The 1139479-nt window shown below is 45.3% G+C and overlaps 43 protein-coding genes and 5 long non-coding RNA genes across 120 annotated transcripts; 22 read left to right on the top strand and 26 right to left on the bottom strand.

The window, feature by feature from the left end:
- Positions 1–12744: 12744 nt before the first annotated feature.
- Positions 12745–23747, top strand: LOC125686913 (suppressor of cytokine signaling 1-like). 21 transcript variants are annotated; one of them, XM_048931548.1, is made up of 5 exons: positions 14334–14721; positions 15246–15393; positions 16582–16702; positions 19088–19212; positions 22714–23747. In XM_048931548.1, exon 5 carries the CDS (start codon positions 22780–22782, stop codon positions 23416–23418), a length of 639 nt encoding a protein of 212 aa, XP_048787505.1. In that variant the 5' UTR covers positions 14334–14721; positions 15246–15393; positions 16582–16702; positions 19088–19212; positions 22714–22779; the 3' UTR covers positions 23419–23747. The 21 variants fall into 21 exon arrangements, with proteins under 21 accessions (XP_048787553.1, XP_048787488.1, XP_048787452.1 ...); XM_048931504.1 differs by lacking the exon at positions 14334–14721 and adding an exon at positions 17512–17661 and having other exon boundaries at positions 14743–15393; XM_048931531.1 differs by lacking the exons at positions 14334–14721; positions 15246–15393; positions 16582–16702 and adding exons at positions 13240–13633; positions 22396–22559.
- A 10075-nt stretch (positions 23748–33822) lies between these two features.
- On the top strand, positions 33823–52165 carry NFAM1 (NFAT activating protein with ITAM motif 1). Its single transcript, XM_048934080.1, has 9 exons — positions 33823–34031; positions 34380–34512; positions 37002–37198; positions 37939–38008; positions 40097–40435; positions 41336–41445; positions 43998–44096; positions 48495–48581; positions 51431–52165. Exons 3-9 carry the CDS (start codon positions 37193–37195, stop codon positions 51488–51490), a joined length of 771 nt encoding a protein of 256 aa, XP_048790037.1. The 5' UTR covers positions 33823–34031; positions 34380–34512; positions 37002–37192; the 3' UTR covers positions 51491–52165.
- A 9537-nt stretch (positions 52166–61702) lies between these two features.
- Positions 61703–177263, top strand: TCF20 (transcription factor 20). 6 transcript variants are annotated; one of them, XM_048934074.1, is made up of 7 exons: positions 61703–61978; positions 70603–70713; positions 132802–138429; positions 161330–161423; positions 167446–167495; positions 170953–171080; positions 175959–177263. In XM_048934074.1, exons 3-6 carry the CDS (start codon positions 132838–132840, stop codon positions 171034–171036), a joined length of 5820 nt encoding a protein of 1939 aa, XP_048790031.1. In that variant the 5' UTR covers positions 61703–61978; positions 70603–70713; positions 132802–132837; the 3' UTR covers positions 171037–171080; positions 175959–177263. The 6 variants fall into 6 exon arrangements, with proteins under 6 accessions (XP_048790031.1, XP_048790034.1, XP_048790035.1 ...); XM_048934077.1 differs by lacking the exon at positions 70603–70713; XM_048934078.1 differs by lacking the exons at positions 61703–61978; positions 70603–70713 and adding an exon at positions 107391–107540.
- A 937-nt stretch (positions 177264–178200) lies between these two features.
- On the top strand, positions 178201–198380 carry LOC125688268 (cytochrome P450 2D17). Its single transcript, XM_048934079.1, has 9 exons — positions 178201–190476; positions 191774–191945; positions 192652–192804; positions 193852–194012; positions 194141–194314; positions 194933–195074; positions 195698–195885; positions 196513–196654; positions 197046–198380. Exons 1-9 carry the CDS (start codon positions 190279–190281, stop codon positions 197222–197224), a joined length of 1509 nt encoding a protein of 502 aa, XP_048790036.1. The 5' UTR covers positions 178201–190278; the 3' UTR covers positions 197225–198380.
- Positions 198381–199025: 645 nt separating this feature from the next.
- Positions 199026–202012, top strand: NDUFA6 (NADH:ubiquinone oxidoreductase subunit A6). The gene is made up of 3 exons (XM_048933354.1): positions 199026–199207; positions 199380–199495; positions 200233–202012. Exons 1-3 carry the CDS (start codon positions 199087–199089, stop codon positions 200362–200364), a joined length of 369 nt encoding a protein of 122 aa, XP_048789311.1. The 5' UTR covers positions 199026–199086; the 3' UTR covers positions 200365–202012.
- Positions 201821–203267, bottom strand: SMDT1 (single-pass membrane protein with aspartate rich tail 1). Its single transcript, XM_048933355.1, has 3 exons — positions 203057–203267; positions 202547–202687; positions 201821–202096 (listed from the first exon to the last, which is right to left on the bottom strand). Exons 1-2 carry the CDS (start codon positions 203201–203203, stop codon positions 202550–202552), a joined length of 285 nt encoding a protein of 94 aa, XP_048789312.1. The 5' UTR covers positions 203204–203267; the 3' UTR covers positions 201821–202096; positions 202547–202549.
- A 123-nt stretch (positions 203268–203390) lies between these two features.
- Positions 203391–208593, bottom strand: PHETA2 (PH domain containing endocytic trafficking adaptor 2). Its single transcript, XM_048929219.1, has 2 exons — positions 208508–208593; positions 203391–207994 (listed from the first exon to the last, which is right to left on the bottom strand). Exon 2 carries the CDS (start codon positions 207539–207541, stop codon positions 206786–206788), a length of 756 nt encoding a protein of 251 aa, XP_048785176.1. The 5' UTR covers positions 207542–207994; positions 208508–208593; the 3' UTR covers positions 203391–206785.
- A 39-nt stretch (positions 208594–208632) lies between these two features.
- Positions 208633–212509, top strand: NAGA (alpha-N-acetylgalactosaminidase). The gene is made up of 8 exons (XM_048967430.1): positions 208633–208858; positions 209091–209265; positions 209360–209537; positions 209686–209780; positions 210405–210566; positions 210865–211062; positions 211163–211306; positions 211657–212509. The coding sequence occupies exons 1-8, from the start codon at positions 208698–208700 to the stop codon at positions 211819–211821; spliced, it is 1278 nt and encodes a 425-aa protein (XP_048823387.1). The 5' UTR covers positions 208633–208697; the 3' UTR covers positions 211822–212509.
- Positions 212510–213452: 943 nt separating this feature from the next.
- WBP2NL (WBP2 N-terminal like) lies at positions 213453–221695 on the bottom strand. The gene is made up of 8 exons (XM_048967441.1): positions 221563–221695; positions 219310–219418; positions 218696–218831; positions 217793–217885; positions 216942–217163; positions 216429–216560; positions 216013–216089; positions 213453–215272 (listed from the first exon to the last, which is right to left on the bottom strand). Exons 1-8 carry the CDS (start codon positions 221619–221621, stop codon positions 215225–215227), a joined length of 876 nt encoding a protein of 291 aa, XP_048823398.1. The 5' UTR covers positions 221622–221695; the 3' UTR covers positions 213453–215224.
- Positions 221696–221976: 281 nt separating this feature from the next.
- On the bottom strand, positions 221977–234584 carry SEPTIN3 (septin 3). 3 transcript variants are annotated; one of them, XM_048931141.1, is made up of 10 exons: positions 234379–234584; positions 230532–230723; positions 229940–230068; positions 229472–229553; positions 228592–228729; positions 228167–228284; positions 227620–227715; positions 225514–225610; positions 225018–225069; positions 221977–224299 (listed from the first exon to the last, which is right to left on the bottom strand). In XM_048931141.1, exons 1-10 carry the CDS (start codon positions 234386–234388, stop codon positions 224164–224166), a joined length of 1050 nt encoding a protein of 349 aa, XP_048787098.1. In that variant the 5' UTR covers positions 234389–234584; the 3' UTR covers positions 221977–224163. The 3 variants fall into 3 exon arrangements, with proteins under 3 accessions (XP_048787098.1, XP_048787090.1, XP_048787106.1); XM_048931133.1 differs by having other exon boundaries at positions 225514–225613; XM_048931149.1 differs by lacking the exons at positions 221977–224299; positions 225018–225069; positions 225514–225610 and adding an exon at positions 226813–227440.
- A 2251-nt stretch (positions 234585–236835) lies between these two features.
- Positions 236836–240052, bottom strand: SMIM45 (small integral membrane protein 45). Of its 2 annotated transcripts, none has more exons than XM_048931173.1 (2): positions 239545–240052; positions 236836–238490 (listed from the first exon to the last, which is right to left on the bottom strand). In XM_048931173.1, exons 1-2 carry the CDS (start codon positions 239765–239767, stop codon positions 238282–238284), a joined length of 432 nt encoding a protein of 143 aa, XP_048787130.1. In that variant the 5' UTR covers positions 239768–240052; the 3' UTR covers positions 236836–238281. The 2 variants fall into 2 exon arrangements, with proteins under 2 accessions (XP_048787130.1, XP_048787120.1); XM_048931163.1 differs by having other exon boundaries at positions 236836–238493; positions 239545–240050.
- A 3107-nt stretch (positions 240053–243159) lies between these two features.
- Positions 243160–249145, top strand: CENPM (centromere protein M). Its single transcript, XM_048933150.1, has 7 exons — positions 243160–243294; positions 243549–243628; positions 244869–244967; positions 245730–245809; positions 246847–246938; positions 247736–247870; positions 248820–249145. Exons 1-6 carry the CDS (start codon positions 243238–243240, stop codon positions 247859–247861), a joined length of 534 nt encoding a protein of 177 aa, XP_048789107.1. The 5' UTR covers positions 243160–243237; the 3' UTR covers positions 247862–247870; positions 248820–249145.
- An 8470-nt stretch (positions 249146–257615) lies between these two features.
- On the top strand, positions 257616–261162 carry TNFRSF13C (TNF receptor superfamily member 13C). Its single transcript, XM_048953337.1, has 3 exons — positions 257616–257828; positions 258021–258230; positions 258881–261162. The coding sequence occupies exons 1-3, from the start codon at positions 257699–257701 to the stop codon at positions 259192–259194; spliced, it is 654 nt and encodes a 217-aa protein (XP_048809294.1). The 5' UTR covers positions 257616–257698; the 3' UTR covers positions 259195–261162.
- Positions 261163–267211: 6049 nt separating this feature from the next.
- Positions 267212–273372, top strand: SHISA8 (shisa family member 8). Of its 2 annotated transcripts, XM_048934155.1 has the most exons (4): positions 267212–268294; positions 272001–272125; positions 272269–272415; positions 272992–273372. In XM_048934155.1, the coding sequence occupies exons 1-4, from the start codon at positions 267765–267767 to the stop codon at positions 273267–273269; spliced, it is 1080 nt and encodes a 359-aa protein (XP_048790112.1). In that variant the 5' UTR covers positions 267212–267764; the 3' UTR covers positions 273270–273372. The 2 variants fall into 2 exon arrangements, with proteins under 2 accessions (XP_048790112.1, XP_048790122.1); XM_048934165.1 differs by lacking the exon at positions 272269–272415.
- A 115-nt stretch (positions 273373–273487) lies between these two features.
- SREBF2 (sterol regulatory element binding transcription factor 2) lies at positions 273488–292140 on the bottom strand. The gene is made up of 19 exons (XM_048934126.1): positions 291949–292140; positions 290613–290987; positions 290347–290528; positions 288809–288949; positions 286635–286856; positions 285751–285865; positions 285399–285580; positions 284333–284525; positions 283658–283839; positions 282261–282534; positions 281043–281212; positions 280739–280907; positions 280111–280231; positions 278711–278820; positions 277728–277860; positions 277286–277454; positions 276382–276567; positions 275938–276049; positions 273488–274869 (listed from the first exon to the last, which is right to left on the bottom strand). Exons 1-19 carry the CDS (start codon positions 292028–292030, stop codon positions 274649–274651), a joined length of 3339 nt encoding a protein of 1112 aa, XP_048790083.1. The 5' UTR covers positions 292031–292140; the 3' UTR covers positions 273488–274648.
- Positions 292141–292390: 250 nt separating this feature from the next.
- Positions 292391–296513, bottom strand: CCDC134 (coiled-coil domain containing 134). Of its 3 annotated transcripts, none has more exons than XM_048934178.1 (7): positions 296398–296513; positions 294622–294739; positions 293904–294025; positions 293643–293727; positions 293276–293457; positions 293061–293132; positions 292391–292776 (listed from the first exon to the last, which is right to left on the bottom strand). In XM_048934178.1, the coding sequence occupies exons 2-7, from the start codon at positions 294722–294724 to the stop codon at positions 292651–292653; spliced, it is 690 nt and encodes a 229-aa protein (XP_048790135.1). In that variant the 5' UTR covers positions 294725–294739; positions 296398–296513; the 3' UTR covers positions 292391–292650. The 3 variants fall into 3 exon arrangements, with proteins under 3 accessions (XP_048790135.1, XP_048790142.1, XP_048790151.1); XM_048934185.1 differs by lacking the exon at positions 296398–296513 and adding an exon at positions 296272–296359; XM_048934194.1 differs by lacking the exon at positions 296398–296513 and adding an exon at positions 295911–296215.
- A 693-nt stretch (positions 296514–297206) lies between these two features.
- MEI1 (meiotic double-stranded break formation protein 1) lies at positions 297207–332822 on the bottom strand. Of its 5 annotated transcripts, none has more exons than XM_048934100.1 (31): positions 332706–332822; positions 332433–332556; positions 330115–330165; positions 328519–328592; positions 327778–327883; positions 326872–327075; positions 325565–325695; positions 324911–325025; positions 324020–324136; positions 323362–323461; positions 320784–320918; positions 320126–320240; positions 318502–318596; positions 318039–318180; positions 317276–317387; positions 316590–316650; positions 315301–315398; positions 314411–314585; positions 314158–314305; positions 313328–313600; positions 310240–310405; positions 308986–309090; positions 306703–306813; positions 305472–305653; positions 303276–303357; positions 302640–302842; positions 301849–301930; positions 299918–300024; positions 298958–299089; positions 298526–298635; positions 297207–297322 (listed from the first exon to the last, which is right to left on the bottom strand). In XM_048934100.1, exons 1-31 carry the CDS (start codon positions 332820–332822, stop codon positions 297286–297288), a joined length of 3810 nt encoding a protein of 1269 aa, XP_048790057.1. In that variant the 3' UTR covers positions 297207–297285. The 5 variants fall into 5 exon arrangements, with proteins under 5 accessions (XP_048790057.1, XP_048790049.1, XP_048790039.1 ...); XM_048934092.1 differs by having other exon boundaries at positions 318502–318599; XM_048934082.1 differs by lacking the exon at positions 297207–297322 and having other exon boundaries at positions 298379–298635.
- A 74-nt stretch (positions 332823–332896) lies between these two features.
- Positions 332897–335589, top strand: SNU13 (small nuclear ribonucleoprotein 13). The gene is made up of 3 exons (XM_048934209.1): positions 332897–333002; positions 333575–333695; positions 334643–335589. Exons 1-3 carry the CDS (start codon positions 333000–333002, stop codon positions 334903–334905), a joined length of 387 nt encoding a protein of 128 aa, XP_048790166.1. The 5' UTR covers positions 332897–332999; the 3' UTR covers positions 334906–335589.
- A 2362-nt stretch (positions 335590–337951) lies between these two features.
- Positions 337952–350980, bottom strand: XRCC6 (X-ray repair cross complementing 6). Its single transcript, XM_048934141.1, has 12 exons — positions 350800–350980; positions 350587–350702; positions 350298–350436; positions 347494–347748; positions 345151–345334; positions 343627–343813; positions 342242–342410; positions 341509–341670; positions 341132–341261; positions 339826–339926; positions 338979–339092; positions 337952–338419 (listed from the first exon to the last, which is right to left on the bottom strand). Exons 1-12 carry the CDS (start codon positions 350888–350890, stop codon positions 338223–338225), a joined length of 1845 nt encoding a protein of 614 aa, XP_048790098.1. The 5' UTR covers positions 350891–350980; the 3' UTR covers positions 337952–338222.
- Positions 350981–351203: 223 nt separating this feature from the next.
- On the top strand, positions 351204–363956 carry DESI1 (desumoylating isopeptidase 1). The gene is made up of 6 exons (XM_048958817.1): positions 351204–351444; positions 357698–357719; positions 358234–358303; positions 358914–359023; positions 359780–359902; positions 361042–363956. The coding sequence occupies exons 1-6, from the start codon at positions 351354–351356 to the stop codon at positions 361133–361135; spliced, it is 510 nt and encodes a 169-aa protein (XP_048814774.1). The 5' UTR covers positions 351204–351353; the 3' UTR covers positions 361136–363956.
- Positions 363957–365212: 1256 nt separating this feature from the next.
- Positions 365213–370884, top strand: PMM1 (phosphomannomutase 1). The gene is made up of 8 exons (XM_048958806.1): positions 365213–365356; positions 365451–365568; positions 366001–366077; positions 366314–366405; positions 366864–366963; positions 367200–367275; positions 368774–368889; positions 369099–370884. The coding sequence occupies exons 1-8, from the start codon at positions 365228–365230 to the stop codon at positions 369219–369221; spliced, it is 831 nt and encodes a 276-aa protein (XP_048814763.1). The 5' UTR covers positions 365213–365227; the 3' UTR covers positions 369222–370884.
- Positions 370885–371512: 628 nt separating this feature from the next.
- Positions 371513–375146, bottom strand: CSDC2 (cold shock domain containing C2). Its single transcript, XM_048955646.1, is given in 5 exon segments — positions 371513–372513; positions 372739–372861; positions 372946–373193; positions 375004–375087; positions 375090–375146. Coding segments are annotated over 5 exon segments (675 nt in total). The 3' UTR covers positions 371513–372350.
- A 4464-nt stretch (positions 375147–379610) lies between these two features.
- On the top strand, positions 379611–386076 carry POLR3H (RNA polymerase III subunit H). 2 transcript variants are annotated; one of them, XM_048931808.1, is made up of 7 exons: positions 379611–379728; positions 379998–380116; positions 381188–381284; positions 382737–382823; positions 383777–383840; positions 384415–384622; positions 385286–386076. In XM_048931808.1, exons 2-7 carry the CDS (start codon positions 380006–380008, stop codon positions 385337–385339), a joined length of 621 nt encoding a protein of 206 aa, XP_048787765.1. In that variant the 5' UTR covers positions 379611–379728; positions 379998–380005; the 3' UTR covers positions 385340–386076. The 2 variants fall into 2 exon arrangements, with proteins under 2 accessions (XP_048787765.1, XP_048787772.1); XM_048931815.1 differs by lacking the exon at positions 379611–379728 and adding an exon at positions 379735–379857.
- Positions 386077–387164: 1088 nt separating this feature from the next.
- Positions 387165–408423, bottom strand: ACO2 (aconitase 2). Its single transcript, XM_048927872.1, has 18 exons — positions 408305–408423; positions 403671–403813; positions 401661–401919; positions 399353–399445; positions 397491–397649; positions 396954–397104; positions 395546–395650; positions 395218–395309; positions 394859–394964; positions 393056–393213; positions 392255–392328; positions 391455–391566; positions 391138–391260; positions 390791–390946; positions 389495–389686; positions 388487–388619; positions 388075–388196; positions 387165–387668 (listed from the first exon to the last, which is right to left on the bottom strand). The coding sequence occupies exons 1-18, from the start codon at positions 408338–408340 to the stop codon at positions 387525–387527; spliced, it is 2358 nt and encodes a 785-aa protein (XP_048783829.1). The 5' UTR covers positions 408341–408423; the 3' UTR covers positions 387165–387524.
- Positions 408424–408613: 190 nt separating this feature from the next.
- PHF5A (PHD finger protein 5A) lies at positions 408614–414394 on the top strand. The gene is made up of 4 exons (XM_048930205.1): positions 408614–408718; positions 409082–409105; positions 410384–410550; positions 413697–414394. The coding sequence occupies exons 1-4, from the start codon at positions 408667–408669 to the stop codon at positions 413784–413786; spliced, it is 333 nt and encodes a 110-aa protein (XP_048786162.1). The 5' UTR covers positions 408614–408666; the 3' UTR covers positions 413787–414394.
- Positions 409113–417717, bottom strand: LOC125686451 (uncharacterized). Its single transcript, XR_007373807.1, has 3 exons — positions 415898–417717; positions 412197–412300; positions 409113–409256 (listed from the first exon to the last, which is right to left on the bottom strand). It is a non-coding gene; the product is annotated as an uncharacterized LOC125686451 (long non-coding RNA).
- Positions 417718–418880: 1163 nt separating this feature from the next.
- TOB2 (transducer of ERBB2, 2) lies at positions 418881–425732 on the top strand. Of its 3 annotated transcripts, none has more exons than XM_048929735.1 (2): positions 418881–419166; positions 422081–425732. In XM_048929735.1, the coding sequence occupies exon 2, from the start codon at positions 422167–422169 to the stop codon at positions 423184–423186; it is 1020 nt and encodes a 339-aa protein (XP_048785692.1). In that variant the 5' UTR covers positions 418881–419166; positions 422081–422166; the 3' UTR covers positions 423187–425732. The 3 variants fall into 3 exon arrangements, with proteins under 3 accessions (XP_048785692.1, XP_048785571.1, XP_048785649.1); XM_048929614.1 differs by having other exon boundaries at positions 418882–419220; XM_048929692.1 differs by lacking the exon at positions 418881–419166 and adding an exon at positions 419802–421849.
- A 10557-nt stretch (positions 425733–436289) lies between these two features.
- TEF (TEF transcription factor, PAR bZIP family member) lies at positions 436290–458006 on the bottom strand. Of its 3 annotated transcripts, none has more exons than XM_048930020.1 (5): positions 457683–458005; positions 447678–448001; positions 446120–446340; positions 445280–445491; positions 436290–443420 (listed from the first exon to the last, which is right to left on the bottom strand). In XM_048930020.1, the coding sequence occupies exons 1-5, from the start codon at positions 457783–457785 to the stop codon at positions 443399–443401; spliced, it is 882 nt and encodes a 293-aa protein (XP_048785977.1). In that variant the 5' UTR covers positions 457786–458005; the 3' UTR covers positions 436290–443398. The 3 variants fall into 3 exon arrangements, with proteins under 3 accessions (XP_048785977.1, XP_048785893.1, XP_048786038.1); XM_048929936.1 differs by lacking the exon at positions 457683–458005 and adding an exon at positions 453043–453347; XM_048930081.1 differs by having other exon boundaries at positions 436290–445491; positions 457683–458006.
- A 7331-nt stretch (positions 458007–465337) lies between these two features.
- ZC3H7B (zinc finger CCCH-type containing 7B) lies at positions 465338–510459 on the bottom strand. 10 transcript variants are annotated; one of them, XM_048927743.1, is made up of 23 exons: positions 509990–510457; positions 504039–504099; positions 502376–502409; positions 501794–501991; positions 500814–500972; positions 498030–498110; positions 496530–496586; positions 494518–494560; positions 490411–490670; positions 489191–489539; positions 488126–488235; positions 487122–487284; positions 486860–487021; positions 485863–486068; positions 484705–484805; positions 483846–484027; positions 480274–480359; positions 474693–474826; positions 473333–473438; positions 472111–472219; positions 470767–470900; positions 469947–470110; positions 465338–469332 (listed from the first exon to the last, which is right to left on the bottom strand). In XM_048927743.1, exons 2-23 carry the CDS (start codon positions 504089–504091, stop codon positions 469140–469142), a joined length of 3084 nt encoding a protein of 1027 aa, XP_048783700.1. In that variant the 5' UTR covers positions 504092–504099; positions 509990–510457; the 3' UTR covers positions 465338–469139. The 10 variants fall into 10 exon arrangements, with proteins under 10 accessions (XP_048783700.1, XP_048783183.1, XP_048783528.1 ...); XM_048927226.1 differs by having other exon boundaries at positions 488126–488238; XM_048927571.1 differs by having other exon boundaries at positions 488180–488235; positions 496530–496589.
- A 2710-nt stretch (positions 510460–513169) lies between these two features.
- RANGAP1 (Ran GTPase activating protein 1) lies at positions 513170–532237 on the top strand. 3 transcript variants are annotated; one of them, XM_048928782.1, is made up of 17 exons: positions 513170–513294; positions 513624–513666; positions 516015–516151; positions 516824–516951; positions 517852–517911; positions 518331–518510; positions 519584–519718; positions 520933–521091; positions 521271–521384; positions 523009–523108; positions 523679–523763; positions 524164–524326; positions 524807–524920; positions 525261–525363; positions 527074–527162; positions 529004–529125; positions 531125–532237. In XM_048928782.1, the coding sequence occupies exons 3-17, from the start codon at positions 516040–516042 to the stop codon at positions 531192–531194; spliced, it is 1734 nt and encodes a 577-aa protein (XP_048784739.1). In that variant the 5' UTR covers positions 513170–513294; positions 513624–513666; positions 516015–516039; the 3' UTR covers positions 531195–532237. The 3 variants fall into 3 exon arrangements, with proteins under 3 accessions (XP_048784739.1, XP_048784828.1, XP_048784902.1); XM_048928871.1 differs by having other exon boundaries at positions 513624–513662; XM_048928945.1 differs by lacking the exon at positions 513624–513666 and having other exon boundaries at positions 513174–513294.
- Positions 532238–533304: 1067 nt separating this feature from the next.
- On the top strand, positions 533305–538127 carry CHADL (chondroadherin like). Its single transcript, XM_048928645.1, has 5 exons — positions 533305–533475; positions 533946–534108; positions 534186–535850; positions 536448–536614; positions 536881–538127. Exons 2-5 carry the CDS (start codon positions 533956–533958, stop codon positions 537095–537097), a joined length of 2202 nt encoding a protein of 733 aa, XP_048784602.1. The 5' UTR covers positions 533305–533475; positions 533946–533955; the 3' UTR covers positions 537098–538127.
- Positions 538128–538340: 213 nt separating this feature from the next.
- Positions 538341–552361, bottom strand: L3MBTL2 (L3MBTL histone methyl-lysine binding protein 2). Of its 2 annotated transcripts, XM_048928444.1 has the most exons (17): positions 552259–552306; positions 549864–550140; positions 549502–549635; positions 549050–549173; positions 548677–548756; positions 547212–547329; positions 546305–546439; positions 545587–545675; positions 544399–544630; positions 544033–544112; positions 543427–543531; positions 542688–542835; positions 541813–541895; positions 541206–541440; positions 540388–540453; positions 539330–539452; positions 538341–539116 (listed from the first exon to the last, which is right to left on the bottom strand). In XM_048928444.1, exons 1-17 carry the CDS (start codon positions 552289–552291, stop codon positions 539007–539009), a joined length of 2172 nt encoding a protein of 723 aa, XP_048784401.1. In that variant the 5' UTR covers positions 552292–552306; the 3' UTR covers positions 538341–539006. The 2 variants fall into 2 exon arrangements, with proteins under 2 accessions (XP_048784401.1, XP_048784490.1); XM_048928533.1 differs by lacking the exon at positions 540388–540453 and having other exon boundaries at positions 538342–539116; positions 552259–552361.
- A 2663-nt stretch (positions 552362–555024) lies between these two features.
- On the bottom strand, positions 555025–559802 carry LOC125685810 (maestro heat-like repeat-containing protein family member 2B). Its single transcript, XM_048929273.1, has 14 exons — positions 559556–559802; positions 559094–559146; positions 558652–558759; positions 558269–558388; positions 557975–558097; positions 557685–557840; positions 557338–557460; positions 556963–557042; positions 556416–556551; positions 556207–556299; positions 555965–556060; positions 555663–555786; positions 555351–555460; positions 555025–555178 (listed from the first exon to the last, which is right to left on the bottom strand). The coding sequence occupies exons 1-14, from the start codon at positions 559728–559730 to the stop codon at positions 555176–555178; spliced, it is 1500 nt and encodes a 499-aa protein (XP_048785230.1). The 5' UTR covers positions 559731–559802; the 3' UTR covers positions 555025–555175.
- A 3251-nt stretch (positions 559803–563053) lies between these two features.
- On the bottom strand, positions 563054–621877 carry EP300 (E1A binding protein p300). The gene is made up of 31 exons (XM_048926718.1): positions 620551–621877; positions 607627–608285; positions 599609–599785; positions 597225–597486; positions 596365–596478; positions 595316–595552; positions 592544–592637; positions 591662–591796; positions 591218–591335; positions 590641–590815; positions 588893–588970; positions 587942–588051; positions 587320–587475; positions 585847–586287; positions 585238–585426; positions 584418–584574; positions 583781–583899; positions 582298–582537; positions 581665–581753; positions 579314–579394; positions 577744–577800; positions 576383–576460; positions 575527–575594; positions 573725–573875; positions 573224–573370; positions 572722–572835; positions 570816–570981; positions 570105–570269; positions 568392–568553; positions 567772–568053; positions 563054–566531 (listed from the first exon to the last, which is right to left on the bottom strand). The coding sequence occupies exons 1-31, from the start codon at positions 620642–620644 to the stop codon at positions 564294–564296; spliced, it is 7353 nt and encodes a 2450-aa protein (XP_048782675.1). The 5' UTR covers positions 620645–621877; the 3' UTR covers positions 563054–564293.
- Positions 621878–623311: 1434 nt separating this feature from the next.
- On the bottom strand, positions 623312–625369 carry LOC125686489 (uncharacterized). The gene is made up of 2 exons (XR_007373813.1): positions 624947–625369; positions 623312–623496 (listed from the first exon to the last, which is right to left on the bottom strand). It is a non-coding gene; the product is annotated as an uncharacterized LOC125686489 (long non-coding RNA).
- Positions 625370–644591: 19222 nt separating this feature from the next.
- RBX1 (ring-box 1) lies at positions 644592–655552 on the bottom strand. The gene is made up of 5 exons (XM_048930323.1): positions 655335–655552; positions 653094–653172; positions 647376–647446; positions 645971–646056; positions 644592–644759 (listed from the first exon to the last, which is right to left on the bottom strand). Exons 1-5 carry the CDS (start codon positions 655410–655412, stop codon positions 644747–644749), a joined length of 327 nt encoding a protein of 108 aa, XP_048786280.1. The 5' UTR covers positions 655413–655552; the 3' UTR covers positions 644592–644746.
- Positions 655553–671299: 15747 nt separating this feature from the next.
- On the bottom strand, positions 671300–689995 carry XPNPEP3 (X-prolyl aminopeptidase 3). Of its 2 annotated transcripts, XM_048929063.1 has the most exons (11): positions 689739–689995; positions 688660–688776; positions 685701–686108; positions 684239–684441; positions 683736–683798; positions 681023–681136; positions 678575–678660; positions 677787–677970; positions 677605–677649; positions 676223–676343; positions 671300–675372 (listed from the first exon to the last, which is right to left on the bottom strand). In XM_048929063.1, the coding sequence occupies exons 1-11, from the start codon at positions 689854–689856 to the stop codon at positions 675206–675208; spliced, it is 1626 nt and encodes a 541-aa protein (XP_048785020.1). In that variant the 5' UTR covers positions 689857–689995; the 3' UTR covers positions 671300–675205. The 2 variants fall into 2 exon arrangements, with proteins under 2 accessions (XP_048785020.1, XP_048785104.1); XM_048929147.1 differs by lacking the exon at positions 677605–677649 and having other exon boundaries at positions 671304–675372.
- Positions 689996–690050: 55 nt separating this feature from the next.
- On the top strand, positions 690051–709556 carry ST13 (ST13 Hsp70 interacting protein). Its single transcript, XM_048929509.1, has 12 exons — positions 690051–690281; positions 693197–693254; positions 694482–694551; positions 694644–694714; positions 695068–695134; positions 695716–695800; positions 697526–697636; positions 698612–698714; positions 701498–701614; positions 702331–702394; positions 703495–703595; positions 707783–709556. The coding sequence occupies exons 1-12, from the start codon at positions 690172–690174 to the stop codon at positions 707909–707911; spliced, it is 1086 nt and encodes a 361-aa protein (XP_048785466.1). The 5' UTR covers positions 690051–690171; the 3' UTR covers positions 707912–709556.
- A 5023-nt stretch (positions 709557–714579) lies between these two features.
- On the top strand, positions 714580–730214 carry SLC25A17 (solute carrier family 25 member 17). Its single transcript, XM_048929845.1, has 9 exons — positions 714580–714747; positions 718733–718793; positions 719649–719715; positions 721165–721316; positions 723841–723957; positions 724650–724795; positions 725960–726055; positions 728349–728431; positions 728819–730214. The coding sequence occupies exons 1-9, from the start codon at positions 714610–714612 to the stop codon at positions 728964–728966; spliced, it is 1008 nt and encodes a 335-aa protein (XP_048785802.1). The 5' UTR covers positions 714580–714609; the 3' UTR covers positions 728967–730214.
- A 1218-nt stretch (positions 730215–731432) lies between these two features.
- Positions 731433–734889, bottom strand: LOC125686422 (uncharacterized). Its single transcript, XR_007373791.1, has 5 exons — positions 734630–734889; positions 734161–734277; positions 733538–733683; positions 732896–732991; positions 731433–731703 (listed from the first exon to the last, which is right to left on the bottom strand). It is a non-coding gene; the product is annotated as an uncharacterized LOC125686422 (long non-coding RNA).
- A 63254-nt stretch (positions 734890–798143) lies between these two features.
- On the top strand, positions 798144–845680 carry MRTFA (myocardin related transcription factor A). Its single transcript, XM_048926847.1, has 14 exons — positions 798144–798973; positions 816278–816343; positions 831080–831135; positions 832693–832768; positions 833432–833593; positions 834983–835158; positions 835623–835778; positions 836279–836532; positions 836870–837041; positions 837337–838443; positions 839577–839705; positions 841307–841552; positions 841943–842003; positions 842416–845680. The coding sequence occupies exons 1-14, from the start codon at positions 798847–798849 to the stop codon at positions 842913–842915; spliced, it is 3288 nt and encodes a 1095-aa protein (XP_048782804.1). The 5' UTR covers positions 798144–798846; the 3' UTR covers positions 842916–845680.
- A 361-nt stretch (positions 845681–846041) lies between these two features.
- SGSM3 (small G protein signaling modulator 3) lies at positions 846042–871700 on the bottom strand. 5 transcript variants are annotated; one of them, XM_048928002.1, is made up of 23 exons: positions 871595–871700; positions 871141–871441; positions 864503–864586; positions 863164–863249; positions 861911–861977; positions 860318–860526; positions 860068–860175; positions 859185–859328; positions 858611–858806; positions 858248–858393; positions 857463–857690; positions 856295–856349; positions 853131–853258; positions 852678–852833; positions 852019–852073; positions 851522–851571; positions 850145–850297; positions 849975–850045; positions 849592–849640; positions 849190–849275; positions 848780–848902; positions 847558–847618; positions 846042–847204 (listed from the first exon to the last, which is right to left on the bottom strand). In XM_048928002.1, the coding sequence occupies exons 3-23, from the start codon at positions 864507–864509 to the stop codon at positions 847121–847123; spliced, it is 2262 nt and encodes a 753-aa protein (XP_048783959.1). In that variant the 5' UTR covers positions 864510–864586; positions 871141–871441; positions 871595–871700; the 3' UTR covers positions 846042–847120. The 5 variants fall into 5 exon arrangements, with proteins under 5 accessions (XP_048783959.1, XP_048784043.1, XP_048784206.1 ...); XM_048928086.1 differs by lacking the exon at positions 871141–871441; XM_048928249.1 differs by lacking the exons at positions 871141–871441; positions 871595–871700 and adding an exon at positions 867392–871095.
- Positions 871701–873481: 1781 nt separating this feature from the next.
- ADSL (adenylosuccinate lyase) lies at positions 873482–889208 on the bottom strand. The gene is made up of 13 exons (XM_048929389.1): positions 888988–889208; positions 885363–885566; positions 884180–884224; positions 883324–883403; positions 881474–881645; positions 881269–881315; positions 880780–880870; positions 879987–880056; positions 878865–879012; positions 876965–877055; positions 876323–876412; positions 873917–874093; positions 873482–873626 (listed from the first exon to the last, which is right to left on the bottom strand). The coding sequence occupies exons 1-13, from the start codon at positions 889141–889143 to the stop codon at positions 873540–873542; spliced, it is 1458 nt and encodes a 485-aa protein (XP_048785346.1). The 5' UTR covers positions 889144–889208; the 3' UTR covers positions 873482–873539.
- A 1571-nt stretch (positions 889209–890779) lies between these two features.
- TNRC6B (trinucleotide repeat containing adaptor 6B) lies at positions 890780–1029820 on the bottom strand. Of its 12 annotated transcripts, XM_048933982.1 has the most exons (26): positions 1029675–1029820; positions 1013640–1013712; positions 1007562–1007651; positions 997519–997596; positions 989210–989277; positions 944917–945004; positions 941196–941217; positions 939264–939608; positions 932793–935120; positions 931771–931929; positions 927515–927693; positions 926677–926751; positions 925384–925429; positions 921025–921173; positions 917300–917425; positions 916131–916262; positions 915498–915593; positions 915190–915364; positions 914771–914905; positions 914405–914581; positions 909535–909681; positions 909217–909312; positions 906571–906795; positions 906006–906076; positions 904050–904189; positions 890780–903211 (listed from the first exon to the last, which is right to left on the bottom strand). In XM_048933982.1, exons 3-26 carry the CDS (start codon positions 1007604–1007606, stop codon positions 902824–902826), a joined length of 5490 nt encoding a protein of 1829 aa, XP_048789939.1. In that variant the 5' UTR covers positions 1007607–1007651; positions 1013640–1013712; positions 1029675–1029820; the 3' UTR covers positions 890780–902823. The 12 variants fall into 12 exon arrangements, with proteins under 12 accessions (XP_048789939.1, XP_048789941.1, XP_048789940.1 ...); XM_048933984.1 differs by lacking the exon at positions 997519–997596; XM_048933983.1 differs by lacking the exon at positions 997519–997596 and having other exon boundaries at positions 1007553–1007651.
- A 594-nt stretch (positions 1029821–1030414) lies between these two features.
- On the top strand, positions 1030415–1033925 carry LOC125701680 (uncharacterized). The gene is made up of 3 exons (XR_007380318.1): positions 1030415–1030740; positions 1033063–1033118; positions 1033832–1033925. It is a non-coding gene; the product is annotated as an uncharacterized LOC125701680 (long non-coding RNA).
- Positions 1033926–1040732: 6807 nt separating this feature from the next.
- On the bottom strand, positions 1040733–1061534 carry FAM83F (family with sequence similarity 83 member F). Its single transcript, XM_048933393.1, has 5 exons — positions 1060701–1061534; positions 1056834–1057001; positions 1050547–1050668; positions 1049318–1050030; positions 1040733–1044605 (listed from the first exon to the last, which is right to left on the bottom strand). The coding sequence occupies exons 1-5, from the start codon at positions 1061394–1061396 to the stop codon at positions 1044541–1044543; spliced, it is 1764 nt and encodes a 587-aa protein (XP_048789350.1). The 5' UTR covers positions 1061397–1061534; the 3' UTR covers positions 1040733–1044540.
- Positions 1061535–1081569: 20035 nt separating this feature from the next.
- GRAP2 (GRB2 related adaptor protein 2) lies at positions 1081570–1121532 on the bottom strand. 5 transcript variants are annotated; one of them, XM_048927300.1, is made up of 9 exons: positions 1114063–1114693; positions 1113173–1113238; positions 1095076–1095176; positions 1091724–1091815; positions 1089190–1089309; positions 1087255–1087423; positions 1085491–1085622; positions 1083243–1083362; positions 1081570–1082839 (listed from the first exon to the last, which is right to left on the bottom strand). In XM_048927300.1, the coding sequence occupies exons 3-9, from the start codon at positions 1095151–1095153 to the stop codon at positions 1082660–1082662; spliced, it is 891 nt and encodes a 296-aa protein (XP_048783257.1). In that variant the 5' UTR covers positions 1095154–1095176; positions 1113173–1113238; positions 1114063–1114693; the 3' UTR covers positions 1081570–1082659. The 5 variants fall into 5 exon arrangements, with proteins under 5 accessions (XP_048783257.1, XP_048783239.1, XP_048783228.1 ...); XM_048927282.1 differs by lacking the exons at positions 1113173–1113238; positions 1114063–1114693 and adding an exon at positions 1121385–1121532; XM_048927271.1 differs by lacking the exon at positions 1113173–1113238 and having other exon boundaries at positions 1114063–1114692.
- Positions 1115516–1117694, top strand: LOC125684826 (uncharacterized). Its single transcript, XR_007373334.1, has 3 exons — positions 1115516–1115955; positions 1116059–1116131; positions 1116261–1117694. It is a non-coding gene; the product is annotated as an uncharacterized LOC125684826 (long non-coding RNA).
- Positions 1121533–1139479: the final 17947 nt, after the last annotated feature.

Raw genomic sequence — 1139479 nt, forward strand, 5'->3', positions numbered from 1 at the left:
TTGGAACACAGGAAGCTCCACACAAACATGAGGAAAAAATTCTTTACCGTGAGGGTGATGGAGCACTGTAACAAACTGCCCAGAGAGGCTATAGAGTTTCACCCTCTGCTCAAGATACTCAAGACCCACCCAGATGTTGTCCTGTTTGTAGGAACCTCCTTTAGTGGGGAGTTGAACTTGTTGACTTCCAGAGGTTCTTTCCAGCCCCAACAATTCTGTGATTCTACACAGTTATCATTTGCCCAAAAATGGGGTGGTGTATAGGCCAGGTTCAGGTTCATAGTTCTCTCAAAAAAGAGAACACGCTACAGTCAATCCCTGATAATCCATGTGAGTGCTGCTTGGTGGTGCCCAGCATTCCCTCCATGTCAGAGCCTATAACCAGACCAAGCAACAGCTCAGCACTGCACAGCCAGGAGCTCACTGTTCCCAGGTGTGATGAGGGAGAGAATTGGAAGCAGAATAAAACTCATGGGCTGATAAGAACTGTTTACTAAAGAGAGAAGAGGAATATGGAAACAAATATACAATGATAACAATATACATATATGCATATACGTATAGCTGCAATGCAGTCGCTCACCACCTGCCAACTGACACCCCTTAACAACACAACTGCCTGCCAGCCAGAGCCTACCAGCAATGCAAAGCCTCACCTCCTGCTGTTAGAACACTCAGCAACCCCCAAGCAGCAGCTGCCCATCAGCCAATTCCCCACAACTTTACAGACTTCTGCATAACTTCACATGACACAGAACAACCTTTTGCCAGTCTCCTGGCTCTGCCCTTTCCTCTGCTGCTGCAGCGTTGAGGCCAGGTCAAGCCTGGTCCCAGGCACACTGTCATCAGTCAGTTTTAATGTTCTTCTGTGTCATGGCTTGGGTATGTGGGTATCTACATGGCATGCCTCTACCGAGGCAGAGAACATCCGAGCCATGTTCTCTGCCTCGGATACAATAACTTTCCACAGCGCAGTGGCCCAGATGGATTTGCCTCTGCCCTGCCAGTTGTTCTGCTTCTATTGTTGCAACCACCCCCTTTGGGCTTTTGCCACCATCAGTGAGTCAGTGCAGAGATGCAGCACTGGTTACTTTCGTCCAGCAACATCTAAAACCAGCTGGATGGCCTTCACTTCTGCAAACTGGCTCAATTCACTTTCTGCTTAAGCAGTTTCTGCAACTTGTTGTGTAGGGCTCCATACAGCAACTTTCCACCTCTGATGTTTTTCCAGCTCCCTTCATACGCTGCCAATATCTCTTTGGTTGGAATATAGCAAGGCTTCGGATCCTCTGTATTCCTGACTCCAGAACCCCAGGTGTTGATATCGAGTCAGATTCTGTCAGTCCCCAAGTACTCCTCAGCTTCAGTGTAGAGTGTGTTTTTTACATCTTGTCCTCCTTGGACTGGCTCAAGGGCTACTTCATGAGCACTCCTGTTTAAACTGTTAAAAGGTTTGTTGTTCAGGGCCCTATGTGAAATCGTTCTTCTCCCAGGTTGCTTGATAGAGAGGGTTTACAACCGGACTGCAGTTTGGAATATGCCTTCAAAAACAAAAAGACTAAGAAAGTTTGTTTCCTTTTTGCTCATTGGTGGGCACATAGCAGTTACTTTGTTTATCACATCCATAGGGATCTGATAATGTTCATCTTGCCATTTTTTTCCTAACGATGGGATCTCCTGTGCAGGTTCCTTGACCTTACTTTGCCTTATGGCAAGACTGGCTCTCAGAAGCACTTGGATTGTTTTCTTCCCTTTTCTCAAAAACTTCTGTGCTGCCCCACATGACGATTTCATCAATGTATTGCAGGTGCTCCCCCTTTTCCAGTGCATTCTGGATCAGCCCATGACAAATGCTAGGGCTTTTTCCACCCCTGCGAGAGTCAATTCTGGTTGTACTGGACGCCCCTCCAAGCAAAAGCAAATTGTGGCCTGCACTCTGCCGCCAGAGGGACTGAGACAAATGCACTGGCATATCATTTGTGGCGTACCACTTGGCTGCCTTTGATTCCAGTTTGTGTTGAAGCATGTCCAGCACAGCAGCACTCAGCGATGGCGTGACTTCATCCAGGCCACAATAGTCCACTGTCAGCCTCCACTCTCTGTTGTACTTTCGCATTGGCCATATGGGACTGTTAAAGGGTGAGTGAGTCTTGCTGATCACTTGCTCCTCCATCTCCAAGGCAACTATGCCAAAAGCACACTGGTACCCTTTTGGGTCCTAGAAGTACCCTCTCCTGCAGTAATCTATACCAAGGATGCACAGAGTCTCTGGGCCAGTCACAATGGGGTGCTTTTGCCACATACTCCCTGTTAGGCTTATTCTGGCTTCCAGCACAGCACTTGGGATACCCTTGCCACTCCAGAAAGACAGATACACATATAGTTCTGATGTGCCAGGCCACTGAATTGCACAGTCCAATAAAACCAGTGGTCCATTTCCTCCACTTGGCTGGAGGCAGGGCCCTTCAAGTCCTAGTTATTGTATATGTCACTCACTTCTCATGAATGCAAATTAAAATGCTAATTATCAATGTCAGAAGCACAGTCAGACCATCTTCTTTGTCTCAAAGACTGACCACTGGAAAATGCAGCAGCCATTTTCCTGGAAGAATCCTCTTTTTTTTTTCTCCAACTGTTGTTTCTTGCAGTTCTTCTACCAGTGCCTTTAGAGTTGAGGTGGATTTTCTACCCCACTTTCTCATGCCCTCTCCATGGTCACATGGGTAAAAGCACAGGATAGCTCATGGTGTGTACCCACTACATTCCCTCCCTCAAGCAGAGGAACACTTACTTCTAATAGTTGAGACACTGGTCCATACAGATGGGGAATAGGACATAATGTCTTTGAATTGCTGGAACTCCAAAGACAGTTTCTCCACATCTGAGTCACAGGCCCATGGGGAAGAAGAGAAATTTTATTTATGTTGTTGAAGTAGGCTGGCCACTTCATCCACTGTTGGATTTTAATTATCTTTTCAGACCATTGCTGCCAGTGTGCTGGCATATGATGATGGTGTACTCCATACAATATTCTACCACATAGATCACGGGCACTTGGTATCATCTAGATCTTGGAATAACTTCTCATTGTCCAGGTTAATGTTATATGTCACCTCCAGCACAGCTGATTCCCTCAGGTGCTGCATACCTTTCTCCATGGTGCTCCACACGCCTAGAAAACACACCAGATCTTCCATGAAGGGATATTTTTCCTTCACAGCTGACACATATTGCCTCCATAGGGTGACGGCTTGTGTCTCTTTTCAAATTGCTTTGTCAATGCTCCTTTCCCTAGACATCAATTCCAGCTGCCTGGCTTCACTACCCATTAACTCCAGTCTACTGGCCCCGTTATCCCAGCACTGGAGCAATCAGGTGACAATATGCTCAGCTGGATGACAGCTGAAATCTTGCAGCTTACTCCAAGTTAGGGGTTGAAGGGTTATGAGTTCAGAATCTTCCTCCTGTGCTCTTGATGGCCCTGTTTCATCTTCTCCTTCCATCCTCATTTTAGTAGGAGTTTTTGTCCTTAATAAACATGCCTCAGGCCAGATTTGTGGGGGATATTCATAAATAGTCACTTAACCTTAAATAAAACCTGATACACATTCAGTAGGCAGAGCAATAGTAACAGGCTGGTTTGAACATTCCTGCTTATCTCCCCCATGGCCTGGTTCCCTAAGGAGACAAAGTAAAGAGTGAAATTATTAATAATTTCCAAGATATGGTTCCCATAGTATGAAGACTGCAACATCAAATACAAATACCAGATTAGTTTCCCAAACAGTGTTACACTGTACAGAAAAAAGATAACCTTAATCCAGCCCCTGGAAATGGTAAACTGCACTACAGGAATCATATACAGCAAGTAATATGGTTCCATGAAAAAACTCTGAAAGATCTCCAAAATCAGAAAACAAGAGCATAGTGACCAATGGCCATCAAATTACCATAACACTCTTGACAATTTTAATGACTCTGGTCAGATCTGTTGTTATCTCAACCCTTTGAGCCCCACACTGGATGCCAAGGGACTGTTGTGCTGTGTCCCTGCAGCAGTTCAGCATCGCATGGCCCCCAGGTGAGATAAGGGAGAGAACTGGAAACAAAATAGAACTCATGGGTTGGGATATTTACGAAAACAGAAGAGAAAAATGGAAATAAATATGTGATGATAAGTATAAATATAAATAAATAAATGTATATATCTGCCCACAATACAATTACTCACTGCCTGCCAGCTAACAACACAACTGCCCACCAGCAATCCCCAAACAGTGGCTGCCCTCCGGGCAACTCACCACAGCTTTACAGCCTTCCGTATGAGGTCATGTGGTAGGGAACAACTCTGTGCCTAATTCAGGCCACTTGTCTTGGCTCCGTCCCACTCCCTGCTAGTGCATCATAAAGGCAGAGGCTCCTTCCCACTGAGCAGCCCAGCCCAGTTCGAGGTGCGCTCCCATCACTCAGCAACTACCAAAACGTTGGTGTGCTTTCAACACTGTTTCAGCAGACACCAGAACACAGGCTTACCACTCACTTTCTGTCAAGGACTCTGGGCTGTGAACAGTGGTACACCTTGCTGGAACAGTTGGAGAAAGCAGAATGGATGTCTGCTCTAAGGAAATTGTTTTTATTGTTGTAATTGAAAACTGTGCTCGGTTCAGCGCATTAGTTTCCTAAACTGCACAGTACATTTTTCAAACAGCCTGTGAAGCCTGAAAGAAAGTAGCACAGCAGCTCACAGCCTTGTTTCTCCTGCCCATCTCAAAGTGGGCTCTGTACCACAGCAGAAAGGTAGCAGCTTGATATACCATCACACAGAAGAAATGAGAGTGCTGTTTCACTTGCAGCCTCCTCCCCAGATGATCAGGAATCCATATAGGCTTGAAAAGTCTAATGCTTTGCTTTTTCTTAGGCCTTCTGTGTCAAGCAGGAGGATGAGTAAAGCAGAGCACAAGCACTTAGGAACCATGCAGAGGGAGAGAAAACAGTACTATCTGCAGTTTCCTTCCTACAACTGTCAGCAGTGGATGTCTGATTACAAAGGGAGAAAAGCAAGAAGCAGCTTGGTAGAACAGATTTGTGAAATGTACTCAGTCACTGCTGCTGCTGTTAGAGAGAGCAGGGTCTTACTGCCAGTTGCTAAGATTTGATGGTAAGAAGCCATGCAAAAGCACTGAACTCTTAGGCAGCGGCTGCAGGGGGGGCTGCACACGAACAGTGGCTGCTAGGATTGCTATTCTGTGTACATCTCCTCCTTCATCCTGCAGCCAGAAGTCATCTGGCGTCAAGCAGTCAGAAGAATTTGGCCTTTTTGCTTTGATTCACAGAGACAACCTCTGGGCTTTAGGTGGGAAGGATGCCTCTAGTGAATTCCAGCTCTTGTGTCTTGCATTCCAAGTTACTTCTTGTAGGAGCTGCATTAACAGAAACCCCATGGGAAAGAGAAAATTCCTCATAGAAGCTACCAGAAATAGGTGATGTGAAGATGCTTTTCAGGAACAAAGACAGCTGCTCCAGAGGGGAATCTTCTTTCAGAGCTGGAGCTTAAAGTGGAGGTTTTACAACACTGGCATGCGGCCCTGGACCTGACCTCAGGAGCAGCAGCATCATGCTGTAAGCCAAAGGCAGACTGCTAAGGTCTTCTTCAGTTCCCTCTTGTCCTCTCTTCTCAAACCCAAGTAATACCTCATAGTCACACTGAAAGAGCAGCCCAGCATCCTGCAAGACTGTGTATTTCCCTGCTGACCCTGCTTGGCAAACCACTCCCTGTGGGCTATGAGGCCCCTACTGAGGATGCATGGCAACATTTGGATAGCTCACAGAATTTGTTCTATTGCCATCTACTCCAGAGAAGTGCCACAGGATACTGAAGTGGAATTGCTGCCAGCAGGGGACCAAGTTAGACTCCACCTGGCAAGGTGCTGGGGTGTTGGCTGGGCTGCTGCTAGGAAAGGCTGCTTTTGCTTAAAGAACTGGGAGTTGGAGATCTCCCATGTACTTAGCAAAGGATAATTTAACCTCTGTGTCCTTGCAGAGGAGGAGGAAACTTGCAAGTGTGAACACCGAGACATGCAGAGCTGTTACGCTCTGCTGACTTAGAACTGCATTGATCAGTTTGTACTAGCTGTGGGTCTGGTGAGGAAACTTTAAGTACAGCAGATTGATTGCTACCAAGGGACAAATTCCCCATAGCTAGTCAGATTCAAGCTCTAAAGTACTGGCATATTGATCTCTTTATTGTGATTTATTAGTAGTAGCCCTGTACCCCAAACTCTCTTGCGCAGTTATATGAGTGAAAAAGCACACTATTGCTAGCTTAACTCATTTTTCAGAGTACTGCACAACCTCTACATAAAGCCCCACACTGACAGGGCAGCTCACAGTGGAGCTGGAGGAAGCAGAGAGGCACTTAATGATCACAAGGCAGCCCCTACATCTTCAGTCCATGGATCCCAAATGGGCCCTCTGCCCTTTGTCATGCACACTGCTTGGTGTCCCCCTGGCTGTGGAATGCTGCCCCCTGCACAAGGTAGCAGGGGTAAGGACCCCATCCCCCAGTCTGACTTGTTCAGGAAGGAGAACAGGACGTTGGAAAAGCAGAGCTCTCAGCGAAAGACTGAACCACATATCTGCAAGTTGTGCATGTTTTACTGTGGACATCTTCCTCCCTTGAGTCCCATCCATAAACTGTGCTTGCCTTGAAGGCAGTTCTAGGGAGTTACAGGGGTTTAAATGAGCTGCCCAAATGGGAAGAGTTGAGAAAGGCTATGAATATCCTGCAGCCCAAGATGTTCTGCCACCTCTGGGCCCTGCTTGACTTTTGCTATGTATTTTTCCTTTAGTTTTCCCTAATTTTCTATTTAATTTTGCTGATGTGAATGAGTTTCTGATGCCTGAAGTAGCTGCTGATGTATTAAGCTCAAAAAAAAGCTGTTGTAGGTTGATTTCTCTCCCCTGGCTCTGCCAGAGCTCTCCAGACCTGAAGAAGGCAGGAAAGACAAATACGTGCTGGCTCTTTACCCGCCACAGTCTGGTGATGAGTAAAGGGAAATCTTTGGCAGTTGAAGTTAATAGCCAAGATATGAGTGGTTGAAAAAGTAGCAAGCATCTGCTCCAGGGATTAACCTGCAGCAGAATTTGGATAGTGGGGATGCTGGAGTGTTAAATCATCCCCACGTGAATCATTGCTGTTGGGCTGGCAGCAGCCTCAGGCACATACCGTGCATCAGCAGCAAGTGGCACACATTTGTATTACTTTATTTGCAACTAATGAAATAGCTAGAAACATTTATTGCATATAAATTATATATGAGCACCCATCATACAAATAAACTCTCTCCCGTCTCAGCTTTCCACTTCCTCTTTAATCAGAAAGTCTTTTATATTTGGGGTTCAGATGCAAGAGTCTCTGCTGGTTCCCATCCCTTGGGCCTGCTCTGGTTAACTTGTGAGGAGAGCTGCTCTCCAGTTCTCTACAAAACCTGTATATGCCATTAGATTAAGCAGCTATTTTGATGTATTTAATGGAGTGGGAAGGGCAGGAGTTTCTATCCTGCTCTTGTCTAGGCTTTACCTCCCTTCACTTTGAAAATCTGGCAGATTCCCCATAAGCTGAGGCAAAATAATAGTAAAAAACCCAAAGTAACCTGACACTTGTAATTACAGGCCTACCAGCTTCTTACTGACCTCAGACAAAATAAGGAAATGGTGCATACATAAGAATCATTAAAAGCAAGAGAAGAGTTGTAGCTAATGCCAAGTCTCCTGTTTATGGAAAAGAATCCATAAAACTGAGCTGGTAACTGTTGGAGCTGTAGGTTTGGGGTTAGGGATTTGGCTGATAAATACAAAAGTTGTTGATGAAGCAGGGCTCCAGCAAGGAATGTGATATGGTCTCACTTTGTGTTTTGATTAAAAAAAAAACCAAAAAACAACCAAACAACCAAAAAACCCAACTTAAAATGATATCAAATTTACAACATTTGTTGTAATTGGATCAAAAATTGGCTAGCTAATATGTCCAGGTGTTACAGCAGGTATAAGCACATCACATGTGTTTTTGAAACAGCCCAGTGGTAATTTACCCAGCGTGGGCCCCACTCGTGGACTGGCAGCTCTGTCCATGGGAGAAGGGACTCAGGCAAAGGCTTGGCTCTTGGGGTAGGAGCAGCTGAACAGGAGCTCACTGTGCTGCCTTTGCAAAGGCTGATTTGATCCTCAGGTGTGTGAATGGGGAATGCAGAGCAGGTGAAGTGTGATTACATTGCATCTGCTAATTCCATGGTTGTGACTGTTGGTGTGAAACAATTTGACATCTGCAACTAAGGGAGGAAATTAAGAAATTGGTGAGGCTTCTGCAGGTTGGAGGACATCTGGGGGAGGCTAATATGATCAAAGCCTAAATAAACCTACATGAGGAATGAATTTTTGCTTCTCTGATAGCTACCCCTGCCAACAATTGCACAAGAATAGGGCCTAGACACAAGATACACACTTTATAACAGTGAAAGTAGTTAAATACTTGAATTAACTTGTGATGCTGTCAGCTTCCCTATCACTGGCAATTTTGGAATCAAGATGGGATGTTTAACAAAACAGCCACAATGAGACAGTCCTTTGTCAGGTAACCATCAGGAAAGCAGACCAGTCTGAAACAGACACCACTGTCAGATAGTAGCAGACTGCAATGTCTTTGCTACAAATACCCCTATAATTATAGTCCCTAGCTATATTTCTTTTTGTTTTCCACATTATTATTCTTCAGTTAGAGGCTCAGAAGATACCACTGCTTCTAGGTCCAGCAACCACGCAGGACCCTTTTTCTGTGTTGTCTGTGTCTTGGCTAGCTCCTTCAGGATGGCTTCTTGTGGCTGTTTTTATCTTTGGATAATGGAGCACTGGCACAAATTGCCCAGAGAGGCTGTGAAGACTCCTCCTTGGAGATCTCCAAAAGCTGCCTGGATGTGGCCTTGGGCACCCTGCTCCAGGAGTCCCTGATGAGCAGGGCTTACAGCAGATGGATCTGGATGGATCATTGTGATTCAGTGAAAGCCCTGAAGGAGGTGAGCATAATGAGGACTTGAGGTTCAGCATCACCTCTCAACGTGGGGGAGCAAACATGGGGAAGCAAGGGCAGAGATGGGGCCACGCTGGCAGCCAGCAAGAAGTGCCTTCCCTTTCCTCTCCCTCCTCTGCAGAACAGCAGAGGGTGTTGCAGCCCAGACTGAACACCCAGGTCACTTTCTCCCACTGGCCGCAGCTCCCCAGCCTCCAGCCCAGCTGCCGGCAGGTGTGGGAGGCCAGCAGCCTGCGAGCTGCCTTTAGGCCTCCCCGCAGCCTCGCTGGGTCACGGCGCGTAGGGCAGCGTGTACCTTCGCTTTCCTGGAAAGCAACTTGTGTCGATACTGAGAAGAGCCTTGTTCTTGGAGGGGGAGGGGAGGCCCGGCCACTGCTTCACGCAAAGGGGCCACTACTTGTGCTAATTTTTCTTATAGGGCTGAACTAATGCAGTCTGCACTCACTCTAAACCACAAAAAGGTGTTTTTGTTTGTTTTTTTCTTTTTTCTTTTTATTTTTTTTTTCAGGGGGGAAGGGGAAGGGGAAGGGAAGCAAGGGGATGGAAGATTTTTTTGTGTGTTGATTTTGTCCTCCCAGCTTTTTCTATCTGTGATGGTTTTTGTCTGTTTGTTTGTTGCTCCTCTTCTTAATGCTTTGCTGTTTGCATCCACCAAAAGGAGGCCTTTAGTAAGGACCACCTAAAAGGTGAAGAGAGAAAGTTATTTGCAGTAAAAGGCTGTACATTTTGTGCTCTGCCTGCAGGCTGGATACACAGCATATCAGGAGGTCATGGCAACCATTGCCTACCTACACCCCAAGCGTCCTTCCTCCTCCTCTCTGTACATCTTGTGCACTGTGTTGTCACTTATGCTGTGGGGTCCTTGCCTGCCACATCCTTGCTTCTCTCCATTGACGTTCTTCCAGGTGGCAGGAACTCCACATGCAGGCTCTGGGCTGCTCTGATCAATCACCACCAGGGTAGGCTATGTGCAGAATAGTTGATCTTCCACTCATGTTCCACCTGCAAACCCAGTCTGCACACTTTGGAGGACAGCAGCTTTGGGTCTGCCTGGAGGCCCAGTAAAGCACTGAGCCTCTAAATAGTCTGTAATGATCCAGAGACCATGCTTCAGTCCCATCTGAGCTTCCACGCACAGGATTGCTGGCAGAAGGGCAAAGCAGCACTAACACTTAGCATCATAGAACCATACAGGCTGGGAAAGACCTCTAAGATCATCTGGTCTAACTGGTCATCCAGCCACCAATATTGCATGCTAAACCAGGTCCCTAAGTACTACATCTACCCTTGAACACCTTCAGGGATAGTGACTCCACCACCTCCATGGGCAGCGTGTTCCAATTCATTGCCACTCTTTCAGAGAATAAATTTTTCCTAAAACCAACTTGAGCCTCCCAACTTGAACCTCTCCTTGATGTCATTCCCTCTTGTCCTATCGTTGTTACCTTGGAGAAGAGACTGACCTCCCCTTTGATACCACCTCCTTTCAGGTCACTGTAGAGAGCGATAAGGTCTCCCCTAAGTCCCCTCTTCTTCAGACTGAAAAACCTCAGTTTCCTCAGCTGCTCCCCATCAGACTCATGCTCCAGACCCCTCACTGCTCTGTTGCCCTTCCCTAGACACACTCCAGGGCCTCTATGTCTTTCTTATAGTGAAGGGCTCAGAACTGATCACAGCACTTGAGTTGCAATCTCACCAGTGCCGAGTACAGAGGGACAATCACTTCCCTGCTCCTGCTGGTTGCAGTATTTCTGATACAAGCCAGGATGCCATTGGCCTTTTTGGTCACCTGGGCACACTGCTGGCTCATGTTCAGCCAAGCATCAACTAATATCTCCAGGTCCATTTCCTCTACACAGTCTTCCAGCCACTCTGCCCCAAGCCTGTAGCATTGCCTGGGGTTGTTGTGACCAAGGTGCAGGACCCAGTACTTGGTCCTATTGAAATTCATCCCACTGTCCTCAGCCCAGTGATCCAGCCTTTCCATGTTCCTCCATAGGGCCTTCCTACCTCCAGGCAGGTCAACACTTCCCCCCAACTTGGTGTCATCTACAAACTCACTGAGGGTGAATTCAATTCCCTCATCCAGGTCATCAATAAAGATATTAAACAGGATGGTTCCCAAGTCTTATCCCTAGGGAACAGCACTTATGAACAGTCACCAGCTGGATTTAACTTCATTTGCTACTGATCTCTGGGCCCAGCCATTCAGCCAGTACTTTAACCAGCACAGTGTACCAGCCCAGGCCATGGGCTGCAGCTTCCCCTGGAGAATGCTGTGAGTGACAGTGTCAAAGGCTATGATGAAGTCTAGATAGACTACATCAACAGCCTTTCCCTCAGTCTCCCAATCATAGAAAGCGATAAGGTTGGTCAGGCAGGACCTGCTTTTCGTGAACCCGTGCTGGCGAGGCCTGACCCCAGTTGTCCTGCACCTGCTGTGTCGTCGCACACAAGATCTACCTGTTCCATAACCTTCCTTGGCACTGAGGTTAGGTTGACAGGTCTGCAGTTCTCCAGATCTTCCTTACAACCCTTATTCTAGATGAGAGTGATGCTGTCAAGTCTCCAGCCACCTGGGACCTCTCCAACCACCACCTTCCCACCCCAACACACCCCCTGCCCTCTATGTTCTTCTCATGTTGCTTTTCTGCCCCTCTCTTCCTCTCTTCTCCAGATCTTCAGTGCTTCATTCTCCCCACCTTGGTCCGTTTTCTCACCACCTTACTGTTCCCTTCCTGCAGGGCAATGCGTGCTGTCACTTTCCCAAAAAACTATCCTCATTTGCTACCTCCTTTGGGTCAGCAGACACGAAGCTACTTCAGCATCCCTGTTCTTGCGAGTCAAATCTGAGCTTTGGAAAACTGTGGTCAGTGGTGCCCCGGCGCCACGTCTCACCAGCTTTTATTGCTGGAGAGGATTGCTGCAACACACTGCGGCTGTAACCACTGCAAGGTCACTGTTCCAAGTGGATGAGGGAGGAAAGGGCAAGACCCACGGGTATGTTGTTACTTTCTAAAGCAAAGGCAAAGAGAAAGAATAAAAGGAAGAATTAGAGCAGTTCGCTTACTGTTAAGGCAAGGTGGCTGGTAGAGCCTATGAAGTCACCCAATAAATGCTATAAATACACACAGAGGGAAACTGGCTCCCTACTAGGCAACTGTTAAGCAAACCACAGGATATTTTTGAAGCCGCCATCCAAAAATACAAAGAAAAGTGTGACGAGCCTCCTTGTAAACCAAAAATGGAACGGATGAGCATTTTGACTCTGCTGTGATTTAGGGCTCCAGCGGGCAGGTCCTCCCTGAAAAAGAATTACCGCTTTGCGCCGGCTCTTCTGGAAGCTCAGAAATTCTTCTGTGGTCAGCAGCATCTTCATGCTTGGTTGAAAGGAAAAACAAGGACTGATGTCTCAATACTTAGCAGAACTTCTGGCAAGGCTGTAGGTTGGATTCAGTGTGCTTCTGACTGCTTCATGATCCCCAGCAATGCAAAGCAGCTGTAAAACTCTTGCAGTCAGCTGCATAACCCAGAGTTACAGCTGCTTTGCATCACCAGACTGGTGCAAAACAACCATAGCACATCTATATTCTGCATCTGTGCATGGCTTTTGCAACACAGCAATCCACCTGGCATGCGTGGAACAGCCACAGTGGGACTAGGCTGCCCAGGGAAGCTGTGGTGCCCCATCCCTGGAGGTTCAAGGCCAGGTTGGATGGGGCCCTGGGTAGCCTGAGCTGGTGAGTGGCAGCTCTGTTCATGGCACGGGATGGGACTGGATGGGCTTTGAGATCCCTTCCGACCCAACCATTCTGTGATTCTATGACCCGGACCTGGTTGCAGTGTATCAATGAATCAGAGTTCCAGTGGTGCAAGCACTACCTAACTGCGAGCTGGGCCTTTGGCAGTTGTGGGGTTTGTACAGAACTGTAGAGATTGTCTTTTCTCCTGCTCTTTTTCACCAGCAATATGAACACACTACACACAATGTACGTATCGTTTTATCTCCTGAATTTTTTTGCGAGCTCTCCCGTTTTTCCGAGGTTTCCGATCGTTTCATCCGGCACACCGAGACAACAGCGCACATCTTAAGGCGCCTGAAAGTCCGGAGGGCTCCGCACAGCCCCAGCCCCCTCGCAGCCCGGGGGCGGTGCAAGCAGGGCCGAGGCGGCCGCCGTGCCCGGTGCCGCTGGGGGGGCCCGGCCCGCGGTCCTTGGGGGGCAGATGCTGAGGAGCTGAGCCCGCAGCGGAGGGACGTTCTGAACCGCTTTTCTTTTTCCTTCTTTCTTTCTTTCTCCCCTCTTTCTCCCAATCTGGCCAACTTTTCTAACTTTTTTTTTTTTCCTTCTGCACTGTTTTTTCTTTTCCCCACTCGGAGAAGCCACGCCGTGGAAAGACGGGGTGGCGGTGGAGGAGGGAGAAACCCCTCCCCTTCCCCTCCCCCGTGGCTCCTTCCTCGGAAAAGCCACACTTGGGGGGTTTCCTCCTTTCCCTCCCCCTCCCCGCCGCTCCCAGCGGCCGAGCAGCGCCCGCCGGGCACCTCCCGGCCCGGTAAGGCGAGCCTCGGCCTCGGGCCGGCGTTGAGGGTGAGGGCGGGGGGATGCGCGGCGCGGGGCCGCCTCGGTTTCGCTTCGGGGCGGGAGAGCGGAGGGGGAGGGCCGGGCAGCGCGGCTGTCGCCCCGGCGCCGAGCGCTTGCTCGCACCGGCGGCAGCGCGACCCTTCGCCGGGAGATGCGGAGAGTAAGCGGGGCTCGGGGGAGGGGAAGAGAGGGGACTTTTTTCTTCTGGCTCGAAGAAGCCCGGAGGCAGCCGGGGCCGGGAGAGGGGCGTGCGGTCCGACAGAGATCGGGACGAGCGGCTCTCCGCGCTTCTTCGCCCGCCGCTGCACCGCGTTCCGCGCAGGGCTCGGCGATGCGGGGTCGGGCGGACCGCCCCGCACCTGCGCTCCTCCGCACGCGCCGCCGGTGCTGCCGGTGCTGCCCCGCTCGGCGCTCCTGCAGGGTCGGCTCTTCGCCTCTTCCCAGCGGTGGGTGCCCTCTCGGAGAGTTTTTGTGCAAGCTCAGCCTGTGCTCCTCTTAGGACTTCTCCCTCCCCACACTTCGGTTTTTTTGTTTCATTTTTTTTTTAAATTATTTTTATTTTTTATTTCTTTAATTTAAGCTTGGAAACGGGATCTGAACGAACCCTGAAGGTAACCGAGAGGAACTCGAGAATGTTAAATTTGTATCTGTGGCTTTTTTTTTTTTTTTTTTTTTTGTCCGTTGGTATGAGGGAAGGATGGGAATGCGGCTCGACCATTGTTTTGGGAAGTTTGGGGTAAAGAGCACATCTGCACGCTGTGCTCTACCTGTAACTCTCCAGGTCGGGGCTGTGTGGTCCCGGCAGCGGAGTTTGCACTCAGAGAATGTCAATGCAAAACCCAGCCACATGCTGACCGTGCTTAATTCTGCAAAACGGGGTGGGATGAGAAGCAGCTGCAGCTTCCTGATGCTTCGTTTGGTGGTGACCGGGCGGGCCCTCGTGGGGCCGTGCAGCCCTGTTTCATTCTCCAAGCAGCCATCGCACAGCCTGTGGAGTTTCAGCAGACTGCAGCCATGTGCTTGAGATGATGCTCGTGCCCAGGCTGCACTGAGCCACAGGTAAACTACCTATGGGTGTAAGGGAGCACAGGGGCGCTGTGGGCTGGTGCAGCCCCCCCGGCCTCTGTTTGCAGAGGGCTGAGTTAGGTTTCCAGATGACAGCTTTGAATACCAGCTGCTGCCTCCATCTGTAATCCAGCTGGAATGCCTCTGGAGCTGGTGGGCAGTCTGTGCAATGGTAGATTCCTTGCTGCTGTCACTAATGCTGTGGTTGTGTTGCTGAGAAACAAACGGGAGAGGTTTCTTTCCTGGCTTCTCCTCTCTGTCCCTGCTGGAGTTTCATTCTTCTTTCTTCTATTCAGCAAGGTGTTCCCGTAGGGCATCCATTGGGCTCAATCAGAGGCTGATGCAGAACGGGGCTGCCCATGCCTCAAAACCCGTGGTGTGGTTCAATGGGAGTGTGCGCGGTGGGTTTTGTAAGCGAGGTGTTAAGTGTGTGTGATGTCGGAGGCATGGTGTGTTTGTTGCAAAGAAGGCAACTAATTGTTACTTTAATTACATCCCTGCTGGTGTGTACTGAGAAGCAGGAACTGAAGACAGGCATGATACCAGCTTACCTCCTGACACTGTCTGGCCTTCTGCTTGGCGTTCCTGCACGGCCTCCAGCCCCACTGAGGCACTCATTAGCTGAGTGTTTTGCTGGCCTTGGCCTCAGTGCCTTTACCCAAGCAGGTCAGTGGTGCTTGGGGCAGCAGGACTCGGTGGCTTTGCATTAGGGAATGAGCAGTCAGAACAAGCCAGGTGAAGTTCATTTCCCCCGTGACCAAGTGCAAGATTTCATGATAAGATGGAGAAGCGAGGTGTTGAATGCCCTATGTTTTAGCCCCTGGGAATCTCAGGCTGGGCTCAACAGTTAGCTAATAGTACAGCAATATCGACTCAGCTTTAGTAAAAAGGCTAAATGCTGGTTTCCGTGTTGTCTTTGGAGCCCTTAGAGCTGCCCCTTATTTTCGTCCTCTTCAGTGGAGAAATGAAAAGGCCTGTGTGCACTTCACAGGAAATGAATGTCTGATACACGCTTGCAGGCTGCTCATTTCCAAGAACTGCTCTCAAGGTATTTTGATAATGCACATTCTCTCTGCCTTCTCCCTTCCTGCTCCCCTCATGCTCTCTGTGCTGCTATTTGTTCACAGATGTGTGTGAGCCCAAGGTGGGCTGTGCTGGTACTGGGCTCAAGCACAGGCGTGGGGCTGCGGGAGCTCAGCGTTGGCACTGCCTGAGATCGCAGGCAAAGCCACACGGAGCTGGCAGCGCTCAGCTGCCTTTGTCTGAGCACCCCCTGCAAATGCTGAAGGAAAATGTTGACTTGGGTAACAGTCCTTGTGGCTCTGCAGCTCAGCAATGCTGCGTGTCTGCTACCTTACTTTCTCAGGAGCAAACTTGGGCTAAGGGAGGTCTGTGCCTTTGGCTGGGCCGCCTTTAGCTGTGTGTAGAGTTGGAGCAGTTTTGAAAGGCAGTGCTTAATACGAATGTTAAAACAAGCCCTTTGCTGCTGGATTCCTCTGCTGGAGCGTGGAGGGGTGGGTGCTTCACAGTGATGGAGCAGAGAAGTTTGAGAAAGAAGAGAAATGAATGCTCTCAGATCAGCTCTCTCACTTTCCCCAGCAGCATTTTAACATGTGTGTGATTGGAGTTTTTCCCTTTTATGAGTTTTAGAATTACTTACTTTTCAATCTCGGTTACCTTTGAACTTCCTCTCCTCTCGTTTTATGAAAGAGCATAAAAAGAGCAGCCTGATTACAGGGGTGTTCCTGCTGCACCCCCTGCGTCTCTCTGCTCCATCTGAAAGCTTGCAGGTGGCTTCCTACCATCCATCCTCAGGCCCATCCCCGTTGTCTCAATTCTGCCTTTGTATTTCAGGTGTGCCAGGTGGTGGCATTGCAATCACCTTCCCACCCTGAGTATGGTCCGCTGCACCCCACTGACTTCCCACTGTTTCAGTTTTCCACATCTCTTCTGATCACTCCCTGCAGCCCTGCAGGTAAAATAGCTTTAAGTACTGCACACAGAAGGAAGAAAGCCAAAACTCTGCTTGCTTGCTTAGCTCCTCAGCAGCTCCTTCACCCCCTTGCTGGTGGCATCCCGGTGAGCTGAAGGATGGATTCCCCCAGAGGCTTTCTGGTTTTGACAAACTGAAAACACCATTTGTTTTCATTCTGTTTATCTCGGCTACCTGCTGTCCCGCTTTCATGACAGCCATCCTCATGGAAATTTGTTCCCCACCGACACTAATTCATATTCCTTTATATTCGGCTCCGCCAGCACTAGCGTTTCATCTTTGCAAGCTGTAGAGGTTTGGGCAGGCACTGCCATTGCTGCATTTTTGTACAGTGCCTCTGACTGTGGCCACTGCTTGCAGTGTCCCTTGCACTGCTTGCAGGGGTCATCACAATCTGTCCCTTTAAGCTTTCTTTAATTGCTTCTCATGACTCAAGTCTTTTCTTGCCCACTTCTGACTCTTGGGACTAGTTTCTTTATTTTGTTTGTTGGAAATTCGCGTTGCTGTGTGGCTCTGCTCTGCACCCCTCATTCCTGCTGCCGACAACACAGGGATGGATTTGGGTCCCTCGCATCTGCTGGGGCCTGAGAGCAAAGGGAGCAGCCCTCCCCTGCCCCCTCAAACGTGTGGTGCTGAGCCAGTTTTCCCTGTGGATGCTGTTCATTTCCAAGGCCTGGTGTCTTCCCTGAATTCCTTTCCTGTTGAATGTGATGGTTTTGACGAGAGGCAGCTGGCATTGTGGGGACCACTGACAGCTGTCGTGTCTCAGCATTTACTCATGTTTCTGACAGGGTGCTAGAACAGCCCAAACCAGTCAGTTCAGCCCGGCATGATTGGAAGAAGCCTCCCCAAACCAGTGCCCTGTTGGGCAGAGGTGGGCAGCAGCACATCTGTGTCTCTCAGCTTCAGCAGGACAGCCTGAGCTGCAGCTTTGAAGCCGGGTGCACTGATTTCCTGTTTCTAACAATTTTTATATTTGCGTTCTCTTTTTGCCAGTGATGTGGAGGGGGAAAAGCCTCAGAGCACAAACCCGGACCCACATGGGTCAGCCGGTTGGGTGCAAGACAGGGTTATGTTTTGATGCGGGGCTGAGACTGCTGGGAAAAGGCTGTTTGGTTTGGAAGGAGTTGTTCTGAGTTCACAGAGTATTTCAGAGGTGTGAGGAAGGGACCATGAAAGCCGCGTTTCTTCCAGCTGTTTCAGTTAGGAGAGCAAAAGCAATTAGCTTTCCCTATGAACTGCCACTGTCATTTATTTTTTTGAGCAGACATGCATGCAGGCTGCCCTACCCTGGGGAATACTTGGAGCACGTCGAACTATCCCATGGGTTTTCTCCACGTAAGAACCTTTCAGCCCGTATCAGCAGAGCATCACATTGAAGCAGAAGGAATGTCATAGAAAAGTGCATAAGAAACACAAAACCAAAGCAACAAATCCACAGGGAGGTGGAATTATTTGTGGGTTTTGGGGTATACTCTCCAACCCCAACATTATCACAGGGGTTTGATAAGACCAGTCCTTCTGGAAGATCTGTAGAAGGGTTTCCAAAGCTCTGCATGCACTCCATCTATATGTGGAAACAGGAAATGTCACAGCATGTGTAGTGTTGTGCTGCCTTGTAGGAGATAACAAACGTACAGAGTTTTTCATATTGCATCCTGCTTGAATGCTGGCTGTATAGGGAAACATGGTTTTGGTTTGGTGTGAGTTTGTGTGTGTCACATTCTTTTTATCTGCTTTTGGAAAACAGAGCCCTGTACCCAGTGTTGTGTATTCCTTCGTGTCAGACACAGTGTCACTCCTGCACCAGGCTCTGATTTATGGTCATGGCATAAAAGATAGCAGGAGCTGCAGTTTCCCCATGGCCACACTGTGCTGGAGGAGTTGTGATTGACACTGGGATGGTCCTGTGCACCCTTCTTGTACCAGGGGTTGTGATGGGGATTGGATGCATGCTTTCAGATGGGTTGCTCTAACTGTTGTGCCTTCTGTTGAGTGCAAGCTTGAGTTTGCTATTACAAATCCTAAAGTTTTTTCCTGTTGCCATGATGTCTTCACATTTGGTTTTTATGGGTTCTGCTTCCTAAAGACAATGACAGTGATAAGGTCTTTGCATTTGTCCTTAGGGCATCTGTGAGTTGTCTGGTAGTTAAACACATCGTGGCTTTGGTAGCAGCAGTAACAATAATGACACCAATAATGTGTTTGTTGCTATCTGAAGTGCTGTATAAAGCCTTCTACGGTCATACAGGGTGAGGAGGGTTGATGCATAGCGACCATCTCCAGATTTGTTGCATTTCACACCCATATTACAGCCAGCTAAAGGGCTCAGTCATCTGTTTGATGGGCATCTCTTTCTTTCCAAAGGAGGGATGCACTCTCTGGGAAAGCTCTGCAAAAACTCAGCATTCCTGCATCAAGGCTCCTGACTTGGGACCAGTTGCAGGCCTGATATCTAGCAGCTCTTCCCTATGGACAGTAAATTTCAGGAGGTAAGTGAGCCCTTCAAGAAAGAAAAGCACAGGAATGAGTGCTCTCCAAGTGCTTGAAGCCACCATTGAGAGTGCCAGCTGTATCCAGCCCTAGGGCTGGCTTACACAGCAGCTGCACACAGCTGCCTGTTTCACCATCTCCATACATGAAACGCGTGGCCTTGCCTGGATAGTGAGTCAGGAGGAAGGCAGGATGCCCTTCGTCAAGAGCACTTGTTTTGAAAAGCTCTTGAACTTGCAGCAGATCAGAAGGCCAGGGGAAACTTGTCCAGCCTTTCAACCAGTGGGACACTGGTGTTTTGGAGATGTTGCTTTGGATGTAAGTGCTCTTCTTATAGTACAGAGGCAGCGATGGTCTTGGGTGTTGGGGATTTTGGGGGCTGTTTGGCAGTGAGGAAAGAAAACAAATCTTGGTATGGCAAAACAGATGAACCTTAAAAATGATATACCAATAAGTATTTGTAGTGGGCTAACTAACACTACCCTGCCAGCCAGTCATCTGTGGAGTTGGGACACTGAAGCTAAACAAACTCATGCTGTCTGAAGATATGACCCACGTGTAGATTTCAAACCAAGTCAGTGCGCTATGAGGATGCTATTTTTGCACTTACTTTGAATTTGAAATGATGACACAGTCTCGGTTCTTAGTCAGCCAGACTTCTAGTAGCAGTGGATTTTTCTTAAAGGAGTTGGGAGAGTGACTCAAGGTGGAAAACTAGGACAAACAGTTGTTTTCCTGTTTTGTCAAACAGTGTCTGCAGCCTTAAACAAGTCATACAATCACAGAATCGTTTGAGTTAGAAGGGACTCTTAAAGGCTACCTGATCCAACTCCCCTGCAGTGAACAGGGACACCTACAGTTACATCAGGGTGTTCCAGCCTCACAACAAATAAACACAAATAAAGTGTTTATTTGTTGTTTTTAAAGTAGTCTGAAAATGAAAGACATCCGCCTGCTTCTGTTTTGCTGTTGGGATTTATTGTCCTATCTAGACCTAAAGCTTTGGTTTGGACCCAAGAGAAGTTGCCCTGTGGGCAGAGTGGCTGCTGGTGGGAGTGGGGCTCCTTCTTGGTCCCATCACAGCTGAAGGCTCTTAGCAGGAGTGCTACCTTTTTTCCCCTTTTCTTAACAAATGTAAAATGCTCTATAGCTTCCTCGGCCATTGGAGAGGAAAAGGAGAGGGACGGAGATGCTGCATCTTCTTGTGGTGCCTGCAGTGCTGAGTCTTTGGCGGTGACAGGTTGCCCTAATGGCTGCACGTGTTGCCTTGCTTGTGTTCTGCTCACCAAATCAGATACCCCTAAGATTTATTCTGACTGGTTGAACCCTCTGACAAGCTTTTAGCTGCCTTTTTTTAATTATTTTTTAATGGAAAAGAAAAAACCCAGCTTGATTAACACCTTCCTCCCCCTCCCACCTTTCTCAGAGTGGAATTTCCCTCCCACAGCAACACGTGGCTCAAGAGCAGGATCAGCAGTGTTCAGAGCAGTTCCAGGGATGTTGTGGTCTGCAAATCACAGGGTAGAAAATAGAGTGCCACTGAAGAGGCTTCCCAGGCTTGGACAGTGTGTATGGAGGCCAGAGTGTACGACCCTGTAATAGAGGTGCGCCTGACTTATTGATACCACTGTTGAGCATTGCAAGAGGAATGAGGAGAGAAAAAGTGACCCCAGGCAAGGTGCTGCTGGGCACCTCTGGGTCCCTGTGTTCCCTAGTGAGCCTATGGCCACAGTGGGGCCCACTGGGGAAGGGGCACAGGCTGCTGGGCCACAGCGCTGGGCCTGCTCAGAGCATGGCTGTGCTGCCAGCGACTGTGTCTGGGTTAATGGAGTGTGTCAAGGGACCGAGGGCAGGGGTTGGCGGTGAGCAACTGGCTTGTCAGGCCTGGGGAAGTGGTATGTGACAGCTCCACTTCTCACACAGAGCGAGCCTCTGGCTTGGGGCTGCGGTTTCTATGTTTATGTATATATATACTCACACACATACAGAGAAAACATTTTTTTAATAATTGAAATGACTCTGATGGATAGCTGATGGCAACACTGGATACAGGACTTTGTTTTCCAAAAGCAGACAATCTGGTGTCAACATGACGCACAGGAGATGAGCAGGGTTGAGACAGCAAGGGAGGGCACCTGCCTGAATCATAGAATCATAGTTGTAGAATGGTGTGGGCTGGAAGGGACCTCAAATCCTACCCAGCTCCAACCCCTGCTGTGGGCAGGGCTGCCACCCACCAGGTCTGGCTGTCTTGGTCCTCATCCAACCTGGCCTTGAGTGTCTCCAGTGATGGAGAAAAGGCAGCAATGGGAGCTGAGGACGGTGGCTGGGAGAGGGCAACAGCACCTGCAGGCAGTGGGGAGATATCCCTGCAGCACAAGCAGAGTGGATGGTCCTGAGCAGAAATGCTCCTTGGGCATCAGCAGAGCCTGGTGTCAGCACAAGTGCTCTCACTTGTGGCAGCTCTGAAGCTGATGGTGATGCATTTCATAGAATCGTAGAATTATTAGATTGGAAAGACCAATAGAATCATTGAGTCCGGCCACAAGCCCATGTCTATGCTCTAGACCTCGTCCCTCAGTGTGACATCTTTCCTTTTCTTGAATACTCCCAGAGACAGTGACTCAACCACATCCCTGGACAGCCAGTTCCAATGCAGCATTATTCCTTCCGAGAAGAAATTGTTCCCAATGTCCAACCGGAACCTCCCCTGGTGCAATTTGAGGCCATCCCATCTTGTCCTGTCGCTGTTTCCCAGGAGGAGGCCAACTTCCCCTTTGCTACCACCTCCTTTCAGGTCACCGTAGAGAGCGAGGTCTCCCCTGAACCTCCTCTTCTCCAAACTGAGCAACCCCAGTCCCCTCAGCTGCTTCCCATCAGACTTGTGCTACAGACCCTTTACAGCTCCACTGCCATTCTCTGGACATGCTCTGGGGCCTCAGTGTCTTGTAGTGAAGGGCTCAAAACTGAACACAGGTGTGGACCTGGATTTCTTGCAGATTGGATCTGGGAGTATCCTGATATAAGGGAATGGGGCTTTGGTGGGAAGGGCTTGTTCCGTTCTGTTGTTGCTTGTGGGTTTTGCTGTCTGTTCTGATTGAGGGGTTGCTGAATGCCAAAATGAAAGATACCCTCCTGCTTGGGAAATTCTTCTCACTTGGGAACTCATTTCCTCTTGCCAGACTCAAGGCCACTCTGAAAACCCCCTGGCCATCCAAAAGAGGGAAATCACAAAATAATGAGATCTGCTAGATACAAGCCAGCCTAAAGGATGTGCTGAGAAGCCCCTAGATGTGAGATGTATGAACGCAATGGATGCAGCAATGTAACCTGGTCCCTTGCACTGGTGTGGCCCAGCTGGAGTCTCTCCTGCTTGTATTTGCTTGGTGTACCTACAGCTGTGGGATGGTGGCACACCACGGCTTTCCTCCCTGAGAAATGTCCTCACTTGCTCAGTGTGAGGATGTAGGGGTTTGCCTCACTCTGCTTCTCTCCTGCAGGCTGGAGGCGACAGAGAAAGCATGGTAAATGCAGCATCTCCCTGGGATCCATGGGCTCTTTGAGAGATGATCAGAGGGAGGCCAGATGATCTGCAAAACACACGCACCACTGTTGCTTGTCTGCAAAGGCAGCATCGGAGCGTTCTCCCCAGCCCCGCACCGCCTGGCTTGCCCGATCGCTTCCGGATGTTTCGCAGTTGCGAGTGGGAGGTCCTGGAGCGATCCCTCAACATCCTCCAGGCCAGTGACTTCTACTGGGGCCCGCTGTCCGTGGGGGAGGCCCACGCCAAGCTGCAGCGGGAGCCCGTTGGCACCTACCTGGTGCGGGACAGCTCGCAGGGGAATTGCTTGTTCAGCCTGAGCGTGCGGATGCCTACTGGGCCCGTCAGCCTCCGCATCTCTTTCCAAGAGGGTTATTTCCGTCTGAAGAACTGGTTTTCGGACTGCGTGGTCCGGCTGCTGGAGCTGGTGGTGGCGGGGACCCGCAACAACCCCTTGCACTTTGATGAGATGGGGGGAACTCCTCTGGTCTTTTCCGAGCCCTTGTGCCGGAGCCGCCGGACTGTGCCCACGCTGCGAGAACTGTGCCAGCGGCACCTGCCCGCTCCCACCGCTGCCATGCGGACGTGCCCACGGGAGGCGGCGGTGTCACCCCTGGATGGGAGAGTGGTCCCCAGCCCCTCTGCAGCTGGCACTAGGAGATGATGCCGGGTATGTGAAGGCGAAGGGTTGCACACGGCCACGCTGGAGGGGCAGGGTGCCTGCACCCATTGGCTGCAAAAGCTGTGTCTTCAAACATGCACAACATGCCTGACCTTCCCCCATATGGCTGGGGTGAAGCCAAGCCTGAAGAACAGCTCTTCCCACCCCCAAGTCCTGCTCTTGGCTCCATTCATGACTAATAAGCTTGAGAACAGGGCGAGCTGCCTGTCCTGCCAGGTCAGCCCCACTACCCAAAGTGCCTAAGCTAGTTTATGCTGCCAGTGTGCCTTCGTGAAGCCATATGGCCCCACAGTGCTGCATCCTGGGTATTGGTGGGCTAACTGGAGGCCACAAGCTAACTGGAGGCCACATGTTAACAGGAGACCACATGTCTGTGCCTGAGCACAAATGCAAAATCTGCCCCTTCAGAGATCAGCACTTTCGGGGAAAAAACATTGCAGCCGTGTACAATAAGTGCAGCTTGAGTGGCTTCTGCATTGCTTTGTTTGAACAGGTTTTTGGGAGTGCAGATGAGTTACTTTATACTACGGGCATCGTGCTCCTGAGAGGCAGGTCTGAGGTCGGTTCTGCCCTGTAGGGTTTGACCAGACCCAGTCCAGAGCCTCTTGTCCTCATCTGATAGTATGCTGCTGCCACCTATGGGCTACAAAAAGGTGTTTTGTCTTGCCTCAAGAAGAGGCAAAGAATTTTTTATACAACTCCTAAATTTTAATAAACACGTTTTTATACTTATTTTTAAAAGCCAACAGATACAGTGGTGTTTTCATTCCGTTGCATTGCTGGAAGCCCCATTAGTGTAGTGCAGAGGCATGGTAATCAAACTGCACCTGAACAAGGGAAGTTCTTTTGAAGAGCAGATGCAGTACATAAAGGAAGGGTCCTAGCTGGGACCATTAGGTGTAGTTTACCTTACGGTGCAATGAAATAAGAATTGAATGAACGTAAGATAATTCCTAAAAATGTAGGGGTGAAATTTTTAGAAGTATTTTTTTTTTAGTGTTTTCAGACCTGAACCGAGTGTTTGAAGGAAAGACTGGTGCTTTGAGATTCTAGAGCATGGCACAGCATCAGTGAGCTGTAACTGCAGAGAGTGTGGGACAGAGAGGGATTAAATAAGGGTAGGAAAAATCTTAGCACTGTTGATTCATTTTAGGGTTCAGGTGGGCTTGATATCCTTGACAAAAACAAACAACTAAAAGCAGCTATATGGAAGCAGTTCAGTGTGTTTGGATATTGTGAAAGAAGACACCTGAATGGGATCAGGGAGGAACTGGCTTCCACAAGCATATTGTGTGAGCAGACTGCTGTGCTCACTCTGCCCTTCCCCTTCAGACTTGCATGGGGAAAAAATACCAATTGCAGAGAGACGTGACCCTGAATTTGCTCTCTTGGCTTTAGGTGTCTTATCTGAGGAACCACTGTGTGCAGCCAGTGCAGAGAGAGATATGGCGCATTATTCATGGCAGGAGCTCTTTGGATGCTGAATTAATCTCGAGAGACTTCTGCTGCGCTGCTGGCAGCGAGGTCCTGCCCTCCTCCTGAGGCTCTGCCTTGTGATCCAAGGCTGCTGAATTAGTGCTGTGGGGGGATCCATCCCCTTGCCAGCCCCAGGGAGGGATGGGGCAGCCCGGTGGCACTGCAGCTGTGGGTGAGGGAGTGATTATCTCACTGTACTGGCTGCTCATTAGACCCCGTTTAGAATATTACATCTAGTTTGGGGCCTCTGTTGCAACAAAAATATCATCAATTGGAGTTGGCTCAGAGGTATGACCCCAAGAGCTGCAGCACTTGCCCTGTGAGGAGAGGCTGAGGGATCTGGGTTTGTTCAGCCTGGGCAGTAGATGGCTTTGGAGGACCTCAGAGCAACTTGCCTGTACCTGTGAGGGGCTCAGCAAGGAGTCATGCTCACCACAGCATTGCCTTGTGGGAGAAGGAGACACAAGGATGGAAACAAGTCCAAGCTGGGTAGGATGGGGGGATCCATTTGCGGACAGGTTGCCCAGAAAGGCGTGCAGTCTCCATGCTTAGAAGTTTTCAAGGCCCAACTGGATTGGCTTGTTACTAACTCTTGTTACTCCTGTGCTCACCCTGCCAGCCCCTCGGGTGGCTTTGGGCATGCGCTGGCTTTCAGGGGAAGTCCTGGTGGGTCAGCTGAGTGTGTTCTCCTCCCTCTGCCCACCCAGGGGTTGAAGCCATGTCTCCTGCCCTTCTCCTCACTTCTTTCATATATGGGGCATGCTGGCTGCCTTCCCTCCCTCCCTTCCTAAACTGGGGGTGGTGGGAAGGCGTTTGGCTCATTTCTTTACCATTTACAGCCGAGCACAGAAATGCTTCTGTTTTATGGCAGCAGTTATAACTCGCTGAGGGAAGAGCTTTCTGACTGGATCGCACTGACCTGGTGATGAACTGCTCTCATTTGGCCCGAAATGAGCATCTTGGGCTGCGCGGCCGAGGGCTGAGGAACAGCCGTGTTTGTGGCCAGGGCTGTGCTTGAGGAAAATCACACCACGGGAGGAAGATGTAGTTTGGATTTTAATAAAATCTACTTTATTTTGTTCTTTTTTTTTTTTTTTTTTTAATTGCGCAGCAAGTACTTGTCTGTGTCTTACAAGTAAGTCAATTCCATGCAGGGCTGTAGCAAATTGATTTGAGATCTGAGGGTGAAAAGCAGTGAATGACTGCCAAGTATTGTTACATTATGAAAGTTTAAAGCACATTATGATGCCTACCCTCATTATCCCAGAGGAAAGGGCACGTCTTGGATCAGGATTGGTGCAAGAAAAGAAATCAATTTGGGAAGAACAAGAATGTGAGAAATGCATCAGATGTGGCCAGCTTTACGGAGGGGGCCAGAAGTCCTTTTCCTTATACTCTGGATGCAAAAAAAGGCACACAGAGTAAAATCAGAAGAGGTTACATCCGAGGAGTGACTGCTGGTGACATCCATGGGCTCCCAGCAGTGGGTGGGATATGCTGGCTGCAGCCACCCTGCCCCTGAGCCACACAGAGCAGCACATCGTGGCCCACAGCCAAGCGCTGTGTTTGGTGGCTCCTAAAGGAGCTTATAAAGAAATTACAAACTTCCTCACAACCCCGCAAGCACCGTTTGGGGACTAGAAGAAAATTGTTTGCATTTTTATACGCTATGTTACACATTTCTCCAGCTGACTCGTTTCAGTTCGCCGAGGAAGCTTACACAGCCCTGCAGATGGTTTCCTTCAACCACTCGTCCTCACAGCCCGAATGGAGAGGTCTGGCCTCTTTGCCAGGCTGCCCGGGGCTGGATCAGTCTCAGTGGGAAGCTGCTCCTCATCTGCTGCCTGCCAGCACTGCTCTGGGGTCGCAAGGGTTAATTTCCCAAAATCCTCCGCTGAAACTTGTTAATGATTTCCATATGTACCCCTGTGTGCACGCAGGAGGGGCCCCACGGCCAGCAGCTCTTGTAATAACACTTGATTACCTCTGACATAAGGGTCTGTATTGCATTAGGGCTCTGCCTCAGAGCATCAAAATTCACCCAAACACAAAAGTTTTGTGCAAACACGTTTCAAAAAATGCATTAACATTTCAGCGTATTCACTGTCTGGAAATGAGTGCTCCTATGCAGGCAAGCTTCAGAACAAAACCTCCTGCATACCCACAGCAGTGCCTTGGTTAGGGCTCTTGCCCTGACATCCTGCATAAAATATGTATGTCCATCATTATCATAGAATCATGGAATTAAAGTTTGAGCTGGAAGAGACCATTAAAGTTCATCTGTGGTCCAACCCCTCTACAATGAACAGAGACACCCACAGCTCGATCAGGGTGCTCAGCGCCCCTCCAGCCTGATATTGGATGTCTCCAGGGACAGGGATCCACCTACTCTCTGGGCAGCCTTTGCCAGTGCCTTACCCTCATGATGGTAAAACACTTCTTCTAGTGTAAACCTCCTCTTGTTTAGTTTGAAACCATTTCTCTATGTCCTATCACAAGAGACTCTGCTAAAGTGTCTCCCTTGGTCTCTTATAGCCCTCCTTTAGACACTGACCTTTAAATGTGCTAAAAGTCTCAATTTGCAAGGATACCTTGGTTAGGGGAATCTGACTATTTTGTCTGAGTTCATTTTGCAGCAATCCCTCAGACATTTGGCATTTGCAAACTGCTGTGCACAGCGGAGCTTTCTGCCATTGCCTGGCACAAAGGCAGGGCTGCAGAGGGCAGACGGCCATCAAAGGGAGAGCAGGTGTCAAAGGAGACCGGCAGCATCCTCAGCTGCCTCCCTGCAGAGCTGCCAGGTTCCAGCTTGCTCTCTGCTCCTGTGATCTCTGCTGGGGCAGCAGTACTGCCATTTTGATGCAGGCAGAGCAGAGCACTTCCAACTGCCTCCCGTAGCGGCTGGCTGTTGGCTCGGACTTCTCATCAGGGAGGTCTGAGCCAGAGGTCTGCAGAGCATAATTGACATGGAGTAAGAGGCTGAGTTGTGTTTTCTTAAAACAAACAAACAAACAACAAACAAACAAAAAAAAACAACAAAAAAAAAGAAGGAAGCAGCCAATCAGATACTTGAGTGTGAGTGTGAAACAAAAGGAGGTATTTGTTCACATGATGTCTGATAGTGACAGGACAAGGGGGAATTGCTTTAAACTGAAATAGGGGAGGTTTAGGTTAGATACTGGGAGGGGAGTTTTTACTCAGAGGGCAGAGAGGCACTCTGCTCAGTGCACAGGCTGCCCAGAGAGCTGTGGGTGCCCCATCCCTGGAGGTTCAAGACCAGGTTGGATGGGGCCCTGGGCAGCCTGAGCTGGGAGGTGGCAGCCCTGCACACGGCACGGGGTGGGACTGGGTGGGCTTTGAGGTCTCTTCCAACCCCACCGTTCCGTGAATGTATGATTCTGCGATTCTCTGGGTAGGAAGGTCAGAAGCAGAGGACACCCTCAGACCCAAGTGATAGCTGGAACAGCTCTGCCCAGTGCACAGGTTGTGTGGGAAAGGAGCTTCAAATATGTTGTGCAATGAGGATGAAGAAAACACCACACAGCAGTGGCAGCCTCCTAGATCTGCATCCCACTCTGAGCAAACAGCTAAATGAAGATCGGTGTGGATCCTGGGCTACCCTCCTTCTCTGCAATGCCACTCTTGCTGGCAGAGCTGCAGACCTTCCGGCCGCTCCCAGATGCCATTGAAATCAGTGACCAGATTGCTGTTTGCCTCAGAAGGTTTTGGATGAGACCCCCTCATTTTGTGAGGCTGGTGTGAGCAAACACCGGCTTTCTGCAGTAAACGTAATCACAACAAACCATGCTCCCACTGGCTTGCGCATCAAATCATGCTGGGGGAATTGCTGGCATTCGGCATGATTAGCCTAAGCATAGATGCCTTCCAGCTCATAAACAATAGCCTCAAGGACTGGAAAGGATCACAAACAAAGCACTTACAGACAAGACAGTGTTTTCAGAAGTGACTTGAGAGCTTATGTCCATTGGGGGTTTGTCTTTTAAAAATAAACCAGAAGTAAACAAATTGAGAAAGACGTCTCTGAATAATCTAAGAGAAGGAAAGCAAGGATGTACTACTTCAAAATGGAAAAATGAAGGTGGGGAAAAGCTTTGGGCAAGGCTGGCAATTCCGTTTAAGATGCTTAAGACAATGTGCCCACAGCCTTAAGAATGGATGGGCTTTGGAAATGTCACCTTTCTGGGCAGATATGGAGCTACAGGGTGGGTGGGAGGAAAGACATGGGCTGCATCCAACTTGCCTCCAGTTGGTCAGCAGAGAGAAGTCTTTGCTCCATTTCACAGGAGGAAGAAATATCCCCTGGAAAGCACTAAAAGCAGAGAAATAATGAGACAACATGTATCTGTTAAGTTTTATGGGGACTCAATCTGCAAGGGGCATTCCCTGCACTGTAAGCTAGTGACAAACAGCTGCAAATTTCAGGCTGAAAGCACAGTTCTGTTTATGTAAACCTTTTTTTTTTTTTATCACATTTTTATTCATTTTTTAAACTCTCATTTCTTTATAATAATATTTTTAATCTTGGGCCAAATTATTTAGAATTCCATCTGTTTTCTCCTGGTCCTGGCGCAATCAATTATCAAGTGCCCTGCTTCACACCCAAGAACTTCTGCAGTGGCTGCATTCTTAGATGTGCTGGAGTTTCTTGCTTGTTTGGATGCCACAGGAATGGTTTTATTGCTTGTTCTGGGGTACCGGGTTGGGTGGAGAAGGACTGGGGGCTTCTCTGAATCTTGGAGTGCAAAGAGCTCTCCAAGACATTGGGATGAGACCTCTTGCCGCTCTTAGACGCTGTGTAGGGGACGGGCCAGATATAAAGGCAGTTCTAATGTGTGTGCTGAAATACCTAAAATAAGCCATGCAAACAAATCAGTCGTATGCTATCCAGATGGGACTGTTCAAATCCAATAATAGCAGTAAAGTGCTCCTGAACTCTGCAGAGAGAGAGATTATAGAAAGATCAGGTATAATTATAGTGCCTTATTATTACCATTCTCATCATTCTTTCTAACAAAGATTTTCAATGGGATGAAACAACTTCTTGCAGAAGAACATAATGTGTTTGCTGGCATTTTTTTCATTTTTCCTTCCAAGGCTATACAAGTCAGGCCTTGTAAATGGTATTAATAAATACCATAATGATCTTGGATTGTATCATCTTTCAGACAACGTCCTCTTTAGTATCCCTCTTTGGCCCTGACCACAGCAGACACTTCTGAAATTTCTCTGTTGCTGCCACTAACAAAAACACCTACAAAAATACCCACCTGCTGCTCTCATCCTTGCTTTGATACAAGCACTTCCAAGCAGGATGGAGAAGCATCTTTAAAATATTAGTGGTTGCTAGTGGTTTGTCTGTCTGTATACTGCTCTGTAGCTGAAGTAACGTAGGTGGAATCACTTAGAAGATATTTTTTACTTCAGACAAGGTCACAGAGCTGCAGGTGCATATCTGTGAGCAGCTGGGACCACAGAGAGAAGGAAAATGGCCTCTAGCATTTTGTCAGCAGTATGGGTACTGTACAGTACCCTGTACAGTACTGTACAGTACCCTGGGTACTGCAGGATCCTGAAAGCTTTACCCTCAGCTAGTGGCTGACGGTGTGGTGTAGCAATGCTCTGTAACTGAGTGCGGACTTCCCAGGAGGGGATTTCTCACAGGAGGGAAGTTCCAGACCCACTCCACCTCTGCGGCTTCCCACTGTGCCACTGAGTGTATGGATGGTAAAACTTCTGGTGATACACCACACTTAACCTGCAGCACTCCCTGCCCTGCCAACCTCATCCCACCCCTGGTTTGATGAACATCATCCATGCACTGAGCTCAGCTTGGAGAGATGGTAATACACCACAGCCTCCTGCTCAGGCCACCATGTCCCTGGGCAGCTTTGCTTTGCTCACTTCTGCTGCTTGGAGGTCCCAGGGCAGCCAGGAGGAGCGGGCAGGGTGGTTTGAACAGACGCAGCAGGTTTTTTGGTGGGGGAACTTGTTTCAGGAAGGAGGGAGGGAAGGGGTGGTTTGCTGAGGTGGACCTTTCTTTTTTCTCCTCCTCTCCCCAAGCACCTCAGCAGAGCCTTGCTCTTAGCTCAATGAAAGTAGGGCAGAGCCTAACCACATTTCAAGCTGTCTGCGTTTTTGGATTCTGGGTAATTGTGATCTCTTATCTGTTCCTAGAAAAGATTTAAACAACTTATAAACCACAGCTGGGCAGAGATAATAAAGGAAACAGTGGCAGGGTGGGGAAGGCTCTCCCCAGCACAAACACAGTGAGGAGGGGGCAGTGGGAGAAGTAATGGGCCCAGCCACAGTGCAGGGCCTCCCACATGATTGCTGGGGCCATGGGGGGTGGAGGGGGAGGGGATGAGGGGACTGGCTCAGGCAAACCAAAGCCACAGTACTGGGCTGCACATAAAATGTGCATGTGTGTGAAAGTATCTGCAAATACATAAGTAAAAAGCAAATGGAAATATATTTAGCCATAAAAGGAGTCTGAGCCTTGCTATGGTATCCATGTACCTTCCTCCACGCACATGTTTGTGTTGATGTCGTTTCTCCACACAGACAGGACTTTCACATTTCCTTTTCTTTCTCACTGTTGGTCTACAGCTGCCATCGCAGGGTTTGCTATGCAGCTGCACTCCTTCCACTAGAGGGGCTGAGGTGGGCTCAGAGCCAGCCTCCAGCCTCCAACCTCCAAGTACACAGAGAGGTTCATGACTTCCTTCTCAGACTTCCCCTGCCATATGCTTGATGCTTCACCTAGCCATGAGGTTGTTCTCTGCTCTGCCTTTTTCTCCTCAGACAGACAGCTTGCTGTGCCTGCTGGGGAAAAGCTTTGTCAGCAATTACGCTTTTATGCTTTTAAGCTTTATTCTCATCATCTGTCTCCAACTGCATGCAGAAATTTTGAGAAGGGTTTAAAAAAGCCTTGATGACGATCCTCTTGCATTAGGCCAAATCTGTGTCCTGTAGTCCTGTCAGCTCAGGATGTTGATGGTGGATGGGAATCTGGATTGGGATGTGGGGAAAAATTGAGAATGAAAAACAATTCTATGTTGGCAAAAATCCTAGCAAAGAGATGGTTCTTCCAGCAAATGCTCTTGCCAGAATGGTTTATTTAGTTTGGATAGCCAGACTAGGGTCTGGTGGCTTAAAGATGTTTTTCTACCCTAGGAGAGTTTGCTAAAACAGCTGCATTAGCCTGTGTATTCTGCACAGTTCACAATAAAAGCAAAGCTGAGGAATTAACAGAAAAGAAAGCCATCTTCATTTGCCAGTGAGATACTTAGCTACTTAATCCTTCCCCAGCCATTCTCCCAGGAGCTGATGGAAGCCTGGTGCATATGAGGAGAGCAGTGCTGACCCAGTGCAGAGTGTGACTGCATGCACGTTTGCTGCTGGGTGGCTGCTGGCTCAGAGGTGGTGTTGCTTGCTGCAGGTCCCTTGGTTGGAAAGCTGCCAGATGCTGAGCAGCAAGAATGGGGCCCTAGCTAAGCAAAATAAATAAATAAATAAATAAATAAAATAAAAAGGAGGGAGAAAGAAAGACATTAAAACATTAAAAGACATTGGAACTAGATGGTCTTTGAGATCCCTTCCAACCCCAGCCATTCTATGATTCTCTGATTCTCAAAGGAAGGGAAAAAATGAAAAATGAAGGAGCTGGGGAAGAATGATGTTGGCTAGACACAAGGGAGCACAGAGACTTTGTGGAAGAGAATGAACTTGGACTGTGGTGCAGCTGCAGGCACACCACGGGGCATGGCAAGGTAGAGGCTGCAGCTTGCCAAGGCCTGGGGAGCCGGGCCTGGCACAGCCAACTGGCTCAGCCATAAGGGCCACCTGTCGAGGCGGTGGCTGGCAGGGACAGGTCTTGTGCCCATTGGCTGCCCCGTCACCTTGCTCTACATAACCCTCCCTGTGCCTGCACCATGGCATCACCAATAGCGCTTGGCAGCATTTTGATTTGGGTGGAAAGTATGTAAGAAGCTTTCCCAGGAAAAATCAGAGTACAGATCATCTCTGTTTTCTCACCTAGCGCCCAGCTGGGGGCCCACACTTGCTGTCAGAAGGCCTCTGGAGGTTGAGAAATCTCATTCATAATAAAACTTCTCCCCCACCAGTGCTGGCAAGAGTTTCCACCGTGCCCACAGAGTAGGAGGGACAGCTTCCGAGGGCGACTGACAAACCGTGCTGGGGCAAAATGAGTTTTGGCCTCCACACCTCACCCCGTGTGCCAGGGGGCTGCCACCCCCAGGGCCACTCCGGTCACACGTGTGGGGAACTGAGGGCTCCTGAGGCTGCTGTGGTGAGGGAGGGAGGTGAGAAGGGAGGGAGGTGAGAAGGGAGGGCGGCAGGACGGGGTTGGCTTCCCAGCGCTGCAGCTGTGCCGGAGCCCCGGGTAAAATTTGTTTTCCTTTCCTGCATCCCGCCGTCTGCTCACCTTCTCCTCATGGGTGAACCGCTGCGGTGATAGCTGCAGCGTGCCGAATAAACGTTGCGCTGCGAGTTGTTGGTTACAGTTAATTAGCATTAATTTCGCTTTAAATGGATCCTAGTTGAGCTCGTTTTCTCTGGGGCTGCGGCTGGGAAGCCTCTGAGCAGAGAGCTCGGGATGGGGAGCACCCAGGGCACTGCCGGCACCTCTGTGTGTGGAAGGGACGGGGCAGGACGGGGTGCAACCAGCACGATGTTTGCTTTTTGCACACTCTGCCTTTTCAGCGACCTGCGTGAGGCCGCCGCGGCACCCGCATCCGTGACACCACAGGGCAGGGCGCGGGGCTGAGGGCGGCGCGAGCCGGGGCGACGGCGCCATCTTGTGGGTGAGGGCGCGGGGAGCGGGCAACGGCGCCGCCCTCCAGGGCTTTCCTGCGTGGCTGTGGGCGTGCAGGGAGCTGTGCTGCGTTCGGAGAGGCAGCGGCTGGCCCAGCTGCTCCAATGCAGAGCGCTCAGCTGCCTCAGAGCGGGTGGGAGCCTGCTAGCAGCGCTTGTGGTTACTCTGATTGTTGTTTCCCGCCCGGGGCAAGGGTTGTGGCATCCAGACGTTCTCTTGCTCAGCCGTGTTTCCCACAACCCGGAGGGCTCTGGAGCTGAGCCAGGTGGAATTTGTTTGTTTGTTTGTTTTTTTTCCTGGAAGATGTCAAAGGACTCCTTGGAGGTGAAATCCCCCTCGCCCCCTGGCTTGTCACGCAGGCTACAAAAGGAGGGCTGCGGAGGGGAGCTGCAGGGGAGCGCCGCCAGGTTGAAGCGAGAGCCCCTGTGAGCGCATCAGGCGCCTGGTGACAATTCAGTCCCCAGGAATCTTTCCAGTGAAGCGACAGAAAAAGAGCAGAAGCAGGATGATTTGCGAGGCAGACTCATTTTGTTGGTGAAAGGGAATCATAAAAGCACCCCCTCCTTTCCCTACGGTGGTGTCAACACCTTTCTTTTTCTGGTTTCTCTTCTAGTTGCTGATTGTTCTCTTCCCTGGAGCAGTTCAACGGGTAGAATCTAGCGAGGGCATTGGCAGCTTTTACTTCAGCATCATCCAGCCCTGCTGAGAGGCACTCGACACAGAGCGATGGTAAAATGCTGGCAGAGGTACGGCCCTGCTTGTTCTAGCTCTCCTATCGCTCTTACCACCAGCCAGAGGGAAACTGTAAGCCACAGAGGCTGGGGTTAGAGGAGTCAAAGAGATTGCGAATCCTCGGAGGTGTGTGTCTGCATTGCCGCTGGCTGGGTTTGCGGCGGTGGGGGATTGAGCCAGTCTCTGACAAGGCAGCGAATCCAGAGCTGCCGTGCTGGGGAATGCTCTGAAACGCTCTCAGGCAGGCGCTGCAGTCAGGCTTGTTGAATTGCTGCAGCTCATCTCTGCGCCAGGCGGTGTTTCTCCTACGGCTGGTTGTGGTGTTAAACACTACGGCAATTAAGAGGCTTTGTTGTGGTCTCTGCAACGTTGCTTTTGCCTTGGCTAGCAGCAGTCTTTTTGTTGGAATAAATACTTTCCCTGAAATTGGCTGTGGGGGCATGTGTGGGCACATGTGTGTGCCGCTGCTTGTGGGTATACATTGGACACAGCTGTGAACAGGCAATTCTGGTAGGTTCAGCACTTGCCCAAACTTGTTGCTTGTGAGAGCCAGAATGATGCGTTCTTCCTCACTCTTGGGAATGCTGGCCGCTGTCATGAGCTTTTGAAAGTGCTTGAGTGAAATTAATAGATGCTTTCCAGCCACATGCAGAAATTGTTGCTTGCATCTGGCCCAACGCTGTATTTAGTCTTGGGAAAGGGACAACTTTTGGTGCACTAAAGGAGGGACCAAACTTACAGATCCTGACCCATCTGGAGTGGGACAAGCAGTTCCCTTCTCATGCAGCAGGGACCCGCTCACGTGCAGCAGTGTACTGTGTAATGTATGGGGGCAAATCCTACAATGGCCCATTCCTTAGGAGCTTTGTAATTTTTTTTCTTTTGGCACAGTTATCCTGGCTTGTTCCACCTAAGTTTCAGGAGGATCAGTCCTCCTCCAGGCTGTTACAGAAACACAAAATAACCCTGCTTTCCCTCATCTTCCTCCCTTTTATGTCTCCAGTGTCCAGAATCCCCAAAACCAATAGAATTGTAATTTAATATTCAAAGCTTCAGGCTCCCCTTAGGCTCTTGGGGACAGAATGCTACCCTGTTAGTAGTTGCCGGGTAGTAATTTCAAAACCATTTCTTTTCAGCAGGCACTACCGTAGCAAATTCCAGCAGAGAATGTTTCTTGCCTGCCATGCCAGTAATCCTAGAGCGGAGTCTTATGTGTGACCTCTTCTGAAATGCCAAAACTATATATTTCTTAAAATTCCAGACAGCAGTATTTCTAAGACTTGGCATTTGGAGTGGCAACAGGGTTGTTTATAGGAAGAGAAGGGAAAGGACAGAAGGAGGATGTTGACCTAGCAGCCCTACAAACCTACCGCACTTAATCCACTTATCACTCTGAATTCCTGAAGCAGATAAATGCTGATAACAGTTAAAACACATCACTGACAGGAGCAGCACGTTCTGTCCTCTAGAAATACATCATTGCTGGAAATTGCAAAGCTGTGCTACCATGGGGATGAGTGCGATATAAGAGCTCAGGAGGCCCTCACTGTAGGAAGGTAGCTATTCCCTCCCTCCCCCAGCTATCTTGAAGATGCAGTTCAGGCCTGAGAAGTGCTGCTGAGCATGGTTGTGACCCCACATCCCCCCAGAGCCACAGCTGCCTGATCTGTGCCTACATATCTGAAATACCAAGTAGGCCCCCAGTGTCTTGTTACCGCTCTTGATTGTCCTTGCTGCTCAGCGTTAAGACCTGTGAGGAGCAATTTGCAGCTGAGACCAGCCCTGTGCAGCTCATATCAGCGTGTCTTGGGGAGAGGAGTTCCTTTTGGCTAATCTGAGCTAAACCTTCCCTGGAGGAGTGCAGCTGCTGCACTAGCCTTGCAAAGCCACACAGAGCCACTTGCTCCTCTTTCCATCTGTCAGGGCTCTCCTCGAGGTACTGGAGCTGGCCCTGGGCTCAGGGGAATAGAGCAGCCACAGCTGTGCACAGCCCCCCTGTGTCAAGACCCCTTCCTCCTAAGAACCTGTCCCAGGTTGAACAGGGGGAAAAACGCTATGAACTGAAAGTTGTTTTGGAGCAAGTCTTGCTCATACAGACTCAACAGACAGTGATTTAAATGCGCACGATCTACAGGCTTACCCAGATCTTAGAACAGACAGCACAGCCATCCGTCATCCTCACCAGTTTCCTCAGTGCAGCACCCAGTGTGAGTGGGAGCCCTTGAAGTTGCAGCAAAGTGGTTTTTTGTGGTCAGTGCAAATGTCTCTCAAGAAGTCTAAAAGGACTTCTCTAGAGAGAAGCAAAGACCTCTCAGACATCAGGGTTTTTTGAGTCAGACACTGCTCAGCTGTTGCACTGCAGATGTTTTAGCTAAAAACAAGCTTTCATTGAAATCAAAGGCTCTTCGTGAGTGTAGGTGGCAGGATCCTCCCACAAAGAGAGGGTTTTCTTCTTCAAAGGGCTCTCTTTACATTTCCCTACAATAGATTTTTTTTTTTTAAGGTTTGCCTGCAGTGCGAAGCCGATTCAGAGCCAGCATCGTGTGAATCTGAAACATCACAGCTGTTACAGATGAATGCACTGTCTGGTTGTTCTCACTTCTGCAATGCAAGTGCCTTTCTCTGAAGTAACCTAACCTGTGGAGGGAAGTATTTGGGCAGCAAGGAGGACAGCAGGGCTGTTTTTCTGTGCTGATGCAGGTACTTGTTTTCCATTTTGAAAGCTAAACAGGTGATCTCATGCTGAAGTGGTCGTGTAAAGAATTAGTTTGATAGTGCTCCTCTGCTGTGAACCCACGCACTGTGGCACTGCATGGCAGCCACTTGAGTAAGAGAATTTGAAGTGCCCTTATTAAGAAATCTGGATAGTCAGTGCAGTGAAGTAGTCAGAGATAGCTGTTCCAAAACAAATGTATGAACAAATTCCTATAAAATTATGGTAAAAACCCTGATGTGCCACTTTTAAGCTTGTCCATTGCTCTAGAATCAGTTGACTTGTTCAATGAATTTGACTACGTTTACCTCAAATGACCTCAAGCTGCATCAGTCAAAGCATGTTTTTCTCTGTATTCCAACCTGGGGCTTTGGTCACTACAGAAGGTGACAAAGTTTGCTTTAAATGCGTGTGATGTTTTCTGGTCATTGGAAGACAAAGCTCTGTGCGTTAAAGAGCTTACAGCCTAATCTTTTGACACCTGTGGATAGATATAACACCGTGATAATAGTGCAGAGAAATGAACCACAGTGCAGGGAGGAGTCTGACAGAAAAGCAGAAGAGGTTGCATCTGCCAGGAACAGCTTGCCAAAAGCAGTGTGTGTCTGTCCCGCCTGTCCCTGCACAAACGGGAGGGGATCAAACGGCCTTTCAGACGCAGGAAGACCTCGTGAAAAACAATTTCTTTTTGCCTTCTGGATCTTCATCTCTGGTTGCTTTCTTACAGCCTTTTGACCTTACCATGGGCTCTAATCTAAAAGTCATCTTCCTGTTTCTTTGGTTGCTTCACTACGGAGGTAAAAAAGTTGTTTTTTTTTTTCTTCCCCTTCTGTTTACTCTCACGTTTGTTCATATTAGAGCATTTCCAGCTGCTATCTTCTGCTAATTTCCAGAGCTTCCCTCTAGGAATTTGCACACTGCTGCTATTTCTGTCTTTTAAGCATTTCAAAGCTCAGAGAGAGAATCCTTAAGAAAGGGGGAACATGGGAGAAGGGTTATATAACCTAAATAAAATGGTTTGGCTTTTTCCCTGGCATGTTATTCTCAAACTAATGGCTCCTGGGATACTGTAAGAAGATGGATCTCTCCTCTGCTTTTTTACAGCGATGCTTTACAATGCTCTGTATAAAAACTGCATTCATGTGTGTTCTGCTGGTAGAGATGGCAAGAAGGATGGTGATTTATTTTAGAAAATAAGGCCCAGAAGAGACTATTCAGGTTATCACTCCCACTGTGGCTGCAGGATTTTCTGTTGCCTCCTTTCCATGACATTATATCTAGTGCACACAGGACTGTGCGCTCACAAAGACCAAGTCCCTTAGGATTTCATTGTATCCTAATTGCTTTTACAGCCAAGAACCCTTTTCTAATGATGTAACCTAAGCTCTTCCTTACTCTTGGGCTATTGTACTTGGCTATGTCATCTGTAGAGGATTTTCCTTAACTGATGTTACTTCCCTGAAGTCTTTTCTGGACAGTGGTTGTGCCCTCCTTCTGTCATTCCACCCCTCAATTCTCCTTAGTGGTCTGCATTCTGTAGCATTGTCAGGGTTGCCTCTTCCGACGCTGGGTCCCTTCACACAGAGATGGATACTGCTGTTCCAATGCAGCATTACTGCATGATGACAGGAAAGCAAGTCTGGCTGTGTTCTGGGGCCACGTTATTAATGCCTTGTTATGATCCTATTATAGATGCTGAACCCCAGAGAGTGCCATCAAAACCACGAATGGAAAAGCTCTACTTTACCTCTCTATATTTTTCTCCTTTTATTTTCACGTCAGTGAAAGAATCCCGACTCCATCATTTGGTGACAAAACTTGAATGCAAGTTTCCAGTTCCCTTCCCTTTTTTAAGTCCAACAGTGCTTTGCACAGGCCTCCTCTTAAAGGGCTTATTTGTGGTATTCTATCAGCTACCAAATAAATAGATCTAGAGTCTGATGTTAAACCCAGATTTGACTGGGATGCCAAGTGATCTTGTATCCCAGGCTCTTTATTAGATTCACTCTTGGCTTTTTTTTCCTTTTATTTTATGAAGTAGAGAGCAAACTTTGTTGTGGTTCCCCATTTGTGCTTATTCATCCTCTCTTATAACTCCCTGCACCAGTGCCTACTGAGTTACAGTGACAGATTACTTTCAACAGGCCCAAGTAAGGAGGAAGCACATGAAGGGCATGATCTCGCATCTCTGCTTGAGACACTGTCACATGTAGATATTTAAGATCTGCATTCTTCCGCAAATAGTTCCTGCATCTAGCAACCACTCCTGTGCTTTGCTGCCCATTTACAGCAGAAGTTGGGAGTGATGAAGCTGTGCCTTATTTCTCATGGCCCCGGCGCTGGGCCCCGTGCACAATATGCAATTTCCTTCCTCACTCATGTTTCAGAGACGCACTGTTCCTCAGATGCACCTGCTTGCACACAGCACCTTCTTGCTGGTGTAGAGTGGTCACGTGCAGGTGTACGCACCTGAGCAGAGCATTGTAACTCAGGAGTTACAGAACACATCCAGCTAGTGTTTGTCATAGAAAATTGCTTTCCTTTTTCATAATTTGTAAGTAGTCTCACACCAGTGCAAAATCAGTTCACTTCCTGCTTCATTTCCTGTCTTTCTGTACGCTGGCGTTGTGCAGAGGAGCTCACAAGGGAAAAGGGGAAGCCTGTGATTGCAACAGGCTATCTCAAATCACACAGCAATTACCTAAGAGATGTGGCAGATCACAAGGGGCACGTGCTCTGCATCACTCAGTTTCTGACAAGGGCCAACACTGCTTGCTCTAGACATGCTTCTCGGTGTACATTTATTTTCACCATGTGATCATGTCTTTGGGGCAGCAATTTTCTCCTGACTTATAGATGACTGCTAACAATTATCACCCTTGCAGGAGGAGATGTCAGCGTACAGCAGAAACCTCTAATCCGGGTTGCACTGCTTAAGGAAAAAGTATCCATCCCCTGTGAAGTCATCTTCCCGTACACACTGAAATACACCAGATTTACAATCTTCTATTACTGGATTAATGCATGGGACCAGGAAGTATCCATCTATAATAAGAAAGAACAAGTAGATATCCCTCCTGGAAAAGAGAATAGGACTGCCATCAAATCTTACAATCATGAAACAAAGCCACTTGAAAGCACCTCTTCTACTGGCACGTACTACTGCAAAGTCCAATGGAATGACATCCAGATAAAGGGAAAGGGAGTGTTTGTCCTTGTTAGAGGTAAGTGAACAACCAGAAAGGAAGGGTGTACAGTTAAAGATCAGCTGGATTTTACTATGAAAATATGGTCTGTACTCTTATCTTCCTCTACCCGAGCAAGCTATAAAGTCAGATAGGAGTAATGCTTAATACCCAGTATTTAATGCCAGTTGAATGTGTTTTACACAGGTTACCTGTGCCATTGTTCCCAAGTCACAGGTGGTAACGTGAATAAGCAGTAATTTTTACCTACCCTCCACAGGCACTTGGGAGCACCAGCCTTAAAATCAAGCTCTAAACAAGGACCAGGTGGGGTGTTTTTAGTGTCAGCGTCCAGGACACAGCATGGTTTGGCCTTTATCAGAGTGACAGAGATGGATGAAAATGAGGTCGGTGGTTATGGTGCTCACTGTAATCGGATGTAGAGGGTAGGTGCTGACTGTTGGGGGCTCACAGTCAGTCTAGGGGCTCACCCTAATCCCTCCCCTTTTTCCACGTGGTTACAAGGTTTCAGTCGTTCCACTGGTGCACAGGCTGGAAAACAAGGGAGACCTTTGGAGAAAGATAAGAGCAAATGCTTTAGAAATGTGGTCAGAAAGTGCATGCTGCTGATTGGCTGGATTTGTATTACTGAATGCTGGATATGAAGAATTGCTTAGGGTAAATGTGAAGAGCCACGACGAAAAATCCCTTTGCTGCGCCGGTCAGGGGATGTTTGCAGTACCCACTCCGCTCTTTCATGTAGCCTGCGTGCTTTCCACTATCTGCCTTTCTTCCCCATCACTCAAGACCTTTCCCAACCTCTAACTACCTACCAGCCTTTTTGGCTGCCATATGTATGTCACCTCCCTCTAATCTGTTAAGAACACAAGAAACATAATTTCTGCTCACAGGATGAATCTTTTGCCTTCTTTCCCACAGGTACAGGATATGCACAGACCTCTCATGGGCGAGAAATTCTCATTACCTTTACCACTCTTCTGGCTGCACTGAGCATCGCCGCAACAGCTCTGCTAGTGTGGAAAAGAAAGGCAAGTTATTACCAAATAAAAACCAATACCTGACACGGCCCATTCTAGGAATTTATTTCACTTGCTTCTAACTTGGCTGGATTGGAACTCCCCGTGCTGAAATTTTCCATGCTGAGTGTCTGCCTCAGGTTTATTTTCTTTTTCTAAGTTCAGTCATTCTGAGAAAAAAGATTACAGAAAAGATAAAGCGAGTCATTGATTTGTCCATTAAATAAATTCTAATAACCATTTTGACTTTGGCATGCTCTGCTTTAGAGCAAGGTTCAGAGATGGGGCGGGCAGTCACACCAGCAGTGTGCTGGCCCTGAGAATATTCAAGCAGATGTAGCCTTGTGATGGGTCCTTGGAAAATTGCAGTTTCTGCATGCTTAGTTTGTGGCTCTTGTCAATTTAGCAGCTCAGTTGTCGAAGGGATCCTGTGCAAGGCTGTCCTTCCACACAGCATGTTCTGTGTGTCTGTTGCAGTCCCAGTAGTGGAAGGAGAGCAGGGCTTTCCCTGTTTCTAATCCTTTTTCAAGATGGGGCCTACTCTGTTGCAAAGGCATGACCTGATGAAAGGAAACTTCAACTGCATTCCTGAGCCATAGGTTGGGTACTTTAGAAAACAACAGTCTGCAGTGTGGAGGGGATGAGGACCAAAATATCGAGCATATGCTTGGCAGAGCAAACATTAGGAGACAGTGTTAAAGGGGAAGGTCATGGTAAGATCTCAAGGAAGCCTGTGTAGAGGTCACAGCTGACTGGGAAAAAAGAGTGAGACAAAATTCTGAGCAGCCTGCCTAAGTTGACCCTGAGCAGGCTGCAGATTACACTAGACAAACTCCAGAGGCATCTTCCAATGTCAGCGGTTCTGTGAGGCTGAAATGAAGGGACTTGGGAGGGAAATTGGGACTGGGAGCCAGAGTGAGAAAGCACTAGAGCCTGGAGGAGGGTATTAAGACTGGGCTCACAGGGACCTTTGGTTGAGAAGGCCGGTAGCATAGGCTTGAACCATCTGGGTGAGAAAGAACAGAGGGTGAAGGAGAAACCACAAGTGGGGAATAAAAGAGGTGCAGAGCAGGAGAAGAAGAGCTGAAAGTAGGACTGAAAGGTCTAAATGAGTCAGGAGCCCTGTGGAATAAACTTTGAAGTTTTAATACTGGAATCTCTGTTGGCCAGGCGAAATCTACTGTTCTATTACTGCTACCCTCAGATGTTCCTTTGCAATCTTTTGGATATCTTAAAGCTGGCTTGAATAGACTTGATGTATTTTAGAATTGAATTTGGGGAATGATGTCTTTTTAGGTATTGTATCCACCCATATTTACTCTGTCAAGCTGCCCTCTGCCATTACAGCAGCAGTCTGTGCACATGGTTTTTATGTGAAAGCTACGTTGTTGATGCAGACCTTTGGCTCCAAGGAGCATCAGGCTTCAGCATGCACATTCAGAGATAGTGAGATTGAACACAGAGTGGTAGCAGTTGGCAGACCTGCAAATCTCGTGAGATTTACCTTGCAGGCAGGCAGGTGGAAGGGGAAGGAGTTAGAGACAGAGTGACTAGGCTGGAGATGAACCCCCAGCTCTGCCTGCCTAGACAGCATCTCCATGGGGATAGGAGGGAGGCACTCTCACAGCTTGCCAGTTGGCCCCTCTAGACTTTGAGGCAGGCCAGCAAGTCTCAGACCTACAGGCTCTCCTTGGGGCCTGAAGAGATCATGCAGTCATTACATTTGCCCTCCTGCTGAACGCAGACCATATTTCTCACCACAGCTTGCTCAGACCTGCTGGTTTAAAAATGTTTATCTTTAAGAGAAGCTATTTAGCATCCTCCTTAGTTACTAATGGACTGGAAAGCAGTTCATTGTTTTCATGTGATGTGAATATAATCATCCCACTTCTTTCTGAATTAAAACAGAGATACTTAGCAAAGCTTTCTGCCTTCTCTGCCTCTTTCTTTTGCTTGCTGAGCAGTGCTAGCCCTTACCTGTGCATGAATGAAGCATATTCAAGGAGAAGCCATCCGACGCGAGAAACAATTCAGAGGAAAAGACTTTCTTCCTTCAACTCCATAACTCCGTGCTGGACCTGCCTGTTAGTGTATCAATGACCATATGTCATCATTAATGCCTGTCTGGTGCTTTTCTTTAGACTCTGTGTATTAGCTACATCTTCCCAGCCAAATCCTCACAAAAATCACTGCATTCTGCCTCTCTGAAATTCCTCTTGCACTTTGAACAGGGCTCTGCTTTATTCCCCATCCTTCAGCATTGTCATGTGCTGTTAAATACCTATTCCCTCCATCCTGCTGTCAGTGGTAGAGCTGATTTCTATATACAGACAGAGCCCAGTTCTGCTTTCCAGTGCATCAGTGTCAGTTGTCAGACTCCTTCCTTTCGCTCAGTGGTGAGAAAAGTGACTGGCCTGTGTTGTGCAGAATGCCATCATTCTATACTGTGTGAGTACTCGGAGGGTGTGTAGGCAGCTGGCTCTGATGTGACACTGGCATTCATTTCATCCTTGGGGAAATGATATTTTTTCCAAATGTGTAATTCTGTGTTTTGTCCTGAGCAGATGTTGTGTCCTAAAAAGAACCAACTAAATATCAGGAGACAGCAGACAGAAACTCAGCCTCCTTCAGCAAGCCCACCACCATCTTCTCCTGTTTATGATGTGAGTATCAGAATCACCCTCCATCTCAGCAGCAGTGATACCTATATACCTGGCAGCCCCATTTCTGTGCTCTGCCCTGGCCAGCTCCTCTCAGGGCTGTGCACGTCTCCATCCTGTTCCCAGTGCCAAAGCCTTGCGCCATGCCCTGTGCTGGTGGGCAGCACCCTTCCCTCCGCCAGCAGCACATGACTGAGCAGCAAGCATGGGGCCATGGAGAGCTCCTGGCACTGGAAGTGGAAGGGCCTCCAGAAGTCAGAAGGGAAGACTGGACCTCAGCCTCACTTGTGCTGCAAAGTGTCTCAGTGACATGCTTTTCTCAGGTGGACAGTGATGACTCAGTGACAGAGAGAGAAACACTCCCACCAACAACTTTTTAGAGGCTTTGCTGGTGTGAGTGGCATGGACCACTGCAGTCCTGAGCTGGCTGACTAGCATCTGGGGAAAAGGACAGGAAGAAAGCGAAAGGAGATTTTTTTGGAGCATTTCCCCCTTTTTTCCCCTTTTCAACTGCATAAAATGCAGCCACTCTCCTTTCTCCATTCTCCAGAATGGAGAACACTGACTGCTGCCACTCTATGAGCCCAGTAGTGGCAGTGTCATAGGTAATAGGATTGGAGTGGCTCTCCTGAAACGTCAAGCCCAGACCTTGACTACCTCAAGAAACCATGACTCCTAATCACATTTGCAGCCCATCCAGTTCCATTTAAAATGAATTCCTTTTTTTTTTCTTTTCCTTTAACTCCCATGGGAGGGCTGCTTTGCTAAGAAGGGAATGATTTATTTCATTTATTTTTTTTCCACATGGTCTGTGGGACAAATGAGGAGGAATGAAATGAAAGTGAGTAGAGAAGGATGTTGCCTGAATATTAGGAAACCTTTCTGACTGTGAGGTCTGTAAGGGCTGGAAAAGTCTCTCCAAGGAAAACCTCAGCTGCATGAATCATTTAAACTAAACAAAGCAGAGCTCTGGAGAATGTACTGCGGAGAAGAGCAAAGCCCTGCCAAAGAGGCATGGAAATCTGATAGGGGGCAGATGTGAAAGCAAGGGCAGGCCTGCCCCCTTCTTGTTCACACTTCACTGAGTGGGGGGCACTGCTTTGTGGCCCTTCAGTTTCTGGAATGGAGGTTTAAAAGAAAGCACTGTACATGGTATGTGATATGTTTATTCTGGGTAAAAAGAAATGCTTTTGGTAAAGGATGTTGCAGGTTATAAACCTTTTCATTTGTATCAAGTAATTTCTTTTTAATTCTGTCTTTTAAAAATCCAAACGGGTAGTTTCCTGCTGAAGTGGATGATTTCTGCAAGGAGACAAAAAAAAATTCAAATCCATTTCTCGCTCAGTCGGCCTCGTCATGCATCCTTAGCTCCATCTTAATTACATGTTTCATCATGTTGTTCTGTTCAGGAGGCCCCACTAAGGCTAATGCAGCAAGCCAGCAGAGCCAGCCTTAGGCACAGGCAGTCCCGGTAGCTGGCTGGGCTCCTGTGCTTCCAGGAGCCCTATGGACCTGGCCCATCCAGCCTTCCCCCATAGCCCATTAGCCGCACGCCAGCTGTGCAGGGCTTGCAGCCAGCCCAGTGTGCAGGGCAGGCAGCTCAGCCCTCTTTGGCAGAACTGCAGGCAGCCTCAAATCATGTCATGTATGCCATGGGGTGTGAGCCTGCCCCACAGAGCAGATGCTGTGACTCGTTCAGGCATGAGGCAGCAACTCCCGCAGCAGACGCAGCGCACGGTGAGAGCAGGGCTCTGAGATGTTATGGGAAAGATAATTGGGAGGAGATGGTGAGCCCTGGGATGGAGAACATGCTCTGTGAAATCCTGTTGGTGCTTAACCAGGTTGCTGAACACACAGAGCTTAATTCCTGGGGAAGGGAGGGATAGATTTCTATCTGTGGTCAACTCTGGGGGAAGCTAAGGCAAGGAAATGGTATGGTTGACTGGAAAGTCACTTCTACTGATGAGATAAAGAGGGAGATCAGAGATTAGGTGAAGGGACAGGAGGCCAGCATGTGCCAGATATGCTGTCTGTGAGGGAAAGCAGAAGGTTCAAGTCTGGAAAAAAGTTAGGGAGCCACAGTGTTCTAGTGGGCCTGGAGCTTGGAGCAGACACAACAGACAGCAGGACTGGACATACAGGCAAGGACTTGGAACTGGCTGGTGCAGCTTGTTAAATGGTCTGTGCTATCTTCCCTGGCAGCAAGGCTTGCCCCTGGCACAGAAAGGCTCCCAGCACACCTTCTGCAAAACCATTCTGCTGCACGTCGCTAGGAGCAAATGCTCTCCCCACCATCTATTCCAGGTGACACCTTATGGTCCCTAAGGGAGAGTGTATGCAGTGAAATGCAGCTTGAGATTGTACTAAGTCCCTGTAGTGGGGACAGCTGGACACCTGCTTTGTTCCACTACACTGTAAGCACTGCAAGGCCTCTTCACTCTCCTGTGGCCCCAGAGGAGTTCATCGCATCACCCAGACCAAAACCTATATTTCTCTCCATCTTCCAGCTTAGCTGCCTAGTTAATGAGCAGCTTGGAAATAACAATCCAAGGGCCTCGCTTCGCCTGCTTTACACTTCAAACAAGCTTTTTCTTTCAGCAGCAAACAGAGCTCCTGCAGCGCAGGCGAGTTCCAGAGCACAGGAGCTTTTTGAGAAGGCATCTGCCAGCAGGGAGGAGAGGCCTGCGTGCTGCCACTGCGACTGTAGCAGGTGCTCAGTGACCATGTACAAGTAATTGATTTGCAAATGGCAGTTGAAGACACTAGCCTTCCAACTGGTCAGCAAAGCACTGTCAGGAGCCTCCGTGGGAAGGAGGGCTTGAAAAAAGAGGGAATCTCTTTGGGGGTTTAAGCACTAAAAGGATACGTCTTGCTCGTGAATGGCTTTGGACTAGAGCAATGAAAAAGGCTGCCTGTCATGTCAATGGGATGCAGAGCCAGGCTGTTGGGAGCACTGCACACAGGACAAGGTCCTCACTGCAAGCATCACAAAGAGAATTGAAAATGAGGAAAGGGAAATGAGATTTTCTGTGCACACTTGTGCACACTGAAGTAGTTGGGAAAGTGTGCTCCAGGCAAGTGGGATCTTGGGAGGGAGACATGGACAAGTGAAGTACTTTGACTTCTTACAGAGGAGGAGGAGTGGAAACGGGAGAGCCACATGGAGTTTCTTTCACTGTGGCCCTTCCTGATGGGGGCTTGCTCCCAGCCCCATTTCCAAATGCTGCCCCGCTATCATCTTGTCCTGTTCTTGTTGGGGGTGTTCAAGGAGAGGCTGGATGTTGTGTTGAGGGACATGGTTTAGTGGGAGCTATTGGGAATAGGGGAATGGTTGGACTGGATGATCTTTTAGGTCTTTTCCAACCTTGGTGATTCTATAATTCTATGATTCTAACCACAGTCCTGCTGGCCATGATCCAGAAAGATGCTGAACTCCCAGTGAAACGATGGGGGTCAGATGACTGGCAGTGCCAGGAGAAACCCCCTGTATTTTGCTGGTCCCCTTTGCTGTATTGCAGGGCGCCTTGCTCCCTCCACAGTCTCTCCACTAATACCATCTGCCCCTCTTACGGCTGAGCTCCTCCCATCTTACTGTTGCCAGAGAAACAGCCACCTTGGCAACCTGCTGTCATCCTTGAAACACACATGGAAAAGTCCTCCTGATTGTTATGTTTGATCCTTCAGGCAGATCTGGAACATCACTCAAACTGACATGCATCTCTTGTGACATGATTACCTGGGGGACCAACGGGTGCATACACATGTAGAACGTGTGTGTGTTTCTCTGTATCCGTGTGGGACCGCAGATATATCTGTGGGCCTGCAAGTGTATTGATTTTTTTTATTATTATTATTCTTTACTCTAAGAAGAAAAGACAGTTCTAGCTTGGAAAAAAAAAACAACCAGGCAATAAACAGAAATTGTGCCTATTGTAGGATTTCCTGTTTTCAACAGCCCTGTTTTTCAGGACCCCAGACTAAACTCCCTTCTCGTCATTGTGTGCCCAGAACAACCAAGAGCAAGAACCTCTGGCTGTTAGGCACCCAAACAGTCTTGAGAGATGCAGCTTGCTGCCTGTTACCTGTGGTTCCCTTTGTGCACCACAGACAGGGAGGTCTTTCTTATGCATTCCGTGACGATTTGGAGGGAAGCAGGGACATTGGCATTGTTCTCTTCTGCCTTACATTGGATAGGTAATGTCATAACCTGTGTCTATCAGCCTGAAAAAGAAAGGTGATGAAACTGCACTGTAGAAGTTTTAGGACAAAAAATTATTTTATTTTTGTGCAAGACAGGAACTTCAGAATTTTGTAGGTCAGAAACAGCAGGCACAAGATGAGGAATCAGGTGTGCTTAAACCTAAGCATTTAATGTGAACCCTACCCTTTTCTTTCTTCCAGTGCCTGGATTCGCAGCAAGTTGAGGTCTACTCTGTCCTCGAGAACAACGCAAAGATCCCAGAACACAGAAAAAGTCTTCCAGGCAAGGTAAAGACTGGGGCTGTGTTCGTTCTTAGAGAATTCCCTTAGAAACTGGAAAGCTCAGAGGCACCACGACCCTGGCAGGTAGTAAACGTGTCTGCTATTTCCCCACTTCCAGCCCCACTGAAAGAGGAAAATGGGACGTGACATCCACTCGCCAGCTGGGCTGCACATGTAGTGTATGTTCCTGCTTCTGACAGAACCCCTGCTCCTTCAGTGTTACTGATTCTGGCAGTCCTGGCTTTATGCAGATGCTTTGCTGAAAGGTGTTGAGAAGTTTGGCATTACTCCCTCTAAATGGCCCAGATATTCATGGAGAGTTGGCCAGATGCTGCCCTCCACTATTACCTTCTCCAGATTGTTTAGGCAGCCAAGAAGTCCTCCATCACAGAAGAATCTGTGCACTAGGGGCAGACTCGGGACACAGTTTTACTCTGGCTGGCATTAAGCACCTGCAAGATTAAGCACCTGGTAAAAGAAGGTAAGATGGCCTGAACAGAGGCAGGAAAAGGCAGTGTGGCTGCGTCTTGGATCTTCTTGCTCGGCTGAGAGTTACGAGTTAGAGACAGGGAACTGAATCCACTCATAATGAAAGTAGCTTGGAATATGCAGGCATGGATCAATTGTGGGGGCCATATGGTGTAGACTGGAGGCCCACACAGCCCTGCACCCTGCCCTTAGCACAAGTATCAGATGTTTCTAGGGACAAAACCCCAGGGAACGCTTCCTTCCTGCCCTCAGATCTTTGTTGTTCATTTCCCCTCCAGAACTCTTATCTACTTAAAAAGTAGATTCACTCTTCTAACGCTGGAGAATTTTTCTGAAAAATGTCTCCTGCTTCTCCCTCTGATGTCCTGCTGCAGAGCATTCTCCAGGTTAACTAAGCAGTTGGTGCCTGCAGCCAGCTTCAGCTGGAACCATCCCTCTGTTTCATGAAGGAAGGACAGTATTGTCCAGTGTCTGAAGCACTGTCACAAATCCAGTGGTATAGAACCAAGTGCCTTCTTCCATGTCAGAGCTAGCTGCATGTGCTCTCCTTCCAGCACCGGTGGCATCCTGCAGTTAGTGCTGTGGTTTTAAAGCAGTTGTAGCAGAGGCAGTGGCAGGTATCTGATTACTGCAATTGATTACTGAAGGGAAGAATAGGTTCTTTTATATAAGCTGTCTTCTACCACAGTGCATCTTACGTACTGGAAGAGACAGCATTCCTGTTCTTGTGTTCTTGCATTTTGAACTAATTGGGTAGGAAGATCAGTCAGTCCAGATTCCTCTTCTCTGTCCTATTTATTCATCTGTATACCTTTATCAGCTGCCTCCTTCTAAATGATTTGGTCTGAATGAGGAGATGCAGTACGTCTTTTTTCCTACCATGGAGTTGTTTGGGCTGTGCTGAATCACCTGTGTGTGGCCCACACCACTGAACTGCTTTAGGGGCCAGCAGACTTGTAAAACAGCGGGAACAAAGCAACGAAGCAAGAGCAAAGGAGTATCTGTGTGCAAGTGGGTCTGGCTCTTGTGGTCTCAGCAGGGGAGAGGTAAAGATCGAAAAAGAGGTGGGAGAAACAAAGGAGAAGAGAGCAAAAAGAGGTGATGGGATGAGCTCTCACTGTCATGAGCAGACACACTTCTGAGTGTGTTCAGTCTTCATGCTGGTCAGAAACAGGGAAGTGTGAGTGGCAGGGCTCCATCACCTCCTCTGCTCCATCCCACCTCAGGGTTCTGCTTATCCTCTCCAAGTGTGGAGAGTGGAAAGGAGCTTCTGCAGTAGGAGCAACTGTGAGGACTGGAAGAGAATGCCAAGGCCTTGGGCTCTCTGCGCAGTGAGCAATGATTTAAAATGGAAAAGTGGGAGAATTGTATTAATCTCTGAGGTTGTTTCACAAAAGCCAGGAATGAGTTGGGTTCCCCTCAAAGGGATACGGCCTTCTCTGCACAGGTGAATTTGACTATACTTCTCACTGCAGTGACAAAACCTCTTCATCAGCTTCCCGCTCCACCATCCTGGGCTCTGGCCACCTGGGATGTTCATCCTCTAGCTGGCCATGTCAGAACCTAATGGGGTGTTTTTGTAAGAGCAAACCTTGTGGGTCAGCAGGTTTGGGCTGGAGCAGGAAGTTTGGGTTGCTGAACTGTGTCTGAGACTCACTGCAGAGGATCACAGCCAGCCCTTGGTGCAGGATGGTGCATGTCAAGTGAAGCAGCGCAGAGAGCACTTGAAGCAAGAGCATTTGCAAGCTGTTGCATTGTGCTGACAGCCAGCCTGGGTGGTGAGGGGTTAATCCTCTAGTGTCTGTTCCTGCTATGGAGGTGCCTGCACTCAGATTCTGTAGAACATTTCCCTTTGGTGGTGGCAACAGAGAAGAAGCTAGTGTAGGTAGGGCTCCATTCAGCCTCTGGCATTCCAGCTACTCACTGCATAACCTTGCTTACAGCAGGCCTGTGCCACGCGGCGCTTAAAATATCAGTCTGTCAGCGCCTTGTCTACACAGGGAACAGTCGTGAGGAATAGACTCAACTGTTGAAGAAACCGGATTGGGGAGGTCAGGGAATTCCTCCTTCACAGAATCCAAAGTGATTTATTTTTTTACCGAGTCCAATTTTCTCTCCCCTACTTGTCTGACGGCTTTTTGGGCGAAGAGTGACAAGAAAAGGAGGCATCTTTATCCCTTGGGCTGGATTAGTCACGTTCGTCTCTTTTGGAGCAACATTTCTCAGCAAAGCGGCTTCCGTTTCAGCAGATCACTTATAGCCATTTCTAACAGAACAAACATCAGTGTCTGCTGATTAAGGATTAATTCATCTTCTTTTGAATAATTTTCCTCCATTTCTTTTTTCTCCTTTTCATCATTCTGCAGACACCTAAGAAGGAAGAAACTCTAGAAGAATACAGTGATACGCTGTATGAGAATATCTAAGGGAAAAACTGACGCTGTGTGGATCAGACATCTTCCTGCGCGACAGAGCTACTTTCTACACCCTCGGTTCTCTGTGAAGACACACAGTGACTTCAGGGCACAGCCATGGGGAACTCATGAACCTTGGGCTCCCTCCAGACTGCACTTCATTAGCAGCAGAATACATCTGTTCAGATCCCACGGGGGCTCAGTCTGTATTTATGCAGCAAAGCTATTTTGCAGCAAAGCTGTTTGATGCAAAAGAAAAGCTGTTTTTTGTCGAGCAGTCACATATCTTAAAAATGGTGCAGATGGGATCTGTGCAGGTTTCTCTCACCTGGCCTGGCTGAAATACTTGAATCTTGATCCTCTGGAGGTGGTATCACAGACCAGAGACCTCCCTGCTTGCTAGCTTGATCTTTGAATCCTGATCTGCAGCAGTCCATCTGATCCTGTGCCTGTGGCTTTCCTGACACAGCCATCAGGCCTTCATGCATAGTTTAACGAAGATCCAAGCATCCACCTGCCCATTTTTCCTTTCTCAGGATCCCCACAGCGAAACATGCTTTCTCATAATCTGCTAATCCCATCAAGTAGTCACAGATGCCTGCTGCGACCATACTCAACTGACTCAAATCAGTGCCTTGGGAGAAATGCTTTCTCTTCAGCAATATCAGCAGTACTGGCTGAGGGATGGATGCAAAATGGATTTGAGGAAGACAGAGAAAATATCCTTGCCTGCCACGATGTCCCAGTGGCAGTGGGAACATCCAGAACAAGGAAGAGGAAAAGCCGGGAACCTGAGGAAACTCCCTTGCTGGGTGGTGTAATCCAAACAGTTCTGGGGCTACGTCCCAGCCTGAGAAGTTCAAGCTGATTTCCCCAGCTTGCTCTTCTTTTTGGCAATGGGCATTCTTACTGTTTGGGATTTTGAATTTCTGCAGGAGGAGATTTGGTATCTCTGCCTCACCAAAATCCATAGGTTTGCCTTTGTTTCAGCCGGCCATTATTTCCCAGCAAAGACAGAAGTTTTGTTCTGCTTTGTTTTCCCTCATAGATTATTTTGGCAGATGGACGAGTTCTCAAACTTAGAATGACCAGAGTGAGGAGAGAGACCCTCAAGGTGAATTTTCTATCCAAGCGCTTCTCTCTCCTGTCAGCTGGAACTTGCCTACCTTTAGTGCTGATGCATATGCTAGTTCTGGTAGAGAAAAGGTTACATTTAATATCCATATAACACGATCAAGCCAGTGGATCAAAAAGCTGGGGCCGTTTTATCTCAGATTAAAAAAACAACAACAAAATAACAACCAAACAAAACCAACCCAAAATAAGAATATGTAGCATAACTTGAGAGGAATCATAGAAACCTCTTTAAAGAAGAAGATCAAATTAAAACGGAGCTCCAGGGTCATAGGACCCTCTCTAGTTGAAGATAATGTTGCTATGCATCAGAGATAGAGGCTATGGAAAATGTCTCCAGGGCCTCCAACCTTCCTATACTATGTTTAAAGAGATAATCCGCTTATTGCTTTGCTCTTTTTATTAGAAGCGATTTCAGACATGCAATTTGGACTTTCTTTAACCACAGGAAAACGCTTTTTCTCTTCCCAGTGTTGAGGAATTCATTTCAGAAAGAGCAATAAATAGACAGTGTGTCTCACTAGGCTTGTCTGCCGGTTGTGAAGAGAACACAATAATTAGAAATATAATTTTTTGAACTCAGCAGTTTTAGTATTTATTAATGTGACCAGAAATAGCAATTGGAATAAAAACATTTCTCAGGAAAAAAACCAACAAAAACAAACAAACAACAACAACAAAACAGAAACAGAAACAGGGAATCATGCGGGTGTAATGCTTCCTTTCCTTAACAAATTTGAAGAAATGATGAGATGAAATATAAATGCATGGTAGTGTGGCAATAAAATATTCTAAAGGAGCTGGTTGTTGAGATGAAAAGTGTAAGCTTTCAAAATAATGCTGCTTCTTGTTGTGTGTGTGTGTGTGTGTTTTGCTTTTTAAATTTTATACATGCTAAAAATAATAGTGCTGCAAATTTCCTGGCAAAGATCTCACTTTGCAGTGAAGTGTTTTGCTTTGCCTTTCTATTAAATAGTGTTCCTTACATTTATGTCTGAACAATTCTGTGTATTAAGTAGCAGAAGGTGTTTTAAAAGGAACGTAAGAAAAAGAATGATATTTGGAATAGAAAGGCTATTTTAGAACAGTCAGTGCTCAAGTACTGAACGAATCCCAACCGGTTCCGATCAATCAAGTGAAAAAGTAAAAATGTCCAAGAAACGCTGAAAGTCTGGGGATTTGGGCTGCGTGCCAGAGCCTGTCAAAGTCAGGAGGAGTTGCTGTGTTGATTTCAATGGGTTTGGGATTGGTTCTGCGAGGCTAAAAGACTGCTGCTTGAGAAAAGGAAGCTTGGAAGCTGCGTAGCCTGAAGCTAGTATCACTTCTCCAGCGCTGTGCACTGTGGGCAGCCACCCAGAGCGTGTGAGAGAGAAAGGTGTAAAGTAGAAGATGGTGAGAGAAGAGTTGTTTTTAAATGGTACAGAGTTTTCCAAGGAGGTATGAGGAAATGCCCTCTGGCGCAGGTAGGAGAAACCAGTGAATATAATTTATATAATATTGATTCCGTTTCTTTATAGCAAAGGTTTGCTCAGAAAAAGAAAAAAAAAAAAAAAAAAAGGCAGTTGTTTGCTCTTGTCTGTATGGTCCCTGAGAATAGATGCAGAAAGAGACTGTTTTTAAGTGTGGAACCATACAAATAATAATAATAATGAAGCATAATAAGAAGAAGAGAAGTTAAGGATTATCTACCCCTGCTCCACACGAGTGAGACTTGATGACGGACTCATTGTGTTATTCCTAAATTGAATGCTGAGAATGGATTCCTCTTGAAAACGATGTCCCTGAGGGCTGTGGCTCTGCTCGCTTTCCCCAGCATGGTGCTGTTACACACAGAACATGCTCTCAGGTTGCAGAGCTGTAATCTTTGATTCCCAGGCGGTGGGAAAGCTAAGAGAAATTACCCCTTTGTATTGACAGGATTTCAGGAAGTGGAGACGTTATCAAAATAAGCAGTGGTGCGAGGTGGAAAATGCACTGTTTTCTTGTAAAGGAGGTGCCATATTAACACAGGGCCCTTTATCCTCTGTACCAAGAGTGAGCTTTTGGTCCTAACATGCAACCTCTCACTGTGATGATCCTCTCTGTATTGTCTCAGCTGGCACTGCTCTAAGGGGTGTTGGTGGCACTGAGGTCATCTAGTCCCTTCACAACACTCTCCAGCAAATCCTACTTTCAGAAGGCAAAAAGCTGAGTGCATGTGAGTGGTTTGCTGTTTTCATCCTTTTTGGTAGAGAACAAACTCTTGCATGGCTGCTGTTTTATGGTATGAAATATACCAACCACGTTTTGCCTTTTATCTGCAGACAACAAAGAGCTTGTTGTGATAGGTGATTGAAACAAAATGCATTACCAAGGTGTTGTCCATTGTATTCGCTTTCCATTGCTTTTGTCTTCCGATCATCTTCCTTTCCCTTCTCAGGGGTATCATTGACATTAAACATTTCTATGGCAGCTGTCTAAAGACATAGCTTGGGCTGAATCTTTTTACTTACTTACCTACTTACTTACTTACTTACTCAAGTGGAATGGCTACTGCAGCTCTACTTGGACCCCTGTCCCACCCAGCAATACCCAAAGGGCCAAGGGCAGGGGTCCCATCTTCCTGCTGGGTGGTCTCTCGGCAGTCTGGTGTTTCTCCAGTCCTCAGCCATGCAAGGGCTGTGACCTTGCGTCAGGGATTTAGGGAAGGCGGTGAGTGAAGCCACCAGATGGTGCCCTAGGTCCTCTCTGCTCCCTCTCCTGTCCCCTGCCTGCCCACATGCCCCTGAAGGACCCCAGCCTCCCGAGGTGGGTGCCTAGAGCCACGCAGAGCCGCCCCAGCCACGGCTGCCTTTTGCCTGTATGGATGGTGCCTCTGGCCCCGCACAGCTTTGCACTGCAGCCCAAGTGCCACCAGCCCCTGAGAGGTGATGAAGTCAGGGCAGGCTTCCCTCCTTTGCACCCATGACATAAGTGCATCTCCTGGAGCTCCACTTTTCTTTCTGAAGTATGTGGCTTGTGTTCCATAGCTCTTGACCACAAAAAGATTGGGATATACAGCTGGTAGGGCTAGGCGGGTCAGCTCCCCTGCTTTAAGCAGTCAGAATGTAATTGCCCAAATTGGAACAGCATGAACATGGAAAAGCTAACATATGGGCTTCTTCGAAACGTGTCTTTAGGTAAGCAGTCAGAGCCTCTGTTTTCTATCCCATCTGAAAGACTGTTAGGCCTACAATTTGGGGCAAGGATTTCTGAGCACTCCCAGGGGTAATAATTGTACCCAAAATACCTGTACTGCAGTTGCGAGGGAATTAGCCTTGTAATGCCACCAGCAGTGCTTTATGCTGACACATGTCATTAAAATCAAAGATGTCAAGTATCCTTGCAAGGCTCGGTATGATATTTCAGCTTCATACACGAGGAAACAGAGACTCAGGAGGTTAAACGACTTTTCCAAAATTGCATAGGGTCAGAAGTAAAGTCAGGAGCAAAATTCCTACGTTCTTATTCAGATCAGGCTGTCAAGGTGAGAGCCTGTAGCTGGGCAAGCAGGAATTATTGAGCTCCTTTCAGTCTTATAAAGTATGGGGGAAAAATGTCTCTTGCTGGGTCTCCAGCATCCGTTTCGGCAGCATTCTTCTTTCATTGCTGGTTTCTTGTGCAGGTATTGATCAGGGCTCCCATTTGCCTGGCTGAGGTCTGCTCACAGAGGTCGCTGAGCTGCAGAAGTTACTGCTTTCTCTTATGGAGGTATCCACCATTTTGGCAATAAGGAGAGCTCGTAAAAGCCAAATTACCATGGAAAGCCCAATTACTTATGCTGTAATTCCCCAAATAAATGTTTATGGAGGGGACGTGATGAGTTACTGCACATCCATCCCAGAAGGTCTTAACTGCTGAAGAATCTCCTGGGCTGGTGGAGAGGTCTTAGGGCAGGCAGAGCAAATAGCTGTGGCTCGTCACAGCACTCAGCTCAGGGAAGAGAAGATGGGGAAGCCCTCAGCCGAGCTCTCGGGGAAGACAGAGGTGCAAGGAGAGGAGCTGTGATCATTCTGTGAATGGGAATGCTTGCCATTCTTTGGAATATTCGAAAGAAACCACAGCTGCGATGTGATGTAATTCCTGCTTGGTTGGGTTATTTATTCAAACAGGGCTGTGCTGTGTGAGCACGTGGGGAAGAGAAAGTAAAACTTAGCTCAGCTTTTGCTCCCTTGGGATTTCTGTAGGCTTTCAGACTCACTGAGGTCAAGGCAGGGTCTGAGCCTGGAGCGCAGCGGCTCTTCAGAACAGCTCTGTGCAGCCCTGCTCTGCTAGGCGGTGTGTGAAACGCAGGTGTGGGTTTTGGAGAAATCAGTTTAATAAGGGAGCTGTAGCTCTTCTTCTCCTCCCCAGTAGATTTAAAATAATCTCGCTGTCCATAAAAATCAGGTTAGCTATTTTGGGTTCATGTAGAGCTAAAATGAATGCAGCATCTCTCATTTCTAGTCATGATAAGTCACTAGATATCAATTCTTAATTGCTTGATTAATCTTGAATTTTCAGAGCTGACACTGCCTTTCCTACCTCCAGAGAAAAGCTACATATAAAAGAAAGAAGAAAACACTTTCCTCTTGATTAGAAACAAAAAACAAACACCAACCTCACAAGGTAAGTGCATGAAATGAGAGAGGTTTGTGGCTTGTTGTCCTGAGACAGCCATTAGGCAGAGTGTGAGTGAAGCAGCCAGAGGTCCCCGAGATACGGGGGTGGACTCATTTCATTGTATGCTTCAGCAGTTAATTACAGGACAACCTCAAATTAGTGCACTTGTGTTTGCTTGTGTGTGTTAGGCCATGGTATTCATTTTAATAAATGAGTAGAGAGGTTTCCTTCACGGAGATCATTACATTTCTACGTATAGAAATGCTGTTTAAGGTCAACAAATACAGGAGATGATGCCTTTGTATGCTTTGTGTATGCTTGGACTGATAATTATCACTGCAGTGCCTCCCTAAGGGTGTTGTTAAAAAAATACAGACCCAGAAAGGAAAGGAAAGATGTTCAAACTCATTTTAGAACATTTATAACATTGTCTGGGCTTTTTTTTTTTTTTAAATCACTGTGTGTGTGGCACATTCAGGATGAACAGCACTGTGGTGCATCAGCCCTTGCTTGGCCACACTATGCTGCAGGTCTCCTATTTTGTGGACAATGTGATATAAAGGTGGCATGGTGGCATGGGTGCAAGCTCGGACTGGCTTTCTTGCTGTGTTAGAAAAGGAGGTACTTTGATCTCCTTACTCTAATTAAGGAATAATAAAAGGCTCTGATTTTTTTATTAGTTTTTTCATCTCAATTAGTTGCCATCTATGGATGCTACAGACTTCTTGGAAGGGGTTGGTGCTGTCTGGGACAGCTCCTGAAAGGTCTCTGTGATCCAAGAAAATGTCATGATGACAACACTAAACAAAGGAGTGCTGTCATTGTTGTCATTACCGGATGATGAACCGGGGACATGTCCAGAAAATCACAGTGGTGTAAAGGAAATGTTGTGAGGATACAATCACCCCTTAGATCCCTTTGAGTGCAGCACTCCCTCCATGGCTACCTGATGGAACCAAGCATGGTTATTTTGGTCTACAGCAGTGCTGTAGAGAAAGTTTCCCCCATGTACAGGGTTGAGACCACCTGCTCTGAAAATGCTGCAGTTAGCAAGCAGTTAGACAGTCAAAAGTGAGACATCCCCAAGGCACGCTGTCCCCATCTAATGCCTTCCCATAGTCACTCCTTCTTGATCGTCTTCCATGAATCGGGTGATGGGAGCTCCTCTGGGATGCTGTCATGCAGATTTGCAGATTAAGACTTCCTTTGCTTAATTTCATTTACACTGATATCATTTACACTCCTTCAGACAACCCTAAGCAGTCTTTTTCGCTCCCTGGTGCTTCTGCACCCCTGAAGTTCGCATACACAATTCCCATGATGCTCTTCACAGTTGTTATTTGGCCAACCTACACACACTGTAATCCCTTCCAGCTTTTTTATCATTTTATGTTCTTTTTTTTTTATTTTTTATTTCCCTTCAAGTCGTTGACATCTAGCTTGTACTGAGCTGTCCAGATCTAAACATGTCTTCAAACTGTGGTCTCACTGCTATATTAAAAAATGGGACTATTGCCTATATCTCTGAGAAGAGGTCTCTGCCTTTACAACCCCAAATTAAATTAACTGCATGATTTTTGCTGCCATATAACATTGCAAAAACATATTAAATCTGCTGTCTGCTGTCTCCCTGAGGTCTTCTGGTATTTCTGCTTTCAGTACTTGAGCACAAATGATTCCTTTCTTCACCTCAGTTCCTGCCTTTCAGAAGCTCACATGTTGTACCTCTGCCTCTCAGACATGTGGGATTGCTCAGAGTTCCTCTTTGAGGAACAATGGTGTGACTCCTTATGTAGGAGCAAATGCTCTGTGTTTTCACATGAAATAGTTTATTTCCACTGTCTCCTCCAAGCTGTCCTATGATGGTCTGTTTCAATGCAATCAGTAGATACGTTACTCCTTTAGGTTTCCAGATATTCCTATTTATAGCTGTGTAGAGCACTGCCCTGTATGTTAATAATCAACCTCCAACTGCTGGAGCCTTAGGACCACAGGTTGAAACTCCTTTTCTGGAAGAAGAGAAATGCTCTTCTCTTTTTTCAGATGTTTCTGTCCCAGATGTCAAGAATACAGATTAGCTTTTCTTTGGATGGGTAGAACATATTTTAACATTCCTTTGTGCAAGAGACATCTTTCTATGGGTGCCTCAACACTCTGAAATTAACTTCCCTGGGAAATAAAGTCTAGCACAGAAATTGCCATCGTCCTCTTTTTCCCTGGTACGAAACAGAGCAACAAGAATAGAGGAGAAAAAAAAAAACCCAAACCAAAACAACTCACAAAACCAAAACACTGCCCTGCACATCATTTTCTTCCTGGGGAGAGAACCAGACAAAGAAAACCAAGCCCCACGTGTGACAGATGTTACTTGGATCAGTTAATGTAGTCCTAGACCGTACTTGAATATTACGATTATGAAAACAGCATAAGAATCGATACAAAAAATACATTTTATCATATTCTATTTCATAGATAAGAGAATCTGGAAGAATCAGTTGGAGAAGGCGAGACAGTGTTGTTGTTGTAGCTGTGATGGTCTGAAGATCCCAGGGAAGCCAGGTTTGTGGAGAAAGGTAATATCTTTTATTAGATTAGCTGATATGGCTGGAAAAAGCAAACAAGCTACTGGGCTCAGGGTCTCTTTATCAGATCTGACAGAAAGCAGCAAAATTCAGGCTAACTACAGGCTAGATGCAATTGTTCTTAGTTTAATCTAATTATATTAATCAATTTGACCACTTGAGAGAAAAAAAAAAGGAACACCTATGGAGCACAGAGGCGTGTGAGCAGGAGTGAGTGACAAGCTGACGGCTCTCTGCTGGACCACAAGCAAAGACAGGGTCAAGATTTATTTTCTGGAAGTCTTCTGCTGGTCTCCTTTGGGACAAGGACTGAGGGGCCTGGGTTGTTATTTTCCAGCACATTTTGCTAATGATGAGTATGTGTTCCTCTGCTTTATTGTCTGTCTGCATGCACCCGTTCTCAGATGGCAATTAGTTGGTTTCACTCACATGGCTTCTGTGGGGGTATCTCATTTGCCAGATGAAGTGATGAACTGTAGATTTGGGACAACTCTGTGCAGGAACAAAGAATTTCGGTGGTTTTGCTGTGGGAAGAAGGGCATTGATTATGCTGTCTGTGGAGCGGCGCTGGCATATTTCATGTTTGATGCTCTGGCGGGATCTGGTTCTATTTCATGTGTTTTCATCTGCAGATTTGCTTCCTGTAATGAGCTGGGAAAGGGAGAGGTGGAAGGTTAGGGGGAGAGGCAGTAAGGAAAAAAAAGTCTTTCAAATCGAGATAGTCATTTAAAAGATTAATTTACGTATGGATTTTAGCATGGGGTATTATTGCTATGGGGTGCACGTGATCAAGGGAGGGGAAATGCTGTGTTAGAGACTCTAAACTAAAAGAGCAAAAAAATAAATTGCCAGAAAACTGATGTGACTTTGCCAGCCCTTCTAATGCTGGCTGCACTGTACAACCACCAAATGAACCTGATCCCTTGAAAAGTGATTGTCTAAAATTGCTCTTGTTGACGTTGCATCTGTCTGGCAGTGGACAAGCCTGCATGCTGCTGCTGTGCAGCAGCCTCACAGGGCAGGAGCCTTCCCCTCAGATGGGCACACCAGTACCCACAGGGCCAGCCAAGCTCCTCGGTATGCTTTGGGTGGCTGCTGGGCACACACTAGCTTTGCTGAGGCAGTTTTAGGCCCTGTAGGTTGCTGGTTCATGGATGCTTTGTTTCTGTGCCAGTTGTGGTGCCACTGAAGCCAACGCTGGTGTAGGAGCAGTGGGGAGGCTGCTTCTCAGAATCACAGAATCATTAAGGGTGGAAAATACTGCTACGATCACTGAGTCCAATGGTCAGCCCATCCCCACCATGCCCACTGGCCACGTCCACACAGTTCTGGAACACCTCCAGGCGTGGTGACTGCACCACCTCCCCGGGCAGCCTGTGCCACTGCAGCACCGCTCTTTCTCAGAAGAGATTTTTCCTCATATCCAACCTGGTGCAATTTGAGGCTATTGGCTCTCATCCTATCACTGTTATCTGGGAGCAGAGGCCAACCCTCACCTCGCTACAACTTCCCTTCAGGTTGCAGAGAGCTCCCCTGAGCTCCTCTTCTCCAGCCTGAACAACGCCAGTCCCCTCAGCTGCTCCCCATCAGACTTGTGCTCCAACCCCTCACAGCTCTGGACGCACTCCAGGGTCTCCACGTCTTTCTGATAGTGAGGGGCCCAGAACTGAACACGGCAGCGGAGGTGCGGCCTCACCAGTACAGAGGGCCGATCACCTCCCCGCTCCCGCTGACTTGAAAGCCCTGCCTACGGACAGCACCGTACCGCACCGCTCCCTGCGGGCCGGGCCCCGCCGTGGGCAGCCGCGGGGCGGGCCGTGCCGTGGGCAGCGCCGGGCGCCGCCGGATCCCGCCCCCGCGCCCCGCCGAGGAGCGCTCCCGCCCGCGGCTCCTCCTCCTCCACCGCCGCTCCGCCGGCAGCAGTCGGGCCTGACACCCGCGCCCGGCTGCGGGGCCTGGCCTGGGCGGGGGGCGGAAGGGAGAGAGGGGAGGAAGGGGAAAAAAAAAAAAGCAAAAAAAAAGCAAAAAAAAAAGCAGCACCACCACAAGAGCCGACCCCCCCGGCGGGTCACATGACGTGACCGGATCTTGCCCGCTCCCCGCCGCGCAACAAAGAACCGGGAGCCCCGCGCCGCGATGGCACCGTGAGCGGCGGCCCCGCCAGGTGAGCGGCCGGTGGGCCGGCGGGCCGGGATACCCCTCCTGTGCACCCGCTGGAGGTGACTTTCTGTGCTCTGTCTCTTCGTGGGGATTTGCGCTGAGCGGCCCCAACCGCTGCGGGGGGACGTTGGAAGCCGATGGGTGGGCGCTGCGTGGGTGTCCGCGGTCACCCGGCGCGTGGTCCCTCGGCTGGCTGCCCCGTGCAGCCCCGCGCGTTCTGCTCTGAGCCAGCTGTGCGCGGCGCTTCCCAGCCCTGCCCGCCGTGACCTTTGGGGCCGAGCTTTGGGGTGATGCAGATTTTTGGCAGAGCACCGTCCGGGTCCGAAGTGCGATCCCCGTTTGGATCGCTGCCGGCAGGACCGTGGCTCGGACTTGCTGACAGCGGGTGACACGAGGGTGACACTGAAGTTTGAGGGCTGGACGCTGGGATGGTGGCATGGCCATAGCCGGCTGAAGGCTGGAGGTCGGGGCGGGGGCAGCCCAATGGGCCCACAGCCCTCTTTGTGTGCATGGCATGGGATGGTGCTGCAAAGGGAGCAGCACTCTCCACGTTTTGTTGTTTTCAGTTTTCTTCTTGGTCTGTAACCCCCGCCACCACGATGCTGAAATAACGCACTCCTGGGCATCACCAGCATCTTCTGCGCTTGCCAAGTGGCCGCCCAGCGGGGATTGAACACCTCCAGGCCTGACTGCGTCCGACTGGGAGTGCCTGTGGGCTGGCGGCTCCCCTTGCACGCTTATCTTGGCTTGTGGGAACGGGGAAGGAACCGCAGCTGCTTCCAGGGGAAGGCTCTGGGTTGGCCACGCTGCTGTAAACCTGGATTCAAAATAAGTGAAACTGAGGGGTGAGGAGGAACGAAGCAGGGCAGGACGTGCTGTGTGTGCCCCGGGGTCCAGAGCTGCATCAGGGCCCGCGGTGGTGCACATCAGGTGGGCCCCGTTGGCAGGTAGTTTGTGCACATCTTCATGCAGATGGGCCTTGAGTTTGTTTATAATGAAAGCTATGAATCTTACTGAACAGTTAAAGCAGCAAGTGTTCCAAATTTGAGGCAAAGCAGAGTGCAGACAGTACTTATTTTTATTGCTCCTTTCTCCTCCAGCCTTTCTTTATCTGTAGCACCTATCCTTAATTCCTTCCCTTCACAGCCATGGTGGGGAACCAAAGTGGATTTGTCAATAGCCAGCTTGGTTTCTACTGATTAGTGCTGAAAATATGACTGTTCTTAATGTAACCAGCTGTGCCGAGAGGGCCTGGAACTGGGATCTGGCAGCATGCTTGGTGTGGGTCGTTAGTGGCCGTGGAAGACTAATGACCGGCTGACAACTTGTGTCCTCGAAAAATGAGGAGGAAAGGTTGGTTTCTCCCCTGGAGCAGACAGGAGGTTTGAAGTGAAGATTAGTGTGTCTGTCTGTTCCCTTGGGAAAAAAACACATGGCATATTTTTGAATCCGAGTCATCAGGTAGAATTTATTTCAAGTATTTTTAGGCTCTTACGGATTTGGTGCACTTTGATTGTATGAAACTGTTGGGTAGTCTTGCTAAGGTTTGCTCTGTCTGGTCTCAGAAAGGCATTGAGAGCCTCTGGCTCTCAGGTCTGAGCAGAGCAGCAGTGCTTTGGAAGGGTAGGGCACCAGCCGTGTAACAAATACCCTGTCTGCAGAGATGCTGAGGAGTGGCGCAAGCCACCCAACCCCTCTCCATGCTGTTGCAAGCATGTGAGTGTGGGAGCAGGAAGGCATGGAGCACTCTGCCTGCCCTGTGGGCTGCACAAACTACAGGGCAAGGGAGCATGCAAGGCTCCTGGCACCAGCCCAGTCGCCTGCCCTGTCCCTCTAAGCTCTGCTGCAGCAGAGGGGCAGCACAGAGTCTAATGTGTGATGTGACTGGTCTGCTCACGTCACTTTGGGGCAGTCACAGTGGGGATGCGTGGCTTCAGAGTGATTATTAGTGTCGGATGACTTGGCCAGGATTGTATAATGACACTGAGCAAGAGATAAAAGGTTTTATATCCCATAAACTTGATTCTTACTCCAGGGTGATCTGCAAGGCTTTTGAAAACGTGTGGTTTGACGGCTTGCTGGTAGCTGCAAATAGGTGTAAACATAAATCACTTGAAACAAGTCTCTGAAAATAAGAACAAACATAGTGTAGACTATAGGCAGGAAAATGAAAAGAAGGGCTAATTACTATTTTTTTCTATTTTTTTTTAAATGACGTTCAATCCTGTAGATAGGGTTCTGGAAGTGACCCGGCAGCTCCTGCAATTTATTCATTTATTTAAAGAAGCTTTGTAGTTCACCTTGAAAACCACTTCCTGCCATATGGTTATACTGTTTCCCTATACCACATTTTTTGCTAATTATGGAGACCATTTGCTTTAAAATAGGTGTTTTTAATTTCACAGCCTTGTCTGCCTCTCCTGCTTGATCCTGCCCTGGAGTCAAGAGGCTGTGTCTGTTCGTTCTCCATGGCAACGGGTTGTGATTTACTTATTTCAATTTAATTAAAAAGCAGCTATCAAATTCTAGGCATCTTATATGTTCCTCGTATTAGAAAAATATCAGTGGCTTAGCCTCCACCAGCCTCGGAAATGATATTCTCAGCCTGAGCTGCTCATGCCTTCTGCAGTTTCTTCCTTTTGGAACAGTTTGGGAGAAGGAACGGCGCCGTGGCCTGGCTGGAGGTTTGAGGGGATGGGAGGCGTGGACATGGGAACCTGGGCCTGAAGGCCTGGGCAGGGAAACCTGTATGTGGGGCCTGGAGGGGGGAGCCTGGACTCTAGGGCCTGGATGGGGAGGCTTGGCCTCCAGGGCCTTGGTGACAGCACTGCGTGCCAGTTCCAAGCACCCAAAAGGCTGCTGGTCCCCTCCTGCTGTCCTGCAGCTGCTGGGATGTCACAGGCCATGCTGTGGAAACAGGGGTACCCCAGGCCTCGCATGGAAGGTGCAAATGGACCGTGGGCTCCATGTACTGGGCTCTCTGCAGCGGTTGCATCTCAGGAGCCATTTTGTGAGGTAGTGCTGGGCTGCAGTGGCAGGGCTGTGTGGACGGGGCGCAGACATCTGGACTTCCTGCAGTGAAGAGGCAGAAAATGGCGGCCCTGCTAGACATGGTGTGGTGTTTACCAGCTGTCCCTATGTGAGAGAGAGTGCAAGTTCAAATCCTTCATGTTGGCTTTGTTTCTGTTGTTTTCTGATCCTTCTTGACGCCTGTCTGTTCTTCGATGCATGTGTGATACAGCTTGGGTTTTCAAGCTGGTCACAGTAGAGAAGCCCCAGTGCCCTCTTGGGTTAAGTGTGCCTGGTATTTATATGTAGGCTAGAAATGAGTTTAATCCTGAATTAGTTTTCCAGGGGCCGTGGCTATACAAAAACCAGTCTGTGTTGGTCATGGATAAGGAAACAAAGCTGCTGGCCAAAGCAGGGACAGTGCCAGGAGAGGACTTGCAGGGCAGATGGAGGAGTCCAGGAGCATGCGGATTTACTGACCCAGAGGTGATAGGTTTGGTAGTAAACTCCGGCTATGTGATAAGCTAGTGCCAAAATTAACACTGCTTTGTCTCCAGCACCACCTTCCTGGTTCTTACAGGGTTGTTCTGCTGTGGTGTGTGGCTCTGGGAGAGCTGGGCACGCCGGGCTGTGCAGCGCTTCTGAGCTGCAGGAACGCGCGGAGGAAGAAAAGTTGGCTGTGCATTTTTATTAAACCTGGAGGAGCAGTTAGCATCAGAAGAGTGCCTGCATATTTTATTTTCCTTCTCTTTAGTGGTTCTACTCCCCGTGCTTTTTCACAGGCGGTTATTTTAACGTCGGGCTCAGGTTCTCGCTCCTCTTGGCCCTGCCAAAGCCCGGGAGGCTGCGATAAAGCGTTGGACGCTCTCCTGGCTGGCAGATCTCCATTGACAAAATGATGTGTGTGGTTTTCAGCTGCAGATTCTTCATTCCTGGTGATCATGCACGAAGCTAATAAAAACAGAATAAAACAAAAAAGCAACAGCCCAGAGCAGTCTTTTGTTTGTTGCTGTATTTAAGCAGATACGCTCACCGAATTTACATCCCACTGGTGACATCCTTAACCCTTTATTACTGGTTTTACTGGTGTGCAGGCACGATCTGTATTCTTTCAGTTTGTCTGTTCCTCTTCCTTCTCCAGCTTTGAAGCAGACCTCTGTGGTATTAACTTCTATATATACTGTATCTTCATCTATAAAATGAAGGGAAGGTTTCATACAAGCAGCTGTGAAGTTGCATTTATTGTCTGTAAATTGCTTTTAGTGATTGAGCTGAGGAGGTGGAAGGAAAGAAAGACAGTGAAGTAAAATGGGCTTGATTTTTTTTTTTTAATTTTTTTTTTTTTTTTTTAAATCGAAGAGAACTGCATTATTTGTTCATCTGATGTAGAGTTGATGGGAAAAGAAAAATGCTTTACCACAACCACCCTGAAACTAATTGTTAAATTTGTAATGGAAACAGACATTTCTGAGCACAGTGATGAAGGCAGCCATCTTGTTGGAAAATAAGAGTCCAATTTAAAAAGAGAAACAATTATTATTGAAATCCTGCAGCACTGCTCATATTTTTGTCTGGTTTGGGTCTGTTCAGTTTGAATGCCAGCCTTTACCTTCATGGCTGCCTTCACTCCTGAGTTCAGGTGGATAGACCCTAATTATAGGTCAAACTTTATGCTTTATGCTTATTGGCAAACAAATCTATTGCTGGCTTTCTGGCTCAGCCCCATCTTTTGTGCTGGCACCACATTGTCACGTAGCTGAGGGTGGGTTCTGTTGCAGTCTGGCTGCTGGCTCTGTCCAGAAGGGGAGATTGAGCTGTGCTCTTGTGCCGCTCCGGTGTGCATGAGTTCAGCATGTGCAGCTTTTGGAAAATGGACTTGGTAAAAAATATATGTGCATTTAAAAGAAAGAAAAAAAAAAAAAAAAAAGCACAGCAAAAAAACATGAATAGTTTTCTCCTGGGATAGAGAACTGAACCTGCTCACCAGGTTCAGGCTAGTACCAGTGCTGCTGCACGGGAGGGGTGAGGTTTGTGTTGCCAGAAGTGAAAGGTGGGGAATGAAGGAAAGGTGGAAATGGGGCCCCCCTTTTTTGGCAGCGGTGAACTGTTAGCCTCCTTCGGCTGTAACGTGAAACCTCGCCCTCAGCCTTCATTCTCAGCTCCCTCCCTTCCCCTCGCTCCTCTCATTCTTTCCCCAGGATCAGCTCATGTGTGCTTCCAGATGCTGATCCCATTTCCAAGCCGTACTTTCAAAAGGGAAAGGGAAGAGGTTGAGTTTCACCACCTCGTCAGGAAGACAGCCTGTTGCTATTAGGGTATTTGCTAATAACTTGAGCCTGAGGATGTTAAATGGCTTAAGGAGCAGTAGCCATATCTCTGCCTCAGGCAAGGACAGCTGTGGGCATTACCACATATGGGAATGGTGGCACGTGGGGCTGAGTTTGGTGCTGAGTTTGGACCGGGGGGTCCTCGAGGTTTGGAGTGAAGGACAAGAGCAGGGTGATGTCTGGGTCCCCCTTTGGTGGGAGTAGCAGCAGCACAGCATGCAGCCAAGATGCAGAGGTAGGGCAGCAGACCAAACTCTTTGGCAAATGACCAAGGGACCTTGCTTCCACTGAATGGCATGAACGGCGTTTCAGCTTCACTCTGCTTTTGTAGACCAGCGTCTCTGTGCCATTCCTTGCTGGTGGCAGGGAAGAGGCACGTGGAGCCTGATGAGATGCACGCCCACGTGTGCACTTAGCAGGGGCACGGCATGGGTCAGAGTGTGCATTTAGGAGATGGGATGGAGACGTCTCTTGGCCCTCAGTGATTGCTTTACAACTACTGGAGCAGATCCTGTGCTGCCTACTGAGTTTTATAAAGCACGGGGGTGAAGATGATGTCACCAGGGGGTTGTTTGCCAAAAGCAGCAGGGTGTGGGGAGCCTTTGTGTGCATGGGCTGACTGAGTGGCCATACCTGGTGGGAAGGGCAGGTGGCAATTGGTGTGCGGCACGAATTGGAGATGTTTGTGCAGCTGTTTTCAAATAACAGTAGGGAGAGGTGGGGGAATTTGCTCCAATTTGAGAGTTGTTAAGAGATGTTTATCCTCCTGCTCTTTTTTTTCTTTTTTAAACATTTAAGCTTAAATTCTTCTTGTTGGTATTTGAAGACATTATGGGAAGAGAGGGATTATTGTGGGGCTGCGTTGCTTTACAGGGTAAGATTATACACCGGGTGGCTGTTACAGTGCATTTGTGTTCCGGCAGTGGAGTGCATAAAGGAAAGAACTGGTGTATTGATATTAAATAATGGTGCCACTGGATATGCTGAGCACAAAGTGGCTTTGTTTTCAGGGATATGTTTTTATAAATCTGACACGCTTATAAGCCAGCTGCGCTATTAAAGACAAAAGAAACACCCCCCGTTTATAAGAGAGGGGCAGGATAGAAAATGCTGTAAGTAATCTCAGAGAGAGGTATGGTTTTCCTCCATCCCCTGCACTTGTTTGCAGGCCTGGGGCAGGTGTTGGAAAAGGAGCTGCGTGGCCAGGGTCCATCCGGGAGCTGCTACTGCTTTGCCTGATGCTGTGGGCGTCAGTTGGGGGTCACATGCAGGTGCATGAGCTGCTGTTGGCTTCATCTCCTGTGCTGCTCAACCTGGCTCATGGTCTTGGGTGTTACTGGGGCCCTCTGCACAGCTGTGGCAGTCGCTCCGGTACCAGCAGGTGACGGCATTGCAGCTGGCTCCAGAAAATGTCCCATTTGCCTTGCAGAGGGCAAAGGAATGGAGGGAGGGCGCAGGGCCCTGTTTGGAGTCGCTGTGTCCTCAGGCTGGGAGTGCTGTTAGAGTTCATATGCCGGGCTGCAGTAATCGCACAGCTCTGGGAGAGCAGGGGGAGGAGAGCACGTGAGGGTCACTTCCGACAGATTAGTGAAGGACGGGTATTGCGGTGCCAGCAGAAGACATCCTTCTGTGGAGGTTCCCAGCCAGGAAATACCTAAAAAAGCTCTCCCTGAGGGTGAGAGGAAAGCCCAATAGGTCTGTGCGGTAATTAATTGCCCAGATACCGCTGCAGGAGCAGCTTGCAGAAGGGAGTGGAGAGGGGGAAATGGGAATTTCCTGATTCTCGTAGCAAAGCTTTGACTGCAGAAGGAATTTCAGACACAATGAGTGGAAAGAAGAGCTAAGATTAATAGGTAGTCCCATCTTCTTTTGCACTGCCTGCTCCTGGATAGTGTTAGCTGAGCATTGGTTGAATCAGCACAGAGCATGCTTGGGAGCTGAAAGCATTAAGCATAAAGAAGGAGTGAATCTGATTAGCTCTGCTCTTCGTGCATTAAGCAGAAAGACCGACTGAAACGTGATTGCAAACAGATAATAGCAGTGTGCTCATGCAGCACACCACGACCCAGCGCATGGGGCGATGGATCCAACCATGTGATGGAGTTGTTCCTTGTAATTGAAGGCACTTGTTGTTCTGCTGAGGTTTCTGTCGCATTTTCTCATTGCCCTGTTGTTTGCTGACTGCCATTTGGACTTGATGATCCCTGTGAGTCCATCCCAAGTCTGTGACAGCTCGGCCCTGCAGTGCGTGCCCTGCTGAGTGCTCCATGTGCTGCCCATGGCTTCCCCAGCCCAAGGGCTGGCAGGAAGGGGCACTGAGGCCAGAGAGCCCTTGCTATTTCTGCTGGCCCCTTGCTGCCTGCAGGTGACCAGATGCACTTTCCGATGGCCTCCAGCTGCGTGGATGGGTGGCTGCCAGCAGCACATGGTGCGGGTGGGAGGAGGAGGTGTTGATAGTCAGGAAAAATGCTCTGGGTAGCACAGAGGGTAATGAACATCTCCTCTCACTGCTCTCCCCATGCATCAAAGCGCACTTAAAAAAAAAAAAAAAAGTGTTCATCTTTGACCCCCATTAATGGCTGGCTCGGGCTGTATGAGAGTTTTACGAGGCTGCTGCTGCTCCCACAGAGTTTAATTATTTAGTGTGTGAGGTAAAGGCTGGTGCCTGCTGAATCCCAGGGTTCAAGCCCTGCTGACCGGCCCGTGGGGTTGGTTACAGGCGCAGTGGGGCTGGGCGTGAAGCCGTGTGCTACAGGGATCCTGGTGGGACCCAGGGCTGCAGCCACACAGCCCCCAGCAGGGCTGAGCATGTCATCCTCTTGCCATCGCTGCTCTATGCGAGCTCTGTGCCCTGACCTTCAAGGGCTTGATGGCCTGAGAGAGCCCCAGCTGCTCTGCTGCTACCTCCTCCTGTGTGCTGGATGTGCTCTTTTCTGCTCAGCATGGGCTGTGCCCACCCTTGGGGTGTGCCAGTGGGCTCGATGCACTGTCCCCATTCACCCTGTTCTAGTTCTTCCCACTCCTCTGCCTCATCCCTTTCCTTTGCTGTGGGACTGATGTTCCAAGCTGTGTCGGGAGGTGGGGTTGGGCTAAGGTGACAGAGGGAGGGTGGAGGGGTGGAAGGGGATTCCACTGGTAGATGGCACTTTGTGCCACCAACTTCTTCTTTAATTTCTGATTATTATGGGCCTAGCTAAATCAGCTGGATCTGCTAGTCAAATGCCAGGTGCTCTGTATCCTATCTCCATATTCTACTCTGTTTTTCTATTTTTTTTCCCCTGAAAATTAATAGGATTCTGCCCATTGATGATTAAAACATCGCCTGGAGTTTGGGAATGGATCAGATGCGTCAGTCAAATGCTACCACATTGCACCCAAAGAGAGGAATGCCATCCAGCTGGGGGTAGGGTCTGCTTTTTCTTTCCCCCCGTTGGTGTGTAGACTTATTGAAAACCTTCCTGTTTTGGTTAATGCAAGAATTTGTACTAGAAAATACTAGCTTTCAAAATGGATTACTTTATTGTTTGAGGAATTGCCTGCTTTCTTCTCTTTTTGGTATGGAGCTATGTTGTGCTTGTTATATTCAAAATGTTATTAATAAGCTTGAGTCTTTGTGGGGTTTTGGCAAAGAAAACGTTTCAGTAACTATTTCAAGTATTTGGGGAGGGAATTTTGCTGTTTTAAATGCAAAGTGAATTTATTCTTGATGGCTAAAAAAGACAAAAATCATTGAAGTTGTTTTCTGAAATGTCAAAGTTCCGTTCATTTATCTCCGTTCTGGAAATCGATGTGAAATGGACCAAACTTGCAACAGGGGAGAAGAGGAAAAATGATCAGTAGGAAGCCACCTCTTTTTATATAAATACTGCTTTACAGGTTTTTGGCTGCTGCGGCAGCAGGTATAGCACGAAACCTGGAAGGAGATAAAAGGTCTGGGAGAACGCAAAGCCGGAGCCTCGCGCTCTTCCAGCGCAGGTTGCTGCCCGAAGTGGCTTTTTGGCTGCCAGCCATGTGCTAGTGCCCATTATCCCGGCTGGCGCGGGCTCGGCTGCCTCAGCAGAGTAGCTGCAGAGACAAAACACGGCTCCAGCTCTCAGAAGCAGGGTGGGCTTCCCAGGTTGGGGAGGAGACGCGTGTGAGGGTTCGCATCTGGAAAAAATGCTGCTCCCGTGGTGCTCGCTTGAAATCCAGAGCTGCTGATGTTTCACCTTGCTTTCCCGTTCTCGCTGAAATTGCTTTATGCCTTGGAAAGGAAGGGTCTTAAAACTGAGGGTTTCGATGGAGCTTGCTGCAGAGTGATTCTTTTCTCCTCGGTATGCAAGCTTCCTGAATGAATGATTTTGAAGTGAAGTAATATTCCCCTGCAGGGCCTGCCTCTCTCAAGTCTTTAGACTGTCACAGCAACAGCACGACTACTAGTGCAATATTAATAATTTATGTGTGTCCCTCATTTTGGACCGTTGTCAGTCATTTCAGCCTCGGCAGGCTGGGAGAGATGAGAAAAGCACATCTACGCTTTGCTGCGATTCTCTCTGCATATCTTCTCCGGGTAGGCAAAGGCTTTCAGTCTCCAGAGAGCATCTATCTGGAACCTTTTAGCAGTGCTAAATTTACAGAAATAATACCAGAAAATAGCCTGCCGGTGTCTCGTTTCAGCGATCTCTGTGCACAGCTGTACTGCTTACATTGGACTCTGCAGCAAGGGTGGTTCAGATGGTGGTGAGCTCTGCCTGCCTGTAGAAGGTGAGGGAGGGGTGAGCCCTTTGTGGGTCCCTCCTGGGTGATGGGCCCAGACAGGTTTTGCTTCTGTGCTGCAAGCAGCTTTCTTCAGAATTGAGCTTTGTGCCCTTGATTCTCTCCCTCAGCCTGTTTTCAGAAGGAGGGAGATAGATGGTCAGAAGGTTTGTGCAGCGCCAAGGTGTTCTTTCTTGCTTGAGGTAAGAAGCAGAGGCTCTGAACGCATTGAAAACAGCTCTTCAGAAATAAGGCTGATGGAGGGATGTCACTGGAGAACTCAGCTGTTTTACGTACAAAGTGTTGGTGCGCCTGTGCTTGTGCTGAATTCTGGAGCTTGGCTTTGCAATGGTCCACAGGGAGCTTCTCCTTCACGTCCCATTGGAAGCACCATGCTGTGTTGCTTTGAAGGTGCAGTGAGCATGAACTGGTTGGCATGTTTCAGAGGTACGCTTGCAGGTACCGAGCAGCTTGAGCCAGAGCAGCCCACGTGGAGTGATATGTAGTGAGTGGGTCAGTCCTTGGCAAGGAATGAGAGCTCTAGCTCTGATCTGCTGCTGGTGATCCAAGGTGGTTCAGTGCAGAGAATGGGGGTTTCATGCTGTTGGCGATATGTGGATGGATGGGTGAACGGGTGGATGGACAGGACTTTCTAGTAGAGAATGTTCTGCAGAGAATTTGAGTTGTATTTGAAGCCTGACAGTTTGGCTGTTGAAAGACAGATTTCTAGAATAATTGTTTTGGGGGAAATTAATGTTTCTTTAAAACTGGATTACATTGTTTCAAATTCTGTTTTTGAACATCTTGGCTTGGAAGGAGAGTTGGCTCAAAAATTGCTGCATGTGTGCAGAAGGATCTGCAGAAAGATTAATGGATAAGAAGAAACTTGGTCTAATTGTTTTGTGTTGCATTCATTAAAGCATTTTCATTTGAGATTTGATTTTTTTTTTCCATGATTTGTACCTTTGTAGCTCAAGGCACAAATCCTCTCAGATTCTCTGTATTGTTAAGTCTTCCTGAGAGCTTGTATGTGCAGTTTGAAGGGGAGGGGGGAAGATGTAACTAAGTTAAGATTTCTTGAACCTAAATTATAATATGTAAATCCCAGATTCAGTTGGCTTGGCTGCTGGTGAATGGTTATAGCTCAGAAAGCAACTGAGGTGCCATCTTGGACTTCAGATTGCTTGGTTGCAGCAGTGAGAATTGTTTTTCTTTTGCAGCTGATAAGGGGCTGGAGCCTTACTCCTGAGCCTACACGTGTGCACTTCATTAAATATACACATGCATTTGTAACAAAGGACTTCCTGCAAAGCAGCGCTGATTTCTTCTGCAAAACAGAAAGGATTGGGAAGCTGAATGGAAGACTCTTTTTTTTTTCTTTTTTTTTTCTCCTCCTCTTTACAAGAAGTTACTTTAAATAGGAGCCGTTCAGCAGGTTGCAACCAGAATTCTATAATAAGATCTCCGTTCGCTCTCCCTACTTTTTCACATGCAAAGTTGTGGCGGTAATTATATGACAGCTGCCCTCTTGGCTGACACGCAGCAGATTGAACTGGGGATCTCCAGAGCTAAAAGTGTGAGCTGCTACTCTGTGAGCTAGAGCTCCATAGCTGGAGGCTGTAATGATCTATATCCTTCATGACTGAGCATAGAAGGGAGCTGCAAAAAGCATTCGCTGAGTTATGGTGAATACGTGGTACTCCCAGGGTGTAATGAACCTTTCTTTGAGTGGTTTGTGATAATTGTACAAACCGTTGTCAACTTAGGGGCGCTTTAAAATGACACTCCATTTTGAAGCCTTTCTACCTTAAATTAAATGACTTTGCTATAGCACGTTAGTCAGGCTCAGGCGTTTGCTGCTGTGCGTGTGCCTTGTGCTGAGTGCAGGAGACCCTGGTATTGTAGAGGTTCTTGAGCACTAATGCAACATAAATAATTGCTAACGATTCTGAGCGCAACGTGAACAAATCCACAGCTCTGGTGGCGTTGAAACAAGTTCACCTTTAGGCTTCACCGTAACAATGCATTTGCCATAGATGGCACAGTGGGAGCTTTGTCAAAACAAAGAAAAGGCAAAGCTGGAATTGATGGAATCTTTCCTGTTCCCCGAGGACCAGGAAAACCCGAGCAGTGCCAAAGTGTGTCAAGCTGAGGAAAAATCAATGGAAGCAGAACCATATGGAGCTCCACAAGTAGTGTCAGCCGTGGGCAGCTTCTGTAACCACTGTGTTGGGAGACGGAGGGAAGCGTGTTACAAGCGGAGAGATTCATTTTGAACTTGGGAGGTTCTTCATGCCTCCTTCCCTGCCCCCCTAACAAAAAACAACGAAGAAGATAGGTGTCTGCTAACACTAAATGGGGCAAAACACATATTCCTGTAGAACTATGCAGTTCAAAACCAAGCTGATCATTCCATTTTTAAAAATATAGAAAATGGACAGTTAGAAGGAGGTCATTAAACATGAAGTCAACACAAAGACAGTCTTAAAGATCAGAAGCACTAATGCCAGCCCAGAGTGTCAGAAACTTACATGGTAGCATCTGTACTATTAACAGACATGCTCTCTGCTGTAAATTAAGATCACCTTCATATGTACCAGGCCATGCCCAGTTTCATGAGTGTGGCCGTGCCAAATCATGATTAGTTAACCCCCCTCCACCTGAGTTGAATCCTCCACTGCCTTTCTCTGTATGCCCAGAGGGTTTGCAGCATGGCCTTTTTCCTCCCTTTCCACATCACATGCTGTCCTGCCCCGCTGCTTGCCATCCCATCTGTTGTACCTCAGTGACCTGATGTGGTCTCACTGTCCCTGTGAGCACATGGAATGACCCAGGTTAAACAGCATGGTTTGTGATGAGGGGGAATGTTGGTGGGTGCTGCCCTTGCCAGGCTGTCCTGCCAGCCCTGTGTGCTGAGTGCTGCCGCCTGCCTTGTCACTCCTCACGGAGTCGGTGGGATGAGGCTTGCCCCACTTCCCCTGGGAGCCCGTTCTGTGATCTAATAGACTTTACTGTCAGGAAATGTTTCTTGATTGTGCCTTAATCATGGGTGTCAACCCCCTGATCCCCGAGATGACCTTAGCCTGCATCACTTTGAGCTCTGTTCCCACGCACACTGCCTGCAGCCTTCCCAGTGTCTCCTCCCGCACGCGTTGTTCTGGCAGCAGGCAGCGGTGCCTTGGCTCCAGCCCCGCAGTCCAAACACTGCTCCTGGAGGCAGGCACGGGGCTGGGAGCCCACATCAAGGGCCTGGGTCGTGATGCAGGGCATGCTAGTCACTTGGAGCAAGCTGTCTAGAATCCAGGCTGCTGGCAAGCCAGCAAGTAGAGGCTGATGCAGCATTCATGTGCATGTCTACCTTGGATGGAGCCAAGTCCAAGGAATCTGTTACAACACAGCTATCCCCTGACCTAATTACATTGCTGTTAACACACACGTTGTTTCCCACGTGTAGACCACTTGCTGCCTTCCAAGCCTTTTCTCTTTCTTTGTTGCCACTTCCTGAACTCCCTCAGTCCCTCATCTGCCCTTGCCAAGATAGGATGAGTAAAGAAGAGGCGAATACATCTGATTTATATCACATCACTGTGATATCGGGGCTATTTCTGCTCTGTTCCTAGTACCGTCAGACATTTTGCTTACTCTCCTATCTGTCTTTGTGATATCAGTGGACCTTATTATGTGATGTGTGTGTCTTTTACAGAATGGACGTAATTACTCCAGAGCTGGAGGGTGCATGAACTGTGCAGATGATGACCTGTTGAAGCGTTTACAGCTGCAACAGTTAGGAGCACCAGAGATCAGGAATAGCTTCTTTTACGCTTCCCTGGTGCCTTCCTCTGCAACTGGGCTGGACCCTGGGTGTCACCATCCTGTCTTTTGGTCACATTGTTCGTGTTCTGTTTGTGAGCCTTATTATCTTCATGGCTGCCTTCTGCTCCTAACCGCTCTGCCAGGAGTTAATTCTGTGGTATCTGTGGTCAGTCCCCACTCCTCAGCTGCTTTGGTCCTCATCCTCCTTACTCCTCAGAGATCCTTGTCCACCTTCTGTCAGTGCCTTATCATCATTTCTGCACAGCTCAGCCTTTCTTCACTCTTCTGCTCTCTTCTCAAGGGAGAGCGTTTTCACTTTCCCCATTCCCAATAGGAAACATATTTAAGTCTCACTTAGAGACTTGTAAAATGCGACCACACCAGACTTCATTTTTACATCCCATTTGCCTTGGGTCACCTCTTTCCAGTTAGCCATGTGGGGGCCTGGGACTGGCTGGAGCATGTGTGTGTCAGGGTGTGTGAGGCCATGCCTGTTGGGCAGCCTGCGAAGCGTGGAATCGCCTCACTTATCCCTGAGCCTTATAAGCATGAGGGAATGCTGCTACCCTGCTGGGAAATGCAGGATGACCCCAGGTGCCAGCATGAAACCCCACGTGTCCCTGACCAGCTCCATAGGATGCATTCATCCTATCCCATCCCTGCCTGCCTCACCCATCCGCATGCTCCCAGCTCTGTGTTGCCCTGGGTTTAATTTTTGTTTAAGATCTTCGCTCCTTTAATGACAGCGGGAGCCGAGGGCTGTTCTCTGTGGGGGCTGTGTTGCACGGCTGTGCTCAAGGTAATGAGACTTGATGAAAACCTCTTGTTATTGTGGCAAGATTTCTCCCTTCTCTGCATTTAAGAAAAGGGGAGGGGGGAAGAAAAGAAAAAGTGACAGCCCCTGCTGGGTATGTTAATATATTTTTAATGGCTTGCATGCGGCTAGCTGAAGACTTATTTGTCCAGCCCGCAAAGGAAACAGAGCGTGCGGTGTTCTCTGCACCCTTGGCTGCGCATAGCCCGGGGAGGTGGCAGTGGGGGGCTGAGGGGAAATGTCACCAAAATCCTGATGGCACAGATGAGATCTGCTGGGGGAGAGGCAGAGAGAGAAGGTTGATCCCAGGTACCTTCTCCCCAGCTCCTCCCCAGATCTTGCCTGGGTTCTTGTTTCCTTCAAGGACCTGTGGGGTGTGATGGAAACCAACCCACTACCATCCCACTGTTGATGTATTGTGCCTTCCTGGGGGCAGCTTCACTGCTTATTCCTGAGGCAGTATCCTGGCAGGGTCAGAGCTACATTTCTGCCTTTATTTAGTTTTTAAATTGAAAGTTTGACTTCCTATTTGATTTTGGTGCCAGGGGATGGAGCTAGACTGGGAACTCTAGGGACATCCTTTGTAGCCGGCCCCTGCCAACGTGCCAGATTGCTGACTGTGAGCCAGACTGTCCCCTCTGATTGTAAGCAGCACAAAAACAGTTTGTGGGGGATTTCTCTGAGGATACCGATTGTTCCTTTGCATTACAGAGGACTGGAAACACATATGGTGAGTCGGCAGTATCGGGCTTTGGGGGGACAGCAACTTGTTAGCCACACTGACCAAATTGTTTTGCTCATCTGAGCATACCTTTATTTAGGTTTCAATGAACCTTCAGATACTTTGGTGAAAACCACTTTAGTGGTGAAGTAGTCCTGTTAGGAATGTGTTTGTGTCAGTCTGTCCACACTGGCTTTCACTGCTGTCTTCCCCACCTGCTTAAAGCACTGCAGCGTGGCCTTCCTGTGTGCCCCTTGCAGGCAGGACCTCGCTTTTGCTGAGTGTCCGCTGCTTTCATAACGTGGTTTTGCAGCTGAGCTGAAGCCGCTGACAGCATCATGACTTATCCGAGAGCATGAGTGATTGTGAATTGGCACAAAACCAAACCAGAGACCCGCCAGGCTCCCCGTCCTGTAAATCTGGATTGCTGAAGCCCTGCTTTCCTCAAGTAGCCAACAATAACAGGCAGCTCATACGGCCACATCGTATTAGTTTTACTTAGGCCTCTTGGACCGATAGTGTGATTATAAAACAACTGGGAGGCTTTTGTTTGTCTCCTTAAGCATACTTTCTAGTATTGCATCCAGATTAGTTTTAAAGATGACCCAAAGAGAGTTTGTTTTACACTGGGCTCGAACCAATTTATCTCCCTCCTCCCAACCCTGCCACGATGAATTTAAAAAATCATCAAACCTGATAAATCTAAGTCTTCAATAGATGTGTGCTCAGTGTTTTGTTGTTGTTGTTGTTGTTTTCTTTGGCTTAGTTAGAGAACTGCTGCTGAAGTGTAACGAAGGTTTCTGTGAGCTTTAATACCTTAATTGTAGGTAAGAGGGTTTTGAGTCTATTGGCTATCTTGAGATCGAAATAACTGAGTAAGTGGAAGTCTTAGTATAGATGCTAGTAAAAGTGAATGAAGACCAACCAGAATTTGACATGGGCTAAGTAAAATCCCACTTCATTTTAGCATCTTTCAGTTTCTCACTGTTTAGGAGGATGTCATTTTCTTGGTCCTCTGATTGTCAGCGTTTTTCAGCCTAGAAAGACTTGGATCCTCAGAGGAGGAAGGCAGGGGAGGTGCCCCAAACCAGAGCCAGATGTGCCCCAAACCAAAACAAACAAACCGAGTCACGTATACCCTTTATCTATTTTTAATTGTTAAGATTATTTTAAGGTCATCTCCAGCAGTCTCCTGACACCGTAACATCCCCTATGCTAAGATACATTGGCACAACCCTGTTTTTTCATAGCTTTATAGGTGCTGGGCTGTGCAATACTACTAGATCAGAGCTGAACGCTCTAATGTGGTTTCACAGAAAGGAGTCATTGGTGAGGGTCTCAGAAGATCCCGGTGTTGTACTCAGGGTAACGAGGTGGGCATGCTATTACTGGGAAGGGAAAGAGTCTCCTGACTGCTCTTCTCAGTTTTATTACATGGGAAAATGAGGACACAAACCTGGAGAAAGATCTTTGCTGGTAGGGTGACATTGTCAAAGTAAAGATCGGATTTTAAGCAGGCACTTCCTTGCATTCCTGAATAGTGTGCTGAACTATAAAGCTTAAATTTAAGAAATCACCTTGGTCTCCCATTTGTAGCCAGAGGGGATGGCCTCAAGCATCAGGTATGAATTACCTATGCGCCCTGATGAAACCACAACTTTGAATCCCGGCAGGCCTGACTTAGCCCTGTATGCCGTGATCGATAAATTGACTTCCATGCAGCTTATTATGTGGGGCTCTTTCAGATGTGACCTTATTAAAATCTGGAGTCCTCTCTGGACATCCGCAATCCCATGGCTGTTTCCCTAAGTACAGAGGAGGGTGTTGCTACCGCATCCTTTCCCCCCAAACCTCTGCTGAGAGGGGTGCCATCTCTGTGCTGGTCATTTACTGAGCCCCAGCCACTGGTAAACGAGCTCTTTCCTGATCAGGTAGTTGTATGGTACATTATGTTGCACTGCTGGTGAAATTCCTGTTTTATACCCACAGTACAAATAATCCTGGCCATCTCTAGCCAGCTAGGGAGGTTTTATAACCTCAGACTTTTCCTTCCCTCTTTCTGCCCCATGGGTTCTTTTTTGTGTTGCCTTCACAGCAGCCTTCTTCTCTGTCTCCTCTTTGACTTCCTTCCTCTGTTCTTTGCATGCTTGGCCACCAGTCAGCATCAAAATGCCTGTGTGCTCTGGTTGGACTTTAAAATGGATATGAAATATTCAACGTGCAGAGGACAAAACTGACTTGTCACAGACGTGGGAGAGAGAAGGGAATGACCCAGCACCCCAGGATGAAGCTTGAGCTGGAGCCTGCTCTTTTCTCTCCTGCTTCTGCTGAAGTTGGAGGTTTCTACCAGTGTCACATCTCTGCTCCTGTTTGCCTACCAGCACTCTTTCTTTTTCCTGGCCTTTTTTCTTTTCATCCATGCTGAGAGCATCTTGGGTGGCATACACGTAGAGAGCGGGCCTTTGTACCTGACTTCATTCAGCTCTTTGTCAGGGGAAGAGCAGCACGCTGGTCAGGGCACCAGCCATGGCTTTGCTGCTCCCATTTGGGTGCTCCGCTGCCTGCTGTCTGTACGGTGGGGCTGGGGGATGTGTGTGGGGATGTGTTTGGGCTGCGAAGCACTCAGCACTGGTAGAGAGGAAGGCTGGGGACTGAGGGTTGCAGAGCTGCCCCTGCCCTGCGGGAGCAAAGGGGTGCTGGCAGCTGAGGCTTTGTGGGGAAGCAGAGGGTGAGAGTTGATGAAACCTGTTTCTAATCTTCTGTTTGGGGTAAAACTCTGAGCAGCAGCAGAAGGGCTATAGCTGCTGATGTACAGATTGCTGTAGCTTGGTCTGATTTCACATTATAATGATTTTCAACGAGTGTGTGTGTGTGTGTGCCTGTGCTAATGATGGCTTTGGTTCAGTGCAAGCTGTTATTACTGCGCTGTGATTTCTTGGTCTCCTTCACAAGGAAGTGAATTTTCCTGGTGTCCTGCCTCTCTGTATGCACATGCATGCACATGTGTGTGCACTTTGGGATCTTGCAGGAAAGAAAGTGTGGTAGAAATGTAAAATACTGTAATTATGTGCAGCACTCATTTCTATTTTTGCTGTGCAGTCAGCTTGGCAAGTGGAACTCTTGTGTCTGGGCAGTCTCATATCTGATCTGATCTATTTGTCTGTGCTTTTTTGCATTGTGGTTTACAGCTCAGCAGTTGAAACCTTCAGGATTACTTAAAGACGGAATGAGAGCGTGCTTCCATCAAGCTTTGTAAAGGCCATTTCTTCTAGTGTGAAATAATGGCCCTAAATGGCTCGACAGTGCCCCTTTTAAATCCACTGCTCCGTTCCCAAGTGGGGGCACGGAGGTAATGTACGGCTCTTCCAGGAATGGAGGCGGCTCTGCGGTGGCAGCTCACTGCCTGCCCCTGTTAGCAGGGCTGTTGTGTCATCACCAGTGAGCCAGGTGTGAGCCGAGTCAGTCCTTTTCTACAGCTTCCTTCTCAGCTGTGGAAATCGAGGCTCAGGGGCTGGTGTGTGGCTGAGGGGCAGAGGGCGCCGAGTGGGTGTGTGTGTTGGGGACCTCGGGCCAGTGCCAGTATCGCTGTGCTGGAGCAGCATACAGATGGGATGTAAAGCCGAGACCTAGATCCAGCAGTTGTTAAAGGTCCCCCTGAGCTTTTCACGAGATTAGGGGACAATGCCTTCAGTGTCCTGGCCCCATTCCAGTTCATTACTTTGCCCATCTAAAATTTCCCCCTTCTCCTCCCCCTACCGCTTATCCTGGAGAAGTTCTCGGTCGCTTCCTCCCCTAACGACCCCCAGGTAATGCTGCTGGCACACAACTGATGTTTTATTTCATCCCAGCGCTGAGGGAGGGATCCCTGTGATTTGGGGTCCCTGGGCTGCAAGAGGTGCTATGGAAACACAGAGCTGTTTGTGGTGTACACACAGACACAGAGCACAGTTGGTTCATGTTCCCCTTGGATGCCGTTTCGGAGCAGGTAAACAGGCATCCCAGCAACATCTCCAGCTCCATCCAAATCATCGATGCATGTGTCTTCTGTGTGTGTGTGTGTGTGTGTGTGCGCAAGCCACTCTCTCCCCCCCTTCCATCTTGGAACAAGAAAAATGTGTCAAGCCCTCTGGCTGCAATCCAGGACTCTCCGTGGAACTATAAATCGACCCGTCAGGGAGGGGGAAAGAGATTAACGTTGGCCGTCTTCATTAGTGAGTCCCCGGAGGAAAGCGGGTCTGCCATGAGCCGTGAATGAGACCAGCTGAGAGGGAGAGGGGGAGTTTGTGGTTTTTATCACTGCCTCCAGAGACCCCAGAGGAGCGGAGGAAAAGAGCGTGATAGGGATGGGAGGATGTAAAATGAAGGAAGCTGGAGCATTCCATTGGCGAGCAGGTTGCTGGTTGCTGCTCCGCCGCGCCAATCCCTGACCTGCGAGCCCATGTGTGTGGCTGGAGCACTCGGCATGCTAATTGGGAGCAGTGAGGAGTGAGCCCAGTGGCAGCGCAGTGCCCTGCCTTGCTAAACAAGTGCCAGTAATTGCGTTCGAGGTGCTTGCATTATGTCCAATTTTTCTCAGAACCAGAAAAGTGCATTTCTCACAAGCAGCATAATTCTTACCAGGCGTTGCTTTAGGGTGGGTGTGCTTCATTCCCTGCCACCAGACAGAAAGAAGAAAGTAATTCTGCTCCATGCTTTATTATCGCTTGCAGACGGATTTTTGTGCGTAGCTGCTGCTTTGAGCTTCAGACAGTGATCTCTTTCTTCCTCATTCTGTATGTGTTTGTACTGCAGGCTCATGCAAACACACGCATGTACCAACATACACGTGTGCTAATTGTTGTTTCTCTGAGTTGAACGGCAGCATTTCAGGTTCCCTTGTCAAGTCCCTGAGAGCCCGGATTGTGGTGGTGCTCCTACCAGTAAAATCTGGTTTAAGCTGGTGGTTGTCTCCCCCCCCCTCTTCTTGCAGTGAGTGACGCAGGCTCGACAACTCCTGATAGTGATGCTCTTTATTCACGGAGCCAGCATCCTCGCCGTGGCAGCGATACGGCCGCACACGCACAGCTCCCACCAGGGACCTCACTGTGACCCGAGGGCTCCAGGATGGGAGGCCTCTTGTCTGCGCACAGGCGGTCCTTGTCACCTCTGCCGCGCAGCAGCCGCAGAGCCAATTAGTGTCAGTCGTGGCGGTGGCTCTCATTGGTGGGGATGCAGACCTGGTCCTTGCTAGAAGCCCAGCTTCCCATGTTGTGTGTGCCTCCATCCCTGCTGACCTGTGCAAACCCAGCACCAGGCTTTGCCTTTGCCTTCCCGTGCCCTGGTGGTGTGCAGACGGCTCTGCTGTGCGATTTGGCAGCGTCTCGATATTGTTTTCTAACTGGCACTCGCAGCACAGTTGTGACTCCAGGTTCTGGGCGTTTAGCATTTACTCAGTGCAGTGATGCTCAGTGAAAGTAATAATCCTTTTTTCTGACATGATAGAAGATTTTTTTTTAACGTTTTCTTTTGTGAAAAGCAACCCATAGCTATTAGATCTCTAATGCCAGGAGCTTACAGGCAGAATTGGACAAGCAGTAACACTTGGATTGGAAACTGTGATTGCCTGTGCCTGCTCTGCCCTCCTGAGGCCCCATCTGGAGTATGGCTTCCAGGTCTGGGCCCCTGGCACAAGAAAGGCACAGAGCTTTTGGAATGGGTCCAGCAAAGGCCATGAAGATGCTCAGAGGGCTGGAGCTCCTCTCCTGTGAGGACAGGCTGAGGGAGCTGGGCCTGTTCAGCCTGGAGAAGAGAGCACTCCAGGAAGACCTCGTTGTGACCCTGTAAGCAGGAAGGGGGAAGCAACTTTTACATGACCTAAGAGTGATAGAACAAGGGGGAATAGCTTTAAACTGAAAGAAAAGAGATTTAGGTTAGATGTTAGGGAGAAATTTCTTTCTCAGAGTGCAGTGAGGTGCTGGCACAGGCTGCCCAGAGAGCTGTGGGTGCTCCATCCCTGGCCAGGTTGGATGGGGCCCTGGGCAGCCTGAATAGGGGGGTGGCAGCCCTGCCCGCAGCATGGGGTGGGACTGAGTGGGTTTTAAGGTCTCTTCCAACCCAACAATTCTATGATTCTATAATTTTATGATTCTGTGATTCTGTGAAGTGTGGCAGGACAAAGGAAAAGCTGGTGGAAAGGAGGGCACTGCTGGTACTGAGAATTGGCATTTCAGGTGAGTTGGCCCCAGGGCTGGTCTGACAGCTAGGAATCCCCTGCGTCACGGTTCCCTTTCACACCTGACACTGTTCCTGGCCGAGGTGCATGCAGCAATATTTTCTCATTGCCTTGGAAGGAGAAGAAATAGGTGATGATGAGTACAAGGGTAACTGCTACAGCGTCACCACACAGCACCATCTCTGCTATCACTAACGAACAAGCTGACAGATGAGCTATTCCCTCTTCAGCACGCAGGGAACAGCCACCTTCACTGTCACCCCCTCCTGGATCTGCACCAGAGGCAATGCTGTCACCTGCAGAGGCAAACCACTGGCAGACAGGTGTCCTTTGGAAGCCTCTGGCTCCAGCAGGTCCTGCTTAGATCATGATGTGGGCTTGGGGGTTGCTGGCCAGGGCTGGGCTCCGCTCCCAGCAGGGACCATCCTGGTGGAAGTGTGGAGGGCTGAGAGAAGGGAGGAAGCCTGCTGGGGAGAAGGGCTGTGCTGGATTAAAGCAGCTGCTGAGGGGCTACTCCAGTGAAGCTTGAAATCAGATTGTTTGACAAACATCATGTTAGAAGCACCTGGCTGCTTCTGTTTGCCCCACAGCTCCCTACCTCAGGGAGAAAACAGGGATTTCTGTGGCTTCAGAGCCACATCCCTTCCTCTTCCCTCTGCCCAGAGGGCAGGCTGCCCACTGATGTGCATGGAGTGCCAAGGGGAGCCCCTCGCTCCTATTCCCCCTGCCTGTGCCAGACAGAGAGCTTGCAGAAGGGTGGGCTCCTTTGGTGGGATTTGATATATGTTTTTTTCAGCTCTGATTTTTGTTCTACCTCATTTGCATATTGTGTTTTTTTTCCAAGCCTCTGCATCTCCTTTCTTCCTCCTCTTTTTTTTTTTTTTATTATTTTTTTTAATTCTCTTCTCTCTGCTGAAGATTGCTTCCTAACTCTCAAATGTCCCTCCCCCGCCTCACTCCCCCCCACTGCATTTTTCTTTCATCCTTTGTTCTTGATTGCTTGTGCCCGGGAGCAAAGAAAGGAGAAGGAAAGGATACCATCTCTCTATGAAATAGACGAGGGAGAGAAAAATGCAGCAGACAAAGTTGTCAGTGTGGCAGAGGGAGGCTGAATGCATCTCCGGAGCGCACAGCTCATGTTGACATAGGGCACTCGCCACCTCCGACTCACCATGGGACGCCAGCTGGGGGCTGCCCTGCAGAATGCAGTTTGTAGCATCTGCTGCCCCGGGGAACGAAACGGGGATGGACCAAAACCATCACGTTAATGGAGTCCTGCACGCGGTCCTGGTCCCACTGTGCAGCTGCAGTGTGTCCCTGGCTCAGGAGTGTGGGTAATCATGTGAGATGTGTGCGCACACTGGCTGATGCATCACATCTTCTGCCTTCCATCTCCTCTCTCTCTGCATCAACAGCGCTGCCATAATCTCTCAAAATCAACAGGCCATTACGGTCTGATGTAACTCAATGAGTACTCTGAGACAGAAATCCTGCAGTGTACTTAAAAATCCTAATGTAGAAACACAGCACCATCCTGCATTCTCCCTCCACCTCATTTACGGTTTCTAGTGAAAAAGCAGCACTGTTCCATGTCTGTACATATTCAGCAGAGTGGGTTGCTAATCTGAAGCTATCCTTTTATTCTCGTTCTGCTTACAGACCGTTAAATACATTCTGCTCTCCCTCCTGCCCCAGCCTCCTCCCTTTTTACCATCAGCTTTTGTGAGTGCTGACTTCAGCTCTTGCCTTGGGAGAGGGGAGGTCACACAGACCTCAAAGAAGCCCTCTGTGTCATCAGCTATACCCGGCCAGCTGGTCCCTTGCCAGTGGCACATGTGCTTTTGTTGATTGGACCCTGCATGTGGGCACTTCAGGTGGAGACGGGAAATGCGGGTGTTAGACAGCAGAGGTGTCTTTGTGGCACTGGGGAACATGATTTAGTGCAAATGTGTGATAGGTTGTTGGTTGGACTAACTGATCTTAGTGAGCTTTCCAACCTTAATGCTTCTTTCTGCTGCCTGCCTTGTTTCTGTAGGAGAGCAGTATTTTAGATGTAGCCTTACATTTCAATCCTTCTTTGTCATCCCCTCCCCCAGGTTTGTGCTGTAACCACGTTTCTGCCTGAGAGCTGTGAGCTATCAGCCTTGTTGGGAAGAGGCGTTAGCCCTCCTGGTGTTTGCAAGTTGTTCCTGTTTCTCGTAGGACTTTTCTGGTCCAAGACCTAGGATGCACATAGGTGCAACTTCAATGTCATATCCCACAGAACTGGATTTTCTATGGTTATCTTGGTTGCTTAGGATAAACATGAATGGTGGGCAAGACAGAGGGAGATGCCTGCTGTATGAGTCACAGCGGTGTCAGCAGTTCTGCCAAGCTTCTTGCTGTGGCATCTTACTAGAGGACTAGGTTTTGCTTTGTGCATGGATGTTGTGTCAGCAGTGGAGTGCTGATGGTTCTCCTTTCTGACTTGGCTTGAGGTAGACTTATAAAGCTGGATGCCATAGAGCTGAATGCTGCACTTTACAGGTCCTCTCCAGCCCACCTGAGGCTTGAAGACAAACATGGAATGGCTTATCAAAACCTGTAATGCAAACTGTGTCCTCAGCCATAGAGTCACGGGTTGGTTTTGCCATTTTGGAACCTGGGCATGGTGACACTAACTTGTTCCCTCTCAAGAGTAGTCTGTGTCTATGGTCCACTGATGTTGACTAATTGCAGGCAGATGACCAATACAAAAGAGCTGGCAGAGATGCATGACTTACATTAGCTGTCAAAAACAGATGAGCAATTAGCAGTCTCTTACCTTTCCTGCCTGCAGGCTTAATCCAATACTCTGTGGCTGGAGTGAAAAAAAGACAGGTTAGTGATGCAGTCTCATGTTCAAAGGAGCTATTTGGGGTTTCTTGCCAGTGGCAAAACATCTGTTTTAACAGGGTAGCTCTTCACCCAGAAATTCCCTGTGATGGGTTCTGTGGGTATCACTGTGGACCAGATGAAGCGTGATGGCTTCAAGAAGCTTCAGGAAGCAGAAGAACTGCTGTGCTGCTGGAATCGGCTCAGCATGGTGTGCTACCTTGGGCATGGGAGCTGGCTGCCAGAGCAGAGCTGGGACTGAGTGCTCACTAGAAAGTGAAGGACATTGGCACTGTGGGTCATCCAGAGCAACAATCCCAAGAGAGAAGTTTCTGCATCACATCTGTTAGCTGGCCTGCTGCTGACATGTGAGGGTCCATGCGAGCTCATAACTGCTCACCTGCCTGATTCCTCTGTGATGTTTTCATTGTCCTTAGAAAGGTCCAGTGGAACTGAGATGCTGTCCATTTTTTTTTTCTGGATGAGGGAACTGTGTCAAGGGAACAGTATTGCTGCATGTGCATCTGCCCCGTGGATGCGGAAGCCGTGGCTTTGCCAGACCTCATCTCAGGTGGTCTCATGGGTGCCTGCAGTTAATGAACTGGCCTTGGCTTCTGTTCCGAGTGTCCAGGGAGCCTTCTGCCAGAACTGCTGATGGAAACAAGGGTCCCCTTTGCTCATGCTTCTTCTTGCATCCAGCCAATGTGTTTAATGGCTTATTGGCTGCTGGCTGCGGTCAGTGCATCACAGCTGCTCGTGCTGTTTGAGCTTCTCTTCTCTACTTTCCTTTCTCTTTATTCCCCTGCCTTGCACTCTGTTTGAGCAGCCTTCTCCTCTGGCTTGTTGCAACGTCCATCCTGAGCTACAAAAGGCTCCTGTCCAGCTGTGTGTCCTGACCATCGCCCCGTTGTGCTGATTCTTCATCAGTTTCTCATTTCATCTGAAAACACACTTTTCCCTCTCTCATCCCTCTTAGTATTCCCCTCCTCCTTCCCTTGAAGCTATGAACACTTGAGCCAGTTGGGAATATTGATCATTTTTTTTTCCTGGAAAATGTTAAACAGCACTAAGTGCCTGTCTGAAGCACTGCACTGGTGACATTTCACGGGGGAAGGAATGCTGCCGTCCAGCTGCCTGCTGACCTAAAAGCACCCTCTGGTCTGCAGCCATGCTCCCAACCCGAGGTGAGGGCTTGAGAGTTTGCAGTGTTGCCCTCCATGAAGCAGCTCCTGCTGGGACTGGGCAAAGGGAAGTGGAGCCACTGTGCCTGGCTGTGTCGCCAGCAGCCAGTGAACCTGGCTGTGCATCAGGGCTCTTCCTCACCCAGGAGGGGGAGGAAAGCCTTGTGTTGTTTTGTTTGGGCTTTTGTTTCCTGGAAGCTTTGAAAATACCTGTGATCTCGTGCAGCATAATGAAGACATTCTTACATATGTTTAACTTTGGAAGCCTGTGCACCGTTCAGATTTTCCTTGAAAATGCCTTCGGAAGGCGCTGGAGGGTGAAAGGACAAGACTGGGTGGCAAGTCTTTGTTGGGAGGATGCTCTGGGTAATGACTAAGCTGCAGGTTGGTGTGAGGTTGTGCCTGCAGTGCTGGGGCTGTGGTGCACTTACACCACATAACAGCTGCAGGCAGAGAGGATACAGGCCTTAGCTGCTCTGGCAGCTGTCAGAAACGGAATTTGGGCACAGCCCTTTGCTTGCCCCGGTGGCATCTGCCAGCCCAGAGCAGCTCTGGGTCACTGCCACTCATCAATTCTGAAACGAGAGGGGATGGCAGCAGTGGCCAGGAACCTATTGATTGTGCTGTAAATCAAGATGCTGAGGAAAAAAGCCTGGTTCTTGGGAAAGTGGAGGTCTGCATCTCACCTGCTGCAGGCAGGAGGGTCTTGCTGTTACCTCTTGGGGGTGCTCACAGCATCAGTCCTTGTGTTTTTAGTGCTAGTGGTGGCAATGGTGATAAGGAGATGGTTGGACTAGATGATCTTGTAGGTCGTTTCCAACCTTGTGATTCTATGATTCTGTGATTCTATGATTTGCTGTGCATATGGGGACAGTCAGCAGTACAGGTGCTGAGATCAGTACTAGTGCTTTGCATTTTTTATATAGGGTTTCAGCAGGGTCTGATAGTGATACTAGAAGGTTCAGCCTTACTTAAAAATTAACCCCAAAGAGAAATGGGAGCTACCAGAGGCACCAGGGCTAGTCTGAGCTGGTGTGGAAGGGTGGCACAGCGCACTGCCTCTGCCCTTGGAAACAATGCCTGCTGGTACAGCAGAAGATGAAATGTGTGATGTAGGATTGCTCTGCGAGCAGTGAACTCTGCCCGTTTGAGCCTTGGGGAATACCGTGCTTTGGGAAGAAAAAACTGGGGAATTTCCCCAGCGCAAATCTGAGAAAGGAAGCAGCACTCTACCGGGAACAAAGGTGCTGATCTGAGATGGGAGCTGACTGCAGTGACATGGCGCAAGGTGAGTGCCCGTAGCAGGGCTGCAGAACGCAGCGGAGCCAGAGATTTGTGGGACAGAATGAATTGCTGGGCAGGAGGTGGGCAGATGGAGAGAGATCTTGGAGGAGGTCCCAAATTTGCCCTGTTTAGTACATTTGGGAGAGTCATCGCTCTTCTTATCACGCATATGTTTTGGGAGTGGGCCAGGGGAGGTCTCAACAGAATCAGAATCACAATCTCAACTTAAAGAAATAAAAACCCAAACAAAACCAGACCCACTATTCTGGGGTCATTTTAAATGCACTGAAGAGTAGTAGTGGCTTTTGCTTTTTTTTTTTTTAATATCTGTTAACTGTTAAATATCTCTTGGTTTTCTTACCCTTCCATTCTAGGAGGAAATTCTTGCCAGGCCCTGGTTCAAGTATAAGTGGGAGTCTCACACAGATTGAGGACAGATATAGAGGCAACCTGGGAAAAGTGGAATGGCAGGATTTCATGTTGATCAGAACCAAAATGCTCAGCACAGCCACAGCTCTCAAACAAGGGAACCTTTTCTACAGCACGTGGTGCCCCTGTGCCATAGATTGTTAATGTGTTCTTTACAGAGAGCAGATGGAAAAAGTCTCTGGGGATGGGATATGTCTCCTGTGGCTGGAGTGTCTGTGTGTGCTCTGGAGGAAGGAGAAGCAGCACCTCTTGCTTTGCGTGTGTCCGGGTTAGCTCCAGGAGGACTGTGGCTCTACTGGATCTGTTTGCTTAAGGTGCTCTGGGATGCTGAGGTCAGAAGAGCTTCCTCTGGTGCGGCGGGGAACTGCTGTTTCTGCTGTTATGGGCCACACAACGATGAGATATTTATTAGGCTAATGAGCAAATTAGAATTCAAAGCTTCAGGATGAACAAAAAAAGAAATGTATGTTAGCTCCCAACTGGTAACGGTTGTGGTATTGGAGTCACAGAATTCTTGAATTTCAAAGTTTTCCCAAGTGAGCAGCGCTTGGATGAAATGCAGATATATATATATGTGTGTATGCAGTTACATTCTTCAACTCAGAAATGCATGTGTGCATTGCGGTCACATTATAGACAAGGAGGGAAAAAGCAACCTTACCTCATTTCCTGCCTTTCTGCGTGTGAATTCTCATTCATAAAGCACAGAGAAGGGACATTTTTGTACAGTTTCCTAAGGAGATTTTAATTTTTTTTTTTTAACTAAAAGAAAATGCAGAAAACTTTGCTCGTGGGTCCAAGTGCAGCTGTGTTTGGTTTGTGGAGTAGAGGTCTAGTGGTATATTCAGACATGAAGACCTGCCTACTGTACCTGTTTTGCATCACCTCCAAACACAGAGGGCTTTTTCTGCGTGAACAGTATTAACCTGCTGTCCAAAAGGAAGGTTTGGATTACAGCTTATCTGAGCTAGGTTCAAGTGGTGGCCTCCAGGAGAAGCACTCTTGCATCATTAGAGCTAGATGCCTGAGTTTTGGGATCCTGCACATACGTTGGCATGTATTTAATAAATACAAGTTAGAAGAGTGTTTCTTTTTTTTCTCGTTAAGGAACCCTTGACTTCATAAGCTTTTATTGTGAGTTGGTTGTTAGGGCTGAGAATTTGCCACTGACTCCTTCTCCCCACCCCAAAATAAACAAATAAATAGAACCATATGTAGTTGACTTCATCCTGCAAACAGCCTCCTAGGCTACTTCCTTATGAAATCAGCAGCTTTTTTTTCTTCCAAGTTTTGAGATGTGCCAGACCACTGTAGGCTGTGTGGAGAAGGAAGATGTTAGCCCCAGTGATGACTCTCAAGTCAGCTGTCAGCTCTGTGCAAAGTGCCCGTCATTTTCCCATAGCTGAAGTCCCTCTAACATGTTTCTCTAGCCTCATTCCTTGTGCAAGATGAGCTGTTGTAAGCAAAGAGGTTTAAAAGAGATTCTTTTTTTTTTTTTTTCTTTCCCCAGAATAGAACCATTTAATCAAGTTTTTAATCACGCTTCTCAATCTGCAGCCAACAGACATTATATTTTCAGTGGCTGTTTCTGGTTTGGACTTGGCATAAATCTGTTCTGGTTTGTCAATTATGTGATCTGGTTCTCGACCCAAAGATAGATCTGAGCAATTCTGGACATGGCCTTCTATTTTGGCACTGCTCCTGACTGCCCCTGTGGTCTTTGCCAAATCACTTGAATTTATCATCTATTTCCTCTAGCCTTGAATCAGGGGAGCTCCCGATAAACTCTCAAAGGTGTTGTGGCTGTTTAATTCAATTGACACTGGTTGAGCATGCACCAGATCCTAATATTAGAGAAACGCACTGCGAGCCGACCATCAGAGCAAAGGGATGGAAGGGCACAAGTGATGGTAAAGAGCAACAAGGAAGCTCAGACTGAGTAGTGCTGGTGATTCTGGGGAGTGATGGGGATGTATGAAAGGGGAGGGAGGGAGGGAGGAGATGCTGAAGAGCAAAGAAGAAAACAGCACAGAGCAAAAACAAAACCAGTGGTATGGAGAAAGGTAGGATGAGTCAAGGAGTTGGATGGAACAAAAGGGAGAAAATTAGGACAAAGGTTTGTTCAAGTCAGTTAGGTTTATAGATCATATCTATTTACTTTTTGCTTTTGAGCCATTACTCTGTTTCTAAACTTTGGACAAGATGATGTTTGTTTGAAGCATCTGACCAAACCCAATGATTTTGCATAGGGAGACGTCTGAAATTTGCCCTCTGAAATTTTGGGTCATACTGGCCCAGATGCCTGATAGCAACCTCCTTTCTCTAGCAAATCTGCAGATTTGTGTATTTTTGTTTTCTCTTACTCTTCAGTAAGCAGCATGCCCAAATTCAGGCCTTGCTTGAGATACCTCTTTGCTCCTGTCTGTTTGAGTTTCATTGGTGGTGGTTTTTTTTTCCCTAGGCCCAGCTGTGCATGGGAGGAATAAGGGCCAGGAGAAGGCATATGAGCTCGGATGGTTTATGATGGCTTGTTTTGTTTTGGAAAACGAGACGGGGGTGGCCAGCCTTGGTTGGGAACTCTGGAGGGGTTTCTCTTGCTATTGTTCAGCCAGACCGCACGGCTTAGTCACGGTGCTGTTGTTTGTCAAAATTAACGCTAAAAACTTCCCAATCTGAAAATAATGAAAACCAATACAAATTGTTAGGTCCTTTAATGGTCCTAAATTGCTGTAAAGCTACCTGACCATAGAGGAGTCGCTTGAAGATTTTCCCTGTGGAAGTATGCACGTTGCCTGTGTGTGGATGAGTGCTTCAGAGCACAGCCTGTGGGTCTTGTGCCAGCTCCTGCGGTGACCCATCGAGCAGTGGAAAACCAGAGGCATCATCTCACCTGGTTAAAACAGTGATGGAAGATAGAGGCATCTGCTGGCATGGTGTGTTGCAGCAGACGGAGGTGGAGGGGCTGCCTTCCCAAAGGCAGTAGTGAGAAGTACAACGTGAGTAGCTGCTTCCTCCGAGATTAATGAGGATGAGAGAGAGACTTTTCGCTTAATGTATGGCGGTCACCTGCAGAAGCCAAAAGGGTTGTTTTTGGGGTCATGCTGCCATCCATCTGCAGGGATTTGTGGCTGTGCGGGATGGGGCAGGTGTGTTATGTTAACGTCTGCCCCCTTTGGAACTTGGAAGGGTAGGGGACGGAGGGGAGAGGGTTGGATTTTTCTTCTTGTAGGCTTTTATTTGTCTCTTCTGTCCCCAGAGAAAGCTCAGCGCGGTGTTTCAGGCTGCTTTTTTGTCTTCAAGAAATTCCTGTGAAACGATCAGAAGATTTTATCCATGTGAGATGCTTCTGTATTTTGAGTCCTAATCACTTAGGTGAAAAAGAATAAGTAAATTATATATTGAACTGCTAACTGGTGCTGAGGCCTGGTTGTTTCCATGGCAACCAGGCTGGAAATAGCAGTCGGTGACGACAGCACGGCACAGGTAGAGGCAGATCCAGCCGTTCTCCCCTAAATACACGAAGGCACTGGGTCCAAACATTGCTCCTGTGATCAGTGCGTGCTGATATCCTGACACTGCAATTAACATATACCAACACCTTTGCGACCAGGGGTACCGGGGCCTGGTGCTGAAGTACACTTAGTTTGCTCTGCGTCCATGGAGGGATCCGTGGGCCCCAGTGCATGGTGCTGAGGAAGATGGCTGCCCAGTGGGCCCCAGACTGAGCCCTGTGCCTTGGGCCCAGCCTGGGGGGCTCAGGTCACCCGAGTGGCTCTTTGGTTCATGTCACACGAGTGGGGAAAGGTGCCCACGCAGCTCATCTTGGACAGCATTTCTTCTCGCTGGTGATGGATAAAAGACCTGGTAGGTTTGGGGTGATTTGTTCTGTTTGTTTGTTGGTTTGTTTTTTAAATTTGGTTGGTATGTATCTATATATTGGCGTGGTTTTTTGCTTTGTGGAGGATTTGTTGTTGTTTCTTTTTTATCTTTGAGGTGCCAGGAATGTAAACTCTGGTCTTCGCTGGCGTTGCTGAAGGACAAGTGGGAGGTGTGAGTGGATCTATGAATGTGAGCACTTAAAACCTTAATTGAAGGGGTGAACGTGGTGAATCTCTAACAAAGACATTCTCTACTCAAAATATTAATTACTTGTTGAAGTAAAACAAACAACCCTTCTGATTCAGCACAATCTCTTGACTATCCTCGAGGGCTCAGGAATGGAGGCATTTTGTTGCCCGACACCTCTCTGTGCAGACCTATACACATGCATTTGTCACATTCCTGTGTGACAGGTACCGTCCTGCACTGGAACCTTGGCAGGCATTGGCAAGGTAGACACAAAGAATAGGTCTCCTTTCAGCTGAGGAATTGATTGTCTTTTTGCCAGCAACAAACCAACCAAACAAAAATACCCCTCACTGATCTGATTACCTAGCTCTACGTGTGATCAGAAAGCAATGTATGTGATACTTCCTTCCGCAGTTTTCCGGTGTTTGCGTCCAATTTAGTTGTGGCTGTCCCGAATGATTGCGTTTCCATTATTTTCCTGAGAAGACAAGACCATATGCCTCCCTGTTAAGATGATTTGTCTTCTTTTTCCCTTATTGTACTGTGCAGTAACAAGCCTGTGTTTTCCCTTTCTTGCTTTCACTTCTGCAGCCTTCTGTTTTATCATGAGATTTTTGATCAGGTTTAACTCAAAATTAAATACCAGCTTTCAGATATGGTTGCAACCGAAACAATTTGAGACATGTCAGCTCTTGACACTGCCAGTACTGCAGGCACGTGCAGCCAGTGCAGCTGTTTGCTTGCAACAGTGTCCATGTGCACACAGAACTGGCTTTGTTGCAGAAGTCTTCTCCAAGTACCTCACCACCGGTGCATCTCCAACACTGGCATGGTTGCACTGACCATGAGTAGGAAGAGCTAATGGTTCGGTCGCAGTGACGTGGCTGGCTTGCTCAGGAAGGGCCTCCTAGTGTCGCTTCTCTGCAGTCAGAGCAAATGCACTTTGGCTGATATTTTACATTTAGATGTAAGTGCTTTTCTGGCATATGGACATAAAAACATACAGTGTTTATAATGAGAAAAATGACACCAGGCGATGGATGGGGAATTTTATTAGGTGCTGTGGCTCGCTGAGCAGTGGTTGCAGATAGTGTGCAGCATGGACCACCTATCAGGCTTCACAGACCAGCAGTGACCTGTGGACTGCAGCTGAGGTGATGCTATTCCAGGGCCTTATCTATACTACAAAGAGAAAGACAAATGATGCAGAGTTTATCGTCACACTGTGAAGCTAAATGACATTGTGTTGGTTTTTTTTTATATCAGGAGGTGATTCTGATGGTGCTGCAGCTGTGTTTCTGCTTCTAGAGGTGAAATAACTGTCCTGATTTCATCAGGTTTCATGCAGATAAATGTAAACAGAACTACAGGAGACTCCTAACTTTATCTTGCACCTCTTTTTAGAAGCATCTCTTAGTAGCTCCTTTTTTTCCTTTTCGTGGACTACTTAAAATCACACTGTTGTGACTTCCAGTGAAGTTTTTCTTCCCCAAATACTTGGTCTGCAGGCAGGGCCACCAAGAAGCAAATAGATGTAGGTATGAAAAATATAACAATCTCAGAAACCTCACTGACAAAAGGGAAACCTTGCAGTGCATGTCTCGGTGCTGCCAGCCCTAGTTAGTTATGCTACCACTACTCATATGGCACAGTAGTTTGAGATCGTCTGTGGCTCATTAGATGCAGTGTCAGAATTTCCAAGAACTGAACACCTACTGCTTCTGGTTGCTGAGCAGTCATGAAAACCTGGTCTTTGTTTGGATACCTTGGCGCTAGCTGAGCCTTGAGAAGATGCTTTCCCTATTTAGACCTGCTGTGCTCAGATACGGCATGATGCGTGAAGATCTAAACTCAGCGCTTTTGTCTTAAGGTACCCACTGCTATTAACACTTGCACAGTTCCTTGGGGTTTTCTGTCGCCTCCCACCTTTTACACACCTGTCTTTGAGAATGTGAAATCTTTGGGCCAAAAATGGACAAGTATTTCGTAATATAATCATACTGATCGTTCCCATCAGAGTCACTGGCAAGTGCATCTGTCAGGTAGGATTTGGTGATGAGTATTCAGGTAACAGACCACAGGGAGATAGGCTATGAGTAATGGAAAGCAAGCTGAGATCACTTTTTACTCCATTCCCCCTCCAGCTTTCTCACAATCCACGTGGTCTTTACAAAAAGCTGTTACTACTGTTAGCTGCACAAGGTGCCTGTGGATGCTGTGTGTAACACCTGTGTGGGGCATAACCTGGGAAAAGTGAAAGCTGAGAAGAGCGGGTTTTATGGTCTTGTGAAATCTCAGTGGCTGTGACTTGTGGAGGTAGATGGCTTACTGTTAGAGTTGGTGTATCGTCAGTAGAGCCTACTGGGGCAGGCAGCTGTTTGTGCACCCTAAAAACACCATGTTGCCTTTCCTTTGCCACACGACAGGTAGCGGGGGGAGCAGGATTTGGGAATTGAGGGGGACAGAGGTGGGACAAGCTTCAGGGAACGAATCAGGTGGCTGGAAGGAGTTGGGCCCTATTTAAAATGGCTGCTGCTGCGTTCAGGGGGCCATTTTAAGTGTCTGTTATCCTACTCTTGCTTAAGGATGTAATTTGAATGAATGTGAAGCCAACAAAAATGTTAGATTCCAGTGCAAATCTGTTCTGATTTGGGAATTCATCTGAGTCCTAACAATGCATAAAGTACTGCAGGATGAGAGGTGATATATTGTGGAAATGTAAGATATGAATTTTATATTTATTACTGAGTTGGCAGGGTGCTTTTCACATCGCCATTCTGGTACAATTTTGATTAGATTTTTATGCTGAGCATCAGAAACGCTGCTTGTGTGTATGCGTTTCTCCCTCCCTTTTGTGCTCTCCTTCTCCGATAAGGAGAACTCTGTGCTGATGAAAGATACAGGGTTGTCAGTCCTTGCACTGTGACGATACAGTTTAGGCAATGCCAGTAGAAACTTCCTCTGCCAGTGTGGAGGATGCACGTTGACATGGAGCAGAGCGCTTCTAGCAATGGGAGGAGAGGTGAGTTTCTGAGGTTTTCCCTTTGTAAGGGTTCAGAAGGGTGGTGGTAGTTTCCGTGATGTTGATAAGCACAGGGACTTGTTCAGTGGTCCTTAGACTTGTTCAGTGGTCCTTAGTCCATGTGTTGCTCTTGTTTGTCAGAAACTGTTGTCTCCTGACGAATTTTGTTTACTCCCAGCATGTGCTGGCTCTGAGCTAGCTCTGAAAGCAGATATAATTCAGCTGCAGATGGAGTGCTGCCTGTTCTCTCACAGGTACTGGTTTTCCTAACATAAGTGAGCATCAGGAAAGTACCCTTGTCTGTAGGCTACCACGCAAGGTCAGAGTTCTGGGGCGGTGGTAAATCTGTTGTGTATATTTGTATTTAGTTATTTATACAACCACTGTCTCACATACAGAGCTTTTTTTTTTCTTTTTTTTTTCTTTTTAGCATTAATGCATGTATTCTTCCTTGCTTTGTGTCAAAACCAATCGTGCCCTTGTTTTATAGCTTCATGAACAGCTGTGTTGTGTGGTTCAAGGTGGGGCAGGTCTATATTGTAACTGGGGGTCAAAGCCAGACCTCTGGGTTCTCAGATCCGTGTCTAATATCCGAGAAAGACAAAAGAGAAAGAAGGATGATTTTTTTTGTGCTTTCTTAAAGATCTGTATTTATGTTTGTGACACATCTGCTTCTTTAAATGGACATCTTCAAATGCAGCACTTGTCATTAAAATATGTGTTTTGAGGAGGGGCTTAAAAGAATAAAAATAGGACAGTAGCTTTCTGCAGCCTCACCACAAACAGCGTTAGAGTTGTACTGCAGACATGCATTGAGCTTATGGCATTTGGTGGAACCAAAATGTTTGAGTAAATCTGATATTGGCGGAGCAAAATGTATGAACGGATGATTGCCAGCAAGTTGATTTAGCATGATGGGATTATAAGTCGTCATCTGGGCTCTAGTAATTGACTCCATTTGCCATCCTTCTTCATTGCAGTAAGAAGTAAAACATCAGCCTAACCCATCAGGAGATTGGTTAGTTTAGTGCTACTGTGACTCAGCTGACAAATGGCAACTCGTTAGTCATGGTAACTCAGTTGCTTACTCCTGTGTTTGCATATCATGGGCTGGCTGCCATGGGTAGCCACTGTAAGTGGAAGGCAAGTGAAAGGGAAAGCTTGAGAGCTCCTGCTTGTAACCATGTTAATGACTGGCAGCATGGATTGAAGCAACTCTGAAAGATTTGTCCACGTTGCTGTCCTGCCACAGTAAATGTGTCACCCGCACCAGAGCTGTGAATTTGAGTATTTAAAGTTTTGGCAGCACATAGAGAAGGCTTAAGATGGTGTTATATGGGTTAGCAGCTCAGTCCCTGACCTCTGGCAGCTGGAGGATTGACTCTGGAGAACGTTTCCCTTGCTGAGTGCCAGGCCGGCCGCACGCGACAGCCTGTACCTTTGCGTTAGTCGACAGTAACGTGTGAAACCACCTGGCTCCAGCCTGCTCTAAGGGCAACCACAGCCTCAGCCCTTGGGCTGTGTGTGTCCCACTTGAGGTCTAAAACCCCCAACAGCCCCAGCTCAGGGCTGGGCTCTGCAGGAAGAAACCATGGGTGCCGCTAACATGTGTCGTTTATGTGGGGAAATTGGTGAGCGAGAGGCCCGGGAGCGAGCTCCCATCTCCTGCGCCATCCTGAGCCGCTTTCTGTGGGCATCTGTCACCCGTGTCCCCTGCCTGGGGAGGTGTGGGGGGGCTGGGGGACCCGGCTCAGCACTGCTGCCATCCCCACGCCCCGCATGGAGTGCGTGCTTGGGCTTGTGCGCGTCTTCTGGACATCTTCCCGGTGAGTCTTCCAGAGAACGGCTGCAGATGAAACGCAATTAGACACAGATGGACGGGGGCTGGGGGAGGGGGCGGCGGGGCCAGCTTGAACATGGGGGGAGGGTAGAGATTAATTGCCAGGCCGCCAGGCGAGGGGCCGGCGTGCAGAGCGCCGAGGGTTCCTGCCAGGAGACACGGGCTAGGCCAGGGCCGGCACCCGAGGAGGATCCTCTGCTCTCGCAGCACGCCGCGGTTGTTCGGGAGCCGGGGGGAGCGGCAGGCGTGTCTCAGGGATGATTAATCATGGATGGCAGCAGCGGGGAAAATGAGCGCAGGGCGCACGCCGAGGCCAACGCAGCCTCTGCCCCTGCGTGCCGCTGGCTTGCCGGCAGCAATCCCTGCTGCTCCCAAATCTGGCCCAGGAGGAGGGCAGGCCGTGGCTCGGCTCCTTGTCCTCCCCGGCCTTTGGGGCTCCAGAAACTCAGATCTCTCAGGTGCGGGAAAGAACGAAAACAATTTGAAAGCGAGGAGGTGAGCTGAGCCAGGTGGGAGGAGAGGCAGACGGGCTGGAGGTTTAATTAGCGAGGAGCGTGGAAAAAAAAGAAAAGTGGGTTTGGCAGCAGCAGGCAGTGAGTGGTTTGTGGTCCAAGAGGTGGGGACAGGGTGAGAGCAGTCAGGGTCGCACAGTGGTCTCCAGCTTCAGAACTTGTCAGCCTCCTCTCCTTCCACACCCTGGCACTACCTGAAAAACCTGAGTTTTACACACAGATTGGTTTCTGTTTAAGGGTGGGTGTTGGTTTGGTGTTGAGCCTCCAGAATTCAGCTTCTTACAGCCTGGAAGTAAAGGTCAAGAAGTAGAAACATGGAGGGTTTTTTTTGTTGTTGTTTTTGCCAGTATTTTTAGAGAGGTCAGAGTCCTGCATGAACAGAGAACCAGAAGATGAAGATATCAGAAAATTCCCAGATAGGAAATCTGTGATTATACCAGCAGTGCTGGGAGGCCTGCTAACCATGTCTCCCAGTCCAGCTATTACCTGCATGGTCTGCATGCACATCTCAGATTGCCAACTTCTCCTGCAAGTTGCTGAAAGCTTCCCCTTCTCTCTGCATTCCCCAGCAGAGGTAAGGCAGCAATCCTTCCACCATCACTGTTGTTTCCAGTGGACGATGTCAAAGTGTTCCTACTGTTTTCTGTTCATCTCAATCCTTGGATGATTTCAGTTGGTTCTTCTGGGGAGCTTTGTACTGGAACATTTGATTATTTGCCCAGAGAGCTGTGGGTGCCCCATCCCAGGAGGTTCGAGACCAGGTTGGATGGGGCCTTGGGCAGCCTGAGCTGGTGGAGTGGCAGCCCTGCCCTAGGCAGTGGATTGAAACTGGGTGGGCTTCGGGGTCCCTTTCTACCTAAGCCAATCTATGATTATATTTTCCTGCCCTTATTTACCTCTGCTCTAGATTTCTTCAGAAACCCTTAACTTAGTGCTGTCTCCTGTCACTGAGGAGGAATATCTCAGTTAATTTTGGTAGGGTTGCATGGGCATACTGACTTTATGTTCTCTAAAGATTGACAGCGAGTTGTAAGCAACTCCATATTTTCCATGTGCCACTTTCTTATGCAATTCAAAGTAGTGGTCAGAATCTGGAGGGCCCTGATTTCTTCCTTTTTTTTTTTTTTTTTTTTTTTTTTTTTTTTTTTTTCTTCTTTTCCTGCTATTTAATGTGTAGCTAAGTAATATTTCACAAAGTAGAGAGAAGGATGGCATATAGATTGTTCAGGCTCTGGGATGGAGCAGATTTTGCAGGACAGAGTTGATTGCTGTTGGGAAATACAGCATGCTGCAGGTTGTGTGCTGCAGATGAGGGTAGAGGTACCCTTACAGTGCTGTTCTGGGATCTCTAGATTAAAAAAAGCCATGTCATTTTCCAAACAGGATTGAAACATCTTAGTGGCAGCAGAATCTGACAAAAACAAGAGTTGGAATAAATACTTAATGCTCCTCCCTGTGAGACCTCTACTCGCAGTCAGTAGTCATGGAAAACAGGACAAAACAGATTTGGATTCCCAAGTTTGTGAATAGAGCTTCTTTATTTGCTGCTGCTGTGGAGCGAGGTGTTTTCCTCTCCTCCTCAGTTTGGCAGACCTCCTCTGTGATGTTCATAGCCCATGGTGGTAATGTGAAGAAGCTGCTGGAAGCTGTTGGCGTTTTGCAGAGCCTTGCCGTGGGATAAGTGCTGAAGGTAACAGATAGTCTGGCAAGTTTTGCTCTGCTTTTTGCTCCGCTGGATATGTTTTCTGTAACATGGAGCCATTGGAGTAGGTGAGAGTAGGGTTTGTTCCCCTCACCCCTTCTGATGGCAGCCCAGCTCATCTAACTCTGGAGCGTGAATGAGGGCTTGGGCAGTATTGAGTTCCTCCATGAGGCTTTGTTGAGAGCAAGCCAAGGGATTGGAGGTGTCTGAGCAATTGAGGCCTGCACAAGATTACCACTTTTCACTCAGCCTTCCTGAGGATATTTTTTTGAGAGAGAGCAGTGAAGAAATGTGCTGCTCATTCTCCTGCCTTCCCTTCTTTCATTCATCAAAGAGGTGATGGACTCAAGGCATACATCACAATGTACGTGATTTAAGAAAAAGGAAGAAAACAGGGCAAGAGAACATCATTTGCTACCTCACCTCACTTGGAGGAGTGCATTGGTTGGCAACTGTGGTCATGTTGGGACAGGGATGATGCTGTAATGGAGAATAACTTCTACCTTTGGACTGTTGGAGCATTTGGGGCATTACGTAGTCCTTCTCCAGCCCTGGGGATCCCACGTAGAGCATGGATCATGCTCAGCAGAGGTGAGGAGCAGCCCTTGGCTGCTGCAGCGGGCTGGATGCTGCAGGGCATCCTGGCTCTCTGGGGGAACACATACCCACCAGGGCTGTGCAACCCCCTGCCCAGGGGTGCTTTCCGACAGTGTAAGGCAAGCCTTCCAAGGTAGCAGAGCTGGGGGCTGGCTGCCAGGCTGCCTTTAATTCCCCCAGCTGGCAAACAGGAGGCCTGTGTCGGTTGCCGGGGCAATGGTGGGAAGCTGTGTTGTTTAATGAAGCGTTGGGAAGACTGCTGTTGGTTTTGGGGAGCGGAGGCTCCCCCGAGGCACAGGGGTGTCTGCCAAGGGGCTGCCGAGCCGGGATGCGGCGGGTGGTGCTGGTTGATGGTGCCCTTCCAGCAGAGCATGGCGGGCACTGGCATGTTCAATCCCCACCCCTTGGGTCTGTGCCCCTTCCTCTGAACTTGTCCTCTGCCCAGCCCACCCCTGAGAAGTCTCCTCTGTCCCACAGTTACCTGGACTTGCTTTCTCGATTTAAGCAAATGAAGACTCAGAGCATCAGTGCCTTCACAGTAAAGGTGACTTACAAAGGAAGGAGACGGGGTGTTGGGAAATAAAAAAGGGCCTTGCATTTTATGCTCCTTTCCAGTGTCTCTTTATAATTTAAAAAGGAGAGAGCGTGGGGCTTGGGCTTTCTTATCCCTCTTTGCCTCTTTTTCTTCCCAGCATGTTGTTTAGAGCACAAAAGGAATGGTGGGCTTGTTTAACCTTGGGGGGAGGGGGCTCCACGGACAGCTCCAGCACTAATAGGCTTAGGGCTATTCAGATAAAACTTCATTAACTGATTATTTAAAAAAAAAAACAAAAAACAACAACCTCTTACTCAGACCTGTTAAAAACCAAGGGAGTTTAAATGGGTGCGAACAAACAAATATTAGATGGAGAGCTTGTTTGAAAGTTCAGTAAGCCATGTCCATTTAATTCGAGGCTAAGAAAAATGCTCCCAGACCACAAGCCCATGAATTTTCAGGGAGAAAAAAAAAAAAGGCTTAATAAAACGGCTCTCTTGCAAAGGAAAAAGGAAGGAAAAAAAAAAAAACCCACAACAAAAACAACAGCAAAAAGCTGGGCTCTTTCATATGTTGAGCTATATCTGTGTTTTGCAAGGATGCACAGAAGGGAATGCACCTGATTTCCACCCCTCCCCCCCCCCCCCCCCCATGCCCTGCTCTGCACCTGCCCACTGCCAGGGCTGCAGCATCCCACGGGCGGTCCAGAGCTGCCATGTGCAGAAGGAGCCTTTCCCCCGGCATGAAGCCCACAGCCATCCAAACTCTCCTACCCCCTGTTGCTAGCCTCCCTCTCCATCCCGTTTTGCCTGCCTGGAGCGCCGCGCAGGGCTGGTAATTAAAAACCTTGGAGGGGGATATTATTGAGTTAACAGTAGTTATTTGTGAGGCTGCTGTGGGGGGGAGAGCGATCCATCCCCAGGGAGAGCAGCACTGACGAGGGGTGGGGGAGCGGGAGGGAGGAGGAAGTGGGGGCGAGATTGGCAGGTGACTGCCAGCTCCGACGAGATGACAGCAGCAGCAGCTCCGCCAGTCCCACTTGAGCACTGCACTGCAGGTACTGGGTTAATGGGTGGGAAGTGGTGAAGAAGAATATCAGGGTGGGTGGCTGGAGGGGAGGGCGTCGGCGTGGGGGAGCGGATTTCTGCCGAAAGCCGACATGGAGATGACACTCTCTATATACATGTAATCATTAGACTTCTCGTTCCCAAGAATATTTTCCTTCGTATCATTTTAAAAAATGCAGAGAAAGCTTTCCCCAGAGCCGACAGTATTCTACCTACAAGCACTCCCCCCTTGCCAGTATTGCCACGTTCTACAAAAACGGTCTGAAATGCTTTGCTATTTTTGACCATTTCTTTAGGATATTTGTAGTGAAATTTTAATTTTTCAGGTGCCAGGAATAGGCTCCTGGGTCCCACATCTTCCCTTTATAACGAGGCCTTTTTACTGAATGTGAGGCTGCATAACAATCTAAACCTCACAATTTTCTAGTTTGATGATACTGACTATCCAGCTAGAAAATTCACGTATCCTCCTTCTGCAGGACTGGCAGGTAAGACCCAGGCTGAGGTCCTGACTGACATCTGCAGACAACATTCCTGGCCATGCTTTCTCTCTCTCTCTCTCTCTCTCTCTTTCTCTTTTTTCCTCTGAGGGCAAAACATCTGTTTGCAGAGGGCTGAGGACATGAGCTGCACAGGGAGATAAAAGCAAAGAGCCTCATCCCATAAGAGTTCATAGATCTGTAACTCAGGGGGCTGGCAACAGGGTTTGGCAGGGGTTGAAATCCTTCTGTCTTTCTCCCTTCTCCTATGTTTGAGCTTTAAAAACAAAAACAACCAGGGTTATCTCAGACGTCCAATAGTGAGGATTTAGATGTCAGCCTTGCTATCAGCTTCATTCTTTGTGTACAAAGAGAGAAAGAGGATCACACGTTTGCGCCTAAGCTGCACAGAGTGGTGCCTGGCTTTATCGCAGGGGGGTAAGCAGTGCCTCTCCCCTTACTACAGCAGAGTCCGGCTCCAAGAGCCTTACACAGCCCGTCCTCCCTCTCCTGCAGCAGGAATCAAGTTGAAGGAATCGGGGCTGAGAGTTCAAGGCACACGTGTGGCTGTAGACCTACAGGATCTATAGGAAAGAGGAAGCTTAGAAGAATGCCTCTGTTCCGCTGCATCCCTGCCACCTCCACCAGTCACCTGTGAAGTATTTAGCCATAAATATGCTGCATTTTCCCTTTAATCTGTTACAGCTATGCAGTGGACCACCACCTACGTCCCCACATCTGTGATTTTACAGGCTTTAGCCCAGAAACCAGGTAGGATGTTTTGAGCTGTGAAAATAGTTGGCGGGCTGCTCTATACAGCACAATGTGGCAGAACCTGTGGCTCTGATGCATGCTGGTGTGCTTGTTGGAAACACCTGCAACAACAGGGGCAAATGCCCTTTTCCATGCTGACCTAGGCATGCTGATTTATGTTATACATGCAGATACGTATTTTGACTTCTTGACAACGGCAACTTCTTATCGGGCAAGTAAGCCTGCTAAATGGCAGCATGGCCACAGCCATCCGTTCTGAGGCCTTCTGGGCTGGACTTCCCAATGGGGATGGGGGCAGTTTCAGAACAGACCTGGCTTTTAGGCTGGAGGCTGCTCACAGTCTTCTCTGAGCAGCACTAGGAGCTCTGGGCATTCAGTAGCTTTGAAAATTACATTATAGGCATCTTAAATGGCACTTTTCAAGTGTACATTCATTTTATAGCTTAGCAGCCGGCCTTTTGGCCGTATATATAGATCACACATGCACAGAACTGCTTACTGGGAACAGCAGTTATTTCAATCTGAAGAAAAATTACACATTTCTCTTTGGACTTCTTCCCCTCTTTACGGGATGAGGATGCTCCTCGTTCTCCAATGTGTGGAGAGCTCAAGGTGCACACTGAAGCTCTCTGCCCATCCCTGCTGGAGCTGAAGGGGCTCACGGCTGTAAAGCGCTGCCCGCTGTCTAGGTGACCGCACCTCAACCTGCGGTGTTCTCAGTGTGACTGATAGGTGGCCATGGAGTTCAGATGCATGGAGCCTTGCTTGGGGGTGAAGGGGACGGGAGAAGAACCCGTAACTCAGATCCCACAGTTAATAGGGTTGAAATTTGGGGCAATTCTCAGGATAGCGGGAAGCAGATAAGACAAAGCCAGCGCTGGGAACTCATTTTAATTTCAACCATCTTGTGCCTGTGTAGTTGGCTGTCTTTGTTTAAAGAACTTGGCCTTCAGGTAGGTTTTACTGGGGCTGCTTGCATATCCAAAGAAGATGAATGGCTTTCCTTGAGAAGCTCCGCCAGCACCTTTGCACCCCGGCTCTCCTTCAGCCCCGTTTTCTCTCCTCCCTAATCTCCCTGTGCCCGGCAGCAAGCCTTTAGGGTACATGCGCAAGTGAAAGGAGCTGGAGTTGGGGAATTAATATTCTTGGAACATAACACCAGCAGCATGCACACGCTGAGGAGAATATTAGAGCTATTAGCGGTGGGAGTTTGGAGTGCATGCAATATCTAGATGGAGAATTCAGTGTGATTAATCTGCCTCTAAGCAGCAGCCTCCGGGCTCTGGGAATTCTGTGGCACGTTTGAAATCAGAACTTTTTTTAATTACCTTTCCGCATCAACAAAACAATTGCAGTTGTGCGAAAAGAAGCCCCTGTTCAGCCCCTGCCCTGGCTCTGGCTATGTGGTTTGGGACGAGACGCGCTGCCAAAGCCCTGCACTTTGCACCAGCGCAGAGGGATGCAGCCTGGGCACGTTGGCCGCTCTCCAAGGCAGGTAATGGTGGTGTGGGCCGAGGCGGAGCACGCCTGTTCTCGTTTGTGTGCGTGTTGGGTTTCTTGCTTTCCTCGCTCCTTTGCTCCGCTCTCCCCATGGCTGCGAGCACCCTGGCACTGCAGCAGCCATGTTGTGTGCCTTGCTGAGGGAGGTCCCCAAGGAAGAGGACTGGGGCAAACATGGAGGCGGGAGGGGAGAAAATGATCCAGTGGGATTCAGTTGTAAGAAAACTGCAGCCAAACAGAGAGTGAGGCTCTCTGGGGAGTATGGTGGGCACAGAGTTAGGTGGGTGCCCATAGTGTGCCAGCTGTCCTCCCTCTCCCAAGGAGAGCTCATCCCTTCCGTGGTAGCCTGTTGTGTTGCTGTGCTGGCACTGGAAGCTGTACAACGACACAGGCAGCCAGGGAACGTCTTCCCAGGTGCCGTGGCTGTGCCAGGGCTGGGAAGAAAATGCTTGAGGCGCTGGCATTCAGAGTCTGTGGATGGAGCAGCTCCGGCAAGGGGGAGCCTCTCAGAGCCTCTACCTGCCAGCCTGGCAGGGATCTGGTGGCTTCCCTTATGCATCCCACTCGCTTCATGCAGCATGGCTGTCCACGATCCATGCAGGATCCATGGAGGGTTGGCCTCAGAGGGGTCTGGAGCAGCGGCTGCAGATGGGTGGACACGCTGCAAGGAGCACAGCTGCCTCCCCTTTGGCTCTGCGGTTCAGATAACTTTATAGCATCGTCTGCAATTAGCGCTCTGTAATTTTTATACACGTATATTTTTGCACTTGGCTCGGCTGCGGCTGTGCCCTTGGCTTATTATCCCCCTGCATTCCTGGCCTGCGGGCATGATTAGCGCAGCACAAGGCTTTGGGTTGCCGCTCTCCAAAAGGAGGAAGAAAATTCTGCTTTAAACACAAATAAAAGGGCTTTATTTTTTTGCTTATTTATGAACATATTTGAGGTTGTGTTAAATTCTGGTAAACTGCTATTAAAAAAAAAAAAAAGAAAAAAATCTCCAACTGAATTAACAAAGAAAGCCCCAATTCCTGCAACTGTCCTGTTTGCGTTAAGCCAGTACTCAGTAAATCCCCTTTTTGGGGGGGGCTGTTTCAGAAATACGTTAATATTGTGCTCTTTTGCAACATCCAGGCATTGCTATGCATTCAAAGCCTTCGGGTGTTTCTTTTACCTCCACCAGCCTCCCAGGGCACCTAAAAACTGAAAATCGGATGGAGAACCGAAAACCTCACTGTTTATTGCCTTCCTTAGGCCTCGCATTCAACTCTGTTACCTTAAACCTGACCTTTACTACCCCTTTGATTCTAATTATAGCTTGAAAGTGGTTTCAGATCCTCAAGTGGAAGAAAAAAAAACAATCGAGTGCGTGCTAATTAGCGTTACCTCAGCCCAACCCGCCTCTGCCAGACCTCTGTCACCACGCGTCACTGCCGGCTTCTTCAGCACTGTGACCCGCAGTCCCCCCAGCCCCTTTGCCTTCCTGCCATCCCCCGGCACCTCTCGTCCTCTGCTGGGCTCCCTTCCTCAGTCTCAGCCCCAGCACGGTGGGGGTGGGTGGCTCGGTCCCAAAGGGCTGTGGGTGATGGGCAGTGCTGGAGGATGGCGCTGGTCTGGCGCTTGCTGCCCAAACCACTTGTGAAAGGTATTCCTCTTGTGGTCACAAACTTTTTTTTTTTTTTTTTTCTTTTTTTTTTTTTTTTTTTGCGGCAGGGGGTGGGATAGGAAAAGAGAATACGCTTTAAAAAAAAAAAAAAGCCATTTTCTGGGCCAGCCATTTCCTGAGTTCCCTTTGTTACTACTGCAGATATGTGTTTGAATAAGAGCCTTTTCCCCTCCCCTCTCCTCATCCTCCCCGTTCTGCCCTGCAGTGAAGTCACAATCCGGTGTTTGTGGGCTCGCTGTGATGTCACAGCCTCAGCCTTGTGACTTCACTCTGCTCAGGGAGAAGGTGCAGACGGGGCTGAGAGAGGAGAAAAAAGCCCCCTCCTCTTCCCTTCCCCCCTCCACCCTCTCGGTTTATAAAACCAGTAGCTGAGATAAATCGGAAGGGGGTGGGGAGAAGCAGCAGGGAAAGCTGAGAAAGATGCCAGAAAGGTACAGTAAATGGGCTTTATGTCTCTCTCTCTTTCTCGAAAGTTTAGAGTGTAAAAGAGGCCGCATCCGGCAGGCCACGCGCGCGGCCGCCCGCCCGCCCGTGTCTGCGTGTCACCCCGTGACGCCGCGGCCGCCCGAGGTGTTCGTGTGTGCGGGGGGGCGCGGGCAGGGGCTGCGGCGTCTCGCAGGGACGCAGCTGGGGCAGAGCTCCCCGCCGACGCCGGGCCCCAGCTGTTGGCTGCTCGCCGCAGCCCGGCTCCAGCCTGCAGCCCGACATAAATGGGTTATTGGGTTGGTGCATGTGCCTGCGTGGTTTGTTTGTGTTTGGAGCCGTTTGTGATTCCCCTCTCTTCCCGCATCACGCTTTTTGTTTTGGTTTCAGAGGGGTTTGTTGTTTTCCTCCAGCTCTGCAGGTTGGGAGCGGGGTGGGGGCCCTGACGGCGATGGGAGGAGGAGGGCAGGGCCCCGGGGTCACATTCGCGAGGGCTGAGAGGTGGGATTTCTTTTCTTAATTTTTTTTTTTTTTTTTTTTTTTTTTTTGACACAATAGCAGTGTGGGTGCACCAGCAAAGAGCAACCTCAAAAAAAAAAAGAAAAAAAAAAGGGGTGGAGGAAGGCGGGGGGGGGCAGCTTGCCCCTCCCTTCTTCTTCAGCAATTTTTTTTTTTTTTTTCCCCGCGTCCAATTTAGCGTTCATTTGAGATTTCGGACAAAGACGGGGGCAGTGGGTGGGCTGCTTTGAGTTTTGTGATATAATACGAGTGGAGCGAGAGAGTAAAACGCAGACAATTAGGGATCGGCGCGAGGGCTTTGCTCATTCAGCCTGCCGAGGAAGCCGTCATTTTGTGTTAGCGCGTGTGTCTGGAGGAGCAAGGGGAGCCGAGAGTGACAGGGGAAGGATGCTCGGCACCGTGTTGCGTTTGTACTCGCTAAGAGCCCGCTCCGGGAAACGGGCTTCAAAAGAGAGGGATCAGGGAGCGGGGGTCCTTCTAAATTTGCTCCTGCGGTGAAGCCGCTTCGTTACCAGCGTGTCACGGGGCTGCCTCCTGGAAAGGGAAAGGCCGGTCAACGGGCAGAGCGCGCAGGTGTCAGCCCGGTGCCCCGGCCCTGCCCCACACCTCGCCCCGGTGGCCGATGGCCGCCCTGCTCGGCCGTGCCCCGCCGTGCCCCACGGCCCAGCCGCCGCCGCCGCCGCGCTGGGTCTCTCCGCCGCCGGGTCACCGGGGTCCCGCTGCCGCCGCGCGTCCGCCCCCGCGACCCGCAGCGCGTCCCGCTTTTGTATTTATTTATTTCTCCCTGTCAACTGCTGGACCCTGGCTGTCCTCTGCCAGCACGTCTCAAGGCTGATGAATAGCACCCCCTGCAGTTACAGGGCTGAGCTTTTGTAGCGCAGATGTATAATTAATCGCGCGGCACTTTTGCAGTCGGAGCAGGCCGGCAGGCTCACGGAAGGCCCTGTTTGCAGCTTGGCAGCCCTCTGGCCTCATCCTGCCCCGACGCCCGCGGGGACCTTCGCAGGAAAATAATCCGAGTCTTGGGTGGCAAAATATCCCAAGCCCAAAGCGCCGCTGCCCATCGGGACCGGACCCCTGCCCCATCCACAGGGACTTGGGCTCCCGGCATCTCAGCACCATGGTAATGGTGTTGTTTAAGGGATTTGTGGTCTCCCCCTTCTCAGGGGGGAGGTGAGCACTCTCAGAGGGCAGGAGTGCCCCCATCAGCCCTTAGGGTAAGCTGAAAGGCCTGCCATCCTCACTTCTCTGAGGAGCAGCCACTGCAGGAGCAACAAGAGGCAGGGACCCCACAGAATGGAGGGCAGGGACATCCTGGGCGTGATTTAGCTACGATTAGACACAGAAGAGATTTTAAGCCTCATCATCTTGTCTGGGTACAGTGGGATTGTTCCCTGCAGGGTTCTCCTCAGCTCTTTATCTACACCTGCTTTTATATGACTCCTGAAAGAGCAAGAAAACAGCAGAGAAAACCTTTTGCTTTGAATTGTGTTCATCTGGGGACATCCGTCGCACAGGACTGTATCCAGAGACACTCAGGGAGAGGGAGCAGTACATGGCTTCAACCCCATGCCAGGATGTGAAGGGATTAAATCTCTTTCCAAAGCAAAGTGAAAGGTCCCCAGGTGCCTTCTCTCAGGCTCAGAGATTGCGGTGGGAGAAGTGAGGCAGGATCCAGCTGGGTGTAAGAGACCTCATCAAGAGGATAAAAGCATTTAGGGTAGAGGACAGTCTGCCCCCCTGAGTGGGGGGAAGCAATCAGTGTGGATGTTTAAGGGGCTCTCAGGAAGCCCTAGGCAGGAGATGCTTGTATCAGAGCTGCCTTTCCAGGCAGTGGTGAAGGGGAACAAGCTGAAAGCATTAATTGGTTCCCCCTTTCTGTTAAAATATTCCCTTTCTTGTAACCACTTTCTTTTTTTTTTTTTCTTTCTTTTTTTCTGACTTCAGTCTCAGTGAACTGCTAAGGAAACCCCCTACTTACCACCTAAGGCTAGTTGCTGACTTACTGTTTCTGGAGATGAGATAATGCTGGCTGATTACAAACAGGGTGACTACCCTTTCTCATCAGTGCTAGGAGAAAGCTGGCACCTAGGTCTGCAGCCTGAGGGATGAATCACACTGCAGGAGTGGGAAGCACTGCTGGTTTCAGAGAAGAGAAGTCATCCCAAGGCTTACCCCTGCCTTCTCCCATGTGGCCGCAGTGGGGGACTCCCGAGCCGCAGGCTGCTTCCACGGTGAGGTAGAATTTCACCCCAGCCTAACACTTCCTCTTTGCCAGCTTGAACAGCGTATCTCCTTAGACCTGGGTTCAGCCACAGTTACCGACCCCTCCCTGTAGACTGCAGTTCCCCCAGAGTGCTTCTGCTTCTTGTGAAAGAATTTGTGTTGGAATTTCCTTTTATGTTATTTGTGGCTATGGGCTATTTCTAAAATTAGCTGATTGAGTTGATAAGTAGACATGCGTCTTGGTTATTGAGTCTTTTCTTCTTGTGCTTGCTGGTGATACTCTGACAAGAGGAGCCTGCCTTCTTTTGGAGCCGGGATGGAACAGGCAGTACGTTAAGTCTAGTTACCCTGAGCACACTTACAGAAAAGTTAAATAGGTGGCCTCTGTTGCTAGTCACCTTTCTGGGACAGCTGTGAGTGCTGGTAAAGTTCCAAGCTGCAGGAGAGCATCCCTTCAAGAAGAGTGGTGACAGCCCCAGTACATGAGCAGAGGTTTTGTTAGTGTAAACCTGAAGTCACTGATGGTTGGCAGCTGAAAGGGTTCCTGGAATCCTGCAACAGAAACTACATCAGGTTCTACTAGATGTTCCCATCACTTGGACCTAAAGGTCTGCATGGACTTTACTGGATTAAATGCTAATATTCTTAACCCAAGTAGGTTTATTACCTGATAGTACCGTCATTGCTTGGGGTATGTGACTTGGGGGAATACATGCCTCTTTACCCCCCTCAGGTGTGTAGGTAGTGCTCCTAAATACCAAAGATTGCTGTGTTTGAAGCTCTAAGTTCTGTATGCTCTCGTGTTCCCTACCCCTCCTTGGAACTGAGCGTGACTGTAAAGGAACACAGGGCATTAAAATAAGAAATTAATGTCTTCTGAAATTTAGAATTAGGGCTTTTGAGCATTGTATGTACTTTTATGAGTCTCAAGATACAAAGTAATTAAAGCGGTAGTGTTTGAAGTGTTTTTTCCTCATGTTTTGTTAGCAATGTGAGATATATAAGTAAACAGTGGTGAAACCTCTAAAATATTTTTAATAAACCAATGTCTCTGATGAATCAGGAGCAAAAAGCGTCACTGCATGTGACAGAAAAAAATTAATTTGGTTTCTCTGCCAAGAAGTTAATGAGATTTCATGTAATGCATATATATCTTAAGTGGACCCTAAGTCTACTACTACACAAAATAAATACAGCCTTCTTAGCAGACGAGTGTAGAAGATCTAGCTTCTGGTTTAGTCTGCTGTGCTCTGCTTCGCCTCGTCTTGCTGCAAGCCTTGCTTCAGCACCGGGCTGTGTGCCTGGCCTCTGTACAGTGGTAGCAGCAAGGTGGTGGGAGAACAAATGCTGCTCCTTCAGGGATTCATTTTTTTTTCCTGGTTGGAACAGCTGAGATTGAAAACAGCTCTTGTGTGCATCGGGGAGGAAACCAACGGGGAGTGAAGTCAGAATCAAAATCTGAGCTGCCTCTAAAATTTGGGACTGTATGTCACGGGGATTTAAGCTTGTCAAGCCTGGAAATTCCCACTTCCCTGTAGGCAGAAAGAAAACCAACAGATGAAACCTCTGTAAAAGGCCAGCAGAATTAAAAGGAAAAAAAAAATCCCACTCTGTAAAACATGCTCTGGCAAGACAGAGTTGGTTTTATGTAAGGATGTTTTAAAAGATGGGTTCTTCTAATATTTGGATTTCTTCTTTTATTTAGATACGTTTAGCAATTCAGATAATGAAGATTTACTGATGGCCTTTTCTGCCTTGTTGGAGACAGTCTTGCCAGAGAATCATATTTGTGTGGCTTTCTATTTTAATTTCCACCTTTATTGCTTTGGACATCTGCATGGAAATGTGATCCTCTTTTCCTCAAAAGTTCAGCTTCTGTTGTTCCCAGCCTTTTCACTGGACTCGGATCTCTTTGTCTGCAACACCACAATCATTTTCACAGCAACTAATTCTGATTCTGCCAGGAGCAGCTTTTTGGCAGGAGGTAAAAGGAAGAAGCAGAAGAAGCCGAGCAGGTCTTAAGGTACAAAGGTGCTATTTTCATGAATCAGCTCCTTGTAATGGGAGGATGAGAGGACAGAAGTGTTGCAGTATTAAAAGATAGAGCAGGATTGTCTCCTGTATAGGTGATTTATTATTTTTTTTCCAGCTATGATTCACACTACCTGCCTTCAGCTGCTTTATCATTTTTCTTCCTTTGAGAAACTCCAAAGTCTTTCGATCCAGTTGGTGCTCTGTTGGGGGAATGGGGATCTAGGAATTAACACTAAGGCTTATGAAGATGCTGCTTGTGTCTGGAGGAGATCTACTTGCAAGTGACGCAGCCAAGATGTGACAGTCAGTAGCTGATAATCTGTGCTCTTCCAAAATACTTTGCAGCAAGCGCAAAGATTCCGTGACTGTTAGAGGGGGAAGTTCAATATCGGTGAATTAATGAGAGGAGAGCCCTCCCTGTCTGTGCTGCAGTTCCTTGGGAGATGTCTGATACTGCTGCTCCCTTGCACAGGGTCAGATGTAGCACTTCTTATCTGAAGTAAGCGTAAAAGAAATAGTATGGGAAATCCTGGGGCTGGATGGGAAGAGAGTGAGGAGATGTTAATGAATGCAGCCATGCTGATGTCTTTCTTGGAGGAAGAGAAACAGTCTCGCTGCCCTTGCTTTACACTTGCTTAAAGATTTAGCTGTCCCACCGTGAGTATCAGCTTCAGTCCCTGGTTGTGTGACCTGTAGGTGCCCGATCTCACTGTCATCTTTTGTATTATCTATCTTCAAGCTAGTCTCTAATGCCTGTTCCTGTAGCATCTAAGTGCCTCCAGATGAAAGCTGCAGAAGTGCAGTGGCGAGCCTATGCGTGGCATGAAATTGTGTAGTAGGGGGAAGGATTAAAATAAGGGTAATACTTCGAGGGGATGGTTTCTGTGCTTGTGAAAAATCTGTGTGCCTGGCTCTGTGGAGACCTCAGCCTCCTGGTGCTGCTAGTTCAATGCTTTTCATCAGCAATGAAACCTTTTATAAAAAGAAGAAATCTCTCAGAGGACCCCACCAGCTGCATGCAGACATCGTCTTTCCACTAACAAACAGTGGAGTCTTTGCAGCATCTGTTATTGACAGACTCATTCTTGAGCCTGCAGGCTGCGTTTCTTACAGCCCTGCTGCATTCCTCCTCCCTTTTGGGCAGAGGGAGCTCAAGGAAGGGTGGGGGGGGGGGGAAATGATGGGTGGTGGAGGTCACTCTGCATTCCTTCTTCTCCTCCCCCCCCACCGTGAGCTGCTAATATATGCTCCTGGAGAGCCACCACAACTGAGTAATCACCAAATTAGGGCTGGATCAGAAGTGATGACCTCAGGGACAGGAGGAGACTCTCCATCTCCATTTGCCAGTGCTCTCAGGGTCAGAGGGAGATTTTTCTCGGGGATCTGTGGGAGAGGGCAAAGGGATGTGCACAATAAGCATCACATTGAGACACAACAGGAAAAAACCTTGCCTTTTGCCACTGGCAGAGCTCAGATCTGCTGAGAGTCAGTGCTGCCTGTGTAATGTGCAGTGGCAGCAGCACAGGTGGGAGCAGTGGCATTCACCAAGGGGGCTTAGTTTCACCCCAGACCTCCTGTCCTCCACAGGGGAGGCTTTCAGTCAGAAGGGTTTTAGTGAGGTGGTCCCAGAATGGCTGCAGACAATTATGGCAGAGCCGGCTTTCTTGCGCTAAATGCAGGAACTTAAATCTTTCTCATGACTGTGGTGTAGCGCATCTGCTCGATTTATTATACTCTCCAGTTACAGAGTGCATTGCTGAAAATTTACATGTGAACCTGTTCAGTTTGTTACGTCGATTTTAAAATTGACACTTCAAGGGTTTGTTCTGCTAAGTGATTCTTTTTGGCTTGAAATCCCTATTCTCTCTTTTTTCCCTTCTTGAGAACTGAGAAGCAATCTGGTCACTCTCTGCCTGTGTAGGTACTACTGATGGCTTTGCACTGAGGCAGGACTGCTTGTGTGGCTGCTGCATACCAGCTCTGGACATCTGTCAGCCCGATAAGGGCCTGACAGGGTCATAATAGGGTTACTCTCTGTTAGCACTAACAATTAATGTCTTATTGCTAACAATTTTTTGTGTGACTGATCATCATCAAGTAGCTGTTGTTGAGTGGACAAGTCAGAAACATGAATTTATTTCTTCTGGAAGGAAAACAAAGCATTCAGTCGCCAAGAAGACACAAGAAAAATTGGTGATGAAGCAAGGTATACAAATGAGAGTGTTTTTTTCCTCTGGAGTCTGCAGAAAGCCAAAAATTAGTTTCTGAGAGAATTAAATTATCTGTTCAGTTGGGCTGTGTCTTAGGGCCTGCAAAGTTGATTCGGAAGCAGCAAAGTATATGGGATCTGTGCTCATGTGATGGTGTGATAGAATGCTGTAAGGAGACCTCACTGTGGCCTTCCAATACTTGAAGGGAGCTTATAAACAGGAGGGAGAATGGCTGTTTATGAGGGTGGATTGTGATAGGAAAAGAGGGAACTGTTTTAAACTGAGACAGGGAAGGTTTTGGTTAGATATGAGGAGGAAGTTTTTCACTCAGAGGTGGCGATACACTGGAACAGGCTGCCCAAGGAGGTTGTGGATGCCCCATCCCTGGAGGCATTCAAGGCCAGGCTGGATGTGGCTCTGGGCAGCCTGGTCTGCTGGTTGGAGACCCTGCACATAGCAGGGGGTTGAAACTCAATGACCACTGTGGTCCTTTTCAACCCAGGCCATTCTGTGATTCTGTGATAGCTTATATAATTGGGGTCCTTTGTTTTCATTCTGGATGTTAAGGGATCCTTCCCATTCCTAGAGGTGCCTGCTGTAGTGTAACAGCTGACATTTGGCGTTGCCCTGTATTTATAGCCTGTTCTGTTGTCTTTTTTTTTTAAACTCCAGTTCATCCTTGTATATTTAGCCATGCCGTTTTGAACTTTGAGACATTTTAAGAAGAGCTTCTCCTCTTACGTCCCTTGCAGCGCCTGTGAGCAGGCACTTGTGGGACGGAGATGCTGCGGGGAGCGCCGGGGGTCCGGTGCTTTGCCGTGCAAACCCACTGCTTCTGTGCCGGTGGGAAATGTCTGACTTGTGATCCTCGTTTCGCTCATGGTTTGGTAGTGCTTTCTCTGAGTGCGTTTCCGATTCACGCCACAACTTCGTTTTGTCCATGGGATAAGAACTACGTGGTTATACCAAGGGCAAAGCTGTGTTTTCAGTTAAGGCGTAACTCCCAAATTTCAGGTTGACACCAGACTCGGGAGGGCTGAGAGTCCTAAGGCCGCGGGCCCTTTAAGCGTGAGGCGGCTCCGCCGCGCGCCCCCCGCTCCCGCCCACCGCCGCGCGCGCACACGCGTAAACGGACGCGAGCGCGCGCGCACGCGCCGCTCCCCCCTCCCCTTCTCTCCCCTCCGCCCGGCCGGGACCCGCCGCCTCGCGCCGTTCCCGCTGGCGCGCGCTGCCTGCCCAGCGCCCGCCGCCATTGGCTGCCGGGGGTCAGCTGACCCCGTGTTATTTCCTGTGTGTGCGCCCCTTTCCGTGCGTGCGGGCGTGTGTGTGTTCGTGTGTGAGAGAGGGGAGAATGGAGCCCGACGGCCCCGAGCCGCCGCCGGGCCCCCCCCGGCCCTCAGCAGCCCCCCGCAGCTGAGCGCCCCCGCCCCGCGCTCGCCTCCCGCGGCGGCGGGGTGGGGGGGGAAGGGCCGCAGGTAAGGGGCGGCCCCGCTCGGAGGTCGGGGGCAGGTGGCAAGGCCCGCCGGGGTGGGGGCGAGGGGGTGCGGGGCGTCCCTGAGAGCTGGAGGGCGGGCCTCGGATGGGGGAAGGCTTGGAAGGGGCTCTGGGGGAGTTCTCACGTGGCCCGGATCGCCCCCACCCCTCTTTTGTTGTTGTTTAGAGATATGACGCGTGTTCGCGCGTCCAGAAGGCCGCCGCGCCGGCTGGGTGCTGCCCACCTGTTCCACTGTGGCGGGGAGCGGCCTATGGCAGGAGCGGGGTGGTCCGTGGGGGCCCAGCGGTGCACGTGGGCTGCCCCACGCACACGGGTGGTGCACGCGGATGGCTGCGCTCGGGGCTCGTGCCTCTCCCCTCCGTTGAGCGGGGTGAACCTCGCGTTGGTTGGCAGAGGAGCACAGAGCGCTGGGCTGCTGTAAGGGCCGCCTGTCTGGATGTGGTGGGGAGGACCACTGCTGGCAGCCGTTTTCCGTGCCTCGAGGAAGGAACGGGAGAAAGTTATGTAAGCGAGGTGTTACAGCCCTGTGCCGGAGCTGTCTGATTAGTTACTCTTGTTATTAGGCTGAAAATTGGGCTGCAGTTGCTTGTGAATCAACAAGCATTTATCGCCGTGTCAGTTCGGTGCCATCATCCTTTTCTTTGGGTCTTAGCCACATCATCACACTTTCCATTTGAAAGGCATGCAGTTTGATTAAACTACAGAATTGTTCCCTGTACTGTTCCTTTTATCTTCTGAAAACAAGAGAGAAAAATCAGAGATGCCAGTGAGGGAACTGAGGATCAGTTTCTGAGCTTGCTATGTTTAGGTTAGTATTTGAAAGCTATTCATGTCTGCAGTAGCTGTTGCCATCTGTTGATTCCATGGGCAATTCTTAGGCGCGCTTGCTGCGTCGCGTGCTTCTGATCAATAGCTGTGCGTGTTGCAGTTGCTCACCTTCAGCTGTCTGTGCAGAGCCTTTCCACTCTGCGGGAGGGGACGGGTGATTGATGGCCACGCAGCAACCTTTGGGCTTCAGATATAGCACGTTAGTTGAACCTGGTTCAGAAAGGGGTGTCCATTTGGTTAAGTGCATGTGTTACATGCAGCAGTGCTTTAAAGTATTTTAGTTTTCATTTAGCTGAGAGGCCTTTTCTTTAATAGGCCACCCTACAAGGCAGAGATTTGTTTCCTTTGTTTCTTAATCTGTTTCTTCCTTTGGGTCTGTTTCTTAATTCTGTTCTCCCTGCATTAGGTTTGGTTGGCATATAAACGGGTAGCTGTGTTAAAATGATGCAGATAGAGTAATTACTTAAAAAAATATATATATATTCGTCAGTCATCTGTCTCTTAAAAAAACTTTACTAATAGTATTTGTTAATTTCTTTAAAAGGCTGGCATGTACAGTGCATGCTTTTTTTTCTTTTTCTAGTTAGCAAGTAAACTGTTACACTTCTGAGGCGCAAGAATGAGCACTTTTTACATCAAAAATATGCTGTCCATTCTTAATTGGTTGTAGTTTTGGGGATAACCTCAGACAAACAGGTAACTCTGGGGCTTTCTGCTAACGTGCTTTAGTGTTCAGGGGAGGTTTTTGGACCTTCCTGCAAGCTTGGCATTCTCTAGACTACTTAGCTTTAAATCTGCTAGCATCCTTTTGAGTAGAATATTATGTGTTTTGACACAGTTTGGGCTTTGATCTCTAAATCAGATTTCGGAGGCTTTGGGAATTATGAAACTTGCATTTTTTTGCTGAAATGCGTTCTTTAATGTACCTCTGCAGCCTGGGGCAGGTTAAGGATGTTTCCCAGTGTGAAAGCGCTGGGAGCAGTTTGGTTGTGTCTTTAATGGGAGGTCAGAAATTTATTTTGTCCTCTTCTCAGTTATTAATGCTTCATAAAGAGGGCCAGAGGTGAATTTTTATGAAAGGAGTAAATCTGTTCCTGTAATGCTTAAATAAGATCTGTAGGTTATTCAAATTAAACAGAAAATCTGTTTGTGCATTACGTTTAGAAAGGAGCTCCTCATTGTCAGAAGAAACTTCCATAACCTTCAGCTGAAGAACTGGAGAGACGTGAACTTTTCTTACATTTTAAAGGGTACTCAGATTAACCTTAAAAGCACAAGACAGTATAAGTGCAAACCTTCTTAATAAGGGTTTGTATATGATTGCTACAGGCGTAAATTCTGGAGGAAAAAGAGTGGAACGTTCAGGTTTTGAGATCTCCCACTTCCTGTTGTTGGAATGCTTACAAAGAAGTCCATTTGGGCTCATGGTACTGTATTAAAAAGCAAATCACTGTGTGCCCTTCTTCCTTCCCTTTTCGGTCATGTTTAACTAAGCCACCCATGAAGCACAGCCAGATGACAATAAGACCCTTCTTAGAAGGGTCCCTGTGTGGGAATTGTACTGCACAGTTCCTGTTGCAACTCTTAACAGCTTGGCAGGTTGCTGTGTGAAATGAGGGCATCAGAGGTAATAAACGTGAATAATTTTCATGCTGTTCTGCTTCCCTATAATTTGAGATAAGGGTATACTTAGGAGTTTATAGCTGGCTTGAGCATATCTTACCTTTTGGCACGGAGTATGCCAGATCCCCATTTGGGTCGGGTAACTTCTTAATTAAAGCATTTATTTTGTTCATAACCTGCTCGATTATATTTTATACTTATGGAGGGTATTACACTATTGGTTTTGGAACCTGAGTTCTCATGACTTCCAAAGATCCAGGCATGTTTTTGGCAGTGCTAACTCTTCAGGCTTCAGAATGAGCCGTAACTGGCTGTGTGAGAATTTGTTACTTAACTGTGCAGTTGGCCTCCAGGACACGAAGGATTACCTACAGCAACGTGAGTTTGTGAAGAACCAGCTAACAGCACTCAGTGGAGTCCCATGACTTCCACACTGATTTATTTGCTGGTGGAGACTGGTTTGAGGCCGACAGACTCTTCTCGTTCGAGTAACTAAAATCAGGGAGCATAAAGTGGATTTTTGTGACTCTCTGTGCTGAGCTCTCCATCTCAAAATAAATAAGCAAACGAATTGCTTGTTTAGCTTTTGGACTTCTAAGGCATAAACTGAAGATAGCCTCAAGTATTTCTAATCACTTCTAATAATGTTGGTGAGCTATGTGGGGAAACAAGTAATATGGAAATTTGGCACTACTGACAGAGGACACAAATACAATGTAAGTGGAGTTGTAAGCTCTCAAAATGTGTAGGAAGGACTGCTGTATTTCAGTTCTGGTAATGGGATCCTAATGGCTGGGTCTGTTTATATATATATATATGTGTGTGTGTATGTATATATGTATATGTATATGTATATCTATACAGATAGATAAACAGACAGATAAAGTTGGTGCTGTTACCTTGACCTAACTCCACTCCTTTATGGTTGTTGCCTAGATGTCAGTCTTAACTGATCAGGAAAGTAGAAGATTCTGTTCTGCAGTTGAGCTCAGTGCTGCTCGTGCATCTGTGTAACATCACAGAGTCTAGCTGTGGCATTCCTTGACTTGTTCAGCTGAGCCTTTCTGCTATTGCTTTCCACTGAGTTATGTGCTGTTTTGTTTGGGAATGTTTGGAAATGCGTACGATTTTCTTCTCTGTGCCTTTACATGTGTTTCCTTTCAGTTTAAAAAATAAATAAATCTACCAGAAGCCAAAGCCTCAAAATGTGAAGCTGACTTGCAATCATAAGCTGATTCTATTTAGCCCTGTTGGAAAGTAAGGTCAGTTTGGGATGTTCTACAGTCTGTCATATTTGCCTTTGAAGAGGGGGGAAAAAAAAATAGCAGCTCTTGAACTTGTTTATGCTGCACCTGTGAATGTGAGCAGTCAAACTTCAATTTTGAGCTGGGTACAGCAAAGCATTAATGTTGCAGTAAAATTTTTTTCTTTCCCCATCAGTTATCTGTTGATTCCTTAAGATGAAAGATGAGAAGCGACAGAAGAAAGTGCGACCATCCTCTTGCTGGATTCACTGACAGCTGATGGATATGCACGTGCCTAGCGCAGCACTCCCTGTGTTTCTTCTACTGCGGTGCTCATAAGTGATATTAGTACTGAGAGGTTAGAAAAAGCATTATGGGCTTTCTCTCTGAAAGCTCTGAAGTCCCCTTGGAATCTTGATGTGGTGGCCAATTGAGAAATCCAGGATTTTTTGCCTGTGTTGTGATGCAACAAGTACAAAAAAAGAAGGCAAGGAAAATCACTTTCCCCTCTTCTTTGTAGGCACCCAGCATGCATGCGTTCATACTGATAACTGCACGTGGAATAACTATTCCACGCTAGAACATGGTGATGTATTTTTGGAGGGCTTTCACTGGTCTGACTGAACTCAATCATCTAATTGCTAGTAAATGTGGAGTTGTAAACCACCCTCAGATGAGTTCTGATAAGAGCTCTGTGCTTAGCTGGAAATTGCACAGGGAACTGTTTTGTTAGAAGCTTTCATTCAGTTTATTGGGAGTATTGTTTGTATCACTTCTTCTGTGAAAGATATATGCTGTAAGCTCTGCCTTGGTAATAGCTTTTAACTGAACTAAATACCAGTTACTAGTACCTGCTAGGCACCAGCAGGGCTGGTTGTATAGATGGCTTTTGGCCATATATAATATTGCTAATGACTCTGGAACACATACCTAAAACTTACGGGCTAAAAGAAAAATAGGTGCTGCCACACCTTCCAGATCTTAAAGGAGTAAACCATTGTGAACTGCAGCGACGTACTGTTAGTCAGCTTTCAGCTCAGTGCCTGCAGTTCACTCATTCCTTCAATCAGGTGATTGGATACACTTGGATTGCTGTGAGATTTATCCAGTGGTATTTCCCATGGATAAAAGTTGTGGAATAATGGGAAAAGCGTGTGTGATTTTTTTATCAACACAAATGGTTTCTGACTCGCTGCCTGGGAAGCACAGTGAATGCTGTGTGGTCAGCATTACATTAACATGTTTTTTGGCTTTGTTTCTCCCTTTGACTGATTTTTGTTTCTTTTTCTTTGAATGAAACTGTTCTGTCACGTGCTGTGCACTTTGGCATATCGCTGCTTTCCTTTTCTTTCTTCACGTGTGTGGAAGAGGGCAGGTTTCCCTTCTCCACGTCCTTCACCATGCTTGCACAAACTGTTGTCAGCTTTTCTGATGCTCTTCATGATGCCCATGCGTTGTGCATACTGATGGGTAAAAATGATCTCCTAGCTAGATCTTGAGAAGTTTGATAGACACTTAGCAGACAGCAGGGTAAGTGAGCTGGGCAGAGCGGTACAGACGGTGGGAGCAGATTGCCTTTGTATGGCAGGGTGACAGCGAGCAAGCAGCAGCTTCTCTTCGTACTGCTGAAGAACGTGGGCTCTGGGAGTGTCACTGAGACTTGCTCTGAAGTGACACTGTTGTTCCGTGTGGAAAAATAGCTGTGCCATCCTTACCCCTCCCCTCAGAATCGTTGCATTTTAACGGAGGAACAGTCTTTGCTTTTCACTCTCGTTTACTGTGGAAGTGCATAAAGGGAGCTCGGCTGATGCTGAGTTACAGGTTGATGGGGCACACGCTGTGGCACGGCGTTGGCTTTGGGGATGAGCCAGGGAGATCTGCTGCAATGCAACTTTCAGCATCTGCCATTCTGATTGGATCAGCACATGTTTGCTGCGGTGCAGGGAGCTGGCTGATGAGTCTTACCTCCTGATCTTTTCCCTGTGGCTGTGGCATGCTCTTCCATGTTCAGCATCTTAGATTGGCTCTGCTTCCTGCGTTTCAGTCATTGGGGACAAAATTTGTTTCCTTCTTGAGAATTGCTCGTTTGAATACAGGTTTTTGGTGTTTTTTTTTTTTCTTTCCCAATGATGCTAGTATTGTGCAATTAAGATAAACAAATTTGACTCATCAGGAATTTTTGCCTTGCAGAAATAAAATTTTCTGTATGCTTGAATGGCGGAATCTGTGGAAAACCAATGTTGCAGGTACACAGTGGAGTTCTTGAAGGGTTGGTTGCTCATTCCCACTACTGAAAGAAGTGAGGGGAAGTTAAGAGGGTTAATTACATGCATATCCTGCAGGCTAATCAAAAACCTGTTGGAGTTGATAGAAAAAGAAGCACTGACTTCAGTGAATCTACATCAAGCTCCCAGCAAAAGCACATCCCTCAGCTGTGAAGTGGGGTCAGGAAATTCCTGAAGGCAGATAGGAGGAGGAATTGAAAAACAAACTTCCTTGCTTGTGAACACTGTAGTTCCATGGATAAAGACTTTGTTAGGCTGTGTTGCTCTTGAAACCTTTTCTGACCAGACCCTTGTGTACATTGCCATTCTGAAAGAAGCTAAGGAGTAAGATCCTTTGTTAATTAGCGAGACCTCTGCAAATGCGTGAGCGTTCTGGAGTGATTATATGTAATCCATTGTGTATGATTTGTTAATAGTCCTTCTATATTAAGCCTCCTGTTGAGGGGAGGCAGGATGGAGAAAGAGTTTTCTGTGGGAGTTGTTGTTGTTCAGGTGTTTTCCCCATTGTTCTTCCTGACGTACAGGATGACTGATTGCAGGAACTCAAGTTTCAGATTGATGGGGCTGATTCTCAGAGTGGTGGGCCATCTACTGCTTGCTCTCTTACTTTGCCATCTTAATGTAGCTTTTACAAAAAATTGTGTTCAGAGTGCACCATCTTTGTTATCCTCCTCTTACTGCATTTAAGTGTTCATTCTTCTCCAGTGCTGAATTCTTCCTGCTTCTTCACTTTCAACCGTTAACTTCATAATAGTTCGTTCAATTTCTTCAGGATGTATGCTGTAGAGTATGAGACAGCGTACTTGCGGTGGAAGCTTTCTGCATCAGCTTTTCAACACTGTATTTCTGTCAACAGTTTTAGAAGCAGCCCTGCACTTCCATTGTGGTGATACTGAAATCTGCTGGGGGTGGAGAGAGCTTTTGACCTGTTCTGTGGGATGATCTGCATTTGTAGCTTCTTTGCTTCTGTGAACTGCTTATGCTCATTAGAATTAATTTTTCTGTGTGTGGAGTTGTCTGGCTGCTGTTGTCATTCACTGTGTCTTTGGCTGGGGCGGCAGAGCTTAGGAATATGAGGTTAATCGTCTGCAATTTGAAGTAGCAGGATGCAGTGTCCTGTTTCTTGATTACTGTGGCCTCAGTTCATACCATATAATTTCAGACATTTGACTGAAAGGTATTAGTTTAATCACCTTATACTTCTAAAATAGACATGGAAAGAGGTCTTCTGGAAGACTTTCATTGACTCTGTGGGAAGCTGGTGAGAGCAAACCAAGTTAAATGCTTTAGGCTAAGGATTAGTGGTGGAATTCTTAGGTTTGGGTTTAATTCCTGTTTCTTCCAACACAATATGAAGCTCTGCTTCCTTTTGGTCATCTGCTTGGTGGGTATGCCAGCAGAAGTGCAGTGAGGGTGCATGGTGAAACGATTTACAAAGCTGGTCCTGTTTGCAAAGAAAACCTCCAGTGAGGGGATAGGAGTGAGAATTACGAGGCTGGAAAGGCAGGAGACAGCTGGAACTCCTTCAAGTAGTATGGACACTGAAGTCATCTTTTTGTTGAATCACATGAATATTTGAAGTACTAGTATGAATGTTTTCACCTGTCTCCCTGTAATAGGGGGTGCAATCTAAATTTCTGCCTGTTAATTGCTTTTTAGGAGATAGCACTGTACTGATAGATCTGCTTCAACTTTTGGCTTCAGCATGAGGGAGATAGTGTGGAACCTGAGGGGCTGGAGGAATGTGCCAAGTGTTGTTTAAAGAATGTGGGTTGAAGCAGACCTGGTTGTTTTTCAGTGTAAGTCTTAAAAGTGCTTAATTTTTCTGAGATGACTTCTGCCACTTTTTTATTATGTTGGATGAAAAGCCTTATTTTTCCCCCTAATGTTCTGTCAGGAAGAATCACGTGAATTTGCCCGTGCGTTTATCTCAGGCCTTCCATGGCAGCAGTACGGAGCGTGTCCAAAGGAGGGCAACAAAACTGGTGAGAGATCTGGAGCACAAGTCCTATGAGGAGCAGCTGAGGGAGCTGGGATTGTTCAGTCTGGAGAAGAGGAGGCCCAGGGGAGACCTCACTGCACTCTACAACTGCCTGAAGGGAGGTGGTGATGAGGAGGGGTTTGGCCTCTTCTCCCAGGCAACAAACAGGACCTGAGGAAATGGCCACAAGTTGTGCCAGAGGAGGTTTAGGCTGGACATGAGGAAAAACTCTTTCTCTCAGTGGTCAGGCACTGGAATGGCTGCCCAGGGAGGTGGTGGAGTCGCCGTTCCTGGCAGTGTCCAAGAGGCATCTGGATGAGGAGCTATGAGATATGGTTTAGTGCTTGTGGTAGCAGTGGGAATGGGAAGGTTGGACTAGATGATCTTACAGGTCGTTTCCAACCTTGTGATTCTGTGATTTGCAAACCTTGCACAGCCAAATGACTCCTAAATCTTTTTGTTTCAGGGGAAGGATAAAGTACTAATCTGGGAGGAAGACTAATAGGCTAGTGAAACTTGAGAGTTCCAATGCGTAGCTAAATTTCTTGTGTTATCTTCAAGGAGTAAAGATTATTGGTAAAAAGCATGGAAGAAATAATTTGAGTACAGCCTTAATGCAATTGGATGGCGACTGATTTTAGTATTCTGAGGTTATCTCTACTTGATGTTGATGTTTTTGCATGTAATGTAACTAGATTGTGTGATCCTCAACAATGGATTTATCCTCATTTGTGGATTCAATTCTTGTATACTGTGTGTAAACTGCATTGTGATAAACCTGCACATAACTGATAGAGATTTTGTGTTAATTTACTTCATTTGCCTTAGAGTTCCCAGGAGTCTTAGTTACAGGCTCGTTGCAGCAGGCATTGTAAATCAGAATAAAAAGGTTTGATTGTGTAGACTGCTTTGAATAGGAGGGAAAAGAAAATACAACGTATCTTGCTGTGTTAATATTTAATGTATGACCTCAGCATCCATCTTAGCAACTTGCCATAATTCGGAGACATAATGCATTTAAGACCTCAAAGGCAGAGGCTACTATTTGGTATGGACAATTTACAGAAGTTAATGTGCTAGTGGGGTTTTTTGCTGGTTTTTATTATTTTATTTTACTTTTTAACCTGCTGTTGTTTTGAGTACTTGCGATAGTGGTCTCACTTCTGCAATGAAAGTGGGAGCTTGGATGGATAAAAGTTCTGCTGGGCAACACTATTCAGTCTTTTCTGCTTCCCTCTTGCAATTAATAATTGACTCCTCCTTTTCTCTGTCAATTTTATTAACGGAAAGATGGTGGTGAGGTGGGAGTTGTCATACCTTTACTAAATGTCCTCTCTCTCCTGTGTGAGGAGTGAAGAGCAGATCGAGAGCTGTCCTTGAAATGGTTGCTCTGATTTTGCTATATTGCAGAAGCTGGGATGATGTTCCACTGTGGAGACGTTGGAGTCATGGATGGAGGTGAATTTTCGATACAAATAATGAATTGCAAATAATGAATTGCTCAAACGTTCGGGACAGCAAGTGCTTTGGATTAGGATTGTGTGATCAGCTGGTACGAAGCTTGGCAAAAAGGAATGGAGGCTTCAGTATCATTTTCATTTTGAACGGAGGCTGAGGTTGTTTGACTGTTATGTAAAAATGAAGAGCCTTTTAAATACGAACTTCTGATTTCAAGTGCTCTTCAGTAGCCACAGCACTTAAGCAGTTCCTGCTGTGTCCGTTTTGCTGGTGCGGATGTTTGTGTGACGATTCAGTGGATTGGATCTGTTAGTTCAGAAAGGGCTTTTTCCCCTTGCAGAAGCATTTCGCACCCATAACAGCTCCGTGGTGCAGCTTGTGTCCTGCCTGACAGCCGAGTGAGATGCTGGCCGTCCTCATCTGGTGCAGAGAGGGCTGACCGTACATGACTAGCTGAAGTTGTAGTGACGTTCAGCATAAAACACAATCCTCTTGAATAGGTTCTTACTGTTACTGGTGGCTGGTAAAAGATAAGCTGAATAACTTTCTGCAGTCGCTTGGTGGACTTTTAGAAGCTATTTACAATGCACCTGTACTGTCAGTTGGAACAGAAAACCAGTAACCATAGCATATCCTGAGTTGGATAAGAACCATTGAGTCCAACTCCTTGCTCCACGTGGCACCACCCAAAAATCAAACCCTATGTCTGAGGGCATTATCCAGATGCTCCTTGAGCTCTGGCAGCTTGGGGCAGCCCGTTCCATGCCCACCACTCTCTGGTGCAGACCCTGTCCCTGATCCCCAGCTGCCCCTCCCTTGACACAGCTCCATGCCGTTCCCTCGGGCCCTGTGCTGTCACACAGAGCAGAGCTCAGGCCTCTCCTGTGCTCTGCACTGAGCAAACCACAGGCCCTCAACCTCTTTTCTTGCCCTCCAGACTGTTCCCCATCTTCGTAGTCCTCCTTTGCGCACTCCCTAACAGTTATATGCCCTTTTTGCACTGTGGTGCCCAAAACTGCACACACTACTTGTGGAGAGGCTGCTGCAGCACAGTGTAGAGTGGGACAGTTCGTTCCCTCACCTGACCAGCAGTGCCGAGCCTGATGCTCATGCTGAGATACAGTTGGTCTTCCTGGTTGCCCGAACTCACTGCTGACACATGTTCGACTTGCTGTTGACCAAGACCCCCAGATGGCTTTCAGCTTGGAGACTGCTATCCAGCCTCATCCCCCAGTCTGTATGCATAACCAGGTGCAGAATCTGGCACTTGCTCTTGTTAAATGTCATCTGTTTGGTGATTGCTTAGCTCTCTAATTTGTTAAGATCTCTCTGCAAGGCCTCTCCGCCATTAACGGAATCAGCAGCTCCTCCTAGTTCAATATTGCCAGCAAATCTGCTCAGAACACTTTCTATTCCTAAAGTAATGTAATAGCAAATTTAGATACCAAAAACCAGATGAAATTCTGTTAAACCTTGATCATTAGTTACATTCCTCAAGATACATGTTTTCACAGCACCACAACTTAACTACCACCTTACAACAAAGTTTTGTTCTTGTCAAGCTGCTGCTTTCATCATGTGTAGGAATATAAATGTAACAGTATGCTTCCATCAAAGTGCGGAGCTAAACAGGAGATGGCATTTTGCTTCTGGTCACGTAATGAGGGAGTAAGGAAAACTTGCAGATGCAAAACAAATCTGTTTAGATGTTTAAACTTGATGCTACCAAAATACAGATGTTAAATTCAGAAAGAAAGTCCACGATTAAATAATAGTCACATGCAAAAAGCTGATTTATGTTGTTTGTTTGTTTATACAGTGTCCTTTATTATAACAGTTGAATACTCCAGGTCCTTGTGTGTGTCCTTTCCTATGAGACCAGAAGATGCAATGACTCAGACTTAGCACATTTTTGTGTGTGTGGCCACTTGGGAAATGCATGAAATAAGAATTGAATCTATATCCTACCTAGCTCAATAATCCCCAGAGCATTCCCCTCTTAAGACTGACAGAGCTCACTGTGTTCCTTCTGTCATGCTCAGCTGTTCTTCACTCAACCTGTGAGAAACATTTTCTATGTTGTTTGGATTTAAAGCACATCTACTGACTTTCTGTTTAAAAAAGAAAAGAAAAGAAAAGCTGTACAGACATTTTTGTGAAGAAGGCACAGTGTCTGTGTGAGCTGATGGAGACGAGTTGGAATTGATTTATCCAAATCTTAGCTTGGTTGAGGAACCCTTTGGGGTTTTCATTGGGTAGGATGGACAAAAGTCAGTTCTTAGTTCTATGCCAGTATTAGCACTGCTTTGTAAGACGTTATTAATATATATTCATTAGTAGTAGGAACTTAAGCATATATAATAATTACATATGTGTGTGTTTAAGACATGTAAAATTGTTTTCATTAATTAAATGTTATGGTTTAAACTTCCATTGTTAAGAATTGCTGAGATGGCACTCTCTATGAAAATTAATTGTACACTGCTTAAACTTTGAGTGATGTGATGAAGTTTATTTGATAGAATAAATTATGTCTTGGTGAGAGCCAGGTGTGACTGCTGCTTTCTCTAGAAGAATGGAGTCGAATGAAACAATATACGAGTTTCTTGTGCCTTAGATCATTCGGTTTATTCCTTGTACATGGAAGTAACTTCTGGCTGGAACAGGATCTGAAACAGCTGTATAGAAAGGTACAAAGTAAACCTGCTGTGTATTTCAGGTTGATCAGTACTGGTGTGCTGTGAATGTTACTGCTTGGACAAGATGGTGACCTCTTGCAGTGCCAGCTTCTGGTTTACTTGCATATTACACCTAAGGCAAAAAACTAAATCTGCTTTTTCTTCTTAAAAGCAGCATATGAGGTGATATTCTTCCCCAGACTGGAGCAAGATCAGTTTGTTCCCTGCCACTGCTCAGGTGTGCAAGTTGCAGCTGACCACCTGCAGAAGTGAAGCTTGGTAACTTTGCCTTGACTGTGGAAGCGATACTCACTTTGTGGAAATATATGTATTTTTTAACTTTATTTTAGACTTAATTCTGATCTTAGGGTTTTTTAGGGACAAATTGTGGAGTTACACTGAAGTTTTGGAATGATGGAGGTTTGGAGTTGTGTGTGCTCTCCAAGTTTGTGATGGAGAGAGGAAAAAGAAAAATGTTGGCTTTTGTGCAGGCAGGGACTAGAAATGGTTATGGAGACGTGTATGCATCTCTCTTGCGGAGCATTTAGTAAATAAGTGTTTTAATCAGAAGCCTGGATGGCCAATGTGGAAAAAATAGTAATTAAAGAAACAGCAGTTGTTTGTGTACATATTTGGACAATGGAATATGCTTTCTCAACGTTTGTCACCTGTCTGTGGTGACATTTTCTTTGCTGATCAGTGTTCTAGGAAGTGAGAGGTCTTGGGCAGATCACCAGAAATGCATTGCATTTGACTGCTGCCTTGAGACTTCTCTGCACAGATGGGTCGCAGTAGTCAACTCAAATCTGAAGAAAATTTAACAAAGCAGAAAGATTTCACCTCCTACAGAACGAAGTGGTGCTGATTTGGTTTGCTCTTTCTTTGGCTTATTGTAAGGATTAAGCATATCCCCACAGTATTTTGCCATTCAGCTCACTTGTGTTGAGCTGGCTGGCTGTAGTGCTGCACAACTGCGCTGGCATTGGCACTACATGAGAAAATCTATATTTGTCTTTGATAATTGGGACAAAAAAGTTCAGAGATTTATATGGATTTAAAAAACCTAGCACAGTATGTTGCAGAAAATCATTTCACACAGTAATCTTTGTGTGGGAGGACTGATGAACCCTGTTAATCAGCGGTGGTTGGACAGTTGCATTTACATGCAGGAGCTGTTTAAAGAGATTTACATGCTGCTGGCTACCATTTGGTAATCCTGCTGACAGCAGGATCCAAATACAGTAGCTCTGTATTTTGGGGAACTCCCACGTTAACAAAGTTGTTCTGCAGAGGTGTTTCAGGTAATTAAACAAGAAACAAAGTCTGCATTGTAGATGCGCTTAAGGTGTACTTAGAAATAATTTCACGTGGAGAACATAGGTTGAAAAACTACCTGATAAGCTTAGATGTTGCACAAATAATCATGCAACAGCTAAGAAGAGCTGCTGCTTCTCTCTGAGTTATGGGCAGGGATCTCAAATCCGAGGCTGTTTCTTGTCACGGATGAGTGCTTGTAGCACGCTTCCTTGTTCCTACCCAGGTTGAAGACAGATGTTGGGGCATTTGGGAAGAAAGAAAAACATTGAAGCAGAGTGAAACAATTCAGTCTAGTGAATGTCATCTGCAATCTCTAAATGGATGTACTCTGATACAAAGCTACAGGCCATGAATGCTTGAGAAGAATCACAAAGCTGCAGTGGCAGAGCTGGGCGCCCTTTCGGTCACCGTAGATGGGGCACTGGTGTAGCGAAAGCTGTGCCAAGCTCTTCCCTTGCCTATGAATGACAGGAGGTGGCCTTGGATGTTTTTGTTTTGTGTTGGTAAATACTGGAAACATATGTAATTTGTGGCCATTAGTGGAGCACTTCTTTGTAGGTGAGACTTCGCCCCTTGTGCCGAGGAGAGAATTACAGCAGTCTGCCACAATTCAGGACCACTTTATGTCTCTTATAGTCTTTGCTCAGCAACTGGTGTGCCACTCTTTTGAGTTCCTGCATTCAAGAGATAACGTACTGGTGGAGGCCACACCTCAGGCACTGCCTTCAGTTTTGGTTTTCTCATGAAGGAAGGACATGGAAGCCCTGGAGCATGTCTAAGAAAGGAAAGTGAAGCTGCAAAAGGTCTGTAGCACAAGTCTTGTGGGGAGCGGCAGAGGGCACTGGGTTTGTTCAGTCTGGAGGAGTGTCAGGTTAGACCTGATTGCTCTCTACAGTGACCTGAAAGGAGGTTGTGGTGAGATGGGAGTTGGTGGCTGCTCCCAGGTAACAGTGATAGGATGAAAGGTGGTGGCCTTAGGTTGTGCCAAGGGACGTTCAGGTTGGATTTCAGGAAGAACTTCTTAGCAAGAGTGGTGCAGCAGCGGCACAGGCTGCCCAGGGAGGTGGTGGAGTTACCATCCCTGGAGCTGTTCCAGAGCCGTGTGGATGTGGCACTGAGGGACGTGGTCAGTGGGCATGGTGGGGATGGGTTGATGGTTGGACCGGATGATTGTAGTGGGCTTTTCCAAACTTAATGATTCTAAACTGGTTGCTTTAAGTCCTTCTGGTAAAATTTAAATCAAATAAATATTTATCTCTTTCTTTTCCTGTGGATTCACGTGGGCTTTGGAGGCTTCCTCATCTGTCTGGATTTGTTCTACTAACACAGCTTGCCTGTGGAAATTCTCCTTGGTGGTTTTGCTGAGAATCCAGCACTTAGGTCTGTGCTGTGCACTTAATAGTGCTGTTACCTTAAAGAAACATTATTACAATAATAATTGTAATAGTCCTGTATTTTTAGTAAATTAATGGCAGGAAGTGTGCTATAGGTGTTAAGTTATCGATGATGTAATGGAGTAAGGCTGCCTATTTTAATTCCTATTATTAATGAAAAGCTTTTTTTTTTTTTTCCCCTTGGCTATTATCCTGGTTATGAGGCTTGGTGTGTTATTCAAGCTGCTTGTGAGATATCAAAATGATATATTGTGCTGAAGGAGACCTGAAAAAAGAGCATTTACTTATTTACTTAGGGCATGGACTAAGTTAATCTGACCAAAAAATTTTATTTCTCAAGATAAACTGCAAGATCAAAACAAAAACCAACTAAGAATAAGAAACTTTCTCACTTGTATGGGTTAGCGGGTCTTCTGCCTTCCTGAATTAATTTAAAGGGATTGTAGAGAAGAATAGTAACCCAAATAAAAGCAGGCTGTCTCTCTGGAGGACTCAGAAGGATGAGAGGCAGGTGGAAAAAGTGTGTGATGTCACACATAGTCTACGTCGTCTTCTTTGTATGTCTCTTTTCTTGGGACTCTTTGGTGATCTTGTACTTGACTGAAACTTAAAGGCTTGAATTCTGAGTGGGTTCAATTGGTTGTGACAAGTACACAACCTGACAATATGACAAGATGTAACAAAGGCAAATGTTCCAGGAAGTCTCACATTTGAGGAGTTAAGAGTTCTGTTTCTTGGAAGAGCGTGAATCTTGACTTAACATTTGAAGAAAGCAATCTCATCACATGGTTTTAACCAGTTTGTTTGCTGGAAGGGAAAGCTGCAGCAAAGAAACAACGTGCTTTTTTCATCTTTCTGTGGTTTTTAATTGTACTCTTTTTTTTCTTGCAAAATTAATAAAACAAAAACACACAAAAAAAACAACAAAACAAACCAACATTCAGCAAACAGTGTATACACATTGTTATTACTTCCTTAATGACTGTAGCGGTGCCTCAAGCTTTTGAGGTCCTACTCAGGATCCCCATACAATATTGCAGCTGCTGTCCAGTCCTTGAGGATGAATCATGATTCCTCATACTGGATAGCAAATGGAAACATGAAGGAGGCCCTTACTGAAGTTCATTTGCTTTGGAGTTGATTATGTAGATGTGGGTAGCAACACATGGTATTCCAAAAAATATGTTCTGGCTTTTTTACAAGTACTTTCAAGTGAGTTTCAGCCAAGGTAATGTAAAAGTCTAGAGGATGAAGTGTAGGCCCTTTTGTTCAAAAGAGTGGACTGGTTCTGACTTTTCATGTTGCTGAACAAAGCAGGTGTTGGGGGGGAAAAGTACCGTTTGTTACCTTCTTGTGTTGGTTTTTGCCTTTCAGGTGTCATTGGAGCAGTTAGCAATGCAGTATGAAGCAGATGTCTTTAAGCATTCTGGTGCCCGATTTGTCACAGATTCATATTTGCCTTTTCACTGGAGTATCTTGTTGGAGCTTTGTTTGGTTGTACGTTGGCTGTGTTCTACTTGTATTCTCAGTGAAAGGTTGTCTTTTGGACATTGTTCCTACAGTGTAGATCCAAACATGGTCTGAGTCTGTTGTGCGGTTCATACAGTTAAATCTTTTTTTAAATCTTGTGGTAGCGAAATAGCTGAAGGAATAGGATCGCTCTCCTCTGCTTAACAAGATGCTCCTGGAAGCTTGTTTTCCACATAAATAGACCCAGTCAGTGACTGACTGCAGAACACACTAAGGCTGAAAATACGTTCCAGCTGGTAGTAGGCTACAGACTTGTTTTTTCTTGGAAAGCAATGACTCTTTTTGCTACCTAGAATGACTGGAAGGTGCAAGCAGGGAGATAGAAATTAGTGTAGGAGACGTACTCGATTTTAATTGCCGTTAAAACAGTGGAATTGAGCAGTGCTATTTATGTGAATGGGACATGCAGATGCTATACCTCTTTCTTTCTTCTTGTCCCCCCTTTAGGAGGGCTTTCGAGCTGTTGCTCTGCTGCTGAACAGCATGCAGTCCTTTCGGGAGCAAAGTAGTTACCACGGAAACCAGCAGAGCTACCCGCAGGAAGTGCACGGATCGTCCCGACTGGAGGAGTTCAGCCCGCGCCAGCAGGCCCAGATGTTCCAGGGCTTCGGAGGAGGTACTGGCAGTGGACGTCGCGGAGCAGCAGGAGCCTCTACAGCGATGCCTGGTGAGAGCTCTGGCCATCAGAGCTACCAAGGTTTCAGAAAAGAAGCAGGAGAGTTTTACTATATGGCTACCAACAAAGATCCAGTGGCGTCAGGAGGGCAGCAGCCGCCTCAGCGCAGGCCTTCTGGACCGGTACAGAGCTATGGGCCCCCTCAAGGGAGTAGCTTTGGGAGTCAGTATGGGAGTGAGGGACACGTGGGCCAATTTCAAACGCAGCATTCGACCCTTGGGGGCGTATCCCACTATCAGCAGGATTATACTGGTCCTTTCTCTCCAGGGAGTGCTCAGTATCAGCAGCAGGCTTCTAGCCAGCAGCAGCAGGTACAACAGCTGAGACAGCAGATCTATCAGTCTCATCAGCCTTTACCCCAGGCTTCCAGCCAGTCTGCTTCTAGCACCTCGCACTTGCAGCCAATGCAGCGTCCATCCACCCTGCCTTCCTCTGCTTCTGGGTACCAGTTACGAGTGGGTCAGTACAGCCAACACTATCAGCCACCTTCGTCGTCCTCGTCCTCCTCTTTCCCCTCCCCACAGCGTTTTGGCCAGTCAGGACAGAATTATGATGGAAGCTACAGCGTGAATTCTGGGTCACAGTATGAAGGCCATGCCGTGGGTTCCAATGCACAGGCATATGGGTCCCAGTCAAACTACAGCTTTCAGACTCAACCGATGAAAAGCTTTGAGCAGTCTAAGCTGCCCCAAAGTGGGCAGCAGGGGCAGCAGCAGCAGCACCCACCTCAGCATGTAATGCAGTATTCAAATGCTGCCTCCAAGCTCTCTCTTCAAAGTCAAGTGGGACAGTACAGCCAGACTGAAGTTCCTGTAAGGTCACCGATGCAGTTTCACCAAAACTTCAGTCCAATCTCTAATCCATCTCCTGCTGCATCTGTGGTTCAGTCTCCAAGCTGCAGCTCCACCCCTTCTCCTCTCATGCCAGGTGGAGAAAATCTCCAGTGTGGGCAAGGCAACATGTCCATGGGTTCTAGAAACCGAATCCTGCAGATGATGCCTCAGCTTAGTCCTACACCATCTATGATGCCAAGTCCCAATGCTCATGCAGGGGGATTCAAGGGGTTTGGGTTGGAAGGACTGCAGGAAAAAAGGCTCACAGATCCAGGGCTGAGTAGCCTAAGTGCCCTAAGTTCTCAAGTGGCCAATCTGCCCAACACAGTCCAGCACATGTTGCTTTCAGATGCCTTGGCACCTCAGAAAAAAAGTTCCAAAAGGTCATCCTCTTCAAAGAAGGCTGACAGCTGCACAAACTCAGAAGGCTCTTCCCAGGCAGAGGAGCAGCTCAAGTCCCCCCTGGCAGAGTCCCTCGATGGTGGCTGTTCCAGTAGTTCAGAGGATCATGGGGAAAGGGTGAGACAGCTGAGTGGCCAGAGCACAAGCTCAGACACTACCTACAAGGGGGGTAACTTAGAAAGATCCAACTCCTCACCAGCACAAGGCTCTCAGAGTGAGCCCTCAAAACTCAGCACCAGCCCTGCAGCTAGGGAAGATGTGGCCTCCCCTGATGGGAAGGAAGCTGTAGTGGCAGTAGAAAATGCACCAAAAGTGAATGAAAAGGCAGTTGGAGTGATTGTCTCCCGGGAGGCTATGGCAGGTAGAGTAGAAAAGTCAGGTGGACAAGAGAAACCTGCACAAGATGATGTTTCCACAGCCACTCAGACACCAGTTAGTGCTAGTGGAGTGAAGGAAGCTGGACATGCAGGGCCACAGCCAGAAGCTCAAGGAGGTAATAAGGGGAGCAAAAGTGGAGATAACACTAACCATAACGGAGAGGGGAACAGCCAGCCCAGCCATGCAGCTGTTGGGTCAAATTTTCCTGTGAGAACAGAACCTTCCAAATCTCCTGGCAGTTTAAGATACAGTTACAAAGATAATATAGCAGCTGGCATACAGAGAAATATTGGTGGCTTTCCACAGTATCCTTCTGGTCAAGAAAAAGGGGATTTTCCAGGACACAGTGAGCGCAAAGGCAGGAATGAGAAGTTTCCTAGCCTTCTACAGGAGGTGTTACAGGGTTACCACCATCATCCAGACAGAAGGTATTCTAGGAATGCACAGGAACATTCTGGGATGGCTGGGAGTTTGGAGGGAGCCATGAGGCCCAATATCTTAATTAGTCAAGCCAATGAGTTGACGAATAGAGGCCTCTTAAACAAAAGTATGGGGTCTCTCCTGGAAGGTCCTCACTGGGGTCCCTGGGATAGGAAGTCTAGCAGCGCAGCCCCTGACATGAAGCAGATAAATTTAGCTGATTACCCTATTGCTAGAAAGTTTGAGATAGAGTCTCAGTCTTCTTCTCATGAAGGGGGAGCACTCTCGGAGAGGAGATCAGTGATCTGTGACATATCTCCATTAAGGCAGCTTGTCAGAGATCCTGGTCCTCACCCAATGGGGCATATGGGTCCCGAGGGCAGAAGTGGAAGGAGTGAACGTCTTGCCCCTGGCTTAAGTCAGTCAGTAATACTCCCTGGTGGCTTAGTATCCATGGAAACAAAGATGAAAGCTCACAGTGGGCAAATAAAAGAAGAAGAGTTTGAACAGTCAAAGAGCTCAGTTAGTCTTAATAATAAAAAGACAGGAGACCATTGTCATTCTGCTGGCATCAAGCATGAGTCTTTCCGAGGCAATGCTAGCCCTGGAGCTGCAGTCTCCGATTCTGCTCCAGACTACATTCCCCAGCAGGAGAGCAGATCAACACAGCTGAGACGAGCACCTGGCAGAACTGGAAGCAGCAGGGGTAAATCACCTTCTCAATTTCAGGATCTTGCTGATAAGCTGAAAATGTCACCGGGCAGAAGCAGAGGCCCAGGAGCAGATCTGCATCACATGAACCCACATATGACGCTATCTGAAAGAGTTAACAGGGGTTCCTTGCATTCTGGCTACCCTCAGAACTCAGAAGGCTCATCTTTGGCTGCAGCATATCATGCAAATGCTAGGCCTCATCCTTTTGGTGACCCCAACCAGAGTTTAAATTCCCAGTATCATTACAAGAGACAGCTATACCAGCAGCAGCAAGAGGAATACAAAGATTGGGCAAGCAGCGCTGCTCAGGGTGTGATTGCTGCGGCTCAGCACAGACAGGAAGGAGCCAGGAAGAGCCCAAGACAACAGCAGTTTTTGGACAGAGTAAGGAGTCCCTTGAAAAATGACAAGGATGGAATGATGTACCTTCAGGGTAGCTCTTACCATGATACTGGAAGCCAGGATCCTGGGCGCTGCATTATGGGAAGCGACAGTGCACAGGGCAAGTGCACTGACCTAAAACACAGTAACCAGAAGCTGCAGCCGCATGAATCTGGTTGGGACCTCTCTCGGCAGACTACACCTGCCAAAGGCAGCGGCGCTCTGGGAGCAGCCAGCCAAAAAAGATTTTGCCCCCAAGAAAGCGATGGGCACAGACGAGAGGAACCTACGGATTTGCCCAAGCCTAGCAATGCCATGCTCAGGCTCCCTGGCCACGAAGACCAGTCTCCTCAAAATCCCTTAATTATGAGGAGGAGAGTCCGTTCTTTCATCTCTCCTATCCCTACCAAAAGACAGCCACAGGATATGAAGAACAGTGGCAGTGAAGATAAAGGGCGAATGATGACATCAGCAAAAGAAGGAGCTGATAAAGCGTACAACTCTTATGCCCATTCATCTCAAAGCCAAGATGTTGGCAAACCAGTTGCAAAGGGAGATTCCTTCAAGGACCTGCCAAGTCCTGATGGTAGGAATTGTCCTGCTGTTTCCCTCACAAGCCCGGCTAAGACCAAAATATTGCCACCAAGAAAGGGGCGAGGATTAAAACTGGAAGCAATTGTTCAAAAAATTACATCTCCCAATATTCGGAGAAGTGTTTCCACCAACAGTGCTGAAACTGGTGCAGATACTGTCACTCTTGATGACATCCTGTCCCTTAAGAGTGGACCTGAGGGAGGAAGTGTGTCTGCACATGGGCTGGAGGCTGAGAAGAGAAAAGGAGAGATGTTGTCAGATCAAGCGGGGTCAGCAAGCCAGGACACAGCTGGTGAAATAACTCTTGCACGATCCTCAGAAGAGTGGCAAGGCAATGAGGATGATAAAACCAAAAAAGACACCCCTGAAACTGCCAATGTTAGTAAAGAAGGGACGGGAACCAGTGCAGCACCACCTCCTCAGAAGTCAGGTGGTCAGGGAAGGTCCGATGGATCCGTAAGCGGAACTGGAACTCTGACCTTTCCAGACTCAAAAACAATTTCTCCCTCCAGTGTGTTTACTTCTGAACCAAACCCAAAGCCTGAGGAAAAAGATGGAGATGTGACAAACATTTCACCCAAGCCGGATGGCTTCCCTCCAAAAGGATATTTTCCTTCTGGAAAGAAAAAGGGAAGACCAATTGGGAGTGTGAACAAGCAAAAGAAGCAACAACAGCAGCAGCAACTGCCACCACCCCCACCACCTCCACCTGTACCTTCTCAGTCTTCAGAGGGGGTCGCTGGGGGTGAGCCAAAACCTAAGAGGCAAAGGAGGGAGAGGCGAAAACCTGCAGCACAGCCACGGAAGCGGAAGCCTAGACGGGCCGCTCCGATTGTGGAGCCTCAAGAGCCAGAGATCAAGCTTAAATATGCTACCCAGGCTGTGGATAAAACTGACTCCAAGAATAAATCCTTTTTCCCTTACATTCACGTGGTAAACAAGTGTGAACTAGGAGCTGTGTGCACAATCATTAATGCGGAGGAAGAGGAGCAGAACAAATTGGTGAGGGGTCGGAAAGGACAGAGGTCTTCAACACCCCCTCCTAGCAACGCGGAGAGCAAAGTGCTGCCCACCTCAACTTTCATGCTGCAGGGCCCTGTAGTAACAGAGTCTTCTGTCTTGGGGCATCTGGTTTGCTGCCTGTGTGGCAAATGGGCCAGCTATCGTAACATGGGTGACCTCTTTGGTCCTTTCTACCCCCAGGATTACGCAGCCACCTTGCCCAAGAACCCACCTCCAAAGAGGGCCACAGAAATGCAGAGCAAGGTCAAGGTACGGCACAAAAGTGCTTCTAATGGTTCCAAGACAGATACAGAGGAGGAGGAGGAACAGCAACAACAGAAGGAACAAAGAAGCCTAGCTGCTCATCCCCGCTTTAAGAGGCGGCACCGCTCTGAGGACTGTAGTGGAGCCTCTCGGTCACTTTCAAGGGGAGCTTCTTGTAAAAAAGCAACCACTGAAGGTGGCAGTGGTGGTGAAAAGACTCCTTTGGACTCAAAGCCCTCTATGCCCACTTCAGAAGGTGGCACTGAGCTGGAGTTACAAATTCCTGAACTACCTCTTGACAGCAATGAATTTTGGGTCCATGAGGGTTGTATTCTCTGGGCCAATGGGATCTACCTGGTCTGTGGCAGGCTCTATGGGCTGCAGGAAGCTGTGGAGATTGCAAGAGAGATGGTGAGTACTGAAATTTACTATGGCTTTTTTTTTTTTTTTTTTGCTTGTTTGCATTAAGCATACCATTTGAAATGTTTTGTTCTTCTCTCATATCTTAAATGATCATCATTCATTTGTCAATAAATCTCTAGTGATGCCCTTCAGACAGCTTTCTTTAGATTTCTGCCACACCTACCTGGTCAGTCAGAATTTATGAGCCTCAAAAGCCTAGATTCATGTTGCCTACTAGAAGTTCCAATTGTCCAAAAGTTTTTTCGTGACTACAGTGATCTTTTTTTCTTTATCTGTCCTATTAGATACTAATGCTCTCCAGAACTGCTCTTGGAGTTGTGCAGTGGAAGGACAAATCAAAGCTGACACAAGTTGCAGCAAGGGAAATTCCAATTCAATATTGAGCAAAAAAAAAAATTCACAGTGAGAACAGTCAAATATGGGATTGGGAGTGGGGGGGGGGAGGGAGGAGGGAGCAACAGAAGTTGTGGGTTAGTTGTCCAGTCACATTCATGCAACCCCAAGATCCTAAAGCAACTCACTGTACCTGTGAAATTGAAGGTAGCTTCAGAATTGGCCCTGCGTTAGGCAGTTTACATCACACATCTGCAGAGGTCCCTTTGAATCCAAATGATTGATTCTTTGACTGTAATGCGTATTACCTGGTCCCTGCATATTAAGGTCGATAAAGTGGAATGACATAGAAGTTTGTAAATTGAGTAGAACATGGGTGGCTTGACTGCTGATGAGTTCTGTACGAATTATAGCACAGTCATACTGGTAACTGGCATTCTCCGAAGTGCAAGTACACAATGAATGAGGAGAAATGTAAAGTCAAATCAGGGACAAAGAGAGCTTTATTCACTGTCACCTGGTTGTGGATGGAGGCACCCATAATTGATTATCTGAGACTGAAGCTGACACTTTAGAACCATGTGTAATTTGACTTCCCTTACCATTATCAGTGTGCCACATTATTTATGCTTACCCTCTTGCTTTATGCCTTCTGTCTTGGGCCAGACCATGCACAAGGTGCTGGACTGCTTTTTCCCGCTGCCTTCAGATTCTTTTTTTTTTCTCTCTCCTAAACAATGTTGGGATCTAGTTTTTTGGGTTTTTTTTATCTTCTCTTTGCATTCTTATGTGCAGCTCATTGCCACCTCCTGAGCTCTCCTGTACCAGTTTGATTCCTGGCTTTTTCTGCCTTTTTGCTCTCTGTTCTTTGACAGTAATTACATGCTTCTTTGCCCTAACTTGATTTGGCCTGCATTCCTGTTTCTAGCTTCTCATTAAATAGAGTCAGTTAATTTCATTTGCTTTTCACCAAGTAGTGTTTGTGTGCTGAATTTCTTATCTCTGATAATCGCAAGGTTTCTTTTGGGATCTCCAACGTCATTTGGATTCTGCTTGTAATGTAACTGTCCTTTCACGTGTCTTGCAGTTTACCAGTATATTCAGTTTGGAAATCTCTAACATATTTTTCCCTTTTTCCTGTTCTCAGGGCATGTCCTCCCATTTATGATTCTTGTTTTCCCAATGGCAGACACTTTCTTAAATTCTTGAACTGCTTGAGGAGTTGTTCTTCAGTGATACTTTTTGTGTTTCTGAACTTACAAAGGGTTTGTGGCCGACAAAACATCATGGCTGTACCAATAGATCTAATCAGACTTGGCAAATAGCATCCCATTGTAAAAACACTGTTGACATGGTTGTTGCATGTTGTTCCTTCTGTGTATGGGATGATTTTCTGAGCATGCATTGGCCTACTCTTTGTCACTTTCTTCAACTGTTAGGATCACCTCTCCTTGTCACAAGGGAATTTTGCACTCCTTAACCCTTTCGCTTCACCTTGTGGCATTATACAGTAATATCCCCTAATCTCCCTTGAACTTGCTGGCCTTTCTCTTTTACCTTTTTCTTCTAATCACTCACTCAGCTGTGAGGATTTTTTCCGTTGCAGTGACCTGTAGACACAAGTGTTTCACATTTCTCAAAGAAGTGTGCAAAATGCCTGTGGCCTCTCTTGCTTTTGCAACTACCTCTTCATTTCCTTTCCCTTTTTTCATCTCAAAATGCTTTGGGTGCATTGTCAGGTGTGCTTGTCCTCCACTTTGGCTTCCATTGTGCTCTGCTAAAATTGTGATCACTGTTTACTGTGATCGCTTCCTAGCTGAAGTTCAAATCCAGTTCTTCATTCTCCTTTCTCTGTCAGCTGTATCTGTCAGCTGTGCTGCTCTTTAATAGTTGTTCCACCTTGTTTCCTGTCTGTGTCCTCTTTTGATTGCCTCTTTTCTCTCCACTGGCTTTGTGGAGGTGGTAGCTCATTACTTGCAACTTTTTGTGTGGGTTGCTGAGGTTTTGCCTGTGCTTCCCTCCACCCCGGTCCCAGAGTGCCATATCTTTGGGTAACTTCTGGTAATCCACTTGCTGTATTCCAGTCTTACAAAACCTCCTTTTTGTTCCAGTTTTTTTCTGTTTTTTTTTTTTTGTCAGGAGCTTACAGATAGCTGTTAGATTCATGGTGAGGTCTGAGTCTCTAGCTTCAGATACCGCTTTTGAATCTACATCATCCTTAATCCATCGTCTGCCATCTTGTTCTGGCTTGATAAAAATGAGCAGCAAGAACCTTCTCAAAATTCTAGTTCTTCCTATTTAAGGATGTAGCAGATAGTGCTTACTCTTTGCCTATGATGCAGTATGTATCTTTTCAGTGCTCACAATGTTCTGGCAGGTGCCATGAACCTTTAAAGTTACAGGCTATTTGTGTGAAGCATATTACGTTCTCTCTTATGCAAACACAGTAACAAATGTCATAACAATGCTTGGCAGTTCTTCATTTCATTGGTAAAAGTAATCCGTCTTTCTCCTTCACTTCTATTGCAAACAATGGAATGGGTTTGGGTGTTTTTTTTCTTTGTGTTTTTTTTGTTGTTGTTGTTATTTAAGTTCCTTTCCGCATTTTTTCATTAACCTGTGTATTGTGCTGTAGCAAATTGTAGTGCTGTGTTCTCTGGAAGCTGTGTCCTTCTCCCTCTCACTTTGGAGAGGGTTACGCACAGCGCAGAGTTGGCAGTCAGGATATCAGAGCTGTACCTGCCACAAGCCTTCCTCAGGCAGTAGAAGGGCTGTGTTGAACTAAACTCTGCCCTGCTCCCTGAGGACTGCCTTCCGGCTCTCACAACTGATTTCCTATGCTTGTTGCATATGCTCTTTCCATACATCCTCTTTGCTTTGCAAGTGCATTTTCCTTTTCTTTCAGTTGACTTGCAGTTCATCGGTGTGTGTGTCCTGAAAAAGCAGATATGCAAACCACATAGGTATTTGCTGGCAGGAAAGAGGAGGTAAATGGGGGCACAAGCACTTGGTAGTTTGGTCTAGGACGAGGAAAGACATACTCTTATGACATATGAAGGGATTATGAGAGCCTGGAATGAGCACCTCGTGTATATGTAGTGCTTTCTTGTCCAAGGCCATAAGCTGTGATAGTGGTCTAAGTAACTCATCCTGTGTTTGTTCTTCTCACACCAACTCACCTTGCTTCCGTAGAAAGTTATTACAGATTTTTTTTCAGACACCTTTGATTCTTCTTTGCCTTCCAGAGTCAGCGAAGAATTTGAAGTGTTTCTCTTGCTGTGTTAAATTTTCTTCTGTTCCTTTTATGAATAAATATCTGTGGCTGATGGCTGCTTTTGGAGAGCAGCCCCGTAGTCTATCTCAAAGAAAGTTTAAATGTATGTGAGGTTTTCTCGAAGATCTAGTTGTACCAGATGCTCTGGGAGAATTTAAAATGAGAAAGTATTTTCTTTTTTTTAACAAAAGCTTTCATCAAACTGAAATGGCTTTCTTGATCTTTGAGCTTTCCTTAAAGCTTGATTTCACCCTAGACTAAAAATGATGTTGAAAGCATTATCTAGATGGTTTACTAAGCAATATTCCTCAAAGCCCCCCTCCCCCCCAAAAAAGCACTTGTGTGTGTACACCAATGGGGTTATTGCTTCTGAGATCACAAAGAACTCGTTAGGTGAGTGGGAGTGCTTTAGAAGCGGAATGTCTTAATCTCCCTTATTCCGAGTTTTAAATTAGATGTCTCTGCAGATGGACCCACCTGCCAAGCAATCTTGTTCTTTCTTAATGCTCATTGTTAGACCATAGTAGGGGTGCTAACTGATGTTCTTCTATTAGGTATTTTTCGTTTGAGAGCTAAAGAGATCTTGAACTGAGGAATTGCTGTGTCTGTAGGGCTGGATGGACCTATCACCTATAGAGTATTTGCTTTCAAATATTGAAGGTGATCGGACACCATGGTTGAAGTCAATCATTGGAGGATAATATTTTTGCCTTATGGTATGGAGAACCTTGAGGCTAGTCTTTCTGTAGCAGAGAACATTTAAGGATTCCTAGCCTTACTTGGTAAGATACAGTATATCTGTATTCTTCCTATGTTTCAGTTTGTTTTTACATCTCTTCTTACAGTTATGCCAGACTACTTCTTTGCATTTATGGATTTGGAAATCTAAGTGTCATGCACTTTGCTGTAAATACCTTTAAGAAAACACTTTATTTCCTTGTTCATCTTCCCTTTGTTTTCCTGCTCATGAGAAACTGGAGTCTTGGTTACTTTGAAGCTGGCAAAATTAGGAAGCTGTGTTGGCCCTCAGCAGACTTAATGTTTGTAAGAATGGATGGTCTTCATTCTCAGAATTAAATTTAAGAAGCTGCAGGTAGGGAGAGGAACAATCCAAAGAACCTTTATGTCACAGTTGTAGACTCTAGAGACATAGACAGCTCTACTGTTGTTTGGTTTTGATTTTTTTTTCTTAAAGGCTGTTCACTGGGAGGTGGCATGCTGGTGCTTGAATGCTTTCTTCCAAGGCAGAGGCTGTGGCCTAGCACAGGGATTATTTCTGCTTGTTCTTCTTCCCTCCTATCATTGTCAGAATTGACCTTGATGAACGTAAATCTTAGCTCTTTGGTTCTGATGAGGTGCTCCTTGAAACGCAAATTTGTTTATCCCCCTTTTAGAGATCTCTTGAAAGAATTCTGAAGAATGTAATGCCTTTTTCACTGATTTCTACTTTGTTTTCATCTTGACGACTCTTAATCCTCATAGATAGGAAGAAATCCTTGGAAACTTCTTGCTTCAGCGTACGCTGTGTTCAGTGTACCTTTGGTGGCTTGTTGGACTAGAGATGGATTTAATATATGCTTCCTAGATTTCCTGGAGAACGTTGGATTTGCACAGAAAAGTTGTTCTGGATCACTTCAAACTCCTGCTAGCTAATCTGCCAAAGTACCTGTCTGGGGAAACCTGTGCCATAAAGGAAATAAGGGTTGCATACATATGATGTTTACTCTGTTGCATTCACAGAACTATTTGCATTTGTGTGCGTCTGCCTTCTGGGATCCTAGCTATAAGTCGGATAAAGAAAGGTCCTTAGAGGGATCACTATAAGCTGTCTGTATTGTCGGATCTGAGAAACCAAAGCCTGACAAAAATGTTGCTGTGTGCCCCAAGTAATTGCTTTTGAAAGGTTCTTAACTCATGGTGACTGAGATGCCTCAGCTAGCAATTGAGTACAAACCAAGAAAACTGCAAGGTTAGCTACCACTGGCAAAACAGTTTCTAGTCCCAGAAACCTAAATAGCATAGTGCCAATGGTCTGAAGGTGTCAGTTTTATTTTGGATGTCTTACTGGGCGCAGGTGTGCTTTGTTGTCCGTAAGCCAGGCTAGGAGGGAGCTGCTGCCAGGAGGAGGATCCTGCTGCTTTGTCTTTGAAAGCTGCTTGTTCCTGTTGTCTCCCTTGTAGCAGACTGGTCAGTTTACACATTGGTGCAGTGGGTTGATCTTTAGCCTCCTAATTGATCAGAAGACCAGACAAGACAGGGGAGTCCGTTCTGCCACATCAGCCATTTCCATCAACTTATTCTCTGAACTGTGGGCTCCATCTGGCTGATCAGGGCCTTTCCACTGGTAGTATTTATAACCTCTGCATTGCATTAACACAAAATGGACTCCACTACTCAGAAGTGTTGTAGTCCTATGGTTTTACATTTTTGGGTTGTTGGAAGATTAATTGTTGTCCTCTTATTCATTATCCTTTCTAGATAACAAAGAAGTCAGGTTGTGCACATTTTTCTTTTTTGTAATTTTTCTTTGCTGAAATTCTATCAAAAAACCCATCGAGTGAGGTTCTACATCAGGTCAGGGTTCAGCTGAAGTAATAATGTGCTTCAAAGGCTGCGTGTCTGGCAAACATGGGAAGGAAAACCTCTGTTTCTTATATCTAGACTTGTAATAATAAGGAAAAAGCTTCTAGAGTAGGAAGAAGTGTCACTGGAGCTGGTGAATTTTCTAATGTGGAGGTGAAAAGAGGGGAAACCAGTAACAAATTTAAAAACTACCTGTAAGCAGTGGTTGAAAAAGGGGAGGATGGAGAACATTGCCTGTTACTGTCAGCAGCTTTTAGCGTGCTGTGACCACACAAGAGACAATTGCCATGGAATCTCAAGGTCCAATCTCCCATTACCTGAGTGCTCTTGCGTTCTTGGTTCTCATTGACAGAGTCCCAGAGAAGCTTTGGTTGCATCATCCCTGGAAGTGCTGGGGCCGGATTAGATGGGGCCCTGGGCAGCCTGAGCTGGCAGGTGGCAGCCCTACCTGAACTGAAAACAGTTTTGCTCTTTATTGAAAACAGTTCTTAGTATGATTAATCTGATATTTAATTTCTCAGTATATGGCTGCATCCTTGATATTCTTCTGCAGTATTATAAAAACAAGGAAGCATGAAATTTCTGGTGGAGAAGAAATTCTGAAAGACAGGCTGAATAGCAAATTTCTGTTTCAGTTTTCTCAGAAAAGCATTGCCATCTGCTGTGCTACTGAAACTGACTGTGCTGTCATGACTCCTGTTGTGCGTGAGTGTGCATCCACAGAGATGAGAGCCTGGTAGAGCCCCTGTTGTATCTCAGTTCACTGCCTACCTCTGGTAGCGGCCTGTGGGTGTGAATGAACAGTGCTGTGGAGCTCACGGCAGCTCTGTGTTGGTATCACTGTCCTTAGCTGCCGAAGACATGAGCACACAGAATCTACATCTGCACTTCTGATGCATGTATTTCAATATTTGGAGTGACTGAAAATCATTAATTGCATTTGGAGGGGTAAAACTTGCTTTCCTTTATCACGAGTAGTAACTGGGTAAAATGGTTGCAGCAAATAGGTGATTGTGGTTTGTAGGTGCCAGGAAATGCAGTTTAGTTGAGCTCTCGAACATGAAGGATCATACTGGGAAGAGAGGAAAGACCTCTCTGTTATCAGTATTTCATATGACAGAGAGAAGATAAAGGGTTGAGTATGGGGAAGTAATTTTTGTGCATGTTTGGCAGACTCTTCTGCCGTTAGTTTATCCTGGAGTATGGATGCTGTGTGTGTGTGTGCTCACATGTGGTTTTGTATCTTAATTGCCTAGCATGTGGAATAGTCAGAGCAGGAAATAGATGTACTGGCAGTGGAGCATTGTGGAAGAATAGGATATTTAAGCCCTTATGTTAGCTGTAGGCAGGAGCACTGGAAACTTTTGAATGTAGAATACAACTGCTCATTCCACGGTTTTGGCCTTTCTATTGTGCATCAGGGATTCTCAAAATCTGTGTAGTTTTCACTTAGAAATATGGATTACTTAAGTGTAGTTTTTAGAAGTGCTTCCAAATGTCTATGTAAATTTCTGTGCTGGAGTTTTCTTACCAAACTTCAGAGCTTTTGTCTGGCTATCCACAAACTCGCACAGTCCTTTTTGTGTGATTGTCACTTGTGTTACTGTAGACATGCCAAACTCACGCTAAATTCTCCATAGCGAGAGAATACAATCGATTTGTGTCGTTTTAGCTTGAATCTTTTTAAGCTGTGCTAGCAAAAAGATTGCATGCTTCCCAAAAGCTGGGGAGGAGGCTTACAGTGCTGCTGCTGTTTGTTTTAACTTCATGAACTTAAGACTGATTCCAGGCTGTAGTCAGTTGAGCTGTGTCCCTCTGCCATCGTTAGGAGATTGCTACCTAAAAAACAGGTGTTGGAGGACATGCAAGAACTTCAGAAGCTTATTCTGAGCCACACCTCTGTATTCATACCTTTAGAACTGATTAAAACTAGGCGAAAGTGCAGATTTAAGGGTTTTTTTTCAAAATCAAAGCATTTTGTTTCTTTATTTGGTCAGGTTGGAAGTTTAATTTATGAATGTAAAAATTCATAACTTTTTGTTAGAAAATATTGTATGGATTATTAAATTTGTTATATCTTTTTTGTAAGACTTTTTATTAAAATGTTACTTTTAAACATAAACCATATCCTGAACCCTTAAATCACCGAGTAAGCTAAGTAATGCTTCAACTGTACTACTGTTGTACTATTCAGAGGAATGGAAAGCTCTTCAAACACTGCACAGCAAACCCAATACTTAGCTGTAGAAGCATAATGCTTTGGGACTGGAGTGGGGATGGTGTAGGGTCATAACTGAGAAACTTTCCGAAGGTGGTGTAATTTTATTTGTTACAATACAGCAATTTAAAAACTTTCATCTTTGAAAAGAGTCCTTTTCATCCGTCCATTATAAACCCGGTTATATAACCCCAATGTACTCATTAATTAGAGAAATGTATTCTGAAAGGGTTTAGATTAATTTCTCTGGAAGAGCTGGGTAAAAATAAAACTATGATGAGGATTCTTGCAATAATTTTAGACACTATAGCAAAAATTAAAACTCAGAAGACAATTTTTGCCTTGAATGTTACTGTGAAGATAAGAGACTCAGAGAGGAGCTGCTCCCTGTCTGTACCACACATGTTGCCTGAGGATGTGGGGGAAGCCAGGAGTGAGGTCTAGGCTGCTTGTGCCCTAAACCATACATGTCACCTAAACAGTACTGTCCTTTAAACTGTGTTCTGTATTTTGTTGTTAGTTTTTTCTTTCTTAACAGAAGAAATATTTTTGCATTGGAATTTCATGCACACTCACGGACTCCATGTGAAGTACAGGATAGTCTTCATGGATAAAGCACTTTGAGAAAAGTTATTAATGAACCTTCATTGTTAAGGGTTGGATCTCAGCCAGCTGCTTAGTGATTAAAGTTTAATTGCATGATGATTAGTTTTCATTAGTAAGTAATTAGCATTTAACAGCAGTCTTGTGTTGCTGAAGCTATGGGTGAGCGTAAGTGGATTGAGCCATGTTGAGAAGGCATGTAGCTGGAGTTGGGGGCACAGGGTTGCTTAGGGAATATGGGGTGTGAATCTTGATGTAGGAGCGAGCTGCTGAAGGAAGCCAACTGCTGTGTAGAGCCAGGAAGGGAGATAGGAGCAGAATTTGGAGTGAACGATCAAAGCGGTACAGCCTGGACCTGACACACAGTCTGGCTGTGGATGCCCCCTCACTGCAGGAACTTGTAAAACCACAGTCTTCCTCAGCAAGCCTGCTGAAGTTTCCAGTTGTGCTCTCAGTATCACTAGCTTCTCTTCCTGCAGCCTCATAGGTTGCCTTAGTCCATTCCTCGCTCCAACTGAAGGCTTTTTCAAAATGCCTTGTTAAAGTGTTGAAATAGCCATTTCTAGAGGAGCACTTGTTCTTGATACTTTTTGCTGTAGTGTGGTAAGTTGGAGGAAGGATGAGTGGAGGGCATGGGTTCACTAGTTCAGACCTGTCAGTGGAACAGTTAGGAACTACAGGGGTAACTTCAGCCTAGACTCTGTTACAGGTTCTAGGAGCCATTCTTTTCCCCAATGCCTTTCCTTCTCCCAGCACTACTGCTCTGAGTCTGAGCTAATGGAGGGAGCTCATCTGGCAGTAAACTGCCTCCACCACATTTTTATCAGTCTATTTGTTATTGGCTGGACCGGCTTTCTTGACTCTTAGTGTCAGCATTGATACAGGGAAAAGCATGATGTGCCAGCCAGAGTAACCTCGAGCAGGCATTTCTCTGCAGTTAAAAGGATTAAAATAGCTCCAGTTTCTTTGAAAAGTTCACTTGTGTTGAGACTGTGACTGTATCATGTAGATCTACTTTGGTTGTCTTCAGACTTCCTGAATGATTGGTAAGAGCACATTACAGGACTTAGCACACACTAGTGACTACCCAAGACTAGCGCTGCAGTAGCAAAACATCCCTGGAGCTCTGTGTGTACCAGCTGTAATGTTTTTTTCCCCTACCTAGGCTAGCAGTGTTATAAATAGATTGCTTATCTCTTCTGAGGGCTGCTTGCACAACTTCTCATAGCTTAAATACTTAAGTCTTACCTCAGTCAACTGATTGTCCATGTCCTAAGCTTTTTTTTTTTTTTTTTTTGCTTAAATACAAAGAAAGGTTGGAAGTAAAAACTGGTTATGTGGCCTTCTTGTGGTAGTGACATATTTTTCCTATTTCTTGCTTCTATTTTTTTTCTCTGATTTACAGTTAAATCACTTAAGTGTAATTCAACACGTTTGTCATTTCTAGTTTTTTTCTGCTGTAGCAAAATACCTGGCTTGCTCTGAAAGTAATGCCTCCTATTTATTTCCGTGGAAGCTACAGCAGATACAAAAAGTGGGATAACACTCTTGGGTAGAGCAAAATGTAAGCTATTTTTCAATGTAGTCACAACCATTAGCAATGCCTTTTTTTGCCAGCAGTGAACAAGAACCTGTGTGCTGTGCTCAGAAAAATCTACATGGCCCTCCAGAACGTGGCTGTTGCTGTTGCCACTGCTGAAAGGCTGCTCACTGCCTTGCTGTACTCACATCTACTGTGTAGTTTCCATAACTGTTCAGCAAGCATCAATGAATGTCAGTGGGTGCTATTTTTTCCACAGGGAGGAATTCAGTGACACACCTTTGGTTCATATGCACTTGCATGGCAGGCACCATTTGGTCAGAATGCCCCTCTGCTGCCCTGTGTCACGCAGCAACAAAATGGATTATTGGTGGGAAGGGTCAGCATGTTCTGCTGTATCGCCACAATCTGCTGCTGACATCATGGGCCAACATAATAAAATAAGCATTGCTTTCAGAAGTAGCCTTCATACAATTCTGTTGGTACTTTGCACTGAGCTGTTTTAAATGCAACTTCTCGTGCTCCTTTGACTCCTTCCTTACATTATTCTTACTTTCTAAGTTTAAGAAAATCACTGGTGATTACAGAAGAGTGTGGAGCTCATAAAAGCTTTATTATGAAGGGAGAGAAAAAGTCCTGGCATGAATTTCTGAAATAGAGACTTCCTCTAGAAGATACTGCTGATCTGTGTGAGACTCGTAAGAGAGTAAGGCAACTTCAGGTACTTCAGTTGAGTTTTGAAAGCTGTGGTTGTTTCAGAGCCCGTGCCTCTACTATCACAGTTCTCTGTGCAACTTTTGACAAGTCTGTTAATTACTCAACAAAATGTGCTTTAAAAACACTCATTTTGTGATTATCAAGACAGACTTGTAGAATTCTTTGAAAATTGAAACAGTAATATGTTTGAAATATTCATAATTAAATTGCACACTGGGGAGCTGGTACGAGCTTGTGTGTTTTAGTTGAGTATGTGAAAAGAAAGAAAGTGAAGTCACTCAGAAGTTTTTGTTGTATCACTGAGATTCAGCCCCACAGAAGATGATGTTATGTGTTCATCTAATACTAGTTTTCTCTTTTCTTGTAGTAAGTTAAAATGCTGAAGATGCAAGCTTGAATGTACTGATAGTCCCCATATTTATTAAAACTTGTTTTATGGAGGAGGGTCTCCAAATTGAATTTCCGCTGAAATTTCAAGACTGGCACAGTGCATAACCAGTGCTTTACAATTGCTTTACAAGCAGTTTTTAGATGTTAATTTTAGGAAATTGTTTACATTAGAATGATTCCTACAGCTCCACTGTAGGTACATAAAAATATTTTAGGAATTTTTTAATGTACTCTTTACTCCTGTACTCAAATTTAATTATGCTTCCTTTGAAGTGTCACATACTGTGATTGGCAAGAATACAGGCTCTGTAGTGATGCTGCTGAGTAGAAGTGTGCAGAGACAGATCCTGGGGAATAGGAGTTTTGATGAAGTTACCAACATATTGGTAACACTGTGCCCAGGTGGCCAAGAGGGCCAACAGCATCCTGGCCTGCATTAGAAATAGTGTTGCCAGCAGGAGCAGGGAGGTGATCATCCCCCTGTACTCAGCACTGGTGAGGCTGCACCTCGAGTACTGTGTTCAGTTTTGGGCCCCTCACTACAAGAAAGACATTGAGGCCCTGGAGTGTGTCCAGAGAAGGGCAACGAAACTGGTGAGGGGTCTGGAGCACAAACCTTATGAGGAGCGGCTGAAGGAGCTGGGATTGTTCAGTCTGGAGAAGAGGAGGCTCAGGGGAGACCTTATTGCACTCTACAACTTCCTGAAGGGAGGTTGTGGTGCAAAAGGGTCTGGCCTCTTCTCCCAGGCAAATAGTAGGACCCGAGGAAACGGCCAGAAGTTGTACCAGAGGAGGTTTAGGTTGGATATTAGGAGAAACTTTTTCCCTCAAAGGGTGGTCAGGCACTGGAATGGCTGCCCAGAGAGGTGGTGGAGTCGCCGTCCCTGGTGGTGTTCAAGAGGTGCCTGGATGAGGAGCTACGAGATACGGTTTAGTAGCTTGTGGCACTGATAGGAATGGGAGGGTGGTTGGACTGGATGATCTTGCAGGTCATTTCCAACCTTGTGATTCTGTGATATTCTGCTTTCTGGACTAATAGCTTCAAGGGCAATGCCAAAAGAAGAATTTTCCATTCTGAGTCTTTGACGCTGCCTGACAAAGAGTGCTTTACTGCTGACTTGCATTTCTGCTTTTGAGTGAGAGCCTTCAAAAGATGGAGGAATAAGAATGAGAAGAGAGTGTGTCTGTGTGAAATAAACTAAATCCAAAGTTGCCCCTATCATTCTATGTCTGCTTCACGTGAAAATGAAATTCCTTCTTGGTCTTGCACAGTGATTTATTTCCAGTACTGTGGCTCGTATGAGTCGTTTTTATCTTAGTATAGGTTCTTACCTGTTGAAACAGGCTGCCCAGGGAGGTGGTGGTCACCATCCCTGGAGGTGTTCCAGAGCTGTGTGGATGTGGCACTGAGGGACGTGGTCAGTGGGCATGGTGGGAATCAACTGTGATGGTTGGACTTGATCTTAGTGGTCTTTTCTAAACTTAATGATTCTGTGATCTTACACAGATATGTAAACACTTAAGGTGTAGCTTGCAAGTAGTTATGTGATATTATTGCTTTTATCATGGTTCAGCAATGTCCTGACCCAAGGCCAAAAGATCTTTGTTATCTGGGCAGCCTGATCTCGTGGTGGCAGCCTTGTCAGTGGCAGGAAGGGTAGAACCAGGTGATTGTTAAGGACCCTTCCAACCCAATCTGTTCTGTGATTCATTAATATGATTCTGTGTTCGTTATCTTTTTTTTTTCTATTCCCTTTTTGGGGAGCTACACTACTCCTTAGGCAAAAGGAGCTCTTTCTCCAGTGGAACATCTAGCCTATCTTTCAGAGGAACTCCTGCCACCACCCTGGCACTTTATGCATTCCAACTGGAATGTTGTCTGGCCTTGACTTTCTGCTGCTCTTTATATTTGCTGCCCCTTCTGAACTGCTCCTCGTTTACTGGAGATAGTGATACGTGTCTTTGGCCAGCCCTATTCTGCGCTGTTTTTAAATAAATTCACTTCAGAAAAGCAGTTGTTATTGTAATGCGCTGTTTAAGCAGCACACATATCGTTGTTTGTAGTTTTGGGGGTTTTTTTGGTGGTTATTGAATAGTGAACTAACACATTCTTCTTTAAGCCCATTGTATTTTTGGCCACCAGGATTGTTTCTTTTTAACAGCAAAAACCTCCTCTATATCTGAGGTTTTTTCATCAATGCATACCGAAACAACTGACTTGTTTCACTTGCCTGGGGTGTGACTGGTTATCTATTGCTTGAGCTCATGACCCTGCATTCCAGCTTTTTTCTGCTTTTTTCCTTTCTCAACACATATGTTCTGTGACAGTGCATCACTACAGGGACATGTACTCCCGGGCATTCACTTCCCCTGGGCAGCAGCCACCAGTGGCCCTGGGGAGTGTTTCTGCCCTCTGGGCTCTGCTCCTCAGGGCCATGCTGCCAGGAGTTGCCATCTCCCCATCACTCAGTCTTTAGCCACAGAGTAACGTTTGTGTCTTCTGCAGGCTTCTCCTTCTCCTAGAGAAGTTATGTGCAAGGTGCACAGTGTACGTTTCACCCAGCAGTGGTGTGTGTTCTGCTCTGAGGAACAGCTCTGAAGATCTGAATCTAAGAATTGTTATTATTGAATAAACATCCATTGGGAATATTGTTAAAAAAAATTCTAAGCCATCCTTTCTGCATACCCGCTTCTTTCACACTCAACTGCCTGCTTCCCCCTTCCTTACACCTCAGATTACTCCTCATTACAGCAGTTGCCTGCATACTTCTCCTTTATCTGCCTTGAAGAATTTCTGATGCTCATCCCACTAGTGCATCCCCTACTTCCCTAAATGAAGTGTGTCACTTTCAAGAACCTGCATGTTTGCCTTTGTTTTCCTTTGCGCATTTCTTCAAAGCCCTCCTAGCTGGGATTTCTGCCATGAAGGGATGTGCTGCCTGCTGCTGACAGACTCCGCTCCCAGTCCCGTCATTCCCACTTCACCCCTTTGCCTCCACCGGCGTTTTGCTCAGCGTTACAGAAGCGTCTTTGCACAGTGGGGCTTTGTTTATGACGACGGCGTGCAGAGATTATTATAGATAATGACAATTGCCTTATTTCTGTGCAGTGTTACAGACTGAATTGTTAGCAGGAGTGGAATCCTTCTGCACCTTGTTTTCCTGCTGGGTTGCGCTGGTATTTAATCTCTTGTCAAAATCTTTTCCATTTACAGTTTGCCCTGCTCAAAAGCAGTGTCTTACTTTTTAAGCCTGTTCGGTTGTTTCTGATGTGCCACTAATAAGGTCTGCTTCAGTGAGTTATTTCCTTGTGTCTTTTCCTTACCGTAAGGATGCTCAGACACTGTACCACCCTTCCTAGCATAGAGGTTGCTCCACTGTGCCTGTCAGTGTCCAAGAAGCATTTGGATAAATGCCCTTAATAATACACTTTAACTTCTTAAGCGATGGGGTCGTGGTCTTTGCAGGCCCTTTCTAACTTCCCATTTATTTTTCAAAAATACTAAACATCTTTTTTATTTTTTATTTTTTTATTTTTACTGGAAAAAGACTGTTCTCATCGTTCATATCGCCTCTTGAAAACAAATTCCTCAGCACAAACGTAGAATTGAGTTTTTATGTCATTTTTTTATGTCATTCCAGCCGTTTTATTAATATGCATTGCTATATGAAGGAGAGTTTTTGGTAATTAATTTATCCCAACCCTCTTCCTTCACCCTGATGACACTGCTTTGTTTGAAGGCAGCTGCGGTGCTGTGTTACACTGTGTTCATCGGACCTTGTGCTGAGCAGAGATTGGCCACATTCTTGGGTGTTTCCCATAATCAATACCCAAAATGGCTGGGAAAGAACTCTAGGACTGGCAAAAAATCCAGCTGGGGTAAATGCTCTCTCTGCTGAGCATGCTGTTCCTGCAGCCATGTATCTCCTTATCACATAATCACTGCTTGGAAATTTGAATTTCTTTTCCCTCTTTTAAGTCTCTTCTTCTATCTTTCAGACCTTTTCTTAGCTAAATTGCACTTATTGTTGCACATTTAAATCCCCAAATGAATAGCCAAGATAACATAAACTGTGTAATTTTTTTAGACAGAATAGCATGCTTTAGCAAATTCAAATCCCTGTACTCATAAGTGGTTGTCTGAAATGTTTCTCTGGTTCAGGGTGGCACTTTGTTGTCAAAGGAAACAAGAGTGAGGCATTTCTGGTCTGCTTGGGCATGCTGGTTTGGCTATTAATATTCCTTTTAAAACACAAAACTTACTGCCTGCAGAGGAGTACACTTAGCCTCCTTAATTTAAAATTACATGCACTTTTCCACTGCCATTTTAAGTTAGCAGTTTTCATTAGTTCTGCTGAATCTGTTCTAGTGTGTTCCTGAAGTATCTGAAGTCTGCTCAAGTTCAGTTGCACTCAGTTTTTATTCCATTTGGTTTTTCTCTTTCTGTTGCCTGAGAGGCAGGGAGGGTTTGTATCTCCTTGATTTCTCAGCCTTTTTCTAGTCTCATCTCCTAGCACAGGTTCGTGCACATTTAAGCCTTTGATCGCTCTACCAAGTGAACGAAGCACTTAGGCTTGTATGGAGCAGTGAACATGAATTCATTGCTTAGATCAGATTTCAGCCCTTTTATATAGCATTAGTTGAGCTCAGCCTTCTTGTTCCAGAGGCAAGATGAGGAGTCTTAAAAGCTTGTAACCTCATAGCATACTTCTGGGTGCCTGCATTCCTTTTAATAATCATGGGACTTTTGTTGTTTGTTGCGGAATTTTGGTTAAATCTCTTGGTCTGCAGAGGAGTTGCCATTCTGGGCAGGTACAAAAGCATTTTGTTGCTGTGTGCCATCTCCAGCAATGGCCAGGAGCAGTTGTCTTTGGAGGTGGGTAGCAAACCAGGGGTGTGTGGAGAGATGGTTAGATGTTTTTTTGCCTGCTTTACCAGTAACAGCTCTAGAGTTGTCTCTTTCAGATCGCTGTTCGCAGTCAATGATGCATCTGTCCCTGATGAATTTGCCTAATCTGATGTTGAAATGACTTGTCTTTTGGCCACCACAGCCGCCCTTGGCATTGAGTTTTATTGTCTAATTATTTGTTGTGTAGAGAAGTGGATTTATTTTAGATCTCTAACCTGCAGTCTGATGATTGCATTATTTGCTTCTTCTCCTTGAAAGTGGCTAGGAATCATCCCCACATGCACACAATACTTGATTTGTAGATCTCAGTCCCCTTTCAATTACCTCTCTTCCAAAATACTTACCTCCCTTCCCACGTGGAAACTCTTCATATTCCTACTTACCTCTGTGGTCTTTATGTTATTTTTCCTGATATGTTGTATTCCTTTATTGGCAGGGTGGCCAGAACCACGCACACCATTCAGGATGTCAGGATATTATAAGACTAATACATGGACATAATGAAGGCCTCGCTTTCATTATCTGTTCCTAATAACTGCGTTCTGGTTTTTTTGCAGTTGCAAGTACTGTATGGTGTGTCTAAGATGACTCCTTTTATCTTCTCATGAATAGTAACAGCAAATTTAGAGTCTATAATCGTGTATATGTATAGGTGAAAATATTTTTCTCCATGTGTATCACTTTGTACTTACCAATGTTAAGTTTCATCCCCATTTTATCATGCAGTTACCCAGCATAGTAAGATCTTTCTTTGCAGCTCCTTACCATTGAGATTTGGCTTCCTTGGATAATTTTGCACAGTTTGCAAGTTTTTCCACATTATTGTTTGGCCTCGTTTTGAGATTTAGTACAAACAGCCCAGGTGTCTGCATAAGGCCTCAGAAATCTTTGCTGCGAGCCATTCCTTGTCATAACAAACAATATATCTCTATTCTTGTTACTTTCTCTTTTTTCTTTGAGTTGGGGGAAATAGATGTGATCACTGTTCATTTGAAGTGCTTCTGCTGTACTGCAATCAGTTTAATCGGTTTTGTGTGTATCAAATAGGATTTCCCTTTTAAAGATGTTTTTTAGCTCTGATATTTCATTCTTTTCCATGCCATCCATTTTGAGCTGCAGCTTCCCTTTGTGCTTCAGCAGCCCATGCAGCACTGCAGTTCTGACTCTTCACTGTGTTTCTTCATGCAGCTTTACAACACAGCTTTACAACATCTTCCAGATTGTTGATTTATCTGTTTGTTGAAATCTCGAAATCTAAAGTAGTCCTTACTTTGTTGAATCCATGATAGCTGCCCAATTCTGCTGCTGCGATTATTTTTCTCTTTTCATACTTGACTTGCTTGCTGCAGAAGTAGATCTCCATTGAGAGGTGGTACCTCCTCATAGTGCAAGTTTGAAGGATTTTTTTTCTTCTTTTTAATTGTGGGGTTCATTTTTCTGATGTTCTGTGCATGTTTTTTTAGAGAACTTCAATTGTTTTACAGGAAATGGAGCAAACCGTTCCATATCCTTTTCTGCTGCTTGTTATCTGAAGCCCCAATCACAAAAGCAATTTTTCATTAATCATTATCTCTGCATCAGTGAAGAAGCTTTCTCTTCTGCTTCCTAGCAATGTCAGCCCACCATCATTCTCCATCTCAGTCCCTTTTAACAGCAGTCTCCCCAAATCACTTCTTCCTTTCCCTTACAGCATACAGCACTTTTCACCGCTGTGTATGGCAGCAAACATCTCACAGCTTTCCTCGCAGCTCCCTGGATGCAGTCATCTCCCCATGCCCCACTTGCCAGGAAGCACAACGGGGCGTAGAATTGAAAAAATACAGAAAATTTGTACAGTGTAGAAAGTGAAGACTTTGCCTTTGTAATTAATGCCGTGTTTCTTTCTTTCTTTCTTTCTTTTTGAAGCTGGTTACTTTGCTTTTTAATCCATGTATGTGTTCTTGACGCTGGTATTCAGGAAGGGTTGAAAAAAGGGGATGGGGAGCAAAGTGAAGGAAAAGGGAAGAAAACAGAGGGTGGGGGGAAACACAGTGCTGTACTTTGAGGAAAGGAATTTAGAATGAAGCCTGAGTGTGGGGCACTGGTGGGAACCTCAAATAAGCAACCAATGGGCAAGAAAGGTCTTCTAATAAAGTCTCCAGTCAAAAATGATAGAGTGCGTGGCAAACCCGAGCCAACCCAAAAACCTTGAAGCAAAAGGAAAGCAGCTGGAGGATGTCATAGTGTTGTGAGTGAATCAGAACCTCTCCTCTGAGCTGTGGTGGTTGTCCTAATACTTCTCATGCTTCATGTTGGTGTTACTTCATTTTGGGAGACAGAGAATGATGAGCTGTAACGAGGAAGAAATGGGCTGCTAATAGCATGGAGGAGTAGAGAGGTTGTATCTGGCTTTAATACTATTGATAATGTAGTTCAAGGGATGGAGTGTCTCTTCTAAATGGCACTTCTCAGTCTCTCCAGCCTATTGTAAGTGAGATGTATGTGTGCTGTGGCCAGAGATGAATTGTGGAGATAGGACCTCTGAATCAATCTTCACTGTGTGGTCTTCTTTTTCTTCTTTTTTTCTTTAATTTAAGCCAGGAGTTGATTAGCTGCCTGGCAATGATTGCTGCCCGTTGGCACCTCCCATTGGAAGCACGCTCCAAGCACCAGCTTTCTGCTCTGTCAGGCAGGGCAGGTTAAGCAGGCTGCTTACTGAGCAAAAGGAATTTCTCTTCCCATGAGAGGCCGAGTGCTGCTACCCTGGCAGGGAATGCTCTAATTCCTGTGGAGGTGACAAGCAGGCTGCTACCCTCTGCTGGTGAGTGGCCGCAGGATGGCGGTGGACTTTGGGTTTAGATTTGCTCATGGATGAAATAGAATGGTAAGAGATCATTGAGCCCAGTTTATTTATTTCATGTATGAAATTCCCTGGGTTTGTTTGGGTTTTAGAAAGTGTTCTAATTGCAGTGTACCCATTATCTGTCTGTCTATTTCTGGAATGTAAATGTGTAAGGATATCGTTCTCACCAGAGCCTCAAAAGGCGCTGACAGGAGCTGTGCATCTTTTTATCTTTCAAGGCACAACTGCAGCGTCTTGCAAATGAGAACTGAAACCATCTACAATTTTTTACATTTGCTATATTCTGTGTGTTTTAGGAAAACTTGGAGACATTTGGAAAGTACGTGGCATTGTTATCGTTTCTTTCAACAATTCAGTGGTGAACTCCTAAGTTATTTTAGACCATATAACTTTGTAGGATTTCTGCTTTGTTCAGTCGCTGTGTGGTGTGTCAAGAAAGAAGGACTCAAAAGAAAAGAGTAGTTACTGTGTTGTGGTTCCCCCTGCTTCCCCTGGAAGAAGCAGATGGTTGGGGGTCCCAGGAGGTAAGAGAAACGGGGCCATTAGACTGTCAGTGGCTTGTGAAAAGCAGAAGCATCTGGCAGAATGGAGACTTGTTCAGCAGCAGGGGAGGCAGCAGCAGCAGATGATCTCTGCCTTGAGCAGTCAATGGTGTTGTAGTCCGCTGGGGAATTGCTACTGTGGGCGTAGCTGCAGGTAACCTTGGCAATAATCTAGTTGGTCGGGCAGACTGAAAACAAGGGAAGAAAAGGCTTGGTGCTCATCCTCAGCAAACTTAACCACCCACTTTTCCTGCCTAATCGGCCCCAACTACAACCCATGTGAAAATATCTGCCCATCCTCAGCTGAGCACTACAGGCACATTGAAAATCTGCCAGTCATATTCCCACTGTGAGTTTCAGAATAGCAGGATGAACCACATTCGATGCAATGAAGAATTAGTTCAAAGACTAAATTAACAGTTTGAAAAGTATCAAAAATGTTGCTAGGGGTCTTTTTGTTTTCAGCTGTATCGCACAGTGTGCTCTTACGATGTGCCTTTTTAGTTTTAAGAAATCTTTGACACAGCTGCAGTTTAATCTCTGCTGTTGCAGTTCATAGGCTCCTGTTGACTGCTCTGTGCAGGACACAGTGTTCCAGGGAAGAATGACCTCTGCTGTTGCAACGGCGCAGTGGTACTTCAAAGATGAGATAAAGTGGGGAGGACAGAATGCCTCTAAGGGACAACGCTAGAAATTCATATCCTTGTTCAAAAAGAATAGTTGATTTGGGTTCTGTCCTGTTAGAATAATTAATCTTGGTCTGCCACATCTGAGACGGAGTATAGAGCTTGCAGGTAAAGCACTCTGATCCACAGCTCCTCGAGCTGCACTTTGTGAATACTTGGCATAGGTGAATCCGGGACTGCTGCCAGTACACGATAATCTTATAGGGTTGATTTCATAGCCAGGAAGAGCCATTTTTTATACATGAAACTCGGTTTTACTCCCGTGAGAGAGTGAATTACATTGCTGTTTGGCCAGAGGTCCATGTGTTTCAGTGTGCATTTAAATATTGTGTTAGATTTTATTATTATTTTTTTAATGGTTGGAAACCAGCATTCATGTTCTGACAGGCAAAAATAAGCTTCCTGGGTGTCTCTTTCGGGCCCCAGGGGTACTTTCCTTACATTATAAATAGTAGTTTGTCATGACACACGTTCACTGCTTAGAAGATAGAAACAGTAATAAATCGGAATGTTGAAAAAGGGAATGTTGAAGATCAGGCTCAAAAAGCTTTGGCATAACTGAAAAGAGAAGGCAGCATTTGAGACTAGAGTTGTACATGTCAGGAGAAGTGATGCCTCACAAGCTTTGCTGCTAGTTGCATCTGCTTTGATTTGAAGAGGGCCACCTGGTTTATGGCTGGAGCTAATTTTGCTTTCATCCTCATTCAGTCGTTTAAATGCAACCTAGTCATCGCTGTCTGCATCACACAGAATAGCAGGAAGAGCAACAACTGTCAGCTATTCCTAGGTTTTTTGTGAAGTGCTGCAATCAAAACCCTGTTTGTTCAGAGTGAGGGATTTCTCTGTGGCTGTAATCATTGGCCACGTCTGTCCTGCAGGCCCGCACTGCCACACGTGTGTAAGGGATGTAAGAAGTGCTGTCTTGCTGATGCAGCCATCCTGGCATATGAGGCTCCTCGTTTGGCAGAAAAATGGTGCTTTTGTGCAGTGCCAGGTATGCTGCTGGTTCAAGCACATCTGTTCCATGTGCTGTATGGCTGTTGCATGCTGGTAGAGTTGATGGAGTGCATGTAATTTGACAACAGTTTCTCCAAAAGGAAGAGAGATTTCAGGTCATCTCGTCCATGTGCAGTCATTGACCAAAGTGACTTCTCATAGCCTGAATTCAAGGTGAAGTGTTCATTCAGGTGTATGAAGCCATGTTGTATTGGTCATGTTTATCAGCAAACCCAGAGTCTCTGTGTTTCTTAGGTACATCTGAGAAGTTGTAGTTAATGTTTTTCTGCCACTGGTCTTGCATTTTACTTTTCAAATAGGAGTGGCCTCTCAGCCCTCTGCTAGATGTGACTTAAGTGTTTTTTCTTTGCAAAATGTTGATTTGCCAGCTTTCATCAGGATCTGAGATTAGTTAATGCAAATCACTCACTGTATCCATTCAGTAAGAGGAGTTGTTGTCTGAATGAGCTGCGCTGTAGGCCTACATCTGTAAAGTCACTTGAGGGGAAGTAAATGGGCGAGTGGGTTTCATCCTGTTGCGTTCACATCTGTCTGGTAATACAATCAAATACATCACTGACCAGTTGAGGTGATAGGATTTAGGTAATGGAACTTGGACATATTCGTCAGATGAATCTTTCTGCTTTGAAAATAATTATGTGGCATCTTTCTAGCACTGTGAGCGCTTCTTCAGGAGAAGTGCCATTTCTGTGACAATGAGGTATTTTTCCTTGATGGCATCTTCCCCTGCTCCAGATAAACCTTTCTTCATCACCTGTGAAAAAATGTTCAACTTGGCCTTGATCTTCCTGAACAGCTAGTGGTGATGAAACCGATGTCAGCAAATTACTTTTGCACTAATGGTGTCCTCTAAATCATCTTTGTCATGCTGATTTTCATTTTTAAGCTGCTGTAGATTCAAAAAAGCTCTTTTCCAATTTTAACACTGATGTCATTGTCAGGTGCTGAAACATGGGTCAGTGAGATGGATTTGAGAGAAGTGTTCCAAGTTCTGTCTGAATGACTGGTGTGAGCATTTGATCTACCTTGCCTGGTTAAGCACAGCTGAAAAGTTTTGCGTTTGAAACAGCTTATGTTGCCTTTATTCAAAAGGCCTTTCTTTCTGTGATGTATTAAGACATAATGTTGTGATACTCAAGAAATGTGTGCTGCAACGTGGTTGATTCCCAGCAAAATGCACATATTTGGAATTATTGTTACAGTCTTCATTGCCATCTCTTGGTTTCCCTTTCAGAAATGTTCCCATTGCCAGGAACCAGGAGCCACCTTAGGCTGCTACAACAAAGGCTGCTCCTTCCGATACCATTACCCATGTGCCATCGATGCAGGTAAGAAGAAATGCCATGCTAACTGTATGTCTAACTACTGATGTAGTAGCAGAAATGATGATGGATCACATCAGAGAATCAGAGAACCATTGGACAAGCTAATGGTTTGCAGAATTTGCACCTTTTATTCAGTGATTAGAGGAGGAGTTTGGAGTTCTGTGAGTACACATGCCTTTATGGAATGCGGTGTTTACCTGATGTGAACAGAGGTTGTACAGAAGACAGAACAGTTGGTTGCAGGAAAAAAGCTTCACTAGAGTGTTGTTAATAGATTTCTGGAAATTAAAACAGAATAAAAGATTTGGATTGTGCAGTCTCCTCTGACACAAGGAAAGGTAAGAGGAATGCATGTAAGGTATGTCACAACAATTTATAAGAGGTTCTGAGTTTTAAACTATCTTCAGCTATGAGCTTGGGGTTGAATTGGTATTTTGTGTATAAGAGTAAGTTTTCCCTGGAGATAAATTTTATTCTTGGATTATTAAAAAAAAACAAAAAAACCAAAAAAACACCAACAAAACAGTTTAGAATAAATAATGCCCAACTCTTCCAGTACTCCGTAACTCACTTCTCACACTGTACAAAACTTAGTCCAATTGCAAGGAGGTAAGGATTCAAGTTTGCATCTCTTGACTGGCATATAAATGCAAGCTCCCAATTTGTTATCTCATTTCCACAGCAGACCACTTCTTTCTTCACCTGTTTTGTGCTATTTTTCAAATACTGCAGTGCTTGAAGTAGGTTTGCTCATTTCTGAATGACTGCATTTCACTTCTTGCTGTGAAATCTCACCCTATTGGAGCATCGCATTTTATTCCAATAGAAATTTATTTAATACAAAGAGTATTGCAGTGGAATACGACTAATACTGCAGTATAGATAGAGAAGCCTTGATTGTACATGGAATGCAGTGTTAAAGAAACATTACTCAGGTTGCAGAAATTGCACACTCAAAAAAGGGCAGAAATAAGGCTGTCCTTGTAAATTTAATGTTGGTCTCTTAGGAATGTATCTTAGGACATAGTAAGCACCTAATTAAAGACTTATTTTTCGATAGATAGGGCTCCACCTCAACTCCCAGGATGAAGGGATATTCCAGTAATGAACATTACATTATCCACACTTTGTGATTCTGTGTTTTATTGAGTGAAATTTTCCCATCTCAGTTCAGAAAGTAGAGTTGTGAAATTCTGTAATCTTTATCTCTGAAGAGTTTTGTGAACATTAGCAAACTTGTATGTGTATTTAGTGATTTGTTCCTGATTTATGACTTCTCGTTTTCTGTGCCATGAAGATACAAGGTAAAATTATAGTGAATGTGCCCAATAATTCAGGGTGCTTAATAAGAATTTTTTGCGTACCTGATGTAGCGTTTTCTGTGTTCCAAATACAATAACAAAATTAAGATATTGTCCTTTTTCTTCAGATATATCTTCCTCATTAACACCACTTCAGAAAATGCAGTAGGATTCTCCAGATGACACATTTACTGAACAATCATGACTGATTCTCAAGAGTAGTTTCCATGCGTGGAAGAGGCAGTATTCTATGGAAAACCACTATATAGTCCTACTCTTAAATTCATAGTATTAAATCCATGCTAAATGTAATATAATATGTTTACCGTATAATTTGTTGAAGTGGGCTACCTTACATTTGGTATTGCCTAACATTCATTTTGACACTGTAACCTTTGAGGCTTTTTTAGAGTAGCTTTCTGTGTTCATGTTCCAAGGCTGTGCTTGCCTCATTTTCTTCTGCTCTAACTTCTGTCATGAGACACAGCTTTGTCATGTGGCCATCTGTCAGAGGGCACCATTCCAAGCTGGTTTACCCACTTAGAGTAACATGGCAAGAATAAATTGCAAGCCACTGGGTAGATGAGAGCTGCATGGAGATGGGGTCCTTTGGCTGTTTCATGAGCATACTTAAACAATAGTAGAGGAATGATGAAACTTGTGAATCTCTGTGTTCAGTCCAGGAACAGTATGATTTACTGAGAACAAGGACTCGGGCCTCTCCCTCTCTTCATTCTGCTTTTCCTCTGTTTCCTCTCATCCCACTAATTCTTAGTCTTCAGTCTTCTGGCAGAAACACACTCCTGATGTAGTCTTCTCTTCCTTCTGCTGATTCCCTCCCAACCCAGCCAGTCCCATTTACTTCCCTCAGTCTTTGCATAAGTCTCACATCTTACTCTGTGGGATCACATGCTTCTGATTCCATTCCTCCTTAATTCCCTGCTCTTGACTTTTAGCCCTACTCTCCGCAACCTGCCAGTTTGCATTCTATCTCCAGCTCCACATTCCCATCCCATTAGCCTTTTTGCTTCTGCTGCCTTCTGCCCCAGAGCTTCCCATTTTGCGGTGGAAAAATGACCATGTCCTTTCTTGAGACTTCCTGGGCCTTCAAGGGGATCCCTGACAACTTTGCAGCTTTTGGCTCTGATGCCTAAATCTAAGGCCCAAGAAGAAGCACAGTTGTTGGAATTGCAAAGGATTTAGCTACTAAAATAGAAGAAATCTCTCTGAGAATGTGCAGATTAAAATCCCCTTACCTCCTTGCACAGAGTGACATTTGCTGGTTTTGTGGTAAGTTGCAAGAGAGTGCCTTGGCTAAAATTCTGTTCTGGTCCCATAGCAAACCAGAATATTGTTAGAGTCTTTCAGAGAAAGTTTGCCCAGGATGTTGAGCACTGGCAGAATAATTTTTCCATGAAAGAGTTTTAAGGAAATGGTTAGACTGCTTTAGCTGAGGTGTTGAACCAAAACAAACAGAAGAGCCCAGCTTGACGTACGTTCTTGGAATTGAAAATTTCAGCCTGATGACATGACAGTAAGACCTTCCTTGCAATTCTTTATACCTGTGGGAATAATCAAGCTGTCTTAATCTATAGATGCTCTTCCAGTCAGTATAAAAGAAACAAGTTGTAAGGAATAGGACTTCATTTTCATTTATAGTCAAACAAAAAATGTGAGCTTCCTGGAGAAGCCAATCAGCATTCTCTTCTCTCTCGCCAGCCTGCTGTCTGCCATAAACCTTTTTATTGGTGATGCAGTGCTGCTGCAGTGAATCAGGTGTAGGTATTTCTCAAGTTCCCTGAGCCCTGTGGTAGTTTGCTTTGAAGTCAGCCGCCCCACTATGGAGGATGCAGCCACCTTTAAGGAGGAGATGATGCTGAGTCCTCAGAAGTTTGTGCAGACATTTACGACGTGCTCAGGCCTTTGGAATACATATGACTGCTTCTGTATCTTAGGAAAAAAACAATCCAAAAAGCACTTACTGAAATGCTTTTTAGGGTATGTCAAGTCATAAACACTAAGTGCTTGACAGAGTGACTCTGGCATCCCTGGAAGTGTGAGTGTGCCATAGCTGAGTCTCAGTGTGTGTCTTACGCCTGGGCAGCTGCACTGAACTGAAGTGTCTCAGCCTCTGAGTTGCTTGGGTTAGAAGCGAGTGCCCTGTCAGCTGCTGTGCCTTATCGTGTGAAGGGCAGCACGTTTACAGTGAAGGACTGGAGGGTGCAATACCTGAGAGCCACTTGAGCTACTTGCTGTACTTTGTGCCAACCCTGCTGAGGAGCCACATTTTGGGCTGTTGACACTAAGTGGCTGCTGTGCGGGGCATATGTCTTCCTAAGCTTCCAGTTAGTACATTTAGATGCTTTTGTATATCCCAATTCAGTCTTCCTTTTAATCTTCTCTCATACAAAATAATCTCTGGCAGTGTAGGGTGTGTTTCTGTGCGAGAGAACTGTGCATAAAAACAGCTGAACTCCTGCTGGCCATTTGCATAAAAATCAAGATTAGTAGTGCCACTTAAATAATTTTTACGTGGAAATGACTGTGGTTAACATTGTCTGTGTTTAGCTTTTGTCTGTCCAAATTTACAAAGAGCCTGTGATGTCTCAAGATAACTTAGTCCTGAAGATGTCTCCATGGAAACAGAATCTTTGTTTTGTGAAATTTGCTATCTGCTCCCTGGGCTTGTTCCTTGCCACCTACAGTCAGATGGTGCAGCACTCTTGTACCCTCAGCATCCAGCACAGGGAGTAGCTCATACTGACATTTCGTGATTGTAAATTAGGTAAAAACGAATAGCAGCAAAATAAAGAGGATTTTCAGAGAAGAGAAATTCAGTGTCTTCACAAGTATCATTAAAGATGAGGAACAAGAAGAACACAGAGAGTGAGACAAAGCGTGAAGCCTGCAGAAGAAAAATTGCTTCCATTAGAAATGCTTTAGGCTTTTTCCTGACTGCTTTATGGAGAAAAATCTGTACAAACAAGGACAAGTCTCTGCTCTTTTTCCCTTTCTGCCATGATAAGCTGATGGTAGCTACGTGTCTGCTGATTTGGTGATGAATTGTACTCTGTGATGTAAAATCCTTGGAACTGCCAGTTGAAACCCAGGCCAGCTTGGTAATGTTGAGCAATTTTTTCTGGTTTACTGCTGTTCTGTTGATTTTTATAGGGAGCAGTTGGTTTTCTACAGTTGTCCCTTAGGAAAAACAAAAAATTTTCATTAATTGGGATTGCTATCAGTATTTACAAGAAAAAATGCCAAACTTCTTAAGAAACAGAGCTCCATTCTCTGATCAAGCCTGAAGTGCAAGGTGTCTGACTTTCCTTCCTAATACTTGTGCCATCTTCCTTTCACATAGAGAACTGCATTCATTACTGACGTCAAATTTCCAAGAAAAAAAAATCCTTTTCTAACATGCTGTGTATATTTTTTGATCACTGCTCTGTGTTTTTAATGATTAGTGATTTTAATGATATCACTGTATTATACAGTGATAATTCAGAATATAGTCGAAATGTACAATTCCTGCCCTTACAACAACAATTTATTTCCTTTCTTTTCTGTCACTTGTTAATGCTGCGTATGAAATCGTTATCCCTGGCAGGATTAAAGGTTTTACTCTTCCTTGCTAAAATCTCTCGATTAACTTTGCCCACTGCACGCTGTTTCCCTTTGATTCAGGCCAGAGGCATTTGTGTTGGAACATAAACGTTGCATAGCGGAGGGATGCTCTGCCAAGGCTTGGGTGTCTAGGAAGCCTTTCCCTCAAGCTTTAGTTGCAGTCTCCTGCTGTCTGCTAAACTCTTCCAGCAGATTGAAACAGCAGGTAGCGCTGGTTATGCTACATACTTAAGAGCGTTTTAAATTAGCACATTTTATTTACCATCGTGCGGCTTTCCTTGCTGGCTGTTTGGATAGGTTGAAAAGATGGAAGGTGGTAGGCAACTTGCTGAATGCTCCTGGTGTCAGCCAGTGCCCGTGGTGTGGGAGGTGATGGGAGGTACCAACACCTGCACTGGCACAGCTCTCTGAGCTGCTTTGTAGAATCCTAAACAAGCACTGCTTAGGTGCCCCAGTTTTTTTAATAGGTTTAAATCATTAATTAAACCGTTTCTTAGATCATAGAAGCTTTGCATACACAAATCATGGAAGCAGATCCAAGAGCAGCATGAGTGACCCAGCTACCAGACATAGTGTCAAAGTGTAAACTGATCTTCAGGATTTGGGATTGTAAATAAACTGTCATATGCAACCATACCTAAGGGACAGTCACCCCTTCTCCTTCTGTTGTTGGCAGGGCATTGGGGTAGGATGAAAGACAACAATTTTCCTATGACCTGCAAAGCAGGGATTGTCTGTTTGGGATGGGGTGGATGTGTTTGACTTCCTTGTGCAAGGAAGGCCAGAGTAGATGAAGGGAATCCAAGATTGCAGGATTTGCAGTTTTGCTGTTGTGATTCTTTTGGATACAGAGGACTAGGGAGGCTGGGGATGCTTAGGTTTGGTTGCCCAGGTGACACAGGGGTGTGTAGTAATTTTAATTGCTTCAACTTTGGGAATGGAAGGGACAAATGTGCTGATAAGATAGTATTCCTAACAAAAAAAAAAAGATATTTGAATGAAAAATACATTGCCTGAGAAGCACAATTAACACATGTGGTGTGTTATTCAAATTGGTTTTTATTAAAAATGTAATAAGTTGCTGTCTTCTCCTCCTCTAGATTGTTTACTAAACGAAGAGAATTTCTCAGTGAGGTGCCCCAAGCACAAGGTAAGAATCCTCACCTGTATTAGACCTGGTTTTTTTTGCTGTCCTCTTCTGGTATTTAAATCTGCTTTAATAGTTTTATATCTGGATAACATCTGTAATCAGAGGTGCTTTTTCTTCTGTGGTGCGTGCTTGCAGTATGTTCTGGGGGCACACATCAACTTTAGAAGAATACAGGGAGTTTAAGAAGATAAGTGAAGATTTTGCCATGTCTGCTCAGTCATTCTTTAGATTCTTTATACGTTAGAACCAGCTTCTTTTCCTGCCTTCTGTGATAGAACTAAAACACTGCTCACTGCATCGGTTCAAGTGCTTTGTTGAAACTGTGGTGGTTTATTTTTCTTGGATTTACTGAGGGTGCAAGAAGGAAGAAGTAATAGCTCATGGAAAGGTTTCAACAGCTTTGGGAAAGCTGAAGCATTTAGACTACATCGTGAACCATTGTTGTCTATGTGAAATACCTTGTCCTAGTGTTGTGGTTTAACCCAGCAGGTAGCTCAGCATCACACAGTCGTTTGCTCACTCTCCCCTCTTCCAGTGGGATGGGGAGAGAATAAAAACAAAAAATAAAAAACCAACAAAGTAGAATTCAAGAATTGAGATATACTATTTCCTAAGAGAAAAGCACAGGGAATATTGTTATGACCATATATAGATATATATACATATATATAAACATATTTTATATAGCAAGTGATGTGCAAACAATTGCTCGTCATCCCCTGACCAATGCCCAGCTACCCCAGTGAGCTGAACTTCCTCCTTCAGAACTCCTTCTGCTTGATGTCATCTGGTATGAAATATCCCTTTGGCCAGTTTCAGTCAGCTGTCCTAATTCAGTTCCCTACCAGCTCCTTGGCCCTTCACTGCGAATAGCCTTGGCTTAGCAAGTAACTATAAGCATCCGTGTGTTACCAACACTGTTTTTGTCCTCAAACCAAAACACAGCATCGTACCAGACGCTCGGAAGAATTCTGTCCCAGCTGAAACCAAGACATCTAGTTAAGTGGTAGCTACTAGACTGAGTCCTTTGATACATGTTTGGCTGTTCTTTGGATCTTGACTCTTCTAAAGACTCATTGTTTCCCGTTTTTGGTAATGGATTCAGCATGATACTTATGCCTAGAGTGTGGATATACTTTGCTGAATGCAGACCAGTGGTGCTGGACTTCTATTGCTCTGTGTGGAAAGAGGAGACATAGCACGTATTCTCTTGTGCATATGAATAATGTGATAAGGATTGGGAATATCCATCCTCTCTCTTGTCCCCTAACTTCCCCCTATCCATAAGTGACGTTGCAACTCTGGGACACTGTGGGTATCCGTCCACTGGTTTTAAATGCTCAGGAGTCTCCAGAAAAATGGCTACTCTTGTGGCCAGTTGGATGGCATATAAATGGTGTGAGAGCATGGATGGCCCATGCTGGAAAATAAATGATAATAGGGAACAATTCAGTTACTCTCATTTAGTCTCCATTTAGTTCTTGTCTGCAGATCTCTTCTCTGCCTAGAATTAGACTGACATCTGGTGGTCTTTTGTCTTCACAGATTATCTTTAATCTGTCTTTTGTAAACGTAAAATAATTAGTCTCATAGTACTTTCTAGATTTTTTACCACAATATGATGTATTTAGACAGATGTATTTAAAATGTGCTGGAAGATTCTGGAAGCAGTGAGTCTGTGATCCAGAACTGGCCTATTTTTCATCATACTAAAGAAAATAACGTACTCTGTGCAATTGTGGAGGTGATGTTGAAAATTTACAGCACGTTTAAATGGATGTATTAATGCTGCAATGAGCCTGCAGGTCTCCCCAAACGAAAATTGAAAGGGTGAGCTCCCTTTACTGTGGAATGCAACAGCAGAAGTGCCATCTGCTGCCCGGCTTTGGATACCTGCCTGTAGAGAACAGGAAGATGACGTCTTTGAGAAGTGTTTTATTTTCGGTGCCTACTGCCTGAAGGGAAAGATAGTTCTGAAGTTTTTCATATCTGGATTGGGTCATCAGTGCTTGCATTGGTGATGCCCAGACCATGAAAGGAAAAAACTACTTGAGGGAATCCAACTTCTGGAGATGATAGTGAAAAGGCAGATTGGTTTCTGAAGTAATCTTGGGGAGCAGGAGGGGGTAGACTGCTAAATATGTTGATTGAGGTACCTCATGAAGCAATAAAAGTTGTGAGTTTTGCTCAGAACTGTTCCCCTTCCACACCTGCTGTGTTGCTTTCAATACAGAAATTCAGCATCAGCAACTTTTGACACTGCACTTTGTTGTCATTTGCTTGGTAAATACACAAATCATTTGCAGTCAAGCAGGGATTTTTTATTTTATTTTTTTTATTTTATTTTGCCTGCGTGTGACTCAGCCCTTGCTCTGTGACTCACTGAGCATTTCTGGCAGCATACAATATTGCCCTGCTCTTTTTATTGTAGTAATTGGGAGGGGGAGTTCCAGCCAGTTGTAAGGTGGGGCCAGAAAGGCTGAAAACGACTGCTTTAGAGTGACTGGAAAACAAATTACATCAGTTCTTGTGCAAACTATGAACATGAGCAACTGAAAGGAAAAGACACTTTAGATTAGGCCATTTAAAACCAGGCTATTAGGTAGCAGCAGTTGAACATTAGTAGCTAATTAGTAGCTGTCTAATATCTCACTCCTCTGTTCTTTAGTTAATGGGTGGAAGAGCTAACTTCATAAATCCACTGACACTCAGTGAGTCCCCAGTATAGTGCTTCTTAGCCTTTTTTTAGTCCATGCCTCACGTCGGTAAATACACCTCATCATAATAAGTGGCTCCCAGAGAGCAAAGGTGCTTCTTGCCTCATTAACTGCGCTTAACACTTCAGGCATAAGCAAGCTGTGTCCAGAGGGACCTGTCCTGCCTTTCCCTGTGTTCCCCAGTGGGCTTTCCCATTTCCTTCTGTCAGCATTGATGCTTCAACCATCCATGTCCTGAATGTGCTACTTTTGCAAAATAGCAGCTTTTATCGCAGGGAAAATGCTGTCTGAAAGCTAATCATCTTCTGAAGGGTTCTGCTTCCACTCACAGAGCCAGCTCACTGTGTGCTGCATCACAGTCAGTGCTGTTGCAACAGACCTGGTGAGGATGCAAAGGCAGAGAAAGGGAAGCACAGGGGATGAGATGCCTCACCTTTGGTGGCACTGCAGTCTTAGATCGTCTTAAGCTATCCGTGGGCAGTTTTAAGTGGTGTTGCTAAGTTCATTCTACCTTTCTGTGTTAAATTCTATGTTTCTTAACCAGGCTTCCATGTCCCAAACTCTTTACTTTTGCAAATTTACCTGCTTTAGGGAAAACTCTGTCTGAAAATCTGTGTCTGGTTTCAATACTGACTTCTCTTTCTCTCTCTCACTTTCTGTATGTTCACTTTCCCTACCCCTGTCTTCCTTTTCTCCCTTGTTTTCTTTTTCCTCCTCCTTTTGGCTTGCTGGTTTGTCAGCCCCTCCTTCCTTGCTCTCTTCCCTCCTTGCAGAACAAGATGGTGAAAGGCAGCCTCAGCACAGAGCAGTCGGAGCGGGGGTGAGGGGGGAAGTGTACTCCTGGGAATGGAAATAAAAGCAAGCACAGGTGAGTTGGGGAGAGCTTCCAGTTTCCACCTGCTTTCTCCTGTGGCTCCTTTACCTGCAGTGCTCTTCCCCACTTCTGAGAGATAACATGGTGATCTCATGTACGTGCCGCAAACCTGTAATTACTAACTTTGGTTTTCTTTTTTTCCTTCTACAATCTGTTCAGGCTAGTCACTTCGGGGTTTTTTGTACACAGCAGTTCCTTCTGTGTAGTGATGAGAGACAAAGCTTGTTGCAGCTGCCCTATTGCTCTCCCAGCTAAGCCAGTGGCAAAAATCTCCTTTAATATCACGCTCTTAACAATCTTTTTTCTTAAGTGACTGGTAGTTAATAAGTTTCTGGTTTTGTTTTGTTTTTGCTTTTTTCCAAGTTCATCGGTGTCTTTGTGAGAGAGGATTAATGATACCAATGAGTTCAAGATTACTACAATCTTGGTTTACCTGTTTTCCAGAAATGTAAATATAGGGATAAGTGTATTGATCTTATCAGGAGTGCGTTCTATTTTCAGGACAGCATTTTTCTTTATTTTGCAAATAGTTGTGGGTGAGAGAAGGCCGAGCTGTATCCCCAGGTGACCACAAATTCAACTTCCTAATGTTTCTTCCAGTTCCTCACAGCTCTGCCCTCTGTATCCAAGGTAGCTGTAGAAGTGTTTGGTCAGCATAAGCCAAAAGGGCTATGGGAGGCAGCAGCTCTGCTCTTGTGCCCCAACTGCCCAGCTGCTCTTCCCTTCAGCCTCCCTCTTTATCTAGCCCATGGGTGTCCAACGTTTTGGCTTGCCTGGACAGCACTGAGTGAATAGGAATTGTCTTGGGCCACATATATGTAAATTGCTCTGAAAGTAATATTTTCTGTTTATTTACATGGAAAATACAAGAGGTACAAAGAGCACAGCAGCTGTTTGGTAGAGCAAATTCTCAGCTACAAAACACTATTTTTCAACATAGTCATCACCATTATCTCTGCATTTTTGCCAGTGATGAACAAGAGCCTACATGCCATGCTCATCAAAACCTGCTCCAGCAGAGGAGCAACACCCACTGCCCCATAAACATTCAGTAAACATTAGTGAGTGTCAGTGTAATTTTTTCCTCATGGAGGAATTCAGTGATTCACCTTTCCTCCATACACACTTCCATGTCAGATACCAATTTGTCAGACTGCCCCTCTGCTGCCCTCTGTCACACAGCAACAAAACCTAAGGGAGTATTGGTGGGAAGGTTCACCTTCTACTGCCATACCATTAACATCCACCTCTGACATTGTGGGCCAATATAATAAAACAGGAGGCATTACTTTCAGAGCAGCCCTCATAAAACATAAGTAACAAAACAATTTTTAATATTTTTCTTAAAGCAATTTCAAAAAGAGAGGAACAAAACCATAAAACTAATGGGAGATGTGACTTTGTGAAATGAATGCATCGCCCTGCTTCGATGGCAGTGGTTGCAATTCATAGTGAGGTCTCAAGGTACTCATCAGAGACTTTTTGAAGAAATTTTACACTTCCTCTAGTTCATCCTTGACAGTAGTTGTTCAGAATGTGTGTACTGCCAACAAGTGATGACATGAATACGGTGTGATTGTGAAGCGAAGGATATTTCTCTCTGGTAAGAGAGGGATTATGAAGGTCTGGTGAAAAGACACAATCAGATTCTGGAGTTGAATATCTGATTGCAACTGTATACATTCTGTTTGAAAATTTGCAGGTAATGTATTCAGATCAACTCAAAATAATGGTGCAAACTTCTTTTTTTTTTTGCAATCTTGAAACCTGTTTTCAAATTCCTGTATCAAAATGAAAAGCTCAGCTGTGTATTCTTCACTGTTTGGAGCCCTGTGTTCAGCCAGTATATCCAAATGCATACTGGTATTTGCTGTTGAGCCAACACTGCACAGCACTGCCCTTCCTGTGCCCTGCTTTTGGTTGACACAGCCTTAATCACGTTCTGACAGTTTGGTTGCTGCAGAGCAATGGGGGATGTGCCTGGGGCAGGGAAGAGCTGCCACCTTTATAGCGCAGGGCAGGAGGTGGCCACGTGCAGCCCATTGGCCGTGAGTTGGTTGGATGTGCTTGCTCTCACCCGAGTCTTCAGGAGGCCACGTGTGAACTTGGTCAGATATTTGATGTCTGAAAATCGTGTTTTGCCATATTAGCGTATCAGTTTGAATCCTTTTCTTAATCTGATTTGTTGTATGTCTGGAGTGAGAAGGGAGTAGCACAGAGGTGGGAATTAGAGCGGGTCTGATGAGGATGGGATTTCTTATTTCCATCAAGTACGTTGCCGTGTGGTGGCAACAGGGAGGTCTAGATGAAATAATGATTTCAAATTAGTTCCTCTTGGCATATTTTCCCATAAACTCTAGTTCCAAAAAATCTTCTGACTCCATTTCAGTGCTCCAGGTGCATTCCTTGCTTAGCTGGCCATTTCTGTCTTTTTGTTGCAGCACTACAGGTGTAGTTGCTGTTTCATGTCTGCCGTCTAGCCTGATTTTAACAATCCCTTTTCCTCACCACCATTTTACTGCTTCCAAATCACCTTTGTCACTTCATAATCTTGTTTCTCCAATTAAATAACTGGAAAGAGCTTTTAATGTTGTTTTCTGTGAAGGATGAGGGGTTAACTAGAGAATTCTGGTTCTTCTGTGTAGTAGCAGAAGACAGAAATTGCCTTCTCCGTGATGATTTTTGAAGGTAGGTTTTTAAGGAGCTAATGAATATTAATGTGTTGCAGAGACCTTTGTGCAGCTTTGTCTTCTGCATCATTTCCCTTCATTGTTTTTTTTTTGTAGATCATAGGAATTATTGGCTTAAGACCTTGCAAGCTGTGGAATCTCAGCACTATGTTCACTGCATGGTTTAGACATCTCTCTAAGGCATCATTTCTTCCCGATTCTACTTTGGCCTCAAGTAGTTCTTACCTAAAGGTCCTGTTTAACCTCCCTGGGGGGCTGAGAATGTCTTAGAGGTTCATTTATGCAGCCTGACCTTGTATCCCAAAGCAAAAACCATGCAAATCCAAAAGATACAGTTCTTAAAAAAAGATTTGCTGTATTACAACGGCAATTAACAAAGTTTAGAGGAGCACTCCTGGTAGAAGAGCAGCTGCCATTCCACTGACCTTGCTGTAGAGATAAAAGGGGCAGTCAGCTGTTAGATTATTGGGCTACTTTGTCTTGGTTCACTCCTAGGCCCAGCAAGTTAGGAAAAATCATGCGTATTGGATAACATCCAGGCAAGTCAGTGTATTCTGTCTCTGATTGTTGCTGCTTTCTCCCTGAGCCAGTTGCCTCTAGAACATTTGGATCACATCCAGATCTGGAGAGTGACTGTTGGAGAGGGTCTGGTGCTCTGGAACCTGTCCAGGAATGGGGAAGGGCTCTGTGTGGTGAGCCTGATTTCTCCCTGAGCCGGTGCCTAATGCTCTGGATTGATTCCAGGCATGGGCAAGCAGCCCTTGTATGGCAGCCAGAGACAGCACTGCGGCCTTGACACTCCTTCAGTGCAGACTCACAGTTGCACAGTAATGAACTCCACAAAGGTCAGCTGCCTGATCCTCCCTCCTTTCCTCCCGAGTTCCAACTCCATGGCTTGCCTGTCTGGTTTTCACATGCAATTGCTTGACCTTCTCCGCTGTATGAGGGGGTGTTATCAGCCAAGAGGTAGGCTTGCTGGGTTGTAATCTAATTGGTATACTGATAATCAGAAGGGCACTGATTTCTGCATCACATTTGAGCTCGTAGGTAATTGCCAGCTATACATAAACATGGATGTTACTTTACTCACAAGCACACCTCTAATGCTATTAGCTGCTTTTTGTATGTGTCACTTACACTGTCAGCTTTTTTTTTTTTTACCCAAAGCTCACTGACTGGTAAGGAGGGTTTTATACAAGCTACATCAAAGTGTTAACCTTTCTAAATAAATCAGCTGCCGCTGGGCCTCACTTGTGCTATGGGAGAAGGGAAGAAAGGAATTCATTATTTCAAGCTTTGCTTTTTCGACTGTGCACATTAAGAATGAGAACTGTGGCTCAGTGAAATTAAATTTTAATTTTATCTCAAGTTCCTCTTTTGAACTACATCTCTACCACCTCACTGAACTCCTGGAGTTCGTTCTCTCAGCTCAGAATTTCATGACAGGGAGAGTGAGTACACCAAGTGCTTGGACATTCCCATGCATGTCTTGAAAGACGACATGAGCATCATTTGTCCATGAACTTTTGCCTCCACAACTTTGCCATTAGAACAACTACTAACTAACTAAATGAATAAATATCACTTTACCTGCAGTTAGCTTAACTGTAGCTCTGCCTTTTGCTGATGAAATCCAGCTGTGTCAAGACCTAGATTCGTGTGGCTGATAATGTAGCATCAATACCAATTTCATTATCTGAGTCATTTTCACTGAATACTGTCTGGGTGGCAGTGTGGTGACCTGTATGAAAATATTTGGGTCCAAATCCTAAGGGATGGTGTGGTGTCCCAGAGCTGTCATTGTATTTGATCATGCTTGGCCACCTTGCAGTTTTCAGAGTCAGGAAGAGGACTGAACATGAGGTGAGCAAGCTCCTTTCCCACTGCTGGAAGTTTGAAAGAGCTGAATTGGGTGTGGGTAACTCTGCCCTTGTGGACTCCTCTCTAGCTGGGCTCTGTCATTTTGTGCTGGTTGTTTAACCGATGCTTGTTGGTACTTGGATTTGCTTTTATGAACTACTTACCATTGTACTTGTGCCCGATTTTAGTCCACAAACCCAGAGCTCTGGGTGCTGCTGCTGTGGTAGGCTGCTGAATATGTTCCCCAGAATGTGAGGAGAGCGTTGGCAGACCAAGGCAATGGAACCTTCCTGCATATTACTGGTTTCACTTTGTTTTTCAGGTTAGGCTGTTGAGATAAAAAGCGGTGGACATTCATGACTGAATGGAATCTCTCCCACTGTGCAGCCATGCCCCCTCTCGACGTGCCTGCCAATGCCAGCACTTCCTTCATCAATTCTTACATCACACTCGAGACCGATGACATCACAGAATTTGACCAAGGAGTCTGAACCAGCTGTTTCCATGGACACAATCTCCATAGTGACAGTGGGAAGGGGAGGGGGAAAAAGGAAACAGGTGGGGGGAACTAAAGAGGGAGGGATAAATATATATATATATAAAGATCTATTTTTTAGTCTTGAAAGACTTTGTTTTAAATGAAAGGTGCGCTATCCCTTTTGATGCTTTTGATTAAAATTAACGAAAACCCAGATAAATTTAAAAAGAACAAATTTGTAGCTGAAGTAAATACTGGATCCAAAATCAGGCAAGGCTTATGGAGCCTAACATTTGGCAGGAAAGAACAGTGGTACTGGGAGCAGTCTGGACTGGATTTGTCTCCCTTCCTCTTGCCTTCTTTCTTTCTCACAGCATCCAAGGAAGTCCAATTTTAAAAGGAAAACAAAATCACAGGATAACTTGTTTGTAGGGTATGGGAGGAAGGTTTGAATGGATGCAGGTGGTGGGGCGTCTTTCCTTTGTGTGTGTGGGATAGGGAGGTCATAGTTTTAAGAAACACTGTGTCGATAGTAGGAGCTTGATAAACATCTGAAGGCCCTTAGGTCACCTGGCTCACAAAGTAAGAGGAAACTGCCGTTTGCTTAGCTCATGCACACAAGTGTACACTTCCTACATGTGCTAACTGCCTGTTGGAGAAAGGAGCAGCTGCCCTCTGCAGCAACCCAGGCCGTAGGCAGGAGCTGCCTTTGGCACTGGGGGCAGCGGGGAGGTGTGCTTTACCTGCCAGACTGGGGAGCTGGGAAGGAAGTCTGAATGCTGGTGGAACCAATGTGTTTTCAGAGTGGTCAGAAAATCCACTTAGCCCTTTTTTTGTTTTATGTTTTGCTTTTCCAGAAGGAGGAAGAAGGAATGTCAGTGCAACAGGCTACGCTATGTGGTTATTTGTTGTGGGTTTCTTTGTAAATTATGTAACTGTAAACATTTGGGTTTAAGAAACATAAAACAAAAAAAAAAACAAAAAAAAAACCCACATTTTTTTTCTTATTAAGGCCTTAAGAAAGGGGTTAGTGCATCTTTCAGGGGTCACTCTGCCATGGGAATAAAATAGCTGTTTCACAAACAGTTTTATATAAAAAAAGCTTAAAAAAACACACAAAAAAAACTAATAAACTTCATTTTAACCTTATCTCCTTTTGTTTTGTGCGAACTTGATTTGTTTAAAAGGACAGAGACACTACTATCTGCTGCTTTTTTGTTTCTTTGCCTTCATCAGTTCTGCCTTCAGCGATGACCTTCTGAACCCAGCAAGAGGAAGACCGCAAAAGCTTTCTAAAATAAACACTTAAGAGTTTGTTTGATGCTCCAAGATAACAAGCCAATGACTGGATAAACTTTGTGTTTGCGTGGGATGGTATTTCACCGATTCACTGACTTCTTTCACTCATAGGATGGTGGCACATCCTAGTGATAACAGCGTGGTGTTTACTGGGAAGTCACCATAGATAGGGATCTAACCAGCATGATTTGGATAAAAAAAGTGGGGTTGATATTGTGGGGAGGGAAGAATTATTTTAAAAAGTTATGTACTGGATGCTTGCTCAGCTACTCGCGTTTTGGAGTATTCAGCACATAAGAAATAGTATCTATGATAGCTCATATTAAGATATCTATTTTAACTCTATTTTTAAAAGATCGATTTAAAGATTTGGGAGATCATTTGGCAGTTATTTATTTCTAGAAGTTGCTACTTCCGCTGATAAGAATTTGGAAAGCAAGGGCAGTCTTCTGCTCACTCCTTTCCCAGTAGCAGCTACTGACGTTAGTATGTCCTTCTACATTAAGAAATAGACCTGTTGTGATAAATGTCACTAATGTGTCCTGAACTGGTGCTGAAAATATTTAACTGCTGGTGTAGTCAGAAAAATCATTTTTAGCATAGTTAATGTGATTGAGTAAATGACTTCTTTTCAACTGAATAAAAAAATGTTTTTTTTCCTAGTGTCTGTTCTATTCTACCTGTTTTGAAAAACAAAACAAAATACATAAATGGAGTTATTTCATTGAGGAATCAGCCTTGTGGTGCTACACCAGCAGCAGGAGACTGTGGTAAAACTGGTGGAATTTATGCTTCTGGCTCTTCGGGGTGGTGTTACAGCCGAGGAAGGTTTGGGGTCGGTGGGAGCCGGGAGTCTCGGAGGGTTTTCCTATTGCTCCTCTTGGCAGTAGCTCCTTGTGCACCATGGATGAAGAGCAGCAGAAGTCATATACATCCAAAGAACAAACGGTACCACACTGGACTCCAATTGGGAAGTATTTTGAACCCATCTCATTAGCTTCCACATGGCCCTTTGTCAGTACTGCTGTCAGAAGTAAGGGCCGTGTTCCCCCCAACAGAGGCCCTACAAGTCGACCATCTGCACGGCAGTTGGAGCCTTTACAGGAAACAGAGCTGCAACGATTCTCTAAAACCAAGCTGGAAGGAATCTTAAAATAATGTTTAATGCCTTCTTGGGAGGACTTGGATACGATCCAGAGCAGTCATAAAATCCACTTGGAAATAAAAATCTCTTGGATCAGAAGCTATAAAGTGCCTAAGTGGATTCTGAAAGCCATGAACAAAATGTTTACGAGCTCTATTCTGCAAAAGCGATGAGAGCCTGATGCCATGGATATGTTGGAGTTGAAAGAAAGGGAGAAAGATTTGGAAATCTTGGCTAATTTAGAATTTGTGAAGCAGGAATGACCTGCAGCAGAACTGTAAAATGTGGAGATTGTATCAAGAAGAAAATCAGCAACCTGCAAGCAGCTTGGGAATTACCTGCTTGGATGAGGAAATGAACTAGTGGGAGTTTGGTGGGAGTTTGGATAAAGCAGCTCGTTTTCCAAATGTTTCTCCAAGTGATCTCTACAATGACAGAAACTAACACCAGCTTACTAGGAAATGTAGGTGATGGTTCGACAGCATTTCCAGAGTGAGTAGTTGTTTAAAAATGAACATTTTGACAGCTAACTGGAGTAAACCAACACTGCTGAACATGGTCAAAGGAAAGGATGTGGGATTTTCTGTCTTGGTTGGTTTTTTTTTCCCCCTAAAAGGATGTGCAACAGATGAAGTATGCAAAGGATGTCTATAAATATGAGCTGATGAGGGTTCAGCTGGAGGCCAGGGGGATAAAATTCCTGCAGGGATTGATGGTCGATGTAGGATACATACAACATGCATACTGTGAAACCAGGAGCTGCTGATTTATTCATCGTGGACTTTCATAGCAAATGACATCTACACTTGGAAATCCAAGGCACAGTCTAACGTGGAGTTTATAATGAGATATTGTGCACCACAGAAGGAAGGCTGCAGAAGGTGATGGTCATCTCTGCTCAGCAGAGTAAACGACATAGTGCAATGACTGGGGATTTTATCTGGGTTTGTGATGCTCTTGAACCTTTGGAATTGGAACACACTAGCTAACACCAAGCTCAAGAACAGCACTTTGAGTGGGACATGAGAGGGTGGGGAAGAGAACTGTGAAGGTAATGGGCAACTAAATGACAGCTCTGGTGTTACGACTGTTTAATACACTGTACAGTCTGTAATCATTGAATCATTAAGTCAGGAAAAGACCACCAAGACCATTTAGTCCAACCGTCAATCCACTGCTACCATGCCCCACTAGATGTACATAATAAAATGTACATACCTAATGTGCATAACTGTAGAGACAGCAGGGGGAAAGCATTCTGGGACAGTCTGGTTAATAACTCACCAGTAATTGCATATGGTATCCTGAGTGCAGTGGTTGTCTTGGGCACAGCGAAGTAGTTGCTTAGCGGGGCACAGGGGTGGTTTGTCTGATCTTCGTGACAGCTTACCAGACTGGACAGAAAAGCAAGCCTCCATCTAAAAGTATAGAAAGCTGAATGCAGATACCAGATCTTCAGATCTACAGGCTGGCTGCGTGGTTGAGGATAAATGGATCAATTATAATTGGTCTGAATTTTACTACTATTAACAATTAAAAGTTTTGTGAAAAAAGCAGGTGTACGGGTAATCCAGGTTTAGTTATAGGTCTAGAAAATACCAGGCTGTGGTTAATTCTTTGAGGTTCTGCTGACCTTCCTGTGAGAAGCTGAAAGTGTTGCAACCTGAGGTTGGGTTAGAATTCTCTATATTGTGGAACAAGGTGAAATTCTTATTGGTCTGCGGTAGTGAACTTGTAACAAACATCTTGGGTTTGGTTTTGTTTGAGAGCTGCTACAGCGTACTGCAAACAAGGTAATTCAGCCAGCTAAGCAGAAGACAGAAGTAACTCCTGGAATGTTGCAGGAGACCAGCAGCTCATAAGCACTTTCTGTGCCAGTTTGATACGCATCACTGAAGAATCGTTTCCATAGTGATGAGATTCTACTTGCAGTCTAAAGATCAGTGGAACAGTTGCAGGCAATGCAGTTGTACACAGATGTTTATTTATTTCTCTGCCTGTAGATTTGGTCAGATGCAAAAGTTTCACTTTGCTGTCCTACTGAAAATGTACCAGGTGGCTACTTGGTCTTCTTGTGGGATTTCATTTCTTAAGTGGAACCAATATGCCAGTTTGCACTTCCACCGAAAGGGGCCTGAACTGAAGGGAAGCACTGCTTGTCTGCTCACTTCTTTCATGAGGCCATGTTCAGAGCTGAGATTGCTTCCCTTTCTTCTTTCATCTGGAGAGGTTTCTTGTAGTTCATTGCTTAACTCAGTTTCACTGCTGTGGTTTCAAGATTTTGGCCTTCAGAAATGCTAATGCTGCTCCACAGCCATAGAGAAAATTATTAAGAAGAAAAAAGTACTCTTCAGCCCATAGCAAACCTCCTGTGATGGAAATCTTCCACTTTAGCTGGGGGATCAGGACTCAAACTGGTGACATGCTCATCTGCTTGACAAAACCCATACACACTTACTCCTGTACTGTACATGAATATATGCAGTTTATCTGCCAGTGCTGCATGCAGTCCATCACTGGCTTTTGGCTTGTAACTATACCTGCTAATAAGCAAACCTCGAGATCACAGGGCATGGGGATCTGTGCTCCTGGCTGTGAGACATACCGTGACAGTGGTTCCCTGAACTGTATTGAAATGACTTCAGTCTCACATCTTTCAGGGGGGAGCAGCAAAAATGTCCAAGATATCTGAGAGGGAGCTGGGAGTCATTATGCTAGAGAGAAGTACAGCGTATGTATATATACAGCGTATAGGTATGTGTGCACTACATAGCAAATCGATTCCCCTGGGCTGACACTAATTGATCAAAGAAGTGTCACCACACTGAGTGGTTTTATTAAAAAAGGATAAGCCCTTATGTACACTTTATAGCATTCATAGTAGGGAAACAGAATTGGACTTCCATCACCAGGAATATATTTCTGTCTCTAGAGTGGTGCCATCACTTGATTCTTACACACAAGAGGTTATTTTGAGGATGTTTTGGTGCATCCATTGGCATTGCCATGAATAGTTATTATATTAAGCTGACTCTGGGTCATGTGACTGTCCTTCCATTTGTAGTCAGCAAGAAGAAACATGGGAAAGCAGACTAAATCTGTTTTTCAAGTGTTGTATGAGGAAACTAGGAATTGCAAGTGGAAACGGGTCTAAAAATGAGTCAAGACTGTGTACAAGGAGAAAGAAACTACAGTTTAACATAACCCATCTTTGTGTAATGTCTTGGCTGCATGGAGCTGAGGTAAGGACGTGGCTGTATGAAAAGGGTGTTAGAGTCTGGCTGCTCAGAGGGCGCCTTGTTTTGCTAAAACTTCTGAGGAGAAACTGCCAAGTGTCCAGGTGATGAATGGCAAAACCATAACCAACCATTTGGAAAAGAATGCGGAGAGCTGCACTCAGCAGGAAAATAAGTACGGCTGATGGAGGCATGTCCAGTAAGCAGGGGCAGAGGGCAAACGGAATGAACCCATTTTGCATACTCTAACCTGTTTGCCAGGGCTGTACATGGTTCTCCTCCAGCTGTGCAATGTTCCTGGCTTCATTGGATAAGAAGACACACTGGGAGAGGAACCAGCTCCCGCAGTTGTGAGACTGCAGCTGCAGTCTTGAAAAGGGCACTGATGGCTGCTGTCACCACGGCCTACTGTTGCTGCTACACAACTCACTTTTACTGAAAGCAAGAGCAGCGTGTTGTCACGAGATCCAGAAAGACTTGAAAAAGGTGCCGCTACAGTAGATAAATAAGCATTCCTTATTACAAGTACGAAAGACCGGGTTAGAAACATCAAGTTGCTAAGCACTGGAGGGGCACGTGGAGGCCTGGGTTCCTGCAGGCTGCCTCTGGGGTTTGAAGGTCCATCTGTTAACTTTGAGAGAAGTGCTCACGTAGGCTCTGTGCCACTTCATTCTGTGCTGTTTGCTTTATTACACAACAGGCCCCAATAAACTCTTTAATGCGAGTCAGTCATTTCCCATCCAAACGGTAATTCCGAACAGAGGATGGATTTTGCTTTTCTTAAAAAGGCTCTGCTGGCTGGATTATCCATGTTTGTTTGTTCTTCTCAGAGCACAGATACGTTATCTTGCTCTTACGAAACCAGTTTATAGCAGCCCACAATCAGTGCAGAAAAGGAAGGCTGCTTCCACATCTGCTAAGGTCAAGGTCTGTGCTGAGCTGTGCAATGGGGCACTGAGGTAGGCACAGGAAAACCAAAAGAATGTGTGCCTCTGTGGAGCCACGGAATCCATGTGCTGTTCCGGTGAAAAGTGTTGGGTTTCCAGAGCTTCATGTAAGCCTATTAAAAGGGCTGATTGTGCTGGAGAGAGAGAATCTAAATACCAATTCTGGAGAAAGAGTGATTTGCCCCTTAATTCTTTTCAGCATTTATTGGAGTTGCTTGGGATCTGAGAGTAGCTGATCAAAACCAAGAGCAAACAAAAACTATTCCTAAGCTGTAGTCAAGTGCTTAATGAAATACCTGGGAGAGTTTTCTTTTATAGTCCTTCAGGATGCAAAGCAAAGGAACAGCTGGGCTGTTCTGAGCAGCGTCTTCATCTAGCAATTTGCAACAGCCCTCTGACCTTCCTCTTCACTAAGTGCGTCAAGGAAATACAGCTTCACTCTTTAAGAATACATGAACTCCTGACGTGTAAGCTTATACCTCCATCTGTAAATGTATCAGCTTAGGTGTTCAACAGCTGGGGAAAATTGAGTAATGTTTTTGCTCGCTGACCAGCCTGTGTGGATGGTAAGAGTCTATTTATATGGGTTAAAATGTAACTCAGAACGCACAGGAGACACGTGGACAACTTGACTGCTACCATTCGAGGTTTCCCACAAGGCACTGTGCCTCCACACGAGGAAACAGCCAGCGACCGTGCCAGAAAAAACTCTTCCTTGCAGTCAGAAGTCTCTACCTACAACTCACTCCATCCTGAGCACCAGGCCTTGAAATAAGCTTCGAGTAGCTTACAGCACAGGGCACCTTAAGAGGAGAGAAGCAACCAGCTCTCATATTTCCCTTTGTTTTCCTTGGTGCGCTGACTGTTGGGATTTGAGTTGCACCTCCGCCTTCATGGCTCATACTGCTTCATTTGTCAGAGAACACAGGTGTTCCTGGGAATTTGGAAAACCCCAGGAGGCTGTGACTCAAAAAGCTTTGAAGAGTTCCCAAAAGGTGTAAGCAGACTGAGTCATTATTATCCTTTCCACTGACAGTGGAGTCCTCCAGGGACTCCATTGCTGCATTTCCCAATCTTCCATTACTTACAGGTAACCTGTTCATTGCACGCCTGTGTTGCTTGGAGCCGTCTTATCCTATTGTTCAGAATTCACTTCTGAGGCACTCAGATGATGTATTCTGGAGCTGTAGCCCAAAGGGTTTGAGACACAGGAGCTCACGTTTCCCAGCTCTCCCTCCCACCCTTAAATTCCTGCACCTCCAAGCTCACCAGCACTCACCATCCCTGGATGACTGCTGGCTACACAAATGTGGTAATGCTTCAGCAACTTCAGTCATTGGGCTTTTGGCCTATCAGCTGTTCAGCTATTCTCAGTACTCAGTAGCATTCAGTCTGGAGTTCTGGAATTGTTCTGGAATTGTTCTTTCCCTCCCCCCTCCTCACCTCCCTCCCCACACTGAGGAAAATCTCCATTATCTCCTTTGCTTCACAAGACCAAGAGGTCCATGCAGCTTGTGACTGTTCTCTCATCCTGTTGCCATTCGATTTGGAGACACCCCACTCCCCCCACCCTTCTGTGTTGCAGCGCAGTGGTACAAACGGGGGAGGGTCACATTCCTCAGCTCCTCCTTTTGTATAAACTGTTACCGGGAGGGGTGAGTTAATTCCTCTCGGATAGCTTTTCCTATAGCACCTATTTCTCAAATAAAAGCTCTGTCATTGCCTTCGTTTGCTCTACACATGGCACGTCAGGGCAGTCAGATGGCACAGACTCTTGAAAATATTCAGCACGGTTTTAATCCTGAACTATGACACATCTTCACAGCCTGAGTGCCACCATCCAGTGCAGGCAGAGCTGTTCAAGCAGCAATGGGAGGTTACTCTGAACCCCAAACTGCACCTCATTCCCTCCTGCAGACAGGAGTCAGCACAGACCATGGCCTGCATAAAGCCTTCAGTGGAAAGTTATCAAAGCGGACTGCACAGAACCACAGGATGTCTGAGGTGGGCTGGGACCTCTGGGTCCATCTGCTCCAACCCCTGCCCCCACAGGGCCACCAAGAGCAGGGTGCCCACTGCCATGTCCAGTTTCTGAGCAACCCCCACTTTTTCCTGCTTTCCAGCAAACCCGATATTTGGTACTTTGGACTTTGGTATAAGTAATAACGAGTACAAAGCAATTAAGGACGTGCCTGAGGATATCCATTTTCCTGGATATGACCCAGTGTGCCTTATCTCTAAGCAATGCAGTGGAAAGCTCCTGGAAGGAGTTAGCAAACACCCAGCTGCGCTGGTACTTAATAGGTGCAAGGACTAGTATTTGTCATCTCTGGATGGAGCATGGTTTTCAAAATCTCCAAATTCTAGTGTTTCAAGTAAGCCAGCATCTCCTACAGTGCTATTATTGCCCAAACGTTTGTTTTACCTGCCCAAGTGCTCTGACCTGAGGCTGGAGATGCACAGATGCTGCTGCTGGATCTGCTGAGGTGTAAGTAACCAGCTCATCTGGAATGGAATTCCAACATGCAATTTGCTGAACAATTCCTGTTAAGAAATTCCATGCATTTTCATCATTTCTAATTCCCCTTTCACTCCACATGCTCCCACAGGTATTAATCCAACTGTGAGCATTGCTGAGCCAATGTTTCACACCCAAACAGTTATTCATGGCTTTCCTGTTGATAAATAAATATACATTCTGATTTCCAGTGCGTATTTGGATCTGTGAAGCATAAACATCATCACTGGAGGCATCAAACACAAACAACCTGTTTTTGCTGTGGTCGTAAAGCACAATAATCTTCCGTGTTTCCAATGCACTGATAAATACTCCTAAATGTTTGCCATTATTTTGCTGACATAAAAAACACAGATAAAAACATGAAAAAATCACTAATGAGCTTGACACCGTGTTATTCATGAAAATAACATAATAACAAATTCTGTTCTCTAATGCTGAGTACTTGGTGCCTTTGGAAATGACTACCATGGGTTATAGACCACCAAAATTGCATGCTTGTTTGTTTTAATTTGCAGTGTGTTCATAATCATTTCGGCAAAAAAAAAAAAGCAGGGAAAAATGCATGCTTCACATTCTCTGTTGAAATGCTACGTTATTTGTGGTGTGCTTGCAGAATCAAGATGGTTCTTCAGACCATCTTCTGCTTATTTAATGGGCCACTAGTGAAGGGCAGAGCTGAGGAGCTTGTGAACTGATGTCAGAGCAGCCCCTGGTGTGCAGCCTACAAGCACTGGGCACAGCTTCCTTGTCAGCTCAGCCTGCTCTGCAGATACCTGCACCTTTGCAGACAACAGTCTGAGCATGCAGTCTTCTCCTTTACGTTCTTCTTGTGTTTCTCCCTCAGTTGCTGTTTTTTTGCATCCAGTTATTCATTCTCACCCATGAATCTAATCGAAGTGACAGAGTAGGCAGTGTGATGTTTCCCACAACATCTTCAGAGTTGGAGTAATCGCATCCTTGAAGCCCGCAGGAAGGCTACATGAATGGGTCATCAGTTGTACCCTTCCTAAGGCTCAGAGATCTACAGCAATAAGTGGTCAGGAAGTAATGCTTCTGGCAGCTCATCTTTCTGGTGCAGCTCTGAAAGCTTTCCTGGGAACAAAGCACATTCAGAATCTGGATTCATAAACACCCAAACTGGGGGCCTAATACTGAGCAAGCTAGCATTCCCAATACCTGTTTGCCAACCTTCCTCTTTCCTCTGCAATCATGATGGTATCGGTCCTTGCGATCGTACTTTGCACCTAGATTTGCAGGTGCTTTATTACTGCAGGGCCAGTGGCCTCATTACATACATTTTACAAGAGCATAAGAAACTGACATGCCAGCCTGCTGCTTGCTTGCCTCCAAGTCACAGCTCAAGTCGATGCTGGAAACAAATCACAGTTCTTCCATCTTTTCAACTGCTAAACGCATATTTAATCACCTCATTATTTTCAAAGGTTCCCACTGATCTTATGCTTTAGGAAAGCAGGATGAGTTTTCCCATATGGATATGAATGCTTTGCTTACAAGAAAATTAATAACGGGATTTTAGCCAGTAACTCTGTCCAAAATTCCTGTGGATGCTCCTGCACAGCTGAGAAAAACCACACGGTACAAGCAGTAATCCAAAAATGAAAAGATGTGCAATATATTCACTGCTCTTGGGAATCTTAAAGATACCCAAATCAGCAGCTGGGACAGAACCAGTGAGGCTGCATGGGCTGTCTGATCCCTACTGGGCTCCTCAGCATTCTACAGCAAGAAGCTGCCCTTTGTGGCTGGGAGATGGGACCCAGGACATGCTCCTGTTTTGGTACCAAGCTCAGAGCCGCTGCTCCTTGAGAGAAAGGGATGGGATGGGATGGGATGGGATGGGATGGGATGGGATGGGATGGGATGGGATGGGATGGGATGGGATGGGATGGGCAGCAGAAGCAGAGCACCACCAGGACTTGCTTTGGTTACAGGTGAGCTGCTGGGATGGGTACAGGGAAAAGGAATTTAAAGAACAGCCTCAAGAACAGATTTTGGTCCAATGTGGGAAGGCTGGCAGTAAGTCACTGTGAAAAACTTGGCTATTTCAGGTTACTGTTCTTGGCTATGCTTCAGGTTATTATTCTTGGATATTAAGCATGTGATTGCACTGTATAATTGCACAAGCTGGAGTTTTCATCAACAGGGCTATCATACCCTGACAAATCTGTGCCAAAACTGTGATCCAGCCAGGAGCTGGGCATGGGGCGTGCGGCTGTTAAGGGCAGAGGGGGCCTCTCACCCTGCTGCTAGGCTTTTCTTGTTAGGTCCCAACACTTAGATGGTCATTTTGAATTACATCCCATTTTGTCCTATGGTTATGTCTCAGGGGGATGCTCTGAGTACTAAAGATTGCTGGCTCCATGCAGACACTGCTGACATCTGTGGAAAAGCCCAACAAAAGCAGAGTGTGAGCAGCGGGCAGAAAACTAGGTTTTGAATCCACTGAGTCAAAGCTCTTTCTCCTAAGACCTCTCTGTAGAGCTGTTCAAAATATGGTGGGTACTTAGAAGTCAACAAATGCTCAAACTTCTCTGCAAACAAACCTTTGTCCCATCATCCAGATAATTAATAAATATGTTAAACATGTGTGGATATCTAAGGGATGTCATTAGTGATCAGCCAGCAGCTGAACTCTGTGCTGCTGATTCCAGCTCTTTGAAATCCACAGACTAAATGCTCTTCCACCCACCTTATCATCCACCTTGTCAGTCTTTATCACACTGGTTTAGCTACAAGGGTACTGCAGGAAATGGTATCAAAGGCTTTGCCGAAGTCACACTTGTCCAACCCACAGCCAGTGAGCTACATGCAGCCCAGCATCATCCCAAGTGTAGCCCTCTCCTTCCCTGACACTTAAATGTGGTGGCTCTTCTTTGTCCTGTGGCCCTGGGCACACGCCCATAGCTCAGCAACACCAAAACTATCAGTGTGCTACAAATGCTGTGCCAATTGAAAGACACCAAGATGAGACCAAGCTGAGTGGTACAGCTGACATGATGGAAGGAAGGGATGCCATTCAGAGGGACCTCAACAGACTTGAAAGGTGGACCCGGGTGAACTTAACGAAATTCAACACAACAAAGTGCAAGACTTTGCACTTGGGCTGGAGGAATCCCAGGCATTTATACAGACTGGAAGGAGCAGTCCTTGAGAGCAGTCCTGCAGAGAAGGACCTGGGGGTCCTGATGGATGAAAAACTTAACATGAGCCCGTAGTGTGTTCTTGCAGCTCAGAAAGCAAATGGTATCCTGGGCTCCATCAGAAGAGGGGTGGCCAGCAGTGACAGGGAGGTGACTGTGCCTCTCTACTCTGCTCTTGTGAGGCCCCAGCTGGAGTACTGTGTCCAGATCTTACAAAAAGAACACAGAGCTGTTGGAGAGGGTCCAGAGGAGGGCCACAAAGATGATCAAGAAGACAGGCTGAGGGAGCTGGGCTTGTTCAGCCTGGAGAAAAGAAGGCTGTGGGGTGACCTCATTGCAGCCTTCCAGCATATAAAGGGAGCCTACAAACAGAAGGGGAGTAAACTCTTTGAAAGGGTATATAACAGCAGGACAAGGGGAAATGGTCTTAAGTTGAAGGAGGGAAAATTTAGGTTGGATGTCAGGGAAAGTTCTTTACTATGAGACTGGTGAGGTGCTGGAACAGGCTGCCCAGAGAGGCTGTGGATGCCCCGTCCCTGGAGGTGTTCAAGGCCAGGTTGGATGGGGCCCTGGGCAGCCTGGTCTAGTATGAAATGGGGAGGTTGGTGGCCCTGCATGTGGCAGGGGGTTGGAGATTCATCATCCTTGAGGTCCCTTCCAATCCGAGCCATTCTGTGATTCCGTGAAAGCAGGACACAGGGAGGGCTGTGCTGTGCAGAGCTGACTCAAGTGATGCCAAATAATTGCATGCACCTTGACCCAGGTGCAAGATCTTGCACTTAGCTTTGTTGACCCTCACGAGTGTCTCCTGATGCCACTACTCCAGGCTGTCTAGGTCTCTCTGGATGGCATCCTGTTCTTTGGGCATGTCAACCATAACCCACAGCTTGGAGCTGCAAGATTGGAAAAAAAAAAAAAGTCAATTTACACTTGCAAGATCATTTTCAGTTGATATAAATACATTCCAACTCTAAGGATTCTATGACTTTATGACATGCACCCTTTCAAATGTGAGTTGTAATCAGACATTCAACTCTAAATCTGATCATGTCTTCTTACCAGACTTTCATAATCCCTATCTTAGCAGAGAAAATATCCCTCACTTCACAATCACACTGTATTCATGTCATCACTTTTTGACAGTACACACACTTTGAACAATTATTGTTGAGGATAAAGTGCAGGAAGAGCAAAATTACATCAAAAATCTCTGATGAACACACTGAGACCTCACTAAGCGATTGAACAAAGATTGTTATTCCCAGAAATATAAGTGATTTTTGAAGTCTCAGGCCACCGTATTAAGATTACTTCTGTGAAGTAAGTGCTTTCTGTAAGGAAAGGCATCACCTAACCAAAGCTTTCAAAACTTCCACTGGAATAAATTCTCAGCCCTGCAAGCAGAAATCTGAACAGCCTGTGCTTAGGCTGTGCATCTCCCCTGACTTGTTTGTACAAACAATAAGACAACAGATTAAACTCTTTCAAAACCTGTGTATGCAGCAGGACTGGATTGCCCTGTGCACTTCAATCCTACCTTGGCTGTGGAACAGGACAGGCAAATACCTGTACATCACCCAGCCTTATCCCGTGGCCAGCACTACTGCCTGTGCTCCGTGGTGGCAGGGACAAGGAGGCCTCTGAGCTCCAGATTTGGCAAAGAGTTGGAGGAGGAAAGGAACAGCCCTCGTCGCCACTCCCCCAACACTGAGCTGATCAGAGGAGGAGCTCTGGGTCCAGGCCAAATTCCATGTTTAAAAGTCAGCAACAACAGGGAGAGGGGGGACAGGAGGCAGAAGAGAAGGACAGAAACAGTGCTGGGTCAAAACAGGAAGACTGAGTAGACAGACTACAGAATGACACTGCTCCTGTGGCTGTCATCTTGGAGCAACATCTCTGTACTGGGAGTTTTTCTGGCCGCCTTTACTGTGCTCCTTGATTTCATGAAGCGCAGAAAGAAGTGGAGCCGTTACCCCCCAGGCCCAGTGTCGCTGCCGTTTGTTGGGACCATGCCATATGTGAACTACAACAACCCCATTCTCTCCTTCCAGAAGGTGAGTAGCGGACCAGCAAACACGCACAGCACCCTGCGGGTTGGGGAAGTGTGGCCAAAATCAGTAGTGCCAAAAATGACTGTAGCACTGCTATTCAAAGTCAGGCATTATCTCTTCTCAAAGGGAAAGCACAGCACGGCTTACAGCAGAAATGCCACGGGCTTTTACTTCAGCGTGCAAAATCTAAAGGCTCCTTCTCTAAGACAAAACTGTTCAGCTGTCTGTCCAAAAGATTACCATTTTCAAATCATATCAAATCAGGGTCATTCTCACTTCACTGACTACTAGTTACCTGACCACTAATTGCTTTTAATGACATATTTCAAGAGCCATTAAAGTACTAATCCCCTTTCAAATCCCACTGCGATAATAATTAAAAAAAGAAAAGAAAAAAAAAAAAGAAGAGGGATGAAGAGAAGGGAAAAGGGGCAGGGGGGAAGGGGTAGACATAGGAGGAAGATGGGGGAGAGAGAGGAGGAAACTGGATAATAGGGGGAGGGGGAAAAACGGTAGGGAAGAGGAAAAGGACAAGGGAGGGGAGTGGAGGGAAGGGTAGCAGAGGGGAGGGGAGAAATTGTAAGGAGAAAAGGAAGACTAGGCAAGACAAGAAAAAGTAAAGACAGTGGAAGAAAAGGACAGAAAGAGAGAGAGAGAGGGAGGGAAAGAAGAAAATGGACAAAGGAAGGAAGGAAATTAGAGACAAAACACAACAAAGACAAAGAATACACAGCTGATAAACTCTATCTATGCAATCACCATTCTGTCAGCATCATGTCCTTTTCAGATCAGCAGAGATGATGGATGTGTGCCAGTTACCCGTGTTTCTAGGAGAGTACATTCCCCCTGGGAAGGAAGCTGACCTGGAACTCCAGTGTGGAGCTACCATTTCCAAGCACACTTCTGGGAATTGGGCTTTGGGTGGAAAAAGAAATTACATTACATATCATCAGTATTTCTGTCTAGCAAAAATTAAAGCTACCTAAAATTGCTTAGGTTTTTTCGTGATGTCACCAAAATATCCACGCAGTGCTCTGGACAAGTTCCTCCAGAATAGCTGCACCTTGCTAGCTGCAGTGCATCGCACCCTGCTGCAGATAGTGGATGACACTGTTCTGAGCTGCTGCACTGCAGAGACAACCAACAGTCAGAGGTCAGCTGGAAGGTCTCCTAATAAAACAGTACAAACCACTGAACGGTCAGGCCTTAAGGAAAGATACAGGGATATGTTTTCACATTACTTTCCCACACTATTGTATGTCTGATCATTTTCAGGGCCATGATTTTTTTATCTTCACAGCTTCACAAGAAGTTTGGGAACATCTTCAGTCTCCAGAACTGCTGGACCAACATAGTAGTGCTGAATGGGTACAAAACTGTGAAGGAAGCCCTGGTCAACAAATCGGAGGACTTTGCTGACCGGCCATACTTCCCAGTATATGAACATCTGGGCTATGGACATAAATCTGAAGGCAAGTCCTTTGCTAACAGACATTTCCTGCAGGCACCAGCACAGGGAGGACTGGCTGGATAATGAGTAGACAGAAGATTTTCCCAGTGTAAAACCACCTTCACATCTCCCTCTAGCCAATATCCTTGTACGTCTGCCACTCTTCTGTGGTCACAGAATCAGGTGATGTACCAGCTCTAGTTAGGGCTGTAGTACAGCTCCAGGCACTGGCACATGCCTCTTCAGCAGTGTGAGGATACGATCAGTGGTACAACTTGCTTGCCAGGGTGAGAGCGGTCAGTTCCCTCTGCCCAGTGCCCATTGCCACCCTATGAGCATGTGTTCTTGTCATGACAAAAAGATGGCAACTTTCTTCCAAGAGGACAGAAGAAAGCATCCCTCCGCATCAGATCCTCTGCACAAAATGCCACCTAGTTCACGCAAGCTGAGGACACAGTGCTGAATAATCTGGAGGAATGTTTCCTTCCGATGCTCTCCTATTGAATTACCCTATTACCACCTTTGCTAGACATGTGTCTGCATTAGAAGGCGCAGTACTAAGTTCTTAGAACTGCTGTATGAACAAACCATACACAGTCTTACCTCTTTTTTCTTCCCCTTTTTTCCCCCAGTGTTAACCTCCAAACTCACATTTGTTCATTTCTAGCAAAACCTGCACATTGTACAGCTCAGAGCTCCTGATGTTTCTTGATCATTTTTACTTCCAGGGGTTGTTTTGGCACGGTATGGACATGTCTGGAAGGAGCTAAGGAAATTCACGCTCACTACCCTGAGGAACTTTGGGATGGGAAAGAAGTCCTTGGAGGAGCGAGTGACTGAGGAAGCAGGATTTCTGTGCTCTGCAGTCAATTCTGAAGGAGGTTTGTTACATGCAGCAGGATGGAGAAAATGTTCTGATAAAAATACCCAAACAACCAAACAGAAAAAGGCAATTAGTGATACAGCTTCTCCTGTTTGCATGCCATGTTTCAAGTCCATCAGAATAATGGTTACTGAACCTGCTGTGCTGCAAAGCCACTTCTACATTACTCATTGGAGCTACTGTAAGGCTAATCAATTTCGAACAGGAAATAAATAAAAATAAGCAGAGGTAAAATACAATACTTTCAGAGCTGGGTGGCTATTACCCATGAAAAGTTAGGTGTAACGGGGTGGAACATGGCGGATGCATTGGTGGAGGTGGTTGTCTTCCTGTACTCTGTCCTTGTGTGGCCCCATCTGGAGTACTGCATCCAGGGCTGGGGCACCCAGCACAAGAAAGACATGGAGATGTTGGAGTGGGACCAGAGGAAACCATGGGGATGCTCAGAGGGCTGGAGCTCCTTTCTTACAAAGACAGGCTGAGGGAGCATGGTTTGTTCAGCCCACAGAGGAGAAGGCTGCAGGGAAACCTCAGTGCAGCATTCCAGTACTTGAGGGGAACTAACAATCAGGGAGGAGATTTAACATGATTTGATAGTGATACGACTAGGGGGAGCGGTTTGAAACTGAAAGAGAGGAGAGGAAGAAATTCTTTACTCAGAGAGTAGGGAAGCATTGAAACAGGCTGCCAGGAGAAGCAGCCTGTGATTTCATGATACCAGTATTATCACATATTGCAAAATGAATCCGACAGCTTTCACACAGCATCAACTATAATTAGACTCATGAGGTGCTATCTGTCATGTGACAGAACAATCCTGTAATTTGGCTCTTCTTGAGGACCTGTCTTCTATAAACAATGACCAGCTGAACCATAGTAGAAGATCTTACATTCCTACTATGATGTATTTGTACTTTGAGCACTTTTGGGGCATTTTCTCATGAAAGCAGCAAAGAGGTATGTGTGTATTCTTGTTGTTGGAGTACTGCTGCAGTACCACAGCATGATGTTGCTTAGCCCCTTTGATATCCATTTCCATTTTCAGGTCGTCCTTTTGATCTGCATCTTCTTGTAAATAATGCAGTCAGCAACGTGATCTGCACCATCACCTATGGAGAGCGTTTTGAGTACGGTGATGAGACATTCAAGAAGCTGTTAACTTTGTTTGAAAATTCCCTCAATGAAGAAGTAGGACTCCTGGCAGAGGTAACACGGAAGCATATTATGTTCTGTAAGACACTGACCTCAGTCACTTAAGAGCACTGTGTTTCCATTATATTAATTTTTAGATGGCATAAAACCTTGTCTCTTTCTGTATGGTCCTGGCCTGCCAGCTTCTTCATGTGGCGCCCATACTGTTGCGCATCCCTGGACTGCCACAGAAGATCTTTCGAAGCCAAAAGGAATACATAGACTTCACAGAAGTGCTCATAGAGAAGCACAGGGAGACCTGGAACCCTGCTTACACCCGAGACTTCACTGATGCATTTTTAAAGGAAATGGCAAAGGTACAGAGAGATCAACAGAACCTCACAGACCTGAGGCAATTCCTCTTGTTCTTTAAACTTGTCGATAGAAGTTGGCTTCACTTATACAGTTCTATAAAGACTGTTACAAATTTCCTACCTCGTCATTCCACGTCATTCTTGTTCAACTCTCCATGCTGTGCCCTCCTTGATTATCCTCAAAGATCATATAATCTGCTGTTTCTGTCCCCAACTACCACACTCTTTCTCCACTCAGTGTCTGGCAGCTATCTTTTCAGCCTGCATTGCTTTGCAGGCATATAAGGGGGTGGATCTGAGCCTGATCCAATTCCTTCTTGTCACTTTTCTCTGCTGCTCACAGTAAGTGTCAGTGTTCTGCTGAGTTGAGAGCACAAGGCATTCACTATAAAGGTATAGCTTTCACCTCTCAGGATACAGGAATACAGTGGTATTGGCATGATTTAAGCACATCAGTCATACACAGACCACCGCTTGTGTTGTGCTCTACTCTGCCAATGAATTCCTGGTCAGCAAAAATGGATCCTGGTCAGCAAAAATGTTTCTCAGTACTTCTCTGAAAGAAAGTCTTCTCACTCAAAGTGTCTTTGCTCCTGTCACACTCTCGTTTTCACTCTGCAGGGTAATGAGGCTGAAGAGAATGGTTTCAATAAACGCAACCTTAGCATGGTGACATCAGACTTGCTTGCAGCAGGTTCTCAAACCACCTCTACAACCCTCCGATGGGCGTTCCTGTTCATGCTTTTGTACCCAGAAATACAGAGTAAGTGAGACGACAAGTAGAGGTGTAGTATGTTTCTTTGAACACTCATTTCACTGCAGGGACAGTGCACATCTCAGCATATTTTGGGCTTTTTGCAATAAGGAACAGCTTTGGGAATTGTTCTTCTGGGAGAAACCAGGAGAAACACCTCCCCAAACACAGCATCCCCAGACACAGCTGTTGTAGCACAGCTTAGGGAGACCGGTAGGGAACATGCTGAAAAGACTGGAGTTGGAAGGCCATGTTCAGGTTCCCTCTCACTGAAGGTTCCTGGGGGTCTTTCAGTGACCATGGTACCCTCCTTCCTGTATTTGGAATAGACACTAAGCTGTTTTAATTCTCAAATGCTGCATTCCACAAGTACTCTTTCAGTCACACTGAGGAGGGGAATGGTAAGAATATCAAATGAGAATTTCATGGAAGGCACTGTGCACAATTAATAGCTGTAGAGATCTTTCTGAGCAACTGAGAAAGTGTATTCCCATTAGTTTCTGCTCCTTTCTGTAACTGTCTTGCTCTCACCCAGTGCCTGCTCAGCTCATGCTGCCAGATTTCCTATATCTTGTACCAGACCCTTCTGATTACTTAAGGAAGCTCTAATTCCTAAGCTGTGCTGCTTTTAGGTAAAGTTCACAAAGAGATTGATAAGGTGATTGGAAGAAACCGACCGCCCACCATGGCAGACCAAGCAAACATGCCCTACACCAATGCCGTCATCCATGAAGTACAACGCTGTGGGGACATTATTCCTATGGGGCTACCTCACATGACATACCGGGACACCGAGCTTCAAGGTTTCTTCATTCCCAAGGTGTGTGTGCCCAGAAAGCCAAGGCAGCATCATTGCTCCAGGGAGAGGCCAGGCCTGCAGTGACCCAACACAGCTCTGCAGCTTTGTCCCTCCTGCCCCAAAGCACAGTCATGGAGAACACTGACTTAGGAAATTTGAAATACTAAGATCACACACATGGTTGCACTTGTGCTCTGGTTTACACTGCTTATGCGGGAACCAACTGCAGAGGCATTTCAGGAGCCCCCTCTCCTGGCAGTGCTGGCTGTTAAGGCACGCCTGAGATGTTTTTTAAGCCACACAATGACTCCCCGATGTTTACAACATAAGCTTTGAGGTTTTCCATCTCCCATGCAAAGGTTGGGCTTTGAAGTCTGTTAGCTTTTCCTTTTCAGCTATAAAACGAGTCCTTGGGTTCTGAGAAGCAGAGGCTGTTTGCAGGCAACACATGTTACTGGAAGTGTGCAAATGTTGCACCTCTGTTTTCAGTAAGATCAAGAAGAAGAGCTTGGTGCCTTATTCTGAAGCACCTAACAGTGACTGCATTAGGTGGGAGAGACAGACTAAAGAGGGACCAGCACTGATCTATCATGCCAAGATAATTCTGCGGTTCTCATGTAAGTTGCTTCCTCTTGTGAACGAGTGCAGGGGACGACAATCATCACCAACTTGACTTCCGTGCTGAAGGATGAGACAGTCTGGAAGAAGCCAAATGAGTTTTATCCCGAACACTTCCTGAATGAGAATGGGGAATTTGTGAGACCAGAGGCCTTCTTGCCCTTCTCTGCAGGTAAATCCAAGGGGAGGGTCTAGCTGCAAGTCTGGTGCACGGCAGGAGCGGTGGTGATGTGCCTCCTGGGAAGTGGAAGTCCAGGGTTGTCCTTTTCCTCATCTTTGCAATTGAGCAGGTGGTAAGACCTGCAGGGACCCTTTCAACCTCAACTGTTCTGTGACTTTGTGCCTGACAGACATGATGCACCAGCTAACTAAATAGCTGTGAGTGCCTCAGCCTTTTTCACACGGTCAACAACCAGTCCCACTTTCTTCCTTCTCTCCATTCAGTGCAAGGAGGCTTCTGAATCGTGTTTTGCTCCATCCTTTGTCTACACACAAAGGGTGCTCATCCCACAGCGATTTCACTGTGATTCAATATTCTCTCCCACGGAAATTCCTTCTTGCAGGTCGACGTGCCTGTCTGGGGGAACAACTGGCCAGGATGGAGCTCTTCATCTTCTTCACCACTCTTATGCAGAAGTTCACCTTTGTGATTCCTGAAGATCAGCCCAGGCCACGGGAGGACAGTCACTTTGCTTTTCTAAACAGCCCACACCCATACCAATTGCAAGCTGTGCCAAGATAAGTGTGTACCGCTTCACTCAGAAACCACCACTAACACTGTCAGAAATGTTGCAGGGCTGTGCCAGGATCTAGTTATCCCAAGTCTGTGCAGATGTCCCCAGCTGTGTAAAGTAAGGATGTGGCCCTTAGCTGAGCTTAATTTCAATTTCAGTCCTGAATTCCTGCGTATTGAAACACAAAGAGTACCCAGGGTAAGAGATATTGTGTTGGTTCTAAGAGCAAAAAAAGTTTGGAAAATACTGTAAACTGCTGCTGGACACCTCCCTTCCCCACTGGCCACTCTGCCTCTAGTGCTCTGCCTCTGCGTGCCATACAGGTGCCCAGGAGGACTCTGGCTTGATTCCTGCAAAAACAAGGCCCGCAATGTCAAGTGATCTGGCATGTGCTGTTGGTGGGCAGGGTGAGAGCTTCAGCACTTACAAAGTCACATTCCCCTGCAGGACTACACATGGCTTCAGACTAGTGCTCCTGATCGTGCAGTAAACATAGACTCCATGCACTACTTCATATATACTGTGTACTGCAGTAAATTGCATACATACTGCATTACCTTCATTTACAACCCTAAAGAAAGCAAAATGCCTGCCAACTAGGACTCCAGCAGGAAGAAGTACCAAGGAGTACCTAAATTATCAATATGACCTTTCAGCTCCAGAAGCAGGTAGTTTCTAAAAGACAAAAATTCCCACAAATGGATTTCAAGATGATTTCTGGTGCCTCCATTACTATCTCCTATCCAGTTAGCTCGCCAAAACAGCTTTTTCATCATTACTCAAAGTCAGGGAAGGTTTCAAACTCATAGAGTTATATCGCTTGAATGAGCAAGCTGCAGGTGTCACAGGCGGTTTGCTTTTTCTTCCTGCAACATTGCTGACCAGTTGTTTTGCAACATGTTAATCTTGTTCGTGTTGGCAGAAACTTTTGCACGAATGCATAATTGCAACATAAAAGCCTCTGAAACGGTGCACGCATGCTTACATTTCTCTTTCTCATACTAATTTTGGGACCTACGAAATCCCCATTACGTATGTGATTACCTACACTACTGTTAAGATTTCAGCTTCAGCGGAACTGCACACTGATGGTTTTCACCTACAAGACAATCTGACAAAATAAATGATCTGGAAGGGCTGTCCTGCCTTGTCTGACCGTCCTGCCCTGTACCCACCTCGCGTACTCACATGCCATTCCTCTCCTGTCTCCAGCACCCGCAGTTCCTTCCAGTCCTTTCAGTGCTACCTTTCAGGTCCCTTCAGCACCACTGAACTGAAGGTGGCCGTTTCCATAAAGCAGCCAGCGCGCAGCCATGCTTTGGAGGAGTGTTCAGAGACCTGAACTGAAGGGCGCCAGCAGCCTCGTGTCTGCACACAGGTATATAATGGGCCGTTCGAACGACGCAATCGCCGAACAGCCGAGGTTGCATCTTCCGCACACATCGGGGCACCGAGTCCAACCCCTGGCCGCATCCGGCACGGAAGCCGATCAGATGGTGCCGCTGAGCGCTGCCCAAGTCCGGGCAGGACGAACGGGCCGCGACGCCGCCGCGCTCCTCCGAAGGCCGCAGCCCTGTCTATGAGAGCCGTCCCGCCCTGCCCCCGCCCCGCCGGTCCCCACCGTCTCCTCACGCCCGCCGGGCCCAACCGCCAGGAGGAGCTGACGGCCGCCGCCCGGCGAAGCTGGGTCCCGCCCACTCACTATTCCTCCTCCCGCACTCCCTGCGCCGATTGGTCGCCTCTGCACCAGTCAGGCCGGGCACGCTGGAGAGACAGCGCGGCGGGCCAATAGAAATGCGAGCGCTTTGTCAGGGGCGGTGGGGGCGGGCGTGCCGCGAGCCGCGGTGCGGGACGGGGCGGCCGCGGCAGGATGGCGGTGGCGGGCAGAGGGGCTGCGGCCGTGAAGCCCATCTTCAGCCGGGACCTGGGCGAGGCCAAGCGGCGCGTGAGGGAGCTGTACCGCGCCTGGTACCGCGAGGTGCCCAACGCGGGTGAGGGCCCGGCGCCGGCCGCGCGTGCGCAGGAGGGGCCGCGAGCTCAAGGTCGTAACGGCCGCCTCGCAGCCCTTGGGGGCTGAGCGGCGCTCCGGGAGCGGGGGGCTGTGGCTGTCGGTGGAAAGAGGAAGCCATGCGGACGGTCTCAGGCGCTGTGCTGTTTCCGCAGTGCACCTGTACCAGCTGGACATCACGGTGAAGCAGGGCCGCAACAAGGTGCGGGAGATGTTCATGAAGAACGCCCATGTGACGGACCCGCGGGTGATCGACATGCTGGTTATTAAGGTACAACCGAGTTATTCCTGCCTGGGAGGGGAGGTGGGCTTTGGGTTTTGTTTGGCACTTCCCCTGGCTCAGTAACACACTCACTGTGTCTGAGGGATGCAGCCTGTTGGGTTCAAAATGTTGGTCATGCACCAAGTGTAAGGCTCTGAAAGAGGCCTCCGTGGCAATAACGGATCTTTGCTGTTGTAATGCATGGAAATCCTTTCAGCCAAGAACTGCTGTGCCCATCTGCTGGATTTCCTGCATTTTGAGACAGCTACCCTATCTTGAAATGGTTAAAAACAAAGTCTGCATAGTCCTGGATGATACAGTGGGTGAAACTTAAAGGCACTCAAAAAACACGTAATTTTCAGGGCTGTAGGGACCTCTGGAGATCATCAAGTCCATGCCCCTGCTAAAGCAGGTTCCTACAGTAGGTCACACAGGAAAGCACAGAGGCAGATTTTGAATCTCTCTGAGGAATCTCCACAATCTCTCTGGGCAGCTTGTTCTAATGCTCTGTCATTTTCACAGTAAAGAAGTTCTTCCTCATGTCCATATGGAACTTCCATTGCTCCAGTTTGTGCCTGTTGCCCTTGTCCTGCCCATACCACCAAAAACAGCAGGGCATCATCCTCATTAGCAGAACGTTATTTACTCAGTTTGACTCAGTGCGCTTCACTATGTTCTGTAGTGCTGAATAATGAGAATTGAGCTACACCTGAGAGTCGGTCTGAAGTTCTTCTGTCTCTACACAGGGGAAAATGGATCTCCAAGAAACCATAAATGTATGGAAGCAGAGGACACACGTCATGAGGTATTTTCATGAGACGGAAACCCCACGACCTAAAGACTTTCTGTCCAAATTCTATGAAGGCCACGATCCATGAAACAGATTCTGTGTCTTCCTGTCTTGTATTACAAATAAAGTTCTACATGATACAAAAAAATCTGTACAGACAGATTGTATACCAGCCTACGAGACTGTTCAATAAATCTGAATCTGGTATTTATGCAAGCTGCTGTAACATCCATGGAAAGTTGACTCCTAGCTTGTAGGAGTGTGTATTTTCAGTGAGTGGAGCTTGTCCTGGAGTATCTGAATAACCACAGCAGCCCAGTTGTGGAGCTCAGCCTGCAGTCCTGTGCGGAGGCAGCAGCTCCTTGGAAGACAGCAGACAAGAGTAGGCCTTCAGAGAGCCATTGCAGCTGCCAAAGTATTGTGCTTGAGACCTGCTCCTATTCATGCTATGCTTTCATTGACCTTGTGTTTGGCACTGTTCTCCATTTACTTCCTAGCAGAGAATGTCTTGAAATCCAATAGGCCAGAAAAGCCCTCTGTACCCTAAAAAGATCAGTAGCCTCCAGTTCCCCACTGTAAAATTTAGTTACACAGGGCTGAAGAGACAGAGCCAGGAACGGGCAGGAAAGACAGCAGGAAAATGCAGCACTGAGGAGTCTGGCAATATAGAAAACAGGCATGACTGACTCCCAAGATCACATGAACTGAGTCTGGAGAAAGAGAGCACAGCTCTGATATTGAGTGACTCAAGATCCTGCCAGCTGCCTTCAGCCACAGCTGTTGGGGTTACTTAGATAACAGGCCCCTTTCTTCTATCACTAAGCTAGAGAGTTAAACAGCAAATAAAAAAACTGCCAAATTACAAGTGCTGAATTTAAAAATGAAATCACTTGTCTTTGAACTTTCAAGGTATTTGAAAAAACAGCTGGTGTGCAACTTGTCTGATGTGACTGAAGGTACTAGCAACAGAGAAGCCTTTAAGTCTTGTGTGATGATTTAATAGCAGTAGTAAATGCTTAAGAAAATAAGGGGGGGTTGAACTTTACAGACAGTTAAGAAAACGTATTAGGACTGAGAAAGTAGTGAATTATCTTGGCCTTACAAGGTACTTGGAGCCTCAGTTTCACCTTACATACATTAAATGCTGTAAAACTCATTAGCTTAGTTTGCCTCTCATGTTCTTCACCTTTTATGTTACCAAAGCTATTCAGAACTGTAACTGCACTGACAATGCTGTACTGAATTCAGTAATGCAGTTTATCAGACATACCTGCATAGTGCTTTGTTGCATGTTGTTTCAACAGCAGTGCTTTTGTCAGTATGCACTCTGATCTTTTAACAGGGCTGTGCTTTGGGGCTCCTGCTTTCCTTAGGATTTCTGTTATAAACCGTAAACTAGTGCTGAATTACAGAAAGGACTCCAAAGAGAAAATAAATATGAAGAGAGACAACTCACTGGAACAGACTTGTGGAGGTAGAAAGGGTAAGATAGAAGTTCTAGGTCATAGCCAATAACCTAAAAAAACACACACACAAAAAAACCCTCAAATGTCTTGTTCTTTAATATATTGCTAATATAAGGAATCCCACGCAGTTCTTTATGAGGTTGGAGTGTGTATGTGCAAGGATGCAGAGCTTATGAAGCACTTATTTCAACCCTGATCTATAGATTTTTCTTATACATACAAGTGCAGGACATTCACTGGCAAAGGGGATGTAATGCCCCCCCCGTCCCCTTGAAGAAGGACAAAACATAGATGGCAGATGCTGGCACTATGTCTGTCAATGGTTTCCTCCCTTCTGTTCTTCCAATTACAGTTCTGCAAACAGAGTAAAAAGACATTACTCTTCAGATATATGCCATAGCAATCTGCAGCCATATTCCTTCCCACAGACTAGGCAAGGTGGCAATTTGCAACAAACAAGTTTCTAACGAGCGACTGAGATCTCTGCAAACTTGTTTTTAGCTGCACACTGCACACATGACTATAAAACAACACTGCTGGATATAATGAAATAACACCCAAAGTAAAATCTTACACAAAAGGACAAACCAGATGGAATCACATCAGATGAAGGAAAGTACATACATACATCCAGCCTACTTGCATACAGAGGAACCAAAAAGCTCACAGCCAGAGGCAGCTGTACATGTCCTCAGCTTCAACCACAGCTGCTGCCTGCACTCCCTACAGGGCTGTGTCCCAGCACCATGGCAAACAGAAGCACCAGTAGTGGCACCCCTGGAGACGGTCGTGCCATTCCCGTACCCTTTAGTCATCGTCGTCGTCATCCTCTGGGACGAAGATGTCGTGTTCTTCCAGCAGGGCTGCAAAGTTCTTACTGATCTGCGTCCCGACATACAGGAACGGGATCACAACGCTGAACACTCTCAGGAGGCCAAAGGGCGTCTACAAGGATCCAACCGAGAAATGATGCATTTTTTTCAGCCAGCGTCACCGTGGATTAACTTTTGCACCTCTATGGGAGCTTCGGGCCAGGTTAAGCCGCGGGATGGAAGGCCCAGCAGGGGGCAGCGGCATTTTACCCCACGGCGAAGGGCCCAGAAGCAATGAGTACCACCACTTCATCGCCCCGAAACCGGCCGGCGCGGAGGGTCCGGGACGCCGCTCCCGGCCCCACCCCGCCCGCAGCCGCACCGCTCATTGGCCTAACGCCCGCCACTCAATCCCTCTGCCCCCGCCCACAACGGTAACTCCCGCCCTGATTGGCCACCGCTGGACCTACGACGCCCCCGCCGCTCTCGCCCGCTCGCTCACCTTAACCGGCTTAGGCAAAATGGCTCCGCTGCGGGTGACCGTGGCGCTCCGGGACGGCACCAGAGATGCGGCCGAAGCCTGGCGCAGCCCTCCGCCCCGCGCCCGTCCCGCGCCCGCCACCAGGAGCCGCCCGCCCACCGCTGCCATCGTCCCTCGCTGTCAGGGCCGGGCCGGGTCTCGACGCTCTCGCGAGAGTAGAACGGAGGGTGGGAGGCGGTGCCGCGCATGCGTGGCTGCGGCTTTCCCACTTAGCCCCCCCCCCCCCCCCCCCCCCCCCCCCCGTTTTGACGGAAGGCGTTACTGCGCCTGTGGGAGTTTTGGTGGTGACGCGGAATTACGAATACCAAACTGTTTATTCAATTAGATAGCATAAAATACAAACGGTAACTGAAATGTATAATAACACACACAAGTTCTGCATGTAAAAAAAGGCTCGCGCAAACCCGCCCCTTAGAAAGAAGAACACGGTCTGTAGTTAGCATAGAAGCACCTCCGCAGAGGGCTGCTTGGGCGAACCGCCTGTAGTGTTACCTGTGCTCCGCAGGGACCCCGGCACCCATCAGCACGGGGTTTCTCTCAGGTTCCTGGGCTGAGCCAGCCCCTTTATGAACACAGTGACTGTGGTACCACCAGCTGTTTGGCCATCCCAAACCACAGTGCCATCAGTTGGCTGCTGGTGGCCACTGGGAGACCGGGTCAGCCTTACCTCTGGGGCTTGACTTCAGAGCAAAGAGAAAGCATCACAGTGGCTGTTCTATGAAGCATACATGTGCACACAGTGATACGTTGTGGGCCTGAGCTGAAATCCTGTCCCCAGAAAGCTGCAAGGATTCCATCCATGTTTTGTTTGACAGGTTGGGCTCCCTTATTGGCAAAGCTGTCCTGGAATCACAGCCTCGCTCCCGCTTTTGGTCTTCAAATTACTTTAAATTAAACCATCCAGATTCAAGCATTTTTTTCCCCATCACTTTTGCAATATTACTTTAGGGAAAACCCTCCAAAATCCCTTCAGGACTGTAAGAAGAGCAGCCTTGCAGCTTTAAAACACTCTGTCTCCCATTGCTAAGGATCCATCTGGCCACACATTTTCTATTAAAAATAATAATAATAAAACAATAATAATAACAATAACAATAAGAAAAGGTGGGAAGTTCTTATTAGCCCCAAAAGAGGCGTCCCTGCTCTGCAATGGGGCTGAGAGGTAGCCCTGACCGAGTGCACCCGAAATCCCACAGCACTTTTGAGGAGCACTACCAAAGGTGTCAGGCTGCACACAGATATTTGGCATGATTCTGCCGTTTTCTTCTCAGTGCTGCCGAATAAAACACAGCATTACTCCAAATGCAGTCAGACAGGAAGGAAAACCCATCTCCTCATTTGCAGGATTTAGGATTTAGCTGGAATATTTGCTAAAGCAAAGCCAGGTGGTGTGGATATTGTCTGGTTTAAACAGGGCAGATTAGGCATTAAATATAAGCTCCTTAGCAGTGTTACTGGTGCAATCCTGGCTCATTAAAACAAACTAAGCTTCTTTAAAAAGTGAAACTGCCTGCATATGAATAGTGCTGTTTCAGGTCCAGTTCTGACTGAACTGGCTTTGTTAATCTATTTTCTCCTTCAAGTCTCTCCTCATTCTTGAGTCTCATGTAGGCACTCCCAGTACATTTTATTTTGGAAGGTAAATCTTTGCCATCAAACTGTCTTATGTGAGTCTGAGACATCAGGAAGATTCTTTCTGTATTGCATTAAAAAAGAAGAAAGAGGCAATCTACATCTGACCCAGCCCTGAAAACCCACAATGGGGAGGTGGCACCATTCCTGATGTTGCTGTTGGGAATCACAACGACTCCTGATGGGACACAGACCCACTCCTGGCCCTCCTGCTCCTGTTTTCTCATTACTGTTTTCTCTTAAAAAGCGAACAACAAAATCCTCCCAACCTTTAATTTCTCTGCTATGGAAAAATGCAGACATAAACTAGAGATTATTGGATTGCACCATTTGTATGTAGAGGTTACATTCCCACTGCCCAATGTCAGACCTAAGATCTGATGCTAACACACCATGGCTAGGCAGGAAGATTGTCATCCAAAACTGCTAGAGGGATTTTCAAAGGCACCAAAAGTTAATGGAAGCCATTTGATTTCTGCCTCTGACAACCTCTAGAGGTTATAGCAGAGTGTAAGACTGAGCACATTCAGGTCCAGAAAGGTAAATGATTACCCATGTCATGCTATGGCACAGCCTGCTGTTTCCCTAGCATCACTCCTTAACAGAACAGGGCAATAAAAACAAGCTTAATGCTGTTAGAGGAGAAAAAAAGGCAGTTTTGTGCGTTTTTCTGCTTTGAAAAGCAGCCCTTGCCAAGAAGATAAGGAAAGATATTTATAAACAACCACTACAGAGGATTCTAATCCTTGGGCTGCTGCACTCAGCACTGCGTAATGTACCGTTGGCCTTTGGTTAAGGGTTCTGACCTAGCAGGTAAGTGTATGGGATGTGCTCCTGCAGTCAGCCCCATGATTCTGACAGAGAGTAGGAGGGAAGCCCCAGCAGGACAAGATCTGGCTTTGGTAGGAGATTATATGGCTTTTAGAGCAAGGCAAGTACAAACACTGCTGGCACACGGGGCTGGGAAGCCACAGTAACTCACTCCTTTACCTCTGGTGTTCTTAGGGCCAGCCGCTTCTCAGGAGCGTACTGATATCCTTCCTCTACTCCAACTGTGTGGCTCAGCCCAGCTTCCCCACAGTGCCTCAAACACACCATCATGATCACACCAAAAAAGACCTCACACGAGCGCTGCTCTGCACTGTCTCCTGCATCTGACTAACTGCCAGAGCCCTATATGGCACTTTCTGTGGTCTGTGCAGAGGCTGATAAATTCACCCCATGAAGGCAGGCAGCCTTTAGCATTCCTCTTTTTCAACAGGGAAAACTTGAGCCAGAGGAATGCACAGGCTTGGCTACAGCTAGTTAGTCAAAGTATCGAGGAGCTTGTGATCCTTGCCACCATTCAGATCAAAGCCCAGCTTTCCTTCTGCCCTCCCCATAAGCCTTGCTTATGGACGCTCCTAGGGAGAGACAGCAGGGATGAGGCATTAGGGCAGCTGAAAGTTAAAAAAATGATGATGTTTGCAAACACAGCTGTGCTGTGGCTCAGTACACTGCCCTGTTCCCCCCCTGCTGGGGAGGCTGCTCATGGAGCTCTGCAGAGCTCTGGCACCCAACCAGAAGCCCCAGGAAGAGCAGCCTGTGCCAGCAGCATGGTCAGATCAAATGGGCACTCGTCATGATGAGCCATGGCTCCTGGGCCAGCCAAAGCCATGGCATCTTTGTCCTCCTAAAGCTCACGTGCAGCTAACCAGGCATAAAGCTGTAGGCACCCTGAGGCCAGCAGCCCATTGGAGGCATTTCACAAGAGTCAATCTTTTCTGCAGCCAAAGAGCAAAAGCAGAAGGGCTTCAGCACAACATCACAGACAATAATAAATGCTGACCTGTGCAAACTTCCACACTGAGAAACAAAACCAAACTGGATGATGAAACGCCCAGAGCATCCACCATGTAAGGACAGCAGGGCACTGAGCCTGGCCATATCCATGGAAAGAGGATGAGGCCCGTTGGTACGCTGAGTCCTAGGGAGCACAAAGGCCCTCCTGCATGGAGGCAGCCGGTGAGGGAAGGGGCAAACAGCGTGCCTCGCTCTGCTCTGGCTCTGTGTCCCATCTCATGGGTGTCCCCTCTTCTGCCTCTCCTGCCACTCCTGCCTCAGTGCTGCGATCTCCTGCCCATACCAGTGGTGCAGCTTGGCAAAGCAGGTCGTCTCTGGTGACACCGGGCTCTCCTGCAAGGTGGGCACCGAGGATCCTGCGGCTGAGCGTCGGCGTGGAGGCAGGGGTGGGGGCTTTGTGTGCCCCCCATCGCGGTCAGGGCTGCTGCCCCACGTGGAGTACCCGTTCTCCAGGGCATGCTGTTTCTCCTGGACAGGCGGCAGGGCGGGGTTGGAGAGGTGACGCCTCCTGCCTGAGGAGGACCTCCGTGGTGACTTGCGGCATGCAGCCAAGCTGGTGCAGGCCTCCTCCAGCTGCTTCTCCAGCTCCCGCACCACCAGCCGCATGTAGTCGAAGCTGGCCCGTGAGAGCGCTTTCACCCAGGCCTCCATGGCGGCTTGCCCATCGGCCACCAGCACGTAGGCCTTGGCACCAGCGTCGTCAAAGCGGATGGCAAAGGCGAATTCCTCAGCAGCCTCGCAGAGCTCCACGGTGCAGCCCTCCAGCACCACCAGCCCCACAGGCTCCCGGCTCTCCCGCTCCTCAAAGTAGAAGAGGAGGTTGCCCTTGAGGACAAACCATCGGCGCTGGTAGGAGGTGCCATGGTGACCATGGTGGTGGTGCCGCTCCACACGCTTGCGCAGGAAGCCGGCGTGGTCAGTGGGCGAGTCACAGGTGGCGTAGTGGGCCACGCTCCGCTCATTCAGCTTCATGGCCACAGAGAAGCGGTTAGCAGTGCTGTGTGTTGTCCATCCAACAAGTACAGCAGCTGCGGGGATAATCTCCAGGCCCACCACCACAGCACTGCCTCCTCCAGAGATGCTGCTTCGTTTCCTCCTCTGCCAGTGACCTACTTTGCAGGGTTTTTATGGAGCACATTGAAGAAACAGCAAGCACTCATCTTGCTTTCTCTTCTGTTGTAGGATGTTGGAAGAGGGCATTTTCAGATGCTCTGGGATCTCTGTTTCAGCATCCTCTCCGCATCTACGCTCAGGACTGTGCAGCCCCATCGGCCATCCCATAGCACTGCTGTCACCCAGCACTGCAGCCAGCACTGCCCTAAGCCATGTGGCTCGGTGGGTCAGACTGTGACCCCATGACGTCTTCTTGGGCCAGCTGCTTTCTTGATGAGTGCCTCTGGAGCTCCACTACACAGAGCTCCATACCTGTTACAAGAAAAGGCAGGGGAGAGTCATCAAACACCAGAACAAGAGCAAGGAGCTGCACAAGGACTGTAAGAGCAAAGAGCTGCATGGCTCCCACTGCTAAATATTTGCAAAGCCCAGGACACTTGCATGGGCTCTGATGCCAAGCCCAGTTCCAGCTCAGGACCTCGCATTGCCTGCAGACGCAGCTGAGTGCTGGTTTTCTCCTGCAACACGATCACAATCAGCCTCACAGCCTGATTCTGAACTCTACTTGGCTCCTGTGGGTTCGCTTTGGTTTTAGTTGAAAAAAAGAAAGCGCTTTCACCAAGCATGGCCTGCACGGCAGCTGTGGGCGACTCGGCGAGCAAAGCTCAGCTCATCATACGGGCTTGCAGCTGCGGAACGCTCCACGGGAGCAGCCCCTCCTCGCACAACGCCCCCCAACCCTCAGACCATTTCCCGGACCCCTCCCCTCCCTCTGTGCCCGCTGCAGGGCTGAGGACACGGGGACACAGCCCCGGCCCGGCTCACCTCCGGCCCTTCCTCCGCGGCGGCGCTCCCGGCGCCGGGCAGCGGGGCGGGTGCCGGGCGGCCCCGCTGCGCTCGGGGGCCGGGCCGGGTCGAGCGGGAGGCGGAGCGGGCGGTCAGGTGATGCGGTGTCATGTGAGCGGGCCGGGCGGGGGAAGGCTGTCGACGTGCCCCGGCGGAGACTGCGGCGGGGATGGGGGTCCCGGCGGTTGTGGCGGTCCTGGCTGTGCTGTTGGCGCTGCCCGCCCGCGGGCTGGAAAACGGGCTGGCGCGCACCCCGCCTATGGGCTGGCTGGCCTGGGAGCGGTTCCGCTGCAACGTGAACTGCCGGGAGGAGCCTCGCCAGTGCATCAGGTAATAGGGAGCGCCGTACCGGGGGTTTGGATACCCCACTGCTGCTGGAGGTCCCCAAAGGTGAAGGCTGCAGACGGGCTGTGCGGAGGGCCGATGTGCTGTTTCCCCAAGGAACGAGCCTGCAGCCATTCTGCACGGCTGAAGCCACTGTGCAGTGACTGCCAGAGCCCCGGCCGGCCCCTAAGGTACCACGGTGGCAGAGTTTCCACCGGTCATGTCTCCTGTCCTGCAGTGAGATGCTCTTCATGGAGATGGCGGACCGGCTAGCAGAGGATGGCTGGCGGGAGCTGGGCTACAAGTACGTCAATATCGATGACTGCTGGGCCGCCAAGCAGCGTGATGCTGAGGGGCGGCTGGTGCCTGACCCCGAGAGGTTCCCCCGGGGCATTAAGGCCTTGGCTGACTATGTGAGTGACCTCCACATCTGTGCCTCTCTGGAACAGACAGAGCTTGGTCCCTGAAAGGCACCTGGGATCCCCTCGTCCCCATCTCTCCTTACAGGTCCATGCTCGAGGCTTGAAGCTGGGCATTTACGGTGACCTGGGCACACTCACCTGCGGGGGATACCCGGGCACTACACTGGACCATATTGGGCAGGATGCAAGGACCTTTGCTGAGTGGGGCGTGGACATGCTGAAGCTGGATGGGTGCTACTCATCAGGGAAGGAGCAGGCACAGGGTAACAGCTGTGTTGTTGGCTGGTGGTTGTCCACTCACTGCTTGGCTCAGAGTGGCTGCCCATCTACTGGACACTTGGCTTCATTTCCTCCCTCACATCTCTTCTTCTGGTCATCCATCTCCTTCACCAGTTTCCTTCTCTCCCAAAGGCTACCCAGAAATGGCAAGGGCCTTGAACGCCACTGGCCGCCCCATCATCTACTCCTGCAGCTGGCCAGCCTACCAGGGAGGGCTGCCTCCCAAGGTGAGTGCTGTCCCACTTTTTGTTGTCCAGCCTGTGTGCATCCCTCTTACTGCTCCACTTCTGATGGGACATGGCCTCCTGCCAGGCTTCCTTGGCCATTCAGGGTTCCTGACACAGCTGGCTGATGGAAGTGTGGAGAAGGCCATGGGACATGCTCAGCTTGTGTGGCATTGATCTTGACAGCCTGTTCTGCTAAGACTGGTTCTTTCTGGCTTAAATGCTTGAAATGACACTTCTGGTCCTCCCCAGTGGGTGTTGCTCTTTGTAACGCTTTTTGAGAGCTGAGTGCATTGGCACTTTATTCATTTTATCCCTTTGCACTTTCTGAATCAATCCCAAGCTGCTCATGTTCCCTTCTCGCAGCTGATCTTATAGCCTCATAGCCTCTGTGGTTGTTTTGACAGATGTTCTGTTATACTGGATGAGTCCATTTGTACTGGGATATGACTCTGTCTTCCTTAATCACGTGATGTTGCCTTTCCCCAGATCCTTCTGGCTTGCAAACACCCTCTTGATGCTGCACCTCCCAACAAGTTCTACTGCCCCTTCTCCCTGCCTCCACCTAAGGTGTCCAGTGCCCCCACGCACAGCCTCCATCTTGTCTGACTCCGTGCTCCCCTCTAGGTGAACTACACCCTCTTGGGGGAGATCTGCAACCTGTGGCGGAACTACGATGACATCCAGGACTCATGGGACAGTGTGCTTTCCATTGTGGACTGGTTCTTCACAAACCAGGATGTGTTGCAGCTGGCGGCTGGCCCTGGCCACTGGAATGACCCAGACATGGTATGGCAATGCACCTGTCACCCCCTGACTATGCCTGTCCTATAGCACAGGTGTCATTGTCCTTCATCTGCTCAGCCTGAGCGGAAGGGAGTTTTGAATCGAAGGGCATCATCAGGTGCTTTTGTGTGGGCCAATTCCTTAGTGCCTAGCAGAGATGGATGTCCTGGCTGTAGGGAAGCAGTAATACTTGTGAAGCTTGCCATGCTTGCTCCTACCGTACAGGCTGCAGCATCAGCAGGCAGGACACGTGGACATGCTTTTCACCTTTTTCACAACCTTTGCCTTCTTTCCCCTGCAGCTCATCATTGGAAACTTCGGTCTCAGCTACGAGCAGTCACGCTCCCAAATGGCCTTGTGGACTATCATGGCAGCTCCACTCCTCATGTCCACTGACCTGCGCACTATCTCGCCAAGTTCCAAGGAGATCTTGCAGAACCGCCTGATGATCCAGATAAACCAGGACCCCCTGGGAATCCAGGGGCGCAGGATCATCAAGGTTAGGGGAAAGACGTACATGTTTGGGAGAACATAGGCAGAAGAACATGAGGAGTGATGTGGGCATTAGGCTCTGTCTCACCTGTCTGTCCTCACCATAGGAGAAATCTCACATTGAGGTGTTCCTGCGCCCGCTGTCTCAGGCCGCGAGTGCCCTAGTCTTCTTCAGCCGGAGGACAGACATGCCCTTCCACTACACCACCAGTCTGGCCAAGCTTGGCTTCCCCGAGGGAGCTGTGTATGAGGTGAGCCCTGAGGGCACCCTGTGCCTGCACCCCTCCTTCCAGCTTCCCACTGCTGGCACCACTGCATTTTGGGTGGGTTGTGCCAGGGGAGGTTCAGGTTGGATATGAGAAACAACTTATCCAAAAGAGTGGTGCTGTGCTGGAACAGACTGCCCAGAGAGGCGATGGAGTCACCATGCCTGGAGGCATTCAGGAAACGTGTATGTGGCACTGGGAGACATGGCTAGTGGGTGGGCACGGTGTGATGGGTTGGTGGTTGGGTCTCAGCAGTCTTTTCCAAACTTGATGATTCTAAGACCTGACTCTGGAAGGACCTCAAGGTGAAGGTCTGTGCCCGCTGTCTCTTCCAGGTACAAGATGTGTACAGTGGAAAGATCATTGGTGGTCTGAAGACAGGAGACAACTTCACAGTGATCATCAACCCCTCAGGGGTAGTGATGTGGTACCTGTGTCCCAAAGCACGGCTCATCCAGCAGCAGGCCCCAGGGGGGGCCTTCCGCCTGCCCCTTCTGTGAGGCCCACGGCCACTGGGAGCCCCAGGACATCTCACTGCTGCTCGAGTGCCTTATTCTGGTGTGGCTGGGGGAAGACATGCAGTTTGCTCCTCTGGCACCACCTGATGATTTCTACTCATTCCACATGTTCTTGTTACTCCCTCCTGAGGGCATGCAAAGCACTCTGAGGTCCTCCTGTGGAAGAGGAGTGTCCCCAGTGACCATCCTTCAGGACCAGATGTGGTCGCCTTTTTTCCCTTGCTTGGCTTAGGACAAAGGGCTGTCCACAGGGCTGCACCCCTCTTCCCAGGCACCATCCCCAGACCAGGAGCTCCTGGGGCCAGGTTGTCTGTCTGGCAGCAGGATCAGCAGGCAATACCACTACAGCATAGTCTGCATGCTATGAAAAAGAAACCTAAACAAAATGTGTGCCAGCACTGTATGGAACTTGCTCTGATTACAGCAGAGCAAAACGTGAGTTGTCCACGCACAATCCCAGTAGCCTCACTGTGGTGTTAGCATGAAGAATTGCAGAGCCATAGTGCATCATGCACAAGTGGTGTCTGGAAGATACTGCTGCTTGTTTTTGGTGGTCTTAAGCTGGGAGATGCTTGTGGGTGCTGGCCAAGTTGCATCTCAGTCTTGTGAGGCTGAACCCTCCAGCATTTCTCAGGGAAAGGCTCCTCCTTTGAAAGGCAGCCTGCGCAAATAGAAGGGGCTCAGAAGGAACCACAGAGGGGGGGCTCAGGTAGGCTGTGGCCTCCCTTAAGCACCCCAGGAGGGGTGCAACACTCACCCAAATCACCCTGCCAAGGACAGGGCAACCCAGAGAGACCCACACAAGGTTTAACCTCAAAGCAGGAAATCACTGTATTTTAAAATTAGTGAGAAATGGAACTTCCCCATTCTATTCAGATGACAAATGAGGGCTAGAAGCCCACTCCCCTTCTTAGAGGACCATGTGGCCACTTCCTGCCCCTTGCAGAGACTTTGTGGTGCGGAGGCAAGATGCTGAATGTGATGCTTTGCAGTGCTAGAAAGAAATAACTTGTCCATTTCATGTTTGTGTGCAAGCTGGCTTTGTTTTGGTGATTTTGACAATTTAACTGAAATAAAAGGGAAGCAGGGTGCTGGTTGTTTCAGATTTACTCAATTAATGTGGGATTTTAGGGTCAGTTCCTCAAAACACAACAAACTACACTGGAAAAAAAAAGTAATGGCCTCCCATTGGACTGGCTTGCAGTGAGCAGAAGGGGGCTTCCTAGTAGTTAGACTGTGCTCAGTAAAGCACTGGCTTCCTTTGGCACAAGGGGAAACTCAGATGTCACAGTCCACAACCAGCTGCCATTTTCCTATTTATCCTGTACCAGAGAAAACAATAGCAGTGTGGTGCCTGCCCTAGGACACAGTAGTGTACCAGTTCTGGAGATCTGTTCTGGACAAGAACAATGCCACAAATCAGCCTTGCCCCCTCCAAAGAAGAGCTGAAGCCAATACTTCTGCCCCACCAGATTATTTGGCTCCAGTGTGGCTGTGCAGGAGGAAAACTGGCTCACAACCTGAGAACAGCCACAGTGGTCCCTATTTGTTGCAGCTTCCTGGGCACCAGGCAGGATCAATGACAGTCAACACAATGCACACACACACCCCAGTGAACAGGCAAGTATCAATGCTTCTGTATTAAAGTGCAATTCAAAAGTTACAAACTTTTTAAAATACAGAGTCATCTGAACACCTCTAACTCAAACATCAGAGGTGTTTCTAAATAAGGAAATTTACCTTCCTCTCCACGCAGGGCTGCTTTAAGAATTCAACAATTTAAGTCACGCAAGCCTGACTTACAAGAAGGTCCTGACACACACAGGTTAAAAGGAAAAAGAGACCTTCCCCTTCACTGTGAAGGTAGGAAGGCTGTGAAAAGAAGTACAGTTATCCCATATATAAAGGATCACACGGGTCTCCACCAGACTAGAGGGGCTTTTGTCAGAGCAGGCTTAATGGCACTGTGTCCTAAAGAGGAAGGAAGGCTGGGGCTGAGCAGCCACAGCCTCTGCAAGAGACCCAAGCGTTAGTAACACCACGCCTGAGTACTGCAGCTCCGAGCAACCAAATTCCACTTCCACAGCACCTACCCTTGCTGCTCAGGTATAGGCATGCATGTCCTGGCTGCTGCGGCCTAAGGAAAAGACAAAAGCCACTTTTTCCTCATCACACTAGCATGGTGGCACAAGCTTCCTCAGCAGAGGGAGCCAGCACTGTGGGATCTCCTGACAAGGCCAGTGTCAAGTTATCTTCATAACATAACACATTTTGCTTGGAGGCAGCAGGTTCCTGCTCAGCTTGACTCCACTATGCAAGAATAACTATGTGACACAGGATCACTGCACAGATACAGACTTGCTTCCAGGAAGGTGAAAGGAAAACCAATTCACATGCCTGTAGAGCTCAACTTACCGCTCTGCAGCACACTCCTGCTGATCTACTCAAGGTCTACAAAGGCAGGCTGAGTTTATGGAGGTCACTGCTTGCTTTCAGTTAAATTTCTCAGAGTGTTTTTGCCAGCAGCATCAGATGACCAAGCATCTACAGCTGCACCTCACAGCAGAAAACAAGGAGACATCAGGGAATGCAGGCCCTCCACCAGGGAGGGCAGCACCTGAGCACTTCCCTATTTTGTAAGGTTACAGTTAAATAGGAAAGGACACAGAAATACTAGCAGACAATCTGCTGCAACCAAAACAGGCATGCCTGTGCCCAGAAACTCCCCTGGCTACCCAGGAGTGCAGCAGGATTGACCCTTCTAGAGCTAGTGCTGAGCTGGGGTCCATCTCCAGCTCACAGCCCCAAATGCTTCAGCGCTTCTCAGGACGCATTTCCCAAGCGTGTCACCCCATGACTGTTAGTTCAGGACAGGAAAAGAAATGTGCTTCCAGCACGACACAGGATTTCCAGAGTCCCATCGTATGCTGAGCTGTGCCACGGTTTAAGGAAATTTAACACCTTTTCAGTTTATGCAAGGAAACTTCATGGCTTTCTATATTTTCTTCTTTGATGGTGCTTCAGAAGAGAAGTTCAGCACTGCAAGTAGTTTTACTCGAAGATGCCACAGCTTTTGTGTTTGACTCATAGATTAGTGATGTGATCTACTGGTTTAAGAAGTCCATCTCTCTCCTCAAGCCAAAGGCAGAGCAAAAGGTTAGTGCTTCGACCCCATGAGATAAAGCAAAGCAGCAGGAAAGTGCTATTGTTCTGCCTTGTATTGCCAGTCACTTAACGCTTAAGGAGGGCAGATGCTCAGCTGCCCAGCACTACACACATTGTACATACACAGAGAAACATAGAGATACGCTAACCCAATGGGTAGTGACAGCCAAATTGTCTTCTGGGAGAGAGAGTGTGGGAGGCTGGCTGCAATTTCCATCTGTTAGTTGTTCTTCTTATCTTCAGGAGGTGCATAAGGAGGTGGCTGATCCTGGAAGGAGATACAGTAGTCAACAATCCTGCCTGCTTCATGAAGAGCTCTTCTCAGAGATTCTCAGGCTTGACTTACAAGAAGTTACTGCCAGAGCTGAGTGCTGTTTTTTAAGCTATCATGCACTGCATCATCCCTCTCCAGCATCAGTTAATGCTCCAGCATATATGCTACCTCCCATATTATTTCCATTGAACATCCCCTTGAAAATAGATAACAAAAGCTCTGTTTTAAATCTGTATCTTCGCTATCATGGCTTTGTCTCTGCTGCTGCTTTCACTCTGACCCAGCCCACACCAAATGTAGCTACAGCCTGCTTACCAGCTGCCACTCACTGAACCATGACAGACCTCTCCCAGGCAGCCCAGAAAAAAGCACAAGTGAGAAAACACAAAGGCTGTTGTCCTTATATGATCCGTTCTTCTTTAACTCTTCCCACTTCCAAACATTACAGAAACAGAAAGCTCTACTCACTGTGTACATGCAACTATTTTATGCACATAAGAATGAGACAAGTACTAAGCTGCCACTGCTGGATGAATCTTAACGTCCTCTTTTCTTGATCAAAGATTTAACAAACTTTCTTCATGGCACTGTCATCCGTGCCTCCTCCCAGGAAAGTGAACATTTTCTGTGCTTTTTCAAAATTAAGGCACTCTAAACTTCACTAGGAAAGCAAACTTTTGCCTCTCTACGCAATGGAAGAGCAGACACACACAGACCAGAGGCACAGTACTTACCATGGGCATGTAGACATTGTGTGGGTTAGCAGGGTTGTAATACGCACTGGAAGCAGCTTCCATGGCCTTACTGTTCCCTAGAAAGGAAAGAGAAGGAGCAAACATAAGGCAGGCCTGTTTCTTACGCAGCCACCCCACCCTCCAGCCCAGCCACAGCTTTTCTGAGGAGTCAAGAAATGTCCCAAGAGACAGAAGCTATCACAGCAAGTTTGTCTTGAATTCACAGCACTTCAGGAAGTCTGAAAACCAGCTAAAGATGACCACAAGCTGTATAACAAAGAGCTGAGTGCCTTGCAAGAGCCATTATCTCAAATAACACATCAAGATAACAGCTCCTGCAACAGCAGCAGCTGGGTGCCCCCAGTGTCAACCACTGCCCCAACCCCTGAGCAGCCTTTTGTATCAAATCTGCTTACCTGGCATACCTGAGTCCACCCAGGGTGTGGAAGCTGGTGGGGCTGAGGGTCCGGCAGGAGATGGTCCAGAGTAGGGGGGAGGAGGAGGTAACACATTGCTGGAATTCATGTTGGGGAGTGGTGGGTAAATACCTGAAAAGAGATGACACCAGACTGATACTTTGGACTACAGTGACAAAAGAGAGGGACAGCAAGCTTCCAGGCCCAGCCCTGGGCAAGAGAGAAGATCAGTGAGGAAAGCTCAGTGAGGATGCAGGCAGCTGCAATTTTACATCTTGCCACGCCAGCAGGCAACAATTCTGTCAATAAGCAGCACAGTCTACATACTGCATTCCCACCTCCTGTTCAGCTGCAACTAGAGAGACACACAGGTGTAACCAAGACCATGACAGACTTTGCAAGGATAAGGACCCTTGATGGAGACAAAACTACAATAAACCTCACCACAGCATCAACATTTTTACAACTAATACTCAACAAACCCCACCACACATCATCACACCACTTCCATACCTGGATTCTGAGCATACGGATACCCCATGGGCTGGGGAGCAGGTCCATATGCATTCATTGGAGGTGGTGCATAAGGATAAGGACCGTTTGGAGGTGGTGGAGGAGGAGCATAGCCCCCCGGTGCAGGTGCATATCCTCCTGGAGCAGGTGGGACAGGGGAATACCCTCCAGGTACAGGTGTGTATCCATAGCCAGGGGGCTGGAGAGGAGCTCCACTGGAAGCTAAAGAGCACATATTTATTAAGTCAGACATGTTTTTGCTGCAACTGACTGCATGGAATAAAAAGAAAATAGTCCCATTCACGTAGACCAATGGCTCTAACTAGAATAAACTATTGTTTTAAATAAGTACCAATAGTTTTAAATTTTCCCTATCAGAATGGATTTTGTATCTTTCTCCTTTCAGAAGTTTTAAACATAAAATTTTTTAGTTTTTTCTTTCTGCAAAAAAATTCCTCCATCTCACTTCACTATCAGAGAACTATTAGAGTTGAGGGAAAGTACGGGGATCAGTTTTTCCATCCTCATGTTTCAATTCCCAACCCCCCCCCCCCTCCAGGAGATATCAGGCTCCATAGAAAAAGTAAGCCACCTCAGAAGCCAAACTCCAGCATGTTCTGATTGCATAAAGCATTAAGTCAAAATAAAGAAAAAGGATTTGAAAGAAAAATGAAAGTCCCCTGTAAAAAAAAACAACAAAAAAAACAACAAACAAAAAAACATTGATGTGGAAGATGTACAGTGCAAATTCTCTCTCCCTCTCCACACACTTCAGGAATGTGAAAAAGAGCACCTCCTCCTAACCAGCTCAGCCAGCCATAGGAGAACTACAGGCTCTGAAGATCTCTTACCACTAGAGGCAGCTTTGAACATCAGCTGTCCAAACTCAATGGCTCCTCCACTGTTGAAAGTCAGTTTAAACGTTCCCTGCCCTTCCCAGCCACCTAGGAGAGAGAATTAAAATTGAAACAGATTATTGACCACCTCAGTAGCAGTCAAGACAGCAAAACAGTTAATGTTCAACTTATTTTTATTCTTTCTCATTTTAGAAATATTTTAAAACCACTGCTTTAAAGATTTCAGCCTAAGAAAGTGGGCTTATGACAATCCAGACAAACCAGTCACAAAGCATTGTTAGGAACAGCAATCAACAGCATAGGCCAGATGCCATCAAAATACACATAAACTAATTCCAAGAAAAACAGAAAAATTTTGAACCAGAAGACTTGGTTTGAATCCCTGCCTTGCCTCCTGCAGTCCTCCATGTCTGATCATGACTGTGACTTTAAGTCTCAACACAGTTACATCACCAGATAGGAAAGAAAGCTAAATCAGTGACACACAGCAGCATTCTAGATGCATGCAAACACATCCAAGCTGTAAAGTGCCTGCTGGCCTCCACAAAACACCAGTGTGTACTATTTAAACCAGCATCAATGTCTAGTGATAAGGCCAACTGTCCACTCTTCCATGCCAAATACAGGAGAAAATGAGAACAGGAAGAAACCAAGTAAGCATGGCGTCCACTGCAAGACAGAAGTGACAAGATTAAAAAGCCACCCTGCAAAAGGTGAGCTACTAGATTTGGGGGACAGAAAGCAACAGTGAGGTTAAAGATGAATAGATACTAGTTACATTAGCATAGACGTGTGAACTGTGCTGCTGTAGCTACGCCATCCATCTGTCCTGTGCACTAAGCACATCCAGCAGAAAAGGACTGGGAAGAGTTCAGTCTATGAAGCACAGACACGCACCTCCTGCCTCAGCCTGAATCTGTCCTTTGATGTAATTAGCAGAGAAAACAGGCTGCTCAATAGAGCACCCTTTCACCAAATAAAATGGCATCATAAAAGACAGCATGGGATCCTTGCCCTTCGACACGAAGATCATCTGCAAGACAGGAAGGAACACTCTGGAATTAGTTAATCAGGTTATGGAGTTCTAGTTGCAGCAGCATCCAAAAACAAGATAATGTAACCCCTACTACTAGAACATATTGTGTTGTTTCACAGCAGTCATGCAATGGGATGCCAAACAGATCCGAGGGCGTGACTCACTCACATGAACAATGCAGGTTCCAAAACAGCATACTGTTTAGGACACACACAGACATTTCATTTTAAAGGATAATTTATGAGAGTTTTCCAGTGAAGGAATTACCTATTAACATGTTGCATTAAATCACAACACGGTGATTGGGACAGACACAGACTCAGACTGCCCTATTTCCACCAGGCTTTCTCCTACCTAGGATTTACAGTGGTTCCTCCCATAACAAAAATCACTTCTCCTGCCTCCAGCTATGATTGTTGTCCAAAGCCTATGAGACCCCTGGAGAAAAGGGAAGCCCTGTTGGCATCAGACTTACCCTGTATGGTGTGAGATACAGCATTCCTTTCTTGGTGCCTTTGAAGGCTTCAGGCTTGCCAGTCACGTCACTGAAGGAGAGCTCCACATCCTTACACTGCTTGAGAATGCTAGGAGGAAATCAGAATAGTTGGAGACAACCTCAGCTCTAACGCACAGACATCCATCACACAAATCCTAAACATTATCCCAACACACTCAATTCTAACACAGGGTCTGGAGTTTTTCTTTTGGATGCACAAGGTTAACTCGTGCAGAGTGGAAGAATTCATCCTCTCACCTCTGACAAGCCCTGCTCCTCCTCCACAAAGGGAAACTTTAAACAAGAGGAAGAGAAGCTGCCTCCAGAATGAGGCTAAAGGAATTGCTCTCTGCACAGGCAACAGCCTGAGTCTGAGCCTGGCAGGGCACAGAACAGGATGAGCTTTCTGATATCCACTCCTGAAGTCAAGGTATGACCTCAGAGCAAACCCCTCTCCATGATCACATCCAGGACCAGCCAGCAGAGGGGAAAACAAAATTGCCTGAATGCCACACCTACTGCATGAGCTGAGGAAATTGCTTCACAGTACCCTCACTGCTGACCCTACTTCACATGATTTAAGGAAATATTTGTGATGAGGAGTGCTGTGCTAAGGAAAAAAAAAAACAAAACAAGGAGCCATAAATGTCATCAATAAGACTGTAATTGCTATTGTTGGTTATCTACAGGAACATTAGCAGACTCTGCTTGTAAAATCATGTGGGAACAAAGAGATGGGAACTGCAAACACCAGGGGTACAGAGGGACCCGAAAAATTAAATACATTTTAAGGAAAACTGAAATAATCATTCTGGGAAAGAGCATCACTGAACTGAGAGGGCAAACTCCAAACACAGCACTCAGTAAAGGAAGCTGCAGAATAAAGAGAACCGTGGATGCCACAAGTTTGCTGCTTGTTTCAGTGGGTAAAAAATCTGATGTGTTTTTTTGGTTCAAGGGCACGGAAAAAGGAAGAACAAAACCCAAATTCAACACTGGATCTAAAGTTATTTTACACATTCCGATCTGTACACTGTAGAAATCAGATCACATCAGGAAACTACAAAATCATCGGGAAGAACCAGCAGGGCCAGGATATGTGAAAACAACCAAGAGCACAGTACTTTCACACTGCATGCTATTCAGGGAAGAGAAAACATAATATATCATAACATATATCTGAAAAATTCTGCTACCCTAGAAGGAGGACATTAAGAAGTCTAGCTTTAATGAGGCGGGAGGGGGGGGGAAAGCCCTGACAAAAAGTCTGCAGGGACTTTATCATTCAGTTATATGCAGATTTTGTCAATGCCTGGGAGTGACAAATGCAGCAGAAATCTATTTTCAAGTTACAAAGGTGGAATATTCTCCCAAGATAAGCCAAACTATCTCCTCAACACTCAGAACCTTACCAGAGTACTTCCCAAACCACATAACACAGCAGAATTTCAGGTTTGTTTGCTTCAGTGGGAAGAATTTATGTGGTCACTTAATGCTTACTCCTGCCCAAGCACTCACATAAACAAATAGCAAGACTGCCACCCGTGCATGATTATGTTGCTGAGCTGGTTTGTACCCACTTGGGGCTGTCACAGGACAGCTGAGTGCCAATGGCTCAACACTGCCCTGGAGAACAGTTCAGGCTCTCAGACCTGAGCTCTACGTGGCCTGGCTCCATACTGGATTACCCAAAAATCAGACCATATGTCAGACAGCATGGACCAGAATCCCCTTGTACTCCGTCAGCCTGACGCCGTGCCCACCACCCTCTGGCCCTGTTCCTGACCCCCAGCCGCCCCTCCCCTGACGCAGCTCCATGCCGTTCCCTCGGGCCCCGTCGCTGTCACACAGAGCAGAGCTCAGCGCTGCCCCTCCGTTCCCTGTGAAGAGCTGCAGCCGCCATCAGGCCTCCCCTCAGCTCTGCTCTGAGCCAACCAGGGGAGCACAGCCGCTCTCCACACGCCCTGCCCTCCAGGCCCTTCGCCACTTCTACAGCCCTCTCCGGAGACCTCAAACACTCTTCAAACCGCCCCTTAACCCGAGCAGCACGAGCCGCAGGCTGCGACTACCACAGCCGGGTAGCCCTACCTACCCACCCACTCACCCACCCACGACAAGACGCGGCCCCAACGCCCCCAGAGCAGCCCAGCAACAACCCGAACCCTTTCCCCGCCCGCGGGCCTGGCACAGGGCTTCCCCCGTGGCCGTGGGTCCGCCCCCGCCCGCCGGTACCTCTCAGCATTGGGGACGACGACACCGCCTTCCTTCGAGTGGTGCCTATTGAGCGCCATGGCTGCCGCCTGACTCCCCTGTGTGTGACGTCACATCCGGCTGACGCTTCCGCCGCATGACTCTGTGTGACGTCACATCCGGGCGCTGTGGAAGGCGTGCTGTTTTTCTCTGCTGGCTGCCTGGCCTCAGGGAGCTTCTTGTTATGGGGTTTTTCGCGTGTTTTTATGCTTTTTTCTTCTTCTTCTTCTTCTGGAGCGTGGAACCCTTGTCAAGGAGCCCGCAGGCCTCTGTTGGCCTTGAATAGGCCTGACTCGTGAGTCAGGGTCTGTGCCTTTCTGCAGGCATCTCCCCACCTGCCCTGTGCTGCCCCTCTCAAAGAGGTTGTGTCTGTGTAGGGTTTGCTGTGGCATTGAAGGACACCAAGCTTGCTTTTCTCAGTGGGCCTTTATGCATCTCTTAAAAACAGTTCACTGTAGGAAATTACAGAGCAGAGCATCAAAACCACTTCATTACAACCAGTCCCCCAGAATCTTACACATACACAGCAAACTGCGTGGCCTTCATCCCACAGCCCAAGGTTCAGGCATGGAAGCACTTCCAGCTTTGCTGCCAGTAGTTGCAGCTCTCTGCCATGCCCTGACTGGGTCTGGCATCATGGCAGATGACACGGCGACATCTCTTGTCTGGTGACCATCACGCTCCAGTGATATATTGTGGAGAGCTGAAGTGGCTGGCTGGTGGCATGAGCTGGGAGGCTCTTACCCCATGACAGCTGATGTGTCTGTAGCAGCGTGACCTCTGCAAGGCCTGTATGGTGGCTGCAGATAGCAGTGAGGAGCAAAGTTCTTGTCAAGGCTGAAGAAGCCTGGTGCTGAGGTGGGATAGTGGGTACGAGGCTGCGTGAAGCACTAAATGCTATGAATGTGGTGGGGGAAAAGGATGAGAAAGACTGGGAGGACCTTCGTGTCCTGGCAGTGCTGAGAAGAGCTGATGTGTGTGGATGGATGGGAGTGGGATGGAAGAGACATTAGCTTTGCAAAGACAGCACCACAGAAAGCCACAATACGAACGCGAGCTTCTAGATGGTTCCGCAACACTTGGATCGATCTCATCCTGGCCCTGAACATCTCTGTCCACAAACCTCAGGCTTTGCTTCAGTCATGCCAGCCTTTCCAGCCTCCTCCCAACCCCACATACTTCCTGTACTTGCAGCACTATCATCCCACACCATAACCTTCTGCATGTGCGCTGCTAATGCAACCAGATGTTCTCCTGGGGTGCAGCCCCTGGCAGCTGGGTACATGCTTCTTCTAGATGAGGGCAGACTGTCATGCTCAAGGCAGTTGTGAGCCCTCTCAGAGTCATCGTCCCTGGAGTTGTTCCAGAATCATGTGGATGTGGCACATGTGGACATGGTTAGTGGGCACGGTGGTGGTCGGTTGATGGTTGGACAAAGTGATCTTAGAGGTCTTTGCCAACTATAATGATTCTATGAATCTATAATTTAGCCTCCAGTAAAACCCTGCATATTTCTCCTTACGGGTTTTTACCTTCTCTCCATGCTTCCTCTAAGTGAAGGTGAAACAGCAGCTTTTCAATATGACACAACAAAAGCACATTGATAAGGAAGAGGTGAATGCAGAGAAGGAGGAAAGGACTCAGAAAGGGAAGATTTTGAAGGACAGAAAGGGCTGGGAGCAGAGAAAGTGAGATAAGGAGAGAAAGGGAGAAAGCTATAGAGGGTTAAAAGGGAGTGAAGACAAAAGTAAAGGAGAGGACATGGGAGGCAGGAGAGCTGTATGAGGGGCAGGGGATTAGCACAGGCTGGGGCTGCTGGGGCTGCTGGAGTGACAAACATAGATATTTTGGTGAGGAGAAGGTATTTCTTGTGTTCCCATCACCAGTGGACACCAAGGAAGACATCTTGGTGTTCTTTTATTCTTTAATTCTGGAAAATATGGCTCTTTCCCCCAATTACTTTGATGTTTCTCAGATAGATGCTACAGCTCACAACCTGCCTCCTTCTACCACTCACTTTCCCTGAACCACAAAACCTGTCAATCTGTCACTTCTCTCATCTATTCACTTCCAAGGTGCCATTTCACTTTGCAAGCCACAGCAAAAAATTGAGATAAAATGCTGTGCCACCATCCTCCCTGAGCAGTCAGCTACCTTCCCACCCACAAAGAACTCTGCCATCTGCCCCAGAGTCTCTCCGTGCCACATCCCCAAGGAATAAAAACAGGACCCCAGCATGCCCCACACCTCCCACTTCCAAAGCCCTCTTGCCCCCATAAGTTATTCCCCCACCCCTACTTCCCCCAGATAAGACACACAGCTGAGACACAGCAACGAGAGAAAGGAAGATGACAGACAGTCCACTGTGCAAAATACAAACCGAGAATGAGGACAGTTTGGGAAGGGCAGAGAAGATGCCTTTGGTCCCCCTCTGGCACACAGGTAGGCACACGCACACACACGCACCCTCTCACACACACAGAGGATGCTCCACACGCTTCAGAGACAGGCTCGTGGTAGAGCCAGGGGTAGCAGGGGTGGGTTGTTGTATCCAGAGACACCAGGTGATGTCAGGGGTGTCATTCACAGGTTACTTTCATGGTTTTCCTCTGTCTCAGAGGTCATGGGGGGCAGCCCTCCATTGTCATTCAGCCTCTTGGCCCTATAGGTCTCATAGTGGATGTTGTGGGTCACTTCTTTCAGGTCCTGAAGGTGAGTCCTGCGTGGGACAAAGTGAAAGAGGATATGATAACCATCATCAGTGCTATCAGTGTTAGCTTTCTGTCCATCACTGTATTCTCCAGTCAGTTCTCCAGTCAGTCTGGTTAGCAAACTTACCCTCTTCCTATACAGGTGCCATAATGCAACAGAGAGATGGAATATCTGTGTACATAGGCAGGATGCAGGAAATAGACTACAGTCTCTCTCTGTGCCCCCTACCCTGTCACTGGGCAGCACCACTGAAAAGATGGTCTAGGATGGGGTAGTGGATTCTGTATCACTGACTTCAATCCAAACCTATGTCAGCAACAACTAGAAGTTGTTGGAACCTAATGCAATTAATAGGATTAAAGAAGGGTGCTATTACCCTGTGTTTCTTGATCATACGTGATACCCTGTGTCCAGATCATACGTGAAAACCAGCACCTACTTGACATAGTGGTCAAGAGAGGTACTAGAGTAATACCCCTAAACTCAATCCAACCCTGCCCCACATAAGATTTTACTGCCTGAAAAGTGCTTTATCTTCCCTCCCATAAGGGCTATTTCACTCTATGTGGGTCTCAGGAAGATTCCCTTCTCATCAAGAGATGAGAATCATAGAATCATAGAATCACTCAGGCTGGAAAAAACCTCAAAGATCATCAAGTCCAACCATGACCTAACCATAGCACCTAACTAAAAACCCTAAATCATGGGCATGACTGTGGCCTTACCTAATGACAAAATCTCGAAGCAGGGCAAATTCACAGTGAGTGAGGTTTTCCACTGAAAATAAAGCAAGGAAATGTTACAATTGATTTTTCAGCAACCTGTTTGTGGTTACAGAGCATGGGATGGTCATTGCTATGGGACATGCGTGTTTCAGGTGGCATGCTTCAGAAAGAATGGACAGTTGTGTGAACAGCAGACAAGCTCTCTCAGGCATTGAGCAGATATGCTGAGTGGTCACAGGTGGGTTTTCACAGGAAAACCAAGGAGATCAGCTTCACACACCCCACGGTGTTGAGGATGGTTCTGCCAGTTAGCAATAGTGGTAGCACATTGACAATGGCAGTTCTCTCCAAGCGGAGCAATTTGAGAGTTCTCTTATTGCTCAGTTTCAAACAAACAAACAAAAACCAACCACAAAGACAAAAGGCATGGGAAAATAGCTATGGGAAGTGTTATCAGGACCCTGTTATTATCTCCCAAAAGCAAGACTTTCCTTACCTTCAATGATTCCCCAAGGTGTTTTCCTGCCCAGGACTCTTTTGCCATTCACTTGGTACTCCTTGTCACTGCCCACTACTGCGAAGGGCATGCTTTCCTGCTAGGGAAAGATATGTGGAGACACCTATCAAACCTGTTCCGAGCAGCACCATCACTGTTCCTTAGCCACCTCTCCTCCTTGCACCTTATCAAATGCAAAGCCTTCTGCAAGGGAGGAGGTTCTCCACAGCAAAACTCCACTCATCATTGCTATCCATAGCACTTTGGGCTCTTGCTTTACTGGTGTTCTTGCACCCCCTGGGCTTAGTGTGTACCTTAAATCAATGCCAAAGGCTCCAGAGAAGGGAGTAAAGCTTTTCTGCACACATCTCCAGCATTTCTGAAGGGCAAGGTGACCAGAGAGGAGGTGCTTTGGCATACCAGGTGAGTGTCTATCATCCTGGGGCTCCTCACAGGAATACCTTGCAGAGAGTATTTCTCATCAAGTTTGCAGTTCTTCGCTAGAAAATCTCACAATCCCCTCAACAGAACATATGAATATTCAAAGCTCAATTACTGAAATGGTTGTACTGAGGAAGGCCAGAAAACCCTGGGAAGTGGGACAGTAGGTGAAACTACTGTGGATCAAGATATCTTTATGCACAGGTAGAAAGTTCCTGCTTCCAGAGAACAGACTGAGAGATTCTACTACCCATAAGGCTGTCTGCTGTTCATAGATTTATCCTGCTTTGTAGACTTCCCTGGACCTGGGAAGGGATTGCAATTACCACAGGAGTGGGATATTTTATTATTATTTACTCTTTATTATTAAGTTTATTTCTTACATGTGAGACTACCAAACCCAAAGCAATTAGGCTGAAGTACAGAACAAATTGTGGTGCCTTCCTCTCAAACAGTAACAGTTTGGAGGAGAAGCAAAACCCATCTGGTCTCCCCAGAGCGTGTGATGTGTTGCCAAATGGGAAATGATTAATGAATCTGGAGGAGGTGGGAATTTCTGCTGGGGCTGTGGCAGCTAGGGAGCTTGAAGGAGCAAGTGTCAGGCTGCCAGGCAGTTAGTTACTGCTAGAGTTTCTTGACGACTAATGTGGAAGACAATATTTCCATGAATAGTTTAGCCCTAAAAATAATGAGTGGACTAACTAAATGCAGTAGCATCACAAAGCCAGGAGGTGTTGTCAGTACAGAGGCAGACTGGGTTATTATCCAGGAAAATCTAAGTAAGTTTGAGGCACAAAGAATAGCATTTAGGGAACACCAACAAGTTCTGCTATGACTTCTGCTATGACATTGACAAGCAATGACTGAAGGAGGGGAAGGACCCCATGTGCCAGTCAGTCACAAGATGACCACAAGTCACCAGTGTGATGTGATTTTTAGAGAGCACATGTGGTCCAAGGACTCAGCAGTTCAGATCTTAGAAAAGACAGAGGAGTATTGGGTACCCACACCAGTGCCAGAAAATCAAATCAAACTAGAGTAGGCACATAAAAAAGTGGTGATGTAATACGGGAGAATGGAAGCTCGACCAAAGGAGCTTGTCTCATTTAGCTGACCAGAAAAAGGCCAGTGCAGGATAAGATTGTTCTCTAGCTGATGGGACCAATAGGTAGGAGAAATGTTTGAGTCAGTGTTGGCACAAGAACACATATAATCCTGGGTACAACCTGTCCATGAACAAACACAGGCTGGAAATTAGATGGTTTCTACCTTTCTGAGGTAGGAATAATGAGATATCCCTTCTCATAGGAATTGGCAGGGCAAAGCACTGAATTACTTTTCAGGTAGAGTTTGGCCTGAGCTCAAGAGAAGGTTGTTTGGGACAGGGAATGAGCTTGTCCCTTTCGTCCTTAGCAGAGGCCAAATGGCATTCAGCAAGAGGAGGTGAAGTAGAGTCCTTTCTTTCTCACTCAGCCTTCCTAGCACCCTGTGGACATGACAGGGACAAATTAAACTAGGAAGGATGAATGGCATTCTCTTGTGTCCATTGCACTTTTCACTCAGGGACCACAAAGCACTTAAAACCTAGTGACACATCTTTTTCCCTCATTAAATCTGACCAGCCCTCAACCACCCTTTCCCCTCCCACAATAAAATGCTTCCTACCCTGATTTTGTCGTTTTCTGTTTTATCCTCCAAGTCCTCATCAAATTCTTTCTGGGGGTAAAACTCGATCCCATTCACTTCTAGCTCTTTGCGCACCTGGGCAGAGAGAAATTTTGGAGCACAAAGCAACACAAACCTAAAGGGAAGGCAGGCAGGATGGTTGGGCAGACATATCTGGGACATCTTTCCAGTGGGGAAGGGCTGGAAGGACTGTCCCTTCCAGGTGTGCAAAGCAAGGACACATGGCAACAGTGACAAGTCTTTGTTCCCCAGCCCCATCTGCTTGTTTGGCTCTGTAATTCCCATGACAGAACATATCATGGAATGTCATAGGGATGCCCACTGTTCTTCCTCCTCTAACAGATGTGATCTCAGAGCCATGGACAGCTGCATCTTCAGGGCAGTGCCAGGACTTACCCACCAATCCAAGATGGACTCTGAGAGCCTTGGGGACTGAACTACAGTCCCAGCAGAAAGGATATGGCTCATCTCTCCCATCTCCCAGCCAGGGAAGGGAGGAATCCCATGCAGAAGGAGAAATACTCACTCTTTGTTTGAATTCGGTCTTCTCCTCCAAGGTCATGGTGTCAGCCTTGGCAATAACCGGGATGATGTTCACTACTTTGCTGAGATGTTTCATGAACTCCAGGTCCAAGGGCCGCAGGCTGCAGCCCAAGAAGGAACAACATGGAAGGGGTCACTTTACCCTCCTTGCCCTTCTAGTGACTCTCCCAGCATCAGGGCATCTGTGAGGCCTCCATGTTCCCATCCATCCTGCCCACTCCCAAAGAAAGCACAATGGTGTTTCTCCTGCCTTTGTCAGACCCTTTCAAGCCCTGCAAAGTTAAGCTAATAGTATCCAGCCCAGCTGGTAGGAATCCTGGTCCTGCAACTGTGACTGAGCAGTACAGGGTGTATATCTGCCACAGTGGCATGAAGGGGATGAGGAAGGACAGGGAACTGCATACGTACGAGTGGCCCGTGGGGGAGATGAAGTAGAGGCAGCAGTGCACTCGTGTGTCTGGAATTCGTTTCTTCCTTGCAATATTCACCTCCTCTTTCAAAAATTTTTCATATTGCTCGTTGATGTATTTCTCAATAGGCTCCCAGCTGTTAAGGTGGGAGAGAGAGGTGAATAGACAGGTACAAATCTCCTCAGATTCCTGCCTACAGCTTTCCCAGCTCTGACAGCATTAAAGCAGATGTTGGCATTAAGGAAAAACAAAACAAACCAACCAAACAAACAAACAAAACAACAACCCACCACCAGCAGAGATGTTTAACAGTTTTCCAACTGAGCAAACTGCTATGGAAGTCAGCAGTTAAATCAGTGGAAGAGGGGAGAAAAGACCCGATGGTGCCATGCCAGGGGCTGCTGGGGACCAGTCTCTGTGAGAAATGTTGGAAAAATTTGAGTTGCCTGATTCTGGGCAGAACAGCTCAATTTTCAGCTAAAGGAGCACATGTAGAATTCAGTGGAATTCAGTCTGAGAAGGGGATTACAGTTTTTTGCCTGGTTCCATGGCAGTGAGTTGGTCCGGCAGCATGGCTGCATTTTACCTGTGTTGGGGGGTGAAGGGTTGAGAACAGAATGAGGGCAGGTGTTTCCTAGTGTTTGAGTGAGGGCAAGGTTTTTAAGGCGTAGAAATAAGCACTCACTATTTAATGTGCACATACCTTTGAGCACACACGTAAACACGTGGTGCTCAAAGTTCTGCATCCCAATTACTGACCTCTGAGTGCAACAGGATCCCAGACATTTTCCAATGGTAAGTAGCTGAGCAACACTTCATGTATCAGCATAACTGCAGCCCCTTATGGGACATAAAGGTCTTGATGAGGTAAAACTCACCAGTTCTCATTGTTGATCTGGTCTCCAAATCCTGGGGTGTCGATCACTGTCAGCTTCATTTTGACCCCACCTTCTTCAATAACTGAGAAAGAAATTGCAAATCGTCATAAGCCTCCCTGGGAACCTGCTGCATCATGAGTCTCTGTGTCTTACAAGAGAACAAGAGTGTCCTGCCCTCATCCCTGTGCAGTGGTATAGAGCATTAAATGTGTGCAGATAGGAATCACCAATGTCTTGGCAAGGGAAATACTTCTAACACTTTTTCTGCCTCTTGCTTTTGTCTATGACATCAGTGGAATGCACCACTGCATAAGAAAAACATTGGCTATGTCTGAGGTCACCTGAACCTGGCACTTCTCTTTCAGGTTCCCATGGAGAAAGGGCTGCCTTACAGCAAAGTACTGGGCTCTTCTGAATGACCAGGCAGAAGCATCAGCCTCGCCTGCATCCCAGCAGGCTGGCTCTTACCGTGTCCAATAGCTTTGATCTCCACTGTCTTGGGGATCTTCTCCTCCCGGTTCCAGCCTGAAGATTTGCGGCTTACTTGGGATTTGAAGAGGGTGTTCACCAGCGTAGACTTTCCCAGCCCACTTTGACCTGAGAATTGCAAAGAGGAAGCTTACAAAATCTGCCACAGCCCAACAATGGAAGCAGACAGAAAGAACAGAGCCAGAATGAACAAGTGTTGTAGGTATCTCCCTGTCTTGTACAGGGTATCATTTCAGATTGGATAATAGGAAATTTTTTTTCTTTGAAAGAGTGGTGATGCATTGAAACAGACTGCCCAAGGAGGTGGTGCAATCACCATCGCTGGAGGTGTTCAAGAGCTGTATGGATGTAGCACTGAGGGACATGATAAGAGGGCATGGTGTGGATGGGCTGATGGTTGGACTGGGTGATCTTAGTAGTCTTTTCCAACCTTAATGACTCTATGATTTTCCCAGAGTGAGTGAGCATTGTCTAATCCTTCATGCCCTCCCTTCAGGGCTTGCTCTCCCACCTGGCCTCATGAGAGTGCATCCAGCCATGGTTCCCAGTTCCTCCACCAATCCCTTCCTACCTACAACCATAATGTTGAAGTCAAAGCCTGTCTTCATGGTCTTCTTGCGCATCTGCTCAATGATGGTGTCAATTCCAATGTAGCCCAGTAAGTTGGCATTAATGCCCACGGGTTTCATCGGCACAACTGGCTTTTGTCGTGACTCTGGAACTAGCTCAGACATGGCTGCTTCGTTTTTGTTCTCCACTGGTCCTGCACAGGGAGAAAGATTGAGAAATCACCAGTCAGGTGTGATTAGAACCTCCCTGCTGCCCTGTGGAAGGTAGCTTTAAGTGTCCATTTCAAGGGCTGCTGAGCCCTTGAACAAGACAGCAAGATTTTAGCAGTAAGGCTCTTCATGGAGGAACATCCACTTGAGTTTCCAGCGTATTCTTCTATGTATCACTGTGGATGAGGAGTTGGACAAGCAGGGCTCCTTGAGCATAGAACGTGTTGATGGCTATCTCCAAACAGCAGCAGCACACCTAGTGAAGTTGGCTAGGCTCCTCCTAATCAGGGGCTAGAGCACCAGTGTGAGTCCCCTGCTTGATTTGCCTCCCAGTTCTCACCAGAATCCACAACCTCCACACTTGCCTGCTGCCTGCAGATCAGTGCGGTTTGTCATGCCTACCAGTAAACTGTGTTTTGTCCTCCCTCCCCTCTCTGCTTCTTCCATGAAAAACAAACCAGCAGAGAAAAAGGCTCTGAGGGCTTCCTAGCCTCCCTGACTTTTTTTCAGGTGATGGCACACACATTTTGGGACAGGCCTTGGCCATTCATCTCCATCTCTTGCCTCATTAGTGAGCAGCTCCCACTCACCTCAGAAGGAAGCTGGAGGTTGGGAGAAGACAAGGCACAAAGGAAAGCTGTTATTGGTGGGGAAGGGAGGCACGAGGGATGGATCTGGACAGAAAAATGAAAGGGGGATGGGAATCAAGTACCTTTCATATAGAAGCAGCTGCAAACTGGAGCTTCTCCCACTCTAATTACTATGCTTTATCTCATTAGAGGGTTATTTTTCCAGGACAAAGACAGCATGCTCTTTTGCTTGGTAAGCACTCCTCTTATTCTGGATGCTACTTCCATACAACTATTTCACACTAAATTATCCCTTTCCATCATTTCAGCAGAGTTTGTTTTTGCTCCTCTCAGCAGATCCCACTGGCTGCAGAAGAGCAAGCGAGTGGCCAGGCAGGTGACTGCCATTTTGGGGTCACTGACAGCACCAGGGAGAGAGAGCTCAGCTATAACAGGCCAGGAGCAGGGCAAAGTGGGGAGATTTTGATCATGGATAAGTCCTGAAAGTCTCAGCCTTGAACCAGCTCTGCTGGAGGATTCCCCTGCCTCTACTCCCCACGGAACAGCACCAGGGGGGGACCAGGGCACATGAGAGAGTGCTGGCCAAGCCAGGCTGGCAATTGGGAACACCCCACGCTGCTGGCGAAGGTGATCTGCCTATCTGAGCACTTCTCACAACCCAGCCATCACAGCTCACCTGTACTCTCCTGCTGACAGAGCCTCCCCTCAGGCTCTCCGTGTCTTTTTCCAGCTTTCTCAAAGCTGCTGCCAGCCAGAAAACCCTGCTGCATGGAGAGACGAGTCAGCCAGCTCTTCGCTACCCTACCCTTCACTTGTCCTCTCCTGCCTGTCCTGTGCCATCTGTACTATCTTCACATGACTGGGCCATGCCCCAAATCTTGCAGTGCCCACACACAGCTTTGCTCAGTATCTTTTCAATGCTGGAATAACTATGGAGGGGACTAAAGGCAGAGGGGAAAATGAGCCATCGTTTGTTGTTCCTGGCCACAAGTTGCCAAAGTCTGCCAGAGCAGCCTGCATTGGGGTCCCACCTATCCCAGAGTTTGGGAGAAGGCAGAGAGGGTCTAGATGGAAGGAGGGAGCTGGCAGCCACCATCAGGGCTCACTATAAGGCTGATAACCCATACCTCAATCTCACTGCACTGAAGGACACTTTGCCCACAGCTGTTGCTGACTGCTGTGGACAATGCAACACCCTGCCATCCCTAGGCAGCCTTCACGGCTCAAGTGGCTGGAGCACATATTTCCGAGTCAGGTTCCAACAGCACCTATAAAAAGCCCTGGGATCAGGAAAAAAAAGCTCCAGAAGTCTTCTTAAATAATTCCTGGACTGTTTATCAGTGATGTGGGTCTGGGAGTTCTGATTTCAGGGTCAGAAGGCCTCAAGGTAGAGAATACCCCTTTTCTCTCAGTCACTTGCCTTTCCCTCCATGTAGGGTGCTTCCCACACAGTCTCTAAATGGGAGCCCACATTTGACAACGGGATACCTGAGGGCTTTGTGCAATGATTTTCCATCTCTTGGCTCCTACAGAGGAATCCAAGGAGACAACTGAAGGCCAGCCAGCAGGAGGTCAGGGCATGCAGGACTGGAGCCAGAGCTGTGGGGCACCTCGAGCCACAAAACGTGCCTGCCTTGTCCCTTGGGGACAGCTCTGCTTTAGGGGCTGTAATGCTAAGCCTCATTACAGCTCTGACTGAATGGTCAAGGGTAGCATTATGCATCCCAGGCACATCCCATAGTCCTGCTGACCATTCCCTCCAATGTATCCATTGACAGAGAGCTATGGTCAGTGCAGCTGTGATGAAAAGAGGGTTAGCCAAGGTTAACCACTCACATCCGCTGTTTGCATTACCACCCATTTCCTTGCTGCTTTGTTCTGTGTGCTAAGCAGAGCTGATTTAAGAGGGTGGCTGCAGTGATGGGCTCCCTGGCTGCAGGCAGAGCTGCGCACCTGGAGTCAGGGCTTGCAGTGAGAAGAGCAGCTGTGGGTGCCCAGGGAGGCTCCAGTCAGCTCTGCCAACCCACCCCAAAACCTCTCTCTGAAGGCCACAGCCAGCAAGAGGCACCACTACTGCACAACATCCGCGACAGAAATGGCCCTGCAGACCAGCTGTGGGCTCAGACACTGGGACCTCCATCCACAACGCCCTGTGGCAGAGCAGCCCCGATAACCTACATACAGCCTTATCACCTCCCCCTGCCTTCCCATCCTTTGTCTGAGTGGCATGAGGGAGGGGGGGGCTGCAAGGAGGCGGCCACCACCACAACCTAGCTTTCAGCTCAGGAAAGCTGCTTCACTCCCACGCATCCACGGCCTCGCTGCAGCTCTCCTGCCCTGACTGGAGGCACTGACCCTGATGTGTCACACTCCTTTGCCACCCATATGGCTCCAGACCTGTGTCCCTGCTCCCCAGACTGAGCATCACAGGGTATTTCAAGCTGGGCAGGGGAACTTATCCCAGCATTTTGGGCTGACGCAGCCTTGCTGGCAGCAGCCTTCCTCCATGTGCCCTCACTGCTCTGCAGAGGGCTTTGGCTGCAGCCAAATCTAGGGCAGCATGTGCCGAAGCCTCTTCAGAGATGCAGGAGCTGGCACAAGCTGGCATATCCTCAGCTGTACCCTAAGGTAAGGGAATGCTGAGCATCCCAGGACCGGGGCATCCATCCCACCAGAGATGCCTATCCCCAGCCCACCCACCAGCTCCCACATAGGTGCCCGGGGAGCAGCACAGAACACCCCACCACCCCGGCAACGACAAGGGATAAGGCAGAGACAGAGCAGCTCGTGGGTTTTCCCGGCCCTGGACCAGCTGGGATTATCTCTGTCTTTCAGAGCAGCCCCTGGCGACAGCTACTCTGCATCAGCACCACAACCGCCAAGCCCACTCCTGCTCCTTCGGTGCTACCATTGAAAGATGAGAAGGAAAAATACGAAGCTGATTCCCCCCACTGCCCTCTGGAGATACTGATCCCCAGCAGCGCGGGGGCACAAGAAGCCTGAGTGTCTCTCCGGTATCGCCCAGCCCCGCCAGCCCGCAGCATCCTACCTTTGAACATGAAGCTTCCTTTGTCTGCGAACACTCTCCCCAGGGGGTGGCTCTGCCCCCACTGTCCTAAGCTTGACGTCGGCGCAGCACGGTGGGCTACAACACTCCGCTTTTACCTCTCTCTTTCTTTCCTGTCCTCTTCTACCCCCTCTCCTTCCCTCCTTCTCCAGTGGCTATTTCAGCTGAGCGGAGATGCTGGTGCTGCTCCTGCTGCCACTGTCATGTGACCTGAATATTAAACATCGCTGCAAAATCCCCCCCCCGCCCGCGCTCCCTCCCGAGCTCCATTCCTGCTCCCCACAGGGTGGGCACGGCGGTGGGGATGAAGGAGCACCACAGATGGGCTCCACGCACCATGAGGGGGCCTTCGCACAGCCACCCACCCCTGCCCCCCCCCCCACATCACCTTCTCCCTCCTGAGCATCCCTGAGTTTAGCTGCCTGTTTGCAGAGGGAGTATTTAACCCTTTGTGGCTGAGAAACCATCCCCCCCTTCCTGGATATTTCTTTATTTTAGGGGATGGCAGGGCCTCACAGAGAGGGGAAATTGGGAATAGTGAACAGCTCATTAAGACCCATTTGCCCTTCAGCTCTGCTTGCAGAGGCGTGAGAAACCTCTCCTCCCTTGGCACTGCAATTGCTGGCTGCCTGCCCCCAGTGCAGAGACACAGCCATCCCCTGTGCATGTGCATGTGTGCCTGTACATGCATGCACACACATGCACAAGGGGCTGCTGGTTGTGTCTGGGAGCCATGTCGGTCATTCGGCTGCTTCAGAGCAAGATGCCCTTTCCCTCTGTTTTTCCTCCTCCAAGGTCCCCACCATGTGCTGTGGCTACCCCAAGCTGTGCCTGGGCACCAACATTTTGGCAGGGTGATGCCAGCACCCAGCTCTGAGGGTCAGTGGCATTCCTCACAAGCATGCCCAGTACAGCTGACTTGGGACAGACGCACAGATAGACAAACAAGGTTCCCCTCCAGACACCCCCCACACCTGGCTCTCCACTGCCCCTCAGCTCTGTCATGATGAGGGGGAAACCCCCAAAGTCCTCACATTGCCCCACACAGCATCCCTGATGCCCCCCAGCGCACACCTACCACTGTGTGGGTCCCCGCTGCCCGACATCTTCTCCACCGGTATGACCTCAGCCCCTCCGTGTCCTGACACGAGCCGTGGGCACGGGGCCACGGGGGTGATGGGGGCTGGTGCTCGTGGCCGATGCCAGGGAGCCCCCCCAGCCCCCTGCCGCAGAGTGACCCAGAGGCAGCTCCGCTGGGTGGGAGCACCGGGAGAGCCGGCCCGCCGCAGCATGGGGCCTGGGATGCGGCTGGGACCAGCTAGCCTGGAGGCAGGAGGGCAGAGGGCCGAGGCAGCGTCCTCATCCATGTTGGGCTGTAGGTGGAGGCGCGAAGGCGTAGCTCAGCTGGGCCCAGCAGGGTGAGGCAGCTGGGGTCCCAACCCCAACCCGCCACAGGGCTGAGGGCAGCTGAGCCCTCTCCGCCGCCGTCCCGGGCAGTCTGATCGCCCGCCTCCAGTCACCACAATGGGCCGCTTGTGGCCTGCCCAAGGTGCCCCCACACACGCTGTCCGGCTGCTCCCACCCCCGCCATTCCCAGAGACACTGCAGTCAGGCCGTGCTGTGGGGCAGACCCACACACAACCCCGTGTCCTCCTTGGCAGTGCCTCTGTGCTTGTGGGCCACTGGTGGCAGGTTGGCTCTCAAGCAAAGTGAGCACAATTTACCAAAGATAGCAAAACACTTTGAATTTTTGAAATGTTTTCCCTTACATCTCTTTTTTTTTTAATTTTCAAATGGCAAATTCCTTTTTAACAATGTCTGCCCTCAGCAAGGAAGCAAATGGTGTGCAAACGCTCCACCGCCTTCACATGGCCTTGTCCAAAGACATGGATGGGTTTGGTGGTATCCCTGTAGCAGGAAATGAGGGATGGGGCTGAGGCTGAGAAGCACCATCACCCCGTGGAAAGAGGCTTGGGCAGTGCACTCACTGCAACTACCTGAAAGCCTCTCTACAACAGCCTGAAAGGATGCTGTGGTGAGGTGGGGGTTGGCCTCTGCTTCCAGGTAGCAGAGACAGAATGAGAGGTGATGGTCTCAAGTTGTTCCAGGAGAGGTTCAGGTTGGATATATGTTGGGGATGGACACTCAATAATCTTAGAAATCCTTTCCAACCTTAATGATTCTATGATTTCTATACATTGCGCAGCAACAGGGAATGAAATGTTTGAGAAGAGCAACTTAATGCTGCCCAGTGTTTTCCAGCACTAAGTGTCTTCTCCAGTGCTTTATGCAGCTTAATTCAGTATCTGAGACTTCCCCTCTGCCTCAAATTCTCTGCACAGCTCTCACCGAGCAGACAGTCTCAGCTTTCAGCCAGCATTTGCCTTTGGCTTAATTGTTCCCAGACACCCCTCCTGCATGCCCAGAGCAGAAACCCTGCCAATGCAGAGCTGCTGGGCTCTCAAGGAGCCAAACTGAGTGCTACGGTCTAGAGGCAGCTCCAGGGGGAACAGCAGGGAAACAACACAGTGGGCACACAGTTTGCACACACCTTTATTCTGCTGTGGACTCTATTGACAATAGTACTTAGTGAGCTGTGGAGAGATCATGGCATGGAGCAGGGCAGCAGGCTGGGGCAGGAATGTGGTTGATAAAACGGAGGATGGCACTTGGTACCATGCAGTGCAGTTCTTTTCCCAGCCCCAAGAAACCAAGGCACAACAAACATGGAATGCACCTATGTGAGACTGCACCTGTGTTTTGAGCCTTTGCTCAGCACAGCGAGCACAAATTTTGGCACATGAGTAAACCCGCTGGCTCCATTTCCCTGCTGAGAGAGGCTACCCAGCCAGGGGACTCACATCGAGACTCCCAGTGCTTGTCTGAATTGAATGGGTCTCAGCTTCTCTGGCTTGGAATGGAGACTGACAGCTCCTGCCGGGGTACCCAGTGTTGGTGGGGAAGGTAATAGTGGTACTACTCCAGTCTGGGAGGATGAGACATGCCTGAAAGACCTCAATATTTACAGGATGCCCTGACCCATTCCTTCTTGAATCAAAACCCTCAGAGCTAAAAATTGCCTCATACCCCCAGAGAATTACAAAGCTTATATTGTTCACTCACTCCAGCCCAATGCTTGAGACCTGTCTTGATTCAAGGAACCAGACAGAGGGGAAGTGCGTTGTCCCTTCTCAGAGACATGTGAGTAAAGGAATGGCTGAGCTTGTGCTGAAAGTGACAGCCAAGCGACAGCGGCACAGAGCTGGAGACTATCCGCATTGAAGAAGGCAGCTCACAGAGATGTGTCCTGTCTCATGCAGTGGCAGAGAGCAGAAGGGTTGGCAACTGGGAGAGGTCTACATCACAGATCTGGAGAGCTGCAGAGCAGCACTGCATGACACGGGACTTGGATGAACCTCTTCAGAAACAATGTTCGACGCAAAGGCAGAGCTCCTGAAAACATCAGTCTGTGAGCACCAGGCTCTGAAGTTCTCCATCTCCAAAACCCCAACAGAAAAGCAGAGCATCTTCAGTAGAATTGGTCTCAGGATCTTGCTGAACCCTTATTTGGCAGAGCTTCACCTATCCTGTTACCCCTGCAGAGACCTCCTGGGGTGGTGCCAAGAAGCCAGGCAGCTCCAGCTCCGGTGACAAATATGGGACCCTTTGTGTGAATGGCTCCAAGAAGTGACATCATCCCTGGGGAGGAGCAAAAACTCTTGGCTGGAAGATGGCCTACGAGCTCATGGAAAGCTCTGAGCCTGCCATGCTGTACAAACCTGAGGAGTGTAGGGCCAGAGGGTGAGTGGCAAGCAGAAGACCCAAATCAGCAGAGCATGAGTCCCCTCCCACCACCTCTGGCCTTCCATCCACCTGGTGGGCACATCAGACCTCGGGCACCCCAAAGGCCAGGTTGTCCCGAATCATCAGCGTCTTCCGAAGGTCTCGTTCCATGATCGGCCTCTGCGTTCGCCACTTGTGGGCTTCCTGGAGGCCAGGCTCAAAGTAGTAAATACAGGCTCCAAAGCCCACCAGGATGAGGATGGAGATCATCAGGTACACAGGCACAAACCAGTCCAAGAAGTGCGGCATGGCTGCTGGAGAAAAGGGAAGACAGCTTGTGGAGCACCCAGAAAGCAGCTCCGCCACAAGCAATGGGTCCCACCACACCTCCTGCCTCCCACTTCATGCTCCATGTGATGCTGCAACAGATTGCCCGGAAAAGCTGTGAATGAAGGGGCTTGGAACAAGATGGGCTTCGAGGTCCCTTCCAACCCAAACCTTTGTATGGTTCTATGATTCTCTGATTCCATCATGTGCCTGGGCCTCATTTTGGTTCCCTTGGGACCTTATGTCTGTGGGCTTTTATTTTTTTTTAATACCACAGCTTTCAATTGATTGGCAGCAAAAGTCCCCATCCCTGCTCCCAGGCTCCCAGCAGGAAGCATGTGAATGTGACTTCTATTTCTGCCCTCTGATGAACAATTTTGTGGCAGAGGGTTAGATCTGAAATGTGCTGTGATTCTTGCTAACATAAGCAAGAAATTGCCAGCATCAGAGGGAAAAAAAAAACTATTCCCTCCCACCTATTGGCATAGATTCTGGATATGTATCTGCTCTGCTATGATGGGAGAGGAGAGCTTAGCAGGTTTTGGTTCCTCATACCATATTCTTTTGCTTTCAGAGTGTTTTGCTTTGCCCCCCATTTTGCTGCCATCTCTGAGCGTTTATCCCAGTTTTCTTCCATCTGCTTTCAAGTGCTGAAAAGAGGGACTTTCATTTGAGAAGATGTCACCTTTCTGGAGCAGCTCTGCAGATTTTAAATGTGCTTTAACCATCGTAAGACTGGTGCATCTTAGCATCCCTGTGGGGTGCCCGCAGCCTCTCAAAGACAGAGCGCCACAGCTGCCATAGCCCTGGGGGGCTTATCTGCAAGCAGTGGCATGGAAAGGGATCTGCAAGAGATGGGACACGCAGCGGTGCCGAAGCGAGTCCCACGCAGCAGAGATGTGCCTTCCTGCACGCAGGCGATGGGGGCACAAATGGGCAGCAGTGGGCTCACCCCTTTGCACTCCTTCCCCCCCCGCCCCCCAGCCCAGTGGTGGGCACCCCGTTCCCATGCATCGCCCCCATCCCCCGCCCCCTTACCTCCTCCCTCGGCCGCGGGCGGCGGGATGGGGCCGCTCCCCCCGGGATGAACGGGGCCGCTCTCCGCGCTGCCTCTGCCGGGGCCGGTGCGAAGCGGAGCGCGGGGCGGCAGCGGGAGGCGGGGACAGCAGCAGCCTCCTCCCGCGGGGAGCTCGGGGCTCACCCAGAGCCCCCCTCTTCCCTCTCCCCCCCTCCCCCAAACCCGGAGGAGGGACAATTGCATCCATCACCGAGCTGGGAGCAGCCCCGCTGCAGCCGGTACTGGGATAACGGCAGAAGCGGTTCTGAGACTGCATGAATCCATTCCCAGTCTGGCAGTAGCTTTGATGCAGATGGGAACGACCCAGCTGCTTGCTTTCTCTCTCTCTCTCTCGTTTTTTTCCCAGCCCTGCTGCCCTCTGCAGTGGGGTTTGGAGGACTAATAAGCACCACAGCACCATCCGAGCCCTGAAGCGGAGCCTGTACACACCCAGATCCGTATATCCCAGGAGGGGCGAGGTTTGACTTTGCAGAAGATTGCATTTCAGGTGCAAAGGGGTGTGAGCCCTCTCCTCAAGAAACCCGTGGCCCACGTGTTCCTGTTGGCACCGATGACAGGTGACACACTGCCGCTCACCGTCTCACACCGTCCTGCACCACCATCAGGCAAGGCTGTGCATGGCTTCCTTCCCATCCCTCTGCCCGCTGCAGCCCCGTGCAGCCAGTGGCAGTCATGCCTCAGGTGCTGTGGCAACAGCTCGCGGCTTGTGATTGTTTCTCGGGTGCTGTCACATCAGAGGTTTCTCCACAAGCAAGCACTGACGTGCCACGTGCAGCTCAGCCACATGGAAACACTGCAGCTGCAGCTCAGCTCTCACTATGAGTACAGCTGCTACAAGCCACTTGGCATATCCCAGGCATACCTACACACAGACTGTCCCGCTCTGCGCCCACAGAGTGGCTCCAGGCAGGAATCCCTGTGTGTGGGCCTGCTGGAGCAGCCCAGCAGCACAGGAGTGGCTATGCTGCCTGGAACTACGCACTCTGGGAGAACTGATCAGGTTATAGAACAACTGAATCTTCAAGGCTGGAAAAAATCTCTAAGATCATCATCGGTCCTATTGTCAGCCCACCCCCATCACGCCCTCTAACCATATCCCTCAGTGCCACATCCACATGGTTCTTGAGCAACTCCACTGATGGTGATCCCACCACCTCCTTGGGCAGCCTGCTCCCAGCCCTGGCTTCCTCCATGTCCTTGTGCAGTCACATCCTTATCCATAAGAGATTTGATATCAGACCTTTCTGGCAAAAACCCTGAATGGAGAAAAAGGAAATGGTCAGGAAACCTCAGGTAAATATTCCCTGTTGTTATGTGCCAATGGAAACCCTCCACCCCCAGTTCCTCAGGTGGAGAACAAAACCCCAGCAAGAGGCACAGAATCCCCAGCTCTGGCTGCCCCTGGGGCTTTAGGTCAAGAAACCCATTGGGAAGCTTTGCTGGGTTGTTCAAAAAGACACAGAAATGTACACTTTAAAATAAAGAGCATAACAGAAAAAGCTGACTTATACTGAGTCTAAAGACAGCCGGGGGGAGCCTTTGCCAAAGGAAGTCGAAATTGCCAGCAACATATGTGCAAATGTCATTAGTTTCCCTAATAACATGCACTTGCAGCAAATTACATCACTTGCACCTGCTGGGAGAGAGCAAGGGCACCCTGATGAGTGTATTCATGTCCCACAAAGCCCTGCTGGCAGCGTGGGGCTGCTGGGAGCTGCCTGGATGTCCACAGGTACCGTGCAGTTGTGCCATAACCTGGCAGCAGCTCAGCACCATGCGGCTGTACACTGTCTCCCAGGTGGGATAGAATCATAGAATCATAGAATGGCCTGGGTTGAAAAGGACCACAGTGATCATCTAGTTTCACCCCCCTGCTATGTGCAGGGTCTCCAACCATCAGACCAGGCTGCCCAGAGCCATATCCAGCCTGGCCTTGAATGCCTCCAAGGATGGGGCATCCACAGCCTCCTTGGGCAACCTGTTCCAGTGCATCACCACCCTCTGCATGAAAAACTTCCCCTTAATATCTAACCTAAACCTCCCTATCTCAGTTTAAACCATTCCCCCTTGTCCTGTCACAATCCACCCTCATAAACAGCCGTTCCCCCTCCTGTTTATAAGCTCCCTTCAAGTACTAGAAGGTCACAATGAGGTCTCCCTGGAGCCTTCTCTTTTCCAAGCTAAACAAGTCCAGTCCCCTCAACTTTTCCTCACAGGAGAGCTGCTCCAGCCCTCTCATCATCTTAGTGCCCTCCTCTGGACCCGCTCCAGGAGCTCCATGTCCTTCCTGTACTGGGGGCTCCAGGCCTGGACGCAGTACTGCAGATGGGGCCTCACAAGAGCCGAGTAGAGGGGGACAACCACCTCCCTGTTCCTCCTGGCCACCCCTTCTTTAATGCAGCCCGAACACAGTTGGCCTACCGGGCTGCAAGCGCACACTGCTGGCTCATGTCCAGCTTCTCATCTACCAGGACATCCAAGTCCTTCTCTGCAGGACTGCTCTTGAGGAGATCTTCCTCCAGTTTGTATAAATACCTGGGATTGCCCTGACCCAAGCACAGCACCCTGCACTTGCCCTTATTGAACCTCGTTCAGTTTTCATGGGCCCACTTCTCCATGAGGGAGAGAACTGGAAGCAGAATAGAACTCGCAGGTTGAGATAAAGACTATTAACACAGAAGAGGAACATAGAAATAGATAGGCAATGATAACTACATATATATATATATATATATGTATACGTATGTAGTCACAATGCAACCACTTGCAGACTGCTGACCAGCAGCAACACAACTGTCCTCTGACTGCCAGCATAGTGAGGTCTCACCACCCACCAGCTGACACCCAGCAACCCCCGAGGAGTCCTTCCCCTGGCCAGCTCCCCGTGGCTTTACAATGCCACAAAGGCAGTGGCTCTTCCCGGCCTGGCAAATGCCTCCATCACTCGGCAACAACCAAACCATCACCGCGCTGTGAACGCTGTTCTGGCCGAAAGCAGAGCTCTGCCCTGACCGCAGCCTCCCTTCCCCCCGCCGACCGCTGCGGCAGCCAGAAATATCCGCCATCACTTCTGCTTCACCTGCTACGGCGCTGGCGACGAGCTGAGCCGTCTGCCTTTGTCAGGATCAAAGCAGGAGTGATGCCAGCCTCCATCGCAGCCCCCTGCAGGGCTCATCGGAGGAGAAAACGCGACCGCGTATCCGTGTCAGTCTCTGCGCACGGGGAGCTCCGCAGAGCGGGGCGCGGGGCGACGAGCAGCGCAGGGAGGGGAGCACCGAGGCTTCCGCACGCCCCGTCCTCACTGTTGAGCTCCTCCTTGCGATGACAGTTCCGTGGCCGCCGCGGTTTTGCACGCAGTGCGTGTGCAGCACCGAGCGAGGCACGGGGACGGCCATGAAAGAGCAGGACGGAGCCCAGGGCAAGGACAGCTCCAGGGACGAGGAACCAGCCTTTCACCAAAGCCGGCCACCACGCAGCCCGGGCTTCGCCCCACCATACGCCCGCAACGCCCGCAGCCCCAGCACCGCTGACGTCACCGGCGCGGTCACCGGCGCGCTCCCCGCCGAGCGCACGCCCGCGCCGCCCCGCCCCGCCCACAGCGTGACGTCACGCAAGGCGGCCATTTTCAAATCGCCGCGCAGCCGGCGGTGGGGATGGCGGTGCTGCGGCCCTTCGATAAGCTGCCGGAGCTCAACAGCGCCACCATACTGGTAAGTCTGCGGTGCCCCGGGAGTCCCCGGTCCTCTAGCTCTTTTGCGGTCCGGTTGGGATCCGCTTGGCCCGGCCCAGCTGGCCCAGCGCTCAGCCCCCGGCGGGCATATCCTCGGCCGCAACGGCGGCGGTGGCCTCGCCCCTCCTCCCCCTTCGTTGAGCCGTTGTATGCAGATATGATCCCGGGATAGGCCGCCGGGCTGCCGTATGCAAATGAGTTAACCCCGTGTGACCGCTGCCTGTCGCCCCGCAGCTGGTGGGCGCGGAGGGCGGCCCGCAGCAGCAGCTCGCCGAGGCCATGCTGTGCGAGAAGAAGGACTTCAACATCAGCATGTGAGTGAGCAAGGGGAAGGGTGGTGCTGGTCCGCTTTTTGTGGTTCTGCCCCACTGATGTACGGCCAGCTTTCTGGGAAAGAGGTTTGGTTGTCACTGGAAGCGGGGGTGGAAGTAATTGGCACTTGCACATCCCATTTCCTACAGGTGTTGCAGGGTTTTGTGTCCCCTCGCACTGACACCTCTTAGCACGTGTCTGGAGGCTACTGACGTTTCTTGTTCCCCAGGTATCGCCATCAGTGTGTGGTGATGTTTGTATTACAGCATGCCTCTTAGTCACGCTTGGCTCATATCTTGTGCTGTTTTGGAATGCTTCTGTTCAGTGTTTTCTTCCTTGTTTATAGGAAACAAAACACCTTCGTTCAGAGACTGGCAGACAAAGCTACAAACTGTGCGTGGATAAAAGAAAACTGGGACAAATACTGCAGTCTCTAAGACTAATTGCTACAAGTGGCTCTCCCCAAGGAGGACAAAAGCAGTTTCTTTTTTGGCTTCTAGAGATGAAGCATGTTGAGAAAGAGATGGAAATCTTGGCAGTTTTGTTCTTCCAGTCTATCTTTTTTATAATCTTCCAAAAAATGTGGTGCTGTTAGTATTCTTCCCCAATCCCTTCAAATCTTGTCCATTCTCTGATACTCTGTACGCTACAGATGCCTTTGGAAGGGATACAAACCCTGTGTTTCCTCCCACAGCTGCATCAGCAGTGGCACTGTGGTGTAAGAGAACACCTGAACTATCCTTGTAACTTCTGAGGCAGTGAAAGGAAGAGTAGTGGTATCACGGGAGCACTGAGCTCTCCCCCAGTTGCACTTCCCCTATAAAGCTATACAAGCGATACGGATCTGATTTCTCACTTGAGAAAGCAGTGAGTGTAGCAAAATATATTTGTGGAGCATCAGAGCTCGCTTAATTGTAAAGGTCTATTAAGAGTTAAATGCTATGACTGCTGTACACATCTATAAGGACAGTTTTTTTTCTAGGAGTCTTTTTATGTTAAGCCTCCCATTATTAAACATCTGGGATTAGTAAGTATGTGGCTGCCAGCAGCTCAGAATAGGCTTAAGAGAGAGATGAGAATCCAAAAAAAATCTCCATATCTCCTTGGTGCCTAATTATTTCACAGTTAGCTGGCTTCCTGGTTATGTGCTATGTGGTGAGCTGCAGTGGCTGTGTGGTTATGATTAAGTGGATGCTGACTTGCCAAACTATTTGTTAAACTGGCAAATTTATTTTCTTTCAGCCACCTTGCGTCATCCCTCCCCTTACCTCCAGAGAGGGATCACCTTCGGCCCAGGATAGATCTGATTGCATTTGTTATTGACATCAAGAGCAAATACAGGTAAAAGAAAGGCATAAATACAAGGGAGCAAACTGATATTCTTTCTTGAATTCATGCATAAATCTACACTTTTATTATGTTGGAATCACTGGATTTTTAAACCCTAGACTTGCTGTGGTAGAGCATCTCTACCTAATAGTCAGCCAGCTGCTCTGCCCGTTTTCCCATTTCACTGGCACTGCTGACCATGTGGCATCAGCTCTACGTAAGTCTCCAGTCAGAAAGGAAAGATCTGCAGGGGCTGATGTCTTTTCTCTCATCTTTGTAGAAATCATATTTGTGTCCCCAGGCCATAAGCAAAGATTTGCTAGATCACGAAAGTCAGCATCTTTTTACTTAACTTTTGATGATCCTGGGCTCTCATTTACCAAAATGACAGGCCCAGCTGCATGCTTACAGCACAGATGGTGCTGCAGAAATGTGTGGGTTTGCTTTTCTGAAAGAGCCTAAGGAGTGCTGAAGTCTCATTGGATGTTAATGAGTTTGGACGCTTAGCGTTCGCAAACCTTTTAGGACACCATTCAAACTAAGCCTAACTGTTGAGTCTTGAGTTGAAAGGATATTTTATGGGTTATTAAACAGCTGTGGGTAGTCCAGAGGTCCCTGATGCCATGCTCTTAGCATAATTCTGCTGGCTCACAAATCAGCAGATGTTAACATCATGGGTTTTCCAAATGTGCTTCTGAAAGTTATTCCTTTTGTCCTCATGCTGTGCTGGTTTTACCTCCCTGTCCAACTGGATTGTCTGTGCTTTTCTGACAGCTTGAAGAATGTTCAAGCTTCACTAGCTTATGTGGATGTCAGATTCTTCCTGGGAAAAGTGTGCTTCCTTGTCACAGGGGGTACGTATGGCATCTGCCCCATCCCTCCCCTCTGAGCAGAACAGCTCACTATTGCGTTCCTTAAAGCAAAGGAGTGGCTTAATTTGAAACTGAACAAAAGCAGCCAGTAGATTTATCAAAGCTTTGTTTGAATATATCTGAGCTCATTTGCTTTTTTTTTTTTTTTTTTTTTTCCTCGGGTAAAACATGATTCTCTTCTCTCACTTGCCCTTTCCTTTTTGCTTTTGCCATTCAGATCTCCTTTCTCTCATTCCTGAATAGGAACTGTGATGTTAATTTAAAATTATTTTTCTGTGCCATTCCAGAATGCTGTTGTATCTGTTCCAGCAGATCAGTCTTAACGATAGTCTCAATTAGCAGTGAGGAGCATATGATGCTGTGATAATAGAATGAATTTAAGTGGATGAGCTACTAAACTATTAAGTATGGTTTTTAGTACGAGACTGTGATCTCTGTTGTGTGCTGTCTGGCCCCATTGTGTCTCATGTAATTCTCTTTGTCTCTCTCTATCTCTCTCCCCCCCGAGTGAAGAGGGTACTTTCCTGCATCACTTCTCTATAGATGAGGAACTGAGAGGGCCAGCACATCTTGCTGGATGTTGTAAAAGAGGTGCTGTGTCCCTAGAATTTAGGATTCAGAAGGCCTAATTTAGGGGTGAGAAAGAGCCTTAGTGTAGTCTTGTGCTATGGTTCTCCTGATGGAGGGAGGCCCTTGGAGGCATGAATACTCTGTCAGGCCTTCTGATTAACGAGTGGAAGATTCTGTCCTGCTGATAGAGTACTGTCTGATCCCTTATCCCAAATGTTAACATTGCAGTACTCAGTAATGTGGCAACACTATTCCTGCTGTCAGTATTATGGAAGGCTTCTGTGGTAATTCCACTGTGCGTCTTGTACCATTCTGTTTGTTCTGCTTGCTGTTGCTTTACCTTGTATGATGCTGTCAAAATTAGCTGTGAGTCGTTTTGTACGTGCAGAATTTCTTGGTACTTCACTGGATGTTGATAATGGGGCTTGTAATGCAGAAAACTTCTGTAGTTGGCAGGGCGAACAACTGCAGCGTAGAGATGAATGCCATCTGGAAACTGGGAGAAGACTACTGCAGTCCTGTGATATTCTGTGAGCTGGAGGTGAGGTGCCTATTTGGTGTTGGAAGGTATTTTGAGAATTCTGCTGCCCTCTGATCTTTCATAACATCATTACATTAGCAATAAATATACATACGTATGCTGTTGCCACATGTAAGTGGTGTCAGAGACCAGACTTTCTGCAGGAATAAATACAAGAGTCTGACTGTCCTTGAAATGAGTCTTACAGATTTCCTGCACCTTCTGGTGCTACTTCAAAGCCTCAGAAAACCAAGCCTAAGTTATGAAAAGCTTCTCTGATGTGCAAAGCCTTGGTACACTTGTTCCTGAAAGCATTTTCTCTTTCTGGGAACCCTGGAAATGTTTGCTGTTTGTCCTTGCCCACACAGTGCTCCTGTTAGCCAGGTTTTGTAGCTTCACTGCTGTTTTGTAGTATGAGTTGCCACTCTTTCCAGTTATCCTTTTGGTCTGAAAAGCTGACAGGAGGTGGCATGCAGCAGTTGCACCCTTTTCCATTTAATAATCATTCCATCATCAGGGATTGCTTCCTTATCAGCAGATAATATTTGTGCCTTTGACTGTCCTTCTGTTTGCTGCTGCCTCTCTCAGCAAATCAGCATCAGTGAGTTTGAGCACTTGAAACTTTCTTAGGGTTTTCAGCTGGCATAACTCTGCCCTTCCTCTAGCATTCGGGGAGTAAATGAATCTCATGGGTGTTTTCTGTAACTAGCAGCTCTGAATCATACTTAGAGCTGGTTCCAGTTCTTTCTTTTATCACAGTTAATCACTGCTTTTTTTTTTTTTTTTCCTATTAAGTAACTTCTCTGTTCTGCTTCCAGCTGGAAGGGATACGAGTTGCCACTGCTCAGCGACTTCTCCGGATGCTACAGATCTGTGCTGGTCGTGTACCAGGAGTTTCTGCCATGTACTTCAGCTTGCTGATGAGGAACTCTGCTGGTGATTAGCCTCTTGATGTGAGAATTTATCCAGATTCATCATTTTTTCTTTACTTCAAGGCATTTGAGCTGCTGCAGTTGGAATTGCATTGGGAAGCTTTCTTGCCGGATTTGTTACAACCACTCATCCAGAGCTGTTTGTAGTTGCTAGTCTATTTAAAAATAATAATAAAAAATTGATTCCTATTGAGTGAATAAAGTATAGGTGAGGAGAGGATAGTTTGAATTAGGGTTCCCTACCTGTTGTTACATTTGAATTCCACTGTGTGAGTGGGTTTTGGATTTCAGCCACTTTGCTAGTGGCCGGGAATGACATATTCTCCTGATATTCTCTCAGTAAAACAGGCAACTAATCCCAGATGCAGCTTATCATGGTTGAGTGTCTTAATTTCTATAGGCAGCAGGTGAGGCAGCAGGCTTCTGCTTCCTCTCAACAGCAATGTAGCACCTTGGATTAACGCAGAACCTCACTGCGGATTTTGTTTCCTCACCAAGAGAGTAACAAGGGAGAAAGGCAGTCCTTCAGCTTCCAGATATGCTGCAATTGGCAGTTAATGATCCAGCTGTGTGAGCATCTGCCCACTGAAGGGCTCAGCATTTCCATGCCTGGCACATAACTAGGGAGGAAGGGACTGAAGAAGATAATCTAGCACTTTAGCTTTCTTTTAAATCTTTAGAGAAAAAGGCTTTATCTCTTAAGCACAAAATAATTTGATTTGAACAGCTGTGAACTGTGCTGCTGCAAGTCAGCTCCTGCAAAGCAAGGAGAGATTTTTCTGAAGATGTCACACTTTCTGCGAGTTAAGAAATGAGGAGTGCTGTAATAGATGTGGCAGTATTTGGGATACAGCCCTTACAGGCAGGCTGCAGTAGGAGAAATATGCAGTTACTACTGAAAATCAGCCCCTGTTCCCAAATTAAAACCACAGAATTGTTGGTTTTTTTTTTTTCTCTCTCATGCTCCCAGAGAATCAAATCTGAGAATAATGGAAGGTGCCAGCTTCCAGCAAGCCTCTGCAAACTGGGCAGTTTTGGTTCAGAGAGCTGCAGGACTGCATTCTTCCCTCCAGCATCTGTAGGGCTGAGGCTCTGCACTCTGCAGCTGACCAGAGAAGAAAACCAACAGGACTATAGCAGCATACTGAAAACACATGGTGACTCTTGCAAGTTGGGCATATGATGTGTGCAATTATTTAACTAATAGCTTCCTATCAGCAGTAATTCATGCCTTATTCTTACTGCCAGTCAGTAGTGTGTTTTGGAGTTTTAAATTAATAAAATATATAATATTAATTGGTATGATTTCTTTGTTTAGGTCTGTGGGACGGGCTTTAAAACCTATGAATGCTTTTCCCAATTAGACCAGGCAGTGGAACTGGTCCTTGCTGGCATTTCTAACGTCCTGTGAGTTGTGACTTGGTAGGCTGCAGTCACTGCTTCGGCCACATGGTGGTGGCAAAACCTTTCAAAATATGATGCTTCTGTAAGCTGAATTGAACCACCTTACAGAATAGGGTGTTTCTTGAAATACTAGGCTGTTTCTTATCCACAATTGCATGCCAGGTAGAAATTAAGTTCTGACAGGATCTGTTAAGCTCTTCAGTTTAACTTAATCCCTAATAGTCTGCTTTAATGTTCCTAGGTGCAGAGCTGTAGCTGCATGTGCGGTTTTGCTTAGCTTGTTTCTGACATCTGTCTATGAGCAGGAGAGAGCAGCATTGCAGGCTTAATCAACTGTGAGTGTTGGCAGTCCTTGCAAAGACAGCTCAGCAAGACGCAAAGCCTGTATCCTTGCTCAGAGGACACACAAATCCCAGCTCCAGTTGTATTGTTGCTGGCAGGGGAGAGATAGGATGTTTGTCAGCTGGAACAAAGGAGCTAAACCGCTCAGCTGTGTTATGGTGTCCAAAAGGGCTGGACTATGGCTAAAACCCAGAGGAGAAAGATGTGCGAAGTCTCATGGCCATGTAAGAAGGATGGGGAGCTTAATGGGCTTGCCCTACTTTCAGCTTTGCAATCCTGCCAATGCCTGTGAGGACTTTACCACCAGAGACTGAAACACCAGTTTCTCTGTTGGTTATGGTGGCTGAGCTTCACTCTGACTTTGGGCTCCTCTGAATAAATGAGACCGTGTTTCAGAATAGACTGGTTTCAATTTGCTCTCAGTGTACAGGTGCAGTGAGGGGAGGAGAGGAAGGCCTGTGGCACCAAATGAGAAAAGAGTGATTCTTGTGTGTTCTTTGCAACTGCTGTAAGGTCAGGAGACTTTCATCTCCTTGGCTGCTCTCCGGCTCCCCCAGAAAACTCCCGGGCTTGGGTAAAATCTGTTTTTTAACTGTTGAAAATGAAAATTTCTTTGGTTCACCCCTGTAGCAACCCCAGTGTATTGCTGTCCAACACCTTCAAGCATAGTGGATCAGATACGGCATTTCCTTCTACGACTTCCTAAGCAGAGAGGTACTGTTGGTACTGCCCACAGGTGGCTGAGTCCTAGCTGCTACAAAATAAAACCTAGTTCCTTAAGAGCAACGTCTCACTTCACCTAGGGGCAAATATTTTTCTTACTCTTAGGAAAAAGTCTTTAATAGAGCTGGCAGGGGAAGTGGAGCGTATCTAAGAATATGACACTGTGTCTCAGGTCCATCATGTTTTACAACTGAAAGTCGTTGGGACACATCTAAAGCTACAGCTACAACTGTGTAAATACCTCTAGGAACTGTCAGCTATTAGTTCAGGCAGGGCATAACAATGCTGAGCAGACAAGGCAGTTGAGGATACCCCCCCATCTAGATGGAGTAGCCAGTGCTAATATCTGATAATGGCCTTGTGGAAGTAGTACTTGGATTCAGAACAGAGATTTGGAGTGCCTGGAATTGAATTAAGGCTACTCATTTAGGTTCTGTTGTCATCTTCAAACATCACAGAAGAGTTTGTCAGCCTAGCTGAAACCTAAACTAATAGAAATATTCTGGATTTTTTTTATCTTTCTGTGCCTCAATTCCCTATTTCTTTGGAGGTCTACAATGAAAAATCTCCCTCTGTCTAGCAAAAGTACCTGTGAGCTTTGCTACTTTGGCTACTTTACTTTGTGGATGTATTTTTGTCAGTTGTGTGCCAGCGAAATGAGTGTAAAAGCAGTTTGATTAGCATAGAAGAGCTTACACCAGTTGCACTAAAGTGAGCTTTGGTCATGCAGCGCTGAGTGAGGCTGTAATGAGGACTTGTCTGCTGCTGCAGTGTGACCCATGGGAGGAAGATTTTGTGTCCTCACCCGGCTGGCTGAGCTGCACATGGAGGTAAGAGATTTTAGCACAAATGGGCACAGTTAGCATTAGCTGCTTGGATTATAGCTCTCTGTAGGCCCAGGTTTTCCAAGAGAAGCTTTTTTTTCTGCTGGGTTTGCAACCGCGTTAGTTAAATCAGACCAATTTTTAGGCATAATAAGACACATGGTATGTTCAGTCTGTGCTACCAGGGGAAAGAAGCTGTGTACTGTTATGGGCCTGGAGTAAATGATCTCTATCCTGTAACAGCAATCAGAGATAAACCCAGCACAGGCAATTTGCCTGCCCTCCAAACCTTGAAACTGATGGTAGAGATTTAGATTCAAGGCCAGCTCTTGTATTAGCTTTGGAGATCTTTGGTTAAACCCAATTGTTTCTACTTCATGAGATCTGCAGTTGGCAGAGGCTTGGCTGGGATAGGGGGGCAGGGAAAGACTGCTGTGCTGCCCTGAGTTGCAGAGGCGTGGCAGAGGTATCTGGTCTGCTGCATGCCTTGGAAAGAGCATGAAAGCAGAGGAGGTGTTTCCTTCTGTGGGGTTTCTGACCTTCCTTGACTATAGAAGCTCTGTAGGGCTCTGCTCAGGTCAGACCCAAGCTACTCTTCCTTCTGCTGGCCCAAGTCACCTGGCAGCTCCCCCTGCTCACCGAGCCTTCTCTGCCTCCCACCCTGCACTGATGTGCCATGTCGCTGCTGGCTGTTGATCAGCTGCCACTTTCTGCTCACTGACCAGCTGTCCTTCACTGGTGGGGAAAAAGGATTTATATGCAAGAGAGAGCAAGAGCTGGCACAGCCCAGAGCTGGAGCCAGAAACCCTGGGCTCCCTTGGTCTCTGTAACTGATCTCTTGCATGACTCTGGGCACGTGTGTTAAAATTTGCTGTGCCTTGTTGGCACTGCACATGAAACAGGAGCTGCCTCCTCTGCGGTGGGAGCGAGTTGACATTGGCATGGCATTTTGGTGTCCTTGGGGCTGCAAATCTGGGCTGGCGTTGTCCTGATGAGCAGAGCTTGATGTTTGCCATCATTCTGATGTAAAGGAGTGCTGCTTGGTGTCCGTTCCTGTGGCAAGGGGGCTAAAACCAAGCTCCTGCCTTTCTCATGGAGTATTGAGTTCACCCTTCTCCTGGGGCAATGCAATGTGGTTGAGTTCTGTTGTGAACCAGCCCAAACCCACCTTCTGAAGCACTGAAATTCCCTGTGCTGCGGAGTTGTCCTTGAGCTGGCTGGTGGGAGAAATCAAAGTCTCTGGCTCTCTCTCCCTCACCGTTAAATATTAATACGGCACGGAGATGCGAGGCAGGATGGATCCCCTCAGGCTGGCTTGGATGTGACAAGCTGGAGCACAGGAGCAGTGGCATGTGGGAGGCTTGGGGGGTGACATGCCTTGCTCAGAGCCCCCTCGAACAAGCAGCTCCTGGCCCACGGGCTCCAGGAGGGGCTGCCACGTGCAGTGGTGCTGAGGCCCCCTTTGGGCTAACGGTGTCACGAGGGGCTGTATGGCACGTCTGACTTTGCAGGCAGCTACTGAAGCTGTGGCCATCCTCCTCGCTGTGTCCTTGGCAAGAGGAAGTCAGCGGTGTGTGAAAGAGCCTGTGCTTTACATACGCGTCCCCGCTGGGCCAGGTGCAGCTGCGGGCTGGGTGCAAGAGCCCCAGGGGCTCTGCACGTCACAGGAAGGAGCGCTGAGGTGGGTTGAAGATGAAAACAAAGACAGAAGCCACCTCCCCCTGGAAAGCTGGTCCCTGTGCGTGGGCTGCTGTGTCCTCTGTCCCCCTGCATCCTGTGCTGCAGTGAGCTGTGCCCCGAGCAGCTGAGGTGTTCTCAAGGGCGGGTGTTCTGTGTGCAGGAACCATGCAGGGACATTGCTGTGAGCCCAGGCAATACCTAAAACAGCCCAGATAAATGTGCCGCGTTGGCTTCCATGCTCATGGTGTGACCCACAAGTGCTTATGGAGGCTGAGGGGCCCGTGAGATGCTGTTGTTATTGGCAATGGTCAGCTCAGAGCTCTCCTCGCCTCCGTGCTGGCTGCTTGCCTCCATTTGACAGCAGTGTTGGCATCGCCCCAGCATGAACACACATGGCTTTTTTCCCCTACTCTGCTCCCTCTTTAGCTCAGCGGAGCTGACAGATGTGGAGCCTGAGCTGTGTTCAGCTGGGTGATGTCTGTAGCTACCTGTGGCTCTCTGTACAGCCATGGGCCAGCACTGCTTGATTAAACCTCAACCCCCCCTGTGACTCGGGCCCTGTGCTGATCAAAGGTGGTGGAGCTGGGGAAACCTGAGGCGCTGAGGTAAAGGGCAGGGGAGGGAGTCTTGGGCACTGTGGACACAGAGATGCTGCAGCTTTGCCTGTCCCTCCTCCCTCCCAGGCTTCAGAAGCCTCAGCAAACTGTATGCAGAGCCGTGCAGGCAGAGAATCCTAAAATCACAGAATCATTTGAGTTAGAAGGGACCTTTAAAGGCCATCCGGTCCAACTCCCCTGCAGTGAATAGGGACACCTACAACTCAATCAGGATGCTCAGAGCCCCTCCAGCCTGACTTTTTTTCTCCGGGGGGGGATCTACTGCTTTTCTGGGCATCCTGCCCCAGTGCCTCACCACCCTGATTATAACAACCTTTTTTCCTTACATCCAGTCTAAATCTCTCCCCTCTTTTAGCTTGAAACCATCTCCTCTTGCCCTATCCTGACAGATCATGTTAAATAGTCTGTTCCCTTCTTTCTTATACCCCCCCCTTTGGATACCAAAAGGAGCGACGCATAGCAAAGCCTGGTGCCTGGCCTCACAGCACCCCAGCATCCATCCTGCTGCTGCGTGCGAGCTGCTCCTGGGGAAACGCCGAGGAGCTGCTTGTGTGCAGATGTTGCATAATGCTGACCTACTTTGTATACAAGTTGGTGGGCTGGGTGGCGTTTGCCCCAGTCCTGGTAACCCCCTCTGGGATGGGGGCTGTGGCATTATGTCCCCTGCTCCGTGCCGTGGGTGTAAGCAGATGGGTGACATCCCCCAGCCCACACACCTATGATGCATGTGGGCTCTCACATACATCAGGCTGCTGCCAGCATGCTGAGCTCTGGTGTGGCTTTGCTCAGCCACTGCATGGGACTAATACATAGTGATGGTGTCCTATAAATGATATAGGCGGTGCGTTCACCATCTGCTCTGCGTTGAAAGACGATTGTGAGTGAGACCTTCTCCCTCCCCAGAGCTTGACTTGATTGTGGCCTGGGTGTGTGGATCTCCTGTAAGCGGTTCTGATTTAATCAGGTAAGGAGGAAAGTTTGTAACCAGGTTGTGATGTTCCTGCACCTGATGTAAGGGCTGAAGCACCATCCAGCAACGTATCGCCAAGAGGATGTGAGTAAAAAGTGAATCTGATTTCATGCTAATGAGGCTCTAAATTGAGTGAATATTGATTGCGGTGGTCATATCAAAAAAACGAAATAGCAGTGCAAAGAGCAAAGGAAACCCCAGAGTGATTCATATGAGAAGGGGAAATAAAGAGAGCCACTGGGGAAGAAGGAGTGTGAGGGGGACTAAATTGGTCTGCCTACCCAAAAGCAGAGGGGATTTGAATCAGATTATCCTCATTAGATGTCTCTTTAAAGCATCATCAAGCAAAATGAATGGTCTGAGGGAAAGCTTGCAGGCATGGTGTCTGTGATTATCACCAGGGATTTGCAGTCCTAGTTAGCTAGCTCAGAGACAAGATGGTTAAGGGACTTAAAAACTGCACTGCCCTCATCCTCTGCATTTTTCAGTGGGGTGGTGGGGAACACTGCATGGATGCACAGCTCCTCAGTGCTGCAACCTGTGGCGGTCCATCCATTTGTTCTATGGGTACTTGGAGGGAATGCTGCCAGCAGAGCCTGGGGCCAGCTGCACGGTGGTGCCAAGCTCACTGCTGCAGGGCCTTTCAGGCTTAGCAGCCGCTCAATCCTCCACCTCATCCCAGCTTGGGGCCACACTCATGTCCAGCCATGTGCAGCTCGCTCCTCTTGCAGCAGCCTACATCAGTGCTGCAGGGCTGCAACCAGCTTGAGGTTGGCATCCGACCATTCCTGCAACCAGCATTGGCTTGAGCAGCCCAGAGTACGACCAAAAGCCAAAAATCAAAATACTTGGTAAGGGGTGGGAGGTCATCCTCTCACCCACCCCGTGTGCAGGTGGCTGTGGCCAATGGGACAAATGTGAGCTGCACGTGTTAGAGGTTTGTCCTGAGGTCAGTGGGTCTGCCAGATAAACACCTCTGTAACCAACATGTTGTTGGGTTTCCGGTGCACGCGAGCACAAGGTGTACTTTTGGTGGATATTTTCTGACACAGCCAGCCCCGAGAGCATGTGTGAGTCACTGCACCCGCCGTGGGGCTGCAGGAACCGCTCACGCAGGGATGGGGATGAGGGCTGGCCCTGCTTCTGGGCTGGGGCACACAGTGCGGAAATACAGCCCTCTCCAGCTCCAGGATTGAGCCGTAACTTTTAAATAGCTCTTTTGATATTTTTGCTGGTTTATTTGTTTTATAAAACCACTTGGTTAGCTAGGCTTCCCAGCTCCCGGGGCACTCATTTCTCCGCAAAGATAAGAAAAGCACATTTCCTTATCCAGTGAGTCATTTTTTCTGCTCTTTAATTATGCATTTATGCTATTATCGAGCACCCCTAGATGCGAGCAGCCCATCACCACTAACCAGCCACCAGGTCCTCACTGTCCCCGCTCCTGAAGCTGCCACGAGGGCCAGAGAGGCAGAGGCTGGAGCCCTGGGTGCGCAGCTCACACGTGAGTGCTGCCGGGGAAGTCAGCGGTGATTTTCTCCATGAGTAAACCCTGCAATGTGCAAGTTGAAACATCATTTTCCTGGCCTGGGCATGAGCAGACGTGCAAGGAAGGGAATGGGAACAAGCAGTGGGTGACGGGAGAGGGACGGAAGATGAGGGATAGGGAGATTTAGATTGGGCATATAATGAAAATGTTTTTTACCGTATAAGGAGAGTGAGACACTGGCACAGGTTGCCCAGAGAGGTGGTGATCCCCATCCCTGGAGACATCCTAGGTCAGGTTGCAGGGGCTCTGAGCGCCCTGATTGAGCTGTAGGGACACCTACATTGCAAGGGAGTTGGATCAGATGGCCTTTAAGAGTCCCTTCCAACCCAAACGATTCCGTAAAGAAACAGCTGGCAGCAGGCACAAAGCTGTTGCTCAGTGGAGAAGCAGCACCTATGGGTACCTGAGGCAATGCAGAGGGCACTGAGCTCACCACTGGGCCCTGAAACAAGAGAGAAGGGCAGGGTGTGCTCGGGGAGTTTGCTTTTGAGTAAGGCATAAGTGGAAGAACTGAGTCACTGGGCCAGGGCTGCGCTGCTCTGGGGGAGGACGGTGCCATGCGGGCGCCGGCCATGGACAACAAGAGGCCACTGGGCTCCGAGGTGGAAGGGGAAGTGAAATCACCTTGGGTGTGGAGCTGGTGGGCAGCAATCAGTTTTGGCCACAACTTTCACTCACCCGGCCGACGTGCCCAGGGAGGAAGAGGCTGTGCTGGGAGGAGCCCGTGGGGCTGCAGGTCTCCTTCAGCAGGGTGAGCCAGCATCGTGTCCAGGTCCTTGCCTTCCTGTGGGATGAAGGAGGAAGGGGCATAATGCTTGTTCAGTTTAGACACTGAGGGAAAAATCTTCACTGCGAGGGCAGTGAGACAGTGGTACAGGCTGCCCAGTGAGCTGTGGATGCCCCATCCCTGGAGGTTCAAGGATAGGTTGGATAGGGCCTTGGGCAGCCTGAGCTGGTGGGAGGCAGCCCTGCCCATGGCACGGGGTGGGCACTAGGTGGGCTTTCAGGTCCCTTCTGACCTAAAATATTCTGTGATGGAGAAAGGCTGCCTGCAAAGAAGAAATCCACCCCTTACGTACTTCAGGTCTCAACCACCAGGATTTGACATATGGGTGTCAGTGGCAGGGAATCTCTTGCTCATGATGAGGGACACCTGAGGCCCTTCGTGGTGTCTTTAGTCCTCTCTGAGGGTTTTGGGACCAGACTTGTTCCCAGTTACTGTGAGCAGAGAGAGCTCTAAACCCCTGAAGAATTGGCACCAAGGGGCTTTGACACTCCTTGCCAAGGGCCTAAGCTGGTGATACGAAGGGTGTAGCAGGCAGGTTCAGCCTTTTTGTGTTGGTCTTGGAGTGAGGCAGAGCACCTGGCCCAGGGATTTCTGTCCCACAGCTCATGTGGACACATGGCCCACCAGGGGGCTTCTGCAAGGGGCTGCCAGCAAGTCCCTGATGCTGTAGACTGGGGTAGATCTTAGACGCTCAGGGGCTAGGGGTGACATCAGATGGGGAGGTGATACCACTGGGCCAGGGCAGGACAGATTTTAGCATCACATTTTGGAACAGAGGGGCTGTCAGTGGGTGCGTTGTTGGCCTCCTCCTCCTGGGCGAAGATCCGCCCCAGGGGAAGTGAAGCACTGGGAGCCCCAGGGGAGCTGAGGCAGCTCGACAGACTGCATCTCCCTCTGCCACCCGCCCTGGGGCTCTGCGATTTCACACTCGGGCAGCTGCTCTACGCCAAGCCATGCAGGAGCGCTCGGCCATGGCCTCCCCAGGAAAAGCAGACGGCGGTGCCTCCTGCCTCTCCTCCCATTGCTTTGACCTGCTAACCAAATCCTGCGTGATATGCTCCGAGCTGTTCGGGGACAACTCAAGTAAGTGTGGCCAGGGTTAGGTGGTGAAGGGGGCGGGAGGATGCTGTGGGGTGGGCTTGGAGGAGACCTTCTGTGGGTCGCGGTGGAAGTGGCAATGGAGATGGGATGGAGCTCCATGACTGCAGCCGCAGTGCTGGAATACCTTGGTAATGCCATTTTGCCCCTTCTGACCCTGCCGGCATTTCACCACAGCAAAGCCCGCCCCTGGAGTGCCCAGCTCAGACACACTGCCCACCGTCCCCTCCATGCACCTGCCCAGCAGGCTTCTGATCTTTGGGGTCCCTGCATTGGTGGGACTTCTCCTGGCCTTGGCTGCCCTCTGGGGCTTCCTTGCCTGCAAGCTGGGGAAACGGAGGAGGAAGAGGAGGAAGACGGAGCAGGAGGTTGAAGACGGAGCACGAGGTAGGAGACTTTGTGCTTACTCTATTGGCTCCTTGGGGTGGCTCATATTTCCTACATCTTCCTTGGGTGCCCCAGAGGCCACCCCTCTCCCCAGGGCAACATGAAAAGAACTCAATACGCAGTGGGAGCCATGTGAATTGGGGTACTGTGCTGAGGACCCCATAAGGTGTTCCCAGCATCCTCTGACACTTGCATGCCACTGCCACTCCAAGGAGTTGACAGTGTCAGAGCCAGCCCTTATCAGCAGAACACAATGCACCAAGCATCTTATGGGGTCACCCCTGAAGACACCGTTGTTGGGGTAAGGGATAGAGCTGTGCCTCTCCCCACAGGGCTCTTCCAGGAGGTGAAGTCACAGTGCCCCACCAGGGATCCCCATGAACAGTACTGAAAACAAAAGAGTGAGAAATCCCACGACAGCAAGCGTGGGGAGGCACGTGGCCATTGCTACTTGTAAACAAGTCTATTTTTAAATGGGAAGCAATCATGCCCAGTTCTTACTGTTAGCACGGGCTCGCAGGAGACTCGAGGCACAAGTGCATGGCTGCACTTCCCCAATTACATTTTTGGGGGAAAAAAATGTGCTACAAAGCAGTGTGGTGGGGAGATCCCTGTTCCAGCCCCTGACCCCACTTCTCACCCTCTCTCAGAAAGCCTGGGTGATGCCGGCCCCCTGCCCAGCTCCAGCTGCTTGGATGTCAGTACTCCAGAGGGGAACGCCAACCCAGCACAAGGCCCCTGCCCACACCGCAATGGAGGTCTGAGGATGCCCAGGAGGGATGGAGCGAAACGGCGGCCGTGCTGCCAGGGTGATGCTAAGGGTGATGTGGTGCTGCTGGCCACTACCTGGCCCCACCATAAGGAGCATGGCCACGGCTTCCCGCTGCCGGCCACCGAACTGGGAGCCACTGCCTTGGTCACCACCAAAACCACCCAGGAATGCATGGGTGAGGAGAGACTGTGACAGCCAGAGCCCTTCCCTAGGGGACAAAATCTTGCACGGACATAAGCTGCACCAGAACTGGGTTTCGCATTTTATGTTTCCCCATTTGTATGGAGTCCCAGCCATGCCTGCAGTCACTAGAGGAAGCCCAAGGATTCATGCTGTGTTACCAAAAGCTGCTGAGCTATGGAACTGGGGAGTCCAGATGGGTCTGCTGCTGGATGGGACACTTCTAGGGACACGGGGCTGGAAGATCAGCAAGAGGGGAAGCAGGGAGTTCCTTTAGGACCGAACCCCATCAACATTAGCTCGATGATTGCTACTGACCAATGGCTTGGGGCCTTATGGAGAAAAGCTCATCCAGCATCTTCTCTATGCACAGTTTTGCTTCTCCTGTCCCCTTCATGCTGTGACATCTATATCCCTGCTCCCTTTAGGCATTGTTATTTGGTGGCAGGCACCCGTGGGCAGTCAGGGGAACTCCCTCTGCATCTTGAATGCCCAGGGAATGGGAAACAATTCATCTTTTTGATCAGGGAGCAAGGGAAAGAATCGTGGAAATCTGTCTTTGCTCTGAGCAATGGTAACTGAAGTCAGCGAGAACCAGAGGCAGGCAATGGAGACTGCTGGTTGGGAGGAGCACTGGCTGCAGGAGCTTGTCATGATGGCCCCAGACAACCATCGCTTCAGCTCACAGTGGCTGCAAAAATACTGCATGTCACTTGCGGTGACAGGACTCACAGTGATGGATGTACCCATGCTGCACACAACCAGGCAGGGAGTGATGCGAGCGTGGGAGGGATGACTTAATTTATGTGTGTGTCTTCAGGGGGTTGCTATGCGTGAGAATTGACCAGCAGTGCCAGTCCAAGGCAGCTCAATGGCCATGCTCACACATAAGCCAATGGCTCACCTGTGCAAGAAGCTTTGGGAATGAAGCCAATAGTGCAGATTGTGCTCTCTCCCAAGATCCCAGCTTTGCTCCTCATCCACCGTTTATTCTGGCTTCCTATGTCACCACCACCAATGACTGCCACACCCAGCAAGAGCATTCTCCTCCCTATCACAGCCTTCAGAAGATGGAGGATGCTGCCGTGCTCACCCAATGGCTATGGAGGTCCAAGGATTGAGCAGTGACATTGTATCTGGCGGCATTGCCTCTGCAGGACCACGCGGTCTTGTTAGAGGGTGATGCCTCCCTCCTCTCCTTGCCATAGATGCCATGTTGGCTTTGCTACCTTCATCCCAATGGGGAACCATTTGGGCACATGAGCCTACGTTCTTCACCACACCTCCTCTTTCAGATCTAAACCCACTTCCTGAGATGAGCCTTGCTCCAGATAATGCCTAACACATCTCAAGACGTGATGTGTTCCCATTGCTGGGGCTGCAGTCTCTGCACATCTTATTAGGTGGAAGTCCATCAAGTCCAGCCCTGGACACACTCTGAACAACTCTAGGGAAGATGACTCCATCATCTCCCTGGTTGTAATAGAAGGACCACTGGGAGGCAGGACAGCCTACTTCATGGACAGCAGGGCTAGGAGGCAGAGGGAGCAGTGCTGCTGCATCTCCCCTTCCATTTCCTATAGCTGTGACATATGGGTATGGTTCAGACTCCACACCAGAAAATAAACTCCTATAATCTTGTTGAAAAAAAACACCTCTTTCTGCTCAGGTGAGGGTTCTGGCTCTTATTTCTTCAGGTGTTTCTCCTTTGCAGGATACCATGGTGGGGTATTGGAATGGGCTGCCCAGGGGGGAGGTGGGGTCACCACCACCATTGCTGAGGGTGTTCCAGAACCGTGTGGCTGTGGCACTGAGAGATGTGGTTAGTGGGCATGGAGGAGATGGGCTGATGATAACACTAGGTGATCTTAGAGGCCTTTTCCAGTCTTGATTCTTTGATTCTATGGCCACCAGTGGGGCATAAAGTGGGGAAACCCCAGGCAGGTTGTGAGGGGGACTTGTCTGCTGCTCATTCACCTTTGGGTGCAGCTGCACCAACTCAGGCCCACTCTCACATCGCTCTCCCTCATCCTCCCCTCACTCTTGTGAGTCAGGATCCCCAGAGGACACTTGTGGAGCCACCTCGGGCTGCCTGCCAGCAAAGGGCACTGCAAGCCTGCAACACATTTCTCTGCAGATCCATGTGGGACACCACACTGTCCCCTCCCAACTCAAGAGCTCCACACCTCTGTTGGAGAAGGATTGCCCCTCCACCCACTGAGCTGGAAAAGGCCCCCATCTTATTTGCTGTTCCCCAAAGTGGCTGAACAGGGAATGTTGCCCAGCTCCGTGCACTCTCTATCTTGGGACACGGCCTCCCCAGTGCTTCTCATCAGCATCTGTAGTCCATAGTCACTACTACTGCGTAATGACAGTCATTAGGGAGAGCGAAGCTGCCTCAGGAATGGAAGCGCTGACGGAGTTTGGGAGCCAGATGGTGTTCGCACTTAAGGAAAGACTGAAAAAAAAATACCAACACAGAAACACACACCAAAAGCCACTCCACTCCAATCAGCCTCCATTTCCTTCTCTTAGTGTCAGTATCGTTCTGGTCCCACTCATCTTCTGAAAGGGTGCACTGGGAGACGCTGAAAGCGATACCTGTGTTGGTTTCGGGAGCTCCCCTTGGGGTGCCACCTGCCCCAGTGACACCTGGGGGGGACACGGATGGGCTGCGGGCATCTCACCTGAAGCAGCACCCCCAGGGGGAAATCCCCCCTCTGGCCCCAAGAAAAGCCACCTTGGGTTGGGTGAGAGCAATGTGCACAGAGCTGGGCTCCTTGGGGCAGGAGGAGGGGCTACCATGGGGCCCCATGGCACAGGGATGGGAAGTGGGGGTTGGAAAAGGGATGCTGCAGCCCCAGTGGGTCTGTGGGAGTGAATGGGGAAATGGAGATGGGGATGGGGATGGGTTGGGATGGGATGAGAATGGGGATGGGGATAGAGATGGGGATGGGATGGGAACGGGAATATAGATGGAATAGGAATGCAGTGGAAACAGGAATGGGAACTAGAGAGGAAATGGGAGTGGGATGGGGATGGAAATGGAAATAGAAATAAGTATGGGGATGGATATAGGAATGGACAGGTAATGGGAATTGGATGGCAATGGGAAATTGAAAGAAAATAGGAATGGAAAATTCAGTAAAAATGGAGAGGAAATGGAAATGGAATCAAAAGGGAAGTGGAAAGGAAGTGGAATGGAAATGGAAGTTGAAATGGAAGTGGGATGGGAGTGGCGTGGAGTGGAAGTGGAGCTGGTTCCAGCAGCCCCCTCTGAAGGCACCAGCTCCGGTGCCAGCAGCACATCACTCAGCCCCTCCTCTTCTGAGGCTGCTCCTCTGTCTCCCACCCTCCTCACTCCATTTCCCTTTCTCCTCCATCTCCATGGGGCCCGCAGGGCAAGGAGGGGGGCACCGACCATGTCCTTCCAGCAGCGCTGCGGCGTCGGCCGGCTGCTGGCAGCAGCTATTCTGGGCCCAGATCGATGGCAGCGGCGGCACTGGGAGGGGGAGAGCGGGGCTGGGGGACTCCGGGGAAAAACCCTGGGTCTGTGGCTGAGCCTGATGCTCTCAGCCCTATTTACAAGCAGGGACCACCTGCGGTCAGGGATGAGTGAATGGGATTTTTTCAGGAGTTTTCTCCATCCCTTCCTGCTCCCCAAAGGGTTTCAGTGCAGTCACTGCCACCATCAGTGCCAACAGATGTGATGCTGAAGGCCACAGCAATGGCATATCCTGGCCGTGGGCGATGTGGGCACAGAAGGGCAGGAGTGGCATGTGGGGTGGGCAAGGAGAGGTATGACCCAGGGCTTATCCCCAGGAGCACTCCTTATTTGCTCTCCAACTCCTCAATTATTTATCTCTGCTGAAACAAACTCAGCCAAGCAAACTTCATGCCCCGTAGTGACACCGCCAGTTATTAAAAATAAAATAATAAAAATTCCCCAGTGAGTCACTTAAGATGTACATAATCAGCTCCAACTACAGCCATAGTGGTGTTCATGAGTCGCTGCTGAGTGCAGGGAGGGCAGGGCCGGGGCTGCATCCCCCTGCTGCATTTTCCAAAATGAATACATGGGGAAGAGTAAACCCTGAGTGTCCCCACCGACAGGTGGGGGTGATTGTAACACACACTGGAGGGGGGCCAGATATCAGCCCCAGCCTTGACAGGGGGCAGATCCCTGCAGGGGTGAGGGTCCTTCACTGGAGATCCTTGTGAGATTGCCACAGATGGGGGGAACCATGGGCATGGGGATATGCGGGGAGATGTGGGGGGATGTGGTAAGATGCAGGGGATATAGGGGGGTGTAGGAGAACATAGGGAATGTGGGGCAATGCAGGGAAGTGTGGGGGGATACAGGGAATGCTGGAGATGTAAGGATGCAAGGGGATGTGAGGAGATATGGAGATGCAAAGGGATGCAGGGTATACAGCAAGGATGTGGTGAGGTTGTGGGGGTGCAGGGACGTAGGGGATATAGAGAGGATGCAGTGGGCTGCAGGGGGATGTGATGACATGTGGGGGGATACAGAGGCTGCAGGGATGCAAGGAATATAGAGAGGATGTGATGAGATGCTGGGGATGCCAGGATGCAGGGAGATTTTTGGGGATGCAGGGGGATGCAGCAGGGGCTGTGTGCAGGTGGGAGGGCTGCAGGAAGCCCACCTGTGGGCTCGGCCCTCGCCTCTCTAACATGTGGCCCCATGCAGCCATTCTCCGCATACCGCTAGCATGACTGGCTGTGCTTCTTCTCAAGTGCTGGGAAAGCAAAGGGCATAATTTTAGGAGAAGCGTGTGAAATCTGTTCTGGCAGATCATCCAGAGAGCTTTCCAGCGAAAAGAAAGCATTAACATTTGCTAAAGGTCCCTGCAACAAAGCGAGCGGTTCCCATCAGGCAAACCCCACAGTGACTGGGGGTTTGGGTGCTGTTGACCCAGAGCACTCAAGGTGAAGAGGCGCAAAACTCCCTGGGGTGTGAATGAGGACAGCTGGCTGCGGACCAGCAGTGCTCTGGGAATGCTCTAGGAGTGCCCTGGGGTTTGGATGGTGCTTCGACACAGTAGGGCTGTGCAGGGGAGGGGAGCAGGAGGGCTCCCGGGTGCGATGGTCACAACCAGGAGGGGGCACTGACGTGGTGCTGTGTCCCCACCGCGTCTCCTCCGTGCCCCAGCCTCCTTTTCCCCCATCTCACTCCCCCAAGATGGATTTAGGGAGAAGGAGGGGCGAAACCCGCAGCTCGTGATTCATCCCTACTATATTCGCGCTTATTATTAGAATGATGAAAACACAGTCGGAGCTGGAATCGCAGATGTAGGGCTGCCACTAGGGCAGTGCAGCCGCTAGCTCTGGTGCTGCAGGATTCCACCCAGCAAGCAGCAGGGCCTTGCAGGTGGATGCATGGGGTCCTGTGGGGACAGCTGCACTGGGGACCCGCTCTGCAGGATGTGGGGCTCAAACCCCACACATGCAGTCTCAGTGCTGCAGGAAGCCCAGAGTGATGTGGGATGCAGCACACGTAGCGTCAGTCCTTTGGGATCGTGAAACAGTGGGTGACCCCCACCGGTCCCCAGAGAGGTGACGGCACCCCTATTTCCGTCTCTGGCCTCGCAGGGAACATGTGGGAGGTATTTTTATCCCACTGCCAGCTCCCTTAGTCACCGATGCTTGCTTTAAATGGGTCAAGAGGGAATAAAGCTGCTGCAGCCCCGGCCTGTCTGGGAGCACACACACCCGCAGCAACCCCGCAGAGCCAGGAAAGCTCTGCCCCGCTTGGGCAGCATCGGCCCCAATTAACATCTCATTAAAGCCCAGTGGTGGGAGAGGGGTGACACATTTTGGAGGAGCAGGATTGCCACACACACTGGGCCAGAAGGATGTGGTGGGATGGGTCTGAGTGTGCAGGGAGAGCCCCCGGGTTTGCATTTGTTGCCAGCATGGGTGCAACGAGGCACAACAGCATTTGACATCAGTGACCCCAAAATTGCAGTGATACTCCAGGGATGTGGGAAGATGTCACCGTGAACTGGTGACATCGTGACACGGTGACAGCCTGGTGGGGATGTTCATCCCATTGGGAGGGCAGGAAGTGGGCAAGGAGCAGGGCCACAGCATCGTGCCCTGAGGAGAAGCAGCGGGAAATGTCTCCTGATGTGGAAGATGGTGGAAGGGCTGCTCAGGTGTTGCTAATTCTCCAAACCTCGTGGAGCAAAGCAGTGCTTCAGGGCAGAGCTGGCTTGCAGGTCCACATGGGGTTACCAAAGGCCAGAAAGCAGCTGGCCAAGAGTTGGAGGTGGATAAGGTAGGAAAAGATCTCTAAGATTACCTAGTCCAACTGCCAGCCCATCCCCACCATGCTGACTAACCATGTCCACATCCACACCTCAAGGGATGGTGACTCCACCACCTCCCTGGGCAGCCTGTGCCACTGCAGCACTGCTCTTTCTGAAAACTTTTTCCTAGTATCCAACCTGAAATTCCCCTGGTGCAACTCAAGGCTCTCATTCTACTGCTTTTAACTGGGAGCAGAGGCCAACCCCCACCTCGCCACAGTCTCCTTTCAGGTCATTCTAGAGGGTGAAGTCTCCCCTGAACTCTTTCCCAGACTGAACAACCCCAGTTCCCTCAGCCGCTCCCCATCAGACTCGTGCTCCAGACCCCTCACAGCTCTGCTGCCCTTCTCTGGACACACTCCTGGCCTCCATGTCTTCTGGTAGTGAGGGGCCCAGAACTGAACACAGCACTCGAGGTGCAGCCTCACCAGAGCTGAGTAAAGAGGGACAGTTACCTTCCTGCTCCTGCTGGCTGCACTACTTCTGATACAAGCCAGGATGCCATTGGCCTTCCTGGCCACCTGGGCACACTGCTGGCTGATAGTCAGCCAAGTATCGAACAACACCCCTGATTCTTTTCCTCCATACAGCTTTCCAGACACTCTGCCCCAAGTCTCTAGCAACCTGGGGTTGTTGTGACCAAAGTGCAGGACCCAGCACTCGGTCTTGCTGAACATCATCCCATGGACCTTAACCCAGCAATGCAATCTGTCCAGGTGGCTGTGTAGGGCCCAGGTAGGAATTTTCTACCAAATCAGACAGGTCTGCATGCAGGCATCTCCCCACACTGCCCTGGCATGGCCGCTGTGCCCGCGGAGCTCTGCCGGTCTGCCACGGAGCCGGCACACCGCACGCTGTTCCTGGCCATATGGCTCCAACCTGAGCCCAGTGAGCTCGGGCGGATGGGATCGCTCTGCTGCTCTCCTGCATCCCCAGTGCTGGAACGTTGCTCTGTGTATGGATGCTGGGGTAGCTCCTGGGGTGGGGTCAACACCAGAGGGACATATGGGGTCTGTGCCCCAACCCCCCGTGACACAGCCAGGTTTAAATGCTGACTCCCTGTGCAGCACGCACTGTATGCATTTATTTTCCTTTTTTTTTTTTTTCTAAAATAGCTCTCGCTTTGAACAAATTCCCTCCCGACCCCTCAAGAAACTGTTTGGGTTTGAACCCGACGCCGTTGGGAAGCGGGGAGTTTGTACATCTCGACTTCAGAATGTTTGCAATTATCATTTTAATGGCAAACGCACATATGCTCCCGCAGTGTATATAGGGCATTGCGCGGTGCGGTTCCCCGCAGCCCATTCCCAGCCACGGCACTGAGCGCAGGCGGGGGAATAACACCCATCTGCGTGTGCAGGGCTGGGAACGGGGCTGCCATCCCGAGCGGTTTGCCCAAGGCCAAGAGGTGACATCGAGAACACCGTGCCATGGCTCTGCGTATTGACGCCCCTTGGATGAGATGGAGCCCCAACCACCGTCATTTGGGGCCGCAGCCCCCACGGGGATGCTGGCAGGTGCCGGCACAGCAGCTCCACCCTTCCCCGGAGGTGGTGCTCTCCCCGCTGCCCCTCTCCCCTCGTCCCCCCGGGGGGCTCCGGAGCTGCGCGGCGCGGGAGGGGCGCGGGGCGGTCCCCACCCGACGGGGCGGGCCGGCTCGGTGCCGCCCGGCGGGGCGGGCGGGCGAGCGGCGGAGCGCTGCTGCAGGAGCTTCTCCGGTTTCCCCGCCGAGCCGTGCCTTGCTGCCTCCTTCCTCCCTCCCTCCCTTCCCGGTGCCGAGGGCTTTTCGCTTCTTCGCTCTTATTTTTTCTTCTCCCTTTCTTCCCTCCCTCTCTCGGTGCCGGCAGTGCGGAGGGGATGAGGCGACCGAGGGTTCTCGCCGCTCCGGACCGCTGCCCGCATCCCCACCCCGGCCGGGGGCTCTGCCCCAGCCCTGAGCCCCGAACCCCGAACCCCTGAACCCCCGAACTCCCGAACCCCCGAACCTCTGCATCCCGCACCTCAGAACCCCATTGGCCGTTTCTGGGGGAACAGAGACGGAAGTGCACTTTTTTCCCCCACTTCTTAATTTTTCCCCTTTTTTTCCTCCCTTTTTGCATCCCCTCCTCGGGGCTTCCCCCCAGCCATGGGGCTGCTCCGGGAGGGCTCTCGCTGGGCAGGCAAGCAGCTGTAACCCTCGCCACGGTGCACGGAGGAACGGGGTGGGGGGGGTCCTCCAGTGGAGCAGCGCTCGGTCTTCTGGGGGTGGCCATGGCCCCCCGGAGCCGCGGGCGGATGGAGCGGAGCTACGTGGTGGGCATCTGCTGCCTGGTGCTGCTAGAGCGGAGCTGGGGCGCCGAGCCCGGCACTGGGGACGGCGGTAACAGCAGCCGGGCACCGGCGGTGGAGGACACAGCCCCCGCGCCCACTGAGCCCACCCCAGGAGGGGACCGTTGCCGCGGGTATTACGACGTGATGGGGCAGTGGGACCCGCCATTCAACTGCAACGCCGGCATCTACCAGTACTGCTGTGGGACCTGCGGGTACCGCTTCTGCTGCCAGTTCAAGGCCAGGCGGCTGGATCAGAGCGGCTGCTCCAACTACGACACCCCCAACTGGGTGAACACGGGGCAGCCGCCCGCCCGTGTGGATGAGAGCCCCGAGGGCCCCACCCGTGACAAGACCAACATGATCGTCTACATCATCTGCGGCGTGGTGGCCATCATGGTGCTGGTGGGCATCTTCACCAAGCTGGGCCTGGAGAAGGCACAAGGCCCCCAGACTGAGATGACGGTCTCCAGGTAAAGGGGTCTCGTTCGGTCCTCCCACTTCCCCCAGCCCCATGCACAGGGTGAGCCCCACTGTCACTTCATCCCCAAGGGGATGAGAGAGTCCCCAGACCCTAGCATGCAGAGGGGTGGTGGTGGCAGCTATGTGTCACTCGTCTTCTCCATCCCTCATTCCCTCTGTCCCTCATCCTGCCCATCTCTCCACTCCTCTGACCCTTATTTCCTCTGTCACTCATCCCCTCTGTCTGTCATCCGATCCGTCCTTCATCCCTTCCGTCCCTCATCCCTTCTGTCTCTCATCCCTTCTGTCCCTCATTCCCTCTATCTCTTGTCCCCTCTACCCTTCATCCCCTCTGTCCTTCATCCCCTCCTTCCCTTGTCTCCTGCATCTCACATCCCCTCCATCCTTCACTCCCTCCACTCCTTGTCCACTTGCTCCATCTCTCATCCACTCCATCCCTTATCCCCTCCATCCCTTGTCCCCTTCATCCCTGACTCAGTGCTGTCCCTCTGTCCCCAGCAGCTGATGATGTGGGCAGAGTGCTTGTTGTTGGAAGTGGCTTTTTGCCTGCGTGTGTGCCTTGTACCCTGGTGGGATGTCACTCCCAGGGAGGGGACTCAAGCTGCATACCATGGGGTTGCCAGCCCCTCACTTCTCATGTGAGCTCCTGCTCCAGGCAAACGGTTCTTGTCCTGTGTCTGCGCCCAAATCATGGTTTTGGGCAGCTGCTGGGGAGGGATGGGCACAGGGACAGGGAGGACAGGGACAGGCAGGGCTAGTGGCTGCAGTCCCCTTGATCCCTCCTTGCATTATGTTCCTCCACTCAGGTTGACGTTTCTCTTCCTCTTTTTCCTCTTTTTTTCCCCCCCTTTCACTTTTCTCCCCCGATGATTACATTCAGTGAGTTTAACACTTCTCAGCAGCTGACAGCAGCTACAGCCTGGGTACAGCCCTGCCCCTGCGGCTCTGACTCAGATCTGCCCTCTTCGTCCTCCCCCAGCACACATGTGTGCACACACATAAACACATCTTCCTGGGCTTTTATTCTGGGAATTTAGCATGGCAAGGAAATTATTTCACTGAGATGACGCTCTGGTTGTATCCACCACCTCAGAGACCTGCATGGGGATCTGCTTGGGGACACCTAGTCCTGGCTCTATTCCCATCCCTTCTCGCTTCACCAGGTGCTGTGGAATTTGCTGTCTCCCCAGTTCTGTGCACCCCCTTCCAAGGATGCACTCCAGTTCCTGCCAGCATGCTCCAGCATGGGGAACATGCGGCTCATTGCCCAGCAGATCCTTTTTTCCCCGAGGCTACTGATTTTTTTGGACACCACCATATGGAGCGGGAGGAGGCGAGCTTCCCTTGGGTGCCTCTCAGGGACAAATCCAGGAGCCTGCCTCTGTCCTGGCACGCACTGGGGTCTTGTGCATCTGTGGCTGAAGGTCCCAGCCAGGTGCCACCATCTCCTCTGTCCCGATGTGAGATATCTCATTTGGGCACCATATCTCCACCCGCCTCTTGCCGCGCATGGGCACTGCGATCTCGCGTCCCGCCTGATGCCGCAGGTTGCAGCTTCTCATTTGCTCCTCAGGAGCTGCAGCGTGGCCTCGGGCCAGCTCCCTGTTGCATGGCCTCGCTGGTTCCTGTTCCCATCCACCCATCCTTCCACCCATCCATCCATCCTTCCGCTCATCCACCCGTCCATCCATTTTGTCACTGTTCTTCCACTCTTGCTGCTGCTCACACTCGGTGTGGTCCACCTCAAACACAGCTTCTTCTCCAGGCTCTCACAGCTGGGTCCAGAAAGAGGTTCAGGCACCTAAAACACTGCGGTTCCCCCATGTCCCTGTGCCTCTGCAGGTCCGTATGGCGGCTCCGCCAGGCTCACTCCTTCCTACTCGGCTAGCACTTGGCACCATCCCCATGCTCGCTCGGCGTGCCCAAGGCTCTGTGAGTCAGGAACACCTGCCCATGTTTTTCTTGAGGCTGCCGATGTTGGGGTCCTTTCAGGGCAGGGGGATCTGCTCATGTCTACCACATGAGGACATCCTCATAGAGACCTACAGGAGGCCCACGGAAAGGGGCCTGGGGGCTCTGTAGAAAAGGAACAGGCTGGGTCTCTGTGCTTTCTGGGGCCCCAACCCTGCTGGATATTCCTGGTATGGCCCCAGCCTCCATCTCCAGGGATACCCGAACAAGGCCCAATGGTGAGGTCCCATGCTGTCACCTCTATTTTTTGCACCAGTGGCTCAGGGACCAAGTGTGGCATTCCAGCTCATTCAAGGGAGATGCCACCATGTTCTCATCTTCCTCCCTCCCCCAGAACTTTCCTCTCTGCTCACTCCTGGAGCTCACATTGGGACAGTTTTGGGGGTGCAAGTTGTGTCCATTGGCCAGATCTTCCAGGTGGGGTTGTGCACTGCATCCAGGTTGCCTAGGGCCCACCCAGCACCCATGGCCACAGTGATGGATGGAGATCTCACTGGTACTATATTGCAGATAGGAATTTGATGTGCCCCACAGTCCTCATCTCGAGCTGCACTCTGAGGCCATCCCAGACCTTTAGGTGAACTAAGTCGATGCAACTTGAGCCTCCCCAGACCCTCAGAAAAGAGTCAGTGTCCTCCAAAACCACGATGGGGAGCCCTCCAGGGCCACCTCTTGTGCTTGAGACTCACGGATGGGAATGGAGCTGCTCTCACTGTTATTGTCCAGGCAGTTGGGGCCAGGGGCAGGTTTGTGGAAAAGAGCACTGATGGATTTATCTGGAGAGGAAAAGTCGCAGCTAAAGGACTGCTCGAGCTTGGTAAATAGACCCAAGGAAAAAAAAAAAAAAAGAAATAGGTCAAATCGCATCGGACCTCCTGGTGAAACGAGCCTGGGTGAGTGCTGGGCCCTAGGGACATGCAAGGGAGGCAGCAGCTGACAGCACAGCAGCTCCCGCAGTGACAGCCACAGCCCCGCGAGCCGCCGGCCCTGCACGCTGCCTGGCATCAGCCCCAGGCTGCTGGGCCATGCTGGTACAGCCCCACAGACTGGGAGTTCTGATGGGGAGAGGGCTAGGCTGCAGGAGGCTGATGGATCTTTAGGAGGAGATGGTTTATGGGGTAGAGGCACCTCTACAAGTGCAAAGCCCAGCGCTGATGGAGGCTCAGGTGATGGGCTGAGGTGGGCAGGGAGCTCTGGGTCTGTCTGCTCCCTGCAGTGTGCCCAGGTGGCTGTTGAAGATCTGCAGCAGACAGCTTTCCAGGTGCAGCCTCACTAGTGCTGAGGAGAGTGGAAGGACAACCTCCCTCCACCTGATGGCATCTTTCAGCTTAACGCAGCCCATCGGCTTTCACTGTGATGAAGGCATGATCCTGGTGTGTGTCCTGCTGTGGGATGGCCACTGTGTCACAGCGGTGCTGCAGTATCCCCAGGCCTGAACAGTAAATGGCAGGGTGCTGTGTCTTACGTAACGGTGCTTAATGTTTAATGCTATCGCTTACTGGGAGGACGCAGTGAATGGCAACACCAGAGGCCACTGGTGCAGCCTCCTTGCTACAGAGGGGTGACCCTCTTCATCATTTCCCCAGGCCCTGCTCCCAAATGGCTCCAGTGAGGGGGCTGCCCCTTCTCCCCAGAGCTTGCAGCGTGTTGCAATAGGGACACCTGGACTGGGATGGGGGATGTAGGCATCGCCTGATGGCCCTGTGCTCCTGTGCCCCTCCCCAGGACGCTCACCGACCTGCTGAAGCAGCCAGGCCATGGCCCCTCTGAACACATCGATGGCCTGATGGGCAGCATGCAGGTGCAGCTGGGCGAGGGGCTGCCCCGGGGACCCCCAAGGAACAGCACAGGTAAGGCATAGGCTCCCCAGTCCCTTCTCAGAGCCTCTCTGAGGTGCCAGCTTGCTGCTGGGCATGCTGCTGCCCATGGGGGGAAACGGGAGAGGCATCTAAGAGGGCTCTGCACTCCCCTGAGCCCTCACCTCTGCTCCCAGACAAGTTGCCCCTGAACAACGCGGTGGACAGCACTGGTGTCACCTCACTGGGGCGGCCTCACGGCCACAGCAAGCGCCCGCTGCTGGGCAGCAGCCTGAGCCCACCAGCCCCCAACTACACTGCGTACAGCACACTCACAGCTGGAGGTGAGCAGGGAGTGGAAGGGCATGGGGGCATGGCGGGGAGGGGGCAATGCACAGCATCCTCCCATGGACCCCCAGCACTGCCCAACCAATTAGTGTCCAGGTTCTCCCCCACGGACCCATTGCTAGCCAATCAGTGCCCATTATCCACCCCATGGGCACTGTCAGTCAGTACCCAGGATCCACCCTCCATAGACCAACTGCCTGGCCAATCGGTGCCCAGCATCCCCCTCATGGACCTGCTGCCCAGCTGATCGGTGTCCAGGATCCCTCTCCATGCATGCACTGTGTTCCCCAGCCAATCACCATGCAGACTCCTGCCCAGACCTGCAGCACCACCCAACCGGTCAGCAGGATCCCCCATGGACATTCCACACTGCTCAGCCAATCAATGCCCAAGATCTCTCTCTACACTCCTCACCAATCAGCAGCTAGGATCCACCCCCTTCCCAGCCAATCAGCACCCAGAAGACCCCCAATGCCCCCTCCCCACCCCCCAACTCCATCTCTCAGTCAATTTCCCCCTGCCAAGGGATGGGGTGCTCCATGGGGGTGACACCAGTGTCCCTGTCCCTACAGAGAGCATTCCTGAGGACTTCTACATGTGTTTTGGGGAGCCAGAGGTGCCCCCCCCCAGCACTCTGCCCTTCCCAACCACCGAGGGGCCAGAGGGCTGCCCCCCACCAGGGGTCACCAAGGCCAAGGGCCTCCCCAAAGCACCAGGGGGCTCTGCCTTCCCAGGGGGCTGGGAGGGAGGCCTCCCCCGGGGCCTACGCCGGCCTGGGCCCACGGCACCGCTGTACGGCCAGGCTCACCGGCACCTGGCCACCAACAGCAAGACTGAGGTCACCGTCTGACACCAGGACCAGCAAGGTGCCATCACCAGGGGACAGGCAACGAGTTGTGGCTGTTCTCAGCTCACTCCATGGATGGGCAATGGACTTAAGCAGCAGATTGGCTGCACAGCCTCGTGTCCCCCCTTCCCCACCACCCAGCTTCCCCCTTGTTAATAAACACATGGAAGTGTACGGCCTCGTGTAGCTGCAGTACGGGGACGGAGAAGAGGAGCAGGGCATGGCGGTGACACCACCTTTATTGGGTGAGGGAAGTAGGCTGCCAACAACAGCTCCCTTCCACCCAAAACCAACAAAAAGTTACAGTATATACACACACATATAAAAACTGTAGGGATAGATGGGCACAGAGGGTGGGAAGAGTAGAAAAAAGGGGCAAAGAGCCCCCAGAGAAGGAAAAGCACTGGGGGGCCTCAGCCCCTCATGTAAGCAACAAGAAGAAGGCTGAGGGCCTCCAGATCCTCCTCCCCATTCACTGAAGTACAAAACTGACCCCTGGGGCAATGGAAAATAACTGGGAGATCGCAACAGGTCAGAGCTGCTGTATTTTAGTAAAGGAAGCAGATAGGAAGTGGATGAGGATGCAACTCCTGGCAGGGGCACAAATAAGCCAGGAGCCCTGTGCTGGACTCTGTGGGGACAGAGAGTGTCCCTGTGAAGTGGGAGGGAGGGCACCATGGGGTGTTATGGAGGTGACAGCACTTCTCCCATGTTGGGACCCCAAAGCCACATCCTGTACAAAAGGACAAGGGCTGTGAACTGCTTACCAGGCCCCGGGGGTACAGGGGCTGGGGGACAGGCTCAGTTCTGGGACTGGGAACTGAATAAAATAAACCATTTCTAACAGTTTCACCTGCACCGACATGAAGGCACCACAGCCAGCAGCCTCTGCTCCCACCACCTGCGGGGACTGGCCACAGCCTCACCTTGCTGAAATGAGGAGGAAGATGGAGAAGAGGAGGGCTGCTGTGTCAGTCCCTGTTTGGTAAAGCCACAAACACTCCTATTAAAAAACAGCGGTATAAAAACGGTACAGAAACCCACCACTGGCCCCAGCTGATGAACCCAGTAGGGTCAGTCCAGAGGACATCAGCACCAGGCCCCTATGGGCAACCCCAGCACAGCCACAGGGTGTCCCTACTATAGTGCCCCCAAAAAGTGCAGGGGCAATAAAGCCACACCTAGGGCAAGATAAAAAAAAACAAACCCTCCCACTCCCACCCCAGCATGATCCCACATGACCCTAACCTACAGCACTGATTTTTTTTTCTTTTTTTTTTTCTTTTTTTTTCCTTTTTCCCTCCCTCTCCTTTTTCCTTGCATTTTTCCCCCCCCTTCCTTCTTCAACACGGAGGAAGTCCGGGCTGGAGGCTGGCGAGGTGTTAGGAGGCGGCGATGGCTGTGCCCCCACTCAGCTTGACAATCATCTGTTGGCAGTCGTTGCACGAGCGCTTGTCCCCAACCTTCTCCAGCGTGCGTGCAGCCTCGGCCAGCAGGACGGCACGCTGGCTGGGCGAGGACAGGAAAGAGAGTGGGAGGTGGCGGCAGGCCAGCAGGATGGCAGTGGCTCTTTCCCTCTGCCCTGGCAGTGTGTCCAGCTCCCCTGCAACCAGCAGAGAAAAGAGCTACGGGAGCTGCTCACCCCAGGGAACTCCTTTTGCAGAGTCCCAGCTATGGGGGTGATTACAGAATCATTAACACTGGAGAAGACCAATAATATCATCTACTCCAACCACCCAACTACCACCAATACTGCCCACTAAACCATGTCCTCAGTGCCACATCTACCCTTTGCTTGAATACAGCCAGGGATGGTGACTCCATCACCTCCCTGGACAGCCTGTGCCACTGCAGCACTGCTCTTTTGGAGAAAAAATTGTTCCTAATGTCCAGCCTGAACCTCTCCTAGCGTAACTTCAGGCCATTCCCTCTTGTCCTATTGCTGTTACCTGTGGGTAGAGGCTGACCCCCACCTCACCACAACCTCCCTTCAGCTTGTTTTAAAGAGAGACAAGGTCTCCCCTGAGCTCCTCTTTTCCAGACTGAACAACCCCAGTTCCCTCAGCTGCCCCCCATCAGACTCGTGCTCCAGACCCCCCACAGCTCTGCTGCCCTACTCTGGACAAACTCCAGGGCCTCCATGTGCTTCTTTTAGTGAGGGGCCCAGAACTGAACACAGCACCAGTGCCAAGTACAGAGGGACAGTCACCTCTCTGCTCCTACTGGCTGCACTGTTGCTGATACAAGCCAAGATGCCACTGGCCTTCTTGGCCACCTAGGTACACTGCCAGCCTGTGTTTAGTTGAGCATTAACCAATACCCCCAAATCCTTTTCCTCCATGTAGCTTTCCATCTACTCTGCCGCGAGCCTGTAGAGTTGCATGGCGTGACCGAAGTGCAGCACCTGGCACTTGGTCGTGTTGAACTTTATCCCACTGGCTCAGCCCAGAGATCCAGCCTGTCCAGGTTCCTCTGTAGGGCCTTCCTACCCTCAGGCAGATTGACACTTCCGCCCAAGTTAGTGCTGTCTACAAACTTACTGAGGGTGCACTCAATCCCCTCATCCAAATAATCAATAAAGATACTAAATAGGATGGGCCCCAACACCAACTCCTGGCTGGCTCTACACAGCATCAAATAGCCACAGCCAAATGCAGCTCCCCATGCTGACCTTGCTTGCTGCTCTGGGTTGTGCGGCGCCTGAGACTGTGTTCCAGCAGCTGGTGGGTGCGGGTAGGGCTGGCCCCTGCCATCAGGCGCACGGTAGCTTCGTGAAGAAAGACCTGGAGGGACAGCAGGGTGGGTGGTTAGGGGTAGGCTGGAGGCAGCCCTCAGCTGTGTCAGCAGCACAGTGCTGACACCCTGACAACAAGCAGAGCCCACATCCACCTGCCTGCAGTTTGCAGGTCAGGGCAAGAGGGAGGAAAGACAGAAAAAGTTGGGAGAAAAAAAAAAAAAAAAGCAGCACAAATTGCTTTTGACATGTAACTGAGTAACCTGGAAAGGGAGACGGCCGAACCGCCAGAAAGAGGGCAGAAAGTAGAAGAGCAGACACAGGTGGTGCTCCGCTCTTTCCTTCCCCACTCCTCTGCCAGGAGCAAGGGCCAAAGCTCACCTTGCGGTATGCAGGCCTGAAACTGTGGGCCAGCTTGCGCAGGCTGCCGAGGTCACGCTGGAAGCCAGTGAGCTCAGAGGGTGAGGCGTGGTAGGTCTCACCCAGCGCCTGGCTGCTGCTCGCCTGCTTCTGCCACAGGCTGGTGCGGAGGGACAGCAGCAGGTCACAGGCCAGCAGCTGGATCACCTGCGGGAGCCACAGAGCAGACACCGCTCAGCACCAGGCGAGGAGCACAGCAGAGCTGCACAGCTCGCCAAATCCCTTTTCCCCATCTGTTGCTGCCCCCTAGCAACGCTTGCTGTTCCAGCTGCCCTTCAGAGAGTACCTGCTCTGTCGAATGGAAAGCGCCTCTGTACTGCACTGCAGGAACATTGCACAGTTACTGCCAGCACATGCAATGCAACTACAATGCACTACAGCTGCCACCCAGGAGCGACAGGGACATGAGCTGTCCCCATACGCTGTGCAGGGAAGCTTCATCTTGAGGTGATCCTGGAGAGAAGAGAAACAAGCAACACACGTCCTCAGGAATAGCACAGCACCGTCCCACTTATGCAGGAGGGGGTTCTGATGCTGCCTGAAATGGAGTGGCCCTGACATAATGAGGTCCCTTCTCACCGGTGGCAGCAGCTGCCCCTGGCTGGACAGAGATGGAGGTTTTCCGTAGGCCAAAGTGGACAAAAAACAAAACACAGCAGAGAAGAGGTGGCAGGTACTGGAAGGAAACGACAGCACCTGCAGCACTGCTCCTCTGTACAGCAGGGACAGAAAAAAATGCCAATGCCCTTCAGAAGCAAAGGGTGAAAGCATCCACCATATTCCTATCAGACTCAGGACGAACGGAAAGAACAGACACGACCAGGCCACGACGGATCACACGCCGCCTGCAGTACGCAGCCCTTACATTGCTGAGGGGAGTGCTGGAGGCACCGCTGCTCATGTTGAGGCTGTTCCACAGGTGGCTGCTGGCCCTCTCACAGTGACCCAGCGAGCTCTGCTGCCCATCCGCCTTTGATGACAGTGAGGCCTGCATAGCTTTGCACAGGTGGAAGGTGGCTTTCACCAGGGCGTTCCTGGAAGAGAAAGAGCCCTGCCTTCAAGTACTATGTTGGTGTCACCTGCTCCACTCCATAAGGAGGAATTTCTTCCTTATTTCTCACCTAAACCTGCCCTCTTTGTGTTTGAAGCCATTACCCCATGTCCTATCACTACATGAACCTATAAAAAGAAACGTCCCTTCGTCTTTCTTAGAAGCCCGCCCTCAGCACACAGGGAGCCCATGGCTGCGCAGCACAGGCTGCAGCCTAAAGAAGGAAAAGTGGGAGTTTAGGAGCAGCACTACGCACTCAGACATCTCCAGGGACTTTGGCAGGCGCTCCACTTCGCTGAAACGTGACCTCACAGCTGTGTCATCCCCTCTGAGCCAACCAATGGCCATAGCGACTGCTGCCGACCACCACCTGCACACCACATCTGGGCCTACAAGAATGGACTCAAGGGTTAGAACCACAGAACCCACAAAGGCTGGAAAAGACCTCTAAGATCACCCAGGCCAAGCGTCAGCCCATCCCCAGTATGCCCACTGCTGATGTCCTCAGTGCCACATCCACATGGTTCTGGAACACCTCCAGGGATGGTGACTCTACTACCCTCTGTGCCAGTGCAGCACTGCTCTTTCTGAGAAGCATTTTTTCCTAATATCCAACCTGAACCTTCCCCATCACAACTCGAGGCCATTCCCTCTCATTCTACTGCTGTCACTGGGAGAAGAGGCCAACCTCACCTCGCTACAGCCAGAACTTACTCTATCTGCTTGTCTAGAAACACCGTGACACCCATCCCGACAAGGCTCTGCACTCACCACCCCAATCCATCAGCTCCTCCGTTATTCAGCGTTCTACCCAGAACACCCCAAAGTCAACCGATGGCCAAAGGACACACAACCTGCTGCCCAGAGCTGTCTTTTAAGTTTCATGGCAATACTGATTCAAATGCAAGACTTCCCTTCCAACTGAAAGGCATCCCCTAGGAAAAGGGATATTCAGTTTCCCCACTGTGTTTGCTCTATGCATTTTGAGGAGCATCAGCAGCATCCCAGTGAATGGCCAGATGCCATCTACATCCAACACCAAGCGAGATGAATTCCCCACTGCTCATTTACAGACTGCGCTCCTCCCCTCAGTGTGCATCAGGGAGTGCTGCTCCATGGCCAAACATCCCTCCACCACCACAGACTGCATTTCAGCCAGGCCTGGAGCTTGAAAGCTGGGGAGACACGTGGCAGCAGCACTTCCTGCAGCTAGTGGAGTTTCAGCTTAGTCAGACTTACCCAGGGCTGATTTCAGCATAGAACTGCTGGCAAAGGGTGGTGCTCCACTTCCCATCGAATCCAGGAAAGAGTTGAGCAATTTCAGGTATTCCATCGCGCTGGAGAACTCACTGAAACAAAAAGCAAGGCAGAGCTTCACTGTGCCATCAAGAAGGAGGAACCAAGGCCTGGAGGCATTTCTGATCAGTCATAACACGTCTTTAAACAAGGCTGCCCCATTACGGAAGAGGGTGGAGGCAGAACCTTCCGGCTCTACCGGTATCACAACACTGTCAGACCTGAAGAGACCTCCAGAGAGTGGGAGTGTATGGACCAGTTTGAGGAGCACCACCAACATCTGCCTGTGTGCACCTTCCAGGACCTGCACCGCAGCTACAGAGATGTTGGGACTTACAGTGGACCTTTGTCAGGGTTTTTGCTCCTTTACTAAGGGACAGGGGAGCAGGCTGTGCCCAAGTCCTTCACAAAAGGTGGCACCACTCTCCAGGGAGGGACCATTCCACATACATCACGAAGCAGATTAACTCGTGTAATACACTTTTCAAGTGAAAGATGATCCATGTTAGCATTTAGTCAGCACCCCATGTTCTACAGACACCGAGCAGAAGCCGCCAGCATCCCCTCCAGTGTTTTAAATCTGCTGATGGACATATGTTATGAGTTGATTACAGGCTCCTTTTCAATCACTGCCTCCAGAAGAAGCTGAAGAATGTTTTTGCAAGTGACTATTTGCATATATGCAAATATATATGAATGCAAGTGACAGTGTGGCAATGATCTAACTTCCTCGGACATGCTACAGAGCAGGATTTAGAGCTCCTTCCCCTGGAGGGGGAAAAAACAGCTCCCTGCATTAGGAAAGCCAGTCTTTCCAGGCAGGAGACACCACTAAGGAACTTTCCCACTCAGGCATTTACCTGCACTATTTTGGGACGCATGGTGCAACATGTGGATTTCCACTGCCAGTACATGCGATGCTGCGTTTGGTTACAAGAATGCATAACACAGGAAGGCAGCTGGGTTACTCTGCAACATGCCAAGGCCTTCTGACCCTGCACACACTTTGGTCAACTGCAGTGATAGTGGCACGCTAATTTTAGTGTCCCTGAACATTGCATTGTCAGCAGACAATGTGCCAACCGGTTTAGGAATCGATGGGTACCATGCCAGCTGGCACCAGAAATGCCCACTACATCTGACAACAGCCAGAACTGCACCTGAGGCTTCAGAGGTTGTCATATGAAGAGGCGAAGCTCACCCTTCTGACAGGCTGTGGTGGTCAGCTCCGCAGGGCCATTCCAAGTCCTGGTTAAAGACTAACCCGTATATTTGCCTCGGACCACACAGTGACCATCAGCTCTGCTTCAGAATTTACAGCTACCCTCAGCACTGGAACTTACCAAGGTTCGTCCTCCTCTTGTCCCACCACCTCTTTTCTAGCCGGAGGCTTCACAAGGGAATCCACTGCTCTCTCCAGCAGGTTCTCACAAAAAGCCTGATGAACTTGTGCTATGGGATCCGCTACAGAGAAAGGAAAAGAACAAATCCAACACATTTTTCTTACCTACAGCAACAGTCCCCTCCTGACACTGACAACAAAATCTGAATTTTAAGAGAGAAAGAGCAGTAGAGGGAAACTCCTGAGGAATTACTGCAAAATCTTCTGAAGACTGAGTTTTCAGAGCCTTTTTAATCACCGTTCTTATTAATTATCAGCTGTATACAGCTACAGCCCAAGGCTAAACATCCCTGAGATACTTTAGCCACCCAGCAAGGATGCTGCTCTGGGGAGGCTATACTCCATCACCCCCCAGGCCACCCCACACAGGAACAGACGACATATGCAGGGCAGAGCCAGCTCCTGCAGTCCTGGAGGCACATTCCAACTGCTCAGTGAGACCACATTCAAGGTGAGGATGCAGGAGAACACTCTCCAAGACACCAGCTTTGGTGCCAGAAAGCACAGAAGTGGAGGCTGCCCAGACAACGTGCAGGCAGCCCCATGCCCAGAGCACAAGCAGCTCTCACCAGGGTTCCTTTGGGTGCAGTACAGGCTCTCTTTGGCAGCAGACTTCACTGTCCAGCTTCGCTCCACAAAGAACTTCTGTCCCAGAGGGTGGCAAAGCCAACGCAGCGAGTCAGGGATGGCGCTGCGCTCCGAGCTGCACAGGCTCTGCGCCTGGCTTAGGAAGTAGCTCTGGGGAAAGGAGAGGCACCCAGGGAAAGGTCAGACCACCACACAACATAACTACAGGCCCCAGAACTGACAAAGCTTGCAGCCTTTCCCAGAGCCCTGCCTGGAGCTGCAGTGGCAGAGAACACTGTGACTCACCGCCAGGAAGCCCAGCTTGCCCCCACAGCGGGTCTTCAAGCCAACTGCGGCCGTCAGGTGGATTTCAGCCATTGTGCTGGGCGGGATCTTTTCTTCAGCACACTCAGCCAGATTGACAGCACACAGGGCCATGTGCAAACCGGAGTAAGCGGAGCTGGAGGGGAGTTTACCTGCACCAACAGGAGAGGAGAAGGGTTAACCTGAGACACGGCAGCACCTGCTACTCTGCAGTAACATGACTTGCTGGGGAACTGTCCTAGGCAGACAACCCCAGCTAAGATGGTGTAACCACAATTCACACAAAATCAAGCAGAAGGAAGTTGAGCTTGGAATTCTGATGTACTTGTAGCCTATTAAAATTGCAAATTAGTTTGCCAGGAAGGCAGCAAAAACAACCGTTCACAAGGAACATTCAAGCACTTCCTCAGTACACGTGCACATGCCGAGGTTTTCAAAGCATATCAACACCAACTGGCCATCTGCGCTTCATACAGCTTCACAAATTTGATTTTTCTCCAACAATTAACCCTGGCCTCTGCTTTCACACTGCATTCCAAAGTGACAGAAAAGAAACAAGAAGCAGCAGTGAAAAATGACTGGATTCTATCAAAGGCTGCTTGGGACAGCCTCTAAGCCACCTCTGCAGGCTCATGGACATGGAAGGGGGCACTGCAGTTGCTTCAGTCATTCTTATCACGGAATCATAGAATGGTTGGGTTGGAAGGGACCTCAGAGCCCACCCAGTCCCACCAGCTCAGGCTGCCCAGGACCCCATCCAGCCTGGCCTTGAACCTCCAGGGATGGAGCACCCACAGCTCTCTAAGCAGCCTGTGCCAGCACCTCACTGCTCTCTATGTAAATTATTTCTCTTTATGACCTCCTCTGGACACGTTCCAGCAGTTCTGTGTCTTTCCTAAGCTGAGGTCCCAAGTCTGGGTGGGGCTTCACAAAGGCAGAGCTGGGGACAATCCCCTCCCTTGCCATGCAGGCCACCCCTCTTTTGATGCAGCCCAGGATACTGCTGGTCTTCTGGGCTGCAAGCACACACTGCTGGCTCACATCAAGCCTTTCATTCCCCAGAAATCCCCTAAGACCCACTCCACAGGCTGCTCCCAGCGAGTTCTTCTCCCAGTGTGTACTCATGTCTGGAGCTGCACAGATCCAACCTCATTAGGATATTGCGGGCCCACTTTTCAAGCTCTACCGCCTCTGCCCTACCTGTGATGTGGAGCTGATGGAGCTTGTGGTAGGCCAGAGCTGCATCCCGAGCGCTGGTCTTGGCCTCGTCCTCAGAGCCCGCAGTGGCCTCTCTGGCCCGCCATTGGTGAGAAGTCCTCTTCAGCAGCCACCGCACCAGTGCCAGCTTCTGCAGGCTGTAGCGGATGACGTTCCAGGAGAGGCTGCAGGCCAGGTCCAGGCGGGAGGCCGGCAGCGCTCGGCCCAAGACCGACAGGCAGGTCTGCAGGTTTGATGCTGCCGCAGCAAAATCCCCCTGCAGACATCGTGGCAAAAGGTTACACAACAAAAAGCACAACCAGGGAGATGCTCTGGGACCTCCTCACCAATGTGAGCAAGACAAAGCAATGAGTAACCTGTGTAAGAGCTTCAGCTGAGGAAAGTCAGCAATTTAGGATACTCAGACCGAATTTGGCCCAGCACATCACATTTGACACAGGGGCCTGGTCCTGCAATGGCTGCAACAGCTGGGAGACACACTGGCACCAGCTGAAAGCAGCTCCTGCCTTCTCAGACAAGGCAGAAGCTTTGGGGTGCCCATGTCAGAACTGAAATCCTGCTTCAACAATGGAAAAGAGCTGGAGGACAGGGGATGCAGCAAACACCCATTCCAGTTAGACTTGTTTAGCTTGGAGAGGAGAAATCTCCAGGGAGACCTCATTGCAGCCTTCCAGTACTTGAGATTATAAACATGAGGGAGATCTACTTTTCACATGGCGTAAGAGTGACAGAACAGGTGGAGATGGCCTTAAACTAAAAGAGGGGATATTCAGGTTAGGGATAAATTATTTATTCAGAGGGTGGTGAGGTGCTGGCACAGGCTGCCCAGAGAGCTGTGGGTGCCCCATCCCTGGAGGTTCAAGGCCAGGTTGGATGGGGCCCCAGGCAGCCTGAGCTGGTGGCTGGCAGCCCTGCCCACGGCATGGGGTGGGACTGGGTAGGCTTTGAGTTCCCTTCCAGCCCAACCATTCTGTGATTCTAAAGATCCCACCACCCAGGCACCATGAAACCTATAATAGCAGCCAGCTGGTAGCTTCTGCTGAGCTACCATCAGGACAAGCTCATGTTACAAAAAGACACCCTTGAGCACTGTTTGCCTGCAGGAGAGGCCAGGACCGGGACACAAACCAACACCGTGTTTCCAGGGATTGATTGCTGCAAGATGCAACAGCGAGGCACAAGGACAAAGCTCACTAATTCAGGCTGAGGGAGGACAGCAATCTGCTCAAGACAAGCCAGCACCACCAACTTCTCTGCAAATCAGACCGGATACAATCCAGAAATACCACACACTTGCCAAGGCACCATCTCGTTAGGCCACTTTTCCTACACCTCCTCCTACGAGACGCATGTGATGCAAAGCAAGGAGGCAGCCCTACCCGTGCCAGATCCAGGTCTGCCTGCTTGCGGTGCCTCCAGAATGCGACCGATGACCTCGAGTGCAGCCGGGTCACTGGCTCTCCGTGCACGAGGAGCTTCACGAACACGCTGAGGACGATCACACCGTTCACGAGCCACAGGATCAGTGTGGGCATCATCCAGCCAAACCATCCACCCGCGTCTGCAACAGACACCCCGAAAGAAAAGGGAGAAGTTGATCCTGACACTGAAAACGCTGCAATGCAATGAGCCCAGACCGACAAGGATGTACGGCTCTGTTTGCCACTTGTAATATCACGTTTTGCAAAGGCTGCATTTTACTGGGAAACAGCTCTTGCATCAACAGCTCTTCATCAACACCAAGCCACAACATTCCCAACCTAACTGAAATAGTTGTTTTCACAAGGCTGATTTACAAAACCTGAGTCAGCGCTTCTAAAATAATCTTAATGCAAGACGTTCTAGGAAAGCTATTGGATACACCCATTGGTATTCAATACCTCAGGGTCATTTTCCAGTCTTAATTAGGTGTACAAAGCAACAGTGAGATAATACGTTGACCAGCTGGCTAAGTGACAACACACCTACAGAATCCCCCGAGCTCATCTTTAGTTGAGCCATCCTCTAAACTACTGACAGTACGGATCCCAGCTCACGTCACCCCAACTCTTCACCTGACTCAATGGTCAGCATGCTCCTGCCAGAGCCATGGCGTGTGAGGCTGTCAGACTCCGGGTTCCCTCTGGCATCCAGAAGGGATGTCAAAGGGTTGAAGGAAAGGCACAGGAATGTCAGGGCACACAGGAGGATTCGGGAGCGGTCCACCATGCCAAGAGCCACAGGAGGAGAGTCAGGTTCATCCTTAACCTTCAAAGGATTTGGAGTGGAGAGAAGAAAAAACACAAAGATTGCTTAACATTCCATAAAACAGAAAATGCTAATGTAGAAGTAGAGAAGGAAGAGATGGAATAAGTTTTAAAATTTAAGATCAAGATCAGTAAGAACTCCAGTGGAGCTTTCCCTCGATTAATAAGGTCAGGCTGAAGTCCTTGAGTGCCTTCACCTTCCTCCTGCTCCCAGTCATGTCAGTTACCACTGACTGAAACCTTGCTTTATGCCACGACCAACTTCTTCTCTGAGGGCCTCCAAGAGGATTCATTTCTTCCAAACCCATCAGCTAAAGGAAGTCAACAGATTGCTGTAACTGCAGTTACTTACAGTCTTGCTACCCACAGCTGAGATCGCCATCCTTTTCCACGTTCTTCTGCTTTATTAATAGGACATATCTATCTCTTGAAAGCCATGGGCAATTTGGGTCATGAACATTCACCATGAGAATCATAGAATTGCTTGAGTTGGAAGGGACCCTTAAAGGCCATCTGGTCCAACTCCTCTGCAATGACCAGGGACACCCAGAGCTCAATCAAAGTGCTCAGAGCCCCTCCAGCCTGATCTTGGATGTCTCCAGGGACGGGGCATGCACCACCTCTGTGGGCAATGAGTCCATAGAGAACTGGTGCTGAAGTCTAAGCACAGTTCCAGCAGCTAAGGGATGGCTCAAATAATACAGCTCAGGAAGTAGCCTTAATCATTCAAAATAAGTAAATAAAGCACTCCCATGCAGCTTCCTCATCCTTACAATATATGCCTGATCCCTACAGCTCTGCTTCCCCAATGTCTGCTAGCTCCATTCTTGAAAACTGTGACAACATAAACTCTGACAAATCAAGTCAGAAATACCTTTGCATCATCAAGGAGTGGACTTCCTGGCTCTGAATCAATGGAATAGGGGGAGAAGCCAGCCTGTGATCCCGAATCAGAGGCGGGAGGAGACATCAGAAGAACATTCTGGTTGAAGTCATCTATCTTCAGGTCCGCGTCGTTGTCAACCAGACTGCTTAGGTCAATGCCTTTCAACAGTTCTGCAAGAACCAGAACACATCATGTACACATCCCTCAATCCTACACCCTGCTCAGAACACAGGCCACCCCCATGCAGCATGCACCTATCTACCTCTGCCAGTGACAAAGAACTGAAAGAGGCAGCCTACATTCATGCAGACCACCTCCTTCCTGCACACTCACAACTTACTGTTTTTCTGGTTAGCCAGCTTCAGAACCATGTTCTCCTGTCTCAGCTTATGGTTGGCCTGCTGCAAGTATTTGATGTAATCAATGGCTTTTCTCAGAACTCCAGACTTGTGCATCTGCAAGGAATTAAGACACACAGAAAGCAGTTTGTACTATGTGCTTCCAGGGTCGCTCTTGCTCATAGGGGTACCACAACCCTACGTATCACAGAAGGGACACAAACAGAAGGGAGTAGAGGGCCACCTGGCATTAGCAAAAGGAAATGAATAGTAGGACATGTTCTGGGCCAAAGTATCCTACTTTGGAAGACACATAAGGACTGGACATCAGAGCTTGAGTCCTTGTATCTGAGATTTCTCAACGTTTTCACAAAAGCAGTACAATGAAAACTGATTAACATCCCAATCACACGAGTTCACGTCTTGACTTAGTCAGAAATAGTCTTTTGAAAGTATCATAGTATCAAAGTATCATAGTTTTGAAATGACATGAATGTCTCTTTTCCAGGATGATGGAGCAAGCTGCTGTCAGTTAACCAGGGTTCACCACTCAATTGATATAAGCAGTTCTCTCCACTGCTCAGTCCCTCCTCCATCCCCGTGAAAATACATGCTTCCAGCACAGGCTGCCAGCATGACGTACAGCAAACAGCACAGGTCAAACATGGTCCAAGGTGGCTTCAATACATCTCAATATTTACTGGAATCAAATTGGAAAGCTCTGTGCAAGAAGACACTGTTTTAAATTTTATCTTATTGCAATATGCATGCGCATACTCCTAACAGCAGTCTGTACCCATCTGCCCCATTTAATAAAGCAATGAGCACCTGAGGACACAAGTATTCCTGACACCACACTTGCTCTCATTGCACTTTTTTTTTTTACCTTGGCATCTGTCCCCATGATGAGGTCCTTCAGCTCAATGATCTTGTCATTTATAGAGGATCGGTAACGCTTTTCAATGATGTTGTGAGTTGTTCTCCTTTCTCCTTCTTTTGGTGGGTCTGGTTGCTTGACACCTCCAGGAACTTGTTTGATAGGCACCTTTTCTTGTCCCATCATCACTGGCATTGTGGTCAGAATGGTTCCATTGCTCCCAACAAGGGTCTACAAAGACCACACGCAGCAAAGTATCACCAGCAATCAGCCAATATAGACAAGATTATGATGCCAAGAGCAAACAGAGTAAACATAAGCAGAATCAAGAAATGTCCACAAAGCTCAAAAAAGGAAGAGGTACACCGTTTTCCCATGTTCTTTAGCTGGCACAAGTATGGAAACAGTAGCATAGGAAAAAACATCCACTGCCTCCCACAGTAAAAGGAGCTCTTTTCTCCAAGAGTATCATCACCCCAACACCCTTTCACCAATACCATGCTCTGATCATCCACAATTTAAACAGAGACATGGACCAAACCTCCCTCCTGCTTTTAGAGTCCCCACATCTCCAAATGCACGAAGAAAGTCACTGGATCAACAACAGGCAATGCTACTTCTGAACCTATAACATTAGAGGGGTTCTGACTGTGGAAAGACAAACTCTAGCTTGAAGTTAATTTGAATTAGACTGCATAGGGGAAAAAAATAGATCCCTAACTACATTAAGCTACAAAATGCCTTCAGATGAGGTATTAAGGCAGAGTGATACACACTGATGTGAAGAGCTTGGACTTCTGTCACTCTCTACAACAACGTGAAAGGAGGTTGTAGCAAGGTGGGTTGGCATCTTTTCCCAGGTAACAATAATAGGATGGGATGTAATGGAGGTGATGCAGTCACTGTCCCTGGAGGTGTTCCAGAATCGTTTGGATGTGGCACTGAGGGATGGTGGGGATGGGCTGACAGTTGGATGAGGTGATTCTACAGGTCTTTTCCAACCTTAATGATTCTATGGTTTATATATAAACAGACCATCTCCTCCCAGCCAAAGCAGCACGTACTACAGGAGAAAATATAGTGAATCCCACCAGAATGGTTGCACAGAGGGGATTCTAGGACAGACAGACCAAAGGAAATCATTTAGACTGCTCCAACCGGAAATGTAAGATTGGGAAGGGTACAGCTGGTCTCTGAAGCACACCCGGAATCAGAGAAGTTGCTATGGAAGAGTTATTTACACTAAAAGTCAGACTGATGCAGGCAACAGTAATTCAGCCCCAAGCAAACTAAGAATTGACTTCAATTCTGAAATAGTTTTCTAATTGGCATTACAGAAATTAATGTAGGTTCACTTAAAGCTGGAAGCTGACAAATAAGTAAATTTAAGTCTTCCATCTCTCCTCAGTTAATTTCCAGCATATTTCAGTGCGTTCAGAATGCTCTGTGGGTTGTGTATTTGCCAGTCACAATCACATGAGCCTCATCTCCATGACCAAGTGAGACCTAACAGCAAGTAAACTGAAAATTTTGGTCTGGCTGCTACCAAGGGCATAGAAACCCCAGCATGCTATGCAGACAGAAGTTAAGTCCAGGCTTGCAAGCTTATCTCCAGCAGTAAATATTTGAACAGAAGGACCTTTGCAGAATGCACAAGGCTGTGATAAAAGCCTCTTTGGGGCACAAAGCATCTCCAAGCTGATAAGTCATGGCCCTGAAGCACTGCTGCCATCTTGAATGATGACCCTAACCCCTTGCAGCACGTGCCCTTTGAGGAGTAGTTTAATTAGTTTTTACGTTCAACATTTTGCCATTGGATTCTACAGAGGGAGAAAGGAAAAGAAAGATCCACAGCCATCCTGAGTCAGTTGGCTTTAAGCGTCTTTCACGGAGGTTAAAAACCACATGGAATTCTTCAGTCACACTCCTCTCCTAGTAATGCTAGAAAAAGGTAAACAGGAACGTGCCCTTGCTCTGTGTTTACTGGCCATGGGAGGCTGCCAAAAATGCACAGTCTGTGCTCTCAGCCTTGGCAGAAGGGGCACATTACTCACATTGGACATGTTTAGAGTAGCATTTGGAACCCCTCCCATCCACACCATTGGAGAACTCCGAACACCAAACCTTCTTGTATTAGGAAATAACGTCATTGAGGGGAGGAAGAAGAGTATTAACAGTGGTACCTGCAGAGCTGTGGTCTGGATAGGAGTGGTGAGTGCAGTGAGCGCTGGGTTCTGCACTGCAGCCATAACAGGATTGCCATCCGCCTTCAGCGTGGTCAGCACGAGGGAATCTGTCTTGATGATCTGAGGCTGGACCAGAACCTGCACAGGGAACAGCCAGAGGTGAGGAGATGAGTGGGCATGCACTGCTCTATTCCTTTCAGTGGTCAGAGGCAGTGACAACCCACTGGTGCTGACATCAGAGACCAGTAGTAAGCCAGTGCCGAAAAACACCAAGGAGCTGATGAAAGGATTCCTCTGCCCTTGCCTGTAGCAAGTTTCCTGTGTCAGCTGGGGGAGCCCTCAGGGTACAACACATGTGTGGGGGTAACAGCGACTGAGGAGGATGAGAGGGAATAGCCTCAAGTTGTGCCAGGGGAGGTTTGAGGTGGATGTTAGGAAAAACTTCTTCTCCAAAAGAGCAGTGCAGCAGTGGCACAGGCTGCCCAGGGAGGTGGTGCAGTCACCATTCCTGGAGGTGTTCCAGAGCCATGTGGATGTGGCACTGAAGGACGTGGCCAGTGGGCATGGTGGGGATGGGCTGGCGGTTGGATACTAGTGATCTTTTCCACCCTTAATGATTCTATGCCACAGCACCTCCCAGTGCCAGCAGCGGCTCCTTCCTCTGATTTAACTGGGAGGATGTCAGAACAGTTATTTTGCTGTGACACATCTGGCTGTTGCTCTTTTAAGTACTTCACTGACTCTCAAATATGAGAACGCTACAGAGGGCCCAAACAGAATCACAGAATCATAGAATCACAGAATCATTCAGGTTGGAAAAGACCTTAAAGATCATCGAGTCCAACCACAACCTAACCATACTACCCTAACTCTAACAACCCTCCACTAAATCATGTCCCTGAGCACCACATCTGAATGGTTTTTAAACACATCCAGGGATGGTGACTCAACCAGCTCCCTGGGGAGCCTATTCCAGTGCTTCACAACCCTTTCTGTAAAGAAGCTTTTCCTGATATCTAACCTAAACTTACCCTGGCACAACTTGAGGCCATTTCCCCTCATCCTGTCACCTGTCACCAGTGAGAAGAGACCAACCCCACTCTCGCTGTAAGCACCTTCCAGATATTGGAAGAGAGCAATAAGGTCTCCTCCCCCCAGCCTCCTTTTCCCCAGACTAAACAGCCCCGGATCCTTCAGTCTCTCCTCACAGGACATATTCTCCAAGTCCTCCACAAGCCCTGTTGCCCTTCTTTGGACCTGCTCCAGCACCTCAATGTCCTTTCTGTACTGAGGTGCCCAAAACTGAACACAGTACTCAAGGTGAGGCTTCACCAGTGCCGAGTACAGGGGCAGGATTACTTCCTTAGTCCTGCTCACCACATCATTCCTGATGCAATTATTCCTGATACAGTTGAACCAGAACAATTTTTTCACAGGGAGTGTTCCCTAGTGAAGAAACACTTATCTAACACTTATCAATACCTACTAAAGGTGAGAGCCAGGTGGATGGGCCAGGCTCTTTCACTTCCACTTACCGGCACCTGCTGGACCTGTGGTGCTGCCACCGTCTGAACTGTGGCGGGTGCCAGTGCCTGGATGGTGCCACCAGCAGCCTGTGTCAGCACACGTGGGGCCGGCACCGCCTGCACCTGCTGCTGGATGGTGACTGGCTGCACCTGGGGGGACGTCACCAGGCTCTGCACCTGGGGCTGGAGCACTGCAAACAAGGAGAGACGTCAGGGACCACCATGATGAGGCCTTCTAAGCTTTCTGCTATGGATACAACCAACCCCAACGCTACCTTGGAAGCTCGTGGCCGTGTTCTGGTATAGGACGGGCTGCTGGATGATCCTGGTCTGGGGCGCAGAGCTGAAGGTGGGGGTGATCATCACCGTCTGCTGCTGGAGCTGGGGCTGGAGCTGGGGCCGGGGCTGGAGCAGCGGGGCTGGGCGCTGTGGGGCTGGTGGCACCTTCACCGGGATGCTCTGCAGCTGTGGGGAGGCGGCGGGTGGAGGGAAGGGCTGCTGGGCCTGGCCATAGGACCGCGTAGCATCCAGGGCACCACCGCCTGTGCCACTGCCACCACCGCCACCGCCACCCTGGAAGGTGCCACACAGAGGGTCCGAAAACAGGTCTGGGAAGTCCCCTGCCTGGTTGCTGACGAACTGCAGCATCTCTGCAAGAAGGAAAGGGAACATTTGGGGCTGGTTGGTTCCATGGGACACAGGGTCAGGACTCAGAGGCCAGCAGTGGGCACAGGAGGAAGCGGCAGCTTCAGAAGTCCCAGAGGTAGCCAGTAACTCCGTGCTGAAACACTCCCAGAGTTCGGGATCCAATATTTTCAGCCCATTGCCATTTGTCCAATCCCCATCCCAGCTTCACGCTCGGAGGAGGAGGATGAGCAGCCCCATGACTTCAGTAAGAGCCGTCCTCCCACCTAGGGCTGCCTCACACCACCCATCCTCTGCCCACAGAGCCCCACCGGGACACGCGGATGGTGACTCACCCTGACTTCGGGTAATTTCAGGTATACAGGGAAATAGGGGAAACACACTCAAGAAAACAGAACTTGCAGAACTTGAGCTGAGAAATGCATGGGTATGCCTAAGGAGATCCCATAGCCAAAGCTTCCTCCTGACTGCCCCCCGATGACCATCTGAGCTCCCCGATCCCATCCCAACATCCGACACGCAGGACCCCACATTGCACAGATACCGCAGGGGCTGTACACAGGTATGGAAGCAGCACTGGGGTTTATGGTGAAGGAGTGGCAGTAGGGCTCTCCCCACACCACCCCATGCCGCACCCAGGACACACAACACGGCACTTTCCCACTCGATGACACTGCCATTTTGCGAGCAGGTGGCCCCACGCAGGTAAGGGACGGACATAACGCGTTGGATGTGCTCCAACGCACTCCATGCTTGGATACAGGGCCCTCCCCGGGGCCACTCGTGAGGATCGGCACTAATTACTGCTTCGCCCCCCGCCGCCCTCTGACGTCACGCTGCTCCCCGTGACGTCACGCGCATGACTCAAACCCGCCAACACGCGCTGCGGGGGCTTCCCCGCACCCCCACGTAGCCCACGCGTGGCACAGCACCGAGCCCCGCGCTCCCGCCCGGCCCCGCGCTCACCGTCGATGTCGCCCAGCGTCAGCTCGTCGCCCAGCTCAGTCAGGGTCTCCATGCCCTCGGCGCCCAGCTCGCCGCTCTCCATGTCGCACGGCCCCGTTCCGCTCCCCGCCCGCTCTAAGCGGAGGAAGCAGCCCGGCGCCGCCGGCCCCGCGCCATCTTGCACCGCCCCGGCCCCGCCCCCACCTGTCTGGCCCCGCCCCCCCGCGCGCTGTCATTGGGACCAGGTCGGCGGCAGCCAATAGGAGCGCGCAGCGCCGCGTGGCGTGATGGCGCGTCGGCGATCAGCAGCTGCGATTAGCATGCGAGACCACGCCCCCTGCCTCACGCGCTACATATTCATGAGGGGGCATGGCCTAGCCCACGAGCGTGAGCCCCGCGCCGCGCCCACGGCCCTGCCCACCGCCTTCTCCATGGCAGCGAGCAAGAAGCCTCGTCGTAAAAAAAATAACAACCGTTCCGATTTATTCCAGAAAAACAACGCATGCCCCGTCCCCAGCACACGGCTTTGCACCCATCTGACGAGTGGTGCCCCAGCGCCCGTTGCTCAGGGATAGCCCCACTTTGGGGCCGTGGGACCACTGGGCCGCATCGACTGAAAAACAAAAATCCACCCTGAAACTCACAGAAGCGGCTGGCAGGGCATCCCCAGCCCAGCCATGGGTGGGAGCGGCTGCATCGATGCAGGTCCCGGCCCACCCGGGCCTACAGCTCAGACTGCGAGCGAGAGATGCGCGGGCCCTTGCGGATCTCCTTGCGCTTCTCCTCCTTCCGGCGCCGCTTCTCCTCCTCGCGCAGCGCCTTCTGGAAGGTGTCAGCGCTGGGGAAGAACTGGGGTGGGCAGGAGATGGAAGCACGAAGGAAATGACAAATTCAGTGTTTTGAAGGAGAGTGGAGCCAGAGCTTGGCGTCTCCTGTGGAGCACAAACCCACCGGAACCCAACAAAAACTCTCCAAAGCCCAACAAAAAACCAATCAGAATACAACAAAAACCCTCCAAAGCCCATAAAAAAAAAACAGTAAAAACCCAACAATAAAAACTCTTCAAAACCCAACCAAAACCAAAACCCAGTGGAGTCACAGAAGAGGGGGATTATGTGGCTCGGCCACCCTACCTCAGAGTGGTCAGCTTTGAAGGGGTTGCGGTAATTGGGGGACTTCTCACTGATGCCCAGCTCCTGAGCCATCTATGGAGCAAAGCAAAGCCCCTGTGGGAGACTGTAATCACCACCTCCTCCCACCCCTCAGAAACCTCAGTCCCCACCAGCCCCTACTCCTCTGCCTGCCCTCTGCCCCCTGCAGACCCCCAAAAGTGACCTCAGGGCCGTACCAGCCCCAGGAGCTGGGAGTGGGGCCCCTGCTCAAAGACGCCCGTCAGGTTGCAGAAGCCGATGCCCCAGCGGATCAGGTTGTTCCAGTTGGAGTTGCGGTCAAAGTAGTGGTGCACAATCTTGGGGAAGCGCAGCACAACGTCCCCAAAGAAGGCTGTGTTCTCCACCACATGGGAGTACGCTGAGGAAGAGAGGAACAGCCCCATCAGCAGGACACCCCACAGACCCCAAAGTGCCAGCTTTAGGGCATCACCAGACATGGGATACCAAGGATGGACATGGGACAACCCCCAAGGACAGGAGTGGGAGAGAGGATGCAGGCTTCAAGATCCTAGCCAGGGGGGTTAAGTGATATGGAGCACTCACCATCCTTCAGCTTCTCATCCTGGGGGAAAGGCCCATCCGGTGGCACATCTGCAGCTATGAGTACAGCCCGGGAGTCTTCCAGCACCTGCAAGAGCTCTCAGTCACTGCCCTCTCATCCCATGAGATGCCTCGCTGTGTCCCTCTGTTCCCCTTTCTGCTCATCTGTGAGCCCTACTTCTGCTGCCTGCCCTCCCCAGCATCACTGTACAGGTGCCCCAAACCCATCCCTGCCCCACAGCACCGAGCCCACTCCACACTCACTTTGAAGAGTCCCTTGAGCATGATGTCAATGATTTTATACTGTTGGTTAATGTCATTGAGCTCTATGAGGTTCTTCAGGGCATTCATCTGGTCCTTGCGCTTCACCTCGAACAGTTTCTTATCTGGAGTGATGTCAAGGGCACTGCGGGGCTCTGGGCATGCTCACAGCCTGCTCCCAAAAAGACTTAGCCCAGTTCTGGGAGTGGGATATCGAGGCCAAGAGATTGGATTCCAGATACTCCAACAGGGCGCTTGCTAACACCCAGCACACAGGAACAGAAACAGCACTGCATGAGGAGAACATCAGATACCACCTGAAAAACTTGCCTCAGAACCAGCCCCGACATCTCATTAACAACTCCCTCCTATAAAAGGGAGACGAGGAAAGTGCTCAACAGTGCTGGTTGATGCTGGGGCAACATTTGAGCAGGGGTTGCTATTTCGTATTGCCCAAGAACTAGCAGGTGGCAATATGGGGCCCTGGAGGTATGCAGTGTCAGCTCTGCTCCAGGCAGGATCAAAGCAACATCGGGTTGCTCAAGGTCATGCCCAGCAGCCATATGACACTTTGTTCCCATGTCGTTAGCAATAAGCATAGCCTTAGGGCCCTTCTCTCCTCTCTCCTCCATCCCCCTTGAGCCATCTCCTCACATGCAAGTGTTCCACAGTCTCCTCAGGTGTGAGCATGACAGAGGCATGGCACTACGGGAAAGGATACAGATCTCCAATCCAGAGCCCATCCTCTGCTTCTCCAGGTCTGCCAGGCTGCCTTCAGGCAGCACCACTGCCAAAAGGATGAGGCAGATCCAGAGGAAATCCATTTTGGAGGCCACAGCCTGGAACAAAACCAACAAAACCAGTGACAATGCAGAGATGTTCCCCACAGGAGTCCTGCCAGCCCACCAGACCCAAAACAGCCATTGCTGTGTCAGAGACAAGGTTCCTGTGTCCTCACTGCACACCCACTGCCATCCCCTGCTCACACACAGCACCAAGGCACCGTGCTGGGATCACCAAGTTGAATAATTAACCTGACTGACCAAGTCCTACCAATAAACCACATCCATTAGTGCCATATCCACACATTTCCTGAATACCCCCAGGGATGGGAACTCCATCACTACTGCGCAGCCCCCTCCAGTGCTTCCTGTGCCAAAAGCAATGTGCTGTGCTCCTGCACCATCAGAGCCCCATCAGCTCACACACCATATGCACACTCCAGCCCAGACTACATCACAGAATTGGGAAAGATTTGCCTGAATCTTCCCTAATTTAAGCAACCTGAACACTGCCTGTGACTCTAGCACGAGGTCATGACCCAAACAATGACCCTCCTTCTCTAAGCTAAGCTAAGCTAAGCACAGGGATGCAAAACCCTCCATGCAGATGTTCCTCCACACTCCCCAAGAGCCCTTCCTCGTGCCTTCAAGCTCACTTTGGCTGAAGAGAAACGCTGCAGAGCTGCTCCCCTCTTTGCAAAAGCAAGCACCAGGCTGCCAGGGCCTGTCCTGTGCAGCAGATGGGAAGGAGTTCCCCTGTGATCCCCAGCAGCCCCAACCAGCTGCTTGCTGCACGCAGAGCCCACCCGTCTGCCTCGCTGTCTCCCATTCTCTTAATTTAGATACGCTTCTCGAAAGCACGACAGACGCTGCACTATAGACAGTTAGCGGTTCCCATTAACGTGTTTTTTAATTACTTTATAGATTCTCCCGAGGGAGCTGCATCCGAACCGAGCATCTCAGAGACCGGCACGGCACAGCCCCGCTTCTCCTCCTCAGTGCAGAAGCACAGAACGGGGAAACGACTGGCCGCTGCACCACCGGGAGTCCAGCCCCACACCGCCAAGCATACGTGGCTCAATCTCATGTCACAGCCCGAACCGAAAGCTTCAGAAGTTAAGCGGGGTACCACAGTGCTCCCGCGGCATTCCTCCGCGGGGCTCAGCAGAGAATGCTCGCGCGGAACAGTGATGGCACGGCCACATCTGCTCGCCTCCGAGTCCCTCACCCTCCGAACTCAGACTCCTATTGCGGGGACATCACCGGTACAGCTTTGCGATCTCCGCCAGCGACAGAGCCGCCTGCGGAGGGCTCGGCAGCACCCGGTGGCTCTGCACGGCTGCGGGCTCAGGGAGATGGAGTTCCTCTTCCAAGCAGCGCTCGATCGGGGCTGAGCGCTCTGGGCTGCCCCTCTCTCGCGCGCACGGCGGGTGCCACGGTCCTCCGGGAAGCGGCCAACGTGCTGGGCAGCTTACGGCAGCAGCCCGCGGCTCCCCTCCGACGCCCGGCACCGGCCCGGCCCCGCGGAGCAGCCGCCGCACGCCCGCCCCGCATTGACCCGCCCGGCCCGCGCCGCCCCGACCCCCTACCTGCGGGCCGGGAGCGGGGCCGGGAGCGGCGCTCAGAAGCGCCGCGCTGCCATGCCGCCACCGCCTCCCGCCCCGCCCCGCCGTGTCACTTCCTGAGCTCCCGCCCCGCCCCACCGGCCGCCGTACCTCGGGCTGCGTCCGGAGCGGTGCGACCGGCGGTGTGAAGGAGGTGATCCTGTCCCTTTGTTCTGCACTGCGAGACCTCACCCGGAGTGCTGCGGCCACATGGGGAATCCTCAGCGCAGGACACACGTGGACCTGCTGGAGCGTGTCCAGAGGAGGGCCACAGAAATGACCCGAGGGATGGAACGCCTCCCTGTGAACACAGACCGAGAGCTGGGGCTCCGGGGAGACCTTAGAGCGGCCTTTCAGTACCTGAAGGGGGCTATAAGAAGGAAGGGGACAGACTCTTTAGCAGAGTCTGCTAGGATAAGACAAGAGGAAATGGTTTCAAATGATAGGAAGGGAGGTTTAGAAGGGATGTAAGAAGAAGTTGTTTACAATCAGGCTGGCAAAGCACTGGCACAGGTTGCCCAGAGAGATGGTGGATGGGGCCCCGTCCCTGGGGACATTCAAGGTCAGGCTGGAGGGGCTATGAGCACCCTGATTGAGTTGTAGGTGTCCCTGTTCATTGCAGAGGAGTTGGACCAGGTGGCCTTTGAAGGTCCCTTCCAACTCAATTCTCTGATTCTCCCCTTCCCAGTGAGACACAGCTCAGGATGGCCTCATCCCACAGCAAGGAAGACGAGAGCACTTCACCCACCACATGCCATCCAGCAGTGCTGCAGTTTACTATCTGCAGAGTGTCAGCTAAGTGGCATCCCAAACAGAACACAAAAAGAGGAACTGCGTAAGAAACTCTGCTTTATGAATGATATTCAACAAAAATTTAACAACAAACTAACTTCCTTTGTCCACTTCCTCTCTACAACTTGCAGGGAATAAATGGCAGGATGCTGTCTCCATTCTGTTCTCTCACTCTGTTGTGTGTACCCCATCTTCTCATTTCAGTCTTCACTGTGGCAGGGCTATCGCCACACTGCCCACACATCTGTCATCGATGGCATGAGTGGAAACCAAAGGGAAAGCACAGCTGAAACTCCAGCATGACACTGGAATTCCCACATTTGACACAGTGCTGATAGGAGGTAGAATCATAGAATATCCTGAGTTGGAAGAGACCCGTAAGTATCATCGTACTAAACATGGGGGATATTCATGTCCTCACCAACCCATGGGGAATGTTCATGTGGGTGTACCTGAAGAAAGCTTTTTCTCAATAAAACAGAGGTATCCAAACTACTCAAGCAACGTAACAAGACTCTCGTCCACCCTCCCTCACCCCTACACAGACCAGCAAAGAGGAACTTGATGTGGCTTACTCGGTCTTGACCGTGAGAACTTCCACCCCCAGCTTCCAACTGCAGAGAGGCAGTGTCACACAAGGACTAGGCACGAGGACAAGCCACTGCTCACAGATAATGCACACCTCACCTGCCACAGATGCTGCCCATGGCGGAGGACAGTGTCACCCCGCAGACACGAGGGAGGAAGTCCCCCACCCAACAGGAAATCATTGCTGGGGACTGTTCCATATCTGCTACCTATTTGATGCAACACGGCATGATGAAGACCGGAAGGCAGTTTCAGAAATAAACAGCACTGAATTTAGCACGGGCATCAGGTTCCCTCTTTCCCCAAAAGAAATCTGGGAGTTGCCCCTCCCATCCATGAAGAAGGATTTGGTTCTCAGCAGGGGACTCCAGTGCTCATGTGGAGCAAAAAGAGATTCAGTAACTCCACTCAGTGGTTTCTGAACACTTGCTGTACTTTAAAAGTGTTTGAGTTACCTTTGGGTTGCCAAGACTTCACATGCTTAGCAGTGCTAGTTAGCTCACAGACAGAGGTTAAGCGGCTGCTCAGCCCCCAGGGAAATCAGTATGGGAATCGCTTCTGCTTTGAAGTCAGCAGGTGCCCCAGCCTGCCTCCCTTTCATTACACCATCTCTGCCTTACAGATTAATGCAATCCCAGCACAGACAGCCATCTTTCATCCCAAACGTCTCTTCATTTCCCGCACGTCTTCTCAAATTTGAGAATGTTGAGGTATTTCATCTCAAAGTTAGCCAACTTTTTGCACTGTTTGCCTTTGGCTGAAAATGGTCAGGAGCAGCAGATTAAGTATCCCTTCTACTTCTGTTACAGCTCCCCCCCTCACTTTTCTTATCAAAGGCATTTGCCCAGCAAAAGGATACACAATGTCCTGATGTTTTGCACAGGCGCTCATCCGTTCTGGAAGGTGCTCCAGCAAAGTCTGAATGGTCTGTGCCTGCACTGGCTCCACCTGACAATGGCTGCTCTGAATCTGAGCAGTCAGGACAAGAAATGTTTTCCAGATGAACAGCAAACTGTTGTTCTTTCACACATTCCTCCTGCATCTCCAGCCAGAGCAATGAGCCCTCCAAACTTTGATCAAGGGGCCCATGACAATATGGACAACACAGTTTAGGCAGCTGCTGGCATCAGTCATGTTCTCATTTCACCACTCAAGGTCAAGCTAGCAGCTGCAGGATTCTTCATCATCTCACTATAGCCTCAGAGGAAGCTTATGACTCCCCATCAAAGACAAGGGGCAACCCCTCAGGGTACTCCCTTCTCATTTTCCTAGGCAGTCACTGCTTTCTTACCTGGCAGAGGAACAGCTGAAGAGCCTGAGATGTGGCCTCTGGCAGCTCTAGTAAGTTGGCTTCTGCCACTTCCTGGAGAATCTGGCCAATTTCTTTTTGAGAAATGATATTGCTGCTCTGATATTTCAGAAACTTGAACAAAGGAAATGAGAGGCATTAATCAGTGAGTGACCCACAGACTCCAGTAGCGATTCATCACCTGAAAAGAACTCTGCTGTGTTAAAGGACGCTGCAGCACGCTAATCACAGGCCTGATTTTATACCATTTCTAACAGAACCAGTGCAATTGCAAATTGGTGGTGCTCTGGCTTGAAACTTGTTTTGGTTTAGGTCAGGCAAGAATCAAAATGAGCCAAGTATCCCTTCAAAGTGCACCAAGAATAACAAAGATCGACAGACACATCATCTATTTGGAGAAAGAAAGTTCACATAAATAACCCTTTCCACTCATGTACTGCTATGAGGGCTTTATCATCGGTGTTTCTGCTGGGTAGGAGCACACTTCCTTTCCTGCTCATAGGCCCCAGGTACACTGGGGTCATACACTGCAGTAGTTCCCTGACCTTAGAAGTCAGGTCTGTAAGGCCAAAGACAGGGAGAGAAGCAGTGATGCCACGCAAAGCCCTGCTCTCCAAAGAGCCATAGCACACTCCCAACTGCAGCTGCACATTCTCTGTAGTCTTCCCCTCTCCTCTGCAGGGGTCCTAGGTGATGCTAAATCAATGCTACAAACACCAGAAGAACAGGATGTGCTCACTAAAAGCAGTCACTTTCTGCACAGCGTGGAAAGGAAATTCACTTCAAAGTACAATTATTATAGGACACAAATACAGTGACGGACAAAACCACAGCAGTATCCAAGATTGTGTAAGTGCAGGAACTAAGTTCCAGTAACCAACTCAGATGCACTGTACCAACATAGAAGGAAAAAACAGAACAGTCTACCCTGCCCTCACTCACCAAAGTCATGAGCCTCAGAATTTCTGGCTGCAGAATGGACTTCTGGCTCCCATTGAGCAGTGTCAAGAGCAGGAATCGGTGCCAGGGCTGTGAAGCAACATGTAGTGCTGGGAGAGAAGGAGAAGCCACTGAAAGATACCTTTAAAATCTGTCAAGTGACAGGCTGGATCTGGAAAAGGAGTCTTCAACTCTGACCTTGTATTTTCACTTCTAGACCCCAAGCTGTGGAACACTAAGGGGGTTTTTTGCTCTGTACTTACTTGCTTTAAAATCTGTCACTCTTTGGGCAAGAGTTTAGTCGTGAGGACTAAAGCTTGACAGCTTTTTAAAACACAAAATACATTTTGTCCACCTTTGTGCTTGTACAGGAAGATAAACCCTCTCCTGGGGTTCATGTCATAAAATAGTAAGAGGATATCTTTAGCCCAAGGTTTCAAAAATAATACCCTCTGGTTTCAATATGAGGACAAGGTTCCTGAACGCAGGTTTTATTTAGCTGCAGAATACTCCTTGGGTAATGAAGGAAGACCTATAACATAAGCTGCAAAAACTGAGCCTGGATCTGCATCAGAAAGCATACTACAGGGACCAGCCAGGCTGATGGCAGCAGTGGAAACAATCACTAGAGAAAACATTTCTAATTAGAAGTGTATATGATAAACAGAGGTTAGACTCAAGGTTGCCATCTGTGACAATACAAAATCTCTCACTGCACTCTAAAGTTAAGTTGTATTACCTTGTACTGGTTGAAAGCATGTGATGGACAATTACAACAGGTCAGCTGATATAATTGCTATACCTTGACAGTTCACCAATTGGTTTGAGCCCTTTGCTTTAGAAAGATTCCTTTTCCACTGGCAGTCACATAATCTCCCTGTTGCTACTACAACAATCTTGTCCATGGTAAAGCAACACCAAAAAAAAAAGAAAATCAAATAAAGTGCTGGGGGAGGATAAGAAGATTCTTGTTGTCAATGTTGTGAACTGCACCACAGTAAGAATTTAGGCAGCCAAGTGAAGGGTTCAGCTGAAACATTTTGTTATCTTAATCCCAAATCAGTGTAATGCCCTCAATAACAAGCCTCTTAGTAGACTCCCTTCAGCTACTGGCTGTCATTCATCTGCACTATTATATTTTCATTCAACAGCTTTCTCTCTCCCAACAATGTCTTTTTTGTCTCGTGCTCATTTACTCCATTCCCCTCTTTCTCTGTGTTTACATGACTGATTTGAACAGATCAGAGTACAGAGAACTAACTTTCTGTTTAATGAACACAGCCAGCATCTCTACTTTGTGACAGGAGGCTGACAATGAGCAGAAGGGCCTTCTCTTCCCCCAGCCATACCATGCTGTCACATGTTATACTGCTGATATGGTATACATTTGGTTTGACGTGGACTCCTGAAACCAAGGTCTGTATTTGCTCCTGGAAATATAGAATTTCCAGCTTCCATTCTCTGAGGCTGTTTACTACTCTCTTCTCCCTTCACATCCCTTAGGGACAAACTGTTGCCAACATCTCTGTGTGGAAGACACATCATATTCAGATCCTCCCTCCTCTATATTTATGGTCTAAATGTTTGCTAAATTGGCTTGGAAGTGAAAGACTAACTACTCTTATACTGCCTCATTTCCTAAATCTTTCATTCTTATCATATTAAGGCATGGGGTGGTAGTGACTATTTTCTTCTGTAGAACATCTTCGTATTCACAGTCCAAGCGAAGGCTGACTCCTACAGGGGAACCAGGCACTGTGATTTCATCCCACAAAGTTAATCATCAATGATTAACTTTGATCACACAAATAATTTTTCTTGTTGGGCATAAATGCATTAGGCATATGCTCCAAGGCATTACAGGATGGAGATCAAAGAGCCCAAAATCACTGCAAGAGGGAAACCCAGTAGAAGGAAGGACGAGAAGACTTTACCAACATCCTGGTTCCTCACATACAGGTATTCCAGTAATGTTTCCAGGCAGGCAACCACAGCTTGAGAAAGCAGCAAGTCTTTCTGAAGTCCCAAGAGGGGAGAAAAAACAAGAAAAAACAAGTAGTCAACAGCTACTGCAAGAGGAAAATTCATAAAGTGGCAGGCTCTGAAGAGCATGCAGCACAGGAAAATAACAGCCTTCACCTCCTTCACAAGATGTAACGTACTGCAAATTATATGTCATGTCAAGGAGCCAGACAAAGGCACGAGTACTTATTCTGAGACGAAAAAATTAAGTAACTGTCTCCAGAAAATAAAGATAGGAGTCCAATGTTGCTTAAGAGAGTTAAATGTAAACCGATGTACCATCCCCTGGAGCCCAACATCACTTGAGTGACTAAATGTAAGTTGATGTACTTTTCCCCCAAAGTACCTTGCCAGGGCTGTAGAGGAGGGGCTGAGATTTGATATATTTTTCCCACCTCTGTCCCTATGGGTGTGGAGCCCCCACAGAGCAGGAGATGGGTAACAGAGATTGTCATCAGCACACAAAATTTAAGCTCTCCAGTTCAGCAGCAGGGAGTTCTACATAGCTTCATTTACGTCCTTTCACACTACACCATGCCTTGCATACTGCAGCAAGAGCATTTTCCCTCCTCCTCATCACATTTCTGTAAGGGTGGAAAATGCAGGCAGAAGGAAAGAAAAAGCAGACCCCTTTCATTCTGCAATAGGGTGATTTCTCCTCAGGTTAGTTTATGCGCTGTTCCAAAACTGGTGTTTTATATACCTGCAAGTAGACATGCACCAAAAGGTTCTGCAGACTGACAACAAGGGAGAAGACCTGCTGCGTGGTGAGGGGCTGCAAGGCAGCATCTTCCAGTGATGATGGCTGTGACTGTGTAGTACCTTGGTCTGTGTTTTGGACAACAGTCACCAGCAGGGAGGAGAAGTTCTGTCGCAGAATGGCTCTCAGGAACTGCACGATGCTCACTAGACAGGAAGCCACAATGATGCGTCAGTGCTTTCCCCTCCCCTGCCCTGTATGTTGGTGCCTGTGCAATAGCATGGGAGAGGTGAGGAGAGAAAATTTGGACTTGTGGGCCCAGTGGAATTGCCCAGCACCTGCTCACAACAGCAGGCAGGAATGGCAGCAAGTTCCCTTGTTCACCTCCACCACACGTGACACTGTGCCAGTTCACACTCAGTTCCAGATGTCACTGTCAGCCAGGACAGAGTTGTCCAAATGGACAGCAGAACTCCACACTCCATTTGCCCCTTCTCACAGTCTGTTATCTAGTCTCAAAGCTTCCAGATTACCAACACCTGTACCTTCCCATCCCACAATCACCAGATCTCCCTTCTTGCCTGCAACACTGTTTAAGCAGCTGCTCCCAGTTTAGTCCCCGTAACAGAGAAAAAGTACCTAACAGCAGGACTGGCTTCTTATTCCTGAAGATGATTGCATTCAGGACTTGTCTTAGGTCTAGAGAAAGTGTCTGGTGAACCTGCAAGAGAATGAAATGAAGAAAAATGGCAACAGCCATCATCAAACTTGGCTGTACTTCAGCCACTGAGCCAGGCAACCAAAAGCCAGCAGTGACAACACGGCTCTGTGGTCCTGCCTGCTCAGTATGGGAAGCCTGCAGAGTGCCTAAGGCTAAGAACCTCCTTACAGATGAGACATGAAGACATACATAAAGGAGGCAGACGAGTTGGGAACTTGGGAATAAGGAGATATAGGAAAGGTGGGCTTGAGAGGGAAGTCTGCAATATCCTGTTACCCCCACAAAGCAGCCATCCAAGCAGTGATGGTAGGAACGATCACAGAGGCCCAGAGGGGTTCAAACTTGCTCCGTTCAGCAAGCAGAGAGGTGGTATGGGAGCATGGGCATCAGGATCACAGAACTGATTCTTTCCAGCTGCCTTTGTGAAAAGAGGAATGTTCAGTACAAGAGCTAGGAGTAGCTGCTGTAGCAGAGTGGCTCTTGCTACTTGTCCAAGCACTGGCAATCCAAAGCCTTTAGTAGTCTACCACCTATGACCCATGTTTACCCACAGGCTTCTGCTAAAGTCACGAGCAGTAACACAGCTAAGACACAAACTTGCTACGGCCAGGCAAGTCCCCATTATTAATGCACACCTGAGGTGAATGTGGGCAACTCAGATTTTTGAAGCCATGAATTTCAGGCTCAGAAATACAGCCTGGTCATGTTCGCAATCACAAGGCCTCTCTACAGAGGCACCCAAGTAGCTCTGTTGTAAGCTTCAGCAACGCTGAGCAGCAGGAAGCAGCAAAGTGACTCTTTCTATCCTCTTTTCTTCCTCTCAGTGGATTAGAAACACTGAAGCTCAGAAGTTCTGAAGATTAGAAACACTCAAACATCCTTGAACCACTTCAATCTGCCATCTGTATATGTAATTTCTTTGCATGTTTCTGGTTCAAGGAGGATTCTGGATTGCAGATCATAGCATATCGAGCCAGTAAGGTATTGATGAAATCAAACAAGTTTATAAGCCACTAAATGATTGCACTTCAAGGATCAATATGAGCTGAGAGTCAATCCCAGAAGGTGAAACTCAATACTAGTCACCTGAACAAAATCACTTTGGGGCTGGCATAACTGACCATTCAGACACAACCCTGACCTGAGAACTGAGAATGTAAATTGCACTCAGCAGTTAATAAAACAGACAGAAAGATCTTCCCATACACTCACGCAGCTGATGGTCCCTACAAGTCCAGGGTGACACTTAACCAGAGGCAGCACAGCCATCAAGTAACAGGTACAGACTTGACCTAGTTTGGTCTTTTCCAAAGTCTTCCCTCAACATTAAAAAAAACAATCTTTGCCTACTTGTGCTTATGCAAACATGCCCTTAATGTGACTTCATCATCCATGAGCAGATGCACCAAAGAATATACCCTACTAGGCATAACCACAGAAGTGGAGTTCAGAACTCATGACATGCTATTTAACTCCATCTCAAGACAGGGAAGACAGGCCTGGGTAGATACTTCAGAAGGAAGTGTTGTTGCCTTGTGTGCACATTAAAAAGCTCTCCATTCCCTCTAACTCGTAGTTCCAACAGCAGCTGACAGCTCCAGCCTAGCTCTCTTGTTGGACTGCAAAGCGTCAAGTACAATGACAGCTGCCTAAATTCATATGAGTTTGCTAACATTAAGTACTTATTTGACAGTAAGAGGTTTGGACTGTGATTATTGATCATTTTACTACCGAAAAAAAAACCAAAAAAGAACTAACCATGGGAGCTGTTCCTCCACCCCTAGTTTTCCCTTGACAAAGATTTTTTGCTCTATCCTGAAGAAGAAAGTGGTTTGGACCTGGAGGGCTGGGTATGGTGTTTTCCTCTCCACTCCCCCCAAATCCCAGCATTTCTGCCCATCTCTAATTGCAGTGATTTGTGTCTCACTCTTCAGTAACATGTTAGCTTCCAGTCCAGCTGGAGAAATGCAGTAAAGAACAACTTGTAGGCAATAACAAAAAAGCAACAAGGACAAGCAGATTCCAGGCCAAAACAAACCACTTTCCCCTGCTAAGAAAGAATTCTTTTTTAAAATTTTCACAAGTCCATGGATCTGAACTAGAATGGCTCTAACCTCAGTGTTGTAACGATGCTGATAAATTAAGAGGGAAGCAGCCAGCAGCCATCCTGAGCTTAGCAAGGCATCCTCAGATGACAGGTAAGTAGGTTCAGAGGGAAAAGACCACGTCCAGGTGCATTCCAAAACCTTCTGGAGGAGCTCGAGCAAGGACACATTGGAGAGCAGCACTGCCACTGCTGTACAGGAGAAACAGAATGAATCATAATCATAGAATTATAGAATGACTTAGGTTGTAAAGGGACTTCAAGGATCATTCAATTCCAACCTCCCTGCCACAGGCAGGGCTGCCAGCCACTAGATCACATACTAAATCAGCCCGCCCAGGGCTCCATCCAAGCTGGCTTTGGACACCTGCAGGGATGGGGCATCCACAATCTATCCACCTCTGTGGGATATCTGTTCAAGCACCTCACCACACTCTGAGTGAAAAACTTCCCCCTGACATCTAATCTAAATCTTCCCTCCTGCACAGGAAATTGAGACAATTTGCAGAAGTGAAGGCCATCCAGCTGGTTTAAGATATTGCTGAACAAGAGAAGTGGCCAGTGCTCTACTTCTACACTGACTCCTGGATGGTGGTATGTACCCAGTGGGAGTGGTTACAGCAGTGGAAGCAGAGAAACTGGCTACACAGAGGCATCTGGGCTGCTGCACTATGAATCAAGGAGGCTGATGGGATGTCACAGGTTAAATCAGCTTGACAAGCAGAAGAGAATTGCAGAGCACACCCCTGCTGCTGTGAAGCAGCCCTAGCTGCCATGGCTGGTCAAGCTAAGGCTGTCCAGCTACAACAGTATTCATCTCCCACAGCATGAGCGACCTCTCAGGCTGCTACTAAAATGACCAGCCTTCAGCCAACACAGCGAGGAGGTTGGTTATTGCTGCCTCTATTATTGTTTAATTTTTTGAACCATGGCAATTACCAGGACAATTCAACAAGGCACCAAAGCCCCACTGCTGTGTGTTATGAAGAAAAAAAATACAGCAGTTCTGCCTCTCAGCAGCCAACTCCTGAATCATCAGAAGGCAACAAAAAACAAAGCCAAACCCTCCATCTAAAAAGAAAAAATCATCCCTAACACAAAGTGTTGTTTGTTAACTGTAACTCTGCATCAGAAAGGGGAAAAATCCACCTTTCCTGCTGAGACAGTTAGAACACAATGTCTGATGGCCAAGCCACAGCCCTGCAGAGATTAGCTTACCGATCAATACAATCTTGCCTCACCTCTCTGTTGACTACAAGGTGTTGTCTGATGAAGGCTACAGTACAGAAAATTCAAGGATGGCTGCAGGAGGTCTATGTCTTTCGGCCTGCATTTCCCACAGAGGTTACTGACTGGAAACAAAAGAACATGCGTTAACGCAGACACCAACATAATGCAGCACCTCAGCACAAGCAAGAAGTCAGTCAGTTGGGAGTGAATTCAGACAAGAGCAACACAACCTGAAGCAAAATTAAACAGAGCATGGTACAGACAAAGCAACAAGCCCTAGAGAGTCTGCTTTAGACCAGACAGTGTACTGGAGGATGATAATAGGTGTGTGTGGGGGGGGGAGGGGGAACAAAAACAAAGCAAAACAAACAAACAAACAACAAAAACAACAGAGAAGGGAATATTAAAGGGCATACACCACAGTGGGCAGTAATGAATCCAAGAACTACAGACTATTAGATAAGTTACCCTTTCCATTGAGCAAATTTGATCCTAATACTGGATAGACCATCAAAAGCCACATACCCATTTCACATGGTGACCAATAACCAGACCAGAGGATGGTAGGAAGAGCTCTGCTTCTTCACCTGACACACTGCTCATAAAAGTAATAAACACACCGTGCTTGCTGGAAGCACCAAATACTTAGGAACAGTGTTTAGCAAGAATTTGTGAGGGAAATGCAGGAAGGCAGAGCTCAGCAGCACTATCATAGGAGATCTTTTGGAAAACTTAAACTCTAAGTAAGCAGTTCTCAAAAACAAACAAGCAAAAAAAAAAAAACAGATTGACATGCCTCCCTACACCCCTTCCATCTACAGGCTGGTTTTATGTAGGCCTCATCAGAGAAGAGCACTCTTCCTTCAAGAACATAGGCTGAGGAGTAAAACAGGGAATGAAGGGGTGGCTGGGGCAGAGAGAGAGTTGTGTAGGAAAACAAAACAAACAGAACAGAAAGAAAAAGCAAAAGGAGCTTGTTACTTCTGAGAGCAGCTAAGCCATGCTCTGAAATTACAGAGGCTAAGAAGAGCTGGTATAAAAAAGACATGATTCTTTCACAGTCCCAGTTCCCTTAGCTAATGAATGTCTGAGAAACACTGCTTCCTTACAAGGACAACACAGGCAGCCTTGAGACATGGAACATTTCTAATTCAAAGTGATAACCCTTCAAAGTCTTCTGTAGAAATCAATTTGACAGAGCAGAAAGAGGTGAGAGAATGGATCAGCTGAACACTCTTCTAGTATCCTTCATTGATGGCCTGCACGAATCTCCAGTTGCCAGGCAAGAGAGAAGTAGTCATCTACTAACAATCAGCAGACAAGAGCAGGTCAGGATACGTGGAATAAACAAACACACTCCTCTCTTCTCTGTCTCAGGGGTGGAGCAGGCAAGTCCTGCCAATGGCTGGGACCAACATAATTTGGATTCACAGCCCAGGGGAAGTCTGGCTACACTAGGCTGTTGGTCCCCTCTGGCTGGTTCACAGGACACCCCTGGGGCCAGGATCTCAGTGCTGTGCTAGCAAGTGTCCTGGTTTCAGCCAAACAGCGGAGCCATGACAGCTTGCCTGAATTAGGCACAGGGTTCTTCCATACCAAGTAACATCATGTGAAAACCTGTAAAGCTGTAGGGAGTTGTAGGGCAGTCACTGCACAGGGGCTGTTTGTATTTCACTCGGGTGGGTGGTGAGACTTTGTGCTGGTAGCGTGGTGTCAGCTGGCAGGTGGCAAGTAAATGCATTGAGGGTATATATATATTGTTGTCATTGCATATTTGTTTCCACTTTCCTCTTCTGTTTCAGTAAATAGTTTTTATCTCAACCCGTTTTTGTTTCCAGTTCTATTTTGTTTCCAGTATCTCCCTCATCCCACTTGGAGGGGGTGTGAGCTGTGTGGTTTTCAGATGCCAGCTGGGCTAAACCACAACACCAAGCATGGATGGAGAAGGACGACACACAGAGCACATCAGCACATCACGTATCACATCAACAACAGTCACAGGCTCTAAAATCAAGTCATGGCCACAAGAATATTTCAACCACCTTCTGAGGTTTTCAAACAAAAAATGTACTGCAAAAGACATCTGCCTCTGCAAGAGGCAGAAAAAAATGTATTTTGTTGCCTAAACTGGTAACAAGAGCTCTTTGCAACACTTTGACTATGAAAGTATCTTAAAACAACAGTAAGTGTAATGCACTTCTCAAAAGACCAAGAGCCAGCCCCTAATCATCTTATGTATTAACTACTGAAACAGATCAAAGTCCCTGGGAGAAGACGGATACACACAAGCTCACCTTGGTGAAGCAGCTTGAAGTCTGTGCTGTCTAGCTCCCTCATGCCCTTGCTCCGCAGCTGCACCAGGAATAGGAGGCTCAGCAAAATGGGCAGGTTCCTGTTAGCTATGAAGGATACTGACAGTTCAGTTTGTCAGTGAACTTTAACATTCTACCTCTAAGTGTGTCAAGAATTGTTAACTTTGTTGCTCAGGAAGGAGAGTGAGTTAAGGAGCAAATATTCCCCTTCTCCACACCAAAACACACCTACATTCTCCCAACCTCATTCTCATCTCTACAGTTCCTTTGGACCAGGCCCCCTTTCTACAACTGTGGGTTGGTCTGAATTACATGCTGGATCCTGCCAGTACCACTCTAGGAATAACTGGAAAAGAGGTGGAAAGAAGGAGGCTAGGGTCATTATTTACACCTTTAATGAACCACGTAAGAGACCTGGTCATTACACATTCAAATTCATATATTTAATAAGCTAGAATCACCAGCCCATTCCAGACAACCCTCTTCCCATCTACTTGACCATCACTAGCAGCCTATACCTCGACAGCAGGCCAGAAGCTCAGAATACTTGGCTGTGCAACACTTGCTCTGGATTTTGTGAGGCTGGAAAATTGCCAGCGGGCAGAACAGAGACATGAAATGTTAGAGGCCTACGTGGCTCCCTTTTTCATTTCAGGCTCACAGGCAGCTTTCACAGCACCTTTAGTGATAGGATAACAGTCCCTACTCCACTGCCAGGGCTGGTAAGGAAAACAGAGATTTCTTCCAATCATAACCCTGCTAAAAGTTTGAAAGAATTAACAGAATTGTAAAGTCTGATAATATCACAGATCCTGTTTGGGGATCAATATCATGAATGATTCAAATGATGTCTGTGCCCAGCCTCTGTGCCTTGGAAACCATCTGAATTCAGGCACACCCAGCTGTCTTGCACAAAGGAGGCAGAAAGGATTCTGTCTTTCAGAAAAACTTACCAGCACAGCTCTCCACGTGAATACCTAGGGCAACATAAACCTGCCTCAGTTTAACAGTCATACCTCAATAAAAGAACAAACTTAAATCTGAAAAAGACACTTCAAAACAAGAATCTCTGGATAAGAAAATTAAATAAGTAAAGTTCTGTTTGTATGTTTCCTCATGTAGATAAGTACCAAAGCTACGTCAGCAGCTCAAAAACACTTCATCCCAGACTGTATGATGCCAGCCACCTCCCTGGTTAGTTGACAACACAAGACCCAAGTCAAAGAGGGGAGTCACCTTGTAAGGAGGCCGAGCTACTCTCTACAAGTAGCTGCTGCAGAATCTGTAGGAACTGATTCCGGAGGAGGTCACAGACAAATACATCCTCATTTTTTTCCAGAAAGGTCCTTAGAGCCATCAACACCTTCTGAGACACCTCCACAGAACTTGAGCAGACCAGGTCCTGGGAGGAAAGAAACACACACATTATCTTTCTGCCCTGATTAGGGAAAAAATCACCTCTATTTAATACCATTATGCTAATCTGGTGTCTTGGGAAACATTCTAATAAAGCACTGTTCAGACTGACTATGTCCTGATTAAATGGAGTACTGGATAAAAGAGGAGGACTCTCTTCTGATAGGCAGCACTGACTAATATCCTGTTTAAAGAATCTACTTGGCTATGGAACGCCCCAGTCCAGCACAAAAGGGTAGAGGAAACATTTTTTAAGGTCAAGGCTTTAGAAAAATGATTTCACAAAGCCAAGACCCTGTTTCCAAGAACACAGAGCCTCTGGCACTTCTGCTCTCCTTGTTGTTTTGAAAAATCAGGCCGCATATTAAGATGCTTGCCTAAAATCAAGCTTGTGAGTCAGTTCGTAATTAGTCATTTTCAGAAGACTGAGGTTGGCAGCCTACTATCTACAACAGCAACACAACAGCTAAACTGCATGAAATGTACATAAACCAGACAAGCAATCACTCAGTCACTGAAAATGGAAGAGTAATGTATACAGCATTCAGCCCACAAGCCTTCCTGAATAAAGAGCTGTCTGGAGTCTCTGAGCTAAATCCCACAGCCAGTAGCCTTAATTTGGGCATTTGTTTGTTGCTAAGGTGTTTAATATTAAATTTACCTGCAGAGCATGTATAGATGTAGTTCCATAAAGACAAGGCAGAAAATGCCCCATAGTGCTGACATAATGAGGTAGTCAACATAAATTACATCAGCACTGCCATTCCTCTCCCAGTAGTCCTGGCTACTGCATTGCAAATGGTACAGCAGAATGAGGTAAGCAGAAACAAAAACTGGTCTGAGCAATGTTATCAACCCTAGAGCCTGCCCTAAGCCTTTTCCTGCTATCTTTGGGAACCCGTACTCAATAAAAGCAGATAAGGTAAGAACAGGCTGCTTCTGCCAGACAAAAAAAGCCTTTTGTTTGCCTAATTCCTGCCCACATCTGAGACATTCAGGAATAAAGGCCTGAGAGTTGTCTGCACAACATGCTCCACTTACATATACCTACTCCATATAACGTTCAAGAATGCAATCTAATATCAGTATCCTGTAACTACTCTCCAAGAGATCAGCTCAGATCTGGAGCATGGAGAAGACAAGTGGGCCAGTGTGTGATCACACCACATTCATCCCCAGGTGAACACACACAGCACAAAATAGTGCTAACCGAGGGCCACAGCCTTCCTGGCACAGGTAAATGCTTCACTGTGTTAACATTTTCCTCCCAACTCAGGATCTCAAGGTCTCAGATGAAGCCACCAACCATCTGTTCTATACAATCCAGACTTTTAATAAAAGCAGAAAGCAAATAAATCATCCTTGGAAGGGCATTCCTTTTTGTTTCACCCCACCATGCAGAGGCCTTTCCATTTCACTAGTGGATTCTCAAGCTGAGGTTATTCACCTCGTAAGTTTTGTTTATTTCTGACAGTATATTTATTTCAGGACATTGCACTCTTTTATTAGGCCATCTAAATTCAGATTGATTATGCTCTTCCCCAGCTTAGAGGTAGACTGTCAAAGCCTGTGATTTATTACAACTCACTTTAAAGACTGGGACAGAGTTAAATTAATGTGTTTCTGCACAAGTACATGGCAGGACAGGAAAGGGGAAAGTAGGAATGCTGCATGATTCGGAGAAGGAGCCATCATTTCCCTTTTGTGTAGTGATAGACCTGCAATGTATATTTTTAGTTTGTGGAGTGATGGGTTCCAGAGCTACTGCCAAAGGTAATAGGACAGACAAGTCTCTAGGGACACTTTTTGTTAATTTGCACTGATTTGTCAACTCATTGATCACTTTTACTATGGCTCTGGCAATACTATAAAAGCTTGGATTCTGTAATATCTCCCTAACTGTTAAAGAACTGCCTGATGGAAAAGCCCTTCTGTCAGTCATTTCCATAATCTGGATATTAAAATTTACTTTATAGTATCTAAGGTTAGAACAAACACATGCCAGCTTGTAACACCACAAGGGTGCCCACTCAGAATCAAACCTGGCTTCAAACATGGATTGTCAGCAAACGCCTGTTTGCTGACATTGGTTTCTACTCTCGATGTTACATCAAACATATGTAGAATCTAAAAAATTCCTACTGTAACAGGCTGGAGAAGAAACATCACAGCTGTTAGCTTTTGGCATAAATGTAAATCTTGTGTTCTTGTGTGGAAGTAACAAGGATTTACTTATGCAACTGGGTAGGCAGTCATGGGACAAGTGGCCACCAATGCAGGGGTGACAGGGCAGGTGGGAGAGGTGCAAGTGAGCAAAGACCTCTGATTATTTTAACTTTTAAGAGCAATGCAGTGTGCTACTTGCAGTCTTGAAAACCTCTGAGCAGTGCAAAAATCTCTGACAAGGCTCTCGCGTTAAAAACCCAAGCAAACAGAAATCCATGCCCTCAAGATCTGCTGCTTTTGAACATTCTTTGTTCCTCATATCCTTCTCATCTATTAGTAGAATACCATTGCTTCTAAATTAGCAAAGCAAGTTCTTAAAAGGCTGCCCCAAAAGAATCTAGACTATCCAGCTGTGTGTCTGGATAGAGAAAGGGAAAAGCCCATGATTTCCTTGCATGGTAGACACCAGCAGCATCTTTCAGATCCCTTCCTAGCCAATTCTCAAAATTCCCTTTCTATCACAGTGAATGGATGACAGAGAAAGGGGTAGCACATTCTCACAATCCCATTTGCTGTTATCAGGCTTGATGCAAGGTGGAAGCCTGTGTATAAACTCAAGGGCCCTTCTAGCAGAATCTTTGGCCTTGGGACAGCAGCATTAAGTGCTTTAATAACCAAAAAGCCCTAATTGGTCCCCCTAAGTGACAGCCAGGATAACAGTCGGTCCTTGTGAGTCACATACCAGTAAAATAAGTAAAATGCTGGAATTGCTCTTCAGAATGGGAAGTAAAGGGTTAGCATTGTTCAGCTGATCAGACGTGCCAAAAGCAGCTTCTTCAGTCTCCACATGATTGCAGTCTTCCCAAGAAAACCAGAGCTGCAGGACCTGGTGCCCAAATCTGCCCATAAGTTCAGGGTAGTGCAGGAAGAATTTCAGCAGCAGAGGACAATGAATGTAGACCAAGCTCAGATCTGGGAGATTATCCAGGATCCTCTTTACAGTACACAGTGACCTCTGGTAAATGTGTGGGAGAGAAAGGGGGAGGTGGGGAGACAACTAAATAACTGCCAGATAGTGAATATCCAAAAGCCAAAGCGGTGAGATTTTAATGTGAAAAACAATCACATTGCCTTTTAACCAGACAATCAAATACATCAGTTAAACATCATTTTGTGAAGCCCATTTGCATCACAAAGGCTAAGAAACTTGTAGGCTTTATGCAGTGCTCAAAGCTGTGCAGCAGCAAAGGCCCATATGGGAACATTAGAAAGCCTGCTGCAGAGGCTGTGGATGTGTTCAGGAGACTGGAGCTATGAAATTCATAATATTCTGTATGTGAGTTCACAGCCTATCCAACACATTTACGCTTCCCACGCAGACACAAGTTTATTCAATCAAATCTATATCCCCTAGTGGCTTTTCACAGCTAACTTTCCAGAGCGTATATGCATCATACACTCCTCTCTCATTCATTACTGACTGCATCAAATTACTTTCTACAAGAGGGTTGATGAGAGCTGAGAAAAACCTTTAACAAAAAGGGTTCAAGTGTTAAGAAAGAAATCTTTTACCGAGTCCAGGGCTTTGCCTTTGTCCTGACAGACAGCAAGAAGGTAAAGCACAGCTCTGAGTACGTATGGAGGGGGCCAGTCTCGATGGTCCTGTGCTAGCAGGAGAAAATTTCTTATGGCTAAAAACAATTCAGTTTCTGGGACAAACCTGCATTCAAGGAGATTGGAGCAGAAACAAACCAGACATGCCTTACCCACTGATACATATGTGTGATGGTCACATAATCACTTACCTTGTATGCTCTTGGCTTACCTGTCTCCAAGGGTGTAGGCAAAGTATAAGAGGAGTATGAAGCAGTGTTGGTGGTTGCAAAGAGATTGATCCAAGGAGAGAGGTTCAGGGTTTTCAGCCAGGAGGAGAAGGCTTTCTGCAACTGTGTAGTTTAATTGAGGCAGACTCTTCTGCAGGAGCTCAGATATCTCTTGCTCTAGAAATAAAACTAATATGAGCAGACAGGGGAAGACAAACAGAAGGGACTGAAGCACCTATCTGCCTATAACTCAAGCATGTTAAATTAGTGAAGCTCCTGATATAAGAAATACCACAGCCAACTTAGTACCTCACAGGCTGCAAACAGTACATGAAACAGCAAGTGTATCTCCATGACTTGGTGTGAATACAGGCATAAGATCTGATATATTAGAGCTAGCCCCAGGGATGAAAAGAAACTTCTGTTTGAGGTTCTCAACTCTTTCTGATGCTGACAGTACAGTGACCAACCACTGCCAGTAGAAAAGTAGATTTCGTGATATGAAAACTTTCATCACTTATCTGGGATTTACCTACAACACAAAGCTGCAGTATAGACAGGAAAAATAGAGTATGTCAGAGGGAAAAAAGGACTTGAATTCCCAGATAAGGGTGACTCTGTGGCAACTAATATTATTGTAATTAATCCATGCACAGTTGTGCTAATAAATGTCACCCTGTAAACAAAACCATAGGCACCCATCTATTCAAGTAAAGTCAAACTCTTCTAAAACCATTCTCTGGCTTTAATGTCAATTGATTCATTCTAGAAAGAAATCTCTAAATAGAACTCATACGTGTTCCTGTGTCCCATCCCTTCCTTCATCTTTTCTTTCTCTTTTTTTTTTTTTAATTTGCCTAAATAGAGGCTGGCCACTAAACCCCAAACTTGCCTTCTTGAGAAGAAGTTCCCTCCTTCTCTGTGGCAGAGTAAAGGCTCAGGCATAAGTTACAGAGGAAGCTGGAGCAGGCCTGATTCAAGGCAGGATTACTGTAAAAAGAGCAGAAAATATAGTAAGAAGGCTAGAAACACCCTCTTTACACTTCCAATGTCACAAACTGTCTGCCAGGACTTTGGTTTACTCACTCATCATATTCAAGCACCTGCTCTGTCACTACTGGACTCCAGGAGCCAACCCAGGCTTCCAGGAAAATCAAGAGTTCCCACAGAACAGTCAGCTCTCAGACATGGCAGGTGCAAATAATGATGACAACAGTAATTTTAGATGCCTTGGGATGACATGAATACAGTGGGATACTCTCACAAACCTCAAATCCTATATTCACAGGAAGTCTTGAAAGTGCAGGGCCCTGAACTGTGCAAAGAAGGCTGTATGAGGGTGGCTCCCAATAATTGATTCCACTCCACATAATTGATTCCAGTTTACCACTGCAAACCTTTCTGACACAATGGTGTTTACAGGGATGAACACGGAAGAATACCAAGACTAAAGGGGTGAGAACAGCTCTATTTCTAGGTATTTCTTTTTGTCCAGTTATTCCAACAGCACGTAATCAAACAACTTTGCAGTGTAGCATAGCATCCTTGTATTGTACATTATTGCATTTAGAAACCTAGATCACCCCACACACGCACAAGTATCCTCAAACTGGTAACCTGGATGAGGGTGCTGTATTTTGTTTACTCTTTTAATTAGAGGCAGTCACAGGAAAGAGGAGGTAAAACATCTCTGTAGACCAAAAGGAAGTTTCCCTCAGTCCTCCTTAACCTAGAAATCACAACCTCTGCTACAGAACATTCTTTGCAATGCCTCCTGCTGAAGTCTTCCTCCTCCCTTCCCTTTCTTACATAATATGATGGCACAGGGAACAAAAGTAGTGGTAATACATGTATTGGAAGCCAGGGTTCAGACGGAACTCATACTACTGTTACTTCATTACAAAACACCCACCAACTTCACTGTTTAAAAGTCAAGCTGCTTTATCTCTGTATGCACAGCTTACAGTGGAGCTCAGGATTCTCACAAAGCTGTGAAAATTTACTCTTGCCCTTCCTAACTCCTTCTCCCTTCTCACACATCCAGCTTTTCCACAGACAGTTAAGTGTTTATATTTTGCTCTTGAGTCTTTCAGCCTCCCTTGTTTAATTCAGGTGCATTAAATAAGGCATGATCTGCTTTTCTGTCTTTTTGACTTGCTCACAATACACATACAACGATACCTTTGTATAGAGCAAAATCTGGCTTTCAGTTCCAGTGTCAGTCGGATGAAGCAGGAGGATGCTATAGAGAAAGCAAGACACAAACGTCAAAGGAGCACAGAATATGTACCATAAGGCAAAACAGAAGACTGGCCCCCTCATCATCTCCACACAAATCTAGAGAACAGAGCAGGCCATCTCAGTAAGAATACATTTTAGGCTTCCCCAATAGGTTCTCCCACAGTAAACTATTTCAAGTTTGGTTTGGAAAGGACTCTGAGTTTTGTTTGTCTTCTCAGAAAGAGAAAGGAAGATCTATATGTTCAGAAGAGAGGAAATCTGCATCATCTCTCTGATGCACAAACAGCAAGAAATACACAAAGTGAATAAGAATTCCACACAATGAATGCCCACCAATAATTCCAGCATAATCTCTATCCACAGGAACAGCCAGTTCTGAATGTTCCAGGGGAAAAGATGAAGCTGATATAATTTAATTATCAAAAATAAAATCTATCCAATCACTATTGCTAGCCCAAATAACCCTCTCATCCTACTGATCATGACTGTGCACTCCATTCTTACTCATACAATCATGTCACATAATCCTCCACAAACACTCTGGTTAAGCTCCCTGCCTCTGCAACACGCTGCTGCAGGAAGTTCCATCAGTTAACAGCACAGAGAGCATGATTCCATCCCCATACCCAGCTTTTTGGAGAACTTATCTCGCATGTTTGGCACCACTGCAAAGAGGGTATTAAGTGCCGAGATGAAAACCTCCATCACTGAGGAGCTGACAGATGTTTCCAGGTAGTTCTGCAGAAGGAAGAAAGGAACAGATGAGCGATACACAACGCATGCTGAAAGCTGCAGCTTGCCTCCTGTCTCCTGCCCCCCCAGAAAGTTAAGATTAGTAAGTCCAAACAAATGGAGGAACAATTCTTCCACCAAAATGCCTGGCAGCAACTAACATTACTGCCCCTACAACTCTGGACATAACTGCTCTTGCAGATCTGAGGGCTAACTCTGGCACAGTATGCAACACAAGACATACACTGAAATGCAGCTGACTTCAGTAGCACTTAATACCTGTGCTTCAAAGTTTTATTGGGCAGTGGCAAACACAAGCATTTAAGTCCAGCACTAAAATGTTCAGAGCAGAACAACTCAGCTCACCTTTGCTGAAGGTCACTGAGCAATTTTACCACAGTCCATTAATTTTTACCCAAATTCAATGAGCAAGAAACAGCACTATGAATTTCTCCACCCTCTGAGACTATATACTCCCATTTGCATGAACTGTATAATAAATACCAAAGTCAGCTCTGGAGAGGTGGCAAATGCCTCTGCTATTCTAGGTTTACTCTACAAGCTCTCTTCCCAAAAAGACCTATGCCACCTACTGTTGGTGCTTGAGAGCACCTTCCAGGTACCCAAGGAACAGAACAATTCCAAAAGAAATTCTACCATGACCATGGGGATGCAGAGACTGTCACAGATCCTCAACAGGAACTCAGAAAAGTTGTTCAGAGTCTCCTTGCTCTCCGAGCAGGGAGCAGTGAAAGCATTCTCCTGGGCCATGGGGTCGCTCTGTAATTCCACTGCTAACCTACAAACACACAGCAGGTACCAGAGGAGAGAGAAACACTCATACATCACCAACAGTTTTGTCTTATTTCCAAGGAGTTCTTCAGTGACTGAAGACATGAGAGAACCTCATAGGTCTGAATCACATTTCTTAGGGGACACAAACAGGTGTGACAAAATTTTCACTGTCACTAAACATTTCTCCTATTGTTTAACTGACAAGTGCCATGCATTGAACCCACCTGTGAATTTCAGTGGTGGGGTTTGACAAAGGAACTCCGTCACAAGGATAGATGGATAGACATGCACATAATACCCATCCTTATTCCTTCCTTGTCCTCACCTGCAAGCATTTCTGAAACTTTCCAGAGTGTTGAATAATAGCTGTCCATATTTCCAAGAAACTCTGCTCTGGGACATCGATAACAGGAGATCACCCTGCTAAAGGACAGAAGTCTTCAAAATGTTGTATTCACTGTTGTCAGAAAAAAGAAAAACTGATTTCCTCTTTGATACCAGCAGTAGGAGGAACAACATACTGCAATCACTCCTTTTGCATGGATGTTTTTTTATTATTGCACTCTCCCTAGGGAAGGCAGAGTTAAAAGATTTACACAGCTCTTTCTATGGAAAACAGAATTACAAATCCACCAGTTCTATCCCTTGGGCAGTATAGCCTGTATTGCCATGGTTCGGTCTAATCTGAGTTTTAAGCCACTCAGCTTCAAACCCTTCTGGGAAAACTTGGGTGTTGTCTTTTTTTTTAATTTTGTTCCTTCCATTTACTCTTCACACAACACTGAACAGTTCCACTCCCTGCTCAGAAATCACTACTTAGGCTCGGATTTGTAAAAAATTATGCACATACTGGCCTTTGTTCTAACACAGCGTGTCCTACTGAGTTCAGCCAGAAGCCAAGTTCCAGGTTAGAATTTGTCATCTGCCCAAACTGCGAACAAACCACTTGGAACTCAAAATCTGCCTCTAAACCTTAACAAGCTGTGGTGGTCTTCTCTAAATACTACCAGAGGAGAACACAGCAATGCATTGGAGCCTGACAGTTCAGAACTCCTTATAGTTCCCATCTGATACTGTAACACCTAATCACAGCTACAATCATTTCCCTTTTACACTCACTAAACACAGACTGGATGTCGTTACTGCCTTGCCTAATTTTCTTTCTGTAAAGCTTTTTATCCTGAATGGGACACAGAGCTCTGTGTGCACAAACAGACTGACCAACATCTACCAATGGGGCAGAAAGCTCTCCTGTTTTCTCCAGGCAGAGAAGACAGGCATTAGATAAGAAACAATTTGGACCTAAGGACAATTCAACAAGCATTTGGAGTTCTGGTACCCCCACAAGATGTTCTTGCCACTTCAGACATGCAATCTAAACTTAAGTGGCCCTAAGCACAGAGCAAGAAGATTCAGCCCTTGTCATGTCACTGGCCATCAGTTATGAGAGCTCTCCTGACAGATGCACAGGTCCCAGCAGCACATCACATTAACTGCATATTCCAGGAACAGTAAAGAATTTGCAGTTCAAGTAGCAGCTACCAATTCCCTCGCTGAGGAATCACTGTGCATACAACGTGACTGTCTTGGTCTGAAGGCACGGTAAGAGATGTTCATTGCCAAAAAATAGATTGACTAACACAGCCTACAAGGCGGGGGCCTAAAGAAGGGGAGGTTCAAATTACCTTGCAGCACTGAACATATAAAGAGAGCAGTATACTAAAATGGTGCCCCACATCTTTTCACTGATTTAGAAAAAGCACTCACCAGCATCCATCTTCATAGATAAAGATTGTTACCATCTCAAGCCATGAGGATCAAAAGAAACACGAGACTACAACAGTCACAGTAAGGAGATGGAAAAAACATGCAACTTCCACATGCTGTGCTAGGAGGATCGTCCCTGTCCTGCTTGGTACTACCAAAGTGCACAGTATCTCTTGACTTACTTCATGCTTGTTGCTACTGTTTGGTGGGGAAAGGTCGACACATCGCTTCAGCACTGCCTCCAGTAGTTTCTGTAGATTTTCATATGGGACTGGAGGGGAGTTCAGATGATCCTTCCTGAACAAGCAGAAAGAAAGACAGTGAACATGTTCTCAGCTGGGGACATTCTGCATGGGAAGGCAACACCAGCAGAATTAACTCCTCTTTGGAAAGCAATATGCCACTGCCATCTCTCTCCAGTACAGCACACAAAAGTCAGGAGGTCTGAATAGTGCCTTCTCAGACATGAATCCAAACACACCCTCACTGCATTCAGCATTGCAGATTCCCACTACAGTCAAGCACAGTATAACTGTGCACGGTCTAATACTTGCTCTTCTCTGTCTGGAAGGGGCACAGTGTGCCAAAGTCATAGCAGCTGCAGAACAAGCCTGATGGATATGCTAGGTCCTTGCTGCAGCAGCTTGCTGCCTACCACAGCTTCATCACCCTGGCAGCCCTGGCAGGTAGGTGGGAAGCCAGCTCTGCTGTACCCATGCCTATCTCAGCCAGAATTCCCACTGCAGAGCACACTCACCCACACAGACACAGGGGAGCTGCAGAGACCAACATTTCTTCAGATCTATCTGAAGAAAAGCCTGTAAATACTTTCCTGCCTACCTCAGAAAAGCTGCCACAGCTTTCACAGCCTCCACTACCACCTCCAGCACTGGGCAGTCCACTGTCTTCATCAAAACATCAATGGCATCTATACATATACCTCGGTTCGTGAATAATTTAATCTCCACTGGTTGCCTGCAAAGAGAAAACAGAGTAAGCAAGGAGAATATTGTCAGGTCAAGTAACTGTATTGTCCTCTCCTTATTTGACCAAACGGAGTGAAGAGCCATGTGGCTCCAGCCATGATTTTTAGTATTCAGAGCCAGCTGCTCACAAGGATGCAGTCTCAAACTTGAGTAGGTGGAGGGTTTGCTACAAAGAGTGAACTTCAGCAGGTCTGGAGTCCTACCATGATGAAAAGAGCCTACAGTCTGGATGACTTTGTACTGTGCCTGCACATAGCGACATGAAAAACACATGAAAAAAGAGGCTCTGCAAAACACAGTCCCTGTATAGGACTTTATGCTGAGGCCATCTGCTCTGGCATTTGTAGGTTCATCTAGCAATTCACATTTCTGAGTAAACAAGCAAACACTACCATACTAGAAGAAGGACAATGCCAAGAGAATAGCTTCTCTAACAGTCCTGCAGTGATTCTACTGCTGGATGCTGCTGGCACAGGGACTTTCAAGAACTTGAGAAGTAAACAGGAAAAAACAGAAACAACCATAATTCAATTGTTTTGACATTTTTTCTTGATAGTGACCATTTTGGTCATCTGATCACTTTGTGACCCAATGACTTCGAGCATTCAGCATGAGAGCACGGAGGGATGACAAGCCATTAATCCCATTACTGGGCAGAGATGTACAAATGACTCATCTGACTCCTGAAAAGTCAGGTACGCTCGTGAGAGAGGAGAAGGTAAGCAGCTACATGTGGAAAAGAGGCATTAATGGTCTGCCAGAAAGTATCTCCAAAAGCAAAGCAAGAAAAGAAGCAGAGCATGATAGCAGCCAGGCTTGGAAGCCAGAGTATTCCCCATTACTCCATTTTCATAGACATGACAAGACTAAGGCAAGCCAGGAGCACGTGCTCCCATGCACAAACGGGAGAGAAGAATCAACTGCAGTAGAAATTAAATTAGTAGCTCAGCTGCAGGCAAAAAGTGAACAGAGGCAGAGCCACTCTTCAGCCACTCAGTGGGAGCAAATCCAGCTTGGCAGTCACTTCACATTCTGCTGCAAGAAAGGGCAGAGAGGTGGGCAAGGCAGGGATAAGGCCAGGGAACGCAGGCACCAGGACCAGCCTCTGGCCCAAGCCATATGTGCTGAACCTCAAGTTGTTTCTACTTACACTCTATTTTTATTAATCCCTTCTATTTCCTTCCTTTAATCACTGACCCTTTGAAGTAAAACACATCAGGAAAAAAAGTCTTCACTGACTCATGCAGAGAAGAAGGGATGGAGGAGTACTGCTGACTCACCCAAGAGGCACAAACCCACTTGCAATATGGTGTACTGTGATGTCTGCAGGGCCAGGGAAACAAATGCATTAAATACAGAACTCCTGCACCTTCCTGAAGCCCCATGTCCTTGGATCCCAAACTCTGCGCGCCACTCTGGTTGTGCTGGGAGAGAAAAGCACTCCACAGAGAGCTACCCACCATTCCTGACACTTTTGGCAGTGCCAACACAGGCAGTACATCTTGTCTGGATAACATCAGAGCGTGGGGGTCAATTACAGAGTAAGAGAACCCAGCTGCAAGGAAAACCAAGAGATGTTCCAGCATGAGACCATTTTCTCCATATGATACAGTTTAAAATAAAATGGCATTTTAAATGTAAGCCTCTGAGAAACAGGACGTGTGTGCTAGAAAATGAGAGTAATTGCACAGAACATTCTCTTTGTTTTACAAGTGTAAATGCTGTAATTAGTGTTTCCCACATTTTAGTTTCTCTTTCTGACAGATCCCACACTGGCCTCATCACACTGTTCTTTCTCCTTTTTACCCTAGCACTTGCTACAAAAATTGACTGACATTTCCAAAATTCAGCTCTAGGGCTCTCTTGGGGGACCTAAGTGGCAAAAACAAGATTCTGTCACTAGCACAACACGACATGAACAAGATCATACAGGCAGGAACAGGAAGCAGAGAAGAAAAACAAGCCAGAGTATGTTATTCCTTAGTAGAAAACAAGGGGAGAAACTGACAGAACGCATTAATAGTTCGGCCTGGAATTTGTTTTTGCTGTTTGAATTTAGCTCAGATGAAGACAGAGGACTAGAAGCCATGGAATGTACATGCTCTGTTTTGTCACTTAGCAGGAGCCAGCTGGCTCACATATACCTGGACTTTCCTAGGCTTTGCCTCCTTTTATGCCTACAGATGAAAGGAGAATTCACTCCCCAGACTGCCAAGGAAGCAGGGAGAGGCAGATGTATTGGTGGAAATGTGCACAAAGAAGGCAAGCTGGGAGATTTGGAAACAGCTATCAGGCCCTTCTTCACAGGACTAAACACAAGGGCTCAAGAAGTGCAGATATTTGGCCTAGGAAAAAGAACTCAAAAACACAACAGTTTCCATTTTAAGGCATCAAATTCTGCATCTGTGAGCCTGACAGGGGCAATCCCTTACCGTTTCACTATTTCAGTGAAGAGCAGGAGCCCTTGCTTGTGTAACTCCATATTGTTCAACTGCAGGACATCCTGGAGACTTCTCACCAGAGATTCTATGCCTGCAATATTCAAGAGAAGTTACAGAGGAGGATTTTAACACCCCCCAACCTCCCAGATTCCAGGATGGGAGAAAAACAAATATTTGAAAGGAAGGAAGATTTGAACAATCATTCTTCTGAGCCACTGTCTGAAACAACTGCCCAAGCCATCATTTTTGCTCAGCTCCCTGATAACAGGCATCAGCTCCCACTGCTGAAGGGAAGTCCAGAAAAACAGAATTTGGCCTTTCTTCCTAAAACCACCTTTGACACCTCCACAGAGATACCTAGCAGTAACTCCTGATAACTGGCTATTACTAGCAGTCAGGTTATAGTAACAGTCACGACAACTGGTTATTACAGTGGATGCATGCTCATCAGAAACTCATTAGGACAGCGACACTGTAAACTCAAGCTGCGGTAGACACCACAAACGCATCCGATAGGTACTCATTTTCAGTGCTTTATCCATCCTGACTAGACACTGTGATGGTGTGTAAAGCACTGAAATTCAGCTAGAGGCACAACAAATGCCAGCAATATTACTGGCGGTCACTGTCAGAAAGGCCGATGACTCACCATACACTGTGTGACACTTGGAGAAGAAAAGGCGCTCTTCGGTGAGGAGAAGCAGCGAGCAATACACTGAGCAGATGAGAATTTCACTGTTGCACATGAGGCACTCAAAAAGGAATTCTGTGAAAACACACATACAAATAAGGTCGCCCCGGTAAGAGGCTCACAGCGTGGCAAAGCTGCTCGTAGAACAGAGCAGAGGAAGGAGGAAGAAAGTAGGAATCATACTGACAGCCAGAGGGAGAATGGATGTATTATGAAATGGAAGGAATGGAGGATGGAGTGAATACTCAGAGGCATGCTAGCCTTCAAACCACGGTGATTGGAGAGCAGAGTCCCCCAGGCAGGCTTCTTCCCAGCACAAACTTAACAGGCAGGAGCTGAATTGTGGCTCTAGCCTCTGGCGTAAATGAAGTCACAAAGCAAGCTTTAACACAGATGCGGTGATCTTTTTTTTCCTAAGAACTTTCACATCTCACAAAGAATTTGCAAAATCAAAGCACTTCTGTCTTCTGGGAATAGAGTGAACAACAACCCATCTCCTAAAGCTATATTCCAAAGCCAGATCTAACAGATCAAATTCTATGAAAATTCACAATATTTACTAAGATAAGATGGAAACCCAGCCAGGTTAGACTTTTCACCTATGCTTCAAGAGGTTCCTCGACCAAATTCTTGCTGAGGAAATCCCATTTTGCCAGTTGACAACTACTTCTATACTTTCAATTGAAAACTCATTTTTCACTACTGTTTCTAAAATCACATTAGACATTTCTACTGATACTAAAAGGTCATTGCATAGATTATGTCATCCGGGGATTGCATGGAGCCAGACTGATTCTTAGAACAAAAAGCCAGGGAGATGGACAATACAATGTTATTGCACTTCTTCACCTGGGACATCAGCATGGATAAAGGCAGGAGCATATCTGCTGGGAGAGTGAACCAGCACTGCAGCCATACAGTGAGAGCTTGCTGCCTGTAACATCTCATCTCTGGTCAACAAAAGCTGTCGTGAAACAAAAGCAAAAAGGAGAGAGGAAGTCAACTGTGCAGGTATGAGGAGTAACAGTCTCCTCTAAATTTAAAAAGTTCAAACATAAATGAAGGTCTCTCTTTTAACACACATTTCATTGGTTAAACTTGGCAAAGCAAGACAAAATGCTGGATTAAACGCACTCAAAAATACAGTGTGAGAACCACAATAAATAGTATTATGAATAGGAATAGCTCCACCTCAATATTTAGTCATGTTAGCACTGCCAGAGCTGTATCAGAACTTAAGCGTCAGTGAGTAAAACCAGCTGAGGCCACAAGGAAAACTCTAGGATACAGGAATGAACAATAAGGAGACCTATGGTAGTGCCCAGGTTTTCTACTGCAGTCTCTATTGCTGGTCAGTGTTGGGGTGACAGCACCCAAATGCCTCAAATAAAAATTCAATACAGGCTATCAAACTCCTACATCTACTAACAGCTCACCTCAGAACAAGGGACAATGTGTTAAAAAGTCATAGGTTGCATGCTGTAAGACTACTTCATCAATCACCTTTTTGAGAATGAGTGGAAGTGGATTTTCCCCTTCTAACAAATCAGAGTTTTCAGATTCTTCTTCTGGTTTTGAATTATTCATAAGAATGGATACAAACCGGTCAGATTTCAGCAGCTCCTTCAGCAAACCTGCAAAAAGGGGAGCAAAAGTGAGCATCACAAAATGGACATGGGATTAATTCAGAAGTACTTACAGCCAAAGACTTGTCAGTTTCCTTCTCTTTCCAGCCCTCTGAGCAAAGACCCTAACTTCAAGTAGAGCAAGCTTCTTCTGACTTACATAAACAGAAAGTGCCATGAGCTACGCATCTGGCAACCCCTTGTCACTGGTTCTTTTTGCCAGGTCTGATTGCTCCCCATTCCTGAGAGATCTGTATGTGCAGTAGTAAATGACCCCTTGAGCCTTCTACTTGTCTTCTGCGCTCCAGTACTTTCCCCTTAAATTGTTTCTTTAGAGAGCTCTTAATTTGCATTTTTCACCATGCTAAAGCCAAGGACCAAACAGTTAACTAGATATTTTCCCTGGAATACTTCCTAGAGCCGTGGCATTTATCTCCTCTTCCTGCTTTCATAGGCTCTTGCTGAAATGGCTGCATTTCATTAAAGGACATCCACACATAGAAAAACAAACAAACAAAACCCTTCAGTATAAAAGCATAGAGCACTGCTACAGATACTGGTGCAAATCATCTGCACACATCGGCACAAATTCACAAGGGATAAAGCATGAGATCAATTTTCAAAGAAATCATCATCCTTTCCTAGCAGCTGAGTAGATCTGAGGAGCAAGCCAATTCCTGCTTGCATCCTACAAGGAAAAGGAAATCCTTGGATTGTTTGCAACCAAACAGTGTGAGGAAGGCTGAAATTGTGCTCTCTACCAACAGCTGGTAAGTGCAATATGAAGAATAAATGCACAAATCTGACCCTTCCAAATGTTATTCTGTTCTGGTTCTATACAAAACCCACCTGTCTGTGCAGTGTGCTTGCATTCAGGCAGTTTGAGTCTGATAGCATCATATTCAGACAAGTCAAATCACAGGGCAAACCCTGAGGAAACTTTGAAGATTAATCAGTGCTAGGCAACCATAGGCTTTAGGGACAACAGAGGCTGGGGGAGCACAACAGCAGGTCTGGGTTACTTCACTGCTGTCTAGTAACAGAAAGGATCAATTGGTTCAAATGAGCATAAAAACAGCTCCTCTAAAGCCCGACCTATATCAGGGTATCTTAAACCATCCAAGGATTTCTGCTTTGCTCTAAACCTTCCCTTGTACTTTGCAGTTTCTCTCAGTAGTGCCTTACCCAAGCAATTAACCTGCAGCTCCTTTGTCTGCGCATGGCCAAAAGTATTCAAGAAGAGGCCACACAGCCTTTCTTCAAAGTGTGCTGAGAGCTTTTCTGTGCCAACAGGAGAGGAGTACAGCTTGCCATACAAGTAACAGACAGCAGCCTTTACACCTTCATTTGGGTACATCAAGCCCACCAGCAGATGATCCACTAAATTACCTAGTGTGAGGAACAGAAATGGCAAACATTCATACCAATGAGCTGACTTGTAAGCTGACTTTTTTAAAGCATCAGCCTATTTCCCTCAAAAACCTGTGCTGCGATTTAAATCCAGTAGGCAGCCAAGCACCACACAGCCACTCACTGTCTCGTCTCTCAGTCAAAACCAGTACAACTTGCACAAGCCCACTGCACAGGCTGGTGTACATAGATTAACAACTACCAATGGATGTTGTGCTACCTCACCAGTGTTTCTCCCTCTGATCCAGTCAAACATTCATGAACATTGGGAATGCTTCTAAGAGTCTCTGAGCAGAGGTACAGTAAAAAATGGCACAAGGAGAAAACTGTTCACCATATGCATTTCCACCACCACCACCTCTACAAAGAGCTAAGTATGCTCACCAGACCCCAGAAGCTGAACCCAGGAGAGGAAAACAAAACATGTACTGCTCACAAGGCATGCCTACAAACACAATTCTCAGAGGCTGTTTTTGTCAGGATGGCTAAGAGCACAACACCAAGCCTACTACTGAGGTACTGACCAGCAACCCAGGAGGTCTGCGTGCCACTTCATCTTCAGGGACAAGATTCTTGTGCAACCTTTGTAAATGCACACAGGAGGGGAAAGACAGTGCGTGCATGCTTATGTGTGTTAGAGCTGTGACTACAACCCTTCAGTGGAGCGTGAAGGCTACTCACTGTGCTCCACCACCAGTATGTCAGCAAAGCCTGGGACAGCATCTGCTAGCTTGCCCAAGAGACTGAATGTGGGCAGGCTGCCTCTTCTGGTAGTTGCTTTGCACAGCTGTAGAGGAGACAGAGGAAGGAAATGTTTCACACAGTACACAGTTAGAAAGACACAAAAACCAATATGCTCTCTCCAAAACAGGATCTTCACCTAAATCAGGTCCTTTTCATCATTTAGGATAAATCAGAGGAAAACTCTGAACATACCTAAAATCCCCAAAATACAACAGTGTTTCTTTAATTTATCCAAGAAATCTCTTTCTTGTTGCCCCTTTCCCCTCCAGCTCCTATAAGAGCAGACGAACCAGCTGAATTTCTCCCTGCTTTTGCTATTTCTCAATTTTTTGCACCCCACAGGACCACCACAAACTTAGGAATGAAGACAGCAGAGTGCTGTGAAAGCTCCTCATTTCACTGACGCAGGAAAGGAGGAAAAGAAGAATCTGAGGAAGGCACACAGTTCCATTAAAGCATTATGAAGCCATATAGCTACAGCGTGCCATGAGAGCAATAGGAAAACTCCAGAGAAGACACCAATGCCAAAATCACAGCAGGGGAACTGGCATTAGGACGTCCCACTACAGTAGAAGCTGCATCCCAAAGCAGTAGCCGCAGTCTCGCAGGGCCTCTCATTTTCATCTCTTCAACTTCTGAAGAACTGAAAGGAAGGGCAGAGAATTCATCTTCACTGACCTCTTTTTGGCTTTCATCCAGAATGCAGCGCAAGTACTGCTCTGACTTCAGCTCCACTATAAGCTGCACAAGAACTAGGCAGAAGAAATGGGATCAGTAATTCACATTGAAGAGCACTCACAATCCATCCTCCACAGGGCTTTAGCAGGCCAGTGAGCAAAGAGCTTAGCCATTAAATGAACGTGGGGCTGCTGAGAGTGCAGGGTAACAGCAAAGCCCCAGTGCTATTAGTTCTGATAGCCCAGCTGAGGCTCTCTGCAGCAACATTACAGCAGCAATCCTGTTCTAGCAGCACCACAGCCCATGCATAGAAATGATAAAGGGTCTATCAGGACATCAAGTAAATATAAGGAAGGAAGGAAACAAAGCCCAAGTTTGAAACCATGAAAAAATCTGATACTTGAATAGAGCAGGCATCCTAAAGTATGAAAACTGGCCTTTAAAAACAGCCTTGCAGAGAAGGTAACATTACAGTCTACCAGACATACACATGTAGGTATCCCCTACACCTTTCCATAAATTGAGGCCCTACTTATCTTTGTGACTCTTAACTGAGGCACAGTACAGAATATCACTCCATACGATTTCATAAGGCTAGTTTGGCTATATCTTCTTGTCATGGCATGACTCATTTCAAGCAGGGCACACGGTACTCTAATACATTCTTTTTACTCATATTCTAAGAAAGCATTAAAAAAACAAAACAAAACAAACAAAAAAAAGAACACAGAGACTTCTAGATGTACCACTTCTTGGTATATCCAGGGCAATACTGTGAGTTTATCTAGGAGACCTACTTTAGATGAAGGGACAACTTTCTGAGCAGAGGCATATCTTGAGGCAGATGATATATAGGTGCTTTAATGGCCCTTTCCTGCCTGGAACTCTCAGAATTCCTAAGAAGTGTTCTATTTCTAAGAACATTCAATAATTAGGTATCAAGTTAAAATTCCTCTGTTTGAAATTATCCATCTCTCAGCAGAACCACATCCTGACAGAAAGATCTCTCACCTTTGCAACACTTTTCAAGCACGTGTCTGAAAACTGATACCTCCCTGAAAGGAGCTGGTTACATCTCCTTTCATCTCTCATGGCTGGACAGGAGGAAATCGCTGCTCTGTGAATATCACAAGACTCAGCAGAGATGCCCAAGGTTAATAGGACTGCAGACATCTCTTCTCAGCCCTGCAGGCGTTTCCAGATTACAAATGAAGGACTGCTAAGAGAGAGGAATCTAGAAGATGTACAGCTACGTCCCAAATACTGTTTGTCCTGAGGAGAAAGCACTAGGTTCCAAAGCTCAGTGAAGCCAATGTGAAGATTTCCATTTGGTCAGGTTCAAAGATGGGGCTTTATTTACAAGTGCTACCCTTCTGATGGCACACACAGAACCCGAGGGAGAAATGCTAACGTTTAAATGCACACACACTTCACATGGACGCACCACAAAATACTGGAATGGTCTGCTTATCACTTTTGCAACTGATAGAAAATAGAAGCTCTCCTCAATTCAAGCTGTGCTGAAGCTGAGCTATCAGACAAGATGGATGCCTCTCACAGACTGCCACTGACTGGCACACAGCACCTGCACCTCACCTTCTCCAAACTGGTCCTGCGCATCGCTGTCTTCTACTGCATGACACATCCCTGGAAGATAAAGCACAATCAATTGCAGAACTCATTTTTGCCTGTGATCATTGGTGCTGTAAAGCCTTCTTGTAAAAATAGCTGCACATTATTTCAGGACCAGTTTCCCCCTGCTTCACAAGAGGCCAATCTGACTGTCAGAAGAGGGTGAATTCTGCAAAAGGCGCCCTCATAACCAGGAAAAAGGGGCATGAGGTGTACTGTTCTCTCAGAATTTTTTATGTGCTTTGTAGTTGAAGTCAGTGGCTCCACCTATGTAGGTAAACATGAAACTGCAAACACCATTGCATGGTCCATCATCATACGTCTGAATTACAACACTACAGAATGACAGGAATCAAAGCCCAGCTATGAGATGTCCTTCTTATTTTACCCTTATTCTTACTCACCAAGTTTTCTCCCTCTACAGTACTGAAAATGCCAATCAATTACAGCAAAGCTGTCCCCTGAAAATTTAACTGTGTACCTTTCCAGAGAGGCACACAGACTGATTATTTAAAAACAGAGCACTGAAATGCAAGTACACCTCTGTCTTCTGGGGTATTTGGTTTAGGATCCTACAGTGTAGGAGTGAACTGGCCGTAAGCACTACTCCCTCCACATCTGTACAGGATTGTGTGCAGACAGTGCTCAATAAAAATTTGTGTGACCGAGAGAATGAAACCTGCACAACATTCTAATAAAGCTGTTTCCAATGCGCAAAGCACAGTTTGTGCTGGGAAACCAGCTGGGAAACGCAGCTTGAATTATTCAGTGTTGTGGCAAGGGAAGGGGCTTGTAAGTCACCTCGCACAAAGCACATATCTGTGATGTGCAAATGAGACTGTGGACTTCAAGGAACACAGTATAATTGCTCTTTGAAAGCATTTGCATTCATACCCTCCACCTTTCTCTTCCTGTCTGACCGTTCCCTCATTTACACTATCATTTCTCCTCTGACAGGATTTTAGATATTTCAAAGACCTTGCCCACAGCACTGCTGTGCAAACAGAAACAGTGAGAGATGTTCGAGATCTAAGGGACTGAAGCCACTTTCCGGCATCTCTCTGAACGCTGTGTTCTGCTGGGAGGCTGACCCACCAGGAAGAAACAGGTGTTGTAATCCTACAGCTAGAGGGATTTCAACAAATATAAAATGACAGTGGGGGAAAGAAATACTGTACCATTTGATACTAACTTCTGTAACACCCTTTTTAAGTTCACACTTCCATGTCTGTGTGGATCTTCATGTAGTGCCACAAGGTGAGAAAGCACTGAGGCATGAGACCAGAACAGAGGGTGTTCTGGGAAGAGTCATAAGCCAGAGCACTCAGGTCCCTGTAAAGACTTTAAAGATCTGTCAAGATGCTTAAGAAAGCTGTGGGAGCTTTATTAGCATGCCAGGTCTGCTCCCTGGGGAAGAGGGAAATTAATTGCCCTATTCTATTTGCAATGACAGACCCTTTTCCATGGGGAATAGCAGCATGTAAAGGAGAACATTGGCGGAAGTATGGAATTGGGTATTTCAGTGGTCTACTGCCATTTTGGGGGGGGAGTTGAATGTGGAGAAGCCTGCATCAGAGAAATCCCAGATACGTTTACAGACTGGGAGAACAACTCATTGAGAGCAGCTCTGCGGAGAAGGACCTGCGAATCCTGATAGATGAAAAAAGCTGGACATGAACCAGCAGCGTGCTCCTAAGGCCAACAGTATCCGGGGCTGCACCAAAAGAAGGGTGGCCAGCAGGATGAATGAGGTGATTGTCCCCCTCTGTTCTGCCTTTGTAAGGCCCCACTTGGAGTATCACATCTACACCTGGCACCTCAGCATAACAAAGATGCGGGGCTGTTGGAGTGGGGCCAGAGGAGGTCATAAAGATGCACAGAGGGCTGGAGCACCTTTCCTATGAAGACAGGCTAAGGGAGATGGGCTTGTTCAGTATGGAGAAGGCTGCAGGGAGACCTCATTGCGGCCTTCCAGTACTTCGAAGAAGCTTACAAGCAGACAGGGCACTGATTTTTCACATGGGTAGATAGCTATAAGACAAGGTGGAACAGCTTTCAATTAAAAGAGGAGAAATTTAGACTAAACGTCAGGTAAAATTGTCACTCAGAAGGCAGAGATGGGCTGGCACAGCTGCCCAGAGAGCTGTGGGTGCCCCATCCCTGGAGATTCAATGATAGGTTGGATAGGGCCCTGGGCAGCCTGAGCCGGGCTGGGATTTGAGGTCCCTTCCAACCCAAGCCTACGCAAAGGGTGCTGCGTTAGGCCGCGTGGGAGCTCTTACCGAAGAGCGTTCCTATCAGACAGAGGCAGCCCCTCTCGTCTGGAGCCAGCAGCTGGACGACCGGCAGCGCCTGCCACGCCAGGGCATCGCGCAAGCGGGACAGCGCGTGCTTCTTCCGCACCAGCTGCGGGTGGAAGACAACCGTTAGCGCCAGGCCCGCCCCAACGCTTATGGCGGCAGAAAAAGCGTCACCCCGCGTGCTCCGAGTCCCTGCCTCAAGGCGGGAGCGGGCTGCTGGGGGTACCGAGGCTTAGACGGAAGGGGAAGCCCCACCGAGGCTCCGCCATCGCCCAAGGTCTCCACGGCGCACGCGAGGCACAGCGGCGGCCGGAACGGCAGCGTCCACCTCGCGCCGTGCCGGTCGCGCAGCCGCTCGCAGCCCGCCGACATCGCCCCACGGCCGCTAGGGCGCGCGGTGGGCAGGGCCCTCGGCGAAGCCCGGCCCGCCTCTTCCCTCCGCCGTGCCCTCAGTTCCGGCGGCGTGCGGCCCGCTGCGCGCAGGAGCCTTGGGTCCCGGGTGTTCTCGCGCTGCGCTGGGAGCTGCACCGCGCCGCCGCCACCGCCGCCATGGTGAGCGCGGCCGGGGGAGATGCGGGATGTCCGGGGAAGGGTCCGCTTCCATGCCCAGGCAGGAGGCGGGCGGGCGGGCGGGGAGCACGTGGGGGCCGCGCTGCGTGGGGCTGCGCCGAGGGGCATCCAGTGTCGAGTTGTGGGCTGATATACGTGGTATGCGTAGGTGCTTGAAAGAGGTTGTGGCGATGTGCGGGCAGCCTCCTCTTCTGGGTAGTAGCTGTAGGATGAGAGGTGATTGCCTCAAGTTTCGCCAGGGGACATTCGGGTTGGGTAACAGGAAGCATTTTTCAGAAGGAGCGGTGCTGCGGTGGCACAGGCTGCCCAGGGAGGTGGTGGGATCACCGACCCGGGAGGTGTTCCAGAACCGTGTGGATGTGGCACTGAGGGACGTGGTCATTGGGCATGGAGGGGGTGGGCTGAAGGTTGGACTGGGTGATCCTGGAGCTCTTTTTCAACTATAGGTGATGCACAACACGTGGTGGACTTGCTGCATCTCTAATGTCCCTCAGAACAAACTTCTTTGCCCCTGATGTACTGCTCTCCCATCTTTTCCTTTCTCCTGTTTCTAGAGTGAGGCAGAGGTGAACCCCAAAGCTTATCCACTGGCTGACGCGCAGCTCACCAAGACGCTGCTGGACCTCGTGCAACAGTCCTGCAACTACAAGCAGCTACGCAAAGGAGCCAATGAAGGTGGGACAAGCAAGGCGTGCTGGGAATGCTGTGGGAAGCTGTGAATGGAGATTATAGTTTTTTCTCCAGCTGTGAGCCGTGAATATTATTTTTCATAGCTCTGACTGTCATGAGTGTCCCTCTCTTTCCTCCTCCTAGCTGCTTGGAGTGTGTTCCTGGTGCAAGTGCTGTGATCATTTGTGATGCGGCACTGGGATAACCAGGTGTCTTGCCAGCTTAAAATCTTAAGATAACTGGGGTTTGAGGGAAGCTCTGTAGCGCAGTCAGAGAATGGCACCTTTCACAGCTGGATCAAGGCTACTCAGGGCTTTATCTGGTTAAGCTTTATTTGAGGAAAAAAATAAATAATTAAGCATGGAAACTCCACAGTGTCTCCTGTGGCTTAAACTGCTTTCGTGCCAGAATTTTTTTCCCCTCATGTCCCCAGAATTTCCTCAAGGCAACAGTCACAGTCTGCGACTTGTCCTTTATACTGTGTGCTCATGGGGATAGCCTGGCTCCGTCCTTTCTGCAGTCTCCTTGGAGTGGCACAAGGCAGCAGTTATTCTCCTCCATACCCACCTTGGCTGGTTCTTCTCCAGTCTGCACAGATCCAGCTCCCTTGGTCTCATCTGCGGAGTGCTCCAGCTGCTAGCCCTGTGCTGGCCTCACTCCTTTGTGAATCTCTCAAGGTGTGAAGCTGGGTGCAGTAGCCTAGATGTGACCCTATGAATAGTCCCTCCTTGGGACCTGCTGTTGGCACTCAAGGGTCAGCCTTCTTCCTCTCATGGGTGCGCTACTGACTGCAAATTGTTCATTCTGGACTCGGAGCTGTGCTATTACATGGCCCTGTAGCTAACAGTTTTCTTTGGCCTGCCTTCTTGCTCATGCTGACTTCAGCATCTCTTAATGTTGTTCACGCGATGTGTTTCACGGAACCTAGACTTAGTTTTAGTTTCTTTTTACAGCCACCAAAACACTGAACCGAGGAATAGCAGAGTTCATTGTGATGGCTGCCGATGCTGAACCCTTGGAGATCATCCTGCACCTCCCTCTTCTCTGCGAGGACAAGAACGTTCCTTATGTGTTCGTGCGCTCCAAGCAGGCCTTGGGCCGGGCGTGTGGGGTTTCCCGGCCTGTCATCGCCTGCTCCATCACTATCAAGGAGGGATCACAGCTAAAGCCTCAGATCCAGTCTGTACAGCAAGCTATAGAGAGACTGTTGGTCTGAGCACCCATGAGTTTGAGTGTGTGTGGAATGGGTAATGGTGAAGTCAGGGGGGATTAATGTCTAGCTTTAGTTGATGACGTTATAGTTTTGATATCAGTGTTCCATTTAAAAAAATCACATTTTTGTTTAATAGTGGCTTAATTCTTAAAGTGTCTCTGCCTCTTCTCCCCTCCCTTTTTCTATTATTCCACTCCAACACCCATTCTTGTATTACTTCTTGAAAAGTGATAGTACAACTGTATTTACTGCTTGACGTTTAAAAGAAAAAAAATCCCCGCCTATCTCCACATCTGCCTGCTCAGGGCTTTTGTAACCTACCCACTAGCTTCCTAATTCTTCAGCCTCTAACAGGTGTATCTCTCTGTTTCAGAATGGTTTACTCTATGGGGGAATAAGGTATGTTGGTTCCGCAGCGCATCACATGTATTTGGGCTGCGGGAGTTGTTGCTTTGAAGTGAAGCAGCAAAGACCAAGCATAGGACTGTGGCTACTGTGTAGCAGCTGGTAGAGCCAGGATCAGTACACATAGCACAACCCTCCCTTCAGATCAGGCAGGAGACTTCTCTAAGAGGTTATGGGGAGCTGAAATCGTACAGCAGTGCGCAAGGGGAAATCTCTAATTTCACTTATTTTTAAATGCTGATTTTTTTTTTTAAAGAAAATAAAATTACTGACAAATCTAAACACAGGAACGTCCAGAATTGTCATTCCCTCGGGAAAGCACTTGCTAACTGAAGTGTTCCTACTTGTGAAGCTGAACTGCTCAGAGATTGCCTTAAGGCCATCGTTGTGTAGTAGATGAATATTCCCTCAGTTTTCTTTGCATGGATTGCAACAGTGATCTGCAAAGTTGGGGCTTCTTAAGACATTTAAATATAAAACTCACTCTTGGATAGAGAGCAGCTCGCTGTGTCTGATAAGTACTGCACATCTGGCCAATGACTGTAAAAATGATCTCACGCTTTTAGAGAAGCTGCTGCACTATAGTAATGTGCCTGAAGATCAGCCCTTTAAGTCATGGCCAGGACAACAGTGGACAAAGTGATTTCTCAGATAAAACAACCCGTGACTCAAGAAGGCGATACATAATTTCATGATCTTGAAAAGCATGAATGCTCCACCGGCATTCTGGATCTGGGGTGGTTTTATGGAGCTAGCTGTAGTTCAGTGCATGTTGTGTTATAAATTCCATTTCTGTTTTGAGCAGAAATGTAAACCTCTGCGTTGGAGTGGATCATACCGAATTTGTCTTTTGCAGGATGCCTGGACTTAACAGCTGGAAGCTCATCCCCAGCATTTTGTCTCCTTGTGTGGCTGCCCAGCTCAGCTGTGCCTCCCACCTTTCTGAGGCAGAAAGGAAAACTAGAGTGGAAAGACCAATAGGTCAGCAGCAGCAGCAGAAGGGAAAATAAGTTAACATTCTCACAGTGGTACCAACTGCATACCTTTTATTAAGTACATCTCAAGCAGATGAAAGCAGCTCACACAAGACTTAAGACAAATTGTATCTTTTTGTAAAGGGCTGATAAATTCATCTTAGCAAGAATATTACTGTCGTGTATACAAAGATCTCAGAGCCCTATTGTTTGTACAAATTTTGGAGAGCCTGCTGTCCCATCTACCAGTTCTGATCGCTGAGCTAGTTGTTTAAAACCACAGCTTGCCCTATCTGTACCGTGCCAAGACAGCTAATGTAACACAACGCACATACGAAACAGAAATAAAGGATTCTAGAGTAAATAAAACTAATTTTCTGCTTTGAAGCCTTCCATCGCCATCCCTGGTAAACTTATGCTTAATGCAATAGCCTGCCTTAAAAAGAAGAAAGGGAGATGTAATAACCTAGAAGAAACATAATTATCTAAAGCCTGGAACATAATGTGCCTGGGGGTTAGCAAGCCAAGACAGAAGTTAACAAGGGCATCCAGGATAGGAAAACTCACAAAATTAAGGTAGTCTCATTATTATATTGCACTCAATTCAGGCCTTGCTAAGACAAGCATTTACAGTAACTTCTCCACCTAGGGGCAAAAAGGAATTTATTGCTTAGACATTCTTAATAGCTATCATAATGTAAGCAGATTGAAAGTAAGACATGAGTTTCAGTCTGCAGGGCTCAGTATGTTAGCTGCTCTTTTGAAGCACTGTGTGTGGAAGTGGGCAGTGTAGTGGTACAGCTAGAGTGGTCGCAGTTCTCAGGCTGTTTTCAGCTGGCTCCCAATACACATTCTGCACTCACAGCACAGCCATGACCTTAACTTACAACTTAACTCTTCAATAAGTTGCCTAATGGAGTGTGCCAAACGGGAATCTGCTGAACGCAAACACCATGCAGACCAAAATAACTCATGTATTCCACGGCTGCATTCAGTGCTAAGTTACAGTTCAGCTAAACAACTAGCCACAAAGTTATCATTTTAACTCATCTTGGGCTGCAATGCAGGTGGGACATCCCAAGGGTGAAAGTTTAAAGAACAAGACGTACAACCCCACATGCAGCTTCATCAGTATGATTTAAAAAATACTCTGAGTAACACACAAGGGCTACTCTCCACAGTCTGCTACTTTTGGGCACAGGTTTTGGCACAGGAACTTGTATAATACTCTGACTCACACTCACTACAGAGGCGGAAAAGCACTATGCCATCTCAGTAATTTAGCTTGGATAAGTGCTTGCAGTTTTAAACAGAACACATGACTTTTTTCTTCTTTACCATTTCAAAAATGAAGACATGGCTAAGCAGCTCTATGAAGTACTGCTGTTCTGCCCAAAGGATTGGCTCCTGATCACTAGTAATGGTTCTCTGTTTTGTGATCTGCTAGTAATCTTTATAACACTGATGGGAGAAAAAGAACACAATTTGATTACAAGCACTGATGCTGGCAGCAAAGTAAACCACTGTGTTTTCATGCTCTGTTGGCAGACAGACTTGATCTGCTGTATGTGTTCATGTGGTGTCACACAAATTATTTGCTTTCTTATTTACGTTTAAGTGAATTTTGCTGTCTTCATGATGAAAAGATGGTACAGCTGGTGTTGCAAAGAAAAAAGTCCAAAATAACTTTATTAAGAAACCAGAAAGGCACAACTGGAATCTGTGTGCAACCTGAGTTAGCAGGACATTTAATTCTGCTACTGTGAACCAGTATCTGAGTTTGCAGAAATGCTTAGAAACTACAAGTCAGAAGTTTCTCCAGTGCTAGATTCAGCAACCATTGGCCTCCTCCTCTGTGGCAAGATTAAGCAAACTCAGAAGTCAAGTACAACAACAGCAACTTTAAGCAAGTGGAAGTCAACCATGGCCTTCCATTCCTGCTTAGCGCCCACTGAAGTATTCAGTCAGTGCATCTATGAGCTCCTGCTTCTTCCCCCCGCTCTTCAGCCCGTAATGCCTGCATGTATCCTTCAGAGCAGAGACAGTGAGCTTGCCCAGAGTGCCATTCTGCACGTAACTCCTCAGCGAATCTTCTGAGATTTCTGTCTTGGGCCTCTTTTCTGCTTGACCATCACCAGCTGGAAAGAGAAATTTTATATCACCAAGATTTTTTAAATTTTCACAATTGAAAGACATCAGCATTTCTTATACATACCAAGTTAACAGCCATTAGAATGATATTTTAATGGCCATCTACATACTCAGTGTTTTTTCTACAGTAGGTGTCAATATGTAAACTATACAGTATTTCACTTATAGCAGTGATCTCAAACTCAAGTACAAAACTCTGTGTTCACATAGGGAATTCAGCTGACACTCCTGCTTTATGCACAATTTTGCACATTCCCAAACCACAGTTAGACCTGAGCATTACTTATCCCCCAAAATGGTCATTTTGGACTTGCAAAATTGTCCATGCATAAATGTCTGCTTCCTCACCCAACATACAGACTGAAGGCATGGATTCCTTTTATACCACTCTGGGTTTTCACTAGGCAGTTTCTCATTCTAGCAGTTCTCCAGCTTGATACCACAATATTCTCTGCTCCCTGTGAATCACTGAAAAACGAAAATGCAGAAGCCTCAACTGAAAATACCACAGACACCGTGCTGTGCATCTGCATTGTCATTACTTGCCTTGTTTTCGCTTTGCACCTTTCCCTTCAGGGTTGTAGTCAGGAGGATAAACCAGCTGCTTGAACTCCTCCACCAGGTTGCCCAGCCTGCGGCTCATCTCTTCAGTCTTTGGCACTGGCAAAAGAGAAAGATTTGTCCCCTCAAGAAAAGCAAATTGCCTGATACAACTTTGCTTCTGTAAAAGCTACCATGCAGAATGCAAAGAGCTTTGTTACGATAATCACAAATGAGAAATTCACAGCTCTTGTTAACATCAAGGATTTGTGTTATACATACGCACATATCCCTGAACTGTTAAATATATACACAGGGATGGTAGGAGTGACAGAGAAGATCTCCTTGTTGGTGGCACTGTTAGCTAGGTCTCATCTCAGACGTTTAAAATGCAACAGTTTATTACCTAAGGTTACAAACAGTTTGAGGCAGAACTTGTTTCTGTCATGTATTTGTATAATATCTAGCAGAGGGTCCCAGACCATTTGTTAGATATCACTTCATATGAAACAAGTAGCTTCTCTAACACTATTCCTACATTAGATTAGAACAAAATTTAAAACCAAACCAAATAAAACCTTTCCCTCAGGAGCAGGTTTGTGGCCTTTGATGGATGTTCTGAGAAACTGTCACAGCCACCAGGTGGCAACACTGCCTCCTTGCAGAATAATTCTGTAAACTCTGCCTGGAATACTATTAGACTCTAGAAGACAGGAATTGCAGAGAAAAACGACACCACTAAAACATTCTTTTAAAAGGCATTTGGTTTTGTAGCACCAAAACTCTGACTTAGAACAGACATAGTCAGGAGTCCTCAAACCCACCTCCCCCCACATCTACCAGTAATTCTCACTTGTAAGATCCTCCGCTTGTTCTGGTTCCAGCATATCCAGCGCCAAAGCCTCCAGATTCCTGAAGTGCTGCTGCAAAACTGGGTTCTCAAAGCTGTCAGTCCTGTCAAGAATCCGTCAGATTTTCAATGCGTGCTGCCAGGAAGCTAAGACATAAGATCTGCCACCAGCCTATTTCAAAGTCAAACTTCCCTCTTTCCCACAAATCAATCCACCTCACCAAAAGAATCACTTATCCTCTTTTCAGTTTACCTGCTGAGTCACCATCCTGTCATGTACCAAATGTGTTAGGTAGCTGTGGGAGACTTAGAAAGCTATGTGAGATAAACAGAGAGACTGGCATTCTGCACTACTGTGCTTTTTATATATGATTTTTAATGTCCCACTTATTTTAGTGTCCCATAAAATTCCCCCTCCTGAAATTTATCCTGGTTATGACAAAAAAGGCCCAGCTATTCTCTCTAGCACACACTCGTTTGAAAGATCCAGACCTGATCTGCAATAGATTGGACCATTAAAATGTGATATCTGCAACAAATTACAACAACCCAGAGAACAAGAGCAATACTATGAAGAATTCCAGAACATGCCACATAAAGCACATGATGCCTGGTCATTTCAGAATGATAGAGAAATAAATTTGCACAAGGCTAATGCAGAGGGAAGCAATTCGCTTGTGCAAACCATTGACTCTTGAAAGTTTCCTCACTGAATGCATTTTATGTGTGTGCCTGCAGCAATCACACTGTGAGGTAAGGGACACATTTGTGTTTGGGAGACAAGGTATATTAAAAGCCCTTGACTAAAAATGTACGTGTAGCTCCTATATGCAGGACACTGCATTGTGAAATGGAGGAGCAAGGCTTGATGAGTTATCTAAACTTATAATTGACACATCCCTAATATTTAAAAAGAACAAAAATACTCACACAATGATGCCTGACCACATCATGAACAGAATCCAGATCAAAGCTAAAGACCACTTCAAAGTCTTACATCTACTGCAACCACAACCTTTAAGGCACTCAGCTTGGTCGCCAAGTATGGACCATTAAGGTGTTGACTGTTCAATCAGTGTATTTATAACTATGGCTTCCTAGAACATTTACTGTAGACCTGCTGAAGAATGCCAGAGCCTATTAGATTAGTAGCTATGAAGCAACTTCCCAATGAAAGCTATTTAGTCAATGCATGCATCAAAATCTCATCTTGTGGACAATATGTCTGAAAAATGTGTGCAGTAGAGAAAGCAATAGTGTTGAGCTTTCTTCCCCACGTGCACCCCACACACTGTTGATCTCCATGTACCTGTATTTGAAGCGGAGTTTTTGAATGATCTCCTTCATTTTGTCCACCTGTTCTTGATTGGCTGGTACCTTTTCTGTAAAATCAACGTTCCGTTTATCGTCTGCATATGGTAGGAAAATGATGTGGAAACCTACACAGGACAGAGAGAGAGCAAGGGAATAGTTACACAGAACCACGGCCTCAAAATCAGAATTTAGGGGAAAAAGCAAAATTATCAGATAGGTCTGATGACTCCCCAGACCAGCTTGCTATTTTGCCTAAGCAGCAGCAATCAATAATACCTCCCAGTACCTACAAGGTGACAGTACTTGAACATAGCAAATGTGATGCTGAACTGCACCCCACAAAGCAGGGAAAGGCAACATCTCTTCCCATACCTGGAGGAGCTATCTGCACTTTCTGCTCATCCACCTCTTCCTCCTGAGGAACCAGGGCCACAAAGCGAGGGGGAGTATTCCGGCGGGCGATGTATCTGCACAGTGCCATCACCTCCTTCTCCAAGCACTTCATCAATAAGGCATTAAACAGAGTTGTACTGCCTGCAAAGTAAAGACTGCACTGGTCAGATTGACAGATTTGCTCCTTTGTTCCAGAATGTAACCCCAGACGTTACAGATTTGATGCTGTGACTTCTTTGCAATACTCACACTATTTCAGATGTTAAAAAAACAACTATTAGAAGGTGAAAATCTCTACAGTGCCATTATCTTTCCTGACCAGAACTGTGTGAGTTCTGGGCAAAGAACTAAAATCACTAACGCTTGAGAAATGAAGTAAGGTTGAAAACTGGAAACACGTATCTCCAAAGCATCTCTCTGGTATGGTGGGACACAGGAATAGCAGCACACTGTAGGACCTTTTCCAAAAGCAACAAATTAATAATTCAGAGTGCAATATTCTTCCCTGCCCAGTCAGCTCTCCTCTGCTGAAGAAAACAAAAATTAACTGCAACTGAGAGGGGCAGTAACGCTTATTTCTATACATTTTAATATTAGCATGTTCTTAAGTTAGACAAAGATTTTACACTCAGTGGTCACCACCCCAATAATTTATGGGACAGGTGGTTACCCTAATGCAAGGTGTGAATCTTCTCTTACTACCTTTGCTTACCAGTTACTAGGGACTCTTCAGGATACATGAACTGGGAGGGCCTGATATGGTGGTGCTGTTTTAGCATCGAAAGTGGTTTGAAGCCAATCAGAAACAAGCCCGGAGAATCAAACCGTTTCACTTCTTCGGTTTCCTCTTTCTCCATCACGATCTGGCGGTTTCCATATGTCTAAATTAGGAGGAGACAGAGAAGAACAGGTAGTACTGATGCTAGCAGAAGAAAAGCTGGATGAGGCAAGTAAAGAAGGGGAGGCAGTTGCTGTCTTCCACTACGAAAGGCAGAAAGGCGGTTATAGGCAAGACAGGGCGAATTCTCCTCATCAGGGCACACTTAAAATTGCTGGTCATAGTCTGCAACCACTGTCCCAGGGGAAATTTGGACTGAATATTAGGAAAATGCAATTTCCTAAGCCAGTGGTTGAGCCCTGGCACAGAGAGACTGTCACATCTCATCCTTGCAGTTACTCAGAGCTGGCCCAAACAAGCCCTGAATGACCTGATGCAGTTCTGTGAGTCTCGCTCTGCACTGTTGGAGCAGATACTTCTAGAGATCCTGCCCAAACCATGGCTCTAAACTTGCTTTAGCAGATGAACATCAGCTACTCATTCAAACAGAGACCAAAAAGCAATGCTTTTGAAGCATCATTCACGTATCATAAAAATGAAAACATATTATAGTCAACCTCCAGAAGTTAGACATGTGAGGTCTTACAGCACAGCTCTCTGCTCAACTGTATTTTATTTCAAAAAATTACTGTTCAGTATAAACAAAAATAACAATCAATCTTAGAGTACAATTTCATGAGGCTTCTGCATGGAAGAAAACAAAGTGTACTTGTGCCAATATATTTAGCAACTGCCTATTCTATTTTGAAGTAAGGCTGTGCCCGAGCAGAGAGGAAAAAGCATTCAATCTACATCAGACAAACTATCAAGCAGGAAGATAAAGCAAAGAATAAAAAAAAAACAAAGAATAAAGCTACTGTGGTAAAGAGCAACCCCTCTGTGATTTTACTAAACATTTGCATGTTTAATAAAGTGATCAAAATTTGTTCCTAATGACTCAAGAGATACTACCAGCAGTGCAGTACAAGGTTAGGCTCTGACAACCAATTCTGCCTTACACAAAGAAATGACCTGTGCTCCTGAACACGCTACCACCAGCAGCTCTGCTTTCCCTTGAGTATCACACCAGAGAAACAACCCACTCTCTCTCTGCACAGCTTACCAAAGACTGCACTAACCCAAAGAGCATACAGATGTAAATACTCCCCTATCTCATCCCGAAAGTGAAAGATAAAACAAAAGCAGTAAAAGGCTGAGCTCCTCCCCACCGCCACCACCCCAAAATCACAGAGTGAGAAGGCACACAACCAGTACATTACCTGAGCCCTTTTTGTATCACTAGGCAGAAGCAAGCTGCCTGTTTTTCCATTAAACACCCTTGTTTTTGTTTTAACAGGTTCATTAGTTTCCCGATAAAGTTTCACTGGATACGGCTTGTAAGCTCTTTGAATAAGGTTGTAAACACCAACAGAGAAAGACAGATCTTTGCTCAAATACAGATTTAACCTGTGTAAAAAGAAGCAGAATGCAGACTTGAGACTTCTGAAGGATCACTTTGTCAAAAAATAAAAAATAAAAAAATTCATCTTCCCATATAACTTATTTTCTCCAATCTCCTTTCTCTTCCCCTCCTAAAAATCACAGGCGTAACTGAAACACGTTATTACTTGCTTCATCATTTCACTCACATATAAACATTCTTGGAATTATATCATTTCTGGTCATAAAGACTATTGAAGCACAGTTAATTTAACATATTTCTTCCACATTTTTCACTTGGAAGGGCAGCTACACCCAGGTAGAGCACAGCACAAGTCTATGGTTGGGCATCTCACTTTTGCTTAACACAACGTGACCTCTAATTTCACACAACTGCTCCAGCAGACAGCAAAATTCCCCAAAAGAACACCATCAAGACAAACAATACCATGATAAAAAATCCAAACTTTGAGAAAAATTCATAAGAAAAGGTTTAAAATTGGAGGCAGTCTTCAAGTTCTGAGTGCAGGATAGTGGATGTTATTTGCTGTCATCTCAAAGATATCACTGGCACAGGATTCTTCCTCCTCAGGTATTAGAAAACTTGTGGAACATTCTCAGAAGAGGAAAATCAAGTTGCAAACAGGACAATGCCAGTGACAACAGCTTAAGTTGGATCTTTTTTTCATATATTCTAAAAAACATGAGGCTGCAAAGGTCATTCATTTACTGTGAACCCACATCAACCTGTTCAGAATTCAATTGGTAAAAAACAACTGTTACATAGTAGGTGGTTCCAAAAATACTTTCTATCCGCTTTGTCAAGATCCCTTTAATCTCTCTGTAAGCACTTCTAATCTGTCAGTAGGAGATCAGAAATATCAAGGCTGTGTGAAACCATACCAAGTGCATAGACACACTGGCCTCACGAATCTGTTAAATAATAGGACAAATACCTACCAGTCACACTGAGATCAACTTCTCCTAAGTTAACACAAGTAAGCATAGCCTCATTTTAATCAGGTTGCACTACAAACTGAACATTTTATACCATACATTGCAGACTTCTTCGCAAGTGTTTTACTTTGGCAACGGTGTCATTTTTCATGATGATAATTTCTGACCAAGGTTAACACAGGAGATTCACACAGTGCAAAAAAAGAGGCCTACCTTCACTCTCTATTTGTCATCCACCAAGGCCAAATATCCTTGGAAGCTAAGAAGAAACACCAACTCAAAGTGAGGAATTAATACTGAAAAATTTAAGCACTGATGCCAATGATTCCAGAAGAAGGTGGTGAGATGCAGTCTAAAACTAACATCAGTGGCCTCTGTTGAATGACATACAATAGCTAGGCACACACCTGACTAAAGCTCGTTTCCTTGTCTCCTTTGCTCGTACTTTCTTCATGAGATGCTCCAGTTTCCCTGACTCATCAGGCTGGATCCCAAGGTCCTCATCCTCTGCTACGTTGATGATGTCCCTGTAGAACAAAGAGATATCGAACCCTCCGAGCTTCTTCAAGTGCATCAAGTCCAGGATAATACCTAGAAACAAAGCAAAAGACAGGAGGAGGATCACATAAGCTGTTTGTTTGTTTGTTTTTATATTGGCATGTTCCTCAGTTCTCTTTGTCTGACCAAAAGTAAGCTCCAAATTGCCCCATCTGCACCAGATGGGGAAGTTTCCAGGGAAAGAAGCAAAAGACTTTCTTCAGCTTCAGTCAAAGCAATGTAGCATGGAAAATGTTCCCTCCCTAATTGAGAATGTGGGCAACTGTGCACGAAACAGCTCTGACCAGCTCCTATAAAACATATCCCTACTTCAGGCAGAGAGAGAAGAAACGACTGCAGCAATGCCCTTTTCCCAATGTTAAGGTCTAATGAATCAAGGATGCTTACAGTTTCTACATCTAGAACATATGCTAAATTCCAAAAACAATGGGTATCTCAGCTGCACAGCTGAACTAATGAAACATTTGCTCTGCAGTCTCCGAGCCCAGGCTGTTGCTCTACAGCTAATTCAAAGTGCAATCATTAAAGCAATCTTCCTTTTGCACTGACTTGGTGCTGTTATTTCCCTTCCTAGTGTTGTTATTCCCTACCTAGAAAATGGTGGAACAATGAAATAAAGCACAGTTTGTTTCCCATGGACTTCTCCAATTCTGATTTATGATGTGAAAATAGAGCAGTCCTAGAAAATAAGTGTTCATAGTTGGGAACCAGTCATCCAACCCGGTTTCCAAAGGTTGCTCCAAAAGTAAAGCCTCATTTATTTCCATGCAAGTTACAACAGATACAAAGAGTACAATTACACTATTTGACAGAGCAAATTCTCAGCTATAAAACACTATTTTTCAACAGTCACCACCATAAACTATGCATTTTTGTCAGCAATGAACAAGAGCCTGCATGCACACACGTAAAAATCTGCATCAGCACAATCCACTGTTTCACAGCTACTATGATGGTTGTTGCTAGTAAAATGTTGCCCACACAGTCCACCTTTCATCAGCCTGAACAGATGGAAGTCAGAAGGTGCCAAATCTGGACTAATCAGTGGGTGTAGTAGCACAGTTCAGTCAAGACTGATTCGTATTGAAGCCAAGACTGAAATGTGCTTCACAGCCCTCAAACTGCCAGGGGACCTGGCATTACTGTGTTGCAAGAGAAAGGCTGTCCTCTCCTCTGGTCTGACTCTGGAAGTTTGAGTTTTCAGCTTAGTCAGCAACACGATGCAGCAGTCAGAGTTGATTGTCCAAGTTCCCAGAAATACATAAGAACCACCAGTTTCCCATCCCAAAAGACCACACAACAGTTTACCTGCTAAAGACTATATCTTAAACCTTTTCCTCTATGTGAATCCACAAGTTGCTGCTCCATGGACTGCCTTTTTTGACTCCAGCTTGTAGCGGTGACACCACATCTCATCACCAGTAATGATGCAATACAGGAAACTGTTCAGCCTCTATAGGTTCAACAGGTCTTGATATACTTGCATATGATGTTCCTTCTGCTCCTGCGTGAGCATTCATGGGATCCAGCTGGCACAAATTTTGCCAACATCATTGGCAACACCGTTTCCAATGCACTGAAGCTGATACTCAGATCTGCACACAGTTCCCCAGATGTAATCTGACGATTCACAGGGGTGAGATGATTGAGGCACTCTTCATTTTGTGCTGTGACAGCTGTGCATGGCTGTGTGGAACATGCCTTGTCCTTCATGTCGCTGTCACAACTGCTAAAACGCACCACCCACTGCCCCACTGTGCTCACATGCACTCTTTGGTCCCCATAAACATTCTGCAAGTGTTGATAAATGTCAATGGGTGCCTTTTTTTCCACATGGAGGAATTCAATGACACATCTTTTCTTCACGTGCACCTCCATGTCAGACACCATTTTGTCAGACTGCCCCTCTGCTCTCACACAGCAACAAGATGCCACAGAATATCTGTGGGGAAGCTTCAACCTCTAAGACCACAGCACCAACACCCACCTCTGACATTGTGGGCCAACATAATAGAAGGCATTATTTTTGAAGTCAGCCCTCATAGAAAGCATCAGAAAGTTTCCTTAGTTTTGATGTTTTACAATTTTTTTTTTCCAGCACAACCTTGCAATGCAGTTAATACCTGCTGCAAAGTCACATCATTTCTATTCTGCCTGTAATTAGAACTTCAGTTAAAGGGGAGAATACTGACCTGTGTCTCTCAGATCACCAGCTCTGGTCCTGGCCAGCTTGGCCTTAGCACTATCATTGGCATGAGGGTTATCCTCGTTGGTGAAAAGCATGATCCTTTTGTGGCTCAGTCTGACTCGGACATTGCTGAAGAGATTAGAGCAGGCCCAGAGTGCTTCACCCAGTGAATAGTCAGCATTGTGGCCAAAGGACTCACGGAAAAGTACTCGTCCTTCATCTCCCCTGTATTGGTCCAGCTCTAGAATACGCTTTGCACCTATGGGAAATAACAGCATTTGCAAACATCAGAAATTCTGAAAGAAGTATTGCAAACTCTTCTAAAGAAGCACTGAGAGTTTCCTGCAGCTGTTATCTGATTAGCATCCTTTAGCAGCTCTACAGTGGTGCCTTTCTACCGCCTGTCTGAGAAAACTGTTTGAGATACCCTGTGTTAATTTTCAACACTGTAAGCTGGTTATCGGTTGAAAGCACCTGCAAAGGCCAAGAGAATGCAAAGTGCCCCAGTGTAAATGTGGGGCACTTCTGTTGCAGGAAACAGGCAGTGATCAAAGTATCATGCACCCTCTCCATTGAAAGAATAAGTTCTCATCAGGGAACACAGCAGTTGCACCCACTGCAGACGAATGGCAGACCACTGTGCTGCCAGCAATAAGCGACAAGGCTGAAATACATCCTGCATCTCCATGGCAGGTTGGGAAGAGAGAGAATTCCTCCTGCTCCCTTGCACTGCATGCCTGCAGTATCACTCCAGACGTTGGATTCAGCCCATAGATAACCACGAGGGCTTCAGCAATGTTCAGAGCAGGTGCCAATGGCCTTTTGAAACCCCTATGGATCACTCCAGCCCAACTATGACTCCTTCTCCCACCCACTTTTCTCTGAAAGTAGTTCTCCTGTCTTCTTCTACAACTCTACAAAAGAGGATAAGCTTTCATTTTTCAGCTGCTGCAATCTGCAGAGCTGCTCCTTTCATCCTTCACTCAAATTCAACAGCAATCTTGAAATCACGCCCAAAAATGTCTTGTTTGTGCATTTGCTATTTTCATGCTCAACTTTCCTTTAATTAATAATATTAATTTTCATAATAACTACATAATGGCTAACTATGATGTCTCCCTTCTCCAGAGCACACATCTCTCCAATGACAGTAAATACACTTCCTTTTCCACAACATCTCCCTTTCAAATTAGCTATTTTTATAAGCAGGACAAAGCTACTACCTCTAATGCAGAGAAAAAGGGCAAGCAGGGAAGGAGAAGGAAAAAGGATGAGTGAGAAGCCTCAGATACTGCCAAAGAAGGAAGAAGAACCTAGGGCAGTCTTGTCAGTCCCACTTGCAATTAGTTCCAAAACCAGGACAAGGCACAGTTCTTGCAAGGAAACCCAGGCTTACTAAAGAATGAGAGCAAGAACACTAGCTTGCAAATCCTAATTAAGAAAATGAAATGAAACCTCCCCAGAGATACAGACAGCTATTAAAAGCCAGTTGACAGAGTTCCCCTACAAGCCTCTCAGCTGTCTTAGAATTTGTAGCTCTGTCTTTGTTGCACTCCCCCTGGTATCTTCTCCAATTTATCAACTGGCACTCCTGTTAACAAGCACATTCTGTGTAATCCTAACAAAATGGAAGAGCAAATATCAAGAATTTGTTATGAAAATAAGAGAAAGAACACCCAATTAACGAATTATACAACCTGTTCTAACTGACCCTGATTGAAGGTGGGGGCTTCCCACCATAAAGATGGCTTCCAGAGGTCTCTTCTAACCTCAGCCATTCTGTGATTCTGTGATATTCTCCATTAGTTGTAATTTGTGGTGCTTTATCAAGTCTGAGCCTTATTCTGAAGTGTGGCCAGCACATGATGGGTCTTCAAGAGTTCTGCTGAGATCCTCTTTAAGAGACAGCAAGAGGATGACCACAGTAAAATAGATTAAGAAAAAATTAAACAGACATAGAAAGGGAATCAGAACCAGGTATAACAGAAAAGGCTAAGCTCCCACAGTGTTTTTAAAATTCCTCTACATTACTCAATCATTGAATCATTAAAGTTTTAAAACACCAATAAGATAATCTAGTCCATCCATAAGCCCATCCCCACCATGTCCACTGACCATGTCCTCAGTGCCACAGCCTCACAGTTCTGGAACACCTCAAAGGACAGTGACTCCACCACCTCCCCGTGCAGCCTGTGCCACTGCAAAACTGCTCTTTCAGAGCAGATTTTTCCTCAGACAACTTGAACGATCATTCCCTCTCACCCTATCACTATTACCTGCGAGAAGAAGCCAGCCTCACTTCACTACAACCTCCTTTCTGGTTGCCATAGAGAACAATAAGCCTCCTCCAGACTGAACATCCCCAGTTCCCTCAGCTGCTCCCCATCAGACTCGTGCTCCAGACCACGCACAGCTCCGCTGCCCTTCTCTGGACACACTCCAGGGCCTCCATGTCTTCCAGGTAGTGAGGCGCTCAGAACTGAGCACAGCACTTGAGGTGCAGCCTCACCAGAGCTGAGTACAGAGATACAGTCACCTCCCTGCTCCTGCCGGCTGTGCTATTGCTGATACAAGCCGAGATGCCATTGGCCTTCTTGGCCACCTGGGCACACTGCTGGTTCACGTTCAGATGGCTGTCAGCTAACATCCCCAGGTCACTCTCCTCAGTGCAGCTCCCCATCCTCCCAGAATACATCTCAGAAACAAGAGCTTTTCCATTTACTTGACAGCTGTTTTCAGAGAGGCCAGTTACTAGCAACACTACACAGATGTCCTCACACAAATCTTCATACCCCTTTACTCCTCTACCTGGATTGTCCAGCTCCTGAAGGACATAGACGTGCTTGAAGTCTGCAGAGTTCTTGTTGTTCTCCGTGCCATAGAACACAACACTCAACAGATCCTTGTCACTACTAATGATTTTGCTGGTGTACACATTCCGGATGCACTGAAAAGAAAGCACAGAGGTCAAAATGCGAAGAAAACAAGTGGCAGTAACAGTACAAAATGCTGCCTTTGGCAATCAGCAGTTCCTATGAGCAGCCTGTGTGCTGAAGGCAGACCGCTCTCGGAGCCACAACCACCCTGCATTCCTCACCTGCATGGTCATGTCAAAGGGAGTGGCTGCCTCCTCATCCTCGTAGGGCTCGAACATGGCCTTGGAGGCATCGACCAAGAAAATCAAGCTGTCCCGCCCGGAGAACCTGTGGTCCGCTACGTTGAGGGGAAAAGGCAGCTGCGTCAACGGCCGGGGCATCCACTGAGGGACCACAGCCCCGAGCTGCCCTCGGCCGAGGGGAAGGTACCTTACCGACAGCCTCCTGCCCCTCCTCCTCCTGCTGCTCGCCGTCCTCCTCCTCGTCCGGCCCGTCGCCACGATAATAGGACACCCAGTCGGCCATGGCCGCCGCCGCGCTGCTCAAAGCTTCCTCAACCTCCGTCGCCACGCGCCGCTTGCCGCGGACCGTCACTCATCTGAAATCCCCGCTTCCCTCCGCCACTCTGGCCAATGACGAGGTGCGGAGGGCGCCTCACCCCGCCCCCCCACGGGTAGCCACGCCTTCATCTCGACGAGGATTGGTTGCGGGAAGGAAAACACGGCGGGAGCTCCCCGCCCGCTCCGACGCCTGCCCCGGAAGAAGCGTCAAGCCTCAGCCAATGACCGATTGACGTTCCTAAAGTCCCGCCCTCTCGTCTCCGTCCCCGCCCCTCCGAACCGCGGCGCCGCATAAATGGGGCAGTGAGGAGGCGCACGCGCAGAGGTGGCGTTGCTTTCTCCGTTCGTACCGCCGACCCAGGAGTGGCGTTCGGTGCCGCGCCTCTGTCCCTTCCTCTCCGCCTCCCGGCGGGCGGCCGCGCGTCCCCATGGAGGAGCCGCCGGCGCTGCACCCTGTGAAGCTGTACGTGTACGACCTGTCCAAGGGCATGGCCCGCCGCCTCAGCCCCCTCATGCTGGGTAAGCACCGAACGGGGCCTGAGCGGGGCGGGGCTGCGGGACCCGGGTCGGTGGAACGGCTGCGCCTGCATCCAGGCCCGTGTCTTCATTGTCTGGCCCGTGGGTCGATTGCTTGAGCTAACACTGACCGGTCTCGTTTCAGAGTGTTGGTCCGGGTATAGACTTGTGCAGTAATCGGTTGCCAGTGTCATTGTGTGAAACCTTCCTGTAAATCGAGTTGTGATGGCTTTGTAGCTCTCCTCACCTGTCTTCAGGGTCTGGTAGCTTTCTGATTTCCCCGTGAAAGCTAACAGTGCATGACTTTATCACTGGTGTTTTTTATGCTGTCCAAGCAGCTTTAAGTTTGTAACTTTGTGCTCGTGATGTCTTGATGCTAAACGTGTAGGAGTCAAGTCATGAAAAGGAAAGCTTAAAAACCTGCCCATGTCTCATCGGTGTGGGAATTGCTGTATTGTGTGCTGCTCCTCCAGGAACTCAGGGCCTGCCAGTGGAACAGGGCCAGCACGGCCTGCCTGCTCACAGTGACAAGGCAGAGTGCATGGTCCTTGAGGTTACGTGGATCCGGTGACTGGGTTATCTATGACACAAACAGTAGCGTGTTGGTTGTTTTTGTTTGCCTCCCTTTCAATTGAACTGTCTTCACACAGGCGCAGCAAGCTTCCAGATTATTTTCCCAATGAGAGAATGATGGGTTTGTCTCATGCACCCAACTACTATTTTTTGCTTTACTTAACAACAAAAACTGCTGCTACTTTAACTTTCAGATGATCCAATAGCTACTTTCCTTTTTTTTTTCACCTATCAGTGACGTTCATAAACTGCATCATAGAATCACAGAATGGCCTGGGTTGTAAAGGACCACAGTGATCATCTAGTTTCAAACCCCCTGCTATGTGCAGAGTTGCCAACCAGCAGACCAAGCTGCCCAGAGCCACATCCAGCCTGGCCTTGAATGCCACCTAAACCTCCCCTGTCATCATGTTGGGAGGACACAGAAATCAAAAAGAGTTTATTGGATGACCTGGTGCTAAACACTTGTCATCTCTCCTCATGGTGTTCTTTCCAAGTATGTGAAGTTTAAAGCAGTGTTTTTGCTTCTAGTTCTGTAACATTGCCATGAGTATTGAAATAGTCATACTCAGGTGAGTAAATTGCTCCTCGTGAGGCTAGCTGTTGTGAGAGCATCACCACACCATGTCTTCAGCTGTGCTAATAGGATTTACTGTTAGTATCTGTTATGTTGGTGCAACATTCCAGGATCAGCTCTCTTTGTTAAAAGTTATCTTGACTCATTCAGGATCAGTTTTCTGCATTGTGGCTGAATGAACCTGAATAGTAGAACCAGACAGTGTTGCTCATCACATGCTTTGGGTGACTTGGTTGTGCCTTCTGGGCACATCTTCACTTCTTGGCAAGTTTATTCATTTTTACTCAGACTCCTTTTGTTCCTGCTGTTTTTCTGTACATTTCCTATAGCTTTTTGATGAATGTTTCTGTTTTGAGGTGTAAATGACCCAACACTGGATTCACTCGGCTTTGATATCACATCTGGCACATTCTGTGTGCTGTTGCTCTACTTCCTTTGCAAGTACTGTTCTTCTCCTTCATTCAGTCTGAGACTGTGTTTGTCTGTCCGTCTACGTGATCTGGTAATAATTTAATGTTAATTTGAATGTGACTGGACTTCCATTTCAGCTTTGTTCCAGGGCACTTGCTAGGCTTTCATGAAAATCAAGTGCATTTCCTTCCTGCAGTCTACTCTACTTCTTGCTCTCTCAAGAAGAAGGGAAGTGAAGCAGACTCCTTCATGTCTGTTAGTCTTTGTCTTCTGTTTGGTATCACTTAGAAGAGAGTGTTTGATTTAATTAGAATTATTTTCCATTTTAAAGGGGCAGGAATCAATGGCGTGGCTTAAGAAATCTCAATGCTATGCAAAGCAGTGTTCTGCTAGAAATAGTTTCTGACCAGATAGTTCTGCCTTGGTAGGAAAACAATTTGCTAATTTTCTGTCTTCTGGGGTCTACAGGCATAGGAATGTTAAATGCTGGGCTTTCAGGCACATTGTTTCTTCACAGCTTGGGAACTAGTATGCTTGTGCTGAAGGATGCGTAACAAGCTCTAAGTTAGATAAGCTAAGAACCCATCTCTCTATATAATTCCTTGGTGTCTCAACTCTTCAGGTCTAATAAATGGGGTTAATATGCAGACTCTGCATTCACTTCATGTTTAAAATGCACAGGAATATGCTACATCACATGGGCCACGCTGACAAATCAACTCTGCCAGGAAAATAGGTTGGCAAGCATCTAATCTTCCTCTTGCTTGGCCTTACAGATAAACCCAAGCATGGAAGTAATCTGACTTGATTGTATTCTAAAATTATTCAGGCTTGTGTTCTTTCATAATGCCCTTTTATCCTCACGAGTGCCATCTCCTAAGTCAGTAGCACAAAAACTAAGTCTGACTACTTCATTCTCCCCATTCCTGTAACTAAGCTGGGGAGGAGTCTTGAAATTGTTTAATGAATTTTATGTTGTGTTCTTCTCGTATTTATGGGGCTTAAATAAGAAACCTGTGTTAGGAAAAGGAAAAAAAGTAAAATAAAACACAAATGTGTTTAGTTGCCAAGTGATACTTTGTCTCATTCAGACAATTTGGAATGCTTAAGCAAGCAGCTCTTTGTATAATTGACATGTTCTTCAGAAAAGATCTGTAAAAGCGCCTGAGCAAGGAAGGCTTGAGTTCATGTATTGATCAGGTTTCTAAAGCTTAATGAGCTCTTATCCTAACACAGCTATAGCACAGCAACTTTCATGCCCGTGCTCTTGATCTGCAACCAGAGCAAAGTAATGTGACTTCCATTAGCTTGTAATGGCAGCAGATGAAATCAAACTGAGTTTCTTCATGTTTACTGCTGGCTGAGCTTACACACAGACTGCTGGAGAGCTGATACCTGGTAACTTGACCATGTACAATGATTGCTGTGTGATTGAGTGCCTACATCTAAATGTGCAATGCCTTTTCCTTAACAGGTAGAGGTCCCCTGAAATATTGGATCTCCCTAAGCAGCTTGCAGTTATATGCATATTTTTTACCTGGCTGGGCAGTAGGTGTGTGTTGAACCTGCAGAGGCTGTGAGCGATGTATTTTGTATATGCATGCAAGGCATAACTCATTATACAGGCTGTCCTGATTGCTTTGCTTCCATTTCTTAGGAATGGGAGTGATTGAAAGCTGTTACGTGGTCTGTGCAAGGGCTGAGCTTGAGGGAAGAGGGTACAGCAAGATCACCAGCAGAGGCAAAGCTTCGGGAGGAGGGTAATGGTGTTCATGGAGGTCTGTGTAGAACCTCTTGGATGATGCAACAAATGTCATTTAGCAAGAATCCCAATGATGAGAGGGAGTCCCTCAAGAAGTTGATGGCCTTTGATTCCTCTGTCTCTTGGTTTGCAGTTAAGGTGACCACAGCCAGCAGTGCAGCACGGGAAGCTGCAGCAGCACGCTGACAGTCCTTGGTCTCTGGGAGGTGCAGACATGGTTAGTAATGGCAGGTTTCTCAAGTGTGGGACTGCCCTGCTGTGTTGTCATTGGAGAGATTTGCGTGGTGTTCACGAGTGATCTGTCTGGCCAAGCACAGTCCACTGGTGGCAGAAAGGGATTGTGCTCTCTGCAACAGATTGCACAGCTGCCATGGATGCAGTATTGCACATCCGGCATGTGTTCTCCACTGTGCCAGCCTGGTTAGTGTCTTACAGGAGCTGCACACAAACTGGAAGACAGCAGGTCCATTCAGAGCATTAAACCAGTCCTTGGCATGGGCTGACCTCACATAACACCCTCGGGCAGAGCTGCCAAGAGCTGTTCTGCTATTGTCCTGGCAGCTGCTGCCTGTTGTCAACCATGGATTTGGTGTGTAAGCTCCAGAGAGGAGCCTCTAGCAGTGCAGTACAGCCTGGTGCAAAGTTCCTTCCCTGAATCCTGTTTGTTTCTCTTTGCACGGTCAGAAATCCATGCTGATGAAAAGGGATCTCTAGAAGTCCTGTCCAGGGTGCATGTGGGGAGAACAGATTTCCCAGGGCCTCATGCAGTTCAATTCTGAGTATCTCTGGGTCTGATGCTCCCTTTTCCATGTGGCTGTAGGCAGCACCATGTGCAGAATCTGCCAGGACTTCCACCTACACACAGAACCCCAGTGCAAACTGCCAGCTCTGTAGGAAGCCTTTTGTTATTGTTTGCTGGAAGTGTGTGTGTGTGTGTTTGTGCTTGAAAGCAAATATGAAGTCTTTTCCATTTAGCATACAAAAGCACGGATACAGTACTGGTTTGTGCTGCCTTTGAAACAGCTTGCTTCTCTGCCCTGGAGGGTGAAGATCAGTGTTTTAGTGGAAAACAGTGATTTATTGTGAACAATTGTGTAATTACTTATTAACAGAACGTGAGCTACACAGGCTGCAGTAGGGCCTGTCCTAGGCCAGCTGCTGAATGCAGAGCTGTGCTGTGTACCCTATGCAGATGACATTACTGATGAGCTGGTGGTGGTATCACTTCTTTCTGGCAGCTCCAGAGAGCAAGACGAAAGCAGTTAAGGAGATGGTGTGGGACAAAGGCTGGAGAATGCAGCTTAGCTGGGTGGGATGCTAAAGAAGCACTAAATCCTACTGAGGTGTTGCAACACACTGCCCCACTTTTCTCATTGCTGCTGCTGTCTTTTGGCCTTAAGCCAGCTCTGTGCCCACGTTTCTCTGCAGCAGGTTAATGGTGAAACATGCTTGCTGCCTGGCTGTGATGCATGGCAGTGACAGATGAGCCCACCTACTTCAGAACTGGGTATGCTCACTTTGATGTCTTTGTTGTCCCAGCAGCCTTTTCCCTGCCTCCTCTCTCATGTGACCCTCATCTGAAACAAGTATCTATTTCTGTACCTGTTTTGCTCCAAAGATAAGTGAGAAGATTACAGCAGTGACTTTTTCTTACTTGGATGCACAAGCATCCCTTTCTTGAAACTCCTGGAGGACTACCTTCTGTTTCCTTCCTCTGTTTTGCCCAGTTCTGATGGTAATAAAGATTTTCTTGCTTATTACTTGAGAGGAAGAACTGCAGCTGGTAGAAGTGCTCGTTGCTGGGATTTGCAGACCACAGCAGATGTGACAGAGGAGCAGGCGAGTGCCTCTGCCTCCTGTGGCCACTGATGTGAGTAGGGACAGGCAGGGAATGGCTTTCTGCAAGACAGGGAACTGGAACAATGCATCCCTCTGCTGCTACTGTGCCTGGCAGTGGAATAGTTGATTGTTATTCCAAGCATCTGATTCCAGACTTCTGAAAGTGCCACAGTGCACTTCTCAGCAACGTAAGCTGTGGGAATGCAATTGCAGTAAGTGATGGTGTCGTTGTAGAGACAAGCAAAGTTGACAGTGCAGTGAGGGGTGCAGCCAAATCCTGAGTTAAAGCCAGGGGATGGCATAGTTACTGCTGCAAAGACTGTGGTATCCTCACGCTCCCATCATCAACCTCAGCCCCACAATATTTTTGTTCCTTGTGCGTGTAAGCATCTGTAGATGATCACATCATTCTGTCACTTAGAAGTGGATCAACAACATAGCATGCTGTTGCTGCATGCAAATTTGTGAAGGGGTAACTGCACCAGGGACCAAGCCCTTGGGTTCTGATAGGTGAAGTAATTGAGGCAGGAGCAGTAGTGGCTGGTAACTCTTTGAAGAGTGGTTACATCTTGAGCTCCTACCCTGAATGAGGAGAGGTTTGCATTTCCCATTTGGAAAAGATGTGTCGGGGAACTAAAGCATTTCAGAAGGGACTTTTTGTAAGACAGGAACATGGTATCATTGTGACTGAAGCATATCTTTACTGCTGCTGTGTTCTACAAAACACACAGTTTAATTTTGTAACTTCTTTGTAATTGCAATTCTGGAATCAGAGCAGAACTCTGAACTCTTCTGAAAAGGTTCAGTTTCTCTTCAGACAGAAGCCCAAGAAAGCTGAGCATTGACAGGACAGGAGCACTGAGCACTGACAGATCTGTGTGCAGGAGGACAAAAAAGTCAAGCATTGTATTGACAAAGGACTTTATTTGAAAGAAGGGCATCCTGTTGCTTTAGAAGCGACTTTGGGGTGAAAATCCTATGTTCAGGGTTGCTGATATGGTGGAATGATAGGTAAAGATCCCTTGTGACTGACAGAAAGGCTGAAAGCTGGAAAATACATTACTAATAACTATCTTCTTTTTTTCTGCATGCAGGGAAACAGCTGGATGGCATCTGGTAAGTGACTAGATTTGAATTGCATAATGTGTGGTGTAGGAAGCATTATCAGTATGAGATCATATATGCTTTGGATCTTAAGAGCACTTTGGTGAAGAGGGACCAATGCACTTTCTGTTTCTGAATACAGACTGCCAGTAAGATTAAATATAGTTTTAGAATCAAAGAATCAAAGGAAGAGACAGAGCTACTATCTCTGCAACTTTACCCTCAACCCTTTAGCAGAAAGGCTGCTGGGTATCTTGTGCTGGTGTGGAAGTTCCTGTCTTTGTGTTGTGCTGGGGCACCTAGCTATGCCTCTCCTTTCCCAACCACCTACGTGTTACAGTAGGCTTGATAATTATTGCTTTCATTTCTATTCATGTCCCAGCAGGTACAGTTCCTAGTCACAGAAGCACATTGTCTTTTTAGGTTATTTACTTCATGATGTGCTTGACCACATGAATTTACTACTGATTTTATGTGCTAGGTGGAATATCTCCTTTATCTTACCTGTTTCTATTCTCTGTGGCAGGCACACCTCCATAATAGTCCATAAGGATGAGTTCTACTACGGCGCTGGGGGAATCTCCAGCTGTGCACCTGTAAGTGAAACTTTTCTGTTAACTTTGTGATAGAATTTCATCATTAGATTTGCTTGTGTCCTTTAGAAAAGCAGAAAGTGAAGAGAACTCTGAGTTCAGCCTGATATGGCTGCTTCCTGTGGTTGCCCTGTCCATCTGAGGAGAGGAACTGGGCAGTGGGTTCAAGCGCAGCCAAATGCAGGCTAGAGGGTTACTTCCACTGATGGTGCCCTGGGTAGACAAACTCCTTCTGCAGCTGCTTTGTCAGTGATACTCTGTCTGATTTTATATGCATGGTCTTTGCATGAAGGCTTGGCAACTCAAAGCATCCTTCTCAAGGTTAAAGAAAAAATCCGTGATGCTTCAACAGACCTTTTTCTGTTCTTGGAGACGCAAAACTGATGCGTGATTCTTTTAAAGCAGAATTTTGTCAGAGCTTAGAGTGCAGTACATTGCCTCTCAGTCTCTGAGTGGAAAATGGAAGGCCAGTAGGGCCCTTTCCTTGATAAACTCACTAGAAGTTTCTTCTTCTTCTTTTGTGCCTATACAAGCCATGAGGGCTCAATTCAGTGGAGCCAAAACTAATTTGGTTTGATGATCTGAATAGTCTTCTGGGTGTTAATTCCTACAGGGAGGGACGCTTCTTGGCCCCCCAGACTCAGTTATTGACTTGGGGAACACTGAAGTTACAGAAGAAATCTTTCTGGAATATCTTTCTTCCTTGGGGGAGTCTATGTTCCGGTAAGTAGCAGCTAGTACTGTATAGTGAGTACCAAGAAAAGGCTTCTAAGGAGAGGGGTGCAGAAATGAAGGAAGTATTATGAATAAGCTTTGTCTGCTTGTTCTATTACTTAGTAGTCTCCAGAGATGAGGCTGGAACTGATGCAGAGCTAGACAACCCTGCGGTGTGCCAGCCAGCCGTGAGCTAGGCTGGGAAAGCATTCTGCCAGGAAGTCTTTCTCACTTCTTTTTTTAAATGGAATAGTGCTTGAAATCTCTTTGAGGTGATCACCAGGGAAAATGAAGGCACTGTGTGAAAGATCTCAGAAAATAATGCCCCGTGAATCATGGGTGAGGTGGAGTAAAGCCAACTTCCAGCTGAGTAAAAGCAAAGTCTTGACTGCTAACACGTCACATTTGCTTCTCACAACAGAAAATGGTGGCCTTTAGTATTCTGGCTGAATTTCAGTGCCAACAATTCCTGTGATTTCTCTTTATTCCTTCTGTGGTTTTACATAAAGAAACCTGAGTTCACTTAACCTTCAAAATACCATTGTATAGAATCAGTGATGCAGAGAGATGTCGTTTTCCACCCTGATTCAATTAAATTAGACATCAGTTCACCTGCTGTGTTTTACCTACTTGCCTTAGAGCCCTTTGGTGGGGAGAGGAGGAAAGTGCTAATGTAAGGAGATGCTCCCCAGTAGCAATCTGTGTCTTAGTGCTTGATAGACTTATTGCTGAGTCTCTTATTTCAATCCCTTTCCTGTGGCACAGGAGTGAGTCTTACCACTTCTTTGAACGTAACTGCAACACCTTCAGTAATGAGGTGGCACAGTTCCTGACAGGAAGAAAAATCCCTTCCTACATCACTGACCTTCCATCTGAAGTTCTTGCCACGTGAGTATGCATTCTGCTTCTCTCTATAGCATATTGCTTCATGCTAATGCTGAAATATTTGACAGAGGCAGCAGTACCAGTTTGTGCTGTCTCTCTGTGAGAAGCAGGGGGAGATTACAACAGGTACTAACTGGCACTGGTATTACTGAGAAGGAGGAAGGAAAGCTGTTTTTTGGTCTTTAACTTGAAAGACCTTCATAACACAATCAGTTAATGTGACAAGAAGGTTAAAGTATCATTCAGAAAGTGATGCCAATATGTGTTTTGTTTCTTGGTGGGTTTTTCTTGCATCTTTTTTCTTTGTCTTTCTTTGGGAAATCAGTACTTCTCAGAGATCACTTGTAATACTCTAAGCACCATAAGTGCATGGTGATGTTAGTTTTGCCTGCAAAGAAGAAGGGGAGATGTAATTTTAAAGTTAAAACTGCAGTTTTAGAACTAGAAATGAGTGAAGAATGGGAGGAGAGGAAATAAAGGTAGGTCAGTTCAACCATTTCTGTGGTGCTCTGAGCAAGCAAGGATCCCAGTGGGATGATTTGGGCTTCATTATTTAGGTCTTGTAAGTGGTATACTGCATCATTTGGGAGGCACATCTTCCACTCTGGGCTCTTATTTCCTCAGATCTGTCATGTAGTCTATAGCAGAGTGAGTCTATAGCAGAGTGAGTCATACCTAAAGGCAAACTACAGATTGCAACAAATTCTGTGTGTTGAACCACTGTCTTATAAAGGGACTAGATCTGTTCTTCTAGCGGAGTCTTTAATATTGATGTGATACTTAATGGAGAACTGCAGTTGCATAATACAGATTTCAATCACAAGCTTAAGCAGTGTGAGTTACTGAAGCCAGTTTCAGACATGCTATTACCACAATATCATTGTGGGCATGTTAGGACTCAGAACTACCTTTAAGAATCTTAAATCTGGTTTTGTTTAGTTATGGAACAATAAATTCTGTTTAATAGGTTAAATTCTTATTTTTTTTTTTTGTAGTGAAAAGAGTCTAGAATCAAACCAACATTGTAGAAGAAAGCTGATGAACACACTGGAGTTGGAAATGGGGGGAGAGGGGGTGGGAAGGGAGGGGATGGGAAATGTTCAAGTAAACTATTTTAAATACTTCTTTCTTTGCCTTTTCAGACCTTTTGGACAAGCTTTACGGCCCTTCCTGAGCACCACCCAGTTGCAACCACCTGGAGGAAATACCTTTAACAGGGATAATGGACAGAGCTAACAGGAGTGCCCTGCTGTGCCCAGCCTCACCAGGCCTCTTCCTTTTTAAGCACGAATCTTCCAGATTTCTATTTTATAATTTCCCATCTGAATTAACTCTATGGAAATCACAAGACCAGTTTTAAAATTTCTTAGGGAGAGGATTTATCAGGGTGCATGCAAGACAAGGCTACCAAAAAGATTGCCATAATTTCTAATAGTATTATGCTAATTTATAAAGGCTGTCTTGCCTGAAGTTAGGCTGATACTTTCTAACTAATTCCTCTGCTGGGAAGTGGGAATTCATTCCATGAGCATTCAAGCCCATTATGCATTTTGAAGTAAAGGGGGTGTCCTAGCCATCCCTTGCATACTTGTGTGTCTTTCTCTTGTCACTGTCAATATTACAGGGGTATTTGCTCCAGTCCCTAGCAAGGGAGATCCTTGTAGCTGAGGAAGTGAAGGTGTCCCAGTACTCGTCTTGTGCATATTTCATTAACGTTGTGTTATTTGCTCAGGGGAAAAGCTGAACTCGTTTGATAGGAGTATTTGCAGTGGCACAGCAGTGAGAAAGGTGGCCCAGCTGAACCAGGCAGTGTCACTTTCAAGGCTGAAACTTCCAGTATGTGTGTTGGAGGGAGGCTGTATCTGAAAAATACTCGTGAGATCCAAGTGTTATGAGAGACAGCAGCTGAAAGAACAAAATCTTGTGTGAGTGATGGAAGCGATGGATAGAGCCTTGTTAGCTGTTCGCCTTTGCATAGGAACTGTTTTTTTCTAATAAGCAAGAGTTACAGCACAGCAGTCTCTGATAACATGATGCAGCTCGACTCTGCCTTCAGTCTTTTGCTGCAGACATGGTAAGGCTTCCAGCTGTTTCTGACATTGCTGTTTTCCTAAAGCAGCCAACTGCATCACAGAGGGCTGCATGAGGAAAAGCGGGAGGTACATCCCCCTACATTGAAAGAAAGCAAGGAAGAGTAAAATTAAGCTTTCCTGTGGAACAATTGAGTTGATTGTGATACGTGGAGAAGCAGTCCTATCCTTAGATCGATATTAGGTTGTGTCAGTGCTGCATCTTCTAGTTTAAGATCCTTACAGCTTTACAGTTATTCACAGCAGAAAAAGATCACAGGAAGAAAAGAACAGGCCCACTGATTTCTTATTGTGCACATATATACACTAATTTCCTGAACAATTCTGTAGCAAATATGCTTAGGAAGGTACACAACAACATCAGAAAAACCCCAGAACATTGCCCTGCAAATGGGCATTACACATCTCAGATACTGCTGGGGGAAAAAAAGTGTCTGTGGAAATGTATAGTCCTATGTGCAGTGCTTTGCTGTGACAACAGCTGCCGCATCTCCAATTTCCTGTGCTGGAAACCACATACCTGGTGGAGGTGTCCTTCCCCTGCTGAGCTCTTTCTCTCAGAATAATACTAATCAGTGTGTTTCTCATGCTGTTAGTCAGAGCAGACTAACGCTTAATATTTTTGTGGGGTTGGAATGGAGGAAAATGCAGTTCTCTCACTCTGCCCAATGCACTGTTGCTCAGCACCTTGTGGAATCGCTACATGAGTGGAAATCAGGTCCTGTCTGTCCCTTTTGCAGTTATCTGTGACTGCTCTCAGTGCAGATGGCCTTTGCACCACAGAATGGTTTTTGGTGGTGATTGTTTGTTTGTTTTATCTTTCAGTCCCTGCTTGTGCCATCAGCTTCTCCTGGAGTGTTTCATTTGGACTGGACTAGGAGAGGGCTGTAGCAGTTAGTATAGATACAAGAGCTTTCAGACTCTCCCCAGCAAAATCTACTGTTTGCAGAAAGCATTCTGTAGTAAATCATTTACCATACAGCACCTTCTGGTGGTCTGGGGAACAATTTTCAGGTTTGCTTTCTGCTAAGCCATAGAAGCCATAGCTTAGTTTTCCTGCTGTCTGTGTATCACCTCTGAACTCTCTTGATGCCTATTTTGTGAAGAGGAATTGGTCTCTTATCTTCCTGCAGACATGACTATACCACAAAATGCAGAAACACAGTAGACATCATGGAGCTTCCCCAGACAATGAGGTACACCAAAGCTGATACAATGCAGCACAATATCTGGGTATGCTATCTTGGTACCCACCAGCAGCACAGCTGTGGCTGTTTCTTTCAGCAAACTGTCCCTCCAGGTACAGCAATCTGCTGGTACAGCTGTTCAGCAGAGGGAGTGCAGGCACCTTGATCTCTATGCACTCTGTTTCATGACAAGTGTGTCCACTTCAGAGGTCCTAAGCCCAATTTCTGCTTGCCTGCCTGTTTCAGAACGTATCACAGGTTACACTTTTCAGGCATACTGTTTGCAGCAGTGATGGTGCTCCCAGATGGCCTCCTTGTCTCCGGAACTACTCTGTGTTTTGTGTAAAGGATCTGTAGGAAGAGGTCCTGTTTATTTGATCTTACTGGGTAACAAGACCCTTGTACCCTGTAGGCCTCTTAGGAAACCCATTTTCTCCAAAGATGTTTAAGTGTAACTTGCACAAGCCATTCCTCCCAGCCCTATGTACTCATAGGAATATAAACTAGGATGAGACATGTATGTAAGTGTAGAGAGGTGGCATACCTCAGCCAGCTCATTGACAAAGGGGTAGGGCAGCTGCACTCCTGAACGGGAGCAGAATCCTTTGCTCGTGTTTCCTGATCTGTTGTGTATCTCTGGGCTTCCCTCCATGCCATTTAATGTTCATTAATTACATCTTTAGACAGAAAGTGATGTTTTGATTTTTTTTTTTCTATTACAATTAAAAAAAAAGTAATCCTGTTTGTATGCATCTTTCTGCACACCCACCCCAGGTAGGAATCTACTTAATCTACCTCATGCTGTTTCCGCCTGGAAGTTGTAAGCTCAGAAATGATCCCAGTAAGTTGTGCCACGCTCTGCTTGGGAAAGGAGCAGTGCCTACTGCCCTGGGTGTGGGCTGCTGGTGGGCAGTGTTCTTAGTGAAGTTTGGGGGACTTCTGCAAGCGCTGCAGTATGTTATTGAGGCCACAGAATCAGTAGGGTTGGAAAGATTGCTAAGGTTGTTAGCAACCTTAGCTAAGTCCAGCTCTTAGCCCCTGCCTGTGATTGCTCTAGACCACATCCCTCAGTGTGGCTACTACTACTATTAAGCACCTGCAGGCATGGTGATCCCGTCACCTCTCTGAGCGGCCTGTCCCAGCACAGCACCCCTCTTACAGATTTTTTTTCTAATATCCAATGTGAGCCTCCCCTGGCACAAACGGAGGCCATTCCCTCTCACCCTATCACTGTTACCTGGGAGAAGAGGCCAGCCTCACTTCACTACAACCTCCTTTCTGGTTGTCATGGAGCACAGTGAGCCTCCTCCAGACTCAACAGCCCCAGTTCCCTCAGCTGCTCCCCATCAGACTCGTGCTCCAGACCCCTCACAGCTCTGCTGCCCTTCTCTGGACACAGTCCTGGCCTCCATGTCTCCTGGTAGTGAGGGGCTCAGAACTGAGCACAGCACTCAAGGTGCAGCCTCACCAGAGCTGAGTACAGAGGGACAGTCACCTCCCTGCTCCTGCTGGCTGTACTATTGCTGATACAAGCCAGGATGCCATTGGCCTTCCTGGCCACCTGGGCACACTGCTGGCTCATAGTCAGTTAAGCACAGACCAACAGCCCCAGATCCCTTCTGTGAGGGCTGGTGCAGCTTGGGATGAGCTGGATGGAGGTCAGACAGAAGGGGTTTGTTGGACAAGAGGCTCATCACACCTCTGTTGGTGGGCTGAGAACCACAGAGCCATAGAATCGTTAAAACTGAAAAAGATGCCTAGGATCTTCAAGTCCAACCACCAGCCCATCCCCACCATGCCCACTGACCACGTCCCTCAGCGCCACATGCACACGGTTCTGGAACACCTCCAGGGACGGTGACTGCACCACCTCCCTGGGCAGCCCTTTCCAATGCAGCACCGCTCTTCCTGACTAGAAGCCCCACCTGACGAGGTGCCCCGAGGCGGCAGGGCTGCTCCCGACGCGCGGAGCGGTGCCGGGTCCCGGCGCTGCGCCCCCACCTGCCACCTGCCCGCGGCTGCCGGGCACCTCCCGGAGCGCCGGCCGCACGATGGCGCCGCGGCGCAGTCCCGCCCCCGGGCCGCCCCTGCGCTCCGGCAGAGACTGCGGGATGGCGGCGGCGCGGGGCCGGGTGCTGTGCCTCTTCGACGTGGACGGGACGCTGACGCCGGCTCGGCAGGTAGCGCGGCCGGGCGGAGGGGGGCAGGAGGAAGGAGAAGCGGGGGGCTGCGTGCCGTGCTCGGCCCCTCTCATCCGTCCTCCCGCTCCCGTAGAAAATCGAACCGGAGGTGGACCGCTTCCTGCAGGAGCTGCGCGGCAGGGTGCAGATCGGCGTGGTTGGGGGCTCCGACTACTCCAAGATCGCCGAGCAGCTGGGGGAGGGCGACGAAGGTGCGCGGCGCGAACGGGACGCGGGGAGACGCGGCGCCGGGACGGCAGTCCCCCGCCCCGTTTTCCTTCCCGAGATCCGTGCCCGGTGCACGGCGAGTCCTAAGGTCTCCCTTCCGCCTCGTTAGCTCGGAGGGCTGAGTCAGCGGCGCTGTGTTTGCACGGGGGCTGCGTTAGGTAACCCATCCCCGCGCCGCCGAGCACCGCGGCGGGGATGGAGCGATGGGCGCGCGTGGCAGAGCGCATGACGTTCCGTGCGCTTATCTTGTCCGGGGCGGTGACACTGTCGGGTCGCTGCCCGTCTGCGTCAGCCGCCCACCTGCCCGCAGCAGATAGCGGCCCGCGGGCAGGGAGACGTGCGGCCTGCCGGGTGTCCCCATTGCACCTCTTGTCCTCGCTGATGACCCGAGTGGACTTTCACCTCCTTCCTTTCAGTCGTCGATAAGTTTGACTACGTCTTTGCCGAGAATGGCACCGTGCAGTACAAGAATGGGCGGCTTGTGGCCAAGCAGGTGGGTCAGCACTGGGTGCAGGTGGCCCCAGCGTGCCCCATTCCTGAAGGTGTTCCTGGCCAGGTTGGATGGGGCCCTGGGCAGCCTGAGCTGGTGGGTGGCAGCCCTGTCCATGGCACGGGGTGGGACTGGGTGGGCTTTGAGGTCCCCTCCAACCGAACCACACTGTGATTCTATGAGGATTGCTGCTCCACGGTCCCTTCACTGCTTCCTCCTCGACCCCTCTCCTCCCCTAGGCCATTCAGGATCACCTGGGAGAGGAGCTGCTGCAGGACCTCATCAATTTCTGCCTCAACTATATGGCCTTGCTGAAGCTGCCCAAGAAACGGTAAAGGACATAAAGCTGTTAGAGGTGTCTAGAGGAGGGCTACAAATGGAGAAGGGTCTGGAGGGCAAGGCGTATGAGGAACAGCTGAGCTGGTTTGCTCAGTGAAGAGCAGAGGAGTTGAGGGGAGGCGTGATGGCGGCTGCAGCTCCTCACAGGGAGCGGAGGGGCAGTGCTAAGCTCTGCTCTGTGTGACAGCATGGGCTGTCCACAGAAGCTTTGAGAAATCCCACAGGCCTGAATCCACAGAGGCACTCAGGAGCTGGAGCCTCACTGAGTTGAGCAACCAAGCAGCAGTCAAACAGCCCGGACAGCTCTGGGCCCAGCCCTTGGTTTTGAGGGCACGTTTGGCCAGACTGCTGTCTGAAATCAGCTGTGGTTGCACTGACCTCAGAAGGGCTGTTTGTCTCTCCCTGTCCTTGTAAAGGCCCCAGTAACCTTGTGCTCTTGCCCACATGCAGAGGAACCTTCATTGAGTTTCGCAATGGGATGCTGAACATCTCCCCCATTGGGAGGAGCTGCACACTGGAGGAGCGGATCGAATTCTCAGAGCTGGATAAGGTGCGTGGGTTGGGTTTGGGCTCACTGTTCCCTTTGCAGGTCTCGCTCTGTCACAGATCTTGAGTCTTGTCTGCTTCCCCCACTTCCCAAGGAGATAGGAGACCAGCTCCAAGCTATGCGTCTTAGCTTGGAGGTTCCTGGAGGTGATGGGTTGATGGTTGGACTTGATGACCTTAGATGTCCTTTCTGATCTTAATGAGTCTGTGATTCAAACCCTTTTCCTTTCTCCTCCATAGAAAGAGCGGATCCGGGAGAAGTTTGTGGCAGCCTTGCAGAGGGAGTTTGCTGGCAAAGGACTGCGTTTCTCTCGAGGTGAGCAGAGGGAGCTTTGCCATGGCCTCTTCATTGCATTCCCCTTAAAATCGTGTGATGGAGAATGGGAATGAGGCTGATCCCTGTGAGGATCCAGGATCCCAGAGGCTGTGCTCTCTGGTAAGACCCCAGAGACTGCTCAGCAAGCTGCAATTCCTGGAGAGCTGCCATGGGAGGAACATGCTTGCATTTGCAGCAAGTCAGTGGCAAGGTGGTGATGGCTCAGCAGTTGGATGAGATGATCTTAGAGGTCTTTTCCAACCTTAGTGAGACTATGATTCCAGGAATAAACTGTGCCGTAGGTTTTTCCTCTGAGCATCAGCCAAGCCGACTGCTTTCTGTCCCATGACGCTACCAGTGCCTTATTCCTCATAGCTCTGCTAAGCCCACCCCTGTGCAGCAGCTCTGCTCTGGCTCAAGCACAGCAGCAGGGCTGCCAGCAGAGCTCTGGGCACATTCAGTCCTCTGCAGGGCTCCTCCAGGAATGCGGTGGTGTGAGAGGAAGGGGCCTCGTGTTCTCAGCTCAGAGTTTTGTTTGGAGGGCTGGCTGCTAGGGAAACATCCTTCTCCTTGGAAGAAGAGCTGGCACTGTGTGTCATAGGCTTTTGTAGGGCTGCTTCTGGGGCTAGAGGTGCTTTACAGACAAGGCAGGGAGCTAAGGAGGGGCTTCAGCAATCCTGTGAACCTGGCCAGCAGTGGGGGAGAAATGAGGTTATCTAAGGGACAGGGCTGAAGCCAGAAAGAGACATTCTGCAGAGCTTTGTGTAACATAAGAAGGTGGAAATCTTCTTATGCAAAGGGTAAAGGGGCAAGGACACATGGAAATGAGGCTGATGGGACAAGCTGGCTGTGAGAGCCTCATCCCAGGCTGTGGAAGGTGGGAAGCGATGGGAGACCTCACTGCAGCCCTGTGCTGTGCCCAGGCAAGGGGCAGTGCTTGGTGTCCTTGGTATCTTGCTTCTCCATACTCCGACTGGCTTCCTGCCCCTCCCAGCTGGCACCAGGAGCCCTTCTCACTGCCCAGCTCTCATGAAAGGAGAGAATATAATGCAGTGCAGCATTTTATTTCAGTTATTTCCAAAGCAGGAGAGTGTGACGTCCATGCAGGAGCCTGGGAGAGTTCTCAGTGCCAGTAGCTGACAACACGTGCTTTGTCCCCTGCTGCCCCAACACAGCACACACTGATACTATCTGCAAGGTATAGCTCCAAATCTTAGCAGCACACGGATGTCTGGTGCTTCCCTACCAGCTCCCCCTGCAGCCTGCTGCTGCCTGCTTGCACGTGTGGCATGGAGTCCTGCTATTGTCACCCAGCCCTGCTGATTTCATTCAGCCTGTTGTCATAGAAACAGCATCTGCGACCTCCTAATATCACATGCCAGAGAGCCACTGGGCACAGCTGTATGGGGAGGGCTCCAGGTTGACCCCCAAGCCTGGGGCAGGGGGACATCCCACCACCTCAAGGCCGCTCTGCTAACACTCACCATTCTGCTGGCAGGTGGCATGATCAGCTTTGACGTCTTCCCAGAGGGCTGGGACAAGCGCTACTGCCTCAACGTGCTGGACGATGAGAGGTTTGACACCATCCACTTCTTTGGAAACGAGACCACCCCTGTGAGTACAACCTGCTCACCCCTCACATGGCTGCTTTCTCCTCACTAGGTGGTGCCTGTGGTGCTCCAGCGGCTACCACAACCCTTTAGTGGTGTGCAAGTGGGGGATGCTCTCCACGTGTTTGCAGCAGCAAATGGAGGCTCCTTGCAGGATGCGGATTCTCCAAGGAGGCTCTGCTAATGCTTTCCCTGTTCTCTGCTCCCCTGCAGGGAGGGAATGATTATGAAATCTACGACGACCCCCGAACGGTGGGACACAGCGTCCAGTCCCCCCAGGACACGGTCCAGCGGTGCCGTGAAATCTTCTTTCCAGAGAGAGCAAATGAGTGCTGACTGTGAGGGCCCTGCAGCCCTCCTCCCTTCTCTCCCCCACAAGGAAAAGCACCTTCGTTTGAGGAATCTGCTCAGGGTAGACTGAAAAACACTTGCCGGTGCTGGTCAGGAGCTGTTGTGTGAGTCCAGAGGGTGTGCAGAAGGGGGCTGTTGGTCAGCCCTTTGGCACTCCCAGTTTGTCACAGCTGAGGTCTGTGGGACCAGGCAGTCCTTCCTCCAGCAGAACTTCTCTCTTGCCAGCTGGGGCCTCGGTGGGCAGCAATACATTCCTGCCTTCAGGACCCAAATGCCAGGGCCAAATTTAACCACGTCTGTCCATGTGCATGTCTGTCCATCCTTCCCTTGCTCCCTTCTCTGTTTAGCTGTGTTGCGCTTCCAACACCTCTGCACAAGGGAATTTGCCTCTCATGTTCCCCTCCCCCTTTGCCAGGGCGCTTCCCAGAAGCCTGCACGCAATTGCAGCATGGCTGAGGCACCTTTGGGTCCATCTGGCCCAACCCTATACCTGGAGCAGGGTGCCCAGGCCTACATCCGGGTGTATGGCATTTGGAGGTCTCCAAGGAGGAGACCCCACAGCCTGTCTTGGCAGACTTTGCCAGCGCTCAGTCTTCCCATCCATGTGTCCATCAGGTGTCACAGATATGTTACTAGAAAGCCTTACCCAAGGCATTCACAGCAGATTAAGTCACTTTCCTTCCCAGTGCTCGGCTCTCCTGGTACATCCTGCTTCCTCCTGCTGTCCTCGCACTGTCATTGCCCATCGCTGTGGCCCCACCTTGGAGCTGGGGCTCAGAGAGAAGTTTCCCAAAGGCTGCCACCCTTTAATCACGGGACCAAAGCAGAAGCTGGTGCTTCCGTGCCTGGGGCAGCTTTTCACAGTCCCTGAGAGGACTTTGGTCCCGCTGCCTGGCCCTGCTCACGCTACAGTGCTGTGTGACCAGCTCTGGTGGGTGCTTTCTTCTCCGTGTGACGGTACCTCTTAAACACATCAGTCCGTAACGTGTCCAATTTGCATGAGTGCAGTGGCTTGGCATCCAGAAATCTCCAACAAATGCACAAATGCCTCTCTACCCAGATAAAATCTCTGTGGGAGAGGGGGACATGTTGGAGAAGCCTGAATGCGGAGTGCCCTCTTCACGGGCTGCCATTTTGACCCTCCACTTCAACCCTCATGGAGGAACCTTGTGTTTTGTGGTTCTCCTCTTTCACTGAGGCTCAGGCTGTGGTTTATTTTTCCTGTGAGTCTATTCCAAGTCAGCAGGATTTCTGTATTTTCTTGGTCGTGAGGCTGCAAGGCACCATGGTGGCCCTGGGGGCTGAGGTGATCTGTTTGCTCCCTGTGCTGTCTGTAGGGCTGCCCGTGCTGTGAATGAGGGGACAACCTGTCCTGCCGTAGCTCTGGCCGCAGTCTGGCTGGGTTCTCTGGAGTATCTCAGAGGCAGAGAGGCTTCCCTTTGCCTGCCCCAAAGCACGGCCACGGGTTTCTCCCCATGGGTGTGTGAGTGAGTGGATGTGGTGGGGACCATATGGTGCTGTATCTGTGCGAGATGGGCAGCTCCTGTCTGACTGGTTCCAACTGTTAGATTAGAAATAAATTTAAAGAAATAAATATATAAATATATATGTATACAAATCCTATTAAAGCCACAGTGTGCAGTTGTCAGTGTGTGCAAGCTCTGCTCTGCCCTCAAGTGTTGGGTGCAGGCCCTGCAGGACCAGGGAATCAGAATCACAGAATGGTTGGGTCAGAAGGGACCTCAAAGCCCACCCAGTCCCACCCCGTGCCGTGGGCAGGGCTGTCACCCCCCAGCTCAGGCTGTGCAGGGCCCCATCCAACCTGGCCTTGAGCCCCCAGGGATGGGGCACCCACAGCTCTCTGGGCAGCTGTGCCACTGCCTCACTGCCTTCTGAATAATGTATTTCTTCCTAACATCTGACCTAAATCTCCTGTCTTTTACTTTAAAGCCATTCCCTCCATCCTGTCACTATTAGATTGTGTAAAAACTTTATCCTTTGTATAAGCTCTGTTTAAGTACTGGAAGGCTGCAGTGAGGTCTCCCTGCAGCCTTCTCCAAGCTAAACAAGCCCAGCTCCTTCAGCCTGTCTTCATAGGAGAGGTGCTCCAGCCCTCTGAGCATCTTTGTGGTCCTCCTCTGGAACCTCTCTAGCAGTTCTGCTGAAGTTGAGGTGCAGTGCACAGCATTGGTGAGTGTCTGAGGCAAGCCTTGGGTTTCCTGGGTCCCCTGCAGGGTGCACTTACACACAAAAAGGCAGGATGGGCAGGGCTCGTGGGAAAGTCACTTTTAATGGTTTATTGCCAATGTTACAAAGGTTGACACAAGGTCAGACAGGCAGGAACCACACCAGAGTTGTAAAAACACCAACAATCCTAGGATTTTAGTTTATTTCCCCAAAAAATAGAAAAGAAAAAAGAAAAATCCAACAGTTTGTCTTGGCCGGGCTAACTGCCTGGGGCATGGCATGGGGCCATCCCTACGTCCACATCTCACAACTCCCAGGTTCCCCTTCCCGTTCCCAAGGCCGCAGGAGCCCACCTAGCCAAGCTATGGCAGAGAGGACTGAGAACTAATTTGTGCTTTATATACGAGACCCTGTCTACACCGAGGGGGCGGGAGGTGTCGGTGTGGAACATGAGCAGAGGGAGATCACCAAACCCTCCAGCCCCACGGTGACCTACGGACACACACACACAGGCACACACAGGATGGGGTTCCAAGGGGGGCTGGGGTGATGGGGGCAGAAGGGGCTGAGCTGTCCCCTCCCGGCACAGTGATTTGCCCATCTGGCCAGAGCAGGGCTGGGGAGGCGGGGACAAGCCCCCCACAAGCCCCAGGCTGCAGTGGGATGGGGGCAGGATCAGTCCTCCCGCTCCCCTTGGGCTCAAGGATGTGGGACTCAGTGCTACCCCAGGAGCTGGGGAGTCAGTGGGGAGGACACCGCTTTCCCCATCCCCCTCAAAGACAGGTACAAACACACACAAAAAGGAAACTGTAACCTTAGAAAAGACACCGAACGTGAACACCTGCGTGCTGAGGAGTGGCCCCAGCCTCTTCGCCAGCCCAGCCTTCCCCAAGCTCCCCGCGAGCGGCCATCAGGCCCCCCAGGCACCTAGGAGCCGATGATCTGCCCAGACCACGTCTCATGCTTCGTATGGGGCGCCAGGTTGGTGAGCACCACCTCCACTGCTTGGAACTTCTGGTTCTTGGGAGGGATGGGGCAGACCTTGTACGTCACCTCATCCCCCTCTACCGGGACGTACTCCCCCTCGATGCTGTGGGAGAGGAGAGGAGAGGCGATGGGGCCATGGGGCCTAGAGATGGAGCCCCCCAGCACCAAGGAAGGCACCCAGCACATGGGAGAAACCCACCTGCAGTGGGATCTTAGATATATGGAGATAGAGTATCAGCTATGGATGCACCATCACCCACGGACACAGCATCACCCCAGCCCCGGGTCACCAGCTATCCCCCGTATACCCAGCACTGTGTGGACTTACTCAGACACATGGACAAAAATGTCTTCTGTGCCGTTCTCTGGAGTGATGAACCCATGGCCCTGTGAGCGGGAGAACTGCTTGCAGACACCCTTGTAGATGGGCCCGGCAGAGGCACGTGCCGTCCTGCAGGAGGGAAGGGATGGAGAAGTCTGAACGTGCAGCCGGAGAGACATTTCCAGAATCCCCTGCGGACTGCTGGGTACTTACGCAGAGTAGGTCCTGGTCCTCTTAGTGGGCAGTGGGCTGGGCAGGTCCCGCAGTAGGAGGTTGCCCCGTTCCCAGACACGGCTGCCTTCACGCTGGAAGGGGAAGGTGGGCCAGACCGGGGACTTGGGAGAGTGCAGAGGGGGCACAGCCGGCGGGGCGCTGGGCTCTGATGACATGGTGGGGTCGGCGGGGTGCTCCGTCTCGGGGCTGGGTGTGGGGAGCAGCAGGCAGGGGTCTGCTTCAGCAAGCTGCAGGGAGAATGGGGGAGTAGTTACAGGTCAGCTGAGGCCATCGACCTCAGGTTCTTGGTCGGCATCACACTGTTTGAGCCCTGAATTAAAGCCCGTGTGTTTTGGCCCCCAAAAGCAGAAAAACCCAAACGTTCAGCTGCAGGATGATTGGCGGGAGGATGGAGCTAAGTGTCATGTGCCAAAGAGCAGGAGCTGGCATAGGCATGGGAAGGCTGTCCTAATTGGTGACATTTTTAGGGTTTTGTGTGTTTTTAAGCCTCCTGGCTCTGGAGCTGCTCAGAAACCCCACACTCTGTGGATTTCTTTCCCCCTCGGTGGCTGCATCTAACACGATGCACCTCCCTCAGCCCCCCACACCCATGTGGTGTATTTGGGATTGCATGCCAGGAAACCCAGAGAGCCTTTAATTTGCTTTCTGACTCACTGAGAGGTGAGGGCCCTCGGGGAACGTGAAGAAAGGGGTCACCTCTGCTCCGAAATTAGCAAGCACCAAGGACATGGGAAAAGGTTTCTGGAGCAGACAGCACGGTGGGGAAGGAGCACGCCCATTCTCCTTGCCCACCACCCATGGCCATCTCAGCACCACAATCCCACACAGAAGCAGAAGCAGCGAGACAGGAGAATGCTTAGAGGCAAAACTGACATCAGAGAAGGGGTCCACAGGGCCCACATCCCTTGGGGGACTGATTCCCACCTCTTCTGAGTCCCGGCAGCAAACAAAGGGAAGGGGAAAACCACAGAGGGGAGCTGTGGGAATGTCCTCCCTGCGCCCACCCCGCACTCAGCCACACTGTGGGGATGAAATCCGGGGCAGCTGAGGCTGCTGCAGGCTGGGGCCCAGAGAACTCGGCATAGCCACGATTTCGCCTCCCTGTTTCTTTGAGAGAAGGCCTCCGTGCAGAGCTGCCAGCGGGCGCGTGCACCAACCCCGCACCAATTAGGATAGACAGGCAGGAGACACGTCGGCTTTTATCTGCAGATCCAAGAGCCTCGCTCATCACGATGCAGCTCATCAAACAAAGTCGCTGTCTGCCCCACTCCTCATAAACACATACCCTCGGGTGGGTGCTGCTGTGACCCGGTTTAACTCCACAGCCCCACAGCGAGGCGGTGGCCCAGAAGCTCTGGCCGCTGTCACTCCCCAGTCGTTAGCAGCAGCAGCAGCACGAAGCCCTCACGCGTCACCCGCAATCCATATTTAATTGGTGTCATCTCCCTCAGCCCCCCGGCCCTCCCACACAGCTCCTCTTTGTGCTCCTTCCCCCCACTGGGATCCTTTTGCCTTCACCCAGCCCTGGGGTTCTGGGCCTCCCACCAGTCCGGGGGGCTGCAACCCTGCGCCATCCCTTTGGGAATGGGAGCGTGGCCCGCGAGCTGGGTGTGAAATTGTGGGTTTCATCTTTTGGACCCAGAAAGGGGCTGTTGTAACAGGAGGGGGCAGCCGGGAAGCAAACGTTCAGCCGTCCTCTGTCCTTGCAGCCCCGGCGTCTCTCAGGTTTTCTAAATGCCGTCTCTGTCCAATGCTAATGAAAGCCCCATAGCCCCCCTCCCTCTTTTTTTTTGGTTACTAGATCATGCCATTAAGAGCTAAAGAAGAGTGGAACAATTTCCTCCACGTATCCTGCATGCTAAAAACCCCTTGGCTGAAATGAATCACTATACAAAAGATAAGCCAGCTTTCATTGGGAACACACACTTAAAGCTTCCCCTCCCCATCTAAGCCAATCACACTCACAACTCCAAGCATCTTTGCTGAGATCGTCTCGCCTACGATACAGCCTCGTTAGCGCTAAAATATGAATGTCACCTTTATGGATTGATTATAAAAAGCTCCCTCCGTCGGTACCGCTGGATTCTCAGGGAGGCCGTGGGGAGAGCTGCCACAAGCCAAAGGAAGCCAGAGGAGAAGCCATCATGGAGGCTTGGTTTACCTTTGGAGTATATATGCATAAAGCATCGCTGCCCAACAACCGGGTTTGGGGGATTTGCCCGGTTTGTGGTTGGCTGTGATTTTAAATCAGAGTATTGTCGGCTCAAAGACCTCACGCAAATGTCCCCATCCACATCCTTTCATCCTTTCTCTCTCCTTTGTGATCTAACTTACTGTCTGCAGGAATGAATAGCACAGCCAGCCCCAAACAAACATCCATTCAAGCCCCCACCTCTACCAGGACAGGTTTTCACCCGCTGCTTTCTCCTGCTGTCGGTGATGGAGAGCTGGTGCCAGCTGAGCCCAGTTTGGCAGCACGATGTGCCCCCAGCAACAGTGGCCATGCAGCACTGCCTGCCCCGGAGGAGGCATTGTCTGGGAGCTGCTGGGGAATCAGGAGAGGAAAAGAGGAGGGATGCCACACTTCACCCTCACACTTCTCCCAAAATAAAAAGCAGCCCTGTAAGCAAACACCGTGCATGAAGCTGAACCTTTGGCTACAGTAGCCGACGGCCGTCGTGCCTGCCCTTACCTCCTTAGCAATGAGGGGCTCCCTGGAGCTGCGGATCGCAGAGCATCAGCGCACGGTGGGGACGGGGAAGCGCTCCTTTGCTGCCCGGCGAGGAGCAGAGCTCTCGCATGTAGCCCGGCTCCGGGGGCTTTTCCGCTGCCGGCTGCCGGCTGCCTCCCGATGTCTCTGCGGTGCCTGATGTGTGTATGATGTGCAGCCTGCACACACGCATCCGCACGCCTTCCCTGACGTCAGGGCCAGGCCAGGGGGAGCAGGCAGGTGGGAGGGATCAGGCTGGTCATCGCCGTTCCGGGGGGGGGGGGGGGTGTGTGGAGGGGCTGCATCGTTCTGCTCGAGCACCATGACGCATGCCCACGTCGGTGGCATGGCCTGACACGGCACGAGGCAGCCTTGCAGGCTGCGGGGACAAAGTGGAGGGGGACACGTGTACCCAGCGAGGGGTTCCAGCTTCTCCCCACATCTTCCCAAACCCTGCTGGTGTTCCTGCAGCTCTCCCCAGCTCCTGCTGCCTGCAGCCCCCTGGCACCCCGCAGTGCACGGTCACTCCATGGCACAATCAGGGGCTTGGGCTTGGGCAGCAAAGAGAGGGACAGGAGCCCAACATGATTCCTCACATGGTGATGCCGCATCCCGTGCTGGCGCAGGACCTGCTTCTTCTCCCTGTATGGCATGTATGGTCAGGAGGGGAATTCTGCTTTTTGAGCATCACCTCCCTGGAGTTGCCATATGGCAGGTCCCCATCCCAAAAGATCCTTTCTTCCTCTTCTGCCCTGTGCCAATAGGACCGTGCTTGAGAGTTATCTCTGTGGAGAGAGGCAACATAATGAATCGCCCCCAGAGTTCCTCTCCTGGGGTCACAGTGTGATAGGAGCACTTGCTGCAATGAGGACAGGAATCAACTGTTCGTTGTGTCTGTTGGGGTGAGGAGCAATGGGGCTTGCAAGGAGCAAGACTGATGCTAGATATTAGGAAACACTTTCTAACAGAACAGATAGCTAATTACTGCAATGTTTTGCCTGGGTAAGCACCGGTCTCCATCACAGGAGATTTTTGAAAACATCATGGGCATGCATCCACTGGGGAGTTGGGTGATACTGGCCTCATTTTGCAGCTGGGGAATGGACCAGGCTGGCATGTTTGAGGTTCTGTCAGTGCCTATCTCCCTCTAGTTGTGGCTTTTCAAGTTTTCCACAACAAACACAAGTCCCATTTGCCACCTACAGATGCCACAAGGCTCATCCACTCAGACAACCCTTCAGAAGCTTGCAAAAGAAGCAGAGGAGAAACGCAGCCACCTGTTCCAGTCTCTGGTCCAAGTTTCTCTTGAGCCAGCCCATCCTCTCCTGGTGACAGCTCACCCCCAGCAGCTCAGGAGGGCGAAGAAGCTGGAAGAATGCTGGGAATGTGCAGCATGGGCACACCCTCCACTTCCCCAGGTGTCCATTGAATTGTTGTACATTGAACATCATCAATAGCTGTTCTTCCTCACCAGGGTCAACTGTGTGCCCAGCTGCAAGTGGTAAACAAGACAGAGCATCAGACTGACTCTCTTGTATAGTCAGTGGGGGCTCTGAAGGGAACTTGAGGTGCATTAGACAGGCAGGCAGCTCTGGGCATGCGTTGCAGTGGAGAAGGCAGGGAGTCCAAAGCGTAGCAATGATAAAAGGAGAAGAGGGGAAGCTTTGATCAGAGTGAGAGTGGGGGTGCTAGAGATGCCTGTGGAGACAGAAGCAAAGACAGGAGTGTGGAGGACTTTGTACGTGAGAAGATACGTAAATCCTTTGGAGTCAATCAAAGCAGGGCTCAGCAACCTAGATGCAAATCATCCCTCACCTCCGCCTACAACATCCCTGAGCCAGTTTTCCCCAAAAGCCCTGGGAATGTGGAGGCAGAGGAGATCATAAGCAAAACAATTTGGGAGTTTCTTTCATTTTCCTGAGCCTTCACGTAACTTCAGATTGCGTTTTCAAGTTTTCTGCAGTTGTGAGGATGAGACATGCCTAGGGTTTTCTCTGAGCAGCAGAAAAACAGCAGCAGAGAACCATGCCCCCATATTGCTGGCAAAACCTCAATGCTCTCAACACTACGGAGAGACTCTGGAGACATCATGGTTACAAAAATGTCTGCACAGCCTCTGTGAATTTGTGGCTATTTCACATGTCAGTATTATAGGGACAAAAAGAAAGTGCTCAGCAAGATGGGGCTGTTCCCACAGTTTCCAACATCAGACTACTTTAGCTGCAGTGTGAAATATAGTGTGCTGCTGGGTGCTATCTACAGCAGGGTTGAGACAGCAACATTTTACAAGGCAAGATTTGGCTTTATATTTTTACATCAGAGACAAAGCTTATGACCAGTGCTGATGGAAATATAGAATTCTTCCACAGAGAAAACCCAGTCAGCAGCAGTGCAACAGCCATCGCCTCCCTGAAGCTCCAGGTGTGCGCCATGCTGGAGTCAGAGGGGTTATCTGCAGGAAAGCATTTCTGGCAGAATGTGACATTTCTGGTAGAAGCTGATGAACTGCTAGTGGGGCTGGTAGCCTGGTATCTCAAGGCAGTGCAGCTCATCTGACTCTGCCATTGCACTTCATAGAACATCAAGGAACCATCCATTAGACGTGGGCCAGAAAGAGAGGATGCCTTGCAGACCTCCTAGTCACATAGCTGAGGCTCAGGGCTGCGCAACAGGCTGAAGGAGATGTGTTTGTTTTGTTTTGGACACCCAGCAGCCCCCCATTGGGTCGTGATTGTTGGAAGCATGAAAAATGTTAGCTCAAGGGCAGGCAAGAAATGCAAATGTGGTGTGACCATCCTAATCCATTTGTTCACCCAGTCTCCTGTATTATTCCAGGTATTCACCCTGTATTGCCCCTACTTAACCTTCCAGCTCTTATGTACAAAAGAGTGTACATACACATCCAGAGTGATCACCTTGCTAGTATCAACACATGACCTAACTTCTGGTGTGATACCAAGGCTATTTCTTCCCCTGCTGTCAGAAGAGGGACATGCTGAAGAACTACAGCACCTTCTGAAAAGGCAGCTACAGTGACCTGCAAAACCTGCAGCTAAAGGTCAGTCCCAGTATCATCCAACCTGCATGGGGCCAGGACAGAACAGCGAGGGATGCACTGAGCATGCCAGCAGAACTGTGCTGTTTACCCTGATTAGCACAGCCACCTCCATGGAGAAGGGAAAGACTCTTTGTATAGCTCCTGAAGTAGGCTGAGGTGGATTTGGGGTGAGGTGTCTCAACAGTGGTGCATGCAGAGCTCATTGCTGACACTAACACTACTCCTCCCAGGGACCTGGGAAGGAAAACTGGATCCTCCATCACCTGCTATGCCAAAACACTAAACGTGCAGAATGGCCATTTAATCATCACAAGAAAAGACACCCTGGTGGAGCAGGAATAATTTCAGATAGATCAGAAACTCCTCAGCCACCACAGATCTCTTGTTAATGAGGCTGAGATGCGGTATTTGTGGCCTCGTTTTCCCCTTCCCGCTCCAAGACAGCTCAACGTTTAACTTATTTCTCATCCCGAGCACTCATTACCGCCCGCTACACACTGCCACAGGGTGCGGGGGGTGACACCCGTCGTGTCGGCATCAAAGCCGCGGTGCTGACAGCACAGTTTTGCCTGTCAGCCGCAGACACGTGGGTTTTTCTCAGTCTTTTTTTGAGCACCCCGCAGCTCCTTCCATGTCTTGGGGCACGTCCCGGGCACAACCTCTCGTTTTCCACAACCCCTACCACGAGACGGGCAGCTGCGGAAAATTTTTCACGGATTCACGTTTTATTTAAAGAAACTGAGCCCTCCAGTGAACGGAGCGCCTCACTAATAAACTCCCCCACCTCGCTTACAGGAAGACAAAATGGCCGCCCCCCTCTGAGGCGGGCCTCAAGTCGGAGCCAGGGGCGAGGCCTCCGCATCGCACAGAGCCATACGGTAGGTCCGGCCACACATCAATCAGAATCCGTCTCCCCGCCCCCCGAAGGCGATTGGCTCCTACACCGGAAGTCGCCGTGAGGACGGGCAGCGCGCGGCGGCGTTCCGTGTGTCAGGTGGGTTTGAGGCGGTGCGGGGTTTTTGCTGCCTCTGTGGGGCTGCTGCTGTCTGCTCCGGGCTCACAGGTCACGGACCTGCTCTGGCGTGGCTGTGGGCTCGTGGGGAGGCCGAGCGCTGCCTAACTGGTCTCTAACCCCACTCCTCCCCTTACTTCGCCCCTCACAAGGCGCAGAGTGCTGCCCCTCCGCGCTTCGGGCAAGGCCCGGGCTGAATGCTTGTTACTAAAGCGGCTCGGCGCTGCTGTGCTCTCTCCCTGTTTCCCCAGAGCTCGCCATGTTTGTCCTGGTGGAGATGACTGACACGGTGAGGATTCCTCCCTGGCAGTTTGAGAGGAAACTGAATGAGTCCATTGCTGAGGAGCTAAACAAGAAATTGGCCAATAAGGTAATATATAGAGTGGTGTAAGCGTCATAGCATCATCATATAACAGAGCGTTTCTGTGTTTGTGCATGACACATGCATCAGAACAGCTTAGATATGAAGGCCAACCCCAAACAAAGAGAAAAAAAAAAAGAGGGAGCTGTGTACCATCCCATAGAGGTCTTGTGTTCATGCTGTAGAGAAGGTGCTGAGGGGCATGGAAGGAGGGAGAGTCATTGCCATCTTCTGTGTGGGGCGGCAGTACAAAGTGCCATCTGAAAAAAACACATGCAAACCAGGCTAGTGTAAATACAACAAAGATACTGAAAGAGAAATGAAAGTGGTGATACCTGCCTTGTTTTGTGCTGAGTACAGTATGGTAGCACAGTCTTCCCCTTTAGCGTAGGGTATGTGAAAGTGTTGTATCACAGCGTCCCTGTGCAGCCCATGAGGCTGATGAGCACATGGCTTTCAGAGGGTGCAGAGCTCAGAGTGCAGCTTGGCAATGTGAAGGGGGCTCTGGAGAGCAGCCCAAAGTGATCGAGGATGCAGATTACACAGGCAGGTTAGGAAAAGAAAACAACAATCTTGTATCCACTGACTAGGGGTAGGTGCCATAAATTTTGTAGGCTGTGAAGTGGCAGGGAAACTGGGAGTTCTCCTTATTTCTGCCCACAGCTATTATAATCTCAGACAAAGACAAGCTTAGAAACTTCTGAGGATGCTGGCAGGAAGTGCTTTTGGCCTTTGTACAAGATGTGGGTCTGCTGAATTGATAGATGTTCTTTCACAACTTTACTATTGTGGCAGGTCAAATTTTTCATTATTGACAATTATCCCAATGATTTCTGTTTATAGCAGTGCTCCTTCTAGTGCCAGTAAGAACGCAAACTCTCATAGCACTTGAAGAAGACAGGGCTTCCTCTGAAACGCAGTGTGCTTAGTGCTGGAGGAGTGCACGCAAGCAGCTTCTCTCCCATCTTGCCACCTTCTGCTGCCTTCTTTCTAAAAGCTGTGCACTTTGTATAAATTTCAAGGGAGTTAGCCTGGTAATTGTTTTACAGCCTTTTTTTTTTTGCTTTTTAATTTGAGCAGGTTGTATACAACGTTGGTCTCTGCATCTGTCTGTATGATATTACAAAACTGGAAGATTCATACATATTCCCTGGGGATGGTGCGTCGCATACCAAAGGTATGTTCTGAGTTACGGCAGTTGCAGAAGGTTAGTGGTCTGCAAGTGTCAATTAAGTTCCCATTGTTAGATAAATGAAGTTTAAAAGGACTTGCTGAAGTTAGCAGCCTTCACTGTTCCCTTTAGAAGAGAGAGAGGATCATGGTAGAAGTCCCTTTATATTGCACTTTTGTGGTTAGAAATACATTTTTAAGTAGGCAGTCCCATCTTCCTTCTCCAGCAGTCCATCTCTGCCCTACAGTTACAGCCATAGGTCTTGGATAAGGAAGGGGTTAATTTAACTTAGAAAGCTCAGAAATCTCCAAATAGAAGATAATTTATACTAATTGTTCTGCGTTTGTCCATTAGTATTATTTTTTTTCTTTTTGAAGCTAATTTTGCCTGCCTGGAATGTTGAAACGTTTCTAAATATAACATTTGCACAACAGTTGATGCTGTTTTCTTAGCTGGAAGCTTTGCAGCATCTGTCTTTGAGACTTAGACAGATCTGGTTCAGCATACATTTTAGGATTTTAGTTGACTTTTTGGGGGGGAGGATATAAGAAATGATTCGTTACTTTTGAGCTTTGGCAAATCTGAGCAAAAGCTGTAAGTAAATACGTAAATGCTTGAGCAAATGAAGTAACCCTGTTAGAAGGGAACTGGATGACTACATGTGGCATCCCAGACATAATTTTTAATGCCAATAGAGCTTATTCCCTACAAATAAAAGCTTCTCTAATACTGAGGAGGATGGCAGGCTTTGCTGCTTGCTTCAGTCTCCATTTGCTTCCTTAAATTCGAACCTCCTTGAACTGAAACAAGAGAATATATTCTCTGAGTTTGCAGAGAAACCTCCTGCTTTCAGAAGCTGGGATAGCACTCACTAGCAGGCAGCAGGATTTATTACTCCCTCTGCAATCTAGTGCTTGGTTTATATGGAAGAGCAGCACTGGGAATGGACAGTTAAAATTATGTTAAACAGCTTTTAAGTGTTATCTTGCTGGGGTTGTCTTAGTATGGCTTCCTTATAATTATAAATGCAAAATCTTAGCAACATAGCTAGATTTTTTCATTTGGGTTAAATAAGATTATGGCAGAGAATCTTACTTTGATAATATTGTTTACCATATAATTTCATTTGAAGAAAATAAATCATTGCTGTCAAAGATAAATGGAGCAGAAGTATGGCAGGAAAACATTTCAGCTGACATTCTTGGTCTCCAAGGAATGCTTGTTTTTGTAACTGAAACTGCTGATCAGCTGCTGCTATAATTCATATAAAATGGGAATCGTAACTGATTCCTGTTTTCTTGAACTCACCAGTACCCGTAAGGAAGCTGTAAAGCATGCAGGATGCAACATTTTAGAGGGCATATCGGATGTGGGATTTTGTTTTAGTGGCTGCCACCCTGTGGAAGGAGTATGGTTCACTCACACGGACATAACCTTAAGGATGTGCTTTCTTTCAAGTGCATTTCCGCTACGTGGTCTTCCATCCCTTCCTGGACGAGATTCTGGTTGGAGAGATTAAAAGCTGCAGTCAGGATGGCGTTCATGGTAAACTGCATCTCCTAACATGAGGGACACGAGAGCTGCAGTGCACTTGGGGATGCTGTGGTTTCAGGCACTGTCATGCTGTGTGCGAGCTGCTTGAAGGCTGGTACTGCCTCCAGCCCTGCTCCAGCCTGAGGCTGATTGGTAGCTTGAGCCTGGCAGCTTCTCCTGCACTTCATGGTTTTGTCTGCGCTCCCCTTTCCCTTTGTCACTCTTGTGCATGCCCAAGAAGAATAGGCAAGCCCATCTGGAGTTAGACTGGATTTATTTTCTCGCTTCAATTGACAGAACTTCTGATGTTTTCTTTTAAGGTGGTAGTATCAGATTCTGTTGGTCTGATATAGATTGCCGTAGTTTCTTGAATATTTGTGATTAATTCCTGTATCTGAAGCCATGGCAGGGAAACATCTTTCATAAGAAAGATGATCAGCCACGTACTTCATGAAGTACATAGCTTACGGGTTGCCTTCTGGTATTGTAGGAGTATTCCATGCAGGCGAGCTCCTGGGGATCCCAGGGATATATTTGTTGCTGAATTTAGGCTCATAAAACTCAACATCATGGAATCTAGAGGGTGGGGATGGGTCTAACATGTTAAATAAAGAGCAGTGTACAGTTAGGTCTGTGATTTCTAAGCTTTTTCCTGTCGCAGACCTCTGTAGCATCTGACTCATTTGTTGGAACGCTGACACTTCCAGTCCTGCTCCAAGCAGCCTTTTCCTTTCCCTGTGGCCACAAAGAGTGTGCCCTCTGTTGCTGTATGTACTTCAGCTGGGTGTTTGCTTTGCTGCCAACTGAAACAGAGCATTGTGACTCAAAGAATAATTCCTGCATAATCTCGGACGTCCTTCCTGAAAGAGGAAGGAAAATGAATCCAGAATTGCACTTTAGGAATTGCTGTGGTACATCATTTGTGAAGAATGGTTTCAGTCTTAATCAAATTCTTTTCTCCACAGTTTCTATTGGATTCTTTGATGATATTGTCATCCCACCAGAATCCCTGCAGCAGCCAGCAAAGTTGTATCCTTTGATCACCTTTGATAACTTTAGTACTTCATTTCAAAAGATTGTGCAGTGCTGGCCCTGCAGGCATTTACTGCTGCAACAATGAAGGTGCTCAGTGGCAGAAGCTAAGCTGTTGTGTCGGGCAAGTCCCACAGACTGTTATCACAGCTAGGCAGGCCTCACGCTTATTAGGTTTTGCAGGATCATTGTGCCAGCTGATGAAAATGAATAGCAATGTCCCTCAAACAGCCACACCATTAATCCCTGCCTCTAGACTTCGGTGCTGCTGGAGACAGAATGCGGGGTTTGCTACATGTGTAGATACACGGTGTGTCTAATGTCCTTGCTTTGGGAGCCTGAGGGGTTGCTTTGTTCTGGAGGTGGGGGGGAGTAACAGCATACACCTGGAAGTAGGAAAATCAGAAACAAGGCCACGGGGCTGGAATGTGCAGACAGTGATGTAGGACAGCATGTTGGAGTCTGAGAGATGATTGTGAAAAGGCTTTGAATCAGGAGGGTTCTTAGAACTGTAAGAAGGTGATCTGCCAGGTGAAATGCCGTTTCCTTCCTTAGCCCTTGGTGTGGCCAGCGATGAAGCGGAGCAGGTGTGGGTTTGGGAATATGAGACAGAAGAAGGGGCCCACGACCTCTACATGGACATCGGGGAGGAGATCCGCTTCCGAGTTGTGGACGAAACTTTTGTTGACACATCACCAACAGGTCCAAGCTCTGCAGAGGCCTCCACGTCAAATGCCACAGAAGAAGTCCAGAAGAAAGAAGCACCCTACACTCTTGTGGTAACCATGTGCATAATTCCTATAGTCTTGCAAAGCCTGTGGTTAATTTTGTTCTTAAAGTAGCATCCCTTTCCCAAGGAATTGGTTGCTTTAAGCTGAAACAAAGACAGTCACAAAATCAAAGGAGAGCAAAAGGGGAAGGATGAGAGAGTTCTTGTGGTTGCTCTGTGTTTGCTGTATTTTTGCTAGAACACATTTGTGGCTGGTGGAGTTCCCATCTGGCAGGCTGAATGAGAATAGACTGGAGATGCAAGACCTGCAGATAGGAATGAGCATACAAGAAATACAGAGCTGGGAAGAGCACACCAAGATTCATGCAGCAGCACAGCAGTCTTTCCCATGCCGTGTTTTGGCACAAGACCTCCCTGAGTACAGTGCCATAGAAAGATGGATCCAAACCAATACGAGCAGTTTTCTCACAGCAGAAGGTTGAGGCAGTCGGCACAGTCAGGGATGGGGTGGGCAAGTGGCTGATTTTTCAAGTATTGAGGGTTTGGGGTAGTGCTGACAAGATCTGAAGAAGTTTGGGCTGGGATCCAGTAGGAAAAAGGGAATGCTTCATCTGTAACACAAGGGGAAGGGATTTTATATATATTTTTTAGCACTTACTCCTGTGTTCTCTACGCATTTTACAATCACACGCTCTCTTTTCTGTGTGAGCAGGGATCTATCAGTGAACCAGGCCTGGGACTCCTGTCATGGTGGACAAACAGCTAGCTGCAATCAGTGCCAGCTCCGCAGAGAGTCTTTCCAGTGGATGTTTGGGGGATTACGGGATCCTGCTGGTGCTCACTGCTTCTTTTGAAGCTGAATGAGAAATTAGACCTGCCATTCTCTGTTTCCCCTTCAGCTTCCAACCTGCCAGATCAAGACAGTTGCTTTCAAGAAATGTCTTCACTGATCTGTAGAAGTGAATTTACAGGGACAAAAAGCCTTGAGCCCAGCAGCAACAAACCCAGCTGGAGCTTTTGTCTCCTGCCCTGGAGGGAAAACTGGGGAGGTCTTCACTTGCCTGAATTAAGAAGGGAGTTGACTTCAAGTGAAAGTGGGAGAGAATGCCTGTCTAGATGTATTGTTTCCTTGGCCTGACAGCTTGATTTAAGAGGGGCAGAAACCTACTGTTTTGAGGGGAACTGGAGAAGAAACAGCAAAAAAACTGGAGCTGAGAGGTGTGGTACTGAGATCTGGAAAATCCTTCTGCTGGGAGGGCAAGGGAAGCAGTGGTAGCATTCTGCTGAGAAGGGAAACTTAATGAGTGGATGGGAACAGCCAAAGAGAACTGGAACGAAAGTTGTTTACTCGCAAGTAATGGGCTCTGTGAAGATGACGGCCGTGGAAAAGGAAGGGCAGCTGATTGTGCTGAACAAAAATACTGCACTAGGTGGGCTGTATTTATTGAGAATGAGCTAAACTTTGCTGGAGCTTGACTGAAAATACATAATTAAGAACTGAAATGGACCTGTGTTTGAGCAAGTTAATTATGTTTGTGGGAGCGTGTTAATGCTAGAATTGGAATAAACAGTAAAAGCCACACAGCCTGCCTTCCTGTACAATTTCTGGAGAAATGATGAGCTTCCTGCCTCACAGGAAGAAAAAAACCTGCCTCCTGCAGTCTAGCTACTTGTATTTCAAGGCAGACAGTGTTGAGTGTCGAGACTAACGCTTTGCTCTGCTCTAACAGCCAATAGCAAACAATTGCCATCACCCTCTCTGACAGCAATGAAAGGAAAGAGGGGAACAAAAAGCAAGTAAAATCTATGCAGGGCACAATGCCAAGAGAGTGATGTTGCACATAATTACAAAGGCTGCCACGTTTGGCAGGAAGGGGCTGTAATTCCCTGGGATAGTGGAGCTGCTAACCTCCAACTGTGAAAACAAAGCCTGAGTCACCAGCACCCTCCCTGCGGTGTAGTTATAGCCCCTTAATTCTGAACTGTTATTCCCGGTGCATTGCTCTAATTAAAAGGGAGCCTAGAATTGTGTAGGTTCACATAGTAACTGAGGTCCATCTGCTCAGTCAGTCAGCTTACTGAATGCTGGCTGGGCAGCAGCGGGGCTCAGACATGCAGCCTGCTAGACATGAGGAAAAATCCCTGTCCGTTTTTAAGAGGTCAGAATTCAGACGATGCAGGTTAGAACCTCAGCAGCCAAAGAGTCTTCCACACTGGTTGCTCCAGAGGAAGCATCCCAGGTAGCTGCTGTGCTCAGCTCACATTTCTCCAGCTCAGAGCTCCCAGCAGTGTACCAGAGTAGCTTCACTGCTTCATGGAGCGTTCTCATGAAATCATCCTCAGCATCACTCTTGCTGTGGAGAGGGTGAGCTGTGTCAGATGAAATTACTGCACGATGCCAGTAAATGCATCCGTGATTTAATTCTTACAAGTTTGTTCTAATCATAGTGTAAAAACCAAACCAAAACGTGGTCTTTGCATAACAACCAGGCAGGTAGTGTTTCTCCAAGTTCTTTCCCACCCTCTCAGAAACAGTGAGGGGAGAGGGGCTGAAGAGCAGGATTATGAATACAATAACACAAAGCAGAAGAGATGGTCACAGTCTTTATTTCCACTTTAAGTCTTTAGCCATCAGTAAAGTGAATGGGCAAAAAAAAAAAAACAACCAACTGACAGACAAACCCACTTTAGCTGGTTATTTCCAAATATAAATAACTGTGGGACAACTGAAATTGAGCCAAAATAGAAAAAGGGAGTGGGGAATTTAAAAGACAAAAGTAAGCCTAGCTGCACTCCCTTTTCATAGTGTCAGCGAAGAGGAAGTGCCGTAACAAAAAGGAAGCTATGGTTACATTTGATCAGACGTTTATTCCAACAGTAGGCATGGAATTGCACTTTCATGAAAATGCCGAGCTGAATCGAGTCCAGTGCACTGGGGGCATTGTGTGCACTTAGCTTGATTTCTGCTGCAGCTCCTTCATTCTGTTCAGGGCACTGCCAGCCTGGAACCACTCAATCTGCGACTCGTTGAAGGTGTGGTTCAACATGATTGTTTCTTGGCTCCCATTGGGATGCTTGATGATGCATTTCAGAGGCTAAAGGAAAAGACGGTTCTTATTTTCCCCCTTCTTTTTCAAAGGAGTCAGTTAGCTCAGGCTTCTCACAGGAAAATCCCTGCATGTTTCTAAGGAGCTGAAAACAGTGGTGGTCTTGACCAGCACACAGAAGTGTGGCTGGAGTTCCTTCTAGGGAGCTCTCCTGCCTAAGGCAACAAGTCTGAACTGAAAATACCCAAGAGGGTTTCTCATAACAGGTCAGGGTAATGTGATCTGATTCCCCCCAGCTCTCTTGGCCCCACTGCTGGTGTGCAGCATTCCCTCTGACTGGAAGGTTGCGGGGCCATTGCTGCCTGTGCTGCCTCAGGCCCTAGCACCCAGCTCCACAGTTCTCCACTAGTGGCTCATCCCTGACCCCAAGTGCAATGACAGGATAAGCAGGTACCTTTCCAGGAGCAAAGTCTGCCAGCCCCACGATGCTCAGCTTGTCCACAGGATGAATCTTATTGTAGTCTGCTGGATCCGCAAAAGTAAGAGGCAGCAGACCTTGCTTCTTCAGGTTGGTTTCTGCAGAGAACAAAGCACTGAATCAACTCACTGCAGGGGATCAGTGGCTGCTCAGTGCTTCTCCAAGTAGGAGTTCAACAGTAATTACTAACCCAGGAACAAAATGAGCATATCCACTGTTTGTGCCTTATCTAACTACATACATAACAGCGTTCCTGACATGAGACCATGCAATTTGTCAGCAGATAGAGTTCCTTTCCATAGGCATTGAGCCCTGAGGCAAGGTAAACATCTCTTCTACCCAAAGCAAACATCCTGTTTACATACATTACAGGGGAAGTGCAGCTTACCGTGGATCCTGGCAAAGCTCTTGGTGATGATGACCCTGCCCCCTAAGTGACGTGGCTCCAAGGCTGCGTGCTCTCGGCTTGATCCCTCACCATAGTTTTCATCCCCAATAACTGCCCATTTGACACCCATTTTCTGTGATACAAGAAAAAGATTTAGAATTCTGCACCCACTCAAATGAGGAATTTACAATAAGTACATCACCAAAACATCTAATTTCAGTGCAACACTACTAACATTGCAGCGCTATAACACGTTCTACCAGAAGGCTCTCTTTGGTTCTAAGGAAGGACAGAAATAGAGGAATTAAGAGCTTCAGAGCAGTTAGGCATTGCTGTCCTTGGCTAACATGGACTGAAGAGGATTGCTTTTGGGATCCAGAGCAAATCCTTGTCGCCACGTTTCTTTACAGCCTTGTGCTGTGGCAGCACTCACACTGGCAGTGATCCCTGCTCTACTTTCTGGAAGTCATACTTCCAGCTTGAACTTCAGTCCACCAGAGGATCCCACTTGAGATCACTGCCAAGCCGTTCAGAGAGTGAAAGGCCATTTCTTGAAGATCCAATCCAAGTTTTAAAGAACAAAGGGGTCAAGATATTTATTTCACTGTTAGAATAGTCAGGGGTTAATTCTTTAGCTTTACATATAACTGAGGTCCATCTGCTTAGATAGGAAGGTGGGATTTAGTTGCAGTCACAACTTTTTACGGGTGACACAAACACCTGTATATTGCAAGTGCCTAGAAGCGTTCTTCCCCTTTCATCCTCCCCTTCATCTAGGGTTTCTGGTCCCCTCTGGATCACAAGATCCTCCTCCCTCAGCCTCACAGCAGGCAGGGAAAGAACCTCCTACAAGAACTGCCACAATCAGAAAAAGTCCCAAGCAAAATCTTGAACACTGAGTCAATTCACAACTGCTGTTACTTGAGCAGTAGGACGAGGTCCTTGCTGTTGGCAGAACACGCAGTGCAAGCATCCTCTTAAAACAGATGCATCAAGACAAAGTCCCACCTTATAGTAACGGGCTGTGTCTGGGACAGGCCCAAACTCCTGCGTCAGTGCATTCCTCACAGAGTTGGCTTTGCCATTTTCAATGTTGATAGCACCGATGAGCAGGTTGTTGGAGATGTTGTCCAAATGGCCACGGAATTTGAGCCACGGTCCAGCAGCAGAAATATGATCAGTGGTGCATTTCCCTTTTACCTAAGGGGTAGTAGAAGAGATGGATGTATTAGGATTACTGATGCTTCCTCACACTTTTTATTCTGAAGAATCTTCACATCTCTTTTTAAAAGCACAAACCCAAGACAATTGCATCTGTTATACAATCAAGGCGCACCAAGGCAGAATGCAGTGGTCCTTTTGCATGCTTTGATTAGAAACAAGATCTCCATCCCAAAGGGGAAAATGTATAAAAATAAGGTTAGCCACAACATCTTGTGCCATGTTCTCACTTCCCTCAGCAGCGTGTTCAAATAGCAAAAACAATTGAGTTCTTCCTGTTACAGCTCAGACTCTCTGCTGGAAAAGCTCAGCAGGACACCAAGTGTTCCCCTCTGAGTTTCCAGTCTGTATAAGGCCTTCTCAGCCTGTTGCAACAGAATTCCCAGCAGAGAGAACAGCTTTCCTACTGGTAGTCCCACAGTGTTTCCAAAGGAATTGTATGTGTCAAACAAGCACCAGCTCAGCATGGAACCATGGCTCTTGGGAATACCTGAAGTTCTGCCACTGAGAACCAACAATGCTCCTGCAGGACAATTCCTAAGGGGCTGTATTTCTGCACCTATCACTGTGCTAACTGAAACTCTTACTTTGTGAACTCACCACAGAGAGGGAGGAGAAACTCTTTGTCTTCCTTAGTAGACTGAAATGTAATGTTTAATTATTACAAAATAAGAGCTTCTCTTCCTGTAAAACAACACAACTACTGATGGATGACAAGATTCTAAGAACCTAGTTTCAGAGAAGATACCTCTTAAAACTGTCAGGTTATAGAGATGCTGATGAATGGTTATGATTGGGAAAAATTCTCCAGACTGCATGGCATGGGTGGGATCACATGTTGTTTTTCACAATATTAGCTAACTAGCCCCAAGCAGAAAAGTCTCTTAGTTACATTAAATGTAGTATTGGAAGGAAACATCAACACAAGAGAAGGAAGACCCTTGTTTCACTTCCCATAACATTGCAACTGTAAGGGAAGAATCTCAGACACTCAAGGCACACCAAAAGCTTCTGTAATAACTGATGTACAAATCCCTGCTCAGCAGCCCTGCCATAGCTGGTGTTCTCCTCTTTGCTCCTGACCTTGATGAGGATCAGCATATCTTCTAGATCCTTGCCATCCCACTTATCAAAGGGCTCAAGAAGCTGCAGGCGCTGGCTGGTGGGGCTCACATCCACATGCTGCCCACTGCCGTCCTTGGGAGGGTACTGATATGTGTCCTGGCCTGGGTCAAAATCCTTCCAAAAACAAAAGGAAAAACATCAGTCTCAGCCAACCCTAACATCACTTGAGGAGAACGAGACAATAATGGCAACTGCACCAACTAAGCCTTAACATTAAGAAGAGGGCAATGCAAAGAGGGAAGCTCCCCTACTACACATAAAGAACAAACAGTGACAGGGCTTCCCTCCCCAGACCAAGCAGTTACCAGCCTAGGCAGCTCATCTGCATCAGGTGCTTCTAGTTTAAACTTCTTCCCATCTGCTCCTGTCAGGAAATCTGTCTCAGGGTTAAATTTCAGAGTGCCAGCAATGGACAGGGCTGTGACAATCTGAAAGAAAAATGACAATTTAAACACATAGTCTTCCTCTCATCTCTTCACTTGAAAATCCTATGCCTAAAAGATAGCAGTCAGAAAGCTCTCATAACTACACACCAAACTACACTGTGTCTCCTCCTTAAGGGGGCAGAATGAGCTCCCAAGACACTGAACTATCCCACGGGCTGCCTGTGGCTGTCTCTTACCTCTGGGGAGGTCACAAACGCATGAGTCTCTGGGTTGGCATCATTGCGACCTGTGAAATTCCGGTTGTAAGATGTAACTATTGTGTTTTTCTCTCCCTTCTTTATGTCCTTCCTGTAAAAAGAAGGAAACACATTCCTCAGATCCAAAAGGAATATTACTTCTAGATGTCTTGCTGTTAAAATCCCGTCTTGACTTCAGTATCAGTCACTGACTTTGGGAAATGTTAATTAGTGCCCAGACATGTTTTCCTCCCTTAAGTACAGACTCAAAACCAAGAACAGTGAAAAGCCAAGTCAGACATTGATTCCCAGAGTAGTTTTCATAGACCATGTTGTGCACTGTTGAACTGTCTGAACAATTATCTACTAGAGTATGTACCTTTGGACACCTCACCATTAGCAAGGACAAAGCATGTGTCTCCCATTGCTCTTAACAGGAATTTTCCTCCCTGCCACTCCAATGATTGAAGCCAGACCAATAGCTTATCCTATTTTAAAAGAACCAAACTCCAGCCCATCTTCTCAAAGATGACTAATCTCTCTCTCCATTTTTGTCTGCTACCAGAAACCTAAAGATGTGGCCACACGTGTGGTCTTTTTGCAGCTTCATTCATCTAAAGGCTCAGCTTAAATCTGCAGTCTTTCATTTCTCCTCCTCCACAGCACATCACACAGCTGCATCCAATGGCTAGGGTGTGCTTAATTCCTAGTGTGTGCAATTTACAATCAATTTTGGCTTCACAGAGCACTCCAAGAGCTTCAAAATACAAAACTAGAGAGAGGTCCCACTTTCCCTTTACCTGTCCCACTGGCCGATGCATGGCCCACAAGCATTGGCAAGAATCAGTCCTCCAACATCTCGCAGGATTTGTGCCTGGGGACAGACAACAATTTCATTACTAGTAAGAAGCCCAGAATACATTTCTGGTGTTGCTCTTTCAGAAAAAGAGGACACTCACAAAGCACCTACCCAAGAACATTTCTCTCCTTGTTTCACCCCCAAGTTTTGAGACTCTTTTATCAATGTGTGGGGTTTGATCCCAGTAAACTCTAAGTTAACACTCAGAAAAGCAAAGGAAGATTTTACCATCGAGTTTCCAATTCTACCTACTTTAAATGGAACAATTCAGCTACTCAGATATTTGACTGAGAGCAGCAGCTGGTCTGATTAATTTTCTGCACAATTCCTGTCAGCATAAGGGTTGATTAGGTAAAAGTGCAGGCAAGAAATGCCTACTCAGTGCATTCAGAACAGGATTCAATCAAGAGGGCAGCTTTTGAAGAAGCCCATGTAAGGACTCATGTAGTTGGTTCCCAAGCTGTGACAGCATCCAACATTTACTAACTATAAGAACCAATTAACAAATTGTTGTATTTTTCTGAGAAAAAAGATCAACATATGCAGTGAAAACACTGTCTAGGTAATGTCAGGACCTGGGGGCATAGCAGCACAAGGCTGGTTACTAGATTAGTAATTGTACCTCTAGAGATAAGCAAAGACAAAGTTTCAGAGGCTTCCATTAGCCACTGCAGACTCCTGAGCATTGTCTGGAAAAGCTGAGCATGTATTGTTTGGAAGTGTACAGAGTGGTCATACTCACATAACCATCCCTTTCAATGGTGGCACGGATCTGCTCTGAGCCTGGTGTGATTGTGAACTTTGACTTGCACTTCAACCCGTGTGCCAGTGCCTGCTTTGCCACTGCTGCAGAGCGTCCCATATCCTCATAGCTGGAGTTGGTGCAGCTGCCAATCAGGCCTATGGGGTTTGACAGAGAGAGACAGGAAGGTGGTTGAGAGACAGGAAGGTGGTTACTGCAGCCATGGTTCCAGAATGCTCCTCCCTAATCACCTCTCAGCAGAAAACAATGGACAACCTATTCCACCAACAAGGAATCTGAGACAATTTCAGGTGCTAACACTGCCAAACCTCCCAGCAAGATCCTGTGGTCACAAGCAATACTTTTGTCAGGTCGTGGAGATGCTATGTCAGAACACACTACCTGGCCACTAGTCTAGTTACTGTTTTACAAGGTCAGAGTGGTATCTACTTGCACTTTGCAGATTACTACAGAGAAGTACTCAGGTATTCATCCAGAGATACAAAAAGGGCTACAAATCAAGATGAAAAGGAACTGAAGAAATAATTAAAGAAGTGGGTGCCTGACTATTCAAATTGAATTTCAAGTTTCCCAGCTGTCTCAGCATACACTTTTTTTTTTGCTAGCCAAAGAACCCACTGACATATTTTTTCCTTCTGAGAAATTTACACACCTGTATGGGAAGTGCTGAGTCACGGCCTGAACCTCTGATTGATCACCTGAGGTGAGCCATGAGTCAGCCAGAGGAGCACAGCTGAAGGCAATTCACCTGTGCTGCCGGAAGGGGTGGAGCCAGGCTCCACCCCTCCTGGACCTATTTAAGAGCTGGCTACCAGAGGGGAAGGATCTCTTCTGGAGATCACCTCTTTTGGTGTCTTTTGGTGAGCTCAACCCAAGGGTAAGCTCTTCCACCTATTCTCTTTTTGTGATCGTTGTCTGCTTTGCCTTACTCTCTTGATTATATTGCAATTATAACATCTTGATATCTATTGATTATACACAATTATATTGTGATTATAACATCTTGGCTATACAACACCCAACTAGCTCACCTGTTTTCTTGGCTAGACCCCGAGGTACCATTCAGTTTTGGTACAGACATTCTGTAGTCCTTGGATAAAGCATCCTTTGTTAGGGTACAAACACCACAGGAGGACACACTGTGCTGCATGACAGTACTGTAGTGCTAACCAGTAAAGAGTAACTCTTCACTTCAAGTTACTTCAAGTTATTTGTAACAGCAGTGAATAACAAGTTTCCCACCTGCAGTGTGGCCTTTACAATGTATTTGCATTCTTTTCATTCCCACCTGGAACAACCCAAGAGAAGCCAGCCAATGGGCTACAGTCCTACAAACATGCAGGTATCCAAGCCTGCTCTTTAGGACAAGTATTAACTTTCCTAGGGCCTGAGAGCTCAACAGCCATCTGCAGGGAGAACTCACAATCCTGCTCCTGACAGATCTTTGTTCAAAGCCTATTGCATGAATTTGACCAGAAGTGTTATTCAACAAGTAACACTACTGTCTACCCAAGTATTTCAAAGTTCCCAACAAGGGGAAGAACTTGCCTGCTTCTTGAGATTAAAATCTCTCCAGCCATCCCAGATTTAGGCCACACGTACAGGATGAGAAGAGACTACAATTCCCAGAAAGTTCATATACCTATGAAGAAATGACACTGACCCAAAATCAAAGGAGCAGTAATTAAGGGACTGGACCTCAAGCTACACGATGAACCACTTATTCCAAAACAGCAACATTCATGCCACAAAGATGTAGACGAAAGAACGAATACTACCCACCAACTCTGATATCAACAGGCCAGCCCTCCTTTTCTGCCACAGTACCAACATCTGACACAGGGTGCGCCAGGTCTGGTGTGAAAGGTCCATTGATATGTGGCTTCAGCTTTAAGAAACAGTGACAAAGTCAGAAATTGCAGTAGCCAAGAAAAAAAAACTCAGCAGCAAATAAATTCCTTTCATAGCTTCATGCAGAAGCTGTTTAGGATTCACCTACACAAACTACTGAGTTGTCAGTGGAGCAGACCTGAGTGTCATTGTAGGATAGCCAGGGGTGTTGCACCCAACTCCCAGTACAGTCCTCATTCACACAAACAGTCACATCACATCCATGATGGCAAGCAGGAAGAAAGCCTTACCTCACTGAGGTTGATTTCTATCACCTGGTCGTACTGACAACCAGCATCTGGCACCAAGTATTGCTGGAACTCATCTGCCAGTGCAGCTATGTCTGGAATAAGAAAGAAGGGAGATCTGAATAACTGCAACAAATACAAGGGAAAAGAAGAAGACTGGAACAACTGAACACAGGGTCTGCAAGATATCTCCCCAGGCACTTCATCTATAGACCCCATTCTTTTACACGCAAGGTCAGAAGTTAACAGCAGACAAAACTGCAGGAAGATGCTGCTCCCAGAATTCACCTTCTCTCCACACTTCTACCCACTTCAACCCTCAAGCTCTTACCAGCTCGCCCAGTCTTGCCCAGGTATTTCTTCATCCGTGCGTTGTAAGGGAAGACTGAGGTGGTAGCTCCAATTTCAGCCCCCATATTACAGATTGTTGCCATTCCTAGAAGAAGAACGGGAGAAAAGATCATGAGGTCAATGATCCAAGTCCAAGACCATCCAATTCCTCAAAGGTCAAACCACAGAAAAGATAGCAAAGCCAAGAGAGATCAGGTTCATTAGGCATAAAAATGTAACTGCACCGCAGACAGGATGCACTGTCTACATAATGGCTGGTTCAGTCCCTAATGTTTCTGATCAATATTATGTCTGCGACCAGACTTTGCTACAAGGAAGGAGTTGAAAGCCATAGCAGTTCTTGATTCTGGAAGGTCTAAATATGGACTCCTCCCCATCTGCACTGATGGGGATATGCTTACAGCAACGAGCAGCATCTCTGCTACCCACAATGAGTGTCCTGTCTCTCCTTAGCATCTAATTTATCTTTACTGGAAGAGCCAGAATGCATTTATCTATATGAGAAATTCGATGAGTCGAGTAAAAGCTTCTGGTGATAGAGTACAATAAAAAAACCATTTCCTCGTGGCACTAGGACCACCCAGTGCCTTTCAAGGACACAGCATGAAGCCATGCTGAGAAAACGAGATGCCGTTTTATCTTTAGGGGGCTAGAAGCAGATAGCACAGTTCAGCTCCAGCTGATTCAAGAGAAGAACGATCTTAAATTGCTCTCAGTTTGTAAAAACCAAGCTATCCAAATTGTAGCCAAGCCATATGAACAGAGAGGAGAAGACCAGCTTGAAGGCTGCATTTTAGCCAAAGGAAGTGACAACCCCCATACTTCTGTCCTGAAAGGTATCACAACAGACAACCGTAATACCTGCTCATCCCAGTTCAGCACCCAAGACCCACAGTCAACTAGACTCCAAGTTAAACTACTACTTTCTGGTCTTCCCTCTGCTCTGCTTTTTGGAGAAGTTTTTCTTTAGCAGATATCACAAACGTTCCCTTTCTGTCCACAGCTTATTTTAGGCTGAGCTGAAAATGTCTTCCTTACCAATCCAGACATCTTTATCCTCCAAGCATACAGCACAATACCTCCATCCTTACTCGCATCCTGACAACACCATCTCACAGGATTCTTCATAATTAACTGTTTAGTGTTTCACAAAAAGATTCAATGGACAGAGGCCATTTTTTCACAGAGGGGTGCTACCTTGTTACGTCACCCACACCCCTGCCAGTTTGCAGAGAACCAGACTGACAGTTTGCAGTGTACTAATCACTCAGCCTGGCTAAGAGGGAGTATGTAACACTTTCTGTATGATTCCCTTCCCAACCTCTGCAAACAACAACATCCACCACCACTGACACTCAGCTCCAGATAAGAGATTCCTGCTGTCTTACCAGTGCAAGAGATGGAATCCACACCAGGCCCGTGGTATTCGATGATGGCACCTGTTCCACCCTTAACAGTGAGGATGCCAGCCACTTTCAGGATCACATCTTTAGGAGAACTCCAGCCAGAAAGCTTGCCAGTTAGTTTTACACCAATAACCTGAGTAACATTAAATATATATATATATATTATACTGTCATCATTTCCCTTCAGTAGCCAAAATAATTCCTCATACTCCTCAGAACATGGGTAGTCACAACACCAAAAGGGTGAAAAATCCTGAAATACCACAACACATGCACAAGGGCTGAACCCAATGACAGGGCCAACTGAAGGGAGATCACTGCTTGCCTACTTTTCTCAATCTTTGAATAAAAAGGCTGGAAACGGAAACTCAGAGCTACCAATGAATCACAGACCAGCTGTTTGAACCGATGTAGGATTACAAATTAAACCATTAACTGTACATAATGCCTAACATATGTTTCTTATGTATCTTAAATCTCACCTGCCACATAGAGGATTAGTATTCCTTTTACTCCTACCTTTGGGCATTTGAGCTCCCAAGGGATTCCTGCCATGACATCTACAGCATCAGCTCCACCCACTCCGATGCAGATTCCCCCCAAGCCACCTCCGTTGGGGGTGTGTGAGTCTGTGCCAATCAACATAACCCCAGGGTAGGAGTAGTTCTCCAGAATGATCTGAAAATAAAAATGGATCGTTTGCTTGCTTGTTTGGTGGGAAAGGAGGGGGGAGACACCAAGGAAAACAACAAAAACAAGAATCTAGATTAGTTTTTATTTGCAGATTTCAGTAGCAAGAAAGTAATTTAATTTGCTTTGGATTGTAAGTTCAGCTGTATTTCAAATTCCTTTCAGAGGAATGACAGAACAAGGTACCAGGTCTTGGCCCAAGGGTCCTTGCTCATCCCAAGATAATACAAAAACTTAAACTGTGATGTTCCTTTTTCCACTGGAAGATGACTTCTTTCCAGTAACCTTTGTTGGAGTTTAGGGATCTGTTCCTCAGCCTCCAACCCCTTGACTCAACTGCTGAACGAGCCAATTCACCTGTCCAGTGCCAGCAAGATCTTTTGCAGACTTTATGGTCCCACAGCAGTAGAATACCAACTGTCCCCTCCAACCCATGCTGCAGGCCAAAGCCTAATCACATGGAGGAATAACTGACAAATATACCAGGAGGCTGCATTTCCCTCACTGCTGACCCAGAACAGCCTTGACAGAACTCAACAAGCCCTTTATAAAGAAGCTAAAACTATGCCTCTAATATTTCCAGATTTACATAAATGTACAAGAGAGTCACTTCCAAGGCCTCACTTTGCCAGAGCTGGATTCTGAAGCTATAAAGCATGTCTGGTTTTCTCCAACCAGAGAAAGTGAATCACAAGAAAGCTGGCAACAGTATGTAGCTATGTTGCCACACGACAAACATTATGAGTTGCTTCAGAGCAGAAGTAACCTGAAGTGTTCCCACAAGCTTTTGGAGAGTTCACCTGTTCTATTTCCTTCCTCTGCTGTGTCACACTAAGTTAAAGTCAGTCATTCCATAGCTAAGAGCAGAGTGCTCTTGACTGCGTGTGGTCACAAGCTCCCTGCTGAGAGAATGTTTAACAGCAGTCATCCATACCCCCCTCCATTCCTTTTGCATGTGTTGCTCTTCAATTCTTCCTACCTGCACTCAGTAGCAATGTAAAATGTCTAGTAGACACACAGGGGGAATCAACACACCAAGTCAGGGAAATCTGGCTAGAGGTATTGATTTTAGAAGTCAAAAAGCCTCATTGTGTGATAAGTTATCTTGGGATGGTCATCTTCTTTTGAGGTGCAACTGCCATAACAAGATCATCTCAGACCTGAAAACTACCCGAAATCTGTTCTGTATTTTATCCCGTTCAGACAGCAATTAGTTATGTGGTGCTGTTGAGTACTAAAAGTCAGCTGCTCTAGTTGGTGTCCTCATACACTTTCTTGGCTTACTATAGAACAAGATGTATATAAAATAACCCCCCTAAATGTGCATTCCTAAAGCCTCTTTTCTTAACATTAAAAGGAATGCATATTAGCCTTATGTAGCCACTTCATGGCACCACTTTACTGTCCAACCATATCAAAATGAGCCAGCACCAAAACAGTACAGATTCTCTGATTCACGTGGCCTGCTGCTGGCACTCCATAATCACGCATCAGGTTACAGTTTGACAAAAATAACCCCTAAATAAAAACACTGTTGTCGAGATAACTGAGAGAGAGAAAGCAAGAAAACTCTCTTGCCCCAAAGAGAGCTGCTCCTCTGAACTGGTGAGATTTCTAAGGGTTTGTGCCCCCCCTTCACCACGAGGTAAAAGAGTCACGGGGTGTTCCAGGTCTGCAAATACATACATTACCTGGTGAATGATTCCTGATCCAGGTTTCCAGAATCCCACTCCATACTTGGCACCAGCCGTCGATAGAAAGTTGTACACTTCCTGATTTATGTCCTAGTCACACAGGGAAACACACAATATTAATAACGCACATTCTTCCACAGAGCACAAGTTTGAACACATTCCCTTCTACTCAAGCCTGTCCACAGATTGTTCCATGGTTTTGGAACCATGATGTGGAACCAGGAGGTGCACATCACTCCCAAAACCAAAAGGGATCAGTGCCAGTCTGTCATCACAGGCCACTTAATTTCACTCCATTTCATCCCACTTGTAACTCTACTAATACATCTTTTTTAGTTTCAATTCCAGTACCTGCCAACAAGGTATTTGAGAACGCTCTGGTTATTTCTTGTATTCTCACAGGGTACTCTAACCCATTTTCACTCCTTCTGACCCCTCCTTCCTTTTCTGCCAGCTGTCTCCTTTGTTTCACACATGCTTTGCAGACATTTCTCATCTCTCAGATTAGCACTTTGGCTTTACTTTTACGGATGAAGAAATAAAATTGAAAGTTGCTCACTGCCAGAGGAGTTGGTGGGTGTCATTTCTCATTCTGTTCAGCCGCCTGCTAAAGACTCACACAATGCTGCCTTTCTTGCTGCACTACCACCATTACTTGCAGAGGTCACACCGTGAAAATTGCTTGTGAGAATAACCACGGTTGCCAAGGAAGTACAACAGTACGCATGTTCTGATAACTCCTAGCAGAAGAGTGGCACAGTAGATAAGATAAGCGCTAGCAGAAGAGTTTTGTAAAGATTGTTCTCAGGCAGCTATGCTTCAGAATAAAGAGGAAACTAGGATAATAGAAGAACTATCTCAGCACACACTTGCTGAAGTTTCCCATGAGGCAGCAACAGTTCTTTAAGCCCTGTTTTCCACAGGGAGTCAGGTCACTTTACTCTGTTTGTACATCTCTCCCCCAGTAAAGTACGATGAGCCAGGAGCAGATTCAAACCACCCTCCGGTCTGCCAGCATTCACAGTGTGCCAACTGGCAGCTTCAGAAGCAGAACAGAGAAGAAGGCAAGACCTTTACTTGGTCTGCTCAGAGTGGCTGGCAGAGGAGGGACTCAGCTCAGCAGCAGAATACCACAGGCACTACAAAGAACGAATACAGGAATAAGGGAGAGAGAAAGACAGCTTCTTTTCTCCTCCTTATTTAGTAAGGTTCCAAATTCTTAACCTCACAACTTTAGCCTAAGGCAAACCGTAGAGCAAGAACTCCCTTAATTCACTCCTAGGCAGCGTAAGTTAGTTTACTCTAGGCTGAAGGAAGAAGGAAAAAAAAAAAAGCAGTTACTTCAACATCAGGAGTTTCTGAGAACAGAAGACAACAATCTTAAAATCCATCAAATCCATCTGGACACCCACAAAGGGCTAGACAGGTTCTTCTGTTTTGGTACCAGGATCCAAGTCACAGATCCTTCTAGCTATGGCAATGGACTCACACTATGCCCACTTGGGGGCTTCCTCCATCTCCCTGCTATACTAACAGGATGTCCTTCCGTGGCAGATTTGCTGTGGTATGTGGAACAGAGGTGTGTGCATCTGTATTTGACAGAAACCTCTAAGGAGGAATAAGCAGTAAAAAATGAAGGAGAAAGTTTAAAAAAAAAAAAAAAAAAAAAAAAAAAAAGGCAACACAAAACTTCAGTGAACATGCAGCTGGACAAACAACACTGGAATTCACAAATAAAGGACAATATCCTTCATGCCTACATATATATTTATATCTGTCCTTGCTGGTCCCGAATGCTGCACACGTCTCAGTAAGCGTTCAGCTAATCACATGCAAGTGGTCTGGGAAACAAAAGTAGTTATTTGCTGCCCATTTGGGGTGTAAATCAATGTGATACAGACATGTTCAGGATGTTTTTCATGCTGCCATGCCATGGCATAAGCAGCACACTCCCTAGCATGACCTGCCTTCCTTTCCTAACCTCTGAAATTTATTTTTCTCATTCCTTTACTTCAAATATCTTTTCACTGTACAGAACACGTATGATCTATATGATTGCTAGCAGATTAAGTCTCTTTCCATATTCAGGGTTCTTTAAATCATATAATGATTTAAATCAGCTGAAAAACAAGTCCTGCCTGCTCAGTTTCTTCACTGCATCTGCCATACCTACAGAGCTGACCACCACAGGTAACCTGGTACCATGTCTGATTTCATGGCTGTTCTAGAAAAAAATAAAAAACTCTCTTCCCAGAATGGAAAGAGGCCTTCAAACAGTCTGAATTTAAGTCTCTGCATTAATCACCTTGGCTCTTCGAAGATCCTTTTCACCACCTGACTGAGCTTCTATGAGGTGATCACAGTGGATGGTGGAAGGCACGGCCACTTTGGGCAGCCCACTGCTGATGAACTGTAGCATTGCCATCTGAGCAGTGGCATCCTGCATGGCCACGCGGTCAGGCCTCAGGCGCAAATAGGTCTTGCCTCTCTCAATCTCCTGTTTTGCTGGGTCATCCAGGTGTCCATATACAATCTTCTCAGATAAGGTCAGGGGACGGTCGAGCCTGGGGAGACAAAGGGATTTTGTATCTGCATGTTATCTACTTTGACATTTGCCCTTTTAAGGATGTAACTGAATAAAGATGCTCTCTGCTTCCTTTTACCACTCAGACTACTAAGATGTGAATACAGACACCTGCATGCTCATCTTACAGAATTAAAATATCAACTGGTAGCTCACTGAAACAGATGCTTGGCCCAGAAAGTTCAAAAGGATGCAGACTGATGTCACTTTTGCTTTCTTATGTACTCTCTCTATATAGTAAAGTAATGACTGTATAGGAAATGCTTGAAAAACTTAACATGAGCGAGCAGTGTGCCCTTGAGGCTAGGAAGGCAAATGGTATCCTGGGCTCCATTAAAAGAGGGGTGGCCAGCAGTGACAGTGAGGTGATTGTCTCCCTCAACTCTGCTCTTGTGAGGCCCCATCTGGAATACTGCATCCAAGTGTGGAGTCCCCACTATAAAAAAGACAGGGAGCTGCTGGAGAGGGTCCAGAGGAGAGCCATGAAGATGATCAGGGGACTGGAGCACGAGGACAGGCTGAGGGAGCTGGGCTTGTTCAGCCTGGAGAAAAGAAGGCTGTGGGGTGACCTCATGGCAGCCTTTCAGTACCTAAAGGGAGCCTATAAACAGGAGGGGAATCAACTCTTTGAAAGGGTAGGTAATAGCAGGACAAGGGGAACTGGTTTTAAGTTGAGGGAGGGGAGATTTAGGTTGGATGTCAGGGGGAAGTTCTTTACAGAGAGAGTGGTGAGGTGCTGGAACAGGCTGTGGATACCCCGTCCCTGAAGGTGTTCAAGGCCAGATTGGATGGGGCCCTGGCAGCCTGGTCTTGTATTAAATGGGGAGATTGGTGCCCTGCATGTGGCAGGGGGGTTGGAGATTCATGATCCTTGAGGTCCCTTCCAACCCTGTGATTCTGTGACTGCTCATTTTTCAAGGTCAGACTTCAGGCCAGAGAATGAGGAAGCAAGACAGAGGTCAGACCCAATTCACAAGTACCAGAATAAGGACAAGTAAGGAGAGTTTCACAACCACAAACCTTTAGGAGTTCTACTGGCTATCTCAGTTGAGGAGCATATTTATATCAGTGGTGAGATCTCGTGAGAAGGAATTGGGCAGATGCTATGACTTGAAATGAGAGTTACCACATCTAACAAAGGATGCAAAGACCAAAGGACAATTTTACAAACCACTGACAAGGTAAGTGGAGCAGGAATGACAACTCAGCAGGCACACAAGCCTCTATCAGCAGATTAAGGTCACCATGTTTACACACATTACAAATTCCTAGCCCTTCTTTTTGTGCCTAACGCCTACAGTGGAATACAGGAGAGCATTCACTGTCAAAGCTCAAAGGAGCATTAACCTACAATGACCACGACCCACGCACTGCTTCCCCAGAAAGGTGTGAGGGCCAATGCAGATACTCCAAAAAGGCGGCGTTAATAAAAGAGGACAGAGCCCTTTCTAGCACCTCCTCTGCACTGACCTGGTTCTCTACATGTCAGTGCTTCATCATAACCTTCAACCATCCCACAGTGCCCCACTGCCACATGGAGACATTACAACCCATATTTCACTATATTTGCAACTGCCATGGCTCAAAGCTGCTCCACCTGATAAAGACACCCTTTGCCAGAGCCCTGGGACGCTTTTCCCTCCTTTCCCATTACTGCAGAGCTAAACTCTGCACACTGCCCCTGACCTGCCCCTGACCTGCCCCTTTCCCTCTTCAGTCCTCCATTCTTACCTCTTACGGACGATGTTGATGTTCTTCTCCAACTTTTCATAGTTTATGTACTCATTAGGCTCAAAGTGGCTCATGGCCACCTTGGCCCGCTGGCACAGAACGGATGCAACATGATAGCGCCGTATCCCATCATTCAGGGCATGCTGGAAAAAGGAGAGCGTTAGTGCTGGAACCCAGAACTGGTATCACTTGGAATCACTCATTGGTATTGAGTTTACACTGTTGGGCTAGCAAACACCACCAAATGGGATTAAGCAGATACCCTTCTGTTCCACCATCACATACCAAGATCTCAGTACAAGGTCCCTACACAAGTTCTCTGGAACATGGGAGAAGACTGTGGCACCATTTACAGCAGCTGACCTCAAAGAGACAGGTCAGTGCTAGGGTTAAAAGGCTCTCACACAGCTTTAAAAGCCGAGTCTGAGGGCAGCCTCCATTAAAACTTCAAAGGATTTGCCACATGCATTTCTTAACATCCTTTGAAAGTCTCCGTTGTCACTGCTGGAAGCCTGAAACCAGACACAAGACAGGAGCGCAGAGTTCTCCCCCCTCTTACAATTTAATCTGAATTCCACTTTTTCTATTCATCCTCTAGTTTATGTTGACAATATTTTGGAAAGTGCAGGTTAGTAAATACACCAGCATCACACCTGGCATCCCTCGTGTACGTCTGACTGTGTATATGACTGTAAATGAGCAAAGGTCCTTTGTGCACCACAGAATCATAGCACTAACCACTGGTTCTGCGTTAGCAAAAATTCCAATCAAACCTTCAGATCACATCTTTTCATTTCTCCCTGTAAATATTTTTCCCATGGCTTTCTTGATACCAGTATTCAAAACATTGCTTAAAATTACCAAGACCAAGAGACAAAGTCTCCAATTTTTATCCAAATCTCTTGTTTTATTGTCTTTTTGATAACATTTGTTAATATTTTCCATAGTAAAAAGTCAAGGAAATCCAGGAGAGAGCACAGCAGCCAGCACACTAGCAATAAGGGTGTTGGTTGTTTTCTTACCAAACAATCCTAAGCTATTAGATACACATCTGTCAGTAGGAGCAATGCACATCTGCAGCATTTTAGCAGCCACACACCATTTTGGTCCAAGTAAATCTGAAATAAACGTGGTGGTACAAGGAAGAAAATTGCTGTAACAGAAGGGCAAATGAAAGGCATTCATCAGATTTCAGCCTGCTGCACTTTAAGCTTAAAGCTTCCTGAATATATCACAGATGTCAGACGTGAGATGATGATTTTCCCACTGGAGAACCAACCACCACTTCCTATCTGACAAGTCAGATAGTATCTTCTCAGTTCCTGAGTACTTTTTTTTTTACTTCACTTCACTACTTTACTGAAAGCAGGCTCAGGGAAATGCAGTATTCATTAGAATACCACATAAACATTCAAATGGTGATCACAGTAATAGCTATACAAAGTAGCTGACTTCTGTTTGATCCCAACCTCAGCTCCAGATGCAGATACAGAAGAGAAATGAGCACTGGAAAAAAACACATTGCTAATGGTGGTGCCTACACTGAAAAAGTTGTTCTTTAGGTTGGATGTTAGGGGGAAGTTCTTTACAAGGAGAGTGGTTAGGCCCTGGAACGGGCTGCCCAGGGAGGTTGTGGATGCCCCGTCCTTGGACATGTTCAAGGCCAGGTTGGACGAGGTCCTGGGCAACCTGATCTGAATGTGTATGTTTGGTGGCCCTGCTAGGCAGGGGGGTTGGAACTACATGATCCTTGGGGTCCCTTCCAACCCGGGTGATTCTGTGATTCTGTTCTGTAGCTGAGAATTTGTCCCTTCAGACAGCGCCATTGTGTTCTCTGTATCTGCTGGAGTTTCCACGGAGACATTATGAGCAACCTCCATAAAACTACAAGATTAAGTCACAAGACTGGCAGTTTCCAGTTTCATTTTCTCCCACTTTTCCCTGAAACAAGAAGTGCTTCAGGGGGTTTGTTTGGTATTTGTTTGTTTTTGGTGAGCAGTGACAACAGCCATGGGAAGTACATAGTCAGCATCATCAGGTTCTGGACTGAGCACCCAGCAAACAGCTGCCCAGCAGGCTCTTCTCACCTGGCATTTAATCTGTTTTCCCTGTACCCGAGTGTCCTTTACTCAGAAAGAAACCACTGCAGGGCTCCTGAGGCTATCTGTGTATGTGTAGGTAAAAAGTCTCCCCCTAGGATAGGGAGAGACAGCTTACTAAAGGTATCATTATCTTTGAAAGCCTACTTTATCTACATGGACTTTAAAAGCTCATCTGAAAAAAAAACAGCTGTCTTGTAGTTAGCTCACAGCACTAAACATCCAAATGCAAGTTTGAATTCTTGAAACTCACATTTTGGCATCAAACATGGTAGACGCATCCAGTAAGCATAAAGCCTGTAGTCAAAAGACTAGAAACTTTGCCACATGCTCTCCTATCCCAAAAAGCACTCCCAGAAATTCTAACTAAAACCCAAAATATCATTCTTCCTCCTCCTCCTCCCTGATCTAAGAACACTAGCCAAGTTTCCAGCGTTGACCATGATTCAGCCTAAAAAAAGCACTAAGGTATAATCAACATGTAAATGCAAGCTGTTTTCCCAGACCCACTTTCAAGGAGCAACCAAATTTAGCATTCCAAAGATGGGTTAAACTCTAGCCAACAGTTTTCTTGCCAACATACACAAAGCTCACAAAAATGCAATTGCTTTTTTGTATGTACCTACAAGACCTTCAGCAAAGCCCTGACTCTTCAGTCAGTTTCACAGTGCTGTTCTTTCTGTCCATTCCTTAGGCCAACTTGGCTTGAGAAACAAGATGGCTCCCAAAAGCATCTTTCAGAACAGCATGAAAAACACCTCCATCCTCTGGCACTTTTACAGGAACCATACTATAAATAGGACTGTCAGCCTGTACTGGGCTAATTCCAATTCATTTCTCTCTAAGATAAGCCTCCTACCCAGTTCCAACTCCAAAAGCCTGATCTAGGAGGAGAGATGAGCACAACCAGTATGTCATGCCATGCTCAGTGCTGGCACTACCACAGCAGCTGGCAAGATGAGCCACCTTATAATTACATCTCTAGAACTGCTACACATGAGAAAAACTATTATTTGCTTCCTTGCAACCAGCAAGGCAAACAGCAACCAGCCACAACGATGGGAAACAGTCCCTTAAACAGGGGAAAAAAAGCCTACTTTGAATCTGATCATATAATACCCCCAGAATACTAAAATTTGCTGTGCTGACACATATTTGCACATTCAGATGATCTGATGTGACTGCACTCACCATAAAAGGAGAACCAACCCAGTATTCTAATAAAGATTTGCCTTCGTTTTATCAGTAATTGTTTCTGTTCAAAGTGCAAAGTAGCAATTAGTTAACAATGATGAATATACTGAGATAACTGCAGTGACGCCATGCTGTAACATTTACTTAAAAAAGCAATGCTTTTCTAAGGCATGCACCGAGAGCAACAGAGTAATATAAAATAGAAGTCAGAACCATAGAATATACTGAATATCTTGAGTGGGAAGGGATCCATAAGGATCATCAAATCCAACTCCTGGCTCCATGTGGCACCACCCAAAAAACAGAACCAGTCTGTGAGAGCATTCTCCAAATATTTCTTGAACTCTGACAAGCTTGGTGCTGTGCCCACCACCCTGGGCAACCTGTTCCATGCTCACTGCCTTCTTCACAAAGTGCTTTCTAAGCACTGGACTCAGTGACCCTTTACGTGTCCCTTCCAAGCTGAGATATTCTGTGACGACTCCATGATAAGGTTATTGCTGCAGCTCCCTGGGAGCAGGAACACCCTCCTCAAGGTCACAGCTGGCAAATGGAGCAGTCAGAGCTCCCAGCTTCACCACGTGGCTTACTGAGGGCAGTACAGCGAGCAGCACTACAAGAGACAACGGCATCCTATCTGCCTTCTAGGTTTTAAAAAACAACGAAGCATTTATTAGCGACTAGACAGTGAATGGGACAACATACTTAGTACGGTAGTGCCTGCGATGGGCACAGGCAGATGTGGGTTTTAGAGGTCACGATGGAGAAGACTGGGAGGATCACTACGAACCGTGGTTCAAGCCATTTGGAAAATAGAATAATAATAATAAAAACGATAATTTATGCGGCTGCCTGGTCTTGCACGGCCCCTCTAACACACGGATCCAGACACGAAGGACGGCAATCCCGGAGCCGGGCAGCCAGGAGGCGCGGAGCGCCGCGCTCCCCCCAAGGGCAGCCGCAGCTAACGGTACGAGATTAAGAGGAGCCCGCAGAAGGAGGAAGCGCGGCCCCAGGCACGATCTCTCGGCCTACCCGAGCGCGGTCACCTTGCGCTCACCTTGAGGGCCAGCGGTGCCCGGAGGCAGCGGGAGCCGCCCGACACCGAGGCCCACGAGGCTGCCGCGCCTCCTCCGCCGGTACGGCCCCTCCATCGCCATGGAAACGGGCGTCGGGCCGCGCCGGGGACGCGCTGACCTACGCGCGGAGACGGCGGAGATCCGGCCCCACGCCTCCGCCGCGGCCCCGCGGTTCCTCGGCCCTCCGTCCCATCGGGTAACGAACCTCACCCCCCCCGCCCCGCCCGGCCTTTCCCGGCCCCGCCCGTCCCGCCGCTCTCACCCGCAGCCGAGCCGCCAGGACGCAGTACGGCGCCATTTTGTGCACTGACAAAGATGAAGTCGCGCCTCGATGGCGTCAGTCGGTCCTTTTGAGACCTCCGGCGCGTGGGAGGGGGCGCCGAGGGGCGGGGCCGAGCGGGTCCTGGCAGGGAGGTACAGGCGGGGAGAGCGGCGACCCCCGAGCGAGGATACAGCCGTCCCCCGGGTTGAAGGGAGCGGCGAGGCGGGTTGCATTTGAAGCACTACGCAGAGCTCGGTTACGGGTCGGCGTCCCCTCTCGGAGCGCCGCTTTGTCAGACGCTCTCCACACCCCTGCCAGGACCGGCGTACGGCGGCAGCGCGCCGAGAAGTGTCGCCGGCGCCATGGCCAAGCACCATCCGGATCTCATCTTCTGCCGCAAGCAGGCGGGCGTCGGTGAGTACCGCACCTTGACGTGGGGCTGGGCGGCCGTTCGGGCCCGTTGGGTGCCGTTCGGGCCCGTTGGGTGCCGTTCGGGCCCGCGCGCGCATCTCCCCGCTCTTCTCCCGGCCCTCAGAGCTCGGGGTTCGTGGCGCGCTCTCCTGCGCAGGGATGAGGCTTGGGCTGCGCGGTGCGGCGCTGAGTGCGGGTTTCCTTATGGCCGGTGTGGGGTGCCGTTGGCCGAACGCCGTGCGCCGCCACTGTGGGCCGGGTGGCTGTGCCCTGAGGACAGGCATCGCTTATGTTCGTGGTCTAACTGTAGCCGCGTTCCCATTTCTGCCTCAAGTAACGTTTGTTTGTTTTTAATTCTTCTTACAGCAATTGGAAGGCTCTGTGAAAAATGTAAGTATATCTTCCGTTGTTTGAGAGCCCAGCATTGTGGTAAAAGCCTGCAGCTTGATTTCTCTTTATGCTGCAGCAGTTTCAGTGGCTGTGGATACAGTGAGTGCTTGATTGATGGATTTCTCGTAATCCAGAATGCAGAGCGATCAGCCTGATGATTTCAAAGAAGAAAAACACATTTTTGGACTCTGACTCCCCAGCTTGAGAAGGGATTCCCTTCATCATCTAATAGAATGGGAAATGGATGGAAAAAAGTGCCATCTAAAGCTACAGCAGATGAATATGCAGAAATATCTGTTCAACCTACTGCAGGGAGCCTACTTTAGCAAGAGTGTTGGACTTGATGATCCCTGGAGATCTCTTTCAACCCCTACAGTTCTGTGCCAGTGCTCACCTATAGCAGCAAAGAAAGAGCACAGTCAATCATTAGATCCTCAAAGGAGCTCAGTACAAGGAAGCCAGCTATTTCTAGGCTCCAGGAAATGTTAAAAACAGGCAAACTGAAGAGAAGCACAGTCTGAAGCAACAGAGCTGTTTTCAAGAGCACACAGGAGTTAAACAGATTCCCAGTGGTAGTAGCTGAGGGCAGTCAGCATGGAGATTTAAGAGCAGGTTAAATGAGCTGTTTGTGGGAGTCAGGATTAAATGCCTTGGGAACTGGTAATAAGATATGTAACCTTTCATCGGGAGGTCAGAGTTTTGGATCAGGGCCAGCACAACAGAGACTGTCAATGGCATCTGATGGCTGTTTGCCTGTATGATAAGAGTGCTTGAATTTCACTCAGTTCCTTGTGGGAAAGCAAGAGCAGCTCTGTGAAGTGGCTGTTTATGCCAGTTTGCCCTTTCTTTGGCCTTCTCACAGATGAAGGATTAAAAGCATCACAAGTACAATCTCATATCCCATCCCTCTGAGGGTGGTAACACCAGACTTTTGTTAATGTGGCTCTCTGGGAGATGCCTACACTGCTGCTGTGTAGGTAAGGACACTAGTCCTGGCAATGTGGCATTTTTTCACAAATGAAACATTAAGGGAAGTTTTCAGAGTAAAAGTAATGGTATGACTTAAGCAGCGTTAGCTAATCACACAGGACATGGCTGTTGGCCTCTGAAGTCTGTATACAAATATAATGTTGCACCTTGTACCTGTAAGCTAAAGTTCTGCAGTCTAACTGCTTTGTCTTTGAGTGTACAGGCAAGTTCTTTGTCCAGAAGGCTTTTCCTCTTTTATGTGGGGTGGAGAAAAGGACGTTCTGTAACCAAAGACTGCTGTATTTGCAGGTGATGGCAAATGTGTGATCTGTGATTCGTACGTGCGGCCCTGCACCCTCGTGCGCATATGTGATGAGTGTAACTACGGCTCGTACCAAGGGCGCTGTGTGATCTGCGGGGGCCCAGGGGTGTCTGATGCCTACTACTGCAAGGAGTGTACCATCCAGGAAAAAGATGTACGTTGTCATCCAGTCTCCTGGGGAATTGCTTATGTCTTTGTTTAATAGCTATGCTTATCTTTAAAGGGACTTAAAGCTAGTGGTATTAATGTTAGGATGTTGGATGCTTGGCTTCTGCTCCCAGAACTGGCACTGGTTTTCATTACCTTGCACTTTTCTTTTTTTGTTGTTGGTTCCCAGTATTTGTGGAGCATTTTGAGATAGCAAGCATCTGTATTCTGTATCCCATCCGATTCTGTATCCCAAAGGATCCTTGAGTGCTTTGCAGTGCATACTCACAGTTCGCTTCCTCTACATGCTGCTTGTTACCACTTTCAGCTGTTATCTTACTAGATCTCTCAGCCTAAGTTTTATCAGCAGCAGAGATATTTTAAACGCTGCAAAGGCAGTGGCAGGATCAGCTCCTTACTGACTCTGTGATCATACCATACATGGTATGGTCATGCCACTGGCATGTATGGTACTGTAAGCCCTACAGTATCACCACCTGTGTTTACCTTTGTGTTAAAGTAAAGTTAGCTCTTAGTGCCCTTTGTCCTTGCTCCACTAATTGTCTTTTACAAGCTTAGCATTTCTTGTATAATTTCAGTAGGGTGTAATTTTTTTAATTCTTGTCTGGAATGACCTATATTGTAAACACCTTCTTTTCTGCTAATTTCTTATTTCTATAATCAGTGCTGTTTAATTTTCTCTTTCTGAAAGATAGTTGCTGTGCCTGTGCCTGTGAACAAGGCAGATGTTCACTCTCTAGGTATGCAATAATATCCATCACAGTGAGTGCAAGTCATGAAGGACTGCCCATGTAGTAGGAAGACGGTAGGAAGACTGTAGGGAGATGCAGAAACATGATGCAGTATGCCAGAATATGGACCTGATGGAGAGTATCTGCTAAGGATTGTGTGGTTTTTGGGCTGGATCCTTTGCAAACACCATCTCCAGCACACCCTGATGTCAGCAGAGTGTGCTGACAAACAGTTCTGTTTGATTTGGAGGAACGTGCTCAGCCAACTGAGCTGCTGCTTTAATTTTCTGCAGCACTCATATTTTCTCTAGAGGTCTTGCAGGGCAAACCCTCATCTGAATTTAGTCAGTAGATCTGACAGGACCACAGTCTTTCTTAGTATCTAAGTATTATATGTGGATAGAAATGCTGTTGGTGGTGCTGCCTCCTACGTCTGAAAATGTTGTGAGAAGCAGTAGTTTTGTTGACTTGTCTGTAAAACCAAGGCACTTGGTTTGACAGTTTATAAGTAAAATAGACGTGTGTTTTATTTTTACCAATTCATATTGATTCCTGATGGGTATTTTTCATAATCTAGTCTCATCTGTAGGTTCAGATGTGAAATAGCCTGCTGCTCTGGAAGGGAGGGTTATAGTGAATATAGAGCTGGAGGAGCAGAATAGCAAGGCAGAACTGAGGTATTTTGAAAGCTGGATGAAACCTGCTGTAGAAGACCATTGCCCTGTACCAGCAAACTCGCATATTAGGAACTATTGCGAATGTGAATTTACAGATCTGAAAGAGCAAGCGACAAGATTGACTTGCAGGATTGAACAGAGCTGGTGCAGGTGTAGGTGTAGAGCACTCAGAGCAAGAACAGCCAAAGGTGGTACACATCACAATTACAATAGCTGGTGCTAACCTGAATAGAATAGGAGAAGCAGGCCGACGTAGCTCTGCATCTGAAGCTCTACCACCCTAAGGCTTCAGTCACAGCACTTATCTTCCTTCATCTTCAGAGGAAGACTGAAAAGGATCAGGAAGGAATAAATGAGATCTTAAAATGATGGAGGTGGATGCACTTAGGCACGCAATGCAAAGGGCCTGGTTAGCCTTGGTTCGTGCCTCCCTGGAGAGAAACTGAGGTATTGCTTTACCTCAGTTCTGTCTGTGGGTAAGGTCCAAGATCTGCCTTATCATCCAGGACAGATCTGAGTTGCAAAATATAATCCTTTCTTGAGGGACAGGAGCATGCTCATATTCTACCTCCTTGTGAGGGGGTGGAAGAATAAGCAGAGCCCTGCAGTAATGCTGTCAAGATTGTCACAGGCACCCTGGTTTGTGGGAGGCAAGTCTTGGAAGAGTCCTGCTGCTGAGGTTCCCAGTCAAATAACAAGACAGTAGCTAGAGATGGGTTGTGGCAGCTGATTTCCCCCTTCTACTCTTTTCTTGTTACTTTTACTCTGCAGACCCTCCCCTGCAGGTCACTTCTCCCATGCAGGAGCCAGTACTGGTGGCACAGCTTGAGTGCAGTTTCTGCAGCAGCTGACATCTGCCCAGAGGCTTTCTAAATGTAATCCGCTCAGCCTTATGCAACAGTCAAGGACACGTGTTCCTCTGCCTGTTGGGCTCCTCAGCTGCTGTTGCCAGCCACAACATTTTGCCCTCAAGAGTTATGCAGATGCTGGGCTCAGGTGGCTCACTGACAAATGTTCCGTGGTTGGCAGAGAGGTACAAGTCTCTGATTTGTGTTTGCAGCTATGCCTCTGAGATGGGGCTCTTCTGTCCCCCTTCTTGCATATGTTTTGTTGGTTTGTTTGTTTTTTTGTTGTTGGTTTTGTTGTTTGTTTGTTTTTTGCATACTTTCTACCGCAATTCAGGTGCAAGATCTTAATCCACATATCTGCTCTGAATAACTGTCCTCTCCCAAGATGACCAGATAGTCTCTGAAGTAATCAATCCAACCTGCAGGAAATCTGAGATTCACTTTTGCTGTCACAGCTGAGAGTGGTCTCAACACTAGAGTGGCTTAGTGACATCTAAAGCAACAAGATTCTTTGTGGCTAAGGAGGGGAAAGGTTATTTCTCTGAGCCTCATAAATCCTCTGTATCCTAATTTAGAAAGAATCCAGTCTTGAGGCACCGAGCATCCTTTTCATTAAACTGTTGTACGAGCTGTTTTCCATCTTCACCCTGAGGAGGAGAGACTGTTCTAGAGTAGTGCTAAAAAGGCATCCACCCTTTTTCTTCTTGCCGATAGTAACCAGAGTTTGAGGGCAGTCTGCCTACACAGGTGTTTGAAATGTATGTTGAGGACAGGGTGGGGAGAGAGGGACCTGGGATGAGTCTCTCAGAACTGTGTATGTGATGCTGGTGTTCTGTTTGCTCAACTCCCACTTCACTTTCTCTTTTCTTTTTGCAGAGAGATGGTTGCCCTAAGATTGTCAACCTGGGCAGTTCCAAGACAGATCTCTTCTATGAAAGGAAAAAATACGGATTCAAGAAGAGGTGATCCTATCTGTTCAAGGCTATACTTCCTGTCAGGTTTGCAAGAGGGTCTTGGAACATCTCTGGACTTTACTATTATTGAAAACCAGCTGACTATGTTTTCTAAAGCAGTACAAATTCAGTAGTATCTTTGGGGGCTGAGAGGGGACTGAAGCCTGATTGGAACTGACTATCAGAAAGAGTAAAGTTGTTTTTTCAGTAGCTTTGCTAGAAGCTGTCTCAACTCACTAAAAAATATCCTGGTGGGCAATCATTTGCATATGGAGGAGACTGGCTCAGTAAAAACCAAGTGCCTTGCTGGTGTAGAGAAATGCTCTGCTTCCCTACTTACCAGGTCTCCCCTCAGATGTTAGAAATCACCCCACACGTTGGCATTGAAGCACGAGGGCCAGTCCTGTGTGTCTGCTCCCCATCTCTTCCTCCAGTATATTTCCATGATGCCCTGTTTTGTGAAAAAGCTAGCACCATTTGTGGCTGGTGCTTTCCTAGGGAGAGCGCAGCTGTTCCATGTTTTCTTTGACAGATTAATCCAAGGCCCTTTCTGTAACCCGTCCTGTAGGATGCATACCAATAAAGCTACTTGTCTTGTTTTTTATTTTTTGTGTAACAGAAGGATTTCTCTCTGGTTCATTCTGTGCTTAGCCTCTCTGGAGCTTTCTGGGGACACAGAGGATTAGCCCAGCTAGAACTGTACAATGGGTTATCAGGTTTCCGACGGTGTCTGCTTATGGCCATGTGACCTTGCTACAAGGAGCTTCAGGGAATGGCTGTTGCTTTTGTGCTTGTGTGATCCCAGCCGCTGACCATTTTGTCCCGTAGCGTGAGGATCGCTGAGCTTGTAACCCTTATCCTAGCTAAAACGGCTGTGGATGTTGTTTCACCATGCAAACATCCAATCCCTTTCTAAAACCTACTAAGCTATTTGACTCGCTGTCCTGTTCTTGTGAATAAGTTAAAGCCTTCCCTGCCGTAACTGGAAACCGACTATTGTGCGATAGGCTATTAGCTGTATGCATGCTGAAAACCAGGGGCTGCTTGTTTGTCAAATACCAGTGCAGGCTAAAAGTGGTCTGTTTGCTCAGCAGAGATCTGGAAACGGGTGCCTTTACACAGAGGGATAACTGCGTGTGTGCCCCAGATGGTTAAATTAGACTGTACCATGCCCCATGGTCCTTAAGGTCTTTGTAAAGCACAGTGTGTGCTGCATTTAGGGCAGTCACTGTGTAAGGCACCTTCTGGGATTTCAGTTATTCCCCTGAAGCTAGTATTGATTCCTTTAGCTCCTCTCTGATTTAAACGTTTCTTCTGCCTGTTGTAGCCACTTAGGTATTTCAGCTAAGAGAAAACAAGGAGACAAACTGTGATCTTCTTTCCCATACAAGTCATTTCTTTCTGCTATAGCTGGCTCTAGCTGTGAGTGGTCCTACAGCTATCTCAGCTGTTCCTTCCTCCCCACCGACAATTAACTCTATTTTTCTCTTCCAAGCTTTTTGCAGTCTTGAGAACACCTGTATGTCTTCTTCCCTGCACCTTAGTTCCCTTGCACACCTTCTGGTTAATTTTTACTAATGTGGATGCTATTTGTCAATATACTCAGAGCAAACCGGTTCTCTGGTTCCAGCAAACCCACTCTTTGAGTATTTCTGCCTCAGTATGTGGCTGTCTCTTGTTCCTGGCTGGGAAGCTCATGTCAAAGTCGTTGTCAGCTGCTTTAAATTCTGTATTTCTTTAAAACTAGTACATGACATGCAGATTTTTTTTTGGTTTTTTTTGTTTTTTGTACATTGAACTTTATCACTTCAGCCAGCATTTATCAGTTACTCTCAGTCAGGCTGCCTGGGTTATCACATAAGGAATGCAGCAGGTTAGTACATATCTTTTCTGCTTTCTTTTCTTTCCCTGAAGTTTTTTAGATGAGAAATGTCATTCAATGAAGCCAGTGGGAAATGAAGTTTGAATTTCTTTTTCCTCAGAGCTGCTGCCTCTAATGCAGGGCACCCTAGAAGATCTAATTTTGGAGCAGCCCTTGTTCCTGACCATTTAACCAGGGGTTGCTATAGAGATCTGAGAGCCCTCATCCCTTCCCCCACCCCAAAAAGGGCTGAGCACACTTACTTCCTTGGCACTCCTGCTGCCTTCGCTCTGCCGGGTGTATCGGGTGTATCGGTCTGCATTTGGCAGCAGCAAGAGCAAAGCTGCCATTTCTAGTTGTTCTGAGTCACTGGGCAGGTGGAGAGAGGGAGGGACAGGCGCTTTTCCCTTTGCCTTGTTTGCTCAGACAGCTCTGGGGAGAATGCCAAATGCCGCTGCTGCTCAGATCGGTTCAGTGCCACTGCCTTTCTGGTACTTTCAGAGCACGGATGGGACATTGCCCTGGAGCTGCTTGTTCAGACAAGGGTAACGGATACAGCTGGGTAGCCCAGAAGAACTCAGCTTTGCTTGCATGGCGATGATTTCTGTTCACCAGTGAATGATAGCCACGCAGGGCTACCAGTATTTGTTACCTAAAGAGATCAACAGAACAAAACTCATTGAAATCACTCTTGCCCAGTAGATTTCCTGTCAGTACTGCATCCCAGAGCACATAGTAAAGGAGTGATGAGGGAGGGAATGGGACTAGGAGTGTTCTGCTGTGTGCTGTTTGCCTCTGGAGAAGCATCACCAGCCTTGGTGCTCCTGGTGCAGGCGATTCAGGGGCTCCCTGGCTGCAGGTAGAGGACAAGGACAGGTGGAAGAGATACTGCCTTTCCCATAGGGCTGAACTCCCATAGTGCTGGCTGCAAATCCTGAGTGCATAAGGCTGAACGTCTTCCTGCTATTACTTTTCTAGGTAAAGTTACTGCTTTTTTTTTTTTCTTAAATCAAAAGGATGTTATGTAATAAGTAAAAAATCCTTTTATTTTAAATGTTTACACAGAAGGGGAGGAGAAACATGGGAACTCTTGGCCTATTAGGTAATTGGCCTCTGTTGCCAGTACTAACAAGGCATCGCTGCCTTGTGAAACAGGGATGTTCCCTACACACCCCTTCCGACCAAAGGCCAGCCACCGTGTCACAGCTGAGTTCTGAGCTCAGCAGCAGCTCTCCAACGCACCTCCCGTCATTGAATCGTCTCATCAAGGGCATCGACAAAGCCCTTGAGCCTGAAACATGACCTTTAAAAAGTGCTGAGGGCTGGCAGATGCCTTGAGCCAACCTCTGAGCTTTCCCTGCACATAGGTGAAATCCTGCTTTCAGAAACCTTACCTGCAGAGGAGACCTTTCTTTCTCATTATGGAGATCAGCTGGAGATGTTTTGCCTATTTCCATAGCAGGAAAAAGAAATCCATTTCCTTGAGGTTGTCGTGTGACTTGGATGTAAAGAGGATTCAGGGTACGGCGGTGTTAATTATGCTGATTACAACCTGACTGCCCTTCCTCAGCATTGATGAGCCCAGCAGGACTTACCTTGCCCCTGCGGCTGGGCCATTCCTGTCCTCTTTGTGTGGACCTGTTGGCTGTGCTTTGATGTAACACCACACAACCGGGAATGCAGGAGCGGATACAGGGACAGGATTCCTCTTCACGCACGTGGGCCAGCGCAGCTAGGTAATTACAGGAGCGTGGTCAAGATGCAAATATCTTCAAGAGTCCTGATGTGTAAACACCCTCTTAGTAACACCTTATTAAAACAACAATAGAATTTTAGCAATGTAATTGCCATTTTTTCTTAACGATGCCAAAAATAGTGCCATCGTTTTAATTTCCTGATTGCTGGCTGACAGCGTGACTTTGTTTCCAGCCAAGCAAGTGCTTGGTGTTCCAGCTCTTTTGTAGCTGAGTTCCTGTTAAACTGCAAGTGATTAACCTAGCTCCAAAAGTAGCCCTGTCCTGTGGCAAACCTCAGGTTCCTCAGATTACAGGAAAGATTCAGGTCCTTGAGACTTCAGGAGAGGTTCAGGTTGGATATGAGGAAGAATTTCTTGTTAGAAAGAGTGGTGCTGCAGTGGCACAGGCTGCCTGGGGGAGATGGTGGAGTCACCATCCCTGGAGCTGTTCCAGAACCGTGTGGATGTGGCACTGAGGGATGTGGTCAGTGAGCATGGTGGGGGTGGGCTGACCATTGGACTCAATTTTCTTAATAGTCTTTTCCAACTTTTATTATTGTATTCTAAGGTGAAGGGCTCCTGATTGAGGCAAGACAAGCAAAACCCAGAAAGATGCTGAGGATCTCTGTGGGAGCAGGGTGGGAGAGGAGCTCAGTATTTGATGTCAGGGGACAGTGGCCACGGAAAGCTATCTGACCAGGGGATGGGGAACTGCTCTTTGAGGTGGTCTTTGACCATTCTGAAAACAGGCAGTGAAGGAAACGTTTGCACGTACGGCTGTATACTGAGGAGATCCTATTACAAGAGAAATGCCGCTATGCGATGGAACGTTCCGTGGGAATTCTTTAGAACTCAGGGCTAGGGCCCCCGCACCACTGACGGCACGGCCTCGCTGTGCTGGGAACTACACCTCCCAGCAGACCCCGCGCCGAACCCGCCTCCGCCCCGCGCGCACACCCCCTTCGGCTCATTGGCTGAGGCAGCGCACCAATCCGGACGCGCCGCCGGGCCCGGTTGGCCAATGGGGAGGCTGTTGCTAACAAGCCTCAGTTATTTTTAGCACACCGCCGTCGGCGCACCTTGCGGCTCGCCTCCGCCGTGGCCGGGCCGGGCCTATTCACGGCGGCGGAATCGCACAGGCGCACTGTGAACAAATAGTCCGCGAGCGGCGGGGCGGGGGCTGCTCCCCACACGGAGTCCTTTCAGGAGATTAGCGACCACAGGCGGTGGGGGGGGGGGCGGGATCCCCGGGGTCGCGGGACTCATTCACAAGGGTCGGTGCGTGGGAGGCAGCGCCGAGCCGCGTGTGCCCCTCAGTGAAGCCGTGGAGCGTCCCTCCTCGGGGCAGCCACCTGATCCTCGCTAAGGCCCCCGCCCCCTGCCTTCCCTAGTGCTGCTGCTTGCCCCTCTGCACAGCGTGAAAAAAGCGAAAGAAAAAAAAAAAAAAAAAAAAACTCCTTCCCCTCCCCCGCGGGCTCAGCGCGCCGCGCGGCGCTGAGGGGAGGGGATGTAGTTCCGGCCCGCCCCTCCGCGGCCGCATCACGCGGGGCGGGAGCGCGGATCCGTGCGCGGGGTTGCTAAGGGTGAAAGTTTGCCGTGAGTTGGCTCACTCGGGGCCAGGGCGCGGGCGGCTCCAGGCCGGCGGGGGTGAAGCGGCGGCCGTACTCTAACCCACACCTCCGGGCGTCCCTCGGCACCTTCGGCCCTACAGCCGCGACGCCACCCCCGGGCCCGCCCCGCGGAGGGAGCGCAGCGCTCGGCGGAGACAGAGAGAAGCTAGGGACGGAGCGGAGAGCGGTACGCAGAGCCCGGGCTCCCCCGGCCCCCTCAGAGCCTGGAGCTGAGGACACAGTGAGTGGGGCGGAGGGCTCGGACCGACTGGGTGGGCCGCGGGCGGCGTCCCGGGGCTTTCCGTACGTCTTAATGGGGTCGACAGGCTCTGTCCGGCCGCGCGCAACAAAGCCGCCGCTGGCTCTTGCGCTGGGGAGGGGGCCGGGAGGGCTCCGCCGGCGGCCCGGGGGTGTCCTTTGCTGCCGCGAGTGGAGGTCAGGCCCGGTTCTGTTCTCGTGGGGCCGCCTTGGGGGTCTCGGCCTGAGGGGGGGCCGCATCGCCTTCTCCTCCCCTCCCCCCTACCGCTTCGCTGACAGGGAGAGGGAGGAGGAGGAGGAGGAGAAGGGAGGGGGGCGGCTGCCCGGCGGTCCCCGGCTTCGGGGCGTTGCTCCGGGGCGGGCGGTGACGCACTGCGCATGTGCCGTGGAAAATTTTTCGCCCTGCCCCACCGTGGCAGCGCTGGGGCGGCGGGCGGGGCCGCGCGCGGGGCGTGCCGGGAGTCGTGGTTCGGGGGGAAGTGGGTCACGGGGAAGAGGGGCGGCGCGGGGGGGAAGCGCGGACTGCAGCTCCCAGAGTGCCGCGCGGCAGGAGGCGGCCCCAGGGCTGGGCGGTAATGGCGGCGGTGGCACGGGGGCAGCCGGCCCTGAGGGAGCGGCCCGGGGGGTGGGGCGGCGCGGCCCCGGAGCTGTTGGATCCCCGGCTTTTCTTTGCCTGTCGCTGTGTGAATACGTGTTGGAAGGAGCTCGAGGGGTCCCTGGGAGCGGGTTCTCTCCTTGTTAGGCGGCAGTGGTGGCTCTGGGCCTTTTGGAGTGTCCCTAGGAGCCTTGGGGTTGGTTAACCCGTCTCAAGGGAAGGTTCAGAGTGTGCCCCTCTATGAAGAGAGCGGACTCAGTGAAAGAGAAAAAGGACCTGCAGACGGCTTGTGAGGGTGGGGAACCCTTCATTCCCCATCTGTGAGCACGACTCTCTCACTAATACTGGGTCTGGGTTAGCATTTAGCACACGGGATGTAAAGATCTATCAAGAGGCCGTTTATTTTCCTGCTGAATTTGCTGGGGTCTCAAGCTGCCCGCTCCTAGGGGGCCTCATAGCAGGCAGGGTTTTTTGGAACCTCCCTTTGGGGTAGCACAGGGCTTTGTGAGCCCTCTTTGAGAGGTTACTGTGATCCTCCAGGGCTCTGCTCAGTGCCCCTTTCTCTGCACAGGGCTGTGTTTCAGCCCTGAGGCTTCTGCCTTCTGGAAATGATTCCTCCTTTCTGCCTGCTGGAAGCTCTGCTTTCTTATATTCTCTTCGGTGTTCATCCATTCTTGGTCAGGCCCTGGTTTCGTTCCTGTGGTTTCTCATGTTGCTGAGTTAAACCCAGAGGGGATTCCTCCAGCACTGGCCTTGCTATTAGCAAGCTTGGGCTGTGGGATTTGCTATTTGTTCCTTAAACTGAGCCTTCTTTGACTGCGATTCATACAGAAAGAAAATGTAGAATCTACCTGTTTGTTTTACTTAGTAATAAAGCCTAAAAATAGTTGAGGGTTTTCTTAAAATGTGCTTATTTAATCCTACTTGTCCACTCAGTCAGCCCAAGCCAACAAGTCTGGGCGGTTCCTCCTAGCCTGGGTGCGGGACTGTGCTGCTGGGCTCCTGCTTTTTTGGGGGAATGCTGACAGCTGAGGTTTGTGCTCCATCCCCACCCCCAGATAATTGGCACAGGTTGCACTGCCGGGCACTGCATGAGAGCATCCCTGCAGCCCATGTTAGGAAGGCAGCTGAGCGTGGTGTGGCTGCTTGAGCAAGGTGAGGGTAGCTGAAGGCTGAGCAGCCTCTGACGAAGCTGCCAATTAAAAACTGGATATTCTGCTCGCCTGCAGAGAGGTGTGTAGGCTGCTGGAAGCGCGCTTCCTCGTCAGGTATCTGTGGGATACGCTTGCTCTGGGTGAGTGACAACGCATGGTGCAGTCCAACCGAGGGATTGTACACAGGTAAAAGCAATTCCTAAATCTGAGTGTAATGGGAGAGCTGTGTGTTGTGATTTCACACTGTGCTTTTGTGGATTCTCTCAATTTCAAAGACTTCTTTGGGTGGGTGAGAGAAGAGAAAGGATTACTTCAGTCTCTGGCAAGCAGTTCCAGTTTTTATTCAGTACCTGGCCCTGGCAGTGCTGAACTGCTCTCTGCGCAGGGAGAAGGATGTGAGCGGTGCTGGACAAGCTGGTGGCACGTGTGTGTCTTGTGACCCTACACAAGTTTTCTGCCCCCATCTGAATTAAGTTGAGATTTCAGGCTTGTGGCTAGACTGAGCCTCAACTGGGTATGCTTAGTAAGATGGTATGCTTAGTAAGATGTCTACATGCTTGCCAGTCAAGGGAGAGTAAACATGGTCTGGCAGCTGGTGCCTCTGCACCCTCTCTTGTTCCTTATCCTCCTGCCTGTTCCAATAGGACATGGTGCTCCTGGCCTCCCAAGGAGAGCCATCTCCATGCAGGTCCTTGCAGAGCTGCCGAGGGAGTCACGAGGCTTCCAGGTGGTGCTCGTGTGCTTGGAGAAGCGGCTGCAGGGAGCTGTTCTGGAAGCAACCGAGTGCCAGGGCGTAGCGAGGCGTGTTGGCTGAAATAGCTCTGCCACAGCAGGCAGTCGGCCTGCCTGCTTTTGGCAACAAGGTGGGTACACAACACGTAGCTTGTGCAGGGAGCAGCCACACTCCTGTTTCTTCTGCACAGGACCGGGGACGCTGTTCCCCAGCAGCACCAGGAAATCTGGGCTGACGCCTAGTGAGCATCGCTGCTTGTTCTGCTTCTGCTAATGAAACAGTGTGGCTGTTTGTCTCAGTAGGTGGAGAGTTGCTGTATTTTTCTTGTCTTCATCCATATTTTTCTTTCTTTTTTTTCTAGGTCTGCTTGGAGCCAAATCTTGTCTATGTGTGTGTCATTTTGTCTCTTTTAATACACTGCCCTGACTTGCTTGCTGTGAAGGGAGTATGCATCTGGAGATTAAAGTTGCCCTTAACTTCATCATCTCATACCTGTACAACAAGCTTCCTCGGAGGCGGGCAGACCTGTTCGGTGAGGAGCTAGAGCGCCTGCTGAAGAAGAAATATGAGGGTCACTGGTACCCAGAGAAGCCTCTGAAGGGCTCAGGCTACCGCTGCGTTCATATTGGAGAGACGGTGGACCCGGTAGTGGAGCTGGCGGCCAAGCGGAGTGGGCTGGCTGTGGAGGATGTGCGTGCCAACGTGCCGGAAGAACTGAGCGTCTGGATCGATCCTTTCGAGGTCTCCTACCAGATCGGTGAGAAGGGCTCCGTAAAGGTCCTCTACCTGGATGACAGCGAGGGCTGCAGCGCTGCTGAGCTGGACAAAGAAATCAAAAGCAGCTTCAACCCTGACGCCCAGGTATTTGTCCCCATTGGCAGCCAGGACAACTCGCTGTCCAACTCTCCATCCCCCTCTTTCGGCCAGTCACCGAGCCCCACCTTCATCCCTCGCTCTGCCCAGCCCATCACCTTCACCACTGCCACATTTGCTGCCACTAAATTTGGCTCCACCAAGATGAAGAAGGGCGGAGGGGCCGGAGGAGGGGGTGGCGGCGCAGGGGCCACGCAGCAACCGCGGATGGTCAGGTCACCCACTACCAACCTGCTGAAGCACAAGGGCCTCTCCCTGTCCATGCACTCTCTGAACTTCGTCGGGAGCGCTGGGAGCCAAGCCCCGCAGTCGCAGCTCTCCCCTAATGCCAAGGAGTTCGTTTACAGCGGCGGCTCGCCAGGGGCCAGCAGCCTATTCTTCGACAGTGTTGCCAGTGAGAGCCAGGCCAGCATCCCTCCAGCGTCGCAGTTCAATGCTGGCACGGGCAGCACCTTTGATATGGCTCAGGTCTTCGGCGGCAGCACCAACAACCTCTTCTTGGAGAAGTCTCCCTTTGTGGAAGGACTCAGCTACAACCTGAACGCCATGCAGTATCCCAGCCAGTCCTTCCAGCCCGTTGTCCTGGCCAACTGAACGCAGGGAAGGAGAGTATTGGGGGCAGGGGAGGGAGGGGGGGAACAACAACAACAACAACAAAACACACGGGGAGAGAAAACAGAAATATACAGAAAATATTCAAATCTTATAAATATAGCTTCTTGGAAAAAGAGAGAACCCAGTGTTGTTGCGCTGTGCTGGCAACGCTCCTGAAGCACTGACTTGTTTTTTTTAAATTCAGTCCCTGTGCTTTTTCTCCTACTCACTTTTTTACTCTTTAAATGAGTCTCTGGTCTCTTGGGTTGTGTTCCCCCTTCCCCAGCCCCAGATCGGCACAGGTGTAGGTCACAGTGCTCCCTTTTCACTCCCACCTGGCTGTAGGAGGGGCAGGCAGGATGAGGTGGGCTTGCTTTGCTGTTACTGCTGTGTGTGTGGGAGGAGAGCATCTCATGTGCCTGGAGGTTCACACTGCTGCACTGCTGTTGCTCCAGGCTAGCATCCAGTTCTGTCTGTGCTGAGAAGCATCTGCTGTCCCCTCTCATCTCCAGCTATGGGAGAACAGCAGTCCCCTTTGTGCACCCATCAGGAGGCTTTTCTGTGCCCTTCTGGGGTTGGTTCAGAGGATAGCCCTGCAGCATAGAAGCACTGCAGGTCTGTCCCTGTGTGAGGAGGTGGTGCTGAGCTGTTGGATCCTGTCCCTTCCTGGTGGACACCCTACCTGCAGGGCTGAGCATTCACTCATGATCCTTTGGTCCTAGGTTTTGAGCTCTTGTTGCCGGCTGTGGATTTGCCTTCATCTTGGAGAGGGGATTTTTTTTTTAGTAGTTAGAGGCAGCACTATTTTGGAGAAGAAAAAGGGCTATGTTGTTGAAGCTGCTGTCTTGAGCGGTGGTAAGTGGTCTACAGGTCACTTCTGTGCCAGGGTCTGGGCCCCCAGGTGGGGCTGGAGGACCCTTAGGTGTGAAGGAGCCTCTTTGGAGGCTGTGGTGGGAGCGCGGAAGAGTGCGGAGAGGAGAGAAGCAGTCATGAGACTCCAGTTTTTGACGTTTAAAAGAAAAGTGAGCTTTTTGCTGCCTGCCGGGCTGGGGGTTTCGTTCTCTTGAAACGGTGTCTCTGGAGCACACTCTGAAACCCACTTCTGTGGCTGCTGTACCATTGTGCTCCTTCAGGACATCCCCGTTCAGGGAGGTGGTCTGCAGCTTGTGCTTTTTCCCTCTCCTTGACCCAAGATGAAGGCGTGCCAGCCCTCCTGTTGTTGCCAGTGAGCCTTTGCAGAGGCAACGGGATAGGTGTGGGGTGCCATTGCTGCCACAACCCTGAGGAGCATTTCCATCCTGGCGGGGCAGGCCCCCAGCAGGCTGCTTGCTGCCATCGGGCTATGACCGGCACGGCGGGCCGGGCTCACTTGGCTTCTCCTAAAATGGCGTCCGTAGCTCAGCCCTGCGGGTTTCCAGGCTAGAGCAAGCTGCTCAGGAACAGCTGAGCCATCTGCATCTTTCTTTGCCTATTCTCTTTGGTTTTTAACCTACTTACGGATGTTACCACTGCCACCCTCTCCCTGGGAGCGCACTACTGACTGCCAGGCCCCCGCTCGTGGGACCCGCCTGTCCCCAGTGCTGGCAGTGCCACCTGCCAGTCGCTGCCGCGGGACAGCAGACCCCTTTGGGGAGAGGCAGGGAGCCCCGGCCCTGTGCGTGTGAAGCTTCGATGCCGCTTTGCCCCCACAGCCACGTTGGGAACCGTGGTGCGAGGGGAGGGAGGGACCAAGCTCTGTTTTAAACAAGTGTGCTTCAGAAGCGTTCCCCCGGTGTCAGGCAGCGATGGAAACTAGCAGCCTTTTCAGGGCTTTTCTAGTCTTGGATGTAGGCGTTCAGCTTCAATTTTATTTTTTAAAACCTGCACTAATTTACCTGGTTTCTTAGGGAGAGAAGAGAGAAATTTTTTTTTTTTTTAACTTTTATTTTTTATGGGTTTGTGTTCTTTTTGTTGATGTCCGTTTGTATTGAATAATTTGCTACATTTGTAAAATGCAAGAGGTATATATAATATATGTATATTTCTAACGTAAAAAAAAAAAAAAGAAAAATTGTAATTTTTTTCTTTTCAAGATTTTTTCTTAAAAAGAGGAGAGAGAAAAATATTTTTTCAGGAAAAAAAAAACCTTAAAAAACAAACAAAAAAAAAAAGGCAGTGAAGATTCCTTTCTCCCCTGCTCAGCCTCCTCCTGTCCCTCCCACCCCACTGCCAGCAGTGAATGGGAAGTTGCCCTGTGGAGAATGAATGAATGGAAGGAGGTCCATGCTGCTCTGGGTGGAGGATCTGTGTGTGCTTTGGCGGTTCCTTTCTGAGACAGGGGGGGCTTTGAAGGGGGGGAATTTGGGGGACTGATGGCTTTTTTTTTTTTTTTTTTTTTCTTTTTCCATTTTTTTTTCTTTTTTTTTTTCTTTTCTTTTTCTGTAGCGAAGGAGGAATACAATCAGAGTTTTGTATTCAGAATGTTGTGCAATATTTTGGAACGGGACATTGGCGTGTCTAGAGATTTAGTTAAAAAACAAACAAACAACAAAAAAAAAAAAGGTTGATCAAATCTGTACAGTTTCTATTGTTCCAGATTTTTTTAAGTTTGTATTAAAAGCATGATATAATAACTGCTCGTCATGTGTTGCTGTCTGGTGGGATGTGCTAATGGAGGTGCTGCTGTGCTGGGCACACCTGGTGCTGCCTGGGTTTGTGCCAAGGGCAGCTCCCCAGGAAAGGCAGTGGCTGCCCCACAGTGAGGTTCAGTGCCCTGGGGAGGGGGAAAGCAGGGAGCAGCGCCTTTGGCTGCACTGCCCTCAGGCCCTTCAGGCAAACCAGTTGCCAAAATAGCTGGCTTCCTGTAGCAGGCTGCCAGCAGGAGCAGCTCCTGGCAGCCTGCAACCCTTGGGTCTGAATTTCTTCCTGGAGAAGCTAGTGCTGCTTTGCCCTTGGGTTTGCAAGCCCTGGGAGCCAGGCACCCTGCGCTCCATGTGACTGTCACGCTGTGCTAAGCAACAACGCTGTTTTTTCCTCTTTGTGTCTTGAACCCCTTGTAATCATTTATCTGAAGTGTGCACCAACTCTTGCCCTTCACTGTGTTGCTGGAAATGGAAAAGGGCAGCTGTACCTGCCTGCTCCTTTTGTTTTTTTTGCCTGGGTCTGACACAGGCCCTTTTTGGGCACAGGTGTGCAGAAGGGCAATGCTTGCAGTTAGTTCAGAGCTGATAGCTGAGCAGGGATTAAGGTGATGGGCTTGGTATCACCTTGTTCCTGGTGTTTGCCCTTACCCTGTCTCAATGAGCAGGGTGTGTGAGTGTTGGCTGTGAGCGTCATACCAAGCCAGGGTACTGAGCAGGTCAGTTCCCAAATGGGGTGCAATATGTGGCAGCGAGGTGGGGCTCATCTGCTGGAGCCAGGGGGTGGTTTCAGCAAGGCAAGGGTGTGGGGATGTCATTCAGATGTTTGTTGCAGGAAGCTCTGCTGCTAAGGAGGAAAACTTGCTACTTGAGTCACCAGGCAGTCAACTCTAAGGAGAAGGCAGCTTGGGTAGGGAATGCCATGCTTACCCCTGCACTTTTCAGCCTGTGACAGCAGCAATCATGGCACAACTGCCTTATGCAAGCGTGGAAAGCCAGTAAGACAGCTGTGCACTGGCCTGTGTTGTAAATACAGGCCCACGGAGAGCAACCCAAGCTTGCTCTGGCTGGTGAGCACTTGCTGCTGCCCCAGAGCCTTGGGTGCCATGGCATAGCTAGCTGGGGGCAAACACTGCTTTGCGCAGGTGCCTTGCTGTGCCCTGGCTCTTGCACTAGGCCAGAACCAGGACATGGAAAAACACTGCAAAGCCCCTGCCAATGTGAATGCTGCTTCCTATCTGTACCACTTGGAGACAGCCAGTTTGTGCGACAGCCAATCCATGTGGCCACAGCCAACAGTAAGAGCGACTCCAGCCTGGCAAGCATGTGCTGGGAGGGACGTGTGAGATTTTCCCATTGCTGTGGAGAGTGAAGGCAGTGAGACCTCTGCAAAGAAATTCATGTCTGCATTTTGCCTGTAGGAGGGCCTGGGGGACCCTCACCTTCCTCATAAAACACTGAAAAAGCCCCTGTGGACACAGTCAGGTTTTTTTTTCCCACTTGATTTTGTTGAGCTGGCACAGGAGTTGTGCTGCTGGTGCAGATCCCCATGAGGGAGTGTGTCCCTCTTGCTCCACAGGGTGTTTCCACCGAGGGCAAAGTTTTCCTTGGAGTGAATCAGCTAGCGAGCGCTTGCAGGCAAGTTGCAGCTGTGGCTCTCAGCAGAAAAAGCCAACACCCACAGGAGGCAGTAGGTAATGGGTGATGGGCAGTGCTGCTGCAGCCCTCCCAGCATGGCAGTTCCCACCTGGACATGAGCACCAAGTTGCAGTGCTGTCATCACCAGCGCTGGCACAGAGGTGTTCAGGTCCAAGGAGAGGACGTGACTCCATCATGGTCACACAGGGAGCTCCAGGACCTGTCCATCTCTCCTGGTGGCTCTCATGGTCCCCTGAGTGGAAAGGAGAGGATGCTGAGGGATGCAGTCATTAAGGTTGGAAAAGACCACTAAGATCACCTGGTCCAACCATTGGCCCATCCTCACTGTGCCTACTGGCCATGTCCCTCAGTGCCACATCCACACGGTTCTGGAACACCTCTAGGGATGGTGACTGCACCACCTCCATGGGCAGCCTGTGCCACTGCTGCACCACTCATCCTGAGAAGAAATTTTCCCTCATAACCGTCTGAATCTCCTTGAGCATAACTTAAGGCCATTACCTCTCATCCTAAATAGAGACATGCTGGGGACAGATGGTCAGTCCGCCCCAGTCATGCCATTGCTAAGCATCTACTAAGGATCAATATTCCTTTAGACTAGAAACTTGCCCACTAAAACTATCTGGTCAATTTTTAACCTTAGAGTGAATCATTTTCATTCTCTGAAGTACTCTTTGGCAAGTATTCTTTTCCTCGGGCACTTCGTGAACTTTTTTATCAACTGGTGCTTCCTGTAGGTGGAAACCTTGTGGAAGCCAATGACTCCAGTAGACTTCAACAGCTTTGTAGTAAGCAGAGAAGCAGAGAACTGCACATCTAACCAACATCTGCTTCACATCAGCTGCACCAGACTGGCATTTGCTGCAGGAGAAACCCATTCACCACATCTCACTGTTCTCCCATTCATAGAGCCTGTCCTGTCCCCTCCCATTCATAGAGCCTGTCCTGTCCCCTCCCATGGCCGGGCAGAAGATGGGAAAACCCCAGTGGCCCCATGCTGACCTTGGCCTGGGTGTTCAGTGCCCTGCATTGCTTGGGGACAAAGTGCTGGCTGCCCTGGGGACACCGCACAAGTGCCAGGTGTCCCCAGCAGCTGCACATCACTCAACTTTCCTGGAAAGCAGGAGGAACTTGTTATGCTGGGTCACTTAGGGACCACAGAGTCACCTGTGAAGCCTCCTGGGCCAATGTGGACTGGACCCTTCCCTTGCCTGTCCAGTACAGCTGCATAGCCAAGAACCAGTCAGGGCTGGACATCATCACCTAGAACACCAGCAGGGGCCCCTGAAGTTGCACAACGGCCTTCCCCCAGGCTAGCGTCTCACACGTACGGCTGATGGCAGCTGCCCGTCATCATCGTGGAGCCACAAAAGCAGGAACAAAGAGTTGTGATGGAGAAGTTCCTGGATGCTGGCTTGATCGATCCAGTCTTTACCTCCCCCTAGATATTGTCTTGGATGAAGATACATCACTGTTTTTGTCAAGTACAGGGAATCATAGACTCACAGGATGGTTGGGTTGGAAGGGACCTCAAAGCCCACCCAGTCCCACCCCATGCTGTGGGCAGGGCTGCCACCCCCCAGCTCAGCTACCCAGAGCCCCATCCAACCTGGCCTTGAACCTCCATGGCTGAGGCACCCACAGCTCTCTGGGCAGCTGTGCCAGTGCTTCACCACCCTCTGAGTGGAGAATTTCTTCCTAATGCCTGACCTAAATCTCCCCTCTTTTAGTTTAAAGCCATTCCCCTTTGTCCTATTACTATTTGCCCACGTAAAAAGTCACTCCCTCTCCTGCTTATAAGCTCCCCTCAAGTAATGGAGGGCCACAATGAAGTCTTCCCACAGCCTTCTGTTCTCCAGGCTGAACAAGCCCAGCTCCTTCAGTCTGTCTTTGTGAGAGAGATGCTTCAGCCCTCTGAGGATCTTTGTGGCCTCCTCTGCACCAGCCCAACAGCTCCAACATCCCTCCTTGTACCCAGGTCTGGATGTAAGGAGCTTGGACCAGCTGGAGTGCCAGGCTTCCTGTTTTTTGGGGATGATGCTGGCAGGGGAATTGGTAACTACTGCTGCAGGATGTAATTGTCACTTGGTGAATCTAACTCAGCAAGGCAGGCTGCAGGGCCTCTCCAGGGCTTCCTGCCCTTGGGCACAGCCTGCTCAGCTCCTGCCTGGAGCACCTCCTGGTGCCAATGCTTTTCACCAGGCAGGTCATTAAAAGGGAAGTGAAGGGATGCGTCTGCGTCTCCATCTGTTTGCCACTGCATGTACCTGCTGCCAGAGCCCATGAGAAGACCCCAGGAGTGCAGCAGGGTTTCCCAGCAATCTGGATATGAGAGCAGGTAAAGCAACCACAGGTACCAGCACTCACCAGATGGGAATGCGCCCACCAGGATACTTGGGAAGTTGGCCACAGCCACCTGCATGCAGCAACGTGCTGTTTCTATCAATGTCAGCATGGCATACAGCTGTGGGAGCTCAGGCTGTGCTGCAGCACGTGGCTCGGCTGGCACAAGTTTCCTGGTGTTGCTGCAGTAGCCCAATTAGTAGCTCAGGTGTTGCCACAGCCACTGGCAGTGGCCCAGGAGCTAATGACAGAGCAGGCAGCAGATGTGAGGATTGCACGGCTGGGGATGAGGGGAGCTGGATGGACGGCTTCTTCAAACCGGCCTCCGCTCACCGCCGGGACAATGGGTTTTGCAAGGTGGATTCTTGCTTTGTTGGAAGTCTCCAAAACACCTTTCTGCCTTTGAAGGGTGCTGCATTCAGCTCTGCCACCCCTCCCAGGATGTCCAAAATTACCCTGGGATTACCGGGGTGATCATACCCATGACCACTGGTTTAGAGAAGGAGGAAATCTCATTAAAGTCCAGAGGGGTTTAATCAGAAGCCAATTGGCAATGGGGCATTGACACATCATAGGTGCTGATGCAATGTAATGACAGAGGGGCATCGAGGGCACTCAGTGGTGGAAGAGGCCTTTGCCTTGGCAAATTCCTGCCCTGTACCTCTGCCACAGATGTCCTTCTCCAGCGCCTGTGTCTCTCTGGCACTCAGTATCAAAACTTAGTTGACTTCAGTGGATGCCAGCCCCCAAGTCAGCTGTGAAAAAAGGGGCAAAAGAGTTGTTTCATAGATTCATGGAATCAGTGAGGTTGGAAAAGAGCACTAAGATCATCTAGTCCAACTGTCCACCTAACCAATTCCCCCCACTAAGCCATGTCCCTAAGTACTACATCTACCCTTTCCTTATATACCTCCAGGGACAGTGACTCCATCACCTCCCTGAGCAGTCTGTTCCAACTAGCATCACTCTTTCTGAGAAGAAATGTTTCCTAATATCCAATGTGAACCTCCCCCTGGCACAACTTGAGGCTATTCCCTCTTGTCCTATTGCTGTTAGCTGGGAGAAGAGGCCAAACCCCACCTCACCACAGCCTCCTTTCAGGTCATTGTAAGGAGCAATGAAGTCTCCCCTGAGCTCCTCTTCTCCAGACTGAACATCCCCAGCTCCCTCAGCTGCTCTCCATCAGACTCGTGCTCCAGACTGCCCACAGCTTTGCTGCCCTTCTCTGGACACACTCCAGGCCCTCCATGTCTTTCTTTAGTGAGGGGCCCAGAACTGAACACAGCACTCGAGGTGTGGCCTCACAGTGTTGAGTACAGCAAGATGATTTCTAGCCTATTTCTACTGCGTTGGTGATTTTTCCTCCAATGGCTTCACAAATGCTTTGGAGATTACCCCTTGCCTCTGAAACACAGCCCCATCTTGAAAAGAGCTGTGAGGGTGTGGGCGTGAGGGCAGCCATTTTGTGCTAATAACAATAATTTTGTACTTAATACGGTGTCGCGGGAGGGAAGACAGAAATGACTAATTAAAACGTTGGGTAGATAGTCAAGTCATGAGAGCATTACTCAAGCGCAATTTAGCCGGGAAGCTGCGATTCACAGCTCTGCTATTACCAAAATACCACAGGGCTTCATCCTCCCGACATCGCCACCAAGGTGTCAGGCTGTCACTGTACCTGAGCGCAGCACAAGGCTGCCCGCCACCCACCTCTGGCTTTGTTGCAGAGCATTCCCTATCTTCAGAATGCCCAGGGTCCCACCAACCCTTGAACAACTCTACAATGGATGGGGCGCTGGGTGACGGCAGGGGGTTGGAAATGGGTGGGCTTTAAGGTCCCTTCCAGCTCCAAACAATTTGGCGATTCTAGGATTCTTCACGTCCTAAATCATTCTCCAGCAGTTGCTTGCTGTCTCTCCAAGTGGTGGAATGAAGACGATGAGAGAACATCTCAGTGCTTGTTTGCTGGGACCAAGCTCAGCATAAGCTCCGCACCGCCCTGAGCACATCCATCACTGCAGTGAAGGTCCCGAGGCTCACATGGACTTCTGGCAGCAGACAGCAGATCCAATAAACAGCAGCTGCTGAGGGCCTGGAGCAGATTAAGCTGGAGCACAAAGCACGTGTTTGGAGCAGTGCCGATCCCTCCCCTGCTCTGTCAGCCCCTGCTTCTACAGCTGTAGCAACAAGGAGCGGAGGTCTCATGCAGTGGAACGGCGTAGGAGGGCTCAGCAGAGGGAGGTTTGGGCTGCAGATGGGCTTGGAGCCCAAGGTCTCGGGTGGAAGTGGTGTTTGGAGCTGTGATGCGGTTCGTAGGAGTGGGAGGGCTGGCTTTTTCTGGAAATGCTTAATGAGCAATTAGCACCAATATCTTTCTTGATACCTTTGTGGTGCTTTGATGGGTACATGTGACACTGAGGGACGTGGTCTAGAGCAGTCACAGACACTGGTTGATGGTTGGACTGGATGACCTTAGCGGTCTTTCCAACCCTAATGATTCTATGATTCGATGAAATGCTGTATGATATCAATGAGAAAAGATGCACTGTGTGAGCTCGAGGGTTGAGAAGATCCCCATGGAGGTGCAGGGCCAGTCCTGTTCTGGGGCACCATGAGCAGTCCCAGAGCTGATGCCTGAAGGTCCCAGCACCTCTCAGCAGGGCAGGACAGCAGCAAGGCCCAACCTATCCCCAGCATCTGATAAACCCTACTTCCCTGTGGGGCCAGCAGAGAGCAGGGAGAGAGCCTCATCCATACGCCAGGCTCCTCTGCGGGCCCAGCGGAGTAATGCTGTGCCAAGAAGGGCATTGGTTGGGGCTTACTCATCACTCTGGGATGTCAGCCCTAATGGAAAACATCAGGGAGTAGTTAGAATATGCCATAAATATTTACGAGCGAGAACATCCACTTCCTAACTGCTGTTGGAAGCCTGCAGCTGCCTGAGGCTTTGGGCTGAGGTTCTGGCTCCCGTTCCAGCACCGGGAGAAGCACAGCACCACTCAGTGCCAGTGACCAATAGTGGGCAATGACACGGCCACCTCCTGCGGTGAGTCTGTGGGTTTGGACGCAGTTGTTGTGGCCGTCCCTCTGCACGCCAACCCCAGGCTCCTCCGGGGCTTTCTGCTCCTTCTGCGCAGCACAGGCACGTGGCTGGCACTCAGAGGACAGACTTTAAATAACCGCACCGCAATGACTCACGCGTCACCCCAGGCAGTCTGGCTGCCGGCTTACATAGCGTGAAAGCCGGCAATCTCTGCAAGAGGAGAGGATCCTACAGCGAGCAGCCATATGGCTCAGTTCCTGGCCAGAAGGTGGGAAGGGTGGACGTGTTTGGGGATGAGATAGGCTGGGAGGCTCCGTCCTCCTGACCTGCCTGCACATGCCACGTTTGCTCAGGAATTGCCCCGAGTCAGCAATATCTGTGGCTCCGAGCTGCACCACACACAGAGATGGAGCACACAGCGCAGTGCCCAGCCCAGCATAGCAAGCACGGGGACCCGGAGCGCTGCTTTGCCCTCTGAAGCCCCCAACCCATCCCACAGCCCCTTCCCAGGAGCAGCACTTGCCGGCTCCTGGCTGCGGCAGCGCTGGGGCCGGGCCGTGCCGGTTAAATGTCACGGCTGTGCCCGTTCCCAGCCAGCGGCCGTGCCCACGTGTCTCCCATTACGTACGTGGCTGTGCGAATAGCAGCCGGGGCGCCTCAGGCTCACGCGGAGCTGAGAATGACAGCTGCAGAAATGCAAAGGGGACTATTTTTAAAACCCCCCTCGCTCCTTCCCCAGCTCTTCCCGCAGCCTCAGCTGGGCCGTGCGGCCGTTCAGGCGCGGGCACACGGGGGGAAATTCCGGTGGCCACGCCACCACGGCCACGGAGGGATAAGGGCAGGGTGGCGGTACGCAGAGGAAGCATCCTCCTCAGCCTTCCTGCCCTGCACCTTCCCACCTCCCCCGGGCCTCCCGGCCTCACCTGTCCCTCTCCTCACCCCTCAGTCGTCCTGTCCCTTCTCCCCGCCTTGCCTTGTCCTCCCCATCTCCCCCCGTAACCTTAGGAAGGTCACTCCCTCCTCCAGCCAGAGGGTTACCGCTGTTCCTCCGAGCACGCGGCAGGAAGGATCTCCAGGGGGCGGTCAGGACGCTCCCCGGGCACCCAGCCCACCGCGAGCCGCGGGGAAGCGCCCTTGAGAAGCGCTGCGCGCTGCCGCAGCGCCTTCTGGCGGCACGTCGCCGCCATGACACCGCCTCGCCGCCATTTGGCAGCACCGACGAGCCCGGCCCTGGCCCTGCTCCCCCAGCCAGGCGCTGTGGAGGCAATCTCCGAGCCCTCTTCTGCCTCCTCCCTTTTCAGAGGGAAGGAGGGTCGTCGCCTGTTGCCCTTTTGCTGTTATTTCCCGGGGACGCCCCGCAGCCCCCTCATTCCAGCATAAATGGCCGACTTCTATCTTACATGCTCACGACTGGTTAGCTCCTGGTTCCTTCCATTGCTTTTTCATTCCTTAGTCCAGCAACGATCTCCCTCCTCACCCCCTGAACGCCTTTCCCTCCCAGCACTGGGATGGGGAGAAAGACTGAATCCTTTACTCAACCGCATCTCCAGTCTCCTGCCTCCTTCCACTGCGGGCAGTTTTGGCTGTAGTACCTGGTATACACACGGGGTCTCCAGCAACATCCCACCCAGGATTTGGGATGCTGCAGGTCCTGCTGCTTCACCAGGCCCACAGTAGGCTGCCTCCAGCTTTGCACATCAGCAGGGAACATATCAGCCTGCTCTTCAGTTACTTTTATTCTTCTTGTTTTAAGGGCAAGAGGAAGTTGAAAACATTTTTGCAACCTGCTCACCCATGGATTTAGCATCTTAAAGCCCAAGTTGAGAGTTGTAACATTTGAAAGCTACATAAAATATTTGAAATGTACTCTCCAATGGCTACATCTAACTACATGTAGATAGATGTATGTAATTATACTAACTGTAACTACAGCTATCACAACCAGCAGCAAGCAAGCACCCTGAGCTTGGTGTATATTTCTCTGTTGCATATTTCTCAATGAAAGCATTCCAGTTGCTATTTCAGAGCAGCAGAGGACAGATTCTTTCCCTGCTTCTCTGCAGATCAGAGGAGAAAAGAGGAAAATGGAATACAGTTCAAGTCCTGAAGTCAGCAGATCCCCCCAGCATATAGCGGGAAGGAGGTTGAAATAAGAAGCTGTTTTTTTTTTACCATAGCCATCCTTCAGATCACTAATGGCTACAAGTAGGAGAAAGCACTTCCATTTCCTGTAAGGAACTAGCAGTACAATGTTCAGAGCTGGCACGTTTAGAAACTTGTTCCCCACGCACGCAAGAGGACGTACAATCACCCTGGAAAGAAGGCACTGTGTTATCAACATCTGCACTGCTGCCAGCTGCACTTACAACAGGGAACAGATACCAAGCATCTCCCCCTGATTCTAGCACCGAGGCCAAGAAGCACTATGAGGATGCATCCAACACACCCTTGTAGCCACTCAGTTTCTACTGCAGCACTTTGTCTTGGCAATGTCACGTTCTTGGCCCACAACACACAGCACAGGTCAGGCCCCTTCCTCTACACAGCATTTAGCTTTTTAGCTTTCCTGCTCAGATTGCCTGAATCGCTAATCATGTCCCAGGCAGATAGCCAGGGAAAAGCAACTCGGTTACACTTCCTTCCTTCTGCAAAATCACACCAATTCATTTGCTAATCCACCACGGTGGGTTGTAGATAGTCATCTTCACAGTCATCTTCATGCATTCATTTCAGAATTACCCTTTCCAGCAAGAGGTTAAGCTGCTCTTCATAGACTTCATATAGTGCCTAGTCTGTACACCTCTTCCCTACACAATCAGTGAACATCTACGTTTCCTGTTTGAAATCATTGCTTTCCTGCCTGCCCCCACCCCCCAAATCACAAGGTACTCTCTTTATGAGATACTTCTAACAAAAGCAAAGAATCAAATCAACCTTACTGCACTCTTGTGGTATGCTAAAATAGCCCAAATGCACTAAAATGCCAGTGAGCTCATCTTCCTTGACAGCATACATCTCAGGTAGAACTGTTATAGACTGCAAGAGGCCAAGGAAACTAAGCATCTTCCTCTGGAAAGTCAGCCAGACAGTGAGCATATAAACAGCATTTCTTACCACTCCTTTCCCATTAGGTTGATCTTTACCTATCAACACTTGGAAGGAAAAAAAAGAAAGCAGCAAAATTTAGGTTAAAAATGAAGGAATGGAAAAGCTGTCCTCAAATCCTCGCAGATTTCTAAACCAGTTAATTCAGAAAAGGAGAGCCAGATAGCAGCTACCTGCACACCAAGTAGTTAACACATGGGAACAGCAATGGGGTCACAGAAGGCAAGCAGCTCTTCAGCATCTGCCATCTTCAGTGCAAACTGCAGGTGTAATACTGGCAGTTGTGTTCAGCACACAGATTGCTATCTAGAGAACAAAACTACTGAATCTCTGCGTAGTGGAATATACTTTTTATTTCTTAAAAAGGAAGGGTACTAACAGAATTTAATACAGTCAAAATTTTACGTTTTAAACAAAAGCTTTTATTTTTCTTAAAAACCAGTTATGAGCAGAGAGGTGAGAGGATTGAAACTACTCACAGAATCCAAGCTGAAGACTTTGAGAATTCAAATCTGTGGTTTATACAATTTAAAAAGTGTAATAAATGGAAATATAAAATAATACCAACTCTGCAACAGTGAAATGCCCTTTCTTCATTTGATTGCTGTTTAAGCACCTTTATTTTCTTCTAACAGCTGCCAAGAGTGTGTAGGTTTATGTACAAAATAAGTAGTTTGGGACAAAAGATTCATATATGAATTAAAACCATTTATGGCGATCCAGCTTTACCCAGCCACAATACAATCTTTATTATTTCCTTTGTTTCTATAGAATCTCTCAGCCAGAATGATCTCAAATTTATTTCATGGGCTGCTCTGAAAAGCAGCTGCATTTATAGGAATTATTTAGATAACCTTCAGGAGTAGGCATCCAAGAGATTAGACAAGTTAACACGTAGTAAAACTAAGGTTCATTTGTCTCTCATATAAATACTGTGCAGATTTATCATCCATCCCATTGAACTGCTGGGACAGATCAGTGCCACGTCTGAAGCCAAATAAAATATTTTTATCCAAGAGGAAACAGAATTTTGGGCCAAATATAGCAGACAGGAGTTCCCTCTGACTTTTTGAGTCTGAATGCCTTTGAAAAAGCCTTATAGGAACAGAATTTTCTGAACACCCTGCACATATGCTTAGCTATTTTATAGCCTAGAGACATGGGTGGGGGAAGGGAGTGGGGAAGAAGAGATCATCTGTACTCACTAGAAAAGATGCTGTAGCTTTGTTGTTTATGGAACACCACAGAAGCAGCTGATACCAGATAAAGTCCGTTCCAGTACAGCATTGAAGACAAAGAAGTTATGTTATGGCTGGAGAGGCTGTTATCACAGGCTGATCTCCTACTGAAGACTGACAGACCAGTCTCCACATCTCAAAGTGTTGGTGTTTCCTAACGGACTGCTTGTGATTAGAATCATTAAGGTTGGGAGGGACCTGTAAAATCATTCAGTCCAACCATCAACCCAGCTTGCTCCACTGTTCCTCTTTTAACAAAAGATAGAACAGGTCATGAAAGCTGATGGGTGTTCCAGCTGTGCAGCATCCAGCACAACCTCAACTCGTTAATTGCTCTCCCTCTCTAAAACCAAGACAGGGTACTCGTGTCATCTACGTACGTAACGCATCTAATAGAGATGTAGGCTATCCAGGATACAAATGAGCTTCAGTAAGTCACTCACTGTTTCATTGCAACTTGCTGCAGTCTGGCTGAAGGGTGGAGGCAGATCTGTTCAAGCTGAAAGAGGGAACAGTTAAAAAAAAAAACAACCAAACAAACCAAACCCTTTCAGTTTCCTCAATCACTCAGTGTTATGAATCATTTAACACTGCTGCTTTCCAAATGCTACTCACGCACAACAAAATTAATTGCTCAGCTAATGGGGTGGGAAGAATACAGTTACTGGTGCCATGGGTGACTACCCTTAAAGAAAGACTGGAAGAGAATCAGTTCCCTCAAATTCTCAGTTTCTCTGCCTAAGTAGCTCATTTATTTATTATTTTTTTTTTAAACACATTTTGTCTTGATAGAAAGCATCACAACTAGACTAGAATTCCACAACATCGATCTTGGTTTTGATTTCTGTAGTTCTCTAGGAAAAAAATAGAATCGTCCCAAATCAAGCTACACAAAGCATTAACAATATCCAGGAATTACAATGGAAGCACTTATTTATTACTTCATAGAACAGATCAGTTTTAAAAGTGTATTTACACGTCCTAAGTTATACAAAATACAGTATTTCAATAGTCATGTTAATCACCATATTTGAGACAACTTCACATAAAAGTGCAGAGGATGCATCCTTCCACCATCCTGGCCAGCAGCAAGCGGTCGCCTGCAGCGTGACGGACCAGAGCTGCTCTTGTGCTCCCTGGGGAAAACAAAGGCCGCCATCCCTTCTCACCGAGACACAGCTGCAGATCTAAGGAAACATTCAGGCAGGTACACGAGCAAAGTTTGTTGAGACCCACAGACCAAAATCACATGCCTTAATTTACTAGATGGATGTGAAGTACTTTTTTTTTTTTTTTTTTTTTTTCTTTTTTCTTTTTTGTAATACAGGTGTTGTACAGCAAAGGGCTTCTGCTCATGCCTTGGTTGGGAAAATGACGTAACGAGGGTTTTGGCTACGTAACAGGCACCCAAATTACATCTAATATGAACAGCCTTGTAGCTACAACTGACGGTGTTAAGGACGCAATTCTGCGGCCGACTGCCTGGACAGAGCTTCACATTCACAAATAGACCCTGTGAAGTCCACGCGGTTCTCTATGGATACAGGGCTCATCCCATGCACAACTGAGGTCTTAAAACACTTGGGGCCTCAGAGAGTAATTTCTTCATGACACAGCACTATCAGTTCGCAGGGGCAAGCCAAGTCCTGGCACAACAGCACACTCAGTTCAAGCAATAGCTATTTGTTCATGCCTTTCTGCAGCAACTCTCCACCCCCATCTCTGTATTCCTTTCACTTCCTTCTGAACCGTGGGCATGAGATCAACAAAAGGAGATTCCCGAACCTAAACAAGTTTCCTAAAACCTGAACAATCTTCTATAGGATGGGGATCCAAGCTGCTGCAGAAATTTAAACAGCGAGGCTTTGGTTTCAGCAGCCTAATTTGGGTCAGTAACCTGTGGTACCATTTTCCCCACTTCCATTTTCTGCTTTACTTGACAGCTATTTTGATGTTTATCTATATATGTATCTCCCTCAAAGTATTCCCTTTCCCCCATAGTTGCTTCAACTTGAAGTCTCCATTCCAAAAGGGACTTCCTAGCATACTCCCATGTTAAAAATGAACATTCTGTATGACAAATCTGCGTTACTGACAATTAAATCATGTAGTTTCTCAATTAGCATTTTGTTAGCATCTCCACAGAAGTTATGCTTACTTTTTCTACCTTCTTCCCATTCTTTTGTTGTGAATTTATCCATCTTCACCCTGTTGCAGCTATACAGATCAGAGTAATCAGCTGAAAATCTAGAAAGCTAGCCAGTATCTTCCAGTACTGCAAGGGCAAAACAACAGCACTGACAAATTTATCTTGCTGCTTTTGGATTTAGATGTAGATTACTAAGAACAAAAAAGATCTATGCATTAAGATAAGTTTGCATTTCTCATCTCCTGCTTATCAGCTAAAACAGTGAGGGCAAATGAAATCCTGTCTGGGTTTTAAAGGGTGCAAGATACCTTCACTCTCACTAAAAATGAAGGCATCTGATCACAAGGAACAGAGCCATGTTATCCTGAAGAGGTTTATAAGGCTGAAGCAACAATATTCTCTTCTGTGTAAATCCATTATTTTTGGGGGGGAAAAATCCCCCATACAAGAATGTTTTACTGAGCTGTGACTGCTGGCCTTCCACTGCACCCTTCACTGTGAAATACATTTATTAAAATCAGTAGGTAACACTGCAGGTAACACTGAAAGTGATTTTGACAGCTGAAATACCTTGGGCTTTCAAAATGCACAGCAGGGAAAATTGTCAGAAATTATATAAAACGTTACCAAAAGAACTGCAGAAAGCCACATAACATTCTTTTCAAGAAAAGAAACAAGTAAACAAGAAAAAGCCACAACGAAAAACATTCCTTCTCCCAGCATAAGTTTATACTATGCTTTTTAACCCTGTCCACAGCGGGGGAGGGAGGGAAAAGATTTCAGACTGTCTGAACATCAAAACTGTGTGAACAAATAAGTGAAGGATCGGTTTATGAACACGACACCTGCAATCAGGGATACATCCGCCTGATCCCAGCACAGGGAGCTCCAGAGCAACACAAATACACCCAGGGCTCCAGTGCTTGCTTAAAGCTTGATGCTCACCTCATCAGAACAAAGACTTTTTCCTATAGAAGTTAATGAGATCTTTGTTAATGGCTTCACTGGGAGCAGATGTTGGCATCAGGTGAAAGAATAAAATTCTAGGGACTTATTAAGTACCGAAATGCATTGCTGCATGGAAATGCAACTGTGTGGATTAGAAGGTCACGTACAAAAGCAGCACTGCGATAAGTTTTGTGCATCACTTATTCATTGTCAATTTTTCTGTAGAATAAGACAACAGTCAATTGCCAGTATCAACAGTTTATGCACTTTGAAAGCTAGTGCTGTGCAACGGCTGTTTGATTTCAATGTATTTCTTAATCAATGTAGAGCTGTCAAAAACAGCTCCCTTCAATGGCAATCCCTGCAGCGATGCTCCAAGATGCATTCCCTTTATTCCCTCCCCTTGGAGATGGTCCCTTTTTGGATGCAATGGAGTATATAGGAGTATAGGCACACTTACGGGCTCTATGTAGCACGTCCCAAGGTTAGAGAACTTCAGACGCTAACAGTGTCAATTCAGCATCTTTTAACACGTAGACTGAGCTAAAAGAATATTGGTCTTACGATCTCTATGGAAAACATATCCCAGCTATCATTTACAAATAGGACAGTCATCCTCGCCAAAGAAACAAGACTGCAAGTGAATCCTTCTGAAAGGAGCAGCACGCTTGGAAGCAGTTAAGCTCAACTTCCCAAGGCTGCAAAAGCTGAGAACGGAAATGAGCGCTGCACGTCACTGCCGTCTGGCAACGCGCGCACGCTCCTTTCGGTGTTATCACCTCCTCATCTACCCTTGAAGATGTTCATTCTTAACAGAAAAAAAGACATCTCCAACTATAGAAAATCAGTCACGTTTATCCTGAAGTGTGATTTTCCAGTTTTGCAACCTGTAGATACGTGAAACAGGATGTGCAGATGTGCACTGTTCTACAGGGAAGCACAAGAATTTACTAACAGTCTTCTCTGAAATAAAATATATATATATATAATGCACTGTTAGTTTCCACTGTATAAACCTTTGATACGACAGGAAAAGACAGAATTGCACATACTATTCTTACTGTTTTGCTGTTAAAATAGTGTGGCATACTGCAAAACCAGGTCCTGTATACAATGTATAGGCATTTAAAACATGCTCCTAAAGCAGTAAGACAGCAAGACCCCATGAAGGATTAGCAACTCCTTGCCCAGTTACAATATTCTTTGATTTAAGCAGGAAGCATGACTGTCAAGAATAGCCAAATCCAACTGGAAACGTAGAAATGATAAATGCAAAAAGAGTTGCTGTATTTACATGCTGTCAGTATCATCAAAGTAAAGGAAAAAGAAAAACAGGACATACCAAAAATATCCATTCGAATCTGCAGTATTTGCTACAGGTAGTGATACATGCTGATGTTCCAGCAACGCAGAGCTAAGCTATTCATCCATCTGAGGATGCTCATAGATCACCTCAGAATCACAAGTTCTGATCGTGCACTCGGTACAATTTTGTAACCAATGAAAGTTAAAAATACCTTCTCCACTCCAGGTCATGGTCCATTACAAATAACAGGTCAATAAGTGCATTTAATATATATGCCCTTTACAAAGGCTATGCTTTCAAAAAAAAAAAAAAGTTACAAATTCTGCATTTTAATTTTTATTCTTTAAGTGAAGGTACAACATTATCTGCTGCCTCGCATCTTTTTCTCTTTGCCTTTCTGCTCTGAAGAGTGGTATCTCTTGGGTAAACACTAACTCAGAATACTTGCTCAATGTTGTGTCAGGTTTTGCTGGTAACTGGATGTGCCTCATAACTCAGGCACTTGTGCTTCTGAAAGCTTTTTGGGTTATTTCTCTTGAGGTGTGTGCTATTCATCAATCTCCAGGCACAAATACACCAAACATTCACTCCTGTCTTGCAGGCTACAGCTCTGTGCTACTTTCCCAGAAAGCAAGTACTTGTTCTTCCCACTTAAATACAGCTCTTAACCTTCCTCAACATAAAGGTAGATTCTTGTTTGGCTGATGAAGCTATTACAAAGGACCTTCCACCTACTTTCCCCATCTTCTACACACAATAATCATCTCCACAATCTGCCTAAGCTTTCATCTACTCTCCCACACCAGCACAAGGAAGGGTCCTGGTACTTAAGGTGTCTGCTGCACCTCTGCAAAGTCTTTAGCTGTTTCAGATTTGTCAAACAAATGAAATACTCTTCTGCCACTGCAGCTCTCATGTAGTCAAGAGAGGGCAAATTGCAGCATGGCAGCTCATAGCCATTGCTTTGCTGGCACTAATACTCACTTGGTAGCCTTACACTGCCAAAAGACATGGGGATCAGACCAGCACCTTGTCCATGACTGCTAACTCGTACTAACTCATAACACAGGATCAGACTTTGTTTCAGAGAGATACCATTAAAAGAAAGTGAGCCTTGGAAAAAAAAAAAATAAAAAAAATCAGAAGGCAGGTTACAGCAGAGTTTTTCCTCTGACATGGGTTGTTTGACAGAGATTTTCTTACAGGCCTTCATATGGCACACTGGGGTGCTTTCTGCATTGTTTCAATACATCTGCTGTATTACTCTGCACTGGAAGCCTCACACGTCACAAACTGCTGTCTTTGATTCTGCACTCACAATACTCCACAAGATGCTATGCTGTACCAGAAGCGAGCTGCAGCATTAGGTACAACTTATTCTACTGCAGGGGAAAGAAGTTTTAAAGTATAGCAGTTCTTAATATATACAGACACTTCCATTTAAATCTCTCTATTTTCTTCCACTCGAGTGCCAGAACAGTCACTACTCACACAGGCTGTAAACAGACTTTGAAACATGAACTTTGAGTGTCTTGACAAAACCCCCAGTAAGTAAGCTTATTGTAGTTCATAGTTACAGTGAGAAAGACAGATAAGAAAGCCATATACAGAATTAAGGAGACTTTGCACTTTTCATCATGCCCAGCCCTGGGTAGTTCAGATGGGGTACTTGCAGGCAAGCAGGCAGGCAGGGTCATCGTCAGTTGTGTTGGGACACCTCAAAGATTTCACTGCTCACTCTGAAGACTGGCGATTCATGTGTGCTTTTTAGTTTCTTTGTTTTTAAAAGTCTTTAAAGTTGCATCACTCGGAATCAGATAAGTCACTTTAAACAAAGCAAAGTGTTAAGTGTGACAATTTATTTATAATATACTTCCCGCCATCACCACCACCACACACCACCCTGTGAAAGCAAATCCCCTGCTGAAAGGGTGACCATTTTTAGCATGTTTGAAAGAAATCAGACCAACACAGTATGAAGAGACACTCTGGTCGAATTAGAACATAAAAAGGGGAGAGAGATCAAAGCATACATTTACTTTAACTGTACTGGATTAGCCTGCTTCTCCACTTTCTTAAGAAGTCAACGCACAATTGGTTTAAATCCATACCAATTTTTCCATTATGTTTAAAAGACAAGCTGGGCACAAAGTCTTTAGTACAGGAAAGAACCTCTGTTTCATTTCCCTCAACATTCTTTTCAGATTTCAAGAGGGGAACTGGAAACTACCCTCAACATCTGCTACCTCTTGTTCACTCCCTAATAGAAGCATTAGCCCAGGAAGCATAGCTTAGAAGTTCTGACATAACTGCTATCTTAAGATAGCTTCTCTTGTTCTAGAAGGGAACTTCTGCACAAATACTTCTGTTAAAGCTTCTGGTTCTTGCAGCTGGAGGTCATGGAGAAGGTCCCAACATCACACACAACATAGTTCTCTTTTAGCAGCACATACTGTCAAAGCAGCACTTGGTGCTGAGAATGGATTATTTTCAAGAGAGCAAGTCTTGTATATTAATTTTCTATCAAGAAGCATGCTAGAGAGAGAACCAGCAAGCACAGAGTCCAGATACACTGCTACACAAGAGATATGGAGGTGTACTGTTGGTAGCTTGTTCCATAGCATATTTGGGAGGCAAAGGACCAAAACAAACAAACAAAAAAACAACAAAACCTTTGTACAACAGGTAAGGTGTAACAGAGTAACAGTGGCTAGTTTTGTTTCTCATGCTACAGAATTTCTGTAAAAATTTTAAAAGCAATTCCTTAACAGATGGGCCTCAAATTCAGCATAAGAAGGCAGACTTCTTTTTCCCCCTTACTCCTCAGTTATGATGAACATGTTGCTTCATCAGCAATTCAAGGAAGAAGTCTCCCCTCAGGGAACAAAAAAATGAAGGGGGGTGGTAGAATTACAGCTTAAAATCCACAACAAACTATTCTGTAGTCATCTGTAAAGTGAGGGACTCCCTGCTGTTCTCTATTCTAGGCTCCTGGAAGTTACCCAGAATTAGAGCCTGTCTAGAGGCTTGAGCAGTATTTTACCAACACTGTACTGACTGTAGTTTTCCTAGCGCTTAAGGTAGAGATCTCAGTTTCCACAAGAGATTGAACATTTCCCTGTCCTAAAGATTCTTTGTTCCTCTTCAACAGGAAGAGAGTGCTTTCTAGTGCCTCTAAATGGGAGAGGAAAATTTCATGATGCTGCACAGCAACATCTTAAAATGATGTTTCACAATTTGACTGGGGCAGGGAGGTGGCACACAGGTACAAAAGAGTAAGATTTTCTTGAAAACAAAAAAAAAAAAGAAAAAAAGAGCCTAAGGGACTCTGGTCTTTGCTTTTTTCCCTCCATTGAAAAAAAGAGAGATTAGAACAGAATGCAAAAGCTCTGTCCAGTCACAAGGAATCCGTGTATATTCCTTTGGACAGGATAATCTGTTCTTTCGTATGACATCAGAAAGTGCTCTATTAGTGCTAAAGTTGTAAATACGGACACTAAGTTTTCGGGCAACATGATAATCAGGAAATGTGTCTGAATGTTTTGCCAACTTTTTTTTTTTTTTTTTTTAAGATGCAAAATGGCAAAGCCTCCACAAACTTTATTTCTGAAAGTCTCTACAGAAGGCAGAGAAGTCTAAGAGGCTAAAACAACGAGCCCTAACAAGGAAAAGGGGTGTGCTTACAAGGGTCCGTATCTGGTCTCGTATTTAGAAACAATGTTCTTGCATCGCCCCACTTCCTTGCGCAGCTCTGCAACCTCCGTCCTCAGGGCCGTATTCTCTTTCTCAAGGAAGGCTGCCCGAATTGTGATCTGATTCTCCTTTAATCGTCGAGCATCGCGGGAACGCTTTGCTGCCACATTGTTCTTCTTTCGTCTTGTCCAGTACTTTTCATCCTGGAGCAGAAAGAAATAAGACAAAAAAGATGCCAACCTGGCATTTTGTATCAAATGAACACCTCTGTCCTATAAGGGCACTACACGCCATACTTGAGAGCTTCCTTCGTTGGTTCATAAGGCTCAGATGCTAAAATATAGGCAAGAGAGCACTGTAAGACTTCATAATCACATGCAAGTCTTGCTTTAGCATAAACAAGATGCCCTCCTAGAACTGGGGAGAATAAAAGACCTGGCTACTATGCTGTCCAATTGAAATCTGCTCTTGACTTAATTTCAATTCAAGAATGAACTTCCAAGAAAAATAGCCTGTTCTCTTGCCTGCTCAAAGCTACAGCTGGGCAAATACATACACTGGCCTTCAAAGCGCAGCCAATGTGGATGTGACCAGATAGTTCTTCTAATTTCTGCGTATATCATTTTCAGTTGCTCCTGCCTGGTAATTATCTCACGGTACTAAACCAGCAAAACAGCAAGAACAGTGGTTTACTTGTCAATTCTATTCCTGGCAATGCTTTTTCCCAGTCATGTATGTACAGCATGTTACCTTTATATGTGAGTGTGTTTGGTCAAAGAGTGAAAAATTTTGATCACAGCCTAGAGAAGTCTGCAGTAATAAATCTGTTACCTTTTGCTCATCTGGGACAAAAACCTTCTTTGCTTTTTTAATCATTGGTTGTGGTTTCAGGTCCTCTTCAGTAAACTTGTGCTTGCGAGGATTGAAAAGCTCACCACCAGGCACACTGGACAGCACTAAATCAGCAGGATCAGGATTAAAATTCACCTCAACTTCTACACAGTCAGGATCAATGGGGCTGGGTGTATTTCTCTCATTTTGCGGTGGGGATTCTGGCAAAAACAGAAGTTGCAACACATTCAGCAGGATGAAGAGAATTAACTCAGAAGCCACGCTGGATACCTCTGTTGTTGCAGCCAGCATTGAATAGCACTACCTGATATTTCTCTAATGCAATGCTTCCAGGACCATCTGCCAGACTAACAGACACGAGTAGACAGGTGTGGGACAAAAGCTAAGACTTCCTCAAAGTGTTTTTTTGCACTTGAGCACATTTAGGGTTGCTACAGCAAGTGTTTCTAAGCATGGAAATTGTATCAGCCTGAGATTTGTCCCTTTGAAAACATCACAGAAAAAAAAAGCTTGCCCAAACACTGCAGTCCTAAGTCCTTCAAAGGTAAGGCAATTGCATTACCAAAGGACTAAAGAAGTGTAGATTTGGTACAAATTTAAATACATGCTACAACCTTGCCACATGGGAACAGAAGTGCCCCAACAAGCTGCCTGACAGCGTTCACATGAACTTTGACATATTTATGCAACTTAGCAACTCAAGTTCATCGAGTTTGTAATATCAGTGCAACCTGAAGCAGAGATCAATGAACAAACCTTTTCATATGCCACCTGGAAAAAAACAAGCAAATAACACACCTTATGTCTTACAGAAAGAATTTCATGTTCTGTTTTTCGCACAGGTTCCCAGGAGGTCCTCAGCAAAATGCTTGCTGTAAACTCTGCTCCTGAAATAGCACTGTGCAAGTTTAGTGGCTAAGAAGTTTAAACTCCAAATCTAGCTCAAACCCTACTCATGAAAAGCAGAAGTCTCTCAGTACCATTTAAGTACATAGTTTTGCTTCTTTGTTCCTTCATTCTCTCTTCAAAGCAACACAGAATATTAAACTGTACCATTAATAGACCTTTTCCAAAGGTCAGTTTGCCATTTTCACAGGCAAGCAAGGAAAGGCTGCCTTTTTATTTATTTTTTTTTTCCAATTAAGCATTGTTATTTGAGGAACAAACCAAGGCAGTACAAGTGACTTGGCACAACCTATCAAATCTGTTAGAAGACAATCTGAGCAGCTGAATTCTCAACACACCCAGCTTCTCACCAAATAAGCAAAATTAAGAAAGCAAATTCTTTATGCTGGCATTCCAGCTCCACTGATTTCAAAAAGAGAAAGGCTGCATACTTGTAAACATTGACTCATTTCTAGAGCAAGGAGACTGAGGAAGACGAGAGGCAGCATCTTCATGAATTGACACACGGGCTACGCTGAGCACTTTCCTGTTACTTAGCCTGCCACAGCTAACAGCAATGGGTTAGCACATCTCCTCTTGGATCTAAAGAGGCACCTGCTGATAGCAGAACGATCAAAACAATTCCATCTACCTGTGCTGGAGGCTGCTTCAGATTGCTGGTAGACGGCAGTAGATGACGAAGACACAGGAGAACCGGTGGATGCACTGGCTGGCTCCTTTTCTTCCAGCTTAGCCACAGGCATGAGTGGATTCTGGTTCAAATCCAGGTGAGTAGGGCTGGAAGGAATTCCATTCTCTAGGAGAAATTCATCCAGATCCATGTACTCCAGATGGAATGACTCTCCATCGTAAGGAATAGTTTTGTCCCAAATAGGTGGCATGAGGGAAGCTGAGACTGCCATAGTGCTGGCAGCTGCCGCCTCATCTTCCTCAAGCTTTATCTTCTTCTCTTTATCTGAAAGATACAAGTAGGTCACTGCACAAGTTGCAGCTTAAAATAAAAAAAAAAAAAAATCCCATGGAAGAAAATTCAGTAAACCATATTTCTGCCTCAAGACATGATCTGGAAATGCAGATGTTGAAAGGCAACATTTGTATGCAGCTCAGCATGGTGTGCTTTGCCCCCCTGCAAGGGCTGGACCACAGTTGAGTAGCCTTGAAGATCATCAACTCTGCTGTGAGAACTCACCAAAGTACACTATAATACTGCGTCTGGCTTATTATTCACTAGCCACTGCAAAATAGACTGGTTTTGCTGCTGTGGGTTCATTTGTCTTTCCCTGAATTGTCCTGGAAGATGGGGAAATGAATGTCCTGACACAGAATTACAACGGAAGCCATTAAGAGAACTTTGAGGAAGCAGAGTAGTTTATTCTATGCATGAGGGAAAGAAGGTGCAGAAGAATAATTTAGATTGACATTCAGAAGTAAATAAGGGTTTTCAGACTGCATTTGAAAATCGGCTAGAAGGGTCCACAGCACATCAGAGACCCGGACCACTACTGTTCAGTATTGTAGATGCATTCCTTTCTAAAATGACTCAGCATGTCCACATAAAGTAATAGCTCCAAATGCTGTTCACTATAGATAGCTCAGTGTACCTACACACAATTTTTCCTCTTTGGGGAGATGTCTGATAAGGCATACTCCCACATCTCCACCCCCAAGCCAGAAAAGACTGATGAGCTCTCCATTTACTATGCTACAAAGCATGTAATACTGAAAAATGGCTGTTTCTACATTCCCCATAGCTACTGAATCTTCACAACTGTCTGGGACAGAATCCAAGCAGAAAACTCAAGTTATGGAATAATTACATAATTTAAGAGATAAAAATAAATTGGAAAAAAAAAAAAAAAAAGTCCAAGTTCTGTTCCTGATCCAGTTCTCCTCACAGCTATGCAATTCTACCTGCACTGCAAGGAAGCACTGCAGAAGCAATGTTAGGGCAGCGACTACTGAAGCCAGTGCTGCCATCAAAAGGAACAGTCACCAGGTGTAGCTGTACCAACTGGGAACTGCATCTTATCAAGGAAACAGATAAAATACCCACTCGGAGGGAACAAGGGCTGCAGGGAAGTACACTGGAGCACTGTGGATCTCCAGCATCTGCACACATCAGCCTAGCAAAACGCACAAGCCCTCGGCAATAGGATATTCCAGACCAGCTAAAATATACTAAAGGAGTATTCTACTTCATCGAGGTGGGAGTGTGGTTGAAACCGTGCCCTAAATCAGAAAAGCCTATTTATATAAAGCCTATTTGATAAAACTGGCATTCCTTCCACTGCTGCCTTAGCTGAGACGGAACTGAGATTGAAAGAGCTTTTTATGGCTCAAAGAACAGCACTGCCACACAAAATAAATTATCGTTTTCATCCACCATCCCCCGAACATTTTATACAAGAGATAGCTACTAATCTAAACACACAAGAAAATACTTATCAGCTACAGACTTGGGACTAACAATAAGTACCTAAAGGGTAAGCTTTGTCAACATCATCTCCTCGCAGCTATGGGCTGCTCCCCTCACAACTTCACACCGCTGCCTCTCAACTTCCACCTCCCAACACCTATCCCTGCTATAAACTCCTTTACCAACTTCCCTACCTTTTCCCAGGCAAAGCAAACGTTCAGGTTAACAGCCACGATCCAAACTGACCGAATGTTCTAAACAGCTTGTACTCGAAGCAAGTAAAGAAATGCTGTCTGCTCTGTTTCACACACAAAGATGACGTCACTAGTGAGGCACACTCCACCAAATCAGAACAGCCATTTTACATCAAGCTTTTGAATCTAGGATAGTGCATTCCCGTAAGGTTTGCATATTGCCCAACACAACCACCCAGATTTGTACAAGGAGTGGCGTACAATCCCGTAACAATACAAAACAAGTGACAATAATGATTTCTGTATAAATCACTTTATTTTTTATCAACATGACAGACAACTTGTGAATGTCGAATCAAAGCATCATCACCCCTTGCTCTTAAAAACATCAGTATTCCATTATAAACTATGCAAGTCTTAACACAGACAATAGTGCATGGGCATTGCAACATCTAACGCAACATCTCAAAACACAAAGCTTAGCTGTTGCGTCTCCAACCCCTCCCTTCCCTCCTCTCCCCCCCAACCCAGAAGATAGATGCCATACTGCAGGCACGTGTGGCTCTTATAAGAACTTTCAGAGCCCCACAGATGTGCACCATCATCCTGCTGTACTTTAGTACCCCAAAAAGACCGCAGCCCTTCCAACTTCCCCTTGCTATTGTCCCTGGCTCACATCAAATTAAATCCTTTCTTCACATGAGAGGACCACCTGATTCTTTTCCTTTTGCTACACGTTGAGAACTGGACAAGCACTGAGTCCCCAGTGTGGTCTTTGTTTAGCTACGCTGCCTCTTTCTCCACCCTCACTTCTAGCAGCAATATCTGAAACAAAATTAAAATAGCAGCCGTTAGCAGGCATACTGAGTGCCCGTGTATTTCAAACATGACGCATAAAAAGACAGAACTGTTGTGTGATCATTTTTACACTGACATTTTCCCACTGGCTTTCTTTCAATTCATTTAATCTTTATTTCCTGCTGCACAACATCCTGCTGGGTACACAATATCTAATGAAACACTAATTAACTTCTTGCATCTTGAGGTGAAAGTTTCCGCCTGCCCCAGCACAGGGACCTGAAACATTAATTCTCCAAATATATTTATAGTGTAAACAGGTATTACCTGACAGCAGAGCTGCAGTATCCTAAGAGGCTCCATTTGCAGTGATTCAAGGTCACCCTGGTAAATCTGGACTGTAGTTCTGCAGCTGAAAGCTCACGTCCAATTTAGTCCTCTCATTCTGCTACTATGACCTATTAACTAGCTTGTACATCTGCTGTTAAGAGAGGTCACTAGTTTACCTTAAATAATTCTGGCAACGAAAATCAAGAACTCCAGGTCACTAACAGCTGGAAACACTCATTTTAGCAAGCTGGAAAGAGCTTTATTGCTCATGCTTGTTTTTCCACAAGACAAGACAGATGTTTAGGCCACCACCAGTACCCACACTTTTGAGGAAGCCCCCCCTTCATCAAAAATATTTTGCCAAATTATACAGAAAATGCTGTATAGTCCAAGGCTGATTCTTCCACAGATCTTCAGCCCCATTTGTGACAGTGCAACAAGATAGGTTTTAGAGTAATGTACTTCTGATGCCCATTACTGTGATGTTTGTTGAGGCATTCCTGCCACACCAGCATGCAACTGGTGATTAAGGCATCCTTTGGACTGGAGAGTATGCAGCAGTTCATTATTAATAGGCAGGACCTACACTCCTGCTCCAAAATATTAATCCTCTTCCCTTACTCCACAGACTTCATTATTTTAAATTACTGGGTTTTTTTATTTAACCCTTATACTCTGCTCAAGAACAACTTACAAGTGCTGTTGCATATACTCAGTACATGGCAGAGCGTTCAAGATGATGGCATTCAGTTGGAACTGGATGTCCTCTGCTGTTGCTCAGAAGGATTAGAAAGCCTGCTCGCTTGCTGGGTAGTCAAATTACCCAGGGCAGTTGGAAAACCCATAGGAAGCTTGTGCAGACTATAAATGGACACAACTGCAGCTAGTTGATACCATTTACCTCAAAATAATACAGCAAATTGTATATTGTCAACACGCAAAGCACACGAGAGCCTTTCTTAGAAAGCCTGCTGACACTTCGGTTCCATCCATGCATTGTAAAGGAACAGAAAATAAAAGAAGGATCCTCTGAAGTCAGTAGTTGCAATTGTACTGGCAGGTCTTTTGTAAAATTAAGAACAGTTACCTGCTAACAGCGGTGCCTTTTTTCTCTGTCTTGCAAACATGCAGAGAATTGAAGCATCGAGACCAAAACAAACAAAGCAACACGTTTCAGGAAGCATGAAATGAAATGACATAGTGCCAGGTGAATTAAAGGAAGCCCAGGGAGAAATTTAAGAATGGGAACAGTGTGAACTTCATCCCAGTGTGAATGGAGAGGGGTAATCAGAATTCAGCGGGCCCACCAATAAGCTTAACAGGGTCATACTCTGTGCCTTCCCAAGCTGGAACGGGGTCATCTGGTAAAGGGAAAAGAATCCAGTGCTTCTCATCCTAGAGCAGTGCAAGGCATGAAATCCTTATTTGTTTTAAAATTTCACAGCTCCAAATGCTGGACGTAGAAAACAAAGCAGCCATATCCCGTTTGGTCACCACACACCACCTGAGGTTGTTTCTGATAGCACTGTCACCTCTGAAGGGTATTGGGTGAGGATAACAACCTCAGCACTGCCATAACATTGGAGATTCAAAATGCACTGCAGCATCCTGTGCCATAGCAACACGGCCAACCTCTATCCGAGGCTGACCTTTCTATTATTATTATTATTTTTTTTTTTTTTTAAAGCAGAAAGGAGAAAAAGGTATTGGCCAGAATCACGAGACGGATAGGTTTACGCAGTACCGTGCAAGGATAGAAAACGCCAACGGCTCTGCACTGGGAAGGCTACAGCCAGCCCTGTTTGCACAACGCTGCCCTCAGGAGCAGAGGAGCCCCGGCCGGGCAGGACGGCGCAGGTACCGGGCACACCCTTGGGGATTAGGCTCGCTTAGTGCCTAGAGCAGACAGAGGCACCTGAAGGCTCCTTCCAGCCCAACTTTGCGGCAACGGAGGCGGCCGCCTCCCGCGGCACACCCTACACCCCTCCCACCTGAAGCGTTTCTCCCCGCCTCGACGCACCCGGAGCGGCCCCAACCTCTCCCCCCGGCACGCTGCGGGGCTCGGGGCGGAGAGAACGGGCGCAGGGGGCGCCCCCCGGATCTCCACCCCCCCCAACCCGCACCGGGCCCGCCCCTAAGGCGGGAGGACGGCGATGGCAGAGGGAGGGGAGAGCGGTGGAAGGAGGGGAATGGGAATGGAGAGAGGGGAAGCGGGGGGGCTGGGGTGTCGCGCGTTCCCGCCGCCCACGCGCGCTCACCCAGCCTCGCGTCCCGCGGGGGGTTCTCCATCAGCTTCTTCAGCACCAGCGGGAAGGCTCCCGCCAGGCCCTGCTGCTCGGGCTGCTGCGCGACGACCCCCGCGCTCCCCCCGGCTGCCGTGGGCTCCGCTGCCGCTCCTCCCGCCGCCGCCGCCGCCGCCTCCTGGTGCGCGGCGCGGCCGGGCATACTCCCCGCGAGCCGGCGGGCGCCTGACGGGCTGTCAATGGTCGCCGACGGCCACGGCGTGCGGCGCCAGGCTGCTGCGGCGGCACCCCGGGACCCAGCGACACCGAGCAGCTGGAGCGGAAGGGCGCATGCGCCCCCGCCTCTCGCTTCAATATTCACGAGCGCCGCGGCGCCGCCCACCCGAGCCCTCGCGACTCGACCCGCCCTCTCCGCGGCGCCGATTGGCCCGTACCGCTCTAGGGGCGGGACCTCGCCGCCGGGCTCCGCCCTCCCCGCCCCTCCGCGGCCGGCGCGGGCACGCGTCCCCCGCCCTCCGGGGCACGTGCAGGGGCAGGCTGCGGCGGCTCGTTAGCATGCGAGGCCCCGCCCCTCGCCCCTCCTGTAGAGCGCTGCGTCACCGCCAACTGCTCCTAAAGGCGGCGGGAGGGGCGGACCGAGTGCGCGCGTGGGCGGCGGAGGAGCAGCGCCTGTCGCGGGGTGGGCGCGCATGCGCAGAAGCGAGAGACTCCCCCCCGGCGCACGCACACGGGTATCTGGCCTTCGGTAACCGTTAGCGGCTGTGGAAACGGTATGGCCGTGAAGTGCTGTCGCTAGCCCTGATCTCCGCGGGTCCAGGCCCGCCGTTGGGGAGCTGCATCACAGCAGCGGTTGCTGTGGGCCGAGGCCTCGCCCTGGCAGGCAGATCCCTAAATATCCCTTGTCTGGAGCCCGGGATCGCCGTGCCCAGACGGCCTGGATTTAATCTCCCTCTGCCCTACATTGCAGTGCGGCCGCTGCGTGCCCCACATAGCGTGAGCAGCCAGGAGGGACGTCAGCTGCCCTCAGTGGTCCGGGTAGGGCCTGCCTTCTATTCCAGCGGCAGGGATTCGTGCTGGGATTTAAGCTTCTGAAGGTGCAGGGAGATGTGTGTGTGCCAAGTTCATCCCCCAGAGCCCAGGCAGAGCGTATGGAGCTTCTGCCGAACGAGCAAGCTCGGAGAAGTGACAGCACCACAGACACAGGCCTCTGCTACCAGCAGCTGCTGCCTCCTGAAGGCTCTCGCTGAAGGCTGGCTGCAGCAAACCTGCCCGGTGCTGCGAGCAGCCGGAGGAACGGGCACACAGCCCCTCTTCAAGAGCCCCGGCTGCACCCTGCAGCACCACGGCTGAAAGGGCAGAATGGTTCTCCCCCCTAAAAGGGCCTTATCCCTCCTGGCAGACAGTAATGCTGCCTTGCTTCAGCTGCACCTCTGCAGACCTCCAGGGCAAAGGCTTCAGAAATAACTTCAGACATTGTGGTTTCAAAGCATAGCTTGACTTGACCCTTTCTAATAAATCTCAGTGGTCACGGAGACACAAAATCAGGTCTGAATTCCTCTCCGCATGCCCCAGAAGAAAGGGACAAGATTGGAAGTGACATGTGGTAGGTGCTCCCCACTGATACCTCACTGCAGCAAGCCCTTGTCCAACTCAGAGGGACATGGAGCACACTCTACCCTAAATGCCAGCTGCTTCTCTTGCATAGGCTGGAGATAGAATCTCCTTGACAATGCCAGCTCACATGGAAGGCCACCTGGTGAATGTAGGATGCTGGAGCAGTGTGGGTTAACATATCATTGCAGCTGATAAACCCAGCTGCAAAAGCATGCAGAACAGGTCATGCTCCATTGCCTGGTGTGCTCCAGGGCTGCCACGTGCCTTTCACAGGCTCCTTCTGCCTTGCCAAGCTCAGCTGGCAGAAGAAATAATCATATGAGTAGAAGAGGGATGGCACTTCACACGGGACAATGAAAGACAGATGTCAGACCACACAGGACAGAGGCAGCACATGCAGCAAGGGGCAAGTAAAGGTTTACAGTAAAGCCCTTGCCCAGGAAACAGCTAAATGGTAGGTGGTAATAAGAACACAACCTAGCAAGGCTGGGAAACAGCAGCTTCTTATGAATAGGATGAGGGGTCTTGGCCAAAGTGGGGCAGGCTGCAGGCTCCCCATTCAGCTACAGCTCTCTGGGTTGCTTTGTTCCATTGTTGTTGTGGCTGCAGGCCCCCAGGGATGATGCTATGTGTCAGTACAGTACATAGCTCCTTCAAGGAATGTGCTCTGTGTGCATCCCCCCCTACAGATCTAAATGGCAGCTACTTTGCTGGGTGACGTCTGTGTGAATGGAGGTTGCTACATCCACTCAGCAGCCTTTCCTCCAGGGATTTTCCGTTTAGATTGATCACGCTCTTTCTCCAGCCCATTTCCACCCCAGCTAAATAGTTGCTGAAGCTAAAGTTCACTCTACGCTGCCACTGCCTCGTGACTGTGCATGGGGAGGGTTCGGCCTGCACAATGTTAGCTGTTCTGCCCGAGGGCAGGAGGTCCTGGGGAGCATTCCTGTGGGTTCCCTCTCACAGCACCCTGCCTAGGCGTGGGCTCTGCCCCACCAGCAAGGAGGGAGGTTGCTCTGAGAGCTTTTCCTTACTGCTTCAAGGGAGTAGGGATTCAAGTTGCTGCCAGCATAAAGTGGACATTGCTCCCTCAGCTGTACCTTCCTGGTTGAGTTGGGATCTGCCTGGATCTTTACACTCGGTATTTTGCTCTGCAGCCGAGGAGGATGAGAGGGGGACAATGAGATGTGAGGAGAGGAATGCAGTGGCCTTGGCTGTCACTGTCGGGGACAGATGATGCAGAACAGCTCAGCTTTGATGCAGCAGGGAAGGAAGCAGAAAGCAGCCCAGTGCTAAGCACAGGGTGGGACATGTCCAGCAAGCTCTGCTGGGAGGTCTGAATCCTCATTTCAGACACAGGGCCAAACAAAAACAGAAGAGGGGTGTGTAGGTATGGAGAGCCGGCAGGGAGAACAGAACTTTGTGGGAAGCAGGACGTGATGGGAACACTGGCCGCAGGAGGGAAGCGGCACAATAATCACAATTCTGAGGGTTACGTGAGGTGATGCTAAGAGGCAGGGTGGTCCCAGGACTGAAGAGGAAAGCTGCCACAAGACAGCAACCTCAGCTGCCAAATAAGCCACATTCAGTTAAAATGAAATTATTTCCTCTGCAAATCATTGATCCCCAACAGTCCCTACTCCTACTTGCCAGACAGACCAATCTTGCCAGCACTCCCCCCTTGGATTAGTTCAATCCACCTGGCTGTGGAGACCAGAGGTCTCAAAGGGCCAGCCATACTTCAGCAGAGCCCCAGCAAAGCTCTATGCCGTGTGAGCCACCTCTGTCCATTACCAGTTGCCTCCCAGCCAGGTCTGCTTTCCACATGGGCATCAGTCGGCCCTGAAAACATGACCTGCTTCCAACATGTGGCTTCATATCATGTGGTATGTAAGCACACCAGGTAAAGCACGCCAGTCAAAGTCTCAGCAAAGGAGTGAGCCAAGCAAGCTCACAGATAGGAGGAACAGAGTAATGTGATAAAATAAGCCTCTGGAAGGTATGGGCATTTCCCCTTCCCTTTTCCCACAGTGTTTGCTGTATTTCAGCAGGCAGCTGCTTTACTGCCACAGCATTCTTCTTTCCTGTTGACAACCAGGGCAAAAGGAAAGCTCCCCTCCGCACTGTGGGCCTGGCTTTTCTGCTCCCAGCTTGGGTCACGCTTGCCCTCAAGACTGCGAGCTGTCTGCCTTGTCCTCTGGCAGCTCCCTGCCCAACAGCCAACTCAGCAGGAGTTCTTTTTGGTGAGTTCAACTTGCTCGTGCCTGGACATGAGCGTATGGTGCTGAGGTGTTCCCACACACTTCGCTAGCACTTGTCAGCAAACATTACAACACAACAACCAAAAAACAGCTTGCCAAGGGCATGTGGCATCCCATCCAAAACCATCAAGTCCGCGAGTTATATGATGGGTGCTTGGAGCGTGCCCAACAGGAGAGAATTGGTCAGCCCAGAAGAAGCACAGACTAAACAACTTCTTGGATCATTTCCATTTGTTTTCTTGGAGGCTGTAGAGAGTGGGAAAGCCTAGGAGTACCTGAGTGCTCTTGCAAAGAAAACACAACATTTGCTTTGTTCTGTACCTCAGCTTCTAACCGATAAACAACTGCAGCATCATGCACAAAGTTTGCACAGAATCAGCCAGCTGGGCACCTTGCCCCAGGCAGTGCACATCTGGGGAGCAGTAGTGTCCAGAGACTGAGCACATTACATAGCACGGATAGAAATCCTGGAAGTTGCTCCTATGTGAGCACAAAGGTTTGTACCCAATTCTTCCCTGCTCAGAAAGCTTTGCGGGCGCTCAAGAAGTAGCTGAGATTAAAAGGATCAGGAGCTCAGCACTCCTGATGGATTTTGTAATCAATCCATCATCACTGCTGTTTTATTCCCAGCTGCACACCACACTCACTCCCAGCACTCCCCAGCTCACTTGGTGAGGCAGCACACCCTTGAAAAGTTTGCAGTGAACAAACTTCTGCCCGCTTCTCGCGTTGCAATTTATGGAGAAAAAACCAGACCCCTAAGCGTTCCCTCCGTCCTACCTGTCATTTTGTTGGTCCAGGGTAAGGAGTACTCCAGCAGGGACTTCAGGACTTCGGGAAAGTCCAGGGCAGCGGGGCCCCCAGGGCTGTTGCAGACTGACATGTCCTGTGCCGGGACTGCTCTAGAGAGGCCAATGGAGTGCCAGCAGCCTGGCCGCCAGTGCCGCAACCCACTCGCCTGGACCTCACGAGAGGGGTTTGGAGGCACCCGGAGCAGGTTTTGCCAAATAACTCCGGCTGAGAAAACCCGAGGAGGAAGGGAAGCAGCTTGATGGAGATGCAGTTTGCCCAGCTGTCTTCACCTCCCCCACTCCCACTCTGAAGTGGCCAATTGTGGAAATTGCTTGCAGCCTAGCAGGGCTGGGCCGGGCTGCTGGCCAGCACGGTTTTACAGGGCCTCTCGCAGCCAATCCGACTGCGAAGAACTGGGCCAGTTATCTAACTTTGAAAAGGCAGCACCCTTTTCTTTCCCAAGGTGTTATAATAAATACAAACATTGTGGCTGTGAGCACAACAGCAAATGGATCTGTGGAGCTATGAGCTGCCCAGCCTGCCCCACAGAGACATACACATCGTGCCTGCATTTGCCTGCTAACTTTCCAGCTGTCAGAGAGGCAGATAGTGCCTGTTTTTCTATGATGTAACACTTACTGTGTGTCCATGCTAAGTCCCTACTGATTAACAGTGAAAGGCATCTTCCTTATCAAGTCTGCATCAGGCACAAAGCGCAGAATTTCTCTTCAGAAGCGACACAGAGTTTTATTGGAAATCCAACAACCTCCTCTCAAAGCGGTGATGTGAGGCAAGTTCATGTACCCTGAGAGTACTCTGATAACAGCTGGTTAGGTAAGATCTGCAGCATGCAAGCCCCTTCTATTAGTGAAGGATTTTTTTTAGTGTGGAGGATCGACAGGAGACAGGAAGAAAAAGATCTGATCTTCTTTATAGGGATCTGTCTTGGCAAGGAGAGGCTTGCATGTGCTGGGGTCTTCTCCTGCTGAGTGCAATAATGAGAACAGAAGTGCCTTTGTTTCTTTTTGCTCCTGACTTGCAGTGGTTTGAGTCATAGAATCACCAAGGTTGGAAAAGACCTCCAAGGTTATCTAGTCCAACTATCCTGCTACGGCAGGATACACTCACTAAACCATGTCCCTTAGTACAACATAAGTGTTTCTTAAACACCTCCAGGGATGGTAACTCTACTGCCTCCATTGTCAGCCTGTGCCAGCGCCTGACCACTCTTTTGGAGAAGAACTTTTTCTTAATATCCAACCTGAACTTCCACTGATATGACTTGAGGTTATTCCCTCTAGTCCTGTTGCTGACATTTATTGCTTTGGCAAATTAGGTTTGTTGGGAGGAAACTGTCACTCAAAATCTTGCATTCTTAAATTTCAGTGGGCATTTACAAGTTACTGTGTATAGAGCTGAGAAGGCACATCTCATCTTGTGTTTGCGATGTCCACAAATTCTCCTGCCAACACCATGTGTCCTTCTTGACTCACAACCCGATGAAAATCAAGCTCTCAATCAGGAGAAGGTTTTACATGGGCAGTAATAGGTTTTAAACTAAAAGAGAGGAGATTTAGATTAGATATTCAGAGGAAATTCTTTATCCAGAGGGTAGTGAGACATTGACGCAGGCTGCCCAGAGAGCTGTGGTGCCCCATCCCTGGAGGTTCAAGGCCAGGTTGGATGGGGCCATGGGCAGCCTGAGCTGCTGGGTGGCAGCCCTGCCCACGGCACAGGGGTGGAACTGAGTGGGCTTTAAGGTCTTTTCCAACCCAACCATTCTGTGATTCTTTGAAGAACTTGGTAACATCACTGGTAGGATGCATCAACACTGCCCCAATATCCAGCCCCAGAGAAGCAGAAATCATGGTATGGACTAACATCAAAGCAGTGCAGAGCATCCACCTGCCCTCTTGTCCCTGACATGGAGAAAGCTTGAGCTGCTTTAGTGAATGGAGTTGAAATGTTGGCTTTGTGTCATCATGGAGAGCTGCGGGCATGGCCATAGATTGCAGAATTTGTTCTGGCTGCACTGTTATCAGATCAGTTCATTATTCATTTTCGCTGTAATCCCATGTGAGTGCAGCTCTCAGCAACCTTTTCCATCACTCAGAAGCCCGGTCAGCCACTCACAGTAGATTTTCTGACACACTTGACCAGCCACAGTCAACTTGCACTGGCTCTAAATGGGTGGCCACAGAGAAGGGTACACTGAATGTGACATAGAGAGCCAGATTCCAGGAACAACAATTTAAATTGCAGAAGCCAGGAATACATTCATTTCAAAACCCTAATTCTCCTGCTGTCTTTGCAGGGATCTTTCTGCAGGCCCAAACTGCACCAGGAATTGCAGAGCACCTGCTGCAGAGGTCGTCTGCCTTCCTGACACCCTGAGGCTCCAAGAAATTATTTTGTGCACTTGGACTTCTCTGATACAGCTCTGTTTATTGCAAGGAGCTGGCTGAGAAGGCTCCTCGTACAGGTCTAAATGTTACCAACTTTCCCTCAGCCCCAGGAATGTTCCCTTGGTCTCTTTAAAGGGCCACATCAGTAGTACTTCTGCAGCTGCCTTTCTGCTGCCTTCCCTCATGCCAGTCTTTCACAGCCAATCTCAGTCCCAAAACATGAGACAGTGGCATGCCTGGGTGCCTTCCTGGGCAGAAACTCCTGAAAATTGTCTCTATGGGTCTTGCACTGTGTGGTAGCATCTGGGTGCACAGTGTGAGGCCACAGTTTCATAAGGGAGCTTAGTTGTGTATCATGAGAGCACATCTTATGGGAAGCCTCCCAGCAGCAAGGACATTTGACAAAAGTGCAGCATTTATGGTTATTATTACTAATTGCCATCTCAGCTTCCTCAGATGAAATGAAAGCTTGGCTCAGTAATCCAATGGGATGTTTCCTCTTAGAAAATAAAAAACATTTTTGTCTGACTTGATAAGGACACAAGGCTTACACAACAGTAGTATCTATCCATCCATCTATTCACCCCTCCCTTACCCAGAACACACTATCTGCTTTGACAAAGGGATAAATAAGTTTAAATATATTTTTTCTACTAGACAGATAAGCTAGGAAGAAGAGAGTCAAATTAATGACTCCTCAGCAAGAAAACCTGCTGGTTTTTATTCTGTTTGACCTGGGGCATGCGTATTGGTAGCTGAGACCCCAAAGCACATATTGCCCCTAGCAGACAATAGTGTGGGTACAGGCAGAGCCAGCAGTACTGAGAGGACTTTGAGGTGACAGATAAGGTTTGCTGCTCCTCTGAGGTATACCTGGAAATAAGGATAAAAGCCTGTAGAAACCCTTAGAAGCTTTACAAGCCCTGCTGCTCTTGAACAGCTTTCTTTTTTCAGCCACTTGAGAGCATCCACTTTGGCAGCACAGCCATTATTTGGAAATTTCCATATCACCTCACATGGTCTCCTCTTGCAGGTCTTACAGATCAAACTCCCCGTGGACTGGGTGGAGGCTCCAGCCTCAATTCTTTCATCAAACCCAGCCTGGTAAATGGTTTCCTCTTTCTTCTCTTGCCCAAGCAAACCCTTTGCCAGAGGTCAGTCACTGCCTCTTTCCAGACATCCGTAATTCTTTTTTCCCGTGCTAGCTCCTAGGACAAATAAATACTGTGCTCCAATGAGAGCCTCCACTGGGGAACTTAACTATTTATTTGCATGGGGCATTGGGCTTAGTAGGTGTTTGTTTTTCACTTTGGCAGGCACTATTTGGCAGGAAAAATTTTACCACAACCTTTCTGAAAGAATGTCTGCCCACATCCTGGAGTCTCTTCTATAGTCTCAAGATACTGCTGCTAGCGGACAGGTGCATGAAATACATGCATAAAAGCCTTTTTGATAGTAGCAACGTGAGATATGGACAGGCAGGTTTGATGAGCTATTATGCTGAGCCCCCTTCTCATCTTCTAATGGGCCACTTCTTCCCCAGACAGGTCATTGCATACATTCACATGTACGCATGCCTGCACCCCTGTGTGGAAGAGGGCTGGTGAGTGATTCATGTACCTGAGCAAGGACAGATTGCTGCTGCAAGCCGCTCTATTTGTATCCCCTGATGCTGGCCCGACCCTGGCACAGCCTTCAGTACCTGTGCCTCCCCACTGCAGGGATACAGCCCATGGCTGGAGGCAGCCAGCAGCTTTGCTTTCTCTGCAAGCCAGGGCTGGCATTGGAACAGGCACCTCCTGCAGCCCTATCAACAGCACTGGGAACCTCTGAGCAAACAGCACAGCTGAGCAGAAGGAATCACCTACATCTCCTGCCTGAGGCAAAAAGTATTTCTAAAAACTAATTTCCCAAAACACGTGCCAAAAACTAATGAGCTTTTCCTTCCTACCCTGCTGCCAAGACATGCCCACCTCTTGGGGTGCTCACGCGACAGCCAGGCTCACGGCATCTTTGTTGTTCTGCATGTGGCCTTCCCTGTGTGGTGTCATTTGCCAGAAAAGTAGGTGCTAGGTAGGGAGATAACGTGAGAAGGACTCAGGGTCACCCAAGGTTGTGCTGCCATGTGCAGGAAGGACGCCTACAGCTGCTTTTATGCATTTCCCTGTTCCAGAAATACTCGGGGAGCCTGGGCAGAGCTGGCTTTGGGAGCTCTCCAAGCCTTTGCTTTATCAGACCCACGGCAGGAGGCAGAGCCCAGGAGAAGCCAAGAGCAACAAAAAACAAAGGTGTTTAAGGAAGGATGGGGAAATCCAAGGACAGCAATTGCTGGGCCTCTGCCAGGGTCTGTGGAAGACGGTTGGGTGGCATGGCAAGGAAGATGCATGTTCTTGCAGCCACTTCTCAAAAGAGAGAGGCTGGCTGGTAAGTGATCGTAGCCATCCCGTGGCCAACCTATCCCAGACTCACTCACCTTTCCCAGGAACAATGTGACCCCTGGCAGGAGAAGGAACCCTGCAGCGCTGTGGCCCAAGAGGTCAGAACCTGATAGATAGATAAGAGTTAGCTTGAGTCTGGGGAAAGAACACAAGCTGGAAGAAAATAGCCAGTCTCACAAGAAGCCTGGACAGCTTGGCTGCAGTTGATCCCCAAAAGCCAAGACACGAATGCCTACTTTTCCAACAACACAATCTAGTCTGCTGAAAGTCTCTCTTGAAAATCCACTTCTGCATTGCGGATGTGGATCCCCACATCCAGAAACTTTGTAGGTATCTTCCAGCCATTCGGCTGAGGAAAACAGAGGCCATCTCACTCCCTGGAACTAGGACTCTCTGTCTCTGCTGCTGAGCTTTGCTGGGGTACAAACAGGGGAGCGTGCCTTAGTATTCAATTACAGAAAGTATGCAGCTTTTCATCCTCCCTGACTGTCCGCCTGGAGGGCCCCAGCACTACTGAAGGCCCACAACTGAATCAGAGAAAGGAAATCCACAGAGAAATGCATGGAAAAGCACCTCCAGCACTGAGTGTTTTTCCGGTTCCTAGCAAGCCAAATCTACTCTGGCATCTGGGTTTAGAGATTTCCATCTCAATCCTTGGTAAATGTCATTTTTGGGAGGATTATCCCAGATGATAACAAATAACCCTATTTCCTGGAACATTGCTGTCTGTACCTCACAAGGCTCTCAAGAAAAAAAAAAGAGAAAAAAGAAAGAAAAAGAAAAGAAGCTTTCTGGGGAACTGCTAACCATAAGCTAAACCACAGAGAGGAGCACTCATGAAGGGCAATCTCAGGAGCTGTTGCAGAGGGCACTGAATAAATCAGAGCTGTCATCCTTTCTGTTCCCTGCTCTTATCCCAGCTGCAGCTGGATCTGCTTTTGGGAAACAACACCCCTACCCTGGGGGCACTGGGACCTGCTGCTCCTGCCAGGAGGGGGAACTGCAGAGAAACAGAAAGCAAGAATCCAGCCAGTGTGAGGGAGAGAAGTTAATAGGAACACATGGGCTCTGGCCATTCCCCTCCCATCCTGGGGATAAAGGGGTGAGGCTGGCCGAGACATAGGATGGAGCTGCTGAGCAGCACTCACAGCTTTCCAGGAGAAAAGAAGACCTCTGCCCAGCTTCACCCCATACATGCCTATCCATCTGTTCTGCACCTTCCTTTGCCTCGCACCAAATAGCTTTCTGCTCCAGCCTGCACTCCTGCAGCCTTTCCTCCTCCATTTCCCTCCGTACCAGACACTTCCATCCAGCCTTGCCTCTCTCCTTTACTATTTAGCACATCACTTTTTGCCCAATGTTTTCCTCACCTTGTGCCCTACAGTATTACCTACTCTGTGCTCTCCTCCCTGGCCAGCGACCCACCTCAACAAGTTCCAGCTCCCTCAGGGCACAAATCATCTCCAGCTCTCCTTCCACAGGCATGATGCAACACGCTCCCGTTCTTGGTTGCAATGGCGGCTACAAACAATTAACAGAGATGACCATGTTTACATCACCTGCTGCCACTGCCCAGAAATGTTTCCCTGTAGTGTGGGAAGACACACTCAATCACAAAACTGCTTAGGAATTCCATCTGCAACTTAGGGACTTTGGAAGGCAAGTTGCCTCTGCCATACTGCTGCACTGTGACATTAAAGGCAGACTTTCTCTCACCTCTCAAGGAGAAAGTCCCTTCCCTAGCTACTTTCATTCTGCCATCAGACCCAAATCCTTCCTGGCTGACCTTGTGCTCTCCCCTTTGCCTTCACATCTGCTGAAATTCCTGGGAGGGTGAAGCCACCACTCCTTTTCCTGCCTCCTTAAAGTGTAAGTTGCTATTCTTCAGCAAAGAAACACTGGTGAGGAGTTTACAGCTGAATCTCAGGTCTGACAGGAAAATACTGCAGTTAGTACTTTTGTTTTTCTCCCTATGTTTTGTCTGCCTCACAGTTTGAGGGTTTCAGTCTCCATTGTACTGGAAAAGTTACACTTACTCTTGCCAGCAGGGTCTCAGTCATCTGTGGAGGCTAAAACAAATGCCTCTCGAATTGTATATACCCAGTTGATGCATTTAAAAATGCACCCATTTCATTCTCCCTGCACTCTAATATCGTATTCAGGCCTCTCCTTTCACCAGAAGGCCCTGAGCTGTCATGTTTGCATCCGGGCACATTAGGAAGATCAAGTCTCCCCTCCTGAGGTCTCACTGAGTCTGACCTTCTAGTCACTCTTGGAGTTTGTACAGCAGTAGCAGAGTGCCTCCACGGGACTCCCTTGTCTTTGCCACATCTTCAGTTTTGGCACTTCATCTGCATCATGTACAGGCAGAGAAAAAAGAAAGTTTTGTTAACAAGTGTTTCCATACTGCTGTTGTCCCCCAGGTATGACCTTCACACAGCATCCCACCAGGGGGAATCTGCAACAACACTTTCCATGGCTTGAGCTGCATGCGACTGGGGATGGGAACGAGGGCATTTCCTTGCCAAGGTGCACAACTGGCTGATCCAGCTGAACAGAGCAGCCTGCACAGCAGAGCAATCTCTAGATTGAGGTGAACTGCAGAATCTGTTGGTAAACGTATGCAATTTTCTACTTGGCAAGACGAGCAGTAGGTTATATGGAAGGAAGGTAAAAAGCACAAATGATGCAATGCCAGAAGTATTCTCCTTGCTTCCCTCCTTACAGCAAGGAAAACTGGAACCTGGGTAAGAAGCCATTGTGGGCTACTTGAAAAATGCAAACACACACTGTATCAGAAGAGGGTTTAAAGTGCACACCTTTATTTTCTATTACAAAGGCTAAAAGAAGCAAGTTTGTTGTTGTTTTTTTTAAGAACAAAACCAAAAATGTTGTTAAAACATCTACATTATTATCCTGATACTAGACCTTATGAAAGATACTAAGTTCTTTTTTAATAGTAAAGCGTGGTATTCTTAAATTATATTAATACAAAGACATATTAAAGGACTCGAAATCATTACTACCCAGCTCAGAAGTGCAGCATCCCCTTGCTATCTTTTCCTTTCACTTGCTAAAACCCATTTGTTTTTGACATACAGTTTCATACAAGCAAAATAGGGTATTTGATTTGTTTTTCCTTCTCCCCGTAAAGGTCAGGCTCACAAAAGCATCGCTTACACCTTGACCCTTACCAAAGGATTTGGGAAGAGATTCTCACCAAGTCCTTCAGCATTTAACAAGCTGATCTAAATCAAAGTCTCTATTCTGTGTGTGTGATTATTTTACAGGACGTGAGATTTTCTTCTAATGTTATAAAATCAAAGCATTGTTAATAACCCTCGGACTTGGTTCCACGCTGCAAAATGTTCTTCCCTCAGAAGAATGAATAAAAGAGAGAGTTATCAGAGGGTCGTGCGAATGCATTGCTAAAGCAGCCCTACAACTTACCTGTGGGGTTAACTGCTGTGCAGCTGAGAGCACCAAGCATCTCTACTGAAAGTACATCACGTGCTGAAGAAAAACCTCTTGACTCGATAAAGTGAGCCTGGGAAGCCAAGTGTGAAGCTTCCTGCCTTTTACAATGTCCTCTTAGATAATATAAGCAAAGCCTTATTGTGAAAGCTTCACTCCCTAATTAGCAGTATAATACCCTTTCACTGAGATGGGACTGTAAGGACATCCTAGGGGGTTTTAAAAGCATGAACAGGTAAACCTGCCCCATCTCAGAATTTATACCTATCTATATAAAACCTCCCCTCTGTTATTTCCCTTTCCCTAATCCAAATAAAAGCCTTCATATTTTAAATGGAGATGCTGCGTTTCCCGGCCCGAGTCCTTTTCCTTTACCCTCATTAAAAAGATTCCTTTGATACCACACACATATAATATTATATAGAGCGATATATTTAATACCTGTGTATATATGCTTCATGGGAGGGGTCACATATATACACACTAAAACAAGTCTGGTGACAAAGTACTGCAACACCACAGACCAGGTTATCATATCAGGGAAAACAAAAAGAGATACTCAACGCAACACCCGTGACCGTGGGCCTTCCTCCCCTCACGCATGCTTGGCCTCTCCCCATTCCAGTCCCACTGAGCAGCTCAGCTCCCCATGCAGAGACAGGGAGAGGGGACAACGACCCACTCTGGAACCTAAAACAAGTTACTGGATGAGAAATCACAGCGCAGCGAACGCTTGAGTCACACTAGAGATGCAGATTTGTATTAAAAATAAAAACATATTCCAACATTTCCCAGTCCAGATTAGTTCCTTGGCATCTCTGCCCAGCAGGACAAGATAACCCAGGAGCTGGTGCCTATCACTTCCCCTCCATTTCTCTATTCATAAAATTGACCAGCACAAGGAGCACCAGCAGAAGATACGATCTGGACAACAAAGAACAGAGAGAACACAGTACCTAAGCTCTCAAAAAATGCCATATCTGATATTGCATTGGTTGTTCTTTTTCTCCATCCGTGCAGATTCTTCTGGCTCTCATCCTTCACCTCTCACACGGGCAGAGCTGGAAATGGCCACTTCCCTCCCCTCCTCTCCCTGATCTACCATAAGCCACTCATGTTTCATTGGATGCTACAGCCCAGGCCCCTTTCAGGGCAGATCTCAAGGTGCTGTGCAGCCAAGGAGGGAACCTCCCATGAAAACGATGACCCCCTCTGTGTTTTTACAGGTGACGAAACAAACTCAGAGGCACATGTGGCTTATTTGGGGCACATCATACTACTAGAAAGACCCAAGACCAGCATGGAGCACATTCTGCTCCTGGGCCATAACTATCTCAGTGCTGCTGATGCAGCTACCTGGAGGCTGGTTCAGAAAGGTGCCAGCTGTTCCCACAGCATCTCCTGCATATTACTACCATGTCCCATCTTTTTCAAAGCTGGCAACCCAAAGGATATAGGAGCAGGCAGGGTAAAGCAGGACTCAACAATGCCGAAGCACCATGTGGAACACAGCCAAATTGTATTTGCCATGGATACAGTGCTGTCTGCCAGCCCCGAGGGCTCTCAGCTTGCTGTTCTGGGAGTCTGTATACAAAAAAGACATCATCATGAAGGCAGGGAAGGAGAAGCTTTTGTGCTGGAGAAGATGATGCCATCCATGCAAACAAAACTGCAGAGCACAGCTGGATGCAGGAGACATGCGAGGGAAGCTCAGGATAAGACATGTTTACTGCTTACAGGATGGGAGCACCAGAAAGAACAAGGCTGGCATACAGAATGAGGCCTCTCACTGCTGCCACCATGAAAACCAAAAATCTTGGACAGGGGTTCAGCCCTGACAGAGAACCATCAGTGTGCTGAGGTCCAGTGAGTCTGGACTGGACAGTTAGCACTTGTAAACATGCTTCAAGCTGAATTCCCATCAGCAAAGCATGACCAGTGCCAGGCCCTCCACCTTACACCCACGCTGCCTGATGGTGTCCTTCTAATTCAATCCCCATCCAGTTCATAGAATCATTAAGGTGGGCAAACACCACTAAGATCATCTAGTCCAACCATCAACTCATCGTCTGCTGGTGCAGTATAAAACCACCAACACATGCCACTTAAAGAGCAAGAAAGGAACCTCATTGCATCCCTCTGGGACACAAGCAGACAGAGAAATACAGACTCCTTTTGATTACAGCCTTCTTCCTGACTGATTGTGCTGTGTGGAGTACAGTGACACACGGCAGGTCACAGTCTCCAGTACACCTCATAGATGACTTTGATGTCTGACTGGTGCAAGTAAGACTAGACAAATAACAAACCAAAACCACCCACTCCAAAAACACGTTGCACACTTGAGAAAGACATCTAGTGAGGCATCACCAACTTGTTTCCTGGTTACAGTCAGCCAAAACAGTCTATAGCTTCTTACAATGTAGTTCCCACCATTGTAAGAAGTGTAATTACTTAGCTGCTTTTAGCTGCACTCTTTCTACTAGATGGCTGTTACCCCCCACCTCCCTCAGCTCCAGTTGATGCCTCAGCAGAATAAAATCAGTAGGGGTTTAAACCCAGATGTTTTAAGCTACATCTTGTGGCTTTTCTTCCTTGCATCTCAATTCCCAATCCTTCTGGTACTGAATTCCCAAGAAAGCAGGCCAATTGCAACGCTTGCTCTGCAGCACTGAGAAAAGGAGAACATGAACTTCATGGTCCCCTTTTCAGCAGATGTCTAGCCCTTTCTCCCAGCTCTGTCTTCCTGACCTCTGCAGCCACAGCCCCAATTGAAGGGCAGGGGATCGATAAGGAGAAATTCTCATTCACATCCTAATACGGCCCGGATCCATTCCTTTAAACGAAGGACAGCAAAAACAAAAAGATGGAGAGAAAGGAGAATTTAGGGGAAATAACAGAGAGAAGATGGACCACAAACTCGGTGAGCATGGCGTTCGCTGGCCAAGGAGAATCAAATTCACATTTTCATTCACCACTAACAAATCATCGTCTCAAAATCTTAAAACGAAAAGAAAAGAAAAAGTTCTCTTTGCGAGACACGGATCTCGCTCGCCCTGCTACTGCCTCACTCAGAAAACCCGCCCTGCATTTCTCCAGCCAACAGGCTCCCCCCCCCCCGGCCCTTACTATACACCATCCCTCAATAGGAAGTTGTATTTCCCAAAGTCGTCGTCCCTGGGGTAGAGCAGCATGTCCTTGCGGGCTTTGGCCAATTTCTGTTTCAGCACCTCCCTGCGGTCTAGCCACTCCGTCAGCTCGTCCTGGCCGTGGGCATAGCGACATTCTTCTCCTTCGGGGCAGGCCTTGCTCTTCTGGAACCTGCCAGCACAAGCAGCACTGTCAGCAGGAATCCCCCACCGGGACAGGGGGTTTGAGCTCTCCGTCTGTGAGACTCCACTGGGGCCCACCAAAACTGGCTGCAGACTCTCCCTGCTAAGGGGGAGGTGATTCTCCTACAACTTGCGTGCAGCCAAAGGAAGACAACTAGAGAAGCTGGACGCAGAAATAACAGCACCTATGAGGAGACTCGGTCAAAAGAATGAAATGGTGTGAGCTAGAGCTGGACCAGCGGGGACAAGGAGAAGCCACCACCCAAGAGAGGAAGTGCCAGGAAATTCTAAAGCAGCCACAAGAGACACAGCCTTCTCTCTAACCAAAACGGCATTTCTAACCATCAGAAGCCTTCTGAAGGCACCTCAAGGCACTGATTCAGAGGGTGTGAGCCATTCAAACAATTTAATAAAGCATCTGGGATTCCCCCAAGAATTGAGCCAAGCAGACTCTGTTTAGCAGACCAAGAGCAGAGCACATTACGGCTACAAAGGGCAGACTTGAAGCTTGCTCTCCTTTTCTGAAGCCGTGTTGGGAAATGTATTTTTTTACCACTGAGGAGTTGTCACTTCTGGGATCAAACAGAGCTGTGTGCACGGTACCTTTCACAGAGCTGGAACTCGCCCATAGGAAAGCGATAGCTCCAGCAGCTGGAGTCACTGTCTGAGGTGAAGACCTTCTCCTTGTGCTTCTCTGACTGGATGTGCTGCTGCCATTGCTTCTTGCTGTTGCTGTTCTTCCCGCAGAGCCAGCAGTGGTAGCCCATCTAATGGGTGCAGAAAGGGCAAAAGGCCAGTTAGTGCATCAATATTCACACTCACTGGCCTTCCTTATGTTGGCATCACCTCTCCCAATCTCCCTCCCAAGCATCCTGGATATTTGCCTCACTCTAAGACCTCACACTCTTCCCTGACGCATCATCTTCTGGTCATTATGCTGCTGCTGAAGGCAAGCAGAGGAGATGCTCTGAGTCTACCCACAGTTCAAGCTGACTGTGAGGCGCTCAGGCAGCACAAGAACCCTCAGGAGCACAAACTCTTTCCCCAGCCACCATTCCTGGGCTAAGGAGATACATCTGTCTTTGATTTTCTCAGGTCTCTGTGCTCCACACACAGCTCATCTCTAAGGTTCCCCTTCTTTTCTCACAGGCCAGCAGTGGTTTTCCCAGCTTCCCCAGGAGCAGGAATCCTGGGGAGAGGCTGAGCCCACACGAAACGCCTACTCACTTGAGGATTAACAGAAAAGCTGTCCAAAGCCTTGTTGCCCCAGGTAAATCCCCTCCCACCTCATCTGTGCTGCTCCAAGCTGTCCATTTAACCTACATCAGCACAGGCTCTTTCCCAGAAGAGCAATTCAGCCCCTGCTGGCTTATACCTGGAGCACTGAAGGAGAAGGATGAAGGACAAGAGATTAGCTATTTACCATAATGTCAGCATAGTCAGTGGGCATCTGGATCTGTTTCTCCCCTTCTCGCGAAGTGAGTGGTGTTCCCTCTCCAGGCTTCCCAGGATTGTGTTTCTTTAGCCACATGTCATAGGTCTGCTGCATATCTAGTACTGCACAAAGGCGACCCGTGAAGTCACTCAGACAACCTCCCGCACCGTGCACAAACTACAAGAAAAGGATGAATGGTGGGGCAACCCTTTCCTCCCCTCTCCAGTGCAGCAACTCCTGCCATCAGAGCTCAGGCCAGTGCTCAGCAGGCTCAGTGTCACCTTCCCAGGTAAGAGCTGTGGGCAGAGGAGCTAAATTTACATCTCCCCAGCCTGTCATGAGAAGCTGTCTTTTACGAATCAAGGGGCACCCATGACAACAGGTACATTCAGGAAGGACAGAAGGTGCCCCAAGATCCCCATGGACTTCACCCCATGAGGAGACTCTCCATCAGGTTTGATTCTGCTTGACCCCAGTAGGCGTCTCACTGCAGCCACAGTGAAGGCAGGGGCTGGATTCGGATCCATCCCTTTCCTCTAAGTCTACACTTCATCCTCAGTGCTCAAGGAGGAGGAGAGCCCATAAGCAAGCTGGCCACAGGAAGCACTAGGGAGGGGAGGAAGACCTAATGATAGCCTGCCCCAGAGTTCAAACCCTACCCAGAGGAGTGCAATCCATGTGTCTTGGTGCTTTTGGTTTAAAACCCATTTGGGATGCTGCTGAGAATCAATTTGTGAGATAGGCCACAGAAAAATAAGAATTTGCAGATAACAGTGTGACGTTCTAAATGCAATGCATTAGTGATTAGTGATTACCCTCATTAAAAGGGTAATTGAAGAACTCAAGGTAATGGGGAATAATTAATGCAAATTGGCCCAAACTGAAACAATGCTGTTGTTTGAAGATTCACCTTCATGCTCGAACAAACACACCCAGACTGGTCTGATGTGCTTAAAAAAGGCCCACTAACAAAAGCTCTTGAACCACAACAAACAATTGCATTTGGCACAGCAGAGAAAGACCCTCCATCCAAGCACAAAAACTGAATGACCGGAAATCCTTCAAGCTTATCAGCAGCTCCCACCAGAGCTAGGTAAGCACCTGAAAAACTGGGCATTGCAAAGAATCTTTTTTCCCCAGCTCGCCATTGGTCTGAACAAACAACGGATGACAGAGAGCTGACAGTCCCTCCACGAGTCCTTCTCTGCTCCCATGGGCACAAAGCTGTGTGGGATTCAGCTGAAGCTTTTCTGGGGAACTGCCAGGGCAACACCTTGTCAGGAATAAGCCTGAACAGACCCTGCATCCACAGCCCACATTTCCCACACTCACTTTTGTTTTCCTTCATGAAGGTCCACATGTCTCTCTCCTCAGGACTATGGGCGAAGGAGCAGTTGCCCACATACTGGCATTTCCTGCCATTTTGTGCATGGATACATAACTGTTAAAAAACAGAGAGCAAAATTTAGCATCTGTGCAAACATTCCTTGCTGGAGGGGAAAATGGACTCAAAAAAACAATAAGGGTGTTAAACTGCACACAGGAGAGGTCACAAAACAGGACACATCATGTATCATTAACTGATGCTTCTTTTCCTCAAGCTCTCTATAGCATGAAAGGTAAGATCTCCCTATAAACACAGAGGCAGCTCAGTTCAGCACCTGGCCTCTCTCTAAGTGCCCTTCCCACATGGGGAAAACAGCAGGGACCAACCTGGACAGACCCAACAATGTCTCCTGCTGGCCCCAAAGGTGACACATTCTCCAGCCATCTCCAAGCAGGCAAAGATAGGCCTATGGCAACCTACTTTCTCTGCGTGACCCACAACTCATGGGGGCCTCATCTCCTATTGCAGCAACCATAATCATCTCTTGCTGCCCCTTCCCAGCCTCCAGCAACAGGCCTTCAACTGGAGAGTGCCAAAGGCCTCACCTTCCACCTGGACACGGATACAGGGGATCCCATGGGGCAGCAAGGAGAGGAGCTTTTCCTTTTTAGGGAGAAAGGAAAATAAAGGGTGAGAGTGATAACTGTTTGCCATATTTGGAGCTGGGGGAAGAGGTTGGATATCTGTTGCCTTCCTCATAGCATGAGGCTTTTTAACTGAGTTCTTAGTTCAGCTTTCAAAACACAATTTGGGCAAATTTCACAATTAGACAGCAGTCCAGACACAGCAAAGGCAGGGGTAGGCTTCTCCCCAGTACTCCATCTCACCTCTCACCCACATTGAGAAACCTTGACCTAAGGGAAGCCTTAAACCTCATCTCCAAACCCTGTGCCAACCAGTTCTAGAGATGGTGACTGCATCAACAACAGCAACAGGAACTTGCATACGTGTGTAACTGAGTGTTTCAAATGAGTGCTGCTCCTTTTCCTGCTCCACCATTTTTCTGGATGCATCTGAGATCTCGCTGCCTTCAGTCTGTCCTGCTCTCACACCTCAGCCAACATCACGTGCCTGCTTCCCAGACAGGTCTACAACAGAGCATGCCTCAAAGCACTGCACAACGGTGGGAGGAAAGGGGCACTTGGCTGAGCCATTTATGGGGCTTACATCATATTGCTGTGGGAAGTTGCGGATGGAAGGCAGTGGTCGGACAGACACCCACTTCTTCTTCGCTTTGGACATCACCAGCAGAACTCGACGTTCCTTTGTCCAACTAAGGAAGAGAGAATAAATCAGTCGAGGTAAAAGGAAGAGCAAAACAAAGCTTTGCTTTCCTCAGAGATCTCTTGAATATGGAGAGATGACCAGATCCTCCAGTTTAGCTTGTCCCTGCTGCTATCTACCTGCTCCTAGATATCATTGGCAGAGGAGTCTGAAGAAGGGTGTTTAGGAGGATTTCTCCCACTACTTCTTACATGTTTTCTGGGATATATCTTTTTGTAAAGCCACAAAAGTTTCCCCCATGTCTTGCGTGGCATCACCATGAATTACTAAACTGCATTCCACCCTTTGACACAGCCAATTCTTGTGCAACAAGATCCGTAGAAAACATTTAGGAATATTTTCTGCTTGAAAGGTACAGCAGAAATGCAAGTCATTACAAGCACTGTCTTATGAACATTAAGTACTAATTCTCGGGCAGCATCAGCAAGTGATCACCAGGAAATACCCTGGGCAAAAGCCTCAGCTCAGTTCAGCAGCTGCACAGAGGTGTTATCTTCCCATTTTAAGAAGTAATCCTTTCCTTCTCACTTCCTCCAGCAACTCCTGCCTCTGTGTCTTTTCCATCAAAGGCCTTAACATTTGCAATAGCATGCTGAACTGTACCTATGTGGCTTGTGTTTTGGGAACTAATGTCCTATAAACCTTTCCATCCTGTGCTGCCAAGTTGCCTGGGTGAGAGGAGCCACAGTTTCCATGGCCCAATGGCCTATTTCCAGCCAATACTCCCTTTCTATCAGACCCAACGGGTTCCATATAACTAGGAGGTACAAAGAGATAAGTCTTATGTCAGAGAAGAGCAACAAAAGCAATGAGAGGGCTAAGGAAACTGATTTAAAAAGAAGTACAACTCCTTGAATAATTGCTAATAGTGACATGCCAGACATCTTCAAACAGCACAGAGTACAAACAAGCGCAGAGCAGAACTATTTTAGTGACCTTGCTAAGGAGTAATGATAGCAGCTGGAGGAAAGGGAATTGCAGGAGCTGGACTGCAAGCACTAAGATTAAGAGTCTGGCTGTGATGCACCATGCACAGTGCTGGCAGCAGGTACAAGCAGTAATAAAGAGAGCTGGAAACTGGAAAACAGCTACCTGCAATGCTCACTAGAAAATACCCTGAGGACAAAGAGGCTGCTAGGAAACCTTACAACCTCTTCCAACTATGCCAAATGAAGCCTCAGAGAATGTAAGAGGAGAAATTCCTGCCCTTCAGGAGGGGTGGGGAGAAGGTTGCATTGCTCACCAGTGGCGGGCTTTGGCACTACAGTACTTGAGGTCTTTATCTGGCTCCACCAGCTGTCCATTCCTCCAGCACTGGCCACACACAAATTTCATCTGAAGGTCAAAGGTGCTCGATGTGGGAGCCCGGGGAGAAGCCTGGGGAAGAGAACCAGCACCTCAGGCAAGCAGAGCCAAAACACACCCCCTAAAATGCCACAGTGGCAGCTCCCAGAGCACCCATGTGCCAGAAACTAATTGATTAAAACAGAGACAGCCCAGCTCTCCTTCACCAGAGTTAGCTGGTGGCCACTGAAATACCAGATGGGAATAAAACTAATGCTGGCTTCAGCATGATTTCCTGCATTTTGACTTCTGGCCAAGAGCACAGCCAGCCTGGCAACTTCCAGCACTGACCAGGCCTGACTGCCAAACCCCTGCAGCGTACCTCCATGTACAGACAAGCTCTGCAAGAGCTGCCCCAGTGCTTAATCCCTGCTTCCCTGCAGGGAGGGCAACCCACATCCTCCTTGCTATGCACAGAGAGAGCTCTATTGCACAGCTTGAGGATCTCCTGGAGAGGAAGCCAGGCTGTGACACAAGGCAGGAGCTGCTTCTGGACCAAGAGGCTCATGTTACACCGGGCATTTGAAACACCAAAGTCGGAGTGGGGTCCTCTAGTTAATACTTTTTAAAGCCATTTCTGGGCAGATTTCCATCCCTCATAGTGCCCTTACTTCGAGTTTCACAGGCAGTCAATTACAATCTCTGGATAGAGGTACAACCATAAACACCCACACTTCATATCCTCTCAGCCACTTAGCTTAATTGGCCTTCTACTTGTCATCATCACAAGTGGACGCTTTGGGATTATGACCAACAGATTGTGCAGGAAAAAACCCAACAACCTAAGCAAGTCCCATATCACCACTGTCTTGCATTATCTCAGCAAATCTCTGAAAAGTCATTTAAACTTTATACCATCACTGATGGACACAATGCTAGTGTCTCCTGTTCATTTCCAAATCAAAGACCAAACCTGACTGCAAGCCAACAGCTGTGGGCACGGGTATATGGAACATCCTGGTGATGGAACCAACCATGAAGCACAAAAGTGGCAAATCAGTAAGCAGCTCACTAGCTGCTAACCACACAAGCAGCCCCCACACCTGCCATGCCTTCACTTCTGATCTCAAGCATCTCATAAGGAACAGACAGACAAGCAGCATCCCAGAGGAGCTGGCTTCTGCCAGCAACAGCGGTTGTGTGGATCCTGCACGCATCATCTGGCAAAAGGAAAGCTGCAAATGCAGGGTGGTGCAGAATCAAAGCATCTCTCAGGAAACACTACATAAGCTACTGGTTACCACTCTGCATCTGTCAGACCCAGACTTACAAAGCAGATGTGGCAGACAGAGGCCCTCTGGCTCTGTGAAAAGCTATCCAGAGAGGTAGCCTTTGCCCATGCTGACTGCAAGGCTCTCACTGCTAAAGGACTTCTGGAGAACCACCATCTCTATTGCAAAGCAGTGTTGATTCTGGCCTACTTGCCTGTAAGGTGGCCTCTCTGGTGGCATCTGTGATGTGACTTGTTCATCTGTTGGTCTTCACTGATGCTGGTGACCACCAAGAACACATTAAAGTGGCCAGCTGCAGGATGAACAGGGTTGAGGTCTGGGATATCATAGAAGGCAGTAAGGTGTCTTGCTCTCAAATGTGGCAATTCAACAGTAGTTTTAATCTCCATTTGGCATTCAAAGAAAATTACAGTTTGCCACTGACCCACCATACCTATGGGGCTGAAATAACACAACAGTACTGCTGGAACACTGGCTTTTATCAGCCCAGTGCTATCTGCCATATAATCTATCAGGCAACACATTCTGCAGCACAGCCAGAAAGCTCAACTCAAATCTACTGAACCAGCAAAAGGAAAAACCAAGTGGTTCCAGAAGTCACAATAGATTGAAGAGGCAGAGAACATGTTTCTCAGGTAATTCTGGTGCACGAGGCTGCTTTTTCAGAAATGCATGACGAAATGAAGCCCTATGCATTTCTTCACGGGAGTCTTGCCAACTGCTGGTCACTAATCCAGTGGGCATGTACGCTCCCAGGGGATTAGGAGTAAAACAAAAATCAAAGCTGCTGCTGTTGCCGCTACACGATTGTATTTGTAAAGGCAAGACACATACCTGGCAGGCTGCTGATAACCAGCAGTGTGGAAATTAGTATCACATGAGGCTGTAGCAGACTAAGCCAGACAAAAGTGCCTCCGGCTGTGGCACCACCCCTTGTTCTAAAGCCAGACAATATAGTGTTAGCTATGCACTATGGCAACCAAATAAATAGAAGTCTTTGGCACAACAGTTCTCCACTTGAGGATTTGCAAAAAGCAAAGCCCCAGCACTGCCATGCATGTCTCCCAGCTACAGGAAGTCTTTTCAAGTCATAAGAAAATGCTATCTGGAGGATCCGTGTGCCCTTGGGGGACAGTACAGCAGCCTGGGTTACTCAGTCACCTGTGTGAGCTGTATTTAGGCACAAGTATCCCTTATGACAGCAAGGGATGATCCTTTCATCTCCCTGCTGAAGTTGCTAATTCTGGGGTCAGTTTGCATGGCAGTTCTGCAGCTGGCCAGTGGGGTGAAACAAAACAGCCCACAAGAAACAGAAAAAACGAGGGCTTAAACCCCTCAGCTCCTGGGGTGCACTGGGAGTTGAGGACTCCCAGCTACCTACAACCGTCTCTCCTGATGAATGACTGCCTCTTCCATCAGCAGCCACAGGGCTTATTCCCACTGCAGCCTCCATACGAGCTCCCTGCCAAGTGTTCAGCAAGAAGTGTATCATCATATTCCATTTCTTACTAGATCTTCATCACGGCTGCCAGGTGCCTGTATGCTGCCTGCCTTTCTTTTTCACAACTGGATAGGACTCAGCTGCTGTGTCCAACTGGCTGCTGTGACAAAACTGCTGCAAAATCCCTGGGAAGATCATTGCTTCCACTGAGCGGAGGGCACCAGGGCAAGCATGGATCACACTGGACGATGGGAAGAAGAGGTCTGCTTTTACAGTAATCCTGGGAAGTTGTCTTTGCCAGGAGGCCAACTTCAAAAGCTGGAAGGACACTGAGAAAACTATGAGTCACATTAGCCTGCTTGAACTGGGGAACATAATAGCAAAAGAAAACATCTCTCAACAGATACATTATTCCTGCCGCCAGGGTCTTCAGCAGCAAGACTGTGTCTCATCCCAGAGCAGAGCACTCTGCCTGAATATGTGCTGATGCCCAAGCTGTGGTCTGCTACTGCAAACAGAGATGTCTGACTGACTTGACTGTCTCCCTACCCTGTGATTAACTGCCAAGTCCTACAGATAATTGATGGTGCCACTAGTAAGCACATTCTGACTGTACCAACAAGTCTGCTGCTTCACCTCTGAACAAACTGAAGTCCTGGAAGAACTCAGGGTAAATAAAGCTCTGCACCAGGCATGTGTGGGGCACAACCATACTTTGTATTGACCATCAGTATGAAACACTGCCCATAGAACCCAGAAAATGAAGCTCTCTGCCCATCCCCTGATGGCTGTTGTAACAGGTGCTGGCATTTCTTTTTCTCAGTCTCTGCCCCTGCAAGCCCCAGCAGCCAGAAATGAAACCCTTACTCAGCATGTAGAGCTCACATGCTTCAGTGGACATGCTCTGACCATGCCTTGCATACAGCTTATTCTAACAGCAGCACCTCCAGTGAATGGTGAACATGATGTTGCAAGGCTTCAAAAATATAGATGTCCATTGATATTGTTTTACCCCAACATTATACAGAGAATGACAAGGCAGAGCTTTCTGGAAAACACTGGCAGCTCCATTGCAGGCCAGAAAGAACCAATCACTAGACTTCATTCTCCATGGGGCAGGGACTGCCGAGATAAATCTAACTACTGTCACAAACTGCTGCAGATTCATACTTAGTTTCCTCCCCTGTGGAGATGCAGGTATCTGTCTCCACCTCTATGCCAGGCTAGAAAGAGAACATAGGCAGCTCTGTCTGATGGAACCATTCAGATTTTTCACTTCTCACATAATACAGATAGTAAAAACTTATCTCATACCTTCAGAACCAAACATACAGTTTCCTGACAGGTTAGAACAAGTTACTTAGGCAAGTCGGACAGCTTTGGGAACTAGTGACCTTGGTTACTCTTGACAGCTGCTTCCCATTTCTCAGTCAGCATGGCACCCTCTTCCCCTGTCATTTCAGACCATGACAGCAGAATATGGATGTATGTTGCTGAGCATTTCCTCAAAGATGACTCCATCTCACGCAGCATAACCAGTAGATATTTGGGCATACAGCACACTGGGACCATCGCTGCAAGTCACCTGAGTCTTTCCTAGTGGGATAACCCATGCTGATCACAGCTGCTTTTCCCAGCATCAGCACCCTATGGCCTTCAGAATACTTCTGGTGGCTTGTGATGTAGCCAAAAAAAGCTGCTGTACACCATGTGAGTGACTTGGACCTCTGTCCTACAAAACATTTTCTTCCAGGACGCTCAGAAGCTGTATTCAGTAGTACAAGGAGACTCCTGGAGGGAGGTCCCAAACAGAGGTGAATCACCCTTGCCCTGGGAGTAAGGGACAGGCCAAGTAGTGATGGGTTTAGGCCTCCACAAGGGGAAGAAAGCTGTCAGGTGGGAATGAAATGGATTCACAACACATTCTCCATCATTTTGCAGGGGAGAGGATTGTGCCTACCCTTGAGAGCTTGCTAGGAGGCATAACATAAATTTCACCAGATTTATCTTTTGAAAGTAACCAAGGAACAGAAAATCACTGTTCTAATGACAGTAAACTGCTTTAGTTCAATTTCAGGGCTAGGAATCAATCTCACTAGGTGGGCTCTGCTCCTGTGCTACAGAACACCTCCTTGAAGGAATGAAAGGGTAAGATGGCACCACCCATAGCCAGTGAGCTGGAATAGAGTAAACAAAGAGGTGTTCTTTGTTTGAAACGCCTCTCCAGAGAAATCTCTTGGCTGTGCTTCAAGTGCAGCCAAAGACACCTTTTCCCATACTGAGACCGGTGAAACAAAGCAGAGACAAAACTCACATTGTCCCCCTGTCAAGGTGCCACAAGGTCTCTGACCAGCCCCAACAGTACCTAAACCACAAGTTCCACACACTCCCGTGTTAAGAGTAACCCCACGGATCATGAGTTGTTTCTTACAGTCCTTCCAGATTGCCATAACATCCCTTGGCCACTAAAGGGCAGCAGGACATCTTTGATCCCCACTCTGTGTGGACAGGACCCCGAAAGTCTCTCAGTTTCACTAGTAAGATGTTGCAAGATGCACCATTCTCTGCGTGTTGCCCTCTCTGCTCTGAGGGCTTTTCTCCACCACTGAACTCAGCAGATACCACGCTGATAAACAAGATGCAAAGATCATCACAAGCACTGCAAAACAGAAAGCTCACAGCTGTCCTCCTCCTCTGTGGCCAGCCTGGTTTGCTGGGACCTGCTAGGCACATGGCATAGTAGTGGGAGGAAAAGAGAGAAAAAGCGCTGGAACAGTTAGGAGCAACAAGCCTGAGATGCACCTTACCATGTTGTTGGTTGGTTTGCTGGCATGTGCCTCCATCTGTTGCCAGTACTTCTTAGATTCCTGCACAATATCTTCGTGGGTCATTCCTGGGAACAAGAAGGAGGAAACAGGACTGAGCTACTCCACTATGGCCAACAGAAGAGAGGGAGGGAGGGCTGGCAGGACTTCTAGCACTGGGGCTTAGGAATCCCCTGTGTGGCTAACAGCTCCCAGCAGTCCACCAGGAATGCCAGCAGGTGGGTCGTGAGGGAATCCAACACCACCATAGAACCTGTTCAAAAAACAAGGTAGGGAAGGATCTCTCTCCAGCACTCTCACTCCAACCAGACAAGTGGGAAGAGTTTGGTCTTCTGAGCATAGTTAGATCTGGCATTCTTCTCAGACTGTGCACAAAAAACATTGACGCTGCCTCCAAGATGCTGATTCTTGACTAGGGATCAAGACCTTGACCAACACCAAATCAACACATCTACTCAAGGCTCTAAAGATGACATTTTGTTACTGTTGATCTATCAAACCCTGCTAGGATTAATTAGCCTGCTACATACTTCAAATTTAGCGTTCATCAATCAATAAGCGAAGAAAAAAGCTGAATTTCAACAGTCCAGCCAAAGTAGAAAGGAAAGATCAAAAGTGCAAAACCAACAAAGAAACAGCTGCTTCTCCTTCAGCAAGAAAGGATCTGCAAGGTTTCAGGAATCACAAATGCATCAGCCAAGGAGAAGAAGGGTTGGTTAGACTTTATCTAAGGAATTAGCTCCTGGCCAACTCAAGGGTGAAGTAACATCCTCTGTCAGCACCAACCAGATTAGATTGCAATTCTCAGAGAACTAAACATGAAAAGAAAAGTATGGAAGAATAGGAGCTGGCTGGTCAGTGAGAGAACCGGCTCCATTAGAGATAAGCCATGTTATTTAAGTGCTGTAAAGACCTAAAATATCTGTCAAAACAAACTGAAGTATCTTACAACTGCTAGTTGAGTGCAACAAGTGGGATGCTGAGGATGGCCTTGGTGTAGTACTCCCAGCCCACAGGGCTTACAAAATTGTTTTGCTTTTACCAACAGCTTCTATTATCAAAGCTTGGTGCTCTGCAGACATGCTATATGGACATGATCTCCAATTTGGGAGTCAGCATGTTCCAGAAGATAAGGGCCAGCAAACACAAGTTTCCATCTCAGCTTAGGTTGTGTGCAACTTGGGTGAGCTGCAGCACACCTGACCTCAGTTTCCCCATCTGTGATTTCAGCTATCCAAATCCCCACCAGACAATACTACTACTGTTTGTACGGGGTTTGGCCAGGATTAAAGGACTTTCTCCAGGAAGTTTTGCTGAGGCCTCTAAAATGGCAACTGCTGCCTAGCTGGTACTCCCAGATCAGAGCTGTTGTAGATTTTTTCCTTATTAGCCGTAAATCCCAAAAGACACTAGGTAGAGTTAGTAAAACTGCAACTCTCTCTCTCTCTCATGTCTAAGTAGTCCAGAGCTGGACACAGCCCTGATCTACACTTTGGGGGCAAAAACTACAAAGCTGGGAAGACCACAGTGAAGAGTTAATTCACTGCACTGGATCTGGCAGAGAAATGGCCAAAGCAACCTCCATCATCTCCATTCTTCACTCCTGCACTGATCCTTGGCATGAAGAAACAGCAGGACAAAGATATACAGCTCCTGTCAGAAGGCTGAATTTCAAATAACTGCCTTCTCCCACTCCCAGAAATCTGAACTGAACAATATGGTCTAGAAATGTAGTGGTTGGAAAACACTCCCAGATACGAAAGAATGTTTTCTGATACAAAGCATGAACTGTCCCAAAGAGAAACTCTGGGAAGCAAAAGGTGATCAGTAATGCTGATTACTTTTAACACTTCAACATTCTTCTGCAACATCACTAGTGAGTGCAAAGGCTCTGATTTCCAATGACAGAAGAAGATAGCAAGGTATATCTGTGAATAGCCACACTGAAGAAAGAAGCAGTCCTTGCCCACCCACATTTTCATATCATGGGAACCTTCACTCTGTAAGTGCCATCCATTTCCCCATGAACAAAGCCACATGTTCTGTAAAAGCTCAAATGGCTGTGAAATGCAACAGCCTACTGGTTTCAAATGCAGGCTGCTATGAACAATGGATGCTCCCTTCCTATTTTTGCAGAGCACTTGGTGCCTAAATCAAGATCTCTGCTCCAAGGCTAAGGCCTTCTCAGAGACTGGTGACAACCACTGCTCATCTGTTGCCTTAACAGGGATTGTATTTTAGAGAGGTAATAATCTACCACTCTAGAACAGGCTCATATCCACTTCTCTGCAGAAATATCAAAAAGATTCTGGCTGTCCTGTTGTTGGAAAAGATAAGAACAAGCACAAGACTTACTGACCACTTCTGCAGCTAAACTCTTGGTTTTATCTCCTCAGCTTCTCTTTTGAAAGTGACTCCTTCAAGAAAAGGATGCAAAAAGCAAAAATCAATCAATTTCTTCTACAGGCAGAAGAGGAAGGAAGAAGGAAAGAGAGAGCAAAGAGACTTCTAAAAATAAAAAATAAAAATAAGGTGAGGTAAAGAGCAGGATGCTTGAATACTAGAGTGCTCAGAGTACTACACACAGTATCATGAGCATTTAGTGGAGTAATCCTGCATATGATTCACAAGCAGCACATCATCTTAGAAACTCTAGTGTTTAAACTTTTTTTTTCCTGTGGCCATGAGTAAGTGAAGACAGCTGGGCAAAATGGAGATGGCATTTGCCACAGTATGCTGCTTGTTCTCCACTGTCCTTCATGAGCCAAGTCAAGGCTAAGGACTGCATGAGCAATAGTGACAGAGAGTTGAACAGTAAACTGAGTTAGTTGCCTCCAATTACATCAAAGAATGGTAAAGAAAATTTACAACATGTTTCCTCTCTAAAGCATTCCCATTACCAGGCTGGATTCTGCACTAAACAAGACCCTGTGGCGAAAAAACATCCAGGCAACTTTGTGGGTGGACCAACATCTACTCAGTTAACAGGAGAGCAGCAAGAAAAACCCTCCAGCATCGTCAGGGAGGAGTGAAAATGCCAGATGTGGCCGTGTAAATGTATGAGTGATCTGAACATAATTCCTGTAGTAGCCTCTTCAGACGTACATCATCAAAGCCTTTCTGGGAAACACCAAGAATCTTATCACTTCACACCATTGGTGAATTTGTTCAGAGAAATTAGAGATGCGCCAGATGTTTATTCCAAGTCCCAACTGCTATTTAGGATCTTCTGCAGGATTTATACATCAAAATACCTTTGAAGATTCAATTCTACCTAACAATAATTTCAACTTATATAGCTGGTCCCAAAGGAAAAGCTCCCTGGTCTGCAGTTTACAGTAGCTCCTGTAAAGGGACAAGGGCCAAATAATCTCACAGAACACCTTGGCACTATTTTCTGTGTCTCTTGAGGAGAGAGATTAAGCATAGGCACAAGTGAGCAACAACTTCTCAGCACTTTCACATCACCTCCTTCCCCTCTTAACTGGCTCCAGGCACATGCTAGAAGAAACTAAGATGTACACATCACCAATCCTGCACCAAGCCACACTCACCTGAATACTGCTGCAGCAGCCAGACCTTGAGCTCAATGAAACTATGAGCAAAGTGGCAGCTATCCTCACGCAGGCAGCCGTAGCGCACCTCGTGCCGGCACACATCAAACTGAAAGTGTTCCTGGAACTGTCGGATCTTGGAATATTTCAGGGACGTGGAACGTACGATGTGGACCAGACACCTACAGCCAGGCCAGAGAAATGTGAGTCATCAGAGCACCAATTCTCCTCCCGCTCCTCCTTACATCTGGTTTTCGTACATTTGACTGAACAGGCAAAGGACACAGAAGATCAGCTCTAGGAGATCAGGAGATGCAAACACCTGAGAAACCAAGTTGCTGCCCTCTCAGTCAGTCTCAACTCTAGGCAGATATTTGCAATCTCCTCAGCCCACGGGTGATGAGTTCAAATTCAAAAATCCACTTCAAAAACATGCTGCTAATATACAAACTCCTCTGGCTCAAAGTTCCTCAGCCTGCCAGGAGCCAGAAGGGGTTGTATTACTGAGTACTTGACATGTTTCTTATACTTGTTTTCCTAAACATTCATTATCAGCCAGTCAGAGGCAGGATCCTGAGCTAAAGGATCGTTGGCTTGACCTTTATGTAAAGGCCAGACTCAAAAGACAAATTAAGTCAATGGAAATCTCAGGTTGACTTCAAAAGGGCTTTGCTCTTGCTTCCCTTAGCATCAGCAGCAAACATGGAGGGAGAAGCATGTAGCACTACTGACCATACTTTGAGCTGGCCTACGATTGGAACCCATCAGGAACAAAGAAAGAGAGAGACCATGGGGTTGGCATTCAACTGGTTGGACATCTGAGAGATTGTTCCCATCAGTGCAACCAACATTCACTCACTTGTTGTCATGGAAACTGTGTTTGGCAGAGAGGTTGGAGCAGACAGATGGCGTGTCCTTGGTCCCTTTGCTGATAATCCGGGGTTTGCTGTCAAAGCAAATCTGAGAAGAGAAGAATTAGCATGCTGGGAGAACCTTATAGAGAAGTAAACCAGAACCACTTGGAAGGGGAAGAAGAACCAGAGCCAGCCTATTCTAATGTTCTAACTTTGAACAAGCCTGGTGAAAACTTCATGGTAGGACATTAGAATAAAATAAGCAAACTTTTGGAAAAGCTTCAGGACAACATTTTTGGCTTATTTTCCACAGTATTTTCCACTGTGGTTGGAAACATTTTGGTCAGAGCCACATATTCTTTTCCAGTTGGACAACAGAGCAAGAACAAGGAGGAAATGAGGAGAAATAGAAGGGGAAAAAAAAAAAAAAAAAAAATCACACAACAGTTACAGCTAAGAACATGTTTCTTCACATATTACAATGACAACTCAGGGAACTCTATGCTGCAGTGTGTCAAAGGGGTAAGAGCTAATTTCTAACTGACCAAGGCAGTCGCTCAATACAAAGAAAACTCTTAGAAAGGGTAGATAACAGCAGGACAAAGGTAAATGGTTTTAAGTTGAGGGAGGGAAGATTTGGGTTGGATGTCAGGGGGAAGTTCTTCACTATGAGAGTGGTGAGGTGCTCGAACAGGCTGCCTAGAGAGGCTGTGGATGCCCTGTCCATCCCAGGAGGTGTTTGAGGCCAGGTTGGATGGGGCCCTGGGCAACCCGGTCTAGTATGAAATGGGGAGGTTGGTGGCCCTGCCTATGGCAGGGGGGTTGGAGATTCACGATCCTTGAGGTCCTTTTCCATTTTGTGATTCTGTGACGTTCAGTGGAAAGTTGCTGCATTGTGGGATTCTGATTTTTAAAGCAGATGGATCCAAATTACACTTCAAAACAACACCTCAAGACAGTGGAAGAGGAAAGTGGTCCCATGTGGCTGTGGGCACCTCAGGCAGCTCGATGGGTGAGGAAAACTACCTCACCCTCATCCTACATGGCTGCATCCATTGCTCACTGCCTTTCTACGTACAGGGCACTGGCTGGGACGTATCAATGCTCCTGATCCACACAGAGGAGAAGCTGAAGGGGCCCACTCTCCCCCACCAGCTCTGTACCTCACAGAGGAAGGTGAAGATGCCTTGATGTTCCTTCAGGAGCTTGGCAATGGTAAGGTTGCTCTGCTTGATCCCACCTAGTGGGTCAAAGAGGAGGTCACGGTTGAGAGTCCCCTTCCTCTCCTCCGTCCACACGTCGATCTCTTCCTGGTGGTACGCGAAGGTGCAGTTATCCCCGTACTTACAGTCCTGCTTGTTAAGCATATCTACAAAGCAACAAACAGCACACACCACCACACAGGGAGGGCGGCCCAGTCAGAAACTAAGCTCTCTTTTGTCTCCTCCCACTGCCCACACCTCACAAGGAGCTGAAAGCAAGAAAACACAGAGTTAAAGAAAAGACATCTCCCTCCAAGTTCGCTTACACCGAGGCATTCAGAAAAGTTAATGCAAACTTCTAAGTAGTGACAATCTCAAGAAGATCACAATCTGTTGTGGAAACTGGAGACCTGCTATAATGCTATGCTTGGTCAGGGACAGACTGAAATTTAACTGACCCCTTTTAAAGCCAAACCAGATGAAGTTCTCCTAGCAGCCCACCACTGAGGAGCTCCACTATCTTGGAGCTCTCTCCCGCACCTCATTGGGTGCTTTCCAATGACACAGCCTCAGGGACCATTCCAGTCACATTAAATGTGACCCAAGGGATGGGTCAGAGCAAAGGAGCTTTTCCCTAGGCCAAGCCATGTGGCTGCTAGGTAGGCTCCCAGCAAAGCCTGCATTAGGGCAGCTCCAAGCCCTTGGCTGTGCACAGAGCCACACTATGCCTTTGCAACTCTTTTCCTGCTCCACCACTTTCTTCACTGCCCATTCTCCACAGCATGGGAGTTCATCTTCTTTGACTGCACTGGACCTTACAGGCTGTGGGCTACTGATGGGACAGGAAGACCTCAGGGACAGCAGGCAAGACCAATAGGAAGTAGTTTTCCAGATCCCCTGGCCCACACCTTACAACCCCTTCCCAGCCACCAACATCTCTATCCCCCCCCCAGATCACCTTTGCACAGGTAATATGATCCTACAAAGTTGGTTTTGGTTGGGCGAGGACGGATCCTCTTCCAAGTCTTGTCTTCTGAGTTCTTCAGCCGGCCCAGCAGGATGTCTCGCTTGCATTTATGCTCCAAGCCTTCTCGATAGGTGTAATCACCAGCCTTGGGGCCTGCAGCAGAGAAGAACTCCATCAGCCTCCCTCCATCATCCAGGAGAAAGGCAAAGCTTTATCATGGCCAATGCTGTGGGTGACAGAGGAAACACATCACCTGTTTTAGGGTAGCAGATGTGACAGGCTTGTTTGAAGACATGGGTGGATGCCAGAGGGTTCTTCACCAGCAAGGCTGTGTTGGGTATTACTGGTTCTGGCTGCGACAGCAGGTGCTCGGTGACTTTGGGCACAGCTGGGTGACTCACTCCTCCAAGGCTGACCTGTACGAAAACACACACGCTTCTCTTCTAAGCTTTGCAGCCATATGGCTAAGAGAACTCTGTAACCTCACACCTCACTCCAGTCACTCAAAAAACTTCCTCATCTTCTTCCTCATCAAAACATTCAATTCTGAAATGACATTTCCTGAAAAGCTGCACGTAACTTTTTCAAAAATAACGCAGCGCGATATGATCACCTCAAGGACAGATCTCTTTCTCTCTTGGTAAGGGGCACCAGTTTTCTACCATGAGACAGAACAGAATGTCCACTCACTCATTCTCATTCCATCCATTACAACCAACTCTCAAATCAACCCCACCGCTACCTGGAAAAAAAGGATCCACTTATCAGTGAGTCTTTGGAATTAATCTGAGGGCAAAGATTTTGTTCTATAGCTATGTAACAGGCACAGCAGGTGAACAGGAATCTAAGAAGAACAATTTGCATTCCAAATTTGCTAACCATCGACATCCTTTTCACCCAGGACTGGAGACATTGGATAGGAACAGAGCAACCAGGAAAAGCTGTCTGACGGGGGAAAGAGGAGTAAAGAACTACACTACTCTTAAGAAAGCCTGGATTACTCTGATCCATAGTTAAGAGGCTGCAAGATACATTAGCACACTGGCCTCCTTGATCCCCCATTGATCCTACAACCTAGGTCACACCAAGTTTACTTTGGCAATGTGCAGAACTGCAGATAAAAACAAAGGCAGAACAAATGTCTTCCTCCTGACTCTGGGAAAATCCTTCCCCTCCTTGTCACAAGGTGGGAGGAAATGCTCACTGGGGCAGGTTAAAAAGAGGGGCCCAAATTACCTACTTCACCCACGTCACTACTACCTTGGCTCCAGAGCACCTTGGGACATCAGCATGGGGGAGCGGCTCACTCACCACGGGGGATGGTTTTTGGTTGCCAGGTGGATGTCGCAGTTCCTGAGGGCTGGTTTCTTCTGGGCCATAGAAGGGAGAAAAAACAAAACCATTTCACTTTCAGAGGTAGTTCTGCTCACAGAAAGACAAACACATGACAGCAAAATCACTTTGCTTTATTCGTAACATTTTATACCTAAATCCCCCATGTAAGTCTTGGAAAAGCTCCAGGAAAGGCCTTCATGTCCCCAGAACTATAGTGAACTCAACTCTGTGCCACTGAGCTCTGACACTTTTAAGGTGGCAGCTCTGGGGCAATCCAATCCTTAGGTAAATCAGCGTGTTGAAGTGCTGACTGGCCAATCTCTGTTCTTCAGAAAATATTTTTGCTAACCAAAATATACTGCATTAGAGCAGACAGCCTGAAGAAGAAGCCTGGCATCCCTCATGGGACAGGTGGAAACTTGCTTTTTGCCCACTGATCTCCACAGTTTGGCTCCTTATTACGTGAGAGTCCAGTACTCAAGGCAATGGGATGCTTACTGTTCTGAATCCAGAGATGGAAGGACCCACCTTGGCCTTTACCAGTTAGACCAGTGCAAAAATGTCCTATCTCATTTAAAAGTCATCAGGATTTTGCTCATTTGGCCCCAAATGTCCAACAGTCACTAGGGAAGGTGGAGGAAACATTTTATAGTCAAGTAAATTGTGCCAAGGGAGGTATCCTGGATACCAAGCCATAATTAGACCTCACTCGTCTTCATTAAACATCCTGTGTTCCTTTCTCCTCTGAGATTTCATAGCATTCACAGGCTAGCTATCTGGGATTATGCACCTACAGCCCTCCTTATAACTCCTGAGCTAGACATACCCAGCTGCTCTGCTCAATACAATCGCCTGCCCTTTTCAACATTTGTATTCCCGTTCTGAAGCACTGACAAAGACAGCTAAAGGACAGACCTCAGCACTGAAGGAAACAGCCACGGCAAGCACAGGTAAAGAAGAACAAAACCCTGTCAGCCCCACACCTACCGATGGCAAAGGAGTCCAAGGCATCCAGCGACCCTCTGCTTGTCCCAAAGGAATCCAGGGCATCGAGACGTGAGTCTGTGTAGGGGAGCAGGTCCAGGGAATCCAGGGAATCTAAGGTGGAGCCACCACTTCCCCCGGGTGGGGGCTCGAAGGCATCCAAGACAGAGGAAGAGGAGAGCTGTTTGGTGGGATCCATCACCAGGCCAAAGGAGGCAGGTGGCAGCGGGGTGGAGACAGGGATGCTAGCTGTCACAACTGGAGGAAGCAGTGGAGTTCCCCCTGGAAACACGGGGATCAGCTGGGGCATCTCTGTTGGCAGGTTGGTGGGAATGGTGCCCTGGACCAAAGACTTTGGAGATTGAGAAGGAAGAGGATAAGCAACGTATTAGAAACAAGGAGAAGGGAGTGTCTGAACACAGACAGAGCCAGACTCCCACTCAAGCATGTGCTGCATTATCTGAAGCAGAGGGACACCCAGCAGCTCCATCCGCCCGCAGACCTCCCACAGACCTGCCCACCTGTCTGCAACACACACAGTCTGGGTTGAGGTCCCTGAGGAGGTTTTGGGGCACCAGAGCTCATCAGCTCACAAAGCAGAGCCCTGCACTGGGCACCTGCACCAGTTCAGGTTGAGACCTAGCACAGCTGAATACACATAGCACCAAGGTTGGGGTAATGACCATTACTCTTGGCGCCTCTCAGAGAGCTTTTTGCCTCAAGTTCCTTCCTGCCCGAATGTGGTTATATTCTTCCAGATCAAAGCTGATTCACACAACATTTGCACTACTGGCAACTAAAATACAACATAAGCATCAATTTGATTGTTTATACAACATGGAGACCTGTGCAAAGAGCTCTGGCTGAATGCAGCCAGCACATCACTGTGTAAAATACATCCACTGCACGCGTTTCAACTCACTCATGTCTACCCTCAGGCCTGATTCAAATCCACAAACACCAGAGGCCAGGGAGAAGACGGTGTTTGGGGGAGGTCACTGAGGGTCAGCTGCATAAAGCTGCACACAACAAAGCAGGCTTAAAGAGGAGCTCTTTAGATACTCACAAGCCAGTTGCAGAAATAAGCAAAAGAATGAATGAGTTTTGCTAGAGGAAGAGCTAGGAGGAAGAAGTGACAGAAAGAGAAGCAGTACACATATCTGTAGGCTCTAAGGATCTACTTGGATCAAGCAGCAAGGGAATTATGCAATGTCCACTCTTACTAGAGGGTACGGTGAACCCTCAGCGAGGGAATCCAGGAGGGAGTCCAGTTCTTCCCCAATTATGTCCCCATCTGTGAAGTCCTCCACACTGTCAGGCACTGGCAGAGACACGGACTCTGGAGATGGGAGCAGGCTAGCAGCAGGGAGCGAGCTAGGCAGGCCCTTTGCATCTGAATCTGAGTGCAAAGGGGACAGCCCCTCGCTCACGGGGATGGGGGTGGCCACAGGAGCTGGCAGGCACTGCAGGTCCATAGAGCAGTCTGTGATGGAGAAGAAACAGAGACAGTCAGTCACCCAGGAGGGTGCAAGCAAAGCACAGCCTGGCAAAACCATTACATCAAATCACAAACACCAAGTATGTCCTGTTCTCAGAGAGGAGGGGCTCTGGTCTGCTCTTACTCTTTGATATTTGCTCTCAGTCTCCAATGGCTCACTGATAGCTGAAATATACCCTATAGGCCAGTGCACAGACTGGCTGCCAGGGTGTATCAAGCAGTAACCAGGACACCACAAAGCTGCTGGTTGACCAGCTACTGAATTTGCTGTGTCTGGGACAGAAGGCCAAGGGCACATAATCTGATTCCTGTAGAACCCACCACCTGGTGTTTTCTTTAATGTTCCTCACCAAGGCACTTTGCAGAGACCACTGCCTTCTCTGCTCCTCGGAGCTCTGTCACCCCAGAGACTTGCTTATTCACACACTCTCTCTAAACCGTCAGGCATCCTGGATGGCAAAAGATAAAACCACAGGGTCCTGCTTGGACAAGCCAGAGATCTGAAGCTCACATCACACTGTGTTAAAAATGTGTCCCTTAAAGTCCTATCAGACTCACTCAGCTGTATTTACTCAAGAAAATTCCCTGCTCTTCTATGCTTCCTGATATCTGCAGGTGGGAGGATGCTCCCCACACTCTCCCCAAAACACCTCAGCACCAAACATTAGAAACTTGTGTGAATAAGGGTTGGGGCAGGAAAGAGGGATTTCTCCTAAGGTTTCCTTACTGCTCTGGTACACTACTGAAAAGGTAATGTGTTCCCATCATGCAAAATAAACCTCTGTTAAGTGAAGTTAAGGTTACAAGCACGTATTCTTTACAGAAGAGCAATATATTCTCCAGAAAAAAAAATAAAAATAAAAATTAAAGGTTAAAAAAAAAAAGTTCAAATGTTAGAAATTCAGGAAATGAAGTAATACATTTGCAGCTCTCAAACCAAGCACCCAAACTACCTTAATTCTGCCCCTGTGCAGATGTCCTGGAATAAAAGAAAAGAAATCAGAAAAAGGTGCTGCCACCTCCATCCATACAGCAGTGGCTGCACTGTACCTATCATGGTCTGAAGCTATAAGCAAGGGAAAGTTCGGAGGGAATGACAACAGCTTTCATTAGAAGGACTGATAAGGAAGGAAAGAAACTTGACAAGTTTCTGAAGTGCAAATCTTGATCCTACAAGATCCCACCCCTGCCCGCTGCTACCTTTCCTTCTGGAGTTGTGAGCAGGAGGACAGCAGCTGAGGTTGCTGTACAAAGCACCAGAGGCCAAGCAATGACAAAGGAATGGCGAGGGGGGAATAGCAAGATACTGGTCCCTCTCCACAAAACTCATTCATGCGATTAAAGGACAGCACATGTACTTGATGGGCTCCAACACACTTTTTCAGCATTGCGGCTGGAATCAGCCACCACAGGCAGTGGAGTGGTTCAAAGGAAGGCTGTAAATGCCCTCGGTTACACAGGAAAAGCTGTTCCTCAGATCAGGCCTGGCTCCAACCCCCATGCTTCCTTTGCGAAGGATTCTCTCAGTTCAGTTCCCTTTGGTGCAGACCCTCCAGCCATGCTTGGGAGTCAGCCATTCAGCTTTCCTTTGGTGCTGTCCTCATTGCTGGTAGTGCAGCCAGATTTCCCTCAGCACAAAGGGACAGCTTGTCCCTTCCCATTTTTCAGATGTTTTAATCTGGAGTACTGTCAAGATCCCTGTGAAGGCCAACAAGAAGTTCAGGACATGCCGTAGGGGCCAGGGACATGTGCAGGGGGGAGTAAAAGGGTTCACAATGATACAGCCTCAAGGGATTTACAAGTTCAGACCTTCTCCAAGAGGGAAATGCCCTCATATGCCCTAACAGATCCCAAACTCTGAAAAACTGAATATGCGATCAAAAGGCAGAGACAGATAAGGGCTGTCCCACAGATTGGTATGGGTTAATGGGAAGAAGAGCAAGGAACCAAGAGATCCCACGCAGAAAAGCAGAAAATGTCTGCTCCTCTCTCTCTGACTACCCAAACCCTCTCCTCCTTCTGGCTCCTCGCTCCCATTCCATTCCATCCTATCTCTTCCCTTCCCTCTCCTTTCCCCACGACACTCCCATCCACTGAGTTTCCTCACCAATCACCATGTCCATATCTACTCTCTGCCTAGAAAGCTCATGCACCCCCTGTGCCCACTTAAACATTTGCCCCAACTTTAAAAAACAAAAACCATAAACCTTCCTTGATGAACAGAGCACACGTACACCCTGCCTTCCTGTGCCACTGCTCCAACGCTACTAAGCCGCATGTATTATTATGAGTTCATTGAGGGTCTTGTCCACTCCTTTCCCTGAGCTTCTACCAAAACTAGCAGAATATGTTCCCCACTTGGGAGCTTCCCTGGGCATTGCCTGTCCCAGAGAGGTGAAGAGAGTTCTTTTAAGAGCCCTGTTTCTCATTCTGCATCCTAAAAAGCAGTTGCTCCTCCATGCATCTGTTGGCCAAAGACAATGCTGACCCACATCTGAGCCATGAGATATACAGGACAGGGCTGAGTTAATCAGTTGACTTCAAGGAGGGAGGGCTGTCAGGAGTTTGCATATAAAAAACAAAAAAAAAAAAACAAAAAAAAACAACCCCAACCCTCCCCCCCAAAAAGAACCAGAACAACACAAAACCACCCCAAAATAACACCAACAAAACCCCCTAACAGCCTTGTGGGTTTCACTCGAGGCACCTGGCACTCACAGCTCTCCTAATGGCACGCCAATCTCAGGGCAATGGAGAACACATCATTTCAGTGATTTTGAAAAGATCTAGCAGAAAATGTTCTCTCTGCCTGAGCTGCAGCAAAGCTGGCATGCTGCTTCTGCACCAAGCCCTGACGAGACAAAGAGCCTCCTGGTTGCAGCCACTCTTCACTCTGCAGTAAGAGCCCAGCTCATCTCAGCACAGCAAATAACTGAAAAACTCTCCATGTTTTGAGGAACTGGGTCTCATGCCTGCACGCAGCATTCTGAACCAGAATTCAACAGGGAACTAACAAAATAGACACCAGAGCACCCTGATTATAGAAAGACACTAATTTCATAAAAAGAGCGATAGCTATCTGCAGCATTAAGCCTGCACACTTAGTGCTGCAGCTACTTTTCAAAGGAACAGAGACTGACATGTTCAGAGGCCAGCACACAACAAAGGGCAAAGCATGCAGCCAGCCTTCCTACAGGGGAAGAGTTAAGGTCACTTGATTCTCAGCATGAGAAAAGCAACCCTGTGGCCCTCACTCTGCTCCTCCTCTGTGCCTAAGGCAGCACAAGGCTCTCCTTGGGTCCTTCCCAACCCCCTATTTTGAACTCCTCCATCTCAGTGTCCTGGAGGACAACACGTGCTTGGTGCACAGACAGTTGCCTACAACCTTAACTTTATCTAGACTGTTTTGTCTGGGAGTAACAGAAGAATCTCAGAAGCTGCACCAAGGTCAATGTTAAGAAAACAGAACTGGAGGAAGCTGTGTACATCAGCACACCCTTCTAATTCCTGGAGATGTCCCTTGCTGGGCCTGGACAAGAAGCACAAGAAGCTTTTCTGAATGAGGTACTAATAGGCAAATAACTGCTCAGCCTCTTTTGCCCTTCATGACAGTGCCTCAATAACTGACTGCAATATGGAAGATAATGGGGGAGAACTAGTTAAGGTAACAGTCCCATATGCTCCTGCTTCCCATCATCTTTTCTTCCTCCTAGGTATCAAAGTCAGGAGCACACAGAGAGACACAAACGCAGACCACAAACCTCTCAGGCCTGCCAGCCTGGTCAGGTACCACATTGACACCACAAAAATCAGAGAAGAGAAATATCTTTACCTGTTTCGATATCATCAATCGACCCCAAACCATTGGAAGTGGTCTGCAGAGGGCAAAGGAAAGAACAGAGAAATTAATCACCAGAACTTAATCTTTGAAAAAGATATTCTCAATTCACAGGGTAGAGCTTCTATTACTCCTAAACACATCAGGCTCTTTATTTTTCTTTATTGCAAGTGCAAGAACACTTCAGTGCAAGAACAGTAAAACCACAAAACTTTAAGAGTGCATTCATCCAAAACCTATGCACTTTCACCTCCAGCAGTGGACAAGCTTTGTTGCTGCAAAGGAATACCAACTCTGCATAATGCCCAACCACGTGAGCAAATCTGTATATAGAATTGGGTTTTTTCCTGTGTGGGTGAGAAAGAATACTGTGTCCCAAGTCCCAGGACAAACCAGTCAGTCAGCCCTGTGCAGAGAGATCTGATTAGCCTGGTCTGACACAATGTTCCTTCTCTTAGTTCACTTTGCAATCTAATAACCACAAACTTTTACAGCAAACTCAAAACAGGAAAAGGTTTCCACAAAGACAACTGCTGACATAAAGCTTCAGGCAAGGAATAAAATAAGCCCCAAGTTTTACAGTAACATAAACAGACGCAAGTACGTGTGCTTTAAGTTTAAACTTACAAAGGCACAAATAAAGCACTGCTTTCTAGATACTGCATCTACTGCAATAGTTTACACAACTTCTGATCTTTGCAGTATTTCAATTTCTTCAAGGTTTACAAATGAAAAACTAGGCACAACTATGCAAGAAAACTGACTCGCTCTCCTAGAAAGATGCGAAGGCAAGTCTCCGCACACTGGCAGGTAAACTGGTTCTTTAGAATCCCACCCTGTCAAACAAAATGTCAATTGCTATGGTTTTATACTTCGCTTGCTTTAAGGAGTAATGTGAAGTACCAGACAGCCTGTAAAAACATCAAGGCTTTTGTCAGCTGGTGGTGGAACAAAGAACTCAGCAATTTCTTATATTCTGGTTCAATATTTGTGCAGAGCTCTGCTCAAGGATCTCCCAGGTCAAAGGACAATACAAAGAATAACAAACTGTGCATGTACCTTGCTCACTTCTGGACAACAGCACTACACTGCTTGATTTGACCTCTATTTCCTCAGCATCTACATTTCCTGATCTTTACTTAGTGTAGTCCTAACTATGTAAGAACCTGAAAACTGAAACTTATTTAAAATACAAAAGAAGAAAACCATTCACAATAACCAAGAAAAATAACTATTGCCACTGATCTGTTGACAGTAAAAATGCTTTCACCAGAAATATTTTCAAAGAAATAAATTTCTTTAACAATATTCCTTATAAGGTTGTCCTGGTTTTGGCTGGGACAGTGTTGATTTCCTTCTTAGTAGCTTGCTATAGTGTTGTGTTTTAGATTTAGAATGAGAATAATGCTGATAACACATTGATGTTTCACTGGCTGCCAAGCAGTGCTTTCACTCAAAGACTTTTCAGCTCCTTGTACTGCCCCACCAGCAAGCAGCAGCTGGCATGGGACAGAACCAGGAGAGGACACAAACTGGCCAAAGGGACATCTCATACCACGTGGTGTCATGCTGACCAGTGAAACTGGGAGGAGGTGACATGAGGGGCTGCAGCTGCTTCGGGACAGGCTGAGCATCACTCAGTGGTAATTGCATCATGCATCACTTGCTTTTTATATTCTTTTATCACTATTATTATTATTATTATTATTATTATTATTATTATTATTATTATTTTCACCTCCTTTTTCTGTTCCATTATACTGTCTGTCTCAGTCCACAAGTTTTTACCCTTTTTTCCAGTTCTCCTCCTGATCCTACTGGTAGAAGGAGTGAGAGAAGATCTGCGGATGCTTACCTGCCAGTGGAGGTAAACCACGACAAAGGGGAATACACTAATTAGTATATTTAAATTCTAAAAGACAGCTATCAATGCATATGTAAATAAAGCTCAGAAACATTCCAGTAGCAATCCATCAACATTAATAACTAGAGGATGCCAACTGTACCTGATTTGACAAATTGATGGACGTGCCGTTACTGAGCAGAGAGAATGTTTCCAATTCCTGCTGCAAGAAGAGAGATGTCTTAGAACAGAGACAGCCCACAAACACTTGTAAAATTGGTAAAGCTGGAGTATGATACAGTTTTTCTTTCAGGCACTGTCTAGAAATAAAAGCCACCCCAAAAGCATAACGCCGTGACACAAAGGTAGTTTTATGAACGCTGGCAGGGCCACACATTTATTATGGACACCTCAGTGTTTACTAAACACCTAACATACAATGCATGGTCAGCAAGCTAACATTATTCCTAAAAAAAAACCAAGCTTTTTTGCCTTTTCATTAAAACATCACTGCTTTGGGATGGCATTGCAGCACTGGAATGAAGGTTGTAAGTCAACACAAAAGACAGCAAGGCGTTATCAAAATACCAATCACTACACATCAAGCAATAAAAAGCATTTTGTCTTTTATAGTCTTTGTTTTTCCAGCACATCAGAATGGTTTAAGCCCATCAGAGTTCAGTAATGTGACAACAGCAAAAAACGTGGCTGGGCCAATGAGCAGCTACAAAAAGTATTTTCCAAGTAAAACTTCCTTTTCTTTGAGACAGAATCATTTCAGAGTGCTGAGAGTTGCTACAGCATCGAGGGGTTTTGGGTGGATCAATCGCATCAGTTTTGTCATTGAGTGAAACATGACATCAGAGCCACACTTTTCCCAAAAGCTCTCTGCAGATTGAATGCCCAGGAACCACGTCACCAAATATTGTAAAGGTTCCCTGGAGGTGTCCAACACACTGCTGTGCAGGGGGCTGAGGATGCTTGGCAGAGCTGGCTCAGCGAAGCACACTGACAGTCATTGTGTGAACATTCAGTGACACAAGCTAGAGCTGCTTACTCCTGAAAATGCACCCCATGATTTCACAACACCAAAGCAGATTTATCCAAGAGGGCCAGCAGTGGCCTATCGCCCTCTAGCTCCATCCCAGAGTATACATTTCTATACCTACACAGTACACTGTACTACAGCACTTTCTTTCAAAGCCAGGTCTAGCCACTGGGGTCCATTAACTGGACCAACAGCTTAATTTTTGCTGCTTTCTTTCCTAGCATCTGACCAGATGTGTATCAGCCACATTCCTGTTACAGGAGAAGGAATGTGAATCAAAATTCCCTTTGGGATCAGGCCACATGTCCCTCTCTTCATTGAGGTGCAGGCTCCCACCACATTAGAGCCTTCTCCTGCAGCACCAGTCTGACTTTGCTGGAGATGCAGGGAACGTCCTGGAGAAGACCCAGGGCAGCAGTAGGGTCAGAAATGGACAAAGGTAAAGGTGAGTCAGAGAGGCAGGATAAGGAGGGGAGCCAGTGGCCTGCTGGGGGGATTGCAGGGTAATACACCTGTGTCTATAGTGCACCTGCCACTTTTGCAGAAGTAAATCTGGAAGAGCCAAAGGATAGTCTCCAGGAAAAAAAGAAAATAAAGAAAATAAAGAAGTCATACCTGAGGCCTTTTATATGCTTTTCGAACCCTCAGTCCCAGCTTCTGTGCAAGCTCCTGTCCCAGCTGCGTGACACTCTCATCCTGGGGACAAAAGCATTGGAAGGACACTTTCAGCTTTGTGTCTTTGTGGCAGACAAAACAAACAGGAATGCAGCTGTCCGCGCAGCCGTGCCAAAAAAAGCTTCACTTGTAGATAGCAGCAGAGCAACCCTAGCAGAGGCCATGCAAACCAGAATGTTCCTATCATTCCTGCTGAGGTACTGAGGTTGCTCCATTCTCTCCAGTTCTGCCTGGACTAACCTGCCACAAACCTCTTCACTTATTTATCATCAGCAACTCCTTCCTTGCGCTTTCCTCCCTTTTCCTGCTGGCAAAAATACCGGCATCCTTTAACAGTTTCTTCAAAGGAAAACAACATGCTTGCCCAATCTATTGCAATATCCCTCCTTAATGCTACCATATGTCCTTTATCTATAACCCTGAAACTTGTTCTTTCCTCTCTGCTTACCACATAACTCTGATCTTCCCAATTTTCTTCTCTCTGCTGGTTCATTTTTTTTCCCCTTCAGCCCCTCACCAGCCTGTGGGTCTTCCATCCCACTGTATCAGTAACTTTTCCCCTCAATCTGAAATGCCACCTTTTGACTGAACTTGTTTCCCCACATCCTCAACAGTAGTTTGGTCTGAAGTCAGTGAAGAAAAAAATCCAATTTACCCATGTCCTCTTTTCTCTCCATCTTATATCTCTTCAGGATGTACCTTCCTCTTCTGAAACTGCTCCATATTCTCCAGAGATCTCTTGGTCAGTTCTTATGGTTGCCTCCCCCTACTCCATCCCTTCCAACTCTCAGAACTGTCTGACATAACCCTCACTCTGCCTTTTTAAATACTTTTTAATATTTTACCCCAATCATGTTTTCAATGCTCTTTGTCTCTGGTTCCTCTGCCTTTCTAAACACTCTTGCAGGTACCTTCTGACACCTCCTGCATCATTTCTTTTCATTGATCTCACAACAATACCTACCAGGCTCATCCTATACAATTCCACATGCCATCACGACTCTAAGATGTCCTCTCTGATGCTTGGACAAGATCAATAATATTTTTCTCTAGGCTGCTTTCATTTCCCAACAACATGGTTTAATTTTTAACAAGCAGGCCTGAGGTTTGGGACTGGGAGCTTACTCACTCTTTGTCATTCTGAGTTCTTCTTTAGCCTCCCTTTGCTTTAGGTGCTTACTGTCCCCCATCTAAGCAAAGGGATGCTCAATAAGGGCACGCAAAATGCCCTCTTGCAATATTCTAAAAAACCACCCTTTGTGCCATCCTAAAAGCAGACAACAGAGAAGCACCAGCCTCACCACGCTGGGAATCTCTGCAAACTATCAGCACTGAATATCTGCACCTGGTTAAGCTAACTCTGCTAGACAGTGAGTCAAGTGAGTGGCACTCCTTCATCACTGCAAGTTTTAATATACGAGCTGCTTCTCAGCTGTTACAGCAACACAAACTGGAAGCACCTCATTGTTCCAGAGGCCCAGCAACTGGTGTAGTTGGAACAGAACTGAGACGATGGATAGTCTGATTTGACTTTGATGCGGAGAAGGCTTGTGATTTCTGTTAATCAGATAATAAGGCAATGGCATGCTTTAATTTACAAGACTGAATTGTTCAGAGCCAGGAATGCAGATGTCTTGATAATGAATTTGTAAAGTTGAGCTATCCTGACCCAGAAAAGCTAGATAAAATGTCTGCAGACCACCAAGACCTTTAATATTTCAGCCACATATAAAAGTGGCTGAACTACATTGTGAGATGCAGCCACGTACAGTTTTACGTGAACAGATGTATTAGGCAGTTTTGTTTACAAAAGGATTTACGAAATAGGTCTTTAAAACTTCCCTAACATAATACTTTCAGTGTGTTTTGGTCACCTTGTTCTGTCAAGTAAACTGAATACAAAAGAGGCAACAAACTGCTAACGTGGCTCTGCTTTATAAAATTGCTTCTGCAATTCTAATAAGAAAAAAAAAAACCACCAACTTCTGCTGAAGTAGTTGCCTTTTTTTTTTTTTTTTCCTAACAGCATTACTGTGATGGATCAGAACTAAATTTAGCAAAGATGACCAGCACTCACTGGGATGTAATCAGAGTCTGCTTACTTGTTCAATATCTGGCCTAAAAGAAAGCTCAATAAAAGCATTGTTAAGAAAATACATAGGGCCTAGTATATGTGAATAGTCCCCTCTTAAGTAAAAAACATTTACACACCTGTGAACATAACTGATCATCAAGGACCCCTCCACATATCCCTCAGAAACAAAAACACTTTATCAGCTTGCCTTAGTAATTATTAACTAAAACATCAGACATTTTTATCTAAAACAGGAAAAACGTGTATGTTTCCCCACAGGGCTCCAGTCTGCATTTGTGCCATGCTCACAGTCACTCTCATTAGGCACATAAAAAGGGCTAATTAAAGCACCTTCACGGCTTTAGCTCACCTTCTGTTAGGGCAACTTTTTGCACTTTGTGAATAGGCCAGCAAACCTTCTGCCATTAGCCAGTGTCTCTGGCTGGTACTGTGTGCAGATTGTGACTTGGATGGAAGAAACACGAGCATTCAAAGATCCTCTGTGAGTTGAGAGAGGGAGAAGAATCCTGGACATAAGCATGTCACCAAGTATAGCCAACTTTCCTTCCTCCTCAGGCTAAATACTAAGTGATGAAAGAGCAACTTGGTGAGCCCCAGAAATCAAGATAAGCTGTATGTCAAAAACTTACATGGGGGAGGGAGAGCAGACAACGGCTATTACACTCATACGCCTCTTTGTGTCTTCCAAGTTCATTTAGAGAGCGAGCTTTGCGGAAGAGCGCTCGGATGTTCTCCTTGTCAAGACCTAAAGCCTTTTCACTGTCTTCCAGAGCCTTCTCGTACAACCCCTGCGTGGAAGAAACCACCAGAAGTCAGCACAGCAGACAAGCCCTTCTCTGTGTGAATCCATGTTTTGTATCTCTCAGCAGAAATACAAAAGCATGGAAAAGACAGTTGGAAATGCACTCATTGCATTTTGTTAATTCTGGTGAAACGCAGAACACTTTAAACTTAGTGAACAGCACGATTTGGGCTGCTTGAAGAACCTTCTATTGCTTCCCCTTCTACTGTGGACATGTTACATTTGACAGTCTTTAATTATGTGACCACCTGTTAACTTTTTTCCATAGGACTTAGCCTCATTACGAACAGGATGGACCTGCTTTGGGGCTCTGCCATAAAAGTAGGCTGTTGCATTCCTAAAGAAAATGGAAGAGAACAGCTTTTTAGAGCCTTATTATTTCAGAATCATTTTCCATATGCGTTCTGAATGCTCTGCCATGATTCAAAGCTTTCTCACCGTCTTCCAGTCTCACAGATGCAGGGAGGCAGGCAAACTTCCAGAGCAATATTCAGAGTCAGTACAGGAAGGTACTGGCTCTTTACAACTGCATTTGCAGAGTGCATTAACTCCTCAACACGGACCTGGACTGCCTTCTTAGTACCTTAGGGCTGGCCAACAAAAGCGGGACCCCATTCCTTTACATCATTCCTCTGGCTTTGCAAGACACAACGTGATAGTGAGGAGGCATCCAAGTTCTCTGTATGTCACCATTTCCTTCTGTGCTGGGGGCTGAATACCCTCCTGACATGTTTTCCAACTGCATGACACCCAAAGCAATCCAGCTGTCCTTCCTGACTCCCGGGGATGCCTTGGGAAGGCACTCACCATGGCGAAGTAGCAGGCAGCTCGGTTGACATGCAGCTTGCACAGGAGTTCCTTTGGGATGGTCACCTCATCAGAGGCTGCATAATCTGCCACGTTCAGCCCTTCTACATACTGTACCAGCGACAGCTTGAAATCCTTCTCTCGAAACAAATCATTGCCCTCTGCAAACAAGTTTCTCACCAGCTTCTGCAAGACAGCCTGGACAGCAGGAACAGAGCAAACAGACTGAAATGGATACACGGAAACAGAAGCAGTTTCCCAATTTCCCATTCCTTCCCATGTTTCAGCAACCTGTTTGCCCACCACAATTCTTCCACATCCCCACTCTCCTATAAAGCGCGAGTCTTTTGGTGGAGAAGAATAATCCAGTCAAATTTCCTCCTTTCTTGATCCCTCAAGTGTTTTCTCCTTCCACTGAAAGTTTTCCTTGCCAGAATTCTTAAAGCTTGACATTTTAGACAAACTGTGACAGACCATCCCTACGCTCCACTCTCGCTCTCTACTTCTTGTTTGGCTGTGTAACAGAACAAATCTTGTTAACCTCAGGGTTCCCAACTTCAGAAAAAAACATCTTGTAATTACCTCATAATCTTCTTGGCTTAAAGGTAATGTAGACCTGAAAAAAAAAAAAAAAGAAGAGAAAGTGTTCGTGATTCAAGCATCCATGTAAAATCTCGCTTTTGTCTGATGAAGAAAACCATCTTTTTGGTCCTGTTTTGATGATCTCAGTGATTTACTGAATGTTTTATCACTTAAAAGACAGCTGGAGTGAAGAGAACACAATTAGGGAACGTTATGCTCAGTGACGGACCCAGTGACATCAAGAGATGATTAGGTCCCAAAGGTATTTGAGACACGAGGAATCTTATTCTCAGCTATTTTCTGTGCACATCTGATATTTTGTCACGTGCCCTCAGACAGCCACCTGTAAAGAAACATTTCTGAGAAAATCTCATGAGAGGTTGTCATGGAAAATGGGAGCACAAATGCATCTAGCCCTGATAAGAGGCAACAGATTGGTCACTTCAAGACCTCCTCAAATCCTCTGTGCAGTCACAGAAAAGACAATGATAAACACAGTCACTTTCCTCCCCGTTACCTCAGCCACGTGCCTTCAGGACTACACTACAAACACAATGAAAGGAGAAAACAATGGAGGTGCAAGAAGCCATTCAATTCCTGCTGCCTTGGCCAAGACTGCCAGGCTGTGCCCTAGAACTGGCTGTGCTTGTGTGGGCTACACCTGTCCCACAACAGCCTCGAGACACAGGCAAAAGGCTCTGTTCTTCAAATCAGAGCACCTGTTTGCTCCACGTATATTATTTCTCCCAGAGACAACACGAAGTTTTCAAGAAATCCTTAGCAATCTTCATGCCCCTCCTCACCTTTGAAATACGGCATTATATAGATGGCCTTACTGATCAGAGAATAAACTTTTTAAAATTTCATCAGTACAAATCCTTAAAATTAACTACAGGAAATGTAATGGCTTTGTAAGAAACATTCACACTCTTATAAAGTTGGACAAAACAAGCCAATGAACAACACTTTCCCTGGTTCAGAGCTCAAGACACATTCAAGAAACACAGACAACATCCTGCTTTTCCAAATTATTTAATTTATGGGAACCTTGCACGTTTTTATAAACATTACTGAAACAAGCCTCACAACTTTCTGTCTGAGAGTGGTTACCAGCCTCACATAATTTCCAACTGGGGTAAAAATACAATGGCCACGCCAAGGGATGTCAGTATATAACTTGGAAGAGTTGGCTTTTTTCCCTACCGTGGATGGACAGATTTCATAATAACTGCAGGATTCAAAGCACGCCTTAAGAAAATAAATCTTATTCTAATCTTATTTCTTCCCTACTCATCATGCAACTTGGACCTTGAGGCTTTTGCCAACACAACCACTGGAGGCAAAAGCACGACCACACTTCATAAGGAAGTGCTTGAACTTGTAGCTACCATACAGGAAATCACCACAAGCTCTAGGCAGCCACAAAATATTTGCAGAAGAGTGACTGGAGGCAATGACCAGGCTGGCAACTGCAACAGAGCCCAGGTCATCTCTTTCTGGTAACAGCAGTGTATAAGGCACCTGGTTTTTACCCTCCTTTCCTCACCGACGTAATAGGAATACTGTCTTCCTAAGAAAGGTGAATAGAAAGAACTTGATTCTTACAATCCTTGATACAAAGATAACCACCTCCCAAGCCACAGGAAGCAATGAGTCCACTTACTGAATTAATTGAAGTCCTTTCTCTATTTCTTGTTTTCTCTTCTGTCTCTCCATTACAATTGCTGCAGAAGAATAAAGAAAAAAAATAGAAAAGAAATGAGTCATTACAGGTCTTGCTGGCAGTTAAGCAGCACAGTATTTTGTGTGTGCTTCAACTTACTACTAACAAAATGTACCAGCCCAAACGCACAGAACACTGAAGCCCATGATTTATCCACACTGCAGACAAAGGACAGCAAGCAGCTCGCTACCCAGTATCTGCTTTTTCTCACATGCCACTGCCAGGATACACAGGCAAAGAGGAACTGCTTCAATTTGAGCTCGCTGCTTAGACTGCCAATAAACAAAGCAATGGGAACCAACTGCAATCCTGACTGCCTTCTAGGAAAGAGGGAAAAAAATAAACACTTCCCCCACACTGGCAGAAATTTCAAGAATTTGCACATGGACCCTTTCATGATAAGCAATTCTGACCACTGGGCCAGACTCAAACTGGTTTACAACATCCTTGCATACCAAATACGTAATTTATGTGGGGCATCTGGAATCACATCACAGTGAGGCACTGGGAAGGAGGTGGAATCTCTTGCTGTGGTACACATAAAAAGACAGTAAGGGACCTCTACAATGGATATTTTGTGCTGAAGATCAGTTGACAAGTGCACAAGTGCAGCAGAAACTTGGGAATGCTCGTTGGGAGCAGTAAGAGGGCTCCAGGATGCTTCAGGGGGAGGGGACCCCCCCGTTCTGCAACGCTTTGAACTGCAGCCTCAGGAGGACTCGGCTGTATAATCAATAGATATCAAGATGTTATAATCACAATATAATCAAGAGAGTTAGGCAAAGTAGACAACGATAACAAAAAGAGAACAGGTGGAAGAGCTTACCCTTCGGCTAGGCTCACCACAAAACACCAAGAGAGGGGATCTCCAGAAGAGACCCTTCCCCTCTGGTAGCCAGCTCTTAAATAGGTCTAGGAGGAGTGCAGCCTGGCTCCACCCCTTCCGGCAGCACAGGTGAATTGCCTTCAGCTGTGCTCCAATGGCTGACTCATGGCTCACCTCAGGTGATCAATCAGAGGTTCAGGCTGTGACCCAGCAGTTCCCATACACTCGGCAGAACGTTTTCCCATAGGTATGCACACAGATGGACAAAGACAGCAAGCTCAGAAACACTGAAATGAGATGGAACTGAAGACAACATGCATGCACAGCTTAGGATTGCCTCTGAAAAGATTAGGATAAAAACAAAAGTCATTTTTCTTGGAGAGCATTACCACCTGGCTCCCTTTCATATTACAGATGCCTTTGTATCTAATGTATCTTACGGTACCTGCAGCACGATCAGCCCAGAACACTGTGAAGGAACCTTTAAGGTACATGAAAATCAATCCTGGCAGCTAAGCAAGCCCTTATTGATTATGCTCTGCACTATGCAAAGTGCAGAATGGCTGATACTTGCCCTTTACCAGGAAGGACAGTTAGGCAAAAAAAGATAGAGATGAGATAAAGACCAAGAAGCAAAGGCAGCAGAAGTAAGCAAGCGCTTGAAAGTGATACAGTGTTGTTTGTAAGTCATCAGACATTAAATATGAGAGCAATCTGGTCCAAACAGCAGGCAGAAGATTTCAAGCGGCTGTATGTGGAATGGGATGGGCAGCACAGCAAGCAAGGGAAAGCCAGAATGCCAGCAGATGACTGATGATCAGTGTCTCTATAAAGGCTTTTAACGGAAGCAATGGAGAAGAGCTGGTAGACCTCAGCACACCACCACCAGAAGGCCTGGAATGGTTTATAAATAACCTGGATAATGAGCAATCAGGAAGAGAGAAATTTAACAAGGAGACTGCGAGGTTAATATGAACACAGAAGCTACAAGCAGACAGGTTTGAATGGTAGAAAATAAGACAGTCATCTCATTCAGTATTTCTCCTTACACAAAACTGAAAAGAGAGAAGAGAGAACAGACAAGACGAGGAGAAGTAGGAGCTGTGTGCACACAGACAGCAGTGAGAGCTGGGGAAAAAAGTCAGGCTTGTCCTCCTTGGAGAACTCTTGCTCTTGCTGCTCCTCATCACAAGCCACGCTGGAGAAAACAAAAAGAACAGAAGGAAAGTTGCGGTCCACAGACCTGATGGTGACTTCTTATTGGTGACTGCGGGAAGTGGACACTGTCTGTTCATCACAAAGTCAATGGCTGCACTCCAAAAGCACTGTGGCACATCTTCACAGTTATGTATATCCACACAACTGATACATCACCTTAAAAAGCTTCTGATACACACAGCGTGCTTCAACTCCACTACTGAGCTCAGCCCTTTTCTCAAAATACTACTGCAAGGAGCAAGGAAGAGAAGATCAGTACCACTTCTGATGGCTACCCTGATCCACTGCTGACCATCTTCCACAGCAAGATATTGGCACGTGTTACAACCAGAACTGGTCACTGCTGCTTGTCCACAGAGTGGCATTCAAACACTGCTGATGAAAAGGTGGAGTGGGGCCAAAGGCCTGCAAGAAAAGGCTCTAAAACATCTTTTTCCCACAGTTAACCAATTCCTCTTGCATCCTGGAGTTCCCCTTGTTTTTAATCTCCTCATGGCCATCAGATCCAGCATACCCCTTTCCTCCCTTGCTTCACTTAGATGGCTTGATCATCTTTACATCCCACAATACCCTGTTAAAGATTTGATCCTTGATAAAAACTCTCATAAAAAAAACTTCTGTACCCTGCACACTGTTTCCTCTCAGTAGTCCAAGCCTCATCTTCTGCAGCTAGCGCTTCCCAACACAAAACTCTTCATCGCCTTCTTTAGACACAGACCACAGGTTCAATTGCCCCTCTACAGTATTGTGCTCTGGTGCTGCCCCACATTCCTCTTTCCTTATAGGTTGGTAATCAGCCTCCTCTGCTAGCACTCCTTCACACCTTCACATTTATGTCATAATTTCACACGTAAGACTCATCTTCTCATGGCAACACCCTCAAAATGCACACCACATGCCGCTGCCCTAACAACCTATTTTGTCTCTCTCAGGAACAACCATCTTTCCTATTTGATCTGACTCCACAGCAGCACCTTCCTCCACGTGTTCTCTTCATCCCTCTAGCATGCTCCACCACTACTGCAGATTCCTCTTGCCCTTTCATACCCCCCCGTTGCATTCCCGTCAAACTCAGCCTCTTCTTGGTCACTCCAGCCTCTCCACCACCACGTCCCACTCTAACCTTACACCACACCGCACACTCATTATGTCTGTAACCCCAGAGTACGGTCAGCCACTGACACACACAGTGCTTTGGTTCTGCTGCACACCACACCATAGTTGATGCATAATTAATTTTAAGCACAGAGCCTGCTTAGCTTTTGTTTTCTCGGTCGCGTAAATATTTTTAGAAACACAGCACAAAGCATTTCATCAAGCAGTGTGCCTGAACATCCTTTTTTCCCCCCAAATCTGTCTGTCCAGACTCGTCTGCTCAAATCACTACCAGAATTAGAATCCAGGATATTTATCACCACCAAAAAGCCCTTATCATTTCAGTTGAAATGTTTGCCCCCTCTGGTCCAACATCTGGAGAGGAATTTATTCGTGGTTTGTCAATGAGTTACAAACTATTTGTCAGACAGAAATAAAATACTGCAGATTGGCACAACGGTTTTCTAGCTTTCAGAAGGAAACACAACCCAGTAAACACAGTGACTCAGTCACAAACCAGGTAGATTCACTCAATGAGAGAATATGACATGAATGGAAATACTTTAATTTACCTTATCAAGAGCCTCGACAAAGCTGAATTTGCACAAAGTTTTTCACAGTATATTTCTGCGATAGCAATGAGTTCATAGCTGTCTGATTTCTAGGCTTGGACTAATACATTTCAGCCAGAAATAAGCACACTGAAATGCAAGTGGCAGGTTGTAGATCTCAGACAGGAGCTCAGCCACTGGCTGTGTTCTCTTCTCCATGCAGGATTTGCTAACCTGCAAGCATGAAGACTTTGGCTGTAATCTGGCCACCATGGTGGTGAAGCAAAACAGGTTAAGCCCGCCACAAATAAGGGCTCCAGCTTGTTTCCTGAGGCTGCTCCCTAAGTCTGAACACTTAGTCTATATGTCTAGTATTAGTCTATATAAGTCTAGTACTAAATGGGGAGTTTGGTGGCCCTGAATGTGGCAGGGGGGTTGGATATTCATGATCCTTGAGGTCTCTTCCAACCCTGGCCATTCTGTGATTCTGAGAACACTTCTCACAAACAATTTTCAGGATAGAATAATAGAATCACTGAGTTTGGAAGAGACCTCTAAGATCATTTAGTCCAACCATACACCTCCCTTCAATATTACTCACTAAACTGCATCCCTAATTACCACAACCATTTTCTTGAACACCTCCAGGGATGGTGACTCCACCACCTCCCTGGGCAGCCTGTTCCAGGGCAGCATCATTCTTTCTGAGAAGAAATCCTTCCTAATATCCAACTTGAACTTCCCCAATACAACTTGAGGCCTTTAACTCTCATCCTATTGCTGTTACCTGGAAGAAGAGGCTGACCTCACCTCGCTACAAACTTTCAGATTGTTCTAGAGAGTGATAAGGTCTCCTCTGAACCTCCTCTTCTCCACAGTGAACAATGCCAGTTCCTCAGCCACTGCTCATAGAACTTTCCCCCATCCAGCCAGGAACGATGGCCATGTCCAGTCTCCAGTGAATGTGAAACTAGCCCCAGCTGAAATTAAAAGCAGCCATCAGCTGTTTCCCCAGGGCAAAGCCTCAACAGAGCACCCAGGTCCTCATCACCCGCCTTTTGGCTCCCTCAGGACTCCCACCGTTTACTGCAGGCCACCTTCCTCTTGCCCCAGCAGCACAGTAAGATTACACTGCCAGCCCCTCGACCACTCACTCAGGTCTCCTGCCCGCCCAGCTCGTCCTCCCCTGCCTCATTTTAAAATGTAAACGTCGGGTCTGATTTCACGGCTCCCGCTCTCCTCCCCCACCCGCAGCACTAGGCCGCCGATCCCCGGCCTTGCGTAGCGGCCACCGCGGGCGGAAGCGCCACCTCCGCCGGCCGGGGCTGCGTGGGGCCGCCGATGCCTTCCGAGCCCCGCGGGGCTCCACCAGGTGCCCACAACCGGGCATCACTCCACTCCCGGTGCTGCCGGGGGGAAACAGCCAGGTTTCCCGGAAAACGGAAAAGAAACCCAAACATACTCTTCCTCCTTCCCCACCCCCCCCCTCCGCTTCAATAGAAACCACACATCTCCAGGAGTCCGGGGGGAGGGGGAGAGACTCTACGAAAAAGGCAAAATAAAATAAAATAAAAAATAACCTCTCGTGCTACCCGGAAGCTGCTTAAAACATTAAGAATTAAATACAAAAAATAAACAAATACAAAAGCAGAACCTTCTCATTTGATAAACTTTACAAGCTCTAAGGAAGGTGCATTTGGGAAGCTGTTCCAGCTGAGCTTCTCCACTGTTCAGCGGGGCTTTTACCAAACAGGAGGGAGAGCTGCAACCCAAATACAGCCCCAAACGCAGCCCTGAAAGCTACGAGCCACGAGCACAATGAGCCCCAAGTTCTTAATACAAACCCAGGGGCTTTTCCCCTCGCTGTTCACTTTCAGACTACCATCACATTTTTTCCGGGGGGTGGGATTAGGATCTCTGACAATTATTTTTTTGCAAGCCCCACATTTTTTGGCAGAAACGGGGGGTTAGCTTCCGAATGTCGCCACTATCATTTTCCCCCCACTTTTTTTTTTTTTTTTTTTTTTTTTTCAATTACACAACATTGCATCTATGCAGTCAGCATTGGAAACCTTTACTTTTTAATGAAGCGATGTCCAGATTTTCTCGTTTCACAAGTCCACCCCCTGTCTACATACACACATACACACACATAGCCATTCGGTTTAATAATAATAATAAAATAATCATAAAGGACTCACCTCTCCTCCGGTTCTCCCCTCCACGCTACGTATAACTTTCCTCGATAAATGGTATTATATTACTAGAGGTATTATTAACGTATTATTACTATAAGTAATAATAACAGTAAGTGCTATTTAATTATAGGAGGGAGCATTCTGCTTGTGGATCGGCTGCCCCTGCAGCTCCCTCCATGTGCCTCCTGAGCTCTTTACTTTCATTTCCAGGTCTCTCGCTCTGCTCGCTCGCAGCCGCACCAGCAGAGAAAATGCCTCCCGCATATCCTCTGGGCCCTAGAGGCTACCGCTTCCCACAGCCTACATGCATGCGGCTTTCCCTCTTGGACGGTGCTGAGATTCTTTAAGTCGAATTAGGCTTAAAAAATAATAACAAAGCACTGAAATATTTGAAGCTCTCTTCTTGATTTTAATACAACGTTGTTAATGATTTATTCAGTCTGGAATGCACTTACTGCATCCCACACTGCTGACGGCTTCCCTGAAAATAAGATCTACAAACACGAACCTTCCTGTGGAAATGAAAATACTGTGTGTATATATAAAATATTAATACTATTGCATTATATACTGTTGCATATTATACAAAAGACATATATGTAACTTACATGCACATAAAAATCTTTTGGAATTAAATAAAAATTTTTGGAATTAAATGCTTGGCTTGTTCTCATCTCAAACCCATCAGTGTTTCTGGAAAATGAACTACCCAGCCACAACACCCCACATAATAGCATCATGGGAAAAGGATGTTAACATGGAGGTACACAGATCACCTCGGATAAAGATTTCATCCCTCCCCACCAGCGGCAATGCCATTAACTTCAGATATCCCTCTGAAATGAGCATTATGCTTGGCTCCCAACCTAGCCTCCCTGGTAAAATGGGTTCTCCACTCCTCAAAGACTTCTGCCTCCCATCAGGTCATAATTTCCAGACTGACACCAGTTTAAATTATCCCCCTTTTTCACATGTAATCAGGGACATGTTTACTCCTCAGTGCCTCACTCCTCTATTTACCATGACCTAAAACAGCGTCACTCAGTGATTTGCAGAAAAGCATCTCAGGTAATATTCAGGTGCGGGTAGAAGGTATCATCCAAAACGTATTAAAACTCCTTAGGATTCAGAATGTTTTAATCAGAGTAGGAAATACTTGATAGAGAGTAGGATTGGCTGCCGGCAGTCCTGTCACACAATAAACTGATAATTTACAAAATATAGGCTGTGAATTGTATAATGTACCATACGATGTTGGAGGACATTGTCCTACTCTCTTCACAATATTTAATAACAATCTACTTTTTTTTTTTAGATATTCATTATGTTGTCCAATACAACCCAAAGACTATTCTGATTCAGGGATAGGACAATGTTTATTTTTGCTACCTGTTCAGCAGATTAATTACCTGTTACTTGAACATCTCCAGGAATGGGGCACTGAGCGAGTCACAGAGCCCAGGATGCCTCCAACCATGCTCTCAGAGCTAAAAGGCAAGATAAAAAAAGCTGGATGAGAGGAACAAGAGCACTTAGGAGAAGCCAAGGAGAAAGCGGAACTAAACCATGATCTATTCACAATCAGGAGTTATCCTGGAAAAAACACTGTATTTTTATACAGGACAGCTTATACAACATTATTTTTCAAGATTGAGTTTCCGCATTGAATGTCACTTCATCCAGCACCAATTTCCTTTGTCTGTAATACTAAGAGCTGCCCCATAAGGGACATGAGGCAAGTGCTGTCCTGCTCGTGAAATAATGCCTTTCCTCAGGGGTTAATTGAAGATTAAGGGCCATTCAGTATCTTAAGGGGACTATTAAGAAAGGAGGGGGCAGACTGTTTAGTAGGGTCTGTTGTGGTAGGACAAGGGGAAATATTTTCAAACAGAAAGAGGGGAGATTTAGACTAGGAATGAGGAAAAGGCTACTTATGACAAGAGCCATGAAGCATAGAAACAGGTTGCCTGGAGAGGTTGTGGGTACCCATCCTTGGAGACATTCAGGGTGAGGCTGAAGGGGCTTTGAGCACCCTGCTCTAGCTGTATGTGTCCCTGTTCACTGTGAGGGAGTTGGACTAGATGGCCTTTAAGGGTTCCTTCCAACTCAAACAATTCTATGATTCTCTGTGATTCTATGAAAATTCTCATAATTTGGAAACATGGTTATCCAGGTCCTGTATTCAGTAGAGTCAAAATGCTGCAAATCTCTACTGCAAAATATGGCAGTGTCATAAAACTAACTTTAACATGTAAAGTTGTACTTGTAAGGAGAATTAATTTATCGACCTATGCTGCAATGGCACAGCACACATTCACTGCACTACGTCTGCAGCCATGCAGGTTTTATCCCCGATCCTTTGGCTCAGCCAATATTTGGGAGAAAGAGGAAAGAGCTGGATATATTTGATACAATCCTGCTTATTGCTTTAGGCTGTGATGAATTGACAACAAGTACCACATTTCTTGCTCATACAGTGGCAGTTGTGAAAGTAATGCCTCTTTATTTTATGATGTTGGCTTATGACATGAAAGGTGCACGATGGTGATGAGGCAGTAGAAGTTGAACCTTCCCACCAGTATCCTGCTATGCTTTGCTGCTGTGCGACGGGTAGCAGCAGAGGGGCAGTCTGACAAAATGGCATCTGACATGGAAGTGTGTATGAAGCAAAGGTGTGTCACTGAATTCCTGCATGCAAAAAAATTGCATCCGTTAACATTCACTGATGCTTGCTGGATGTTGATGGAGACCAAACAGATGTGAGCACAGTGAGCACACTGAGGCGGGGGGTGGTGCCTTTCAGCAGCAAGTGACGGTGCAAATGGGGTGCAGATTGTTATGAGCGTGGCATGCAGGCTCTTGTTCCTTGCTGGCGAGAACAGGCAGCCTAATGGTGGTGACTATATCGAAAGACGGCGTTTTGTCGCTGACAATTTGCTCTATCAAATAGTTCTACCGCAACAGACGGAAGCCCGGTCCTACATTCAGGCCCTGCAGGGTTCCCCCACGCGGGGCACGCCGGGAATGCGCCCCTCCCCAGGACTACATATCCCAGCGTGCCCCGCGGCCTCGCCCACGAGCGCAGCTTGCGTCGCTCCGGCGAGCGGCGTCACGCGCGGGGCGGCTCTCAGTGACGCAGCGCCTTGCAGCCAATGGGAGCGGGGAGAGCAAAACTGCCGGCTTTCAAATCCTCCGCCTCCGCCCGCCCCTCCCCCACCCGCTCCGGCGACAGCGACGGCGGCGTGAGGCGGCCCAGTGCCGGCGACACCTCGGCCCCTCAGCGACCCGCACCCGGCGGAGGCCCCGAGGTGAGATCGGGAGGCGCGGCGGCCGTCGGGGACCGCTGGGAGGGGGCCGTGAGTGAGCGGCGTCCCTTAGGACGTTTGTCACGACGCGGGGCCTCGTGAGACGCGGGGACGGCTCCGCGCGTGGCCCGTGAGCCTTCGGAAACCCCACCCACAGCGGCCCTCTGCGGGCCGGCAGAGTGTGGGGACGTCAAGGGGCGGAGGGCAACGAAGGGACCTTCCGAAGAGAGGGAGTGCGAGGAGGATAACCTTGGGCTGTCAGCAGGCGCGTTTCCAGCTCCTGTTTTGTTAAGAGTGCTTAGTAACTCTGACATTTCAATGTTTGTCCAAAGGTTTTCTCGTGGAAGATCTGGTGGCATAAGAGCCCTAGGGTAGGTAAGTGTTTGGGTGCGGCCGACGTGTGCGATGAAACACGCTGCAGGATGCGCTGGGGAGTTGGTGTGCTGGAATTAGGAACCTGTCACTGCTTATGAAATAAAAAGTAAAAGGAAATCTCAGGGAGAAGGAAAGGTGTGAGTGGGTCTGTCGGCTATAGGAGAACCTCATGGTAAATAGACCCTTGCTTTCATTTTGCCAACTGTATTCCGGGCTGCATCAAAAAGATCATGGCCAGCAGGGCAAGGGAGGTGATCCTGCACCTCTGCTCTGTGCTGTGAGACCTTCACCTGGAGTGCTGCGGCCAGATGGGGAGTCCTCAGTACAAGAGAAACATGGACCTGTTGGAGTGTGTCCAAAGAAGGGCCACAAAACTGATCTGAGGGATGGCATGCCTCCTTGTGAGAAAGAAGATTGAGAGAGTTGGGGCTGTTCTGCCCAGAGAAGAGAAGTTTCTGGGGAGACCCGAGAGCAGCCTTTCAATGTCTAAAGGGAGGATATAAGCAAGAAGGGAACAGACTCTTTAGCAGAATCTGTTCTGAAAGGGTAAGTGGAGATCATTTCAAACTGAAAGAGGAAAGGTTTAGACTAGATATAAGAATAAAGCTATTTTTGATAAGGGTACTTGATGCACTGGCATTGGTTGCCCAGAGAGGCAGTGGATGCCCCATCCCTGGAGACATGCAAAGTCAGGCTGGGGGGCTCTGAGCACCTTGATTGAGCTGTGGGTTCTTTACAGGGGGGTTGGACCAGATGGCTTTTAAGGGTCCCTTCTAACAAAAGTAATTCTATGATTCAAACTGTTGGGTAATGAAGTATTATAAAGCTAAAGATTAAAGTTGGTGAACAGATTGACTGCTGGACCCTATCTAACTTCTGTTCCTTGTGGTAAAACCTTCATGGCTGGGGGACATCCTTTCATCTTCTCCTTTTTAATTGGATTGACAGAGATTGGGAGCATCCATTGCCTGTTGCACAATGTCTGTGACTTAGAATCAGTGCAGTGACTTATTTGAGCCTCTTTTTATCGTCAGCATCTACCTGAGAGGACAGTCATCCTCAAAAGATGGTGCTGATAAAACTTGGAGGTGTTTTATCTTCTATGTCCCAAATACTAAAGTTAATGAAAGCTGAAGAGAAGCTCTGCCCTGGGGAAGCTGAAAACAAATGCTTCAAAACAGCAATCCCTGGAATGGCAGCATGTGAATTTGCCATGGAAGAAGTAGCTCAGGACACAGACCTCAGTGGGTAAAGTGATGTGCACTATCTTTTGTGATAGGAAGGGGGTGATTCTTCTCGATTTCTTCGAACCCAGACAAACCATCAACTCTGACTGTTGTGTTGTGATGCTGACTAAGCTACAGGCTTGAACTTCCAGAATTGAGCCAGAGAAGAAGGCAACCTTCTCCTTGCAATGCAATAACATCAGGACCCGTACCACTTTGAAGGCCATAAAACACATTGCCAGTCTTGACTGGACTGTTCTACCACATCCACCCTATAGTCCACTTCTGGCACCTTCTGACTTCCATCTGTTTGAGCTGATGAACAATGGACTCTGAGGGCAACATTTTCATTTCATTTTCATTGCGGCGATGCTGTCGTAGCAGTTGTGAAGCAGTGGATCATCTCCAGTGGTACAGATTTTTATGAGCATGGCATGTAGGCTCTGGTTTATCACTGGTGAAAATGCATAGCTAATGACGGTGCTTACGTTGAAAAACTGTTTTGTAGCTGAGAATTTCCTCTGTCGAATGGAGCTACTGTGTTCTTTGTATCTGTTGTAGTTTTCCATGGAAATAAATAGGAGGCCTTACTTTCAGAATGAGCTGTGTACAACACACATGATTTTTCAGCAGCTCTGTGGTTCTGGAACTCTGAGTTAGGAGCTACTGAGGATATTGCTGAAAAGGAAAAACAGTTGTGTTTGTTCTGTCTGGGTTTGGAGAACAGGAAAGAAGCAGCACGGCATGGATTACTAAGGGATGGGGGTAGGGGAGAGGGAATGTTACATCTTAATTGTAGAAGTGTTGTGCCCAAAGACTAACATCTTAAAGTGGTCTTTTCCAGTAGCTTTAGCTATTGGTCATTTGGGAAGTGTAACAACTTCATCAAAACCCCAGTCACTTCAGTACTGGAAGAATCAGCACCGTCTGGCTGGCTTTGAAATGTTAATCTAGCTTGGTGGTTGTAAGCGAGCTATGGGGAAAACAGTAGTGACACTGAATACTCAATTAGGTATCTCAGGAAATAACACCAGCACGTTAGTGATTATAAAGATGATTGCTAATACAGATTATGCATTATAGTTTATCTTTTTGATGGTGACCATTTGTTTTAATTGACAGCTCTTAGCACTGGGAAAGCAGAAAAATGGCATCGGAGGACATCGCTAAGCTTGCAGAGTCGCTTGCCAAAACCAAAGTGGGTGGCGGACAGTTGAGCTTCAAAGGCCAGAGCCTTAAACTCAACACAGCTGAAGATGGTAAGAGAAAAGACACATTTAGATCAACATTTCTGCTACATGAAAAAACAGTATGTTCTTCAGAGATGTTATTTGATCTACTGTCTACCTTCTTTACTGACTCTAACGGTGGTGCTTTTTATGTGCCGTATTAATAGTGCAAAGCCACTGAGATTTGAGGAAAGAGTTTGGGTATGTCAGTGGCAGGAGAGAGACTGCAGCCTGCACCTTTGCTTTGAATAGGAGTATTCCAGAGTACAATTGTTCCACTCTGTCACATTTGCTAAACAGGCATCTATTTCTGCCAGTAAGTGGGAACTCATTCCTGTTGATGTGGCACTCATTGCCATCATATTTTAGGCCTTTTGTCTTTGTTGATGCCTGCATTGCTAAACTATGTGCTGAATGGCAGAGGAATCAAACTTATGCAGCCGACCTCACATTTGACAAAGTAATAATAGAAATAAATCATGAAAGGGGAGAGACGATGGTGGATGGAGGGCATTCTGTCTAGTGACCTGACACTGTAGCTGTGTTCTCCATTGCTGTTTCAGAATTGTTTCAGATAGTGTTACTCAGATGTTCTTGCTAAGTGTAGCGTTTAGCAAATACTTCTGCCTCACTGTGTTACTGTTATTGTGATATCTAAGATGGTAATCACAAGGCCAACTAAATACTGTGTGTTTTTTCCAGCTGAAGAAGTGATCAAACAAATTGAGGAATTTGATGGCCTGGAAGCATTGCGTCTGGAAGGCAACACGGTGGGTGTGGAGGCAGCGAAGGTTATTGCCAAAGCCTTGGAGAAGAAGTCAGAGCTCAAGGTGAGACCTTCAAGTGGGTGGTGGGGGCAGGAAAATTTTGTAGAAACACTGTAGGCCTATCTGCACTCTTCTTTCTAGAGACTGCCTTGAGTTAGCCCCAAAGCTTACTTTGTTCTTCCAGTGATAAGAATAACCATATGACAATATAGCAGAACTTGGAGACTTTGGGATAGTGGGAGGAGCACTTCCTGTGTTCCTAACTGCTCCTATTCAAAAAGCTTCCAATCTTAAAGCTGGGAAGCTGTGCAAGAAAGAGCCTCTCTGTGGAGGCAACATCTGTAGAGAAAGACCTGTGGCCACAAATCAAGTTCTAATGGCAAAGCTGGAGAATGGTCAGGTCTTCTGTGAGTGATGTTTCATACAATACCTGAATAATGAAGGAATTGATGGAGGATATGCGCCAGAAGGTTTTTCTGTGTCCAAGCCATGTTTCCCTACTATTCTTTCATCCTAATGTTAGAAGGATGCTGTGCTGCTAGAGGCACTGCTCTTTGCAGGAGAGGAGTATGAAACGTTGATTCACCCACTTGTGGCTTTTCGAGTCAATCCAGATTGTTGAGCTCCATCCCTTAGTAAAATGCACTTATGTTCCAGTCTTTCAGTTTCCTACTGTTTTTTCTATTGGTAACTTTCTCAGCAGAAAAGAAGCCCAGCTCAAATGCAAGCAACAATTCTTGTATACTGTTATTTGCAATATGTATATGGTGGCTTAATGTCCTTCCAAGAAAGCAGCTGTGGTATTAGTTGTCACTGTTCCTTAGCACAATCAAATGGCAAGGCCACAGCAGGCAACGTTAAGCTGTCCATACTAATGTAATGCATCTTGTATGTGTAAATTTCTGTACAATTGTGTCCTAAATATTTTTTTCATGGCTCCTATCTGCATGTTTCTTATTTTAGAGGTGTCATTGGAGTGACATGTTTACTGGGAGGCTAAGATCTGAGATCCCTCCTGCTTTGGTAAGTGAAAACTAGATCTGAGACTTCCGCCTAATATAACTTATCTTCTCACCTGCCATGCTTTTTGTGGGAGGGTATTTCTGGGACTTTGTTAGTGAGTTTTTCTCTGTATGTTAACACTAAGTGTCTCAGAATAAGTAATGTGTTTTTTAGTTCCTTCTGTATGAGCTGGAGAAGTATTTGGCCTAAAGAGATGAGACAGTTTTTGGTAACTTCCTTGCAGTTATCTTTAGCTTGCTTTGTGTGACTCCTGCTCTGGCTTTAGCTGTGGAGCTTTATTTCTCCAGGCAACTTCACAGAATATCTTCAGAACAGAATTTTTTTTGCAGCATCACTGTCTCACCTCACCACTGCAGCACTGCTGTCAGTAACAGGCAGTCCACTCTTTCCCCTCACCCCTGTCACCTGTTTCCCTGCAGATCTCTTTGGGGGATGCACTCATCACTGCTGGAGCCCAGCTGGTGGAGCTGGATCTGAGTGACAATGCCTTTGGGCCAGATGGTGTGCGTGGCTTTGAGGCGTTGCTGAAGAGCCCTGCCTGTTACACCCTGCAGGAACTCAAGCTCAATAACTGTGGCATGGGCATTGGTGGTGGCAAGGTAAAAGTGGTCTCTTTACTGGGGATGAGGTCAGAGCCAGGACTTGGTTTCAGGCTTCCCTACATAGAATCACAGAATGATTGGGTTTGGAAGGGATCTTTGGTAATCATCTAGCCCAGCTCTCGTGCTCAAAGCAACCAGGCCAGCTTGCTCAGGGCTATATCTAGTCAGGTTCTGAGTATCTCAGAAGATGAAGACTTCACAGGCTCTCTGGATAATCTACCCCAGTGTTTGACAACCTTTGCAGTAAAAAAGTGTTTGGTTTGATTGGTTTTTTTGTTTGTTTGGTTTTTTTTTTTTTTTTGTATCTGTGTTTTTTTTTTTAAATGGAATTTTCTCTGCATCAGTCTGTAACATTTGTTTGACACTGCCTTCTATACGCCGCTTTCTTCCACAGCAGCCCAGTAGGGTTTCTTGGCTGCAAGTGTGTGGTGCACTTCATCAGGATTCCCAATTGTTGTTTTTTTGTTTTGTGTTGTTTTTTTTTTTTTTCCCACTACTAAGCTGTTTTGCTATTGTTTGGCAACCAGTGTATACTTCTACACTGGGCTGTTTCTCCCCAGGAGCTAGAACTGGTGTTGTCCTTTGATCTTCGTGAGAATCCTCCTGTCCCACTTCTCCAGTCTGTCATGATCCCTTCCCTCTGTGCTTATACTGACAAATTCCTGAAATATAATAATTTCCATGGTAGGAAAACAGGTCTGTCTTAGACTTTAGATTCCATGTCAAGAGAACTAAAATCCTTGGAGATGGGAGAAAACCAAGCCTAGCACTGAAGGGTGCCTATTTGGTGAAGCAGAAAAGCAGGACTGACTGTCATTATTACCCATTCATTTACATATTTATTAACCAAATGTTACTGGGATCGATGTATTCTACTGCAAAATCATCTCTTCTGTCCTAGGGACTTTATGTGCAGGTGTTGCAGTAGCAGTTTTCTTGTGTAACTTATTGTAGAAGCAAGTGTATTTTGTCAGTGTCTGAAGTATTATTGCTTGAGAGTTGGATACACAAAACGTTTGGCGTTCACAATGGAATGGTGAGGCTGTATAAACTGCTTCTGCTTCCTTTAGATATTGGCTGCTGCCCTGAAAGAATGTCACAGGAAATCAAGTGCCCAGGGCAAGCCTCTTGCTTTGAAGATATTTGTGGCTGGCAGAAATCGTCTGGAGAACGATGGTGCCACTGCGCTGGCTGAAGCCTTTGGAGTAAGTATCAAACCAGCTCTTGTCAGCAAGTGGGAGCAAGGTATATTTAAGTGTTGATGGTAGAGCTAGCACATAGCACTCAAAGGGTTGCCATGGCTTGGAAACAATGGCTGGCTGTCAAGTCACTTGAAGTAGCAATGCTGCTGAGACTGGAATCTTCAACAGGTGTGATTAGAATGGATGGCTGAATGTTTCCGTGACTGAGTTTCCAAGCATGTAACTAGTTGCTGTGTCAAGTAGGAGGAATAGGAATCTCCTTAGTAAATTCTTGGTCCTATTCCTTCTCCTTCCTTTGTACTAATGGACGTTGTCTGGTGCTGGTGGAGCAAGTGATTAGGTACTAGTGATTTCCTTGCTTAGTTGTTCAGTCAATTGGCAGGAGCAACCTGCTGTTTTTGCTGGCATCAGCCTGTGAGATCTCAACTTTTCTAGCCGTCTCTGATCAACTTCCACTTTCATTGGAGGAAGAGAGGTCTCTGTGGTTGGTGCCACCTACATCTCTTTGCTTTCCTCCACTGCTGCTAAAAATGTCTTCTGAGTGATAATGCATATTGTAAAATGTATTAATGATGATTTTGCGGTTTATAGGTTGCTCTTTTTTTTTATGGAGGTCTTTCTGGATTGACTAACTGGTAATCATGGCAAAAACAAGACTTAGGTACTTGAGAGGCATGTAACAAAGCGATTCAAGAGGAACTGAGACTGAATGACTATAAGGATTGGATGAATTACTGTGTTTTGTGATATGCACGTGGGACCTTGCATTGTTGGTGGGCTCTCTTTTGGTGGGCAGTTGTGGCGTTAGCTGGGTGTTGGTGAGTGGGTAGCATTGCAACTAATGTATTTTTCTTCTCTTCTGACATAGTAAATAGCTTTTATCTCAACCCATGAGTTAATATAATAAAATATAGTAGCTAACTAGTGTTTTTTTTATTCTTTGTTTGAGGGTTGAGCCTCAAACTGAGAACTCTTGTTTTGAGGTATCTAGAATAGACGTACTAGCAGGGAGCTACCCATAACTTATTAGATGCTTGCCACAAGCCATATATTTCACTCAGATTTGTGATACAATGGCTGCTAAGTAATTCTGTGTAGAAGAGCTAACGGACTTCTTAATTGCAAGTAGATTTTGAGCAAAAAAAGAGTGGAGTCCTATGTTCTTAAGTTGAAATGTGTCTTCTAACAGCCTTTTTTGTATCTGCATCCTCTTGCAGATCATTGGAACTCTAGAAGAGGTCCATATGCCACAGAATGGAATCAACCATCCTGGCATCACAGCACTGGCCCAGGCCTTTGCTATCAATTCATTGCTTAAGGTTATAAATTTGAATGACAACACCTTCACAGAGAAAGGAGCTGTGGCCATGGCAGAGGTGAGTTGTTCCAAGCGGTTGATTTGTCTTCCACCTCCCAGTCTCTTCAAATGCAGTCAGTCAGCATCAGCCTGTGGCTTGGTGCAGCCACGTACCACAATGAGGTGGAAAGGATGACCTTCCAGAAGTGATATCACATTTGGTTTGGTCTGTACCATCAACTTTGTGTTGTCTTGCAGACTCTGAAAGCACTTCGGCAGGTTGAAGTGATCAACTTTGGAGACTGCCTGGTGCGTTCCAAGGGTGCTCTTGCCATTGCTGATGCTCTTAAAGAAGGACTTCATAAATTAAAGGTACTGCCTTCTGCTGTTCAGCTTTGAGTCTCTTTTGAAAATGACTTATTTTCTGTTACCTGGCTTTGTGTTCATTCTCCTACTGCTACTGATTACTTCAAGGTGGCTTTTACCTCAGTGCAGCTCTGTGCCTGTAACTGAAAGCGATGAAGTTGTAGATTAGTGGCATCACCACAACCATGTGAGACTGTTCTGCGTGAAGGTATACCAGTAATCTGATTAGGTCCCACTTAGGTTTTTTAAGCTGCTGGTTCAGCTTAGCAGTTGCTCTTCAGAAAGTCTAATAATGGAAGTATCTGCTTTTAGAACCCCTGAGAGTCATGAGAGCAGACTGAGATATCTCTCTTCCTGAATATCTTGTGATCTCTACATCATTTCAGTGTTGATACAGTTGTTGCCTTTTCTTGTTTTGGGGATGTATCAAAGGTTCAAACAGTTGGTTTTTTTTTGTTTCACCTCCTGTATCAGTATTTAAATTTCACTGGCATTGGACTTAGGCCTGTGTGAAATGTTGTCAAGTCAGTAATATAAGTGAACTATAATCTCTAGGTACACCTCTCTAGGGTCACAGCTGCTCTGGGACAGATGCTGAACACAATTCCTATTTTTGGAAGCTTACAGATAAAACCAAAAATTCAGCACTGCTGCAGTGCTAATGTTTGTCTATGTGTATGAATCTGGTACAGTAAGAATTAGGTGCCTTGTGTTGTGAGATCTTTTCCTCAAGCTTCTGCTGGTTCCACCAGAACTTATTTCTGAGTTTCCCAGGTAGGCTTAAGTAAGGATTGTAATGAGACTGTCTGTGTGAACAGTTGGAAATTAAACCTTGCTCTTCCAGAGCAGAAATGGTTAAGGGAGAGTAGTATGAAGCAATAGTAACTGATTCATTGTGTTAAAGAACAACTTCCCTTCTGTTGTTAATATTAAATCTCAGGAAAAGGATTGAAGAACACTATGTGAAGTGGTGGGGGATGGTGTAGTTTGTCTTTAGGAGGCTGTAACTTGAAATGTAAATACTAAAAGGCAAATGTGCATTTCGTTCAGTATAGCAGCTACTATTCCTCAGTAAAACTTGAAGTGTGAGTTGTGTGACTGGTAGCTGGGCTCTGCTGGTGTAGAATGTGCTTAGAAACAAAAAATCTTCAATTTCTGGGAGAAGGTAACACAACAGGGCAGTCTGTGCTACCTGAGCAGACTGGACGTGCTGCTGAATCCCAGGGCAGCATGAAAGGACGAGAGGAAATTAAGGAGCTAACGTGCCTTTCTTCCTTTAAGTGGTTCCACAATTCCTCCTGTTGGTTCTCTAAGAAGTGCTTCTTGAGTAGGTGAAAGTCTTCAACCAGCTGATTGCTAAGGGCTGGAACAGGTGCTACCTTTTAAGGGAGCAGTCATAATAGTGTGTGGTCTTTGTGGCTGTTTAACTTAAGTGGTTGCTTTTATTATGGTATGTTTCAAAATATTTTGTTTAAACGAGGCAGAGAAATGTCACTTCCAGTTAAAAATCTGTTTTTCCTAAGGCCCTTTTCAAATTAGAATCTTTCCAGAAAGCTTGTGAGCGTGTGAAGCTTATGGGGATGATAGATATTACAGGAATTATGTAAACAAGTGGTTTTTTGCTTCTTAGGAACTGAATTTGTCCTTCTGTGAGATCAAACGAGACGCTGCTCTGTCTGTAGCTGAAGCTATTGAAGATAAGGTAGAGTTGGAGAAGCTGGATCTCAATGGTAAGTAAGCTTGCTAGGTAAAAGCACATGTAGTCTGACCCCAACTAGAAACCACTAGAAAGAGTGGTTACAGGATCACCTGTGCTGGTGTTACAGTATCTGGCATTTAAAAAATGGTTATGTGGGAGTAGCTGAGGTTGGGTGATGCTGGGACAGGAAGTGGTTAGATTCTGAAAGCAGTCTTAAGATGTGAACTCAGGCAGTTGTTAGAGTTCAGTAGTTTGGAGATTTTGACCACTGTGGGCTTTTGCCTTTCGTACCCAAGTCTCTGCATTTCAGAACTGCTGGGACTCACAGCTGTTTACAGAGCTAGTAGGAAGTTTCTCCAAGACTTTCTGAACAGCAGAGGCTTTTGTCTGTCTCCAAGTGTTGTGAAATGCTTCTGGAATCTGTTAAACAGCTGTTTGATTCCGATAACTGAAGTCTGCATCGCCGCCTCCAAGCCTTGATGTAGAAATTACTGATATTATTTTTTAACTTAAACAGATATAGATAAGAATCTGTAACAATGTTCCCAAGAACAAACTTGTGTGCATCTTTTGAATGTATTCCCTTTTTCCCTGGATGCAGGTAACTGCCTGGGTGAAGAGGGGTGTGAGCAACTGCAGGAGATCCTTGAAGGCTTCAATATGGCAACTGTGCTGGGATCGTTGAGGTAAGAGGGCACCAGAATTTAAATGAGAAGTTTTCTACCCATTTTTATTAACACTTACTTTGTTTAAGGTAAGAACTGTAACATCCAACTGTAATTGCAGTTGAATGTTGGTCTGAGTGTAGTGTGGAGTGCTGTAACATAAGCAGGATAAGCCTTGTACGCTATTTTCATTGATAGAATTAATTCGGTGTCAGTTACTGACTACATTTTTTGCTTACCACTGTCAACTGGATGGCTGAAGTCTCAGGTGGCCTCCTAATGTGTTGTAGTGAAGGTGTACTTCTTGCACTGAGTCTTGAGGAGAGGCTGCTTTTTTGTTCTTGGAAAAGAAAAATTGAATACCAGCATATAGGAATTGCAAGTATGTGATTAATGGAATATGTGAACTCTCTAACTTCAGTGATGATGAAGGGGAAGAGGAGGATGATGAAGAGGAGGAGGAGGAGGAAGAAGAAGAAGAGGAAGAGGAAGAAGAAGAGGAGGAGGTGGAACAGCAACAGCTGAAGGAAAGAGGACAGGGAGAACAGGACTCGATGACTCCTAAGAAAATAATTAGTTCACAGGTAAGTTTACTTCAGGATACATTTGTTTACTGTCTGGAGAAGAGCTGAGGAGGATACAAGATTTAGAGAGAGTTTGCAGTGCTGGCAGGAATTCACATTCCTGCGTGGACTGGCTCTGTGGTAACAGGCAGGGAGATAACATGCAGAAGGTGAAGAAAATGGATGACTTGGCAAGCTGTTTTGTTAAAGGCTGCGTGTGCACACATGTAGTGGTACAGACTGAACAGCCATTGTGACAGATGTGGGTGGAAAAAGTCTCCCCATCTTCATAGCGTGGTAAGAACCTTGCATGTGCACTGCCATGCAGTTGTGCTAGAATACTGTGTCTGTTTTAACTCTAGCTTCATTCCAGCCTTAAATAGTTTTAAAGTAAAACAAATTCTGACCTGATGTGCCTTTGCAAGTCAGACCTATGTGCCTTTGCTGTACCAATTTATTTGCTTTTAAGAGTAAACTTGAGATGGATTCTGTGTGTTTCAGGATTCAACTCCCGTGCCGTCTCCTCCTGTGGATGTTGCCACATTCCTTGCTTTCCCATCACCTGAGAAGCTGCTGCGGCTAGGGCCAAAGTGTTCTGTGCTGATAGCTCAGCAGGTAGGTGAGCCTGTGGTTTGCTGCACTTGACTCTTTCTCAGGATCACTAATCCCGAGAAGTGCTAACTTTCTCTCAGTCCTAGACTTGCTGCTTCTCCCTAGTTCCTCCCTGAGGAACCTTGTGGAAGCAGGTGGTGCATTTAATACTTGCACAGGCACCCTAGGTGTTTTACACAGAGTAACTTTGTTTCACAGTGTTGCTTATGTCTTGTAGTGTGGCCAAGGCAAAACTGATGTCAGTCAGCTGGAGGCTGTATTTCTTGTCACTGCTGTTGGCAGAGATCCAGCTTCTCTATTTGGCTACCACTTAACTTCTTTTTTTTTTCTCCTTGCCTTTCAGACAGATACATCCGATGTAGAGAAAGTAGTTACAGCTCTCTTAAGGATATCTTCAGTCTTCAAAGATGAAGCCCCAGTAAAAACAGCAGTGCATGAAACAACAGGTGACAATCTTTCTTCACTTAAGGATGCGATGCAGTGCAAAGCATAGGAAGGCCTTTGTGAGCTGGGTATTCAATTGGTTGACTCTGGTAGCAGGAAACCCCAGATTACAAAGTACCAAGCTGTGACATGCTGTTGTGTGGAGTGGAAGTAAAGGCTTGTTCTAAATGAAAGAAGTCTTATGCTTCCAAAGCTTGATGAGGAGTGTCTCTTGTTGTTGCTGTCTTCGTGGTCATGTGTTGCCCTTACCTGAATCTCCTTGATGCTGTGCTATCAATAGCCAATAGTTCTGTGTCTCTCAAGATCAGGTTGTTTTTTTTGGTTTTTTGTTTTTTTTCCAAGGCTGCTCCTTTGAAAAGTACAGGAAGTAGCCTTCCAACTTAGTTTTAAGAGAATGTAAAGAGAGATCTCTTGTCTAGTGTACCTCTTTATTAGTTACAATTAGTTATTAAAGCACAGTAGGTACTGTAAAACAAGGGACTGTTTCTCACTGTACAGCACAGAATGGGTAGGTTTGATTTATGAGTGTACTAATAGCATCCCTTCATTTTCTCATTGAGAAACTGAAATTCCAAACAACACCTGTGCACTTTGACCACTTGCTTTCATCCTTTTTCCAAATGATGCAGCAGTACAGTTTCCCCATCCGTGAGTTACCTATCAGTACTGTGCAAAAGAAATGGATCCATTGGTTTTAAGGCCATTTAGAGTGATTTATTTGAAACAAGTGTGTGTTCCCTTAGTTAGCATTTTCTTAGTTTGGAATACATACATTGGTGAGACGTTGGTAATACATTGGTGAGACTTAGCTATTGTCTGTAAAACAGTAAATTAATACAGAGTTAACTGGAATGGTGTGTAGGTCCAGGCAGCCAAAAGTAGTCTGGCATTTCACTGAGTGTGTGCCAGCCTTGACTGATGCCTTTTGTGAGTTGTCTCCCACAAAAAATGACGTGCAGGATGCATGCGTTGCCTGAATCATGCTTGTACATGTATTACCTTGACACCAGAGCTCTTTCTTACTACTCCTGCTTTGTAAGGAAAAGCAGTACCTAGTAATTGCTTTCCTTCCAGAAGAGTAACTGTGAGTTGATGAGGAGGTCCCTAGTGAATGACCCGCACTGCTCTGCAGCTGCTGTAGTGGGTTGTGTTCACTCCAAGAAACTACAACAGTCAGAAGTCAAGATTGTGCCTTTTTTACCTTGTAGACAAGAGAAGATAAAACACTGGTTAGCCCACAGCTAGCAGCAGGATATTGGTCCCAAGGAAGCCTAGGGAACAACTGAACAAAAGGAATACAGTGAGAACTTGGCTTCAAAAGAAAGGTGAAATCTTGCTGGCCTTTACATCTCAAGCTTTTAGGTCTACTGCTCTACTTCAGCTGATGATGTGTATATTGTACATATGCACATGTACTTCATAGTACAAATACAGTGAGTAGAACATCTCGTGGTGCATAGGATAGAGATCAAGCTGCATTTGAAATTTGACTGTAAGATTTTGTGCTATTTTTTTTCCACTTAAACCCCGGTATCAGGCCTTATACTTAAGGACCGGATCTTCTCTGTCTTGGTTTCAGAGATTCTACTTAATCCTGGGCACATTACCTCTCAAAATTCCTTCAACAAATGATGGATATGGTCAGTTGTGATCTTAAATTTTTTTACAGGGTCCCTTTCTGTATTGTTTCATGTGATGCATTTCTTTTTTAGATGCCTTGATGAAAAAAGCTTTCTCTTCCGCCACGTTTAATTCAGATGCGTTCATCACAAGACTCTTGATCCACATGGGGCTACTTAAGGTGAGGAAGCAGGAAAGAGTTAAGTTATGGTCTGCTTAGGCTGTTGAAAACCAGTCTGGTTGGGCTTGGGGTAATTATGTTACCATGGAAACAGCTGGGTGCCTGTGCATGCCTAATGCCCGGGGACAATAGAAGTCTGCAGGGCCGGCAAAAATTGCAACATTGCATTAGGATGAAGATGGTGTCAGCAATTTGTACCTCTTCTGTTTTCTGTGCTCTGAATTCCCAGACATCCCTTAAAGGTAGGGAGGGTCGTGCTGCTTGTCTATAGGCTCTTCCAGATGTCTAATTAAAAAACAAACCCTTTGTCCAGGTGTCTGATGTGTAATATTGTTATTAACCATGGTCCTTTAGGGCATCTTATAGTAGCACATCTCAAACAAATATCCAACTTCTCGTGTTTGATCAGTAGCATTTAACTTCTCTCCACATCACTCTAGTGTTAAATACATCTTTATATGGAATAGACTTCCTCCCAAGAGATGGCAGGAGCCTGCAAACTGCATCAGAATACCTGTAGCATTACCTTCAGTGAGATGCCTTGGGGGGAGAGGTTCTGTCTACAGACTTCAATATTTTTGCCTACTAGGGCTGCAAGGATCATTTTTTCTCAAGACCTGGAAACTGAAAATGGAAGCTTGGGCCAAAATGATTCTAAGCTGCAGAATGTCTGTATTCTAGCAGCCTCCTCTTAATTAAGTTTATGAATCTCCTTCTGCTAATATCCAGCTCAGGGAACAGAAGGCTGTTAACATGCAGGTCACATCCTTTGTGTCCTTAAAAATCCATTTAGCCCATCCCTGTGTAGATTCAAATGGGACCAAAACTGAGCATCCCTCTTCACAGGTCTACAGAACCCAGGATGGCTTTCTGCTCTGCAGAATGCTTGTTTTGGGCACTGCCACCTACCTCTTATCCCATCCAGAAAATAACAGATGTATGAAGCACTAAGCACAGACTCGTGCTCTGGAAAAGCTGTGGCAGGAAGTCGTGTGGATGATAATGGCCTCAATAATCAGCCAACCAGTTGTTGTCACCTGTGGGGGACTGCTGATGAATTAGGCATGTGGGGAGAGGGAACAGCTTCATAACTTTCTGTCCCACATAAGTGGAAGCACATGGGCAACAGCTATCCTTAGCACCATGAAATATAAGGTCACATACCCAGAAATGGCTGTCTTGTTCCTGTCTACAGAATGAAGAGATTAGGAGGATGGCAGTGGAAAAATAAATGAAAATGGTATGAAAGTTGGGGCACGTAGGTCAGTGTCATGTTAGGAGCAAGAAGAAATTCTGCATTGTGGTGTAAGCAGGAGGAGGAATGGTAATAACTTTACCTTATTCATGAGTGCAAGAGCAGTGCTGGGAATGGTGCATCAGGTTCTGGAGGCATCCCGACAAAGAGCTGGAGGTGGCATAAAACTGAGCTACAGAATAATGCAAGAGAAAGTTGTGTAATTAAGGCAACTCAGTTCTTGATAAAATCAGATAGAATTCTGCAGGAGAGCACTTTGACACAGAGCCTCTGAGGTTTGGTTGTTCTGCTTGCATGTTCATTACTTCCTTTTCCCTACTGCTGATGCAATCAGTGACTAATATTTAAGTGGTATGTACTAGAGTACCCTCAATGTGGTAACATTTCAGATGTTGGTGCAGGGAGGCTATAGAGTTGGCCACCTTGGTCTTGAGGAACATCATGCTTAACCTTGTGAACAGTATTTACTACCGTGTATGAGAGAACCTCATTCTACAGGGAGTTCATTGCCTTGGTCATCTGCAGTGAATGGGACAAAGCAGTGACTGCCTGATGCTTGATTTCCATCTTCTTGTCCTTTTCTCAGAGCGAAGAGAAGATCAAAGCTGTCCCGAGCCTCTATGGTATTCTTATGACTTTGAACCATATGGTCCAGCAGGATTATTTCCCTAAATCCCTGGCCCCAGTTCTCTCTGCTTTTGTCACAAAGTGAGTATTGTACTCGTCGTGCCATCTTCTTTCTCCATGAGAGTTGGTGTAATGGAAGGTTAATAGCTTGCATGTAAGCTGCTCTGTTAAAGCCCACTAAGTACCTATTCTAAAATTAAGCATTAATAATTTGGCCCTCTATCTTTCTTACTCCGATACACAAGGTTTAGGTTAGCAAGTGTTAAACTTCAGGAAGAAGCAGAGGAAAACTGGCTATGGAGCAGAGGGGAGAAATAGTCCAGCACTGTCTTAGTACTGAAAACCACCTGAAATCCATTTGGTGGCTGCCTGGTTCATCACAGACTGTGTGCCACGTAGGGTCAGGACAGCTTGGTGGGTGTCAGGAAAAGGCTTAAGCCTTCCTGATTTTCATTGGTGTGAGGAGTATGCAGAAGCTTGAAATCTTGTGCTGGTAAAGGGCAAAGGCCTCAAGTAGCTGTGGCTGGTACAAACCATGGGTAAGAGGGATTCAGTCAAATACTGATAGTCAGCCTTCTCTTGGCTCTGCTGGGATTAGAAGCAGGCTGTTATGAGCTGAGGTGTGTCTGAAGCTGTGAAAGCTGATGCATAGCAGCGGCCTGTCCAGCAACCAGCCATGCTAACAGCAGTTCTAGAAAGTGAAACTGTGTAACTATGTTACTTCTGGAGTACTTGTTCTCCTCCTCTGTTTTGTAGCAGTGATGCTGTGGATAGTGCTGTGTGTTCAAAAAAATAATGAAACTGGGGTGTATGGGCTGGGAGCAGCATCCATCTTACTCTGCTGCTGTCCTTATTTTCTTTTCTGGACACAAGAGGGTGCTGTGAACCCACCTGTGCATCTGCATGATCCTTTAGGAGGAAGCAATGTCCAGGGATGTCTGCCTGTCCTCTTGTCGCTCTCCAGAAGCTGTGGTGGTTTTTAGGGGGGATTTTTTAATTTTATTTTTGCAGCTCTGTGTTGTTGGATGGGATCACATTGCTGGTCTTTTTTCAACTGCCCACCACAGAGCAACAGGTGATTGAATTCCACAGCAAGGGGGGAAACTCCATGGTAGTGTTAGAGGAGGTTTGGTGTTAAGGGTGGAAGATGAGCAAGCTTGGCTGTGATCAGTACCAGCTTTTTAGTGTCTCTGCTCCCAGAAATGGGACATTGCCTAGATGCAATCAACCTGTGCTGTTGCAAACAGGGTTGGGTCTTCTGAATATGACGACTGAAATGCATGGAGGTTCAAGGCCAGGTTGGATGGGGCCTGGGCAGCCTAAGCATGGACGGCAGCCCTGCCCATGGCACGGAGTGGGATTGGGTGGGCTTTGAGGTCCCTTCCAACCCAACCATTCTGTCATTCAATGAATCCCTCACTGAGACTGAAGATAAACTGCAAATTGTGTCCTGCTGTGTTCCTGAAGGTGTGGGACATTAAATGGCTTTTGTGGGGACAAAAGCAGTTAACCCTTCTCCAGGATATGATCTCAGGTACTTCAGGCCAACAACAGGTTCTCTTGGCCATTTCTGAAGCCAACAGATGCTCTTAGGCTCCAGGGTTACGCTTCCTCTTTTTGAAAACGTGAAAATCCTGGAGGCTGAAGTTGGTGTTGGCTTGGTGAGAAAAGATGTGAACGTAAGCAGCTTTGTCTCATGCATTTCAGGTGCCCTAAACGCAATCTGTACGGAAAATTCCATTGCAGGGAGGGAAGGGGAATTCTCTTCCCACCTACTTCCTGCTGCCAAAAATGAGGCACAGGGCCGCAGGGAGAAGCAGTCTGCTGCCCATCTTTGTACCTCTGGATATAAATTTTCTGATTCTTGGCAGCTCTCTCGCTGTCTGCGATAGGGGAGAGAATTTTTACAGCATGCTCTGAATGGGAACCAGAGAACAGGGAGAGAACTGATGGGAAAATGTGTAGGCTGTTGCACATGCAAGCCCTGTGTATTTGAGATGGTGTTTATTTGGGCACTTAGAGTTTACTACAATGCAATTTTGAAGCTTTACTATTGTAAATAATTATTTTCTTCCTACAGACCAAACCGTGCTCTCGACTCCTGTTCCTTTGCCCGCCACATGCTTTTACAAACCCTCCACCAGCTGTGAGAGGCAGAGATGTGCCTTCTCTCCCTGTAGGACTGTCCTCAGCAGAGAACTCAGAGCTGCACAATGAAATCAGATCCCGGAGCCCACGCAGATGTGCTGTCTTTTTTTTCCTTTTTTGTTTTGTTTTGTTGCCCCTCTTGGAGGTCTGTCCTTCCTTCTGCTTTCATAAACTTGGGCAAATCCTGCTGATTTATTATTATTATTTTTTTTAATATTGTTCTATTCCTCATGAAGTGACTCTCTGATCTGTGGGGCTGATGCTTACGCTCTGAGCTCAGCATGAACTGAAGAGTCTCTCTCCATTTCTGTAGCATTGGCAAGGGTGTGCCAAAATGAACACGGAGCTTGGAAGCGCTCTCATCAGGATCAACCCTTGCTGTCCATTTTATTTTATTAGACTGTGCAGGAGGACAGCTATGCTGCTGCTGCTTCTCCAGCCAGCGGCGTGCTTGACGTGCCCCCTGCCAGCTGCTGCTGGCTCAGAGGAGCAGGGTCTGCTCTCCGTTGATTCTTCTTTTGAGTTTATTTCTTGAAGGTGCCGTGTGGCCAATCTGTATTTTAGGGTGTTGCTCCCCCGCTACTCTGGCTTGGAGTGTCTGTGTAGTGTGGCTGACCCGGGTGGCCATTGCTTAAGGGAGCAAGCATATGTTCATTGTAATTTTTTTTTGTCATTGCCTGTGTAGTTTTCCCTTCCCCTCTCCTTTCCTGGCTAAATAGACTCGGTCTGGAAATGAATACAATCCATGAAGTCCATGTGAAGTATGTGTTCCCCTTCTCCTTCTGTCTTACCTTTGGAACAGTGGGACTGTTCACATGTTTGAAAGCTGAGCACAGGTAAGAGCACAGAATTAGGGCAATGGTGATGTTCCTCAGGTAGGGCAGCCCTTGTTCTTGCACAGAAGGAGTGGCAGGAGGTACCCCATGCTCTACACTGAAGTTGGTTCACCTGCCTGCATGTTGGTGTCAACTACCTGCACTCGTCTTTTGGGCTTCTGAGAATCTACACCTCTCTTTAGAGTAATAAAAAGTAATAATTCCCTTCACTTGGCACTGATTGTTTTTTCCTCAGTTATAGTTGAAGACTTTCCTTGCCCCAGCCCTTACATTGGCTATACTGTACAGAGTGCCAGAAGAGGAAAGGAAATGGACTTAGCGCAGCAGCTACCATCCATTAAGTGGGGGGGGGGGGGGGGGGGGGGGCATGCTTGTCCTATATGATGTAGGAGCTGCTGTTGTTTGCTCACATGGTTTGCAGGCAGTGCTTACAGAGAAGAAAGGGTTTGAGGCAGTGGATGGAAATGTGTGGTATGCTCCAGCTCTACATGCATACAGTCTCTGCTTGAATTCTGCCACCCTGTGGGCCTGTTCACAGTGCCCACAACCGAGGGAAAGGGAGCACCTTCAGGTGAGCAGTGTCTGCTTTACTCTGGAAAAGGTTGCCTGAAGGCTAAAAGCAAGGGATACTTTCTAAACCAAAATTCTGTATCTGAGTCAGTAAAAGGAATGGAATGGAATGGAATGGAATGGAATGGAATGGAATGGAATGGAATGGAATGGAGGCTGTGATGGCAGCATTCAGCTCTGTGCTAAGGCTGGGCCCTGCCTCCTTTCCTTGGTCCCCTTTTATTCCTTTGGCAACACCTGCAAACAGAAGTGTTACTGCAAGGTGGAGGGAGCAAACAAGAAGTAAAACAGTTTGTAATTTCTATGGTCCCAGCCCTCCTGTGGCTCTCGTGTGGGATCCTTGAGCACTTGTTGCTCTGGAATGTGAAAATCAGGCTGAGGTGGGGGTGACAGCAGTGCTGCTTCAGCCTGCCTTGTGCACCAAACCCCGGAGGCAGAGTATTTATTTCGAATTTTCTAAGCGCAGCAAAGCAGCGGTGGCAGAGGGGAGGAAAAGCTCCGGCTGCGTGCAGCGATCCGGGGGTAAGGAGAGAGAGAGCAGGACTGGACTCCTTGCAGGCAGAGCTAAAACATTTTGCCCTGCAGCCGGCTTCCCATCGTGCCGCCTGCAGCCGCCCAGAATCCCAGTCCCGTAAGGTGACGAGGAGGTGACGGCTGAGCCGCTGCCTCCTCCCCCCTTCCTGGCTGCTTCCAGCCAGCGCTGCTGGGTAAGGGACACAAGGCGTCCCGTTCAGCGCTTGCTTTTGCAAATACCGGCGCAGGCACGGAGAGGCGGGCGGTGTTGCAGGAGCCGAGCAGCAGCAGGACGCAACAGCTTCTCCCCCTCGTTCCTTGCCGTCTCTCGAGGACCTGGGACCCGCTGCGTGAAGCCCAAAAGGTGTGTGGGAAAGAGGGGGAGGGCAGCGCTGGTGTCCTGGGGCCGCTGCGTCGCCGGGGGGATGTGACCGCAGTGCGAGGGCGAGGAGGGCAGAGCTGGGATCGGGGTGAGAGGATGGACAGCACGGTGGCTCCCACGTGTTTGAGCCCTGTCGGCCCCATTGCACAACGGTGGTGGGAGCCCTTTGTGCTCCCCCTAGCCCTGGCCCCACTCCGGTACCCTCCGATGAAGCTCGCTGACGCCTTGCCAAAACTAACCCGCTCCTTGCTGCCGCTGAACAGAGCTGAGCATTATTCTGCAGCGCGGCTGGAGGAGCTCAGTGTGGCGGCTCAGAATGGCTGCTCAAAGCCAGTGGCCTCGTGTGTGCCGCAACAAGCGGCTGCCCCATCAGTTCCCACCGAAGCCCCGTACTGTTTGGGGTGAGAAAAGCATTGCTGCCTTCCTTCACCTCTTCCTCTCCTCGGCCGCAGGTGCCCCAGCATGGAGCTGCTCCTGCTGGCACTGGTGCTGGCTCTGGCACTGGGAGGGACGACTGCAGCCCGCTGCCCTGCAGTCTGCGTCTGTGACAACCTCCGTGCACACGTCCTGTGCCTCAGCCAGAACCTGACAGCCATACCTGACACCATCCCTGAGGTGGGTGAGGAACCGTTGGGCATGGGAGGGGGTGAGCCACAGCCCCGCGGTGACACCGTGCTTTGCATGACCCACAGCTCACCAAGCAGCTGGACCTGCGGGGCAACAGCTTCAAGGTGGTCACAGCCGGAGCCTTCCTCAGCACACCCTACCTCACACGCTTGGACCTGAGCAACAGCCAGCTGGAAAGGGTGGAGGAAGGGGCCTTCCGGGGGCTGGGGCGGCTGCTTCACCTCAACCTGGCCTCCAACAGCATCGCTGTCCTCTACCAGGAAGCCCTGGACGGGCTGTCCTCCCTGCAGCAGCTCATCCTGCGGCAGAACAACCTGGAGGAAATGCAGCCGGGTGCTTTTAGCCGGCTGGCGTCCCTCACCCTCCTCGATCTGAGGGAGAATGCCTTGGTCTACCTCCCAGACATGGTCTTTCAGGGCCTGCAGAGCCTCAGGTGGCTCCGGCTGTCCCATAACGCCCTCCATGTGCTGGGCAGTGAAGCCTTCACGGCCCTGCCTGCCCTGCGCAGGCTCAGCCTGGACCACAACGAGCTGCAGGCGCTGCCCAGCGAGGCTCTGGCACGGCTGAGCGAGGCCACGCGGCTGGAGCTGGGCCACAACCCCATCACCTACCTGGCCGAGGAGGCCGTGGCCATGGCCTCCCTCCAGCACCTCTCCCTGGAGCATGCGGCCCTGCAGGATGTGGCACCTGATGCCTTTTCCCGCAGCCCCCTGCTGAGGACGCTGGATCTGGCACACAACCAGCTGCGGGGGCTCCCCGCCTTGGTGGGGGCTGGGGGGCTGGTGAGGATCAGCCTGGCCGGGAACCCCCTGCTCTGCTCCTGCCTCCTGCTCCCCTTCCACCGCTGGATGGGGCGGGCAAGAGTGCAGACAGAGGGGACCTGCGTGGCCCCTGCAGCCCTCCAGGGCCGACCCCTCGACTCCCTGAGGCCCTCTGAGATGAAGTGTGGGGAGCCCCAGGTGCCCGTCCCCAGTCCCACCATGCCCTCGATGCAGACTGGGGGAACCACGAGTGGGCCATGCCCCACGGGCTGCACCTGCTCCCCTGAATTCCACCACGCAAACTGTGAGAACAGAGGCCTGCGGAAGATCCCTCGTGGCTTCCCCACAGACACCCAGCTCCTCGACCTACGCCGAAATGCCCTGGGCATGGTGCCTGCGGGTGCCTTCCTGGGCCTGAAGGAACTGGTGTCCCTCCACCTGCAGAGCTGTGGTATCACAGAGCTGCACCCTGGGGCGCTGCGGGGTCTGCCCAGCTTGGTCTACCTCTACCTCTCTGACAACCAGCTCAGCATCTTGGTGCCCACTGCCTTTGAGGGGGTCCCACAGCTCGCCTACCTGCACCTGGATCACAACGCCTTCACGCAGGTGCCCTCAGGTGCCTTCCAGCTCCTGCCCAACCTCTTCTCCCTCCACCTTCAGCACAATGCCATTGGGGAGCTGGCGAAAGGTGACCTGGCAGGGTTGGCAGGGCTGCGCTGGCTGAGCCTGGCTGGAAATGTCATCAGGAGCATTAGCCCTGCTGCCCTGGCTGCCACAAAGATGCTGGAGAAGCTGCACCTGGAGAGGAACTCCCTGGAGGAGGTGCCCACATCATCTCTGCAGCACCTGCCTGCCCTGACTGAACTGAAGCTGTCCCGAAACCCCATTAAGGACATCAGGAATGGCGCCTTCCTGCCAGTGGCTGGGAGCCTGCAGCACCTCTATCTGGACAACATGGGGCTGGAGCAGGTGCGTGTGAGCAGGGGACAGGCCCCTGTAGGAACCTCTACCCCCTGAAAGTCCCCAGGCTCCCAAAGCTTCGGGAGACACTCCACAGCTCAGCCAGGGGGAGAAGCTTCCTTGTGCTGGGATGGAGCTGTGTCTTGCTTCTGCCTCCCCCCCAGCTGACCTGGGACAGCCTCACTCCCTGTTCATTGAAGACAGCAAATGCTGGCAGGGTACAGATCATTCCTGTAACCCTTCTTCAAACCGCTCCTTCCTCAATCCCAATTTCTCCTCTTCTGATGATCCCTCCTGTAGGACTCCTATGCTATAACCCTGAATTTCTCCTTGTCAAGAATTTGGCGCTAATACCGATCTCACACAGACCATGCACCTCTTAACAGTGCCCAGATCACTCTATGACCTGTACATCACCTTCTTCCCAGAAACATTGGGTAGGATCTAGTGAGTCCTAGAACACAACCCATAGTCACTGCTGATTAGAGCTACTCTTTCATGGGTACTCCAAATTCAGGACAGGCTCTCAGCTCTCCAGAGTGGCTGTGAAGCAGAGTTTGCTCCTCTTAACAGTGATCCCCTTGCCACACTCTTGTTCTATTGCAGATTTCACCCAGTGCCTTTGCTGGACTTGGACCCAAGATCAAAAGCCTGCATCTGGAGAGCAACAAAATGAGCAACATTCCTAACATGAGCAACTTCACAGGGCTGGAAATCCTCAATCTGAGGGATGTGCCTTTCCACTGCGACTGCCGGCTGCTACCATTGTACAGGTGAGTGCTGTGAGGGGACACAGTCACAGGGACACTCAGAGCTGCCCAACTGGTGACATGGGTTCAGCAGGGAGGTCTAGTCCTACAAAGACACATCTGTGTGGCAAAAAGAGTGTAAGAAGAGCAGTGATGCACTGGGATGAGCAGATATTCCAAGCCTAGGCAGGGGAGGCCCTGAGCAAGAGGTTTTGCAACAATTCATACCCGCTCACATGCAGTTTTGCCTCATCTTTTGCTCCTCCTCTGATCTTCTGCCTCATTTCCAGGTGGATTTTGAAACTCAACTTGCGCACTGGGGCCACCTGTGCATCCCCTGCAGAAGCCCAGGGGCAGAAGGTGAAGTTTTCCACCACTTTCCAAAACTGTCCTGGCTGGAGAGCCAGAGGAGCCAGTGCTGACAAGTCTAAGGCTGCAAGGAAACCCAGCAAGAAGAAGAGGTCAGAAAAAGCACCATCCAGAGGCTTCAGGAAAAACAAAGCTTAGGAAATGTATGCGAAGTGCTACAGGGCTGCACCTACAACATGGCCAGAGCAGTTTTGTGGGCTTGTCCTCGCTGCAGCAACACAGAGCTTGTACAGGGTATGAAGGAGAGAGCTTGGCCACAGTGGAGTGATGCTGACCTGTCCTGGCCAAGTATGACAGATGCAAGGTTTGTCTTTGCAGACCACAGAGGCACATTATCCTGTAAAGGACTTGTGTGAAAGCTTCTGCAGTGTCTGCCATGTGCTTTATCTGACGACTCCAACAGCAAAGCCATATGCTTGCTTTACCTTCACAAGCCTTCAAGAGCCGAGCAGAAAAGCTGGAATTCACAAATGTTCTTTCTCCTTGACTGCTTTCAAAGGTTCAGAAATGCTGAAACAGACTGGAAGCAGCTCTAGCATCCCATGCTGGCTCAAATCTTAGAGGAGAAAACTTAAAAATTTTCATCAGAGAAAACACTGCCTGAATTCCCAGCTGCTCCTTAGAATTAAAACAAAAGCAGATTGAAATCGTTCTCCTTTTTGCAAAGTTTGATCAGTGGTTCATAAGCAGCGTACCTGGCCTATTGCCTATAACAGGCCATAGGTTGGCACCACTGGGAGGGGAAGAGAGGAAACACTCTGCTTTTGCCCCAGAACAGGATCCCCCTGCAGGGGGTTTGCAGGGACACCCCCTTCCCTGCCTTCATTAACACCCCACAACAGGCTGCTTCCATAACACTTTTCTATTGGCCCTTTTTGGGCCAGAAGTTTCCTCAGAGACCCAGGGAGACATTTACAGGGCAGACTGCAATGGCCCAGTTCGCCCATCAGCTTTGACACCAATCCTCCACAATTTTTTCACTCGTGTTTCACTCTCTCCAGTGTTCACTAACTAGTTTTGCCATCATTGCCATTTTATTATGATTATTTTGTCAAAAAGCACCTTCCAAAGCATGAACTATTTTGGCACTGCAGGCTCTTGCCTGGAAACTGGAGAGGGGCGCGTGGCCAAGGCAGCCATTTCATGACTAAGACACTGTCCTGCACAGCTGTCATTTCCCTGCAGCATTTGACAAGGCAGATGTGCTGCAGCCACACAGGGCCTGTAGCACCACAGACAAGACAGGCACTTCCCCACCTGTACAAAGCTCACAGGAGTACTTAGAAAGCTTCTTTGTCTCTGTTGCTACTTGACCTTTCCGATTTGTTCTTCTGCTCCCCAGTTTGGGTTGCCCTAGTATTCTGGAAAACATGACACAAGCCTTTGGCTTCTTCCTTCATTTAATCCACAGGGCCTTAGGATACATATTGTTGATCAAATTTACAGTAGGACTACTAAAAAATAAAAATCTCAAACAGTGCACCATGCACACTGCAGTTCTGGGTTCCAAAGCAAGAAGTAATGGTACACAAAGAGCTCTCTTGCTCTCTTAAGAGGCATCATCATTCCTTTTCCATTTTCACCTTTTCCACTCTTCCTCTCCTTCCCAAAGGCAGCGGCTGCACCCAGAGAGCACAGCACAGCAGCTGATTCCCTGACACGTGTGACCTGCACACATCATCTCAAATCACATCTTTGACACCTCCAGCTGCAGCTGAGAGCCCAGATTGCCCTCTTGTGTTTTGGCAGCCTCTGTCCCCATCAGCGGTTTCTGCTCGAAAAGATGCCTTTGGGGCAGGGAGCACACTGCCAGCAGCTACCCATTCATGCTCCTCTGCAAGCCTGAGGCTTTTCTGAGTCTATTTGCTAAGGCTTAAAGTTACAGGCCTGGGGGCAATCTTCTTGCTCACCAAGAAAGCAGAGATGTGATGATGCAGGGTGGCCTGCCACAAAGAGAGAAGGCCCCTCTAAGTCTTCTACTTCTCACTGACAGGACCTTTACCAAAGGGCCACAGATGAAGTGAGGCAACCGCAGGACGCTCCAAGATCAGTCTGTGTCCTCCTGCTTTATGCTGCTGATAGGAACAGGAAGCTCTGTGGTTTCAAACTCTGCTTCCAAGGGGTCGATGGTTTCTTCTTTCACCTGCACAGCAATGACTAGCAAAGGAAAAAGAGAAGGGGAAATCAATACAGGGAAAGCCAGTGTGGTCCTCCTTCTATCTGTCCACGCAAAGGTGAAATTAAGCCTTTATGAGCAACAGGAACTCTTCTGAGACCCCACCCCATGCACACCACGCACCCTACCCAACCCCCTTCCCCAGCACCACAGAGCTGCACATTGCTACAGGGTCAAGTCACGCATTCCCTTACTCTCGTCAGGTGCTGGATCTGGCAAAGCTTTGCTGGAAGCTTTTGCTTCTCGCTTTAGCCGTGAGACGGGAGGCTTCTTGACCGTCTGCTTGATGGTGCGGCTTTTGGCAGGTAACTTTTTTCCTTAAGAAAGAGATAACAAAGCATAGGAAAATGTGCACTTCTTTCCCCTGCTAGATCAGCACCCCAGCTCCACTGAGAAGCCACAGGCCAGGGACCAGCAACCAACCAGCAAACTACATCATCATTAGCTGCCAACTGGTTACTTAAAAAAAAAAGGAAAGGAGCTACTGAAGAACTCTACATTCATCATTTCAACATATGCTCCTCCGTGTTGTCCTTCATTAGAGATAAGGGACTTCAGCATGTGCTTAAATTCCCAGGAGCTGGTCCTGTTGGAGTCCATCCAAGATTTGCTTACCTGTCTGGGTCTAGCCCTAAGAAATGGGCACGGTGGCTCCAGGGCATAGACACTGTAGCATTGATATTTTCAATTTTAGCTGACGTTTTTACTTAGGTTCAGTGTCTGTGTACTCTTTAGATGTCCATTCCTCTCCACCCCCCAGGAATGAACTCCTTGCCCGTCTATGCATGACTTGCCATATCTACTGCAACAACGACAGCAACGAGGACAAGGTAGAACAGTGACACGGTCCAGCCCCACTACTGGCCTCTTCAGCCATCTGAAGGCTTTCTTTCCTGCAGCACAAAGCAGCCAGGGCTGCTTTCTGGCTGCCCTCCAGCTGTGGCCAAGAAACTCCCTCTTACCACAGACATGGTGGGAAAGCAGCACACCTCACGCCTGCAAACAAGCGCCATTTGTACCTCAGCCAACAGAAAAGACTGTGAGACAGAGCCTTCCCACACACGCACAGCGCTCTGCTCTTGGGTAATGGGGGCGAGTAAGAAGGATGAAGCTGAGCTGTCACACCCAGAGCTGACTGAGAGCAAACACAGCAAGACGAGGCCTCTCTCTCCTGCTCTGATCATACACAGGGTTCCTCTCACTGGGCCCAGCCTGCGAGCGAGCGGGAGGGCACTAATCAAACATCACTCACTCTTCTTTCCATAGGGTTTCTTCCTCTTCTTGGGCACCTCCTTGGCCTTCACTGGAGTTGTGAGCTCTGCCATAGAGACGAGAGGGAAACGAAAGCCAAGTCCCACAACCAGTAGGTAACTGGGATGAAGTGATATAAGCGAGAAACAAGATACACCCGTCCCCCCGAGTCAGCGCCCTCTTCCCCAGACAACCGGCTGAGGGGAAAGCAAGGCCCTAGTGCAGCTGTTGTCTGTGCTTCCACGTGAGGGCACAGGGTGACAGGCTGGGGCAGCACAGGGGAGAGAGGCCTAGTGCACGTTGGGCAGGAACAGGCAGAGAAAATGAGCTCTGTAGCTTGGATGCAAAAGGAAGTAATCTGCAGAGGTGAGGCAATGGCCTCCCTGTGACAAGGAAAGGAACAAACTCTTGAGAGGGAAACTCTTACCTTTCACACAGTCAGAGAAATTATGAGATAAGGGAGCCGTGCCCGAGGTGCCCCTGCTACCTGGCTAAGGCTGTAGTGTGCTTAGTAAGAGGGAGCTGTGCAGGGACAGGACCACCTGAACTCTACCCAACTTCAGCACAAGCAGCTCTCTGTTGGTGTGCAGGTGGGGATGCCGAGGGGACCCTGAGCCAACCTCAAACCTCAGGTTGTTTTCTCCTCACCACACACTCCTTCCTCTGCCAGTTGCAAGCTTGTGCGGCTGCAGAGAAGGACTTGTGGGAGCCAGCACAGCCCAAGCTGTCAAATGGGCCAAAACGAGGAGCTGCTCACAGACAAGGAGGGAGGACACCTTTGCCTCCAGCATCAGAAACCAGAGTCAAGTCTTCACTCACCTGGAACGACAGGCGGCTGAAGCTGGTAACCTGTCAGCTCACACCACCCCACAGGATAGATGTCTGGAGACTCACAGTCCACCCACTGGTCATACTCGTTGTCCCAGCCATCAAAATGGATGCTGAGGAGACGGTGCACTACACGCTTCACCGTGGCCACACATATGAGCCGGGGTTCCATCAGATCCACTGCTTCCACCTTCATGCCTGCCTTGAAGCCGTGGTTTGGGCAGTCCTGAGTGCATTAAAAAGATAAAGGAAAACTCAAGACAATTGCATCCACACCAAAGCCATAATGCACAGCAGTTCCCTGCAACAGCTACAGGCTTGCCTACAGCAAGCAGAAAGAAAAAGCCCACTCTCAAGCCTGAACACAGGCAGAAATTGCTGACGGAGGCTGTAGGATCTCCCTCCCTCTCTCCCTGCAGACCTTCAGAAGCCATCTGGACGTGGGCCTAGGCACCCTGCTCTAGGTGTCCCTGCTCAAGCAGGTTGGACCAGATGGATGCAGAAGCCCCTTCCAGCCTCAACCACTCTACAACAGACAGAACTCTTGTGGCCTTTCTTGCTGACTACAAACACATCTCTTCTCCTGGGCAGCACTCACTGTGTTGAAGAGCCGTGCCGGAACAGATCTGGATTTTGTCATTTCCAGGTAACTTTCCCAGTTGAAAGTCTTTGCATCTTGGCCTGAAGGAGGAAGAAGAGGTCAGAGAAAAAACACAACCACCGGGCAGATCAGCTGAGAGAAAAGGCAAGAAAGAAGCACAGTAGCTACCTCCAAAGCATGTCAATCTGATTTGGACATACTCTTAGACTACAGATTCCATGGCAGTCCAGCACCTCCCTCCAGTGGGCAGAGAGAAAAGATGCAACACCCACGTCAATCATATATCAGACCACAGAAATAGGTGAGGAGAAACAATCAACAAGGGATTTGATCACACATGGAAAGCAAACCACTAAAAGCAATCTTTATCCCACCCACAGCAACATCAAAGGAAGACAGAACAGCACTACACAAAATGCTGCAACACACATTCAGAGTAGGCCTTTTTGGGCATGGCCAGGTGAGGCAGTAAAATCCACTCTTAGAGGGATGGCATATCAGACTCGATTTATTTGTGCAAGAAGAGGTGGCTCCTGCCATTTCTAGTGGTCCGAGTCACAGAGCAAGAGCTCTCGTTATCACTTCCCAGCGTTGTTATCCTTTACACCGCTGGTTATTCACCTGGAATTGTACACCTGTCCCCATGATCCTTCAGGTGCTAAACTAACAGTGACGCCCTCTGGAGACGTTCCTTCATTTCACCAAGACTCGGTACTGAGGGAGAGCTTTTCCTCCAGTCAGCTAGATCTCCAAAACCAGGAAGGGTGGAACTCAGAGGTTTTGATTCATCTCAATCTGCCACTTCCCAGAAAAGCCCAGTCCAGCAGATTCTGCACACAGGTTTTTGCCACAGGCCAGAATCCAAATCTCACCTTTTGGAGGGGTCAGATCAATGTTGTTCTTCTGACAGAAGTTGGCAGGGAAGATGGCATGTGAGGAAGCGTGATAGCAGAACCAGTCAGAGCCATCATCAGATGTGGCTCCATCAATGCTGATCATGAGATATCCATCCAGGAGCACCTAAGATAGGAGTGAAAGGCAAAAGTGCTCTCAAGTCTCTCCTTTCAAAAGATCTCACAGCACCCACAGCTGAACCACCATTGCCACTAGACAGTGAAATGCAGTATTTTTTAGTGTATTTTAGTATATTTTAATACATTTTAGTATATGCTCCAGGATCCACAGAAGCTTCTCCTGATATGTCAGCCAGCATAAGCTAATCCTCAGAGCAGCAACTGCTGCAGGACTGGAACTGACACTATCAGTTTTATGAGATAGGATCTTTCCTACTGCATGCCAAGGTGTGAAGGTTGTTGCCAGTCACACACCTTGGACAGTTAGCTCATAGATCACACATGCTCATCTTCTTGCTGTTCAGGTAGGTGTGAATGGCCAGCTACTGATCTCATCAGCCTGCCAGACCTCTCAGCTAATGCCCCAGTTCACACCCTCCATATCCTAGCTGCCCACCTTTCTCTTGACAGCTCCACTTTACAGCTCTCCTGTCTCCCAGGCAAAATTCTACCCAGTCCTATCCATTTGCAAAGACCTGAGGAAAGGCTGGAATGTCTCAGATAAAGCCAGAAGACCTCTTCCCCACCCAAAACTTACCTTGCAAACAGTGGCCACACAAATGTTGCCCAGATTCAGAGGGTCAATGGCCTCCAGTTTCATGCCTTCCTCAAACCAGCCACCTTCAGCATATACAGCACGAACCTACAGGAGAGCCCACAACACCAGGTACTGTCAGGGGGGTGGGACAGCCCCATCCTGACACCAACTGCCCCAGATGCAAACTGGATTAACACAAGAAGGGAGGGGAAATAAAGAACTAAAATACAGTGTAAGGAGGCAGACAGCACAATACTGCCCTTATGCCAGCAAGTTGCTGCCAAGACTCAGGCCAGACCAAGCATCTGGCTATTGCTCTGCAGCACTCTCCTTCTGATCTCAGGCCCCACCTGTTTACTCCTACTCAAAACTCTGAGCATCTGCTCACTACTCAGTTGAGCTCCTCAATCTGAGGCCATCTTTTAGTTTCCCTGCCTTATTATTCTGACTTTCCCCTGCCTTGACACCCCAAATACTTCACTGTCCTATAGCTGTGAGGGGAACAGACCAATCACCCTTAACTGCCCACAAAGCAACATATACTCAAGGAAGTGGCATCATTGCTCCCTGTGTTGTAGCCATGGCAGAAAGCAAGACCTGTCCTACCTTCTTAAACAGGTAGGGAACAGCATCGCAGTAAATCTTCCGGAAGGTGGGGTGGTTTGCCATGTCACTGCGCTTTTCTTCTGCAAGGAATGGGGGAAAAAAACACAAAAGAAGTGAGAAACCTGCAGCAAATGCAGCAAGAAAACATGCTGGCTATCAGTTATCTGTGAGAACTCAAAAGCTAAACAAGATCAGATCAGATGAATAAAAACAGGTCAATCCCTCTACATCTTCCTCTAACAGGCTGTGATACAGAGCTCATACAAAAACAAATGCCTGATCTTCCACCATGATGGGACTGGTGTTAACAGTAGAGCCGGGCAGCAATAGCAAACCAAAAGATGCATGTGGGAGCCTGATCCCTACCTGTCTTCTTCATGTTGTGGCCCACCCTCCGTGACCAGCCCACAGGATGGATGAGGGGACTCCACATGTGGCACCAGAAGTCATCATCGCTGTCACCATCTTCATAGAGGAGTCTCAGTCTACCCCCGATGACAGTGTCCACCACTGCCATGCGTGTCTGGGACACGTGGTTCTTATCCACCACCTCCACCCGCATGCCCTGCCGGAACGGGTACTTCATGCTCTCTGCCATCTGGCAACAACAAGAAGAGGTGAGGCGATTGCACACAGTGCCTTCCTTCCCCAAAGACTTCAAAGAAACGGCTTTCCCCTTCACACACACTCTGCTCAGCTCATTTCACTGCCCAAAGCTGCCCAAATCTCTGGCAAGTGTTGCATGGGGCTGAATTCAGCAGAGGCACAGGGAGCTGCCAGCCCCACAACATGACAGCATGGCTGGGCACATCCACCTTAAACCTCCCTTGGTCCTGTGGCTTTACAACAGGTACTGCAGACCAGGAGCCATGCTTAGCCAGCATGTGGAATATTATAGAAGGTGAGAAAAACGTCACTTCTCTGTTCAGCAGGAACTGAATGGGGAGTTGCGTGCCTTTTTCAGCCCTAAGAGAGGCCATAAAGATTTCCAGGGTGGGAACAGAGAGGTACAGCTTCCCAAAGGATAATAGGATTTTCAGTAGACTTCAAGAGGTCAGGTCCTTATTTTCGCTATCTTACTGTGATCAAAGGTTGAGCAACATGATAAACCACCTGCCAACTCTACCTCCAACACTGGAGTTATGCTACAGACAGACCCAATGAGTCACTGGCTGCCTTCTGATGGACTATTTGGAGACCTGCAACTTGTTGATAACAGCCTATCTGTACTCACCTGCAAATACCCAAAGGCACTTATAGAACACCTGACTTTTTGGCACTGGAGTGCTATAGAATTACTCAGAGCACTCTCAATGGACTCTGACACTTCAATCAGCCTAAACTGAATGCCCATCTTTGAAGGGAAGGTGCTCCCCATTTCTGCTCATCAGGTGGGAGTGGAATGCTGGGAGAAGAAACACACAGACAACATCTGCCTGCCTCCACCACCTTCCATAGCGTGAGCTCTCTGCTGTGTTCCAGGAACAAGCAGCAAAAACCATCTCAGCTTCCTGAGAAGCAATAAAGGAAGCACCGCCTTCACCAAGGCCTCACCTTGATGTGGAAATCCACCGGGATGGTCCTGGCTCCCACCAATTTTTTCATGAGGTAGCTTCTCCAGTCAGTGTACTTGGCATGGATAGCTAGACATGCATAAGGGAAAAAGCATATCTTTATGACCAAAGGACTGTGCTACACCCTTCCTCTTCAGTGAGGAGAGTTCATCTGTATGAGAAGGCTTTCACACTCCAACACTCTCTGCTCTCAGACAGACTCTACTCTGCAGCTCACCCTCATGATGGCCTGTGAGGGATCACCACCACAGAAGGGACTGCGTCAAGCTGACATCCAGCTCCACCCATCTGGATGTGGAAGTAGTATTACAGGGAACATGTAAGTCATACCAAACAAACCCACTTGCCAGAATCTTGCTAAACTAGCCTCCTTCTCCTAACTGCTAGCTGAGCAAGAACTGGAGCCAGTGTGTCACTCAGAAACAGCATCCAAGATGAACCTCCAAAAACTAAACACAGTTTCTGTGAAGGTCAGAAGGAAGAAGGACTACATTCAGTAGGATCCCTTCACAGATGTGACACAGCAGCTCGGCACCCAGCAGCCCCCTGGGTCAGCCACACGGAGATGCAGGGTGAACAACCCCAACTGTCACAGCAGAGCACAAGTAGAGCTGTGGGTAGGAGTGCCCATCCCACTGTACCATGCATTACCAAAGGCAGCCAAGCCAGTGTTCTGGGCTCTCTTGTCCCACACTCACTTTGTGGTGGCACCAGGATCTTGCTGTTGATGGCACACCAGCCGATGGGATGAATATCCACTGTGCCTAAATTGCACCAGAAGTCATGGCCATCATCATTCTCAAAGCCCTCATATCGCAGAAGGGCCCTGTATCCTGTCAGGATAGAGAAGACAACCAGAGAAAGGCATCAGGGACATAATTTCTCTTCTCTGTCTTGGGTACTACAGGTTTCTTCCCTACAACAAGGAATTCAGAACTCCGCACAGGTTATCAGAGCTTCTCCAACCATTATGGAGGTGGAACAGTCCTTGCAAAGGACCCCAGCAACCAGAAAAGGAATCAGATGCTGTTTTCCTCCCTCTTCTATACCACGGTATTTCCTGTTCCAAAATCCCTCAGCAATTTCTTTCTATGAAGAAAGGTTGAGGGAACTGGACTTGTTTAGCTTGGAGAAGAGAAGGCTCTGGAGGGACCTCATTTTGGCCTTCCAGTTCTTGAAGGGAGCTTATGAATGGGAGGGGGAACGGCTGTTTACAAGGACAGGCAGTGATAGGACAAGGGGGAATGGTTTTAAACCGAAACAGGAGGTTTAGGTTAGATATTAGGGGGAAGTTTTTCATGCAGAGGGTGGTGATGCACTGTAACAGGCTGCCCAAGGAGGCTGTGGATGCCCCATCCTTGGAGGCATTCAAGGCCAGGCTGGATGTGGCTCTGGGCAGCCTGGTCTGCTGGTTGGCGACCCTGCACATAGCAGGGGGTTGAAACTCAATGACCACTGTGGTCCTTTTCAACCCAGGCCATTCTATGATTCCATGAATTGCTGAGCTCCAAAGAGCTGATGCTTTACATGACCAGCTATGTTCTTCTCAAGTTTCCCCCAGCAGTCAGCTGTGCCTGGCTGTTGGCATTTGCACTGGAGGCATACCTACAGTCTGGATGACGGATGCAATCCAGTACACTCGGCTGGGGAGCACAGCATCACTGTTCAGCACCTCCACTTTCATACCTTTCACCACGTCATCCCACTGATCAAAGAGCGGCACCTAAAGAATAGAGGCAGCCACAATGGCAAAGGGACATTGGCAGTCTGAGCACTTTCACCTTAGACAAAAGATTTGCATGCTTCATCCCTCCTGTACCTGCCAGCAGCAACCAAACTGTGACCAACGTTTCATTGGGGTGTTTATAGAAGATCCCAAGAGGTAGAAAAGTATTCTTTCATTGCTGGCTGTTCTACCATCTCAAATTAGGAGAGCTGCTCTGAAAGTAATGCCTCCTACTTCATTACTTGGCCCACAGTGATACAGCAGCAGAGGCTGTACCTTCCTGCCAACATTCCATCCCATTCTGTTGCCGCGTGACAGAGGGCAGCAGAGGGGCAGTTTGACAAAATGACATCTGACATGGAAGTGTGGATGAAGCAAAGGTGTGTCACTGAATTCCTCCATGTGGAAAAAACTGCACCCACTGACATTCATTGATGATTGCTGAACAGTTGCAGAGAGTAAACAGTGGATGTGAGCATAGTGAGGAGTGGGTACTGCATTTCAGCACAGGAGACAGCAATGTGAAAGACAAGCCAGGTCCCAGATAGCCATGTATTGCTGCCACACCACAAAATGAAGAGTGTCTCCATCAGCTCATCTCTATGATTCAGCTAATGGTGGTGACCAGGTTTTATAGTGCTTTGTAGTTGAGAATTTGCTCTACCAAATACTGTTCTTGTGCTCTTTGCATCTTTTGTAGTTTCCATGGAACTAAGAGGCATTACTTTTCAGGGTGACCTATCTTGCTGCCATTCTATAATATGAAAATCCCAAATCATCAATAAAATTGCCATCATCTTCCTGATCTATACTCAAAAAAAAACCAATTTTGTTAATACTAATCACAGATCAAAATGTTAAAAAAAAAAAAAAGAAGCAAAAACAAAACACAGAACAAATTATTTTAACAGAGAGAGAATATAGCTGCTGCTATCCTTCCATTTTTTCTGCCTTGGCTCCTTGGCTCACAGGGCTTGCCAATCACTGTCAGAGGAAGCAGACCTGCTGGAGGAACAGTTATTGCTCCTCCTTGCACATCACTGCGTGTGGTACTTACCCACAGAAATCACAGAGGCAGCTGGGAACTGTCTGCCATCCAACCCAGTCAAACCCACCCCAGTAAAGACACATCACCACTGGCAGTACTCCTCTGCTTCCACCCTTGAAATTAAAGGTTCCCCCCATGGGACTCCCTCCCACTCGTGGCTGTGAAAAACCCCAGCTCCCTTCCTCACAAACAGTGCTCAAACAGGCCTCTCCCCAGGCCTCTCTCCACTCACCACCACAGAGCCCAGTGCATGCAACGTGTACCACGCACACTGTGAGGCACAGCAAAGAACTCACGTGTTTGAAGCAGCTGACTGGAGCTGCCTTGAAGCCATGTTCCTGCAGGTACTTTCCCCAGTCAAAGCCCAGGACTAGTGCTACAAACAGACAACAGAAGAAAGTAAGGCAAAGAGCTTTATCTAAAAGCACACAGTACTCTATTACCTCCAGACCACAACATGCCACCACGCCACCCACTGAGCAGGGACTCTGTATTCGAGTGCATTTTCCCTGAAGGGCAGCTAGATCCCATAAGTGGTGTCACTTGCTCTTGAGAAATGGAGTTTTGGGGCCACCTCTGGGGCTCCAGCATCTCTGGAGAAATCAGAGTGAAGCATCTCGCAGTCATGCCTCCTAAAGATGTACCTCCTCATGACTTGCCTACACTCACCATCCTGGCCTGTCAGCGTCCCATCTGCCAGCTGCCCTGTGCCCTGGGAATGGAGGAAGGCCCCGATCTTGGCAGACCAGGCTGCCTTGTGCAGGACTTTAGCTTTCTTTGTTGGCGGCTTCCCCTATAAAAGAAGGAACATTAGTGGAATAGGAAGAAAGAGAAGCTTGCAACTGGCCAGCAGGAGATGCACATCTCTCCAGAGACCACTTTCAGGTTACTACAGTGCTCTCAGGAACTAGAAGATACAACAAATAAAATATAACTATGTCTTTCCCCAGCTTCTAAGAAACAACACCTCTCAACTGCTATGCTTTTTGCTGGGGGCTTCATCGGAAATAAGAAACCACTGGTAAGAGCAACCTGAGACCTCACTAGACAGCAAAAATCCATTCCTGTACACAGGGGCATTCTGCTCCATCCCCGGGGAAGGAGGATGGGTTTTGACTCACCTGCAGTCTGGCCAGGATGCTGGCCTTCTTGGAGTTCGAGGAGTAACTTCTGGAGCAGGAGACACTGCAGAAACGTTTGGTCTTGGAGAAGAAAGCCTCCCTGGTTCCCACAATCCCACACATCTCGCACACAGCTGAGAGGAAAAGCACAGAAACATGAGCAGTTAGCAGGGCCTATGCTTTACAAGTGACAGATCTAAGCCCAGGCAATCCCCACTGCACATAGCGGGTCCCCCATGTAATCCAGAACCTGCAGTCTCAGCCCAGTTCTGCTCCCAGAGCATACTCAGAAGGAAATCACACGCCCTTTGCTTTCCACCAGCCCTCATTCCTTCCATCACACACACCAGAATGGGCACTACCTGGCTCAGAGCCACTGTCTTCTGTAATCCGGCCCGTGGGTGGCTGGTGCACAGGGGAGAGTGGAAGATCTCCCAGTTCCCGATCTGCCACCTCATCATCACTAGATTCTTCCAGACAGGAGCTGCTGTCACTGCCCATGCTGCTGTTGTAGCTCCGGATGCTGTCATAGCCTCCAAAGATGTCCAAGTCATCCTCTTCCTCCTCTTCCTCCTCCTCCTCACCTTCCTCCTCCACCCTCTCCAAAGATGAAGTTTTGTTGCTAATGGAAGACACCACCTAACAAAAGAAACTGACTGCTTTCAAACAGACATTTTATGCCAAACATTCACAAGCTTGCCTTCACTGCTGGGAGGCCTTCAGGACCACAGAGAAGCCTTGGACTGTGCAAGAAATCCATGCAACAATCTCAAATTCAGGACTTTAAGGAATCACACAACAGCCTGGGTTGAAAAGGACCACAGTGATCATCTAGTTTCAACCCCCTGCTATGTGCAGTGTCGCCAACCAGCAGACCAGGCTGCCCAGAGCCACATCCAGCCTGGCCTTGAATGCCTCCAGGGATGGGGCATCCACAGCCTCCTTGGGCAACCTGTTCCAGTGCATCACCACCCTCTGAGTGAAAAACTTCCCCCTAATATCTAACCTAAACCTCCCATCTCAGTTTAAAACCATTTCCCCTTGTCCTTTCGCTATCCACCCTCATAAACAGTTGTTCTCCATCCTGTTTATACAGTCCTTTCAAATATGGAGGCCACAATGATGTCCCCCCAGAGCCTTCTCTTCTCCAAGCTAAACAAGTCCAGTTCCATCAACTTCTCTTATAGAAGAGGTGCTCCAGCCCTCTCATCATCTTAGTGCCCTCCTCTGGACCCGCTCCAGGTGCTCCATGTCCTTCCTGAACTGAGGGCCCCAGGCCTGGACGCAGTACTGCAGATGGGGCCTCACAAGAGCTGAGTAGAGGGGGACAACCACCTCCCTGTTCCTCCTGGCCACCCCTTCTTTAATGCAGCCCAGAACACAGTTGGCCTTCTGGGCTGCAAGCGCACACTGCTGGCCCATGTCCAGCTTCTCATCCATCAGGACCCCTATGTCCTTCTCTGCAGGGCTGCTCTTAAAGGGTTCTTCTCCCAGTTTGTATAAATACATGGGATTACCCCGGCCCAAGTGCAGCACCCTGCACTTGGCCTTGCTCCTCCTGCAACAAGTTCCCTTAGAGGAAGACTGTATGCTGTACGTTGCTTCCTAAGAGTAAAAAACACAGCCATGGAGCTGCAGTGACATAAAGTTTGAGGAATGTGGGATGAATGCAGGGAACTTCACAGGCACACTGACAAAGATGGAAAGAGCCCACGTCCTTCTAGCCACTGTCTCTTTCAACAACTGCACAGCAGTGCACACACCATCACCAAAGCCACTGTCAGCTTCCCATAGAGTACCAAGTTACACGCTCTGGCCACCAAAACTAACAAAACATCAGATTTTAGGATATACTACTTTTCTTTTCTGGAAGAGTGGTCGGGCACTGGAATGGGCTGCCCAGGGAGGTGGTGGAGTCACTGACCCTGCAGGTGTTCAAGGAACGTTTGCATTTGGTGTTGAGGGACATGGTTTAGTAAGTACTATTGGTGACAGGTGGATGGTTGGGCTGGATAATCTTGAAGGCCTTTTCCAACCTTGGTGTTTCTGTGATCAGCTGGCCAACTTTTTTCAGAGTTGCGTTTATGTCCTTTGGAAACTGCATAAACCAGAGCTGACCTCAGTTCAGAAGCTGTCTCAACAGGTCACCTTTTATTAAAGAGCCTTTCCCTACAACCACGTCTCTGCATCCGATCACACCTGGCATCCAGGCAGGCTCAGATCCTGAGCTGTTACCGTGAGAGCAGAGAGACGGGAACTGAAGGAGCCGACCAGAAAAGCCTCAAGCTAAGAATAAGGGCAAAACAACCTGAGAAAAGGTGCTAGGAATTCGCAAGACAACAGCAAGAAGACAGCATCAACACAGCGAGCATTGCAAGGGGAGGCACTAGGAACTGTGCAACTCAGCCCCTTCTGTGCTCGCACCTCCCTTCAGCTCGCAGGAAGCAAAGAACTTGGGATCGCTGCTCCGGAACCAAAAGGGCCTGAAAGCAGAGACGCGCTACCGAGCAGGAACACCCGCAGTGCCCCCGTCTCTTCCCCACCCTCACGGCCCGCTGAAGCCACACCGGACGCCACACGGGGAGGCGGGCCGCCCGCAAACAGCCGTTACACGGCCGCCACAGCCCGCACCGCGCGCCTCCCGCGGGACACGAGGCGGCCCGGGCCCCGCAGCCTGTGCTGTGGGGCTTTGCACAGCGCTCCGCTGTCGGAGCAGGAGGCCTCTGGCGGCGCCGTCCCGACCCCGCCGCCGCTCACCTCCCCCTGCTGCTGTTGCTGCTCCTGCTCCATGGCTCCCAGGACGCTAGCCCGCCTCACGCGCGTGGAGCACATTCCCCCCCCAGCAGCCGCGCATCTGATTGGCCGCAGGTGGAAGAAAAGAAGCCAATCAGCGAAGAGCTTGTTCCCCCTGCGCTCCCCGCGGGGCACGACGGGAGGCGTAGTTCGATTTCCGCGAGAAGGCGGAAGAGCGTGGCGCCTTACGGCGGCCGCACCGTTCCATGTTTCCCGCCTTCCAAAGAGCAGCTGGTGATTCAACCTCAGCTTGCAATCATTTCATGCAAAGACAGCTTCCCTCCCCCCCACCGTAGAAAAGTACCGTGGTCTTAGTTGACCCACTAGCAACATCCCTCATCCCAGCTCCCAGTTAAGAGTAGGCAGGAAGCACTGTCTCTTCATATCTCTAGCATTTGTTGTCTTTCATGCCAAACTGTGGTTTATCAACTTCAATGTGTTGGCACAGTAGATAGAAAAAAAAAAAAAAAAAAAAAGAAAGAAAGAAAAAAGGATATTTCTACTCTGCTAAGACCCAGCGGTGAGTATCTAAACAACAAGGGATGGCTGATAGGGAGAGGGAGGGAGGGATTGCTTCCCTCTACTCTGCCCTTGTGAGACTCTGTTTGGAGTACTGTGTCCAAGCCTGGGGCCCCCAGTACAGGAAGAACTGTTGGAGCAGGTCCAGAGGAGGGCCACGCCGATGCTTGGAGGGCTGAAGCACCTCTGCTATGAAGATAGACTGGGGGAGTTGGGCTTGTTTAGCTTGGAGAAGAGAAGGCCTGCATTTTCCTTGGAAATTCTTACTTCCACTGAAAACTGCAAAAAGTATGTAAATGCTCCATCCCCACATCCAGCTCTCCTACATTTTTCATAGAAACACAGAATTATTTGAGTTGGAAGGGACCTTGAAAGCTCATCTAGTCCAACTCCCCAGCAGTGAACAGGAATTACTGCTCGATCAGGTTGCTCAGAGGCCTGTTCAGCTCCTTCCCATGCTGATATTGCTGTCCACCAAATCCTGCAGCGGTAAACATAGCATTACCTTGTAGTTGATTCACTGGCTGGTTCTCTCATGGGGAGATTCAATGGACCTATCCATGGTCATCGTGACTGGGAGCTCCCTTCTTTAACATCCATTACCATTTCAAGACCACTGTACATGTCAGTGACCCACGGGCTCACCAAACAATTTTTTGACCAAACAGCATCAGAATGGTTACCTGCTCTCTGACCACATTTTGACTCCAAGACTTGGTATCCCAATCAATCAATTAAATTACTAGATAAGCCATTTTTAAAGTATTGTGTTCTGCTTTTCATGCTATCCCAGGTGCATTATACGCAAGATGGAATTGATTTTGAGAGCTTTCTGTTGGGATAGATATAATTGCATACTTATACTTGAGTTGCATGCAGTTAAAAGTCTTCTTTTTTATTTACATTTCCCCATCAGGAGACATCTGCCTCATCTGGCCAGTATTTGTTGTATTTGAGAGACAGATGCAGTTGCAAAGACATGTCACAGAATCATAGAATGACAGAATGGCCTGGGTTGAAAAGGACCACAGTGATCATTGAGTTTCAATCCCCCTGCTACGTGCAGGGTCGCCAACCAGCAGACCAGGCTGCCCAGAGCCACATCCAGCCTGGCCTTGAATGCCTCCAGGGATGGGGCATCCACAGCCTCTCTGGGCAGCCTGTTCCAGTGTGTCACCCCCCTGGGAATGAAAAACTTCCTCCTCATATCTAACCTAAATCTCCTTTGTCTTAGTTGAAAACCACCCCCCTTTATCCCATCATATCGACCCATGTAAAATGTTGTTCCCTCTCCTGTTGATATGCTCCATTCAAGAGCTGGAAGGGCACAGTGAGGTCTCTTCAGAGCCTTCTCTTCTCCAGCTAAACAAGCCCAGTCTCCTCCACCTTTCCTCGCAGGAGATGTGTTCCAGTCCTCTGATCATCTTAGCGGCCCTCCTGTGGACCTGATAGAAGAGCTCTGCATATTTCTTGTGCTGGGGGCTCCAGGCCTGGATGCAGTACTCCAGATGGGGCCTCGCAAGAGCTGAGTAGAGTTGGACTACCATCTCTCTTTCCTTGCTGGCCTCCCCTGTTTTAATGCAGCCCAGAACACAGTTGGCTTTCCAGGCTGCAGGCGCACCCTGCTTGCTCATATCCAATTTCTCGTCACATAACATCTCCTGCCAGTGACAGACTGAGGGATGAATACATTGGCCATTCAGGATGCACATGGAAACTCAAGCAGTTGGAAACCAACCTTGAAAACCACTGCAGAATATTCTGATAGAAGCCCTCCACACAACCAGCTTCACCAGTTTGCAGTACTGCTCTGTGTGCTTTTTGCTGTTGGTCTGTTACTCAAGGAACATCATTTCCAGCACAGCAGCCCATCTTGGGGAGGAAGTCCTTAATCGGTCAGAGCCATAACTAATCACCCTTTGCTTTCTAGATTCCCGAGAATAAAGTGATCTAATTCCTCCTGGGCAGGAAATGCTCTAAGAAGATGCTAGAGTCTGTTCCATAATTCTGAACAAACCAATTCATTCAGTTATGATAAGGAAGAGTGTCTGAACTTTTGCCACCTCCCATTTGCCTTTTACAATCCTATGATCAGAGAGATTTTTATATTAATAATATTAATATAAATTGTGGTTTTATTTATTTATTTATTATTAAAGATATTAATAATAATAGTGTTACAATTACAATTCAATTACAGTACAAATACAATTACAATTCTCTATGTGATTAATGGCTTCTCTTCGCTTTGCTTTGCTTCTCTTCTTTCTCCTCCTCCTCCTCCTCCTCCTCCTTGTCTTTCTCTTCGTTCTTCTACCGGCTCCAGCGTTGAAGGCAAAACTCTCTTATTCTTTTCCACGTCTCACTAGAAAAAGGAGAGTCTCAGGTTGTGACTTGTGACCTCAAACAGACTCAAAGCTGCCTCCTCCCTGGATTCCTCTGGCCGAGGCCAGCTACAACTGTGACCTCAGGCACAGCAAAGGTCGTGCAGAAGCCTGCGGACAGAGATCCCAGCACCCCTTCTTGGGTCCACATACCATGGCCATTTTGGACGTGGTCTGGAGCTGAGAGGCGATGCTGCAGGCATGCAGCCCCTCGCACAGGCTCTTGATGTCACCCGTCTCAATGACTGTGTGGACTGCTTTGGCTGGAAAGAGCACAGGGAGAAAAGGGAAGTCATGCTTCTGGAAATGGGACCGCTTTCCACGGGGGAGAGACAGAGGACAGGGTGGGGACAAGAGGAGAACCGTGCGCGGTGCCTCTCCCTGCTGTCAAGAGGGCCCAGCCCGTGGGGCTCTGGTAGTGCTACGGAGGAGGGCAGAGGGCTGGAGCACGCCTGCTCTACTCACCTTGGATTCGCAGAAGGGAGCTCAGACAGGTGACGGCCAGCTGGCGGGATGCGGGCATGGGGTCACATGTCAGAGGCGCCAGCAATCCCACCAAGGAGCCAAAGTGCTCACAGGCATCTCCTCTCTGCAGGGGGGAGAGGCAGGAACAAAGCTGTCGACGGCCCCAGCTCTCCCCAGCTTCTCCCATCTGTGCCTTCCCCACGCCATGCGTCACACAGCATGCACAGCTGGGCGCAGCTCACCTTCCAGCTCAGGGGCACCAGGGAGGGAGCAGGGGGCATGCGGTGGGGCTCTTTACTCACTTGAAGCTCTTCACAAACAGCCAGCAGCTGGGAGCAGCTCTGCAGGGCCCTCTTGCGCTCCCACACATTGGTTGATATCATGGATTTCTGCAGGACCTGGGGTAGAGCATGTGTGTCACTGAGGACGTCTTTTCCTTCCCTTCCTGCCACCCCTCTCCCTGTCCCTCCTTTCCCAGCCCTTTCCCTCAAGGCCTCCCGCCTCACTGAGCACCGGCACTGCTGCCCCCGCAGCACATACTCACATGGACTATGTTTTGGAAGAAGCCACCGCTGGGCTCTGTCTCCAGCAGGACCCCCATGAGCCGGCCCAGAGCCTTCAGTGATGTTTGCTGAAGCTGAAAGCAGAAGAGGGGAGTGACGAGTAGCATCACGGCTGCTGCCAGAGCAGAGGTGGTGTGTGCTGAGGTAGGGTTCCGACCCAGAGGTGGCCGGGAAAGTTACGGCAGGTTACCTGCAGGTACTGTGCTGCTTGCTGTGACTTCCTGATCTTCAGCATCATCTCTGCTGAAGGATATGTCACGATGTTCTTGCAGCACAGGACCAACATCTCACGCATATCCTTGCTTTCGAAAGAGGGCTTCAGCTTGCTGAGAGGAGAGGAGGAAAAAAGGAAGAGAAATCAGAAAGGGCCTTTACCAGTGCTCTCCAGACTGGTTCAGGCAACCTCTGAATTTCTCCCAATCAACAGCTACAAAGCCAATACCCCCAGCTCGAGCTGCTGAGCACTGTCTTCAATTCCAGCAGCGCCCACCTCCTCCCCAGCAGCAGTGAACCACCTCCCGCTCTGGAGGGAAGGAGACCCCAGCTCTCCCTTCTCTTCCCTGCCAGGGGACAGGAGCACCAGGGCCTTTCTCCCTGCCCCAAACCTCAACTTTGCTGGGCACAACAGCCCAGCCGTCTCTCCTGTAGATGCGGCTCCTCCCTCCCTGCCCCCTCCGGGCCCTCAGGAGCTACCCAAAACGGGGACCACTATCCTGCCTTGCAACCTCAGGCCTTACCTCAACTGCTCCAGGGCCAGAACCACCTTGAGAGGCACTGGGGAGACAGGGATGCCCGAGTAATACTTCTTCATCAGGTCCTGCAAGTCCCAGAGAGACAGTGTCAAAGTGGGCAAGGGGCGCACGAGAGCTGTTCCACCTGGCCCCGAGACAGGCACAACTGCCACACACCAGCCCCATCACTTTCCCATGGAAGCACTGCAGAATGCAGCAGCTGGTGCACCCAGCCCGCTGCCCAGCCGCTGCCTGCCAGCACCCAAGGTCCCCACCGGCTGGAGACGTGTGGCTGCTGGACACCTGTATGTCCCCAGGGAAGCGAGCCTTGTGGCGCAGCCCAGAACTCCTCTGCAGACAGCCCTGTCTCTAGGCACTCACCATCAGGATCTCCAGCAGCTTGCTCTTCAAGGAGGGGTTAAAGCTTGCAGAATCACCCACCGCTTGGAAGGCAGAGCTGCAGTCGGTGATGCTCTGCACCAGAGCGAGGTTGTTCTGCAAGTCCTGAGGAGCAAGAGAGAAGAACATTCTTTGAACTGCGGGAAGGGACAAGGGCTGCAAGGGACACACGTGGGGACAACGCTAAGGGAAGGGCTTGGATCTTCATGTGGACACAAACCCTTCCCCGAAGGACTTTGGAAAGGAAAGGCCCATCTCAGCATCCCCTCCACGTGGAGGGGTTGCAGCTGGGCGCTCTGACACCCTGGCATGCTTCTTTGAGCTCTCACCCGGCAGCTGCAGCTGTAGAGCATCAGGATGTTGCCCACGATGCCTCCCTCCAGGTGGGCAAGCAGCTGCTCCTTGGAGGCACGCAGTGCCATGCTGCCGTGCGCGAGCATGAGAGCGCTGCGTGTGGCATGAGCTCTCGTGCTGTCCAGCTCCATCTGTGTGGGAAGGAATGCCTTGAGACACTCGCTAACGGCCCCCAGTGCCCCGCCATGCACCTGGGCTCCCAAGGCAGGAGCTGCAGGGAAAATAAGGCAGCAGAATGCCAAGATGGAAACCCGTAACGCTTTACCTTCTTGCGCCTGGAAATCCTGGCATTGCGGCCTTTGCACAGCCTGGACGCAAACATGGTGAGCGTGGCCAGGACTGTGTGGAAGTTGTTCTCAGCAGCATGGCTGAGAAGAGAGATGATTCCCTGCACAAAAGAACGAGGGGCCGTTGGCACAGGCCTGAATCTACAGCTCCTCTCCTGAGCAAAATGGCAGCAGTGAGGAGATAGAAAGGCCTGGAGCAGGGCCAGGAAAAGCCCTCTGCCCCAGGGCCAGAGCAGGCATGCTGGCAGGAGCTGGAGGAGAGGAGAGCTCACCTGGGCCTCACGTGGCTCCTCCGCGTTTGCCTCCTCCAGGTGCTGCAGCAGCTTCTCCTGCACGTGGAGGACTCCCTGACAGGATCCCAGCACTGTGCCCAGAGCCTTGTACAGGAACGACTGCATGGGAAGGGAAGGAAAAAGCTGAGCTGTGGCAGCAGCTTAACCTGCTGGGGGAGGGCCAGCTCCCACGCTGGGAGTCGCTGAGAGCAGCTGCAGGGCCCAGCTTTAGCCATCCCTGGGCAGATTGCAGGGAAAGGCCTCTGCGGGGCACAGACTGGGAAGCAGCATCAGCATCCCGCGTGGACAGAGCACCAGCCGCAGCCCCAGCCCCAGCTGGACACCTGCAGCTGCACCGCTGGGTAGAGCCGGGGGCAACTCACCTTTTCTGCAGAGCTGCTGGCAGAGCTGCTCAGTCGCCAGCTCAGCTCACTGCTCAGGGCCTCGCTCCACGCCTCATCATCTGCCGTGTCCACTGACGCCCTCAGGAACTGTTGGAGAACAGGAGAAGACAATGTTCCCTTGCCCTTTGCCTCTTCCCTCACTCCCAAGTTGCTGCAGCCCTCTAGGGAGAGGTGCCTGGAAGAACAGTCCCTCTCCCAGCTCCCCCAGCGTTCCCTCCATTAAAGCCACCCGCCCCCTTCTCCTAAGACCCCCCTGGGCTTGGGACAGAGCGGAAGAGGCAGCGCCACAAAGGCGTGCGGCCGCTCCGCTCCGCAGCAGCGCTTGAGAGGCTGTTCCTGTCCCACAGTGGCTCATGTGGGAGCGCGGCTACTTGGGGCAGGCAAGCACTCCTCTGCACCGCGCCTCCCGGCAATGCTGTACCTTTAGCAGACGGCGCTCAAACTCGGCAGTGTCCGGGAAGCTCTCATCTTTCCCTGCACAGCAAGAGGAAGAAAAAGACCCTGACTTGGGATCAAGGCACAGAAGAAGAGCTGCTGCAAACCTGGCTTGGCCTGGGCACTTGACACAGCCAAGCTGGGACCTGCACCCCCTCCACAGTGACCTGTGCCTCCCCACAAACACTGTCCCCACAGGAATACGGAACTAAGTGCTCCAAGGCTGCTGTCTGAGGGGACTTGAAGGGCCCATCCCTGTCCTGGAATGGGCAGATCTCTGGTGGGATAGGTGCCTGGGCCTCAGAGCTGACTCGCAGGAATGGGAGCAGCAGCAGAGCAAGAACTGGGCTGCAGGCAGTGCTTCCCCTCTGCCACTCTGCAGAGCTGCATTTTCACTCCCCCTCTTCCCTTCCCTGCCTCTGCCTCTTCTTCCCCTCCAGTACTTTACCTTCAAGGCACTGCAGCAGCAGGGGGATCTCAGTAGCCCACATGGCCCCCACAGCTCTGTGGAACCTGCTGTGAAGGGTTTTCATCAGCAGTAAGGCAGCAGCTTGGAGTTGGCTGCCTGCAACAGGGCTGCCTGCCACCACCTGAGCGAGAGCAAGAAAAAGCAGGGTCACCATGCTTGTGAATATTCTGGGAGTCCTGGTGGATGAGAAGTTGGATATGAGCAAGCGTCATGTGCTTGAAGCCTGTAAGCAACTATCTGCTGGGCTGCATTAAAACAGGGGAGGCCAGCAAGGAAAGAGAGATGGTAGTCCTCCTCTACTCAGCTCTTGCGAGGCCCCATCTGGAGTACTGCATCCAGGCCTGGAGCCCCCAGCACAAGAAATATGCAGAGCTCTTCTATCAGGTCCCAAGGAGGGCCGCTAAGATGATCAGAGGACTGGAACACATCTCCTACGAGGAAAGGTGGAGGAGACTGGGCTTGTTTAGCTGGAGAAGAGAAGGCTCTGAAGAGACCTCACTGTGCCCTTCCAGCTCTTGAATGGAGCATATCAACAGGAGAGGGAACAACATTTTACATGGGTCGATACGATAGGATAAAGGGGGGTGGTTTTCAACTAAGACAAAGGAGATTTAGGTTAGATATGAGGAGGAAGTTTTTCATTCCCAGGGTGGTGACACACTGGAACAGGCTGCCCAGAGAGGCTGTGGATGCCCCATCCCTGGAGGCATTCAAGGCCAGGCTGGATGTGGCTCTGGGCAGCCTGGTCTGCTGGTTGGCACCCTGCCGAAAGCAGGAGGCCTGAAGCTATATGATCTTCAAGGTCCTTTTCAACCCAGGCCATTCTGTGATTCTATGATCTTGAGGGAGATGGGAGGCATATGGATGAGGCCAGGCTCTTCTTGATGGTGTTTAGCGATAGCACGAGGAGCATTGGCTTAAAACTTACCGTACTAACATGCAGAAGTACTTCTTTATGGTAAGGTCCCGAGACAGGCACAACTGCCATACACCAGCCACATCACTTTCCTGGAGTTTCACAGATGTGAGGGCGAACTGGCTGTGACATCTTTCACCCCATTGATTGCTAAGGCTGATCTGGCTGGTTTGGTAGGTATCTCCTTCCTCCCCACTGTTCCATGCACATCCCTCCCAAAGCTGCTTACTTAGTGAAAGATGATGACTTTCCCTGATGGAGACATCCCATTCATTGCTCAAGGGTATATGGTAGCTGTGTTCCCTTGCTAGAATCTCCAAACAAGCTCAGGGTCCATTTGTAGAAGAACATAGGGTAGTCAAGCTTCTAGGACTGCAGGTGCATCCAACTGAGGTACTGTATGGGGCAGTCTGCCATCGTTCATTAAAAATCATGTTGGGTATTAGAAAAAATTTTTCTGTGGAAGAGTATTCTAGTGGTGGAATGGGCTGTCCAGAGAGGTGGTTGAGTTACCATCTCTGAGGGTGTTCAAGAATCATTTAGATATTGTACTTTGGAACATGGTTTAGTGGGAAATACTGGTGGTAGGTGGGTGGTTGGACTGGATGATCTGGGAGGTCTTTCCCAATCTTGGTGATTTTACGACTCAAGAGCCTGAATCACTCATCCACTCATCTTTACTGATGCTAGTGCCCATCAGCTTGAAAAATGGAGACTCCCATGATAAGTGAGGCTGTAAGATTGCCACTTTAGGCACTGGGAAGATGTGTCCTGTTTCACCTACAGATCTACAGAGGAGACCAGGAGCACATCTTGATAGCTCAGGTTGCAATAGCCATGAGTGTAGGAGCTGTGTGGCCTCCTGACAAGAGGAGAGTTCTTGAGGCAGAACAGATATAGTCAGCATCTGTTGGTGCAGCAATGCAACTGCAATTCAGCTTTCATTCAAACCTCTAAGTTGGGACACACAAATATCATAACACAGGCCAGTAAGCTGGGTACATTTTATACTTCAGTAACACCTGTGTGGTCAGAAGGATTTTTATTTGTACTACATCTTGGGAGGCCCCAGGGCTGAAAGTAAAACTAGGCTTTGTTTGGGTGAAAAGAAAGAAGAAAGCTTGCCACGGTTGAAATGGAGAACACAGACCTAAAACATCCCATCTTGCTGCCCTGGGTATTCACCATGGGGCTTCTGTTTGCTTCAGTGGATCAACAGCAATCAGTACCTTCCACTGCAGAGGAGGGCATTAATGGGCTTGGCAGAGCTGACTTCAGCATTTAGGGCTGGTCAGAATGAGGATTGCCTGATGGAGAACGCCAAAGCACAGGGCTGCATTCTATAAGCCTTCCAGGGACCATCTGCCAGCCTGCTGAAGGCATCTTGCCATCTAGTACACCTTTCTATTCACAACTTATGCTCCTGTGTAAGATCAATCATCCTCCTTGTGCTTGTATCTAAATAGCAAGCTTTTTGTTCCAAGTTTCTAACAACCATGAACATCTGCCCACTTTGTAACAGACCACGGCTTTTGTTTGGCTCTTAACCAAGATTCCTGTGCAGTCAGGCTCCCCTCTCCATCATCTTCCACCAGCCATCTCCTGAAGGCAAATTGCTCGTGCTGTTATCCCAACAGCCCTGCTGTGCTCTGGCCACATCCAGATCTTCAGGTGCACAACACACAGGTACAAGTCACTATCCCACCACAGCCGTGGCATACACACCCGCAGGGTAGGGCTGTACTTAGGGAAGCCCTCCCTGGCTACTCTGTACGTATGGCACTCAGGCAGCGCGCAGCACCAGCTTTGACACCACAGGGTTGACAGTATGTGCACACAGTTACAGATGGCACACACAACGGCTTTGCTGAACGCACACTCCTTAGCTAAAGCATTCCTGCTCAGGACATCCCCAAAATAGGGGTACACGCTTGAATAAGCAGCAGCTGCCTGCACACACTGCTGTCAGGTGAGACCAAGAGCACTTCAGCCTTTCCATGCTAAGCAGCCACGTGCACCCTGTGGACAGCCCATAGATGGGCGCAATGCAGCATTAACGGGGCACCCATCAACCACGGCAGCGCAGCATCTACGCAATACCCACGCAAGGTTCTCTCTCAGGCTCGCCGTTCGGTGCCAAAAGCTGTACAATATATTCCAAGTGAAATAGGATCTTTTAATATCACATATCCAAACAATAGTTCTCATTTCAAAATGCAAAATAGGTCTTTTGAGCGTCAGCCGCTCCCAGCCTGGCCGAGCAGGGTGCGGTACAGCTGAGCGGCACAACTGAGGAGGTCAGACCTCATTTCTTTGGTAAAATACATGCCATGAACAAACGCGAATGCAGGCTTGTACCAAAAAAAAGAAGCGTCCATTTATAAGACTACTCGTTACTCCACGTCCCCTTAGCATAGATTTGCACTTTAAAACAGTCATATACATTAAATAGCTCTCCAACTTCTACACGGCGAACATCGGAAGTAGCACATCTTCTGCCACCCCAGCGTCTCCTCAACGAGCGACACGTGTGGGAGCGCAGGGAATCATTAAAAACAGGCTGTCTGTCTCACACAGTTTATTTAACAATAGGTAATAAGAAATCAATTTTTAACAGTCTATACAGTGATCGAAAGTTCGTATTTATAAGTAATCAACTTTAATTGCATGATTTACAACATTTGAGGGTTGTTTTTTTTGTTTGCTTTTTGTTGTTTTTTTGCTTTCTATTTTCAAGTTTTACAGAAAGTGGGAAGAGGGTGGGGAAAAGGGCAGAGGAGAGAGAAAGCAAGCAGAAAGAAGAAACCCCAGGGACTTTTTCTCAGGTTAAAATCATCCCGTCGGAATTGTTTCTTACCCTCTTTTTTATTTTCATTTTTTCCTTTGTTAGATGTAAAAATAACAACAAAAAAAAAATTCTTTCAAGAAAACAGAAACCACAATATATATACTACATCCATTTGGCAGCTGCCCCTGTGTATTTGCAAAAAATGTCGTCTTCTCTCTACATGTACAAATTTTAATACTTGAAGTTTTTATTTTTTAAGCTCAGACTCTTGTATAGAAAATTCTTGGAGGACAAAAGTAGACTTCAGGAGGGGACTGAGTTATTTAATATTTTTACATTTTTTTTTTTCTCTCAAAGAATTGACATATTTCCAACCGAAGAGGAAAAGATCGGTATTTACTTTTATATATATATATTTATATATGTAATGTATTCTTAAAGCAACATTAACCCCTTTTGTCCTCCGGCTTTAGGAAAAGTTTCTCCTCTGGTGGTTTTTTTTGACGTCGTTTTTTTCACTGTGGTATTTTTCTTTTTTGTGGTGACACGAAGAAAAACCAGAATAGGGAAAATGTTTACCATCTGCCTCAGTAAATAATAACTATCAATATTACATATTTTCATTAATTTAAAAAAAAAAATAAAACCTATTGGAGGCAACGAGTAGGGCGTCCTTTGGCCAACAGCCAGAAGATCACCCTCCTCCCCCAACCTCCCCAACGCACACGAGGAAAAAAAAAAAAATAAACAAGAAAAAGGACTGGTTATGATTCCAGCCATAACAAAAATATATTCTTTGTACTCTACTGTCCCTCAGGTTCGTTGTTGGTTTGCTTTGAAAACCACAAACTACTGCTGCAGAGTTCAGATGTGTCCAGGGAAAAATGTTGTTTTAGCTAAGAAAGATTCAAAAAAATTCGTCTTCAGTACAAAAAGTCTTGAGAAAATAAGTTTTTTTCTTTTTTCTTTTTTCTTCTTTTTCTTTTTTTTGCTCCCAAAATGCTACAATGTGTCTAGTGTATGTCTAGTGTACTCTGTGAAAGATTTGAATTCAAGTCTGAGTTCTCAGAGCTGAGCCCCAGTTCTGTGGCGCTTGTACCATGGAGGCCTGCCATACCAGGATTGCTAGCAAGCTGGGAAAGCATTGCACTCTGGTCCGGGCTGGCAAAGTGCCCTTGATCCATGGGATTAGCCTGTGCAGCTACCAGTCCTGGATGTGGGGAGCTGGTCTGCGGGGAGACATGGTGCGGAGAAGGCTGAGGCTGCATCCGGGGGGATGGGCTGGAATGGGGGGGCTGGGACTGGGGCCGTGGGGAGGGTACAGGCTGCGGAGAGCGCACTTGATTGGTGAGCGACGAAGGGAGCTGCTGACCCTGTAGGTGCGGGGACTGGGCCTGGTTGGGCAGCATGTGCTGCTGGGGGCTCATAGGATTGGGCTGAGCCGGGGACCCCATCTGCTGCTGGAGCAGCCTCTGCTGGAAAGCCTGCTGCAAACTGGCTCCTGTCTCTGCGCTCATGGCCTGGGGAAGCTGGCTTATCTGTCCCATGTTTCCTTGCTGCATCTGTTGCATGTGATGCTGCATCCGTTGCTGCTGCTGCTGTTGCTGCTGCTGCTGCGGATACCCGACTCCCTGGGGCTGCTGGAACTGGTTGTGGTTGGCCATCCCTGGCCCCAGCGCCGGTCCCACTCCTTGCTGCTGCTGCTGGCGCTGCTGCTCCATTATCTGGTGCCGCCGCATCAGGAGGTCTCGGAACTGAGGAGCCATCCCCGAGTGATTCATATTCATCTGCTGTGCCTGAGGATTCATCCCAGCCATGGCTTGCTGCGGCTGCTGTGGCGGCTGCTGCTGCTGTGGCATGCTGGGCCTCTGCACCCCCCCCTGCATAGGGTTCATGTTCTGCATGGCTGCGTTGGGGTGCACCCCTGCCTGCTGCCCCTGCATGGCCTGCTGCGGTTGGAGCCCCGGCTGGCCCTGGGGCATGCCAGGCTGACCAGGCATCCCCTGGGGGTTCTGGGACCCCGCGTACTTGGCGGCCCGCTGCTTGATGAAAGCAGCCAGCAGCTGAGGATTGGAGTGAAGGATGTTAAGCACCTGCTGCTGCTGCATGGGTGAGCTGGGAGACCTGAGTGTCCGCAGTAGGTTCTGTAAGGCCGCCTGGGGCAGAGGTGGCTGTTTTGGCTGGGCAGCGCCAGGTACCTGGCCCATTCCTGGCTGAGGTGCCATATTCATCGGTTGACCTGGCTGGGCTACTGACATCATGGATGGCCTCTGCATTCCCGGCTGCAGTTGAGCTTGGGGCAAGCCACCCTGCACCCAAGGTGGCTGCTGCTGGATCCCCGCCGGCCCCATTCCTTGATCTATGTGACCACCAGGACCCCTGGCTATCTGCGGAGGATTCATTCCCATGGGCGGCATCTGGGGCATCTGGTGCTGAATCGGCCTTTGGAAAATCTGAACCTGCGCCATCTGTCGTTGGGTCTCCGCCGCCCTCTGGATCTGCATGGCCATTTCCACCGCTGCTGGAGGAGGACCCTGGACTGGCGGCTGAGGTGGCTGGGGTGGAGTCGGAGGAGTCACCTGGCCGCCCGCCTTGCCCTGGGACACAGCGCCGGGAGGCTGAGTTCTCGGCATGCTGTAGGGCGGCATGCTGTTGGGAGGCGCGGGCTGAGGCTGTGAGGCGGGCTGGGGTGGAGGCTGGGGCTGGGGAGTTTGCGGCGTCGTGGGCTGCTGGCCTGTCGGAGTTGTCGGGGTGGCTGGCGTTGGTGAGGGCAGCCCCTGCTGCTGGCCCACCACACCGGTCCGCTGCATACTTGCCATCCTCCTTCGGAGCATCTGAGCTTGTTGCAGGCGGTGCTGAAGCTGCTGTTGTCGGAGCTTGTGTTTGATGTTGAGGCAGAAGGGCACTGGGCACTTGTTCTCCTGGCAGTGCTTTGCATGGTAGCAGCAAAGAGCAATGAGTTGCTTGCAGATGGGGCACCCTCCGTTGGTTTTGCGTTTGCAGCCTTTGGTGTGTTGGACAACCCGTTTCATCTTCTGGCAGGATGGCAGCGAGCAGTTGGCGTTACGGCACTGGCAGGCGTGGACCAGGGACTGGATGCAGCGCTGGATGCTCAGGCGGCGGGAGTCACCTGGGCTCTGGGTGGTTGCAGTCTGCTGGTTGTTGCTCTCATCATCTAGACCAAGGCCTAATTTCTCCATCTTATGGTCATGATTCTTAGTGTTATAGCAGGTGATGCACAGGTCATAATCCTGGAAAGACAACGAAGGTAAAGTTATCAGTGTTCCTGTTACTCCCACACAATAAGCAAATGGTGTATGCCATCTCAGCACATTACTCCCAGACTGTTCCAGGCAAATTAATGCTTGGGGGAAAAAAATCAGTCTTTCAGGCTATGCTGAGGTAGCAGAGAGGAATGAATTGAAACTATAGCCAGGGAAAGTGTGCAGGAATATAAAGGTGTCTGAAGTTTACACAAACGTGTATCTTGAATAACAAGTTTGCTCTGAGTTAATAAGTCACAAGTGATTCAGCCAGGCTGAAAAAAATCCCTTTCTTTCCTGATTTAAAAAAAGGAAAAGAAAGGCAAGGATCAAACAGCTGTTGCATGCTGCTTTTTCAAAAGAAGGGGTACCTTTCCTACCACTCTTACTCAACTTTCGAAGAAGGAAGAATGAAAGCTGGGCTGTCAGGTGAGTTGAACCCAAAAGTGTGCTGATAGAAGAACAGAATAGCATTTACAGTCTGTGAAAGCAACAGCAAGAATTTGGGCTCAATTTATTTAAGATGATCCAAGTTATCCAAGGGATTCAATTAATCTGTAAGAAACGTAGAATTTGTTTTCCAATACCTACTTCAAAATGAGAATATAAAAACTTAATCAGAACTTTTCAGAAACAAATCCACAGCAATCATTTACTTCTAGCAGGCTAAAAAATTAAGTTACAAGACAGATTTAAGATTCTTCCAGATCCTGGGAACAGGCCCACCGGGCTCGGTCCTCAAACACTGATACTGCAAACAGCTCTGAGAACAAGTATGCTGTTTGCTACTACAGAGTGACAACAGAACAATCACCCAAGAACAGAAATCTGTTTTATGGTATAGCAAAACCTCTGTATCAGAAAACTGACGGAGAGCCCTGTTTACAGAAATACTGCAGCACCACAGTTTGGAAGAACGAACACATTGCTCTTCAGAACGATCAAGTAATTACAGCCCAAGCAACCATTACTTTTTCCAGCTGTTTAAGCAGCAGCACTTTAAATGAATTACAGGAAATGCAATTCTGCTACTTCAGTTTTGAAAGCTTGAAAGTAGAAGACAAAAATTTCACTGAGTAGCCAACTAGTAGTACTATCTGATAAGAAAAAACGTCCTTCTTTCCTCAACTGCCAGAAGGTGAACTGTACAGATCTTTTTTGTAACACTGAGAAAACTCTGGGCACAGAAATATAGGGATGCCAGTAGGGAAAACTTCACCAAACGTACCTCACACACAGTGCAGTGCCATCTGGTCTCCACGTGATGCTTGCACTCGTTGCAGGTGTAAACAAAGCGGTCTTGGCTCTGCGTGTGCAGCTCCACCAGCATGCACATGGTTGACCACTGAGCTCTTCGCAGTGAGGAGAACTCCAGGTGCTTGTCTCTAGCAAGGGTAAGGAAAGCATCGCGCCCATCCATCAGGTCACATGGAATGAGTGGGTCAGGCTCAACGATGGGGGGAAGGGAGTTGGCTGCAGGGCCAGCAATGAGACGGATGACAAAGAAAACCTGAGAATTGAAATAGAAATAATTAATGCCAGCACTTATCAAGACTTTTTGTTCAAACTCCAGTGTACATTTCTAGGCCCTGCTAACGCCTGAATGATGCGCTGCTACAGTAGTGTGTCCTTAAGAACTGGGAAACTTCAAACTTCTGAGTGCACTGCAAGTTGGTTTACCTTCTTCATAGCAAAGAATATGACCACTTACTGGTACTTAACTCTAGTGTACCACCCAACTCCCCAGTCAAACCTGTATGATTTACAGCACACAGTTCTGTCAGAAGGACCAAGGTTTTGAACATCTGTATACTTCAAAACAGTATTTCTCATCCTATCAACTCTCACCTCTTTGTGTTTCTCCATAGTGGCATACAGCTTTTGGGAAAGGTCATTGGACACATTCGGCATGCCAGGCTTCTTCTTATTGCCACGACTCAAACTGCTCTTGTTCTTACTTGTCTTCTTATTGTTTTTCTTTTTGGCATTTTTGCTGTCTCCTTTGCTCACCTAATAATTTTAAAGGCATTTTATGTCAGGTACCTGCATCACACCACACCAGCATTTTATTACTTTCACACCTCTAATAGCATGACTAAACATACTTCACAGGCACTTCAAAGACACTTACTGGGGTCATCTGAAAGATTAAATTAATTCAATTGGAGTTACTTTAGAAGATAACAAGATCCAGGTATGGTTGCAGGAACACTAAAAGCATAAATGTTTAGGAATTATAAGGGATAAAGAACGCTAAATGATATTTAGTGAAACCCATCTGCCTATGATATTTGAACACTGTAGAATCTCCTGGATAATTACCAATGTGTTCAGCAAATGGCTCTTAATGCAACTCAAAACTAAAAATAACTGAAAAGCACAACTGATACTGCACTAACCAGAGGTAAGGCAGACTTACTCCACCTAGATTTTTTGTTACAGCCCTCTGTCCAACAGATTGTATCAAACTGATTTTAACATAAAGTTTTTCTTCCCAGTCTAAAAAGCCTTAGTAACGTAATTTCTAGTATGAGGACATGATAGGAAGGTGCAGCAGTTAAACAAAACAAAAAAGAAACTTCAACTAACTTAGTTAATGCAAATTTGGTATCAAGTTGCCTAGCTCCCAGATGGCTCATAAACTTAAGTCTATTCAAAAGCCTTTCAGGAGATGTTGCAAGGACAGCAAAGGAGAATTACAAATTCTAGTTGTAACAAGCTTTTTTTGATGCAGAAATCTTCTAGACAACAACTCTAAAGCAGAACAAAATTCTAATATCTGTATCTATATCAGTGTTCAGAGCTAACTAGCAAGTACTACTGTGTGGGCAAAACTTCACCCTGGATTCACCACCTATTCCATGAAAGCTCAGAAGATCAAGGAAACAAGTTCTGCATCTGTTCATTTATGAATTTGTTTGTGAAAAGGCATAACTCTTTTTTGTTCTTTGTGGAATGTGAAAGCACATTTGTTGTATGCGCTCCAAAAAGAAAATGGCACAAACAAGACACCAGCAAGAAACTGTTGTAGCTTGAGTAGCCCTACAACAATTCAGTTTTATTTTGAGCTTCAGACCTTTGATGCCTGAAAACCTCCTACTAAAAAAAAACCCAAAACCTTATGCTGGGTGAATTACTCAATCAGAGCTGTGTTTCTCTGGTGCTGTGCTAAGATCATTATTATAACATCCAGGTTACTAAGGAAAGAGTCACTGTTCAAAAGCGAAAGCTTAAGGAAAAGGTTTCCTAGCCAGGCCAAAGTTGCAGCACGAACCTTGATAACAGTTGAATTTCGGTAACAAAATATTCGATTAGCAGCTGTTTCCTTTTTAAAAATGTTGGTAACTAGTTAGGTTTACAGCCATGTGAACAGCAACCACTAATACAAATGTAGAGGGTATTTTAACAGCTTTAACTTATAAAACGTAAATTTGAGTTTTGATTAGAGCAAAATATGAAAAAGCCAGCTAAATGAAGAGCCTAGGCCCTTCTTCTGCTTCACTTAGTAACAGGAAATCACAACTTTTGCATTACGTCATGAAATAACAGAAGCACTCTTACATCTGTGCTTTCATTACTAGTGTTCTCTTCTCTCTTCCGCTCTTCCTCCTCTTGCTCGAGTTCCTTAATACTCTCCTCCAGAACATTTGGCCAGAAGTCCCCTTCAAAGTAAGGTAACTCTTTTGCACTTGTCAGACGGTCTTCTGTTGCTTGCTTAAATATATCCTGCATAATTAACACACCTGGTTACCACTATAACAGTTGAAGTGAGTAAAGGTAAGCTGTTTGATAGATGATTAAAAAAGACACCAATAAATCTGAATTAAGTTTGTAAGAGTATGGTCTATATACAGATTAAACACTGCATCATTTACAGAAAATTCCTCAGACACATTTCAAATATTCCTACTCACGTAACCACCTGATAGACTTCAATGCACAAACTTACCCCACAGCTATATTTAACACAGGAATACTAGAGATCCCATAAGTTCTTTCTATTAACAAAGGTGAGGTTTGCTCTCTTAAACAGCATTCCTCAAGAATTTAGTTTGTTCTATCTCATCACTTAAAATCTCTCGCTAGCACTGATTTCAGAAGCTATATGCATTGAATAGGATTGTTTTTTAACTCCAGGATTTTAGTGATCAAATTCCTTAAATGTAGCACAATCCCAGAATCAGACAAAGCGTAGGCAAGGAAGAAACCAAGATGAAACCAAGATGAGGCTGGTCAAAACCAGCCCTTAACACAGACAGTCATCCAACAGACCTTGTAGTCGTGAACAATGCGCTCTGACACAGATTTGTCCAGCATCTTTTTGTACCACTCTTGCAGTCGTTTGGGTTTGGGTATCTTTTGGTCAGGAGGATGGCAATGGAAAATGTAGTCATCTCCTTCACTTGGTGGGCATGCCCAGATATGTCCAGTAGTATACCTAGCATCATTAGATAAAGAACAGTATATGTTGGCTCTGAGTTATTAATAGAACTTGCTTTCTTCTCTGCCACAAGATGGAGCCACCTCAAAGTTGGCTGACATTAACAGATGGATAATAATAGCTCTCAAAGATTTAATTCTAGTGTTCATTCCAGCTTAATTCGCATAGATAATGTTTGCATTTTTTCACTGACTTTCAGAAATTCAGCACTGTATGCAGAATAAATCACAAAGTGAGCATGCTTTCCAGTCAAGGTAAAATCTAAGCCTAAAGTAGACCTGCAAGTGCCACCTGATAACTAATGAGAACATGGAGACAGCATAATCATTCACTACCTAGGAACATTTAAAACGTGTTTACTTGAACAACTCATTTTTCTACTATCATTCCTTTTTAACTTTGAAGACCTGTTTCAAAAGGTTTCACCATTATATCCGAGAATAAAAAAGGTAGTCACTGTTGACCTCAGCTACTGGGTATACAAACACAAGTACTATGAAGACAAATGGCATCCAGATAGTAGCAGCTGCAGAAAATAAAATACCATGAAGATCACTTCTTCATTCACAGTTCTTCTCTATTAGTTTAAAAAAAAAAAAAACTCCCATTGGAGGAATGATCAGATCTCAAGTTAGAGAAAAATAACCATCCTTGGTGTGCTAATTAACAGCTCTGCAGAACCCTACCCAAACCCCAGGTACTGCAGCCAGTTGTCATTCCTTCTGCTTGAGAAGGGAGAGATGATATTGCATGACCAATATTGTTTTCCCAAAATTAGAACCTGATGTTACCTATTCCACAGAGAACAGCATTAAGTAGAACTGAGGCTTGAGATCCATGCAGCAATTTTACAGATTCCCAGGTCAGAAATATACAATAAAAAGTGGTAAAAAAAAAAAAAGTCTAAAGCATGCCTTCAAAGTTCACACATTCATCATTTCTCTGCAGTACTGAAAACAGTACAGTACCACCTGCCTCCGTTCTGACTCTCCCAATTTTTCTCATGCAACTCATCTCCCAAAATTTCTTCATGAATAACTCTGCCAAATGATATCAGATACCTTTGACAATAGATTGATGCTTATTTTACTGCCTTTTCTACTTGAGTAGTCATGATCATTTATGATCATTTCCACCGTTCTTATTTCACCTGTTCTGTATTCTCTTTTGTGCTGCCTCATGTATTTTCTGTTCTTTTGCACTGTCCTGTGTATAATTTCCTTCCCCTCCTCCAACTTCTCAGTTTTTCACAATTTGAACTGCTCTTTCTGCAAGAGATTTCCTAGCAGCCTTGCACAACTGCAAGAGTTAATCAGTGCAGACAGAAGAAACTTACCTCTCTCACACAAACAAGCATGGGTAAGAACTTGCCAGCCCAAAGGAATGACCCAATTGAAGCAGTGGCATTTCTCAAGTACTGTACACAATCAGCACGGCCACCAGAATTTCATAACCCAGACAGAAAGGTCAGTTTTTCCACTTAGATTTAAGGAAGTTTAACCTCAGTCTGGAAACTCTTTATATACCTGAAGTATGTGAATGAAGCCTCTTCTGAAAGGCCTGTTAATCTCCTTTTTGTCTTTTCTCTTTCTCACCTGTACACAGGTATTACCAGTTTACTCTGTCACTTGGTATGATATTTGGCACCATATTCTGCATAATAGGTATTAGTAACTTGCAGTGAGCGCTATGGAACACAAATCTGCACAGAAGGAAACATTTAAAAAGAATACTTACCCTAATTTCTTGACATATTCTAGATATCCAATTAGGATTTCATGATAGACAGCAGTCCTCAAGCATTTAGGGCGGAAGAAATGAACACTGTCAAGGTAAGATATATACACTCGCCTAGAAAAAAAAAAGAGGGCATGATCAGAAACAGATTTTTAGTTCTATATTTTTTTTGTCATGTTTTACATATTTGAAAGATCCAGTACAACAGTCCTCAAAACGGCTAATCCTAATTTACTTCTAGAAACCAGCTGGTAATATACCAGCCTCCTCTGTCTAGAATGATCCAATCCCTTCTCTTAGAATACTGACAAGTGATCCCACAGTCAGCGCTGTCTGCCAGCCAGCATCTCCAGTAAAAAGTGATTCTGAAATATTTCCTCCAGGAACTGTTTTGTTTTTGTTTTTAGAGTAACATCAAAGCTTTTAGAGCTTTGTTTCACAAAGTTTCACAGAACTGAAACATTCCCAAAATAAAATTAGCAGTTATCAGACAGCTACTCACCTTTGATTGGGTGGGGGACAGTCTGAGCCATACTCCTGCACATGCATCCCAAAGAAGCACAAATCTACACCGTCAATCTCCTCAAAGGCAAAAAGTGCTTTTGTTCGATAGGGGAAAGACTCAGCCATCTCTCCATTGTCTACAAATCTGCAAAGTAGAAAGTAAAAACAGAGCGTCAAATACATTCACATGTTAGAAAATACACATCACTATGTCAAAGGAACAGTGAGGGCTACTCCAAGTGTAATTTTTGTGTAATTTTACACTTAAACGCTTACAGATTACTGAAATATAAATGCATCCACTTTTTGCTACAAAAAAAGAGGACATGACAAATAATGGAAGTTCCTGTAACACCTGTTCATCAAGAACTGGTTAGTGGTGAGATTTTAAACTCAACAGTCTTTATCAGCTTCTAAAAGATAGCATCAAGTAGCTTCCCCACCTTCCCCCACAGCTCCTCCTCAAAAGGAACCAAAACTGGAAATGGACAGACCATACCTTGCTTTCATTCCTGGCTTTACTTCGACAGTTTTGTCAGATGCATGTACCACCCTAACTGTAACCTCTCCTGCCTCTGGGTGATTCTGTCGCTTTAGGAAATCATTGACTCTGTTCTCTAAGAAGGTACCAAGTCTTGTAGCCGGTAACCCTGCAGAAAAAGTAAAATCAGTTCTAAATACATACAAAATGGAACTGTTCAAATGTGATTGTGTGATTTCTCTATTCAGGTGTCATATGAAAAGCAAATCAATGCATGCAGTTCATTACTATAAATTAAATCATTACTGTTGAATGCTACTCTTAGAGATGAGCTGTCTTTCACCTACAGGCACGCTTGTAGTTTAGACATCACTCAAACGAAGAAAGATTCTGCATCTCAAACCAGTTCTTATCTATCTTACAAGTCAATTGCAACTAAGGCTCCTCCTGAAAAGAAGCGTTTAAGCTTTTAATTACTTAAACTAGATTACAAAACATTGCTTTCAGACACAGCAGAGAGCAGACATAGAAGTAAACTCTGCCATAGTAGCCAGCTTAGTCTCTCCAGTTACCAAAAGAATCTATGTTGACAAATAACTACTAAACATGGCTGACTGCAAGTAATGTAGTTTGTTCAGAAGTTTCTTTTTTCCTTTTTCTACAGTTGGACTTGATGATCTTTAAGGTCTTTTCCAATTCTATGAGCAATTCTATGATTCAACCAAAATGTGGACAACAGAGCAAGCATACAGGTAACTGACAAAACCTAAAGTTAAGAATGAGTTTAAAACTTATGGCGTAACAGGGTTTGTCCCACTGCTATTCACTACTTCTGTTAGTGCTACATGCCTGTTAATCAAACTCTTACATTTTACTGTTTAGCACTTTCCAGCAAAAGCATCACTATGTATGCTAAGTGTGCAACACATGCAGATTGCTAGAAACAGAACTGAGCAGGTAACACCCGTAAAATAATCCTTGCATAATTCCAATGTCCTCAGTGAAATCAGCAAGTTTTGATTTTGGAAAAAGACGCAGACTTGAAACCTTTGAGTTCTTCACTTTCTATTTTGAGAACAATCAAAGAGAACAGGGTGTTTGACAGAACTGTACACCACCTATCAGTCTCCCCCCACATTTCAAGACAATTTACGGAGTTGGAAAGACCGCCTCCTCTTTTCCAAAGCAGCTCCTTTAAAAGTACTGTGTAACACTAGTTGTACTTATGGTTGAATCTGTATTCAAACATACTGATTTTCTAGATTTTTGGGTTTTTTTCCTTGAAGGAGAGGGGGGGGGGGGGGGGGGAGGGGTGGAAAGGAGGAGTATGGCAAATATTAAAAAAAGTAAATAACTAAATAAAGAAGTTTTTGAAAGATTCTGTCTGTAAGACAGGTTGATAGTAACTGCACAGATTTCCTCCTATATTACTTTCATACCAGCTACCTTCATCATGAGGAAATACCAAGTTTTGTGTTCACATGATGCAGATTTCCAAGCTTTCAAGAGCAGTAACACAGTAATAAATGTGTAATCGTAGAATTAAGTTAGACTGTAGTCACACAACTAATTCTCAGTGATGTTAATTACGTAATAAAAAGACCATGCACCTTACACTAGCAGGACCCTAACACAGCACATAAATCCTGTACAAAGGCAGCATCTGGGAATGCAAACATTCTCATCAAGAACTCTTGCACAGAGCTGACCAAATGTATACACCAAACTCAGAAGACTGAAATAAATGCAGGACAAGCACAGAAGACATCTCTTCCCTATTCTTAAATGGAAGTATTGTGGTGCAATTACAAGAAACTTACTTTTAGCAGAGAATTTGTTCTCTTTCCTGGTTCGCCCTGTTTTCTTCAGGCAGCCGTCGCAGACAAAGCTGAAACAGAAATATGAGAATGTGAAGAACACCCCAAATCAGACCATAAATCCCTTAGCATATTAAGACTGGAAGCAAAATCTTTCACCAGATAAGGTCTGGAAAAGACCTTAACTGACATTTGAGCTGAAAGACTGCAGAGAGAATAGTGCCAGCAGAAATAGCCCATTTCTTAGTTGCAGTTGAGTAACTAAACATCAGGGGGAGCAGCTGCTGTCAGCTACCCCACCACCACCTGCAAACTTCAGCTCAGAAAGCAAGGGTCTTCTCTGGCAGATCTGACAATATGTCTAACTTAAAGTATTCCCAGAGCAAACAGTCTCAAACTGTTGTCTCTGATGAAGATGAAGTACCAAATTATGTAAAGCAAAAGCCTGATTCAAAGAAGACTAGATTGTTTTTTCAGATTTAATCTGATTACTGAGGCCAAAAAACAAGTGAATTCGTCTTAAATTCTTTAGTGGTTACAGAATTTGAAAACAACAAAGCATTCTGAGTTATACAGAAAATAGATTGGTAGGAAATTATTACAGGAACTACAAGTATCTTTAAATGTAAACAAGGCTGAAAGATTCTCTTCTATACATGGGAACATCCAAAACAACTTCACATGTAACAGTAATATATAATTTCTGAATTCAAGGTTACCTTGAAGCTTTGAAGGTTACCTGTAAGCTTTTCAGGTGACTGTGCAACTTTTTGCTTGGATAGGGTTTTATCAGACAAATTTTACACATGCACTAACTCTAGTAAATCTATCTTATAGTCAAGGAAGAGAAATTCCTCACCCAGAAGGCCAGATTATCTCATTGTGAAGAACACAGATCTGGTGCATTTTTCTTCCACACTCTATACATTCAACAAATCTGTAGAAAGAAAGGAATCAAGGTCAGTAGTACCATTAATTGCTTCTGTGTTTTGTATAATTGTCAGCTCAAGTCTATGCAGGGATACATTATTACCATTTGCTTCCTTTACCTCCATCCACCTCGCTCATTTCTTAAAAAGAAACCCTTCTAAGGATCAAACCTGTGAACTGCTTGTTGCTATAATAAGGAAGAAAATTCATTCACTGTGTGAGAAGCGAGGAACCAGGAGAAACAGTTGTCTATTAGTCACCCCACTATGCCTGAAGCCTGAGGAACACTGCACATCTACTGCAGAAAAGTGGGAAAGAGGGAAATAGTAGCAATGTCTAGATATCTTCAGATTTCTAGAGCAGATTTAGGGACGGCTCTGAGCTAAGTTACACAGCTTGCTTCACGAAAGTCAGTGAATGTAGTTTTCCTAAATACCTAAAAGTTGTTTCACATATCAGGACAATCTGACTCCTTTTGAACACATCTATTTGTAAGTTGGATGTAGAATGAATAGTTGTTGTTTATGTAGGGCACAGAGCATTTAGGCTTGTATTTTAGTATTGGGCTGCATCTCCACAACAACAAAGGGAAAGACAAGTTATGAATCAAGTTATTATTCTCTTCTTCCCACAGCCCTTGAAAAATAGAAGAATTGGCTGACCCTTACATCCTCATAGAAAGATGGTGTGGGAAGAACATGCTTCCTTTTTGCTCATTCATTTGAGAATGAAGACAGCATTTTTCAGAATTGCAGCATAGGTGTATAATGAAGGAGCATAAAGTGGCTTTAAAAAAAAAAAAAATCTGGAAAACAAAGAAAAGCAGCTGAGTCACCACCATCTTTATCAAATGCCTACAATTCTGCTTCCAGAGCAGTGCAGAAGGACCAGATTGAACAGATCTTTTCCTTGTGCTACAGCAGAGCCCCAAAAGCAGCTATAGCCAAGTGACCCAAATGAGTTCTGAGACGTAAGCGCTTGCTGCAACAGGGTTTCAAAGCTACCTGCATTCATCCTTTTGTTGGATCTACATATAAGACAACAAAATGCACTAATTTCAGGTCATGCATATGATTTCACATTTTCTGTAAGGACAGCTGTTGTAATTTGGGTTCTCAGGACACAATGCCAGATATGCCGCTTAGTTAGCAGCCCCTATGGGCTAACAAACGGTTACATGAAAAGTGCAAGATGATGAAAAACAAAGCTGGTAAGCAAATGAGTATCGTGTCTTTTACAAAGGAATTGTGATGAAATGAGGATCATTCATAATGAGACAGCATTACTTACAGTTCAGGATCCAGTGTATCGTTTTTCCTTTTTGAAAACTGTTCTTTGTTTATCGTGCTATGGAGAAACAGGCAATAAAACTCAGTTTTAATAAAAGACATATTCGTGTTATACCACATACCGGGACAAAAGCAGATTTTGTTTTAAATACAAACTCTCACTAAGCACTGCAAGGAAAGGTATTTTATTTCATGAAGTGATGGACAAAGTGTGTACCATCCTTGACTTTATCCATAAAAAAAATTCTTCTCTATGAGATAACAGCTTGTGATCTCTCTTGTCCAGTTTACCAAAGTAAACGGTAACTTGCTGATTCAGTTATTGGACCAGCTATATCAGTGTTTTTACAGCAAAAGAACAATTTGATGTGCCCCTGATATTTTGAAGACAGAGAATGTCAGTTATCTTTCATTACTGAAAAAATTATCTTGATTTCAGATTCTTCTAAAGCCTTGCCATCCTCCTATGTTAATTTCAAAGGAGAACTTTCAGCTTCCAAATGCCACAGCCCTAACATAGCCACCACTCTATGCTTTAGCTTTGCATTCCCTATATCATTTGCTGGTCTAGAAACTCCATCTTTTTGACAGTGAGATCCCAGGTATTATTTGACACCGGTCTGCTTTAAAGTAGTCCAGAGCAACCATGTAAAACACTTGGATCTCTGAAAGATGGTGCTTCATAATAGCATGAGGTGATCAATACGTTCCTCCCTGAGAAGTAATGACAAAGACCCAACCCAATTTGCGTTAACCTTCCTGTCCTTTTATGTCAGTGTTTACTCTGAATACTGTCACCTGCAGAATTCCTCAAGCTTATTAACTTATAAACCATGGTTCCTGCAATAACCTCCCCCCAAAAAGAGCATTACAGCTCAAAACCTTCAGAACAATTGCTTGGTGCTCATCTTTCCCTCAAGGGCTTCCTTAGTCTTGCAAATATCTGTTTCAAGATCTCTGAAGGAGGTGTAAAAAGGGCACAGATGGAATGGAAGACTGTCCCAACAATGCTATAAGTAAAGGCAAGTAAAGCCATCCACAGCCTTTTAGCATTACCTGCTCAACAAACGCACAGCATTTCTCATGAGCAGATGACACTCCAACAGTGAAATACTGTTGAATGGCAAATGGCAAAAAAACATTTTCTACTTCTGATTTAGATGAGAAGCAATCTGAAGCTGAATACACATTTAATAGTACACCCAGTCTATAAGCAGAATGGTACATTCAACTTTTTCAGACTATGCCTATCACCTACCTACCTGCCTGTAGGCATGGTTATTTTTCTCCAATAAAGTACTTTTATGTTTTATTCAGAAAAATAGTGATTCCACTCTTTCCCCTCTAGCGGCATAGCTGTAATTTCTCTTTGCTACAGTTCAATCAGTCCAAACATTAAATAAGAAACTTAGAGGACAAGTCCAGGCTTTCCAAATAATATCTTGTCTTCTATACCCTGGCCTAAGAAATGAGGAAGTTACCTAAAACTAAAACTCCTTCCCTTTGAGAAGGCACTTTAGACCACGTCACAGCTTATGAATGCAAAACCGAAGCAAACATAAGTGACTCACGTTTGAGGTTGTGAAGGGTCATCTCCCAGAGAAACGCTCTCCCCTTGGATCTCATTGAAGCACTTCTCACAGAAATGATACCTGTCAGCAAGAAGGCCATATTTGGGTGAACTGCTCCGTCCACACAACACAGCACAAGCCAAGCAATGGAGCCACCAATCACAGCCAAGGAAAGGATAGGAGCAGAGAGCAGATCATCAACGGTGACAAGGATATTCAAGGATGCAGATTTATAGGGTCTGCATTAGGTTTGGTAGGTTTTTGTTTTGTGTGGGTTCTTTTGTGCAATCAAAGCCAAATGCAGACAATGACAAGCATGAAGGAGAAAAATATGCACATGAACAAAGAAATGTGGGGTAGCAGGACAAAAAAAACAAAGCAGGACAAGACAACACAAAGCAGAAAGCCAAGGCAAAGCACAGATTAGCGTTATATCTCTCAAATGGGCTCTCAAGCAGTAAACGATTAAAGTAAATTAAATGAGTTTTTCTTTTCAGCACACCCATACCCTCTTCATTTTAATAATCCATGCCACGTACAGCAAAGAATTAAAATGAGAAGGTGGAAAGAACAGAAAGAAGGAAGAACTGCCACTCTGATGTGTGTATCAGCGTAGCAGTTCTGTTGGCAGGAAGATCTGCAGGGCACCAATGGAAGAAGGACAGTCTTCCATCTTAGATGTACAAATTCTGAAAGGCTGCAGGATTTTCTCTCACTGGGAAGGGGAGGTTAAATATCGGAAGTTCTTAATAAAATCAGTCCTCAAAATCTTTCAGATACTCGTTATCAAACTGTCAAACTGCACATTGACAAAATTCCTAATGCTAGCTGCACACAAAGTGCTCTGCACTGATACAAGTCTGCCACAGCCCTGAACAGTCCAGGTACCAGTAAAATAAGCATCGCAGGAAAAGATTTAATTCACATCTGAAAAAAAATTTGGCTGATTTAAGATTCTACCCCAGCTCTCAAATGTTTTCAAACTGTGGCCTCTCTCCTACTGAAGTATGTTAACTGAATGCACAAGGCATTTAAAATAAAAGGAAAAGAAGTTGCAACAGTTAACTGTAAAGCCACACAAAGCAACATTACAACAGCTGTTAAGCTAAGTCAAGAAGTCTAAACCTTCTCTCCCAGTCTTCACCTGAGATAATGCATAGAAGATTACTTCTAGGATGTTGCACTTGAGTCTCTGGATGTACACACACGTACATATATAACAATTTGAAAATCACATGTGCGTGTCTTATAGTGCAAATACTCCATTTTAAAGTTTCAAAACATTAAGGGATGCCAGATTTTGCAATATTGGTCTTCTGGTCTATCAAGTGCTATAATGTAGAGTGTTCTGTATCTTAAATCCAGAATTACAATTACTATGCAATTCTATAACTACAGATTCTGGAAACTTATTTTCTACTTCCTTGCTCCTAGAAACTTCCATTCACTGCTACAAATCTCTATTATGCATAAGAAGGTTAAGATGTTACACCTCTTAACTGTTAAGAAGGTTAACTGTTACAGCTCTTTGTTGCTTTTGCTTAGCCAGGTGCTTAAAAAGTTACAATTGTCAAATCTTCTTGGCATTCAACTCTTGGTGGTTATTCTTGGTTTGTTTGTTTTGGAAGGTGAAAGAACAGAGCAGGAACTAAACTGATGGAGGTGACATAATTTTGAGGTAATCGGCCCTCAGCTCTAACTGTACATTCTGGCAATAGGCACGAGGACACGAGAGCTTTAAAACATGTATTCTTCTGCTTCTCCCTGCCTCACTTTTCTAGTCAGCAAAAAGATGCCCTCAGAAGTCAAAGACGACTTGAATTCTGTAATAAAGCCTCTGAAGACTGTTCTTTTAAGGTGACTAAGGGACAAAAAGAAACCAAACTATTCAATATATCAATATATAAATCTTCTCTGAGGATTTGTGCCACAAAATAGTTTGTTCTTCAGTTAACATCAAAGAAAAACAAAAGCTTGCCAAGTGTAACGTATATACAAGCATAACATACTTGCTCTATTTCTTCATGAAAAATACTGCTAGATGGTAGCAAGCAAGTCAACAGACTCGTGTATGAGTTCTAGACAACTAAAGATTTGGTTAACAATAGCTTAAAAAATTAGTAGAACATCACACATTTCTGCAAGCAAAAAAGGAAGAGCAAAGACTGCAGTGAATTTTTGCAAAGAAATTGTTTACCCACAAGGGAAACTACTCAAGGGCACTTTCAGCAAGTTTTTTCTTATAACACAAAAGTGTGCACATATGAAGAGGGCGTATATGTGTAGACATGCATGCCTTTCACAGATGGATTGCGTCATGCACAAAACTGCACCAAGCAAGTTCTCCTTACCTGTTCTGGTAACTGTAGTAAGTGGCATCTCGAGGGATTGTGCATAGCTGTTTGCCATAGCAACACAAGGTCTGTGGTGAGAACTCCAACTGCAAAAAGGAATGGGTCATCTTAGCACATGGGTCACCTATGCTTTTACTTGCTCTCCGTGGGAAGCAAACATAACCCAACCCACCAACCATTACCACCTTATTCTGTGCACAGATCTCAAAGCACAGCAAGACTATGAAGTGCTAGAGTCAAAAAAGTGCTTAGCAGGCTGTTATTCTCAAGTTAGCTTTTCTCCAAAAATGGAAAGCATATAAAGATCATGGAAATACAATGCAACCTTGATATACACTGAAACTGAGAATGCTTCTGCAAAGTCTTTTTCACTGACCATCAGTGTAATTCTTCCGACGCTTAACTCTCTCCCCCTACAAGGGCTTATATACGAATATATAATTTAAGCAACAGATAGCATTAGAAGATACATAAATTCTGAAATCAAGAATTATTCAAGATTGCTAAACCCTGGTAAGCATTCAGAATTTTTGACCCAATGTAGCTGCTAATGACTGCAATTGCTGTTATTTCCCCTAAGCACCAGGGAGCAAGAACCAATCTAGGAAAAAAAAAACAAACAACTCCTACCTTTCTTCCACAGCAGTAACCAAGGCTCTGCATAACTGGATCGATTTCTTGCTCAAACACCTCGGCCAGTTTTGAGCAGTACTTATATACCCGGGATGTTTTGCGGTTGTAGAGCCAGGCATTATTGAACATGAGCCAGATGTCATCTACATATTGCCATGGCTCTTGATATTGTCCTGTATCTAGCTTCCTCTTGATAGTAGAAAGGTCCATGGGATTCTTCACTATGTCAAAATAATCCTGAAAGGGTAGCATATCAAAATGCTGCTATAGAACCATGTTGTGAAATGTCAGCATACACATTCTCAGCACATACATCTTTTTGCAATACATCAAGAAAAACAGGTTCCTCCCTGACTTGACTGTCAAGCTCCCTGTGACGTGCACTGAAGTCTCTAATTCTGTATAACTCTCCCATACTTCCTTTCCATTTTTCCTGTATTCCTCAGGTTCTATTAGTCCTCCACTATCAATGAAGTAAAACACTAATTTTAGTCTGCAAAACAAAGTACTACAGAAAGAAGAAAATAGCAGTACTTTTGCAGCTGCTGTGATCCAAGGACACATATAAGAACATTAGCAGGAAGAACTGTTCTTGGTAGACCAGCCAAATAAAACCTAATGCGTGTACTAGATGATAAAAAATTCCATGTTTCCTCCTATACATCTTCCATCTGAAAGTCTTTTTCCAATCCCCCTCATCAATTACAGGATTGTTTCTCTTAAGAAAGTCCTCCAAATACAACAACCAGCTGAAAGCTTGTTTAAGAACATGAGAAATAGCTATACTTGCTTCTACTACAGAAGGCCTTGCATTTTTGCAATTTAAAAAAAGCAGTAAAAACCAACAAAGTCAACCAAGTGAAAATATTTCAGACAAAAAATGTCACTCATAGCATTTAAACAGGACTATGTACATGTATAGGTGTATAAAAATGCAGTGGTGTGGTCAATCAAGAAGTTTTAAAACACAGACCCTTAAAGGATACTAATGTCTGCCAAACACAGCTCTAAAGCAAGTGCAAAACTCAACACAAACAAGGAGCTCAGTAGCCTCCTCTTTGCTAATGTAAGCTTAATCAGTATTATCTATTTCTGAAGTGGTCTTCATCTGCTTAAGTTTTTACATAATCAGTTTTCTACATATTTACATACATTGCATTTCATAGGTGTATCTCATCAATAGAAGTATCTTCATAGGAATGAAGAACCACAAAAGGCCCTCAAAACATCAGGATCTGTTAACAGTCACCTCAATGAGTGGCATGTGTGCTTATTCATCAGAAGGTAAACGAAACTGAACAAACCTTTGAAAAAACACATTTTCTTGACTCAAACATCATATGTTCCACTGTCTAAGTCAAACCTACTCAAATGCATCAACACAGAAAAGGAAGCAAGACTGACTTCAGTTGGTCTGAAGCAGATGTTCTGAGAACAGTTCTGAGTTAAAGTCAGGAAAGTATCTTGCTAAGACACTCACAGGAATTCCTAGTAGCTGGGGATCCACAGGCTGTCGAAATGGAAGAGACTCTGGGTCCTGACGGTAAAGTGCCTCCAGTGTTGGCATAAGTGCCTGCCGCAACTCTTCTGGCTTGAAAACTTTCGAAAAACAATCAGCATTAGAAAGATAGAAACAGCTGTAAGGAGGAAGAAACATGCTGGAAAGACGTGGTGTGTAAAAAGACTACAGGCAACAAGTATAAGACACTTGCAGGGCTTGTTTATCCTTATAACAGTGCATTCTGAGAAGGATATTAAGACAATCATCTGAACACAAGGAAATGGTGAAAATACTTAAGAAGGATTTAATCAGAAAACGACACCATCAAATTTAAAAGCAAATTTATATTCCTTCCTGATGTCACAGGAATAAGCTTGTCTAGAAAGTCTGCCACAGTCACTCCAAACTCTACTGTACTGACAGTTTCTCTAACACTTAACATAATACTAGAGCTATAAAGAACTTGACAAAAGACAATTACATGTATTAAATATTTGTTGTCCAAGAGTCACAAAAACAATTCATGTAAGCCTACTGAGTACTGATGAAGAAAGCTCCTCTCTCTCTCAACACTTCTAAGGGAGATAAATGAAACTCAGCCAGTGTTTCTACTTACTTTTTTTCTTAGACTGTCCTGCTGCTGGAGAAGACTGAGTAGCTGGAGTTGTAGGTCTTTCCTCCCCCTCTGTCATTTCAGTCTTCACTTCTGTTTTCTTCTCTTCTTGTTCCATTGGGTCTGGTTTACATTCCTCCACTGCTGGTTCTACTTTAACCTGGAAAGTAGATTAGACCATGTCACAGCTGCCTGTAGAGTCACCCAAGTTTCAGTCCTATAAACCTACATACCACTTGCCCACTGCTCTTTTCTAGGATTAAGGCTGTCTACATTGCAATCACATCTTGCCTAAAACTTGATCCAACGTGCCAGAACATATCTTCACCACCACAGGAGTGGCAGTGATGGGCTGCTAACCAGTTCTGAGCTGCAAGCAAGCTAAGAGGTACGGATCTTGCTGCTCAGGCAGTTCTGACTGTCTCTCCTGCACTTCAGCTGCAAGAAGTCACACTTCCAGCTGTCCTCACAACAAATTGTCACAACCCACTACAACGGCCTGTCACATACACAGCCACTACTCTAACAAGAAAGAGTGCCAATAACATTGAAAGGTGCATCTTGAACACCTTCTTACATTAGCATTTACCAAAAAACTTCACACTTCCAACCACATTATCACAGCCCTTCTTGTGGTCGCTGGTTTCTACCATAATTTCACCACAAAACAGAGACCCTTCTTTAGAAAGAGGTAAGGGAGGTGACAAAACCACAGCAGCAGGTAGCATCCAATTCCCTCACTGAAGTCTAGAAGGACTACCTTGCATGGAGACCAAGGAGCTAACAATAGTAGATATTCTCCCCAACAACAAACCAAAGTCACCTCAGATTTCTCCTCCATCTGCAGATCTGTTTGTTCTGGTTCCCCTTCATCTGCTTTTATCTCCATTTTCACTTCCTGCAAAGGTGGCTGCTGCTGCTCTGCTGCAGTTTGTTGAGAGTTCACTTCTGTGCTGCTGGTGGATGGGGGGTTAGACACCTGCCCATCAATGCTTACAGCTGGTTGTGACAGCTGAGAGGTAAAAAAACAAAACAAAACAAAAAAAATCCATTACAAACAGGCTTCTAATTAACCTATTATTTTTCTCTGCTCTGATCTACCTCTAATCTATCTGATCTACCTATAACCTTATTTCCATCAAGTTTAAACGCACTTTTATACTTACACTTGCTTAAATGAAGTGCATACTGCTAACACAAGTCTAGTTACAGAAGAAAACACAACAGACATGCACTGGAAGGCCTAGTATATAATTTCATATTGTTTCCCTACTGTATGCCATCACTATGCATACGCAGACATAACTAAAGGCCTTGTATGTACACTTCACTGTGAATTTCTCAACATGCATGAAAAAATTACTTCCTCTGTGGAAAGACCAGATCCTAAACCTTACATCTGCCCATTTGTACAAATAAAATATTTACTTACAGGTGTTGTGGGATGCTGTGGCTGCAGTGGTGCTGTTGGTGTGGGAACCGATGCCGTCGTACTCTGCTGTGACAAGGGTTGCTGCTGCTGCTCTGCAGAGGGCGTAACAGGAACTGGAGGCTGGACTTGTGGAGGCAGCTGTGCCTGTGGAGGTGTTGGAGTCTGCCTCTGAGGGGGATGCATAGTTTGTGACTGCGGTCCGGGTGGCAATGCCTGAGGAGTAGGGGTGGGGACAGTGGTGGCAGCTGCTGCTGCCTGTTGTTGCTGCGATCCTAAGCCTGGAGGTGTATGGTGAGGTGTTGGGGTTCGACTGGGTACTGGAGAAGGAGAATTTCGGTGCATGGGAGGCTGTGGAAGAGGTGGGCAGTGAATGTGACTCCCTTGAGAACCTGGAGCCATGGCAGGAGAATTCACAGGACAGGAAGAGCTGTTCATTTGTGCCTGTGGGAAAACAAGTACACATCTGCAATGACTCCAAATAGAAAAGGAGTCTAAGTACTGTTAAAATGGCTGCTTTCCCACAGTTACTGGCATACTTTCTCAAAAAGTGACAAACTTAAACATCTACTTCAAAAGGAGGAACGGGCTTTTTATTTTGCATCACTTGAACATACAGCTGTTTTGTAGTGTACTCAGCTCTAAAATAGAAGTTTCAGAGTAAATAATACTCATTGATACATTCAAAGAACAGCACGCCTACACTTGCAGTTTGCAAAACATTTCTTTCTAAAAATGCAGATATATACATCCTGAATACGGGGCAATACATCACAGTAGGAAGAATGGATTCAAATATAGTGTGCCCACGCCCCCACCCCCAAGACTAGAAACTAGATTTATCATCAGAAATACATATAGCTGTAACTGCACTATGAGATTACAAAAAGATGTACTGGTTAAGAAAAAAAGCTGTCACTTCATAATAATCTTGCCTGCAAACTAGGAAGAAGCATCAACGAGAAGCAAACTGACGTTCCCTACTTCTTCCTGGCCTGAAAGGTTCTCACTGAAAAGGGAGAGGGAAAGGACAGAAAAGAAACTGCTAGACTGGAAGTTCCAAGCTTTAGTAGTGACAACCCTCCTATTCCCCAAACGGCAGCAAAATACATTTGATGGCTGTGGTTGGACATGCCTTTTTATGACTTATTCTTCCAGCTTCTTTTAATTTCTCAGGCTCTACTGCTTTGCTGCTCTTAACTACTATATGCTGAGCAACAAGCTCTTTCCTTCACAGAAACAAACTTAAGTAATTCTCTCCACTTAAACTTCAGCCTGAGAACAAGCCAATATTTCACCCTTGCCACTACCAGCACTACAGCCAGGAAAATGCTGAGTCTCAATAAATGAATTCAGTTTATTATAGATCCAATAGCATCTTGAGAAAACAAATTATTCTCCGGTATTACAAACTTGAACAATAAAAACAGCATATGACAGAGCCTGCTAGCACCACTTCAGAAATCAGAAACTTACTTGAGAAACTGGTGTCTGATTGCTAGTTTGTGTCATAGGCATGCTTGCTGCACTCATTCCTGGGGAAGAAGCAGGGAATGGGTTCTGCTGCAGAAATTGACTTTGACCAGAAGGTTGGCCAACTCCTGGTTGTTGCATACGTGAAGGAAATCCCATCTGTTGGAAAAGAAAGAACTAATTTCATATACTTTTGTAGTATTTTACAAAAACATTTACCTCACCGCAAAAATGGTTGCTCGATACTTAGACATAGGATACAATATTGAAAGTCTAATGTGACTCTCAAAAGATAGAAATTATGATATCTGCCAACCAAGCAAAGGGATCCTGATTTCAGACTGTGACTTCAATTTGTTCCTTGTTTCAGGCAAGCAACAGCCCCAAACTCCACTTAAACTTAGTTTTCAGCGAAGGAAATTATACGTCTTTTTAATTAAATCACCAAGGCTGACCACAGACCAGACACATCTTCTGCTGCACTGCAAAATAAGGAGCCAAAGTGCCTACAGACCACAGGAATAATGTTTAAAATCTTATTTATTTTCGTTTGCTTATTGTAAGGAAAGCACAGCGGCAGCAAACCCATGAGCTGAATAGCCAGGATGAAGGGAAGCGCACTGACCTGGTTCATGGCCCCGGCCTGGCTTAGCTGTCCAGGGTGCTGAAGAGGAGGGGTTTGCCGGGGTCCCATCGGTGACAGCTGCATGTTCATGTGGCCAAACTGATTCATTCCTGTGCATTTGTGCCAAAAATAAATAATCAACAACAAACAAAACCCACTTATGAACAGAGGCCTGAATTATCCTTTGGGCACCACTCAACATTTGGAGAATGCTGTTAGCTCCTTCTCTATTTATTTTTTTTAAAGAAAAAAATTTTCGAGCATGCAATGGAAAGCACGTAATGAAAATATCCTATCAGTCAGTCAACAGAACAATTTTAAGTACTAAGTATCCAAGCTACTTCAGAATACATACTGGCTTTTTTCCCCCTGAAAAACTTGTTCCCACATACAATTTGTGATAGTTTGCATTATCTTAATTACTAGAAGTTCATTTCTTGGAAATTCTGACTGTGAATCTTCATTTAAGTGCTTTTTATACTGGCTGCAATACTCCTTGAAAATGCAACCAAGGTTCTACCCCAGAGCAGCAATTTTCAGCATCGTCCCTCTGCTTTGGACATGCCCTCACCCTAAGCTGATCTCACGTTCACATAGAAACGTTTTAAAATAAATAAATAAAGTTCCTCATTTAACAAAGCAAGCAGCTAACAAGAAACACATTTCCAAGAAAATGAAACAACATTGTGCACAGAAACACACAGAAATATATCTACACACACACATTTATGTATATAAAGTACAGATCTGTTTTCTTGGTCACACAGAACACAGAATTGTAAGGGTTAAAAGGGACCTCAAGAGAACACTGAGTCCAACCCCTCTGCAAAGCAGGCCCCCTACAGCATCCTGCACAGGTCAAATGGGAAAATAGCAGGTGAAACAAAGGCTGCCTAAAAAAATTCGAAGATTCTTTACCATCACAGTAACAAATTTTCTTATAACATTTACCTGTCTGTGCCTGCATGCGATTCATCATCTGGTTTGGCACATTAGCACGTATCAGTGTTGGGTCAGTTATAGGACCATCTGTAAAAAAAGATACTGGAATAAGATTACAGCATTTAGAAACTACCAGCTTTTTAATTGAGAAAACATTCTAGTGAAAATGAAAATCCTCCTGTAAAAAAAAAAAAAAAAAAGTATGGACATTGTCCAGTAATTCTAAACATACTTCAGAGTTCCTCAAGTATGAAGCAAAACCCAATTGATACCCAATTGACTAAAAACATTGACTTACAGCCAGATTTTAGAAACGTGGACAAATATGAAATATATTGAGGTACAATGACAAACTCAGCAGCTTGCGAACATTCCAGACCACAAGAATTTCTACAAACCACTCTACACTGTTATTCCACTTCCTGATTGAAAATACTATAAAAATGGGATGGTTTGAAGTATTCATCAAGCCTCTGAAGTTTGGTAATTCTAGCATATGGGATAAAGAACCAAAATATCACATCTACCCCTGAAAGTAGTATCCTATCATCTAGAGGAAGTTACTGCAAATAAATTCATAGTACCAATCTTCAAGGCCTTTACTGCTTTTTGGTAAGGTATCTTGGTAAATCCAGTTCTAAGTTCAAGTATGAAAAGATCCAGACTGGAATTACCAAGACACATTCATATTCAAAAAGGAGAAAACCCCCTCAGATTAAGCTCCTTGTAGCATAACACTGGAACTACTGGTTCATCGTGCAGCATAAGAAAAATAATCCAAGATTCTTGCCTCCTCAACTGTCTAATTCTGATTTTGACTCCATGTTCTTAAGACAATTTATTATAGTGTCATTGACAGCTATACACCTATTCCAATTAGATGTCTTCAGAACTCAGTTCTTAACTGTGAAGTATCTAAAAACACGCAGGAATGAATGAATGGAGGAGAAATATCAAGTGCAAGAATAAGTGTTACTTGTTTTCACCTATTACCTGGCAAAGCCTACTGTGTCTCATAACTTCCTAATGCTGTAAATAGATAACAGTCTTCAAAAGCACTACAATTTTGATCATTAGCTCCTTTCCAAAGTCATTTTTACTCTAATAAGCAACTGCCTGGTTATAAGGAAATACAATAATAATAATAATAATCTGTTTAGAATTAGGAGTGTCAAGTAACAGAACTACTGTGAAACACAAGACAGCTACATGGGGAAAAATACTGAAATCTGGTTGTTACTGTACACTGTAAGAGTTATCTGTTCAAAAACCCAAGCCAAAACAGAACACCAAACAGGATAAATAAATATGGCATAGGGCAAGCACTATCTAAACTTTCAAAAGCATAAGTAATATAAATTGGGGAAACACTTTAATTATCAGAACTCCTGCTCAGCAGCTATAATAATCATTTTAAACACCAGACAGTTACATACTACTAAAACATGTTTGTTAAAGGTAACTTCAGTTACTGTCGATCAATTCTAGAGGTGAGACTAATGAGACTGAAGTTGTACAATGTCCTCCATCTCCTCTAATCTAGCATAAAGGGTTAGGATGCTTCAATATTATTGGCCCATAATATTATGGCCAACAAGACCAAATAATTTTAGATAATCCATGGTCATTAACTAATAAATAAGCAAGGCAAAGATTTTGCAAGTACTCCTAAGCACAGATGAATAAGTTCAGTTTAACTCTGCAAAACATTATATACTTGACCCACACCAAGCAGTAACTAACCCAACTGCTCTTACTTGCAGACATCCCTGGCTGAGGCTGTCCCATGTTGGGCCCTTGATTCACAGGAGCCTGTGGCATGCCCGGAGCACTTGGTATCATATTTTGCTTCTGCAGCCTGGTTCTTCGCTTTTCCTCCAGCTCCTTCTGAATCTTATAGATCTTCTCAGCTAGCAAGTGATAATACTCTGCCTGTTGGGAGAGGAATATGATCCAGGAAAGGGAAGGAGACATGTTAAAATAAGGCAACAGGTCACATTGACATCCTTCCACATGCACATTCCAGCTTAGAAGGAAGGAAGCTTCCCCTCTGCAGGGTTGCCAGGGAGGTTGGTGGGCAAACACAGGCATTGGTCAGAGCATTTCTGGCAACCATCAGGGCACCACACAAAGTTTTTCTTCTCATCCAGAACGTTTCAGGCACAGCACTGCACAACAGGCACCACCCCAATTCCCAGCACACCTGCAAGCTGGCTGGTTCCTAGACTCAAGCCAGCAGCCCTGGGACACTCTGCTTTCCACCCCACTTCCTCTCCAACCACTACCAGGTAGGATTAGAGAGATGAAACCGGATGACAGAGGACAGCATCTCACCCTGCTATTTGCTGATTCATACATATCGCCTTCCACTTTCCGGGCATATGCTACCAGATTCTCCATACGCCGATCCTTCAATGCTGCAGGGTCAGGTGTAGGAAATATGGCTTGGACTCTGAAGAAAAAGCATGCCAACTATTAGGATGTCTCCAAACCTGGACCTTAGCACCTCAGCACCAACCCCAACTGATGGGAACACAACGCAGTAAGCAAATTTTTGAGGGACTGAGGCACTGCTGCTGTCCCCAAGCAATGCTCCTGGTGCGTTGATGGGTTGAGTATGGAATGGAACATTTCCAAGACAATAACCCCAAAGCAGCACATCCATCTTCACAAAGGAGAAGAAAAGCAAGAACATCTCCATCACGCTTCTTGCCTTGCCTTCTCACTGACCCTTATATGCTCCACATCCCAGCCCCTAGTTTGTTATTAGCTACTCACAATTTATGAACAAGATGATTTCGGAGATCCTGAGTAATATCTTCATGCCACTGCTTTCGAATTCCTGTATTGGATGGCTGAGCTGTTGGCATAGCCCCCAGACTAGCAACATTGGCGCTTTCACTCATCATGGAGCTTCAAAAACAGAGTAAGAATTTGAGGATGGAAGCCCAGCCCAAGCTTAGTCATCTTACAGTCAGAGCCTCTTTTAGAATAATGTTAGTACAAAGTGCTAGTTCAGCCATTCCCTAATCAATGGACAAACTGTGCAGAAACAGCAGCACAGACACCAAAACAACGCACCCCTCCCAGGATTAAAGAGGGCCACAGAAGAGTACAAGCTGTGCTATCCAAGGATTTTGAAAACGGGAACAAAAGCTACAAAATGCAGAGGGAGAGACAACAATCAGTGGAATTTATCCCACTGTTTATCCAAAAAGTGCCATGAGACTATTAAGCACAAGGATCATTTTTACACCTCAGTGAATAAGTTGCCCCTTAGCCCCATTGCAGACCAACAGCAGACTTGCGGTATGCCATCTCCGTTAGTAAATGCAGCAGTGGGTGCTTCAAATCTGCCCAGTTACTAATCCAGACAATGTCTGTAACCTCTGTGGCTTAACAAAATCAGTTTGCAAGCATTTACTGCAAAAGTTAAAATGGACACACAGATCTCTAGAAAGGATAAAAACAAAGATATAGCAACTACAAGGCTTCTTTTTCAACTGTCCTTAGCAGCTACAATCAGCTCTGACCCTCTCAAGTATAAGCACACAAGATTTTAACATACACCTTTTTTATGTTCATCTCATTTGTTACGAGCAATCATTAGCAGCTGTAGCTGAATCAAATCACTGGGTTGCAAAGAGTTAGTCAACTTACTTTTGGGAATTCATGGTTGAATGTAACATTGAGTCAGGCAGCAGACTGGGGGTTTGAACTCCTACTCCTCCATTTACCCCCATTGGATTTGCACCTAGAAAAAGTAAGTAGTGTGAAATGAACTGCATAGCTACTGTGCATGATTAGCAGCTGTTCAGCAATAACAGAGGTCTAGCCTTTAAACTCCTTTCACAAAATGCAAGTACTTTAATTATTCTTTACTATTTACCCTCTTCCTTCTACCAAATTGAAGTCCAAGGCACAGCACAGTGTCCTCCAAGTGAAACATCAGCAATACTAATTTTCTGCTCATCTTCCTGAACTTTTCAGCAATTTTCAGCAACAAGCAATTTCCATTTTCTGCAATAGTATCTACCAGAATATTCTCCTGCAGAAGGTTCTGTGTTACAAATTCTGTTGTTTCCTTAGAAGCTCCTTCTGTGATTCAGAGGCTTAGAGGACATATACTCAAAGGATTCGAAACAAAAGATTCAGCTACAACCTGTACCTGACAAGGTTCACTCTCACCTGTTCCACAGCTAAGGATCCTACAACTAATCCAGTGCAGGTATTAAAAAAAAAAGAAAAAAGAAAACTGGCAATCATTTATAGGAAAAGGCTCTAGTAATTTATCTGCCACTATCTTTTCTGAATCACAGCAGACCTCAATTGCCATAAAAAAGTGCCCACACACACCAGTTAAGATTCAAGAGAAATGCAGCCTATTTCTGACTGGAACTTCTGAATAGATGATTTAGTGAAGCTGAGTAGTATGGAAGCCAATTATCAGTTCTTTATACATGTTCAGGACACCCGAATCCTATCAAATCTGTACTTCAGGAGCATTTCTTACACATACCTTTCTTTAAGAGCACAACCAACAGTTTAACAGCCTTTTCATATAGCTGCCTCTAGTTCCTCCCCTCACTTTTCTTTTTTTTTCTTTTTATTTATTTATTTTATTTTATAAATCCTTTCCAGACCCACTTTGCCACCTGAGAGCAAGGTGGTGTAGAAGACAACTACAAATCTTTGCTTTAACTCTCTCTTTCAACTGCCAGAAACAATTTGTCCATCTACTTAGGTCTGCATCTCTTCAGATCAGAGCCCTCACCAAATCCTGATTTTTGCCTAAAACATGCCCTGCTGCCACACAGTTCATGAGCTGATGCCCATAGAGGCTGTGGATGCCTCCTCCCTGGAGGCATTCAAGGCCAGGCTGGATGGGGCTTTGAGCAACCTGATCTAGTGGTAGGCATCCCTGCCTGTAGCACAGTGGTTGGAACTAGATGATCTTAAAGGTCCCTTCCAACCCAAACCATTCTATGATTGCATGACTCCTACCTCAGCCGTTTTAATTCCCCACGCCTAACAATGAAACAAGTGAAAAGTTTACACTCTCCAAGCTTATCCTTTCTATGGTAAGCTTCACTTCTTCAATCTTCAAAAGCTTTTTAACCCAAATATTTGGTTTTTCTTTTTATTAGTGCCAAAAGGAGTATCCAGTAAAAAGGAATAGGCATCTATGTCTGGAAGGAGGAACAAAACCAAAACACAAACACTACATTTGGGAAAAAAAAAAAAAAAGGGATTACACACTACGTCCAATTTCTCAGGCCCCTCACTACAACTTCCTGGAGCTTCTAGAAATTTGTCTACTTGTAAAACACTGATGAAGAATTGAAAACTGTAAGTTTTATCTAGTTGTTCTAAGACTCAGCTGTCAGGACTGAATTTAAAACACTTCACATTCTGGAAGGCAAAGTTTTAGAAGTATACAAGCTGCAAGAAACCTGTGAGGATCAATCATCTCATTAATGAGTCTACACTATCCAACAGTCTTCATGAGTAACTCATGAGTACAACCTCCTCTGGTGCAGAGACAGCACAAACTGCAATCTGCAACCAGCTGCTACTTTTCTTGGCAACCTCTCAGTTCTCCCCCATTGGCACTTCTGTGCATGCATGACACTCACAATGTACATGAGCCTGTCATGAGGCATATGGGCCTGATTGTAACTCCACACAAGATTGTGACAAATGCCTACCAGTCCATCTATCCACCTTTCAATTAAAGCAACTCAAGCTAAGAACTGAGTGAGAAAAGTTCCCGTGATATCATCTCAAGCTATTAATCTTAGATTTGATGGTTAAAGGTTACTTTGACACCAATGATAGCCAGGGCACAATTAAACACACATCAAATTTAAATTCCTATGCAATCTTGTGTGATTTTACAATAAGCCACGCAGACAGTTTACAGTTACATGAGTCTATATGACAGAATTCAGAGAGAGAGAAGTGTACTGCTTTTCATTTGTTAAAACTAACATTGCAGATCTGAGAAACAAACATGAAATGCTACTGTTCAAGTGACAAGGAAACATCTTGGAATGCAGGCATTCTAATGAGTGCATTTCCAATTAAAAACTCAAAAAACTCCTGACACTGACATAACAATATCATTATAAAGCTGCAAGACAACATTAAATAACATGCTTTAGAAAAATTTGTTCCTTTCCCCAAAAATATTTTTTCCAAAAAACATGCTTTTCCCAGAAAGTCTTGTTTTCCAAGAGAAGGCATTTGGGCCCCCGAAAGTCCCCTGTTCCACTGAGCAGATTGATATTCCATGTCTAAAACACTGCAAATTCACACCTTTTGCACGTTAACTATCTGTAATTAGGTAGTAGGTAAGAAAATTTCCATCAGATATAGTGCTGGAGAATTGCCTGTAGTTTGTATTGAATCGATTGTCAGTGTTAAACTTACTCATAGGATTCATTGGGCGCAGACCCTGGGGTGACTGTCCTTGTTGCTGATTCTTCACTTGAGCCTGAGACTGCGTCTGCATCTGGTTGCCTTGATAGGTTAGTCCAAGGGCTGCATAGGCTCTCTCGATGGAGCTGGGGTCTATCTGACTGGTAGTGCTTATGCTGGGCGTAGTCTGCTGCCCCACACCCACGGAGCCCGTGTTTGCAAGTCCTACTGCAGCTCCACCCAGTAGTGCTGGAAGAGATGCACCAAAGTTAGTAAGGACAGTGGGAGGTAGTCAAAGAGGTCTACAAAAAGAGGAAGGAGACTACCGGTTGTTCAGAACCAAAATGTCTCCTTCTAGGAGACAAGTAAGATGCCAGGTCTGGAAAAGCCATTGTGAAAACAGAGAATAAATTTTGGCCCAAGCAGTCATTTCAATAACATTGTTTTCCTTCTGAGCTGCTGAAAAAAAATCCTTAAGTATTTAGGACATTGTTTGCTCAATACTGAGAACAGAGGCACACATCACAGAGTTTAAAAGCAGAAGGGTTCAGCTCTTCAACAGCAATGATTTGTTATTTTCTTAGAACAAGAAATATCCCAGTTTATGTCATGCAAAGAGCCCAAAATAACATTAAGAACCATGAGGATACAGTTAACGAAAGGACAGAAGTCATGCAAATTTTGGCAGGAAGACCAAGGAGTCAGAAAGGGGAAGAGGAAAAACAGGAGAAGACAGAACATCAATGCTGAAATGGCACAACCCTCTCTGTGCGTGTCTGTCTCCAGAAGATCATCAGCTCCAAAAAGTGGCAAAGAAAAGCAAATCAACTGGTTGAGAGCACTAGAGTTCTTGTCCACCCTTACTACTCTCCTGCTAGAAAAGTTAGAAAGCTTCCACAAAAACTAGCTATCAGCTGCAGAAAAATATTCTGCCACTCCAAAGCATGATGACAACTGTACTATCTATTCCCAGGTCAAAGAAGACCATTAGCAGAGTACAAACAACTCCCAACATGCATTTTATAGTTTACCCAACATGCAGAACTTCCCAACAGACTTACATTGTTGGTTTCTTTTGTCCCCAGCATTTTTGAGTGGCAAACATACAGGACAGTCATGTCTTGTACAGTTCTTCCAGTGCGAGATGATTTGTCGAGAAGATGCGCAATGTGCCACTGAGAAAAAAAAAAGGAATGAGAAACCTTTACAAATTAATGCCAGCACCTCCACACAGCCAATACAAACTAGGTAGGGAGCAACTATTCCTCTCAGGGCACACATCGATTTCACAGCACAGTAAAGGATTAATTGACATAGTTCAGTATTATCTAGCCCTGAATATGTAGCTAAATTGGCTTAATTAAATTTCCTTGGAAGCTCTATCTTATATTTCTAAGCCTAGTTCTGAGAACAACACCATATACACAAGGAGTTAGGCACATGGAATCAAGCAATTAAGATGCCAGCAACTGGCACAACCCAGGCACAACTAGGCTACCAAAAAGAGCACACATCTCCCTTGGTTTCTAGGATAGATTAGGAGTTCATTGGAGCCAGAACCACTTTAATTCTGGGCTAGCTATTGCTTAAGATTTGTCCCTTCCATTTAGGGGAAACAGACTCCTGCTTACATATTTCTCCTTTGTGCCTGCTATTATCAGAAGACAGCATCCAAAAGGTACTACAATGAGTTTGCAAGTTAAGCAAAACACTTTCATTTGTTTCTTTCTGTAATCTTGCCTTAACTTGACCAAACTTTTAAAAACTGAGGAGGAGGTTATAACTTGAATCCCTAAGGGGACAGACAGGTTAAAAAAATTCAGTTTCCCAAGCCACCCACTTGTTCTCCATCTTTTACCATAAGCCCTTCTGGTCTTGCAGAGGTTGACCACATCTATATAACCACTCCTCCCCCACTTACCCTGGCAAGATTTGCCAGCCTGACAATGTGTCATGTGGTTCAGGACATTCTTCATGGTTCGGCAGTGAGGGAGGTTGCACTGCCGCACCTCGCCGTTGGCCTGTTCTCGCCGTTGACACTTGTGAGCATGTAAGAGGAGAACTAGTTGTTGCTGAATGAGTTTGCGTTTCTCTGGATCTGCTGTTGGAGCTCCAGACCCCATTCCTTGTGAAGCTGCTGGCCCCATCCCAGCTTGCTGAACTTGAGGAGCCTGCTGCTGACCCTGGACGAAGGAGAAAGGAAGTGTCCAGAAATAAATCTATTTAAAAATTGCCTATTTGGCATGGAAACACCAAAAAGAAACAAATATATGAAGAACTGCTACACTGCGTGATCAAGGGAATATCCCACCTACCTGTAGTTCTGGATGATCCATATTAAACCCCACCTAATAACAGTGCTGGCAATACTTCACTTGCCAACCACAATGTCCTCCTCATGTCATACCCTCCTTATTTCTTGCTCTTGCCTTATAAAGGACCAGCAGAACTTCACTTTGCACATGCTCACAGCTTAGTGTTTCCTGCTAGCCCAACTACAAAGTATTAAGACTACTTGGGCCTCAAATCATCTTTTGGAAGCTACGAAGTTGCATCCATAATTCTTGCCTAAGTGGAAGGCAAAAATTGGAAGGAAAAGATTTTCCCCCTGCTTCTACCAAGCACTTCAACCGATCATTTCTAGAACAGGAGAAATGAAAGGGAACTTAAGGAAACCTTTTTCCCATCAGGAAGCTAGTACATATAAATGCAGGAAAAGCACCTACCAATCTCTGCTAAAGATGAAGCACTTCAGCATAATGCATGTCAGAGAACTAAAGTCAAGTATGGCAACACCTACTACTTCTTCCATACTGACGTTTATTTCTTCAGACTTCCTCTTTCTTCTAGATGAATTGTGACAAGCACTCAACAAAAACAAAAAAACAAACAAACAAACAAACGAGGCAACTCTGTGTTGCTTGTTTTACTTCAAAAGCCTTCAGTTTGTAACAGGCTCTTCACTTACAGAATGTTTTAAGGAACATTCATGAAGATTTCCAGTTATTTTAGAGCTCAACTACCTGCATTCCTAAACTCCAGTTCTTCCATAGCAGTATTAACCTTTCATTTTACAAGGAGACTCTACCAGTTATTCAGTCCTTTCAGGGCTTTTCTAAGCTCCAGTACAACCGTAGCTGGCTTTTTGCAGTCTGTCATTCTAAATGACAAGAGAGATAGCAGCAACTCTTCATTCCCAGGTCCAGCTAGGTGGCAACTCAACTTCAAAAGAGTTACATGCTCTGAATTGAACAGAAGCTCGACAGTAAGTTTTGGCAAGTTCTTTATTGGTTAATATAACCACCTGGCAGTACTAGGATTCTAGCGTTTCATGCTCAACTTAATAAACAAATAAAACCCAAGGAATCACCCTTTCTTTAATTCTGAGATACAAATTTACCTGGGACTGTTTTTCAGCAAATTACTTAGGTCAAGGACTGAGTCCCAAGAGATAAACAATCTAAGATCCAAAGCAGTGACAAATACAAGCTATATTCAGAAGCACAATTTTGTTTCACAAACAAGAATATAGGTATGACACAAAAAAAAAACAACAATAACCCAACCCAACAATAGTGGGGCACTTTGCACGTCTTCATCCTAAACAATTTAGGCTCTTAGAATAAGGAAGCAAACTCATTCAGCCCTTGCTCTTCTAGAGCACTCAGCACTACTGCTAAATTCAAGCTAGTGAATCTAGTGCTTGTAATTTATAAGCCTGGGACATCCACTTTTTCCACCACTCACTTCCCCTTTCTCCAAGCCTTGCTGCAGTCTCAGTGTTGAGAGGAATGAGGGAACAACAGCGCTACCACAGTAACATGAGGACCATTGCATATGCTCACATAAGAGCACAACAGGAATTGACACCCAACTGGGACTTCTAGACACTACCACATGTAATAATACATTTGAGAAGAACTACTTCTCCCAAAAGCATCAGGAGTATGAGCAGAAAAACAATCCTCAAGACAAAACCACACTGAGAAGGAACCCAGTGAACCAGACACAGGAGAACGGATGGGAGAAGAGAGCAGAAGTTCCCACACAGGTAGCAAAAGGTAATTTTTGCTGCTAATAGGGTTTCAAGGGTGAAAAGTAAAGGTGCAACTTAACAGATAGAGCACAGCTCAGCTCTCTCCTCCATATCAGCCATTTTAGGAGCTTAAGCAAATAAGTAATGTGTAGATTCAGAACGTGCATTCACAGCTGCAAAACTTCTAACATGGCAGCATCTGAGCACTGCACATTCTTCTGCTTTAGTTTGCCACAGCATTTGTTGGAGATATCTTTCACTCTACTTACCATGTTAGGCATTCCTGCCCCAGGAACTGGCTTCTTGTCCATTTGAAACTGTGGTAAGCTATTTTGCAGTCCAGTCTTATTCTGCATCTGAGGTCCAAGACCACTGGCTCCAATCTGCTGCCCAGTATTCTGACTATATGGCTGACCATAAGGACTGGGATTGCTCATCATTCCCATCTAGGAATGAAAATGGCAAGACATTCAAATAAGAATGTTGTTCACAATTCAAAAGGCAAATAAATATTTCAGAGAAGAAAATGATATCAAAGCCATGAAACAGCTGCAATGCAATCCTGATCCACATGCTTCCCTTGTTCCCTCATGTGCATGTATTTACACCTATCACACATCATTATCTTCTCAATCTGATTGCTCCTATAAACATTGATAGATTGGCCTTTCTGTGTTTAAGTCAGTTTGGTTGGAACTGCTCTGACTCTTCAAAAAAAAAACAAAAAAAACAAAACAAAAACAACAACAACAACAAAAAGAACCAACACCAAAAAACCCAATAACCACGTAATTCAACAGATTTCTCGTATCAGTTTCTGAATCACAAATCTGTACATTGGACTAGAGAAGGAATTTTCTGCTTCCACCAAAAGGAGACAAATACCACCCCCCATTCATATCAGCAAGGTTTACCCCAAATACTTCCCATTCAACTGTCAGTACCCCCACAGCTTCTCTCCATAGGGCTATAACAATTCTCATCTGCATTTTCAGTACACAACAGCTTTCAGTTTAAGAACACACTACAGACACAGGTAACACCACAAGCACACAGGCACTGCAACTTGCTTGCAGCGAGCACTACTTGGGGTCAAGCAAGACAGCAAGCAGGAATGCTGCAAACAAAACAAAGCTATCAAACCATACCATGGAAGCAGACTGATACACAGTGTTTGTTCCTTTCTGCACTATGTATCAACTATTTGCATACTCCACAGTTTTAGCATAACAGAATACACAGTTTGTTACCTTGGAGCATTCTAGAATCTAAGGAACAGGATCAATCCTGCCCGTGAAGCAGTTTGCCCTCTGACTTTCCATTCTATTCCCTTTCAGTTTTCACAGAAAATTTGGTCTTCAGAGACCAAACAACTGGCAGGAAGACCAGGAAAACTGGAGTTTTAAGACCACCAAGCTCTCACCATTAGTCAGCCAACATCCTCGTGCAGCCTTAGCTCACAGTAAGAAAGGCACACAAGTACTTCAGAGAACTGTGACATTTCAATTCACATCAGTGTGTGACTCAGTGTTCAGGCTACTGGATGCTTGTTTGCATCCATGAAAATACCCAGACTTAATCAAGAAGTGCACACAAACTCCTATGGCATGCATCTGTCCAAGTACTCCCATTGCTCTCAGATCCTCCTCCCCTAGTAGAAACACCCTGTTCCTGCTCCTCACAAAGTCTCTCCAACCCACACAGAAAAGTAACTATGAGCCCGCAGATTACCTGTTCTCTGTGATTACCCAAAGTTTTCTTTTTCCAGGTTTTAATTTCTGCTAATCTATTACTGCAGCCTTCATCTCGCATTTGTAAAGTAAATCTGAAACAAACCATTGCAACAGGAAAAGCGGCACAAACCTTACTGACAAACCTGACACTTAGAGGAAATTCACTGGTCATATACCTGATAGCGACCACTTCCCCCCACTCCAAGCAGTAACTATAATCACACAGTGATAATTCATTAGAGAGAAATGAAAAGAACCTCTACACATGGCAGATAAGTTGTGCAACAATGAGAAAGAACTAAAAATGCTTCCTCTGTCTCCTTTAGCACTGCCACTGCCATGTCTCAACTGTGATGAATGCACGCATGGTGACAGGCAGCTGCTGCCCAAAATGAGACAGGTGAGACCCAAGCCTTCGCTGCTACAGGGAGCCAAGTGCACTGGAACCTTCGAGGACATCTCCCTGTTGCCGCTGCTGCCTAAAACTGAGCAAAAGATTCACAGCTCAGGATAAGACTGTGGGAATTATTCCCTTAAGAAAACACAGAGTTAGCTCTCACCAGAGCACATACTATGTGCTAGAGCATATATTACGCTAGCCATCACTAACACTGCCCCGCAGACCTTGTATCCTTGTGCTGCTACCAGCCTTTAAGAAAACTAACCAAACAATTGAGATTTGAAGGCTGACAGCACGTTTTCAAACTGTGACGTCATTGGGTGAAAACAAGATGCTTTCTTAAGAAAACTGAAGGACTTCTTCCACTGATATCAAAGCATCAGATGTTCTGATCCTGCTGACAAAATACAAAGATTCTCAAATACGAGCCATTAGCACTGCTTGGGGTACAACATCAGCCCCTCCAACAAGGGGGCATGGCCAGGTCAGAGGGCAGGCACTGCAAAGTGATCCCAAAAACCACACACAAGCATCACCTGAGAAGGGTCTTAAAGCCCCAACTGCTTCAGTCTCCTGGAGGAAATAAGCAGCCATCCCTCGGTCTGGGTGAGACTGACAGCTGCCAGATCCACAACCAAGCTTTGCAGCGATGTCCCCAGTCCTGCTGTCACTGACCCACTGACGTGAGACAGACAACGTGCACACAGCTCCAGGCTGAGTCAAGGGAAGGGGCAGGTGGCAGCTTCTTCACAGTGAAATCACAGGGTCTCATCAGTGACCCTGGCACTGGAAGAGGGAGTACACCAGTGTCATTTGATGTGACAGACTGTGAAACATGGATAAGAAGGGGAAGTGTGTGTGTATAGAGGGGGGAGAACATCAAGCAGGAAGAAGCAAGCAACCTAATAACTAATCATAGAAGGAAGATTAAAAAACAATCCAGTAGGCTCAGAGTGCATCAGTTGGAAAAAAAAACAAACACAGAAAGACTGACATACAGTTCACCATCAAATTAGTGAGTTATTGGAGGCAAGGGGTAGGTACATCATCAAGCATTGAAGTGCCAATCAAGGCAAGGCAGTTCTGGTGGCACTGCATGAGATAGGCACAAGGCCTCCTCTACAACACCATGTAAAAACATATGTGGCTGCACTGTGGCCCAAAGTCAGCGAGTTCAGAATCTGCACTCCTGGCCTACCTTCTTCCACTGCTCTTCCCATTGCACTTCTTCATCTACTCCACCTGCCATCCACCTCTCTTTCTCTCCTCACAGCCTCAGGTTCCTTCCATCACACACATGAGGCCTTCACACACAGCAGAGCAGAGGCACATCGCAATAAAGGAGAGGGATAAAAAGCAACAGATAATGATGCATGGCTGCTAGGTGGCAAAGGTAATCTCAAATGTTTATTCCTACACACAGCAGAAAACTGTGCTTGATTTTCCTGCCTCCACCAGTTGAGTTTTTATAACATCGGTTGAAATAACCCAACATTTGCACTATCAGCTATGCATCTCTATTGGGGTAACTGTAGTACATGCACTAGTTTAAGAGCACACTGATGTAATCTTTCCATATTTGCAAGTAGAAGTTAATTAACTTTCCTAAACCGGGAAGTTATTTTTATTAAATTCCAGCTGGCTCTTTAAAGAGGAGATCTTGTAACTGATTTATTGTACATTGCTTTCTGGTGCCATTCAACTCTCTGATAGAGCTCACATACAGTCTAACAAAATTGCGCCAGAGATATCTGCTACAATCTTTCCAAGGATTGTTACTGATGGTTATTCTCTGCAGATGATCTCATTATGTTTTAAGGTATCTACTGCAAGATACAAGCATCATTTCACTGCCATTTGTGTGAGAAACTCCCCTATCCACTCAAACTTAGATCCCCAAAGACAAAACCTTCCTGCTTCCTTTCTTCCTCTAAGCATTCTTCCCATAAACTGGGACAAAGTGAGCAATTATCCACTTTCTACAAAGAAGAAAAAGCAAAGGACCATGACATACATCTACACTTGTAATTAATTAGTACTTGACCACAGGGCACACTTGGGGCACAGAATCTAAATGCTATGGGTACTCTCACACATCGAGTCAAATGATTACTGCAAATAAAGCAACCAAGAACACTGATCTGCTGCTGCCCAAAGCGTGACATGCATATACTAACATTAATGCACATACATTGGTTTTTAATTTCTTTACTTAAATTTGCTTTACCCAGATTTTGGAGAGTGTCATGATTTTCAGCCTCTGCAACTTTCAACACGACATTTCTGACTGTTTTATTTAAAGGAAGGTCTAAATAATCGTCTTTGTAAAATATGGCAACTGATTCTTAATCCAAGTGCTATGCACTGATAAAACAGAATAGAGCCTCCTGTTATAAGAAGAGGGAGCTCTGTATATACTCAGACAATAAGCCACATTACTAAGAATTAACACCACTTCTAAATGTTTAGAGTAATCTCACACACAAGTGGAACGATCCAACAGGAAAGCCAGCAGCTCCCCTACTCACCTGGATTGCCTTCAGGTCCCTGTTGTTGATGAAAGAGCATTGTGGGGATCAGTGGGAGACCCAATGTAAATGGCCTGAAAGTCAGGTGGACCTGTGCACTTCGTGAAGGGTATGGCCTTCTAACAAAAGGCTGGACTGTAAGACTCATCAATAACTGGGAACTGCAGGAGCCAGGAGGAAAAGCCACACTAAGGTTTTAACTATACATATTTCCAAATGAAGAGTGCTTCAAAACAGAAAAGATGAACTTGGTCTTAACTTACTACAGAGCTTAAGTTTGCTGTTTACTCTTGAATCAGAGCTGGAAGGCTAGCCAGTGAAATAAAATGCCTGAAAAAAAATGCCTGAATGGTGAAAAAATCAAAGCATTACAAACAGTTTCCAAAACTCTATTTTAAGAGTAATAGGAGTATCTGTCCTCTGCGCGCTATCAAGCACCCATCAAACAAAAAGCTATTCAACAAAGCAAAACTTGTTCTAAGTCCTTTCCTCTCCAAACATTCCTTTCAGGCTGAACCTTCCCAGGTGTTTGGAAGCCACCCCAAAACAAGTGCAGGGCCCATGCCCTGACCACAGCACCTTCTCCTGGTGCCCATCCCCTTCCCTAACATCAGTTGCTCTTAAGGTACATCATAGAATCACAGAATGGCCTGGGTTGAAAAGGACCACAATGATCATCCAGTTCCAACCCCCTGCTATGTGCAGGGTAACCAACCAGCAGACCAGGCTGCCCAGAGCCACATCCAGCCTGGCCTTGAATGCCTCCAGGGATGGGGCATCCACAGCCTCCTTGGGCAACCTGTTCCAGTGCTTCACTACCCTTATGTGCATCAGAAAACTCATTCAAGTTACAACTTTTTTTTTTTTTATTCCAATGACCAGGTGAATTTCAAGCCTGGATTCCTTTCCCACATTAGCACCACTGCTACAGAGACAGGAATGCCTGTTTGTACTCCAGAAATGGCTTACAACATACATACAAGCTACAGCACGGGACCACGCTACGAATGGCTGATGAAGACAATTCAAGTTTTTGTGTATCTGCTGACCTCAAATCAATTGGTTACGGGCATTTGGGATTTCAAGCACAAAAAAAAAAAAAAAAAAAAAAAATATCCATCAAACAACAAAAGTTACACAACTAGGAAAGTGAGGAACATGCCTACCATGCAAAGAGAGCGTCCCACTGCCACCAGCTGCTAAGGAGGGGAAGAAAACATTTCAGCAGCTCCACAGAACAGCAGAACAAAGCATGACCACCCTGCTGCTAAAATCCAGGACCACTGGGAGCTCATCTTTACCATTAGAAGAGCACAACCTCCTCCCTCCCAGTAAGTCAGCATAGCACCAAACATACGGCACTGTCTGTAAAAGCCACGGCGGATGACACACCTCTGTCTTACTGAAGGACAACTCCCAGAAGCAACCTCCCACCACATAAAGGGCCAACTCTGCAAAGCCAACACAACATCGCTGAATGCGGCCCAAACGTTTTGCCTATTTTTTTTCCCCCTCCTACTAAAGGACAGCTCTGAAATAATGCCCATTTTCACAGCGATGAAGGAAACGTATGAAAGTTACTCCACAAACTCCCACATTAGCAGCGACACCGTGCTAAATTTATCAGCTAAAAAAAAAAAAAAAAGGCTTCTGAAAACAACTGCTTAGGGTCCTATGTTTTCATCCACTTTGTGAAGATTTGTAGGTGGGGGAAAAACAAAAGCAGATGGGTGGGGAGATGAAGCGGTCCGACATGCCTGTTGTCAGACTGCGCTAACTCCGCTGCACGAAGTGAAACACAGGCTCCCTGCCAGCAGCCAAACCAATTGAAGGCATTCTGGAATTTCAGCCTCCATTTCAGACCGTGCTTTCTCATCCGGCAGCCGGGGCTGCTTTACGCGGGCTGTGCCTGCTGAGCTCACCCTACGAGTCTCCAAGGGTTTTCTCAACAATTAAAGAACTTTACCTTCAGCTTACCCCCCCCCCTCCCCTTTTCATCTCTCTTTTTTCTATTTAAATCAGGCTGAGACTACAAGCAAAAAAGCAGAAGTTCTGCATTGGTGTAGAGATTCCCCAAAGCACAAGGTGCTGCTTACTTTAGATGTAAAGCACAAGGCAGGATTTTAAGAAGCGATGAAGACGGCTTCATTTTGAACTATTTCAGCCAAAAACTCAATTTTGTGGCCTTCCTTGATATCTCCTAGATAAAGAACATGGTGTTTCGTTGTTGTTTTAACAGTTTAAAGCTCCACTTCAGGTACAATAAATAAGGATTAAGATGTTACATTTCAGCCTGAAACTCGGTGCATTGATTTTGGACCTCTGAATACAGGTTTTTTGTTTTTTGTTTTAATCAAAATATAATAAAGTCAACAATCAACTAATTCCAATACAAAAACACTTCCAAGTATTTCTTTCCACTATGAATTACATCTACTGTAGTAATGGGACTTTGCAAAGCATTTATCAAGCAAAGCTACGTGAAATGAACAGACCACAAAATTAACATGTTACCAGTCACAGCTACCAGAACCACAGTTAGCAGCACACTGAGCTCAAGCAAGCAGCTAAGATCAAGAAAGATGTTAATAATGCTCATAAGACATTAACATTTTATTTAGTACATTAAAACATAGCAAAATCATCAACACAGCAGAATTCAGTCCTTCTAAAAACAGTTTCCACTCATTAACCAATAAACACAAAATAGCCCCATCAAATGAAATGAAATGTTTACATATTTTTGAGGCTTTTTAATCAAAACTCAAAAACTTATGCAATATTCATCTGTTTCCCTATGCTAGTGAAGCTATTTGTGCAAGCTAAGACAAATTTTAGACTTGTAACTTAAATCATTTGGTCTTCTCTCACTTTTCCAGAGCAATTACACAACTGCTTCATCCAAATCTCTTACATTACAAAAGCACATCCATTCCCCCTTTCCCCCTCAATATATTTTTTCAGCTTTCCAATTTAGAAAAAGGTAGGCAAAACCTTTCCAAACTAAAAACTAGAGCTGGGTGCAACTGGACAGCTGTTAGGAACCCAACTCTTGTTTGTAGGTATTCACACAAGCATTCTTTCTCCAGTAACTGAAGCATGTATTTTTCTATAAATCCAACATACGTCCTAAACCATCCAGCACATCAGCCCATTCCAACTCGTATTTGCTTCTTCTCACCTGCTGCAGCACAAACCAATACTCATCTGATCACAGGCAGCAAATACTCTCATTAAGTGTCACACAGAAAAGCATCACAACTTCTAGAAGACCCCATTTTGTTCCCATCACACTCACCAAACTAGATGAGAAGATACAGTTGTGGACAAAAGCACAAAATAGATTAAATACTATGAAGTTAAGTTTGCATTAACATTGATGATCTATGCTGCCACAGAATTAAGAAAACAAAACACCACCACTTAACCTAGGAAAAACCATACTTGCTGAGTAACTTCTTGTTTCCCCTGATTGCCATAAATACCACTTTGGCAGTATATTAATTATTTAGCACAAGATTCAGGACTCTTAAAAAACAAAAAATCCTATTCCACAGAATCTCTACTGCAGATGAAATAAAATGATGTGAGAAAAGGGTACTAAAGTCAAGCTTAGCTTGCCTTACCTTGTTCATGGCTCCAGGCTGCGGCCCCCTCAGTCCAGCCTGTCCCCCCATCTGCGGGGAGCCTTGCTGCAGTGTCTCAGCCAATAAGTTACCAGCAGTTCCCATTCCTGGGTTTGGGTATGGCATATTTGGTCGCCCTCTGCCTGCTCCAATCGAACCGTTCATGACTTGCCCCTGCATCACCCCCTGTCCATTGCCTGCTGCCAACATCCCAGGATTCATGCCAGCATTCATCCCTGTGTTCATTCCCATGCCAGGCTGGTTAACTGGACTGTTTACTGTTGGCATCATTCCCGCTGTAGATTGGGCTGAAGGACCCTGATTTGGTCCGCTTGTACCCATCGCCATACTGGGAGAAGTCAACCCAGCCTGCGCCATGGGGCTCTTCACCATGCTGTTCAACATTCCCATTCCAGGGCTATTTTGTGGAGTTTGGCCGGCCATGCCCTGCCCAGGGCCACCGACCCCCATATTGAGATTTGGGGAGCTACCAGCCCGTAAAAGTTCTGACAGCTGCTTGTGTTTAGAGGCAGCATCTTGTGCCAGGCCAAGGCTGGTCTGCAGCTGATTAATGTCACCACCATTGGTGAGTCCCAGTTCTGTGGAGCTGATCAGTTCATCTGGCAAGTCATGTTCCAGATCAAATAGCGATCCAAAATCTGAAAAACAAGAAGTTTTATAAGGTCAATGCAAGCAGCAGCAGCAGGTTTCTTCTTGAGTAAAAGCCTTGTTTATCAATTCTTTTTTATTGTTCATTTAACTATCAAAAATTCACTCGCTATGTTCCAGTGGAATTCCTCTATCATTTATTATTGAAAACTACCCCGATTAGTCATCATAAAAGTCATTCCTACATCTCATCAAGCCTAAATTGGAGACAGCCATTCTACTTGACTTTCCTGCAATGCCTTATTTTGAAAGAACATGATCTCCCAACTTGGGAAATTTGAAGGGAAAGGAGGGAAAAACTATTAACATTCCATAGTCTGCTAACAGAATTAGACAACTGTTATTAACAAGAATTAAAACACTGATGAGAAAGCACCACCTTAATTTTTAAGCTTTCACTGAAGTATCCCTTTCAGGAAGAGACAACTAGTATCAATACGTGCTTTTCAGAAAATGTTTCTAAAAACAAAACAGTTTTGTTGTTGTTTGGTTGTTTCTTCCGATTTTCTACACCCAGTTCTTCCCAGAACAGACCTATACAATTAAACTGAGCTTCATGGAATAGCCAGTATTTTTCCCACAATAAGCATAGCCAGAAAACAATCAAAATAACCTTCCTGGCCACAAAGCTGTGAAAACACAGTAGGATTTAGAAAAAAAACACTTAAATAAAATTCATATCACAAGACTCCTTGCAAAGTATACTGCAAGTGATGAAGTAGAAAAAGATTACTATTTAGGATACATAGATAAGGGAATATTACACAGTGTCTAACAAATTCATCAAGAAAAGAAGTTCCAACGTCTGCAGAGATAGCATTCACTTGGTGCCACTTTGGTATTTAATCCAAGGCAGCTAAAACAAAGGTGATCTAAGAAGTTTACTGTATGACGCAGCTACGCCCACCAACTGGGCTGTAAAGCTTAGCATTTGGAATTTGGGAATACACAGTGAAGGGTTTTTCTGCTTCTCTTTTTTTTAAGTTCTCAACGATGGAAATAGTTCAGCATCACTTTTGAAGAAAGGTCATTTCATGGATGCTCAGTAAGAGGTCTTCCACTGCATCTTCAAAAACTTCACATCTAGACAAGGACCTACAATACCACTCATTATTTCAGCAATTGCTAAGAAGGAAGTGTCAATTACAGTGAATTTTACAGAGGCTGGAGGATGACTTGTTCCAAATACTAATGGAGAAAGACTACTGTAAAACCAGCATGCAAGTCAGAAAAGCTGAGCAGCATAAGAAACACGTTCAAAATGTTTCATATAACACTGAATCCAAACTGCAGAACTCCAGTACTAAGGGGTTTTAATGGTGATTTATTTTCTTCTTCTTTTCTGAAAACAATCTCTCAACTATCATCACAGATAAGACCATAACTTTTTAGAATTCTGTAAATATTTAAAAGGTTAGCAAATACTCAGGTATACCAACACAGAGATTTCAAGAGGAGACTCCATAGCTCCACTTAAGTATTCTTCATCAAGGCAAAGCACCAGAGATGGAATGAGAGTTTCCACTAAAGAGCTGTATCAAACTGGTAAAATCAGCTAGCCCACCCACCTGGTGGAGAAAATGTTCTACTAAAAGTTCTGCTTTCTGGTACATTCTAAGGATTCATCTTCAATGATGCAATATTTTTCAATACAATCAATATTTTTTGAAGTTTCAAAATGAGAGAGGCAAAAGAATGTAGTTCTGTCCAAGTTCTTCAGCATTTAAAACCTGGTAGCAGATGGACAAGAACTTCTACTCCAACAGATGCAGCCTCTGACACAGAGCGAGTCCCAGAACCAAAACCCACTTCATGTCCCCTGACAACAGACCACTCCATACCCAGCCATTCACAACACCACCTGGAAAGTGGTCAGCAGCCATCTGAATACAAAGAACAGCCCATCTTTCAAACCATCACTGGTATTTACTCAGAAAGACTTATTTACATGATTTCAGACATAACACTGCAAAAGGGCAGTGCCATTTGTGTCTTGAGAGAGAGAAAGACTTGCTCATCCTTCTGCACAAGACAATATTAACCTGCCTCTCTGAGGAGCTCGTTCTTTCAAAATTCCCCCTCATCAAGCAAGTGGGTACTTCCAGCTGCTAAGATGACTTGCTCTCATCCAACCCAAGAGCCCTGGTGCAGGCTAACAGAGCTCCTTGGCAAAGTGGATTTGATGCAGACCCACCAGCAGGAAGCAGAAAGCCATAAAAACGCTGTATTCTTAATTAACTTCTCACATCACAACATACCAACAGTTCCATATCTAAACAGAACAACTAAATGGCTGTGAGATTATCCCATTCTTTACACCCAAAAATTTAAATAAGAAAGCATCCTGTTCTTTCCATATGAAACTAACCTGCAAAGATTGGCAACCACAAAGAATGTGCAATGGAAGAGTTATGATACAAGAATAGAGCGCCTACAAGCCAGAATCATAATGCCAGTGAAGCACCACTCTGACATGGTTTGCCACTTTCCCCTCTTTTTTTCCACAAACTTCAAAGTCTTCTCCAGCCAGATTAAAAGAACACAGAGAAAAATGCTCAGTTATCTGCTCAGCTAAGGAATCACACTTAGGAGTGTGGCAGGAGGCAGAAGACTTCAGACACAAGACTGAAACACGAACAGTCTCAAAGGACCATACAGAAAAATAGGACTTTGTGTGCACATGGCACGCTTTACAATCCATTCCAGTCCTTTACATGTACTGCTCTCTTACAACCTGCCATAGAGACCTACCTATGGCCACACCAAACGCTGACAAGGTGAGGGCAGACAGCTCTGGGTACGTGACAATCATAGCAAATACATCCACACAAGAGCCAATAGAACAGCTTAAGATAGAGGTGATAAAAACACATAGAACTGGCTGGCTTTCCAGTGCCATTGCTAGCCCTGCAATCTTTTATCATTGAAGGCACACATGAAGATTTCTTACTAAAAAAAACAAAGCTGGTAGTGTGAAGGGGAAGGAGGCAGAACAATCCTGCAAAGGTTTCCCTACGTGATTCATAAACCTTAGAGACTACGGTGTGTAATCACAGACAAAGAGAAGCTGGGACAGAACAGAACAGACAAAGACTGACCTAAGTCAGTCCATCAGGATCAGCAAGCAGTAAGTGTTAGAACAGGGTGATTTCACATGATGCTGTTAATGGCATTATTAGTGCACCTCACTAATAAAGGAAAGTGAAATAGATGCTCCTGCCATCTGAGATTACAAAAAATGGAAGGTACCTCTGAAGCACAACATTCAAGTAGGTACTAAATGTTAAACCGAAATAGTGTCTGCATGCAAAGGCATATAATAATTCCCACTACGAACTGTACTGCCACTGAATGTCAAAATGAGCCTTTGTAGAGTGAAGAAACCGGCCAACTCACCACGGCTCCATTAGATCTGTAGTAAGAAAGTGGGTGAGGAAAGCCAGCAGATGGAACTGGTCCATTTTTTGTAGCAGCAGCCCAGCTCACCTAGATTTAGTCACATGAACTGCACCCTCTGCTTTAAGAGTGACTGCAAAGATCACCATGTCAGCTTTTCCTTGTATGTGGTGCATTGCTTCCACAGTTTTGGACCCTACAAACACTTCTGCTAAGTTTGCCTTTGACAGCTAATCTGCATGACACAAGGAGACTGCCAGACTGGGGTGGAAACCCACCTGACACCAACAAGGCCCTTAAACTGCTACAGATTCAAGGTGAGCAATCAAAACCCACAAGTCATTAAGAAATCAGTGCCCTTTCAACCAAGTCCCAAAGTAGGTATTTCAAACCAGTGTTACTGCAAGAGCGCCAGACAGTGATAACAGCTGTCAAAGCACACAAGGCAAGGTAGACATTTCTGATAGAAGTGCTCACAGCACAAGGACAACATATTCCTACTATCAGCAAAGAAACTCACATATGGATTTAAGTGGCACATGTTAGTTTCTCTTGCATGCTTTCTAGCCTACAGTCAGTAGACTTCTCATTTCTGGCTTCCCACCACCTTTCAGAACAAAATGGGAGTTTCTATCAGTATGGAGATCAGCCGGCACTAGCAAAAGGATTACAATGAATCCGGTCAGTCTTCTGAGAACTTGCTTACATGCTACAAAACAGCCCAGAACACTTCAATTTCACTTGCTCTGTACCACAGCCTCAACAAATCTAAGCACTCCGTCTCGAAGGAGGTGGTATATCTGAAGAAACAGCACCATTTGCTGACAGTGATGCCAGAAGAAGCCTTCACATCAGTCACGTAAGCCAACTCATTCCAGTGCTTATTGCTGACCATACAGAGGGAATGAGACTTTCGGTTTCTGTCCCTGCATCCCATGGACTACATTACATTCTGAACTCAGACATCAAGCTGCTGAGCAGTCCCCTTTTTGCACAAGCGTTCCTGGGTTCCAGAAATGTATCAGTGGATCAAATACTACCAGTCCTTCGGTTCACAATGAGTCACGTGGGCAAGGCTCACTACAAGACACTGAACACAAAGTATGCACGTGACAAGGTTGACAGGAGCTGTGGATGATGACAGATTACACAGAAGACATGAAACCTATGCTATGCTTTCAGACAAATAGCAGCAATAAGGTGCTGAGCACAGTACCTTCCCCACATGGCAACGTCAAAGCTATCCAGGAATTGAACAGAGTTAAAGTATAACAGCAGGAAAGCCCAGCAGATACAACCAACACCCAATAGTAAGCAGCACCAGTAGCACAGGCCCTAAAAGGCATTGCCTGAAATGCTCATAAAAACAAAACAAAAAAAAAAAGGGGGGGGAGGGGGGGGAGGCAGAAAACAAGAAGTAAAAGTGGCAGAATGGGACGCTGAGCTGCATTCTCACCAGGCAACTCTGAGGTATCCATGAAAGTGCAGAAGCAAAGGTGAAGCACAGACTGGTAACAAAGCACTAATAAAAGAAAATCATCAATTCCCACGGCATCTGCAATGGCAGAAGATGAAGCCAAGCATGTTCAGGCAACTTCAATGGGGGAAAAGCACACTAAGAAAGAGGCAAAAACTCTCAAGATTCCTACCAAGTGGGTGTGAGAGAGTTCTGCTATATTTTGGAGACCAGATTTACGCTTATGATTAAAAGCCTTGAAAGAGAAAGCTTTTCACATAAGATGGTCTGCGAAGCCACAATTACCCAACGGTAACGAGAACTTTGCCAAACCATTTTTCCTACCTTAAATTGGAGAGTTTAAAATAATCCACTAATTTGATTCAAGACAAAAGGGGGAAAAAACTATTCAGCATCAGCCTACACAATTAAGGTCTAGATTCATCATTGCTACTACTGCTGCTTCCAAAATCCTATGGCATCAGCCTCTGCATAACTGTAGTCATCATACACAGCTGAAGTGGAAGCACAATGTGGAGGTCTTCACTACTGCTCGTGCAAGAACAGCTGAGAATTCTTATGCTGTATGACAGTATTTCAATAACAGCCTTCGCAATAGACTTAATTTTTAATTCTGTTCCCTGTGAGAAACTGGGGAAGCACTGCCTCCTCCTTCCTTCCTGCTAATCCAGTGAAGACCTAAATTTGCTCACCACATCAAGGAACTTGATAACTTGAAGACAAACCACAAACAACACAAGCAAAAAATACATCTGAAAGGGACGCATGCTACTCATTCTGAGAGCGGGCTCAGCACCCCTAGAAGATACCATGTGCAAAGGCACAAAACATGTCAGCAAGTCATGCTAGCACACAGCTCCAGGCATAGTTTTTAAAAACAACCAGAAGTTTGTTGGTCAAGAAGTGCAATTCATTATCTAGAACACACAATTTCATACTAGTTAGCAGATAGAAACATCAGAATTTTGCAAGCATAAAAAAGTCACTTTAAACAAGTAGCCACTTATTGCTCAACATCTGTTGAAGGTTATTTTAGGACCACACTCTTTCTTAATTTTTCAAGTTATTCTCAACCCCTTTCAACTTACATTTAGGAGAAAAGTCTAAATTCCACGCAGAAAACTAATCTACAAGTTTAATTTATACTCTACTCCAGCTAGTTTACAGACCAGTTTTAGTAGACTCTGGATAACGTGAGTCTTGCAATGCTAGATGAATACTGTGTTTTCATTTTCATTCAAAGCTTTTTACAAGGCAGCATTTAGAGATACAGATGAGTGCAGTTCGCTGCTGAGAAAGAGTGAAAACTTCATGATTCTGGAACATGGATTTTGCTCTAGGGAAACTGAAATGTGGTAATCATATATGGAAGACATTACTTCAGGTGCAAGTTCAGAAACACTGTTCTTTGTGCAGCAGCGTACTCACGCTTTTATGTAATACAGCAAAAAGGTACCAGCCATGCTGTCCTTGATGATCCAAATAAGATGAAGCGCTGATATTTCAATTCCAAGGTGCTGAAGTCACACAGTTAACCATTAACTTGTGAGTGTGCTGGTGTTCGCACGAATTTCATTGCGCTACCTTTCAAGTCTCAAATTAGTATTCTCGCTCCCAAGAGTATCCTGCTTTTGGATGCCACTGAAATTCCCATAGGGCCACGTTAGGTTACATACTGCTTGTCTGTGGTATTGTTAGAGAGTAAGAAAAGCATCTTAGCCAGGAGTCTGATAAATGCTGGAGCATCACACACACAAGTCTGGAAAGCTGGTGGTCTCTGCAGTCTGAGAGCTGCTGGTTTGCTACACTCACAAAAAAATGGGTACGTGCAGATAGGAAGGGAACACCTTCACGTCTGCAAACGGACATCATCAGCTTCATTTAAAAAATGGTTACAAATCAGTTTCAAGGAAAGAATGAAGCTGACTTTGTTGTCATCTCCAACTCTGAAATGATGTAATCTACATACACAATTAGCAGAGTGAAGTCAGTTTTCTGACTGACTTGAGTTCATTCAACATCACTCCTGAGTAAAACCAGAAAGGTAGTATCAAATTCATAGATACAGAAACCAAAAGTCAGCACATCAGACATCAGCTTTGACCAGTAATTCAGCTGGAGCTCCTGATATCCAGGAACCTCACAGTTCTGCAAGGAAATAAATGTAGTTCAAAATTCCACTTCTTCTGGTGATGCAGAATAAATGCAGTACAGAGGAGTTTTGCACTGTCAAAAATGGAAAAGAGCTAAAGGTTTATCCAGCCTATTTTACAGTCATCAATAATAGAAAGAGATCTGCATAGTTTCTGAAAATCTTGCAGTCAACTTTTACTTTTTTGGTGCAAATCCTAGCTTAGACCATGGTTTTGTATCCGCGCTGTTCCTGTAAGCGCAGCCAACTAAGCCATGAGTTACTATGAATGGAGTAGAGAATTTATCATTCTTTTTCCTGACTTTCATCAGAAAGTTCTGTAAGAGAAGAGTGCTTGAAAAAGCAAATAACGCATTTTGCAGAACTCTAAACATGTTTGTATGCCAAGGCATTTTAACCAAACTTGTTGCTATTTAGGAAGCAAACAAAATCACGCTGGCCGATATATCAGTCACTGCTCAGGGAGAGGACTTCTGTGAATTGCCCTGCATCCACTTCTACTTGAAGCTCTACAAACTCAACCTAAACACGGATGTGCTGTCACTGCATACAACCATATGCAGAGACAGATGTATTTTACTTCAGCCTGCTGCTACAGTGTAAGGAAAGACTGAAAACCCAGGTCCTTGGAGACAGGTGTGTGGTGTTTATCTGATGGTGAAAACGACACAGCAAAAATACCCTGTTTGCCAGATAACAACTCCGAGTGACTTCTGGCCAAACCCTCTCTAAGGGGGCACTACTTACAGTGATGAGCAAAGTTAAAGTAATGGCATTGCATTGTTAGAACATGCACTGAAAGGCTGCTCCTCTGAAGAGCAGGCGAAAAGTACACATGAAATCACAGCAAATTAAAATCTAGTAATAAAATCACTTTGAACTTTTCCTGTACCTTTGTAATTTGGACATTGCTGATCGCCAGTGCCTCATGAAACAGACATTCTCAAAAAAGCTCCAGATTCCACTACGCTCTCCCCAGATAAAGCCTGCTGAAGGGTGGAAGGTTTTTCGTGCAAATACAGAACTGACCAATGATCTGAACTAGGACCTGCCTGGACTAAATCCTAACCCTGCTCTGACAACATGGAGAAAAGATGCAAGAGTTAGCAGGGTATTTTTCATGACCTGTGTAAGATACACCCAACTCAGCGGAGTAGCAAAAGCAGCTGCACAGCAATCTGAAAGCGCAGCAACAACCAAAGCCTGTAGGATTTCCTTTGAAAAGTTACTAAGCGCCATCAGAACGGTCAGTTTGCAAAACATTTAATAAACCTTCCTCCTAATGCAGGTATTCTGACAGCCCAGACAACTATAAGGCAGAGATACCCCTTCACTCTCCCTGGCAGATGCAGTGTCTGCTCCTGGCTCGCAGATAATCTACTACAACACCTGGTTTACAGACTGTATTATCCAACAAACTCTATTTTAAAGCATTTCTCAGCTCACTACATACTTAGGGGAAAAAAGAAAAAAGTGGTTCAACAGGGAAGGAATAGAAATATTGAACTGATGGCTTCAAGCAGATAATGACTTGGTCTTTGACACTGGTCAGAAAACAGATTTGTGAAAGTTATTTAAAAGATGTGTATACAAACCATAAGAAGAAAAAAAAAAATCGATAGCAGAGCGAAAACAGAGTTGAAAACCTTACAAGTGCATCTGGAAAAGGCAGAAAGACAAGATCAGTAAGATTCGTTTCAAGCAAAGAAACAGTCTGATAACATTTGGAACAAATGAAAGATGAGGATCAGTCAAAACTGTAGCAATCCAGGTGAGAAGTTTGGGTTTTGTTTGTTGGTTTGTTTTATTGGGGTTGTTTTCATGCAAGATTTAAACCTTTGCTGTAAGGGAGAGGAAAGTTTTAAAGGTCAAAAGCAGTTCCTGAAAGAAACTAACAAAACAAGACGACAAACTTGTGTAAGACAGGTTCTGAAATGGAGAGACTGAAGATGCGTTAGCGCTCAGAAAAATGAGACTTTTGGATACGTTAAAGTGAAGGAAGTTAAGGCACATATCAAATTGGCAGTGATGTCTGATAGAACGTGTGCCAACTAATTAATCGTAGAAAACTGACTTAGAGCAAGTCAGAAACACTAAGCACTTGCAATCCTATTTTCAGATCTAACAACCAAAGCAGCGATACCGTACCAGCATACTGCAGTGCTGCGTATATTCCATTTTTATTCCTTGATGGAAGACGGCAGTCTTTGGAGTCTGCAGCCCCAAAAGCTTTCCCAGTACACAGAACCCAGGTGATTTCTAAGGGCAGTGAGCACTGTAAAAAAAATGATTAACCTCATCCTTACTGAATACACCAGGTAGAAATTTGTACGTGGCAATCTCAGCATCGCCGCAGGAAAAACTGAAGCGATCACAGATAAAAAGGACGACATGAAATCAATGCTGTAAAGCATCCAGTTAAAAATGAATTGTTATGAGGGACTTCTACTCATTTACTCAAGGAGATCATTTCTCAGGATGCACTGAAATTATGCCATTTTAGCAGCGAAAAAAAAACAGACTGAGGTATAAATTAATTTGCTAATATAGTGTTAAAAAAAATGAATCTTCCCAGACCAGATGCAACATATGAAAACAGTGTCTCTACCAGAGAGGAGGGGTAAGCAAATAAAGCTACACTGGCAAATTTTCTCAATGTAGCTACTCAGTACAGAAAAGTTGCTAGCACAGTGTCAAATTTACATGCTACAATGAGGACACCGTGCAAACCAAAAGGTGAGCCCACGGTAAAGCTCTGAGCCTTAATACCTGAAAATAATACGTATATGATTACCATTCTTCTATCCAACTAATTATTTGAGTTTAGTATATTCCAGTGCCAGAAAATGAGCAGCATCCTGAAATGAAAACGTGGGTGAATCAGAGGCTCACTCACCAACATAAATACACCAAACTCCTACTGGGTTGGGAGTAAGTTAACTTACAGCCAGCCATCACTTCCACGTACCTAACAGGCTGAAACTGTATTTCACATTAAGAAATCAAGGCAACAAGTCCACAGCAAAGGAAACACACAGTCCCACTGTGCCCATGTGCTGCAAAGTTTGATGCACCCTTGAAGGTTCTTAACCTTTCTCCCTCCAGGTTGAATATGGAAATCAAACCCTGAGTTTAAAAAGAGTGCTGGAATAAACACGTGAGCGCCGTGTTTCTGATTTTCTATAATGAACTCTGGAGTGGGGACAATCTAACAGATTCCCTACGTGGAATTTATGATAGGAGAGCTGCCTGCACTATTTTAAAACAAATTTAAAGAGCAGATAATTTAACCTATCTGGTTAAATGGCAATTTGAAAATTGCTTCCTGCAACAGCAAAAGCGAGACCAAACAAGAAGCCACGCAAGCAGCAACTGAAAAACTTAACCTTCAAAATATATTTATTGGTTCAGTGCACTTGATTTTATTTCATTAGAGAAACAGGTGTAGTAAGTTAAAAAAACAAAATGGAAGTGTCCCAAATGCAGGTTAAAAACTGTCAGTGAGGAAACCAGCAGGGTTAAAAACCCTCTGTGTAGTATCCATGAAGTGTCTGCAGCACTACAAACCTCTGCATTGCCACCAGATGATGACCACCTCAGTGAGTCTACAAGAATTTTATTCCATTTTGTGCTGCCACTTCTGAGTTTCTGCTCAATACTCCACAGTGTTTCACTGTAACTAGAAAAAGTTCATTTATTAAGCTGCTCGATAAGCTCACAATTAAAAACCAACACATTCATTCACATTCACAAACAGAACGAGATCACCACTGCCAAGGCAAAGTCAAAATGGTTACTGCTGAATTAGGCACTGGTTTCCAAGCCCAGCAGTCAGCTCTGGCTAAAGATTCTCCAGCCCTCTTCTGCTCTCTCACCGAAGACCTGTTGATATTGGGGGAACAGTCATTTCTTCCAGTCACACACTACCCTTCCTGGATCTAACACACTCTAAAAGTTGCACACAAACTTTTCAGAACTAAATACGTCATTCACCAAGTACAGGGAAGACAAAAGTCACAATCTGAACGTGATTCCAAGCAGCACCACAGGCACTGCTCAATCCAACTGAATCCTGTAACCTTCTGCTTACTGTCAAGAGACCGATCAATCAGCTATCTTATACTTTGAAAACTGTTCCTTTTTTTCAGCAGCTCTGATCGCTGTCCACATCTCCACAGGCTCCAGAAGACCTAAAGTGACTGGAATGAGACTCCAGGGTACAGGTAACCAAGTGCACTCACAGCAGAACGATACCAAAAGCTTATCTGCTTCTCAAGAGGCATCCAAAAGCTGAACATCCCTTTGGTACACCCTCTGCCCTCCCAGCAAAACCAGATCTATCTGCAAGGTGTTAGGACACCCATCGCTTCTCATCTCCACAGCATCACCAAGGGCTTCTGCAGGGACTGCAGAGAAGCCCCTCATCTGTCTACAGGGCAATTTCAGACATTTTGGCCTCAAAGCAAAGAAATGGGAGATGCGAGAAGAAGTGCACTCCATATTGATTCTTGATGCAAATAAGGTATAGTAACATTTTGTTTCTCTAAGAGTCCTGATGAACCTCATGTCCTAAACTGGCAATCTGGATTCAGGATTTAGGCCACCAGCTTTAGCAAAAGAACTATTTGAAGCAAATGAAAAAGCAAATTTTGGATGTTCTTCTGCAAAGAAGAAGAATCACAGAAAAATAATGATAAAATAAGCAGCGTGCACAAGAGAGAGGGAAAAAGGAACAGAAATAAATCAAATTTCTAAACGAGCTCTAGAAGAAAAAATACACACGTGTATCCACCTAAAATAAGAAATAAGCCACGCATTCGTGCATGTGGACAGGCACACCCATAAATTCAACAATAAAGAGTGCTAAAGATGATGCTTCTGTGCAATTTCAATTTTCTGCAACAGGAATTCAAGGCAGCCGGCTTCGCGAGGAGCTCTGCCATAGCTACAGTGCAAAAGACAAGAAAAGGACTAAATCTCGTCAGCGATTGCCCAAAAGCACAATGCAGCGAGCTGCTTCGCTTCCGAAAGAAACAGAAGGGCAGAAAGACACGAACAGCCTCCTGCGCCGTGAAGGGAATGGGGTCGGGGCTGGAAGGGAGGGAAGCGTGGAAAGGCCGAGGGCAGGCCCGAGGCAGAAGGAAGAAGGGGGGGATTCGGGCAGGAGAGGGGAGAAACAGGGGAGAAAAGGGAGAGAAAGCAGGCCGAGGCCCGGGCCCCCGAGACTGACCTGTGCCGTCGCTGGCGGACACGGAGAGCGCCGGCGAGGAGAGTTTAGGCCGCTTGGCTGAAGGCGGGCCCGGCTCCACCACATTCTCGGCCATTTTTAATTCTTTTTTAGACAATCACTCCGAGCAGAGAGACGGCGGGGAGAGCCCCCAAACCCCAACCTCCTGGGGCCGGGCCCTCGGGGGGCTGCGGAGCGACGATGCGGAGGGGCGAGGAGCGGCCGAGTTCCCCTTTTTCCGCCCCTGGGAGGAGCGGGGCGAGGTGGAGAGCGGAGGGGCTGAGCGAGGCCTCGGCCCGCGGGCGCGGGGCTGGCAAAAGCCCCCGCCAAAAATAAGAATTAAAAAAAATTAAAAATAATTCAGAAAAAAAAAAAAATCCAAAAAAAAACCCCAAAAAACAAAAAAAACCCGAGGCTGGTGGTGTTGGTTGGTTATTTTTTTGTTGTTGTTGTTTGGTTTTTTGGTTGTTTTTTTTTCCCCTCCTTCCAGTGAGATTAATCCCGGCTGTTGTGCTGCTGGTGCTTCCTCGCCGCCGTCACCATCATCATCTTCATCCTCCGGGGGCTCTTCTCCTCCTCCTGCTGCTGCCTCCTCACCGCCGCCATCAGCCTCTTCCTCCTCGGCGCCGTCCTCCTCCTCCTCATCGCCACCAGGAGGCGGGCGAAGGAGGAGGGGAGAGAAGAAGGAGGAGGAAAAAAGAAAAAACGACCGCCGTCCTCCTCCTCCCGCAGCAGCAGCGCCTTCCCCCTCCGACACCACCCTGCGAAAAAGAACCCACCGGCAGCGAGCGGGCCGGGGGCAGGCGGGCGGCCGGGCGGCCCCAGCTCCAACGCGCGTCTTCCTCTCGGTCGCTCCGCTTAATGGCTGCAGCAAGGGGAGCTGGAAGGAGGATGAGGATAAGTCCCAGGAGTCTCCGCTTCACATCTTGTTGTGCAGAAGGAGGAGGGGTTGTTGTCCTGATGGAGGCAGCGCCGATCGCGGGATGGGGAGCCGGGGGGCCGGGTTTCGACACCCTCTGCTTTCCCCCCCTCCCCCTTCTCCTTCCCCTCCTCCGCCCTTTTCTCCTCTTCTTTTTCCCCTTCCTCTTTCTCTCGCTCTCAGTATTGCGCTGCCCCCCCCTCGGGCGCAGGCAGAGGGGCCGAGCCCACGGCAGCGGCAAGAGGAGGAGGAAGGAGCCGGCCCCTCCCCCGCTCTCTGCCTACCTTCCCCCTCCTCCCGGGCGGCCGAGGATGGCTGCGGGCGCCGGGGCCGGGCGGGGAGGGGGCTGCCCGGCTCCGCTCCGCCACGGGGACTCCCTCTTCGCGAGGGTGGGGGAAGGAAGCGACGAGGTTGGTAGCGGGGGGGAGGGGAAGGGGGGGGGGGAGAAGAGGGAGGAGGGGTGCGGCTTAGCGACCCCTCCGAGCTGAATTGAAGCGGGGGAGGGGGGGGATTAAAATTAAAGTAATAAAATCAAATAAAGATTCCGCCGGGGGTGGGTTAAATGGCCGAAGGAGGGAGGGGGAGGGGGGTCCCGGCGCTGCCCGCGGGGGGGCGGATGGGCGGGGGGGAAGAGGTGGGGGGGGAGGCGGGACGCGCAGCGGCGCGGGGGCCGGGCGCAGGCTCCCTACTGCCCCTGCCTGGCGCTCGGCGGCCGCCGCTCCCGGGGCGTGCGGAGGAGCGAGCGAAGCGGGAGGGAAGGGAGGAAGGAGGCGAAGGGAGAAATTAAATAGAATGAAATTATTAAAAAAAAAAAAAAAAAAAAAAAAAAAAAAAAGGAGGGGGGAAAGAGAAGGAAAAGAGAAGGGAGAAAGCAGGGGGCGGGCGGCTCGGTTCCTCGCTGCTCTCCCCGTCCCCTGGTCGGGCCCCTGGGTCTCTCTGCGCTGCCCTCCCCCCGGCTCGCCCCGTCCGCTCGGCCTCTGGCTGTCTCTCCCTCCCTCCGTCGCTCACACACAAACAAAATGGCGGCTGTTGTTTCTTCACTCTCCCGAGTCCTCGGAGGGAAGCGAGCGGCGGCGGCGGCGGCCGGAAATGAGCCAAGAGAAAAAAAAGGGGGGGCGTGGTCAGCTCCGGGGGGGCGGGGCCCGGGGGCGCTGGCGCACACAATGGAACGCGGGGGGCCGGCGTGCGGCGGCGGACGGGAAGGGTGGGGCTGCCGCAGGGTCACGAGACCGCGCCGACGAATCAGCGGCCGCCGTTCGCCGGCTTCTTCCGCAAACTGCGTTGGCCCCGCCCCTTAAAGGGGAAGTGCTAAAAAAAAAAAAAAAGAAAAAAAAAAAAAAAAAAAGCCCCGTTTTCCTCCTTCCTCTCCTCACGCACTTTTCTGTCGGCCGAGAAGCGCCCGGCAGCGGTGGCTCGGAGCAGGCCTGCAGCACCGCTAGGCTCCGCCCCGGCCCTACGCCGTCAGTCGGGTCCCGCCGGGCCCAGCGCCCAACGTCACTCGCTACAGCCGTAACCCCTCGCAGCCCCTCAGCCATTTGACGGCTTAACGGGGATTAGCGGCTGGCCAGGGGTTGTTCAAACCTTTAAACGCACGTCAGCTGTCATTAGCGAGAAAACGCCCCAGCCCTGCTCCTCCTCATATCTGTGAGGCCTTCACGGCCTCAGCATCCGACCTCCCCTCACCGCCTGCTCCGAGCCCTCTGCAATCCTGTACTGACGAACGGAAGCAGGTATTCAGGAAGAGGCTATCACAAAAACCACCCCGTGTGACAAAAGCAGCTGGTGGAGGTTCCCAGCGCTCTGGCTGTTATCCTCCAGCTCCCTCACGTACTCCCACCCGTGAGCTTCCCGTATTTGGGCTTTATTTCAAGGAGAGCTGTCGCTGTTTCCCTCAGCACCAGACAGAAAACAGGAGCAGGGCTCTGCTCAGTTACAGAAGCAATCAAAGATTTGACGCGTCTTATCTGTCCCGAAGAGTTCTGGAGCAACAGCGTCCAAAGCCATACGTTTAAAGATGAAGCTGAAGACATCTGGCAAAACAAAACAACAAGCAGTAGAAAACAGTCTGAGATCAGAAAGCTTATTGCTCCCAGAACTAAAGTTGCTGGGGTTAACAATGACCGAACAGCATCACCTTAGAGACTGTTATGATTCTCACTGTTTTTTACCTCCGATTGCTGCTAAATTCTCAGAAATATCCCAGTCACAGAAGTCTTGTATTACCTCAGTTTATTTTGTCAGATTGAACTTCTTCCCTTGCTTGTGAAGCACTTCATTTTTTTTTAACCACAGCTGAGACTAATTTTTAACTTTTTTTAAACTTTTTAAAGTCCCCTTAGAATTAAAAGCTGACTGAAATAAGTCTATATACAGTTTTCAGACTCTCCAGAGGCCCTTAATCCATACTTCAAGAAGGAATTAGTGCCAGCTTTATAAAGATACCGAGGTGCACATAAACACCTACACACTTTTAAAAATCTGGGCCTTACTAAACAACAAGTTTGGAGGAAAGCAGATGTTTCAAATAAGAGTTTTGTGACATTAGTCCCTATCTAGAGGCTTGCTCCTACCAACAGTTACATGTAGCACATAGTTCCACTGAAATCTTACTGTACTACTTGCCATAGTAAAACTGAGCATGTGTGCTCACTGGATCACAGCCTAAAAGTTAAGAAACTGGGTAGTTATTTGCTACTCCAGAGAGTATCATAAGCATCAGTTGGTTTAGTTAAGCACTGGAGGAAGCTGACAGAAAAAAACCCCACCACAATCAAGTCCTTTATTTGCGTAGATTCCTCTCTGTTCAGCCTTAGAACAAACTTATGGAACTGTACCTATCTTATCCAAACTGTGGGAAATATATCTCCTTGGTGAATGCTGTCAGGCCTGCATCTGTATTCTTCACATTAATGTACTGATACATTTGTACAACCATATCTCTTGCAATAGAGGTTTCACAGCCAGAAGAAAATGTTAGTTCCTTAGGTGTTAGCTTTCCACATTTGGGAAATAAATATAAGCTGAAGCGTATGGAAAATAAATACAAAAAAAAAAAAAAAAAATCAGGATGAGATGCTACTTGTCATTTTTTTTCTGGGAAAAAAACAAAACAGAACAAAAAACAGCTCCCTAAAACAAGGAAAGGAGGAAAAAAAAAAAAAAAAAAAAAAAAAAAAAGAAACTATGTAAATAGAGTAGAAATAAATAAAGAAATGGGAGAAAGCCTTCAGCATCTGTTCATTTTCCTAAAACATTGCAGCTTTCTTAAATGAACCTCAATACAGAAGCACAAAACCAACTGCTGTTATCTGCCAAAATAAAAACATTTTAAATTGCTAGAAAACAGTAATAAAACATAAAGTATTCTAAAAACCAAATACACAGGCCTATATGAATAACATTAAGAAAAGATTCAACTAGTTAAAAAAAATAAAATAAAATAAAGCTATTTTCTAGAGAACAAGCACCTCTCTCTCTTACCTTAGTTTCCATATCCCCACACTGAGGACAGTAGTATTTATTCCTTGAGAAATAATACCCAGATGAATTAATTAGCTCATTATTACCAGTAATTACAGTGGTTGTTATGTGCTTTGAGATAGCTGGGTGAAAGTACCGTAAGTCTGATTAAAACGAGAACCTGCTCAGGAAAGCAATAAGAAGAGGAATGTGAGGCATTGAACTTTTATCGTGGGATCTTGTTTGGCCTTAGCTGGTAGTAGTTGAAAACTGTAAGCATGCCCAGCTGCTCTGAGGGCTACAGGGAATGAGATAACATCCTGTTGTGCTACGGGAGTCAAGTGCTCAGAACGTGGTGTCCTAGCATCAATGCACAAGCATTTCTCCATCCCATTCGTGCTTGGGATGCTCCTATTTTCTTGTCTAGTTTCCAGCTGATTTCCCTTCCTTGTGAGCTTTCCATGCCTGATGCCTGTGGCTAGCAGGTAATTTCTCCTCTGTGCCTCAACTGCCTCTTGCTGCTGCAGCTTCTCCTTGCTGGGAAAAGGAGGAATGACCCTTTCTTCCAATGAAAGAGGGGGATCTGTATGCAGAGGGTCCCTCTTGAAGTGGGTCAGAGGGATGAGGAAATGATTTAAGGCTGCAATCTTTGCAAGCAATGCCAGAGCACATCGATATTTCTGGAAAGCAGGAGCCAGCTGTGCCTGAGCAGAGAGCACTGCTCAGCGCAGTGTCAATGTTGAAACCCAGCGGCATTTTGATATGAGACAAATTTTATTAAAACCATAAGAAGCAACCAGTCAATAGCTGGTTCTTGCAGCTAGCGTATACATAAAAGAAACGTCTGGCTGGCTGACAACAAGCAAAATGCTTGCAGTCCTCGGCCCCAGAAATGCAGGCTTCCTTAGTCACACAGCTTTCAATAGCTGCAAACACAGAGCTATGTTGCTAAATGTTAAGGGCTCAGCTGTTTACCAGAAGAATGTTTCCTCCTCGGAACACATGTTTTTGCTTAAAAGAACTTCTCCAAAACACTTAATTTCATTAGCAAATGCAGCATTATAGTCCTAACAAACATGCCATACAGTGTCCCTTTGCAAAAGCAAAAAGAGCAGTGTTGACTGCTGGGCGTAGCAGAGGACAGAGGTGGGCTACATGTAGGAAACACCACTGCTTGAAATCTGGTGATTTAAAGCTGATCTCACACTCTGAAATGCACTTATCGTTATGCACTGTTTTCATATTCTGCTCCACGTCAAAAGCACAAATGTGGAATAGCACCAGTGCTGTCCCAACATTGGCAAATCACCATCTTTCACTCCCGAGGCTCAGCTCTTCCCTTCAGCAGGGAAGTGATGCTTCCCCTCTTACATAAAGCACGTTGGGATCATTGCACGGGAACGTCAGTGCCACTGTTTCTGTGTAAGTGCTCTTCTGTCTTCTAAATGAAATTACATTTAAATGAATACATTTACATTAGCAGCTGATTTATCCTGGAGTACTACAGAGATGAAAGCAAAAGGTTATAGAGTGAAAACATCATATTTTTAGTTAAGTTGCTTTGAGCTTGTGGATGGTGAAGTGATGGCCAACGTCTGACCAATTTGGTCAGCTCAGCACTGTGATCTAAAAATGATCTTTATGCGATGGAGCTCAAGCTAATATGGGAAATCTGTGCTGAAAGAATTACACTGAAAGGAATGACCCTGAGGAAGCATGCTGTTCACATTCCTCTTACTTCTTTTGATTCTGGTATCCAATGGGAAAGTTCTTGATAAGCTTTATTGTACTGCAGAAGGTATAAACAGTGTGTTTTGAAATCTTCTGAGCTTAAATCCTAACCTTACTTTTCAATTTGCTTCTGAATTGTCCCACAGATATATCTGTCCACCTATATGCTTATAAAGAGCAAAATACGTTTCTGTTATACCTTTTTTTAAACATTGTGTTCCTGAATGATTTTTTTTTTTATGTACTGCAATATTCATCTATATACCGAACTGCAATGTATCGCTTGATGTTTGCAATCAAAATTTAAAGTAGTAACATTTTTCTGATTTACTCATTTGCATGCTTCAGAGTATAAAGTGATTCTTGCAGTAAGGTCAGGAAGGAATTTACTCTTCAGCAGAGAATTGAACTGAATAGAGTGGTGTTCAGTATGGAGGGCATTGGCTTTCAGACAGAGCTAATGGAACCCTGTTTTTCACATGAGCCTTCGTGAGTGCTTTCCTTCTATACATAGGTAGAAGTCAATAATTAACCACAAACACCAAAATCCAAGTGATACTAATGCAACACCTTGGTGTAAAACAATAGGGTTAATCATCAGTTACGTACTTTCCTAATGCATTTGGCTTTATCACTTCTCTTCCCAGAAGGTCCATCGTGAATCCTCACACTGCATTATCCATGAGGTTTTTGTTCTCTCATTCTTTTCTATTAAGTGATGCTGACATCAGGTGGCCTTGGACTTTATGCTGTCATGAACTAAGTTGTTAGCATCCTCCGACTGCCTCTCACGAGGGGCCATGGAGATCAGGCTCTGATGGCGTTATAGCTCTATGTACTGTCCCACTGCAAAATTGCAGTGAACTTTTTAATGTGGTTTTCATCATACAGACATGAAGAACTTTGTTCAACTTCCGTTGTAGCTGAAGAAACACATAGGTAACACTGGGGGAACACTGGGCTTTCCCTGGTGATCACAAGAGTGACTTGAAGTTTGATGTTAAATCACAGAATCGTAGAATGGCTTGAGTAGAAAAGGACCTCAAAGATCATCTGGTTCCAACCCCTTGCCACGGACAGATCAAGCACCAGATCAGGTTGCCCATGTCCCCATTCAACCTGGCCTTGAATGCCTCCAGCTGTTATTACTTGATTCTCATTAATTACACAATTGTAAAAACTTTTGCTGTTTAAGAACCAGCTCCAAGGAAGAAAAACTGTGAAGTGGGAGATGCGCAGAAATCATAAAATGCTGGGAAGTTCGGATTAGCCTTCCACCAACTCACATGTTGGAAGCAAGGATTAGACACTTGGCACAAGGTGTGGGCCCCATGAGAGAGACTGGGGCTCGGGGGCTGTGCCTGAGCCATCACTGCACACTTACTCCCTTGCAAGAAAAATCTTCATGACTTATTTTGGCTGAGGTGGGTGCCAGGTTTATTGGGACATGGCCTGCATTGGGCCCATCCCCATGTATGGGACCAAGGCAAGGGCTGAGGCACGGAATGAAGGGTGCATAGCTCTTTTCTGGGTGTTTTAATTAAATGATGGAGAGAAAGTCCAAGAAAATGCCTAAAATGGCCTGAGCCCTTCCTCCCTATCTGGAAATGGAGGCTGGCAGTTGGCACAGCCACCAAACCCCCCACCCCCAAGGGCTGCATTTCTCCCCTCTCTCCAATGCGGTGCAAACAGCCAGTGCTGAGGCGACCACTGCTCCCATGCCTACTCTGATGGTAATCCATCATCCCCCATCCCACAGCCTGGCCTAGGATGAAGCGATTGAAATCTGACAGGGCCCAGTCCTGCTCACGAGCAGAGGGCTGATTTTAAGAGAGGCTGCTGCAAGCCTGGAAACAAAACCCAATTAAAGCCTGTCATTGACAGAAATTGGCCACAGACCAGGCCTGGAACAGCTTTCCCAGTAAAAAAATAAAAAAAAAATTAAAAATGGCTTGTTTATAATTTTTTTTAAGCCAGCACAAAGTTCAGGCAGTACATTCTGGCCTTGTCACAGAGCTAACAGATATCAGTGTCTGTAACAAACACAATTAACTAACAGGATGGTTGGGAAGGCCACATCCTGTACTCATCCATCGTGTGATGTCCTCCGTGTGTAGATCCAGGACATGGATCCTGCATTTCTGTTACAAAATCCCCATGCATCTCTACAGGCTTGGGGCAGTGACTTTGAAAATCTTTTCCAACCTTAATGGTTTTATGATACTATGATCCATACCACTCATGCAATGGGTGGTTTTTGTGTGACCAACACTGCTGGGAGATGGCTTCATTTGCAGGGTGTGTGGGTTATTGACTAAGGAGATGCAGAACTGATCTGCCTGCATGGGCCCTACTGAAAGTTGCTGCTACCCTTTGGTTTGTGACCTCTGTTCAGTAGGGTAAACTTGCTTTGCGTATTCCTCGCAGATTTAATTAGTAAGAGTCAGCAAATGGAGGCACACCTGAGCAAGGGTATTGCTAAACTAATTCATTAGTTTTACTAAGCTAAATGACGGCAGACCAATGAGGTGATCACACCAAGATCGTGATTAAGATTGAATACATAAATCAATAGTTTCAAATGATCTGGTCATCAAATTATATATCAGTCTATCCAAGTGATTTCCAAAGGTGCCACTGCAGATATCACTTAAGATTTAATCTCATCTAAGGACACTTTGAGGGCAAGAGTGACTCCTTCTAGGCTGAAACTCCAGTGAGCTTTCCAGCAGATGCAGTGACTCCACCAGTGAAGAATGTATGTTGTGGAAGTTGTATGTCTTGGGGAAATGTGGCCTCCACTCCTGCTTGGATTGTTTGCCAAGATGCAGTACCTTGTCTTAGCTCTGTTTTGGGGCGTAAGGTGATACTTATCTCCACAGCAATTTTCCTTTAACACTTCCTCCTTAAAGCTAAAACTTATTTTTGAACCTTGTTGTATTGAATGCAGCACTGAAGTCTTCCTCTGGGTGCTCGAAATGACATCTGACATGATCCCTAAACAGTCTTGTGCAGCGTGGTGTGAGCCTTTGCCCAAGTCCAATTTGTCTTCCTGCATGAGTTACCCAATACAAGACAGAGACATGGTTCTCGTGGTGTTATTTTGGAGAATATATGCTACCAAGAAACGTGCTTTTCATGTTGTTCTCATTTGAATAGATATAATTTCTATGAAGGTCAGCCTATGTGGTTAGTGGACCAGTTGTGAACACTTGTGTTTGAGCAATAAGGTTTTCTCAGGATCAGCCACAGTCTTCTCTGTGCCTGTTTTCTTGCCACAACAGCCAGTACAAAGTTGAGAATGTCTTTGAATTCCCAGCTGATGGAAGCTCCAGGCTTGTGGGTGATGCAGTGAAGGCTTTTCACATTTCTTTGTCACTAATGTGAGTTATAGTGCACCTGAGGCAAAACAGAGTACTTCAAAATAAGAAATGAAAATGTGAAATAAAGGATGCCTTGGTTCCCTTTCTGCAGAAACAGCAAAAATCAGGACGCGAGCTCTCCACAGTGCTCTAGTAGAAAGCAATTTCCTGATTTAGGGAGATATGTAGCTATAAGGATTTAGACTGATCTCATCTATATGTATATTCAGTCTTTCCAAGATGTTATTGGTAAGAACACCTGAAATTTGAGTGTCTTATTTTATTGTATAAAACCTCTTTTATATTATTTTCTGGACAGTTATCCGTGTTACTTGCAGCCTGTCACAGCTTTAAGTCATCTGCAACTTTAACAAACCTCATCTTTCTTCCAGAAAGCAGCTGATTTATATTAAACCAGTGCATGGTCATCCACCTGAGCTGATCCTGACTGATCCTCACCCAGTTCAACCTTTCATGTTGATTGTGAACCACTGCTACAGACTGAAATAATGCAGAGTTTTGCCACCTGGTTTCATCCAATGACTTTCCCTGCCTGGTGTAGGGGAGCATCACTTAAGACCATGTGGAAGCCTTGCTGCCACTGAGCTGTGCCACATCTGGAGCTTCTCCTTCATCCACGGAGCCTGCTCTCCTCTCTTGGAAGGCAGTTCAATTGGGTTGGCAGGGCTAGCTGTTGACAAATCCAAGCTGCCTGCTTCTCTTGTTGCTGTCTCCTAGAAATTTGCAAATGAGCAGATTATTTGTTCCAGATTTTTTTTTTTCCTGAGAGTTGAGGTTGAGCTGGCTGGCCTGTAATTCCCTTGTCTCCTCTTCTCTTCCTTTTTTAATGTGGAGATAAATTCCTTTGCCTTATTTTAATCTTTGGGTGCTCTGACATGTCTGCCACAAATTCCCTAAATTAACCACCAGAAGATAACTTGAGATAATATCCATCATTTCTGGATGAAATTTATAGAATTATAGAATCACAGAATTCCTTGAGTTGGAACAGACCCTTAAAGGCCATCTAGCCCAACTCCCCTGCAATGAACAGGGACACCCACAGCTCGATCAGGGTGCCCAGAACCCCTCCAGCCTGACCTTGGGTGTCTCAAGGGATGGAGCACTCACCACCTCTCTGGGCAACCTGTACCAGTGCCTCACCATCCTTATAAAAATTTTTTTCCGTATATCCAGTCTAAATCTCCATTCTTCTAGTTTGAAACCATTTCCCCCATCCTTTCCCAACAGACTCTGCTAAAATATCTGTCCCCTTTTTTTTTTGCAGCCCCCCCTGTTACATTTAGGTTGGATGTTAGGGGGAAGTTCTTTACTAGGAGAGTGGTTAGGCCCTGGAACGGGCTGCCCAGGGAGGTTGTGGATGCCCCGTCCTTGGACGTGTTCAAGGCCAGGTTGGACGGGGTCCTGGGCAACCTGATCTAAATGTGTATGTTTGGTGGCCCTGCTAGGCAGGGGGGTTGGAACTACATGATCCTTGAGGTCCCTTCCAACCCGGGTGATTCTGTGATTCTGTGATTCTGTGATTCTGAAAGGCCTCTCTCAGGTTTCCCCAGAGCCTTCTCTTCTCTAGGCTGAACAGCTCCAGCTCTCTCAGCCTGTCATCAAGGCTGTTTTTTTCACCCCCAGAATCATTTTTGTGGCTCTCTTCTAGGTGTGCTCCAATAGGTCCACGTCTCTTCTGTACTGGGACTCTGCATCCACACAGTGAATCTAAGAACGTTCTGCTCATCTGGGTGCCCTCAAGCCAATTCTTTACTCTGGGCTTACATCTCACTCTCTCTCTTAACTTCCTGCTTGGCAGTGATATTTCCACTGAAGATCAATAATAGAAAAAGTATTAAGCACCCTGACTTCATCAACATTATTTATCAATAGTATTTGCTCTTTGCTGAGTAGCAAAGCAATACTTCTGTGTGGTCTCATCTTTTGGAATGAGATGAAGTCCTCTTGGAGCTGTGTCCCATGATGGATCTAGAGGAGTCTAAAGCCACCTTTTTCTTAATCATAGAATCAGAATGCTGTGAGTTAGAAGGGACCTCAAATCCCATCCACTTTCAACCCCCTGCCATGGGCAGGGCTTCCACTCACCAGGTCAGGCTGCCCAGAGCCCCATCCAACCTGGCTTTAAATGCCTCCAGGGTGTTCAAAGAGCAGGGGGAGAGGGTGGAGGAGGGCAGATTTTGTGGTGCCAAACTGGTTCATCCTGGCTTCTGCTCATTTTAAAATATATTTTTAAAATTTTTCTGGGCTCACTCAAGTTGAAATTCAAGATGGCAAAGATCCATTTTGGCAATGAGATCTCTTCCCCAACCTGGACGAATTGCAGCTCTGCTGCAGACACATCTCTAGAGAGTCCCCCATGGGGATCTGCAGTCCCCAGGTCCCCCGAGTTCATCTTTTGGTGGGGAGGGCAGCGAAGAGATCACAGAATCTCAGAATTGCAGGTTTTGGAAGGGACCTCTAGAGATAACATTGAGAGCAACCCTCCTGCTAAAGCAGGTACTACAACAGGTCGCAAAGCTAGGTGTCCTGATGGCTCCTGGATATGTCCAAACAAGGAGACTCTACAACCTTTTTGGTCAGCCTGTTCCAGTGCTCCTTCAGTGACTGAAAAAGTTCTTCCTTGTGTTAGAGTGGAACTTCTTGTGTTGCAGTTTCATCCTTTGTTCTACTGCTGCACACCACTGAAACGAATCTGGCCTCACTGACTTGGCTCCCACGCTTTAGATGTTTATAAACAGTGATGAGATCCTCTCTCAGCCTTCTCTTCTCCAGACTGAACTGTCCCAGGTCTCTTAGCCTTTCCTCGTATGGGAGATGCTCCAAGTCCTTAATCATCAAATCCTTGTCTGTCCCAGCCCCCATTTCGGCTGCTTGTGCTCCTCCACATGCTTTGGACGCTGGCGATGCTCTCTGCATCCTTTCAGAAGCCCCGTCGCTATGGTGACTGCATGCAGCTTTACCATCAGGTTGTTGTCCACCTATTTTCATTGGAAATGCTTCAGGAGCTTTGATGTTTTTAATGATTTTAAGTTGAATCACTACTGGATGGTTTTAGGTGCAAGAGGGAAATGATGCGCTGCAAACAGAAACTTTCGGAAGCCTTTGTGGTCTATGGTGACGTTCATTTATTTTGTAATGACTCCAGGAGAGTTTTCATCAATGTTGTATCAAGTTTGTGTCGTTGTCATTGTGTTCCTCAGGGCACATAGTGGAGAGAGAGAAAAATCTTCACTTTGTCCCCTGGGATGGATGCAGATAGCACCAAATTGCATCGTCATTGCACAGTTGGTGGCACAGAATCACGAAATCATAGAACTGTAGGGGTTGGAAGGGACCTCTGGGAATCATCTACTCCAACTCCCCTGCTAAAGTAGGTTCTGTACAGTAGGTTGCATGGGAAAGCGTTCAGGTGGGTTTTGAATATCTGCAGAGGAGGCTCCACAATATCTTTAATGGCAAAGCAGGGCAGAGTGCTCTCAGGTTTGGTCTTCTGAAATGGAAAGAAATTCTTAAATGAAACTGCTTAAGAAGCACATGGCTTCCTAGGCACTTCAGCAACAGGTTTTGAGAAACCTTTCAATTTTATGGACAAAATCCAAATGTTGGGAACCTGGTGTCCGCAGTCCCTGTGGAAGGGATCTCACCCCATGCATTAGGGGCTCCTCTAAGTCGAAAGATGTCAGCAGATGCTTTGAAGACATGCAAACAGCCCCTGGCCCAAAGTCTGCAGGGAGCTGTGCTGGGTGCTTGGCCTCTGTACACAAGATTGCTCAGCAGTGACAAGGAATCTCCTCCTGTCACATGACTTTGGATTTTAGGAGGCTGCTGCTGCAAGCGCTGAGCATGCTCACATTGGTTCAGACACTATTAAAAATATTTTCCAAGCATCTGGCTGGCTGTACACATTGGTGACAAGGCTGCTGGCATCAGAGGAAATCCCAACTTTTGTTTGGAAGAATGTAAACAATGGCTGTTCACAAAAGGGCTGCTTCATTCAGCATCCAGGAGAAAAAAAAAATAAAACCTCCCTGGACATTGCTTTGCCACTGGGTTCTGCTCACTACCATCCTGTTCTTCTGCCCAGGGGCTGGAGCCTGTGTAGGGACCAACAGTGGGGCTCTTCGGGAAAAGGTACAAGTTGAAATGAAGCATTGCACACAAAAAATACATGATGAGATGAACTCTTATCCCATAGAGAGACCTTGTTCCCATTCAGTAGAGCTCTGAATGCCATTTTCATTTTTCCTCCTTTTGCACATCCTTTGTGAGGAACAAAGTTCTGAGTGAGCTCAGAGTTGTGTGAGTTCTCAGAGGTCTGGGACATCTGAAGGGCTGTGAACACGAGAAGTGCAAAAGTCTTAAAAATCAGAGAATCTCAGAAACGTGAAGGTCAGAAAAGACCTCTAAGATCACCCGGTCCAACCTTCAGCCCATCCCCACCCTGCCCACTGACCACATCCCTCCGTGCCACATCCACAAGGCTCTGGAACACCTTCAGGGTCGGTGACCCCACCACCTCCCTGGGCAGCCCGTGCCACTGCAGCACCACTCATCCTGATAAGAAATTTTTCCTGGTTTCCAACCTGAACCTCTTGATGCAACCTGAGGCCAACGCATCTTGTCCTACTGCTGTTGCATGGGAGAAAAGGCTGACCTTCACCTCACCACAACCTCCCTTCAGGTCCAGGATCCCACTCTGCATGAACCACTCAGTGATCTTGGCACAGAGTTCAGCGCTTTGTCTCAGCGTTGCCCTTGTTCTCCACTGCAGATAAAAGGTGTCGATTTAAAAATCCCAATTTACACTTCATTTTCATGTGAGGGAATTGGAAGAACCACAGTTGAATTCGGGACAAAGCAATAAATTATCACATTGTTGATCTTTTTTTGTTTGTTTCTTCTTCCAAGTAACCCTTTTCTAACTATAAAAACAATCATCTTTTGCTCACCCTTCTTTGCTTCAGGACTGTCTCAAGCTGCTACCATCTCTTTTGTTGGACCACTTCAAAACACTGTAATTGGACTGAGACATAACTAGCTGGACTCCCAGGAGTGAACAGCATAGCTGTGCTTGGGGTTGGCCCCATGGTGGGTGTGACACAAATCCACTCTAGGGGACCAATGGGTGCTGTGCAGGAGGAGGGCACATCTCCCATCCACAAATATGAAGCAGGGATATAATCTGGCTTGCAGATAGCTGACAGTGGGAGATCTCAATGATGAACGTTTGCTTCCTTGTACCCTTTTCTGGGGTCACTTTTGGGATCAGGACAAAGCAGGGGTGCTGCAGTCCAGTCCTTGAGTAAATATCTTGGCCCCATTGCTACTTTAAACCTGGTGTGGCATGAGAACAGCTAGCTGAACTCACTGGGGTTTTCAGCTGCCCCTCAAGTTCACCTCACAGCAACCCAGTGATCCCTGTCTCGGTGCTTTTCTAAGTGGGGCTGTCTCCATGGCCCATATTACTTTAGTTTGTTGCTTTTAGAGTCCTTGAATATCTTTGTGTCTCAAGGAAAGAAGTTTTCAACAGCGGCAGATGCTGTTGTCACAAAATGGCATGGGTTGAGAGTAACTTGAAACTCCCCTAAAAAGCCTGGAGACCCTCAATAAGCCTTCAGGCGCTCTGTCATAGGTTGATGGTTGGACTAGATGATCTTAGTGGTCTCTTCCAACTTTAATGATTCTATGATTCTATTCAGAGATTGTCCATCCTACCAAGCTGTTGTCAGTTGATAAACCCTTGGCTTTGTTCCATGGCCCCAAACAGGCTCAGACCATTGTGCCATTAGGATGAACAGAGCCCTTGGGACTCTGCATTGCCTCTGCTGCTGATGCCATCATGGGACAATAGGAGAGGATGTAGCAATGGTAGTGGGATGGCATCCAGACCAGGAGTAACTGGTGTTGGCTCCCAAAATGCCAAACTCTGAACAGTTTTGTCATCTTAGTATTTCGTACTATGGGGCACACAGCTGTGCAGGGGGCTTTGTATTTGCACTGGTAGTAAAACCCTTTGTTGCCTCCTGGTCCTAACACTGTCTGTCTGCCCCGGGGAAAGAGTAGGCACAGCTGATCTTGCAAGAGCAGGCAAAGTACTTTCACTTAAGCAAGGAAGAATAAAAAAAAAAGAGAAGATAATAAGAGGAAGTGAGTAATTTAAAGCAGCAGGATCCAGAGAGTTCCCTTATCACAGAGACACTTATATACCAGCAGGGTATTGGGGTTGTGAATGCCCTGAAGGACAGCAGGGAAACCCTTCTATGCAAGAAGGCATGTGTACCGATGGCAGAATGAGCAATCTGGACTTTGCTAACTGCTTGCTGTTTTTATCCTTTCTGTGAGCTGAAAATTGCCTGCCACCGTGATGGCTTTCCCTGGGGTTCTTATCACAAGGCCCCAAGAACTGTTAAGTCCAGGCTCTGAGCTTCTCTAAGTTGAAGTAATTCCTATGGAGAAGATCTTAGAATTACAGAATCATTAGGTTGGAAAAGACATTCGAGATCACCAAGTCCAACCACTTCCTATTGAGAACATTCAGCATCGTGTTTTAAGATGTTTGGTTGCCTAAAATGTTGATAGATTCATTAATTTTCCAAGGCATTATGCACCTGGAAGCCTTCAGCACAGCATTCTGGTTGCCTCTGTAGCTCTAAACCATGCCTCCATGACACCACCTACTCTGAATACCCCAGGGATCAGCATGTCAAGGTGGCTGCAATCTTGGTGTTTCCATGCCCATTGTGATGGCCTTGGTGCAGCACCAAGATGGAAACTGGGCTCCAGGAGATGAGGGCTTGGCATAGATGGATGTGCTCATCCAGCACTGAAGGGGATGAGGGAAGGAAATGCTCATAGCTTCTTTGTAAACCAAGGAAAGAAATCATTTCAGGTTGGAATGATTTCTGCTCTCACCCCAACCTCAAGGGACACCAATACGTGGAGGCCCATGGATGATTTTGCAAAAGTCAAACGTGCTGTGGAATGAGCAAAATGAAAATGAGCTTTAAATTCTATGCAATTAAAACTGAGATGCAGAGATGCTACAATTGAAAACCCCAGAGAACATAAAACACTGCAACCATTGCACTACAAGGCTTTGAATTTCTTTTATGTACCCCTCTGGTAAGGAGAGGCCTGATGTTCCTGCAATTAATTCAGTTTGCATTTCTGACACTGTGCGAGGAGAAGGAGAGAACAGGCATGTAGATTCTGTATTCTGGGTAATCCATGAGAAAACCTAGCACATTCTGGGGAGGAGGAAAAACTTTCTGTACATCCAGTCTAAATCTCCCCTCTTGTTTGTTTGAAACAGTTTGAAACCATCTCCCCTTGTCCCAGCCCAACAAACTGCTCAATAGTCTGTCCCCCTCCTTTTGTACATCCCCTTTTTAGATACTGAAAGGCCACTCTCAGGTCTCCCCGGAACCTTCTCTTCTCCTTGCTGAGCAGCTCCATCTCTCTCAGTCTATCCTTGCAGGGAGGAGTTCCATCCCTTGGGTCATTTCTGTGGCCCTCCTCTGGTCACACTCCAGCAGGTCTGTGTCTCTCCTGTGCTGAGCACTCCACATCTGGGTGCAGTGCACCAGGTGAGGTCTCGCAGCACAGAGCAGAAGGGCAGGATCACCTCCCTCTCCCTGCTCAGCACACTGTTTTGGATGCACCCCAGGACACAGTTGGCTCTCTGGATTGCCAGGGCACATTGCTGGCTCATGTCCAACTGCCATCCATCAGTGCCCCCAAGTCCTTTTTGTCTGTGCTGTGCTCCATCCTTACATCCCCCAGCTTGTACTGATAGTGGGGATTGCCACAACCCAGGTGCAGACTTTGCATTTGGCTTTGATGAACCTCCTGAGGTTCTCTTAGGCCACTGCTTGAGCCTTTTTAGGTCTCTCTGGATGCATTCCATCTCAGGTGTGTCAACTGCACCACTCATCTTGGTGTAATCTGCAAACTTGTTGAGGGTGCACTCAATCCCACTGCTGATGTAACTGATGAAGATATTAAAGAGCATTAGTCCCAGTACCGACCCTTGAGGGACACCACTTGTCACTGACCTCCATCCAGACACTGAGCCATTGACTACTGCTCTTTGGGTATTGTCTCACAACCAGTTCCTCGTTCATCAGACAGTTCACCCACCAAATCCTTATCTTCCTGCCTTGGAGAGGAGGATTGCAGAGTATCCTGTCCAAGGCCTTAGTGAAGTCCAGATGGATGACATCAATGGCTCATCCCTTGTCTACTGACACAGTTAAGCCATCAAGGGAAGGGGCTGTCCAGAGTGCAGCTCTGGATGGGAAGTCACAGATGAATTGCTTTTGGTTTCACTGTGACTCTGTATAGAAACTTCCCTGGCTTATCTCTTCTTTCCAGTGTGTAGTCACTGCAGACTAATATTTTTTTTAATCATCAACATTAGAAAGCAACCCAAACACACACAAACACCAACTGATTACCGTATTTGTGTACCACAAATAATAGAAATGTTTGCACTGCAATTCTTCTCCCCAGAGCACAGCGGGCTCTGAGTAACTATCTCTAACCTTGTGCTGCTGGGGTTGTTCATGTTACTTTCCATGGGAAAGCTGACCAGAAGAGAACATGGAATCAGAACAAGAAAGCATGGTTTTTCTGAGATTCTAGCTCACCTTGCCGTGCGCAGTATTTTCAAGAAGGCAGAGCGAGGCCTTGTTGTTTCCATTCCTGCTGCTCCTTTGACCAGCATTCCATGTGAAGACATGCTTTGCATTAAATATCTCAAGGCACATCCATTCTGGTATGTGCCCATCACCTTGCCTTCGGCAGGCAGCCTCTGCCTGGATCATACTGCAGCTGGACCCAAAGCAGAGGTGTGGAGAGAAACAAATGATGGAAACAATCCATTGTACTGGGGGGCTCCTCATGTTGGGGGCTGTGTGAAGGGTTGCTCTAAAAGATTTCCCTACTGGACTGAGGAAGAACAAGAAGAGGTTTTAGATGTTGGGGGTTCGGTAAGTGCTGCTTTCAGGTCTGTTCATGGGGGATTTAGGGACAGTTGGCTGTGCTAGATGGATGGATGGTTGGACTAGATGATCTCAGTGGACTTCTGCAATCTTCTGTGATTCTATACTTAAGATGTAAAGATAGCCCAAGACAGATGGAAAATTTGGAACAAAATTGAAGGACATTACGCTGTTATGAGCAGATATACACTCTGCTCCTCTTTCAGAGATAAGCAGATTTTATAGCAGATCTTTCTGGTTTCTATCTTCATATTTGTACTTCCTGTAGTGAAATCTCCTCTCTAGAGAAGGTGACACCTGCACACCCACCTTGGAGCCTCTGCACATCCAGCTGGGGAATGCCATCTCCTTAAAAGAAGTTATGAATAACTGTAGAATCATGGGATCGTTAAGGTTGGAAAGACCTCTAAGATCATCAAGTCCAACCATTAGCCCATGCCTGTCACCACTCTCACATGAGTGAGTGATCTCACATCCCTCAGTGTGACATCTAATCTTTTCTTGAACATCTGCAGCCACTGTGACCTCATTGCCTCCCTGGGCAGCCTGTCCCAGTGCAGCTCTACTCTTTCTGAGAAGAAATTGTTCCTAACACCAACCTGAACCTCTCCTGAGGCCATTCTCCCTAATCCCATTGCTGTTACTTGGGATAAGAGCCTGATCCCACCTTGCCCCAGTCTCTTTTCAGGTTGTTACAGAGAGGTATGAGGTTTCCCCTGAGCTTCTCTTCTCCAGACTCAACAACCCCGGTTCCCTCAGCTGCTCCCCATCAGACCCGTGCTCCAGACCCCTCACAGCTCTGCTGCCCTTCTCTGGACACGCTCCAGGGCCTCCATGTCTTTCTTTAGTGAGGGGCCCAGAACTGAATACAGAGCTCGAGGTGTGGCCTCACCAGAGCTGAGTACAGAGGGACAGTGTAAAGATCTTAGAAACTGTATTGAGAGCCTCTGCAGATCCAAAAGCCAGCCCAGTTACGACAGCACTGCGATAAGGAATTCAGCCTACTCTTACCTTACTCCACCTGCAGGTGCTCTGCTCAGCTTTTACAGTGATCAGAAATGAAAACACAAGCTCAGGAACGGTCCTAGATCCAGATTTGTGGTCTGATCACAGTATAAACCGAACTTAGTTGGTGTTTTCAGCTCCAGCCTTGCTCAGCCTCCAGCTTTTAAGCACTCACACATCAGGAAAATAGTGTTCAGTGCTACCCAGCTCTGCCTGGTGGCATCTCCTGGGATGTGGAAGGCAGCAGCCCAGTGCTTTGCAGTCAGATGCTGCCTGATGCTGCCCCTCTCAAGGAGCCTCTCACAAACTCTTGTAGCTTTCTGAGACTATTTTGTTCAAGGAAATAAATATTTTAGGACTCTGTCAAGGAATTTATTCCAGTTCATCTTCTATTTTGGATGCAATCTTTTAGTTCTGTCTCTGCCCTTGCCAACATTATGGGCTGTTATTTTGTTGTCATTCCTGCTAATGAAGAACATAGCTTTGCGTTCCAGCTCATGGTAATAACAGAGCTGTATCCCTACTTCGTCTCGGCCAAAGCAGGCTATTAGGATGTTTTGTTTTGTCATGTTTCATTTTCTGAATCACCTTCAACAGGAGAGGAGCTGCTGGAAATGCACAGAGCAAGCTGAGAGGGAAGGAAGGAAAAATACAAGACCAACCCGTAGCTCCAGGCCCTGCAGGGAGAATAGCAATGACACTGCTTGCTTCCTATCGGAGTGCAGAGCTGTGTGCAAGGAAAGGCTCACTCCTGAGGCCCCGAGAAGCTGTGGGTGTCCCATCCCTGGAGTTCAATGCCAGGTTGGATGGAGCTCTGGGCAGCCTGAGCTGGTGGGTGGCAGCCCTGCCCATGGCACAGGGTGGGACTGGGTGGGCTTTGAGGTCCCTTCCAACCCCACCGTTCTGTGATTCTGGTAGGGGGAACACGGCCCCACTTTTTCATCCACCACCTGTAAGCTGGGGTGCCATGCCCACACAGACTGCACCAGTGGACCTTCTGCTCTGCAAAACAAACCTCTGAGAGGCGGTCAGTTCGCTGCTCACAGCGTCAGGTGGTGTTTGAAACTCAAGAGATTTATTACCCAGAGTCTATAAACTCTGCAGCAAATCAAATCTGTGATGGAAAAAAAAAAAAAAAAAGCAAAAAAAACCCGTCTGTAATGAAAAGATTCAACACAGGAAGTCTGATAAACTGTTAATTTTACTTAGGCTAATTACAGTATTTACATCTAGGTAGCACTGACAGCTCAGGGCTTTGATATACTCTAATGTGATTTATAGGCAGCAGAAAGGTGATGGGGGGAGGTTACTCTCTTTGCCCGGGATTATCAGCTTTATATGACAGTCCTGGAGGAGCTCTGTAGATCCAACAGGCTGCATCCTGCACATCATCTCTAGGGCATGAGCCCAAAATAGTGTGCTGATCCTGGGAGAGACAAGTGGGAGAGGAGAAAGGAAAAGAGGCCACATGATTTTGCAGGAGCTGCTTTTGATGCTTCAGCCCATGGTTCATCAGCAGCAGCAGCCCTGGATATAAAGAGGCTGCTGTCGTCACCCATGGCTCTGCTCCGCCAGCACGACCTACAGCATTGGACTGTAGGAGACAGCCTCAAAATGAGGAGTGGTTGCAGCTTGGATGTTGGTTTCCAGCACAAATGCTGCTGCTGCTGTGAGGGATGGTGGGGATTTGCTGCATCCATCTCTCATCCTCTCCCCTGAAGGCCCCCAGCTCTGAACGGACCCAGCCAGGGCTGAGATGCCAGAGGTGCTGTCAGTCCAGGGCAGAGATGAGCACTTTGGTTGCAGAAATGGTAAAAGCAATTTTTGAGGACGACGCTCCTAAGCTTGGGATCAGAATAATGATGGACTCGATTCTTCTCCATCACCTCTGGGTGTCAGTATCAGGTTTTAGAGGCAGTCTTGGACCATCGGGTTGGGATTCACAATGACCTCAGCCCCGGAAAAAATCTCTTGCACAAATACAATGAAATCTGTCACAAACCTCCTCCTCTGTGTTCCTAGCATGCCTAGAGAAGGACGCAGTGTTCCTCCCTTTGCTCCTCATTCTGTACTGAGCTGGGAACTGGCATGGAGGTGTGTGCCATTTGCCTGCCATGTAGCAGAGAGGTTCCAGGGCTCATTCCCAAACCCAAACACATGGGAAGATTGGTGGGCTTTTTTGTGAGAAATGCAGTGACTGACGTGCTGGAACTGTACAAAACTGAACTCATGTTTTGCAGAAAGAGCTGCAGCTGCAAGCTGGGTCATGGTGAACAGACCATGGAGAACAACCCATCAAAAAAGCCACAATACTGAAATTCAGGCAAGGGAGGTATCCAAAGCATCAAAAATAACCCCATGTTTTGCATTAAAAAATCATAATGTTTCCAGTATAAAATGTCAGCATGATTCATTCTGATGTATCTAATACGACTGGGATGAAAAGAACACTCCAAGGAAATGCCACCTCCCTCAACACACAGACGGAGACGAATGCCTGTTTTGCTTCGTGTTGTAGCTGATGTCTTTTAGGACATGGAAGACGAAGAAGGGATGATAAGGATACTGAGCAAGCTGTGCTCTGGAGAAACCTTCCCTTAAAGCCCATCAGTGCCCACTTGAGATGCAGCACAAGACAGAGAAAAGAACAACCAAGGGAGGCACACAGCCAGAGCAGGATACGTTCTCAAAGACACCACCAACGTGCTCAATGATCTAGTCATCCACCCATGGCAGATCGGCTGAAAACACGTTCCCACAAACAGAAAATCCAGATAGGTCACAGCCACGCAGCTCTGCAGTCCCATTTGAGTTGTGATACCTGCACTGCTAACACGCTCATTGATGTGAATGGGCAAACGTCATGCTGCTGCAGGTCTGGGAGAGGGTAAATCCAGCAGGAGAGCAGGCAGTGGTGTGTCTCCATGCCTGGATAGATCCTTTCCAGAATCAGCTGTTGTTAATTGCATTAAAATGTTAAAATACATTTGAGGTTTCTTCTCCAAGCTATATTATTGCATGTGTGGTTGGAGTTCCACATCACAGTGCAGCTGGAGCAGCCCTAAGGCCCTTCATGTGAGCTACATGCACAGTGCCACCCAGAGCAGTCACAAGCCTATCCTTTCCCTGGATTTCTAGAGGTAGTGGAAAGGCCAGAATTGCCATCTGCTCTATTTGGATACAACAGATCCCTCTTACCTTCACTTTATGCCACTGCTGAAGACTGCAGCCACATGCTGTGCATTGGGTCACTACAGAGATCAAGCCTTTGCTATAGGGGTATCAGCAGCAGGGATGCTTTGACTGGCAGCAGCTGAAAAGCCACAAAGCAGAGGGAAATGCCTGCGCTCATGGTGTCTGTCCAGTCAAGAAAATCCACTCAGGACAGTGCTAAAGGCAGACAAACCATGATGATGTGACTGGACCCAAAACAGAGATCTTGAGGAAGTAAATTCCCTGATCAGTGAGCATCGGGGTTCCAGGTCCTGAGAAACCCAACACTAAACAAAATGGCCTGTCATAACGAGAGACATCTGACATTCAGACAGATGCACAGGGCATTCAGAGGGGAGTTCACATTCCAGGGAATGGTATTTAACCTAACTACAACCATTTTTATTCCCTATCACTGTACTTCATTAATGTTAAATATCAGCTATCAAATCTCCTTTCCTCAACAACTAGGAAAAATGTGTTGATGGAAAGGTAATGTCATGAACAACCAACACAAGAATTGTACTGGATCTACCACTGCTGCCATGAAGTGCCACAGCCTTCAGTAGCAGGCAGAATTGCTCTGACATTGTTCAGGTTCTGGGCATCTGCTGAGGCTGTCAACACAGGGACCAAATTTTGATGCAACGAGGATACCATCTGATACAGCAGGTACCAAATGAAATGTGATGTAGTTTTCAGAGTAACAACATCTGGCCAGTAAGAACTGTGGGTAGGCTTGAACCGAGAGAATACCAGCACAGAGTGAATTTGTTCACACACTGCTCATTTTTAGCTCTGCAGTCAATCTTGCAGATGAATTTCCCAAGTGTACTTTCACCTGACACATGGAAGTGTTTTACGACCACTGATAAAATCTAACATTTAGTTAATGTCTGCAAAGCTAAATGCTTGAAACTGTGAGCAGGCAATGAAATTCTCCTCCGTAGGGGAGCTGGTTTAGTCAAACTAAAGAGCAGAAGCAATAGAGAGTAGTTTCTAATAATGACACTAACCACTAACCATACATACCATTATTTTAACTGAGCTGCAAGAAAGCATGTCCGTATGAAACGCTACCTGCATAAACGACCTTAGCTGGGGCCATGTCCTGCATCCACTGCACTCCATGAAAGAGCTTAATGACGACTTCGTTGAGCCAGAGGTGTGGTTCTAAGTCATGTGGGAGTCAGACCAAACCCACAGCCAAAACCTGGGCACGATGACAAGAAGAGCTGTCCTGCTTAAGAGCTGCCTGGTTTAAGTCTCCAGATAACTTTCTTTTCATTCGCTGACTTACTGCTCAAGAAAGACAGACAAAAACTTAGATGGGGAGCTCCTGCAAGATTTTATTCAATGGTACACAATAGGGCAAAATTAAGATTAAAGCAGAATGTATACATTACTGATTTGTCAAGCTGCTGACAAATCCATACTGACACCAACAACGGAGGCTGACAACATACGAAGTATGGTGACCATCTCTAGTGTCCATACCTGCAAACACAGAAATACATTAATGCTTAAAAAATGTGTAATAGTAGCACTGATCTGGACAGACCTCTTCTGTCACAAACCAATCTGCATGTAAATCAGATGAAGGTGAAATGCTATGCTATGAAAACCTTAGGAAACTCTCCATACTTCACTTCCCCAAACAGTCTATTTGGATATTAGTTAGATGGGAGACTGTTCGTTATTCTCCAGGATTTCATAAGCAAGAGGCCCTTGGTATCCTTATCTTTTGCCCTGAATCCCACTTCACATATACCCTGAGTGCAAATGAGGCCAAAGCCTGTGACATCCCTGGATCACTGAGCACTCATCAGATATTCATTCCTGTCCCCATTGCTCATAATGCTGCCTGTGCAATGCCACTAGCCAGGCAACAAGGGCTCAGTTTTCATTAGGTGTTCACTAAAACACTGCAATATCAAAACACTGGTTAGAATTAATGTTTTAAAAAAGAAGGAAAGAAAAAAAAGGAAGGTGAATTCACAGTTAAGAAAAGAAAAAGGGATAAATTGCCCAGAATGAAGCAAGTAACAAACCTCCTAACTGCTATCAATGTACAATTACCCCTCAAAACCACATCCCTTTACCTCCCACTCTTATTCTAATAACAGAACTTTGAAGAATGCAAAGCAAAACAAAAAAGAATGTTTAAATAAAGAATAAATGGGTCAAGGCTGTGACAAAGGCTACGTGGACATCTACTTTCAGAATACTAGGAAATCAGCTGTATTCATCTTTGATCCTATTAGAATTACAAAACGAATCATTGCAATACAGAGGGATCTGATAAGACTTCTGGCACCTCTATATAAATGCTCTGGAACACAAGAAGCATAATTTGGGTCATTTTCTAAACCCCAACAGCCCACGGGGCAGCACTGCATTCAGCCAAGGCTCCACTTCCAGTTAATTCCATTTTCTGCTCACTGTTGTTTTGAGAGAATGTCAATACAAACCAGTGCCTTTTAACAACTTCCACATCCACCACAACTATCCGGGCTTCCTTCAGAGCTCACTTCACACCAGGTCATTAAGGGAAGTGAGATCAATCAGCAAGGTGGAAAAAAAACAACCTTTCCCAACAGCAACTATGTGAGACCACAAATGTGAGAGTATCCACATATCTGATATTCATTTCTATCAGCAGAAAGACAACTGGATTTTTCATCTTGAAATCTGTGCAGGATACCTACTTTTGGAACTCCCATTCCCTGTTGTCCAGTGGGCATACTTGGCGAGTTTTGAGCCAGCGAGAGATGCAGTGGAAGTGGAAAGCGTGCTGGAAGAGAAAGTCCAAATCACATCATACTTCAGAGCACACAGACATATCTCAATGTAAAAATTACCGTGCAAAGCATCGTGGTAAGAACAGAGCAACTGTTTGCAGACAAAGTTGGGGAGGACTCATCGTGCGCCTCACTGGCAAACACCAAGGAACTGATCTACATTTTCCGAGAGGAATGGAGCGTGAGGGAAATGGCAGCAGGGTGCCTGCTCCACACTACATGCAGTGGCAAGCAACTGACTTCTGATGAAGGAGAGAATACAGCGTTTAGCAGCTGCTAAAATTGGCAGAGCAGATGCTGATAAGAAGCATAATCAGAAAGACAACAAAGAAGATTTCACAGTGAGCAGCAAGGACTGCACGTATGTATGTATATATGCTGAAGCTTTCTGCCAATCTTCTGGACAAAGTAATGCTTGAATATAAATGAACTTGCACAACTAGAAAAATCTCTACGATGTGTTTAGTACAGGCACTCTCTTCCATGCCTTAAACAGCTCCTAAAAACAAGCTTCCATTTGTGCTCTCTCTTGCACACAGAAATCTCCATTTTGACACGAGAATATTTTCACGTGGTGAAAAAAATCACTTTCCTCTTTCACAGACAGAACTGAACAGCCACATTTACAATCTTACTCCAGTATTATCTCACTGTAACTTGGTCCCACAGCACAGTGAGGAGGGGGGGAAGGAACAGGTAGTTATTGTTCCATTATGGAAAATTAGGTCTTCCAGCTCAGGTCCAAGCTAGCTCAGACGTGCTGTGTGTTTGAGTTCACGTGCCAGTGGGACAGCATGTGAAGGAGTGCATATGGCAACAAATGGAGAACAAGTGGAGATGATACACTAGAGCTAATTTCACCTTCCTTCAGAAGGGAAAGCAAACCACCTAGCTACCCCATATGGACTCCTTGGATCAACCTGCATAAGGACAAATCAAGCGCGCTGCTTTTAAGTAATTTAAGTAATCCTATTATCTGGGGACAGATAAAAAAAACAACATAGCTTTGAGGCAGCACCTTGATGAGGGAAAACCCGCTCAAAATTAAACACCTATTACAATGCCAAAATATACAGGCAATGGCTCATCTTCCTCCCTTGACTTTCACATATACCTTTCTACCTTCCACTCCTCAGTTATTTTTCTCTCTCCTTTACACATGCCACTGAACAGATTACTTCAAACGGTGCATTGTTTCGTGTTTTCTCCCCAGGAGATATCTGAAATATTTCACAGAACAATCTTTGTCCCTGGTCATGAAAAAGAGGGCAGCAGCACCGCACGCATACGCAGCAATGAGAGCTTCCCTTACATTGCAGACGCCCCATGCAACTGTGCACTCTTCAGACGTAGCCGATGCTTGGTTTGCTTGACATTCTATGCCTGTAAAAACAAAGATTAAACATACATATGCAGGAGTAGAAGACGTACGTGCAATACCAACTGGTAGATTTCTTCATTATGAAGAGCTGAGGTGGGGAAACTCTTTGTTCTCTTGCATTTATTACATCAGAAAGTGTCAAGAGCCATTGGTTTCATGAGTACTGCTTGTCTGAAAGTACCAGATTAAAATGTATTTCATCCTACTGTCCTTCCTCTTCCACATGTTTAGTATTCCAAAGCTCCAGACAGCAAGAGTAGTTAGCTCATCTATCAGTGACATTTGTCTGCTTTCCATACTTTAAGGATAAATATTTTTCATTTGTTCTCCTGTGTTTTAATGCATTCATCCTGACAATCAGTTGCAATAGCAACTAGGTGAAGAAACGTTCACCCAGATCTCTTATCCTGCTTTCTGTACATAGAAATTAATTGTCTTGTCAGACGTTTGTCAGTTATATTTACAAATGAATTAGCTCACATAGTGATGAGGTTTTCCTCTCTCCTTTCTGTAGCCTTGTGACACGTAAGTATAGCCTAAAAATACGTAGTAGAAAAAAAAAATAAGTTTTAAATTGCTATTTTGAACTTTTTACAGCTAAGAGCTCAGTACCTAGGATGATCCCAAAGATTATTTATGGTTTTGTCTTGGGTTTTAAGTTTTGTGTCAGGTGGTGGTATGCCCAAGAGCACGGGGAGAAAGGAAGGAAGGACACCTCTAGGAAAATAAATCCAACAATGATTGCATTCTCCATTCTAGAGCCAAACCAACTCACAGCTCCAGTTCAAGATGAAGCTTCAGAAGAATAAAAAGACATTTCCAACTTCTACATGACCAATATTTTAATTTAGCTTCCTGCTAAAGGATGCTTCTTCCAAAGGTCATGCCCAAAAGGTTTAGGAATGATCAGTTTAGAACTTGCTACATGGGTTTGTTGCTTTATTTTTTTGCAGATCTGTTTTCCTGGCAAAGAAAAGGCCTGAAGGAGTTCCAGTCCTCTGATTCACAAATGAAGGATTAATAAAATAACTTTCAAGCCCATGTATTTAGCTGAAGTATGTGATCTTTACTTTTTCCTGTCCTATTCATCCTCTCCTCCATTTTCCACACTCCTTCAGGTGTGGAGGTGAACAAAATAAGAGGAAAGACAATTCTTCAAGAGATGTGAAAGGGACTGGTTAACCTCAAACACAGGATATCATTCAAAATAAGACAGACATATAAAGAAACTGAGTAGCAACAACTGTTCTGCATTGCTTGAATTAACCCATATTATATGTTTTACACCAAGACATGATGTACAAAAGCAAGAAGTCCAAAGCTCAGTTCTTGGCCTGCCAAAAAGAGAAAAGAGAACAAAATCCAACAGCTGAAGAGTCTGATGTCTTCATTGCATTCAGCATTAGAAATAAATCTGATTCAGAAAAGGGAAGATGCTCAAGGACCTTGAAGAGCTTCAATCATTTTGGTGAAACATGCACTTGTTAAAATTTCCTGCTCAGTATTGCTACAGCAATCTTAGTGTTACTGCAGTACAGACTCACGGTATCACAAAGTATCCTGGGGGGTGTAATTTTAGTTTGAAGTATTTGCCACAAGTCTATATGGGAAAATGGTGAGAAGATGAATAGTGAGGGAAAGAGCAGGAAAAGTCAGCTGTTACGCAAACTTTAACTGAGGAAACCTGTGAAATTACACAATATACTTATTTTGTTTTTTCACATCTTTCCATGCAAATGATGCTGACCAGCAAGAATAATTTAAAAGATGACAGACCCCAAAGCCTAAAAGAACAGATGATCTTACGCACACATAGCTGAGGAGGAGTTCCCTTGTGGTGACGTAAGGCCCTCCCAACACAACATTCAGATTTAACTCCCTCCCCAAACAGGCCAGATGCTGCTGCTCACACTACTACCTTCAGCTGCCAAAAGCAGGCATTCCCAAAGCTGAAACACCTTCCGGTCTCCCAGTTGCCTAATTTCAAAAAGGGGCAACATATCACCTCTGCAACAAAAATGAGCAAACTCTCAGAAAACTGAAGCTGATGATTCTGGCTATGGAATAAAGATGAGCTATTTAATGGCTGCTGCCCCAAGAGACGATAAGAGACAGAGAGTAACTCGAGGAATGCTGAAGTATTATTTTTCTGCTTTGCTTTTGATGGAGTGAGAGCAGGCAGATACAGCTGGAACCCAAATTACCTGTAAATAAGTGTGAAAGAGGCAATGGAAGCATTTCAACTCAGGGAGATACAGCTGAAGTCACAGCCCACTGAACCAGTGAATTTTATGACAGAGCTTTTCAAAATGGCTTCTGCTTAAGCAAGGGTAACCACTGAGGGATTCCCCTTTCTCTTTACGCAGTGCTTTCTGCAGTTACACCCTGAAGATATTGAGTTACTGGGGAGAACAGAACGAACTGTACATACCTTGGTGAACAACACAGACTGTACTATGCCAGAGACAGAAAAAGACAAATAACCAGACTAGGAAATCTGAAGTACATTTGTTACCTCCATCATGCAGAATGAGCTCTTGGTTTTTCAAACCCCAGAGGGCTTTCTGAACTCTCTCCATGTAATTTTCTCAGTTTAAGAATGATTTGAATATTCACCCTAGGTTCCTCCCACTATGTTGTCGTATGATTTCCTCTACTTATAACCCCTTTGTACGACGCTCAGTATTTCCTCTGAGTATCACACTCTCAAGATATTTGTGCACAGCTATCATTGTCCACTCCTACTTACGACTTAGCAAACTATACATACATGACTTAGCAAACCTCATAGACTTAGTTCAGTTCTTCTGCCCTTCTCAAAAAGCCAACATGAACCAACCTGCAAACCACTCTGAGATTTTTCTTTGGATTCTAATCAATGTGTCTACCTCTGTGACACCAGAATATCACATTTGATACTTTCCATCTTACTGTCAGAGAAAGAGACCACTATTTCAACGGCACATTTCATACAGTTCAAAGCACACCAATCACCTTACAGTACCACATTCCACGGAGAAGATAACTGACTATTCTGATCATGGTGTTTCTTAACATTCCCCAAACTTGCCACATTGCAACCATTGCAGCAGAGAGCAAACCCTGGATGAAATCACTGCACAAAGAAAATCTAAATACATTCCGGGTCCTTTCAGAAAAGAACAAAAACCACTGGAAATCTACTCATCCCTTCTATGTGCTGAACATGAGCCACAGTGAGGGCCAGGGGAATCCTTTGTCCTTGTTATTAGCAACCAAGTCGTAATGTATGTGCATTAGCAGAACTGCACGAAGCCTTAACATTGTTATATCCTAACTTTTGGATGCTCAACTTCATAATGTTAACAACCTTCCATTAGCGTGGCTGGCGTTACTTATCACTGTTCTAATGTTTTCCCTTTTAAGGTTCCTCCTCATCACTGGGAGAGGGAGACATTCCTGGCCTGCACTTTATCAAACTGAATCTTGTGCTGTTTTTCCCTGCGCAATCTAGTCATTTTTTCCTCTATTTCCCATCACTTCACATCTTCTGTTTGAAAATCTAATTAAGATGTTGCTTAATATCATTAATGATCTGTAACAAGGAAGTAAGTAAATCCAGAGCCAACGCTGAACTAAGCACACCAATTTAGATACCACTTCTACTCTGTATACTGTCAATTTTGGTCCGTCATTTGCAGTTTGGGCTTTTGATAACATTGATTATGCCCTAACTAATAAGGTGCTATGCTTGAGCAACTCAAAAAGCAAAACAAAACAAAAACTAAGTTACCCATGCTCTCTTCCTTTGATGTTTTTCCGAACATGTCTATGCTCTTTCAATTCCACCCAACCTCAATTCTGGCAGGCCTCTTTATTTATTTTTTTATTTATTCATTATTATTATTTTTTAATTATTACTCATTTTAAAAAGAACTGACAAAGGAAATTCATCACTGGAAAGTAACATCTGTCCACATTCCTTCCAGCTCCTCTGAATCTTCCCTTCACCCCCTTGTTTCCTATTTGCCGTTTATCAAAGCCAACAAATACATAAGACTCTATTTGATCTCCCATAAGAGGTGGCATTAATTTTGAGGCAGATTCGCAGAAGGAAACACACCAGCATCCCACTCGTTTTGATTATCTTCACTTACAGAGCTGTACGTGTTTGTTTATTGCATATATAAATTCTATCAATGTAAGTTACGTTCTAACCAATCTTTGAAATGCCATTTACCCATCAGCTATGTATTTCTTCTCCAGCAAATCAAACACCTAAGATAATAAATTGTATTCAATGATGTCCACTTTTGGGATGGTACAGGTTTGAGATTCTTAAAAAGGAAATCATTATGCCAAAGGTCCTCAGCAGCCACTCCTCTCACCTTCTTGCCTTCAGTGTTACCACTCCTTTTCCAATGAGCAGGAATAAAGTGAGCGATGCACAGGCAGCAGCCGGCTCAAAAGAGAGCAGATCTGACTCCAAGTAAAGAAGTCAGCTTGCTTAATCCACTTTCAGCCCTGCATGGCACAGTGTGCTCTTTTTTTTCCCCTGCTTCTTTTAATTTTCACATAGGCTCACTGACAGTAAGTTACCATCAGCAGCGCTTCCAAGGGCTACTAAAAAGAAAGTGAAACAAAGCCACCACAAAGAAATCATGACTGGCCCTTGTCATGTCCTGAAGGTCTTGCTTTTTGAGGTACCACAATCCTCCCATATTAGTAGTACAGGTGACTTCCTATCTGGGGTATGTTAGAAGGTGTTCTGTGTCTTACCACTGAAAGAACATGGACAGTTACTGTGCCAACAATATACTGTCAGAGTTTTGAGGATAAAAAAAAATTGGTTCTGTTCTTATTACCAATCCTCAGTTGCACCAAAGCCAGAGACTTTATGTATGGATACCTGTTTCACAATAGAATTTTTTATACTTACTCTCACTATCACTTTATTTTCCTAAGTAGTAAGTATATTTGTTAATTGGACTGTTGAGAGTACACAGGAAAAAAAAGTGAATTAGTACTAGCAATGCTTGGTGTTGGTTTCAGGATTTTATTATTTTCTTCATAAACAATCAGGTGATTCTCTAGGCAGCCACAGAATTCCCTATAATATAACCCTAATTTAGGCAAGGTAGCTTCTGTGGAATGAGGAGTCAAAAATTCAGTGCTCTGAATCTTTTCTGGTCAGTCAGACACAGAAAGCAGAACATGATTTCATTCTAATGGCTGCCATCAAAAAGCTGATACCTACTCCAACATCCCGACCCTTACAATCTAATACCTCTCTTTGTAAAGAATACCTGCCAACCACCAATAATTTCACTTTCTACAGACTCTGCATTATTACTCTGTTCCTCTTTTTTTTTTTTTTGCATTCAAAATACACCAAGCAGCATCATCTCTTCTGCAGTTGTGGTACCAGGTGATTCTATTTTTTAAAAGAAAAGGGTGAGTGGAAACCAGAATGACAGAGGTCACAAAAACAGATTACAGGACTTCAGCATTACATAGAACAGGGTTTAGTAGTGGTACTGAAAGACTTAGTTCTGAACTGAGAACCAAATTTGCTGAAATACACCCTGAACAGTGGAAATTTCAACTGTACATCTTCTACCCATCAAAACTGTAGGCACATCATTTCCATCTTCCCCATCATTTACTTACATAGATCCATAATATGGTTTCTGCAAATGGCACAGTTATCAACCACAATGTCCCATGCCCACAGAGCTACTGCATTCCACTAGAGTGAGGGGAGAAAGAAGAAAAACATATATTTTATTCAATATATAACACACGGAAATGCTTGTTATTCCTCAAGATCCCATTTCTTTCTGAAATGGAAAAGTTAGGATATTAAAAAACACACATCTTACAGCTCTAGAGTAATTCTTTCTCGCACACCTCTCACACTCAATGTTTCCTTCTAGTTTCAGAAACAACAGATACCTCTCCCAGTCTCTCTCTCTGTTCTTTTTTTCCTGCATTTCTATTTATAATCTGGAGGCAAGGATGCATCTCATGCCACATCCTCAGGTCGGAATTTCTATTGTTTGCAGCAGTTCTGCTAGTAACCATCCCTCAGAACAGATGCAGCCAACAACCAGAATCACCTCTAACTTTGTCCCTCAGTGACTCCTGAACCATCTTCATTGCAAAAATAAATTAAAAAAAAAAAATTGGAAGTGCTTCCACACAAACCTTTCAAAAACTTTACTTAAAAACATGAAGGAAAGAAAAGTGGGATATCTGTTCTGTGTTACTTCAGTAGGACTGGCTAGAAAATTCCATGACAACTTTAGAAAACCAATTGAGAAAGACTCTGACACAAGCTATGCAGAAAACCATAGCACCTTTTTCTTCTTCCTCACCCCAAAAAGAACTAAATCATCCCAGCATAATTAGGTCTTTTGTAAATTGACAGAACTCACGGATTGTTTTGAATACTGAAGGCAAACTCATCTATACACTGGTAGACAGTCTTCGTTTCTACTTTATAGAATAGACTGAATATTTCGCTTCTTTCCACTTCTTCAGTATTTTATTGACAGTGTATCTTCTCTGCTTTATTCCATTTACATATAAGTGTTTCTATTGCTTCCTTTGAACTCCAAATTCGGAAGGATGAAAGCAGACTCCCAAGTGTTGCTAAGTGTTTTTTCATTAGTACCACCAATACTATCACTAGATGTTTTGGGAAGTAAGTGAGAAGTGATCTTCTTCTCACCTAACAAGTCCAGCCAGCCTTCTGGCATAGATTTCATCTCTCAGGGTCTCCATCCATACACCAAGGAGTCACTATAAAGCTCTCAGCACCTTCACAGTTGGCTATTAGGAAAAATTTCTTCTCAGGAAGAGTGGTGCAGCAGTGGCACAGGCTGCCCAGGGAGGTGGTGCAGTCACCACCCCTGGAGGTGTTCCAGAGCCGTGTGGATGTGGCACTGAGGGACGTAGGCATGGTGGGGTTGGGCTGACATTTGGACTGGGTGATCTTAGAGGTCTTTTCCAACCTTAACAATCCCATGACTCTGTGGCTGCCACACTTTGGCTATTGAATCCCACAACCTCTCTTGTGACCCACAGGCCTGTACTGAGCCACACAGGCCTCAGGCAGCCCTCAGCACCTCACAGGGGAGCAGAAAATGCGGTAGTGAGGAGTGCGATAGCTGTATGGTAACTGCTACAGATGACAAAGCATACTGAGGGTGACTCTTGCAAGCAGGACTATTGCACTGGCACTTCATGGCACTGCTATCACCTAGAACTGCATATCCTAACTACCTCTGGGCCCCGCTGAAGTGAACCTGGGGTCTTTTACCACCCTTTAGCTTGCAGCCACACTGGAGCCGACAGGCCAAAGAGCCATATTATGGTTGTTTGGGGGGAGCAAAGAAAACCAGGATGACAAGACAGCATTTGCTGACTTGGTTTGTGAAGAATACAAAAAGAAGCAGCCACACAAATGCGTGCAAAGCACCCTTCGCACCACAAAGGGCCACTGGGACAACTGAGCCAGAGCGGCCGGGACTGAAGAGGAAGCAACAGCCCGCCAACCCGCTCCCTCAGCCCGACCAGCCCTCGGCTCGGGGCGGCGGGGCCCAGGCAGAACTAGCCCCGCCCCGCCCCTCCCCATCCCCTCGCCCGCGCGGCGGCGCCCTCTGATTGGCCAATCTCCGTTCCACGCGCGGAGATCCGCCTCACCCATTGGCCCGGACATACGCCAATAAACTCCGCAAGCCCTCCCCCCCCTTTTGCAGCGCCGGTGCGGAAGCGAACGCCCGGCTCCGTGAGGGGAGCAGCAGGCTGCTCGCGTCCCGGACCTGCTCGTAGCCACCTGGCCGTTCCCGACCTCCCTTCTCCCGCTGGGACCGGCCGAGTGGAACGCGCCACGCCAACGGGTCTCACTTTCTTCACTTCGAAGCGCTTCTTGCCGGCGCCGCTGTTGGTGCCGCTGGGGGTGTCCACATCCATCGCGGCCGCCATTTTGGATGCGTGAATAGGCCGTTCCGCTCTGTGCGCATGCGCGGTGGAAAGGGGCGCAGGGAGGCTTGAGCGGAAAGGGTAGACGGAGCTTCCGCCAGGCCCCGCCCCTCCCCTACCAGCTCCGTCACCAACAGGTGCGGGGACGGCGGCAGCGCGGCGCCCAGGGGAGGCCGGGAGCGTGGTCACGTGGGTGGGTGTTTAAAGGCGCCGCGCAGGGCGGGGTTCCCTTAGTGAAGAGCCATGGAGGCGGGCGGGTGGATGGTTGTAGGCGGGGCGGCGGGCCTTAGCGCTGTTTAGAGCTCAATTTGGAAGATTTCTTTACATGAAAACATTAATTGTAACCTTAAATCTATATGGTGATGCCACCCTAAACTCAGCAATCATTCTGGACGTTAACAAAGCGTGCAGTGGTGCATACGTGTGTCAGAGAAATGCTAACATCCATTTTGCTTTAAATGATTGCAGTATAACGTTACAGTCATCCCAACTCGGCTGGTGTTACTGTGGGGAGGTGGCTGCCAGCGGGTAACAGCCACACAGCAGCAATCATACGGCCTGGAGTTATTATCCAGTGTAAAATCATCCTTTATTGTCTGGCAGCGAAGAGAATCACAGAATCACAGGAACACCAAGGTTGGAAAAGACCCACAAGATCACCCAGTCCAGCTATCCACCTATCACCAGTAGTTCTCATTAAACCATATACCTCAACACCAAGTGGAACCGTTCCTTGAACACCTCCAGGCTCGGTGACTCCACCACCTCCCTGGACAGCCCATTCCAGTGCCTGACCACTCTTACAGAGAAGTAGTATTTCCTAATGTGCAGCCTAAATCTCCCCGGCACAGCTTGAAGCCATTCCCTCTAGTTCTATCACCAGTTACACAAGAAAAGAGGCCGACCCCCAGCTCACTACAACCTCCCTTCAGGTAGTTATAGAGAGCAGTAAGGTCTCCCCTGAGTCTCTTCTCCAGACTGAACAATCCCAGCTCCTTCAGCCGCTCCTCACAAGCCCTGTGCTCCAGACCCCTCACCAACTTTGTGGCCCTTCTTTGAACCCGCTCCAGGGCCTCAATGTCTTTTTTTTGCAGCAAGGGGCCCAAAACTGGACACAGTACTTGAGGTGCGGCCTCACCAGAGCTGAGTACAGGGGGACAATTGCTTCCCTGTTCCTGCTGGCAACACTGTTTCTGATGCAAGCCAGGATGCAATTGGCCTTCTTGGCCACCTGGGCACACCTCTGGCTCATGTTCAGCTGAACATCAATCAATATCCCCAGGTCCATTTCCTCTACACAGTATTCCAACCACTCTGCCTGTAGCATTGCCTGTGGTTGTTGTGGCCAAAGTGCAGGACCCGGTATTTGGCCTTGTTGAACCTCATCCCATTGGCTTTAGCCCAGCAATCCAGCCTGTCTAGATCCTTCTGAAGGACCTTGCTACCCCTAGGCAGATTGACACTTCCAGCCAACTTGCTGTCATCCGCAAACTTACTGAGGGTGCACTCAATGCCCTCATCCAGAATAGAGCAGCGCTGGCCTTTAGGGAAGAGGTTGCTTTGCTCTTCAGACCTTGCTCCCTTCCCAGCCCCTCAGATGGGCAGAGCTGTGTATCCTTTGTTACCATGTCAGCCTCAGTGCTACCCCATGCCATGGGATCTCTCTGGGGCACTCAGGATGCACTCAGGAATTAAAATGTTCTGAAAGAAAGCAGGAATTCACATCCTTTGTAACACTATTTAGAGCAATATTTTATTGTACAGGATGTTGTAGCAAGGTGGGGCTTGGCCTCTTCTCACAGGTGACTGCAATAGGACGATAGGTGATGGCCTCCAGTTGTGCCAGGGGAGGTTCAGGTTGGATATTAGGAAAAATTTCTTCTCAGAAAGAGCAGTGCTGCAGTGGCACAGGCTGCCCAGAGAGGAGGTGGAGTCACCGTCCCTGGAAGTGCTTCAGAACTGTGTGGATGTGGCACTGAGGGACGTGGTCAGTGGGCATGGTGGGATGGGCTGATGGCTGGACTGGGCGATCTCTCTAAGATTGGCTTTTGCCAACCTTGATGATTCTGTGATTGTATGATTCTGAAGTCATAACAGACTGGTCTCCAAGGTCTTTATGTCTGCTAGGAGCAAAGCGCAGGGAAAGAGGGATATAGTCCTTAGCTAAGTGCTTACAAACCTCAGGTTTACAGCTATGAATGACTTTTGCTGCTGCCTTCCTGCACGTCACCTCCTCAGTGCTGCAGGTGTGATTCTGATGATGCTCTAAGCAGCGTGTGATAGGAATTAACTGGTATATGAGTCTGGTTTCTGTACTGTGCTTGCAAACTGAGGGGTAAAAATGAAGTGCATTTTATTACTCTTCAAAGAACGATAGGGCTGGCTGGCTGCCCTCCAGTTGCTGATGCCACTAAAAGTAACTTATTTGACTAAGTTGGGATTTCTAGCAGCCTTTGCTTTTGTGAGTGTCCAGACAGACAGCACTCACAGATGGTACCTAATCTACTGTCTCTCCACATTGCCACAAAACTTCTCAGAGTTCATGAAGTAAGCAAACAACTTCTCTCTGAGACTCTGTAGCATCCCCAGCTGATCCAGAATGCTCAAAGTAAACTTGAATTCATAGAACAGAGCCAGAGGGGGTAGGTTAAGCAATATATCCCGTGAATTTTTGGACCAGATGATCGTTGGTTTCTGCATGAACCCAGTGCCTCTGTCTCTGTGTTTTCTAGATGATGGTCACCTCATATTCCCATATATCACCATTGTTTTTTCAATCTGTTACTAAAACCTCAGGAGAGAAACGAAGCCTCCTGCTCCCCATAATCTGACTGAGATGAACAGATGAAATTCAGAGAGAGGAACGAGTTGCAGCATTTCTTGGATGGTGACTAATTGCTGCTCTTTCTTTCTCGTGGTATTGCACTCCTCAAGCTGCTTGATAGCTTGAAGATAAAATAACAACCAACTGTCATGACTCAAAACCAACCTGCAGGTTACCAGGTGCTTGCAAAAAGCATGGTACTTAATGACTGTGCCCAACCTACTGCAAACAGCCTTTCCTCATGCATGAAGAAGAGCAACGGGAAGCGTGGTTCTATGCTCAACAAATAACTTCGTCTCTGCAGCAGGCATCTCAGCCCCTCATCACACCCTGCTATCAGCTGCTGTAGTTAAATATGACTGGGACAGAAGAGTCTCAGTGCATGACAGTGAGGATGTTGGGCTGACTGAAAAAATGGGGATGCTCCAAGGAAAAGACATGGGAAAGAGGGAGAGCTTGAGGGCTTTAACCTGAGCTAAGAGTCTGGAGAGATGACAGAGAGACAGGCTGCATTTGTCATCTGGGGAGAGGACAAGTCTTTCAGCAGGAGAAGTGATTGTCTTTAACCTGAATGCAGACAGCTGACCAGAAGACAAGTGCAAGGTGACTAGAGGAGACGGGACAGACCCAGTGCAGGAGACAGCACCGTCAACCATAGCAGCAGCAGCTTTTTCTCAGTTGAAAAGTGATAGGATGTGAGGAAATGGCCTCACATTGCATCAGTGATGCAATCCTAGATGCATCCTAGATGTCAGGAGGAATTTCTTCATGGGAAGTGTGGTTACACATTGGTACTGGCTACCTAAGGAAGTAGTGGAGTTTTCATCCCCAGAGGCATTTAAGAGATGTCTGGATATGGTGCTTAGGGACATGGTTTAGCTGTGGATGAGGTAGTGTTAGGTGGTGGTTGGACTTGGTGATCTTATGTGTCTTTTCCAACTGAAGTGATCCTGTGATGTGAGCACTGGGTCACAGTCTGGACATCCCACATTGCTTAGGCAGAGTCTTCAAAATGCCTTTTATCCTTTTACAGAAGATTAAACAAACAAACAAACAAACAGAAGTGAAAGTTATGATAGCTCAATACAAGTAGTTATATGCATCTACTGCTACATGTAAGCAACAATGGAAAATGTGGCAGGCTGATTACCAGTAGTTGGGTAAAACCACAGGGAGTAACCAAAGCAGTAACACAAGTTTGTCTGCATATAAATCAACGAGCTCCTACTGAGTAGGGAAATCCAGGAACATTCAGTAACACGAGGCAGTTCCAGCCTGGTGTGTGGGAGACACGAAAATACTGTTTACAGATAGTCTTATCTACAGCTCCTCCCTGATAGTCTTGAATGTGGCACAGCCTCAGGAGAGGGAATAAGTACTAAAATCAGAAAAAATACTATCAACAAGGGAGGTCTGGAAGCTACCTCTGCTGAGTCAGGCTGGAGGGATGCTTTCTTTTTTTGAAAGGAGATGAGAAGCATTGAGTTACAACTTTGCTTTTGCTTTCCCCCATTAATACTTTGTCCTCCCCCCCCGAAATAAGAGTAAACCAAAATTCCTCTAAAGATTACTTCTGATTGAATCATGTTCCTGTTCAGCGTGACAGAATTCCTTAGCCTCTACCATCCTTTGGTCACAATGGGAGAGATGCTGCTATGGGTAGAAGCCCAAGTCAAGGCCCTTGGCCAGCAAATTGGTAATCATAGCACAGGCACCATCTGGCATTTGAAAATAGTAAAAGTCCATATCCAAGATTTTTCATTTTTTTGTTTTTTTTTCTGGGGGGAGGAGAGGGTGGAGATGGAGTTCAGATGCAATTATACCACTTCATCATGACAACCCTAAAAGAAATTGAGAAAACAAAGTAGGTGGCCCACAGACACAACAGTGACTGGTGCAAAAACTAGATGGATATTATGAGAGAAGCCCAGAGGGAGGGAGCCAGGAGTCCCCTGCCTCCCATACCAGCATAAGCAGGAACAAAAAATTGTGGTACCTAGCCCAGATAGTTTTCAGAAAGCAGAATTTCAAGTATTTCTGATGCCTGTTTGCTCTTCCTCATGATTGCCTCGATGAAGAGAATACACTGAATTTAGCCATACTTTGGACTGCACTGTGAAGCTCATTACGGTATTTAGGGCAGTGAATCTCACAAGAGAGGTGTTCTGCCTGAGCGTCCTATTTTTAACAATAAAATAAATTAATACATTAGCATATTCCTTTGCTGAATGGATTGCTATACCTTCAACACATCTGCATCAAACATCCTTTCCTTTTATCTCAATGCTCAGCTCAGTTGGAAATCCCAATGGGAAGATGGTTGAAATGAGATTGTAGTAACATGGGGGTCAGCCTTTTCTCCTAGGGAACAGCAATAGGGAATGGCCTCAAGTTGCACCAGGGGAGGTTTGGGTTGGATATTAGGAGAAATTTCTTCTCAGGATGAGTGGTGCTGCAGTGGCACAGGCTGCCCAGGGAGGTGGTGCAGTCACCATCCCTGGAGGTGTTCCAGAGCCGTGTGGATGTGGCACTGAGGGATGCGGTTGATGGCATGGTGGGGACGGGCTGGCGGTTGGACTTGATCTTAGATGTTTTTCCTATCTTAATGGCTCCAAAGGCAATGAGTATTCACTGATCAGAAGGCAAGAACTCTCCAGTCCTGGCAGCTTCAGAAACTAGTAGTGAGCAGAGAAACAGCTCTTGGTAACTCACCATTGCCAAGCGATGACATCCCCCCATTGCAAAGTGATGACATTCCTCCCTCCCCACCCCTGGGTATTTTTCTTTTTTCTTTCTCCCTCTGCTCAACACACTCATGAATATTATTTTTCACCTCATCTTCAAAGTCACCAATTTTTATCTGTGCTAAGAGGAAGGGGATAAAAACCATATTCAGCCTCAGGAATACTCTCCCAACCATCTACTGTTTCAATGAGTTGAAAAATGAAGGATGGGACAGAATGTAAGAGCTTCAGGGAGTTTTTACCAAGACACGCACCAAACTGTACAGGGTGAGAGAAAACAAGCTGTTTTCTTTACGTCATGGTATAGAAATACTCTTGAGTTTATCATGGAAGATCCTTCTATTCATATTCACTCACATCGCATAACACTCTTTTGCAGACAGGTTTGCAGTCATTCAAGATTACTGGTTGTACAAGTCTGAATGGGAATATTATAAGTAATCTGAGGAATCAGGAAAGGTGGGAAAAGAAAGAGGCCAGAGGCCTGACAACACCACATGAATGCAAAACATCAGCTGCACCAAACCCTTTTCATTCCAGGAGTCAAAAACAATGCCCCAGTCTCTTACCTTCTTTTGATCACAAAATGGGACAAAGTGCCTGCACTTACCTACATTTCTCCTGCTGGGGTTGGACCAGCAAAGACAGCCTCTTCAGAAGACCATCAATCAGCTGCCTTCAGTTAGAAAGGAGCCTGAAGCTGAGAAACATTCCTTCTAACCCTTCTTTCATATAGCAAAACTGGTAATTAAAACCAGTATAAGGAAGACTGTACAGTTTCTCTTTGTTGTCCCAGGGGAACAAGATGACAGGGAAATGGAGAAGATGACAATTTATCTGAATGAGAGTGGAATGGGGAGGAACCAATAACCCCCAGAAGCTCACAAATGAAACGCTCACTCCCATGCTGGCTGATTTAAGAGTTACTTATGCCAAACCGCTTCCCCCTCCCTTTGCCTTGCTATTTCTTTCCGTTCTCACCCTTGCTGTCTCTTCATTGTATGTTTGTATTTTACTGTATTTTTAAATGTTATAATCAGAACCCAGGTTGCACGTTTGTTGATATACAGAAGTTATCAGGTAATCTGTCCCTTCTACAAACACATTTCACGCCATCTTGTGTGCGTTAAGAATCAAATGGAGTGTGGCTCATTTTGAAATCTCCCCTTCCTTTGCTTCAAGACCAAAATGTGTGAAATTGCCCTGCTGACTTAAGGGTCATCAAAAGGCTTCTCTGCAGTCCTGCAAAGGTCTGCAGTGTTGTTTTAGGAGGGAGGAGTAATGTACTCTGCAAACACCAGGGCCGCTATGATGGCAAGCTAAAGGCTGGATATCCTGGTGTCCCAGTTCCCAGAAGGCGCGACGTGGTTGTGCTGCTAGAGGATTTCCCTTAAACACACTTCAATTCTCTTTAGGCTAGGGATGCGGAGGCAACCCCCTCCTGCTGGAATCTGGGCAGTGGTGGTGTCTGTGATCCACCAGTCTTGTTCACTGCCATTAGAACTGCCAAAAAGTGGGGAAAAAACAACAGGAGGTCATTGGACAATAAAGATAAGGTTGGCATGCGGCCTCACTGAGGCCTTCCTGTACCTAAAAGGAGCTTGTAATCAGGAAGGAGAGCAACTTTTTACATGGGGAGATAGTGATAGGACAAGGGGGAACAGTTTTAGACTAAAAGAGCTGATATTTAGATTATATATCAAGGGAAATTTCTCACTGAGAGGGTGGTGAGGCAGTGGCACAGGCTGCCCAGAGAAGCTGTGGTGCCCCATCCCTGGAGCTTCAAGGCCAGGTTGGATGGGGCCCTGAGCTGCTGGGTGGCAGCCCTGCTCACGGCATGGGGTTGGGGCAGGGTGGGCTTTGAGGTCCTTCCAACCCAACCATCCTGTGATTCTATGATTCTGTGGTAGGCAACTCTTCTCTGAACACTGGGTGTTTGCTGGGAAGCTTTTTACAGCCGTGTTTTGTCACCCCTCCCTTCCTGACTGGGATGAATGGATTTCACTCAGTTAACCACATCTCCCTCAGGTACACTTTCAAGTGAAAGAGAAACTTCTCAAAGAACTTTGAGGGCACATTTGGGACTTGCACACAACACAACAGTAGTTTGTTTGCAGCAGCTTAATTTAAATTGGATTTCACTTCAATTCGTTGAACAGCTGAGGAACCCCGTGTGGACAACACTTATTTGCCTTAAGTGTTGGCTTAAAATCAGTTCCTAATCGATTTAAGCTCCACTGATCAGATTTAAATATATATGTAAAAGGTCAACACAACCTTTTACGTTGATTTAATGAAACGATATTGAAAGCAATGTTTGAGTAAACCGGTGCAGCCCTGTGTAAATGCTGTTTGAATTAGTATAATATGGATTGTCAAAAGACGGAAAAACATCTCTCCCCTTCAAAGTCTGCAAATTCAATCTCTTGATTGAATGCTAGAAAGACAGAGTTTGGTGGACCTGTGTATTGATTTTATCATTAGCTATACAAAACAAATGGCTAATTCTGTAATTTCTGTAATGGGCACATTTTATGGCTTCCCTTGATGGCGTTGATCCACATACATGTATGTATCTATATGTATCTGTGTATATGTTCAAAAATCACAAGCATTCCCTTCTCAGTGTGAAAGTTCAAAATTCAAGCCTAGGAACGCTTTTGAAATGATGATCTTTAAAAGATTACTATCTGGAAGAAGAGGACTTTCTTTAACATTTAGATATATTACAGTACAAAAGTATCACTTATGTCAGAAGCCTATTTCACTGTTTAGCAGGTGCAGATATTCATCATAAATTAAATTTCATTTGTGCTGAGAGGTTGAATTGGCGAGGAATCACTTTATTGGTACGTGAAATATTTACTACGTATAGCTGGATGGCTTCCCAGGAATTCTGATGAAATACATGAATGCACAAGAAAGCACAGCCTTTCTTCACAAGTCTTGTGAGGGAAGATGTAAGCCTGCTCTTCCCAGTATTTGTGCAGTTTTTATCAACTGTCTGAATTGTCCATAGCAATTTATCTAGAATAACTGGTAAGAAAGAGCTTTGCATTTAGAAAGTTCTTTCTGTTCAATAAAGCTGCTGTTAAAGACTTGAATATACTATTTAAAATAAAGCACACTTTTATTTAACATATATTTTTCTGCACCCTATTTAGAAATTGCCTTTTTCTTATAGAAGGGTGAAAAACCACATGTTGCTTTAAGCAAGTTCAGATGCTTGGAAGAGATGAGTGATATTGGGATCACTTCAAAAAGCACATGAACTTAGAAGCCAATAAGTTCCATTTGGTTGGGAATTGTTTGCACGTGTCCTTTGTATAAGAGGCATTATTTGCTAAAAATGATTTATTTATAAAAGTCATCTATCAGTTTCTGCATCTGAGATACAAACAGTGTGGGGTACAAAGGTAGCAGAGACTTCCAGTTCTATCTAAAAACAGCCCCTAGTTACCTTCCATAATAGGTGATCTGATTTGCTGCGTAGAATAATCGATCTGCATGACAAATACAGGCCAGCTCAGCTCTCAGAGTGTTAAAACATAAGAAAAAAGGATGACAGTAGTGGGTTTCGTGTATCTGGAGAAGTCTTGGAGAAGTCTTAAATGAGTGCAGGCCACATTCCTTACAGCTGAGAAACCACGTTAAAAAAACAAACAAACAAAAACTAAATTGAACAGCAATAAAAATCAATATCAACTGTTTTATATTTAAAAGTTAATACTGAGAGCTATGAAAGCTCTAGAGTTTACACGAGCAGCCTATAAAATATTAATATAAGTAACACCAGGGAACCTTGTAGAAACCACCTCTCTACAAATCCAAAGTGATATTAAAAAACAAAAACAAAACAAAACAAAAAAACCCTGATTTTCCTTTTTAATTTTGAAATTTACTCTCTGTTCTTGGCTCTAAACTACACACATGCAGGTTTGAGGATGGGGATCTCTGAGATGAAGGCAAGTCCTCCATCCCACGTGTTACAAACTGCCTTGTAGCTTAAGCCATGTAACCAGAAGGTGAGCAGTACAATTGCATTTCCATTCTCCTAACGCTGTGGCTGTGTGCTGATCTGCACATGATAGGCTCCCATCTTGCCCTTGACCAACTCTTTTGGATTGGATAAGAACAACAGTATTTACATTATTTTTGCACTGTATGTATTGTGTGCTCTGAACACTACTTTAAAATTTCATGCTTCATTCGAATTACAGAAAAGACAAGGTGCTCGAGGGCAGCACATCACATTTGACTCTAGCATAGGGACATTTCACGTTCTGAATGGTCAAGGGAAAGTGTGAAGAAGAACCAACAGTTTCTGATTTAGTTGCTGAAAGCAGTCAGGTTCACATCTTTCAAGTCTTTTTTTTTTCCCAGTAAGATACTAACTCCCAAAGCTGTGAGTAGATGGAGCATTTCTCCATGAGCAATGCATGCATCACCGTAAAAGCATTGTGCTACTTTATTTGGACTCTAAAACTGCAGAGTAAGTGAGGAAATAATCTTTTTATTATAATGTTGAGTATTTTAATTAAAAGGGGAATTAATTGTGGCTTCTGCCGTTAGTGCTTGCACATTCATAGAGATTTCCATAGCAGATCCTACTTTCATTCTACAGACGTGAGTTTCTTTTTGGCCCCGTACACAAACTCATGTAGCTGGTAGCCTTGCTGTATGCAATTAACAGAGAAGCAACCACATGGAGAAGCGACCTTTGAGTAAAGGAGCGGCCAGATCACTTGGGAGGAACTTTTTCCATAATCCAAATGCATCATTAATATTTTAAATGCTCATTGGAGTAGGACAGAAAACATCAGTCACTTCCATGCCGACTGCAATTTGCAGATACAAAAGCCCTGTCCTAACAGCTAAAACACTGATGGAATGGCACTGGAAACTCTTGTTCCTATTTCCATAGGCTCAGCAATGCTTCAGTTGGCATTTCTATGAAGATCAGCTGAGGGCACGACATGCAGCAGCATACTGTACAGGAGTCGTACTTCAAGACAGAGATTGAAGCGTGCCAGTTTATTTCAAGAGCAGTCTAATCTCATCTATTTACTTAGGAGTATACATACTTGTGAGCACTGAAAAGGGTACTTCAGAACTTTTAATATCTTAAACAGTAACAAAACTAACTGCAAATCATATGCATAACATTTCCAAATCAGTTCATTTCCTACTTAAAAATTGACTCTTTTCCTTTAATAAATGTGTTCCTTGAGGAAAAAAGCCAGAAGTAGGAATTATCTTCAGTCTCAGCCAGGTCTCCATCCTCCATAAGGGTTTTTAATCTTCCAATTTTAGTAATGATTGAAGGAAGAGGACATGAAAATCTGCACCAAGTATAAATTTCAAGAATGCTTCTATTTGCCATTTGCACGTTAGATAATATTACTTCTTCTTTTGAAGAAGTAATAGACGTAATAAAAAAAAAAATAACACAAATTGTTCTTTCTTGACACTGCAGATCTCTGAAAACTGCCCGAAATGGCGAAACAGTATTGTCAGTCCAGCTGCCTCCAGATAAAATGAAATAATGCATTGTGGCACAAGCAGGTTATGACAGTCTGAACGGAAAAGCCTGAGCAGAACAAAACTCAAAATGGAGTGAGGCTCCCCGACAGCAACATCACAATGTGACCGACTTGAAAAGACAGAGGGAATAATGAAATCAAAACAAGTAGTAGGGATTTACCATCGCAGCGTGCGCAGTTCGCTGGTCAGTTTGCTGGTTACTTCTCTTGGATTAATTACTGAAAAGAGGAAGATAGGTGTGTTTGTAGGTCACCCTATTTGAGCTGGAAGGGTGAAAGAGCACATGATGCTGTGCAGGGCTGGTATACAGGATTTCTCACCCTTCTCCTTCAGGTGAGGAATTAAGATTCATGGAGGCATCTTTTGGTCAGTGCTTGGTGCTGGGAGTTTCTGCTGGCTCAGCCTCCTTCATGCCCTCTCAAAACTTTTTCCAGAGCAAATCCCAGTAACGAGCTCTATAAGAGGGCATCCCTCCTTTTACTGTGTTGAGTGGTATTCATACCTTCCAGTATTCAACCTGGAGCAAGCTTTCTAAAGGAAACCAATCCATTGTGCTGAAAAAAAATCACGTAACGGAATGAAAATATCTCCCTGCACAGCCTGTTTGGTCCCTGTTAGACATGTTAGCCAAATCAATACTAGTTTACCAAGCTGGCTGGAAAAAAGTTGGAGCTACGTGAAATTTGTTTAATGCCTGCTTGATATCAAATAGGAAATGAGAACAATACATGGATATCGAGGATTTCAATGAGAACCTTTGCTGTTGGGGAAGTTAAAGTGATCAAATGTGAAAGAACACAGACAATGACAAGAAATCTTTTCAGGGACACTAAACCCTGAGATTGGGATGATGCAATGACAGCATCAGCACATGGGAAAACTCAGTTCTTTCCCTTGTGCTTACACTTCAAGACTGGGGCTTTTCCCTCTGCACTGATGTGAGCAATGTGAGATCTGCACAGCCAGGTCATTCAGGGAGACTTGCATGAGGTCTGGACTGTGCTCATGTCCCACACAATTGCTCATTTTACCAGGGCAAACAAAGGACAGCCAAAAGAGGGAAGGGCCCCAATAAAGAATGGGTTCAGGTCCAGAGGAGCCACTGTGCAGTGCTTCCTGTAATTTGCATTTAATTTTTAAACATATAAAGATTACATCAAGTACTAGGAAAAAGAATTAAAGAGATTGTGACACTTACTGGAAGACTTGGTTTTCTTTTCTGTGTGTGTGCAAGATCTTTCCTACCAGGGAAGAGTCATGCAACATGTATGTCTCTCCATTGCTTGTTTTCTGCCTTTCCTCTCTGGTTCTTCATCATTCTAGATTTGCTTTTGCTAATTCTCATCAGATAAATATGACTGACAGAGGAGACAAAGTTCAGAGTCGCAGACATTTTCATAGAATCACAGTCAGAGTTCCCCTGTCAAGGCAACAGTGAACTAAGAGCAGAGCAGAACTCTTCATGAAATAGACTAAACTGCTCCTTGTCCTCTCTATAATACCTGCAGTGGAAGTGAAAATAAGTTGTATGGGTTTGTAACGAAAAGGAGTCTTTACAGCTGAGCAAAGGGCTGAATGAAGCAACTCCCCACCTCAGCATTCTCCTCCCCAACATCCCCCTGAAGGCCAGATGCCTTACCAGGAATCCACTGCTGTCACACATGAGCTACCAGGCTTGGCAATAAAGAGGTTAAGAGCAATGGTTTTAATAGGAAAGCATTCAAACTATCTGATCCAAGGGTGCCTCCTACTCTTCAGTTCTGTGTCACTGTTGGCTGAATGCAGGCTGCGTTATAGAAGATGTTCACGTCAGTTCTGTTAGCTTGTAAGTCAGCAGAAATGGGTACACTGAGAGATGTGGTGTTTGGTGATTATGTCTCTTTGTCTTAAACAAGCCTAGAGAGGCAGATTATCAGTTTTGTGTACATTACTGACATCACTATGATTTCAGAGAGAGCTGCACACTGAAGGAAAATAGCAGCTCGTGGCTAATGGCTGGGATTAATATGCAATTATCATTATATTAAGATTTTGGGTCTGCACTACAATCCTATTTTTCATTAATTGCTGCCCTTGTCCTATTTTGTTTCTCTGGGAAAATAAGATAAAATGATACATTTTTGTTCTGTTTTTTGAGAGTAATAATGACATCTTTCAGACAGCACATCCTTACCTCCCTTTGGAAAGGCACTCACCAGGTGAGAGTCACAGAATGGAATGCTGTCTCCTCAAAAACCTCACAGAGCGGGGAAACTACATTAAACAACAGGAGGAAAAATGAAGATGGAGGCAATGTTAAGGCTACACGGCAGTGATTTACAGTAAAATATACTGCAGAGATAATGTAATTGTTCAAAGCCCAGAAACTATAACCCTTGGATGTTTTAAGTTAAAATCAAATTTAACAAGAAAACCAAATGAAGCATAAAGAAATGCAAAGCCCAAACATCCAAAAAATCTCAATTATGCTTGGTTAAAAGCTCTTTAAAATCTCTAACTAGCTAAAAGGCACGGCATTTGTGTGCATAATATGTGTGTGTTTATATATAAACTAATACACGCATGCTTTTGAAGATGAATCATGCATTTCCACTTCATACTTTGTAACTAGAAATTTGTTAGAAATCTCTTTCTGTTTTGCAGGGAAGGTGAAAAAAAAAGAAGAAAAAAAAAAAAGTACTGCATGCCTTTAGAAATCTCTTAATCGTATCCAAGTCCACAACTGTAGAACCATCTCAATACGAATGGTACGTTTTTGCCTGGTTACAGTCACCACAGTAACACCCATGTAGCTGCTAAAAAGCTCATTTCCTGGGGAAAAAAAAAAAAAGAGCAGGGGAAAGCATACATTGGAGAGCAATATATGAACCAGATATCTGCAGTGCATCAGAGGGACCTCAGCAAGGCCTTACAGAATCTGACAACAGTGCAAGGCGTGCACTGGAGGCTACATGCATCTCTTTGAGTTGCAGGAGGGTATCTCTATGAGCCCAAAGGGAACAGCTACAGATGCAAAGCCTTTGTGATAGAGGCAGCTACTGTACGAGGACTGGAGATTCCTGAGCCATCCATAGGCACTCTGCTCCTCTGGGAAGGAGAAGGCTTGAGAGCTGGGCTGGGGGTACGTGTGTGGTGTGTGAGGAGTCAGCCAGACCCGGCTCCACAGTTCGGCCCTGTGATGGGGACTGTCCTAGTCCCAGGTGCCACATCAAACCTTGTCTATCCAAGAGGCAGCCCTGAAAACGTTAAGCAGTTGTTAGATCAAAATTGGATCCTGATGACATGGTAGAACAACAGCACAGGCATATTGAGGTGAATGATGAACCTCCCCTGGGCTGCTGTATAGAAATGATCAGGCTGTCATGAGGAGCTAAGGAGGGGTGTTCAAAGGCAGCATCAGAAGCACCAGTTTTTATCATGCAATAAGATCTGTACTGACAAAGCTTAAAAGCCTGCCCCTCCTCTACTAGCAACAGCTGGATCTTCCCTGACCGACTACATTGTCTGCTCCATGTCCACAACTCAGATGCAACACTGTTAATTACAGAGGTATTGGTTGCATCCTTACATAGCTTTGCACTATTATGTGCATATTAAACTGGAAAAACACAGTTTACTTTCCCCAAACTAAGAGCAATACCTCTATCATGTAAAGGATTAACATGATAAGAAGCTACCTGACATCTGCTAGTATTTCCCTGTAGGAGAGTCAGGCTGCTTAACTTGGATCAGTGGCCAATGCCATCATGCATTCAGAAGCTTTGCTCTGCCTCAGAATAGAAAGTCTCGCTCTCTTGCACACATCATTGTTTAAATTGGTCAAATGCACTGATTAAAAAAAAAAAACAAGCAACAAAAACCAAAAGTACTTCAGTGAGCCTATTTTTCTGAGAAGAACTGCATGTTAGCCAGTTTGCTGTATTCCCATCTTCTAGTACCTGCTCAATGAGTTACAGGCTGAGCGTTTCAGTTCTCTGCTGCCACGACACTCCTGCTTGGATCATGACAAGAAAAAGCTCTTTAAAGAAAACCAGCTTGGGTTCTTTGTGGTCCCTAGAGGAGAAAACCAATACAGAGCTTCAGACACAGTCTGTTCTGGCCTATAACAGCACACTGGAGACCTGCACTCCCAAGAAGCTCCCAAATCAAGACCACACATCAACCACACAGCACTGCTTGGTTCCCCAGCATCCTAGGAACGGCACATTTTAAGCCTTACAGAAACCATTCTTCCTTGTCTACAACCAACTTGTGTTTCACTTTTTCTTTGCTCAGAGCTCTGGTCATCAGACTTAGCCAGGCAGGAATTAATTTTCCTTTGTGATTGTTAGTGGATAACTCAATCACGGTCGTTAAAAAAGGTAAGATAGACAGCAAGACAAACTGAGAAGGCAAAAGGAACTGAAGGGAGAGCACTGTTGAACTTACCCTGCTTCACTATCCATTTGCTATAAGCTCCGATTTAAAATGCAACTTATTGTTTTTATCTCTGAAATACAATCGATTTTAAAAGTCAGATGCGACCCCAGAGCCAGTGCTGTGCAAACAGCGCTTTTTAACAAAGCAGAGGCTAAGCACGTGTGAAAGGAGCCCACACAGCAGAGATGCTGCAATGATCTCAGGAACAGTAGAAACTGAAAAGAAGTTTAGCTCTGCATGCTAATGAAAAATGCCTACGCAGGTTCCTAGACAAACCAGTTGAGAAGAAATCAAAGAAGGTCAATTTATTGCAGTGCAGACTTCTGTTATCCAGTTACATGAAGAACTCATCATAATTAAAACATTTTGGTCATTTATCTCATATGGATTTTTTCTAAGTTTAACCCTAACACTTTTTAGCTTTACAGTAATTTTCCTAAGAGTAATTACTAAATTTCAATAGCAGCAATTTGGAAGCTCAGAAGTATATAACCTCAGCCTCGCTCCCTCATCATAGTGAAGATTTTTGCCTTGAAACCTACTTTCCCCAATTCACATTTTTAAAGCGTGACACATGATCAATAATCTGAAAGTGCAAAAAACTTTCTCATCTGATAATTCTATTGATTTTTAGACCAAATAATTAAACTAACTGTTAAGACCACGTTCATCAATACAATCTGACTGCTTTGTTCCCCCCCCTCTTGAGCAAGAGGAATCAATCAGGGTCTCCTGGCTCATGTAACCAGTCACAACTACCACGCTGTTCTGACATGATACCCAACAGCCATTTGACACCTGGCTGTCCTCACCTTGCTCTTATAACCACTTACCTGCACACCCCAGGTTCCAAACTCTGCCCTCCTCCTGAATCCTCCACATTGCACTGTACATTCCCAGAAGCCTCCATCTCCATTCTGTCCTGTATGCTGCTTTCTACACTATCAGGTTGCTTTGTGAAACATCAGTTTCAGAAGACATATTGTATTTTTCCACAGGTAACAGAGATTGAGTGGCTAATCATGCTAAATGCCAACTTTATTTCCATTTTGGCAACTGAAGCATATCTACAAATTAACACCCTCTGCTCAGACTGTACTTTAACAGTTGGACTTTACTACCAACCAGTTTCTGCAAAGCAGAGCAGGTTGCTGGTAGAGTATGAAATGGGAAAGTCAAGAAGAGTCTCTGAGGCTTTCTCTGAAAGCCAAGCAGCTTCTTCTTAGGGATGGCTCACTGAACTGAAAATTTCATCTCATTCTCTGATTCACAGAGATTAAGACTTGTGGTTTAGTTCCATAAATAAATAAATAAATAAAATCCCTCCTTAACATGTCTTGCTTATACCTGAGTTTTTGCTGAATCAAGAGGTCCAAGAGAACGTGCCTTAAGGTTATGCATATCCAAGCCAGTGAAAGAAGTGGATCCTGCAGTGAGGATCTGGAAATGGATTCACTCTCATCCGGCAGATGACAACTTGTGCTGCCTCTGAGCTGCTCCTGCACCCAAGTGGTTGGAGCGAGGAATCTCTTCAAGGCAGTAAATTGGGATACGACTGGAGACTGGGGATGTACGTCACTGTTACATGCAGTCAGAGAAAGGATTCTTTGTGCTGGTTTCCTGATGAGCAATGTGTAAAACGTTCACAGATTTGGTTGTATTCAAGGGAGGCAGTGGCACATATGTACATACCAGCTGACACTGTGATTATCTACCTCTGCAACAACTGAGAGAAAGCCCTCAACAATTTCAGCTGGTAACACTCAAATTTGATACATTCTATGGAATGCATTCTCATGAAGTAACACATTCAAAATATTTGCAGCAGTTTGTGCTGGAGAAATGGTTAGAAACTGTGGAAGATTTGTAGAACATGGAGCAACTCACAGCCTGAATCAGGCACTTTGCACGGCAGAGCACAGCAGTCAGTCCTAGTAGATCCAGTACTCCCCATCCAAACACTTCCTCACTGACAAATGTTCTTCAGCATTCCTAAGATCAACTGGTGTTTGCAAGTTGCAGGAAAGATAGAAATCAGTGTTTGCCTATATTTGACAATGTTATTTGAAGTGCAAGATAGATTACAGATAATATTTAAATCTCTCTGAAAAATAATGGTTTCTGAAGTTTTTAGGTCATTTTGATAGCCATGCAACTTGATGGCTCAATAAATGACCTTCTAGAAAATGTATTTTTAAAATCACTTTTAAATATGTATTCCAAAGGCTTATTTACAGTACATCCAACCAATAACTGCAACTAAGCACATGTACAGATGTGGTCATCAGCAGACACGGATTTTCAGCTACTTACACAGCTCCAAAATCCAAGACCTTTCCCAGTTGGTATGGCTCTAACAGGTGCAAATGGAAGAAAAATGGGTTAGATTGGAAGGACATTTAAAGTAATGATCAGTTCTTTGCATCCACACTTGACAAGCCTCCCTTCTAACAGTTCACACTGTGATATACAAGTACCTAACAGTAACTTCCATCAGAGATTAGTAGATTTTCCCTTCTAGGTGAAGTTTACTACATTAAACCTTGTGAAAGCATTCATTTTCGACCACATTTAAAAAACAAAACTACAGTATGTCTTGGCTGCCTTTCAAGTGCCAGATTAAACACCTTGGTGGCTGCACCCTGCTTCCACTAAAAACAATGGGATATGCATGACACCACCTGGCCTTCACTAAGTCAAATGAGAGGAAGAAAAATAAAAAAAAGGGAGATTAAAAAGAAATTGCTGTAGGTTACACAGCAACAGAGCCAGAAGTCAAACTCGGGAACCCTGACTACCATTGCTTACATCTGCTGTGGGGAGTTAAATGGGAACAAATGGGAAGAGGCAGTGATGTTCACTAAGAAGAAAAGTGGGTGCTAGGAAATAGTGATATTATGGTGCATCAAGACAAGAGAATAGAGGAAGAGAATTAAAAGAAAAAGTGGAGAGGAAAATACCTAAAGCTGCAATTAGAAAAGAAAATAAAGATGATAGGAAGGAAAAGCCAACATAAGTAACAGGATATATGTTATTAGAGACATTTTTTCAGATGTTAAATAGTTGACTATCAAAATATCTTCAGGAAATACACAGACAGCATGTTTGCCTCAAATAGGTGTATTTACTGTGGCATTACAATGCTTTGGGTGATATGCTGTTGCTGACAGGAAGTCTTCTCTTTACTCCTCAGCCATCCTAGCCACAAGTCACATTTGCAGCTGCCTCAAAAATACTACTACAAAGCATTCATTACTGATGGCATTTGGCAAAACCTAAAACCCAGAAGTGCTCATGCCCTCAGTGTTCTGAAAAGGCAAATTATTTCAAATACGTGGTATAAAACTTGTATTCTTCATGCTGCTTTCTTCATAAATGCACTGCTGAAGTGGCTGATGCAGCATAAACCAGAAGGATGCTGTGACTGTCCCAGAACTGATCAACTCACATCCAGATGACAACCAGCATCCTGCCACTGGAGCCTGGCACAGCCAACATGTTACTGGCTTCACAGGGCAGTGGCAGGCTCAAAACAAGAGCCTGGAATGGAGAGCGGCGATAAAAAGAATGGAATGTGGAAGACAAGAGTGAACAACCTCCAGAACTCAAACATTTCAATAAGCTGAAAGACTCAACGAGGTGTTTTCCTCTGCTGTTGGCTTATTTTGCATCTGCCTGAACCAAACCCAAAGATATCCTTGTTCTTAAAATAACAAAAGCACTCTGCACAAGCTTCAGGCTACCTCCCAACCAAACTCATCCTCCCAACTACCAAAACCTCTCCGCCCAGGGTTCTAAAGTCAGAAGTGCTTGAAATGATTTTATTTTCCAAAAGCAGCATTTTTCAGAATTTCACTTTTAAATTCTGACTATTGTGTAATTACTGCAAAAGGGTAAACAACAGGACCCAGGTCTCAACAGTTGCACTACTGCATCTGTAGAGGAACCAGACTGAAGTTGTGCTACTGGCAGCACTCACAAAGTCCATCTACTGAAGGGCATCAGAACAGATGGACCCATACAACAAAGGGATGAATCCACCCCCACGTTCTGCAATAGCTCAACATCAGCACTAGTCAAATCAGAAGAAAAATACACATAGAAAAGGTTGCTTTGCTTTTCAGCACTCAGTGCCAGAGTCTTTCGCATTCCGCTTCCCAGCCTCAGATTTGGAAACAGCCATCAACTCTCTCTCCACCATTTGACAAGTGCAGCCAGTTACAGGGACCTGCATCCCTGGAGGCACGCATCTCCTGAGGAGGATATCATGAGCTGCGGCCACAGATCTGCTCGATATCGTAGATCTCCTTGGGACAGTCAGCAGACAAGATGAGAGGTGAATCATCTGCTATCACAACATCATCTTCAATGCGTACACCAAGGCCACGAAACCTCTCTGGGGCACTCACATCATCTTCAGGGATATAAAGTCCTGAAAGAAGGGAGGGAATTAAAACATGCCACACTCCCTAAAAACCTTTCCCTCGCTGCACCCACCATAAGAACAGGGTAAGATTTTCAGCAGTATCAGAAGAATTTGACCTTGAAGAAGTTTAATAAGGAAAACTGCTCTCTTTCCCCTCAATCACAGCAGCTGGTAAGCAAAGAAAGGGCAGTATCTGACAGTGCCTATGGACACCAGCACGTTAATATGAACTTCCACAATTACAGCTGGTCCTTTGGCACCTTTTGCTCTCAACTCTGTGTTCACAGGGATGATTTTAACAGTGTTCCAAATAGAAAGAGAGAAGAGCCAAGCATTAAATATCAGTTTTCATCTGACAGCTCCAAAATAAGTGACAAGAGGAAATAAATACTCACTGTGAAATGTTTTGTTTGCAAAAATAAGTTGTGAATGCTTGTAATTGCAGGCTGCTAGGCTCAAGAGGAACTTACACTATAAGCAACTGGTAGTAGTTTAGTTACAACAACACAGACCACAGCACAAATGAATTTACTCTGCTTCTCTGCACTGCAATGACCTGTAGTGCTGAGGATCAAATACCAGCAGTCTTAAGTTCTAAGTTACTCTGTCTGTTGCTGCACAGGCACTTTCTGAGTATTCATGCCCACACATTGGTTGTATTTAGGATGGAAACACAATTTTCAAATATTCTAATATTTTTGGGAGGGATGTAAGATAAGGTTTTCTAACACTTCAATATTTTCAAGTTCAACAGGAAAGGACCTGAATGCTTTGGTCAGAGGAAGCAACTAACAACTCAGAGTAGTACTGTTATCCTCAATGTTATATGATTTTGTCCACCAGTGTATGTTTTTACCTGGTTCAATGGTTATCACCATGCCTGGCCGGAGTGGGACAGACCGGGATACATCTGGGGTATCATGAACATCCATGCCCAAGTAATGGCCCACATGGTGTGGGCAGTACCTTCGAACAGCCTGACAGAAAACAAAGCAAGCGTTATGGAGGTAATTAAATGCAGCCAGTCTGTTGTTCAAACGCAGAAGATGGGAAGAAGAGAGACATCAGTTATGTGCTGTGCTTAGTTACCCGCTTGTCTCTGGGCCCTCGATTTACCAGAACTGAAGGGCCCTCAAAACCTAACCAACTGCCTATTCTGAATGCCTTTCTACTCAAGCACAAGCTTAAGCACATCTACACCTTGCATGACAGGCAAGAACTTCAGTTTTTATCTCACTGACCTTTGCTGCCCCAATCCTTCCCATCCCTTAACTATCCACACCCTGTGTTGCTCCTATCAGCAGACCCCGACAAGTGGCAGCAGCCAGCACAGCTGCTAGGTGCTATGGTGAAGCACTCACCTATGCATTAAAGAAAAGGAGCAACGCCAATTTCATTCAGCAGCTACAGCAGGATTTTAACCCATCTCTACTGGGCACTGTTACCACCTCCCCTCGCACCATCCTAATCCCCTCCCTCTAGAGAGGAGCAGGAATCAAAGAGCTAATTCCTCCTCATATTCACTGGGGACTGAGCTGCAGTCCTTACTCTCATCTGGCTGTGCTGCCACCTGCCGAGAGAAATTGGCATGATCGCCTCCATTCGGAGGGGAGAACTTGTGCTGTTACCGTATTGACACTTGTAGGACAATTAAATCTGGCAGAAGTCTGTACTGCTGCCCAAGGGATAGTTCTGCCACCTGGTCCCTGCCATCTTTCTGGTACTGGCATCAGCAATCGTGCAGATTTGCTGTGAGTGGGACCAGAAAACTTTTCTAATGGCAAAACAATCCTATTTTACCTGCAGGTTTAGCTCCAAGGCAGCCCAGTTCCCCACTGTGTTCTCCAGATAATTCTGTGAATCCCAGCAGTGACACCCAGAGAGGTGCGGAAGAGGCAGCAGGTGGAAACAGAGAAATTGGGCTGCGCTTTTTGGTGGCACTGCAGATTAATGTTACTTTAAACAAATCTCAAAACTCTAATTGCCTGCAGTCAACCATGCACACAGCCTTCTGTGTCAGTGCCAATGTTTCCCTAGGTTTGTTTGGATTATTTGTACTTTAAAGCTACATCAACGTTAATAAGCAGTGCAGACCAGTGGGAATGGATTTGCAGAGGAAAAGAGCAAGTGCCAGAGGGACAGCATCCTCACTGTGCATGTGTAAGGGCTGGATTTCAGACCAAACTGTGGGCTGAATGCCCTTTAGGGGTTGAAACAGATCTTCAAGTTTAGCCTCACCTGAAAGAAATCCAGTCCAGCACTGAGACCAGCCCACAACACCAACTAAAGCACATTAAGTAGGGATAATTAAAAGACTTGCTTCAAAAGCGTATTTCTGATCTAAACTAAAGCCACTAACATAACCTACAGATGCAACAATCACAGTGGGGAGAAGCTGGATTAAAATAACCTTTGTGTACCTTAAAGAAGTGGCTGTCAGTGATGCTGCCCTTTAGGATCCCCAAGTCTTTCAGCTTCTGTCCAATAAGGCTCAGCATGAGGCTGTAGATATTTTCTAGACTCACACCTGGGGAGCAGAGGCTCAGGCAGGACTTCTGGATGTCCAAGACAGCCTGGTACAGTTCTGCTTGAGGTTTGGTGAACCTGCAAATCATTCAGAAAAGGAACAAAGCACATTTCTCCCAATGAAGTCCTCCACCCAGAAGCTGTTTTAGAGACAAATTCAGTTTAGTGCTGAAGCAAGGCAAGTCAGAAAGGAAAGCAACTGTCTCCTTATGGGAAATGCCAGGCAAGGTATCGCCAAAACATGCCCTTCAACACACTGGGTAGAGGCAGGGATTCTACTTGACTTCCTTATCCCAAAGCAAGCCAAGGCAACACTACTGCTGGAGACAGGACACACTTGAGCCCAACATGCAAGAATCAAACACACAACCACAGGGACACTGCACCAGCTGTGTACTGCTCAGCTAAACTCCTGTTCTATTACTCTGCTTAAGGAACAGCTGAATGCACAAAAGCCAACTCTTCTCCTTAAAAATACCAGAATACCTGAAAACAGCAGTAATTAATGAAGCAGAGGGAAATACAGCTTCTCACATTGAAAGATTTACGTAATTTCATTACCCCAAAGAACTACAGAATAGGACGTATTTGAGCTACTGTCACAGATTACACACATACACTCAGACTGTGCATTATTTGAGAGCTTCTCACACTCCTTCAAAACAGCCCTGTCATGACATACCTTCCATTGACGGGCCAGGTTCGTGTGATGTCGCTTACGTAGCAGGAGAACTCACACCCACCATCTAGCAAGACCATTTCACCATCCTGAGAATAACAGGAAAAAATGCCTGTGTGGATCAGTGGGCACTGAGTGAACTGTTGCCTCAGAGAGGAGGAAAGGAGACAATGCAGTGATTTTTGCAAAGCAGCTGCAGAGCTGTGAACTCCTTTTGCAGAACAACACACCAGCTGCTATTACTTATAAATAGGCTACTGCAGTTGGATTGCTTCTCTGCAAGACTCTCTCTCTCTATTAGGCTTATCTATAGTCTGAGCCCTAATACACTGATGTCAAACACTTTGGAGTAAAAAAGACATTTTCCTTGAACTATTCTGTGCTCCGAGATATCAGCCCCATTGACACTGGAACTCCTATTCCAGCAAATTACACAGCTGACTCCTTTTACCACCAGTTCTCTGCTTGTGACTGAGACAGAAAGGTTCTGGAAGGGGGAAGAAAAAAAAAAAAAAAAAAAAAAAAAAAAAAAAAAAAAGGTTTCTGAGCTACCCACAAAATCATTAACGAGTAAAAATATTAGCCTTGTCACAAGAACCAGCAAAATACTTCTCTGATAGTATACTGCTACTGTAAAATTGCTGTTTACTAATTTGTACCATCTTTCTTCTTCTCTTTTGGGGCTTTCTTGCCTGCTCTAAGATATACTTCTGAATTTATCTGGTGATGAAAAACAGACTTCTGGAGATACAAGTCTCCAAATCAATTCAGCAAAACTGTCCCAAGTCAATCAAATTGCTGACTGCACATCTTCCAAGAAAAGCAATGCCAAAAAGACCAAAGGTCCAAGAACAAACCCACTGCCTTACTTTTCCTCCTTAAAGGCATGAGAAACAACTAAGAGTGATCAGATCTGTGAAAACTTTGAATTTAATTATCTGTGGATTTACCTTCTATGATTACTTTGTATAGACTTTTATAGAGATTTATTCTACAGGTCAGTGCCAGCAGCCTTGATGTAGCATGACAAAGAATAATTCCAGCATATTAATGGAAAAAAGAATAATGCTAACACTGCTTCCATTGCTAGCTACTGTCAATGTGTTGCACACACATTGTACATAAACTAGAAGCGAGATGGTCTCACTACTACTTTCCATTTAAACTCTATTTAAAACTTTTTCTAAACAGCTGATTCAATTATTTAAGTAAAATATGAAATTACAGTACCTGTCCTAAGTCAGATTCTAACGGCTAAGGAAATTCAGCCTGTGGTCTGACTGTTTGCTGCCTCGTTACGTAAAGTATTTTGTCCTCTTTCTTTAAAGCTGAGTCCACTAAGAGATGGGCTGAAGTCCACATCTGGCCATACGCAGCCTTTGGATACCTTCTAACTTAGACACCTTGTCAGCCTATTTGGCAACAAGACATGTAAGAGGCAGCTCATAAAGGAAAAATCAAGTTTATGAGTTTAACCTCCTACTTGCTAGTTTAGAAAAAACACAAGTGACAGTTGCTTAACAGATCAACTTTAACAGAAGCAACTAAGTTACACGTGCATGCCTGACCTTGGATGACAGAACAACAAAAGAGGTTTATTTCTGCCAAAAACAGTCTGTCATATCTTTTGTACATGTGTCTCTTCAGATCATTTCAAGGTCTGCTTGCACGCCAGCTTCAAGAAAAAAAAAAAACAGTGCTGGCAAGAAAAGTTTCATCCTGCATTAACGTGAAACATAAATATGCTCCACTGAAAATACTGAATAGAGCAATGGGGTAAGCATTCTGATTCTCAGAATACTTACCTGAATCTAAAGGTGTTTTATCAGGAAAGCTGGAGAGGGTTCAAACCAATGCTATGAATAATCAAAATATATTCATTAATACATTAATTTACCTACAACTATTTAATTTGTCCCTCAGTGTTTAATGCTAGACCTTTCTTGTTCCCCTTCCCTGCTTTATTGGCCTACATGGTGTCCGAAATGCATTTCAGCCTAACCAGAGAAGGAATGCACTGTTGCACCTTTGCTTGCAAGGCAAGGTCAAGAAACGCAAGTGACAACAGAAGGATTCCAGAGTGCTTTTACTCTGTCTGCTACAGCTGTCCTCTCATCTGTAAGGGCAGCAATTCACCCAGTACTGCACCACTGAAACATGGTGTGCAGCTGGCACCCTTGCTAAATAAAATATTTACAAGCTTGTTTCCAAGTCCCTCCACCTTACAGAAAATACAACAGCAAATACGCAGAGGAGAGAAAGAGACCAGCAGGAATAAAGTTAATCTATCACTGGCAGTAAAGCTTACCAGGAAAGAATCCTTTTCCCCTCTAACTTGAAAACATTGAAGTGTTTTGATCTGTTCAGCCAAAACAGATCAGCAAGGGGATGCATATGGGGACAGCGTGTCACATAAATACATTTCAAGTAACTGGATGGCGTATGGTTTACCTTAATGAGCTGATTGTTCTTCACATAGTGCAGAGTGTTTGATCTATTGCCACCAGCAACAACAGGGGGGTAGGCCAAGATGTCAGCACCACGAGCTCGGCACTCAAATTCAAACTGGAAGACCAATTCAAAGAGGAGGAGGTTGTTAGTGCTGATCCTGGTGATTAACTGTCCTGGAGCTATCATGATTCATGTCCTGCAAGTCTTTTTTTTAATTTGTACAATGCAAAGTGAAACTGTGAAGTGACTTCATCACGTGGAAGCAGCCTAGAAAGTTTCCCAGAGCATTGGAGGAAATACCACAGAACAATCCATTCTTCAAGAGAGCATTTTAAACCTACACACAATCTCATGGAAGCTCTCCCAGGTACAGGCATACTGTCTCAGAAATTCATTATGTTATCATAAATCCAGGTGAGAACGTGATCCTACATAAAGTTTCACTGTTCACTGCTATACAGGTTTGCAAATTATCCATGAAGACAACAGCTGTGTTTTGATGTTTAGTGTATTTAGAACAGTAATGAATAAAAAGGTTATAAAGCATGCAAAAAACAGATTTTAATTCAAGAGCTTTACCTTTCTTCAGAGATAAGCATATGAAATGAATAAACTTGTCTATAAAGCCCCTCTATATCCTCAGTATACTACTAGCTTGTCTTTTCTGTAATCAGCAAAACCCCATAGGACAGAATACTCCAGAATGCCTACAATTAATGACGAAGGTTTTACAATCCTGACATGGAGTGGGAAACGGAGCTGTAAAATACACTAAAGTTAAAATGATTTTCTTTACAAGTTGGATGTGTGTCTCAGTGCCAACTCAGCACAGGCTCATCTGTGTCAGAATGGAGGGTCAAATCCTGCTGATGTAACTCAAACATGCATCTCACTGCATTTCCTTACAAAATTCCTTGCCAAATGTGCAGGCAGGTGTCTACACTGCTTCAAGACAACTGTGGCAAGCTGATGTAATGAGAGGCTAGAGTCAAGAGAAGCAGGCTTTACAAAATGCTCTTACACGTACTTCCATTTTGTACAATAGAATTGTTTTACAGAATACAATGAGAACTGTGTCTCCAGTTTTGGTTAGCTGGTTTTGTAGGTCCAAAGAAAATGGTGGAAAAGGACATCAATAGCAGATAAATTCAGACCTTCAGTAAAGATGGGGAGAACACCGCTAAAGAATTCCTCTCACTTTGTTGCAAAAGCTGCAGAAGTTCCTCAAAAGCAGACACTACACTGCTAACAAGTTACACATGAATGAGATACACCCTTCTTCAGATGCGAAAGGTGAAATTCTTCTGCATACAAAAGTGAGAGATTTCACTGAAGTGGTCTCGCAGTCATCCCAAACAGCCGCCCAGCTAGGAAGAGCTCCTTCAGTAAATGAAAATTTGCTTTTTTCCTGTTTTTCCACAAAACTCCAGGTGGTTTTTTTTTTTTTTTTTCCCCCTCCCTCACTGCCTTGGTGACAGTCTGTAAAAAGGATAGTAGAAAACAAACTGCATTTGATTTACACAGGTAACAAAATCACACACCTTAAAGGAAGTAATTTCTTGAAACTCACAGCCCTCTATTAAGCAAAAAGCAGATAACTAAAACATAATAGTAACTTATTTCCTTTCTCAATTATCATTTGCTGCACGATCTATCATCAACAGAGAATTATCTTTACTGCAGATATAATCTCTCTGCACATTCAGTGAGGAAGAGCCAAATGTCAGAATTCTCACTTATTGTGGATGGAAATGGTAAAAAAATTCCTCAACTGAAAGCTTACGTTCAAACTCAGGATTTTTCATTTACTGGGCTAGGATCTATGCATACTGATAGCTCTGGAGACATAGGGCACACTTTGGACTCTTGTCCACAAGACACACTTACTGAAACACAGATGTAGCCAACCCTCTCTTTTATAACTTTTCTGGAATTAGCTGTTATATTTTGTCTCACCCTTTATCTCTTATTTTCTTTAGGCCTCCTCACTCATGGCTTTCCTTTGCTTTTTCTCCCACACAGAAACTTCCCTCACACAAACTGCACTCCTTTAACCAAATCTTCATGTAGTAGCTTCCCCCCACCACTGACGGGATTACTTTGTGTCTTGCCCCAACACTGAAGGTGCTCTGAAGAATCAGAGCAGCATCTTCAAAGAGGGATTAGAGAAGAAGCTTACTTTCCAGTTCACTTTACCCATCCCCCACTTTTTTTTAAATGCCTTTAAATTCATAATAATCATTTGTGGAGTTTTGACTCCATCTTTATTGACTTTTGGAAATAAAGACAACAAACAAAAGATCTCCAGGAAGAATATTTTGTCCTCAGCATAAGAGCACTGAACTTTGGAGCCCATCCATATGTGAGAGAACAGTTCTAGTATGGCTACCAGGTACAAGATATATATCTGTAGGGAAGGGAAAACGTTTTTGCTATTACAAGCTCCAAATTCGGATTCTGTTGACATCTCCAAGCACACTCCAAAACAATCTGCTGCAACAGTGCAACTTTTCTTAAATCAAAAGAGTTGTTCAAACAAGGCTACAGTTCTTGACTGAGGGGAGTTCAGGGTATGCCCAAGGCACCATGAGAGTTGGGTGAAAGAGAAACATGCATTTCTTTTTCATTATAGGGAGATTTGACATTCCTAGTTTCCTGGAAGAGTAAGAAACATTTAGCCCTTCCATCCCATCCCCAACAATGACACACTCACCTTTGCATACAGAAAGGCTTCATCCACTGGAGATTTTCTGGCAAACATTGTCTCTATGAAAGCCTACAAAAATAAACAAACAAATAAAAGGACCTTTCAGTTAGTAAAGGACCTGCTGTTACCTGCTGTCTTTTGGGGAATACCTAAAAATCAGCTGTTTCCTTGAAAATAATGGAATAAATGGAGAAGAAAATAGCACGGGGAAGGAGAAGTTGAGGAGAAGGTACAAGGGGCACCACTGTTCCTGAATAAACACAACTTTAAAACAGAGTCTAACACCTGCTGGCTCATTCCGACTGATGTTACGTTAATTAAGAGACATTAATTGAGCTGTCTTCTTGGGTCTCCTTGTGCAGAGAGTGTTGAGCCAATAGCTGAGAAACAGCAGTTCAGTAACTAAGATCAGGTCTTATCCTTCCAGCCTAACTCATGCTGTAACACCCTCTCTGCTTTCTTGTGCAAAGGAACACGGTGGTTCTTTCTGAGAGTACACAGCTGCGTACCTCTGATGTCACTCGTCCAGCTATTTTCATCCTTTCAATCTCTGCAGGAGATTTGATCAGCCGAAGGTTTTGCACTAGATGCCGGATACCCTGGATATGATTTTTGCTCCGAGCTTTTATTTCAGCCAGGGGCTGCATATAGTCAGCATGCAGTTCTTTATGCACTGGTTTAGTCACATCATACCACACCTTGTTTGACTCACCTGGAATACAAAACAAACGTTGATGCAGACGAAGATAAATTCAGAAATTCTCTCCTCATCTGTACAAAATCACCTCTCCTAAGCTAGACCCGTAGCTGCCCTGGTAATTTTCTCTGAATCTGTATTTACAGATCATATGTTTACTGTCAGATAAAACCAGATACATAGTTAATGAATACAAATATGTTATAATTATGACATAAACAAGAAAGTTTGGCAGAGCGAGTTACAATAACAAAAAGAGCATAGACAGAAAGCTTACCCGCATCCTGGGCTTGCTGCAGAACTCCAGAGGAGGGATCTCCAGAAGAGATCCTTCCCTACTGGTAGCCAGCTCTTAAATGGGTCTAGGAGAGATGGAGCCTGGCTCCACCCCTTCCGGCAGCACAGGTGAATTGCCTTCACCTGTGCTCCAATGGCTGACTCATGGCTTGCCTCAGGTGATCAATCAGAGGTTCAGGCCGTGACTCAGCACTTCCCATACACCAGAGATCCCTTTAAAATCCAGAAAATTAGCAATGCATAACATGTAGATTTGACAAATCCCCATTTGTATGCAAATATTGGGTTTTCTGCTATCACTGATCTTGCACAGATAAATGTAGCTCGCGTATCAAAGTTGTGGTGGTGTAGGCAACCAAGTCACTGCACTGCAGTGGGACATGTTCTGAATCCTTCTCTCATTTATCCTCTCAGTTATCCACTGCATGGAATCAGGGTCATTACTGACCACGTTTCAGTATATCTTTGGTGAGCAACTGCTTATTTCAGCCATTTACAGGAGACGAACTTCCTGATGGCAAGGATATTTACCTATGTGAAAATTTATTTATCAATCAAAGATGTCAGTCTAAGTAAAATTTTCTGTGAATAGGCCAAACACAGAATAATAGGCAGGAGCAGCAGAACTGCCTCTTACTTGTACAGACCACCTCTCAGTTTACAAGTCACTCAGATCTGAGGTAACTGAGGTCATGTGGGACAGAAGGTGGGAGTTCATGCTGGCTAGCTTTAGATGCCTAATTTAAGATCCTGCATCTTTTTTAGTCACCCAAGAGGGATATATTACTTCTAACGAGAGTATCTTAAAGCACTTACATGAGACCTCCTTGCTTCCATCACCAATACAGGCTCACAGATTAGGTATTTAAGGGAGGAGCCTACACCTATTTGGCACAGTTTCTTCCCAGAACTATTCAGGTGTACTTTTCAGACCCTACAACCCACGCCTCATCTCATCCCCCCTTCATTTTTGTTACCTTTCAGCTTGGCCACCAAGTGCCCGAACTCCTCAATAGTGTAAGCTTCATCTACTCCTGTCAGAGCGATGGCCCCATCTGTGCCTGACCTGGGCCCATCCCACAGCTCTCGGCTTGGATCTCTCCGGGGCACAAAAAGCATGGCCTTGTGAGAGGGCAGCGCTTTGCCAGGAAGGCTCTGCAGCACCAGGATGCTGTCAGGTTCCTGGAACCCACAGAGATACAGGAAGTTCGTGTCCTGGTGGAAAACGTAGGGGATGTCATTGCTCATGTAGTACGTGGGGTTGGACAGCAGAATCACTGTGTGGTCCAATCCTTCCCAACCTTGGGCTTCCTTCTGGATCAGTGTCATCAGTTTGTGCCGGCGAAGAGAATATTCCACCTGTGACAACCCTGGGGTTACCTCCCCTATAACCAAAAAAAAAATACAAATCAGAACAAAAATTCAAGTTCCTCGTGATATTTTACTAATCACATGCCTGATTTCTGCTTGCTTCCTGAGGCCTTTTGTATGCATGGCTTCACTGCAGTCCCTGCTAGCCTTTCCATTGCTCCCTCCTACATCTTCTCAGCTCTCACCCCTGCAGCACATCCTTGCTTACTCTGCTCCTCCACTGTGCAAAAGGGAGGAATTTGTTTTAAACACTTAAGATTTTCTTGATATACATTTCTGTGCAAAGGCAGAAATCACAGAACCTGGCAGATCCAGACAATCAGCCAAAGCATTCCGTGAAAAGCAGTTTGGTAGGAGTAATTTTCAGAAAGATAAGGAAAAAAGAAGGCAAGACAAACTGAACTTTGCTGAAAACAGATGGGATTTTTATAGCATTTGGACATTGAACCAAAGATTACCTCCTTACCCTGAGCACTGATTTCCTCAGACAAAGCTGGAATGTGTTCAAATACACACTAAGTCAACTCATAAAGTCACTAGTCCTAAAGCCTAAGGGGCAGACTGAGAGTTAGATACAGGGAGAGGAGTCAGAAACACAGAGGTTCTCCCTACAGGTTTCCAAGCAGAAGGAAATCGCGACTCACAGGCTGGCATCACTGATTGAGAGAAGGAATCTTTTCTGAGGAAGATGTAGCTGCTCTCAATGATTAAAGACCTGGATTTTTCTGAAGCTAAATATTATATTCCAGATGACTCTAAACAAATGTTTCCTTTGATGAAAGTCTGTTTCACAGTGTACCAGTCACAAAGGACAAGAAGGGAAGCAACCAAGAGATCACCAAAAGCGGACTGAAGTCAAAAGAACCACCAACAGCTGTCTAAGTATATATTTTTAAGAACTGAGATTTCTTAACTGTGCTATAGACTAAGACATGAAACTTGTCAGTGCTTTGGCTAATATCCTATTTTAACATAGGATTTAACATAGATTGCATTTTCATACTGCTAAATTATAATTTCATACACTCCTTAAGGTATTGGCAATTATAGGAAAGAAAATCAAAATTTGACTTTTACTGTAAATGGATTCTTGCATGAGTAGGACAAAAGGGGGAGGCTCTCTGCAGCATGTTTGTCTCTGACCAAAAGAAAGAAAAAGTGACACTTTCCATTTGCTTTCCATTAGACTTTACAGCTTGGTACTTGGGATAGAAATTTTCTTACTTTGTTTTATCTATAGATATAGAATGACACAGAATACAGAAACTGTTCCAGTGCAATCTGACCCCACGTTTCTGCAATATTATACTGCATATTTCCTATGCTCCACTGCGTTCCTGTCAGCTAACTACTGCAAATTGCAAACAGTCCAGTAAACTGCAATAGAGTGGAACCTGGGAACCTCAGTTGCCTTCCAACCGTGAGGCCTGGAGTCTCTTTGCTTTAGGCATTTTCTTTTAAAATTAATAACTGCAGCACAGCGTCATCTTATTTCTGTAGAAAGGCTGAGAGTCCTGGGACTGTTCGGCCTTGAGAAGACTGAGAGGGGATCTTATCAATGTGTGGGAGTCAAATGGATGGGGCCAGGCTCTTTCCAGTGGTGTGAATAGAACAAGGGGCAGTGGGCACAAATTAGAACACTGGAAGTTCCATACAAACATGAGGAAGAAATTCTTTACAATGAGGGTGACAGAACACTGGAACAAAGTGCCCAGACTGTGGAGACTCCTCTGGAGATATTCAAAACCCTCTTGTACTCTTTCCTGTGCAACTTACTCTAGGGAACCCACTTTAGCAGGAGAGTTGGATTTGATATCTCCAGAGGTCCCTTCCAGCTCCTAAGATCTGTGTTCCATGAAAGTAATTCCTCCTATTTTATTGCGTTGCTCCATGACGCCAGAAGTGAATGTTGGTGGTACAGCAGTAGATGTTGAACCTTCTCACCAATATTCTGTTACATTTTGTTGCTGTGCTACAGTGGGCAGCAAAGGGACATTCTGACAAAATGGTGTCTGTTATGGAAGAGCGCATGAAGCAAAGATGTGTTATTGAATTCCTCCATGTGAAAAAATGGCACACGCTGACATTCATTGATGCTTGTTGAACGTTGAACAAAGTGTTGATGTGAGCACAGTGAGGAGGAGGTGGGTGGTGGGTGGTGCATTTCAGCAATGGTGACAGTGACATGCAAGACAGGCCATGTTACAGAAGGCCATGCGGATTTTTACAAGCACAGCATGCGGGCTCTTGTTCATTGCTGGTGAAATTGCACCACTAATGGTAGCGACTATGTTGAGAAATAGTGTTTAATTGAGACAATTTGCTCTATCAAATAGCGTTATTGTGCCCTTTGTATCTGTTGCAGTTTCTAGGGAAATAAATAGGAGGCATTTCTTTCATAGTACTTTAGGCTTGACCTACATGTTAATTTAAGCTAATCATAAACAAATGAAATGAACAGACACACGTACAATGCAACAGAACAATATTCTGTCCTAAGCACCACAGAAAAGCAGAGAAAAGAAAGAATACCAGTGACTGAATCATGCTGAGCATGAACCTAACCTGGTTTAAGTAGGTGTGGGTGTGTAAAGGGGCTGGGCTGGCCCAAATATCGGTTTGGAATCTTCTTCTGCTGGGCTGGCTGGATGGAGAATCTCCGGAGAACACATGACTTGCAAACTACAGGAAAAGAAATGGACCATGTCAAAGGAAAAGAACTTTCCAATCAGAAAACTTTAGAATTATAATCAACTGACCTTACTCCTAGTAGCATTTACTTACCTTGTATCACAAAAATATCCCTATTACACTTTCCAATATGTTACATAGTCAGACTGAAAGCAGTTTCTCAGAAGTATGGCTGCGTATCCCATTTCCAAACCCACATAGAGCCAAGTAGGCAATTTTTAAAAGGAATTACATTTGTGTATTGCACTTGGGAGCTGCGGGAGTGCACAGTAAGACAAAAGCTAAAATTAAACACAGTTGTAACAACTTCACCAACTTTGGATTTCTGTCACAGCTGATGGAGATGGCAATGAGCCTAATGGCTGATGTTCAGAGAATTGTTTGCCTTTTATTTTGCCTGCCACACTAGTTTGTGCTGCCGTGCCACAGTACCAGGTTCTGAGAACAGACAAAACCAACTCTTCATGAGCATAAGCAGGTCTGAAGCTGCCTCACATAGCAACACGACTCAACTGAGAGCTGCTGAGGGAGCAGCGTGACACCGCTGACTGGGGTTACTTACACAGCATGACCAATAATCACAGCTTGAAGCACTCGCTGTGCGATGACTGACTGGAATAACAGCCCAGAGATCCAGGCCAGGAAGTATAGTTACAAACCGAACCGCAAAAAATGGAAGTTTTTCCAGCATCTCTACCTACAGAGAGAACTACCAAGTATCTCGCCACAGGACAACACAACAGGCGTTAAATAAAGCAATACTATAAAGGCATTAGGAAGCTTTCCAAATCGTCGTTTTATTTCCCGAACGGCGGTAGCTTCGGCTCCAACCGCGCCTGTGACCCCATACCCCTCCCACCCACCGCAGCGCCCAGCAATAACGCCCGGCAGCGCAGCAGCCCCGGAGCTGGCAGGGCCCAGAGGCACCGAATCATTGCGGAGGATTCTCTGACCTGCGACGCCGCGCCAGCCCCTCACCGCCGCCAGCAGGCGCGACATGGCCGGGGGGGGGGGGCCTTCCCCCAGTGCGGCGCCGCGCCGTGACCGCATCAGAGAGCGCCGCGCCACCATCTTAGGCGCCCGCCGAGGCCGCCTGCGCGGGGTCTGAGGGGCGCAGCCGGCAGCCGTAAGGTTGAGCCGGCGAAAAAGGCGGGACGACACGCTGAAACGGCACGCGACCCCTCACAGCCCACCTAACGGCCACCCCCGCTTCTAGAAAGTTCCGGCCGCCGCGCGGCGGAGGGGCGTGGCTTTGGGGCGGTGGGCGTGGCTTTGGGGGGCGGTGGGCGTGGCCAGCGATCGGGCTGGGAGCTTCCGCGGCGCCGCGCGGCGGTTGGGTAGGGGAACGGTTGGGTGTTTGGAGCCGTCGTTCTCTGCTCCGCCACCATGGACTCACGTAAGCTGAGCGAGCTGCGGGCCTTCGTCAGGCTGTGTAAGCAGAACCCGGGCCTGCTGCACACCGAGGAGCTGGGCTTCCTGCGCGAGTGGGTGGAGAGGTCGGTCATGGGCGACCGTGGGGAGCGGGGCTGGGGAGGGAGGGGGGGCGTGCCCGGTCATTAGCGGGGGGGGGGGGGCGGCACGTGGCGGCTCGGGGCCCCGCCGCGTGGCTGAGGAGGGGGGTGGAGGGGGCGCGTTGCAGTGGTCGCGGGTTCGAATCCCGCCGTGGGGCGCGTAGAGGGACCGACCCCTGCGTGCCTGAAACTGCAGTCCGCTCTCCTCACGGCGGTGCCTCAGCGCAGGGCCGCCCTGGGGCTTTCTCAGATCTGGGTGGGAACCTGGCCGTGCGTGCGTGTGTGTGCGCGCGAACCCAAACAGTGCTACTGCACGGCGTTCCACGCTGCTCCAATGAATTATTTATTTCGGTTCCTGTGCAGTGATGCTTGAACTTTTTCATGCGTCTTGTGCGGTTGTGGGAATATTCCTACTTCACTCTACTTGGCTGTGCGGTGCCCGCAGCACACGTGCATAGGAAGGAAAGGCGCAGAGTGCTTGAACCTGCTGCGGGCCCTCGGTCCCATTGCTAACGTGTGGAACCTCGCCCTGGGTTACATCCATCCCTCGGTTGTGCAATTCTGAGTGTTTTGGGGTGGGGGAAGAGAGCGCTGCTGCCTTTGGCCAAAAGAAGCGTTAGGGAATGGAGAAACGATCTCCAATTTGTCATTTTTTCCATGCAATGCAGAGAGCTCTACTGTCCAAAATTTGTTTTTGTAGAGGCTCTTTCTGGTTTCGCTCATGTATTTGAGCTAAATATTTGATGAAGTTGTACGCTTGGGAATGTGGGACGGTGGTCACAAAATTACATTTCACGTGGCGCTCTGGCAGTTTGGTGAGCTGCCCTCCCTTCAATTACAGGCTCTTGTAGGGTCTCCCCTTTCTCTGCAAATGGCCTGAAGCTCGTCACTGCCTGGCTTCAGGTGGGAGCAAACCCGATGAGTCTTCTGTCTGTCAGTTTATCTGTGGTAACCTGTAATTATATAGGTTAGTCACCAAGGTGATGTTGCAAGTGGTTACAGAATGACAATTAAATACTAATAAAATTCTGATCTATTTTTGTTTTTCTTGGACTCCGTAGTTTGTGAAATAGCACATATGAAACTGTGGGTGATCTGTGTATGTTAAGTGCATCTCGTAAGAGTTCAGAGCTTGGCTGGGGCCTCTTTTGGGGTATGAGGAAGGTAGAGGAGACTGACCAAGTACTTTTGGTCTTGAACAAGGTGCCAGACTAAAAGGAGCTGATCTTGAGCCCTGTAATTTGGAATTGTTCCAGAACCTAAATCTTTTAGCTCAAGCTGTTCTTAAATATATGACTGAAAGGTGGGAAGGTTATTGACCTACTTGAATTGGAAGCTTCGGTCTTTGTCTAGTAGATATAGCCAGTAAACCAGGCTTTGAAGAAGTCTTACTGGGTTTTTTGTTGTTGTTTTAGTTGGGTCTGTTAGATGGATTTATGTTATTTGTGAGTGTTGTTTCTGAAGTTGTAGTTTCTTACAGATGTGCAGTCAAGGGTCACCCAGACGATCCCCATGATGGACAGTTCTTGAACTGCTTTCTAAGAAAGGGTTATAGAATTGTATGCCTTACAATTGGCCTGCAATGGTTAAATAAAAGAAAAAAATAGGAGGAACAGTTACTACATGTAGTGTAATTTTTGCCTAGCTATCCAGTGATTTATCAGATTGCAGTTGTGCAGTTCTTGGAATATGGTATAGATTAAGCAAGGGCAGTACACCAGAGGTGCATGTACATTTTTGTTATAGCTTCCCAAGATGCTGTTTGTTTGTTTGTAACTTGTGACTTCTTTCTTTTTCTTGAGATCAGTCCTGATGTATGACCTGTCCATCCTGCCATTTACCTTTCTCTTGCTCTTTCTCCACAGGCTGTGTCCCATCTGGGGTTTTCAGCCCTTTGGGGCTTGACTGTGAGCTGATGCCATGGGGGGGGGAGGGGAAGGCCAGGCCTGACTTAAGAAGCTGTAGGATCTCAGTGCTAGGATGTAATCTAGTTGTGCTGATTCCTCAAAGCAAAGTCCTGTGCCCTTCTGGGTCCTCCTGCATGTGTGCCCACTTCATTAGCCACTGTGTCAAACCAGTTGTGTGGTTCCTCATTGAGCTGGTTGAACCCATTGAGATGCTGGACACAAATGTAGTTGTTTTTTTCCTTTTGGAATATCCATAGCCAGAGCAATCAAGAACTGTCCGAAGAAGAATGTAGAGCAGAGTGGATGGGTGGATAAGTAGTCCTAGGAGCAGCCTGCCAGTAGATATGATTAGATGTTATATGAAACAGCTGGAGAATTCCACCTGTGCTTATTTCTGGCTGCTAAACCAAGTCAATGTAATATAGAAGCTTATTCTATATTGAGGGAATACTGTCTATACAAAGAATGCTATTTAATGGGTAGTGGGAGAAAGTCACGGATATTGAAATGCATAAAAGAAATGAAATGGTTTTCTTGGCAGCATTTCTTAAAAATTATATAAGCATTTTAGATGAGAAAAATATCATGGTAATAGATATTTTTTAGTTCTCTTAAATGTTTTGGTCTGTTTCAAAAATAATTATAATTTTAATGGGAGCTATAATAAGAATACCTTGTCGTGAATTGAAAAAAAATAAACTTGCATTTTCAGGGGGAAAAAAGGGTGTTTCAGCCAAAAGGCAGCTTTCCTTTGTGAGAAAGGGTGGTGTGTGATACACATGAGTAGAGATTACGGTGGAGACCCAATGTTCATTGCACTGCGCTAGGGAAAATACGGTTCATGTGTGCTTTTTAATTGCTTTTACAGTGAATTGCATTGTATTTTTTGTCATAACAGAAGGCTGAGATTATCAGCAGGACTCGAGGCAATAAAATACTTGGCATTGTTTTGTTAATCTTATTGTCTTTTCTCTTCCCTAATTTGCTGAAAAGCATGGGAGGCACAATACCACCTGCTCCAGCCAGTACTTCCACAGATGAGACAAGTAAGGTGAGATGTGAAGAGTTTGTACACGATAATGTTTGGACACTGCAAAAAATGATTGGGCAGGAAGAGAGAAGCAAAAATTGCTGCTAAGTTTTACCCAGACAGTGTGGGTGAATGCACGGGTGAATAATTTTGGGAGGTAAGACTGAAGTCTGCTCCACTGCATCTTGTGGGTGACGGTTTGTTACGGATGGCTTTCTAGTTTGTTTCAGTTGTTATCATGCTCCATTTCCTTAATCGTGAATGCCTGATGTTCTCAACAGTGCAAATGGCATACAAAGTCTTGATTGCTCCTTTTTATGCAGTCATTACCAGTTTATAAACCTCTTACGTAGCCATTGCTGGCTCAAATTATAACTTCACATGACAAGAAGTACTTGCAAGCATGACAGGTGGTAAAGAGTTGAATTGTCAATTTTTGAAGACAGTATTGTGGAAAAGGTTATTTTTTTCAGGAGAGATAATAAATTTGCCTTTTAGATATTCATAGGAGAATTGCCTCGAGCTTGAAATTATTTTTGGGAAAAGCAGAATGCTTATTTTGGGATTAGCAGGACAGTGGGTACTGGAGTTACTGGTTGATAAGAACTGAACTCTGTCGGGGGTTGTTTATGTGTAGTGAGTATAGTCTGTGGCCCTGAAAGTGCAGACACAGCTTCTGCCTGTCGTAAAGGAGGATGTGCTGTGTGGTGGGATGCAGAGGAACATACTCAAATAGTTGGAAGCTGATAGGAAAATGTTTGAAAGAATATTGTGTGTGTAAATAGCAAATATCTCTTGACAAATAAGAAAACAAATTTTAATCATTGATGCTAGCTTATTGTTCCCTGTAGAGGACCTTAGCTTAGAAGTATTAGGTTGAGAGAATTTTTCATCCAGATGATGCATCTGGAAGATTGCAAGGGCTAGTTGGTATTCATTGCAAGACTGAATTGGGTATTATCTGAATCATTTTGTTTTGATTATTGAATTATACAGTCTGAAAGACTGGCTTTACCAATAATAGAAGTTCCTGAGTCAAGATCTAGGCTTTGAATTATTTGTATGCATGACAGACTTAATCTCAGAAGAGGAAAAAAGGAGATCTGTATCTGGAAAATAACTGTTTAGCCTTAGAGCAGTCATATTCTTTGAAGATTGGTTCTGGATTTTTCAATGCCCTGCTATTTATTAGAGTGGGAGTAGAATCTCAGTCAGAAATACACACTTACAAATGCATTTCTTTTTCAGGGTAAAGCAGAAGAACAGCCGGAGGAACCAGTTAAATCTCCTGAGCCAGAAAGTGAAGAGAGTGACTTAGGTGTGGAAGACAGTTGTTGTTATCATGGTTAGAAGATGATTCTGGAAGTCTCTGTAAATGTAGTCTAAATTTGCTTTTTATTTTTCCCCCAGAAATTGACAATGAGGGAGTGATTGAACCTGATAATGATGACCCTCAAGAAATGGGAGATGAAAATGTGGAGGTAAGCACAAATCCTTCAGTGGCTGTTGCAGCAGGAAAGAAGGGGAGAGGTTCTGAGTTTAGTCAAGAATAACAATCAAGGGGGGGGAATTAGTACTACCCATTAGCACTAATAGGTATCCAGCTGCTACTTTGAGTCTTCTAGTTGAAATCATGGTGACTAACATCTCCAAGATGGAAGCAGAAAAAGAATGGTTTTTTTATACTATGATTTAAATCTAAATTAAACACAAACTTCTGAAGTCAGAAAGGTGCAGCTTCCTTTGGTGTTGTCTCAGTGTGACGCTTCCAGCCTGGACTCCATAACCTTTGGATTTCATCTGTGCGTTCCATTCTGTTTGCTTATTTTCTTAGGTAACTGAAGAGATGATGGATCAAGCTAATGAGAAGAAGATGGAAGCTATCAGTGCCTTAAGTGAAGGTGATACATTGTTTGCTTGTTTTCTAGTACATATTAAGGGACATAATGCTTGGTGCTCCTTTTAAATACAACAAAAAGAAACAGACCTTAATAAACTGTCTTGGACCTTTGCAAGCACCTCCAAGAAGCAGAAAGCTTACTTCGTATTAGATATCCGAAACTAACTAGAACATGAAAGCTTTTTTAAGTACAGTCTTCCCCATGTGGCTGTAATTTGGGGGAAGTATTGCAGCACCTTAATAATACATCAACCACTATAGTAGTTCCCTGTGTATTATTAATGTCTCCAGTGGTTTGTCTTGATGCAGTGGAAAGCTGCATAATAAAGAGGTGGCTTCCTATGTGATTGCATATGAAGTCAAACGTACAAACATAACTCTGAAAGGACACCCTCTCCTCATGGTTCCAGAATTCACTTCGAAGTTTGTTCTTCAGTAACGTGGCAAGGATGAAAAATTGATTTTCCTTTGATAATGTTCCATTCAAGACGTAGCTGGGGAATAGCACCATGTAAGGTGTGTTTGGCCAGTTGGGTGTCATTGTTGCATAATGATGGAAACTTCACTGGTGCTCTTTTTCAGGTGAACTTCAGAAGGCTGTCGATTTGTTCACAGATGCTATCAAGCTGAATCCTTGTTTGGCTATCTTGTATGCCAAGAGAGCAAGGTAAGTCATGATAAACTAGTGATGTATGTTTCTGTCCCAAACTTAAATCAAGTCTTCGTTTGATTTATGTATGGTTGTTGCTTTTTTGTATTTTTTTTTTTTAATCTGTTTGGTAGGGGCTGGTGAAACAAACAGTACATTGTATCTCTGTAATTAAAGTATGGTAGTAAATACAGCAAGTTAGTGAGTTAATTATTCAGAATCCGAAGGCTGTGATTCTCCACACAGTGGTTTTTTTATTACTTGTATTAACAAGTTAACAACAGGAAGCACCTGTTTCTGATCTATTATTGAGCAGTCTTCTGAAGGATGGTCCAAGTCTTAACACTCAGAGCACTTACAGCAGGTCAGTCCAACAGCACACCTCATCCAGTCTTCTGTCGTTGTCAGTGGTTAGCAGTCACAGGTGCCTGTAGAACAGAATATGAACAAGGCAAGAGGGGTGATACTCCTGCAGTTTTTTTCAGCCTTTGGTTCATCTCATCTCATAGGATTGTTTGAAGCAATATCTTTATACTTAATAGCTCCTGATGGCTTTTTCTTGTCTTGCTGTGATGATGTCAGTCTCCTCTTGGAAAAACAAATTAGTATTTGCGGTGTTCTCTGGCAAGGAGTTTGAAAGCTTAACTAAATTAATTATGTGATTCTTTGCTTCCTGCCTTGAATTTGTTGTTTCATTTGCTTCCTACTGATGTATAAAGGAACTAGGACTCTTTAAAGGTTTCTTGTTCTTGGTCTCCTTACTACCTCTGATTTTTATAGACTGAAGTTGTAGTGTGTGTTTTTTGTTTGTTTTTGGATATATTTTCTGTTGCAGGCTATAAGGTCCGAATCTCCTTCCTTGTACAGAAGGAAGCAGCTCTGTTCTTAAGATGATGCTGCTGTTCTTGGAACTTTTTTCAGTTCTATTACAGCCACCTTTGAGGTGGAAGAACCAGACCAGAATTTCACAAAGTATTCCAGTTGAGGTCCATTATAGGTTTAGACAGTGATTTGGTTATGTTATATTTTGATTACAGTCTTTGTTTTTTTGACATTTCTGTATTGAGAAGCTTAAGAAACTGTTAACAAGGTGTTGAAATCAGTGTACAGTGCTGTATTAGTTGAAGAAATGCCTTTCATGGGGGCTTGGGAAGGCATGAGAATGTTTGAACCGAGACTCTGCATACACCATCAGAAGAGTGCAGGGAGCAGCTCAGAATGAAATTAGATTTTGAAGTTGATCAGGCTAAATGATGAAACAGTTGCTCATTTTGTGTAGGCAACTTAAAGCTGACGTGCTGTTGTAGTTCCTTATTGTTCTAATAATTGATCTGTACAACCAGTATGATAATTAGCTCTTTATCTTACTGTTATTTTAACGACTATGGAGTGTATAATGCTGCTAGCTTTGTTTTGTTCTACTTGTTAGTTGCTATTGTCTATAGATGGTAAGCAACATGAAATTGAATTGCACTTTGCATTTCTTTTTCACATGCATTAATGTTGTTCTTGCTGGCAAGGCTCAACTCTGAACACTGAACTCTCACACTTTGTGCTAATGATTCACATACCACTGTGGGGGGAAACTAAATTTCAGTGGCTGTTAGCACTACAAACTCCTTCTGAATGTAGCTTTTTCAAAAGCATCTCATTAGCCTGCCTGTTAGTCATCCAAAATTATTTCCAGCTTAAGTTAGTAACTTGGTATTTCAATACATACAATAAATGTTCTTATTCCCACAGTGTTTTTGTGAAACTACAGAAGCCAAATGCTGCCATTAGGGATTGCGACAGAGCCATCAAGATTAATCCTGACTCAGCACAGACTTATAAATGGAGGGGGAAAGCGCATAGGTAATAAACTGCAACTGATGTCAATGTTCTCTTACTTGGAGAGGAACGGTTTTGTTTGTGCTTTTCCTTTCTCTGTTTCTCTGTGAACTGTCAATTTTGTATGTGAAAGAAGTAGTCGTGAGCCAAGAGTCCAATATCTTAAGTGTATATCTTACAAGAAAGGAAAGATGGTGGTGATTTATTGATGGTGACTTAAGAATAATCCTGGCCCAGTCTTCTATTTTTTTTTCCTCCCTTTAATAAGCCATCTTCTAATGACTTACTGTCATTCGGAAAATTGTTTTCTAATCATTTGCTAAAGATTAGGAGTTTTGGCAGCGTGGGATTTATTTGTGGCGTGGAGCCTAACTGAGAAGGCTGGAGCATGGTTTGGATTAATGTCTGTGTCTGTGAGATGAAGCACTGTGACCCCTCAGGAATGGCAGCATTCACTTAACTCTTTGATTATCACAAGTTTGTCTAAATGAATAAGAAGTAGTGCTGCATGGTAGTTTTGATAACTGTTGGGTTAAGACATGGTGCACTCAGGTAGGTAGGATGTTTAAATGCTGAGTAAATGTGCACTTATGCTGGATTTGGTAGTAGCGTAGACTTGTAAAGAGCACTGAATGTGTAGCTTCACAGTGAGCATCTGCCTGGTTTTGCTGAGTGTTTATTGGTGTGCTTTATGTGTTTGGGTAGAGTACCTTCTCCCTGGGAGACCATTCTTGTTCATGGCAAAGAATGACATGAGCCCATTTCATTTTTCTTCCTGATTTTTACGTCACACGAGAGTTACAGTAAAGATATGAAGCAAGCAAGCATACTCTTAATAGCATTACAGAGCACATATTACAGAAAACACAGTGATTATTACATTTGGAACTATGTGGGTAGCTGTGGAAAAAGTTACCGAATGCTACGTGGTTGTAAGTACACAAAACAAGTGCTAACTGTTTGCTTTTTGGCTTCTGAATGCTGTCTTCTGAATTCCAGACTTCTGGGTCACTGGGAGGAGGCTGCTCATGATCTTGCTCTAGCCTGTAAACTGGATTATGATGAAGATGCTAGTGCCATGCTGAAGGAGGTGCAGCCAAGGGTAAGTGGGAAGGTGATAATGGAGGTCCCTCTTTTTGTCTTGAGATTCTTGGGATATGCATGGTGCTATGGGAATGTTCATGTGTCAGTGTTCATCTGACACTTCAAACTGAGTTTAGAAATGATCCTACCTTCAGTCACTGCTGTTTTAACTGTTTGGAAATGAGGTCCCTGGGACTAAGTATATAACCTAACAATGAAATGTTCCTTTTTAAAACCTGAACAGAAAAATGTGATGTAGTTATCCAGCGATGTTATCATGGTGGTAATGTTTTTTGTTTTTATTTTTGCTGTTCTGGATTTTTTTCTTTTCCCCAAAATGTTTCCAAACTAATCAGAGCTTCATCCTATGTGTTCTACAAAGGAAGCCTTCTTTGGCTGTGCTTTCATTTGTCTACCCCATGAGGGCAGCATAATTTCTTTGAGACCTACATTCAGTTTTCCCCAAGTGATTGATCTCAATGCTGTTCTAGTAAAGTGCTTGTGTAACATCTGTAAGAACATGGATTGTAGGCTTTCTTTCTCTTCTCTTTTACATGTTCCTTTGAAGTGATTCTTAGACCACAAGGTGCTCCAGGTGCTGGTGCAGGGATGTCTGTGCAGCCTGTGGTAAAGCAGGTTGTTGCCTTGGAGCCCATAACCTCACTGTTGCTCTGAGGGAAGATGCAAACTTTGAAAGGCCCCCTGCTTGGAGGCTCCTTGCAGGAACTACAGCCTGTGGCAGACCCAAGCTGGAGCATTCTGTTCCTGAAGGAATGTACCTGCATGGAAACCTGTGTTGGAGCAGTTCATGAAGGGCTGTGTACCATTGGAACAGAAGAAATGTGTGAGAAGGCAGGAGCAGCAGAAAGGAGCTGTTACAAGCAGGCCATGAGCCCTTTTCTCAGTTCTAGCTGTGCCACTTGGAGGGGACAAAGTAGAAGAATGAAAAGGTTGAAGTTGAGACTGGGAAGAAGGAAGGGTAGGGGAAGGTGTCTTTAGTTTAGTCATTGTTTCTTATCATTCTATTCTCATTGGCAGCAAGTTGAATTAGTCTTTCTCCAGTTGATTCTATCTTGCTAGTGACAGTCATTGGTAAGGCATTTCCCTGTTGTTGTCTTGACTCATGAGATTTTTTCATTGTTTCTTTTCTCCTGTTGTGGAGAGGGAACAAGAGAATGGCTCAGTGGGCATCTGGCAGTCAGCTGAGGTTAACCTGCCAAATACATAAACATTCCCATAGCAAACAGCTCACGTTTTCAGTCTTCCTGCCTCGCCTTTGCAGAAAACGCTCTCACCAGCAAAACACCAACTGAAACCATCTTACAAGCAATTAGTCTTCTGTGTCAGAGACTATTGATCTGTAACACATCTGCTAGATCTTATGTCTTGACCTTTTTTTAGTAAGAGGTATACTTAATGATTTGCTGAGAGGGAACATGCACAGAAAAAGCAGAGTATGCCTATGGTGTGTTGAGACTTACTTGCTGGAGGTGTGCCAGTTTGTAGATGCAGCTTGAGGAAAGAAGTGTATGATTTTTCCATGAAGTGAAAATGCTGGTCTCTTCCAGCTGAACTATTCACCATCTTTTGTAGCACTTCTTAATTAAGTAGCACTTCTAGTTTGAGTTACGTTCTGAGAATGTTTAACTTAGCCTGAGAAATACTTAAAAACCATGAAAGTTAAAACTTTAGGAACTTTTGTTAAACAAAAAAAAAATGTAATGGAGCTATTTCATAGCTGTAACATCAGATTCTGATGGCATATACTGCTTGTGGTGTCAGTCCTGCTGCCTGCAGTGTGCGTTCTGTGGCAGATGTACTTTGAGAAATATATGGTAGGAAATCTATATCTAATGGTTAAAATAACTTGTATCAAAAGTCAACAACTTACAAATCAGTTATTCTTTTACAGGGTATTTTGAGGGAATAAAAGAGTATGCGTATGTAGGAAGGGCTTCCAGCTGTAGTTTATTCTAGTTCAGTACTTCTCTTCCTCAGCTTTGACTTACTGATTTTACTTTTTTAAATTGCTAATGTAAGAGAATGTTAGAGTACCTGTCCTATATGGTATTGTCCTTCAAAGCTCTGCAAATTGTGAAATGAACTGTGTTTTGTAACAAAGAAGCATTCTGGTTTCAGGAATGGCACTACAGTTAGCGTTCTGTTATTAAGATGAGCCTGGAGCCAGGAGCTTTAAAGAGTTCATTGTTAATGAGTCTCCTTCTCTGGAGCTGGGCTGTTGTTACCTTTGAGAAGAAGACAGGAAACTTGCTCCCACCTGCCCTCCCATGCTTTGATTCAGATATTCTTTGGCCTGCTTAAGACTGACTGTGTATGCTGCACCTGGAACAGCAGTAGCACTATCTACCAAGTGTGTCTGCAGGAGGAATGACACTTCCTGTTATTGTGCCAGTGAAAATTCCTTTCTCCAGGGGCAATTGCTGGTGTTAGCCTCGTAGAAATTAATATTTCAGCACAAAAGCAGGAAGGAACGTGGAACTACTAAATGTTAAAGTTCTAACTTTAACATTTGTAGGTTTAACACAACGTAGGTCCTAGAGCTTTACAGGAAAAAACATAGTAGAGTGAAGTGCGTGATCTGGTGAATCCAGTGAGGACGTAGTATGTGCAAGTAACTGATTGTGGTAGAGAGGAAGTAGCACTTCTGGGATGTGAAGTCAAATCTTATTTTTAAGAACTGGTGAAAGTAGATAATTACAACACTTGCATGTATTTGATATTGAAATGTGTTATGTAGTGTACTAGGAAGTGGCTGAAGTCTTATAATTGTATTTGCAACAGGCTCAGAAAATTGCAGAGCATCGCCGAAAGTATGAACGGAAACGTGAAGAAAAGGAGATCAAGGAGAGAATGGAAAGAGTGAAGAAGGCACGAGAGGAGCATGAGAGAGCACAAAGGGTGAATGCTCAGGCTTTAATGTTGCTTGCCCGTTTGGAGAGTGGTGTAGTTATTTTGTTTTCAATGAGTTGCATGGGAGAATTGCTTTCACTTTCAATCTTAAATCTTAGGGAGTTACTTGATTTTTTTGGTTACTCAACTGATGATGGAATCTGGCGAAGAGGGCCTTTTGCTGCATCTGTACCTGTTGCTTATGGCAAAGATAAGCTCTGGTATCTCTAGGAATCTGCATTTCAGGAATTCAGTTGCTATATGACTGTACTAGAATGTTATTCACCTAGTATTTATTTCCAAAACTGGGAGGTTTTAACTTCAAAATAATCCTTTGTGTCATCTCTGCACTTCTATCTACAGTTCACTTTTTTTTTTCCCTGTTTTACCACTGTATTTTTACAGCACATGTTAGGGGTGGCAATTGGTTCTAAAAATTAAGCTAATGGGCTAAAACTGACCATATAGTTAATGGTCAGTAAAAGCACACTCCATGTAACTTAACTGCAACAACGTATGAAAATAAGAGGAGCTATTGCTGTTTCTTGTCTGCAGCTTTATGTATTGTGAAGTGCTTTATTTGATAATTCCTTTAGCCTGTGAATATTAAACAGTCTCAGCTTTTTTTTTTTTTTTTTTTTTTTTCCCTCCTAGAACCTTTTGAACAGTAGAAAGCAGGCTGCAATTCCATAGCTCTGTTTGGAATTATATGCTTTTTTCTACAGGAGGAAGAAGCAAGGCGACAAGCAGGAGGAGCTCAATTTGGTGGTTTCCCTGGTGGCTTCCCAGGTATGTGTTTTTAAGCACCAATACTTGTTACTTGAAGTGACTGGCTGGTTGCTTTTCTTTTCCCATATACAGTATTTTAACCACAGTGTAGATAGCATTTATTCTCAAGATGGGGAGAGGAAAAATGTTTTATGAAGTTTAAAACTTGTCTATAAATAAATAACTGAGCATTTATGAGTGGGGGGACAGATGAGAGATTCTTTCTCTTAATTGCATTGCTTCTGAGTAACAAGTAGAGGGAAGACCAATCAGTAATCATGATTGATGGGGTGAAAGGATTTAGGCATGAGAAAAGAAAGATGTAACATTTGCTTAGTGCATATATATGCTGAAAACATAGTATAAAATTTTCTGAATTACTAAGGGTGACTTGGACACATCCTGCTTGAGAACTAGAGTTGTAAAGCTGAAAATTGAGTTGAATGTTAGCTTCCAAACATTGCAGTTTTTCTTATAGTTTAACAGAACAGTTTCTCAATAGAAATGTTGCGATTTTTAAACAGTTCTGTGAAGATCAGACTATGTGTCATTTTTGGGTACAGTCAGTTGCAGAGAAGCAGTACTGAGTGCTTGAAGATCAAACTGTAGTTGTGGTGGGTTGAATGCATGCTCCAAATAAATTGGCTTCAAGGGAGGCAAATAGCGACCATATCTGCCTCAGGGATTTTTTTCAGTTATGATTTTGACTTTTTTTTTCCCCTTCCAAATGTAAAGCTCTTACCACACATTGAATGAGCTTGGGACACACTGCTACTGATTTAATTCTGCTCTCAATTGCTCATCTCTTGCTTTCAAAAGTCTGAATTTCTTGACTTGATATGTACATCAAGTTAACTAGAAAATAACTGTATTTGTGTACAAAGTGCTAGACCCTAATTAGGTCCCCCTGTTCGATTGGGTTAAAAACAGTGGAAACAAATTGCAGGTTTTCACAAAGCCCCTGCTTTCCATTCTTTGAAACAGCCCTTTGCTCTGTGGAAGGCATAAAATTGGGGTGTATGAGTGGAAATGTGTTTTGTTCTGTTCTGTGTCAGTGAGGGCTCCTGCACAGATGAGTTAAATGTTCTTCATCACGCGTTCTTGTGTCTTGGGCTTTGCAGGTGGATTTCCTGGGGCTATGCCTGGTGGTATGCCGGGAATGGCAGGTATGCCAGGTCTCAATGAGATTCTCAGTGATCCAGAAGTCCTTGCGGCCATGCAGGTGAGTATTTGATTAGAACCAAAGCTAAATGCTCACAGTGAGGGAGGAACAGCTTGGGGGAGCCAAGAGAAAAAGATGTGAGCCGCTGAGCAGAAGTGAGGGTGCTTGCTTGCTTCTGTTGTGAAATTTTCTCCTTGTGTGTGTAGCTGTTCCAGACTGTCTGGAATCTATTTTTTCAAACTGACAGGGACTTAATTAAAGGTGTCGTGTTGTCCTCTTTTTTTCTTTCCCTACACATCCTTCTCACTGCCCCAGCCTTATGCTTGCATATAATCAACAAAATCATATACTGGATAGAGTTTTAAGCTTTTTTTGAGTCTCTGGTTATCTTCTATACAGCGTGATTCATTTCCTCCTTTTTTGTGAATGCATCCACACTGTGGTGAGGGGTAATGATGCACAAATGAAAAATTATTGTTAATATTGTTGCAACACAATGTACTGCAATAATGTTGAGAATTGCCTTTCTCCTCTGGGAGTGAAGAGGCAAAATAGTATCAGAGTAGTTCCACATCTGGTATTTTCTAAATGTATGTTTAGAAAGCCTACTTCCTTGGTAGGCTTGATTAACTACTCAGTTGCTCAGTTGCTTAGGTCATTGAACAGCTGTGATTGGCATCTAAATAAATAAAAGCATTGCATGGGGCTGTCATTTGGTATGCCCTGAAATCATGAAAAAGGCATGGCTTCTCATGCAAAAATTCATGAGTTCCCTTAGTAATTGCTGGTTTATGGAAACACACCTTTATTTACGCTGCCACAAACAACAATCAAACTGTCCAAAACAAACAATAACAACAACAGAAAACCCACAACTTGCAATTGCATTCATGACTGGCTCATTTATGCTGTAATACGGGACTTTGAAAGTGGTGTTGAGGAAGACAGCTCTGAAGTGCAGTTAAATGTTGAGTGCTTAATACATGCCTTTAAAAAGGCTTCACTGCATGCTGATTATATATGCTCCAAAATGTTATGGTATTCTGTTGCAAGAACACAGATTGAGGGTGTTTTCTCTAGAGTCTGTTAGCAAAGCTTCAAGATTCTCATTGACTTCTTTTGCACGGTATTTAAATCTAGGTAAGATTTAAATATCTGCACTACCTGCTCCTTACTAAAATATTTGATTGCAGTTTTATATCCTTCCTGAATCAGCAGCACAAGCTGTAGTCTTAAAAGAGTAGGTTTTACTGCTTGGCTTGATTCTGCTCAGTGCAGCTATGGAGTATGTTGAAGGATGATGGAAGCTGATAGCTGTTACTGAGGCTAGCAATGAGGTTGCAAATAAATCTGAAGATTCTGATTCACACAAGTCTCCCAAATCATTTATATCAAAGCGTTATTTTAACTGAGAGTGTGTAGAGTCTTTTCATAGCAAGGAGTCACTCCTGAAACTGGAGTTTTCTGAGGGTGAAGACCTTCCCAGTCTCTTCTGGATTAGTGTCTATTAACATCTTTAAGACAGCTCTCCTTGAGCTTACATCAGTATATGCTTTTTCTAGTTCTTTTCAAGGCTTAAGTGAACCAGATGTGATTTTTCTGCAGTGAGTTCTAGTGTATGTAGCTTGCTCTGAAATAGTGCCTCCTGCTTAGTTCTGTGGAAGCTACAACAGACACAAAGAGCGCAATACTTGATAGTGTTTTGTAACTAATTGTAATTTGCACTAGTTTTCAACATAGTCAACACCATTAACTATGCTTTTAGTTCAGTGATGAGCAAGAGCCTGCATGCCACACTTGTAAAAATCTGCATGGCTGGCTGGAATGTGGCTTGTCTTTCACATCACTGTTATCACTGCTGAAATGCACCACCCAAGACTTCACTATGCTCACACCCACTGTTTGGTCTCCATAAATGTTCAGCAAGCATTGGTGACTTTCAACGGTTGTCTTTTTTTCCACATGGAAGAATTCAATGAGACGCCTTTGCTTCATCTGTGCTTCCATGTCAGACACCATTTGGTCAGAATGCCCCTCTGCTGCCCTCTGTCACATGGCAGCAAAATGTAATGGAATATTGGTGAGAAGGTTCAGCTTCTACTGCCATACCACCACCATCTGCCTCTGACATTCTGGGCCCACATAATAAAATAGGAAGCATTGCTTTCAGAGCAGCCCTTGGGCAAGTGAGATGAAAATAATGCATGAATTTATAGTCACCAGAAGAAGTAGCTGAAATGGGTAACTTGAGGTGGGACGTCTGGGGAATGTTTTGTTCATTTTTACCATTTTGGCTGTCAGGAGGGTGTTGTAGTATTTCAGATCTTCTATGCACAACTTCTGAACACAAATGTCATATTGTATATAGAGAAACACAAGTAGTCATAATCAGATATAAATTTTTTTTAAAAAAGAATGATGTAAAGCGCATCTAAGGACTGCTTACTTGCCATATGTTGAACGCAGACTTGTGCCTAAATGTGTAACATAGGAAAAAAAAGAAAATTGTGTTTTCCCTTCACAGTGTTACTCATTCTTCTGCAGCTGAAGACAGGACCACTAGAAAACTGGATGTTTCATTAGCGCCATTTATACTGTCATTTCCCTTCCAGCTTTCATGCTAAGTGATTCCATGTGAAACAGTTGACATTTAAGTAACCAGCTTTAGTAGTATTGTTCATCAGTGTGAAGCCTTGGATGTGTATCAGCCTTAAACATCTTAGTAAGCACTGTCAAGTGTTTGCAGGCTTTTGGGGAGTCGCACAACAGCAGAATAACTGAATTCATAACACATGGAACACCTAGTGTGAAATGGAACACATCGCTTATTTAGTTGTGCTTTAATAAGATTCAGTGACTAAGCTGATTTATCTTCACATTCAGGATTTATATACACGTGTGACAACACAGATATAACAATACAGCATGCTCTTCATAGTCTTATATGCTGAGATTGGAAATTGAGGTTTGAGTTTGTGCGAGTCATCTTCCTGTTTTTATAGGAATCCTGTAAAGTGGAGGAAATCTATTCAGAGCCTTTTCTTCTGAACCCTGCCATCTTAGAGAATTGGCAGATTCCCTTTTGTGGGGGAGATAAAACTCATATTTCTTTTGAGAAAGATAAGACTTGAATCTTTCAGTTCTCAGCATGTGTAAAAAGTGACTTAACCACATGGTGATGTTGGAGTGCACACCCACCAGAGGCAATTTTGGATCAGCCCTTGTTTAAGGACTGTAGTCTGTGTCTGGTGCTAAAATAGATACATGGTGAGTGTTACTGTTTCACAGACATCTTCTGAGGAAAGATTGTATCCCTCAATGGAACTATCTAAATGCTAGATTGAACAGAAGGTGAATTTATAGCTTCATACTGCACTGAACAGCCTTTGTTTTTTTTTCTGGATTAAAAATGATTCTACATGGGTCACTGAAAGTAATACCTCCTATTTATTTCAATGGAAACCACAGTAGATGCCAAGCAGATGCCAATAACACTGCTGAAACACAGCGTTCACCACCTCACTGTGCTTAACATCTGCTCTTTAATTTCCATAAACCTTCAGCAAGTTTCAGTGAATGTCAGCAGGTGCCTTTTTTTTTTTTTGAATGGAGAAATTCAGTGATACACATTTGCTTCATGAACACTTCCATTTAGTCAGCCTTGCCCTCTGCTGCCATCTGTCATGTGGCAACAACACATAATGGGGTGCTGGTGACAGAGTTCTGCTTCTACTGTCATACCACCACCATCTGCCTCTGATGTCATGGGCTGACATAATAAAATAGGAGGCATTACTTGTGGAGCAGTTGTTATGGTTCAGTAAAGGCCAAAATTATGCTGGCCATACAGGAAAAAGTATTAGTGTTTTGCATGCTAAATAGTGAAGATGATCTGTGTTCATTTGACCAGTGTCTTTAATGTATATGTGAATGCATTTATTAACTATGACACGAAAGTGCCACGAGAGAAGATTCTCTTCCAGTTGTGATTTCCCAGAGAAAGTGGGGAATACCTGAGAATCAGATGTCTTTTCAAAAGCCAGGTGCTGCCGCGTCATCTGCTCACAGTCCAGCAGATTAAAGTTTCTGCTGCTGAAGGAAGTTGGGTGAAAGGGATGTGTATCAGCTACTGCATGGAGGGGGGTATTCTGCCATAATTGGTTTTCCTGATGCCAGGAAATCTGCATGCAGATCTCTATGGTAGACTTCTAAAAATGCCCTTGTTTTTGCTTTTTTATGTCCTGCAGGATCCAGAAGTTATGGCCGCATTCCAAGACGTGGCCCAGAACCCAGCAAATATGTCCAAGTACCAGAACAATCCCAAGGTCATGAGTCTCATCAGTAAATTGTCTGCTAAATTTGGCAGTAAACCATAAAATCCCCAGTTCATAAAAATAATTTTTGAGTGGGAGAGTTTGATTTGGCTAACCAGTGTTGCAATAAAACAAACCATTGTACCTCTGATCTTCTTAAGAAGAGGAACTGTGTGTTCTAAGGAGAACTGCTCTCTAGCCCCAAATGTTGATTTTATTCAGTGATTGGTTTACAGCACTCAAATTATATTCAGATGACCTAGTTTAAGCCATGCCTCCTTGTCCAAGAATTGCAACGTTTCATGGCAAGTAGTAAATACAGTTTAACATTCCTGTGAGAAATATTCAGGAGTGTAAGATAAAAGCCTCTCTTTTTTGTTTGTTTGGGTTTTTTTTGGTTTTCTATCATTTCTTTTTTTTTTCTATTTTTTTTTCCCTTTAATTATTTTTCCTCAATGTACAAAAAGCAAGGAACTTAGATGAAGTCTGTCTTAATCTTGTTAGGACAGAGAAATTGGCCTACTCACAAGTAGGAAAGGTGGGATAAGTCTGAACAATTAACTGGATAAGGGTATTGGCTGCAAATACAAGTCCATATTGTTGGTTTTTTTGTTTTTGTTTTTTTTTTAAATGAGTGACTGACTTTATATAGATATTAAAATGATTAGAATAACCATGATAGTTAGTTACACACTGGAACTTCTGGCAGTACTGCAAATATTACACTATTTTGATCACAGCAGTTGTACAGCAAAGGTCCTTTCCTATCCTTTGCACAACCTGGTATGAAGTACGTACTGTGGAGGCCACAGAAGTTTTGTTACTTATTCAGATATAGTCCAGCATGTTTATGTAATGTTGAGTTTGGGTTTTTTTTTAATCAGTCCAGGTATGGGAGAGCAGCTTAGTGTCTGTGTTTGTGCTCTTGTCCTTGCCCAGTTGGCAGGTCCTCTTCTGGTAGCACTCGCCCTTGGGGCACGCTTGCCAGGTTTCATCTATTTGGAGACTTTAGGGAAGGAGTCTGTTCTCATTGCTACCTCTGTCTCATTGAATGCAAGCCATCCAGAACATGTAAATATAGAGTTATAAATTGGTGATGAGGAGAATATCCAACAAAGCTGCAGCTCGGGGTTCTGAGTTGGTTTGAGTCCTTATGTGCTTACAGATAGAACTTATTGGTAGAAGTCCTCTGTCTGTGTAGAGATGATGACTCTTCCTCCAGTGCGTACTGTAGTCTTCCATCTTTTTTTTTTCTTTTTTTTCTTTTTTTTTTCTTTTTTTCTTTTTTTTTCTTTTTTTTTTAAGAAAAAGAGAGAGGTGGGGAGAAGAGAGGGGAAGGTATTTTTGTAATTTCATACTTCCATGTTTTTGAGACTTGGGATACAGAGGAAAAAATGAGTAACTAAAGCAGATGGAACGTTCTTCTAATGCTTACGAATTCTGAGCACGTTGTATTCTTGAAGCTGTTTCTGTGCTGTTAATGATGTCCATTTGTCTACTGTAAGGACCAGTGTTGCCTCTGCTTGTCTTAAAACATCTTTCTGTGGAAAAGCGGTCACAATTAACTGTTCACTGCTTGAGTCTCAACATTAATTTGTTACTCTTTTGTAATTCTGTATCTTAAGCCATAATTGTTGTTACCAATTTTAATTAAATCTGGATTGGTGTAGGAATTAAAAAAAAAAAAAAAGAAAAAAAAAAAAGTAAATCCCCAAATGCTTTTTCTCATGCTAATGACCCTGCAGAATAAAATGTGAATCTTTTTGCTTAAGAAATATAGTTCTGAATACTTATAGTAGCCTTTCAAAATAAAGTATGGTTTTGGAAAATAAAACTTCTTGGATTTGTGTAACTTTCTGATAAAACCTATTTTGCTGAAGTTGAATGTGGGAATGCTTTAATTAAACTGTGTATATATGACCTGTGATTTAAATTAGAACTAAGTGCTTAATGGTTTGTCTTAGTGACCAAGCAAATTCAAGCTATGATGGAGTGTTGCTTTGTGCCCAGCTTTTGATCATTCTCGGATCTCCTGTTCCCAAGAGGAGAGGCTTGAAGTAGGCCACCCCTCAGCATAGGCTGAAGCTCTACTTCTGCTTCATTCATGCTGTTGCCTATATGCTCTGTGTGACTTAGTCTTTAGTACAGATTAATTCCCTACAATTTCCTCTTACATCCTCTTGGCTGTTTGTATCTGTCTACCCATGGCTAGTCGAAAGTCAGAAGCTACCCCAGTAGAAATGGTCATTTGTGTGTCCTGTCTGCTTGCTCACACATCAGTTACCCTTATTCAGAGCTAATTGATGCTAACAAAATCTTCTCCCAATTCTTTTGGTTTTAGCTTTAGCAGCAGTAGCTGAATTCTTTTGTCTGTTTGGGAATGCACATCCCATGACTCGTTTATGTGGTCTTTGTTTTCTTTTCAGTGCTATCTGATAAGATAGTTGAAGAGATCTCTGGACCTCATCTCAGTTTCCCAGGATGCTGCATTGACACCTAAGCAGCTTATCTGCTTTGAACAGAAGTGCAAGTGCAAAAACATAACTGCAGTGGAGAAGAGCAAAGATGAGGATAGTTCCTGTTCTGGGGTACAGGTAGCTACGAGCAAGTAACTTTTCTGTTCAGCACTTGCTCCAGCATTTACTGGCAGTCTTGAGGTTAATTGCTCCATTGCAGCACAAAGAAGGGATTGTGCTTATCAGTACAGCGGCAGTAATCAGCTCAGTTGACAACTTGACTTTGAGAACAGAATATTTTTAAAAAATTGCTCTCATTTCACTTTTGGACTGTGAATAAAGAACGCTTGCCAAATTAGCTTGGTTTTTCTTAATTTGGAAGGTAGTAATTAGATGGGTGGGAGCCAGACTGTCTCAGATTTGGACAAAACTGGGCTGAATGTGTTGATAAATGAGTATGAAAAAGCCATGCGAAAGTAAAAGGTAAAGCCACATGGTGAAACATCACGTTTGCTATTTGCAACAAGCTGGAGTTCCAGGTAACCCGTCTTGAAACATCACTGCAATTTTCTTGTTGCCTCACAGGACGTATGGAAGTAAGCAGTGTCGCTATGGGAGCTTGTAGAAACTGCTGTCTGATCTGCCTTCATCCAGAGGGACAGGAGGTAAGGGCCTTAGCCAGGATGAGCTGGAGCCAGGTCAGCTTTGTGTACCTTCCTATGGGTTGGAGCATGCTCCTGATGAGAAGTGTTTGGACCCTTCTGGAAATCCCACAGGACATCTAGGATGAGTGCAGTGATTTTGTGATCGTAGAGCAGGTTGATTTGTTGGATTAGCGGTAAGGCTGGAGAGCTGTTTTATCAACTACAGCCCAGTCTGAAAGCGTCTGGTGCCAGCGCGAAAGTGGATTGATGTCCTCAAGCAGGAGAGTAATAAGGTAGGAATATGGTAGCAGGATGTCGTTCTGATGCTTGGAGAAAGACGTCTCATGAAACTCTTTCAGAGCTTTGCAGAGGTGAGCCTCGACCTTACTTTGTACAATGTTTCTACATACTGTAGAAATGTGATTCCGAATTAGCAAAGAGATGGAGTGAAAATAAAACTTCCACAGACAACTGTGTTGAGTATTACAAGGCAAGTCATGAGAGTTTCAGTAGAGTGATACAAGAAATGCAAGTATGGGGGAAACAGGAACAGTTTCAGTGTGATAAAGAAATAGATCTGGTCACATGGTGACTGGCTGATTTGTGCTACAAAGCAACAAAAATTTTCAGGTGTCTCTGGGGTACGAATAGTTGTTCACCTTTCAAATCAGAGCTTAGGTAAATCTCATTCTCCTGGTGTGGTCCTCACAAACAGGAGCTTTGTGAGACAAAGCTTCCTACATCCCCTCTGACTGGAGGTCCTACTGAATGTAAATACCAAGGATTGTCCTGTAAATCTGAGTCTTGATAACTAGCCAAGTCAAGATGTTAACTTACAATTTTGCTAATTGTGTTATTACTGTACCTGACTGATGTACAAATATGCTTTGGAAATGTATAATTCTAGATGGATGGTTTCAGACAAGCTTGAGATCTGCCTGTCAATAAATAAATGTATTTGCAGAATGTGTTATGGCTCTCTGTTAAGTGGGTGGCAAAAATTGGCACCTTTTGTGATTATGCTCTTAAGTACATTAGCTTATTAAAAAAATAAACCAGCTTTTTTTAATGAATTAGCGCTTTGGTGGCTACAAGAAGTCAGATTCTGCTAGCTGTGTATAAATGTGAAAGATTACAGGACTTGGGATAGCAGTTTACCATGGAACTTCTTCCTGAAGGACAGCGATAGAAGCAGAGATGGTAAGTATAGCTTGTACAGAACAAAAGCATTCAGAAGGAGAAGGTACTGTACATGAGCTGTGAAATAAACAACAAGGAAGTGAAGTCTAAATCAGTAAGTAGGAAAGGGAATTCCATTATTAAAGCCTTCAGTTTCCTAAACCAAATGTTCTTACTTAGGAGGATGAGAGTCTTTAGAAATTAGTTTGCATTCTGTAGTCATAAAGTATCATAGCAGAAGATCAGACCAGATATCTTAAAACCACTGCAGTGTTTAATGAAATTACTTTTTAAAATAGGATGAAGGAACAAAATTATTAGAAAGTTACCAGAATTAGATGCAGAAAATATCAAGGCATTACACTGAGAATAAACTGGCTACTGCTAATTGCACTGCCTCTTATTAGAGAGCATGTGCTGAAGATCAGCCACTGACATCTAATTCCCATCTGAAAAAGAAAAGCTAATGGTTTGTAAGGAAAAATGAAACGCAACTGTTCACTGAAAAAAAAAAAAAAAACCCACAAAAGAAAAGAAAAAAAACCACAACTTTTTTTTCAGATGCTAAATATTTACAAGTGCCTGGGAAAGAAAACAAACAGCAACGTAACAAAGCTTGTGTTTGACAATTTAGTCTATGGAAAACCAAAACTGGCTAAGGATTATTTGATCAACTACTAAGGCTGTTGAAGTGGCATGAGAGGAGATAATACTTGCAAATGCAAGTAATTTAAAGCTGAAAAACTTTTCAGCTTCTTTGCTGTCACTGGGCCTAAAAAAGGTGCGTAGGGAAAACTCAAGGGTATTCCAGAGGCTCAAAGTCTGTTCAGTTGCTTAATAGGTAAAACACAAGCATGTATGCACTTAAGAAATGGGCTTTTAATATGTTTTTGATTGCAGTGCTTTATTCTGGAATAGGTTGGTATTTCAACTGATCTTAAGTATGAAGTGGCCGAGTCTGTACGATCAAATACTGCTGCTCGATGAATTCAAACTGCTAATCTGTAGTTGCTTTAATCTGTGTTGCCATGAAAGTATGCTCCTAAGTAAGTTTTGCTACAGATTCAGAAAATACTTCTGAAAATAGTAATTCTCTTCACATTTCCAATCCAAACAAATCCAAGAGAATTTCTGAGCAGAAAAAGGTGTACGGTGCTCTTTTTTTTCCTGTGAATTAGTATTTACACAAGAATATACAAAAGTATGTACACAAAGAGTGTAGCAGGGTAAAAGAAGTTTGAGTTCAGTGTTCATTTGCTAAGGTAAGACAGTGCAGAGGGAGTAAATTTGACCCTGGAGTCATTAAGTGTCATCATTCTACATACTGAATTAGAAACGGAATGTGGGTAGGTAAGAGAAATGTTGTCAATGGATGTTACTTAATTGTCCTGAGGTCTTTTAACTTCTTGTGCGAACTTCTTGCAGAGGAGAGGAAGTCTGGCAAAATGGTGTCTGCCATGGAAGTGCACATAGGTGTGCCACTGAATTCCTCCATGCAGGAAAAATGGCACCCACTGACATTGAACAGCTGTGGAGACCAACCAGTGGATGCGAGCACAGCGAAGTGTGCATTTCTGCAGTGGTGACAGTGATGTGAAAGACAAGCCAAGTTTTGGGCAGCCATGCATGGCTGCACACCAAGAAATGAAGAGCATAGCAATTGGCTCATCAGTGTGAATCAGCAGATTACAACCAGGGAGCTGTGTATGGAGTTGAATGTTGGCTTCCCTCTTGTGTTTCACGGTCTTACACCTGAGCTGTGGTGATCTTGTGAAGGAAGACAGAACTTCTTGCACCCACTGCACTTCTGTACCTTTGTGGGTTCTGCACATGCTAATATTCATATGCAATTTAAGTGTTGGAAATGGTGGTGGCACTGTTGGAATATCGCAAAGTTTGTGCTGGGTGTTCCACATATACTCACATGGGAAGAGAAAGAACGTGGTGTGCAAGTTTGCTTGTATTCTACCAATACAAGGCTGAAGGTGACAATTTCTTGTATTGCATCACTACAGGTGGGGAGATGTGGTGTCACTGCTGTGAGCTGGAGTCAAAATGGTGCTCCATGCACGGACGACATTTGAATTCCCTAAGAACAAGTTCAAGATGAGTTTGAAGGAAACAAGTTCCTTGGATAAAGGGATGTGCACCGTCTTTGGGGAAGGGATGATCCTTCTGGATTTCCTGGAGCCCAGACAAACCATCAGCTCTGCTTCAGTTTAACACTGACTAAACTGAAGGCTTTCGTCCTATCGCAGTTAACAAGGAGAGGAGGCCGACCCCCACCTGGCCACAGCCTCCTTTCAGGCCGTTGCAGAGAGCGATGAAGCCTCCCCTGAGCTCTTGTTCTCCGGACCGACCAACCCTGCTCCTCTCAGCCGCTCCCTGAGGCGCGGCCCCACGCATGCGCGCAGCTCCCGGGAGGGCCGGGTGGGGGGCGGTGCTACGTGACGGCGCGGAGGTGCGCGGGAGGGCGGGCGCAATGGCGCGCGTGGGAGCGGCGGTCGATAAGCTGCACGTCCGCGCCACCGCCGCCTCGCAGCCGAAGCCCACCGGAGCCGCGGCCATGTCCTCCGTCGTCTCTTACGAGAGCCTGGTGCACGCCGTGTCCGGCGCCGTGGTGAGCGGGCGGGGCGGGGCAGCCGTGCGGCGGGTCGTGCGAGCCGATGCGGTGCGTTTGGAGCGAGCTGCTGCAGCGCTGCCTTTGGGTTACTGAGGGCAGCCGGGGCAGCCGGAGGTGTGCCGGAGCCATTGATGGGCTGCTCGGCAGGGCAGGAGGCGTTCAAGTGAGTTGTGGTTGGATGAAAGGCGCCAGGCGTTGTGAACAATAAAAGCTGGTTATATATTGGCCTGCCACGGAAAGCAAAATATAACTTTTAAGGTTTCTGTAGCACAAATAAACACAGAAACGTTCTCTGGTCTTTAGGGTGTTCTGGGTGTGCAGCTTCAGGAATCCGAGGCAATGGGGGTTTGTTTCCCATTCTGAGAATGGGAAGCCCCTTACACGAGCTCAGCTCACCGCTGGAATGCTGCATGCTTTCCCTTGGTTTGCACAGAACACAGCAATACTTCCTGGCCCTCCCTGCCAGCCTCACACCTTTGTGAACAGACTGGGATAAATAGGCTGTGCCCCTCATCACAGCTTCTGATGCGAACCAGAACTATAAATCAGCGTATAAACTTAAAGCCTTGTAGAATGGCACCTCAGCACCCGGCTGGTCGTAGGCTGAAGGAAATGCCCTCTTGTGCTTCTCATTGCTTACGCCTGAGCTGCAGTGATCTTGTGGATGAAGACAGAACTTCTTGAACCCATTACACTCCTGTGCTCTTGTGGTTCCACACATGCTAATATTCATATGCAATTTAAGGCCCCAGAGTGAGACTTTTTTCCAAAAACGAGCTGGCTTATTTTATTTCCCCTCTGTCCAAAACATGTTAGGCTGAAAACCTTGGCTTTTGTTTGTATTTTGTTATCATAAATGTGTATTAATCCACCTATAGATTTATATGCTGCAGTAATACATGAATTTTGTCAAGATCTCTTATGCAGGTGCATAGTTTGAGCACTGTCTCAACTTTTGTTTAAATTATTATAAGGCTGATGAGGAATGGGGCTGTTCAGCCTGGAGAAATAAAGGCTATGAGATAACCTGATAGTGGCCTTTCAGTATCCAAAGGGGAGATACAGGAAAGAAGGAAAGAAGACTCTCTAGCAGGGTCTGTAGTGATAGGACAAGGGGAAATGGTTTCAAACTTAAAGAGGAGCTGTTTTAGGTTGGTTATAAGGAAAAAGCCTTGATGCCCAGAGAGGCAGTGAATGTCCCATCCATAGAGACATCCGAGGTCAGGCTGAAGGGGTTCTGTGCACCCTGATTGAGCTGTAGGTGTCCCTGTTCTTTGCAGCAGGATTGGGTAACCTTTAGAAGTCCCTTCCAGCTAGAAGGATCCTATGATTCTATAAAAATGCAACCTGTGAACTGTGCTGAAGTGATAAATCACAGCAACACGTCTGATCACAACATCATCACTTTTGTTTTTCTTCCAGTTCCAGATGAAAGTCCATTTAAGCTCTGGACTACCAGGTCAAGTCCTGAGACTAATTAAATCAACAGTACAGTGAGCAGGAAAAAAAAAAAAAAAAAAAAAAGGCAGACTTTAACTGGATTATAGAAGTGTGTTTTTTTTAATCTCTGCAAGGTAAAGTAACCTTGTTCCTAAAGCTATGGGAATAACAGCTTTATACAAGTATTACGGCAGTAATTAAGCTGCTCTGAATATTGACTGTCAACACGCTTTTTTTTTACATCTGAAAAGTCTACAGCAGACTGTAGACTTTGGTCACGCAGACCTCTCCTTGGCAGTGAAGCCACTTCAGGCTGCTTCTTCTGACTGCTTACAACCACCCCCTGGTTCCTGCCAGCTGCTGGCAGCGCTGAGGCGATGCTGACCAGGGAGCTGAAAGAGTGGCCTAGTAGGAAAAGTTCTGCTTTGGTCAGATAAGCTTCCTCACCTTCTGCATCGCCATGTAGCTGCCCCAATAGTTACACCCACAGAATGGAGGTGATAGGGGAGCATTGCTTACCAGCAGCTAGAATTGCTTAAGCCAGTTTGTACCTGTTCTGGAGATCGTTCAGTGATAGCTTGACTTGAATTGGCAGTGCTGAGCTTCAGCACTGACTGAAAGCTGGTCGGAAAGCAGAGTGAAATGTCCCCCTTTTAGCTGCACGGTGCTGTAGGCTGCATTGTGTGTACCTGCACCACAGCAGTGACAGTTACTTTCTCCTGCTGGTATCACCGGTCAGATCCTGAGAGCACTTTTGTTGCTGAGGGGTGGTTCCACTCATCTCTGCCTCACCCTTCTTTCGGGTTGCCACTATATGTTACTTCTGGCACTCTTCAGACTGCACCTTTGAGTTGTTTCGTTTACAAGCCCAGCAAAAAAGTAACGCTGCTTCTTTCAGCTTATTCTCATCAGTTTATCTATAGGAGGGGGAAAGGGTACAAATTATCTTTCATTGGCTGTAATCTGTTAATCAGCTGAGCTAGATCATGGCTTTCTCTTGAGCCTCTTGTATGCTTCTATAGTTTCTTGTATGGTTTTAATAAGCCTTTACCTTGTGCCCACCTATTTGTCTTGTTGGCTTCTACTCAAACCTTTCACAAATGTTCCCCCAGTTCTGTTTCTTACTTTAGCGTGAATGTTAATGTTGCTGTGGGGAGGATTGCCCTGAGAGTGAAATTCAGGCTAAATCTTGCTTTGGGTAAATTGAACATGCACCAAGTTCCCCTGCTGGTTAAGCTGAGCAGCTGAGTGCTGGGAATGAGGGTTGGTAGGAGCAGGGGAAAGCTCCTGGAGCTGCTGGACCATGCCCTGCAACCTTCCCACCGCTTGTTAGTAGCAGTATGGCTACTAATGGAAGAGTCTGGTGGCTTTAGCAGCCGTTTAATGTTAGCAGTCTATGGAAATATTAAATGCAAGTTTATACCAAGCCACATGCTTTTTGAGTTAGATATTTTCTCAAAAACTGTGCAATATTAATGCAGATGTACTTAATAGGTAGGGCTTAATTATGTAAACTGGGATTTAGTACAGTGCTAGATGGAGTCCTGAAAAGAAAAAATATATATATATATTTAATGAGTGAGAGTTATTATTTGTGTTTTTACATTCTTCATTTTTATCTCTTTAAGAAAAATGGTCTTGTAGAACAGCAATTGCTTGTCATTCTTTCCTCCTAGAATCACAGAATCATCAAAGTTGGAAAAGACTCCCAGGATCAGCCAGTCCAACCATCCACCTATCACCAATAGTTCTCATTAAACCATGTCCCTCAACACAACGTCTAAATGTTCCTTGGACACCTCCAGGGTCTGTGACTCCACCACCTCCCTGGGCAGCCCATTCCAGTGCCTGACCACTCTTTCAGAAAAGTAGTATTTCCTAACATCCTAACATCTTCCCTGGCGCAGCTTGAAGCCATTCCCTCCAGTTCTGTCACCAGTTACACAAGGGAAGAGGCCGACCCCCAGCTCGCTACAACCTCCCTTAGGTACTTATAGAGAGCAGTAAGGTCTGCGCTGAGCCTCCTCTTCTCCACGCTGAACATTCCCAGCTCCTTCAGCCGCTCCTCATAAGATTTGTGCTCCAGACACCTCTCCAGCTTTGTTGCTCCAGGGCCTCAATGTCTTTTTGCAGTGAGGGGGCCTGTTTCTTTGCCAGAAATAGGAGATTTTGGCTAGTAAGAGTTAGGGAAAGTTAGCGGTATGTTTCTCACCTAACACACATTTTTGTCTGCTCACATACTTGGGTAGTTTTCTCTTTGGACAAAATGCTTTGAATGGTTTTAGCTTTACCTTGGTATAATAATCTGTAAGTTAAAAAAGTCATTTGTAAGCATGGAAGCAAAACCCATTCCATCCATAATACCCTTATGGATGGAATGGGTTTTGCTTCCATGCTTACAAATGGAATTTGTCCGTTCTTCAAACTTACTACACCAGTGTCTGGGTGAGAAGCAAAAGGCTACCAGAGAATTTGTCAAGTATCTGTACAAGCAATTGATACACTATGTGGCCAATTTATTTATCTATTTATTTACTTTCAGGGCAGTATGACTGCAATGACTGTATTTTTTCCTTTGGATACAGCTAGGCTTAGACTTCAGGGTAAGTGTCAAACTCAGTTTTCTTTGTACGGTGGCATTTGTGTTTTCTTGTCATGGGAGTTTGTAAGGGTTGTTGCAGGGGGAACTATCTTACATGAAGAAAAATCTCACTTGTGCAATGCCTTTTGATTGCTAACACCATGTTCCAGCTTATCCCTTGAGAGAGTATTGGTCAACCTTTTAATTAGCTGGAAAGACTGTGTGATCTGTGGCCAGATTTGACTTCTAAATGGGTGTCTTACCCTGAAAAGAAAGAGATGTGACATGACACAGGATTACATGTGTGTGGTGCTGGTGTTTTTGGCTGCTGAGAACACTTGGCACCGCAGGGGCATGTTGTGAAAAATGAGCCTGGAATTATTTCTGGGAAGGGTATAAAGGGAAAAGTCTAGGTGGAACTGCGAGCAGGAACTTCTGGTATTTATGCAGTTTCCATCTGTTCTGTTCTAATGCTCTCTCCTAATCAGAAAAGTCACAGAATTAGCAAAGACCTCAGTGCTGTGATTCGAGTACTGTTGAAGCATGAGCCAGGTGGTCAGAAATGTGTGGTGGAGAAGTTCACACCGTGCTGCTCTTGAGCAGTTTTCCACCCAGAACAAGGCAGTGCAGTTGGTAACTGCAGACACACTGGTGCCCAAAAGAAGCTGCTCGCTGGAAGTGCCAAGTAGCCTTACCCAGCAGGTGAGAGTCAGGAGATGCTTTCTGGAATTTCTGCAGAGATAAGCTGTGTGTCCTGTACAAGGAAAAAGAAAAAAATAAGCTGTTTGTGGATATGTTCAGAATGGGAAGGATAAAGAACTGAAAGTGAGTCCTGACCATTGGCACAACCTAAAAATGTGATTCTTCTGTTTCCCAGTTGATGAGAAGCGAAAGTCCAAGACGACACCAGCAGTTTTATTGGAAATCATCAAAGAAGAAGGCCTGTGAGTAGATCCTAATTTTCTCCTCACCCTTATGTAGGCAAACTCTAAAACATGGTTTGAATTTGCTTTTAAAGTGAAGGAGTTAGCCCGAATCTATGTGAACACAGATTTCTGCTTTGAAGGGAAATGTCCCCGTGTTTAAGTGAGATGAATGGCAGAAGCTGCATTTTTTCACCTTGAGTTAATTGGTTTAACTTTCTTGGGTATGTTATGCAATCAAGCTGTTTAGCCCTGTAACTGTGCCTCCATGAGTGAGGGGGCTGTGCTCCTTCAGAAATGAAGGTATGGTTGCACACAAACCTGCATGTACCTGATAAACCAGCTTTGTCTGCCCAAATTCTTGGGTGTGTCCATTTCTCCTAGCACAGATGAAACTCTTGGACAGCTGAGCCTCTTTGTGCAAGAGAATTGAGACATGTTTACCAGCTGGAAATTTCTTCTGGTAAGCAAACTGGAAGGAAACAAGTGATTCTTTGTGCAGTGAGATTCAAGGCCTGTGGAAAAGAACGTAACTTTCAGCAGAGCTGTACTTCAGTATTTGCCTGCAGTCTGTGCTGAGTGGCTTGAAGGCAGCTGTGCACGTGTTCTTGGCACAACTGATTTCCTAAGCAAATCCCTGGAACTCAGAGGTGGGCAAGAGTTTCCAGAACACCGGTTTAGCTTGGCCAATAACTCTTTGGTGGCTTTGAACGTGAGCAGTTGGCGGTTGTGTGCATCAGAACCTCTCAGAGGTTAGCGCTCTCCTTTGTTCACATTTCTACACTCACTCTTTTGTCTCATGAGGGTGACAAGTCAGCTTCAGTTAAAAAAAAACACAAAAAAACACCAACAAACCATTGGTTGTAATGGAACGACTGCAAAAGCAGGCATCCATCCTGTATTTCCTGTGAAGGAAACATCAGTGATTGTGGCACGAGGGGAGCAGTGCTTCCTCCAGAGACCCTGGCTGAGCAGTGCACAGACTGTAGTGGTTTTAAGGAAGTCTGGATTCACACAGGAAGAGCCTTAAAGCAAACTAACCAACTAAAGGAAACCTAACAGAGTGATGTGAGGTCGTAAGCACCTTATTGACCATAGCTTTTATTTGTCTTGTCTCATAGTACACTTTTTTGAGAACACTTTGCTCCTTTGGATGTAATGTAATGTCGACTCTGCTTTTCATCTGTGATCAGTATAGTTAAGTTTAAGCAGATAATGTCTTTTTCTCACATACCTGACTGATTTGCTCTAAACTTTACTGCAAGGCGTTTACTAGAACTTCCTTCCACCTTGAACTCAAGAGTTCAGTCTGGTTTCTGACCAATAATAAAGACATGCCTGGTTATTATTGTTTGTAGTATATGGTGTTGTATCCCTGGGGCCTTCAACATGTCAAATCAACCTGCTCAGATGAATATTTTGCTGATCCTTACCATGGCTTCTTACCTTAACTTTTTTTCTTTCCACTAGGTTGGCACCATATCGAGGGTGGTTCCCTGTCATCTCCAGCCTTTGCTGCTCCAATTTTGTTTACTTTTATACCTTTAATAGTCTCAAAACTCTTTGGGTCAAAGGTCAGCATTCAACCACTGGCAAAGACCTGGTTCTTGGGGTTGTTGCAGGTAAGGGAATGTACTGAAAATATACCTCTGGTGAAACTGAGATTTTTCATTATTTAACATTTTCCTTTATGAAGTCCACCAGAGGTCTCACTCCTTGCCTATCTCTGTATACCCACAAAGCATGTTTTCCAGCCCTGATGGCTCTTCCATGCTGCCCTCTCCACATGATAAGCACATATAATTTGATCATGTTGTGCTGTTGTGGTCTTGTATCCTGTTTGTGTGTGGCATGTGGTTTAGTATGTGCATTTGATATCAGGGCATTGTCATTTAAGATATTGAAGAGAAGCAGCAGGGAGAGAGAATAGTTTTTTTTTCAAAGGCAAGACAAATGACAATTCCAAGGTGTTTTCAGTTAGGGTTGTTAGAGTTGTTGAAGTTAAGGATTTGCATGCCAGTTCTTAGGTTCTTTCTGGGTCATACAAAAAGGAAAAGGAAGTCCCTATGTGTATGTAAGGAGAGTGAGAACCATGTGTTCTTTTCATCCCTTCCTCTCATGCGGACACTCAGCAGCTTCTTTGAAGGAGTGACAATGCCAACAGCTTTATGCAAATCCAATGTGGTAAAACTACTGCAGTATGTCTGTGTCTACTGGTACTATTCTACAGGATCAGTGGCTCATGTGACCACACTGAAAAGACTGTGATTTAGAGGGTCTGGGGGGGCTTTTTCATGTATTTTGGCTAGTTTCTTGTTTTATCTCCAGTGTTAGTGATGGGAAAGTAGTTGGGGGGAAGGTAAGGAAACTTGTAGAGTTGGCTGTATCAGTGGGGTAAGTTCTGATCTAATGGCATTCTAGATGAAAGGCTGCAGGAATCACAGTAACAGCTTGTCATTTAAATGACTAGGTTGTGTTCAACATCAGTAATGAGTATCTCTGTGGAATAATTTCTGGTGTCAACTGAAGAATTCCACTTCAGGTGTTTGCAAATTCTCCTCACCAGTCTGTCACTCCTCTTACTGGTAGCAAATACAGACTGGACAAACACCAAAAACAAACAGTAAATACAACACCAAAAGCCAAAGAAACAATAAAAAAATCTGTGCCCTTGTCTTTCCTATTTGGACGATAACATTTTGTGTCTTCTTTAACAGAGTCATCTGAAAAATTGCAAATAGATTGTCCTGTAACATGTTAGGCTCTAACCTGTTAACTCCACAGTGTAACCACAGTGACTTTGATTAAAAGGGACTAATGTGACTTTTCTGCTGCTAGATATTGTGATCAGTGGCACGAAGCCGAGGTGGAGGCCAGGAACGAGCAGGGAGCCCAGGGGTCTGCGCTGAGTGACATCCTGATTAATATAATCGTAATTAATGGTCAGGATGATGAGGCAGAAATGGGCAGACAAGAAGCTCGTGCAGTGTAACAAGGGGTGATGCAAAGTCTTGCACCAGGGAAGGAACAACTCCATGCTCCAGCTGAAGCTAGCATTTGTCTGGAGAAAAAAGCAGCTTTGTGATGATGGGTCCTTTGTGGTGGACTAGAAGTTGAATGTGAGCCATCAGTGTGCTCCTGCTGCTAAGAAGAGTTAATGTTATCCTTGGCTGCATTAGGCAATGGCTTGTTAGCACTGACAAAATGTAATTGCCTTTCTTCAGTGTTGGTGAACCATGACTGGAAGTGCTGGGCACAGTTCTGGACCCGCTGGTACAAGTTACATGGAGATAGCTGTGAGAGTCCAGGGGAGAATGAAGATGCTGATGAAGGGAGGAGAGCACCTCCCCTTTGAGGAGAGGCTGCGGGCTGAACTTTGGGGAGGAGAAGGAAAGGGGCCAGCACACAAGCAATTGCTGGTTTTTGTGATGCAGAAACGTTTGTAAGAGCTCATTTCTACATGGTTAGATCGTGGCTGAGCTGGGAAGAGCTGTACCAGGTGATTGCAGGAGTAATGTTACTTAATCCTCCTTGTTATTGCAAGGTGCAGTTCCAAACTACCTCTCTGTTGCAACCTTATGCAGCTGTGTCTATTTCTCCACCCCCATACTTATTCCTGCTTCTCAGCCTCCCTGCTGGTCTGTTGTGTTTGGCTTTGTGTGCAATCCCTTTTTACAGTGCCTTTAGAATCCTGTACTTTGCACACTCGAGTGTGCTTCACTTGTCCACAAGGATGAGTTCTCTTGTTGTCTTTCATTTGGCACTGTGGGGACTCTTTGCTGGTAAGCAACACGCACACGTTTATGTGTTTTGATATCTTCTGATAAAAGAATCCTTTTACCTTGACCCCTTTGTGCTTTCTTTCTGAAATGAGCCAAGCAGCGTACCATACCTGCATCAAGTAGGCCATGTGCAAGTAGAGCAATTGGGGTTCCAGAGTGATGTGCAATGCAGCAAAGAAATAAATGCACTTAAAATTCCTTTACCATGTCTGTATTTTGTTTGTTGTTTTTCATTTTGGAGAAGAGAAGCAGGATTATATTCCGTCTACTATTAATCTGTTGCATATGCACGGCACATCTGACGTGGGATGCCTTTGGAATCTTCTACTTTACACTGATTTTCCTCGTCTTGTGTTTGCATTAGGTGTTGTGAATGTACTCCTGACCACTCCTCTCTGGGTAGTGAACACACGGCTGAAGCTGCAAGGAGCAAAATTCAGAAATGAAGACATTGTGCCGACCAATTATAAAGGCATCATAGGTGAGCATCTGTTGTCCTCAAACAAGGAGGAGCTCCTGCAGTGAAATCCCACAGCAAGGCCTCTGAAGATGAAAGACTCCTATTTGTATAACAGATCTCCTTGTGGAATCTCTGTACTCCCTTATCACTTTGCAGTCATGCAGTTTGACGGGAACCTGGACTGTGCCACCTCTGATGGTAACTGAGAGTTTGGTCTGCGCACATGTAACCCCAAGGCTTTCTGCAAAGGCACACGACATCTTATCCAAATCCTGCAGGAGCCCAGTGAGCCCAGCAGTGTGCTAGCTGGGAGGTCTGCCTCTGGACAGACCACTTGCCAATTTCCTTTTTACTCACTGTCATCTCTAACCCACCCACGCCTTCAGGCTGCCTTGCTCTGTACGGAAAGAAGAAGGTTGTTGGGAACAGGGTTCAGAAACTTAACATTGATTCTGAGCTTGAAGTGGAAAGACGAAGGCACCTGCATGGCTGGCAAGCTTTACTCACGCTAAGAGCGGTGTGAGGAAGAACCTCCTCTGTCACTGTTTTGCCATTAACTTCCCGTTTAGAAGAAAGGATAAAAAATGACACAGAGATGAGTGCTGAGGACTGTAATAAAAGCGGAGCATCAGCCTTTAAATACAGCTTCACTCTTCTCTAATCGGAATGTTGTGCTCATAACCATAACGGCTTTTTTCTACCTTATTTCTCAGATGCCTTCCATCAGATCATACGGGATGAAGGAGCCTTAGCTTTATGGAACGGTACTTTCCCTTCCTTGCTGCTGGTCTTCAATCCTGCCATACAGTTCATGTTTTATGAAGGCTTTAAAAGAAAGCTCTTAAAAAAGCAGACACAAGTAAGTATGTTTTGAGACCGGGTGATGGACGTTCTCTGTGAAGAGAGAGTTTCTTTGGAGAGATGTACATTTGCTTCCGTTCTTTGTTGTTATGGAGGTGTGGATGTTTTTGCTTTTTTTTTCCCCCCCCCCTGTTGTTGGGTTCAAGTCAGTGTATTTTTTATACAGGCGTGTGATTGTGATGCCAAGTGAGCTCTGGATCTTCCCATTCCGAAAGAAGTTGTTACTGTGACAATTCTTCTTTCTGTAAAAATAAAGCTGCACCTCTTGTCCTCATCTGTTTACATTTACTTGCCACCCTTGATGTCCATTAAGCATTTAAATTCTAATGTATCTGTTTGAGAAACAGGTAGTTATACCTACCCTGTTACCCTCCCTGAAGTAAACTAAATATGTTGGTTTCCCATATTTCTGTTTGGAACCAACCTACTTTTATAATTTGGGGAATGCTCTGATATGGATTTCTAGTAATTTTAGTTAATAAATTCACAGAGATGTGAGCTTCTACACTTTCTTCTGCTGAAATCCATTCTTTTCACCTGCACTGATTTCAGTGTCTTTGGTGCATCCTGGACCACGATGGGTTTTGGAGGTGAGGATGGACTTCCTCCATGTGCAATTAACTACTGAGGCATGGAGTTTTTTATCCTCCGTTGTCAGGACTATAATTCTGCCTGAGGGGCGTAGTGGTTCTCTCAGGATCATATATCTAATCACATTCTAGTAGACATTCAGTCCATCACCTCGCCCCAAGACCTTGTTGTGGATGTGTTAGTTTGTGTGTTCTGAAGCCTGACCTGGTTGTGAATTGAAGGCTTGCTTACTGCTACTATACCTTATACTGCTTCCCATGCTGGTGCTTTAAGTTTGATTCAGCTGTATGGCTTTATCTTCACCTTGTTTCAGTAAGCTAGCTGGAGGGTACAGGTGAGAAATTCAAAAGCCTGTGAGTAGGTAGAAATTACAAACGAACTCCCATTGTGGGGAAACTGCTTGGTCACACTGTGCTTTGACTCCTAAAAGTGAGATAAGCTCAGGCTTCATTATACCTCTTTTATTCCAGAGATGCTTAGAGAACCAAGAAGCAGGCAATGATACTGAACTGTGAAAGTTATGCAGGTAACTGGCTGACGGGGTGCTTTGTGTTCTTTCTGTATTGAACAGCTCACATCTTTGGATGCTTTTGTCATGGGTGCAGTAGCCAAAGCAGTTGCCACCACCCTCACTTATCCTTTGCAGACTGTACAGTCAATCCTGCGGGTGAGTACTCTTCTTGTTTTCTTCTTGTCTGTTCTTTGAAGATGGGTACTGATGGAACTTGGCATTGCTGTTCATGTTCTTATGAGCTGTCAGGGTTGACAACATAATGCGTTAGTATCATGTCCCTCAGAAGCTGGTACCCCATGCAGCTTATTGGCACTGCAGGACTGTAGCTTTACTTCTTTGGCTATAAACTGAAATTGTCTCAAGTTGAAACTAAAATTAAATCCTTTAAGCCCTGTTTGTTTCCAGATGACCTCGAGCTTTAAAATCTTTTATGTTTTTATTTAATTTTAGAACTGTTACACATTAATTTATATTTTCCACTGTGCAATTGTTGCTACCCTCATAAGATATTAGGTGTGTCGGCCCAGCTTTTCTCAGCTTCCCTTCCTTCCCACTTCTCTACATATTCCTTTGCACACAATGACATCCAGGTAGAAATTTAGTTTTGATAGAAGTCATTTCTTCTGAAGCTTTCTCAACTTGTGATCATCAGCACAGCCAGCGCATTCATTTGCTGTCCTATCCTGTTTAAAGAGACTGGACACATCTCAAGAGTTAAGTTAATAATACAGGCTTTTATTATTTAAATGATAGATTAAAAAGAAAATGACATTTAAGCAAACGTACCTTTGTGTTCACTGCAGAATGGACTGTTTTTAATTTGTAGTGCCTTTTCTCCTGGCATGAATGAGAACTGTCAGGAAGCCAGAGTGTTCCGTTTCAGCTTTAGCATTGCATGGTGCTACAGTTTTCCTGGGTCTGTGTCAACAGAACAGCCTTAGCCCTCATTCCTTTCCATGGTTGCAGCAGAAATAGCTGCAGTTTTGTGACTCAGTTCCATGTTTTGTTCATCTCCTCCTGGCTTCTTGAACAAAGTGCTTCTGTCTCTTGGTGGCACTGTCATTCTTTAAAATGAGAGCTGCTCTGGGAAGTTGTGCTGATGGTTTGATGACAAACCAACTGCTGCCTCCTGCTTGCTCTAGCCTAAGGCAGCCAGTTTTTTGCTGGCTTGCCTGGGTGGTGAGGAGTCATCTTTATGGTAAAGCACAGCCTTGCCGCCGGTGTCCCAGTGCTGATGTGTGCTTCTCACAGGGACCCGTGGTAGAAAAAGGTGTCCTATGTGCTGTTACTTCATGGCAGCCCATTCTTTCCCTGTGATGCAAGGAATGCTTCTGCATGAAAGTTAAGTTCTGTCCTCAAAGTTGAATTATGGGGCTTTTTCTTCTAAAAATCTTCAACTTTTAGAAACTTCCTGCTCTCTCATAGTTGCCAGGGCTCCTTGTAATGAGCTCTCTATACCTTTGCTTTCCTCTTCCTGGCACAGTGCTCTTCCTTGTTCTCATGAAATGAGCAGTTACCTGTGTCACTGATAGTGCTGAGCAGCTTCCAGCTTTGCCTGTTGGTACGTCTATCTCCCTTTCAGTCATTAAAAATACGTGGCACTGTTGTTACTGATTATGTGGGGAAGCTGCTTCTTCAGCACCTTTGTGGATAAATTAAGTTCCCACTGGAGAAACAGCAGTGCTATTGGTGAGCACAGCGTTCCAGGGTGCAGATGTCCTCTCTAAAACTCACGCCTCATTTCCTGAGTTAGAGAACGCTCTTTCCTTTGGGAAATCTTTAACTTTTTGTTTCTTGGTGAAGCTCTGTTTGCAATACATCAGAGCAGTGTGATGGTAGAGAAGAGACGAAAAGGAAACTCCCAATCCTGGTGGTGTTCAGACACCTCTGAGTAACATGGGCTGTAACTGGCACTGTAGCTTGAACCTAGTTAGCATTTGAAAATGGATAGAGGTGTCTGACTCTTTGACAGTAATGCTTAACCTTGGTTTCTCAGGATCAAGTGGGTTAGTTGCTGATGACAAGTCACTGCTTGTGAGAACCTCTTCACCTAAATAGTTTCCAGTACTCTTTTGTTGCTGCTGTTTTTCAAGGCACATAGCAAAGAGACTTGTGTAAATCCCTCACATGTTCTTGCAAGCTGAGTTTTTGAGATCCTCAAAAATTTTCTCCTGTAGAAAAACTGAAAGACAGCAAGCATGGCCATGTGTCATGCTTTATTGGAATCTGTCTTAAAACCAAAGCATTTTATTGTATCACTGAGTACATGAAGTTGAGTAACGAGCTTTAGCTTCATACCTTTGCTGACTACTATTAAAGCCAATTACATTTTAAAAGAGCTATAGGATAGACTCTTCAGGCTTTGTTGCCATGTATTGGGTTCTCAGCCAATTAATGTGGGGAACTACTGCACTAAAATGCTGGTGCTTCCTTTTATTTTTTTCAGTTTGGACGCCACAGATTGAACCCAGAAAACCGAACACTGGGCAGTCTTAAAAACGTTCTCTACCTTCTTCGAGAGAGAGTGAGGTGAGACTTCTTTGTGTGTTGTTGGTTTTCTTAATATGGTATACAATGTTTAAGTATTACTAATGTTGACAGTATTGCTGGGTGTGCCTCTTGTTTCCTTTTGCCTGTCCACCACAGCCTGATTTTTGTTTTTTGTTTTTTTTAATCATACTGTACTGGAGAAATACACAAAACTGAATTCTCCTTAAAGTCTCTGCAGCAGCTGGTATATGGGAAACCTATTGATTCAGCTCTGGCTTTAAAAAGAAGCAAGTTTCTTGCCCAAAATACTTAACTTGTAGGCTCTCCTGTGAAATGCTTTTAATCACAAAAGTCAGTTAAGAGATCAAGAATGAATTGAAGATCCTTATGGTTGTCATTAACTTGTAATAATTCTTCTTCTTCTAGACGTTTTGGATTAATGGGACTCTACAAAGGCCTTGAAGCAAAGCTCCTGCAGACAGTCCTTACTGCTGCTCTTATGTTTCTAGTATATGAGAAACTGACTGCGGCAACCTTCAGAGTCATGGGATTAAAGCATTCGCACACACATTGAGAAAGGAACCTCTGCCAAAGGTTATGGGCTCTAGAAAAATGTATTTGTTTTTGAGACTGCACTTGGGTAGTAACGGGTCCTCACTTGCTCTTCTTTAGCCATCTCCATTCCTTGAAGAAGTTCTGAATGCCGTCTGTAGGAAGTGTTGCCACAACTTTGGGAATAGCCCATTCCCTGCTCTTCTGTGGACTCACTGTGTTAAGAAACAAAACAGAGACCTCACTCAAACACTTGAAATGAAATTCCTACTGCTTTGTGAATTGGCAGACAGTCATGGTGAGAATGATTCCCTCACTGTGCTGAACTTTCTGGTTTTCCTTTGAATTATCTTCAACTACTCTCCCTGTCTTTACCTTCTGTCAGCAGCCGGTGGGGCCGGTTTCTTGTTATTCTCCTCACACTATGTTTATGTCACTCAGTAATGTGGATCATTAAAACAATTCAGAAAGATCAAGATTTTGACACAGTTTTCTTTTAACATCACATACATGTTTGCAGCACAGAATGACTAGGTGTTCTACCAGAAACCTGGCACTGATGTTTCTGAGCTGCTACTGTGAATGCTAGCAGCAAATAGGCACAGTGCTTTCCAGAGCCCACAGGCAAATATTCAGTGCAGACACTGGGTAGAAAAGGGGAGAGTATCCTCATGCTTTTACAAGGTGAGTGCCTCAAGAAAGTGACTCTCTACACAGAAACAGATACAATTCTGTATTTTCAGGTTCCTTGAGGAGAATGTGAATTCATGTTCTCATCAGACAGGGAGCAATAGCCTGTGCTTCGTCAGTGGCATGCCTTCCCAGAAATGGGTTTTAGTTGTTTTTCCATGGATCTTCCCAGACATTTTCTTGACCAGAAGGCCAAAGGGTCATGATTGTTGTCCCAGCTAATGCAAGCATGTATGTTCTTTATACAGAATTTTGTTTAGTCATCCTTGGCCATAAAATGCACATAAATACTGCTGTCTGTCAAGAAGTCTGCAGCAGGATTCTTCTGAAGTATGGTCTTATAGTTGAAGTATTGAGAAAGTCTACAGTAGTTTAATGCCAGTGAAGTCTGGGAGAAGTGCTGCAGGAGGTTTGTTGAACTGTGAAATGGTGTCTTCCTCCCCTTCCCCCCACAGTTTGGATCAACTGTGCACATGAAATGAGAACGTCTTTCTGCCTTCTTTTGCGCAAGAATAAATTGGACTTAAGGTTCAGAAAGCATTGGGAGTATCAGTGTACAATAAAGCTTTACTTCGTGCTCTGTTTGGTTCTTTTCAGCCCAAATGGCATTTGCATATGACATTAAGAGGAATGGGTAAGCAAAATGAGCTGGAGTTATACTTTGCTAAATGACAGGAAATCTCCTGAGATGATGTAGACCTCACTGGTGGTAAAGAAGCAATCACACTTCTGAGAATTGCAGTGAAAATGTTCTGTTGACTGAAATGAGGGATCACTTAGAAAGACAATGTGATGTGTCTTGCTGTTTCTAATAAGAAATTCCCTGTTGTTGGAATGGCTCTTGGTAAACCACTTTGGGTATAGAAGGATCAGTGACATTCTTGCTCAGAATAATTGCAGGTGAGCTGGAAGGCTGCTGGCTTTATGTAAATACCAAATGTTTCTGATACCACTTCAGCTGAAATCTGTGGCTGCTGGAAGCTCTAATGCAGTGTCTTGCAGACTTTTTGGTCTGTTGACGTTGCAGGTGTTTGTGCTGACAGCCTTAAGACTGAGATTGCTGCTACCACTGCACTGCTTTTCTCCTGTGTGCCTAGGAGCTAGCTGCATGTTCCAGCCAAAAACTGCATCCTTTCACTTCTAGAGAACACGAAGTGTTCTCATTTCAAAATGAAAATCAGTCTTTATAAAAATACTGTTATGAAAGGAAGGATTGTTATGAAGGACAGCAGCAAAATCTGAGCCAAGTTCCCTCATGGGTAACCGTTCCTTCTTTGGCTCGGTGTAGGGGATCTAAATTGAATCCCATCTTTTCTGTACCTCACCCCAAGCCTAGATCAAAGTGAAGAGACATCTGTGGCAGCTTAGTTTGCTAAGAGAGCAGCTACTCAGACACATTGATGTTAGGGGTGCTTTCTGCTTCTATTTACATCTTTGAACCCGCCTCATTGCTGTGCTGATTGATTGCCTGTATGAGTAATAGCAGAACTGTATTTAATGTGGTGGTTGCAATCCAGAAGGACCAGTGACCTGCTAGTTCTTACAAGTCTTTTTTGTACTGAATGTTGATTCTGAGGGTACAGATTGAGAGCTGATGAGGTATAATGTACCCTCTTTGTCCTAAATAGTGTCATCAAATTGCTGAATACTGCTCCATGTCCATTCCTGCAGTAGAGTCATTCCCTTGCACGGTTTGCTGGCTAACCCAAAGAAAGCTGATATATAACCTGTGCAGAAGTAAGAACAAGATTTACTTCCCATCTGTCCAAGGGGAATAGAGCCTGCTGGACTGCAAAGCCCCTGGTACAGATTAATCTTTCCATTGCGCATCTTATTGCTCATCTGCTGAGGAAGGAAAAGGGGAGTGCTTACCCTGCTCCTTGTCTACCTGTTGTGAAGGCAGGCAAACACAGTCCTAGAAGTGGGAGCAAACTGTCATAATGGGTATTCCTGCCACAGGGCTTTGGTGGAAAATGCAGTGATTTGCCTACCAAACCCCCTGCTGCTTGCAGCTGCTGTGCCTCCTAGCAGATGCCTCTCACCTTTAGGGCATGCTCCAACAGGGCAAGCTGCAAAGACAAAATCGAAGTGAGCTTCCATGGTATGGAGGATGTCAGGTCACATTGCTAAGCAAATAAAGCTGTGCACATCCATATTGCGTGCACAGAGCTGCTCAGCCCCCCCTAACTGTAGACCCTGATATTGCAGCAGGAGGAGGGGACAGCAGTTATCTGGGGCCCTATGAGCAGTGAGAGCCTTCACTTTTACAATCACTAAAAATACAATGCGTATTTTTCTGGAATTGGTTGGATAGGGATGCTTTCTTGCAGGATACCACATTATTTTGTGCTTTTCATTTGCAGCATAGCTTGTCACATTCGGCTGCATTTTTTTTTACCTCCTGCAGGATATAATGTGTGTCCCCAGGCTTTTCCCTTGGGGCTTGGACGCAAAAACAGCATGAAGGTCTTTAGGAAATCTCCCAGAAATGATGACATTCAGGTGGTCATCTGAAGTAACACAAAGGCATCCCGATTTGCAGGAGGGAACCACATTAGTCTGAGCTCTCCCAGAGATCCGCTTATACCAGGAGAGCTGCAGTCGTCAGCGCTCTTTACCCAGCTGCCCTCACTGTGGGTGCTGCTTTTATTCTTAGCAGAGCTAATCTCATCTGTGCACTTACATCCAGATATGGAGCACGTTTGATTTTTTTTTTTAGTTTTCCTTCCGATAAGATTTATGTGGAATTAGACAAATGCTGAGCACTTTGGCAGGCTTCCCTGTTGGCTTTCTTGCTGAGAATTGTCACTTTAAAATTCTTGGTGTGGCCTTGGCAGATCTTAATCCGGGATTGATAGGTGATCTCAGCCTGTCTAGGTAGATTACACATGTGGTGGGGCCCCATTACATGCTCCTTTGTCTCAGCACAATGGTGGGACATGAGAGGCATGCAGTTGTCCTTTTGTACAAGAAATCTTGACTGTGCCCTTGTTTTGTGGAGTGTGTCCTTCTTTCAGAGTCCTTGAGAAGCGGTGCTGACTTGCTGATGTGAAGCTGTTACAAAGTGCTGCCTTTCATGAATGCTGATGGCAGAAGACTAATTTGATGGATTTTTCTCATCATCTTTCCCTGTGCACATGCCCCTGCAGCCCTAAGCCTCAGAGCCATCCCTTGCATATGAAATAAAGCTCTTCCTCCCTTTGCGATCATTTATCCTTCGTTTCTCTGAATCAGTTACCCAGAAACAAGAAGAGTACTCACCCGCAGGATTGACTGTACAGTCTGCAAAGGATAAGTGAGGGTGGTGGCAACTGCTTTGGCTACTGCACCCATGACAAAAGCATCCAAAGATGTGAGCTGTTCAATACAGAAAGAACACAAAGCACCCCGTCAGCCAGTTACCTGCATATCTTTCACAGTTCAGTATCATTGCCTGCTTCTTGGTTCTCTAAGCATCTCTAGAATAAAAGAGGTATAATGAAGCCTGAGCTTATCTCACTTTTAGGAGTCAAAGCACAGGGTGACCAAGCAGCTTCCCCACAATGGGAGTTCATTTGTAATTTCTACCTACTCACAGGCTTTTGAATTTCTCACCTGCACCCTCCAGCTAGCTTACTGAAACAACATGATTACAGCCTATTTCATTGGAAGAAAGTGTGAAAGCTCACATCTGTGTGACTTCATTACTGAAAATTAGTAGGTGTCCATATCAGAGCATTCTCCAAATTATAATTTACTTGAGGAAGGATTACAGGGTAGGTATAACTGTCTGTTTCTCAAACAGATACGTTAGAATGTAAATGTGTAATGTAGATCCAGAGCCCACTTGGCATCACATGCCTGCATAAAAAATATACTAAAACCCAACAACAGGAAAAAAACCCGATCTCGAAACATACTTACCTGTGTCTGCTTTTTTAAGAGCTTTCTTTTAAAGCCTTCATAAAACATGAACTGTATGGCAGGATTGAAGACCAGCAGCAAGGAAGGGAAAGTACCGTTCCATAAAGCTAAGGCTCCTTCATCCCGTATGATCTGATGGAAGGCATCTGAGGAATAAGGTAGAAAAAAGCCGTTATGGTTATGAGCACAACATTCCGATTAGAGAAGAGTGAAGCTGTATTTAAAGGCTGATGCTCCGCTTTTATTACAGTCCTCAGCACTCATCTCTGTGTCATTTTTTATCCTTTCTTCTAAACGGGAAGTTAATGGCAAAACAGTGACAGAGGAGGTTCTTCCTCACACCGCTCTTAGCGTGAGTAAAGCTTGCCAGCCATGCAGGTGCCTTCGTCTTTCCACTTCAAGCTCAGAATCAATGTTAAGTTTCTGAACCCTGTTCCCAACAACCTTCTTCTTTCCGTACAGAGCAAGGCAGCCTGAAGGCGTGGGTGGGTTAGAGATGACAGTGAGAACAGAGATTCCACAAGGAGATCTGTTATACAAATAGGAGTCTTTCATCTTCAGAGTCCTTGCTGTGGGATTTCACTGCAGGAGCTCCTCCTTGTTTGAGGACAACAGATGCTCACCTATGATGCCTTTATAATTGGTCGGCACAATGTCTTCATTTCTGAATTTTGCTCCTTGCAGCTTCAGCCGTGTGTTCACTACCCAGAGAGGAGTGGTCAGGAGTACATTCACAACACCTAATGCAAACACAAGACGAGGAAAATCAGTGTGAACCAGAAAATCCCAAAGGCATCCCTCTTGCTTACCAGCAAAGAGCCCCCACAGTGCCAAATGAAAGACAACAAGAGAACTCATCCTTGTGGACAAGTGAAGCACACTCAAGTGTGCAAAATACAGGATTCTAAAGGCACTGTAAAAAGGGATTGCACACAAAGCCAAACACAACAGACCAGCAGGGAAGCTGAGAAGCAGGAATAAGTATGGGGGTGGAGAAATAGACACAGCTGCGTAAGGTTGCAACAGAGAGGTAGTTTGGAACTGCACCTTGCAATACCAAGGAGGATTAAGTAACATTACTTCTGCAATCACCTGGTACAGCTCTTCCCAGCTCAGCCACGATCTAACCATGTAGAAATGAGCTCTTACAAACGTTTCTGCATCACAAAAACCAGCAATTGCTTGTGTGCTGGCCCCTTCCCTTCTCCTCCCCAAAGTTCAGCCCGCAGCCTCTCCTCAAAGGGGAGGTGCTCTCCTCCCTTCATCAGCATCTTCATTCTCCCCTGGACTCTCACAGCTATCTCCATGTAACTTGTACCAGCGGGTCCAGAACTGTGCCCAGCACTTCCAGTCATGGTTCACCAACACTGAAGAAAGGCAATTACATTTTCTCAGTGCTAACAAGCCATTGCCTAATGCAGCCAAGGATAACATTAACTCTTCTTAGCAGCAGGGGCACATTGCAGGAACATGCACACTTAGACACCAAGGATTAACTCTTATCCTTGCTGAGAATCTGAGTTGTCAGTCCAATATAAAAGTTAACAACCTGGTAAAGAGATGCTTACAACTCCAAGGATAACAACTCTGAATGTAATTGCTGTGATGGTGGGTAGAGTAGTGCAAATCAGTGAGGTAAGTGAGAAAAAGGCACTGCCTGCTTAAACCTAACTAAATGGATCACAGATTAAATGCTGAATTGGCGTGCCTACCTCAACATGTTATTGTTACCTCGTTTTTGTGATGTTGACTACAACACCCCAGCAACTGTCCCACATCTCCAGTCTCTGCTGTAATACATCCAAAATGGACAGAGATGTGCACCTTCATTGAAGCCACCAGGCAGAGAAATTGCATCATGTTAGGAGAAGGAAACTCCTCAATGACCAGCTCTACTTATAAAGGTATTCTGGCAGTCTTAAAAGTGCTGGAAATATACAGAAAATGAGAAGAGAGACAAAGATGAAATGCTGGTAAACTCAGCATTCAACCACTCTTTTGATGCAAACACTCGGTTTTCCATCTTAGATTCTATGAGTGCTTCTTTCTCAAGAATAGCTGGGGATAAACATTATTGGGACTGCTTCCAAAGTCATAATTAAACATTGTCTGTGTATGCAATTATTCCTCAAAATTACATCAAGATTTGCTTTGCTCAGTTCTTCTGTGCTGGAAAAGAAAGGGAGAAACTCCCTCTGCAGAGCACATCCAGAAGAGGAAAGTGTTCTCAAGAAAGTGTTCTATGAGACAAAATGGATAAAGCTATGGTCAATAAGGTGCTTACGACCTCACATCACTCTGTTAGGTTTCCTTTAGTTGGTTAGTTTGCTTTAAGGCTCTTCCTGTGTGAATCCAGACTTCCTTAAAACCACTACAGTCTGTGCACTGCTCAGCCAGGGTCTCTGGAGGAAGCACTGCTCCCCTCGTGCCACAATCACTGATGTTTCCTTCACAGGAAATACAGGATGGATGCCTGCTTTTGCAGTCGTTCCATTACAACCGATGGTTTGTTTTTTTGTGTTTTTTTTTAACTGAAGCTGACTTGTCACCCTCATGAGACAAAAGAGTAGAGATGTGAACAAAGGAGAGCGCTAACCTCTGAGAGGTTCTGATGCACACAACCGCCAACTGCTCACGTTCAAAGCCACCAAAGAGTTATTGGCCAAGCTAAACCGGTGTTCTGGAAACTCTTGCCCACCTCTGAGTTCCAGGGATTTGCTTAGGAAATCAGTTGTGACAAGAACACGTGCACAGCTGCCTTCAAGCCACTCAGCACAGACTGCAGGCAAATACTGAAGTACGGCTCTGCTGAAAGTTAGGTTCTTTTCCACAAGCCTTGAATCTCACCAGCACCAGTGTGTCTGCAGTTACCAACTGCACTGCCTTGTTCTGGGTGGAAAACTGCTCAAGAGCAGCACGGTGTGAACTTCTCCACCACACATTTCTGACCACCTGGCTCATGCTTCAACAGTACTCGAATCACAGCACTGAGGTCTTTGCTAATTCTGTGACTTTTCTGATTAGGAGAGAGCATTAGAACACAGTTTATACCCAGATGGAATTTGTGTAAATATCTGACATTCCTGCTCACAGTTCTACCTCTGAGTTTTCCCTTTATACCTTTCCCAGAAATAATTCCAGGCTCATTTTTCACAACATGCCCCTGCGGTGCCAAGTGTTCTCAGCCAAGGGTTCTGAAACACAGAGTATAAAAATAACTGTAACAGAGAATTGAGGTGGGCAGGGCCCTCAGGGTCCATCTGGTCCAATCCCTGCTCAAGCAGGGACACCAGAGCAGGGTGCCCAGGGTGGGTTTTGAAGGGTGGGTCCAGGTGGATTTTGAAGATCTTCAAGTAGGACACCCTACAGCCTTGGGTCAACCTTTGGCAGTGCTTCGTCATCCACACAATGACAAATTGTTTCCTGGTGCTCAGCACGAACCTCCTGCATCTCCTTTGTGCCCATTGCCTTTTGTCCCATTCCTGGGCCCCACAAAAAAAAGGCTGTCTCGGTGTTCTTTGCAGCCTTCTTCAGGCATCTATCCAAAGGGATGAGATCCCCCTGTGCCTCCCCTTCAGTCAGGAGCCTGAACTTCAGAAGAGCAAAACTCCATCTGTTTAAAGAATTATTGAATGAGATCTTCTGGGAAGCTGGGAAGCAGAAGGAGTGGAGCAGAGCTGTCACCTCTTTAAGGACACCTTTCTGAGAGGGCAAGAGCTCACTGTCCCCCAGTATAGGGAAACAGGCAGAGGACTTGACAGAAGGAAGGGATGCCATCCAAAAAGACCTGGACGGGCTTTACTCAGAGGGTGATGAGGTCCTAGCACAGCTGCCCAGAGAGCGGTGGGTGCCCCATACCTGGAGGTTCAGGGCCAGGTTGGATGGGGCCCTGGGCAGCCTGAGCTGCTGGGTGGCAGCCTTGCCCATAGCAGGGGTTTGGGGCTGGGTGGGCTTTGTGGTCCGTTCTAACCCAAACCATTCTATGGATCTGTGATTGATAGATTCTATGACAATTGGTAGACTTAAACCTCATCCCGAACACTCTGCTCGCCTGAGCTGTAAGCAGCACCTGAGTTCTGGCTGTTAGTCCTTCCTCACACCTGCCTTTGCCCACAAAGGCAGGGATTTTCCTCTGCTCCATTTGTGCAATGCGAGGGGTGTTCACACAGCCCAGACACCCACTCAAAGTATTACCAAGAACTGGGGCATTCATCTGTGGCTCTGACAGCTTCTGCTTAAGGGCCCTTGAAGTTTTGTGGTGGCTTTTCGTCATCTGTGGAAATGAAGGGAAAGTCCTACTGGGCACAAGTGCACAGTCAGGATTTTTATCATGCTTGCCTGTTTCAGCTCCTTTGTTGCTTTTGTTCCCCAGTGCTGTCATGGGCTGGGTGGAATAGGATGCTGAGTTTATGTTGTATGAAAGGAGAAGGTCACTGTGAAGAGTTTTCTCTGGAAATCTCTCCCTGCCCTCTGTGGGCAAACCAGCACATGGGTTGAGTGTGCTGGGGCCACCACCACTGGGTGCTGCTGGGGATGCCAGCAGCTGGTGCTGCACAAAGCCGCCCACATCACTGTGTGGATAAAACCACCCTCTAAGTCTCTTCTCATCTGGACTAGGCCAACTGCCTTCCTCCATCCCACTCATCGTGTCTGTGGGGGATTTCCAATGGCAGTGGTGTGATGCAACATTTCACAGTGCTGCATCCCTTTGGAGCCCTTCCCTCTCCACTCCATCTTTTAGCACGAGTCATTTCCAAAACTGCTCTTTGGCAGGTCCTGGGGAGCTGATCTCACCATCATCCCTCTTTCCCTGGTTGTTCATTGCCCCCCTTCAATTGAGCAGTCCCAAGAATTCATGTGGTCAAACTGCTCATGGCATTCTTCCTACCAATCCTTCCAAGATGTTACTTGGCTTATTTTCCATCTGCAAACTAAACTTTCCACCTGTGGTCTAATGAGCAGCAGCACTGTCAAATCTTCATAGCTTTTCTTCTATCTAACATGTTTCCCAGCCAACAGAAATGCATCAAATGCAGTTTCCTGAGCAGCACAGGGGTAACAAAACATGTAGAACCTCAAATACAAGGTCTGCCTGGGAGAGAAGCAACAGGGACAGGATGGAGAGAACATGGGATCCTGAGGGTGCTCTTTAGGCCGTGAGTGAGCTGATACTCAAGGAGAACCTCTCCCCTTCACAAACGAATCTCTTGGACCACTTCATGCTCAGCTTTGTGTGATGGTCCTTGGAGAAACCATAAATGGTCAGGACCATGGGGACTGAATTTTGCTATGGCCACTTGGACATGCTCCCACTCAAACAAGGCAAGGCTCAGGTGCATCAGGGCTGTGGGAGAGGAGGAAGTTTTTCACACAGAGGGTGGTGATGCACTGGAACAGGTTGCCCAAGGAGGTTGTGGATGCCCCATCCCTGGAGGCATTCAAGGCCAGGCTGGATGTGGCTCTGGGCAGCCTGGTCTGCTGGTTGGCGACCCTGCACATAGCAGGGGGGTTGAAACTCGATGATCACTGTGGTCCTTTTCAACTCAGGACATTCTGTGATTCTATGACTCTATGAGAGGTTACAGTCAGCAGATAGAAGGCCTACACCACCGGGAGTTGCCAGTATATTAAAGTAAGTATGTTCTTCTGTTGCTCTTTGTCTTGTTCATGAGAACTCCATCTTTCACTGATCCTTTCTGACATGTGCTCATGGGTCTCCTCGGAGCACACAGATCTTTGGGTAGCCTTGATGAACTTGCATTTAGTGGCAGCACCCATTTACAGAGCTCTGGCCCTCCTACCAAGTCAGTTTATTCACCTGGGTGGAAAAATCCTTAATTTTTATTAAGATACTGAGATACTGAGAAATGTAACAGGTTTTCAATCACCTGAGCATGAATGGCATCACCAGCAGCAACAGCAGAGTGGGAGCTCAATGAGAACATAGGGCTTATTCCTCCTACAACAAGCCACCCCATGTGAATGCTAATCACAATCAATGCTATGTTAGCTTTAACTTTTTGCTCTGCTACTTCTGACACAAAGTTGAAAGGAAAACTAAATGTACATCACAGCTTTCTAAAGGTACATGTGGCTCCAGGGTCTCACTTGCTGATCCAGCAAGCCGAAAAGGGCTGGATCCCATTATGAAAGGCAGAAGTAAAAAGGAAACCATGTTCCTTGTTAAGATTCTCCAACACATTAACACAGCGAGTGGGTACCGTAGGTTATAAGATCCTGAGTAAAGGCTCAGAGCACTGTGCTCTTAGTTCCTGCATCTTGGCATGTGGAGGTGATGTCCCCAAAGCTTTTGGCACCATTGGACTACACACAGCTCTCGGGAGCATTCTTCCCAGGTAGGGGATGCTCTTATGCTCTTGGTACTGTTTTGCCTATTTAATATATTGTTATAACAACCAGGTGTTGTTATATTAATAATTGTTATCATGTTGAGAGAGACTGGTGCTGGTGCCGTTCAGAGTGCCCAGTATCTGTGCTCAAGAGGGCTGTGAGGGAGGATAGAGGGGCTAAAACAAAAATCAGGAGGCGTGGGCAAAAAAAAATGGTGGGAGAAATTTGGGGAGAAGAGGATCTGAAGAGAAGAAAGAATGGGGCTTGGGAGGGAGAGGAAGATGTAGGACTTGGTGACAATGCAAGAGAGATGATTTAAGGCTATTCCTAGGCACCTTGCCCATTCATGTCTCCACCCCTGTGTTGGCTGAAGCAGCACAGAGACTTCTCCAACACTGTCCCCCTGTGGACTGTGGCAAGGGCAGAGGATAAGCAGAGCACCCTGGTGCATGTGGGACCAGCAGGGAGCTGCTCCTGTAAGCAAAGCCCAGCTGCAGCTCTTAGCTTTGCTTCTGGCTACACACATGGCTATCTCCGGCTGATCTTCTAACACAGGGCATACATTCAAATACTATTTTGGGTCATATCTAACGTTTTAGCATTTCCATCACTCAGACTGAATATGCTCAGTTACATCCTTTAAACCCCAGGAACGCTCCAGTAAAGGGAGAGCACTCCAGGTGTGCTATTTTCTTAGTCTCAGCCCCTTTGTCGGAGGCTCTTACCCGCACCAAACAACCACTTCTCTCTGCACTTAAAGCTCACCAGGGAAAGCAGGAAACACAACAAGAGAAAAATAACATTGGTTCTGCAGTAAGAAGACAAATCACTGTTGTCAAATTTATTCGCCTCCATAAGTGGAAGAAGTACTTTTTATAGGCTTTTTATTTTAGTAACAGCAAATGATGATGTCTGCCCTTTACGTGCAATGCCCAACAGAAGGCTGTGCTGCTCCATGCGTCATGTACTACATGTGCCAGCTTTCTGTTCACTTCATATTTATTGCTTCTGGGGGGGTTCAGCCTCTCCCTCTTGGGAATTATTCTGGTCAAGCAGTGACTATTGTTGGCTCTTTCCCTGTGGTTCCCTAGGCAGCCACCATCGCCATCATTTTTTGGGTGGTTCTCATATTAAAAAAATCCTCAACAAGTGTGAAGCTCATAGAGAACTGGCAGTAGGTGGTACTCCTCCTCTTCCAAAATAACTGCTTGGAGGAAAGGTTTTGTTTGGTTTCTCGGGCTTTATGCAGTTACTTATTTTAGGCTGCTTTATTTAGCTTACATTTTTGTTCCTTGTATTGACCCAAAGTTTTCCTTTTCTCAGATTTGAGTGCTAATGGCTATCACACCAGCATCGTCACAACCTCTCCTCCTTCCTTGACATTTATACCATGCAAAGTTTTGTGTATAATCACCACGTTCTTTTCTGTGGTTGTCATTTGACTGAATTATACATTGGAGCAGTTCAAATGTATCAAAGCATGGATTTGGCAGGGAAAATTAAATACCTTTTGAAGATTTTCTGGACTCAGGGCACCTGTACTCAATACACAAAACTCCCTTAGAGCAAATGTTTCTGACCTTTGGCTTGTTTCCTGTTTCCTGGCAAAAGTGTGGTCAATCCTTTCTTCAGAACAAGCCACACAAGGACGTGCCCACAGGTGAGCAAGTCAGCAAGAGAGAACTTCCCACAGCTTCAGGAGAAGATTGGTGAAAAGTGGCTAAATATCTGCCTATGAGCACAGCAGAGAGAACTCGGGGTTGGGGCTGGGAAGTGCAGACCTCCATGGCTTGGGGTTCTACATTGTGCCAGACACCACTGCCCATCTGCTGACGGATCCTGAAGAGGAACCACTCTGGAAAGACTGAAGAAGAAGATGTCTGGGACATGGTGGCACCAGAAGAAGTGGGATTTCTTCATTATAGCAGAAATGGCAGTAGAAATGCAGACAACAGCCAGGAGATGGATGATGACCAAGATGTGAGGTGGGACATTACTCACTGAAGAGATGCTCTGAAAACTGTGCTGCTGTGAAAACAGAAACATGGTCACAAAAATACATATTTAATACTTATTTTCTTATATTTTGGATGTAGACAAGTGCTGGAAAAAACATCTCAGTCATTATACCCCTATCTGTGTCCATCACACTGTCTTTCTGCCAATGAATGTGACCTGAAAGCAGTCTGTAATTCCAGCTCGTACCTTTACTAGGGCACCTCAGCAGAAGCAGGAACTCTCAGAAATAAACATCCCTGCAGGTTGCTGTCCCAGCTGTGATAGAAAGCAGCAGCAGCAGATCGTACCCAGGAAAGTTCAAGAGAAGAATGGGATAATTTACTCACACAAGAAGCTACTTCTAGTCAAGGGCCTTCTGAGGTTGCTGCACACCCTGAAACTAGTGGAATTCTATCCCTCAAATGTGAGAGAAATGATAAAAGCAAGAGCCTCTAATTATCATTTTTTTTCACTCTAATCCTATTTAAGACTTAAGCTAACTCTTGTTCTCAATGATAGTCTGCAAAACTCTCACAAATAACATTCCTCTGTCATAAATACATTTCCTGTACACACATAACATCGTTCTGCAATAAATACACCTCCTGTTACCCATTTTACAACTTGTCACCTTTCAGGTTTGCTGAGTCTTTGTGCAGGATAGGAGTTATCAAAATCCAATACAGAACCTTCATAGCCTTTATCATTACCTAATTTTCCCTGGATGCTCCTTTCTGGATTTGTTATTCCACACAGGAAAAACAGGCCTAAGCGAGTCTGCCTTCTCCAGACAGCATTAGCAGTTGATCATTTTTTCCTTCTATTGATTTCTTTTTCCCCTGAAATTAATCAGAATATTCTGATTTCCCTCCAGAGTTTTCCCCTCTGCTGCTCTTAATATAGATTTTAAAATCTTTGTCATCACAACTGTAAATCCTGTTATTAGGACAGAAAGCCTAACAAAGCCTACCCAGAGTAGGGAGGGTTTTGGAGATAGCAGTTTGTGGTGAGGAGATAAAGGCAAACTGAGGCAAGGGATGAGCGGACAGGCTGAGCAAATGTTCAGTGTGCTCCACTGTCATACCACACAATTCCCCATGTATTGCTGTGAAGAATATCCATCTCAGCATTGTCAGGTTCCTCCTCTGGGTTTTTTTTTAATGCAGTGGCAGGCAAGATCAAAATACTGCAGGAACACTTTCCCAAGGCTGGTGCTTGCTTTCCCATGATAGTTCTTGCCTTCATGGTCTTCTTGCTCTGAAGCCCCTGGGGTCATGATGATGTCCAGCTTCTGCTGGGAGCTCTGGGATCACACGTGGTCCTCCGGCACCTCTGCCAGTGTGGGTGCCCATGGTGCCACTGCCCAGCTCTGCAAACAACCTCAAATTTCTTGTTTGGAGAACATAGCTCCTTCAGAAGGAGACTTCAAGGTCTGAGTTTCATCTGGGAAAAAATGCAGATCTGCTGTACCAGAGTGGGCTTCAACACCTCTTCCTTCTTCATAGCAAGCTGCTGGAAGAGCAGGCTCCATCCAGAAGACTGCTACAGCACCAGAACTCCCTCTCCAGCTCCCTCAGCTTCTTTCAACAAGCCCTTGGTGCATACACATGCCTCAGAGAAATTCATAGACTACTGCATTGACCACTGACCATAAACTGTTACAGTGACAATTGCAAATGCAACTGTAGGAATATAAGCATAGTGATATAAACTAGACACAGACCTGTTCTCCAGGCAGCCATGTATTCATGTGTTTGAACCATGGCAATATTACCAACACATAATCTCAGTGTTCCAATTCTGCGATCCAGTGTTAATAGCAGGACAACAAGCCTGATCCCCTACATTTTTTGAGAAAATCATTTTGAGAAAACCACCTCTTTTGTTTATCTATTACAAGGCTAGAAAAAGGGCACTCCATCTATAATCTTGCCTCAAGTCCAACAGAAGAAAACCTGTTGCCAGGTAAGTAAAACCAGTGTGGAAATATTTACTCTTGCCCATTACTAAGACACGGGTTGCTTTGTGCTGTTCTGGGAACAGATGTGAGATGTCCTCCTTGGCTCTTGAAGTAAGCAAAGAACTTTGATTTGCTGCCAAGGAGGTTAGCTCTGACTTATTACTTCCAAAGGCTCCTTACCCTGTAATGCCCTTACCCTTCTTTAGCTGATGTGTCTGTCATCCTACACGTTTTTTTTTAATTAAATTGTTGCAATTTAGCTATCATTTCAGAGGGTGAGAGAGACTATAATGTTCCCTCTCTCTTCCCTAAAACCTTGCTTTCTTCTGCAAGCCATTGCATTGCATCTGTGGATCCCAAACATTTTCCAGTGGAAAGCCAGAGTCATCAGACCTGGTAGGTCAAAGCTTTGCCCAAGTTTACAACACAGCAGTTCAGGGAAGAAGCCTCTAAAATGAGGATGCAAGGAAATGGTCTCAAGTTGTGCTAGAGAACATTCCAATTGAATATTACTAAGAATTTCTTCATAGAGAGGGTGTGCAAGCCTTGGAAGGGGCTGTCCAGGGAAGTGATGGAGCCTCAGTCCCTCAGAGATATTTAAGAGATGTGCAGACATGGCATCAAGGGATGGGCTAGTGATGGGACTTGTAGATCAAGTTGATGATCAGAATTTGAAGGTTCTTTCCATCTTAGATGATTCTGTGATAAACATGTTTTCTAAGTCCTCTTCCAATGATTTGTCCATTCAATTTGCAGCAGATTCTGTGATTCTGTGAATAGACCAAGAGCACAAATTTTCATATAGCGTGTGGTTAAGAAGGTAATACTTATAACGTCTGAAGAACATTCTGCCTGAAGTTGGATTAGTGATTTCTTGAGTCATTGCCTACTGCCACTGCACTGCGGGAACACACTTGAGAGGCAGCGAAACACAATTAGGGAGTGAGTCAGGAGGAATGGGTAAGAAATGGGGTTTGGAGGCACATGCTATAAACTCTCCTACTATATCTCTGTGATTTGGGGAAGCTGCATTCACTGCAAGAGTCGTATGCCGCTTGACATTGTGAGTTTGGCTCCATCTATGGGAAGCAATAAAGTACTACAACAACCGCAAAACAAATTGGGGTCCCGGTCCTTTCAGCCCCAAAGATCACAGCCGACCTTCAACTTTTTATTTCAAGAACCACAGCACATCTCTACCTCTGCTTTTGAAGCCACGAGTTTGTGAACAGCATTGTTTACTGCGGTAAAGACTTTTCTACCCATATGGAGCACAACTTGAAAGCCACAGCCTTAAGTTAATAATTCATGTATGGGTCAACAGAATATACTATAATTATTACACCTAAACTCCGATACCAGATCACATACTTTTCACATGCAATAACCACTTTCCCAATAAATTTTTTATTTGGAAATTCTTGTGCATGGTGTTTGCCAAGAGAAAAAAGATCTTTTTCAAATATTTCAGTTTGTTTTCGCCCTCCTTTTTTTCTACATGTTACTATTTCTCAGAGCATTTGAGCACACTAGATCTTCTTTTCTTGAAAAGGAGAGATAGGAAGGAGGATCCCAGAAAATCTTACAATAACAGAAATACGTTGGTGTTTACCAAACAAGAACAGCTGACCTCTTCAAAACAGAAAATCCTTACTGACGTAGAAAAAAAAAATGCTGTCTCTAATGCTTTAGACACGGCCACTGAACTACTTCTCTAAGAGGTTTATGTTCTCTCAGCTCCTTTCTCAAGATACATTTGTACCACAGGAATTACGAGACAGCAGTCAGCAACTGATGCACAGGACATGGAAAATAAGAACAAAACCATGCAGAGGATATGATTGTTAAGTGACTGGCCTCTCTGAAGGCAGGGAATTGTGTCAGACATTTCCTCCAGTTGCTTCTTATTCTTGCTTGTCAGGGCGTGATTAAACAAGACTGAGAACATACCATCCCCTCCTAGTTTTACAACACACAGTAGTGCAAACAACACAGCAGGACTCTGCTCTCCATTAGGAGCCAAATCTTAAGCCTCTACAGCCCACTCCTCCTCATCCGCACTCAAATCCATATACCTGAACTCCAGGATCTGCTTCTGCACCCTCCTCTTCCTGCCCATCCCTTAAGGCACACCCTCCTCATCAACCTCTGCCCCTTTCAGCCACGGAGGGAAACAAGGGATCTGTAGGATCTGGCTTGAAGCCATGGAGAGATCTGCTGGGCTTCAATGCTGTAGTGACTGGATATAAGCTGTCTGGCAGAAGAGCTTGTCCAGCCTTCATGCAGGCAATTATGGCCAGTTATTTCCCTGGGGCAGTGGTCAGGGCACCAAACCTGTCAAAAAGCCAATTGACAGTGCTTTCAGACATAGAGTTTTAATTTTGGATGGTCTTATATGGAGCCAGGAGTTGGAATTGGTGATCCTTTTTTGAGTCTCTTCCAACTCAGAATGTTCTATAATTCTAGAATCCCAAGCTCCAGCAGAAACTCCCTGCACATCTCGCTGGAGCTGATGGGGGAGAGACCCCATAGAGGTGGTTTCCCATGTAGCCCACATTGGTGTCTTGCAGGAACCTGACCGTGATAAACCACACATTAGCTCTGGAGCCCAGGGCTGGCAATCCTTCTGCTTGCCCAAGTGCCTTTGGGAAGGGTTTCTTCAGCGCTCTGGAAAGCCCCTACACACGCCCCACACACAAGCATCTGCTGCTGTGGCTCATGCAAACCACTGGAAAATTGGGAAATGCTAGACTAGGATGTTATAGCTAGTCAGAAATCAAGTTAGCACTACACATTATTTGCAGTTTTAAATCTACTTATACATATTGAGCTGGAGCAGAGAGCTTTGCCCACCAGGCTCTTTCTCATTTATTTTGACCACCAAAGGCAAGAAAAACACAATTAGGCATGTTCTGAGTTGTTGGGTCATTAGGGTTTCTGTAATAGCTTATAGTTTTAAGCAGTTATCTTTAGGTGGTTGAAGGCCATTCAGCTGTTGAGGTTAAGCCTAATGTTGTGCCATTTTAAGAACTTTATCTTTAGAAACACTCTCACAGATACCTGCCAGCGTTGTTCTCTTTTGGTAGGTTTTCCCTACTCCTTGTGCTTTTCTTTAAAGAGAAATGAAATCCAAATGCGAAACTGAGTCATCACTGAGAACATTAAGACATCAGGTTTGGAAAATCAAAGCATTTCTGTGCGAGGTTCCAAAGCTCAGCCTCTTGTTGTAAGCACCTAAAAATACCTTGATTTTGTAATTATACAATTGAGTTCAGAATTGCAGCTGGAATAAGTAGATTGAATTCTGTTGTAGTCTGTTATACCTCACTGGTGTTTTCTTTGATGAATGCAAACCTTCACTTGACATTAAATCAAATGGAAGATGGATTTAATATACTTCAGCCACATCTCTGACAAACATTACAGGCTTTTCTACAACGTATATTCACAATATATGAATTTAGTTCATTCATTATAAGTCTTAAGGAAAAGGAAATTTACTGAAAATAGCCATTAGACCCTTAGAACTAAAACAAAATACAGCTTATATGTAATAGGTGCTCATCAATTGTGATTATTCCTGCTGCAAACAGTAAGCTTTTACGAGCAAGCACATTTCTTTCTGGTTTTTTTTTTTCTTTTTTTTCCCCATTCTGTATTTACTAAGGTCTGTAAACACCTTTAGAATTTCAGACTCCATAGCAGCTGATACTGAAAGCAATTGTTAGCATGTCCAGCACATAAATCAGTAGAGATGTTAGCAAAGCAATGAAGCCTCACCATGGAAATGAAGGAAAAGATTTTCATCTCCTGAAAGTTCATCTGTTTGAAAGAATGTGGCCTGCTGGGCAGGACTGCAGATGCCGAATTGGAAATACTGGCCTAACCATGAGCTCTGCCATCGACCTGTGGCTGTTCTTAGACACACCATTCCTCCCTGTGCAAACAGATCCATGAGTAAGTTGCCTGAGGAAATGACTTCAGGAGCAAGCAGCACGCTGTTGTTGGTAAAACCAACAATGCAAACCAGAAAGGCATCCACACTTTCTCATCCGTGCCCTCCTTTCAGCTGTACCAGTGTTAATGGTGCACCCATGACTTGGGTGTTGCTGAGCAATGGCCCAGGGCCGTGCTGGGCTGCTTGTTGGTTGGTGGGCAGTTGTTGCTGGGTGTCTGTGGTGGGTGGCAAGTAATCGCATTGCATATATATATATATATATTTCCATTCTCCTACCTAGCAAATAGCTTTTATCCCAACCCACGAATTCTATTTGCTTCCAGCTCCCTCCTTCATCCCAGCTGGGGGCAGTGAGCACACAGTGCTGAGCTGCTGCTGGGTCACAGCACAAACAGCTGCCAGGAGCACTTCTCAGATCCCTCAAGTGCTATTCTTAGAAAAGGAAGGTAAATACTCCTGACTTGTCATTAAAGCTAAAACTCCCAGAAATGCTATCAGCCACGGGAACACGTCATGCTTTCACTGTTCCTCTTTCACTGAACCACCTCTGGAGGGATAAACCTGTCAGTGTGCAGAATTATGCTACAGCTGAGATTTATGTGTGCACCATAGGCCCAGAGGTTCCCCCTCATGCTCCTGTGCCACTGGGCTCTGCGTTGTCAGCTTTGTATGTTAGATGTGGCACGAGCATTTTTTCCTAACTACTTCATACACATTGCTTTGTGGTTGTCTCATGTCCTTCGGCTCTTTGGCTACAGGACACAGACAAGCCGCTGCCTCCTCCCTCATACACCATTAATTATTTTGCAAATTCCTCACGGCCCCTTCTCTTCGTTTCAGAAGGTGATCCCAATGTTTTCAGCCACTAGAGGTCACAGGCTGGACGCACAATGCCTGTCCCCTCACCACCACAGGTGTGGGGGCCTCGGGACCTGACCCTCATCCCCGGTAGCTCATTAAACATTAACCGGAAAACAAACAAACAAACAAGCAAGCGAAAACCCCCCAAAAAAGAAAAACCGACACTCCCACCCCATATCAAAAATCGGTGCTGTCCCTTTAAGGGCGAGTACCCACCCCTCATCACCTCCACCTCCCCGGGTACGCCCCGCCCCCATGACATCATCCAGCCTCCCGATTGGCTGCCCGCCCCGTCAGGCAGGCGCCGCCAGTCCCGCCCCGCCCCCTCGCCCCGCCTCGGGCCCGTTAGCTTCCCCAGGTGCTCACGGCTCATTGGCAGGCGGCGGTGGCGCTCACCGGCTCCTCTTCTCTTCGATTGGCCGAGCCGGCGGGGCAGGGAGGCGCGGGGCGGGCGCTTCCGCGGTTGCGAGGCGCCGGGTGGCGGTGGCGAGGCCGGGCTGCCCGCTTGGGGGAAGCGCCTTGTCGGCGGGCGGCGGCTCCGCCAGAGGCGGGCGGATTCGGGGCGAGATGGAGCCGTGAGCGGGTGAGTACGGAGCCGGGGTTCGGTCGGCGGCTGCCGGGCGACCCGGCAGCAAAGAAAGGGAGCGGGATGGGGGGAGGGCTCGCGGGGCCTCACCTCGGGGCGGCCGTCGGCGGAGGAGGGCGCGGCGCTCGGCCCCTCTGCGCCCCCCCCTGGGTCCCCCCGAGCCCCCCGCCCCGTGGGCGCCGCTGCTTCGCGCCGACCCCTCCCCGCTCGCTCCCCTTCGGAGGGGCTCTCCCTCCCTTTTCTCCCCTCTTTATCAGGGTTGGGAGCGGTGACAGCGGTGTGCTGGGCTTCTGCCCCTCCCGCCGCTCCGTGCCCGCGTTCCGCCGGGCTCGTTTTTCCCAGCGATGCTCGTTCGCCTCTTAGCTGCGCGCTCAGGGCGCTCCATTGCGGAGGCATCCCTATCCCGCGGTGAGATCGTGTGTGAGAGGGGCGTGTCGCTTCAGGCACACGGATGGAAGCTCGGGCCGTCCGCTTCCTAAGTGGAAGTAACCCTCCCGAGGCCTCCCGCGTGCTGCGTCGGTGTTTCTTTATTTTGCATCATGCGGACTTAGTGCTGAGGTGGTCCTGCGCGGTTCTGCCAATCGAGACGAGTGGGCTGAGTAAGGGTTTTCAGGTTTGATGTTGCCGTACCGCTTCCTTTTTGTGTCCTACGTGTCCGGACAGCATCAAGCCCTCTGCCGTGGAACCTCACGCATACCTGCCCTCAGCTGTAAATACGTTTTGGAGGCATTCACAGCCTTCCCCTTTAAATCTGTGAACCTTGAGAAAATTCAGTGTGCAATTCTGCCTTTATTTTAAATTTGCGTTTGACATTTGGTGTGAGCTAGTCGTGCTGTAGGTGGGTTTGTGGGTTTTTTTTCCAGATTTGCACTGCTTTTACTTTCACGTTGGTTTTACTTTCTTCTACCCAGACATGAATTTGCTATCCCTGGAGGTTCAAGGCCAGGTTGGATGGGTTCCTGGGCAGCTGAGCTGATGGGTGGCAGCCCTGCCTATGGCACGGGATGGGACTGCATGGGCTTTAAGGTCCCTTCCAACCCAACCGTTCAATGATAAATACAAGAATTTTCAACATTGACTTCAAAGTATACCTTGCTGCTACGAGTAAGATGTTTTAATGACACTGTTAGAATCCATATCCCAGAACTGACAGATCTGTAATGCTTTTGAGTCTTACTGAATACGTAGGTTGCTCTGAAAGTAGTGGCTCCTATTTATTTCCATGGAAACCATAATAGATCCAAGTAGCACAATAACACTGTTTGATAGGGCAAATTCTCAGCTACCAAATGCTATTTTTCAATATAGTTACCACCATTAGCAATGCATTTTTGCCAGCGATGAACAAAAGCCTCCATGCTGCACACCAGTGGAGGTTGCTGTTGCTATTGCCATTGTTCAAACACACCACCCACCACCTCTACTCTCTCTGTGGACACGTCCACTGTTTGCTCGCCTTCAGCATTCAGCAAGCATCAAAGAGTGTCAATGTGTGCCAGGTTTTCCACATGGGGGAATTAGTGACACACCTTCATTTCATATGCACTTTCATATCGGATGCCATTTTGTCAGGCTGCCCCTCTGCTGCCCTCTGTCACACAGCATCAAAATGTGACAGGATATTGGTGTGAAGGTTCAACCTTTACTACTGTACCACCAATGTCTGCCTCTGATGTTGTGGGCTGACATTATAAAACAGGAGGTGTTACTTTTGGAGCAGCTCTTGTGTTTTCCAAAAACAGCTGAATAATTTCAGAGTAGCAAATGAGAGGGCGCCCATTTGTTCCTGTTTGATGCAGTGATGGAATGAGTGATGTGATAACTGTGATTAAATAGAATCTAAAAACATTTAAAAATAAGCGTATGATCTGAAGCTTACTGTGAGCTCCTTTTCTGAGCTTTAGGTTTGAGCTTTCTGCTTGAAGGAGAAAGAGACTCAGGGCTGAAAGGGAATGCCGTAGGCTTTTTACACATGCACAAATTTTCCAATTTGCCCTTCTTACTCTCCAGACATTAACTCACCGAGTCCCTCCCCGCTTACAATTTAGATACCAAATGTGAATCATAGAATGGCCTGAGTTGAAAAGGACCACAATGATCATCTAGTCTAAACCCTTCTGCTATTTGCAGGATCACCAACCAGCAGACCAGGCTGCCCAGAGCCACATCCAGCCTGGCCTTGAATGCCTCCAGGGATGGGGCATCCACAGCCTCCTTGGGCAACCTGTTCCAGTGAATCTGGGAGAGGAATGAAATATTGCCAGTTGTGGCTTCTTGGCATTGCATTGTGTATCAAATGTGAGTAGCACTGTGTTGCCTGATTCCAGCATTGGCAAAAGCAGCTGCTGCATCCATTCAGCTCAAATGAAAACATCCTTGCTCTTAACGTCACATAGGGAAAGGCCCCACGGAAGTCCTTGTGCAACGAGTAGACCATTAAATAAAATGTTAAGAGACTGAGTACAGGAGACATTTTTACATGGGGCTAAGAGAACATGGCAGTCATCCAAAGCAGTTTTTCATAGACTGGTAAGTTTTCTTCCCCTTGATTATGGAAATAATAAGAAACTGTTGGGTTTGAGGAGAAGTGCTTCCTCATGACTGTGTTTTATAGCTCCAACTTAGGCTGATATGGTAAACCAGCAGCATTGTCACAGACCCTTTCACCTTTGAATCTCCAGGTGAGATATACATACAGGCAATCAAAATACCCCTTAATTTAATAATAATGCTGGATTCTCTACACTGTTGAGCCGCGATGATGTCGCTGTGTGGTTTTGGTGGAGGCTGCTGTAGTTGTAGGAGAAGATCAGAACAGAAGGGATTGGATGTTAGAGGAAGAGCAGATAAATTCTTAGCACGTGTTCATATGTTATCACAAGATGAATTGCTGCACTCGTTTGGAATGTATGAGCTGTCTCCACGTACGCTTTCTCCCCAAAAGCACAATTTGTAGCAATTCCCAGAGTTTTGTCCTTTTACTCTGTATACCCAGCTGTCCTTCCTCTATTCTGGGTGACAGAGCATGGCTGTGTTGGTGTCTGTTTACTGCTGGTAACTCAGTCGCATGATTAAAGATCCCTTTTGAAGAGCACAGCTAATTTCCTCTGTGTAAAAAGAGGCAACAATTAGTACGTCTTATTATGGTTATGCAATACTCTTCCTTTAAAGAATTATCAGCCGTGTCCCAAGGGTCAGTGTCTTTTCCTGTTGAAGAGGAAGCAGAAAAAGCAACTGTTCAGCAGCCTGAAACTGTCAAACACCTACTCTGGGGAAAGGCAAATCTAATTATTTCCTGCTGGACACATTGCTGAGCTGAGGCTGAAAACAGAGGATGTGGTTACACAGACGTCTCTCTTGGTGTTGGGGCTGGCTTAAGCTGCTCGTATTCCTATCTGCTTCTTTTTTTTTTTTCCCCCCCACTGTTCTCTGTCTCCTCAGCAGAGATGCGTGGCTGGGGGCTGCCTGTTGTGCCGCATCACAGGGCCTGTTTTCTACCTCTGTAGGTTCTGTTGCTCCCCCTGAGCCCCCAAAATCAGCACTGGGGGATGGCAGAAGGATCACAGAGCTGGAGCCGAGCGGAGGGCTGCAGGGATGGTGAGAAAGTACTGCAGCTAGAAGAAGCGCTGTAAGAACCATAGCCTACAACTGTCCCTAGCAGCCTTCTTTTATGGACGTGTGACAAATAGATGGAATGAATGGGCTGGTGGCAGTTCACAGCCTCTCTTCTTTTGTCAGATGCTCTGGTGGTGCTTGGGGAGTTAGTGCGTGGTTGCTGTGTGCGTTTCACCTTCCCTCCTCTGAGTGCTTTGTGGAGTACAAACACTGCAGAGCGGCTTCTTTGAGGGAAATGAATGGCATCGGGGTGAGGACAGTTTACAATACCAGGCTTATGCATGTCTCTGAGGCCAGGCAGTGTGTTGAGACTTTTAAACACGGGTCCTCCTCGTGGAGGGCAAACGAGGCGTGCAGCAAACACAGCAACCCGGCATCCGCATGGCGCAGTGTTTGCAGACAGCAGGAAGCAGTGCCAGGAGCAGCAGATCGTTTTCCTTTCATCTTGTTCTGTTCCTGATCTGAGATGCTTATTTTCCACGCAGATAAATGTGAGAGTTTGTCAGTGAGCAAAGTGCTGCAGTTGTTGAAATTGGATTGTTTTCTATTTCAGAAACTGAAGGAATTAATTAAGTTTCCGCAGTGTTCCTTTCTCCCTGCCTCTCCCATTTTCCTGCCTGCGTCCAATATCGTTATTCTTGTGTGAAGAAACACTTTGGATTTAGGCACACGACCCTGTCGGAATGTAAAAATTAATACTTAATCACGGGTCTTTGTAAATATTGAAAGCTGAAGGCTGAGCTTTTTATTGGGGGGTTTCTTTTGCTCCCTGACCTCATGCCATTTATCTGCTTTTGTTCTTCTGCCGCAAACCAGCATGTCAGCTACATCTACTTATCCTTCCTAATGAAGCTGTGCTCCCTCCTTCAGCTCGCTCTGCTTCTGCTGATCCAGATGAGCTGAGCTTTTGTGGAGCACAGCAGAAGCAGCATAACACTGGTGCTGCATGCACTGGCAACTTGTTTGTAAACAGCTGACTGCTGGGGGAACTGCCTCTGTGGAAGTTCCTAAACCACTGAAAGAAGAGCTTTCCCCTCCCTGGAGCTGGGAGCTGCTGCTGCTGCTGTCTCTGCTGTGGGTGCGTAGTAAAGTGCATACATCTATTTTCCCATTCTCCAGTGAGACAAATAAATGTGCTGACTACACATTGTCTTCAGAGCCTTCCACGTTAGGGGAATAAACAGCGGGTCTTGTTTTGTGAAGTTAAGTTTGTTTTGCAACAAGAGTCTGCATCACTGATTGGGTCAGCCTCAAAGTAATGCTTCCTGTAACGTGTGGCAGTTGTGACTAGTTGCAGGCATGCTAGGGAGTAGTCTGTGAATACTGCAGCTCTTCGAGTTCTGCCCTTTCCAGGGCTCAGTAAAGACACTGAAGATGTCTTCATTGCCCGGTGGATCAATACGGCTGACACCCTGCTTAGCCTTGCTCAAATGAGATCATCCTTTACATGCCATATCCATATCCATGTTATGATGAACTCATTCTTTCTGCAGTTGTTTATAAGTGGGAAGGTACAGGTCTGAGCAGAGTTCAGACAGGATTCGCTTTCTGTCGATGATTACAAGGAAACTTTCTCTCCTTTTGAAAGGAAACTGTTACAGAAGCATCCATGGGCTCTACTTGGATGATTTCGTACTTTCTTTCCTTATTTTTTTGCTCCTCCCCAATTTTATAACAATACAAGAAGTTTGCCAGGAGTATGTGATTGCAGCCTCTAGATTTATTTCCATCGCAGCGTGTACAATGGGCATAGTTTATGATGTTTTCAATCCTAGGTGAGAGGGCCAAGTTAATGTTAACCCAAATATAACCATCTCTCTAAATTCTCTCCCACGTGTCCAAGCAGACCTGCTTTACAGGATCGGATCACCCTGAGTACAAATCTCCTCAAAGTCTCTATCCGAGGGGTAACCCAACTGCTGAAGATGGGCTCTGAACTCTACACTGCTGTGGTCACGTCAGGCTTGTGAATCATGTCAGCGTGTTTCTGAACTGCTCAAACCCCAAGACACCAGTGAAGGCCATACGCCATTGTAATCACTGCAATAGCAGCCATTTGGCTTGAACATGTAAACACTGACGTATAAACATTTCCACTGGATGGAGAAGTTTATCAGCAAGAAGAGACTTCTGCATTTCTCGGAGATGACACTATTTTTTTTCTTCAGAAAATCTAGGACGGTAGAATTTTCCTGCCTTGACCTCATGGTCAGAGGAAAAAGGAGGGCTGGAGGAGTGTTTTGATTGTTCTGTAATCAAAGGGCTACAAAAGCAGTGTAGCTGTGGAATTTTGCCAGAAAATATTTCAGTTATCAGATGAATCTTTACTCGCTGGTTGTAAAGTAGAAGGAACAGTTAAGAGCTCATTTTCATTACAGTTGTGGGGCTGCTTTGGTCAATTTCTGTGAAGTTTGACTTGATAATTTGATGGCAGAGTGTGTCTGTGTTGTTCCATCTTCATGTGGGATTAAAATTCCAGGGGATGGGTGACTGAATAAGGTTAACAATAAGGCTGGTATTCTGCAGCATCTCTTATTTTGAATGGCATGCACTTTAAGAGAGAAGGTTGGTGACTGTCCATGCCTGTGGCACGCCACTTTATCTCCTGCGTGGCATTCAGCTGACAGCAGTAAATCGTATGTTGCAATGGTTTAACCATCTGCTTAGATTGAGCAGGAACTTCCTTGGCAAATAGGACTGAAAGTTTTAAGGTTGACCTTTTATTGTCTGGAGTGTGTGGGATAAAACTAGTGCTTAGCTGAGAAAGAAGGATGAATGCAGGCTGTCCCAGAAGATTACATGTAAGAGGGAGACCATTGGCCTCATTGTGTGTCCAGAGCTCCTGGGTGTGTTGGAAAGTAAGGAGAGGTAAATAAACTGCGGCAAGGAAGTGACTGACAACATGGATCTGAAGTGCTGGAAATGAGTTGGAGCAGCATGATAGTTGTCCAGCTTTATCAGCACTGCTGCAGTCTTAAATGGGAAGAGATTATCCTGTGAGCCATGATTACTGGAAGTTAGGGACTGGCCAGCAGGAGTCTTAGATTGAAATGCATCCCTTCACTTCTCTCTGCTTTCAAATGGGAGAAGTGTTTTCAGGAGCACTTGGGTCCTCCAAACAAACACAAAAATTCAGTCACTGATAATTTAATAGAACAAAAAACCAACCACAGTGTTCTATCACAAGCCACCATTCAGTGCTCCCATTTTGATGGTGTGTGCTCACTGCTGTCAGAAGAAAGCTCCAGGAATGTCTTTGCACTTCAGGAAATCTAAGATCCGCTCTGTTAAAATGCGCAGTTTAATATTATAAGGTTTTACATTTTTTCACTATTCTCATATCTTACCGTTGTATCAATTTGGCAGCTTTATGTTATAAAGCAAGCAAACAAAAACTCTCGTTTTGGGTTCCCACAGTAAACTGAGCAGCTGGGAGTAATTCTAAACATCACTTGTTGCTGAGCACTGTCAGAGGTGGCAGAATGACCTGTTGATTCTGTGGCAGAGCTGTGATGAATGTAGTGCTGCTGTGTTTTATTCAAAGAAAAACTGAACCTTTCTCAGTGAACGGTATCATAAAGAAAGCTTCTGAAGCTGGACTGTCTTTCCCTTTTTTTAAATTTGTGTCAGTATTGTAAATCCCTTCTCCTGCAAATTGTTAATTAGATGAGTATTGGCCAAGTGGATGTGCAATTCATTACTGGTATCAGAGGGTTCTAGCAAATGTTGATACTCTGATTATCCAAGCATCTAGCTGTGGTTGTTCTTTCTTCACTCCAATCAGTGTAATTGGCTTTATCCCTTCACATATTAGTGTCATACAGCACAGCTCATTCTCTTTTTTCTTTCTTTCTCTCCCCACTCCAGCTATGTTAAAGCTTACATTAAGCCCCTTAGATCTGAAGTTTGTATCTGGGGAGGTTGCTGGGTTTCTTTTGTTTCCTCCTGTTGGCAGGATATTATAGTATCCCAACTACACTTCTGTGTATCCACAGAGTGAGTGGTGCTGTTGTCTGGGAAGCCCTGAAGTCTGAAAAGCCCAGAGGTGGAAATGGAATGGAAACTCAATATTAAATCCTTCCTGTGATTTGTTGTTTTTTTTTTTTAATGTGACTAAGGAAGTAGAAATGAAAGTACATTACACATCAACTTCTGACCCCTTTATATTGCTGTTTGAAAGAGGTTTTCCAGAGCCTCTGAAGTAATTATTTTCTAGCCAAGTGTGGCTGTGAATGCATCCTAAAAAATATTGCCAAAGAAAAATGGTTGTGCTACCTCAGTACACTTGTGAAGTTTTGAGATGGGATGATTCTCTTCTCCCTTTTATGCAGGATCCCCATGGCAGTCTTCGCAAATCTACTTTGAATGTACTTTTGGTTTTTTCCTTTTTTTTTTTTTTTAACCTTTCCCTGTTTTCATTTGGCTGGACTACATGGCGTAATAAACTAGTCATAACAGTCTCCAACTTCTACCATCCAGTGTTTGAGGAAATATTTCGGTACAAGGACAGGAAGATTGAGTGTATCATCTGCCGAGTATTCTGGCTTAGTAAATCTCAAACAATGCATTCTTCAGAACTGACATACCAACAGTACTGCAGTACAAGTTCTGCTGTGGAAGGAGCATGGATATGTGTATATCAGCATGGCAGTCTCCGTTTTCAGTCCAACTTTCTTGGAATATGCCAGCTTAATTAAAGGCAATGGGAAAATAGGGATCCAGATAGGACTTGCTCCTTAATCTTAATGGCAAGAACGGGCTGTGTGTGTGTGTTTTTTGAAGATCCCTAATTATGTGTCCTGTTTTCCGTTTCAGTGATTGGAGAGAGAGCTGCTGGCATGGAAGTGAGCTGGGTTTGTTCGTGGGAACTCTGAGTAAGGTATGTATTATGTTCCCTGTGTTGTCTTCAGTCTGTACCTTTTGTTCTTATGTGCTGAACTGATATTTACTTGTGGTCACTGATTGTGAGGGTTAGTAGTGTGCTGAAGGTGGAGTATTTTGAATTTGTGCTAGTGCTGGGCAGCATCAACTATCCAGTGAGAACTTTGTAGTGTTGAGTATAAATGTACTCCTGTGGCCCTTTTGTTGTTGCCTAACAATTAGTCCTGTTTATTGCAGGTTAGCTTGTACTGTATTGCAAACTTTTCTTCCTGTGTGTCTTTTTATAATGGTTCTTGTATATCTGGACTGATTTAATCAAGTTTGTAACGCCAGGCAGTTGCACTATCCTTTAAAATTGGGGTGTCTTCCAAGCTGTGACTGAGATTGCCACGATACAGTAGTGTCCAAAGAAGAGAATGATATATTCAGACATTATCTGTGGTCCCAAGCTGTGTCTTTACAGCAAAGAACAGGAAATGTTTTAATCTATTCTAGTGCTGGCACATGTCTTGCTTTAGATGTCCTTTCTGTGCTGGCAATTAGTATTGCTGCTTCAGAGATGTTGGTCTTTTTTTTGGTTGAATTTATTGTCCTTTGAGTTGACAAGGAACAACAGCAGCAGTAGCAGTACTCCACACCAGCATCACCCTGACATATTCTTTACCCACATCCATTAAATTTATGCGTAAGGAAGCAACTCTTGAGTATTTAAGATTTCTTCTCAATAAACTACTTTGCTTAGACAAGGCAGCAGTATTGATGTGTGCTTCTGTGTGAATTACTGAAGAAAAATCTATTTTTCAGTAGTAGAGAAAGCTGGAGTTGCAAAGTCAGCCCTCACAGGGGAAAAAGGGTAATAGAAAGACCTGGTAATTCAGTTGCAATTGCTGGACTTCCACTTAAATGAATGTCACACAAGATAGCAGCATTAGGAGGTGCCAATAAAATTCAAAGAAATTTGTATTCCTCACCCAGCCTGCATTGATGGGGAGGAGAAGCAAAGTCCTTTCAGTTTGGTCTAATTTTTGTAGACAGCCTATGCTGTCATGAGTAAAGAATGCAGCTGGGGTCAGAAAACTTCTTGTAGTCTGTTTCAGGCTTTGGTTTCACAGTAGGCCAAATGTAGGCTAACTGAAAGCTGCTGCTTGTCAGTGGGCCCTGTTCCTCTGGTTTTGGTGGTGGTTTCTGTTTGTTTTTTTTTTAATTTTTGTATTGTATCTAATGAACCTGTAGTTCCAGGTTTCAGATAGTTAGCGTTGTAAAGGACAACCATTTTTCAAGGCGTAGCTTTCCATCAACCAGAGCTCTGAGCTGTCCTGCTTTGTGGCTGTAGTCACTGGATTTGAAGCATAGCAAGTAAGAATTTACAAATGAAATGGGAAAATGTAATGCATACATGGACTTATATTCTCCATCATAATGCATGATCACACTGAAGTAGGTACAATGTTAAAGTATTCTCTTACTCACACAAGTGACTTGCCAGAAAGCCTTTCCATAAATTCCTTAGGATAGTTCAAGTGCTGCAATTTTGTCTGCTCCGTTGTGCTAATAAGAATACTTGTTCCATGAGACCGTTTGGGGAGCTGAACTGATTGAAATGAGACTGCTTTTCCTTTATGGCTTTTTTTCTTTTACAATGTATTTTCCTTTTGGTTAGGCTAGATTAGTTCCCCAAGCTATCTCAGCCTCCTTACCCAAGTCGCTCGTCTGTTATGCCCTAGATACTTGAATTTCTGACCCAAAGTTAAAATCTTCTGTTTAAAAGCTTATTGTTTCTTGGGAAGTCTTATTTCCAGACTCCTCTTGACCACTTACTTTCGCTTTCAAATCCACCCTGAGTGCATATTCAACATGAGCTCCTTCATTCCTCCTCGGCCCCTGAGTTCTCCTGCCATGAATTCCTGAGTCGAAGCTCATATGTGGCACAGACCTTCAACATTCTCTTTCCTAGTTTGCTGCAGCCTTCTTGCTGCCAGCGATTGCTGTTGCCATATGCCTTTCACTGCTGTCTGGGTCAAAATCCTTAGCTTCATCTACTTGTCCCTGTGGAGGGACAGGAGGAATGCCTTGCCTCTTACATGTGGGAAACCTTAAAAAACGCACCAATGACAATTGCAGGAAAATCAGCAGAAGGTGTTGAAAAACAGGCGTAGGACAATCCTGTTCTAAGCACTCCACAGTTCATCGTGCATCTCTTTGGCAGCAGTGCTAGCCTGAACAGCTTGCTCCCCTTCAGTGCTCCCTCTGTTTTGCTGGCATAGCTTATTTTGTGGCCATGGTGAGCCACTCTGGGGAACAGAGCCTCCTGGAAAGAAGTGGTTTTTGCTAGCTTATTTTTCATCTGATCCAGTACATGTTGTCTCCATAAGATTTATGCTAGTTTCACAATGAGGAAGGTATGAGAGTGGGAATGTGTAGCAGACTGCTTAGGTTGGCACTGCTTTTGGATGTTTAAGTGTGCTCTTTGACATTACCGTTGAGTTGATCTTTCAGCAAGCTGCTCTTGCAAAGGCTGGTCAAACCTCCAGGCAGCTGTGCACTCCTGCTTCTTCCTTTGCATCAGAGTTGGCTGTTTGTGCAGCCACAGGGCACGTAGCTAAATGATTCCTGCAGAAAATGGTTTCTCATCTTTTGCAGAGTTAGTCGTCCGCTGTTTCAGCTGATGGGAGTCGCTCTGTGGGTGTACGAAAAGATGGGCAGAAGAGAAGCAGCAGGAGCAAGAGCTCAGTAGGAGAAGGCTGGATTCCTTTTAGCTATCAAGTTGAGCTATATCATGGCCAACACCTAAAATATACCAGCGTAGCCATTGACGCAGGAGATGGGAACATCACGTCTTTTTTGCTCACTTGCATTCTTTGAACCTCGGTGACAATTGTTTCTTCTTTAGTAGCTATCATCTTTACTCTCACAATCTAGGTGATGAATTCGACACAATGGTTTAAGGCTCAATGTCCCCTGAAAGCAGAAGGCTGTCTGCCTCATTCATTCTTTGGGCTTGAATAAGAACTCTTAAAATCAGTGGGGAGGGTTTTTTTTTGGTTTTTTTTTTTTGAGCAAAGATTGTTTATTATAAATACCATTGTAATTCTAAAACTAGTTTTGATATTATCTTCAGTGTAGCCAGAGTTCCACTGAGACTGAAAGCCACCAACTTCCTCCAAATGTGTATTTAATCATGAAAAGTATTTCTTAAGCATCTGGAATGCAAAACTACATTTCTTGGCCAGTAATTTGTGGTTTTAAGAAATGAATGTTTGTTAACAATTTTTGAAAACCTCTTAAAGACTTCTATCACTGCTGGCCTGAGCAGAACGAAAGCCAGTACCTTATGAAGATAATATTTATGGCATGGAAATATGGTTCTTGATGAGAGGTCTTTAAAATCAGGTGGGAGGCTGTGTACAGGGCCTTAACAGTGCAGTGGCAGTTAGGATGCTGTTGCTTTGCATTAGACGTGTTCTTTGGATCCTTTTCCTCTCAAGTCCTAACATCTCTATACAGATGTTCATGCTTTTTGCCTGATAAGATTCCTTGCTGTTTTCTTGCTAGCCTATACGTGTCTTTTGACTCTTTGTAGTGATAGATTTGCTGGAGGCAATAGTGTAGAGGCTTCTGGTAATGATTCATGGTGATTCAAAGTTGGCCTCTCTCACTGTAGGGTTACTGGTGCTGCACATTCAGTGTTCTTTGTCTCCAGATAGAAAGTTGTACCCATCCATTTCTTATCAGCATCTTTGTTCATGTGTTGCAAACTTTGGATTTTTAATGGAAGCATTGTAGGATAGTGGCTTGTGATAATGCTAAAATGAACAGTTTGCACCTTCAAATTATCAGTTCTAATCCAGAAGAAATGTGATTACTTCTTGCTTGTTGTTGCCCAATCCCCCCAGTTAGTGTGAAAATTAAGGAAACTGCCTGACCCACTTAACCCCGTGTGAATTGCCTTTGCATATGTGTTAAAATGCCATAATCTAAGATCCCTCTTTAGCACTCTGTAGTTTTGTTCATTAACTTAACGGTATAATCCTGGAGGTCAGTCCACTTGTGACTTTTATTTGGTATCTGAAGAGAAGGAGAATCACTTGACTGTTTCACTCTGATCCTTGCAGCATCTCAAAGCTAATGAGGTATTCTGGCTTACGTCTGCTGCAAGCATCAGTTATCCTTTCTAGTTGTTATTCTTTTTATTTGTATAATACCTGGGAGTATAGTTGCCTTTGGACATGACACATCATTGACTTCTCTTCTTATTCATTTCAAACAGCAGCCACTTAAAGCTGTTTTGCCCTAAGATTGCCTCTTTTCCTGACCAGATGATTTCAGCTGGCAAGATCATTTAGAAGAAGGATGCTCTTAAATTTAAAGGGAAAACTATTTTCTCAAAATAACCCAGTTGCACACACAAGCTCTTGCTGTTAACTGCTGGAGGTTGCTTAGCAATTCTTAAATTGGTAGGAAATTGCTGCTATCCTGACAACTCAGCCCCCAAAACGCAAACGAGAGAGTTTTTTATGGAGATGTCCTTGCTTGATTTGGGAATTGTGCTGTGCATTTTCCTTTTTTTTTTTTTTTTTTTTTTTTTTTTTTTTTTTTTGTCTTCTGTACCCTCCTGATTTTTATTGATTTGTTTTTTAAATTCCTTGGAGGTTTTACTTTGGTTGTTGAGGCTTCATGTTAGGGAAGGGGTGCTGTTTTTTTGGTTCAATTAAACACTCCGTGTCAAGATGTTAATTACACCATGAGCACATGAGTATTGCTGAAGTCGAGAAGTCTAATGCATAAAGACTTAGTGCGTGTGTTCTTGTCCATCATGAGTGTTGGACAGGTCAACTGCAGAACACTGTAAGGTTACACTCCTACCAGAAATAGCCATCCTGATTTCTTTTTCATTTTTTGTACCCCATTCTCTCTCATTCTAGCCCAGTTGCGTGGCTGAGTGGCAAACCAGATCAGGAACTGGTGCAGATTACAACTACCAATTTGTATGCGTGTGGCCAGGTCAGGTTTAACCTGGATCAGTTCCTTGATCTGGTTCAGCCTGTGCTGGCCAGCGGGAGGTGAGGAATGAGCAGGCTGGACTGTCATAGGCAGTATCAGTGCAGTGTCTAATCAGAGGATGTGGTCTTACGATAAAACTAAATTGGTGTATGCAATCTCTTGCCAAAAGAGGTGGTCTTGGATGCGTGGCTTTGTTGCTTGCTTGTGCCAGTGTTGCTGCTTGTCTTGCCTTATGGTGGACTGATTAATGGAGCTAAAATGGCAGGCAACTAATCCTGAGTATCCATCCCACCACTCCCCAGTCATCTTTCGACTTGGCTCCGTGAGCTAACTCACTGCAAGTCAGACAGGTTTCAGTACTGCATGTATCTGTGTTGTTTCTCTTTCACCTGGTTGGCCCTGAGCTATCCTTTAGGGATTCTGCTCGAGCAGCTCTGCAAGAAGTTTCAGTAAGTAATTTTGTAATGTGGTGAACACGAAGTAGAGTACTTCATCACCAGGGAGTAAGCTCATCAGGTTTACTGTGTGTTTGGTGTGATAATGACATTAGGATGGCAAGACGATGCACCTATAAAGAGCAATTTGATTTTTAAAAGATCTTTTGCCAAGCATTCACATTGGATATGGTTTTTCATCTTCTGCCTTGCTCACAAATGACTCTGCCGTGTTTGTCTGCCTGAAATTGAAGTCTGTTAGATGCCTCTGGAAGTCAGTAAGGGATGAAAATTATGTGTGTATTTCAATGCAGTGTCTAATGTTTCTTTAGAGTGGTTCCATCTTCCTAGCTCTCTACTCTTGTGTTGTTCAGGCAATGCTGTTGTGCTTTATAGCAATGTAATGTGAGCACTCCTGGCTCCTGAGGGCTTGCTGTTGTTCCTGCCTTATGGTGATATGCTGTGTTTGTAGTTGGCAGTGGGGAATGGACTCTTCTGAATAACCCAGGAAAAACTCATTATCAAATTGAATTGATTCCCCATTTGGAAAAGAGGTAGCATGAGGACAGAAAGGAGCAACTGGACAGTGGAGGACTTGAGTATTGCTTAAGCTGATATTACATCTAGCCTCATGTTCATATGATCATAGCCTCATGTTCTAGAACCAGCTGGATGCAACACAGCAAAATGCTTTGTCTGGTTATCTGGACAGATCTGAATCCTTGAGAGTGCTCACCCTGAAACCCTCGTGGAGTAGAAGAAATGCTTGCTCTTACAGGCTGTCCATCAGCTTCTGCGTGACTCATTTAAAGATCTTTATGGTATGGAACATTTCTCTATGGGAAAGTTTCTAATCTGTTTGAAAATGACAGACAAAAAACATCTTAAAATTTTAATTGGGCTCTAAGTATTAGCGTGTGTAACCAATTGATCATTCTACAATGACACTTTAAGAGTGGTATGACTGTCTGGGAAGCATAATAGCAGCCTTGCTGTTGGTTACAGAGAAGGATTCCATGCCTTTCGCAGGAGATCTGTGACTTCAAACTAATGAGACATGGATGGTTATAAATCCTCAAAGCATCTTCCTAATCCCTGTATGCCCTCATCAGTCTTGTAATTGAGAACACCAAAATTAACACCCCCCCCCCCCCCCCAATTACAACATTTTCTATAGTCTGGTGGACCACAGGCATTTATTATTTTTTTAAATGGGGATATGTTGCATATTGTTGAGTCGTAGCATTGATCTGAAAAAAGCTCTTTTTCCCTTAGGTTGTGGCTAGATGTTTGGAAGTATTAGTAATGTAGGCAGGTTCTGTCCGCAGTGGTGTGCTGGCACAAGCGTTGGTGTGGCTGCATGGCACATTGTACCAGGGACCTGATTTATCAGGGGTTATCCAAAGGTTGGGTTTTTACATTGATAAACCAACGAGAAACCTGATCCATGTGCTTCTGCAGAAATGGGAGAGGTTGTGGAGGATGCAGGATTTCTTCATTCCTTTCATGCTTCATTTCAGTTTAGCTTTGAGCTGCATCCCTACTTGCTGGTGCAACAGAGGGCTTGGTGAAAGGGGAAAAATGAATGTTCAGGCAAGGGACAGCAAGAGTTTCTAAGCTGTGTTACTTTCAGTGTGGACAGACATTGAATGACATGCCAGCCCAGATTGAGAAGATGCCTTCCATCTCTTCCATCTTCTTCATGAGTTAGGAAACCTGCAGCTTTTCAGGTGCAGTTCTTGCAATGATCCAAGCCTTGTGCTGGAGCTCTTCAAGGCGATTTGCTGGAGAAACTCTGGTTTATAATCCCAGTATCACTTGGCATGGTGTTGCACAGGGTGGCACAGCAGTCTGTTGTGCCACAGCTAATCTCCTGCCCTCTTCTCTCTTGTGGCTGAACTAAGCTGGGCTGCTTTTTCTGTAGCATGCTACTGTGCCTTTACATAAAGGAGCCATAACTAGATTAGGAAAAGTGATTATTTTACAGCTGTTAAAATATTGTTTGAAATGAGATTTTCCTAGTTTTTACAAATTCCTGTTTAGCAGAAAATCCAGTGTGCCACGAGTTCCTAAGTCCATTTTCTATCTTCTTAGCTTAGGCAGTTCCCATGTATTTGATTTAAAATTCTTTTTTTTTTTTTTTTTCCTTGTGGAAGAGGAAGGAACTCCTTTTCTATGGTGGAAATTAAACCTCCTGCCATTTTAATCCTTATGAGGTGGGTGTTAGATGCCAGTCACCTGTCTGTGGATTCAGAGCTGACTGCACTTGTGCTCCTGCAGTATCTGACCTAGCCACCATTTGGTACTAGACAAATTTTCTCCAGCACATCTCCTTTAAGAAAACAGATTGGCATTAGCCCCCATAAGACCCTTTCTTTTAGCCCCTTGGCCTCCCATCACTACAAGGACAGGGCCTGGGGTCCATTTTATTGGTCAGAATTTAACTCTTTGCAGCCTTCAAAATGATTCTTTTAGCTGACCAAACAATTCAAGTCTATAGTTGAAGGGCGTGCGCTTCTGGGCTTTCTGTATCCATTGCGAAGAGAAGAAGAGCACCAGCCCATTTGATTCTCATTGCAGATTACCGTTAAAATTTGCTCTCAAATGGATGTGAGCATTATTTGCTTTGGACAGGAAACGTATGAAGAGGGAGGCAGGCACATTCTTGCCAAACTGTAACTGAAGAAATGCGAATACTTCATATGGCAGTAAGCTTTGGCTCAGTCTCATTTGTTTTGTTACAACAAGCACCAGCTTCAGTCAGTGGTTTTTGTTGTTTTCTTTTTGTCCTCTCCACCCTTCTTTTCCCTGCTTCTCCTCAGATCGTGACATCGGGTCCTGGGAATGAATGTCTGACAAGAGGAATGAAATAGCATGTATTCATTACCAGTAACTCTTACTGTTACACCCCGTGTATACTGAACAAGTTCTTGAGACAAATGTACCACCACTTAAAACTCTGTTCTGCGCGTTACGGAGCAAACATTGCTCACAAATGAAGTACAAAACTGAAATAGAAGCAGGGGGAATGACTATTTGAACTACTTTATCAGCTGTTAACGTGTTGAATGTTGTCACATGCATGCATGTTAACCAAGAGCATTAAGTGGGGGATTCTTAATTAAAAAAACGTGTTGTTAAAGGTATTGCTCCAAGTTGGTACTTTGTGAGTGGTTTCTGGAAGATAGTCCAGATGTTTTTTACTTTGCTTCTTTGCAGCTAGCTCTGCCTCCATCTTGAAGCTCTGGAAAAACTTTGCTTGATACATGACTGTGGTAGTGCTGGGCTTCAGAGGAGCAGTGTACTAAGAAGCAGCAACCTTTCACCGTCATTAATCAAATCCAAATATGATTGCCCTTGTATACTTACACTCTCTGTTACTGTTTAGACTTTAACACAGTAACCATTCCATCGGAGACTTCCAGCTGGTTTGTTTCTGTTTAAATGAGTGAACATAAACGAATTTTAACATGGTGGTGGCTTTTAAACAGTTCTTTAAAGAATTAAGGAAGTATATGGAAAAAAAAAAATCAAAACTGCTTCTTAGTTTAATCATTTAAACCCCCTTAGATATTGTACAATTCAGTTACTGTGGCTGTTTTAGACAAAAGAGCTTTTCTGTATACTTCATATATGAAGTATATTCTGTATACTTCATATATTTTTCTGTATACTTCATATATATATTTTTCTTGCATTCATTTTCGCTAGTAGTGAGAGGAGAGAACAGGGTAAGAGAATTATTTTTTGAAATACGAATTACATTATTTGAGAATCCTCATTTGTTGTATTCAGCTGTTCTTCCAGGTATATTTTGAAGCCTTATTTTGCCTGGCTGGATTTCATATTGACAGTTGTCCTGTTAAAACACCATTGCTGATATGAAAGGAAAGTCATCAAGAGTTCGTTAAGATTCTAAATAGGCTAACTTCAGTGGAAGCTGGAGTATGGAGACCAACACAATCCATGCTGTTTACTGTTCTCGTCTTCTCAAGATTTGGTTCTTACAGTAGTAACAGCTGAATTTCCCTTAAGTTTTAAAGAGAATGATATTAACTTGTAGTTTTCATCCATAGTTTCTGTGGTGACCCTGTTGGAGGCATAAGCAAGTTTATAAACTTGTGTTCTGCAGGTTTCAGTTAGTGGACGAGTTTCAGTTGAGAATGATAACACACGCACTGTTAAAGAGCCTGTTTCTCAAAAGCGTGGAGGTGCCACAGTGAACTGGAGGTATGGGTTGGGACTCTGCCATGAGATTTACTTTGTGGTTTGTCTTGCAGGTTGCCATCACGAAAGCCAAAGTGGATTTCTCCGGCGTGGTGTGCCTGCCCCCTTCCGTCATTGCTGGAAATGGGCTGGACGGAGGAGGGGCTGGCGAAAATGACGATGAGCCGGTGTTGGTGTCCCTTTCGGCGGCCCCCAGCCCTCAGAGCGAAGCTGTTGCCAATGAGCTGCAGGAGCTCTCCTTGCAGCCCGAGCTGACCCTCAGCCTCCACCATGGCCGAAACCCCAACCTTCCTCCGCTCAGCGAAAGGAAGAATGGTAAGTGGTACGGTGAGCTCCATTGGCCGGCTCACAGGGAGCGCCGTGGTGTTGATCTGGTACATGTTTGGATGGCAGTGCTGCTGCTTAAAGCATTTGATTCATATGAAGAGCTAATGATCTGGTGTTGATGAAACCAGTTAGATTACTGTATTAGATAAACACTAGAAACAACTTCCATGTGATTTGTGATGACTAAAAGTTTGCCAGGCCAAGAGAGAATCAAAGGAAGTATGAGCTCATTCTCAAACTAGAGCCATCAAGGATCTGTACATTTTTCTTGGCCACCTTGGTTTGTACGTTTACCAAGGGTGAGTAATCTTTCTCACCGCGAGCGTCTGAAAAGTTCTGTCATACTTGTTAGAAGGAGGGACAGGATCTTGAGTTAACAATGAAATATCCTACTAGGCCCTCTAAGTCCTAGCGTGAGAATGGCCAGCACGTTTCTCAAGTTGTGGTTGGACAGAATGGACAGCAAACAAAGGAATCCCTTTAACTGTCACTGGGTGACCAAAGTTTCCATTTCGAGGACGCGAACTGCGTGAAGTTCAGGATTTCCAGGCTGCCATGAAACTTTTGTGTATTCAGCCACATCCTGGTAAAACTGATGAAACCATTTGGTAACAGGTGGCTTCTGTTTGTGAATTCCTCTTGATCATCTCTCTTTACCCCATGGGGTATGTGTTGGTGGTTCTTGACAGAATGAAGGGCTTGTTATGTAATTGTTATAGTGTGAATTGCTTGTTATCAACTGTACGTGCAAGATGCTAGAGACTTCTGGATGCCTTGTAGTGTTAGGCATTATGTGCATTGTACAGTGATGCACGTCGCGGTGTATTGGAAATGCTACAGAGTTGTGGAGTGGCTTTATAGCCAGTACTTCATGTTTATGGTAAAGTGATATGGAATATGTGCACTTTAGAAAAGTAGTTTAGATTGGAGGGATACTACACTTGACATGCTTGGTTCATTGGCTTCAGAAATTGAGTGTGCCTTTCACTGAAAAGTCTATTAGTGTTTTGCTGGTTGGAAGAGTTAATTTCAACCCAAAATGTTGTTTCCAGAAGGACAGCAAAAACTTCCTTGTTCATATACATTATGCCATGGTTTTGTGATTTGTGGTAATTTTCAAAGGCCTTAAAAGTGGAGAAGCTAGAAATTGCAAGGGCAGAACAAAAAGCTAATAGTCATTAATGTTTGTAGGCTTCAGATTATAAGATAAAAGACAACAGATGAGGATAAAGAGTGGTGGTGGAAAATAAAAGAAAACAGAATATTAGTCAGCATGGCAGACTCTGATCACAACACATTCGAACTTGTGATAGGCTTGGGTGTTTTATAGTTATGACGGCAAGGCAATGTTTCCAATTAATTTTAAAGAAAGTAGTTCTGAGCATGGTAGAGGGATTGAAGGCAGCATGGGTAAAGCAAATGATTCTTTGCCTCCAAAGCCTGACAGCTAGCCAACTGAATGTGACAATGGGAATTTACTGGAGGTAGAATTCTTCATAGGGAAGGAGACATAATAAAGGATCCGGGAAGGAGAACAAGCAGCTATTCTTGATATCACAAAGTAAGGGGATGCTACTACTGGGAACTGACAGGAGTACCTAGTTAGGGAAAAGAACCTTGTCGCAGCGCTTTGAATAGATAAAGCCAGGACAAAACAGGATTTATTATGGTTAGAGAAAGGATATTCTTTTACAGAAAACATAAAGTCCGTATACAATTCAGTAGTTCGGGTAGTTTAAAAAATGGCCTATTGGGAAAATTTTAGAGAAATCGGTGATTTTCGTTTTCTCTATCAAAATGTTGTTTTTTGGGGCTCAACCTCGAAGCTTTGTCATTGTGGGCTGCCAGCCTACTTGACTGGAATAGGTGAAATACAGCTGGGTTTAAAAATTACATAAAAAATAGAGCACCTCTATCCATACCTTTTGCCAAAGAGAATAAGGATATTCCCGGATGTGACTCATGAGGTGGGTCCCTTCAGAGCTGCTTCTCTATCAGTGCTCAGCTCAACAGCAGCAGTTGGACTGCTGGAGGAGCAGCTTTTCAGACAAGGCATAAAGTCCAAAGTCTCCACTGCAGACTACCTGACTTTATCTTCAAATGTATACAGTGTACTTTTCTACCAGGCTGTGATATGTTATGTGCTGCTTGTGTGTACGTTTGTTCAAGTTCTGTGGGACTGAAAAATGCTGTTGAAATGGGGCTATCTGCAAACTTGTCACAACATAAAAGGAGACTTGGCTTAGTGAGTTGTTGAGAAACACAGCTGATGTGTTTTGAGTTGATAACTAGCTCTCTTAAATGGGAACTTTTCAGCTACCTTGGGGAAAAAGTCAATGCTTGTTGAAAGTATTGAGCTTATGAGGAATCTCTGTTGCTGTGCCACTGGCTTCAAACGTTTTCAACAATCTTCAGAGATGGTCTGCTAGTTGAGATAGCAATCTGAACATTTGAGCGATCCTTAATGGTCGCAGAAGCCTATCTTGTGCAGTGAAACTGCTTCTGTGACAATTTGCCAAATTCCAAGTATGAGGAAGATTGAAGACGAGTGGTGGTGGGAAGGGAGGAGATGGTAAAATCCGAGACTTGCTGGAAGCTGCCTATCTGTGTCAAAGGGTCTCCTGGTCGCAGCTCTAGACAGGCATTGCTGACTCACAGCTGTAGGAAGGACTTAGGCTGAACTTCTCTAACAGGTTAACCCTTTAGGCAACCCGCTTACAGAAGGCTTTCCTTATCTGTGGATACCTGTAGAAAAAGAATACATGGATTTCTGCTGAATTTGTTACTTCAGGCAATGATTCTGGAATGTAAACAATTAGCTGAGGTAAAATAGAAAATTCTTTGGCATGTAAAGCATCATAGATTGTATATCCTATGGGAGAACTGGGGGTGCAGTCCTGTGTACACATGCTGCCACATGCCCTAGGACAGTAAATTCTTTTTTCCCTACTTGAGCAGGGCTGGAGAGCAGCTCCAGACTGTACCTTTGTGTTTTCTTACTTGTTTTTATTTTGTTTGTTTTTCAGACCCAAGCTCCACTTCATGTTCTTCTCTTACCACAGCTATGCTTTATCCTTGTAGGTCCTTGGGTGGGTGGCTGTAAAGGCTTTAAAAATCTTGGCTGGGTTGTTGTTATTAAATTATACTAAATTAAAATGAGACAAAAGATCATAAGGGTATTTGTGAAGTACTGAAACATAACGAGTAGATAAGAAACATTTTTTGTCAATTTGATGGAAGGGAGCCATATGTGGTAAGGTGTTCATAAAATATTTTGACACATTTATGAGGTTCTAATCAGACATTAAGCTTAATGAATCATTTAAGGTGTAGGCATTTAATTGGTCTTTTTGTTTTATAATGATTTTTTTAACCTGAAATTCGCATTGCGTTTCTTTCCCTTTTTTACCCATGTTCATTGAAGCCTTGATCCCACTACTTTCTTAAACTGAGAGATTACCAGTGACTGACTCACTCTCCTTAACAAGCCAAAAAAGGTCATCACAGTTATCTGAAGCTGTTAAGAATCTTGATGTTTTTTCAGTTACATGCAGAGATGCCAAGATGGCTTTTTCAGACCCTTGGGGCTAGGCTGAGAGTAAGGGTCCTGATAAATGTGGTTACAAAAAAAAATTAATTAAAAAACAGAGTATAAATATAGAATCTTAGGCAGATTGGTCATTTCTAATCAAGATCATCCATCTGTTTAGCTTTCATTTTAAATTATGTTTACTCCCCTAGTTTATTAGCCACTGTTTTCCCCAGACGAATTCAGAGTTACCTCTGTGCTGAGCTCATGAAAAGCTTTGTGTTTTAAAAGCCTGCCACTATTGTGGTGCTTCTCTCTGTTGGCTTCTTTAAGGTCAGGTAACATTCTTTCGAATGATCTGTTGCATTTTGATTACAGGTTTGGACAAAACTTGCACCGGCCTGTCAGTTCCTTGGGGTTTACGTGATCTGGATGCTTGTCTTCACCCAAGTGCCATGTGTGCTGGGGGAAGGAGGCTGACTGGAATGCATGGAATTTCAGTATGACTTGAAGTCACATAGCAGGCATGTGCTTTAGGTATCAGAAGGTACTCCCTTTACAGTGAAGACCTGGTGCTGTGCAAAGCATGCGATTAATTGGTGCCACAGAAGCTGATGGAGAGTATATCCGCTTACAAATTGCAGCATGGAACTTTTAAAAATGGTTCTAAGGAGCTGATTTAGTGCCTAGTCTGTTTACTGTTAAAATATGGAAGTATCAGGGCACCTGGTTTTATTACAAGGAATTGTGTGGGTGATTGCTGCTATAATTCTTTTGTTAGTTTATGTGTTCCAGTCTCCTTCCTCTTCTCTTTCCTGTCCTGGATTGTCATATTGAGCAGGCAGATTCAGAAAATACTTCCAGATTTAACTCAGAAAGTTTTTGCAAATTGTGTAGCTGTTGTCTTGCAACTGTTACTTAAAAAAAAATATGGATAATGTCTTAAAATCATGACATAATGGTCCTTTTAAAAAGTGCTTGTTGTGACTTGAAGGTAAGCATGTGCGCTTACCAACAAGAGTTGTATTTTATTCCTGTGGAAGGAGTGTTTTACAGATGGAATCATTCTGAAATCATTTTCTCAGTCTAGAGGATTTCTGGAAGAATGTGACTCAAAGTTGCACTTAATTACCAAGTGATGATTTCTGCCTCATCAATTTACATAGGAGGAAGATTCTTTAGTCTGTATGGTAACAAAGGATTGAGGCAGGAAATGCACAGCTCTCTCTGATCTGTCCTTCACACACATTCCAGGGAGGCTGGCTGTTTTCTCTTTTGTGTGAGTAAGTGGAATGGTTGTTAGAATGAAAACAAGCAGTCTATCTTGGATAGATTTGATCTAAGGGACTGCGTCCCAGGAGACTATAAATTTAGTATGCTGTCTGAAAATCTCTGATAGAGCTATGAGAGTCAGAGCATGATGGAAATGACTGGCCTGTTACTGGTGGGAGCTACTAAGCAACTGAGAAGTGGTAATCTCTTGAAATATTTAAAACAAACAAACTTTTAAATAGCAATGGGGGAATAGTTGATCTGGAGGGAGTAATGCCAAAGGCAGCTTTAATGTGGTGGCTTTAGTAAGTTAGCTCTTAACACAGTTTTTGTTAGTTCCTGATAAAGTTGACATGATTGTAATGCCTTTCCCCAGTCACTGGTGTGTAATAGTCCTCTCTCCTATGTTTCTCCTTTTTAGTTCCTTTCTTATTCCAGTTTGTCTTTGATTTTTCAAGGTTAAGGGCTGCTGGGTGATCACATATGCATAGCATTTAGTACCTATTTAATGAAAACACTTATTTTGGGTGAATTTCAACTGTTCACTGAACAGGTCAGACCCAGATTTGGCAGTTGTTTTGTTTACGTAAGTAAGGTCTCTTTTTGCTTTTTTAAGTGTACTTATGAAAAGATCTCTTTTTTTTTTGAAGGGAGAATGCCATTCTGCAGGACTCTGTTCTACTTAAACCATGAGCAGCTGCTTCATGCAAGAAAGATTCACATCCTTTCACAATAGCTGATGGTTCTTGGTAAATTGAATCTCATCTTTGGTAACAGCCTGTTTCTGTAACATGTGGCTTTCTTTATGAAAAACTCTGAGTTTTCTATAATTCATTTCTATTAGGACACCGTGAGCCACTTCTGTGTACTGCAGCTCTCCTCTGCAATCAGTGTGCTACCACAAAGTGTAATGATGAAACGTTGGGTAGAAGATGTGAGGTTGTGCAATCTTCATCTTCCTTGCTGGTCAAATTGGCAACATCCTTTCATGTGGGCTTACAGCAGCACTCATTGCCTCTATGTTGAATATTAAAAAGCCCGGCATTCTGCTAATACTATGAATATGAAATTACCTATGTAACTTTGCTGTTGTGCTTTGTACTGCAGTAATGGACTGGAGGTTCTGGGTCAATACCAGAGTTGCTGTGTGGCCAGGGAGGTTCTAGTTTTCAATAGGGTATGCATATGATACACTCTGAGGTGTGTTGGCTGTACTCCAAAAATGACAGGACGTACTTACTCCTTAGTAGAGATTTGTCACACATGTTATTTTTTCTCAGACTTTTAAAATATCTGCTTCCTGCATCATTTCTGAATGTCTGCTTCTTTCTGTACAGCAATGTTATTCTGGTTTGTGATGGCTAATGCCTTAAATTTGTTTTGTCTGTCCATAGTCACTGATGGTGCATGTGTATGTTCTTCAAGGAGCCAAGGGATGATCCTGGACACGGCAGGAAGGAGTTCCTTTCCCCTTTGCTCATACTGTTCTCCACACATCACCACAAAAAAAAATATATATGTTCTGCTGAACGTCATAGAGTCATTGAATATCCTGAGTTAGAAGGGACCCATAAAGATCATAGAGTCCAACTCCTGGCTCCACGCAGCACCACCCAAAAACTGTTCTATGTGTCTGAGAGCATTGTCCTGATGCCTCTTGAACTCTGGCAAATTCAGTGCTGTGACTGCTACCCTAGAGCTCAACCACCCTCACCCTAGGAAAAGGTGAACCTTTTCCTAACACTCAGCCTGATCCTCCCCTGATGCAGCTCCATGCCATTCTATGAGACCCTGTTGCTGTCACTGGAGAAGCCTCTTCTCTGGGCTTAAGAAACTAAAGGATGTCAGCCACTCCTCGTACATCTTGCCCTCCAGGTCTGTAGCGCTCTATAGCCCTCTGTTGGATGCCCTCTAGTAGTTTTATGTCCTTATACTGCAGTGCCCAAAGCTGCACCCAGTGTTCAAAGTGAGGCCACACCAGTGCAGTGGGACAATCCCTTCCCTCATCGATAGGTCTGTTTCTGTATGGTGACTATGGATATTCCCAATGGATGTTCAAGTGACTTATTTTGCTAATGAGTGTCTTTAAATTCTCAGAATACAGTTTGACACTATCACTCCTTTCTGTAAGGATGGCACAGCTAGAATTAACGTTTAGGCCTGCAGTGTTCCTGTAGCAAAATCTAAAACTGTGAACCTAGAACTGCATATGTGGTGTTTGACTAGCCCAAATGAGCTGATTTTTTTCCTCTTACAACATGCTATTGATGTAAAGTGTATGGAAATTAGATGAATACTACAATATCATCACTGCAAGGGATTTTCCTGTAGCGGTTAAAGTCACCAAATGAGTTGTTGCAGCCTCCTTTGAAGCCCCAGATGTCTTTGTGTGGGGGAAGGAAGACGTGTTGCTAAAACCTGCTCTACTCACAGCTGTCAAGCAGCTGCTGGAGAAGTTCTTGCATCCAACTGGGAGAGAATCCCTCAGGTTGCTTAAGATTGGAGGGGCAGCAGACAGTGAGAAAGCAGCTTTGTGCACCCATTTCCTCACTTTCATGAAGGCAATTGTGGAAGACCAGGGAATCTACTTGCTCAAAAGGATTTTAAATGTCAAAATTGGTTTATATCTTTTATGCAGGGCTTAATGTATTTTGGGCTATTGGTGCAAATATATGCAGCTACTTGCAGGCAGATGACCTAATGAGAAGTGATTGTGAGCCTTGGGGATGATGGGGGAATAAGGAAAAGCTGCTCTGGGGACAGAAGTATTGGAATTAGTTTATTAAGATAATTAAACTGTCTTTTGGGTAAATTACTTGAGACTCTTTAGAGACTGACATTGAATTTCCTTTCTGTTAGAAGCTAGAATTGTCTAGTGAGGAAAGACTTAATTCTATTTTTAGGTTTTGATCTCAAGAAATATTTAACTTTAAGAGTTCTGTCCACTATCCCAAATCTTTTGGAGCAAATTATCTGAATATGGGAAATGGCTTCATTTTTTTTTTAACATGTAGACAGGTTGAATAGAGGCTGTGAACCATAATGATGGGAAAAGTATGAGGGAGAAAGGATATTTTTCTTTCTCTGTTTCACTTGTTTTGTTTTTAAGAAACCAACACTGACATTCATTTGATAGAAGTTCTAATCCCTTGTTACAGCAGTTCAGGTTCAGTGTGCAGCAGTGGCTTTTGGTAGGGACAGGGAAACGATGCAATTAGTGAGAGAAACAACAGATGAAGGTTAACCAAAAGTGATTGATCTGTCAGCAGGATGTATGTGTTTTTGGCCACGCTGTTTCTAAGCTGAGGATCTCTGCATGTTTATGTTAACAGTGGGTCTCCTTGTCCTTGGAATGAAGTTGCCTCATCAACAGAGTCCCTTAGGGGATTGAAAGTCTGCTTAAGACGTCATCGTTCCCTTTTAAAAGAGGAAAAAACTGCCAGTTCTTATATCTCGGACCCCTTCCTCCCCCCTTCCTTTCACTTACAGAGCACCAAGAGGCGGACCTTACTTCTGCACACTACACATCTTGCGTTCCCCTTTGAGTATTCATTTTTCTCCTAGCTGTAATTTGATTCTGGGCTGTTCCAACTTGCCTGTAGTGAATAAGCAGAGAACTACATGTTGAAAGCCTGACTTTTCTCAGTAGGCACTGTTTTCATCATATGCGGATAAGAATTTCTTGCAAGTTTTGAATAAGCTTAAAGTTGATAGGTTCTTTGTGGATTTTTTTTTTTTTAATTTTATATATATCTTTAAATATCTGTCTTTATGTAAAGAGAAGTCTCTAAGGGATTGTACCTGTTCAGAAAACAGTTGAGGATCAGCAATGACACTTCTGGAACCAGAAATGCAGATGACAACACTCCAATCAGGTATCATCCCAAACATGTGCCATGGGTAAATGTTGCTGGTGAATCGTGAATGCTGAGCTACGTAGGGAGTGACAGGACGTGACTTTGAGTAACAAATTAGAGAGCAGTCGTGATTTCATGTGCAGATTGGAAATGGGTGGGTGCTACATGGATGCTAAATACTGATCACTTTAGAGCTTCACTGGAGATAAAATTATCTTTCCACTCTTCATTTGCTAGTCCCTGGTGTTAATATGTCTTGCAAAGACTAGAAGATCCCTGGCAAATCTGTGACTTATTCTAAAGAAGATTGCTCTGTTCAGCTTTTGGCTGATTTTTTGTTGGCTTCTATTTGACAGTTTTATTGGTTTTCAATGAAATGTGTTCTTTAGAGAGACTGTATTTTATTATTATTTTTTTTTTTTTAATTTTTGGAAGGGAAAAACCTCTCATACTTTGAAAGTTCACAGCGTTTGTTTTCTGGTTTCAGAATTGAAGTGGTATTACTTGCATATACATGATTTTATCCTAACCACTAAGTGATGTAGCACTTAGCTCTTAGATATGTACAGAGTTGCCTTTCTGAAATGTAAGACATGATAGAGTTAAAATGATCTGTTAATGACAGTATGGTGTACTTATGTAGGGCATTTTTATTTGCAGCATTAGGACATTCTGTAATCACGAAACCAAACAAATATGTATAGATATGGATGACCTCTGTTTTATGAGTGGGAGCAGGGACTGACCATAACCTTGGGAAGAATCAACATTATACTGGTAGTAGTAGTGTGGAAGTTTGAGTTTGCGTTTGTGTGCTCTTGTCTTCTGTAGGGCATTGCCAGAAAAGCTGAGCATACATAGTGCCAAAAGTGTCAAGACAGACTTGTTTCTAAAAGTTAAATGCTTTTACTTTTCCTTGAGTTGGAAGGAGACAAGTGAAACAGTAACTTCATAATTTCAGATAAGTGTTTTGTTGATTTCAGAAATGGCTGGATTTACTGAATTTCCCACCTCCTGTTGTAGACTGGAGAGGCAAGAGAGGTGTTACATCAGGGCTGCATCTTACATGAAGTGCATGCTTTGTCTTAATTTGTGAGTATTACAGAAAGGTGCTTTGAGACAACACAGTCCATCATCCCGCTAGTGGTACTCTGGTAGTCTGAATTCTGGAGCTAGGATTTAAACATTAGCAAGCTGTTTGATGTGGAACAGGATGCATATGGCAAGGCAGTGTTTAATCTGTCTGTCTTGTAAAGAAATTTTGTTTTCCTTCATATGAAAGTCTTTATGTAAGGGCCTGAAAAAGACACTTACCTCAGCAGGCCTTGTTTCTAATAGATTTTCTAATTGTTCTCTTTTTTTTTTTTTAATCTAAAAAAAAAAAAGTCACGCAGTTTAAATTTCAGGGTACTTGTAGCTAAATTTGTACATGATATTCTGGGAAACTTGAAGAAAAAAGTAAGCCTTGTCAAAATTAGGGAAACAGCCTTCATATTAATATTACTTTTTTCAAAACATCTATTGTAGCTGTGTTTGTTCTAAATTTAATACCATTTAATACTTAGACTGAGAGTTTCTCTCACTAAAGAATACTTGGATGTATCTTTGCTTTTAAGTCATCTAATCCTAGATTATGCAGTGGTGTTCTGCAACTTTGAGGCAATTTTCTGGCAGATTTAGTTTACCTAATGAGGGGTACACATTCATTGCACCTCTTCCATCAGTGACAGCTCTTTTTTTCCAGATCAACTACTGCTGGGAGAAAGTTAGCAAGGGAAAACAGGGAAATGTTTACATAAATGGATTCACAAGATTGGTTGGGAAATAACGTATGACAACAGGATGGAGCCATGTGCACAGTAAGTTTTAAAGATCTGTCTTCAATAATGGAAGCTTACTGTCAACTTCTAGACAAGGAAAAATGGCTACTAGATGCCAAAATCAAATTGTTCTACAATTTTGCTCCAAGAAAACCCCTTCTGTGACTTCTGTTATTTGGCTTACTGTGATAAATTGTGTATCAGGCAAACTACCTGAGAATTCTTAGAGATAGAAATTGAATCTTCTTTTTGTTAAAAGCTAGACTTGACTTCTCAGGGCTTCACATCTGTTATGTGCGTCTTCAGAAGCCCCCCTGGAAAGATGGAAACTTGAAACAGTTATCCCAGCCAACACATGAGGTGTGCAATCAGCTTCTCAAAGGCCTTGGGAGGGGTAGGAGAATCATGGCCTAAACTGAGTAAATAAATCACCCTGATAGACTTGGGTACCCAAGCATTAAATAAGCGCATTCTTATGACCTGCATGCTTTAAGAATGCTTGCCCTACAGACTGCAGGCTGTGTAAGGCCTCTGTAAGAGAATACTTACTCAGAACAAAATATAAGTGAAGCAGAAACAATCTGATTATTGAGGTACATGCTGTACCTCAGGAAGAAAAAGCAAAGATGGAAATCAAGCTGAAAAGACATTTCAAAAAGGTAGCAGTCCCAGAAAATGTATGAAGCTAAGAGTAGAAACTTTGTATGTGAAATATCATCAGACTGCTGAAATTATTGGAAGATTCGATCCAGTCATTCACACAGCATTCACCCAAGAACTTGGGTTTGGAATCCCTGGTGTTCCAAGTGTGTGTGTTTTCATTCTGTTGAAAATGCAGCTGATATTCAGGTCTATACCAAGCTCTTGGCAGGGGGAATTCCCTGATTATCCTTTCTGTCCAAAAGTCACTTGGTTCTTTCTTCTGCCTTTGATGACCTGGAATATGACTCGCTTGTTTTCCTTTTATGTATTTGCTGAGTCCAGCTTGCAGTTTCCTTCTCGTTATCTACCTCAGTCTAATCTTCCTATGTATTCTCTCTTTTTGTTGCTTTTGTTGGTCTCCCAAAGCCTCTGCTTTACTAACGTCACTACCTGTTATCGCATTTAGAGATCTTGCGCATTTTTGTGCTGTTGGTCCCCGTTCAGATTAAGATATGGATTGAATGCTATGTTGATATGACCTGGCTTTGTTCTGTAGCAGACTATTTGGCTGAATCACAAATACTATTATTTTGTTAATGAAGATTCCTTCCATTTATTTGAACAGTCTGCAGTCTGATAAAACAGTTTTTGAGCAGCCGTGTAAAGGACTTACACAGGTTAGGGATATCTCAGGAACTTTGGGCACGAGTCTTATCTCACTGTAAAGCTTACTGTAGAGAAAATTTTCATTAGATTGACATTTTTTGCCTGCTGTGACTGATTTTCTGTACAGTCTGATGCCTGTGTAACAGCTTCTATACTGAGACCTCACTTGTTATGGTAGCGATGTGAAATAACGGTTGAATTACTGTTGTGGTTTATTTTGTTTGTGAGTACTCATACTGAAATTATGTTTCTAGAGAGACCATATCTACATATGCTGAATTTAGTTGGTTTTTTTTTTTTTCAATTTGATGTTAGTAAAATGTGCCTTCACATTTTTAGAAATTCAGTATTTTGGGCAGACTTAGTGATCTTCTAATATGTGCTAATTTTGTGCTTAAATGATTAAGGTGTAGTTCTGAAGACAATTACCCTTTTTTTTTTTTTCTTATTATTCTTCACATGTTCCTTTTTATGAATTCTAGCAAGTAGCTGGGCAGAAATATTTGCGCTGCACACGTATGGAGGTGCAATCAGACAGATCCAAACTTCGGATCACTTTCACAGATGTTTTGCATGGATGGATGAGAGTTATGGCCACTTACAGTCACTCAGAGTCTAACACTGCATCACATTAAGGGATATTAGCAGTAGCTAACTTTTGTTAATTCCATTTGTCCTAAATTTTGATGTGTGTGTAACTTTCTTCACTGAAAAGTGAGACCATGTCAGCCTAGTAAGATTCAACAAGACCAAGTGTAAGATGCTGCACTTGGGTTGGGGACATCTCGAACGTGAGTGCAGACTGGGAGAGGAATCATTGAGAGCAGCCCTGTGGAGAAGGACTTGAGTAGGTTGTGGTGGATGAAAAGCTCAATGTGAGCCAACAGTGTGTGCTAGTTCAGCAAAGCCAAGTGCAAGGTCCCATGCACGGATACAGGTTGGGTGCAGAATGGCTTGAGAGCAGCCCTGAGGAGAAGGATTTGGGGGTGCAGGTTGATGAAAGAATCAACATGAGCCACAGCCCAGAATCCACCCATATCCTGGGTTGCGTCAAGAGAAATGTGACTAGCGGGTCAAGGGAGGTGACTCTGCCCCTCTACTCTTGTGAGACTCCACCTGCAGTGCTGTGTCCAGTTCTGGAGCCCCCCAGTACAAGAAGGATGTGGAGTTGTTGGAGCAAGTCCAGAGGAGGGCTGTGAAGATGATCAGTGGGCTGGAGCATCTCTCCTACGAAGAAAGGTTGAGGGAACTGGGTTTGTTTTGCTTGAAGAAGGGAAGGCTCCGGGGAGACCTCATTGTGGCTTTCCAATACTCGAAAGGAGCCTATGAACAGGTGGGGGAATGGCTGTTTACAAAGGTGGATAGTGATAGGACAAGAGGGAATGGTTTTAAACTGAGACAGGGGAGGTTTAGGTTAGATATTAGGAGGAAGTTTTTCACCCAGAGGGTGGTGATGCACTGGAACAGGCTGCCCAAGGAGGTTGTGGATGCCCCATCCTTGGAGGCATTCAAGGTCAGGCTGGATGTGGCTCTGGGCAGCCTGGTCTGATGGTTGGTGACCCTGCACATAGCAGGGGGGTTGAAACTTGATGATCCTTTTCAACCCAGGCCATTCTGTGATTCTATGATTTTATGACAGGCTGAGAGGGCTGGGGTGCTTCAGCCTGGAGAGGAGAAGGCTCTGGGGGGACATTACAGAGGCCTTCCAGGATCTGAAGGGGGCCTACAGGAAAGCTAGGGAGGAGCCCTTTTTATAAGGGCATGTAGCAACTGGACAAAGGAAAATGGCTTTGAATTGGAAGAGAGTAGATTTAGGAAGAAATTCTTTCCTGTGAGAGTGGTGAAACACTGGAACAGATTGCCCAATGAGGTTGTGAATGCCCCCTACCTGGAAGCATTCAAGGCCAGGCTGGATGGGGATTTGAGCAACTTGGTGGGGAGATGTCCATGTCTATAGTGGGGGGTTGGAATTGGGTCATCTTAAAGATCCTTTCCAACTGAAACCATTCAGTGATCCTGGGCTTCATCAAAAAGAGGGGAGGCTTGCATGATGAAGGAGGGGGATTGTCCCCCTCTACTCTGCCTTCATGATGCCCCATCTGGAGTACTGTGTCCAAGATTTGGGCCCAAAAAAGATGTGGAGCTGTTGGAGCATATCCAGAGGAAGTCATGAAGATTATCATAGAGCTGAGCAGAGATTATCAGGAGTACCCCTCTTACAAAGACAGGCTGAGGGAGCTGGGCTTCTTCAGCTTGGAGAAGACTGGGGAGACCTCATGCCAGCCTTCCAGTAAAGGGAGCTTATAAACGAGAGAGAGACCAACTTTTTTACATGGGCAGATACTAATAGGACAAGATGAAATGGTTTTAAACTAAAGGAGGGGAGATTTAGATTAGATGCTAGGAATCTTTAAATTAGTGTAATGAAAAAATGATCACTTCCACTCAGTGATTTATTAGATAGCCTCATTGAGTTTCAATATGTTGTTCCATTGATCTTCCAAAAAACATAGAATCTATTCAAGGTCAATCATGTATGCAAACCAGAAGCAGGTTGTTCTAAACCGTTAGAAGAGGCAATCACAGAATCACACTGTTCCAAGGGTTGGAAGGGATGTCAAGAGATCATCAAGTCCAACCCCCTGCTAGAGCAGGTACCCTACGATGGGTCACTCAGGTAGGCATCCAAAAGATCTTGAGTATCTCCATGGAGGGATACTCCACAACGTCTCTGGGCAGCCTGTTCCAGTGCTCCATCACCCTTACCATAAAGTTCTTCCACAAGGAACTTTCTTTGTTCGAGTTTTAGGCCATTACTGCTTTGTCTTATTGCTAAGCACCAACAAGAAGAGCCTGGCCTCATCTATTTGCCTCCCACCTCCCTTTAGATATTTATAAACATTTATCAGATCTCCCCCCTCAGTTGTCTTTTCCTCAGGCTGAACAAACCCAGCCTTTCCATACAGAAGATGCTCCAGGCCCTTTGTTGTCTTTGCGGCCCTCTGCAGGACTCCATGTAGAAGATCCCTGTGTTTTTGAACTGTGGAGTCCAGAACTGGACACAGTATTCTGAATGGGGCCTCACCAGGGCAGAGTGGGGAGATCTCCTCCCTTGTTCTGCTGGCCACTCTCTTGTTAATGCATACCCCAGGATACCATTGGCCTTCTTGGCCACCAGGGCTCACTGCTGACTCGTGGCCAACCTGCTTTCCACAACAATCACTTAAATCTAGAGTCATCTTGAACCACATATGGAACTTCACTCATTTGCAAGCAAAAAGTTGCATTTTTGAGCTACTTTAGTGGTCTAGGGATGTGATTCCCTTCAATTTGCTTTTAGAGGTTGCTTGCTGACTCTTCCCTCTTTAAAGTAGTTATGTTGAAGTGCTTTAGGAATGTAGCTGCGAAACCACTTTTAATGGGTGGAAAGGGGGCAGACAGCCTGTCTGTGAATTCACAGAAGGGAGGTGTCCACCATCTGCTCCTTCAGGAGTGACAAATGTAATGCTGCAGTTTCTGTGGCTGTTTTCCTATTCCCAGTAAAGTTTAAATCCACTGCTGGCTTTTGGTGTTTATAATGGAGATCTCTCATTCATGCACTAAAATGGCTTCTAACTTCATTTTGTCTTTTTAAAGTACGTTAGTAGGATTTTTTTCCCTTACTGGTATTTTCATTTACTATTAAGAAGGGGTTTTTTTAATTGTAACTTTTTTTTTTCCCCTGTAATTTTTGGCCATTTGAATAGAAGAACTTAGAACATTAAACTCTATTCCTAGTCCCCATCCCTGCTAAGTTTGGAATAGCAAGGTTGCTGTGTGTTCTTGAATCAGGGCAATTAGGATTTTGGTTTTGGATGGAAGATGGGGTGAGGGTAGAACATTCCTGGCTTTATTGTTTGCATCATCACCACTTTAAAAATAGAACTTTTGATTTCCACTTGGTATCTATGGCATTTGGAAATGTAACTGTTGTATCTAGGTAGCGAGTTCCTGGGGAGTGTAAAGAGTTCCCTGGTTTTGTTGCTGGTAAAGTTCCCTGAGATGTGTATATTCTGAGTACTGATAAAATGACACTTCACTGGCTTTTAACCAGAATCCTGCATGTGATCCAAAGACCGAACAGAGTTATGTGAGCCTCATCGTCATCGTGCAATGGGAATTCTTTCCGAAGCAGCAAATGGGATGTTCTTGAAGTCAGCTTTAAATATGGAAATTTTTCTGCCAGAGCTGCTGCTAACTGCACGGAGGTCTGAGCTGGCTCTTACAAGACAGGCGGTGAGGAGTGCACAGCTGTAAGCTGCAACGTTGCTGAGTTATTCCATTCATGAAAGATTTGAGCATAACCTCTTGCTGCCTTTTATGCTTGTGATTAACTATTGAGTAATCAAATTGCTGCTGTTGTGTTGGTCAAATGAGAGTTAAAGGATTGAAGCGTAGCTAAACATGTAAAAGATGCTTTACTTTTTCAAGTTCTTAATGAAGTTTTAAATAAAAGATTACTCATTAGAATCACTTAATTGAGCAGTGCCTATTTCTAGTGACGGTTTCACATTTAAACAAGAAGTTACTGGGAATCTATTAAAACCTAGGACTTGTACTTGTTGAAGTGTTAAGTTACCTTTTAAAAACAGTAATTTTTTCTCCAGCTGGTTTGGAAATGCTCTGTTCGTTCATGGTATGCAGTGAGTGTTGCACTGCAGGTTGAGACAAAAGGAGATGAAGAAAACCATCCAGGCAGCCTTTTGTCTGTCCTGTGAGCCAAGATGAACTTGTAAGCATGTTTTTGCTCTAGAACAGCAAAGATGTGCTAGACACAAAACAATTACTCACAGATTGCTCTGATTCCTAACCTTTCTGTTTGTTCCAGTGTATCTGAAAATTAACTAGCAAGACATAGCTCTCACAGATGTGCGTGTGCACAACTCTCTTTGGACATTATACTGATTGTATGCTCATACCAATTTATTTGTACTATTCAGCAATTGCTATTTAAAACTAAATGAAAGTTTCAAATGCATATAAAGTCCTGTCAGGTTTTATATTCTGTGGCTTTAATCAAAGCAGAGTTTTCTTGCTGAAAAACTAATACTTTATACGTAATGGGCCATACTTAATTGCCATCACTGTATTCTGTGAGCTACCAGTTAATTTATGTGATGAATATAAATCAGCTTTTCTCTAGAAACATAGATCAAAAGCGTGAGCAAAATTAAGTAAAAGAAATTATTTAAATCAACTTCTTATTTGGTGTCTTTAGGCATGATTGTAAAATTAAAAAATTACCCATTGCTTACACAGACTCAGGCTGATCATCATTATCTGTTGGCTGCCGGTGATTTAGGTTCTAGATTAATAGCTGACCCTGTGCTGTGCTCAGCCTCCCTAAAGTGATACAGTGATTACACCATACGTGCTTTGCCTAAAGGAGTGCAGTGCAGATGCATCCATTCTGTCTTCCCATTACCTGCTTTCTCCTCGCAGTGCCGGCTGGGTTAAGAGATGACTAATGTTTAACAAAGTGCATAGTGTTCCATTCCTCTATGATAGCAGAAATGTAGATTAGGGTTTAGATGAGGATTTACAATTTGTCTTTTGTAATGATAAGATTCATGTCCACTCTGCACTTTACTTATAGGCTTTAAAATGCAAGTGTTTTATTTTTAAGCTTCAGTATGAAGCAATCTTTAATGTATGCCCAGAGCTGAATAGATGAGTGGTACAGATTATAAGCAACTGCTAAGGTTTTGAAAATGTCTCTGATTTTGTTTGATGTCATGTGGAAACTGACAAAACAGATAAGTCTTAATACTTAACCGTTTGCTCTCTGCTTTTACCAGTCACATAAATCCTAGAGTAGCAACAAAGCGACAAAAACAAACAAAACCAAGGTACCCTACAGCTTCATGCCACATCTGGATGCCCTTTGCTGTGCTGATGCAGCTAGTTTAGACTTACAGCACCCTCTGCTGTTCTGACCTTTGGGCTTTTCCAGAAGAGTGGCACTTGTTTCAAATTCTCTTTTCCCATGGAGAATCCTCAACAGGTTATCCTGTGGTGGTCTAAACTTTTCATTTGTGGAACATGAGCTCTGCCTTATGGAAGTGAAACCAAGCTGTATCTTAATGGAAAAAATATTTCCTCCCAGTGTCTTTGTCAAAAGAATTTTGCTAATTGAATCTGAATTAGTTACAGCGGCACAGCTTCCTTTTAAAATGATTAACTTCAGTGTATTTTAATATGTTAAAGTTTAGGTATGGTTTTAAGTAGATAAGGAGTTACAAAAAAACCAGAACTGGACCTTCCTACTTATATCAAGCACTATTTAAAAGCATTATTACGCTGCTCTGTTGCCAGTGACACACAGTGGAAAAGTTGATTTAGATTTCTCTCTTTGATCAAAAATGTTCTAGTTTTTAATCTTAAACGAGCACATACATCAATGTCTTTAGGTCCAAATAGCTTTGGTTTTATTTATTTCTTTATTTTCTAATTAACCTGAAGTAAGATTTAATGCAGACTAAATGTTTTTACTAGAAAAGCTTAAAATCCTTAAGTGGGCAAGTGCCAAAGTAGTGTCTGTTACTGTGACTTACTGAATTCCTTTCTATCCCAGTGCTTATTTTAAGTCAGGTGCTTCAGTATTAAGAAGGACACTTCCTGGCCATTATGCACAAGATGGGAATCCCAGCAGGTTAGGAACCTATTTAATTACCCTGTGCGAAAAGTAGGTTGAAAAATGTATTTATGGTTCTTTGTAGTCTTTTCCAGCTTCTCTGCCCTGTTTTTGTATTGTTTGTTTGGGTTTTTTTTCTTAAAAATGAAAGTATTCTGAATTCTCAGAAATGAAAGCTTTCCAAATAAAGCTGCAACATCCATTGAGTCACCATCTGACTTGGTCAGCTGTGATGATTTTAATTTTTTTTCTTTTTCCTGATGGTTTTCCTATGGTTGAAGCTGTTTTTCTCTCTGTCTTCCAACATATGAGATGTGGAGTTTGCGCTCGCTGATGTCAACTCAAATGCTACAACTTCAAAATGAGTAGTTTTGATTTGTTAAAGTTACCTGGCATTGAGATACCCCCAGTTGGAAATGGGAATCCCAAAACTTTTGTTTAACCTCTTGGGAGAGTATCTCAAATATAACTTACTACTAAACGCTTCCAAAGCTCAGAGCCCTCAATGTTCTTTTACTGGAAGCACAAATGAACAGAGAACGCTTCACTGCACGCCTTTACTGACCTTGCATTACCTCAAACTAAGCAAGAACAAGATCCAGATTAGTAGGCTCCTTATGGAGAAACTTCTATTGCTAATCTTATCTTGGAAATCCAGAGCCTGCCGTGTGCACGTGTCTGGAGCAGCATAGCACTGAAGTAGTGATGTGTCATGCATGGAAAAGTTTAAAAATCAAAGAAGTTTAAAAGTCAGAGCATCTTCAAGTTTAGGGTTGAAACTGCCTTCGTGGGCCAGAGAAATGCAGGTTTGTATGGAAATCCAGTATTCTGTAGATGGATGAGTTTTTGTTTGTTTTTAAAATTTCGTTTTCCATACCATTCTAAATATACCACTCAGAAGATCTCATTTCTATTTTTTCCTTTGTTTTGTTTTCTTTCCCTCTTTGTTCTGGGCTTCTACATTATGATGGCAGAATCAGCGACTGCTTATAATAGACTACTCCACTCCCCCCAGTTTTCCTTAGTGAGAGGCACTCGCTGGTTGCTGGAGTTGTTGATTTAGTGCCTGGGAAGAATGAGGGTTTTTGGCCCACTTCCTCGTCACTCTCTCGCTAAGGGAGCCTACGTCACTGAGAAATGTTTAACCTTCTGGCCCCGAGGCAGGACTGGAAACTTTGCTGACAAAAATCTAGAAGCCAAAACTAGATCTTGAAAATGTTATTTATGTGAACAAATCTTCACTTCGGTTTAATTAGGACGGAATATTGCAGGGCTTGTTTTAAGTAGATAATAATTGGGAGAGTGAGCAGGAGGGAGAAATGAGTTCTTTAATGAAGAACAGTGAGCAACTGGTTTATGGGAGGAGGAGGGGAGAGTTGAGAGAAAAGAGGAAAGTGTGGGAGGACTCATTGGGGAAAGGTTGTCTGAAGATCACAGTTCTGATGAATGCTTAAGTAGTTTTTCTAAGTTGCGTAAGGAAGCTGGCTGTGCGTAATATTAGTCGTGTAATACGACGTTTTCATGCAGAAGCACATCCTGGAGAACAGGAAAATTGTAGAATAGGATTTCTAAGGCTCTGTCTTAAAGGATGAGTCAGTTATGGGGAGCTAGAGGCATTCGTATTTCCAGAGGTTTGGTCTGAGATGCTGCCTCTTGCTGTGAACTTCAGCATGACTATTGGACGTCTGATTTTCCCAGACTGTCTGCTTTTTTGTTGTTGGTGGTTTTTTTCCCCCCTTTTTTCCTCCCATCTGGACCGTGAGGGTTCTGTTACAGAATTTCCAGATGTCTGACCACCCTGCTGGACATAGACCTCTGTAACCAAGAAGACAAAAAGCCTTCAGAAATCCTATATGTTTCTGTTACATAATAAATCTGACATATCTTTAAAGAGTTGTGCTTTTGCAAATGAAATATTTAACGTACTTGTAGTACAAAGAGTAATCCTGGCTCATCCCCAGAGTGCTGGATTTATTGTACGTGATCTGGCAGTCTACATAGCACATGCTTATATGTTTGTCCTTAGGATATTCCAAACAGAAATGTAGCAGCCCTGTCTCTAGGGTTCCAATCTCTTTATAGTGAAGAGTTTGAAATTAAAATGAAAAAAAAACTTGAGTCAAGGATGAAATTACAGGAGGCAGCTGGAACTGCCCATTGATTTGTGTTGACCAGCGGAAGGGACAGGAGGAAGCCTTACTTTTCCTTTTTTCCTACTCTTCCTCCATTTTTCATTCTTAGCAGCTCAATGCACCTGCTGGGCTGGTTAGCTCCAGCTTGCTTGGATGTAGATTTTGGGATTCATTTTTGAAAACAAAACCATTAAAAAAAAATGTTTTCTGCTGGACCAGTGAGCTGAATGAACTCGGTGAACTTTATTATGAGACAAAGAACCATCAGAAAGTAGGAATTATGAGAAATGAAGCAGGATGGTAAATAATTTCATCTGGCTTGTGTAACGTTACTCAAACCATGTGTACTGAACAGTTATGCTGAGTTAGGAGAGAAGAGAATGAGTTTCAAGCCATGAAGTCATCAGAAAGATAAGAAAACTGCTGAAAAGTAGATCATGGAACGAGTAAGGGGTTGTGGTATCTGGGCAGTAAGTCTATGACAAAGAAGAGATAAGACAGCAAGGAAGAATATGCAGTGTGGTAGATGCAAGCAATTAAGAAATTATGACATTAGGAGTGGGTAATTCTTTATGGTCCACTCTTCATATCATACTGGTGGATATTAAAAATATCCCTGCTATTAAGTTTGTCATCTTAAAGTTTTTTTGGATTTACTCTGAGGTTGTTAGGATGAGCATGCTGCTGAAAAAAAAAAAGTAGTTACGGGTCAATCACAGGATGGCTGAGATTGGCAGAGACCTCTGCAGGCATCTGGGCCACCCCCTGCTTAAACAGGGCCACCTACAGCATAGTGCCCAGGGCCACATCCAGGCGGCTGTTGGAGATCTGCAAGGATGCCATCTCCACCATCTCTCTGAGGTGAGATACTAAGCAGGGCTGGACCCAGTACTGATCCCTGGGGTCATAAAGTTTGACTTGATGCTGCTGATCACCACCCTGGCTCTTCAGCTAGTTTTAAATTGACCTAATTGTCTGCCCATCCACCCTATGCTTCCATCAGTTTTTCTGTGAGGATCTCATGGGAGGCAGTGCTGAAAGCCTTACTGAGTCAGGGTGGGCAGTATCCACTGCTCTCTGCTCATCTGCCACATCTGTCACTCCAAATTGTAGCTGAAACTAAAGGACGGCTTTGCCCAAGAGATGTCTTGCTCAGGCAAAAATATTTTCTGATAGAAAAGAGTTACGTGTTTACAATAAATTCGGAACCTACAGTGGCATGGTTTCCAAAACTAAGCATGTGGCAACGTCTATCCTGTTAACATGATTTTTGGTCTAAAGAGTTAGTTTGCAAGTGTCATCTGTTAAAGCAGCTGTTAGATGTATTGGAAGCACACGTCTGAGTCCTGCCACATCTTTAAAACTGGCAGGCAAATAAAAAAGCACAGCTTTTCCAGTTACATGATTGTCTATTCAATTATATCATGAACCCATTTGTTTTTATTCAGTCCCAGTTTAACAGTCCCTGTCTTGTATCTGCATTCACAAAATAGATTTGGTCGCCAAGGGAGGATGATAATTCAGTTTTGACACGTAGACTTGGTGCTGCACGTAAACCTGATTTATCAAATCAAAGGGCTTTTAATATAATTGAATTGTCTAAAATCCTTAAATACAAGGCTCTGACCAATGAGTTCCGGTCACTCAAACCAAAGTGACAAGCGAAGCTCTTAGCTGGGTGTCAGACCACTGAGGAAAGAGATTTCTGTACGTATCATTTCAGGTGAGCTCAGAGGCTTGGGAGAAGGGAAACAAAACAGAAAGCAGAGACCCAGATCAGAACGTAATATCCAAGCACAGTTGTGAGCACTTAGGCTTGAACCTTTGAATGTTTTCAAGCCAGTGGTGGATTAAAACTTGTAAGACTTGGCAGGTTTTGCTGAGGCAACAGAAGAGGGTACATCCAGCCATTTCCTGGTCTTTTCTTTGTGCTTTCAAGGTTGGGATTATCAGACCTCCTGGATCTGAGATCAGATTTGATTAAAAAGGAATCATGCTCCTTGCAAAAGAGGCCTGTGTCTCTGCTTCCCCCTCACATCCCTTGCTTCTGGGTAACCACGTATATCAGATGAAACTGTATGCTAGATTTTATTCTGTTTTCCCTTCCTGCTTCACTACTTTTCTCTCTTAAACTTGCCAGTGATGTTAGTGCATCAGTGCTTAAAAATCATAGGTCTTTGGAGCAGAGCTGTGGAACATGGATGATGCAAACTAAGCTTAGGATGTGAAGCTACAGTATTATGTTCTGTGGCAGTTCTCTATACATGTGGACCTTGTTATGTTACCAAACAGTGAAAGTAATATAGCCCACTCTTGTTTTTAATGAAGGGAGCTCTTGTCTGTATGGCTCTGTGTGAAATTGCTGTTTTATCCAGGCTGATTTTGGTGAGGTTTTCCATCTCCAAATGGTTCTTTTTAAATGCTTGAAAAATGGGATTTCTCATTAAGTGTATGAGAAGTTCAGGTCAATTCAGGTTATTTGAGGGAAATACAGTGTTTAGTCTGGTGGCTGTGAGTACTGTGATTGAATCATCTGGGAGAGGTGCAAGTGATGTATGAATTGGGAGAAGTTAGATTCTGTCTTCTGTTATAGCTTTGGACAGCTCCAATTAAAATAAACCTTTGCTTTGATTAAAGCTGAATGCAATTTATGTAGAAATGTAGTCTATGGAGAAGGAATGGTAGTACTGTCAAAACTGCATACCCCCAAAGTCATTGGAACGTGAATCCTGTGAAGGCATTATAGGACTCCTTCTGTAATAGCATAACCAGGATATTTTTCTGCTAATCAAAAGCTCAGTAATTTAATGAGATTCAGGTAAAAATGATCCCATATCTGTGTCCATCTTGAGATCCCTGACTTTTGTTACACTTACAGCCTGGAGTTCTCTGCATGTGTGGTGAGGGGATAAGTTCATACTAAATCCTGGGAAGCCTTTCCATCTATGCCAGTGCTGTATGCTAACATGAGGGACAATGCTTCTGACTTATTTTATGTTGTGCCCACAGCTTAAAACCTGAATCTGCTTTGCCTTTTTACATTGGAAACATGCATTCAGTTGTTCAGTCAGTGTGGAAGGTTGAGATGGGTGTCTCTTCAGTGTGTAACAGAGTTTCAGTGCTAGAGTTTGAGTATTGGATATTGGAAGTGATGCATAGATTTTTGGCAATGTGAAAACTGAATTTTACATTCCAAGGTGAAATTATTCTGTCTTCAATAACCCTGACAGGAGCTATTGTACTGTGGGCTGGAGTGAACATCCTTAGAATGGAAAAAGGACTGCTGCTTCCAGTAGCAGCTAGCTGCTGAATAGGCTTAGCAGCATAAGCAAGCTTCCTCTCTTACTATACCTCATCCCAGTCTCCACGAGTACCACTGTGACAAAGCACCAGAACCATTCTTTGAGGAAAAGTTAAAGGGGAGGGAGAGGAAAATATCTGAAATTAACATTGGCTAATAACATCCCACATGAATGGGACAGTATATACTCTGTTTTAAAACTATATAGCCATTAATGCTTAGTTGTATCAAGTTTGGAAGCGTTCTTTTGCAACAATAGAGAGTAAAGATACACTTTAATGAAACTCTAGATTCTGGGCTAGTAATTCTGTGTCAGATTAACCATGGGCAATTGCCATACTGAGCCTCAGTGCTGTTACTATTGTAAGTGTTGCCTGTGTAAGTGTTGTATTTGTAGAAGGAACGGTAGCTTTCTGGCCAAAGTCATGGTTCTGAAACAGGAGCGTGCCTAGGAGCTGTTCTGCTAGTATAAACTGAGAAGGAAGTGAAGGGTTTGCTAATCCTTTCACAAGTAGCGTGTGAACATCAAGCACAGCCTGGCTGTTCCCACTCTTGCTTAGGGAGCTGAAAACCAGGCAGCACAGGATCATAGAATCATAGAATGGCCTGGGTTGAAAAGGACCACAATAATCATCTAGTTAACGTGAGTGGGTATCTTTCTCATATCCTTTCCCAGTTCTTCTCTCCAAAAAAGAAATTGCCATTTTAAGACAAATTCGAAAGATCTTGCTTCACTTTTTTCTCTCTTCTGCTCTCTGCCACTCTTGGTTGGTAGCCACAGCCTCTATTTTTCTTTTCTGCTTTCAAGAGCAGAAGCAAATTGTTGAATTTCACTCCCCCCCTTCCACACACACACACTTGTTCACAGTGTTTTAAAATAAATTCTGAAACATAGAATCTTAAAATGCCTTGGGTTAGAAGAGACCTCAAAGCCCAACCAGTCCCACCCCGTGGCCCAGAGCCACATCCAGCCTGGCCTTGAACCTCCAGGTATGGGGCATCCACAACCTCCTTGGGCAACCTCACCAGTGCCTCACCATCTTCTGTGTGAAAAACTTCCTCCTAATAGCTAACCTAAACCTCCCCTGTCTCAGTTTAAAACCATTCCCTCTTGTTCTGTCACTACCCATCCTTGTAGATAGCCGTTCCCCCTCCTGTTCATATGCTCCCTTCAAATGTTGGAAGGCTGCAGTGAGGCCTCCCTAGAGCCTTCTCTTCTCCAGGCTGAACAAGTCCAGCTCCCTCAACCTGTTTTCACAAGAGGGGTGCTCCAGCCTTCTGAGTATCTGCAAGAGGAAATACTTGGAAAAGTTTGTGCTTGATGTTCTTGACTGGGCACAGCGTATACTTACATGTCAGTCTTTCTGAAACTTCTGAATGTTCCTGCCTGCTGCTGGAGATGCTCACGTTACCTGAGCGTGTGTGGGTATCTGAGTGGAACCAGCTGCAGGTGGGAAGGCTGATGAGAAAAATTTAACTGTGTTGAAACTTGGCTCACTGTCTCTGGCTTAAAGCCTTTGACTCTTTTATTATAGGCAAGCTATTGCTTTTAGAGAAGAGCAGGGAGCTGTTACCTGTTCTTCCTTCAGTCCAAACTAATTAGTTTTTGAGCAAGACAGCAATACCTGAAGTAGAGAAGTACTTGGAACATTCTGGCGCAGTGCCACTTGCAGCAGCTCCAAGTTAAGCCCCTCTGCTGGAGAGGCCCTCTCCACACTGGAGACATCGTGCTTGATGTGTGAGCTCTCTCACTGTGGAGTTTGTTGGCTTAGCAGAGGTAATTTGAGCTAATCATTCTAACTTTGCACTGCAACAGAGTGAGGGCATCATCCAGCCAGCTCTGGGGTCCCAGTGGCGGGGCTGGTGGTGAAATTTGAAAAGGGGCTGATAACTATAAACTATAATGAGATCTCTGACTGTGCATGCGTCCAACCAGAGTTAATCAACCCAAATAGTAAAAATAGCAAATAAAATGCGTTTGGATGCGTGATTTTAATTTTCTTGCTTGTCTTTGTTGGGCTTATATTCATAATGGGTTGCAGTTGTTTGGAAGCTAACTGTAGAACTTCTTTCTCTTACCACCCCACTTTCTTTGTTCCCCCTGCTCTGAAGTTTTCTTTCGTAGATGGAGTCTGGCCACTAACTGAGCCAGAGGAATTCACCTACTGGTTGCAATTCTTCTCTTGGCTAGAAATCTCTGCGTTGGCATCACAGTTCTGCCATGTGTACATACAGCCTTCTGCAGTGATCGACGTGGAAAAAAAGCACTTTGCATTTCTCTCTGCACCACACCTTTGTCGTCAGGCCTGCACAGTGCTGGGGAAGCCAGGCCTTGCTGCTGTTGCCTATCCTCACCTCACTCACCACTCTGACTTGTCTTGCTGGTTGGAAACTACTTATCTGCAGAGTTAATCAAATGTAGATCAGCACTGCATTCCTTGGAGTGAACTGATTCTTCTTGCTGCTGTGTTTTGCAGATAGGGATTGTGGATTTCATGTGCGTGTTTTCAGGGAAAGGCAGACTGACATCTTGGATGAATCCCAAGGAATGGGGTGGGTGGCAGAGTTTATATATGTGCTGCGGGTTGATTTGGCTCTGGACGCTGTGTAAAGTTCACTTTGGCAGCTGAAAGATGCAGAGAGAAGCACTTTCAGAATTAGAGACAGTGAGGTAATGAGAAAGTGACATAGGAAAGGAAGTGGTGGTGGGGGAGGAGGGCTCGAAATGCAAGTTGACATCATCTGATAGGTTTTCCAGCCTGTGCAGCAGCTATTTTTATGCTTTCAGCTCTCAGTATTTAGAGCTCAGTGACAGCCAAGTTGCCAGAAGCGGGGGTGGTGGTATATCCCAGCGTGGGCTGGGGGCTGGAGAGTGGCTCAGCTGGGAAGGCAAACATCCAGGTTCCCAGGCACGTCTGCTGCTCTTGCCTTTTCATAAATCTGCATGGTGGTTACCTTTGGCTACCTGGTATGTCTAGGAGCGTGCTGAGCACTAGCTGGCAGTGCTGGCTGTCACCAGCTAGTTGAAAAGATCAGGGCTTGTAAACTTCAGGCTCTTCCTGCGAACTGGAGAAGCAGGAATGTACAGTGATCCTGGGCTGGTGTTTCTACCTCTTCCTGAAGGTCACTGTTGGTGGGAGGCAGGATCCTGGGAATATCCAGAGCTAACTCACATTACATAAAAGTGATCCTCAGCAGAGAAGTAAGCGGTACAAGTGTCAGTGTGAAGTCTGCATTTATTTCAAAGTATAAAATTGGTAGAGTCATAAGGCAGCAAAGCTTTACAGTGGTGCAGGTGCAACATCCTATCATTTTTCTGGCTTTTGTCTCCTTGCTAGAAGTACCAGAAGACAGATCTTCCAATATATTGGGCTCAGACTTTTTTGTTCTGAGGTTCATCTGGCTTAAACCTTGACTGGGATCTTTCTCATGTTGCCTGAGAGAGCGTATATTGCAGCTGTTTGCCAGTTTTTAGCAGTACATTGTTTGGATTTCATCACTGAATTGTGTGCATGCAGATCCTTGCAGGCATTGTGTCGTCTGAGAACAGTGTTACTGGAGGGAGAGGACAGGGAACTGCACAGAATTCAGGCAGTAAAGGAGGGGAAAGGTGGTAAAAGTGAACATTTTGAAGTTGGAGTGAGTTGCCAGCAACTTTTTTCTTGTTTAACTTGAAGAATACATTATTTTGTGGGAATAAACTTTAACGTTAGGGAGGTTCAGTCTGTCGTATTTCTCTTCTAGCATAGTTTGGAAATTTGAAAAAGCTGCTGCTTGTATGCTGTCTTGGCTCTTGAGGATAGAAAGGTAACAAAAGAGAAAGCTAGTGAACGTATTTGAAACAGTAAAAGAACTGACTTTCAGTTTAGGGTGTTGTGTGCTGTGCTCACCAGGCCTCAGCGCTCACAGCAGTATCTGTGCAAGCCATATGTGCACCTGATGTTACGCTTTACTTCCTTGTGGAGACATAAATTGCAGTGCAGCATCTTGAGGGAGAATAAGTTCCCACAATTTTTATCTCATTTCCCGTGTGAAAATCAAATGATGTAAGGCTCAATAGATTCCTTGTGGACTGGTTGTGAAAGTTGGGCTTGATGCTTTCCAAACCAAAAATCTGTGGCAAATGTCTGGGTCCCACTGATGCAGGTGATCTTTCAGCCAAGAGCAGTGTTGCCAATTCTGTAAAGCTTGTGCACAACAGTGAATGCTAGATGTGCTTTGAAGTGGATTGATGACACTTCTCTAGAGCAGCTAAGTGACTGACACTCGTTGAGCACCTTACCTCTGCCCTGAAGCAGACCTTCCCATCCACCCTGCTGATATCCAAAGTAACAGCACACTGCCATTTCAGTTCATGTGATCACTGATCAGATTGTCAGTTCTATTGTTGTTAGATTGGGATCAAACAGAAAAAATGAAACCCATTTAACTTGGTGGTCATTGACACCGGGCAGTAATGTCAGTGTTTTATATAACTCTACTTGTCTATTAGAATCTGTATTATTGCAAGGAGGTGTCTCACAAATGCTTGCTCATGTGTTGAAGATATCCTCCAAACCGGACTCCTCAGTATTTTGTTTTCTTACAGCTTGTAGGGCCATATCCACATCTTTCTGGAGTGGCCCATCCTTTTCTGGTGTAGCTAATTGCTCCTCCTTTCAGAATGCTCAGTAACACCTTAGGCCAAAAGTGATACTGTAGAACGAAATTTTAGAATATATTGCTCAGTGAAGAAAAGATTTGTTTGACTACTATTCAGCCAGTCAGATGTTTTTCTTTCCAAGCAATTTTCTACGTGGAAATAAAGAAAGGTTAGTTTGCATATGTATTTGCAGCTCTGAAAAATACACTGAGAGGAAGAAATCTTCATCATGATAGAGTTGTCAGTAATAGCAGCAGAGGATTGGTTAGATCATTTCGCACACCAGTAAAATGTTGTATTTCACAGATAGTTGGCTACTTGGTGTCAGTCTTTCCATTCTAAAAGTTTGCTTTGTCAGAACTCGAGCAGCATCTTGGGGCTATTTCAGCAACACCCCGGGGAACTGTGAGTCAGCTGGGCAGGGGAGGAGCTCCCATTTGCCAGGCTTTATCCTCGGTAGTGAGCTGAGTTCAGGGGCCCTGCTTGGCAAAGTAATAGCAATCTTTGACCTCTGTTGCTGCATCTTGTCATTTCCACTGTCCAGATGGTGTATTCCTTGCCAGGAAGAACAGGACTCGGTTTGGCACTAAGCAGATTTGCAGTAATGGAGCAATTAGGGGACCTGTCTGCACAGAGTGAGACCCTGCGCTGTGTGCAGTCCCATGTTGCTGCTGAAGAGATGTGGGCAGCGTGTTTCTCTCGTCCTTGGTGCTGGCTTTAGTGGTGCTGTGCTCTGTGGGTCAGCAGCTCCTGTGGCTAATGTTTGTGCAGGAGAGGGATCATCTCCTCATATGCAGTAATATGAACTTATTGGCCAAAGTTCAGCGTGAAACTGAATCTTTACGTGACTTTTACAAATCCTAAATTTAAGATGAGAGTGTGTTAATGGTTTGCATTGGAAATTTAGAAATAATGCTATTGTGGAGCTTTTCATTATAACCAAACATATTTTTTTACCCATAGTAACTTTAGAGTTTGGATTCTTTTGAGTGAAGGTCATCTAAGAGGAGGGCTGCTGCAAGAGCTCAGAAGTGTCACTGATGCAGTCTCGAATCACGGTTTAATAAAATGTTAAAATTCATTACTTTAGTTTCTAGTTTGTAACTTAAAGGATGACTTCTCATGCTGCTAACGGCACAGTTAAAGTTGGGATTTTTATGTTTGGTTGAACACCACTTTTTGCAGATTGTTGCTTCATTATTAAAGAGATTTTCTTCTCGTGGCTGTTACCGCAGCCTCACTCTGTAACATGACTCAGACCATTGGGAGATGAGGAGTGTCAGCCCTGTTTTGTTGGGGGCCATAATACAAAATGGCAGACTGTTCCTGTAAGGTTTGGAGTATTCACCTTATCTGTGCCATGAAGGCTGTCTTGCTTCAGTCTCGTATGTTGACATTAATTACTATTCATGCTTTGCTGAATAGTCTGTAAAGATACTGAAATACCTTTTTCAAGTGTGTGTTTTCATTGAACAACTCTCTTCCCCCCCCCCCCCCCCCCCCCCCCCCCCAGCATCTTTATTTATTTTATTTGCTCGGTCTTCATTGCATGAGATTAAGGAACCACAGAACACTGGCTGTCCCACTGCTGTTAGGATGAAGCGTGCTTTTCCCCAGCCGCTTCCAGTTCCAGTACCTTGTTGGGTAGAATGTGTATCTGCAGACTGACAGCTGTATGACATACAGTCATTATATGAATTCAATAATCTCCAGGTGAGACAGCTGCATCCAAACAAGCATGGATTGTGCGATTCTGGTGCTTGCAGAAGTGTATTGCCTGGAGGCTGCTGGTTATCTGGGTGTTTCTAGTAAGTCAAGAGAAAAGATTGAAGGGAGGAAGAGGCAGGCATTCATGCTTGCAGTGAAGTAACCTGCAGTTGCCTTTAGTTAGTGTAAAAGCAAATGCGTGTAAAGTCTGTTTCCACAGTACTCATTTGAGCTTTCTCCACAACCAAAATTCAGTTTATAATAGTTGGAATAGGAAAGAAGAAGAGATGGCGTGGCTGCTGCTGGCAGAGCGGTGATGTGCTCCTGGCTCATGTGTTTGCAGCTGGGAGGTGCAGAGGGCAGTGCTGAATCACATGGCATTGCCTGTCTGGCAGGTGTCTGCAGCGTGAGTAGAAGAACCAACTGTTCACTATTTTGGGTGAATGAGGTTGGCTGTTACTGCCAGTGGCCCCACGGAGAAGTCCACGCATCTGTTGATAAGCACTGCTCTGCATACTGGGCTCCTGAATGCTTACAGCCGCTTGCTGAAGTAGAGGAGTTTCTGCCTGAGCTTTGAGATAGTAGGAAGACAAGTTTTACCAAGAGGCTTGCTGATTTTAATCTTTAGATGTTGGCTGTCAGGCTTTGTCTGTGCCTCGCATACCTCTGTGTTCCTATGCAAGCACAGTCTTGGAATCCAGCAGTAAACTGATTTTTTTTTTCCACTCTCCTTCTCGGTACAGTGACAGAAACCTGGTAGCGAGGGTTTGTGTGGTTTGGTCTCTTGTGAGGATTAAGCACCCTTTCCATTAGCGGGGACGCCTCCTGTGCTGCAGAATCGGCCTTCGGGTCCAGGGATTTCCTCTAATATGTTGGATAAAGCCAAGACACTCCAGCCTACCTATGTCGGGATTGTGCCGCTTGCAGAGACTGTGGCAAAGCAAGGGAAGAGCTGTTCAAGCACATATCAGGATTCATACCACAGCTTGCGAGAAGGTTAGCAGTATCTGCTTTCTTCATTTTAGGCACTGCATAATTGGTTTGTGTTGTTGTTGTTGTTGTTTTTTCCTTCCATGTAGAATCTGCCTGCTTTTTCTTTTTCTGTCCAGCCTGGGCAGTTGTCCAGATTTTGGGTTTCCCTATGACTCCTGTGACCTGTTGTTCCTGAGGGCGCTTGTAAGCATGACAGGATGAGGTCGGAGCCCTGTGTGCAGTGACATGCAGTGCTGCACCTTGGGGCAATTTCATTTGTGTTTGGATCTTTACCTTTCCAAGTTTCAGTTTCTCTCTCTATGCCTGTAGAGCTCTTGTAAACAGTGTTTTAAGGCTATTTTATTGAAGTATGAAGGCTTATCTTGAAGTGGCAACTCAGTCTTGAAGGGGATAGAATATCATGTTTTAAGTTTCCATGTTGCGGTTTGCAGAGTGTGGAAGGAATGGCTTATGTATATCTGAGTAAGATTCAGTATTAGATAATTCTCCTACGAATTCACATGAATTTTATAGGGATTTGACAATTCTGAATGATTCTGTGTCAATTTTCAAGGAGTGTTATCTATGACAAGAATGAATTTGAAGAAAAGATTGAAAAGATGAGTCCAGACAGTGATCCATTCATAGTGAGCAACATAATAAACAGCAACCAATGGGAACTGGACAAAGATTACAGGGTAGAATGACAGAACGTAACAACATGCCAGTGACAAATAAACAAGAGTTATATTTGTAAGAAGTAGTGGATTCACTACTGCAAGTGGAATTTTAATAAGGACTTGAAGGATTGAACAAAGGTCTTGAACACAGTGGCCTGAGAAGTAAGGTGATGAGTGATTTTAAGAGTGGGTAATGTGATCTGAGAGGAGAGAAAAATGACTTGCAATGACAATTTGGATCAAAAAGTAAAGAGTGGTCGAAGTTGAGAACAGAAAGTTGGATAGAATAAAGGCGTATTTGTTACAGGGAGATGGCTGGTGAGTAGAAGACCATTTTAGCAGTTGCATTTAGAGGATTCTTCTCTCACATACAGCTCTTGGACTACTGAGGCTGCCATACAGAACTGTTAAGTTCCTACCCCTACTGTCATTCCCCATACCATACCCCTTTATCAGATATCAGGAGTAATCGTTCTATTAATTTTTAAGATATCACTGTTTTTGTTGCTGGTTTTCACTGGAATACTCCTTGTAGAACAAGGGTAGAAACAGAAAAGAAAACAAAAGCCGAATTAAAATTTGGGACTAGTAAATCCTTTAGTATAAATGGTATTCCCAGGTGGCTTCTGTCTGCTCTGGAGACAAAGACCTGCTATACATCAGTCTTCAGAGGGAAAAACAAACCAGACCCAAGCCCCCAAACTTGCAGCTGTCTTGTATTTGCAAGGCATTGATTTTCACAGAAGGTGAGCGCTCAGCCTTTGGATGTGCCAGGATACATCTTTCATCCAGTCACTAAATATCACAAGCATTCTACAGTGGGATCAAATGTAGAGTGAGGAAAATGTAATCTTATAGTACTGTAATCAATAGAGGAATGCTTGTTGCCATCTGAAGTTGAAGTGAATTAAGACCATTGAATTCTTGTATTTTGAAAAAGTTGTGTTGTCTCTGCAAAGTTCAATGATATTAATGAGCCCTCCCTCCATGCCCAACCGCATGCCTAAAATTCATGATATTTTAATATGCAATGGAGAAAGCTTTTTGCTACCAGCTACCAAACAGGAAGGATAGGAAAGAGAAATACATGCTGCCAACTTCTTTCATGTCAGAGGAGTACAGAATAACCCTTTAGCTTTTCTGCGGCTCCATTCAAGTCTCCTGTGATCTCAGGATGCCTTTTGTATTTATGCTGTAGCATTCGCTGCATTTTGCAGAGCCAAATCTTAGAGGCGGTGGAGAAGCAGAGGGAATCATATGTGAGCCCTTACAGAAGCTACGGAAGTCACTAATTACCACTGAGCTGAATGAAATTCTAAGGACCGTTGTACCTTATTTTTGGCAAAAAATGGAACAGCTTAATTTTGTTACCATCAAGGACAGAAAATTAATTTCCTTCTCTCCTCACATTTTACCACCCACAAATGGATGGGCGTCACTTTGCTTTCACTTCTTAGTAAAGCCAAGCAAAAAAAGAGGTGTCTGCATTGTGCTGACAAGGTTCGCTCCTATTTGCTTTGTGAATCTTATGAGAAGTGGCTATCTGGAATAAATTTTATCTTGTTTTATTGTCTTTGGAAAACATGTTATCCAGAATCTGATTTAGTGTTTTTGGTTTTTTTTTGAAGTGGAACTTGACATAAAGTGATCTGGAACTTCTGATCCCTTCCACACACAAATTCATTTGACGTGGGGAAGTCAAAGGACACGTGCTTGTATTTTTCAAAGCACATGTTGGAGCAGTTATTTGTAAAATTCCTAGAATCCAAAAATCCATAAACATGTTTTCCATCAAACAGTGCCTTGGAGTGATTTAGTTTTCAAATACCAGAGTTTAGTTTGCAGCTCTTAGGCCTCTTAGCACAACGGGGTGGGAGCTCCTGATGAAAGGCAGGAGGAAGGAATTGCAAGCTTTAGAAAATTCCAGAAAGCCTCTCTAAAGCTGATGAGCACTCATGGCTCTGGTGTAGAAGTGAACGCTTCCAAAAGCAAATTCCAACTTTTCTACCTCTTTGCAAAGTCTTTTGTTCATTGCTGTCAAGCTTTTATTTTGGGAAGTCCTCGCGTCAAAAAATGCTCAATGCGACTGAGAGCCTGACAGTGAAATTCAGCTGTCTTTTTCCAAGATTTGTGTGTCGGGGCCCCGGCACGAACAAGTTCCTGCAGGCCATCTGATCTGTGGTAACTGCGTGCACATTCTTGGTCCGCAGCAAATGTGAGGTAATTTGAGTTAGCTTAGCCTTTGATTAAACTATTAATATCTGTTCAGCACTTTGAAGAGATCAGGAGTCGTGCAAGTGCTTGTTAATATTTAGCTTTCTTCAGGAGCGATCTAGGCCTCATTGTCCTAATTCCCAAGACCTGAAGGTAAGGCTGCTGGGTGGCCCGTGCCTCTTCCAGCAGAGGGCAGAAGAACCTGCCCATAGGGATGGGGAGGCTTCAACTTCAAGGGCATCCCCAGCAAGAGAGTGCATCCCAGGCATCTCGCAGAAATGTGGGCTGGCCTTTTTCTGTCAAGGTTGAGCGATGTTTTCTTCCTTCAGGGTGAACCCGAAGATGCTGGGGGAGATGTTAAAGCGATGCCTTCTGCAAATACATGGATAAGGACCATCAGAAACCAGTCACAAAATGTCACTGCAGCAACTCCGAGCAACGGCCTCCCGTATCCCAAAATTCAGAACAGTGTAGGCAAATATGACACAGCAAAGCATAGAAAATGTAACAAATATATGGGAGGTTAACTTGTTGGCTTTCCTTTTTGCAAATCCAGAGGTACAGCCAGTGTGTATGGTTAGTCTCTGTAGCCTTGTTCTGCAGCCACTCTGCAAATGCATGGCACGGTGAAGGTAAGTTAGTGAGGTATTAAGGTAAAGTGGCTCAAAGTTGGCAGTAAGCAGGCAATTTATTTCTGTTAAATCCCCAGTGTACTTCATTTGACTCTGAAGACTAGAGATGTTTCAGGGTATTTGTTAATTTTGTGGCATAAGTCATCAAGAGTGGGAGGCTTCAGGAAAGGGTTAACATTGACTGACCAGTGTTTTCATAAGTCAGTCTTTATCAGTGGAAAGCGAGTCATCACTTTATCCCTGAAGCTGAATTCACATATTTTTTTTGGTCCTGCTGCCCTAATGTGTTTTTAGTTTTTTTGGATATGACATGTTCTCCCCTCTTGGAGTTTACTGAACTATTCCTGTCAGTGTAATGATCCCCAGCTGTTGCTTTAGCCCTAGCTATTTTCATGCTGGGAATGGGGGGAGGAGGAGGAGAAGAGGGGCAAAGGCTAACTTGTTTACCTCGCTGTGATCTAATTCATTTTTTTCAGAAAAGATCTACTATAATAGTTTTCGTTTGCACAAAGTAATGCTAAAAGGAATGAGTTTCAGTCTCAGACCTGCAGGAGTAAGGAGATGTAAGGACTCAACATGTGCAGAAATGAAAAGAATATAAAGTGGGTGCAGTGCAAGGAGTGCAGCTGTCAATAGCATTTATGCAGACAATGCTTTGAACTGGTAATGATACCAAGTAAAATTTGCAGTATTTTCCTGCCCCATCAACTGGATTTTCTTCACAGTTGAGCTGAGAGCTTCATGTTCAACAGCCGTAGTGCTGGGGCACTGATATTCCTAGCAACAAGAAAATATTTTTATAAAGCTTGAAAAAGACACACAGCCTTGTAATTATTGCTTTTTTGATAATTATTTGTTTTTCTGTATTTTTTTAAGAAAAGATCTGTGTTTGTACTTTTAAGCAGCTAATGATTGATGCTTAGACTTCCTGGCAGCTGTTGAAAAGTAGATGCTTTTTTTGAAAACAAAATTGTAATGCTTAAGCTCAGATTGCCTGTTTTGCATCCAGAAACAACTTCTGGAGCTGATATGCTTGTTTAGAGCTCTTGCCAGACAGATGTCACTGCAGCTCTCCTTCCCAGAGAAGATAAGGGCCGGTGACAGTTGCTCATGTCTTTGAGATCCACATCAGGCTGCCCATGTAAATCTAATTGTGGTACTTTCATCAACTGTGAGATATGTCACTACTCACCTCAGATTTTTCAGCATTCTCTCACTCCTGTAAATCATTGATTAACGACTTAAAGAATATCTAAACCAAAAAATAAGTGCCTGTTTTGATCTTTCATTTCAGTGCCCTGACTCCTATCTACCCAATCTTTTCTCAGCATCAAATTACCGATCTTGTCACCTGCTGCATCAATAAATTTTGATTCAAAATTTAAAGCAACATATTTCTTGGCAAGAACTTCTGCAGCCTATGGTAGAAAACAGAATATGGCCCCTGACATAGCTTAAGTTTATTTAACAAAGAGATACAGTGAGTCCAGATGGGCAAATCCTGTTCCTTCTCCTTGCAGGAGGCCTCTCCGTGGATGCATAATCTAATTAATGGCATAATTTAAAGCAGAACTCATGGCTCTTTTTTGCTTTGCTAACTTGGGCTAGTGGAGGTATATGCAATGTTCTGCCTTGTTGCTATGTAAAATTTACTAGCATGGAGTATCTGAAAGAAAGAGCAGACCTGCAGTAGTTGAAGTACATTACAGTACAGTGATTACGAGTCAGAACCACTAAATGTTTTTTGCTGATCAGCGTATTCAGAATTTTTCTCCATGTTCAGTGAGGTGTGTAGAACTGTAAGAAGGCTTATATGATGTAGTAAGTATTCTTCCAAGAAAATCAAGGCTCAAACTTTCTAGTCTGCAATTCTGCCATCGGAAGTTAGACTGAGCCTGATGAAGTTAGTAAGGAATGTGTGAGAAAGTCAATGACAGGGAGGGGACGTTCAGCTTGGGGCATGGATTCCTTCCTAAATTGATGGTGAAAATTGATGGCATCCAGGCTTTCTGGACAATCTCGTTTTAATTCAGCTTTTCAAAAGTAAACAGCTGTAAAGAAAATCTTTTGTAAAAAAGGCAACTACTCAGAAGTTTTAACAGATTGTTGATAACTGTTTTTCCTCCATGGTAGATGCAGGCATCATATGTTGCAGCTGTGCCTACAAAGACCTTGTTCTGAGGCCTCCATGCCCAGAGGCAGCTCACAGAGCTGAAGCTCACAGAGTCTGAGGGCCCAGTACTTCCCCCAACTTCTCTGCTGCACATCTGATTGATAACCTTCTGCACAGGCACACTTGGCAGGGCACAAACATTTTGCACAGCTGGGCTGTTGTGCAGAACTGAGGGATGGACACCCTTTGGCTGTCTGAGAGAACAGATCTGCTTTCAGCTTTCTCCATGTGAAGTTTATTTGTGCTGCTTATTATTTCTGTAGTATTAAATGCATGGAGAATACAGCTGTGGGTTATTTGGTAGGAATGGCATGCCGTAGGAGCTATGTTCTTTCATTGCTTATCTCAGCAAATTGCGCAGCAGTGCTGGAAGCCAGACCATATACACGCCCTTCATGTCATTTGGTCATCATTGCAAGCAGCATGTAACCTGTCCCTATTTCAGTTCTGATGTTTTCGTTCTTATTTTGGTGCCCCTGTCAAAATGCTCCATGTGATGCTTTTCTGATGCTCTTTTTCTTCATTTTCACTTTCCAAAGCTCTCACACTTCTTTCCACATGATACTTATGAATGGATATCCCAAGCCTGCTTGCAGCTTACCTCCTTTTCCATGCTCAGATCTCAAATTGTGCCATTCGGAAGTGACAGATGACATTTTACGAGTAGATACTAAACTAACAGTGCCTTTGTGCCTCACTGAGAGACTTTCCCAGCTGCTAATAATAGTTGTCACATTGACTGTAGGCAGTTCAGTACAAGGATGGTGTCTTCAGGACCGACATGTGACTGTGAATCTAACTACAGCGGTTTGCAAGTGCAGTCACCACCAAGCTATCTCTGCTGCCTCTTCACTGCAAGGAGCAATGGAAAGGAAACGTGTCTGCCCTTCACTTGCTTTGTTCTGAACATTAGCAAAAGCTCACCTCTGACAGCGGATCAGGCAGTGTGGGGGTACCTGCTGCTCCTCTGTGGCCTTCAGCAGAACTCTGAGCCAGCAGGAGCTATTGAAACACCCGCAGAATTTGTCCACCAGGCTGAAGTCAAGTGGTCACACAAACTGCTATAGTCTGCTGCTTTTGGGTGTTTTTTTCTTTTTTTAATTTTTATTTTGCTGGTTGACTTTTTGCACAAAATTATATTATTTAGGTACTTACAGCAATGATGGCACTTAAGAAGCACATGAAGTCTATAGCCCCTGATCTGTGTTTAAGGTTGTGGAACTTCTCTTATGCAAAAAAAAAAAAAAAAAAAAGCTCAACACCCAAACCAAAGTGTTCTGGAGATCTAAAGTCTAGACATTTGCAAGGAAGCAATATGCAAAGAGAAAGCAAAAAGTGGCAGACAGGTGTGTATGATCACAGTTGAGCTTGAGGGGATTTTATGTGCTTTTTGTGTGTAAAGTGAACTCTGAGGATCAGCTTCCATACCGTGCTGCTGTGGAGGAACTGACTTCTACTGTACAGTGTACAATACACAATGACCATAGCTGAAACTTAGAACTTTTCCACAAGTACAAACACAATGACAGTAGAATTTCTGTCCCTTGACTGTAAAGAATGCAGCAAGTTGTTGCAGTAAAAAGGTGGGGATCTTTATTCAAACCTCACTTTTATACAATCTAATAGTAATAGGACCAGGGGAAATGGTTTTAAACTAAAAAAGTGAAAATTTAGGTTAGATATTAGAAAAATTTTTTTACTCAGATAGTGGGAAGACACCGGCTGCCCAGAGAAGCTGTCAATACCCCATCCTTGAAAGCACCCAAGGCCAGGTTCGATATGGACCTGAGCTGCCTGATGTGGACTTGAGCTGCATGATGTGGTGAGTGAGGGCTGGAACTAGATGATCCTTAAGATCCCTTCCAACATAGGCTGTTCTGTGATTCTATGTCATGGCTGTGGCATATGTTCTTTGAGGAAACAGCAAAGATGTTTTTTTCATAAGGAAGTGCAGTAGTTCCTTGTAGCATCTACCTGAATTTCTAGCTAAAAGAGGATGCTGTGATTTGGACAGTAGCTGGTGGCAGGAATGCTAGGTGGATAGGGAATGCCCTGAGCTTGTATTTTGCGTGCTGTATGTATGCTGGGCAAACCCCAATTTGTTTCATGTCCTGTGAAGTAACTGTCAGCACAGTCAAACAGACTGAAGCTGGGAGAAGGATGCTAAAGCCAGCTAATTTAAAATTATAAAGACCCACTTTCCAAGATCCCTTTTTAATCAGTTAATTAGTTCTTCCAAAGAAATGCTGGTTTTGTGTTTGAATTTGCATACTTCAAAGTCCTTTTTTTCTACCACTTGTGAAAAAAAGCATTTGCTTTAATTTGCATTTGGTTTCCACTTCTTCAAATAAGAAAATCTTAGAAATGTAGAATTGATTCCTCAGTTTGGTGGAAAACCCAATAATACAGCTCATATGTCTAAGGATCCCATCTTTTTGTACAGAAATTCTGTGATGTCTTCACCAGGAGGTAGTTTCTGTGAAGTTCTATCTGTAGAGGGTGCCCTGAAGTAGAAGGAAGGCTGAATTTCTGGGCCAGTGCAGTCCTTGAGAAGTGTTTGGGGAAGGTTTGGCCTTGATGTGAGAGGCTGGTAGAGCACAGGAGCTCTGTGTGCAGCAGAAATTGAGCTGTAAAGGAAAAATGCGCTGTCGCGTCTCTTGTTGCGGGAAGAGGCATGGAAAGCTTTTCCTCATTAAATCTAATATGATAAACGTGCATAATCAATCGTGCGTTTTATGACTTGGCATTCTCTCAAGAATTGATTTTTCTTCTGCTTAATAGGAATGCACAAACATGTGTTGTCCCTTGAACGAGGGATTTAAAATAGTCTGAAAAATCGCTGAGATTCTGTTGTTTCTAAACATTCTTTTACCTGTCTCCTGTATAATTTTTTAGACAAAACAAAACAAAAGAAACTCTGATGTCTTGGCTTTAAGGGAAATAAGATTGTTGGAGCTCTTACTTCTTATAGGCAGAGATACCTCTGTTTGTACAAGAATGAAACGAAAAGAGCACAAGTGTGTTTTCCCTAATGCAGCTTGCCTTTTGTTCGGTCTCTTTAGGAGACAGCTGTAGATCTGACTGTCAGGATATGTCTGTCCGTTCCTCCTTTTTCCTTCATTCGTCCTCATCTGCCACGTCACGTTAAGTTATCTCGGAGAATTTCTTTCTGGGGTCTTTTTTGCAAGGTGGCTAAGGGCAATGTTGGTTCTTTCTTGTTTGTTGTTTCATGGAAACATATAAATCAGTATGGACTTGTGATTTGACTTCATGTGGCAAGTTGGGAAATTCTCTATGAAGTCAGAATTTTCCCTCAGGGCTTCCCTTCCAGCTATAGATAGCAACAATGGATACACAGATGGCATCAACAAGCACTCATCACAGATAATAGGAGGTAGTTACGTACTTACTGTCTCATGATACTGATGTGTCAATTTTAGTAGACCTTTCCACCTAGGTATTTTGTTACAGGTCATCCTGTTGGATCATGCATGGTAGCCAGATTCCATAGATAGGGATATGTGCCTGGCTATTCACATCCTTGGCTTTCACCTAACCAGTATTTCTGGGACTAAATAATTCTATAGGAATTGATACATTGCCCAGAAGGAAGACCCACTTTTCCTGTTGATGAGCTTGTTGCACTTTTACATGTTGCATATTTCACTAAAAATGCCAGCTTCATTTGTCAAAGGCCTATTTTAACAGTTTCAGTGAGTGCTGAAATGGGCTATTAGGTGTGGGCTGTTAGAGTGGGCTTCTCTGTGTTAGATGGAAAGACTAATGTACTAACATATCTCATATGTACAATAATATGAAATATATCTATCTGACTCAAAATGCTAGTAAGAAAACAAAGCTTACGTTGCATTAAAAAGCAATGAGCAAAATTTCATTAACCACCTCAAGATTGTATGGAATTGCAGGAATTTAAACAAACTAGGAAGGAAGAAGGTAGAGGCAATTGCTGTAAAATCTACAGCAACTGCTGGTGTTTCTTTTAAACTAACATAACAAGAAATGTGCAGAATTTGGTGTAACTTTTGGATTGCAGTAGTAATAAAGTTGTGCATCTATTCAGTGTACATATGTGAGCAGTACCTGCGTAGTAAACATGTCTGTGAAATTGAAGACTGAGTTTGTAAACTGCTGAGTCTATGGACCTGTTCTTCCTTCCGCACCTGCTCATTGCACCAGTGTAGAACTGCAGTGCTGACTCAAGCCTTTGAGAAGCACCAAACAGGATTTGGTCCTTCCTTGAGGTTAGATCATGTTATGTCATTACACTTCTACCATGCTACTGCTTTTGTCTGTTTGGTAATGTTACCTGGTCACAAAACTAGAATTGCTGTGAATGATGGCTTTGTCTTTGAAATTCATCTTAACATTTAGATTACTTTGATTTTGGCATTGTGTTGAATTTGATATTGAAGCCTCAAAAATGACCTGGTAAGGTGGTTCTTCTGTGCTCAGTGGTGTGTGCAAGCTACCCTGTGGTAGTGTGTGAGGATGGAGAAGATCCTTTTGCTTTTGGTTGTGTATTTGCTTCTCATTCCATATTCTTTTGGGACCAGTTTCTTCGGTAGGTTGGGATCTTTGATTCTGCTACATGAGTGATATCAAAGAATCCATATTTGTGTAACTGCACTAAAAGAGTTAATGCCTCATGACATGGACTCATTAAATGATAACACATGCAAGTATGTCCTCATACTTTAAAAACATTTTGAAAGATGATTCCTATTTCATACTTCTCTTCCAACAGCATCTTCCCAACAAAAAGCTTTTGCCTTGTCACTGAATTTTGTTTCTGGCATCCGGAGCCAGGCCTTTGGGCCACCACTATGCAGCATCTCATCTGTCAGCAGGCCTCTGGGGACTGCATGTCTTGGTCATGATCATATACAATCCAATAACATTTTGAGCTGTAAAATTCTACAGAAACTTTGAAGAGAATGATTTTATCAAGAAACCAGCTCTTCTTGTCCTGAGAGTGAAAGCTGGTTTATTTTCTTTCTTCCTTCTCTTTGTGTTCTTAAATGTCCAGCTGAGATGCCCAGACTCATGCCTTTTCTATACTTATCAGCTGCTTTTAAAAAGCTTTTTGAAATGCTGAATGGAAAAAAATCTAGCACTGCATGACCCACATTGCATCCCTGGATTACTGCTTGCTCACCTACTGTGAAATATTCTGATGGTTGTAGCTTTGGAGGTGGAGGATCTGTTCTGTTTTTTTTTGAGAATTGTATTCCTGTTCCCATATGTACAATGAGTTGTGCTCTCAAGAGAATAAGAAAAGGTCGTCGTGAGAAAGGTTTCAAGTCTGTTGTACTTGAAGTGCTATTGAAATGGCATTGAAGTTCAACCTCCTGGTTGGCCTTGTGTCAATGTTCATCTGTCCTTGGGCAAGCTGGGTAAGGAGGTTGTCAGCACTCATCTATATCACCCAAATTGTATGAGACACCTGCCCACCTAAGCATATTGCAGCTGGATGTGCTGATTGCTGCAGTGCTGCTAAGAAATCGTTTGTTCACAGGACCTGCAGCAAGGATCCACTCAGATGCTGGTTTTGTTTCCTGTTCAGGAGGTGTGGCCCAGACCTCCTCCTTGGCTGCAGCGAGATGGACCTCAATCCTGCCTCGCATGAACAGGCGAGTGCAGCATGAATAGAAGTCAGTGAAGTATGCCTCTAGTGCAAAAAGTCCTTGCAGCACTTTGAGAGACTAAACCAATTCTCCATCTCGCCCTCCCAAACCAAATTTTTGCCATAGTATGGTTGCTAAGGAAGAGATGAGGAAACTGCCTGCATTTTCATAGCAGCTGTTGTTGCTGCAGCGGAGAAAAGAGGTAGTGAAATGTGAGATAATCTCACGTAGTAAAGAAATAAACTTCTGCTTAACAGTCCCTTTGCTCAGGCTCACTCCAAGCTGTTCTTGTAAATGCATCCAAATGAATCTAATCACAGGGATGCTGCTTGCAGCACCAGTGGCTGCTTGCAGACTGAGGATCAGCTGTGCACTCTGCTGCTTCTCCTTCACCTCGCAGAGGGACACAGATTTTTGGCAGCCCCTTGCCTGGGTAGCAAACTGCCATATAATCCCTGCAGTTTGGGTGTCATTTACAGTCTGCTTCACTTAAATGCTTCTCTGCTAACTGCACAGTCTGCTTAAATGCAAAGCCAGCGTGTGTTTCCCATCAGCAGTTAGTGGATTAAAACGCTGTTAGCCTGAGAAAATTGCCCTTAAAATGGGCCCCAAAGTTGGCTTTTCTTTGTTGGCACCCAGCTTTCTAGCAAATTCCACGTCATGGGCCGCTGTAGTCAATCGCACAAAAGGCAGCTCAGAAAAAATTATCAACCTGAGCAATTTGAGAATTATTTTCAAAATTCATTTTGACCACTGTGTACTCACTCATTGGTCACGGACTCATAGAGCTGTCATCTTTTGTAGCTTCTTGTTGACACCACAGAATAGCACCCTTTGCTGCCTCAGTCCAGAAGGGTTTTGCTATTGAAGGTGGCCACGTGCTCTTCTTGCTGGTGTCTGACCTGGGATGTAATCTGGCTTCCCCTTGAAGCATGGAAGGGCTGATGCAAGTCAGCCTTTCTGTTGTAAGCAGGAGCAGCCAAAATAGCGCTGAGACCATTTGTGGTGTCGGGGGAAAGCTTTCTCCATACATCTCCTAGTGATTGAAATTGTCATAAACCAAAGATACAACGTCCACTGAAACCAGGGGTTGATGTACTGCATATTCCACAGCTGCTGGTCAGATGTGACTATTTAATGTAGCAGAAGCTAGGAAAAAAATCTTGATGTAATTAGAATGGCTGCTGGTGGCTGAGGGATGGCTGGAATGGGGCTTTGCCTCTCAAAGCTGTGGTAACATGCTATCATATTGAAGTTAGTGTTACACAAATAGCTGCAATGGTTTTCCTCACTAGCTATCCCATGCTGTCAAACCCTTCTTGTACTTCTGTATATCGTAGTTGAGCTGGTTGCATTCCAGCTGTTTGGTGTGACAGCTTGTGTTCCTGCTGTCCTGGGAGTGGGGAGCGTGCTGCAACTCTGGGCTCTCACATCGGTGTGCAGAGGTGCTGAGCACTTACACGTAAAGCACCGTGGCCCGTAATGAGCCTTGAAGTGCATGGTTTGCTTTTCACTGCTTTGACTTAATGCCTTGCACTTTCCTCAGTTATGGTAATGAGGTTGGGCTAATTTCACTTGCTCTTTGCTGGTTTCTCTTTCCAATTCCAATCGCGTGACTTATCGATTGGGTTGCAAGGAGGAATTTTTATATAGGGCAAACTGCAATCACCGACTTTGAAAATCGATCAGCGGTCTCCACCAGCAACCAGGCAACCAGCCAGCACATGGCTCTGGTCTCTGCTCACTCCGTTGCTGCACTGGGCTGCATACTCTGTCTGCCTTCCCTTTGCTTAGGCCACCTTCAGGGTCTGTGGGGTTTCCTTAGGAGAAAAGGTTGGCAGAAATGGGGATACTGCCTCTTGGGCCTCACAGCAGGCTCAGAGCCGCACACCTCTCATTGCTGGTTACAAGCAACAGGAAATACAGAATATTTTTTTAATTTGTTGTTGTAAATCTGTCATGGTATGTGACATAGGCTCGAAGTATTTTTTTTCTCCTAAGGAGTTGAGATGCAGAGACTGTGGCCTAGTTTCAGCAGCCCTGTGCACGCTGTTACACATGCAGTGTGCTTTAGAAGTTGAGGAGGTTTCAGGTAGGTCCACCTAGGGGCAGACACGCTGTTGCAGATTTAGATGGCAAGCTGCAAAAAACAACTTTACTCATCATAAATATTTGTTCTTACCGCTGCTTACTGCTGAGGCACCCTGGTACTATGGTCAGTGTGGGTGCAGTCTCTGTTGCCACCGGCCATTAGCAGACAGTGCCCATGAGTTCAGTGTTCTGCAGTTCTATGCTAAGATGAACAGAAAGTGGACACAGCTTGCTCTATTTCTTTAAAAGCTTTACTAAGTAGGTAGTGTTGCAGTGTTGTCTGTTGCTACACACTCACAGAAGTGCTGCTTTTCCCTGCTTCTAAATGGCTGCCAACAACTCACTGTACCATCTTCCAGATGCTCTGGAAGCATAGCCATAGAATCGTTTGAGTTGCAAGGGACCCCTAAAGGTCATCTAGTCCCAACTTCCCCTGCAGTGAACAGGGGTGTGTCTTAGTCATTCTCAAAGGAGTCCATTAGAGACCTAGAAGCCTTGTCCAAATTTAAGTGTATTTCAAGACTTATGAAATAGATCAGACATTCTCATTTTCTGGTGGGAGGATCAGACAAGGATGCAAAGCTTAGAAAATGTTACACAGACATGAGTTTTATGAGAGACATGAGTTATTTTCCAGCCAGCAGATATATGCTCTTTCCTGACTTGGAAATTAATATAAAGTTTTAACTGCGGGTTTAAAGGAAACAGGAGATGGTTGGTTTGTGATTGAAAGACTTGCACTCGGTCTGTCTTTGAGTAACTTTGTATTTCTGTGGTCATTCTAGACCCTTGGCTGAGCTCCACATGGAACAGCCTTGGATTGGTTCTTGGGACATCTGTTAATCTATATATAGGGTTCACACACTTGCACACGTAAACAGGTGATCTCCTAAATATACAAAATGGTGTTTGGAACTCGGAGTACTTATTTAAACCAAATGAATTCAGAAGTGAGCTGAATTAATCCTTTTTTTTTTTTGCCCTCCTCCCAGAATAAACTGTATTGGGAAAAAAAGTGCTAATTGTAAGTTCTGCTTAATATGCATATACATTTACTAATCCCAGGCATTGCCTAATAGCTATTAAAAATATCCAGAAAATGACCTTTTTCCTACTCTTTGGTTTGGTCCTCTTGACAATTGCTACGTCTTGCTGTGAGGGGATGTGATGTTTAAAAATAATAGGTGCATAAAATGAGTAGAGAAAAAGGGTAGCAGATGGTAACTGATATAGAACTAAGTTATATTTGGAAAATTCATAAGGGAAGCTGAATTCGGGAAGGGATTTTTGAGCTGTTTGTGAAGTTCGTGTTCTGTCTGACTGACAATGATTTCTAATAAGTCTGGTAGTAGTAGGGAGGTTTCAGAGGAGTGAAAGAGAAGTAGAACCTTGCACTGCTAGTGAAAAAGTGAGAATGAGTAACCAGAGGGTGATCTAATATCAGTTCCAGGGGGAAAAAGCTATGGAAAATTTGATAATCTAAATAAGAGCAGCGGTATAATCCTATTATGCAGCTTTTCCATTTTAGGAGAGCAGGTCTGCTCAAGCACAATTTTGTTGTTTTGATACTGGAAATTTGGTTTCCAGGGCTGTTGCCTGGGTGTAACAGACTTGTGTAAGTTCTCTAACGTAGTGCAATATGTTTTAGTTTCTAAAAGTGTCTTTGAATATAATGATGTCGTGCTTAAGTGGTTTAAGAGCTGCCTGTAATCAAAGGAGGTAGAGTTTCTAGTTGGGATCAGCTCGTCATGGCCTGGAAACAAGCGCTGCTAAAGGTGTGGAAGGAACAAAGATTAGTGAAGTCGTAAATGATCTTAGTGATGGTTTAAAAAAAAAAATAATAATATAGGCAAATGGGGACAGTTGGGTGAAATGTGCATAGCTACAGGTGTGTACACCAAGGAGCAGAAAATTCTGTCTGCATCTGAGTGGGAGAACTCATCTCTGAATGTCCTAGTGCTGGGGAAAAGGTGAGTCAGCTGGGGAGGTAAGTGAAGGAGATAGCTGGCACAGTGAGGAAGGCAGGGGGTCCCACCAAATAAATAGCCAAGTGGCAAAACCAGCTGACAGATACACTGCTAGATGTGTAAGTGGGAAGAAATGAGTAATGCTGAGCTTATCTGAACTTAAAGCTAGGGTGGTGGATGCTATAAGTCAGTGCTTAGCTGGTGTACATTTGGTAAGATGTGCTAGTTTAGGGTATAGAAATGAGCCCCCCAAATGGCTTAGGAGTGGAAAAAATGTCGCATAGTGAGAGTTACCTGGCAGGGCTGAGACTGCTCGCAGGAGGATGAGGTCTCGCCTCCTCTTTGTATTAGTGCTAGCAACAACCCAGCCATGCAGGAGCACTCCTGAACCCCCTGAAAAATCCTTTGGCTTAAGTAAGAGAAGGGAGGTAGCTGGGTTGAACACTGTACGTGGAAGTGCTTTCAGATGTAGGAATTATATTCACATTGTTGTAAACAAAAAAAAAGAAAAACAAAAAAGAATGTCGAGAGCCATTGGAAGCTGGAGCTAGGCAAGTTCGGCCTAGCTGAGGTGAGGATGATTAGCTGCTGTGCAAGCAACCACAGAAGTGATGGGGTTTTCATCTTTCGCCAACTTCACATGAAGACCAGATGCCCTATTGGAAGGTGTAGCTCAGATTAATGCAAAGGGCAGACAGAAGGTTTAAGGAGACAGGTAAAATGGGCTGATGTATGCAAGTAGGTGAAGTGCCATCTTCTGCTTAAGCTTTTTGATCTCTGCTTTAGGGTGTGTACAGTATAAATTTGGGTGTAGTGTAGGAAATGAATGTACTGGACCAAAAGAATACTTAAGAAAGGAAGTGTAAGGGTTGTAATAAGATGGTAGAACAGTTTTGTTCTCTGGTGGTTCTGCTGCATCTGTGTGGACTTCTCTTAAGTGGACTATACAATGTGAACTTGACAGAGAAATTGAAGTTTAAACAAGGAAGATGCCATGCTATTCATACTGTTTTATCTTGAGTGTGCTTAGGAGCTTGGGCTTGACTGCAGATGAGATTCAGTGTCTGTTCTCTCAGGTTGTCCTAAATCGGTGTGTATGTGTGTGTATGTTTCTTTGCTTTTGCAATATACCTTTTGTATGGAAGTTGCCCTTGAACATTTGTAAGGACAACTTCTACAATTTTGCTTTGATTATATAGTTTGAATGGAAACTGCTGTTAAAATCTAGCTGCTGAAATTATGAGTGAACTGGTCATTTGCATTTGAAAAAAAAAATAGATATTGCATTGTACACAGGTAATGCATATATTCTGTTGCACTCCAATAAGTAGAGGACATTCTAGTGATGAGGGATTCCTTCTGCTGTGGGATAAGGACTCTTGTAGAGATAGCCATGATATTTCATTTTCATGAGATGTTTGTGAAGGTGAAAGAATTTCTCAGTTGAGGAAGGAAATTGGTCCTGTAATTTAGAGAACCTAATGACCCATAATTTTCTCAGATCAATTTAATCTGCACAGAGTAATTTGGGTTTTTAGGAGTCATTAGCAGTTGGAGTGTCACTCTGGTTTTATTGGAGTACTGTCAGACAGCGTTCTTCTGTTTGTTTTTTAATATTAATGGTTTGTAAGACCTTGATGCTCTAGAAAGAATTGAGAAACAGCCCTGGCTGTGCACATTTTTATCACCCTGCCAAGACCCTTTGCAACTTCCTCCCCTCGTTACCCACAGCAGAACACGGAAACCTCGATGCTTGCAGCCACTTCTGCAATTGCAGCGGTGCAGGGCAGTGCGGCGGGAGGGGGTCTGCTTGTTCTGCTGCTTGCTGAACATCCAAAGAAGAAAACGATGCATTTGAAAATGTGTGCTCAATTGCTTCTCACACTGATGGTTTTCCTTCTCTTCCCTGTCTCTGCTGTTGTGCAGTGCTGCAGTTGAAGCTCCAGCAGCGACGCACACGGGAGGAGCTGGTGAGCCAAGGGATCATGCCGCGTAAGTATCATTTCAACTCTTTCTCTTGACGTTTTTGTGCTTGTTTTTGAGCTGAGACTGGTTTCATGTACGATTTGAAAGATCTAATTGTCCGTTTCTCAGTGAACAACATCATATACAGGAGCCCCACCCAGTTCCACCGAACTTTGTCCTTGGTTGGTGCTCTAGGTATGGGGCCTCCTTTGATACCAAGGAGCAGAGTAAATGGCTTCAAGTGTAACCATACCCCAAAAGAACATTTGTGTTTGATTGTAGCGGAGACAAGTCTCCTGGAGACCGTGCTGTTAGAAGTGTCATATATTCTTGATGCATGCTGGTAATCGCTCTTCTAACAGGCTTCCTGCCTTTGCAGTTTCTGTTCTTGTTTGTCAGCTCCTCAGACCTCTGAGGCAGCTTTAGCTTTGTGTGTTCATATCCCATAAACTTGGTCCAAACTGGCAGTGTGTACAAGATGTTAATGCGGGAGGAGGCATGTTTTATGTTTGTAGCTAGAAAACAAGGCCAGCAAGAGACCTATGGGCATCAGCTGCAAGGGAAGGCAAAATCTGCAGAGCCAGAGAACTTCAGTATACTTGCCTGGTTGGATGCATTCGATGTCCCTTGAGTGAAATAAATTCACTGTCAGGTGGAGAAACAAACACTTTTGTTTTGCTCCCTGCCCTGTCCCATGTGCATCGGTGCCTCTGAACTAAATGGTATGTAGGCAACAACCTGAAGCAAGACCAAAGAACAAGTGTTAAGAGTTCTGCTCAGTTTCACTTCACAGCTTTAGTAAAAGGCAGTGGCTCAGGTAAATGTTTTCTTCTTTCAGAAGTTTACCCCCTTCCCCATTTCACACACCATGAGGACAATATACTAAAGAATTTCTTCTTACTTCTATTTCTGGGGAGCATGCTGTAATACGACACAGCGGCGTGACTCAGACTTTGGTAAAGCCATAAGGTTAGGCTGTCAGCTCTCTCTCTGAATGAAGACAACCTGTCAGCACCACTCTGTCAGCTGAAGCAGCTCACTGGGAGGTAGTGACATGCTCAAGATGTTTCTTAGCTCCCTGTTTAAAATTCTGTTACCAAATTAAATAGGAAAGATTGTCCTGTCTGGATACAGTTCATCACGCCTATCTTCTTATTTTTACCTGGATAGTTCATACATGTGCTTCTACAGAATGCACTTGATTTTGGAAGAAAAACTCATGTCCTGGTGGCTGTGTGATTTGTTAATGCTTCCCAGAAGAAAATACTCCTAAATGTTCTTGACTTCTCTGTGGTCTTCTGCTTTAGGTGGATTGTAGGCAAATACATATTTTGTTCAGCACTGGCTTTCTTCAAGGTGTTGCCGACCAAACTTGTGATTCCTGAGAGGGGTCTGTTTTACAGGCCCTTTGAGAATGAGGCTCTTTCAAGTAGTTCAAGCAAGGCACCCAGAGTAATTAGTCAGTCTTAAATTTGCTTAAAATACAGCCTAAATAACAAGTCTTTGCAGACTTGTACCCTTCATTGCTTCATTCATGTCTTGTACGTGTGAATTTTATGACAGACCAAAGAAGAATGCCCAGTGAAGTATTATTGTGAAAATATTGGCACCACATAAAAAGGCTCTTTCTGCAGTTAAGAGCAGATCTGTTCTAAATATGATTTGAAAGTGTTTCCCTCCAAGCCATGCTGTCATTTACCCATACCTGCCAACTGGAAATAACCACATGTAGGGAAATGTTTAAAACATTCTTCGTCTAGGCCATTTTAATGAGAAGATCAATGTGAGATAAATTGTGATCCTTAAAGCAAAGTCCAGTTTTTAACCTGGAAAGTACAGGAGATGACTAAGGACCATGTTCCTGCTGAGGGCATCTCAGATTTACAACAGCTTTGCTCCTACTTTCAGCAGTTCAGAACACTCTTTACTTACCACTGGCAATGTGCAGGTATCCAGAGTTCTATCATATCCTTACCCTGCACTCTCTGTCTGTGAAAGCATTTAGAAACTTAACTGTGTTCCCATCATCTGCTACAAAGCATGGCTGTACTAAACCCTGACCCTCTCTTGAGTTCATTACTCAGGAAACCAGCCCTGTGCAGCCCTCTCTCATGGTTGAACAAAATTAAAACATGGAATCAAGAGGATGGTGTGGTGCTGAATGAAATGAGCCGGCACGGAACGCTCCCTCCACAGGAAATGCTGGTTGGCTTCAGCTTCTTGTTTCCATTTGAAGAGCCTTTACACTCTCAAAAGAGTTGTGGCAGTTGTGATTGTATCTCCATTAGCCTTACAGCTTTGGTTGGAAAGGGGCTTTTGAAGTCAAATTCCTGATTGAACCTTCCTGCTGTACCTCACTTTGCACCACAGAAAGGTCCCGGAGTTTGAGAGTTGTGTTACATTGGGATGAATCTGAATTGAAGATATTCTGCCTGTGCCTAGCATTCATTCAGTCCATTGGAACAGACTAGAGCTCGTCTGGCACAACACCTACTGTTTCACTGTCACAGACAGATAGAGATGTCAGTTGATCAACATCAACTGTTTTTCTTGGCAAAGTTGTAGGTTTTTCTTATGCTATCCTAGGTGTTCATTAAGATTTAGCATTTAATTCAATTCAATTCCTGGATCCTGCCACCAAGCAGACCTGCGAAAATCTATGAAACAAATACGGTACCTGATACTTCTGGTTCTCCTGAATGAAGTACAAATCTTATGTGGTATTTGAATTCAGGTAGTGAACTGTAAGCAAGGATTTGTATTTTCAGGCTTCCTTCCACACAGGGCTGTTGGCCACTAAGTGGAGAACACATTTTGTGATGCTCATAGTAAAGAGCCATGGAGAGTCACACCGCTCCTGCTTTGCTTGTTCAGAACAAAGCTGGGAGTTGCTTACTTTCCCCCATGTGGAATTCTGTTTATATAATAGAAAGGCAAATGTATCAACATTTTTTTTTACCAAGTACACTTAATCTCGCTTGAGTAGCCTTTCCAGCCCACCAACCACACAGCAGGGCTATGCTTCACTAAAGAATTAGTGTAATGTAGTTAGAACTAAAACATTTATAAGCAGTGACAGAGGATTCAAAATAATCGAGTTTAATGCTTCATTAATTCCTGTTACTCTTCTGTTATCACTTTACATAACCTTTTACTAGCAGTGGGACTCATTAGTTGAAGATTAAAATTGAATATTGCCCAGAGGAAAGAATTGATAACTAAGTCTTCATCTGCATCTGACGTAGCTGTGATCTGAGCTAGGACTGTACCTTGAAACAAGGAAAGTTTTTACACTTATTCAGGTTTTGGCCTGTTTTCTGATGATGACAACAGACAAGCTCTTTTGACTATTTGCTTTTTTCTTTTTTTTTGTAAATAAAAAGAAGTGATTTTCATCTTATTCTCTTAAAATGCAAACTAAACAAAAACCGCTGGTTGTGCTCGGCTCTGCACTCTGCTATGTTGCAGAACAGTCAGATGCTGTCCATTTTTACAGTGTTGAATTTAAAGTTTACAGCTATTGTAAGTATTTTTTGTGAAAATCAAATCTTCAGTTTTTTGCTCTCACAAAGAATGTTTAACACAGCACCTAAGATACATCTGAGTAGGAAGACATGTGGGAAGTGTCTTCAACTAAAACAGCAAAACAATTGAAGAGGAAAGGCATTTGGCCAGTGTAGCAATACGCTGCTTTGCAAAACATGTTGGGCTTTTTCTGTTTGTTTTCTCTTTCTGTTTTAAAGCTTTGCATACCCCTTGCTTGATCGATTGGGATTGTGATCTTTGGCTTCTGCCTGCAGACATGAAATAGAGCCAAGCGGGGAATGTCATCATGCAGCACAGTCCTGCCCCCAGAGCTGCTCTTTTGACCGTTAGATTCACCTAAACAGATGAAGCAGAAGTAGAAAAGTATTTCTGGGAATGTGCTGTGTGTTGCTCCATAACACTGCTTTGTGACTATCTGCAAGGTGCCTCAGGCACTTAGAAAAGGGCACTGTGTAAGCTGGAGGTTAGGAGGAGAACTTTGAGGAGCTTCCCTTCTGCCTCAGCATACTTGGTGCTCACCAGTTTTTGTGCCTGCATCCAAGTGCTCTAGTAGTATATTTGGGTTCTGGGATGCCGTGTATGAGGAGTATATGACTGGATGCAGAAGGCAGGTTAAAAGAAGAAAACAATACTGTCCTTTCCAGCACACAGTACTCAGCTCAAGTCCTCGTCAGCTTACTAATTCCTGCTGGCAATTTTGAATTTTCATCCCATGAACCCTCTTCTATATCTATTGGATGCAGTACTGGTTTGTAATGTTTTGTCTTCTCTTGCCATGCCAACTGTTCAGTGCAAATCACTTCTTAATTGAAAGCAGAGCCTCCCTGATGCTGCGTGGTTAGAAGACAGCAGTTAGAATAGAATCCAGTAAGGATGGAGTCAGTATTGTCTTTCTGACTGTCTGTTTTTACAGGCCTCAGCCCTGAAGTGTTTCTGTGCTATAGGTGTGCAACACTCAGGTGCAGCTTTCTACTTGGACTTGTCTGTTAGTTACTGAGTGTATGCCTGTACGTGAGGTGTGGGCATCCTGTGCTGCTGGGTTTCAGACTCTCCTGAGGTGGAGATGCTTCAAATCTGGGCCTCACCACCCTCTGAATAAAGTTTTTCTCTCTCCCTAACATCTAACCTAAAACTCCCCTCTTTTAGTTTAAAAGCATTGCCCCTTGTTGTATTACAACCTATGTAAAAAGTCATTCCCCTCCTGCTTAGACTCCCCTCAAATACTGGAAGGCCACAGTGAGGTCTGTCCAGAGTGGAGCTGAGGGAAACAAATCCTTTGTGGATATTGTCAAATCCTGATTCCTGTTATAGACAGTGGCTATGGTAGAGCATACTAGAATATTGTCAAAACAAAAGACTTCCCCTGCCAGCTTTTAAAATGTTTTACCAGTTTTACTTGTTGAAGAGGAGCATCTATTGGTGTAAATCGAGGAAAGCAAAGGTAGCAAGCTGTTAGAACACGTGCAGTTATCTAAATGTGCTGTGTTTTTCACAACAGGAAATGTTCTGCTGTTACATGGATGACTTCAGGTGCAATTCTTAATGCCTCTGTATTATTTCATCTGCATAATGGCTGTGATAGACGATGAGCTGCCGTGCCTGGGCAGGGTTTTACTGATTCGGAAGCGTTGTCCTGTGGCCCTGCAGTGGTCATTTCAGGATTGTTGTGTGTTCTATTTGAATTGCAGATAAACCGATTGCTTTAATCCCCTGAATGTGCCCTTCCTGCTTTGTGTTGTCTGTGCTGTGTATTAGCTCCAACATTCTCCTGCTGCTTTACGCATCAGGACTTAGAAGTGATGTTCCTTGTATTTTTTGGAAGTCTATTTAGAGTAACAACACGAAGTTATACTTGCCTACCACCCCGTATCAGCTGTTCTGCCCACCAATGCTGCTTCTGTCTCTTGTCTTTTTCCATAAAACGTGCTGAAGTTGTACTTTCACGTAGGATAAGAAGTTCAAAGCAAACATATGGACTGTATCATCGCTACCAGATTTTAAAAAACTTAAAAGTAAAATGTCCAAACCCATCAAGCCTCGAAGATATAAAAATGAAAACTTTTTAAAGTACTCCTCTTCATCTTTGAAGCCTTGCATTTCCTGGTTCGCTGTGTATAGAATGCAATCTCAAGTACAGAGGCCAGCGAGTCTTTTGCAATGCTAGATGCTGTGCTCTGAGAGCAGGACTGGAACACCAAGAAGGTATCATAAACCAAACACTGCTGTGAGGACACATCCAGCTGGACTTCTGTTTGTGCCATGTCACACTGAAATCTGTAACTGGTTTCATTTTCACTTGATCATCATCCCGCTGCGTGTCTCCCAGGAATGCTTTGCTGCTTCACTGACTTGGATCTCTTGAAGCCCAGTTTCAAAGCCTTGAGGCTTTGTGGAAAGAAGGGAGCCTGTATGGTTAAGCAGAGAACCTCCCTGCAGGAGGCCTAATAACTGCACCTGCTCTGTTTGTTTTTTGATAGCTGCATGTGTTTGTTTTCCCTGTGTTTGTATCATCTGATTCATAAGACTTAGGAAAGTTCATTGTGTGAGCAATGGAAACATGCTGTCTGACCTTCTGAAGCTCCAGAGAGAAAAGTCTGTTCTGAAGGTTTTGACAGGCTGCATTTTTCCTAGCTCCCTGCAACAATCAAGTATTAAACTCTACTGGTTGTTTGCTAAGATGCTTAATAATTCAGGGAAGTAAAACTTGGTATGTCATGCAATTCTTTCTCCTTCATTTTCCCACTGTCTTTTTGGGTTAGTTCATTCTTGTTAGCTGGGAATGATCTCCCCTTTTTCTTCTCATTGCCCCACATCTCAGCCAGCCTTGGCACTCCGTAATGATATCAGAAGAGTTTGCAAAGGAACAGTTACCCAGCCAAGAAGCAGGCATAAGGCCAGGTCTAGGAGTGGATGAATCAAAGGGTTTCCATTTCCTCTTCACTTTGGACACAGAATAATAACTGTATTGAAGCTTTCCATTCTTCTTTTTATTTTCCAATTAATATTTCAGTAATGCCTTTTGAATGCATAGAGTTAATGGGGATGCGCAGGGTGATCTGTACATTATCAGTGTTTGCTGTACATCTTCTTTGACATGAAGCTGTAGCAAATCACCCAGAGATCTGATAACTGTTACCATGGGTGACAGTTTCCACTTTGCTCCTGGAGAGGGTAAGGCCTCTGAGAAATGACGCATCTCTGTTAAGAGTTTAAATTAACTCATATGTTGACAAACTTGACAATTTGTCGGGCTTTCTCTGAGTTCTTTCACATTGGCTTTGACAAGCAGGCTCTTTTTTTGCTGTTACAGCTAACATAAGTCTTATCCTTCTGCTGTATCCTAAAGGAAAACTTCCAAGCAAACCAAGTGCATCACAAGTGTTGGTGCAGGAGATGGTGCGACACTACAAGGCAGGACTTCTTCAGCTCAACTTCACAGCGCGTGGCCTTTCATCCCCTGCCATGTCTCTAGCAGCTGAAATACCTCAGCGACAGGGAAGTCCCCCCAAAGCCATAGCCCTGTGACTGTGATGCCAGGCTTTGGCAGTGTTGGCAACAGTAATGATGTGGGAAGGAACCTTTATCCAGCCCCTGTTCTCTCTGGGACTAGAAACACTCACAGCTGGTAATGACAGTGATACTGTTATCAAAGGGTGTTAGTAAAGAGCAAAGCTGCTTTTGTGTGCATGCCAGAGACGTGTTTCTTACCTTCCTAAAAATGTTTGGATTGCTTTTTGGCTTTTTTTATTTGTGTTTTTTTTTGTTTTTTTTTTTTAATCAATCTAAACTTTGCTTTTTCTGAGTTTGGGGTTTGAAGAATTGCAGTTTACCATTTGTGTTCTTACCCTTACATTGATACTCAGCTCTTGGTCTTAATCCAGGGGCTCTTATCCATGTCAGGGCTATGAAATCAGCAAGGATTCTGAATTATCATGAGGTCTGTGTCCCAAATGTGGAATTCGTGGGCGCTACATGAAGACAAAAGGGTGCTGACGGAGCACTCTTTCCACCACCTGTGTATTCCTCCTCCCCTTCCATATTCTTTCAGCATGCTGCTCTGTGATAATGCCCTGCAGCAAAATGACAGCTCCTTCTGTGCATGTGACCCCATTTTTGAATACTTTTGTCTTCCATGCCTTGAAGAAATGTTTTTTGGAAGTGAGGTGAAGAAAATGCCAACTGCCCTGATCCGTGGTTCAAGATTCGTGGCATACCAAGCACCAAAAGCTACAGGGTGGGAACCCCACCCTGAACTGACAGAGGAAGTTGTGAAGCACACTCGCAGCTCTTTATCTCATCTTTTTACGAAAGCGTATAGTAAACAAGAGATGGAAACTAGAATTTGGTTCAGAGCAGAGATGAATAGAAGCTGCAGCAGTAGGCCTTGCCTTTGTGAATTAGTCAGAGGCTGGTTTTGGATGTGACATGAGATTCTCTTAGTCATAGCAAACAAAGATTAATTTCCCTTTGAGAGCCAATCTTCATTCACTCTTTCGAATTTACCAGTAGCCTCCCTACAAATGTTGCATATCTGGCCAGCTGGTTTGCACTTCAGGTATCACCTTGCCGTCTCCGAAGAGATTGGTCCAAGTATAGAGACCAAGGAAAGCCCACTGACTGTCAGGTCTGATTGCTGACTCTGATTTTGAGATCTTAGCCTATCCCAGATGGTTTTCCAGTGTCTCCTCCTCCTTCGACACTTGAGCTGCGAGGATCTGGGAAAAAATTGTCTTTCTTTCTATCCATTATTTGGCTTCTACAGATCTTGGTGTCTTTTGTCAACTGCAGAAGCTAATGCAGTATACGGCCACTCTGACCTCTTTTTCTTAGCAGCTGGTTCAGACCTTCCTCTGCTGTGTTTCGTTCTTAGAGTGGTTCTGATTTTGGTTCTGATTCCACTTATTTCTCACACTGGGTAACAGGAACTCAGATATCTCCATATGACTGTCTTGGAAAGCTTTGCAAGGCTTAAGTTGCTGTTTTTGTGTTTCTGGGTAAACATTGAACAGAAAAGGTTGGAACCATTTTGCCTGGCTTTTTGTCTCTGCTGTTATATTGGAGATTTGGATTTGATTTGGGTTTCACAAAGAATCACAGAATTGCAGGAGTTGGAAGGGACCTCAAGAGATCATCAAGTCTGACTTCCTGCTAAGGCAGGTACCCTACAGTAAGTCACACAGGTAGGCATCCAGACAGGTCTTAAATATCTCCATAGAAGAAGACTGCACAACTTCTCTGGGCAACCTGTTCAGTGCTCCACCATCCTTACTATAGAGAAATTCTTCTGTGTGTTTGTAAGGAACTTCCTGTGTTCAAGTTTTAGGCCATTACTCCTTGTCCTGTCACTGCACACCACCAAAAAGAGTCTGGCCTCATCCATTTGCCTCCCACATCCCTTTAGATATTTATAAACATTTATTGGATCCCTGCTCAGTCTTCTTTTCCCCAGGCTGAACAGCCTTTCCAGAAGATGCTTCAGGTCCTTTATCATCCTTGTGGTCCTCTGCAAGACTCCATGTAGGAGATCCCTGTCTTTTTTGAAGTGGGGAGTCCAGAACTGGACACAGTATTCTAAATGTGGCCCCACTGGGACCACCTCTCTTGACCTGCTAGCTACGCTGTTTGTAATGCACCCCAGGATACCACTGGCTTTCTTGACCACAAGGGCACACTCCTGGCTCATGGACAACCAGGACATCCAGCTCCTTCTCTGCAGAGGTCTCCAGCAAGTCAGCCCCTGATCTGTACTGATGAAAGTGGTTATTTCTCCTCGGATGCAAAACCCTACATTTGCATTTTGAGTTACCTTGTTTATAAGCAGCTCCACCATGACACTTGCAGCAGTATCTCCTTTTACTGACATTTCAATATCTGCAAATGCAACTTGGGTGGAGGGAATGCTGAAGTTATGCATTGCTGTTCTGAACTCTGTGTCATAGGAATTAATACATTGCTTTTAAGCAAAGATGAGCAATTTCCATCTGTGCTTTGTACAGAAGGGCATTTATCATCAGAGGCAGTCCCGCATAGCTGCTGCTTAGCTTTGAGATCAGATGGAAGGCCAGCAGTTCAACACAGATCAACAGAGGGGCAGTCTGACCAAATGGTGTCTGATGTGGAAGTGCACATAAAGCAAAGGTGTGTCACTGAATTCCTCCGTGCATAAAAAGTTGTCCCCATTGACATTCATTGATGCTTGCTGAATGTTTATAGAGACCAAACAGTGCAAGTGGGCATACTGAGGTGGTGGGTGCTGTGTTTCACCAGTGACAACAGTGGGTCCCCTCTGCTGGTATAAGTTTAGATGAGTGTGGCACGCAGGCTCTTGTTCATCACCAGTAAAAATGCATAGCTAATGGTGGTAACTGTGTTGAAAAATAGTGTTTTGTAGCTACAAATTTACTCTATCAAAGAGTTTTACTGTGCTCATTTTATCTGTTGTAGTTTCTATGAAAGTAAGTACAAGGCATTACTTTCACAGCGGCTCCCACTGCAGAATGGGTTTCTAAACCCAGCCTCTCAGTCCTGACTTTGGCTGGCTGGGCAGCTTCTGCTCTGTTTTGCTGACACAATTATTTGTGGAGCTGGGCTGTAAATGAGCATACCAGTCCAGGTTAAAATAACTCTTTCAAAACAACTGTGATCTGAATCCACAAAATGCTGTCAGCATAGTTGAGGGCTGGCGTGCTTTGTCCCAGACCCAGGTGCAAGAATGAATGAGGGCAGAACATGGAAACTCACTTTATTGAGGATGAAAACATGAGTATATCGTGTATAAAGAAAAGCAGAAAGGCAGGCAAAAGGAGTACCTCATGGGAAAGGTGCATGGGGGAAATCACTTAATCATTCTTGGATATATCAGCAGTAGAAAAGTACTGAGGAGGTGGAAATCTGTCAGTAGCTAATAACTGCGATTGTAGTTCAGCAAGATTTCTGCCTCTAGCAGCACTCTGTTCTCATCAGGAGCTCACCCCAAGTTAGCAAAGATAGCAAGGTTGGCCACGCAGTCAGCCAGATCAAGGATTCAAACCACTCTAAGTAGCAGCTGTCTGGGACTAAGCACATGCCACAGGGAGGAAGCAGCTAATTTTTGGTGACTGTTGCCTAGTATTGCTCTTGGCATGGTATGGATGCTACTGGAATATCAGTGGAGAGGCAGAAATGAATGGGACGTGGTGAGGGGAAGAAGTCGCTGCTAAGGCTGTACCCGGCACTGGAACAAATATTCCTCCTTGGGAATTCACAATGTTTAACACCTTTTTTCACATCTTGGATTGAGTAAGGTGCTTGGTATAGGTTCACCTGATGTTTTCATGCTGGGACAATTCCAAGCTGTGGACAGAGTTGGTAAAAAAATAGCATTGGAGTAAAGTCTTGGTGTCACATGGGGAGGGTGAGCACAGAGGGGTTTTTGGGTGAGGTGGGGAGAAAGAAGGTCCATGGCTGATTGGTGACAACTCTGAATGGTGACATTATTCACCATCGCCAGTAACTCTGTTTAAACAAGGAGCTAGTGTGTGTATTATTTAAGAATGCCTAGTTGGAAAATATACTCAGTTTTGGACACTGTGCTCCAAGAAATATGCTGATCAATTGGAAGAAGTCCAGAAGAGAGTAAATGAGCAAAGGTCTGGGAAATGTTCTCTGTAAAGGAAGGTTGAAGTAACTGGCTTTGCTCATTTTATAGAACAGAAGATTCTAGGAGAACCAGAGTTTTCAAATATATTGGGATAAATGCAAAGAGGAAGAAAATATAAATTGTTCTCTGTAATTATGGAAGCTAAGGCAAGGAATAATGAGGATGTATTGTAAGGAGGGAAATACAGGTTAAACATTCAGAAATGTTTTCAAATAGTATGAACATCTAAGCCTGCGGATAGTTCCTCTGCAGTAATACTGCATTTTGTCATCAGTGGTCTTCAAGAACAATAAGACAACTTACCATAAGGAGTAATTGAGTGTGTTGAGTATAGTTGAATACAGTTCAGCTATAGTTGAGTATACGTCAGATCTGTGCAGTCAGAAAGGATGAGGTGCTTTGAGTGTCTTCATCCTTACTTAGTGGGGTTGCATTTACTGCATTATGTACCAAGCACTGTGCATGCATGCCCTGCACCAGTGGTAGAAGTCCTGCCCCATGCCTTCCTACCTCAGTGCATTGCACCAGGGCTGTTAGCAGTGCTTCTGGCTCCACCCTTTTGGCTGCTCATCTGCGGCCAAGATCAAAATGAGACAGAATACCAGATATTGTTAGGAACAGTAGAGCTTTGTCAGTGTGGATAATCTTGAGTGAGATGGATAAAGGAGCACTCAGGCGAGCAAGCCAATGGGTATGGGGGCAGGAATGGGTTGAGGAATCGGCGCCAGGTGGTTGTGAAGGACAGTGCTGGGAACTGGTAGAGATGTGTGTCTGCTCAGCCTGCGCCTGAGCCAGCCCTGTGCCTCCCAGCTCCAGTCTTCTGCACAAGGATTTGTTGCTTTTTTTCCCCACTCGCTCTAATAAAGTTAGGGGAGGTACTGCCCAGCTCTTCCCTCCTTAGTAATTTCAAACCCAGCAAAATGTGCAAGGCTTAGTTAATTTTGGATGGAGTAGGATTTTACAACAGACGCTCTTCTGTCATCTAGCCCCATCCTGGATTGCTGAGGGAAGCAGTGAAGGATTTGTGCCCTCTTGACATTTCCAGAGGTCAGCTATGAAGTCCTCTGTCATATTGCCAGTGCAGAGCTGCAGCACAGCGCTTGTTTCCAAAGGAGAGACTGACATTGTTCTGTGTGTGGTTCTTCCCCTTGTGCTTCTGCTTTGCCTTCTATTCAACTTCTTTACTTACTGTGTGATTTGAGGGAGAGGTTTTCATTTTGCTTTCATCACAGGGATGCTTTTCTCCTTCCTTTATTCGTCTTTATTGAAGGCTCCTCTTACGCTACCTGTGACATTGGTTGCACTCCTGCAGTTGACTTTTGCAACCATAAGCTGTGGCCAGGGAAATGTCATGTAAAGTTCACGTCCTGCCTCATACTGACGGCAGAGGTAAGAAAGGGAGGGAGAAACACTCCTGTCATGCCAGCACGTTCTAGTGGCAAAGGGCCTTTGGAAACCCAAGAAGAAGCTTGCTGCTTGCGTCTCCGGTGTAGATTTTTATCCTGATTTATGTGCAGTCAGCGCGATTCTGTTGGCCAGCTTGCAAAACTTTCCCTGGTGGTTTCTCCCTGTTTGTATGGAACTTGATTGTATGGAACTTACCTTTAATCACAGCAGGAACTGTTTGCCCCCCATCATTTGTATACTCACCCATTGCTGTTAGTTCTAACTCATTTAAGCCTACTTATTCTACAAATGATTCTTTGTAGTCTGAACCTCCTCTGGTACTGGAATTCCTCACATATTGATTGCATTCTGCTTTTACCCCATGATGTAAATCACAGAATTACAGAATCACAGAATCACAGAATGGCCAGGGTTGGAAGGGATCTCAAGGATCATGAATCTCCAACCCCCTGCCACATGTACTAGACCAGGCTGCCCAGGGCCCCATCCAACCTGGCCTTGAACACCTCCAGGGACGGGGCATCCACAGCCTCTCTGGGCAGCCTGTTCCAGCACCTCACCACTCTCTCTGTAAAGAACTTCCCCCTGACATCCAGCCTAAATCTTCCCTCCCTCACTTATATTTCCCCTTGTCCTGCTGTTATCTGTCCTTTCAAAGAGTTGATTCTCCTCCTCTTTGTAGGCTCCCTTTAGGTACTGAAAGGCTGCCATGAGGTCACCCCGCAGCCTTCTTTTCTCCAGGCTGAACAAGCCCAGCTCTATCAGCCTGTCTTTGTAGGGAAGGTGCTCCAGCCCCCTGATCATCTTCGTGGCTCTCCTCTCCAACAGCTCTGTGTCTTTCTTGTACTGAGGGCTCCAGACCTGGGCACAATACTCCAGATGGGGCCTCACAAGAGCAGAGTAGAGGGGGACAATGTCTGCCTTAACATTTTGCCTTTCTTGGTGCTCCATTTTATTCTGTGGGAAAAAGTTTTGAAGTGCATTGGACGTAGTTTCTTGTATCGCATTTATGCACAGGTTTTATTTTTGAACAGCATTCCAATATTTCATTATGATGTTGCATTTTAGAAGTACGTTAATCATTATTCTTCAGTGAAGAAGAGCATGAGCAGACTGTATTTCATGGGACCTAGATGCAGCACTTTGGATTTACTGACTGCACCAGTTTATAGACTTCTGTCTTCAAAAGAGCTTCAGAGTGGCTTTAAAGCTGAAAGCTCTTTGAACATTGGTGCTCAGCTTGATGGAAATTTAGAAACTCCATCAGGCCGCAGTGGGGCTGTTATGGAAAACAAGCAATTTGTGGATTTGGGAAAGCCACGAGGAGTGAGCGGCAGTGACTCCACGGAGCTGGAAGTCATGTCACCTCTTTCTCCAGTTCTCCCATGGGACGTGAGCTCTGTGTGCTGTGTAGGAGCCAGGCAGAGCGAGAGATTCTTCTAGGGTTAGTATGGTCCTGGACAGCAGAGGATTAGTTCCTTAAAACCTGATCTATTTTGGCTCTGGTTTTTTTACTAGTCCGGTGGGGGGGCGAGGAGGTCCATTAAATGGAATGCTGCTGTTAATTCCTCAAGTTGTGGTTATCTGTCAGCAGGCAGATGCACTTTCCTGTCCAAGTGTTCTTGTTGTTATAGTAGTTTCTGTTACGTGGAGCAATGTATATGTCCTATTGTAGACCTGCAGAATCTTTAACCAGCCCATGCATGCACACAAAACACAGGTGCAAATGGAGGAAAGATCGGCAGCTTCCTTTGACATTAAGAGGTGGTAAAGAGGATTTACAGTTCATTAGGATCCTCCCCCATGAGGATCCTTCCAACCATCTCATGCATCCCCTTGCTGTTTTGGTGCCATTCACTTACCTAAGGGTCCTGGATATTTTGTGCCGTATCGAAGCTCGTAGGAAGAGTTTGTTGGAGGAGTTTGTTGGTGAATAGTGGATAGTTCCACTTGGAGTGCCCACAGAAGTCCAGGTCAGCTCCTGTGCTGTCAGAATATGACAGTTCATACAGCTTTATGCCAGCTGGGATCTTGTCCCGTGTGCTGGAAGATGCCCGAGGCATTTGCTGTGGGCTATTTGTTAATTTGTTTGGCCTGGAAGGACGTGTGGTAAGAGAACTTCATCACTTGTACTCATTCTCTAAATGTGTTTTTTTGTTTTTTTTCTACAGCTCTGAAAAGTCCAGCTGCATTTCACGAACAAAGAAGGAGTTTGGAACGGGCCAGGGTAAGATGCAGTATGCTCCCAAAGATTTTAGGGAAATCAGGAGCAGTCTGTCTTGCAGTTCGGGCATCCCACATGATGCAGAAGGGAATCCTTTGCATTCTGAATGTGCAGTTATAGATGTTTTGGGTGGGATGTTTTTATTTGTGGTGCTGGTTACTCCTCAGTGAACAGTTGTAACTAAAATCCACTGAAGACAGTACCTAGATTTTCCTTGGAGGTCACTGATATTTTTCTTCCTGCCATTCACTTACTGTATGTTATTATTTTTATAGTGTCTGTTTTACCCTTCAATGATGTGGATGTCATTGAAATAGCTGATTCCACCTCTGAGGAAAGTGTGTGATTTTTTTCTTGTGTGCACATGCACTTATTTCTCTTGGACATTAGAAACAGAAAACTTAGTTAATAGAGAGGATGCCAGCACTGAGATCATGCAGACTTCTGGCTTTACAGAAAGAGGAAGGCAAGCCTGAGCTAGGCGTCACCATCCACACTTCACCTTTGCTCACTGGGGGTTTCTTGGTGATTTCTGTTCCTCGGAAGGCCTCTGAGGAGAGGGGTTTGTTGGTCTTTTTTTTTCTTTTTTCTTTCTGATTAGTCTACAGGGAAATAAAACCTGTTATGATTGTGAGCCAAGTTCTGTTTTAAAACTAAAAGCAAGATAAGGCTAAAGAAGTAAAATGGCTGTGATAAAAACCTGCAAGGCATGTTAGCGCTTTGAGTTTGGTGGAAGGATTGGAACAATGGATTCTGCATTAAGACCAGTGTCCCAAAGGCTTGTGCTTTTTCCTCCATTTTTTAATAAACCCTTCTTACTAAGTTATCATTCTGGTGTGGGCACCTAAGCAAGTACAATGGAGTTCTCTGATTGATTGACTTTGATGTTTATTTCCTCTCAAGATCATCAAGTTCCGATGGCCAGCACTTAGCAGTCTGTTACCCACTGCACCCTGGTTCCCTTCCTAGGACATGCACAGGGTAACAGGGCCATCTCCATACATCACTCCATCCATAGCACATTCTTCAAAGATGTTGCTAAAAGCAGCTCTGGAAGTGGGTCTTGGTAGCATTTAGAATTTGCCTGCCAAGGAAGAGCATAGGGTCTGTAGCTTAAAGAATAGCATGTCTTTAAATAAGAATATGCCCGAACCACAAGTCATGCCAAATGCCAACAGCGTATGAAAGTATTTGCTGTGAACAATGGAACGATATATTCATGCTGCAATGTGAAAGGAAACATCTTGAATTTCACCCTGGCATAAGCTAGTGGTGTTATGTAAAAGGCAAAAAGAAGGCTTCAGGTCTTGAGAAAATCCTTTCCAGTTTCAGTTCCATAGGGCAGCAGTGCTCTTTTTTACTGAGGGAATGTCCAGTAGAAGGTCATCTTCAGAATAAACTCGCTCTGTGGTGCTTTGGGATTCTGATACGCCCCTTCCTTCTTCAGAGTTTATTGAGATTTCAGTAGCAACTAAAGATGGTTGCTTCTCTTGCTTGTCCAAGCTTATCTCCTGTGTCTAATCAACTAAAATTGGTTTTGCTTGTCTGTTTTTGCTGCAGACAGAGGACTATCTGAAACGGAAAATCCGGTCCCGGCCAGAGAGATCAGAGCTGGTTAGGATGCACATTCTGGAAGGTACAGCACACCTGGAAGAAGAAGACAGCAACAATAAAATTTGTCATAACTACTTATTGGCAGCTTTCTCTTGTGCCTCCAACCCCCAAATCTTTCCATTAGTTGGGAGTGGGCAGAATATCATGCTACAGGCCTGTGGCGTGATTTCTTGGGAGTGATTCAACAATCTCTGAAGAATCTCTTATGTAAACTCAGATTGTACAGTTTAGTGCAGCTGAGCCACAGTGAAATAGAATGGGCATTGCTCTTCTGCTAGGGGATGGCACTGTAAAATACTGAAGTGGGAAGAAGGCAGATTTGATCTAATCAATGTGCACCTCAGTTTCAGAGAGGGAGTACTGTCCTGCTGCTGAGTACCACATCTTTGGACACAACTGAAAGGGAAAAGATGAATGAGAATCAGGTGACATTAGTTTGAGAACAGTGAGTTTATCCTAATCTGGAGTCACAGAAGCTGTTATGGTATCTTCATAACTTCAATTTACATATTATCTATAATATCTCTATATTATGTAGTTATCTAGTGTAATCTGCCATTATTTTCCTATGCAGCTATCTACCATTATCAACAATTACCTTTGTAAAGAGAAGTTAGGTACTGCTGAAGTACGTAGGTTGGTCGTTGTTGAACTGATGCCATTGTATTTGCTTTTCCCTGAACAGAGACCTCAGCTGAACCCTCCTTGCAGGCTAAGCAGCTGAAGCTAAAGAGAGCCAGGCTAGCAGATGACCTCAATGAGAAGATAGCACAGAGGCCAGGTCCCATGGAGCTGGTGGAGAAGAACATCTTGCCTGTGGAATCCAGCCTGAAGGAAGCTATTATAGGTGAGGCCAAAGGAGGGTCTGTGTGGAGGGCATTGCCCATGGTGTCTGTGATTTCCTATCGTTTTGCCTGCCTGCTTAAGGGAGCACAATCCCATCATTGTTCTTATTTTCCCATCTCAGAGCCTTTCGGCCCCCAGGATTTTGCAAAACAGAACGCCCTCTGGAACAGATAGTAGTAGAGAGATGTTAAATTGTGTTGTGGACATTAAATTAAGAGTGTAGACATCCCAGAATAATGGAAGAGTGTTTACATACCCTGAGGGCTTGAAAGACTGCTGTAGATTGCATTCCATAGATTCTCTCATTAAAAGTTTCCCCTGATATTGACACATCAGCAACCTTGGTCAGGGAGATCCCACTGAGTGACTCACATCAGGAAAGGAGACAGAATACAAACAGGTGTGATGAAACAAAAGCTGTCTGTGAACTTACAAACTTCAGAGAATCCAACCCCTTTAAAAATAAACCAGAACAGATGTAAATCATGCCAGTGCCATTCCAAGGGCTGTAAGGAATGCTGAGGAATAGCCTTCCCACCGCCTCAGCAGTGCTCTTTCCCATCTCCCCTGACTGGGCGTTCTGTGCACGACTGTGGTTACTCTTTCCCTCAAACACACACAGCTATTTTAAAGACAGATGGGACACAACTGTGAGCAAGGCTGCATACTTGTCATGAAAAAAAGGAAAAGGGCAGTGCTGGGGGAGGCCTGGCTTAACTATTGCACAGGAAATGGCAGAAGAATAGAGTGAGTTTGTGAGCTGGCATATTAGAGAAGTGGCTTCCTTCTGACTCTGAGCAGAACACATCTCCATGGATTTCAGTTATGTTAGATGCAAATGATAGTATTTTCTGCTTACCAGGATTAATTTGAGATAAGTTGCTGTATGTGGGATGTGTAGACAGACAGAAATGTTAATAGCAGTCAGGGCCACTAAATCCACAGACCCTGTTGCTTATAAGAGTAGAGGACAACTCAGGATTCTGTCTTGAAGAGTGATTCTATCTTCCACCACCTCGGGTGAACACCAAAGAAAGCATGACTCAGCCCTACACTGACCTTTTTCTTTGGTGCCGCATGGTCAGCAAATAGGCCGTGCTTCAGCCCTGGGTTTGGCTTCAGTAGCTCGTGTTGTGCTTCTTGATCTCATCTTGTGGAGAAGCAAGAGAAGTGGTTCACCCCAGTCCACATCTGTGCATTCTGCTGATAGCAGAGATTGAATATAAACACTTCAAATGGATCCAACTTGGGTTTCATTTTCTCTTTTTTGTATGATACTTTAACTCAGACACAGTTCTCATGCCTTCATTTTCTTTGTGAAACATCTAGTGGCAAGTGAAGCGATTTGTAATTCCACTTGGAAGCCCATGGGCAATGTTTGTATTTTCAGTTGGACAGGTGAACTACCCAAAGGTTGCAGACAATTCCTCCTTCGACGAGGACAGCAGTGATGCCCTCTCCCCAGAACAGCCAGCCAGCCATGAGTCCCAGGGGTCTGTCCCATCGCCGATGGACTCACGGGTTTGTGACCCTCTCCCTACCACCACTGGCACATCGCTAGCTCAGGTGAGAACGTGGTGGCCTCCTTCAGTGCCCTGGAGCTACTGCTGATTCATGGCAAGGGATCCTAAAATGCAAGGCTAAGAGACTCCGAAAAGGTCACAGCATAATCAGTGAGATCTCACAAGGGGTCTTAGCTGCGTGTGGCACCGGTGATGTCCTCTGGTCATTCAGAAGTGCCCATGGTGGTGTCATGTGGGTAATGGGACAGTCCTGGCTGGTGAGGCAGGCTGGGCAGGTGTGCAGCTGATTCAGGCAAGCAAAGCTGGACATGCAAGTGTAGGATTTTGATTCCTTCTCTGCCCTTGGAAGTTGTGGTGCTTCTTGGGGACAAATGGAGTGGGTTAAAGGAATCTAATTAATCACTTGAATACTCTGCTGCTCCCCCTTAAGTGGGCACTTCCCACCACTCTGTTAAAATGCTTCCCTCCTTGTTCGTGTTCTCATTATGCCTTTCTCTGTCCCTGCAGGGTACATCCCAATTGCAGATTAGTGCAGACTCCAATGAAACACTTTTCCTACCTGAACAGCCCCCCCCGCCTCTGCCACCTCCACCTCTTCTGCCCCCCAGTCTTACCAATGGAGCAGGTCTTCCTGCTGCCAAGCCCCCACCGACGCTCATTAAGGTATTTTGGATGGTTTCTTCATTGGTGTATTCAGAAAAAAGATGAGATGATTATTCTGAAGAAGACTTGGAGTTGAAAGTGTTAAGTTAACAGAGGCTAAGAAGGCTTATATACCAGTGTCTTCCTCTGACCCTATTTGAGCAATATATTTAATAGGTTCTTCTATTCCGTGAGCTGTTTACCTTCTGTGAAATGGGTCCTAAATGCAGAACGTTTTGAATCAGTTGGTGTTATTTATAAGTAGAGTTAGTGAGCCTGATGGATGAGTGGTCTGGTGTGCTGGGAAAGATGAATGGCTGCTTTGCTGTGAGCGGTGTTACAGTGCTCCTGTGGGTGCTGTGGCTGTAGTATTGCTTGAGTTAGGGAGGCGTGGAAAGACCCTGAGGTCAGATGTGGAGAATTTTGAAACAAAAATCCCAGCGTGCTTTCTGGTTTATGTGGGGCCTTGTGTTATTTCAGGGTTTCCATTCTTATTTGCTTCCTTCTTTTCTTCTGAATAGCAAAGCCAGCCCAAGTCTGCTAGTGAGAAGTCTCAGCGCAGTAAGAAAGCCAAGGAGCTGAAGCCGAAAGTCAAGAAGCTTAAATATCATCAGTATATTCCCCCGGACCAAAAGCAGGACAAAGGAGCTCCTCCCATGGATTCATCCTATGCCAAAATACTGCAGCAGCAGCAACTCTTTCTCCAGCTTCAGATCCTCAACCAGCAACAGCAGCAGCACTACAACTATCAGACCATCCTGCCAGCTCCACCAAAGTATGGGTCCTAGGTGTAGCTCTCTCTTAGGAAGGCCTTTCCCAGTGCTATTACCAAACACATTGTGTTCTACGTGTGTGGTGTGGTGAACGGGTGTGTGATGCACTCAGTCTTGTTGAGTTATAGTGGGCCTCAGAGAGGGCCAGTGTTGGAGATGGGTATAGCCTAGGGATGAATATAGCCAAAGGCGTGCTTTAATGCCTAGGGTGTTTCTGGAACTCTATGATTGTTGGCATACATAGGTACACAGATCCTCTTGGCAGGCTGCTCCTGTACTGAGGGCCTCCAGTGCCTTTCTGCCTTGATTTCAATGGCTGTGGTTTCTCTCTTCCTGCAGGCCTCCAGGAGAGCAGCAGACTGGTGCCAGTGCCCCAGCCATACGCAGTCTCTCTGCTGCAGTCAATAGCACATCTTCGGTATCCTCTGGTTCCGGTGGGCTGATGCGACAAAACAGTAATGCTGCAGTGGGCAAGCCAGGCCCTCTCCCTGCCAACCTGGATGAGATGAAGGTAAAAGTTGGTGCTGCTCTCAGTCCTGTGGAATCGGACAGCTGTTTTGTTTTGCCATTGTCAGTGATGAGAATCAGCACTGAGTCACCTTTGCGCCCTGGAGCAGAGCTGACATGGACTGGTGGTAGCTAAGGCTAACAGCTGGCAGTGCTGCACTGCAGCCTGGACCTGAGATGCAAGTCTGCTGGCCTGCAGGGGGTCAGCTTGCTCCTTTGCCCCAGGGCTCTGGCAGCTGATAATAGTTGTGGTTATTGTGCTTGCTGTCTTAATGTTGCCCTCTTTCAACCCCCATCAGGTGGCAGAGCTGAAGCAAGAGCTGAAGCTGAGGGCCTTGCCTGTCTCGGGCACAAAGACGGAACTGATTGAGCGGCTCAGAGCTTACCAAGAGCAGAACGGCACAGCCGGCCAAACAACCTCCACTCCCAAGCCCAGCACTGCAGCCATTCTCCCCAAAGCTGCTGAGGTAGTGGTTGCTTTCCCAGCTGCCAGGCTGAGCACGGGGCCAGCCCTGGTCACCACTGGCATCGCACCAGCAGAAGTAGTTGTGGCCACAGTCACTGGTGGTGGTGTGATGAAGTTTGGCAGCACCGGCTCGACTCCGCCTGTTTCTCCCACTCCTTCGGAACGCTCACAAATGAGCACAGGGGATGAGAATTCAGCCACTGGGGACACCTTTGGGGAGATGGTGACTTCGCCTCTGACCCAACTCACCCTGCAAGCGTCTCCAGTGCAGTTCCTGGTGAAGGAAGAGAGCTCCAAGTCTGCCTCCTGCAGCGTCAGCGCGGCACCCAGGTCGGAGCGGTGCAGCACCGGGAACAGCAGGGATGCAGAAGTTAGGGACAAAGATCAGATGCTGCAGGAAAAGGACAAACAGATCGAGGAGCTCACCCGCATGCTGAAGCAGAAGCAGCAGCTGGTTGAGATGCTCAGACTACAGCTGGAGCAGGAGAAACGCGCTCAGCAGTCGCTACCAGCCCCGGCGGCTGCGGGAGAAGGAACAGCTCTCCCCTCCAACCCAGTATCATTTGGTATCCAGGTCAAGAGTGAAAACGGTTTTCCGAGCTGCCAGTATGCAAAGCAATCCAGTGGCCAAACCGACCAATTCAACCCCACACCAACCTCTAGCCAAATGGACACTTCGAACCCAAGCCCAGTGCCAAAGAAAGCCGTGATGGTGAAGCAGGAGGTGCCAGCCACGGAAGCAGAGCCGCCGTGCCAGTCCCACAGCCCGCGGCTGTTCCTTGGCCAGCAAGGGAGCGCCCTGCTCAAGGGCACTCCTCCTCCAACCCTCATCACCGACTCCACAGGGACCCACATCGTCCTCACCGTGACCAAGCAGAGCGCCGAGAGGCAGGGCCTCTCACCCCAGGGGAAGGCAGTGAGCAGCTGCCCAACCCCACAGGTAGGCTCAGATCCCAACCCCACTGCCGCTGTCGGACTCCCCTCTTCCTCTTCACGCTAGGGTCTAGGTTACCATAGGATCACTTCCTGTGTTGGAAATTCAACTCAGTGAATGCCGAAATAAATGCCCGATACGCTTGTGATGGTGGCTAGTAGTTCATGGCTACGTACATCAGAGCAGTGCAAGTAAATCTTCACCATAAAGACTGTGATTTGGCAGTGCTGAGCTGTGTACAGCAATGCATGTCTGTGCATCACAGGCTGTCCAGCACTCTCACAAACACATGGTTCTGCCTCCCATGAGGCAAGATCTCAGGCTTGGAGGACAAGGGTTTGCAGGCACATTTTGCTACTTCTCAAAAAAACAACTGTGCCTGTGGCATTAGAAAAAGCAGGGTGTATTTCACCCCTTGTTCCTTATTGGAGAGATTGTACTCAGAATGATAGATACATCACTTTGTCTGCTGAGAGCTGAAGTCAGACCCTCAGAGCAGACTTTTTCATCTTGACTGCTCTGTTTTAATGCATGTCAATATTTCAGGGTTAGCAGCGTCTTTCATCAGCGATGATCCACTATTCCCCTGTTGGCATGAATCCAGCACTTAGCAGAAATGTTCTAAGAGCTTTTTCCAGGAAGGCATAAATATGTTTTATGGCATAAGTCAAACTCCAGCATCTTCCACGGAATCAGGGAACGTTTCCATTCTCTGCTGCCACATTTCTTGCGCCTGCTGCAGAGCAGTGGCAGTGTCTGCTATCAGTGACAGGCCCTGAGCAGGCTGCATTTGCTGTGCAGCAGGTGAGATGCAAATCAGCTAAATGCCAGGGCTCAGCATCACCCCTCACACTGCAGCTCCAGCTGCTGCTCCAGAAATGCATGGATTAGCGGTAGGTGCTGTGGCAGTGCTGCCACTCCGAGGAAGCCACAGAGAGCCAAGGGGCTTAGCCTGGCATTGCCTCCTCATTGAGGATGCCAAATCCTGCTGCACTTTGATTTCTCTGCTTGGTGAGACAGAATGATTGCAGTTCACAAAGATTAAAGAGTGAGGACAAAACAGACTTTGTAAATCCTTTAAGAATCACAATTATCTCCACGTTGTGTCAGGGGAACAGTTTCTCACTTCTTCTTTCCAGAGAGTACAATCATCGCCCACTAAAACTTCCAGCCAACTGCAGTGTCAGCCACCTGCAAGCACTCCTCAGCCTCCCACACCACAGCAGCAGCAGCAGCAGCCCAGAGGCCTGAACCAACCTGTCAGAAAGGTAGCGTGCAGCCTGCTTGCTTTTTCCCTTTGTTTTCCTTTGCCTGCTGCAAGGTTCGTAGCACTGGTTGGGAGGGAACACATTCACCCACTCCTGGTCAGAGCCTGTCATCACAGTCAGTGAGGGCTCACAGCAGCTTCTGCCATAGCTGGGTGAAATATCAGCCAGTGTTTCTGCAGGGGTTTCTACCAATTAAAAACGATGAAAGGTCAGAGTGGGCGGCCTGGGCTTGTAATGGTGCTCACAATTCCTGAAGGATTGCTGCTGAAATGAAGAGGTGGTTGCTCTGCAGAGACCATACCTGTTCATTGTGTCTTTGTGATGTGCAGTGCAGACTGGAGAAAGAGAGCACCTCTGGCATCATCCCTTCTCCAAGTGACAGCTGTAAAGACATCCTGCTGTGCACCTCCTCCCTTGCTAGCCCACATCAGGGATGACTTAGCTTGCTCTCTACCATGTAACTAAGAGACAGAAATATTTCTACAAAGAATTTTTAGACTTTGGAGGATCATTTCTGAGTCAGGTCCTGGAAAGGATAAACAGATAGGATTAATTTCTAGCACAGTCAGAGCGGGACACCCATTTTGCAAAGGCTTGGTGCCTTAGTTCACGTTGAGACCTTTGAGGAAATGCAGAAGGTAAATGAAGAAACTGATATCCCTTAGAATCCCTTGGTTTGCATGCTGTGGAGGCATCTGGAGCAACTCCCCAAATCCTTTTGCCTCCCTGCAGGTTGTTACACAGCACATTGTCTTTCTCAGCTCCTACAAACCTGCAGCCTTTCTGCCTCGATGGCTTCCACAGAGGGTCCCTGAAAACCTGTGCCCCTCTCAGGCAGACAGAGAACCCCAGAGCAGCTCAGTGGGCAGGCGCCTGGGGCTGTGTCTGTACACAGAAGCCACAGAGCAGACAGAGAGATTTCCAGGGAAAACAGGATGAGGTAGAGCATCAACACGTAAAAGGCTCAAACTGCCTGGGGATCACTGCTCTGGCAGAGCAAGTGTCAATGTGGTTCACTTGTAACCACCGCAGAGGCAAAGACCCCGTCCACATGGTAACATTTCTTTTGGGCAGCAGTGTGCTGATTCATCTGGTGAAGCTGAGTCACCAGCTCCGCTTCCTGCAACAACACTTGGGGTTTCCTTTGGAGACCTCTGGTACTGCTGAGTGCTCTGGTGATCTTCACACCCTCAGGCTGTGGAATTTGCTGCTAATGAAACCTGCTTGTGTCCCCAAAGCAAGCGCTGGAGGGGAAGAGGGGAGGATGAAGGAGAGGGCCTGGCTTGGAGGCTGAACAAACGAGGGAAGTGCCCTCTTCCAGAGTCCGAGGAGTTCCCCACTTGGACCAATGAGGCTTTCCCCATCATGGAGCAGCCTGATGGTGGTTTGTGGTGTGGTTGTCTTAGCATAAAAAATATCAGTGAGAGATTTCCAGCTGAGTTGAGGGGAAGTCTGTCTCTGTGTCATCGGTGCATAGTGCATGGAGTGCACAGAAGCCAGGCTTCTGAGAGGAGTGATGCCCAGGCAAGAGAAGGAGTGACATTCGCTAAAGAAACCATGAGCTTTTTCCTGATCATTCCTTATGTCTTTGCTCTGCACAGCCCTCATCCCAGCCCAGCTCTCCTGCTGCCCCCTCCCCTTCCCAGATGGACCTGGAGCAACAACAGCAGCAGCAGCAGCAGCAGCAGCAGCAGCAGCAGCAGAAGCAGCAGAAGCAGCAGAAGCAGCAGAAGCAGCAGCATACATCGCTTTTTGGACCTCCTCCACCACCTCTCCCTGTCCCCTCAGTCCCACTGAAACAGCCACCGGGCTATGAAGAGGCCATGAAGCAGCAGCCAAAGACCCAGGTGAGAACAGGAGGAAAGGTGCTGCTGTAATTCCACTTAGATTCCTGACCTGGGCCACTGAAGGAGAACAGAGACAAAACAACCTCTTCTGAACCTTCCTATCCAAATTCTTTCTTGAAATTCATTCTGGAGGGCCTGGGGAAGATCCTATGCCCAGGAAAAGATCCCAAACTGCTCAGTGCCCAGTGGGTGTTAGAGCAGTTGCTGACTGCACCTTTGCCTCCAGTAGCAGCCTGGGATCATGGAGGAGTCTGGTGCCATGGGTCTGTGTGCTGCCCATGCAGTGACAGCCCTGTTACTGGGATGAGGGAGGAGAGCCAGCAGCCAAGTGTCTTGCTGGAGGGAAGCTCCCCTGTAATAGGAAGCTAATCCTGTGCTTGCTCTCCCCAGGAGAATGGCTGTTCCAGCCAGCAGATGGATGACTTGTTTGACATTCTCATAGAAAGTGGAGGTAAGGAGACAAAACTGCATTTCCCAGCCAGTGGGTTTGACCTGGGGATTATAGAGCACTGAGGGGAGCATGTGTCATGACCAAGGTCTTTACTTCTGTGTCCCTAGCAGTCATTAAAGCACTAAGGGAGATGTCAGATGGGCATTAATAGGATTGAAAAGCTGCTTGGTTGCTGTGCTGCATCAGCTCTGGGCACGTCTCTGCTCTGAGCCAATGCTTGGGTTCCCTGTGGGCAAACCACAGACTCCCTTCAGGCAGCAGAATGCAGGCATGGGCAGATTCCTTATCCCTGTCTGTGCTCAGTGATGGTTTGATCCTGGAGGGGTCCAGGTTGCCATGCTGAGTGGGAGGAATCGCTGCGGTGTTTGGCCACACGTCTCCTCACCTGGCTGGCGTGTTTGTTCCCTTGCAGAGATTTCTGCTGACTTCAAGGATCAGTCATCCCCAGCTGGAAAAGAATCACCTGCAGCCCCGGCCTGCTCCTCACCGCCCAGCAGCCACCATTCCTCAGAGCTGGCGGTGCCGGTGTCGCTGGGGCAGACGGTGCCCGTGGGGCGGCTGGAGGACTTCCTGGAGAGCAGCACCGGCCTCCCGCTGCTGACGGCAGGCCACGATGGGCCTGAGCCCCTGTCCTTGATTGATGACCTCCACAGTGAGATGCTGAGCAGCTCGGCCATCCTGGACCACCCGCCTTCACCCATGGACACCTCGGAATTGCACTTTGCTCACGAGCCGGCCGGGGGCATAGCCTTGGATCTGGCTGAGGCTAATTTGGACAGCATGGACTGGCTGGAGTTGCCGGGGGGATCTGTCATGAGCCTGGCCCCCCTCAGCACCACGGCTCCCAGCCTCTTTTCCACAGACTTCCTTGATGGACATGATCTGCAGCTGCACTGGGATTCGTGCTTGTAACTCTGTGAGCAGAGACTGAAGGGAATGGGTGCGGGAGGGCACGGGCATGCAGGGGGAAGAGGCCAGTCAACCAAAAGAAACCCCAGAAACAAAAGAAAGAGAAAAAAAAAAAAAAAGGAGCTCCTAGTATCTATACTCCTCCCCCACAGTGTTCCTCCCCTATGAAGCCGGCAGTGGCAGCAAGGGCAGACCCGCTGCTTAAACCACTGCCAGCAGAGCAGTGGGGCCAGGAGAATGGCTGCAGCTCTGGGGCGAGAGCAGAGCTGGCAGCCCTGCTCCCTCCTGCAGGACGTGGGCATAGAGCTGCAGGTGATGAATGCTTCTTGCAGCAGGACAGGGTGTGACCGGACCCGAGCCCTTCTGAAAGCAGCATCCCACTCCTTGCTGGCAGATCTGGAGCATTACACAGCCCCAGCTGCCCCGGTTAATGGTTGCGGAAGGGGATTATTCTACCTCTGGAGCAGGGCACAGAGGAGGGAGCTGCCAGGAGAGCTGCCTACTGCCCCTGTGCCATCCGTCAGGGGTCACCTCTGCCACAGGGCTGTAAGGAATAGGCAGAACAGGCACCTTTTCCAAATGTAGCCAAAGGAAACCAGAGTTTCCCACCAACCTGGTACTCTCTGAGCTGGTTTCTAAAGTCCTGCTGAGCTTGGCAAAGGCTGCCACTTGCTTCACTTGCTTTGGGCTGCAAAAACAGACTTTTAAGGTGCTAAAATCCAGGTTAGATCTGTCCTTCTCTGACCCAGGTCTCCAGCTGTGCCTGGTGTCAGCCTGCAGGCACTCTGCTCACTGCCCCCAAGCTGAGCAGGGCATCAGCCCACTGTCCTGGGGAGTGCAGAGGGGCACAGCTGCCATCGAGTAAACATATCATTAAGGGCCACGTGCAATCTTTCTCCTGCCTTCAGCTGTGCTACTGCCTCCCTGCAGCAGGTGACCCAGGTGTAAAGAGCTCCTCCCACCTCCAAAACTGCCCTCCAGCCCCAAGGAGAGAAGGATGTCAGCCCCAGCAGCAAGGAAAGGGAAGAGGCACTGCTGAGAGGGTTTGTGCTGGCTCAGGAGCGCTACTGTGGGGGGCCCTTTCTGAGGAGAAATGATGGCTTCTGTCTCTGCTCTGCTGTGCCCACACCTCAGTGTTAAGAGGCAAACACAGCAATCAGCTGTGGCCTGGAACCTCCATCCCTGTGCACTTGCAGCCCCACAGTACTCGCTGTCAGGAACTGACCTGGCAGCTGGTTGAGCTCACACTTGCAGTGCAGCTGGGAGAAAGTCCTGCCTTCCTGAGCCCGATCTGCTTGTCAGCTACATGGGGAGCCACTTCCTTAATCATTTGTGGGGATGCCTGCTGGCAGCTGCCTTTCTGCCCCCACTCCTTCTGTTGCCCAAGCCCCAGTCCCATCATAAAAACCAGTAACTGGGACTGGTGGACCATCCCTGCCCCTTCCTTCCACTCTTGCCTTCCTCACTTCTCATTTCTCAGGCCCAGCATGATTATGGTGGTTGTGCGTTGTGTGTACTGGGAAGCAGGAACCTGGCACAGAGGAGCAGAGGCAGGAGCACATTAGAAATCATGCTGCAGAGCTCTCGCAGCACAGGCCCTGACTCTTTGCTTTGAGATATGAACAAGGACAGTGTCAGAGCCCACCCAGGACAGCTGACTGGCCATGGGACCACATGGCACAGGAGGCAGACAGCATAGGAGAAAAGTGTGGCAGGGGAGCAGGAGGAAGATCTTTCCTCCATGAAGTATTTCACATGTTAAGGAGGAAAAATGAGGCTGCCTTTTCCTCAAACTCAAGCAAAATCAGCTGCTTTTAGCCTGCAGAGAGCATTCCCCCCCCCAGAAAAAAAAAGAAACACCTGCGTGATTTCTTCTTTTGTACAAATAATCACAGAGTGGCAACCAGCAAATAAAGAATGAAAGTATCCAAGTGCAATTCGCTCCTACGGAAGGTGGGAGCACTCCACCTGCACCCCAGGCCTGACTCAGCCATGGTTCTTTGTGCTGGGCCGGGGCCCCCAGCCCTTGCTGGCAGAGGTGCCAGCGCCCCTTACTGGTTTCACCCTTCCCCTGGGTGGGTGGCGAAAGGCTCAGTTTCTATGCACCGCTGTTGGCCTTTGCTCACCCACCTCCCCTTACGAAAGCTGTAGGAATACATTACATTGGCCCAATGTACTTGAAACCAGCTGAGGAACGCAGCGAGGCTGCTGGGGCCCCCTGCACAAAGGGCTTCTGCCAGCACAGCAGCGATAACCTGGTGGCTAAGGGCAGTGGGAACGGGGCGTCTCATCCTAGCAAATAATAATAGAGGTCTTTTCCCCAAGATGTGCCCAGAGCAGGCTAGCCCAGTTCTCTGCTTTCTTACTATTATTTGTTTGAATAATAGTTCAATAGTTCTTTGTTGGAAGAGGTATTCCCCTGGACGTACATTTCTGCACCCACTGGGAAAAACAAGAAGTCTGATGTTCTGCCTCTACCTTGAATGTAATCCTGAATCTTTCTGCTGTAACCACTACTTGTTTGTAACGTGTATTTGACTAGCACGAACTCTCCCTTCCACTATGCAGCAAACGGTGAGGGGTGATCGACACCGTCTGAGATGGATGGTGTTGGGGTGTCGGATCCAGAGCGAGTATTCAACTGGAAAAGGATAAGAGTGACAAGTTAATGGGGGAGAGAATGGATCTTTAAATTGAATTATTTTTTCAGTTACAAATATTTGAAAGAAAAAAAAACAAAACATTTTATTAAAAAAATTCCAAACGGCCACGTGCTCCGAAACTTCTCTGTGGTGCTGGTGGGAGGGCCTGGCGCTGCTGCCTGTTCCAGCTGAGGGGTGGGTGAGCTCTCCGGGTCCTTCCAAAACCTGAGCAACCACCAAAGGCCTCAGGGCAGGAGGAGCACAAGTAGCTCCTTCCAGCCTCCTAACAGCACTGTAGGCTGCCCTGGACCCTGCTGCTAGAGATGAGGCTGCAGAGCTTGAGGAATAGTAGGGCTGCCCCCCCCCCCCCCCCCCCCCCCCCAGCTCAGCTGCTCAGGGCCCCATCCAACTTAGCCTCGAGTGCCTCCAGGGATGGGGCACCCACAGCTTTGTGGGCAATCTGCTCAACAAGGAATTTAGTTAGCCCCGGTCCCATGGAAAAACAAAGCCGAAGTCCAGTGCTCTCCCAAGATGCAGTTTATTTACAAACCCACAGAATAAAGTAAGAATCTAGTGTCATCTCATGAGTAGTTTGTGCTCACTGACAAGCGCTTTCACTAGAAAGTCACAGACTCCATATCCAGAGCCACCACCACAAAGCAGCAATTCTCCACTCCCGACTGGCATCCCTGCCCCCGCTGCAGGGCGAGGAGGACCAGTCGGTCTCCCTGAGCCGGCTCCAACCTGAACCCCATCCTGAGCTACGACAGTGCCAAAATATACACACGTTCTTGGAGTTAATTTACAGCTTTTTGGTTAACAGTAAAAATCACGTAGAGACTAAAATGATAGCATGAAACACTCTTTCTACGGGAGTGTTGGTTTTTGTCTGCTCCCAGAGGAGACAAAGCCTGTCCCCTAGGGCTGTTAGAGCAGTGCTCTCCAGCACCTCATGTCGACATCCCACACACCAGTGCCAGAGAAGTGGGATGAGGCTGATACCAGTTCCCCCTTCTCTGCCCTGACTCCATGTCGGGCGAACCCATCCAAGTGCTTCAGGTTCTGCCCTCCCCCTCCCCTTGGAGGCACGAGGTGGGGTGCGTGCCATCCCTGCTCCACACAGCATTAAGTCCCTCACCAGCTCTATTTCACCTGCATCTGCAGTGCCACCCTTCACGGATCAAAGCCATCCCACAAGGATTGCCTCTGCCCCACAGCTACGGTAGCACTGGAAACACTGGCACACAGTGGCTGGGCCTGCAGCCCCTCTCCCCAGGGAAATGGGGGTGGAAGGAGTGGGGAAGGCTGGGAGGGGGCACTCATTTTTCTGGTCAGAACACAGATGTCCCTGTGCAGCATCAGCCTCGACCATCACCTCCCTCGGGTCTGGCAGCAGTGCCACAACACCACACTGCATCGGTCCCGGGTAGCCTCGCAGCCCCCCGAGGGGGATTTTGTCACAGATACAAGTGTGGGGTAGGGAAGGAAGGGGATGTGAGATGATGGGGCTTGGGGAGAGGAGTGCAGGCCACTGAGAAGGTTCCCGGGGCAGGGGGAGGGTGGAGGTCACCCATCTATGTCCCAGCTGAAGAGGTGGTGTTTCACAAGCATGTCCTGCACGCCTTCCTTCAGTGGCTTCTTCTCCTTCTCCTGCAAGGAGGCACAGAGACCTGGGTCAGTGCACTGCATTCAGACAAGCAGGGACGCATCCAGACAAGCAGGGCCCAGGCAGCCAAGGCACCCAGCAGAGCTGCCTGCACTTCCCACCACCCCAGCTGAAGCAGGGAGAGGCCCTGCGGTTTGGAGAGCAGGGAGGAAGGGAGGTGCTGCCACTTCCCTCTGCCCCAGCTGTGTGGGCAGTGCCCTGCCACCTATTCCTGGGCATCGCTAAAGAAAACAGCTCCATCCACAGCTGGTTCCAGGATGAGCTGGAGCACCAGATAGTGAGGAGAGGTGCTAAGCGAAGCCCCCTGTCCAGAAGAGGAGCAATGCTGCCTACTCACCTCCCTCTTTATTGGCAGCTCCCAGTCCTGAGACAGGCTGAAGGCAAATTTGCAGAGCACTCTGAAATGGAAAAAAGTGGTAGTAATGCACACATCTAGAGCTGCTGCCCCAGCTACACAACTGCTCCTCAGCTTGCCCTGGAAAATTGCTCAGTTTCATAGGGGTGGAGAGCCTTTTTTTTGGCACCAAAAAAGCAGCACCAGCCGTCTGTGGCCAGTTTCCTCCTGTACTTAAGGGCTTTGCATCTTGCCAGGCCCAGGCTGGGAAGAGCAGCTTAGAAATGTGACTCAAGTGCAACCCCTATAGAGCCTGACAATACAATGCAGGGAAGTGCAGGCAGCCCCATGGCTCTGCTAAGCTGTAGACACATGTAGGTTTCTCTCCAGAAAGCTGACTGCTATCAGCAGCATCTCCAAGATTTTACACTCACTGTTCACTCCCTAAAGTAAGAGGGGCATCCTGACCCCTATGGACATGTGCTGCATGGGGATGCTTCTAGCTGGATCCCTGAAGACAGATGCAGAGTTCAGCTGCCAAACTTGTCAGTGTCCTCCAGGCTCAGGAGAATATCTGACAAGAATATTCTTCAACACCTGCAGCTGCAGAGTGGCCAAGATCCTCCAGAGAATGAAGGCAGGAAGGAGAATGGTACAAAGCTCAGCTCCCGCTCCTAATGAGCCCCAACTCAGCCAAGAACCAGTCCCACCGCTCCGTGCTGTGAGCAAGCAGCCTCAGGCTCACTGCAGCACAGAGGTGAAGGGAACTCCTACCCACAGTAGCACCAGGAGCAGGGCACCTTTAGGTGTGGGCTGCACACGGGTCTGCTCCCTACTATAGATGCTCCTGCTGGGAACCACTGTGACTGGCAGAGGGGGCTGAGGGGCAGAGATGGACAAGGTAGTACCTTCAGTGGAGCAGCTGCAAGGCTGTTCTGCTTTTGGCTGGCCCAGAGGAGGCTGCTGTCAGGAAGATCCTGCATGTTCATCATGACAGCTCCCCAGAAGCCAGGTTCTGACCTTAATCAAGCAGGCACTGTGCATCAATTAAACTGTCTAGACGGTCACTGCTGCCTCAGCACACAGAGAGAGATCTCTGCAGGGGGGGATGTCTGGACAGCCAAAGCTACTGCTATCCAGTGAGGGCTCAAACCCAGCTGTGGTGAGGGCCACCTCCACACAGGGCAGGAGGAAATCCATGCAAGACCCATAGGAACAGACTTACCTCAGCTCACATTTGATCTGGACCCACCCAGGACTGCGCAGGAACGACCAGGGATGAAACCACTTCTCCACGGTCTGCAGGCTTGAACACAGCACCTCCAGCCACAAATGTAGCACTTGTTCGCTGCAGTGATGAGGCAGAGGTTTGTTACTGGGCTGAAACCAGGGAAAGAAGCTTTGTCCCTTTGGGACAGCCTAATTTCAGCCCCAGCAGGAGGAGGATGCCCCAGGTAAATCTATGTGGGCCACCATGACAAGCAAGAAAGGAGCAGATACCACTCAGTGGCTGAAGTGAGAGGGGAAGTCCATAGCCTAAGGTAGATGGAAGCAACTGCTGCCCACAGGCCTGTTTTGCTCCCTCCTGAGCACCGAGTACCCACAGTGTGAAGGTGACAGGTCTGGGTTACTCACTTGAGCCCAACGCAGATGAGGGAACGAAGTTTCACATCCATCTGTACGTGTGCAGCATCGTGCGTCATGTTCACAGCCTGAACTGCCTGGAAGGCAGGAAGATGTGGTTACCATCTGCTCACAGCTTCACCTTAAGCTGGGCTGAGCAGCCATGTCAGCAGCACAGCCAAGTGCTGCCCTCCCAAGAGCTCCCCACCTTCACCCAGCACCACCTGCTAGCATTAGAGGGGCTGAGACTGCCTGACAGTTCCATTTTCTGCCTTTCTCCAAGCACCTGGTGTCTTCACACCACCAAGGAAATCAAGCATCTCTGTGGAGAAGGGCATCACCCTCCAAGCAGCTCCCATGGTAAACATCCCTGTGTTACCAGCTGGGCTCTGCCTGGGTTGGGGCAGCACTCACCCGATAAAGCAGCTCCTCTGGAGTGAGGACTTTGCCATCTTCATCCAGCCTGAAAAGATTACAGAAAAAAAGCTAGAACCACCCCTGGGCACATGCAGGCCCCTCCAAATCCCAATAGTGACAGCTCCCTTGCTTGTGCTGAGCCCACAGGTGATCACACAGCTGTGAGAGCAAAGTATGACCCCAGATGCAAATGCAGGAACCCAAGAAAGAGGGCAAAAGTCAACCCCAAGTCAGCAAAGGCATGGCAGCCTGCTGACACCACACACATGAAAGCTGGGGCAGACCATGACCTTTCCTATGGTGGTAAGCAGCAGCAGTTTGGCAGACAGACAGGAGCAGGGCACAGACACTGATGCTTGCTATGAAAGAAGTGGCCTTACCTGTAAGTCTTGCAGAGCACGAGGCGAGAATACACAGAGTCAAAGTCCCGTTCCACTTCCCTGCTTGCAGCCTAGAAGGGCATAGGGACAGTCAGTACACATTGCCCTGCTGCCCCTTCACCCTATCCCTCCAACAGCACTATTCCATGAAAGGAACTGAGACATCTCACCTCTTCAATGAAGAGCCAAGGATGGCAGGCACCCCCCAGCAGCGATGGCTTCTTCAATCCGTGTTCAAATATGGACTTCAAGGCAGGACAGAGCGTCCCTCGCACCAAGTCTGTCACCCCTTCTGTGACCGAGTCATCTCCAGCAATGGAGTACTGATGAACACAGAGAATCAGCTCTCAGCAGACTGCTCATGGAGCAGCTCATGGAGCAGCTCACAGCTGATTCCAGTCCTCCACTCCCAGGTACGCCCTATTTTCCTCAGCCTCCTATGTTCCTGCTGGCTCTTGCAGAAGGTGCCAGTGCTGGTCCCCTGGGATGTGCTGGGACACCAGCACCTTTGTGCTTAGATGTTGGACATGATACTGGTGACACCAGCACCATCCTGGCAGCATTCAGCACAGAGGAACTGTTGCAGTTTGGTGTGGTGCTGTCCAAGCTCAGGTGAGGTTGGGACAAGCAGTGAGGGCTCCTGGGACTCTGTCAGCTGCTAAAGGCCAGGATAAATAGGGGTACGTGAGAATTCCCAGGTCAGCTGGTGTATCACTCAAAGGTATCACACTGACACACTGCTATCCCAAAGGACGAACAGTAACATGTCAGGATTAAAATAAATGGAATCCTCATCTGGGAGAAGAGCTGTTCAGCAGCACCGTTGATATACAGAGAGATACGTGACATGCATTTATGGAACCAGCCCAGAGAAGGGGAGTGAAGGAAGCAAGTGAGATGTCAATGATGACATCTAACTAAGGGCTTCACTTGGAGTCTCAGGTCGGCCTTTGAGCCATTCCTCACTCTCCAAATGGTGAAGAGGAGAAGCAGGACAGATTTTTCTCCACTTCTGCAAATTGCACAGGCCAACAGCTGATGATATTTATCTCCTATCAGTAACCTTGGGGCCACAGTGAGGCATCTGCTCTAAACAGCTGGCATCTCACTGCTGCTGGTCACAAGAGGAACCAAGACAGTGCTCTTTTGGGTGCAGCTACTTGGACCATACCCTGTGGTGACCACAGAACACCAGGACTTGCAGGAATAACCTCAGAGGAGGAAGAGAATACAGGCAGTAGGAAGCAGGCAGAAACACTGACCAACTGACCACAGGATCCTGCTGTGTGCTTGCCTTTTGCTTTCTCTGCTTTCCCAAAGCTGGTCTCTGAGGGCCCTGCTAGCCCACACTGCACTCAACTCCCCCCCCACAGCCTGTGCTGTCTGCGTGGCCAGCCTCAGGAAACTGAGCAAACAGGCCTAGGAAAATAAGCTGATAACATCACCAAGTTGCTTAGTAGCCAGAGAGAGCAAACACACTCAAAGAGGGAATACATGGCTCTTTTCAATTATGACATCACCTTTTTTAATATATTTTTTTTAATTACCTCTTTGCTCCTCTCATCCAGGATCTCCACAAATTTTGCAGGAAACCAACCTATGAAGACAAAGACATAAGCCTACCACAGACACTGAGAATTCTGTGTGAGGGAGATGAGAGCCCAGTGAAGGCTGAGAATAAATCAGAGTTCATGAAGTCCAAGCCCAAAAAGGAAGCGAGCAGCCAGAAAATCACCAGAATTAAGGCAACTGCAAGAAGAAACCTATTGCTGGATGCTGCCCACAAACAGCAGAGATGATGTGCACCCAACCACACTGTGACAGGAGGATGCAGCCTAACCTTGCTGTTTGCAAGAAGCAACCATGTAGCTGCAAGCACCACCCTCATACCCTGCTGGAATATTCCCCTGGTCCCTGGCAGCTCCTCTGAGTGAATGGCAGTACTTTTTATTAAAATATGCTAGCACAGTTGCTGTGGATGAATGCATGCTTTGCATCCCACCCTGTTACTCCCAGTAACAACAGCTTTGTCCTGCTCTCTCACCTCGCAGTCCATTCAGCTCTCCAACCCAACAGTGCTCATCTTTTTGGGAAATGATCTGAAAAAACAGGGAGTGGAAAACAGCAGTTGGAGAGAGTGTCAGTGACTTGAAGCAGACAGAAATGGAAGTGGGAAACAGAAATCCATCCCCACAGCAGCATGTGCAGTGCCAGGAAGGTTACAGCTGCCTGACTGGGTGCGTAATAATGAACTCCTTTCTTTTCAGCTCTTTTGTCAATGCTCCCTTCTCACATGCTTCTGGGCCTTCAACAGCAAAAAGCTACTGGAAACACAATTCCATGCCTCTTTTTCTAAGTTCCAGATGGGATGCCCACAACTAAAAGACAAAATGGATGCTTTTAGTCTTACCACAACCTGGTGCATGGTGTTGAACTGGAGCACAGATTGGACTAAATCTAGCTTTGGCTCAGCTGTGTGGCAGCCAGGAAAGGGACTCTGCAGTTGCACGGGGACAAGACAACACATGACAACATTCAGAGGAACACACTGCCTCATCCCCAGGCAGCTGCTTCGCTTCGGACTCCTAACTGGGCTCTGAGCTCATCTCCTCCCTTGTTTCCCCACAGAAGAGGCAGTGTAGAATCCCAAACAAGTTGGACTGCACGATCGTGGCCCGGTGCCTCTCCCCTCGGCTGGCATACCGTAATGATGTCGTTCTTGCGGAAGCCCAGCTCGTCGTCATCGTGACGCTCGAAGTCCAGCAGTGCCTTGGCACGGCGCCGCCGGTTGCGGGAACAGGCCACGTAGTTCTCATGGTCCCGCTGGTGGCTCTCCATACTGTAGTCTGGAGTCAGATCCTGGCAAGCACACGGACACAGAGCAGAGGAATGAAAAACAACAGATGATGAGAGTTGGAACAGATGAGCTTTAAAGGTCCGTTCCAACTCAAACGAGCCCACGAATCTACACTCAGCTCATCTACCAAAGCCTTTGGCCCTTGTTCCCAAACTCTCCTCCTCACAGGAAGGCAACTTCCCAGCACAGCCTTCCTGCACTGGAGAAGGGCTGAGCAACCCTCACCCTCCATCTGTTACACCTGATGCATTCTCCCTCAAGCCCACCCGCTCCAGGAGCACCCAGCAGCTCCCACTCACAATGCTGCAGTTCTTGGGATCCACGCATTGGAAGTGCCGTGCCACCTGGAGAATGGCCTCACGAAGGTCGGCCACCAGCTCTGTCTGCTTGATGTTCTTGGCTTTCAGTGCCTCCAAGTCCTCATCTCCTGGTGGAGCCCACACAGCCAGAGGGAAGATGCAGAAGGGAAAACAAGTACGAGATATTTTTTATCAATATTAGAAATCATTAGTTCTACAGAAATCAAACAAGCCTGACTTAGAATTGCCTACATTAAGGTAGGTGCTTACTGCCAGTCTGTTCAGTAGTGTACATAAGAAGCAGCAACAAGACTGTTTCAAGTTTTATTTCCAAGCACATATGGAGCTGAAGGATGTCAACTCTGATCTTTCTGAGCAACTCACCGTGCCACAGTGCTGCTCTACTGTTTCAGAGCAGTGCCTGCATAGTATACAGAAGCAGCTGAATGGCTGGACTCAAACCTAAAAAACTTCCAAAAATTGTTATGAACTGAAATTCTCTTTACACTGAAACAGCTTTCAATTACTTCTAATTTTTGCCTACAGGATGAGAGCATCTTCTTCACTGAAACTTGAGAAAAAGGTGAAAAACCAAGACAGCTCTTCTGTCAGTCTAAAAGTGAGAGCCACAAGAGACAAGCCTCCATCTGAGATCTTAGCCTCTCTAACAGACACATTTCAAAGATTTTGGTATATAGAAAGGGTCACAAGTACAAGACAAAAGTTACCAAAGCATCTTCCAACTTTAACTAATCCCACAGGAGCAGTGACAGCTAGTATCTACTTACTTATAGATACCTACTGGTATTGGTTATTTAGACAGTTAACATATCCAGTCTTTATTGGGCACCTGAAGTTTGGGCATAATGAACCACTTGCTCTTTTTTTCCCTAAAAGAAAGGATCCAGCTTTTGTTTTTAATTCAAAGTGCAATTTCACTATCTACTTTTGCTTTCTGTAATATACTGAAGAATTGGTAATTTGATTAACAAAATTGGCATTTCAAACAATGTGTTCTTCCATGAACTCCAGTTTTTATATAAATGGCATTTTTATACATCCCTAGTAAACTAGTGGCTAGCAAACTACTACACTACTTGCCTTCTAACAGCATTGCAGAAAACAGGATGAAAAGAATGAGCAATATAGCTGTGTATGCATGAAGAGTAGCTCCTGCTTTATGAAGAGTGATGAACTGTATCTTTTAATCTCAAGTGATACTAATTAAAAAGACCAAAACTTTAGGAACATAACTGGAAGCACAGGATTAGATTTTAAATTATTTTTGATTCTTTTCTACTGATTATGTATATTATGAGAATCAGATTTAGATACAGAGAGCAATAAAAAAAAACCTGAACTTTGTTTCCGGACCAGAAATAAGACACACTAAGTCCCAGTCCAAGCAATGAAAATTAACCAAAACCTCCCTGTAAGTGGCCACAGAGTGTGCAAGAAGCCTCGTGACAGATTCAAAGAGGTAGACTGGAAACAGATCGCTCAGAGGGCGGAAGATTAACGTTGCTAAAACAGAAGGTGACTAAAGAAGAAACTGCTCAACCACATCCACGCTAGCTCAGTGGGCTGCCCTCATTTTCAGATAATGCAATTTCATCATTTAGTCCTTTCTGGCCAAAATACCGTGCTTCTCCTTCCATGTCCAGAGGAATCCCACCCAAACACGAGCAGGAGAGACAGGAAGAAAGTTTTATACCTTTCCCCCCTTCAAATATATGTAACACAAAAGGAAGTGGCTGGGGTTACCAGCAGATACACCTCGCTGCACCTGACATGCCTGCACATATGTTTCAAAAGCAGGAAACGAGTATGAAATCAGCTGCATGACAGGGCTCTATTTTGAGCCTGCAAAGCCTCATGAGCTGCATAGTTGTGCAGAGGAGGGTTAACTCTCATGCATCGCCTTGTTGCAATGCCCATCCAAAAGGAAAAGGGGAGGGAAAATGGCTGTTTATGAAGGTGGATAGTGATAGGGCAAAGGGGAACGGTTTTAAACTGAGACAGGGGAGGTTCAGGTTAGATATTAGGAGGAAGTTTTTCACTCAGAGGTGGTGATGCACTGGAACAGGTTGCCCAAGGAAGTTGTGGATGCCCCATCCCTGGAGGCATTCGAAGCCAGGCTGGATGTGGCTCTGGGCTGCTCAAAAGCTGCTCAAACTTAAGCCAAGGGGAAACTGAGACACAAGGAAGATGTGCTTGGCAGCTAAGCCCCCTACAGATATAGTCTGTACTGCCTGCATGATAGCATTACACATAAGAGCTATGAGAACACAGGTTGAACAAGCAACCTGCCTGCATTTCTTCACTTCTTAACAGCTTCACTGGCCTTGCACTACCATGTACAGCGTTATGTATAAACATGCATCTAAGCAAGCCTCTGATGGCCCATGAGCTGCTCAGACATCATCAGAAAAGCTCTTCTCTGAAAAGACCAGCAGAACACAGTCTTAGATTTTTTCAAGCTACTACAACAACAGGAGATTTTTTTAAAATCCTGTAAATTTGGTACATTTTCTTTCCCCAGAAAAACAGTTTCTGTGGTGAGATGTGGCAATTTCAAGACAGCTAACCAGTTGCAAGGAAGGTGATGACAGAGAGATTTTCAACAGGAAGGGCTATTTTGAAGCCACAGAATTACATTATTTTAAATCTATGCTGGCTGTGCGTTTTCTGGACATTGGCTGGGTTAGCTCATAAGCAATGAGAAGAATCAAAAATGTCCACACTGTGAAGCTCTCAGAGTAGGCATGGAAAAATGAGTGCATGGAGCATCAGCGATACCTGCAGTTATAAATTTTGACTTATGAATCTTGATGAGTTATACATCAAGCCATCCTGCCTGGTCTGGGATCTTCAGGGGAGTACAGCACACAGCCCATGGACTGCATACAGTTTAGTAGAAAGTATGTTCAAATGTCTAGCCAGTGCAAAGAGCCCATCCACGGTAAGTCACCAGTTAAGGACCTACTAACTAATCCAAAATGCACCTCCTAAGATCAGGTCAAAGCAAGCAAACAGAAAGCTACACTTCTTCCAGCTCATCCTTCAGTTGTGGCTCCCTTCTCTTTTCCTTTGTCCTGCACCTCCCACCCCTCATGGCTGCTTGATCCATCAACACCGCATGAAAAGCACAGGACTGTCCTTACCAAAAAGCAGAGAGGTGATGCCAGATTTCCTGCGCTGAGTCCTGCGCCGCACGATCTGAGAAGGAGAGAACAAAGTGCACAAACTTTTGTAAGTTTAGTAAATGAAATAATCCTCCACACTGGTTGGGTTTGAGCAAGGGATTCTGATAGGGGTTTTTTTCAATCAGAGGGTGGTAACACACTGGAACAGGTTGCCCAAAGAGGTTGTGGATGCCCCATCCCTGGAGGCATTCAGCAGCCTGGTCTGCTGGATGGTGACCCTGCACACGGCAGGGGATTGAAACTAGATGATCATTGTGGTCCTTTTCAACCCAGGCCCTTCTATGATTCTGTGATATAACAATGCAAGAGGCAGGCAAGTGACTTTGCAATTTTATACAAGAGTTGTTCTTGTTCCACTGCAATGAATCAGCTCTATTGCTTGCTCTGCTCCATGTGCAGTGGGTTATTTATAGCTCAATTACGACAAAAGCATACATGAAGTTCAATAATCAACTCTGATTCAATTGAATAATTTCAGTTTTAATTTTACCTGTTGCCAGAAGCACTTCCACACATAACTGTATTTAAATTTCTAAGTGGCTGCTTATTACATTTTGGGATTGCAGGAGTGCCCGGTGATAAGCACTAAGACGAGCGTCAAGAAGATATGTTTTATGCAGGCTTGACGAACAGGAGGTACTACATCTGCAACTGCAGACTGTGATCTATGACTAAACACAGATGCATTTCTTATTCAGCTTCTCAAAGGCCACTGCACTCTACTTTCCGGAATTATTTCAGCACGTCAGTTTCTTACTAATGGATTAATCCCAGGTCCCACTCTGCTGTACGCTTACGTTAGTGCCAAGCAAATTCTGCCAAAAGCGAGTGCTGCTTCTTTTATGATTTCTCATTGATGAAATGTAATGCTTTCCATCATTACTCTCATTAATGATAATCACAATTGACATCAACATTCCTTTCATCTGTGGATTTATCAATCAGGACAGAGTCAGCAGCATTTCATTGGCACAGGCCTTCCCTTGTCTTGCCAACACCTTTTCTCTGGGTGACAGAGCCGACGTCCTCTCAGACAGGAGGACCTCTTGCCCGCAAACAGCAGTCGGTTGAAATACAGAGTGGTAAAAACAGAGCAGCGGAGGCAGACAGAATTCAGAGCGCTCACTTTGGATAAATTGTTGACAGTGGTGCTGGAGTTGAGCAGCTGCCCCTGGTCAGCAATGAGGTAGGCCAAGTGTTTGCGACGCTGGGTCTCCACCGCCACATCTGTCAGTGAGCCAGCCACGCGCATGGCTTCCCGCAGCAGCACATCTGCATCTTCTATCTGACTTGGGATGTCCGAGAGCGTGTTGAAGATTGAGGCAGAGTTCTCAGACTGGATTAGCTCATCCTCCTGCAAAGATGCAGTTGTTTTTCCACACAGAACAGTGAGCGTGACAGTTATGCTCCTGAAGCTGCTAGATTCAACTCTATTTTCAGTGTACTGCCCAGGCCAGAAACAATGCAGGTAAAGCTATGAAATTACATTAAAAACTTTGGTAGAAAAAAAAAAATGCAGGCTAGCTCTGGGAATAGAACAGCAATTTTTTACTACTGCACTAAGATCTGCTCCCAAAACTCCACCTGGCATGTTTTTGAGTCATAGAGACAGTGCAAAACCAAGAGACATTTTGATTTAAATAGGATGCATTCTCACGTTGGGATCTAGAGTGAGCAGAGGGAGCAGCTGATGGGGCTTAATTATGAGGGATCAAATGAAGTAAGCAGGGAAAACAGCAATCCCTGAATCTGCAAAGCACCTTGGAAGTTTTCACGGCTTCCACTTCTGAGGAAAGCAAGGAGTCATCTTCCCTTGCACACTCCCAGACCACATACAGCAAGCCTTGTTGCATCTCAATCTTGCAGTCAAATACTGAAGTGCTATAAAGAAGGAAGTGGTGGTAGTGCTACCTTCATACTGAGCATGCCCAAAGTGAGCTGGAACAGCACCAGAGAGCCCTCATAGAAGAAGAGGTCCCAAATGCGCAGCAGCAGCTTGATGTGGACAACACTAGCAAAGGAGGTGAGGAACCAGTGCAGGGTGATCAGGGACAGCTCTGTGAATAGAGACATACAAAGGAATCACGATGGGATGTCAGCTAACCAGCAGAAACAGACTGTCCTAAGTGCTGCCCTCCCAGCTTACAGATGACCTTGCACTGCCCTGGCCTCCAGGGCCAGGTTTGCTCCTAGCTCTGCTGCTCTCCCTTTGTGAAACAAGGGCAGTTATCTCTGTCTGCATACTACCCAGAGGAGCCATGGGCACACTTTTACCAATGTCATGCTCCTGGAGCAGCTTGTCCAGACGGGGTAGGTACTGTACAATGAGCTGTCGCAGGACGCGCTGGTCTGTCTGCACCCCCATCAGGGTGGTACTGAAGTAGGAGGCGGGAACCAGTTCCTCAATGATAGCACACATCATCCAGAAGGCATCTTCCTCCTCCAAGAAGAGCAGCAGAGAAGCAGCCACCTAGGATTTTGAAGGAAGATTATATGCCAAGCCTGTCCTAACAGTAGCACTCCTTCCCCATCTCCTCACATGGTCCAGTGTCTATAAGACCAATGTCTTCGTTCCTCTGCAGCAGCTCCACTGCAGTCTCTCCCAGGGAAGAGATTTCTGTGCAGTGTAACACCAGTTCCTCCCCCACAGAGGAACCAAATTATTGCACACCTTTGGACATGCAGTGTTACTCTGTTCCACCCTCCTCAAGCAATATGTTCTGTGTGAAAAGGATTTCCCTTCAGCTAGTCTGGAGGTCACAGCATCTGGCAGCATTACCTCAAATCACTTACCCCAAAGTAGCTACAGAACAATCCCTATCACAAAAGCACTATTAAAGCAGGTTACCATGCCAGTGCCTTGGCAATAGCCAATCTCCGGGTAGAGCCAGGCAAGTCCCCGTAGTATCCTGCGTAGCCGTGGCACCCCAATACTGTTCATGTTGGAGAAGCAGGCATTGCTGGGCATTGTGCGGAGCAGGTCTTTCTCAATCTGTCAGACAGCCAGAAGCAAGGAAAGGGCTAGTTAGCAGCATTTGAACAATTGCCTTCTGCTCTCAGTGAGCTCTGCTTCCCTACACCCAAGTCTTTAGGCATCAAAGAAGATGGCACTGTTCAAACAGCTGGGGTTAATTTAATATCCTTCGTTAACATGTGAAAAACCAGTCAGATGGCAACTTGGTGACTCCCTAGAAATACTTGCCTCCACTCAGCCCCTAGTTTCTCCATTTGCAGTAAGCATGCTGGGAATTTCATCTGCTTGGATTTCAAGCAAGGATTCTCACCATGCTTATTCATTGTTGGTGAGAAACCAACAATGTGGCCACACCTGTGGTGGGGGACTTGGAGGTGAACAGCCCACAGCTCCCCCTGGGCAGAGTTGTCCTTCCCTCCGTTGCTATCTCAGTGGAAGCACATCTATTACTCTTTCACCCTCTGCCTCATTTAGTGTCAGGAACTTGCCCAGATGAAACTGCCATGTGGTAATCTAGCCTGCAGGTAGCAGAGGTTAAACCTCTTCCCTAGGAAGTGGGGGATCTGCACAGCTTCTACTCCAACAAACAAAGCAGATAAATGCCCAGTAAGATTAACCTTTGGTGGGATTCAATTACACATCCTTTCAGCTGTCCCTGATGCAGGTGTCAGGCAGACACCCCTTCCTCTTCATGCAGCAAATCTTGCTGTTCTCCCCACTCCCTTACGCCCAGTCAGCACTAGGCAGCATCTCTCACCTGTTTGGCAGCAATGGTTTCATCATTCGAGCAGTTTTTCACAATATCACGATATGACATCTCTGAATTTCTCTTCTTCTGCAAGGCCCCAGACAGACGCATCCACAGCTGTGGGGACAGAGTGAACAGCAATAGGAGTCACTAAACCAGCCCCAGAAAGCCACGGCCTGGCACCTTCTCAACCACGACAGGGTGGCCTCAATTCTCTGTCTCTTCCCACAGGCAGGAAGGTCAGCCCGCTGTCTCTCACCTGCGGCCTCATGCTGTGTGGGATGCCAGCCAGCACCAGGGAGCGCAGTTTGTCTGAATGTGGGAGGGTGACCTCAATTTTGTCCCAGGTGAGGTCACCCACGTCGTGGTTGTGTGTGAATTCCAGATGAGCCTGCCACTTGAGCCTCTGCTGTGGCTCCTCTATCAGCGGGAGCCCCAGAAGTTTGCTGGAGTTTGGCTCAGCACCATCTGCCTCAGCAAAGGGAAGGGAATGAAATGGAGACAAGTCAGAGAGGGAACAAACATAGGGCGGGGTGGAGAGTAGGACAGCCATCTGATAAAAGCACGTAAAAACTTTCAGGTCTTCCAGCCAGAGCATGGGAAGGCAAAGCTTGGTTTCTAACTGTCTTCTCTATGCAGCAAACGTTGTGATCGTAAGCAAAAGGCACTGGAGCCTTAAGAACCAAGAAGCTGTCAGCAGGCCCAGGCTCTGCTTACACATGATTTACAGCAGAGTGCGGCTGGAATTCAACAAGACCCTGGCAGCAGCTATCCTGCTGGGTTTTGTGAGGATCTGTAAATCAAGCTGACAAAAGCATAGCGGGCCTCAGAGGTGACAAGCAGAAAGCTGTACGTTCATGCAAGTAATGAGGCACAAAATGTTAACTCTGGGGCTACCTATTCATTAAAAAAAAAATCTTTAATAAGAACACTGCCCAATTCCCAATGAGAGAGTACCTTAACCTGAGGCTAGCTTTCTAAAATAGATACATTAGCACAATATAGGTTTGACATAAGGCACTCCATTCTTCACCACATAGCAGATTTTCAACAACACCATCCAAATCTTTCTGCTGACTTTATAATGCACAAGTCTATCAAATGGTTTGGCTGAATGAAATCCGTCTCTTTGTCCTGTCCTCATCTCTAGGTTACTGCTTCAAGAAAGTCCTCTAGGACTGTAAAGTCTTAGGGCACCACAGGCAAAAAAGTTCTGCCCCCCCACTGTATGGCCTGAGATCTGGAAATCTCCTCTCAGAGCACATAAAGCAGTTCCCCCATCCAACAGTCCTTTCTCTTCATCTTTCCAAAGGCAGCAAGCTGTGCTGTTCAAAGCCCAACTGCCATAGCTCTCTTCTGTTTGGCCTCCTGCCTCTGGATCTTGCAGAAAAACTAGGATGTGGGTTCTGCCCCTTCAGATTGCTCTACACTTTGCCAAGACGCTGGGATGTGTAGAACACAAACTGCTGCCACTCGCCTGAGAGCTTTCCATAGGCAGCATATGGCACTGTGCCTGCCATTGGTGCTCAGTGCTCCTGACCACAGCAGAAGCCTGCTGTGAGCCAGCAGAGCTGCCTCTCCCAGCGCACCACTAATGGAAATGGCAGCTTCCTCTTCACTTCCATCTCTCCCTCACCTATGCCACAGACATAAGGCGATGGAAAGGACTCTGCTGCGTATTTATTCCACAAGGCCAGCTCAACTGATGCATGGCCCTTAGTAACAACAGTAGTATATGGAAAGAAGTTGATGTCTGAATAGATGAAACCTAGCACACAGTGGTTGCAAAATCATTCTGCCCAAGGCCCCATGCAGCACAAACTGAAAGGGAGAGAGATGGGACTGGTTTTACCTTCCTTATCAATTCGGAAACCAAATTCATCATAGCGGAACTCTGGCTGCTCAATGGATTCTTCTTTCTGGGAGATATAAGGAAGAAGAGACATTCTTACCACTCCAGCACTGAGCAACTGAACAGAGACAAGTGGATATCGCCCAATCTTACACTGCCTGCACTGTGCCCTCTGAGCAACTGCAATCCTTCACCTTTACTTTTGATGCCTTCCTCCACAATTCCCAGCTGGGGAGGTGTTGCATGCTGCCCCCATTTTGACTTCTATATGGAAGATGTGAAGCTCTGCTTTCCCAGCTGCACAATCTCTTGGTGCAACTACTTGAGTTGCAGCACCGTATCACAGACTTCCCCATCTGAAAGGGCAGACAGTCCTCCTCATGGACTGAGGAATCCACACATCATCTACACTGGGCCCTACTGGCTGCAACTCTAAGACACAGTAGTCCTCTGTAACCTAGAGTGCACACACTGCAAATTCAGTTCCCTGCAGTGCCCCACTTCCTGCCTATTGTTTTCAGGTTTACTCTGAAGGACAGCAGAAAAAAACTGGGATTTGGATCTGTGAGACAAGCCCAAATTAGAGGCCAAAGGAAATTCAGTTCAATTCTCAGCTTCTTCTACCTGTGTTCATAGTTGGCATTAGTGGTTATGATCATTAGGCTTTTGTAAGGAGTGAATACCTACAGATGCCTCTGATTCCTGCTGGCCCACCTGCCCCTCCTGTGGGGTCTTGCAAGCATTGCACCCAGGCAGCCCCAAAGAAGCACACTTCTAGCATAGCTCCAAAATAAGCTTCAGCCTCCTTCTCTGGGCTCAGTTGCCTTCAGCAAACACTGAGGGTTAGGTTACAAAATTCCATATCTGCTTCCTTCCTTCCTGTTCTGCCCACCTGGAGGCAAGCCTTGGGGCTAGCATTTCCTGCCATGCGCAAGCTGTCCAGGGTAGCTTGATGGTGACAGAGACTCCCTTGGAGTGTCAACATTTTTTACAGGGGAGCAATAGTTACAAAATAGCAGAGCAATAATTCACAGAAATTTCTGTATGCTCTGCAAGATCCTCTTGCAAGAGCCAGGACGCAGCCACAAAACAAATGAAGTTTAAATAGCAAACAAGTGCCCCCAAGCGAACCACTGGAGGAAGAGTGCATCCCCACCTCTTCCTTACAGCATTCAGAGACGACCTGAAATCACCAGGGTCTCTTTATTTCTGTGCAGAGCCAGAGAACATCCCCACCCTGCCCAACACTGTACCTGTGTGTATTTCGCCAGGATCTCCTGCGGCCAAATGCTGGGTGTGAGTGCTGAGAAGGGACCCCCAGCAGAGGGAGTGTGATGGCCTAAACACAAAGAGAGCAACATACAGCAGTGAGAACCCGGGACACTCAGTACAGACTGCTCCAGCAAGGTAAGGATTTATGCAGAAGTCTCTACTCCAGATATTGGCATCTAGTCATTACTTCTAGACACTGTGACAGCTTCCACATCACCAAGGAGGTAAATAATTTTAGAAGGTTTGAACCCTTATTACCAAGCAAAAGAAGCAGAATGGCCAAACTGAGTTCTAACAAACAGACTTCTGGGGAACAGAAATCATTCTGTGGCATCATGCGATCGTTCCTCTTGGAAAAGCTGTGCCAAGTGAAGGCAACCATTAAACAGATTTATGAAGTAAATGCCTCCTATAGAGACACTGACATTGACTCAGCAGCACTCCAGACTGCCCTGAAACTGTGTCAGCCAGGCAACAAAACAGGACACCAGAGCCCTCAGTAACATGTTCAGCTGCTCCCTTTGCTGCTGAAGGGCTGGGATGTTGCTGCCCTCCCTCTAAGGCTGCCAAGATCATGCACAGACAGCTGCAGCAACATAGGTATGCCTATCATCTTGCTGTTCTGTGTGCCAGGCAAGCACCCTCCCAGAGGTACTGTGCCCCTTGCAACGAAAGCAGACGTTGAGTTCTGCAATTGAAGCAGACAAGCACATCCCAGGTCTTCCATTGTACACATCACCACCACCAAGGTTTACCTGGCTTTGAAGTAGTCTCCCTTAGGGTTTTCCCTGAAATAAGCAGCTAGCTCAGGAGGGAAGGTGCAAAGACATGGGGTGGGACAGTTCCACTGCAAGAGGGATGTGCTGGAGGAGACCTACTATTAGCCAAGCTTGTAACTCGGTAGCCCACAGCCAAACTCCAGTAATTCTTCCGTCCTAGAACTACCACTTTATTGAATAAATCTCTCAGGTCATAAGCAAGCCACCTACTTTGGGGCAAGTCCTGGGAAAACAGAACTGAGCAGGTCTTATGAGAATGGGGAGGCAGACTTCATTTCATCCTCCTCCTTTCTCTGTAATTCAATGGCTGAAGCAGCATCTGAAGGCTTCAGCAAAGGGTAGAAGAAGGAACTGCACTCCTCCGAGCAAAAATGCTGCTAGATCATAAAGAGCTGGGCACTCTCCCTCCCTCCATTTCAGGCAGAGCTGTATGTTAACATAGAGAACGGCTGTTGGAATCAGTAACTTTCTTTTACCATGCTGCAGATGAAGAAAGAGAAAGCCATCAAAGAAGGCATCACATCCATTTTTGCCTGCTCACCTGACATTGTTCTAGGTAAGGCTGAGTGGCAGAGGCTGTCAGCAGGTCCAGGAATGCTGTTCTCAAGGGTGAGAGGTCACTGCCCTGTTACAAACAGAAAAAAAGAACATCAATTAGCATCTGAGAGCACAGTGAGGGACAGACACACTCCCCAGGCACAAACTCCGCACAGCAAACTCCAGAGACTTCCCAAGAGGGAATTCCCTCTTGATTTCACACCCATCAGCTACAAAGAGCATGGTATCACCTACCAAATTCTCTGTGACTGCAGCAGCATTGCTGACTCAAAGAATGCCAAAAATCAAGTCAAATTCCATTATCTTTTCCATCACAGATTCTGAATCCTATTCAATTATGAACACTAAAAAAGCAGATGGCACATCACCATTCTCTGAATTTACTGCCCACAGTGAAGGGACCAGGGTGTTGAAGTGAGTTTGAGATGCAAGAAGCCTGAGAAAGATCTTGGGAGCATCAAAGCAAAACACAGGAGCACACTTACTTCAAAAAGAACCTAGGAGAAGCTAATGCTTGCATGCTTTGAATGGATTTTCCAGCTTCCTTTTTCAGTAAAGCCACTTCTAGCTGCAAACCACTGCAAGAAGGAATGTGAGGGATTCACCCAGCAGGCCTTGTCTGAGTTGCTTACAGTGCTCAGCAGTACAAGGTTATATATCTCCAGCAAGCATTTGCAGCCTACAAGTGCAAACAGGAGGGGGAACGGGTGTTTATGAGGGTGGATAGTGATAGGACAAGGGGGAACGGTTCTAAACTGTGACAGGGGAGGCATCCCTGGAGGCATTCAAGGCCAGGCTGGATGTGGCTCTGGGCAGCCTGGTCTGCCTGGTTGGCAACCCTGCACATAGCAGGGGGTTGAAACTAGATGATTGCTGTGGTCATTTTCAACCCAGGCCATTCTATGATTCTATGAAGTGACTTGCTACGGCGCTCCAAGACAAGCAGCTATAAAAGCATCTGCATTTGAGAACACAAATAAGGCTTCTTCCCCCCAGATTTAAGCAGTTTTCTGCATGAGAAAAGCTGCTATGGCTGCACAGATGCCAATCTTCCAACACCAACTCTTAGAGCAAAAAAGAAGCTAACAAACAAAAGAAACAACAAATCAAAGCAACCACAAGTCCAGCTTTTGTTTCTGAGAAGCTGCCACGACCACGCATGGCCAGCTGCTTACCTGTGTGTTCTGCCCTGCCCCTGACTGCTGCCTGTCGCTCCAGCTCTCTTAGTGCAGGGTTTTCCCTCGGTAGGTAAACCCATCCCAAGGATAGAAAAAGAGCACCAACACTCTCACTTCACGTGGCAGCATTCAGGGTGTGTGCAGCAAGCAGGTAACTGCTGATGGCACTCCTGCCAATGCATTTGGAGGCTTTTTTCTGGCTCCCCGCTGCCCTTCCACCACTCTGGCACGCTCAGTGCCTCCTCAAGCCCCCAGGTCACCATTAACCTTCATGCATGCACAGTCAGTGCTGAACCAACCTGTCACTGAGGAGCCAGCGTTAGGCACATAGACAAGAGAACACCCGTAGCCAGTGAACGAAGCACGGTGCCCAAGAAGCTGGGAAGGAGTGCTGAGATCCCTCCTCATCCCACAACAGGTGCAGCAGAGGGGAACACCTCCCCCTGCCCACGTCATCGCTCTCCTGCCAGCCCCGGATATGAGAGCAGGCTTTTCCTGCCCCTGGGCCCCATGGAAACCTTCCCGAAAGCACCCAGCTGGGACCTGGTGCCGACATTGCTGGCCAGGACAGAGGGATGTGACCCTACAGCAGCTCTCAGCTCTTCTAGCCAGCAGACAGTAAGCAACCAAAGGAGATCCCATGAACCCAGTGAAAGCACATGCATGAAAACAAACCACAGCACAGCTCCCAGTTCACTGGGGGACAGCCAGAAGGACAGCTTGTGTACCTAAAAAAGGTGCTGCAGTGGAAGCTGCAGCTGTTTGAAGCGCTCCAGCTGCAAAACCCCTGCCAGAGTCACAAACAGCACCACAAAGAAATACATCTGTTTACTTTCTTTTCCCTGCAAGTGTCCTTTAGAAATGGATGTTTGCAAAGGAGACCTGCAAATTTACCTCCACTTGACAGTACCAAGCCTCCTCTGGACAAACTTGCCCTTCCACACAGCCGCAATTCAAAAGATTTCAAATACCTGCCTTCCTGCAAACAGATAACAATCTCCTGCTGCCTATGCTTTACTCGCTTGGCTTCTTTTGCCATGTGATCTCCACTTAACCCTGTTGTGGTAGTGCCTGGATGTCTAGGCCATGAATCACAGAACCATTAAAGCTGGAAAAGACCTCTGAGATCACCCAGTCCAACCACCAGCTCATTCCCACCATGCCCATTAAGCATATGCCACATCCACATGGCTTGCAAACACCTCGAGGGAACGGTGACTCCACCACCTCCCTGGTCAGTCTGTGCCACTGCAGCACCTCTCTTACTGAGAAGAAATTGTTCCTAGTGGAGCAATGCTGTCTGGAGCTTTACAGTAGGATCTTTTTTGGCCCCAAAACTCCTTCCCAGGCATATTCCTCCCCTGCCAATTTTAACCACCATGCTTAATTTCAACACAGACTGTCAGTTGGCTTCCACTGCTCACTGCTATGGTCTTCTTTTATTTAAAGAGTTGTAGGAGTAGTAAGGGCAATAGCAAAGCCACAATACTCACCAGGAAGCCACATACTTGGTGTAATTCTGGAAGTCCCTTCCAATTCAGCTTTTAAAACCCCAAGTAGATTGCAACCAATTAAACATATAGAACGTCCTTCTCTTAGAAATGAAGACAAAAAGCTTGCACTGAATCAGGCAGCTCATTTCTGTGCCCTCACACTTGGGAAGCTTTGTTTTCAGAGCTCAAACCATGACTCACCCAATGCATGGCACAAGGAGAACCCTCAGCAGGAACCGGGTAATTCCCTCTGCCTTCCCTTCCCCCAGCAGTTTCCCCTTCAGCCAGGTGAAGGCGTGTCCTGGAGCCACAAATGCCATTAGTTCCACGAGTCAATATTTGCTCTGCATGCATACAGTCAAAAGAAAACTCCAGCATCACAGATAAGCAGGTGAGTGAGCACAGCACAGCCATACCTCTGAGCATGGGATAAGACACAGTAGCTTCTGGACCTGGTACCCCAACCCCTGCCTTTGGAAGCATGCAAAATTCCACATAGCACTGCACAGGCTCCTGGTTAAGCATTCAATGTGATACCAGTAAACCTAGATGACCACAGGAAATACCTTGAAATAGGTTTGTAGACCTGAGATGTTTACAAACAATCGGCCTCACGCTGCTCTAGGTGCAGGAGGGAGGTGCTGAGGAAGCCTTCCTGCTCGCTTCCAACCTCAGTTGGTGACTGGGAATGAAAAGCTGAGGAACTTCAGCTGCCTTCATCCCACTTCCCTGTAAGAATCCTCCATCAGAGGACATGACAGCCTAGAAAGGGTGGAAGGAGCCTGGCAAGCAGTGGCAAGGGCTGAAACCCTCTCAGAGCCCAGGAATGATGCAAGCTGCTGATGGTGCTGTCATGGATGGCAGCAGTGTGCCTCGGGGTTCAGTGGCCCCAGTCCCAGCAAAAGATGGAACTGGGAGGAACTCTGTGTCGTGTCTCCTGCCAAAAAGCATCCTGCAGACTCCTGGCCAGGCTGGAAAAGCAAGCAGGCACAGAAATGCTGTAAGAGGCACTCCCATGCCTCTGCTTTGCTCTCTGTACTGCTGCAAGGATGGCAGCACTCAACTGGAGCCAAAGGGACAAAGCCCAGCTAGCTGACACGAGGGACAGAGCACTTCCAGCTATGTATCCATTTTGAAAATAAGGATGTGAAAAAGCAGAATGCTGTTTCCTACTGGTTCTGCACTGGGCAGGCAGAACCCAGCCTGATTTCCTGCTCACAGTTTGACATGTCAAGCTTGTCTCAACAGAAACTCCCACACAACACCCACTTATGCAGAATGCAGACTTCCTGCCTACGGACAGACGTTTTCCTCACAGAACAAACCTCTTTTTATTTTGCTAGCTGGCTCCAAAGCAGACAGCACATCCTTTATGCAGGGCACAGCTTGAAAAGGCTTTAGGGTCTGCCTGTAGCACTTATTTCTCAAATCTGGAGATAACAAAGGCTTCCCCCGTGTGGCTCAGGGAAAAAAAAAACCATCAGAGCAAAACAGAACTCATTTAAGGCTCTGCTGATTTCTTGTTGCTAATACAAGCACCACGCTTTTAATCCTGGAAAGCGAAAGCTGTCTGGCCTTACACAGCAAAAGCTGGGTGCCTGCTAACACAAACAGCAGCAGAGCACCTTGTTTGCCAGATCCTTGGGATCATGAGAGGAAGAGATCTCTCTTTTCCAATATTCCTAAGTGATGATGGGATATGTGATGTGAATATAGAGTGCTGCTCCCACTTCACAGGAGAGGGACAGACTGGGCACTGAGAGAAGGAGCAGTGGGATTTGTTTTCTCAAATCTACGTTGGATGAGGAAGAAAAGGCCAGGATACAAACCAGCAAGGTGTCTGCTTGCTGGTTGCTTGCAAGGTTACTGTACAGCAGAACTCTCCTTGTTACAAACCAAAGAAAGGTAGAAGGACATTACTGACAGTTACTTACAGACGCTATTAGCATGTTTTCTACGTGAGACTTTGACCCTGATCCAGAGCTGGCCCTGAAAGCTCACCGCACAAAGAAGCTTTTCGGGCTGCTCTCATCCTGCTGCTGCCAGTGACAAAGAAGCAGCCCGAAGAATGGCTCTTCCATGGTACAGATGGATTTGCAGAGTTTTAGTTATCAATCCCTTGTGAGACACAAGGAAGGCTCAGTTCAGGTCGCTCCCATAGAGCTATGTTGTTCATGCACAACTCATGTTAGCAAAAGAGCCTCAGTCTCACCCAGCAGGACTCTCTCTTCATCATCGTAAGCAGCTCTCACTTCATTTGGCTCCAAAAAAATGGCATTTAAAGGACAATATCTCCCACAGCACATCAGATTACCTTCTTTGGGGCTCTGCCTTCACACAACTCAACTTTCTGAAACAGACAAATAACACCCACAGCACCATCCAGGCCTGTTTGCAAAGCTCCTAACACAAACCTGGTTTTTGCTCCTGCAAAAATTTATTCGAGCAGACAAGTCAAATTAAAAACAAAAACAAACAACACGATGATCATTAGTGTATGTAACAAAACAAGACAGAATTAACCATATTTTCTGTTGCTTGGGATCAGGAAGAATTCTTCTCCAGAACAAAAGGGCTGTTAGGGTTATGGACATTTTCTCTCATTTCTGAATCATCAGGTATTACCCAGCCAGCAAACATTGCACTGACTGGGCAGTGACAACTGCTCTCATCATACTAATGACAATGTGCCAGCTTTCTTTTCTCCCATTTCATAAAACAAATGGATTTTTTACTACCTGCAGCCCACAGCAGCACAGTTGACAAGCAAGATGAGACAGGAACACCCCTCCTGGCCCTCCCAAATATTCACCTTGAGTGAGCTCTGCGTGACTCCAGTTTTGACTGTCTGATGAAAGGCGGCAAAAAAAGAAGTTTAAACAAGTCTGTGTGCTGCTGAGGGTACAAAGCTGAAATGCTGGGTTAGAATAAAGCCAAATCTAAAACGACATAGCAAAGACCTGAGTGTTGGGGAATTGTTTCAGTCCTGAGCAGCAGTGCAGCGCTCCTCTCAGCTCACCAGCTGATGCTCACTGTCATAGAATCACAGAATGGTTTTGGTTGGAAGGGACCTTTAAGATCATCCAGTTCCAACCCCCTCGCTATAGGCAGGGCTATAACCTGCTCCCTCTAGAGCAGGTTGCTCAAAGTCTCATCAAGGCCAAAGCCTGGCCTTGAATGCTTCAGCCCCTTGCCAGTGTGGCCCCTCCTCTGTGCTGCTGCTGCTCACATCTCTCCCCTATTGAACATCTCCCTGAGCTTACCAAGACACACTGTCAAAGCATCTTAAACAGGAACAGAAAAAGGCAGCACCTGGTGATTTAGTCTTTGAAACACAGAATTAACATAAGTTGATATTAACAGGACATGACCAGACCACACCCTGACATCTATAATCACACACCATGCCTCTTCTCATGCCCTGCTCCCCTTTTTACTTCATGCATCCTCCAGGAACGCGCCCTTCACTTCAGCAGAGGGATAACTCCAGAGATGCTGTGCACATCCAGACAGGCATAATGAAGCCAATCTTCGTTCCAGTAGCTCTTCTTTCCAGCACACCCCCTCCCACCGGAGCAGCTGAAAAACCATTCTTGAATTCAGATTATCCTCTGAGCAACCCTGTTCCCTTCTGCAAAAGCACAGCAGCATCTCACTGCTGCAGTCCCTTTTTGGGGGATTTTAAGACCAGGCTTCCCATTAGTGAACAGCGGACACTTAATTCCTGCAACACTTTGTTTCTTCCTCTCATACGCCAGGGCTGAAGGACCCTCACGGCACTTTTACCACGTTATTACCACCGCTTGCCCCAAAGCATCACAGCAAGATCGTTTCAGCCCGTGACTGAAACCTACTCGATCAGCAGGAAAGCACCTGCATACACGCAGAGATCCCTCAAAGAATCAGGAAGGCAGAGAGATGGACGCGAAGAAACTTTTCCTTCTCCCTACCTCACCAGCTCCGTTCCAGGCACTCCCGGAGCCCACAGCCGCCTCTTGCCGAGGGGCTCCCAGCCCGCAGGACGAAGGCAGCACCGCAGACACGAGGAGCGCCCGCTGCCCGCCGGCTCCCCCGGCGCCTCACGCATCCGAGGTTCTGCCACGTTTCCTTCTCCGTGCCACGCGTGCCTCTGCCCCCGGCTGATAGGAGACGGGCAGGCCGCCACCCAGCCAGACAGCGGAGGATGCGGAGGGCAGCGAGGACGGCGGCCGAGGCGCACGGAGCGGCTGTGTCACAGCACGGGGGCGCCGGCTGGGTGGGAGCAAAAGAGAGCGGCCGTTACAGAACCGCGCGACCGCCGTGCAGTGGCGAGGCGCGGCTGACAGCCCCGCGGCTGAGGGGCGGCCCGCTGAGCGGCCCCGGCTCGGCGGCACGGCCCGAACCCCGCCCCCGCCCGGCGCTCACCTGCTCCCGACGGCGCCCCTGTCGCCCGCTGCGCCGCCCGCCCGCCCTCACGCGGCGGGTCGGGACCCCGAGCAGCGCCGGCAGCCCCACACGCCGCTCCGGAGGGCGCCGCTACGCGCATGCGCGGCATCCGGGTGGCGGCGCGGGGCGCGCTGGGAGCTGTAGGCGGTGCGGGGAGCGGCCGAGGGTGGGGTGCGAAGCGGCCAGAAATGGCTTGGAACGGTTGGTTATGGCCAGCTCATAACCCAGGGCTCCATCCGACACGGGTTTGAGCGCCTCCAGGGATGGGGCACCCACGGATCTCTGTGCCTCGCCACCCTCACGGCAAAGTATTTCTCCTTAACATCTAACCTAAATCTCCCCTCATTTAGTTTAGTGCCATTTGCCCCTGCCCTGTCGCTATCAGGCAACATGAAATGTTGGTCCCCTCACTGCTTGTATGCTTCCTCCAAGTACTGGAAGGCCACAATGAGGTCTCCCTGCAGCCTTCTCTTCTCCAAGCCCAGCTCTCTCAGCCTGTCCTCACAAGAGAGATGCTCCAGCCCTCTGAGCATCCTCGTGGCCCCCCCTGGACTGACTCCAACAGCTCCACGTCATTGTGGTGCTGAGCCCCAGGCCTGGATGCAGCACTCCAGATGGGGCCCCATGAGGGCAGACCATCCCCTCCATGTCCCTGCTGCCACCTCTCTTTTCCCACAGCCCCGGATACAGTGTTCAATTGAAGTCGGCCCCTTTCTAAACAGATGGCTAATTAAATGTTAATAGCACAAACAGGCAAAATATTTTAGGCACCATAAAACTTAACCAGCGTTTACGCCTTACTCTAGAGGCAGCTGGATGAGAGGCGGTCGTGGCCTGAAGCTTCCCACTTCTCCAGATACTTAATATAGACAAGTCTCTTTACAACACATTACTGCATCCTGAAATCCTCTTCAAGCAATCATGGCTTCAAGGAGGAGAGCAGGTAGCTTTTTTCAGTTTATTCTGTTTTCTGTAATTTTCTTCAGCCATAACATTCCAAGAATCTAGTAATGTTTAACACAGTATCGCTGAGAACCAGGAAAAATAACAAAGGTAAGAAGGAGCTTTTGAGGAAGGAGAGGTAAGGAACTCATTCCAGTTTAAGTCAGAGGGACACAAGTTTGGTCCAGTACCGAATACCCAGTAAAGCACAGGTGCTATAAGCAGAATATTGAAGGTCAGAAATAAGACCAGAGACCTCTTGAATTCCTCTGGCATTCAGTGAATTCCCACATCGTTTTTCTTCTCAGACAAAACTTGCAGTAGAGAATGACTTGCGTTTGCCAGAGCCTACATACAGTTCACAAGCAAGCACCTACAGCCAAGGACCTGGAAAAGTAAATCACAATGGCTGGTAAACAAGCTTGTGAGAAGGTACAGTATTAGGACAGTTAGACATCACTAACTGAAAGACAACCACAGTTAGATGCAGCCCAGAAATTCCATGGTTTCTCCCTTTCAAATCATTTTTGCCTGTTTGTTCCCCAAATTACAGTACTCTGACAGCAAGGACAGCCTCACAGAATTCTTTGAACTACCTGTGGAGAAAGTTTAAGAGAAGATGAATTAAGAAGGGAGCGGGCTCAGCTCCCCTTAACCTTGGCTCATCAGTAAGTCACACATGAATGACAGGCAGCACCAAACCCTGCTCTTTAAGCAGCTGGCAGTGCTCTATAAGGGCTCATCAAAAGACAGTGATAAAGCAATCTTGTCACCATTGAGTGTTTCTCAGTAACTACACACAATGGACGGAGTCTTGATTAAACAGCGAGCAAAGATTTGAAAAGCCCATCTGGAATCAAAGTGGTGTAAGCTCTGAGGGTTAAACACTGTAGACCATCAAAATAACGTGACAGCACAAGCAGACTTGGTTCAATAAGGCTTTTATTATTTTCCTGTAACCAGAGGACTTTGCTGAATGTGCCTAAAGTGTCAGCTCAATTTTCCCACCCATCTTGCTTTGGTATGGAATCAGTGCTGGTCGAACCTCCTCCTTTAGGAACTTTGCCACCTGTTTAAGAAAAGGGAAGAAGAAAGTTAGTAGAAGAAAGATGTTCCCTTCTCTTCCCTATTCAGACCTGCTTGCCTCACTAGGGTCTGTTTCACAGAGGCACTGAGTATCAGCTACATCCAGAATCATGTGTGAAGCCCATAGGGCAGAAAGACAAGGCAGTCAAATGAAACAAGGTAAGTGTGTGTCTGCCACAGTAGTAGGAACAGAGGTATGAAATATGAGTACACAGGATGCAGGATTAAAAAACATAATTGCATAACAACACCTAAAACCTGTAGCCTCTTTACCTGCTGAGGAGCACGTCCAGTGAAGGAGGAAGGATCCAAAAGGCTGTCAAGGTGTTTATGGATGGGGCTGAAGTAAGGATCAGCACGGACACGGGCAATGAAGTCATTATCACCCCCTTCCTGTTTCACAACAGCAGCTGCTTGCTGGGAGAGAACACGGATCTTCTCATGGCAATCCTACAGGAGCAGGGGGAAGAGGAGGGAAAAGGAAAACATTCAGTCCCTTGTTATTCACTCTCACATATATCCTGCTTGTGCAGGAGGGGAAACATCAAAGCATCCTGCATTGGATGGCACACAAATGAGACAGCTTAGACTGTAGCATCTTGTATCACTATACGAAAACAAGATTTTCCTGATCCTTCTACATCTCTGCACTTTGAGGCTAAAGAAGTCTGAATGATATGCATGTTCCCTGTTCAATCACCCCACAAGCTTACGGCAGTAAAACCCTTCACACTTTCTCAGACTCTCCACATACTCTTAGGATTCACTATGGAATTTGTTTTTCCAGTTGTTCCATTCCCTACTTGCACGTTTTTTTCTGACGACAGACTCTAATTGCTGTTCCCAAGATATTCTATGAACTACAATGGAGGAATTCCTTATTCACAAATAGTCATCCCTGGCACGGAATATCTTGAGAGAATAACAATCTACAAACTTGGGGAAAAGGAGAGGAGAGGAGAGGAGAGGAGAGGAGAGGAGAGGAGAGGAGAGGAGAGGAGAGGAGAGGAGCTGTCCAACTTAATCAGCAGTGAACTATGTAAACCATGGCTTACAAAAGGACAAACAGATTGAAGGGAAAAAAGCACACAAATCCGGGGGTCTTAAGACATTCTTTGCTAGAGAATCTTCGTATTAAGACTGACAAGGATTAAGACTGACAAGAGTCCTAATTGTTCTAAAAGACTTCCCCCCACCTTTGACTTGCTGTGAAATCCATCTGTAAAAACAAGGAAGCCCAAATGCCATTGAGGACCACCCACAAGACCAGATGCTGTCATGCTGGCACTAAAATATTTATATGGTTGCATTTATAGTCAAGCAGGAGTCTTCTCAAATGCATTATCCTTGAGCAATCTTGGTTTAGAAGGAAAATGATCTCCTATTCCTTGTTTCCTCTATTCAAAGGCCATCGTGCTCCAGCACTGACATGCTTCAGGCAAACAGAGCTGTTTAGGATGTTTGGGGGAGGGAGCTGTTCAGTGGTGAGGAAGGCAAGTGAGTTTTTACGCTATGATGTAGGAAAGCCTCAGATTTGTCCTCAGAAAACTTTGTTGTTACAGTTTTCAGTGCATAAAAACAGAACATACTGTGAAAAAGAACAGCTTTTCTAAGTGTATTCAACTCTAAAGACTTGTAATTAAAGAGCACCGGAAAGAAAGGTAAGCCAATAACAAACACAAACAAAATTAGCTTCTCAATCTAATTAAATAGACTGTTTAGGTAAATACAGGATGCTTTAGAAAGAGAACCAGCTGAAAAGATAAGAAAACTTTTACACAGAACATGAATCTTAGTATGTTTAATTAGGAAGCTTACTGACGGACACAGTGACAAACATCACAGGCACAAAGACAGGAAAAAGGATGTTTCCTAACTGGGTGAGCTGCCAGAAGTGCTCCAGAGAGCCACAACCACAGATCCTACTCAAAGCTTCTAGGAAACCCTTCTGTTATTCCTATATTGCAAGTTTCACTTCACCTTTTATGGGAAACAATTATTGAAGGAAATGTTATAGTCTCAAGGTGAGAGAAAATAAGCTAGTTTTGTAGGATGTGAAGTTTATTACTCGTTTCAAACTGAACTTTGAAATTAAATGATAAGGAACTATAATCTGTGTCTGAACCTATTTGCTAAGGAAAACATTTCTTATTTCTGATTTCAATTTGCTTGGACACAGAAAACTGAATGAAGGACCATAAACAATAAAAGCAATAAAAGGCAATATACTGCACTAAGGAAGTGTGATACAAGAACAAATGTTTTTGGGCTTACTTGCACTGATTCATTCCTTTAATATAAAGGTACCCCACTGCCAACAGGCTCCATTTGAAGAAGTCTGGCCTGCATTCCAAGTTCCCTCAAACAATTACAGAAGAAAAGTGCCTGCTAGTATCTCATGTAATAAAAATAAATAGGTCTCTCTGCCCTCCAGCACAGACAGCCAGATTAGCTCAAACATACAGCATTCCTAACAGTAAATAAGGATCTCTACAACTGCTCTCTCCTCAGAGAGCAGAGTCTGGCTTTGCAGCACAGGTGTAATATTAATAACTCTGCGGGAGTAAGGGGAGAACAAAGAAAGGGGAGATGTTCAGGAAGACAAAAAAACAGCAGCTTCTGTTTGTTAAGAGTGAGACATCAGGCAGTGAACAAAGGTATTTTGGAATTCATCTGTACCTGACGATTGCCCCCTGCTTTCACCATTGCCATGATGATATTCTCTGTGGCCATGAATGGCAGCTCCTGCCGGATCCTCCTGTCAATCACCTTCAAACAAAGACAGCAGAGTTACAGGAATTCTGTAGGCAGCTGGGACTCCTGGTGAGCTTTTTCCTCTGCCTTTAAATCCCTAGGAAAGATAATTTCTCTTTTTGATTTTAGCTCTGGAAATCTAAGCACAAAGCTACTAGCTTGAAACTGTACTTGGGAATGTTAGAGTGGAAAGGGTGTACAACGAGGTTGTTGTTATGCTGTTGTTTTTTTAAAACCTGTGGATAATTTACAGGGCTGATAATTTACAGTATGAGACCTGCGTTGACAGTCGCTTTTGATGGTAAATTCTGCAGGTTCATGGTGCAGTTCAGATAGAAGTGCCCCTTTTAAGAAGTTTGGCTTTGACAAATACCATTGTGTATCCATGCTGCAAGCAGTGAAAACACAAAGCAAAAATTCAGAGACTGTTTGAACAAATAGATAGGAATATAATCTTTGGGAAGATTTACTATTTCTCTCTGCCCCCCCACCCCCACCCTCTGCCTTTTTGGCACAGCTGCAGTATCATCAAGGATGCAACTCTGCATATGCTATCTAATTACTTACCTTTGGATACACTACGAGTCCCTCGGAGATGTTCTGCAGTGTACTCAGGATGATATCAGCTGTGAGAAAAGCCTCAGCCAGGCACACACGCCTATGAACACAGGTACCCAAGGGCCCCGGTTAGCAATAAAGGTCACGTTCAAGTCTACCACAAGTTCAGCTCTCCAGTTTCTGCAAGTGTCTCCAGAGAGCATTACAGAGACCCTAATGCTTGAATTGTTCTCTTTACGGGTGCTTCTTGCTGCTTAAAGGTCACAAACAGGAAAGCTAAATAAGAGCTACCCATCTTGAGAGCTACTGCTGTGAGAAGGGAGCTGCTGGGTCACTAGAGATGGGGAAAGAGAAGATGAGAAAGCACAGAGGCACACACAGAAAGCTCTGAGATAATTCAATGGTAACACAGCTAGAAAAGAGGGCAGCAATTTACAGAGCCAGCAACTACCTATCTTTCCCCAGGTGCTCTGCACTGCCTCGTCTACTGATCCTGCCCTCCAGCAGGAAGACTTGCTGCATGCTCATTCTGCGCCTGGCTTCGCTCAGCAGGGAACTTTCAAAGAGGTCCATGTGTGTGGTGGGGGTTTCTCTAAGAGATCAGTTCCTGATCACTCAGGAGGCTCCTGACAAAAAAGGAGGAAAAAAGGAGAGGGAGGAAAGGAAAGCCATAAGGGCACTAAGCTGTATCAGGCAAAGGGCTCTGGGTCACAGCACAGCCAGTACAGCATCACCCTCCTGTGACAGCAGTACCTGATCCATTCTCAACTGTGATCTTTTAAAAAAACACTTGCACTTCAGTCCTGTGCTACGTTTAAGGTTCTCAGTTCTATCATACCGTTTTGAAAAGGTTGCTCTGTCTGCTGTTTCACAGGTCATTCATTTGCCTTTTCTCTGTCCTGCCCTCCCTTCAGAACACGTTAGCTCTGACAACAGAAGTCCGAGGCACAAAGTTTTCTATATCAAGTATGGAATGAACAAATGACCCTTTATATTAAATGAAGTGAAAATAAATGGGAAACATTCCAATAATATTTCTAGACTTGGCAACTACTGGGAAATGAAACCACTGTTATCAACCAGCATCCAACTTCTTAAACGTTGTATTTTACTCTGCCTACGCAGCTCTTTCCTTAGCAAGACAGGTAATATTAGCAGCTGTGGAGTCAAGTCCTGTTAGAAAAATACATTCAAAGGAAGAAGACTACTTTGAAATATCAAAGGTAAATACAAACTTTATGCAAATTTAATATTAACTGCTAGATGAATGAACTGAACGCGATTGCTACTATTTAATTAATTATAGATAACTTTGGCTCATCTCAAAATAGTCATAATGAAGAATCACAAAACAAAAACATCGCTCAGCAAACTTTGCTAGAAGATGTGCACAGGTTTCTATAAGATTGCTTAATAATGGTTTGTGCTCACTCTTTAGGATCTAAATTACTTCTTTTAAAGAGCACTTCACAGAGAGATGAAAATAAGTTCCTTTAGATTAGTGGGAGGGTGAAGGGATTACAAAGAAACTGTTGCATCATTCAACATTTTGAGTTGAAGAAGAGTAGGGTCAAAAGCTGTGTTCAAAACAGGAATGAAAACTAATTTGCAAAATGTGAGATGTCATGTGCTGTAACGGCACATCCTTAAACCAGATCAATCAATCACCTGCAGCCCTCTTCTCTCTGTTGGATTGCTGTGCAAAAAGATCTTGACTTACAGAAAACTAACAATTTTCATTTGATCTTTGAGAGAAAACCAGTTTGTAGTCTCTAGATTTCATCAACTCTGCTTTACATCGGGACGGCAACCCGTGATTTTAGTGTAAAAACAGTCCGTTCCAAACATATCAAAGGAGCTTCTTGCTCAAGGTATTCTCAAACTGCTGCATTGCACGAAGTACACAAACCTGTTAGCACTGTCATCCAACGTTCGCTCAAACCACTGCACAGAAGCTGTTTGGAGGGGATCCAGGACCAGAGTCATCAGGTGCCGAGCCAGGCTGCAGCACCGCTCCGAGCGCATTGGATTCCTCTTGTAAGGCATAGCACTTGAACCTGTGGAAGGAGAAAGAGTGATGGGAATGGGGCAATAGAGATGGCGCACTCAGGAAGATGCAGGTCCTGCCCCGGATAAGAAAAGTCAAACAATGGTTCCTAACATGCTAGAGCCTTAAAATATGATAGTTTTCTGAGGACAAAATGCAATAAAGAAAGTGACAACATCACACTTCTTCAGATTAGAAACATCTAAATGTGGTGGGAAAAAAAGTGAGAAGACATGTTGCCACTGTACAAAACAGCAGAAGCACCTCCACATGAAAGGAACAGATGGACGTCAGTTGTAGCGCAGCGCTTAGCAGCATCTCTCTAGGATCATGAGAGCACTGTCTTTGAGAGCCACATAGTTCTACTGATGCCTTTTGCTCTAGTGAAACCAAGCATAAGATGTAGATCAGTAATACTAACAGACAGGGCTATGGCTTCAACTGCTGACTCAATCCTATGGAAACATTCAGGGTGCCAGAGCTTTCTTCTAGCCAACATCCAAAATTATGTTTCCTTCTCTCCCTTTTTTTTTAAAACAAGCATTAGAAACACATAATTGCTGTTCTTCTGGAAAGGGCTTTACCGTTCTAAATTTGTCTGTGTGTAAATAGGCAACAAAACGTGCTGAGTCAAGCTGAAAACCTACAGTTCCTGTTAGCTTCATGAGGAATGGAGAACACTGAGTTCTCTTTAGACCCGGTTGTCTTGTGGGCAACGAGGAATACATGACTGCTTCTTCTCTTCCCAAAACCCAGAAAGTGAAGAATACAAACACTAAAATCAGGTTAATTATTTAATATCCAGAGGTCTTTGGTTGTTTCCTCTTTTTCTTTTTTTTAAATAATTCAATACACTAAAAACTTTACACCCCAGTTAATTTAAAACAACTTCTTTCAGTGACATTTCTAAGTTTGCTTCAAAGGCTGCAGCAGCACAAACAAAAGGTCCATATGCTGTCCCAAGAAATGCCAACCATCCCTTACCAATCTGGTCTTTCTCAAAAGGCTCTTCTATCTCCTTCAGGTTGGCCAAGAGACGAATGTCAGTACAAATCTAGAAAAAAGCCCAAGAAATTAACAAACAGAATCAAACCGACACAGACCTCCTGTCACTGTTTGTGCAGAATTGTTTGCATTTGTGTCCAAGATGAGAACTTGGGAAACAATGAAAAACTGCCACTACAATCACGCTTCTTGACCTGAAAATCCCAAAGTCAAGAAAGCATCAGCAAAAAAGTCCCTCCACTGTATCAGAATACAACAGGACCCCAAAGCAGGTCCAATGTTTGCAGGGAATGGTAAAGATCAGGAAGAAACACTGAAAAAGCATAACAGAAGTTATGTGATTAGCAAACATAGATAACGACTGCTCACTGAATCAGCCAGCTTGTAGAACTAAACTAGAATGCCACAGAGCATTTTAGCCCAACAGAAGGACCAGGGAGGGAACAGAGATAAATCAACGAAAAGAATCCACAAGGACAGCCAGAATAACACTAAAATCAGAGATGCAACTGATGGGGAGAAAAATGGAGAAATTTAAAAACCTCATATGCACTGGGAAAGACATTTACTCTACTTGGATCAATTTAGCACAGATTAGACTAATATCTGGTCTTTGATATCTGATGCCTAAGCAAGGACCCAATGGTGATTTACGTGATGTCAAAGAGGAGCTGAACAACAAACATCAATTATTATTTCCCAAGGTAAGCGTTCAGCACCACAAGCACCTTTTCTTGTCCTCTTTCCTGCTGTATATGCACAGGGTGCTCACCTTGTGAACAGATGCCCCCAGACTGGCCAGTACAGACAGGACTTCAATATCCACCTTGCGACTGTAGGTCTGCCCTGTGACCATGTATGATCTAAAAACAAGCACAGAAGTTGAATGCTTCAGATGTTAAACTGGATGAGAAGACTGAGAGCAAGATGTGACAATGGCTCTTGAAGTGGATGACAATGCCATTATTTTGCTCCGTTGACATGTTTGGATTCAGGCTGTCAGCTCTTTGGGTAGCATGCACAAGGAGAGACAGTGAAGCAGAGGAAAAGTGGACAGCTGTGCTTTAAAGAAGTGGCCTGGTTAGGAGATGGAGCTCCCCCCAGAGAGCCTCAAGTGGGAATGAAAGACCACGAGGGAAGGTAAAATCAACAGCAGCACAGATGTCAGTTTGGCAGTTGATAGATTCTGAGCCAACACGGACAACAAGAGTCAGATTTTGTTAACACCACATTTAGGTTACTAAGCATTCTTGGTACGTACCGCTTAAATCCTGCCTTTGCAGTCACTAATCTGTCCAGCTCTTCAACCTCAGAGGGACAAAAAACAAAAACAAAACAAAAAGAACCTCAGTATTCAATGACCCAAAAAGTATTTGATGCCAGAACCTCCACGTGCCCCTAAAGAGAAAAGCACTCCAGACAGGAGAATATTTCAAGGCTGAAAGTCTGCTCTCTGGCTGACTTACTTTACTATGGTCTCCCTCGAAGAGCTGCAAGAAGCTGGCCTGAGTGCCAGTGGTGCCTTTCACACCCCGAAAACGCAGGTCGTCCCGAGCTCGCTCCAGGTTCTGCAGGTCCATGCACAAGTCCTGGATCCACAAGCAGCAGCGTTTCCCCACAGTGGTGAGTTGTGCAGGTCTGAAAACAACCGAGAACAGAAATCATTCCTTGGTGATTTGCACAACTCCAAAAAGACCATCCTTAGCTGATGAGTCTACTGTTAAGATCCCTCTGACTCATCAGAGCAGGAGTTAAAGATTTGCTACCTATGTATCACTAGTCAATTACACTAGACTATAAGATTATTCTTTTCAGGAAAAAAAAATTTAATATTGATGGCTTTTTTCCAGAACTCTGTCAAATGGAAAAGCCTTAGTTGGTAACAAATAACACGAAGTGGAGGGTCCACTCCCAGGCTCTTTATTTCTGCTCCCCAGCCACAGCTACCAGGATCCAGCAGCCAGCTCGGCAGGAGCAGTTCTGCAGGCAAATGGCACCCTCTAGGGGCCCGGCCCGGCAGGAGAAAGCAGAGAGCTGGGAGGAAAGCACAGCGAGTGCAGCACCACTACCACATGCCCTAGTTGCTCTGATGTCAAGGACACAGAGGGCCTCCAGCGTTTTAAAGACTTCACAGATGAGCAAGGTGCTCCGATTAAGGTCGGGCACAGACAGCAGAGAAGATGTGGAAGCAGGGATGTGCGATCCAGGAATAAAGAACTCTGCAAGTACATAAGCAGCAAGAGAAGCCAGGGAAAATGTGGACCTGCTCCTAAACAAGTCAGAGGGCCCTGCTGACACAGGACTGAAAATGTCAAGGTACTTGTTGCCTTCTAATATGGTTTTCACCAGTAGGACTTGCCTTGCATATACTTCTTTGCACTCTTCCTAAAATTCAGAGTGAAGCAAAGACCAGACACTACTTCTCTGAAAAGCTTTCAATAAAGAGGGACCAAGGACTGAAGCTGATTGATTGAACAACAGAACACATACAGCAAGATTATTAATCAAGAGACCTGATCTGATGCTCCCACTCTCCTTTGGCAGTAATTTTAAAGCAACGGACACTGATTCTGTCATGATCTGTGCTTAATTTCCATGGGTCTGTTGTTCCATGTCACCAGGATAGAAAATCCAAGCTTATAGTTTAAAGCCTCTAAAAGCAAACCATCTTCATGAATTAGCAGATTAATTACTTTCCCCAACAACAGACGAGTCCAAATCTTGCTGTATTTTGACTCGGGAACTTGCCTACAAGCAGTAATGCCAATAGCATTGCACAAAAAATGAAATTTTCCAGGGACAGAAAATGCCATTGTCTAGTTGAAAGGGAAATTCTTCCTTTTTTTTTATTCATATAGAGACATATGAAAACAGAGATCTTTTAGTCATCATCACTTGAGAAGAAGGCTTTAGCACACTGAATAGCTGTGGTTTCCTTCCAATAACAAACCTTTCTAAGATGCAGTGGAATACAACTGATGGGAAAACAAGCATTAAGAATATCTGACAGGCTTACTGCAATTCATAAATCACACCTTCTGAAACAACCCACAATTTACATCTATGTTAACAAGTTCCTTATGGAGCTCTGTTAAAACAACTGCTGACAGTATTCAAAGAAAAGTCCAATTTCCTGATGTGAGGCCAATGATAGCAACACACTCCTTTTCTGAACCACCACCATCTTAATGTCCTGCAATGCCAAATGCCAGAGATCAGAGATGGTAAGAGAGAAGGGAGAAAGAAGAAATAGTAGCAGGTCAGTCTATCCAAAGCACAGCTGAACAAATGAAAGCAAAGGCTGAGAGCTACTTACTGGTAGTGAGTGAAGCCCAAGGTAGGCAGGTCAGCGTGTGCCTCAGCAAAGTCGGCCAGCCGGCTGATCACCCTTGCGAGCTGGTGGATGCAGGGAGGATGGAAAAGAGGTGGAATGAAAAAGGGGTGGGGTGGGAGGAAAAAAAAAAGAACAAAAGCTGGCAGGCTCAAGCATAACATTGTGAGAAAAGGGGGACGGAAACAAGCATACAGTCATTGAACATCTCTGTCTAACCAGACAGTATGGTGCCCTTTATATTGCCAGGGAACACACACAATTTCTACTTGCTAAGGAAATCAAGCATGGGATGATGAAAGCAGCTGGTCTTCAGCCGAAGCTAGTCCAGTGCTCACACCCAACCCAGGCTGGTTTACTCCTGAATATTTCCTTCAGTCCTGGTCAGAAATAAAGCTGCCTGGGGTGTAATGGACACATCTACAGTCCAGGGAAAACTGGGTGCCAAGACATTCAGGCCAGCTACACTCCATCTACATTGAACTCAGAAAGTTGTATTATATAGCCTCTTTAATGCTGATGCACTCCTGGTGATGTAGTTACATGGCTGCCTAAGCTTAACTTGAAAGCAATACAGTTGTTTTCTGAGACTGATACGTGTGACACAGACAAGCTGCTAGTACCTAACAAAAGATGCTCACAATTCCTGTGATGAGCAGGGAAGCTTTAGGGAAAGACTTGAGAAAAAGGAAGATACTGTTCACTTGCTTGAGGATAATCTAAGTAGCCAGCTCTCCTCCTAGCTCCTCAGTGAGGCCTAAGAAAATCCAGGCTGAACACGTGCTATCCACAGAACATCAGCACTGCCCGCTTCTGAGACGCTGCACAATCACCTTCTCACCTTGGGTAGCAGCAAGTTAAACCCATCTCGGAGGACAATCAGATCCTGAAAGAAGCAAAGAAAGGAAATTTGGGCCATGTCTGACAACCAGCCATTCAGCCTGAAGGAGCAGACAAGGACCTCTCTCAGCAAGAACACAGAAGATCAAATACTTTGCCTGCTCCAGAAGTCTCTTCTTAGAACAAGGCATCAGCTTTTATTCCTGCACCTAAACACTGCAGGGAACTTGTTTATGACAAAAATGCTGGATCCATCACTGTTCCTACTATACTATCCATAGGGAGTCATACTGGCAGCAGAAGACCTATTTCCAGTAACTGAGCATAATGATTATTTGGAGATACGCACGATGCACATGACAGATTAAATCACTGAATCAAAGGAGAAAACGGTGGCACTTAGTGGGCTAAGGGTAGCAGAAGAGCGAGGTCTGATCACGCATCAGTCCCACCTTTCCTCTTTTCAGTCTCAAATACAGACAGGTGCCAAATGACCTGGGGAAAGGAGTATTAGCTAAAAGCCAAAGAGATTTTCAAAGGAGTAAGTACAAATAATCATGCAGCAGCTTTCTTGCAGAACAAAAGAGGATACCAAGTTGCAATGTCTTAGATATCAGGGAGCAGCAATATGCAGAAGTTTTAGTTTGGGCTCAGGTTCAGACAGGTTTTTCCTGACGTCTGACAGTTCTGCAGAATGGGGGCACTTCCTTTTTTATTCAACACATTTATCCATTCTATTGAAAAGCTTTATCTACCCCGAATCAATGCTGGTGCCCCAGGCAACAGCTGAAAGCCCACGGGCTGCCAAAAGTTGACTTATTTTGTAGGCCAGTGAACTCTTGTCCCGCTGGCGTAACTGACAGCTCATGTGTGTCTGCATACATTTTCATTGTGAATATCTTATCTCCTTGAATGTTTAACATGCAAACAGAGCTCAGGGAACAGTAAATTTGCAGGTAGATGTTGCTTCATATCAAAGGGGAGAAGCCACAGAGGAGCCCGTCTTCCTAGGGTACGTAGGAAAAAGGGTAATCACGTTCAACAGGAAGACTGATAAAGATGTCTGAAAAAAAATAATCAATTGACTATTATTTTATAAGCAAAATGCTAAAGAGCTATTTATAAAGAACTGCTAAGTGAGAAACTGCATCTTTGTTTTGCCCCAAATGAAAGTCTTATATTACCGTGTTATCCCCTACATAACAGGAAGTTGCTCCAAGGTGAATGATGGCTGCAGCTTTGGGACAGCAGTGGGCAAAGGTGTGAACGTGTGCCATCACATCATGGCGCAGCTTCTTCTCTTCTTCCGCTGCCATCTTGAAGTCAATGTTGTCCAGATTTGTTTCCATCTCCTTGATCTGCTCATCTGTGATGGGAAGCCCAAGTGACTGCGAAGGAGAAAGAACTTTAAGAGGAAACTCAAATTTGATACAGGCGCTGTTTAAATAATTTACTCCCTTGTGACAGCTCATGGAAGCACGGCAATTGGGCACAGTCAAAAGTTGCAAGAGAAAATGTTTCATTCTAGAGTTCTTCAAACCCTTCCAGTAAGGCACAGTTCAAGATTAGATGTTCTTCCTGGGCTTCACATTTCCCTCAATCACAGAACATCCCTGTGTCAACTGCAAACATCAGACATACAGAGAAAAAGACTTAAAAAATAGCACACTTTTAACTTCTTTCAGTGAAATTTACCATTTGGGTAAAGAACAGTTCAGCTACCAGGTGACAAGATAGCTTGTGTCAGGAGGAACTCTGGCAAAACAACTGCAAGCATATATGGTGTGCTTACAACAACTGCTCAGAACATATGGAAAGCAAAGGCTGTTTGCACCTTTCCAAAAGCCCTAAAATTCATCTCAGCCTGAAACTGGGATCTGGGAGAACTAATTCCCTGATCTGGAAGCACGAGACAAATACTCCTAGTTTGTCTTTTAAAATACTTGTTAAACTTTTTCTGGAAGCTGTTTTAAAAACAGAGTAAGATATTATCAATACTGGTATAAACCTTACACAAGCTAATTAAGATGAGCAACATGTCTCTTTCTAATATGGTGAGTTTAAAAGTCTTGCAGTGAACTTAGCACTGCTGCCTTTTCTATGTTAAAATGCTACTATTCTGCACAGCAGTAATTGCAATTCTCCAACCAGGAAGCTTTAATGATACAAAGCATTTCAAAAGCTCATTCTATTCAGAATCAAATTGACTAAAAAAGTGTTTGCACATGTGGAATCTGGAATTAGAGAAAATAGCAAGGGAAGCAGATAAGTCTTCAGGGTCTTCATCAGGTAATTAGCACCCAAACAACTTAAAATACCTTGCTGCAAGCGTAATGACACAACCATGAATGTCCAGATGAGCAAGGGGTAGCAGCTGGCTCCAGACTGCTGTCTCTGAGGTGCTCAGATACAGATCATAACTGCCTGGAAGCCCATAGACAAGACATCAGGCAACAGTCTTATGCTAACAGCTCCTGTATTGTTCACATGTCCATGAGCTGTTCTGAAAAGCTAAAGATGGTATGTGCTTGCTGGCAGCCACAGAGGAAGAAATAATCTCCAAGAAAAGAGACTGTCACACCATCAGTACATGTAAGATAGGAGCCAACGCTGTGTCCTCACGTGTCCACAAACATGATGTGATGCCTCTTCCCTATGACCTCCTGTCAATATTGACAGTACCTCAGAGAGAAATCAATCAGATGTCCTTCAAATTTGTCCACCTGAAAAAATTAAGGACCCAAGTGACATCATGACGTTTCTCCGAAGTGCCATAAGTCAGTGGTGGGCTTTCTGCATTGTGCTTTTAAGGTGCAGTTCCTCTAAGGCTGTTCCAACACAGTGACGTGATGCTGTAACAGCTCTGATCATTTACTCCCTCCTATAGCAAGAGGTCAGAGCAAAGCAGATGTGTGATACAGAACATCTCTGACAAACAGAATAAGAACACTGGGCTGCACATCTGACGAAGAACATGCCAGATAAATACTCCAAATTTATAGGGAAAAGAAAAAAATTGAGAACAACTGCAGGTACTTATCCTTAGGAGAGGAAACACTGAGATTCCACATGCGCAGAACACTACTGGTTGGGTCAAAGCTGTGGGATGTCTACTGGAAAGAAGAGCTCCATTAATTTTTTGCTTGTCTTTCAAAAAACTTATTGTCAGGTTAGGAGCTCAAGGCTCAAATTAAAGAATGATGTGGGAATGTTGTAATACAAATGAATTTACCATTAAAAACAACAACAAAAAAATTAGAGTTTGGAGATGCATATGAACTCCCATGCTTTAGCTCTTAGCCTGGACTTCAACTAGTATTAACTAGGAGAAGGTGAGTTGAAGAAGCTGTCTCCACGTGCTTTGCTGATTCTCCTCTTTCAAACTCCTGGCATCACCTGCTATAAGAAACAAAACGCAACCTGGATTGTCTGTTTAACCCAGTATCTAGTGACACAATCTTTCAGCTATTTCACATATTCCAAGTGGGCACACTGAAAAATTTCTCCAATGAATAGGGTGGGTATTGAAACCACATACCTCACCTTATCCTTCACCTAAAGCTTATAACTAAATCGTACGTTCTCTCTTTTGCTACTACCCTACAGCTTGCAGAAAACTTATTGTTAGGCTTTTCTACCATTCTGATTTACTACAGGAAGGCTGCTAGGGTGACTGGAGAGGCAGGGCACAAACGTCTTGAAAGACAGTGAAGATAATTACTGGCGTAAATGTTGCCCATGGTTCATTCATTGCATTATTATTATTATTATTATTATTACTTTACTGTATGCAAAAAGAAATACTATGCATTTTTAATAACAACCTCAGGAAATCACTTCTGATTGCACCTATCACAACCTGCCCGCTGACAGAGATGACAGGTGCTGAGGAGTCGGCTCTTTCAGGCCAGATCTGACTTCAGAAGACAAACTCCTCTGGAATGAGGAGACAGATAAAAATAGCGGCATCCTTCCTCCCACTTTGAAGAGTGTGCTTTAGAGACTGCACTGTCTGCCTCAGCTTTCTGGGAGCAAAGCCGTGGTGGCAATGGGAGGCAAAGCAAGGGGCAGGAGACACGGGAACCTGAGCTCAAGGCCTGGGAGCAGACACTAAGAACTTCTCACTGGTTCTTCCAGCAGCTTGCTTCCTCCTGTTAGGTCCGTCACTGTACTTCAGCATGTAATGCTTCACCCGAGCACAACACAGCTGTATCGGAACAGCTCCAGCTTCCAACACGCTGCCTTTGGTGCAGAAGGAAAACCTCAGCCGCACCGAGCACTGCTTGCTCATCCTCCAGCACCGCGCTTCCCTGCCCTCAGGCCAGCAGTGACAGCTCGGCCTGGAGCCCGCCTCGCCTCTGCACACCGCTACTGAAACACGCTAGCTAGGCACAGTGTGAGAGCTGTCCCATCACAAGCTTTTGCACCTTGCTTTTATTTGCGGCAGCACTCGCCCGCCTTTTCACTTTCAGCACGGGGGGCTGAGCGTTCTGCTCGCTCGGACCACGAGCCACCTCAGCGCACATCTGCGGCGGGCAGGGCTGCCGAGCGCGGCTCTTTCACAACCAGGGGAGCGGGAGGGCGGCGTGCAGCGCGAGCAGCGATTGGCTGGGGCCGGCAGGACAGCCGGCCTCGCGCTCACACACCCCATCGGAGCCCCTTTTAGCGGTTACGCTTCTATTTATTTTGGACGAGGCGAAGGTCGCCTCGCCGAGCTCATCCCGCACGGCGCGGCACCGGCTCAAGGGACCCGAGGCCGGCAGCCCGTTCAGGACCGCAGTCGCAGCGGCCGCGTCTCGGCGCCGTTACCTTCTCGGCCTGTGCGAGGTAGAGCCAGAGGCGGCGCCAGGTTCCGAACTTCTTCCTCTCGCTGAAGTTGAAGGCCATCTCGGCGCTGGCGTACCGCGACACCAGCGGAGAGCGGTAGCGGGCCAGCGGGTCCTCCTCGGCGCAGGGGGTCGCCATGACGGCGGCTCGGCGGAAGGGGGGAAAGGGGACGCGCGCCGCCGGCAGCGGGGGGATAAAGGACGGGAGCCCCGCCTCGCCACCAGGCCCCGCCCCCAACGCGGTGCCCCGGGTGGGTGGGAGGGGCAGGGAGACAGCGCCGCCTGTCGGGCGGAGGCCGCGGCGCGGGGAGCAAAGAAAACGCGCGGGAAGGCAGAGGATTAAATGCTTAGCAGCCAAACACATTTATTAGTCTTTTTCTTTTTTTTTTTTTTTCTTTTTTTTCTTTCTTTTTTTTTCCAGGAACCCAAAAATATTTTGTAGTTATAATGTAAGCAACTGAGTTGCACATAATACAATCATATCTTTCAAAAAAAAAAAAAAAAATTAAAATTAAAACGAAACAACAAAAAAAAAGCTGTTTAAAAGCCCAAAAAAACCTTCAGAAAACTTATATATGTATTACACCATCTCTCAGTTTCAATGAAATGACGACGACTTATTTCCTTATTACTCTTGTTACACTCCAATAAAACATCACCCTTTTTGTTTGCTTTTTCTTTTTCTCTTTTTTTTCCTTTTTTTTTTTTTTTTTTTTTTTTGTCTAAATCCAGCATGAGAAATACAGTACCTGCTATGGCAAAAATACACATAAAATGCAACATTTCAGCTTATTTGTACATTAGTAGAGTTTAAACATTTTATTGTTGTTGGTTTTTTTTTTTTGTCTTTTTTTTTGTCTTTTTTTTTTTTTTTTTTTTAAGTGAACCAGTGATTTTAAGTACCACTATACTAAAAGTAAAATAAAAATATAGGAAAGGAGGAGAAGGGGGGGGGCAGCCAGCCATACAAGAGCACCTGCTAAAGTGCTGAGTTTCTGTGTCCATGGAGAACCCTTCGGAAGGAAGTGTGGTGCCTGGGGGGTGCGAATGGAGCGGCCCGGCCCTGGGTGACTGACCGTGTGCCAACCGACCCCACTGCGTCCCCCTGCCCTGCCTCTGCTCTGTTACTGCACGTGGGGAAGGAGGGGAGAAGCAGAGCGACGGTGAGAGCTGAGCAAAGGAAGCTGTTTCAAGTATAAGAAAACAAAAACAAAAACTCAAACACAACCAAAAACACTTATAGGTAACTTGCAAGTAGCATCAATATACACAGCTGCTATTCTTATTATTATGATGTCTGCTGCTGGGGGACAGTGTTTCAGGCAAGAGGACTGAGCTGTACCTTCCTGTTACCTAGTTATGTGCAAAGTAGAAAAGCTGCCTTTTCTCATCCAGCCAGTTTGGACATCACCGATTTCTGCTCTGCAACCTCCTCCCTTCATTCTGCCTTTTTCCCCCTCTTTCTCTGAAAAGAGGAAGGCGGCACTGCTTTGCTGACAAGACAGATGAAATGAACCTATTTCCCACTCCTCTCGACACACCTTCTCCCACTGCCAGTCTGCAGCGAGGAGAAGCTCACCAGACACCTGATGCCCACTGTCAGCCAGTTTCCTGAACAGGTAGAAGGCATTGACCTTTGTAAACATAATCCCTTATGTTTGTGAAACTGAAAGCAGCATTTCGCATCTCCAGCCGAGCGGTGGAGACGAGGATAGATCAGAGCACTCCCACCGTTGCACCTCCTCCCTCCTTCTGGAAGATAACATTTGGTTACTTTGTTAGAAGGGTTTTTTTTTTTTTTTTTTTTTTTGGTTCTTTGGGGAAAATAGCTAACCTTGGGTTCAAAGTAAACATGGCAGAGTTGCCATCAGCAGTCGTGCTGCTGTTTGTTCTGTTTTCTGCCTAAGAAAGGAATAGCATCGCATAGCAGATGCTCTGTGTGCACCCGACAGAAATGTAAGATATGTGTATGGAAACGTCACGGGTGCACACGGTGCATCATTTCAGCTCCTTTCTCTGCAGAAGCACTGCATTTTGCCTCAAGGACTGGCAGCGATGGAGAGGATGGCACACTACGAGAGTGGAGAGTCGTCCCTAAGGCCGTGGGGGGCAGCGCAGCACAGAAAGAAGCAGGCAGTGTCAGACAGGAGGTTTCACAGACTCCATCTCCTTGGCATTTCAAAGGCCAGACTCTCAAAAGGCCCAAAAGCACATCCCAGAGATGCGCATCCACATGGTTGGAGACTGGAGAAGGCAGCGAGGCTCCCTGACCACTGCAGGCCCCAGCCTGCCCTCACGGTGCGAGGGACGCTCCCTCCAATCCTGTGTCCTACTGGCAGGAGACGGCTTCTGGGTATTGCGAGCCGAGAGACACTGCAGAAAGTGTCACCCATAACACACGGGGGGATGCATCAATTTGGGGAACGGAATGGGAAACCACTCTGATTTTGTTCACGGAGCAGCTAAGGTGGAATGGTTCTCCATGTGACAGCCCTTCTCTACGACCGCAGACCACGGCCTCCCCTTCACAACGGCAAGAGAAGTGCCCACCTGAATGATGACACGAACAACAACTCTACTGAAAGGGAGGGAGAAGTACACAAACTGATTCCAACCTGGAGATCTGGTGAAAGAAGCAGCAAGCTCAAGTACTTCAAGTTCAAAGGTTTATCCAGAAGTGTAACTAGAGACGTGTGACCTGCAGCAAAACTGGCGTAACCCTACAAGAGCAGCAGCAGGAAACTGGCATGAAGAGAGGACGAGGATGAGTAACTGAACCTCCATTAACGTCTGTTATTTAGGATCTGAGTGTTGAATGGCTTTATCAAAGACAGTGTCATGGGTTCTCTCCCTTCACACAAGCAAAAGAAATGTAAAAAAAAAATGAACTGTCTTGCTGTAAAAACTCTTAATACTTCTATCAAGCTTTTAATCTTTAAAGCACATCACAAACATGTTGATCCTCACAAAACCCCTGTGAGGTAGGTAAGTGTTATTATCACCTCTGTTTTACAAATGAAAAAACAAAGGCAAAGAAGTTAAATGACTCGCCCACAGCCAAAGAGGGAAGAATAAGGGCTGATGTTAAAATTCAGGAGTTTCAGGCTTCTGGTCCTGTGCCCAAAACCAATAGTCCAAACATTTTTCTAAAAAGGAGATAACAGATGGAAATAAAAACCCATTGAGCTTCAAAGAAAAAGTAAGATTTGAATGGTTACATGAGAAGGGGAAATGTACCATGAGGTATTTTTGTGAGTGAGTTTAAACTTCAGATTTTTTTTCACTTTTTCCATATAAATGTTTTTAAAGGCAATCTGACAGAGTGGAACCCTGATAAGATCACATCTGCAAGGCAGGCACAGATGTGAGAGTGATCATCAAGTCTATTACTTATTACAGTACTGTGAACGTCAACAAAAATAAAATTGCTGCATGAAAACACTGAATACAGGCAGGATAATCTCTCGGTATATGATATTACATTAAGATAATGCCAAGAATAATGCAGGTACCATGGTACCACGGACAAAGGAGAAAGTCAAGTCAACAAAGGGTCCCTATCAAGATGATGAAGAGGGCAGTGAGATCTACATTTTTCTGAGAAGGTTGCTCCTAGAAGCTCAGCAAGCTTCATAGAGCACGTGCAATTCACAAGGACTGCATTTTGGAGATGTGAGGAAGTCAATCCTTTTTTGCCCATTATGATACCAACTACTTAATAAAGATCTCCTCTTTTAAACAGAGAGCCTAGTCTACGCGTCAGCCAACATTCCCCAAAATTTCATCTAATGCCAACATTAATGCTAAATCACCTATGGTAACACCAGAAGACAAAGCACTGGTAGATGCTTTGATGAGCACTAGGAAGAAATACCACCTCCACTGTCTTGTCCATAGCTGTGCTGCCACTATTTGAGCTGTGCCAGAAGCAGCAGCGATGAAAATTTTAGGGAAAAGCGGGTGTAAACAGACAGACCAGCTGTGTTCCGATTCCTGGGAGAGTGCAAGACTGCTGTAATGGAAAGCAAGTAGTAAATCCAAAAGAGCCAGTGCCTATGGCACTGTTTCCTGAGCTTGACCGGGGCCAGAACGCAGGAGGTGGTGGATTGTTCCCCAGGTAGAGCTGGTGTCCCATTCACCCTACTGGCCCTGGGTTAACACTGCATGGCTACAATTCACAATCCTGCAGAAGGTTTAGAATGGATTTTTTTTTTTTTTAATTTTTTTATTTTATTTTTGCATTCCACCTTGATTTTCCAAATCTCTGTCCAGCTGCCAAATTCTGGAAAAGTGTTGCAAACTCCTTATTTCTAAGTCATCACTTCCCCACTCCCCCAAACTGTAACGGATAAACCATGGACACAGAAACTCCTGAACAGTTTAGCAAAGCTATCTCTGTCCCCTACGCCCCCTTTGCAGAATGCATAGTTTACAATTCACTTACAAAATAAAGAAGCGATGCTGACCACATATGGGACCTTTTTTTTTTTTTTTTTTTTGAAAAAAGAACAAACAACCTCTTCTTAAGTTCAGTATCAAAATTCACATTTGCATAATAATACATTTCAAGGCCATTAGAGAGGAATGAGAGCGAAGCAAAGAAAACTGCAGAGTCTCTCCTCTCTTTTGTCTTCCTGAATAGAGCTGAGGGATCCCACTGGAGTTTTTTTATGGTGGGAATTATGAGGGGCTACAGCAACAGCTCTTGATCTCATACACCTCATTTTGGATGGGATGAAGAGGTGAATTATCAGAAAATAACAAATGGAAGGAGACACTGCAGATTCCCATGTTTAGCTACAAACAGCTTCGAAGAAACAAAAGATTACTTCAATTTTTTTTTCCTTTTAAACACTTCTACCTCACCATTTCAAAAACTCTTTTTTCTTCTTGTGTAATACCCTGTTCATTTAAATGGCAACATTAAGTGTGCTGGAAGTTGACAGGTTGAAAAAAATAATTTTTCCTGTTTCTTTCATCAGGACACGGACAGAGAGGGTAAAAGTGTGCCTGCACCCACTAGTTAACAGAAGCTACAAAACATCAACTTCTCTACATGTATAGATTTGTCTCAAACATCACTGTGTTTCAATTCTCCAGTGCTTACAAAAAACATAAAGCCACACACACTCACACTCATGCACACCAACATAAAGAGAAGCCACGTAAAACATATACAAACTCAACCTGCAACGGCAGACTAGCCTAGAACTACCAACAGCTTCTGTGCATCACACGACAGCCCTTCTCACCCCCCACCCCGATCTCTACCACATAAGAATACGTATTGTGCAGTGTAGAGACCAGCCCAAAGATGCTGCTTGCCCAAAGGGACCAGTAGGCTGGAATCTCAACATCTCAACATCTGACCTCTTGAAAGATTACATTGACCATTGTCTCTCCTTCAGCCCAAGCAGTCTCCTCAGACAGTCACTATACTCACAAAGGCACATTCATAAATACCACATTTATCTTACTGCTTGTAAAAACATACAAGGAGGAAAACGTTAAGCGCTTATACCCCAACCCATCCCTACTGACCCAGCAAGAAGTATCACAATAACGTATCACTCGGTGAGACCTTACTCTACCTTTAGAAGGTACATATTAAAGAAGTCTTCCAACACCTCTTTTTAAGTTTTTGTTTTTTTTTTTTGTTTGTTTTTTTGTTTTTTGTTTTTTTTTGCATAAGTGAATGCTTTTTGTTTTTGGCTTACATATTTTGGAATACAGCACACTCACTATAAAGCTCTGTTGTAAGGCTACCCCCTAAAGTAAGGCTGTTCTACCTTGGCTTGCATTTTCACTTCATTTTGCTTCTTCTCCACACATCTCCAGAACAAAACAAAACAAAACAAAGCAAAACAAAACAACACACTCAGTGCCTTATATAGAAAGGGTAAGCCATATCTGGCAGGGGGAGGGAGGGGAAAGAAAGCACATAATATTATTACCATGTCACAAAAATTGCTTTTCTAGCAAGCTGTGCAACCTGCTTACTGCTCAACAGTAGATGGTGAAGAAAATGTTTGCTTACGGTTGTGTGTCACCTGCAACAGGAAAAGCTTTGACTTTATCTCAGTTAAAAAAGAAAGTTGTTTTTTAATAAAAGGGGAAATGAGTTCTGTGAATGCAACTACGCACACTAATACCCAAGAGGAGGGACTGAATGCTCAAGGAGACATCACTGCCTGCTTATATTGCCCATCCATGGCTAACTTCTCCAATCTTTTCTCTTCCCCTCTGTCCACAAACATCAAGAATGTTTACTGCAAAAATACTTAATGCTGGCTGGCACAATGCATTTTTTGCTTTGTTTTCCCACCCGAGTGCACCATATTCATATACAGAATCAATCAGAATCAATATCAGAGTCAAAAAACTCCTTCTCACACAACAAAGTTAGCAGGAGCCCTAACACTGCGGAATGCCACCAGTCCCAGCTGTCACACGTACAGAGTAAAAATGGTTCTTTGCCGAGGGCGTTTGATTTGCTAGAAACTTGCTTATATAGCACTGGGTCCTGGGAGATTTTTGGAGAGAAACTTTCCTGCATTGCTCAATGAAGACAAACACACAAACTGTGGATGGGAATAGATGCTGTCTGCTGTATGCCACTGATGAAGCTTTATCTATCTTGGCCAGACAACAGTGAAAAGAGGCTCCATTAGGAGCTGAGGCGCTTTTTTGTATCACAGATGAAATCTTTAATCAGTTTTCATATAAGGATTAAAAGCAAGAGTCACTGACACAAGTTTTAAAGTTCCACATATACCATGAAATAGACAGCTATATTTTAATGGGACCATGACTGAGATTTAACAGCAGTGCAGTCGGACCCTTGAATCCTACTGTGGACAAAGCTCTGTTTGGAGAGCCACTACAAGATAGACCTGGCTGTCTTCTATGATCCACTGCAGGGGAACTCTGGTAAAATTCAGCAACACTGGTGTTTACAGTGACAGGACACTGAAGGGACACATTGTGAGGGGCACAAACTAGCAAGACAACCAGTAACCTCCAGTTACACTACTGCCCCCTAGTCCAACCAACAGCTCTGCTCCAGCAACACTTAAGGGTTTGCATTTTAAGCCTAAATGTGAACTCAGCACAACAGGGAAGCAGGGTTTGTCAACACCAGGGAAGGTATACAGATTTTCCCGTTACTGCTAACATCCTTCTTCCGTGTTGAGAATCCCAGTACTGGTAAAGAAAAAGGAAGATAATTTGGGCTTTGACATCTGTATTCTGATCGCAGCAGGACAGACTGATACGATCTAACAGAATCAGGCAACGAGGATTCTGACTCTGCAAAATTGTAGGAAATAAAACTGTAAAATTGAAATGGTATTTTGTGCAAAAATCAATTTAGTCACAGCAACGGATTCTGCATATGTTGTTTCAGATTCAGGACCAAAGTTGCATTTCAAGAGCATTTATTTTCTTTTAGTTCCTTTCAACTTAATTTTCTTGGTATTACTTTCCTGCCCACAAATACATGCATGCCTATTTACAGATAAGAAAGCTGCTCCTGCTGTAGGGGAACCTTTCCTCCTTAGAGACGGAAGAAACTACCTTTCACTCCATCAGGACTTGTACCCTGAGACACTAACCATCTACTGCAAAGAGAGTTACTGCATGTTAAGGTCACACGACTTACAGTGAATGTGATACATGCAACACTGGTCTGTTGGCTGCTTTGGAAATGTAACAAGTCCACATCTGCTATCTGGACCCTGATCCAGCTGAAGTGTACTTACACAAAGAGCCCTTACTTGAGCAGTATGCACTCATTTAAGGTCAGTGGGACTAATTTATGTGACGGTCACTCCTGATTGCCTGGATCAGACTTGGCCAGATGTGGGTATCTCAGAAACACACAGCACTCCTCTTAATATCTACAGGAAAAACATACACGTTAACAAATGTAGAAGCCTAAAAGGTAAACGTAACAAAGAATGAAGCAAAAGCAGGACCAAAAAGGGTCCTGTTTGGATGCACTGTCAAGACACAAATAGTGGAAGATGTGGCAACATTTTTAGGAAGAAAAAATCTTAGAGAAAAAGTTCTAAGCACTGAATGTTTGGAAATCTGTGTCAGGGAAGAAAAAAAAAAAAAGCTGTCACCATAATATAAAGGTTCAGTTGTTATTTCATCTTTGACGCTGCTATCCCACACAGTTTGCTGAAAATCTGTGTTTATATTGCAAAAGAAAAACACACACTTGCTCATTAGACATGCCATTTAACCTGAAGTAAAAAAAAAGCTTGTAAGAAAAACCTGACACCCTGTGACTGGGAAAAAGAAACAACAAAAACACTGAAAAATGTTGGGTAAAAGTCCAGGGAAGTACAAAAACAGTGGGAAAACTGGCAAGTCTTCCAATGTACATATTAAATCTGCTTTCCAAAATAAGCATCTGAGGTCTCAACATAGATTTCTGAGCTGCATCACTCCTCTTTATTTTTTATTGTTTTGCTTACTAGACTTTCTTATAGCTAAAAGGAAATTCTCAAACTTAGGAAGAACCAACAAACCTATTAAAAAAAGTCTCAGCTGGATGCACACTGCTGGCTAGGGTAAGCCAAGTGGAATTAACAAATAGGTACTTGTTTAGAAGTCTGCTAAAATGTAGCACTGAAGGATTCAAAACAAAAAGGCAGGACATGTGAAACCACCTGCAAAGTACATACATATTTAAGCTTTATAATCCTAAGAATCAAAACCAGGAACAGAACGAAGAAGTGTTCTCTGTTGCTTGAAAGTAAAACTGATTTTCATGCAGGACGTAGTAAGATGCTTTTCCCCAGCCCCTTTACTCTCTCTGTCAACATTTTAAACAAGATGCTGTCACCAATTCCTTCCCTGGAATGGTTGTAAAAGCCCCCAAATACTCTAACTTCTATTCCTGCTGTCTTTTCTACTGTTACAAGCCCAAATGGTAGCAGGGTATTTACAACATTTGAGCAACTGCCGTCCCTAGGAGATGAGTGTGGTTACCACAATGCTCAGAAATAGTTTGCAGTGGGGTTAGGAATGCCAGGACCGAGCCGTGCCAGCATCACGGCCAGCTATGCGTAATTCAGAGGAATGGAACTATCACCTGCGGCTGGAAAGCAGTAAGACTAACGTGGCTTTACTTGAACAACTTTGGAAAACTCACTGAGAAGACAGTCACTAACGTTTGCAGGCCTGTACCTTTAAGGAATGGAGGAGCAGACTGCTGTAAGACAGGAGGCTTGGACTCAGCTGATGGCAGAAGCTCCAGACTGCATCCCTCAGCACTTACGATTCAACTTCCAAATGACTGCCACACTCCCAGGCTCTATTTGACAAAGCCCAAGATTTCCTTTTTTTGTTTTTCAGGACTCTGCCAATTTGAACAGCCTCTGGCCAAAAAACCCTCAAATTTTTCTCCTTAAAAATAATAATAATAAAAAAATCTTTAACGTCCTAAATGAACGTTCCTCTACTGGCCCATTATACAATTTTTTTCCCAAATTAGCTGATGCATTAGAGTCAACACACACACTTATACACTCGTATGTACACAGAGCACAACACAAAAACACCGGGCAACTGATATGAAAAGGACATTAATTTGGCATCTGACTTTTTTAAATAGTAAAAAGCTATCTTAACAACTACTGCTATGTAACTCATTGCATGACTGCATGCAATGACTCACTGCATGCTCTTTTTGCTCTAAGAACGGGTACATTTATTTCCGTTAAGCCACCATACTGCCTCATCTCCCCTCCCTTCCCCTACTGTAGGGTGCATGTAGAAAGGCACTAGCGCGGTTTCTGTGGTGTGAGTCTCGCCATTTCAGGAGGAGCAAACCCCTGACCCTTAGAGCTGGGGGCAGAAGTCAGGCACCCCAGCACCAAGCTCTGAAGCTCAAGACTGTCCGCCCCGACAGCCAGCAGCAATAGGGTGAACAGAAGAGTTTACCAGCTATTCCCCGCATGTGAAACAACACAGAAAGACTGAAGGTGGGCTGAGGGTTAAGAAAAGCAAGCAGCAAATCTCCAACTGGGGGACAAAACTGACCAAAACAGCTGAAAATGGGAAAGTTGATTTCTAATGTACATTTCACTGAAGTTTTTTTTTCATACTGCCTCCCTTTTTTCTGTACTGAGAAAGGCAGGCTAGAACTACTGCTTTCTTCGGCGTTCTGTCAGCACTGGTATTTAGCACTACTTAGAAGTGGCTTGAAGAAGCAACATCGTGTATTTCCTGCTGCTCCTCCTCACTGAGGACTCTTTCAGTTGAAACTATACTGCATTTTTGTTAGATTTACAGTTTCACTTTGCTTTTAAAAAGGTGCTTGAAGAATATTTTCGTTTCAAATCGAAAGGGAACATAGTAATAGATTTCCATTCTTACACTTCTCTTTTCCATGCAAATGCACACGAGTACCAAAGCACTACAACCCTTCTTCTCCCACAACTTCAGATCGCAACGGATTTCTGCTGCTGATACCAAGAAGTTCTCTTCATGTGTTTTAATTTACTCAGTCTTTACAATTCTTGACCCCCCCCACCTGACAGTAACATTTGGAGATTTTTTTCATTTTTTTTTCTTTTTCTTTTTATTAATTTTTTTAGCTTTTTTTATTTTAAAGTAAAAACTTTCAAACATTTTGAAGATTCAGGAACTTGTAAAAGTTTATCAACAAGAAACAGCCATCTATCTAGGATAAGGTTAAATAAACCATCTTCAAAAAACTGGCTTCCTACCCTAGAATTCCTGAGAATGCTTGCAAATTTAAAGCAGGAAAATAAAATGTTAAAATTAAAACAAAAACACTGTTAAATGCTCCCAGAGTTAGTCTTCATCTAAAATATATATATGCACTTTTTGGTCTTTTTTTTTTTTTTTTTTTGTATGTTTTAATTTTTTTTTTTTTCCCTTTAAGCTTACAATGGAAGAACAATTTAGCTTTTCTTTTTAAATATTTCAAATCCCTCATTACGTCTTGTAAACAAGAGGGGCTCTAGCACCCGGCTTTCACCGTAGTATCGCAATGAACTCAACTAACCCAAAGTGCAGGAAAAGGGACCATAGGGCAGGCTGGGAGAGAGAAGTGAGGGTGGCACACAGCGATGAACCAGCGTGGAGAGCAAACCGCGGGGAGAAGGGGCACTGGCTGACTCGGGCCAAAGGTGCTTCGCTAGGAAGAACTGCTGGCACAAGGCTTTTAGGAACCTGCTCTGCCTGTGGGAGTGCAGCTGGGCTTCGAGCGGAGACCGTCAGAAACAAAGCTCTAAGGATGCGTGCACGCGAGGGGCACTAGGTAGCAGGAGCTGGAAGAGGAAATTTTCATTGTGCATGGTGGGATGAAGGAGATGTGATAGAAAAGTACATTCCAACGGAGCCAGAGTATGCTGCACACTCCAGTTTACTAAGCAAATACAAACCTACTCATACTTATTGTCACGTAACACTTTGTGTACAAATCTACAGGCATGTGTAAATGCAGCATTTCCCTCAGTCAGTCATCCTTGTGACACTGGGTTTACATAGAAAGGGCGAATTGAGAAAAGCCACAAAACTCCCCTGTCCTTCCCCCCCCTCCCAACCCACAGGCACACGCACCCAGACGCACACACACACGCACCCCTACCCTACTTGAGTCTGCTTCTGCTTCTCCCCACCTATGCCCTGCTTTAACGTATTAGACACTGTTGGATCCTTCAATGAAAACGCTGGAGACTCTCCTATCCTCCCCCCGACAGGTAATAAAAACCGAGAACTGCTCCCGCTGAGGGTTGGAATGGACAGGTAGTTGCTGGTACTGAACGTCGGCACTTTGTTAGACAGTACGACGGCTAGACAACGCCACACGGATGCTAGCACTTACACGAAAAGTACCGGCATCTCTCTTCCCTCTTTTCCCAGCCTTCCTCCGAACGACTTCTGGCTTTGTGTAAAGAGATGCTCCTTCAAGGCTGCTACGGCTCTTCACAACAAGCAGTCTCGGAAGTTTGTTCCCAGCGCACACATGCACGCACACACTGGCTATCACTGTGGATTACATAGGTCACCCCTATCCTGCCCAGAGTACTACTTACACTGATGCTAAAAAAACCCCAAACCTTTCCTTAAATACAGAAAATTAAAAAGCAACAGTACAGAAAAAGTAAAAACAAAAAACAAAAAGGTGCAATACTTTAAAAAAAAAAAAGTCTTTGCTAGTTATATACTTCCCTAAGCAAAACCACGTACACAGGAAAAAACACAACACAGAGAAACAAAAGGAAACGTTTGAAGTACACACTGGTTTAAGAACATTCGTAAGTAAACGTTTCTGTCAGTGATGGTCTGGTGCTGTAATACACCAAGGCCTGGCACAGGTAACGCTCACCGTGAAGGACGCGGAAGGGAGTCAGCTGCATGTGCTTTCAGGGGATGAGGCAGGCCGGCCAGCGGTTTGCTGACACAATTTCACCTTTGTCAGTTTTAAAACAAGCAGTAAATCAATTGAAAGGCTAATTTGGTTGGGCTGGACTTTCAAGCTTTTGATGGATTCTTCAAGAATGAACGTGGGTGCTTATTTATGCTTTTGGGGGAGAAAAGAAACTTTTCTTTTTGTTAGTTTTAAAGGTTCCGAAGCTTGCAAGAGAATAAGAACATTCTTCTTTGTCACCCCAAAAATGGCAATGTCTTCTTTCCTCCCCTTTTCCTCTCTTCAGAAGAAAAAAAAATGGCTTGCATTATATAACAAACATTCTAGGGTTCACTCCATACAAAAACCCCACATGCAGACATAAATAAATAAATACACTGCTACTCAAAAGACAACACTGGCTCCCCTCTCACCAAATCCTTTGGATATGGCAGTGTTCTGCTCTACCACAGGGTTAGAACAAGGGCTAGGAAGCAACTACCCATTCAGTATGATCTGCAAACTTGAGATAGCACCCTGCTAAAATGAATTTAAAAAGAACTTACTGACAAATTTTAATCCAGCCCAACTGGATTCTGCTTCAGCCACAGGGACTCCACCATGCCTGTCTTGTTTTCAGAAGCAAGACAAGCAGATGGCCAGCCAGCCCATAGACCATCAGCAATGCAGCGTTTCAAGATTATATATAGAGAGAAAAAATGCACACACACGAATATGTGCACACGCACTCACACAGAAACAAGCACACGTGGGCAGTTACATGTGCCAGAACACACTGGTACTTATCAACCAGCCAATCACAAAGTGATGGTTTTTTTGTTGTTGTTGTTTTTTTCTTTTTTTTTTTTGTTTTTTTAATTTTTTTTGTCTGTTTTTTGTTTTTAAAGTGAGGCTCCGTCAAGTCTTCCCCTCCCCCCACCCCTTTTTTCTTTTGAATCCCACCCCTACCCCAACCCAACATGGTAGACCTAAGGACGGAAACACACCCAGTGCAAACAAAGTTAAAAAGCTATTTTTTCAGTATATATGTTTCTTAGCAACAACTTCCGTATAACATGAAAAAGTGAAAAACTAGAAACTAATTTTTTTAATTTTTTGTGTTTAAATTTAAATGGTATGTGTACTTGCTTCACATTGTCTTTCTAAGTTGGCGTTCATGATTCAAGTATTTCAAGAGTGATATGTTCTCTTTTTGGATTCATATTCCAAACGAAAAAACTGAAGTTATATAAGGGAGGCAACTATGTGCTCAGACAGTCTGTCAATGACCCACCTTTTTTTCTCTCTCCGTTTTCTTTTTTCCTTTTATAAATGTATTTATTGCAAGTTGAAAAAAAACGAAAAGGTCAAGTTAGTGCTGCTGCTGTTCCAAAAAAGGTCACGAGGTCAGAGTTGAAAGTTCTAAGTTCAGATTGAATCCGACCCTCCTCCCAGAAGGTCTCCAGGTAGTAAGGGAGCAGGGCTGCCCATTCTGTGTGGATCCTCTACGCTCGGGACCCCCCACAAGCTTGAAGAATAGTTTGGGGGCCCCCACAACGAAGCGCCAGTGAGATCACCCCCACTGCTGCCGCCGCCACCACTGCTCCACTGCCCAAGCCCTGTTGACCCACCAAAGAGATTCAAAGCAGGTCCAACTGGATCTGTCTGGTTCTGTCCCGTCTCCAGGGATTGCCAGCCTGCCGCGGGTGCACTTGGGGTTGCTGCAGGTGTAGGGGGCTGAGCTTGTGTCAAAAAGCGACTAACCTCCTCATCTGTGGCAAACTCAGCCAGGATGGTAGTGTTTCCCAACACACACCTGGAAGACGTATGGAAGGAAAAAATAATTAGTCAAAGCTGGAACTGAAGGGAAGGGATTCAGAAGGTATGGAAGCAATGCTAGTTGCTGACAAAACCAAAGCAGAAATCAGCTGGCCAGAATGGAATGAGCACAGTAAATGTCAGCCATTCTCAACAGTGAAACTGACTCAAAACACAAGAACTTCCATTTTATAAAGGGCAAAAATCAAATAGTCTATTGTTAACCTGCAACAAAAGCTTTCTGTATTTAAGCTAAAGCCTTGAGTATAAATGCAAAGACAACAAAAGTACATATATGGTGTAGATAAAATGATACATGCACATATGCTGCCATTCAAACAGAGCAAGAGAAGTTTAAAAAGCCCAGGAAGTTACTTTTGTCTCCAAACCTCTCACATTTTCAAAACATACTAGAGCCACCGTGAATTCAAAAAAGTTTAAGAACTGGAAAGTAAAGAACAGTAGCTTTTCAAAGGAGCTATTTCAGGTACATCTCAAAATAACAGCAGATTCCTGCACATTTGGGTGACACATGTAAGAATGATCTAAATTTATTCATGATCTTTCATAAGATAGCCCGAACTGTACAGCAATCTGCATGTTGGTCACAATTCCACCCTGCTATTTGCACCTCCGTGGTTCTGCATTTACCAGTCTGTGGCAGTACTTAAAACAAGATAAATGGAAGGCACCCTTGTTTCTCATCTTCTCCTACTGGTGAATGAAAGATGCCCTTCAAAAATGCCCGAAACGAGCTTCTAAAGCACAGTACTGGAGACACATTTTGTGTTCATGACTAGTCTAGCAGCAAACGAAGGACACTGGGATCTGCTTACATGTGCAGTGCAGTCTGGGCCTTGGCCGCCTCCTGTTTGGTGTTGTATCGGATGAGAGCGGTGCCCTGGGTCAGGTTCAGATGGAATGTCAGCAGTGGGCCATGCTGCATGCAGATCGTCCTCAAGGTTGAGCCATCGATCTGCAGAAGAACAGCCAAAATAGAAGAGACGTTGGCAACTACTTCACTACATCATTTTCTGTCTTAATAGCCACAGTCACTAGAAAATAATCTGCTCTCACAGAGAAAAACAGGTGGAAGCAATAGAAAGAAAGCAGAGGTAACAGGATTTAATTTTTAAATAGCATCTTAGTATGCCTCAAGTTCTCACAATTACAGTGATTACACTTCATGCAACAAGCTGGCTTATCTTTTCAGCTCATTTGTAGCTTGACTCATTTTCCCCTCCTTGCTTTCTCATTCCGTCACTACCCTTACATCTGCAGGTTTTCCAGTGATTGTAGACAGGCTGTACTTCTCAGCATCTTCAGCCATTAGGACTGTGCCAGAAGAACTAGAATTTGTTAGTTTCCAGCACTGTGATGCCAGCAGCATTTAGATCAACCCGTATGTAAACAGTCTTTACTGAACTGGAATTCTCACCTCTACAATAAGGGGCCTTTTAATTTTTATTTTATTTTTTGTCTTTGTGGTTTATGAAACAGTAAGTCATAGAAACAGTTTGCCGAACCCACCAACGTTCATTCCTCCTGACTGATGTTTTCACAGCAGTTGTTGCCTACATTCCTTCTTGCAGCATAACAGCTTCTTACCTCCAGGAATTGCTGCTCTCCAAAGTGTTCTGTACAGACAGATTCTGTTCCCTGTATGCCATAAGACCATGCACACACAAACGGGATCCGTATGTGCAAATACTTAAAGGAAGTGTGACTTCCTTCTTTCTCCTTTTTTCCCCTATTATACAATACAATCTCAAATGAAGGAAAAGAAAGTTTTATGTGGGTACAAATATGGGCCCAGTTAAAAAAAGAAACTGGAGATACTGCCTCTGAAGTCATGCTAATCTTTTACTTCCTCCTCTTCAATGTATCTGTTCCACAACAAAAAGAGGATTTGCTAGAGAAGGTACAACTATAATCTGCTTTTCTATTGATTTGAATACCTTCAAAATATATTTCTACTCCATTAAATGATTCCTAAAGCAATATTAATCTAACTCGCATAAAGGCAGGGACTTAGAATTGTGCCTCTTCACAGTTTCCATTCCTACCATTTTATTCGCATAAAGGAAAACAATCCTTTCTATGAAAGAAGTTGTAGCTTGCTATTTGGGATGATCCAAAAGAGACCTCAGTCTTTCATACTGATGCCTTCTTAAGCTCTACCAGAATTACCCTGCAGAACAGGGAACTAGGGTCTAAACCTTAGGGTACTGCTGATAATCACATAGGTTTTTCCTAAGCATTCAATACAAACTAAATGAGATCGACAAAACCACAATCCCCATAGAATTCATTTTGAAAGGAAGAGTGCTGAGAACACTTTTGTAGGGATAACCTATTTAGACTGTTTTTGGCAGGAGAGCTGGAAAAACTGTGGTTTCAGAATGGAAACACCAAAGTGAAAGCTAGCAGTTATACTGGTGTTCTTATATTCCAAAGAAACAGACTCTGCTGTCAACCATTCTACATTATGGTCATGCAACTTTTCTTCACTTCTAGGAAAAACAAACCTTTCTGTTCCATTACTTTCTTTGAATGCTAGGTAAGAAAAAGCTAAGTTAGTCATCCAGAAAACACTGAACATCTTGAAGTTAAATGAAAAGATGACTACAGAAAAACCAATTAGACTACAGTCCTGGTTAGTAGAAAAGCATCTCATGCATGCTGACAAACTTGATTCTGCTAGATTTTAATCACAAAGGGCCAAGTGAAGAGCCCACCAACAGCTATCTCAGCAAAGCAAACAAGCTCCCAGAGACAATAACAGAAAATACCTGTGGAGTGAGATTGTGAAGAACCAGCCAGTAACTAGGACGAACTGAGCTACCATCACTCCAAGTAGATGCTGCAAACAGGAGAGAAAGGAATCAAGAAAAACCTTTGAAAAACCTTTTTTCTTTACAGTCAGGTCGTTCGGTCTCAGACAAATTCAGCATTATTAGCCTAATAACATATGAGAGCTGAATATTTACTCCTGCCAAGAAAAAGCACATCTTTCTTCACATTTCACATCAGGATCCACTTGTTACCAGAGTTTACTTTCTAGCAGTCTCCCCCCATCAACTCTCTTTAAGTTCTGAAAGGCTCTATGCAACAGAAATTCCTCTGTTGCAACTCTTAGCCCTCTCCACTAATCTCCTGCAGCAGGACCTAGGATTTGCCCCAGCCCCCCTTTCCCCCCCCATCCCAATCACTGACAGTTCATTTCCATTTCAAGAACTTAAGGAACTTTTTTCCTTTTACCAGGCAACTGCAACTTTCTCTCCTCCAAACCATTAGTGCTGTAAAACGCACACTCCTCAGGTCTGATCAATGGCGTTATCAGATGATTCTTCTCACCAGAGGCAAGCCTTGAGTCCTGTGTCCCCCAGCCCCTGACCGATCGGGGTGCTGTGCTGTTCCATGGAGATGATGGTTTGGGGTTGGTCAGGCCAGGAGGCGGGCGAGGCAGCCCTGTAGTGTTCCTTGAGGAAATATGGTTTTTCCACATCTTGTTGGAGAGATGAGTGGGATTGTGTCCTATGGGATCTGGGGACCATGTTGATTTGTAATCACTGAATTTTGCTGGAAGATTGAACAAACAATATGTATTAGAGAAACCTAATAAGATTCAACTAGCTTTCAATAACAGCATTACTGCAAATTCTTTGCAATTTCAATCACAGACAAGCATATAGCACAGAACAAAAAATAATCTGCCATAGCAAAAAAACCCATGACATGTAGTTAATCTTGGCTTATTTTACACACACTGACCCTTGCCCCCCCCAGAAGAAGAAGATTATTGTCTGCGTTAATATAACTTATCACAGTATATTTAATCATTAACAACAGAAACATGAAACACCCATATTACACTACTACATTTCACTTGAGAAATCTGAGGATTTCCTGCACATTTGGGTGCTACTGATTTTAATACATAAAACTGAACTTTCTCAAGGCCCCAGACTTGCAGAGAACCAAAATGACCATTTACTGCTCTTGGTCTACTAAGCTAATGCTACCTGCTAAAGATGTCACTCAATAAGATTACTGCTTTCTCACACAACAGAAATGTCATTACAGAGTGTGCACAATGACAACGCACAACGAAGGATGTTTAGCTATATGTCAACTGGACTTTAAAACCATCTTGACAGCATGCACTGAATTTATACTTGAAAATATTGCCAGGTACCTATTAGGAGAAGAATAATAGTGGGCATCCCTCACTCATTTAAAACAAAAAACAAACAAACAAACAAACAAGTTAAAAGCTCCCCAAAACATCATTATGGATATTTAAAAGCTCATCCCCACTGACTGTCCTTAGTAGAGTGTAACCTCTCCTATAGCTCTTGACATCAAGCGATATTTATCACTCAGTAAGAAGAAATAAATCTAAGTTGAAATTGCTTGAGTAATTTTCTTTTTCCTTGCTCTGTAAACAGAATCAGCAAACAGACAGAATATCTTAGGGGAAAAGGCTCTTGAGCCATATATTATCTTAATTGGAATTCATTTATATGTTTGCAAATTCATGTATTAATCTTCATTTACTAACAAAAGGTAGTAAATCATTTATTTGAAATAAGAGATTAAAATCCATGCTTACATGTCACAGAATAATACATTTGGGACTGACAACATTAAAACTTAGAGCAACAAGTAAAGGCACACTTTGCTTCACATTTGGATCAATGTATTTCAATGACAGTAACTGTCAACAATACTGAGATTTCAAGCACTAGCCTATAACGGTACATAAAAGTCCTTAAAAACCAAGTTTGTTTTATAGATTTGTGAATTCTAAATCCTTAATTCAGATGACCTATTTTCCAGCCGTAGAACACGGGTGTGCAGTTTAACAAGACGTGGAAAAGAGAGGATTTATGGCAGGCACTGGGTGCACTGTCTTCAATTTAGCCATGACTTCAGTTTTTGTTTTTTTTAACCTTTCTCTCTTCTCCTTATGTGCTAGACAAAAGCAAGCAGAGATGAGAAAGCTGATACATGTCATTCCTCTACTCAGGCTAAGAAAGAGAAATTGTTTCTGTAATTGGAATCCTGCATATATGTATACTGCTTCAAACCAACGTGATGCCACAAACTGGAAGCAGGAATACCCTTTCTTGAGAGGTAAGCAGCATTTTCAGTGTTTTGCAAAGATGGTGAGTTATCGTATGAACACTGCTTTTATCCCAGAAGCCTGAAAAACAGTGTGGGACAGATGCAGCTCTCAGCTAAGCTCACCACTTCTGCTATCCACACACAATTCTTCAGTGCTGAATAGCTGCCACAGACAATAACGTCTCAAAAGAAAACTCCAGCATTTATAAGCAGCTCAAAATACGAATTATTTGTCTGAAACAACTATTTCCAGCTTCCTACTCAGAAGTGCGTGCAGAGGCCTTTCTTCACAAGACAGCTTTGGAGACTCTACTTACTGATGCAGACACTACTGTCTGCAGGCCAGCACTGAAAGATCCTTGCCTAAGCCTTTCAGTCCTTTGACTAAAAATTGGTTTCTCAGGGGAAATATGAGCACTGCAGAAAGCAAGAAAAAAGTGTTCCCTTCACAGAACTTCAACACACCAAATTCAAGATGAATAAAATCACCTGCTTTATTACTCTCTATATTCCTTACCTCATGCACACATTACAATGGCTCCCCTAAGTTTTTACATATAAATGGATCACATTTGTATTGTTTTTTTTTTTCTCTTATATCTACTGCCTACTGCTATCTTGTTTTTTAACTTGCATAATTACGAATGTTTTAGTGGGAGAAGGATAGGTGAAGGGATTTTAGTCTAGTTTCTAAAGCAACTACAACAGGATATTTTATTATCACAAGGAAAATGATCTGATCAGCCTTTCACATCATTATTTCCAAATTTCATAAGGAAACATTGAAAAGGGTATTTCAAGGTGGAATATGGAATAAGAATTAGTGAATAATTGGTAAATGTTCTGTCCAGGTAAATTTTGGAGCCTGCATACCTGAAGTGCTATGAACGTTGGTGAAGGAATTGTCAGAGGCACTGTAGGGCCAGGCACCAGGTGAAGGCAGCGAGGTGTTGAGGGAAGAATTAGACCCTATCAAAGGCAGAAAGAGAAAGAAAGTGAACAGTAGGCAGAGTTAAATCTCAAGAAAGCCATGATTCATAACAATGTCAGCCTTGTACATGATACACAACTGTGGTACACAAGCACACAGGCTTCCTTCTTAGTCAAATGCAGACTTATCCTGTTACGACAGGAATATCAGACTATTCTCAAATATCAGACATAAATAATCATATGCTGTTCACGTTTTACCTGTGGTGTTGTCCCGCAGAAGTTGGTGGTCAGTATCTACAATGGGAGATGTGGCTGTCCCCCCCAGCACACTTCCAGGGGTCACGTAGGGGTCAGATTCAGGGTCAATGTTTTGTATACCTTTCCATGGCACTCCTGGTTGGAACTCTGGGACAGGAGGAAAGAAGGAGTTAGATGCAGACAATGGAATGCCTTTACTAGAGGTAACTGTGGAGGATATTTTAGGAGGACAATCTTCCACACTGTTCCTAAAAAAAAAAATAAAATTCAGATTTCTCTTAGTTAAAATTTAGTGTGTGTTTCCTCCCACAGGGCTATTTCTAGTGTGTGAATACAAGCCAATACTGCAAAAGTACTGCAAGTGCATACAGAGCTCCTTTGACATTTTGTTCAGCTAAATTCAGATGAGGCTTCAGTAGTTTTAGCCTTCCTTAATACATTATATATCTGCTCAGATACTTTCTGTGCTTACAGTGTGAGCTTGTAAATGCAACCTTAGATGCTTTGCACTTTAGGTACACACACAGTTTATGCACTACCCAGTGGTACTGAAGTAATGCTAATGTGAGGTACCTTCTGATAAAAATGATATGTGCATAAGTTAACATTCTTCATACTTTGTACTGAAGACTGAACAAATATGCTTTAGCCTCTCAACTGTACCTCCATGAATGTCAGATCTTTAAGACATTATGCAGAGTTATAGAGAGAATGTGAAAAAAAAATTCCATCAACTTTAAGAAAGATTAGTAACTTGGTTTCTGCTTTGAAGTAGACAGATGTTCAATTAATAAAGTTCTGTGGGCAATTCTGGAAGCCATGGTAAGAAATGAATAATGCCAAATACAAAAACAGAAGCTTCACGAGTACCATGTAACAATTTGGAGACGTGTGAAGGAAGTGCCAGGTAACAGATTAATCACTTGCAGATACAAATGCAGAATATGGACTGATACCTTCATTCCTAACCTCAAGTTTTGAAATAACTGATAACAGAGGATCTGGGTGAAATGCAACAATATATATGGGAACCTACCATGGAAAGTCTCATTTCAGCTAACGCTAAAACAATGCAGCAAGATTACAACTTTGACAGACAAACAGAGAAGAAGATGTGATAGTGATGGTTCAAACAGTTGGTGTAACAGTATTAGGGCAGTATTAGATTATGACATTGCACTGTCAGGAGAATCTCAAGAGAAGACATAAGAAGTATCCTGATGGGTCAGAACTGTGACCCATCTATCCCAGTATTCTGCCTCTGTTGGCAGCAGTTAGGGACAAGAACATAAACCTGGCCACTATCAGCAAGCTACAGACATCACACTGTCTTAGCATTTCTATTAAGGATGCCAAAATGCCTTCTCTCAGCTCACACTTGCTTGTGAACCCATTTTCCACCACTTTTTCAACCAGCTAGAAATATCTATCTGTAGAAGCTCCAAAAGCAACACTACCCATGTTTACTACTCATGATGGAAAAAAAAAACCAACTACGTTCTCACCTATGTAAAATACGTATTCTCTCAGTTCCAGCACCTGTACCACAGCCGCAGCACTGCAAGGGTTGCAAAATTACAATTCTGATTTTACCTTACCTATTGTCTTCAAGATTTTATAAACATCAGTCTCCCAATTTCTTCTAACTCTACTACATAATCTAGGCTAGCAGGTATCAAAATTCCTAACAGCATGAACAATCAATCAGCACCATACCAAGAAAGAAATATGTTCAGCTTCTGCCAAAACACAGCAGTCCCCTGAAGGGAAGGATCACCTTATGCTTAAGGACCACTGAATGCAGATTCTCAGGTCTAGTCAAAAAGATTTTCTCTGTTCCAAGACGAAGAATCTATAAACAAAGGTTAGGATACAAAATGCCCCTCTACTCTGCTCTTGTAAGGCCCCATCTGGAATACTCCGTCCAAGTGTGGAGCCCTCAGTACAAAAAAGACAGGGAGCTGTTGGAGAGGGTCCAGAGGAGAGCCACAAGGATGATGAGGGGACTGGAGCACCTCCCCTATGAGGACAGGCGGAGGGAGCTGGGCTTGTTCAGCCTGGAGAAAAGAAGGCTGCAGGGTGACCTCATGGCAGCCTTTCAGTACCTAAAGGCAGCCTACAGAGGGGAGGGGAATCAATTTTGTACAGTATTACAAGTATACACAGTATTTTGTGATAGGCTGCTAGAAGAGTTTTCTGTGAACTTCAGCATACTGACAAATTTCCAAACTATCCTTCAGGAATGACAGTTATCTCATGGGCATCCATGAACAGTCCCCATAGCAAAACTCTCATATTTCTATATCGTAAAGAAAACATGAAGTACATTTCTCTGGATTGTATCTGGAACCATCTCCTGAACAGTTCAAGTATAGGATTATTAGAAAAACATCATCAAAACAAATATGCCTGGAGCACACAACTGTATAATTCCTCTATGAGGAAATTATAAAATAGTGCTATCTAGGTATGCAAGCTTGTTTGATGTAATCTAAAGACGTTACTCTGATCAGCGCAGCAAAACTTGCTCTCATCTCCACCTGAGAGACCAGTTTGATCGGGCATGATTTCATTCATCTTAGTGCTGAACAATTACTGCTGTCCTTAATGGCAGAATTTCTGCAGTAGATGGCATTCAGTAAGAAAATATGAAAGCTGAGATCAGGGTAAAAGCTGAATGATCACTGCGTATTCACTCAAAGGAAACTCACACGCATTTCACGAGGTTCCCTCCTGTAAACTCATTTTTATTAACAACTTGTTTCTTAACACTGTGAAGAAAATTTCCATACCAGGATCTGACAGTGAGCCTCATCTGCAAGCCTAGACAGAAAAAGGACTCACGGGGTTACAATAACCTTGGATCTTTATCCTTAATCAGGGCTGTTGATAAGGTAGATCATGATTATAGGTACCTTTTTCTTCTCAAGGAGGCCAAAAAAGCTAACAAAGCCATGAAACAGCTTAAATGGATGATGCTTATGGGACAGTAACATTTGTCCCAGTAGTCTATGGACCTCATGAGAGTGGTAACAACAAAGTGACTAGTACCTCAAAGCCACATGACAAAGCCCTCAATCTCCTACCTGAAGTCTACAATCACAGTCAAGAGCTACTAATTTACACAGGAGATGAGGGATGGTACTCATGATCCCAGTGACAGTTTACTTTCAGGATTCATGAACACCAGCTATCCTCTCTCAGTGTGAGACAGTAAATAATAGCAAAAAGTTTACATATCACTGACAGCAGGACTGCAAGCATCACTAAGGAAGCTCAAAGTCACAGAACAGGGACAAAGAACAGCTATTCAGTGCTTTGCTTCTGTAACAGAATTCTGGTTCTAATAATCTTGTCAGAGCCAACAGTTGCTTCAAAACCTTGGAACACAGCAGAGTGGATACTCACATCCCTCTTCCAGCATCCCAAGCAGTACTGTGTTTCTCAGGTGGTTTATATGGAAACCTTCTCAACTTGTGGTTTTTTTTTTTAAGTAACCAATGAGCCTAGGAGACAGGTCCTGAAAAGAATTAAGCCTTGGGGATTCCTGACATGATGAACATTAATTCCAGTTCAAGAAACCCCCTATGAGCAGCCAGGCTGACAGCAATGTAATGTAAATACACTTCTACAGAAAGCAGTCAGTGGTCTGAAAAGTTGTACATGTGCAGACACTGTTGAGGTAGCTAATTCTTTAACTGCGTCACCTCATCAAAAAACATTTTCTTACCAGTTAGACACTGAAAGTTTCTCACAGTAAAAGCTCTATGTACTTTTTGTAATCTTCTAGCTGTTTTGCATCAGTAGCACAGATCTCTAGGCTTTTTAATGCAAGGCCTGTACTACTGTTCACCACGAGATGTACCTGTACCTTTACTTCTTTGTGCTCGAGTGGGTACACAGCAAAGGATTAGCAGCAAGGAATGTTTACTTGGAATTTAAGACTTCTCCAGGCATAGAAAAAAATCAGTGCATCCTGCTACTTGCTGAACAATACTGGTGATTGATCCATATAACAACAGGGGCACCACTTTGGGTTTAACAACTCTTTTATGCAGATAATTACGTGTTTAAATACATACACACTTTTCTTAGATATTCTTGAGTTTTCTAGTGGGCAAAAAATTCTGCCAATGAAACTCTACAAGACTTAAAGAATACGCCAGTGCCTGTAAATCAACTAAACTTCTGCTCAATCCAAAAGATTGCTGAAAAGTACTGAAATATGTTATCACCCTTCTATCCTTTACACTACACAACCAAACACAACAAAAAATGAATCACAGCAAATAGCACAGCATATACATTTTACACCAATACTGCTGGCAAAAGAAGCCTTGTGCTCCACTGTGGATCACATTTATAAATAACTTCTGAAAGGGAAAGTTTGTGTACTGTCGAATAAAAAAGCCAGGAGAGGAAAATCCTTTTCCCATCACCACAAGAAAGCAGTTTTTGTATCTTCTGCGTTCTGATTCCATACTACTATTAGAATTCTTAAATCCTGTGTCAGTGTAATAAAACACAAGTAAGGAATGAATATAAAAGGAAGGAGCTGGTATTACGCATTTTATGGACAAACGTTAGATGAAAATTTCCTTAAGTGTAAAGTCACGGAACTGTGAGGGTTCAACTCATAAAAACAGAATACTAATCAGGCAACTCATCAGTTAGCTCATATTTATCAGTTAATCCATATTTAGCTCAGACATCTTTTTAACTGGAAATTCAACATCTATGTTTTAATACGCAGGACATTTTAAAAAAATGTGATAAGCCAACCAAGTACTTTCCTTACAGTGGTTACTGAGGAAAGATCCCAGCACATTTACTATAAAGGTGGGACGTAATCCCTGCCCTCATGTAATACCTGGAGGCCAGCTGGCGTTGCTGGATTTGCTTCCGATCTTGCTCGTCGGCGGAGATTTGGCAGGTAACCAACTATCACCAGCAGGGCCTGCATGGCCACCCAGCGGGTCGCCCTGAATTATGTCAAACTGGTTGTAGGGCGATCCTCCGCGAGCCTTTCCAGGGGGCACTATTGCACCTGAAGCATTAAAAAGACATGTTTACACACCGGAAAGGTAGGAGTCTTGATGAGAATATGGAATGCTAAAATTAAGATGCACAGTAATGAGGTCAGATGTTAACTAGCTAGAAGCAGTTACACCTGAGCTATTTCACCCCTGGTGAGATGATACCGTAAGAGCACTCCCAATACAGCCAATCCTCTCACCATTTTTGTGCATATTGGCATCTTGTGAAGCCACAGAGGGCAGCCCTTCCATCATAGTCCACTGTTTAAAGCGGGATTCTGTTCCAGCTTCTTTCCCTCCCACCATGCCATAATCCATGCTGCTTGAGCCAAAGCCTGTGAAACAAAACCAACAAGCCATTATCATTTGCTGCTTTTTTTGTTTAAACGTCCTCAAATGTGGAGGCCCTGCAATATAAATAAGGTAGAATTCAACTTTAACAAATGGAATGTTTGAAAAGTAACATTACAATAAGCCTGTTAAGTCGGCATGCCACTTAAGGTACACTGTGACATGCTGTTTGTAGTAAAAATTATGCAGTTTTATCAAGAGCTCACATTTCTTGTAACCTTTGTTCTAGTGATTACGTATAAATTACTCATTCCATGGGAGCACTTACCTGAACCGTATCCAGGTATTTGTCCTTTGCTCTGTAAATCTGAAAGACCCACATTCAAAGGATTGGGTACCATGCTGTCTATATGTGGCTTAGGCCCAACAGGGTGGGATGGTGAATGCTTCATGCCAGGCTGCCTCTGCTGCTGCTGCTGGAGGGCACTCACCATACGAGCAATCTGCAAAAATATACAAAAACAGGGATGGTACTGAAGAAACAATCTGAAAAAGATTCAAAGGCCTGTGATCTCTGACACGTACTGTGTTGGTACACTTCATGCTTTCACATAACTGACAGAAACAGTGCCCCACCTGTTGCTCCTGCTGCTGTCGCACAGCTTGAGATAACTTCCTCTGGCTCTGTAACAGCTGCTGCTGCTGCTGCTGCTGAAGGAGGAGCTGACACGCCTGCAAGACAAGTGGGGGTGGGAAGGGTGAAAATTCAAAGCACTTGAAGGGAAATCTAACTGCCAGGAGCTGACCACCAGCCAACGCTTTACTCAGAACTCAGGCAGAGGCAAATCATTCCTCATCCCTCACAATGAAATAAAATTAACAACAAAAGCTTTACAAAAATATTATCTCTTTTAACTGTTTCTAACTTTACATCATGCAAGAGCATCGGCAGTACTCCCTTTATTGCTGCCACTGAGACTACAAGTCTGAAAAAAATTTCATAAAAAAAATCAGCCAACTGCTTTCAATATACAAAGACATGGCTGAGAATCATTACCAACCCATGACAACGTACCCAATAATAACAGGGCTGCTCAGATTATCTGCTGGCCTCTAAGAGGGCTGTATTTTCACAAACAACGAGCAGGAAATACTTGTACAAAAAAATCACAGCATCAGTAGAACAAAACAGAATCAGAATCGATGTAAAAAGAAAACTCAGCAGACAATTTGCAAACAGTCTGTTTCACAAGATAATTAGCTACTTACCAATTGAAACTGGGGAATCTGTGGAAGCTGGCTCAGCATGGCAATCTGTTGCGGAGAAAGCTGGGGCCCCACATTGAAAAGACCTGGATTCAAGCCACTGTTGGGGAACTGTTTGAGCATGGAGGCCGAAACCTGCATGGAAACCAATTAGATATCCTCAAGAAATACACTGCTACAGGATAAGACAATGAAATGGAAGTATCTGTATAGAAGAATAGATAGGACACCAATTTTAAATGGTGTTTGGGGAAAGACATTACAGATTTCTTAACACATGACATTTAAACATGCACAGTCTATGGCTTGAGCAGAGTGAATCTCACTCAATTGACAATATACAATATTACATGTGCAGATGCAGACACACACACACACACACACACACACACAAAGGTTCCTCCCCCAACCAATTAGTTACTAGAGACTACAGTAGAGTAAAATCCTGATATGTACGCAGCTAACCAGTAATCACAGTACTGCATCATCACATTAAAAACGTACTGCTTGACAAGGAAAAAGAAAGGCATTCAGGCAGTCACTGTAGCAAAGAAACAGTGCCTCACAGAAAGAGTTAATTTCTGTGTATGCTGAATAAGCTACAGTAAAAGACAGGAGTTGGTGGAGAAGAATCCCCCTATTTCTTCCTGCATATTTGAGTTACACAGGTACTCAAGATAATCTCCAAAAGTATTCACCGAGTGCAAAGAAAAGCTAAACTTGTGCGGTTTGAGAGCCTCAAGTCTTCAATAAGAGTTCTGCAATGTAACTGAAACACAAAGCTTGAGACAAACCTGCTTGAAAAAAATTAAGCAGTTTGTCACACTTCAGAGAACTTCTTATTCTTTCCCTTGAGTTTGATTTTTAAATACTCCCCAAAACTCTATGTAAGACACAGGATTTCTGAATTCACCCTGAGTTTTAAAATACTGGTAGAGAGCGCTTACAACCCACTGCCTTGAAATGACAGAAGGCTAATTCTTCTGCAGAATTTCATCCCTCAATGAATATAAAATTTACAGTTGAAAGTGGTTAAAACTTTTATCTACGTTTTCTGTTTCTTAACATCAAGACTATGACAATCTCAATGATGTGCACTGAAGGCTGTAGCTCCTTCCTTTGCTTTCTTTTTTCTTTTCTTTACAAGTAACCAGTTACTTTAAATTCCTTACCTGGGGAGAAAGAAATTGGGGAGGCACTTGCGCCCGGATATTGGGGGAAGGATTTAGTGGCTGCACTGGTGTGTGCATGCCCCTCGATTGTGCTGTGCTGTTTCCAAACAAACCATGATTGCCACCCTATAAAATTAAAGCAGTAGTGAGAAGAATTCTTCAGAATAATGGGTATCTATGCTACTAGCTATTTATAAATAATGAGGCAAGTACTGACTTCAACAGAGTATTGTTTGAACTACTGAAATGTCTGCCCTAAATCAGTAGTGCTGCACCTGCATGAAGACCGCCATACTACATTTTCAAGATGCAGGTTCTTTCTCTTCTACATTGAAGAGTCATGTTCATGTATTTCAAAGCACATGACTAAGTTTGTGTTTTGTATTTCGCATGTAACATGTTAGGAAACAGAAACCAAGTACAAGGAACAAGCTCAAAAAACATTCCACTAGCTTAAAAGTATGGGAAGACTGTCAGTGAGAATTTTTGGCCACTGTTTCAGAAAAGTGAGGTATTTTATCACACTAGGCTGTCATCACTCAAGTCTGTTACTTTCGCTGAGGGCTTTCCACTAACAAATCAAAACTCAGCATTGTCATGAAAAATTTCCCTGTGATGTGAAATATTCAGCATTCTGGATCGAGATTTTTTTGTTTTCCTATTTTTCCCTCTTATTAAAGAATAAGGTGAAGAGTAGGTAAACTCTCAAATAAGAAAAAAACCCTCTCCTAGTGATTTTTTTCCTTAAGTAGAAAGAACACTTGCTGTTTCTTTAGATTTTTTTTAATGAGAACAGTTTTGTCTTTTTAAAGTAACTTCTGTAGCAGTAAATCCTACTGTACAGAACGACCAAGAGAATTTGTGATTATGTTCCATTATTTCAGACTCCGAGCACTTTTTCTAACATCTTCCAACAAAAAGCCACAGGAGATGTTATGGACAGTCTCCTACATGTGCAGCTGTGCGCTGTTGCTTCTAAAAACAGAAGCCAACACACTTCTCTCCTGTACTCTAAAGGTCCTTACATGCCATGATCCTGTCCTTTCTTCTCCAAGACCTTCAGCAACTCCCCTTCTCCACTGTATACAAGAATCCCTTGATCCATACCTGCTTCTGTCATACACTATGGCTTCTAAACAGCACTTTTTAAACCCTCAGCCATCGTTCTGTTCTCTCTCCATACCAACATCACTGTATCTAATGTAAGTTCATCTTTCTTCAAATCTGAAGTCTTGGAGGTCTTCTCCAAAACCCTTCCTTCCCCTGTATGCCAGAATCTCATAAGTTTTGCCCCCCTTCAGCTGGAATGCTGTGCATTCTCCACTATCCTTTTGCTAAAACACAAGTCTCTCATTCTAATTCTGTACTGGTACACTGTGGATCGCCTCATTCACCTGCACTGCATCTTCTCAATACATCTCCTCTTTCAGAAGCAGCTCACCATGTCATACTGAGCATGCAGCAGGAGGATAGACAAAAGAGAAAATGAATCCCAAGAGACAGAGAAGCCTGTATTCTGGAAAAATCTCACTGGGATCAACTGCGTATCAAATGTTTTGAGAAGCTTGGAGCTGCTGCTACACTTTCAGCTTTCTCTAAAGCTCAGTGGAGTTCCGGACACTGAATTTGAGAACATGTCTACAAATTCTGGATTTAATCTGATGTTCAACACTGCATCACACAGAAACAGAGAGACAACACACAGAAACACCATCATGTCAGGCACATGACTATATAAGCTAGTCCAGTTGTAATACTCAGTTCTATTCTTTAATTTCCTAGCATTCCTGCAATGTTTTCTCCTTGTACAATGCAAAACACAGTATCAAGGAATTGTCCCAACTATAATCAACCACTCCATTTCTTCCCTGCCATTTCTCCACACACGGAACAAAACCACTGCTACTTCAACCATTTTTAAACGCTGCTAAAATCAGTCCTTTCTATGCTCTGCAGGGAAGGGAGGAAGGAACAGGCACTATGCAAAAGGACTGCAACATTTTATAAGAAAATTTCTACACATGAGGTTATTGGGCAGTCTGGAAAAATTCGGTGTGGGAAGCTGGGGGGGGCAAATCAACAGCCTCTAAATAGATTTTAAAACATCAACACAAGGTTCTTCACTAACTAACTTCACGACTTCTGAAAAATAAGTCTGTCTGCTGCTGCACTGTGATTCAGTAAGTAAGAGGCCAACAAAACCAGAAAGAATACATTTTGATGACAGGAACCAAAGTGGGTGGTTTGATATAACTGAAATTTGTTATTTGTTTATTTGGTAGGAAAACAAGTGCAAGCAACCGACTAACCAGGATTAAGCCCAGGTTGCAGCCATATTAACAACGCATCTTATAAGGTGGCCTGCTTACTTGTCTAGCAGCGTAGTTTTGGGGACTGAGCCCTGAGCCGATTGCTCCAAGGCCGACGTTGGATAGTGTGGAACCAGAGGGAGACAGCTTGTAGCTGGGAGAAGGGGAGAAGGGAGAGCAGGGAGCCTCATCCCCAAGGCACCCATCTTGATTGGAGAAAGGCAAAGTCAGCTGAAGCCAACAGCAGGAGTTGGTTAGTGAAGCAACAGAATGCAAGAGGAGAAAAAGAGGGACGGTGAGTGACTAGGAAGAAGCAAAGTTAATTTGTAATAGCAATTACATGGACAAAAGTTCAGACTCAAACGACCACTTAACAATCACAATTCTGGTCCAAGGAGATGATCAATAAATCCCTAGAAGTTTTCTTCTAAGAAAAACATTTTGAGATGTCTGTTGCACTAATAAAGTTCATTTCTGACAGTGGCTGCTACCACTACGGAAACAAACACACTTTCAGTTAACTCCCAATATCAGCATATACCTATGAACATAAACTGTTTGGAAAGCCTAAGGTTTGCTAGTGGTATTTATTACATGGGCCACCAGAGGGAGTTGACAAAACTGCTTTTGGCCTGTTATACCAAAATGGAGGAGTTTTTTAAAAAAAAAAAAAAAACAACTCAGACATTAACACACCTACAGAATTTTTACATATTTTTTCCCACTTTACATATTATAAAATATATTTAAAAAAACACAACAACAAACATTCTGAATCTATTGGACAATCTCCATAATGTGAAACAATTAGTATTTGGTAACAACAGTGAAAGCTTCTACTTAAAACGGGCAAGAATATGAAAGAAACGCTAACGTAACATACAACAGATGTCACAGAGAAACAGATGTCATACAGAAGCTCACAGCACACAGACATACAGAAAAAAGGCTTGCAGAATTTAGAAGGGGTGTTTCCAATGCATCACAGATATCAAAGCAGAATAAAACGTGGAAGACTGTGATTACTTATGTTTACTTAGATCTAAAACCAATCTTTTTACAGTAGATGACTGTAGTCAGTAACCAAAAGAATCACTGTGATGAAACCTGTAATGAATTTCATTACTACCAGTAATTTATCCTTCCAAGAAAAACAAAAGAATTCCTTCCTGATCATTTAAAAAAAAAAGTCTATTCTAAAATAAAATGCATTTTTCTACCTAGATAATTTAGCTTGTTTGTACATACCTGACTCCTCTGTTTTATAAACACATCCATTCTACAAACATAATTCCCTCACACCTTTTATTGTTGAGTTCATCCATGGTGACCGGATCTTTAGCGCTTCCAGAGGAATAGGATTAAAACTATTACCTCAAATACTGATTTTAATTTATCTAAAGATATTTCTCTCACCTTCTCAAAATAAGGCCCACTATCTGTGGTTCCCATGTCTTTGGAATTAGGTGGACGGAACCCAGATCGATCCTTTCTCATTATGTCATTAAAATCCCCGAGATTCATGGCTCGTTTATCTACCTCAAACTTCTTATCTGGGAGACCACCTGCAGAAAAGAACAAAGAAAGCATAATTAGTGCCAATCATATCTAATGCCTTGCATAACATCAGGTTCACAGCCAAAGAAAAAGTCTGTAAGATCAGATTTGTCTTATTTACATCTTGTATAAATCAGATTTATCTTCTAATTTAGTACAGCAAACAGTTCTCACCAAAGGATGCTGAAAAAATAAAGGAGGAAGTTTCATTTTAAGACTGAACAAACCAATTCAGGGAAGTATGAATAATTTGGTCAAAATTCTCCTGCAGTAATGTGAACTTAATCCTTGAACAACAACAATCTACTGGTCTACCATAACTTCCCTGCACCAAGTAATCAATCTCTCTCAGCCTGCAGCAATTATACAACCTGAAAGAGATGCTTTTCAAACAACTTCAAGTCTCCTGACATTGTTTACTGGGTAATGCAGCGAACCATGAGAAAGAGATTTTAATAACAGATGAGGAAACTACCACTCGCAGTGGACAAGACATCTTTCTTTACAAGCATATGATCAGCCAAGTCCTGACCAAAGGAAGTTGCTGCCTTACATGCAACGCGGTCAAAGAACAATTCTTTCTGTCATACTTGGCACTTGGATCAGATGAGCAGTGTTATGCTGAAGTAAATGGAAAACATATTAATTTCAAAATATAAGCAAAGTGGTAGAACCAAGCTTTATTTGTATTTTCCGTTTTAAATAATTGTGTTTAGTAGAACAGATGGCCTTTACAAGAATAGTTCAAAAAGCCTGTCACCATATTTAGCCAAAACTTCTGACTTTAATAAAGGAACTTGGTGATGGATACCTTATCCTACCACTGACAAACGCTGAAGTCTTTATTATACACAGCAGACAACTAATGATTGTAAAATCCTAGAAATACTTACCTTCTCAAAAAAGATTCTCAAAGGCAGTATCTCTTGTTAATGTCCTATTGCATACTGTTAATATTTATAGGTGTCCTACTGCCAAGGACCTATGAAATCAACCACTAATTACATGGGTTTTTGTTTTCAGTACAGCCTTGAGAGTTGATCCAGCTTCATCTTCTCAGATGACTTCAACATCATTTATCACAAGAACAGTGACCTATCACCTCTGCAATTAGCAAGAACACTTAGGCACAAGCAAATATCATCTACATAAAGAACTGTCGAACAGGTTAAATGTTTTATCATCTTTGTAAAAGAAGACACTTCAGCAGATTTTTTTTCTCCTCACTGCTAACAGCTCTAAGAGACACTGTGAGAACCAGGAGATGAAACAAGAGCTTGAAAGATCAATTTCCATGCCTGATGAAGAAAAGAAGGTATTAAGAATACCTTTCTCACCACATGCACTCAGCATAAAGGAAAAAAAAATCCATAAGTATATACATACAAGTATCAATATGGTTAAAAAAAAAAAGTACAACCAGTGTGGCAAAAGTAATACTGAAAAAAAAAACGTTTGCAATATGTTTTCTAATTGACCACAAATACTAAAACATCAGAAAGATACTGGTTTTATATTTTTGCCATTAAGTCACAATATCCATGACTACTCAGCAACCATATTGAATTGTCACACTCTGGTTACAGCTTTGTTACGTATCTACAGTTGTATACAGTATGAACTGAATTTGAATCAAGAGTAATGGAAATGAATTTCCCAGTTTTTACAGATGAGTTGAGAATTCCATGATCTACAGAGGTTGCTTCTAATATACTAAAGAAAGAAGACAGAAGTGGCTGTCAAACAGAATGAGACGTTAAAATACTAAGTGGTCCTGACAAGCTACGTACTGCAGTATCAAACTTCACATCTCAGGACTTTTGTCAGTAGATAAAAGCTGCATCCTATTTCCTATTTCCAAAGTTCAACAAGCTGCCTGTTGAAGAGATCTGATAACAAACAAACAGGCAAGTAAATCTGCCTCAGGCTTTCTACTGATCCATTTCTTTTCTCTCTTGGACAGTACAGTACCTTGCAACCAAAGCAACATATTTTTCAAACAAGACTGAGACCCACATAGTAAGAATTACTATGGCAATTACTATGACAACTGGACCTATTTTAAGAGGCGTGATGATCAGAGCCAAGTTACTCTGTGCATACAAAAGCCTATGTTTTCTCTGATACACGTGGTCTCCAAGCACAGATTTAATGGAGTTCAATGCGTATTTATCCACAAACTGGGAAAATACTAAGCTGGAGCTATCTGGCTACTAAAGCTTGGCATGTTGTAAACATGACCAAAATCCAGTTGAAGAACAAGACTACCTGATAACAAAGTCCAGCCTTTGAGGTTTAGATAGTAATTACAGGCTGAGCAAACAGCTTATACTGTTCACAAGCAACATAAGCAAAAAAGATCAGAACTTCCAAGCAGAGAATAAAGTAACACAAAAGCTGTAGAAAAGTCTCAGTTACATTCTTATTCTTTGAAATAGAATACAAACTATAACAAACACATGTATCTAGGATCAAAGATGTTGCCATTAACGGACAAGTTAAAGAATAGATGTGCAACACATCAAGATAATGCAACCTTTCTGCAGCATTCTCACAGAATATTCTGAGTGTCTAACGCTCTTCCTCACAAGGTCTGATAGCTTTAAGATCCCCAAGAGCAGAAAGTTTCAAGGATCCAAATTAATTTGGAGACAAGGAATAAAAAGAACTATAATCAGCGTAAGTCAGGCTACTTAGAGAAATGTGACACAAGGAGAGTCTGAATGCAGAGGCCAAAGAGGATAGAAAAAAAGTTAGGCTATTTTCCCCATAACTATGAATTGCTATAAAAAGATAAGGAGTCCTTAATTGTTAACAGGAAGAAAGAATTTGTGGAAAAAGAAACTTTCATCTTCTATAAGGTGTGATGCAGCAGAAAAACCATCTCTTTTAAGAAAGCAGTATTTTTTAAGCCAAGAGATACTGAAAATCTTCAGATTGCATTAAAATACTAAAACTGGAGCTGATACCAAACGTACGCCTTGAGTACTGCAAATCTACAACTTCACTACCAATGAAGATTAAAGCATGATCCAAACGATCAATCTTTTTTGGTTGAGAAAAATCCCAATTCCATTACAAGATGCGATGCCTACAGCTGTGGCCGATGCTTTTGACTGCTCTGGTGCAAAGAGGGTCAGCATCAGACCAGACGCCTTCCCACTGCCACTTATCCACACATACAAAAATTAAACTACTTCATTCATTTGACTTTAACTGGATGAGGTCTGTCTTTGCAAGCAAGGACATAAGGCAACCCTTCCTGCTTCTGTAGATTCCGTAGACTGAACACAGGAAGGAGACCTTCTTCCTGTTTTTAAGTACCTAAGACTGTGCTGTTAATGTTTTTATCTTTACTGAGTCTCCAAAGGACTCAATAAAAAAGAAAAAAAGAAACTCTAAAATTGGATCATTTCTTTTAATATATGCTCTACGGATCTTGCAGGGAACAGCTCAAATGGCAGAAGAGTTCAGAAACGTGTGGTATTTCTACCACAATACAATGTCAGTGACTATTCAGAAACAATCTGAAAAAAAGCCAAAATGTAAAACCAAACTTGATTTCGAGAACAAAAAAATTCTGACAGTTTACTTTGCAGACAGTCTGCCAAAGAAAAAAGTTGTGGCATATTCCAAGCTGATTAAATAGGATTAGGTAATACAGTTAATCCAAGTGGTCAAATTCAACTTCTCATTTAGGTTCATGCTTTCCCCTTGCTCCACTCCACTTAAGCAGTGCAGGATTTGCGGTGAGGTTATCTATAGGGAAAAATCTGGTTCTACTGAGCAAATAATTCATAATAACCTGAGGCAAGCAACTGAAGAAATCACCACAGATAGTCTCAACTTGCATCACCTCCAGGGACCTAAGCTAATTGGAATGTCCTACTGTCAAGAGCAACAGGAAAGAAAGACCCTCACTTTCTTGACATTGACAATGAACATGAACTGCAAAAATCAATACAGTCTCTTAGGATGCCCCTTCCCCAGGTTACAGTTGTGTTCTGTACAGGTATACATGCCAACGTTGCATTCTGGCACTGGCTGTGTAAGTATTCAAAGCTTGCAGCGAAGATATCAGATGGCATCTATCACCATGTCCCTCTCTTATGGGGAGTGCTAAAAAGTAAGGATCTAACCTTTCCAAAGGAAAGCGTATCATCTACATGAAAATACTACATGTGGTCTCATATTTCAATTAAATTAAATTATACATACCTACAGACAAGTCCATCTTATTGCCTGGAATGTCCTCAGTTTGACTCTGGAAGAAAAAAGAAAGTCAGTTCTGACTTCTTTGAAATGCTGAGGGATGTTTCTGAAAGGAGCCCTTGATGGTTAAAGGTGTAATGAAGGAAAAACATGTTTGTGCCAACTGCAGTTCCATTCTAAACTATAATTTAGCACACAAAAACTCCTGATTTCAGTTTGGGCACACCTCATCCCAACCCCTCAGCTCTGTATGTGGCGAGTTTACAGAAATGAAACCAGACACACAACACAAGCAACAGACAGAGAAAGATGGATAGACAGCTGCTCTGTGAAATGAACCTCTGTCCTCATGTTCCAGTGGTCAAGGGAAGAAACACTGAAAATAGCGGCCAAAATGATAGCTCATCCTCATGACCCGTCCAGTCATCAAATCTTGAAATGCGCTGCCAAGTTACTCTTCAGCTGGCAGTCTGGGACAGTGTGTTCCCATAGCTTTCAGAAGCATCTACGCTCTAGCAGACTCAGTTTGAGCCTTGCAGCCAAAAGTTTGTACAAACTAATCCTCGCCCTGTTAGTGACAGTTTGTGCAGCCCTGGCTTCTCACACAGTCTCCACATTACGATCTTTTGCTAGCAAGTATTATTACTCCTGCATCAGAGTATTACAGTTGGTGCAATAGTCAGTAAAATATTTGACACAGAGACCACATCAGAAGTTCGTCAGCATTTCTGTGTGTTTGCATTTTTATAATATACTACTTCGTAGATTGGTCTTTTCTCTCCATGACATCCCTCTATTTATTCACCTTTCTAATTCATCCTTAAATACCATTTAATATTGAGCTCTTTCTGTCCTAAAAAAAGACCCTGCTGCACATTACTTAGTAAAAATAATTAAGACACAGGGTTGTAACTCTGCTTCTCTGGGAAATGACTGAGCTTCAGAAACCTGAAGAGTCCTGGAAAATCATAGACGTCTGATGATATAACCATGAGCTGAGGCCTCTATCTGGAGTGTTCTAAACAGCACTTTATGAAAAGCCACCAGTTACAACTGTCATAAAGCAGCTTTAAAGTGTGTAAGTTTGTGGGTGCTTTTTTTTATCTTTTTATTTTTAAAGAACCATTCTTACTTGCAAGAAGTTCTGGATACCCAGCTACTACTGATATTAGAGCAACATGCCTACAAAGCAAACGCAGGGTAAAAAGTAACACACTTGAAAGTGAGCCATCATCTCACTGATTTAAAACTTACAGCTTTTTTACAAATTGTGTATTAAATTCATAAAAATTCACTTACTAGCAAGCCCATATTTGAAAACTGTTTGGATATAGGGTTCATCCATGAATCACTATTTCCTCCTTTTAATGAGCACTAAAAAGAGAAAAAAAAAAACAGACATTTTTAAACATCTTTTCCATTCCTTAAATTCTGTTTTATCCCTGCGATGGGAAGTGTTGAAAGAAAATCCTAATATCTGAGAAATTTATTTCTGTAACAAACACCTTGTCCTTGGAAATTGCTTTGCTCTCACCTTTTAAGTCTGCCCTGAATATCTGATTAGAAGCAGAGAAAGCTCAGTCCTTCTAAAATTAATACAACATCAAATGTTACTGTTATAGAGAACTTTAACATGTATACAAGCCTTAGAAAGCAATTCATTTAGGACTGTAGCCAAGATCCTAGTCAAGGCTGAAATTTAACAATAACAAACACAAGTCAGACCCAAATCCAAGTAGAAACTGGAGCCATGTAGAAACTGGAGGGCACTGCCAAAGGGCCTGTGGATTCTGAACTCCAGCAGGCTATGCAAGCAGAACAGCAGCAGTTTAACAGATGTGCCAAGAACAGATGAGCAACAGTCCTGAGATACTAACCGCTCAGTTTCACTTAGCAATGGCTCTGCAGCCTTCATAGCAAGAGAATATGACACTTTTTGGCAGACCTATTAGTCACAACAGGTGTAACACATTAGAACAAATCCAAAAACCTCATTTTTTATGCTGCTCTACCAGGCACCTTTCTAGCTGAATTCTGTATAATGCCTCTTAAAAGAATACTTATTAGAAATGCTCTAACACATCAGTCACACTGCTTTCAGACAACACTGTAGTTATGAATCATTCAAGTGTTTTACCTTTATCTGTGTTTTCTTTCCTCCTTGCCCCCAGCTTGTTGAGTTGTGGGAGGAACTGCTTCCCTGAGAGCCTGCTGTGTTCCAGACTCCTCCCTCCTCCTCCTCTTCCCAGCTGGAATGACGTGTGCCTGTTACTGGCCCATCACTCTCTCCCCAGCCATCTTGCATAGATTTAGAACCTTGAGAAGAAGAAAGAGAAGCTCAAAAACAAGCCCACAATACCATGCAGCAGGTGACTAGATGCTGCATTAGCTGAAATTGTCAGAACTGCAAAAAGTGAAAAACAGAAGTGTATTCGCTCCAACAGCAGTAAAAACTTGTGTATGAACTCCACAATCCAAGAGATCTGGTGGCATGTTAGTATGTCTTATTTCGCAAGAATTCTCAAGCAACATCAAATCTTTAGAAGAAATAATGATCAACACAAACTTCTCTCTTGCAACTACTGCTGCATTTGGATTCTTTAAAAGACAACCGATCACCTCCTTATGTAAATGAAAGACTCCAAAGACACATAAGAAAAAAAATCCAAAGGGTGCTGAGGACTCTGGCTCCTGATTTGTGAATAATTTCCTGCCTTCCTTCAAAACTGCACCACGTCGAATCCTTTCACAGAACACAGAAATGAAGAACTTAAAAGAGCAACAACAAAGCAGAATCTGAAGGAAAGGACCTGACATTGTGCTCTGACATAAGCAACACCAAAACAAGTTTAATCCCTCAAAAATCTCTTTCATTTCCAGCCTTAACAGTAGCACTAAAAAGACTCATTACCAGTACTGTTTAAACAGAGATATAATTACCAGAAAGTTGGGTTCCATCATACAAACTCATGCTAAGGGCTTCTTGTCCCTGTTGCCTCCTTTTGTTGTTACTCTCTAATAACAGCCGCCATGAAACGTAGAATTTTAAGTCTTCTAACAAGCCAATAAGAGCCCAAATCTTTTCTTGTCCACTGTCCAACCACTTTCCTTCCTACTGCAACTTCTCCATCCGTGCATTTCTTCCCCAAGCACTCATCTCCTTTAGAAAGGAACTCTACCATCACCACCTTTCTCTTCACTAACCCTTCAATTGTCTGGGTTTTGAGAGTGGAAATGAGGAATAAGAACTTAGCAGGAAATCTCAATATAAATAGCAGTCAGGAAATGTATTTAATCTGTCAAGGGGAAATCTGCCTGTATCAGTCTGAAGATAAGTACAGCAGCTTTTCATGGCAACTTAGGAGCTACCTTAAATCTCACCACAGATAACAACTGAACTACTTCACAGGAAACTCAACCTTTCAACACACTTTTGTGCACCAAAACTCAGACCTGCTTAGGCACCACATTGGCCCAAGCATAAAAATCTGCCTCTTGATCCTTTAATCATGCTACTTACACAGAAAAAGCTACAGGCTTTAACTTACTTCCAGCCAGTGTTTAAATATAGTCCTATGATCCTGGTTTTAACTACATGACCAGAGAGAATTTTCTGCATTGACAGCTCTCAGGTCTGAGACACCTGAACATGAATCAGAACAGAAAGAAGCCTTCCTTGTCAGCAGAGCTCCTGCTTTATTTTTTTCACGTGCTGAGTGAGAAGGCACAATGACATACAGTAAGGAAATGAAGCTCTGAAGGTACCAACAAAATTATGTTGTCACAAAAAAACCAAACAACTCCTGTCAGAGAACTCCTATGCAGTGCTGATGAAACTTTGTAATTTTAATTTTTTTTTAACAAGCAGGCCATGAACTAGGCTCAAGTTTCTGCACGTGCAACTTAAGGTCAGATGGAGCTGTAGCACAGTACAATTGAAATGCTACATGCAGTCACACAAAGGTAGGTAAATGCAAAACCTCCAATCCTTAGCTAGCCAGATAAAGAATTCAAAATCCAAATAAGTTTTCTCAAAATCCATATGCCTCTATTCATCAAATGCAAAATGGAGCTCACACCAATCACACTCACACAAATAACCAAAAGTACTCGCTTGCTGGACAACTGGATGTAACAACACCACAGGGCAAAAAACCCCATCAATCCCATTTTATGCTTGGAGTATTTCAGGTCCTACACAAAAACCTTCTTTCCATGGAAAGCCATCACAGCATATGTGATATAATGGAGCAAATCAACATTTCAGAGACTTTAAACCACATGACTTCTCATCACCGTTTAGTTTTTATGTAAACCTGTCATGATTGAAAAAACACATCAAACAAAAACACAATCCATAAGACAGTATCATATGGACACTCACATGACTTCAGTTAAGCTGAAACTTCACACCAACTGCACAGACTCCTACCACTGGAGTTAACAGTACTGTGAATAAAGACTGCTGTTAGCCAGCACTGCAGAATAATGGGATATAATGCCAATGGCTTTCACAAGCAGTAATGGCACAATTTCTGTCTTGACCTTATCTGTGCAAAGTTAACAAATATTCTCTGAATGTACAACTGAGCACTCTCCCAAGTGGTAACTTTTACTCTGCCTCACATTTCTTTACTTCAAGCAGCTTTCCTACGCTAAGCTCTACGCTGTTTGGTTGCATGATTCTCTCCTGTCCTACCTCTTCTTCATAATACATACAGGAAACCTATTTTCACAACCTTTTCTGCTCATTTAGTTCTTTTGGGGTTGGTTGGGTTTTTTTTGGTCACACCTCACCTCCCACTTCCTTCTTTGGCTCTCAACTGTAATTTTCTTGTCCAGCTGATGCTAGTCTTTATTTCCTCTCTTTACTTTCAACCATAAATTACACCTTTGCAGGCTTTTTGCCCCAATTTCCTTTTCCAGCTTACCCAAGATACGAAATATCTCCCCTTAGTCCACTGAATAATGTGATTTTCTCCTTTGTTCTGTCTGGGTGCCAATTAGAAAGGATTTGATAGAGCATTCACAGTACACAGGAGAACGAAGATCCCAGTTCTTAATGCTGGTGACATACTTTAACAGCCAACACAGGGAAAACCCCCTGTATTTTGCTCTTCCTGAGGCGAAAACAGCTTATACACAAAGCACATAAACATATGCTGTAGCTTTTTGGTTATGTCACCATATGCAGACCAGCTAAGACAAGCAACTGACTATTTGTAGTCTTGGAAGACTATTTTAAATATTTTAAAATCCACAGATTTTTTAATGGATTCTTAATACCTCAGAGGCTCTTATTTTGGCTACACTTAGGTGCCTTTTCACAAAGGAAGGAAGATGATCCATCTAGAAAAATTCTAGCATCCTGAAAAGAGCCAAGTTTGTCTGACAGGTCCAAGAAGTACCATGGCCACCCAATAAAGGTTTCAATAGATGTTACTGGAATTTTCCAGTTTTGTTTCATAAATGGCCTAATTGTTTGAGTGTGGGTAAGAGCAAATGACAGAACAGCAAACAATCCTTACACAGCATTTCACCCCAGACAATCACATGCTGTAAGAGTAACTTGTCACTGCAAAATCTTACCACTTAAACACTGAAGTTCAGAAACAGTGAGTATTATCAGTATTTCCTAATGGAACCTTAATAACCAAAAGTCACAGTCTTTGGCTATAACACTGCTATGCTGTATCAGAGGGAGATTGCTTTGTTTGTCCCATTTTCCTTAAGAGCAGCGAAACAGAAGTTCTACCAACAGTTTACATCAGGAATAACTTCCATACAAATCTAACTTGATATAGTAGGATTTTAACTTCAAAGTAATTTTTTTTTAAAAAGGCTCAACAGGATCTCATTCATGGAGAAGCATAGCTGCAGGCAGGTAATATCTAGAAATATTCAGCCATTTAGGTTAGGCCACAAGAGGAAGGTCGATTTATGAGTTTTTCACATTCATGCAACAAGAAAGTCCATTCAAAGGCACTTCACACACCTCTACTGTGAAACGTTTCTATAAACTGCACATTCCTTTTCCTGATGTGATCAGAAAAGGTAATTTACCATGTAACAAGTTTGTACAGTGTGCAGACAGAAAAGATGACGTGAGAAAAAGAAGTGTTTCCTCGCTCAGATGCTCTAGTGCTTCAACACTTGCACAAATCAAAGCTGTCCTTTTAAGCGCTTAGGTGAAGAATGTCTCCGTTACCTTAAAGGTAAGTATCCAGTCATTGGTAAGCACTTAATCACTCATCCACCAATATCTTACATTACATTCAGCATTGCTTCTAGGCCTCAGATAACAATTCCTCCATGGGTGACCTATATCAAAAAGCCAAACGCTAGAAGTCTCCAGGACCACTGCAAATAAACTAGGATCTGTCCTATACTCACTAGATTTCATGGCATTCGGGGCGTTGGAAGGTGCATTCCCCCAGCCTGTTGTCGATGCTCCTGTATCATCTACTTCACCCCACCCGGGACTGGTTTCATTTGGCTCACCCCAGGCGGACGTACCATTATCTGGAGCAGGCGGAGTGCTTTTGCTCCAGACTGCACAAAGGAGAAAGAGTTTTCATTACAGACCGTTTAGACAACGAACTATTTACTGCAGTGCAGCACCATGTCATTATTCTACTGCATTACATCTGCTGAAGACTCTGAGGTCTCAATAGCGTGGGTGAAACAGAATCAAAAACTGTTCGTATCAACTGTTCATGGTGGGCTCTGAGCTTCAGGTATGAAAAGAAAGAACATAAGGATGAATAATATTCTTCTCTCAGGTTAAATATGAACCTAACCCTACTTTGTCTTCTGGTGAACTTCTTTTACTGAAAGCACCAGACCATTTGGGGTTTTCATATACTGAAGAACAACTAAGAACATAACAGTACACCTCACTCATTTCCAGGCTATGCAGGGTTGATTTCTTGGTATTTTTTTTGGTAATTATTATTTCAAAGACGAAAATACGTCGCTAAATATTCTTCATCATACAGTAGAACCAAATTGAGCTAAGAAACTAAACCAGATGCTCATTCAGTGTCAACTGCTATTAACCATGTTTCAAAGCAAACAGTTTTTGACTCAAAACAAATACAGAATTTTTTCCTGTTTCTCTAGTAATTAAATAAAAGTTCTGTAAGAATTCAACCCTTCCCAGATAGAATACCTGCCAGCTAACACTTTTTTTTTTTTTTACTGGCAAGCTGACCGGTCTTCAGATCAAAGTTATTAAGGCACAATAAGCAAAGGACTATTTGATTCAAATTAATGACACTTGAATTCAGCACCAAACATTCAAGTAAGAAATGGCTTTTCGTTATGAAATAATGCTATTAGCTATAGGCTACAAGTGTACCTCTTATGCAGAAGGGTTACGGTCATAGAAATTTGCTGAAGAAAGGAAGGAGTACCTGATGCTTGTGATTTGCTAGTCATTGGAGTAGGCAGGCTCTGTTCCCGTGGGGCCTGTCCTCCTTGTGAGTTCTTGTCCCACAGGTTCACATTCTTGTAGTTATAACTGCTAGGATCTCCCCACGCTGAAGTGCCATCATCAATATCCATTTTCCGACTGATTGACTGTGGAGAAGGTTCTTCCCAGCCACTAGGCTCCTCGTCTTTGGGGGCAGCTGGTTGTGGTCCGCTGTTCCAGTTTGGGTTCGGAGGTCGCCCATTACTTGGAGTTTGTGGCGGTGGACCCCAGGAACCAGAAGTCTCCTGCTGCTGCTGCTGCTGTTGCTGCTGCTGCTTGTTCCAGGAGTTGGGCTGTCGACCCGTCTCATTCCACGTTGAATTTCTTTTACAATCGTCCCAACCACCCTTTGAAGCAGAGCCTGTATTTGCACCATTACCCCAAGTTCCAATCTCATTTTGCCCACCTTCACCCCAACCAGATGCTGGCTTATTTCCCGTACTTTCCCAGTTGCTGTTTTTCGCTTGGTCAACTTCCTCTCCCCAACCGTTCTTTCCAGAAGACCATCCTTGATTAGGCTGCCGTCCACCCCACCCCTGATCCTTACTAGAGCTGTCATTCCAAGAAGATGACGATTTCTCTTCTTGTCTTCCCCCTCCCCAATTAGATGAATTGGGGTTCTTATAGTCATTCCATCCTCCAGTATTTTTGGGGTCCTTCCACTCTGTTGGGGTTGAGAGCTCACCCCATCCAGACTTGATTTGATTGCTTTGGCTGGGTACATCGCCCCAGCCCCCTGAGTTCTTTGTCTGTGTGGCAGAGCTCTCCCACCCCTCAGTTCCTTTGTCAGACTTCCCCTCAGGCCGTGGCATCTCTTCAATATCCCATACGGTGTCTTGCTTAATTTGTGTTTGGCCCCAGCCAGTGTTTGAAAGCACTCGGGGGTCCAAATCAGTCCTGCTCAGCAAAGTCTGCAAGACTGCCTGGCAATCAGGATGTGTAGGCCTATATGATCGGCGTCCAGAATTGTGACTGTCACTACTTCCTGCTTTGTGGTTGCTTCCAGTGCTTTGACCTCCAACCTCACTTCCTGCAGAGCTGGAAGATCTTCCCCAACAGGGAGCCTGGGAATTGCCTTGGTTTTCAGGAAGAGGGTGGCCTTTTTGATTGTCCCATGCTCCAGTGCTAGAATTTGGTTGGTTTGGACCACTCCATTCTCCAATCTTCAGTTCATCAGACCCAGACAGCTGTTTCCATTCTCCCTGAGAGACCCCAGATGTTAATTTGTTCCCTTCACCCCATTTGCTTTCATTTGCATGCTGAGGGCCAAAGTTCCAAGACCCACCACCCGTAGACCGGTTATTGTTATCCCAAGAATCGCTTCTTGACCCATTAGATTTTTGAACAGAAGCTCCTTTCCAGGAGTCCTCCCTATCCTTTCCATTGTTCCCATGGTTTCCAGAATTGCTCTGTCCAGAGACTGTGTCAGTTCCAGAAGACCCCCTAGCTGTACCCCAAGACCCAACACTCCCAGTCTTTCTTTCTCCAGTGCTTTGTGAAGGGGTGTCAGTGCTCCTGGAAGGGTTCCCCAAGCCCATTTCAAAGGGCATTCCCTTATTCTCCATAGGGTTTGGTGAACTTAAGTTCAAGGAGTTAGTGTTTCCGTTTTTTGGTCCATCAGTGTTATGAATTTGAGCCTGTTCTCTGCCAGAGACAAAGTTAACACCCGCATTTTCCATCTTTGACTGCTGTTCCCTAGAGGTCTGACCTACTGTGCTAATCTGTGCATTGGAGCTACCACTATCAGATTCCGAAGTCCCTTTCCTAGAATTGCCCTCTTGGACCAGTGCTGGCCAAGCAGACGGGTTGCTATTTGGGTTAAAGTTGCTGAAGCCAGAACCAGAACCAATTCTATCTTGTCCAGTCAAGTTCCTCCAATTACTTAGTCCATTGTTACTCTCGGCAGCAGGGTTGGAAGATTGAACAGATTTAGCCTTGGGATCAGATTTCCAGGCCCCAAGATTACATTCATTTCCAGCGCTTCCAGACTGGCACTGGCTTCCTTTTCCTTTGTTACTAGTGGTGCTTCCTGGCAGAGCGTTCTTCTCCAAGCCAGGGTTCGAGGCACTGTTGTTATCGGTGGTGTTTTCGGAAGAAGACTCAGCATCTTTGCTGGCGATACAAGGCCACTCTTCCATGTCAGACCCGTCTACAATCACCTTGTCCCAGATGTGAGTTGGGTTGGCGTTGGTGCCGCTGTTGGAGGAGGCTCCAGGACCCCAAGTGGAATTTGCATAATTTGAAGCAGCAGCACCTCCAATTGTTGAATCTAAAAAGACAAAAAGCATAAAAAAGACCCCCAAAGGCCATTAATATTCAATGCTCTCTACGAACACTGAACATCACGTTTTTGACACCACTGACTATTGATTCAATTAATACATTGATCCTATTCTCATGCACGTCACAGAGTTGCTTAGGAAGAACAAGAAGCTAGAAAAAACCATTAAAAATACAGATTAAAAATGCATTTCAAGAAATTGCCCAGAAGCAGTTTGCGGGCATCTGAATTATGGTTAAGTCTCTCAGTGTCTTACAGACCAGCTGATTCAAGTTCAACAAAACAACTGCAACTCACTAAATGAACCTGTATGGTCACTACTGGCACTAGTTGTAGACTTCTCAAAAACAGATGAAATCATACTACGTGGAGAACAAGAATATATACGTGCACACACTTTTATGCATGCATGTTTGCATAGTCAAGTAGGAGACTACATGATGGAGTTCAAGAAGCGTATGGTCTGATGTTTTGGTGATCCTGTGAGGAGCCAGGAGTTGGATTCAGAGGTCCTTATGGGTCACTTCCAACTAAGGATACTCTATGATTCTGTGACCGATTCAACAAAGCAACCAGTATTTCTGACAGACAGAAAGGTAAAAGATGAAAAACATAAAAGGAATATAAAGCTGAAGCCTTTAGCTTCAAATACATCTTTTTTTAAGTTGATTTTGCTAGCAGAACTTTCTTTACACCCTTACAAAACAAAGAGTTTTCTTTCCCAAAGCTATGCTGAAAAGAGTAAACCAAGAGTCAAACCTACACAAATCATAATTTCTCTGTAGTAGCATGCAAGCTGTATTGAGCATGTAATTATTCCACATTTCTATCACTCTACCACATAAATCACAATTTGTGGTTTTGTGAGAAACTGAATCAATCTCTCCACCACTAGACAAAAGCTAACAAGATATCAAACATTTCCTCCTCTCTTTTAACTGATCTACTCCAAATTTGCCAAGTCTCACCTCTCATTTGTGACAGTTCCAACAGCCCTTTAATTAAGTCAACTGTATTCACAAACTCAACAGCACACTGTCCATTTCTTGATATGTTAGCTTTTGCTAACACTGCATTGTATAGGGCAACCTCCAAGTCCAATAACTCTTAAGAGTCAGTGAAAGAAAATGACAGGAGAAATGACTAGGAAAAGAACCACAATGTCAAGGTATTTGTATGCAGCTTTAAAGCACATAAATTAATAGTGCCACAATGAAGCCTCTGTCAATGCTAACAGCATGTTTGCATATGTACAAATAGTTCTCATCAATTTAAGAAGTCAGGCAAGGTTTTCCCTTTCACCCAAAGTTACCTTTGCTCATCTATATAATTTCATTTCATTTCTACTTCTATGTGCTTCTCTATATAGTGCCATTTACTTTTCTACACATCCGTAATACAGAAGAACTTGAAACTGCCCACAAATTCTCTGTAATGAAGACTGAACACTCCCTGTTCTACAAACTCATGCTGAACACTAATAAAGTTATAATGACTTATAAAAACAGTTGATTTTTTAAAGTACATGTGTTATGTACTCAAGAGTGAAGACCAACATTTCTGATTACTATTAGTAATAACGAAAGCTTTCAAATTTGATGAACTGAAGTCTGTTTTCATCCATTAACCCTAGGCCACCAAAATCCAACAAATCACGCAGTTCCTATGCTCACCCTGTTCCTTCTGTTATTTTAATGTCAATTGCAAACTTAAGAAGAGCAAGGAAGTGCAATTCCATCCTTTTAGTACAGTGAGTAACCTCACCCTTCCCTCCTCACTCTTTTTTTTTTCCAATTAAAAACGTTTACTTTTAATGATGAAAATAAGGAACTGAAATAAGTGAAAGTACTGAAATGGAGTCCAGAAACAAAGATTCAGTTTTGGTGTGAGAGACCATCTGGTGATTCCTGGAGGATACTATGACGACTGAAAGATGCTCACCAATAGAATTTAAGCTTTGTTTTCAAAAAATGTCTTGCACGTTCTGAAGATGACTCGTAGTAGAAAAATGATGTACAACCCTCTACCTGACAGCATTGCTGCAAGACAGTAGTAAGCTTGGCAAACAGAAGTCATCTTTCAGGGGATTAGGGTTTTGTCATCTTACACTGCATTCCAATTCTGGCAGTAAAACATACATGTGAACAAGGATTAGGTCTTGACCTTCTATATTAACAATTGCTCTTGCTGTAGTTGTTCAGTTCTGTTTGTTTTCCCTTGTTTTGTATAGAAGCTGCACTGCTACAGGACAGCAAAATAATAATTTTTTAAAAATGGATCAGTTACTGGCAATCGAAGACTTCACCAACACCACCTATTGCCATTTGGTGAATTTAACAAGGAGAAGAATTACCTAAATTATTTTCCCCTTTGGGAATCTGCCTTCTTGCCTGCGTTTGTGTGCGCGTGCGATGAGTTCATCGTAATACATGGCTGCTTGACAAAGTTAGGTCCAAATCTGACACCCAATTTTGAAACAGCCAGGATCCCAGAAGGAACTGGTGACAGGAGAGGCACGGCAATATCATGCTTCCATAAGCCATTTCCTGAAGCCTTTTAAGTGTGGCACTAACCTTCCTCTTAGACAGCTGCTCATTTCCAGTCCTCTGCCACACCTACTCCCATGTGCTATCATCCGTGTTGCTACTGACAGTCAGTGAGTTCAACTGGGAAATTATCCAGACTGAAATGAGCTTTATACACCAACTTGGGTTAATTTTAATCCAAGTCAGCTCCTCGGCCCAGATACTGTGTTATGGTGCAGAAGTGTATTCGAACAGGGTGAGGCAAGTCTGAAGGGCACAGATCTTCCTTGGCAACACTCCAGACTTGCATAAGACTGTGGCCATAAATGTTGCCACAATCAATAAAATACAACCATATAACATAATCTCAGTAATTGAGTTAAAGCTGAAATATGAGAATTCATAAAACTTGAGGTCAGTCTCAAAACCAAATAATAGCTGTTGAACACATAATAATTACACAGAACTTAAGAAGTGTATAAAACACTTCAAATTGGTTTGAATGAAGCTCAATCAAAATTTTAAAAAACTGCTGTTGGAAGAAATGAGAAATCTTGAGTATTTTTAGGATGTTTTGCTACCATAATGTCTCCTCTGTCAGCCTATCACTGTGAAGATACGCTAATGCTGACATAATGCTTGGATTTTATACCTCAAGTATGAAAACTTCGGGCTGTTGTTTGTTGTGGTGATTTTTTTCCTCACCATTCCTCTTTCAGGTGTGTTTCTCAAAAACAGCCATCTCTCACTGATATATTTTAAAACCAATTAGCTAACATTTTTCTGTTTTAGCTTAAAACTTGCCCACCATTAAATAGGGAACATGAGAGACAATAAGACAAAAAATGTCAAACAGTGATTCACTACCAAGGAATTCAAGTATGGAAGAGGCAAAACAAACTAAATTATTCATTTTCCTAGGAACTTTTTAAATAGAAACAAAACCACCTCACCTAGCTTACTACATTCCTGAGTTTCAAATCAGCTCAGAGTTCATCTTTTTGTGGACTGCAGAGAACTAAAAAGTTTATGCTCTCAATGATGGGTAAAATAACCCACTCTGTTGGGGCTTTCAAAACAGACGTAATGGTAGCATTTTTCCTTTTTTTGACTTTATTTTAAATCCTGATTGTTAGAACTGAAGTGTCCTTGAATACTCAGATCAACTAAGCTTTTCTTTAGATGTCCCAAGTGGACTTTTCTTCTTCTATTATTCTAAGTTAAGAAGGAAATATTACTGTTACAGCAATCCCTCAAGCTATTAAAAAAAAATAATCAAGAGCAGTCAGTAATTTTTCTGTTCTCAATGACAGCTATTAAATGCTACCCATTTATCGCTATGCTTTATTTACCTTGTTGTTTTAAGAGCCCTACAGTACCCAATTCAAAGCACTCAAAACATGCGTATCTTAAAAAAAAAATAATCACCGTTCTGGTTCCAGACAGCAGTAAAAATTGCACACAATGCTGCTATCAGGAAAGGAAAAGCGTATGAGCTAGAAGAGCAGGAGTCAGCTTTCCAAAATTCTGTCAGAGCACAGTTTCGGTGATCCCTTTTCTTAGGAGCGCGCACGCACGTGGACGTAACGTCCCCATTCTCACTCACCTGTTGCAGTCCCACTGTCGCTCTGCAGCAGTGCTCCTGTCACTGGTTGTGCGTTGTTGGGGTTTGCTCCTGGTGCTGCCGGGGGAGGAGGCCCTGCTCCACCCCCAAGGAGCATACAGGATGGTGGAGGGGGCTGCCCACGTTTCAGTAACACTTTGTGGTCCTGCTGGCAACGGAATCGCGGCGGCACCTCCCGAGGCATGTAGCGGGCGGCGCTTGGCGGTTGTCCGTTCGGCACTGCCACCCTTTTGGCATTGTTGCCACCATTGACTGGTGGCGATGGAGAGTTGCCAATTGGGCTGGCAGCCACTGGTTGGCTTAAACTTGGTTTCGTCACTTCGGGCACTGAAAAACAGGAAAAATCAAAGTTAGGCAGTCTTCCACTCAAACCTGCGTTAGCTACAAGAGGTCGCTGCAACTCTTTTCTTTTATAGTGCCATTCTTCTCTGATATACCATGCAGCTTCAACCTTACACAAATAAAATTTAATTGGAACTCTGCCCTTGGCAAGCCTCTTGAAGTATCAATTTTTTTTTAAAGTAATGGTGGCAAATGATAACACCCTAGGTCAGGAGAAGTTTTAAAAGATGAACAGTCATACATAACCTTTTTTTCCCCTTCTCTTCCCCATCTTCAACTGGTTTTAGGATTGTTATGCATCACCCTTACTGGAGACCTGAAATCAGATTCTAAGTTTCACTTGCTTCGGCCATTGCTAGAACACAGAGCAAAAGACCCTGCTCAACAACTGAGAATTAACAAGTTCGAGCACTCTAATCTTCTCTGAAATAAGGCAGTAATATTTGACTCTTATTCAGAAAGCAGTCCTACCTACAGCATTTGTATTGGGCTTGCCTAAAGTTTACCACCTGGTCACCAGATGCTCCTATAAGCAAGGATAAGCTGCTTCTGAAGGCTATTGTGCCTTAGAGAAAAGCAAAAATGCAGACAAATCCTTGAGAAAGTAATACTGTCCAAAACTGCAGGTTGAGGGGGGGTGGGGAGGGGTTGTGTCCCCTTCCTAAAACTCTCCCTGTGCTTTTTTAAATACTGCAAAAGAAAATCAGGCATTACCTTAGTCTTGCACCTGTAATAACTCACTAACAGAATCCAAAGAGGAAAATTTAATACATTTCCTATAGCCTCTGCTGGAGACTAATACGAGAAAAGCATGCTCAGCAACCCCTCCCCACCAAAGTGAGCATTATCAGCAAAACTTTTGCTCTTACAAAAGAGAGATCAACACCAGGGAGTCTCTCTCTAGCAGCTGTAAATGCATTATCCCCCACATATTGTTTTGATGAGCATTTTCTGACTTCCCTATATAGGTTTCATTGCCCCTAAACCAAAAAAAAGGTATTGTCAGCTGTAAAACCAAGTACTATCTTACCTCTTCTCTGCCATTTCTTTTTAACGGCAACTTCCTCATGCAAGTTTTAGAAAAGTGACAAACATACCAGCTAAATAAGCCAAGCATTCAAGATGTTCATTCTTCAGTTCTGCCCTATTTTTTTGGCTTTTAGGTGCTTGGACTTCATTATCCCTTAATTAATTTTCCAGAAACAGGTCTTTTTCGCTCGTTTCGGTACATCACCGCACGCAGTACTTTCCCTGTCTTCCATTCCATTTATATCATAGGTTTCGGTTTTCAGTTACTCATCTAAAACCTTTGTAAATTTGAAAGTTGGGCTAAATATTTTAGCTGGCCTATTTTATCTACATCCACCATTTTCACTTCTAGTATTCTGGCGCTGACAAAAAGGACAGTTTTAGTTTCTCTATTTTAATCCTCTTAGCTTCTTCTCTCTTCCTAATGCTCGTTTTGAGTACTTCATCTCAAATCATAACTCCCTTTTCTAACAGCTTTGATCAAAACCAAGTTTGGACTCAAGTCAATAAAAATGCTCTTCAGGATTAAACAAAGACTCTTACCTTTGGTTTTTTGATCTGTGACCTGCAAAGTAAGAGCAAGAATGTAAATAGAGTTGTAAGAACCTCAAAACAAACATTCAGCAGGCTGCACTAAATCATGAATTTATAAGCACAAAATCGGTATAAGCTGAAAGAAAATAATCAGCTGATCAAGTGCAAGCATCAGAACAATTTATGTCTTATATATAAATTGTTAAGAACAACAGTTTCTGGAATACCTTTGCCTCACAGAAAATTATCTGGCATAAACAGTGATTTCTGTATTCTTCATTGTTAGTATTCACCCCCTTCCTCTTGCCAAACACCTACTTGTGAAGCATGAATAAGCTCAACGCTAATTTGTGAAGCACAAATAAACCTGAGCTACATACCATTACAGCTTCTTCAGACTGTGCACATTAAACATTACAGTTAAACTGTAATAAATCCTACCCTCTATGCAAGTATACCTGCAGTAGACTGTTGGGGCTAGCAACAGAATTCCCCCAGGGTCGCTGTATGTGAGAGTACCAATCTGTCTCTGCCACCTTCCCTTTCACTTTTCGCACAGCATCCTCCCCAGGGTGACAGGAGGTTCACTGTTTCAACTACAAAAAGTACCAGAAATACCTATAGAGCACCAGGCTTCAACAGCACTTGAATGCAAGCAGTTGGTTACTGAAGTGAGCCATCATGCTGGCCAATGCACTCAATGTGGTTTTTTGCTGTACTTTTACATTCTTACAGCATAGCAGATTTCAAGCTACAGCAGACACAAACATATCACTGGCATATTCTGCGGAATCATGTGAATCGTAGCATGTTTTGATCCTGTCGATCATGAGCTCCACTACACAATAAAGGAAAAACCCTAAAGATCATCATGTGTCAGGCTCTATGACACCTGTTCTGAAAAAGAAATTGCTGAGCTAGTCCATAATTCTGGAAAGCACACAGGGACAGTATAGAATAATGAAAGCACAAGTAAAAAGCAGTTTATTGTCTAAGCCAACCAAGCCAGAACCCTTTTGTATGGTAAAGAATAAAAAGACAAACTGTCCTGAATTGCTGTGACATCATTTACTTCACAAAAGTGAGGAGTGTAATATGCAAAGTGAAATATTCACTAAAATATAAACCAAACTCAAACATCCTAACTTCAGATTTATGCAGCTCTTCTAAGAAACCAACAATGCACCTGTACCAAAAATGCGTCCATACTGTGCCAGATGTCAGTTTTCATTTCTTTTAGGAAACATCCCACGTGTGCAAAGCCGGATCTGCCTCTAGAGCAGCTCAAATTCTGTTAAGCACTTAAGTGACTGTAACGCTTTGTTACTAAAGGAAGGTGAAATGGAATAAAAGAATTCATGAAACCAACGTTGTAATGCTGATAGGTTCCCTATGGTAAGAGCAAACACCTTCTGTAAATAACTTGTCTACTTGGAAGAACACCACTTCACCAGATGTTCAAAAAATCCTAAATTATAACCACTGTTTTAGATTAAAAAAAACACTTCTGCCTATGTTACATCCATAGTCAAAACTATCTGGTTTTGTCATTTCTCAGATCCAGAATGCAGAAGCTGAGAAAGTGACTGCGTGTCTCAGACTTACAGCCGTCATCTCTCTGTGGGAAACCTGGGAGCACTGGCAGGACGGGGCCAATCTCAGCCTTCTGACAAGCTACCAAACAGCCCCTGGGACACAAACCACAGGAATTCAGTCTATGAATCTGCTTGCATAACCTTTGCTGATTTTCATCTTTTTCTTTCGTTAAGTTTCTGAAGATCCGGACAGAAACAGCTGTTTCATGTTACACAAACCCTATCTGAAAGAGCCACCCCCCAAATCACTGCTGGTTTTTTGGTGATCACTACTGCAATCACTAAGAACGGACACACACATTTATGTTCTGCCTATATTCCCAGCTGTCTTCAAGTATTACTCCCACACTTGGTCTCCAGGAGATTAACTTATTTTCAGTGTTTACCTTTTCCCAGATTTTGGCAAAATATCTTAACATGCAATCACAGCAAATAACTTGGTAGATGAGGGACCACACAGGAAAGCTGGCAAATCTCCTTTGTATTCAAAGTACTGACTCCTCTGTAAACACACTCAGCACTGCTATCAACACTATCAGTACAACCTTTCCAAGTTTTTGTTGTGTGGAGTATTAGCATGTAATTCTCAAATCACTACTCTTTACTCACAAGCCTCTGCCCCTCCTGGTTCCTACATGGCTGAAAACACACCATCTATTTTTATTTTCTACTTGAGCATTAAACAGCAGCAACACTCAAGGAAAAAGATGCTGAAGAAACCTTATTCTGTAGCTACTGATTTTCTTCAGTGTTATTGGGGATGCATCATCGTGACACTGACTAAGGACAACAGAAATACACTAAGTTTATCTGCACCAATTTTGAAGTGGTACACTTAAATTGGTGGGGAAAAAAGAAACCAGACTTAAATAAAAGCTCCCAACGAACTAAAATTTAACCGATGCTGCAGAACCAGTATCAGCTGTTCTTAACACAAAGCTACATCACCTAACAGCAGAAGACTAACACTGAGAATCTGAAGTAACTGAAAAACACGGACTACTGAAAGTAAAGCACTCTGCTTTCAATCTCACAGTACTGTTGAGGTTGGGAAGCACAGCCTCTGGAGATGTGGCAGTCTGTAGTAGCTCTCCCTCAACCTGTGGGTCCCAGCTCAAAGCAAATTACCAAACCCAAGTTGCTCGGGGCCACGTCCAACTTGTTTCTGAGCATCTCCAAAGAACCACAACTTCTCCAGCAAACCTGTTCTAGTGGTTGCCCATTCACACATGCTCACAGAAATATCCTCCTATGATTAAGCAGAATTTCTTCTATTTCAATTTGCGCTCCCCTCCTCACGTCCTGTCTTGTGCACTACCGAGAAGAGCCTGGCTGCATCTTCTTTCCTCCCTCCCACCAAATATCTACACATGCTCCCCCGTGCCTCCTCTTCCCCAGGTTGAGCAGTTCCAGCTCACTCAGCCTCTCTTCATTTGTCAGGTACTCCAGTCCCTCCATCACCTCTGGGGCCCTTTGCTGATTCCACTCAAGGATCCTTACAGCCATCTTGGACTGGGATGCCCAAAACAAGACGGAGAGGACGTAAGTAAAAAGCACATATTGCAAGTGATGCTGAGTTCACACTAAAGGTTAATCTCTAGAATGACCTCCTACATTTTTAACAAAAAGGAGCACTTCCAAACAAACCAAGTGTTCAAACTCATCCACTGAGCATAAACACTTTACAGTGATTCGTCAAGAATCTCCTTTCAACAGAAGTGTTACTGGGCAGAGAAAATGTAAAACGTAAACCATATGTAGCAAACAATAAAAGCAACTTGTAGGGAAATATTTCACATAACCTTTTTTAAGAATCTGTAGCATTCCCATCTCCAAAACACCTTCAAACACTGCAAAATGCACATACTGAGTGCCCATATTCAGCAACATTAATTAAATATTTCTTATCACAAAACTGATTACTTTTTCTTTGCTTGACAAACCAAAGAAAAAAATATCAAAGTTTACTAAAAACTGAAGTTCAAGACAAATAATGCAGAAAATCTTTAATGAAGCATTACTATAACTTAGACAAGAAGAGGCTTTATTCTCAAATGCAAGCAATCTAATATTTTACCAGCCCCAGTACTATTTATGCTCTAGTTGGATAGGAGAACTCAAACATCAACACCTACCTTCTGAGCAGATTCCTTCTTTTTCTTATCCTCCTTCTTCCTTTTCTTGTCTTCCATTAACTGTTCTTCCCTTTCTTGCTCCTTCTCTCTGCCAAAACATAAATAAAACCAATATGAGCACTTCCAAGTTCTGAGGGATCCACATGTATTATATACCTCTTCCCCACAAGAAAAGAAGTCCAGACAGCAGATTCCTCTGATCATCATGCTTCATTTGCATTGAAGGTTTCAGCCTAACTGAGATCAGAAAAGCACCTTGTAGTTCAGTGTGGTCACAATCATGAAACTTACTGCAAAAAGTAAAAGTCCTTCATTTGGATCAGACCTCTTCTAGTGGTACCCTATGTAAATTAACTACGTCTGATACTAAAAATTCCTTCAAGGCATTTCGGCCAAAGCATCGTTTTAATTGGGTTGTACTATTATTTAATGAAGTCTCATAAATCCTTTCATATGGCAAAAAAGGGAAGTAGTAATTTAAATAAGATGGTTTGGTTTGATATGACATTTGTCTTCGTAGGGGAAGAGATTATTCTATTCCCTGTAGCTATGCCACTTGTAAAAGACTAGAAGTGTCATATCAAATCAAAACCATCATTTATTACACAAATCACTAATTTCTAGCCTACTGTACCCAGCCAAATATTTTTTGTGACAAACTCTGTAATATAAACTACTTTCCAGGGAGAGCATTTTCTACCCAAGAACATTCCTTTAAAGAAAATTAAATGAAGAAAAATATGTGCAGTTGCTATTTTGTCAAGCAATCATCTTGTTGCTATGTATTGTGCCAAAACAAAGTACCATTAAATGGTTAATTTACTGCATATGTGCTACTGCCTGAGCTGTTTCTATGGTGAGCCACTCTGATTAACTAATTATCTTCACCTGCTTAAAAGGACACTTAAGATCAAGTTTTCAACTCACTTAGAATATATTCTTCTTTTAATCAGGGAAATTTTAAGACAACTGATGTAAAAAAATGATGTGACAGGAGGGAGAGAGCCAGAGAAAAGGGATGTGTACTTTAGAAACGGGAAACATCCAACACATTCAATCCATGAACTTTTACAACATAACTTTAATTCAGATGGATGAAAACGGATTCAGGGAGTTTCAAAATAACAACCTTAAATGCACAGAAATATCTGTGCCATATTCAGAGTGGGGGGGAGAGGAAGGAGAAGAAAGCATTTTGACTCACTATGTTGGCTGTAATAGCTGAAGCTCATACTTGTACTAAGTATTTATTTAAATGATGCACAAATCCAAGTTCTTTGTGAGTACAATTTAAAAAGATTAGAGCTGAGCTGGCTTTGTTGTCATGTCTTTCAGAATTCTCCTTCCACTGTGAGCTGCAATACCTCAGGTAAGATTTACGCTCACATTTTTACCAAGTTGAAGTGCAAAGAAACTTGTACCTTTTCTACAGATAGAAAATAGAACATTTTCCTGGTTTCATGAACTCACTCTCCTCCTTGGTGGATGGAGACTAGAATGGATGAGTGCTCAGTAATTCCATCCTCAGCCTATTGCCACGTGCAATTTATACATTAACGGCAAGTCCTGTCCCATTTTAACAAAACTGGAGGCATTCTCCGTCATACTGAGCAGCATTTTATGCACTCTGTCCAGTATTGCTGAACAAGGTCAGCTCTTGCTCTTTACTGTTCTCTATAAAATGTCAAAAGCACACTTTCCAGCTCTACACTTTGGCAAAAAAAAACCCCGCAGTTTTTTCAGTTTCACTAACATGCATTTGGGGAGGTCAGTGTACTTCATACTGTCACAGCACTGATATGGAATTTTCCAATTTTCTTTAACTAATCCTTTTATGTAATATGGAAAAAGCTCTCCAGTGACACCATCCTCTTTCTGAGTTACTATAATCTCAAATTCTGTTTGCTACCTTCTTATTGACAAACAGCTTGGACCCTTTGGGCTGCAGTGCCAGTTATAACTTCACAGTCTCTAAAAAACTTTCCTGTGGCAAGCAAACATTTAAGAGCTGTCTTAAAGGAGCTGCTGAAAAAGGGTAGGATGAAAAAATGAATTCCAGTAACTGCCTGGCACACAGACAACCTTCTGCTTAAAAGCACCTACTTACTTCTGCGAGAGAGCAGGGAATGGAAAAGAACGAGAAAAAGTTGAAATTCACCATCAAAGCTGAAGTTGTGGCTTACAGCGACACGGAGCACTAACGATAAAAAGAAATGAGGACAGAAAACCCATAGCCTGAAAAAAAACATGTGGTTATGGTCACCTGTCTGTGTGACCACAAGCTCAGAACAGGCAGACTGCTGCTGCTGCCGCCTTGTTTTTCTATATATGTGGATGAGGATCTCTGTTACTAAGGCTGCAGATGAAAGCTTAGCTCGTGGGCCCACCTTTGCTCGTGCTCCTTCAGTAGAGCTGGATATTCAATATCCCACAGGGCACATCATCACCAATTACTATATAGGGATCATCAATACTTAGCAATTCAGGCTTCAAATCAACAATCCATGTAGGCACACAGCTCAGTTCTGTTGAACTGTCAGGGATCTATCCGAACACTTGGGATATGGTCTATGTTCAAAACCATTAAGTTCTTGGCAAAAAAATGTAACTGAAACCTTACTGCTGAAACATCTACTTCAAAAACGTATGTTTACCATTAGAAGTATGGCAGTTACAATTACACTGATAAAACTGCTGTCGGCTTTCAGGTGAGCCAGCCTGCAATGGCAGCAGGACAGCAGCCCTGAGAGCACCAGGCAGAAGAAAGGCAAGCAGGTGATGATCTGGAGGGGTGGGGTTTTACTGCTTGTTTGTTCAATGCGCTTCTTCTAACATCTGAACACCACTGATCAGACACTGACCAATACAGCAAGCTGTGCCTCTCGTGGCCCTCTTTTCTATGACCACACGTCATCACAGGAACAGAACCTTGCTGAATACAAACTTGTGAGAACAAAACTGACTGGAGAAAAACAAACATAGCAACGTTCAGTGCTTCAACAAATTCTACAAAACAAAAGCCTTTCAGGTATCTCATTAATTGGTTCAGAGGATTGCTGCCTATTAACTGAACATCAACTACAAGACTGTTTTCTGGCCTGCCCAGAGAAACCAGGCTCTGTGGTGCACCAGCAGCACCGGCTGCTTCTACTGACAACATCAGCATGGGGAGAAAAATGTAACTCTAAAATGAGTGGATTAAGAGTAATGCAGTGGGGCATGGTTCTGTTTTTTTTGTTACCAGAACACAGTGATGGAACACAGACACACCAAAATCCTGAAGAGCAAATGTGATGAACAGCAAGCAGTAGTTGAATTTTTATTCTAGTTCTCTAATAGGACTTTCATTAATTGCCTGCAAAATCTGAGAATTAACAGTGTTGGAAAATGTTTTAAAAGTGCATTACAGACTTCATTTTTGATTAGCAAAACAAAAAGAAAAAACAACGTGTTAACAGCTTACAAATGAAGGGAATCTCTGAGTGCTAATCCGAATTTTTGTTTCGAAAAGCAACGCACAGAACAGTAGCTATGACAGTGTATTCAATACATTACCTAGCTCCTTGTACCAACCTCCTCTGGCTAAGACAAAACTAATTATTTCAGAAAACAAGGAGGGTTTTTCAGTGAGTTAACTAGGGAAAACAGTTGCAAAATTCAAGTTCTCACAAGACATATCAGAAAGAAAAAAAAAGAGGCATTTAAAAAGCATACCCTCTCACAGAACAGGCTTTTGAGAATGCTGTTTTCCCGCAAAATCCTAGCATTCATTTTTCCTTTTTCCCCACAGCTTTGGGCTTGAGGCATGGGTAAAGAACGGAAGCTGACTGAAAACGGCAGACGACAGGACGCGCTGCGCTCCACACTGTGACGCTATCTGCTGACAGCACGCCTTGATGGGTGCAGATAACGCCACACACAACCTTCGTCTGTGCGAAAAGCCACAACCCTATGAAGTCATCCTCGACTAAAATTGCATGAAAATTGAAGTTATGTGTAAGATACAAATTGTGGGAAGCTCAGAAGTGGCACTTCACAGTATAAAGTTCCAGGTTCCTTCCAAGGGTTACAGGGCAGCTGCTTAAAATGTCGGCAGTCCCCTGTAAGGACTCAGACCAGGCAGCAGAACTATGAGTTCCCTTCCCTCCTTTTGCCCCCACTCTTTACTTTCACTATTTGCTATAACACAACACGGCAGTGACAGCAAGTTTGTCTGGGTGCAACCTAGAAGTCTTCCTTCAAGCTGGGAACCAACCTTTCTACCCTCCTCCGGAACAGAAGAGATTATGAAACTGCACTTGCAGGACTGACAGCACTTTACACAGAACCAGCTTTTATCTATATAGCTACAAGGTCACATTTATGACTGATAAATTTTGTCTAGAGACTTAAGCCACAACCAACCGCAGCTGGAGGCCTTCACTCTGCGTGAGAGAATGATATGCACTGCATGGGGCAATCCCACTTGGAGGCAACATTTATTAACTTGAACTAGTGCAGCTCCCCTCTGATTCAAAACATAGGTCCAGAAGTAAACTAATTATCATCTTAGAAATAGATCAAAAGACTCAAATTTGAGGGTCTAAACCAGGATTTAAATCTACAGTAAGGTATCCATCTCTGGCCAAGATTTGAAGGAAGAAGGATTTCCAGTAAGCTGTAGCTACTGGCATGTGTAATTAAATGAAACTGCAGCCCTTCCACACAGCACTCGGTTAAAACTCTATATAAATTTTATCAATAGAAAGATTGATCAGGAAAAGTATCTGCATTTCCTCCTGAAGCTGACTCTGCAGTTGTGCTAGTAAAGACAACGTATCTTCTCAACTGGGCTGCATTCAGTCCTTTATTCCACCCTCTGCATGTGTAACCCTACTGCTGTCGCTTGCATCTCTGCAGTTTTAATTGTAACAGGGGCTTTACTGGTACGTTCCTGCATCACGCTTTGTATATACATGCATTAGAAAGAACACACTGATAGTAACAAGGGCCACAAGCAATGAAGAAGAAAACACAGCACACACTGCTAAATGGGTATGCAGGATTTCAGTTCTCACACTTTCAGGCTCAGGCCCTTCTTGTTGCAGCTATGAACACCAGCAATCAACCGCTTCAGCTGGATGAAAGCTCCAAAATCAAATCAATTAACTGGGACTACAGAGACCAAAAGGAACTGCTGCCCTACGGAGCACGGAAAGCCCAACAATTTTAATTCTACTTTCATTCAGAGTGTTACACTTTAACCTAAGTATCCATTATTTCAACACGGTGAGAAGAGCATGGCGTGTTCAAACACACACAGGTGTGCTCCGGCGTGTTCAAACAGAACATCAAACAGAAGAGAGGTGTTACGCAGCCTGAGCTACAACCCAGAGCCGTAAGGTGGAATTACTTCCACTAGACTGAGCCATTTAAGGAGTTGTGATCTCGCTGATCGAAAGATTCAAAATGGGACTCACCGTATAAAACGTTACACAAATGCACAGCCACATTCTTTCTTATGCAATGCTCATGTGCATAAAGCAGACTGACCAAGCCACACGAGTCAGCTCCATGTGGGACAGCCCCTTAGAAACCTGGCTTTCAGGCTGAACTGCAAAAGTGGAATACGGAACTACTTCAGGACAAGCTAACTCTGATACACAGAAGGGAAAAACTAAACAAACAAACACTCAGAATAGCACTTCTGAGTACAAATATTTCCCAGACTATAAAAAAATAAACCTACAGCATAACATTTTTGAGGAAAAAAAGAACAGTCGTCTGCTTGAAATGAGACTGAAGATCGTACCATCACTGAACTCCAACACTGAAGAGATTGGCTATGCATCCCACGGCAGACCAGCTACGAAAGGGACAACTGTTCTACACTTTTTTTGAATGAAAATGAAATGTAAGTAACAGAACTCAGCTCTAAAATATGAAAACAGTTTTTCATATCTGTAACATTATATATGAACGTATATACACACAGTCTAACAGGTAAGACAGTAAATAACAAAAGCCATGCCACAAATAGGCATGCCGTGGGTTTGATATACACATAAAGTACACGCTTTGCTATACATTAACTGGAAGCTCTTCAGAAAAAGTGTCTAAGAAGTGCTCTGTAAAGCAGCACTTTTAAAAGGAGTTGTTTGCCCATCAAGGAGGTAGAGTAGGCTGCTTCTGTCTTCTCTTTGGCTGGAGACCAAACCACGTCACAGTGAGAAGTTTGCTTACTTTAAATAGCGTATCTGGAACAAGAGATATGCCTTTATCACTGCAAAACATCAGTCATCTGAAGTTGCTGGAGAAAATAACTGAACTCACAAGATCAGCATGCTGACTACACTACAAGTATGCTTTTCTAAAGAGCGACTCCTTATAGAATGCTACTACACTTGTTAATAGAGTAGGATTAATTAGTACTGGAGTACTGCATAGATATATAATTGCACAGCGATTTACAGTAATAGAAAGACTGGCATATGCTCACGCTGATGGAGGTGTGCTCTCAACACTTCAGCAACAGGTTTTGGGGGGTTCCATTTTGGTTTCATTAGCCTCCTGCTGATAAGTAAACCTTAGATTGCATAAAATAAGAACTGAGATCTCTTTCATATTCCGTATTTCTTGCTTGTGTTTGTTGTATAACATTACACTTTCCAGCTGTATCAACTACATACACTGCAAATTCTACTTTAAGGCAAGTTCTAAAGTTTCCACAAGTTGGCCTCAGTAGACAGAAATCAAAGCTTTCAGTAAATGGAGAGCTACAGCCAAAGCCCTGGAATGTCAGATCTGAACAAGCTTCCTTCCCTCCTTCAGTCTTCAACTGTTTCAGAGCTTTTATGGATCAGTAATGATTGTTTCATTACACGTGCACACAAAGATATCAAAACCACAGATAAAGCGTTCAGAAAGTTGTGAAACGTGGTGAAAAATACCTCAAGAATGGCAAAGCATTCAGTCAGAAATCAACCCGTCATTAACAGCTCCATAATTTGTTGTCATATCAGAACATTCATTCAGCAAGACAGTTCTATTCAGGATTTCAAGGTTTCACTGAAGGATCAAATAATGTGATTTTTTAAATAGAAAGTAAGATGCATAGAAAGCCCTATTATCTCAAATTGTTTACCAAGAAAGGTATCATTGTGGTTCTGTAACCCACAATAAAATACGTTGAGAAATGAATGACAAGACAGACAACAATTAATGGGTAACAGCTACCACAATACAATCTCAATACAGAACTTGTGACTGCTCTCAGAAGGAGCTGAACTTCCCCTTGCGTGTGTGCGACTTCTTTTCACTGCCCCTTCTAAAAAGAACTTTTTACCTATCCCGCTGTGCATGCAGAAGTACTTCAAGAGCCCTACTTTGCCACACAACATGGGGCTCAAAATAAGGGCAGCCTATCTGGGAAAAGCGCCAGATGTCGGTAAAAGGATTGCTTATTAGTCTGCAGGTGCAGTATATACAAGTATTTGACAGTATTGGTTTGCATGAAAAGATTAAGAGCTGTAAATTCTACCAGTTTTATAACCACAAATGGCTTGTATGTAGGGAGAAAATAAAACGCCCTCATTTGAAAACTGATGGAAGGAAAGCTGCAAAAAATCTTTTCCCTAAAGAGCACACTTCAGGTTTCATTCCTAATTTCCAAAGCAATTCACCTCTTTAGAAGCCAGTGACGCTTTCCTCTTAGTGGTCTTACTATCAGTCACAACAGTGACTCTTATTTAAAAGGAGTTCTGGGAGTTACCTGGTGTAACCTCACGTTCACAGCAGGGCCATCATCACACAGGCTGGTCAAGACCCATTCGAAGCATCTCCAAAGACAGAGAAATAACCACTACTATGAAGAGCCTGTTCCACTTTTTGGCTACACTCACTGCACTTCCTCAAAATCTAATTTGAATTCCCTTTCTCCACCTTGCATTCACTGCCTCTTGGCTTTTTTTTTCTCACTGCACACCATTTCCACTAATAGCCTGGCTCTCCATACATGCTCATTAGGCGGCTGACGACAGCAGTCAGTAACATTACCTCCTTAGCTTTCTAAGTCTGAACAAATCCAGTTCTCTCAGCTTCTCCTTGTGCAAGACATACTCCAGTCTGCTAAGTATCTTGGTGGCCATTTAATGTGCCACTGCCTTTCCTGTATGGGTGCCAAAACTGGTCACAGCACATTAAAGGCAGTCTTGTAGGTACTGAATAGAGAAGAAACATTTCTGGCGCCCCATTTTTGCTAATGCAGCCCAACATGTGCTTGGTTTCTTAATAGCAAGGACACCTTCCTGACTCACATTCTGGTTTTACTCTTCCAGGACTTCAGGTGTTTTCTCTGCAGAGCTACTTTCTAGTTTGTAGATGTGCATGGCATTATTTTGACCAAGATGCAAGACTTTCCACTCAAAATGACTGAATGTCCAGAGGCTTCTGCCAGACCCTTTCTTCTAGCCTGTTCCCTCTTGCTATTCCCCTGAATAGCAATCATACACTCTAAAGGTGTCCAGCACTCAGCCCAGTTTTGGACTATCTGCAAACTCAGCGAGGCTGTGTTCCACCCCACCGACCAGGTCACTCACAGACATGGAACAGTATTGGACCCAGGGATGATTTGCCCAGGACACCCTACTGTCCAGCTGCCCACAGGACTTACATCACTGACCACAACCAATACTGTATCACTGATTCTGGCCATCCAGCTCAGGAACCCTTTTTTGTTCTAATCTTTTTTCTCTTTTTTTTTTAAAAAAAACCAACTATTTCTGTACTTAGTGGCTGAGTGAGCTGGATACCAATGCCAGATGTTTTCTGCAGATCTGCAGCAGGAGAGCAGTACCAGCTATCCATCTGTATCGGCTGTGTGCCCATGCACTCTGGCTTGCAGTCTGCAGCCTAGACACGCTGTGCAAGGCAAGCTCAAAGCTCTACAGGCAGCTTTACCAACATCTCAAACTTGTTCCAGATAGCGAGGAAAGTGAAGTTGATGAGCATTACTTCCATCTTAATAATGTATTCTTACGTGTATGGCTGAGAAGCGTTATTAAATAATGGAACTATTTTACACTTAACCTAACAGCAGTTAGGAAAAGGTAACTCTCCTGACAATGGCATAACTTAATTCTAACAAAAGCAGTTCTGTAATTTCTTATAGACGTCTGCATTAAATGCCAAGAACAAAATTATTCTTTAAGACACACACGCACAAAAATCCCAAGGAAGTATGCTATTTGTCGTGGCAATTGCAGCAATGCATTCATACCATTTCTAACATAAACACTGAAACGTGTAAAGCAGCTCAATTAAACTATGCATTTTCTGCTATAGGGTCATTACGGTACCAACACAGGTCACCCAGAGCTCAAAAGACTGGATCACAGAAAATCTCTGGTAACAGAAGTAGCTACATTTACACAGAATCACACAATGGTTTGGATTGCAAGGGACCACTGGGTTCATCTACTCCAACCCTTGCACCAGCAGGGACACCCACAGCAGTGTGCTCATTTCCAGATGGCTTCTGAAGATCCTGAAAGGTTGCAGCCAGAGGGTTGTGATCAGTGGTTCTACGTCCAGGTGGAGACTGGTGATAAGATGATGGGATCAAGTGCATCCTCAGCGAGTTGAGAGGTGCACATGATAAGGCAGAAGGAATAAACTCAAAAGGCAGGCCCAATGTGAGCCTGATGAGGTTCAATAAAGCAAAGCGCTAAGTTTTGCACTTGGGTTGGGGTAGACCCAAATATGTGTACAGACTGAGAGAACTCCTTGAGTGCAGCCCCATTGAGAAGGACTTAATGGTTCTGGCAGATAAAAACTTAATGTGAGCCAGCAGTGTGCACTTGCAGCCCGGAAGGCCAACAGCATCTGGGGCTGCATGAGAAGAGGGGTGGCCAGCAGAGTGAGTGAGGTGATTGTCCCCTTCTGCTCTGCTTTCATGAGGCCTCACTTGGAGTACTGCATCCAGGTCTGGAGCCCCAGTACAAGAACGATGTGGAGCTCTTGGAGCACATCCAGAGGAAGCCACAAAGATGATCAGAGGGCTGGAGCACCTCTCTTTTGTAGAGAGGTCAAGGGAACTGCACTTGTTCAGCCTGCAGAAGACTCTGGGGAAGACCTCAGTGCGGCCTTCCTGTAGTTGAGAGTTCACAGGAAGGTGACTGACTTTTTATGCAGTTTGATAACATTATGACAAGGTAGAAAGGTTTTAAAATAAAGGAGGAGAAATGTAGGTTAAACACTAGGAGGAAACCCTTTACTCAGAAGGTGATGAGGTGCTGACACTGATTGCCCAGAAAGGCTGGGGCTGCCCCATCCCTGGAGGTGTTCGAGGCAGAGGGTTATAATTCTATGGTCAGTCAGTTCCATCAGGCCCCATGGACTTCTACATAGGTCACTCCAGCAGTAACACTTCCTATTTATTTCCACGGAGGCTACAACAGACAGAAAGAGCAGAGTAGCACTATTTGATAGAACAAATCCTTAGCTCCAAAACACAACTTTTTAACGGTTACCACCATTAGTTGACAATCCCATTTTGTGGTGTGACAGCAGTGCATAGCAATACAGCTTGTCTTTCACATCTCTGTTGTCACTGCAGAAACGTACCACCCACTGTCTGTGCTCACATCCACGGTTTGGTCTCCAAAAACGTTCAACAAGCATTAACGAATGCCAATGTGTGCAATTCTTTCTGCATGGAGGAATTCAGTGACACACCACTGCCTCATTTACACAGCCATGTCAGATAGCATTTTGACAGACTGCTCCTTTGCTGCCATTTGTCACACGGCAACAAAATGTAACGAATTTTGGCAGGAAGGTTAAAACTCCACTGCAATGGGTTACTATGCTAAAGCTCACTGTGTTGTTTTCCAGCCAGCTTACTGCTCACAACACCACTGTTCCACCTGGTCAGCTGCATCTCATCGTACTTCATGCTCAGTCTCTCAAAGACGTGGCTGAGATTAAAGAACTGGAAGCTCAGCGTGGCATTATCCACACAGGCCATGCTTCATATCATCTGTTTTCTTCCTTCTTCCTGTGTCCCACCCTTCAAACAAAATAATAAAGGAGAATACCATACCAGCTGCATTCCCAATTCCTTCAACATATCAAAAAAGAATTTATGTCTCTCAAAAATACTTTCATACTCTCTTCATTGCAACTTCATGCAAACCAACTTGAAAGAGCAGGAATGGGATGTAGTTCTCTGACTTTATGAGGCACCAGAATATATTCTTGACATTGAAAATTCAGGCTCCTAACAGACAGGAAACCTCTTCAGAGGTTTCAGGTGGCAAATAGGTGTTTCAGTGCATTTCATCAAGAGGGCCTCAGTTACTAAATACTTCACACCATTGTTTTGCTGGCACCATTTCTAATACTGGTGATTGGTTAGACCAACTTTATGCAGTTGTCCCTTTTTAGGTTGTAACCTTTATTCAAGTCCAATAATCATTCTTCCTGTCTCAGAGCCTCGTATCTTCTGCACTGGGGCACTTTGGCAGCAAAGGGAAGATTCTTCCTCCTGCTCCAAGAAGAGACAAAGGTCTCGTCTTCCTCATCCTGTGTGTAATTTTAGTCTCCTCTGCACTATGAGCTACCTTAACTTCTTCCTCTCACTGGAACTTAAGGCTGCCAGTGAGCTTATGCCAGTGCATAACTACCCATGTAGTTGCCAAGCCACTCTCTGTAATATCTGAAAAGTCATGGCTGTCAGGTAAAATCCCCAGTGACAGGAAAACATCACTCCCACTTTTAAGAAGTGTTGTTTAATTGGTAAGGGATTTTATTTTACTTATTTCATTTCCAAACACACACTTGAAATTCACTTGCTATAACAGTGAAAATAATTTAAGCAAGTAAAGTAACATCCTGACAAGCACATTACAGATCTCCAGTTCTGTAAAATATAATACAATTTTGCATATATGGTGCTTCAAGGCACTACAGTAATAAAAATAGCATTTATCAAATTATAAGTCATTATTTTAATCGTACTAAATCAATATACTAAAGCAAGAATGTATTTAATTGTATCAGTGGGAAGAGCAAGGTTTTCTGCACAGAGTTACTATTCTGCTGCTGCAGGTCAAGCTGGAAGAAGCGGCAAATCGAAGTTGTTTGAACTTCTGATATTAAAAAAAAAAAAAAGACGAAAAAAGCCAAAATTTGCTCAGGTTTTTTTTTCTTTTTTTTTTTCTTTGTTTTGTTTTTTGGCAAAGACATTTAGAGTTTATATTTTCCATTGCAATTATCGCCAGAGGCCATATTTATTTTTGACAGGTAAGAATGTTTATTCATTCTCTTCCTGCAAGTACACAGTTCACAAATGCTCAGGACTGTTACTACTCCTATCAGGAAATCTAAGTTAGAAGTGGGAAGGGAAAGTAAGCAACATATTTTGCAGGTCTGTTTAATGCTCTATCGATCTTGCCAAATTACCACTTCTTCAAACTAATCTATGTAAGCTCAGTGTAGTGTAAGTTGTCCATATCCTAGTTAAGACTTTTAAGTAGGCTTATATGAAGAACCTTTCCAGACATCCCCTTCTCCCCCAGTAAAGGCAGTCATGCTGTTTCACAGAATGGCTGAAGTCGGAAGGGACCTCAAAGGGCACCCAGTGCTGACCCCTGCATGGACAGGGCTGCCACCATCAGAGCACCATCCAACCTGGCCTCCTTTTCACCCTTAATACCAGCTGAGTTTAGAGCTGATCTAGGACTAAAAGCAAGAAAAAAGTCCCCAGAATTTAACAGTCAGACTGCAGAGAAACAGGAAAGACATGGGCGTGCTCAGTCACAACCCACCACAACCAGCACTTGCATTCAGCTACGTCTTACACTTCACTTGTTTAGTAAGTTCCTTGGAAGGCACTCTAAGGAATAGTTCTGAAGCCCCATGTTCTTTGTGCAGTGAGTAAAATAGAGATGAGAAAAAAAGCCTGAAACCCTGCATTTGCATGCATAAAGCTTGGCAGATCATTTCACTTAGTGCTATTGTGCCTTACGTAATTTGACAAATTGTCAGCTGGCAATATTTTAAACAGCTGTATACCATCCAAAAAGTTCAGAGGTACTTCACAGTTGTAATGAGAGTCTGCACTCGTAACATTCCTCTGTCAGATGGAGGAAAGAAAACCACACAAGAGATTGATATGTTTATTGTTATGAAATAGCCTAATACTAGATGCTCTAAGAGCCGATTATCAATCTTGGCAATCACAAACACAGACACAGTCAAATACACACAGTATTCTGTCTGCAGTAAGAACCTGCTTACCAGCTCAATACCATGGATTAGCAAGCGAGTTCTTAGAATGCAAGAAAGATTATATACACTTCATTCACTCATTGTGCACTTCCAGTTAAGCACAATGCATACAATCTCATTCAAGTTCAGTTACTCAAAATTGAGGCAGTTCTATACCTAGGTACAACACGTTCCACTTCAGGCTCTAAAAGCAACTGTTAAATGCAGCACCTTCTCACCCTCTGCCACTTCTACTGATGCTTGCCCTTACAAAACACAGATCACATTTAGAGCTCACTCAAGTTGTATGCCAGTTTATATTTGTATTTTCTCATTTTGAGTCGACTCGGGGGATGGATGACATTTAATATCACACGCTGCAACAACGCAGATCTTTCCCAGGATATGTTACAAAACAAGAGGCTGCATGACCTGCTCAAGGTTACAGTATGACTCCATTGCTCACTCCGAATTAAAAACTGGTGTCCTCCTGACTCCGCCTGCATTTTCACTAATAAATACCACTAGTGAACACTTACACAGTTCCTTTCATCACAGGATGTCAGAGGTCTTTATAAATATTAATTAAGCATTGCAACAACACTAAGAAGTATGTAAAACTTAATTCTGCATGAGTAAACCCAAGCAGAGAATAAATAACCTACGTTCAAAGACACAGGACAAGTCAGCAGCATGGAGAATAAACAGTTCTTGCCACTAAGGAATACTTCATTAGAAACAGGGACAAAGCCAGTACTCCAAGTGTGATGTGAACAACACACAGCCCTGGATAGAAAAGGGGGGATTTCACAGAGACATCACAGAGACATGAGCGTCTCAGTTGCTGGTGTTTTTCAAGAAACTGACAAATTGTGTAATTAATACTTCAGCATGTTAGCAGCTCCAAAAACCAAACAGAAACAGCTGACAAGTTGCTGAGCTTTCCCAGGTTACATCTATCACCCAATCTTCATCAAAAAGGTCTTACAAGATCCTGATCAACTCGCTGTCACTTAAAAGCACAGCTAAGTTTGAGGTCCAGGTGTGCTGAAGCACATTCAACCTTCCAGCCTGTAGCCAGGGGAGCTTTATGTGAAAACTGGCAGTATCTGCTCTCCAGACTTCCACAAACACAGCCTTCAGCTGAGTAACTCTCTGAGTCTGGAAAAGCAGAGATACGCCTTTTTATCCCAATCCAGTCTTGTCAAGTTCCTGCTTTGGCTCTAATATCACTCAAATCGATTTTTTGCAATACTCCTTCCTACCCAGTTCTCAGTTGAGTTTTGTTAAGCTTGCAAAGCTGCTGATCCTCACCTTTTATCTAGAATTATTTATAATGGACATCCAGTGCAAAATGTGTCTCAGCACATTCTCATTCATTTAACAGACACTCCGCAGTCAGGGAACTCCCATGTGTACATTAATGAAGTAATGAGAACCATCTCCCCTTAAAGAAACAACAAACCACAAATAATGGTTGTATCAAGTACCATCATCCAGATTCTATTTTACAATCTAGTCAGGCCTTGGTGTGCTAGCACTACAGGTACAGAAAATACTCAAGCACTGAAAAACCTCTTTTATAAAGCTACTGTTCAGTATTTGTTGTTCATAGGTTATTTACAGATGATGAAAACCTAAAATCCGGTGGAACAGCCATACTAAGTTTTAAGCCAGGTGTTTCACAACAGAAAAGCTTAAATGTATTTGCCTCTTTAAGTGTATAATTAAAGTAAATTGTCTTGTCAGACAAACTTTCAGTATGCATTTTAAGATATACTTTTTAGAATATACAAACTAACAAACTTCTTTCCCTTTTGTGTGCACATGAAGATTTATAAGCCAACGAAGGTCACCTTGATAAATGAAATTAATCAGCTGCCCCCTTAAAGCAGCTTGTAGAAGCAAACACACATAACCATTCATACCATGGAGTGAAACTCCTAAGATGTAAAGGTAGCACTGAAGGGAGCAATTCTGTTAACAGGCCACAACCTCCTGCTCTGCAGCTTGCACCTGTGGTAAAGGCAGGCAGGGATCAGCTCTCATTAAAGCCTCCATGAGGACGAGAGACAGCAGGCCCCGCTCAAGGAACTCAGTGAATCAGAAGCGCACTAAGAGCTTTCCTTGACGCATTCCTACAGACATTCTGAAGTCCAACAGGACGTGAATTGTGTAACAACACCAAAGGTCATAAAATGCAAGTCAATAAATGAAAAATGGGGCTTTTACTATGAAACTCTATATGCTTTCGATCAATGAGGAAAAGTGAACTACAGTACGGTTTGCTCCCAATAAAGAGAGCCGTCTGACTTAGTAATTACTTTTAAAGCAGCAAGACTTCAGAGCGCCAAAAAACAACTGTTCAACTCTGGAAGAACTCTTTAGGAACCCTGAAATGCATTAAGCACACAAAGTCTGGTATGGAAGCATTTGCTTATAAGATGCGTGCTTCTCAGCCTTCTTATTGCAACCAGCTGACCACACTTTGCAGTCATTCTTCAATGAATTATTGTTCAAAATATCACAACTCCTTATTTTTCAACTTGATTCATACAAATTCTAAAGACACCAGGTGAAATTGTTCACTGGCTCACAGAATGAAAACTGGTCCACTTTAAAGAAACTGTGCCTGAATCCAAAAAAACACAAATACAGCACAGAACCAGCAGATGATAGGCCTTGTTTTGAACAAGAGGAAGCCAATCATCCTTCCTCATTAAGATATTTAAGCAGCCAAAAAACTCAAAGCCTCTTTAAGCTTGTCTTTTCATATCATCACTTGACATAAGAAAGGTGTGATCATTTTGATATGGCATTGCAAAAACACGATCGCCTACAACCAGCAGAAACACAGATACCCACATCAAAGCACACAGTGTCTCCAACCATGGGGAACACGGGGAAGCAGCACAAAACGGGAAGCAGAAGTTGCCATCATTTTTCCTAAATTTTCAAGACTGAAAATTGATGCGTTTTTGAAGAACGGCTGTAGAACGCTTGACGAAGATCAAGTCCACTGAATGTTAGCCATGTACCCCTCCTTCCTTGTGAATCCTTAGAGAAAAATTAATTCTAAAGGCCAATACTAAGCTTTTAAGCATTGTAGGCCTACGTGCCATGTCACTGAGTATCTATCAGGGAAAAATCCTACTTTTAGGAATCCCACAGAATGAACCTCATAGAAAAACACACATGATCTACTTCACAAAGTCCATGAGAAATCAATTTTCACATATACCAAAGAAAAAAACTCACTTCTAAAAGCACAACGTATTGACACGTATTGCTGCTACAGAAATGCAAAAGTTTGCAGCATCTAAAACCTTTTAATTTCTATTTTCGTCACTTGTTTGAATGGATTGACTGCATTAACTGCTACTGAAATATAGAAGAATAATTTTTAATTTAAAAAGGAAAAAAAGTGCAAGTTTTCATAACCTTTTTTTTGTTTGTTTCCCCCAAGCTACATTTGGAAGTATACAAAGAACTGAGCGTTCTCCATAGGAAGCATGACTGGAGACATTAACAGAAGTTAAGTCACGAGCTTTGTAAGGTCACAGAAAACTGCAACTGTCCAATTACAAATGCATTTTATTATTATTATTTTTAAAGATCACTCCAAGGAGAAGTTCAAGAGCCAGCAGCACAGCTAACACCAGAAATACTGCTGTCTGCTTGAACGCCTTTGCTTAAAAAGAAAAATCAACAGTTACTGCAACCCACGGAGCAAGACAATCATGAATAGCAGGCACTGCCTCACAATAAAGCACACCTGCCTCAATCACACATCTGCCCAATTTAAATGGGAAAATACCAAGCTATCCTAAACATAGCTGTGTTACGTAGGATCCTACCACTGATCTGCACAGATAACCTGAAAAGTGACACCCATTCAGTGCTACCTTATAAAGAACGTGGAGCGTCTCTCCCTGTAGAAAACTGCATTCTGCAGGCCATACCCTCATGCTTATCTAACATAGCTACTTCAAGTTAGCTAACCACAACAGTTAGGAGGTAGAAACAAACTCCAGAAAATAATCCGTTTGCAGGCAGAGCATCATCACCTCTCATGTTCTGACGATCTGTTCTCCTTCTTCCATTTTTCTGGACTTACCATGCACACCGTTCCCTAGCTGCAGATTTTAAAAAGTCAATTTTGTTCCATGCCTTCTGGAAATAAAGCACAGATTAAACCACCTCGTCTAGACATGAAACTTGCTAATTGCTGAGTAAACAATCATTTCCTTATTTCTTAAGCAAAGACTGTAAAAAGTTGAAGTGAAAAGTGTTCACTGTATCCTCAGGCATTTGTCTAAACTAAGGACAGACTCCAATCGAGGAGAACTTCTTTTAACCACGCTGTTATTTCTGTGAAGCTCACGTCTGCCCAGTTTTAGCAGTCCCTCACCTGTTGGTGCTGAGGGTCGAAGATGAGGTTTCAGAAACCTTGACTGAAGATTATCATTCCTTGCATCTCTTTCCAGAAGTGATCATTTGCAGCTTGAACGGTGCTGCTCAAGTCATTCACAGATACACTACCAGATCCATTACTACCACTTAACCTGTTGCTTTCTAATGCAATGGTTTAAAATAACCTCAACATTTTTAGAAATATGAAATGCCTGTCAGAGGACTGGATCTACCTCGCAACTGAAAAATCTGCTGTTCATTCATACTCAAAAAGTAAGAGGGAAATGTATTAAAATTTAACTATACATCACCACCAAAAAAAGAAGCTTCTCTTGTAAGCTAAATTGGCTCAGTATTACTTGTATGCCAAAGAGTTTACATTCATTCACAACATGGAAACTTGCATAAGAAAGTTCTTTTGGCACAGAAAACATCTAAGATGAATGGAACTTGCAAACCATATATTCAACATGGCTATGGGTCAGCTCCCAGGTATGCACCACTCCTTTTTCCTAAAGAAAAGGGAAACAAATCACAAAGGAAGAGGTAATTCAGAAAATAACCTAAAACAAGGAAGCCTCTGAACTGCCACCTAGAAGGCAGAAATTACAGAACAGCACTGGCCATGGTGTACAGACAGTACGTACGTACATAAAGGCACAACTGGAAACCTGAGGTGAAAAATACAGGGAAATGATATTCACTATTTACATTTCTGGTCTTAACATTAAACTGATTTGCCTTGTTAAATTCTCAATTCAAGCAGCACATACTACTTTCAAATAATTTTTACCTCATTGCATTAAGATAGGCATCTTATTTCTAATTAATAATAAACTTTTTTTTTAACTTCTGAGCAGTCAAAAATATCCATTCTTTTTGAACATCTCATCTTTGAACAGAGAAGGCAGCCAGATCAAAACCATTTAAGGCATTCAGTGTAAAGATTCATTTAACAGTTTCACATTTCCAGCTCAAATTAATTCCTGTCTGCTGACAGCGAATGTGAAGACTTCTCCACTCTGTAACAGCTGCATCTTCCTATCTAGCACTGATAGAATTTGTGAAAAGTGTGCAACAGAGAAGTTCAATTTTATTTAGATGTGATGGCAAAACATTGTATGACACCTAACAGGAACATAAGACACTCCACAAAAACTGCTCTCCTGCTAAGTCAAACTATCTCTCTATCCTCTTTAAGGAAGGTGGCTCTGCATAAAGACAGGTCAACTCTTTGCTGCTATATAAAGTTGAAGGTTAAAATGCATAAGCTGGTGTGGGAGACTATTTCCTGCTGAAAGAAAAGCCCTTTAAACACCAGAACCTCAAATCTAATTTGTTGGCTTATTGATGCTTCTGCGCATACTGCCAGCACGAAGCTTCTAACTCTCTATGAAGCCACTGTATTGAGAAAATGGACTGTGCAACTGAGCAAAGAGGTGAGCGGGACCACACAGTCAAATGGCAGGGAATTCACTCGCATATGTGTTTGAAATTCCAAATTTCAGGAAGGGATCAGGCCTCCTGCTTTAACTGAGATCATCTGCTGGAAACAACATCCTGAATTAAAAAGGCCTTTGATAAGCATGCTCTTGCTAACGTGTTACTTTAAAAAACAGCAAGAACTTTCATCTGCTAGTGATTAACCTACCCATCTAAATCAAAGTCCACACAGCTCAGAATGAATAATCTCAGTCAGTCAGGTCTCTGTCACCATCCCTAGAACCCAGCCCATTGCACATTTCTGGGGTGGTAACGAGATAGTACTGTACTCTGTATACTGATGAGCAGCTGAGTTTAGTTATTCAGTTCGATATTTCCAGAAGGCCTATTGGGAAGAACTACATGGTTTAACTCAAATGTATCACCAGCTGTAAGAGGTGAGTAAAGCAAGAACTGCCAAAGCAACGTCCATCCCAAAAGCAGCCCAGGACTGCGCAACAGACCTGACAGTCATCCAGTCTGAACATCTCCTGAAGCCACAGCCAGAAGGAAGTGGGACTTGTGAACACCAAAAGAGCTGAAACTGAAAGGGAAACTACTGCAGAGAGCACTTCTTATCTGGCTCAGTTAGCAGGATGCATACAAGAGGCCAGCAAGTTAGGAGGAAAAAAAAACAACCAAGAAACAAACCACAAACACTGCTTGCTTACTGCAACTTTTGTCGCTACCAATGAAAAGTCTTAAATGCAGCCTCAAAGTGCACCAGCATCCAGTAACAGTTCTTTCTGGATAGAGGGACAGTCACACTGCCATGCTGAGCAAGGAAGGCTCAAGTGCTCCATCCATCACAAGTGTCAAATACTCTGCTTGAAAGTTTACAGTACCTGAACCTTTTTATTGCTGTTGTTAAGATCTATTTAAGATTTTTCTTATATTCCACAGACAAAAGCAAACCTGCAGGCAGGTACAACGCACACACAGGTGTCAGGGCAGCGCGATGAGTTGATTTTGGTTGTTTTTGTTTGCTTTGGCTTCATTCATTTCCCCAACCAAATGTCACTTGAATAATTCAGGAAAACATCCTTACTATATATTTGCACAGGGCCATAGACTGCAAGAAACACTAGATACGTAAACAGTGCAGCCAAGAAAATACAACCCCAAGCTCTCTTTTGCTGCTACAGCTTGGAACTAACAAAACTGCATGGAAAAGTCCCTTTTACCACCAAAACAGATTTGCTAATCCTTGCAGTTTCAACAGTACAGAAAAAGAACTTGTAGTCACTCTATAGAATGAAGCTCTAAATGAAGGCCTCCTACCTAAAGGAAACACCTCAAATAACCAAAATTGTCACTCAATAAAAGCTATCAAAATTTCTACTCGAGGAATGAACAACCATCGGTGAATCCATAGAAAATCTACAGAGGTTTCCTCTTCCCTGTAAGATTCACACGATGAAAGCCCTTCATAATTCACTGAAGGATAACAACACGTAAAACCTCATTAAAAACTTGGTGAGCGTTATATATAGAAAGTGAATTTCATAAATACTTCAGGAGGACTGTGTCTGAACTAGACTTTAACTTGTACTTTGAAACATCAAAGGAAATTGTCTGCTTTTCAGGGATTTATTTATGCACATTTTTAATGCTAGGATTTCTCAAGGTAGCATGCAGAGCAGCTTTTAAGCCCTGAATACCTCTACTGGCTGCAGAAGCCCTCAGTCTGACCTCGAGACCCTGCACTATGCTTCATTACGGTGTACGATCCAGCTGCATCAACCACACTCCTCAGCAGAATGGAAATCCACAATCATTAAATGCAAGCTTAAAACACTGAACCTTTAGCATTTGAGATTTTGAGAAAGGTGAAATATACTATTCCAGCTTTTAATCCATATTATTGTGTTACTTAAATCAGCTCTGTTCCCATAAAGCATTAGGAAAAAGAAAGCATCTTTCTGTACACAATTCAATACAGCTGTGCACGACTGGCTGGGGCCTCAGGCCACAAGCCAGGAACTTCTGAGTTCAAGTCTGGCTCTGCCACTGCCTTGCTGTGTGGCCTTCAGAGAGCCTCTACGTTTCTCTGCTGCTCCTCTTCCATCCATATGCTTACCTTACAGAATGGCATTCGCTTTGTTTTTGCAGACTTTTCCACAAACAAAATACAAACTGAGAGCAATTTTTCCACTGTGGCTGTAGGTAAGGTCTGCTAAGAAGTCTCCATGCGTCAGCTGACACTCAGTAGTTTTTAAATGCATTAACTGCTAACATGCACTACATAAACATGTATGATATTCTCACAAATATCAAAAGAAATTAATAGTAATGTGGAAAACAAATGATTAGAAAGCAGTCGTTTAGATTTTTGTTTAAAAAAAAAAACAACACACAGAAAAAACCACAAAACAAGATGAAATGAAATCTGCTCTAAAAGCAATTTTAACTGACAGTACTTAACAACCTACGACCTTGTTCTTATTAACCTACTGAGCCAGTGATGAAATCTGTTTTTAACAGCTCATATTAAGCATACACAAGGCATGCAATGCTTCAGCTCCAGCAATTACAACTAGTATTTTAAGAATCTTAGTTTAACAACAAAAAACGGCCTAGGAATGTGCAGTAGAAAAACCATTCAACCTTAACTGAAATATGTAGCACTAACTAAACTATCATTTCAAATATAAGCTTTCTCAAGAAAAAAGATCAAGAGAAATTACATAAAGTGAAAGCGTATAATATCTTGCATGTCTGCTGTAGAAGTTTCACTTCTCATTATCTGATGAAGCAGAATGCCATGGAGACTGACAGCAGCGAGCCTCAGCTTTTCCTGAGCTCCAATGAAGCAGTCACGCAAACACAGCCGGTCACCTTTAGAACAGTCTGCAGTGCTTTTAAATCCACACCCTGGGAGAAGAGCTGACCTCAGAACCTTATCGAGGCAGGCTGACTTTCCAGAGACTGGCCAGTTCAGCCAAAGCGTACAGGCATGCTTAGACTAAGAACAAAGCAACTCAGTTTTATGGTATGTTAGTTAACAATGCAAGTCTTTGCCTTCAGCTTAAAGCCTAGGATTTAGTGCAGCCTCCACCTACTATCTCCATCTGCATCTCGTTCTACTTAAAATCTGGTAAGAGCGCACCTCCCATTGTTTTTTCCTGTATCAGGATACAGAATTTGTTTGCGGCAGTGACAAATTTCAGGCTGTCTCCCAACTAATAACACAACAGCAGCATAAATGAATTCAGAATACTGCTTTATTTTGAGACAAGAACAAGAGACTTCATCAAAAACAACCGTTCCAGAATAGCTCCCATGCAAAAAGGAGGGGGTAAAATGCAAATTCAGACAGCATGTGTTCAAGGAGGACTAAAATGGTTCAAAGCTGTGAAACATTACCCGCTACAGAATTTACAATTCTTCTGTTCCAGGTCATTTACTAACAGTTTACTGCTCTATCACAGTGCCTTTCAAAATATATTTGCCGATTAGAGTCTGGAAAATTGAAGAAATACCATCTTGAAGTAGCACGGACGCACAATTATTAGCAAGATTAAATCTTTACCCGAAGAAGATTTTGTTTTCTGCTTCCTCCACCACACTACCATCCACCTGTTTCCATCAGATGGAGCAAACACGAATACAACAGCAAGCCTTTTACACTGGTTAACAAGCACTGTTGCCAGGGCAATCTAGATCTGCCCTGAATAGGATTACAAGACACAGGTAAAAACCAAACCGAACAAAAATAACCCTAATGCCTTGTCCACATTCTCCCTCTGCATCATTTGGTCTGGTTAAGATGTATCATGATACTACCTGAACATAACCTGAAAAAGAATGGAAAATGTGACTTTGTAACATAAGTATATTTAATTCACAATTAACATTAGTTGCTTCAGTCGACTTCTATAATAAGAATGCACCAGCTGGAGATACAGAAGTTCTTTTAAAGAAGCTTTTGGGGTTTTAATTCAGGTTAACCAACTATGCTCAAAAACAGTTTGAACTTGGTCAGCATTTAGATTCCAACCAATCCTCATCAACCTGTCATCATACCCACAAAGAAAAAGAGAACCATGACATATATGTAACCTAAATAGAAGATCCTCTATCTACTGCCACTGCGTTTAACTAGCTTTATTTATTAAATATTTACTGTAAAATCTCTTTTGAATAAAGCAGTGGGCAACTAACGATACACAAGTACAGGCAAGAAAAGGTTTGTACCATCTCCAAATTTGTATGAGGATCAAAGACCTAACGACCCTCTCTGCTTCATGGGATGACCAATCCTTGAAGCACACATGAAAGAGTCAGCCAAGGATGACAGTTACATTCTGACTCCTTTTGCTCCTTCCCCCCTGCTTCTCTCCCTCCCTCCCCCCCCCCCCATGTCACATTTACCGACCTCAAACTCTCTTCAGCAAGAGGCAGAAAAGCCTGGAAACAATCCAGCAAGAACAACCAGATCAGAATTTCCACACAATAAAATACCAACATTCGTCTCTGTGTTGTGATTAGATGAACTATTATCCCTGTGAATTGTTCAGAGCAGAAAACTGAGCATAAGCCCACTGTTTATCTAGCTGGCAAAGCAACGCATGAAAATACATCAGTCTCACTTTCTTTGATTAAGTTCTCACTAGTAGTTCTTCCTCTTGCCAAAGAAAGCTGTTTTGTAGACAAATATGTCTAGGGTATAAATTCAGAATGTAACGTGTTCTACAGTGGGCCCCAAATCAGTATGATTATGTAACTGAAGTTATGTGTTTTTTTAAGTGCTAATAATGAAGCTCCAGCAAGAACGCTAACACAGCTACGCTTGAATGCTGCAATGTCTTTTACTACAAATAGTAAAATTCAAACCAGTAAAAGGGAGGAAACCCAGAAGAGAGACTTTAAGGGAGGTTTAAGTGATGTAGAACACCACATCCTGAAGAACTGGATGGCTCAGGAATAGTTAAGTTCCCAAATACAGATTGAATGATGATGACGACACATTTGTGTGTATCTGCCACACATATAAAATGGGACAAGTGAACTGAAGCCTAATTATTGGTTAAGTGGCATTAAGAGAATACATATCTAACCATTCCTGCTTTTATATAGGTCAGCTAGCCTAAAAAGTTCAGTATCTACAAAGGCTACTGTGTGAATATGCTGTAAGGACTCACTTCCAGCAGCCTCCTTGCAGCTGGTCACGCAGACACTTGTGTATACAGAGGCTGTGGGCAAACCACCACTGTGAAATCACAGATGGACAGTAGCTTATGATCATTCTGTGCTAACAAATGCTGTGTTTAAAGAAAGAAAAAAAAAGTGAGAATGCTAGAAGTGATTTTTCCATTGTTCTGTTTAAAAAAAAAATACACACAAAACAACCACCCTTCTCTGGTTCAGAAATGAAGACAATCTTCTCCTCAATCTCCATTTGGTTTTCAGATTCCGCTGTTTCATCCTCAAGGCATGAATACGTCAGTGGAAAAATAACAGAAAATACTTGAGCTTTTTTTGCATTTTCTAGACTACCTTCTTCTGCCATGCTGTGCTGCTCTTACTGGAACTACCTGAAGATGCACCGGACCTCAGCTACTGTTCATGCTGCTGTGAAGCCTTGCAAAGGTACCACCCTAATGAGAAGCATCCTCCTGCTGGCATGACATAAAATACAGTTGTATCTTGATGTTTTGGTTTGATTTTGTTGCTCCTCTAAGCTCCAGACCTAGATGTTACTACAGAAGTCCCATTTAACATAAATTTGAATGGATACACAGGCTTTATGCTTCAGTGGCATTTTTCCACCTGGAGATAGCTAAGCACTTTTACATCATTCTCTTTCCTGAACATAAACAAACATTCAATTCATTGAACTCAGACAAGTTGTAGCACTAAAACAGTACTCAGCTATGGCCATTAACAGGGCTCCCCTCCGTATTTTCTCTACAGGTGTATCAGCACACATTTTTCCATATTGTGTTACGCCTTGCATTGCTCTGCCTCTAAATATCACCTGTTCTACTAATGCATCTTCTCTTGCATACCTGAGATAACACCAGGGTTTATATCTTGTTTTATGTTTTCCTACACAACCAAACTGCCTAAATAAACGTGGTTCTGAAACTAAAACACTCTGAAGGAGAATCGAGGTTTGCCCATAACGTAATATCCCAATACCAGATCAGCCAGCTCTTCCATGACTTCTCTGAAATAACAAGTACATAACTACCATAGCACCAGGGCATTTCAGCCCTAAACTATAACCCAGCACACAATATACAAAGAGAAAGGAAAACATCCGTTAAATTGACAATACCCATAAAGCTTTAGGAACTCACTTCACAAGTGTGTGGATGGCACTATCTATAAAAAACCCACACTTTGCATACGTGGTGCTCCAAAAATATAATGCTTTGTCTCTACAAAAAACAAATTGCCTTGCTGCCTTGGCTTAGAAACAGATTCACAAACATGAAAGAATTTCAGCAGTGAGACGTGCTGAATGCACAGCTCCAGAGCTGGTGCTCACCACAGACAGAGGAAGGCACCATTTCTCATGTGCCCTTCAAAGCACTTATGGTACCACCACTACAACAACATGGAAATACCTTGGTCATACAGCATTTTTCATCTCTGTGACACCTCCACATTCACCCTTGATGCTGAACTGGCCAAGTCTTACCTTGACACCTCACTTTAGACAGTCTGACACTGATGTGAACAGGCTGCCCACAGAGGCTGTGGATGCCCCGTCCCTGGAGGTGTTCAAGGCCAGACTGGATGGGGCCCTGGGCAGCGTGGTCTAGTACGAAACGGGGAGGTTGGTGGCCCTGCATGTGGCAGGGGGTTGGAGATTCAGGATCCTTGAGGTCCCTTCCAATATTGGCCAATCTGTGATTTGAAATGGGTCTGTAATCATATCAACTAAATTCCAGTGATGTGTTAGTAACGAGACTAGCTCTTTCCTTAAGTTAATACTGAAGTTGCCGTGCTTTGAGAATCAATGTCTTCATATTCGCCTAAAGTTCAGATCTGTGTAACAAATTAATTCTGCAGCAACAATTACAGCCAAATATTTAAAGTTTAGCCACTTACAACCTAACCATCTTCCTCAGCAAACTTCTCCTAAGTGACCACCCAACTTACTGCTGCCCTGTTGTTACACATCACCCTCTATCAGACTTTCTGAAAGGTTACAGAACAGGAACTCAGATATCCACACCTGATCCCCTTGGTAGAAAACTGAAACACAGCTTTTCAGAGCTGAACTTCCCATGTCTTATTCCCCTGTCTCACATTTTGAGCTCTTTAAATAGGAGCCCAGGACTTCTGCTGAAGCACCATTCAGAAAGAGGCACGTTTCTTCTTCATCAGTACCCGCAAACAAACACAACCACACCAAAACAAAAAGACCCTCGTGCTTCTCAGTCACAACACAGCTACTAGCCGAAGCAAAGACAACACCAAGGCAATGCCTTCCATCCACGTCAGCAAAAGCAAAGTAGTTCTATGATGACCAAAACTAAGGAGTTCTGCTTCAAGGTGCGAGCCACAACAAAATCTTCCAAGGGAACGGGAAAGGGACAAATATTCTTTTAACAGTATATGAACTCACACAGCAAATTTCTTCTTCACTTGTAAACATGGATGCTTTCTACTCTACAAAGCCATCTATTAATAAATCAAAGACAAAAGTCTCAAAAGGTTTTTAGCTGAGACCAGCAGCACAGACTGCACGACCTTCTGAAGTTTAAAAGAGAAACTTGCAAGAGAAAATAAAAGAGATTTTCTTTTCCCTCTTTCCCAGTGGAGGTAAAAAGGATTAAAAAAAAAAAAAAAAAAGCTGCTGAAAAAAGCAAGCACACATTTTTCAGACACTTGTTTTCCTTGATTTTATTTTTTTTTAATTCCAGCTGCAGACTCCTGTATATTGATGCTCAATGACAATAAGGCCTTTCTCATCAATTATCTCCAAAACGTAGAGCACAAAACTCCAGGGTCTCTGCTGACTACAGAATTGCAACAATTTTTAGTCTACTGAAACAGCCTGTCTTAGAAAACAGAATGATTCCTGCAGACACCAATAACAATTGTCAGAGAAATGCAAACAGAACAATAAAATACACTTCCAAAGCTACTGCCGTTGCTGTAACCTGAACGAAGCAGAAGGGCTCGTGCTCCCTGACACAACGCCACTGTAACGCTCAAATTCTGATCTAGGAATTGTAACTTGTGTCAGGTCCTTCAAAATGGACCAAACCTGTGTTTTGTTCCCTTCGTACCACAGGGGCATACTGAACGCACAGCACTGAGAATGGTCCAGACTCACTTTTTTAAAACCCCATCGTTCTATGGGCTGCAGAGCCCTCAATACACCCCTCATGAACTTAGGCTAACTCAAAGATACTCGGATGACAAACTATTTTAATTGGTAATTCTGAATAGGAAAAATCACCTCAGAAAACTACTCAAAAGACAGAGACTACATACTGGAATTGCTTCTACTATTTTCAGTGACTGCTTTACAATATTATATTAAGCATCCATGACAGCTTCTATAGTTATGAACAGCTGCAGGTATTAGAGAATATCCCATAACCCATTTCCATACCATTGAGATACATTAGCATTTACATGATCTGACCGCAGAGAGTAATGCAGGATGGCCAAAAAAAGGTGAGGACTTTCCCCAAGCACAGATCCTGAGAAGGCCGCATCCCACAGCACTGCCGGTCCAGGACAAAGCTCACCTACCTCACAGTTCAACCATTCTAAGCTATGGCCAGTACCACTGGAACTATGTATCTGATGATTTGGTCAACTGAGTGACAAACCTGGGAATCCTATCTGTAACATTGTGTTTGGGAACTGTACACCTGAAGTTTGCCAAGCAACAGGTACAGTCAGCATGTTCTGGCTACACGAGGGCTCCACTAAGCCCAGGGCAGCTCTGAATAACAAAAGCAGGTTCAGCCACCAGGCTGCATCAGGCCAAAGACACAGAGTGTCTACAGCATTCTCCCACTCAGCTACAAGCTACCAACGTGAGAGTAGATTCCATTAAGATCATTAATCCTAAACAGGAAGAAAGCACGTTATCTTATATAGGAACTAGGTAATATGTTACCTCTAAACTTTTTAAGGCCAAAATTTGAGTGTTCTTTTCAATGGGCTCACCTTAATTGAAAAGAAAACACCTTTTAATTTCCAAGAAAAAAAACTGATACACTGTAGGATTATTTAAAATATCTTCTAGCCAAGGAGGAGGGGGAAATCTGATCTATACTACGAGACTACAATGAAGACAAATGTGTTTCCACCATTTGGATTCAGCCGTGCGGATATAAGGCCACAAAGAAACATTAAACAATCCATCTTGTGGATCTATAAAGTTGACCTGCCAATCACAATCGATGCACACAGAAAATCTGAGAGTAGATTCTTTTATTATCATCATCGTTTGCTGCTTCAACATCCAATGCAAAAAGCACTAGAGGACCTACCAGGAGGAGATGAAGAACGCGCACCGCCACCGAGAGATTTTTTCATTTAACCTCGCAGAAGGAGCATTACATCACACTCCTACAATGCAGGGGGAGGTGCCTGTGCACAGCGAGCTTCAGCTATTTCCCTTTAATTTTCTGCTCGCTTCTGGAGGGAGATGCAAAAATAACTTGCCTTTAAATCGCTAGTACGAGAGCGGGCGGGGGGAAGGCGAGAAAACGCCGCTTTTCCCCTGTATTTACCAACAGAACATGGAACGCTTACACTCCGAAGAGCGGCAGACATCAGCAGCGCCCTGCAGCCGCCAGCGCGCCCGCCCCGCTCCGAGCCCGCGGAGGGGGCCCTGGAGCCGCCGGGCAGCGCCGCTCCGCTCAGCACCGCGCTTCACCCGCCGCGGGGGAGGGGTGGGGAAGGGAGGGAATGGACGGCAGGGCAGCCCGGGGCCGCGCCGAGCCCCGATAGGACAGCACACGCCGCGGCGCTTCTCCCCGCGTCCCCTCCCGAGGAGGGCCGGCGTGCGGCGAGCGTTTCCCCATCCGTCCCCGCCGGAGCCGGCGGCAGGAAGAATGCAAACCCGACTCCGTGTATGCAAATTTTTGCAGCAGATTGAAGAGCTCAGGGTGCTGCGGGGAAGAAACGGCTGTTTCGGGAGCCTCCATTTAAATAGAACGAGATTTTCTGTACGATCCGGTAGCCGGGCGGCTCAGGGAAGGCGGAGGAGCCGCAGCCATCCGCCCAGGTGCTTTACGTGACGAATCGCCCCCAAAGCCGCACTCGCACAGAGCCATCTTTCCGAAGCGCTCCGCGGGCGCTGCCGGAGCCCCGCACCGCGCCGAGACACCCGCGGAGCAGCGCCGGGCACGGCCGGGTCGGGCTCTTTAAAACCGACGAATGGGTAATTACAAAAAAAATAATAAAAATTTTTTAAAAAAATCATCGTAGTAATAAAATATAAGGGCGCCACTAACCTCATAAAGTGCAGCAGTGCTTAAATCCAGCGAGTTGAGGCATACAAGGTAGAAATGGAAATGAAACAAAAAAAAAAATCCCGAAACGATTTCGCGTTTGTTTTTTTTTCAATTTCAAATGTTCAGAAGCCAGCAGAGACTCCGTCGGCCATTTTGGCGTGAGCTCCCTCCCTCGCTCGCTCTCCCGCTCCCTCCCTCGCTCTCCCTCTCTCTAAAGGAAGCAGCTTTTTGTGACCTTCAAATAGAGCCCGGTCACGTGACGCCGCCGACCTGTCAATCATGCGGCGGGGCCCGACCCCGCGCCGCCTTAAAGGGGCCGCGCACAGAGCGCGCCCGACAGCTAACGCGTGCGTGAGTCGGCCCCGCGCTGGAGCCTCGACCGGAGAGGCGGCTGACGGCGGCTCGGGAAGCGCTCCGCTGTTGCTGCCTTCTGAAAAACTGCATCAAGCGCTGCAGCCGCACGTGCTACGTGTGTGTGGGCACGCTGCGAACGGGAGCACGCACTAAGCTACGGGTAATTTCACTTCCCCCCCAAAACCAAGTTGTGCTACTGGGACATAGAAATCTTCTCAAGCTCACTGTGGTACGGCAGCTCCTTGTTCTCAAGGCATGGAAGCTCTCCGTTCAGGAGCTGATGGTGCCGGGAAGTCGTCAAGCAATCAGCGCTCAGCCGAGTTGCTACTATCAAGTTAAGTACATACGTTGTTCTGAAAGTAATGCCTCCTATTTACTTCCTTGAAAATTAGAACAAATACAAAGAGCACAACGACACTATTTTCCTAGAGAAAATTCTCAGCTATTCATTATTTCTCAACATACCACCTATTAGCTGTGCATTTTCACCAGCAACAAACGAGAGCCTGCATACCATACTCTTAAATCTGCACCAGCAGAGCGGACCCACTGCCTCACAGCTGCTATGACAGTCATTACTAGGAAACGTTTCCCCGCGCAGACCCACTTTCCTCAGCCTGAACAGACTGATGGCAGAAGGCTCCAAATTAGGACTATGCTGTGGGTGTGGTAGGGCAGTCAGGTCAAGACTGACGGTGTGCAGGGCAAGAGAAGGGTTGTCAGAGAAAGGTGGTTGTCTTCTCTGGCCTGAGTCTACAAGTTCAAACCTTGAATACATTGAAGCCAATATTCAGCTCTGAACACAGTTCTCTGGTGATAATCCACTGATTTGCACAAATGAGCCGATCGAGAGGCTCTTCATTTCATGGTGTAACAGCTTTTCATGGGTACAACATGGTTTGTCTTTCACACGGCTGCCACCACCGCTGAAACTCACCACCCACTGCCTCACTGTTTGGTCTCCATCAACATTCAGCAAGTGTCAGTAAATAACACTGGGTGCCATTTTTTCCACATGGTGGAAGGCAGTGACACGCCTTTGCTTCATCTGCACTTCCATGTCAGACACCATTGTGTCAGACTGTCCCTCTGCTGCCCTCTGTCACACGGCAACAAAATGTAATGGAATTTTGGTGGAAAGGTTCAACCCCTGCTGTTGTACCACCAACTTCCATCTCTGATGTCACGGGCCAACAAAATAAAATAGCAGGCATTACTTTTGGAGCAGCCGTTCTCCTTCATTGCTCTGAAGTTTGTTGTTCAGTAGAGAGAGCTTTTAAAAATAGAAAACTTTTTGAGAGGAAGAAGCAAGCAATCAGGAAACAAAAACTATTTTACAGAGCATTTTGCAGGGTGGATAAAACTGCCCAATTTACCGTTCTGTCAAAAATGAACAGGCTCTGGGCCTGTTTTACCTTGCCTTGTTTGTCTTCACGAAGAGCTGGGAGGTTCCACTGATGAAGTGAAAACCACCCATGTTTTGTTTCCATAGGAAACAACTTCTAAGTTCCTCTTTTAATATAAAAATTCAACCAAGCCAGCAACTTCTACGCACATCTCTCTGTATCTGTTCCCATCGGCTCACTGGTTAAGTCTTGTCTACTCACAGCACAGAAGAGAAGGTGTTTCTTTTTTGTTTGTTTCTTAAATGCAGTGTTCCTCAAATCGAAACTGTGGTAGGAGAAGCAGCAGCATGACAGTCAGAAAGTTGACTATGGCAAAAATAAAATAAAAAACAATTTAAAAAAGGATATACGAGACCTGCACATCCCTTCAGATGGCAACTGCACTTGAAAACCTAACCATTAAGCTTTCTGATGCTGACAGCTCTGTTAATAGCTAGTGTTAAAAAGTTATATTCTTGTTATATACTAACTTGCCTGATCACAAACACTTCGTTTCTAAGCACCTTCTATCTGAGGATCATAAAGCATCTTAAAAACTTGAATGAAGCTTCGCAGTGCTCCTATGAGGACAGCACCCACTGTGAGCAGACATGCGTGCTGAATGCTTACAGCCAAGGATTCTCTGTGCTCTTACAGCCAAGATAGGAGGAGAGTGGTTGAGTGGTTTTTTTTAATTCACATCAAACTGCATTTTGGTTCTAGATACAGACAAACCTTCTAGGTGATCTTTGGGTACCAAACAGTAAATTGGCCTCAACTTGATGTGTACAGGGATGCTCCACTGTCCAGCAGATGAACTGGGACACCACCTATACTCTCTAGCGGTCACCTCAAGGAGGGCAGGTCCTGGCTGATCTGCAGATCTTCACACTGTTTTAAAAGGAGTCAGCATCATTCTGCTCTTATGCAAACCTCCCTGTCTGCAGGGCTGCCATTTCGTTTTTGCTCGAAGTCCTACAGGTTGATGCGACCTTGCTTATTCTGAAGGCTGCACCCTTACCATCCTACGTCACTCATCCTATCAGGCCATCCGTGTTGCCCACGCTACCCATGGTGACAAACTTAAAACTTATTTATTCCCCTACTAAGTTCTTCATAGCTGATGTAATGGAAGTGAAAACGTCAAGTCAGCTGAGGACATAATATTTGAGGTTTCTGCTGAGGAATTAACAAGTTTCTCATAGCACAAATGCCTTCTCACCAACTTTCCTCTTTTCTGTTAGTGCACAATTTGTTTCCTAGAGTACCATAGGCAAAGTCCAAAGTAAACTGAGGCCTGCATGCCCTCCATCCTACTGCAGCTCATCAGCTCAATTTCCCCAGACCAACCCCAGAAAGTAGGTAACAGAGGCAGGAAGAATGGTCACCAAAGATCAACTGACCTGGATTACCGTGCTTACAAGCACCAACTGCAGCTTGTTCACCTCCTCAAGTTAACGGGATTTAGAAAGGTCACGTTGTCTTTCCTAAGTAGTTAAAAACACTGCAACTCTGAGGGTAGGGATACATATGCACGTAGTTGCAGTATGTCTAATAACAAAAAAAGCAAGCAGAAAACCACTTAATTTAAGAAACAGAATTACAACTCTTAACTATTCCTGTGTGCTCTAACATATGCCACATTATTTATTTCAAGAGAACAAGTGAAAACATTAGGTTAAAATCAGGATTCCAAAGCATATTGCTTCGTAAGTTCTGCAGATGTCAGTGTCAAGTTCCCAGTTGCTCTGTCCTGGATATCGAATAGTTCAGATCACTTTTTAATTATTTTCTCCACACAGAGGTACCAAATACCTACCAGTTTTCAAAGCAAATACAATAGTTAAATCTGGCTGTATCAACCATCAACTTTTTTCTTTTCTTTTCTTTTTGAAGTCTTCAGAGCAATTGCATACAAGCCATTGTTCAAGAGATGGCCTCCCCTCTGTAGGAGTTCAGACTTTGAAGTGTCCGAGCATTCTTCAAGGACAAAATACTCATTCCTAAGGAAAACTATATATTCTTCTCCTCCCCCAACTTCAGGGAGCAGTGAGATATTTGATGCTGCAGAATTGTGAAAATAGAGTTGGCAGGTGTTTTACTTTTTTTTTTTTTTTTATAAACAATAGTAGCCAAAGTAAAATGCAGCTTCTTTTTATGTAGAAAAATACCGTGACTGAGCGACCAATGCAGGAAAAGCTTGCACAGTTTCTGAGAAGTTTACAACTGCTTGTTGCATCCCATACACAAAGGCACTTATCAACACTTTAGGAACGCAGTAACCAACTTTAGTATGCAGAGTTTACATTGCAGCAGTGGTTTGGAACCACAGTAGAAGTCAGATCTCTTTTCTTGGCAGGGACAAAAGAAGAGTGAAAGACCCGAAAAGTTCACAGCACATTATGTCTAAGAGCTATTCATTACTTCAAGGCCAAGACAAAGTTTTGAATCTATACATTAATGAAGTGTTCACAGAAGGATAACTTACAAGGAAAACTTAATTCAGAGAATTTTGCAAACACCCACTTTTCCACCTAATTTTTCCTTAATCTGCCACAATACTTTCCCTTGCTGTTCAGCCTATGAATAATCCATCGCTATGCCTCCACTTGTTCAATCTCCTCAAATGCCCTTTCCAAAGTGCAGAAGCATAAAGCCTTCTATCTTCCTTTTAACAAAGTTGTTCCGTGAACAATGGAAGTAAAAACTCATTTCCTACCAGTCTCTGTCACACATGGCTGAATCTCCACCACGCTAATCCCAGCTTCCTGCTCATCCACTTCTTTGATGCCAAGGCCCCAGCAGTACACGAGTCTATGCAGACTCTTCCCATAATTGTTCCGCACCTCCTGCAGCACCCCCAACCCAGGCAAACGATAGCATCTGCTGCACTTAATCTCAAAACACGTATTATGATGACAGTGATGAGCTATCAACAGACAGCCAGAAAATACAATCTCTTGCTTTGTTCTGAAGCCCTCCTTTTAGCAAGAAATTAACTTCCATCTCTTTTCTAGGCAATCACTGATGTTTACCATACTGGTAATAGTAAATATATTGTCGTTTCTTTCTCCTCCTGCTCCCTTGAGCAAAACTAGACAAGAGACTCCAAACTTACTTGGAAAGCTACATACACAGAAAGCAAACTGCAAATCACATGAGACTTAATGTCAGGAAACAAAACAAGCTCTCAAAATCTTCAGTCAAGTCTCTTCCAAATGCCAACTGGAGGTTGCAGGAATCACTTACACACGTATCCTTGCTAATACTCTCCACTACCACAAAGCGCAAGGACACCTGCACAGATGAGCATTCTGAGACTTTAGCAATTCATTAACCTGCTCCTGTACTGTCATCTTGGCAGCTCCTCAATTTTGGAGATTGTAAACCTCAGCTGATGGGCTTCCACCCTCAGTTTCTGAAATCATATAGACTGTCAAGATATCTGTGAAATATTAAAAGTTTATCAGTTTTATCCAATTCTATCTATGCTAATGAAAAGATATTTTTTTTTCCCCAGTATGAACAGATGTTCAGGGAAATACTATAGACTATCACTATGCCCATATACACAGCAAGCTTTGAAAGCTGTTGCTTTCTAATTGTTGTTTACAACATGGGAATTACCATGCCAGTTAGAGGATTGATTCAACTGACCTTCCATCAACAATAGCTGTTAGTGTGCACCTCAAAAGCAGCAATAAACTCACTGGCTAAACGCTTCCCTCCCCTCTGTTTAAGGCCAGAAGCCTTAAATGTTACAGCAGCAAGCATTAAGGTTAGAATATTTAAAGAAAAATCTAACTTCCACATCTATAAACACATTACCACAACAAAACCTCCTCTTTGTATGGATCCTTTACACATACCTCTACTGAAACTCAATACATCCTATTCACTTCAGTCTAGTCTATCAGCGCAGAGCGGATTTCTCACAAATGTTTAAGGGATGTCTCACAAAAGATTCCTGGAATGAAAGCATTAGTCTTACTCCAGATCTTCTGCTCCTTTTTTTCCTTCTATACCTATAAGGAAGGTGTGCTACACTTTGAGTTTTGTAGAGACTTTTTTTTTTACTTATGGTGAGACAGATCAGTACTTCTCCACGAATTGTTCCGACTTGTTTTGAGTTTTTGTGTGGGGAGTTCAGTCACTGGCCCGGAAACCTCTGAGCAAAGGAATTTCTGGCATCTTGGTTCGAACTGGCACCAACCCATTTTCCTTTGTTCGCATTAAAGGAACCACAATACGATAAGAAAAGAGTATATTTTTAAAAAATATTCATAATAATTCAAAACAAATGCATACTCAGGGGATTACTATAGGAAAAGCTTTCCTCAATCTGATTCATTTTGCTAGTGAAAAGAATTATTTATTTCAGTAAAAATCTGTAAACTGATCTTTCCAAGGAAGCTGAATATCTTTCCTGCCTTCACGTACAGCCCTCTGGTTTGAGATGTCAGCAGTAACAGCTGGCTACCTCTGAAGAAAATCCTACAAGCTTTACTGCTGTCAAATACTCAGATACATGCACCAACCCAATGCAAACTAGCATGAGCCCTAAACGTGAGCAAGTTGATTAAGTGCAAAGAGTTCAGCAAATCTATCAAGGTAGGAGCAAGAAAAATCATACCAGCTCAGCAGATCACAGCACGACAGCGGTGTGACGCAGTTGAAGAGTTCCAAAACACCTCTGTAAACAAGTTTTCAGTTCACACCATCTTGACCACGGGGAACAGTACTTTTATTTGTACAGTGAGTCCCTCCCTATCTTCTACATCTACCTTACTTCTATGAGGAGCACTGCATTTTACAATAGTGGATGGTCACTTCCTGAACGGTCTACAAAGGTTCAGCAACTTGCAACCAAGTTCATGCGAAGACTGTTTATATTTTTTTTTATCCTGCTTATCATCTATAAAGTACAGTGGACAGTCACTAAATTTTCTATTTGTTGACCACAGGAAACAACAGGAGAATACAAAAGTCTAATGTAACACAGACCCATTAGCCTTTCTTTTTTTTCCTCTCTCCATATGCTTGAAATGAATATTCAGTCATTCATCTGGGTGTAGATACAAAAATACAGAAGATCCAATCATCCAGTGTGAAAGTACATTTCAGGACTGTAATTCACAAACATTTACAATGCCAATGGCTTGCTCTAAGAGGCCAGGATGTGAACTCTTCATTGAAAATGAGTGGCAGCAGCTTGGTGTAGCTACCTCATCTTTTTTCCCAACTACACAATTACATAGTCATGAACAGCTATCATGCCAGTGATACACAGAACATAGAGACAGAGCTCAGAATTATTCTCGATGCTTAAAGAACAGCAAGGAAAATTACTGAAGTCTGTTGCTATTATTTGAGTATTCAGCATTTGTAGCAGGTTACGCTACATTTTAAAGAATGAATACAAAATTATTCCAACTTTTATTTTACGAACATAAAATTCTTTTCCTACTGAAAAGAATAATTATTTCATTCTTTTTAAACCAAGACCATTTCCAGTAAGTTGTCATTAATAAAGTCAAATGCAATCATGTGAGGTAATGTTCACGTTTTACATCTTTACCACCGATTTGAAAGCGTCAAGCCAAGCAACTTGCCTGATCACCAATTTTTAAGCTAAAACCAGTGCTTGTTTACATACTAAGCCACTTTTTCCTCAGCAATAAATGCCTCCACAAGCAGAAAGACTTTTGCCTTATTACTTCCATGTAGTTCAGTTCAACAAACTATAAACAATGAAATAAAATAAGTCAATGCATCAACAGGGAACTGAAAGGCAGAATTCCTTCCACCCCCCCGCTTCTATTTTACAAACAATTTAGAAGACAGTATCTTCTTTTTCAGAAAGTGTTAAATTACACTAACCAGAAATAATACATTCAATTTACTAATGGAAAATACCGGTTTTGTTTAATGAACTTCTATGCATGCATTCCAGGGATTTCCTTGTCTAAACACTTACAGGATATGTTTTATTTTTATTATCTTTATGACAGTTACATTAAGAGGAACAGTGGTAGGGAGAATGAGCAAGAAATCAAATTGTCCTCAAGTTTCTTTAAACCATTTTTCTTGCCCATCTCAAGCCAGCTACTTCATAGTAAATGGTCTTCCATATAGAGGTAGGAGAGAAATCACGAATGGAGCGTTTAGCAATTATTTTTGGATGCTTTTCCACGTGACATTTAACACAGACATCATTCGCTTCAAGTTTGTACATCACAAGCAGTTGTCTGAGAAGAGCGGTTTAAGAATAAGAAAAAAAAGCCAAACCTACTGAGACGTTTTAGCTGGAGACTGAAACAAAGAAGGATCACAGATCAACCTGGAAGCAACTTATCTCACTCTTGTGCAAGATGCCACTCATCAGTTCCTATCTCAGAGCAATGTACAGCTGAAAAGAGAGCAATTTCCAGCCATCCATATAAATGATGCATCAGAAGGCAGTTACCTCGGGCAGCTTTCTGAGAAGTGTCTGCTTAGGAGAGGGAGGGGCAACAGCCACTGCAACCAAACCAGAAAGACTGCCTGAACAATGAACTTCGTGTTAATGGGGCGTCCCGTAGGTAGTCCTTAGAAAGGACGAGAGAACAGGGGGTGGAGGTGATGTTTGAATAAAGAGGCTCTGGGATTTTAGGAATTTGGTCAGTACAGCAATACTCTGCTTCAAAGTACAATCGGCTGTTTAAGATGGTGGTAAATCAGAATACAATTCCCCTTCTTTTTGCTCGAAATAACAACTAGAACTGAAGATTAGAGAAATCAATAGTGTTGTTGGTGTCAATGTGATATTGACTGGGAAATCTGTGATACCATACTTACAAATCAGAAAACTGGAACAGAAATGCACTTTTTTCTTCTTTTGGAAAGATTACACATGCAGTCTTGTCTGACCAAGAAACTTTTTGTAAGTTCAGAAGCAGGTTTTGTGTGCTTCCTACGCAGGGCAAATACAGATCTTGGAAAAAACAACAAACCAGGCTGTTCTTACCAGAAGACATCTGGAAGAAAGCGCTATGAAATCCCAGGAAAAGCAGCATCATACAGTTCAAATGTAGAATGCATACTGTCCACAAATCTTTTCCTCTCTCAGTGCTAGCAGCAGTGCAGGATAAACACATGTGAATACTAAATGGAAACTTTACCTTTGGATTTAACATTTTTCTGTCCAGATCTCAATTGTTTCTTTTTCCTCAGTCATGTAGCTTCCAATTTTCCACATACTCAGAAAATGCTTGCAGAATGACACTATGCTAATGGTGGAGGTTATAGATGAGGTACATGGAAAGCTGGTATCTCTTCATGACAAAATAGAACATGCTATGCTAAATGTTTTGCTACCTCCTAGTAGGAGATTTGAAAGAAAAATGAGTAGGTGAAACAAGGTATCTTAAAAACATTAAATGATATCTGAAAACATTTTCAAACATTTTTAAGACTAGCTTGCAGAAGTAAATACTTAATTTAAATGATTTTTGCACAGAATATTCAGACAAGAGTTTTCTTGGGGATGAATACCTCTAATTTTAGGTACAAAAAGATGAAAAAAAAATCAGAACATTAAACTAATAAAATGTGGAACAGAATTGATGAATCCTTTGGCACTTAGAATACTTCACTATGCTTGCCAGCTTTTTCAACATTATTGACTTGCCGGTCTTACAAGTAAAACATAGCTGCTCTACAGCTCCAGAATTCACTGCTGTCTCATCCCCTGCTGCCCACTCAATTGCACAACAAAGGGCATTGTTTTTCCGAGCCTCAGGCTCTCCTCCCTACTCACACAGGTAGAGATGCAAACTTGTCCTGCCACTCCATCGCAAGGAGTGAAAAAGGACTTCTATAATGTGAAGCTGATGAAAGTATTCCTGAGCTTCAGTTGGATCAACTGTATTCAGTTTCCACCCTGAGCTTTTGTCCCGTGGTCTCCTGCCCTTCCATGTCCTTCCAAATTGCGAATGAAGTAAAATAAGCAATAAAAAAGTCAAAGGCAGAAGTCTCCTACTCGGATGCCAATACAAGAGCTAGCCTGAATTATTACTAAACTGATGCATGTTGAGAGAACTGCAGCACTCTGTTTGGTTGCTACATACATAGCACACATCACAGCAGTGCCATGTTAGGATGTCAAAGGATGTTTTAGGGAGGGAAGGGGAAAGGGGGGCACAGGTTTAAGCTACGTTTACTTTATGAGCATATTCCACATGCAGAAACATCTGCTATCAGCTTTACTTCTAAACATAACTGTTGATGTTTCCAAGGAAGGGCACTGTTTGCCATGAATTTCAAGAGAAGTTGCGGTGACACACAAATTACGTACACAAAATTGAGTTGATAATCTGAATTAGGATTTGGAGGTTATTTTGAAATTCCAAGTATGATCCTCAAAATGTTTTTGCTGGTGCAATTTGTTGCTGTCAACAAATTTTTTGAGAAGTCAACTGCTCCTGTGCCTGAGGAGAAGCACACTTCAAGGTAGCTGTTTCCAGCCTCAACAGCCCATGTAGACTCATGGAAGCATGGATTTCAGCATTAGCAGCAGCCCTCCCTGCAGCACAGCCATAGTCATAAAACAGTGGCACTGTGCAGAAACTGCACACCTTTCACAGGACTGGAGATGGTACTGCCTGATCCAGATTTCACTTCTACTAAGGATTTTGAATGAATAGTGTTACATGAAAGTTGTTTCCAATCTAAACGAGTTATATTCATGTTGTAAATAGCTAGTCCAAAAGCCCTGTATATAATCTATGAAGGGTGCTCCAAAAGTAATACCTCCTATTTTATTATGTTGCCCTGTGACGTCGAAGATGGATGATGGTGATGTGGCCTTTTCACCAATATTCCATTCCTTTTTGCTGCCACGTGACATCGGGCTGCAGAGGGACAGTCTGACCAATTGGTGTCTGACACGGAAGTGCAGATGAAGCAAAGGTGCGTCACTGAATTCCTCTGTGTGGAAAAAATTACACCCACCAGTATGCGTTGACACTTGCTGAATGTTGATGGAGACCCAAGAGCGGACGTAAGCACAGTAAGGCAGCAGGTGATGCGTTTCAGCAGTGGTGATGGCCATGTGAAAGACAAGCCACGTTCTGGATGTCCATGAACAGCTGTTACACCATGAAATGAAGAGCCTCTCAATCAGCTTATAAGTGCAAATCAGTGGATTATTATCAGAGAATGGTGTACAGAGCTGAATATTGGCTTCAGTGCTCTGGGAACGGTGACGGCAATGTTCAAATACTGCAAGATTTGCACCAGATAGGTCTCACAAAGGCTCACACAGGAACAGAAAGGACATTTGTATGCAAGTTTCTCAGGACCTATTGAACCAATACAAGGCTGAAGGTGACAGCTTTCCAGAGCACATCATTACCAGTGACAAGACATGGTATCACCACTATGAGCAGGAGTCAAAACAACCCATGAATTCCCCATGGAAGAATAGTTCCAGATACAGACCTCAGAGGGTGTGTACTTTCTTTTAGGATACAAGTGTGCACTCTCTTTTAGGATACAAAAGGGGTGGTCCTCCTGGATTTCCTGGAATCTGAAGAAACTATAAACTCTGACCACTGTAAGCAGGAAAGCGCAACCTTGCATAGTATGGTCATAAAAGAAGACAACAGCAGGCCCCATAACCAGCTTGAAGACCACAGAGCACACTGCCAATCTTGGCTGGACCATCCTACCATACCTCCCTTATAGTCTGGATTTGGTGCCTTCTGACTTCTACCCGTTCAGGCCAAGGAAAGGAGGACTGCATGGCAGACAGCAGTTACGCCGTCATGGCAGCTGTGAAACAGCAGGTCATCTCTGCTGGTGCAGATTTTTATGAGCATGGCATACAGGCTCTTGTTCACTGCTAGCAAAAACACACAGCTAACGGTGGTATGTTGAAAAATAGCATTTTGTAACTGAGAATTTGCTCTGTGAAATAGTGTTACCTGGTCTTTGTACTTCAATACAGCAAATATAAGAACCTTCAATATAGCAAAGAGTGAGAATACGCCATTTCTTCTTTTTTTTTTTTAATACTAGAAGGTACTCTTGCAATGTCAAGTTTTTATCCCTGAATCAAACTGCACTGAAATAGCCTACTGCATTTCAGAAATAAAGTGCTTGAACTCACCCAGAGATGTCAGCTCCTTGCAGCCCACTATACAGCTGTAATTTTGCAAAGGAAATTTCAAACTAAACCGCAGCTAGTTGAAAACTACTGCTTACATTGAACATTTCTCAGAAGTGTCTTTTTATTTCTGTTTTTTTCATTGCCAATTCAAATCTTATTTGAATCCATTGGAATGCAGTTAAATATTAAAAAAATATCTGGGTTTGCCTAAGGTTAACACTTGCTGACTCCTCGAGCACACTGATGCAAGTTAATTCCCTCACAGGTCAGTTGCTGAAACTGTATCTTCTGAATACAGTGTCAGTAGAGTTACCCAGATGAAAGGCAATTCAATTAACGTGCTCAACTTTTCAGGAAAGCAAATTAAAAGCACTCAAAATAAAAATTCCATCTGCACAGCTGTAGAAGGAGTAAAGTATGATGTCTGATGAACAGCTGGAAAGACGAGTCTTCATCTAGCATATCTATGCTTGTAGCAAAGATCTAACTCACATTCAAACTTATGATCTATTTCTTCTCACTAATAAGCTCTGATTTGAATTCGAACCAAGCAGAAAGACACCACTGAATATACAAACATGGAGAACTACAGAAACTTTTAGGATGGAAAGTATCTCTGGAGATGATTAATCCCATCCTTTACTCAAAGTAGGGCTAACTACAGCAGGTTGCTTATGGTTGCATCCAGCTGGGTTTTCAGTATCTTGCAGCACAACTTCTCTGGGCAGCCTATTCCATTGCTTGACTACTGCCATAGTGTTTGGGATTCTTTTTCCTTTCTTTTCCCAGAAAAGTCTGCCTGACTCCAAACCTTCTAATCTCTAAATTAAGAAGTACCAGATCTCAACTTTTCCTCATTTTCAGATGCCCTAAAAGCCCTTCTGTGGCCCATCATAGAGCCACTCCAGGATGCTCAACTAATACTTAATGAAAGTAATTTTTAAATGTTTTTTCGCTCCTCTTCTCCTTTTGAGATCTGTTCAAGAAGCTCCGAAGACAACACAGTCGTTCCGGTGTAAATTAAAGATATAAATTACTGGACCTTTGTGTGACATTCATCCACTTATCCTGGATGCCAGAGCAGTGTCACTTACAAGCATTAAGCTCCATCTCAACAGGCAACTTTTGTCAGGTAGATGAAAATTTGAGATTGTTCTCAGAAAAAGATTCAAGTGATCAGTTTAAATTTAAGAGCAATACCCACAACATAATATTGCTAGCATTATGCTACAACTACACAAAATTATTTCCATCTCTTAGCTATGTCACTGAAACTGCACTTTAAGACTTCTATCATCTTGCTAATTCATACACAAAAACATAAATTTATTAGTTAGAGAAAAAAAAAAAATCACTCCTGTCTACCAGTGATGTCATTCCCTTTCCAGTAAGTATAGTTTTGGAGAATAGAGGGATTGTAAGGCACTTGGGAAAGCTCTAATTAGAAATCAGGTCAACTGTAACATAACCACAGCTTCCACTTGCACCTAAAATAAGACAGCAAACAAAAGGCTAGAATAAATCCAATACAACATCTCTCCTATACTCACTATAACAACACGTACTATTGTCTAACTAAATAAGTAATTCACAAGAGCAGAAATGGAACTCCCGCTCTTTAAATGTTATTCCTGCACTCACTTCTTTCTGGAACTTTCTGAAAGTTTCTACTTTTCTACTTCAATAAGCTTTGTATCTCTTGGTACCACAGTAAGTTGGGCAGTCTGAATAGAAAGAAATAGCAGCAATTACTTTGAGAAGTTCGGCTCGCTTCCATGATGGAAAGAATGTGCATGCTCAGCACTAGAACTTCCCCAAGCTCATCTTGGCTACCTCAGAAAGATTTTCTCACTGTTGCAGAGGCAGTCAACTCAGTCAGTAGCTGCTCTGAAAGGTAAGGAAGACCTTCAACTTGAGACAAATCCCAACCTTTCTGCAACAAGTATACAGCTGATGAAAGAGACAACAGAATTCCTGTTCATGAGGTGACACCCGACTGGGCGCACTGGGAGCGGGGGCTGTTGATGAAAGGTTTGTGCGGTGGATTTCCTAGAGATAATCCTGCTTGTTCCAAAAGGTACGTCAGGGAAAACATTTAGTTGTGATACCAACGTGATATTACCACTGTATAGCCGAAGGAAAGAATACAGAATACAGCCATTACTGCAATACACGTTTAGGGCCAAGCTCTGCTCTTCTGCTACCGGCTTTCGGTCTGAAGTCATTGGAAACACCATTTTCTCCATGTGTTTTGCAAATAGAAATCTGTCATTTTTTCCTCCCATCAAGCTTTTTTCCTTAAACTGCTAAGTACTGGGATCTTAAATTGTCTATCCTTAAAAAACCATTTTGTTTACCGTTTCAGTTCCTTTAATACGGCACACTTTAGTGAATTAAGGCTAGTATTTCAAAGACAACCACTCTACCATTTGCACAACAAGAGAGAGGTCCTGGTTCTAGCATATTTCAAATTATTTCTCCAAAGAAGAAATATATGAATGTTTAATGTACAAATTTTCACTTTAAAAATAAAAAGTGGAATTTACTACCTGAGCACTAAGCTTCCAGAATGATTCTCTTTCACAACAAATTCTGATTTACCTTCTAAAATTGCAAAGCATATCTCTATGCTTTTAAATTTAAGGCAAGTCAACATCCTGATTTTTTTTTTCCAGCCACTGTCCACTGTTAAATACCCGCATTTAAAGAACCAAAAGGGCGAGCATCAAACAAGCAACCAATGCTCTGAGCACATTTAGACAAGAGTGCTTCACACCATTTACTACCATGGTAAGGCCCTTTTAAATAAACGCGTGACTCACTGTTTGTTTTCTTCACCAGGAGGTGGAGTCTTGCCATGCCCCTCCATTACAAAATCCTCATGTTCCATCTGCAAAGGCAAGCATTGCAGGTCAGAATTGGTGGAGCAAAACGCACATCACCTAAAGTGGCTCTTGTCCATATGCAACAACTTAAGGCAGCCACTTTATCAGAGCAACTGGTCCAGAACAGACCACGTAGTTTCTTAGCAACACACGTTCATCTCCATCCCCATTGCTATGGCATCATTTGCTTGCACAACTCTCAGAAAATCTTGCAAGGGAAGAAGAACGATTTAATGGCTACAGCAGAAGACTTATCAGGCATTTTACAGACACCCTTCATTATTCTGAGTAAGGAGGGCTTCTGTTGCTTCTCGTGTATAACGTAAGAATTAAAAAAAAGCAAAACAAACAAACCCACATTTGTTTAAACACGATCCCTCAACAAAGTTTGCTTTTTCTTGTAAAAAAAACCTAATTAACTACAGATAGAAACTGCTGTAAAAACAGACTACTTGTTGTAAAAATACATTTTTATACAAAAAAGACTTTCACTGCACATATCTAGCTTAGTTAGCAGGGTAAAAACAGAGGCCTGAAGGAACCTCAAATAAATGCTGTTCCAATGACAACATAAGGTAGGCATTTCCTTTGGCTCACATGATAAAAGATTCCAAGGGCACTAAGGAAGTTTTCTGTTTAATTGTTTGCTCTTTAAATACAATTTTAGCCCACATTTTCAGTAATTTCTTCATCGAGAAAGACGAATTGCACTGTATTTGTTCGTTAATTATGCACGCTTCATTTAATTACTTCATTCAGCCAGAAGCTCTTGCAAAGATAGCAGAATATTCTTCTCTTTCTACAGAAATTTGATGCATGCACTTAGTATTTTATAGAAACATCCAGGCATGGTTAGCAGTGCTCTACTTTATATGAAGTCAGCAAGCAGCCACAGTGCAGTGTTCAACAAGCTGTACGGAAATAAAGCAAATAAATCCTGATCACACACGAATCCATGAGCCACTACGTTACACTAGGAATGGAAAGGAAAGGAGGGCACTATTCTGTCTGTAAAGATAACATAATTTAGTTACTCCTTTAAGGATAAAAACATCAACAAACAAACACACACACACACACACACACACACACACACACACAAACCCACAAATCAACCAACAGCCACTACCCTACCCTTTCCCTAGTGCCCCTTCCCTAAGAAGAGACAACTTCTACTCATTTCTGTCTTGATCACGTTGACAAGTGAACAATGCTGACAAAAAACCCATTATCTGCACAGTATCATCTAACAAGGATAACAGAAATTACATTTTTCCCCTGCACAAACACAGTCCTAAACCAACTGAACTGAGAACAATATGCTAGTAACAACATCCAGAAGACAGCCGATCAAGTAAGCATAAGGTAGTTTCACATTTGTAAACACTTTTCTATGCAACCCGGAGTCAAAACAGTAATTTTGTTTTAAAGCATAGCTTGAAAGCAAAAAAGAAACGTGCAAACAACTTGCAAACAATTTAGTGAACAACTTGCACTTTTATGCACGTATTCCCACCACAACAAACACATTCAAATCCGGCTGTACCTCAGCCTACTCTTGCTTCTCAAGAATTCTAACATCTGCTCTCAAACTGTCATGTGAAAGGTATTCCATCAGTTGAACTGTTGCAAATTTAAAAGTAAAAAAGGTGGGATAACAGATTTGTGCACACCAAAACAGGATGGTTCTGCAGGGTAAAGTGGTTGGTAAGTTACTCTTATACAACCTGAAATCAGGAGGTATTCTCACATGAATTACTCTGTTTAGCATATTCTATGTTCAGCTGAGTTGATTAACGCCTCTTGGTGTGAAATGAGTACAGTTCACATGAACGGTAAGCAAGGGAATGGTTTGTGGGCAGTGCCAGGAGGAAGGATGAAATGTAATGTTTGGGAGTAAAAGAGAATGAGATACGCAACGTCTAACGCCAAACTGAGAAGGCTCCCACACAAAATAGAAATTCAGTTGAACCAAGCTGTAGAAAAGAAGAATTTGTAAAAATTCAGGCATAAAAATAGAAAGCCTTTAAAACCAACAGAAATTTAGAATGGGATGTGAACTTATTAGATCATAAAGAAGAAATCTGAATGAGAACTCAAACATTAGATCACCATCAAAACAAGGCAATTGCCAAAGTATTGCCAATAAAACTGCTGCTTTACTACAAATGTAAAGTAAATTATGCTGCTAGCAGAGCTATTTGAGAACATTTTTATCTAGCACGCATATCTATCAAAATTACCATTTCAAAGAGAAGAGCAGGCAAATAATTAAGAACTACAAATCACCTGGGCTACAGACAACATTCTTGTAGGTCCAGATCCAACCTGTTTTAAAGCAATTGAAAAAAAAAAAAAAACAAAAAAACCCAAATCTACTTTGAATGTGAATCAGTAGCTTTACTTCAGGCTAGGTAGAATTATCTGAAATAATCTGCATTATTAAAAAAAAAGGCTAGCGCTAGGCTTCCTAAAGAAAGGCAATGGCAAAGTCTTACAAAAACTTCACCAAGAAAATCACAGAGCAAGAAAGTAGTCATGAACATAGAAATTGTTGAATGCATGAAATAAAGATTAATTGGTAGCTAACAAAAAAAAGCTAACAATGAAACGCCTCAGGACACTAGAAGAGGACATGGGAACTTTGAGAAATTGAATACCAGGGAACTGGAAAACTGATAGAATGGATGACTGTTAAAAACACAGTTGGGTGGTCAGAAGAGCACAGTTGGAGATAGGCTATCTAGAGGCTGGCAAAAGGTGGGATGCTGCAGAGGTTTGTCCTAGGAATGATCTTTACATCTTTACCAGTGACTTGAAGGGCCAATGTGGTCAACTCTGAGGTGGTCAGGCTCAGTCAACATGGCTCAGGGGCAGGGCTGCCATTCAGAGGGGCAGCCTGGAGAAACAGAGCAACAGGAGCAGTAAATTCAGACAGGACAGCTGCAAACAGCACACCTGAGAGACCCTGGCAAGGACAACAGCTGAAGAATGACAGGCTAGGAAGCAGCTCTGTGGAAAAGGTCTTGGCAGGCAGCAAACACATCATTAGCCAGCAGCGTGCCCAGGCTGGAAAGGCCAACCGTACCCCAGGCTGTATTAATACAAGCCTTGCCAGTAGATGAGGGAATTGATTATTCCCTCTACTCAGCGCTCAACAGACCATATCTGAACAATGCACCAACTTTGGGGCCCCAGAAGAAAACATTCCCACAAAGTGGGCTGGCTGGCTTTTACAGTAGAGATCGCTGAGATGCTTGGTCCTGCAGCACCTGTCCTGCAAGGAAAGACTGAGGGCTCTGAGCTTGTTCAGCTTGGAGATGGTTTTGGGGTGCCTACCTACAAGGAGGTCAGCAAGGAGCCAGGCTCACCACAGTGGGGAATGGTGGGTGAAACAAGGAGCGCAGGTTCAAACAACTCTAAGAACAAGAGCTCCAGACAAAGTAATGTCTGAGTCAGAGGAAAGATTGTACGTGAATAAAGCCCAGATCTGCATTAACGCAAAGCAACGTATGACCAATGCAGACACAGTTTGACAGTGTTGTAATAAACAGCACTTCTTCACTCCCATTTAAACAAAACATTCTCACAGAAGCAACATAAAAGGATATAGTCATTTGTAACCTATAGTAATTAATAAGCAATTTGTTGTTGTACAAACATAACTTGCAACACTGAATTTTTGAAGTCCTTGTTGACTGTACATTTTTACCTATCCATATAAATATGAAGATTTATTTGTGTACTGGAGGATGACAAAACATAAACAGTCCAAGCTCTTCTGTTTCTGACAAGATCATCTTTGTACAGTGAAAGAAAGGGACAGGGCTCTGAGAAATGTGATTTAGTGAAAAGTGTCCCTGCCCACAGCAAGGCTGTAGAACTAGATAATCTCTAAAGGTTCCTTTCAACGAAAACCATTCTGTGATTCTATGCATCAGGCTATTCCATAGGTCTGATCCAGCTTAGCCTCTTTTCATGGAACCTGACTGCTTCTTGAACCTGCTTCACCAAGAGCAAGTCGGGCCTGATAAACTGGGTGGCCTTTTATGATGGAGTTAAAGGCCAGGTTGGATGGGGCCCTGGGCAGCCTGGGCTAGTATTGAATAGGGAGGTTGGTGGCCCTGCATGTGGCAGGGGGTTGGAGATTCATGATCCTTGAGGTCCCTTCCAACCCTGGCCATTCTGTGATTCTGTAAAGCATCTGCAGATAAAAGAGCAATGACTTCATCTACCTGGACTTGTGCAAAGCATTTGACACCGTCTTGCGTGACATCCTGGTCACCAAATTGGAGAAAAATAGATTTGATGGATGGACCATTTTCTGGATAAAGAATTGGCTGGATGCTCATGCTCAGAGAGTTGTGGTCAACAGCTCAGTGTCCAAGAGAAGCCCGTAGATGAGAGGTGTTCCTCAGGGAACAGTGCTGGAACCAGTGTTATTTAACCTTTGTAGACAACATGGACAGTGGGACCCTCAGCAAGTCTGCAGCCAACACCAGGCTGTGGTGCAGTTGACACACTGAAGGGAAGGGATGCTATCCAGAGGGATACGAACAGGCTTGAGAGGTGGGCCCACGCCAACCTCATGAAGTTCAGCAAGGCCAAGTGCAAGGTCCTGCCCCTGGGTTGGGGTAATCCCAAGCACAGTTACAGGTTGGGCAGAGAACGTCTTGAGAGCAGCCCTGAGGAAAAGGATTTGGGAGTGCTAGTTGATGAAAGAATCAACATGAGCTGGACATGTGCACTTGTAGCCCAGAAGGCTAACTGTATCTTGGGTTGCACCAAGAGAAGTGTGACCAGCAGGGAGAGGGAGGTGACTGCCCCTCTACTCTTTTCTCATGTTCCCCACCTGGAGTACTCCGTCCTTCTTGAGTTGGGGGCTTCAGAACTGGACATGGAGCTATTGGAGTGGGTGCAGAGGAGGGCCACAAAGATGATCAGAGGGTTGGAGCACCTCCCCTAAGAGGACAGGCTGAGAGGGCTGGGGCACTTCAGCCTGGATAAGAGAAGGCTCTGGGGGGAACTCATCACAGCCTTTCAGTACCTGACTAGGGCCTACAGGAAAGCTGGGGAGGTACTTTTATAAGGACAGGTAGCAACAGGATGGGGGGAAATGGCTTTAAACCGGAAGAGGGCAGATTTAGACTAGGTATTAGAACAAAATTCTTTACTCTTAGACACTAGAACAGGTTGCCCAGCGAGGTTGTGGATGCCCCCTCCCTGCAATCATTTAAGGCCAGGCTGGATGGGGCTTTCAGCAACGTGGTCTAGAGAGGTGTCCCTGTCCATAGCAGGGGTTGGAACTGGACGACCTTAAAGGACCCTTCTAACCCAAACCATTCTATGACTCTTGTGTGCCTGCATATAGTAATATCATTTCACAATCAGTGATCTGTACTTTTTTACTTTCAAACTGGAATTACTGAGGTGAGGGGCACTGGGCTTTTTGTCAGAAAAAGCTATGCAGTTTATTTGGTGTCCTAAGAAGTCTAGAATAAGCTTATAAAATATGGAATAATCCATACCCAGCTTTGCTTGACATTGGAACATCAAAAGTATTTTACTGGGTAGTCTACCTTAATTTAGAGCGATGCCTCTGAAAACAAAATTAATGAACAAACCACCCAAGGAAAATTCCATGGATGTTATCTGTATTTTTTAAAATTCATTCTTATGGCCTTACTAATTGATTCATTGGAGTTTTTGAACTTTTGAAATCAAACAAGTACATAAAAATAAAATATTTAGGACTTATATTCCCACTGACAGTGCAGAAAGGATAAGGGCATAATGTTTAAAGTTTTGATTAAGTGGCTACCAGAGGATGAACTGAACAGAGGAACAGCAGTCAAAAGCAAAAAAGTGGAAAAATTATTCTTTTTCTCCTCCAGACACGGTTCTCTACAAAATGCTTATGGACGTTCTTCCCCCAAACAGTCTCTCAACCTCTCTTCATCCTCTTATCACAGTATCATGTCCAGCACTCTTCTGTTCTTTTTAAGGAAGCAAGAGCCCAAGTTCCCTACTGTTTCAGCTACATAATGTGTGCAGTTAACTGGGTCTGTAAACAAAGGCATCATTTAAGCCTCGATATAAACAGTCAAAAAACAGTTTTCCTGAATACACAGAAATAGACTGGAAGGTGGAGGTAAGAGAACGCTATTTTACCGATTGCCTTTCTGCCAAAGGAAGAAAAGCTGGAATGGCCAAAGGTCTGAGGCACTTTAGTTTCCTGAAAGGACTGCAGGGGGAGCCACGGGTTCCAAGAATCAAAGAAAGCGCACTCTGCACCTGATTCTCCTGGCAAGAGATGGTGAAGGCTTCAACATTCTGGCAGCTGGAAGCAGGAGCCAGAAATAGACCCTTAAACAGCAGAGGAGGGAAGTTGATAGAAAACCTGCTTTTATTAAAAGAGGAACTGCAAGTTGTCAAATTCTGTATTCTATTATTTTAATCTTTCTTTCCAAGCATCTGAACATTCAATTTTCTATAAAAGCTTATATATTGAGTGATCTAAATACAAAAAGACAGTTTTATATACACTTCCAAAGATATTCACAATTAGACACTTCAATACTTGGTTTCTAAAGAATGAGGTATACCAAAAGTGTCTTAGACATAACAAATCAGTACTACTTTTTCCTCTCCAGAAGTCCAACAGCTGTTACCACTGTTTTATAATACTCTTTCTAAAAATACTTTCAATGAAACCCTAATGGATGTGATTAGGAAGTGTACCTAGTCTGGAGTTCCTAGATAAAGTCCTGTTTGACATATTTTGAAGGATTAGGAAATTTCCATGGCAAAACCCTCATCTGTCCTGAACACCGATGTCAGAAACTGCACGTCCCTAACAGAATTCAACATCTCCATTAAATATCCCAGCCCTACAAAATTGAACTGCAAATAAGAGAAACCAAATACTTTCTCAGGCATAGGACAAACCCTTGTAAGAAATCCTACACTTCATTTTAAGCAGTGTTTGGGCTTTTTTCCCCCCTGCACCAGTCACAGAAACGCACTAATGCAGCTTCACCAGAGAGTTACTATCACTACCTTTTCCCATTCAGCAGATCCTTTTTTTTTCCCCTCTTAATTTTACCTTTTAAATAACAACAAGACAGTAACCAGCTGCCTGAGCGAACATGAGACGAAGTCTCAAAACAGTTTTCATTTATTAGCATCTCCAACGCATGAACCGAAAGCCTTATCTAGCTTGTCACTACACTTCCTTCACTGAGGAACAGTCAAGGTCAAAACCTGCTGCCTGCAGACTGCAGCGATTTACTTCCCATGCTTAAACTTAATTTAGCACAGCCTGTTGCAGGTCCAGCTTAAGACTGATAGATTTGGTGTTTCACCACGACTACTGCTTTAAGAGCAGTACACCTTCCTACCCCTCAGTAGCAACAGAGCTACAGTAAACATGCCATCAGCATTTCTTTTGTCTCGCTAATACTTGCTTTTATTAGAATTTCACAACCTAATCGTTACAATCCAAGCAATTAGTCACCAGTCACTTGTTAGCAGTTGTGGAAACTATAAATGCCAAGCTGCTAGAAGGACTTGTCGGAAATATCAGACAGTTTGAGGTCTAACAGAAATGTAATCACTACCACAGCTGAAAGGAGAGCTGAGTCACCGTTCTGCCTGACTTAATGTAAGCATTTTAGAAAAATTGAACTAAGGGTCAATTTTACTTGTTAGCAACAGATAAAATTGTTTAATTAAACTTTAACGTCCTTAAATAAAACCAGTGCAACTTAGCTGCAAACACCTGAATGATTTTCTTAGGAATAAGTTTCCGTTCAGCGAGCTGGTATGTCAAAATGTGCGTGGAGTAGCACAGATTAGTTAGCACAAATTAGTGCCAGTGTGCACTTTTGAGATTCTACCTTTATTTCAGTACACAGATTAAAATATACAAAAAAAGTTTAAATAGCCATTTCTAAATTTAAAGGGAAAAAAATTTATAACCCAAAGTCCTTACCTTTCTTTTTTCTAAAGTGAGAAAATAAAGTGTGTTCCTCAACTATGCACAGGAAAATCCTGGAGACAAGATACACAGAGAAGTTATCTGAATTTTTGGACCATTTCAGGTTTTTGCTGTATCGCACAGCATTGCAATGCTGCTGAATTTTCACTTGAACCTATTTCTGCCTTTTCTTCCCCTCAGGAAAGCACAGCCTCAACACACAACAAAAGAGCAGCACAAGATGCGACCCAGCTCCCAGCCTACTCACTATTTCTTCAGGTTTCACATCAGCATCCAGATTGTGCATTTCAATGTTATTACCATTATGCAGTCTTAACTGGTTTTCCTGTCAGTAAAAAGAGAAGTGAAAGCTTACTGATGTAACCCTGCTGATAAATCACAATCACGTTCAGTATCTCCTCACTAATCATTGACTGCTCTTCTGAATACGAACACACTTATAACTCACACGATTCCTATTTGAAACCATTAATCTGCTCTCTGTTTGCCATATGCAGCCCAATGGTAGCTCGATTCCTGACTCAACACTAGCTGTAAGTGCCAACATAGTGCCATACACCACACGTGCATCACCGTAACAGAGCAAGGGGACAGATGACAAATGACAGCTCAGTTAAACATTCAGAGTTTGCGTAACTCACAACACGCCATTTGTGTTTCACTTAACCACTGCTGCATGTTGCTTCACAACTCTAGCAGGCATCTTCTACCACCAACTCAAACTCATCATCTGCACTTGCAGAAATAAACCACGTCCCATCTTCTCTGCTAAATTCTGAGATGCTCATGCTATCTAATATTCTATGAAATTTGCAGCAGCTTAACATGAACTCCCTGCTAAGCTTGAAACAAATAGATGTATGAATGTTAATGACAGGAGTCACACACTGGAAATGCTAAGAAGGTCTGGACTCCAGCCACATTTCTCTTTTCTACGGTATAGATAGAAAAGATTAAAAAATATATTTTTTATTTATGTCTTAGCTGTAAAATATTTCAAATGCAACAACTCAACAATATATACAATAATTTATCTCAATCTTGGTCTGGAAGCACTCTGAGATACTCAGCTGTTTGCAGCACAAAACTTTTTCTAGTAACACCTTCAACCACCAAAGAGGTTTCTTCAAGTCACTGAAGTTAAGGCATGACGAGGTATCTGAAAAGCCATTTGAAATCTTCAACTTTGAAGCTAAGACAGTTTTGAATAGTAGTTCAGCAAATTCAAGCTCAAAATATATGAAGTATTCAGAACCCAAGTGCTCTGCATATCCTGCCAAAGCTGATAATAGAACCCATCCTTCTGTTAGCTGTTCTGTACGTATATAGAAGGGATCTCAGCAGGATCTGGATTAAATAAGAAATGAGCAACTTGTATTTAAATTATTTTCTGTACTATTCTTTTGGTAAATGCCATCAGCATTTCACAAGGCATGAATTCCAGCTAGCAGGCACAACTCTGAGGAAAAAAAAGAAAAAAAAAAAGAAAAGAGCAACAGAAAAAACTGTTATGTTTCCCAAATATTTAGGGGGAAAATCTGACTTGAAAGCCCTTGACCATTAGTTCTAGCAGCGACTTGTATGCTTCCCAATGGCTATCTGGCCAATTCAGTTGACAGTTTATGGTACAGACACAACTGAACATGTTATAGCAGTTCAAACTGACATCTGTAAGTGGCCAACATTGTAACAGACACATTGTTAACCACCCTGACAGAGAAGGAAGAAAGCAAGTTAAATGCTCCCTTCCCCTTAGATTTGGAAAGCTTGGTGCTGCGTTGCTACAGAAGAGCAAGTGGCACAAACAATGAAGATTTTTCACTGGATTGAGAAAGCAGATGATAATTATATTACTGAAAACTAAATTACACTTCTGCACTATGCACTGAATCACCTTCACTGGGCCATAAATATTCTTTGTTAGGACTGGCTGAAATGACATAAGCCAGGCAAAGAAGTGCTGAAATTATTTGTCCCTAAGAGATCTGATCTGACATGACAGAACTCATTTTCTTTCTGTGCTTACAAGAGACAAATTACTGTGTGGACTATAAATACAGGAACTACTGTTGGCCCAGAAAGTCCCTGACCAACAAATAGCCCGAGGCTGCAAGCCTTCAGCAAGTATGCATTAACCCCCCTTTTAGCCTCTTACTTAGGCATCCGCTTTTGACCACTGTCAAGGGCAAACAAAAAAGCTGCAGTTATCAGAATGCACATCCAAGTTCACTTCAGCTACAACAGAGACACTGACAGTGCTGATGGCTGACTTCTATATTGTTTTCCAAATTTCTCAGGCTTATTAGAATCTGTGAGATATCCAACAGACAGCCAAGCCACTGCAGCATCTGCACATCCCTGGGGGCATGCGAGCCATTCTTTTGTACATCACAAGCTTGTTCTCAAACAAAAACTCAAACATCAATAGAGTAAGTTATTTCTCCAGCAATCACAAACCAAAGCTGTGTACCTGGGGAAACCTATCAATGTGAATTCAGAGCACTTCCACAATATTTCTTAGCAACCTCATTCCACACAGGCTAACTGCATCTGCAGACAGCTATCACATTCTCCTTTCTTCACAGTAACTTCTCCATAATGTACATCTTGTCTACTAACCAAATGCCTGAGTGAACTGACTTAAAACAAGTGGCAGGAAATGTTGATGTGGTTTTAATGTTGCTTTTACCCTCAGGGAAACTGACATTGCAAAATGTCTTTTCCAGAGTTCACTTGTCCTTAGCTGTCCGCACGCTCTCCAATCTACCATAATGATGAAGATCATCACTACTATTTTTAGTGGTAGGAAGTCTTCTTCACAAACATCATCTCCATTTCTTCCACGTGGAATGAGAGGAGGGGAGAAAAAGGTTTGAGGAACTGAAACAAATTCATTCCCTCCTAGATCACTGAGTGAAAATGCAATTGTCCTGTTAGAATCATGCAAGTGTATGAAGTCAATGAGATCACTCCCTATTACACTTTTAAATGATCCAACCCAACTGATCAGACTACAGATGATATGAACACAAGCCTAAGAGAAGCTTTTACTGTCCGTGGCTCAAGTTCTCCCCCAGACATTGTCTTCTGGAAAACCAAGGGAGAGATGTAAGATTAAGAATATTTATCAATGCTTTCCCCATCAGCAAGATTTTAAGTAGCTGATGATATAGAGCTCTAACATATCACATTGACACAGACTACAACCTGTTCCAAAACCTGTGAAATGCCAGCGCTGAATGGAAAGAGATCAAAGAGCACCTTCTGAAAAGGTGGTGGAAATGTCTCAAATTGTGAACCAATACAGCACTGGCTTGAAAAGAGATGCTTCCTAAGCAAACTTATACAGCAATGCCCCTGTCTCTGACCAAAAAAATTATAAAGGGGCTATACAATGTCAGTTCCAAAATGCAGAACCATCTTTTAAATATTATTTGCTTCGTTTGGTGGTTTGTTTTTTTTTCCTCTTTTACACCATCTTATCATTTGCTGTATTCAGTTGAAGCTGAGACGCTACCAGCCAGGAAAACATTACTGAAGAAAGTATTTATAAAAAATAACCTTAGAAAGAATGGAAAAGCTAAGTCTAAACTGAATTTTGAGACTGACGTATTTTTTCCCCCTCTAGAAACCAGACGCACACCTGTTCACTGGAATGATTCCATTCTATTATATGTTCTCCACATGGACTGTACATATGAAAAGGCTGAATCAAAGGACAGTCTGACAGCAGTCCTTCCTTAAAGTCCATTTGGTAGATGACGGTATTTCCCAAGGGGAAAAAAAAATACATGGTTTTATTAACTTTCTTTTTCAGTGTCGTATGAGCACTTCGGAGTGTACAGAGGACAGGAAATGGAGAGAGTCATCTTCCAGTTTTGTAATCCATGTTTTAAAGATTTCAGCGTTCACTGTGCGTACGGAGGTTTCACAACACAATCAAACCGGCAAAGTCTCGTCCTTCATGCTCAGTGAATTTCTGTATGACTATCCAAAAATCTAAGCTACCAATGGCATTCCATAACAGTGGCTCACACAGCCCTGTCTCTTTAATTACTTGTCCTCTGTCACAAATTCTTCGATTACTTTACCTTTGAAAGCTCTGTTTCACAAGGCCAGTGGACCCCGATAACATACAGGAATTTACAGCTCTTTGCTACAATGCCTGGAAATTTGGAACATCAGTTATAAACTGACAAATGGCATTCTTCCTGCTGTAGGAAGGTTCAGATAAGTAGAGCTTTTGTATTTAGGCCATTCATTTTTGTTGGCCACGTGGTAAAGAGAAAAAATGAAAATAAAATGCTTCCCTTAATGGATTCTGTTAATTTGTCCTTAAAAGATGAGAATTCTGATGTAACATTTTTACATTTTAAGCATGCGTCATTAAAAGCAAGGACAACTTTATTAACGTAAGATTTAAACCAACTGCACTCTTTGCTGAGGGACGGATAGGATTTTACTTCTGATTTTTTGTTAAAAAGTTCTCTGTGTGTTCAGAGCTGAACTTATGCTTAGAGGGAAGCATAAGGTGCCTGCTGGGCACAACAGCTCTCTGCTTCCAAGAGACTTTTCAGGGCATTTTATACAAAGACTCCTACATCTCACATTCCAAACGTACCCTTATACATCAGGGAACAAATGCTGGAGGCTCTATGACCTCCTAGCAGAGTTAAAAAACTGATAATGTGTTCCAAACATATGGTGAATTATTTATAAAAAGCAAAAAAAAATAGGACTCTTCTGGACCCAAAGGAGAGCTAACGGCAACCTAAGTTGAAAGCCTTGAAAACTCTGACTTGTCAGGTGCTTACAAGGTTGAAAGTTCAGCTCTTCACAGAATGGCCAGGGTCGGAAGGGACCTCAAGGATCATGAATCTCCAACCCCCCCGCCACAGACGGGGCCACCAACCTCCCCATTTAATACCATTAATACTCTTCGTAATAAGCCAAAATTGTCAAGTGCAGCAGGGATTCATAGTGCAAGAGAATCCATCAAGCCTGTAGGCACCAGAAGCCAATACTAGACTGGAAAACGGCTGCCTTTTAAAGAAAACAACGAGCCACTCCAACTCCAGTGACAAAGTAATTTGTTGGGTTCATCACTGTGTGGGGGCCTTCAGCCTGAATGTCTTAAGTTACCTAGCACCACCTGAACAGAAACCCATTTCTGTAGCACTAAGAGTGTCAAGGTTTTGGACTTACTGTTAACAAACTACCCAAATATGATTTTCTTCTTACTGTTGTTAACTGTAAATCCCAAACAACGACACCAGCCTAACTGCTGACAATCTCAATGCAGTTAACATCGACTACCAAAAACCGAGCACAGCTTACCCATAGAAAGAGTGAGTGAACCATTCCTTATTTTTAAGTCACAGGTATCTCCCAACTGGCAACACTCCCCTTCCAACAATGCTTCTAGTTTGTGTTTGTAAATATTAAAACATGTAATTTATCAAATCAAATACAAATGCTAATCTGGCAAGCTTAAGTTCCCTTGGTTTCAACAGCTAAAGTCTTTGAGTAAGCATTCTGTACTTTTTAACCTTTTCATTATCTCAGTGTAAATGCCTCCAGATAAAACAACCACAGCCATTACCAATAGCTCTGAAGTGATTTAAACAGAAGGAAAATGCTACTTCACAATTAGACAACAGGAGGCAAGAAAAATGAGAACAAGAAGGCAGCAACATAAGGAGAAGATTCTCACTAACAGATAAGAACAGGTGGGCAACTCAAAATGAAACAATGATTAACAGGTAACTTTCTCAGGACAGTTTGATGAGCAGCACTGAACAGTGAGACTGAACAACAGCACGAGTTCCAATTTTTGCATTGCTGGTTTTGAAACAGCCATATGTGAAACAGGCAGAAGCTGTTTTCCTCCTTTCTCTCCTACAACATGGAACCAAAATCACAATTCATAAGCATCTTTCTGTACACTATGCAAGTCATCATCCTTCTTCTCTGCAAGTTTATAGGGTTTTAGTGTCAATGATAAAAGATCATCAGGGCAGGAAGGAAGAAATATTACAACACTTGATATGAAAATTTTAATTGCATTTTTTGGGAAAGATGTTTGCAACTTAAGCTAAAATCTCTGCCAATATTGAAATAATTAAAAAAATATTCCAAATCAGGCATAAACTTTTAGCTTCCCCTTGCAATATTTTACAGTAAAGGAACAACTGAGAAACAAAGTACAAGTGTTGTCTGGGCAACAATCCTTAACAGATGGATAAAAACAGCTGAAAAGAAATGAGCCACAAAAAAGCAGCTCAGTGCTTGCTGATATTTTCAAAGTTTTGAGGCTGTTGATGGAAGAAGCTCAGTAATTGTATGTAGCAATTCAACTCACATAAAGCATAAGTAGAAAAAAAGAAATCGTAATCCAAGGAGCAGGAGAGGTCATTGGGTTTGAAGGAAGAATTTCTTAAAAAGAAGGAAGGGAAGAAAAACAAAAATGCTGAGAAGACAAAAAAGACATCCTCCACCCACTGAATTACTTCTATAAAGTGGAAGATACATCACTGCGTGGTATCCAGGCTGATCACGTAGATAAAGCAGATTCAATATTTGCTGCCTAATAAGGCTTCCACATCTGTCAAAAATAACTACCTTAAAAAAACAAAAAAACACAACAAACATTTTAAAAGGTTACTTTTGTGTGTGCTCCTTTCCCTCTTAGTGGAGTGATTATCATCTAATTATTGGAATCAAAAGCACGCTATTGACAGCTGCCTGCTGTCTTTACTCTGTTGATGTTATGCTAACAGAAAGTGTGCTTTCTGACAGCCTGGCAACAAGGAAGAAACTGAGATGTAACAATGGAGCCAGTTCAGATGAAAAGCCCTGGCAAGGAAGCTGCCAAGACAGTAAGGCTCCCTCAGTCCAGCCTACGGTGTTTTGTGGAGAGAGGGAAGCCCAGTCTTTGCTGGAAAGCAACCCTGGAAAGAATGAATGACAAAAATAAATAAGTAAATGAACAAATAAAGCACGGTCTATTCTTCTGTCCCAACCCTATGACAATGAGTGGCCACAAATGTTTAAAGCTATTTTAAGACTGGCACCATAAAAATGTTAATTCTTGCAGTACCCAAGTCTCCATATTCAGATGCTGATCATATCTCAGCGAAGGATAATTTTGGTATCATCTCTGAAACCCCTCAATTTTTCATTCAAGCCAACCTCTACCTACAATAGGAGAGAAATTCTGAACAGTGGAGAAATACCCACCAGACCCTTGAGCACTTAGCATTTTGAAAAGAAAAAAAAGCATGGAGCACAATCACAGCAAGACCATTTACTACTTAGTAGAAATTCTTCAAGCGTAGCTGATACCAAGGCATTCCAACACATAGGCCTGGGCCTTTTTCATATGGACATAAAGTGGCTTTTAGCTTTGACCTTACGTAAAAAAAAAAAACAACAGAAAAACCCACAATCACCTTCAGTAACAGAATATAAACAAAAACATAAAAACCAAGTTCAACTTTTTTTTTTTCCTCCATCTTTCCCAAGAACAGCTTCAGTTGGCTGCAGAGCAAAGAAATAATTTCATAAAAGAAACCTTGCATGCTTTACTTTCATAATTATTGTGGTGAAGCCAATAAAAGATGCTAGGAATGACCACACAAATGGTAATTTCTTCCTCCGTATCCCTTGCACAATCTCTTTTTGGCTTGACATGAATTATCCAGAACAAAGGCTACGGATGGTGCCTTAACATGATAAGATATAATCAAACTTATTGTCACTCAAGTACCTTGAACGTACTTAATCAGCAGCAAGTGAACTCCTAAGAACCCTAAGAGCTCTGGGTTCAATTTCTACAATGTTTTAGAGAAGAGCTTCAAAGGAGCAGCTAATATACCAAACATCCTTCTTGAATGCACACAGGAAATAAAACTCCAGAGGATGAAGATACAATTTACAGGCTGAAAAATCTTTTTCTATTGAAGGCCAGAGAACAGGTAAGTTGAGGGAATTACAGAGTGTAAGCTGGGGAGGAGTCCAAAAGGATCACAAGGATTTGAATGTGGGTATAAACACCTAGAAAAAAAACCTCACAGAAGATCCACTGATCTGAACAATAAGCATAGCAATAATTCTTTATCTGGGTTTTATTTACAGCATAATATTTTTTAATGGATAAAGGGGGAGAAATGAAAGAAACAAAGAAAATATGAATTAATAGGTAGTTACATTAATGTATTTGAGGAACAAAACTGTTCCTTCCAAAAAAAAAAAAAAAGTCATGTTGTCTGCTTTGCAGAGAAGAGAAGCAAACAGCCTTGATGCAAGAAGAACTGAACTACATTACTGAAGTCTTAAAAAAATATTTCTTAGGGAAAAAATCTCTATGAAAATGGCTCACTAGATCACGTGAATGCTTTTAAATGAAGTGCAAAACAATACAGTGAAATACACATTGTTTTTCCTAGGACAGACCCTGAGTCCTGAGACTATCATTTACAGTCAAAAGAAACACTGGGGCATGCACTCCAGTGTGTAGTCCTGTGTATCACAGGATGAGAAGGAAGCAGTCCTGAGAATGTTTTGCTTAACATACACTGATTCTGTGTAACACCTGCTATACAACAATATGCACTTAGGTATCTAAAGTCACTTTAAAAGGCTTTATTTGGAATTTAAGCTCTGTACTTTTTTTGAACACCTTACGTGGGATGAAGCTTATGATCTTCGCCATTCCAATTAAAATTAAAATCCATCCAAAATAAATCCATCAAAATAAAGCCTGCTTTTTACTGGAGAAAAAGAGTAAATTTCACAAAAGTGTTGCTTCAGTCTACTTCCTGCCACACAGACAAAAGAAAACAACCACAAAGCTCTTATAGGTATACATATATATACACACACACACCACACTCATATATAAAGCTTATAAAGCTCTTACATATATATACACACACCTAAGAGCTTTGTGTTTTTTTTCCATATATATATGTATATATATATACAGACATATGTACACACACATATATACATACATATGGCTTTATGTGTGTATATATCCATATACAAGCACACAGACACATACACACACACAGACTCTGCCTGATGAAAATTAAGCACTGATGACCATGCTGTTGAACACAGTAATTAATCACACCACGATGTTTTCTCTCGTCAGTATCCTCCACTGGTACTTGTAACCACATTTGTGTTAAGAGAAGCTTTCAACCGTCTGAGTGGGTGCAGGTGCATCCACAGACATGTTTTCATTCGTCAGTTCCAAATCTATTGAGTCTTCTTTCAAATCCATTTAAAATTTACACAGTTCCCTAAGTACGTATGGGACAACCGTCAAGTTATTTCTATAACAATTAGTTAGCTTCTAGCATGATGACTAGAGCTTAAACAATGTTTTGTTCTATTAGAGCATAAAAATATGAGAAGATGTCTCAGGAAGCTGCAGCCTGATAATGACGAATTTCAGGTCCTGCAACAATTCCCTTTTTCAGCTGCAACTGAAGTACATTACAGGAAAGCTACAAGCTAACAATGATTTGGATCTTCATGAACTTTAGAAGTCATATTTTAAAATGCATTAATTTCAAAGTTAATGCAAATTGGTTGAGAAAGGACTGTAGAATTCATTTACAAACCTACTGAAGAATATGCTAATGACCATAACATTATGTAAACCAAAGTCATTCGCGACTCAACACCTGCACCTTCAGGAAGTTGGTCCCAATAGCAAACAACAGGACACAACCAATGTTATATTCAACAGCAAACTTAACAACCTGGTCTCAACAATGCATGTCTAGTATCAGAGATACCTTTATAGGTAACAATCCATCCAGCCTCACAACATCAAAGCACATGCTGACACGCGCAAGGAAATGAAGCCATCAATCAGTCAGTAATATAAACACTGATACCTGCACTCACATGCCTAATTCTTCAAGTTAGTTAGCTGACAGGGTGTGTGTGTGGGACAGAAACCTTGACAAACCCCTCCAGTTCTAACAAACAGAACACAAGCAAAGTTAGTAGTTCTTTTCAAGAGTTCCCACATATCTTCCTGGCAGTAGCCTAATGTAGACACTTTCAATCCCTAGCAGTCAACCAAAAAAGCTCATGTTCCTAAAAGCTTTTAAAAATGTTATTTTTAATGCCTCCAGCATCATAAATATTATTTATTGCATGCAGTTATTTATTAAAAATATCACCAGTAGTCAGCATTCACTCCACATATTTCCCATTTCAGCCAAGCAAGTTCTTGATCCGCCAAAATACCGCACTGTTTACCTCACTGACCTTGGGGCTGCCTTCCTCCAGTATTTCTCCCTCATCAGTTTGCATGGGAACAGGATCTGTGCAAAGCTCTGCAGAAATGCAAAATACTGCCTAAAAGAGAAAAAGAAATATATATTTTTAAAAAGAATTATTTGCTGCCTTTAACAGCGGTACACGAGATTGCAGTGCACATGAATAGTAACTCCAGGCTATGATCTTCCGCTCACATTCTGCATATATTCCCTGAATTTCTGTTTTGTGCAAACAGTAAGGCATCTGCTGTTCAGGATAAAGATACAATTCTACTCAATGAGAAAAAAGCACCTAGCAGGAAACCGGTGTCTTTTCCATGCTAAAATATGTCATTGTTGAGTATTTGTTGCATTCATTGTGTTCACCAATTAAAGCTACAGTCAATACAGAATAATTAGAGAGTAGAGGCGAGCACATTTTTCTTACTGGAAAACAGCTTTTGTGCAAATACAAGATTCACAGATTCAGCTTACAGTCTAAAGGTTATCAGTCTGAAAAATTGTCAAGACTAGCAGTCATCCTAGGAGTAACTCTGAATTCTTATTTCAGGGAACTTTTCTTTGACTTCGTTTTAGAAATAAATATAGTCTAAGCTCTAAACGGTTCAGGAAGCAGATAAAGTCAGTCATCTTTACATTGCTATTTCCAATCTAACCAAGGCCAACAGCTCCCAGCATTTTCACTGTTCAGCACTACTTGGTAACTTTAATTTGTCTGACAGTGTCCGTGCATTTCCAACTGAATAAATTCTACATTCCAAATTCCTACCTTAAAATTTTAACTTACTGACAAACGCAATGCAGTTAGAAAGACTTTAATTAAGAAGTTCAGACAACCTTTCACTCCAGAGCCTAAGCTGTGTTTTAGGTGCAATTCAGCAGGAATCTCTAATTCAAAAGGGCAAGATATCTGCTATTAGCAAATCCATGATATTCCAGTTCTGTGGAAAGTAAGGGCTCACACTATGTTTAAAACTCTAAAGCAAGGAGCTGGTTAGACTTTAATAATTGTCCCTCTCAAGATGCTCAACTCCCCAACTGCACCAGCATTTATGTGCCACTGAAAGTCTGCATGCCATATCTGCTCCTCAAACTACACAGGTGCTGACTTCAATATCGCCTTCGCTGCAGTAATTTCAAGCCTAAGAACTGAAAAACTCAAGAATACATACTGTAATGAAGAGAAAGCTTAAAAATCTGTCACAGATACACCTCTTCTGTCAAAGTTAGAGGCTGTTCATAAACTAAGGCTGTACTGCCTTCTGTATTTTGTGCAGGTAGAAGATATCCTTCACAGCTATGAAGTTGACACAAGAATTGAAGAATACATTCTGCAAACAAAGGGTCTGGAACTACAAAATGCTGCATACGGCTTATCAAGCCTTGCAACCAACAAACTGTTATGTTCATTAATATTACATAGTCTCAGGCAAAGCAGCAGCATTTTTCACAGACTTGCAGAATAGTAATGTCCTTTCCTGGGTAAAGATGGGGATAAAGCAGAACTCTCACCAAAACTGCCTCCCTCCTTCTTTTCACAGGGTGTGCGGGATCTCAGAAGAATTTCACCCTACTTCTATGGTAGGTTCAGTTACAAACAACTTTATTTTCCCTTTTCAATGAATGCTAAACCTTTGAACTAGCACTGTCACTACAGATGTGATGCTCCATCTTACCCTGTATTTCCACATGCTAGCACAAGGCATAACAGGTACAACCTTTCAAAATTATGAAAATGCTTTCTGAACAACCCATGAACTTGAAATGGGCAGGTTGTACAATCAGTGCCACTGCTGAGAGAATATATTGATCATTCTTAAACCTAAGATTTAGCTTAACAAATCAAGCACGCTGTGTTTGTCCAAAACCACCTCCAAATATTCAGATGGGACTTTTTGAAGTGCATGAAATAAGCTAATTGAGATCCAACAGATGCTGAAAGTATTATATCAGCTAGCAGTATAAGAAGATGCATTATTTTATCCCTTTGGTGCCCCAATCCATTGCACGCAAGTTAACTACGAATGCAGTGTGACAAAACAGTTCTTTCTAACACAACATAAACCAGTGCTCTGGAAATATCTTCAGCTTTCATCCCCTTCCAGAAATTCTACTGTAAATTATGAAAGGGGAATAATCAATTCATACAGGATCAACAGCAGATTAATCTAAATTTCAGCCCTGTCTGCAGCATGTCTCTGAGCAACATTAATGAATGCGGGTTTGTCACTTTAACAAGGAGATTAAGTAAACAAAGGCAGGAACATCTCAAGTGAAATACTGTAAGAAATGCTCCTAAAGGAATTTGGAGTTAGGCTCTATTAGCAGCGAAATCCCTAAGCACAAGATATGTCTGCTGGAGTAACTTCCCTTCTAACAAATGAAGGCTGATAAGGACAGACAGTGGGGAAATTACAACTGTGAGGCTGATAGAGAGAAGTTATTCTGCCAGTACTCAGAAGTCTGAAGTACCAAACGGTAGGCAAGATGCGTGTCACACGCGTGTCCAAGATCTCCAGCAAGGCGAGCGCCCTGAGCACGGCAAGGGCTCTGGCAGCCAAGGCCTGGGCCCTGTCCATGGTACTTTGCCACACTGCATTTCCCAGCCCGACCCAGATGTGCTGGGGCACAGGCTTCCTCACCTCACTTGGCCAGATTGCATTCAAGCAATTGGGAAGCTCCACAGATTGCTGGACAGACAGCGTGCAGCCCAAGAGCCAGAATGGCTTTGGCCAGAAGGACTGCTGTGGCACCAAACTGACTTCAGATCGGAATTACAAGAAAGATGGAACTCGAGCTGCAGAAGCGCCGAAGAAAGTTCATAAAATAAAGCAAGATCAATCAGGTCAAAGCAAGACCACTGCGAGGACTTGTCGCTGTTCATTAGGAGTACTATGAACCTCAGAACTCCTATGTTTATTTTCTGAGAAGATTAAAAAACAAAAAAAAAAAAAAACCACAAAAACAAGAATCTTAAAAATCAAGGAAAAAGAAAAAAAAAGTAGAACTATGAAATAAAATTAGAAAAAAAAATAGAAAGGTTACAAGAATAACAGTAAGCAAGTTCCCTCATAGTGGAGAGACTAAATACACCAGAACAATCCATAGTTCAGAGAGCGAATGAGAAGCAGAAGCAACTGCAATGGAGAAGGAAAAAAATATATATATATAATATAATATAAATATATATATATGACACTTTTCATTTGCCTCACAGTTCAACCACAATTCATGTTTTATCAGCTGTAATGTTCAAAACATGATTGATTTTACTATTCATACAACATTCAGCTAGCATGAACTCATTCACATGGGATGGCAAGAAGCTGGAAGTTAAAAGGCTCTAATTTGGGGGAAAACAAAAATGCACAAAAATAATCCAGCAGCTGGTACAGGAAGAGCTTAAGAACCTGAAGCCACAGACTGCAGGAGGAAGTTTTGCTAAGTACTATCCTGTAATTGTATTTTTCCCTGTGGTTTTTGGCTTTTTTCAGGCTACAAACTATCGAGTAACAAACTACATGTCCAATTCAATTCTCTCATTTTTACCTACTTTCCTCGACTCCCCACAAAAGGAAGGATTCACATAGCCACTAGCATAAGAATGCTGCATTTCAAGCTTCCTTATTGCCAAAAGCAGACATCTGGTGATTCCTAAATCCCTGAGAAAGCATTTCTACTTTTTTTTAGTAGTCATTACAATTAAACATGACTTCTCAGCCAAGAAAGCAACTGCCTGGTGCCAGTATATAAAGAATCAGCACAGTTATTCCATGCTGTTGGCAGTGTCAAATCTCTTAGGCTTCTGAGCAGAGGGTGAAAGATCACACTTGGGGTAGCTTTCTTACTTTGTACACAGAGGATAGAGAGGCAGGTGGTATTACGGTCCTGGAAGATTGAAAAGGAGGCCAACAAAACGAGTAATGTGATGCACCATGTTCCCTGGGGATAAAGTTACATAAAGTTTACAGACAGTCCATTTAAGGTTTCAGATCTGAAACCTATGAACAAAGCCACTCTTGGAAAAGGTCAAAGCACGATAATCCCCTTCTTCCATTCTTGCATATACGCACCAAAACTACTTCACATGGGAACTGAAGTCCCTCAGCCTTTTTATTCATCTGAGGTCTTCTGGAAATACTTACTAGCTTCAGCATGAGTGAAAAGCACCCCAGTGAAAGTCTGACAAATGGCATACAGGTATGTCAGCATATTCACCTACCTAGCAGATGCATATCTAAAGTTAGTAACAGCTTTTAACTCTAAACCATAATACAGCGATTAGAAGAGGTAGAGACACTCACTAATGTGAACTTGCTATCATTCTCACGAACCTTAATGCCTAAGATAACATTACCCTATCATAAAGTTATTACTTTCTGGCCAAATCAGCTTAATGTTTAGTTCTGTGTTCCACCACTTTCTGAAACAAAGATGTACAGAATTTATTCAGCAGTAACAGGATGATGGACACAGCTACCAGTTGTAAATACAGGGTAAGCACAACAGTGGAGAGCAGCCGTCTTCTCACTACTGTATTCTAGAAAATTTTGGCAACTAAAACCTAGCCAAACTTCCATACGCTCACAAATCCCTCAAGAGTAATTCCAATGAACAAGGTACTTCCTCAGCCTGAATTTCCCTCACATAGAAAGGTCGATTATTCAGAAACATAACAACAACCTCATCAGCAAGGGTGTTGGAATCCAAATGTATTGAATTTTGCTGGGTGTCAAACAGTCACCATCAGAACTAAGCACCTCATCTAAGAAATGGGTCTTTCAGCACTACTTCAGATTGCCAGTAGAAATCACAGAATAAAGAGGAAAATAGTGTCTTTCATATGATATAGAGAAAAGAAGTGCTTTATAATGTAAAATCAATTGTGGTTCCTATGCACTGAAGTCTGAATCAGATATGGCCCACAGGAAAACCCTCAAAGGACAGCAAGGCTGTCACCATTACAGATGGTGAGCAAAACCTGAAGGTTCTCTCAAGAGCACCAAGCAAAACAAACTCACAAATGCTCTTCACAACACAGCAAACTTGTATACACGCCATACTTGAAAACAGGAGTTCAAATGAAGGTAGTACCATACAGAACTACGTCTCAAATGAACCTGTTCATTTTACTAACACAACAGTTTTGATTGATCACTGCAATCACTGCCTTTATGTACATGTACAGACAAAACTGTGTTAATTTTTTTCTACAGATTATCTAGCTATAGCATATGAAATTGCCACAGTTTCACATTAAACAGAGTTTTTCTCATTGTACATAAACAACAAGAATTTAACATATGAAAAAAGAACAGAAGAGTTTTTGTCATTTTAAATGAGTTATGAGATACAAGAAAAGAGCATTCAGAAGAAAAATAAAGCTTAAATTTAAATTAATTGTTTACAGGAACCAAAAACTTGCAGATATCAGTGACTTTGAAAAGAAGTTAATTTACGATGAGATTTTAAAGAAAGCCACCATACAAATCAACTGTAGCTGATATTCACAAATCCCATCAGGCAGCGTATAATCAATAGATATCAAGATGTTATAAACACAATATAATCGTATAATCAATAGATATCAAGATGTTATAATCACAATATAATCAAGAGAGTTAGGCAAAGCAGACAACAATCACAAAAAGAGAATAGGTGGAAGAGCTTACCCTTGGGTTGAGCTCACCACAAAACACCAAAAGAGGTGATCCCCAGAAGAGACCCTTCCCCTCTGGTAGCCAGCTCTTCAATAGGTCTAGGAGGAGTGCAGCCTGGCTCCACCCCTTCCAGCAGCACAGGTGAATTGCCTTCAGCTGTGCTCCTCTGGCTGACTCATGGCTCACCTCAGGTGATCAATCAGAGGTTCAGGCCGTGACTCAGCACTTCCCAAACAGGCAGTTACATGAAGAAATCTTTCATACCCAAACCCACCAGAAATAACACATTAGAACATATATCTGATGGCAGCAACGTATTGTACAAATGATTAAAAATTAGTATGGGTAAATGTTCATCTCACCTTCAATTTTCAAGAATGCAACATTGAACTTTAGTCAATTTTTACCTTTGACAGTTTCCAAGGGCTGCCAAAGCCCACAAGGATCCGTCCTGGCTACATTCAGTGCAAAAACGAAACCCTAGAAGACAATAAATAAATAAATAAATAAATATGTATATATATAAAAAAAATCAGACATCCAACATGGTCTTTTCTAGATAAAAACCACATAGAAATGAAAGACAATTGCCTCTGAAGCTCAGCAATGCTTACAAAGTATTTAGAAAATGTTATAGTTATCTTGTCAGACAATGTGGAGTAAACAAAAACTTGTAATTGCAAAAGAGCAATACAGGTTCCTCTCCTCTCCCTCAATGTAAAGTATGCAGTATTGTGGAGATGGGGAAGAAAAAGAGCTATGGTTACACACACAGTTACCTAACCCTCTCTCTTCAGTATTCTTCTACCTCAACTGCCACCCTAATCTAGGAAATTATTCTCTAAACACAAGAAATTCACATGTTGCAAAATGATTTATTTGCTGATCCGTAGGGTCAAATTTGGTTTTAAGTTTCAGCAAACTTAGACTTCTACAGAATAAAGTTGCACCACTCCTGGAAATGCATTTAAGCTACCTCCAAGAAAACCCTAAAACCACAACACAGTTTATTAATTCAAGATAATTATTACTCACCCATCCCCAAACAATTAGGCCAACAACCAGTACTGAGAAAAAAAAAAAAAAAAAAAAAAAAGAAGAATGCTTATCCTACCCACGAAGCCATTTAAGAGGCAAGAAAACCATTTGATGAAGACTGACAGTAAGCTAACCAGCCACCAGAATGCTGCAGCCTGACATTAAATTCTGCCTAAAAACACATCTTGCATGACAGAAACATCAACCTGATACTGAACAGGATATTTCTCTTCTGAGCTTTTACTGTCATTATCAAAGCCTGTAGAAACTTTGCCACTGCTGGGAGGAGGGAAAGGAAAAAAAAAAAAACACAAGAAGAAAACCTTTTTGTGGTTTAACTCAGCAAGCAGTTAAACATCACACAGGCATTCATTCAGTCCCCACCGCAAACGGGATGAGAGAGAGAACTGGAAACTAAATACAATTCATGGATTGCGATAAAACCTATTCACTAAGACAGAAGAGGAAAATGGAAACAAATATGCAATGGTAACTATATAGATACAGCCACAATGCAATTACTCGCCACATGCTGACTGAAACCCAGCTAACAATACAACTGCCTGCCAGCCAGCATCCTGCCAACACCACAACTGCCCACCATCTGCCATCAACTAAAAACCAGCAACCCCAGAGCAGCAACTGCCCCTGGGTAACTCCCCCTCAGTTTTACAGCCTCCTGTATGATGTCAGGAGGTACGGAATACTCCTTGCCCAATTCAGGCCAGCAGTCCTGGCTCCACCCTGCCCTCTGCGGCCACACCATAAAGGCAGCGGCTCTTGCCAGCGAGCCGCCTGGCCAGGCGCCAGGTGAGCACCATCATGCAGCAACAAACAGTTCAGTGGCACACTACTAACACTACATACACACACACACGTTACCGTTTTCTCATTACTATCATATTACCCCTTTCACAACAGTTTTGAACTGCTTGATCTATTTTGAACCATTACTTATCTGTAGGTACAGGACTGAAACAGCCTTCCATCCAGAAACAAACACGCGAAGCAGTACTGACCCACAGGCACAGCACGTGATCTGCTCAATCACTTTGAAATAGTTTTCCAAGTGAGCACTACCACTTTAATGACTCGATGTCCCAAAGACAGTAGCAGCTTTGTACCTAAAGTGAGGATGCTTTTTTTTTTAAAACAAAGCAAAAAAACAAACAAGGCATTTTTAAATTGTTGCTACAAACTGAGGTTCTAGAGAAAGAAGTCTAATAAAACTCTAACTCCCAATCTATTTTGCAATAAGAGAATGCACACCCACACCATTGTTTGTAAATGCTCCATTTTTCCCTATTGATTTCTAAATGCTATAGAAAAGAAATGAAAATTGAATTGTTCAACTAAACGATTATTTATCATTCACATCCTTGAAACATCTCAGAAATATCCAGCAAGCCATTTAGAACAGTATTATTTAACCACACAACACTTTACAGGTGAAGTAAAAGACTTTTGTCAGCTTAAAACACATATGTGACATCCACCCCCATCCAATGAGAATATCAGCCAAAAAGCAAGACTAACATCTGTGCTGCTTCAGACTGAAAAAGATCTGAAGGTGGTTGGCTTTCTGGGCTATCATTTTATGGGCTGCATTTAAGAGAGGGGTGGCAGCAGGGAGAGGGAGGTGACTCTCTGCCCCAATACTCTGCCCTTCAAATCCCCAGCTGGAGCACTGCATCCAAGTCTGTGACCCCCCAGTACTGGAAGAATGTGAAGCTGTTGGAGTGGGGCCAGAGGAGGACCTCATCTTAGAGTGGCCCTCTAAGATGATCAGAGGGCTGGAGCAGCTCTCCTATGAAGAAAGGTTGAGGGAACTGGGCTTGTTTAGTTTGGAGAGGGCTCTGGGGAGACCACATTGCAGCCTACCAGTACTTGAAGGAAGCTTACAAGGAGGGAGACAGAATTTTTACATGGTTTGGTAGCGACAGGATGAAGAATTCCTTTAAACTAAAAGAGGGGAAATTTATGTTATATGTTAGGAAGAACTTTTTTTTTTTTTTTTTTTTTTAAACTCTGAGGGCAGTGAGGCAGTGGCACAGGCTGCTCACAGAAGCTGTGGTGCCCCACCCCTGGAGGCTCAAGGCCAGGTTCGATGAGGCCCTGGACTGCCTGAGCTGGTGGGGGGCAGCCCAGCCCATGGCAGGGGTTGGAAATGGATGATCTTCAAGCTCCTCTCCAATCTAAGCCATTCTATGGTTCTATGAAGTATTGCAGAAGCTAGCCAAAATAACAGGTTGTTTTTTTCCTGAAAGAGTTTGCTATAGGATGGACACTGAAATACCACAGCATTAGTATCTAGCAAAAGCGCTAAAAATTCCAGCCAAACCACCAAATGCTTAAGAACCATTAATGTCTCTTCCTGTGAAAGAACTGCTGCTAATTACACCAATAACATGTCCTACCTCATCACAGAATCTTGGTCGTGAAAAGGAGTATGGATTCCTATCTCTAATAGAAGGCCTCTAGTGAGTTATCTATTTAAAAGACTGATCATTTTCCTACCATTACTGTAAAAAATATAAAGCTATGTTTCTAGCACAATAACAATGTTAATTAGCAAACTGGCTCAAAAAACTCGAATCCAGCAAAACCAGACTGGGTTAAAGGCAGAACATGACATGCAGATGAGTAACACTGCAAAGATGGTACAGCAAGGAGAATCCCAGCCTTTGCTGCAGTCAGAAGAGAATGTAAATATCATGGATACATCTCTGAACTCAGATCCTCAAATTATCTAATTCTGTCAACAGCTAGCTTTTGGGATGTGTCAGCATGCTTGTCTGGAATGCAAAGAAAAAATTATTAAGAAAAGCAGACACAGTTCAATTACTGCCCGAGGGAAGGAAGAGGGGAGCGAAAGCAAAAATGAAAGCAAAGAAACCCCAGCCACAACTTAGGCACCTCTGAAAGAACAAAGTTGGGAGGGATCCTACCTTCCCCCCCCCAAAAAAAAAGTCTGACGTGTCCTAAGTACTAACCAGTTAATTACACATACTGATTTAATATCCAGGTGCACTGCAAGATCAGACTCAATGAGTTACTCTGCAATTACAGAAACAATTCAGTATATCTACACACTGCTAGGGCACATAAATTGTCATCCTCTGTCACACCAGTCCCACATGCACGTACACTGTAGTCTCCACAACGTTCTTTATGTAGTTCTGGTTCTAATACAGCCAACTGCAGCAATTCATTTAGCTGAGGCAAGATATCTCTGAAGCTGCACAATACCCTCTACAGAGTCAGGACTCCCAGGCTAGCTTTTTTCCCTAAGTATTTTTTAGGGAGCTCACCAAGTTCATGACTTACAGCAAGTACCTCCTTTCTGCTCACATCACATAAGCTGCCTCTGTAGGAACACCACGGTATCGCAAGTGCACAGAAAGGAACAGGTCACAATCAGTACAATGTCTTCTTCAAGCTCTCCCTGCAGTCTCCCATTCAAATCTGGATAACACCAGTAACACATGTGACAGAATTTCCTATTGACTGAGAAATACCACAGAATAGTAGGAAATTGTAAAAATGTTTGCAGCTGAGAGGAAGAACGGGTGGAAACTTGATTAAGAACTGAGATAACGCACACAGGTGCACTCAAGGAAAGCACTTATTTTATTCTGAGAACACCTGAGTATTGATTACATGTAAAAATTAATCTCATTAATAATTGTTGGGTATGTAATCCTATTTTGAAAGAATGATGACATACGAACATCACTGAACTGGCCAACACTTAAGCACATTTCAATTCATTCAGAACTCACTACCCTGTCTTAACAACAGCTAAGCTAAAAAATACTTCGGTTTTAGTTTTGCAAGACATAACTGACTTCCAGGAACAAGAAGGGATCCAAAACCACCGGTTTACCACCACATACCCAAGTTAGCAGTGCACAAAAAAAATCTAAGTTATTGCAGTGGCTATTATAGGTACTATTAAAAAAAAGAAGTTTAGCATTTAGTTAATCAACAGGTGGCATGTTTCTGGATTCACTGCATCATCCTGCTGCCGACTGCTTGCGCTGAAGGTGTACAGCATCATGTAGTGACAAACTGTTCCTCCCATTGGAATAGCTGGCATAAACCAAAATATATATTTTTTTCTGAGCTTCTGGCATTAACTAAGAGCTTTTTGAGTGTAATTTCCATTCATTCCATTTCTGACTAGCAACAGTACACTTGGAGACAAAAAGGGGGTCCTTGCCACTGCCATTTAAGTATCCCAAAATGTTTGACAGAGGTTAATTTTAAACTCAGTTCCAACTTCCACACCGCAGTGCTTCTGATAAAGCAACAACACGCATGTGCACAGCGCCCCAAAGGCCTCAAGCTGTCTAAAATCATCACCTCACAAAAGCCAGCTGACGTAACTACACAAAAACATGACATATCCAAGAAATAGAGAAGATGGCCCAAAGCAATTCACAACTTCAAAACAGCACAGAAATATTTCTTGCTTTTCACCTCTCCCTCCCCCCGCCCCCATCTACAGTACACTTGCACTGCAAAGGCCACCATTTGCCATAAAAATTGTCCAGGACAATCCACATTTCACCACAGTAGTCCTTCACTGCATTTCACTTCCCAAGACTAAACAGGGGAATGTCATTTGTAATCATTTAGGAACAATGAAGTAGGAGGAGAGATCCGACTGGTGTCTGAGAAAGAACTGATCGCTCTTCTGCAGTATTTAGAAAAACTTATTTGTCCTAATTAGGTGGAAGGAAATCCAGAAGACACACCTGAAGGAAAAAAATAACTAAAGATACAATTCTAAACAAAGCATCCAGGAAGAAAGGGAAAAAGCAGAAATCTTTTATTATTTTTATTTTTTTTTAAGGAAGAAACAGGGGAAACCAGCATTCAGCAATGACAGTTGAGTGCTGCATAAAAAATCACCAGTGTTCTACAAAACATGGCATGAGACAAAACATCCATCACGTTTAATTCAGTGTTGGCTGCACAACTTCATACTTTTGTTCAATATTAACTTATCTGCACTGAAGCTGTCTGCTCTAGATGGAAAATGACTCAACTGTTAGCACTGATCTGACACAGCCACTTTCAACAATACAAATAACTGTAACATGGAATAGATACCCCGTGTGCCCTGTTCTTCTAAGGGACTGTAAGAACAGAAGGCCTATACAAACGTTCTGTCGTTAACCTACAGGTACAGAACGCGAGCCTTGAACCACAGCACTACACCAAGAGCCCAAGTATAAATTAGCAAAACCACTTCAGGACGTAGAGCACTGCTGAAGCCTGGCCTGGTGGTTGGTGACCCTGCGCATGGCAGGGGGGTTGAAACTAGATGATCACTGTGGTCCTTTTCAACCCAGGCCATTCTATGATTCTGTGATTTGCTAAATGGACAACTGCATAACACGAGTCATTCAGAAAAGCAATTTTTTCCATTAAAGAATGTATCCCCTGTTGAATCAATGTTAAAGAGGAAATGAGAAAAGAGCAAAACAAGACTTCTTTTAAAATCCTAGTTACATGGCTTTATCTAAGCAACTAATAATACTTCTTAACTAATGTCTGTATCATTTCTTTTTAAAGCCAAATTTGTGATCACTTGATCACGTGGATACTGGGTCATCCATCACATGCAAAATAATAGTTAAGAACGGCAGCTCTGTACGACACAAAAATGGTGCAGTCAGACTCCCCATGCAGAAAATCCTGTCTCTAGCTCATGAGTCTGAAGACAACCTTGAAAAATGAACTGAAGACAGAACATTGCACTGCCACCTTCCCAGTGTTCCAAAACATTTACGCAAACAACATCGAAGGTCCAAGCGTTCCTCCTCTCACTAAAGGAAAAAAGAAACTGCTAAGTGTGTTAAGACTGTTTTGCTTGCACCATTTTGCTCCCTCCCAACGCATAAAGAAGCAGAAAAGTTCTCTTATTTCCTGTTCATACTGGGTTTGCTAAAGAATCCATGAAAAGTTACAGTGAACACAGGATGTATTTTTGTCTCTAGTCTGCAGCAGCAGCCTACCCTACACTACACTACAGATCACTTCTCTGCTGCAATCAAGGTTAAATCCCAACTGCAGCCAGCCCAAGGCCGCTCGCTGGCTAAGGCAGCCCAACTCCTTTGTGCACTGTCCCCTCTATTCAGTGTGGCTGAAGCATATCTATACTTCGTATATATGAAATCATGTGTGCGTGTATGTGCATCCCCAAAACTGCTTCTACTTTTTCTCAAGCCCTTCAACACTTCATCCTAAAGTTTGTGAGAACTACCAAAAATCGAGGGTGCTGGGAGTACCCTTTATCTTACCTGACCAACTGCATCTTCTTGAATCACACCCTACGTTCATTTATCTCTTGGTGAGCTCTCCAGAGCAGAGGATGCTCCCCCTGTGCTCTCCCCATCCAACCTAATTTGACAGGCAGGTTTTGGTGATGACTGAAGCAGCTGGGAACTAAAATGTGAGCTGAGAATACCGGCTACTTTTTCAGCTCTATACCAAAGTTTTACTCAGCTAATGTAATGAAAGAAAATTTAAAAACAAACAAACAACTCATTTCTTTCAATTGTTCATCTTATGCTCACTTAGGTGTCCCAAACGAATGCTTTACAGGCACAAATGAGAGCTATTTCACACTGCTAACACGGCTTCTCTCACGATAATAGCAACAGTGCTCGGAATCTTAATGGCACACAAGCAGTCATTACCACCAGCATTACAACTGGGGTGTAATTTAATGGTGCTCTGGTGGCAAAAAACGAGGATGCAGTCAAGATGGACAAAGTGAGAGCAATCCACTTACACACTCCCAAAGCTTCAGCGCTGCTGAAGCAAAACAAGTAGAACAATAGCAAGGCTTTATTTCAGGGTATTTGCAAAACGAGGGAAAGCCTTCAGAAAACAGAGGACTTGAGTTCCAGAGTGGGAAGGAGAACGAGAGGGGTGGTAACAAAGCAGACTTGAAGCATTTCTGTCCATCTTAAAATGTTAGCACGAGAGAGAAAACAACTTCTCAACAGCTTGACTTTAAACCTGAAAGCTACAAATAACTTTACTGCTAATAATTCCATCCGAATCATCACATCAGGTTATTTATACCATGAAAGGGAGACGACTCAGGATCGAAGTTTCCCTTTTCATCTAGAAGTAACAGTTACGAAGACCCATGTAACAATATGTTAATCAAACAGCAGCAGAAACAAACTAAAAACTGATAAAGTAGGAAACAGGCACGTGCCCTGGGCGGCTTATCTGACCATTGACACTTTTAAATGGGAACTTCCAGGGATGATTTAAAACAGCACCATTAAAATCCTTCTAACACATCACAGGACTGGGAGGTAATGCCCCTTTCAAACTCTTCAGTTCTTATTATCTGCATGTATTGTAATTAGAAGAACATCAAAATCTTCTTTCTTAGAACACATCAGTACTGCTGCTAACTCCAATAGACGCAATACACAAACAAGGGAAAAAGAATCTTTGTCACACAGAGAAGCTCTAGATCTTACAGCCTGCAATGCAGCTTGGGGGGGGGGACACCCCATCAAATTGGGCTGAGACAGAGCAGTGAGGATGATGGGGACCAGGGGATCCTGTTGAGAACGAAGCTTCAGTCACAATTTACATTTCAGTTTAGTCTCTGCTGCTTTACACCCTGAAATATTCTGAATGGATGCTCCACACTTATCACATTTCTAGTCATAAACAACTGACTTCTTGGTTTTAAGCAAAGACATTTTCTTTGGCTTCCTGCTAACATGATTACATATGCAGAGAAGTTCAGATCTTAACAGTATTGAAGTTAAAGGAAAAAAAAAGAATACGAAGTTGTTAAGCAAATAATTTTGAACTACAAATGCAAACATCAACTTCCAGTGTAACCAGCTGCCAAGTTCAGCTTCATCAATATTTATAGCTTGACATCAGTCTGAATTGGACTTCTCAGCTATTTAGGTGCCTAAGAAAGAGACAGGAAGCCAATTTTCAAAAATCTGTTCTATATTTAACGATGTTACTTCAACCCTCTTCAAAGAAATGAGGCAATGCATTTCATTTTTATGGCTTTTTTTTTTTTAATTTAAAAAGAATATGAAGTTATTAGTGATACAAGTCCAGTCTTCAACAGTACGAACTCTGCTAAACACACTCAGTTAGGACTACTGAGCATGCAACTACTTGTAAGAGAAGACTGGGGCCCACTGAAGCAAGTGCCAGGGCACCAAATATTTTGTCATTTGTGGGTGGCACAAAGCAGCTCTCCAATATTCTAGAAGTGGCATTGTACTTAAAAGGTAGGTAGCCAGCATTTATTAAACTGAAATACAGTAATAAACACTCAAGTTTACCTTTTGGCAACACACGATAACTGATTTTCACACCTCCATCATACCAAGCTCTTTAACTTTGCTCCTGGGTTTGAACATTTTTCGACATTTAAATGGGGGGGGGGGTTGTTCATTATTAAATTTTAAAATGAACCAATATGAATTCCCAGCTGTTTTTTAGAGTTGCAGCTTTGTAAAACTGAGATAACATTGAGGTAGTCAGTCTCCTTCCACAGCTGAGGCAGGGCCAAGCGCAGCTGATACACAGTATCCACGCAGAACTACCAGTTTATCTAGTTACCCAAACTGGTGAAAGCAACATCATCCAACGCAGCCTAAGCACGGGGTTACAACTGCAGACAACCAGACCAATTACGTCTTTGTGTTCCTGCCCGCCCTGAGGGCACTGCTACCGTATGTGGTCAGGAGGATTTTCCATGGCTTATTAGGCAAGGTCACAAGCATTTGACACAATGGGATTTACATCCTTGGTCTGAAGCGTTTCTCCCCGCGCTAGTTCACCTTTCTCATCAGAGGAAGACTTCTGGATTTGAATGCGTTCTCTTCAACAGAGAAGTTCACTTCCAATAAGAGTGAAGGTGACCGGTCGATCTTAATTGTTTCTCTGCGTACTTTAAAAATTTGGAGCTATTTTACTGGAAACAAATTGTTTCAAAAGTGAGTGAAAAAGCTGAGCTGTGCAGCAAAGAACGTATTTCCCCTTTCAAGCCTCATTCAGCAGATTGAGTGCAAGCAGAAATGCAGATAATGTTCCTCTAACCTTTTGTTAAATACAATTTTAAAAACTCTGAAAAATAACTGAAGTCTGTCTGTATTCCTCACCCTCTCACAACAGTCACGTTTGTAATTGCAAGTGTATACAGCAATTAAAACCCAATAAGGCCGAATCATTTGACAAACAGAAAGAGTTAGAAAGCTGGTTTGGAAACAAAGTTCCCCTGAGAACCCAATTACATATGGAAGGATATGAATTTAAATTACAACGGCTGTAAAACTTCCTCTGTGGAAGTGCTGGTGGTGCCAAAGTGCTCTTTATTTAATTTCTTCTTAGGAGCTGTTTAAGTTCAGCTTAAAAAAATAAATAAATAAATAAAACAAGAAATTCAACACAAATTTCAGAGAGCGCGTGTTCTAACAGCAATTAAACTACCACATTTAGAGCAATGTAACGACGTTATGATAACCATGACAAACTTACCCCAGAAAATTCCTCAAGAGGGTCGCAAAAATAAATAAATAAATAAAAACCAAAAACAAACCCACAAAGGTGGAAGTAGCTGACAACATTCTAGAGCAACTATTTGATGCAACGTTATGGCCTTCTTTCTTCAAGTGATTTCCAGCTGCTTCAGATCAAGGATGGCCCATAATTCATTCGGCCATGAAGCACTGTTTTCTACAAGAAGCTGGGGCAAGGGAACACACTGCATTCCTTTACCTCAGGGACAAAACATTTCACTTAACTACTTGATTCTAAGTTTGTATTCAAGACATCAGCCTTCCAGTGAGATCTTCCACCTACTAATCTTAATTCAGAGTATCTGCAGTCAGTGTGCAAAATCCAGCAAGCTGGGTTATTTGAAGCAATGTATCACTGTATGAGCGAAGGAAGCAAATGTACGACGCAACTTCATCTCGTACTTCTGGAAACACTTAGGAATCATGAAGTTATGATACTACCGTGTAAAAAAGCAGATTCTACTGCTGGCTGTAGCAAGAAAATCAAATGTACACCAAGTACTTCAACTGTCTCCAGAAAAGGAAATCAGATTATTTCTAAGGAACCACAAACATTCCAGGGGAGAAGTAATACATTTTCAAGTGTACAAGTGAAGATCTTGGTAACTCACGTCTCCTGAGCCACAGACAGTGACTAAGATGTCTGCACCTGTAGCTACAGCCCATGCTGACACAGGGTGCCCGGGTAATTTATATCTCTTGGCTGTAGGAAGCAGAAGTCAAGAGGGACTGCTGTTAACACGGGAATCGCCTCAGGGCCAAAGCAAGTTTAACGCACAGCATGCCGGCAGCCCCAGAGGGTTCCTGTTGTCTCCTGAGATGAGTCCATTTCCTACCACGAGCGTGATTCAGGGATGAGGCTCTCACAGGGGTCATGGGGCCCTGGAGGTCAGCAAGGAGCCTCAGAGCAGCCCAGGGATTTGTCTGTTCTGATGACATGCCAATCTAATAAATCAAACTTAAAAGAAGAATGCTGGCCTAAGGCTTTGCAAACGTATCGCATCTTCATTTAAAATCAGACTTAAAATTTCACTTACGAAACTTGTCTGCTTTTGCCACGTGACAAACGCACTAAGGACCTGCAAAGCACAATCAATGTTATCAGAAAAGCAAGACTAAGATAGGATAAAATGCAGATTCAGGATAGAAGATCAGGAAGGAAGAACAGGAAAAGAAAACATTTGTAACTATTAAAAGACAAGCTAGAATCTGAAAATGTCCAAATTCAGGGAAGTTATCAGCACAGGCGCAACTGATGTTCTTTGTGGACCACTACTAAATCCAACAGCACAAAAGAACAAACTTCTCCTATGGTAGAAGCCTTCGCTGCCAAAAGCTCAAGATACTAGTGAAAAAACTTCGGTCAGGTTATTATCACTATAGTTCATTTCACTGCACTCTCAACAGCTAAAATGAAATCACAGAAATTAGATCAACTAAAACCATTACAGAGCTATTTCCTTTGCTGCTCACTGAGATGGTTTAGAGGGCTCTTCCTCACAGAACACCCTATTATTGTATCACCTTTTGCCTAATCCTCTGTCAGGCTATTTAAAATTATCAACCCTTTGTTTTGCAACTTCGCTTCTTATCCTCTCATCCTCTAATTAGCTCTTCAGCCTTGAATCTTCTGCCCGACAGGGTCAAAATACGCTGCCTCTCAGTTTATACTTGACACATTTATTTTGAGCAGTGCCCCACGGCCCGCAGCAGGAACATTGTCCTACAGTAGCTCCCATTTCTCCAGTCAAACAGCAGATTTCTCAAAAAACCCAAGAGCTAAACTAAGAGCTACCTTTAGACGTATTTTACTTACCCTTATAAATAGATGTCTTTTTTTCCCCCAGTCAAACACTTATTTTCAGATTTTTCGCAGAGGGCCCATTGTGCTTTTCCTAATCTGCACACATTACCTCAGGAAATACATGCGAGATATCTGATTTCAGAACTTCTAAAGCTGGCGAGGCCCAGAAACGCAATCCGTACTGAGTAGCTGAAACTGGAAAAGGTCATCTCCATAGCTCACTGCATGGTAAACACGGGGAACATCCAAACTCCAACCACAAACCTTACGCCGATGAGAACTTAAAAACCTCAGAACTTCCCCTACAACATGCAATCTTTAAGTGCAAAAAACGCCCTCTTCTTCTTACCACTACGAGAAGGAAAATGTACTCGATAGACTTATTGCCTCCTGTTCCATGGAAGACAAAAGAAAACAACAAAACATCCATTCTTTGAAGCAAAGCTTGCTTACTTCCCTGGGGGAAAAAAAAAAAAAAAAAAGTTTCCATTATTTTTGCACATAGCAAAGAAAATATGGAAAGTAAAGCAGAGAAATGTGAAGAAGCATAAGAGTTTTACTGTCTGCTGAAAGTGACAGGGAAGAGGAACCAGAATACCCTACCAGCTATTACCCTCATCAACTCACAAGCAGAAATGCCAACTGGCAGCTCCTTGTCTGACAGTGACAGCTGGCTCCAGTACCAGAACACGTCCTTGCTTCTATTAGCAGACAGTAGCAGAAAGTTTAGTTTGGATTAACAAGAAATCAAGAGCAATTCTTCAGAGTCTACATCACACGCTGTGTGTTGGAAGAACAACAAATTTTAGTGTGTACTTTTATCTGAAAAAGGAAAAAGTTATTATTAAGGTATGGAACATTATCAGCAAGAATCCAGGAATCCTGCTATACCACATCCTGTTAAACAATTACAAAGACACAGTATTAATTGCTCTACATACCCGTCACTAAGTTCTTGCTATTAGAACACAAGGCAGATAACTTCCTATCCTTTCCCCAAGACAATGTAACATTTTTCAATTATTTTTTTCCAAAATACATCAGAAAGACCATTCAAAGTATTTCCAAAGGCAGCTCAGACACACACACTGTAAGGGCTGAGGTGGCAAAACTTATGCTGAACAAGACCCACCGGTACCTATTTGTGAGTTTCAGATACGTCCTCCCTTACCTATGCATTAAATACACTTAATTTACCATATGAAAACAAACAAATGCCAATTCTTCACAATGACAGACTTACTGATCCAGACATAAAACTCAGAAGAAGGCTGCATGAAAAATAAAATCTCATACTAATAACTGAAGTAAGATGTAAGGGGCATCATAAGCACTGTATAATTTGTAAGTTGTTGGTACAGACAAAACTAGTGAAGGTAATGACAGCATCAGAGCAATTACTGAAGAAGATCATCGCAAAGAAGCTGCACAATGACTGTTGATCATCATTACTGCACAAGCCAGACTATCCATGTATAAAAAGACATTCTGAGAGGGAAAAAAAAAAAAAAGGAGGAAAATAAAATAAGATAATGGCAATAAGCAGCAAGGACAGAAGATTTTGCATCCAAGTATCCTGTGGAAGACAGAGAATAAAGTAACCAAACCATTTGGGAGACTATTAATAAACCCATTCTAATCAATAACTAAGCTCCTAGGATGTTTTTTCTATGATCTCCAGTTTGTAATTCTTAATAATAGTAAATGCAGCCTTCCATGAGCAGAAACACACCATTTTTACCATAAAACAAAATCAAGAACCAAGAGAACAAAATCCATTTGAACTTCTTCTCAAATGATGAGCTCTGCAGCACTCCTCAAACTCATTCCACCATTCTGGATGCAACTACACACCCCACTGTTCCAGTTGCAGCTATGTCTACAGATCAGGCATTACTTTTGCAGAACAATTGATTTCTGTTTCACTGCTACTTACCATTGGAGGCAAACCTCAGGCTAAACTTACTGTTTCAGAACTACATTAGTTTGCTGTCTCCGAAGCTCCCTCCTCTTCAAGTCATTCCCCAACCCTGGGAAGTGGTTATTCCACATCAAGTTGTAAGGATCAAACACTCATCACCACACAAAGCCACCAAACAGTTTTCTAACTGCAGAGTTTGACTGCAATATTCAGTCACACAGTTGCCAGCAGGCGATACTTTTTCTGATTCACAGTTTCGAGATTTTTCTTCCCCAACATCAGGGCGGACCAAACCTTATTTTTTAAGATTTCCTGCTCAGATTTCCAGCTGAATGTGCAGCTATGCAAACACTGCAGAAACATTCCAATTCCTACACTGTTTTATAAACCAGGGTCACTGTTTTTCCCAGTACTTTCACATTACTGGAATTAAGAGAATCTTTTTTACTAAGCAGCCCGATAACATCATAAGGAAACAAACGAAGACTAAGTTGACGAGAGAATTACGCACATTAGAATTTTACCAATTAGCAGTGCCAATTCTGAGTTAATTGCATGTAGACATGCATAGTTTTACATGAAATTGAATATTCACAAAATGTTTACATACAATATAGCTAGCCAAGATAAAAGTAAAAGATATAATGATCATCTCACCAAGTTCTACAACATAATATCTGCCTGCACCTCACTGCCACCACAACTTCACAGCAGAAAAGCTAACGCATGCTTGCTGCCACACAGGGTTCCACAACTCCCCTCAACTTTTTTTTTTGCCAGGCCATTTATATCTTCACCACAGAACTGCCAAGCTTTACCTGCCTGGTAGCAGAGTTAGCAACGCATGGGGGAGGAGCCACCTTCACCAAGCACTCCCAAGGTCCATCAGCACGGAAGCCCCAGCACTGACAGTGGATCACGCAGAAAAGCCCTGACCTTATCTTTGAGTTCAGGACCTCAGGTGCCGCAGATCAGAGCATTTGCTGAGCTCCTCAGCAGCACACGTGTTCCCAGGCACCTGCACTGTCACAGCAAGCATAGGAAAGGTGGGATTGCTAAGCAACTTCAGTACAGATGAGCTTAATAGAAAGCTGCTTGAAGAAGCAAAGCTGTTCTTTATACAATCATACCAAAAAATGAAGTTCAGTTCATCTGAATAGCAATGTTACTGGAAAGCAGTACACAAAACTTTCATACAGAGCTACACAAAATGCAAGGGTTTACCTACTGCTACTCAGAAAGGTTTTGTAGATGAAAGCAGGACTGGAATCTGACAAGCTGTGGATAAATATGATTATGGAGTGCAAAAAAAAAAAAAAAAAAAAAGCAGGAAAAGTTAACTCTGAAGGCGCTCTGCAGACTCGACGGAGAGGTATCAAAGTGACCGATCGGGGTAGCAAAAGATGGCAAACGAACCGCGGGGAGGATAAAGCGGCGCATACAGCGTTAAGCCCATCTGCTACGGCCGGGACAGCACTGCACTGAGCCCACCAACGCCTCAGCCGTGCCTCGCGGCAGCCGCCGACAACCCTCGAGACACCGCGTTGCCCACCGCCGCCTCTCCACACCCAACCACGGGCTTCTATCGCTACCAACACACGGGGAAAGTTTTCTACCCCCCTCCCCGCGCCGCCGGGACACACCTCTCGGCACCGTCCCTCCTCCCACCCACATCCTCGCATCGACGTTCCACACAACCACCGCGGGCCAGCCGGAGGACCGCCGTCACCTCAGCGCGGTCCCCACAGCGCGGCTCTCTCCCGTTTCGGCCCTCTCCCCGGGAGCCGGGAGGCGCGCACCGCGGGGCCTCAGCCCGATACTCCCCCCCCCCCTCTCCTCCTCCACCCCCGGGCCCCGTCTGTGGAATCGGAGCGACGCAGCTTCTCCGCCCGCCGCCGCCGCGTTGTGTGAGCCCCCCTCAGCCTGTCCGCGGCTTACGGGAGGGTAGAGGGGGTGGGGGGCGCGCGCGCTGTTAGCGCCAATGGCCCCTCACGGGCGGCGCGCGCGGCCCGCGGGCGGGAATGGCCCTGAGGGAGGCCGTGAGGGGAAAGGCGGAGGGAGGGGGGGAGAGGGGGCAACGCACACTCACCGCTGAGGCGCCGCCACGCTGAGCCCCCTTCTCCTCAGTGCCGGGGGGGCGGCTCCGCCCGGGGAACAACGAACGCCAAAAGGCTGCGGAGCGCGGCCTCCTTTCACCGCCGACAGAAATTTAAAAAGAAAAAAAAAAAGAAAAAAAAAAAAAGACAGAAAACAGTTTTAAAAAAAAAAAAAAAAAAAAAAAAAAAAACTTTCCTCGCCGCCGTCTCCCTCCCCCGAGGAGCACGAACCCAAACACACTAAGACACGCCCCCGCGCCGCCCCTCGCACCGCCCATTGGATTGCGCCCCGACGACCCCCACGCTGATTGGCTGACTCGTCTGCTCGTCTCATCTCTCTCCGCCCCTGAATGTTGTCTATTGGGGAGAGCTACATGGATCTCCCCGCCCATTAGCCACGGCCCACGTCCATCAAAGAGAAACATCCGCCTTCCAGCTCCTCTAATTGGACAGTCTCGCCAGTGCCCCCTCAATGATTGGCTGCCCCGGCTGACTGTCACGTATTGACGTCGCCTCCCTCGCTGGCTGCCCGACCCTCCTCCCACTCCTCCCGTTGGCTGGGAGGTTGGCCCAGTAAATGAGACGCCCGCCCCTGTTTGCCCCGCCCCCTCCACGCTACGGATTGGCCAGTGGGTTGCGCCCTCGCACGCCATTGGCGAAGGGATGTGCTCGTCACACTGAAACACGAAGAGGCCCGCCCATCGAGCCGCGGCCCTCGGCGGCGGCGCTGGAAACGAGGTCGGAGGGGAGGCTGCACCAGCGTGTGTCCTTCCTTTGCCCAGTGGAGGAGACGGGCACACGCAGCAATAAGGAGGACAGCGGCCACCGCCGCCTCGTGATGCCAGGCGGCAACAACGCCACATTCCTGCCGTCTGCAACGACATTTGCTTCTTGCCCCGCCCTTCCCACACAGCGATTCGGCGGGGCGGATGTCAGTCGCACTACTCGCCAGTCCATTGGTGCTCGGCGACTCCTCCGCAGCCAATTGGCAGCCGCTCCCGGTGTCACTCACCGGATTACGCGCAGGCGTGGGCGCGAGGGGGCGTTCCCCTCCCTATGGTTGGTTGAGTTAGCTATCAGTCCCCGCGCTGTCTCGCGGCGGCTGGGGGGAAGGCTGCGACGGGCTGCGTGATGCGGCGGGGGCGTCACGTGGCTCCCGCAGTTGCGCACGTGACGGGGCTGGCGGCCGTTGGTGTGGGGGGAGGGGTTGTGTGAGGCGCTCCTTGAGAGCGTGGTTTGGCGGCACCGCCGCTGCACACGGTGGGCTGGAGGGAAACGGGGGCTGTGGGGTCAAGAAGAGTTGAGGAGATGAGCAGAAGCAGAGGAAGGAGCGCTCTGAGGGGACCTGTGGGGTCATCAACACTCAGACGTGGGGGTCGGTGTTGGATGACGTGGGTCCCTTCCAGCTCGGACTTCTGTGATCAGAGGCATTTGAGAGGGAGAGAAAATGGAGGTGTGCACCCCATTTCCATGCTCTTTTGGTTCTTCAGTATTGCTGAGGACTGCTGTTAGCACAGTGGCTGTCACCTCCCAACCTCACCCAGGCCTGTGTGCCAGTGCCATGTTTCCACTGGGTCTCCTCGGGAGAATCCTGTTACAACACTGCAGCAGCTGAAAATGGAGTTTCGGTGCCAAAAAAGCAAACGAGAGATGCAATGACAGCGACCTGGTCATGAGGATACTGAGGGAAAAGCCAGGTTTTTGTGGTGTGTTTTTTGTTTGTGTTTTTTGTTTGTTTTTTGGTTTTTGTTTTTGTTTTTTTGAGTGTGCAAAAGGAAACAACATACGTGGTACATTTTGTATAAGCCTAGGAAACCAGAAGCATTCATGTGAGTGGAGCAAGAGGTGCCGCGCTGCAATTGCCCCCGTAGTTCCACACGGTAGAAAGCAAGCAGGTTTTGTTGGATGGATGGTTTGCCAGGTCTCACGCAGGTTCACGTATGGATTGAGGGAATCTCAGCTCCTGGGCTAGTTCCTGGCTCTCAAAAAGTCCTAATGTGTAAAAAGAAAATAGTCCTTGCTATCTTTTCATGCTTCTCCCATTTGCATTTCTGTCCAGAAGCGAGTGAGACTGCATTTTTTCATCCACTGGATGTCAGTGTTACGCTACTGCTGTGGTGCATTGCCAGGTGCTGGGAGAACTTTGGCTGCTTTGGGATGAGGGATTCAGGAAGAGCTTTCTCCTGTGGTTGGTATGCGACGCTAGGGAAGCGCAGGGGAACAGGTTTGATAGAGTGTGGACATGCTGCTGCCTTTGGGACCCTACTCACAAGGCTCATAAAGAATAAAACCTCATGGTGACTGAGCCCTGAGGGAGACACGTGCTTCAGTACTGAGGTCAATTCCACCTTTGCTTCTTACACTGTGAAAATACCTTGCCTCATCTCTTTAAAAATCAAATTTACTCATTATACCAGGGACAAATGATGCTGCATCTAACAGAGTGGGGATAAAACACTACAAGCAGCCTTGAACTCTGGAGTTGGAAGTTAGGTTTTCTTAGACCTGACAGTGGTTTATTATTTCCAACAGTGCTATAACCTCCCTTTTAGAGATTTGCTAGCTTTTTTAAATTAGTGTATCTGAACGAACTCTGGTTACAATCACCAGAAGCTGTTGGCATTGAAAAACAGTTACTGCTAAGCCTGTCCTTTTCCTGCTTCAGATCATTTAACCTGCAGCTGTGTAGTGGGCTTCGAAAGTACCTGAGTGGTTACTTGTGCTGCAAGTAGAGACAGGTTGCCTTTTGGGAAGCCGCAGCAAAGCATATGTTGGTGATCTTTACTGAGCGTTATTTTTAGGTGTTTTGGTATGAAATGTGGCATTGCAAACATGATCTAATGCTGTGCTTTATCAACAACTGAATAGCAGCCAGCACTGGGAAAAAAAGATGGCTGTTGTTAAAATGATGATCTGTGGAAAAGTAATAAAAGAATTTATGTTTCTTGTTACATATGAAGACAGGCTGATTAGGTTATTCTCTTGCTTACTTCTTTCTACTGGAAGCTGCGTTTTGTTCTATCCTTTTCCTAGAAAGCTCCGGTGAAGATTCAGCAGGCACATGGCATCAAAGTATCAAAGGAAAAAAACATTAATATTTGGAAACACTGGGGTACTTCAAAAAATACCCATTATCCTTATTTAAAAGTATTTATCCTAATTACTACTTTCAGAAAACACGTTTTCTAAGGATTCAGCGTTTCCTGTTCCATGAGCTGACTGGTGAGATTTCCCAACTATTCTTACGCATCCCTCTCATAGATTTCCAGGGAGAAAGCAAGAGACAGAGGAAGTAAGACTTCATGTGCCTGGGAGCTATAAAAATAGGGATAGGAAGAAAAGATTTGTATTTAAAATAGAGAAGATTTTTTTCTTTCCTAGGTCTTCTATAACAGCAGAGAACAAGCACAGATGAGCAACTTAAAGAAAAAACAGAGGTAATGAATATAATGAATACTAGAATTAAATGAAAGCAGGAGAAAATGAGGGAGATGCATCAAATGTAATTTTTGAACTTGTACGCTGGCCAGGTGATTAATGCTAACATTCCTGCTTTGCAAACCCTCCCCACCCAAAAAAAAATTGTTAAAACCCCTAGTATTCAAGGATCCGAGCTTTAAGTCTCAGACATGTCTACATCCGTCACTGTACTCAACACAGTAAGCTTATTTTGACACGACTTATTCTCATGTGCCGTACCCATGAAAGACACGCAGTTGCGGCAGTTTGAAGAACAGTTTATGACTGTCCGAAGCGAAATGCTTAGCAGAATTTTCAACTTGTGCTGCAGTGCTCACATAATTCTGTTGAAAGGAAAAGGGAAAAAAGAGAAGTTTGTCAGCCCACAGCTAAAGGGAAAATATTACCAATTTGATGGCAGCTGTTCTTAAACAGAGAACAGTTTATTACAGTATTTTGTTTTGTCTTTTTTTCCTGGAGGCAAAACTAAAACAATGCTTCGTTAGCGCTATTTGAAGCTATTTAAATATCGCAATTTCCAGCAAAACAATATTAACATGTGGAGTTTTTTAATAGAAAAAAAGGCAATTAGGAAAATGTTTTGAATAATATTGTATTTCTTTACCCAGCTTTTTTTCTACCCACTTTTTTTTTTTTCTTTTTTTTTTTTTTTTTCCTGCTATGCTGGCAGAGGAAGATGTCTGCTTCGTGCTTCCAGTTCTGAAAATGAAGCAGTGTGCACATAAAAGTTATTGGCAGCTGTGTTGAGGCCAGAGGTCGTGAAGCTCTTCAGGCAAGATTTTATTTACCTTTTCACCTCCCCATTTCACCAACTTGGTCAGAGATGATACTCAACAGCAGCAGGAACTTATACACAACAGTTTAAGTCACCTTTAGCTGAACCTAAACATAAGTATGTGAAAGCAATTACAGCATTTTATTGTCACAGCTCCACCTTCATCATCAGGACAGCGTTAGAATTTTACATTGAGACATAGGGTAACAGCTAAAGGCGCTCTCTCCTTCCACGTTCCAAAGTTTAAGAGTACACTGGAGTTTCCACTGCTTCCAGGGCAGCCACACTTTTACATGCAGCACTCATTTGTGTACTTTTTTGTCACCCAGCCCCATTGCAATAGAATTATCAGGCTTGGGAAAAAAAAAAAAAAGGGCTGGGACACAAACCTCCAATCCCCTCTATTCCTCAGGAACTGTGAATATATATGTGCCCTTACAAGCAGGGAATCAGGAAGCTGTGCATAACGGGTAATACCACACATGCAGGACTAATGCTGTTGCTGGAAAAGCTCTCACCTGTCTTGTCTATTTCAAACTCCTACTAAGATAACAGGAGTATGTAATTTTTTCCTCCCAATTACAACTTTTTTTTTCCTCCTGGGAGTTGTAGCCGTGTAGTAATTTAAGATGGCAGCTTTCCAAGGCTTTGCAGTGATTCTAATTAATTGGATACATTGTTTAATTTTTATTTTAACTTGGGCTTTTTCCCTCATATTCAAAAGGTTTCCCATTATCCTTTATTATGAAGGAGATCAACGCAAGCAGAATGGCTGCCATTTTGCCTTTGTCTGCAGAAGCAACACTGCTGTGTGTTGAAAAGGTGCACTGCTGTCCACACCTGTCAGAAGGACTGAGAGCAGTACTCAGGTGGAGTAGCAGTGCTTCTTTGGTCTGGTGAGCTGGGCACAGACTGCAAGCAGCAGTGATACTCTGCAAGAAGAATGCATGAGAAGACATGAGTGGAGTATGGCAAACAGGGTGAAGTGTAACTGCAGAATGGGGCAAAAGAGTTCAGACTGAAGGGCAGAAAATCTGGAGGTGGAAACATCCGTTTCCTTTGCTGGTGTGGAAAATCGTGCCTCCTTCCGGCAGACTGAGGAGAGAGAAGGAGAGAGAACCCACAAAAATTGCCATAATCAGGGAGTTAGAGCTACCGTTGGACTGCTTAAACTCTCCCTCATGTTGGATGGTGGTTTCACTATTGCTCCTTTCACAGGCTTCTTTTTGCCCACAACTTCTCTAAAGTGGTGTTTGATGGGGAAGCACAATGTCTGCATTTTTATTTTTAAAACAGTACATAACAAGACTGCTTATTGCCACCTGCAGAGGAACCCGAGTCAATTACAGTAGAACCTGAGGACAGAAAGTGAGAATAATGCAGGAAGGGAGCACCATAAGAAAGAAAGCTAGAGGAGCAAAACAACTGCAAGACTGCACAACCTTAGGACTAGTAAAAAAAGATTAAAAAAGGAGTGCTAAGAAGTGGGAAGCTGCATGGAAGGTTTCTTGGATCCAGGGTTGCACACAGAAGGTGTATTTCATCTCTCCTGCACAGGTATACGGGCACACAAGCGCACATGGCCTTTCCTGGCTCTCACCTTTCCTGGCCACAACCTCCTCCTTATTCTGCGTCAGCTGCAGGGAGGCCCTAGCAAGGATCCCAAAGAAAGAGCTGGACAGAGAATGGGGGGTTGATGACAGTGGTGACAGCAGGAAGAGCTGCACAGGGAAATGGACCAGCAGCAGCCGTTTCCATGACTTGGCCTCCAGCGGCTTCTGGAACAGAGAACAGTGAAGCTGGGTGGGCCAGGCTGTTTGTTCTTTAATACTCAAATCTGACTGCTTACAAACCCTGTGACTCACTCACTGTCCCAGCTTGTCTTCTGCAATGGTTGGCAGCAAAGTTAAATCCAGGTTCACAAGCACAGCTTTGTGTCACCCCCTTGATGGAAGCCTGCCAGCAGCTTCCCTGTGGCTGAGCTGCTGCTGGGATCTTGGGATGGGGCTGCATGGGTAAAGCCCACAGGCTGACTCCTGAGAGCAATCACAGCACCTCTTGGTAGCAGACAATCTCTTCAAAGCCACCAATTAATCACACACAAGCAGAAATGGAGGAAGACTGAATTGCTCAGGGGCTAACATGCATTTGGCCCACTGGGCTATTTTCTTTTTGCACAGGGAAGGAATGATGATGAGGATTCTAGTGGATTTCATCATGCGCTGACAACCATTTGCAAAATAACATGTTCTCCCCACACATGTGAAAAAGCAAGCAAAAACCCCAGGACTTTCCTTTTAATCCTGCACTAAACCTCAGGACAACTAGAAGAAAGCCAGAAGTTTGATGGGTTTTTCTTTCTTTCTTTCTTTCCTTCCCCTGAAGAGAGCAAGATGTTCTGTGGTTGCTGTTCTGGATTCACTGACTGTGCTAAAGAAAGCATGTTCCCTCTCCAGAGCCCTGAGCAGCTCAGTTCTACTGTTTGTTTCTGCTGCTTGGACCGCACTTGATTGCTGCTGCTGGCTTACTTCCTGTCACTTGAGAACCTTGCAGAGCTTAAACCAGCCCTGGCAGCAATTCTTCCTTATGGTCTTGCTTCCACAGGCTAACCATAGCACAGAGAACAATGAAAATACACATTAAAGCTACTCTTAACAAGGTGTTCCAGACCAGGGCTGTGTTCAAAAAGATGTTTGTGTTTATCAAGAGAGTCCAACTCCAAAATCCTTCTATTGCAGCCATTTCTTTTGAAGCAGAATTCAATGCAAAGACCCTACAGTGTTTTCAAGGGTTTCCTCACGTTAGCAACACTGCTGCGCACAAGTGAATTCCCAATTACTTATACCAAGCGCTACTTACATGGGAGACTTTGAAACAAGATGGAGCCTGCCTGAAACAACATCCTCCTTTTGGCTGCAGGGTACAGCATCTGTGTCTGGCGCCTGTGCTTGTCTGTCTCTGTCTTTGTTCTTGTGAGTTTGTCTCCTTGGATGCAAAAGGGAAGCTGTTGGTCATACTGCGCTGTCAGGATCTCCAGCATTCATCCAGCATAACCCCAGTGGGTGCAGCGAAATTAATCCACATTTGCTGAAGTATAACTTTGGTTCTGTAAGTTAATTAACATGTTTAAAAGTGGTTTGGAAATTGGTGAGAAACCAGTGGAGACCGCTTTAACTTTTCCTTCCAGAAAAGTTTTGATTTATTGAAATGCTGTAGTCATAAATACCAAACAAAGGAAGTGAATAGACTACAGTGTCTTCACTGTGAAAGGGCAATGGCAGATGCTTGGATAAACCAGGAAACAGGTCTTTATTTCAGCGCAATGCCTGCAAGGATTTCTATCTCTCAGACCTCTCTGAGAAGTTATTTTAACTACCTTTCTATGAGATTTATTAGGCTGTGAAGGAGAATTTCAAACAAATGGTAGAATAACAAAATCCTAGAAAGATACGCTGGTGAATTGTCTTGCATTGCACTGGGGCGATGACCCAGACGACCTAGCAGCCTTTTCCATTTCTAACATCCATGATTACCACAGTTATACCTCAGGACACTAAACAGAGCCATTTTCTTCCTTTCAGAAGCAGTAAAATGTCACTAATGGCCACGCTAAATCAGAAGAACTTATCCTTCTGCAGATGTGTTACACACTTAGCAAGACAGCTATAAATGATCCCACTTGGTTTATATTTGCTATTTTCCATTTCTGTAGTGCGAGTGCTCCGCTCAAGGGGGCTGCCAGCCAAGGGAAAGAATTTCTGGTAGGAGATTAAGGATAACTAAGGAAATGGTTGCATGACCTATAAAGAGAGGATCATAAATATTGCAACAATAAAACCAATAGCTCTTTCAAAGTTTAAATAGCTTTTCTTTTCAAACACTTGAAGTAAATGCCCTTTTCCCAAGGTTGTCTAGCATCTGTGCCCTGGGATTTTACTCAGTTTCACCAAATACATTGTAATTTCTCAGAGAGATAGCTATTCCTTTTAATCATTTTCGCTTGTGGAAGTGTTCTCTTCAGAGAAGCTGGAGCCCAGCTACCTCAAAGTGCCTTATTACTTCCTCTACTACTGAAGTTTCAGAGAAGCCAGAGCACAACAGTAAAGTAGCCCCTGCATCTCTTAAGCACCGTGGTCACAAACAATGCAAGATGAGGCAAGTACGATTCTGTTCCTCATAAACAAGCAGCAGCACTTATATATATGATTTCTTACATCCAAGGAACCTCGGACACAAGGATCTGCCTGTGTAAGTATTCAAGTATACAATTCATTTTCTTCACAGTCCCAACTGTGCAAAAAGCCAGACCTGGGCTGCTGTCACTCTGCATAGCAGAATACAGCTGACATTCCTATCCCACACACTCTGTCGGCATGCAACACGTAGCTTTTGTTTTCATGGTACAGGATCCAGCTCTAGAGTAAGCAATCTGTTTTCATGTGTTCATTTTTTTCCCCATACTCCATTTTACATCACTATGTAGCTAATGCAGGGGAAGCTCAAACTGATGTGTTCCACCAGCTATGTCAGAGCAATAGATGCACATCTTGCTGAAGCATTCCTATTCCTTTGTCACCCCATCTTGCCATATTTATTTAATCTACATCTCAGGCCCTGGTTTGGGAGCACTGTTTTGGATTCAATAAAAAGGCACTATGCCTGCCATAGGCAGAGGCTAGAGAGCCTTGATATTAGTGCTCAATCCTGTGTATTGGTCAGATTGCAGAAAGCAATGTTCTTTCTGTATCAGCCACTCCAGATTGGTAAATCAAAAAGCTGAAGAAACGTGGTGTTTATTCAGCCCACAGTGGGCATGTGCCAAATCCACCCCCAAACTCATACAAAATGCTGATCTGGCCACAACCCACTGGCACAACGTACTTTTTTCACTTGCACAATTGAAATAAAATTCACTATTCAGCAGAAGCCTTTTTTTTTTTTTTCTTCAAAGAAATCAAAAAGGCAAAAGACCCTTGAATACAGACAGTACTTAGAAAGTATCCTTGACCTGACTTCCCTGTTCCTTGCCTATGATACCATATGTATTTGCATTAAAATAAGCTCTCATTTTTATATTCTGTTTCAGGCCCTCTGTAAGGGCTACTTTCCTCGTTATTCATGTTTTAGTTTGGTGCTATGCTCCATCAGCTTTCCTGCACAAATTCCACACATAACCAGGAAAATACAAGCAACGATTTCACACATCCTCTGTCATTAAGTCTTGTCTTTCAGCACACCCCATCACCTGGAAGTTGCCTGTCTCAGGTAAAAAGCAAGAGAAGAGCTGTTTCATGCTCACAGTTCTCCTAGAAGGTGACATATCTAATATTTCAGAAAAAGAAAACAAAACCTGACAAGGCAGATGAAGAGGCAGGAGCTGGTATTGCAGCTAGGAGACTGAAAATGGAGAGAAAAACAGAGTTAGAAACATCTCAAAAACTTTTGACATTGGCAGATCACATTAGGAATTTAGGACACACCAGCAATTCTGCCCTAAGTTCCTATGCAGATGCATCTCAGCTATTCTTCCTTACTCTTCCTTACTCTTCCTCACGTGTTGAAAAGCATGGCAAGTTTGTCCACGTTGTGAGTGAGACTGGAGAAGCTGAAACATTACATATTAAGGTGTGGTTTTCTACATCCTCGCTCCCCAGGTACACACGTCCAGAATTGCAGCAGAAATCAATCAGTGTTGTGACAAGAGTTAGGTAAACATCTGTCAGTTCTGCTACATGCTACATCCGTAGGTTTCTCTTCTGAGAGGGTTTCTACTGTTGCTTGTGCTTTTCCTAAGCTTTTCTTGTTTACGAGGATTCCCAAATCTGCAAATTTCCCAAATTTCCCCCAGGGACAGGGGACACAAGGTCAGGTGACACAAAGAGGTCACTAATTCCTGAATTGTACCCTGATTTTGAAAGAGCGTGAGCAAAAGTGCCAGGAAACAAGAAAGAAGTAAATAATAAATAGTAATATTAAAGATGAAGTACATTTATCTTAGTTTCTTGGGAAACCTCCATAAGGTAAGTACAGGAAAAGACACAAAGTGATGGTGTTGTTAATACTGGAGCCCTGACATAACCTGTGAAATGAGCTTGGATTAGACAGACTCTTCTTAAACAGTAAGGATGCAATTGCTACATGGACTTTAAACACAGGAAGAAAGAAAAAGATTATGTTTACTGTAAATACATTTTCATGTACCATAATGCCCAGAAGTAAAATAGAGACTGGATTTATTCTGAAACATGGTCAGGAGTTTTAAAAAAGGCTTTTGTATACCCAAACAAAGGGAGCGTGGGAAACAAGCTGTGGAGTTACTTAAATGTCAAGGATTGTACTGTACCAGGTAAACCTGAAATGTAGCAGAGGGATTCTGTTTCATAAGTGAAATGTCATTACTGATGGGTACAAATTATACAGGAAAGATGGAAAGGAAAACAGAAGTAGCACTTCGTCATATGCATTTACAGCTGCAGCAAGACATAGTTCAGCTGCAAAGAGAGTGGTAATGAAAAATAACACCAAAGAGAAATTGAAGTGGACATCTGCTCCAGCCTGCTCCAGTGATGTACAGCCTCTCTCAAAGCAGTCAGTACCAGAGGACAGTGTGCTTGTGTGGGCAGCTGAATTCCCCACATCTGTTAAGAAACATAGCATTGGCCAAAGATGTTCATGTGTTACATGAAAACCTACTCTAATCTAGAAAGTACAGGTTGTTCACAAACAAATTAAAAAATCCCAACAATCTAGGAAGTGCAGTTGAGAAGTTAAAAACAACACCAATGAACAAATTACCTGAACATAACACAGCAAAGAGTTTATTTGTTTCACTTAGAAAATGTCTTTGGCATAAAGTCACTGGACACACGTACGTTAAGTATACAAGTGCATCCCAAAGGAAGCATAGAAGGTACGCATTCAGCCATGATGCTCTTCCAGAACCATTCCCCATTTCACATCAGAAATAGCGAGCTGCAAGCCCCAGTTTCATTCCTCTTTTTCCAAAACCAAGACTGGCCAGTATAGTCCCATGGTACACCACATGGTCAGCAAACCTGGGCTGAATGACCAACAGTGAACAAGATCCAGAGAACAGACAACCTCTTGGGATTGTCCAGGCTCAGGAAACAGACTCCAAAGAGAGCTGACCTTGTTCTTCCCAATAGCAACAATCAAATATCTTCCATCTTTCCCACTCCCTTGGAAGGCTAATGACTTGGTTATGTTAGTTCCAAGAGCTGGCTTCTTGTGCTAGGACAAAATGACATCTTATTTGAAGACTGCTATAGGCGCTGCTACACCATCAGCTTCCATTAAGAGACTTCTAAGAGAACTGACGATCACTGCTTCTCACCCCTCTGCCCGCAGCACCATCAACAACATTGTATCTGGAAAGCGACAGAGGTTCATTTTACAGGTAGGATCCTAGTACTTATGAAGAACCACAATTAGCAAAATTAAGGCAGTCACGTCACCAGCACTCAGACCTGTTGCCATAGAAGCAGCCGAATGTCCAAGTTCAGCTGATCTTGTCTGCAGGGAAGAACAAGTTCCACCAGAGTCTGAAACATCCACTCTGGATCAGCAAGGTTGCGTGCATCCCTTAAGAGTCACGCTGAGTTTAAGAAGCAGATTCACATCATGCAAGAAAGCAAGTTTGCTCTCTTCAATTCAGTAAATTAATAATGTGTAATAAGCCTGATGAATTCTACTAGACTCTGGAGTCAAGGCATGAGATTAGACTTCTATGACTTTCAAACAATAAAAGTAGAGAAGGGAATTAAAAACGAATGAGCAAACACTACATTTTAGAAACTGGTGTGGCATCAAAACATAAGACAAATTGATGAGAGATTCTCACTAGAAAGGAGATCCTGTTAGTTGACAAGGCTAAAGAAAGTGCTTTCGCATCTGCCATAGGAAAAAGAAAGTAAAGCGTGTTAATCAGCAAGCATAGAATAGAAGAAATAGTGAAATCAGCTTCTCGGGTGATTTAAGTTACTCCACCCAAGATGAAGCAACAAAGAAAAAACCTAAAGAGGCAGAGGACTTCCTGGAAAACCTGACCAGATATATTAACACAGTACTAATTAGTAAATTAGCCTATTGCACAATTTAAAAAATAAATAAATATCTTAAAAGTCCGGGAGAACAAGGAAGTACCAGGTGACAACATTCCTATCAGAACAAAGAACTGGAACCACATTGGCTTCATAAATTTCTCTTGAATCTCTGCTAACAAAGTAAAATAAATACCAGGAGAAAAAAAAAAAAAAAGGTTCCAATCATTTGGAGAATAATGGAAGCATGGCAAAATCAAGCCATTTTAGATAGTACATACATATATATAGCAAATAGCTTTTGGCACATAAACACTGCACCCGCAGCCAACAGGATATCTCATGTATTAACTTACTTCTGTGTCCAAGTGATGGTGTAATTTCCAACACCTCTTCTCTTCCATTACCAGGAACAATTTTATAAAACACTGCTGATAATAGGAGCTGACAGACCTAGCAGTAAAACTACAGCCTGTTCCCAGAAGGCTATATAGAATAACTATATAGAGTCACAAGCATTTAACCCACTGAGTGAAAGTGTATTTAACAGAGAGCATAATACCTTTGGTATTTTAGGGTCTCAAGATATTCTACAGGTTAAAACCAGAGTAAAACAAACCTTGTTGCTGTTCAAGTTAAATTCACTTCCAGGAAAGGCAGTTAATCAGTCAATCAATCCATTGCATTTCATCATCAACTACAGGCAGCTGTTCTAATGTAAGAATCAACATTGCAGTCCAGCACCTGGAAGAGCCTTTAGAGCAGCTTGTTCTGTGCTCGTAGTGCAGCAGTTGTCATTGTTGTGCACTGAGATAAACTCAACAGTGTTTCAACACAAAAAAACCTAAACCCATTGCTTCAGATGTCTGTATAGTTTTCTGGCAAACAAGTATGTTACCTTTCAGTTGTCTACTATGATTAGGATTTATTTTTCTTAGATATCACAAGAGGGCTTATTTATGACTAGAGAGTGTATAATTTAGATGGCAAGAAAGCAGAGTGAAACATCAATCTGCATACTGAGGAAACAAAAACAACCTGCTTCTCCACTTTGTTAGTGGCAGAACTGGAAAAGAGCCAGCGAACCTGAGGGCAGTGGTGTTGAGCACATCCCCTGTAATGAATAGCTTCACATACCGTGAACCTGGAGCTTGGAAACATGATGGCTGAGGACACGTATGATACAGGTCTGTAAAAAGTGGCAAGGAGATGAGGAATAGGAGTGGTCATTACTACATCTGACAGTGGGATAATTAGGGTCACCCGATGAAATCATCAAGTAAACCATTAAAATTGCCTGAAGACTGTTCTTTTTAATACTGCACAATGAACTCAGGGTCCACTGCCACAGAACACTGTGGAGGCCAAATGTACAAAAAGGATTTTAAAAAAGGACTAAGTGCATTCATTAAGGCCAGGTCCAGAAGGAACTGCCAGTTCAGAAAGTCCACAGACTGCTGGAACAGTGTCAGAGAAAGACTTTTGTACCCAAGCTTTATTTTTTATGCTTCTGTGATCACCTGTTACTTGGTGCCCTAGAGAGAGGATAGCAGATTAGATGGCCTTTGGCCTGATTGCATGCAGCGTCTCTTATGGATCAAAGCCCATGATTTAGGCATTTTTTAGAGCTTGGAAATGTTAACCTGAGGGGAAAAAAAGAAAAAGAAGGGAGCATTTGAAAAGCTTGTCTGCCTGCTTTGCTTCTTTTCAGCCTCAGAGATGTGCTCCTTAATCATACAGTTTCCATGAAGGGTAAAGTACCGCTCACTTAGCAACAAACAGGATTTTATAGCAGCCATCGAAAGCTGTGTGACTGCTCCCAGATCTGCCCACTCTCCCATGTAAGGCATTTCTCTGACCCAGTCTCAGCTGCAGGTTAAACACTCCCCTAATACTCCAGTGCTTCTTTTTAACAGATTATTGCCAAATCGCTTTGTTTGACTACTATATTTACGACACGAAATAAACAGTTAAGATACTAATCCATTGGCCTCTTCTGGCTAAACCCTTCTCCCCCAAACACTAGTTTCTGTGTGGATAAGTGACAATAAGAATCTACAGGAAGACTCCTTGAGGACAAAGCATTGCTATGCTGTCTGTAAACATCACTGTTTCACCCAGAATTTGCCACTGATTGGACTCTGACTTCCAGCCGATCGGGCCAATACATTTCTGCAATGCAGCCAAGTAAACAATGCAACACAGTGATTCTGAGTCTGTAACTAAACAGACTGAAGTAGCAGCATAAGTAAGTCTGAAAATCTGCATTTACCTGGACACAGAGCAAGCTCTGAGACCAGTCATCACAGTTGTTTTTATGTATAAAATCTATATGCACACACACGTATGGACTAATACATTCATCATTAACCCTCATTTAAGGGACAGACCATCCAAAGTCTATGCTTCACCCAGTAAATAAGATTTAACTGGGGGTGCCAGCTGCATCCAGGATCACACAGTGGCTTGACAGACCACTGTGTAAGGACAAATCGATAAACATGTTACTAAGCCAGCTTGTTCAGTCTTCAGTTTCCCATGCAATCAAGATAACACACAGGTAGATTGTTTGCTTTTATCGCTTGCAGTGGAGTTTGGACCCAGGTTACCTGGAATGAAAAGAAGACAAAAAAATGTTACTATTAAGTAAATAAGATCCAGATGAAGTTTGGACTCAAGCTTTAATACTTGTTATTTATGATACGCCTCGTGTTAGACCAACATCACTCCACATTCTCTTGGGGTTTTATTTCCTCATTCTGTGAAATGAAGACGTACTAAAATAATAGCAAATACTATTTGCTATAAGCCACTGGAGAAGTAATTCCAGGCCTTGGCCTGTACCCAGGCTAATGTCAGTGGAATTCTCAGATCCCAGATGGTGCCGTAAAGCAGTCTGGCCATGACTTGAGTGGAAGGCTTTCCAAGCAGTAAAGGATGAAAACAAAAAAGAAAGGTCAGGTCATCTCATCCATCAGATCCCAACACACATTCTCACTGAGCTTTTCCCATGTTCAGTATTAAACATCTCAAGCGGTGATATTTCCACCATTTCCTTTGCAAGAGAAATCCACAGACCTCAGGGTCCTTCAGTTAAGCAGCATATAACGCCGCCCAAATTTTTATCTTCTTAAGGTTTATTCCATTGCTCACTCTATATATTTTCTTCTCCAAATATCTGTACTTTTTAACACTTGCACTTCATTGCAGCCAGATTCTGAACCGGATGCCCCAGCAGACTTTTTTCAAGCGCTGTACTTAAGCGTGTTTGCAGAAGCTCTTGCAAGTAAGTGAGCTCTGCTGCACTCAGGGCTCAGCTAGGCTCACACAACGTATATCACATATATTCTGAGGCTGCATGTACTGAGGGGGGCAGCTGCATGGCTTGCAGCCACTCTGAACAAGGGCAGACCCCACTTACATATTTCTACAGAGGGAAGGGATAGGTACATCTCTCATGCAGTTGGAGCCAATGATCAGTACAGGAAAACTGCCTGACGTTACTGAGAAGTCTCAACCATGCTGAAATGAGGAAGAATTCAATCCAAGCACTGCCCTTGAACTGGGCTTCAAGTGAATTATTTTCATAAAATCATGGAATCATTAAGGCTGGAAAATATCTCTGAGTTCATGTTGTCCAGCCATCCATGTCACTCTTTTGCTTGTGGGTATTTGACCAACATTTTCCTCACTTGTACGTGATGGTAAAGAGAAGACCTCCCTCTCCCCTTCTGCATTGCAATTTCTGCATATCCATGTGAGAGGCTGCACTGCAGCCTGCTCTCCCTTTTGTGGTTTTTCTATATGCTACAGCCTCCTTCCCACAACAACACGTGGCATTTCATACTAACTGTTGTACCCCTTAGGCCCATTCTGTACGTTACTACTAATCTTACCATTGCCCCTATCTCCTTGCCACCCCCATTCCCCTCCTTGTCTGTTATCATGTTCAAGACCTTCACATTTACCTTCAAAAGCATCAATACTCCTTCTCACCTCAGTCTCAGCTCCCAGCTCCTTTATTCTTCTCACTCTTCCTACTCTTGTCTTCTGGCCTTTTCTACAGATCCTGCTACGGTTGGAGCAAACACAGTCCTTGTGTGTACCCAACATCATTTCCCTCTCTCTCTTTACAACAGGAGCTAAAATGTCCAGTTACCACCAGTCTATGATCCCACTTGGGCTGAAAAGCACTGGTGATAACTAAACTGCTTTTTCTGCCCATCTAGACTGCTACTTGCAGGGAAGAAACAAAACAAAAAGCCAGTGCCTTCCAAAGGCACACTGCTTTGAAACCCTTGCAGTATTTCTAAGAAACTGCACACAGACATCAAGTGTCTTTGCTGATCACAGCCTGCCCAGCAGCAGCATAAAATTAACAACATTCTGGTCAGGTTCAGAGCTGTTGTTGTTGTGCTTCGAAGCAGGCAATAGTGAAATTCAAGAATTGTGTTGATTTGATGGTGTGGTTTAAGCAAACCTTGTAAGACAAAACAAAATCTCCATGCACTGTGGTAGAACACCACCCCAGGAAGTTAATTAAAGCATGTAATTCAGAACATTACTGTCTGTATTTTCCTTGTGTTTTCCCTTCTTTTGCCCTTGTGTTTTCCAGGCTCCCCATTCTAACTTGTAGTTACCATTTTCTAGCATGTAAATACCCTGCCAGATTTTCAGAGACTGTTCAAAATAGTTTCACCCCACCCCAGCTTGCACTCTTTTCAACACCATTTGCTCTTACAAGACTGAACTGGACATTCAGTCTGCTTGAATAATGTCTTACTCTGAGCTTACTCTGCAAGCTACTTGGGTGTAGATCTGGTCTTTTGGTGCATTTGCAAGGTGTGATGTGTCTCTGTGGTACAACAGAATCACAGAATTAATTGTGACTTTGGAGGATGTGTGTACAGGCAGGCCCAAAGGGCTTAAGTGTGCTGTTTAATCTTCACAAAAGGTAGGGGTAACTATTTCAAACTGTGAAGCTCTGAATAATTGCATCCTAACCTGACTGTGTATCTAGCACCATCTCCCTCCTTCATTTCCACTTCTTTCCTCCCTTCTGCCACTCAGGGTATTGCAGCATCAGTTCTGACTAGGTCTGCTCAAGGACAACTTCAAGTTTTAAAACATTACTGGTCAGTTTCCTCAGAACAAAAGGTTTCCTGTTTTTATCTTTAAGATGGAACTTTATTCCATATCCATGTTCAGGATGCTATTAAATCCTAATGAAGCACATGCTGCTAATCAAGTAGCTGCAGTATCTTCAGTGGTAACTCAATTTTTCCTTTCTCCTGAGTCTCATCTCCCTAATGTGCCCTCTGCCATCTCCATTCACTTTGGAACCACCGGGCTAGTGAAGCTTTCTTTCACAAGTAGTGAGTCAAATGTAACACAGAGTGATCTTCCCTCAGCCATTTACATGGGATGACCTAAGCCTACTTTCACCACACTTCAAAAGCTGTGGAGTCTCCCAGTGTCACTGGAGCAGGAAATCTCATTTAGCACAAAGCAAAGCAGGAAACATTTGCATTGACTTCTTGGAAAGACTTGTCAGGAAGAACACAGCAGGAAGGTAGGAGAACGGAACCTCTGCTGATTCCCTGTATTTTCAAAGTGGCTTGCCTGGAACCAGCCTAGGTCTCCCAAGGTCAGTGTTTTACGTTCTCCTTTATTGCCAGCTCTCAGGAAGTTGCAGTGACAATTAATAAAACCTGAATATAATAGCATGATTTTGTCCTTATGGAAATAATCCAGACCAAGCTGGCATAGATTTACTCTGTTAAAAAGGAGACATCCCTGCTGCCCTGACCTGTGCAACGCCCAGAAGGGCTCAGCACCCCAATGTCCAACTAGAGAGATCAGTCTCTCTCTTGCCTCAATATGTACATAATTTTGCCACGTTGCCATATGGTGGGAATGGAGGGCTGTCTGCTTTAAAGCAGTCGACAACAAGAAACTTGGGGAATGTCTGATATTACGAAGAGCTGACAAATCAGAACTTCCACAATTCTCCATTTCTGTCACTAGAGGGTAGTGCAAGTCCTCAGCTCTGATCCTCTGAAAAGAAATGCCCATACATCTCCCTATAGGTCTATGAATTTTCTTTTTCCTGGTCCCGAGGAATGGGGCCCAGCAGCACACGCTGTCTGCTCATAAAATAAAGTGATGTGATGAGAGGGTAAAGACCAAGGTTTACTTTTGCCTCCCCAAATGCCAAACACATCCCAAAATGGGTCTACTATAGTCTCAATCAATTTATGCCTTCTTATATTTTTCCTCTCTTGCGTTCATTTGGCATTTTTGAGCCTGTCCTTATTTAGCCAGAAATACTTCTAAGAATTCAATCAATCAAAACCTGGAACCTTTCTAGTACTTTGCTTTCCTTTTTGCTCTCCGGGGAATATCTTTCCACATCACATCATGGCAGACTTAAGGGAATTCATGTTTTCACTCCCACATTTTGAATTTATCAGAGCACAGCATGGCCAGACAAGTTGGGAAGAAATTTTCCTCCCTGAACTAGTTTATTTTCCTGCTATTGCAAGATGAAATGACATCCAGCACACCTCAATGGGAGAGAAGGACAACCAGGCTTAGTCCTTAGTTTTACTTCAAACTGACAAAGCACCTGGAATGTTGAGATGTTAGCAATGAACACATAAATTAGGAGAAATTGTTATCATTTGTTTATCCAACCAAATGAAGACTTGGAAGAGCTCAGCGAATATATCAACAGCTCCTTAGCAAAGAAGGGAAGGTTCAGATCTAGTGCTTCTCCATAGCTCCTATTTTCACGACCCTCTTTTTCATTTCAAAGATAAGGGAGCAAGTTTTAAAAACTTCCATCTTCTCACTTCTTGCTCTCTTACCTCAGCAGAAACTTGTTTCCTTCCTCACCAGAAGCCCTGGCACTGTAAACACACTTGACAAAAGCCAAATGATGTTGGGGGGGTTACACTGGAAGTCTGTCTGCACACTAACCACTACAACACCAAGCACATTGTTGCTGCTTAACTGTACATGCAACCAGTTTTTCACAAGGAGACACTCATCTTTCTATCCCACAGCTGCTCAGTGGGAAGCATCAGAAAGCATATACATGAGAAGTAGCAATATTACAGTAAGAATGCCATTAAATTGCCTTTGGAATTATGCTTAGTTTGATGCAACTTCTGCTCTTCTTTGATCCTGTTCATTTTAGTACAGAGGAAATAACAGGATCTACTCAGGAGCCTGTGTTGAATACATCTGCACCAATCAACCAAACTCAGAGGCAGCTTAAAACCACAGTAGCAGAACGTGCTAATAGGAGAGGTTTTACCTGAGATGCCTTCAGCGCTCCGAACGCTGGCATGGCTTGTGCTGAGCTGCTCATATTCCAGTTTCATATTCCCAAGGTCTTCCCCTGAGTGTCCTTCACTGGCAAAAGAATTTGCTTCAATGCTTGAACCTGGAGATCGTTTGGCCTTGCGACCAAAAATCCCACTGGCAAACCGCTTGCCTTGCTTTGAGTTGGCCTGTGCATCTTCTTTCTTCACATCACGAATGGACTCTCTGGACTTGGATTTGTTTTTCAGGTCCATGTGGAACCGGGACAACAGTTTCTGAGGGCTCCGATTCTGCCTGCTGAAGTTCTCCAGAGGTGGTTCAATCTCTGGGAGCTCTTGCTCTAATGTGATTAAGTCATTCAGAAACTGATTTAATCGTTTCTTAGACTCACTTGTTTCTTCCCTTTCCATATTATCCTGATTATCCTCCCTGTGTCGTGAAGCCCAGAGCAACATATCACCACGAGTTGCCCCTGCCACTAAGCCGTACTTGGGATTAATGATCTTCCGAGCCACGGTGGAGGAATGAAAGCCTGATTTCCCAATTCCATGATGGTTAGGATTAGCAATACCCAATTCCTTGCAGAAATTTACTTCCTCTGAGATAGCGTAGAGCTCACGAAACTCAATGTCAAACATCTCCACATGCTGTCCTGTCAAGACTAGTAGGATGTTTCTGTCAATATGGGATGAACTCCATGTGAAGCTAAGAATAGGAAACAGAATCGTAAGATTCTTGCATACTTGACCCAGCCCACCCAGCAATATGTGAAACACCATGAGAATACATAGCATTGTGCTATTTGCCAATATGGGTCAGGATAGATAGGTGAAGTTGAGTATTATTGTTCTTCATTAGGCACGCAAACAAGATCTGGAAGAAAATACCTGAAAACTGGTACTTTTTAACAGCATATCCTCCTTTTAGAAAAGCAACTGCAAGAGTCTCCAGATTGGAAACCTCTCTGAAAAGAACTGAGTACAGTGGCCCATGCAGTGTAGCACCATCTCCAGCACAATGAAACAATCCACTGTCAGGGACTTGCTCCTGGGAGCAGTTTGTGCTCTACGCTACCTTCTCTCTTATTTTACTCCAATTTCTACAGATGCCAAACAGATTACAAAGAGGAGGATAAAAAAAATGATCGACATGAGAACAAGACACACACGTCATTATTTATATAAGAAGAATGTAGCTCTGCCTTATGCAAGAGCAACCCACCTGTATGATCCAGTGGCCACCTTTTCACCATCTACCATCAGGAATCGAGATGCCAGTGTACCTCTGATCTTCCCTGTTTTCATGTAGAACCCAACTCCTGTCACAGAACGGATGCGGATGTTCTAACCAGGAAGTAAAAAAAACCAAAATTTCACAATAAATAGGGCAGAGAATTAGATAATTGCCAACTCCAAGTCTTCACACATCACTCACATTATCTCATAACTTCTGGGACTACAGCTCATCATTAGACACCAGAAATCAGAAGGGCTGCAGAAAGGAAAGCAGTGTTGAAAACTCTGTTGTTGTCATCTTTCAGTACAACTTACTCCTATGCATCAGTTTATAACCCTGTCCAGTAAGTCAGCATCTCTGTAACCGTCTGCTGTCTTCAACTATTCATCTTAGCCCACTGACAAGACAATGCTTTCCAAATGAGATAATCCACCATCTCTAGTCCTGTGCTGTACATCAGAAGGCCCAACCCAGTTCAGGGAAATGAAGCTCTGAGTCACATCTGTAGTCTCTGAATCCCAATCCCTATTCCATAGCATCAGTGAGGTCTTTTCCAGACAATGTTAGCAGAATCACAAAACCAAGGAACTTTGCAATGCCTATGCAATCAAAAAGACTCAGAATGTATGAGGCTTAAATTAGGTTATTTTAGGCTTGTGTTCTGATCCCAACAACATATAGTTTGATAGAACTGGGCAAATTACAGGACTAGGCTATTTAATTATTACAGAAGGGGTGAGCAAACAGTTGTACCATTCAAAACATATATAGATGTTTCCTGCCTGTTACAACAAAGGAACCCTGACATCATTTTGCTAAGAACACCAGTTACAGTGTCTACCTACATTCATCTCTGTTCAATGGAGAGTGAAAAACACAGAATTTTATTCTGAATAAAAGATGTAGGATAAGTGTCCCAAACAAATCAGCAAAGAAGTATTTCTGCAGATAGGGAAGGCAAAACTTCTCATGAAAAGTACTGAAGTAGTTGGAAGAAGGTATTATCTCTCCTCAAACCTCCTGTCTCACACCCTTTTAGCCACTGAATCTACAAATTATAACACAAAGCAGTACAAGAGACAGAGGAAAAAAAAACCTGATTTCAGGTTACCTGATTTTCTACAACAGACATGCATACACATCGTATAAAAACATATTTGCATGTTAGACTGTGAGCTATTCTGCACAGACCAATGCTGAAGTCCATGGGTCCTGACTGCTCGAGGATGAATTGCCAGACAGGTGTACATACATATTGCCTAACATTAAAAAAACAATAAAAAAAAAATAAAAAACCCAATGCTTAAAAGCACTCATTGCCAGCAAAGTTTGGAGCAAATTATCTTGTCACTCTGACATACAAATTTAGACCGTTTTCTTCATACCATCTGTTTCTCTTAAGAATTCTTTAACAATGAAAAGCTAAAAGGTATTGTGATCTGGAGTAATAAATATAGGGTTAGGAGTCAGACAGTCTCGTGTAATCACAGTTCTGGCAGTATTCCCTGCTATGTTCTGTGAAAGCCAATTCACCTTTGCGTCATTCTTCCCCCATCTGCAGAACAGGAGAATCATGAGGATTTGGCTAAGGCTAGCACAGCCTCAGATCCCACAAAGAGCTAAGTACTATTACTGCGAACCTAATTGACAGCTTAAATATCAATAGGCTGTAGAAATCAGCATGCAGGAATGAGTGATTAGAAGAATGTGGATTTTTGTCAAAAAAAACAGTTTTCTGAATATAACTCTTACCTTTTGAATCGGTTCCTATTTGCTTCAGTAAAATACAGTGGTGGCAGTACAAATTCTGACTAACAGTAACTGATGATACTACTGTTTTGCATTCATCTACTGCTTGATCTGTCTGCAGTCCTGTGTGGGCATTAGCTAATTAATCCTCCCAACACCAATGACAGTATTATCGCCCTGTTTTAAAGATGAGAAACCTGAGAGACAAAAAAGATGAAGTGACTTGCCCAAGGCCTAGCTAGCAGTGAGTCATTTGTGTGGGATGCTGAATGCAGGTTGGGTAGAGCACAAGAGAAAGGCTGCCCTTTCCAGTATTTAGAATAACATTCGTAGACTGGCTGGTCGACTAAAAATAATTGTCTTTTTTCCTTGCTGAATAAAGCTGGATTTGGAATTTGCCACATCATGGAATCTTGACTGGAGGTGTCAGTGAGGACATCTGTCCTTCAAATCAGCTGACAGCTCTGAAATGTCTTATTCCTTTCTGAATTGAGTAGTACCAGCCTGTGTAAGCAGACTGCTTCTTAGCATGAAACAAGTGTGGATTTTATTGTGTTTGTATGTTATATCACCTTCTTTAGGAAGAGAGAAATCACATTCAAATTTTTGCAGTAACTGAGCTATGTTTAACATTGAAAAAGGGGATAGAACCAAACAGCTGAACACATAAACCTCCTCGAACAAAGTAGGCACAGGAGTGTATAAATGCATCTTGAAATGCAGAAAACAAGCACTAAGTCATATAAAACACCGAGTCACTTAATAGGTTATTTGTATAATGTTTCCTACTTGAAGGATCTTGGAGCACTTGAAGACTAATATATCAACTGTACAGAGAAAGAACAAGCCTGGATTCACGTACTGAAGATTACACAACAGAAGTGGAAAGACAAATATAAATGAGGTGAGATTTCAGCCATTTTCTTTGGGCACTAACGTTACTGTATGAACAAGTACTTGGGGTAAAGGATCAGTTCGTTTCCAGGTAGAAGAGACCTTTCCAAACCTGTACTCTTGCAGCAACTTGCTTAAGTTTGGTTATATCCTGCCTCATGTAGGCAGCAGTCTTTGTTAGGTTTCCACATTTCCTTTACACAGACTTACACCACTCCTCATTGCAAGCAGTGACTAACAACTCTCTGGCAGCAACTTAATACAGACTGGTAACACACCAGCCTAATTAATTCACACAGTAAAGGAATCAGTCTTTCTTGATTTATTGTGACACATTTTTAAACCTTGTGCTGCATCCACACAAAGTTAAATTAGACTCAACTGAGAAAGTCAGTAGTACACTGTTACTGACACGTAGTTGACCACTAGCAGATCCAAGCAGGAGTGCCCACAAGCACGGGGTTGGATATCATGAGGTACGTGGGATGGACTCTAAAGGTGGGTGCTGCAAGTATTTTCACCAGGGAATCCTCTATGTCCCTTTGCTCTTAGAACTTCTAGCAATTGATATAAATGTTGCAAAGGAAGCAGAAATCTGTGTTTCCTTTGGGATGAATGGCAAGAAAGATTTAAATCAGATAAAGGACAGGCAACAGACCATAGCAGTAGATGTTACGTGACAGTAGCTCAAAAGTCCCTTATACTGACTGAGGGTTTTTTTGTGTCTTTCTAAAAAGAGACACCTGTAAATTACTGTTTTTGAAAGGTCACGAGCAGTCTAGTAAAATTTTCTAACAGATAATTAAAACAAAACAGCACTGCAACACATCACATTCAGCTTCTCCGTTGAGTTAGAATTGAATGAGGAAATCTGGAAGGTAAGACAAGAAAAACTGAAACAAAATTGAAAAAAAATCTTTTAGGCAGAAGCCTGTAAGACTACCTGGAGAGAGGAAAAGAACTCTTTGCATGTTAGGAAAATGAATGTAAAAATTAATATCAAAGTGAACTTCCTGCAGATACCACATTCTCTGCATTTCCTCAGAGCTCTAGGTGAACTCCATGTCTTTAATCAAAAGTGTTTTTCATTGAAGACTTGATTAGCAGAAGCACAGGGAAGAAAACACCTCTAAAAACTACTGACAACCCTCACCTTCAGGTCAACAAGAGGACATTTTGTGGGGCTATGAATTTTATATCTATGAGAACTTTGATTCATTCTGATCTCAAAAGAACACCCTTATGTCAAATAGAACACCTAACATAACAAAAGTCTGGCAAACCACGTCCTGCAGGCTCAAGAAGCCACATGACTCATACAAATAAGACATGCTCACATTAACATCTCAGGATGAATGCACAGATGATTGAAGTTAAATGCATTTTTAACGAACTCTGGCCTTCATGCAAAATGTGAGATTTTCTCATTTCAAATGTGAAGTCAGTGAATAGTCTTTGTAGAGTGTGATACAGTCTTCCTACACCATTTTCCTTGCTGTGAGACTGTGGGAGGATGGTGATACCTTGCCATCTTAAAAAAATAGCCAAGAATTTTGTGAAAATGCCCTGCATTACATGTAGACAAAGGGCAAAATCCAGTGTTAGCAGTAAGCCTCCCTGTACTGGGAACTGTTAACTGTTCATTCTGCATCGGGTGAAGGGATCGATGGAGGACAAGAACAAGAATCACAGCAGTCTGAGCATCTGGTGATGACAGAAGTCAGAATAAGCACCCTGAAGCTGCAGCAATGCCAACCGATAGTAATGTGTCATCTCTTTTTTTCTCACATGAGAATCTGACATTAAACCTTCAAGTTATCTCCCACATTGCTGCAACTTTCTGTGGAAAAGCCAGCACTAAAAATGCAAAACAACCCCAGACACGTTAGCTCAGTGAGGTGGGGTAAGTCCTCAAGTGAGAGATTACATCTTGCTTGAGATTCCTTGGTTATCCAAAACCTGGTGTCAAATTATGATGATTTCTCACCCAAACAGCAGCACTGATACATCCAATAAAGCTTTGCAGGAAAGCGCGACCAACAAGCTGCTGCTCATCTTCTTGACCCTTATAGTCACACTGGCAACGGGAACTTGGGCAGGATGGTAAGAAGCCATTATTCTTGAGAAACAAGTGACCTGCTTTTCCTTACAGAAAGGCTCTTCCCAGTCTTTCCATAGCACCATAGAACGGAATAAACTGCACTGACCTTAACAAAATTAACTAAAGCCTCCTTAGCTGAACTGGAAAAGGAATATAATATCTCTAGGAGAGGAATTTATGACACAGGATGACACAGCTGGGAAAACAAACAAAAAAAAAACTTAAAGGACAACAGACTGTGGGTTGAAAATTCGCAGAAGAGTGAGGAACTTAATTAAAGAAAGATGTTAAAAGGTTCTTCCTTGGTGGAACTCCTTCAACTCAGTAGGAGTCCAAAGAAAAACACAGCAAGTGCTGCTGTGAGAGAAGGGAAGCACAGAAGAGACTTAAGAGTTTTCTAGTGCTTTTGATGGCATCAATATTGAAGTCGTCGTTCTTGTACACAATGACATGGTGAGAAAGGTACTGGAAAACAGGTACCAGAGCAAATGGAGCTACTTGTACAGTTTTCTACCAAAGCGACCTGAGCTCAGACCACAGAACACCTCTGGAGCTTGAAACAGGTCTATTATAACAATGCCTGTGTCTCGCTTTCAAATACACTAGAGGAAAGATGAGAAAGCTGCTCAGCTGGATGTCTTTTCTCATGAAGAAGTCCAGAAACTACGAGCAGTGATAGTTCATAGGAGCACTGTTCAGAAATATGCAATTCATTTTCACCCACATGTAAGATGGTAGTGCTTGAATGGTTAATATGAGCCTCTCTTACCTTCAGAGCTTTTCGTTTGTTTGTTTATAACTATAGAGTGTTTGTGGAAGATCTGCCCTTCCTCCACACAAAATGGGACTTCTTTTTTTTATTTAAAAAAAAAAAACTTCTCTGCAAAGCAGTTGGATCACAAGAGTGGTGAGTCTTGCACCCTGTAGATTGTTTCCAATCTAGTGACTTTTCCAGTATTTGGAATAAATCTGTAGTAGTGACAGTGACTAAAATGGTGAGCAACACAATAGCAGCTATAAACACACAAAAGGATTTCAGTTTGTATGCAATGGAAAGAGATTCTACTGAAGTTGCTTCTGCCTGCCAAGCTAAGCTGCCTACTCTACTGTGGTTCATGTGCTGTGTGAAGACGTACTCCAATATGGAACCGGAGAGCAGTTGTGCCCTACAGTCCCAAATGTTCTCAGGCAAAGGAATATAAGCTTGTTCAGTCCCAGATGACAACTGATAGACAGGAAAGTCTCGATTTCACAAAGTATGTATATGTGTACTGTTATTGTTTGTGTGGAGTCCAGTTACTAAAATAACTACTCTAGAAATCTGGGACTTGCATAGGAGACCTACAGGAATTTCCTCAAGCAAATTTCTTCCTAAAAGAAATATACAGGCCACAAAAGCCAAAAAACTACACAGATCTCTGTTTCAGGTGAAAGGCAAATGATCTCTCCAAATGAGTTACAAGGTTTGTTACAACTCAGGAAGGCCACTCAGCTGCAAAAAATGATGATTCAGTCTTGAATATCTTACCCGAATCTGCAAGTCACTGAGGTCAAGGCATCTGCACATTTCCAGGAAGAGCTTCACACCATCCTCATCTAGGATTATATAGACTGGGATCCAGCGTTTGTATGCTGCATTAACAATATCTCGGAAGATATCCTGGTCTGTAAATACATCCATGACCACTGCAATAATCTAGAAACAAGAAGACAGCAGACAAGCAACTAAATAAAATATTAGGAACTGAGAGGAAAGCCCATTTTAATGGTACAAAATAAAGGAGAGCACTGATAGCAGAATATGGAAGAGTACACAGGTGAGACAGGAGTACAGGGATGTATGTGCCCAAGCATTTCCAATAACCTTGTAATTTTCTGGCATGGCTCCTGCTGCATTTTAAAAAGAATGCAATAACTAACTGTCTTTGAGGGGTCTTCCTCTAAGGGAAGATGGCTATTTCAGCAGCCTGAAAAACGCCAAAGCGAAATACCCATTTTTAATCCAGTGTTGTGAAACTCTCTTTGCCTCCATTAGGATGCACTTAAAGAGAAACACTGATAAAAGTCTAAAAAAGAAAAGTGAAAAACTCAGCCATAACACTTCTCAGAAGGTGAGTAATGGAAGAATGAACGTGCAGAGGAATGGGAGCATGAGTCCTCAGCTATAGTGCACAAAGCAGACAAAAAGAACTCTGCTCTCAGGGCTAGCTTCATGAGGAATGTCATGTACAGCTCAGACATAAACATCTCATAATTGTAAGGAAGAGACTGGAGCACACATTCAAGATTTGGAGGCAAAATGATCACTTGCTCTCTTCACATGTACGTTTTTTCCTGGTATGAAATTAATACCTCTTTCCAGACACAGATCTTTTTATATAAAAGCAAGAAAGCAAAAGGTTGCACTAACATGACAGACAAGCCTGAACATTCATAGGATGAGTAACAACAAAAACAAGATGACTGTGGGCAACTTTTATGCTGACCTTACATGTTTTGTCTTCCTCTCCCCTTCTGTGTCTTTAACGCTATTGGAAGAATCAATTCCCTTTTCCTCCTGAAGGAGTTATGCTTCACAGCATCCTGAAAGCTATGCATGAAGGAAACTGCAGTTCTCCCCATCCCTAGGAACCACCAGCTTGGCAGGTCAGAGCTCTCACGCTGATGGTAGGCTGGGAGTAGAGTTGCCTAAATTCTAGCTTCCCAGGCACCAGGGTCACAGCAACGAGCTGAGCTGTGCTGCAGACAGCACATATAATGTGTGAATGGAGCTGAAGACTACACCTAACAGCAGAATTTTCTTCAGGTGATGTTTGGAAAAGGTGCAGCTCCAGTTGCAGTAGCTCCCTGTGGAAGGGGGGATAATTCTCACCAGGCACTTCTTTCCTTTGAAAATGCCCTTGAGCAAAATGGATGTGGGAAAGTGATAGCACAGTAAATGTCCTCTGTTTTTGTTGAGTCTCTCTGTATGGCCAACAATAACCAACAGCTCTGCTCTGTCACGCTCCTTCTGTCAGCAGTGCTTACACAAGCTGTTCCTTATTAGAAAAAGAAAAAAAGAGCTGACATTGTGTTTATGTCCATCATTAACACGTACATTCCTGATACAGGTGAACTATGGAGGAGGTACATTACAAGCTAATTTTAAGTCCTTCAACAACTTCTCTTAGGTTAGAAGAACTGGATTTCAGCTCCCACCTTGGTCCTTACTTTCTAACTAAATGCAGCAAGAGGCAAGGAATTCTGAAAAATACATTGAAATTCCATCACTTCACTCTTCAACAACTTCACAAACAGGCACATTGTGACTTAAGTTTTCAGGTATTAACTGAGGCATGCTGTGCTTTCTTAACCTTTCACACACACTGGTCTGGACGTCATTACTCAGCAGCAAGAACACCAAATAAAATTCATTTAAAATAAGAACATTAGCATAGAGAATTGATGAAAAATAGACAAAAGAAGTAGGAATGTATTTCCTTTCCATCCCCTCCATCCACAAGACGACAAACGACTGTAAAAACTGAAGCACACTCTGGACAGACCACTGATTATTAGTACTGGCATTGTAATATGAAGGGACAGTTGCCTGCTGGCTTGGCAGCTCTACATCAGTTCAGGCTTGTTTGCAAGACTATGGACTTAACCCACAAATATGGAAACTAAGTCCATAGAAAAAGCTGATGAACTGCCTTACAGATGGTTCTTTCAAGTCTCAAAATGTGAAAGGGGCAACTGCGCTGTTGATGTTAGTCTTTCCAAACCCCTGACACTACAGATGATCTGTCAAGATAACCTAGGAGCGTTCTCAAACACAGCAAGTCAGAGCATGAGCACCTACCCCACGTAGGAGTTTTTCTTTTCTCCATTCCCCTCTCTGCCCTATGGATAATAGTGCTACTTACCTATAGGATCTATAGGTACGCCTTGCTCTTCATGGGTATTTACAGATTGGCAAGCATTAACTTGCCAAAATCATTGCGGCAAGATAGCTCAATTAATGTATGTAAAACACTAATGATAAGCCACCCCTAGACATGTGCCAAATATTACTAGTATCTCTTTAGGGCCACTCCCTCCCAAAAACCAAAACAAAGCTAAACACCAAAACAAACAAACAAAACCCCCACTCTAATCTGTTGAATGAAAAGCTCCTACCTGGAGATTTTATTCTCCAAGTCAGGCTTGATGGAAAACAATAGGTACTTACTTAAGAAAAAGACCATTAAACACTAAAATGGCTGTTAAACCTAAAACCACCTTTGGGCTGGGAGGGGGACAGCTCATCTGGCCAGTGAAAAATATATCTACAAAGAAATTAATTACCTGTGTTCCAGGCACAGGTATTGAAAAGAGCAAAGTTTCCCAGTTACCATACAATTTGTAGAGGCATTTGCAGCAAAGCAAGAGGATGCAAGTCAGAGCATCAGCAAGTCAGAGCATAAGCATTTTATAGCTTCTGGTTCTTCTGTGTGACTGATTGTGCCAGTAGTGGAATAGGATAACAGGGTGTGCATGTAGTGCTGCAAGCAGGGAGTGGAGAACACCCTCTGGTTAAACGTCTCTCTGGAAAATTTTCTGTGTTTCCCAGCAGATTTGCTTTAAACAAGCCTCTGCAAAGGCTGTGCATGCAGAGGGTGAGCTTGAAGAGTGGCGGCGGGGGAGAGTGCTGAATCAGAAAGCAGAAAAAACAGAAAGCAGCAAAACTCAGAGAAGGAGTGAGGCGGCTTATGCTGCTGTCTCCCCTCCAGAGGGGAGATACCAGCTACAAAAGGGGTAATTTCACAGACAGTCTTTCCTGGAGATTTCACCCAGACCTAGAAAAACCTTGTCACTGCCCCCTAACTCTTTCATGCAAACTCTTGGAGCATCATGGCTGGCTTGTTTTCTTGCCAGAGGTGCACTGTCACCACTAACAGTCTTTTCTAGTCCAAGATAAACAGGAGGAACAGACTCATATTGTCTGGACTCTGGCTGCCTCACAGTCAGGGCTGTACTGGATTGCAAACACAGAAAACAATCCAAAACAAACCAGCTGCCCTGTGTTTAACTGGGGTTACCTGCACGTACAGGAGAGGCAGCTGGAGCAGCACCACATCCTGCCTGCCCTCTGGATCATACACTGCAATTGGGCAGGAAAAAAACAAACCATGGCTACAAAATCATAATGGGGGTCTGGGGGTGAACCCATTCCAGACGTCAGCTTTGGCAAACTGCAGTGTGATGGGTGATGAACCGCGTGGAAAACCCAGCCTGGTGGCAATCAGGAGAGCGAAGCACGGCTGGTGTGGTGGTGGGCTCCTGCCACCCCGCGTGTCCCCAGCCCGGCCCTTCTGCCTGGGTGACCAACACGTGGACACAGCCCAGGCACAAATGCACAGAGGCCGCTCCTTACCTTCTGTGCCTGTTGGATCATCTCCCTCACCACCTCCTTCAGGTGGGGCACGTTCTCCTCCTTGCGAGGGTGCGTGAAGAGGGCCACACGGCTGATGCCCCGGTAGAAGGTCTTGTCGGTCCAGCCCAGGTCCAGCGGCGGGACCTCCGTGTCCGAGAGCTCAGGCCAGTAGGCCAGCGAGACGGCCTTGCCGCCGGGGCCCCGCATCACCTTGGCACTCTCCCGCGGGTCTTCATATGCCCGCCAGCTGCCCCGCAGGGCCTGCAGCTCCTGGCTGGAGAGGAAGCCCTGGAGATGCTCCTTTCGCAGGGTCTCCCTGTATGCGGCCTCGCCTCGGGTCACCAGCGTCTCCAGGGCTCGACGTTGCTCCTCGCTATAATAGAAGCAGGCCTGCGCCTCTGTCACCTTCTCGTTGACGTGCGACTCGTCCAGCAGGAACACCTGGGAGTCCGCCATGCTGCCGGCATCCGCAGTGCCGGGAGGCTGTGGAAGGAGGGAAAGGCAGGGCCGGCACCGCCTCACCTGGCCTGCCCGAGCCCGCCCCGACAGGTGGAGCAGCCGCACCGCCCCGTGCCGGCCCCTCACGCTTCTCTGGTTCAATGGGAATATGACTATCCCCTTCATTCTGGCACCCTCCCAGGCCTGCCTGCCTGCAGCTCTGACCATTGGGGGACGGGGGTGGTGCTCCCACAGCATGGTGGGCTGGCTGTCCCTTACTGCTGTGCCTGGCAGGCTTGAGCTGCTGCTGTGGCTTGCAGGAGAATCATTGAATGGCTTAGGTTAGGTTTACGGGACCTCACAGCCCACTCAGTCCCACCCCGTGCTGTGGGCAGGGCTGCCACCCACCAGCTCAGGCTGCCCAGGGCCCCATCCAACCTGCCCTTGACTGCCTCTAGGGGTGGGGCACCGTAGCTCTCTGCACAGCTGTGCCAGTGCCTTGCTGCATTCTGAGTAGAGCATTTTCCCCTAACTCTAACCTAAATCTCCTCTCTTTTAGTTTAAAGCCATCCCACCTTGTCCTATAGTGTGCAGGCGTGTGAATTCAAAAATCTATTTAAAAGGGTTTTTTTTTTTCTTTTTTTTCCTTTTCTTTTTGAAGGTGACTGCATTCATCAGGAATGAGGCAATGCAGGCAGACCATGACAGTGGCCACTGGGCCCTGCTGGCTGCTAGCCGGCCCCCTCCCAACCCACCAAAAGAGCAGCTCAGTGACTCCCAGAAAGCCCAAAAAGCAGGAGGTGGATGCCGTGTTTACAAGCAGTAGGATGACAGAGCGATTTGCCCAAGGCTGCCCAGCAGGCTGGTGTCAGAGCTGAGAATAAAACTGCGCATCTCCAAGACTCTGGCTGGGAGTGTGAATAAATAGCCCTACACGTGTCCCAGCTGAAAGACTGGGGGCTGTTATGTTAAATGATTAATTTTGCGTGGTATGTGATAGTTGCTAGGGGCCCTAATCAAGATGCAGGCCCCATTGAGGTTTGCAGTGCATACACAAAGGATAAAAAGCACTTCTTTCCCCATTGTAGCCCAAGGACAGCGCAGACAGAGATGTGCAAGGAAATGGGTATAAAGGCAAGGCAGTGGTGATATACAAAACATTCAGAAGCATTTGCAGGGCTTTTCATATGTGATTAGCCCTAATTGCTCACATACACAAAATGCACAAACTGAAGGAATAGAGCTGGAGGATCTGCTCTTTGTCTCCTCCCTGTAAACGATCACCTGTGCTCAGTTTGTTATAAAAAAATCCATGGAGGAGGTGAAGCACTGTAGCTCTTCCCTGATTTTCTCCCTTAAAATGGAAGGGAGAGTTTTGGCATTCCAGACTGTCATCGATAGCTTTTCCTGTCATGGAATTCACTTAAAATTTGAAATTGCACTTTGCAGAGCCTACTCCTGTGTCTTTCAAATCTCTTAAAAAATACAATTTCAATATATGCTCCTTTAGATTGATTATCGTGGAAACAGGGCTTATGTGGCAGTGGCGTCTCTATTTGTCTGCTTGTCTGTCCATCTCTATTAACTTCTGAACCCACTGGCTGATTTCAAATAAAGGTGGCAGAGGCATAATTATACCCCTACAGGTTTTGTGAAAATAAAGAGCCTGATAGCAAAAATAAACCCTATCACAGTCCCTTGACAGGGAAAGTTGCGTTAAGGGTTCACGCCTTATTAGACTTCAAAGATTCCATAAAAGTTGGAACGCTAATAAGTTCCTGAACTGTATGAAAAGCTTCAAATGAAGTTTATGCCATGTTAGACACCCCAGTCAATCAACCACAATATACAAATACACAGGAGATTCTGCTTTGTTAGTGTCAGTACTCACTGAACTACTTTTTCCTTCTGCACCAGAGGCTGCCGTCAGCTCTGCAATTTCATGTGGAGCTAAGTAAAATCTCTTTAATCCGGGATGCTCTATTCAATTGTAGCTGCACAATGTAAGATTTTCTGTTCAGCTAAGGCTGCCACATGAAAGCAACAGTGGGTTCACAAATGCATGCTTAGTTTTATGTTAAAAGCAATTGAATGTTTCCCACATCCAAGTGAAAGCAACAGAGATTTTCAGCTTGCTGTGATGACATGTTTAGCCCCCATCTCTCACTCTACAAGACAAAGTGTTGTCTCTATGTTGATATGAGAAATAGGGGCATGGAGCTGTGCAAAAGCTGAGAGAGACACTTTTCCTATGCACGCATGGTGTCGTTGTCCCCCCTCGCCACCTGCTCTTCCAGCTAAACATTCCAAACACGAGTATTTTCCATATGAGGTTTTAAAAAATCTGATGATTCAATCTCTTTTGATATACCCTGACCCTCTGGCTGACAGCCTCACCTAAAAGACAGGCAAAAAGAACCATGGAAACAAACTGCCCTCGCTGTCCCAGAGACAACCCAGCCCTTCAGGACTGGAGACTAAACATAGCAAAGAAGGAGGGGGAATTGTGCCCGGCTGGGGCTGACAAGTGAATTCCAGTTTCCACTCTAGATGAGATTCATTACTGTTTCAGCTCAGGTTTTCCACTCTGACCTTAGCATTGGCTCAAGAGAAGGGAAAAAGGGGAAGCCTGCTTTAGGATTCAGCTGAGGCTGCTGCGAATCCAAGCAGACCTTTGATTAGATATTAGAACTTTAATTTATTATTATTATTATTATTTTCCTGGGAATTACTTACTGAAGGGGGTGCCTATGATTGGGCAGATTTGGGTCTATCTTTTGACCTCTGCTTGGGTGTCATTCCAGCCAAGTCCCGGTTAAGGTCTACCTGACTTTTCTGGTTGAGTTCCAAAACGTTTTCCAAAGGAAGTAAACTAACCTATCAGGAAATATTACCTCTCACTGTAACCCTCTCCAACCCCATTACAGTGCTCTAAATCTACTGCCTTCAAACACCTCCCACGCATATTCTGCTTACTTGGGCCTAATTGCTTTGCTTTCCTTTGCAAGCAAATGCAGGTTGTGCTTTAGATAAAGATATGACACCTTATATTTAGCATTAATTGTAACTGTGCTCGTCCATACATCTCTCTTACCCATCCTTCCTGTGTAATTTCAGTCCTTAAATAGCCCATCTCATGAGATAGTCGTCGATAAACCTCCCAGCGGTGTTTTGCTTGTGACAAAATGCTACAGGCTCTTGTTATACAACTTTGGGTACTCAGTTCTTAGGGAATAAAATCTCAATGCCTTTCCCCTCACCCCCTTTACTTCTTCTTTCTCCCAAGAGCAGCCAACACTGACGTGCAAAATAGGAGTAAAAACATGGGCCAATATTAAAAAGAAAGAATCATTCTATGAGTTTTCTGAAGGGGAGTGCAGAATCATAGAATGGCTTGGGTTAGAGGGGATCCTCCAAAACAAAACAACATGATTTACCAAAATATCCCTAGTTAACCCTACTGCCTTTTAGCTTTTTCATTAAAAGTGGCAACTGGTTAAAAATGAGTTTTGCAAATAAAAGAGGCTAGTTCAGTGGATGTGGGATACATGACTTTGCAGTCTCAAAAAGGAATAGTAAGTAAATAGGTTGTGCTAAAACACCACTCCTTACCTGTGCTGGCTGGCACCAAAGCAAGAGTTGCAAAGGCTTGGTGCAGATTGCATCTTTCTGATCTGTTATCTTGCAGGCAGCATCCAGGAGTTCGTGGGAAGGACGTTGCACACACAGCCAGCCACACTAAGCCTGTCCCAGGCCTGAAATTCCATTTGCAAGGGCTGCCAACCTGGGCCAAGAATGGGTGTGTTAGTCACATCCTCGTGCTGGCAGAGCTCAAAACTCTGAAACAAGGTGATTTCAGGGTGAATAGGAAAAAGCATTTGCCTTCACTGTTCTCCCTCCAGCAAGCTGGAGAGCTGCAGGCAGTGGAGGGTAGGTGTGTCACCTCTGCAGCAGTGACAGGGCTGCAATCTAAACGATGAAGAAATGCTTTCAGATGCTTCCTTTCTGTCATATTACACTGCCTCAGGGAGAAAAACGTAGCTGCTGAATTGGAGAACTGCCGCAACTGAGTCAAGTGCTTCTGGCCTCCCACTCAGTCTTTCAGCTGTTGTTTCCATGTGAAAGTAAATAGGTATAGAGTCCTCTGAAGAGAGCAGAAAGGAGCAACTGTGTTTGCGGGCTCATTTCTTGAAGCGAGGTATTTGCTGACTGAGCACACAGAAAGGCCTGTAGCTGTTTTCCCTGGCTGCTCCTATTTACTGGGCGACACTTAGAGGCAGTTTCCTGTAAGAAATCACGCTGGCCTAGGCCTCTTGCCTCATCTTTCAACTGCTGTAGAAGCAAAAGCAAATACCTTGTTTCAGTTCAGAACACAGCTGAGCTACAGAGGGGCTTTGGCCAGGTCGTCTGTTGTGCCTCAGATCCCTGTCTGTAAAATGAAGATAGTATTGCTGTGTTTCACAGAAATGGTACAAAGAAGAGCTTAAAACCCCCCACAACCAACCAACCAGAAGAAAAAAAACCAAAACAGCGGTGTCTCTTACATTTGTCTCTTACATTACATCTTCTTACAGAAGAGGAGGAGATGGAGGAGCCAGATAGCTGTAAAGTCCCTTCACAAATGAGTTAAGCTCTGAAGAGAAGATCTCAGGAAATACTGGAGAATAAATGGCATAGTGTCTGAACAGGATGCTTAATGCAGCTATAATGATGTAACTCTCACAGCAGAGTGTACTTTATAGACAATGGAACACAAATAACAGGACATGAGGGAATGGTGTAGAGCTGTCGGGGGGGGACCAGGTAGGGTGTTAGGAAAGGTTCTGTACCAGAGAGTGGTTGGGCATGGAACAGGCTCCCCACAGCCATTGTCATGGCCCCAAGACTTTGAGAAGTGTCTGGACAGTACTCTCAGATGGATTCGGAGTGGTCCTGTGTAGAGCCAGGAGTTGGACTTGGTGGTCCTTGCAGGTCAGCTTGGGATATTCTCTGATTCAGTGGGGTAGAAGATGCTGGCTAGATGGAGTTACATGCTGATAGCAAGGAGATGTTTGGGTACAGTATGGAGGATAAGAGAGTCACTGGAAGGAATGCAAGAGAGAAATAATTTGTCTAAGAATGAACAAATTCAGTAAAAATCTGTACAGTCAGTAGAGGATAGCACAGTATAACATATAGGTAGCTGAGATGAGGCCCAGGAGCCCACAGTGTTGTCCTGGAAGCTTAAAGAGCAAGATAAAGCAAACCAAACAAAAAAAATCCTGCTTTGTGTAAGGAGAAGGAAAGAATAAAACTGTTAGGCTTGTCAATTAGATTATTTGTTAGACTGCTAATCATTACTAGAATACTTTGAAATAAATGTGTGATCCTTAAACTGCAATAATAAACAAGTAGGAAGCAAATTGATCCTCACAATAAAAGCAAAACAGCATGAAGGGAGCAGCACAGGAAAGAAAAAACAGACCACTCCAAAAGGAGATGCAGAAGGCTGAAGTGTGGGCTCAGAGATGTTGGCGGAATGAACAGATTTCTTATTCATTAAAAGCTAGGTATCAAGATGTGTGTTTGGAAGTCGTCCTTTTGTAGTCAGGACATGTTGGCCTCTGATGCTTATTTAACTTAAAAGTCTCCAGAAGCGCCAGCAGATCCACAGGATGCTTCCCTCCTGTTCACTCCTCAGTGTTTCCATCCAGCAAAGTCATGGCGTGAGTGCAAGTGAAGTCACACTTAATTTCAGTCTTTTCAGATCAGCAGCAACAGAAGAATCTGGTTTTGAATTCTTCCCAGAGCAAAACCCAAATGCACTTAATGCACTTATGTTCCTCCAGTGACTGTTTTTAGATCCATTTCTTTTGCAACTCAATTAATCAAAACTCACTGCTCATTTTAAAATAAGCGGCATCTTTCTTAAGAAAGCCTATTACTTTCAGGCTTACAGGTTTAAAAATAATCAAATGGATTCTGATTGAATCCAGATTCATGAACTATTCTCATTGTTCATATCTCAACACTTTGGTCATCACATTTAAGATTCCTTTCTTCAAAGGAGCAGTTTTCAGACAGATTGCCCCAAGTCACACCCTGCTTTGAGGCTGCAGAATGTAACCATATTGGCACTCATGCGAAACTCATAGGAGGAAGGGAGGTAGAGAAGGAGCTGTAGCAGAAATAAACCACAGCTCTGAGCTTGCCTGTGGTGTTTTTTTCTCTCTTTTCTTCTGAGGATGGAGAATCCACAGATCTTTATTCATTTGTTTAACCTATCTCCCTCAACTGCTCTTTCATATTTGCCCTGTCATCCTTTTGTGGCATCTTTCACAAATCTCACCTCGAGAATGACTATGGACATTTTTCCTTTTGCTTTTCCAGCAAGGCTGGCTCAGTAACATGTTTCTGCTTTTCAGACCCCCACACCTTCTCCTTCCCCATCTTTCTGTCTTTATTTCCTTCTGCTGGAGAGGCAGCTGCGTCCCTGGGGAAGCACACAGCCTGTGGCAGATCCCAGCCCCTCTTGGAATACTTCTGCTCTGACAGGCAGGATGACAGAGCCCAGCCTTCATGGCTGTACATCCACTGTGTTGAGGATGCCAATTAGTAGAGGAAGCACTGATTGGATTTTTCCCCCCCACCATGCTGAAAATTGACCACAGTAAGGCAGGAAATGCAATTAGACAGCGGATGATCTTGGGAAGGGCTGCAACTAATGGCTTAGCATTTTGCATTTTTCACAAACATTTAATTTATTCTCTTCCTGCAAGTTGCATATGGGATGTAGTGGAGTCATTTAATCCTCTCATGTAAGCCCTGTGATCCTCTTTCAACACTGCAGAGCAATGTGAACGGCAAATTACAGCTCAAGTATCACTCTTGCCAATGCTTGGGGTAATGCTGTGGCAGGCAATAGGAGGGATGTGCTGGTGGCCTTGGTAGCTGGGTGGCACAGGGCCTTTCTATCCAAGAGCATTAGTTGCAGAAGAGCTCCTGGGAGCTTTTGGCCTTATCTATCAGGACAGAGCAGTGTCACAGCCTGTGTCCATCACACCCAGGAAGCTTCAGCTGACACTCAGTGTGCCAGACTAGAAGCAGCTCTGACACCTGCAGAGGAATGAGAAGGGCTGTACACAAGTACCCGTATGAGACTGGGCCAGCCTGACACTGAGAATGGTAAATAGCTCCTGCTCTGGGTGTTCAGCACAAAAATGCCCTCTAGGCTTCAGTATATATGCAGCCATATACTGTCATGGGAATCCACAGCAGTGCAGAGGAATTAATTAAGTTGTCTGGAGCAGGCTGAGTTTGCATTAGGTTGTTTGTTTGCAGCACTATGAATGCTGACCTAGTAAATTAGTGAGATCAGGATGATTCCCTGCCTTCATCTTCTCAATGGCTTGCCGGTCCCTTTTGTTCTGAGCTCAGCTGTGTTGGGAAAGTAAATACAAGGTATGCCAATGGTGACCTTTAGAACTAGAAGCCTTTACAGTTTGTGTAACACTGCAAATGTGTATGCCATGGTAATAAATAAGCTAGTGCAATTATGGAATAAATCTTTGCCCCAGAGAGATACCCAGTTGGGAATGGCAGAGCACACTGCCAAACAAAACGTGGATCAGCCAGAGAGAAGCAGCCAGGGGTTTTCCAAGAGGAAAGGAGAAAGCCTCCCCTTGCAAGAGGAAGCTGAGAGAAATCAGAGCGTATGAGAAAGACAATGAAGGAGAAAGTTAAAACATGCATGAGGTTAAGGGCCCAAAGATAAGGCCTGTAAGAGAGGATAAGAAATGCTATGTTGGCAGAAATGTAATCATACAAGAGAAAGGGAAGCTTGATGTTTAACATCTGTAGCTCTGCCACCATCCTGCTATGCTGCCTTTGCAAGTCTCAGCTCATTGACTTGTATTTTTTTTGGAGTAAGACTGACAGTACGACAGGCACGTGAAGGCGCCCACTGCAACCAGGCTAATCTGTAACATGAAGGACAGCAAAATCTAATGGAAGGTGGAAAACAATTGGTCTTGGAAGAAGACTAGGACACAGACAAGGCACCTCTTCTAACACAGCCTGACAGCTTCTGAGGTGGAGGTGAAACAGAAGCAGATGTTGAAGAGGACCACCAATAGCACAGCCTGTTCTTGGCAGAAAAATGAGAACGGGGAAGAGAAAGAAAGAAATACTAACACCATGGTATGCGGGTGGAGGTGGAGAAGGAACAGGCAATGGTTTGGTAGACAAGGCAGGTGCTATTTTAGTCACACTGGGCTAATTTCAGCTCTGATGTAACTTCATTTACGTCAATTTCAGTCAGTTGAATTACACAAAAGATTAATTTGGGTCAGAATGTTGAGGTGAGGTTGAGTCAGCCTAAAATAAGTGTTGGGATGCGAGGAAGAGATGTGAAACAGGAACCAGGTGAAGAACAGGAGCTATCCTGGATTTGGAGAGCAGGGATGAGAGGGAAAAAAAGAGGCAGCAAAGGGAAACCGGCCACAGGACCCCACAGAGATGTTGGCCAATGATTCTCATTCCAGCTCCGGATTCCCATTCCAACTCAGGTCAGTTCACAAAGAATGTCAGCCTGTTCCTTGAGCTTTGCAGCATGGTGGTTTTTTTACCCCTTTGTCCTTCTCATGTTCCACCTGCCCTCACCAGTCCTCCAGGTAGCTCACACACCCACATACCATGCTCAGTGAGGGATCATAAAAATCTTTGGTTTTATTTCTATATGCTTAATCACAAAGTTTTCCGGGTTTAACCTGAAATAGATTTTGGATCAGAGCTTTACAAGGCAGCAGAGACAGATGCATTTAGCAGGGAGAATGGATCTGATTCACTCCTGGTACAGCTTCACTGGAGTCGATGGAAATGAATTTGTTCCATTAATTTCCAGAGAAGTCATGGAAGCCAAATGAAACCAGACAGGACCATTCTTAGTCTGACAAAAGCATCCAGACCTTAACCCTCACCAACCTGCTTCTGGAACACATGGAAAAAGTGCCAGAAATACTTGACACCACCTTTAAGGTTTCTAAAGAAGTGCCTCTCAACAAAGCATAAGAAATAGAAGAATGATGACATTACATTTAATGAAACGAAAACAAGAAATAATTAAGCACATCTTCTTTCTTCCTTTCCACTCCACTCTTTTTCTTTTCCTGCATATGCTTTCCATCAAGTGTTTGTGATGTCTCTTAAATTGGTGTTTACTTTTCATAACTTTATGTACTGAGATAATCCCACATCATGAATCCCTGAGGTTTCTTTTCTCTCCCTTGTCCTCATTTACCCTAGCTTTTATTTTCCTATTGAGTTTATGCATTGTTGTTCTTTGAGATCATGATCTTTAATTGTATTTTATTTTAATTCCCTTCTTCTATAGCTTGGCCCTGTTTTTGTTTTTCTGTTGCCTTCTCTCTTGTCAGCATCAGCCTCAGTGAAGAGAAGAAGGTCAGTAACATGTAAGGATTATATTTAACCATCTTTTTGACACTTGCTCCAAACTCAGCTTCCTGTTTCCCACCTTCCACAAATACTTGGTACTTCACTACAAATAAACACACACAAGGCACTTTCGTCTCATATTCAATCAGCATAACAAACACAAACTCTGTTCTACAACATTCAATCATTATATTCAGTCATAATATCATGCTTTTCATCTGCAAACACCCACACATGCATTGGTTAATTTGTCCTTACAACATCCCTGCAAGGTAGGTAATTACGTATTATTATCTCCATTTCACACATAAGGAAACTCCAGGAGAAATTATGAAACTCCTAACAAGATCGCATACCCGCAAATCTAAACAGGTACTAACTACAACTTCTACAAACACACGCATACACGCAGTAGTCTACCTATCCATTAATCCACAGTGAAAATAAGGAACCAGCAAGTTTGCTGTAGGAAGGGAGAAAGACACCGAACACAACTGCATCCACAAGAAGGAAACTTTTCAGACCATGAGATCGGCCTTGTGCAGCACAGGAGAGGTGCAGGAAGCAAACACTGAGCTCTCTGCAGCACGCTCTGCAGTTCCTAGGCAGCATTTGATGACTTCCCTTTCCAGCAAATGAGCAAATATGCAAGGTGAGCTCCTCCTTGCCCTCACATAATTCTGAAGCATCGCTGTGGTTTGATTTTGTGTTTGCAGTTTCACTGCCCTCACTCTATTGACGCTTGTTTCTGAGAAGAAGTTGGGAAAACCCAGCCATGCACAACCCCCTCCTGACCTATCTGGATGCTAACTACTTCTTAGTGCTGAGCCCTACTTGGCCTACTGCCTATCAAAATGTCATGATGGGAAGATAAGAGACCTGGACCAGAGGAAGCCACACACACAAAACCAAAGGAATACAGAGGAAACATTAGTGGGAAGGTCAGAGAACTAAAATGATGACATGAGCAATTAACGTTGCTCCAGAGCATCAACACTCGGTGCCAGCACATCCTGCATGACCTGGAGTCACCATCCCTGGAGGTGTTCAAGAAAAGAGATGTTGCACTGAGTGACGTAGGCTAGAGCGGTCACAGGCACGGGCTGATGGTTGGACTCAATTATCTTAGTGGTCTTTCCAATCTTAATGATTCTATGATCTCCCCCCTCTGCCATGGGAACAGGCTGCTCTGCTGCAGCCCCACACACTACTCCCCACGCACTCCTCACACAGAAGAAGCTCCAATGACTTGCTGTGTTCAGAGGGCTCTGCTTCAGACGTTCAGATCCTCGAGCATATTTAGACATTGGATTTCCCACTTAGGCAGGGGAGGTCCACCATAACTAACGCTATAACTATGACTCCCTATTATTTCACTGTCCTCCATTCAGCGTGACACTGAGGCTCTCGTAGACTCAGGAATCATGATTCAGTGAACACCATCATCTTCCCTCTTCAGCTGTCTTATTTTCAGAAGCTATCACATCCTTTCTCAGCATAGCTACTTCCAGGCAAATTATTTCAGTGTCCTCTTCCTTTCGCTCCTTTTGGGGTGGACTGGGGACAAAGCTATAGGTAGGACAAGGCTCACCAAGTTCAATAAACATGCTTGTTCTGTAAGAACTAAAAGAAGGCCCCATGTCTTCTTCATATCAGTAAAGACATCATCAAGCATTTTTTTTCTATACCAGATTTTCTTAAAATCTCTTTCTAGCTTTTTCAAGTTTGTGCCCCTGATGTATTCAGTTTTGCCTGTCAGTTTTCTACACTTCATAATCTGTGCTTTAGAACAATTGCAACTTTTTTGGTTGTTGCTTTTCTTTCCCCTAGCTGGCACACATTACTTATTTTTTAATTTCTTATTAAATCTATTCTTATTAAATTCCTTAATGCTGCCTGAGCTCTACCACCGATCCAGAACAGGATGCTGCTTCCTCAGATACACACACTGGTGCAAAGGTTGAAACTTCACTGCATTCTGCCTACTAATACTGCATACCCTCATTACAGGGGTACTCTCAGCTCCATCCTTCTTAATTGCAATCAATCATATCACAGGAGCGAGCCAAACTTCTGGACCAGTTCCTGACCTGAGCATCCATGCACTGTGCCAACAGGGACGGAAGACTAGCCCTGTCTTACAAACAAGAACTTGAAAAGGTGAGGCAAAATAATGGTTGGACAAGATGATCTTAGTGGTGTTTTCCAACCGTAATGATTCTATGCAAATGTTTATTCCTATCTCATTGCTTTCTTGCACTACTCCTGTCTACTTGCCTGTGTCCACCTCTTATCTCAAGCTGGAAGCTGCAAGAGATCTGGGGCCTGGCCATAGTCCAGCCTCGTGGGATCTTGATCTGGATTTAGCATTCTCAAGTGCTTATGGCAACTTGGTAATAATACTAACAAACAAAACTTAATACTAACAAGCAAAACTTAAAAAGCTAATATGTATAAGGACAATACATATCATGGAAAGCAGACGTATCCACTGACGTGGAAGAAGGTGATAGGGATGAGGAAGCTTAGGAAGAATACAGAATGAATTTAAGGATTATAGTGGAGCATTTGAGCTGGGAATGCAGGACGAAGGAATTAGAAGTGGCCACAATGAAGACAAGAGCTTCCAGCTAATGCAGGAGTGCAAAAGGAGACGGTGGCAGGATGCAAATACGAGGCTGTTGTGATTGCAGTGCTGAGCCAGCCAAGCTCTGTCTATATTAGCAGCACATGTCATATTAGAAAGTTTTGCACCCACGCTCTAAGTAACACGATGCTCAACATAAATTTGAAGTTTGCATGAACGAAAGACACTGCGTTAAAAATGAGCTAGTCAGTCTTGGTTAATGCTTTTTGAACACGTGTCTTGTGTATGCTAGGCTTCAGCCTCTTTGGGCACTGTATTCCTTAATGAGTTAGCTCTTCTTTACATGGGATCATCATTTCTGTGTGTGTACAACACAGTTGCTCTTCACTGACTCCATTGGGAGGTTACTTACCCTATATGAGACCTCCAAGTATTGTCCTCAGTTCCCACTGCATGGGCTCCCTGCATCTGCACAGGATGCTTGGCTTGACTCCTTACTGAAAAACACTCATGTCACAGTCAACAGCGTGGCTGAACTAGCTCTAAGTAAGCTGGCTGTTTTTCCAAAATGACGCATTTTCCCTGTGCAGACAAGGTGGGGGAAAAGAATCCACTGCTGCAACAAGCTTTTTCAACAAGCTGGAGGCTGCAAAAATAGGGAAGGTAGGAACAATAAAATGTAATATGATGAGTATGTTGAGAAGGGTTTTAGAGCTGTGGTCAGCTTTGTCTGAGTCATGAGAAATGAAAACCACAAGGCTTTGACCATATTAGACTGCCTTACATAGGTAAATATGAAGAGTCTTTAAATAGATGAAAGATGATAATTATAATTTCAAAGAGGAGTAAATCACTACCCACACCCTTTGCCTCCCTACCTGAAGATCTTATCAAATTAAATTATGATTTCTTTCTGGAATAACGAGGTAGAATCTCAGCCAGTAAAAATCAGAACAGCATCACGGACTTACATAGCAGTGACTGACTCAGCCAGAGCTCAGTCCCACTGCCTGCCTCAATGTCCTCCTCCTCCTCCCAGCATCACACTGAGAACTGCGTGCACCACAGCCACATGCTCACACAAAAACAGGCTGGTGTTCAGAGATGGCTTCCCCTAGACCTGAGGAAGCCAGCATTTGAGAAAAACAGGCTTCATAACCAGCCCCAGCCTTTTGTCAGTAATGGCACCTTTTGTCCTAGTGGCTGGCCTTCAATTCTCTGATGGATCTGAAGGCTTCAGAGGATTGAAGGGACACCCATCACCATGTTCTCTAGGTTTCCATAACCAAGGCCAGCATGTTTCACTCAGCAAACCTTGCAGCAAGCCCTTTCACTGCTGATTTGAAACACTTCAAGAGTTGGAGACAGCAGTGGAGAGCCCCAGGAAGCTTGCTACACTGTTCAGGTGGTTATGTGCCTTCTCTTTTAAATAGATATGCTTTATTTTCGTCAGAATTTCTCTAAAGTCAGTGCAAAGCTGTATGTGTCTTGAAGCCTAACCTGGTTTTCTTTTAGAGTCCTAAATTCAAGATGTTTACCACTGCTGCTCCAGCACATATTCTGCTGTGTAAGTGCTTGTGAAATACCTGTGCTCTCCAAGGCGCACACAGCTAAAATGAGAACACACAACTATCATTTTGGTCAGCTGATGCTGGGGAGTTAAGCTCGTAACACTGCTGTGATACTCTCCAACCTGATAAACACGACTGATAGCTGCACCCCGCCTGGAGAGAGAAGCATCAGCAGCAAGTGGCACTAATTTAGCTATTTCACAGGGTAACAAGATGCCTCTTGCTATTATTCTGTTCCCTAACAGAGCTAACAATGATAATAGCATGAATGATTGAGACTCGTACTAGCATGAACATGTTAGGATTCTTTTTTCTGCTTTAATTTACAGTCCAAGAAATAGTAAACTGTCATTGCTTTGCTGTTTGAATGAGAAGCCTGTAGGAGAGCTTCCATGAAGGAGGTGTAGGATGCACCATTTGCTGCAGATCTGAGGTCTTTCTCCCCTTTCCTTCCCATCCATATCTCCTGAAGAACCTTTGAAAGGAAGATTCCCTATTCATGCAAAGGTATTATGCCAAGTGAGTTGTTTTGCTGAGTCTGCAGCCTCGGATAAGGTGATTTAATCACACTGGCTGCCAGCAGCAGAGGCCCTGGCTTCCTCTTTCCCCTTCTGGTTGTGCATTCCCACCACTCACCCTGCACTGGCTCTGGGCCTGCCTAGGTTGTCCATGCTGAGCTCACTCAGTGCATTCACTCACCAGAAAGCGAGGGTACGGCTAACTGCAGGGCAGCAGCAAGCTGATAGAATGACTCACCTGCTCTGATGAAATCACAGCCACTGTTTTCTGCAGGCCATCTCCATCCAGTAAGAGGCAAATAGCTGCCATCACAGTGGTGAGTGGTAGAGCTATGCAATGCCAGATAGCTGATTGCTGCCACACATGCCTTGAATTTGTATCTCTGCCAAGCAGTGGCAAAAGGCTTCAAGTTCCTGTGCAACCTACTGTACAGAATGTGCTTTGGCAGGGGGTTGGACTCGATGAGCCCCAGAAGTCCCTTCCAACCCCTAAGATTCTGCGATTCAGGATGAGCTGTGGTGTTGCGCACACTCACTCTGATGAACGTGCAGAACATATAGCAGTCATGCTGGTAGCAAACCCTCACTTGATATTATTTTTTCTTCAAATTTTGAAGAGACCTCCAAAAGAAAGAGACCAATTCAGTCTTCTTCTCATTCACCATTTAAGAATCACAGAATAATTACGGTTGGAAAAGGCCTCTAAGATCACCTGGCCCAGCCATCAGCCCATACCCACTGTGCCCACTACCATGTGCCTCAGTGGCACATCCATGCAGTTCTGGAACACCTCCAGGGACGGTGACTCCACCACCTCCCCCAGGCTGCCTGTGCCACTCATTCAGAGAAGAAATTTTTCCTCATATCCAACCGGTCCTCCTCTGGTGCAACTTGAGGCCATTCCCTCCCATCCTATCAACCAAACTGTTGGCATGCCACACCTGTAAGCAAGGAAGATTAGCCCCGATGGATCCCTGCAGTGTAATGTGATCTGTAAATGACTTCTAGAGCAGCAGAGGAGGTGCCTCTTTTTCCGCTTGTATTTTCTCTGGCTGGATTTTATGGGATGGTTTCTCGGAACAGCCTCTTATGTGGGGAATTGAACTTTAGTTGCGCTATCAGGGCACTGCCGCCGTTTTATAGCTTTAAGTGCACAATAGTGGACTCATGTCCTAAACTGCATTTTTTCTGCACTGAAAATTCTCCTCTTTATTTGTGACAAACAAATTTGCTGTGGCAATACCTTCCATAAATCCCAGTGGAAACGAACCTGCTCGGGCTAGTGAGGAAAAGCCACAGGATATCTAGAGATCTGTTAATTTGTTTGTTTCTCCTTCCTCCCTTTGTTGCCTGAGCTAATTTTACTTCTGTGTGTCTACCAGGATCTCTGCATGCCTGCCATTTGGCAAACTTTGCATTCTGAAGTTAGCAGGCAGGACATCCGCCAAGTAGCATCCAGTCGCACAATGACAGCAGATAATGTGCTTTGAATTTTCTTTCTGCACAGAGGTTAGTGAACTTGCCCACTTCACTTGCCCATTTTCTCACTATCCTGCACCTCACAGATAAGTCCTTGGCTGTTTTCTACTGACAGTCCTGCTGATATAAGAAACTTCTTCTGCATTTGATGTAAATTAAAGCACCTGAATTGTCACACAAAAGCTGCCGCTAAACACTGGAAGAACTGGTGATGCTCTGCCCTCTCCCTCAGAGCCATTAAAGCTCTCTCATCACATGCTCACTTCATGCTTCCCCACTGAAATGCGAAACTCTCAGCACTGAGGAGTGCCTGGGTGTCAGGAGCTCTTTAGTCAACATGAGTGTTGGAAGGAGTGAATGTTACTCTCTGGATCATCCAGAGTACACTAATGGCTTCAGTTGATCTCTACAGGGTTGCATTTAAGAGCAGCTATGCCAATTGCTTTGAATAGGTGTTTGAAATGAGGTGTCTACAGAGGGATTTCTTATGTCAGCACAGAGGCACAAGCTGGGCGATGGGCTTTTGAGTGTATCAAGGGGCAACAGGGTGCAGCTGCAGTGTGCAGCTGCAGTCAGGTTTCAGGGAGTCTTTTTTTCACTGAAAGGAGTGTGAGGCACTGGCACAGGCTGCCCAGAGAGACTGCGGGTACTCCATCCCTGGAGGCTCAGTGCCAGGTTGGATGGGGCCCTGGACAGCCTGAGCTGGTGGGTGGCAGCTCTGCCCACGGTAGGTGGTGAGGTTGAGTGGGCTTTGAGGTCCCTTCAAACCCAACCAGTCTGTGATTCTCTGATTTTATGATTCTATGATTCTTGGCCATGAGAGGCACAGACAAGCAGAAGCCCTGGTATACCTTAGAGGGAACAGCATTGCCAAAAACTTCTCACACCTCGTTTAGTGCTACTCAGGCTCCTCAGTGTGCTACTCAGACTCTGAGCACAGCCCAAACCCAGACAGCCATATCTCTAGACCAACATCCTTGTTGTCATCACATGAGATGTAATGTTGATATAATTAAAGACCTATCACTTCCTGCTCTGTGCAGAGTTCATCCCTCACCTTACTTCTGGATTACAGCTGCTGGGGCATTTTGCATTACAGGTATCTGTTTGTAAAAAGCTCTGCATTTCCTGCACAGCCCATTGAAATTTCAGTATCTAGTGGGGGGCTCTATGAAAGAAGGGGAGAGACTCTTTAGCCTGGTGTGTTGTAAAAAGACAAGGGGAAATTGAAAGGATCATGGCCAGCAGGTTGAGGCAAGTGATCCTGCCCCTCTACTCCACACTAGTGAGGTCTCACCTGGAGTACTGCATCCAGATGTGGAGTCCTCAGTACAGGAGAGAGATAGACCTGTTGGAGTGCATCCAGAGAAGGGTCATGAATCTAATCCACGAAGTGGAACACCTCTCCTACAAGGACAGGCTGAGAGAACCAGGGCTTTTCACCCTGGAGAAGGGAAGGCTCCAAGGTGACCTGATAATGGTCTTTCAGTATCTAGGAGAGCTACAGGAAAGAAGGGTAGAAATTCTTTTGTGGGGTCTGTGGTGACTGAACAATGGGAAATGGTTTCAAACTTTAAGAGATTTAGGTTAGATATGAGGAAAAAATCTTTTAAGATGTGAGCAGCGAGGCGCTAGGATACATTGCCCAGTGATATGGTTGTTGCCCCATCCCTGGAGACTTTCAAAGCCAGGCTGGATAAGGCCCTGAGCAACCTGATCTAGCTGTGGATGTCCCTGCTCATTGCAGGAGAGTTGGACTAGATGACCTTCAGAGGTCCCTTCCAACTGTAAGGATTCTGTGATTCTATGAGATGGTTTCAAACTGAAAGAGGGAAGATTTAGATTGGATATAAGGAAGAAGTCTTTTACAGCAAGGGTAGAGAGGTGATGGAACAGGTTACCCAGAGAGGTGGTGGGCGCCCCATCCCTGGGGACATCCAAGGTCAGGCTGGAGGGGCTCTGAGCACCCTGATCGAGCTGTGGGTGTCCCTGTTCATTGCAGGGGAGTTGGACCAGATGGCCTTTAAGGGGCCCTTCCAACTCAAACAATTCTATGATGAGCTGCAAATTACTTTGAACAAAAAAACAATCAAAGCCAACAATCAAGAAACTTGTTCTCAGGCCTTTGTATCTGCAGTACAAGGGATCCTCAGTGCCAACACTGAGGATCATCTCCACAGTGCTCTTCTGTTCCAGTTATTCCTGCAGCATGCTTCACTGAGTGCAGCCATCATAATAAGCATATAGACCAAAACACAAGCATCTCTGTTCTGTGGCATAGAAAACTGTCTGGACAGCTTTCTCATGAAAGGAGATTTCCATGTACTGTTTTTCTCTCAGCCTTATTAATCACAGAGACATTTATAAACAAAATATGGATCTGCAGCAGAATGTAGGCGAAAAGTTCATTCTGACAGGAGAAAGCACAGCTCAGCTGTGCTCATCAAACTGTTATTTTTCCATGTGCCGTCCAGCTTCCTCTGTTGCATTTGTTATAACAATGTTTGCCTTCCCACATACTTTTCCCAGTTTTATCTTTGTTTACAATCTCTTCTCTCTTTCTTGCCTAAGAGAAATACCAAACAAAACACTTCCCTGGGTTCCTCTTCATTCCTCCCCTTTTTGGTTTTACACTGGCTCTCGGGATGTGTTCTGAAGGGTTAATCCTTTATCAAACATTGACAAACACCCAGGAAATTCAGTGCACCACACTGTCATTTTAAAGCACCTGTCCTAAGGTGCTAACATGTGCTCGTTGCACAGAATCAGAAGCTTTCACAGCACTACAACATCAATAAGGATTCTGTTAATGTTAAAACCAGTGGGAAGATGAAGCAGGAAGGCTGGTGAGAGACATGGGTGGAGGAGGGGACTGTACTTCTCTCTCCTTTTTGTTATTACTCTACTTGAGATTTCATGGGTAGGCTACAGCAGAAGAGAGGGCATGGAGAACTCATCTGTCCTGTGGGCATAGCATAGAATCATAGAATCCTTTGAGTTGGAAGGGATCCTTAAACACCATCTGGTCTATTTCCCTAGCAGTGAATGGGGACACCTTCAGCTAGATCCAGGTGCTCAGAGCAATTCCAGCCTGACCTCGAGTGTCTCCAAGGATGCATCTTCTACCTCAGCAAAACTGCCCTCCTTGTATCCAAGGATTTCATCAATGTGGGAAGGGCCACGGTTCTCTGTGCTGTTGTTTTACTAGGAAGAAAACAACTTCTACTGTGGGAGGGTACAAAAATGCAGTCTGACTCCTGTGCCTTCCAGCTGCTGGTAGGAACAGGTACCTGCAAGTAGCACTGCCTCTGTTCCCCAGAACAAAATGACACTGGGTCTTGCAGATCCCAGCTCACAAGGCAGCGCATAACATGGCACCAGTCTAGTTATCATGGATGCCATGAAACCTTTTGCTGCCTAGTAATTTTGATGTTATTAGGTGCTGCCTGTATAATGGGAAACCATGATTTTACTGCAGTCCTTATGTGCTGTCGTAATTAGCACAGAGTCCTTTAATGCTAGTTACTTGAAGTATTAATTCCTTAACCGTCAATTAAAAAATCACGTGCAAATTTACCTCTTCCTCAAAAGAGTTATGACTTAACGTGGGGGTACTTACAACATACTACTTAGACTTGCTTAATTAGTCAATCTCTGTAAAGGGCTTTCAAACATGTGAAAGAGCCATCGAACTGCTATGTGCGTTATCTTCAATTAATTTTGTGCAGCTACATCTTTGCTACCAAGAGTATCTTTAGAGTGCCAAGGAAAGGGAGGCACTACTTCCAATTTTGAAAGTAACTGGTCAGAAAGAACTAATTGAAAGATGATCAGACGCTGTGGGAATAGGGATGAACATACAATTTTTCTGTTTCAGCCAGACCTGAGTATGAAATAATAATCATTCTTATCCCTCTTCTGTTTTGACAGTTGTTTTTTTTTAATCCTCTTTGCTTCCATCTTTGCTTTGGGTTTTGACCCTCTCTCATCAAATGTTAACTCCCTGTCTTCCATATTTGACATTAGTTTAGTTAAAAAGAAAAAGGAAAAAATAAAAAGAGTGGATCAAAAGAAAACACTTCAACCTGTGAAGTCACTGAAGTTACACACCCATTAGTGAGGTAGCTTGTTCCAAACCAAGCCACATGGACATCACTTTAAAGGTAAGATGCTAACGGCCTGGAACAGAGCCCCTGCATCAGAACAGGGCCACGTCCAGTCCAGGGAGTCGTGTGCTCTCTCTCCATTTCCTGAACCACTCTGGTAGCCAATGGAGATTAGCTCTTAATGTGCCTTTCAAAGATTTCCATTCTATTGAGAGCTTATATGCTATGTTAATTATTCTCATTTTACTTTAGCCATTAATAATCTGCTTTTGGTAGAGCTCTCTCAAACCTTTGACAATAGGTCCTTTCTGCTAATACCCTGCCTAGTGGCAGCTTAATTTAGGCCAGCAACATTGAATTGGACACCAGAAACCTGTTTCCTGGATTTTTTTTTCTCCCACTGGGACTAACAAAAGATAAGAACATTTTTCTTGCCGAGTCTGATTTGTTTTTAGAATTTTTCACTTGCCTTTTATTTATTTCCCAAGAATGATAAATCACCACTTCCTTGCTGACTGCTGAGGTCCCACATGTTGTGAAAAAATCAGGCAGCTTGTTTAATATAAACTTGCGTGAGCAGTGGTTATGTGGCAGTGTCTCTTTGTCATGGTTTGGATCATTTTTAACATTCGTTTGCAATATATTTGTATCACATCTTGGCATTCACTCAGCCATGATTTGAAATCCTATTCATTTACCTTAATTCATCTAAAAGGAACTGGAACAGAGAACAGACTATTCAATGGCCGCAACTTTATTCTCTGCATACTGTAAAGTAACAGCTCAATGATTTGCATGAGGCATTCCACTGGCAAGTCAGAGCCGTGTACTCAGTGATCCAGAACACCCCACCTTCTCAGGGACAGAACTTCTGGCACCAAACCTGAAAAACCTCTTCTTCCCAGCCCCTCCCCAGTGCAGTTTTAGAAAGGAACCAGTAAGGCTTGCCCACTGTTATTCAATCCAGAGGATATTCATTTAGCTGAAGGGCTTGATCTGCTCTATAACCAGGACATCTACAAGGATGCACAGGTACCTTGGAAAGCAGCTTGAAAATGAGACAGATTGTTGCAATAGGGTGCAGACAGAAGTGCAGGACAGCAGGACTGTCTGTAGTGCTTCCACAGACTGTCTTCTACTGTCTGTAGAAGCACTGAAATTAGCTTCTCACCCTCCCATATCTTCATCACCAGGTTGTTTGTACAAAAACTTACAGGATTTCACCCCTTCACCTGGTATCCACAGAGTCTAAGCCCACAGAAAGTGCTAGAGGTGGAAGCCAAAAAATATTTAGAAAAGTCATGGTTGCCTTGTGCCTCAGCCTGAGGACTTTTCGTCCCTATCTAAATGAAATGTGATTACCAGTCATCATTTTATTCACCTGGGCACTTGTCCTACCTCTGAAAGAAAGGTGAAACAGAGCTTGAATGGACTATAAATGCAACCAGATCCAAAATAAAAGGGGTAGGTTCTACCCAGATACCAAAGCCTGATTTCTCTGAGGTGCCATTTCCACTGAACGAACCCAACTGCAGGAAGTTATCAATACTTAAACAAACGAATGATGGGCAGGGAGGATCCAGCAAGATTTCAATCAACAGTCCAGGATTCTTGCTCCCCTCTCAGTCATGAACATGCAAAACAGGGAAACAAAATCCTTCAGAGGGTTCTCTTTCTTACCAGCGTCTCGAAAGATCAATTGCCAATAAATTAAGACAAAACCAAAACCACCAAATGTCCTGGGGACAAGGGAAGATGCACTCCTTCTCTGTCCCTGTCATGTCAGATAAGCAGCTCTGATATGAACCTCTGGGGCACAAATGCAGCCTCACAGTAGCACCGGTGTGACGTAGTTGGCAGGGAAGAGACCCAGTTCCCCACGCAGACGTCCCTTCCACCATGATGGGTTGGAGCTGTCTAGGACTTCTACGATGTCTCCGCTGCGAAAGCCCAGCTCATCATGTTCCACAGCATCAAAGTCGTACAAGGCACGGACCCATAGTATTCGCTGAGAAGGAGACAGAGATGAGCAGGAAACCATGAGTTACATGCTTGATCCAGATCCTTCAGTGAGCTCATGCCTTCTCACAGTGCCCAGACCCCCTACTGTGGTGAGCTGATGCTAAGTTCCTTCTTCTGATAGGTCGGTTAACTAAGAATGATTTTGAGTACAGTTGTAGAACTATGCTAATGTAACACTCTAGTCCTACCTTCAAAGAGCCACAGGATGAGATTCAAGTGGCCACAATAGAGCCTTGAGACTCAGAAATGTCTTCTAAGATACGTCCCAACACGTTCAATACACTGTTTCAAGTGTGACCTCTGTGCAGATGGCATTGCCCAAACTGCTTGGCCATCACTAAGAGAACCATTGAGTTGGGTAGGTGCAGCCCTGCAAGCACGTTACCCACCGGTGTCTGCTGGTGCAGTGGGTCCGTGTGTCTGCGTTGCATAGCTGCTGCACTTCCTTGGCTATGATATCTTAGTCCATGCAGTGCATCTTTCCTGTCCAGGCTCCCCCCGTACCTATCCTAGAAGGAAAACAGCAAGAGAAATGTCACAAACATTTAAACGATTACGAGTGAGGGGTTTTAAGAGTCATTGGTGGTCAAGGAGTCAGGATCCAACCCTCCTGTAAATGATCTTAGATGTCTGCTTCCAGTACAGTCCCTGTGCTGCAGTCCTGGAAGCAATTCCTGTCATGGAAGAGGTCACCTTAGGTTCTTCTATTTTGGATTTTTCTCCATAGAAGTTGAAATTTGGCTGCCCTCAGCTATGTTCCACATCTGCTGGAAAGAAGCTTCAGTGTCCTTTTTGGCCTCTGGAAGCTTTGGAAAAAAGCTTAGCCTGTTCTAAGTCACAGGTGAAAAGCCAGCTTGCCAAGGGGACACTTTGCCTATCTGGAGTTACTGAGACTCAGTCTGCCTACTTCCCTTTTCCTGCTCCATGCTGTACAGAGCAGAGAACAGGCCTAAGAACCCAGTAGCCCCATTAATGAAAGGGGGGAAAAAAAAAAAAATAAAAATCAAAAAGAGGAAAAAAAACATTCAAAGAAAAGATGCCAAATGGCCGCACATCTGAAATCCTACCAATGGAAAGCTTTGAGGAAGCAAGTTCTCTTCTGTCTGCACAGTCAAGAGGTGCTGAGTGTCTTCATCTCTACAGGCTGTATGCGCACTGAGGGTTTCTTATGATAACAATGTGACAGCATCTGTTATCATGTTAGCTCAGGTTGCAGCAGTGCTTCAGTGTCACAGGATCTGAGCGCTTGTATCAACAGAGGGGAAGAAGAACAACAGCTTGTGCTTTCTGAAAAAAGCTATCTGGCTCTTGCTTCTTTTATTGGACTTAGTCTTCTACATGTTCCCTTGGTCTTACTTTGTCAGCATGAAATGTATCTGAGACTGGAACACAATTTGCACCTCAGCTGTCCTTGCCTGGAGGTGAGTGACTTCAATCTGGCTTTTCAGGATTTACTATATGGGTGCTTCACTCCTGAGTGTTTCTGCTTCGTAACAAATGTGACTCAGAAGTAGACTGTGCACCAACAAGTGCAGGCCCTAGGCTTTATCACAGGCCGTTTTGTTCCATCAGCAGTCCTCTGACAGGCTATCTGGTGAGAGATCAGCTCTTTCACGATTGTCCCTGGCCAAAGGAGCTCTCATGCCTTAGAGGACACAGGTTTGGATTTCTTCCCTTCAGCAGGACAAGTCCTCTCCTTGGCTGATATCACCCCATCTCCATCAAGAGACACAAGCCAACCTTACCGCTATGGTTTTAGCTGGGATAGTTAATTTTTTCACAGAGGCTCATGTTATGGTATGCACAGGATTTTTGTGAAAATGATTTCCTCCCAGATTAATCAAGAACCTTGAAGACATCACCAGATACTGCTGTTGTCCTCTCCATTCCTGTGCTAACACGGGAGCAAAGAGGCATCACACATCAGGGGTGCATCATGATGAAAGAGCACAGAGAGGGCCCTGAATGAAGAGGAAAATGAGGAAGAACGTTCTGGAGGAAGTCAAAATCTCCCAGTGTTACCATAATCATTTCTTATTCCTGATGTGTTTTGTGTCACCGTCAGCAGCATCACATAGGAAAAAAGAATAGGCAGTGAGGTTTCATTTGTCCCTCAGACTTGAGAGGAGTTCCTGAAACTGTGTACAAGACTGGGAAGTGTTTCTGTACATTCACATGGCACTAACCCTGGTCTTCCATTTTTTGGGATGGAACCCAGTACTCTCAGGTTCCCAGTGGGAAGGACCATGGCGAACCATTTTCTATTTTTTGTTTGTTTGTCAATCAGTCCCAAGGATCACAGAACTAAATAAAGCTGACATTTATTTCAATCCAGAAGAGCTCCCCAGGCTGATACCATCCATCATTGCTGCTGTTCCCATAGGAAGAACTGATTGACTGCCTCCTAACACAGATTCAGGGTGGCAGATTTTGATAAAGTGGCTGTTCACTTGCTATCAAGCAATCAAGGCAAATGTTTTGTGTGCCCAGGCTTCATATGCTCTCTTTCCTGGTAGAATCACAGAATATCCTGTATTGGAAAAGACCCACAAGGATCATCAAGTCCAACTCCTGGCTCCACAAAGGACCACCCAGAAATCAAACCATATGTCTGAGAGCGTTGTCCAAATACTTTACCTGTTGCTGGTGCAACATGGGGACAGGATGGTCCACATATCTCTTGGAGATAGAAGAATGAGCTTCTCCAGCTGCTCCACCCACATGGAGTCCATCCCGGCTCATTCGTTCCAGGCTCCCACCACGCCTTTCCTGAGGGAAGAAAGATTCCAAAAGTGAGGTCAGGTTTTGCTTCCCACCACGATCCTGACTGAAGCTTAGCAATCATTACCCATGGATTATTATCACTACCCTTTATGTTGGAGGATCTTCCAGAGATAGGCTCCTCTGAACAGAAGGACAAATCAAGACTCCTGGATTGTAGATCTTTGTCATAGCTGTTAGCATTTGAAAAGTGGGTGGTAATGGGTGATGCTGGCCTGAAAATGTGGTCCCTTACATGAGGTTTGGCAAAAGAAGCAAACTCTTTTTAGAAATAATGCCCTCAGACTTCATTTGTCTCTGCACTGAAATCCGTATATTGCTATCATTTTATCATATGGCTGTAGCAGCTAAAAATTCTAACTGTGAACTGAAACCCTACTGTGCTGAGTGCTAAACATACCCTGCTGAGCCCATCACCATAACAAATGCACAGAGCCTTTGCCAAAGCAAACTTGACTCCTGTTTTTTATTTGCCTGTCTGCATCTTGTAGCAAATGCCTTTCCCTTCCTGCTCACAGTCAGCTCAAACAGGTTATTTTATTGGTAATCTTGCATACAAGTCTTCCTTTCTCCTTCCCCAGACTATTCTTTGCTGTGCTCTCTCTCTCACAGGTCCCAGAGTCTCTATTTTATATCCCACTAATGCATTTTTAAAGTGCTGAATAAGTGAACTAAAAGGAGACAACAACACAAGTCCCCTCTTCAGACTAAAATATAAATCCTCTCTTTTTCAGAGCCAGCAAGAAACGTGCAGCCACGTGCAGCCTATAAAACTGCTGTGGTGAGCAGGTCCTGTACTTCCTGCTCACCTCTGTCTGCACATCCTGGTAATTTAACACCAGAATCCGTTTCCCAGTAGGGTTGGACCTTGGTTATTGCAGTGACTGGGCATGATCACTCCCAGTATTGTGTGTGCAGTGCAGAGCAACCGCTGCTATGGCGTTTGCTTGTCCTCCTGGCACAAAACCAGGTATTCATTGGGCCAGGATTTCCCTGCTTTCTTATCTTCTCATCTACTACATCTTCCCTGAGTACATACCTTGTTCCCACATCTGCTGTGCTCTCCTCAGCAGTGCTTTTCAGCCCTTACTAGCCACTAGCCTCCACACCCTTAATTGTGTTCACTGAGTAACAGAAAATACATGATTCTTCTGAACAAACTTTGCACTGTAATAACAGCTGCAATCTGAGTGTATTCAAGGACAAAAGGACATCAGATTCAAATTCTCCTCAGACAACCTAACAGTAAACTTTGTACGAGCCCTTATGAAAAGAGCTAGGCATTTCATGCGGTAGAACCTGCCTCCCTTGCTTGTGCAAGGCATCTTAGAATTTCATCTCCAGAGCCTCAGAACAACTTTAGCAGAACTCCTCTATGTGGATTTGAGCCCCTTCTGTTAATATCCAAAACAAAATCTGAAAATTCTGCTCAATTACATAACCACATGCACTACTGAATCAACTAAAAATCTGTGTTGCAGCATCCACCAGCACAGTGTTGTGGTTAGTTTTCCAAGGGCAGACCCTCTCTCACACTTTCTGCAAGACATTCCTGTGGGCCAAATTCCTTCAATAGAAGGGTTTCTTACTCAATAACTCTTGAGGACAGCTTGTGCTTACCTTCTCTTCTCGGCTGTCGTCCCTCAGGAGAATCTGCTTCTGCCTGGAGATAGTACTTGTCCTGTAGTAGTCTACCAGCTTGTTCAGTGAGTAGAATTTCTCTGTCCACAAGTAATAGTTTCCCTTTGAGTCCCTCATCACTTTGAAGTGTTGTACATCATCTTCATGCCTGAATCCAATTTAGAAAGTAAGAGATTAACTGGACTGCACCGTCATCTTCCTTGAAAAAGAAGGGAATCAGAATAGATCTTTCTGCCACTTGGCCAAACTGAGACTTCTGGAAAGTAAAGCAATGTCAGCTTTTGTATGCACTGGACCTAGAGATGGTTTTGTATTTCAAAAAACATATTAACTGACAAACATAGAACACTGAAGTGCTGCTCAGTCACAGAGTACTGTCGGAGCGAGGCATGGGGCTGTAAAGCCTGTCCTCTGAAGGAAAGGCTTTCAGAGCCCAAAATATCCAATAGCTATTATGTACTTTGTATAATACTCAAACGTGCAGTTGTGATCTACCCCCTGACCTCTTCAGGTTCCTGTTAACACCAGACTGAATTGACTATGAGATGTATTATACCCTTCTGCACCATGGACATCACCACTTTGTGAAGACATAGTCGCAAGACGTAGTCACACATTATAACTGCACAATATCTAGTGTAATATCATGTCTACTGGTCTGTCTCCCTACCCAAAAAGAAAGAAAACAAAAAATTATTAGTTGCTATTACAAGAAAAAATTACCAGTCTCACCTCCTGTCCTGCTCTGCCCTGCAGCTTTCCTTCCCTTACCTCTTAACTGATTTGGACAATTCCTCTTTGGACCACATGTGATCTGGTTTTGGTTCTCACTTCCTTTGTGCAACTCCAAAAACTCAAGGCACTGGTTTCAAAGGCTACATCTATACAAATAATCTAAACAGGGATTAGACAGAGACTGGAGTCTATCTTGTAGTGCTACAGTTACATGACTGCTAATGTTATTGCAAGGTTTTGGCCTAAACCAAAAAAGTCTCCCAGATAGTGCAGCGTGGTGGCTATGGGTGCAGCATGGGCCAGGAACCATTGCCAGTGAACTTCTTGAATACAGCTATTCTGTCCTGTGAGGTGAAGAGAATTTAGCCATGTGGGTCTGAACTCTGCTGCACTGTTTGACCTTTGGGCCAGAGAAAGTGCCTGACAGTGCTCAGATCATTGATGTACAGGTAGCCATGGTCTCTTGAACTGGGACACAGAAAGAGGGGTCCATAGTGAACTAAGTGATCCTGGCAACATGTTTTCCTGCATCCCCCCCCAGATACTTTTTGAGCTTCTTGAAGCAGAAAGTTCACTATGCTTGGGAAAGGCAGTGCTAATCAGTACTTTAGTTTATAACTGATTATTGACTGAATATTGATTAATTGAAAATCTGGAAACTGACCAGCACTTAACAGCTCTGCTTTGAAACAATGAGAAGGGCCGAAGTACAATAACTGGATGTAAAGCAGCTGGGCTGCTAGCAACTAAAAGCCAATTCTATCCAATCGACTGGTGGGAAATAAGTTAATAATGTAACAGTCTTGTCTTAATGGGTAGTATGGAATTCTTGGATATAGTAACTGAAGCTGTCAAATAATACAAATGGAAGGCACATGTTTTGCACTGCGGGAGATGTCCCATGTACCACTCCGCTTTGCTGCAGTTCTTTCAGAGGAGCAGATCTCCAGGGAATGCAGCTTTGGAACGGGACATTCACTGCATCACTAGAAAGGAGACTGAAACATTGGGGAATCAGGTGCCTAACTCATTCTCATTCATGTGACACAGAGGCACTGCCTGGCTGGAGGCATTCAAACTTCTTGAGAGGTAAGGTCCCATTAGGATTCCTGTCAAGAAGGAGCTAGGGAGATCATTAACCAGAAAAAGACGCAGGAAAGTGTTGTGAGAAGCAGATACCTGACAGAGATGGAGAAGTCACCGTGAGAGTTCTGACTGGCTCGGACAATGAAAGAACCAACTCCTTTGCTCATGAGGATGCTCTCAGCTTCGTGGCGGGATATCTTCTCATCAAACCAGCTGTCAAGTGGGAGAAGTCATGGAAACGTGAATAAAGGTGTGAATGAAGATAAGGAACAGAAAAGTTCAGGGTAAGGAGACTATGAATAAATAGGATGGCGCAAAGACAAAAGAAAGGAATCAGAGGATCCCACAGACACGCTAAGATACAAGGTCTTGATGGGTGTGAACCATTTGCTTTGAGCAGTAAAAGCACTTAGATGCAAAGAGGCCAAAGTAAGCTTTGGCCTGCTAAGCAACACTCAGCTAAAAGTTTAATTACAGGCACAGTGCAGTAAAGTGTTACTCAAAGAGATTTTAAATTAGAAAGGTATATATATATATATGCACATACATATGCACGTACATATGCACGCACAATTCTCAGACATACATCAAATTGCTCTTGGAAAACTGATTGAAAATTACTGGAGTGTGATGGATATATTGTGAGGAACAAACATAAATTTTTAACAGAAGCAAGGCATGAAAGTTTCAGTGCTAATAAATTGGCTTCTGCAAGACTTATAACACCACAAAATCTCAGAACCACAGAATTCATAACTACACTCATGTAAATGTAGCCAGTAGTATAAGGCACTGGACAAATAATGAGAAAAGTCACCATAAAATAGTAAAATAATGCTGTGTCCATAGGAATTTTTAAGTAGAGAGAAAAAACGTAGTGTGTACTTCTTACGTCTGCAGGTAATAAGATCTGAAATCTGCAGCTTCATTAGCTGTTTTGCATTAAAATTAAGGACTGATAGTTTTGCAAGCTCTATAGCTTCATCTTTTCAGTTCTGTTATTCTTCTCGTCACCACCGTCGTGGTTTACCTATGTATCATCAACAGTCAATGGGAAATCAGAATTTAATCAGCATTGATATGAAGTCTCGCTGCTTACTGGCAATACACAGTTGGAAAAAATGGTCCACCAAAAAAAAGAAATGACTTTCCTCCCTATATCTGGCTCTAGCACTTGCCACGAGCTGTTTCCAAGTGCAGATGTCCTGCTCTTAGAGAAGTGTCGAAGTAGAAATGTTTCTTCACAGCTCCTCTCACACGGAGAAAACATCATGAGGAAATGTGTGTGAAAATAAGAAGCTGCCCACATTTCCCTGTGGGATGCCACAGCCCTGCGAAAGAGTGAACAAGCACAATGCACTGGAAGATCCTGGCCCCTTGAGGCCTCAATGCAACAGCCCATCTTTGCAGAGCAAACTAAGTTCTTTGGCTCAGCTGAGCAGGCGGGCTCACGTCCAAAGAAACCAGCAATCCCACCTCCAAAGGGAACAGTGGTGCTTACATGTAGGACACAATGGCGTTTGCCTGTTGAGGGCACCGGCACGTCAGAGCCAACAGAACTGGGCTTGAGATGTGCTCTGCCCACGTCCTCTGAAATGCTGCCGTGCTCATTTTGAAAAAGGACAATTTTAGGATCGTAGAATAGAATCAGAATCAGTGAGGTTGGAAAAGACCTCTAAGATCACCCAGTCCAACCATCAGCCCATCCCACTGACCATATCCCTCAGTGCCACATCTGCGCAGTTCTTTGAGGGGCTTCAGGTAGTATTTCTGCCAACTGCAAGGAGAAAGGCTATCAAACTGCAGTCTATTGGCATTTTTATGGCACAGGTCTGGGCAGCATGCTTAGCAAGCATTTCAACACCTCTCAGTCCTTTCTCAAAGTGCCATCTTCCCAGTAGGGAGACAGACGTGAGGCACGCCTGCCCTGTGACAGATCTGTGTTTGGGTGCGCAGACACAAAGCGTGGAGAGGGATGTGTGTTTGCGCCTGCACGCGTGTGGGAGCCGGGTGGCACGGCTGGTCTATCATCTCTGTCAATCCACGAGCTGTCACACTTGGTGCGGCGTTGCACTGACCTCTAGTGTACCGAGAGGAGCTCGCACACGTCGCAGGGGGAGGGAATGCGGATGACAGGGTGGGGAAACGAGAGAGAATGCGGTGAAAGAGTTGGGAGGAGGGAATTACGCTTTTATAGTTCATTTACAGAGAGTTCTTGCGCTTCCTTTTGTGCCCAGCCTCTGCCTCGGTCGCCAAGACTTCACATCGTGACTATTCTCGTTCTGTCCAAGGAGAGCTCCATGCAGCTCCTGCCGCATCCCAGTGGCATCCCTACGAGCAGCAGTAACAAAGGAGTCACTCGAGAGCGATAAAGAGAACTGTTCGGTTCTGAAAGAACAGAGGATGCTCCAGGGTAGGAAGAAGGTGCGCTGGCAGAACTGTGCGTGGCTTCATGCCAGCCTCAAACTGTGATGGGCTGATGGCTGGACCAGATGATCTTAGTGGTCTTTTCCAACCTGAATGCTCCTATGATTGTGTGTTATAACCAGTGCTTCCTCTGTCATGCCTGCCTTGACTATCCTTTAGAAATGTGCAATGCTGGTGCATGCATTTCCCATGACACTTACGGGGGAACTTGGAAATCAATGAAGTTCTTAGGAACATAGCCCTCTTGGCTTCGGAGTTCAGCTTTGTACCACTCTTCCTGGGAGCTCAAAACCTGCAACGGAGAGACAGATTGAATAAACATGTCTCCTGAGAAAGGCAAAACTCACTAAGACACTGACTGAAAACCAGAATTTTGTGTAAAAATGAAAGAGAATTTCTCATATACTTTACTTCTTACCCACCTTAAAGCAGAATTACTGGCTGATGGCCACTTCAGTGCAAAGAAAACAGTGAAGAAGGCCAAGTGGCATTAGACTGATTGCTTGTTAACTTTATCCCTTCCTCTGAATGCCTCTCCAGGTGGCAGGGGATGCAGTCTGCATATCTCTGATGTCTGTGAGATGAGGGAAACCAGCTTGGAGGGACTTAATGGGGGTTTAAGGAGTTCTCTGTGCTGCTTTTAATAGTGCTGGATTATCTCAGATTCACAGGGAAAAGAAAAATCAGTGAAAACTTCTCTGACATGTATGGAGGGTTATAAAGCTGCACCTGTGTGTGTGTGTTATGGCTGCACAGAAGTCATCCTATTCTCTCAACACACCATTCTGCTCGAGAGTACTTAATAGAATCATTTGAATTGAAAGGAACCCTTAAAGACCATCTGGTCCAACTCCTCTGCAATGAACAGGGACACTTACAGCTAGAGCAGTTCAGAGCCTGGTTCAGCTTAACCTTGAATATCACCAGATGCATCCATCAACTCTCTGGACTATTTAGTGGGCTATTTAGTAGCCTAATTATTTAGTGGGCTATTTAGCGGGCTAAGTTTTCAGCGGCCGTGAGCTTTGCCAGGGTAGATAAAAGGAGGCAGAAAGCATTGTAAAGCAACTCCCACAATTCCAATATTTAGGGCAGCAGGAAGCCAGCCTACAGAGCACATGGAGCAGCTTCAAGACTGTTCACATTAATGCTGACCATAAAGGTCCATAGGGAGTGCACTGCTGACCACAGACTGCCCAAATTCACTGCTCCCTTGTGGATGGTCTCTGGTGCAGACCTCAGCTAGCAGGAAGAGGACAGAGACACAGCAAGTTTGTGGCTTTCCTGCAAACACTGCGGTCTTTGGTGTTCTGTTTGACATTCCAATTCATGGGACAGAATTCCTTTTTATAAAGTAGAACGTGTTTCTGCTCATTCTGGTTTTGGAGGGGAGCCTGAGAGGATGTATCCTGACAGTTTTAAAAGGAGAAAACAAGTGGAAAAGACTTTATTTGAAATCTATTGTTTAACAATAATAATACTTGTTCTATAAGCCAATCCCATGTTTCTGGGAGGCTAACATTCTAACTGCTTGGTGCTGGCAACAGGATGCTACTGTCTTTGGGGCTGATTCTCCATTGCCTTGCCTGCCACATATGTCTCTTCCATGCATTTGGATAAAGAAAGGTTGAGAATAGAAAGCCATGGAGATCCCTTCTTGTCCTGTTACTGCTTTCCCACCCCTGGGTTCAGGATTAAGGTTCTCTTTTTTTGCTGCTGTGGCCAACCAAAGGGAATGACAGCCACATACCACACCCTGCTCAAGTCCTGTTGGCAGCAATGTTTCTAGGACGACATACCTCCTGGTCCTTAGTGCACAACTGTCAGGTTTCTGTGTGTCATCCTCTCAGAGAAGGATGTGGGATGTGTGTGTGAGAGAGAGAGGGTAGATTTCCTCCTGTCACTGGTGGTTGAGGGCCTCGTGTTTCCTGTTTTCTAGTCTCTGCATCAATACTGTTCATTTTATCTTCTTCATAAATCAGAGCAGACAGCCAGCAGGTTGAGCAGGCAGCAGAAGGGGGCTCGGGATGGGGTATGAATGTATGTGTTTGTTTGCCAGATGGAGAGGCACTGCTCAGGTTATTTTACTGCTGCTAGGTCTTGGGCAGTGTGAGTTTGTTCACCTGAAGGACCTTAAAGCAATAGGCTGTCTGACTTCTGATAGTGAAGTCTTAGTGACTACTAATATTAATACTGATGTGTTTGAACCGTTTTCATCAGCAGCTTTCGATGTAATTTGAAAGGAAGCTCTAGTTTCTAATGATTGTACAGGAAGGGAAACTAACAGAAGGAAAGGTGACCTGGCCAATGCCATCACTGTAGCCAGGGCTTTAATGAAACCACAGTCTCCTGAGGAAGCAGATATCAGGTAAAGATCAGGGGATGGTAGGGCTGTGAGGACTACTCTGAAATTAAGGAAGAATTAGGAATGGGAGTGTTCATCAATCCTTCACATATCACTGGGGGAAAAAAAACGTCTTTGATCTTAATGAATTCTGGATGCCATTAGCTTTGTTTAAGCTTTAAGGATTAAAAGGGCAATAAAATAAGAAATGGTGCTGATGGAAGAGGCAGAGCCGAGACATAATATCTGGTCATTAAATGGAACAGCTGGGTCTGTACAGGGAGGTGGTGAAGGTTTCTTGGTAGAACAAGATTTTATATCTCATTATTTTGCAATATCCCTTTAGCTAGTGGAGGAGTTAAGGCCTTAGAGAAATGTTTTGCCCAGTCATTTTCAACTGAAGCAGAACAACTATGTTGTGGGTTGAAAAGTGGGCAAATAATTTGGGTGGAGCAGAGTGTGGCTTCATCTTTGACACTTCAGTAGGGTTAACAAACTGTTTTACTGTAGCACACGCACATCAACATTCAAGAGACTCTCTTATACTCTGTATTTCTTATGATAACTTCTGCCATTTTGCTATTCTTCCACTGCTCAGTTCCTGCGGGAGTTTGTGTAACATTACTAGCTGAGGACCTCTTAAATTTTTCTATTATGTGTGTAACAGACTGTTTCATGGACATTTCCTCTTCCATTTGCAACTGCCTAAAGCCCCTGAGGCAACTAACAGTAATTACTTATGGTGAAAAGTTAGATGTAAGTTCTACAATGCATGTTAGCCATCATTTTAACAGTTTAAGAGTTGGAAACGAGGAATACAGCAAACTCTCTGGCCCGTATTCATCCTGCTTGCCTTCAGACACAGTCATCCTAAAAACAGTCACTCTAGACTACCTCCATATTCGATGAAAACAGACAGGATCTTCAAAAACTGTTCTAACAAAGAACTGAATCTCTTCCACGGCAAAGATGATTATACTTCCCCATTGATTACTAGAGGACTACAGGACAACTACATGCATAGTTTAGGGACCAAGTAAAGTCAAGTAGAGTGGACCCAGTGGAGGTTGCTGGTTGACCTATGGGAATCTAATATCCTGCATTCCTATCCCAGTTCATAGACATTAGCATTCATATGCTTTGCCAAGGCAGAAAGCCTTGGCAGAATATCAGCACTGATCTTTAGTCATTCTTAGAGCCACACTTACCTTCAGGATATCCCCAGCCTGGAAACTCAGCTCATCCTCTCCAGAAGCAGTGAAATCAAACTTGGCGATGGCTTCCATACTGTATTGGTGGCAGAGCAGAGCTGAAAGAAGTGTATGCAGGTCAGTATCTAAACGCTCCTCAGACTGCTGAGTCTAGCTTGCAGAAAGCTTATAAGCAGTGCTGTGATTTGCACATAGATGAGCGTGCACCTACCATTAGTTGACGTTAGTTACTAGATACTGAAGGACATTAGCAGGCAGAAGAGATAGCATGGCCAAGAAGCTGTAAGTCTCTCAAGAAATTAAAAAAATCCAGTGTATCAGCTCATTCCAACAAATCTTTTTCTCTGCAGCAATTTCATGGAAAAGTTTGCACACATCCCCAAAGAAGCTGGTAGCAGGAAAAAACCTTCTTCTGTGTAGACCAAGGACCTGAAGCAGTTCTGTTAATCAAATGATTCTGTCATGCAATAGAATAATGTAGTTGCCCTCTGCAATCACTTACTCTTTATCTCAAGAGGGAGGCAAATTGTGGACAAAAAGAAGAGCTTGCAATAAATATTTTTTTTTCTTGGACAGGGGCCACAATTCTGAAGGTTGAAAGAGACTTTCTTCTGTGATGGCTTTGCATGGGTAACCACAGCATATAGCTAGGAAAAACTGTTTGCAGAAAGATTGTCATCCCTGTTTTGAAGCTGGCGGAGTGTGAAACTGTAGCACTGACAAATTTAAGGCACGCACTTACCCTTCCTCTGTGTTCATAACTCAGGAGCCTGAAACGTACCAGACAGCCTGCAAACCAAAGCCTGCTTTTCATCAGCAGAGCACATGTGGCACGGGAAGTCACAACATGAACTTCGCTTCTTCACCACTTCCTGCACATGCAACTCAGATGTACCCCAGCAGGACCACTTCTATGATCAAGGGAGTTACTCGTTTCCCATGGCTGGCTCGTGCTCCCTGCAGCCCAGCAGCGAGGCTGCCAGTGTCAAGACAAAGAGTGAGGCAGTGCCACATTAAGCAAAGGCACTGCTGTGAGATGTTCCAACAGCCCAGCTTGTGAAGACCATCACACAGCTCCAGTACAGAAGTAACTTCAGTGGTTACTAAACTAGGTTCATCTGGAAACTATGATCCTGAAGTCAAAGGCTTCACCTAGCTTCACTTCCCACAGAATCTCCCAGACTGTAAGACTAGAGAAGTGCCAACTTGCCTGATCCAAAATATTTTTAACCAGAAAACCCAAAAAAGAACCAGTACCAACAACTCAAGTTAGGGAACTATTTTTTGAGTGTCCTGTTACAACTGAGATGAGATCCCCCCAAAACAATGTGATGAGTGAGCTCCAAAATTCTGTCACTTTTAAATTAATGGGCTACTGTAACCCCTGCTGTAAGCTTGCCTTTGACACACAATCCAGGGATTTAACTGCCTGTGTACCAGTAATCCAGGCACAACTGTGTAACTGACTCAAACTACTTAATAAGATCTAGGAGAAAATACTTAGAAAGATTGGAAGGGCAAAAACTGCAGATAGAGCCATGGAGATGGCACCAACAGTAAATAGTTCAAGGATTCAAAAGGAAAAACATCATTCTGGAATGACAATTTCAGAGGAAAAACAACAATGGGAGATTTGGTCAGGACAGTCAGTCCAATTGGGGACCAGCCACAAGTCTTCGAGGTCACTGAATTGTCAGTGCCACTGCTGCTGACTGAGCTGTTGGTAGGTGGCAATGGAACAACACCAAGGTTTGGTCCCAGGGAGCAACTGGGAGCAGCTCTTCACCTGAGCAATGTCTGCCTTGCCAGCAAAAAACCCGTCCTACATCTCATTTCTAACTACAAGGAAGATCTTCACTTGCTTTCTCTTGGATTCTGTTCACACTCTCGTTTCATGCTGCATATTGTAGTTGAATTGGTATTCATAGGACTGAGGTGAGCTATGCAGCACCAGGGCAGATTGATCAGCAGTCCACAGGCAGCTCTGCCTGTTGAGCATCCATCAACTTGTCCTACAGCAGTGGGACTTGTTATGTGCTGGGACTCACGGGTAGCATGACACATAGCCCTTGTGACTTGCCACACGCCTGCTATTCCAACCCAGAGCCCCGAGGTTTTGCCCAATACATCAATACCTACCTGTAACAGACTATGTTTTACCAATATACCTTATTCTCATTCTCGAGCAGCTTCTAGCCCTTTTCACTGAGTTTTCTCTCCATCCACTTACTGATGCTCTTTAATTCTAACTCATTTGCTCTGTGTGTGTCAGAGCTGCAAATATAGCTTAAGCTTGCTGTCTAATTGTCCGTCTTTTATTCCAAGTGCAGCTCTGTGAGTACAACTCAGACTTGATCTGAAGACTGCCCTCTGTTCTTGCACTGACATTCTTTGCACTCCTATTTGTATCTTCCCACAGCCATGCTTGCTGATAGAGAGTAAGGGTATCAAATAAGAGAGGAATTAACCATTGGGAGAACTAGATAAACAATAATACCCTTTCACGGTAGAGAACCAGAGAAAAAAGACCAAGGAAAATTACTTTAGTAAGGGATGTATTCCTGTATTTTATCTTATTGTGGTGGGGATCAGAGCCGATAGTGGAAATGAATCCTGGAACTCCTAATGCAGAACATTAATCCCATCTCAAAGAAAAAAAAAAAAGAAAAAACAACAACAAAACACACAAAAAAAGAAATCAAAGAGAACAAATGGAAAAAACCCCAACCCCAAACCAGTTCAAAACAATAAACTGTATAAATACAAATCCCGTCTTTGATTTTTGCTCCTCAATCACAGGATAGGCAGCAGGGCTTCTCTCCGCAGGGAGCAGGAAGGGGAAGAGCCTTTCATTTCACAGTCTCCCAGGTGCTAAAGATGCCACTGGAGACGTGACCCTCTCGAGAGGGGAAGTGTTTGTGAAACGGTTAAAATCTCCTCTCTCACCTCATTTTCAATTTCAGCAATCACAACCATGGGGAGAGACCAGGAGACAGATACCTCTTCAAACAATCTAACACATGGATTAAATGTGCTTTTCATTGCCAGCGGCTGGATTTAGAAGCGACTCAAATACCATGCACAGTGTTGGCTGTGTTGATAAATCAGCAATGCTGTGGCCTTAAGCTCTTCCCCCACCAACTACTAAAGCAGCACTAGCCCATAATCCTGTCTTTGAACGGCAGCCTACCCCTTTTCATCACCTGAACTTCAAACCAGCTCTGTTTTTCTGATCCCATTCCTCCCTCCATCTGTAACTCGAGGATGTGCGGGTCAGTGCTGGGCCCTTGTGAAAACTGCCCTCCAAAGGGGATGTGAAAACATCCCTCTCTGCATGTGTGTGACTTTGAGCACCACCCCATGACACACCGAGATGGGATTTTTGGGGGCAATTGTCAGAACTCCATTTCTCAAGAGCCTTTTATCCCAAAGGACAGCTCTGCAGTTTGCAGGCAGTCAGATTCTGCTTTTAACTGCCTGGTGCAACTCCTTTAAGCTTTCAAGTAACCAAAGACAATTTTAGACTGTGCATAATATTCTAAGGGGAAAAAAAAAATCACCTTTGTGCAGGGTTTAGCATGAAGCCTCTGCGACGTTTAAAGGAGGATTTGTCAGTTCCAAGTATAGGCTGACTACCTCCATTTTGTGCTGGCTCTCTGCATGGAGGTGAATTTTCTCTGTGGTTCCCCACTGCAATGAGGCAGATCCAAGGGGCACAGGGCTACTGCCGTTCTGTGGGACTGACACTGCAGAAGGTTCATCGAGAGAGAAGAGAAAAGCAGCCCAGCTTTGAGAGCATGAGGCAGGTCTTTCAGTTTGGCAGAATGCCATTCCCTGAGCAAGAACATCAGCCTCTCTCTGTTGATCAAAAGAGCTGAGACCTAAATCATGTCAGCAAGCAGCGTAATCTGACAGCAGCATCCCAAAGAGTTTAACATTGTTCCACTACACCAAGTTGAATCAAAATTCAGTAATAACAATGCCAGGGAAGGTTACCTCCTATGAAGTTTATCACTCTGGGATGGCTCAGGTTCACCCCTACTCAATCTCACATATTAACATCACAGAAGAAAGCACAGCGGCCTACAAAGTGGCTGCTTAAAGCAGCCCTATGAACAGAATCCTGATCTCCCTGTCTGCAGCACGCATATCTCCAGCAGGCAGCTCCATCCAGCAAGGTGTCGTGCTGACAGACACAGCGCGAGCTGCTGCATCTTTGTTCCTCTCTGCAAGAACAACCTATCAGACTGATGAGCAACCAGGGACGGGATTCAACCCTGAACATCTGTACAGAAACTCCTGATGACATTTCAGCAGAAACAATGGCGGAGGGACCCGTTATCTAGAAGAGCTGTGATAGATAAAGGCTTTGTTGTCACCAGCTAAGCCACATACAAGTGGCATGGGAATATTTCGTTCCAAAAACACAAACCTCTTGCTACTGAGTTAACGGCGCAGCTCCACTGACTGTCAGTGATAAGAAGGTAAAATTTATAAGGGAGAACAAGCTACTAATGCACTCAGCATTGTATGTTTCAGTCTTGGCTGCACTGCCATCCAAAGGAATGCAGGGCTCCGGATTGAGCCCTTGTACAATGCTCTGACAAAATGAACCTCCAAATAATAGGATCCAGAGAAGGGAAACACTTTTAGGGCTCTACGACCAACAGCAGTCAGTAACCCAAGTGAGGACAGCTCTTGATCACCCTGGGAAGACCGGGGCCTCTTGTGCTGCTCCAAGCACGCAGAGCAGAGCAGGGCAGCACCATGAGACGCCATGAACAGGCAGCACCGAAGAATACCACAACTCTGAACAATGTTGTGAGCGCATAACATCATGAATCTTTGCTGGTGCTGAGGAACTGGGCTGGGGAAAGCATTCTGCCCCACCTCCTCCTGCAGCTCTCAGCTGGTTGGATGTGACCGCAATGCAGGGATTTGTCCCGCACAAGCACTGCTCTGGTGTGGAAGCCGCCCAACAAGATGACAGCGATCCCGTCCTTTTCCCCTGCCCTGCAGTCCTTTACATCTCCCTCCAAGATCCCACCTCCCTCTGTAGAGCTTTTTCCACACAGCTTGCCCCCCCAGGTCTCTGAGCCACGCTTGCCCCATACCTTTTTTCAGTAGCTCTCCTCTCCTCTGGCACTTTTCTAGAAAGCAGGAGGTGTATTGCTGTCTAGGGGAAAGGAAGGAAAGGAGAGCTCAGCCCATACAGGCTCCTCCCTGCAGTGACAGTGCCACAGTGGTAATGGGTCCACGTGCTTGGACAAGGACGGTCAGGAATTGACATGGAGGACAGAGGTGGAGGCACTGAAATAGTCCATCACAGGCCATTTTCAATCTCTAAATTTGGAGATACTCAGTACGATACATGCTTTTAATGGCGCTGTCAGTTTGCTGCTGCTGCCTCAGCCCATCCTTGTTTAACAGCCAAATAATGGAGGGTATGATCCCTCAAAAAGTGTGAGTTCTACCCAAATATAGAAAACAGAAAAGAGCACAGATCTGGCGAGTTAAATGAGAAACCATAATAAGTCCGTTGAAAAGCATATCTTGAGGAACAAGTAGCTGAAGACATAAAAACATGTAATAAAATTATTTTCAAAGACAACAGAAGCAGGAAGCCTGCCAGAGTGTCTGTAAGGCTGACAGATGATTGAGATGTAAAAAGAGTGCTCAAAGAAGATAAGGATGAAGCATAAAAGCTAAGTGAATTCTCAGCATCCGCGTGTCTTCCAAAGGGATGTAAGCTGTTTCCCACATTGGGGTTTTCTTTGTGGAGAAAAGCCAGGGAAAGTAGAAGAAGTGATTTTAGGACAAATCAGTAAATGAACAGGAGTAAATCCAATAATTCAATATTTTAGAAATCTTGATTGAAAATTAAACGGAGCATGACATAGTAAAGGTTGAGCAATTAAGCTGTGGCATATAATGTAGGACTTAACTCAGTCTCCATATTAGGGCAAAAAGCAGCAAACACAACGTCAACCATTTTAAAAGTGCTTTGAGGGGATGCAAAGAGCAGGAGGTCTAACTTCTGCATGCCTGAAATTAATACACAGAAACCATAATGAAGGAAAAAATTACCGGGAAGAGAGAAATGACATAGCGGTTGCACCTTGTAGGTTTTGCAGAAGGAAGTACTACTGTACAAATCTGATACAGTTCTGTGAAGGAGAGCATGTGGGTGCAGGTGATCATTTGATGTAACATACATTCATTTCTAAACCCTTTTTGATGAAGTCTCTTACTGAAGAGTCTTTAAAAGCCTCCCTCCTAAGCTCTCCAAGAAGAGGAAAGATCCTACAGAGGATTAACAGCTGAATAAATAATAGGGAATGAATTAACAGTTCAACATATTCATAAATGCTATGGAAAAAAATGAAGTGACAAAGCTTACTGACGAGACAAAAAAAAATTCATGGTAATACAAATTAAACCCAATCACAAAGACTTGCAGATGGCTTTCAAAATACTGCTAAAATGGAAGATGAATCTCTGCGCTCATGGCTGGAAAGTAATGGACATGGGAATAAACTGCCTTCACTACAGTGAAGACATTGAGAAACTTAAAGTTAGCAACTGCTACTCAGGAAAGATACCTTTAAGTTCCTGTAGATAATTCTGTCAAAGCGTTAGCTGAGTAAAACTCAGAAAGGTGGGTTTGGAAATGTCAGCAAAGGAACAGAGAACAAAACAACATTATGTCTAAATCCATGGGGCACCTGTATGAATATTTGTAACTCAAATTTGGCAGTTTTCTACTCTTCACCTCAACAACAGAGGCAGTAGTAGGTAGAAATAGAGAAAGTCACTAAGGATGACCAATCACCATGTTGGGCTGGCCTAAGGCAATCAGTCCAGCAACAGATGAGGCTGTCCCTCCGCCCTTTGGTAGGGAATAACATTCCTGGAAGAGCTGATAGTGATATCCTCTGAAGAAGATAATCCCCAGTATATTTTGCTGAAGGAAGTATACAGGTGAGGAAAGTGAGGCACCATGAGAACTGTTTAGCAGCTAGCTCTCATCACGTGCCGAAAAGTGTGGCTATCACTGTACACACCAGAAATTAAAGTTTCTGTACACGTCGGGTGGGACACCAATCCCTACAGTCCTCTTGGATTTAAGCTGTATTTATTTTCATGCTCCATGAAGGGCCTGACAGATTTCATTACATTGCACATTATAACGACCTATTTCCTCTGTTTTTACCGTGATGTGATCTAACGGGCCCCCCAGAAAGAGAGCTGCTGTGAGCTGTCACTCATGCCTGCTGCCTGGCACTGCCAGCATGCACTGCCTGCCTTCCTGCAAGGCGTCCAGAATGGTTACGTGAAAATAATGAACATATTTCAAGTCAAACCCTACAAGACATGGTTTTCCTTACAACAAATGAAAGACTGAATAGCAGCAAGCCCTCAGCAATGAGAAAGGATAGGGAATAAGACAGGGTAAGAGCTAACTCTCTTTTCTTTCTTTTTTTCCTCCCTTCTCACTGTTACAACAACTCTTCACCAAGCAGCACAGATGTGTCAAAAACTGCAAAGAAGCACCCAGATATCCCAGGCACAATGAATGGTAATAAATGCCACAGAAAAGGTTGTAGACTCCATGTTTCCATGTTTTAGCCAAGCTCTCTTAGGCAACTGAATAAAGTCCTATCCAAGCACACAGGTTATTCTGCAACCATTTGCTGCAGACTGCTTACATCATCCTCAGAAACATCTTCTACCATCAGAGAGATGGGACAGGTGAACTAAGGTTTCCCAAACCTATAGATAGACTGATAGACTGAAGAAGAGGATGCTCATGGGAGACCTTATTACTCTCTGCAGTAACCTGAAAAGATGTGGTGAGGTGGGGATCAGCCTCTGCTCCCAGGTAACAGAAGTAGGATGAGAAGGAATGGCCTCAAATTACACCAGCAGAGAATCAGGTTGGATGTTAGTGGCACAGGCTGCCCAGGGAGGTGGTGGGATCACCGTCCTTGGAGGTGTTCCAGTGTGGATGTGGCACTGAGGGACACAGTCAGAGGGCATGGTGGGGATGGGCTGACAACTGGACTGGGTGATCTTAGAGGTCTTCTCCAACCTTACTGATTCTGTGATTTTAAAAAGTTTCCAATAAACTTACACCTGTATTTATCCTTAAGCAAATGACTCAATCGTGTCTGCAAACATGCCTGAAACCTGCCCATGAATAAACTCTTACAAAAATTTTAGCCATTTCATTTTGAGCTGGAGATTTCAAGAAAAAAAAAACTTTTTCCAAGGCATTTTATTCACTTTAATTTCTATCTGGAAAGGATGGGGACTGCCAGAAAAACAGAAACAACAACAAACAATTGGAAGATAAAAGAGAGAAGGAAATTATTCCAACAAAAAGGTATGAGTCAAACATTTTGCCCATTCCAAATTGTTCGTGTTGATAATAGAAGAAAGATGAAGTGACTGTGTTTTATTTGTCCTCAAAGTACACTATTTCTCCATCCTAATCAGTTTTCCTCTAGAAAGTATCATTACCAGCAAGGGAAACTGAAGTTGGACTGTGGAAACAAGGGAAATTTCAATTGCTATATTTTGTTTTAAGTAATAACTCAGCATCTGTGGATTCAGGAGCATCAGGGCTGTAAATCCACATAAAGCTGAATGTTATGAATGGAAGCTGTCTGTTCTTACCCGATCTCCCATCTATTCTTGTCCCACACTCAGATGTGCTCTTCACACAACAATCCATGCTCTCTCACCGCTTTGCTTTCTGCAAACAGCTGCTCCGGCTGTCCGCAGTGACAGGTCATTAGCGGGCAGTTATTTTTTCCAGGACTGAGTGCACAGGAGTGGCAGGGCTATAAAAGCTTTTCTGCAGAGCTCCACAAACTGATCTGGGCAGCGCTCCGTCCCAGTTTGCTTTCTCTCCTGTTAATAAAGATTTTCTTGAAACCTTGTTGCTCAAACTGCACTGGTTTGTTCACATCACAGGAGTTTCAGACAGCTCTCTCTGTTCTACACATGCTGGGAGAGTGTACAACCTTAACTGCCTGGTACCATTAACATAGCACCACTCATTGCAGAGAGATGCGGCTTTCATCCTGAACAGCGGTGCTGTTTTGCTAGCAGATTCAAGCAAGCCTTCCTATCATCCTGTTAATTCATCCCCAAAGATACCTCCTACCATTCTGGAGGATGAGCATCTCTGCACTTCTGAGAGATTTTTTTTGTTGGGAATATATTGCTATGATCTGCTACTTTTATGTTCTAAACGAGCACTGTCAAACTTGATGAGATTAAATATTTTCTTCAAAATCCCTCCAAATGCGCTCACTTTATCTTCTGTTTTCCCCAGCCCGTACCTCCCGATTACTGAATTCTTTGAGTCTCACCAGTAGCTTTTTGCAGAATCAGATAGGTTCTCCACCTTCTGTATTTGTAGAGTGATTACACTGAACCATGCTCATGACACCTCAGATCATCATCTTGACAGCAATTACAACATCTCAAGCACTGAACCTTCGCAGAAGTGACTGGATTAGCAGAGGAGAAAGCAGCAGATTACGATAGAGAAATGGAAGTTCTGACCTCTTTTCTTTACTGTCAAACAATTCTCCTGGATTTCCATAGATTTCTTTTAACTGCTAGCTGTGCAAGGGTTGAGGCAGAGGCAACTGCCTTACAGCTGCTGTGCTGACACCTGCTTTGAGGACACAGCGTGCCCACTGTGCTGTGCAGTGTTCTGCCTCAGAGGTTTTCAACCTGGAGGCCATGATCTACCTTAAAATAGAATCATAAAGGTTGGAAAAGACCACTGAGATCATCTAGTCCAGCTAGTGACTCATAGCTGCCATGCCCACTAAGTTTCTACACATCAGGCCAATGAAGATATCAAGGAAGCCTCTGTTCACCTCATGTCAGTTTGCACCTTCACTGGGAAATATGGATAAATCTGCAAGCCCAAAGAAGTTTGGAGACCATAGGAAAAGATGAGCAGAAATACACTCTTCACAACAACATGTTTCCTAAGCCTGCTACACTGATCTCAGCTAAGAGCTATAGAAGGCCAGCAGTCCAGGGCCAGAACTCGTGCACCATGCAGCCTGAGCTCTGCTCTGGAGCTCTTCCCTGTCAGGACTTGTTCTCTAATCATCCTCAGCATCAAGACATTTAAGAAAGCTTTCTCCTTAGTGCTCTCTTGGGAGCCAACACCACCTCTTTCAGCTTCATCTTGAGTCAAGCAGCTGGTTTCCATCATCATCTACAAACTGTACCCAATTACACCGGCAGCACATTTGGCTTGTCCAAATTTATAATACATGGAACTGTTCTTTTTACGTGTTCAAATCCAAACAACTGTCAAGTGAAGACAGAGAGAAGCACTGCTACTGATAGAAGGAGCCTCTTTCCAGACTACAACTTACCATCTTGCTTTCTGAACAGTAACATTTAGCAAAGCCCTACAGGCTATTGGAGCTGTTTCCTGTGCTTCCCTGAAATATAAATCTGACAAAACTAGGGGAGCCAGGCACCTAGGTCTTTTTGACAAGTTAATTTTGTTATCACATTAGAATTCCAGCTACAGGTAAGCTAAGCAGGGGCTGCATGTGTATCAAGCAAAATCAACACAAGCCGCATGAGCTGCTGATTTGCTTCTTTGCTGCATGCAAGCAGAAAGAGGAAGAAAGAAAGGAGAGAAAAAGACAGAAAGAAATAACTCTTCTTTGGTGATTTGAACCCAGCATTGGAGCGCTCAACAAAACATTCCTTCCCAGGATTTAAATTCTCCCTTTGATGAGCACCTAGTGACTCAGTGGGATTTTTGCTAAGCCTCCATTTGAAGCTAGAGAACAGTACATTCACTATTTATTTCTCCCCCCTCCCTGTGCTACACCCTTTAATCATGATAAATATACCTAAACACGCTTGATTAAGCCAGACAGACAATGTGCCCCTAATCTGAACTGATCAGGGCTCTGAAGCTGCCAAAGTGAACCCGCTGTCTCTCTATCAGACAGAGTGATAAGGGGTAGGTAATGCAGCCCCATTAACTGCTTCCCACAGAATGAATTCTCCCTGCCTGCTCCTAAAGAGCAGATACTTGAGGAATGCCACCTGATGGGAAACTGCTTCGAACGGACTCTTTTGGCACAATTGTTGAGCAGCTCCTCAAGTCTTCCAGACAAACACCTGAAGTATGAAAAATGTAGTCACTTCCTTCTATGCTATTTTTTTTAAAACCTCCTCATACCTTATCTAGCTAACTGCCTCTCAATTTTTCTCATCTTTTCTGGGTAAGCGTTGGTACTGGCTGATACGTACTTTACTGCAGAAGGGTGGTTATCAGAATAACAATCGCGCTCCTGCTGTGCACATACACATGTGAGGGATCTGCTTTTGGGTACGGGTAGAGCTTGCACTTTGCGGACTCGCACAATTTAAGACAACTATATATCAATGTATCAGTAGTTTTATGTGGTGTGTTTAGTGCCTTTACACTAATATTGGAGGTGAACTGCAGGATGACGTAGAGTTGTTAAGGCTGGAAAAGACCTCAAAGATCATCCAGTCCAGTCATCAGCCCATCCCCACCATGCCCACGTCCCTCAGTGCCACATCCACACGGTTCTGGAACACCTCCAGGGATGGTGACTGCACCACCTCCCTGGGCAGCCTGTGCCACTGCAGCACCACTCCTTCTGAAAAGAAAATTTTCTTAGTATCTAACCTAAGCCTCCCCCGGTGCAACTTGAAGCCATTCCCTCTTGCCCTATTACTGTCACCTGGGAGCAGAGGCCAGCCCCCAGCTTGCCAGAACCACATTTTAGGTTGCTGTAGAGAGCAATGAGGTCTCCCCTGAGCTCCTGTTCTCCAGAACAACCCCAGTTCCCTCAGCTGCTCACCATCAGATTTGTGCTCCAGATCCCTCACAGCTCTGCTGCCCTTCTCTGGACACACTCCAGGGCCTCCATGTCTTTCCTGTAGTGAGGGTCCCCAGCTGAACACAGCATTCGAGGTGCAGCCTCACTACATCCAATCACCTTCCTGCTCCTGCTGGCTGCACTATTTCTGATACAAGCCAGGATGCCATTGGCCTTCTTGGCCACACTACTGGCTCATGTTTAGCTGGCTGTCAACTAATATCCCCCAGGATGAATGCATACAGATCACAAGTGCAAGCAAACACACTTCTGAATTTGTTCTGCAGGCCATATATATGTATGGACATCTGCTTTTGTGTATCCCACTTCAATCTTCACCTTCCATGAATATCTATTCTTATTAAAAGAATGCAAGAGAGAGGAATCAAGAGGGCATCAGACCATGGTTGGGCCCTGTGAAATTCTGGGACTACTCATCAGAAAACTGGTCTTTGGAGTAATTATAAGTACCATCAAAGCTGCTCTGATTCGCACTGGCTGTCAGCAGCTACAAGTTGGCTACAGACTGCTTCTTCTCAGTGCTCACACCGTCTTACTGCTGTTGGTGTCAGAGGTCTGCAAAGCAGTGCATGCCAACAGTGAGTTTGCTCAAATAGATCATATCAGACCAGGATGAGGAGAGACACTGCATTTCAGACACATTTCCTATCAGGAAGGACTTTCCATAAGATACTCCCAGAGCAAAAGAGTCAGAACAAAATCAAGAATCTGCCACAATGAGTATAGTTTAAAACCAACCAACCCCCACAGATAGTAAAACCACCTACACTTCAACTCAGATATTCAGAGGTGCTTTCCTTGCATTTGGATATCTAAATATGGGTAAAGGATACTTAAGATTAATTAGCTCCAGCTTTGACAGTCAGAGAGAGATTTCCAAAATACATGGCAGCATCCAATTACTGCTCTGTAAGTCTGGCTCCTGTACTTCAGCTAAAAGCTCATCTCTGCTGATATTCTTGCATGTGAGTGCACACTGATGTATACCCCTTTGGATCAAATATTTCACAACATGAAATGGAAATGCAGAAAAAAGGTCTGTAAATGCCAAGATAGGAGTAAGTTCACCCTGTGTCTCTGGATCATTTCCACAACAAACAACAAACTCTGCTCTGCATGTATAAGTGATGAAGGACACAACAGAAGGCCATCAGGTCCTTCTTCTTGAGCATAGCACACAAAGAGATTTCATGGCATTGAGACATTAATCCAATCTGGTAAAAATAAAAAAAAAAAAAAGTTTTTATTCTTATATTGTGTTTGATATCCCATTTGAGTGGGATATGAGAACAAGATAGTATGAAAATCTAGCAATAATAATAAAAAATAGAACTACATTTCCAATCAGCCGCTGTATGTTTTTCTGCTCATGCCAACTGATGGAATTTTGCATAAAATGGGATGGAAGAAGAGTGAGATCAGTGAGGTGATTAGTGTGTGTGCGCGTGTGTGGATGTGTGTGTGTAAGATTCCTACTGGCAGCACAGGCAATTGTGCAGAATTTGCAACACTGCTACTAAAATTACATTATGTGCCAATAGTGTTTTGGCATGAAAGTTAAATCAGTACAAAAAAGTAGCATCACTTTGTCCTTTTAACCATAGATCTACATTTGTACAAAATTGAACATGACTGTGCAAGTTGTTTTCTATAGAAAATTTCACTTCTTTTTAATACATACTTCTCTTCTTGTGCTTAAAAAAAAAAAAAAAAAAAAAAAAAAAAAGGAAATGTATGTTCAACTCAATAACATGTTATCTATGATAATCTAAAAACAAACACTGGAAATCTGATCATTGGGTTCCAAGAGCCCACTTATCTCGGCCACGCTACACATAATTTCAGTTCATAGCCACATTTGTTCTGAGGAAAATTTGCTGATAAACTTTCTATTAAAAGTTTCACATTTAAGTAAGGATGGAGAAATTGAAATGCTTTGAGAGGTATCAGCCATGTGGTCCAATTAATACTCCCATGGTATGCTCATTGCATAACATCACTACTGCATATTTACATTCTGAGTCTCAGCGCTGCATTAGCTGGGTTTTTTTTTTCTGCTTAATGGATCTTCATGGCTCAACTTCCATTTAAACACAGCACCTCTTTTACAAGGCCTAAGTGCTACAAAACAGCCTGTCTATAAATTAAAGTCAGCCTGGGTGCATCTGCGCTTGGGAATGCTTTTGAAAGGGTTTTAAAAGCAATCAATTACAATAATTTGTACATTTAAAGATGCAACTCCAACAGTCAATCCAATTTTTCTTCTGATTATAAGGTAAATGTGAATGCCAGCTTGTTACTACTCCTGGGGTTTATCTCTGCACAGAAATCGTATCATTTTAGGGAGAAATGCAGAACATATTTCACGCTTGTCTATGCATTTTTTTGTTCACTTGGATTATGATACCTTTGAAATTAAAGCGCAGCCGCAGTTTGTGAATGACTTAGTGTGTTAGACACTTTTACTCTCAAGTAGAAGTAACTTGTTTGTTAATCCAAATGTAAGTTCTACCAAATCGGAATAGGTTCTCATCATCTGGAACAAAAATACCCAAGCCTTATCCTGATGTAGCAATATCTCATACGGAATTAATGTGCAGACCAAGGCTTCATTAAACACCACGTTCCTATAGGTTGATAGCTCCTATAGGGCTGACATTCTATGTTTCCCATTCTTTCAGCCTGGGAGCTTTCACAGCACTGAGGCCGATGGGGACTCACTGCACAGCCCTTGCACACTGTGTGAAGCAGTTGCAGCCCCACTCCTCCAGCGAACGAGTGATCAATGCTGCTCTGCAGTAGGGAACCACACAGCTGCCAGCCTGCTCAGTAGATCGCATGTGGCGAACAGGGAACACTGCGCAAAGGGTGTGAATGAGTCATCCGACATTTGAGGTTGACTGAAGTCATTCCGCTACATTTACTTCTAATCTTGATGTGCTATCCGCATTTGCATTTCGAGCAGAATGGGAAGAAAGATTTAAATTATTTGCTATGCAGCGGACTGCATGTGTTCAAGAATGTATTGAGGTGTTCAAGAAAAGGGTAGAAGGTGTTTGAGGACTGTGTGGATGTGGCACTGAAGGACATGGTCAGTAGGCATGGGGATAGGCTAGAGGTTGGACTGGGTGACCTTAGAGGTCTTCTCCAACCTTAATGGCTCTCTGTGTGTGAGCAAATGGGATTATATGCACGTTGGGGTGAAGGCAGCAGGCTGCGAGCTGCCTTTGCTACACTTGGACGTGAGCAGGCACTGCATGCAAGCCTGAGCACATCCAAGCAGGAGTATGTTTGAGCGTTTGTGTCTCCAGGGACCTGATTATAAATGAAAGATGTTCATTTGCAGTATGCCTGAATGGAGGAGCAGAGGTCCCACAAGCGTATTTCAGGTGATGCGTATGTTGTGTTTTCCTGAGCAAATACAAATCTGAGCAGCTGTGAATGCATTGGCCCACATACACTCGGAGGGTAGGCATGTGCTGCATGTGCACCTCTGCGACCAGGAGCAAGTATCAGCTCAAGCTGAATTGAAGCATTTCTGGCATTTCTCAAACATCAGCAATAGCGTTCAAATCATTTAAAGATTTTCATGGAAAGACTACATAGCAACCTCGTAAACGCAATCAGACCTCACATGAAGCTCCTTCACTTCTGGCTCCAATTCTAGATAAAAGCAGACATTTGCAGCTTCTGACTGCTTACAGCTCCCACTGAAGTCAGATACATGTGTATTTAGCAACATTAGGTGCAAAGCCATTTTTAAAGCATGCACACCTGTGAGTCTTTGGCACCTCAGTTCAAGCCCTCAGATTTGAAACTCTGGACAAATATTTTCTTAGCTCTAATTTTAGAAGAAGAAAAAGCAATCATTATGGAGATGAAGATCCTGACAAAATACTGCACAGAAGATATTTTCTGAAGGTGAGGGAGGTGAGCATAAAAGATACTTCATGAGGCTGCTCAAAGGGCAACTCGCAAGGAGACTGAAGATGGAAAATCTGGCTGTGGACATAAAAGCAGGCCTACACAATAGCTAATGCTGAAGAAGGTAAAAGGTGGGGCAAGGAAAGCACTCTCACCTCAAGCTAAAAAACAGTGAGATTTGGTTTTGCACAGAGCTAACAACGTGTCTGCCTTAAAACAAGGCTTGCAGCATGTCACATAGGTAAAGGGCATTTTACCAAAATCTGCATTATTATTTCCTTTTTCTTTAAGTCCAAGTTATTTTAACCTTTAAATTGTTAAAATTTAGTAACTACTAAACACATTTCAGGCCACCCCTCCCCTGCACATCTATTCTGTAAGTTATTGATACTGCACTCAATTAACCTTGGTAAGTGACTGTAGGCTGGATGCTGCCTCACAGATTCAGTCATTCTTGCTCAAAGCCACAGTTTGCATGCAAACCACTGAATGGCAGCACTTAAATCTCCAAGTAAAATTGCCTTAATGGAAGCAAAAATGTACATACATGACATTTGTATTCATATTTGTATTCGTACTAAGTCTCACATTTATTTATCTGAAAACCTGAACATTGGGCAAAATCTATGCAGATTCTGTCCTATTAAATAAAGAAGCAAATGCAATTATGATTCAAAAAGTTTACAAAAATGTATTTTCCTATTTCTTTGGGTGACAATTGAAGGCATATGACTGCAGTTCCAACCTATGTACTATGCTTGTATTGGCTTTTGTAGAGAAGAGAAAATGGAATGAGCCGGCAATCCAATTTCTATTAGTGAGTCCAGTCCAAAGAACACTTATTGAGGTACATAAAAATCCAAAAGCTATTGGGAGTGGCAATGAATTAAAGAGAGGCTCCACACAAAGGAACTCACAGGTATCAGGACAGAAGCATAGCATGATCCACAACAGCTACAAACCAGTTCTCATGCACCTGAGGCCCAACTCTGGTTGCACCAGCACACGTAAATGAGAGAGCGTAACTGTTTCACCTTGTCCTTGCTCTCAAGCTGAGAACTGGTTGTGCACACATTTTAAGAAGCCAGCTTTTCAACATTACACTATGGTTTATGAGGAGAGAACAAAGTATTATTTCCTCCATAATACAATAAAGCACCATGCACAGTTGTTTCTACGATTATCCTCCTGAATACACTGTGCTGATGGCAGTGTTGTCATGAGAATTACCTCACTGAAAACAAATGAGGGAATTGATATGATATTGCCAGTCTTTTGCGTTGCTCTTTGTGTTTCTATATTACATCTCTTCTTTTTTAACCTTTGGATTGTTTTCCCTATTTGTAATGCAAACTACTGGGAGCAGCAGTAGTTTGCTTTCACAAATGGCATTCTTCCACATGGGGCAAGTTCACAAAAACCAATGGGTTAGCATCATACAACAGTATTTGTCTTGACCAATTTTTAGCACGTACGCGCTGCACACTGCCCAAGTGCAACTTCCCCATTTGATCCCAGTTTCCAAGTGGCTTTCCATTATCTCAAGCTCTAAAGGAATATTTAGTGTAGTCTCTATGTCTATATGGTTTAGTATTAGATACGGAGGTTGGCGACCCTGCATGCAGCAGAGGGGTTGGAGCTTGATGATCCTTGAGGTCCCTTCCAATCCAAGCCATTCTATGAACAGCTGGGTTAAAATGGATCTGTGGAGATCATCCACATCAAGCCCATGCTTCACTGCTCATGGCAGTGCTAACTTTGGAATCCCATATGATCAGGGTACAATTCAACATTTCTACAGTGACTACTCTAGCAGAATACCAGTCTTATGGAAGCAATAATATAAATCAGGTACCCGCGTAGATCAAAGGTGTACTGAAAATCATTTAGGTACAACATCTTCATTAAATGTTTTGAGTTCTCCTTTAACTATAAGTCACCTTAAAAGATTGTGGGGGAAAAAAAATAATTAAAAAAGTGATATTGATTTCAGTGCTGGGCTCCAGTTACACAGTTGCGTATTGTCAAAACACGCAGTAAAGTGTAGCTATCTTTACAATCATTTCCTGAATTTTGTATGGTTTATATCCTCACTGTATAATTAAAAAAACAAAAACATTGTTTGTAGATAGAATTATGAAAAAAAGATAAAAGGAAATAAGGAAATTTCAGGACAGAAAATAAAACAACTTGGTTAAAATTGCCAGGCAAGACACTAAAAGAGTATCTGCGTTATGTACCTTAGCTTAAGGAATGTGCTCCTCTTCACCATACCTTTGAAAGTCTGCAGAATACAGCTTCAAGAGCTGCAAAGTATAGGAACCATATGAGTGTAGAAAGGGCTCTGCACTGGGAAACTACCAGTGACGAGAATCACTCATCATGAGATGTAAGCACGAACTTCTACAGGATTTAACACCTCAGAAAAACAATTAGCATGATTGCTTACTTGATGAACAGGGTGAATTTTATCCAAATTTAATACCATTGAAAACACTTGCAACACTGCACTTCTGCATGAAAAAACAAGCCCTCTCTTCACTGCATTTCCATTTTCTGTTCTGTACCAGTTTCTTCTCATATTTGTTTCACCTGCTATCAGATTTAAGAAACTATAAGTATCAGTTTCATTACTACTCCATATCTTGCCCGTATTTGATTACAGTATGCTGTCACTTTAGTCCTGAAAATGAGCTTTGCTTTCTAGCCTGCAGCTTGTCAAAAATTAAAACAGTGGTTATCTTTTCTTCATAAAGAAAAATGAATCTCCAAATATTCCAAAAGCAGTAGCTAAGTTTTGGCATATTGTCTCCTGGTCTGAAACTGATTGGACTTTGCTTATCTCTGCAGTTGGTCAAGGAAAGAAGTAGGTGCTCAGCCCTTCCGCTTAGGAAATGCTATGCCAGGCTCATTTAAACTGAACAGAACAACAACATTTCAAAAGTATATTTTTCTCAAAAGCTGAACACTTTGCAGAAAAGCAAAGCTAACCATTCTGATCAGACATCATTTCAAACAGTAGTAATTCCATAAGAAAATAACTGCTGTTCACCACCACCACCCCCAAGAGATTCCCACTGCATTTTACAACTGAGGAATTAAATACAGGCTCATTTTGTATTTCTGTTACCTGATTGGTTCCATTAAAGAGAGATGCAGTGGTGCTGGGCAGAATGTAGCAGCCGCACACTGTTGCTGTTTCTCCTTGGTAGGTTTTAAAGGATTACAGCCGCTCCTTTGGCTTCTCTTGTGAGAACTATCCAGCAGCTTAATTAAGCAACTCTATTAACATCTCTTTTCTTACTGCAGCCTTACGGAGAATCACACTTCCCTGAATGCTTCTGGTAGTTGAGTTAGTAAGCCTGGATATTAAACCATGTCAGCTGTGTCCTTTGACCCCAGCTTTACCTTGGAGGGTACCTCCGGTTTGGCAGCCACGTTCTCTGCTTCTTTACCTATCCCTTTATCTAACAATGAAATTCATCCTCCAGTGCTTTTCAACAGCACACAGCAGGTTAGGAGCAGGAGAAACAACTGCCCAATTAAAATCAAGGTGTCTGATGTGCAGCAGGCAAACTAAAATCTGCCTGGGCTATCAAGGCAAACACCTTCAGGCTTATGCAATTAACCTCAGGATAATTGATGACCACAAGTAATCAAGCTGTGGTTGGAGGTCTCGTGCAAGAAACATACGAGGGCATATCATTCAGTATTGACTCAGAGAAAAGGGCTCCACTGAATCAATAACACCATCTCCTGAAGTGCAGTGGGTTTCCTTCAAAATCTTCCTTAATTACCAGATGAAATCACCAGGTGCTTGAAAGACTCGAAAGAGTAGCTACAGGTGTGCTGGTGTTCCCAGTGCCTCTGTAAGCTGTTGCATACAAAGAATGGTAAAACCCTTTAGCTGACTGTGGGGAAGAAAAACATACCACTCAAAATCATCCCCTGATTATTTACTAGAATGATTTAGTAACAATACAGGCAAAAGCGTGCATGGGGAACTTTATGGTACTACCAAAGAGATATAAAGAAAACAAGAAAAAAAAAAAGAACTCTTATTCCGGAGTTCCAGGGGTCATGCAAAGAGCTGTACCCAAACCACTACTCTGATAAGACAGCGAGGGAACACCTCTTTCAAAAAACCTCTTTCACCTTTCCTCCCCTCTACCTCTTACTCTTCATTGACCTTTCACTTCAGACTGAGAGCTTGGTAAAAGCTGAGTTTTCTTCTGCTATGACTTTTACGACTTCACCTTCACTGAAAGAACTGATTTTTATCTATTTATTAATTTTTAATGAGGACAGCTATTACATTTAATTCCCTAGAATTATTACCTTAATGTAACTGTTAGAGGTTCATTCCCAGCAGGTGTATTCTAGTGACCATAAGCAGCCACCCTGCCATAAGATCCCTTTTGTTTTCTCATTCCTGAAATTCCACACTGAGGATCAGATCTGGAGAAAACCACTTGATTAGCAAGGAATTTCCCTATTTTTTTTTTTTTTTTTTGCATTAGAGATGTAAGCTCTATTACATAAATGTTCTATCCCAGTGAGGTGGATCTGGTGTCAAAAGTGTCTGAAAGTTAGCAAAAAAACTTGTTGTAAAAGAGCTAATTAATAACAGAGCTCAGGGTGCTTAAGAAGCTGAGTCTATGGAGACTGAAGAAAGTATTTTTAAACCCATTCTGGAGCTGCAGTTATTAACAAATGGTTGATCTTCACAGAAATCATCCTGTGGTTGCTTCCACTCTGTTTCCCACAGTGACCTCAGCAGCAAAGGGAAGCAAATCAGAAGAGTATTGAAAAATCAAAATAAAACCAAAATAAAAATAATTAGTATAGCCTATCGAGGTACTTGTCATGTCTGTGCACTTACAGCTGAGCTGAGTTTTACATTCAAAATAACAATCCAATGGCATTTGCTATTGTTTTTTTTTAATGTAGAAGAGGCACGGTTTTCACGAAGACTTACAGCACAACTATAAGAGCACACAGTGAATTTCCTGAGAATTTACAAGTACGTTTATTAACTGATTTACAAAGTAAAATTAGTTTAAAATATGGATCCATTAAGAAAATTGATGCTTTGGGTTTGACCTTTTGTTTATTTGTTTCTGCAGCCTTGGTAGTGGATTAATCCAGACCTTCATCATATTCAGAGATTGCAAGGATCTGCATTGACAACATCTGAAGGTTTTTCCAAGATTGGTGGCCTTTTCTTTCTTTCTTTTTTTTCCTTTTTTTTCTTTTTTTTACCTCTATCATACTTCTTATCAAAAATTCCCTCTTAAAAAACAACCCATGTTAAATTTTTTCCTTCAGAGGATGCTATGAGGAACATCTGAAGATACCTGAGAAGCCCCCAGCTAGAACGGCCCTTTCACTTCCCACCAGGAGGGACAATTCGCTGCAGTTCTTCTGTGAACAGAGGGAAGCAGGTGCTGCTCTGAGTGATGAATCTCCTAACTGTGTGCAGACGGATCAGTCCCACTGAGAACTGCCTTGTTGCGTTGTCGTGGGAGAGAAAAAATGTTATGCTTAACATCATTTAAGGCTAACCTGACATCACAAACGTTCAGAGGCTTTGATTATTGCATGAGATCATTGCAGTAAAAGGAGAAGACAGCATTAAACAATTAGGCATGTAGTACAGATGTAATTACTTGGGATACAGGAGATAGCAATATATGCTTTGTCAAATCAGTAGGAAAAGGATGCAGCTGTTGTACGCAGCCCCTGCTGAAGGTAATACAATGATTGTGATAATGCCTATATAATCTTCAGAAATGTAATATTGCAATTCTATTCATCCTCTTTCTACTAAGAATCTCAAAGAATTTAATGACTTCAATAAATTAAGATTCTCCTTCTGTTCAGATCAGGAAAATATTTTACGACTAGATCCACTTCTTTACAGAGAACATCAGAACAGAGAAAATCAGCAGAATTTTTGTTTAGTTTGATGGATTTATCTCAGAGACTTTCTACACCATTAGGATAATGAAAAAAAAGGAGAAGCCAAACACATTCAGGTTCTACAAAGGCACTGTTTGTATGCTTGCATAACGAACATACAACTTAAAACTTCAAACTGTAAACTAATAACCCTCTCAGAAAGTATTTGTTCCATCCACGTGTAGAGACCCAACAGTGGGTTGGGTCATCTTTCTCTGAATCATTAGGTTTTGACCATTGTTTGGGCAGTGTATGGCATGTGATAGATGTCTGGTCCAATACAGCCAATCCCATGTACAAACAGTTAGATAGAATGTCTCCAGTATCTTACCCTTAGGTGCATGAAAAGCAATTATTGGGGCACATTCATGCACTGAGACAGTTTTAGAAGTTTGTCTACATCTTAAGATAATCCCTGCATCAACTGCAAGGTTAAGGAGTGTGTTTCCATGCCAGAACTCAGCTGGAACTTGAAAGAGCTGTGACCTGGAAACACAATGTTGCTACTTACGTAGCTGGATTTTTTAAAAATAAAATTTAAAAAGAAGAGATGTCAGAGCTCTGAGGGTTGAAGATTTTACTCTAAGGGTTACTGGTGAATTTGTCGTGATGAGACAATAAAAAAAGAATTGGGGAACTAAAAAGAGAAGTATAGAGAACGCGAGGCATACAGTGCCTCAGGGAAAAGAATGGCATGTAATTATAACCGCACGCTGCTCTGAAAAGATAAAGCTGCATGTAAAAAGGTTATAGGCTCAGGGAAAGGGAGGAAAGATGGATCTTGGAACTCCAAAAGAGGGGGAAAAAAGGATTTAATCATGTATCAGTGCATACTGTTCATTTAGGCATTCCAGTCATTTTCTTTCTCTCATAATATTTTGCAGTACTGACCTGTGAACTCAATGCCAGCATAATGTGGCCATTTCTAGCAACCTTATTCCTCAAAGGTTCCTCTCCCCTGCTTAGATGTTATTTAAATGGTACCTTGGTATGGTTCTCTAATCAGCAGAAAAATTTAAAAAAATATAAGTCTGCAAGGCAGAGCTCAGTCCTTTTCAAGATCACATTTTTCATTCTCACCTGTCTGGAATTCTTCTAGTGACAGTATTTACAACAACTTGGCTTCAGAGACAGCATTCAGAGCTAAAGCCAGAAAAAGAAAAGATGCCCTTCCTCTCATCCAGATGACCCATTTGGAGAAGACCAATATCTGTGGCTCAATAGTGGCCAGACTTCAAAAGCATATGAGTGAAGCATTGAATGTTCTATCACAGGGAATTTGTCTCCACCTCAAAACATGAAGGTGATGGTATCTAGCTCATACCATACCAAATTTTTTCATATTTGGGCAGGTTTTCTTTTTCCACTCTCTTCTAAAAACTGCTTATTTGAAGACATATTTAAAATGTAGTCAACACTACAACATGCAGCAATAAGGCAGCTTTGTCTAGAGAGTAAGAAACAAGATCAAGAATTTAGTTTCCAAACCCATCTCAGCTAAAGATTTGATGTGCATCTCCAGGCAAGTCCCATCAACTCTCCATACTATTGGAGAGACCTGTGAAATGCAGGGTAGCTGTACTGGAGATATTTAAATGTGTTGGGGCACTGAAAGCCATCAAGCTTGATTCTGGTAAGACCTGTTCATTTTTTCACATTGAGAAATTAATTGCGCCAGTACGGCTTTAAGGGCTTCTGTCCTCACAGTGACACTGCATTTATTTACGCATATTTATATGTATATATGCATTATTATAACTATAAATTGAGAGTGCTCACACTGACTCACCTTAAGTGCAAACAGACAAAATTCCCTTCAATAGCCAACAATTTGTGAAGTCATTAAGACAAAAAGTTTATAGAGGAAAAGCAAAGTTACTGCCATAAAACCCTTGTTGGTAACATACTTCATTTTCTGCTGCCGCAAAATATGAAGAATGGTGGAAAACCGAGCTGCAAGCACTAGAAATTGTCCCTTGAGGGAGCTGCAAAATAAAGTTTTTTGAAATATATCATAGAATTTATGGATGCTGTTCGTGCTGACGGGAATATGGCTTGCAGCCAGCCCTAAGCCTTAAGTCAAGTGCGTGACAGCCATCATATTCAGTATAGCATTTTGAGGACCTGCAAGAGGACAGTACGGTTACATTCCTCTTAAACAAAAACCAGACTCAGGAGAGAGAGAAAAAGGTAGAGGATGACAAGGCCTTATTATATTGTAAAAACCAAAGGAACTGAAATGAGCCCCAAACACAAAGGGGTAGCAAGTGTTGATAGAAGTACTTCATGGTGAAACATATGGCATTTTCTCAGCCACAGTGGTTGGGCCCTTCTGACTACTTATATCAGAGACTAAACTTGGCAGTGAGAATATTTTATGGCATATAACTAACAGCTCCACTAAGAGGAGAATTTCAAGTATTTTACTGTTAAGGGAAGAAGCATAACGAAGGGAGTAAAGAACATTTTCATTATGTCAGGCAATAAAAACAAACCAGAAGAGACTGCCTACAGCAGTGGTTCCAGACCTGTGGCTTAACAGCAACCTCTTGCCTGCCAAACTTTCAGATATTGCTGGTGGCCACAGAGAGCTGCTGTCAAGCTGGAAATTGATGGGGAAGGCAAAGTGTAACATTGTACAGAGGGTTATTACTTCTCACTGCTGTTGCTCTTCAATCAGCAAAAATGGAGGGCATTGGCATACGGTTCCAAGAGTGGAAGGTAAGGAGAGTGGGGAAAAAAAAAAAAAAAAAAGAAATAGTTTGACTAGATAAAGAAAGACAAGGTTTGGAGAGAGAAATGATGTCTTTTACTAGAGTAATAGCTATAGCTTACAAAAACCAGACAGACATCCAGACACTCTATGCCTTCTGCAAGCCAATGTAAGAACACACAAGAGATCAAGACTGACAGCTGAGTACTCTAGGGGTTGTAAAAACTTCTGTCTTGTGAATAAGCCAATTTTTGTTCAGCCCTGGAAGGTGCCACACTCTTAACAATTTTGGAAGATCTGTGTGGAGAGCAATGGTAGAGGTGAAGCTAACTTCAAAATCCAGACAGCAGAACTAAGCCAAATTATGTGGGTACATTTTGCATTGCCTATCTACCCCTCTCCATGTTACTCTGCTTCCTACACACATATGGGAACAATGTATAGGGCTTTTTTTGCATTTAAACTCTTATCTAAGGGATCATTGAATTTGGATTTAAAAAAATAAATAAATAAAACAGAAGTAAATATCACGAGATAGAAAAGTAAGAGAAAATGCCTCCATGGCATACTTTTTCTCCATATGTCTTTTCTGCACGTTTCCACTCATTTCACCATCACATGATAGCATGGGTTTATGTCAGATTCAGAGACCCGTGAGCAAAAACTGAAGAATGGAACCCTCTCTCCTTCCAAGTGGAGGACTCTTGCTGGTGGCTGAATTGGCTAGTCTCTTCTACACTAAATCAGAACCAGTGGACAGCTTTTCAAGGATTCTCAACCCAAAACCCAACTCTTCTTCCTGCCATGCCCATTTACTAGAAACTTGATCAATACAAAACCTTTCTTCTCCAGACAAATATGTGACAGCTTTTCCTACTGCTGATGAAGAGATTATTATCTTTTCTAAGAAAATTTTGTACAAACAGGCAGTACTAAATAATGTCTTGGAGACTGACGTCCTTTTAATCCTAAGTTATCTGCAAGGCAAGTCAAGCAACGTGAACTTTCTCCTTGAACAAAAACATTTGTGAAGCACACACAGTCACAGAATCACAGAATCACAGAATCACAGAATTGTAGGGGTTGGAAGGGACCTCCAGAGATCATCGAGTCCAACCCCCCTGCCAAAGCAGGTTCCCTACACCAGGTAGCACAGGTAGGCATCCTTGCCATGGAGCTGCATAGTGCTCTATCCTAAAGAAATGTCTGGTACCAATGCTGTGTATTGCACTTACAATGTACCGAAAAGCTTTATAAGAACGTTACAAAGCAATTAAGGAGAAATCACATTCAGGCCTTGCCCCCAGAGACACCAGCACGTTTCCCAGGAGCCATCAAATAGAGGGTTGGTGATGCCAGATCTACAGCTGCCAGAAGCTTTTCTTTTTTTTTTTTTCCTAGGCATCTTGCCCCAGTCAGTGTGATCACACTGGATGTCTTGGAGACACAATAGCCTGATCTGTCTCAGGGGAACCTTAACGTTTCTGGGAAATCTGGATATCTCTTTACATTGTGCTTCTGGCTGAGAAAAAAAAAAGAGAAGAAAAAACTCCCCATTATTTTCTTCCCAAAACTACCCTGCTTCTGAGCACATTCCTGATCCCCCACAGACAAGCAGAACAACTTGATGCAGTGGTGGCACGACTGAAAATTTACTAAATCCCGAGCCTTGCAGCTAAGACTTTCCTTGTTAAATTCTACAAACAGAAAATATCACGCTTATTTAACCAATACTACTCTTAAAACTTCAGAGAAAAAAAAGCAGAGTAGGTCTGTACCTTTGTAGGGCTGGTGGTTGCACTCTGCTGTTTCAGAATCTGTGTTGAGATAAAGCGATGGGGAGTTTCATAACGCAGTAACCAACTTGCCTCCTGCCTTCAGCACCAATGCTCAGCATTGGCTGAAAGCCCATGGAGCCATTTGGGACTAAAGGGTTTCACCATGGCATCTTTGCTTTTCCCTTGCCAAGCACAGCCAATCAAGCCAGCAGCGTGTAAACCACAAACCACGCAGGAACTCACAGGCTCGGCTGCTTACAGAGATGGGTGTGGGGCTCAGTTTTGTGTGGTTTTATTCTTCTACTCTCACGGTGACAGGCGCTTGAGAACAGTTTCTCAGAGTGCTACAGCTGTTCTCTGCTCCAGCTGCATTTCAAGCACTGGGGCATCCCATAACTTGCTCAACATTCGGGTATTTGATGCATCTGTCTGGAAAATACCAGTCTGTTATATGCAAGTAGTGGTCTGCAGAAGCAAGCTGTCAAGCATGTCCTGAAAGATGCCTTCTTTTCTAACATGGGGTGACTGGTGGTCATACATTTGCGTTTGAACTTCAGGGGCACATCTCCTGCTGTGCATGTCTTCTGATGTGACAGAGTCCATGGTTGCACATATACAGTGTGCTCACAGTTTAGCAGGGTCTGTTACAATAGGAGAAGTGACGATGGTTTCAAACTGAAAGAGGGGAGTTTTAGATCGGATATGAGAAAAAATTTTTCACAGTAAGGGCTGTGAGGCACTGGCACAGGCTGCTCAGAATAGTGGTGGATGCTCCATCCCTGGAGACACCCAAAATCAGGATGGAGGGGCACTGAGCACCCTGACTGAGCTGCAGGTGTCCGTGTTCATTGCAGGGGAGTTGGGCTAGACGGCCTTTAAGGGCCTCTTCTGTCTCACATTATTCTATGATTCTATGACATGTGAGAAGATGTGTTGTATCTCTGTAGAAAAACACAAGCACACACAGGGGTCACCTCAAGCAGTGTAGGCACAAGAGAGACAATTTAAGAAAGCATTCAGGATTTCAGCAGCCTCCATGATTATATTAACTGAGTGGCTGTGTTTAATTGGTGAGAGAAGAGATGTGAAAATCTGATTCCCATAAGAACACAGAAAAGGTGATTTGCTTTTCGAGTCACTGCACCAGTTCAGACACCAACAGGAGTGCACCATGGGCCTGGAGAAAGCAACCACTGTCTACACCCAGCACTGAAGATTTGACAGGATGGCATCTGAGTTATGGCTCTTTAAAATGGCAAGGTAGTTATAGACCACATAAATGCAAGGGGAAAACATCACAATTAAGATTTCTACTCAGGAGAATCCTGTTTTCCTTTTCATCCCCACTCCTCCCGAGGCCTGCCAGTGGCCAGCAGGCCCGTGGAAGAAGAGAAATCGGCGACTAGAAAAATGGTCTTTACTGTAGAGTAGGAGCTCCATTAGGAAACACAGCCCTGGCCCAAAGTGCTGTGCCTGCAGCACATGGCACCCGGCTTCCCACGGGGAAGTAGAAAGGACTCAACATCAAGAGAAATGTCTCCTGCAGCCATCACTCTGAAGCCACTTGAAATTAATTTTGCTTTGCAAGCTGTTAACAAGGAAAGGGCCATTGGCTGGAGCTGAAATAGATTTAGAAATTATCAAGTTCTTGAGTCAGTGATATTCAAAGTTCCTAGTTTCCTGAAGCCACTTTTTTTGACTTTGTATCAGACTAAGGATCTGGATGGGATTCTGTTCCATTGAGCACAATTCAGAGCTTGGTGCCTTTTCCATCCTTCATGCTCAAAAGCAGAAACAGAAAATGTTGTAACTCCTCACTATCATTGGTTTTGAAGAACAAGCAGCCAGGCTGGTCAGGTTGAATGTATGTCTTTCAGCATAGAATAGATGTAACAACTAGAAGTGGGTAAAAAGTTATTGACCGTGTATTATTGATAATATAGTGCAGGAGGAGGGCCAACTTTTTAAGACGTCTGATAGCAATAGGACAACGAGTAGTGGCTTTAAACTAAAAGAGGGGAAATTTAGGGTAGGTGTTGGAAAAAATTCTTTACTCAGAGGGCAGTGAGGTGCTGACACAGCTGTCGGGAGAGATGTGGTGCCCCATCCCTGGAGACTCCAGGCCAGGTTGGATGGGGCTCTGGGCAGCCTGAGCTGGGCCCATGGCACAGGGTGGGACTGGGTGGGCTCTGAGGTCCTTTCCAACCCAACTATTCTGTGATTCTATGATATCAAAATATCTAATATTAGAAAAAAATATGTTCTTAATAATGTAGTCTGCCCTCCAAAATTACAGAGAAGGATTAAGCTGTTTTGTGAATTTCTAGTAGATTACTCTTTTGCTCTTTTTAAAGATCTAGGCATTTCCCGTATGAAATATTCTGATTTTCAGTTTAAAACAGCTCTTTATCCAAAATTTAATTTGACTTGTATAAAAAAGTAAAAACTTTAAACAAACAATTTTGGGGGGGAGAAGGAAATGAAATATAACTTTCCAGTTGGCCAAAAAGAAAATGCTCTCAACTCTTCAGCAAAACAAAAGCAAAAACAAAAACAAAAACAAAAAAGACACAAAAAACACAAAAAAACAAAGAAATCCCAAACCAAAGTATTCATTATTTTATGTTGAAAACTTCAGTCTTGCAAGCATTTCAATATGTATATTGTTTTAAGTATTACTACAAATCAGTTATATATGCAGCACTGTAGCACTAGCACAAAGCACACAGAGTTGGCTCAAGGACAGAGGCACAGAATGCAAGAATCAAATCATGATTTCTTGTTTGCTAACACAAAGACCTAAGCAGTGTTCAGCTTCATTTATATGACATGATCTGTATGACATTAACTGACAAACAAAAGCAAAAGGCAGGAAATTAGTTCGGGGCTGTATCCAGGCTTCAAGCCTTTATAGTCAGAATGGCTCAATTCAAATATTATTTCAATAAGAAAATCTACCATATTTTATGTTTCAGTTTTGTTGTTGCTGTTTTTGTCAGAGGAATGTCTTTTAAGTTAATGACTTGTTTTTGGTATGATTCAACAGTACCGACATATCTTTATCTCAAGCACATCCTACCCCTTCAGTGTCCTAGAGTACTAGATAGATAAATATATCCCAGCATTAAGAATATGTGATCCATCGATATAGAAATGCTGTGGTTTTGCCCCTCAAACACTTACGTTGTAATGTCAGGTCACAGTAGTACACTCTTTTAACATGTCTAAAATATTCTGGAGCTCCTGAAGGGAAGGGGAAGTGCATGCTGACATTATTCATGTTGTCCTTTTTGTATGCATACAGAACTTCAAGCTGTCACTCTTGAACTTTTCACCATTTCCTAAAAACAAAGAAACAGAAAGAAGCATAGCATGCCCTGCTTGTTGAGAACGCATCTCATCAAAATCCTATGTGTACAAAAATCAAACTGAGTGGGGACCCAGATAAGAAGAACAAGGTAATAAGTTTTCCATCCAAGCAAGTTATGATTGCAGCAGGATTATCTAATCAACTCATAAGCACAAAAACAAAAAAAGAACCCAACATCAAAGTATGCTGCCATATAGCCAATGTCACAGTGCAACTCTGACAGAGGAAGAGAGAGAGAAACATACAAAAGCAAAAGAGGAGTCTCGCGATTGAAGTTTTTAATAGCTTCATTGAAACACACGACAAATTCAGTTTCTCTCAGTGGGAGAGGCAGATAAAAATGGACTCCATTTGAAGTGCAAACAACAAAGAGACACGGGGAGTTGTCAAACATGCAGCACCCTCTTCATAAAGATCCCACTTTCTCTCAGTTCCAAGTGTTTGCAACTGTCTCTCCCCGTGAAATCTTAATTAAACCAATATATTTCCCATCTAAGTCACTTGAAGATGTGCATAGTTTGATAAAAAGGTTAATTAGCTGTATTCTTTAAAACATTTAAAAGGTACCATTTTGATCTTTTGCTTGAAATTCACGCCTGTTCTTGCATCAAAAATATCTCTCAGCCTGGACTATGGTAGCTAGCAGGCAAAAGCACACTGGTAAGCAGGGCGAGGGGAGGAGACTGTGACAGAAAACAAACATTTGTTATGAATTTTAATATTTTTTGCCTCATGTTCTCATAAAGCACATTATAGACTGTCTCCCTTCTAGAGGCTGGGTGTTTGTCAGGGCTTGAAATCTGATTGATCCATGATGAAGGCGGGCCCCTCTCTGGTGACTCAGCTGGGAATTGCTCAGAAATTTACCCAGCCTGATGTGAACTAATAAAAAGAAAGGAGGGAAACAGGAACATCTCATAAAGCTGTGAAATGACAATTCGCAAGCATCATTTAAATCATTTGGAGGCTGCATTCCCCTTTTATCTATTACTGCATTGGCTAAAATGCACCTCCTATTGAGCATTCCAGCTGTGAAAGCTGACAGATCCAAGCGATCAGTCTAGAAACACTGTTGTTACAGTTTAGCAGAGCAATTCATAGACAAATGGAAGCTCTTGGTTTAATTCTTTCACCTCTCTGCTCCTGTTTAGAGCCCATCAGCAGTTCCTTAAACAGAAGGGATGCTGCAGGTTGACACGAGGCATTTCCTTCCCCTCTCCCCAGCTGCAGATATTGTACTCTTGGTGCAACGTAACTTTCACTGAATCTGACATTTGCATTTGGATCTTGTTAGAAGTGCAATCAAAATGTTAACTACAGTAACACCAGAAAAGTCATCTGAAGCTGTGGTTTAATAGCAGAAGGTGTTACACTACTTTTGAACAAGCTTACTGGAAAATGATCTATTTCTTCTTTCACTTGCTAGCGCTCTCTGTGTTCCTGGTAGACTTTTAATAGTCAGGTAAGCAAACTCTATAAACCCTCAAGGGCTTCCAAGCGAAAGATCAGTGAACAAACATGTTGTGCAGCTTCTCTTGCTGAGATTATGGATGTGATAAGTCACAGGATGAGTGACTGTGGAAAGAACTGGAGGCATGTGTCTGAGTGCCTCATGCTGTTGGGTTGTCTCATCAATAGAGGATGAACAAAAGTCACACACCGTCATCAAGAGTTTCTTCAACATTGGGACACAGAAGAGATTTGGTTTTACAGGTAACACTGGGGGGAATCAAGGTAAGGAGGACTTAAGAAGGCCTGTCAACTAAAATTGGGAAGGGGGGAGTTATTAAATTAATTGCTCAAGGAAAAGTAGTAAATAGCTGTAGCTGCACAAAGAAATAAGAGAGAGTAGTAGGGAAAACAACTATTCCATATTTTCAGAAGAAAATTCATAAAAACACGTGTTATTGCATGTATAGGTAAGAACTTAGGAAAAACTACATCATCGCTGATGATTTAGGCTTACAGGTCACTGGAAATTTTCTTTAATATAAAGACAGATGAGCTGAAATGCAGAGAATTGAAAATAAATTAGCAATCACTTGGCATGGCTGAAAATTGCTGCTTGAAAATAAGCAAGAAGAACGAATATTTCCTGGCTATAAAATACGCATTGAAGTAGATTGGGATTTATATTGAGCTTTCATACCCGTATTTTCATAGATCAATGAAGGGAATTGCGCTGGAGACGACAGTAAGACAGGATTTGTGTATAAAAATTTGTTATATGAGAATAGGGTAATTAATGTGGCTGCTTGGTGCTAGGATAGTCCAGACAACTCAAGTTACTAAGCAGCTTCCCAGGTGTGTGTCAATTAGGAAGCAAGTGCTGAAGCAGTTTCAGTCAGTAGGTTTGCTCATTCCTCAGTTTTGACAGATGCCACTGACTGAAACAGCTTGGTTTTGAAGCAAATGGTTTTTGCCAAGAAATCATACTGAAGGTACTATAATGCACTACAAGTGTAAGAAAACTACAGTAATGTGCAGGGTCAGGCAAAAGGCCCGTTTGGCCCAATGACCTCTAGCTAATAGCACCAATAAGGTCCATCTACAAAAAGTGGGCAGGAAAAAAGAAATAGTGAGCCTTTTCTTAACATTCCTTCCAGGAGTCACTACTTATAGCAACCAGGGGACTTGTTGAACCAGAGATTATTTACAAAAATCAGACTGAAGAACCACATTTTTCACTGTAAATCTACCTTTTTATGTTTCTGCCCTTCATTACACCTCTTGACAGTAAATTTAACAGCTTACTTAATGTGCAGTATGGAAAAATACTTCCTTCTTTTTGTTCCAAACCTACTATTTAGTAATTTCAGCAGAAGGAGAAGGTAGGTCATGCTAACTTAATGGACGGTAGTCCAAAAGTTTACATTTAAAGTAAAGACATGACACTGGCCACTTAATCATCTTTACCATTGAAATGTAACTAACTTTTTCTATTTCAGAATGAATCCGATCATTTAATGAATCAGTTAAGAAACTCAGTAATTTAGGAAACCTGTAGCAGCACATGAAAGCTGTTATCTTTGTTTTCAGTATCATCTTCAGATATTGTTCTTAGCTCTTAACCTGCAAGAAATTTTTAATAATTACTGCCTAACATCTCTACAGTGAAAAGAAATGGAAATGCCAATCACATCACAGTAGTAAGGTGTCCATACTGCAAAGACAATAACTCAGTTCATATCAATTATTCCACCTGCTGGTAATCCCTACAGAGAATCTGAATGTCAGAGAGGCTGTGGAAAATGAACTTCTTATTGTCCAGCCTACTGTAAAGCATTTCTTCTTGCCCATTGTTGACACACTTATGAAAGAGCAAGAGCCACGTTCTATCCTTGCCCTTGTGATAATTGGCATCTACTAGACAAATGAATTCTGTATTGTAGGCATTGCCAACTGACATGTTATATGAGAAAGCAAATTCTGCAAACTACATTTTCTAAGAAAAGGAAAGAAATAAGCTGAGCACTGGAGTTTGCCTTCAAAAAGAAATAAAGGTAACTGTTACTGTATCATTAAATATATGTATTGTTATTTAAGTTAAAGATCCTGGAAAAATTATCAGAAAGTCAAAGCCAGAGAAACGACCCCCGTTCCTCTCCTCCTTTTTCAGTTATTTCTACAGGACGCAGTACTGCTCATCGATTCAATTTGCATTCTGCAGAACAAATATATGGGTTACAGTATTATGTATAAAACTTACTCCTGCTGTAGCGAACCATGAAATTGCAGTTAATTTTGCTGAAATGGACCATTATATTTATAAGTAAAAGTGAAAGAAAATGAGAAAGAGGAGACAAACTGTTGAGAACCAAACTTCAAATACAAGATTAAATTATTAGTAGAATCGTAGCACTGCTGTGAACAGCGTGAGCTGTTAGATGAAGTCGCTGACTTGTTGGCTTTCAGACACAACCCTGTATCCACCTTGCCATAGTAAATTAGATGAATTATTGGTAGTGATGGGCCTGTCACATTGAGCATTCATGTCCCCAAGTGATGTATGTGAAAGTGAATTCCAGCTGATACAAGCTGCATGCAGCTCCTCCTGGCTCTAAGATGCCAACAGCATGCATCTGTTCTGTGCAACAAAATAACTGTGTTGTGAAACTGCTATCGTACAGCTGTGCATAATGATGTTGCTCAATTTTATATTGGTAGATGAGATAAATTCAAGACTGTTTATTGATTGTACAATAATCTGGAGGCTATGAGATTAGACTAAGCAAAACTGGAACTGTACCATGAGAATTTGCATTTCAATGCCCTTTATTCCTGTCTCAGCAAATGGTGGCATATGCTTCCACCATCTCACTGCTTAATTTCAAAGGAACATGTGGCTTAATGCTTGGTTCAGTACAAGCTAGGAAAAGCAAGACTTGGTCACTCAGTTCTAAGAGGTGTGTCATCATCTTAATTGGTGACACCAATTAATAGTGCCTTTCTCCCAAGTTTTGAAAACAGACATTATGCACAGTCTTACTCCATCCCATCTGTGTAGTAAAATGCCATAATTTAAACAGCCTTCAGAAGAGCAGTTTGACAGCCCTGTACTCCTTCATAACCAGAAGCATCCATTTGACCTGCAAGCTGCCATTAATTTGTCCATCAGGTCAGTCTGCACAGGGTATCCCAGTCCAACATTTCTTCAGTGTGATACTATGGTGAGGCTAAAGGCATTGTCACATTCAGTGCTTGAAAAATTATTGACAGTGGAAAGAAGGGAAGAAGGAGGAAAGCTAGTGTACCATACAGTACAGAATTTTCAGGCTTATAATTCTAAAGGGGGTGGAAGCCAGAGGTCTTTCATTGCCTGTAACCTGTCTCTTGAGGCATTATGTAACATATGTTAAAGACTCTGTTCGGCATGCCCAAAGCAAGAAAAAATCTGCCTTCTTTTCCCTTTCTTGTGGTTCCTGACAGCATCAAAATTTATATAGCAAACAGGCAGCAAGGTAGCTGAAACAAAGCAAGGTGTACCTCCCATGCTGTGCTGTCCCCAAGAAGCCTACTATCAAAGGCTGCTCACCAGCATCATATCCCTTTCAACCCCTTCAGAATTTCCTGGTTCAAACAAATTTCAACCTAAGCATCTCAAGCTTAAATTATAAGAATAGACGTGTCTAAACTCTAGGTGAATAAAAAAATTATATCCAATAAAAATAAAAATTAAATAAAAAATGTACTCTATTACTAAAATCTGTACTTCAATGATTTTAGGAAAAGGAGAAAATGAAAGCATTTAGCAATAGATAATGGGTTTATTATAGTACTCTCTTGTGCAGTCACAAATAGAGTCATGTTGTTGGTGTTTAAATCTGGCAGATATTCAGTCTGTTCACTGTTTGGTAGAACTTGGTTAGATCAAAAGACTTCATTCAAAACTGGAATAGCAATGTGTATTGATGGCTACTCTTAAAATAGTTTGATGAAATACACTGGGATCCCATAACCAGGAAAGCATGAATGGGTCAAGATTGAGGTGCCTGGGCAGAGCGGGGAGGAAAATGTCAGCAGGAGAGTAACAGTAATCAGCATAATGGACTCTTGTTAGAGCTACGCAATGAAATATGCAGAGACCAATACCAGAGCAGTGATGCTGCAGATGAAGTGCACCATAGAGATGGGTAGAGATCAACAGAATGGTTATAGGATCTTTGTAACTTTATGTTTCTTCTCAGCTACAGATGTCTTGCATAATTTAGAGATCACTGATATTCACACAAACCATGTAAAATATATAGGTAAAAGAGGAAATTAATTCCTTTTTATGTAGCGTTCAAAAATGTCCTCCAATTTCCAAGCAGATCTCCACTTTCAGAATAAATTGTCAGATGATATTCACTGTGAAATAACATGGGAATAAGATGACTGTACCCTAGTGTTAACTAAATCAGTATGGCAGTATGCCACAAAACAAAGAAAAATTGCCCACTGGTAGCATTATTTTTGTACAGCTTTTACATACATCAGATATCACTAAGGTCTAGAAAACATCAGGGCTATTTATTCATGAGTAAATAATTCTACATAACATTTAAACTATAAAGTAAAAGGCGAGGAAACTTCTGAATAATTAATATTGCCAGGAGTTAATTTTGTTCAGATAATCTTCTAAAATGCAGTGAATTACATTTGAGCTGAAGTTGCACAAGGAAGCTTAACTAAAGCAGCCAATGTTTAATATCAGAAAGAATTTACTCAGAATTTTTGGCTTGTTTTTCAAAGTCTTAAATGCCAGATATTGAATGCAAAGTTACAGAACATGACTATTCAAGTTGACATACAGCCCAAACCAACCAAAGGCACTGCATACAGCATTTAGTCTGTTGCTGCACCTTTCACCCTGACCCATCATTCTTAAATACTTTCTGCAGCTTAGAGGCAGCCAGTAAAACACAAAGGATGTCATATTGTTCTAGTTTCACCAGGAGAAAAACAGAACAGCTGCAATTTTTGGACAGGGTGGCAAGAAATGTTGCATTATATGACAAAGTAATTTAAAATAGACAGAAGATTACATCTGTTTTTATCAGTTGGGATGCATGGTCTGTTTGCAGAGGCTCCCATGGAGAGGCAGTACGTGAAATCCTTTGCTAGGCCTTCCTCTGCAATAATAACTATGATTTATACGTATGGCAATCCACGTGCAGGATAGCAGCAGCAGGCACGTGTATGGCAGATGTAGTGTATGGTCACCAGTCGGCAGGCACGCTGTGTTCAGGTGCTGTGAGGTCGTCAAACACAGCTTAATGTTTCCATACCATACGTACTGTAATATCTGATCACCATGGGACTAGAGACTAGAGTTTCAGCTCAGTTTATTTGTTGGCTGATAACAAACCAGCTAGCACGCTGAATGCCATTCTTTCACTGTCACCTTTTGAATAAATTTTAACTGAGACAAACACTCTCCTCTGCAGGTCTTTCCCCTTTCTGCCTCCCAAGCTTGCTTTTTTCTTCTCACCAGACAGCAGCCTTTGCCTTCTCCATCTTCCAGAAAAGTTTCAATTTTCCAGGCAATTAATTTCACCTGATGTATTTATCAAATCTTGGGAAGACTACATAGTTCCCAACAGAAAGAACTTCAGAGTTCTTTCAGAGCTCATTTTATAAGAGTGATTAAATCACTCTTGATATAAAAGAAATTCCTAACAGCTCACGTACTTTTTCCCTTGCAGTTCCCCAGTTCCACAATGCAATGTTAGCTGCAGACAAGCTTGCATGTGAATCACCAGAGTCTATGAAATAATCATATTTTTCCATATTAAATTCTGTTTACAGTTAACCAGGGAAAAATAATAATCACATCAAAGCTAAGAAACAGAAGAATTAAGGTGCCTCCAGTGAGTGCTTTGCAATACCTTGCAGAATACTTCTCACTCACTCACAGACCCATAACTTTTCCTTTTCAAAGCAAAACAATGCTGAAAGACACATCTACATAAAACCCTCACGACACAAAGAGAATTAATTTTTTTTCCATTATGATTCTTATGACTATGTGCTATATCATATTTGAATTTCCAAAGGAACATTCAATTCCAAAGCAGTCATTTCCATAGGAAATCATCCCATTCCTTCCTCTCAGTTTAAGCTCCACCTACGTGCTTGTGCAGAAAGCTGTACTCTGCTCATCCTACTGGAGAACCTAAAATATTTTTGAGAAGTAACTTTTTTTTCAATGCAGATTGCTTAACCTCTAGTTGAAGTTCTGGGGGAAAGTGGGCAGGAGAGTCATAGAATCACAGAATTGCTCAGGTTGCAGAAGACCTTAAAGATCATCAAGTCCAAACACAATTTAACCATACTACCCTAACTCTAACAATCTGCTAAATAGTGTCCCTGAGCACCACATCCAAATGGTTTTTAAACATATTCAGGGATGGTGACTCAGCCACCTCCTTGGGGAGCCCATTTCAGTGCTTAACCACCCTTTTTGTAAAGAAGTTTTTCCTGATATCCAACCTAAACCCCCCCTGGTGCAACTTGAGGCCATTTCCCCTCGTCCTGTCACCAGTGAGGAGAGACCAGCTCTGCTCTCACTGCAATCACCTTTCAGGTATTGGAAGAGAGCAGAAAAGAAGGAAGGCACGAGGCTGCCTATTTAAACTACTGCCAACCGTTGGGTGCATTTAGCTGTATTTCAAAATCACACCCTTTTACACAGCTTTGGCAACGATCAGAAATTAGAAAGTGCACGCAAATTATGCTGCATTTGCATCCACTCAAAAAACACTTTACATTACCAGAATGATGTAAAAAAAAACTGTAGTGCAAATAAAAAGTAGATCAAATATATACACTGCTGAATTCTGCTACCGGTATCTTCCTTTTGATCAGCTGTCCCCATGGAAAATGTACTGGATAAGGCAATCTCTTTCTATTTACAGAGAAGTCCTAGAAGGCAGTGGATTTCAACCTTTTTGATCAGCCCTAAAGATTGTACAGTTAAGTTGAAGAGTACTGAACAGAAAAAGTAGGCATAATGATGGTAGTCTTTTTTTTTCCTGAGCTCTCAGATGACTTAAAAGCACATCATGGAATTGGTGAATATACCTTGAGTATTTGGAGAAAGCCTGAGAACCCTTTATTACAAATAGGTTAATATAGCTAATAAAAATTGCATCATCTTTCTTCAATGTTCTGCAGCCATTACAATATAGATGTGCAAGCCTGAACACATACCAAAAAGCTCACTTAACCAGATTGAATATGGTTAACAAGACATACTGGCAGAAACATAAATAATGAAACATGCTTATCTAATACTGTGTGACATCTGTCCCCTTAGGAGCAATGAAAAAAAAATGAGGCCAGCTCACCCAGCAAGCCCAGTGAGTAAAACTTTTTGTAAAAATAATGATTTTAGTTATACAGTCTTAAAAACTGTATCATCTAAAGCTGAATGAAGACACAAACTGTAAACATTCTATGTAACACGACTTTTTGCTGCTTGTTCTTTTTAAATATTAGAAATTCCAATTTAAATGACGGTTGGAGCAATAAAGGGTTACCTGAAGATATATTTCTACCATTCAATGTACGTTTAACCAGAAGTCAAGACTGAAAGGCAGACTTTCTCCACCATGACCACAGCAACATAGCACTGTCTAGCTGATAGCTGGACTAGATGATCTTAGTGGTCTTTTCCAATCTTAACCATTCCGTGATTCTATGCTGTGAGGTTCTCTCATCAGCATCTCTCCTGTGGCTATGTGTTATACCAACAGTCCTGCATTACTGCCTTCTTACCCTGATAGAAGATTGGATGGTTTCATGGTGGTGTCACTGCACTGGAAACAGGCCTACATTACTATTTCTGTCACAGATCTCCTGTGCAGTCTTGGACCAATAAACTCTTTATGCCTCTGATGGTAAAATGAGGCTAACATATCTGAAACTCACTAGGATATTCTGAAGATCAGTTGATTAGTCTTTGTGCGATACTCTGATACTAGAGAACAGATGCTTCAAAAAGCCAGTAAACATACAGCTATCTTTGATTTCTGATCTTCCTCAGCTTTTTTTTCAGTTAATAAATTGCAGCTGAATGATTGTGCTTTTTACTCAGCAGCTCTCCTATTAGTTTTCTAAGGTGGAACCAGTTTTCTTCCCTTCTCTTTTTCGGAGCTCTTCACCCTTTGCTGATTTAGTACAACGCATCTTTTCCAAATGTATTTATTTACTGCTTTTTATCCTCATGTTCTCAAGCGCCTTTATAAATACACATATTCAAAAAACTTCAAAGAACAAAGAGTGCTGCAGGGACCCACAGAGCAAATAGATAAAAAGGCTATAAAATAGTTAGCTATATTGTCCTTTCATGATCGTATAGGAACACCCACAATGAAACTTACAGCAGAAATACCATATATTCCATAGAAACTGCAGAGAGGAGCTTTTATTGCGTATAAAGTAAAACAATCAGAACACTAAAATTAACTTTCTAGTCTTTTAAGCGTATTTGGGATAATTAACCACTTCAACTAATGAGGACTGTGGGTTTTGCATGTCGAAGTGAGTATCTTTTATGGTGTGTTGGCATAATACATATTCAGAGGTGTATTCTGCAGAGCAAATTGTCTCGGTCCCTGTTCCAGCAAAGCAAGAACCCAAAATGGGTGCTCACATAACCTCAGGTAATTTTGGGAATGCTCTGCTCTGTTGTACAGCTTTCTGCTGAACTGGACTCTGCAGTGAGGAATTCTACGAGGGCTTGCTGCCTTCTGCAGGAAAGACCTTGTGATTCAGGACACTGATAGTTTATATGGAAAAAGATCACTTCCAAAGAGCACAGTTTGAAGTAGCCAACAAAAAAAACACATACACACCAAATAACAGCAGCATCTTGTCATTTTCTTCCCTTTTTTTCTTTAATGTTTTTCTTAAGAATGTAAATTTCTCTCAGGAAATCACAATCTTAAAAATCTGTGATTAGTTTTTCGGCTATTCCCTACTCTCCTGCTTTTCTCCCTGCTTTATGGAGCAAGCGTCAGATGTAATGTAGCAATAATGCTCCCGTTAAAGTAATAAGCAGATGTGGGGGAAGGGATGCTGATCCTGGCTTGCTGGGTGTTCACTCGTCTGTATAATTTTCACATAAATGAGCAAAACAACCCAGCTTCTCATATTCACATCTCCCCTGTTAAAAACGGAAGCAAGTTTCAGACATTGGGAATATAAACACAGAAGGCAGCAGGTAAAAACAGGAGGGCTACACTGAACTGTGAATCTGTCTGGCTTTGTCAATTATCGTGAAGAGTTATAAAATCTGTTAGCATTCAACTCCAGACATTGGCAGTTGGCATTGCAGTTAATGGACTGAATGATGCCTCAGAGGCATTTTCTACCCGATTAACTCCAGGAAATTTAACACCTGTGTAAAAAGACACCACCCCAAATAATTAAAAAAATATATTTCTCAGCAGAACATTTTTCCAAGGCAGCATCCATGCTGCACTGAAACCCGCTTTTCCCAGCATCTGGGTGAGCAGCCTTGACTCAAGACAAGTTCTTGACAGCACTGCTCTGAAATCACCAAGGGTAAATTTTATGGATAACAGTGCTGTATTTATAACGGAAGAGTTGATGGATATCTAACAGATTTATTTTCATCATCATTCAATTTCCCCACCTTCACAGTAACTAACAAATAGCGAGCAGCTGGTGCTAGCAATGAAATGCTCCAAATGTGCTCTCAGGGGCAGATTTTTGGGCCCAAATATCTGAAATAAACATAGCAATTTTGTCTGCCATCTCATTCTTCTGGTTTAAATGCTGCCAAAATTTGGACTTCACCATGACTTGCCAAATTTCTGTCATTTTTCTAAGTACAAGGGGCCATGGTAGTTTATTCCAGATGTCATCTCTAAGCAAGTGGAAGAAAAGAAAGTTATCAGGAGTAGTCAGTGTGGATTCACCAAGGGGAAATCATGGTTGGCCAGCCTGGTAGCCTTCTATGTCATCACTGATAGTCCAGATGAGGAGATAGCCGTAGATGTTGCTTATCCTGACTTCAGCAAAGTTTTTTACACTGTCTCCTTCTTTGGAGATGTAACCTGCCTGGAAGTTTTCCTATGTAGCTTATTGTAGGGAACTTGCTTTAGGAGGAGGTTGGAGTAGATGACTTCCAGCAGCCTCTTCCAGACCTTAAGGTTCTGTGATTCTGTTTCTTGCCTGGCATCCACTGACAGGAATCAGAATTCTATCAAAGCAAACACACAAACTGACATTTAAAAATTACTTTAGAGGTAAAACTGTGCCATCTGAACACTAAAGCTTTTTCTGGGTCCTCCACATGATCTGTAAAGCGTGACATGCAGCTCAGACTACTTCAGGACAGCTCTCACTGGGACATTTTAGTACACTGAGGTGGAGCTCATTTTATCTCATGTTGTAAGACTGCACTGATCCCAGGTCCCAGTGAGACACCCCTTTTGAATTGTGCCGTGCATTCACATTTAATACTCTTACATCATCAGTAATCCTGTTTAAATCAACCAGATGCTACCTAGCATGAATAAATATATTGCAATTTGACTTAGCAACATACATAGGAGATTAGGCTACTTGGCTAAATTGGTTCTGACATCTGACTACCAGTCAGCAGAAATGAAGCCCTGAGAAAGCATCTTTTGTAAAATGCTGTGTGATATGCAGAATTACTTTTATCAGTAGTGACTAAATGCATAAAATATCATAAAACTGTGTGGCTATTCCAGTGTAAAACTCTGTACTACCCTAAAGTTATGCTGGATGCCTGGCTGTGCACAAAAGAGACTATTTTAGAACAAGTTAATTGGTATGTGAATCATCAGTGTTTTTTATCTGTCAAGTGTATTAAATATTTCACCTAGCTAGTTAATATGTTTAATTTGGAAACTGATTTATACATAAATATAATACCATGCATATTTCTCAAGATATGCTCATATTTACTATGTGCTGAAAGATTGCAGAGTATTATGGAACCTACAGTCTTTAAGGTAAGGTGACTACACCATAGCTCTTCCATTAGGACACAGGGAAGGACGCTGATATGACCTACACTGAAACTGAGAATCAGAAAAAAAAAAAATCCATGAAATTATCAAGCAACAACCTATTCCTTAGAGTTTACAGTAGGAAGACAGACCATGGCTGGATCTGCATTCAGCTGTTGGGTAAATGAGATCTCCAGCAATTGAATTTCAGCGCAACAGGAGAAGAGAAAAATAAGAAGAAGAAAATCTGCATCTGTCCTCAGAGGAGTACTTCTTAAACAAAATGTAACCAGTTATGACTCCACACTGCATGATTCCGAGGACATATTTTCCAGTCAAGGCAACTAATTCTTTGTGCACCCACGAGGGGAGCAATGTGCCCCCAGACATTTTATGATATCTTGGGGGGAAATGGAGTGCAGCCTCATCTCTTATTCCTACCTTCCTGTGATGATTATTTCAGTGGGCTCTGTGAAGAGCTGCTGTAACTGGTTTGCCTCCTTGAATCCAAATCTTCTCCTATAAATTGTGTCCCTGTTTTTCAAAGAAGTTTGGAAATTACACACGCAAATATATTGTTTTAAGAACATTTTTGTGTTACGGTAATATTCTGCCATGTTCTTGCCAAATTTCTTCTCTTATTAGTATCAGCAGCATCCACAACAACCCAACTCTTCCCTCTGCTCAGCAAGCTGCATTCTCAGTGGTTGATGAAACCTAGCATGGATAAAGAGTAAATCTTATTAGCGATGTCCACACGTGCTGTGCAAGGGCTTGTACATGATCTATAGCATTGAAGGAAGACATGCAATCTGATTACAAAAGAGGATTTTGTAAAAGGTTCATCTCTATGGTTGCTCAGTCAGCATAGGCAAAGCTTGCACATCTTTTTTTTTTAAATGGTTTGAGATAAAACCTGCTTTCGTCCATTCTGATTTCCATGCATACTCCACAGGAATTTAGGAAAGTAGAGCTTTCCAACTCATTGCAGTTCTCTCCTTTATCTACTTTTTCATGCTTTATAATACTAATAGTTAGCATTAAGAAGGCACTTGAACTGTTTCAACTCACTGTCTAATTAAATACCACTGCAAGATACTAACTCCTCTGAAACTGCAGTAGTTACTCAGGCACAATACTGCACAATGTTATGACATTTTGCACTGTTCTAAAAATAGGGAACTGCTGTACTTTCTCATAATATGATGGCAGCAGGAGAACAGCTGACTTCTTAGTTATAAGAGCATTAATCTGCATTCTTTCGGAAGTTAGGGGCCTGAATCTTATTGATGGCAGCATTACTTTAAGGCAACATAAGGAGGTTTTTAAGTGTTTGGACACCACTGCATTGTTTAATTCCCAGTTTTGCTTCCTGTTTTGCGTTCCCCAGTTGTCCAACCTGGGCTCCATCTGGAGCCAAAACCACAAGTTTTCCTTTTTAAGGAAGTCTGAGCACACTTCAGATGTGGCTGTGGACCATGTTTAGAGCAGCCCATTCTAACACATCACAGAATCATCATAGAAGGGGTTAGATTGAAAAGGAACTCAAAGATCATCCAGTTCCAATCCCCTGCCATGGGCAGGGTTGCCAACCAGTAAATCAGGTACTAGATCACTTTGCTCAGGGCTCTATTCAGCCTGGCCTTGAACACCTCCAGGGATGTGGCAATCCTGATGGTCCTCCATGGTATGGCCTACAGTACACATGAAGTACTTTCAGCAACAACTATAAAAACTATAAAAATTCTGGCAAACTGAGTATTGGCCTTGATATTATATGATCACCTAGCTTTATTAAAAAAAATTAAGTGCTGCTTAATATCCAAGCTCTTTGCAGCTTGGTTCATAGGCAAATACCAATATATGAGCACCTTCTCACAAAACTGAATCTGATAGGCACAGGGATGCCAATGTGATATGCAGACATCTCCTTCCCCATCACAGAAGAGATTACCTGACCTTCCTTTAAAACAGTGCCAAACATTTTAGAGAACAAGAATTCTTAATGAAAGCAACTATAGACAAAAAAATATCAGATGCTTGCATTTCTGTAACATTCTATGATAAAGCAGTGGCTTTTGATACCTCTCTACTCACTCATTCTTCTTTGCATCTTGTCCTGTTCAAGCCACACTTCTGCTAATGCTTGTCTTCCCCTTTGTCCTATTCTAGAAATACATGGCCTGGCCACATTCTGAAGCTCCCTAGATCAAGGAGGTTTGGACCATAGCAGG

This window comes from Lagopus muta, chromosome 1, assembly GCF_023343835.1.
Source record: "Lagopus muta isolate bLagMut1 chromosome 1, bLagMut1 primary, whole genome shotgun sequence".
Classification (NCBI taxonomy): Eukaryota; Metazoa; Chordata; class Aves; order Galliformes; family Phasianidae; genus Lagopus; species Lagopus muta.

Bases quoted from the DNA above. Each gene is read 5' to 3' on its own strand.
- LOC125686913 (XM_048931596.1), top strand. From the start codon at position 22,780: ATGATCAGAGGGAGGCCAGATGATCTGCAAAACACACGCACCACTGTT.
- NFAM1 (XM_048934080.1), top strand. The intron at 40,436-41,335 runs GTAAGTGAACAA...TCTTTCCCACAG, and splicing joins AGTGTTTGTCCTTGTTAGAG to GTACAGGATATGCACAGACC. The intron at 41,446-43,997 runs GCAAGTTATTAC...TGTCCTGAGCAG, and splicing joins TGCTAGTGTGGAAAAGAAAG to ATGTTGTGTCCTAAAAAGAA.
- TCF20 (XM_048934074.1), top strand. From the start codon at position 132,838: ATGCAGTCCTTTCGGGAGCAAAGTAGTTACCACGGAAACCAGCAGAGC. The intron at 138,430-161,329 runs GTGAGTACTGAA...TTTCCCTTTCAG, and splicing joins TGGAGATTGCAAGAGAGATG to AAATGTTCCCATTGCCAGGA. The intron at 161,424-167,445 runs GTAAGAAGAAAT...CTCCTCCTCTAG, and splicing joins CCCATGTGCCATCGATGCAG to ATTGTTTACTAAACGAAGAG.
- LOC125688268 (XM_048934079.1), top strand. From the start codon at position 190,279: ATGACACTGCTCCTGTGGCTGTCATCTTGGAGCAACATCTCTGTACTG. The intron at 194,315-194,932 runs GTACAGAGAGAT...TTCACTCTGCAG, and splicing joins TTTTAAAGGAAATGGCAAAG to GGTAATGAGGCTGAAGAGAA. The intron at 195,075-195,697 runs GTAAGTGAGACG...TGCTGCTTTTAG, and splicing joins TTTGTACCCAGAAATACAGA to GTAAAGTTCACAAAGAGATT.
- NDUFA6 (XM_048933354.1), top strand. From the start codon at position 199,087: ATGGCGGTGGCGGGCAGAGGGGCTGCGGCCGTGAAGCCCATCTTCAGC. The intron at 199,208-199,379 runs GTGAGGGCCCGG...CTGTTTCCGCAG, and splicing joins CCGCGAGGTGCCCAACGCGG to TGCACCTGTACCAGCTGGAC. The intron at 199,496-200,232 runs GTACAACCGAGT...GTCTCTACACAG, and splicing joins TCGACATGCTGGTTATTAAG to GGGAAAATGGATCTCCAAGA.
- SMDT1 (XM_048933355.1), bottom strand. From the start codon at position 203,203: ATGGCAGCGGTGGGCGGGCGGCTCCTGGTGGCGGGCGCGGGACGGGCG. The intron at 202,688-203,056 runs GTGAGCGAGCGG...GGATCCTTGTAG, and splicing joins TTTTGCCTAAGCCGGTTAAG to ACGCCCTTTGGCCTCCTGAG.
- PHETA2 (XM_048929219.1), bottom strand. From the start codon at position 207,541: ATGAAGCTGAATGAGCGGAGCGTGGCCCACTACGCCACCTGTGACTCG.
- NAGA (XM_048967430.1), top strand. From the start codon at position 208,698: ATGGGGGTCCCGGCGGTTGTGGCGGTCCTGGCTGTGCTGTTGGCGCTG. The intron at 209,266-209,359 runs GTGAGTGACCTC...CTCTCCTTACAG, and splicing joins TTAAGGCCTTGGCTGACTAT to GTCCATGCTCGAGGCTTGAA. The intron at 209,781-210,404 runs GTGAGTGCTGTC...GCTCCCCTCTAG, and splicing joins AGGGAGGGCTGCCTCCCAAG to GTGAACTACACCCTCTTGGG.
- WBP2NL (XM_048967441.1), bottom strand. From the start codon at position 221,621: ATGGCGCTCAATAGGCACCACTCGAAGGAAGGCGGTGTCGTCGTCCCC. The intron at 219,419-221,562 runs GTACCGGCGGGC...ATTTCCTCCTAG, and splicing joins GTCGTCCCCAATGCTGAGAG to CATTCTCAAGCAGTGTAAGG. The intron at 217,886-218,695 runs GTGCGTGTCTGT...TCTCTCTCCTAG, and splicing joins GATTCAGGCTGAGGCAGGAG to GTGGCTGGGAAGGGCAGGGA.
- SEPTIN3 (XM_048931133.1), bottom strand. The intron at 225,070-225,513 runs GTAAGGAAAGTC...CTTTATTTTCAG, and splicing joins ACCTTGGGGAATCATTGAAG to TGGAAAACCTCACTCACTGT. The intron at 224,300-225,017 runs GTAAGGCCACAG...TGTCCCACGCAG, and splicing joins CTTCGAGATTTTGTCATTAG to GACTCACCTTCAGGACCTGA.
- SMIM45 (XM_048931163.1), bottom strand. From the start codon at position 239,767: ATGCAATTGTCCCTCCTCCGGGTTTGGGGGAGGGGGGGAGAGGGAAGA. The intron at 238,494-239,544 runs GTAAGGGGGCGG...CCTTTTCTCCAG, and splicing joins GCCCGCGGCCGAGGGAGGAG to CAGCCATGCCGCACTTCTTG.
- CENPM (XM_048933150.1), top strand. From the start codon at position 243,238: ATGGCGGTGCTGCGGCCCTTCGATAAGCTGCCGGAGCTCAACAGCGCC. The intron at 243,629-244,868 runs GTGAGTGAGCAA...ATTTTCTTTCAG, and splicing joins AAGGACTTCAACATCAGCAT to CCACCTTGCGTCATCCCTCC. The intron at 246,939-247,735 runs GTGAGGTGCCTA...TTCTGCTTCCAG, and splicing joins TGATATTCTGTGAGCTGGAG to CTGGAAGGGATACGAGTTGC.
- TNFRSF13C (XM_048953337.1), top strand. From the start codon at position 257,699: ATGCAGGAGCGCTCGGCCATGGCCTCCCCAGGAAAAGCAGACGGCGGT. The intron at 257,829-258,020 runs GTAAGTGTGGCC...ATTTCACCACAG, and splicing joins GCTGTTCGGGGACAACTCAA to CAAAGCCCGCCCCTGGAGTG. The intron at 258,231-258,880 runs GTAGGAGACTTT...ACCCTCTCTCAG, and splicing joins GGTTGAAGACGGAGCACGAG to AAAGCCTGGGTGATGCCGGC.
- SHISA8 (XM_048934155.1), top strand. From the start codon at position 267,765: ATGGCCCCCCGGAGCCGCGGGCGGATGGAGCGGAGCTACGTGGTGGGC. The intron at 268,295-272,000 runs GTAAAGGGGTCT...GCCCCTCCCCAG, and splicing joins ACTGAGATGACGGTCTCCAG to GACGCTCACCGACCTGCTGA. The intron at 272,416-272,991 runs GTGAGCAGGGAG...CTGTCCCTACAG, and splicing joins CAGCACACTCACAGCTGGAG to AGAGCATTCCTGAGGACTTC.
- SREBF2 (XM_048934126.1), bottom strand. From the start codon at position 292,030: ATGGAGAGCGGCGAGCTGGGCGCCGAGGGCATGGAGACCCTGACTGAG. The intron at 281,213-282,260 runs GTAGGGCAGAGG...CTGTTGGTGCAG, and splicing joins CCATCAGCTCCACATCACAG to GTAAACTCCCCTCCAGCTCC. The intron at 278,821-280,110 runs GTAAGTTCCAGT...TTTTTGTTTCAG, and splicing joins CAAGAGGAGGACGAACCTTG to TGAGTTCTCCAGCGCGATGG.
- CCDC134 (XM_048934178.1), bottom strand. From the start codon at position 294,724: ATGGATTTCCTCTGGATCTGCCTCATCCTTTTGGCAGTGGTGCTGCCT. The intron at 294,026-294,621 runs GTATCCTTTCCC...ACATCACTCCAG, and splicing joins GGGCTCTGGATTGGAGATCT to ATAAGAAACTGTTCGAGGTG. The intron at 293,458-293,642 runs GTGAGTGCTCCA...TCTCTTCCTCAG, and splicing joins GGATGAGAAGCTGAAGGATG to CGTACTCCCATGTGGTGGAG.
- MEI1 (XM_048934076.1), bottom strand. From the start codon at position 332,822: ATGTCGGCGGGCTGCGAGCGGCTGCGCGACCGGCACGGCGCGAGGTGG. The intron at 332,557-332,705 runs GTGGGGCTTCCC...TTCCACCCGCAG, and splicing joins TGGGCGATGGCGGAGCCTCG to CTGGTGCGGAAGAAGCACGC. The intron at 310,406-313,327 runs GTATGTGACTCA...CTTTCCTCCCAG, and splicing joins GCATTTTACTTATTTTACTG to GACCTGGTCTGCTCAAGTTC.
- SNU13 (XM_048934209.1), top strand. The intron at 333,696-334,642 runs GTGGGACAAGCA...TTCTTTTTACAG, and splicing joins ACGCAAAGGAGCCAATGAAG to CCACCAAAACACTGAACCGA.
- XRCC6 (XM_048934141.1), bottom strand. From the start codon at position 350,890: ATGGCCGACTGGGTGTCCTATTATCGTGGCGACGGGCCGGACGAGGAG. The intron at 350,437-350,586 runs GTGAGGAATGCA...CTTTCTTTTCAG, and splicing joins CCTTTGACATGACCATGCAG to TGCATCCGGAATGTGTACAC. The intron at 339,927-341,131 runs GTACATGGAGAT...GATTCTTGACAG, and splicing joins AAACTCCGCTTCAAATACAG to GACTGACAGCTTTGAGAACC.
- DESI1 (XM_048958817.1), top strand. From the start codon at position 351,354: ATGGAGGAGCCGCCGGCGCTGCACCCTGTGAAGCTGTACGTGTACGAC. The intron at 357,720-358,233 runs GTAAGTGACTAG...TCTCTGTGGCAG, and splicing joins AAACAGCTGGATGGCATCTG to GCACACCTCCATAATAGTCC. The intron at 359,024-359,779 runs GTAAGTAGCAGC...CCTGTGGCACAG, and splicing joins TTGGGGGAGTCTATGTTCCG to GAGTGAGTCTTACCACTTCT.
- PMM1 (XM_048958806.1), top strand. From the start codon at position 365,228: ATGGCGCCGCGGCGCAGTCCCGCCCCCGGGCCGCCCCTGCGCTCCGGC. The intron at 366,078-366,313 runs GTGGGTCAGCAC...CTCCTCCCCTAG, and splicing joins GGCGGCTTGTGGCCAAGCAG to GCCATTCAGGATCACCTGGG. The intron at 367,276-368,773 runs GTGAGCAGAGGG...TTCTGCTGGCAG, and splicing joins AGGACTGCGTTTCTCTCGAG to GTGGCATGATCAGCTTTGAC.
- POLR3H (XM_048931808.1), top strand. From the start codon at position 380,006: ATGTTTGTCCTGGTGGAGATGACTGACACGGTGAGGATTCCTCCCTGG. The intron at 380,117-381,187 runs GTAATATATAGA...TAATTTGAGCAG, and splicing joins ACAAGAAATTGGCCAATAAG to GTTGTATACAACGTTGGTCT. The intron at 384,623-385,285 runs GTAACCATGTGC...CTGTGTGAGCAG, and splicing joins AAGCACCCTACACTCTTGTG to GGATCTATCAGTGAACCAGG.
- ACO2 (XM_048927872.1), bottom strand. From the start codon at position 408,340: ATGGCGCCGTACTGCGTCCTGGCGGCTCGGCTGCGG. The intron at 403,814-408,304 runs GTGAGAGCGGCG...TCCTTTTTCCAG, and splicing joins TCCTGGCGGCTCGGCTGCGG to CATGCCCTGAATGATGGGAT. The intron at 397,650-399,352 runs GTAATGTATGTA...TTTTATTTTCAG, and splicing joins GATCAGGAATCATTCACCAG to ATCATTCTGGAGAACTACTC.
- PHF5A (XM_048930205.1), top strand. From the start codon at position 408,667: ATGGCCAAGCACCATCCGGATCTCATCTTCTGCCGCAAGCAGGCGGGC. The intron at 409,106-410,383 runs GTAAGTATATCT...CTGTATTTGCAG, and splicing joins TGGAAGGCTCTGTGAAAAAT to GTGATGGCAAATGTGTGATC. The intron at 410,551-413,696 runs GTACGTTGTCAT...TTCTTTTTGCAG, and splicing joins GTACCATCCAGGAAAAAGAT to AGAGATGGTTGCCCTAAGAT.
- TOB2 (XM_048929735.1), top strand. From the start codon at position 422,167: ATGCATCTGGAGATTAAAGTTGCCCTTAACTTCATCATCTCATACCTG.
- TEF (XM_048929936.1), bottom strand. From the start codon at position 453,229: ATGCCCGGCCGCGCCGCGCACCAGGAGGCGGCGGCGGCGGCGGCGGGA. The intron at 448,002-453,042 runs GTGAGCGCGCGT...TGTATCTTTCAG, and splicing joins CCCGCGGGACGCGAGGCTGG to ATAAAGAGAAGAAGATAAAG. The intron at 446,341-447,677 runs GTAGATGGAATT...TGTTTTTGCCAG, and splicing joins TGAAGCAGCCTCCAGCACAG to AATCCCCACCGCAAAATGAG.
- ZC3H7B (XM_048926983.1), bottom strand. From the start codon at position 504,091: ATGGAGAGACAGAAGAGAAAACAAGAAATAGAGAAAGGACTTCAATTA. The intron at 500,973-501,793 runs GTGAGTGCCTTC...TCTTCCACGCAG, and splicing joins CTGCCTGCTACTTCGCCATG to GGGTTGTACGAGAAGGCTCT. The intron at 498,111-500,813 runs GTAAGTTTTTGA...TTTTGTCCCCAG, and splicing joins GTCTGCTCTCCCTCCCCCAT to GATGAGAGTGTCACGCAGCT.
- RANGAP1 (XM_048928782.1), top strand. From the start codon at position 516,040: ATGGCATCGGAGGACATCGCTAAGCTTGCAGAGTCGCTTGCCAAAACC. The intron at 516,952-517,851 runs GTGAGACCTTCA...TTCTTATTTTAG, and splicing joins AGAAGAAGTCAGAGCTCAAG to AGGTGTCATTGGAGTGACAT. The intron at 527,163-529,003 runs GTGAGGAAGCAG...TCCTTTTCTCAG, and splicing joins TCCACATGGGGCTACTTAAG to AGCGAAGAGAAGATCAAAGC.
- CHADL (XM_048928645.1), top strand. From the start codon at position 533,956: ATGGAGCTGCTCCTGCTGGCACTGGTGCTGGCTCTGGCACTGGGAGGG. The intron at 535,851-536,447 runs GTGCGTGTGAGC...GTTCTATTGCAG, and splicing joins ACAACATGGGGCTGGAGCAG to ATTTCACCCAGTGCCTTTGC. The intron at 536,615-536,880 runs GTGAGTGCTGTG...CCTCATTTCCAG, and splicing joins CGGCTGCTACCATTGTACAG to GTGGATTTTGAAACTCAACT.
- L3MBTL2 (XM_048928444.1), bottom strand. From the start codon at position 552,291: ATGGAGCAGGAGCAGCAACAGCAGCAGGGGGAG. The intron at 549,636-549,863 runs GTAGTGCCCATT...TTTTCCTCTCAG, and splicing joins AGACAGTGGCTCTGAGCCAG to CTGTGTGCGAGATGTGTGGG. The intron at 543,532-544,032 runs GTAGGACAGGTC...GCTCTCCTGTAG, and splicing joins TTCCCTACCTGTTTAAGAAG to GTTCGTGCTGTATATGCTGA.
- LOC125685810 (XM_048929273.1), bottom strand. From the start codon at position 559,730: ATGGTGACCCTGCTTTTTCTTGCTCTCGCTCAGGTGGTGGCAGGCAGC. The intron at 556,552-556,962 runs GTAAGGCCTGAG...CTCTCCTCTCAG, and splicing joins CTGGCCCTGGAGCAGTTGAG to CAAGCTGAAGCCCTCTTTCG. The intron at 556,300-556,415 runs GTAACCTGCCGT...TTCTGCTTTCAG, and splicing joins AAGCAGCACAGTACCTGCAG to CTTCAGCAAACATCACTGAA.
- EP300 (XM_048926718.1), bottom strand. From the start codon at position 620,644: ATGGCCGAGAATGTGGTGGAGCCGGGCCCGCCTTCAGCCAAGCGGCCT. The intron at 573,371-573,724 runs GTATGGTCTGTC...TCTACTTTGCAG, and splicing joins AAGCCAGGAATGAAAGCAAG to ATTTGTAGACAATGGAGAGA. The intron at 568,054-568,391 runs GTGAGAGTTGAT...TTCAATTCTCAG, and splicing joins CTATGGAGAAACACAAAGAG to GTTTTCTTTGTCATCCGTCT.
- RBX1 (XM_048930323.1), bottom strand. From the start codon at position 655,412: ATGGCGGCCGCGATGGATGTGGACACCCCCAGCGGCACCAACAGCGGC. The intron at 653,173-655,334 runs GTGAGACCCGTT...CCCTCACTCTAG, and splicing joins AGCGCTTCGAAGTGAAGAAA to TGGAATGCAGTAGCTCTGTG. The intron at 646,057-647,375 runs GTAAGGGAAGCT...TTTCTCTTCCAG, and splicing joins TTGCATGGGGCGTCTGCAAT to CACGCTTTCCACTTCCACTG.
- XPNPEP3 (XM_048929063.1), bottom strand. From the start codon at position 689,856: ATGGTGGCGCGGCGCTCTCTGATGCGGTCACGGCGCGGCGCCGCACTG. The intron at 681,137-683,735 runs GTGAGTGTGTCA...TTGGTCTTCCAG, and splicing joins AAGCCTTTCTGTATGCAAAG to TTTGAATTTGAGTGCCGAGC. The intron at 675,373-676,222 runs GTAAAAACATAC...CCCTTCTTTCAG, and splicing joins GGTGATAACCATTGAACCAG to GACTTTATATCCCTGAAGAT.
- ST13 (XM_048929509.1), top strand. From the start codon at position 690,172: ATGGACTCACGTAAGCTGAGCGAGCTGCGGGCCTTCGTCAGGCTGTGT. The intron at 694,715-695,067 runs GTAAGCACAAAT...TTATTTTCTTAG, and splicing joins TGGGAGATGAAAATGTGGAG to GTAACTGAAGAGATGATGGA. The intron at 702,395-703,494 runs GTATGTGTTTTT...TGGGCTTTGCAG, and splicing joins TTTCCCTGGTGGCTTCCCAG to GTGGATTTCCTGGGGCTATG.
- SLC25A17 (XM_048929845.1), top strand. From the start codon at position 714,610: ATGGCGCGCGTGGGAGCGGCGGTCGATAAGCTGCACGTCCGCGCCACC. The intron at 714,748-718,732 runs GTGAGCGGGCGG...ATTTACTTTCAG, and splicing joins ACGCCGTGTCCGGCGCCGTG to GGCAGTATGACTGCAATGAC. The intron at 723,958-724,649 runs GTGAGCATCTGT...CTTATTTCTCAG, and splicing joins CAATTATAAAGGCATCATAG to ATGCCTTCCATCAGATCATA.
- MRTFA (XM_048926847.1), top strand. From the start codon at position 798,847: ATGTTGGATAAAGCCAAGACACTCCAGCCTACCTATGTCGGGATTGTG. The intron at 798,974-816,277 runs GTTAGCAGTATC...GCTGTTGTGCAG, and splicing joins ATACCACAGCTTGCGAGAAG to TGCTGCAGTTGAAGCTCCAG. The intron at 837,042-837,336 runs GTAAAAGTTGGT...AACCCCCATCAG, and splicing joins CCAACCTGGATGAGATGAAG to GTGGCAGAGCTGAAGCAAGA.
- SGSM3 (XM_048928086.1), bottom strand. The intron at 861,978-863,163 runs GTACAGTGTTGG...TATATCTCCCAG, and splicing joins TCCTGGCGAAATACACACAG to AAAGAAGAATCCATTGAGCA. The intron at 853,259-856,294 runs GTAAGGACAGTC...GGGCTCCACCAG, and splicing joins CATCACCTCTCTGCTTTTTG to GAGATGAGGACTTGGAGGCA.
- ADSL (XM_048929389.1), bottom strand. From the start codon at position 889,143: ATGGCGACCCCCTGCGCCGAGGAGGACCCGCTGGCCCGCTACCGCTCT. The intron at 883,404-884,179 runs GTGAGAAGGTGA...TGCATCCACCAG, and splicing joins TTAACTTGCTGCTACCCAAG to CTCGCAAGGGTGATCAGCCG. The intron at 880,057-880,779 runs GTGAGCACCCTG...GCTTTTTTCTAG, and splicing joins TGGGGGCATCTGTTCACAAG to ATTTGTACTGACATTCGTCT.
- TNRC6B (XM_048933991.1), bottom strand. From the start codon at position 1,029,259: ATGTGGGTGGGAGGAGGGACGGTGCCGAGAG. The intron at 939,609-941,195 runs GTAAGAGTCTTT...CCTGTTTTTCAG, and splicing joins CACAGATCAAAAAACCAAAG to TGCCCGAAGTGACGAAACCA. The intron at 921,174-925,383 runs GTATGTATAATT...TCTTTTCTGCAG, and splicing joins TAAGATGGACTTGTCTGTAG to GTGGTCTCCCAGATAAGAAG.
- FAM83F (XM_048933393.1), bottom strand. From the start codon at position 1,061,396: ATGCTGTGGGAGCACCACCCCCGTCCCCCAATGGTCAGAGCTGCAGGC. The intron at 1,050,669-1,056,833 runs GTAAGATATTCA...CTTCCTGGTTAG, and splicing joins TCAGTGACTTGCAGATTCGG to AACATCCGCATCCGTTCTGT. The intron at 1,044,606-1,049,317 runs GTAAAACCTCTC...TTTTCATTCCAG, and splicing joins GAGCGCTGAAGGCATCTCAG to GTAACCTGGGTCCAAACTCC.
- GRAP2 (XM_048927282.1), bottom strand. From the start codon at position 1,095,153: ATGGAAGCCATCGCCAAGTTTGATTTCACTGCTTCTGGAGAGGATGAG. The intron at 1,089,310-1,091,723 runs GTAAGTGTCATG...CCCACTTGACAG, and splicing joins ATTGATTTCCAAGTTCCCCC to CTGGTTTGATGAGAAGATAT. The intron at 1,082,840-1,083,242 runs GTGGGTAACGTG...TCTCCTTCTCAG, and splicing joins CACTGCACCAGCAGACACCG to CGAATACTATGGGTCCGTGC.